The following is a 1,097,040-nucleotide window of genomic DNA, read 5'->3' as shown; positions in this document are numbered from 1 at the left end:
TTGCTGACATCTGCTGTTCATTTAACAGATGTCAATGCAAGTCGCACTTAAAACCCATAGAAATAGTGCAAGAACCTTTTTCGAAGTCCCTGCGACGTCAATAGAATAGATTTTGTACGGTTCCATTGCGGCAAATGGGGTGCTACTTGTCATGCAACTTGACAGTTCAACCAGGATGCATTTACACCTGATAGGAGAAATTTTCAGCATTTTTATTTTACCCTTTTTTTTTCCGAAATTATGGAAGTTTATTGCAAATGTTTTAAATCTTCAGGTGTCTTTGTTTAGCCAATAGAAAGCAGTAGGGGGCAGAGGGGTGGAGGAGATTAGGGATGGATAGCTACTGTTTGCACAGGAAACGTGCAACAAAACGCTCAAAAGAATGCGCATGTTGTGCGTTTTGTGGCGTTCCCATTGACATTTATAGGGTTCAATCTGCCAAAAAGAAGCTCATGTACTTTTTTGAGTGACAGGCATTTTGCTGCAGGTGACAGAATGCTTAGAAGTGAACGGGGGTCATTGAAATGAATGGGATTTGCCTTGTTGATCGTTTTACAGTTTCACTCGTCAAGCAGAAAATTACTCAGTTGTGAATGAGGCCTATAGTAAAAAAAAAAAAAAACAACAACAATGCAATGCATTGTAATAACACATCAAACTGCGCCTACATATAGCATAGCACATTCTGGTCATAAAGAGCATAACAAGTGTGGACTGGTGTGAGCAGGCTGCTAAAGTACAACTAAAGGCAGTACTGTGAATGGGGCCACGGCCTTTAGTCGAAAGCACTATACTAACGAACAAATAATCAACCGATTGTTCCTCTTACGGAAATTTTCGTCTGCTTTTCTTATCGCGTGGAATAGAGAAAGAGACGGCGCCCTCTAAGTGCAGCAATAAAGTTGCTCAAATTTATTAAAAATGGTTAAAAAACACTCACATTAAATTAGTGGTGTACAGGCACATCAGGGATGTAATGTTTCATCCGTATGTCCATGGGGGCGACTCGCAGGGCTGTAAGGCAAGGTTTCAGGCATCTGACTTTTTGACCGATGGTTGGTGTTTTGGTCTATTCCATGTATTTCCTCAGAATGGTAAGAAGGCTAAAGCCTGATGAAGGAGCATGCATGCTCCGAAGCGCCGCTTTGCCCAGCCCGTCTCCTGAGGACACCGACTCCTTGAACATCGGACCAAAGGCACCACAGCTACCATCACTACCCCGACTGCTCTGACCATTCCGAGGAAATACATGGAATAGACCAAAACACCAACCATCGGTCAAAAAGTCAGATGCCTGAAACCTTGCCTTACAGCCCTGCGAGTCGCCCCCATGGACATACGGATGAAACATTACATCCCTGATGTGCCTGTACACCACTAATTTAATGTGAGTGTTTTTTAACCATTTTTAATAAATTTGAGCAACTTTATTGCTGCACTTAGAGGGCGCCGTCTCTTTCTCTATTCCATTGTTTCCTAGAGCTACTTCTTGCTTTAAGACTGGCAGCCCTTTAGGGTACAGCCTGTACTGCTGATCCCCCTCACGGACCACCTTGATGATCTACAAAGACCCTGAACTTCTCATCGAGGATACTGGTGTGTGGATATACCCAAAACTCACACAAAAATCGATATACTTTGGCTATATAAAGACGACCAATCTTTTATACTAACATTTTGTGATCATACTACAATATATTTTTGGGATCCCCAGCGAGCGCCATATTACCCTCCTCTGCTTTCTTATCGTGTGTACTGCCCATTGGATCCACCAAGAAGTATGTAGTGCATACAAATAAATTAGATATAACCGGTAAGTTCTAGAGCAATGGTCTCCAAACTGCAGCCTGGGGACCAGATGTTTGTGCTTTTCTTGGTTTTATCTGGACCTTGGGGCACAATTTCATCCACTAATGCCAACAATGGGGCATAATTCTCCACTACTCCACCACTACTCAATGAAGGGGCACAATTCCTCCCAATGACACCAACAATGGGGCACAATTCCTTCCAATGACACAAACGATGGGGCACCATTCCTCCCAATGACACAAACGATGAGACACAATTGCAACCATTGGGCCCAATGACACCAATGTTGAGGCCCAATCCCTTCCAATGACACCAACAATGGGAAACAATTTCTCCCAATGACACCAACAATAGGGTACAATTCCTCCACCAAAAATAGGGCATTGTTTTTCCCACTGACGTTGGGACCTTTTCTACTTCCAATGACCACACTGGACTTCCCCCACAAAGTCTGAAGGACAGATAACCAGCCCTTTGTTTATAAAGTTTAGAGATACCTGTCCTAGGACATTGTTTTGGTAGCTCTGAAGTTGATCTTACAGAAAGTATGGTGTATGGGGAGCCTTTTAGACTCGCCAAAGAATGTAATATGAAGACAAACCTAAACAATCGTTTTAATTAGTATCAAATCAGGCAGGCAAGCTGGCCATACATAACTATTTTGCTTTTTCCCTTCAGTCATCTGATTCCTTAGATTCCTCCGTCTATACAAAAGAGGTAGATAGAGGAATCCCTCCCCACACCGGTACAATGTATTTTGACAACCACGCTGTCAGAATACACAAATCAGCTGACTGACTGCAGCTGCTAATTGATAAAAAAATTCCAATGTTGTTTAATCGACCTCTGTTGAGCTGGAGAGCCCACACACTGATCTAAACTCTGTCCGTGTATAGCCAGCTTTATAACCACTTGACCACAGGAGATCCATACCTCCCAACTTTTTGAGATGGAACGAGGGACACCTATTTGCAAAAGTACCGTATATACTCGAGTATAAGCCGAGATTTTCAGCCTCTTTTTTGAGGCTGAAAGTGCCCCCCTCGGCTTATACTCGAGTCATCGCTGTCTGCCCGCTCGATCAGCGTGTCGAGCAGACAGACAGCGGCCATTCTATAATTCAAAAGCCGCGCCTCCGGCTCCGCCTTCGCCTGTGATAGGCGGAACACTGAATTTCCCAGCAGCCTGTGTTCCGCCTATCACGGACATCGTATCATCCTCGTACTACGGACGAGGATGATACGATGTACGTGATAGGCGGAACACAGGCTGCTGGGAAATTCAGTGTTCCGCCTATCACAGGCGAAGGCGGCGGCGCAGCTTTTGAATTTTACAATGGCCGCCGAGGCGCCGACGAAGAGGGCACGGGACGGAGGCAAGGCAAGGCACGGCACGGGACGGGACGGGACGGGACGGAGGCAAGGCACGGCGGCGAGGCACGGAGGCAAGGAGGCAAGGCACGGGACGGAGGCTCGGGACAAAGGCTCGGGACACAGGTAGGCTGGACACACACACACACACACACACACACACACACACACACACACACACATGGATACACACATACACAGGGATGGATGGATGGATGGATGGATGGAGACACACACACACAGGGATGGATGGATGGATGGATGGAGACACACACACACAGGGATGGATGGATGGATGGACACACACACACACAGGGATGGATGGACGGACACACAGGGATGGACGGACACACAGGGATGGACGGACACACAGGGATGGACGGACACACACACAGGGATGGACAGGCATGTCTTACCCTCGGCTTATACACGAGTCAATAAGTTTGCCAGTTTTTTTGGGGGTAAATTGGGGGCCTCGGCTTATATTCGGGTCGGCCTATACTCGAGTATATACGGTATGTAAGTATAGGACACACCCCCTGCCACGCGCCCTTAATGTTTTTTTTTGTTTGTTTTTTTACCACTACTATTCCTTTATACTGGCTTTTGGAATTTACAAATGCAGCAATTTAGACATTGGGTGAAAGGTTTAGCACTGGGAAACAATTTTTGAAAGATAAAAACTGAATTTTATATACGACTTTATAGATCAGACCAAAATGAGGGACAAGCGAGGAGGAAAAAGGGACAAAGGGACTTTGGTCTAAATCAGGGACAGTCCCTTGAAATCCGAGACAGTTGGGAGCTATGAAGATTTACCCCCCATCATGACCATGCGATTTTTTGCTTTTTGGCACTGCATTAATTTAACTGACAATTGCACCGTCATGCAAACTCTGTACACAAACAACATTTATATCATTTTTTTCCCCACAAATAGAGTTTTCTTATGTGGGCTCAAAGCAGTCATATTGTCAATGTTTATTGGGAAAATAAAGTAAAAATATATAGTGGACTTTTGATTATTAGGTTAGCCCTTCAGGATTTATATTTCAGAGGGTATTTTTTATTTTGTGCTGTGGCAAGTACAGCACGCGGACGTATAAAAAAAAAATATTTGTTTTGGACTAATGCCCGTATTCTGTATGTTTATGTAGCGCCGACACCTGAAGAGCACGCGCTATGCGTTTTTTCAAAGTTAAGGTTACACCTGAACTGCAGTTTAGTTTGGGTACAATTGTCTAAATTTGGACTTCAGCATCAGTCTGACGGGACTATGAAATGTTCAGCCTGACCACAGAGGGCACTTTCTCTTCCGGCAGGCATGGAACTATGGTCTGGTTGGGTGCTTAAGTTACTCTCTCTCGGAGCCCGTACAGTGGGAGTGGCGCTCTTGCTGTGCTTTCTGGGAGAGGGTATTTAAGAGACGTCACGTGGTTCGGGGTTCTGGTCCAGAAGGATGTACTGACTTCATGGTCCTGGTCCTCCTGACCAGCCCCCAGGAAAGCTATGGCCTGGGGTGCGGATCCACCTGATCTTGTTGTCTCGGGGCTGGCTAGCCTGAGGCAAGGAAACTAAAGAAGGATTCTGAGGTGTTTTGGTGCCGTCTCCGGTTTGGGGGAGACCCAGTGACTTCATGCTATCCAGGGGAGGACTCTTCAGAAGAAGGCCACGTATGGGTTGGTTTCTTAGCAAGAGCCTGGAGGAGCTGAAGTACCCAAGATAATCTGGTCTTGTGGATATCGCCAAGCTGGCTGAAAGATCCAGGTATCACACGAGTGTTCTGCAAGTTTAGTTTCCTACGTGTTCTTCAACAACGTCTGTGGCAGAGACTTGTTCCTGAGTAAGCACCTTGCTGGCTGCTAGGCCTTGTGAGAGAGGGACTGTCCAACTTGAGTGAACATCCACTTGCAAATGGCTATTTTCTGGATGCAGTCAAAGTAAGCAATTTCTTCAATATTGACTTTGGCCCTAAGGCCTTGTACACATGGTCGGAAAATCAGTGTTATCGGATAATCCGACTGTGTGTGGTATGCATCGGACTGATTCCATCTAAATACCAGTCGGACCCAATTTTCCAACTTGTTGGAAATATTTTCAGACCAACTGGTTCGATCGGACATACTCCGATCATGTGTAGAGAATTTTGAACGGACCAAGTGCCACGCATGTTCAGATCAAATTCCTACATCAAAGCTATTGGCTACTAGCCTGAACGTAGTCCCATCGTAATGAAATTACGTCATCACGTTCTGAATGATCGGATTTTTCGACAACTTAGTCCGACCGTGTGTATGCAACAGTTTCGGACAAGATCCGACGGACAAAATCCGTTGGACAAAATCCGACGGATTTGGTTGGCAGAATGTCAGACCGTGTGTACAGGGGCTAAAAATACCTGAATTTCCTTTCCAACCCTCTGATCCCACTTTAAGAGACTGCTCATTGTCTACATTTTTGCAAATAAAATCCATTTAAGTGGATCTGTTGTCAGTCTCTCAATTTACTGGGCCATCTACTACGGGAAACCCCTAGACATGAAGTGAGAAGAAAAAGAAGGTAATGGTAAACCCAATCTAACCAGCAGCTCCTTCGGGGGTTAGTGCTACATTTATGATTACATGGCCAGATACAGGACACTATATATGTGTGTATATATATATATATATAATTTTTTTTTTTTTGTTCCCTGAGTTCAGCCTTGAGGTTCCAGGAAAACCACTCAAAAATATTAGGTGACTTGACAGAACTGCGTTGCAGATTTCTCTAGTGCTATAGTTAAGTGGAAGTTTTTGTAAAATTCTGTAGGAGGGCCCTGAAAAGGTTGGTGCAATTTTCATGTACAAAATGTATTCCTAATACACAAATAACAAAAGCATTTTTCACTTTTTAACATTTCTGTATTCACCATTTAGGTTGGGTATGGCAGATCCTGTGCATCAAGTGTTAATTGCTAGACCACCCATTTAGCAGCCATTATCTTTAACAAACAAATCAGCAACTTAGCTCTATGAATGACCCTGAGCATTAGCACACAATGTCCATCATCTACTGTTCCTGCAAAGCCCCAGCATGAGACAGGACACTTCCTGCACTCTGTTTTTTCTTCTGATAAGTGACAGCTGAAATGAGTTGTGATGCCCAGTTCTGTACACACAATAAGTGAGCCATTGATACACTCACAGACTGGAGTACACATCTGGGCAATGCAACTTATATCGGAGTTCCACCCAAAAGTGGAAGCTCCGCTTATCTGCCTCCTACCCCTCTCTGGTGCCACATTTGGCACATTTGTGGGGTTAGCGGGTAACTGTTTTTGACAGGTACCCGTCACCCACTTCCGCATCGATCTCGGCCCCCCTCCACCTTCCTCCCCTGCCAGGCCAGTTAAAAAGCACAGCGCGCTTCCTACATGCGCAGTAGGGAACCAGATGTGAAGCTAAAAGGCTTCACTGCCGGTTTCCCTTACCATGAATAGCAGCAGCAGCACCTGAGAGCCGATCAGAAAATCGGCTAGGGTGCCAACAGAGTGGGATCCCTGGGCAGGTAAGTGTCCTAATATTAAAAGTCAGCAGCTACAGTGTTTGTAGCTGCTGACTTTTGCTTTTTTGGTGGGGGGGGGGGGGGGGGTGCGGAATGCCTCTTTAAGCTGGCCATACATGGATTGAAATTCAGCCAGTTCAACAGGGACCAAGCAAATTTCGATCCATTTATGGACAGGGTGGTTGTACAGAAGTCTACCAATCGACTTCTGTACAACTGCCCTGTTAGAGAATTTCCACTCAATCAGCGCCACCGGATTTGGCCTGATCGCTGTATTCTGAAGGCGGGGAAGTCTTCCTGCTGTCAGAATATAAAGGCTTAAAAGTGTGGATGGGGAAATCAAGTTATTTTTTTTCCCTTCAACTCATTGGTTTTTGATTGTTTTTTACTTGCTTAAAAAAGTCTTCTATGTTCTCTGTGCTTTGTAATGTTTAGGAGGGGGCTGTGGAGTAAGGTTTAACATAATTAACCCTGTCTGTATTGTGTTTGCAGTTCTTCGTTATCAGCTGTAAACTAGATCTGAACACTGTCTGTCCTAACAAAGGGTTCAAAATTTAGAAACCGTCCTCCTGCATTGTATATTAATCCCTTCCTGCTGAGCGCACAGATAGATGCGGCTTCGCAGAAGTGTGTCTTTATCCATGGAGCCGCATATATGTGCTACAAGGCCATACTCGGGAAAAGGCTGATGGTTTTTTGCATTGGTGTTTACACACCCACTTACGTGATGAATTCCTCAAATGCAGAACATCCACATTTTGGGGAATTTTGTGTCATCAACACATACACATTTAAATGCCAATGCAAAAAAGCATTGACAAGTACCTGAGTGTGGCAACGTGCTGTGTAGTCATTTACTTCTATGACTGTGTGCATGAGTCGTTAGGCTGGCCATAGATGAGTCTTTCTTAAATTTCCCCCATCTACACATTCAAGGTAGATGGAGGAATCCTCCCTGCTGAGCTATTCTATTCTGAAGTCTCCCCGCTGTCGCTGATCAAACGACAAAAATTTGACAGGGCGGTTGCACATAAGGCTGGGTACACACTATTCGGTTTTTTTCGGGTTGAATGGAAAAAACTGTCAGGAGACACTATACTAATCATGTGAGCAGGGCTGGTGCTAGACTATTTTGCGCCCTAGGCGAGACCAGCTACTTGCGCCCCCCCCCCCCCAAAAAAAAACTTCTGAACCACTAAAATATAATTTATATACCTCTATACGGTATAGAATGGGCGCAAAATAGTCTAGCACCGGCCCTATCTATACCCCCCTGTGATGTTTGTTGCCCCCCCCCCCATTGAACTGTTTTACACAGCGAGCATAGTTGACAACATTTAAAATTCTTTTTTTTAGAGAAATGGGCGACAGCAGAGGGCTGGGTGACAGCAGGGCAGAGGACTGGGCAACAAAAGGGCACTGAATGACAGCAGAGGGCTGGGTGACAGCAGGGCAGAGGGCTGGGTGACAGCAGGGCAGAGGGCTGGGTGACAACAGGGCAGAGGGCTGGGTGACAACAGGGCAGAGGGCTGGGTGACAACAGGGCAGAGGGCTGGGTGACAACAGGGCCAAGGACTGGGTGACAGCAGGGCCAAGGACTGGGTGACAGCAGGGCCAAGGACTGGGTGACAGCAGGGCCAAGGACTGGGTGACAGCAGGGCCAAGGACTGGGTGAACGCAGATCAGGGGACTGGGTGAACGCAGATCAGGGGACTGGGTGAACGCAGATCAGGGGACTGGGTGATAGGCAGACGAATGGGAGACAACAGGGGACTGGGTGACAGCAGAGGGCTAGGTGACAGCAGTTCAGAGGACAGGGTGAATGCAGGGCAGAGGACTGAGCGACAACAGGGGACTGGGTGTCTGCAGAGGGCTGGGTGATAGTAAGCAGTGGACTGGGGCGACAACAGGGGACTGGGTGACAGCAGGGCAGAGGGCTGGGTGACAGCAGAGGGCTGGGTGACAGCAGAGGGCTGGGTGACAGCAGAGGGCTAGGTGACAGCAGTTCAGAGGACAGGGTGAACGCAGGGCAGAGGACTGAGCGACAACAGGGAACTGGGTGACAGCAGAGGACTGGGTGAACGCAGGGCAGAGGACTGAGCGACAACAGGGAACTGGGTGACAGCAGAGGACTGGGTGACAGCAGGGCAGAGGGCTGGGTGACAACAGGGGGCTGGGTGACAGCAGGGCAGAGGACTGGGTGACAGCAGGGCAGAGGACTGGGTGACAGCAGGGCTGGGTGACAGCAGGGCAGAGGACTGGGTGACAGCAGGGGGCTCGGTGTCTGCAGGGGGCTGGGTGACAGCAGGGCAGAGGACTGAGCGACAACAGGGAACTGGGTGACAACAGAGGACTGGGTGAACGCAGGGCAGAGGACTGAGCGACAGAAGGGCAGAGGGCTGGGTGACAGCAGGGGGCTGGGTGACAGCAGGGCTAGCACCGGCCCTATCTATACCCCCCTGTGATGTTTGTTGCCCCCCCCCCCCCCCATTGAACTGTTGTACACAGCGAGCATAGTTGACAACATTTAAAATTCTTTTTTTTTTTGAGAAATGGGCGACAGCAGAGGGCTGGGTGACAGCAGGACAGAGGACTGGGCAACAAAAGGGCACTGAATGACAGCAGAGGGCTGGGTGACAGCAGGGCAGAGGGCTGGGTGACAACAGGGGGCTGGGTGACAGCAGGGCAGAGGACTGGGTGACAGCAGGGCAGAGGACTGGGTGACAGCAGGGCAGAGGACTGGGTGACAGCAGGGGGCTCGGTGTCTGCAGGGGGCTGGGTGACAGCAGGGCAGAGGACTGAGCGACAACAGGGAACTGGGAGACAGCAGAGGACTGGGTGAACGCAGGGCAGAGGACTGAGCGACAGAAGGGCAGAGGGCTGGGTGACAGCAGGGGGCTGGGTGACAGCAGGGCAGAGGACTGGGTGACAGCAGGGCTAGCACCGGCCCTATCTATACCCCCCTGTGATGTTTGTTGCCCCCCCCATTGAACTGTTGTACACAGCGAGCATAGTTGACAACATTTAAAATTCTTTTTTTTTGAGAAATGGGCGACAGCAGAGGGCTGGGTGACAGCAGGACAGAGGACTGGGCAACAAAAGGGCACTGAATGACAGCAGAGGGCTGGGTGACAGCAGGGCAGAGGGCTGGGTGACAGCAGGGCAGAGGGCTGGGTGACAGCAGGGCCAAGGACTGGGTGACAGCAGGCAGAGGACTGGGTGAACGCAGATCAGGGGACTGGGTGATAGGCAGACGAATGGGAGACAACAGGGGACTGGGTGACAGCAGAGGGCTAGGTGACAGCAGTTCAGAGGACAGGGTGAATGCAGGGCAGAGGACTGAGCGACAACAGGGGACTGGGTGTCTGCAGAGGGCTGGGTGATAGTAAGCAGAGGACTGGGGCGACAACAGGGGACTGGGTGACAGCAGGGCAGAGGGCTGGGTGACAGCAGAGGGCTGGGTGACAACAGGGGACTGGGTGACAGCAGAGGGCTAGGTGACAGCAGTTCAGAGGACAGGGTGAACGCAGGGCAGAGGACTGAGCGACAACAGGGAACTGGGTGACAGCAGAGGACTGGGTGAATGCAGGGCAGAGGACTGAGCGACAACAGGGAACTGGGTGACAGCAGAGGACTGGGTGAATGCAGGGCAGAGGACTGAGCGACAACAGGGAACTGGGTGACAGCAGAGGACTGGGTGAACGCAGGGCAGAGGACTGGGTGACAGCAGGGCAGAGGGCTGGGTGACAGCAGGGCAGAGGACTGGGTGACAGCAGCGCTGGGTGACAGCACGGCAGAGGGCTGGGTGACAGCAGGGCTGGGTGACAGCAGGGCAGAGGACTGGGTGACAGCAGGGGACTGGGTGTCTGCAGGGCAGAGGACTGGGTGACAACAGGGGACTGGGTGTCTGCAGGGGGCTGGGTGACAGCAGGGCAGAGGACTGGGTGACAGCAGGGCTGGGTGACGGCAGGGCAGAGGAGTGGGTGACAGCAGGGCACAGGAGTGGGTGCCAGCAGGGCTGGGTGACAGTAGGGCAGAGGACTGGGTGACAGCAGGGCTGGGTGACAGCAGGGCAGAGGACTGGGTGACAGCAGGGGGCTCGGTGTCTGCAGGGGGCTGGGTGACAGCAGGGCAGAGGACTGAGCGACAACAGGGAACTGGGTGACAGCAGAGGACTGGGTGAACGCAGGGCAGAGGACTGAGCGACAGAAGGGCAGGGGGCTGGGTGACAACAGGGGGCTGGGTGACAGCAGGGCAGAGGACTGGGTGACAGCAGGGCAGAGGGCTGGGTGACAGCAGGGCAGAGGGCTGGGTGACAGCAGGGCAGAGGGCTGGGTGACAGCAGGGCAGAGGGCTGGGTGACAGCAGGGCAGAGGACTGGGTGACAGCAGGGCAGAGGACTGGGTGACAGCAGGGCTGGGTGACAGCAGGGCAGAGGACTGGGTGACAACAGGGGACTGGGTGTCTGCAGGGGGCTGGGTGACAGCAGGGCAGAGGACTGGGTGACAGCAGGGCTGGGTGACGGCAGGGCAGAGGACTGGGTGACAGCAGGGCTGGGTGACAGCAGGGCAGAGGACTGGGTGACAGCAGGGCAGAGGACTGGGTGACAGCAGGGCAGAGGACTGGGTGACAGCAGGGCAGAGGACTGGGTGACAACAGGGGACTGGGTGTCTGCAGGGGGCTGGGTGACAGCAGGGCAGAGGACTGGGTGACAGCAGGGCTGGGTGACAGCAGGGCAGAGGAGTGGGTGACAGCAGGGCAGAGGAGTGGGTGACAGCAGGGCTGGGTGACAGCAGGGCAGAGGGCTGGGTGACAGCAGGGCAGAGGACTGGGTGACAGCAGGGCGACAGCAGGGCAGAGGACTGGGTGACAGCAGGGCAGAGGACTGGGTGACAGCAGGGCTGGGTGACAGGAGGGCAGAGGACTGGGTGACAACAGGGGACTGGGTGTCTGCAGGGGGCTGGGTGACAGCAGGGCAGAGGACTGGGTGACAACAGGGCTGGGTGATGGCAGGGCAGAGGAGTGGGTGACAGCAGGGCTGGGTGACAGCAGGGCAGAGGACTGGGTGACAGCAGGGGGCTCGGTGTCTGCAGGGTGCTGGGTGACAGAAGGGCAGAGGACTGGGTGACAGAAGGGCAGAGGGCTGGGTGACAGCAGGGCAGAGGGCTGGGTGACAACAGGGGGCTGGGTGACAGCAGGGCAGAGGACTGGGTGACAACAGGGGGCTGGGTGACAGCAGGGCAGAGGACTGGGTGACAACAGGGCAGAGGACTGGGTGACAGCAGGGCTGGGTGACAGCAGGGCAGAGGACTGGGTGACAGCAGGGCAGAGGGCTGGGTGACAGCAGGGCAGAGGGCTGGGTGACAGCAGGGCAGAGGACTGGGTGACAGCAGGGCTGGGTGACAGGAGGGCAGAGGACTGGGTGACAACAGGGCTGGGTGATGGCAGGGCAGAGGAGTGGGTGACAGCAGGGCTGGGTGACAGCAGGACAGAGGACTGGGTGACAGCAGGGGGCTCGGTGTCTGCAGGGGGCTGGGTGACAGCAGGGCAGAGGACTGGGTGACAACAGGGCTGGGTGATGGCAGGGCAGAGGAGTGGGTGACAGCAGGGCTGGGTGACAGCAGGGCAGAGGACTGGGTGACAGCAGGGGGCTCGGTGTCTGCAGGGGGCTGAGTGACAGCAGGGCAGAGGACTGGGTGACAGAAGGGCAGAGGGCTGGGTGACAGCAGGGAAGAGGGCTGGGTGACAACAGGGGGCTGGGTGACAGCAGGGCAGAGGACTGGGTGACAACAGGGGGCTGGGTGACAGCAGGGCAGAGGACTGGGTGACAGCAGGGCTGGGTGACAGCAGGGCAGAGGACTGGGTGACAGCAGGGCAGAGGGCTGGGTGACAGCAGGGCAGAGGACTGGGTGACAGCAGGGCGACAGCAGGGCAGAGGACTGGGTGACAGCAGGGCAGAGGACTGGGTGACAGCAGGGCTGGGTGACAGGAGGGCAGAGGACTGGGTGACAATAAGGGAATGGGTGTCTGCAGGGGGCTGGGTGACAGCAGGGCAGAGGACTGGGTGACAGCAGGGCAGAGGACTGGGTGACAGCAGGGGGCTCGGTGTCTGCAGGGGGCTGGGTGACAGCAGGGCAGAGGACTGGGTGACAACAGGGGACTGGGTGTCTGCAGGGGGCTGGGTGACAGCAGGGCAGAGGACTGGGTGACAACAGGGGACTGGGTGTCTGCAGGGGGCTGGGTGACAGCAGGGGGCTGGGTGACAGCAGGGCAGAGGGCTGGGTGAAATTGGGTTGAAAACTGCTCTGCCTAATATTTCAGTCAAGACACTGCTACAGGAAAGAGCAGATATCATCTTGATCTTTGTCACTTTTTTACTTATGTTTAAAAGTCTAAAGATAGAAATAATAAAGTTGACAAAGACCAAGATGATATCTGCTCTTTCCTGTAGCAGTGTCTTGATTGAGATATCGGGCAGAGCAGATTTCAACCCAATTTCTCCCAGTCCAGTGGTTGCATAAACAAACAAAACAGAATTTTTAGAGCCTTTTTTACCTCCATGATGCTCTGCCCAGAAGGACCTGCGATCATCCCTGAGGCTGGCTGCTCCGCCCCCTGTCCCCCGTCCTCCAGTGACATGTGGGATCATCCCTTTGCTGGCCACACCCCCTCACAAGTCCCGACCAGTGACAATGAAGGAGGTGGGCCAACTCCTCGGTATCAATCAGAGCCCTGAGCCGCCGAACAGCTCTGCAGCTGGGGGAGCCGGGGACGGATCTGTCAATGTAATACATGTGATAGTTCCCGCCCCGCGCCCCTGCACCATCCCTGGTAACAGACATTCCCTCTCCTCCTCCGGACCTCCAGACACACACTTGCAGACCCGACACACGGGGACAGCGGATCCATAGGTTACATCCAGCGGGGATGAGTAGGTGACAGGCCATGGCTGCGCCCTAGGCGCTAGTGCGCCCTAGGCGGCTGCCTAGTCCGCCTAGTGGGAGCGCCGGCCCTGCATGTGAGGTTAGTACAGCAATCCTCCCTTACTCTGAGCTGTTGTGTTTTGACAGGGGGACAGCCCCCCCCCCCGCCAGAACATTCCGATCAGAGCTCCCTGCCATTGGCTGAGAGCACTGTTTGGGAGTTGGTCAAATGCTGGTTTTCCAGAATGCACATCTGACAGAAGCCAGCCAAACGGCGGCCAGTTTCTGTCGAACAGACCATCATATACATGGGCAGAATGTTGGCCTTTTTTTTTTTTTTTTAACTGGCAAATGTCTCTCAACATTTTGCCCATGTGTACAGGGCTTTAGTCAATCGGTAAATTTACTTTTGCACAACCACCCTGCCCATACATAGATTGAAATTCAGTTAGTCAATACTAAACCCTCCAAATTTCAATCCATGTATGGGTAGCCATGAGGCTCCATTCACAAAAGCAGATCACATGTGGTATTTACGGTAGGTGTTTTTCCATACACCACAAGTGATCCTAAAAATTTCACTTTACTATTGCTTTATGTGGTATTTACCACATAAAGCAAAAAGTACTTGGTAAATACCACATAAAACAGGAGTTTAGTCAATTCACAAAAGAAAATAAAAAAATAAATGCATGTGGTAAATAAGTAGTGGTCCAGGCACGTGATCATTAAAGGGGTTGTAGAGGTAAATGTTTTTTCACCTTAATGCATAGAACATCTGACAGTCCCGGCGCCCCCAGCCCCCCCGTTTTACTAACCTCACCCCTCGAAAGTCCCGCGCTCGTCCCCCGACGTCCTTTCCACCGTTCAGCCTGGCCGCTGATTGGCTGGAGTGGATGGATGGAAAGCAGTGCAGCCATTGGCTCGCGCTGCTGTCAATCACATCCACTGACGTGGGGCCGTGTGATACAGCGAGCGGCTATAGCCGCCGGCTGTATCACGGGAGCGCGCCCGCAGATGCTTCTCACCATGCGAGCTTCCTCGCATGAACGTGAGAAGCACCTGCAGGAGGAAGCTGAGACAGCCGCCGAGGGATCCCAGAAGAGCAGGTTCGGGGCCACTCTGTGCAAAACGAGCTGCACAGTGGAGGTAAGTATAACATGTTTGTTATTTTTTTATTTTTATTTTTTATTCACTTTACAATCCCTTTAAGGAATCAGCAGCTGCCGGCATCCTTAACAACCAGTAAACAACATAGTTGTTAAAGCAGAGTTCCACCCAAAAATGTAACTTCCGCTTTAAGGGAGGTTACCCCCTGACATGCCACATTTGGCATGTCATTTTTTTGAGAGAGTGTCCCAGCTCCCACTTCCTCCCGGCGCACAAAGGCACTGGAAAGGAGATCACACCTCCCCCCTCCCTTTTGGCAATCATCTGGGACACGTCACAGGTCCCAGATGATGCTGGGAGAACGCTGTGCAGTATCTTACTGCATACTGGGATGCGGTAAGATACCGATTTTGAATTGAGCCTATAGTCTTTTCCAAAGGTTTATTTAGGTTCAATACACTCTGGAGAGAGGGTCAGGACACAGGATACAGGTGACAGGAAACAGGAAAAATAGCAAATCTTTTAGGAACAATTAATGTAGTTGGCCCTTTAGAGCAGCCAAGGAGATCAAGGACTATGAAATCAGTCAGTGTCTTTAGTTAAAGTGGTTATAAAGGCAAATGTTGTTTTAACTTTAATGCATTGTCTGCATTAAGGTAAAAAAACTATCATAAATTGCTCCCCCCAGCCCCTCCTTAAACACTTACCTGAGCCCAATCTTGATTCAGTGCTGTGCCCATCTGCAGAAACTCTTCCCCGCTCTTTTCTCACAGGAGACAAGGCAGCAGCTGAGCCATTGGCTCCTGCTGCAGTCTGTCAAATCCTGTGAGGGAGTGGGGGGGGGGGGGGGGGGTGGATGGACACAGCCCAGCTTGGAATTGAGCCTTCACGAGTGCCTCCATAGCAAACAGGTTGCTATGGGAGCACTTGGAAAAGATGCGCCAGGATCACCAGCGAGGGACTCCAGAAGGGAAGGTTTGGGGCAGCTCTGTGCAAAACAATTGCACAGAGCAGGAAAGTAAATGTAGCCTCCTAGGGTTTAGTCAGGGAGCTCCTCACAAATTTACAAGAATAGTTATCTTGCTCGGTTGATATAGATCTATTGATTTCTTCCTAAGTTTGGCCTTGTTGCACTTTCCTCATATACCACTAGGTGGCCAGGAACTTGGTGGTACTAGATATGAGAAGGGCAGCCCAAGGTCAAGTTATGAGTATATGGGGTATCTCAGCCAATGAGCAGGGGTTTTCTTGGGTGAGGTCAGGTGATCTATATTCTGTGCTACCTGGATAGCTGTCTGGGTGGATGTGTGTTGTATGCCCCGAGCTGCTAGGCCGGAGATTGGACCTATCACGGGGCATCTGGCTGCCAGGCTGTGTGAGGGCCTATCCAGAAGTAAGAGGGCAGCACAAGGTTGGGACTGCAGCTTGCAAGAGTGCAAAAGTGACGGTTTTGACTGTCGGAGAACCTGTCAGTGGTCGGAGATAGTAGGGAAGCTTTCGCCACTAAGGGACCAATCACCTTTACCAGGGACCACAGTGAGTAACTGAAAAAAGTATCGGAACCATATTCTCACCAAACAGGCACGGTGGAGAATCGGGAAACTTCAGGCGGTGATCAAGATAGGGACCCAAGGTGAAGCTTGAGAAGAATCTGGAGTGCCAAGCTAGGGACCCAGCAGGGAAGCGTGGGTGATGCTTGAGAGAGATACCACCGCCAATCTTGGAGGAGCGTGTGCAGAAGTGTTGCCTTGCTGGTGCCTTTGCCTGCACGGCTGTCCTCCTATTCAAGTCTCAGAGTCTGCCAAATGAATCTACAACTACTTAAAGGGTGTCCGGGCCCTAAACCTCTTTCCCCCCAAAATACAAAAAAATCTATTATAAATAAAACCTCTTTTACATCCAAGAAATGTCTGGCGTCCAATGACTTTCACTATCTTTGCACCCACTATGCCTCACAACCCACTACATATTGATGGATGCCAGCTATCTTTGGCTTTGGAGGTCCTCATTAGACTGGACAAGGCTGGAGACCTTGCTACATTTGGCGCTCCAACATGGGGTTAAGGCATTGTCCTTGCAGCAGTCGCCCATAGCAACCGGCTTCAGCTCCATCAGGATTTCATCTGGCTCCGTGGGAAGGTGGCAAGTAACATTTACCCTTCTTATAGACTGTGTTGTTGTGTGTATTATCAATGTGGGGAAGAACCACCAAGTCTCATTGCTCGGGGGAGAGGATCAGCCTGGTCTTTAGACACTTCCCGCCAGCGCTGTGAGGGTTAATACAGACTCCAAAATGGACTCCATTACAGTTTTTGCAAGCCACAACATGAAGAAGGCTGGCGCCACAGTTTCCAAAGAACTCTTGCACCAATCCTTTGGCAAGGGAGGAGTTCCCGCTCTCCAGAGGAGGATAAGGAAGTGCTGCCACGTGTGTCTGATTGTGGGTTAGTGAAAGAGATGGCGCAGTTTGTGAGTGAGATGGTGGTTTGGGGAAAGTACGCTCCGGGCATCTGCTTTGGCCCAAGCTGCAGAACACCCATCCTGACAGATATTGGAGTGCGGTACGCACCAAATGGCCAGCTTGCCTTGTATACGGCTGGGGGCTACGATTTCCTAGGACTGATTTGTGGAAAGTGCTCTGGCCTAACTACACAGGTGAGGCCTTGGATCATTTGTGGATGTTGAGGGGAGCACATGTTTGAGGTTATCCCTACAACCCTTGTTACCCCTGTTTCAGCAACTACCCCAGGACCCAGTGCACCGATTGCTACTAAAGGCTGAGGTTGGGCCCAACTACTCGCACTGATGTCTGAGCCACCTGAGAGAAAAATACCGGGGTTGGGTAAGCCAATAAGATGTGAGAGTAGTGTGCACCAGTCAAGGTGAAACCAAGCACAACTACCTCCCGGCCGAAGAGTGCTCAACCATCTCGTATTTGGACATTCCATCCAATGGTCTGTCGGTCTTCTCAGGCACCCTGTCCTACTCAGGAAAATGAAGAGAAAGTGATGATGAGTTAACTAGCAATGTGCAGGAGGATTAAGTACCTGTTACCACTACTGCAAGTATACAGATTATACTGTCAGCCAGTGCAGCACCGTTAATTTAGTATTTCCAGGTCCTGTGAGGAGGATCAAGGGAATCAATGGGTTCCCATAGCTCAGTCTAAAATGCCCATGCCGAGTTCCAAAGTGGATCGTAAGCCAGAGATGGTTGCTGGGTGTCCCATCCTGCGTGCCCCAGATGCACGCGTTTTACCTGGGTACGGAAACCCTAACCCTGCCCCAGCTGTCCAAAATACAGCGCATTATATTAAAGAAGGTAACGTCTGAATACGGATACTTGTATCTATACATACCAGCTCATCTGGAAGATGAGATATTTGACAAAGAGGCTCAGTGGGTAGATGAGGCTGTATGTAGTTTTCTACATATTCCTCTCCACCTGGATTTCATTAAGTTGTCACCTAAGATGGTTGCAAATTACCACTCTGTAGTAAATACCTGGGGCTATGGCCGGAAGATCGACTTGGTGGAGTGTGGTTATCCGCAGACCGGATAAAAGAGACATTAAAGGTTTTGTCACAACGGTGAGCACCAATGGAGAAAACGTGATCCTGTTCGATCCTGGGTATTACTGGCAACCGGTGCAAGAAAATACTAACATCTTCTCTGTGGATTACTAACATGCAGTTGTGGAGTGAAAGGACACTTCGCTGAAGTTACTCTATTCTTTGCACAAAGTTCTTGTTTAATCGGGAACAACGTAGAAAGTTGTATCGCCAGGACTGTGCGGGATTGAATGTTTCCGGCAGATACAGTGAGTGATACCTTGAGCCACGTTGGCTAGGACTGAAGTTGTTGGGGTGTTCCACTTTGAAGAGTAATCTGAGACTTTTGGCAAACTGCAAATGATGTGTCCTGAAGTATGGTCCCTTGCACCATAACTTGGCTGCTTGTTGCCTGAGATGCAGCCATGCTCTTTTTTGCGCCGGGAGTTGCCTTTGATAGAAGAAAAGGAACTGCTGGGAAATGTAGTCCATATGAAGTAAAGTTAATGGACGTAACCTGTCATGGACACTGAGCAACCTGCTAGTTAGAATAGGCTGTGGTAGAGAAATTATCTTCAAATGATGGACTCATACATACGTCAGGTGTGTTGCTGTGTTGGTGCATCTTCCTTGGCTAAGGAGAGACAAGGATCTAGCTGGATAACAAAACTAACCCTCTATATATGTGTTACAACTGTATATATTAGATAGTTAGGTGATTACTTGTTTTCAAAATGTACATATGTATTTTTGATACTCGAATGTCATACGAGGCTAACTATTTTCTTGTGATACATATGTTTATTTATGTGGCACACCACACATATGTCACATATGTTATTCTATTGTTATACTGTTAACCCTTTCCTGTTTCCCCACCCATCCCAGTTTTTGCCAGGACATTCGCTCTTAGGCTTGAGGGCTGAAAAATAACTTTTTCTGCAAACTTGGAGATGTATTTTCTTGGGCAGGGGGAGGATGTAGCACCCTGGGGTTTAGTCAGGGAGCTCCTCACAAATTTACTTGCTTGAGGGAGATACCACCGTCAACCTTGGAGGAGCTCAAGGGATTCAGAGTCAGTGAATCAGAGGGTCTAGTGAGAGACCGGGAGCTCAGTGTTTAACTTCAAGAGGCTAGTGGAGCAGAAAGGACTATTACGTTTGAGTTAGGAACTGTTAAAAACTGTTACCATTGGAGGAGACAGCATTCCTGCATGTGGCAACTTGCTGGTGCTTTTCCCTGCATGGCTGTCCTCCTATTGAAGTCTCACAGTCTGGCAATTGAATCTATAACTACTTAAAGGGTGTCCTGGCCCTAACCCTTTTCCCCCCAAAATAGAAAAAGGACTGTCAAAAGAAATAAAACCTCTTTTACATCCAAGAAGTGTCTGGCGCCCAATGACTTTCACCATCTTTGCACCCACTATGCCTCACAACCCACTACATATTGAAGGATGTCATCTATCTTTGGCTTTGGAGGTCTTCATTAGACTGGACAAGGCCAGAGACCTTGCTACATAAGACATGTTTAATATTTTCAGAAAAAATAACCTTTACAACTGATTAAAAGTTCAGTTTGGATCTTCCTCTTGCTCTGTGTAAGTTCTTCCATTAGATTTTCCTCTTGCTCTATTTAAAATCCTGACCCTTGATCCAATGTTGGCAATCACAGGTACTATAAGGAGTAAGAACTCCTTGCAATGCCCATAGTCAGCAGCTTCTACCCAGCTCTCCAGAACACCCTTCAGCACAGAAGCCTTCTTCTAAGCAGTGATGAGTTCAGGCATGTTCGTTTGTTTGTCTGAAACCTACCTGAGCTGTCCCACCAGTAAGCTGTCATTGCATAATTCCACTCAGAAGCAAGGCATTCCCCGCCCTGCAGCAACATATGTGCAAGCGGTGTGTATATGTACAGCTGTGGTGCGGTGAATGCCTCAGGCTGCCTATTTGTGTGCAGTGACAGCTTACTGGTGGGACAATTTAAATGGGTTCAGAATAGGACCTGAAGAGACCTCAGCTCATCCCTACTCCTAAAATTTCCCACACAGGCAGAAATCTTATGGCTCTGGATGTAATCTACAGCTGGGCAGATGAAATCTTTCAGCCCTCTAACACAAGCCCCAAGGCCAAAGAAAGAAAATTCACAGTGACATACTCTCTAGGCAAAAGCCCGCAAAGAAAGACCCTTCGCCCACTGGCATCCTCTCCAGGCCAAACCTGGGAGCCAAAAATCTTTCTAGAAGGTCACCTTGAATATGTATGTAGCACTAACCCCCGAAGGAGCTGCTGGCTTGATTGGACTTACCGTTACCTTCTTCACCTCGATTTACATCTAGGGGTTCCCATGGAAGATGGCCCACAAACTTTAGAGACTGACAACAGATCCGCTTAAAGGGATTTTTATTTGCAAAAAACGTAGTTAGCGAACAGTCTCTTAGTATGGGATCAGAGGGTTAGGAGGAAAGTTCAGGTACTCTTATGCTGCGTACACACAATCCAGCGGACTTAGTACGGTGAACCTAGTCCAGTGGAACACCCACCGGACTTTGCAGCTGAGGTCCGCCGGACTTTGCGAACGAGCGGACCTGCCCACACACGACCGGACTTTTCTGGCAGACAAACCGCCGGACTTTTGAAATGAACAGACTTGCCCACACACGGAGGAAAGTCCGTTCATTTTGAACTCGGCTCCAGGTAGACGGAACTAGCGAAGGAGGTTAATGTCGCAGCCTCCATGGGCGAGATTGACACCTTTGCTGGCCCCGTCACCTGGTATGGACTTAAAGGGGAAGCCCTACGTTGAAAAAATGGCACGGGGGCCCCCCAAAGTCTGTATAAGACCTTTATCCGAGCACGCAGCCCAGCCGGTCAGAAAAGGGGGTGGGGGCGAGCGAGCGCCCCCCCCCCCCCCCCCGAGCCATACCAGGCCGTGTGCCCTCAACATGGGGGGTGCTTTGGGGAAGGGGGGCCCCCCACCCCAAAGCACCTTGTCCCCATGTTGATGAGGACAAGGGCTTCTTCCCGACAACCCTGGCTTTTGGTTGTTTTGGTTGTCGGGGTCTTTAGGTATGTATTATCCACCATGAGTGGCCTATCTCACTATGCTATCATGGCAAAGAATCTGTCATTTTTGTCACCATGTTCGAAAAATTATTATTTACACCTGTGCTGATCCAGCCTAGAAATGTCTGATAGGTGGAGGGGTGACTCTACCTTGCTACCATAATTCAGTCAAAATTGTCCAAGGTAGCAAAGGAGGCACATTGCTCCACCCTATCATCCACCGATTTTTGCAAATCATACGTGGTAGAATTTTACTCTATACAGATAGCCAAAACCAAGAATATTTATTTGACCCCTTGTAGATGCCTTAAAGTGGATGTAAACCCGATTCATGAAATTTTAACTGTGCACATACAGTATCTCACAAAAGTGAGTACACCCCTCACATTTTTTAAAATATTTTATTCTATCTTTTCGTGTGACAACACTGAAGAAATTACACTTTGCTAGTACAATGTAAAGTAGTGAGTAGGGATGAGCCGAACACCCCCCGGTTCGGTTCGCACCAGAACCTGTGAATGGACCGAAAGTTCGCACGAACGTTAGAACCCTATTAATTACAATGGACGCAAATGTTTGAAATCTAAAGTGCTAATTATAACGGCCAATATGCATGTTATTGTCCTAAAAAGGGTTTGGGGACCCGGGTCCTGCCCCAGGAGACATGTATCAATGCAAAAAGAAGTTTTAAAAACTGATGTTTTTTCTGGAGCAGTCATTTTAATGATGCATAAAGTGAAAAAAAAAATGAAATATTCCTTTAAATATCGTACCTGGGGGGTGTCTAAAGTATGCCTGTGAAGTGGCATGTGTTTCCCATGTTTAGAACAGTCCCTACACAAAATGACATTTGTAAAGGAAAAAAAGCCATTTAAAACGGCTTGCGGCTTTAATGTAATGTCTTGTCCTGGCAATATGGATGAAAATCTTTGAGGAAAAATGGCATGGCTACCCCATCACCCCCCCCCCCCCACCCCAGCCCATTACCAGCCCCTTTGGGTCTTGTATGGATATTAAGGGGAACCCCGCACCCAAAATATGTTATGTTAATGTTAGGCAGATGCCTGTGTTGCACAAATGCAACAAATGCAAACTACACAACACCAGCAACGAGGGGGTAGATTCAGGTGCATGCTGTGCAGGAGGCACGCTACACTGACTGAATATTAGGCAGATGCCTGTGTTGCACAAATCAACTACACAACGCCAGCAATGGGGGGGGGTAGACACTGTCCCTGCCTATCCTGCTCTCTCCCTGAACACTACACTCACTGTAATAGCGCTATCTAAAAAAGTAAAGCACAGCTGACACTGTCCCTGCCTATTCTTCTCTCTATGAACGCCGCAACACACTACACAAGGCCGCTGCGCTGGCGGCCTTATATAGTGTGGGGCGTGTACTAAACCCCCTGAGCTATAATTGGCCACAGGCATCCAACCTGTGGCCAATTATTGCTCTCCTCGCTGCCAGCGCTGTGATTGGCCAAGCATGTGGGGTCACAGAGCATGCTTGGCCAATCATCAGCCAGAAATGCACTGCGACTGGTGCAGTCCATTGTGGGCCATTTGTATCTCACGAATTTGATGCAAATGGCCCACAAAGTTCTGGTTTAGACGAACGGACAAGCGGCCAATGTTCGATTCGAACATGGGTTAGAATCGAACACCGGGCCTATCCCTAGTAGTGAGTGTACAGCTTGTATAACAATGCAAATGTGCTGTCCCTTCAAAATAAGTCAACACACAACCATAATGTCCACTGGCAACAAAAGTGAGTACACCCCTAAGTGAAAATGTCCAAATTGGGATAAATTATCCATTTTCACCTTCCTGGCGTCATGTGACTCATTAGTGTTACAAGGTCTCAGGTGTGAATGGGGAGCAGGTGTGTTAAATTTGGTGTTATCGCTCTCATACTGGTCATTGGAAGTTCAACATGGCACCTCATGGCAAAGAAATCTCTGAGGATCTGAAAAAGAAAATGGTATATGTAAGGGTTTACATCCACTATCATCTCTGGAGAAGATGACCCAGCATTAATGTCCCATTACTCTTGTAAAAGAGATAGAATGATCTGGGGGGACGGGTGAGAGAGTCACAGCATCTGAAAGATCTGTTACATTGCTAAGCAGTTCATAGAAGTAAGGGCAGTGGTCAGAAAGGCCGGCCGGGAGACACCTAACTTCCTAACTAAGTGTTAGCAAATGCTAGTTTAGTATGGGAGGAGGTCCTACTGGAGGGGTTTTTCATTGCCAGATTTCAGTTCGACTAGTCCCTAGGGCCCAGGTAAATAAGTCGCCGGTAAAAGATTTGCTAGGGAAAATTATTTGCTAGGAGTCGGCCTGTCTAGATCAGAAGGCATAGTGGCATTGGAGTCACCTATGATTAAATAAAAAATTAGTTGGGAAATATTTCCAGAATCAGCTTCAAAAGATCAACTTTGAAAGGGTCCTCCCCTCCTGTTTAGTGCTAGTTGTTCAGTTAAAGCTAGACCCTCCCTGTTGCTTCCATGTTCCCTCAGTCAGTGTTAGTTCTTCACAGAGACAGGCTTAACTGCTTTAGCCACGGAAGATTTTACCCCCTTCCTGACCAGAGCACTTTTTGTGATTCGGCACTGTGTCGCTTTAACTGACAATTGCGCTGTCGCGTGACGTGGCTCTCAAACAAAATTGATGTCCTTTTTTTTCCGAAAGATAGAGCTTTCTTTTGGTGGTATTTGATCACTCCTGCGTTTTTTTTTTTTTTGCACTATAAACAAAAAAAGAGCGACAATTTTGAAAAAAAACACATTATTTTTAACATTTTGCTATAATAAATATCCCACAAAAATATATAAAAAAAAATTTTTTCCCTCAGTTTAGGCCGATACGTATTCTTCTAAATATTTTTGGTAAAAATTTTTTTTAAAAAAAAAAAGCAATAAGCGTTTATTGATTGGTTTGCACAAACGTTATAGCGTTTACAAAATAGAGGATAGTTTTATGGCATTTTTATTAATAATTTTTTTATTTTACTAGTAATGGCGGCGATCTACGATTTTTATCATGACTATGACATTATGGCGGACACATCGGACATTTTTGACACATTTTTGGGACCATTGTCATGACACTGGCAGTGAAGAGGTTAACCACTAGGGGGGCAGGGTAAGGGTTAAGTGTGTCCTGGGGCGTGTTTCTAATTGTGGGGGGGCGTGGCTATGTGTGACATGTCACTGACCCACGACCCGACTCAAGGAGGTTCTGACAGGCGAGTGCACGTACCTGTAGGCCCATTTGCCCATCCGCGCCATTCTGCCAACGTACATCAGCGCCTGGCTTCCGCTGCTGTCAATCAAATCCAGTGACACGGGAGGCAGGGCCGAGTCCTGCTGTCTGTGTCAATGGATGCAGCAGCAGGACTCGGAAGTGTGTCCGCACAAGTGCCCCCATGGAAAGCGGCTCTCTGTGGGGGCACTTGAGAAGAGGAGGAGCCAGGAGTGCCACTGAGGGACCCCAGAAGAGGAGGATCGGGCCGCTCTGTGCAAAACCTGCACAGCGGAGGTAAGTATAACATTTTTGTTATTTAAAAAAAAAAAGAAGAAGAACCTTTACCCCTTTAAGAAAGTCTCTGGGGTTGATTTATTAAAGGCAAATATACTGTGCACTTTCAAAGCGCAGTTGCACTGCGCATTGGAAATTTGTTCTGGAGCTTAGTAAATGAGGGGAAGGGAAGCAGCTCTGTTGACTTCCATCATCCAGTCATATGCATGCAAATATTTTTTTTATTTTCCTTGCATGTGATTGGGTATTTTCACCCTATTACTCTGGTGCAAGGTCTCTTACAGAGTGTAATTGCAAAATTCACAGTCTATTAGCCTTTAGTAAATCAAACCCATTGTCTTCTTAGGCTGGATTCACACCTATGCATTTTTAGTGCTTTTTGCATTTTGCAGATTTGCACTACAGAACGTGTTCCATAAGAAACCATGTTAAATGGACTGCAGTGCAAATCTGCAAAATGCAAAAAGCACTAAAAATGCATAGGTGTGAATCCAGCCTTACACTAAAGCCTGGTATACACATTTAGTTTGTTTCCATTCAACCAAGCAGACTGAATGAAAAAAAAAAACTGGGAGATTGCTGTACTAACTAAGGTAGGCACTGCTGACAAGGGAATACCGCCTGCTAAGCAATTGTCTGCTCCTGGCTAGTGATGGCCGAACGGTTCGCCCGGCGGTCGTTTCGCGGCGAATTTCGGTCATTCGCGGTCCGCTCGTTCGCTCGCCTTTTTCCGTCGTTCGCCCCGGCGGACTTACGTGTTTAATGTGTAAAAGAACTTTGACCTATGATGACACGTCTATCATGGGGTACAGGACAGCCAATTGAGACATGACAGCACATGGACACTTTGACATTCCCCCTAACCTATAAATACACCCGATCCGGTGGCCATTTTACATTCTTTCTTCTGTCACTATAGGGAAAGGTTGCTGTGTGGAGTAGGGACAGATAAAACGCTAGCTATTTGGTACACAAAAGTTCTTTTCAGGACTGGTATAGGTGTTAGGTGTATATAGGTTTGCTGTGCTACTGATTCTTGCAGCAGCCTGAGTGTCTTTTGTCAGTTTAGAGAAAGGGAAAGGATGGTGTGTGCTACAGGGAGAGTCAGTTTAGTCGTCGTCATCATCATCATCATCATCATCATTAGCTGTTACTATCAGGTCCACAAAAGATCTATTCCAGTAACCACTAATTGTTCCAGGCTCCTCTTTTTTGCCACTTTGTATAGGGACAGGAAGGAAGCAGTGTGTCAGGCAGTGAGGGTCAGTTTAAAGACTTGCTGTTACTATTAGTTCCACAAAGGTTCTTTTCAGGACTGGTATCAGTGGTATGGTAATAGGCTTGTACACGTATAATATTCTTTCTTCCAAATATAGAAAGAATATTATACTTGACTGCTGCCCTTCTGCTGCAGTCTGCTAATCATTCACAACTCACTTGTTCCACAAAGCTCTTTATCAGGACTGGTAACTTGGTCTGTGTAGGGTGCTACAGTACATAGGGTTGAGTGAGGTACAGTCTGCTGTTCTGTAAGGATCGCTATCGGTCCACAATAGATAGGGTTGAGGTGCACCACTGCTGACCGCTGCCCTATACTGCAGCAGTCCTTCATTGGTATAGGGACTGACGTACAGTCTGCTAATCACTAACACACAACCTGCTTGGTCCACAAAAGTTCTTATAAGGACTGGTAACTTGGTCTAGGGTGCTACAGTACATAGGGTTGAGTGCGGTACAGTCTGCTGTTTTGTAAGGACCGCTATCGGTCCACAATAGATAGGGTTGAGGTGCACCACTGCTGACCGCTGCCCTATACTTCAGCAGTCCTTCATTGGTATAGGGACTGACGTACAGTCTGCTAATCACTAACACACAGCCTGCTTGGTCCACAAAAGTTCCTATAAGGACTGGTAATTTGGTCTAGGGTGTTACAGTACATAGGGTTGAGTGCGGTACAGTCTGCTGTTCTGTAAGGACCGCTATCGGTCCACAATAGATAGGGTTGAGGTGCACTACTGCTGACCGCTGCCCTATACTGCAGCAGTCCTTCATTGGTATAGGGACTGACGTACAGTCTGCTAATCACTAACACACAACCTGCTTGGTCCACAAAAGTTCTTATAAGGACTGGTAACTTGGTCTAGGGTGCTACAGTACATAGGGTTGAGTGCGGTACAGTCTGCTGTTCTGTAAGGACCGCTATCGGTCCACAATAGATAGGGTTGAGGTGCACCACTGCTGACCGCTGCCCTATACTGCAGCAGTCCTTCAGCGGTATAGGGACTAAGAGTTTTGTCACAGGGTGATTTAAAAAATGACAGGCAGAGGAAGAGGCAGGCCCTTCCGCAGGGGTGGTAGGGGTAGGGCAGGAGCAACAGCCCTGAGCCAAAGTGGGAAGTTGCAGAAGGTGCGTTCAATTACTTTAAAGGACGCACCAGACTTGGTTGAGTGGCTCACTCAGCCTTACTCTTCTGTACCCTCCTCATCCTCTCGATCTGCACCCTCTTCTTCACTCTCTGCTATGTGCACCCCCAAAGACACTACCATCAACAACACCACCACCACCACCACCACATACCTTCCGCTTGAGTCACAGGAATTATTTTCCGATCCATATCAAGAGGACATTTCTGATGCGCAGCCACTCTTGGTATTGGATCAGGAAGAGGAGGTAGCAACAACTGCTACTCAGCAGTCTGACGACAGTACCCAGATCAGCCCAAGGAGGAGGTTGGTCCCCGGTGTTGCTGCCTACTCCGAGATCTCTACTTATAGCGGTGGGGAAGGTGACGTTGATGATGACGTGTCTAGTGATGTCACGTGGGTGCCCACAAGAGAGGAAGAGGAGGGGAGTTCAGAGGGAGATATGGACCAGCAGATAGGGAGGAGAAGCAGGAATAACTTACATTGCACAGGAGGGACAAAGCAGACTGCAAATGTATCAGGAACGAGTCATCGACCATGTACGGTCACATCTGGCGCTCCCAGGACACCGGCACATGGCTCCGCAGTGTGGGCTTTTTTTAACGTGTTCGCTGCTGACAATAGCGTTGCCATCTGCAATCTTTGCAGTCAACGCGTTAGTCGCGGTAAGCCCAACACTCACCTAGGGACGACCGCCTTAAGAAGGCACATGAGCAGCCATCACCGAGCCCAGTGGGAGCAACGGAACACACAAAGCCACACTGCAGGCTCTCACCGTCCAGCCTCGTCTTCTACTTCTCCTTCTCCTCTCTCCTCACAATTGTCCTCCACTCCACCTTCCATCATGCCAAGCTCACGTTTTTCTGCAAAAAGGCAGGCTTCCGTGGGCCTAATGTTCGAGCGTAAAAGAATGATGACGCCGGATAACCCTCTTGCCCAACGGTTGACGGCTGGCTTGTCAGAACTGATAGCCCGCCAACTACTGCCATATAAACTGGTGGACTCGGAGGCCTTTCGCAAATTTGTGGCCATTGGAACACCACAATGGAAGGTCCCAGGAAGGAAGTATTTCTCAGAGAAGGGCATCCCAGAGCTATATGGCCATGTTCAGCGGCAAGTGAATGTATCTCTGGCACACAGTGTCGGTGCCAAGATACATCTGACCACAGACACGTGGTCTAGCAAACACGGGCAGGGAAGGTATATCACTTTTACTGCCCACTGGGTGAACCTTCTGACGGCCGTCAAGCATGTAACCCGTGGCACCCGTGTAGATTTGGTTTTACCGCCACGGATTGCATGCAGGCCTGACTCTTCTTCTCCTCCTCCTCCTACTCCATCCTCCTCCCTCTCCTCCTCAGCTGCCTCCTCCTTTTCCGCTGCTAGCGTCTCTTCCGCTGCACCGCCCAAGCTCCCCAGAACCTATTTCACATGCCAGGTGAGACGTTGCCATGCCGTGCTGCGTCTGTTGTGCCTGGAAGCCAAGAGCCACACTGGCCCGGCACTCCTTTCAGCTTTGCGTTCACAGGCAGATCAGTGGCTAACACCGCTCAATTTGACAGTTGGTAAAGTGGTGTGTGACAACGGTGCCAATCTGCTTAGCGCATTGAAACAGGGCAAAATCACGCATGTGCCATGCATGGCACATGTCTTAAACTTGGTCGTGCAGCGATTCCTTGTCAAATACCCTGGGGTCCAGGACATCTTGCGGCAGGCAAGGAAAATGCCCATTTCAGAAGATCTTACACGGCCATGGCTCGCCTTGCTGACATTCAGCGGCGACACCATCTGCCGGTCAGACGTCTTATTTGCGATTGCCCGACGCGATGGAACTCAACCTTCTATATGCTTGATAGGCTGCTCCAGCAGAAACGTGCAGTTAACGTCTACCTGTATGAACTCTGCGAAAGAAACGGTTCTGGGGAGCTGGGGTTTTTGTCACCGCGCCAGTGGCTGCTCATGCGCGACGCATGCAGACTTCTGCGGCCATTTGAGGAGATCACCAAACTGGTCAGTCGCAGCCATGCCGCCATCAGTGACATGGTACCTTATGCCTTCTTTATGGAGCGTGCATTGCGTCGTGTCATTGATCAGGCTGTGGAGGAGCAGGAGCAGGAAGATGAGGAAGTCGCAATGCTGGATGAATTCCCAGGGGGGGCTACTCTATCTGAGACAAGTCATCAACAGGAGTCTGAAGAGGAGTCAGAGGAGGATAATGCCGGGGCGGATGAGGAGGAGCAAGAAGAGCGTGCTTTAAACCTTTCTGGGATCCCTGTTGTGCGTGGATGGGGAGAGGAGAATGAAGAGGACGACATTATCCTGGATGATGAGCAGGAGCCAGGCCACCACACCGCTTCCACTTTAGTGCAAATGGGGGCCTTCATGCTCCAGTGTTTTAATAGGGACCCCCGTATAAAAAGCATAAGGATCAAGGACCAGTACTGGGTGGCAACGTACTTAGACCCCCGGTACAAACACAAAATGGCGGAAATGTTACCGCCGTCGCAGAGGGCTGTCAGAATGCAGCACTTCCAGGCCTTGCTTCGAGAAATGCTGCATTCTGCTTTTGCGTGCGCTGGCAGAGGAGCAATTCCCACTCCCAGAGAAGGATTTGCGGGTACCAATCCAACAGCGCCTGCAAGAAGAGGCCGGTTTGAAGATGTGTTGGTGACTTCGGATATGAGGTCATTCTTTCAGCTGACCCATCGACAGGTGTCATCCGGATCCAGCATCAGGGAACGCCTAGACCGTCAGGTGTCCGACTACATTGGGTTAACGGCCGATGTGGACGCTCTGAGGAGTGATGAACCCCTGGACTACTGGGTGGACAGGCTTGACCTCTGGCCAGAGCTTTCCCAATTTGCAATCGAACTGTTGGCTTGCCCCTCATCCAGTGTCCTGTCCGAAAGGACGTTCAGCGCAGCAGGGGGGATCGTGACCGATAAGCGTACTCGCCTAGCTCACGACAGTGTTAACTACCTCACATTTCTAAAAATGAATGAGGCATGGATCTCGGAGGAATTCAACACATGTGACCAGTAGACCATGTATATGTCTATAAACAATTTTTTTAATCAAGCACACAGACCTTCTTTCTTCATTTGGCTCACTTCCTTGTCCCAAAAAAGCACACCGTACTATATGCCCCTACCCTCCTCTTTGAAGAGGTTGAGCGGTGTCATATTTCTACTGGGGCTGCTTATGATATCCCTGTGCTGTGCTGACTTCCTCCTGGGGGTTCTTATTATGAGGGGATCACACCATCCCTGTGCTGTGCTGATTTTCTCCTGGGCCTGCTTACTATGAGGGGATCACACCATCCCTGTGCTGTGCTAACTTCCTCCTGGGGGTTCTTATTATGAGGGGATCACACCATCCCTGTGCTGTGCTGACTTCCTCCTGGGGGTTCTTATTATGAGGGGATCACACCATCCCTGTGCTGTGCTGACTTCCTCCTGGGGGTTCTTATTATGAGGGGATCACACCATCCCTGTGCTGAGTTTCTCCTGGGCCTGCTTACTATGAGGGGATCACACCATCCCTGTGCTGTGCTGACTTCCTCCTGGGGGTTCTTATTATGAGGGGATCACACCATCCCTGTGCTGTGCTGAGTTTCTCCTGGGCCTGCTTACTATGAGGGGATCACACCATCCCTGTGCTGTGCTGACTTCCTCCTGGGGGTTCTTATTATGAGGGGATCACACCATCCCTGTGCTGTGCTGAGTTTCTCCTGGGCCTGCTTACTATGAGGGGATCACACCATCCCTGTGCTGTGCTGACTTCCTCCTGGGGGTTCTTATTATGAGGGGATCACACCATCCCTGTGCTGTGCTGACTTCCTCCTGGGGCTGCTTACGGTGCTGCTGTCAGTGCTGTATATCACGGTGCTGGTGTGAGTGCTTAATGTCACGGTGCTGCTGTCAGTGCTGTATATCACGGTGCTGATGTCAGTGCTTAATGTCACGCTTCTGATGTCAGTACTCTCTATCACGGTGTTGCTGTCAATGCTGTATGTCACGGTGCTGGTGTTAATGCTTAATGTCACGCTTCTGATGTCAGTACTCTCTATCACGGTGCTGCTGTCAGTGCTGTATATCACTGTGCTGATGTCAGTGCTGTATGTCACGCTTCTGATGTCAGTGCCCTCTATCACGGTGCTGCTGTCAGTGCTGTATATCACGGTGCTGATGTCAGTGCTTAATGTCACGCTTCTGATGTCAGTACTCTCTATCACGGTGTTGCTGTCAATGCTGTATGTCACGGTGCTGGTGTTAATGCTTTATGTCACGCTTCTGATGTCAGTACTCTCTATCACGGTGCTGCTGTCAGTGCTGTATATCACGGTGCTGATGTCAGTGCTTAATGTCACGCTTCTGATGTCAGTGCCCTCTATCACGGTGCTGCTGTCAGTGCTGTATATCACGGTGCTGATGTCAGTGCTTAATGTCACGCTTCTGATGTCAGTACTCTCTATCACGGTGTTGCTGTCAATGCTGTATGTCACGGTGCTGGTGTTAATGCTTTATGTCACGCTGCTGATGTCAGTGCCCTCTATCACGGTGCTGTTGTCAGATGCCTCTATCACGGTGCATGTGTCATTGCTGTATGTCACGCTGCTGGTGATCATCTCCTGCACCCTCTTCTTTGCCTACCCTGGTCCCTGACCTTCCCTCTCCTCCATTGCCTTCATGCGCTCCACAGTCCTGAATTGTCAGAACAATTTCCCATATAAAAAAAGAATGCTTGTAGTTATCGATCCCAAATTCACCTCATACATGTATTATGTCATTGGCCATGTGGTGGGACTATGTTTTCCCTGCTAATAATTACCTTGTGGCTGCAAATTCGACCTAAAGGTTTGAAACGTTCGCCTCCCATTGAAGTCAATGGGGCCCGCCGCGAACGTTCGGTTTCGCGAACGGTCGGCCTCGTTCGCGCTCCGCGTTCGCGAAACGTCCCGTCGGAGGTTCGGGCCATCACTACTCCTGGCAGGGGGGCGGGTGGAGGTGGGCAGGAGAAGCCGCCCCCACCTGGATAAGGCAGCGATAATTGCTGGAGGCTATAGCAGCCACTAGCAATAACCGCAATGAATCCGGCAGGCTGGTTGTACCCAAGTTGATCGATCGATGAACTTGGTACATTCAGTCTGACCACACACGTTTCGAATCTCGGCCAGTATCTGCTCCCATTCCTGCTCCTGCAGCACTTGAACATTCTGTCTGATAAGTCAATGCATAAAACGGTATTCAAAACTGAACAGCAGAGTAAAAATGCAAATTGCCCATCAAAAACTGAAGTTCCCCTTTTGACTTCCAATACTAGAGAAGGACACTGCAAACATGAGAAGTATTTTTATTATGCTAGCACGTGTCTGTATAAAAAAAGAAATGTAATTAATATTTTGACAATAATATACTGTTGTGTTTTAGATGAAGGGATTTTTAATATGCAATTGTTATATATTACAACTTATTTGTACCGTACCAACTTAATATGTAATGCTCTAGAGCATTTGCGGAATTACTTTGTGATTTTTTTTTTTTTTATCATCACTAGGTCCATACAAATGCAAATACATACACTGTATTGTATTGAATTGACAGTGACAGTTTGTCAGTTAACATGCCAGTAATCAGAACAATCACTGGAGACCCAAACAAATACAAAGAAGAACATACCCTATGTAAATGTTTTCTCTAGCAGTTAGTGAATCCAGAACTCAGGTGCTGCAAGAGAAGATTGTAGATACTTTGCTGCCAATTAAACTTTTCTCTGCATCTCTTGTCTTCACATATCCACAATAATCGCTGAGCTACTCTCTGTGTTAATGCCAGCTCCATTCAAGAGAGATGAATGAGGACTGTCAGACATTAAAATTTGTGAAAATCTCAGACAATGATCTGCAACTCACAAAAGGAGTAAATCACCCATGTGGAAGCAATGATGACAGATCTGATAATTGTCCAAATAATTCTCCAAACGAAGCACCCACTGTGGCCACAATTTCTATTTTGTCATTTTTTTTTTTTTTTAATTGGCCAAATACTATTCCTCTAAAAATAAAAAAAAAATAAAAATGCACTCATGCTTAAGTCTAATTTCTAATTAAAAGAACACACCAGTCAAAGATTTCAACAGTGTGTTAGCCCTTGTACACGCGGTCGGAAATTCCAACCACAAAATCCGTCGGATTTTGTCCGAAACTGGTGTTGCATACACACTGTCGGACAAAGTTGTTGGAAAATTCAATTGTTCGGAACGTGATGGCGTTCGTTCGTTCCGATGGGACCACATTCAGCCTGGTAGCCAATAGCTTTGCTCTCGTACTTTGATCTGAGCATGCGTGGCACTTTGTCCGATCGGAATTCTCTACAAACTATTGGACAAAGTCCGATCGGATCATGTTGTCGGAAAATTTTATATGCAGCTCTCAAACTTTGTTGGTCGGACAATCCAATGGAAAAAGTCAGATGGAGCCCACACACGGTCGGATTATCCGACAACACGGTCCGATCGGACATTTTCCATCGGAATGTCCGACCGTGTGTACAAGGGCTTAGACCACCATAGTGCTTCCATATCAGGTGACTGAGCGTTTTTCTGACTTAAAGAGACCCTATTGCCAGACCATTCATTTTTACATAAACCTTCCCATAAGAATATATATATATATATATATATATATATATATATATAATTTTTTCACAATATTTTTATTGAGTAAAAAGGAAAACATAAAAAACAGTGAACAGACACCAATGCCAGCGACTGAAAGTAGTTCAAAACTGGACGCATACATACCACAGACAAATAGGCCTCTTATATGGTATAAACAATAACAACAGATAAAAGACAAAAGGTAAACCAGGTGAGGGTCCCTCGATACCAATACGATCCATTAGGAAAGCAATGATCAGTGCAACTCTCGACAATCAAAGCCTGGAGAGTAGGGATGAGCTGAACACCCCCCGGTTCGGTTCGCACCAGAACTTTCGAACGGACCCCAAATTCGTACGAACTTTAGAACCCGATTGAAGTCTATGGGACTCGAACATTCTAAATTAAAAGTGCTAATTTTAACGGCTAATATGCAAGATACTGTCCTAAAAAGGGTTTGGGGACCTGGCTCCTGCCCCAGGGGACATGGGTCAATGCCTAAAATGTTTTTAAAAATGGCCATTTTGGCGGGAGCACTGATTTTAATGATGATTAAAGTGAAAAAAAAAATTCCTTTAAATATGGTGCCTGGGGGGTGTCTGTAGTATGCCTGTGAAGTGCCACGTGTTTCCCGTGTTTAGAACAGTTCCTGCACAAAATGACATTAAACGGAAATAACATCATTTAAAACTGCTTGCGGTTTTAATGTTATATCTGGTTCCTGCAATATGGTTGAAAATCATTGAGAGCAATGGCATGGGTAGCCCTCCCTGCCCATTACCAGCCCCTTTGAGTCTTGTACGCATATTAAGGGGAACCCAGTACCCATATTAAAAAAAGGAAATGGGTGTGGCCCCCAGGCCCTATATACTCAGAACAGCAGTATACAGGCGGTGCAAACAAGACAGGGACTGTGTAGGTTTGTTGTGATAAGTTGAATCTGTTTGTAATTTTCAACTGGTACATTTTTAAAGTGTAGCTCCAGTCAAAAAAACTATTTTTAAGCTTTTTGGAAAACATAGGGAAGGGTTATCACCCCTGTATAATTTGTTTTGTCGTACATCTTTTTTCATCTCACTTGCTGTTGTCTCCTTCCGTTTGCAAGTAGGAGATGTTTGTAAGTTGGATGTTTGAAAGTAGGGGCCTGCCCTATATGCTCTGCAGAAATGGCGGAACAAGGTGTTGGTTTTGCCACAACATTGTAAGCCCTCAAAGTGACTCTTGGTGGGTGCTGGAGCGCCCTGCTGTGAACGATTATATCAAGAATTGTAATTACATGCCATTGTTGAACAGTGGTAGAAAAATTGACCTTTGGTGGTTGTGGTGCTGGTGCCACAACACTATAATTCCTCACAGTTGCTCTGGGTGGGCACAGGAACGGGCCCTCCTGTGAAATATTATATCAAGAATTGTAATTACATGTCCCTGTTAAACAGGGGCAGAAAAATTGGGCCTTAGGCACTGGTGCTGGTGCCACGACACTGCAACCTCTCCCATATACTCTAGTTTTATTGCAAGAATTAGCCCTGCTGCAAAGCATTGCATCAAAAATTGTAATTAAACGCCCCTGTTAAACAGGGGCAGAAAAATTGGGCCTTAGGCACTGGTGCTGGTGCCACCACACTGCAACCTCTCCCATATACTCTAGTTTTATTGCAGGAATTAGCCCTGCTGCAAAGCATTGCATCAAAAATTGTACTTAAACGCCCCTGTTAAACAGGGGCAGAAAAATTGGGCCTTAGGCACTGGTGCTGGTGCCATGACACTGCAACCTCTCCCATATACTCTAGTTTTATTGCAGGAATTAGCCCTGCTGCAAAGCATTGCATCAAAAATTGTACTTAAACGCCCGTGTTAAACAGGGGCAGAAAAATTGGGCTGATGGCATCACCCAGAACCAGAAATGTTCTTCCAACATATCAGCGGAGGAGGAAGAGGATAGACAATCAACATAACAGGACAGTCACTCAGCATCAGCATAGGCAGTCTTGAAGGGATGTGATATTTCAAAAAAAATTGTTCGGTTACATCAGCTTCAGGTGCTTGGTAGCTGTGGGTGATCCAAGACTGATTCATCTTGATGAAGGTCAGTCGATCAACTGATTCGGTGGACAGGCGCACCCTGTGATCGGTAACAAAGCCACCAGCAGCACTGAAGGTGCGTTCTGAAAGAACGCTGGATGCAGGACAGGCCAGTAGCTCAATTGCATACTGTGCAAGCTCTGGCCAGTGATCCATCCTCAAGACCCAGTAAGCCAGAGTATTTTCGGTGGGAAAGGTGTCCAAGTCTGACCTTGCCCCTAGGTATTCCTACACCATGTAAATCAGACGCTGGCGATGGTTGCTGGAACCGATCATACCTTGGGGCTGCGGGCTAAAAAATTGTCTGAAAGCATCAGTCAGACGGCCACCTTCTCCACCGCTCCTTCTGACCGATGCCTCAGCAACACGTTGTCCAGGACCAGGAGTTTGTAACCTCCCAGTCTCTGGTAACGCGTTGCACAGACCTTTCTGCAAGGCCTCCCAGAGATGTCTCATCCTCTGCTCTCTCTGCGATGGCAAGATAAGGTCGGCAACCTTACCCTTGTACCGTGGATCAAGGAGAGTGGCCAGCCAGTAATGGTCCCTCTCCTTGATCCGAAGAATACGAGGATCCTTCCGCAGGCTTTGCAGGATCAGGGAGGCCATGCAGCGTAGGTTAGCTGAGGTATTCGGTCCGGAGTCCTCTGGGTCACCAAGGACAGCATGATCCGCAGCTACCTCCTCCCAGCCACGTACAAGTCCACGTGTTTCTTGGGGCTGTAAATCATCCCTACAAGACTGCTGCTGCTGATGCTGAGTGCCAGCCTCCACCTCCATGCTGACACAATCATCCTCCTCCTCCTCTTCCTCCTCCTCATCCTCTTCCTGTGTGATGGGTGGCACAGCAGGAACACTGTCTGGATAAAGGGGGCCTTGAGAGGCAAGGAAGTCCTCCTCTTCCTGCCTCTGTTCTGCCTCAAGTGCCCTGTCCATTATTCCACGCAGCGTATGCTCCAAGAGGTGGACAAGAGGTACAGTGTCACTGATGCATGCACTGTCACTGCTCACCATCCTTGTGGCCTCCTCTAACGGTGACAGGACAGTGCATGCATCCCTGATCATGCCCCACTGGCGTGGTGAGAAAAAACCGAGCTCCCCTGACCCTGTCCTGGTGCCGTAGTTGCACAGGTACTCATTGATGGCCCTCTGCTGCATGTGCAGCCACTGCAGCATGGCCAACGTTGAGTTCCACCTGGTGGGCATGTCACATATAAGGCGGTTCTTGGGTAGGTTCAACTCCTTTTGGAGCTCAGCCAGCTGAGCACAGGCATTAAATGATCAGCGGAAATGCACACAGACTTTCCTGGCCTGCTTCAGGACATCCTGTAAGCCCGGGTACCTGCCCAAGAACCACTGCACCACCAGGTTAAGGACGTGAGCTACACAGGGCACATGGGTCAGTTGTCCCTGTCGGAGGGCGGAGAGGAGGTTGGTGCCATTGTCGCAAACCACCATTCCTGGCTTAAGCTGGCGTGGCGTCAACCACCTCTCGGCCTGCCCCTGCAGAGCTGACAAAACATCCGCCCCAGTGTGGCTCCTGTCCCCCAAACAAACCAGCGCAAGCACAGCATGGCATTGTTTTGCCTGCGTACTTGCGTAGCCCCTGGAACGCCTACGGAGCACCGCTGGTTCTGAGGACAGAGCACTGGAAGAGGCCATGGAGGAAGAAGAAGAGGAGGGGGTGGAGGATAGAGGTGTGTCACAACCAATAGTAGCATTTTGGAGGCGTGGTGGCGGAACAACCTCCAACACTACTGCACCTTGTCCTGCATCCTTCCCAGCTGCCAGAAGAGTGACCCAATGGGCCGTGAAAGACAGGTAACGTCCCTGTCAATGCCTGCTGGACCATGAGTCAGCGGTAATATGCACCTTACCGCTGACCGCCCTGTCCAGCGAGGCAAGGACATTGCCTTCCACATGCCGGTAGAGAGCCGGAATCGCCTTCCGTGAGAAAAAGTGGCGTTTGGGGACCTGCCACTGAGGAACCGCACATTGTACAAACTCACGGAAGGGGGCCGAGTCTACCAACTGAAAAGGCAGCAGTTGAAGTGCTAGCAATTTAGCCAAGCTAGCATTCAACCGCTGGGCATGTGGATGGCTGGGAGTTAACTTCAGCTGGGGCAGGGACATTTGCCTGCTATAATCGGACGTGGGTGTACTGCTAGCAGAGTGCTCGGAAGCACTTGGCTGTGACACACCTAATTCTACACCTTCATTCCTCTCAGAGCAGGTTTCAGAGAGGACTGAAGGTCTAGTGGGGTTGGAGATGCCAGCTGATGAGGAGCAAGGAGAGGTCCGCTTTGTTCTTTGGTGTGGGTCTTTGAGGTACGCTTGCCAACGAGCTGCATGGCAGGTCAACATATGTCTGGTCAAGCATGTGGTGCCCAAGCGGCTGATGTTTTGGCCATGCGAGATACGCTTGAGACATATGTTGCAAATAGCAGTGGTGCGATCTGATGCACTCGTCTCAAAAAAGGCCCACACCAAAGAACTTTTAGAATAACGCGCAGAGGCAGCGCCCTACACAGGCGGAGCTCTGCGGTGTGATTCAGTCGGTGTGCTGCCCCTAAGCTGGCCCCCGGAGGGCATCCTGCTTCGTTGGACATGTGCCTCCTCCTCCTCCTCTCCCCTACCAGGCACCCACGTGGAGTCAGTGCCCTCATCATCCCCTCCCTCTTCATCGCTGTAGCAAACCTGGCAATATGCTGCAGCTTGTGGAACATGACTGCCAGATTGCTGTCCTTATTGAGCATCCCCTCTCTCTGCATTCACACTAATGCCTTCCTCTAGCTGAGTGTCATCATCAGAGCCTACAAAACACTGGGCATCCTCCTGGAGCATGTACCCAACACTGTGCTCAAAGAGTTCAGGAGACTCCTCAGGAGGACATGGTGGGTCTAGGGAAGGAGTCACTGATGATGACATTGAGAGGAGGGAAGACGATGCGTTTGCAGCTGCTTTGCTAGTACCCTGAGACTGGGTGAGAGAGGATGAGGAGGATGAAGAGGGCTTGGTCATCCACTCTACCAAGTCATTGGCATGTTGCGGTTCAACATGTCCAGCTGCCAAAAAGAAGGACAAGCGTGTCCCATGGCCACGTGCTGATGACAATGCACCACGTCCACGACCAGCACTGTTGTCTCTAGACACAGAGCCTGCTTGCCCTCTTTTATCGGCTCGCGCCTGTCTGCCTCTCCTTGCTGGCCTTCCAGACATGGTAATGGCCTGAAGGTAGTTGGGTAAAACAGCAGTTGGGTAGTGTATATTGTGCTGGAGGCACACAACACCCACTAACTCCTGCAGATGCCTTTATTATAGAACACCAGAGATAAAGGGGTATACTGTAATGGAGTCACACAACACCCACTAAACCCTGCAGATGGCTCTATTAGAGAACAGCAATAAAGGGTAGATACAGGTGTATATTGTGCTGGAGGCACACAACACCCACTAACTCCTGCAGGATGCCTTTATTATAGAACACCAGAGATAAAGGGGTATACTGTAATGGAGTCACACAACACCCACTAAGCCCTGCAGATGGCTCTATTAGAGAACAGCAATAAAGGGTAGATACAGATGTATATTGTGCTGGAGGCACAAAACACCCACTAACTCCTGCAGATGCCTTTATTATAGAACACCAGAGATAAAGGGGTATATACAGATGTATACTGTGCTGTTCTGGAGGCACACACAACTTCCAATAACTCCTGCAGATGGCAAGTGGGCTCAAATAGAGAAGAGCTATGTAGGTGGATATAGCGGTGTGTACTGGGTACAGAGCACGCAGACAGCACGCACAAGCTCCTAACACTACTGACTGCAAGCTCTATTATAAAAGATAGATCACTAGCTATATAGGTGAGGTGAATATAGCGGTGTATACTGCGGTCAGGGCACGCAGACAACAACCACTACAGAAGAGCAAGATCGAAAATCGGCCGATAACGATCGGTGTATACTGTGTTGAAGGTACACAGAACACCCACTAACTGCTTCAGACGCCAACACACTACACAAGGCCGCCGCGCTGGCGGCCTTATATAGTGTGGGGCGTGTACTACACAGCCTGAGCTATGATTGGCCACAGGCATCCTGCCTGTGGCCAATCATGGCTCTCCTCGCTGCTGGCGCTGTGATTGGCTAAGCATGCGGGGTCACAGTGCATGCTTGGCCAATCATGAGCCAGCAATGCACTGCGATGACGCAGTGAATTGTGGGCCATGAGCACCACACGAATTTGGCGCGAACAGCCCATAACGTTCGGAATTCGCCGAAGCTCATCCGAAGCTCATCCCTACTGGAGAGTAAGCTACATATAAAAAATGTCTCAAAGATCAACATGTAGAATGCACTAAGCAGCACCTGTGATTGACCCATGTTCATATATTAAAATAAAGAGTGATAAAGGGCCTAAGCCCACTCATAGGAAAAAAGAACAAAACGATCCCATAGGCCTCCAGATGTGCCCCAACTCTAGAGCTATAAAACAATACCAGCTAAAGATTGACCCCAGAAGTAGAACTAGAGCAAAAAAGGCTCAGCACACTGGCTACTGGTAATAAATAACATAAAGAGGAAACAGGAAAAAGAAAGGAATAGGATAAGGATGAGAAAAAAAAAAAGAGATAAGGAAAACAGAGGAGGAGAGGTCACGAAAAAGAAAGTAAACCTCATCCCAGGGTATCCAAGGCCATCACGGGTAGACTAGACAGGAATATTATAGGTCCAATAAGCGGGTGGATAGGCTTATTTCGGGATACATATATATATATATATATATATATATATATATATATATATATATAATTATATATATACAGTGGGGATCGAAAGTTTGGACACCCCAGGTAAAAATGTGTATTAATGTGCATATCAAAAGCCAAGGAAAGATGGAAAAATCTCCAAATGGCATCAAATTACAGATTAGACATTCTTATATAATGTAAAAAAAAAAGTTAGATTTTATTTCCATTATTTACACTTTCAAAATTACAGAAAACAAAAAAATGGCGTCTGCAAAAGTTTGGGCACCCTGCAGAATTTATAGCATGCACTGCCCCCTTTGCAAAACTGAGACCTGCCAGTGTCATGGATTGTTCTTAATCATCGTCTGGGAAGACCAGGTGATGCCAATCTCAAAGGTTTTAAATGGCCAGACTCATCTGACGTTGCCCCAGCAATCAGCACCATGGGTTCTTCTAAGCAGTTGTCTAGAAAACTGAAACTGAAAACAGTTGACGCTCACAAAGCTGGAGAAGGCTATAAGAAGATAGCAAAGCGTTTTCAGATGTCAATATCCTCGGTTCGGAATGTATGGTAATTAAGAAATGGCAGTCATCAGGAACAGTGGAAGTTAAAGCAAGATCTGGAAGACCATGAAAAATATCAGACAGAACAGCTTGCAGGATTGTGAGAAAAGCAATTCAAAACCCACGTTTGACTGCACGATCCCTCCAGAAAGATCTGGCAGACACTGGAGTTGTGGTACACTATTCCACTATAAAGAGATACTTGTACAAATATGGTCTTCATGGAAGAGTCATCAGAAGAAAACCTCTTCTACGTCCTCACCACAAAAACATAGACAAGCTTGAGGCATTTTGGAAACAAGTTCTGTGGACCGATGAGGTTAAAATATAACTTTTTGGCCGGAATGAGTAAAGGTACGTTTGTAGAAGAAAGGGCACAGAATTTAATGAAAAGAACCTCTGTCCAACTGTTAAGCATGGGGGTGGATCAATCATGCTTTGGGGTTGAATTGCAGCCAGTGGCACAGGGAACATTTCACAAGTAGAAGGAAAAATGGATTCAATAACATTTCAGCAAATTTTGGATGGTAACTTGATGCCATCTGTGAAAAAGCTGAAGTTAAAGAGAGGATGGCTTCTACAAATGGATAATGATCCTAAACACACCTCAAAATCCACGGGGGATTACATCAAGAGGCGTAAACTGAAGGTTTTGCCATGGCCTTCACAATCTCCTGACCTCAATATTATTGAAAATCTATGGATAGACCTTTAAAGAGCAGTGCGTGACAGACAGCCCAGAAATCTCAAAGAACTGGAACCCTTTTGTCAGGAAGAATGGGCAAAGATACCTTAAACAAGAATTGAAAGACTCTTGGCTGGCTACAAAAAGCGTTTACAAGCTGTGATACTTGCCAAAGGGGGCAGTACAAGATATTAATTCTGCAGGGTGCCCAAACTTTTGCAGATGCCATTTTTTTGTTTTCTGTAATTTTGAAAGTGTAAATGATGGAAATAAAATCTAACTTTTTTTGACATATTATAAGAATGTCTCATCTGTAATTTGATGCCATTTGGAGATTTTTCCATCTTTCCTTGGCTTCGTTATGCACATTAATACAAATTTTTACCTGGGGTGCCCAAACTTTCAATCCCCACTATATATATATATATATACACACACACACACACACACAGTGGTACCTCGGATTGTGAATAACACGGTTAACGTACGTTTCGTAATATGAGCTATTATTTTTTTTTAAATCCTGACTGGGTTTGCAAACGTTGTCTCTTAAAACGAGCAGGATTCTAGCCTCTGTGGTGTGCAGTACCACATTTGGCCAGAAGTGCAGGGGCACCAGTGACACTCATAACCATTCGGAAATACACGGAAACATTCAGAAATACTCGGAAACACTCGGAAATACTCAGATCCCGAGTGTTTCCAAGCCTTTCCGGGGGTTTCTGAGTGCATTTGAGCGATCTCCGATTATTTTGGAGTCTCTCTGGCACCCCCCCCCCCACCTCTGGCCACATGCGGTATTGAATGCAATAGAAGTCAATGTGGAACTAATTATCTTCAATTCCATTGACTTCTATGGGGAAATTCACTTTGATATGTGAGTGCTTTGGATTACAAGCATTCTCCTTATGCTCGTAATCCAAGGTTCCACTGTGTGTGTGTGTGTGTATATATATATATATATATATATATATATATATATATATATATATATATATATATATATATATATATTTATATATTTCTTTTTTTATACAGTTTACTACTGCTTTAAACCCCATTTTGACTAATTCACTAGCAATATGGGACTCTGTTAAGTAGACTTATGCACGAATTAAGCACCACACAGTAGACACACCAAGCACTGTTAGGCACATTTCTAACCCATATCTAACCCTTTGATTGCCTTAGAGGTTAACCCCTTCCCAGCCAGTGTCATTAGTAGCACTGAATAGGGATGAGCTCGGTGTTCGACTCAAACGCATGTTGGACTCGAACATCGGCTGTTCGTCTGTTCGGCGAATTCAGAACTTTCAGAACAATTATAGCTCAGGGGGTTTAGTACACGCGCCACACTATATAAGGCTGCCAGCGCGGCGGCCTTGTGTAGTGTCTTCCGGCGTGCACGGAAAGAGCTAGATAGACAGTGTGTTCTTTTCTCAGACATCTTAAAGTTAAAGTGGTGTTGTGTGCCTCCAGCACAGTATACACCTGTATCTACCCTTTATTGCTGTTTTTCTCTAATTAAGGCATCTGCAGGAGTTAGTGGGTGTTGTGTGCCTCCAGCTCAGCACAGTATACACCTGTATCTACCCTTTATTGCTGGTGTTCTATAATAAAGGCATCTGCAGGAGTTAGTGGGTGTTGTGTGCCTCCAGCACAATATAAACCTGTATCTACCCTTTATTGCTGGTGTTCTCTAATACAGGCATCTGCAGTAGTTAGTGGGTGTTGTGTGCCTCCAGCACAGCACAGTATACACCTGTATCTACCCTTTATTGCTGGTGCTCTCTAATACAGGCATCTGCAGGAGTTAAAGTGGGTGTTGTGTTCCTCTAGCACAGTATACACCTGAAGATACCCCTTATTGCTGGTGTTGTCTGTTGCATATCTTGCATATTAGCCTTTAAAATTAGTACTTTTGATTTGGAACGTTCGAGTCCCATAGACTTTAATAGGGTTCTAAAGTTCGTATGAATTTTAGGTCCGTTCGAAGGTTCTGGTGCAAACCGAACCGGGGGGTGGGGGGGGTGTTCGGGTCATCCCTAGCACTGAACACTGTAGTAGTAATGTCACTGATTCCCAAGTGTCAGTTAGTGTCAGACTGCTTCATTACTATCAGAGTCGCTGATCGCTGGCATTAGTAGTATAAAAATAAATAAATAAAAATCCCAGTATATATACACCATAGTTTGTAGACACTATAATGTTCACGTAAACCAATCAATATACGTTTATTGTGACTTTTTGTAACAAAAATATATAGCAGAATACACATTGGCTTAAATTTATGAAGAAATTTGATGTTTACAATTTTTTTATTGGATATGTTTTATAGCAGAAAGTAAAAAATATATATATATTTTTTTTAAACACAGCCGATGACTGATCAGTGTACCGGCTTGCTGTCAGTACCATGTGATCGCAATGACCAATCACAGCAGGTCACACGGCAGTTGTAAACAATGGATGGCTTCCTTTCATGTCATCCATTATGTACAATTGTGTTGCTAGCAGTGATTGGTCAGTACAGCGATCTCCCCCGTTCAACTGTTGTGTTCTGACAGGGGGACGACTACCCACCGGAACACTCTGAGTAGCACACTCAGCCTGTTGGCTGCTGGTTTTCCAGCATGCTTGTCAAATGGCCAGCTTTTGTCAGACAGGCTGACATACACAAGGACCGAATGTCGGCCATTTTTTTATTGAACCAGCCATGTCTCCTGATATTCGGCCTGTGTGTACTAGGCATTAGGAACCACAGCAGTAAAACAAGGCAAGCCAACAACTGGATTCCCAGAAAATGGTACAGTATCACTCTGGTCCCCAGTAAAACTTACAGCGATGTTTTATTAAGTACCATATTTTTTAGAAACGACTTTTTCTCTTTCGTTCATTGACGGACGCAGCATCTTCATCTTGACCTTGGGGTTATATCGCCCCTTTAGGAGAGGACTAGGAAGAAAATGTTAAAAACATGTTAAAAACAGCAAAACTACACAGTACCACCCAGGGGGCGGTCTTACTAGCTATAACCCCTCACACTGCATCCAGCAGCTCAGTTTTTTTCTGCCTAGTCTAGGAGAAGGACCTGGCTCCTGGTGGGACCATTGGTCCTGAGAATTCTTTTTTTCTACATTTTTGATTCCTGTGATCTACAATCAACAGCCAGGCTGGGTGACAGGCTGGATAATATAGATCCTGGTAATCTCCCCAGCCTGGCCATCGAGCGTGAGCAGACCTTAGCTACGTACTGGGTCAGCCATAACATGCCCCGTCTGATCCAGGGGTGGCCGGTGAGCTATGTGCTCCGGGGCACACACATATGACCGGGCTACTGCTGTCCGTGTCACAGTGTGCTGTGGCTGACAGCCACCCCGTACTGCTCGGGTGATGGGTCTGTCCGTGGAATGCATCCAGCAGTCCCTACAGGAGGGGTAAATATGGTTCCACCTGTCTCGGCAGGATGGAGCAGCTGGGCATTCCCTGGGAGGTCAACTAGGGGGTCTCTCACTCTCCCTTTCTTCTCTCCCTGTCCCTTCGCTCATCTCCATATTATGGGTTGCTGTGTGACTGGGCACATGGGAGTGCGGTGCATGTACCTGGCCAGGGGTCCTCCAAGGGGGGCTTTGGGTCCTGGCAGGGGGCTGCGCTGGGTGTTGGGGGTCCATTTGTCCTCTTCCCTGTTTCTGGGATACGGTGGGGTATTTTGGTGGGTATACCATGTGGGGAGGCCGCTGAGTGCTCCGCGCCCATTTTTTTGAGGCCATGGCCACTTTTCTGTAGCCACATACAGTTTTTTCCTTTTGGACATTTTCTGGTAGCCTCAGCTTGTTTTGCCTCTAGCGCTAGGTGCTTGTTTCCTTCTAGAACAGCATGCTTTTTACACAGAACAACTCGTGGCTGGCACAGGGGAGAGCATACGGCAGCAGCACAGCGCAGTACCTGGGTCAGGGTGGTGAGTCCTGCGGGGGGTCCCCTCAGTCTGTGGCAGCTAGGATGGTGGACATTTTGTGTGACTTGCCTTAGGTCCCTAAGTGGTGACAGGAGAGCAGGGGCGGATCCAGAGTCCAGTCTCGGGAGGGGCACTTCTATAAAATATGTTTTTTTGGGGGCAATTTATATGGGAAATGGCTGGTATTGGCACTTCAATCATTACGGCACCATGGTTGTTATGGTGTCAGGATGATTGAAGTGCATTATTTCTATTAATACATTGTAATATAAAATTAAATGGTTCAACTCACCATAATGCAGAATCAATGGGAGCCCTGAGGGTGTCTTTCGCCATGTCGCCTGCCACCAAATGCGGATTGTCACTTGCCACGTCACTTTTCACCAAATGCGGATTGTCACTTGTCACCAAATACGGATTGCTACTTGCCACGTAGCCTGCCACACATTGCGGATTGTCACTTGCCACATAGCCTGCCACACATTGCGGATTGTTTTTCTCAAAAAATATGGAGCAGAATACAGATTGGCCTAAACTGAGGAAGCAATATTTTTTTATAGCAAAAGCAAAAAATATTGTTTTTTTATTTTTTAAAATTCTTGCTCTTTTTCTGTTTATATCGCAAAAAATAAAAAATAAAACGCAGAGATGATCAAATGCCACCAAAGCTCTATTTGTGGGAAAAAAAGGACATCAATTTAATTTCGGTACAGCATTGATTGCACAACCGCGCAATTATCAGCCAGTCAAAGTAACGCAGCGCAGGATCACAAGAAATAATCATACATAATGGCACACATGTATTTTGCGATTTGTCACATAACATTCATTTATACTTTTACTCACGTTTAGGCAATTCTTTTGGTAGTCTGGTGAGGGGATGGGTACCGTTCCCATGCAGGAGCAATGGAGTGGAGATGGATGGGATGGATGGATCCAGCAGTAATCTTCTCAATATTCTATGTAGAATTCACTCTGTAGACTGCACTGCACAAACCGGTGGAGAAGATGGAGGAGGTGGGTGGAGCTAAAACTAACTCAGGGGTGGCAGAGCGGAGGCCTGTAGCGTGGACAAGATGGAGGGGGAGCTGGGTGGGTGGGACCAACAACGTCAGGGGCAGACTCCAGAACTAAGATTGTGCCACTCTGCAGGATTCGACTTTGTTTTTTAGCTGAACAGCTCAAATACAGTGACTGTAATTGATTATCACAGTCACTCACTCACTGGCATAACATTGACAGAGTCAGACTCAGTCAGTCTGCTCTGAGCTCTCCCGGCCTGGCTGCTGCTGCCTGATCTGTTCTCCAGGCTCCAGCAGCTCTGCTCTGCTGAGTCTGTGTCTCCCTCCCACGTGACCGGCGTGACCGTGACGTCACTCGTTGCTAGACGCCAGGCGGCCCAGGCGTTAGCAACGAGTGCAGGAGAGAGGCTCCACCCACCGCTGTTCCTCCTCCTCCTATCTGTCTGCTGGGCGTAATTACAAGTCTCTCGGGCAGAGGAGGCAGCGGCACCGCGCACAGCCACAGTCACACGCGAACGAAGCATTGAGAGCAAGTGAGAATGTGACAATGACATGTCACTGTCTCACTCTCACTGCTACTATCTCGGGGGGGCAATTGACTCGTTGCCCCCCCCCTGGATCCGCCCCTGCAGGAGAGTGTGGGTCAGCATGGCATCATAAGCTGACTCTTCTTCTCCAGACATCCCTGTTATGGCAACCAGGTCCCCTGCACCTGGGGTGCCTATGGACGTCCTGTCAGCGGTCCTGGAGGCCTTTGTTGCCAGGGTGGAAGAGGTGTGCAGGTGCAAGGGGAGTAAAAAATGCACCATCTTCTGGGGAAAGCTCTGATTCAGGCTTGGGCCCCATTGTGCAGGTGGCCCCTGTTATGACATGTCAGAGGATGCGGACCAGGACCGTTCGGACAGTGAGAATGACTCCATGTCCAGGTAAGCGCAGGAAAAAGCATTTGTAGGAGCACTCATCACAGCAGTGCGGGATACCCTAAAGATGGATGATACTGCGGGGGCATCTACAGAGGTGTCGGTCCCTTTCGGATCCCACAAGCCGGCCCGCACTGCTAAGGTGTTTCCTTACCCAACTTATTTTGATATGTTTATTTACAAGGAGTGGGGAAGACCGCAGTGGGCCTTTTCAGTCCCGAAACGTATGGTGGTGTGTTACCCCTTTGAGGAGAGTTTCCTGAAGAAATGGACATCTCCTCTAATTGTTGACCCCCCCCCCCCCCCCCGGTATCCAGGTTAAATAAGGTAATTCCGATTCTTGTAAAAGGGACCCCTGCTTTCAAGGACCCTTCGACAGGAGGGCCGAGGTGGTTGAACGATCCATGTTTACGGTGGTGGGGTCAGCATTGTGGCCAGTGTTAGCCACGGCCCTGGTGTCACAGACGACTACTGAATGGGCTAAATTGTTGCACCATGAGTTAGAGAAGCAACAGGCTTCCCCGGTCTGCAGCTGATGCCTGATGTGAGCACACAGACATTTTTTCTCAGACTCTTGGACATGGTAGCTGCAGGCTCCTAATTCGAACAGACTAACACTGCACATCCAATTGCGGCTGTCACAGTGCTTAAATAATTCCTACAAAATAGGTGTTTTGGTCTCTGAGTTTCCCCTATGGGGGGCATACTAACCTGTGACCACTTACAAGCCTCACGGGCTGGGGCTCTTCTCCCCTTGGGATGGAGGTGAGCGCAATTCCCAAGCAGAGATCGGGATCATCATTGGGGGAGTTCTTTATTTTCTTCTGTGCTTTTTAACAAAGAAGTCTCTGGATAAGCAAGCCAGCTTGGTGGAAGGGAAATGTAATAACCCCCTGAAGAAGACCACAACCTCTAAGGTCGAAATGCATTGGGGCATTTTATAAAGATCGGATAGTATAATTATAATTCATCAGTACTGTGAGGGAGTACCCTCTGATGTATATTGTTTATCAGTTATATCACATGGCACTATCTTCCAGAGCTCATATTTTAACTTTTGTATCATATCGATGTCCAATTGTCTCTTAATGAATAAAATGATTACTTTTTATGGAAAAAAATATTTTTTGACTTCTAATTGCTGCTAAAAAGCCCCATGGGGAATTCTTCACTTCCGTTTAAACATTTTGTATCGGGGTGTGCAGCTTTATCAGACTCCCATACATGTGTCATTCGTTGGTACAGAGGTTTGTGGCCAGGTCAAAAGATCTCTGGGCGGAAATTCGGACAGCTAAATTCCGATGGAGCATACACACGGTCGCATTTTCCGATGAAAAGCTCTCATCGGTCTTTTTCTGGCCAGAATTCTGATCGTGTGTACGCGGCATAAGGTGTATAAGGCAGCAAACTGGTCGTCCGTTCATACTTTCACAAAATTTTACAAGGTTGATGTGAGCGCACCTTCGGATGCTTGCTTCGGCTGCAAGGTTTTGCAGGCGGCTGTTTAAGGTTGCAACTTCTCCGTTGAGGAGTTATTTTCTTGCTGTTCCCATCCCTCGTTTTTTGACACTGCTTGGGGCTGTCGCTAAGGTCAAGATGAAGATGCTGTGTCCATCAATGAACGAAAGAGAAAATAGGATTTTTGGATTTACCGTAAAATCATTTTCTCTGAAGTTCATTGACGGACACAGCACCCACCCCTCCTATTTATGTTTGTACTGCTTTTGACGAACTGAGCTGCTGGATGCAGTGTGAGGGGTTACAGCCAGTAGGACTGCCCCCTGGGTGGTACTGTGCTGTTTTTAACATATTCTGCCTAGTCTTCTCCCAGAGGGGCGATATAACCCTAAGTTCAAGATGAAGATGCTGTGTCCGTCAATGAACTTCAGAGAAAGGGATTTTACGGTAAGTACAAAAATCCTATTATCTTGCCATTAAAAACGACCGTATTTGAAGATAATGGCTTTTCTGTAACAGTTGACAATATCTAAAATATTCATGTCTAATCAAACATGCCTTCAGGGTATTTTGTAGTTTTAACAGCACTTCTTTTCCTTTGTTCCGTTCAGATGCACAAATACTTGTTTTCCATTTCAGTTCTTAAAACACCGCTTTTGACAACTACTACTAGGTCAAGGACACAGTGTCCCTATCGAGCAGATGCTGTGCTCCAGAAAGCGTGATGTAACTCTATGTACCTTACCATTAGTGGTCATGAAACATCAGTAAAAGCACTGCATTAAATGAACTATGAATGCATGTATCTGGGTTTTTAAAGCCGGAACAGAGAATAAGACCATATTCTAAATGGTAACGCTGTTTGAAACGGGAAGTCTTCTAGGGATATACAGCTGATTCACAATTAAACGCACCAGCGATAATGTGATTCATTATGTGCCAATTTCCTTTATCCTTTTGGCTGCTGATCATCACATTTGGATATTCAAGTTAGTAATCAGCCTCTGAAACGGCTTCATTCCATTCAGCAACGAAAATCCCACCTTGGTTTGTAACAATAGAACCAGACTGGGAAACTTGGCTGAAACAAGACTATTGGCTCTGAAAAACAAAGAGGAAGAGGATTTTTTAAAATTACGTATTAATTTCCTGACAATGAGGGGAACACTGTGAATTGTTCACATTTCTAACATTTGTGTCATAATATTAAATGCCTACGCATCTGGTCATGATGGAATCAGCAGACTAATGTATTAAATGTGATTAATGATGTCTCTGCCCCAATAATAACTAACGCTTTTTTATATTTTAGACAAAGAATTATAAGAGATTTCTGCACTCAATAAATGTTTTATTTAGGAAACACCCCAAGCTTCCGGCTAGCAAACTGATAGAGATCTAGACCAGGACCTCACACAGAGAGAACACACACAAGCACTGGCACACACACCTGGGTAAACTAGAATGGCTAACACTGCTGTGGAAATTCCAAACAGTAGCCATACACTTACAGCCAACCTGTCAAAAATGCTAAACACTTAAATGCAAATGTCTTTTCCAAAAGCTGGAACCACAAGAATAAGCTTCGTTATCCAGAAAAAGCCTTCTCTGGGTGTTTCATAATTGGGTGAAATGGCTGACAGAGCCCGTTGCCGGAAGAAGACTTTACTTTCTACCCTAAGAAGGCCTAGAAGGCTAAATATACACTCACCAGCCACTTTATTAGGTACATTACTTTGTAACACAAATTGCTAATCAGCCAATCACATGGCAACAACTCAATGCATTTAGGCATTTACATGTGGTGAAGACAACTTGCTTCAAACCGAGGCATCAGAATTGGGAAGAAAGGGGATTGAGGTGACTTTGAAAGTGGCATGGTTGTTGGTGCCAGATGGGTTGGTCTGAGTATTGCAAAAACTGTTGATATACTGGGATTTTCATGAACAACCATCTCTAGAGTTTACAGAGAATGGTCAGAAAAAAATAAAATATCCAGTGAGTGGCAGTTGTGTGTATGAAAATGCATTGTTGATGTCAGAGGTCAGAGTAGAATGAACAGACTGGTTCAAGATTACAGAAAGGCAACAGTAGCTCAATTAACCACTAGTTACAACCAAGGTATGCGGAATACCATCTCTGAGTGCACAACACATTGAACCTTGAAGCAGATGGGCTACAGCAGCATACGACCACACCGGGTGCCACTCCTGTCAGCTAAGAACAGGAAACCGAGGCTACAATTCGCACAGACTCACCAAAACTGGATAATAGAAGATTGGAAAAAACGTTCCCTGGTCTGATGAGTCTCGATTTCAGCTGCAACATTCAGAAAGTAGGGTCAGAATTTGTCATAAGCAACATTAAATCATTGATCTATCCTGCCTTTTATCAACGGTTCAGGCTGGTGGTGGTGTAATGGTAGTGGGGGATATATTCTTGCCACCATTTGGGCCCCTTAGTACCAATTGAGCATCATTTAAACGCCACGGTCTACCTAAGTATTGTTGCTGACCATGTCCATCCCTTTATGACTACAGTGTACCCATCTTCTGATGGCTAATTTCAGCACCAAATCATGAAGCTCAAATCATCTTAAACTGGTTTCTTGAACAAGACAATACGTTCAATATACTCCAATGGCCTCCACATTCATCAGATCCCAGTCCAATAAAGCATCTTTGGAATGTGGTGGAAACGGAGATTTGCATCGTGGATGTTCATTCAACAAATCTGAAGCAACAGCGTGATGCTATATGGCAATATGGACCAAAATCACTGATGAATGTTTCCAATACCTTGTTGAATCTATAAGCCCTTATACACACAGTCGGAGATTCCGACAACCAAATCCGTCGGATTTTGTCCGACGGATTTTGTCTGACGGATATTGTCCGAAACTGTTGCATACACACGGTCGGACAAAGTTGTTGGAAAATCCGATGTGATTACATTATTTCGTTACGACGGGACTATGTTCACGCTAGTAGCCAATAGCTTTGGTGTAGGAATTTTATCTGAGCATGCATGGCACTTTGTCTGATCGGAATTCTCTACACATGATCAGAGTATGTCCGATCGGAGCATTTTGTCAGAAAATTTTACCAACAAGTTGGAAAACTTGGACGGAAACAGTCCGATGTAGACCACACACAGTCGGAATATCCGACAAAACGGTCCGATCGGACACATTCCGTCGGAATCTCCGACCGTGTGTACAAGGGCTAAGAGTTAAGGTAGTTATGAAGGCAAAAGGGGGTACCTGGTACTAGCAAGGTGTACCTAGTAAAGTGGCCGGTGTACAGTATACCAAGTAGTGTTTATCCAATGTAGGCAAGCATCTGACCGTCTGTATAGAATGAGGTGAATGTATTTGCATGATAATTGGTTTTGGTCTTTCTAATCCATACAGATTATATATACAGGTATTGCAGCTGGGACCCATGTTAGGTAAATTGCAACTCTGGCAGCTACAAGATAATTAAGAAGAATTTTGAGTATATATATATATATATATATATATATATATATATATATATATATATATACATATGCAAGTGTCTTTACAGAACATAACTTATGTATTTCACTCAGTATCTTTCTGTTCACAAGATCCTGCATATAAATATCAGTAAATGATTTTGTCCGTATGCAAGAGGCCTATTGTTTTACACCCAGCAGGGACTATACTGTATCTACACTGTTTGGTGTTTTAATGGAGTATGATTGTCCAGTCCAGGCAAAGCTGTATAATCCTGTCAATGGATTTAAAAAGATTGCTGATTGTGTTACTTTCAAAATATTTTATTTTCCGAGTATATAGAATACAACTCGATACATTTAATTATTGTTTTAAAGTTTCTTTAACACTAAATCCTGAATAATGACGAGTTCATAAAAATAAGCTATTAACGACTAGAAACATGAGAATACGTATTCCATTCCTGCTAGGCCAACTTAATAAGCAAACCATCCAGGGGAGGGACATCCAGGGAATAGAGATATTCCCCACCCCACGTCACCCCTAACGGGATCATACTGTGTCGGGGGAGCAAACCCTCCACCCCGCCAATATCCAGCCCAACAGGAAGAACATAAGATAAACTTATCTATAACTTATAATATAATAAAATAAAATGAGAGATAAGTATCTTCGATTGTCATTTCCAGGTATCCTCAAAACAGGTAAATAAAAGTACAGAAAAAAGAGAAGGAAAGGAAAAGAGGGGTAAGAGTGGGGATTCTGGTCTATCCTAATGCTATGGAAGGGTGAGAGCCGGTGTGACACCATGAGAAATAGAAATCCCTATATATTTAGCCCAAGGATCTCAGATTCTTTCAAACTGTAGGGTCTCGTCGGCTAAGATGCTGGTCAATTTTTTCTGGGTCATTATCTAGGATACTTTTTTTCTAACCTCCGACATGAAGAGCCTAGGTTTTGTCCAAGCTTTTGCTATTGTAAAGCCATTGTAAAGCCACGTACACACGATCAAACAATCTGGTGGAAAAGTCAGGCGGACTCAAGTCCGCCGGACAATCCCCCCGTGTGTGGGCTCCGGCGGACTTTTTTTACCCAAAAGTCCGGCGGACTAACAAAGTAGTTTTGCACCTAAATATGCCCGCCGGACTTGCATTTCGGCGGACAATGCGGCCGTGTGTGTGCTAGTCTGCCGTACTTTTGAAATGAAAGGACTTTTCCCGCCCGGAGAAAAGTCCGCTCATTTTGAGCGCGGCTCCAGGTAGCCGGGACCAGCGAAGAAGGCGTCGCTGGCCCTGTCACCTGGTATGGAGTTAAAGGGGAAGCCCTACGCCAAAAAAAACGGCATGGGGGTCCCCCCCAGGTCTATATCAGACTGTTATCCGAGCGCGCAACCCGGCTGGTCAGGAAAAGGGGTTGGGAACAAGCGAGCGGTCCCCCCCTCCTGAGCCGTACCAGGTCGCGTGCCCCCCCACCCCAAAGCACCTTGTCCCCATGTTGATGAGGACAAGGGCCTCTTCCCGGCAACCCTGGCCGTTGGTTGTAGGGGTCTGCGGTGGGGGGCTTATCGGAATCCGGGAGCCCCCTTTAATAAGGGGGCCCCGGATACCGGCCCCCCACCCTATGTGAATGAGTATGGGGTACAATGTACCCCTACCCATTCACCTGTGAAAAAAACGTAAAAAAAACACAACACACAAGGTTTAAAAATAATTTATTTCACTACTCTTCCATCTTCCGTCTTGGGGGGTCTTCTCGCCGGACTCCTCCGCTATCTTCTGCATCCTCTGGGACTGTCACATCATAATGGGTGGGGACATCATCCGGTGATGTCCCTATATAAGTCGCTGCACGCTGCGTGCCTGTCATTGTGGCCAGAGACAGCGACGAGGCAACAGCTCAAGAAGAGAAGACCGCGACAGCGGCAGCGACGTCAGAAGACCGGGCCACCACTTGTAAAAGAGCTAGAAGAAGGCGCGGAGGCCCGGCAAGAAGAACCGAACCCCGACAACCAACAGCCAGGATTGTCGGGAAGAGGCCCTTGCCCTCATCAAAATGGGGACAAGGTGCTTTGGGGTGGGGGGGCCACGCGGCCCCCTTCCCCTAAGCACCACCCATGTTGAGGGCACACGGCCTGGTACGGCTCAGAAGGGGGGGGCACTCGCTCGTCCCCACCCCCTTTCCTGACCGGCCGGGTTGCGTGCTCAGATAAGGGTCTGATATGGACCTGGGGGGGACCCCCACGCCGTTTTTTTCTGGCGTAGGGCTTCCCCTTTAACTCCATACCACGTGACGGGGCCAGCGACGCTTCCTTCGCTAGTCCCGGCTACCTTGAGCCACGTTCAAAATGAATGGACTTTCCTCCATGTGTGGGCGAGTCCGTTCATTTCAAAAGTACACCTAGTCTGCCACAAAAGTACCGTGTGTGGGTAGGTAGCTCGTTTGGAAAGTCCGGCGGACAGTCCGGCGGTTTGTCCGCCAGACTAAGTCCGCCAGATAGTCTGATACGTGTGTACGCGGCATAAGAGTATGAAGTGGATTCGTTTTTGTGAGTACTTATAAATGAGAGGTATATGGGCATTTAGAAGAGCTACAGGAATGGACCTAGGAATCTGAAGACCAGTCACCTTAAATATCATGTTAAAGACCTTGTTCCAAAATGGATGGATCCTAGGACAACCCCACCAAATATGAACCATCGTCCCCAATAGTTGACAACCTCTGAAACAAGTTGGATCCGCAGTTGGATATATAGTTGCAAGTTTAGTGGGGGTTAAATACCACCTGGTTAGGACCTTAATGTTAGCTTCTATCAGGGAAACATTAATAATTCCCCTGAAGGATTTTGAGCAGGCAGTATGTCAGGTTTCTAAGTCCCAGCTGCATTGAAGATCATTTTCCCAGGCTTCAATATAGGAAGATTTAGCTGTAGGGTGAGTGAGACACGAGTATATCATGGAAATTCCTCCCTTTTGTTCCATGGCTTGTTCACGCCAAATCTCAAATTTTGTGAATTTAAGCAGAAGCTGTTTATCCTTCCAAATTTGGTGGAAGAATTTAGAAATTAGATCAACTGAGTCTTCCAGAGTCTGGGAGTTTTCAGTGTATTGACGCAATAGTTAACGGTTATGGGCTTCCCGGATCTGAAGAAATGTCCTATACAAAGTCCCTTGTCCACCCACCATTGGAATGTTTTTCTATCTAAACCTGGAGGGAAGTCCGGATTGTTGAATAGGTTTGTTATGGGATGTCCTGTGGGAATGAGGTTTGGGTGATTTCTGAGGCTATCCCAGAGTGTGCAAGATTGGGACACCGTTTCTTGGGATAAGTGGGGTACTGCCCGTTGTTCTTTATTGATCCAGTCTGGTTTTTCAGGCTTTGAATAAATTATGGAGAGTTGTGCTAATCTAGCGGCTATATAATATTGGTGCAGGTCAGGAAGGCCTACTCCTCCCTTGCTTTTATGGAGGAACAAGTTGTGTTGGAGTAATCAATATCCAGAGGCACCCCATGTGAATTTGAGTATGTTTCTTTTGAGTTTTTTCAATTGGAGTTTATTAACTGAAATGGGAAGAGAGCTGAAAAAAATGTAGAATAATTGGGAGCAAGATCATTTTGATCGAATTAATCCTACCCAACCAGGAAAGTTTGTGTTTGGACCAGATTTTAAGGTAATTTTCTAATTTCTTATATAAAGGGGATAGTTGTTTGTATAGAGATTTTAGATGCAGGCTGTAAGTGTGATACCCAGATATTTGATGGAGCTATCATTCCAATCAAATTTGAATGTCTTTTTTTATTTCAAAGCTTTTATTTTTTCCATACAAGAAAAGAGCGAGTATTACATATACAGAACGTATACACAATGCACATTGGTTCAAATAACAAGCACAGAAAGGTTTATGAATTCTTGTAAAACTGAATAGGTAAAGCTTCGATAGTCAAGAAAAGCGTAAATTGGTATAAATGCAACCTTCAATGAATCCCTAAGGGCTGAGACAGAGCCAGAACGAGGCATGCTCAACCCGACACCCCATATGGGAGCAAGCTGTGCCGGGCCAACATACCCCACCCTATACCAGAAGCTCCAGCTCCCCCCCAAGGAAGACCTTACTAGATCAACCGGTCTGAAGCTATCTGAGTGGCATAGTACCAAATGTCAAACAAACCAAAACGGCTTTACGTAAACTTATAACCATAAACCACTAAATTCGAGAGGTCTAGAAGGTATAGGGGAGTAGAGAGTAAAGAAAGAGAGAAAAAAAAAGGGAACGCTCAAAGAAAGCGGGAAAATGGAGGAGGAGAGCATCACCTAAGGTTCTATAGATAGATTAACCTGGCCTTGAGGGAGGCCCCGAGTAAGTCCCAGGGTTCCCAAATCGTGTCGAACTTATCAGATGTGTTTAGAAGTATGCTAGTGAGTTTTTCCTGAGCCATTATCCATGAAATCTTCCTTTTGGCCGCAGAGAAGGACACCGTCCAAGCTCTGGCTATAGTGAGCTTGGCACCTAGAAGGATGAAGTGGATTAATCTCTGAAGGGGTTTGATCACCAAGGGAATTTGATCATTCAAAAGGGCCACCATAGGAGTTCTGGGAATCTGACCTTCCACTAACTTGTCAATTAAATTAAAAATGTGTTTCCAGAAGGAACGGATTCTAGGACATTCCCACCAAATATGGACCATCGTCCCTACGTGTTTACAGCCCCTAAAACAGAGGGGGTCAGCCGCAGGGTAGATCGCGGCAAGTCTGGATGGGGTGTAGTACCACCTTGAGATTACCTTCAAACTGGCTTCAGTTAGAGTAGTATTCAGCACACCCCTGAAAGATTTGAAGAAGGCCGACTGCCATTTATCTAAGTCCCACTGGAATTGAAGGTCAGATTCCCAAGCGCACATATATGCCTCTTTGGAGGATGCTGAGGTCAGTGACGAATAGATCACAGAGATACCCCCTCGCTGAAACACGGCTTGACCACATAATAATTCATAGTCAGTGAATTTCGGGAGGAGGGTTGGATCCCTCTGAAGGGATTTAAGAAAGTTGGAAATTTGCTGAAATCGCTCCGAATCTGGCATGTCTAATTTTTTGATACAATACTGAAGAGTGAGGGGACCAGCTGCGGTAAAGAAGTGTCCAATGCGGTACAGTCCCTTCTCCAACCACCATTTAAAAGCAGAGATCTCCAACCCAGGGTAAAATTTCGGATTATTAAAGAGGTGAGATAATGGTCTACATTCCGAGACCAATTCCGGGGAGGAGCGTAGTTTATCCCATAGAGCAAAAGAGTGGGACAGGGTAGGAGCTAAAACTGGGGGCCGTTCTTTCTGCGGGGTCCATAACAGATAATCTAGTGTGTGTCTTGGGTGGCTAGTTTTTCTATATATACCCAGTCAGGTTTTTCATACTTAGAATATATAACTGATGATTGTGCTAACCTGGCTGCCTGGTAATATATGTAGAGGTGGGGAAGCCCAAGGCCTCCTCGTCTCTTATGGAGGTATAGCATCCTTTGTGGTATTCTGTAACCTGCATTTCCCCAAGTAAACTTCACCACCTTACTTTGAAAAGATTTCAAATGGTTGTACCGTAATGAAATGGGTAAAGCCCTGAAAAGTTATAGGGAGCAAGGTCATTTTTATTGAGTTAACCCTCCCTAACCAAGATAAATTACTCTTAGACCAAGAGGTTAAGTCCGCCTCCAGTTTCTTATACATGGGGGGATAATTGGCTGCGTAGAGAGATTCAATTCTAGGGGTCAGATTGATGCCCAAATACTTAATTGAAGTGTCATTCCAGGTGAATTTGAATGATTGTTTCAGGAGAGAGACCGTGTCTGCCGGGAGCGATATGTTAAGCACTTGAGATTTGGCGTAGTTAACTTTCAGTCCGGATATTTGAGCAAAGTTTTCCAGGGTCTTACATATGTTCGGTAGGGAGGTGATGGGTGAGGTGACAAAGAGTAGGATATCATCAGTGAACAAGCCACATTTATGTGATTGGGGACCACACAAAACCCCTTTTATGTCCGGGTTTTGACGAAATGAGATGGCCAGGGTCTCGATTGCTATAGCAAAAATGAGTGGGGAAAGGGGGCACCCCTGCCTGGTGCCTTTCTGAATGGGGATGGAATTTGAGTAACACCCCTGCAGCCTTACATGCGCCGTTGGGTTCGAGTAAAGGGCTTGCATCAGGCCCATAAAGCGAGAGCCAAACCCCCACCGTTCTAAGATAGCAAAAAGGTAAGGCCATGACACGGAGTCAAAGGCTTTATGGAGGTCCAGAGACAGGAGCATGCCCTGTTGTCTGGATCCCCCAAGCCAATTCGATTGAAGGACGGAGACTATGTCTATCGCCCGCCTAATTTGGTCCGGGCCCTTTCTACCCGGGATGAACCCCACTTGATCTTTATGTATATAAGCGCCAATGAAGGCCACCAATCGATTCGCTAGCATTTTAGTAAGGATTTTCAGGTCACTGTTTATGAGTGAGATGGGGCGATAAATACCCACTTCTTCCGGGTTCTTGTCCGGCTTGGGGATAACAGCAATGTAAGCTGTGTTAAGTTGGGGATCAAGAGAATTTCCCTTGGTTTTAGAATTCAAAAACGTAGTAAGGGGGAGAGCGAGGGTATCCGCAAATGCCTTATAGTACGGGTTTGAAAGCCCGTCGGGTCCCGGGGCAGAGCCCGATTTTAAGTCCCTGATTACACCCAAAACTTCCTCTTCAGTAAACGGGGCTTCTAATTCTGATCTGTGGGCTGGGGAGAGAACCGGGATGGGGAGGTCATCTAATACTTTCTGTAGGGAAGTCTCCTTCCCCAAAGCGTGGGAACTGTACAGGTTCGTGTAAAACGACTGAAAGGCGTCCATAATTTTAGAGGGGGTAGAAGTAGCACCCTGTCCCGGGATGTTAATTTTGGGCATTACGAAGGACCGAGCGCGGGGGGTGAGTTTAGAGGCCAGCAAGGTTCCCAGCCTGTCACCGTGAGAATAAAATTTGTTTTTACTCCATCGGATTTGTTTATCCGCTTTGGCTGTTAGGGCTAAATTAAGTTCAAGCCTAGCGTTATCTAGTTGAACAACCGTGTTGGGGGAGGGATTCATTTTATGCAGGGCTTTCAGTTGTGCAAACCGTTCCTCTAACTTCTGCAGATCAATCTCCCGTTTCCTCTTTATCTGAGCTGATATATGCATTATTTCACCTCTGATAAAGGGTTTGTGGGCTGCCCAAAGGGTTTCCGCAGATATCCCTTCCACATTATTGAGAAGAAAATATTCTTTCAAGGCTTGGTCGAGCTGAGAGACTCTGGACGGATCCGACAAGAGAGATTCGTTGAGTCTCCAATGTCTCTGGCCTGGCCTGGGGCCCGTAACCCAGATGGACATAAGAACTATGGAGTGGTCTGACAGAACCGCATCCTTAATGTAGGAACTGACCACTAGAGGAATGGAGTGGCTAGGCACCAAAAGGTGATCGATCCGTGAATAGGCAATATGTGGATGCGAAAAGTGAGTGTAATCACGTTTCGTCGGGTTCATTTCCCGCCATACGTCAGACATACCCTGTGCATGGATACGTTTCGCCAACTTCAAGCTCTCCCTAGTGGGCCGTGTAAGTTGAACCGACTGGGGTTTGGTTCTGTCCAGACCTTGGTCAAAAGCCGTATTGGAGTCCCCTCCGAAGATGACCGTACCTTCTAGCTTAGGGCTCAAAGTCTGGAAGAGCTGTCTAAAGAAGACAGTCTGCCCTTTATTGGGGGTGTAGTAAGACACTAACGAAAATAGATGGCCATCAATCGTACCCTTTACTAAAATAAACCTGCCTTCTGGGTCTTTTATTTCAGCTAGACAGGCGAATTTACAGGATCTAGAGAGCAGTATTGCCACCCCTTTGAATTTGTTAGCAGCGTTAGCTAGATAGAAATTGGGGAAATGTGAGTGGAGGAACTTGGGACTGTACCTAATTGGAAAGTGGGTTTCCTGCAGATAAACTATGTCAAATTTGGAAGATTTATATGTGTTAAAAAAATTTCTGCATTTAAGTGGAGAATTGAGACCCTGCACATTATGCGTGGCAACCTTTAAGGTTTTCAGAACGTGATCAGCCATGGTACCAGCGGGGGGGCAGACTGCAAACAAAAACGTCCCTTACCTGTGAAGTCCTTTGAAGACCCTAGACTATAGATCCGCAGCTATCGCTGATCATGGTGCTACCGAAGGGATGGACGGGCCCACACAGGAAGACCCCTATAAAAGAAGATATGGTTAGGCGATGCTCAGGACAGGAAAGCAGAGAGAAAAGAACAGAAAGAAGGAACAGGGGAAAAGGAGGACCTCCCCGCCAGGGGGAATCCATACCCCTGGGCAGAGAGAGGGTCCTCAAGAACATCTCACGGACAGACGTGAGAGTAAACCTGGGTTGGAAATGCTTCAGGAGAAAAACTCTGGAGGTCCTAACCCATGAAGACCAGCCGGTGTTCATGAGGTAGGATGAGGCGCATGGGAACCGCCCCGGACCAGGGCGCCATGTAAACAGAAACTTTAAGGCACATTGAGCTACCTGAGAAAAAAGGGGACCCAAACCATGTTAATGACCCCCAGACTCCCTCCCAAACTCCTAGAGGGAGGGGGGATCCAACAATTCAAAACAGTAGAGGCAATAAAAAATAAAAAATTTAAATAAAAAAAAAAAACAAGAACAATAACACGAGACCCGGAGATCCCCGCTATATCAACCATGGAAGAGGACTGGGATAACTCCCCAGCTTACTAAATGTTCAAAGAGTTCTTGTGATCCTGCGGGGACCAAAAAAAAAAGGGAGGGGAGAGAGAGAGAAAAAAAAAGGGGGGGAGAGGGACAAGGGAGAATCACATTGGAAATGACCATATGAATGGGAGATGGCAATGCGGGGGCATCGAGCATTGCGAGAGTCCTAAAGAGTTCCACTCTGGTTCTCACGGCGGGCCTTTGCGCGATGAAGTTATACCTGCGGGACCTGTTCTCGAGGTCATCTATGCGGGAGAGGGCTACATCAAGTTGTTCATGGAGGGTGTGGATGAGGCCAATGTTCTGGTGGGCTACCGCAGTTGTTTGTTCTAAGTGATTTTCAATGGTGTCCATCCGGGAGCCTATACTCTGGAGATCAGCTTTGATTTCTCCAGTAATTTTGGCAGCTGTTGTAGCCAGATCCATCTAAGGAGGGATGAAAGTTTTAGGTACAAGTCTGCAGCATTGAAAGAGTGGTCTTGGCCTAGACCACCTTGAGGAGAGGAGTCACTGTGTTGACTGCTATGAGGGCCTGACTGAGTGAAGGCCTGGTCCCGTATGGTGTGGCAGAGGAGAGATTCAGTAGAGGCCGGGGAGGGGGTATAAGGCTGCTGGGCTATCCCCTGTATGCCTGGGGTAAAAGACAGGTGTGCTGGAGCCAAGACTTGCCTGTGATCATGTGGAGATTCTAAAGCCTGAGCCTGCGGCTGAGGAGATGCTGCTGCCGCGGCGGCCATCTTGGTCCACCCAGCCCGGGTGGAGCTGGCGAATTCCGGCCCCAAATTGCGTTTGGCTCCTGAACGGAGCATACAGGGAGGATCCCCGGGTCTGCGGGAAAGAGGAGAGCGGTCCGTCGTTGGGGGGGGGGGAGTGGTAGAACAGGCGCAGCGAACGCCGTGGGTCCGGGGCGGCGCGGAGCTCCGAGGCTAAGCGGCCATCTTAGATCCTCCGCGCATGCGCACACCTTGAATGTATTTTTTAATCACTTGCTTACTGGGCACTTAAACCCCCCTCCTGCCCAGACCAATTTTCAGCTTTCAGCGCTGATGCACTTTGAATGACAATTGCGTGGCCATACAACACTGTACCCAAATGAAATTTTTATAATATTTTTCCCACAAATAGAGCTTATATATAAAGGAGCTATTAATAAAGGATGATAAACGATTGGCCAATATTTTTGTCATTATCTTAATATCATTATTGATGAGGGAGATTGGGCAATAATTGTTAACTTCTTCTGAGTTTTTATCAGGTTTGGGGATGACTGTGATATATGCTGTGTTAAGGTGATGAGTATCTAAGGAAACACCCTGTGTTTTTGTATTTAAAGAATTTAAAGAATTTGGTCAGATGCAGTGCTAGAGTTCCCAGAGAAGGCTTTGTAATAGGGAATGGATAAACTGTCAGGTCCTGCTGCCGACCCTTTTTTGAGGTCTTTAATGACCTCCTGAACCTCCTCAATTGTGAAGTAAATTGTAAATTTTTGAGTGAAGAATTAAGGGTTGGGATAGGAAACTCATATTTAAAAATTAAATCTTTATCAGGTTGGGAGGGTGAGCTGTAAAGGTTGGAGTAAAAATCTTGAAATGCGTCCAAGATTTTGACTGGATTAGCTGTGGGGGGTTGGCCTGCTATTTTGATCTTGGGCATTGTATGAATTTTGACTTCGGGGGGAGAGTTTTGTCGCAAGTAATGACCCTATCTTGTTTGTGTGTAGATACAATTTATTACTACTCCATCGTATTACCTTTTATGCTTGCATAGTGAGGGCTAGGTTGGGATCCAGTCTAGTTTTATCTAATAGGGAAGTAGAAACGGAGGAAGGATCTTGTTTGTGACTAGCTCTGAGGGCTGCGAACTCTATTTGAGCTCTTTGTTCTCTTTTGATTTGGGTTGAGATTTGAATAATTTTACCCCAAATGAAGGCCTTGTGGGCAGCCCAAAGGGTTTCAGATGAGATGTCCCCCGTGTCATTACAAGAGAAATAATCTTTAGGTGCTTTATCGATTATCTCTACAGTGTGTGGGTTGGAGATAATGGACTCATTTAGTTTCCAATGACCTTGTTTCCTACTTAGCATATTAGAACATATAGTTATGATAACCACCGAATGATCAGATAAGGCTGCGTCTTTAATGTGCTGTGTATTGATGGTATTTGGTATGTGGGGGTTCAGAATATGGTCTATTCTAGCATATGCGTTATGAGGGTGTGAATAATGTGTGAAATCATGCTTATGCTGATTGTTTTTAAACAATCTACCAGTGGTGTAGGTTTGAAATGGCTGTTTATTTGTCCAGATTGGCCAATCAGGCAAATTCAGCTTGAGAGCTGACTGATGGTAAAAGATGCCTCAAAAAAACTCCAAAATCGAATTGTAGGCTATGCAGGTAACTTCTGGAACAGCTGTTGTCCAACTGCATACATTTAAAGAAATTGTACCACTTTAACCTTCATAGGAGGTGTGCCAGTAAAAAAACTGTTGCTGTCCAAAAACAAGATAAGAGCAAGACTGCAGTTTGTCATTGAACATATTGACAAATCTTTCATAATATGGCTGCAGCAAGAAATGCTAGGGGGGTGTTTTTCAAAGTGATTCCTTAGCAAAAGAAAGCATGGAGATTTGGATGGATAGATTTGGGGGGGGGGGGGGGGGGAATGTCCTGGGCCCAGCATTCGTGAGAATAAACATTGCCCCAGAGTTGGTAGTCTGTTACATAGTGCCTGTGGTATTACTTGGTGGAATAGTACCCCATTATTGGTGTCAGTGGGAGGATGGTGACCCATACATAGTGACAGTGGCAGGAATTATGCCCTACGGTTGGGGTCAGTGGAAGAAGTAGTGCTTTGTATCAGTGGGAGGCATATTACTCCAAGGGCCAGATAAAGGCAAGCAACGTTTGGAGACCATTGTCTTAAGAGATACTTAGGTTGGGGAAATTATTTGGAGCATCTGACCATGCAAGAAAAAAAATCTTAAAAATTATTGGTGGCATTCATATTAATTGGGTTGGAGGCTATGAAAGGAAGAATATGCTCCTTTCATTCAAAAATTTTAACGCATTGGATTTTTCATTTTTTACCCCATTTTTATGCCCAAAAGAGTTTTTTTAAAGAATAAAAATACTATCACATTTTTTCCCAATCGATCACTGATGGGAAGTGTATGAGCCATCCAAATACTGAAAGACAGACTTTAATTGTATAAGGGTAGATTTACTGAAACTGATGCACACATAATCAGGTGGATAGTCGCCAATCAGCTTCTAGCTTCAGATTGTTCAGTTAAGTTTTGATAATAACACCTGGAAGCATTTGTAAATGCCAATTTGGCGCTAATCAGCATTTCCGTGGATTTGCAAGTGCCAATTGCTACCAAGTTTATTATATGGAACTGCACTGCAGCTATGATCACATACCATGAGTTCTATCTCGTGTGCAACTATTTATGTATATGCCAATTAGTATTCGTTGTTTGTTTTGCTAAGGAATGCAGTTATGAATATTACAGAGTAATATCTGCTATTCTGTAAAGTTACATGTATTGAACATTTACAGATATATATCTGTTTTTTTTTTTCATTTTAATTTTGTTTTTTATGTGACTATGAAGCAGTAATTATTTATGTTCATTCTTTAATCATACTACACTATTATGCAGGTCTCAGCGTACTTAGCACAATGGCGTGGTTTTGTGCACTGATGTCTACAAAGCACTTAGGTTATGAGTTCAAATCCCAGCCAACCTACTACCCACCGAAGGTACCTGTGTTTATTTTTCAGTGCACAAGCGAATTAAAATAAAATGGCATAAAATTGTGGTTATTAAATACATGAGATGTAAATAGGACATTATGTTATTGGGAAATATATATTGAAACTAACATTATCCCTAGGGGTATAAGAGAGCAAGTTATACAGGTAGAACATCTGAGAAATGACTGGTTTCTATATGCTTGAAGACAAGTATACATAGCACATGGAATTCAAATTATGCAGCTGATTATGAATGAAGAGCCTGCTCTGCTCATGGCAATTTCTGAGAGAGTTAAAAAGTGACATTGCATCTAAACCAAAGACCAAAACCAAAGAACAAAAATGTAATATATTGCACTTTCCGTTCTGCTTACAATGGTTTTAAAGAGGAAGTAAACCCTGATGAGTTTACTTCCTCTTTGATTCCCTGCAAAGGTAAAGCATAATGGACTACTATGCATCGCATAGTAGCCCATTATGTGTCACTTACCTGACACAGGAGCCAGCAAAGTCACCGCTGTCCCCTGTAGTTCGGAGCATCCATCTTCTCGGTGGGTCTCGCTGCTTCGCTGCGTCGACGAAGCCGCGATGACGTCACTACCGCGCATGCGCACGGGAGCCGCCACTCGCGGCATATCGGCGTTGACAGCGGCGCGCTCAGTGCACCTGCGCGCCGCTGTCTGCGGCGCATGCGCCGTAGACAGGGGTGCCTGTATTTTGGCAAATATCTCCTAAACCGTGTAGGTTTAGGAGATAATTCTTGGACCTACATGTAAGCCTTAACCACTTAACGACCAGCGCACGACGATGTACATCTTATTTTTGAAGAGGGATATCTCGGTAACGGCAGCAGCTGCTGCCACAACTGAGATATCCATCTCTTCAGGCGCCGGTCGTCTGTACGATAACAGTGGTCTCCGCAGCGGATTCGCCGCAAGATCACCGCTATCGGCGGCGGGAGAGGTGCCACCCCCGCTCCTGCCACCCTCCCGCACCTTCCACCGCTTACCGGAGCCGTTGGTAGCGGCGGAGGTGATCGGGTCCTTTTGCTAGCTGGGTATGGAGACGAGTGAGGCTAAGATGGCCCCCACTCGTCTCTATACCATAGGAGGGCGGAAGCGACGTCAAAACGTCACTTCCGCCCATACATCTTAAAGGTATATTTTTTTTAAATTACTTTTTTTATTTATTTATTTTTGCATTTTAGTCCAAATATGAGATCTGAGGACTTTTTGACCCCAGATCTCATATTTAAGAGGACCTGTCATGCTTTTTTCTATTACAAGGGATGTTTACATTCCTTGTAATAGGAATAAAAGTGATCCATTTTTTATGTAAAAATAAAAAAAAGGTGTAAAAATAAATAAAATCAATTAAAATAAATAAGAAAAAAAAAAAGGTTTTTAAAAACACCCCGTCACGACGAGCTTGAGCACAGAAGCGAGCGCATAAGTGAGTAGCGCCCGCATATGAAAACGGTGGTCAAACCACACATGTGAGGTATCGCCGCTCTGTAACGCAAAAAATGCAACCTGTAGAATTTTTTAAATGTCGCTTATGGAGATTTTTGAGGCTAAAAGTTTGACGCCATTCCACGAGTGGGCGCAATTTTGAAGCGTGACATGTTGGGTATCAATTTACTTGGCATACCATTATCTTTCACAATATAAAAAAATTGGGCTAATTTTACTGTTGTCTTATTTTTTTATTCAAAAAAGTGAATTTTTTCCAAAAAAAGTGCACTTGTAAGACCGCTGCGCAAATACGGTGTGAAAAAAAGTATTTCAATGACCGCCATTTTATTCTCTAAAAAACAATATAAAATGTTTGGGGGTGCTAAGTAATTTTCTAGCAAAAAAAAACTGTTTAAAACATGTAAACACCAAATCTGAAAAAGAGGCCTGGTCCTTAAGTGGTTAATCTAGGCTTACCTGTAGGTCAAAGTGGTTTGTAAGGGTTTACAACCACTTTAACAGTGAAGGAAAATCTGCAACAGGGTCATATAAATAAATAAATAAAAATCTAAAGGTGATCTTGCCTTCCCTTAAGCCTCGTACACATGGTACAATTGTTGGAAGGGGATTGTCTGTTGACAGACTGTTGTCGACATTCTTACCATTAGTATGCTCCATTTGACAATTGTTTTCCAATTTTAGGGCAACAAATGTTGGATGAAAGGCTAGTACATTTTTGTCAAATGACAGCTCCACATCAGACTTTCGTATGGTCAGTACACAAATCTGTCGCACAAAGTACAAACACGCATGCTCGGAATCAATGCTCACCAAACACGAAATTAGCAGAAGGGGCCCAAAGGGTGGTGCTCAAGAGCTGAAATTCCTCCTAATACGTCACTATGTTCATGTTTGTGGCGCAACAATTTGTGTAACGTTAGTATGCAAGACAAGATCCTGGCACACTCCCCTTTTGACAAAAATCAGATGCTCGGTTGTCCAACAATCGTACAGTGTGTACGAGGCTTAACTCTAGCCAACTGGTAATATTTTTATTTATCACTGTCCTGTGAATGAAACAGTAAGTAATAGGAAATCACTCCAAAGTGAGGGAAAGTTCCTGCGCACTTTTTGTTTTGCGTGTTTTTTTTTTAAGTGTTGCCTTTTGTCATGAATAGGGCAACCCATTCACTAGAATGGGCTGCCCTATGTGCGACAAACACCCCAAAGGTGCTCCTGAACCCTATGTAGCGGTGACAACGTGGGGTCGCTGAGTGTAGTAGTTCCACCTGTCACCCTGTACAGCCCAGCATTCACTTCCAGTCACTCCTCACTAGACAATGAACAGTCCATCAGCTTGATTTTTTTATTTTATTGAAGGGATTTAACTTAGAAGAGCCTTTCTTCTGGGACGACAGCCATGCAGACCAATTTGATGAAGTGTGCGGCATATGGTCTGAGCACTGGCAGGCTGACCCCCTCACCCCTCAACCTCTGCAGCAATGCTGACAGCACTCATATGTCTATTTCCCAAAGAGAACCTCTGGATATGACGCTGAGCAGGTGGTCGACCATGGTGAGGCCTGTTCTGAGTGGAACCTGTCCTGTTAAACCACTATATGGTCTTGGGCATCGTGCTGCAGCTCAGTTTTAGGGTCTTGGCAATCTTGTTATAGCCTAGTCCATCTTTATGTAGAGCAACAATTCTTTTTTTCATTTCTTCAGAGAGTTCTTTGCCATGAGGTGCCATGTTGAACTTCCAGTGACCAGTATGAGAGAGTGAGAGTGATAACACCAAATTTTAACACACCTGTTCCCCATTCACACCTGAGACCTTGTAACACTAATAAATCACATGACACCAGGGAGGAAACATGGGTAATTGGGCCCAATTTGGACATTTTTACTTAGGGGTGTACTCACTTTTGTTGCAGCGGTTTAGACATTAATGGCTGTGTTTTGAGTTATTTTGAGGGGACAGCAAATTTCCACTGTTATACAAGCTTTACACCAGTGATGGCTGGTGCTCAACATTTTTTGGGGGGCGCAAACAAACTGAAAAATTGTGAAAAAATACTGAAACAAAAACATCAATTGCAGTCACTGTGCCAATCATATACAGCCACTGTGCCCATCAAATACAGCCAACTGTGCCCATCATATGCAGCCAACTTTGCCCCATCAATTGCAGCCTCTGTGCCCATAATATGCAGCCACTGTGCCCAGCAAATGCAGCCAACTGTGCCCCATCAATTGCAGCCTCTGTGCCCATATTATGCAGCCACTGTGCCCAACAAATGTAGCCAACTGTGCCCATCAATTGCAGCCTCGTTGCCCATAATATGCAGTCACTATACCCAGCAAATGCAGCCAACTGTGCCCAATCAATTGCAGCCTCTGTGCCAATAATATGCAGGCACTGTGCACCCCCCCGTCTGCCCGGCACCTACCCCATCATGGTGGTGGGTCAGACAGCGTGTCAGGCGGCGAACTGTGCGACTGGTAGTGCGGCGATGGCTCCTGTGTCCTCCATGCGCGTCTTCTTCCTGTTCTGCTAGGCAGCCAATGGGATCGCCTATGCCTTCAGCCAATCAGGTGACCGGTATTACATCTGCACCTCCTGATTGGCTGCGAGGTGATTCTGTGTTGGCCAAAGCAAATATTCATTTGTTTTGCTAACACACCTGGGTGGACTGCAGGCACAATGGTTTGAGCTCGCAGTTCAACTTTTTTGAAGCCTATTAATAAGGTGCTTAAAAAACACCCCCGGCCACTGTAATTCAGGTGCCCGGCATCCAAAAAGGGGCCGGACGCCTGAATAGGGGGTGGCTACAGCACCCATGAATAGATTCATGCAATGCATGAATCTATCCATACTACACAGAGGGGGTGGCTGGAGAGACGGGGGGGGGGGGGGGCGGCACCTGTGTGCTCTTAATGGACGCATCGCCACTGCTGTACACTCACTTTACATTGTAGCGAAGTGTCATTTCTACAGTGTTGTCACATGAAAAGATATAATAAAATATTTGCAAAAATGTGAAGGGTGTACTTATTTTTGTGAGATACTGTACATTCAATATGTTTCCCTTGTGCTGATGGCTGCTGTCTTAAGCTTGCCATACATTTTCATGTTCATTTTTCTTTAGATTTACCTTCAACTATGTAATACAAGTAGGGTTGCCACCTGTCCAGGATTCACCCGGACAGTTCGGGTTTGGGTTCATGTGTCCGGGTTTCAGACTGTCTGAAACCCGGACACATTATTTAGACTGGACTATGGCTTTTCAGTGGTTGTCTCAGCTGAGAGTGTCTGTTACACTCTTTCACAGCCCCTAAAGCCAGCACTAACAAACCACCCCCCCAAACACATACAGATGGGAGAGGAGAGAGGGCTTGATCTGCACCTCTTCCACCCCACCCCTACCCCTCTGTGTCTGCACACACTCCAATCCCCGGGGCTGTGCCTCAGAAAAGGAAAGTGGGAGCCGGAAATTTGAAGTCCAGCAGCCTCAGGTCCATCTGGTGCTGACTGCTAAGGTGTGAGTGGGCTCACCATCCATCCATCCCTGTCTGTAACTGAAGTCTCCCCCATTCTCTCTCTTGCCTCTGAGTAAGTACAGTAAGGCAAATTGGGGTTCTCAGAGCACCCTTACATCAGAGTTCCCCTTTACACCAGCAGCCGTAGTGTTTCCCCTTACATCAGAGTCCTCTTCGTTCTCAGTGTTCACCCTTAAATCAGGGTTCCCAGTGCATCCCTTATGTTAGAAGCCCCAGAGGTCTCCCTTACATCAGAGTCTGCAGAGTCCCCCCTTACAGTGAAAGGGAACTCTGCGAGTTCAGATGTAAAAGGGGAACTCTGTGGACTCTGATGTAAAGGGGGACTCTTGTTATTAACTTCATATGATTAGAAATGTTATTTAGTAGCAAAATATATGTATAGTTTATACAAAAAATTGCTGTGCACCACAAAAGTGTTCGGGTTTGACTTGAAGAAAAGGTGGCAACCCCAAGTACAAGGGCCTGCATGATTGCATACAATTTGAAAGTGTTTACGTTTGAACTCATGTTATATGGTTTTGGTAAATCTAAAAGAAACGTGTGCAAGAAAATTGTACAGCCGTTTTGTCAGATGTTACTATAGTATATAGAAGTATAATTACAAGCATTTCATAAGTGTCAAAGGCTTTTATTGACAATTTCATTAAGTTTATGCAAAGAGTCAATATTTGCAGTGTTGACCCTTTTTTTCACAAGACCTCTGCAATTCGCCCTGGCATGTGGTCAATCAAATTCTGGGCCACATCCTGACTGATTGCAGCCCATTCTTGCATAATCAGTGCTTGGAGTTTGTCAGTACTTGTGGGGGGGTTTGTTCACCCGCAGTGGCGACTGGTGCTCAAACTTTTTGGGGGGTGCAGACAATTTAATTTATATTTCCTATTGGGCACCGCTTATTATTACTGGTGGGCCTGTCAGACTGGAAGTGATGTCCTTCTGACCGCAAATTCAATTTGGAGCCACATTACCTATATGAAGCACACTGGTGATGGCGGTTACTTATACCCTAGATCAGTGATGGCGAACCTTGGCACCCCAGATGTTTTGGAACTACATTTCCCATGATGCTTATGCACTCTAAAGTGTAGTTGAGCATCATGGGAAATGTAGTTCGAAAACATCTGGGTTGCCAAGGTTCGCCATCACTGCCCTAGATGAAGTCTACTTGAAGTGCCGCTATTACCATTGTGCCATCTTATGCGATTTATTCTCGGGATGTGAGTGTTCCATTTTTATCCATTTTTAATGAAACTACTTGAAATGTTATCACACTATTTGGAACCTTTTTTATTCTTTGGGTTTTATTGTGTGAGCTGACTTTCACCTCCCTGACTGTCCTCCCATTGGCTGTATTTCACTTGATGTCCGTTTGAACACATATTGATGCCCCATGCTGTACCGAGTCAGGGATATCAATGTCATCGGGATTGTCTGTGGTTTTCCATTAACTATGGTGTTTTGACACCCAAGCCTTTTTTGACTTGAGAGGTATATGCCCTTTAAGTCCAACCTTTCTGGTAAGCCTTCAACTAATTGGTGGCAGTCTCTTCACAAGATTTCTTCACTTGCTGATCTGTATTGATGCTTACTGGTTTACATCTACTGACAGACAGTGTTCATAATCACTAGACCAATTGGTATTCATTTATTTATTTTTACTAGTTATCACGTGGTGGACATTTTCACAAATGCCATTTATATTTATGTATATTTGTTTATAAGCACTGCATGATTTTTTCCTTCTGTTCATGTGCTGCTTGTCTTCAGCTTTGCTGGCAGCTTAACCACTTAAAGCGGGAGTCCACCGGGACTCCGCGTTTTTTTTTTTTTTTAAAAGCCAGCAGCTACAAATACTGCAGCTGCTGACTTTTAAAATAGTGACACTTACCTGTCCAGCGCGCCCGCGATGTCGGCACCCGAAGCCGATCTCTAGATCGTCTCTCGGGTCCTGCCGCCGCCATCTTGGGTATGGGAATCAGGAAATGGAGCCTTTCGGCTTCATTTCCCGGTTCCCTACTGCGCATGCACGAGTTGTGCTGCGCAATAAGGACGGTCCCCGCTGCCTCTGGGATCTGTGTGTTTCCCAGCAGGCAGCGGGGCACTTGCGGAAAGGGGCGGGCACTTGCGGAAAGGGGCGTAATGTACGCCCCTTTCCGCAGAGAGCTATCCCGGAAGTGGGTGCAGATACCTGTACTGTACAGGTATCTGCACCCCCCTCCCCCCTGAAAGGTGCCAATTGTGGCGCCGGAGGGGGGGAGGGTTCCGATAAGCGGAAGGTCCACTTTAGGGTGGACCTCCGCTTTAAGGATCAGGCCTCTTATTCTGACTCTGTGTTTACATGTTTAAAACAGTTTTTTTTTGCTAGAAAATTACTTAGAACCCCCAAACATTATATATTGTTTATTTTCTAACAGTCTAGAGAATAAAATGGCAGTCATTGCAATACTTTTTTTTCACACCATATTTGCGCAGTGGTCTTACAAGTGCACTTTTTTGGTAAAAATTCACTTTTTTGAATAAAAAAATAAGTAAACAGTAAAATTAGTCCAATTGTTTTTATATTGTGAAAGACAATGTTTTGCCAACATGTCATGCTTCAAAATTGCGCCCGCTCGTGGAATGGCGACAAACATTTACCCTCAAAAATCTCCATAAGCGACATTTAAAAAGTTCTACAGGTTGCTTGTTTTGTGTTACAGAGGAGGTCTATGGCTAGAATTATTGTTCTCGCTCTACCGATCGCGGCGATACCTCATACCTTATTTATTTTACTTGATTTTATTTATTTTTACACTGTTTAAAAAAAAAATTTAAAAAAAAATGGATCACTTTTATTCCTATAACAAGGAATGTAAACATCCCTTGTAATAGAAAAAAGCATGACAGATCCTCTTAAATAGACGATCTGAAGTCAAAAAGTCTTCAGATCTCATATTTGGACTTAAATGCAATAAAAAAAACTCAGTGCGCCTGCGTGCCGCTGTCAATGGCGCATGCACCGTAGACAGCGGTGCCTTTGTTTCGGCAAATATCTCCTAAACCGTGTAGGTTCAGGAGATATTTCTTGGACCTACAGGTAAGCCTAGATTAAGGCTTAAAGTTGGTCAAAGTTGGTTGCAAGGGTTTACAACCACTTTAAGTAGTTAAATCTCTTCATACAGTGTGGTTACCTTGTAACACTTTCTTAAAATTGTTAGTGAGCCCACTCCCTTGGCTGAGAAGCAAACCCACACATGAATGGTCCCAGGATGCTTTAGGGCCGGTTCACACTGCGGGCGATGCGAGGCGACACGACTTGCCTCGCCGCGATCTGACAAGTCGCCCCCGTTCTGTACAATGGAACTGTTCTGAGAGGAGCGACTCGAGTCGCTCCGACTCAGAAAAAAGGTTCCTGTACTACTTTTGGGCGACCTCGGGGCGACTTGCATTGACTTCTATACAGAAGTCATTTGCAAATCGCCGCTGAGGTCGCGGCAGGTCGCGGCGAGGCAAGTCGGTGTCGCCTCGCATCGCCCGCAGTGTGAACCGGCCCTAACTGTTGGCATGACACAGGACTGATGGTAGCGCAAACCTTTTCTTCTCCGGAAAAGGTTTTTTCCACATGTCCCAAACAATTAGAAAGGGGATTCATCAGAGAAAATGACTTTACCCCAGTCCTTAGCAGTTCAATCCCTATACCTTTTGCAGAACATCAGTCTGCCCCTGATGTTTTTCCGGGAGAGAAATGGCTTTTTTTTTTCCCTTCTTGACACCAGGCCTTCCTCCAAAAGTCTTTGCCTTACTGTGTCTGCACTGGTGGTGCCCAGATCCTGCAGCTGAATCAACTGTAGGGACCTGGTGTTTGCTGGACTTTTTTGGGCACCCTGAAGTCTTCTTCACAAATGCAGTGGAAATGGTTTTCATGGGGATTAAGTTCATTTTCATGGCAAAGAGGGACTTTGCAATTAATTGCAATTCATCTGATCACTGTTCATAACATTCTGGAGTATATGCAAATTGCCATCATAAAAAGTGAGGCAGTAATCTTTATGAAAATTAATATAGTGTACTTCTCAAAACTTTTGTCCATGACTGAATAACTGACTGTATAATGCATGGGCGTATCATGAAATGAGTAGACCCGTGTGCAAGATAAAAAGTGGACCCTAGGCACAGGCGTGGCTTAAATTGCACTAAATTTTGGGCGTGGCTAAATGGGCTGTGGTTTAATAGAGTCTGATATGACTTACATAGTGCAGAATGCAGTAATGTTAAAAAGGAAATGTACAGTGAGGAGTATATGGTGGAGGGTATTATGTGCAAGAGAGGAGTGGGTTGTGTTTGGTGGTGGGTAGTATGTGTAGAAGAGGAGTGTGGAGTGTATGGTGGTAGGTATTATGTGCAGGTAAGGAGTGCAGAGTATATGGAGGTGGGTAGTATGTGCAGGTGAGGAGTGCAGAGTGTATGGTGATGGGTACAATGTGCAGATGAAAAGTGAGGAGTGTACAGTGGTGGCTATTATGTTTAGGATTGTGTCAGTAAGGCAGTGGCAGTTATTTATTTTTTTTAATATTTTTTCACAATTACATTTTTTTTTGTATTATTTTTTTCATTTTTTTAACCACTTGCCCTCCGCCATATAGCAGAATGATGGCGGCAAAGTGGTTTCAACACTCTGACTGGGCGTCATATGATGTCCTCAGAATATTAAGCTGCTGCGCGCCCCCTGGGGTACACATCTCTGCGATCGTTGTTGTTGTATCTCTGTCAGAGACTCTTTACCACGTGATCAGCTGTGTCCAATCACGGCTGATCATGATGTAAATAGGAAGAGCCAGTGATCTGACAGATGCGAGTAGAGGAGAGCAATGGAGGCAGTGGACAGTATCAGTAGGGCAGAGGTAGGTGTCAATAGAGCAGCGGGTGGTGGCAGTTTTTTATTTTTATTTATTTATTTTTCTTACAATTGAATTTGTTTAAAAAAAAAAAATTGGGGGGGGGGGGGAGGTGTGTTGGGACAGTGGACAGTGTAGGCAGGGCAGGGGGTGTCAGTCATTTTTTTATTTTATTTTTTAACAATTTTATTTTTTAATACTTTTTTTTTTTTAGCAGCCTTGTCCGTGGTCTTTGGTGAGTTATCAGGGCTCTAAACAGACCCCTGACATTGCCCCTTTGAGACAGGAAAAGGGACTAAGGACACAGATTCCCCAGTCCCTTTCTCAGCATTGAAGATGAATGGACAGGAGACAGCGGCTCCTCTCTATTCATAAACTGAAGCAGAGTGTAACCCAGGTTACTCTGCTCAGTTACTACAGGTCATAGAGAGCATTCGGTAACAATCACTCTCTGTGTCCAATTCAGAAAAGGAAGGGGCCAGTAAATAACATATTTACTGGCCCCTTCCTCTGCTCTTCATCCTGACACATCCCCTGCAGCCTGTGGGAGAGGAGAGGAGGGAATCCGGCTGTGGGGGGCGAGGGGGGGGGGAGGAGGAGGAGTGCACAGCGGGCCAGAGGAGAATGGGGAGTGGAAGAAGAGGAGAACGGGGACTGGAGAAGGAGGACACAGTGGGCTGGGAGAGAACACAGGGAGTGGAGGAGAACAAGAGGAGGAGGACACGGAGAACAGCCTGAGAAGATCGAGGCAGCGGGAGGAACAGCTGTAAGCACTGATAACCGTGGGAGGGAGAGGGGGAGAAGAGGCTGTTATGCAGGGAGATCGGTGCTTACAGCTGTCCCTCCCGCCACACTGATCATCCCCGGCTGTGAACCAAGGGACAATCATTCATGTGTGCAGGGTGGGTCACAGTGGGTTCCCCTCCCCTTGGAGGCACGTGTACAGTGAAAACCCTGCACCAATGGATGATACTCCACTGGTATAATGTATGGCCAACCTTAGTTGAAATCTAAAGCTCTCTGCTAGCTGCCATAACCCTGGTATCCTCTTCTTTAGTGAGCGGTCCGGTTTCCGATAAAAGTGGTCTCTGTGGCAGATTCACCGCAAGATCCCCTCCTGCCACTCTCTAGTGCCCTCAACTACTTACCAGAGCCGTCGGTAGAGGTGGAGGCAATTGGGTCTTCTCCCTAGCTTGGTATGGAGACCATTCTATTGAAGGGCGGAAGCAATGTCAAAACGTCACTTCCGCCCATAGCTCTTAATGGGACATTATTTTATTTTTTTATGACATTTTTTTTTATTGCATTTTAGTGTAAATATGAGATCTGAAGTCTTTTTGACACCAGATCTCATATTTAAGAGGTCCTGTCATGCTTTTTTTCTATTACAAGGGATGTTTACATCCCTTGTAATAGGAATAAAAGTGACACCATTTTTTTTAAAAGAACAGTGTAAAGATAAAAATAAAAGGTAAAATTAATAAGAAATAAAATTATAATTTTTAAACGCGCCCCGTCCCGCCAAGCTCTCGTGCAGATGCGAACGCACACGTCAGCAGCGCCGTATATGAAAATGGTGTTCAAACCACACATGTGAGGTATCGCTGCAATCGGTAGCAATAATTCTAGCCCTCGACCTCCTCTGTAACTCAAAACATTCAACCTGTAGAATTTTTTTAAATGTCGCCTATGGAGATGTAGTATTTAGTATTGCAATGACCACCTTTTTTATTCTCTAGGGTGTTAGAAAAAAATATATATAATGTTTGAGGGTTCTAAGTAATTTTCTAGCAAAAAAAAAACAGTTTTTAACTTGTGAACACCAAATCTCAGAAAGAGGCTTGGTCCTTAAATGGTTAATACAGTCGCTAGACCTGTCATAGGCACTTAACAAGAATGACAACTATGCCTGGCCTTTCTGCTCCTGCCTTCATTTAAAGAAGCTGTACTGTAGCATCCATTTAAAAAAAAGGACCTCTCGTTCATCCGTTTATACTTCATTCATAGAGCTCCACACAAAACTAAATTGAATCCAATAATAGTGAATAAATAATCGCATATAAAGTCTAAAAAGCACACCTATGCGATTATAACAAACAATTAATTTAAACTGTATCTATACCCTATATGCATAAAATCATTATAAAGTGACTAATAAGATATTCAGGTAATACACATATTCCTAGTATCATTCATAAAGTGATCAGTATAGAAATTCAAATAGTCTACGTATTCCTAATAAAGTGCAAGTGAAACAATAAATAGCGGAATCGCAGGTAATAATAATAATAATCCAAAAGAGTGTGCAATCCAAAATGTGTCTCAATCCATAAAAGTGCATCCAAGTGAAAACAATATATATGCATTAAAAAATTATATAAAAGTAAAATCCAACAAATAAATAAACAAAAATATATATATAAAACTAGATATAAAACACAATCCCAAAAAAATCCTTAAAGTGTCTCTATTTCTCGAAAAAAATAGCAATCCGTATCAGGTCATGCAAATAAGTGAGTCCACACTGTGCTGTGTAATAGGCTAATTCTGTGAACAAACACGGGATAGTTCCACCGGTGATCTTACAACTCCTCAAAGCAGGTGCTCGCACACTGAGTGCAGTGGGTACCTTACCTCACTGCTGTCAGTTAGACAGCAATATGCTCCAATGGTTAAGGTGTATGTCCTCAGCTGATATAGGCACCCCAGGCAATTCCCTCCAGGTACTCAGGGGGGCTTGAGCCCCAAGTGAGCCCCCATAAAGTCCTGGGTCTCGGGCATTCACAATTGTATTGTTAGTCACGAGTCAGGATGAGCCGAATACCCCCCGGTTCGGTTCGCACCAGAACTTTAAAACGGACCACAAATTTGTGCGAACTTTAGAACCCCATTGAAGTCTATGGGACTCGAACGTTCGAAATAAAAAGTGCTAATTTTAATGGCTAATATGCAAGATGTTGTCCTAAAAAGGGTTTGGGGACCTGGCTCCTGCCCCAGGGGACATGGGTCAATGCCTAAAATGTTTTTAAAAACGGCAGTTTTTTCGGGAGCACTGATTTTAATGACGATTAAAGTGAAATATTCCTTTAAATATCGTGCCTGGGGGGTGTCTATAGTATGCCTGTGAAGTGCCACGTGTTTCCCGTGTTTCGAACAGTCCCTGCACAAAATTACATCTAACGGAAAAAAAGTCATTTAAAACTGCTTGCGGTTTTAATGTAATATCTGGTTCCGGCAATGTGGATGAAAATCATTGAGAAAAATGGCATGGGTAACCCTCCCTGCCCATTACCAGCCCCTTTGGGTCTTGTACGCATATTAAGGGGAACCCCGTACTCATATTAAAAAAAGGAAAGGCATGGTTCCCCCAGGCCCTATATACTCAGAACAGGAGTATACAGGCGGTGCACAACAAGACAGGGACTGTGTAGATTTGTTGTGTTAAGTAGAATCTGTTTGTAATTTTCAACTGGTACATTTTTTAAAGTGTAGCTCCAGTCAAAAAATCTATTTTTAAGCTTTTTGGAAAACATAGGGAAGGGTTATCACCCCTGTATAATTTTTTTTGCCGTCCATCTTTTTTCATCTCACTTCCTGTTGTCTCCTTCCGTTTGCAAGTAGGAGATGTTTGTAAGTTGGATGTTTGAAAGTAGGGGTCTGCCCTATATGCTCTGCACAAATGGCGGAACAAGGTGTTGGTGTTGCCACAACATTGTAAGCCCTCAAAGTGACTCTTGGTGGGTGCTGGAGCGCCCTGCTGTGAACGATTATATCAAGAATTGTAATTACATGCCATTATTGAACAGTGGTAGAAAAATTGGGCCTTTGGTGGTTGTGGTGCTGGTGCTGGTGCCACAACACTATAAGTCCTCACGGTTAATCTCGGTGGGCACAGGAATGGGCCCTGCTGTGAAATATTATATGAAGAATTGTAATTACATGTAAAAATCAAATAAATGGTGTTGTGCTACCTTAGAAAATTTAGACTAAACTAAAGTGCCTAGTGCATGAGTGTCTTATGCAATTACTTCAAACTAAATAACAAAATAGCAACCCCTAATATTATATAGATATAACAGATTCTCCCTAGCCAAACAAATAAATAATTGTGCAAAGGGGTATAATCCAGAAATGTAGATACCCCAACAAATTATACGAAAGCAGTAAACAATCCAATAGGTGAATAAAGTGTCTAGTGCTTAAATAACAGAAATCCAAAAGGTAGTAAAGTGTCTGGTGCTTAAATATTCATAGACCCTTTAGTCCATGATCACATATGTAAAAACCAAAACCTCCAATTGTGCAATAATAAAGTGCAACCAGATTTCTCATAAATAAATAAAATCAAATACAATAAATGAAAAATAAATCATTAATAATACAAACGTGAATCACACAGTGCAAATAAGCAAGTAAGTAAGAAAGGGGATTGAGTCTCTATGTAAACATAAATGAGTAAAGTGACCAGTGACTCATTTAGTGCTTCTCCAAGTAGAAAGTGCCAAAACTAGTGAGTACAACTCTTGTGCCTCTTCAGTGCTCACAGCACACCAGGTGGATTGGCCCCTTACCTTACTGCTGTAAGGTAAACAGCAGAGCAGCAAGATAGCAAAAAATCCAGGAAATGTATCCCTACTCCTGGCAGGTTAATACTGTCCCCCACGGCTGGTGTTGGTAGTTCAATATTTTTCACAAGGGTCTCATAAGGAAAAGAAAGGTAGGCTCCAATGCTGAAGTACGTATGTAAAATTTACTAATTAAAAAAATAATGAAAAGGTACTCACAAACAGGTAACAAACAGCTTGCATAACAAACAAACGAGCGTTCCGCTCGTATTACGGACATAGTCACTCATTGATGGCCCTCTGCTGCGTGTGCAGCCGCTGCAGCATGGCCAACGTTGAGTTCCACCTGGTGGGCATGTCACATATAAGGCGGTTCTTGGGCAGGTTCAACTCCTTTTGGAGCTCAGCCAGCCGAGCACAGGCATTAAATGATCGGCGGAAATGCACACAGACTTTCCTGGCCTGCTTCAGGACATCCTGTAAGCCTGGGTACCTGCCCAAGAACCACTGCACCACCAGGTTAAGGACGTGAGCCACACAGGGCACATGGGTCAGTTGCCCCTGTCGGAGGGCGGAGAGGAGCTTGGTGCCATTGTCGCAAACCACCAATCATGGCTTAAGCTGGTGTGGTGTCAACCACCTCTCGGCATGCCCCTGCAGAGCTGATAAAATATCTGCCCCAGTGTGGCTCCTATCCCCCAAAAAAACCAGCGCAAGCATGGCATGGCATCGTTTTGCCTGGGTACTTGTGTAGCCCCTTGAACGCCTACGGAGCACCGCTGGTTCCAAGGACAGAGCACTGGAAGAGGCCATGGAGAAAGAAGAAGAGGAGGGGGTGGAGGAGAGAGGTGTGTCACAACCAGTACTAGCATTTTGGAGGCGTGGTGGCAGAACAACCTCCAACACTACTGCACCTGGTCCTGCATCCTTCCCAGCTGCCAGAAGAGTGACCCAATGGGCCGTGAAAGACAGGTAACGTCCCTGTCCATGCCTACTGGACCATGAGTCAGCGGTAATATGCACCTTACCGCTGACCGCCCTGTCCAGCGAGGCAAGGACATTGCCTTCCACATGCCGGTAGAGAGCCGGAATCGCCTACCGTGAGAAAAAGGGGCGTTTGGGGACCTGCCACTGAGGAACCGCACATTGTACAAACTCACGGAAGGGGGTCGAGTCTACCAACTGAAAAGGCAGCAGTTGAAGTGCTAGCAATTTAGCCAAGCTAGCATTCAACCGCTGGGCATGTGGATGTCTGGGAGTGAACTTCTTTCGACGGTCCAGCAGCTGGGGCAGGGAAATTTGCGTGCTATAATCGGACATGGGTGTACTGCTAGCAGAGTGCCCGCAAGCACTTGGCTGTGACACACCTAATTCTACACCTTCATTCCTCTCAGCGCAGGTTTCAGAGAGGACTGAAGGTCTAATGGGGTTGGAGATCCCAGCTGATGAGGGGCAAGGAGAGGTCCGCTTTGTTCTTTGGTGTGGGTCTTTGAGGTACACTTGCCAACGAGCTGCATGGCAGGTCAACATATGTCTGGTCAAGCATGTGGTGCCCAAGGGGCTGATGTTTTGGCCACGCGAGATACGCTTGAGACATATGTTGCAAATAGCAGCGGTGGGATCTGATGCACTCGTCTCAAAAAAGGCCCACACCAAAGAACTTTTAGAATAACGCGCAGAGGCAGCGCCCTGCACAGGCGGAGCTCTGCGGTGTGATTCAGTCGGTGTGCTGCCCCTAAGCTGGGCGCCGGAGGGCATACGGCCTCGTTGGAGATATGCCTCCTCTTCCTCCTCTCTCCTACCAGGCACCCACGTGGAGTCAGTGCTCTCATCATCCCCTCACTCTTCATCGCTGGAGCAAACCTGGCAGTATGCTGCAGCTTGTGGAACATGACTGCCAGATTGCTGTCCTTCTTGAGCATCCCCTCTCTCTGCGCTCATGCTACTGCCTTCCTCTAGCTGAGTATCATCATCAGAGCCTACAAAACACTGGGCATCACCTGGAGCATGTACCCAGCACTGTGCTCAAAGAGTTCAGGGGACTCCTCAGGAGAACGTGGTGGGTCTAAGGAAGGAGTCACTGATGATGACATTGAAACGAGGGAAGATGATGCATTGGCAGCTGCTTTGCTAGTACCCTGACATTTAACTCGAACACCAAGCTCATCCCTAGTCCCGAGTCAGAGTGGCTATATGCAAAGAGTCAGACAGTCACTGACTGTTTCACTCAGGGCAGCCAGCGGGGATCTATTCGACTCCGAGCATGGCCAGTGAGTGACAAAAGTTCTGCCTCCTGGATCCTGCAGCGCCTATGATGGACATCACACTGGTCCAATGCCAAGACCGCAGGAATTGTGATATCCATTATAGGCACTGCCGGGTCCAAGAGGTGGGAACTACACTGCGGCTTTGCCGAGCACTATGAAATCCAGCACTGTAAATGGGCAGGCCACGGGCGGCTCTCCTAACCTGGCTCTGGCTGCCTGGAGCATGCAGCCTGCTGTCTGACTGGTCATGAATGGGATGGGCGTGCCGCACACTACAGGTAAAGCTGAGCTGCAGAGGGTCAAGAGGTCATCTGAATTCTGGAAAAGTTATGTAGGCCAGTGCATGTGTCAGTGCAGATGTCAGGTAGGTCAGTGCATGTGTCAGGTAGGTCAGTTTAGTGGTCAGCATTGATAGGCACTGGTAAGCCAGGCAGCAACCAGAAAACGAGTCCACCCACCCCCCCTGCCGAGTGCTCACCCCCCCCCCCCAGGCTTGGACTTCGGGCCAGCGCCCCTGGTCTTTTTCCCACTTAACTATGCCCCTGGTAGCAAGGTCTCTGAGAACTCTAATGCGAACTTTCCAGACCAAAGATAGCTGACAACCTTCAATATGTGGTGGGTTGTGAGGCATAGTGGGTGCAAAGATGGTGAAAGTCATTGGGCGCCAGACACTGCTTGGATGTTAAAGAGGTTTTATTTCTTTTGACAGTCCTTTTGTATTTTTGGGGGAAAGAGGGTTAGGGCCAGGACACCCTTAGGCAGTTGCAGATTCAATTGGCAGACTCCGAGACTTTAATAGAAGGACAGCCATACAGGGAAAGGCCCCAGCAAGAAGCCACATCTGCACATGCAGGATTGCGGTCTCCTATGGTAAAATTCTTTAACAGTTCCTAACTCAAACGTAACAGTCCTTTCAGCTTCATTACAACTGCCTCTTGTAGTTCTTCATCACTAAGCTCACAGTCTCTCACTAGACCCACTGATTCACTGACTCTGAATCCCTTGAGCTCCTCCAAGGTTTGTGATGGTATCCCCTCAAGAGTCACCCAGGCTTCCCTGCTGGGTCCCTAGCTTGACACTCCAGATACTTCTCAATCACCCCTGCTAACCAGCGAGGTCCCTGACATGACTCACAAGGCTGCTCTGCAAGCGCCTCCTGCGCGGCTTGGGCCCCTGACTTGATCACCACCTGAAGTTTCCTGATTCTCCACAGTGCCCTTTTAGTGAGAATGTGGTTCCAGTACTTGCTTCAGTTATTCACTGTGGTCCCTGGTAAAGGTTGTTGGTCCCTTTGTGGTGACAGCTTCCCTTCTACCTCCGACCAGTTCTCCAGCCGACAGAATTGTCACTTTTGGTAGGATTGCAAGCCGCAATCCCAATCTTGAGCTGCCCTCTTACTTCTGGATAGGCCCTCACACAGCCTGGCAGCCAGGTGCCCCTGGGATAGGTCCCATCTCTGGCCTAGCAGCCGTGGGCACACGTCCTCCCAGACAGCCATCCAGGTTGCACAGAACATAGATCCCTTGACCTCACACGAATATATAGGTTCTCCCAGCAGGCCAAGGGATTCAAGAAAACCCCTGCTCATTGGCTGCAATACCCCATATACCCATAACCTGACATTGGGTTGCTCTTCTTGTATCTAGTACCACCAAGCACCCGGCCACCTAGTGGTAGAAGAGAAAAGTACAACAAGGCCAAACTTAGGGAGAAACCAATAGATCTCTATCAATCAACCAGGATAACACCTGGCAAGTAAATTTGTGAGGAGCACCCTGACCAAAAACCCCAGGGTGCTACATATGGCAAGCCTTAGTCTTTAATAAATTCACCACAAATCTGGGTTTATTTCCTCCTGGAGAGACCAAATATTATTCAATAGAATATGAAGATGTTGTCTTACATGATTTAAAATAGGCGTGGCAAAAATACACAGAGTGATCATTCAAGAATGTGGCACTTAAAGGGGTTGTAAAGTAAAATTTTTTATTTTTTTAAAATAACAAACATGTCATACTTACCTCCACTGTGCAGCTCGTTTTGCACAGAGTGGCCCCGAACCTGCTCTTCTGGGGTCCCTCGGCAGCTGTCTCTGCTTCCTCCCGCAGGTGCTTCTCACGTTAATGCGAGCTCCCTCGCATTGGTGAGAAGCACTGCGGGCGCGCTCCCGTGATACAGCCGGCGGCTATAGCCGCTCGCTGTATCACAAGGCCCGCTGCGTCATTGGATGTGATTGACAGTAGCGCGAGCCAATGGCTGCGCTGCTTTTAATCCATCCACTCCAGCCAATCAGCGGCCAGGCTGAGCGGCGAAGAGGAAGTCGGGGGCGAGCGCGGGATTTTCGAGGGGTCAGGTAAGTAAAACGGGGGGACTGGGGGCGCCGGCAGTGTGAGATGTTTTTTCACCTTAATGCATAGAATGCATTAAGGTGAAAAAACATTTACCTTTACAACCCCTTTAACATGATAAATCCTGAATATAGGTGTGATTGCATCTGAATTGCAAATATTGAACTGCTTTAGAATGTCACCAATGAAGACTTATCACCCACATGATTCTAATTTCAGTAGTGGCACAGATCAGAAAAGCATGACATATAACCAACTGATTATTAACTTGTTTAGCTGGGAATAAGAACAGCTCTTCATAAGAAGCTAAAGAGAAATTGCAGAAAACGAAATAGAGGTTTATTTGAGGGGAAAAAAACAGTTTTTGTCTCAGGAGCTATTTGCACACTCAGTGTGTACATGAACCTGCAATTCTGGAGATAAAAAATACTTTTTTTGCCAAAATAGTTGCATGTTTAAAATAGCTGATAATTTTTCACAGTGTATACCAAAAGCTCAGCTTGGCCCAATGTAAGTATGCTATGTGATATCAGATTGGCCTCTCTGGAAGCTATAAATCACCATAGTAGCATGAGCCACCCTCTGTGGTTACCATGCAGAAGGGCATTCCCTTGGCACCTGGAAGGATGTTGCTATCACTGTACTAGATGGGGCTACTATAGTCATTTACAGATTTCACAGAGGCTGATCTAATATACAATATGCATACCTACAATAAGCTTTTGGTACACACTGTGAAAAAAAAAATCATAAATTTTAAACTATTAAAAATATTTAACCAAAAAAAAAAATCGATTTTTTACCTCCAGAATGGCAGCTTGTAGTACAATGACTACAGCTCCTGAGACAACATTTTTTCTTTTTAAAATAAAACTCTCTTTTAGTCTCTGTAATTTCTTTTTGTCATGTACTGTACTGTATGTGATAAGCAGGGCCGATCCTGGGCCGGTGCCCATGGTATGCCCAGGTGCCGCAAGATGAGGCAGAGTGGGGGGTGCCAAAGCTCAGGTGCCGGGGATCTCCCTCCCACTTGCTCTCCCCACCGGCAAATGATAGGAACAGTGAGCGGTTCAGAGGAGGAGAAACTGTGCTGCCTCCCTCCTTCCCCCCCCCCCCCTCGAGGCGCTCCTGTCAGAAGAGGAGGGCTCTGTTTTCTGCCCATTCCCCCTCTCTCCTTCTATCAGCACGCAGCAGAATAGAAGACCGGAGTGGCTGTGTCTCTGTGTGGAGAGAGAGCAGCTGTGGGCTCTTCTTTCCCACCTCCCTCTCATCCACATGCTACTGTTCTCGGAAAAGGTGCTTGCCAGGACAGCCAGTCACCATGTGGGCCCCATTGACTTCAATGGCAGGCGAACTTTAAAAACCTACAGGTCATATTTCCAGCCACAAAATAATTACTAGCTGTGCACACATAGTCCCACCACATGGCCACTGACATAACACATGTATGAAGTGAATCTGGGATCGACAACTACAAGCATTCTTTTTTTATATGTGAAATTTTGACAATTTAGGACTCAGGAGCGCATGAAGGCAATGGAGGAGAGGAAAGGTCAGGGTAGGCTATGAAGAGGGTGCAGGAGATGATCACCAGCACCGTGATAGAGTGCACTGACACCAGCACCGTGATATAGAGCACTGACACCAGCACCGTGATAGAGTGCACTGACACCAGCACCGTGATATAGAGCACTGACACCACCACTGTGATAGAGTGCACTGACACCAGCACCCTGATATAGAGCACTGACACCAGCACCGTGATAGAGAGCACTGACACCACACCAGCACCGAGATAGAGAGCACTGACACCACACCAGCACCGTGATAGAGAGCACTGACACCAGCACCGAGATAGAGAGCACTGACACCACACCAGCACCGTGATAGAGAGCACTGACACTAGCACCGTGATAGAGAGCACTGAGACCACACCAGCACCGAGATAGAGAGCACTGACACCACACCAGCACCGTGATAGAGAGCACTGACACCACACCAGCACCGTGATAGAGTGCACTGACACCAGTACCGTGATAGAGTGCACTGAAACCAGCACTGTGATATAGAGCACTGACACCAGCACCCAGATAGAAAGCACTGACAGCAGCACTGATACCAGCAACTTGCTGCTGGGCCCCAAAAATATGACACCGCTCAACCTCTTCAAACAGGAGGGTACGGGCATATAGTACGGTGTGCTTTTTTTGTACAAGGAAGTGAGCCAAATGTAGAAAAAAGGTCTGTGTGCTCGATTAAATAAATCGTTTATAGAGATATACATGGTCTACTGGTCACATGTGTTGAATTCCTCCGAGATCCATGTCTCATTCATTTTTAGAAATGTGAGGTAGTCAACACTGTCGTGAGCTAGGCGAGTGCGCTTATCGGTCACGATCCCCCCTACTGCGCTGAATGTCCTTTCGGACAGCACACTGGACGAGAGGCAAGCTAACAGTTCCATTGCAAAGAGGTCAAGCCTGCCCACCCAGTAGTCCAGGGGTTCATCACTCCTCAGAGCGTCCACATCGGCCGTTAACCCGATGTAGTCGGACACCTGTCGGTCTAGGCATTCCCTGATGCTGGATCTGGATGACACCTGTAGACACCTGTAGATAGGTCGACCTCATATCAGAAGTCACCAACACATCTTCAAACCACTCTCCTTTTGCAGGCGCTGTTGGATTGGTACCTGCAACTCTTTCTCTGAGAGTGGGAATTGCTCCTCTGCCAGCGCACGCAAAAGCAGAATGCAGCATTTCTCGAAGCAAGGCCTGGAAGTACTCCATTCTGACAGCCCTCTGTGACGGTGGTAACATTTCCGCCATTTTGTGTTTGTACCGGGGGTCTAAGTACGTTGCCACCCAGTACTGGTCCTTGACCCTTATGCTTTTTATACGAGGGTCCCTGTTAAAACACTGGAGCATGAAGGCCCCCATTTGCACTAAACTGGAAGCGGTGTGGTGGCCAGGCTCCTGGTCATCATCCAGGATAATGTCGTCGTCCTCGTTCTCCTCTCCCCATCCACGCACAACAACAGGGATCCCAGAAAGGTTTAAAGCATGCTCTTCTTGCTCCTCCTCATCCGCCCCGGCACCATCCTCCTCTGACTCCTCTTCAGACTCCTGTTGTTGACTTGTCTCAGATAGTGTAGCCCCCCCTGGGAATTCATCCAGCATTGCGACTTCCTCATCTTCCCGCTCCTGCATGGCTTGATCAATGACACGACGCAATGCACGCTCCATAAAGAAGGCATAAGGTACCATATCACTGATGGCGCCATGGCTGCGACTGACCAGTTTGGTGATCTCATCAAATGGCTGCAGAAGTCTGCATGCATCGCGCATGAGCAGCCACTGGCGCGGTGAAAAAAAAAAACAGCTCCCCAGAACCTGTTCTGCCGCAGAGTTCATACAGGTAGACGTTAACTGCACGTTTCTGCTGGAGCAGCCTTTCAGGCATATAGAAGGTTGAGTTCCATCACGTTGGGCAATCGCAAATAAGACGCCTGACCGGCAGATTGTGTCGCCGATGAATGTCAGCAAGGCAAGCCATGGCCGTGTAAGATCTTCTGAAATGGGCCGAGATTTTCCTTGCCTGCCGCAAGATGTCCTGGACCCCAGAGTATTTGACAACGAATCGCTGCACGACAAAGTTTAAGACCTGTGCTAAGCAGATTGGCACCGTTGTCACACACCACTTTACCAACTGTAAATTGAGCGGTGTTAGCCACTGATCTGCCTGTGAACGCAAAGCTGAAAGGAGTGCCGGGCCAGTGTGGCTCTTGGCTTCCAGGCACAACAGACGCAGCACTGCATGGCAATGTCTCACCTGGCATGTCGAATAGGTTCTGGGGAGCTTGGGCGGCGCAGCAGAAGAGACGCTAGCAGCGGAAAAGGAGGAGTCAGCCGAGGAGGAGAAGGAGGAGGATGGAGTAGGAGGAGGAGGAGAAGAAGAGCCAGGCCTGCATGCAATCCATGGTGGTAAAACCAAATCTACACGGGTGTCACGGGTTACATGCTTGACAGCCGTCAGAAGGTTCACTCAGTGGGCAGTAAAAGTGATATACCTTCCCTGCCCGTGTTTGCTAGACCACGTCTCTGTGGTCAGATGTATCTTGGCACCGACACTGTGTGCCAGAGATATATTCACTTGCCGCTGAACATATAGCTCTGGGATGCCCTTCTGTGAGAAATACTTCCTTCCTGGGACCTTCCATTGTGGTGTTCCAATGGCCACAAATTTTCGAAAATCCTCCGAGTCCAACAGTTTATATGGCAGTATTAGGCGGGCTATCAGTTCTGACAAGCCAGCCATCAACCGTTGGGCAAGAGGGTTATCCGGCATCATCATTTTTTTACGCTCGAACATTTGGCCCACGTAAGCCTGCCTTTTTGCAGAAAAACTTGAACTTGGCATGATGGAAGGTGGACTGGAGGACAATTGTGAGGAGAGAGGAGAAGGAGAAGTAGAAGATGAGGCTGGATGGTGAGAGCCTGGAGTGTGGCTTTGTGTGTTCCATTGCTCCCACTGGGCTCGGTGATGGCAGCTCATGTGCTTTCTTAAGGCGGTCGTCCCTAGGTGAGTGTTGGGCTTACCGCGACTTATGCGTTGACTGCAAAGATTGCAGATGGCAACGATATTGTCATTAACGTACACGTTGAAAAAAAGCCCACACTGTGGAGCCATGTGCCGGCGTCCTGGGAGCGCCAGATGTGACCGTACATGGTTGATGCCTTGCTCCTGATACATTCGCATTCTGCTTTGTCCCTCCTGTGCAATCTAAGTTCTTCCTGCTTCTCCTCCCTATCTGCTGGTCCATATCTCCCTCTGAATTCCCTTCCTCTTCCTCTCTTGTGGGCACCCACGTGACATCACTAGACATGTCATCATCGACGTCACCTTCCCCACCGCTATAATTAGAGATCTCGGAGTAGGCAGCAACAGCGGGGACAAACCTCCTCCTTGGGCTGATCTGGGTACTGTCGTCAGACTGCTGAGCGGCGGTTGTTGCTACCTCCTCTTCCTGATCCAATGCCAAGAGTGGCTGTGCATCGAAAATGTCTTTATATGGATCAGAAAATAATTCCTGTGACTCAAGTGGAAGGTCTATGGTGGTGGTAGTGTTGGTGGTAGTGTCTTTGGGGGTGCATATAGCAGAGAGTGAAGAAGAGAGTGCAGATCGAGAGGATGAGGAGGGTGCAGAAGAGTAAGGCTAAGTGAGCCACTCAACCAAGTCTGGTGCGTCCTTTGACGCAATCACACGCACCTTCTGCTTTTCGCCACTTTGGCTCAAGTCTGTTGCTCCTACCTTACCCCTACCACCCCTGCGGAAGGGCCTGCCTCTTCCTCTGCCTGTCATTTTTTAAATGACCCTGTGACAAAAGTCTCTAGAGAAGTGCAGTATGTATGTGGAAGAAGGTATACAACACCCCGCTTCAATCTGTTGTTTTTGGGGGCCACTGGTCTATCACACCAGTTATAATACTTTTTTTTTATTGCGTTTGTCACTCTTTGTAGTATCGCTGCAGAACCGCTCAGCAGTCACAATGCCTCACAGTGGAAATGCACTATACTATGCTTTCTATATGTGCAAGTATTTTATACATGTATTACACACCTATATACTGCACACCAAATAGTACACCTATACCAGTCCTTACAAGGACCTTTGTGGACCTAGTAGCTAGTGATTTGCAGACTGTACCTTAGTCCTTACACTGATAAAGGACTGCTGCAGAATAGGGCAGTAATCTGCAGCAGTGCACCAGCACCCTATATATTGTACACCTATACCAGTCCTTACAAGGACCTTTGTGGACCTAGTAGCTAGTGATTGGCGGACTGTACCTCAGTCCCTACACTGATAAAGGACTGCTGCAGAATAGGGCAGTAATCTGCAGCAGTGCACCAGCACCCTATATATTGTACTCCTATACCAGTCCTTACAAGGACCTTTATGGACCTAGCAGCTAGTGATTTGCAGACTGTACCTCAGTCCCTACACTGATAAAGGACTTCTGTAGAATAGGGCAGTAATCTGCAGCAGTGCACCAGCACCCTATATATTGTACACCTATACCAGTCCTTACAAGGACCTTTGTGGACCTAGCAGCTAGTGATTTGCAGACTGTACCTCAGTCCCTAGATTGATAAAGGACTTCTGCAGAATAGGGCAGTAATCTGAAGCACAGCCCTGCACCAGCACCCCATATATTGTACACCTATACCAGTCCTTACAAGGACCTTTGTGGACCTAGTAGCTAGTGATTTGCAGACTATACCTCAGTCCATACACTGATAAAGGACTGCTGCAGAATAGGGCAGCTTACATTGGCTAACCGTAAAAAATCGGATCACGTTCAAGACCCTTTGCCTCACCCACAAATGCGTGCATAGAGAAGCTCCGCAATACCTAATGGAGAAAATAAATCATTACACACCAAACCGCAGTCTTCGATCAGCCAACAAAAACCTCCTTCTCGTGCCCAAAGCCCGGTATAAATCCAAGGGGGATCGGAGATTCGCTGTCCAAGGGCCTCGGCTATGGAATGCTCTACCAATAAACATCCGCCTGGAAGAAAATCACCTGGCTTTTAGGAAAAAACTCAAGACCTTCCTCTTTTAGCAGATGATCAAAGCTCGCCACAGCGCCTAGAGGCGATTCAGTTCGCATTGTGCGCTATATAAGTATTTCATTCATTCATTCATTCAAGTATAATATTCTTTCTATATTTGGAAGAAAGTATATTATATGTGTACAACCCTATATATTGTACACCTATACCAGTCCTTAAAAGGACCTTTGTGGACCTAATAGTAATAGCTTGTGATTAAACTGACTGTCCCTGCTGCACACAGCATCCTGTCCCTCCCTGCACTGACAAAAGACAGGCTGCTGCAATCACCAGCACAGCAGTGCACTGAACCCTATATACTGTACACCTATACCAGTCCTTAAAAGGACCTTTGTGGACCTAATAGTAATAGCTAGTGATTAAACTGACTGTCCCTGCTGCACACAGCATCCTGTCCCTCCCTGCACTGACAAAAGACAGGCTGTTGCAATCACCAGCACAGCAGTGCACTGAACCCTAAATACTGTACTACACCTATACCATACCAGTCCTTAAAAGGACTTTTGTGGATCTAATATCTAGCGATTTGTGTCACTACAGTCTCTCCCTGCTCCACACAGCAACCTCTCCCTATAATGACATAAGACAGAATGTAAAATAGCTGCCAGATCAGGTCTATTTATAAGGTAGGGGGAATGTCCAATTGTCCAATTGTCCATGTGCTGAAATGTCTCAATTGGCTGTCCTGTACCCCATGATGGATGTGTCATTTTCTTTCAAGTTTGTGTCAAGTTCTTTCACACTGTAAACACATATGTCCGCCGGGCGAACAGCGGCAATAGTCCGCCGATCGGGCAAATTGCGAACACGCAAAATTTGCCGCGAAACGACCGCCGGGCAAACAGTTCGGCCATCCCTATTGAACATTATCCTCAGGTGTTGTGCCATTGACTCATTTGTAAAGGGGAGGAGTTGGTAAGATGACCACGCCCACGTGGGGGCACCAGAAATATTTCTGCACCCAGGCGTCTCTGACTCGAGTATCGGCCCTGGTGATAAGTTTTCATTGGTAACATTCTAAGGCAGGTCAGTATCCTCTTATTAAAGGGGGCTCCCGGATTCCGATAAGCCCCCCGCCTGCAGACCCTGACAACCAATGGCCAGGGTTGTCGGGAAGAGGTCCTTGTCCTCATCAACATGGGGACAAGGTACTTTGAGGTGGGGGGGCACGCGGCCCCTCTTCCCCAAGGCACCCCCCATGTTGAGGGCGTGCGGCCTGGTACGGCTCAGGAGGGGGGGGGGCGCTCGCTCGTCCCCGCCCCCTTTCCTGGCCGGCCGGGTAGCGTGCTCAGATAAGGGTCTGGTATGGATCTGGGGGGACCCCCACGCCATTTTTTCGGTGTAGAGGGGTTCCCCTTAAAATCCATACCAGACCTAAGAGCCTGGTATGCTCTCGGAGGGGGAACCCACACCAAATTTTTTTCATAAATTTGGCATGGAGTTCCCTCTTGAGAGCTGATAATTCTGTGAGAGTCACCTCCGTATAGATGGAGATCCGACTTGGAGGCGACCTCCATTGAAATCAATGGGTACCAGTCGCCTACAAGTTGGATTGAAGTAGTACAGGAACCTTTTCTGAAGTCGGATCTGAGTTGCCCCTGTGTGAATGGACCCTTAGGGATCACGTATACGTACTTACATTGAGCTAAGCTGGCCCAATTAGGTATGAAAATTAAACCATCCCTGTAGATCAGCTCTAAAGCTGCAGTTTGGATACAGCAATTTTTACAGGTAAATTGGTTCAGCTTTGTCCAATGTAAGTATATATGTGCCATATCTGTGGGATCCCCATGGAGGCTTGAAGTCACTGTAGTATGCACCACAGGCACCGCTACTATTGTGATTGCTGCTAACTTCCAGGTCCTGTGCCAGGCAGCTGCTCTGCTGCTTAGTGAACACAGGAGGTTTCTTGTGTGCTCTGCACTGGAACTATTCTTTGAACAATTTGCATTTTTTCAGTGAATGCAAAGTGTTTTCAAATTGGAAGTGTTTATGATATCTGTTTATATATTTCTTTATTAAATACATGTACAAAGCTGTAAAACAGCCTACGCGTTTTGGACATTAGTCCTTAGTCATGGTCAGTCAGTATGGTACCTGGAAGCTAGGGACTCCACATGTTTAGCACATACATACTTAACCCCTTCCCACCGCCGCCTCCCTGGCTCTTTCATAACTTCTAGGTGCCGGGAGGTGGAGGCGAGCATTCAGGTCATGTGACCACTATGATTGGCTGTCACAGCGATCACTTGATCGGAAAGCTCTCGATAGCAAGTATGCAAAGGAAGCTTTCTGATCCCCATTGGCGACTCTGCTGGGAGCGCACAGGGTGTGTGCTCTCAGCACAGTTTTGGGTTTACATATATGCATGCAGCCTGCGAGAAGAGGTTAAAGTGGTTGTAAACCCAAGTCCCCAAAACAAAACACTATTTGCACATATTAGGTAATACTGTCATAACCTATACACATAATCTCTCTCTCTGCCTCTCTCTTTCTGTCTTTCTCTCTGTATCATTGTGTCTCTCTGTCTCATTCTCTCTGTCTCTCTCTGTATTTCATTCTGTTTCAAATTCAAATAAGCTTTATTGGCAGGACCAAATACATTTTAGCATTACTAAAGCAGTGGAGTTTGTATGGGGACCCCCTGGTCACATGGGGTATGGGGACCCCCTGGTCACATTGCTAGCACAGTCTACTTTCCCTGGGCTTGTATATCTCTCTGTGCCATCCTAATTCAATTTCCAGGTTTTGGGCACTCAGTCTGTATAGCAGGGGTCTCCACACTATCTAATCAAAGGGCCTTCAGACTTTAAGGGGGCCAGACTGTGGCCAGTGTGAGTAAAAAATGTCCTGTCATCTATGGGAGTAAACAATACCCTATCATTGGTATTAGTTGGGGGGGGGGGGGGGTATATTGCCCCATTGTTGGTATTGTGGAAAGGAATAGTGCCCGATCATTGGTGTCATTGGTAACAATAAGCCCCATCATTGGTGTCAGTGGGAGGAATAATGCCCTATTATTGGAATCAGTGGAGAGAATAGTGCCCCATCATTGGTATCAGTGGAAAGAATAATGCCACATCATTGGTATCAGTGGGAGGAATAGTGCTCCATCATTGGTGTCAGTGGGAGGAATAGTGCTCCATCATTGGTGTCAGTGGGAGGAATAGTGTCCCATCATTGGTGTCAGTGGGAGGAATAGTGCCCCATCATTGGTGTAGTGGGAGGAATAATTTCCCATCATTGGTGTCAGTGGAAGGAATATTGTCCTATCATTGGCGTCAGTTGGAGAAACAGTGCCCTATTCATGGTAGCAGTGACAGGAATTATGGCCTATTGTTGGTGTCAGTGGGAGAAAAACTGCCTTGGATCAGTGGGAGGAACAGTGCCTCGAGGGCCTAGATAAAGGCAAGCAAAGGGCCACATCTGGCCCCTGGGCCCCAGTTTGAAGACCACTGCTGTATATGCTCAGGATCTGGGATCTTTTAGCACCTCCAGGTATAGGGCCAGTTTGTAGTCTCTTTGCAGGGTAGTGGCCATAACCCTTTTCAGGGCGGCCTTAACTTTTTGGGCTTACCTGTTACCTCCGCTTGGCTTGTTCTTCCACGTCTAGGGGTTCCCAGGGTTGATGCCTAACAACTTTGGACGCTGACACCAATAAAGTCCTTTTGAAAGGTTTTTATTTGCAGGGGTAACATCCAACAACACAGTCTCAAGGGTGAAGAACTCAGGCACCTTGAACTGCAGACATAACAAAGTCTCTAGTACCACCCAGAGAGTAGCCACTCGCAGCTGGGCGTTTCAAGGCTGAACAAATCTCTAGCCAGAGATTATGGCAGTCAGCACTTTGATTCAGAACATGTAAAATCTCTAACCTTGAACAAGTTGTAACTGGAAGTGAACAGGAACCTTTTCCTCAGTACCTGGAACGTTCTCTGTCTCCTTGATAGTACTGGAAAAAGTGTGGATTTGTCAATGTCCTTGCCAACTCAGTAACCAGGCACTTCTCAGGATGCCAGCTTGTTGGCCCTCCTCCGAAGAGTCCTCCCCCGATCACCTTCACGAGCTGTGGTGCCCCTCCAAGCCGAGAGCACACCCGGACACCTTGAATCCTCCCTCAGTTACTGCGCCTCGGACCAGCCGGTTCTGAGACTCTGGAACAGACTGATCCCTACCCCAGACCAGGTGGGTCTAGTGGGGTTAACCAACTGAAGCATGTTGCGGAGCGTCAAACGCTTCTGTGACTGGGACCCCTCGCGGGGCTACCCCGGGCCGGAATCAGGAACAGACCGCTAGGGCCTCACAAACGAACCACCCATAACACGTGACCTCAACATCTTAAGTACCCCTCCCCAGACTCCTCAGCGAGGCCCAGCACACCCACTGATTGGCTCAGAGGAAGCTGATACCCAAAACGTCCAACCAGGCTTGGTTCTGACCTGTCATGTGCACTTCACTGTACACATGACCAGGCAGAACTCTAACACAGCCCAGCCAAACTAATGTCAAAATTAACCTACATAATTAACCCTCAGAACCCCACTACCGTTCTGAGGCAAAAACTAAATTTACACATGAATGAAACTTTGTCCAAAATGTCATCCGCTACAGCAGTGACTGGTAAACAACTAGTTTCTTGGAGTTTGTTAGTTAATCTCCAACATATTTTTCTTTGGAATCATTCATTATGTTTTTTATTTGAAATTTTGTCAGGCTGAATTATGGGGAGTTTGCAATAAGCAAAGTGCCGATGAGTTGTTGCAGGCTTAGTGGCTTGGATTGGTACTTATTGGTCAGTAGCCAGAGGTTCCTCTGGCTTACTATAGAGTTGACCGAGGATCGGACTGTCCCCTTTTATCTCTATGAAACCAGAAGCAACAAGTATTTTATCACTTCCTCTTTTGGTTACTGCCCTGTCAAAGTATCTTCTCAAACCGATCTCCTATATGTAAACGGTGTTTGCTGTGTAACTCTAAACTGGTAACCTGCAAAGGCTTATAAAATGTGGCCTAGGGAGATGTTTAACCACTTCAATACTGGGCACCCCCTTTCTGCCCAGACCACTTTTCAGCTTTCAGCGCTTTTGCAGTTTGAATGACAATTGCGCGGTTATGCTGCGTTGTACCCAAACAAAATTTTTATTATTTTGTTCTGAAAAATAGAGCTTTCTTTTGGTGGTATTTGATTACCACTGGGGTTTTTTTTTTGCTAAACAAATAAAAAAGGCTTGGAAAAAAAAAAGTGTTTCTTTGTTTTTGTTCTAAAATTTTGAAAATAAGTAATTTGTCTCCTTCACCGAGGAGCGCTAATGAGGCTGCACTGATGAGGTGGTACTGATGATGAGGCGCTAATATGCAGCACTGATGGGCACTGATAGGTGGCATTGATATGCAGCACTGATGGGCACTTATAGGTGACACTGATAGGTGGCATTGATATGCAGCACTGATGGACACTCATTGGTGGCAATGATGGGCACAGGAGAGGGCTGGAACTCAGCGCATGGAGGGATGGCGTCACGGACATTATCGCAAACGATAACATCCGTGAAACCTTCCCAACATACGCTGCATTCAAGCCCTCTCCTGTGATCCACCCACAGACCTCGTTCTGGATCCCGTCTGAGCGCCGAGAATTTCCTGCTGGCCAGGACGCCAGCCCCACACAGATCAACAGGACGAGATCACTGCTGACAGCCGAGACAGAGATCATGCATTTTCACTGTGCCTGTTTAAAGATACTGAAATGTCTATTAAACATAAGAGTCTTACTTAAGCCTCATACACACGTTAAGACTTCGTACAAACTTTCCCTTGGATTTTTGTACAAAGGGCGTCGGCCCTGATCTTGTATTGCATACACACAGCAGGACTTTTTCAGCCAACTTTCACCAAACCACGTGGTTTTTCTGCTCTTTACCGCCACCTTTGGTCAACTTCTGTATTGTTGTCTGATCTGTTGCATTGGTTCTGAGCATGCCTGTTTGCACTTTGTACAAAAGTCCTATGGTTTTGTGTACACACGATCAGACTTTGCTCCATCGGACTTTTGTTGCCAGAAAGTTTGTCCGTTCGCACAGCCAATAAAAGTCAGATGAAAACCAAAAAAGTTTGTCCGATGGAGCGTACACACGGTCGGATGTTGCTCCAAAACAGCTAATTTGCATGTTTGTTGTCAAAAAGTCTGATCGTGTGTATGGGCCTTTAAGGCCCATACACACGATCAGACTTTTTGACAGCAAACATGCAAATTAGCTGTTTTGGAGCAACATCCGACCGTGTGTACGCTCCATTGGACAAACTTTTTTGGTTTTCATCAGACGTAAGGCCCATACACACGATCAGACTTTTTGACAACAAACATGCAAATTTGCTGTTTTGGAGCAACATCCGACCGCGTGTGCGATCTATCGGACAAACTTTTTTGGTTTTCATCTGACTTTTGTTGGCTGTGCGAACGGACAAACTTTCCGGAAACAGAAGTCCGATGGAGCAAAGTCTGATTGTGTACAGAAAACCATAGGACTTTTGTACAAAGTACAAACAGGCATGCTCAGAACCAATGCAAAATATCAGACAACAATACAGAAGTTGACCAAAGGTGGCGGTAAAGAGCAGAAAAACCACATGATTTGGTGAAATTTGGCTGAAAAAGTCCTGCTGTGTGTATGCAATACAAGTTCAGGGCCGACGCCCTTTGTACAAAAATCCAAGGTAAAGTTTGTACAAAGTCCTATTGTGTGTATGAGGCTTTTTGTTGGCTGTGCGAACGGACAAACTTTCTGGCAACAAAAGTCTGATGGAGCAAAGTCTGATCGTGTGTACAGAAAACCATAGGACTTTTGTACAAAGTACAAACAGTTATGCTCAGAACCAATGCAAAAGATCAGACAACAATACAGAAGTTGACCAAAGGTGGCGGTAAAGAGCAGAAAAACCACATGATTTGGTGAAAGTTGGCTGAAAAAGTACTGCTGTGTGTATGCAATACAAGTTCAGGGCCAACGCCCTCTGTACAAAAATCCAAGGGAAAGTTTGTACAAAGTCCTATCGTGTGTATGAGGCTTAAAGGCCCGTACACACGGTCGGACTTTTTGACAACAAACATGCAAATTAGCTGTTTTGGAGCAACATCCGACTGTGTGTACGCTCCATCGGACAAACTTTTTCTGTTTTCATCGGACTTTTGTTGGCTCTGCGAACGGACAAACTTTTTGACAACAGAAGTCCGATGGAGCAAAGTCCGACCGTGTGTATGCAAAAGCATCGGACTTTTGTACAAGGTACAAACACGCATGCTCAGAACCATTGCAAACGATCAGACTACAATACAGAAGTTGACCAAAGGTGGCGCTGGAGTCATTGAACGTCCTCTTTTGAAGTGGCGTCCGTACGTTGTGACGTCACCACGTTCGTGTTTGTTGTCAAAAAGTCCGACCGTGTGTATGCAATACAAACTTGTGGACAACACACTTTGTACAAAAGTCCACGGAAAAGTTTGTACAAGTCCGACCGTGTGTATGGGGCTTTAGAGGCGCCTATTTCCTGTTTTTTCTTCACGTTTGGAGTGTGCTTCAACTCCCCCTGCAAGGCTGCCCTGATACTACATACTTCTCAAGGCCCATACACACGATCAGACTTTTTGACAACAAACATGCAAATTAGCTGTTTTGGAGCAGCATCCGACTGTGTGTACGCTCCATCGGACAAACTTTTTTGGTTTTCATCTGACTTTTGTTGGCTGTGCGAACGGACAAACTTTCTGGCAACAAAAGTCCGATGGAGCAAAGTCTGATCGTGTGTACAGAAAACCATAGGACTTTTGTACAAAGTACAAACAGGCATGCTCAGAACCAATGCAAAAGATCAGCCAACAATACAGAAGTTGACCAAAGGTGGCGGTAAAGAGCAGAAAAACCACATGATTTGGTGAAAGTTGGCTGAAAAAGTCCTGCTGTGTGTATGCAATACAAGTTCAGGGCCGACGCCCTTTGTACAAAAATCCAAGGGAAAGTTTGTACAAAGTCCTATCGTGTGTATGAGGCTTTACACAGAGCTAGAGAGCTCAAAGGACTTTTGTATGGACTCATGTTGCATTCTATATACTACAGCCTGCGTCACTATCCGCTGTATTTTTGTGAAATGGTTGCTGTTGGTGTATATTGAGACAAAATCAATAGACAGTGCTGCACTATAAAGAAAACATCAATAATAAAAGTGTAAAAATGGTAAGCAATAAACATATATTGCTGAAAGTTCATATATACTATCTGTGACTGAAGTGAATTAAAAAAAATCAATACATCAACGGTGCAAAAATCAAAAATGCTTGTGCTTTCCTCCACCAGTATAACAGACTGCTCACCTCACATCTGAGTCAAATCAGCAATGTTCCCCTCTGAGGATAATAGAGAAGGTTGGTGTGGTGCTGGTAATCATTTTCCTCCTTCAAATCGCTTATTCGCATGGAATAAAAACCCTGATCATTTCACCAAATATGATGGATATGTAAAAGAAGGAAGGCAGAATATAGTGCTCTCCGTTTAAAATGTTTAATAACATTAAGGATGAGCTCAGGTGTGTTCGCAATCCGCGCGTGCAGAGCCCGCCAGGAAGTCGGCACTGCACAGTACTAATCACAGGCAGTAAAACATTTTCCAGATCCGCAACTGCAGAGATCGAGAAATGTCTCACTGCCTGTGATTAGCGCTGTGTAGTGCCAACTTCCTGGTGGGCTCTGCACGTGCAGTTTGCGAAAAACGCCTGAGCTCTTTCTTAAATAATATATTGAAAAAGGTAAGGTATGAACTTACAAAGATGGCACTATAAGCTTTGCAAGCTGAAAACACATTTCAGAGACAATAGGTCTCAAGATGGCCACAATGTAATGTATAGGGGACAGAGCCTGCGTACTGGCGTTACATTGCGGCCATCTTGAGGTCTATTGTCAGTGCCATCTTTGTGAGTTTATACTTTACCTCTTTTATATATTATTAAAGTGAAGGTTCACACAAAAATTGAACCTCCACTTTTTGGAACCCTCCCCCCTCCAGTGTCACATTTGGCACCTTTCAGTGGGGGGCAGATACCTGTCTAAGACAGGAATTTGCACCCACTTCTGGGCAAAGACTCCCACGGGAGTCTATGCTTCTTCCCACCCCCCGCGCTGTCTGCTGGGGGACACACAGGTCCCTGAGAGAGCAGTGACCATTTGCATTGCACAGCGCAACTTGCGCGTGCGCAGTAGGAAACCGAGAAGTGAAGCTTAATTTCCTGATTCCCTTACTGAAGATGGCGGTAGCAGCATCCGAGGACCGAGGGACGGTTCGGCCTCGGGTGCCGACATCGCTGGACCTTGGGACAGGTGAGTGTCTTTGTTTTAAAAGTCAGCAGCTGCAGTATATGTAGCTGCTGACCTTTAAAAAAAAATATTTTTTGCGGGACTTCTGCTTTAAATATTTTAAACAGAGAGCACTAGATTCTGCTTTCCTACTTTTGCATATCCGTCATATTTGGTGAGAACTGAAGATCAGGGTTTTTATCCCATGTGAATAAACGATTTGGTGGAGGAAAGTGATTACCAGCACCATGCCAGCCTTCTCCATTATCCCCGGAGGGGAACACTGCTGATTTGACTTAGATGTGTGGTGAGCAGCCTGTGATACTGGTGGAGGAAAGTACAAGCATTTTCGATATTTACACTGTTGGTGTATTGATTTTTTTGAATTCACTTCAATCAGTCACAGATACTATATATGAACTTTCAGCAATATACAGTTGTGCTCATCAGTTTACATACCCTGGCAGAATATATGATTTCTTGGTCATTTTTCAGAGAATATGAATGATAACACAAAATCTTTATATACCATACAATTTTCTTATTCAATTTCCTTTAGATTTACCTTCAACTGTGTAGTACAAGGGCCTGCCTGATTGCACACAAACTGAAAGTGTTTAGATTTGACCTCATATTATATGGTTTTGGTAAATCTAAAGGAAATCTATAGAAGAAAATTGTTTAATGTATGGCCAGCTTTTGTCTGAAGCCATTTATTTTCAATCAACTGTGTTTACTCTTTTTAAATCATAATCACAACAGAAACTACCCAAATGACCCTGATCAAAAGTTTACATACCCCAGTTCTAAATACCGTGTATTGCCCCCTTTAACTTCAATGAGGCTCTTTATCTTCTGAGATGTGGATGAATGACTGTTTGGAGTAGATCGGCTGGAAATCATCTAGTGTATAACTGACACAATGATAACAAACAATGTAGCGCTATAATGTAAAAAAATGTAAAAAAAAAAACTAGACATAAATCACCAAATGATCTGGTAGTGAAATCAAACTTAAAAGGTCAGCACACATATCACATGTTGTGCAGTCTAGTAAGGAATAAAGAAAATGTGCTTCAGTGAACTAACAATATGAGCATAAAAAAGTCCAGCTATGACAAAATAATGTGAAACGTGAGTCCAGATATTCCGTTGGTATGAACTATGTATAGCCTTCCGTTCACAGCCAGAAAATATTATAGAAAACGGTGGATACCCTTACTGAAAATGGTGGACACAAACTACTGTATAGTAAATGTGTCATGCAGGCTTATGTGCGTCACACACCATTCGTATACATCAGGTCATGGATCACCATCCGGATAGTCGCTGCCCACTTCAGGATCGGTACACCTCAGATCTCCAGGGTTTTCAACTCTCTCTCGAAGGTTCCGGTCAGCTAGGAGCTCGGAGCGGGTTCACCATAAACAAAAAGTAAGGACACAATGTCTCTCATAGTGAAATTCCACCATTAAAGGTTTAATTTGAAAAAAAATTCCAAATGACATATAAAAAATGACATAAAAAATATCCATAAAGAATCACGTGTTCCAATAAAAATGAATGATAAAAAGAGCAATATGGGGAGCCGGAAACGCTACTATACAGTAGTTTGTGTCCACCATTTTTGGTAAGGGTATCCACCGTTTTCTATAATATTTTCTGGCTGTGAACGGAAGGCTATACATAGTTCATACCAACGGAATATCTGGACTCACGTTTCACATTATTTTGTCATAGCTGGACTTTTTTATGCTCATATTGTTAGTTCACTGAAGCACATTTTCTGTATTCCTTACTAGACTGCACAACATGTGATATGTGTGCTGACCTTTTAAGTTTGATTTCACTACCAGATCATTTGGTGATTTATGTCTAGTTTTTTTTTTACATTTTTTTACATTATAGCGCTACATTGTTTGTTATTCGTTATTTTGACTTAGTTTGTTTGTATGTTAGCTGCTGTTTTGTGTTATATCACAATTTTTTGTCACTTATATAAGGAGCGCAATGTTTTCCCCCTCTTTCTGATTTATAACTGACACAAGGCAATCTTGACCCTTATAATTTGGGGTCCATCCTACTTGGTAAGAGGCCATCTTGCTACTTTTATGTTTATCTCCTCTTCAGAATTGAAGTATCCAATCAAGTTGTTTTTTGAGTGAAAGGCGGCATCCCTTTTTTCCATACAAGTGCTATTTCTTCATTTTTCCACTTTGTAACTTTGTTGCAGTTTGGATGTTTTGTTTTGATAGAACTATTTTTGTGAACATTTGTTTTCACTATTTTTCTAGTATTCACATAGGATGTTTATCAATGTTCACTTATAATGTTGCAGTGACTTATTCTATTATTGCACACAGTTATTCATATTATTTATTGCACGTATCTACTTATATTTGGTACATTTTTAATATTGTGTTCACATAAGTTGCGCATCTCTTGTATGTTTAGAATCTACGCTAAAATTAAACATTTCATTTTTTTAGAGATAGCAGCATGTTTTTATGTTTATAAATGTTGGATTATACATACACTTTTTTCACCGTTTTATTTGGGTATTTATTTGAATGGTTGGGTAAGCGCAGATTGACTCACATACACATTTAGTGACTCAGGGGCTGGATCACTCATCTGTCAGCTATCTCTGACATCTCTCCCTGGTTTGGAAGTTGATAGAAACTTCCAGAGCTGGAGGGTGGGAGTGGGGGGGGGGGGGGCTGCCCTGTATATTTATGAGGGCTCATCCATTCCCCAGCTTTGGGGCGACAGGGGGCAGAGCTTACCTCATAAATAGTCATAAGCCATGCCAGCAGAGGCAGTCGGGTGGAAGATGGAGATGGAGTGCCCTTGAGGGTGCCCCCTAGTTTCGGGGGGTGACCTTGGGTCTGGGGCTCGAGTGCTGGAAGTATCCACCAAAACACACAGAGGAAGCCCTTCCTGGAGGCATGGGAGCAAGGAGAGAGGACAGTGGGAACAGGTCAGCACGTCTGGGAGATCTCCTTAGATTCAGCTGGGCGGGCTGGTGAGTGTCAGTCTGGAGGACTCTGTGGGGAGAAGTTAGCCTGGAGGGCTAGTGAAAGGGGCAGCTGCAGCCAGGCACATTGGCAGTGCCTGAAGTGTTGGTTCTGGGATCAGTAGCCACAGGAGTAATGAAAGCTGGACACTGACGTTTTTGCTACACAACTAAGGGGCCTCGGGTTCTTGACTATGATGGACTATTGCTTTACCTGACTGAATGACTGTTTGATAATTTACAGTGTTCCATCTGGGTTCTGTAAGCAAGTGAGTGCTGGAGGAAGAAGAGGAGCTTTATATAGAGACCGTACATAGGAACAGTTGTCCCTGGAGTTTGTTCGTTCTAAGTGCTGTCTAAACCTAGTCATGTTGCGAGACAAGCTATATTTATGAATCAGCTGTCCCCTTTATAGCTGTTGTCAGATCTGCCATGAGAGGAGAGGAGGTTGGCTCTCATAGTTAGTTTTAAAAAGCACTTAAAAGCCTGGGAAAAGTGTGTGTGTGTGTGTGTGGGTGTATAGCGCCACCCCCTAAAGAGCCACTTGGTAATCTGGGCTCTATGATCTGCACCTTGACATCAAGAACGACCTCAGCCCTTCTGACATGCTTGGTTAAATGAAAGTCACTGCAAGCACTTATAAGAGCAGGAGCATAGATCTCTTTAACATGGCTGTGAGTTAGTTCCAGGAAATAAGCACAAGACCGTTTAGGGGTAAATTAACTTAATGTATTGGTACGGGTTACAATAAATGATAGTTTGAGCATAAATCAACACATAGAAAGTAGATTCAGACAATATCTGCTAGACAGAATAAGTACTATGTCAAGGTAACGTAGTATAGAGTTCTGTACCACTAGACTGGGATAAATCAGCAAAGTTAGAAATAAACAGTGCATATAAGCATTAAGCTAAAAAAAAAAAAAAAAAAAAAAAAAAGTCAGGAGTTACGAATACTGCAACTGCTAACTTTTAATAATCAGACACTTACCCATCCCAGGGTCTAGGAAGCCCCGCTTGTCTCCCCCGTTGTGGGCCCCAGCTGTGGCTTCACAGCCGGGCACCCACTGCGCATGCGTGAGCCGCTCCGCGCGCTGACTGGACGCGCAATCATCTGGGACCTGTCACGTGTCACAGATGATTCACAAGAGGGAGGGGAGAGAGGCGATCTCCCTTCCTGCGCTGAGGGAAGTGACATCAGGAGCCCAGGCGCCGAAGGAGGCAGACTACAAGGGACCCCCTAGCAACAGGCATTTAGAGGTGAAAGGAGAGTCTTTAGTCCTAAGGCCGCGTACACACGCGGGGACTGTTCGGCCAACTTTGTCCGCTGAACAGTGTTTCGGCAAACAGTCCGCTCGTGTGTGGGCTTTCAGCGGACAGTTTCAGCGAACAGTCCGCTGAACAAGGTTTTTCGGAAATTCCGAAAAACTGTCCGCTGAAACAAAGTTTCAGCGAACAGTCCCCTCGTGTGTAGGCTTGTTCGTCAAACTAAGTTCCGCGCATGCTCAGAAAGGATTTACACGCCGAAAGTTATAATGCAGTGTATAGGACGTCGTATTTTTCGTCCCGTCGTACGTGCCGTTCACGTCATCGCGCACGGTTTCAGCAAACTGTTCGTTCGTCGTGTGTGGCCATGTCCGTCCATGCTAATTTTGAGCGGACTGTTTGCCGAAACTGTTTGCCGGACAAAGTTGGGCGAACAGTCCCCGCGTGTGTACGCGGCCTAACTCTTCAGCCGGCTAGCATCGAGGCGCAGTTGTACCATTGCTGCACATGAGACTAGCCCCAGTCAAGCCTGCGAGCAGCAATACGGCTACTAGATGGCTGTATGGTCAGTTCCTAAAAGGCTTGTCTATCTAGCAGCAGATAGTAAATCCGCACAGCAGCAGCTCACCAGTCCCAGAAATAATGCAGCTCACCATCCAGTCACACAAAGCAGTTAGTTCACTCTCTGTACCTAGATGACTCTGTCTGTCAGCACACCTGGTCTCAGCAAACCGAATCCTGCTTAGGCTGCTGTTATGCAGCAGTGGTAGTGCACACTGGACAGGGATGTGCACTCTCCAGTCTCCCTTATGGCAAGAGGGAGTTCTTCTTCTCTGGACTACAGTTCTCACAGTTCAGTGCTGCCCCGACTTAGTCTATTGCATTTTTCCTGCTCAGCAGCTCCCTCCTCTTGCTGATATAGCTGTTAACCAGTTCAGCACCGCAGGGCAGCAGCTACAGAGAGCAGCTGCAGCCAGTGTTTCTCTCACTCTCTTCCTTAGCCAAGCACCTGGCTACAACTGTAAAATAAAAATGACAATGATGGATCTTCCTTAAATCCCTGGTTCTATGATATATTTATTTACCTTGTACTTAAAGTGAACCTGAACTCAAAAAGTGAATACTGTACAGTATCTGTTATCAATCTGTTCATTCAAGTAAAAAATTCTATCCTGCTACTTTGAGATTTCTTGTCACTGCTGTCGAAAACGAATGACAGTTTGACCCCATTGACAATTAGAAAAGTGAACAAATGTAAAGAAAAGTTTCAAATTAAATTCTACTAGTGTATGGCCATCTTTAGTCTGTAATAGGATAAATATCACATGCAGGGAGCCCACTGTCATTGCTGGTGACTAGTCCGCAGGGACAGCTTCTACACTGCAATATGTAAATTAATTTCCTTTTTTTTGTTTTTGTTTGTTTGACTAGAGTATGTAAGGGTTAGAACTTCTGTCAAGTTTTTATTACTATAAAATAAATTAAATCTGTACTAGTATATGAACCATTATACAGATATAACATGATTTATCCAGATACAAAAGCAGTATGCAGAAGGACTGATATATAAATTATTTTATACATGTGTGTGTATATATAACAACTGCGGCAATTAAATGAGATTCTCTAGCTGTATGCTTACAATATATCCTCCACCACAGTGTAAATTGTATATTAAAATGTCCCGTATAGAAAACAAAATTGTCTATCCAACTAGATGAACACTGTAATGTGGATAAACTGCTGTGTTTTATACTGCAATCTAATAGAAAGAGTCTTTGTCCTGGATAGACATCTGATCTAATTGCCACACCTAAAGGAAGTCATGTGAAACGGGTGGTTAAGTTGGTGGCTTTGGATTTAAGGGGACTTGCTCAAAAATGCTCCTTATCCTACGAGGCACTTGCATTGGTTGGACATGTGCTGCTTCCCCAGTACTCTGCATTCCCCTCAAATGGTGCAGACTTGTCTGAGGAGCTGAAGGTTTCTACAGCAATCCTTCCCATGTACAACAGCAAGAGTGTTGGTTAGTAAATTGCTGCTGGCTTTTCCAAAGCCTGTATAGGGATTATATAACTGACCTCTATTCTCAGGGTTCCATCCCCCTAGTAATGCCGGTACGAGCATACTTTTTGGCAGACTAGGTCCGACGGACTTTCGACGAAGTTACGACGGCCTTTCCAAATGAACGGACTTGGCCACACACAATCACACCAAAGTCTGACGGATTTGAATGTGATGATGTACGACCGGACTAGAATAAGGAAGTTCATAGCCAGTAGCCAATAGCTGCCCTAGCGTCGGTTTTTGTCCGTCCGACTAGCATACACACAAATGGATTTTTTGACCGGACTTGAGTCCATCAGAAAGATTTGAAACATGTTCTATTTCTAAAGTCCATCAGATTTTTGGACAGCAAAGGTCCAATGGAGCCCAGACACGATCAAATTGTCAGACGGATTCATTCCATCGGACCTAGTCCATCGAAAAAGTCCTGTCGTGTGTACGTGGCAGAAGCCTTCTGTCTATAGTTGGTGCCAGTAGTTGAATTGAGAATTGAGCACAAAGTCTCATTTATATTGTTGCATTTCACACGAAATAGGATGGACAATTTAAATGTAGCGCAAAGCTGGGGATTGCCTGAGGCCTCATAAATATTCATGGAAGCCCCTCCTTACTCCCACCCTCCAGCTCTGAAAGTTTCTACAAACTTCCAGACCAGGGGTGAGTGCCAGACAGAGCTGCCAGATGAGGCATCTAGCTCCTGAGTTACTGAACCCTGACCCAGACTCGCAGCCTCAAGCTTGGCCCTCAGCCAAGCTAGAATTTTCCTACATTAACAACTACACTAACACTAGAGGGTGCTACATAAAGTATATGTAAATCCTCACCTTGTAAAACAACCCATTTGGTTTAAAATAGAAATGGAAGTAAAAACATTTGAGTATACATGTAAAAAAAAACAATTATAAATTCTTTTTCCCCCCCTTTCTATAAGTGATCACATACAGAGCCTTGAAAAAAACATTCACACCTCCTGAAATGTTCCACATTTTGTCATGTTACAATCAAAAACGTAAATGTATTTTATTGGGATTTTACTCTATGTGCTAGACCAACACAAAGTGGAACATAACTGTGAAGTAGAAGGAAAATGATAAATAGTTTTCAATTTTTTTTACAAATAAATATCTGAAAAGTGTGGCGTACATTTGTATTCGGCCCCCTTTACTCTGATACCCCTAACTAAAATCTAGTGGAACCAATTACCTTCAGAAATCACTTAATAAGTAAATAGCGTCCCCCTGTGTGACGTTTAAAGATGTTTGGGGAGTGAAAATAAACTAGTGCCATTTTGTGGCCTATGGGGGCGTTCCCCTTCAAAATAGTTACAATGGCCTCATATAGGTCTTCCTTCTGTCATTCACTACAGTGTCTTAGTGTTCTGCACTTGCTGGGTGACCACCACTAGTAAACATCTATCCGTGGTTGCCAATAGTAAGATACTTGTGTGGATCAGTGGGGACCCACCACTTACCCTATTAGTCCAGAACAAGGCATAGGGTGCTCTCTCATTTTGTGGATGCTGTTGCTAACCACATAGCAGGACTGTTTGTGTTCAAAATTCTATTTAAAATGTATGTTTTTTTCTAATTATAACCTCCCTCTTAAAATGAAGGTGCGTGTTATAAGCCTGTGCATGTTATATGCCAATAAATAGGGGTAATTGTTTATGGTTATGCTGTAACTGGGTGGCCATTGTGTTACTTGCATTCATTTTCTGTAGACCTTCCATTTTTGTATGATGTAGTTTGCTCTTACACATTGAGACTAGAAGAGAAATAATAATTTTGACCTTAAAATGTTCCATATGCCAATTTCTATGGCATCATATTGTTTGCCTCAGTCCTTCTGCATGCAATAATGGTATTTTAGGATTGTTTAGGTCTGCCTCTCTGCATTAGGCTATTGCCCTGCTTGCCTAAATCACTATTACACATTTTTAAACCTTGATAAACAATATTTCAAAAGTCTAAAACCCCCGTTAGACTTACCAGTAATGGTATTTCCAGGAATCTTCCAGGATAGCTACTTGAGAGATGATTGGCTCCGCCTTCTACAGGAAACATAAATCAGATACAATTTAAAAGGCCCCTCCCTTTCCCCTGAACCTCAGTTGTATGAAGATCAAGTAAACTTCCACTAAAAGCGAACTCGGAAGAGGAATAACAGAGACTCATTAATACACCACCACCAGGTTAAAAATAAAAGGACCAGTGAAACAAGAATAGGGTGGGAATATAGATGCTGTCCTGGAAGATTCCTGGAAATACCATTACTGGTAAGTCTAACGGGGGTTTTCCCCCCTCATCTTCCAGGACAGCTACTTGAGAGGATAAGCAAGATCTATACCTTAGGGAGGGACGACAACCTGAAGTACTTTCCTTCCAAAGGAGAGGTCCTGGCTGGAGAGCATCTGTACTCTATAATGTCTGGCGAATGCATGAGAGGAGGTCCAGACAGCAGCTTTGGCAACATCTTCCCATGATGCACCCGCTCTTTCTTCCCAAGAGGCAGCTAGCGACCTACTAGAGTAAGCCCTAACTCTGGAAGGAGGGGATTGTCCTGAAGATTTGTAGGTCTCACATATAGCTTCTCTAATTCATCTGGAAATGGAACCACTGGAAGCCTTGGAACCTTTTTTGGGGCCACTAAAAGTAATCAGTAATTGGGAATCTTTCCTAAATTCCCTAGTAACTTCTAAGTAGTGTAGAAGACATCTTCTTACATCTAAAAAACTGAACTTTTCTTCCTCTGGATTCCTGGGGGAAGAACAAAAGCTAGGAAGAACTACTTCCTGGGATCTGTGGAAGTCAGACGAAACTTTGGGCAAATACAAAGGGTCAGGCCTGATCACTACTCTGTCATCTAAAAAAGGATCTCCATGAGAAAGAACCTAAATCAGAGACCCTTCTCCCAGAAGTTATCGCCAAAAAGGAAAACCATCTTTAGGGTGACTAATTTTAAAGAGGCGTCATGCAGAGGCTCAAAAGAGGGTCTGGAAAGGGTGTTCAATAACAATGACAAATCCCAGGGGGAACCTGCTTGACTACTCTGGGTGTACGCCTAGCCCTAGCTAGGAGGAATCTCTTAATTAAAGGCTCCTCCGCCAGTCTTTTCTCCATGAAGAGAGATAGGGCAGCAACCTGAACCATAAGAGTGCTGACAGCAAGCCCCTTTTCCATTCCCCTCTGTAAAAAGTCCAGAACATAGGGAATAGAAAATAAGTCTATATTACAAATGGGGTCAGTGGTGCTACCTAAAGTATGGGCATATGTGTTAATTCATACCTTAAAAATTTCTACTAGGATTTTCGTGCAGCACCCCTATATATACTCTAACAAAAGAGGAAAGAAGGGGGGGTTAACAAACTATGTAGTAAGCCCCCCAAAACTACTCAGTGTCCTCCAACTCTCCCCTATTAGGAGTGCTTATAGTAATTATAGTAATTATATGTATGTATATAAGTATGTATTAGAAAAAAGAGGAAATAGAACTGCGCAATCCCTAATGTCTGAAATTAAGGTGTAAAAACCAACAATGAAGTGCAGGGGTGCTCAGTGTTACACAAAATATTGTCATAAACCCCAACATTGAAAATACATTAACAACATATACTAATACAATGCAAATAAAAATATATATAGAGTAGCACCAATTAATGTAAACAAGCCCTAATATGATAGATGCTACAATCTCAATGATTCTGGTGCTCCAAGAAATAACTTTTATAAAGTCCTGGTGAATGAATTCAAAAACACCAAATGTCCACAGTGACTTGTCCAAATTCCAAACAAGGTGTAAGCGTGAGACAAAAATTAAAGTGCACTACCACCGTGTAGATAACAATAGCTCCTTACCAGATACCCCAGTAAGGAGTGCGTATCGTAAAGGTCAGGGCAAAGTATGCATCAAACTCGGATCTTCAACGGATTGGAGACCACGGGCGCCGGACTCAAATGTGTTTCAACCAAGAGGCAAAAGGTCCACCATAAGAAGGAAAAAACACTCCCAATAGTGTAACACCATTTATTATAAAATTAAACATAAAAAGAAGTGCACTTACAGAAGTAAATGAACACAGGGCATATCGTGAATGGAAAAGCGTCGGCCGATCGCGAACTCCAACCGATATCCTTATTCAATTGCAATTTCTGAGGAGGCAAAAAGCGTGTCACGCCACCCAACGCGTTTCGTGAAAAGATCACGTCGTCCTGGGGTATGGGTGACACGCCAAGATGCCCCAAATATATATAGATAGTGGCCCAAGTCACCTCCTCCATAGGACCACTCAGCCGCAGTTCCGGGTGTAGGCCGAAAGTGACGCGTATGGGTCAATCATTAGAATGTTAAAAAGGGCCATAGCATACCACAAAGTAGGGAATGGAAACTTTAATAAAGACAAGAAACACGTCCTCCTCGTGGGGCCATTAGCCTAACACCAAATATACTGAAAAACGAGGCAAACAAGCCTCGTTATTCCCGAGGCAGAGCCAAGCCTCCATATCGCCACCAATGGAGTGCGGGGTCAGGGGTCGGAGCGACGGAAGTGACACGCATCGGCGTCGTCACCCGTCTCTCTCCAGTGAGCCGACAACCCGGTACCGCCCCCTCCCGTAGCGCAATTGGATGAGCGCGCCGCATCCCCGCCCACCGCGGACATGTGAGCGCTTCAACCTGGTCCGGCCTCATTCTCACTAGATAGATAAGGCAATTGTGCACGCGTGCGCAATGCCCTAACAGAGCCTCGTCTCACTATGTGAGTGGAGCGGCGGCGGGACAATCGCACGCACGCTCGCCCCGCTGGAACCAAGCCTCATTTCCATTGTGTAAATACAACAGAAATGGGCATACGAAACTCTTCCCCCCAATAACAAAAAAAGGGAAGAAGAGTAGGGGAAAGAACTACCAACCAACTAACTAATACAGACCTAACCCCAACCTTTAAACAGACAGGACCTCCAATGTCCATATATTCAAACTCCCAAAAAGAAAGGCAAATAATAAAATTAATAAAAATAAATTGGATGCCATCCCCAAACAGACATATAAAACATGAATATGGTATTCCATAAAAATCCATGTATACGTTCCCCCAAGTTATACATCTTACAGTCTAAATGATAAACAAAATAGGGGAACTATCATACACCCACACAGTGGGTGGGATGTGCACAGATTTGGTCACAGGTAAAACACATAAAAACGCATATATCTAAATAAAAAAGGGGAATTGCATAAAACCTAATTAAAAATTAAAATAAAATAAAGAAAAATTTAAGAGAAAATGCTTCATTGTAATACACATTATGCGTTATTTATAAACGCATTCACATCGGTGTCAATATTCATGCCAAAAGGTGCGTAGGTTTTCAATTTATGTATCCAAAACATTTCTAACCGTGAGATCTCCCTCACCAAAGCTCCGCCCCTCCAGTGCGGTTTGTACTTATCGATCCCCATGTACAATGTATTGGACGGATCTCTACAGTGTTTTTCATCATAATGCCTTGATAGGGGGTGCTTATCGAAACCCCGTTTGATGTTGGCAATATGCTCATTCAATCTAACTTTTAGGGCTCTCTTAGTTCTCCCTACATACTGAAGTCCGCAGGGACATTGAATGAGGTATACAACTGCTTCAGAGGAGCAGGTGATGAACGGCTCAACTGTATATCTCCTCTGGGTACTGGTGGAGACAAAATCAGGAATCTTGGAGTTTTTGTTAACATTGTGGGAACAAACTTGGCAGTTTTTACACCTATAAAACCCTTTAAGGTTCTGGAAGAAACATCTGTTTTCTTCAGGGGGATTCTGCACACTGGGGGCAATCCTATTGCCTAAAGTGGAGGCCCCTTTGAAAATAACCCTAGGGACTTCAGGTAGGACAGTCCCAAGGATTTGATCCCCTGTCAAGATATGCCAGTGTCTACGGATCAGTTGTTTAACCTTCTGATGTTGCATCGAGAAGGTGGTGACAAAAGGGAGGGTCACCTGATGCCTATCTTTGTTGTCCTCCCTTTCTATTAGCAAACTTGATCTCTCTCTATTTCTAGCTTTGAGGTATGCCTCAGATAATAAGTCCACTGCATAACCCTTATCACGGAACCGTTGGGACAAAATCCTGGCCTGCTCATCAAACATAGATATGTCCGTACAATTCCTCCTAAGGCGTAAATATTGCCCCAAAGGGACCGATTTTAACCAGGAATCCTGATGACAGCTCCCTCAAGGGATATAGGAATTCCTGTCTGTGGGCTTGAAATAGGTGGAGGTGATGAAGTTATCTCTGTCCACCCTGATGTTTAGATCTAAGAAATTCACCCCTTCCTGACTGGCTTCATAGTTGAATTTGATACCTCTGGTGTTATTATTCAACTCCTCCATATATCCCCGGAGATCCTGCTCATCGCCATCCCATAGGAGGAGGACGTCGTCGATGTATCGTGCCCAGAGCATTATCTCCGACCTTCTGGGAGCATCAACCACGTCCTCCTCCCATTTGGCCATGAATAGATTAGCCAGACTGGGGGCATACTTAGCCCCCATGGCAACTCCTTTGTCCTGACGGAAAAACTGGTTGTCGAACCAGAAATAATTGTGCCTTGCAGCAAATTCTAGAAGCTCCAAAATAAAATCAATCTGAATCTGAGTCAAATTGGAATCTCGTTCCAAATAATATCTAACAGCTTCAAAGCCCAGGTCATGAGGGATAATAGTGTATAGCGATGTGATGTCAGCCGTCACAAGCCCTGTTTTGGTTTAATAGTGCCCAATATATTAAGAATATGTTTGGTATCCCTCACATATGATGGGATCATTCGCACAAGAGGTTGGAGAAAATAATCTATATACTTGCCCACCCTGGACGTCACCGAGTCAATGCCACTGACTATTGGGCGTTCAGGGGGGCAAGTGGTGCTCTTATGCAGTTTGGGGAGATAGTAAATGACGGGTGTCCTCGGAGCTATGGGTACTAGGAAAAGCTTCTCTTTCTCCGTGAGGATCCCCTTACGGAAGCCCTCCTCGACTATTCCAATTAGTACTTTTTTGTATTTGGTCACTGGATCCCTGTTAAGTACACTATAAGTCTCCCTATCATCAGTGATCCGATGTAGTTCTTTCAAATAGTCGCTTCTATCGAGGACAGCAATCCCTCCCCCTTTATCAGCAGGTCTGATAACAAGGGACTTATTCTTACAAAGGCTATCCAAACCCTTTTGTAAATCACCCTCTAGTTTGTATTTCTTCACCTCCATCTTTTCAAGATCTTTTAACACCATGTCCTTAAAAACTTTGATGTTAGGTGCCAATGTCCCAGGGGGATTAAAAAGTGAAGCGTTGGCAAGGCCAGAGTGTTGAAAAGTTGGACTAGGCCCATTCGTCCCTCGAATGGGGTTACCCAACATATACCTTTTGATATTGAGACTACGTACAAACTTGTGCACATCCATGTAGGTCTGAAATTTGCTAATACTCCTAGGGGGAGCAAATCTCAGACCTTTGTCCAGAAGTCGTTTTTCGGAATCAGAGAGTGCTTGCGTGCTGAGATTAAAGATACCCTCACCTAGGGCCTTCTTCGCTTTAATTGATTGTGCGCGCCTCCCCCCTCTGACTCCCCTCTTGGTTCTATAGGCCTTTTCAGGCCTCTGTTGTCCCTGGGAAAATCCCACCTACGGTTATATCTGGGGTCAAGATTAAACTGGGAGGGTGTGGATCCTATATCATGCTGCACATCACGAGGTCTGTTAGAGAAGGGTACCTGTTGAAAATTGTCCTCATTTCCTCTCCCTCTATCGGGGGCTTCAAAATCGGACAATGGGAAGAACCGATTCTGAGTCGGGACCTCGTAAGTCGGGTTTCTACCATTGGAATAGACCGATTTCTCCTGGTCAAAACCTTGGATGGGACCCCAAGTACCATAATTGCCTGGTCTCTGACCGTTGGAATAGACCGATCTCTCCTGGTCAAAACCTTGGATGAGACCCCAAGTTCCATAATTGCCTGGTCTCTGACTAGGAATAGATCTCTGGTTGTTATTCTGATACCGGGTTGTCGGCTCACTGGAGAGAGACGGGTGACGACGCCGATGCGCGTCACTTCCGTCGCTCCGACCCCTGACCCCGCACTCCATTGGCGGCGATATGGAGGCTTGGCTCTGCCTCAGGAATAACGAGGCTTGTTTGCCTCGTTTTTCCGTATATTTGGTGTTAGGCTAATGGCCCCACGAGGAGGACGTGTTTCTTGTCTTTATTAAAGTTTCCATTCCCTACTTTGTGGTATGCTATGGCCCTTTTTAACATTCTAATGATTGACCCATACGCGTCACTTCCGGCCTACACCCGGAACTGCGGCTGAGTGGTCCTATGGAGGAGGTGACTTGGGCCACTATCTATATATATTTGGGGCATCTTGGCGTGTCACCCATACCCCAGGACGATGTGATCTTTTCACGAAACGCGTTGGGTGGCGTGACACGCTTTTTGCCTCATCAGAAATTGCAATTGAATAAGGATATCGTTTGGAGTTCGCGATCGGCCGACGCTTTTCCATTGACGATATGCCCTGTGTTCATTTACTTCTGTAAGTGCACTTCTTTTTATGTTTAATTTTATAATAAATGGTGTTACACTATTCGGAGTGTTTTTTCCTTCTTATGGTGGACCTTTTGCCTCTTGGTTGAAACACATTTGAGTCCGGCGCCCGTGGTCTCCAATCCGTTGAAGATCCGAGTTTGATGCATACTTTGCCCTGACCTTTACGATACGCACTCCTTACTGGGGTATCTGGTAAGGAGCTATTGTTATCTACACGGTGGTGGTGCACTTTAATTTTTGTCTCACGCTTACACCTTGTTTGGAATTTGGACAAGTCACTGTGGACATTTGGTGTTTTTGAATTCATTCACCAGGACTTTATAAAAGTTACTATATTATTTCTTGGAGCACCAGAATCATTGAGATTGTAGCATCTATCATATTAGGGCTTGTTTACATTAATTGGTGCTACTCTATATATATTTTTATTTGCATTGTATTAGTATATGTTGTTAATGTATTTTCAATGTTGGAGTTTATGACAATATTTTGTGTAACACTGAGCACCCCTGCACTTCATTGTTGGTTTTTACGCCTTAATTTCAGACATTAGGGATTGCGCAGTTCTATTTCCTCTTTTTTCTAATTTATCTATATATAGTAATTTTTTGGTATATATTTTGAATTGCTGCATGACACAACTTCCTGTTTTTTTCACTGTAGCGCAGATTTCTTTCTTTTTCTAAATTTACTTTCCAAAAAATAAATTTTGCTGCTTCAGTAGTCAGGTTCAGTCCTGCATCATGGACATTTTTGAATTTAGAACCAATAGGGTGATAGACACTATTGGAGTTTTCGATTCCTCACCCGGGCCTGTGGGCTCAGACATCAAAGGTCTGTTCACTAGACTAAAGAATCTCACTACTTCTGAGATCCATGCCCAATGGGACATAGCCTTTTTTGAGACATATCTCAAGGAAAATATGGTCCCTAGGAGCCTTAGGTGGGAATTGAGCCCACATAGGGATGAACCCAACCTGGAGGGCTGGCATAAATTTTTTAATGATTCAGGTCTCTGTCTATTGCGATTTCTAGCCCAGAGAAAGAGCGAGAAATTAGCTCGCCTGGATGAAGAAATCAAATCTATTAGGGAATTATTATTACCTTTTAGTACAAGCGAAGAGTACAAGGAGTATTCTAAGAACCTCCTTAAGACTCTTGAGAAAGAGGATAAGGATCAGAAAGCAAAAAAGAAAGAAAAGTATATTAGGGACAAGGAGGATTACCACTCTGGTGTGGTTTTTTTTTGGCAATATAAACTGGCCACTGAGAAGGAACAGATGGACACTCTCCCCCAAAATGTCCCGAATAACACGCAGAGGGGCTCCTCTGATGATGCTTTTAGGGGGAATATGGTTCATTATCCCACTGATTGGTTGCAGGGACCAAGTGAGATGCCGGATAGTCAAACTAACGCTGGTAGATTCCCACAGCAATCATCAGGGGGTACTCCTCTACGGCCATTCCCAGGACCCCTGGGAGGACCTCTGGGGAGTGGCCATAACAATGCCAAAAGAAATAATAAAAATAAAAATAAGAACTATAAGGGTTCTTATCAGAATAACAACCAGAGATCTATTCCTAGTCAGAGACCAGGCAATTATGGAACTTGGGGTCCCATCCAAGGTTTTGACCAGGAGAGATCAGTCTATTCCAACGGTCAGAGACCAGGCAATTATGGTACTTGGGGTCCCATCCAAGGTTTTGACCAGGAGAGATCGGTCTATTCCAATGGTAGAAACCCGACTTACGAGGTCCCGACTCAGAATCGGTTCTTCCCATTGTCCGATTTTGAGGCCCCCGATAGAGGGAGAGGAAATGAGGACAATTTTCAACAGGTACCCTTCTCTAACAGACCTCGTGATGTGCAGCATGATATAGGATCCACACCCTCCCAGTTTAATCTTGACCCCAGATATAACCGTAGGTGGGATTTTCCCAGGGACAACAGAGGCCTGAAAAGGCCTATAGAACCAAGAGGGGAGTCAGAGGGGGGAGGCGCGCACAATCAATTAAAGCGAAGAAGGCCCTAGGTGAGGGTATCTTTAATCTCAGCACGCAAGCACTCTCTGATTCCGAAAAACGACTTCTGGACAAAGGTCTGAGATTTGCTCCCCCTAGGAGTATTAGCAAATTTCAGACCTACATGGATGTGCACAAGTTTGTACGTAGTCTCAATATCAAAAGGTATATGTTGGGTAACCCCATTCGAGGGACGAATGGGCCTAGTCCAACTTTTCAACACTCTGGCCTTGCCAACGCTTCACTTTTTAATCCCCCTGGGACATTGGCACCTAACATCAAAGTTTTTAAGGACATGGTGTTAAAAGATCTTGAAAAGATGGAGGTGAAGAAATACAAACTAGAGGGTGATTTACAAAAGGGTTTGGATAGCCTTTGTAAGAATAAGTCCCTTGTTATCAGACCTGCTGATAAAGGGGGAGGGATTGCTGTCCTCGATAGAAGCGACTATTTGAAAGAACTACATCGGATCACTGATGATAGGGAGACTTATAGTGTACTTAACAGGGATCCAGTGACCAAATACAAAAAAGTACTAATTGGAATAGTCGAGGAGGGCTTCCGTAAGGGGATCCTCACGGAGAAAGAGAAGCTTTTCCTAGTACCCATAGCTCCGAGGACACCCGTCATTTACTATCTCCCCAAACTGCATAAGAGCACAACTTGCCCCCCTGGACGCCCAATAGTCAGTGGCATTGACTCGGTGACGTCCAGGGTGGGCAAGTATATAGATTATTTTCTCCAACCTCTTGTGCGAATGATCCCATCATATGTGAGGGATACCAAACATATTCTTAATATAGTGGGCACTATTAAACCAAAACAGGGCTTGTGGCTTGTGACGGCTGACGTCACATCGCTATACACTATTATCCCTCATGACCTGGGCTTTGAAGCTGTTAGATATTATTTGGAACGAGATTCCAATTTGACTCAGATTCAGATTGATTTTATTTTGGAGCTTCTAGAATTTGCTGCAAGGCACAATTATTTCTGGTTCGACAACCAGTTTTTCCGTCAGGACAAAGGAGTTGCCATGGGGGCTAAGTATGCCCCCAGTCTGGCTAATCTATTCATGGCCAAATGGGAGGAGGACGTGGTTGATGCTCCCAGAAGGTCGGAGATAATGCTCTGGGCACGATACATCGACGACATCCTCCTCCTATGGGATGGCGATGAGCAGGATCTCCGGGGATATATGGAGGAGTTGAATAATAACACCAGAGGTATCAAATTCAACTATGAAGCCAGTCAGGAAGGGGTGAATTTCTTAGATCTAAACATCAGGGTGGACAGAGATAACTTCATCACCTCCACCTATTTCAAGCCCACAGACAGGAATTCCTATATCCCTTTAGGGAGCTGTCATCAGGATTCCTGGTTAAAATCGGTCCCTTTGGGGCAATATTTACGCCTTAGGAGGAATTGTACGGACATATCTATGTTTGATGAGCAGGCCAGGATTTTGTCCCAACGGTTCCGTGATAAGGGTTATGCAGTGGACTTATTATCTGAGGCATACCTCAAAGCTAGAAATAGAGAGAGATCAAGTTTGCTAATAGAAAGGGAGGACAACAAAGATAGGCATCAGGTGACCCTCCCTTTTGTCACCACCTTCTCGATGCAACATCAGAAGGTTAAACAACTGATCCGTAGACACTGGCATATCTTGACAGGGGATCAAATCCTTGGGACTGTCCTACCTGAAGTCCCTAGGGTTATTTTCAAAGGGGCCTCCACTTTAGGCAATAGGATTGCCCCCAGTGTGCAGAATCCCCCTGAAGAAAACAGATGTTTCTTCCAGAACCTTAAAGGGTTTAAAAACTGCCAAGTTTGTTCCCACAATGTTAACAAAAACTCCAAGATTCCTGATTTTGTCTCCACCAGTACCCAGAGGAGATATACAGTTGAGCCGTCCATCACCTGCTCCTCTGAAGCAGTTGTATACCTCATTCAATGTCCCTGCGGACTTCAGTATGTAGGGAGAACTAAGAGAGCCCTAAAAGTTAGATTGAATGAGCATATTGCCAACATCAAACGGGGTTTCGATAAGCACCCCCTATCAAGGCATTATGATGAAAAACACTGTAGAGATCCGTCCAATACATTGTACATGGGGATCGATAAGTACAAACCGCACTGGAGGGGCGGAGCTTTGGTGAGGGAGATCTCACGGTTAGAAATGTTTTGGATACATAAATTGAAAACCTACGCACCTTTTGGCATGAATATTGACACCGATGTGAATGCGTTTATAAATAACGCATAATGTGTATTACAATGAAGCATTTTCTCTTAAATTTTTCTTTATTTTATTTAAATTTTTAATTAGGTTTTATGCAATTCCCCTTTTTTATTTAGATATATTCGTTTTTATGTGTTTTACCTGTGACCAAATCTGTGCACATCCCACCCACTGTGTGGGTGTATGATAGTTCCCCTATTTTGTTTATCATTTAGACTGTAAGATGTATAACTTGGGGGAACGTATACATGGATTTTTATGGAATACCATATTCATGTTTTATATGTCTGTTTGGGGATGGCATCCAATTTATTGTTATTGTTATTAATATTGGAACAAGTCCCCTCCTCCCTTTTTGCCTTTCTTTTTGGGAGTTTGAATATATGGACATTGGAGGTCCTGTCTGTTTAAAGGTTGGGGTTAGGTCTGTATTAGTTAGTTGGTTGGTAGTTCTTTCCCCTACTCTTCTTCCCTTTTTTTGTTATTGGGGGGAAGAGTTTCGTATGCCCATTTCTGTTGTATTTACACAATGGAAATGAGGCTTGGTTCCAGCGGGGCGAGCGTGCGTGCGATTGTCCCGCCGCCGCTCCACCCACATAGTGAGACGAGGCTCTGTTAGGGCATTGCGCACGCGTGCACAATTGCCTTATCTATCTAGTGAGAACGAGGCCGGACCAGGTTGAAGCGCTCACATGTCCGCGGTGGGCGGGGATGCGGCGCGCTCATCCAATTGCGCTACGGGAGGGGGCGGTACCGGGTTGTCGGCTCACTGGAGAGAGACGGGTGACGACACCGATGCGCGTCACTTCCGTCGCTCCGACTCCTGACCCCGCACTCCATTGGCGGCAATATGGAGGCTTGGCTCTGCCTCGGGAATAACGAGGCTTGTTTGCCTCGTTTTTCAGTATATTTGGTGTTAGGCTAATGGCCCCACGAGGAGGACGTGTTTCTTGTCTTTATTAAAGTTTCCATTCCCTACTTTGTGGTATGCTATGGCCCTTTTTAACATTCTAATGATTGACCCATACGCGTCACTTCCGGCCTACACCCGGAAGTGCGGCTGAGTGGTCTTATGGAGGAGGTGACTTGGGCCACTATCTATATATATTTGGGGCATCTTGGCGTGTCACCCATACCCCAGGACGACGTGATCTTTTCACGAAACGCGTTGGGTGGCGTGACACGCTTTTTGCCTCATCAGAAATTGCAATTGAATAAGGATATCGTTTGGAGTTCGCGATCGGCCGACGCTTTTCCATTGACGATATGCCCTGTGTTCATTTACTTCTGTAAGTGCACTTCTTTTTATGTTTAATTTTATAATAAATGGTGTTACACTATTCGGAGTGTTTTTTCCTTCTTATGGTGGACCTTTTGCCTCTTGGTTGAAACACATTTGAGTCCGGCGCCCGTGGTCTCCAATCCGTTGAAGATCCGAGTTTGATGCATACTTTGCCCTGACCTTTACGATACGCACTCCTTACTGGGGTATCTGGTAAGGAGCTATTGTTATCTACACGGTGGTGGTGCACTTTAATTTTTAAATTAAGTCACTGTGGACATTTGGCGTTTTTGAATTCATTCACCAGGACTTTATAAAAGTTACTATATTATTTCTTGGAGCACCAGAATCATTGAGATTGTAGCATCTATCATATTAGGGCTTGTTTACATTAATTGGTGCTACTCTATATATATTTTTATTTGCATTGTATTAGTATATGTTGTTAATGTATTTTCAATGTTGGGGTTTATGACAATATTTTGTGTAACACTGAGCACCCCTGTACTTCATTGTTGGTTTTTACACCTTAATTTCAGACATTAGGGATTGCGCAGTTCTATTTCCTCTTTTTTCTAATTTATCTATATATATATATATATAGTAATTTTTTGGTATATATTTAGAATTGCTGCATGACACAACTTCCTGTTTTTTTCACTGTAGCGCAGATTTCTTTCTTTTTCTATATATGTATGTATGTATGTATGTATGTATGTTAATTCTCCGTAATAGTATGACCTATTTTAGGGTAATTTAACCACTTCAATACCGGGCACTTAAACACCTTCCTGCCCAGACCAATTTTGAGCTTTCAGCGCTGTCGCAATTTCAATGACAATTGTGCGGTCATGCTACACTGTACCCAAATTAAATTTTTATCATTTTCTTCCCACAAATAGAGCTTTCTTTTGGTGGTATTTGATCACCTCTACGGTTTTTATTTTTTGCTAAACAAATAAAAAAAAGACCGAAAATTTTGAAAAAAAAAATGTTTTTTTTTTGTTTCAGTTTCAAAACTTTGTAAATAAGTAAGTTTTCTCCTTCACTGATGGGCACTGATGGGGCTGCACTGACGGTCACTGATTGACACTGATAGCTGGCACAGATGGGCATGGATAGGCGGCACGGATGAGCATGGATGGGCACTGATAGGCGGCATGGATGGGCACTGATAGGTGTCCACAAATGGGCGCTGATAGGTGCGACGTACGGGCACTGATAGGCGGCACAGATGGGCACTGATAGGCGGCATTGTATTGTATTATATTGTACTGATGGATGCCAATCAGTGCCAAACAATGCATGCCAATCAGTGATGCCCATTGTGGGCACTGATTGGCACCCATTGTGGGCACTGATTGGTATCCATTGTGGGCATTGACTGGTATCCTTGGTGGTCTAGGGTGGCATACCTGGTGCTGGGCATCGCTGGTGGTCTGGTGGCATCCCTGGTGGTCCAGTGTGGGCATCCTTGGGGGGGGCTGCGCTGATAATCAATCAGACGCAAGTGAGGAAAAGCCGATCACCGACTCTTCCTATTTACACTGTGATCAGCTGTGATTGGACAAGGCTGATCACGTGGTAAAGAGTCTCCGTCGGAGACTCTTTACCGAGATCGTAGTTGCGGGGTGTCAGACTGACACCCCGCAACAACGATCGCCACGATGCACGCCCCCGGGGGCACGCAGCTCCTCAAAATCCTGAGGACGTCGTATGACGACCAGTCGGGATTCTGAAACCACTTTGCCGCCGTCATTCTGCTATAGGGTGGGTGACAAGTGGTTAAACAAAAAGTGTTATAATAAAAACTGTGCACTCAAAATATACATGTGCTATAATCTATGTTAGTGCATGTGATGATAACCAAATATCCTAAACAATAAATAGTAGATTCCAATGAAAATCAGGTGAACTGATTGAATAATCAAAAAAATCGATCAATCATCAACAAAAACACAGGTGAAAAACATGCACCCCTAATCAGAACATGCTATGTGTGACATATAAATAATATACAATGCGACCAAACTTAATAGTGACTAGCGTGCAAACGCATGTAGACATTAAAATTAAAAAAATATAAAAAATAATAACAGTAGTAATGTCCGTAACACCTTAATATACCTTAATATAGTGCACAAAAAAAGCAAAATTATAAAAATATATAGTCTATATACATAAAGAATTGTCCATATAACTTTTTATAACTTAATGTGCAAAAAATCCAAAGAAAACTGTAAAAGTGACTTTTTGTGCTCGTAGTATCTCCAAGTGACTTGAGTGCTCCCCCTCAAGGGTCCCTACTCACAGGATCCTCACACCCCTACAGGGGTACTGTGCACATAGTTCCACTCCCTCTGGCTGGACCAACCTGGCTCCCTCGGCTTCAGGCTCCGCTCTGCACAGCTCCTGGGATCCTCTAGTTTACAGTGCTTCCCCCTTTGTTTTATTTTGTGTATGCCAGATGTATCCAAGTCTAGTTCTCATAAAAGACAAAGGATGGCTCCCATAGTGTAGTAATTGCAAAGCTCAAATTCCATTTATTAAAAATTAAAACCAAAAATAAAAGTTAAAATTAAAATAAAAACCCGTAAATTTAATTACAACAACGTCCATCCAGTTAGGTATAATGACAAATTCTCTCCACTAGCTGGTAGGCAGTGTATCCAAAAATATATGTAAGAGATATATATTATCAGAAAAAATCTCTGAGCTATATGAAACAGGAACCCATCTGGGTTGGTCGTTTCAATAAGGAAACCTGATCCATTAACGAGCGGCGTGCGCTCCAGCTGCGTTCCACTCGATCGAACCCCTGGAAGTGACGTAGTGTGCATGGCTCTGTCGTACACGTTTCATCATTGACGTCTTCAGCGGCGGGCAAACAAGTCTACCCAAGCCCTTTTTTGCCAGGCTACAAAGGTCCTCCAAACTTTGCCATACATCTTCCTTGTGACTATCTTATGACTGTCTAGAATAGTCTCAATAACCCTAGCTGAACATCCTTTCAATTGTAGGATGCACCGCTCAGCCTCAAAGCTGTCATATGGTAAATCCAATGGTTTGGATGTAACATTGTCCGTTGGTGTAGAAGGTCTCTTCTCTCTGGCAGGGGATAGAGGGACTCTACTGAGAGTGCTCTCAGTGTGGAGAACCAACTCCTCCTGGGCCACCATGGAGCAATCAGATTCACTTCTGCTTGTTCCTGCACAATCTTTCAGAGCACCAGAGGCAACAGCGGAATTGGAGGAAAAGCGTAGGCCAGGGGAAAATTCCACTGGAACGAGAGCGCATCTGTCTCTAGGGACTTTGCTTCTTTCTCCAGGGAAAAATAAGATGGAAGCAAACAGATCCACTTTGGGTATTCCCCACCTGACCACTAACTCCCAGAAGATTTCACCTGTTCAGCTCCCAACTGCTGGAAGTGACAGTTACCTTTGCCCATTCCTCGCTGAAAAAGGTCAGTCTTCCTCCTACCCCTGACCTAGCATCAATGAGAGCTTTTTGCCTGGGTTGAAGGAGCAAAGAGAGACCCTTTAGCTTTGTCTTGCAATTGATCAAGGCTGACATTTTGGCCACTGATTTAACCAAGTCTACAGCCGCGTCTGCCAAGAAGGCCACTGATTTGGCAATCAGGGGGAGAGATCCTTTGATCTCTTCTACAGGTGTGTCGGTGGAGAGCAGGTCATCTAGCCTGTGGACCCTACGCATTTCGCAAAAAGTGTTGCGTCATCAGGTAGAGGCTGCTGGGAACTCTGTTTTGTCACTTCTGGTAATACGAAAAACAAGGCTTGGAATGCACTTGGAGGCTGTGGGATGCACGCCGCTATTTGGAGGGGATAGGAGCGATAGGGTGACAGACCTGAACCCCATCCCCACGTACATGGCTGGATATGCTTGGTGCCGGCATAGGCACAGGCACATGTGAGTTTAAACTTTGCTTTTTTACCTTTTTAAATACATTTTTGATTACATACTACACCATGATGGCTATTTATATATCTTTATGAGAAACAACTAGCATGAGAGGCTCTTACATCCTGCTTGGAAAGGCTGTTGGTGAAATCCTTATCGGAGTGGTTATCCTAAATGAACTAAAGGCACATATACAGATTTAATCTGGTAAGTGGCCATTGCGGCAGGTGGTGGTGAAGTCACTTGTTTGGTGGATAAAAGAAGCACTTTATAAAAGAAGCACTTCATACAGGAGGAATTTATTGGCACTGAAGTGATTCCTTACTAAGGACATTCATTTTGCACTGTAACTAATTACTTTTCCTGTCCATATATATTTTTTCTGTTCTCTTTTTCTTTCTGTATTTTTTAGGTATTGTTTACAATAATGAATTGCACTTTATATAACAATATAGAAGATATATGCTTTTATTAAGGGTGGAGCGAGGAGCTTATAGGAGTATTAATTTATGCACGGCACTTTTTGGTTTTCATAAGACACTGTGAAAGTGATATTTGACATTTAATGAGTTGTGGTGGTAGTTAGCGCAATCCATATTACATGTATATTTTAAATTGAATTGGTCTACTTATATAGTGACATTTATATTAGATTGCAGCAAACTGAGATATAATCTGTAGGTTCCTTTTTTGCGCCAGTAGTCCATTGTTTTTCATACTGTCACTGCTACAGATGTGGAAGGGCCCAACCCAGCTAACCTATCATTGAAGGCTTGAAAGGAGGAAACTACCTCCTTCAAGGAAACCATCAATTCCTTTATTTTAGAAGCAGACTCAGCCCCTGCCACATAAGAAATACATGTCTCACATAACAGTTTCCTTCAGCTAACAGGAAGCTTGGATCTACAATTTCCATATTTTTTTTCACAGGTTTGTCAACCTAGAAAAAAGAAACCACAATAAGAAAGGCATACAAAATTACACTTATTAAAACATTTGCCCGTGGATATACAATCTCTCATTACAGCAGAGAAGTACTAACCTTAGGGGTAACAAAGGACCCAATTGCAGTCACTGAATCAGACAGAGCGGGTGCACCATCCACTGGGGTGTCCTTAACCTCCATGATGAGGACCAGATAGGAGAGCGTTTGTAATGAACTTGGACTCTGTCCGTTTGCTGTACAGCCACGAAAAGATTCGGAAGTGTGTGACATCACTTCCTGTTCTGGCGGCGAGACAGGAAGTGCACTCACCACCACCTTGATTCACCCACAATACTAAAAAGGACACAAGGAAGCGCTCTCTCTGAGTGTACCAAGGTGGACCAGGATGCTGGGGGGTGGAAGTTGGAGAAGATTCCTTAATGCAAGTAACCACCAGAAAAACAGGGGGGACCCTTCTCAGACTGCTGAAACAGCAGAAAATACTGCAGACATGGCCTCAACCAGTCTGAGTAATCTAGTGAGTCTGCTCAGGCCAGGGAAATAAATATAAATTGAAAAAATATTTTATACATCAATAGGTATATGTCACTTGCAGGGATGCACTGCAGGGCCCCACAAATTTTTCTTACCTCATCACTCCCCATTCCTCACTTCCCCCAAGGAGCATTAAAAAAAAAAAGAGAGAGAGAGAGAGAGAGAGAGAGAGAGAGAGAGTGAGAGAAAAAATAATGAACATTTAGATAAATAAATAGTTAAATAAAAATAATAATAAAATAAAAATGGTGAAAAGCTCTATAAAAAATAAAAATAAAACCATAAAAAGTGTTTGATGTTCCTGGTATCTCCTTGATAAAGTGAAATGAATCCATTATGACCAAGTTTTATGGACATAAGCTCCCTGCCTATTTAGAATTGCCGTAACTTCCTCCATTCGCAATATTTAATGTACTGCTCTGATCCAATGACCTATGATAGGAGGGGATGAAGATTTCCAATTTCCAATGTGCTGGCATACAAGTCCTAGCCACATTATTGAATTAAAGCAAGAACAACATGCTTCTGACCACACAGTCAAACGGGGAGCAGATTCCACAGATATTACAGAGTGTAAAACCCAAACACACAATACATCAAACTCAGATATGAGTTCTCCAGCAACCTGTCAGACTTATGAGACAGAACTGCAAACTTATCCACGCTTTAATAATCAAGCAGCAGAATTAAGGCAGGCCATACAGGATTCTTTTTTTTTTTCAATGCGGATGGGGGATTCATTCCAACTGAGATATTTTGTATTCCGCCAGTAGAGAAGGCAGAATACAGTCATCAGTATTGCTGGCTATAGCTGGCGGCGTTGATCATTTGAAAAAAACCTGACAGGCTGATTGAACACAAGGTGATCAATAGACCAACTTACGTACAACCAGCTAGCCTACACGTGGATTGAAATACGTCTGGGCCCGCAATGTCAACCCCCGAGGCCAATCTGTCCATCAGATTGGGTGCAGGCACCGCTATTCTAACTCAGGGAAACCGGCTGTGGAGCCTTCAGGCTTCACAGCCAGTTTCCTACTGCACACGCAAGTCCCAGAGGGCAGCGGGGGAGCAAGAGGAAATGATGCCCTGGGCCATGGCGAGATAGGACGGAAGTACACTCAGTACTTCAGAAAAGGCAAGAAAGAGAAAAAAAGAAAACTTTGTCCAAAAACGAGTGGTGGAGGGGTGGTCTTTCCTTTAAGATAAAGTTGTAAAGTGGGCAGAACTCCGCTTTAAGGGACATTAACATAGAAGACTTTTTAGCAGAGCTAAGACTGATCCTATAGATCAGCATCAACTAAGTTTACAGCACAATCTTCCATATCCTCTTGCACCTGGAAATCAACATTAAAGTTTTACTAAATCGACAACAGTAAAATCAGTCTGTATATGCAGTGAAGCATGCTTATTATACTTACTGTGGAATCTAGGGGGTTAATCCTGCACATTGTGTAAAAAGGCTGCTTGATCCTGTCTTCTCTGATCCTCCCCTTCTTCCACAGTCCCCAATCCATCTCCTGATAGAACGGAGGCTAGGGAGAGTGCATGTGATCAGCACAGGGCCAATCAGCACTGACATAGGGTCAGGGGTCCTGCAGCCTCACAAGACAGTTAGAGCAGAATAACTACTCCTCCAAAAGCTTTAACCAGACACTAATAGAAGTTACAAGACTTCTCTAACTGTTGATGAGAAAAGGTATTTAGCATTTTTTATTTACTAAAACTATTGCATTTCCATTTTCTGTGTGCTATGGGAGACCAGATATAGTGAATGCAGGGTCCTGGGTTTAGCAACACTTTAACCACTTTCAGACCGGACCATTTTGCTGGCTTAAGACCAGACCACTTTTTGCGATTCGGCACTGTGTCGCTTTAACTGACAATTTGCGCGGATGTGCGGTGTGGCTCCAAAAAAAAATTGATGTCTTTTTTTCCCCACAAACAGAGCTTTCTTTTGGTGGTATTTGATCACCCCTGCGTTTTTTTTTTTTGCGCTATAAACAAAAATAGAGCGACAAAACGCATTATTTTTTATTTTTTGTTATAATAAATATCCCCCAAAAATATATAAAAAAACAGTTTTTTTCCCTCAGTTTAGGCCTATACGTATTCTTCTACATATTTTTGGTTAAAAAAAAAATCACAAAAAAAATCACAATAAGCGCTTATTGATTGGTTTGCGCAGTTTTATAGCATTTTTATTAATATTTTTTTTTACTAGTAATGGCGGCGATCAGCGATTTTTATTGTGACTGTGACATTATGGCAGACACATCAGACATTTTTGACACATTTTTGGGACCATTGTCATTTATACAGCAATCAGTGCTATACAAATGCAGTGATTCCTGTGTAAATGACACTGGCAGTGAAGGGGTTAACCAGGGGTTGGCAGTGTAGGGGTTAAGTGTTAATAAGGGCGTGTTACTAACTGTTGGGGGCTGGGCTTTGTGTTAGTGAACACTGGTCTCTGCTCCAAACACATGGAGCAGAGATCAGCATCACTTGTTGCTAGTAGTACGAGGAGATGCTGTTTACAATGGCATCTCCCCATTCAGCAGCCCCGTGAGACGATCGTGGGTATCCCCGCGGTGATCAAGTCCGCGGGACCCGCGACTGGACTCACGGGGGTCCCGACCAGCGTGTGAGCGCGCCGCCACGGCACACACGCGATGGCAGGTCGGCATATAGAAATGGACGTACCTGTACTCTAAGGCCGCGTACACACGGGCGGATTGTCTGCCCAACTAAGTTCGTCAGACAATCCGACAGACAGTCCGTCCAAACTTTTGAATGAACGGACTTGCCCACACACGGCACTTTTTGAGCGGACTAATACAGCGGACTAAGTCCGCCATACAATCCGCTCAACTTTTGAAATGAACGGACTCGCCCACACACGCGGAGGAAAGTCTGCTCATTTCGAGCGCGTCTCCAGGTAGGCGGGGCCCGCGAAGGAGACGTCGCTGGCCCCGCCGCCTGGTATGGACTTAAAGGGAAACCCCAACGCCAAAAAAAATCGGCGTGGGGGTCCTCCCCAAGTCCACAACAGACCCTTGTCCGAGCACGCTACCCGGTCGGCCAGGAAAGGGGGGCGAGCGAGCGCCCCCCCCCTCCTGAGCCGTACCAGGCCGCGTGCCCTCAACATGGGGGGTGCCTTGGGGAAGGGGGGGCCGCGCGGCCCCCCCACCCCAAAGCACCTTGTCCCCATGTTGATGAGGACAAGGGCCTCTTTCCGACAACCCTGGCCGTTGGTTGTCGGGGTCTGCGGGCGGGGGGCTTATCGGAATCCGGGAGCCCCCTTTAATAAGGGGGCCCCCGGATACCGGCCCCCCACCCTATGTGAATGAGTATGGGGTACAATGTACCCCTACCCATTCACCTGTGAAAAAAAGTACAAAAAAAAACACAACACAGGGTTAAAATATTTTATTGCACAGCTCCGGGGGTCTTCCGTCTTCGGGGGTCTTCTCGCCAGACTCCTCCGCTATCTTCTTGTAGCTCTTTTACTAGCGGAGGAGTCCGGCTTTCTTCCTCCCCGTCGCCGGCCTCTTCTCCCGACTTCGGGGGTCTTGTCCCCCTCTTCGGTTCTTCTGCCGGGCCACCGCGCCTTCTTCTAGCTATTTTACAGGCGGTGGCCCGGTCTTCTGTCGCCGCTGTCGCCGCCGCCTTCCGTTCTTCTTCTTCTTCTTCTTCTTCTTCTTCCCCAGGAGATGTTGCCTCGACGATCTCTCCGGCCTGAATGCCAGAGCCGCGCTGCCGATTTTTTTCGGCGTTGGAGTTTCCCTTTAAGTCCATACCAGGCGGCGGGGCCCGCGACGTCTCCATCGCGGGCCCCGCCTACCTGGAGACCCGCTCGAAATGAAATTTTCTCCGGGCGGGAAAAGTCCGCTCATTTCGAAAGTACAGCAGACTGGCACACACACGGGCGGACTGTCCGCTCAAACCAAGTTTGGACGGACAATCTTACGGAAATTCCGTAAGACTTTGTTCGTCAGACAGTCCGCTGAAAAAGTCCGCTGAAGCCCACACACGAGCGGACTGTCCGCTCAAATGTGTTTCGGCGGACTAAGTTGGGCAGACAGTCCGCCTGTGTGTACGCGGCCTAATATGCCTGCCCGTGCCATTCTGCCGACGTACATCGATGTGCGCCAGTCGGGAACTGGTTAAGCAACAAGCTAATAGAGGCCCTGGAAAATGCAGAAGTATCTATAATGTGAAACTCCTTTTTTTTTAGGAAAGAAGCAGAAATGGAAACTCAGATGAAAGCAAAGGAGGCAGAGATAAAGCTGAAATGAAAGTACATTTTTAAAAGGAAAAGGAAGTAGCAACTGTCCTGACAAATTTGAATATGTCCTGAAGCATAATATTTGCAGCTTAACAAAGCTGACTCTTGTAACTCCTACTAGGAATACTTATTTGACGCTCAACACCAAGACCTCAAAACTTTAAATGCCTGTGCCATTTCAAAGTTACCATTCAGGTGGTGTCTTCACAACATAGATATCGCATTCTACCATTAATAGTGTGACTTATAGTTAAAGGCCACAGTTTAACCTTCCTGGCGGTCTGTGTATGTCAGTAGTTTTAAATGTCAAAGCAGGACATTGTTTTGCATGGAAATTTGTTGTTTTATATTTTAGGCCTGTAATTCTTAGGAATAACTCGCTTAAATCTCTCTAGTAGACATCCCGGTTATGATAAATTTTAAAACATGAAATCCTAAATTATAATATAATAATTATAAATAATATAATCATAATAATAATAATAATAATAATAAAAAATGTCATTCAATAATGTAATCAAACCAAGAACACAGAAATTGGCCAAACAAGGGTGCAATATTACTAGTCACTGTAATATTAGACACTGCATATTGGTTTAGTAAACATCTTGGATATGAAACATTTTGAAACTTGGGACTGCACAAAGTCTAACATACCAATCAGGACAATGGAACCTGGTTTCCTTTCTGATTTTCTTTCCACTGTCATCTCGCTCCGAGCGACAAACCACGCACATCCATGTAGGTGCTGACTTTTTCTCGGTTGGTGGGATGTAGTCCCTGAAGTGACAACCAGTCAGGCGTTCAGGGTTGACAACACCAACAGCACAACGTCCAGCTCTAATCACAGCCATTGATGGTGTTTGGTTCACAAAGAAAGGTTCAGCAACTTTCCAAATTAAGTCAGAATGAATCACAGGCTTGTCACACTTTTTTTTAATTTTAGCAGAATGTAGGCAAGCATTGCCCAAGAAGATGCCTAAAGACCTTCTTGTAGTACTTTTGCTTTTTCCTCATTGCTGAGTAGAATGTCATTGCTTGGGCGGCTCTGTCGACACCCCCATGGTGTTATTGTAGTCTATCACTACTTGTGGCTTCATGATTTCTTTCCCATCTTTCGTGCGTACCATAACCGTGGAGGTATTATGAACTGTACTCAATAGGCACACATCTTTCCTGTCGCACCATCCCAGTGCCATCCTTTTGCCTTTCTGTCAGGCAACCATTTCGCCAATCTTCAGCTTCTTATTGCCAAACATTGGTGGCATTTTACGCCAGATAATGGTTCCATTGGCATCTGTTTTGTTTTGTAGAAGAAACTCATAAAGTTCAGGGACGTATAAAAGTTGTCGGTTGTTAAGCAATATTCCTAAATTAGCAATGTCTCAATGAGTAAAAGAACAGCAGATGTTGACATTCTATAGTTGCTGTATTTTGGATTGAATTTTGTTCCTTTTCCAGTGTATATGCCGGAATTCCAAATGTTTTCAGTTGACGATTCGTATAGCATGTAGGATTTTACACCAAATCGTGCTCTCTTTGATGCAATGTATTGCACCCAGCTGAGCCTTCCCTTGTAGACCATTAGGCTTTCATCTATGCTGATATCTTTTTCTGGCACATAGCTCCGTTGGAAATTCTTTAGAATAATTTGAGATACTTCCCAAATTTTCTTTAGTTTTGGTGCAGGATGAGTAGTTTCATCAAATTCTTTGTTGTTTTTAAAGTGTAAAAATTAAATTATCAGGGAAAATCTGTACTCTGACATGATTGTGCCAAAGAATGGAGTGTCAATTAAGACCCCTTTCACACTGGTGTTAGCAGTAAAGTGCCACTAGTTTTAGCGGCCCTATACTGTCATTTTAGCTGCGCTTTTATACCCTGCTAGCAGCCGAAGAAAGGGTTAAGGGTGCCCGAAAAGTGCCGCTGCCAAAGCACTTTGCAGGTGCTTTGGCAGTGGTGCCCATTCATTTCAATGGGCTGGGGCGATGGAGGAGCTGTGTGTTCACTGCTCCTAAACCATTCCAAAGATGCTGCTTACAGGACTTTTTCTAATGTCCTGCAAACGCACCACTCCAGTGTGAAAGCACTCAGGGTTTTCACACTGGGACTGCAGGGGAGGTGTTTTTCAGGCGCTCTACAGATGCTATTTTTAACCCCTTTAGCGTCTGAAGAATGCCTCCAGTGTGAAAGGGGTCTAATTTATTAGTTGTCCAATACCACTTCTGCAGGGGTTTCCCCACCACTGCAAAAAGAAACAAATGCTCCTGCGCTCATAACATTGCCATAGAGTAAATTGAAGTAGAAGGAAATCTTCACAAATCACTCCACTGCATCGGCTGTGCTTCCACTCTCAACAGGTCAGGGGGAACCCAGGAGTAACTCTATAAGAAAACAAGAACAGAGGGCGCAACAGCCTTGTGCATTACCTTTGCAACACTGATTATTAAAAATAAAATAATGTATTCACAAACATGTGATTAATTCAATCAGATAGTGCAAAGTCCATCATTGGTCTCATCCAGCAGGATCTGCTGGCCAGTAGACTTGGGTGGGATGAAAAAGTCCAAAGTAGGTTGACGCATTTCGAGGGTGGCCCCTCTCCCTCAGAGCTTGGTTTGGACTGTAGCTAAAAGGTTTTTAAAGTGGCTGTGGTCAAGAGGATTAGTTCATGTGATCCAAGCCCATCCCTCAAATGGGAGGGCTAATAATTGCTATCAAAAGACAAACAAACAATTAATTCGCCATTAGGGATATAAGCCACTACACATCATCTGCATAGCTTTCCAATCTATAGTAATTTATGCACATGTATATATCCTGATGTACATACATATAAGAAGGAAAAATAGATTGAAGCATATTATCCACGATGAGACAGAACCAGTTTAAAAATTTAACAGATATGTTTCTTATTGCTTTAAATCTGTAAAAGCCCCAAACATATTGCACCAATATATGGATACTCACTCTGTTGAGGCCAGATGTAAATGGCTGTCTGATGTGTATGGGGCCACAAATGAGAACAATATCAACAGGAGCCCAGAATGGAGAGACTAGGGGAACGAGGTATGTGTAGGTCCTGACACACTGATGACACTTGGTAACTTCTGATGCAGACTAGCTAATTGTTGCTCTTTGTACCGGTTTGTCTCAGTAACAATTTTTTCAATAACCTCATCGGTCAGATATAATTGTAGGTATGCCAAGGGGTTGTTTTGTTCAACCTCTACTTTTACACCAGATGCTCCAGCAAATGGGAGTCTATCAGTCTCTCAAGATTTTATGACACTCTAGAGAACTACAAGGCCTGGAGATGAACTTTTAAAGCTGCAATTGCAGATTTAAACCTTATCGAAAGGGAGGAACTTGATTTGTTTGCTGGATAGCTAGGGCCAAAATCTGCAAATCATGTTACAGACTGAGAGCAGTACATGGGGATTTCCCAGAAGCAGGCCTTGCATAGGCAAGACTCAAGTATAGTACCTCTAAATCCATTGAAATTGCCTTATTACTATAAACCTTTCCACAAAAAAATAAGGATCATTACATGCTCCAAGAACTGGGAGCTCCTGACTGAGCTAGATTTGGCAAAGGCAGAACCTTGTTTGCCAAGACTAAGCTGTTTGGACACCGCTCATGGCATAAATTGGATGGTGTCAAAACTGCCTTGCAGTCTGCAAGAGAAAACGGTAGCATCAAAATACAAAAAGGATAATAATGTATCCTTCCCTCCATTTTCATATTTTTTCAGGTTTATCAGTGATCAAGCCTAGATGAGGATTGATCCTACCTTCTGTTTTAGTGAACTCAACTTGCCAGTTTCATCAAGGCATGTCAATACAGCAGTTAAACAAAAAACATAAAGTATATCTAAATCCAAAACCAAAAATGTAATATATTGCAGATTACTAGTGTAATGACTGCATTTGTTTTCTTTTTTCAAGTTTATTTTGCTCTATTTTCACCTTTAAACCTGCAAAGAACACACTTCCGTTCCCTGGGTGGCTATGTCCCTCCTCCCCTGTATCTATAGAGGTAGTTGGGGTTGCAATCATAAGCTGCTCTCCTGTCAAATAGTAAATATTTAGACCCTTTGCAGTTTGCCTACCAGCTGAGACTGGGAGTTAAGGACACATGGATAAGCCAGCAAGCACTGTGAGGGTCATGCATTACCGTACTGATGATACTCGGGCTGGATCTCTTGTGCGAGAACCTGGCAGCGATACAGGTTGATGTTTCCCTTGTGTCATGGATTGTAGACTACCTGACATGTGCATTTGCAAGATTGTGGGTCGGATAGGGCGATTAGCAATATTGGAGTTCAACCGGGGACAGTTATCTATCCATTATTTTTTACTGTCTATACCAATAATTTTAGTTACTAGACAGAGTCTGGTAATTTTCTTGCCATCTTTTTCAGAAGTTTTATGATAACTCTGTGGTAGTGGGATGTATCACGGTTGATAAAGAGACTGAGTATAGGACTGTGGTGGAGAACATTGTCACATGATATGAGGATAATTATCTGTATCTAAATGTGACAGACAAAAGAGCTGGTTGTGGATTTGAGAAGGAGGCATGGATGACCCCAGTCTCCATCCGAGGAGTCCGTGGATGTAGTAGAAAGTATCAAGTATATGGGGGTACACATAGATAATAAACTAAACTGAAGCAAGAACACTGAGGTGCTTGATAGGAAGGACCAGAGCCACCTCTACTTTTTTGAGGAGACTGGGGTCTTTTAACCACTTCCCGACCGGCGCACGACGATGTACGTCGGCAGAATGGCATGGGTCGGCAAACTGGCGTACAGGTACATCCATTAGTAATTGCTGCTCTGCCATCGCATGCGCACCGGTCGGAACCCCTGTGAGTCCGGTCACGGGTCCAGCGGACTCGATCGCCACGGCATACCCGCGATCGTCTCACTGGGAAGCTGAATGGGGAGATGCAGAAGTAAACAGCATCTCCCTGTTCTGCCTAGCAACAAGTGACACTGATCTCTGCTCCCTGTGATTGGAGCAGAGATCAGTGTTCACTAACACACATCCACACTCTCCTCAGTTAGTAACATGCCCCTAGGACACACTTAACCCCTACACTGTCACCCCCTGGTTAGCCCCTTCACTGCCAGTGTCATTTACACAGTAATCAGTGCATTTGTATAGCAATGATTGCTGTATAAATGACAATGGTCCCAAAAATGTGTCAAAAATGTCCGATGTGTCCGCCATAATGTTGCAGTCACAATAAAAATCGCTGATCGCCGCCATTACTAGTAAAAAAAAAAAGATTAATAAAAATGCCATAAAACTATCCCCTATTTTGTAAGCGCTATAAATTTTGCGCAAAAACCAATCAATAATCACTTATTGCAATTTTTTTTACCAAAAATATGTAGAAGAATATGTATCGACCTAAACTGAGGAAAAAAATGTTTTTTTTTATATATTTAGCAAAAAGTAAAAAAATAATGCGTTTTTTTCAAAATTGTCGCTCTTTTTTTGTTTATAGCGGAAAAAATTAAAACCGCAGGGGTGATCAAATACCACCAAAAGAAAGCTCTATTTGTGGGGGAAAAAAAGACGCCAATTTTGTTTGGGAGCCACATCGCATGACCGCGTAATTGTCAGTTAAAGCGACCCAGTGCCGAATCGCAAAAAGTGGTCTGGTCTTAAGCCCACAAAATGGTCCAGTCTGAAAGTGGTTAACATCTGCCAGATGATGCTAAAGATGTTTTATGAGTTTGTGATAGCCAGCACTCTCCTGTATGCAGTGGCTTGCTGGAGAAGCAGGCCGACACCAACAGACTCATCAAACTGATTCGCAAGTCCGGTGATGTTGTTGGATTGGAGTTGGAGTCTTTAACAACAGTGTTGGAGAGGAGAGTGTTGTCCAAGGGACATTCAATCTTGGACAACTCCTCCCGCCCACTACACAATATGCTGGTCAGTCTGCGGAGTACAATCAGTGACCGATTGTTACAACCACGATGCACCACAGAGCGACACAGGAAATCATTTTTTTCTATGGCCATCAAATTATATAAATCTTCTCTATGAGGGCTGATGTGAAGATTTAATCTGGTTTATGATTAGGATTTTTATGTAGTTTTTATAGTATTGTATTATGTTTATTAATATATTGGGTAATGTTAGAGAAAGTGGTGTATTATTTGCATTTTGCTAGTTTTATTTTAATTTGTGTTATATATTCTATGTTGTATTTTAATAGTAAAGCTGTTTTATTATCTATAGTATTAATTTGTTTTATTTGTACTAATTGCTGTTATTGGCAATTTTATTGTGCCATTGTACTTTATTCATAATTGTGATCATGTGTTGTCTTTGTTAAATGGTTGAATGTAGTTTTATCGTAATAATTTCCCTTTGGGATTATTAAAGTATTCTGAATCGGAATCTGAATATGGACTCCAAACACGTCCGCATCTTTTCATCTCCATTACAGGGCAATTGGAAATTTACAGAAAATGCCTAGGAAGAAAGATATTCTTCAGTGCAGCTCACTTGAAATGACAAGGACACTACACTTCTGTCAAGATCAGCATGTATTTTCAGTATTTGCGGACAATATCCTTTGCTTGCCAAAAAATAAATACTGCCACCGCATTTAAGAAATTTTGGCGGCAACATATTTCATTTTTCATTTTTTCTTTTGGTTTTAGTTATCCTTTAAGGAAAATAAAGATAGACATTCCACCTGCCACATTCTACTGATCTGATGGCACCCGGTGGTAGAGATAAATATCCCAATAGGCAGTTTTCAGTTTACAAGAAACCTCACTCTCCTAAAAATGCCATTGGTGTCAGGGGTGGATGTGGGGGGGGGGGGGGGGAGGGGTGGTGTAACGGGGCACAATTGCTCTACCGGGAAATTCAGCTGTCTGCGAGCTGGTGATAAGTAGGCTTTGGGTTTTTTCTGGTCCTTACCCAGACCTTTGCTGTTACCTGTTTTAGCCCTCCAATGCCGCTTACTGCAATAGCCAGCTATAGATGAGGATGGTGGCAAGTTTTTTGTTATCAACTAGCAGTACACCATGGCCGTGGGTTAGTTTATAGGCACCTCTATGCTAAGTCTACTGAGTTACTGCAGCTTAGCATAGAGGTGCTATTAGCTGACAAATGGGATTGCATCTCCTTTTCATGTAGCACAGTGAGAAACTGTGCTCATTAAAGCATTGTGACTGCCCCCTGATGTGTCCCCTCCCCACCCCCCTAATGTGTGCCCTTCCGACCTCCACAGTGTGTGTCCTCCCAACCCCTCCCCCAGTGTGTGCCCTCCTGACCTCCCTGATTTGTGCCCTCCTGACCCGTACTGTGCCATTCTGACCTTCCTGGTGTGTGCCCTCCTGACCCTGTACTGTGCTGTCCTGACCTCCTTGGTGTGTGCCCTCTTGACCCCATACTGTGCCTTTCTGACCTCTACAGCTTGTGCCCTCCTGACCCCATACTGTTCCTTCCTGACCTCCCTGGTGTGGGCCCTCCTGACCCCCTACTGTGCCCTCCTGACCTCCCTGGTGTATGCCCTCCTGACCCCGTACTGTGCCATCCTGACCTCCCTGGTGTGCGCCCTCCTGACCTCCCTGGTGTGTGCCTTCCTTCCTACTTAACCCCTATCATCTGTCCTGTCAACTCCTGTCCTCTGCCCTGCTAAGCCCCTGTTCTCTGCCCTACTGTTCCCTGTACACCACACTACATCCTACTGACCTCTCTACACTGCCCTACATACTACTGACCTCCGTACACTGCCCTACATACTACTGATCTCTGTACACTGCCCTACATCCTACTGACCTCTGTACACTGTCCTACATAATACTGACCTCTGTACACTGCCCTACATCTGCCCTACTTCCTACTGCCCTCCATACACTGCCCTACATACTACTGACCTCTGTACACTGCCCTACATCCTACTGACCTCTGTACACTGCCCTACATACTACTGACCTCTGTACACTGCCCTACATACTACTGACCTCTGTACACTGCCCTACATACTACTGACCTCTGTACACTGCCCTACATACTACTGACCTCTGTGCACTGTACACTGTATGATACATTAAATTTGATTCTGTAAAGAACACCTTCTATAAGGAACACCTCCCAAGACTAGACTCTGGATCCACCCCTGATTGGTGTAGGGTAAAGATTTTGCAAAAGTACAAGGAGCTTCCCTAGAAATGTGGGAATAGTGCTATAGATGCTGTGCCTCGCCTCCTCAGATAAATTTGCTTCGGACTGCAATGTTGTTATCAAGCACACAGAATGCAATGGTGACAAACATGCTACAGTTGCACCCTAACCCTCTTCCTGCCAATCCACAGCAACCAGGTACATCCGGCTCCCCTCAAATCTTGGCTGGTAGAAACAAGGACATGTTTCAGCTAAATCAAGCATTTCCTAATTATGTACTGAAATCTCTGGGGAAGACTCCAATCGCTGTGCCAAGGTATGTCTAGTCAAAGTATACCCAGGGGGGCAACCAGAGAAGGATGCCAGCAGGTATTCCATCAAGATGAACACAGCAACAGTTCCCTAGTTAAACTGCAATTCCTGGAAATCTTCAGCATAAAAATAATGTACCTTTGACAAAAGTGGCAAGGGTACCTTGTTTCCTCAATCAAACAAAATAAGCACATACCCTCACCAACATTGATTAAATGTGAGTAGTGGCCATCGCATTAGAAATCGCAGGACTCGCGTCATGACGTAGGACGCGGAGTCTAGGGGAGGGACTGGTGTGAAGCCGACCGGAGCGGGATGACGGCGGGCCCCACGGAATTTACCCGGAGAGTGAGAGGCTCCGGCGGCACGCAGCAGACCTCTTTCCAGCCCGCCCATTCGCCAGACATCACACGGGAAACGAACATAACAGCGGGATCGCTGTATACTCCCTCCCCCCCCCCTCTGGTCGGATCTCCTTAACGTCCATTACTACGCAGAGTCCAAGCCGCGGCTCAAACTCCGGTATATGAGCGAGAAGGGACGAGGTTACACGCAGGAAGATAGAACCAAGACTGGATCCTAGAAGGACAACATGGAACAGATAAGAAACTGGGCTGTCTGTAATGTTGCTGTCTTGTTGTTTAATTCAGGCTAGATTGTGCGGTACTGGGTTATGCTGGGCAATGTGGTGCAACTAGCTTTTCAGAATCAGAAAGAGCAATGCTGTGCAGACAAGAGTCTGGGCTCTATGTAAAACTCACTTTTTCCTTGCCGTCAAATCTGAGCCAGGATGTGTTGTTTTGGACTTTACTGGGTTAAGTGGTACTACCCGTTTTCTTATTGTGTGTTTTGAAGGCATTAAGGAACTAAGCACATATACACAAGCTGCACCAGAGAGGCCGTGTTCCTCCCTTTTTCTTTCCCCCTCCCCCCCTGGGGCTACCTCAGACTGGAAACATATATTGTACTTATTGAATTTATGTGCAATGGCTCAAAAGCAGGGAAGAAGGTCTAATTTGGGTTGAAGGACTATACCGCTCAGGTAAAATAAATCGGAGTGCACCCAGGGGCCTATTAACTGCGAGATAAATCCAAACTAAACCCATTGCTTTGAGAGCGTTCCAGACGCTCTCAAATCTAAAGATTAACATACTAAACTGATTATAATCATATTGGCCTGCGATTAATATCAAAAATCTATGCGTCATAAGTCCTAGAGTTAAACGGCCTACCCTCCTTTAATGCTCATAAGGGAGAGTTACAAGTCTAACAAATAAGAGAAGGAGTAGGATTATCGCAGAAACAACAGGGGACTGGGTGAAAATTACGGTACAATTCCCGATTGCTCATAGAAAAGATAATAAGGGGAATTCTAAATAGGACCCTATTTACTTTGTTCCCCCGCGTCAGGGAAAGACGCTAGGATAACGACAGGCGAACCAACCTAGTGTGGTGGAAGAAGATAAAATGAGTAAATCCTCTAAACAAAATGCCCGGGGGGGGGGCCCTAAAACCCCAAAAAATACAATAGCAGACTGCACAATTAAACAATATCTAACCCAAGGGGGGAGCCCAGGAGGAGAAGGGGCGGAAGGGTTACCTTCGAAACCCGAGAGGAAGAAGGGACTAGATAAAAAACATGAAAAAACCAGGGACCATTCCCGTGACGATCTTACAACCGAAAGCGAAATGGAATTGAGCAAAAATGAAGAACATCAGGGAGAGGATCAAACCATAACACAGCGAGTATTGAGAGAAATGCTCTCAAATCTCGAAGTCGCTATAAAATTAGAGATTGGTATGTTGAGATCGGATTTGGGACACTTATTAAATAGAGTGGAAGAAGTGGAGTCAAATATGGAAAGGCAGGCCCAGGAACTAGGGCTTGTGAAGAACCAAATTAAAACAGTATACCAAAACCAGAGAAAAATCTTGTATCAACTCGAGGACCAAGAAAACAGGAACCGCAGACAAAACTTAAGAATACGCTCGGTTCCCGAAAAAAAACAAGAAGATCTAAAGAAAATTATTAAAAATATATTTAATCCAGTCCTGGACAGAGGGGAGGAGGGATTCCCAAAGATTGAAAGGGTCCACCGAATAGGCAGAATAAGGAATGAGGGAATCAACAAGCCACGCGATATTATAGTCAGATTCAGATTCTGTGAAGATAAAGAAGAGATATGGTCAAGATTAAAGGGGAGAGGTGCATTGAAATATGCAGGGACAGAGTTGCAAGTCTTTCCAGATCTCACCTCAGAGACATTGACCAGAAAGCGGCTCTTGAAACCCCTGTTAGACCAGATGAAAATACAGAATATACGATACAGCTGGGGGTTCCCGGCATGTCTCGTGGGATCTAAAGATGGCAGATCAGCCAGACTGCGATTCCCGGATGAGCTGGTTGGATTCTGTGAGAGATTGGAGATCCAGGCCCCGGCTCTGCCGGGCTGGATGGATGAGGACTGGGAGGTGTTTGGGGGGGGGGGCCCGGGGGGGTGGGAGGGAGTTAGGTGATGTAACATAGTGGTCTGGGTGCGGGCGTGGGGGGTGTGTTCCCCCCTAACCTCCTCTCCCTACTACAATCTTGGGGGGGGAGGGGAGGAGGCTGAACACTGTACCTCACCTTAGATCTAAATAAGACTTAGGGATGGTCAGGATTATCGGGCCATTCAATGAGTCGAAGGCCAGACTTAGGCCCGGGGGGGGGGGGGAGGAGGGGAGGGGTGGGATGGCGAGGAGTGGGAGGTGGCTTGGGGAGGGGGGGAGAGGGTGGGATGGGGAGGGAGGGATGGGAGGGAAGGAGGGAGGGGAAATCTATGCGGGAGAAGTTATGCCTCAGTGTGGAAGTAAGACGAGGATTCTATATAGCTACTCAAGAGATCTGTGATGCAAGCCATAAATTTTTTGACGTATAATGTTAAAGGGCTAAACACGCCTAGTAAGAGGCATAAGATCTTGAAGGAACTTAGACACTATAAAGCTGAGGTGATTTTTCTGCAGGAAACCCATTTTTCCCATGAGGCAAATATCAAGTTATACTCAAAGGAATTTCCAGTTTGGTATTATGGAGACGCGACAACAAGCAGAGGAAGGGGAGTAGCTATAGGGTTTGCAAAGAAGGTACAGTTTAATCTGGAAGATAGACTAGTAGATCCGGAGGGAAGATATCTTGCCTTAAAAGGTAAGTTGAGAGAAGTGGAATGCACCTTGATCAATATATATGCCCCCAATCGTGACTCTACAAAATACTTAGTGGATCTGCTGGGGAAGTTGACAGATTTTGGGAGGGGACCAGTGATCTTGATGGGGGACCTGAATTTTTGTGTCGATCCGGGATTGGACAGTACATCCGGGGTACAGGGGACTAGTAAGGTGCAATTAAAAAGGATAAAACAAAAATTGCATGCATGTCAATTAGTAGATGCATGGAGAGTTCAGCACCCAAACGAGAAAGATTTCACGTTCTATTCCCCTGTACACGGGATGTACTCCCGGATCGACTACATTTTTGTAGACCATAGAATTTTGGAAATGGTCGAAGAGACTACGATAGAGGCAGCTACTCTCTCCGACCATTCCCCGGTGGGGATGAAGTTGCTATTAAGGAGAGAGGAATGTAAACCTTTTACTTGGCGTTTAAACGAAGGACTAATTCAGGATGCAGAAGGGGAAGAAAGGATTAATAAAGAATTAGAACAATATTTTGAGATCAATGATACTGAGAATATATCAAGCCAAAATTTATGGGAGGCTCACAAAGCCTACATCAGGGGGATCCTGATCTCATTGGGAACTTGGAAAAAAAAAGAGAGATCGGAAAAAATTAAAACCCTATTGGAGGAAATATTTAGAATAGAACAGCAACATAAAAAAGATCTGAATCAAGATAAAACAATTCTTCAAAAATTAATAACCAAACGGGATGAATTAAAAACCCTGATGGAACAGGAAACTCAAAAAACGTTCAATCAAATAGCTAGAGATAGGTATTATGGAGGTATTATGGAGATAACAAACCCACTAAATATCTAGCAAGAAGACTACAAAAGAAAAAATCTAGAAATTATATAGAAAGAATCCAGACAGGTAAAGGAGATGTGGCTTATAGAACAAGAGAGATAGCGGAAATATTTAAAAACTATTATGAGAAAGTGTATGCAGTAGATCAGTCCGTTGGATTAAAAGCAGAGGAAAAGGAATTAAAAATGGAGGAATACCTAGAAAAGGCTCAGTTAACAAAAATCACTGAAGTGGAAATGGAACTATTAGAGAGACCTATCTCAGAGGAGGAAGTAAAAAAGGCACTTATGGACTCAGACTCAGGGAAAAGCCCAGGCCCAGACGGGTTTACCACATACTATTTTAAGAAATTTAAGAAAATATTAACTCCACATTTATGTAATTATATGAATGGACTTGGGATAGAGTATGAAATTAGTAAGGAGGCAAGGTCTGCATCTATAACGGTTATTCGGAAGGAGGGGAAGGACGAGACGATGTGTTCTAGTTATCGGCCTATATCTCTACTTAATGCCGATACAAAGCTTTTTGCTAAAGTCCTGGCAAGTAGAATGAAGGTCCTAATGAACACACTGGTTCATCCCGACTAGGTGGGTTTTATATCCGGAAGGGAGGGAAGGGACAATGGGGTGAGAACATTGCTCCTTCTTTCCCAGGAGGGTGAAAGGGAGAACCCGAGTCTGCTCCTGTCGATTGATGCCCAGAAGGCCTTCGACAGGGTAGACTGGGGTTTTATGTTCCGGACCCTGGAAGTAATGGGAGTGGGACCAACAATGGTCCAGAGGATTAGGACACTTTATCGTCATCCAACCGCTAGAATTAAGATTAATGGTACGTTATCCCTACCTTTTGAGATGAAAAATGGGACGAGACAGGGGTGCCCCTTATCACCCCTATTGTTTGTGTTGTCTTTAGAGCCATTGCTTGCCACGATTCGTAATGACCCACAGATTAAGGGAATTGAAATAGGAAAGGAAGAACATAAATTGGCTGCTTTTGCCGATGATGTTCTATTCTATGTTAGTAAACCAAGCAATACTATGCCTAGGCTGATAGAGGCAATAGCACAGTATGGCCAACTCTCGAATTTTAAAATCAACCAAGCAAAATCAGAGGTACTTAATATTAATACGGGTAAATTGGAAAAATGTAGACTCCAAAAAGAGTTTGGGTTCCCCTGGCGGAAGGAATTGAATTACCTTGGAATAAAACTTACAACCTCAGTGGAGAAAATGTATAAATTAAATTTCATCCCACTACTAGACGAAATCAAGAAAGAAAGTAATAGATTGGTAAATAGATCACTGACCTGGATGGGACGTATTAGCGCACTTAAGATGTATATTATACCAAAAATTCTGTATAAATTCCAGATGATCCCCATAGCGGTACCGAAGTATTATTTCACAAAGATTAAGACACTGTTAATGGGGTTCATATGGAACAATAAAAAACCGAGAGTCCCCTTCACTACCCTGAAACGAAGCAAAAGTCAAGGGGGATTAGCTATACCCGATATACAAAAATATTATAACGCAATTGTGCTGTCGAGAGTAGTTGAATGGGTAAGGGAAAATAATAATGAAAAAAGATGGGTAAACATAGAAAACGCTTTCAGTAAAACACAGTTAAATAAGATAGTATGGAATCCGCCAAAACACAGGACACTTGACTTGGATACAAATATTTTAACACGTAATGCACTTAGGGTGTGGGATAGGATATACAAGCAACTGAATGGCCAATACAATTCTCCACTTATAGAGTTAAAAGAAAATGAATATTTCCCTCCAAGGTTAAAAATTAATAGTGGGAACTGGCTGAAAAAAGAGAAGGCACAGGTTAGGGACATTATAAAAGGGGGGAGGATTTTGTCACTGCACGATTTAAAACACAAAGGGGAATTGGGAAGAATAGATGAGTGGCGGTATCTCCAGTTGGCCCACTTTGTGGGAAGCCTACCACAGCCATTAAAAACGGAAGAAGAGTGGTCGCCTTTTGAGCAGCTATGTTTAACAGATAACCCTAAGGGGATAATTTCCAAGCTGTATGGGCTTCTGACCGAGAGGGGGGGATCTGGGGAGCCCGCCTTTTATACAGAAATGGGAAAAGGAACTGGGCACACAATGTGATAAAAGCACTCAGGGGAAAATTTATAAACTTATACACAGGTCGGCAGCCGATAGTAGCACAGTAGAAATGAATTATAAATGTATCTCTAGATGGTACGCTACCCCAGACAAAATTCATAAATTCCAACCAAGTAAGTCAGGAGATTGCTGGAGAGGATGTAGAGAATTAGGAACAATGACTCATCTGTGGTGGAGCTGTCCCAAAATAAATAAATATTGGAAAAGGATTCTACATTACGTAAAAGAAATTACAAACATCATAATCCCAGAGGACCCATGAATAGTATTATTCCACGGTACTAGAGAGGAAATTAAAAAGTATCAAGAATCACTGGTCCCACATCTTTTAAATGCTGCCAAAAGATTGATACCTAAGAATTGGCAAAAAGAGGAAAGTCCATCAATCTGGGAATGGATCGATGCAGTGGAGGTAACTTATCGTATGACTAGGCGAAGGGAAAGCCATGATGATAAGGGATTGGTAGTAGCAGATAAATGGCAAGAGTGGAAAAAATGTAAAAAAACATGGAGCTATGCTGAGCATATAAGAATATAAGAAGGTAAAATAGAAGTAGACTTAAATCTCCCGCATAGTTAGGTAGTTAGGTAGAGGAGGCGGTGGGTGGGAGATGGGGGGGGGGGGCGTAGTAGAAGAAGGAGTGAGAAGTTTGTAGGAGTAGATTTGATATTGTTTTTTATACCTTTTTCTTGGAAAAATAAAGGAATTCTTGTAGTATAAATTAAAACATAAAGCTACAATGATGTGAAGATGAGGACAACGTAAATGAACGTAAAGTTGATTGGACCTCATGAAAAATTCGCTGAAGTAGCAAAAAAGAAAAGAAAAAAAAAAAGAAAAAAAAAAAAAAATGTGAGTAGTTACCCAACAACAGGGAAGATTCCCTGGAGTCGGCATATCACCATTGCCACCTGGTTGATCAGATTCAGCCTATGGATCTGAATACTGAATTCTTAGTTTTGCTGGAAAGGGACATTCTCAGAGGGACAAAGACATTTTCAGAATACAAATACTGCTGACTTTTATTATAAAGACATTTACCTACCACTGAATGCAGCGTTGTCCTTCCAGGGTTAATGGTCTGAATGATGGTGCGCTCTAATGAATTTTCTATTGGATCACTGCACTAAAAAAGGATAAGTACTGCTCAGTAAAATTCATGCATATAAAGTGCTTAAAGTGGAAGTAAACTTCCCTATTGTTTTCAGCCAAGGAAGCTGCCATCTTTGCCTCTGTTTAATCTTCAACTGCTATGGTGCTGCACATGTGATTCGTTATGACACCAGCCGTTGGATTGTTTGATAGTTTGGCTGATAGTTTAGCATTCCTGGCATGCCTTTTTTTTTAACTGTTTAATGGGTTTGATGGGTTTACTTCCACTTTAAGTGTAACGATACATCCTCCAAACATACACCTGAAAGTGCTAAATGCTGTGCAAAATAATGTGCAAAGATAATTATACTGGATAATGTGCAAAAAATTACTGAGCAAAAATGCTAAATGAAATCATAGGCACACAAGGAAAGAAATATATATATATATATACTCCTCATTAATATCTATGAGATAAAGTGCAAAATAATGTGAAAAATTAGCTCCTAATTAGTACTTATGTGCAAAAGTAGCTGTGCAAAAATTGCTTAGTTGTATCATACATAAACAAGAACAAAAGTGCTATATATAAATTCAAGTGCAAAGTGCGGAAAAATACCCCACCTCAATGGAGTATTATCTGCGATCAATATGTTATATAATATTATTCATCATAATCCTAAAGTAATAATACCACAAATCAAAATATTTAAATCACAGTGATCACAAAAAGCTCAGTCCATTTCCTTATGCATGGCTTCATACAGAATTACATCGCGATCACACCACAACAGCTGTTAGCCTTAGAACTTCTCAATGGTATCACTTCTTTCTTCAGACACTGTATTTTACGATCATATTTCTCATTGGCATAGAAATTAAGCAGAGAAAACCATCATTGCGTAGTGATCAAGGCTCCTATATGGCAAACACAAGCAGCTTCACTCACATAGCCTAGAGCAGTGACAGCGCATATAAACAATCAGCTGGTCAAGGCGTTCCCAACACAGTCTTCACCGGCCGATGTGTACACAGAGACACTTCACAGAATGACATCACCGGCTCCTCCAGATGCTTTGCGTCACATGTCCTGTGACTTTATCAAGGGTTATCTAGGGTTGATAAAGTCACATGATTTTATCTCTTTTTTAGTGCAGTGATCCAATAGAAAATTGATTCGAGCGCACCATCATCAGACTATTAACCCTTAGCCCTTGTACACACGGTCGGACATTCCGACAACAAAATCCGTCTGATTTTTTCAGACGGATTTTGTCCAAAACTGATGTTGCATACACACGGCCGGACAAAGAAAATCCAATAGTTCAGAACGTGATGACGTTTGTTCGTTGCAACGGGACTACGTTGCGGCTAGTAGCCAATAGCTTTGGTCTCGTAATTTGATCTGAGCATGCGTGGCACTTTGTCCGATTGGAATTCTCTACGATCGAAAAAGTCAGATCAGATCATGTTGTCAGAAAATGTTATATCCAGCTCTCAAACTTTGTTGTTTGGACATTCCAATGGAAAAGTCCGATGTAGCCCACACACGGTCGGATTATCCGACAACATGGTCCGATCGGACCTTTTCCGTTTGAATTTCCGACTGGGTGTACAGGGGCTAAGAGTAACAGAACACTTTATTTGGTTGCAGCTTAATCATTAAGGTTTTTTCTATTTTTTATTCTCATTACATATATATCATATCAGCGCTTAGGCCCCTTATATTTTATTTTTAGAGCTGTCCTTCCAACTGCTCTGCACTTTTTGAAGGCTGTGGGGGAACTTTCGCTCAGATCTCCATGGCAATCCCACCAGAAGAGGGGGAGCAGGTACCCACCCCTCTCCCAAAAAAGGGCCAAATATAAAGAAGGTGGGGGGAGAGCAGAACTTACCATAAAGTTCAGCTTTAAGTCTGAGAATTCAATTCCTAGGCTTGAACTTTGTGGGACTATGCTGGCTGTATTCAAATAGATGCTATCAAGTTCTACGCAGACATCAACGTTGTTCTGGGCTACATATACATTCTTATAAAATGTTTAAAGAGATAAGCAATGTCCCTTTACATTGCTTTCAAGGGGTTGTGACGCCCTAGAGCCGATCTTGCTGCACAGTAGAGTTGGGCAAAGGGTTCGAGCAGAGCAAAAGTTCAGCTCGGACATCGCCTGTTTACCCATTCGGCCAACACCTGAAATTGCAGAGCACCCCACAATGCACTGCACGCTTCACAGAGCATTCTAGGGCCCTAATTGGGTGAAGCAATGCAACTGACCACTGGTCAGGTGCAAGGCTTTGCCAATTAGGGCACAGAGCACTGTCAGAGCACTAATTGGACAAAGTGATGATGACTTTGTCAAATCAAAGCTCAGTGCTCATGGTTCCACCCCACACTACAAAAAGTTGCTTCCCACATGAAGCTTTTGCAGTGTGTTGTTGGAGTGGAGATAGATAGAGCAGTTCACTGCTCAGTTTGCTACTAGTGAGTTATTGTGTTCACTTATTATTCACTTATTGTGTGAGTGTAGAGTAGTGTGTCAGTATGGTAAGCATTTTGCGAGTGGTAAATGATTGCTGGTGAGTGTGGGGCTGCCTCCGAGATGGCAGTGGGGAGGCAAACACCGCTGAATGGGAGCCATTCTCCCAGCGAGGGGAGGAGAAAGGAGAGGAAGATGTGGCGAGGTGGCCGAATCATCAGAGAGCGGTGATTGCCCACTGTAACAGCTTTAATTTGAATTGCCCGTTGCCCTCACACAGTCCTGCCTCCTGGTTCGGCACCTTTGAAAGACAGAACGCCGGTCCAATGGCGGAACATGTGACGGCATTAAAGCCATGGGGCCAGGAGGCAGGACTGTGTGACGGTGGACTTCAGAAACACCGGGCAATTACAAATGGAAGTGGGCAACTCAAATGTTACAGCGGGCAAAATCAAGGATAAAGATGAGGTGGGGTGGGACTTTGTATGTACATCTGTGGGGTTTGATTAAAGATATATACCACAAGTTTAAAATATGAAATCAAACTTTATTTTTCATCTATTGATGATTAGTTAAGAGCTTGTTACAGTTGTAAGAATACAGTTACTGTTATTTTAGCCCAGGATGTGCTGATCCCGGTGTGATAGATCAAATGTATGGCCTACGCATTTCGCGGGAAATCCCCACTTCATTAGGGCCTTAGAATAGCATGAATACAATAAGAGTATTGTAGTAGCCTAGGAATACAATATTGACAGAGTTACAAAACAGTATTAGCAAGTATTGACATTATTTGTAAAGGACATATGAGATATCTAAAACAATGTATATTTATAGAGCATTCACAGTTGCCCAAACAGTTTTATAACGAAAGTAGTGTAACATAAAAACATTTTTAACAGATCAAGGTTGCATTCAATCTATTTGATGTTCAGCAATATCTCATAAACCAAAAGTAGACTGAGGGAACAGAAATTTGTATTATATTATTTTTTTTTCTTTACCTTCAAACTGTAAAACGTGGTGTGTTGGTCCAAAGGGGGAGGGAGCCTGGGGAGCCCGTGGACATGACCTCCCGATCCTTTGCTGAGGAGGCAGAGCAGACTCCTTTTTGTAAATGGTTATATTGTGAATGTTTTTGTGAAGATGAGTGTGCAAGGAGAGAGTGGTGTAAGGGGGAGAAAGCTAGATGTTATAGGCTCTTACCTGATACTAGTAGAGAAGCCCAGGTATAACCTCAGGGTGCAGGTGTCGGCTCTATCAGCTTTCTCAGGTACATCTTGGGCAGTGCATCCACTGATTCGTCAGTTCTTCCGGGGAGCTTCAAGACTCAAACCCCAAAGAAAGCCTAGATTTCCCAAGTGGGATCTTCCTCTGGTCCTGGACTCAAGTACGACGGGGCCATCCCCGCTCTCTATTAAGGATTTCTCAGCAAAAGTTGTTTTCTTAGTTGCAGTCACTTCAGCCAAAAGGGTTTCGGAAATCGGATCCTTGGGCTTCAAAGAGCCTTTTTTTACGTTCTTTCCGGACCGAGTAGTCCTTATTCCCATGTTGGGATCTAATCCAAAGGTTACTTTGGTGTTTCACCAGAACTAGGAAATTGTCTTGCCTACTTTTAGGACTTCAGATTCTAATGATGTTCATCCTCTGGATGTTGGAGAAGCCTTGAAAGAATATCTTCTTATCACTTCCCCCTTCAGACACTCGGAGCATCTCTTTATCTTACCTTCAGGTAGCAACAAGGGGAAGAAAGCTTCAACTAGGACGCTGGCCACCTGGATTGTAAGAACTATACAACGGGCATATAGGGCGAAGGGCTTGGCTCCTCCAGAGGCGGTGACGGCTCACTCTACCAGGGGAATGGCAGCTTCATGTGCAGCGGCTCGGCATGTGGCTCCTCACACAATCTGCAAGGCAGCCTCCTGGTCCTCTATTAATACGTTCATGTCACATTACTGTATTGAGCCTGCTTCTCTATCCTCTGTAAATTTTGGTCTAAAGATTTTATCGGTTGATAAATCAAATTAAATGTTTTCTGTTTAAAGCATACCCACCCGTGTGGTCGGCTAGTTATTTCCCACACGTAGGCTGCCATGGAGTCTGTCAGGGAAAAAGGAAAATGTATTGTCAATACTTACCGTAATTTTCCTTTCCTGATGGACTCCATGGCAGACGGAGTTCCCACCCATGAGTCTTATGAGGAGGCTAGTTACGGAACACCGTGTGGAGTGGTGAGTGCTCTTTTATTTAAATGGGGTCCTATAGCATTGGAGTGGAGGCGGGGTCAACTCACACGTAGGCTGCCATGGAGTCCATCAGGAAAGGAAAATTATGGTAAGTATTTGACAATAAATTTTCCTTTTTTTTTTACTTTTTTTTTCTCACAAAATTGTCAAATTATCAGTTTATTTCTCACACACAGCATATGCATACCACAAATTACACCCCAAAACACATTCTGCTATTACTCCAGAGTATGGCGATCCCACATGTGTGAGACTTTTACGCAGTGTGGCCACATACAGAGGCCCAACATGCAGGGAGCGCCATCAGGCGTTCTGGAGCACCTAGGACAATTCTGACATTTCTCTCCTACATGTAAAAATCATCATTTATTTGCTAGAAAATTGCATAGAACCCCAAAACATATATTTTTTTTAGCAAACACCCTGGAGAATACAATGGTGCTCGTTGCAACTTTTTACCTCCTTCGCACGGTATTTGCACAGCAATTTTTCGAATTCTTTTTTTTGGAAAAAAAACAGTTTTGTGCTTAAAAAAAAAAACACAGTAAAGTTAGCCCAATTTTTGCATAATGTGAAAGATGAAGTTACGCTGAGTAAATAGATACCTAACATGTCACTCTTCAAAATTGCACACGCTCGTGGAATGGCGACAAATGTCGGTACTTAAAAATCCCCAATTTTTTTTACTGGTTACATGTTTTGAGTTACAGAGAAGGTCTAGAATTATTGCTCTCACTCTAACGTTCGCAGCGATACCTCACATGTGTGGTTTGAACACCGTTGGCAGGACTTATGTATGCGTTCGCTTCTGCATGCAAGCACATGGGGACAGGGGCGCTTTAAAAAAAAAAATATTTTTTTTATTGTTCATTTTACTTTATTTATTTTAGTTTGACATTTCTTTCCCCAAAATAAATTTTTTGATCACTTTTATTCCTATTACAAGGAATGTAAACATCCCTTGTAATAGGAATATGGCATGACAGGTCCTCTTTACAGTGAGATATGGGGTCAATAGGGCATCTCACCTCTAAGCTGGGAAGCCTGAAAAAAAAAAAAAAAGATTCTGGCTTTGATCGTATTGGCGAGTCGGTAGAAGCACCGGAGGGTGGCGGGAGGGGGGGATGTCTATGGCTGGGTATTGCAGGGTATCACCGACTATGGCTGGGTATTGCAGGGTATCTCCGAGTATGGCTGGGTATCTCCGAGTATGGCTGGGTATCTCCGGGTATGGCAATTTATGGCAGGGTATTGCAGAGTATTGGCAGGGTATTGCAGAGTATTGGCTGGAATTGTACTGCAGAGTATTGGCGGGTACTGCAGAGTATTGGAGGGTAGTGCAGAGTATTAGCGGGTATTGCAGAGTATTGGCTGGTATTGCAGATTATTTGCGGGTGTTGCAGAGTATTGGCTGGTATTGCAGAGTATTTGCGGGTGTTGCAGAGTATTTGCGGGTATTGCAGAGTATTTGCGAGTGTTGCAGAGTATTTGCGAGTGTTGCAGAGTATTTGCGGGTGTTGCAGAGTATTTGCGGGTGTTGCAGAGTATTGGCTGGTATTGCAGAGTATTTGCGGGTATTGCAGAGTATTGGGGGGTATTGCAGAGTATTGGCAGGGAATTGAGGGGTTAAATTTCGGTGAGCAGCGATGTGGGCACTGCAGATCCAGCCCACAGCGCTGCTGACAGCGATCTCTTCCCCCTCCGCTGTACCGATCGGTACAGAGAGGGGGAGGGAGGAACCAGCGTCATAACATGACGCCGGTTTGTTTACAAGTGATCACTCCGTCATTTGACGGAGCGATCACGTGGTAAACGGCCGCGATGAGTGGGCGTTTACCATGATCAGTGATGCGCCGGGTCCACAGGTCACGGATGCTCTCGAGTGCCTGCCCCAGGGGGCGCGTGAGAGCGGAATTCTGGGAGGACGTCATATGACGGCCTCCCAGAGTTAAACAACCGCCCTGTAGCCGTCATTCGGCTATGGGCCGGTTGTTAAGTGGTTAATCAAAAATATTATTACAACATAGAGAGGTGGGCAGTTAGATAATATCTCACCAAAATCGCATGAGTTCCAAAGGACTCTATTCCTGGAATTAGATCAAGAAGATCCAACCAGTAGAGACATACATGAAGTGAGTCAGTTGATACAGAAAGTAATGGCCGCAAAGAAAGCAAACAACAATCCCAGAAAATCTGCAGAGAGGGACAATATATGGTCACAGAAAGTATTGAATTTTAAATTTATTCAATCTATGGTTTTACTTTTGTAAGATTATTTTAATCTTTTATAATTGATTAGTTTGGTCCCCCCAACCAAACAGGGTTTACCTGATTATTCTTTGAGTACTTTACGTTGAATCAATCAAAAATGTCCGAGGGCTTCCAGCCATAGAAATGTTGATATGGTGTTGCCAGAAAAATTCAACAAATATATTTATGGTTTGACCACCTATTCAGATGGAAGAACCAAAGAAAAGAGTCATCAATCAATTAAAGAGTTAAAGTGTGGAAGAAAAAAAAATTGAAATAGACAATGAAGTTAATCTAAATGAATAATTAAGTTACCTGCGATGTAATCAATCAGAGAATGGGTTGAACAGCCATATAAACTGCATCATAATTTCAAATAGTAGCCTGCCGACCAAAGGAGAGAACTTTCCCCATCAATTGCCAAAAGAGAACTGATGTCGGCTGGCCTTTTAAAGCCTATGCAGAGCCTGAATCAAAGTGCTGCGCATGCGCGAGTGACGCAAATCGCGTCATCTTCGTGTCGCGTCCATCTTGGAAAGACCTGCTGCCCTTAGTATCATACAGGAGAGGACAGGGGCCAAAATGGAAAGCGGAGAGATGAATACCGTTTACCATTAATCCAGGAAGCAGCAAGATTATCTGTTGCAATGATGGAGGCAATGCAAGGGACAAATAGAGCCTCACAAAAGGGGGGGGGGGGCACCGTGAGCTACGACCATTGATTGATTGTAAAGGTCTAGTGCCACTAGTGCCCCCGGGGCGCCCGTGCAGATTTCTTAAAGGGGACTTGTGTATGTATATTTGCGGCAATCAAACAGTATTGTATAGTCTATAAATCAAATTAAAGAATATGCACCAATTCAATCGATGATTAAAAAGGACATCAATGGTAAAAATTGAATCAAGTTTTCTTAATTGCATTAAACTGAACATTTCAGGAAACTCATGCGACCACGGTGCTATACATCAATCCACATCTGCACACCTGAACAAAATCAATAGCAATAAATAATACAAAATACATAGATATGTATGGAAAAAAAAAAAAAATACAAAAATGGCTTATAACTGAAAGTGTCATTTAAACCTGGAGAGCGAGTTGCCCTTAAGTTAAAGATCCAGCGTGCTTCACGCTGCAACAAAATACGATTGTAATCGCCTCCTCGATCACCAGGGGGTACATACTCAAGTGCGAAAAAATGCATCTTGGTGTCATCAAATTTGTGGTAAAGGCCAAAATGACGGCTAATGGGGGTTTCCTATTTCTTCCCCCGCACCAGAGAGACATGGTGTCTGATGCGGTGGAAGAAAGGATGTTTTGTTTTTCCTATGTAATAGGCATTGCATTCGCAGATCATAATGTAGACGATGCCAATAGATTGACAAGTCACCGAAAACCTAGGCTTGAATAAGCGTCCATCCGGTAGCAAAATGGATTCTGAGGCATGAATATACCTACAGAAACCACATTTATGACACAGTTCACATCCCCTACATTTTTTACCCACCATTGATTGAGGGACATAATGGCTATGAACCAAAGTGTCCCTCAATGACCGGGACCTCCTGAAGGTGATCTCCGGATAGTCCAAAAGATACTTGGGGATCACTGGATCCACATCAGGTGTGCAGATGTGGATTGATGTATAGCATCCTGGTCGCATGAGTTTCCTGAAATGTTCAGTTTAATTAGTTTAAGAAAACTTGATTCAATTTTTACCATTGATGTCCTTTTTAATCATCGATTAAATTGATGCATATTCTTTAATTTGATTTATAGACTATACAATACTGTTTGATTGCCGCAAATATACATACACAAGTCCCCTTTAAGATATCTGCATGGGTGCCCCGGGGGCACTAGTGGCACTAGACCTTTCCAATCAATCAATGGTCGTAGCTCACGGTGCCCCCCCCCCCCCCCCTTTGGGAGGCTCTATTTGTCCCTTGCATTGCCATCATTGCAACAGATAATCTTGCTGCTTCCTGGATTAATGGTAAAACGGTATTCATCTCTCCGCTTTCCGTTTTGGCCCCTGTCCTCTCCTGTATGATACTAAGGGCAGCAGGTCTTTCCAAGATGGCTGCGATGCGATGATGATGCGATTTACGCCACTCGCGCATGCACAGCACTTTGATTCAGGCTCTGCATAGGGCGGAGCCTCTCTCTATGTGCCCGCAGCTCGGCGGCGACTTCAGACGCCGCCGAGCTGGAGAGGGCTTTAAAAACCCAGCCGACATCAGTGCTCTTTTGACAATTGATGGGGAAAGTTCTCTCCTTTGGTCGGCAGGCTACTTGTTGAAATAATGATGCAGTTTTTATGGCTGTTCAACCCATTCTCTGATTGATTACCATGCAGGTAACTTACTTATTCATTCAGATTAACTTCATTGTCTATTTCAATTATTTTTTTCTTTTTTTTTCCACACTTTAACTCTTTAATTGATTGATGACTCTTTTCTTTGGTTCTTCCATCTGAATAGGTGGCCAAATCATAAATATATTTGTTGAATTTGTCTGGCAACACCATATCAACATTTCTATGGTTGGAAGCCCTCGGACATTGTTGATTGATTCAACGTAAAGTACTCAAAGAATAATCAGGTAAACCCTGTTTGGTTGGGGGGACCAAACTAATCAATTATAAAAGATTAAAATAATCTTACAAAACTAAAACCATATATTGAATAAATTTAAAATTCAATACTTTCTGTGACCATATATTTTCCCTCTCTGCAGATTTTCTGGGATTGTTGTTTGCTTTCTTTGCGGCCATTACTTTCTGTATCAACTGACTCACTTCATGTATGTCTCTACTGGTTGGATCTTCTTGATCTAATTTCAGGAATAGAGTCCTTTGGAACTCATGCAATTTTGGTGAGATATTATCTAACTGCCCACCTCTCTATGTTGTAATTATATTTTTGATTAACAAATCTCAGTTTAATGTCCTTATTTTCAATAACATCTTTTGTATGTACAATACCCATATGTATGTATTTATAGGTATTTCATTACCAAAAACCTCTTTCTTATAATATTTATCTTATTCTATTTTTCATAGTTTTTAATGTAAGCTGCATGGTCCTGAAGAAGCTTATGGGAGCGAAACATGTAGAAAACAGCAGCATTATTGTACATGTAGGACTGGTAACATCATACGAGTCAACATCTCTTTGTCATGTTTATACTGTTTTGTGTTTAATTTATTACTTTTTATTGTTAATAAAATAAAATTGTTATTTTTATATGGGTATATTTTTGACTGAATCGATTTGGGTACCGTTTAAAAGTCCAGGAGGTTGGTTGTCTTCCTAGCCCTGTTCTTCTTTTCCCTTTTTTTTGTTTAGGAACCTGTGCACACAATATTGTGTGTTTGGCTTCCTGCGTGTTTCTTGCCATGTGCTCTACGTCTATTTCTGCTCACCGATCTTTTCTTGTTCTTTGACTATCTCTGCCTGCTTATTACCCTGACCTTTGGCATGTTCTTTGTCTAATCCTTATTATATAAAAAGAAGGATAGGGTCCAAGGCGCTACCTCAAGTTTTATGAATTATATTGATAATAGAAGGATCTCTCTGGTCCCATGACTTTCTTCTTTGCTGCACTTCGACATCATCCTGACCCTATCATCTACATCCTTTGCCCATGGAACTGAGCTCAACCCCTCCTGTTTGAGGAGCTCTGGCAACCCTTGTGCAGACTTTAGTCCTCAACCCCCAACGGGGACTCCCCCAAGCCCTCACCGAGTTACTCCCCCCTTTCATCTACGTTACGGCGAGGACGCCTGCCGGTTACAGTGACTCCCCCCCCCCCCTTGTTTCTTGGCCCAGGATGTGACCATACTAACCTAGTTAAAAGGGTTTGATGTTGGTAAGTTCTGGGTATAGGCCTGATCTGATCACTTCCCAGTTTTTCGGGATGTCATCAGATGAGGGCAGGTTTGACTCGGTGTCATCAAATGTATTGTTTATAAGTTTTGTTACTGTTTATGTTTCTATGTTTTTTTGGTCTTCCACTGGTCTCCCTTTAACCTGGTATGGCTTCCCTGGGTCATTGCTGCTCCTGAGGTTTACACACTACCCTGTTTTGGCCCTCCTCTCTTCCCTCACCACACCCCGGTACAATGACTCGACGTGACACTACCACTTACAGTGCACTGTCCTGGAATGTCTGGGGTCTTAACTCTAAAGCCGCGTACACACGGGGCGGACTGTCTGGCCAACTTAGTCCATCAGACAATCCGACGGACAGTCCGTCATACTTTCGAATGAACGGACTTGACCACACACACCAATTTTTGAGCGGACTAATACGGCGTACTAAGTCCGCCATACTATCCGCCCTACTTTTGAAATGAACGGACTCGCCCACACACGCGGAGGAAAGTCCGCTCATTTCGAGCGCGTCTCCAGGTAGACGGGGCCCGCGAAGGAGACGTCGCTGACCCCGCCGCCTGGAATGGACTTAAAGGGGAACCCCAACGCCGAAAAAAATCGTCCAAGTCCACAACAGACCCTTGTCCGAGCACGCTACCCGGCCGGCCAGGAAAGGGGGGCTTTAATAAGGGGGCCCCCGGATACCGGCCCCCCACCCTATGTAAATGAGTATGGGGTACAATGTACCCCTACCCATTCACCTGTAAAATAAAAGTACAAAAATAAACACAACACACGAGATAAAATACTTTATTGCACAGCTCCGGGGGTCTTCCGTCTTCGGGGGTCTTCTCGCCGGACTCCTCCGCTATCTTCTTGTAGCTCTTTTGCTAGCGGAGGAGTCCGGCTTTCTTCCTTGCCGCCGGCCTCTTCTCCCGACTTCGGGGGTCTTGTCCCCCTCTTCGGTTCTTCTTCCGGGCCACCGCGCCTTCTTATAGCTCTTTTACAGGCGGTGGCCCGGTCTTCTGTCGCCGCCGTCGCCGCCGCCTTCCGTTCTTCTTCTTCTTCTTCTTCTTCTTCTTCTTCTTCTTCTTCTTCTTCTTCTTCTTCTCCAGGAGATGTTGCCTCGACGATCTCTCCGGCCGGAATGCCAGGGACGCACTGCGCAGCCACTTATATAGGGACAAGGGGCGGTGTCACATGGCTTTATGTCACATGGGTTGGTGTCACATGGGTTGGTGTCACATGGTGACCCCGCCCCTTACGATGTCATAGTCCCCATGTGACATCAACCCATGTGACCAACCCATGTGACATAAAGCCATGTGACACCGCCCCTTGTCCCTATATAAGTGACCGCGCAGTGCGTCCCTGGCATTCTGGCCGGAGAGATCATCGAGGCAACATCTCCTGGAGAAGAAGAAGAAGAAGAAGAACGGAAGGCGGCGGCGGCGACAGAAGACCGGGCCACCGCCTGTAAAAGAGCTATAAGAAGGCGCGGTGGCCCGGCAGAAGAACCGAAGAGGGGGACAAGACCCCCGAAGTCGGGAGAAGAGGCCGGCGGCGAGGAAGAAAGCTGGACTCCTCCGCTAGCAAAAGAGCTACAAGAAGATAGCGGAGGAGTCCGGCGAGAAGACCCCCGAAGACGGAAGACCCCCGGAGCTGTGCAATAAAGTATTTTATCTCGTGTGTCGTGTTTATTTTTGTACTTTTATTTTACAGGTGAATGGGTAGGGGTACATTGTACCCCATACTCATTCACATAGGGTGGGGGGCCGGTATCCGGGGGCCCCCTTATTAAAGGGGGCTCCCGGATTCCGATAAGCCCCCCCGCCCGCAGACGCCGACAACCAACGCCGGGGTTGTCGGGAAGAGGCCCTTGTCCTCATCAACATGGGGACAAGGTGCTTTGGGGTGGGGGGGGGCGCGCAGCCCCCCCCTTCCCCAAGGCACCCCCCCATGTTGAGGGCACGCGGCCTGGTACGGCTCAGGAGGGGGGGCGCTCGCTCGCCCCCCTTTCCTGGCCGGCTGGGTAGCGTGCTCGGACAAGGGTCTGTTGTGGACTTGGGGGGGACCCCCACGCCGATTTTTTTCGGCGTTGGGGTTCCCCTTTAAGTCCATACCAGGCGGCGGGGCCAGCGACGTCTCCTTCGCGGGCCCCGCCTACCTGGATACCCGCTCGAAATGAGCGGACTTTTCTCCGGGCGGGAAAAGTCCGCTCATTTCAAAAGTACGGCGGACTGGCACACACACGGGCGGATTGTCCGCCGAAATGCGAGTCCGACGGACAGTATTACGGAAATTCCGAAATACTTAGTCCGCCAGACTGCACGCTGAAAAAGTCCGCTGAAGCCCACACACGAGCGGACTGTCCGCTGAAATGTGTTTCGGCGGACTAAGTAGGCCAGACAGTCCGCCCGTGTGTACGCGGCTTAAGTTTAAAAGAGCGGTGCTCTTCAAATACCTTAAATTGCACTCCCCGCACATTGTAATTCTCCAAGAAACACACCTCATGGGTAGCAAAGTACTTGTTTTGAAAAAAACATGGATCCAGAGAGCCTTTCATGCCTCTTATGCCGCGTACACACGATCAAACAATCGGGTGGAAAAGTCCGGCAAACTCAAGTCCGCCGGACAATCTCCCCGTGTGTAGCCTCCGGCAGACTTTTTTGACCCGAAAGTACGGCGGACTTAGAAAGTAGTTTTGCACTCCAATCTTCCCGCCGGACAATCCGGCCGTGCATATGCCAGTCCGCCGTACTTTTGAAATGAATGGACTTTTCCCGCCCGGAGAAAAGTCCGCTCATTTCGAGCGGGTCTCCAGGTAGGCGGGGCCCGCGAAGGAGACGTCGCTGGCCCCGTCACCTGGTATGGACTTAAAGGGGAACCCCAACGCCGAAAAATCGGCGTGGGGGTTCCCCCCAGGTCCACATCAGACCCTTGTCCGAGCATGCTACCCGGCCGGCCAGGAAAGGGGGGGCGAGCGAGCGCCCCCCCTCCTGAGCCGTACCAGGCCGCGTGCCCTCAACATGGGGGGGTGCCTTGGGGAAGGGGGGCCGCGCGGCCCCCCCACCCCAAGGCACCTTGTCCCCATGTTGATGAGGACAAGGGCCTCTTCCCGACAACCCTGGCCGTTGGTTGTCGGGGTCTGCGGGCAAGGGGCTTATCGGAATCTGGGAGCCCCTTTAATAAGGGGGCCCCCGGATACCGGCCCCCCACCCTATGTGAATGAGTATGGGGTACAATGTACCCCTACCCATTCACCTGTGAAAAAAGTAAAAAAAAAAACACAACACAGGGTAAAAATAGTTTATTGCACAGCTCCGGGGGTTTTCCGTCTTTGAGGGGTCTTCTCGCCGGACTCCTCCGCTATCTTCTTCTAGATCTTTTGCTAGCAGAGGAGCCCGGCTTTCTTCCTTGCCGCCTCCCTTCTTCCGACTTCGGGGGTCTTGTCCCCCTCTTTGGTTCTTCTGTCGCCGCTGTCGTCGTCGTCCCTGCCGCCGCCGCCTTCTGTTCTTCTCTTCAGATGTTAACTCGTCGCTCCCTCCGCTCACAATGACGGGGACCGGGCGCGCGGCAACTTATATAGGGACATCACCGGATGATGTCCCCGCCTATTATGATGTCACAGTCCCAGCATCCTCTGGGACTGTGACACCATAATGGGCGGGGACATCATCCGGTGATGTCCCTATATAAGTCGCTGCGCGTCGCGTCGGAGCCATTGTGAGCGGAGGGAGCGACGAGTCAAGATCTGAAGAGAAGAACAGAAGGCGGCGGCGGTGACAAAAGACCGGGCCACCGCCTGTAAAAGAGCTATAAGAAGGCGCGGTGGCCCGGCAGAAGAACCGAAGAGGGGGACAAGACCCCCGAAGTCGAAAGAAGGGCGGCGGTGAGGAAGAAAGCCGGGCTCCTCCGCTAGCAAAAGAGCTAGAAGAAGATAGCGCAGGAGTCCGGTAAGAAGACCCCCCAAAGACGGAAGACCCCTGGGGCTGTGCAATAAACTATTTTTACCCTGTGTTGTGTTTTTTTTGTACTTTTTTCACAGGTGAATGGGTAGGGGTACATTGTACCCCATACTCATTCACATAGGGTGGGGGGCCGGTATCCCGGGGCCACCTTATTAAAGGGGGCTCCCGGATTCCGATAAGCCCCTCGCCCGCAGACCCCAACAACCAACAGCCAGGGTTGTCAGGAAGAGGCCCTTGTCCTCATCAACATGGGGACAAGGTGCTTTGGGGTGGGGGGGCCGCGCGGCCCCCCCTTCCCCAAGGCACCCCCCATGTTGAGGGCATGCGGCCTGGTACAGCTCAGGAGGGGGGGGAGCTCGCTCTTCCCCCCTTTCCTGGCCGGCCGGGTAGCATACTCGGACAAGGGTCTGATGTGGACCTGGGGGGAACCCCCACGCCGATTTTTTTGGCGTTGGGGTTCCCCTTTAAGCCCATACCAGGTGGTGGGGCCAGCGACATCTCCCTCGCGGGCCCCGCCTACCTGGAGACCCGCTCAAAATGAGCGGAATTTCCTCCGCGTGTGTGAGTCCGTTCATTTCAAAAGTAGGGCAGATAGTACGGCAGACTTAGTACACCGTATTAGTCCGCTGAAAAAGTGCCGTGTGTGGGCAAGTAGCCCGTTCGGAAAGTCGGACGGACAGTCTGGCTGGAAGTCCGCCAGATTAAGTCCGTCGGATAGTCTGCTACGTGTGTACGCGGCATTACTCAACGTATGCCAGAGGGGTCACCATCCTGGTTAGTAAATACTTCCCTTGTGTAATTGAACATGTTCACACTGACCCCCAGGGTAAATACGTGATCATAGTGTTCACTGTCTGGGGTATCCAACACATTGTGGTGGGTGTTTACGTCCCCCCTCCTTTCTCCCCCTCCATCCTATACACCATTCTGGATAAAATTACTCCGTACTGCCCGGCCAAATTGCTGCTCATGGGTGACTTTAACTCCATTCTAGCTCCAGAGCTGGATAGGCCTACCCCCCAAAACAATTTTCCACTGAACTGCACGCATGGGCAGAGACACTGGGTGTGTCTGAGGTGTGGAGATGGCTACATCCCATGACTAGGGCATACTCCTGTTTCTCTAACACGCATAAAACCTCTTCCCGTATAGAGCTATCCTTTGCCAACAGACTATGCTGACAGATGTACTAGATGCTTCCTACTTGCCCAGAGCGGCCTCTTAGACCACTGTCTCCTACTCCTTAGCATTCGTTCCCCGTCCTCTCGTTGCCCGTCTCTTTGGCGCCTGGGGACCCACTGGATCTCCCATGTGGACCTCGTGCATACCATTCCCCCATGACTGACAGAATTTTGGGACCTTAACACGGGGACCTCCTCCACAACCGTGACCTGGGACACCTTTAAGGCTTTTACCAGGGGGCAATATATCTCCTCCATTGCTGGGCTTCGGAGGGAGCAAACCTCTGTCACTGCTAACTTGCAGGCTGCAGTGCAATCCCAGTCCGACATTTATGCCGCCGACCCCTCAAATACAAATTTTGACTCCCTTAATGCAGCAAACGTGAACTGCACCTCCACCTTACTGAGGTGACTAGACTGGACCTTTACCAGACTCGACAGAGTTTTTTTGAGCAGAGAAACCGGAACGGCCGCCTCCTGGCGATGTTGGCGCAACATGACAAACCCTTGACAGCAATCCCCAGTGTAGTGTCCCCTTCGGGTGAATCGGTCACCTCCTTACCGGAGGTACTAGAGGCATTCCGACAATATTAAATCTCCCTCTATACCTCCATTCTGCCATCGGATTTCCAGTCACAGGACCTTGCACCCTGGCTGGACCCCTTGGCATTGGGTTGGCTTTCAGATGAGGAGAGGGATCCGATTACTCCGGAGGAGGTACTGAGGGTGTTGGGGTCCTTCCCAAATGGGAGGTCTCCAGGCCCGGGCGGGCTCCCCATTGAGTTCTATAAGACTCATGGGGACCTGCTGGCTCCTAGGTTGGCTCAACTTTTTACTCACTGTTTGGCTGATGGTGCCCTTACGGACTCCATGGGCCATGCCCACATTGTTCTCATCCACAAATCTCCTAAAGATCCCACGGCCTGTGCCTCCTACAGGCCTATTGCCTTACTTAACACAGATTTCAAGATCCTCACCAAATTATTGACCCTGAGACTGCAGCCCCTACTACTCACTATTATCGAGACTGACCAAACTGGTTTTATGGCCAACAGAGCAATGGAAGTCAACTTGAGACGCCTGTTCACCAATATACATGCACAACATCTTAATATGGGGTCCAGGGTGGTGGCCTCTCTTGATATTGAGAAGGCCTTCGACATGGTCGAGTGGCCTTTTCTCTGGGAGGTCCTCTGGCGAATGGGATTTCCCCTAGTTTTCATTGAGTGGATCAGGGTCCTTTACCGTAACCCCACCTCCGGATTGGTTGGTTGGAGGAGAGGGTCGCACGTTACACAGACGACCTACTACTTTTTCTCAACGATGCGGGCCCATCACTTGAGGGAGCAGTACAGGTCCTTTTCCTGTGTCGCGGGTCTCAAAGTTAACTGGACAAAATCCCTCTTATTCCCCATAGACCCAGCGGCCCGAACCACGGCTCCTCCTGACACTCTCCTTCAATGGGTCAAGTCCTTCAAGTATTTGGGAGTGGTGGTCTCCAGACAGGCCTCAGGCTACCTACCCCTTAACCTTTCCCCGGTACTTCAGGAAGCTCGAAAAAGACTGAAGGCGTCTGAGTCACTACCACTCTCCTTGATGGGACGTATAAATTTGTTTAAAATGAAACTGCTACTTAAGTTCACATACCTATTTCGCCACTCTCCCCAGTGGGTACCTAAAACTTTTTTCACACGTCTACACTGCCTCCTCGCCTCCTTTTCGTGGGGTTCCCAGTCTCCCCGCTATAGCTGGACCACACTGACACGCCCGATCTCTCAGGGCGGCTTGGCGTGCCCGGATTTATATAAATATTTCTTAGCCACCCAGCTAGTCACGGCCGCCTGGTGGTTTCATCCGGACACTTCCAATCCGGCCATCCAAATTGAGACGGCAGTGCTGGGATCTCTTGAGGCACTCAAATTTTTACTTTTTTGAGGCTCTCGAGCCCCCTATCCACTGATGCCTTCAATGTGCACCACAGTGCGTGCATGGGGGGCAGGTCTAAAAGCTTTAAAATACCCTAAACAGGCAATTTCGCCTAGTGCCCCCCTCTGGCGAAACCCTACCCTAGAATACATTTATAAATTACCTGAGCCTCAGGCCTGGACCAAATTCAACATTAAAATGATATTGCAGATTGTTTCCGACCAGTCCCTGATCCAGTTTTCTAAATTACACTCGGACTTTAATGTGCCGCTGTCCTTTTTTTTAGATACCTCCAACTCTCCCACGCCTTCAGTAGCTAATTTTCCGGCTCCCCTCCTCAGCTAGTTCAGTCTTCCCTGGAGGATCTCCTTAGGGCTGATTGTGCATGAAAACCCACTTTCCAATTATATTCTCACCTGCTTATCACTTCCCTCCTGGCCTTAGATAGGCTAAGAGCTAAATGGTCTTGCGACATCCCCGATCTGGACGATGACGATTGGGATGACATTTGGGATTTCCCCTTTAAATCCTTGGTCTCTCTGAGGGACCGCCTGATCCAATTTAAGATCATCCACCGGGCATACTTCACCCCCCACAGGTTGCATAAAATGCACCCTGATTCCCCTCCCGGGTGTTGGAGATGTGGCGTAATTCCTGGGGATTTCACCCACGTCTTCTGGACCTGCTCATTGATTGTTTGCTACTGGCATGAGATTCTGGCCTTCATCACGCAGGTTACCTCAATATCACTGCAGCCGACAATGGCAATCTGTCTATTAGGCCTGGTTGAGCAACTAATCCCCACGGAGGCGGCGCTTGTGGGACTCCTACTGTTTTACGCCCGCAAAGCCATAGCCCTCAACTGGCACAAACCAACCCACCCTCCTCTTTCCCTGTGGAAACAACTCATTAATAATAGCCTACCTCTGTACAAGGATACATACGCCAATAGAGGCTGTCCCAGCAAGTATGACAAAACCTGGTCTAAATGGTTGGCTGATCCCTCCACTGCCTCGGAGGTCGCCTAGTAGTGCCTGCTCCAGGTAGATCCCACACAAACTCCATGGTGCATACTGAAAATGTTGGTTGTAATGTTGCCATGAACTGTTGTCACAGCACCCGGAGACCCGGGAAACTGTGCTGTTGTATCATAATACTGGTTATGTGCCTCTTATTCTTGTGAGGAACTACCCAATGGAATCCCTGCGAGGATTCCAACTTGTCGTATAAGACCAATGTATGTACTGTAGCTTACATGCTAAATACCGGCAAAAAAAATGCTAAAATATTAGCGCTTTTTTCATCCAGTGTTTTTTAGCAGTTTTTAGCCTCTAGTGTGCAAAAAGCCTAAATGTATTCAAATAAAGATACAACATGATTGATTGCTTTACTTGCTTCCTTGCTGTAATACCCTTTAGACTCATCAAGTCTCTCTAGGGAGAATTGTTATAGTTGATATATTCCACACATGTAAACCTGACATTTCATCTGAAAGGTTATTCCCGCATGTCAACAGAGTCACAACAGTTTACTGGGCATAGGAAAAAGAGCATTTATTGTCAAATGACAGCATTAGTTATTTCAGCTGTCTAACAGAAAATGACACACAACTTGCTTTCTGATTCTGCAGTCTAAACATGAAAAAGAGAAAAAACTGTGACCACTTCTGAAAAAACATTACTAAGAATCAAAAAAATAATAATCTTAAAGTGACTATGTTGCCAAAATTTAATTGGCAATAAAAGATGCCCCGCTAAGAAAAATACTTACCTCTTTCATTGCCTGCACTGCCCAACACTGCTCCAATCCATAGTAATCACCCTCCCCTAGTCTTCTTAGAAACCAACCCTCTTGGGAGTGTCAAAGGAACAATTCTTTGGGTTGAAGCATCATTCAGGGGTGCAGAAAGGTATTTAATTTACTTGTGGCATGGATCTCTGTCATTTAAAATTGTATTTATTTTTTAGCAACAGACTGAATTTAAAGTGATTGAAAAATTATTATTTTTTTTAATAACAAACACATCATACTCACCTGGATTTGGATTTGCCCAGAGAAGCCCCAATGCTCCTCTTCTGGGGTCCCCCACCAGTGCTCTGGGCTCCTCCTCCGCTCCGTTTTTCTCGGGGAATCTGCTTTCTATGGTAGCACACATGCGGGCTTGCTTCCGAACTGCGTTCTGTGTATCCACTGACACACACATGCAGATGGCTCAGCCTCGCCCCCACTCCCTCGTCACTGACTTTGATTGACAGCAGCAGGAGTCAATAGCTTTAGTGAGTCCAGTCAGGAGGGAGAGAGAGCAGTGCCACTGCTTTTGGGCACAGCAGTGGATCCACAGGAAAAGAATGTTGTTAGGCTCCTGCACATTTTTTGTACAGCTCTCAGCCTTTACCTCTGTACAGGCTTTCAGTTGCAGAGCCGTAGGAAGTGTCAATGGACTATGAGTGTGCTAATCAACGCTCCTGTAGTCCTTTGGGAACTACAAGTCCACCTGCCACAGTGGAGGCTGGGACTTGTCGTTTATTCACAGATCGCTATGAATGAATGATGTGGCTGTGCAGGCCACACTCATTTTAAATGTGATAGCAAGTTCAGGGAGAAAAACCACCATGTGCTGTCACAGGGGATGAGACTCCGAGGGTGGGAGGTGGGTGCTTAGGCACATGATACATGTTACCTCCTAAATAAATACGAATGTAAAATGTATTTTGTAATCAAAGGTAAACCGAGCCTTTAAGGTCATTTCTGAAATGATTTTCACAATTTTAACTATGTAGATACTTGGTGATTCCGCCATGAATGCCCTTGTTTTACCTTCTGTTATAAGATTTCCCTGACCCCCAGTTGTTCTCCTGAGTTTTCACCCGGAAATATTATATTTTTAGTTGTCAGCTGAAACCTTGGTAATTTTAAAAGACACACATAGCAAATAGAGTAGACCTGTTAACCTGTTATTATAAGTTTTTACTAAAATAATTATTGATTTCTGGTTTGAATTTATATACAAGAACCATGGGCTTACAGGTTGCCAGTGATCTAAATGAGGAATAATAATAATTTGTAACCTTCTATTAAACTAGGATTAGAAGTGCGTGTACTGGACTCGGCTTTTTCTTTTCTTTTTTTTTTTAACAATCATGCTGTCTCAATACCAGGATTAGGTTTTCAAATGCGTCACCATGATGCTGGCGTTGCATTAAGGCCAATTAACATAATGAAGAAATAAGTGACTGACCTATTCCAAATTATTATACACAGGTACTCCTCAACTAATGACCAAGTTCCTTTCCAAAGACCAGGTTGTTAAACGAATTGGTGATTTTAAGAGGAGTCACAAGAAATCAATATTTTAAGCTTTCAAAACTCCAGCTCAATAACGTTGTTTCAATTTGCATACGTACAGAACAGAAATGAAAATTCTGTACTGTTCTATACAATACAATGATGTACAGTGCGTTGTTCAGGTGGGGAGAGCTGGTCGTAAGTCCGGGTAGTCATTAAACAAGTAATGCCATGTACACACGAGAGGAATGTCTGACAGAAAAAGTCAGACGGAATCTTTTCATTGTGTGCCTCATCGGACTTTTTTTTACGAAAATTCTGACGAACCTAGTAATAGAACATGTTTTAATTCTTTCCGACGGAACCAATTCCTATCGGGAAAACCACTCGTCTGTATACTGTTGCTACAGACCAAAAACTACACATGCTCGGAAACAAGTACGAGACAGAGGCTATTGGTTACTGGCTATTGAACTTCCTTGTTCTAGTCCCATCGTACGTGTTGTAGTTCACCACGTTCTTAACGATCGGACTTTGGTGTGATCGTGTGTACACACGACAGTTTCAGAGGAACTCTGTCGGAAAAACCTTCGGAGTTTATTCTGATGGGAAAACCGGTCGTGTGTACGCGGCATAAGTCGTTAAATGAGGAGTATCTGTATTTGAATCCTACTGTATTTTGTGTTTTGGTGTGTTTGAATGTTAGTTATTGGGATGTGAGTTAGTGAAACACATTTTAAATACAGAGCAGAAAATATTTTATACATGGTCTGGCACTGAGCCCCCTGGTCAGAGGTGGGTGGTAAACTGGACATGTGTGAATGTGTATTAGCATGAGTACACATAGCCTATAAAGCCTGCATGGAAACTGAGCAGACATTAGGGAACAGAAGGATGCACCCATTGGGTCAGTAACTAGGAGAAACAAAGGCTCTTTCACATACCTCCCTACTTTTTGAGATGAGAATGAGGGACACCTATCAGCAAAAGTATGCAGGCATAGGACACACCCATTGCTTAAAGGAGAATTGTACAACAAAACAAGATTGGTTAAACCCACAAGTGCTTTTTTTTTTACCGCTACTCTCCCTTTAGATTGGCTTTTAGAATTTACAAATGCAGCAATTTAGAAATGAGATGAAAGGTTTAGCGCTGGAAAACACTTTTTGATAACTAAAAAGTGAATTTTATATACATCTATATAGATCAGACCAAAATGAGGGACAAATGAGGAGGAATGAGAGACAGGGGGACATTGCTCCAAATCAGGGATAGTCTCTTAAAATTAGGGACAATTGGGAGCTATGCTTTCATCATTGATCATCTAAGCCCCACTGCAAAGGAATCAGAATATAAAGAAATAGGAGCTTTTACTTTTTAAGGGAAAAAACGATGGGGATTGGTGCTGGTGGCACGATAGTTTTGCCAATGCTGCTGGAAATGGTACAGCTAGACATAAAATGGACTGAAGAGGAAGTGCTGAGAGATGTATGTCATCTGCAACTGTTCCAAAGCCGCTAGTGGCTTCCAAGTCCTGCAGATCCTATGACTTCAATGATTCTGAGTCACTGGGCAAAAACAACCATGCAGCAAGCCAATTCGGACATTCATCTCAGGGAAACACCAATACTGTAAGGAAACTACCATTTTTAGGAGGTCAGCAAAGGCAGTCCCCATATTTCCTGCACGTTTCCTTTAAAGAACATTTCTAAACAGCAAACTAAACCAGACTTGTGAACTAACAGTGTCATCAAACACTGCAACATTCACAAAGTTCTTTCAATGTACTGAGTTTCTCCAATATACTGCAAGCAGGATTCACGGAACTCCTTACGTGTATTATGGCATGGTCTGCTTCTTGAAGTCTGTGTAACCTTTTTTTTTTTTTTTTTTTTTTTAATCACTAAAGACACTTCCACTTTTTAAAATTCTTTTAGTATGGCAAAGCTTCTTAGATACAATAAATCAAGTTATCTCAGAAAATCTTCCAGTCTATCAAAAATACAATAAATCAGCACATATTTGGCATAAAGGCATGACAGTGTATAGAATTTAAAAATAAATAATATGTGCTCTAGGTCTTACGGTTGCAAAGAAAAGCAGCCACTTTAAAACTGTGATACCAGTCCACTAGATAGTACACATAAAAAGCAGCTGTAATATGATACTCAATTAGTGATAAATGATAAACACCAATGTAAGTGAATAACTTTCAAAAAACACGTGAAACAAAAAATGAGTAAATAAATAAAAGAGAAATGTATATATAGGAGGAGAGTCTCCACAGAGAACGATTTAACAATCCTCCATATACATAAAACAGCATTAATAAATAATCAGTGATAAGTGATAAGCATCAATCGTGTAAAATAAACAATAAAAACCAAGAAATTATACATTAATAGAAAAAATGTCCATAGAAGAAGAACATCCACAGAAAACAATTCATCAAATCCAGTTAAAGGATCTTCAATCTAAAAAAAATCCAACATTAAAGTGGTTGTAAACCCTAGAAAAAAAAAAGAAAAAAAACAACTGTAAGGCCGCGTACACACGGGCGGACTGTTCGCCCAACTTTGTCCGCTGAACAGTGTTTCAGCGGACAGTCCGCTCGTGTGTGGGCTTCAGCGGACAGTTTCAGCGGACAGTCTGACGAACAAAGTTTTTCGGAATTTCCGTAAAACTGTCCGCTGAAACTTGGTTTGAGCGGACAGTCCGCTCGTGTGTAGGCTTGTTCGTCAAACTAAGTTCCGCGCATACTCAGAAAGGATTTACGCGCCGAAGGTTGCATTGCAGTGTATAGGACGTCGTTTTCTAGTCCCGTCGTACGTGCCGTTCACGTCATCGCGCACGGTTTCAGCGGACTGTTCGTTCATCGTGTGTGGTCAAGTCCGTTCATGCTAATTTTGAGCGGACTGTTTGTCAAACTGTTTGACGAACAAGGTTGGGCGAACAGTCCGCGCGTGTGTAAAGGCATAGCATACTAGCTCATTAGGAAATACTTACCTTAGAATGAAGCTGATGCAGCGGTCCCCGTACACCGCTGTGACGGGCGACATGTCTCCAAAATGTTACTTCCAGGTTCATAGGCTCCGGCGCTGTAATTAGCCGGAGCCACGATGACGGCACAGCAGCTGAAGAAATGGCACGTACATGCCATTTCATTCAGTGCACATGTGCCGAAGACAATGGCACATGCGTATACAGTGAATATCTCCTAAACTGTGCTAGTTTAAGAGAAATTCATGGTACCTACAGATAAGCCTTATTATAGGCTTACCTGTAGGCAAAAGTGTTTGTAAAGGGTTTACAACCACTTTAAAGTGTGTATAAAATGTTTCTGCAAAAAAGTCCACCACCAAGTGATAAAATCAAAGTTGCCTCTTACCAAATCTGTGGGACCATCATGTTATAAATGGTCATGTGCGCTTGTTGCTTCCAAATTAAAAACAATTGCACCTCACCAGCAACTCCCAGCGTCCAAGTCACCATTGAATAAAAAACATACAGCAATCCATTGTGAAGTATGTAAAACCATATGCACCTTTATTTAATACACAGCTTCAAATGGCAAAGAAAGATAACCTTTCTTTCTATGAAAAAGTATACAGCAGGCTGACAGTTTGGGTTTAGTAAATGGAAAGTGCTGAGGTAGATCATCATAGACAGGCCATTACCAACATGTTTCGTCAGAGTGACATCTTTGGGGCATAGGTTGAATTGGTGTTTATCGCTTATCACTAATTAAGTATCATAGTATAATTAGCGCTGCTTTTTATGTGTAGTATTTAATGTATAAAATTGCAGACTGCATGTACACAGCTTTGCATATACTACAAGATCTAATCAGCTAAACAAAGGGGCTGCAAGGCCCAAGAGAAATCATACCAAAATCTGTCAATGAAATGGAAGCTAATGAAACAGAGTAAATACAGAAATAAAAATAAAAAAACAGGTATGCTGACATATTTAACACTTATGCATCATTTATTTATCAACAGGTATTATTGCGTGACCCATAACTTCTGAGAAGGCAACCAATCTAAAGCAGCTGATTGGAGGGTATGAGAAAGTTCTTAGTACTGTGGCTTTATTACACCTGGCTATTATATATCAAATACAGCCAAGGGCCTGCAGTGTGTTTGGAAATATCACTCTAACACTGCAAATGTATAAGGCAAAAGGGTTCCTAGGTCATCAGATTACTGACAATTGGGGTCGATTTGTGAGATGAGTTATGCTGTGATAAAAAACTGAAGCCTTGAGAAAGTAACCCACATGCTCAATATAACAATTTTGACTGGAGTGTCCCTTTAATTTCTGCATTAAGGATCAAAATAGAATCCAATAATAAATATGCATTATAACAATTTAAAGAGGAAAGTCCAAAAGTATAATAAAACATTTAGTATGTATAAAACATTCAAGAAGTTTGTAGCAAGCATGCAAGAGTAGAAATAATTTATACAAGTGTATGATTAACAAACAGAAACCATTATTGCCCAGTAGATGGTGGTAGAGCAAAGCTGAAGATCCTGATGGTTTATTAAACTGATCTACATTTTCAAAATGGCAAACTGGCAAATTATTAAGAGATTATCAATAAACTGTGTGCTCAAAAATCTGCGCTATATTATACTATAATGATATTACTTGTATACTTGTAACAGGAAAACAGTGAAAGTTAAAGTAGAACTAAAGCCCATTTTTTTTTTTATTCAATTTGGATAGAGTAAGGGAGAGTTATAACCCCCATCAGTTTTTATTGTCATCTGTTTTCTATAGGGGAGATATCCCTTCGCTTCCTGTCCCATAGCCAAAACATAAAGTGAGAGGAAATACTTTCAAAGTAAGGGCATTTCTGGTTATCACCAGAACAAGCATCCACATTGGAAGTCTTCTCCTATGTTACAGTTCTGGGGACAACCCAAAATTTGGGACTTTCTTTCACTTTCGGTGATAATGGTAAACAGGATAAACAGAGAGGTGAATCTTCCTAAAAACGGGTATGTGCTAATCCCTCTAAATAAGACTAAAAATAAAAAAAAAGTCTTTAGTATTCTTTAAAGGTGGTCGTTTTTAACATAAATAACTGGATTTTATTTTAATTTATTTTAGGTACTTATATAGCAATTTTATGCAACACTTTATATATACATTGTACATTCACATCAGTCCTTGCCCTCAAGGAGCTTACAATCTAAAGTCCCTAACTCCCATTCATACACATACTAGGTCCAGATTAGGCAGGAGCCAATTAACCTACCAGCATGTCTTTGCAGTGTGGAAGGAAACCCACGCAGGCACAGGGATAACATAAGATACAACCCCAGCTACCCCTTTGATTGGGCTAACTTGGGGTTGAATAGATGGGAATTTGTGCGACAGAGCATTTTTCACATTCTGCGATTTAAAAGAATTGTTGTTTGCTTTTAAATATCATATTATTTTATGCATTATGCACATAGTTATATGTATTTCATTTTTTAAATTCTTTTTCATACATTTTTTTTCTTTAGGAGGGACTGGATCAGATTAATCTCTGCTGAAATATACCACCTATATTAGTGTTTTGTTTCTTATGGTTATCAACAAAAATGTATTCAGCATTGCATTGATCTATTGCTGCATGGAGAAAGCAGAGCTATATCCGCTATAAAAAAAAGGGGGGCTGACTATTCACATAATAAGTCAGCACATCCTAATATATATATAAAAAAACTGAATATGCCCCCTATGCATATGAGGGGTGCTCTACTTACTCCAGCAATGGTGCAGGACTAGGAATCACATTTTTCCTGGCCACAGTGGAGCTTGTGTTCATGGTGGGTTCTGTGGCCCTCATGTCCTATAACCAGGCCAAATTTCACTCACAGAATGACTTAGCTCCAGCCCACTCCATACAGCATGGGTCCTCAAACGTTATAAATTAAGTGCCGGTTCACTGTCCTTCAGACTTTGGGGAGCCATAGTATGGCCACTGGAAGTAGAAAATGTTGCACCATCATTGCTCAGGGGACGTTATCCATCATCCCTGGCATTTTGGTGAGTGGGAGTAAGAAATGCCCCAGTGTTGGTGGTCAGTGGGAGGAGAAATAATATTTCACCCTTCATGTGTGTAAGCAGGTGTAGTTAGTCTGCCACTAGGTGACTGTATCCAAAAATAGTGTGGTGATAGGGAGCTATGTAAGTGTGGGTTAGGTCCCCTTTTAGACAAAGCCTTCCTGCAGTGATCTAATGGGTGGAGCTAGTGTCCATATAAATGCCAGGAGGGGAGGAGCCATGCAGATGTAGTGAGCTACTGCCAAAGGCCCTTAACAGGGCTGAATCACCGGGTGAGGTAGCTTAACATCCAGAAAAAACAGCTGTAGTCAATCTGCCCCTATGGTCTTATATGGATTGTGGGAGGAATTGCAAAAGACCTTTTAGGCCAGGCTAACATCTAGGAATATGACTGGCTGGGTAGAGCTACGGAGTGAGACAGAGAGACTGGTATACTACAGAAAAGCACCTTGTTCATCTTGTCTTGAAAGAAGCAAAATGCTGTGGTTCTAGTATACAGTGAGGTTGGCCCCAACCCTGTGGTGCTCTCAAAGAGAAGTAAGGGGAAGATGACTTAATAATTATGTGCTAGTGATCCATGCCTGATTGACGCTAGAGAAGGTTTGTTCTTGTGTATGGCAATGTGTGCTGAGGAGTTTTATTAATTTGTCAACGTGATGTTACATGCCACTGCCATCTTTGAAGAGTATCAGTAAAGTGCGAAAAATATAGAGGTACTTCTTATGTGGACATTCCTCTCTCATGAATATAAAGAAAATGTAAGAAAAAAGACGCTACATCACAAATCAAAAAGTGAAAATATTGGGAAAGCTGCTGACACTCAAACAAACAAAGTTATACGTGAATAATAGTTCAAACAGTGTAGCGCTAATGTGTGCAATAAAGTAAAATCATACATCTATCTTGATGTAATAGAAATAAATTTTGTAGAAGCCACAAAAAACAAGTGTTGAAGCACATAAAGTACAAAGCTGAGAGAAATCTCTAAGCCAGAGATGGTTTAAAAACTTACACACCCTATGGGTTAAATATAGACACGGATGTAAATGCTTTTATCAATAATGCTTGATGTGGTTATCATGTAATACTCGTGTGTCTCTAATGCCTGTTTTGACATGCAAGGATGGGCCTAAAACGAAATTTTTTATCGAATTTTTTTTTATCTAAATCATTTTTCTGTAATTATTATTAGTCTTCATATTAATATATCACGTAGTATTAATACATCACGCCATAATAGTATATCACGTAATATTAATACATCACGCTATAATATATTTTTCACTTATTAAATATATTATTTTTGGTTTGATTATAATTCTCGGGAGGATTCACTATATTGTATATATAGTAATTATTTAAGAGTATTGGTTCTTAATTTATTATATTAGGCACTATTGCAGTATACACCAATATTCCGATTATTGGTTTTAATTTATTGCATCTACTAAAGGTAATTTATCATTCACATATCAATATTGCTTCTAATTGGTTTTTTTTTTTTTCACATACATTTTTTTTCACATTATTCTTTGGTATTTTTATCATTTTTTAAGAATATTTTTTATTTTCAATTCAGATTATCTTCACCAGGGGTCGTGTTATCCGGGTTCAGCCTAGTTTGGGCTGTGCGACATTAAGGATTTGCTTTTCTCTATATTTATTTGGGTTTATTTAGGTTGCAGGTTGCTATGATATTACGCCATTTCTGCAATCTGTTGTGGTACTGGCAGTTGTTCCCATAACCAATATGGAGCTATTTGACCATTTCCTTGCATGTCAGAGCAAGATTTGGTTCCACTTAATGTGGTGAGTCAGTGTATCACCCTATCTCCATTGAAAACGGCTATGTATGTCAAAACACGTCTGGGGGGGGGGGGGTGTGCAGTGACGTCACCACATCGATTTGAAGAAGGAAGGGCTCCTATAGTGCCGGCCGGCATTTTCCACATGTTTTTTAATCTACTAATTTTTTGTAAGTACAACCAACCTTTTTTAATAAACATTCCTGTGTTACGGAATTATACTATGGTCCCCTTTCTTCTTATATGCTGTACGATTCCATGGACCACATGTTTTATGGAAAGAACCTAGCATCCTGCACAACCTATGAGAGGCATCCTCTGAGTCTTACATTTCTGATGTTAAAGGCCGTGGCTGGGTTATAGCCGAATGCTGATTTGGACTTGCCCCCTGGTAAGCTGCTTTCCATACCGTGGTGTTTTTTTTTCACTTAATTTGTGGATCACAGAGGTGTTGACTCAATTACACATATGGACATATGGTTTACCAAGAGACTGTACTGAGTTGATTCACTGCGTCTGACACCTATTTTGGATGACCCTTACCCTTCAGTCTGTTGTGGACCTTGTTGGACTCATTGCTGGTGCAGTTTTCTCTTCCTATATTGCTTATTGTGTTTATCCCACCCAAACTTCAGCTTTTTTCGTTTTTTCGTTTTTTTCAAGTGTAGCGCAGTTTTTTCACTACAAATAAGGCACACCCTCCAAATTACACATACTTTCACCTAGTCCCCACAGATGGGTCTAGGTGTATCCTACAATTGGCAAAGAATGATTAAAATATAATTAAAATCAATTATTTATATTGAATTGGCAAAAATTTGTATTGTGATTAGAATATATGAATATAAAGACTCATGCCCAGGGATGTCATAGGCGGGCCTATGACCAGGAGTATGGCACAATATAACAAAGGCTTCTATCTTCCAGCAGTGGGTCACTGTCCTAATCAAGAAGAAGCGGCTCCAGAAAGTTGAAGCCAACACACAGCCAATCACAGTCCCCAATAGAAGCATATATAAATATGCCTCATTGATGGTATTCATTGGAGAAATAGTGTCTAACCATTGGTCCCGATAAGAAGAATAGTGTTCTGTTGTTGGTGTCAGTTGGACAAATAGTGCCCCATCAAAGAAGTCAGTGGGAGAAATAATAGCCCATCAATGGGGTGAGTGGGAGAAGTAGTGCTCCATTAAATGGTATCACTGGTAGGAAAAGTGCCCCACCACTGGTGTCAGTGGAAGCAATAGTGCTTTATTGATGCCAGTGGAAGAAAAGGTGTCCGATTGTTGGTGTCAGCGGAAAGAATACTACCTCTACCGTATCAGTGTGATAAATTGCATTGTTGGCATCAGTGGGAGAAACAGCACATCAAGAGTTATAGGCAAGCAAAGGGCTTACAGCGGGGGCATAACTAGAACCTTCAGGGCCCCAGTGCAAGAAACCACAATGGGACTCTATGACCCCCCCTTCCATTTTTGGAGGGTGTCCATGGATATCCTCCCAGAACTCTGCCTCCCTTATGCCCCCCTGGGGCATGCATCCAGCACAAGCTGATCACATGTAAACAGACTTGCTGGGTATCAGCAGCCCTTTCCTCCCACGCTGTGTCTGTGTAAGAAAAGTAGAGGCGTTAACTGCCAAGAATGTCAGCAGATAGTTTACACTGGTAATCAGTGCTACCATAGGTGTGCGCAGCCTATTGCATTCGGGCGTGCACCCCAAAGCTCCAACACATATGCATTTGACATATTTACTGGCCTCTTTCCCACTTTCAATCCTGAAACAATGGGGGGAAGGGGGAGCAAGGGAGCACACGGGGGATCCGGGCAACAGAAGGAAGAGGAACAGGGAAAGGAGGGGTGGCATATATTAGTACCGATCCCCAGGGCAGGACTTAGGGTGGTGGGGGCCCCTGGGCTTGAGTCACTTTCGGGCCCTACCTTCTATACATTACCGTATTTATTGGCGTATAACACGCACCCCAAGTTTAGAGGGAATTTAAGGATAAAAACGTACATTTAAATGCCCATCAATGCAGCCTTGTCAGTGTCCATCTGCAGCCTTGTCAGTGTCATTTGTAGCCTTGTTATTTGCAGCCTTGTCATTGTAGTCTTGAAGTTTAAAAATGGCCCCGCTGAGATACAGAGTTCTGTGTATCTCGGCCGCTCTCAGGTCCTCTCGGCGGCTCTTGGGTCCTCTCACAGTCCTGAGCGGAGCCGAGAGTAGCCAAGTCTACTCGACTCGGCTCACAGTCATGCTCAGGCCCTGTGTTATGCCCATCATAGGGCGGGACTGGGTGCGACTGTGAGCGGAGTCAAGCCGAGTACACTCAGCTGTGTATCTCGGGGGGCCTGCGGGGCCCCCTATTGAGCGGGGCCCATGGGCTTGAGCCCAGTCAAGCCCAATGGTAAGTCCAGCCCTGCCGATCCCCTATATTTTCCTCCTGTGGTAGCTGAATGTTGACAAAAGGGAGAGGAGGAGAAGCCTACTTTCAGCTGCTGCAGGACGAAAATACAGATCAGTTCCACAAAATTCCACCCCGCCACCTCTCATGTCTAGGTTCTGAGGGTCAGCAAGGAAGGATTGCAGTTTACCTATCAGCTGCCCACCATTGACAGGTTGCCAACTCCAGGATTAGGGTGTGCCCAGGCACACCTGGCACACCCCTTGCGCACGACTATGAGTGCTACGTATCAGTGCCACCTATTGGTGTCCATCAATGCTGCTTATCAGTGCCGCCGATCAGTGCTGCATATGATTGCTCACCAATACTGCCTATCAGCACCACCTATCAGTGCCCATCAATGGTGCCTATCAGTGCCCATCAGTGCCGCCTATCAGTCCTCATCAATACCGCCTATCAGTGCTGCATTTCAGTGCCACCAATCAGTACTCATCAATACTGCCTATTAGTGCCCATCAATTCCACCTATCAGCGCCCATCAGTGTTACCTACCAGTGCTGCCTATCAGTGCCCATCAATGCCGCCTATACGCATCCATCAGTGCCGCCAATCAGTGCTGCTTATCAGTGTTCAATGCCCATCAGTGTCGCCTATCAGTGGCCATCAATTCCGCCTATCAGTGCTGCCTATCAGTACTCATCAATGATGCCTATCAGTGCCACCCATCAGAGCTTACCAATGCCGCCTATCAGTGCCCATCAGTGCCATATATCAGTGCTCAATGCCTATCAGTGCCACCTATCAGTGCCCATCAATGCTGCCTATCAGTGCTCATAAATGCTGCCTATCACTGCCCATCTGTGCAGCCTATGAGTGCTGCCTATCAGTGCTCATCAATGCCCATCAGTGCCATGCCACCTATCCATGCCACAGATCATTGCTCATCAATGCCACCTATCAGTGCTGCCTATCAGTGCCCATCAGTGCCTCCTATCAGCACTGCCTATCAGTGCAGCCAATCAGTGCTCATCAATGGTGCCTACCTCCTGAGCATGGCTCTGAGCAGAGAGCATCTCTCATACAGCTCAGAGCTGACAGTTCTCCCTGCTCCCCTCTCCCATCCCCTCCTTTCTTGCACAGTATGACACAGCCGATCTGCTCCTTCTCCCCCTACTGCTCTACTCCTGTCTATGTACTATGGGAAGTGTGAGCTTGTTAGCTTCACACTTGACTTCCCGCAACGCACACAGGAGAGGGGAGGGGGGAGAAGGAGCAGATTGGCTGTGTCATCCCATATGAGAGAGGGGAGGGAGGAGCAGGGAGAACCGTTGGCTCTAAGCTGTATGAGAGACGTGCTCTCCGCTCAGAGCCGTGGGACTAGCAACCTCGATGGGGCCCCTGACAGTGGTGGGATGCCAGGGCCCAGTCGCAAGGGTGACTGCTGCGACCCTGGTAGTTCTACTATTGGCTTTCAATATTGAACCAGCAATCAGATTGTTGCTGGAATGTGGACAAAGCTTGTTTTAAAGATTTAAAAAAAAAAAGATGCTTACCGTGTGTGTTTGCTTACTCAACATCAGAACCAATGCAACCCTGGTGTGTACGCATTATACATTTGTAGCCATAGACTGAACTAAGTTATATTTTATCTTAAAGTGGTTGTAAACCCTTACAAACCACTTTGACCTACAGGTAAGCCTAGATTAAGGCTTACCTGTAGGTCCAAGAAATATCTCCTAAACCTATATGGTTTAGGAGATATTTGCCCGAAAACAAGCACCGCTGTCTACGGCGCATGCGCCATAGACAGCGGCGCGCAGGCGCACTGAGCACGGCATTCTCAACGACAGAGCTGCCGCGCGTGTCGGCTCCCGTGCGCATGCGCGGGAGTGACGTCATTGCGGCTTCGCCGAATGACAGCGGCGGAGCTGCGAGATCCCACCAAGAAGATGGATGCGGCGGACTACAGGGGACAGCGGCGACTTCGCTGGCTCCTGTGTCAGGTAAGTGACACATAATGGACTACTATGCAATGCATAGTAGTCCATTATGCTTTGCCTTTGCAGGGAATGAAAGAGGAAGTAAACTCATCAGGGTTTACTTCCTCTTTAAATGGATGTACAGTAAGTTGAAGAAGGAAATGCCATAAAGTACTTGTATTTTGAAAATCAATGAACAAAACCACAATGAGCCAGCATTGCAGTCTAAGGCGGCGGCTCTCTTCCCACATCCTGGGATTCATACATAGGTCTTCTTAGTCATTAGACATGCATAATACAAAATAAAACATGATCTTATAATAAAATACAAAACAATATATAAAATATCTCCCACGCTTCAAAGACATGCTGGAAGGTTAATTTGCTCCTATCTAAATTGGCCCTTGTATGTATGAATGTGAGTTAGGGACCTTAGACAGGGCAGGGATGGTTGTGACTGTACAATATATACATCTAAAGAGCTGCGCTAACTGTCGGCACTAAATAAGTACCTGTAATAAATAAATGCATAATATCCAGTGCTGGCTGGTGTTTTTTTTTGGGGGGGTGCGGCAAACAACCACCACCCCTACCCGATCGACTGGCGGCACCCCCCCTCCACGCTGTCTGTTGTTCAGTTGGATGGGCAGCGCTCCTATGTTCGGCGACTTCCATCTTGTCTCCTCCTCCTCTGGATCATGGCGGCTTCTGCCGTGCATCTCCTCCCTCCTCCTCCTCCTAGGCACCCAATAGGATCGCCTGTCCTTTCAGCCAATCGGGTGTCAGGTCTCAGGAGGAGGATCAGTGTGAATATTAATTTGCTATTGTCACACAACTGGGTGGGCTCAGGGCGCACTGCTCTGCGCCCCAAGCCTACCTTTTTTTTATAGGCTATTAGAGCCTCTGGCTCTATTCAAGTACATCAAAAAGAAAAAAGAAAAAACTATTGGAATCCATGCGTCTGGCACCCCACATGTAGATTAGGGGGCCGGAAAAATGGATGGGGGGGTGCTGCCCGTGCACCCCTAATGGACAGGCCGCCACTGATAATATTTACAATATGCACATTCAAACTCATAGAAATAAGATAAATACCAAAGGGTCATTACACACATTACAATCTGACCATAAAAACTTTGTACATTCAAGTTTAGATTTACCAAAACCAGGTAATGTGAGGGCCTACCTTGTCCAACCAATCAATCTATAGCCAATCAGGCAAGTCTATGCATTACATAGTATTTGGTATCTATAAAGGAGACTGCCCAGTCAAATTGTAGCATAGTGATTAACAGAGAAACTCAAACAAATGATACATTTAAAATAATAATTCAGTCTGCCACTGCTTAACCCCTTCACACCTAAGGGTAAAACAAATCTAAATGCCTAAGCACAATTTTCCAATTTTGACATGTGTTAGTAAAACCATACATATAATCACAACTCCTTTGTGCTTCCAGGTGGATCATACCTTGTTTTTTTCAGGATAAATTGGGCTTTCATTTGGTAATAAATGGTTATCAATATGTCCTGCTTTTTTTTATTATTATCTAAAGAAAACCTGACAGGTATTGCAATCTACAGTACCTTCCGCCGATACTGTGTTTTCAGCATGATGGGGTCACGCTGGAAATCACCGCTGCAAGGCTGTGCTTCTCGCGCTCGAGCCAGAGGAGCGACAGAGCTGGGCTTGGTTTTTTTCTGTGGGGCCGCGTATTTGCGTATCTCCCAGCACAGAGATAGGAGTCTCACTGTGAGCCTTAAACCCTGTTCTAATGATCACCTGATCGGCTATCACAGGGATCAATCACTGTGAAGCCCACCCCCTTGTTTTTTGTCTCTGTGAATGGTCGAGAGAGATACATTACATCTTTATCTGTTCTTGCAGAGAGAGAAAAAAAGTGTGTGTAGGAAAAAAAAAAAATTATAATTATAATTTAAAAAAAATAATAATAAAAAAATACATCAAGATTTAAAATAGGTCAGTGCCAGGGTTAGTGTTTGGGTCAAAAGTCAGGGTCAGTATTTTTAGGACAGGATAGAAAAAAAAAGCAAAATGTGCACTATTGTTTCTTCTGGGCCCTGCTACCCTACTACAAGAAAACAACTAACATACAAATGTGTGGTATCGCTGTGATCGCCAGGAGCTGGAAAATTTATATTGGGTTATTCTTTATTTGGTGGTAGGTTATAGTAGTAACAAGAATATATATATATATATATATATATATATATATATATATATATAAAAATATATATATATATATATATATATATATATATATATATATATATATATATATATATATATATATATATATATAAGATAAACATTTTTTACTATTTTGGGCCAGTTTTCCTTTGACAAAAATAAACAAATCAGGGAATATCCATTATAATTTACTACCAAGTGAATGCCCAATTTGTCCTGAAAAAAGCAAGGTATAATTCACCTGGAAGGACAAAGTAGTTGTGATGATATGTATGGTTTTACTAACACCTGTCAAATTTGCAAAATTGTGCTTACGCATTACAATTAAAAGAATCTCAAAACAGCAAAAAAGAAAAAGAAAAAAAGAACTGTGACCCCCTGTCACAATACTATAGCCCTAAAAAAGTCTAAAAGCAGACAGGGAGATGAAAACTGTAAATCTGACAACGATGCTTTATACATTTAGGTTTAGCCCAATCTGAAGGGTATCATTTTATTTATACTGTGAAATTATTTTCTCTAAGGATTTCATAGTCAGTAAAGGGCAAATCATTTTAGGACATGACATGTTAGAAGAATGGCTGTCTTCTTTTTCTAAGTGCACATTACAATGAAAACACTGATGTAAACACCGAGGGCTTGGTACGGAGCCAATGATAATGTCGATAAATGTTTGCCATTGGTGAAAATAAATCTAAAAAATAACTATAAAAAGCTAGCAAAAGTGTCCAGACTAGCCTCATAAGAAAAATATGTCTATGCATCAGGAAATCCATCTGGCTCAACAAGACTCCTGATGCATTTCATTGAAAATGGTGGATTATGACTCCAGTCCTAAAGCTAGCATGTTCTAGCAGTGAGGTTCCACCTCCAGCACACAGATTGGTCTTTCCCCTGTAGGATCCCACCTCCAACACCCACGTTGGTCTATCCTCTGTATTCTTCCTGATGTCTCAACTTCCTCGTCAGGCTCTGCCCACTGTCATCATAACTGGTGTATAGGAAGCTGTTGGCTGTGAAGCCAACCGGTGACAGGTAGGGAGGGGCAGCAAATTGTTGTCTTCTACACAGTGTACAGAGATAGGAACTTTGCCTGTTTCTGTACACAAACTTAAGATTTGGTCTTATTTCCTCAAGTTTCATTATTTACATACTGTAGGTAATTATTTTTTTATTTGATGCAGTAATAGTAATAGAACCACTTTGTAAAAACGGCTTATTAAGAACTACCTGAATCTGCTGCTCGTTTTGGAACAGCTACAAAAACTGGCGGCAGGGTAGTTTGAACTTGGTGCAGTATTTTTAAAGGGTCATACCACCGAAAAGAGAGTGCATATGCTTTCATGAATTCCCCAAAAGTCTGGAGGCTCGGCAGTCAGAGTAAAGCTTACTTAACAGTGGTCTCTACTCCCCACCCTGCAGAATGAAAGTTTCAGTACTGGTGTTGCAAGTTGAAGCAAGGTTGTTTTTAATATGAGAGTCTGTAGTGCTGGATTGTGTGTGCATATACACCTCACTTCTCAGTATTCATGCCAGCAGTGAGACAATCCCACCAGTACATAGGACCATCTAGCCCGTTTTTGCATCAGAAGGGTATCTGCATTAATCCATTAGTGACCGCTCTGCTGTGTATGTACATTAACCACTTGCCCACCAGCTGCCTTCATTCTACTGCTTCAGGTCAGCACGATCCTGTGAACCATGGTAGCTATACGCTGGTCCCTTTAAGCGGGATAGCAGGCACGAGTGCCCACTGCACAGCAGGGGTGCGATGCCTGTGACCGGCGGTCGCAATGACCACCGGCCACGAGTGATCATGGGCACGAGAGGCAGAACAGGAATGTGTGTGTCACACATCCCAGTTCTGTGAGGCAAGGAGAGAGAGACTGTGAGTTCCTACGAGCTGGGAACCACGATCTCTCATCTCCTCTAGTCAGTCCCATCCCCCACAGTTAGAACACACACATAGGAAACACAGTTAACCCCTTGATCGCCCCTTAGTGTTAACCCCTTCCCTGACATTTATACAGTAATCAATGCATTTTTATAGCACTGATCGCTGTATAATTGTCAATCGACCCAAAAAATGTGTCAAAAGTGTCCGAGGTGTCACAGAAGGTTTTTCAACTTAATGCATAGAATGCATTAAAGTGAAAAACCATGAGGGTTTACAACCCCAGCATCTACAACCAGCTTTATTCTTGAACATAATTGTGCTTATATGTTTACTTGGTTCTGTAGTCAGGGACCAGGCAAGGATATGTCTTTATGTAGGTGTCTGCCTAGCAGCAGCTGGGGAAAAGAGGCTGGTGAGTTTAGTGCGAAAACTTTTACAAGACAAGGAATAAACAATGGTAGGAAATGTTCCCTGCAATGCATACAGTAGATCACAGATCGCCACAAAAAGTCTGACTAGCTGCTTAAGGACAAGCAATTCACCATAATGGAAATTTGATGGAGAATGAGTTCTGTAGGCCAAGGCTAGTGGTTCTCAACCTCAGTCCTCAAGTACCCCCAACAGGCCATGTTTGCAGGTTTTCCTTTATCTTGCACAGGTGCTTTAAATCAGAGTCAATGGTTTGGTATTTTGGACAGCTTTTTTATCTAATGCTGCATACACGCGGTTGGAATTTCGACCAACAAAAGACCGATGAGAGCTTTTCGCCGGAAAATGTGACCATGTGTATGCTCCATCGGAATTTTGCTGGCCGAATTTCCGCCAGCAAAAGATTGAGAGCAGGTTCTCAATTTTTACGATGGAAATTCCAATCGTGTGTATGCAATTCTGATGCTCAAAAACTCACGCATGCTCAGATTCAACTACGAGACAGAAGCTATTGGCTACTGGCTATTGAACTTCCTTTTTCTAGTCCCGTTGTCCGTGTATGCGACAGCTTGAGCGAAATCCCATTGGAATTCCGTCTGGAAAACCATCAGAGCTTTTTCCGACCAAAATTCCGATCGTGTGTACGCGGCAAAAGAGAAATTCCCAAAACATGGCCTGTTGGGGATATTTGAGCACTGAGGTTGAGAACCACTTCTGTAGGCAACGTGACTAGCAGCTTCTGTACAATGAGTATTACCATGAGCTGAAATCCCTTTCCATATTTATATGCCATTCACTGCTCAATTTCCTTGTCACTGCTGTCTCTGATCACTTCTTCTACATATGTACTACCCACAGAAAACTTTTATGTTTGTATGATTGAAGTTACTCTGATTAAATAACTGTCTGTCTCCAAGCAGCAAACCTATAAATATTAACTGCTTGTTTTGTACATGACAGGCTTGTTTTTTTGTTTTTTTTGTAGAGAGGTTTTTAATATTTTTGAAGTGAAGTATCTCTGAGGATATTGGGGCTGGTTTACTAAAGGCAAATACACTTTGCAGTTGCACCAGAGCTTAGTAAATGAGCAAAAGCTCTGCTGACTTCCATCATCCAATCACATGCAAGCAAAAATGCATTTTTTTATTTTCCTTGCAAGTGATTGGGTACTTTTTGCAAAGTGAAGCTTTACCTCATTTACTAAGCTCTGGAGCAATGGCACTTGCAGAGTGCAACTTCACTTTGCAAAGTGCATAGTCTATTTGCCTTTAGTAAATTAACCCTATTGTCTTTGAGCTGAGATGAATAGGTGTCTGTTTTGCTCCTGGAGACCTTTGGACTAAATATGGGATTACTTTGCTAGAGGATGTACCTATGGACTGTCTTTATACCAGGATCTTGTCAGGATCACATAGGGGGTTATTTACGAAAGGCAAATCCACTTTGCACTGCAAGCAGGGCCGCCATCAGGGGGGTACAGCCCACAAACTTGTAAGGGGCCAGAGAGTCTAGAAGGGCCCAGCTGTCTGGCGGGGATGAGAGAAGGCAGGGAGTAGTGATGGCCGAACGGTTCGCCCGGCGGTCGTTTCGCGGCGAATTTCCGACATTCGCGGTCCGCACGTTCGAACGCCTTTTTCCGTCGTTCGCCGCGGCGGACTTACGTGTTTAATGTATACAAGAACTTTAACCTTTGGTGACACGTTTATCATGTGATACAGGACAGCCAATTGAGACATGACAGCACATGGACACTTGTACATTCCCCCTAACCTATAAATACACCCGATCCGGTGGCCATTTTACATTCTTTCTTCTGTTAAGATAGGGACAGGTTCCTGTGTGGAGTAGGGAGAGATAAACCACTAGCTATTTGGTACACAAAAGTTCTTTTCAGGACTGGTATAGGTGTTAGGTGTTGATAGGTTTGCTGTGCTGCTGATTCTTGCAGCAGCCTGAGTGTCTTTTGTTAGTTTAGAGAAAGGGAAAGGACGGTGTATGCTACAGGGACAGCCAGATTAGTCTTTCATCATCATCATCATCATCATCATCATTAGCTGTTACTATCAAGGTCCACAAAAGAGCTGTTCCAGTAACCACTAATCGTTCTCTTTTTTTGCCAATTTGTATAGGGACAGGAAGGAAGCAGTGTTGTCAGGCAGTGAGGGTAATTTTAAAGACTTGCTGTTATTATTAGTTCCACAAAGGTTCTTTTCAGGACTGGTATCAGTGGTACAGTAATAGGCTTGTACATGTATAATATTCTTTCTTCCAAATATAGAAAGGATATTATACTTGACTGCTGCCCTTCTGCTGCAGTCTGCTAAACATTCACAACTCACTTGTTCCACAAAAGTTCTTATAAGGACTGGTAACTTGGTATAGGGTGCTACGGTACATAGGCTTGAGTGCGGTACAGTCTGCTGTTCTGTAAGGACCGCTATCGGTCCACAATAGATAGGGTTGACGTGCACCACTGCTGACCGCTGCCCTATACTGCAGCAGTCCTTCAGCGGTATAGGGACTGACGTACAGTCTGCTAATCACTAACACACAACCTGCTTGTTCCACAAAAGTTCTTATAAGGACTGGTAACTTGGTATAGGGTGCTACGGTACATAGGCTTGAGTGCGGTACAGTCTGCTGTTCTGTAAGGACCGCTATCGGTCCACAATAGATAGGGTTGACGTGCACCACTGCTGACCGCTGCCCTATACTGCAGCAGTCCTTCAGCGGTATAGGGACTGACGTACAGTCTGCTAAACACTAATACACAACCTGCTTGGTCCACAAAAGTTCTTATAAGGACTGGTAACTTGGTATAGGGTGCTACGGTACATAGGCTTGAGTGCGGTACAGTCTGCTGTTCTGTAAGGACCGCTATCGGTCCACAATAGATAGGGTTGACGTGCACCACTGCTGACCGCTGCCCTATACTGCAGCAGTCCTTCAGCGGTATAGGGACTGACGTACAGTCTGCTAAACACTAATACACAACCTGCTTGGTCCACAAAAGTTCTTATAAGGACTGGTAACTTGGTATAGGGTGCTACGGTACATAGGCTTGAGTGCGGTACAGTCTGCTGTTCTGTAAGGACCGCTATCGGTCCACAATAGATAGGGTTGACGTGCACCACTGCTGACCGCTCACCTATACTGCAGCAGTCCTTCAGCGGTATAGGGACTGACGTACAGTCTGCTAATCACTAACACACAACCTGCTTGTTCCACAAAAGTTCTTATAAGGACTGGTAACTTGGTATAGGGTGCTACGGTACATAGGCTTGAGTGCGGTACAGTCTGCTGTTCTGTAAGGACCGCTATCGGTCCACAATAGATAGGGTTGACGTGCACCACTGCTGACCGCTGCCCTATACTGCAGCAGTCCTTCAGCGGTATAGGGACTGACGTACAGTCTGCTAATCACTAACACACAACCTGCTTGTTCCACAAAAGTTCTTATAAGGACTGGTAACTTGGTATAGGGTGCTACGGTACATAGGCTTGAGTGCGGTACAGTCTGCTGTTCTGTAAGGACCGCTATCGGTCCACAATAGATAGGGTTGACGTGCACCACTGCTGACCGCTGCCCTATACTGCAGCAGTCCTTCAGCGGTATAGGGACTGACGTACAGTCTGCTAAACACTAATACACAACCTGCTTGGTCCACAAAAGTTCTTATAAGGACTGGTAACTTGGTATAGGGTGCTACGGTACATAGGCTTGAGTGCGGTACAGTCTGCTGTTCTGTAAGGACCGCTATCGGTCCACAATAGATAGGGTTGACGTGCACCACTGCTGACCGCTCACCTATACTGCAGCAGTCCTTCAGCGGTATAGGGACTGACGTACAGTCTGCTAAACACTAATACACAACCTGCTTGTTCCACAAAAGTTCTTATAAGGACTGGTAACTTGGTATAGGGTGCTACGGTACATAGGCTTGAGTGCGGTACAGTCTGCTGTTCTGTAAGGACCGCTATCGGTCCACAATAGATAGGGTTGACGTGCACCACTGCTGACCGCTGCCCTATACTGCAGCAGTCCTTCAGCGGTATAGGGACTGACGTACAGTCTGCTAAACACTAATACACAACCTGCTTGGTCCACAAAAGTTCTTATAAGGACTGGTAACTTGGTATAGGGTGCTACGGTACATAGGCTTGAGTGCGGTACAGTCTGCTGTTCTGTAAGGACCGCTATCGGTCCACAATAGATAGGGTTGACGTGCACCACTGCTGACCGCTCACCTATACTGCAGCAGTCCTTCAGCGGTATAGGGACTGACGTACAGTCTGCTAATCACTAACACACAACCTGCTTGTTCCACAAAAGTTCTTATAAGGACTGGTAACTTGGTATAGGGTGCTACGGTACATAGGCTTGAGTGCGGTACAGTCTGCTGTTCTGTAAGGACCGCTATCGGTCCACAATAGATAGGGTTGACGTGCACCACTGCTGACCGCTCACCTATACTGCAGCAGTCCTTCAGCGGTATAGGGACTGACGTACAGTCTGCTAAACACTAATACACAACCTGCTTGGTCCACAAAAGTTCTTATAAGGACTGGTAACTTGGTATAGGGTGCTACGGTACATAGGCTTGAGTGCGGTACAGTCTGCTGTTCTGTAAGGACCGCTATAGGTCCACAATAGATAGGGTTGACGTGCACCACTGCTGACCGCTCACCTATACTGCAGCAGTCCTTCAGCGGTATAGGGACTAAGAGTTTTGTCACAGGGTCATTTAAAAAATGACATGCAGAGGAAGAGGCAGGCCCTTCCGCAGGGGTGGTAGGGGTAGGGCAGGAGCAACAGGCTTGAGCCAAAGTGGGAAGTTGCAGAAGGTGCGTTCAATTACTTTAAAGGATGCACCAGACTTGGTTGAGTGGCTCGCTCAGCCTTACTCTTCTGCACCCTCCTCATCCTCTCGATCTGCACCCTCTTCTTCACTCTCTGCTATGTGCACCCCCAAAGACACTACCACCAACAACACGACCACCACCACCACCACCACATACCTTCCGCTTGAGTCACTGGAATTATTTTCCGATCCATATCAAGAGGACATTTCTGATGCGCAGCCACTCTTGGTATTGGATCAGGAAGAGGAGGTAGCAACAAGCGCTACTCAGCAGTCTGACGCCAGTACCCAGATCAGCCCAAGGAGGAGGTTGGTCCCCGGTGTTGCTGCCTACTCCGAGATCTCTACTTATAGCGGTGGGGAAGGTGACGTTGATGATGACGTGTCTAGTGATGTCACGTGGGTGCCCACAAGAGAGGAAGAGGAGGGGAGTTCAGAGGGAGATATGGACCAGCAGATAGGGAGGAGAAGCAGCAATGACTTACATTGCACAGCAGGGACAAAGCAGACTGCAAATGTATCAGGAGCGAGTCATCGACCATGTACGGTCACATCTGGCGCTCCCAGGACACCGGCACATGGCTCCGCAGTGTGGGCTTTTTTTAACGTGTCCGCTGCTGACAATAGCGTTGCCATCTGCAATCTTTGCAGTCAACGCGTTAGTCGCGGTAAGCCCAATACTCACCTAGGGACGACCGCCTTAAGAAGGCACATGAGCAGCCATCACCGAGCCCAGTGGGAGCAACGGAACACACAAAGCCACACTGCAGGCTCTCACCGTCCAGCCTCGTCTTCTACTTCTCCTTCTCCTCTCTCCTCACAATTGTCCTCCACTCCACCTTCCATCACGCCAAGCTCACATTTTTCTGCAAAAAGGCAGGCTTCCGTGGGCCTAATGTTTGAGCGTAAAAAAATGATGATGCCGGATAACCCTCTTGCCCAACGGTTGGCGGCTGGCTTGTCAGAACTCATAGCCCGCCAACTACTGCCATATAAACTGGTGGACTCGGAGGCCTTTCGCAAATTTGTGGCCATTGGAACACCACAATGGAAGGTCCCAGGAAGGAAGTATTTCTCAGAGAAGGGCATCCCAGAGCTATATGGCCATGTTCAGCGGCAAGTGAATGTATCTCTGGCACACAGTGTCGGTGCCAAGATACATCTGACCACAGACACGTGGTCTAGCAAACACGGGCAGGGAAGGTATATCAGTTTTACTGCCCACTGGGTGAACCTTCTGACGGCCGTCAAGCATGTAACCCGTGGCACCCGTGTAGATTTGGTTTTACCGCCACGGATTGCATGCAGGCCTGACTCTTCTTCTCCTCCTCCTACTCCATCCTCCTCCCTCTCCTCCTCAGCTGCCTCCTCCTTTTCCGCTGCTAGCGTCTCTTCCACTGCACCGCCCAAGCTCCCCAGAACCTATTCCACATGCCAGGTGAGACGTTGCCATGCCGTGCTGCGTCTGTTGTGCCTGGAAGCAAAGAGCCACACTGGCCCGGCACTCCTTTCAGCTTTGCGTTCACAGGCAGATGAGTGGCTAACACCGCTCAATTTGACAGTTGGTAAAGTGGTGTGTGACAACGGTGCCAATCTGCTTAGCGCATTGAAACAGGGCAAAATCACGCACGTGCCGTGCATGGCACACGTCTTAAACTTGGTCGTGCAGCGATTCCTTGTCAAATACCCTGGGGTCCAGGACATCTTGCGGCAGGCAAGGAAAATCTCGGCCCATTTCAGAAGATCTTACACGGCCATGGCTCGCCTTGCTGACATTCAGCGGCGACACCATCTGCCGGTCAGACGTCTTATTTGCGATTGCCCGACGCGATGGAACTCAACCTTCTATATGCTTGATAGGCTGCTCCAGCAGAAACGTGCAGTTAACGTCTACCTGTATGAACTCTGCGAAAGAAACGGTTCTGGGGAGCTGGGTTTTTTTTCACCGCGCCAGTGGCTGCTCATGCGCGACACATGCAGACTTCTGCGGCCATTTGAGGAGATCACCAAACTGGTCAGTCGCAGCCATGGCGCCATCAGTGACATGGTACCTTATGCCTTCTTTCTGGAGCGTGCATTGCGTCGTGTCATTGATCAGGCTGTGGAGGAGCAGGAGCGGGAAGATGAGGAAGTCGCAATGCTGGATGAATTCCCAGGGGGGGCTACTCTATCTGAGACAAGTCAACAACAGGAGTCTGATGAGGAGTCAGAGGAGGATGGTGCCGGGGCGGATGAGCAGGAGCAAGAAGAGCATGCTTTAAACCTTTCTGGGATCCCTGTTGTGCGAGGATGGGGAGAGGAGAATGAAGAGGACGACATTATCCTGGATGATGAGCAGGAGCCAGGCCACCACACCGCTTCCACTTTAGTGCAAATGGGGGCCTTCATGCTCCAGTGTTTTAATAGGGACCCCCGTATAAAAAGCATGAGGGTCAAGGACCAGTACTGGGTGGCAACGTACTTAGACCCCCGGTACAAACACAAAATGGCGGAAATGTTACCGCCGTCGCAGAGGGCTGTCAGAATGCAGCACTTCCAGGCCTTGCTTCGAGAAATGCTGCATTCTGCTTTTGCGTGCGCTGGCAGAGGAGCAATTCCCACTCCCAGAGAAGGATTTGCGGGTACCAATCCAACAGCGCCTGCAAGAAGAGGCCGGTTTGAAGATGTGTTGGTGACTTCGGATATGAGGTCATTCTTTCAGCCGACCCATCGACAGGTGTCATCCGGATCCAGCATCAGGGAACGCCTAGACCGTCAGGTGTCCGACTACATTGGGTTAACGGCCGATGTGGACGCTCTGAGGAGTGATGAACCCCTAGACTACTGGGTGGGCAGGCTTGACCTCTGGCCAGAGCTTGCCCAATTTGCAATCGAACTGTTGGCTTGCCCCTCATCCAGTGTCCTGTCCGAAAGGACGTTCAGCGCAGCAGGGGGGATTGTGACCGATAAGCGTACTCGCCTAGCTCACCACAGTGTTAACTACCTCACATTTCTAAAAATGAATGAGGCATGGATCTCGGAGGAATTCAACACATGTGACCAGTAGACCATGTATATGTCTATAAACTATTTTTTTAATCAAGCACACAGACCTTCTTAATTCATTTGGCTCACTTCCTTGACCCAAAAAAGCACACCGTACTATATGCCCCTACCCTCCTCTTTGAAGAGGTTGAGCGGTGTCATATTTCTACTGGGGCTGCTTATGATATCCCTGTGCTGTGCTGACTTCCTCCTGGGGGTTCTTATTATGAAGGGATCACACTATCCCTGTGCTGTGCTGACTTCCTCCTGGGGGTTCTTATTATGAGGGGATCACACCATCCCTGTGCTGTGCTGACTTCCTCCTGGGGCTGCTTACGGTGCTGCTGTCAGTGCTGTATGTCACGGTGCTGCTGTCAGCGCTGTATGTCACGGTGCTGCTGTCAGCGCTGTATGTCACGGTGCTGCTGTCAGCGCTGTATGTCACGGTGCTGCTGTCAGCGCTGTATGTCACGGTGCTGCTGTCAGCGCTGTATGTCACGGTGCTGCTGTCAGCGCTGTATGTCACGGTGCTGCTGTCAGCGCTGTATGTCACGGTGCTGCTGTCAGCGCTGTATGTCACGGTGCTGCTGTCAGCGCTGTATGTCACGGTGCTGCTGTCAGCGCTGTATGTCACGGTGCTGCTGTCAGCGCTGTATGTCACGGTGCTGCTGTCAGCGCTGTATGTCACGGTGCTGCTGTCAGTGCTCTGTATTACGGTGCTGCTGTCAGATGCCTCTATCACGGTGCATGTGTCATTCCGGTATGTCACGCTGCTGGTGATCATCTCCTGCACCCTCTTCTTTGCCTACCCTGGTCCCTGACCTTCCCTCTCCTCCATTGCCTTCATTAGCTCCATAGTCCTGAATTGTTAGAACAATTTCCCAAATAAAATAAAAATGCTTGTAGTTATCGATCCCAAATTCACCTCATACATGTATTATGTCATTGTCCAGATGGTGGGACTACGTTTTACCCCCTAATAATTACCACGTGGCCGCAAATTCGACATGAAGGTTTGCAAAGTTCGCCTCCCATTGAAGTCAATGGGGCCCGCGGCGAACGGTCGGTTTCGCGAACGTTTGGGTCCGTTCGCATTTCGCGTTCGCGAAACGTCCCGTCGGAAGTTCGTCCATCACTAGCAGGGAGGGATGCATGAAAGCTCCGTGGCTGCGCTGACTTTCAGAATGTGTGCGAGTCAGCAGCTGCTGCTGGGTCACTGACATCGGGCTCTTTGCTGCCACCTCTGGTCAATTCCAGCATGTGCACTCCTCATGTGTTTTGCACAAGAGCTGGGACCAGGAACAGCACCTTCCAAGTAAGAAATAATGTCCAACTGAAGAGGAACAAGGGTGGAGTGGTGTACATGTGTGCGTCTGTGTACATATGTGTGTGCCTATGTGTATGTGTACATGTGTGTGTGCATGTGTGTGTCTGTGTACATATGTATGTGTGTCTATGTGTACATGTGTGTGTCTGTGTACATATGTGTGTGTGTGCCTATGTGTACATGTGTGTGTCTGTGTACATATATGTGTGTGTGTGTATGTTTGTGCCTGTGTGCATGTATGTGTCTGTGTACATATGGGTCTGTGTGTCTATGTGCATGTGTACATGTGTGTATCTGTGTACATATATATGTGTGTGTGTGTATATGTTTGTGCATGTGTGTGTCTGTGTACACATATCTGTGTGTGTATGTTTGTGCATGTGTGTGTCTGTGTACATATGTGCATGTGTACGTGCCTGTGTTCATGTGTGTGTGTGTGTGTGTGTACATGTGTTAGGGGGGCTGAGAGCATACAGGTGTTAGGGAGGCTGCGAGAGTACAGCTGCTGGTTTGGGATGTCTCTTTTGGGCAAAATATAAATATGAAAGCACTGATGACTTATAATACACTGTTCATTTTCATATATGACATTGTAAGTATTAAAAAATGGCTAGTGGGCGGATTTGGTTGAACAGCCAGTGCGGGGTGTTGGAATGTTGGCAGTCAGGCCTGGGTGGGCCCAGGCCTAAAGCTGTCTAAGGGGCCCCACAATTTCTGATGGCTGCCCTGACTGCAAGTGCACTTAGAAGTGCAGTCACTCGAAATCTAAAGGGTAGATCTGAAATGAGTGGAAGCTCTGCTGATTTTATCATCCAATCATGTGCAAGCTAAAATGTTTTTTATTTTCCTTGCATGTCCCCCTCGGATCTACAGCGACTTTACTTCCAAGTGCACTTTCAGTGCACTTGCAGTGCAAAGTGGATTTGACTTTAGTAAATAACCCCCATAGTGCTCTCGCTCCTCATTCCAGCATCTGTGTGTTGGCTGTTGCATTCTCCCTGTCTGTGTTCACCTGCAAGGTGATTGATGGTCAGTCACACCTGATATAAGCAAACCGAACACTCTATCCCTTGCTTGTGATAGAGCCATAGTTACTTGCATTGTTCCCGATCAAGCCTCCCGTTTGTCTGCCCTGCTTTGCTGTTGGATTTTCCTGTGTATGACCCGGATTGGATATTGGACTATTCCCTGAACTCAGCCTGCATTTTACCTGGACTCTCATAGAACCACGCTGTCTGTCTGCTAAACTGCAAGTAGTCTGTTGTTTGCTCAGTTCGCATCTGCCATGGTGTGGTGGCCAGGCACTATAGCATTGTGTATAAGTCCTTGGGGCAAACAAGTATCGTAGGCCTGCTTACCTTAAGGGACAGGTGGCTGCTATAGGTGAAGCACACAGTAGCTAGCTATAGTGTCTGACTACCTGCATTGGGGTAGATGTGACATTTGTGACAGATCCAATGAATAGGGCCTCTTTACTGGGTTGAAACCATTTTATGGTCCCCAGCTATAAGCTGTGAACTTTTCCATGTCTGCTGTTATCTGTGCTCATACTACTTCATGGTCTCCAGCCATGAACCGTGGGCTGTTCCAGTCTACCTACAGTCTGTCAGTCTACTTACATTACTGCTACTGGTGATAAGTAATGCCGCGTACACACGATCAAACAATCGGGTGGAAAAGTCCAGCAAACTCAAGTCCGCCGGACAATCCCCCCGTGTGTAGCCTCCGGCGGACTTTTTTTACCCGAAAGTACGGCGGACTTAGAAGGTAGTTTTGCACTCCAATCTTCCCGCCAGAGTTGAATTTCGGCGGACAATCCGGCCGTGCGTGTGCCAGTCCGCCGTACTTTTGAAATGAATGGACTTTTCCCGCGTGGAGAAAAGTCCACTCATTTTGAGCACGTCTCCAGGTAGGCGGGGCCCGCGAAGGAGGCGTCGCTGGCCCTGCCACATGGTATGGACTTTAAGGGGAACCCCAACGCCGAAAGAATTGGCGTGGGGGTCCCCCCCAGGTCCACATCGGACCCTTGTCCAAGCACGCTACCCGGCTGGCCAGGAAAGGGGGGACGAGCGAGTGCCCCCCCCTACTGAGCCGTACCAGGCCCCCCACCCCAAAGCACCTTGTCCCCATGTTGATGAGGACAAGGGCATCTTCCCGACAACCCTGGCCGTTGGTTGTCGGGGTCTGCGGGCGGGGGGCTTATTGGAATCCGGGAGCCCCCTTTAATAAGGGGGCCCCCGGATACCGGCCCCCTACCCTATGTGAATGAGTATGGGGTACAATGTACCTCTACCCATTCACCTGTAAAAAAAAGTAAAAAAAAAACACAACACACAAGGGTTAAAATAGTTTATTGCACAGCTCCGGGGGTCTTCCATCTTCGGGGGTCTTCTCGCCGGACTCCTCCGCTATCTTCTTCTAGCTCTTTTTCTAGCGGAGGAGCCCGGCTTTCTTCCTCGCAGCCGCCCTCTTCTTCCGACTTCGGGGGTCTTGTCCCCCTCTTCGGGGGTCTTGTCCCCTTCTTCGGTTCTTCTTGCCGGGCCACCGCGCCTTCTTCTAGCTCTTTTACAGGCGGTGGCCCGGTCTTCTGTCGCCGCTGTCGTCGCCGCCTTCTGTTCTTCTCTTCTTCTCTTCAGATGTTGTCTCATCGCATCCTCTGCTCACAGTGGCACGGATGCAACGCGCAGCGACTTATATAGGGACATCACCAGATGATGTCCCCGCCCATTATGGTGTCACAGTCCCAGAGGATGCTGGGACTGTGACATCATAATAGGCGGGGACATCATCCGGTGATGTCCCTATATAAGTCGCCGCGCGCCTTGTCCCCGTCATTGTGAGCAGAGAGAGCGATGAGGCAACATCTGAAGAGAAGAACAGAAGGCGGCGACGACAGCGGCGACATAAGACCGGTGGCCCGGCAAGAAGAACCGAAGAGGGGGACAAGACCCCCGAAGTCGGAAGAAGAGGGCGGCGGCGAGGAAGAAAACTGGGCTCCTCCGCTAGCAAAAGAGCTAGAAAAAGATAGCGGAGGAGTCCGGCGAGAAGACCCCCGAAGACGGAAGACCCCCGGAGCTGTGCAATAAACTATTTTAACCCTTGTGTGTTGTGTTTTTTTTTACTTTTTTTTTTACAGGTGAATGGGTAGGGGTACATTGTACCCCATACTCATTCACATAGGGTGGGGGGCCGGTATCCGGGGGCCCCCTTATTAAAGGGGGCTCCCGGATTCCGATAAGCCCCCCGCCCGGCCAGGGTTGTCGGGAAGAGGCCCTTGTCCTCATCAACATGGGGACAAGGTGCTTTGGGGTGGGGGGGCCGCGCGGCCCCCCTTCCCCAAGGCACCCCCCATGTTGAGGGCATGCGGTCTGGTACGGCTCAGGAGGGGGGGTGCTTGCTCGTCCCCCCCTTTCCTGGCCAGCCGGGTAGCGTGCTCGGACAAGGGTCTGATGTGGACCGGGGGGACCCCCATGCCGTTTTTTTCGGCGTTGCAGTTCCCCTTTAACTCCATACCAGGTGGTGGGGCCAGCGACGTCTCCTTCGCGGGCCCCGCCTACCTGGAGACGCGCTCAAAATGAGCGGACTTTCCTCCGCGTGTGTGGGTGAGTCCGTTCATTTCAAAAGTCCGCCGGTTAGTCCGCCGGACTAAGTCCGCCGGATAGTCTGCTATGTGTGTAAGCAGCATTAGGAGCATCCTCTACAGAATTGTGCTCAAGCATTTTGGAGTAACCCACTCCCATTGTCCTCTCCTGTTATACGCTTCTAAAAGCAATAAGTATCGACAAGACAACCCCTAGGCTGTTTAATGAGCTGGAGTGAATGCATTTCCATCTACCTACGTACAATCTTTTGGGTAAGTTGTCTTGCACTCGTCCACTGACAAACAGCCCTCAGCCTCTAAACTGACAGCCACCTACCTATTCTTCATTTTCTCTTTTAACTCTTCTCTGTATTGAAAAATATGATTGCCAGTGCATCATAGTTACTCACTACCATATTATATACTGAGTGATTACAACTCCATCATGCCCAGTAATCTAAGGCCGCGTACACATGGGCGGACTATCCGTCCAACTAAGTCCGTCAGACAATCCGACAGACAGTCCGTCCTACTTTTGAATGAACGGACTTGACCACACACGACGAACAGACAGTCCGCTGACAGCTTGCGCGATGACGTGTACAGCACGTACGACGGGACTAGAAATACGACATCCAATACACTGCAATGCAACCTTCGGCCGTGTAAATCCTTTCTGAGCATGCGCCATACTTAGTCCATCCAACTTGCCTACTCACGAGCGGACTGTCCGCTGAAACCAAATTTGGACGGACAATATTACGGAAATTCCGAAAGACTTAGTCCGCCAGACTGTCCGCTGAAAAAGTCAGCTGAAGCCCACACACGAGCGGATTGTCCGCTGAAACACGTTTCAGCGGACCAAGTCCGTCAGACAGTCCGCCCGTGTGTACGTGGCCTAAGTTGAATGGTTTATCTTCCAAAAAGCAACCCGATCCCTCCTGTGCTTGAAAGGCATGTATTTACAAGTAAATGTATATTGTAAATTTCAGATGCTTGGAAATATATATAGTCTAAGCCTCAAAATACATCCCTTCAATGATGGCCTTTCTCGTTCAAAATTTTTTATTTTATGTTAAAATAAATTACATGTACAGAATATAAGACAAATTATGTGATACCAGAAATAAAAAGTAGACATATTGAAGTACGGATGATACAAAGCAAAGAAGAATTTCAAGATATTCTCGTGGGAATGACAATAAATGGCCTTGTATATTTTAGAATTTGAAAACATTCTTATAGCTGAGTTTTAAACATTTTAATCCCAAGAAAATATAAATATGTCTAAAATAAAATATATGATTTTAAAGTTTTGACCATAACTTCTAAAGTATGTTTATAGTAAGTATTATATAGTAAGGGAAGAACATAAACGGTATATAGGAGGGGAAGGGGAGGGAATATTTTTCCGGAGGAGGTTTTATATATCAGCTAATGTTGTAATTCTATAAAAAATCTTAATCACCATAACAATAAAACTCGGTTGTCAATATTATCTGACGTATAATATTTAATCCAGGGTTTCCATATGATATCAAACTTTGTCATATGGTTTTTATCTATAGCGTCCATTTTAGCATGGATGAAAGATTGATTCATTCTACGTTTGGTTTCTGCAATATTCACCACATCTGTTTTCCACGCATTGGCTATAGTCTGCTTTGCGGCTATCAGGAGTGTAAGAACTAATTTGAATTGTTTCTGATTCTGAAAGGCTGGTTTTAAATTAAGGAGAGCTATAATTGGGTCTGGAAAAATTGGACGATCAAAAAATTTTGTAATTATCAGAAAGATCTTTTTCCAAAATGATTGTACAATTGAGCAATGCCACCGGGTATGTATATAGGTACCTTTTTCTGGACAGCCACAAAAGCAGAGGCCAGTGTTGTCTGTTGAGAATTTGGCGATTCTCGCAGGAACCAAATACCAGCGTGTGAGAACTTTATATGATGATTCAGACGCCAATATATTTATAGAGGAAGATTTTGTGAAAGACCATATGTTGGACTAAGACCTAGAATCGATCGTACAATCCAAATCTTTTTTTCAATGATGGCCTTTAAAACACTGCATCATAGATAATTCTAGTGTTCCTATGGACTAGCTACAGTCTTCATTCATCACTGCTCTGACTGATCATTTTGGACACATGCTGAAACAATACTAATTATATGGGACAGATACTGACATACTAGCTGAATACATCGTGTGATCTCCGACATGCTGAGCAAATACATCTGGTAAATGCTGATCCACTTAACAGTTACATCTGGCAGATGTGCTGAATGGTTACACTGAACTGAAGCTGTTGAGCTTAGCAAGAGTATCAAGCTTATGCTGGCCAGTTATGGAAGAGTCGGATGCACTCAACAGTCACATTAAGCAGTCACTGCTTAGTGGCTACAATAACCACTTGCCTACAGGGCACTTTCACCCCCCTTCCTGCCCAGGCCAATATTCAGCTTTCAGCGCTTTCACACTTTGAATGACAAGTGCACGGTCATACTACACTGTAACCATGTGAAATTTTCTCGCATTTTCTTCACACAAATAGAGTTTTCTTTTGGTGGCATTTAATCACTGCTGGGTTTTAAATTTTTTACCAAAAAAAAAAAAAAATGAAACCTGAAAAAAATAAGTTTTTCTTAGTTTCTGTCAGTAAATTTTGTAAATAACTTTTCTCATTCATTGATGTGCGCTGATGAGGCGGCAGTGATGTGCACCGATAGGCTGCACTGATGGGCACTGATGAGGTGGCACTTATGGGCACTGATTAGGTGGCACTAATGAGGAGGCACTAATATACAACACTATACAACACTTATGGGCACTGATAGGTGACAATGATAGGCAGCACTGATAGGTGGCACTGGTGGGCGCTGATAGGTGGCACTGATGGGCACTAATAGGCGACACTAATGGGCACTGATAGGCAGCTCGGATAGGTAGCACTGATGGGCGGCACTGATGGACATTGATGGGTGGCACTGATAGACAGCACTGATATCCAGCACTGACTGGCATCACTAATGGGCACTGATTGCTGGCACTGGTGGGCACTAAATGATGGCACTGGTGGGCAATGATTACTGGCACTGGTGGGCACTGATTGAAGGCACTGGTGGGCAATGATTACTGGCACTGGTGGTGCTTTATTGTTACCAGGGCACTGATGATCAGTGCCCTGATTACATGTCTCCATGTCCCCTGCCCCCCTGTCAGTGTGAGGCGATGAGAGCCGATTACTTTTCGAGTTTACAGGTGACCACCTGTGATTGAACAGGGGTGATCACATAGTTAAAGAGCCACAGCCATGGCTCTTTACAGAGATGGGGGTCGTGTCATGTCCTAGCAACACAGAGCGGCCATGATCGTCGCACTGCCCGCTCCCACACGGGCACACAAGAGTGGCCGTTCTGGGACGATGTCATATGATGTCTTCCCAGAACAAGATTTGATGTGGGTGGGCGGCAATGAATTGATTAAAGCTGTATAGTAAACTTCAATGGAATGATTAAGGTCCTTTTCACATGCAACTCTATGGACAGGCAGATTTAAACAGGCTTGTGTTCATTTATACCCACCTACCTCTGGTTCTGTCCAGGTCTGGGAAAAAAAAGGAAAAGAACGGCATCCTTTTCTGTTTTTGTGAACTGGACTGTAAGTAGCCTAATGTAAATGGACAGCAGAGTCTGTTTACAGCCAGCTGCCCATAGAGCCTACAAGGGTTCACCTGTGTCTGCCAGGCAGCAATTGAATAAGAACAGATGTGTATGAGATATGTGAGCAGATACCCTTCTGATCAGAGCAGAAAATCCAAAAGAATTACATTTTGGCTTGCACATGATTGATAATGAATGTCAGCAGAGCTTCACCTCATTTACTTGGCTCTGAGTCAAATTCCACTGCAAATACAACTTCCCTTGCAAAGTGAACAGACAATTTGCCTTTAATAAATCAACCCATATGGTGTAATTTGTGACACTAATCAGCTTTAGGGCAGTTAGTGGTAGGCCTAGGTAGCTTTAGGGTACCCCCTACCTCCCCAATAAAGGTTTAACCCCTTGATCACCCCATGACACCAGTGATTACCGTGTTACAGGTGACCCTGGTTAGTTAGTTATTTTTTATAGCGTCAGGGTACCGTCATATATGACCTAAATAAAGGTTTAACCCCCTCATCACCTGGCGGGTGACATGAGTTAGGTTTTAGTGTTAGTCAGGGTCTGCATCGCCACCAGGCACCGTCATATTAGCGGCAGTAGCGCTAACACCCACGCACGTACCATACACCTCCCTTAGTAGTATAGTGTCTGAATGGATTGATATTTGATCTGATCTATACTAGCGACCCCAGTAGTTTACGGTTCCCAAAAAACGCAGTGTTAGCGGGATCAGCCTAAATACCTGCTAGCACCTGCGTTTAGCCCCTCTGCCCAGCCCAGCCCACCCAAGTGCAGTATCAATTGATCACTGTCTCTTACAAAACATTAAACACATAACTGCAGTGTTCGCAGAGTCAGGCCTGATCCCTGCGAACACTAACAGGTTTTTTTGGTAGCATTTGAAGCAGTCGGTGACAGTCAGGTGCTCTTTTTTCCTGTGAGTCTCGCTAGTAAATTTAGAGACCAAATGGCCAAATCGAAGGTACAGTAGTGAAGAGGCCTATATGTTTCTGAGCATGACAGATGAGAGTGAATGAAGGTAATTGGAAAACTCTGGACAGCTGCACTCCAATGGAAAGTCTCTGATGCCTTTTATTGTAAAAACAGGATCACACTGTACAAACCACAGCAAAGCAATACAGGCTAACACATTTCACACTACCGAGAGTGCTTACTCATAGCATGACAGATGAGAGTGAAGAGAAAATCACCCATCTATCAGATTCAGGCTCAAAATACAATCCTGTAGACAGCAGTGGCACCCTGACAGATAGCTCTGACAACGAAGTTGTGGTCCCTGTCAAGGTTAGGCATACCAGACTCCGTTCTTCTACTGTTGCTGAGGTGCAAGAACCGCAGGGCTCTCGTATGGAGCAGAGAGCCAGTACTAGTGCCGCTCATCCTTCTGGTGAACTGGCAAGCACCAGTGGCCTAATACATCCTGGTCATAGTCAAACAAGCACTGCAGTATCACATTGTGATGTGGCGAGTCCCATAAGTGCAGTTCAAGCTGGTGAGGTGGCTAGCACAACTAGTGTCCCGCTGCCACTAAGAAGACACAGACAGGTCCGTCGAGCCCATAGTGCCCTTCCTGTTGCATTTGCCAATCCAAATTGGGAGCCCATCACTTCTGCAGCACCCTTACTTCCCCTATTCACTGGCCAACCTGGAATTCAGGTGGAAACCGTTGATTTTACGTCACTTGATTTTTATTCGCTGTTTTTCATGGAATATCTCTATAGATCTATTGTGGACCAAAGCAATTTGTATGCTGGTCAATTCATTGCCGCTAATCCCCAGTTGACCCTTGCTAGAGATTGGAAAATATTACTGTCTCCGAATTTAATACCCTCCTGGGCCTATCCCTCCTCATGGGCATAGTTAAAAAAAGTGAGTTGTGGTGATATTGGTCCACTGACCCAATTCACCATATGCCCGTGTTCTCTGCCTCCATGACCAGGACACGATACAAGCAGATCTTGTGGTTCATGCATTTCAATGAAAATGAACTCTGTCATCCTCCGGGTGACCCTGAATATGATCGGCTCTACAAAATTCGGCCCCTCGTAAACCACTTCAATCATCAGTTTGCAGCCATGTTTACTCCCAATCAAGTTGTCTGCTTTGATGAGTTCCTGATGATGTTTTCTGGCCGCTTGTCATTCAAACAGTATCTTTCCAGCAAGCGTGCCAGATATGGGGTCAAGATGTATAAGCTCTGTGACAGGGAAACAGGCTATACATATAGTTCTATGGTTTACGAAGGAAGATATAGTTATGTAGAGCCACAGAACTGCCCAGACTACATAGGGAATGCTGGTAAGATTGTGTGGGACTTGGTGTCACCCTTATTCGGAAAGAGGTACCACGTGTATGTGGACAATTATTACACAAGCCACTTTTTAGTCAGTTGTTTGATCATGGAATTGGCGCATGTGGCACCGTACAATCTAATCACCGGGGTTTACCCCAGTGGTTTGTAGATTCCCGTCTTAGGCTGGGGGAGAGAGCCTGCTTGAAATGTTTTAATTTGCTCGGTGTGAAGTGGAGGAATATAAGAATGTTTTCGTTCTTCATGCAGACACAATGGTCCAAATTCAAATGGTGACTGGTGTTGTGGAGAAACCCCTCTGTGTCCACGAATACAACCTTAATATGGGAGGGGTGGACCTCAAGGACCAGTTGATGGAGGCATACTTAATTGCCAATAACGCCAGACGCTGATACAAAATAGTGTCTGTATGCTTATTCCAATTGGCTCTGCTGAATGGCTTATGTGCTATACAAAGCTTCAGGACAAACTGGATCTTTCCTTAAATTCCAGGAAGAGATCATCACAGCCCTTCTGTTCCAGACGGTGCTGTGGCCCAACTTCCCAATGTAAATGCAGTGAGACGGCTGCATGGGAGGCATTTTCCGTATGTCCTTCCTGGTACCCCTACCAATCGATCACCCCAAAGAAGATGTCATGTCCATCGCAAGCGCGGATTTAGGCGTGACACACACTATTGTTGTCCCTCCTGTCCTAACCAACTTGGTTTCTGCATCAGTGAATGTTTCGATTGCTAACACACACTAGTGGAGTATTAGCATAGGGCACAGCACTGAATAGACTAGGACACACTTACCCAGGGTCTCCAAAGATGCCATTGCATTTTTAGAGACCCAAACCTGGAATCGTTACAACCGTTACAGTTACAAATAAAAGTGGAAAAAAACAGTGGAAAAAAAAACAAAAATAAAATAAAAAAGTCAAAAATAGTTGTTGTTTTATTCTCTCTCTATTGTTCTGCTCGGTTTTGCTGTATTTTTTAACTGCAATGTTTTATTGTTACTATGTTTTATCATGTTTGCTTTTCAGGTATGTAATTCTTTTATACCCTACTGTTTACTGTGTTTAATTTAATTTTCAGGTACGCCATTCAGCTGCAGCACTGATTTATTTATCTTGACAGCAACAGCGTTTGCTCTCACGATACATAAATCAGCGACTCCAGTGATGTAGAGGTGATTTCACCGCTACAGTTAAAAAAAAAAAGAGCATGTATGTGGAAGCCTGGGGGCAGGGGTGAAGGGGCGGTTTGGCCACATTAGGGGCGGATTGCCCCCATGCTTCTTCATATATTTTTTTACTTTTCATTTGGCACAGATTGTTGTTTTATTGAGTTAATGTTTTATTGTTACCATTGTTTGCTTCAGGTATGCAATTCAGCTGCAGCACTGATTTATTTATCTTCACAACAACAGCATTTGCTCTCACGATACGTAAATCAGTGACTCCATCGCTGTAGGAGGTGATTTCACCAATAAATAAAAATGGTGTATGCCCATCATTAGAAGTGGGTGGATGCACGGCGGTATTCTAATGGTGGGCATACCCTCTGATCAGTTTCTTTTTTCTTTCAGCCCACAGGCTGGCTAATTAGCCACTAGACTGCTTTTGCAAGCAGTGGGAGGGAACGCCATCCACTCCTGCTGTCCCAGCATCCATCCACTGGGACTGTGACATTACAAGGGACGGGGTCACCATGTGACATCACCCGGTGAGCCCGCCCCTTATGCCTATATCAGTCACCGTGCGACGTGTCCCTGCCAGTACGGCAAGAGAAACCATCGTGTCAACATCGGAAGAAGAGAAGAAGAAGGAAGAAGCAGGAAGAAAAAGCAGAAGGCAGCAGTGACAGCAAAAATACCGTGCTAACGCTAGTAAAAGAGCTGGAAGAAGAAAGCGGAGGCCTGGCAAGAAGAACCGAAGAGCGGGACAAGACCCCCAAAGTCGGAAGAAGACCCCCAGACGGCGGCAGTGATGAAAGGAGAAAGCCGGGCTCCTCCGCTAGTAAAAGAGCTAGTAAAAAGAGCAGAAGATAGCGGAGGAGTCCGGTGATGAAGACCCCGAAGATGGAAGAAGACCCCCCGGAGCTGTCTAATAAAGTATTTTAAAAACCTGTGTTGTGTTTTTTTATTTACACTTTTTCCCCCAGGTGAATGGGTAGGGGTACATCGTACCCCATACTCATTCACATAGGGTGGGGGGCCGGAATCTGGGGGCCCCTTATTAAAGTGGGCTCCCGGATTCTGATAAGCCCCCCCGCCCGCAGACCCCGACAACCAACGGCCAAGGTTGTCAGGAAGAGGCCCTTGTCCTCATCAACATGGAGACAAGGTGCTTTGGGGTGGGGGGCCTGCAGGGCCCCCTTCCCCAAAGCACCCCCCATGTTGAGGACATGTGGCTCAGGTATGGCTCAGGAGGGGGGGCCTCGTTCCCACCCCCTTTCCTGACCGGCCAGGCTGCATGCTCGGACAAGGGTCTGCTATGGACCTTGGGGAGACCCCATGCTGTTTTTTTGGCGTAGGGGTTCCCCTTTAAATCCATACCAGGCAACAGGGCTCACAAGGTGTCAATCTCACCAATGGAGGCGGCGACTTTGACTTCCTGCGTTAGTCCCGTCTACCTGGAGTCACGTTCAAAATGAATGGACTTTACTCCATGTGTGGGCAAGTCCGTTCATTTCAAAAGTACGGTGGACTAGCACACAGATGGGCGCATTGTCCGCTGGACTGCTGAGTCCGGTGGACAATTTTGATTCAAAACTTCTTTCTAAGTCTGCTGGACTGTTGGGAAGAGAAAGACAGCTGAAGCCCACACAAGGTCAGATTGCATGGATTGTCACGATGTACCCCTACCCATTCACCTGGGGGAAAAAAGTGTAAATAAAAAACACACAACACAGGTTTTTAAATTAGTTTATTCGTCAGCTCCGGGGGTCTTCTTCCGACTCGTGTGTGGACAAGACCGCTCATTCGGAAAGTCCAGTGGACCTCCGCTGGAATGTCTGGCGGATTATCAGCCGTACCAAGTCCACCGGATAGTCTGATGGTGTGTACGGGACATCACAATCCATACCAAAACCAAAGCACATGGTATAGATTGGCCATTTTGTTTATTATTTTTTTGGTGCGGGGTTCTCCTTAGAATCATACCAGACCCAAATAACCCAAAGACGCAGCAACCAAAAAAAATGTTTACACACACTAAATGTAATACTGTTAAACACTGCACTACACTATAATCACACTACACTATACTCACACTACACTATACTCACACTACACTGACACTCTACACTCACAATAACACTAACTAGCTACAACACTGAGCCCTGCTATATCTATCTCCAACAACACACTGCCAAAGGTTCCCGAGCGAAGGAACCTTTTATAGTGTGGAGTTGAGTATGAGCATTGAATCATGATTTGGCAAAGTCATCATGGCTTTGTTTAATCAGGGCTCTGACAGTGCTCTGTGCTTTGTTTGGACAAAGCCTTGCACCTGACCAATAGTCAGGTGCATTGCTTCAGCCAACCAGGACCCTAGAATGCACTGTGTGGCACAGAGTGCATTGTGGGGCGCTCGGCGGGTGAACATCCCACAGAGTGCCCCACAAGTTCGGGTGTTCGTGGTCATGTTTGGGTTGAACTTTTGCTCTGTCTGCTTGCCCAACTCTAATGGTAATGTCACATACTGACATGCTGGCTATGATGGGCTGTGTCAGACAGACACTAAAATGTTAACCTGCTACGTCAGACAGGAGCTAATGCACTGTGGTTTATGGTGGACAGGCACTGACTTGTTGGATGTGGGTTGAGTGAAGCTATTGGCAAGACATTGGCTAACATATTTATTGATTAATTGAATCTGTGGTGCAGAAGCTGTCAGATTAATTGTAGCTGGTGGATGGATATTGATAAGCTAACTGAAGCTGTTGGCAATGACAACAGGAGGCTAAAGGTTTGACATGTCAAATCATGTAGAAGCTGCTGCAGCAAGGATTTATGTCAACTGGTTCTATGGTTGAATGGAAGTTGTAGGATGGAAAAGTTGTTAGAAGCTTTAAGCCCCTGTACACACGGTCGGAGATTTCCACAACCAAATCCGTCGGATTTTGTCCATCGGATCTTGTCCGAAACTGTTGCATACACACGGTCAGACAAAGTTGGCGAAAAATCCGATCTTTCAGAACGTGATGACGTAATTTTGTTACGATGGGACTACATTCAGGCTAGTAGCCAATAGCTTTGATGTAGGAATTTGATCTGAGCATGCGTGGCACTTGGTCCGATCAAAATTCTCTACACATGATCGGAGTATGTCCGACCGGCCCAGTTGGTTATTCTGACGGAATCAATCCGATGCATACCACACAGAGTCGGATCATCCGACGACACGGTCCGATAGGACACATTCCGACGGATTCTCCGACCGTGTGTACAAGGGCTAAGATGGACACTCATCGGTTGACTATGGATTAGGTTTAGTCACCCCGCTTAGACAGGAAAAGCCAGGAACAGTGGCAGGAGGTGGTGGGAGGAGGCCCCCTTATGCTTTCTGGTAAAAGTGATCAGGAGACTGTATAGCCATTTGGATCACTTTTACATTGCAGCCAATCGTCAGCTGAAAAGTTTGATACCAGGATCATGGCTGCAGCTGTAGCCATGATCCTGGTTTAACCCCTTATGCCCCCAGAATGTACAGGTATGTCCTTTTGTGGGAAGTGAACCAGTTTCAGGAGAAAAAAATACATCAGGAGTGTGTTTTGACTGCTTAGTAGAGATGAGCTCAGGCATGTTCGCATGGAACACGTGCAGAGCCCGCCAGGAAGTCGGCGCAGCGCTACGCTAATCACAGGCAGTGGGACATTGCCCCGATGTGCGGCTGCAGAGATCATGGGATCTATACTCCTCTATATGGGAGAACATGAGGTCTCCACCATGACACAGGTGGTCACTAATGAGAGTAAGTACAGAAAGTACCTCTCATTAGTGACCACCTGTGTCATGGTGGATGTTCTCCCATATAGAGAAGTATAGCTCCCATGGTTCAGAGAAGCAGGATCTCCCAATCTATGGATAGTGTAGGACCCATTAATTATGGGGTACTTTGTCGGAGTAAGTGGGCTTTAGCAATATGGTGTGACCAAATCCCCATATTTTTTGATAATGTTTTTTGAAAATGTCTAGGTCTTTTTAAAAAGCCTTGCTGGAGGTAAATGTTAGTTTTGCATGGGTGCGCTGTAATATTTTTGTTCTGTTGTATGGTCTTATGGCAGCACCATCTTTATGCATTTTTTTAGGGTGTGTCCCTCAAATATCTTGTTTATCTATTGTATGGATTCTGACCAAATCCTTTTGGGTGGAGCACCCCACTCCCTCAGTAAGTACCTCTCATTAGTGACCACCTGTGACATGGTGGAGACCTTGTGTTCTCCCATATAGAGGAGTATAGCTCCCATGGTTCAGAAAAGCAGGATCTCCCAATCGATGGATAGTGTAGGACCCACTAATCATGGGGTACTTTGTCGCAGTAAGTGGGCTTAAGCACCATATAGCAATATGGTGTGACCAAGTCCCCATATTTTTTGATAATGTTTTTTTAAAATGTCTAGGTGTTTTTAACCAGTTCCCGACCAGCACACGACGATGTACGTCGGCAGAATGGCACGGGCATGCAAACTGGCATACAGGTAAGTCCAGTTGAATTTGCCGCCCTACCATCGCGCGCCGATCGGGACTCCTGTGAGTCCGGTCGTGGGTCCCGCGGACTCGATCGTCGCGGGGATACCCGTGATCGTCTCACGGGGAAGGAGAACGGGGTTCTGCCTAGCAACAAGTGACACTGATCTCTGCTCCCTGTGATTGGAGCAGAGATCAGTGTTCACTAACAGACAGCCCAGCCCCCCCACAGTTAGTAACACGTCCCTAGGACACACTTAACCCCTACACTGCCACCCCCTGGTTAACCCCTTCACTGCCAGTGTCATTTACACAGGAGTCAGTGCATTTGTATAGCACTGATTGCTGTATAAATGACAATGGTCTCAAAAATGTGTCAAAAATGTCCGATGTGTCCGCCGTAATGTCACAGTCACAATAAAAATCGCTGATCGCCGCCATTACTAGTAAAAAAAAATTATTAATAAAAATGCCATAAAACTATCCCCTATTTTGTAAACGCTATAAATTTTGCACAAACCAATCAATAAATCACTTATTGCGATTTTTTTACCAAAAATATGTAGAAGAATATGTATTGTCCTAAACTGAGGAAAAAATAGTTTTTTTATATATTTTGGGGGATATTTAGCAAAGATAGCAAAAAGTAAAAAATAATGCGTTTTTTTTTTTTCAAAATTGTTGCTCTTTTTTGTTTATAGCACAAAAAATTAAAACCGCAGAGGTGATCAAATACCACCAAAAAAAAGGTCCATTTGTGGGGGGAAAAAATTTTGTTTGGGAGCCACGTCGCACAACCGCGCAATTGTCAGTTAAAGCGACGCAGTGCCGAATCGCAAAAAGTGGTCTGGTCATTGGCCTGCAAAATGGTCTGGTCTGAAAGTGGTAAAAAAGCCTTGCTGGAGGTAAATGTTAGTTTTTCATGTGTGCACTATAATATTTTTGTTCTGTTGCATGGTCTTATGGCAGCACCATCTTTATGCATTTTTTTTAGGGTGTGCACCCCAAATATCTTGTTTGTTCCAGGTCATTGACTGAGAAAGTACTGAAGCCAAAGACAGCCAAGCTCTTGTCTTACCAGAAGGAGAGGGCCATAATATTAAAGACACAGTGGAGAAAAAACAATAAATGCACCTACAGTATGTTGATAAAAGACGTGTGCATTTACAATTTGCACTGATGCCTGAAGAGCATTGCGACCATGATCAATGCAAACTTTTGAAAGTCTCATTCAGGTGCTGAAATGCTAATTTAAATCTAGTGAGCAAAAGAACTGAACTGAACTTGAAAAAGTGAAGATTTGTTGTGTTTCAAGGACCATTTAGAAATGTTACCTGTGTCTAAGTACCCTGAAAATGACCATTTGTATTGCATTTTTCCTGATAAATAGCAGCACACTTCCTGTCATGTGAATGTGCCTAGTCACTCTTTTGCCTACAGCTTCATATACAGTATGTATATCTGAGGTGTGAGATCGAAGGCACTGCTGGCTTTGACTGCTAGTAACCAAAGATTTGGAGTAAGATTTGGCAATGTTACTACTGTGCTGCTCACTGTTATCTTTGCTTCTGATTCTATCAAGAAGACTGCCACCATAAAGAGTTCAGTATAAAACAAAGCTTGGTAAGTCAGTAAGGGGGAAAGATCTGCTGCAGACAGACCACAGGCAATACTGGTTGCCAGGCCTCTTCTCTCTGCCTGTTTTTTTTTTTTTTGGGCACAGCTTTCACGGTTCTGTTCAGTGCCTTTTGTGGACAAAGCTTCCATAGTTAAGTCCCTTTTTAGGCATAGTTTCTGGGCACCTCTTTCGCAGTTCAGTCCCTTTTTGGTTGTAACTTCCACAGTTTAGTCCCTTTTTTGGGCACAGCTTCTACTGTTCAATTTCTGTTTTGGGCACAGCTTCCACTGTTGAGTTTCTGTTTTTGGCACTGCTTCCACAGTTCAGTTTCTGTTTTGGGCACAGCTTCCACAGTTCAGTTTCTGTTTTGGGCACAGCTTCCACAGTTCAGTTTCTGTTTTGGGCACAGCTTCCACAGTTCAGTTCCTGTTTTGGGCACATCTTCCACAGTTCAGTCAGTTTTTGGGCACTACAGTATTTATCGGCGTATAACAAACATTTTTTTCCCCTTAAAATCAGGGGAAAATCGTGGGTGCGTGTTATACACCGATCCCCCACTGTTGTGAGCCTCTGAGCGGCTTTCAGCCACCTTCGGCCCTTCTGTGCGGCTTTCGGCTGCCTTTGGCTGCCGAGAACGGCCGAAGGTGGCCGAAAGCTGCCGAGAACGGCTGAAGGTGGCCGAAAGCTGCCGAGAACTACATCCGGCTCTGTATCTCGGCGGCGCTATTTAAAAAAAAAGGGTGCAATTGACAGTGACAAGGGTGCAACGATGGACAAGGCTGCATGACAAAGCTGCATATGACACTGACAAGGGTGCAATGATGGACAAGCCTGCAAATGACACTGACAAGGATGCAATGATGGACAAGGCTGCAGATGGACACTGATAAGGCTGCACTGATGGGCATTTAAATGTACGTTTTTTTTCTTTAAACTTTCCTCCGAAAAGTTTTTTTTCCTTAAAATTCCCTCCTAAACTTGGGGTGCGTGTTATACGCTGATAAATACATTACTTCCGCAGTTCAGTCTCTTTTTGGGAACAGCTTCCACAGTTCAGTTCCTGTTCTAAAAGCAGGTATTAGAACCTATTATAAGCACACATGGCTGGTTCTCATACAACTCGAATAAGCTGTCCTCTTAGCACCCCTAGCTACAAACTACCATACCTTATACAACAAACATTTAGGCCTCATTTACATCAGTGCATCTACTAACTGTTAAGCACCCAACCCACTGGCTTTAGCCTGCATTCACATCTGGTCAGAGCACCTTTCTGGTGATTCTAAAAGGTATTATTTATTTATTTATTTTGCAAGTTGAATGCACTGAACCAAGCAGAAGTACAGTATCTCATAAGAATGAGTAATTTCTTCAGTGTTGTCACATGAAAAGATATAATAAAATATTAATATTTGTGAGCTACTGTACATACCATGTTCACTGGACGTGTATTGCATGCAATGTTTGGCCATACTAAAGTTGGCACAAACACTGTTAGAATTTATAACAGTGGGTGGTCCCATGTCAGCAAAAATGTATTACTCTATCAAGTTCTATTGTGAACACTGCCTGTGGCCAATCAACTGCAGGCACTGTCTGGGTATTCTAACATCCGGCACTCTGGTATCAACAACACAGGCTCTGTATTCTCCCCTGCATCTAATCGAGATACTTTTACTGTACAGTGATTTTTATTTTTTTTCCTGTAGTTGTACTTTTTCATTACTATTATACATTTTGTTTCCATACAATGTTTTTTTGAATGATAATAGGAAAAGACATGCTTTTTAAAGATTGTTACTGTAAATTGATGTTGTTATTATCATTATTATTCATGATTTATATAGCGGCAACAGTTTAAGCAGCGCTTTACAATGTAATTGTAAATGATGTTGTAAACACATTCAAAAAAAAGTTTCTTGGTTGGAATTGCTGGCTTCAACAGTTTCTGTGACAGAATACGCAACTGAGCATGGCTCCTTTCATTATATGATTAAGTGGTATAATGAAGCAATAAGTAATTGTGTTCAGCTTTTTGTGCCAGCATGTGGAATAGCTGGTCAGTACAGATGACTAAAGGCTTCTTTCTGTACAGTGCTACAAAGGGTTCCCAGCGATAAGCTCTTCTATTTCTGTCTATGTGATTGCATTACTTATTGGCTCATTAAACTACTTAATCATATGACATTAGGAGGATTGCTACTCTGTTTGTGTTTCTACTAGTGAAAAGTATGCCAATCAGCTAAGAATATAGATTAACCAACATATAACTGTAACAGTAAAGCCATTGACATAATTGACAACTAAAGTGTTTGGTCTGTATTTTATACTATAGTTAACATGACACTAAATTCTGGTTTAAAAAAAAATTCTATTCAAGTATGTTTTCTTAACTCAAAAAAGTACCTTCTATTATACCCAGTTACCTCCAAATCTCCAAACGACTTTTTTTTGCTGCTGCTGTGCCGTGATTTCCTGTTAGAGGGTGGCTAGGTTTTTTCTCCATGGTCACACTGTATGTAGGAATTAGACGTGCAATTAGTTTCGTTTCAAATTTGTTTTTTTAACAAATTTCAACATATTCGTAAATATCCGGATTAACGAAAACCCGTTCAACAAATTTTTCCAAATATTCGTAAATTAAAAAATTCGAAAATTTGTAAATTCATACATTCGTAGATTCGTACATTCGCACATTCGTACATTTACAAATTCGTAAATTCTTGAATTTGTAAATTCGGAAATCTGAAATAATAATTAACTAATAATAACTTAACTATCACTAACTATTAAATTATAGGTATTGTAATTTCCTTTCAAATTTGGCTGTTAGTGAATGTAACAAATACAAATTTATTTGAAGTTACGAATTATCCAAAATATTGAATGTCTTATCCAAACGAATGGAACATAATTAAATAATAATAAATAACAATAATATAAAAACTTTTTATTATTATTTATTATTTGTTCTGTTCCATTTGTTTAGATGCGGCATTCGTTATTTCACATAATTCGTAACTTTCGGATAAATTCGTATTCGTTACGTTCACTAACAGGCAAATTTGAAAGGAAATTGCAATACCTATCATTTAATAGTTAGTTATTTTTCCAAATTTCCGAATGTACGAATATATGAATTTTCTAATTTACAAATGTATGGAAAAGACAGCACTGGTGAGAAATGATTGGCATCACCACTGGCTTTTTACCGAGATCAGTGATGTGCTGTGTCCCAGGGACAGAGCACGCCACCGATCGCTGCTCTGCATGCCCCCTAAAGCCCCAAGCGCACAGAGAGTGAGGCAACTCTTATGACGTCATCCCAGAACGAGAAAGCAACCTTGCACCTATCATTTCTCTATATGGCGACTGGGAGTGGTAAAGGGGACTGACAGCTCCTTGTCCATAAAGGATCTTGCCACTTGTCCATAGACACTGGGTTTATTCTGGATTAGGATCTTCATTTTGTACTTAGAGAAGGAAGGTTGTCCTCATCTGTTGTTTCTTCAAGTCAAGGTGGGCATCCCTTAATTCCTATACCCTATCCAAGTTGTTTTCCCCAATAAAACAACAATAACAAGCCTATGAACTGATTTCTTGTGTTTAGATGCAAGTTGGAAATGTCCTATGAATGATGACCAAATGAAAACACCAGTATCCTGCACCACAGTGGCGGAAGTATAGGGGTCGCTGAGGTCACCATGGTGCCCGGCCCCATGCTGCAGGGGGCCCTTGTATATCTTGATAGGAGCGGGGTGGCTGATAACGAGTTCCCTGATTGTCAGCTGAATTGTATTCGGCACTGTGCGGGGAGCTCGTCACCTTGATCTAAAGTAACAGCAGTGTGTGTTGTGCTCTTTGTTTCCCCTGAGAGTGCAGTACATGACAGGAAGATGTAAGGTAAAGCACTGCCGTTTTTGAAAAGGCTTTCTGTATGTATGTACACTACCGTTCAAAAGTTTGGGGTCACCCAAACAATTTTGTGTTTTCCATGAAAAGTCACACTTATTCACCACCATACATTGTGAAATGAATAGAAAATAGAGTCAAGACATTGACAAGGTTAGAAATAATGATTTGTATTTGAAATAACATTGTTTTTACATCAAACTTTGCTTTCGTCAAAGAATCCTCCTTTTGCAGCAATTACAGCATTGCACACCTTTGGCATTCTAGCTGTTAATTTATTGAGGTAAGCTGGAGAAATTGCACCCCACGCTTCTAGAAGCAGCTCCCACAAGTTGGATTGGTTGGATGGGCACTTCTGGCGTACCATACGGTCAAGCTGCTCCCACAACAGCTCAATGGGGTTCAGATCTGGTGACTGTGCTGGCCACTCCATTACCGATAGAATACCAGCTGCCTGCTTCTGCTGTAAATAGTTCTTGCACAATTTGGAGGTGTGTTTAGGGTCATTGTCCTTATTGGCCAGTCTCAGATATGGCTTTTTCTTTGCCACTCTGCCCTGAAGCCCAAAATCCCGCAGCCGCCTCTTCACTGTAGATGTTGACACTGGTGTTTTGCGGGTACTATTTAATGAAGATGCCAGTTGGGGACCTGTGAGGCGTCTGTTTCTCAAACTAGAGACTCTAATGTGCTTATCTTCTTGCTTAGTTGTGCAACGCGGCCTCCCACTTCTTTTTCTACTCTGGTTAGAGCCTGTTTGTGCTGTCCTCTGAAGGGAGTAGTACACACCGTTGTAGGAAATCTTCAATTTCTTTGCAATTTCTCGCATGGAATAGCCTTCATTTCTAAGAACAAGAATAGACTGTCGAGTTTCAGATGAAAGTTCTCTTTTTCTGGCCATTTTGAGCGTTTAATTGACCCCACAAATGTGATGCTCCAGAAACTCAATCTGCTCACAGGAAGGTCAGTTTTGTAGCTTCTGGAAGGAGCTAGACTGTTTTTAGATGTGTGAACATGATTGCACAAGGGTTTGCTAATCATCAATTAGCCTTCTGAGCCAATGAGCAAACACATTGTACCATTAGAACACTGGAGTGATAGTTGCTGGAAATGGGCCTCTATACACCTATGTAGATATTGCACCAAAAACTAGACATTTGCAGTTAGAATAGTCATTTACCACATTAGCAATGTATAGAGTATATTTGTTTAAAGTTAGGACTAGTTTAAAGTTAGCTTCATTGAAAAGTACAGTGCTTTTCCTTCAAAAATAAGGACATTTCAATGTGACCCCAAACTTTTGAACGGTAGTGTATGTGTGTTTATATGTGTGTGCATGTATGTGTGTGTGTGCATATATGTGTATGTATGTGTGTGTTTGCATTTGTTTATATGTGTGTGCATTTATATATGTGTATTTTATATATGTCTGTGTGTGTGTATGTACAGTATATGTGTGTGTATTATTTATGTGTTTATGTACAGTATGTGTATGTGTGTGTGTTTAGAATGCACGGGCGCTTTCCCCTCTCTCCAGCCACCCCCTCAATTACCAATAGAGGGGTGAATCTATCTATGGCCGATGCTGCCACCACCTATTCTGGAGCTCGGCCCCTTTTCGGGCACAGGGCGCCTGAATTACAGTGATGGGGAGTGTTTTTAAAGCACCTGATTATATCCATAGGCTCTAATAAGCGTAAAAAAAGGGTGACCTGCGAGAGCCATGCTGGGCGCTCGCAGGTCACTCAGCTGTGTTAGAAAAGGGAATGACTATTTGCTTTCCTAACACTAAACCGCCTCTGCGCCAATCAGGTGCTCGGGTCTGTTAGGTGTCACCTGATTGGCTGAAATGACAGGCGCCACTATTGGAACTATTGGACGCCTATCAAGAGAAGAGAAGGGGAGATGAGGACAGCAGGAGATGCAGGGAGGACCCCGCTCGTCTCCGTCACCCGCTGCCTTCCCAAGACAGGGTAAGTGCCAGGCAGATGGCGAGTGGGTGGGGGCATTCAAGGGCACACTGGCAGCATTTGATGGGCAAAGTGGCAGCGTTTGATGGGCACAGAGTCTGTAATTGATGGCACAGTGGCAACATTTGAGGGCATAGTGGCAGCATTTGATGGCACAGTGGCAGTGTTTAAGGACACAGTGGCAGCATTTGAGGGCACAATGGCAGCATTTGGTGGCACAGTGGCAGTGTTTAAGGACACAGTGGCAGCGTTTAAGGGCACAGTGGCAGCGTTTGAGGGCACAGTGGCAGTGTTTGATGGGCACAGTGGCAGGGTTTGATGGGCACAGTGGCAGCGTTTGATGGCACATTGGCTGCAATTGGTGGCGCAGTGGGAGCGTTTGATGGCACAGTGACAGCGTTTGATGAGCACAGTGTCAGCGTTTGATGGGCACAGTGGCTGCAATTGATGGGCACAGTGGCAGCTTTGATGGGCACAGTGGCAGCGTTTGATGGGCACAGTGGCTGCATTTGATGATTTTTTTTTTCAAAATTTTATACGCCCCCCAAAAATTTTGAGCACCAACCGCCACTGTTTAGATTTATGTATGCACAATTTACGTATGTGCGTTTAATCCTGACCCCCTATATGTGTACAATCAGAACTGACTTTTTTTTTCTTGCTTGTTCAAAGTATGGCCAAAATATTGACACTTTGGGCCCAATTTGGAGATTTTCACTTAGGGGTGTACTCACTTTTGTTGCCAGCAGTTTAGACATTAATGGTTCTGTGTTGAGTTATTTTGAGGGGACAGAAAATGTACACTGTTATACAAGCTGTACACACACTACAAGCTGTACACTCACTACATTACATTGTAGCAAAGCATAATTTCTTCAGTGTTGTTACATGAAAAGATAAAGTAAAATATTCACAAAAATGCAAAAAGGTGAGTGATGTATTCACTTTTGTGAGATACTGTGTGTGTGTGTGTGTGTGTGTATGTATGTATGTATGTGTATATGTATATGTATATGTATATGTATATGTGTGTGTGTGTGTGTGTGTATATTCTGTATTTTGTAGGTTTGGAGATAGTGATAACATGATAACAAACACCTCCTTCCTAAAAGATGGTGGCGATTGATAAAGCTGATTAAAAGATATCCCTTAGAAAGAAGGTTACATACTTGTGGCTTATTATGTCAACTCGCTTTATGCTAGTATCAGAAAAGAAAACGAATTGAATGCCGTAAAACGGAGCTTGGAAAACAAATCTGGGTTGAAAAGGAAACAAATTTACTTAATTGTTGAATGTCTAGACATAGCAATGAAGAATAATTATTTTTGGTATAACAAAAAACACTATCTACATATGAGAGGCATTGCAATGGGGGCTAAATATGCCTCCAGTGGAGGAAATTTATTCATAGGAAAATGGGAGTCTGGGACAATGTATATTAATACAAGAAAAGAGCTGGTACTGTACAAACGCTTTATAGGTGATGTGAAGGAAGGTGATCTGGGAAGGAAGTAAAGAATCCTTAAGAGGCTATTTGATAGAAATTAACAATAACAGATATAACATCCTATTTTCTGGAGAATAGGATAAGGAAACGATAAACATTTTGGGCTACACCAGATTTGTAGATAGGAATAAGCTGTGTACTAAAAGATTCTTCAAGGAAACATAGAAATAGTTTAATTCTGACAAAGAGCTGCCATCACCCAAAATGGGTAGAAAATATACTTAAGGGATGAATGGTAAGGATGAGAAAAAACTGTACAAAATGATCATGAGAAACAAAGTAACATTCTTTTTCATAATTTGGTAAAAAGGGATACAGGAGAAGTAAACTTGAGTCAGGGGCGTACCTAGAGCATTTGGCACCCGGGGCGGATCCTATATCTGGCACCCCCCCCCCCCCACCATAAAATGTAAAAACACCCACCGTGTCCCCTGCATACCTCTGCATCCTTCAATATCTTTTTGTCACTACTGTGTACCCCCCCTCTCCACAACTGCACCTCTGGACCCCTTTAAATTACACAGCACCCTGCACCTCTGGACCCCTTTACATTACACAGGACCTTGCACCTAAGGACCTCTTTACATTACACAGCCCCCTGCACCTCTGGACCCCTTTACATTACACAGCTCTTGTACCACTGGACCCCTTTACATAACATAGCACCCTGAACCTCCTGACCCCTTTACATTACACAGCGCCCTGCACCTCTGGACCCCTTTACATTACACAGGACCTTGCGCCTAAGGACCTCTTTACATTACACAGCAGCCTGCACCTCTGGACCCCTTTACATTACACAGCTCTTGTACCTCTGGACCCCTTTACATAACATAGCACCCTGAACCTCCTGACCCCTTTACATTACACAGCCCTTGTACCCATGGATCCCTTTACATTACACAGCACCCTGAACCTCTGGACCCCTTTACATTACACAGCCCTTGTACCTCTGGACCCCTTTACATTACACAGCACCCTGCACCTCTGCACCCCTTTACTTTACACAGCCCCTCACAGCTCTGGACCCTCTGCATGTTACACAGATCCCCTACAGTGCAGACCCCCCTCCCTACCATACAGACCCCCATCTACAGTGTAGACCCCCCTACAGTACAGAATCCTCCCCTACAGTGCAGACCCTCCTACAGTACAGACCCCTCCACCCTATAGCGCAGACCCCCCCCCCTACAGTGCAGACCCTCCTACAGTACAGACCCACCCCCCTACAGCGCAGACCCCCCTACAGTACAGACTCCCCTACAGTACAGACCCCCCTACAGTGCAGAATCTTCCCCTACAGTACAGACCCCCCCCCCTACAGTGCAGGACCCCTTCTACAGTGCAGGACCCCCCTACAGTGCAGGACCCCCTACAGTGCAGGACCCCTTCTACAGTGCAGGACCCCTTCTACAGTGCAGACCCCCCTACAGTGCAGGACCCCTTCTACAGTGCAGGACCCCTTCTACAGTGCAGGACCCCCCTACAGTGCAGGACCCCCCTACAGTGCAGACCCCCTACAGTGCAGGACCCCTTCTACAGTGCAGGACCTCCCTACAGTGCAGGACCCCCCCCTACAGTGCAGGACCCCCCCCCTACAGTGCAGGACCCCTTCTACAGTGCAGGACCCCTATAGTGCATGACCCCTTCTACAGTGCAGGACCCCTTCTACAGTGCAGGACCCCCCCCTACAGTGCAGGCCCCCCCTACAGTGCAGGACCCCCCCTACAGTGCAGGACCCCCCCTACAGTGCAGGACCCACCACAGTAAAGAACCCCCCCTACAGTGCAGGACCCCCCCTACAGTGCAGGACCCCCCCTGCAGACCCCCTACAGTGCAGGACCCCCCTACAGTGCAGGACCCCCCCCTACAGTGCAGACCCCCTACAGTGCAGGACCCACCACAGTAAAGAACCCCTAGTGTACCTGGAGCCCAAGGCAGCGGCATTGCAGGGGGGAGGTGCGAGCAGCACCCGAGTGGAGTGTCACCTGTCGGCTCAGTGATCCGGGACCCGGCGCAATAATCCCCTTCTCTCTGTAGTCACGTGACTCACATCGCGCCGTTCAGATCAGTCTCGGGCAGCGGCTGTCACTCACAGCCGAGCAGAGTGAAGCCGCCTCCCCCTCCTTGTCTACACAGTGCTGTGCATGGAGGAGGGGGAGGCGGCCTCACTCTGCTCGGCTGTGAGTGACAGCCGCTGCCCGAGACTGATCAGAACGGCAGCGCGATGCGACCACAGAGAGAAGGGGAGCCTGGTCCCGGATCACTGAGCCGGCAGATGTCACTCCACTCGGGTGCTGCTCGCACCCCCCCCCCCCGCAATGCTTCCCACTGCCAGTGCCTCAGGCTCCTCACGGCGCTGTCTGACACTTCAGTTGCGGAGAGGGGAGGGGGGGCGCTGGCCTGACACCCCCCCAGTGTGTGGCACCCGGGGCGGCACGCCCCCCCCACTTAGTACGCCCCTGACTTGAGTAGGTTAAGGAGGAAAAAAAAAAAAACGGAGGGGCTAACACTGAAATGGACGTGCATTTATTACGGAGTTTAGTAAGAACTACAAGGCAGCCAAGAAAAGCTTTAGAAAACACAGGCCCGTATCATTGCAGGATAAAGTGTTAGTGAAATTCCTCCTATAAAAAAGCATTTCATTTTTTTAATAATATTTAATAAAAGTGAATCCAGTCCAACACAGTGGTAAACAATGTGATTAGTCCTCCCACAAAAAGGTGACATTTTTGGATGTACAAGGATTTTTTAGGTGCAAAATGTGTACATCTTGTAAAATGGGTAGCGATAGAGGGAAAACAATCACACATTTTCAGTCTAATTTTAAAATGAAGCTGTATGAAATTAAACCCTTTATATCTTGTGACAGCAGATTTGTTACTTATATATTGGAGTGCCCATGTGGCCTCCAGTACTTGGGAAAAACTACAAGAAAGCTGAGTACACGCATTGGAGAACATATTAATAACATAAAAAGGGTTATGTTAAACATAGTGTGTCAAGACACTTCAAAAAATATCATAATAAAGATCCATGTGAGCTAACATTTTATGGGATAGATTGAGTGGTTGGGCACTGGTGAGGTATGGACATGAAGAAGGAGCTATCACAAAAAGAAACTAGGGTATATGAAATGAAAACTCTGGGCCGAAAAGGGTTAAACACATTGAAATAGATTTAAATTGTTTCATTAGTAATTATTTATATATATATATATATATATATATATTTCTAATATTGTATCTATCGCAAAACCGTGCTAAATTATTCATATATATTTTAATATAGCTATTATATGTAAAACAAAGTTCATATATGTGGATTTTTATCTTTATTTATATGCCTGATATTTATACAACGTCCAGATAGATGAATTTATATATATTTCCTATTTACTCCTGGTATGTATTTTTTCTTGCAAGGTCCATAATTTAGGAAGTTATTGAGATATGATGTGTAAATAGATAGGTATGTTGGTCAGTAGATTGTACTGTCGCAATCACTGTAAGGGGTTTTCAATACATTATTTAGCAGGTGTTTTGTGAGACTTAAAAACTATTTCAAGGGTTCCTCTAGGGAAAAAAAGGTTGAGAAAGGTTGCCTCAAAGCATTCATGAGAGGCTTACCTTTGAAGTCTTCCAGCACTGTGCTGTCACCGCTGAGAGGGCTGACATCTTCCCCCGGTCTTTCTTCCTGGTTCGTGTCCTCCAGCTACATGAGTGCAGGAGCTGCCATTTATGGCATGGCTCTGAAGTTCCGGCATGGTATGCTGGACCTGCAGAGCGCATGCGCTGGTAACGTCACCAGCTGCATGCACTCTGATATTTTCTAAACTGTGCAAGTTTAGGAGATATTCACAGTACGCACAGATAAGCCTTACTATAGGCTTGCCTGTAGGTACAAGTGGTAGAACAGAGTTTACTACCACTTTAATGTATCCAATATCCCATATAAAGTGCAAAAAAGTTAAAAAACACAAAAGTATTATTGCCGCTTACGCCTTAGTGCTGTATCTTTATGTCATCACAAAATGCTTTTTTGTCTTTTATTATTTTTTGTTAAGATTGTAACATATTTATTGATTGTTAATTATTTTTTATCTCATTCTCTCTGTTAGCCACAATTTTTCTAAAGCAGAGCTCCTGATGAAGCGTTTTAGATATGCGCAACATGTTGAGCCATCAGATTTGATAAGTCATCGTGATATTGCCTTCCAACCATACCGATGAATTTCTTTTGATGATGGAATGTTGTTACAGTATATACATTTCTTGTATTTTCATTGATGGATATCAGTTGGATATGGTAGCGATATTACTTTACTATATCAATACAATTGTGGTGAATTTTAATTATTTGTAGTAAACTGTGTATTTTTTTGTGATAAAAACTTTTTTTAATAAAAATATATATTCGTTTTAACGGTGCCTAAAAAGTCCAAAGTCCCTTATTTTTCTTTTTCTAATGATTATCTAGGATATGGCACATTATGCCATTGTTTTACAGTTTTTTTTTATTCCTCAGTGGTTTACAACCACGTTAAAAAGTGTACAACAAAAACATGCCAATAAACTCCAGACACTCCTCTGTGTAAGGCCTCTTTCACACAGAGCAGACTCCGCAGATCAGCTGGAATCTGTCTGCTGATCCCACGGAGCAGGCGGATGGCTGGTCTGTGTCTGCTCCTCTTATGCAGAGCGGACACAGCCCGCTATCCTCTTTGGGCAGTCGGATTTAAATGGACTGTTTGTCAGTTTACATCTGACTGCCATCCAATCTGATCCGCTAGAGTCCCATAGGTGTCAAACTGGTGGCCCTCCAGCTGTTGCTACAAGTCCCATCATGCCTCTGCCTGTGGGAGTCATGCTTGTAAATGTCAGCCTTGCAATGCCTAATGAGACATTTTGTTACGCAACAGCTGAAGGGCTGCCAGTTTGACACCCGTGCACTAGACGAATGGGGATCCCCATCTGTTTGTGTTTAGCAAAACGGATTGGGTGTCATGTCCGTTTAGATCTGAATACCCATATGGGTTAAGGGAAGATCCGATCAGGTCTGCCTGAAAAACTGACAGGCAGATTTGATTGGCCCATCTGTGTAAAAGAGGCCTAAAACTGTCCAATCCAGAGTGAAATATTGAAGACACACATCTCCACAGAAGTGAAAAGATATATATCCACTCCACAGTAAAGTATTGAAGACAATTCTAATTCTTTCATTGACATGCTCAATTAGTGATCCACTCACTTTAGGGGCATCTTTACCCTCGGTTTATGCACACTTCTGAATTGGTGCATTCGTATGGCGAGAAGATCCTGGCGGGGAGTACTACTGGGGAGATCCTGAAGCTTCCATTTTGGAATGGCGCTACAAGCTTTTCCTGACAAAAGTGATCAACTCACCTTTTCAATTTGACCACTTACCTGGATAAGGTTAAAAAAAAAATTCAATTTGACCACTTAACATGGTAAATTATGATCTAGACCTTGACTTCCAAGAGCAGTCACAGGCTCCCCCTAAACTCTGCATTTCCATCATAATAAAGAGAGGAATACAGAAGTTCATAGTGCAACATGTTTAATGAAACCATAAAAAAGGTCACTCACATTGTATAGCGCTGACTCCCAGCCCTAAAGGTGAAATCGGCCGGTTGAGAGAGGAATGCGCCACTTCCTCATATAACAAGCGCTGCCTGTAAGGGATTTGAGCATAGTTTAACCACTTCAGCCCTGGAAGGATTTACCCCCTTCCTGACCAGAGCACTTTTTGCGATTCGGCACTGCGTCGCTTTAACTGACAATTGCGCGTCAGGCTCCCAAACAAAATTGACGTCCTTTTTTTCCCACAAATAGAGCCTTCTTTTGGTTGTATTTGATCACCTCTGCGGTTTTTATTTTTTGCGCTAAAAACAAAAAAAGGGACAATTTTGAAAAAAAACACTTTTTTTTACTTTTTGCTATAATAAATATCCCCCAAAAATATATATATAAAAAAAACATGTTTTTTCCTCAGTTTAGGCCAATACGTATTCTTCTACATATTTTTGGTAAAAAAAAAAATCGCAATAAGCATTTATTGAATGATTTGCGCAAAAGTTATAGCATCTACAAAATATGGAATATTTTTATGGCATTTTTATTAATAATTTTTTTTTCTAGTAATGGTGGCGATCAGCGATTTTTATCGTGGCTGCAACATTATTGCAGACACATGGGACAATTTTGACACATGTTTGGGACCATTGCCATTAATTCAGCGATCAATGCTATAAAATTGCATTGATTACTGTAAAAATGTCACTGGCAGTGAAGGGATTATCTACTAGGGGACGGGGGGGTTAAGTGTGTCCTAGGGGAGTGTTTCTAACTGTCTGGGGGATGGACTAGCAGTGACATGACATTGATGACAGGGAGCAGACTATTAGTGTCCTGTCACTAGGCAGAATGGGGAGGCGCTGTTTACATCGGCATCTCCCCGTTCTTCAGCTCTGTGACATGATCAAGGGTATCCCAGTGGCGACCGAGTCCGCGGACACAGTCACTGGGCTTGCGGAATGTGTGCGTTCACGTCGGGAATTTCAAAGTAACGTATGGGTACGTTACTTTGCCCAGCCGTGCCATTCTGCCGACGTATATTTGCTGACAGCGGTCGGCAAGTGATTAATAATACTTTAGCAAAGAGTTCTGTACTGTGTAATCCAGTTAACAGATCACATCTTGGTTTTAAATCTAAAGTAGTTACCGTATAAACTCAAAAGCATACATTTATTATATTGCAGTTTGCCAGAGCTTAGATGTGGTGGTTGCATTAAATTTGTTTTTCAGGATTTCTTTCTTTTATTTTCACCTGTTAATCCTGCCAGTAAGTCTGTTTTTTTTTTTTTTTAACAGAACAAGATGTCCTGCAGATGTAGCAGTTAAAAGTTTGAGAAAAACTATTTACCACCAACTGGGGTGCTTACAGCAATTGGCTTTTATTTATTTATGTAAAGCCTTTATTCAAGAGAAAAAAAAAACTATTGCTACAACTGCTTAAGTTCAGCTTTAACCACATCCCACCTGGCCTATAGCAAAATGACAGCTGGGTGATAGTTTCATTATCCTGAATGGGCATCATATGACGTCCAGCAGGATAAGGAGTGGCAACTAGTAGTGCGATGTGTCTCTGATCTCAGTAAAGAGTCTATACTGTAGATTCTAAGTACCGTATATACTCGAGTATAGGCCGACCCGAATATAAGCCGAGGCCCCCAATTTACCCCCAAAAAAACTGGCAAACTTATTGACTCGTGTATAAGCCGAGGGTGAGACATGCCTGTCCATCCCTGTGTGTGTGTCGGTCCATCCCTGTGTGTCCGTCCATCCCTGTGTGTCCGTCCATCCCTGTGTGTGTGTCCGTCCATCCCTGTGTGTCCGTCCATCCCTGTGTGTCCGTCCATCCATCCCTGTGTGTGTGTGTGTCCATCCATCCATCCATCCCTGTGTGTGTGTGTGTCCATCCATCCATCCATCCCTGTGTGTGTGTGTCTCCATCCATCCATCCATCCCTGTGTGTGTGTGTCTCCATCCATCCATCCCTGTGTGTGTGTGTCTCCATCCATCCATCCATCCCTGTGTGTGTGTGTATCCATCCATCCCTGTGTGTGTGTGTGTGTGTGTGTGTGTGTGTGTGTGTGTCCAGCCTACCTGTGTCCCGAGCCTGTGTCCCGTGCCTTGCCTCCTTGCCTCCGTCCCGTGCCTTGCCTCCTTGCCTCTGTCCCGTGCCGTGCCTTGCCTCCGTCCCGTGCCTTGCCAGGATCGCCGCTCTTCGTCGGCGCCTCGGCGGACATTCTACCATTCAAACGCCGCGCCTCCGCCTCCGCCTTCGCCTGTGATAGGCGGAACACTGAATTTCCCAGCAGCCTGTGTTCCGCCTATCACGGACATCGTCTCATCCTCGTCCGTAGTACGAGGATGAGACGATGTCCGTGATAGGCGGAACACACCTCACATCATGGAGCTGGTGGATGTTAGAGACCTTGTGCTCCTCCACCATTTGTTTGAGGATTCCCCACAGATACTCAATAGAGTTTAGGTCTGGAGAGATGCTTGGCCAGTACACCACCTTTACCCTCAGCTTCTTTAGCAGGAGCAGTGGTTGTCCTGGAGGAGTGTTTGGGTCATTATCATGTTGGAATACTGCCCTGCGGCCCAGTCTCTGAAGGGAGGGGTTCATGCTCTGCTTTAGTATGTCGCAGTACATGTTGGCATTCATGGTTCCCTCAATGAACTGTAGCTCCCCAGTAGCGGCAGCACTCATGCAGCTGCAGACCATGACACTTCCACCATCATGCTTGACTGTAGGCAAGACATACTTGCCTTTATACTCCTCACCTGGTTGCTGCCACACACTCTTGACACCATCTGAACCAAATAAGTTTATCTTGGTCATCACACCACAGGAAATGGTTCCAGTAATCCAGGTCTGCTTGTCTTAGCAAACTGTTTGTGGACTTTCTTGTGCATCATCTTTAGAAGAGGCTTCCTTTTGGGATGACAGCCATGCAGACCAATTTAATGCAGTGTGCAGCATATGGTCTGAGCACTGACAGGCTGACCCCCCCCCCCCCCCCCCTTCAACCTCTGCAGCAATGCTGGCAGCACTCAGATGTCTATTTCCCAAAGACAACCTCTGGATATGACGCTGAGCACGTCCACTCAACTTCTTTGGTCAACCATGGTGATGCCTGTTCTGAGTGGAACCTGTCCTGTTAAACCACTGTATGGTCTTGGTCACCATGCTGCAGCCAAGTTTCAGGGTCTTGGCAATCTTCTTATAGCCTAGACCATCTTTATGTAGAGCAACAATTCTTTTTTTCAGATCCTCAGAGAGTTCTTTGCCACAAGGTGCCATGTTGAACTTCCAGTGACCAGCATGAAAGCGATAACACCAAATTTAAAACACCTGCTCCGCATTCACACCTGAGAACTTGTAACACTAACGAGTCACAAGACACCGGAGAGGGAAAATGGCTAATTATGCCCAATTTGCAAATTTTCGCTTAGGGGTGTACTCACTTTTGTTGCCAGCAGTTTAGACATTAATAGCTGTGTGTTGAGTTATTTTGAGGGGACAGCAAATTTACACTGTTATACAAGCTGTACACTCTCATTACTTTACATTGTAGCAATGTGTAATTTCTTCAGTGTCATCACATGGAAAGATATAATAAAATATTTACAAAAATGTAAGGGGTGTAGGCCACAAAACTAACCTGCCTGCCTAATCTAGCTCAATCTATCTTCGTCTACCCACTATACATGGCCGCTATGTAAGAAGCCTTATATAGTGTGGGGCGTTTACTTAGTCCCCCTGAGCCATGATTGGCCAAAAGCACCCTGCCTTTGGTCAATTATGGCTCTCTCAGCAGAGCGCGCTGTGATTGGCCAAAGCGTGCAGGTCAGGTGCATGCTTTGGCCAATCATCATACAGCAATGCACTGCGATCTCGCAGTGCATTATGGGGTGTTCTGCGGTGTTTGAATTTCTGGCGAACACCCCATAATATTTGCTGTTCGAGTCGAGTTCATTTGAGCTCATTCCTAATATTGAGAAAAATCGGATCATCAGATATATATATGTCAGCACTGCCCTTGTTGGTTGTCTGCTCTGAGATGTTTAGACTCTATCAATGAGGATTCTATATGGGAAGGTACATTTGACCCGCTTGTTATGTCAGTGGTCCATGTTATGAAGTGAGTTGCTAGTGCTATTTGTGGTGGAGGTTCTGCACGTTTTTCACCTGCATGAATACATATAAAAACACGAGTGGACACTTTTTGGGAACTTGTTTGCCCTGCTTTACATGAACTCTTATATGAACTTGTATATTTCATCGTGTGCTATTCACTGTTCACAGTGCTGCACTACTACTTTTATATTCCTTTTTATTGATTTTTGGAATTTACAAAAGTAGCAATTTATAAATTGGATAAAAGGTTCAGCACTGGGAAACACTTTTTGATAGATAAAAAGTGCATTTTATATACAGCTATATAGGTGAGACCAAAAAATGAGGGACAAATAAGGAGGAAAGAGGGACAGAGGGGCTTTGTTCCAAATCAGGGACAGTTGGGAGCTATGGACTGTAGCATATGTAAAGAAAAAAATTGCAACTTATGTATTATACAGGGAAACGTTAAAAAAAACAAAACATACTCAGAGTAGGTCAGAAGGATATTTAAGGTCACCTTGTATATTCATACCCTACAGAATAAAGAAAAAAAATGCCTGGAGGCTGGCATATTTTTTTAGTCCTCTAACTCCTGAAAGATTTCAACGTCTATTACAATGCAGAGTAGGAGGTAAGGTATCAAACCCCTAAATAGCATAGTAAACAGGTGCTGCCATGGATTATTATTGACATATACACTTTTACAGATTGTCTACTATTGATGGTACATTCAGAATTATTACAGGACAGCCTGCATTTTAGTTCTAAGTTGTTTTTCAGTTGCAATCTTGACAAAGCTATTGCCACATTTTTTAGCATCAAATTTAACACCTACAGACAATTCCCTGAGAAATCCGTGCAGTAATGTAATTACCGGGGAGAAAAAAACTGTACTGCTGAGTAGTGATGGACGAACGTTTCGCCCGGCGGTCGTTTCGCGGCGAATTTCCGACTTTCGCCGTCCGCGGGTTCGAACGCCTTTTTCCGTCGTTCGCCCCGGCGGACTTACGTGTTTAATGTATACAAGAACTTTAACCTTTCGTGACACGTTTATCATGTGTTACAGGACAACCAATTGAGACATGACAGCTCATGGACACTTGGACATTCCCCCTAACCTATAAATACACCCGATCCGGTGGCCATTTTACATTCTTTCTTCTGTCACTGTAGGGAAAGGATCCTGTGTGGAGTAGGGACAGAGAAAACGCTAGCTATTTGGTACACAAAAGTTCTTTTCAGGACTGGTATAGGTGTTAGGTCAGCAGCCTGAGTTTCTTTTGTCAGTTTAGATAAAGGGACAGAGCGCTGTATGCTGCTATTTTAGGGACAGCTCAGCCAGATTAGTCTTTCTTCATCATCATCATCATCATCATCATTAGCTGTTACTATCAGGTCCACAAAAGAGCTATTCCAGCTAATCGTTCCAGCCTACTCTTTTTTGCCAATTTGTATAGGGACAGGCAGGAAGCAGTGTGTCAGGCAGTGAGGATAATTTTAAAGACTTGCTGTTACTATTAGTTCCACAAAGGTTCTTTTCAGGACTGGTATCAGTGGTACGGTAATAGGCTTGTACACGTATAATATTCTTTCTTCCAAATATAGAAAGAATATTATACTTGACTGCTGCCCTTCTGCTGCAGTCTGCTAATCATTCACAACTCACTTGTTCCACAAAGCTCTTTATCAGGACTGGTAACTTGGTCTGTCTAGGGTGCTACGGTACATAGGCTTGGGTGCGGTACAGTCTGCTGTTCTGTAAGGACCGCTATCGGTCCACAATACATAGGGTTGCCGTGCACTACTGCTGACCGCTGCCCTATACTGCAGCAGTCCTTCATTGGTATAGGGACTGACGTACAGTCTGCTAATCACTAACACACAACCTGCTTGGTCCACAAAAGTTCTTATAAGGACTGGTAACTTGGTATAGGGTGCTACGGTACATAGGCCTGAGTGCGTTACAGTCTGCTGTTCTGTAAGGACCGCTATCGGTCCACAATACATAGGGTTGCCGTGCACTACTGCTGACCGCTGCCCTATACTGCAGCAGTCCTTCAGCGGTATAGGGACTGACGCACAGTCTGCTAAACACTAACACACAACCTGCTTGGTCCACAAAAGTTTTTATAAGGACTGGTAACTTGGTATAGGGTGCTACGGTACATAGGCCTGAGTGCAGTACAGTCTGCTGTTCTGTAAGGACCGCTATCGGTCCACAATACATAGGGTTGACGTGCACTACTGCTGACCGCTGCCCTATACTGCAGCAGTCCTTCAGCGGTATAGGGACTAAGAGTTTTGTCACAGGGTGATTTAAAAAATGACAGGCAGAGGAAGAGGCAGGCCCTTCCGCAGGGGTGGTAGGGGTAGGGCAGGAGCAACAGCCTTGAGCCAAAGTGGGAAGTTGCAGAAGGTGCGTTCAATTACTTTAAAGGACGCACCAGACTTGGTTGAGTGGCTCACTCAGCCTTATTCTTCTGCACCCTCCTCATCCTCTCGATCTGCACCCTCTTCTTCACTCTCTGCTATGTGCACCCCCAAAGACACTACCACCAACAACACCACCACCACCACATACCTTCCGCTTGAGTGCAAATGGGGGCCTTCATGCTCCAGTGTTTTAATAGGGACCCCCGTATAAAAAGCATGAGGGTCAAGGACCAGTACTGGGTGGCAACGTACTTAGATCCCCGGTACAAACACAAAATGGCGGAAATGTTACCGCCGTCGCAGAGGGCTGTCAGAATGCAGCACTTCCAGGCCTTGCTTCGAGAAATGCTGCATTCTGCTTTTGCGTGCGCTGGCAGAGGAGCAATTCCCACTCCCAGAGAAGGATTTGCGGGTACCAATCCAACAGCGCCTGCAAGAAGAGGCCGGTTTGAAGATGTGTTGGTGACTTCGGATATGAGGTCATTCTTTCAGCCGACCCATCGACAGGTGTCATCCGGATCCAGCATCAGGGAACGCCTAGACCGTCAGGTGTCCGACTACATTGGGTTAACGGCCGATGTGGACGCTCTGAGGAGTGATGAACCCCTAGACTACTGGGTGGGCAGGCTTGACCTCTGGCCAGAGCTTGCCCAATTTGCAATCGAACTGTTGGCTTGCCCCTCATCCAGTGTCCTGTCCGAAAGGACGTTCAGCGCAGCAGGGGGGATTGTGACCGATAAGCGTACTCGCCTAGCTCACGACAGTGTTAACTACCTCACATTTCTAAAAATGAATGAGGCATGGATCTCGGAGGAATTCAACACATGTGATCAGTAGACCATGTATATGTCTATAAACAATTTTTGGAATCAAGCACACAGACCTTCTTAATTCATTTGGCTCACTTCCCTGACCCAAAAAAGCACACCGTACTATATGCCCCTACCCTCCTCTTTGAAGAGGTTGAGCGGTGTCATATTTCTACTGGGGCTGCTTATTATGAGGGGTTCCCACCATCCCTGTGCTGTGCTGACTTCCTCCTGGGTGTTCTTATTATGAGGGGCTCCCACCATCCCTGTGCTGTGCTGACTTCCTCCTGGGGGTTCTTATTATGAGGGGATCACACCATCCCTGTGCTGTGCTGACTTCCTCCTGGGGCTGCTTACGGTGCTGCTGTCAGCGCTGTATGTCACGGAGCTGCTGTCAGCGCTGTATGTCACGGAGCTGCTGTCAGCGCTGTATGTCACGGTGCTGCTGTCAGCGCTGTATGTCACGGAGCTGCTGTCAGCGCTGTATGTCACGGAGCTGCTGTCAGCGCTGTATGTCACGGAGCTGCTGTCAGCGCTGTATGTCACGGAGCTGCTGTCAGCGCTGTATGTCACGGAGCTGCTGTCAGCGCTGTATGTCACGGTGCTGATGTCAGTGCTCTGTATTACGGTGCTGCTGTCAGTGCTCTGTATCTCCTGCACCCTCTTGTTTGCCTACCCTGGTCCCTGACCTTCCCTCTCCTCCATTGCCTTCATTAGCTCCATAGTCCTGAATTGTCAGAACAATTTCCCAAATAAAAAAAAAATGCTTGTAGTTATCGATCCCAAATTCACCTCATACATGTATTATGCTATTGTCCAGGTGGTGGGACTACGTGCTACCCCCTAATAATTACCCCGTGGCCGCAAATTCGACCTAAAGGTTTGCGAAATTCGCCTCCCATTGAAGTCAATGGAGCCCGCGGCGAACGGTCGTTTTCGCGAACGTTTGTGTCCGTTCGCGTTTCGCGTTCGCGAAACGTCCCGTCGGAAGTTCGTCCATCACTACTGCTGAGAATGTGCGATGACAGATGACTGTGTATGTAGACTGTATAGGGAAATACAGAAAATGTGTTTGACCTCTCAAGGTTTTCAAGTTCAGGAACATTTTTTTTTTTTTTATATAAACTCCGTGCTGCTGACTAATTAAAGGGAACAATCACTATACACTTAGTAGGAAAGGTAGCAGCTTCACTTTATAGCAGACCCAGTAAGTACACTATACTTACCTGCCTGGTACTCCCCTGATGGAGGCGCTCTATGAAATACCCAGTATTTCTATGTATGGCTAAACACAAGACACTCACTCTCTCCTGCGTTTTACAGTCTAGTGCACAGTGCCTCAGTGGCCAGTCGCTAGTTCTCATGGTTAAATTTCCATGGCATTCCTATCTGGATAAAGCCCAGAGCATGGAGTTGCTGCAACAATGATCATCTGGTTAAGATCCATTTAAAAGTCCAAAAATGTGTTACATCCATCACAACATTGCATCAAGTGTAAAGCTGGCCATAGACGGTTCAAATCAGTTGAGCAGGAACTGAATTCTAACTATGTATGGAAAAGCGTATGGGCAGGCTGAATATACGTAAGTTGACTGATCGCATAGCCCCATACTGTCACTAATGTTGTTTTTTATGCAATTCACCTAAGGGGGCGTGGCAAGGAGTGTGTTCTATGCCTGCATACCTTTGCTGATAGATGTCCCTCATTCCCATCTCAAAAAGTTGGTTGGTATGGATCAAACAACTTGGGTACAACCAGCCTATCAGATTTTGCATTACAAAACAAAGTAGAGGGCAGCGCCATCTAAGTGCATCGTGATAAAAACATTTTAATATAGGACAGACGATTTTAAACTCACAAGATTATAGAGATTACAGCGCATGTGAAATGGTATAGGAAGAGCATCCACTACTGGAGGAAGGCGGTCGACTCATAGTTGGAGAGGCAGCTGATGTTCCCGGCTGTGCTGGTGGCTCCCAACGCTTCCTGGTTCTCAGATTCGGCTATGGGGGGGGGGGGGGGGTTGGACACGTCACTTCCAGATGGTGAGAGAGTGGGGAGGAGCGTGTGTTCATCAGGCGAAAGTTGAGGCCATGTTTGGAGAGGTTTTATAGTTCAGTCAGCTAGGGGATGTTGAATTGGTGCCATAGCAACCGCTCGTGGGAAGGGCTTCTGATTACAGAATAGGCAATGGTGTGTCAGGCTGGATTGGACTGATCAAGCTCATGTGACCAAAGATTAGTTTTTTTTTTACATAGCAATGGAGATAATGCAGGGGTAGAAAAGGGGGGGAGGTTTGATAAAAATACATTTTTATATATATAACAAGTAGGAATTTAATATTCTATGATCTGGAAGCAGCTGAAATGTGAGATAGGTGAACTCAGGTAAAGGGAAAAGCATATAACTAGATGAGTAAAGGTTAAAATTCTAAGTAAAAATGGACATGAAGATAAAGGATAAGAATATCAGATGTTGCATGCAATTATTTCCAGCAGTTGTTTTAACTGCTAGCAATAACCACTTTGTTCTCCTGCCGGGGACAACATCCCCTGCATATCCCACCCCCACCAGGAGAACACAATGGCTCTGCGGGAGTGATTCCTATTGTTGCAGGGAAGAAAAATGCTCCATCTATGGCCAGCTTAAAGTGGTTGCAAACCCTTACACACCACTTTAATCCTACAGGTAAGCCTATAATAAGGCTTGTTGGTAGGTACTGTGAGTATCTCCTAAACTTGTACTGCTCGTGCCGTTTCTTCAGCTACTGTGCCATTACCCACGGCTCCCACGCATGCGCCATGTGACGTTAGAGGAAGGCAGGGTCGCCTGTTTAAATCACAGCGTGGCCCCGTCCTTAGCTATATAACAGCTGTTACCAAGAAGAAGCTCGTCGGGCGGCGTGAGATGGATCTACATCGCGGAACATTTTTACTTTTTATTCCCAAAGTGTTTCCTGTCTTTTTTACTATTTGACACTTTTTTTTTAAATGATAGGGGTACAATGTACCTGTTACCAATTTTTATGGGGGGGAGGCTGTGATCTGGGGGTCCCCTTGTTAAAGGGGGCTTCCAGATTCTGATAAGCCCCCACCCGCAGACCCCCACAACCACCGGGCAAGGGTTGTGGGGATGAGGCCCTTGTCCTCATCAACATGGGGACAAGGTGCTTTGGGGGGTACCTCCAAAGTCTCCCCCCATGTTGAGGGCATGTGGCCTGGTATGGTTCAGGAGGGGGGTGCTCTCTCATACCCCCCTCTTTTCCTGCCGCCTGCCAGGTTGCATGCTCGGATAAGGGTCTGGTATGGATTTTTGGGGGACCCCTATGCCATTTTTTTTTTATTTGGTGCAGGGCTCCCTTGAATATCCATATCAGACCTGAAGGGCTGGGTATGGATTTTTGGGGGGGCCCACACTATTTAAAAAAAAAAAATTGGTTCAGGGTTCCCCTTAATATTTATACCTGACCCAAAGGACCTGATTTTTTTTTCAATGAGTTTATCTATGTTGCCAAGACCCGATAAATCATTACAGCCGCGATCAGTCTTAAATTACTTTTTTTTTCCTTTAGAAATATCATTTTGCTGTGGTACTGTTCTAAACACAGGAAAACTGTGCCACTTTACAGGCATTCTATAGGAATATTTCATTTTTATTGTTTCACTTTAAGCATTATTAAAATCACTGCTCCCAAAAAAACATCTGTTTTTAAGACTTTTTTTTTTGCATTGATACATGCCCCCTGGGGCACGACCCGGGTCCCTAAACACTTTTTATGACAATAACTTGCATATAGGCCTTTAAAATTAGCACGTTTGTTTTTTTATGTTAGTGTCCCATAGACTTTAACGAGATTTTGCGGGTTTCGAATTTGCCACTGCATAACACCGCATAATGTTCGTTTGAACAACCAAAATTCGTCCCGAACTTATGCTCGGGCTGAACCATTCGCCCATCCCTATACCTGACCATGAGAAACTAGATTTTTCCTGACTGGAAGAATTCAGGGCAGTAACTCTGCCAGAGAGTAAAGGAGTATAAACCGTGCTCTATTTGGCCAGACAGGAGCAGTCAGGATCAAATTTTTTGATTGCAAGAACATCTGAAGAACCTGGGTCAGAAGCTCTATAGGAGGAAGTGCATAACTGGATTGGTCAAGGATTCTGCAGCACATCTACCCCTAGTTATGCTTAGTTATGCTTTCTCCTGGGCCCTGGAGAAGAACCTCTTCGCTTTTGTGTTCTCCCTGGAAGCAAACAGATCTACTTTAGCCTGTCTCCATCAATCTACTAGGCACTAAGGTGTTAAGGTTAAGTTAAGGTCGTCCTTAGATTTTGTGCCACTGTTTGCGGCTAGGCTGTGAAAAATGCCTAACACAAATGGTAACCCCATATTTCGGAGGAGTAGCAGAGTGTGTTTTGGAATGTAATTATAACTATGGCTTCTGGGGGAGATTTTCCAAAACTGGAGCATGCAAAATCTAGTGTAATTCTTCATGGAAATCAATTAACTTCTAAATGTTATTGTCAAACCCTACTTGAACAAGCTGAAGTGAGAAGCTGATTGGCTACCATGCACAGCTGCACCAGATTGTATACTGTCCAGTTTTGGTAAACTTATGTCTATGCCGTATGTGTAAAATACATTTGTGAATTTTATATATATATATATATATATATATATATATATATATATATATATATATATATATATATATATATATATATATCAAAAAATGACAACTTCAAAAAACTAAGCATGCCTCTTACTAAATACCTTGGATTGTATACTTTCCAAAAAGGTGTTATTTGTACTGTCCTGGCATTTTAGCGCCTCAAGAAATGAGATAGACATTCAGTACATCAGGACTAATCAATTTGCAAATATATAACCATAGTTTGTAGACTTTCACACAGACTAAATAATATACACTGACTTGGGTTATGTTTACCAAAATAAAGTAGCAGAATACATTTAGCCTACATTTACGAAAAAAGATTATGTATTTGCAAAATGTTATAACAGAAACACAAAAACTTTAGAAAAAAATAAAAAAAACAGTGGCGATTAAATACCACCAAAAGAAAGCTCTATCTGTCTCAAAAAAAATATTAAAATTTCATTTAGGTACTGCCAGAGTAATTATTATTCAAAGTGTGACAGCGCTGAAAGCTGAAAATTGGCCTGGACTGAAATTGGTGGAAAGTGTCTGGACTTTAGGTGGTTAAAGAGTGCCTGAGTTGTTTTAACCACTTGCCAACCAGCCGCTGCAGTTTTACTGCGGCAGAATGGCACGGCTGGGCAAAACAACATTATGTTACGTCACTTCGCCCTGTGGTCATTTGGGGTGTGCGCGCGCTGCTCTCCCCCAGAGCCGATGCGAGTGCCCAGCGGTCACGATGACCGCCGGGCTTCCGCGATCACTCCTGACACACCAAGAACCGGGATCTGTGTGTGTAAACACACAGTTTCCAGTTCTCTGAGGGGAGAAGAGATAGATCAGAGTATGAACAGCGATCTGTCATCTCCCCTACACAGTCCCCTCCCCCCTTCAGTTAGAACACACACTAGGGAACACAATTAACCACCCTCTAGTGTTAACCCCTTTCCTGCCTGTGACATTTTTACAGTAATCAATGTATTTTTATAGCACTGATCACTGTATAAATGCTAATGGTCCAAAAAATGTGTCGAAAGTGTCCATTGTGTCCGCCATAATGCCCAATCCCGAAAAAAAATCACAGATCGCTGCCATTACTAGTAAAAAAATAAGTAAAATAATAAAAAATCCCATAAAACTATCCCCTATTTTGTTGATGCTATGACTTTTGGACAATCCAATCAATATACGCTTATTGCGTTTTTTTTTTATACCAAAAATATGTAGAATACATATCGGCCTAAACTGAGGGAAACATTTTTTTAACCACTTTCAGACCGGACCATTTTGCTGGTAAATGACCAGAGGTCTTTTTACACTTTGGCACTGCGCTGCTTTAACTGGTAATTGCGCGGTCATGCAATGTTGTACCCAAACAAAATTTGCGTCCTTTTCTTCCCACAAATAGAGCTTTCTTTTGATGGTATTTGATTGCCTCTGCGATTTTTATTTTTTGCGATATAAACGTAAAAAGACCGCAAATTTTGAAAAAAAATGATATTTTCTACTTTTTGTTATTAGAAAAATCCAATAAACTCAATTTTAGTCATACATTTAGGCCAAAATGTATTCAGCCACATGTCTTTGGTAAAAAAAAAGTCAATAATTGTATATTTATTGGTTTGCGCAAAAGTTGTCACATCTACAAACTAAGGTACGTTTTCTGGAATTTACGCAGCTTTTAGTTTACGACTGCCTATCTCATTTCTTGAGGTGCTAAAATGACAGGGCAGTACAAAACCCCCCCAAATGACCCCATTTTGGAAAGTAGACCCCCTAAGGAAATTGATAAGAGGCATGTTGAGCCCATTGAATATTTTATTTTTTTGCCTCAAGCGATTGAATAATGACAAAAAAAAAATTTTTTTTTTTTTTTTACACAAAGTTGTCACTAAATGATATATTGCTCACACATGCTATGGGCGTATGTGAAATGACACCCCAAAATAAATTCTGCTGCTTCTCCTGAGTACGGGGATACCACATATGTGGGACTTTTTGGGAGCCTAGCCGCGTACAGGGCCCCGAAAACCAAGCACCGCCTTCAGGCTTTCTAAGGGCGTCAATTTTTGATTTCACGCCTCACTACCTATTACAGTTTTGAAGGCCATAAAATGCCAAGATGGCACAAAACCCCCACAAATGACCCCATTTTAGAAAGTAGACACCCCAAGCTATTTGCTGAGAGGCATGTTGAGTCCATGGAATATTTTATATTTTGCCACAAGTTGCGGGAAAATTACAAACTTTTTTTTTTTTTTTTTTTTTTTTCACAAAGTTGTCACTAAATGATATATTGCTCATGCATGCCATGGGCATATGTGAAATGACACCCCAAAATAAATTCTGCTGCTTCTCCTGAGTACGGGGATACCACATATGTGGGACTTTTTGGGAGCCTAGCCGCGTACGGGGCCCCGAAAACCAAGCACCGCCTTCAGGCTTTCTAAGGGCGTAATTTTTTGAGTTCACTTCTCACTACCTATTACAGTTTTGAAGGCCATAAAATGCCAAGATGGCACAAAACCCCCACAAATGACCCCATTTTAGAAAGTAGACACCCCAAGCTATTTGCTGAGAGGCATGTTGAGTCCATGGAATATTTTATATTTTGCCACAAGTTGCGGGAAAATTACAAACTTTTTTTTTTTTTCACAAAGTTGTCACTAAATGATATATTGCTCACGCATGCCATGGGCATATGTGAAATGACACCCCAAAATAAATTCTGCTGCTTCTCCTGAGTACGGGGATACCACATATGTGGGACTTTTTGGGAGCCTAGCCGCGTACGGGGCCCCAAAAACCAAGCACCGCCTTCAGGCTTTCTAAGGGCGTTACAGTTTTGAAGGCCATAAAATGCCAAGATGGCACAAACCCCCCCCCCCCAAATGACCCCATTTTAGAAAGTAGACACCCCTAAATTTAGGGGTACACTAGTGAGACTAGGTAATAAATGGCGGGTGCCCTGAAACTATAAAAAAATAACTAACCAACCAGCGTCACCTGTAACAGTTATATGGTGATCACTGGTGAAAGGGTTAACTAGGGGGCAATCAGGGGGCTTTATGCGGTAGTATATGGGGGTCCCTGGCGCTATAAAAAGCTGCGGCGAACCTAAATACCTACCTGCCTAACTAGCGTCACCTGTGACACTAATACAGCGATCAGAAAAACGATCGCTTATTAGGCTGGGTTCACACTGGAGCGATGCGGGAACGCCACGAATGCGCGGCGGGTTCCCGCATCGCATGCCTCCCGGCGGCAGTTCACACTGCCCTATGCGAACTGCTGGGAGTGTCAGTGAAATGTTAATGACACCCCCAGATCAGTTCGCATATCGCAGTGCGATCTGCAAACTTGGATCGCATGGTGTGAACACCCATGCGATCCGATTCTGCTGCGGACCAAAAAAAGGGTCCCGTGCGAGTTTGCGGCGGGTGCGGCGGGTGCGACACGAATTCAGCCATACTATCTGTATAGCTGAACTCGAATCGCACAGAGATCGGATGTGATTTGCACTGCAGTGCGGTGCGAATCACATCCGTTCTCATAAACCGCTGCAATGTGAACCCAGCCTTAGTGACACTGGCGACGGGGGGTGATCACGGGGTTAAACCTTTATTGGGGGGGTTAGGGGGGTACCTTAGAACTAAAGGGGGCTAACCCTAACTGCCCTAACAGTTATTAGTCACAAATGACACCTGCCGGGTGATCAGGGGGTTAAACCTTTATTAGGTAATAAATGGCGGGTGCCCTGAAACTATAAAAAAATAACTAACCAACCAGCGTCACCTGTAACAGTTATATGGTGATCACTGGTGAAAGGGTTAACTAGGGGGCAATCAGGGGGCTTTATGCGGTAGTATATGGGGGTCCCTAGCGCTATAAAAAGCTGCGGCGAACCTAAATACCTACCTGCCTAACTAGCGTCACCTGTGACACTAATACGGCGATCAGAAAAATGATCGCTTATTAGGCTGGGTTCACACTGGAGCGATGCGGAAACGCCGCGAATCCGCGGCGGGTTCCCGCATCGCATGCCTCCCGGCGGCAGTTCACACTGCCCTATGCGAACTGCTGGGAGTGTCAGTGAAATGTTACTGACACCCCCAGATCAGTTCGCATATCGCAGTGCGATCTGCAAACTCGGATCGCATGGTGTGAACACCCATGCGATCCGATTCTGCTGCGGGCCAAAAAAAGGGTCCCGTGCGAATTTGCGGCGGGTGCGGCGGGTGTGGCGGGTGCGGCGGGTGCGGCGAATGGCTGAACTCGAATCGCACAGAGATCGGATGTGATTTGCACTGCAGTGCGGTGCGAATCACATTCGTTCTCATAAACCGCTGCAATGTGAACCCAGCCTTAGTGACACTGGCGACGGGGGGTGATCACGGGGTTAAACCTTTATTGGGGGGGTTAGGGGGGTACATTAGAACTAAAGGGGGCTAACCCTAACTGCCCTAACAGTTATTACAGTCACAAATGACACCAATGCAAAAAAAAAAAAAAAAAAAAAAAAAATGACATTGGTGTCACTGTGACTGGGGGGCAGGGGTAATTGGGGGGGTGATCGGGGGGTAAAGGGGGGGTGTGAGTGTGCCTGGCATGTTCTACTGTGTGTGGGATGTGTTGGTGCAACTCACTGATCCGCTCTCCTCCGTGTCGGAACGAAAAATACCGACACGGAGGAGAGAATACATCACTTCCTCTCCTGTGTTTACATTACAGGAGAGGAAGTGATGTCACCGGGGATTTCCATTCGTCGGGAGCGATCGCGAGGGGGTGGCCATGAATGAATGGCCGTCCCCTCGTCCGGGATCGCTCCCGAACGAAAACCGACCGCCGCAGGCACCGGGCGGGGGCCCGATCGGGCCCCCGACCCGCGGGAGGCAAAGGACGTACATGTATGTGCTTATGCCTGCCCGTGCCATTCTGATGACGTACATCGGCGTGCGGCGGTCGGCAAGTGGTTAAATATATTTTTGGGGGATATTTATTATAGCAAAAAGTAAAAAATGCCGATAATGTTTTTTTTCAAAATTGTCACTCTTTTTTTTTGTTTATAGCGCAAAAAATAAAAACCGCAGAGGTGATCAAATGCCACCAAAGAAAGCTCTATTTGTGGGAAAAAAAGGATGTCAATTTTGTTTGGGTGCAACATCGCATGATTGCGCAATTGTCAGTTAAAGCGAAGCAGTGCCGAATCGCAAAAAGTGCTCTGGTCAGGAAGGGAGTAAAATCTTCCAGGGCTGAAGCCGTTAAAGAAGGATTGGAGGAGGGTACAGTAGCAGGGCTTGCATTGAGTAGAGCAATCTTGGGATTGTATTCATTTAGTGGATATTTAATTTTCCCATCCATAAAATAGATCTCCTGGGACCAGGATTAAAGCTCTTTATTGATTGTTTGTATGAGTGGTGAGAGATTAATTACATATGTTTGCGAAATATCATTAGACAGAAGGTTCCCTGGGTATTTCATGACACCAAATGCCTTTTCGGAATGGGAAATTCAACTGAAACCTTCTGAGGCTGACCTCTGAGAGAGTGGGGTTTAATGCTTCAGATAACTGACATAGATATTATGTCACATATTTTTTTAACTCTGTTAGGAAATTGGGAGTGGATACATCTGGGTTGCTGATACATAATAGCAAATTATCCACAATAGGCTGCAAAGTTGGGATGATATTAAACCTATTCTAATGCCCCACATATCTGAATGGGTTCTAACCATTTTCCTAATCTGAAATATTGGTGAGTAAGATTACTCTCTGGTCTAGAATCTTGGCAAAGAATTTAATAATCACATTAGGTAGTTGGCTTTAGCAACCACAAGAGAGGGGGTCTTTCCTTGCTTGGGAAGGACTGTGATATGTGCTGTTGGGGAATCTGAGGTTTGTTTGTTTGTTTGACAGGATCTGCTGAAATGTTTCAGTCTTGGTAAGGTATTTTTTTGAACCACCAGTACTACATTCTGGGAGTAGAATGGCATACTCTGGGATAAAGTGATTGAGATTGGGGCATATAAAGTGCCTGTATTGGATGAGAAAAAAGTCTACAACTGAGTATGTAAAATGAGTAATCTTGGGTAATGGGGTGATAGATTTTCCAAATATATAAGGCAAAATTAATGTAAGCTTTTTTTTATTCTGTTGAGGAAGGATATATGGAATACGGTCCTGAATACATCTTGACTCTGATCTAGAATGAGGTTGCAATCACACCCTAGAATTAAGTGTCCTTTAAATTTGTCCAGTGCCACCCTTTCTTCCCTGTGTTATACTGTACATTATTTTTTTCCTTTCTTTTGCTCTTTTTTCTCTGTCCTTTCTGAATTTATTCTCCCCTTTATTACTGCCTTCCTTCTCACCCCCATTACTTCTATCCACTCAATTCACCCTCAAAACCTCTTACCTTCCTTACTATCTTTCTTTTCTTTTTACATCCTTTCTCTCATATTTCCTATTATTCTTTCCTTCTTCTCTTTTCTGTATTTTTTTTTATTTGACTTCTATGCTTTCCTTGTCTCAGTTTTTTACCCTCCACTCTTTTCTCCCTGTTCTCTCCTCTGAATTACCATTTCTCCATAATCACAACACTTTTGCAGCACCCTCTAGTGTAGAGCTCGCTTCCCTCTGTTCTTGCCTGAGTGCAAGATAAACAGGTAGATGGAGCATCTAAAGGAGGGAGTAACTTGAAGGTACTCCTTTAGTATTTCACCTACATCCAGGGAATGAACTTCAGAGGCCCCCGGGGTCCAGAATGTAGGTAAGACAATTTCTTGGTTCTCATGGAACACTGAATTAACTTTTGGGTTTGAGCAGAGCATAGACATGAGGACCACCCAGTCCGGAAAGAAAGTCAGGAAAGGTTATTCATGACCCAAGGACCCGATCTTTGAAACCCCTTTGGCTGAAGTGATGGCAACTAGGAAGGCAGAAAAATCTCTGATAGAAAGCAGAGCAGATTCTGCAGTACTGAGACCAGTCAGCGAGTCAAGAGTAAGAGGAATATCCCATTTGGGAACGCTTGGTTTTCTTTGGGGCCTGAGTCTTGAACTGCCGAATTAAAGGGTGAACCGCCCATGATGTTCTGGAGAAGGCTGACAGAACTGAGACTTGAACTCTGAGAGAGCTGATGGATAGAAACAGATCTAGGCCAGATTGAAGGAAGCTGAGGATATCCTGGACTCCTGGATCCCTGAACGATCTGCCCGTAGAGGATGAGGATTCAACAAACTTGGCCCATATCCTCTCATAGACTTTGTTCGTGCTCGCTTTTCTTGAGCTCATGAGGGTAGAAATCACTCTTGAAGCACACCCAAAAGATTCCAGCCTTTCCCTCTCTAGAACCAGACCATCAGTCTTAGTGACGCCCCTTGAGAGAGAAGATTCAGCCTGGGAGGAAGAGGCATCAGGTCCCGGAAGCTGAGCTGGGTCAGGAGGGGAAACTATGGCCTGTTCGGGCAGTAAGGTCACAATCACTACCACCTCGACTGCTTCCGATTGGAGTCTCCGTAAGAATCTGAGGATGATTGGAAGCGGGGGAAAGGCAAATGTCCTTTTTAAGCTCCACTGATCTGTCAGTTCATCTACTCCGAAGGCCTAGCCTGGCTTTTGAAGTTGCAGGGGGATGCAAATAGGTCTACTTTGGGATTGACTCCCAAGGACAGGATCCATTTGAATGTCTGCACATGAAGAGACGACTCGTCTGTGTTTGAGTCTGCTTAGACGTTCTGGACTCCGGGGACAAAGATCACTGAAATATTGGTCAGGTTTTTCTGAGCCCAGGACATGATGGGCTCGATTTCTTGGAGCAGTGTGGAGCTCCGAGTGCCCCCTTGCCCCTTCACATAAGAGGGCTCTGTGGTGTGGTCCATTTTCAGTAAAACTTTCATGAGATGAGTGAAAAATTGAAGGGAGCACCAGGCTGCCCATAGTTCCAGGACGTTTGAGCCTGGGTTGTGAAGATGTGCATCCCACTTGCCTTGAGCAAGTTCTGACCCGCAAAGGGCACCCCATCCAGCACCGCTGGCATCAGTCGTGACTGTGACCCATAAGAAGGGGGCAATGGAGTGGCAGGTGAGCAGATTTCTGCACTGAAGTCACCAGAAGAGACTGTTCCTCATCATTGAGGTTATGTGAATGGACTGATTGCAGTTCTCTGAGCTCCACTGATGGGGAAACCCTGTGTGGAAAGGGCGTAAGCTCCATAGGGACCATGTGACCATGGGGGCCATAGAAACCATTGTGCCGATAATGTTTAGGTACTGAGGCCTTTAGGCGTGAGGCACTCAGAGCCTGTGAGATTCTCCCTCGGATGACTGGGACTTTCTCCACTGGGAGATAGATGGCGCTTTCCACCGAGTCAAACTGGGCCCATAGGTATACCAGGCACTGAACTGGTTCCAGATGGCTTTTCTCTAAGTTTAGGAGCCAGCCAAACTCGAGCAGTGTGGTGATAACCTGCTCTCTGTGGATCAATAGCTGCTTCTTATCTTGGGACAGTAGCAGGAGGTTGTCAAGATAGTGGTACAAGTGTATCCCTTTTGTTCTGATGAGGGTCACTACAGCCAGTAGAACTTTTTTGCAGATGTTCTTGCCCGACTCTGAACCGGGAGGTATTTGCGGAATTCTTCTGCCACAGGCACATGAAAATAGGCATCTTTTAAGTTGATTGAGATTTAACCAATTGCCTGGCTGCAGAGGCTGTTGGATAGTAGATAAAATCTCCATTTTGAATCTTTCGTATCTTATGAACTTCTTTAGGTAAGTTAGGTCTATGATGGGTCGCCATGAACTGTTTTTCTTCTGCACAAGAAAGGGAGGGGAGTGTACCCCCTCAAACTCTTCACCTTTCGGGAAAGGCACCGAGGCTCCTTGTACTATCAATGAATCTAAATAGAACAGTAACACCTGCTTCTTTTATTCTGACTGTGAAATCAGGGTGGAGACAAAATCTGTGGTGAGTAATACCGGTGGAGGACCATGTGGGGCCTATGGAGACTGTCGTGATGGTCCAGTAGTCCGAGACTGAGGCCACCCAGACGTGCCGGAAGAGAAGCAGACGTGCTCCCACTCGATCCACCTGGGCGGGCCCAATCTCAAAATCAATTAGATGTCTCTCGTCCACTGGACGCCTGGTTTTTAGCAGACTTTTGGAAGGATGTCTGACCTCTGTTCCAATTTCCTCTGAATTCTCTGCCGGGCCTGTAAGAGCGTGCTTCCCTTGAATGCTCAGTACTGAAGCTTCTTTTGACCAAACAGATGCATATTCTGGAGCAGAAAACCCAATTTCCCACCTGTGGCTCAGGCTATGGTGCCAGACTATTACCAAACAATGAGGGCCCCTCAAAGGGGATCCTACACCAGGCCTGCTTAGATGCTGCATCAGCGAGCCAAGGGCCCACTTTAGCTGTGACTGAGGATAGCATAGTCTGGGACAACAAGCAGATCAGATCAATAGAAGCTTTCCCCAGGAAGGACACTGCCTGTTTTAATTCCTAGACTGCCGAGCCCCTGGCCAGATCTTCTGAAATGCCCTTGAGCACGGAGTCTACATTTTCTGTCCAGGCTTCCATAGCCTTGGACATAGCCCCGAGGGCCAAGGCGGGTTTGCAAGCCATACTGGCTAGCCCGTAAATTCTCTTGAGGTCTTGGTCTATTCTTCTCTCAAGCCCGTCCTTGAAGGATAAAGTGTCCTCTAAAGGAAGAGTGACATGTTTGGCCAGTCACATCAATGTTGCATCTACAAGAGACATTTTCCAGATATTTCACTTTCTCTGCCTTGAAGGGGTATAAACCTGAAGGTTTTGCTTGAGATAGAAGTCTTCTTTTCTATCTTGTCTATCTTACTCCACTCCCCGTCAATTATATCCTTCAATTCAGAAAGGAGCGGGAATTTGGAATGTTCCTTCCCCCAGGTGCTTAAAGAACTTTCTTTGCTTAGCTGTAGGAGTGGAAGGATTTTCCCACTTAAGGGCCTCTTTGACAGTCTTAATTAGTGGGGAAACAATGGTGAAGCCGAAGCCATCAACAAAATCATCTCCCTCCATTTCGCTATCTGAAGAGTCAGGGGAGGAATTATAAGGCAGGAATGGGCTTGGATCCTCTTGGGCATCAGTAGCCAGGGAGCCAGAGTGGTGGACTGGTTCCGCGTGCGGGTTGTATCCCACTCCTTTAGGGATTGCTGCACCACACGCTCAACAAGAGACTCCATTTGTTGGTTTTCTGTCTCTTTTTCCCCCGACCGCCTAGGCATAACATGAATCACACAGTGACGTGCCCTCCGGGAACATCTCCTCTGCTGGTGGTATATATATATATATATATATATATATATGTTGTGTGTTTCACTTTAGAATGTGCTATGAACTGAAGAATTATGAGCTTTGATCCCTTATAAGACAGATGTTGAATGTCATCTGATTTACGTCATTTAACCCTGTGTATTTTCCTATACTTTGAAGAACAAGCTCCGCCTACAGTTAGCTCCTATAAGGGTGGGTGAAAATTGTTTTTCAATTGCATGACCAATATATGTAATCCTTGTAATTATTTCAGGTTTAATTTTCATTTTAAATTTTCTTTAATTTCATTACATACTTTTTAATTGTATGCCACTCTAAGTTTATAATAAGAGAAAAGTTTAGTAAATTAACTGTAATTACTACTGGAATGTATGTCTTTAAAATAATAAAAAAGTTGAAGAAAAAAAAAAGAATGTACTGTGAACAAGGCTTGTGCCGAAACATGTCTGCATGTTCTTTCTAACATGGTCATATGAAATAAAGATACAATTGTCAAGAATTGGGAATTCTAAGGATATTGGGGCAGTTGCTGAGGCTGCTCCCTTGATATCCACACCCAAAAATGTTTGTTGAGGGGACTATTGCGGTACTAAATAAATCATAAAAAACTTTGTTATAAAAAAATTACAAGTAATTTAATAAGGACAAAAAAATGAAATCCATCAAAACTTTCATATTGCTAAAATCATATACACCACAATTTAATAAACTACCGACGGGTAAGCCCGTAAGGTTTCTATTGAAGAGGGGTACAGAAACGTTTCCTCTACTGGTTTCGCGGCGAACCGCTTCTTCAGGAGGATAGTCTACAGAGTAAATAAAAATATTTGCAAATAATCAAATAGCAGCGAATCATATAATGACATAACAGAAGAGTTACAGTAATTTAAATAGCGAGGGGATCAGCTCACCCACAAAGGAGGAAGCAGTAGATCACAGGACCCATCGGTTTCCTCCCACGGCAGATGCGGGGGGTTGTAAAGGACTCTTCAAATTTAAACAGATATATATGATATGAGAGTTAAAGTGAGATGAGACATTAACCTATACACACCTAAAGAGCGATATATAGGTGAAAAGGGATGGAAAATAGACTGTGTATAGGGGCTGTAAAAAGAGCCTATAAAAAGGAAATGTTTAATTGTGCATCCTAAGGTGTCCTACGCAAGAAAAAATTACCAAAGAAATGTGACCAAATTGGGAAGAAAAGGAAAAAGAAATATGGAAAAGGGCAAACCACCACAAAAAATAGGGTAAAAAGGATATAAGTGAAACAAGTGTGAAAGTAAAAGCCAAACATACCGTTTGTGCTATATTATCCAGTGCACGCCACCCATGTTCATAGAGAGAGATCGAACAGGGCAACACCATAGTAGCCAAGGAATACAAATGTATAGTGTGCAGGGCAGGTATCACCTACTATATATATAATACACTCCCCAAAGGGAGGAACTGGTAAGCATGTATGCACAGGTTGCTGTTGTAGATGGACACCACAGGTGTATTGCAGATTAGCACACCAGGTAATCATGATAATTAATATGGTAATTCATTAGCCAGGAAACAAACATGAACCTGGGTATTGATCGCCATCTGTGGGGGTACACACAGAGCAATCACTTTAAGCACATATGAAAAAAGGCATAAAGTAAGATAAGACCAGGAGACCTAGGGTACTAGAGGTCCTAGTCATTGGGTACAAAAACAGCAATACTCTAACCTGTATAAACATGTCCAACAGCGCAACCCGGCATGTGGAGTCCTGAAAACTGCTCAACAGTGGTCTAACACAGACCACTATTTAAGCCCCCAACCCTTCCGGCATCAGCGTACGCCGCTAAACGGCGGCGTCTGATGTCACGGGGGTCCGCCCACCCACACCGCGCACTCGCACGGCCATGCAACCATCGCGCACGCTAATGCGGACGCACTGTGCATGGATGTGCGCACAGCGCATGTGCGCGCCGGAGGGGCCCATGGACCAAAAGGTCCGTGCGCATCCAGCACAAGAAGGACCCAAAATAAGGGACCCACCAGGGTGAGCGCACATCTGCCAGACAGGAGAACACAACAAAGGATCCAAGAAAAGACCCAAGCTTCCCCCTGGGGGGAGCGGATCTCCTTTACAGCAACACTATTCACAAAATACAAAAATATATAAACAATAATACTACAAACATCGTATAATCAAGGTAATAATGTAATAAACAAAGCATGGGAACAACCATACTTCAGTGTCACCAACAGCATAAGGAATGACAATCCCACTAGCTATCGTGGTGAAAAAATAAATAAAGTAAAGTAATGTATATCTAGATACAAAAAATAGAGGCACTCAAAAGAGACACCCACCACTGTTGCTGTTCAGAGGTTGGTGCCTCTAAAAAACGGGTGTGTTATCCACCCTGGGTGTATTATCCACCCCATGAATATAGCCATAGACTGAGTATAGCCTCGAATACAAAATATACGTAATACATATAACAGTACCATCATCCCAATTGATAATTGTCAAGAATTGGGAATTCTAAGGATATTGGGGCAGTTGCTGAGGCTGCTCCCTTGATATCCACACCCAAAAATGTTTGTTGAGGGGACTATTGCGGTACTAAATAAATCATAAAAAACTTTGTTATAAAAAAATTACAAGTAATTTAATAAGGACAAAAAAAATGAAATCCATCAAAACTTTCATATTGCTAAAATCATATACACCACAATTTAATAAACTACCGACGGGTAAGCCCGTAAGGTTTCTATTGAAGAGGGGTACAGAAACGTTTCCTCTACCGGTTTCGCGGCGAACCGCTTCTTCAGGAGGATAGTCTACAGAGTAAATAAAAATATTTGCAAATAATCAAATAGCAGCGAATCATATAATGACATAACAGAAGAGCTACAGTAATTTAAATAGCGAGGGGATCAGCTCACCCACAAAGGAGGAAGCAGTAGATCACAGGACCCATCGGTTTCCTCCCACGGCAGATGCGGGGGGTTGTAAAGGACTCTTCAAATTTAAACAGATATATATGATATGAGAGTTAAAGTGAGATGAGACATTAACCTATACACACCTAAAGAGCGATATATAGGTGAAAAGGGATGGAAAATAGACTGTGTATAGGGGCTGTAAAAAGAGCCTATAAAAAGGAAATGTTTAATTGTGCATCCTAAGGTGTCCTACGCAAGAAAAAATTACCAAAGAAATGTGACCAAATTGGGAAGAAAAGGAAAAAGAAATGTGGAAAAGGGCAAACCACCACAAAAAATAGGGTAAAAAGGATATAAGTGAAACAAGTGTGAAAGTAAAAGCCAAACATACCGTTTGTGCTATATTATCCAGTGCACACCACCCATGTTCATAGAGAGAGAGGACCTCTAGTACCCTAGGTCTCCTGGTCTTATCTTACTTTATGCCTTTTTTCATATGTGCTTAAAGTGATTGCTCTGTGTGTACCCCCACAGATGGCGATCAATACCCAGGTTCATGTTTGTTTCCTGGCTAATGAATTACCATATTAATTATCATGATTACCTGGTGTGCTAACCTGCAATACACCTGTGGTGTCCATCTACAACAGCAACCTGTGCATACATGCTTACCAGTTCCTCCCTTTGGGGAGTGTATTATATATATAGTAGGTGATACCTGCCCTGCACACTATACATTTGTATTCCTTGGCTACTATGGTGTTGCCCTGTTCGATCTCTCTCTATGAACATGGGTGGCGTGCACTGGATAATATAGCACAAACGGTATGTTTGGCTTTTACTTTCACACTTGTTTCACTTATATCCTTTTTACCCTATTTTTTGTGGTGGTTTGCCCTTTTCCACATTTCTTTTTCCTTTTCTTCCCAATTTGGTCACATTTCTTTGGTAATTTTTTCTTGCGTAGGACACCTTAGGATGCACAATTAAACATTTCCTTTTTATAGGCTCTTTTTACAGCCCCTATACACAGTCTATTTTCCATCCCTTTTCACCTATATATCGCTCTTTAGGTGTGTATAGGTTAATGTCTCATCTCACTTTAACTCTCATATCATATATATCTGTTTAAATTTGAAGAGTCCTTTACAACCCCCCGCATCTGCCGTGGGAGGAAACCGATGGGTCCTGTGATCTACTGCTTCCTCCTTTGTGGGTGAGCTGATCCCCTCGCTATTTAAATTACTGTAACTCTTCTGTTATGTCATTATATGATTCGCTGCTATTTGATTATTTGCAAATATTTTTATTTACTCTGTAGACTATCCTCCTGAAGAAGCGGTTCGCCGCGAAACCGGTAGAGGAAACGTTTCTGTACCCCTCTTCAATAGAAACCTTACGGGCTTACCCGTCGGTAGTTTATTAAATTGTGGTGTATATGATTTTAGCAATATGAAAGTTTTGATGGATTTCATTTTTTTGTCCTTATTAAATTACTTGTAATTTTTTTATAACAAAGTTTTTTTATGATTTATTTAGTACCGCAATAGTCCCCTCAACAAACATTTTTGGGTGTGGATATCAAGGGAGCAGCCTCAGCAACTGCCCCAATATCCTTAGAATTCCCAATTCTTGACAATTATCAATTGGGATGATGGTACTGTTATATGTATTACGTATATTTTGTATTCGAGGCTATACTCAGTCTATGGCTAAATAAAGATACAAGACTGAATCTCCAGCAGTACCGGCTCTTCTATTTTTCACATACGCTTCATTTTTGGATGTGGGAGGGACATCCTGAGCCAGAGCACCTGGATTAGGGTTGCTGCTATCTAGCTCAGTTTTCTCTATTCATATTGGACTTTCCTCTACACACCATCTCCTCATCACAGGACTTTATATACGGCACATATGGTCAGTCTATTTTCATTTCTAGTTTATTAAGCACTTGCCGACCGCTGCATGCCGATCTATGTCGGCACAATGGCAGCAGTTGGCAAATGGGCTTACCTGTATGTCCCCCTTTAAGAGGTGGAGAAAGCAGGCACCCGCCGCATACAGCAATTGTGTCACGGAGCCTCAGAACGGGGAAGTGCCGAGGCATTTCCCCATTCTGCCTTGTGTCATGACAGAGATCACTGCTCCCTGTCATCAGGAGCAGTGATCGCTGTCATGTGAGTTGAAGCCCACAGTTAAACTCACTCCCTAGGACACACTTAACCCCTTCATTGCCCCCTAGTGGTCAACCCCTTCACTGCCAGTGCATTTTTAGAGCACTGATCGGTCCGGAAATAGTGTCAGAAGAGTCCGATGTGTCAGCCATAATGTCGCAGTCCTGATAAAAATCACAGATCACCACCATTACTAATAAAAAAATTAATAATTAAATAATTCAAATAAAATTATACCCTATTTTGTAGACACTATAACTTTTGCGCAAACCAATCAATATATGCTTATTGTGATTTTTTTGGTTTTACCAAAAATATGTAGAAGAACACATATCGGCCTTAACTGAGGGAAAAAATGTTTTTTATACATTTTTGTGGGATATTTATTATAGTAAAAAGTAAAAAAATATTATTTTTTTCAAAATTGTCACACTTTTTTTGTTTATAGTGCAAAAAATAAAAACCGCTGAGGTGATCAAATACCACTAAAAGAAAGCGCTATTTGTGGGAAAAAAAGGACATCAATTTTGTTTGGTTGCAACGTCGCACAACATCACAATTATCAGTTAAAGCAACGCAGTGCTGAATCGCAAAAAGTGCTCTGGTCAGGAAGGGGGCAAAATCTTCCGGGGCTGAAGCGGTTAATAGATATTAACCATGTCATGTGTGTGATCACACATGTTATAGGATCTGCAATATGGATCGTCACTCTAAGATATCTCAGATTTATACCAAAGACCCAAACCTCATATCTGAAGGATCTAGATATACCTCTTTTTTAATCAACTAAAGTTTCAATTAAAGAAACCAAGATATGGTGGGATACGGAGGGTCTCAAGCCATATGTTGGGGAATCTATGATCCCAAGGGGATTGAACATTAAGAAATTCCCCTCAACGCCCTATTCGGAGGAATTCATGATCTAATGGAATGACATTTTATCAAAATGCTCAGTAGTTTCTCTTCCTGGAAGATAATGAGTCACATTAAATCTACAAAATTCCATTAATGAGGAAATTGAATCCATCCAAGAGTCACCGAAGGTATACCATACCATGGAATAATACAACACTTAACACAAGCCTGGTAGATTCCCTCAACAATTTTGAAGAGAGTCTTATGGACAGTAAAAGACTGAACTTTTTAAAGTATCTACACGATTACCAGAACGGATTGGTCTAAACACGTAACTGATCAGACAGACCGCAATCAATTCTAAAAAACAGAAGGCAGTCTAGAAGCCGTACACAAAGGCATGTCAGCTTCAGCTCTCCAGAGCAATCAGACTCTCAGTCAGAAGCTTCAGATGGTACGAGTAGAAGACACTCAAGTGCATATCGGAGTAGCACTTCATCTGTATTTTCTAGGGATTTGGCTCGGGCGGATTCGTTGTCGTCAAAAAACTACCCATTAACATCAAGTGTCAATACAAGAAAAAAGACAAAAGAAAAACGAGATGAGGATGATGGGGCCACACTAAAATAAAACTATCCCTGACAAACGAGAAGCAAGAAGTAGCTACACAGGTGACGACTAACTTGGACACTTTGAATGTAGCTAAAATAGTTAATCTTTCATGTGTTGAATTTTCTGATGCAGAGTTGCGTCTCCTTTCTAAGAGCCTTTCCTTTCCTCCTATGTCGCATTTTGAAATCTTTGGCACTTTACTTGATGTTAATCGTTCTGTTCGCAACATAGTATTAAGGAAGCATTTTAGTGCCGAGCTAGAATCCCCTTTCTCCTCCCCTGTGGCTTCCCAGAGTGATATGACTGTTTGTTACACTTTTAATTTTCAGGACCTGGTTATCAGGTCCACTCTGAAGAATCTACAGTCAGAGACCACAAGTGAATTGCATGGTAATACAACACATATACTGTAACATCTGTGGAGGTAATAGATATTTGTATCTGCTGCAAACACGTAGCGCAGCAATAGAAATGTTTCAGACTTTGGTTGAACGGGATTTAATCTCACTTAGAGATAAGAGGCAAAAGATGCTCTATTTTTCTAGTGATAATCTTACTAAGACAGAGAGGGCTGCAAATGTAACTCTGAAATTTTGCAATAATGTAAATATCAGGCAAGGTGATAAGGAAGAGTCTGTTGTTATTTTAAATTCAGAGGATTATTAATCCAAGGCTTAAGACCAATTTAAGGATGTGTTCACATATCGCATCTTATCCAATAATCCCACTCCCATTTTTGAACGTCAGCTCTCTAATTTTCTAGACATTGGACAAGATTTGGGGGTTTTATCATCCAAAATAGTGGAACATCTTCTGGTTGACGACCCAGTGATCCCAGTTTTTCATCATCTGCCCAAGTTACATAAGACACCAATCCAGGGGCGACCTATAGTAGCCGGCATAGGTTAATTGTTTGAGAAACTGGATCACTGGGTTGATCAAATTCTACAGCCTTTGGTCGCCAGATTACCGGGCTATATTAAAAACATCTCAGTTGTTCTGACCAATGTACAAAACATCCAGTAGGTGGACACGTTTAGTTGGGTCTCTATGGATGTTAAATCATTATATTTGTGCATTCCTCATGAACGGGCATTGGAAGCACTAAGATTCCCTCTAGAATGTTACAATTCAGAACTTATTTGTCCTTACTGTAGGCTTTTTATTAAAGCATCATTTTTTTACTTTTAATAATGTTTTCTATCTACAATGTAGGGGTGCCTCGATGGGAGCCAAGTTCTACTCCTCTTTGGCCAAGCTATATATGGGCTGGTGGGAGGAGAATTATATTTTCTCACCGTCCAATCCGTTCATGAACCACATCAAGTGGTTCAAGTGGTATATTGATAACCTGCTCCTTGTATGGGAAGGCACCAATGAAGGCACCATATAGCAAAATAATGTCGGCAAAGTGGTTTAGTTATCCTGATCAGAGTCATATGATGTGATCAGGATAACGAGCCATCGTGTGCCCGCATCAGTCTGACACACCACAACTCCGATCTAGGTAAAGAGTCTCTGAAGGAGACTCTTTACCACGTGATCACCTGTGCCCAATCATAGTTGAACACGGTGTAAACAGGAAAAGCCGTGTATCTGTCAGACACGGGTAGAGAAGAGCCGATCGGTTGCTCCTCTGACAGGGGGGTCTGCGCTCATTGATTATCAGTTCAGACCCCCGAGGATGCCCCCCAGAACCACCAGGGACGCCACCAGGACCACCAGGAATGCCCACGATTAATGCCAATCAGTGCCTATCACTAATGCCTGCCAGTGTCTGCTAATCAGTGATGCCCATCAGTGCCATCTATCATTGTACATCAGTGCCACCCATCATTGCCCATCAGTGCCACCTTTCAGTGCCCATCAGTGCCACCTATGCGTGCCCATCAGTGCTGCCTATCAATGCCTCTCAGTGCTGCCTATCAATGCCACATATTAGTGCTCATCATCAGTGCCCATCAGTGCCACCTTACCAGTGCCCATCCGTGAAGGAGAAAACTTGCTTATTTACAAAGTTTTGTAACAGAAACAGAAAAAAATACTTTTTTTTTTTTTTTAATTTTCTAGTGGAAAATAAAAATCCTAGAGGTAATCAAATACCACCAAAAGAAAGCTCTATTTGTGGGATCAAAATGATAAAGATTTTGCATGGGTACAGTGTAGCATGACCGCGCAATTGTCATTTAAAAAAAGCTACAGCACTGAAAGCTGAAAAGTGGCATGGGCACGAAGGGGGGAAAGTGCCCCGTATTGAAGTGGTTAATAATAGAATTATAGATAAAGGAGAAAAAGGAGAGAAAGGGGCGCCTCTGGGTGCAGATTTTTTTAAAAGGTTTTATTTTTCAGTGTAAAAAACATAAAATTTTGCACTCACATTTAGTAGGCAAAAAGTAAGCATTAAACACCAGGGGTCATCTGGTATATCTGATTTTTGGGACGTCAGCCAGTGGTCCAGTCCACATCTGTCATCTCATCGCGTTGTTCCTGTTCCTCTCACATGCTGTCCACTGCAGGTGTTTTGTATGAAGCAGCCGGCTTGTGGTGGACACGAGATGTGCGGTCTTCAAAACGAGGCTTGGGAGGCAGAGACGACCAGGGCGCAGGGCTGTGACGTCAGCGGGTATGCGACGCGTTTCTTGAGCGTGCGGGTCGAGATTGTCGGACGACCGCGCTCTTTCATCAGGCAGAATCAGACTGCTTCATACAAAACACCTGCAGTGGACAGCATGTGAGAGGAACAGGAACAACGCGATGAGATGACAGATGTGGACCGGACCACTGGCTGACGTCCCAAAAATCAGATATACCTGATGACCCCTGGTGTTTAATGCTTACTTTTTGCCTACTAAATGTGAGTGCAAAATTTTATGTTTTTTACACTGAAAAATAAAACCTTTTAAAAAAATCTGCACCCAGAGGCGCCCCTTTCTCTCCTTTTTCTCCTTTATCTACAGCAATCCAGGAGCTCAAGTTTCAGCTCCTTTTAAGGTGGCAGCCCTGCATGCGGATCCATCCCCCCCCTCCCCATCCCTTTTCCCCTCCCCCTCTCCATGAACTAAAGAACATTTATTCCCTCCTTTTTTTGGTCTGGACAAAGTAGTGCATTCCCTGCACTCACCATATGTAACCTTATAGACTCCTTTTTTTCAAGTGGGAACCTAATATCTTTGATTTGCGCCAAATACTTGTCTTATGGTTATAATAATAGAATTATAGTTAACTGATTTTGTTAATCTGGCCTGAGCACCTATGCTTCAATGACCTCTGGTCAGAAAAGGGTTAAAACATGTAAGCAGCAGAAGTCCCATTAGCAAAAGTGTTTTTTAAAGCTTTGCTTTTACATATTCCTTCGTATGCATGACCATAGGTCACAGTTTCTTTATAATGTTAGCAACTGATACCGTATATTAGTATCCTTTTAATCACATACAGTTTTAAAAAAATCAACTACAAAGGAACAATCTGTTAAATATCATGATTCAATAAATAAGAGATTTTTAATTACCTGATGGAATATTTTACAACAAATTTCCTGCTTCCCTTCTCTTCTTGTCTCTTTATAGTCTTTCAAGGCTACATCTCTGTGGCATAATATAAAGGTTATGTAGAATACATTTGTAGGATTATGAAATCAACATGAGAACATATCATTGCTCATTTGCAATGCAGAACCTATTCCCACTGAAATCCAATCATACAAGCATATATTATTCCACAGTCCATGATTGTAGGAATTCAGTTAAATGTCATTTTTATAAGCAGAAAACATTCAGTTGTATAAGCTAGTCATTTAACCGTTTATAAAGATATGTTTGCAAAACCATACAAGTGAAATCAGAAAAAAAATTACATCAGTATGTTTTATACCACACTGATAAAACTCATTGTGGTTGATTTACTAAAACTGCAAAATCTGGTGCAGCTCTGTATAGAAACCAATATGCTTCCAAGTTTTATTGTCAAAGCTTAACCACTTCAATACTGGGCACTGGAGTGGGGGACCCCCAAAATCCATAGCAGGCCCTTCAGGTCTGGTATGGATTTTAAGGGGAAGCCTATGCCAAAATTTAAAAGAAATGGTGTGGGCCCCCTCCCCCAAAATCCATACCAGGCCCTTCAGGTCTGGTATGGATTTTAACCACTTCAATACTGGGCACTTATACACCTTCCTTCCCATGCCAATTTTCAGCTTTCAGCACTCACACACTTTCAATAAGAATTGCGCGGTCATGCAACACTGTTTTACATAAACAAAATTTACATTTTTATTGTTTTGTTTACACAAATAGAGCTTTATTTTGGTGGTATTTATTCTCAAATCAGTTTTAAATTTTTTGCGATATAAGCAAAAAAAAAGAGTGGAAATTAAAAAAAAAACAATATTTTCTACTTTCTGTTTTAAAAGAAATCCAATAAAATCTAATTTTGTCATAAATTTAAGCCAAAATGTATTCTGCTAAATGTCTTTGGTAAAAAAAAAATCCTGTTAAGTGTATAATAATTGGGTTGTGTGATCACGGACATATATGCGCAGATGATCATTTACATATGTACGCAGATGATTACGGACATATGTGTGCAGATGATCATTGGGACATATGCTTTTACTGTTACATATGTGGGACAGATGTTTTTACTGTGTGGGGACATGTGTGGGGACAGTATTTTAGGGACACTATGTAGGGGACATTGTGTTTTTACACTGTGTAGGGACACTGGGTCGGTGATCAGTGTATAAAAAGCTTTAAAAAACTGCTCATACTCACTGATCACTGGCTGCCTGCAGTGATCACCTCTCCTCTCCTCTCACTGACAACTTCCGTGTGAGGAGAGGAGAGCCAATCGCCTAGCAACCAACTATCTGTTTACATCACATAACGGCTGTGATTGGACACAGTCGTGATGTGATCAGGAGGGCCAATCACAGAGCTCTCCTGCCGATCGGAGATGCGCCATGTCCGGGTGACACGAGCACATCGGGAATGCGCCGTTGCGAGGGCACACGCACGTGATCCCCCTCCTTCTGAGGAACGTTCCTGCACATCCACTCAGAAGGAGGAAACTCTGGCTGTATATGTGCAGTGGCCATGCGGGAAGTGGTTAAGGCCCCTTTTCACACGGGTGCCTACCCTAAGCAGAATCTGCTTGCTTATTGGGGGATCTCTACGCTGATCGCCGCTGAGCAGGCAAGTAACAGGTCTGTGTCCACTCTGCTATGCACGGACACAGTCACGCTCTCCTCTATGGGGCAATCGGATGGAAACGGACTAGATGTCTATTTCCATCCGATGCCATCTGATCTACAGACTGGAAAATAGGACCACCATCTGTTTTTGGCGGACAGGATCGGAGGGTGGTGGGTGTCAGCAGATATCCCCTGCTCCACAGAGAACAATGCAGCGTCCGAGCAAGTCCGCCTGAAAAACTGACAGGCGGACCTGATCGGACAGACCATGTGAAAGGGGCATACTTGAACAAGTTGAAGTTAGAAGCTGATTGGCTACCATACACAGCGGCACCAGATTTGGCAGGCACTCTCCGGTTTTAGTAAATCAACCCCATTACCCCCTGTATTCTAATATATTACAATATATACAGTATATATATATTCACACACACCCGCTGCCGAGCAAACCCCTCACAAAATATAAATATATATATATATATATATATATATATATATATATATATATATATATATATATACACACACACACACATATAAAATACAGCAGATATGTAATGAATATACATTAGAGTTGTTTTATGTTCTGGTATCTCCTGGGTCTTTATATACTTTATAGAACAGAAAGCTACGGTTGAACTCAATGAATGTATTTCTTTTTTTTAACGTTTGACATTTACACTGCGAGCAATATGTAGGCTGTCATTACTGGCTGCCTTCTGAAAATGAAAAATTGTCTGGTTGTCGCTGGATGTGATACTTTGATGTGTTATTGAGATGAGGTTAGGTATTAACAAATGAAGGCAGAACTCTTGATCTTCACACTTGTTTCAGGCTGGCAGTGATGTCATTGAATTAGTACGAAAGCCAGGCAATTAGCATTTTCAGAAGGAGGCCAGAAATGGTAGCCTATAAATATTTGTCTCCTTTACCTTTATTCTTTTAGTGCTTGTTATGATAACATCATCTTGTTTGCACATCATGGGGATATAAAGGCAGTAGACACAAACCCTCTCAAGTCATTATGGAATCTTGAATTAATGAATGTGGGGATTCATATTCGCTAAATTGCAGTAGAAAGATTAATCGGTTGTCAAAGGGAAATGTTGTATAAAACTCCTCAACAAAAATCCCACTGCTCTTTCAGAGGAACAACAAGTATCTCACTTGAAAAACATTTTAAGTTCCATGGGTCCTCTAACAGTCACTTTGAATACCTTCTGATGTGGCTACATCTCTGTATCTCACTGTCAGCAAATGTTAATAATACAAACATATGTGAAATCTTGTGTCCCCTGCATCCCAGCATTTACTCCCAGCCTGTGCTTGTACCCTGCAGCCACTAGATGGTGGTGTGCAATAGAAGTCTGCAGCAACAAAGACAATTATTTCAAACAGAGATGCTGGGGTGCCAGAATATATGTAACTTCATGAATGGGAGACTTAGACACTGACAACTAATTTTACATGTTATTCTAAATGCAAACAGTTTCCACCAGGAGCGGCTGGTCCATAAGGGGTGCCGCCCCCCCAGTTTGCATGCGGGGATACATATGGGGCACCGGACTCATAGAGTCTTTTTTCAAGTCACATAATTGAAAAATCTTAAAAAAAGGTTGGGCTCGGGACGCAGAACCCACCCACTTGTGACACTAGTGAATCAATATTTGCTATTGTCTTCCGGCTTTTTCTCTCAGCCAATAGGGACAGGAGGCGGATCGGGTTGGCTATGAGGAAAAGCCAAGGAAGCTGTGGCGCCGCAACCGTGGACGCATAAGTGTCGACCTGGGGGAGGGGGGTTTGTTTGCCACTCCAACAAAAAAGTTTAGCACCAGCAACCACTGGTTTCCACATTTTTGTGGTTTCTTTTGCAGTGATAGAGAAGCCTACATGAAGAGAAGAACCTGGAATTCTATTAACCATTCTGTCTAGCTTTTCTGCATTGTTAACCCCTTCACACCTAAGGGTAAAACAAATCTAAATGCCTAAGAACAAATTCACAATTTGAACATGTGTTAGGCTGCTTTCACACTGGGCCATCCGCGGTAAAGCGGCGCTATTTTTAGCAATGATTTACCATAGTTTTTGCAGAGGTTTTCGGCCGCTAGTGGGGCACTTTTAACCTCCCTGGCGGTAAGATTATTTCAGATTTTAGGTGCTGAAAGTGGTACCATTATTTTGCATGGAAATTTGGAGTTTTATATTGGAGACCTGTAATTCTTAGGAATAACTCTCTTAAATCTGTCCAAACCAGAGTCTAGTAGACATCCCGGGTATGATAAAATTTGAAAAATGAAATCATAAATTATAATATAATAAATAATTATAAATAATTATACCAAATAATAATATAATAATAATAAAAAATATTCAATAATGTAATCAAATCAAAAACACTGAAATTTGCTCAGTTGCAGAATTGTCGCTGTCATTACTTTTAGTGTTTGTTGATGGATCTCCCCACAAATCGATATCGCTCAATTCTGCGAGTGATTCTAATTTATTATCACTGTTTTCTAGCAGTTTTGGTTGCTATGGATAATCTCCAGTTTCCAGGCATAAAGAACAGTTTTTATAATATAAAACTACATGCGGGACACTGGGCAGACCACTAGGGACAAAGGGGATGTGAAATAATTACATACAGCAATGTAATCTGTAAGATTACATTATACTGTATGTAATGTGTGTATTTTACTTTTTGAATTTGGCGCCGTTCTTTGTCCCCATGCATCGCAGCGCTTGCAGGGAACGGAGCCTGGTGATTTGATGAATCGAGCGGAGGATGGGTCACACCATAACCCCCCCACAAAATGATTTGGACCAGTGCACAAAGAAAGAGAAAGAGATATGGATGAGTGAGTTTGGGGTGGAGGGACTTGACTGATCCAGACCTCAACCCGATAGAACACCTTTGGGATAAATTCGAGCGGAGACTGCGAGCCAGGCCTTCTCATACAACACTAGCGTCTGACCTCACAAATGCACTTCTGGAAAAATGGTCAAACATTCCCATAGACACACTCTTAAACCTTGTGGATGACCTTCCCAAAAGAGTTGAAGCTGTTATAACTGCAAAGGGTGAGTCAACTCAATATTGAACCCTACGGACTGAATGGCAATTAATGGCAGAATGGCAATTAATACAGTTAAAGAGAAGGATCTATGGTTATTATCCCTCTTCTTTGGCTCAAAAATTCAAATAATACTCCCTGCATATATACGTAGTGGGAATCAATGTGTTCTGCATGCAGGAAAAGTATATCACCACAGGCATTCTATTTAAAGGACACCTCCCAACCTTTTCTGCATACACCCTGTTTTCTGCTACCTTCAAATTTACAGCCAGCTATGGAAATATGTTGCATATGTCTAGTATAAAGGAACAGAAAGTATACATTTTTTTCAGAATGTTGTAGTTAGTATTCAACTGCATGGTAGCACATCCTCCCTTGCTTCCCCTGCTTCAAAGCTTTTCCATAGGCACACAAAGGATTTGACTTGTGAGCTGTGAGATGTAGACGTCAAAGTAAAAGTTGCTTTGATGAGCAGCAGGGGCAAGACCCTCCTCCAAACAGAGAAAAAACACTTGCTACAAATTCAGTGCACAGGTTCCGTATTAAAGTCTGATGACTACAGGTCGCAGTGTATTGGTTATGATGACCTATATCTAGGACGATTAATCCGTTAACACCAACGCGCACTTATTCCTCACATATTGTGTTTCAGTGGCCTTTCATAGCTATTTAATCTTTACAGTGCTATACAGTGGAATACTAGTGTTTTTAATGTTTTAGATGTATTGGAGAAACATATCTGATTAGTAGCCTGTTCGCACCAGAACGTAGTTGCGAGAAACCTGCGTTACATGCATGTTTCCTACATTGTGTTAAAAACGCACTGCACTTGTGATCTGCAGAGGGTGTCAATGCAATGCTAAGGACACCCTAAACACAATGTGTTAGCCTGCACCGGATCACATGGTAAAGAAATACCACACAAGCTGGTTGCAGTGCATTTTTTAAGGTAATGCATACACTACTTTTGGTGTGATACAGTGTAATTTCAGCCCCTTCAAATGAATAGGCTAAAAACTCACTGCACTCAAATTGCACATGAATCGTGATTTCTGGCGTGAACCAGCTCTAAAGCAGACCTTCACATTATTTTACAAGTTGAAATAATATTTTCCCTATGTGTTCACTAAATTACATTTTTTATATATTTTTTGTAAATTCCTATTTCTCTCTCCCCCATTTCCCTATGACATTGTCTCCTGGGATACGAACAACATACAGGCACCTTACCAATGTAAAAAGGACAACTTCTATTTCATGCAGTCTACTGATTTTGTAGGTACCTTTCAGCCCTCTGTCCTTACTGTAATTGGCCACCCTTTTGGATTCTATGCTCTTACTGCAAATGGGCACCAGGCTATTACCAGGGAATATCAAAGCTCAAAAGTAATCACAAAAATGATAGCCAGTATTTTACAGTAAATATCTATTTTTATATTGGCATTTTATAACATTTTTAATGATGTGTACAGTATTTTAATTTTCACAGTTTGGTTCCTTGTAAATCATTTTAGAATTTAAAAATGTTATTTCTATACAAGTGCATAAAAGTATAAAACAGACTTTGTCATGCCAATCACACAGTCCCCTGTGTGACTGAGGTTGACCTGAGAGCTAGAGGTGCCCGGGCTGTAAGGGTAAATGCTTTTTCCACCATTTTCAGCCAGGTTACTGCCCCCTACAGGTTAACCAACATAAAAGGGGGCTTTCTTCAAGCCCCTGGGAGAGTTCTTGGGGAAATACTGCCAAAATGTAGCTGGATACTCTGCTGGAGAGATCACCCCCTTTGGGGGGGTTGATAGGTGCCCATTCGGGGCTCCTGGTGGGGAATCTCTTGCCTAGTGACCCTATGAACTTTTAGCTTCTAACCATGGACTTGCTTTTATGGATTGCTACTGCCAATCTTGACTCTAAGGGACTTGTAGTGCCTCTTGTGGATTATTGCCTTAATGGACTTTTGCCTTAAAAGGGATTGCTTAATGGATTTGCCTTCTGTATAAGGTATGCACACTCTATGGGTTATTAGAATAGCTCTGTATAGGAACTGTGCTGAGAATGCCTCTTCAGAACTGTATTGGAAAGGATCTTGTATGTTTACTTTATTTGCCTGGTCTGATGTCTCTTGAAAGGGTTTATGCACAGTGTATCAAAAGAACAGAGGGGACACAACAAGGGAACTGAGCTAGAGGAAGATGCAATATATGGGTCTAACACGCAGAGTAGTGCCCAGTGGATGGTAATGTGCTCTTACTAAAGACTTCAGTGTTTGTCACATGCAAGGCTGCCAATCAGTCAGAAGATAGGTGCAGAGGTAGTGGAGGGGGTTAAGTGCTTGGAACCTCCACTTGTGGCTGGTTCCCCACTTTTTGTGACTGGACCCATGACACGGAGTGCCTAGGGACCCAACCTTTATTCAGGGAAGGAGGAAGGAGAGGTACCTTGGGAGACTAAGTAAGCACGGTGGTTGGAGAAGGAGAGAGAGTGTTTCCTGTATCGCAGAGAAACCATGGGATAGGTCACTGGGAGAGAGGAGACATGCATTTTTTATTTGGTGGAACTGTATAGGCTCAGTGGTACCAGCCGCAAAATGCTGCACACCTGGGTTTGATGTCCTCTATGCATAAGCGTGTTCAAGTGTCATCAGTGTAGTGCAGTTAGCCACAGAGTACACAAAGCTAACAGTGAAGTTGCAGCCCACTTCTAAGCTCAGGAGATCTTCCTTATTGTTGACTGCCACATGACCGCAGTTCCCTACCTTGGGTTAAGGCATTAGTGCCTGCAAGCCAGGGTGCAGTAGCAAATTTTGCAGGTATGGATCAAGCAGAAGCATAGCAGGCAACAAGCCAAAGGTTGGTAACAAGTGGAAAAAGAACTTGGAGATACGGGACTTTTAGGGTACCCATTTATACAGATAACACATGACAATGAAATAAAACAAACAAATATTTTTTATTTAGAAAAAGTTAAAAAGAGAAATATAATGACTGCAATGATACCTGTTGTCATAAGTATATATACACAACCTATCACAGAAAAACAGGAATCACAGCACTCAAATACATAAAAGAATGTTAAATACTCCGTCCCCATTTTTTCAACATGTTTCACTGATGTGGCTTCTTCAGGAAAAGGGGCGCTAAGTAATATTTCTAAGTATACAGAGATATATCCCACTCTAGATGTACATAACAAAGAAACAAAAACAAAAATTAATAAATAATATTGCAAAAATTATGTTAACACATTCATAATGTACATCTTTGCAAGTGCATGGCTCTACAACTCATACACCCAAGAAAAATCCTGAATATAACCCCTGCTACAAAACATGATATTACATGTTCCCCCTACCTCCAAAATGGGGGGCATGTGGGTCAGGTCCAGTCTAAAGAGAGTTCCCCACAAATCTCATCGCTCACACAGCCAAGAGTGGTCCATAGAAAAGCCAGAATGCCCGTAGAGAAGGATGAATTTGCTAAATGTTTCTCTACAGAATGCAAAACGGTACCTGTAATGACATTAAACAATAAAAAGTCTATGAATCAAAAATATAGAGGGGGCAAAGGAACAGTCCAAAACCGGCTTCCAACACTGAACAGCACCTACCTCCCACTCATAGTAGATTAGAACATCTAAATAAATCCTGGAGCTCAGGCTATATCCTAATAAAAAGTTTTTTCCACCAGCAAGATCTATGGAAAAACATCAAGAAGGAAAAATGGAAAAATAGCCCATTATTCTCAGAAAATAAAACTATCACCTTAAATAGCACCAAAGCCCTTATACAGGGCACCCCAGTAGGTCCCCGGGGGGGGGGGGGGGGGAGGTGGCCAAGGCGGCCACAAAAATCCCCAAACAGAGACAAATCACCAATCAGAGTGATAAAAAAAATTCAATTCATGTGCCTAATTTAAAAAAAATAATAAAAAAAAAAATACACACATATATATATATATATATATATATATATATATATATATATATATATATATATATATATATTTTATATATATATATATATATATATATATATATATATATATATATATATATAAAGAGAAATACCAATTAAAAGTGAATCTCCAAAAGAAAGAAGGAAAAAAGGCTCCTAAGTTAAGCAGGATTCATTTTTACCTATAAGTAGAAGTTCGAACATGTCCCGAGCTCCCTTGTACTCCCAGCCTGACACATGTCAGGCCGGGTTTAAATGTCCCTCTGTGTGGCGCCAAAACCCGGCGTGTGACGTCACGTTGCACTGACGCCATGTGGAAGCTAATGCGGAAGTCCACAAACACAGGCTGACAAACCGGAAGTGATACTCACTCCTGGTCTGCACAGGGGAATACCTCTGTGCAGACACTACCTAATGGAGCACCAAAAAGACAAGTATGTTCATAAAGAGCCTGCGCAATGGCTCCGGAAGGCTGTGTCACAGGGAGGACCTCTAGAGCGGGCCTATGGGGAAGCAGGTCACCCACAAAAGAGTGGATAAAAACAAATGCCCCTCCACACACCCTCAGGCGTCCGTATTGGGCATTTATGGCACATAGACCACATGGCTAGGCTCAGAGAGAAAAAAATAATTTATATACCCCCCCAACCCCAAGACTTCAAGAAAGAAAAATAAAGGAAAATTGTATACGTTATATAAATAATTCAATTAAGCCGCACACTTACATTACAGCGTTTAAAGACAAACATAATTTGACCAAATCCCAAAAAGGGCTAAACTAAATACAATATAGATAAATAACACTAAATTATCAATATGCAAAACCTCCATCATTGGAGGAAGATGGCAGCAAACACCCGGGGCACCATCCCAAAGACCCCCCCCCCCCCCCCAGGAGCGCAAGACACAGAGTTTAGTTCCCAAATGGGTGAGAACCAGAACGGGAAAAGGACCTGGGATATGTCAATCACAGACGCTCTATAAAATTAGAGTAGGGAACTCTAATAGACTCTTGATGAAGGACCCTAATAAGTAAACAGAAAAAGAGATAGATCATCATGTGACTGTGGCTTCAGTTAAGTAAACTTGACTTTTGGATAGTTTTGTTTTTGAGAGGGTTGCTAATATTCTGGAACTGTGCTTTAAATAATCTAAATCTTGTTTTCTTTGGTCAGTTCAAAGTGACCCCCAATAAATGTACCTTGGAGGAGTGCCCTAAGCTCCTCATTGAGTTGTCCTTGTTCCATGGCCATGTGTGCACTGCCAATGAAACCTACGCCTTTCATTCCTTCCCCTTAACCACTTGCCGACCGCCGCACGACGATATACGTCGGCAGAATGGCACGGGCAGGCATATGGGCATATATATAAGTCCCTGCCTTCCCGCGGGTGGGGGGCCCGATCGGGCCCCCCCCGGTGCCTGCGGCGGTCGGCATTCATTCGGGAGCGATCCGGGATGAGGGGGCGGCCATTCATTCATGGCCACCCCCTCGTGATCGCTCCCGACGAATAGAAATGCTCCCTGACATCACTTCCTCTCCTCACAGGAGAGGAAGTGATGTAATCTCTCCTCCGTGTCGGTATTTTTCGTTCCGGCACCGAGGAGAGAGGATCGGTGAGTTGCACCAACACACCACACGTACAGTAGAACATGCCAGGTACACTCACACCCCCCTTTACCCCCCGATCACCCCCCCAATTACCCCTGCCCCCCCCAGTCACAGTTACACCAATTGCATTTTTTTTTTTTTTTTTTGCATTGGTGTCATTTGTGACTGTAATAACTGTTAGGGCAGTTAGGGTTAGCCCCCTTTAGCTCTAATGTGCCCCCCTAACCCCCCCAATAAAGGTTTAACCCCGTGATCACCCCCCGTCGCCAGTGTCACTAAGGCTGGGTTCACATTGCAGCGGTTTATGAGAACGAATGTGATTCGCACCGCACTGCAGTGCAAATCACATCCGATCTCTGTGCGATTCGAGTTCAGCCATACAGATAGTATGGCTGAATTCGCGCCGCACCCGCCGCAAATTCGCACGGGACCCTTTTTTTGGTCCGCAGCAGAATCGGATCGCATGGGTGTTCACACCATGCGATCCGAGTTTGCAGATCGCACTGCGATATGCGAACTGATCTGGGGGTGTCATTAACATTTCACTGACACTCCCAGCAGTTCGCATAGGGCAGTGTGAACTGCCGCCGGGAGGCATGCGATGCGGGAACCCGCCGCGGATTCGTGGCGTTCCCGCATCGCTCCAGTGTGAACCCAGCCTAATAAGCGATCATTTTTCTGATCGCTGTATTAGTGTCACAGGTGACGCTAGTTAGGCAGGTAGGTATTTAGGTTCGCTGCAACTTTTTATAGCGCCAGGGACCCCCATATACTACCGCATAAAGCCCCCTGATTGCCCCCTAGTTAACCCTTTCACCAGTGATCACCATATAACTGTTACAGGTGATGCTGGTTGGTTAGTTATTTTTTTATAGTTTCAGGGCACCCGCCATTTATTACCTAATAAAGGTTTAACCCCCTGATCACCCGGCGGGTGTCATTTGTGACTGTAATAACTGTTAGGGCAGTTAGGGTTAGCCCCCTTTAGTTCTAAGGTACCCCCCTAACCCCCCCAATAAAGGTTTAACCCCGTGATCACCCCCCGTCGCCAGTGTCACTAAGGCTGGGTTCACATTGCAGCGGTTTGAGAACGGATGTGATTCGCACCGCACTGCAGTGCAAATCACATCCGATCTCTGTGCGATTCGAGTTCAGCCATACAGATAGTATGGCTGAATTCGTGTCGCACCCGCCGCACCCGCCGCAAACTCGCACGGGACCCTTTTTTTGGTCCGCAGCAGAATCGGATCGCATGGGTGTTCACACCATGCGATCCGAGTTTGCAGATCGCACTGCGATATGCGAACTGATCTGGGGGTGTCATTAACATTTCACTGACACTCCCAGCAGTTCGCATAGGGCAGTGTGAACTGCCGCCGGGAGGCATGCGATGCGGGAACCCGCCGCGGATTTGTGGCGTTCCTGCATCGCTCCAGTGTGAACCCAGCCTAATAAGCGATCGTTTTTCTGATCGCTGTATTAGTGTCACAGGTGACGCTAGTTAGGCAGGTAGGTATTTAGGTTCGCCGCAGCTTTTTATAGCGCCAGGGACCCCCATATACTACCGCATAAAGCCCCCTGATTGCCCCCTAGTTAACCCTTTCACCAGTGATCACCATATAACGGTTACAGGTGACGCTGGTTGGTTAGTTATTTTTTTATAGTTTCAGGGCACCCGCCATTTATTACCTAGTCTCACTAGTGTACCCCTAAATTTAGGGGTGTCTACTTTCCAAAATGGGGTCATTTGGGGGGCGTTTGTGCCATCTTGGCATTTTATGGCCTTCAAAACTGTAACGCCCTTAGAAAGCCTGAAGGCGGTGCTTGGTTTTCGGGGCCCCGTACGCGGCTAGGCTCCCAAAAAGTCCCACATATGTGGTATCCCCGTACTCAGGAGAAGCAGCAGAATTTATTTTGGGGTGTCATTTCACATATGCCCATGGCATGCGTGAGCAATATATCATTTAGTGACAACTTTGTGAAAAAAATAAATAAAAAAAAAAAGTTTGTAATTTTCCCGCAACTTGTGGCAAAATATAAAATATTCCATGGACTCAACATGCCTCTCAGCAAATAGCTTGGGGTGTCTACTTTCTAAAATGGGGTCATTTGTGGGGGTTTTGTGCCATCTTGGCATTTTATGGCCTTCAAAACTGTAATAGGTAGTGAGGAGTGAAGTCAAATATTTACGCCCTTAGAAAACCTGAAGGCGGTTCTTGGCTTTCGGGGCCCCGTACGCGGCTAGGCTCCCAAAAAATCCCACACATGTGGTATCCCCGTACTCAGGAGAAGTAGCAGAATTTATTTTGGGGTGTCATTTCACATATGCCCATGGCATGTGTGAGCAATATATCATTTAGTGACAACTTTGTGAAAAAAAAATAAAAAAAAATTAAAGTTTGTAATTTTCCCGCAACTTGTGGCAAAATATAAAATATTCCATAGACTCAACATGCCTCTCAGCAAATAGCTTGGGGTGTCTACTTTCTAAAATGGGGTCATTTGTGGGGGTTTTGTGCCATCTTGGCATTTTATGGCCTTCAAAACTGTAATAGGTAGTGAGGAGTGAAGTCAAATATTTACGCCCTTAGAAAACCTGAAGGCGGTTCTTGGCTTTCGGGGCCCCGTACGCGGCTAGGCTCCCAAAAAATCCCACACATGTGGTATCCCCGTACTCAGGAGAAGCAGCAGAATTTATTTTGGGGTGTAATTTCACATATGCCCATAGCATGTGTGAGCAATATATCATTTAGTGACAACTTTGTGTAAAAAAAAAAAAAAAAACGTTTTTTTTGTCATTATTCAATCGCTTGAGGCAAAAAAATTAAATATTCAATGGGCTCAACATGCCTCTTATCAATTTCCTTAGGGGGTCTACTTTCCAAAATGGGGTCATTTGGGGGGGTTTTGTACTGCCCTGCCATTTTAGCACCTCAAGAAATGAGATAGGCAGTCATAAACTAAAAGCTGCGTAAATTCCAGAAAACGTACCTTAGTTTGTAGATGTGACAACTTTTGCGCAAACCAATAAATATACAGTTATTGACTTTTTTTTTACCAAAGACATGTGGCTGAATACATTTTGGCCTAAATGTATGACTAAAATTGAGTTTATTGGATTTTTCTAATAACAAAAAGTAGAAAATATCATTTTTTTTCAAAATTTGCGGTCTTTTTCCATTTATATCGCAAAAAATAAAAATCGCAGAGGCAATCAAATACCATCAAAAGAAAGCTCTATTTGTGGGAAGAAAAGGACGCAAATTTTGTTTGGGTACAACCGCGCAATTACCAGTTAAAGCAGCGCAGTGCCAAATTGTAAAAAGACCTCTGGTCATTTACCAGCAAAATGGTCCGGTCTGAAAGTGGTTAAAATACTTCAGCTACTCCATTGTAATTATGCAGTGCTTGCAATCCCACACAGGTGATGTTCACTTGAGTGAATTGTTATGTCAACATACCAGGTTCAGCCAGTGAAAGTGGCATCAGACAGATGCTGAAAAGAAGGAGCATTGGCACATGTGCAGCACAGATGAACAAACAAAGGTATAGATCCCAAAGTGAACAAAATGTGTCTTTTAAAAACAAAGGTATAACCCTTTGGGACTTTATATGAGGTGTGCACAATAGGCCGATGAAATTGACAAATATAAATACAATAAAAACATTTATTGCACAAATGATCACACATAAAAGAGTAGCATAAACATAGGCAAAGCTGATACAATTTGTACATGGTTAAAGATTGCATTGCATTAGAAATACATGAGTATACATAACATCTAAAACACCCGACGTGTTTCACGAGATGTGACTCGCTCCTCAGGGGTGGATGCATGTAGGATATATCTGGAAATGAATTACCAAAAAGGTAATGTAACACGCGAATAAATGGTGGATAAGCGGTAAGAGGGGCCTTACAGAAAAATAACAGACCCCATACTCACCAATCGGCAAGGCCTTGGTGCCTATGGCTATGTTCACCGAGGATGGCATCAATATATATGCTTGGGAAGAGCGCTGAGGGAGGGGAGCCAACCAAAAATCCAGACCAAAGAACAACGAGAAGGCAGACATGGCATGGGTAGAAATGAGTGACCTCTGTGGTCCTAAATAGTCAATTCAGGTGACAACTATAATATAATATGATATAATATGTATATAATTAAACATTGCTACATTTGCAAAATAATCATGAAGCATATAATGAATGCATGTATAAATCAACCTGTTGCGATGGTAGGATGGATAAAGGCCAAGGAGGAATGTGTGCAAAACTGCACACATTCCTCCTTTTATTCAAAATGTGTCTATTGGCTGCAGCTCCTGCTTCCACTGCACATGGGAATATGTCAGATAAGTGTCATTTTATCTTAGCTGCTTATATTTCTAGTATGCTGACACATTTTATGGTATGCTTGCAGTACTTCTAGAACATTAACTTCCTCTAAATCTTAAAGCTTACCTCCAGGCAAAATTTTAATTTAAATATTGTGTTGTGCATATATTACTTTACTCCTCAGTCTTGATTTGAAACACCTCTTCCTAAACAATCCTGCAGTGTAATAGATCAAAGTAGCAGCTTCCTCAATGAGCTAAACTAATATCCTGCCCTGGGGGATGTAATTTTTCCCTGCTCTTCAAGGGCAATGGTCCCCCCACCTCCTCAGTGCCACCTTTACTATTAATTGGACCCTGGGCAAAAATTTTCTTGGGTCCCCCAACCGCTCTTATACATATAATAAATAGTAGGTAGACTCAAAATTAGTTTACTGCAGCAAATCAGGCAGCAACTGCAATTGGTTGCCAGAGGGTACAGCATGTTACCACCACTCACTGACTGTTTAACAGAGGTTACAACACATCATTTCTGCTTTCTCAATCATTGCTAAAGGTTACCGCACATCATTACTAATCACTGATAGACGTACTACAGGAGATGACCAGAGACTGAAAATCTAGTAAAGGAGATGACCAGAGACTGCAAATCTAGTACAGGAGATGACCAGAGACTGCAGATCTACTACAGGAGATGACCAGAGACTGCAGATCTAGTACAGGAGATAATCAGAGACTTTGGATCTAGTACAGGAGATAACCAGAGACTGCAGATATAGGGCAGAAGATAACCAGAGACTGCAGATCTAGTGCAGAAGATAACTGGAGACTGCGGATCTAGTACAGTAGATAAACCCAGACTGCAGATCTCATACAGGAGATAACCAGAGACTGCGGATCTAGTACAGGAGATGATCAACTTAGTAACCATTTAAAATTTTTACTTATCAGCAATGTACAGCTATACTGTTCATAAACAGGTCAGGGCTAGGATAACAGTCTACAAGTACTCTATGGGGTGAAGGACCTAGCCAGCCAGGATCACCACCCGCTCTCATAGGTCCAGGTGCAAGGCCATTGGAGGTCCAGGTGTGGGGCCTGTTCTGTCTCAAGGACATATAGTTAAACCTTCTGGTCCCATAAACTTTAGATACCATATTTCATTGATCTCAGTTGTATTAGAACAAGAAAGGTGAAACAACAAAATAACAGAACTAGACCTCAATAAGTACAATATTGCACACATTACAGAAACAACGAACTACAATATAGGATGAGATAGTAAAAACGTAATTTTTAAGTTCTCTAAGGGCTGATGGCAATAGATTGAGAAATAAATCTCTTGCTTCGGCAGTATCTTCAAAAAGAATGGTGGCTGGGGGCGCATGCGTGGCTCTCGGGCATGGCGGATGTATAGAGGCTGAGCTCCGGATCTCATCTGCTCTCCTGGCCCCGCACCGCTTGTAACCGGCTCCAATTGCCACGGGGTTAAGCACTAACACTCCCTGAATGCCTGCAGCACCCCATGGGTAAGATCGGCCAGCAAAAACATTGCTATAAGCCATTGCTAGATCCATGATACCAGACCAAGATTGACAAATTTCTTACTAGGCCACAGCCTTGCCTACTTCCATGGACCCGTTTGCTGCTACGGTCCCCGACATGGACAGCGGCACACCTCACATCCAAGACACACAGGGCACCCCTGCAATGTCCTCCCAAACAACACAGGCTGTTTTAACCCCTGAGTTGCTGGATGTGAAGCTCCAGGCCTTCCTCTACCAACTGACGTGAAACATTGCTGCAGAGTTGGGTAAGCTATCCCAGGAATTGCGGGGGGAAATTGCTGAAATAGGAGAAAGAACTGATGCTATAGAGACTAAAATGGACGATCTTGTCCATTACGTCCAGGAACTAGAGGAAGAAACCTCCTCACTGAAACATACTGTATCCCAACTCCAATTAAAACAGGAGGACCAGGAAAACAGAGAGACGTCACAACTTATGCTTTAGAGGTATACCGGAGAATGTGGGAGACAATACCCTGCGACCATACTTGCTGGGTCTCTTCAACACTCTAGCTCCCAAAATTGCGGACATAGACTGGAGATTGGACCATGCCCATAAGTCCTTGAGCCCTAAGCCACCCTCTGGAGCTAGACCGAGAGATGTCATAATTCACTTTCATTTTTATGACAGCAAAGAGACCCTGACCCTTTCCACATGCAATAAATCATCCACTGAGTACAAGGGGGTAAAAATCCAGATTTATAATGATTTGTCACCGATCAGTCTAGCTAAATGCAGAAATCTCCGTCCAATTACCTCTCTCCTACAAAACCAATGCATCCCATATTTTTGGGGTTTTCTGTTTCGCCTGATCCTCCCCCAAAATGGATAACAACATTGTCTTCTTGACAAACATGAAGGTGAAGCATTCATTAAACGTCTGGGATTACCTCCTCTGCCGGAAGATTTTATGCTCCCACCTGCTACTATGTCTGCCCATGCTGCTCCTACTACACCTAGCTGGATGTGGACCCCGGTCCAGAATAAACAGAAGAGATCCTGTTCCACCCCTCAACGCCCTTCCAGACGTCCTCCTTGAAAAGATGACAGTTATAACTGGCTTTAATTTACAGGCAGGCTTGCCTTCACCCTGGTGACAGAATATACCTATTATTCTTTCTTTTTTATGTTGCTAGCTGTTGGTGGTTCTGGACACAAGGTGGATTGTTTCTCCTAAAATTGGAGACATTACCCTGTATACCCATGGGGTATAGTTTCTAGTTTATATACAAAGTTCACATACTTAGTTCTTTTTCTATATTCTGCTTCCTTGTTTATGGCATCTTACGAGAAGGAAAAGGACATATCTACACTCTCATGTTCTGATATATATATATATATATATATTTTTTTTTTTCAATTTGCTACTCATCTCCATCTGATGGGAATCGCCAAGTGGCCCCAAATTGTCTACTCCTGAGCAGTCCCTGTTGCTCAGGTGTAATGTCTTTTTTCTTGTCTCAGATCCCTCCTGGGTCTCATCAAAGTTGGTTTGTGTTTTCTTCTTTTTTTCTATTGTCATTTTTTATTTTTGTTGTTCCATGGGCTGTTTACAATTCATATATTTTTATACTGGTATAGGGCAATATCTCCATTAAGAGAACTACAGGTGCCATGGTTTATGATCTCAATATGCAAACACACTGTTAATGTATTGTGGTGTTAAAAATTATTTCTCATAATGTTAAGGGCCTAAATTCTATACAGAAGCGATGGATTGCCTGTAAAGACTTTATAAGGTCAGGTGCTGATATTGTGCTTATCCAGGAGACTAATTTCCGAGCTGTGGGTTTGATGAAATTTGCATCAAAGCACTTTCCTAATTCTTATGTGGTCTCTGACCCTCACAAGAGATAGACACACACTATTTGGAGACACTCCATCTCAGCGGGTGACCTCCCAGGCTACCTCCTTTAGGAAACTAATCAAGTCTCTTCGACTGTTGGATGCCTGGAGAATTAAACACCCTATACAAAAGCAATATACCTTTTACTCGATGGCCCACAAAATGTATTCTAGGCTAGACCATTTCTTTATAACGTCACTTCTACTTACCCATATAATTGATTCTGATATCTCGCCTGTCAGGGAGAGATTAACCAGGGAATTGGGCGAATTTTTTAAGCTGAATGTAGGCTCGGTGCAAAAAGTCTCGACCCTTTGGGAGGCTCACAAGGCCTGCTTCCGCGGCTTCTGCATTGCCGAGGGCTCTCGCCTGAAGAAGGATAGCGAGAGTCGTCGAGTATCTTTACTAGCAGACCTGAAGCAAGCGGATCGTGGTCTTGTGGGCTCCCCAACGGTTGAGGGCCTCCGTATGGTAGTGGCACTACGTAATCAGCTAAAATCATTAGCATATAGTAAAACAGCAAAATCCCTTATCTGGGCTAAACAAAAATTTTATGAATTTTCAAATAAGCCACACAGGTTGTTAGTTAATAAGCTACTTCCAGGCCCATTTCATTCTTTACCTGAACTATTAATAAAAAAAAATAAAAAAAATGGCATGCCTACCCACTGTCCTCTACACTATTGGAAACTTCTATAGAGAGCCTTATAACTGTCTTACACCCAGAAAACATTTTAAGTTTACTCGGGACAATTTTGACCAGTTCGTTAAGGACCTACTGTATCGTTACCTAAATTGACATCTTCAGACCTTGAGAAACTCAATGCTCCTGTCTCCTCTGAGGAGTTAACTAGAATAGTTAAAGATCTCCCCCTACACAAGACCCCAGGCCCTGATGGCCTAACGAACCTTTATTACAAAACTTTCTTGCCCACATTAATGCCACATATGTTGAATCTCTTTGGTACATTATTACAAGGTGATACGCCACATTCTCAGTTCACTCACTCTTACATATCAGTGATTCTAAAACCAAGAAAGGACCCCTCTATACCTGACAGCTATAGGCCTATAGCCCTATTGAATTCGGACTATAAGATATTTACTAAAATCCTGTCATGTAGCTTGTCCCAATTTATACCCAAATTGATCAACAGGAACCAGGTGTGTTTTGTGCCCTCCAGACACGCTGGGCACAACATGAGGCGTACTATAGATCTGATTGATCTATTGAACAAATTTCCTCATCCAGCTATTATTTTAAGTTTAGATGCCCAAAAGGCATTCGATCGCCTTAGCTGGCCCTATATGTGCTCTATGCTTTTGAGTTTTGGGTTTAAGGGTCCTTTTCTCTAAGCTATATGGGCCTTGTACTTCCAGACATCTGCATAGGTGGCCACATTTTTATCCCCATTTTCCCATGTCAAATTGCACCAGGCAGGGATGCCCTATGTCTCCCCTCCTTTTCATTCTCTGCCTGGAGCCTCTGGCAGAAGCAATAAGGTTCCATCCTGACATCAAGGGGGTACTGATGAGACAGCGGGAGTACAAGTTATTCCTCTTTGCTGATGACATTCTTTTGACACTGACAAAACCTATTATTTCACTGCCTTCCCTACACGCCCTTCTGCATACCTTTGGGTCCATATCAGGCTATAAAATGAATACCACCAAGACTGAAGTGCTTCCCTTGCATATTCCACCAGATACTCTAACACAACTTAAAAACACATATCCCTATAAATGGTGTCCTCAAGCTCTCACATACCTGGGCATTAAGCTTACTTCCTCATATTCTAGCATATACTCCACTATCTTCCCCCTTTGTTCCAGGACATATACCGTTGCCTTCACCAGTGGGCTACATATCCTATCACTATGCTGGGTAGAATTAACATCCTGAAAATGTCAGTGTTACCACGGTTATTATACCTCTTTGAAACACTACCGGTAGCAGTACCTATTAGTCAACTTAAAGCCCTTCATAGGGCTTTTTTAAAATTTATATGGAATAATATGACACACCGGATAGCTAGCTCAGTGGTTTAATTCCCTAAAATCCCAGGGAGGTTTGGGGGCCCCTGGCATCATCAGGAACTATTATGCCTCTCATCTCAGGGCGGTGATATCCTGGTCCTGTCAGGTGGCCCCAAATCAATGGTCAGAAATACAGAGGGGTGCTATATATCCGGTATACACTTGCTCCATAGTATGGTCCCGCTCCCTGCTAACTGATCCCGTATTGATACATATGTGCTTAGCATAAAATGGTATTTACCTTGTAATTATGGGGTAAATGTGTGTCACAATACCCACTCTCCTCTGCGTGCCCTCCTCTATGTAATATGCTGTTGAACCCAGCTCTACCAGACAGTTTGGCCTTTGGACACTTAATGCCTTGGATGCAGACACCCCTCTTTCAGTTACGCAACCTGGTACATCCAGTTTCTCACAAATTCCATACCTTTGCGATGCTGCAGGAAAAGTTCTCTATCCCTCAAAGCCTATTTTATTTTTACCTTCAAATTAGAAATTTTTTCCACTCACTATCTCAGACCCTAACTCTGGACGCACCCACTCCCTTTGAACATCTATGTGCTGAGGATCCTGCATGAACCCACAAAGGTACCACCTGATACCCACCTATATATGTGTAAATGGAATATGTTACTGGGACATACTATCCCTATGCAAATATGGGCTAAAATATGGGTATCAACTTTCAAATCCTCCAAATGTGTTGTTCAGAGAGAGACGGCGGTGAAGATTTTAATGTTTTGGTACAGGACCCCAGAGTGTATTCATCATATAGATCCCACCCTCTCATCTAGGTGTTGGAGATGTGGTATGGAGACAGGTTCATACTTTCATATTTTTTGGACCTGTTTACTTATACAGGCATTTTAGATCTATTCATGGTACACTGAAAACATTCTAATACTGCTCCATGGAATTTGTTGTCTTTTGATCCTGATCCTTTTTATACTTATCTTCTGTGTTTTTTTTATTTTTTTCTTGGATGTACATTATGTAATATACCTGTTATATCTTATTTTTTTTTTTAACTAATAAAAATTACAATTACAAAAAAATAAAATAATGGTGGCTGCTTCACTTCCTGTGAAGATTCTACCCAGAATTCCCTGCTTACTAACAACTTGCTTAACTACACATAGTAAATTAAATAAACAGAACAATACCAAAAAGAACACTAGAGGAAGCCTGCACTTTACATAGGATTGTCTTATGTAAATTACAAACCTTACATGTAAATTTAACAACACAGGTACAGATAATCAGCATAGACATCTGGTGGACAGAACACTCCCCGCCTGACGTCAAGTGATGTCACTAACTTAGTCATCCATAGAAAGAAACAGAATAAGTTCAGTCACTGGTCTTAAGAATACTTTAGCCTCATTCTGTTGAAAGATCTTGACCTTACAGACACGATTATCCTTGCTTGGGAGTACTTTGGTGACCAGACCTAGAGACCACATATTCCTTAGTGTCTGGCAATCTTTAATGAGCACAACATCACCAGGTTTAAGATTAGGCTTTTCAGTGTGCTACTTTCTCATTACTTGTAGAGTAGATATATAGTGTTCCCTCCACCAGTTCCAGAAGGTATCGGCAAGGGTTTGTACTTTTCTCCATTGATGTTTGTACAGGTCCTTCTCACAAAACTCGCCAGCTGGAGCACCGGGAAGACTAGTCTTTTGCGTGAGTAACCTGACAGGTGTGAGGAATACTGGATCTTCAGTGTCACTGGAAATTTATGTCAAAGGTCTGCCGTTAATGATAGCTGTTACCTCTGCCATAAATGTCACTAAACATTCGTGAATAAGCCTTGCAGTTCCTACTTGGAAGAGTCAAGAATTCTGCGGGCTATGCCTATAATCCTCTCCCAAACACCTCACTCAAGTATCTTTCTACTCTGAGAACGTCCAAGTTAGAAGGAATTTGAAGTTCTTTTACTGCTTGTACAAAGTTAGACTCTTTGTCAGAGTGAATGAGTTTCACTGGGCCCCTGATTGCAATGAAACGTCTAAGAGCATTAATGAAACTTGAAGTGTCCGTTGACTCAATCACTTCAATGTGGACAGCTCAGATGGACATGCAGACGAATATGACTGCCCAGCGTTTAATGTTTGAGTGCCCCTTTTTGGTGTACCGGGTGACGACAGACCAAGGACAAAAACATCAAGTCCAACATTAGTAAAAGGCGGATCCATGCTAAGTCTGTCAGATGGTAAATTGGCCATCTTTTGTGTCTGTAGCATACCACAAAGTTTCCGACAGATAACGCACTTGAAGAGCAACCTACTCACACATCTCTTAAACACAGGAAACATGCGCCTCTTTACAGGCATACTACAGACACCCCCCAGGTACGAAATTTAAAAGGAATATTACACTTTTATTGTTTCACTTTAAGCATTATTAAAATCACTGCTCCCGAAAAAACAGCCCTTTTTAAAACTTTTTTTGCATTGATACATGTCCCCTTGGGCAGGAACCAGGCCCCCAAATACTTTTTATGACAATACCATGCATATAAGCCTTTAAAATTTGTACTTTTGATTATTTTGATTATTCATGTTCGTGTCACTTTAACAGTGTTTGCGTGTTCGAACACATTTTTTGCCTGTTTGCATGTTCTGGATGTGAACCAAACGGGGGTGTTCGGCTCATCCCTACTTGTGGAGTAGATGGTTTGGTTGGGACTGGAAAGTCTGGAACGCTGTCAGATTTTTCTTTCTTGTAGCACTGGGGTCCAAGATCGTCTTGTTGCTGCTTTATTTGATTTCATCATTCATTCATTCATTTCATCATTTCTTGTTGTGGGATGCTGCTTGGGTCCCAGTGCTGGTAGACATAATCTGACGTGCGTTGCGAAGAATCTTGTTGGTTCTCCTCTAGACCTGGTATGCTGCTTTCTACTCTTGGCTCATTGTAGATGGCTGCTTCTAAAGCTTCTGCTTCCACAATGGCGGCAACAGCATCTTGGTCCACTGCCAGCTTCTCCATGTTAGCTTCAAAGATAGCTTAGGAGATGCCTCCGGCTGAGCTACCTCGACCACCAGGCGTATTCTTTGTTGCTCTTTCTCTTGCTCCATGACTCTTTCCTTCTCTCTCTCTTGTTCCATGCGTACTCTTTCCTTCTCTCTCTCTTGTTCCATGTGTACTCTTTCCTTCTCTTGTTCCTATCTCACCCTTTCTGCTTCAAGGTGGGCCTTTTCTTTTTTCATCTGTAGCTCTTGGTCTACGAATGTGGCCCTGAGTCTTGCTGCTTCAGCTTTTGAACAGGCAATAGCTGCTGCATTTCCAACAGATGACCTAGATGAGTTTGTTCATGAATGTGTTTTGCAAGAAAATGTCCCACTGTGAGACATGGCTGCATGGAAGAAGCTGTCTTGCTGTATAGAGACCGTTCTAGTGTCAATGCTGCTTGACAGAGCGTGTCTCTGTGTAGCGCGGCTGCTCACTTTGCCTGCCGTAGGCCTGTTTCTTTAAGGCTTCTAACTACTAAGTATGGATACTGCGTAGCTCTGGGCTGTACAGACTTCCGAAGTCAGCTTATCTTCCCTTCAGAGGTCAGCTTAAAAATGTCACTGTTCTGTCTCAAACACAATCGTAAACCGTCTTGCCCCATAAACTTCAGATACCATATTTCTTTGATCTAAGTTTTATTACAACAAGCCAGGTGAAACTACAAAATAACAGCAATAGACCTCAATGAATACAATATTGCATACATTACAGCATACACTACAGAAATGACGATCTACAAAATAGGATGAGATACTAAAAATATACTTTTTAAGTTCTCTAAGGGGTAATGGCGATAGATTGAGAAATACATGTCTTGCTTCTGCAGTATCTTCAAAAAGAATGGTGGCTGCTTCACTTCCTGTGAAGATTCTACCCAGAATTCCCTGCTTACTAACAACTTCCTTAACTACACATAGTAAATCAAATAAACAGAACAACTGCAGCAATACCAAAAAAAAGAACGCTAGATGGAGCCTGCACTCCGCATATGATTGTCTTATGTAAATTCCAAACCTTACATGTAAATTAAGCAATACAGGTACAGATAAACAGCATAGACATCTGGTGGACAGAACAGGGCCCTCAGAGGTCCAGATGCTGGGCCCTCAGGAGTCCAGGTGCGGGCCCACAGGGGTCCAGGTGCGGAGGGTCTCAGCGTTCCTACTCTGATCTCAGCTTTGAACCTCCAAGCATGCATACTGCATGGGGCTGGGTCAGAGCAGCAGTGGAGTTCCAAGCCCCATCCTGCTGGTTGGGGAATACACCAAATTTGCAGGCAGCGTGGGCTCAAGGGGCAGCTGCTTTATCAGGCCCCTCGACAATGACAGGGCCCAGGGCAGCTGCCCCTTTTTCCCCATGGTAAAGATGGCCCTGCACCTTCTCTGTGAGTTTTCCTGCCTCTGGAGCATATGAAAGAAGATCTGGGTGCTGGAAATGTAGCTTCTACCGATATTAGGTGTGCACATCAAGCAGGCAGTTCTGTGGACACTGGAAGAAGGACTCCAGGTAGTAAAAAGAAAAATAGAGGATTGTTATCTGACTGTTCGCCTCAGATAAGTAAAAAGCAATGACACATGTGCAGCACAGGTGTGACACCGAAGGCAAAGATCCCAAATTGAACAAAGTGTGTCTGGCTGCAACTCCTGCTTCTACTGGACATGGGGATATGTCAAAGGTAGGTGTCATTGTCTCATAGCTTAAAGCGTAACTCCACTTTTGTTGAGAAAAAAAAACCCCTTGGGGTGAAGGTTGCAAGGATTATTACAAACTTTGTTGCAGATTCCTACCTTTTTGATATTCTGAAGAAATCCGTGTGTGTTTGTCTGTGCCTCTGTTCTAAGTAGGTCTGATGGGAGTGGTTTCATAATTCACTGTCAGGGGTTGAGCTACAGGGCACTAATGAGGGAATATGCTGGGCCTGCATCCCTTTAGTACCTCTCAAAAAAAGCAATTTTTGTTATTATTATTTATGGTACTTATATAGCACTGTCCATTTATGCAGCGCTTTACATATACATTGTAAATTCATCCCTACCCTAAAGGAGCTTGCAATCTAAGGTCCCTAACTCACATTCATATACTTGGGAAAATTTAGACAGAAGCCAATTAACCTACTAGCATGTCTTTGGAGTGGGGGAGGAAACCAAAGTACCTAGAGGAAACCCACACAGGGAGAACATGCAAACTCCTACTGCTACCCACTACACCACTGTGCCCCCCGTCCAAGGGATGCCTGAAATCTGACTTGTTACTTAAGCAGACATCTGGGAAAATTGGTGAGCCAATCACACAAGCAGGAAATTATGTTTCTGGGGAGTGGTCAGTACACACTTTGTGTACAGAAAACTCCAGGTAGCCATATTGCAAGTTATTCTCAGAAAATGACATTGGCTACAGATTGAAAAGGAAAGGTAATTTTAAATAACATTCAATTAAAAAATGATTAGTGTCGCAATCATATGCGCTATATTATTTTTTCTTTATTTGCTATTTTTTTCCACACAAAAGTGGAGTCCCCCTTTAAATTACATATGTGTTGACATATTTTATGGTTTGCTTGGAGTGCTTCTTAAACAATAAACAGTTCATGACCACCCTATTGCAGATTTAATGCTATAGGGCGGCCATTCTGTGCTGAATCATGTACAGTGTCTTGAAAAAGTATTCTTACCCCTTGAAATTTCCCAAAATTTTTCATGTTACAACCACAAACTTAAAATGTATTTTATTGGGATTTTTTGAGATGGACCAACACAAAGTGGCACATAATTGTGAAGTGGAAGGAAAATGATAAATGGTTTTCCAAATTTTTTACAAATAAATATCTGAAAAGTGTGGCGTACATTTGTATTCAGCCTTTCACTGCGATTACAGCTTCAAGTCTTGGACTTTGACTGGGCCATTCTAACACATGAAAATAATTTGAGCTAAACCATTCCATTGTAGCTCTGGCTGTATGTTTAGGGTCGTTGTACTGTTGGAAGGCGAACCTCCGCCCCAGTCTTTTGCAGACTCCAACAGGTTTTCTTCTAAGATTGCCCCGTATTTGGCTCCATCCATCTTCCCATCAACTCTGACCAGCTTCCCTGTCCCTGCTGAATAAAAGCATCCCACAAGATGATGCTGCCACCACCATGTTTCACAGTGGGAATAGTGTGTTCAGGGTGATGTGATCCCTTGGCCTGTCTGGAGCGTTCCCTTGCCTTCATGATGCTGTTTGTTCACTAAGGTTCCCTAACAAACCTCTGAGGGTTTTACAGAACAGCTGTATTTATACTGAGATTAAATTACACACAGATGCTGTCACTAATCACAACAGAAGCTGACCAAACCCCCCCCACGGAAGTGCAGAATCACGTGTATAGTGCCTCGAAAAAATATTTATAACCCTTGAAATTTTACTTATTTAGTCATATTACAACCAAAAACTGAAATTTATTTTATTGGGATTTTATGTGATATAGCCAACACAAAGTGACACATATTTGTGAAGTGAAAGGAAAATGATAAATGGTTTTCTAAATGTTTTACAAATATCTGAAAAGTGTGGCGTGCATTTTTATTCAGCCCCCTTTACTCTGATACCCCTACCCCTGGATAGAACCAATTTCATTCAGAAGTCACCTAATTAGTAAATAGAGTCCACCTGTATGTAACTTTATCTCAGTATTAATACAGATGCTCTTTGGAGCCCTCAGAGTTTTTTTTGGAGAACCTTATTGAACAAACAGCATCGTGAAGACCAAAAGACACACCAGACAGGTCAGGGATAAAGTTGTGAAGAAGTTTAAAGTATGGTTAGGTTCTAAGAGAATTTCCTAAGCTTTGAACATCTCATAGAGCACTGTTAAATCCATCATTTGAAAATGGAAAGAGTATAGCACAACTACAAACCTACCAAGACATGGCTGTCTACCAAAACTGATAGTCTGGGCAATGAGAGCATTTATCAGAGAAGCAGCCACAAGGCCCATGGTAACTCTGGAGGAGCTGCAAAGATCCACAGTTTAGGTGGGAGAATCTGTCCACAGAACAACTATTATGCTGCGTACACATGATCGAAATTCTCGTCAGAAAAATCTCTGATGGTTTTCCCTTGGAATTCCGACAGAATTTCGCTCAAACTGTCTTGCCTACACACGGTCACACCAAATTCCAACGGTAAATAACACCGCGACATACAACACGTTCGACGGCACTATAAAAGGGAAGTTTAATGCTTCCGAGCATGCGTCAAATTATTTGCGAGCATGCATCGGAAATTTGCGTGTCGGAATTGCATAAACACGATCGAAAAATCCGATAGAAGGTTTTCCGTTGGAAAAATCAAAAACAGGCACTCAATCTAAAGACCGGTGGAAATGCAGACAGAAAAAGACAGATGGGCATACACATGGTCGGAAAATCTGATGAAAAGCTCCCATCAGACTGTTTCCACCGGAAATTCCAGTTGTGTATATGCGGTATAAGTCATGCACAAACCTGACCTTTATGGAAGAGTGGCAAGAAGAAAGCCATTGTTGAAAGAAAGTCATAAAAAGTCCCATTTGCAGTTTGTGAGAAGCCATGTGGGGGACACAGCAAACATGTGGAAGAAGGTGCTCTGGGCAAATGAGACCAAAATTGAACTTTTTGATCTAAAAGCAAAACGCTATATGTGGCAAAAAACTAATGCTGCACATCAATCGAACACACCATCCCCACCGTGAAACATGGTGGTGGCAGGATCATGTATTGGGGATGCTTTTCTTCAGCAGGGACAGGGAAAGTGGTCAGAGTTGATGGGAAGATGGATGGAGCCAAATACAGGGCAAACTTAGAAGAAAACCTGTTAGAGTCTGCAAAAGACTTGAGACTGGGGCGGAGGTTCACCTTCCAGCAGGACAATAATCCTAAACACACAGCAAGAGCTACAATGGAATGGTTTAGCTCAAATCATATTCATGTGTTAGAATGGCCCAGTCAAAGTCCAAACCTAAATCCGATTGAGAATCTGTGGCAAGACTTGAAAATTGCTGTTCACAGATGCTCTCCATCCAATCTGACAGAGTTTGAGCTATTTTGCAAAGAATGGGCAAAAATCTCACTCTCTAGAAGTGCAAAGCTGGCAGAGACATCCCCAATAAGATTTGCAGCTGTAATTGCAGTGAAAGGTGGTTTTACAAAATATTGACTAAGGGGCTGAATACAAATGCATGCCAACCTTTTCAGATATTTATTTGTAGAAAATGTTGAAAACCATTAATCATTTTCCTTCCACTTCACAATTACAGTATGTGTCACTTTGTGTTGGTCTATCACATAAAATCTCAATAAAATACATTTACCTTTTTGGAAAATTTCAAGGGGTATGAACACTTTTTCAAGGCACTGTATACGTGATTATGTACTTCCGAATGGGAAGGCTTGCAAGCTTTTGCTGTGATTAGTGACAGCAGATGCCGATTAGTGGGTGCCGGCCAATGGATATCCGCCGGCACCCACTGGTCCGCGAGGAGAGACACAGGACAGAGCTCTGCATATGTAAACAATGTAGAGCTCCATCCTGTCAGCAAGGGTGCGGTAGATTTTCTTTCTCTGCAAAGCAGGGAATAAAATCCAGCACATCCCTTAGTAAAAACACCACACTGTGTACACATAAACACTGGTTAGGTGCACATTTAACCCTTTGATTGCCATATATGTTTAACCTCTTTCCCAGCCAGGGTCATTAGTATGGTGTCAGTGCATATTTTTTAAAATTATCACTGTATTAGTGTCACTGGTTCTAACCACCCAATATCGCAGTCCCGCTATTAATCGCTGATCCCTGCCTTTACTCATAAAAATAAATAAATGAATAAATAAAAATTCCAGTGTATATACCATAGTTTTTACCATAGTGTCTACAGTTTCTACCATACCGTAGATACTAAAACTTTTGCGCAAACCAATCAATATATGCTTATTGGGATTTTGTTTTACAAAAAATATGTAGCAAAATACATATTGGTCTATATTTATGAAGAAATTAGATTTTTTAATGTTTTTTTTTATTGGATAGGTTTTATTGCAGAAAGTAAAAAATATTGTTGTTTTTGTTTGCAAAATTGTCAGTCTTTTTTTTTTTATAGTGCATAAAATAAAAAATCACAATGGTAATCAAATACCACCAAAAGGAAACTCTATGGGGAAAAAAATCATTTATGGACAGCATTTAATGACCACGCAATTATCAGTTAAAGTAATGCAGTGCCGTATAGCAAAAACAGGCCTGGTCTTGAAGGGGGGTAAATCTTCCAGAGGTTAAGTGTTAAGAGGTCAGCTCAGCTTTTTAAAATAATTTTAAGCACAATTTAATGTCTATTTGTAGAGTGCATACACACAGCGAATACAGGTAGGTATCTACTATATATCGTTTTAGCTCCAAAAAATGCACAAACTTGATTGCAGAGTCATCTAATTAAGTTTGAGAATATTTCTTAAAAAAATAAAATAAAAATCACTGTTACTTCTAAAGCCAAAACACAAGCTAATTATTCAAAAAAAGTCTACTGGAACAAAATGGCTGACAAAATCTTCTCAAGGGTAGCTTAATTACAGTATCCTAACTGTTCTATTCATGAAGTATGTGCCTCGCACTAAATTATAAAAGTTATGTGAAGAGCTAGTTCCTAAATTGAATTAAAGCATAATTAGCATTTCTTTTTACTTTTTCAAGCCTCCATTACCAAGTCTCTCTATAGTAAAGCCTGAAAAAAGAGAATTAAGGAACTCTGACAGATGTCCGTGCCGCCTAAGGTATGAAATTATATAGGGCTACTGTTTTTTTTTCTGAACAGTCTTATCCTTGAAAGATCAGTTTTAATGATCCCTCTAAAGTCTGTATGACCTGTTCATACTAATGCTTATAGCTAGCCAATGCAGGGCAGCAAATGTATAATAAAAGGAAGAGGTGATGGCAGTTCTACTTGTTCCTTCTTGTTTCTATGTTATTCACTAACACAAAGCAACTATAGTCAAGTCCATAAATATTGGGACATCGACACAATTCTAATATTTATCTATACACCACCACAATGGATTTGCAATGGAACAAACAATATGTGCTTTAACTGCAGACTTTCAGCTTTAATTTGAGGGTATTTACATCCAAATCAGGTGAACGTTGTAGGAATTACAACAGTTTGTATATGTGCCTCCCGCTTTTTAAGGGACCAAACGTAATGGGACAGATTAACAATCATCCATCAAACTTTCATTTTTTAATACCGGTACTTGGTTGCAAATCCTTTGCAGTCAATTACAGCCTGAAGTCTGGAACGCATAGACATCACCAGACACTGGGTTTCATCCCTGGTGATGCTCTGCCAGGCCTCTACTACAACTGTCTTCAGTTCCTGCTTGTTTTCTTGGGGAATTTTCCCTTCAGTTTTGTCTTCAGAAAGTGAAATGCATGCTCAATCTGATTCAGGTCAGGTGATTAACTTGGCCATTGCATAACATTTCACTTCTTTTCATTAAAAAACGATTTGGTTGCTTTCACAGTATGCTTCGGGTAATTGTCCATCTGCACACATCTGCAGCCACCACCATGCTTCACTGATGAGGTGGCATGTTTTGGATAATGAGCAGTTCCTTTCCTTCTCCATACTCTTCTCTTCCCATCACTCTGGTACAAGCTGATCTTGGTCTCATCTGTCCATAGGATGTTTTTTTTTCCAGAACTGTGAAGGCTTTTTTAGATGTTTTTTGGCAAACTCTAATCTGGCCTTCCTGTTTTTGAGGCTCACCAATGGTTTATATCTTCTGGTGAACCCTCTGTATTCACTCTGGTGAAGTCTTCTCTTGATTGTTGACTTTGACACACATACACCTACATCCTGGAGAGTGTTCTTTATCTGGCCAACTGAAGGGTGTTTTCTTCACAAGGGAAAGAATTCTTCGGTCATCCACCACAGTTGTTTTCCGTGGTCTTCCGGGTCTTTTGGTGTTGCTGAGCTTTCTTTTTAAGGATGTTCTAAACAGTTGATTTGGCCACACCTAATAATTTTGCTATCTCTCTGATGGGTTTGTTTTGTTTTTTCAGCCTAATGATGCCTTGCTTCACTGATAGTGACAGCTCTTTGATCTCATATTGAGAGTTGACAGCAACAGATTCCAAACGGAAATAGCACACTTGAAATTAACTCTGGACCTTTTATCTGCTCCTTGTATATGGGATAATGAGGGAATAACACACATCTGGCCATGGAACAGCTGAGTAGCCAATTGTTCCATTACTTTTGGTCCCTTAAAAAGCGGGAGGCACATATACAAACTGTTGTAATTCCTACATCATTTGCCTGATTTGGATGTAAATATCCTCAAATTAAAGCTGAATGTCTGCAGTTAAAGCACATCTTGTTTCATTTCAAATCCATTGTGGTGGTGTATAGAGCCAAAAAGATTAGAATTGTGTCGATGTCCCAATATTTATGGACCTGACTGTATATATTCAGCACTACAAATCCCTGGGGCATGCCTTGCCAATGTCTGATGCAACGCAAATATACTATAATAGCAAAGTATGAAGGGGTTGTACTGCTGCTCAAGTGCCATTGAGCAAATAGTTCACAGTATATACACTTTTACTAAATATAAAACATAATTTGGTACTAAAAAGGAAATGGTGTGGCAATGAAGTGCAACATTTGTGGACTACATAAACATACTGAACGTGATTTAGAGCTTATCAATAAAATACAATTCCTCATAAATCTTTTAAAAGCAAAGTGCACTATTAATTATTTTTTTTATCTCTTATATGTTTTATCTGTGTGAATTTGGGAGTATTCTGCATTGGAACCACAGTCTATTATGGATAGATGATCCCAGCTTTTAAAGGGGAAAAGGTGCAAGTGGACTTTTTAAGGTCAATATTGGAAGATGAGCATGCATCTGCAACTTATTGGTGGTGGAATTTATCCTCTTTGCACCGTGGGATTCACCAAACATTGAATGAGGATTTTTACATTTTGAAACACTGATGAACATATTCAAGTTTTTTTTAGGGTTTTGTAACTCTTATTTGGTTTTATCACAGATAGCACTAATTGAAGACTGACAATTTTGAAAAAAATATATATATTTTTGTACTTTCAGCTAAAAAACATATCCAATAAAAAATGTAAAAAAATCACATTTCATATATTTCAGCCAATATGTATTTTTTTTAACAAAGTCATCCTACATATTTGGTCACTTCTATTTGTCTCTTGAAGGAATATGGTTAAGCTTTATAGATACAATCAAGTGTAATTTTGTAGGACATGAAAGGCAACTGATTCCAATGAGGGTTCCCTTATACCTGACTGGCCTAGAACACCCTATTCCACTAGCTTTTTTTTCTGACAATAATGCCAAGAAATTCTCTGTAGTATTGCTTAAAAAACATCAAGTCAGACTGTTTTTTTTTTTTTCTTTTCTGGCTATATTGAGACAGTCTAGCTAGAACATTAGCTTTCCCGATACGTATTCTTCTACATATGCTTGGTAAAAAAAATCGCAATTAGCGATTATTGATTGGTTAGCGTCTACAAAATAGGGGATAGTGTTATGGCATTTTTATTAATTCAAAAAAGTAAAAGTACACAAAACACACACAGTACTGTAATCTTATAGATTACAGTACTTTGTCCCTAGTGGTCTGTGCAGTGTCCTGTATGTACTTTTATATTATAAATTCAGTTTTTTATGGCTGGAATTTGGAGATTGTCCATAGCAACCAGAAAGTGTCCCTTTTTCAGTGTTTTAGGATTTGATTACATTATTGAATAATTTTTATTATTATTTATTATATTATAAACTTTATCATACCCGGGATGTCTGCTAGACTCTGGTTTGAACAGATTTAAGAGAGTTATTCCTAAAGCCGCGTACACACGGGCGGACTTTCTGGCCTACTTAGTCCGCCAAAACACATTTCAGCGGACAGTCCGCTCGTGTGTGGGCTTCAGCGGACTTTTTCAGCGTGCAGTCTGGCGGACTAAGTATTTCGGAATTTCCGTAATACTGTCCGTCAGACTCGCATTTCGGCGGACAATCCGCCCGTGTGTGTGCCAGTCCGCCGTACTTTTGAAATGAGCGAACTTTTCCCGCCCGGAGAAAAGTCCGCTCATTTCGAGCGCGTCTCCAGGTAGGCGGGGCCCGCGAAGGAGACGTCGCTGGCCCCGCCGCCTGGTATGGACTTAAAGGGGAACCCCAACGCCGAAAAAAATCGACGTGGGGGTCCCCCCAAGTCCACAACAGACCCTTGTCCGAGCACGCTACCCGGCCAGCCAGGAAAGGGGGGCAAGCGAGCGCCCCCCCTCCTGAGCCGTACCAGGCCGCGTGCCCTCAACATGGGGGGGTGCCTTGGGGAAGGGGGGGCTGCGCGGCCCCCCCACCCCAAAGCACCTTGTCCCCATGTTGATGAGGACAAGGGCCTCTTCCCGACAACCCTGGCCGTTGGTTGTCGGGGTCTGCGGACGGGGGCTTATCGGAATCCGGGAGCCCCCTTTAATAAGGGGGCCCCCGGATACCGGCCCCCCACCCTATGTGAATGAGTATGGGGTACAATGTACCCCTACCCATTCACCTGTAAAATAAAAGTACTAAAAAAAAACACAACACACGAGATAAAATACTTTATTGCACAGCTCCGGGGGTCTTCCGTCTTCGGGGGTCTTCTCGCCGGACTCCTCCGCTATCTTCTTGTAGCTCTTTTGCTAGCGGAGGAGTCCGGCTTTCTTCCTCGCCGCCGGCCTCTTCTCCCGACTTCGGGGGTCTTGTCCCCCTCTTCGGTTCTTCTGCCGGGCCACCGCGCCTTCTTATAGCTCTTTTACAGGCGGTGGCCCGGTCTTCTGTCGCCGCCGCTTTCCGTTCTTCTTCTTCTTCTTCTTCTTCTCCAGGAGATGTTGCCTCGACGATCTCTCCGGCCGGAATGCCAGGGACGCACTGCGCGGCCACTTATATAGGGACAAGGGGCGGTGTCACATGGCTTTATGTCACATGGGTTGGTCACCAATGCAGCCTCACTGTGCCCATCAAATGCAGCTTTACGGTGCCCATGAATGCAGTCTCACTGTGCCCACCAATGCAGCCTCCCTGTGCCCATCAATGCAGCCTATCTGTGACCATCATTGCAGCCTCTCTGTGCCCATCATTGCAGCCTCTATGTGCCCATCATTGTGCCCATCAATGCAACCTCACTGTGCCCACCAATGCTGCCTCACTGTGCCCACCAATGCAGCTTTGCTGTGCCTACCAATGCAGCTCCACTTCATTGAAGCCTCGCTGTGCCCATCAATGCAGCCTCACTGTGCCCACCAATAAAACCTTGCTGTGCCCAACCAATGCAGCTTTGCTATGACCACCAATGCAGCTTTTCTGTGCCCATGAATGCAGCCTCACTGTGCCCACCAATTGCATCCTCTCTGTGCCCACCAATTGCAGCCTCTGTGTGCCCACCAATTGCAGTATCTCTGCCCACCAATTGCAGCCTCTCTGTGCCCACCAATTGCAGCCTCTGTGCCCACCAATTGTGGCTTCTGTGTGCCCACCAGTTGCAGCCTCTGTGCCCATCAATTGCAGACTCTGTGCCCACTAATTGCAGCCTCAGTGCGAACCAATTGCAGCCTCTGTGTGCCCACCAATTGCAGCCTCTGTGCCTACTAATTGCAGCCTCTGTGTCCAGCAATTGCAGCCTCTGACCCACTAATGTCAGCCTCACCATTTTATGAATTGCCCACAGCGCTCCCCTCCCTCTGTCTCATATGTCACTGAGCTGGGTCTATCTGCAAGGTCCCTCCCCCTAGCTAGACTGAATTGTGTGATAGGAGGAACACTGATTCAATCAGTGTTCCATCTAGAAGACTATCACACGAGCTGTTCTAGGGGGGCGGGACTTTGCACACACAGACCCAGCTCTGTGACATACGACGTCGGAGGACAGAGGGAGGAGAATGCAGCAGTCACCCTCAAAGCGGCCCCAGGGTAGGCGGCCTACTGGGAAATTTCCTGGTATCCCGGTAGGCCAGTCTGGCCCTGCCCCAGGGCTGGCGGCCTACCGGGAAATTTCCCAGTATCCCGGTAGGCCTGTTCTGAGTGGAATCTGTCCGTTAAACTGCTGTATGGCCTTGGCCACTGTGCTAAAGCTCAGTTTAAGGGTCTTGCCAATTTTCTTATAGCCTAGGCCATCTTTATGTAGAGCAACAATTCTTTTTTTCAGATCCTCAGAGAGTTCTTAGCCATGAGGTGCCATGTTGAACTTCCAGTGACCAGTAAGAGAGAGTGAGAGGGAAAACACTAAATTTAACACACCTGCTCCCCATTCACACCTGAGATCATGTAACACTAAGGAGTCACATGACACCTGGGAGGGAAAATGGCTAATTGGGCCCAATTTGGACATTTTCACTTAGGGGTGTACTCACATTTGTTGCCAGCGGTTTAGACAATAATGGCTAGGTTGAGTTATTTTGAGGGGACAGCAAATGTATACTGTTATACAAGGGGTGTACTCAGTTTTGTGAGATACTGTATATATGTGATTTGTAGCAGTAAAACGGTCATAGCATAGTCGCTAAGTGGTTGATATATAAATGTGAATAATTTATGTACAAAAGTACAATAAATATACAGTGGGGAAAATAATTATTTGATCCCCTGCAGATTTTGTACGTTTTGCAACTTAAAAAGAAATGAAGGGTCTACAATTTGTATCATCCGTGTATTTTAAACGATAGAGACAGAATATCAACCAAACTCAGAGGTAAGATGTTTATAGTAGTTAGTGACCAGGTTTGCACACATCTCAGGAGGGATTTTGGTCCACTCTTCTTTACAGATCTTGTCTAAATCCTTAAGGTTTTTTGGCTATCTCTTGGCAATTTGAAGTTTCAACTCCCTCCATACATTTTCCATAGGATTAAGGTCTGGAGACTGACTAGGCCACGCCATGCCCTTAATGTGCTTCTTCTTGAGACACTCCTTTGTTGCCTTGGCAATATGTTTTGGGTCATTGTCATGCAAAAAATATACATCCACGACCCATCTTTAGTATTTTGGCTGAGGGAAGAAGGTTCTCATCTAAGATTTAACAATACATGGCCCGGTCCATTGGCTCCTCAATGCGGCAAAGTTGGCCTGAACGATTAGCAGAGAAAAAGCTCCAAAGCATAATGTTTCCCCTGCTTGACTGTAGGGATCGTGTTCTTTTAGGGTCATAGTCAGAATTTTCTTCCTCAAAACAAGATGATTCCCTCCCCTTCAACCGAATTCGGACGAAATTCTAATCAAATTCAAAAAATGACATTTTGCGACCCGAATTTGGGGCCTTGTATCTCGGGATCACTTGTAGCTAGAAACCACAATTGGTGATTTTGTAGTGCTAGTTCTACTGTGTTTGCATACAAAATTTGGGATTCCTAGCTACAAGTGGCCCCGAGATACGTGGCCCCAAAGTCGGGTCGCAAAATGTCATTCTCTTCTGCAGAAAAGTACTTGATATATTGTCCATATCTCAGGGTCACTTGGTGCTATGAACCCCACAACTTGTGGCAGGTGACGTGGCAAGTGGACAATCTACAACTTGGTCATGTGGCACTCGTGGCAGGTCACGTGGCACTCGTGGCCAGTCACATGGCACTCGTGGCAGGGGTCATGGCAAGTGGACAATACACAACTTGTGGCAGGTGATGTGGCAAGTGGACAATACACAACTTGTGGCAGGTGACGTGGCAAGTGGACAATGACATACAGCATATGTACTTGCCTTGTGATCGAAATCCGTGACTTCTTCAATCAGGCATGCAGACAACTTCATTGATGTGATAAATATAAATGAAATAAGATGTGTGTGTTTTTTTGCACGGGTACACTGCAAGTATGAGAAGTTGATGTGACAGATGTATATAAGTAAATAACTAACCATCTTCCAAAATTTCTAATTCAAATAGAAAAGATTAGAAAAAAATATAATTTAATAGAATAAAATAGAAAGAATATACAACATTTTCTGAAATTCAAATTTCAAATAGAATAAATTTGAATTTCGAATAGTATGAATTCACATTTTTTAATTAATTCATTTTAAATTTGGATAGAAAAGATTATAATAAAATAGAAAATAGACTAGAAAAATGATAGAACAGAACAGAATAGAATATATTATATTTTATTCTGTTCTGTTCTATTGTTTTTCTAGTCTATTCTTTTATGTTCCATTAAAATCTTTTCTATTAAAATCGAAATCATTATATACAAAATTAGAATTTCGGAAGATGGTGGTTTTATAATATATATATATATTTATTTCCGACATTCGAATTTCGTATAGAATGAATTTGAATTTGAATAGAAAAGATTAGAATAGAAATAGAGAATAGACTAGAAAAACAATAGAACAGAATAGAATATATTATATTTTATTCTATTCTGTTCTATTGTTTTTCTAGTCTATTCTTTTATATTCTATTAAAATCTTTTCTATTAAAGTCGAAATCATTATATACTAAATGTGAATTTCGGAAGATGGTTTTATATATATATTTTTTATTTTTTAAATTTCGACATTTGAATTTCGTATAGAATGAATTTGAATTAGAATAGAAAAGATTAGAATGGAAATAGAGAATAGACTAGAAAAACAATAGAACAGAATAGAATACAGATACTATCTATTTCATTTTTTATTTATTTTGCAGATTACTATTTGTTTCCATAAGATCTCTTGCAGACTATTAGCATCTATTTCATTTTTTTGCAGATCTCCTGCAGACTATTAGTATCTATTTCGTTTTTTCACCAGATCTCCTGCAGACTATTAGCATCTATTTCGTTTTTTTTTAGCAGATCTCCTGTAGATTATTAACAGTCATTTCACTTCTTTTTTTTTTGCAGATCTCCTGCAGACTGTTAGAATAATTTTTTTTTTTTTTTTTGCAGATTACTATTTATTTCCATCAGATCTCCTGTAGTATATTAACATCTATTTAATTTTTTTGCAGATCTCCTTTTGCATTAGAGCAGCCATTTCCTTTATTTCAGCAGATCTCCTGCAGACTATATTAATATACTGCATGAGATCTGATGGAAATAAATAGTAATCTGCAAAAAAAAGAAAAATTAAATTGATTCTAACAGTCTGCAGGAGATCTGCAAAAAAAAGAAGTAAAATGGCTGTTAATAGTTTACAGGAGATCTGCTAAAAAAGAAGTAGATGCTAATAGTCTGCAGGAGATCTGGTGAGAAAATAAAATATACTAATAGTCTGCAGGAGATCTGCACAAAAAAAGAAATAGATGCTAATAGTCTGCAGGAGACCTGGTGGAAAAACGAAATAGATACTAATAGTCTGCAGGAGATCTGAAAAATGAAATAGATGCTAATAGTCTGCAGGAGATATTATTAAAACAAATGGTAATCTGCAAACAAATTAAAAATTAAATAGATAGTATCTATATTCTATTCTGTTCTATTGTTCTAGTCTATTCTCTATTTCTATTCTAATTCGAATTCATTCTATACAAAATGCGAATTTCGGAAAGAAATATATATATATATATATATATATATATATATATATATATAAAACCATCTTCCGAAATTCGAATTTAGTATATAATGATTTAGATTTTAATAGAAAAGATTTTAATAGAATATAAAAGAATAGACTAGAAAAACAATAGAACAGAACAGAATAAAATATAATATATTCTATCGTTTTTCTAGTCTATTTTCTATTTTATTATAATCTTCTCTATCCAAATAAAAAAAAAATTTAATTACAAAATTTGAATTCATACTATTCGAAATTCAAATTTATTCTATTCAAATTTCAGAAGATGGTTGTATATTCTTTCTATTTTAGTCTATTAAATTATATATTTTTTCTATTCTGTTCTAATCTTTTCTATTTGAATTAGAAATTTTGGAAGATGGTTAGTTACTTATACTTACTTATATATATCTGTCACATCAACTTTTCATATTTGCAGTGCACCAGTGCAAAAAAAATACACACATCTAATTTCATTTATATTCATGGTATCAATGAAGTTGTCAGCATGCCTGATTGAAGAAGTCACGGATGTCAATCGCAAGGCAAGTGCACATGCTGTATGTCATTGTCCACTTGCCACAAGTTGTGTATTGTATTTGTCCACTTGCCACGTCACCTGCCACAAGTTGTGTATCGTCCACTTGCCACGTCACCTGCCACAAGTTGTGTTTTGTCCACTTGCCACGACACCTGCCACGAGTGCCACGTGACCTGCCACAAGTGCCACGTGGCTGGCCACAAGTGCCACGTGACCAAGTTGTGGATTGTCCACTTGCCATGTCACCTGCCACCGTATAGTCCGCCGGACTATCCGTCGTACTTTTGAAATGAACGGACGCCCACACACACAGAGCAAAGTCCGTTCATTTTGAACGCGTCTCCAGGTACCCGGGACTAGCAAAGGAATTCAATGTCGCCGCCTTTGGCGATGAGATTGACACGTCGCTGGCCCCGTCACCTGGTGTGGACTTAAAGGGGAAGCGCTACACTGAAAAAACGGTGGAGTCCCCACCTAGGTCCATATCAGACCCTTATCCGAGCACGCAACCCGGCCGGTCAGGAAAGGGGGTGGGAACGAGTGAGCGCTCCCCCTCCTGAGCCATACCAGACCACGTGCCCTCAACATGGGGGGGTGCTTTGGCACCTTGTGCCCATGTTGATGAGGACAAGGGCCTCTTCCCAACAATCCTGGCCGTTGGTTGTCAGGGTCTGCAGGCGGGGGGCTTATCGGAATCCGGGAGCCTCCTTTAATAAGGGGCCCCCGGATACCGGCCCCCCACCCTATGTGAATGAGTATGGGGTTCACTGTACCCCTACCCATTCACCTGTGAAAAAAATGTAAATAAATGTAAATAAAACACCACACACAAGGGTCAAAAATAATTTATTGCACAGCTCTGGGGGACTTCTTCCGTCTTGGGGGGTCTTCTTGCTGGACTCCTCCGCTATCTTCTGCTCTTTTGCTAGCTCTTTTACTAGCGGAGGAGCCCAGCTTTCTTCTTCGTCGCCGCTGCCGTACGGGGGTCTTCTTCCAACTTTGGGGGTCTTGTCCCCCTCTTCAGGGGTCTTGTCCCCCTCTTCGGTTCTTCTTGCCGGGCCTCCGCTCCTTCTTCCAGCTCTTTTACTGGCGGTGGCCCAGTCTTCTGTCGCCGCTGTCCCTGCTGTCTTCGCCGCCTTCGGTTCTTCTCTTCTTCTCTTCTTGAGATGTTGACTTGAAGCTCTCTCTGGCCGCAATGACAGGGATGTGGTGTGCGGGTGATGTCCCCGCCCATTATGATGTCACAGTCCCAGCATCCTCTGGGACTGTGACATCATAATGTCATTGCTGGCAGAGACAGTGACGAGTCAACATCTGAAGAAGAGAAGAACAGAAGAACAGAAGCCGGCGCAGACAGCGGCGACAGAAGACCGGCCCACCGCCAGTAAAAGAGCTGGAAGAAGGAGCGGAGGCCCGGCAAGAAGAACCAAAGAGGGGGACAGGACCCCCGAAGAGGGGGACAAGACCCCCGAAGTCGGAAGAAGACCCCCGGACGGCGGCGGCGATGAAGAAGAAAGCCGGGCTCCTCTGCTAGTAAAAGAGCTAGCAAAAGAAGATAGCAGAGGAGTCCGGCGAGAAGACCCCCCAAGATGGAAGAAGACCCCCGGAGCTGTGCAATAAATTATTTTTAACCCTTGTATGTTGTGTTTTATTTACATTTTTTTCACAGGTGAATGGGTAGGGGTACATTGTACCCCATACTAATTCACATAGGGTGGGTGGCCGGTATCCAGGGGCCCCCTTATTAAAGGGGGCTCCCGTATTCTGATAAGCCCCCGCCCGCAGACCCCAACAACCGAGGCCCTTGTCCTCATCAACATGGGGACAAGGTGCTTTGGGGTGGGGGGCCGCGCTATCCCTCCTCCCCCAAAGCACCCCCCATGTTGAGGGCATGCAGCCTGGTACGCTTGCTCGTCCCCATCCCCTTTCCTGACTAGCCAGGTTGCGTGCTCGGATAAGGGTCTGATATGGACCTGGGGGGACCCCCACGCCATTTTTTTGGCATAGGGCTTCCCCTTTAAGTCCATCCCAGGTGACGGGGCCAGCAATGTGTCAATCTCGCCGCCAAAGGAGGCGACATTGACTTCCTTCGCTAGTCCCAGCTACCTGGAGGCGCGTGCGGGAAAAGTCTGTTCATTTCAAAAGTACGGCAGACTAGCACATGCACGGCCGTATTGTCCGCCGGACTGCGAGTCTGGTGGACAAATTTTGAGTCAAAACTACTTTCTAAGTCCGCCGGACTTTTGGGTAAAAAAGGTCCGCCGAAGCCCACACACGGGCGGATTCCGCCGGATTGTTTGATCATGTGTACGTGGCATAAGGACACTATCCCTACAGTCAAGCACGGAGGTGGGAACATGATGCTTTTGGGGCTGTTTCTCTACTAAAGGTACAGGCCGACATTGCCGCATTGAGGGGCCAATGGACGTAAAATGTATTGTAAAATCTTAGATTAGAATCTTTTTCCCTCAGCCAGATCATTGAAGATGGGTCGTTGATGGGTCTTCCAGCATGACAATGACTCAAAACATACCGCCAAGGCAACAAAGGAGTGTCTCAAGAAGAAACACATTAAGGTCATGGAGTGGCCTAGTCAGTCTCAAGACCTTTATTCTATAGAAAATTTAAAGAGGGAGCTAAAACTCCCAAGAAACCTTAAGGATTTAGAGAAGATCTGTAAAGAAAAGGGGACCAAAATCTCTCTGAGATGTGTGCAAACCTTGTCACCAACTACAAGAAACGTCTTACCTCTGTGCTTACCAACAAGGGTTTCTGCACCAAGAACTAAGTAATGTTTTGCTTGAGGATCAAATATTTATTTTACTCACTGAACTGCAACTTAATTTCTAGATTTTGTTTGATGTGTTTTTTTTTTTTTTTTTTTGGGGGGGGGGGGGGGGGGGTTAATATTCTGTCGCCATTTAAAATACACCTATGATAAATATTAAGCAGAAAGGAAGTACACTTGTATGTGAAATCCATGCTGGCATTGCTCCTTAAGGGGGCAACATTGTTTTAAAGTGGCAAATGTTCTAGTGCACAGGATATGTGCACTGAAATATGTCAGTATATTTCTCTGGATTTTTTCAATGTTTTAATAAATGTATGGTATTTTAAATGCTAACTGCACAATGAGCATTCCTAATTCTTTTTTGAGCACCATTTCACAGGATGTACTGTTGATTGCTTTTTGGAGAGTGTTGAGATCCCTAGTGTTGATTTCGCTCCTGAGCACATCTGGAGAGTTCTCAAGAGTTTTGCAGCCCGGTTAAAGGGCAAGGCGCTTGTATATATATGATTGAGGTGAGCAACTTGTAAGATTGGTGGCTGATTACACTCGGTGTACAGGATAATTTATTGTGAACCATTATCACTGATTGTTTCTGGACACTGAGCATCTATGGAATATATAAACGAAACCATGGATTGGACTTTCGTACATATTATATTTTATTCACATTGTTAAAATTGTCTTTTCTCTTCTTTTCATTAATGGTCCTCATCAAAACTTCCCAGGCTTGGAATCTCCCTGAAACCTCCATTAAAGACTTCAATAATTCTATGTTCTTGTTTTCTGTAACTTTCTTGTAATTAAAATTAAAGCGGGACTGTACTGGGGAAAAAAAAATCTTAAAAGCCAGCAGCTATAAATACTACAGCTGCTGACTTTTAATAAATGGACACTCACCTGTCCCGGGGTCCAGCGATGCCGAGGCCGATCGATCGCTCGGCTCCCGGCTGCTGCCGCCACCATTCTAGGTGAGGGAATCAGGAAGTGAAGCGAATCGGCTTCACTTCCCGGTTCCCTACTAGTCGCGCAGCGCAATAGGAATTGTCTGCGCTGTCTCTGGGACCCGTGTGTGTCCCAGCAGACAGCGCGGCAGGACAGGAAGAGGCATAGACTCCCACGGGAGTCTATGCCCGGAAGTGGGTGTAAATACCTGTCTTTGACAGGTATCTCCACCCCCCTCCCCCCTGAAAGGTGCCAATTGTGACACCGGAGGGGGGGGGGTTCCGATCAGCGGAAGTTCCACTTTAGGGTGGAACCCCACTTTTAAATAATAAGACAAAATATTCAGCAAAGGGGTTTCCTTAATTTTGTTATTCATTATATGTGCAATCATTGTTATGCATATCATGTTCTGAACCAGAGTGCAAATGCAAACAAACAGCCCCGCTTACCAAAAGCTGTTTTGCATGAAAGAGTAACAGTTTTTACTGTTATTTGATTTTTAGTATCATTTACATGGCATCTTAGCAGCATCTGCTCTTGCTATTTGGTTACTACAGAAAAAAGATGTGCTTATCTAGACTAAATTTATGTAGACCCTAACAATCAAATTCTCTTATTTGCTCCTTTTTGGTCTGCTGAACATACCATTAAAATGTATATTGTTAAATCATTTTTTTTGTTATTTGTTGATCTTGCTAGAAATCTCGTGAAGTGCTCATTGCCTTTGCACAAGGAGGGGTTATGGAGATGAGGAGTGGGGTAGGAGATGAAGAGAGGTCTGGGTTCTAAAGCATCAAAAATTAAGTAGGCATGGCTGTCAACACATACTTTGGAATTCAGAGCCAAAGAAACACTTTGTCATGTCAAAGTGGAAGGTAGGAGCATACTATGTTTCTGACACATGAACAGTTATTTTTCTGTACTTGCAGCATGTTTATAAGGATAAAACATGGCAAATGTATATGTATTGCAGAGATTTATGAAATACACACATTGACAGACACTTTAAAAACTTGCCTCATGTCATTGTGGAGATTGTTATGCAGCGTAAACACGGTCAGAATTTCTAACAACAAATGTTTGATGTGAGCTTGTTGTTGGAAATTCCGACCTTGTGTAGGCTCCATCGGAAATTTTTTGTCGGAATTTCCAACAAACAAAATTTGAGAGCTGGTTCTCAAATTTTCCGACAACAAAATCTGTTGTCATAAATTCTGATCGCGTGTACACAATTCCGATGCACAAAATTAAACTCATGCTCGGAATCAAGCAGAAGAGCTGTACTGGCTATTGAACTTCATTTTTCTCCGCTCGTCATATGTGTTGTACGTCACCGCGTTCTTGACGTTTGGCATTTCCGTCAACATTTGTGCGACCGTGTGAAAACAAGACAAGTTTGAGCCAACATCCGTCGGAAATAAATCCAGGATTTTGTTGTCGGAATGTCCGATCGTCTGTACGCAGCATGAGTGTTTTACTTGTAATAAATGTATATTCTAACTGAATAGCATTTAGTTTGCTTAAGTACTGTGTAAACAACTGACAATATGTCCCTTTGATCAGAAAATTCTTGTTATAGAGTAAAGCTGGGTATACACATACAGTGTTTTTTTTTTTCGTTCAGCCAGCGAGTTAAATAAAAACAAAAAACCTGACAGATGCCAGCATAAACAGGATATTGATGAGGGGATCTCTCCTGCTTAGATGTTGTACTCCGCCAGAATACATAGATCAAATGCTAGTTTTTCAACATGCCTATTCAACAGAAGCTGTATTAATGCTCAATGTGCAGGCATGTTCCACACTTGTCACCATAAGAAAGCCTGTCCTAAGCAATAGTATGTATGCAGCCACCACTGCAATGAATGCATGTAGATGTGAAGTAGCTGCAAACATGTTGAGGAGATTGGTAGCACTGAGATAGCTGAGAAAGGCTAAGAAAGGCAACAAGCATTGAACTTATTTTCTCTGGAGAGGAGGTGCTTAAGAGGGGATATGATATCGATGTACAAATACTTTACTGGCAACCCTAGCATAGGGGGAACACTTTTCAGTGAAAGGGAATTTAAAAAGACACACGGCCGTTCACTAAAATTAGAAGAGAAGCGGTTTAACAGAAAAAGTTTTATTTAACAAATCAGTATTACAATACAGTCGGATTCAGGCAAGCAAATATTTCTTAGTTACAGTATCAGTTAGAAAATATCCATATTCAGAGGTTAGCATCCTACAAATCCATGAAAACACAATTTCTACCATTTCTCAACCGATGATAATTCCCAAGTATGTTCCCATCTAAGCCCGATCCACAATACGATTAGGGTACTCAATCTCTTCCCCTTGGGGGGGGGGGGGGGGGGGGGGTCATCAGATACATAACAAGTGCATTTAAAATAGTTTTTATTTGGTATGGTTGAGGGACACCCGGTGTGGGGGGGTGGGTAACCCCCGGCTGAAAAAGGGTGGGAAACCATCCTTGGTCCCCTGCTTCTCTCTGGCCCCTCACCCACTCGCATCCACCCATGCAGACCACACCTTATCAAATTGAGCTGGGCACTGCCTACTCGTAGGTTAGTTTGTACAGGAGTAGTACTGAATCAACCGTCTTGCCAGGATTTCAGGGTGGGGGGTTCGGCTGAATTCCAGTGTATCATTATCTCCCTCCTGGCATAGAATAGTGAAAAAGTAATGCAGAGTTTAGCATACCTGTCCCCCTCAACCTCCCCAAGGAGCTCAGCAGGAGCACCATTGGTTCCTTTGGTACTGATGTCCCCAGCAGTTCGCTCAGTTTCCCTACTATGTGTTCCCTGTAGGCCTGGATTTTAGGGCAGGCCCACAGCATATGCCAGAATGTGCCTACTTCTGTGTTGCATCTGGGGAATTGTAAGAGAAGTCCGGCTAACAGACGCATGCCTGCGCATAAGTACAGTGTAAAGAAGGACTTGCATTGGCGTGTGCGTGCACAGGTGTGCGGATGCGCACAGGCGCGCACCAATGTGCACACACAGATGCACGTTAATGCGCGTATGCGCACACAGGTGCACACTAATGTGCGCGCCCATGCACGCAGGTGCGCGCAAATGTGTGGGCAGGTGCGCGCAAATGCGCGCATGCACACGTGCAGGTATGGGCTCCAAGTAGCTATTTAAACTGAGCACTGACACATGAACCTTGCTGGGTGGTCTTTCAGCTAGTGCTAGTTTACCTGATCTATTCCTGTTTCCAGTATCTTGACCCGGCTTCACCTAAACCTTCTCCTTGACCTCCGCCTGCCTACCTGATCCCAGCTTGTGTTTGACTCTGCTATTGCCTGATGCTCTTGTACCTTGCTGCCCGTCTGTGTACTGAACCCAGCCTGTGTCCCATCTCTGCCTCTGCCTTTCGTCTCAGTACGTGCTCTGTCCAGCTGTTGATGACCTCCTGGCTTACGTCCCAGCTACGCCTCCATCTGCTGACCCAGCACTACGGAGCTCCGATCCTCAGAGTCTGTCCAGCTCTCTACAGCCCTCTTGTTCCTGTCAAGGTCTGGCCAGCACCGCCCTCGTGCCACTCTTTGTCCTTCACTCCCTGTCACCACTATCAGGGGTATCGGACAGGAGGTGCAAGAGAAGCCCTCTCTCCAGCTCGATGTCCACCAGGTACGTGACAGGCATGAACTAAATAGAAAGATCCCCTAACAAGGAGATCACAATACCCCCCAGTACAGCGGGACTTTTAAGGCAGACCAAAATATGAGTAAAACAATATTACAAATTTATTCACAAAAATAATACACAAAATCGTTTTACAGGACAGTATAAAAATCATATATCAATGCGTGGAATCATACATGTAAATATATAGTCTGCACAACAGCAAAGGTTTCATGTATGATTTTATAATGTGAACTCCAAAACGCCTGACATATTTCAGGAAAACATTCCCTTCTTCAGAGGCATATCTAAGGAGAACAAATAGCCGTAATCATTTATTTGTAAATGAACAAAACTACTGAGAATAAATCTCATATCAAGAGTAAATAGTTGTGTTTGAATATATATATACATGCATATCAAAAATGTTGTCTGCCAGAATTATTGATAGATCACCCCACGGAGATGCACAGCCAGAAAGTGCTAGGGACCCATAGGTGGCCCGCATCAAACCCGCACATAGGTCTTATATTGTGCTGCTGGGGGAACAGACTATCTCCATGTGTGGTGTCTAGGCAGTTGAACAGAACCTGGCGTGCTCCTTCATCAGGCATTCATCCAATGCCTGATGAAGGAGAACGCATGCTCCGAACGCGTGCGCTGTAGCCACGCCCCTCGATCTCAATCGGCAGACGTTCTCCACCTGCTGACGTTCTCCACCTGCTGACATGCTCATTGTAGGACACAAACACCCCGGAGCGACGGACGCCACCGGAAGCGATCGGGGTCTGATCCCCTACAACAGCCCAGCAAGACACAATGGATGATAGCTAAGGACGGCCACAGAGATCTATTATGCCTGTTTTTATGTACTCAAATGTGAGTGCACATCTTTTAAATTATAAATAAAGCCATGTTTTAATAGACATACTACTCTCAGAGCGGCGCTGCTCTACCTCTCTTTTCTCCTATGGTACAGAGTCTCTTCAGCTCTCTGGAGCCGGCTGCCACTCACAACATTCACCAGAACTTATTAACATAAGTCTGAACTGTAAAAACTGTTCTGAATTGCAACACGAAAAAATCCCCCCAGCCTTTTCTCATCCCCATTTTTTATCAACCATCTTATGACTGTTCACTAGCAGCTCCCACCAGCGCTCCATCCTCCTCCTTTTTAGTGAATTAGTACATATCTGCCCTCTGAGTCCAGCAAACCGGAGTGGGATAGACTTGTGTACTAGTATGCTGACATGCCTCGTGAAGTTACGTGGATCCAGGGCTTTTTATGGGACATAGTTCTACTGCCCACTAGGTGGGTCTCTTGTAAAATACATATGTGTGGGTTGTGGGCCTTGATAAACTGGAATACCAGGGATCTCTTAACTGGTGAGTTTAACCACATCCCGACCAGCGCACAACGATGTACGTCGACAGAATGGCACGGGCAGGCATATTGGCGTACATGTACGTCCAATATTCGTTGCCGCCGTGCCATCGGGAGCGCGCCGCCGGCGGCGGCGCACTCCCGCGCTGGTCGGGACCCCGTGAGTCCGGTCGCGGGACCCGCGGACTCGATCGCCGCGGGCATCCCCGCGATCGTCTCACGGAGCGGCCGAATGGAGGAAATGCTGTATAAACAACATTTTCCCATTCTGCCTAGCAACTAGTGACGCTGATCTCTGCTCCATGTGATTGGAGCAGAGATCAGTGTACACTAAATGAAAGCCCAACCCCCCCACAGTTAGTAACACACCCCTAGGAACACTTAACCCCTACACTGCCACCCACAGGTTAACCCATTCACTGCCAGTGTCATTTACACAGGAATCACTGCATTTATATAGCAGTGATTACTGTATAAATGACAATGGTCCCAAAAATGTGTCAAAAATGTCCGATGGGTCCCCGACAATGTCGCAGTCACAATAAAAATCGCAGATCGCCGCCATTACTAGTAAAAAAAAAAAAAAAAAAAAAAAATTATTAATAAAAATGCTATAAAACTATCCCTATTTTGTAAACGCTATAACTTTTGCGTAAACCAATCAATAATCGCTTATTGCGATTTTTTTTACCAAAAATACGTAGAAGAATACGTATCGGCCTAAATTGAGGGAAAAAAATGTTTTTTTATATATTTTTGGGGGATATTTATTATAACAAAAAGTAAAAAATAATGCGTTTTTTTCAAAATTGTCGCTCTATTTTTGTTTATAGCGCAAAAAATAAAAACCGCAGGGGTGATCAAATACCACCAAAAGAAAGCTCTATTTGTGGGAAAAAAAGGACGTCAATTTTGTTTGGGAGCCACGTCGCACGACCGCGCAATTGTCAGTTAAAGCGACGCAGTGCCGAATCGCAAAAAGTGGTCTGGTCTTTGACCAGCAAATTGGTCCGGTCTGAAAGTGGTTAACATCCTGGTGTTCCAGGACAGAATGTTAATGGACGTCATCTTCAAATTGTTGTGCATGGATATACGAAGTAAACATGAGTGCCCCTCTCGGGAGCTCTAGCTGGACTTGGAGTAAACTAAGAAGGCAGAAATTCAGCGATGACAATTGTAATACATTACCAGGAATTAGCAATGTGACTGATAAACAACCAAACATTAAGCAAAACCCAGATAACTTCCCCAAAGGGTTAACAGAAATTCTTTTCCACAAGCAGTGGTATCAGCAGGAAAAAAGGGATGCCACCATCAACAGAACAAGGTGTCCTGTCGCCAACATCTCAATTGATTGCAAACAAAAAGAAAACTCCCTTGGGAGCGAGAATTTAAAGGCAACATAAATACCAAATTGTTAAAAGGTATACATTTTATTAAAAAAGGAAATGAGAACATATCAATAAAATCATGTCTGTGCAAAGACAAATACAAATTTGACAGTATGAACTATTGTGTAGCATGTACAGATACTTAGTTGGTCTTCAATGAACCCGACATGTTTCTGGCTTTTAAACACCTTCCTTCAGAGGTAATAACAGGGAGATCTGTATTCTTACAGTAATTCATTTAGAATCTTGTATAGTCATGCACTTGATAATAAAAGACCTACATAAGGTTGATTGTCACAAGGTAGGCCAGTCAGGTAAGATGGAAAAGTGGCCGCCTCAGAAGCAAGAGATACCCTCGCAGAGGTCCACCTCAAAGAGGACCACAGATATAAGACATCACAGATATTCTTGCCTGGATCGCTGTGTTTGATCTCAAGCTCAAACGACTCTTGTTGTGACTGATGGGACACCACACACATAACCGGACACTGTGAATGCCAGGGGAATGCCCAGCAAGTAGTGAATTTATTTAGAGGCTATATTTGGTCTATCTACAATATGGGAAGGTCTCCCCCAATGTGTTTTTTTCGCAGGAAAAAATACAATTTGTTAGAAAAGTAGTTAAAATAATTCTTTATTGAAAAATGGCAATGTAACATGGACACATAGGCATTTTAAATATGAGTTCTGGTCGAGGGATGTAACACCATTCACAATTCTACAAGAATATGTGAACATACAATAGTACACAATATTATATCAAAATATTTGGTATGCAAATTATCAACGCGTTTCAATCTGCGTGGTCAAAGTTTTCCTCAGGGGATTGATTTGCTGTCAAAAAATATATATTGCTTACATTTATTGACATAATTTCATAGAGTATACAAAAACAGTGTTCCTTGTATTATCAAGAAAGAGTAGAATTTACATGGAATATAGTTACCAATGAAGGGTGTAGATAAACAATCTCCTGACCAGAGTTCCTCTAAAATCGATCAGATAATCCAGTACCATGTGCATTCCAAGGGAGAACACCTCCCCCTTAATGTGACTTACAAGGAGTCACACTAAGGAGCAGTCAACAGAGGAGTTGATGGGTAGGTGGGTCCGGCACCTGTAGCAAAACCACAATGAGTGTTCTCCAATTGTATCATGAATTTCAATTCAAATTTGATTTAAAGTAGGAATTACCCATTTATTATATATAATGCTAAAGATTACCATATATTGAATTAAGAGTATCATGTGTCGGTGAATTAAATATGTGATGAGATGTGAAATTGAATATGAAAAAAAAAATATATATATATAAAATATTGGTGATGAAATGATGACAAAGTGGTAAGGGGTTAATGCCTATGGCTGTGTGAGAGAATCAAAAAGTGTGTTACTGAATGCTGGTGAATGTGCAGGTATGGTTGAATGGATACAAATTGTGTTAGGTGTGGATGTAAATGGGTGGGTAAAATTGTGTTGGAAAAATAATGAAACACAAACCAACACAGACAAATTGTGGAAAAGTGGAAGACACCCTGATGGGGCCATGTCTCAATAACAAATAATCAATGCTGAATAATGGTGTATTCAAATGGCGTGCGTAAGAGAAAATAAAAACAAAATGTGAACAAAAAGTATTGTTTGTTATGGCAAATCATATTATGTATATGGCTATCATTCCAAAAATCAATAAACTTAATTATACCTTAATGGTGAGTCTGGGTTCGACCAATATTGAAGGTGTATTGATTAGTACCAAGTTGAGATTAACACAGTCCTTTTATGGCCCTGTGATTGCCCAGCTGGTATTGAAAATGTTTATTAAAAAAGTTTAAATACATATATCAGTCAAAATTAATTGAATAGTGCCCGACTTTAAACAGGCAGGGAAAGAAGTATGTAAATGCACAGGTTCAGCCAGCCAAATAATACAGTTAGACTAACCTGTGTCAAAGTGTTTGATGCATCAAGTTTGTATGTAACCCTCCTCCTTGAAACACTGGGGATCAATGAAAGATCCACAGACATTTGGAATTTTGATATTTGGTCTATCTAGGCCAAAGTTATAACCATTTGATTTGAGCTTGAAATCAAACAAAGTGCCAGAATATCTGTGATGACATATATCTATGGCTCTCTTTGAGGTGGACCTTCGCAGGGTTATCTCTTGCTTCTGAAGCGGCCACTTTTCCATCTTACCTGTCCGGTCTACCTTGTGGCAACCAACCTTATGTGGGTCTTTTTATTATCAAGTGCATAACTATACAAGACACTAAATGAATTAATGTACGAATACAGATTTCCCTGTTATTACCCTGAAGAAAGGCATTTAAAAGCCAGAAACATGTTGGGTACATTAGAGATCAACTAAGTATCTATACATGCTTCACAATAGTTCATATTGTCAATTTTGTATTTGTCTTTGTACAGATATGATTTTATTGATATGTTCTAATTTCTTTTGTAATAAAATGTATACCTTTTAACAATTTGGTGTTTATGTTGCCTTTAAAGTCCCGCTTCCATTGGGGTTTCTTTTTGTTTGGTGTCAGCAGGGAGCATCGATAATTTCAAAAAACAATTAGATGGCCACAACATACAGGGATATACATTGTACTATTGACATAAACACACACTCACACACAGGTTGGACTGGATGGACTTGTCTCTTTTTTCAACCTCACAAACTATGTTACTATGTTACAAAAAAAAGGATGAAAAAAGGTGAATATATATATATATATATATATATATATATATATATATATATATATATATACGTTTTTGTTTTGTTTTGTTTTTTAAACAAACCAAAAAAGGGCTTTAGCAAACTAAATAAAATTCAGTTAGGGTTTACATCTAATTCTAGCAAGGAGAAAAATTGATTGAGGTAAAACATAAAGGTCTGTTTAGTGGCTAATTTTGAAATTTCTATATTTATTACAAAAATCATATGAAAAGAAAGCATATAGGAGTCAGATAAAAATATGAATTAAAAGTGAACACTGTAAAAGTAATGCAAACTATGTGTTCACCAAAAATACACATTTAATTCCCCATTAATCATTTAATCTTAGCATAACATTATCACATTATAGACTAGTGCATTTTTTAAGTTTCTGCTGAGGGATATTTTTTTAATTTCTTATAGAATAAAGGATTCTTGGGGAGTCTGTCTGTGATATGGATGAAGGATATGTGGACTCTTCTTGATCTAAATCACATGGGCCCTGCATGACCATCTCTACAACTACATGTATACGTTTGTTTTCAAGTATAAAGCCCTCCTACATTGTTGTGAGCTGTCAACAAATAGGATATATAACATGAGTCTTCCTGGCATCTGGCAGCATTTCTTGGAGCTCCTTGTGTTTGTTCTTTGGTAGCTGTGGATCCAGAGGGTCCCATTCTGCACTGTTGAGAAAACAATGCATATAGATTATGAGTTTATATGATTAAGACTAGTGATGATGATAACAACATATATTGTTCACATGTAATCCTGATAAAGACAGATGTTTAGAAACGTGTTGAGTTTTCTCATGTGTCACCATCCAGTTAGAACCATTTACAACTGACGTGTGAACCATGCTCTTGGTATATTGCATAGTATGGATGCATAGTGTATACCTTGGTCCAAATGCTTGTCTTTTATCAGTATTTAATTTAAAAAAAAAAAAGTACTTATTAACTGTACTGTTTTTTCATTGCCACAATATTTTCACATGTGCCCTTAAAGGTCCCTGCAACATATCTGTTTAGTTTATGGATTGTAGGATGTGGACACACAAGCAGAGAATTTTCCTCTGATTTGTGGACTACATAATGTAACCATCACACCTTTACCCCTTTCCACTGCTGTCTCCCATCCCTTTAAGAGCTTGAAAATGCCGGGAGGCAGAAGGGCATTTGGGTCATGTGAACACTGGGATTCTGTCCAAGCGGTCACATGATTGGAAAGTTCCTGATCGCATTGGGAGCTTTTCTGTCCCCACCGGTGACTGTGCTGGGAGTGTGCAGGGCGTGTGCTCCCAGAACAGGAAAGTGTTTACATAGGGCCTCATATATGTGGCCTCTCGGTGGTAGAGGCCCCATATATGCATAAAGTCAGTGGAAAGAGGTTAAGAATTGTAAACTACAAAATACTTAGATTTGTGAATTGAGTCTGCATTAAAACTATGATGTTTGCATGTCCTAAGCTGTCCATACACTGATCAAAATTCGGTAGGTTCCACAGAGACCAGTTGAATTTCAATCCCGATGTGGAAATTCACTCAACAGAAGTTGATATTTTGATGTACTTCTGTTGAAGAGATATGCTGGAAAACTTTTGTCAATCTATTAACCCCCCTGGCGGTATTCCCGAGTCTGGCTCAGGGTGAAAAATTTGTACCATTAGCGCTAACCCCGAGCCAGACTCAGGACCACATCGCTGAATCCAGGGACAGGTTACTTACCTTGTCCCCTGGATCCAGCGATGTCCCCTCGCTGTACGAGCGAGCTGTCCTCTCTCCCTTCTCTCCCCTTCCAACCCAGGAGTCAGTGTTTATGCTGTTTGACCTTACAGCTGTAAGGTAATTGTTTAGCACATTCACCGGTTGGCGAACACCTGGATGATAAGGACTGGACACTTGTTTTGGCACATATGAATGATGTCTTTCTAGTTTTGTTTGGAGGACTTTTTATGTATTGATTGATATTTTCTTCACCTGAGTGACACTATTGCACTTTACATTGGGATATACACTATGATATTTATTTATTTATATATATGTTTTTTAAGTCTAAATTAATTAATTTATTCACTATTTCACTTTATATGATTAAATATCATTATTCACATTTATTTTATTTCTGCGATATTTATCGTTGTCACCATTAGTTATACATATATGTCCTTCTTTCTTTTTTTTTGGATTTCTTTATACATTTGATGATTGATTACTCAGTGATTCTGTTTTTTTTTAGGTTTTTACCACATGAATTTTGAGAATTTTTTAATATTTAATTAGCTTCAGGCTAGGAATTTTGTGTTTTTTTTAATAATTTTTTTATTTATTGAGTATTCAATTTAGTTTCACGCCAGGAGCGCAACACCATTTTTATTCTTTTTTGTTGGGATTTGTTTGACTCATACGGTGTGTGCAGCACTTGCTAAAAGTGATTGTTTTACCCACTGTCCTTAATAATGGCGCAGGAGCCATACACCTTTTTTTTTATTTATTATATTATAATTTATGATTTCATTTTCAAACTTTATCATACCCGGGGTGTCTACTAGACTCTGGTTTGGACAGATTTAAGTGAGTTATTCCTAAGAATTACAGGACTACAATATAAAACACCAAATTTCCATGCAAAATAATGGTATCGCTTTTAGCACCTAAAATCTGAAATAATCACACCTCCAGGGAGGTTAAACCTCAGTTAAATACTGCAGCCTATCAATGAAGCCTTTAGCCTGGATTCACATCTATGCATTTTTAGTGCTTTTTGCATTTTGCAGATTTGCACTACAGTCTATTTACCATGGTTTCCTATGGAACACTCTCTGTAGAACAAATCTGCAAAATGCAAAAAGCACTAAAAATGCATAGGTGTGAATACAGCCTAAGGCTGCAAGTAATCACCATGTCAAAGCTGACAGATGAGTAGTCATCAACTGATCAGTAACCAATCTGATTAGTTCATGATCATCAATCAGGACCCTGGCTGGAAGCGAACAATGGGATTGGGAGTTCACAGCTTCACGAAATGTAAACTGCTGGTGGTCAAAAGGGTGTGATGTTGATGGTGGGGATGATGACTGATATATCCCTGGCATGGGGTATCATGCTGGGGAATAATAGAAAAACTAATTGCAGACAAGAAGGGAATAAATACCATATCTTCTCAGTGAAAACACTGCTTCATGCCTTTCCTCTTCAGTACTCTCAGTGACAGCCATTCCCCTCAGCACAAGTCTTCCTCACACAGACTTGTATTGAAAAGGCAGAGAGTGGGTATGTCTGACTGGTTTTGTTACTGATTGCAGAATACTGAGTGCACTTGGTATAACTCTGGTACTTATTGGAATGCACATTTATATTTACACATGGAACACAACTGATATAGCAGGAAATTGAAGAAAGACTATCAAAATAAAGGTTGTTTGTTCAATGTCTAAACTGATCTATAGTGCATCTTTGATCAAATTTTAAATATAGTAATTTCCACATTATATATTAATTATTTCTAGCCTACTCCTATCACTCTGAACGCTCTTGAAATGTGTACCCTTACTTTGCGAAGAGTTCCACTCATTTAAAATTCTTAACTGGTATCCTGTACGGGTAAGTATATATGTGTATTTTACCATATGTACTCACCACAGGGGTTAACACTATCTGCACCTTATTCAGGCAAGCATTTCCTCAGGTTTTGGTAACATTACTGACACATGCACCAAAATCAGAAAGTTCTTACTATTGCCACTTGGCAGTGACAGATTCCTAAAGAAATACCGCCAGTTGTCAAATTGGGAAACTGATGGTAATTAAGATCAGCTCTAGTGAGCTGGCGTGGTACACCAGTGCTCAAAGTAGGGGGCATTTTTGTGACAGATTCCCGGATAGTGCTGTATTCCCAGCCCCATTCTGCTGTTGACTAGGAGATTCCAAGGATGAAAGTTAAATGTGAACAAAGGAGCCAAGCAAATCGGTAATGTCATTACCCAAAAATGGCAAAGTCCATATTTTTGGAAATAGTTTGAGTCGCTGGGTGGGCAGAACCCGATGGGGAACTGAGAGGCCAAGTCTACTTTTGATTGAGAGTGAATGGCAGTGAGGAGATTTGAAAGCTGGTATTGGACTGAATAGTGCCTATGGATCCACCCACTGCCATATATTGTCAACGGGGCAGCACAGTGGTGAAGTGGGTAGCACTTCCGCTTAGCAGCGCTAGGGACACTGGTTCAAAGCCCAACCATGACACTACATGCCTGGAGTTTGCATGTGCTCCCTGTGCCCTTGCGGGTTTCCTCCCACACTCCAGAGACATGCTGCTAGGTTAATTGGATGGATCCTGTCTATGTATGTCCTGTATATGTATGAATGTGAGTAAGGAACCTTAGATTGTAAGATCCTTGAGGGCAGGGACTGATGTAAATGTACAATATATATGTAAATTGAAAGTGCTATAGAAGTACCTGTAATAAATAAAAATAAATCAACAGCAAGGTGGACTTAATAGGGAAATAGTCTCTCAGTTGCCAATCGGGCTCCACTTACCCTACTGCAAAACTTCTCGGTGCAAGCACCCGTCAGTGTGACCGGCACAGTGACCAAAGAGAGAAGAACCACAAAGAAGGAATGTCTAGTATGGAAATTGACCTCGGGACCTGACAGATTAATGTAGCTGCCTGTGGCAGGTATATGAATCAGACCTAAGCATGGAAAATGTTTATTTGGGTGCCCATCCGAATTTTAAAGGGTGTTTACGACACTCCTTAGTGCATATGAGCCCATCTCCATATTTCGGCTCCTAGCATCCTTCCGCCTTGCAATCCATGCACACAGAGATTATTCCATAAAACCAATAAAAATTTTCTATGATTAAATGATTTCTGTCATATGCGTTATAAGATGGGCTTTGGGAGCGGACGCAATAATTTTGTACTTGGATCTTTCTGCCAATTTATAACAGTGTTTGGCACCCATGCAAAGCTTACTTCTTACAATACCTGGTGAACTAACAAGGCTTATATTCCTTAATGCAGAAGATTATAGTTCTAGGTAGCAGTCGGTATACACAACATCTCTGCATTTCATTTTGCTTGTGTATTTCTATGATAACCTGCAGCACGCTGCCTAAACAAAACATAATCACAACACCAGAGGATAAGAGCGTGCTGTTTGGTGACTGAATGATAGAGAAACAAGAGGAGGAGCTGTGCAGTGAGAAAGGGGGAGGACAGAGGGAGATACTGAGGTAGGGGAGGGAGAGACTTTGCTGGGTGGAATACTAATCAACCTACTTCTCAGTCTGCAGCAAGCAAGCTGCAGACATATACACACACACACGCTTCAGTCTCACACATGCTGGAGTCTCTCTATCCCCCATGCATACTACCTGCTGCATGCAGTTAGGCTAACTCAACTTTACAATGCTGATACTTGAAATAATAACTCCAGCTTCTAGGCTATAATAGTCAACCGTAACCTCTGACCTTCTACTTGTCCAACTTTCCTGCCTCTTTTTTTTTTTCTCTATTTGCCCCCCCGGTTGATGGCTTTTGATGGATGTAACAGCAGGAGACTACTTCGCTCATCAATTGCTACCCAGTTTTGTTCCACAAGTTTGAATGCATCTTGTCTTCTGCTAGAATAAAAGAAACCGGGAAGATTGGTTTGCTCCCATGGCAGGATTATTAGCATCATTAAGTTTCCTCAGCGCAGTCCCTCTCTTTGCTCTAGTTAAGGCTTTGATCTCTTGTGCTGGAGACTCAGATGGACGTGTGCAGAGAAGATTTTGAGCCCGTGTATAGAAGAGCTGTCATTTTCTTTCCCTTTTTCCTGTCAGGGGGAATAAGGCACCATTTGTACATCTCATTCAACTTGGCACGAAGCAATGCAGAGGATCCACAGGTCCTAGTTGGTACCTCGCTCCACAGCACTTGTGTGCCAGAGACCATCGGTTAACCTTTGCTCCGTTAATCACAGTAATTGCCAACTAGACCTCTCCACCTGAACCCCCCTAGGTGACATGCAGTCGCTCATATCTCCGGTGACCAAGGCTATCCTAGTAGCTTTATTTATTTTTGCCATTCTCTTGATCCTCTATGTGATCTTGTGGTATATCTGCAGAGACGTGGATTGTGATCATGGAATTTAATGTGGGATACCAGGCAATGGAGTAGGAACAGAGTTGGTCACGATAGGAATCAATGAAGCCGTCATTAGCCACTATTTTTCATGACAAGCAAAGACCAGAAACTGACCTTCAGAACTCAGGGTGATTCGGTAAGTTACCTTTTATCAATAGTAACAAAATACAGGTTTTGGAACTCATCAATGAATTGCAAACTGTAAATAGCGGTAAATGTATTATATGTATTTTCAGTACAGCGTGGTGGTGTTTTGCATATAATGCCACAGCTACTCCAAAGACCAAATAACCAATATTTCAATAAAAACAGCCATTGAAAACTTTAATTACCTTTAGAGGTATATAAAACCTGGCACAATATACTTGGTAAGTGGTAGCTAAAACCATTCTCTGGGGAAGGTATTATCTCAAGGTGTTTGAGTAAGGTTAGAGGTCATTTAGGGCAACAGTTTAGGTTAAAAGCTCCAATCATGACTGGATTAAGTCCTACTTATCATTTGCAGATTTCCCTACTGTATCTTCCTTAGACTTTATCATATGGGTTAAATATTTAAAAAAAGGAGATTTTGATTATATACCAAGCCATTTTAAACAATATATTTTTTTTTTAAAACACAAGGTAGTTTTTTTTATATTGAGGATCCAACTGACCCATTTATTGTTTCACAGGAGCAAAGGCTTAATACATTCTCTGAGGATTGTGTTATAAGAGAGAAAAGTGACAGGTTTTGGTGTGAATTAATGCATGCAGGGCTTGATATGAACATGAAACAGCCAGCATTCACATGATTTGTTTTGTCTCAGTGCATGAAGGGAGACAGGGAAGGACAGAAAGCATGAAAATGCTTTGCGGACCGCATTGATATGCAAGAGATAACAGCAGCGATCTCATACTGATGATGAAGGAGAACCCTCAGGATAAAGGCAGGATAGTCATTGAAAAGGCAAATAGTTTGTCAACGCTTAGCCTGGAAATGCTTACAACAAAGATGGCGAGGCTGAAAGAACGGACACAGCTTCTTTAAATGAGGTGTATTTATCAAAATGCAGTTCGCCGGGAAAAAAAAAAAAGAAAAAAAAAAAAAGCTTACCTCATACATTAGCCTTTTATATGGTGTTCTGTCAGAGCCTGTGGCACTAGCAGCTGTACTGTGAATGATAAACACACACCACACCAAGTCAATAGCCTAGGCTATAAAACGGCGTTCTTGTGCATCTTTTGGCAAAATGTTGCATTATTTCAGGTAAATGGATTATTTCTAAGTTGGACGAGATGTTCTGCTAGGTTGGAAAGTTTAATACAGTGCTCAGACATGTTAATTGGGTGCTAGGTGTGTGAGATTAAATGTGTAACCCTTTCACCGTTGTTCCCCAGCTTACTTTTTATGTTCTTCATGGCCAAGCTATGTATTTTCCATTTTCCTCGTAGACTGATGCAACAATTGCCCCCATCTCAAGATTACGTTTTTTTTTTAAATCATTCTATAATACTCCTGTAAATATCTAAAGCTCAACTCTGAACAAAATCTATAATTTCCCCATCCTACCCTCCTACCACCTTCTAACCTATCAGCTGTTCAATTAACCTTACCTGGTGAAGTCACTTATACCTGACCATACTGGTCCCTTGCTGATGTCATTTACATTTGCATGGACCACTGGTTCAGTGTTGCACCTTAACCCAGTCCCCTTCACTGCTCTTGGTCCAATGTCAGTCTTCTGAATCCTGAGAGACCCTTCCGCTTGACAGCCAATGGAAATTGTCCAGGTAACCTGGCCACCTGGAAGAAGGACCCTTCCAGGAAGTAAACAGAGCAGGGGACCCGGCGCTCGATGATTATGTGACCATGGTTTCAGGTAAATGAAAACAGGGGTTAGTAAAGGTTCAGTAATCAGAGAGAAGCAGGTTCATTTTATCTCATAATGTATTTTTTAACAAAACCGTATTTTCCACAACAATAATACTAACATCATTATTAGCACCTCATAAACAAAATACAATCTCCAAAACTGGAGCTAACCATATACGTCAAAAACAAGGAAATAAATACACTACCTGCTTCTACTCACACAGGACAAATATGCAGTAAATATGGCTGAAATAAATTCAGATATTGATCTTGATCTAGGTCAGTGGTGAAGAATGTAGTGAAGCCAAGGGACTAACATGACAGCCAGACAACTAGGCATTGCAGAAGGAATTTGCCTATGGTTTCCTTCAAAAAAGAAAAAATACATCTAGACTTAAAGTATACCTGTACTGAACAAAAAATAAATAAAGTGACACTAGGAGGTAAATGAAGATACTGAAAAATACAGAGAGTGGATTTACTAAAGGCAAATAGACCGTGCACTTTGCAAGTGCAGTTGCACCTCTACAAATTCAGTTGCTTCAGGACTTAGTAAATGAGACAAAGATTTCTATTCACATTCCATCCTGAAGACAATGGGGGTTATTTACGAAAGGCAAATCCACTTTGCACCACAAGTGCACTTGGAAGTGCAGTCGCTCTAAATCTAAGGGGTAGATCTGAAATGAGTGGAAGCTCTGCTGAATTTATCATCCAATCATGTGCAAGCTAAAATGCTGTTTTTTATTTTCCTTACATATCCGCCTCGGATCTACAGCGACTTTACTTCTAAGTGCACTTGTAGTGCAAAGTGGATTTGCCTTTAGTAAATAACCCCCAATGCTGTTACTGAGGTAGACGGCAAGGGGAAATCTTCAATATGGATACAGAAAACAATTAAAAGTTAAAGTGGTATTAAACCCAAAACAAAACATTTATTATATTGCAGCTTAGATGTGATGGCTGCATTTGTTATATATTTTATGCTATCTTTCTTTTATTTCACCTGGTGATCTGGTCTGTTGTTTTTCAAAAGAACAAGCTATCCTGCAGATGTAGCATTTGGAGGGATGAGACAAACCAATTACCACCGACAGGGGTGCCTACAATGATCAGCTTTTATTCATTTATGTATAACCTTTATCGCACAATGAACAAAACTGTTTTCTGTAACTGCTTATAAAGTGTGGGGTAGAGTTTGGCTTAAATTTGTTAGTGTATCTAAATCTGTTAGTCCGTCTTACACCCCCACCAGGCTGACAATGCTGCTATCTATAGATGCCCCCTGTGCACCCAAAATGGGGGCACTCTAATACAGGAGGTGTATTACTGGCAAGATCGCCAGGTGAAAACAGGGAGGAAAAAGCCTGAAAAAAGAAATCTAATGCAGCTACCACATCTAATGATTGGTAAGCCGCAATATATAACATTTTGGGTTTTGGGTTTATTAATGCTTTAAAGCTGGTCATACACTGGTCAAATGCTATCCAAAGATGTATAAAGTGTTGGCTAAAGATATATTTAAGGGGTTCAATTTAGTTTGGCTAAATTCAAATAATAAGATTTACTTACCTGTAACGGTCCATTCACACCTGGGCAGTCTGTTGTGGTGCATTTAGCATGCATGTATTAACAAGTGTTAAGTTGTGCATTAAATTGCATTAGGTTACGGCAGCCTATTCATTTGAATTAGATGCCTAATGCACCAAAACTGACCAAAAGTTGGACCTGAAGCATTTTCTCTGAGTGCACTAGAATGTGTGTTACCACAGCAAATTGGTATCATCATACTAGTATGAATGGGTCCTAATTTACGCCAAAACCTTAAGAACTTTACCTTTTTGATTTAAACTGATTTTCTCTGAATTAAACTAAAACTGTACGGCTAAATTCATGCTTTCACACCCAATGTGCATGTTTGCAAAACAGTGAAAAATGATGAGACATAAAAGTGTGAATAGACAGCACAAAAAACATTAGGGCCGGTTCACACAGCGAGGCGCGGCGAGGCGTCTCCGACTTACCTCGCCGCGACCTGCGGGGAGCTCAGCGGCGACTTGCAGAGGACTTCTGTATAGAAGTCAATGCAAGTCGCCCCCGAAGTCGCCCCGAAGTAGTACAGGAACCTTTTTTCTGAGTCGGAGCGACTCGAGTCGCTCCTCTCAGAACGGTTCCATAGTACTGAATGGGGGCGACTTGCGGGAGCGAGGCGAGGCGAGCCGTGTCGCCTCGCCTCGCCTCGCTGTGTGAACCGGCCCTTACTTCCCCTGCTTTACATTAAATTGTCACCAAATGTAGTCTTTTGCCACGTACACACGGTTGGATTTTCCGACAGGAAATGTTTGATGTGAGCTTGTTGTCCGAAGGTCCGACCACGTGTATGCTCCATCGAACATTTGCTGTCAGACTTTCCACCAACAAATATTTGATAGCAGGTTCTCCAATTTTCCGCCCAAAAAACGTTGTTGTTGGAAAGTCCAATCATGTGTACAAAAGTCAGTCGCACAAAAGTTCACACATTCTAGGAATCAAGCAGAAGGAGCCGCACTGGCTATTGAACACACTTTTTCTTGGCTCATTGTACATCTTGTACGTCACCACGTTCACACGTTCGTAATTGTTGGCCAACATTTGTATGACCGTGTGTATGCAAGACAAGTTTGAGCCAACAACCTTCGAATAAAATCCACGGAAAGTCTGAGAGTGTGTACGCGGCATTAAAGTTCTAAAATTAACCTAAAGTGTGTAGCATTAAAGAGGTTTTATGTGTGGACATGGTGGTTGTGTGTATATTATGTAATATAAGTAACATCCCAATCTAAAAGCCCTTTTTACTTTTGTGAAGCCATGGTCACATGGTGCTATGGCCCTGAACCTTTTCCTCTTCTGATTTCTTCTTGTATGAGTTCTTCTTTGGGTATCCACATCCTTGCCGGCATGATATGGACACTTCCTATTGAATGGCCAGTGGCAAGGTCCTTTCAGGATCAAGTAGAAGACAGACATCAGTGGAGGGGAATTAAGGGGCCAGTGGTCTCAGAGGGCCATAACTGCACTGGATTGGTGGAGCCCTCACCCGTAAATAGCACCGGATTGGACCTAGATGGGGATTTAGGTGAGTACAACTGTGGAAATACACACAAATAAATTGTAAGCGTCTAAAACCATATAGCTGCTAGCACACAAGGTGACCATACAAAGCCTTGTATATAAAACTATTAAACACAATTTCAGCACTTACATCAAACCATATAAACATAAGTGACAAAAGAAATTAGTCCAAATATTGATACAATAATAAAGTAAATTGTAGTTGAAAGATGTCTACCATGTGCACAAATATTGGTATGTGCTTAAAGAGGAAGTAAACCCTGATGAGTTAACTTCCTCTTTCATTCCCTGTGTAGTGTCACAGTTTGATGCCTATCACAGGATGGTGCGGAAGTGACGTTGTTGCGTACTGCGCATGCGCGATGCGCTCCAAACGCTCGCGCCGTGCGTTCCAACATAGTTTCGGCAATACAGTTCAGCGAAACCATCACATAATGTTACGGAAGTGAAGTTACACACAACACAAACACTGGGCCGTTCGTTACAACACTAATACTTCCCTTGTTACCTAGTAGGTTTTGCATTGCTGGGACTTGTAGTGCCTATCCTGAGCTACATGCTTCAATGTTCAGTGTCCTCATCCCTATCCCCATGCTTCAATGTTCAGTGTCCATCCTTATCCCCGTGCTTCAATGTTCAGTGTCCTCATCCTTATCCCCGAGCTTCAATGTTCAGTGTCCATCCTTATCCCCGTGCTTCAATGTTCAGTGTCCTCATCCCTATCCGCGAGCTTCAATGTTCAGTGTCCTCATCCTTATCCCTGTGCTTCAATGTTCAGTGTCCTCATCCCTATCCCCATGCTTCAATGTTCAGTGTCCTCATCCCTATCCGCGAGCTTCAATGTTCAGTGTCCTCATCCTTATCCCTGTGCTTCAATGTTCAGTGTCCTCATCCCTATCCCCATGCTTCAATGTTCAGTGTCCTCATCCCTATCCGCGAGCTTCAATGTTCAGTGTCCTCATCCTTATCCCTGTGCTTCAATGTTCAGTGTCCTCATCCCTATCCCCATGCTTCAATGTTCAGTGTCCTCATCCCTATCCCCGAGCTTCAATGTTCAGTGTCCTCATCCCTATCCCCGAGCTTCAATGTTCAGTGTCCTCATCCTTATCCCCGAGCTTCAATGTTCAGTGTCCTCATCCCTATCCCCCTGCTTCAATGTTCAGTGTCCTCATCCTTATCCCCGAGCTTCAATGTTCAGTGTCCTCATCCCTATCCCCCTGCTTCAATGTTCAGTGTCCTCATCCCTATCCCCGAGCTTCAATGTTCAGTGTCCATCCTTATCCCTGTGCTTCAATGTTCAGTGTCCTCATCCCTATCCGCAAGCTTCAATGTTCAGTGTCCTCATCCTTATCCCATGAAGCTCGCGGATAGGGATGAGGACACTGAACATTGAAGCAGGGGGATAGGGATGAGGACACTGAACATTGAAGCTCAGGGATAAGGATGAGGACACTGAACATTGAAGCACAGGGATAAGGATGAGGACACTGAACATTTAAAGCTTGCGGATAGGGATGAGGACACTGAACATTGAAGCACAGGGATAAGGATGAGGACACTGAACATTGAAGCTTGCGGATCGGGATGAGGACACTGAACATTGAAGCATGTAGCTCAGGATAGGCACTACAAGTCCCAGCAATGCAAAACCTACTAGGTAACAAGGGAAGTATTAGTGTTGTAACGAACGGCCCAGTGTTTGTGTTGTGTGTAACTTCACTTCCGTAACATTATGTGATGGTTTCGCTGAACTGTATTGCCGAAACTATGTTGGAACGCACGGCGCAAGTGTTTGGAACGCATCGCGCATGGGCAGTACGCAACAACGTGGCCGTGTTTGTGTTGTGTGTAACATCACTTCCGTAACATTATGTGATGGTTTCGCTGAACTGTATTGCCGAAACTATGTTGGAACGCACGGCGCGAGCGTTTGGAGCGCATCGCGCATGCGCAGTACGCAACAACGTCACTTCCGCACCATCCTGTGATAGGCATCAAACTGTGACACTACACCTGCAAAGGTAAAGCATAATGGACTACTATGCATTGCATAGTAGTCCATTATGTGTCACTTACCTGACACAGGAGCCAGCGAAGTCACCGCTGTCCCCTGTAGTCCGGCGCATCCATCTTCTCAGTGGGTCTCGCTGCTCCACATCTGTCATTCGGCGAAGCCGCGATGACATCACTCCCGCGCATGCACACGGGAGCCGCCACTCGCAGCATATCGCCGTTGACCGTGACGCGCTCAGTGTGTCTGCGCGCCGCTATCTACGGTGCATGACACCGTGATAGGAGATATTTCTTGGACCTACAGGTAAGCCTTAATCTAGGCTTACCTGTAGATCAAAGTGTGTTGTAAGGGTTTGCAACCACTTTAAACTAGGGCTGTGGAAATTAACGATTAATTGTTCGATTAATCGTTAATTTCTTTGATCGATAAAAATTATTTTGATCCGCCTGCTTGTGTCTACTCTGAGGACGGACGGGTCTGCCTGCTGTCTATTACAGACAGAGCAGACAATCATGAATATTAAGGTATGGGGGAGATGTGGGGAGATGTGGGCAGTACAGCATGGGGGGAGATGTGGGCAGTACAGCATGGGGGGGGAGATGTGGGCAGTACAGCATGGGGGGGAGATGTAGGCAGTACAGCATGGGGGGGAGATGTGGGCAGTACAGCATGGGGGGAGATGTGGGCAGTACAGCATGGGGGGGGGAGATGTGGGCAGTACAGCATGGGGGGGGAGATGTGGGCAGTACAGCATGGGGGAAGATGTGGGCAGTACTTTATGGGGGGAGATGTGGGCAGTACTTTATGGGGGGAGATGTGGACAGTACAGCATGGGGGGAGATGTGGACAATACAGCATGGGGGGGAGATGTGAGGAAATGTGGGCCGTACAGTATGGGGGAGATGTGGACATTACAGTTAAAGTTAAACTAGCTTTCTACGTTTTACGTAAAGTTTAATTAAAAAAATTGTAAAAACTGTATGTGCGTTATAATTAATCGAAATTAGTCGATTCATCGATTAAAAATAAAATCGATTAATCGAACAGGAAAATTTTAATCAGTAACAGTCCTACTTTAAACCCCTATCTTACTATACACCCACCAGAATGAGATATTCCAAACTTATATCAAAAATAGTAATCTTGATATCAAAGCTATGTTCCACCAAGTGTCTAGGAATCCAGTGATGTGAAACCTCTGCCTTTGGTAAAATCTGTTTGCTGCTTTCAAGGAGTCTGGTGTGTACTCTGTTTTTATTTTCCAATGGGGGACTACTCTTAGACATGGGCTAGTGCTCAGGGAAAAAAACAGGATAAAGCCTAGGTTCACATTGCTGCGGGTTAGACATTTCAGCCTGGCAATGCAGTCCGACTTTGGGGGTGATTTGAGAGATATCTGTGCGGGTTACTGCACATATGTCTATTGAAATCGCACCCGAAGTTGGCAAAAGTAGTGTAGGAACTACTTTTGGGGAATCGGTGTGGTGCTAATTTGTTAAATAAAAGTTGACCATTGTAAGGACCCCTATCAGTGTTAAATGGTTTAAAGTCTGTCTGTCATGTCTGTCCGTGGATTCTGAAGAAAAATTCTGTGTATTGCTGACAGGTCTTTTTCCTGCTGCTAAATGTTTGGCAATGAGGGAGTTAATAGTCATAACTCCGAGTTAGACCTCTTTCACACTGAGCCATGGCCGCATAGTATAGCTAAAGTGCTGGCCATTTTAGCGGCACTTTAGCGCTGTTTAAATGCCACTTTTAAGCCACTAGCAGGGCGCTTTTAACCCCCGCAAGTGGCCGAAGAATATTTTCACTGGTAATGACGATTTTTATTATGACTGTGACATTGCGGTGTACAGATCGGACACTTTTGACACCTTTTTGGGACCATTGACACAATGATCAGAGCTAAAAATAGCCACTGATTACTGTATAAATGTCACTGGCAGGGAAGGGGTTAACACTAGGGGGCGATCAAGGGGTTAGGTGTGCTCCCTAGGTGTGTTTCTAACTGTGAGGGGATGTGACTGACTGGGGGAGGAGACAGATCCTTGTTCCTACTTACTAGGAACAAACAATCTGTCTCTCCTCCCCTGTCAGAACAGGGATTTGTGTGTTTACACACACAATTCCTCATTCTGGCTCTCATGCCCATGATTGCGGGTGGACCCGTGGCAATCACACCCACCGGCCATGTGCATCGGGTCCCCCACCGTGCAGCGGATGGCTCTCAAAGGAGCCGCCTTATATATATGGCGATTCGCGCCCGAGAGCCACCCTGGCGCCATATATATACAGGAGCCAATCGGAAAGCGGATAATGATGGTGGATGGTCATCAAGTGGTTAAATAACAAACATCTGTATACTTACCTGGGGGCACTCGTGCATACTCTCTCCCAATCCCTGCTGCTGTGTCCACTGACATAGACAGCGGAACTCTTCTCTTCTTCCATTATTGAGAAAAGACTGTACATTAATTACACTGCACGTAACATAATCTGTGAATGAGGGAGAGAATCTTGTAATTTTCCAGACTCTTCTCCATTCACAGTTCATGTTAGATGTAGTGTAGATCCAGCTAATTGACAGGCCTGGCTGGGACATACGGTACTTCACTACAGGTAAATGATGTGACTGCAGCTATAGGAGGAAAATTATGTTTTTAATAAACTTCAGATTTAGGGCTCATGCACACAGGACGTTTTAAAAATTCCAGCGCTACAGCAGCTCTAAAAACAGCATTTTTTCACATTTAGCTGCGTTTTTACTTTAGCGTTTTTGCGCGTTTTGACACGTTAGCGGTTTTTGGGTGTTTTTTTATTGAAAACACTCTCTATAATGTAAAAACGCCTAAAAACGTCAGACAAGGCTAAACGCGGCTTGACGCGTTTAGACACGTTTTCCATTTTTACAGGTAATTTTTACTGTTTCTGGAAGCATAGGCTGCAGATTTTTAATTTCTTTTATTTTTTACTGCCACTTAACGCTTATGCCTCCAAACGCCTCTGTTAGTTTATGTGTGCATGGACACATAGGCTAACATGGAGGGGCTTTTAGAGGCAGTTAAAAAAAAGTTAAATGCCCCTTACAGCAGCTGTAAAAACGTTCAATAAATTAACAGTTTTAGAAAACAGTTACATTCCCAGCATTTGCTTGTGCTCTCAACCAGTCAAATCACATGCACAGCACCATGGCAGTTGAAGATCAAACAAAGACTAAGATGGCAGCTTCCTTGGCTAAAAAAAGATAGAAGGGTTCCATTGCACTTTGAATTACCTCATCGACCAATCAAAACACAACTCCAGATTTCCCCCCACTGCACAGACTGTCCCAATGTGAAAAAGGACACATGGCATGTTGCCATAAAGTACATGTGATAAGTAAAAATATACAGTAAGTACCTGCAGTTCTATATAAAGTAAAAACGTTTCTTTGGGCTTGTTCATGTGTGTCAATAAATACTTCACTAATGCAACGTAAATGCTTTAGGTATGGTCACAGTGTACCCACGCTGCGTCTGTGTGAGGAAAAGAGAGCCGTTTACCTGCAAGACTGTCAGTACATTGTTTACACTGATAATCAGGGCACTGATCATCAGTGCAGCCCCATCTGTGCTGCCTATCAGTGCCGTCTATCAGTGCTCATCAATGCCGCCTATCAGTGCCACATATCAGAGTTTATCAATGCTACCTATTAGTGCTGCCTATCAGTGCTGCCTATCAGTGCTCATTTGTGCCGCCTATCAGGGCCACCTATCAGTGCTGCCTATCAGTGCTCATCAGTGCCACCTATCAGTGCTGCCTATCAGTACCTCTTCATCAGTGCCTCCTCAGCAGGACTCTGTGCTGAGAGTGTCTCTCTCATACAGCCCAGAACCTGCACTGACAGTTCCCCCTTCCTTGCATGGATGGGAGAGAAGAGAGACAATCTGCTCCTTCTCCTCCTGCCCCTCTCCTCCTGTGTGTGCATCATGGGAAATGCCAGGGATAGTTGCAAGTGTGAACTTTGCGACCCTGGTAGTCCTGCCACTGCATCTACATCACTTCCCCTTGTAAGCACTTCCCACAAGAAAAACAACACATTTGGGGTATTTATCATACATTCTTGATGCTTTTTGAATGCTTCAAAAAAAACAACAAAAACATGTCATAAATGCTATAGGTGAGTTAATGAGCATTGCTTTGTTCTTCATAATCAACACACAAAGTGTTGCTAAACATCATAAAAACTATCAATAAATGCTGTCATACTCAGTCACTATGTGATTTGTTTTTTGTATTCTGCAAAAAACCTGGTTGATCCTGCTGCTCTCTATCTCAACCTTCTGTCCATGTGCCCAATTCAGCTAGGGATTCTGTAGCTGTGGTGGCAACTCTGCACATGCTCAGTTTTCAGTGAGTTTCTATTCTGAACATTTCCTCCGTATCACATATGCGCAGCCCATGTGACTATAGAGTTACACATATGGGTGTATACACAGTGGTAAATTACAACCCACTCCCTCCCTCCTTTTCCATGCCCACTAACCAGCTAAATACAATTAGAAGTGGGATATTACATGCAGATGAATGGAGGCTTCACCTCCCTCCTATTCTTAGACACAGGTTGAAAGGGCATGACACAGCCTGTGCCTGGTAGAAATCTGCCAACACCAGGTTATTTCCAAAAAATAATAAAGATTTGATTTCAAATATATATGTGTATGACAATTTAAAACCGTTTTATTTATATTAATTATTTATTTTAACTATACATTCCAAAGGCTGTGTTTTTTTTAATTTATTTTGAACATGTGACCAGCAGCAGAGGATGCTTATGTTTCCCTACAGACAGGCTGGGAAAGATCTGGGTCATGTGACAGCTTTATATGGATTAGGAAAAAGGTACTTAGATGTTTTTTTTAATTAAAATAATTATAGTGCCATCATCCGTGTACACAGATAGAAGGGACAATGTAAATTAAACAGTGTGTGCTTAGTATCACTTTAAGCACTCTTTGATAATAAAAAACATAAAGACAATTGTGTGTGCTGGCAACCACAAGATTTTTTCATAGTCTTTTCCTGAAACAAATCTGTTGATTTTTATTTCACAAGCAAAATATATATATATATTTTTAACCCCCCTGGCGGTATTCCCGAATATGGCTTCGGGGTGGAAGTTTTATACCAAAAGCGGTAACCCAAAACCAGACTCGGGACCGCATCGCTGAATGCAGGAGGAGATTACTTACCTTGTCCCCTGGATCCAGTGATGTCCCTCCACTGTACGAGAGGCTCATCCTCCGCTCGATTCATCACAGAGCCGATCTCCGTTCCCTCCCAGCGTTGCGACGCACGGGGATGGAGATCGGCGCCAAATTCAAAAAGTGAAACACACACATTACATACAGTATAATGTAATCTTACAGATTACATTGCTGTATGTAATTATTTCACATCCCCTTTGTCCCTAGTGGTCTGTCCGGTGCCCTGCATGTAGTTTTATATTATAAAAACTGTTCTTTATGCCAGGAAACTGGAGATTGTCCATAGCAACCAAAACTGTCCCTTTACATCAAAAGTGATTTTAGACCAGCTAGAAAACAGCGATAATAAATTAGAATCACTTGTAGAATTGAGCGATAGCGATTTGTGGGGAGATCCGTCATCAAATACTGAAAGTAATGACAGTGACAATTCTGCAACTGAGCAAATTTTATTGTTTTTGATTTGATTACATTATTGAATCATTTTCTATTATTGTTATATTATTATTTGGTATAATTATTTATAGTTATTTATTATATTATAATTTATGATTTCAATTTTCAAACTTTATCATACCTGGGATGTCTGCTAGACTCTGGTTTGGACAGATTTAAGTGAGTTATTCCTAAGGCCGCGTACACACGGGCGGATTGTCTGCCCAACTTAGTCCGCTGAACCGTGTTTCAGCGGACAATCCGCTCGTGTGTGGGCTTCAGCGGACTTTTTCAGCGGACAGTCTGACGGACTTTGTCTTTCGGAATTTCCGTAATTTTGTCCGTTCAAACTTGGTTTTGTCCGTCCAAACTTGGTTTCAGCGGACAGTCCGCTCGTGTGTAGGCAAGTTGGACGGACTAAGTATGGCGCATGCTCAGAAAGGATTTACACGGCCGAAGGTTGCATTGCAGTGTATTGGACGTCGTATTTCTAGTCCCGTCGTACGTGCTGTACACGTCATCGCGCAAGCTTTCAGCGGACTGTCTGTTCATCTTGTGTGGTCAAGTCCGTTCATTCAAAATTTGGACGGACTGTCTGTCGGATTGTCTGACGAACTTAGTTGGGCAGACAATCCGCCCGTGTGTACGCGGCCTAAGAGTTACAGGACTACAATATAAAATGCCAAATTTTCATGCAAAATAATTGTACTGCTTTCAGCACCTAAAATCTGAAATAATCGTACCGCCAGGGAGGTTAAACTGATTTAGCCTTTTTTTGCCCCTTAAGGAGATTTATAAATGATATAATCTGGAGACTTCTAGATGGTATACTGTATTCTAGATTAATCTCATGTGATTAATCCCATAAAGACATGTTTAAAAAGACAACCACTATTAACCACTTGATTCCTGGGCACGTAAACCCCCTCCCTGCCCAGACCAATTTTCAGATTTCAGTGCTCTCACATTTGGAATGACAATTGCGCGGTCATACAACAATGTACCCAAATTCAATTTTTATAATTTATTTTCACAGAAATAGAGCTTTCTTTTGGTAGTATTTAATCACTGCTGGGTTTTTAATTTTTTGCTAAGAAAATGTTGAAAAAAAAAAAGTTTCATATTTTGTTATAAAATTTTAAAACAGGTAATTTTTCTCCTTCATCCATGTGCGCTGATGAGGCTGCACTGATGGGCACTGATAAGGTGGCACTGATGGTTGGCACTAATGGGTGACACTGAAGGGCACTGATAGGTGGCACTGATGATCACTGATTGGTGGCACTGATGGGCACTGGTAGGTGACACTGATCGGTGGCATTGATGATGAGGTACTGATGGGCATTGATTGGCAGCACTGGTGGGCATTGATAGGTGGCACTGTTGGACAAAGGTAGGTGGCATTATGGGCACTGGTAGGTGGTAATGGCAGGTGGCACTGGTGGACACAGATGAGGCTGCCACGGCTCTCTGTTTGAGGAACCAATGTCCTTCTGACAGAAGCCGGTATTCTACTTTTTTTTGCCCCTCACAGAAAAAAAAAAGATTACCGACCATCGGCTGACAGCTGATCGCCTGTTCAGGGACTGGGATTGGCCCCTGACTCCGATCTGTGATGAGTCGAGTCTCATAAACTCGGTGATCACAGAGCATGCCATGCGCTACCCACAGGGGGCATGCAGGCAGCTCATGCATGGGGGGATGTCATATGACAGCGTCCTGGCATTTAAGGCCCACACTGTAGCCGTCATTCAGCTATAGCGCAGACGGGAGGTGGTTAAATCACTTTAGCAGGAAACTATAATGGTTTAGCAATTTTAGCTTAAAGGGTAAGTTCACCTTTACAGAAAAATTGGTAAGGTTTTTTTTTGGGGGGATAAATGTTTAAATTATTAAATTTGATCATTTTAAGAACCCCTATCAGTGCTACATGGTTTGTTTTAACCCCCTAACTGCTATAGTTGCAGGAGAGCATGTTCTATTGAAAAACAACAGACCTACTGTCCAGATCACAAGATGACAACAAAGGAAAGAAAGCCTAAAAAAGTAAACTAATGGAGCCATCACATCTAAGATTTGTTTGCATTTGGGTTTAACCACTTGAGCTCCAGAAGATTTTACTCCCTATGTGACCAGGCCATTTGTTTTAAAATGTTGGTGATCTGGCCAGTAAGTCTCTAATTTTTTTTTTAAAAGAACAAGCTCTCTTCCAGATGTATCAGTTTACAGAGATAAGACAAACCATTTATCACAAGGGGGGATGCCTAAAGTATAACTCCACTTTTGTTGAGAAAAAAACATTCCCCTCTGGGGGATCTATGTACATTACAGGGATTTTATCCAACTTTGTTGCAGATTCCGACCTTTTGTTATGCTGAAGAAATAGCTGTTTGTTCCTCTGTGCCCCTGTGCACAGTGAGCCTAATTGGAGTGGTTTCATAATTATCAAGCAGCTGCTGCATCTGCAGACCTCTAATGAGGAAAATTGCAGGGTCTGCATCCCTTTAGCCTTGATTTCCTATTGAAAGTATCTCACCAAAATGATATTTTTGTTGCAGGGGATGCCAGAAATTTGACTTGTATCTTAGTGCAGACTTATCAGAAAACCAGTGAGCCAATCACACAAGCAGGAAATGATGTTTCTGGGGGGCGTTCTGTACACATTCTTTGTATAGAACACTTCCAGGTAGCCATATTGCATTGCATTTTCAGAAAATTACAGAGCTGCAGATTGAAAAGGAAAGGTAATTGTTAATAACATTTGATGACCATATGACTTGTGTCACAATTGTATATGCTATATAATTTTTTTCTTTATTTGCTATTTTTTTTTTCTCCACAAAAGTGGAGTTACCCTATAAGCAAGCCATAAATGATTCAGTTTTCTTTCCTGTAACCATCAGTTGCAGGAAAGAAAATTGCTAAATTCTGCTCCGGCTGCACTATTGTGTTCTGCTGGTGGGGAGCCTTCCCTGTGGCTATAGCCGCCGACAGTAATCACATGCAAAAATATCACAGGCTGGATCGAATCTTGGTCAGCCCCTGCTGAACCAGCTGATATATGATCCATCTATGGCCAGCTTTACAATGATTAGCTTTTATTTATTTATGTAAAACCTATATAACTAAAGGAAAAAAAAAAGCTGTCACTGTAACCAGATCACCAGGTAAAAGAGAGGGGAAAAAACCTTTAAAAAAAGAGAACTAAGGCAACCACCACATCTAATGATTGGTAAGCTGTAATATATAACATTTTTGGTATTTGGTTTAATACTGCTTTAGGACCCTTCCACAAGGGATGGGCTCTGTTAGAGTCTGCCTGCTCAGCAGGGAATCTGTCCGCTAATCCCCACTGAAAGGGCAGACGGCTGGTCCGTGTCCACTCTGCTTATGCAGAGCAGACACAGATGCAGCCCGCTATCCTCTATGGGTGGTCGGATGTAAACGGACCACCTGCCGATTTTACACCCAACTGCCATCCGATCCGCTAGACAGATGGGAACGGATGACCACTCATCTGTTTTTAACAGACAGGATCATATTGGAATGTCAGCTGGCGTTCACGGACACATGTCTTTTGACACCCACTGCTCCATAGAGAAGACTGGAGAGTCCGATCGGGTCTTCCTGAAAAACTGACAGATGGGCCCAATCGATCCATGAGTATAAAAGGGGCCTTAAAGTGGATGTAAACCTGATTCAATATATTTGTATGAAAGTGTGTGACACTCGCACTTTGTAGCGTGGAATAATTGTTTAGACCGCTGTTGTGAGTGCTATACCCCTTGGAAGGGAACAGAGAAGTAATAATAAAAAAATATACAGCGCTTGCCTCACCGTCACCACACCTAATGGTCAAATTGGTTAATTGGTTAAAGTGATAACTATATCTTTGTCAAGACAAGTGACTTTAACCACTTAAGGACCGCCGTATTACCATTATACGTCATCAGAATGGCACAGGCAGGCACAAGCACGTAGATGTGCTTGCCTGCCTTCCAGCGGGTGGGGGTCCGATCGGACCCCCTCCCGCTGGATACGGCGGTCTGTTTCCCTCCAGCAGTGATCCGTGATGAGGGGATGGCCGTTGGTTTCTGGCCACCCCCTCTGGATCGCTCCTGGCCAATGACGAACTTCCTCCCACTGTGTATTGTTTACACAGGAAGGAGGAAGTGATGTCATTCTCCTTGGGGTGGTCTTTTTGACCGGACTACGAGGAGAAGACTAATAGTAAGTGTGCACCAACACTACACTGACATGTAGGTACACACAGGTACACAAACCCCCCCCGACCCCCCCCCCCCGATCGCCCCCCAATCCTCCCCCGCCCCCCCCCCCCCAGTCACAGTGTCACTGATTGCATTGATCATTTCTTTACTGATCAATGCATTCAGTGTCAGTTGTAAAAGTAAAAACTGTCAGGGCAGTTAGTGTTAGGTCCAGGGTAGCCCCCTATCACCCCTCAATAAAGATTTAACCCCCTGATTGCCCCTAGAGTTAACCCTTTCACCCCCTTTTGCCAGTGTCACTAAGCGATAATTTTTCTGATCACTGCATCAGTGTCGCTAGTGTCGCTAGGTAGCTAGTTATTTTTTTAGGTTCACCGCCAGGTTTTTATAGCGCTAGGTACCCCGATATACTACCCAATAATGGTTTTAACATCCTGATTGCCCCTAGTTAACCCTTTCACCCCCTTTTGCCACTGTCACTAAGCGATCATTTTTCTGATCGCTGCATTAGTGTCGCTACTGTCGCTAGGTAGCTAGTTATTTTTTTAGGTTCACCGCCAGGTTTTTATATCGCTAGGTACCCCGATATACTACCCAATAATGGTTTTAACATCCTGATTGCCCCTAGTTAACCCTTTCACCCCCTTTTGCCAGTGTCACTAAGCGATCATTTTTCTGATCGCTGCATCAGTGTCGCTACTGTCGCTAGGTAGCTAGTTATTTTTTTAGGTTCACCGCCAGGTTTTTATAGCGCTAGGTACCCCGATATACTACCCAATAATGGTTTTAACATCCTGATTGCCCCTAGTTAACCCTTTCACCCCCTTTTGTCAGTGTCACTAAGCGATCATTTTTCTGATCGCTGCATCAGTGTCGCTACTGTCGCTAGGTAGCTAGTTATTTTTTTAGGTTCACCGCCAGGTTTTTATAGCGCTAGGTACCCCGATATACTACCCAATAATGGTTTTAACATCCTGATTGCCCCTAGTTAACCCTTTCACCCCCTTTTGCCAGTGTCACTAAGCGATCATTTTTCTGATCGCTGCATCAGTGTCGCTACTGTCGCTAGGTAGCTAGTTATTTTTTTAGGTTCACCGCCAGGTTTTTATATCGCTAGGTACCCCGATATACTACCCAATAATGGTTTTAACATCCTGATTGCCCGTAGTTAACCCTTTCACCCCCTTTTGCCAGTGTCACTAAGCGATAATTTTTCTGATCGCTGCATCAGTGTCGCTACTGTCGCTAGGTAGCTAGTTATTTTTTTAGGTTCACCGCCAGGTTTTTATAGCGCTAGGTACCCCGATATACTACCCAATAATGGTTTTAACCCCCTGATTGCCCCTAGTTAACCCTTTTACCAGCGATCACAGTATAAGTGTCACTGGTGACGCTGGTTAGCCAGTTAGTTATTTAGGTTCCCCGTCAGGTTTTTATATAGCGCCAGGGACCCCCATATACTACCTAATAAAAATTTGAACCCCCTGATTGCCCCTAGTTAACCCTTTCACCACTAATCACCGTATAAGTGTTACGGGTGACTCTGGTTAGTTTGCTTTTTATAGCATCAGGGCACCCACCATTTATTACCCAATAAAGGTTTAACCCCCTGATCACCCGGCGGGTGATATCAATTAGGTTTTAGGGTCAGGGTCTGCGTCGCCCCAGGCAGCGCTAGGTTAGTGCCAGTACCGCTAACACCCACGCGCAAAGCATACACCTCCCATAGTGGTATAAAATCTGAACAGATCAATATCTGATCTGATCAGATCTATACTAGCGTCCCCAGCAGTTCAGGGTTCCAAAAAAACGCATTGTTAGTGGGATCAGCCCAGATACCTGCTAGCACCTGCGTTTTGCCCCTCTGCCCAGCCCACCCAAGTGCAGTATCGATCGATCACTGTCACTTACAAAACACTAAACACATAACTGCAGCGATCGCAGAGTCAGGCCTGATCCCTGCGATCGCTAACAGTTTTTTTGGTAGCATTTTATATTTAAATCCGGAAGGCAGTGCTTGGTTTTCGGGGTCCCGTACGTGGCTAGGCTCCCAAAAAGTCCCCCTCATGTGGTATCCCCATACTCGGGAGAAGCAGCAGAATTTATTTTGGGGTGTAATTTGACTTCTGCCCATAGCATGTGTGAGCAATATATCATTTAGTGACAACTTTGTGCAAAAAAAATAATAATTTGTAATATTCCCGCAACTTGTGGCAAAATATAAAATATTCAATGGTCTCAACATGGCCCTCAGCAAATAGCTTGGGGTGTCTACTTTCCAAAATGGGGTCATTTGGGGGGGTTTTGTGCCATCTTGGCATTTTATGGCCTTCAAAACTGTGATAGGTAGTGATAGGTAGTGAGGAGTAAAATAAAAAATGTATGCCCTTAGAAATCCTGAAGGCGGTGCTTGGATTTCGGGGTCCCGTACGCGGCTAGGCTCCCAAAAAGTCCCACACATGTGGTATCCCCATACTCAGGAGAAGCAGCAGAATGTTTTTTGGGGTGTCATTTCACATATGCCCATAGCATGTGTGAGCAATATATCATTTAGTGACAACTTTGTGCAAAAAAAAAAAAAGTTTGTAATATTCCCGCAACTTGTGGCAAAATATAAAATATTCCATGGACTCAACATGCCTCTCAGTAAATAGCTTGGGGTGTCTTCTTTCCAAAATGGGGACATTTTGGGGGGTTTTGTGCTATTTTGGCATTTTATGGCCTTCGAAACTGTGATAGGTAGTGAGGAGTTAAATCAAAAATTTGCACCCTTAGAAATCCTGAAGGTGGTGATTGGTTTTCGGGGTGCCGTGCGCGACTAGACTCCCAAAAAGTCCCACACATGTGGTATCCCCATACTCGGGAGAAGTAGCGGAATATATTTTGGGGTGCAATTCCACATATAACCATGGCATGTGTGAGCAATATATCATTTAGTGACAACTTTTTGTAAAAATTATTATTTTTTTTTGTCATTATTCAATCCCTTAGGACAAAAAAAATAAATATTCAATGGGCTCAACATACCCATCAGCAATTTCCTTGGGGTGTCTACTTTCCAAAATGGGGTCATTTGGGGGGGGCTTGTACTGCCCTGCCATTTTAGCACCTCAAGAAATGAGATAGGCAGTCATAAATGAAAAGCTGTGTAAATTCCAGAAAATGTACTCTAGTTTGTAGACGCTATAACTTTTGCGCAAACCAAAAAATATACGCTTATTGACATTTTTTTTACTAAAGACATGTGGCTGAATAAATTTTGCCCTCAATGTATGACTAAAATTTAGTTTATTCGATTTTTCTTATAACAAAAAGAAGAAAATATCTTTTTTTTTCAAAATTTTCGCTCTTTTTCCATTTATATCGCAAAAAAAAAAAATCGCAGAGGCAATCAAATACCATCAAAAGAAAGCTCTATTTGTGGGAAGAAAAGGACGCAAATTTCGTTTGGGTGCAATATTGCATGACTGGGCCAATTACCAGTTAAAGCAGCGCAGTGCGAAATTGGAAAAAGACCTCTGGTCCTTAAGGTGTTTATTGGTCCAGAGCTGAAGTGGTTAACCTCTTTGGCGGTATTCCCGAATGTGGCTTGGTGTGAAATTGCAGTACCATTAGCGGTAACCTCGAGCCACACTCGCGTTTGCATCGCTGGATCCTAGAAGAGGGGACTTACTTTGTCCCTGGGATCCTGCAATGTACTCCCGCTGTGCCTGGCGGCCGGATCTTCTGCCTGATGCTCTGTGTATTCCGGCTTGCCTTCCCTGAGAGAGTGGCAATTCAAAATGTGTAAAACACAACACACACAATACATTGTAATCTTACTGGAATACATTACTGTATCAAATAATATGACCAGTGCGCTTGACTGTAGTTTTACTATACTTTCTGCCTGGAAACTGGAGAATGACCATGGCATCCAAAAAAGTGTGTCTCTACATCAAATCGGTTTATGGCCTGCAGGAAAACAGCAATAGCGATACAGAATCACTTGCAGAACTGAGTGATAGCGATTTGTGGGCAAATTCGTCATCAAGCACAGAAAGCGAATTTCAGCGACGATCCCGCGACTGAGCTCAGTGATGTGCGGACTTGGTGCTCTATTGACTGCGGTATGGATCACGCAGCGCCCCCAAGATTCCCATTTATTGGAGAACCTGGTATCAAAGTGGATGTTGAAGATGACAACCCCTTGGCATACCTCCAACTATTTTTGACCAATGAGGTTATTGAAAAAATAGTTACGGAGACAAACCGGTACCAGGAGCAACAAGCTGCTACACATCAGAAGTTTTTAAGGAGCAGAAAGTGGGAACCAGTGACCAAAGAGGACATTTGTAAATTTCTGGGAATAATAATTCTTCAAGGAGTGGTGGGGTATTGGACAACCAATAAATTACTAACTACTCCATTCTTTGGCACGGTCATGTCAGAGTAAATATTTTCTCTGATAATGAAGTATTTGCACTGAAAACAATTAAAGTGGAAGTAAGGCCGCGTACACACGCGGGGACTGTTCGCTCAACTTTGTCCGTCAAACAGTTTCAGCGGACAGTCCGCTCAAAATTAGCATGGACGGACTTGGCCACACACGACGAACGAACAGTCCGCTGAAACCGTGCGCGATGACGTGAACGGCACGTACGACGGGACTAGAAAACGACGTCCTATACACTGCAATGCAAACTTTCTGAGCATGCGCGGAACTTAGTTTGACGAACAAGCCTACACACGAGGGGACTGTTCGCTGAAACAAAGTTTCAGCGGACAGTTTTTCGGAATTTCCGAAAAACTTTGTTCAGCAGACTGTCCGCTGAAACTGTCCGCTGAAAGCCCACACACGAGCGGACTGTCCTCTGAAACACTGTTCAGCGGACAAAGTTGAGCGAACAGTCCCCGCGTGTGTACGCGGCCTTAACCCATCAATTTAAACAGTTAAAAAAAAAAGGCATGCCGGGAATGCTAACTGCACATTGGCTGTGCTCTCAGCCAAACTATCAAACCATCCAATGGCTGGTGTCATAACGAATCACATGTGCAGCACCATAGCAGTTGAAGATTAAACAGAGGCAAAGATGGCAGCTTCCTTGGCTGAAAACGATGGGGGAGTTTACTTCCACTTTAAGAATTTGATGAAACTACTCATCCAGCACCAAAACTCAAGAAGATTTGGGAGGTATATCAAATGATTCAGAAGAATTTCAAACGGAGCTATGTGCCAGATAGAGAGACATCAGCATAGTCATAGATGAAAGTCTAATGGACCCCCACATCATTTTCTTTTTTTGGTCAGGTTAAAACAACAGCCTTTTTTCAACAAATCCCATATGTTTTACTGATTAACATTTAGGCTGTTTGTAAATAGTAATAAAACAAGTGCAACACTTAAAAAAAATATTCTTTACAATCTAGTATAAATAAATAAAGTACATGCAGAACACTATGCATTCACTTTAACTCAGAGTTAATTACTTGGCCAGCTCAAGATAATTAATGTAATTAAGAGGAATATGTATTGTAATGCAACTAAATTGTGGCATATACCAATAATACAAACCCATTAGCGAGTTCAGGGCCTGGAAATCTCCCATGTGTGGAATTGAATTCTCCGCAATTGTTTTCACCCCCCTAATGTCATTCATACCTCCACAGCAAGGGAAAAGATTTAAAGAAGACCTGTCATAAAAGGAATACAAACAGTGCCATTGCTGCCCTCCTTCAAAAAATGCTAGATAACTACCACTGATTCCGTTTTTATTTTTTTCAGTCACTGCATACATAAGCAATTTTTTGATATCACTTGCTGCATGCGTGTTCCAGGTCGGAGGCTCAGAGAGTAATGAAGTGATTGTATTAGCATAACAGCCAGGCCACTAGCATTTTTGTGAGGTCAGTAGCACTCTATTTTTTTCTAATGAGAGATTTCCTTTAACCTAAATTAAAAAATGCAGCTTCATTTTCTCATGGCTAGATTGATAAATTCCACAGTTCAGAATGAGGATAGCTTGATCTCATGCTCTTGTAGCAGGAGGAGAGTAATCCCCATTTAAATCTGCGCTGAGTTGATGTATAATTTATCAGCCCAGCATGAGAAAAAGAAGCTCCAATTTTTAATTTAAAAAACAACGGCATAACAAAAGTTCTGTGTGACATCGCCCCAAGGGTGAACTTGATTGCAGAGGTACGCAATCAAAAATCACCTGCATAGCCTAGTTTTAAGAGTGTAAACAATATAAGCCTTCTAAACAAAAATTGCATGTATTATGTAATCACATTGGTTCACACCGGGCTTCAAACTGCTGCTTGTCAAACTATGACAGGAAACATTGAAATATAAAAAAAAAAATCAAAATGCCATTTAGGCATGTCACTACATCCAAAAGAGAAAGCATTAGTAAACAAGTTAAAGTGTCATTAAACCCAGACTATAAAAAAAAAAATTGTATTACATACTATATAACAGATTGCTCACAAAGCCACTAAAGCATTTGTTTAGTGTAGACGAGTGATATAAGCCAGGTTGATCCTACCTTCAGCTGTCCTTCCTATCTTCTCTGTGTCCCCATTGCAGTATGAGATTGTGTAGACCAGCTGGTGTCCTCTACGGAGCATGCTCCAATTTCAGTTCCCTTCTAAGCTATTCATTTCCTCCTTTTTCTTACCTTTGCAGTTTGCAGCCCACATGAGTACAGAGTCACACATATGGGCATATCCACAGTGATAGATGACACTCCCTGCCCTCCTCTTACATGTACTCCTATTGCTAAACACCATAAGGGTGGGGTATAGTGTGCTTATTGATTACATTCACTAAGGCGCTCACAAAAGCGCTTATTTTTTAAATGAATCAGTATTTAATATATCAAATGTAATTGCTAATAGCCTGTAAAGTAAAAAAAATAACTTTGAATGTAGATGCCGTCTGAACAAAATGCAAGCTAGTGTCAATCACCTGTTGGCTCTGCCTACACCATATTAATGCACAAAAAACACACATTTGGTGGGCAAAAAAGATTTATTGGGAGCTGTAAAACTGTTGATATTTTTTAATTCTAATTTGAAGGAAAGAAGAAATGTCGCCGCTCCAGGTGAGTATATTATCCTGATGGACTCCGCATCTGGGTGCTAACCCCGGCTCGCTTCCATTAACGGTGAATACCAAACAAAGTCAGCTGCACACCACGGCTAGTCCAAAGTATTTATTATATAAATCTTCATAAAAGAAGAACCCCCACCAGGACACAGTCAAATCAGGTAAGTTTGACGCATTTCACACAAACATTGTGCTAATTCATTGAATAAGCACAACGTTTGTGTAAAAAGCATCTACCTGACCTGATTTGACTGTGTCCTGGTGGTGGTTCTTCTTTTATGTTCTTCAAACTACAAGCCCATCTAAACCTAAAAACAAAAATGTCATATATTGTAGCTTACCAGTCCTTAGGTGTGGTGGCTTCATTTGTTTTCTTTTTTTCACAAGCTAAGTGAGTTGTAAATAAAGCACAAACATTTCTATCTCTCTTGTGTAAACTACTAATCCCATCAATCCAAGAGACTGTGTGTTTGGGGTGGTGCACCCAGCATGTATCTGAATGAGACTGGTAAGCTGCAATATATTACATATTCTGGGGTTTGGATAGACTTTAAAGCCTACATTTAGTCAAGCATTTTCTTTAAATCAACACAAGGGACAATACAAAGAAATATCAATGCAAAAGGTCCCTGATGACTGCTGCTTTAGTTGAAATCTGAAGCACTCTGAACCCCCCCCCCCCCATACTTGCGGCCTTAATATTCCAGTGCTGTAGGGGTTAATAGAGCCAAGACACCTCAGGCATTCATCAAGTGTGCCAACTTTTCCCACCCTTGCAGCCCACTTCCTCCATTCATAGAAGCCATAATATAACTTTCATGAATGATAAGCACTCTATGAATGGAGGAGGTAGACCTTTCATTCATCTGCTTGCCCTCCATTCATAGATCATCTGAAAGTGGGGGGATTCAGGGGACTAAAGCATTAAACTTAAAGTAGCAGCCATCAAGGGGCACTCTGTATTAGAAGTAAGTACTCTCCCCTGTGCTGACTTTAAAAAAAAGGAGTTGACTAAACTTTAAAGTGGAATTAAACCCAAAAGCAAACATGTATTACATTGCAGTTTACCAATTCCTGGATGTGATGGCTGCATCTGTTTATCCCAAAAGGGAAAACTGTTTACTGAAATTTTTTATAAAGTGTACAGTAAGGTCTGTTGGCATGGACCATAGTGTAAGTACATAGATTGAAAACTGGCTACAAGGGCAAGTTCAGAGGGTAGTAATAAATGGGAGTACTCAGAATGGTCAGAGGTGGGCAGTGGGGTCCCCCAGGGTTCTATCCTGGGACGTATCCTATTTAATTTATTCATAAACGACCTGGAGGATGGGATAAACAGATCAATCTCTGTATTTGCGGACAATACTAAGCTAAGCAGGGCAATAACTTCTCTGCAGGATATGGAAACCTTGCAATAAGATTTGAACAAATTAATGGAGTGGGCAACTACATTGAGGTTTAATGTAGAACAATTTTAAATAATGCATTTGGGTGGCAAAAACTTGAATGCAATCTACTTGCTAGGGGGAGAATCTCTGAGGCAATCTAAGATGGAAAAGGACCTGGGGATCCTAGTAGATGACAGGCTCAGCAATGGCATGCAATGCCAAGCTGCTTCTAACAAAGCAATCAGAATATTGGCATGCATTATAAAAGGGATTAACTCAAGAGATAAAACGATAATTCTCCCACTCTACAAGACTCTGGTTCGACCTCACCTGGAGCCTGGTGTATGCCGTCCAGTTCTGGGCACCAGTCCTCAGGAAAGATGTACTGGAACTGGAGAGAGTACAGGGAAGGGCAACAAAACTAATAAAGGTACTGGAGGACCTTAGTTATGAGGAAAGGTTACGAGCACTGAACTTGTTCTCTCTGGAGAAGAGACGCTTGAAAAGGGATATGATTTCAATGTACAAATACAGTACTGGGGACCTCACAATAGGGATAAAACTTTATATACAATGTAATACTTACATAAAATCACACACATACAGTAGGTCAGACTTGTTAGACTTGTGTCTTTTTTTGCCTACTATGTAACTATGTTACCTGGAGTTTGGCTTCACATTGTTGGTGGATCTAACTCTAACAATACATCTAACACCCCCCCCCCCTCCTCAGACTGACAATGCTGCTGTCCAAAGGTGCCCCCCGTGCACTTTCATCCAGAGTGGGGGCACTGTAATACAGGAGGTGTGTTACTGGCCAGATCACCGGGTAAAAACAGAGGGGGGAAAGCCTAAATAAGAAAACAAATACAGCCACCACATCTAGTGATTGGTAAGTTGCAAAAAAAATAAAAAATTTGGGGTTTTGTGTTTAATACTGCTTTAAAGCCCAACTTTAGCTAGTGTAATATTAATATTGAGTACATGGGGAAGGGTTAGAACCTCTGTCAGGATTTACTGTATATGTTGTTTGTGTCCCCATTGTGCAGATTTGCATTGTGTTACACTGCTGGATATATATATACATATATATATATATATATATATATATATATAAAATATATATAATTTGCTCTTTTTTTTACAATGCCTTCTTTTTTTGGGGGGAGGGGAGAGAAGTGGACAGTCAGTGTCAGTGTATTTATTTTATTTTTTTATTATTATTATTTTCACAATTTCACTTTACAATATTTATTACAATGATTCCTATTTTTTTTTTTTTTTATTATTCAACCCTGTTGGGGGGCTTTGGTGAGATGTCAGGGGTCTAAACAGACCCCTGACATCTCCCCTTTGAGACATGGAAAGTGACTGAGGATATAGATTCCCCAGTCCCTTTCTCAGCAGCCTCAGCTGCACAGAACATGACATGGACAGGAGACAGAGGATCCTTTCCATTCATCAACTGGAGCATTGTAAATTACATATTTACCAGCTCCTGCTCTCCATCCTGAAAGATCTGAGAAGGGGGGTGGTGGAGAAAGAGGGGAGGGGGGGGATCGGAGGAGCACTCGAAGGGGGACTGGAGGAGGACGGGGGACTGGAGGAGGACAGGGGGGCAGGAGGAGTTTGCGGAGGAGCACAGAGGAGGACACAGAGGGGAACCGGAGTAGGACATAGGGGACACTCAGGGATGATTGGTGCAGTGGCAGGGGAGGTTATAATCACTGATCTCCCTGTGTGGCTTTCAATAAAGCAGCGGAAAGCCGCAAAGGGGAGAGGAGAAGAAGCTGCTGTTAGCTGCTTTACTGAAAGCCACGCATGGAGATCGGTGATTATAACTTCCCCTGCCGCCTCCCCGATCATCCCTAAGTGTCCAGGTATCGGATTAGGCATCGGGATCATTTTCAGGAGTACAAGTACTCCTGCAAATACTCAGTATCGGCACCGATACCAATACTAGTATTGGTATTGGTGCAACGCTAGTTTGCACACATCTCAGGAGGGATTTTGGTCCACTCCTCTTTGCAGATCCTCTCCAAGTTATTAAGGTTTTAAGGCTGATGTTTGGTAACTTGAACCTTTAGCTCCCTCCACATTTGTTGCCTTAGCTGTGTGTTTTGGGTCATTGTCATGCTTGAATACCCATCCATGAGCCATTTTCAATGCCCTGGCTGAGGGAGGGAGGTTCTCACCCAAGATTTGATGGTACATGGCCCCGTCCATCGTCCCTTTGATACGGTGAAGATGTCCTGTCCCCTTAGCAGAAAAACACCCCCAAAGCATAATGTTTCCACCTCCATGTTTGATGGTGGGGATGGTGATCTTGGGATCATAGGCAGCATTCCTCCTCCTTCTCTTCAAACACAGTGAGTTGAGTTGATGCCAAAGATCTTGATTTTGGTCTTATCTGACCACAACACTTTTACCCAGTTCTCTAAATCATTCAGATGCTCATTAGCAGACTTCAGATGGGTCTGTACATGTGCATTCTTGAGCAGGGGGACCTTGTGGGCGCTGCTAGATTTCAGTCCTTTATGGCGTAGTGTGTTACCAATTGTGTTCTTGGTGACTATGGTCCCAGCTGCCTTGAGATCATTGACAAGATTCTCCCATGTAGTTCTGGACTGATTCCTCACCGATCTCATGATCATTGAAACTCCACAATCTTACATGGAGCCCCAGACCAAGGGAGATTGACAGCAATTTTGTGTTTCTTCAATTTGTGAATAATCGCACCAACTGTTGCCACCCTCTCACCAAGCAGCTTGGGGATAGTCTTGTAGCCCATTCCAGCCTTGTGTAGGTCTACAATCTTTTTCCAAAATACCATGACTACATAAATGTAACCCGCATGGGAAGTGTGTTAGGAATAAGCATTTGGTGTCCAAAAAACTTTTATTTCAAGACTAGTTTGCCACAGAATTTATAGGCACAGACCCTGCCATCTTAAACATTGCATTTGGACAGATAAGTCAAACATAGAGTTGTTATGACACAGTAACAGTATACATGTTTGGTGCAAACAGAAGGCAGCATTTCAGGGAAGCATTGTGATGGAAATTCATGGTTTGGGTTTGCTTTGCTGCTTCAGGATCTGGACATCTTGCAGCCATTGTGTCAACTATGAATTCTGCAACGTATCATGGTATGCCTGATGAGGGTGTGAGGTTATCTATCTTAGTTGAAGCTGAACCAGAAATGTATTTTTCAACTTGAATAATGATCTGAAGCACACAAGAGAACCTACCAAGGAGTGTCACAATAAGAGGAAATGGAGGGCTATGGACCGGCCTAGTCAAATCCCTGATTTGAATTACATTGAAATGATGTGGGGTGATCACAAATGAGCAGTTCATGCAAGGAAGCCCACAGACATTTTGCAACTGATGGAATTTGGCATGAAAGAGTGGTCAAAGATTTTACTGTCAATGTCAGAGACTGGTGGGTAGCTCTGCAAATGTCTACAAGAAGCTAAAGTAGGCAATACCAGTTTCAGGGGCCAAGGGTATACTTACTTTTAGCACACTACAGCTATAGATATTTTTATTGAGTAAATAATTGAAAATGCAAATATGTTTTAATCAAATATATCACCTTTTTCTAATGTTTGCTGGTACAAATCTTGTGAAAAAGTCAAACATTTCCATAAAATGTATTTACTTTTCCATATGACTATTCCAGTTCACGTTTGCAATGTGTATTGAACATCAAAATAATAAAATGTTAAGCTCTGTATTAAGATGAGGTGTACTACATATTTGTTTTTCATGTTCAGTAGTAAAAAAATTGCACCATAGCCTTTTTGAAATTTTTATGGTCAATGCCAATGAAGTTAGTATGTACCTAAAGATGTATTATTCCTACATGGAAAAGGATTGCAAAATAGCCAACAGATATGGGATTACCCTAAAAACAGCGGAGAAAATCTGAACTTTGTTTTATGTCCATAAGCACCTAGCCGGGGTAAAATTGGATGTTGGAGAGTGTGCTGCTTAGAAAAGCCCATATGTTAGTAAATTAGCCTTATGTGCTCTACCATAGTTGGCATAGTTCCACAACCATCACCTGTGCCTAAAAAAAAACATAAATAAATAAATAAAAATAAGAATAAGCTTTGGCTGTTCAGCTGGGTTTGTGGTGCTATCAATGCAACCGTGTATGCACATTTTCTTAAATAAATCAGGTATTTTGGAACAGATTGTACATTAAATAAAATATATTGGACTGCCCCATGCTTATAATATCTCTTTTAATCTTTAACCATACATGCAATTTACGATATAAAAACAAATACTGCTGAATGGAAAATATGGATAGTTAAATAGCCTATTAAATTTTCTGTATATAGCTTGTTTGTTTTATTCAGACATAGTTAATATATTGCAAATAATTTAAATGTTATCATGTACATTTGTATGGAGGCATATTAACTCAGATTAAGCTTGTTAAAATAGGATTTTAATCTTCAAAACACACTGTTTGCATAATTAGGTCATAGAGTGAAAATGTGGCAATAAACAAGTATTTGGCATGAAAAGCACTTAACAGTTAAAAAGAATGAGACTGTATACCATAATAATAGGAATACCAATGAAAAGCCTTTTAATATATGCAGCACGCAAGCCTTTGAGAGAAGGGACACAGACTTCTTTGGATAATTAAGTCACATATCCAACATACTGTGTTGTAAGGACCCAAATCTATAATTTTGTATTAGTTCCATAGTTGGTAAGGTTGAATAAAGACAACAGTCCATCCAGTTCAACTTGTGTGTAAGCACATAGGGATAAGATTGGTAAGGGTTCAATTTGGTTCCATTGATGTTTGTGAACCCTGTCCTGAGTCCTGCGTTAGCCCTAAATTGTGTGTTTGTTGGGATTTCCTAGACTTGTCTATCTAATCATACCTGCTTGTCCTCTTTGATCTAGGCGCTATGTACTTGTAGTGAAGTCTTCAATCTGGAGTTTCTATTAGCAGTGAACATGTATCAGAGTGAGGCTGTGAGGCTTTAAATGATATTTGGAATCTCTGCCCTGGAGTCTGCATTGGCCATGGCAGCTCATTTATGTAGGACTTCTTTGACCTGTCAAAAGATGGCTACACATCAATTAGATTTTCTTTAGATTTGACCTTTAGATCAGGAGTCTCCAAACTTAATAACAAAAGAGCCAATTTACTGTCCTTCAGACATTGTGGGAGCGGAACTGTGGCCAGTGGGAGTAGAAAAAAAGGCCTTGCGTCAATGGGAGTAAAAATGCCCCATTATTGGCATTAGTAGGAGGCATAGTGCTTCATTGTTGGTCACTGAGGGAGAAATAGTGCCCCACCATTGGTGTCAGTGCAACGAATAGCCCCCCATCATTGGCGTCAGGGCAAGGAATGGTGCCCCATCATTGGTGTCAGTGGAAGGAACAGTGCTCCGTGATTGGTGTAAGTGGGAGGAATAGTGTCCCATTGTTGGTGTCAGTGAGAGGAATAGTGCCCCATCATTGGTGTCAGTGGAAGCAATAGTGCCTTGTATCAGTGGGAGAAATAGCAACCCAAAGGCCAGATAAAGGCAAGTAAGTAGCCACATCTGGCCCCCAGGCCACAGTTTGGAGACCACTGCTTTATATCAACCAGTGTAAATTTGCAAATGATTGGGTAATGTGAGGGCCCACCTAAGCAATAATTTAATTTATATGCAATGAGGTAGGTCCTCACACTATATTGTTATTGGCAAAACGTGGCACACGTTTGCGATACCATGATTACAATTTTCTGAACTAATAGATCTAATCTAAGGCTCCATTCACACCTGAGCGATTTGGATCACGGGCAGAATCACTGCGATTCTGCCCACAATTTCAGAATCGTGGTAAAACGTGGCATGCATTTGCGATACCATGATTTCTTAATGGTGACCCAAACGCAGTGCGGTTTTTCCATGCTTGTCGAGTGAGAAAACGTGCTACAATCGCGGCAAAAATTGCAACCGCAAATGCTCCTGGCTCTTTGCCAAGATTTGGTATATGAGCTTCTTTGGAGAATTTTTGGAGAGGAGCGAGGCCCATTCAAATGAATGGTGCCCCTCCAAAAAAAACACTCCAATACAAATCAAAAAAAGATAAATAAAAAAACGGGTTGCAGCAGATGCTTCTGCGCTACACTCAGGTGTGAATGGAGCCCTAGGGAAATTTGATTGGTATGTGCCTTGCTTCATCATGTACAAAAAAACCTTGTTCTGTTTAGAGATATGAACATATTAGGCACTATATTTGTAGAAGGATCTCTTGATGTTTGAGAATCCTGCTCTACATCTTGCACTGGTCGTGCAGGTTGGTGGCATTCATTGATCAGTCTGTCCATGTGTCCATGTCTGTTCTCTCGGGAGCTTAGCATTATTTCCTTAGATTACATTCTTCAATAGTTTTCCACAGTAACTCACTACAAAGTAAAATATTAGTTCCATGTATTCTTTGGGAGAGATTTACTAAAACTGGAGAGTGCAAAATCTGGTGCAGCTCCGCATAGAAACCAATCAGCTTCTAGGTTTTTATTGTCAAAACCTAGTTGAAAAAGCTGAAGTTAGAAGCTGATTGGCTACATGGACAACTGCCAGGGGCGGACAGACAACTCATGGGGCCCCCGGGCAATAGGAGATTATGGGGCCCCAGGCAATAGATTATGGGGCCACACAGTATACACACACACACATACAACATACACACACAGTATACACACACAGAATACACATACACACACTGAAAAGGTGTGATGAGGGGCAGCTATAATCTTGGGATTTAAAAAAAAAACACAGATTTTTACATAATGTCCCTGGTTTTATTGAGGCTGGCAACCCTGATGGGGCCCCTTAGTGGCATGGGGCCCTCGGGCAGTGCCCGAGTGCTCGAATGGTCAGTCCGCCACTTACAACTGCACCAGATTCTAATTGTACCAGTTTTAGTAAATATCCCCACTTGTGTTCTCTACTCATCTTTTGCAAATTGCACATTATTAATCTATATACAGTTACTTGCTGTTTCTGACATATTCATAATTGGAAAGGAAAAATATATTATATATTCCCAGATTGTTGCAGTATAACTTGAATGCGGTTCACAGAGCAAATGATTGATTTTCAGCATGCTGCAATCAGTCAGTGAGGCCCTCTGACCACCTGCACATTTTGCATTGTTGTCATCAAGTAACATAATGGTCCATTTGCTTGGATGATAATGAATCTGTGCTTTATTTGTTCACAGCTGGAAAGATGAGAAAGGGAGGTCAAAGAGCTGAAAATATGACATTCTGGACCTCATTTGTTAAGCAGAACCAGAAACCTACATTATCATTTTTTGTCCTCTGAAGCAAGTGTCTGATATTATCATTGTTAGATGTGCAATGAAAAGATTACACTATACACATAAAGGGGAATTTTTATAAAAGTTTAGTTAAATCAAGTTACAGAATTTAAATTGTATTTAAAGTGATTGTAAACTCAATTTTTCTTAAATAACAAACAGGTTTATACTTACCTTAATTGCATTGCACAGAGCGGCCCCGAAACTTAAAGCCTCCTGGCTCCTCCTGATCTTGGTGTGCCACCATAGGAAGCTGCTCCTATGGTGGCATACCCACGGGCATGCGTAAGACATTATACAGTATAGGATTAGACAAAAAACTGCACAGGTATATTATTTTTATAATATAACTAAAGAAAACAGTTTCATTTGTTTTGTTATCTGTGCCCCACTAGGGAATCCTTTTTTTCCTGTTCACACGACAAGAACAGGGAAAAAAAAAACATTTCAAGGAGAGGAAAATTTCCTCTGAAATTTGTCACTGGAACAAACGCCCCTGTTGGTAGGTTCCCCCTCTATTCTTGGTAAAAAAAAATAATAATATTTTGGAGCTTTTAGATTTTCTCTGACTTTCTATCCCAGTGACATTGGTCACCAGTGCAACTACAGAGAGCAATTCCCCCTAATGGGACATCATAGGCATGTGCACAGAGTGTGCCGGATGTGCCAGGACACACGCTAATCACCCCTTGAGCATTCGCATTATCACTGTATGTGGAAGCAGGAAGTTAGGAAAGAATTCCCTCCCACAAACGAAATGCTTACGCATTTCATTGTGTCGGCAGGGAGATGAATATGCCAGGGCCCTATAAGTGTAGACACACACACACACGTGTGTTTTTGAGCTTTAGGGTGCACGCCCTGCACTAGGTTGCGCACACTTATGCAGGACTAAACAGCACTAAGAACAAGACAGAGTTCTAACCCTTGCAACTCTGCAAAGAAAAAAAAAGTTTTGACTTTAGATATGGAATAGGGCCCTTTCACACAGGCTTTCCTATCAGGTCCACCCATCAAATTTTTCAGAAGGAATTGATTGGAAGCTCCATTCAGCCCTATGGACAGTCAGATGTAAACAGACCTTTGTCTATTTACATCTGACTACCTCTGAGTTCATCTAGGTGCATAAAAAAGAAAAAAAGCTTGCGGACCCAAACAGTAAGGCCGCGTACACACGGGCGGATTGTCTGCCCAACTAAGTTCGTCAGACAATCCGACAGACAGTCCGTTCAACTTTTGAATGAACGGAATTGACCACACACGATGAACAGACAGTCCGCTGAAAGCTTGCGCGATGACGTATACAGCACGTACGACGGGACTAGAAATACGACGTCCAATACACTGCAATGCAACCTTCGGCCGTGTAAATCCTTTCTGAGCATGCGCCATACTTAGTCCGTCCAACTTGCCTACACACGAGCGGACTGTCCGCTGAAACCAAGTTTGGACGGACAAAACCAAGTTTGAACGGACAACATTTCGGAAATTCCGTAAGACTTTGTTTGTCAGACAGTCCGCTGAAAAAGTCCACTGAAGCCCACACACGAGCGGATTGTCCGCTGAAACACGGTTCAGCGGACTAAGTTGGGCAGACAATCCGCCCGTGTGTACGCGGCCTAAGAATCTGAGGTAGCCTGATGTACAGTAAATGGAGTCCTGGCCTTCTATAGAGCTGTCATGGATCCACCCATGTCCATCAGGCACAAACTGAACAGCACATATGTTAAAAACAGACCCCCATTTGGCTCCAATTCAGCAGAGGATCTGCTCACGAACCCCCTGTTGATTGGAGCAGACTCCGCTGCATGTGAAAAGAGCCTTATGAAAATTTTTACAGCACATCCAAGCACTGTTTCTTGCAATCTCATCCATTTATTTATGGTAGAATTTATTTTATGTGATTACTTACAGGCTGAAAGCTATTTTTATATCTGTGCGATTCAATTATTAAACACATTGGTATACACCGTATTAGTGTCATAATCTTAAAGTGGACCTGAACTCATAAAATAAAGATTTTCTATATTATAGGGATCATCTAGAAACCCTAAACCACTTTGGTGGGGGAAAAAAAAGCAAAAACAAATAAAAATAAATAAGAATGTAGCATACATGATTCCTACACAAGTCATATTGTAATTGAATGTTAATTATGTTTCCTTGTCAATCTGCATTGCTGTAATTTTCTGTAAAATACAATGCAATATGGCCGCCTGGAGGCATTCTGTACACAGATGGTGTATAGAACACCCTCCAGATATGTCATCTCCAGCTTGTATGATTGGCTTACTGATTTTCCCAGAAGTTTGCACTAAGATACAAGTCAGATTTCGGGCACCCCCTCCAACAAAAATGTTATTTTTTGTAAGCTACTTTCAAAAGGGAAATTGCATCTAAAGGGATGCAGAAACTGCCACTTTCCCTATTAGGCTGGATTCACATCTATGCATTTTTAGTGCTTTTTGCATTTTGCAGATTTGCACTACAGTCCATTTAACATGGTTTCCTATGGAACACGTTCTGTAGTGCAAATCAGTAAAATTCAAAAAGCACTAAAAATGCATCGGTGTGAATACAGCCTTAGAGTCCTGAAAGTGCAGCAGCTGATTGATAATTATAAAGTTACTCCTATTCACATTCACTTTACACATGGAAATAGAAAACAAACAACTATTTCTTTAACCACTTAAAGACCAGCTGCCGCAGTTGTACGTACGCGAATCACCATCATTGTACATCACTTCGTGTAATAGATATAGCAGAAGCCCATTCAAGTGCCTGGCGGGTGCGATGTCCACTGGCCACCCGTAATCACTCCACACAGAGGCAGAACAGGGATCTGCCAGTGTAAACACAGTGGATCCCGTTCTGACAGGGGAGCTGAGAGTGATTGTCTGTTCCTAGTGACATTGTCACTTTTTTTTTATTTATAGCACAAAAAAAATAAAAACTGCAGAGGCGATCAAATACCACCAAAAGAAAGCTCCATTTGTGAGGGAAAAAAGGATGTCAATTTTGTTTGGGTATAGTGTCCCACAACTGCGCAATTAAAAAGGAAGTAAACCCTGATGGGTTTTACTTCCTCTGTGTTTCCCTGCAAAGGTAAAGCATAATGGGCTACTATGCATTGCATAGTAGCCCATTATGTGTCACTTACGTGACACAGGAGCCAGCGATGTCACCGCTGTCCCCTCTTCCACGGAGTGTCCATCTTCTTTCTGGGTATCGTGGCTCCGGCGCTGTGATTGGCCGGAGCCGCGATGGCGTCACTCCCCCGCATGTGCACGGGAGCCGCCACTAATGGCATATCACCGCCAGCAGTGGCATGCTCAGTGCGCCTGCGCGCCACTGTCTACTGCGCATGCGTCGTAGACAGCGGTGCCTGTCTTTTTGCAAATATCTCCTAAACCGTGTAGGTTCAGGAGATATTTCTTGGACCTACAGGTAAGCCTTAATCTAGACTTACCTGTAGGTCAAAGTGGTCTGTAAGGGTTTACAACCACTTTAAAGTGACGCCGTGCCGTATCGCAAAAAAATGGCCTGGTCATTAAGGGGGTAAATCCTTCCGGTCCTTAAGTGGTTGGAATAACAAAAGGTAGGAATCTGCAACAACGTTTGTTAAAATCCCTGCAATGTACATAGATCACCCGGAGGGGAATGTTACAAAAGAGGAATTACGCTTTAATTGTGCCTAAGCAATACCTTGAAAAATGTACCTTTTGTCTGGCATTCCACCTTAAAAAGCAGTGCACTTCCCTGTATGTACCTCCAGCAAGATCTGATAATGTCACTACAACACTGCTAACTAGTGATGGCCGAACGGTTCGCCCGGCGGTCGTTTCGCGGCGAATTTCCGACTTTCGCCGTCCGCGGGTTCGAACGCCTTTTTCCGTCGTTCGCCCCGGCGGACTTACGTGTTTAATGTATACAAGAACTTTAACCTTTCGTGACACGTTTATCATGTGTTACAGGACAACCAATTGAGACATGACAGCTCATGGACACTTGGACATTCCCCCTAACCTATAAATACACCCGATCCGGTGGCCATTTTACATTCTTTCTTCTGTCACTGTAGGGAAAGGATCCTGTGTGGAGTAGGGACAGAGAAAACGCTAGCTATTTGGTACACAAAAGTTCTTTTCAGGACTGGTATAGGTGTTAGGTCAGCAGCCTGAGTTTCTTTTGTCAGTTTAGATAAAGGGACAGAGCGCTGTATGCTGCTATTTTAGGGACAGCTCAGCCAGATTAGTCTTTCTTCATCATCATCATCATCATCATCATTAGCTGTTACTATCAGGTCCACAAAAGAGCTGTTCCAGCTAATCGTTCCAGCCTACTCTTTTTTGCCAATTTGTATAGGGACAGGCAGGAAGCAGTGTGTCAGGCAGTGAGGATAATTTTAAAGACTTGCTGTTACTATTAGTTCCACAAAGGTTCTTTTCAGGACTGGTATCAGTGGTACGGTAATAGGCTTGTACACGTATAATATTCTTTCTTCCAAATATAGAAAGAATATTATACTTGACTGCTGCCCTTCTGCTGCAGTCTGCTAATCATTCACAACTCACTTGTTCCACAAAGCTCTTTATCAGGACTGGTAACTTGGTCTGTCTAGGGTGCTACGGTACATAGGCTTGGGTGCGGTACAGTCTGCTGTTCTGTAAGGACCGCTATCGGTCCACAATACATAGGGTTGCCGTGCACTACTGCTGACCGCTGCCCTATACTGCAGCAGTCCTTCATTGGTATAGGGACTGACGTACAGTCTGCTAATCACTAACACACAACCTGCTTGGTCCACAAAAGTTCTTATAAGGACTGGTAACTTGGTATAGGGTGCTACGGTACATAGGCCTGAGTGCGTTACAGTCTGCTGTTCTGTAAGGACCGCTATCGGTCCACAATACATAGGGTTGCCGTGCACTACTGCTGACCGCTGCCCTATACTGCAGCAGTCCTTCAGCGGTATAGGGACTGACGCACAGTCTGCTAAACACTAACACACAACCTGCTTGGTCCACAAAAGTTCTTATAAGGACTGGTAACTTGGTATAGGGTGCTACGGTACATAGGCCTGAGTGCAGTACAGTCTGCTGTTCTGTAAGGACCGCTATCGGTCCACAATACATAGGGTTGCCGTGCACTACTGCTGACCGCTGCCCTATACTGCAGCAGTCCTTCATTGGTATAGGGACTGACGTACAGTCTGCTAATCACTAACACACAACCTGCTTGTTCCACAAAAGTTCTTATAAGGACTGGTAACTTGGTATAGGGTGCTACGGTACATAGGCTTGAGTGCGGTACAGTCTGCTGTTCTGTAAGGACCGCTATCGGTCCACAATAGATAGGGTTGACGTGCACCACTGCTGACCGCTGCCCTATACTGCAGCAGTCCTTCAGCGGTATAGGGACTGACGTACAGTCTGCTAAACACTAATACACAACCTGCTTGGTCCACAAAAGTTCTTATAAGGACTGGTAACTTGGTATAGGGTGCTACGGTACATAGGCTTGAGTGCGGTACAGTCTGCTGTTCTGTAAGGACCGCTATCGGTCCACAATAGATAGGGTTGACGTGCACCACTGCTGACCGCTGCCCTATACTGCAGCAGTCCTTCAGCGGTATAGGGACTGACGTACAGTCTGCTAAACACTAATACACAACCTGCTTGGTCCACAAAAGTTCTTATAAGGACTGGTAACTTGGTATAGGGTGCTACGGTACATAGGCTTGAGTGCGGTACAGTCTGCTGTTCTGTAAGGACCGCTATAGGTCCACAATAGATAGGGTTGACGTGCACCACTGCTGACCGCTCACCTATACTGCAGCAGTCCTTCAGCGGTATAGGGACTAAGAGTTTTGTCACAGGGTCATTTAAAAAATGACATGCAGAGGAAGAGGCAGGCCCTTCCGCAGGGGTGGTAGGGGTAGGGCAGGAGCAACAGGCTTGAGCCAAAGTGGGAAGTTGCAGAAGGTGCGTTCAATTACTTTAAAGGATGCACCAGACTTGGTTGAGTGGCTCGCTCAGCCTTACTCTTCTGCACCCTCCTCATCCTCTCGATCTGCACCCTCTTCTTCACTCTCTGCTATGTGCACCCCCAAAGACACTACCACCAACAACACGACCACCACCACCACCACCACATACCTTCCGCTTGAGTCACTGGAATTATTTTCCGATCCATATCAAGAGGACATTTCTGATGCGCAGCCACTCTTGGTATTGGATCAGGAAGAGGAGGTAGCAACAAGCGCTACTCAGCAGTCTGACGCCAGTACCCAGATCAGCCCAAGGAGGAGGTTGGTCCCCGGTGTTGCTGCCTACTCTACTTATAGCGGTGGGGAAGGTGACGTTGATGATGACGTGTCTAGTGATGTCACGTGGGTGCCCACAAGAGAGGAAGAGGAGGGGAGTTCAGAGGGAGATATGGACCAGCAGATAGGGAGGAGAAGCAGCAATGACTTACATTGCACAGCAGGGACAAAGCAGACTGCAAATGTATCAGGAGCGAGTCATCGACCATGTACGGTCACATCTGGCGCTCCCAGGACACCGGCACATGGCTCCGCAGTGTGGGCTTTTTTTAACGTGTCCGCTGCTGACAATAGCGTTGCCATCTGCAATCTTTGCAGTCAACGCGTTAGTCGCGGTAAGCCCAATACTCACCTAGGGACGACCGCCTTAAGAAGGCACATGAGCAGCCATCACCGAGCCCAGTGGGAGCAACGGAACACACAAAGCCACACTGCAGGCTCTCACCGTCCAGCCTCGTCTTCTACTTCTCCTTCTCCTCTCTCCTCACAATTGTCCTCCACTCCACCTTCCATCACGCCAAGCTCACATTTTTCTGCAAAAAGGCAGGCTTCCGTGGGCCTAATGTTTGAGCGTAAAAAAATGATGACGCCGGATAACCCTCTTGCCCAACGGTTGGCGGCTGGCTTGTCAGAACTCATAGCCCGCCAACTACTGCCATATAAACTGGTGGACTCGGAGGCCTTTCGCAAATTTGTGGCCATTGGAACACCACAATGGAAGGTCCCAGGAAGGAAGTATTTCTCAGAGAAGGGCATCCCAGAGCTATATGGCCATGTTCAGCGGCAAGTGAATGTATCTCTGGCACACAGTGTCGGTGCCAAGATACATCTGACCACAGACACGTGGTCTAGCAAACACGGGCAGGGAAGGTATATCAGTTTTACTGCCCACTGGGTGAACCTTCTGACGGCCGTCAAGCATGTAACCCGTGGCACCCGTGTAGATTTGGTTTTACCGCCACGGATTGCATGCAGGCCTGACTCTTCTTCTCCTCCTCCTACTCCATCCTCCTCCCTCTCCTCCTCAGCTGCCTCCTCCTTTTCCGCTGCTAGCGTCTCTTCCACTGCACCGCCCAAGCTCCCCAGAACCTATTCCACATGCCAGGTGAGACGTTGCCATGCCGTGCTGCGTCTGTTGTGCCTGGAAGCAAAGAGCCACACTGGCCCGGCACTCCTTTCAGCTTTGCGTTCACAGGCAGATGAGTGGCTAACACCGCTCAATTTGACAGTTGGTAAAGTGGTGTGTGACAACGGTGCCAATCTGCTTAGCGCATTGAAACAGGGCAAAATCACGCACGTGCCGTGCATGGCACACGTCTTAAACTTGGTCGTGCAGCGATTCCTTGTCAAATACCCTGGGGTCCAGGACATCTTGCGGCAGGCAAGGAAAATCTCGGCCCATTTCAGAAGATCTTACACGGCCATGGCTCGCCTTGCTGACATTCAGCGGCGACACCATCTGCCGGTCAGACGTCTTATTTGCGATTGCCCGACGCGATGGAACTCAACCTTCTATATGCTTGATAGGCTGCTCCAGCAGAAACGTGCAGTTAACGTCTACCTGTATGAACTCTGCGAAAGAAACGGTTCTGGGGAGCTGGGTTTTTTTTCACCGCGCCAGTGGCTGCTCATGCGCGACACATGCAGACTTCTGCGGCCATTTGAGGAGATCACCAAACTGGTCAGTCGCAGCCATGGCGCCATCAGTGACATGGTACCTTATGCCTTCTTTCTGGAGCGTGCATTGCGTCGTGTCATTGATCAGGCTGTGGAGGAGCAGGAGCGGGAAGATGAGGAAGTCGCAATGCTGGATGAATTCCCAGGGGGGGCTACTCTATCTGAGACAAGTCAACAACAGGAGTCTGATGAGGAGTCAGAGGAGGATGGTGCCGGGGCGGATGAGCAGGAGCAAGAAGAGCATGCTTTAAACCTTTCTGGGATCCCTGTTGTGCGAGGATGGGGAGAGGAGAATGAAGAGGACGACATTATCCTGGATGATGAGCAGGAGCCAGGCCACCACACCGCTTCCACTTTAGTGCAAATGGGGGCCTTCATGCTCCAGTGTTTTAATAGGGACCCCCGTATAAAAAGCATGAGGGTCAAGGACCAGTACTGGGTGGCAACGTACTTAGACCCCCGGTACAAACACAAAATGGCGGAAATGTTACCGCCGTCGCAGAGGGCTGTCAGAATGCAGCACTTCCAGGCCTTGCTTCGAGAAATGCTGCATTCTGCTTTTGCGTGCGCTGGCAGAGGAGCAATTCCCACTCCCAGAGAAGGATTTGCGGGTACCAATCCAACAGCGCCTGCAAGAAGAGGCCGGTTTGAAGATGTGTTGGTGACTTCGGATATGAGGTCATTCTTTCAGCCGACCCATCGACAGGTGTCATCCGGATCCAGCATCAGGGAACGCCTAGACCGTCAGGTGTCCGACTACATTGGGTTAACGGCCGATGTGGACGCTCTGAGGAGTGATGAACCCCTAGACTACTGGGTGGGCAGGCTTGACCTCTGGCCAGAGCTTGCCCAATTTGCAATCGAACTGTTGGCTTGCCCCTCATCCAGTGTCCTGTCCGAAAGGACGTTCAGCGCAGCAGGGGGGATTGTGACCGATAAGCGTACTCGCCTAGCTCACCACAGTGTTAACTACCTCACATTTCTAAAAATGAATGAGGCATGGATCTCGGAGGAATTCAACACATGTGATCAGTAGACCATGTATATGTCTATAAACAATTTTTGGAATCAAGCACACAGACCTTCTTAATTCATTTGGCTCACTTCCCTGACCCAAAAAAGCACACCGTACTATATGCCCCTACCCTCCTCTTTGAAGAGGTTGAGCGGTGTCATATTTCTACTGGGGCTGCTTATTATGAGGGGTTCCCACCATCCCTGTGCTGTGCTGACTTCCTCCTGGGTGTTCTTATTATGAGGGGCTCCCACCATCCCTGTGCTGTGCTGACTTCCTCCTGGGGGTTCTTATTATGAGGGGATCACACCATCCCTGTGCTGTGCTGACTTCCTCCTGGGGCTGCTTACGGTGCTGCTGTCAGCGCTGTATGTCACGGAGCTGCTGTCAGCGCTGTATGTCACGGAGCTGCTGTCAGCGCTGTATGTCACGGAGCTGCTGTCAGCGCTGTATGTCACGGAGCTGCTGTCAGCGCTGTATGTCACGGAGCTGCTGTCAGCGCTGTATGTCACGGAGCTGCTGTCAGCGCTGTATGTCACGGAGCTGCTGTCAGCGCTGTATGTCACGGAGCTGCTGTCAGCGCTGTATGTCACGGAGCTGCTGTCAGCGCTGTATGTCACGGAGCTGCTGTCAGCGCTGTATGTCACGGTGCTGCTGTCAGCGCTGTATGTCACGGAGCTGCTGTCAGCGCTGTATGTCACGGAGCTGCTGTCAGCGCTGTATGTCACGGAGCTGCTGTCAGCGCTGTATGTCACGGAGCTGCTGTCAGCGCTGTATGTCACGGAGCTGCTGTCAGCGCTGTATGTCACGGTGCTGATGTCAGTGCTCTGTATTACGGTGCTGCTGTCAGTGCTCTGTATCTCCTGCACCCTCTTGTTTGCCTACCCTGGTCCCTGACCTTCCCTCTCCTCCATTGCCTTCATTAGCTCCATAGTCCTGAATTGTCAGAACAATTTCCCAAATAAAAAAAAAATGCTTGTAGTTATCGATCCCAAATTCACCTCATACATGTATTATGCTATTGTCCAGGTGGTGGGACTACGTGCTACCCCCTAATAATTACCCCGTGGCCGCAAATTCGACCTAAAGGTTTGCGAAATTCGCCTCCCATTGAAGTCAATGGAGCCCGCGGCGAACGGTCGTTTTCGCGAACGTTTGTGTCCGTTCGCGTTTCGCGTTCGCGAAACGTCCCGTCGGAAGTTCGTCCATCACTACTGCTAACTGTTCACCTTGATGGAGGCTCTGACAAGAGGAAGCAAAGCCTCTTCCATGCAATTCAATTGCCATCATGTTCAATAACAGTTTGCAGCTTTACTGTATATAGAGTCTTCTCCAACCATTGAAAAGTTGACCCTGTGGTTGAAAATGATTCTGCAATGCACAATGCAGGGTAAGGTTTTAGACATACTCCAAATAATGTGACCATTGCATGGTGCAATAATGTTTCTGAGAACCTTCTGCTCATATCTGATAATTATGTAGTTTTACAGGATTAGTGGTATTAAATAACAATAAAAGTGCATATTGATAAATAGTATATAGGAGCACATCTTACCTGGAAAAAGGCCGCGTTATTATAGTACTCACAGCCAAAGCATTTAAATTAAAGTGTCACTAAACTCACATCATAAAAAAACTATCAATAAATGGTTTATTACATGCTGTTCATTCTCATCATTCATTATGTTTTCTGTATTCTGCAAAAAACCTGGTTGATCCTGCTGCTCTCTATCTCCACCTTCTGTTCATGTCCCTCATTCAGCTAGGGATTTTGCAGCTGTGGTGGCAACTTTGCACATGCTCAGTTTTCAGTAAAATTCTATCCTGAGCGGATTTCCGTCAGTCACAGGCTGGAGGGGCAAGACACAGCCTGTGCCTGGCAGAAATCCGCCCACACCATGGTATTGCCAAAAAAAATAATAAAGATATGATTGCAAATATATATTTGAATGACAATTTAAAACAGTTTATTGATTTTATTTTATTTTCTTGAACATGTGACCAGCAGCAGAGGACTAGAAGCTCCTCCTGCTTATGTTTCCCTGCAGACAGGCTGGAAAAGATCTGGGTCATGTGACAGCTTTATATGGATTAGGAAAAAGGTACTTGGATGTTTTCTTATTAAAATAATTACAGTGTCATAATCCATATACAAAAATAGAAGGGACAATGGAAATGAAAGGAGTGGTAAAGTCAGAATTTTTTTTTTCTTAATGCATTCTATTCTGCTAAGAGATATGGTTTTGCTGTGGGAGGGGTGTCTATTGTTGCTGAAGTGGATCTATTGTTTTGTTGGGGGCATCTATTGTTACTAGGGGATCTATTGTTGGTGGTGAGGGCATCTATTGTTGCTAGGGGATCTATTGTTGGTGGTGGGGGCATCTATTGTTGGTGGTGGGAGCATCTATTGTTGGTGGTGGGGGCATTTATTGTTGCTAGGGTATCTTTTGTTGGTGGTGGGGCATCTATTGTTGCTAGGGGATCTTTTGTTGGTGGTGGGGGGCATCTATTGTTGCTAGGGGATGTATTGTTGGTGGTGGGGGCATCTATTGTTGCTAGGGGATCTTTTGTTGGTGGTGGGGCATCTATTGTTGCTAGGGGGATCTATTGTTGAGGGTGGGGGCATCTATTGTTGCTAGGGAATCAATTGTTGGTGGTGGGGGCATCTATTGTTGCTAGGGAATCAATTGTTGGTGGTGGGGGCATCTATTGTTGGAGGCATCTACTTTACTGATTTTCCTGTTATAATTAATAAATTCCATACAAATTACTTAGCATAAAAAAAATGATACTTAGTTCTGTATTCTCTAAAGGGGCGGTACTGGGAGGTGGCTAGGGGGGATGTGCTCGAAGATGGATAGTGGGCGAGACAAGGGGCGACACAGAAAGGGGTGCGTACCTGCACCTATTCGCTGAGAAAAAAAGCCCTGAAAATAAGTATTGAAGCCAAACACGGGCAGACATCTAGCATTATTAGAGGGAAAGCAATAGCAGCACCCATATTCTGTCACTGCAAGGGTTAAAATCTGGTTTATGTCTAGGGTACCAGAAAAAGCACTTTTTTATCTAAATCCCCATAGCCCATAGCCTCTTCTCCCCAGCGCTCCAGCGGTCACATGCCGTCTGCCATCATCAAGTACATTACAAGACCCATATCCTTGCATTGGACATGAGGAAGCCAAGGGACAATCCAAAAGCTGGAGTGTATTAGAGAAGAGGAGATCACCAGTTGCCAGGGGAGAAGGAGATCAGGTAAGTAGAACGGCTTTTTTAGGTACCCTAGACATAAACAAGCACTTAACTCTTGAAGTGTTGAGGCAGCTTTACTGCAAGGCTTAAGTAGTTTTAAAGGCTGAAGATTTGTTACCTTCTTGAATTCTATGCATGGAGGTAAAAAAACAAAACTCCAGTGCTCTGCTCCCCCCACAGCCCCCCTAATACTTACCTGAGCCCTCTCTCAATCCAGCAATGTGCACTGGAGCCTCGGCTGCCCCATGTCCCTCTCTCTTCATTGGCTGAGACACAACAGCGGGAGCCATTGACTCCCACTGCTGTCAATCACAGCCAATGAGGAGAGAGAGGGGGCGGGCTGAGCCACGGCTTTACCCTGTTTCCCCGAAAATAAGACCTAGCGTGATTGTCGCTGGTGGCTGCAATATAAGCCCTACCCCCAAAAAAGCCCTACCCTGTTTCCCCGAAAATAAGCCCTACCCTGAAAATAAGACCTACAAGGACTTTAACTAGGGCTAATTTGGGGGGTAGGACTTATATTGCAGCCATCACCGACAATCACGCTAGGTCTTATTTTCGGGGAAACAGGGCGCCCCCATAGCAAGCAGCTTGCTATTGGGGGCACTGGTCAAGGGGGAGAAGCCAGGAGCGCTGGTGGGGGATCAGAGAAGAAGAGGGTCGGGCCTGCTCTGTGCACAACCATTACACAGAGCAGGTAAGTATAACATGTTTGTTGTTTAAAAAAAAAAAACTGGGGAGCGCATGCGCGGGGTCTCCTAAGATGGCCGCCGGCATCTAGAGCTCCGCTCCACCGCCGCCCTGATCTATCCACCGGAGCCTTCTGAGCGCCCCCACGCCATACCGGACAGCTAATCCTGGTGGGGGAACACTCAGGGAACCCGCGGATGGCGTCCCCGAGCGCCAGAAAGGACTTATCAGGCCGTATGAAGGCCGAAACCGGCCCTGTCAGTTACGCCAAGATGGCGGCGGCTACACGTTGCCTCCCAGTCACAGCTCCTCAGGAGGAATCCATAGCAGACCAGGACCAGGATCGGATGCCTTTTCAAGGTACAGACTGTGCCCCTCTACCTTCAGTTCACTCTCCCTCCTCCACTGAGTCATTGCTAGGGGGATTGAGTGCAGGATATCCCACTACACCTATGAGGGATCCCCATACAGGCATGCTGCTGGCAGTCAGTGAGGCACAGGAAGATTTCCCTCCCCCCACAGACTTTCCTTCCATGATGACAGCTTTTTCACATATGCTTTCCAAAAGCCTTGCTATTCAGGCTACTCAGATCACTACCTCCATACATGCAGATCTGCAGCAAATAGGTCTGAGACTGGACACTGTGGAACGGAAAACTGACCAGGCTGTATTACAGATCAATCAAAATTCTGCTAGATTGGAGGAGGTTCAGGACCAACTAGAGACTGCGTTTGCAAAAATCGATGACCTCGAAAACAGGTCAAGAAGATACAATTTTAGGGTACGGGGGATACCAGAATCTGAAAAAGAGGTTCACAAGGTGGTGAGATCTCTCATTAAGAATTTGATCCCTGACATCCCAGATCGCCATCTGGAACTGGATAGAGCACACAGGGCTCTCCAGGCCCCCCGCTCTGACGGTTTACCCAGGGACATTATAGTCAAGCCGCACTATTACTCGGTGAAGGAGGAGGTCATGCGAAAATCCAGATATGCAGAAAATCTATCGTTCCAGGGTCACAAGATCCAGCTATTCACTGACCTCTCCCCATACACTATACAGAGGAGAAGGTCGTTTAAACCTTTACTACAAGTTTTGATGGACAAGGAAATCGCATACAGATGGTCGTTCCCTTTGAGGCTGAACTTTTCTTACAAGAACAAAAGCTTTGGATTCTCCTCATTCCAGGAAGGCGAAAAACTTTTGACTCGACTAGGTCTGATACAACTGGAACCCGCAATGGAAACTTCCAGCAAGGGCACCCCAGCTTCAACCAAGAGGCCTCCCCCAGCGAGCCCGCTGCAACAGATCTGGCTGACGCAAAGCTCCAAACGATCCAAAGAAAATCTACCACCTTGAGACTATTTTAGTTTTCCCATATGGGGGCTGAACTCACACTTTTTTGGGGTTCCCATGGTTGAGGCCCGGGCCACGGGACTCGGGGGTCTTACGGGACTCTCTTGGCCCCCTCCTCGACCTAGAGGGTTATGGTTGGGAAGTCTTCCCATGTTCTGAAATGTTCTTTTTGGGGGACTTTTTCCCCTCCCTAAGTTGCCTGATGTTCTGCTCTTTTTTCGCCATGTATCTGTATGGAGGAGGGCTTTGGCACTTTTTGAATTTTTTTACATTTTTGGTATTTTTTTATAACTTTTGTTATAAAATTTCTTTTTGCATAATAACTTTGGTCCGGGTTAACAATTTTTTTTAGTTTCAGGTTGAGGTCTCAGGCCTTGCTATTACGGACTCGAATGACCGGTACAACGAACTCTTCTCATATCAGACGGGCCTGTACAGTATATGCATTATTGGGAAAGTTACTTAACGGTATAAGGTAGCAGGGAATGTTTTCGGGGATATGCTCATTTTCACAATCCTTGTTTTGAAAAGTCCTCTTCGGCCATTAGATACTGGTATGACAAGGGTATGGTCATTTCTCCACCATCTCTATTTGGGGGGAGGGGGGGTGGGGGAAGATGGGTCTGAATAGGAGATTGGGCCATTATTTTTGCCATAGGTACAGGAGTGTTACTCCATGGTCATAATTTTTGAGGGGCGCTCGGTTTAAATTCTAGATAGGAGCTGGTGACAGCTCCAAAGTTTATATATTTAAGGTGGCGGGGCGGTGGTGGATTTAGTGCGCTCCCCCTGGCTCAGAGGTAATGTTTACGCTTCTGGGCCATTTTCGGGGTAACCTTTTCTGGGGTTGTCCCGTTCATTTACGAAGGAGAGTTGATTGGAGGGGTTCCGATCGCTCAGGGGGGAGAAAGGGGACAGGGGTCCCCTGTATGTATTTTTCTGTCAACGCAAAGATGTTACAACATGGTTCTCCTCATGCTGATGTTCTCTCTCTCTATGATGGTTTATTCTTTTTCTTTTTCATCTCTTTCTTTCTCCTTTCTCCTCATGTTTATTGCAGACAAGACAACTTCACATACGACATCCGGCCTGCACTCCTGGACATTTATAGGATCTCTTGGTGGTTCTTACTTCGCACACAGCGTGGCTCTCCTCATGTGAGCGGTGAGTTATTTTTCAGTTGCGTGGGTTCCCCCCCTCTGGTCCATGGCTGACACGCCTGCTAAAGTGCCCACCCTTAAACTAGTTTCGCATAACACTCAGGGCCTTAACTCTCCACTAAAACGCAGGAAGATTCTAGAACATTACCGATCCATACATGCAGACATTTTATTGCTACAGGAGACGCACTTCCCTTCCTCTTTCAAACCCACATTTTTACATCAGCACTATCCTCAGTTCTTTTTGGCCTCCGCGGAAAACAAGACTAGAGGTGTGGCAGTGTGTTTCTCCAAACATATAAACCTCTCTCAACCTGAGATTGTTCAGGACCCACAGGGGCGATATATTCTGGTTTCGGGATACATAGACGGAGAACACTACACATTTGTTTCCTACTATGCACCCAATAAGGGCCAAAGCTCCTTTTTTGCATCCATGCTGAGGAAGCTTCAGATCCATCTTCAGGGCACGGTATTTATTGGAGGTGACTCAAATGTTGCATTTGACTTTTCTCTGGATAAATCGGGATCTGGGGGGTCAAAACCCAAGCGTCCGTCAAAACAGAGCAATAGCATAGCTCGCATGCTCCACGCGGATGGTCTGATTGACTCTTGGCGGGAGATGAACCCTCGGGCGAAGGACTATACGCATTTTTCGGCGCCGCACCGCACCTACGCCAGAATAGATCACATATTTACGAAATCTCAGACGGTTCCTCTGCTAGTTAATGCCAGGATTTTGGACTCGTCCTTATCGGACCACTCCATGGTGGTGGTAGTGTCCAGGAGACCTGTGGGCTCCGGGAACCGCCCATGTTGGCGTCTCCGGGAATCCATTCTGAGTGACCCTGCACATAGCGCTGTGTTGGAGGCTGCTATTCGGGAATACTTTGAGCTGAATGATACCGGGGAGGTATCGCCAGTTACTTTGTGGGCTGCACATAAAACTGTAATGAGAGGCAAATTAATCCAGTTATCCTCTAATCTCAAAGCGCAACATCGGGCTGACACCCTTAAACTCACGGAGGAGTTCCGTTCCCTAGCTAAAACACACAAACAGCGTCCTACGGCAGATTCATTAGCCAAACTAGACGAGGTCAAGGCCCGACTGAATATGTCCTTAACTACAGCGGCTGCTCAACATCTTTCCTGGACGGGGGCTAAATTTTATGCACAGAAAGACAGGGTAGGCTCACGCCTAGCAGTAAAACTGACTCCCAAGCCACGATCTCAGTCCTTCCCTAAGATCAGGATTCACTCAGGGGACCTCTCTCAGAATCCTGTTAAAGTCATGGACGCCTTTTTGCAGTTCTACTCGGACTTATACAAGCAGGGGTCTAGTCCCTCCAAAGGTGTTCGGGAGAGGCTCCTGAGTGATCTCCCACTGCCCAAGCTCTCGGAGGATCACAGGGACCTTATGGAGGATCCGTTCACTCAGGCAGAAGTACTTGACACTATTAAAACGCTTTCAAGGGGTTCTGCCCCGGGTCCGGACGGATTCTCCAACGGTTATTATAAGAAGTTTGGCCCTTCTCTGGCTCCTTATCTGGTGAAAATGTTTAACTCTCTCAGGGATGGTACCGCCATGCCTCTGGACATGAACTCGGCATTTATATCGGTGATTCCAAAACCTGGTAAAGATGCCAGCGTGGTAGGCAATTTTAGGCCTATATCGCTTATCAATAATGATATTAAGATAATGACGAAAATACTGGCGAATAGGCTTTCAAGCTTTATCTCCCGGTATATCCACAAAGATCAGGTGGGGTTCATCCCTGGGAGACAAGGACCAGACCAGATTAGACGCGCAGTAGATGTTATTTCACTCCTACAGGCACAATGGGACGGAGGATCCCCGCAACAGGGGTTCCTGCTGTCCATTGACCTTCATAAAGCCTTTGACTCTATTGATTGGCGGTACCTTACGGATATTTTGGAGAGGTGGGGGTGCGGTAAATACTTTCTTAACCTCATATCGGCTCTGTATTCTAATCCGTCGGCTCAGGTGCGTCTGTTGGGCAGATATTCTAACAAGTTTGGTATCGGTAGGGGGACAAGACAGGGGTGCCCATTATCTCCACTTCTTTTTGCCATAGCCATAGAAACTTTAGCCATTGCCTTACGTTCTAACCCCGACATTAGGGGGGTCAGGTGTGGGTCTGGCGAACATAAATGCGCCCTATATGCGGATGACCTTCTTCTTTTTGTTACATCACCTCTGACCTCTATGCCCATCATTAATCGGATTTTATTAGATTTTAGTAAGATCTCGGGACTCCGGGTCAATATGGAGAAATCTTTAGCCCTGAATGTTACGCTCCCTACTGATGTGCTAGCTCAACTTTCGAATAATTTTACCTTCTCCTGGGCACAATCTCAGCTCCCATACTTGGGAATAAAACTCACTTCAGATATACACACTCTATTCAAAGCTAATTATCCCTACATGGCGCAAAAATGCAGAGAGGATTTAGTACGTTGGTCTGGTTGTGGCATCTCCTGGATGGGTAGGATTAATGCGGTGAAAATGACACTTCTACCACGTCTATTGTACTTGTTCCGTTCGCTCCCAATTCCAGTCCCCAAAACATTCCTTGACAAAATGCAAACGGATATAGTGAGGTTTGTCTGGGGGAAGAAAGGCTATAGGTGCTCCTCAGCCACACTCTACCGATTGAAATCTCAAGGAGGGTTGGGCCTTCCCAATTTATGGGGTTATTATCAAGCGGCACAACTGGCCCAGATATCAATGGCTTTCTCGGTCTCTGTAAAACCGGACTGGTTATTGATGGAAAGGCAATCTATTCCTCACCACAAAATAGATTTCCTGATGGGATGTTGTCCTAAACGCAGACCAGCGATTCTAGCTCCCACTCTCTCGCATTCATTGGCGCTTTCTTCCAACCTATTCAAACGGGGCTCTTTGATCTCTCCACTGAAACCTCTGACTCACATTTTTCATAATGGGGATTTTCCTCCGGGGGAAAATATAGAAGCTTTTAAATGGTGGACGGATAAGGGGTTATACAGAATCGGTCACTTCTTTTCTCCTTCCGGCCCCCTTTCTTTATCACATTGCCAAAAGAAACTAAATATGCCTGATTCGGAAATGTTCAGATTTACACAAATTTCACACTTTTTGAATTCCATTTGGACTTCAAAACCTCTTCCTCCTTTTATAACGCAATATGAGCAATGGTGTGCGCAGGTCACGGACCAGAGGGGGGGCATTTCCCTGATTTACGCGGCTCTCATGGGGAAGGACAACAAACCTCCCTACGCTCTCGCGTGGGAAGCTGATTTGAACAGCTCCTGGGATCTGAAACAGTGGTTCAGGGCCTCGATGAGAGCTCACAAAGGTATACTTAATATCTCGCTAATAGAGGCAGGTATCAAAGTACTGTTTCGTTGGTACTATGTTCCTTCCAGGCTGGCAAGAATTTTTCCGGGTTCCTCACCAGGGTGTTTCAGAGGATGTGAGCTGGGAGGAGATATGTTTCATATCTGGTGGTCCTGTCCACGCATCCGTTCCTTCTGGAGGAAAGTGTTTCGTACAGTTAGTACAATTACGGGGACCGCTGTACTTCCGCACCCCAGTTTAGCCTTACTTAATCTTTCCATCCCGGCGTTGTCCAAACATTTACAGCAATTAGCGTTTTTTGTTTTCCTTGGGGCTAAAATTACGTTAGCTAAGGCCTGGAAGAAACATACAGTTTCGTACAAGATGTTCAGATCCAAGGTAACATGGATTATGGTGCAAGAACAAATAGTGGCCAAGTGGCATGACAAAACGGAAAGATTCCGGTTGATCTGGGAACCTTGGGCGACATTGTGTAATATCTCTCTTATTCCAGGAGTGCAGCCGGGTGCTTTGTCTTCTAGGACAGGTAACATTTGATTAAGCTTTTTACATTGCCTTTCTTTCCCCCCCCCGTTTTTGTTTCCCTTTTTCACACGTTTTCTCTCTTCTCTTCTTCTCCACCTCCCTTGGTGTTTTGGGATGGGCCCCAATTGGGGTTCTAAGGGAAATGGCAGTGAAGTTGTAGGCCGGTCTTGGCCCGATATATTTTTTTTGGGTATCCCAGGTTTCTGAACTTTGTTGAGATGAGTGGGGGGGTATCCTGGTCTTTGTGGGCGGGCCCAGCCCTTGGATTGCAGCTTGATCCCGTTTGGGGCACCAGGGGGTCTGTGGCTCGTGTGCTTTGATTAGACATAACACCCCACGGGGGCATAATTGCTTAGGATGGGTACAAGATAATACTAATGTTTTTACAATGCACTTCCTGTTGGCTTTATTGTTTAATTTGTCAATATTCTGATCTAGTGACATATATGTCTAGCTCTGCTTAGCCTATGTATGAGTGGATTTAGCTTGTATTGTATTGAGGAGTATTTTCTCTATTTTTTTTTGTTGTTCTGTTCAGATACAAATCTTCAATAAACATTATTAAATTTAAAAAAAAAAAAACTATGCCTTTAATATCAATTTAGTTTATACTTGCTGTAATCTGTGTAGGATTTCATTTATGCAATATGTTGCCTCTTCCCCGTTTGTTTGTATCCTAAAAGCCTGCACCACCACGCCACCACTGCGTGCACAGGGAAGGCAGTTGTGGCGTTAACTTCATTGGGCGTTAACTTAATTGGGTCGCATTAGGCCCGGCAAACCCTGGGCATAATTTTTACATTGGCATGTGTACAGACTTATATCGCTGCCTTTGCACCTTAAGGGGGCAGTCACGGGGGCAAAAAAAAAAACACAGGTCAACCAGCTATTTTTACCACCCCTGACAACAAGTGTAAACAAACTCCAATGGAAGGATTTTTGTTTTCCCCAGAGATAGGCTTTAAAGGATTACTGTAGATCCAACCCCAATCACTAAAATCTCATTTAATCTTTATCCTGTTAATGTAATTTTAAAAGTGTTTTAGTCTTTTTAAATCAACAGCTTTCAGGAACTTCCAGTTATGGGGTGACACCTGCCTCCCAATTATTCTCATGCATTGTTAGCCTGTCACATACTCCTAAAGACTCCTGGTGGAGATTGCAATCAGCAATGCTAAAACGCATTGTGCAAGCACAGTCTACAGGTGTTACTATCAGGAAGCCAGCTCCAAGCAATGATGTGAAGCTGACACTGAAGTAAGTACACATATATATTGGCTGACATAGGCATCAGCAGCACTGGTATTCAAAAAAGGTGAAAGACAAAAAAAGCAACCAAACAACATGCTTTAGCAAACTAAATTAAACATGTGTATTTATTAAAAAAAAATTTGCATAGCAATTCACCCAGTGAAATTGCATATATATATATATATATATATATATATATATATATATAAAATGCTCTGTGCGAATGGGTCAAAAATAAAAACAAAAGCCTTATTAGGATTTTTCCTACGCTGATTTTTATTGACTCGTAAATGAAATTACTGTAGTTGGCCACTAAATGGCGCTAAGTATCATAAGAAACTCCTATAAAACCTATTGCCATCTAGTGGTCAAATGCTGTATTTTCCCTCCTCAATTAATGAAAAACATTCAAGTAGCACTGGAAACTTTCATGTTTTTGGCCTTTCACTCTGCAAATTGCTGTGATATTTTTTTTTTTAGATCTGTACTTGACCTAAACATATGCTTAGAGACAAAAAAAAATTGTGTATTAACATCCTAAAGGAAGCATGAATTAACATTCCCCCAATCAGTTCACATCTACGTGCCACTGTTTCAGGGATGTTTGTTTTGTTCCTTGATATTTTTTGCTATATTTTACATTCTGTAAAATTAAGTTCTGCAAGTCATGTCAGTAGCAATAAAAAAAAAATACAAGAAAATGATTAAAAATGATATTTTGTAGTCTAATAAAAAAAAATTAACCCTGGAGTTTATTTGATAAGGCAGAGCAACAACTGTGAACATAATCTCACCTCTGTCAGTTATGATATCTGTAATGCTGGCTGATGTATGAGCATACGGTGCACAAATTCATGGAAAACTGTAATAGTAACTCTTTCGTTGGTTGATTAAATTAGACATGACTAGAAAGGGGATAGTATATTTCTCTTTGTGAGGTCTAATAAATGCTGGCAAGCTAGAACTCCTAAAAGCATTTAGGTACTATGCAATGTAAAAAAAAAAAAAAAAAAAGAAAGTAACTGTACGGTAAGAAAACTGAAGTCTGGTGTCCATAGGGAATAATGCAGCAGAAGCTGTCACAGTCTTCAAAGGCTCTATGGCAGGTACCAAAACCTTTGTTTTAAAGTGAATGAAACCCTAACTAAATGCCCCTTAATTTGCTAAAGCATGGTGTATTACATATAATTGTCATGGTTTTATTTCATCAAATATTTATTTCCATCTTTTTTATCCTTTTTTGCATCTCAGTGATCTTTTCCACCCCCCTTTTAGCCACTTCCTGTCTACATGCGCTCACACCTGCATTGCTGCACTTGTTTGCCCTCATATTGACATTGGGCCACCTGCTATTACAATGTGTGTCAGTACAGCCACTTCTAGCCTCTATTAGGGATGCATGTGACCAGTTCCAGGAAAAGGTCAACTAGCGCCCAAGGCAAAGATGTTAAATGGCGCTGACACCAAAATTGTATGAGCATTGTATGAGCATTTCGTGTCAGCAAAAATCCCCTCCCTCCCCTCCAAAAAAATTTGAGCACTAATCTGCACGATTACCCCCAAGCATATATTCCCTTTTGCAAACCAAAATTCTCCCCAAACAAAAATTTCCCCTCTTCCAGTAATCCTGCCAGCTTGTAGGTAGGCACTCTCAATGCAGCACCCTCATATAAATCCCCAGCGCTCAGGACAGCCCCCCCCCCCCCCCCCTCCGCCTCCTGTCCACCCCTAGTCCTGGCCCTGCATGTGACATGACAACAGCACAAGGGTGCAGTTGTGGGGACAGCCTTCACACCATAACAGAAAGTTCCTATACCTTCCTTCCAATACCTTTTATGGCAAGATCCTCAGGAAAACTAAAAGTGCTCTTCTTCAGTAGGGCTGAACCTACACTGCAAGGACTAACTGCTCATTTCTATCTAGGGGAAGGGAAAAGCACTTTCATTTTCCCGGTCCTCTGTTCCTCCGGCAGATGGTGCTGTCCTACGCTCTGGCAGAGGACTGTCTCTCAGCGTCCTCACATCCAGTGCAGGGCTATGGGCAGGGTAGAAGATGCTGTGGGGACTGGTCTAGCAGTACAGAGGAGACTGCATAAACAGAGGATTAGGTAAGTAAAACTACTTTATCCACCCCTCCCCAGAAATAAATGAGCAGTTAACCCTTAGTTAGTACCTTTAATTTTCCTGGAGTTTAGCTTAACTGCTTGGCGACCAGCCGCTGTCATTCTACTGCAGCAGGTCGGCATGATCCCACGAGCCATCGTAGCTATACGTCAGCTTGTGGGATCGGGATAGCAGGGGCCGCTGCACTGCAGGGTGCCGATGCTCGTGGCCAACGGTCGTGATGACCGCTGGCCATGAGCAATCATGGGCACGAGAGGCAGAACAGGGATGTGTGTGTGTAAACACAAAAATCCTTGTTCTGTTCTGAGAGGAGTGACAGATCATGAATTCCTAATAGCTAGGAATCACGATCTGTCATTTCCTCTAGGTCAGTTCCCTCCCCCTACAGTTAGAAACACACACAGGGAATACAGTTAATCCCTTGATTTTCCCCTGGTGTTAACCTCTTCCCAGTGCCGTTTTTACAGTAGTCAGTGCATCTTTATAGAACTGATTGCTATATAAGTGCCAATGGTCCCAAAAATGTGTCAAAAGTATCCAATGTGTCCGCCATGATGTCACAGTCCCCATAAAAATTACAGCTCGCCACCATTACCAGTAAAAAAAAATAATAATAATAAAAATGCTATAAATCAATCCTCTATTTTGTAGACGCTATATTTTTTGTGCAAACCAATCAATATACGCTTATTATGTTTTTTTTTTACCAAAAATATGTAGAAGAATACATATCGGCCAAAACTGAGAAAAAATTTGCTTTTTTTAAAAAAAAAATGGGTATATTTATTATAGCAAAAAGTATAAAATATTGTGTTTTTTTCAAAATTGTTGCTCTTTTTTTGTTTATAGCGCAAAAAATAGAAACCGCAGAGACAATCAAATACCACCAAAGGAAAGCTCTATTTGTAGGAAAAAAAGGTCATCAATTTTGTTTGGGTGCCAAATCGTAAAAAATGTCCTAGTCATTCAGCAGCCAAATCTTCCAGGGCTGAAGTGGTTAAAGTTGCTGATTTAATAAGGCTGAAATTACATTACCGTGATAAAGCTTATATAAGATTTTAGAGCTAGGGTTTAGATCTGCTTTAAGAAAGCAAGCTGCATTCTTGCTTGCACATGATTGTATGATGGAAGTCATTTATTGGAGCAACTGCAAAGTGCACAGTTTTGGCCTTTATTGAATCAACACTATAGTGTGAGTTTCTAAAAAATGGGTGGGGATACACTTTAATTTTACTAAAGGCCCAAATCAGAGTGCTGTATTTATTGTGACTAGATAAGCACGATCTCATCATGGAATGCTTTGTGAACATAATGACATAATTGCCTTTATATGTGTAGCAAGGTCTTTAAACTCTTCTAATCTAATGAGGACATCCAAGGCCAAAGATAGCTGACATCCTTCAATATAAAGTGGGTTTGCGAGGCATAGTGGGTCCAAAGGTGATGAAAGTCATTGGGCGCTAGACACTTTTTGGATGTAAAAGAGGTTTTATTTATTTTAACCATGGGTGTAGCATAAGGGGTTGCAGGGGTCACAATCAAAACCCCGTCCCTAGCTCCAGGGGGCCCCTGCAGCCTCCCTGTCATATTATCATATCCTCCACAAAGTCCAGCTCCAATCTGCCCTAGGGCCCCACAAACATGCTCCAATACTGGGCTTCCACTTTGCCTTCCACAGTCCACACCCCTCTGTTCTCATTAGCTGGGGAGAAACTGTGAGCCATTTCCTGAATGGAGAGGAGCACGGGGTGTGTCTGTGTCTGTGCTGTGTGCTGGCAACATGGAATGGTAACTGAGTTCAGCTAGTTAAGAGGAGAAGAGTGCCGTCCTGTAGCCACGATGAGATGGATGTTACTGGTGAGGTAAGATATTGCTCAGTGTCTCCTAGTCACCAGCTGGGATTCTTTGTACCCCCCCCCCCTCACTTGGAGATGTCTGCTTACCCCATTTCCCTGACAACTGGGGAAAAGACACACACTGGGAGGTGACCTTCCCCTCAACACCTGCCAACACTGACAAATAAACCTTTAGAAATTGTTAAAACAAATCCTTTAACATCTCCTGAGGGGCTGCAGGTTCCAGATTTTGTGTCACATGGCTTTACCCCCCCAGATCTAAGTTGGCCCCCCCAAGCCCCCTCACCACCCCCTGCGCCCTGGATGCTATGCCCAGCTTCTGAGCTCCTTTCCCATTACGGCACTCTATACTGCTCCTCCTCCGCGGACAATTTATTCCTTTACAACATAGCCAGTCAGCCACGATCTTCACAGGGTGTATCTGCCTACTGCAACTACACTGCTGTTCTGATCAGAGAATTTCACAGGTCAGAATGGCAACATGAAGGGCAGATACACCCAGTGACAGACTGTGTGTAAAGGAATGTGATTCCAGCCCTGTGTAGTGGGGGGGGTGGGCTGTATACAGCGCTGGGATGGGAAAGGAGCTCTGTCAAGTGACCTGCTAGGGGTCCCTGTTCTCTGATTCTCCAGCGGTGATCTCTGTCCTCTGATGTAAGGAGGAACTCTGGGAACTCAAAGCTCTTAAGCTACTTTGAGTATCTTGGCATGTGGTGGGTGTATCTGCATGCACGGTGGAATTAGTGGGTGGTAGTGGGGGGGGGGGGGGCATGTCAACTTTTGCATTGGGGCCCACAAGCTTCAAGCTATGCTATGCTTTTAATAGTCCTTTTTGTATTTTTGGGGGAAAGAGGGTTAGGGCCAGGGCACCCTTAAGTAGTTGTAGATTCAATTGGCAGACTCCATGACATCAACAGGACAGCTGTGCAGGAAAAGGCCCCAGCAAGGTGCCACATCTGCACATGCATGAATGCTGCCTCCTATGGTAACAGACTTTAACAGTTCCTAACATAAACGTAACAGTTCCTTCAGCTTTGCTACAACTGCTTCATGTAGTTCTTCAACCTTGAGCTCCCGGTCTCTAACTGGACCCACTAATTCACTGAATATGAATCCCTTGAGCCCCTCCAATCTTTGTGGTGGTATCTCCCTCAAGCCTCACCCACGCTTCCCTGCTGGGTCCCTAGGTTGACACTCTAGATACTTCTCAAGCTTCACCCCTGCTGACCGGCTCGTTCCCTGGCTTGACACACATGGCTGCTCTGCAAGCGTCACCTCTGCTGGTTGGGTCCCTGGCTTGATCACTGCCTGAAGTTTCTCGAATCTCCACTGTGCTCGTTCGGTGAAAATACTGCTCCGGTACTTGTTTCAGTTCCTCACTGTGGTCCCTGGTAAAGATGGTTGGTCCCTTAGTGGCGACAGCTTCCCTTCCACCTCCGACCACGTCAGGTTCTCTGGCCGGCAGAACTGTCACTTTTGGTTGAATTGCAAGCCACAATCCCAACCCTGAGCTGCCCTCTTACTTCTGGATAAGCCCTCACACAGCCTGGCAGCCAGATATCCTGAGATAGGCCCAATCTCCAGCCTAGCAGCCCGGGGCGTATGACACACATCCACCCAGACAGCCATCCAGGTGGCACAGAACATAGATCACCTTACTCCAGCCAAATACATAGGTGCTCCCAGCAGGCAAAGAGATTCAAGAAAACCCCTGTCCATTGGCTGAGATACCCCATATACCCCTAACTTGACATTGGATTTTCCTTCTCATATCTAGTATCAACAAGTACCCGGCCAACTAGTGGTAGAAGAGAAAAGTGCAACAAGGCCAAACAGGGAGAAATCAATAGATCTCTATCAATCAGCCAGAATAAATTTGTGAGGAGCTCCCTACCTAAGCTACAGGGTGCTACATATGAATTAATAATACTTCACTATAAGCATTCTAGTCAAATACTGAGGGCAGGGCAACTGCATATCCTAGTGTATGTACTCCCCTAGGGCAGAAATAAACTGGTAAGTGGCACTCTGAACCTCTTTACCAGTTCCCATTCCTGAACAGATTGGTTTGCTGGCAGCTTGGAAATCTGCAGCTAACACCCACTTACAGGGATTCTGGATAAAATTAATTTATTTGTAGTTCAGTTCAACTTTCTTTTGCTTTGAGTAATCACACTGCAAAGTCATCCACTAGGGAATATTACAAAGTGTTCCCTTTCCCACTGATGCCCTTCAAAAAACTGGCAGGAAGCATAGCAACTCCATTACAGAAATTTCAGCACACACTGTATGGGGTCAAGTGAAGGAGTGTTATACGTGAGTTAAATATACCAATAGCAGGGCTTGAACTTAAAGTACTGTTATACAGATATATTTTAAAGACGCAAAAGCAGAGTTAAAGAAGACACAACACAGTTAATGGTTTATCTCACACATTAAAGCACCCCCTAACACCCAACTATCTACTATCTGAACAGTTGCCTATCCTCTTAGAAGAGCCCTTAACACTCAATCCTCCCAAAAACTATAAAAAAAAATTAAGCATTTAGACCCCTCCCTAAAGCCGGCCATAGATTATGTGATTTTCTTTCCTGAAATAACAGGTTGCAGGAAGGAAAATCGCTCAATTCGAACAACACGGTCAGAGTTGATGAGTAGTAAATCCCTTCCTGTGGAGCTACTATGGGGGGGGGGGGGGCGTGTGAAGCCATCCCAGCCAGGAGAACATGATGAGTACTGCTAGCTGCTATAGCCGCTGCCAATAATCGCATGCTAAAAATCCGATATGCTGGTACCCAAGTCAATTGATAAATTGACTTGGGTACAATCAGCCTGCCCATAGAAAAATTGAATTTCGGACGGTCCCTACTGAACCTAGCTTCCTCCCCCCCTGGAGTATGGCCACCCAACACCACAGCTAGCAATGGCTGCTTTGATAGTGAGTAGATCTTGGTTTCACTTCTGCACTCCACTATATCTCTATATGTAATGAATCAGAGGGGGTGCATCTGCTTCTTCTCCACTTTGGGAGTTTTTAGGTTAAGAGGGGAAACATAGCATTTCATTTTCTTTTTAGCACAAATAGACACTTTTCCTTTAAAGTGTTACTAACCCCACAGCAGTAAAATCAGTCTGTACAGTGGTGTGAAAAAGTGTTTGCCCCCTTCCTCATTTCCTGTTCCTTTGCATGTTTGTCACACTTAAGTGTTTCGGAACATCAAACCAATTTAAACAATAGTCAAGGACAACACAAGTAAACACAAAATGCAATTTGTAAATGAAGGTGTTTATTATTAAAGGTGAAAAAAAATCCAAACCATCATGGCCCTGTGTGAAAAAGTGATTGCCCCCTAAACCTAATAACTGGTTGGGCCACCCTTAGCAGCAACAACTGCAACCAAGCGTTTGCGATAACGTGCAATGAGGCTTTTACGGCGTCCTGGAGGAATTTTGGCCCACTCATCTTTGCAGAATTGTCCTAATTCAGTTACATTAGAGGGTTTTCGAGCATGAACGGCCTTTTTAAGGTCATACCACAACATCTCAATAGGATTCAGGTCAGGACTTTGGCTAGGCCACTCCAAAGTCTTCATTTTGTTTTTCTTCAGCCATTCGGTGGTGGACTTGCTGGTGTGTTTAGGATCATTGTCCTGCTGCAGAACCCAAGTTCGTTACAGCTTGAGTACACGAACAGATGGTCGGACATTCTCCTTCAGGATCTCTTGGTAGACAGCAGAATTCATAGTTCCTTTTATCACGGCAAGTCTTCCAGGTCCTGAAGCAGCAAAACAGCCCCAGACCATCACACTACCACCACCATATTTTACTGTTGGTATAATGTTCTTTTTATGAAATGCAGTGTTCCTTCTACGCCAGATATACTTGGACACACACCTTCCAAAGAGTTCCACTTTTGTCTAATCGGTCCACAGAATGTTGTCCCAAAAGTCTTGGGGATCATCAAGATGTGTTGTGGAGAAATTGAGACGAGCTTTGATGTTCTTTTTGCTCAGCAGTGGTTTTCTCCTTGGAACTCTGCCATGCAGGCCATTTTTGCCCAGTCTTTTCCTGATGGTGGAGGCATGAACGCTGACCTTAACTGAGGCAAGTGAGGCCTGCAGTTCCTTGGACGTTGTTGTGGGGTCTTTTGTGACCTCTTGGATGAGTCGTCGCTGCGCTCTTGGGGTAATTTTGGGCGGCCGGCCACTCCTGGGAAGGTTCACCACTGTTCCATGTCTTCGCCATTTGTGGATAATGGCTCTCACTGTGGTTCGCTGGATTCCCAAAGCTTTGGAAATGGCTTTAAAACCCTTTCCAGACTGATAGATCTCAATTACTTTCTTTCTCAATTGTTCCTGAATTTTAAGGATCTTCTGGTGGACCTTACTGTGTCAAGCAGCTCCTATTTAAGTGATGCCTTGATTGTGAACAGGTGTGGCAATAATCAGGCCTGGGTGTGGCTAGAGAAATTGAACTCAGGTGTGGACAACCACAGTTATAGTATGTTTTAACAAGGGGGGCAATCACTTTTTCACACAGGGCCATGATGGTTTGGATTTTTTTTCACCTTTAATAATAAACACCTTCATTTACAAATTGCATTTTGTGTTTACTTGTGTTGTCCTTGACTATTGTTTAAATTGGTTTGATGTTCCAAAACACTTAAGTGTGACAAACATGCAAAGGAACAGGAAATGAGGAAGGGGGCAAACACTTTTTCACACCACTGTATATGCAGTAAAGCTTGCTTGTTATACTCAATGTGGAACCTATGGGGTTAATCCTCTGCATTGTGTAAAAGGCTGTTTGATCCTGTCTTCTCTGATTCTCCCCTCCTTTTACTGTCCCCAATCCATCTGCTGATAGCATAGCCTTGGATGCACCTCACTCACATGCTCAATTTCGTGTGTATTGCTAGAGAGTTTTTTTCTTTTTCTTGGGCGGGGCATGTGATCAGCTCAGCGCTGTCCATAAAAAAAGTCAGGGGTAATGCAGCCTCATAGGATGGTCAGAGGATGACCGATGAAAACTCCTTCTACAAGCTTTAATCAGTGCTCATCCAGGCTCTGATAGAAGTCACAAGACTGCTATATACTGCTGATGAGAAAGGGTATTTAGCAGTTTATATTTACTAAAATAATTGCATTTCCATGTTCTGCGTACCGTGGGAGACCAGATATAGTGAATGCAGGTCCTGGGTTTAGTAACACTTTAATGTTCCAAATTTAAGCCTTCCAAAACACATACTGAAATCCATAATAAAGTTTAGTCTGTCCCCAGCGCACTGATCAGAAAGAACAATAACTAACAAGGAATGGAGAAGCAGCACCAAGCCAGATGTAACCCATACATTATTCATGTGTAGTTTTACTTTCCCAACAATACTAACAGAGGAATTGTTTTTTAACACAAAGCCTTTTGGAACTTTATATTTCATAGTCTTAACCACTTCTGGACCGACTCACAGCGATATACATTGGCACTTTGAAGAGGGATATTGTTGTTATGGCAGCAGCTAGCTACCATAACCCCGGTATCCTCTTCTTCATTGAGTGGTCGGATTTCGCTGCAAGATCACTTTTGTCGGTGGCTGGAGAGGCCCCCCCCCCCCCCCTGCTCTCCGGTGCCATCCGTCGGTAGTGGTGGAGGCGATCGGGTCTTCTTCCTCGCTTGGTATGGAGATGATTGAGGGGAAAATGGCCCCCACCTGTCTCCATATCATTGCAGGGCAGAAGCAATGTCAAAACATCACTTCTGCCCATAGCTCTTTTTTTTTTAAATGACATTTAATTATTATTTTTTTTATAGCATTTCTTTTTGACCCCAGATCTCATATTTAAAGGTCCCGTCATGATTTTTTTTCTATTACAAGGGATGTTTACATTCCTTGTAATAGTCATAAAAGTGACAACATTTTTTATTTTAACCTCCCTGGCGATATGATTATTTCAGATTTTAGATGCTGAAAGCGGTACCATTATTTTGCATGGAAATTTGGTGTTTTATATTGTAGGCCTGTAATTATTAGAAATAATTCACTTATATCTGTCCAAACACAAGTCTAATAGACATCCCAGGTATGATAAAATTTGAAATATGAAATCATAAATTATATATATATATATATATATATATATATATATATATATATATATATATATATATATATATATATATAATTATTTATAGTTATTTATTTTATTTTAACAAAGAATAATATAATAATATTAAAAAATATTCAATAATGTAATCAAATCAAAAACACTGAAATATGCTGAGTTGCAGAATTGTCACTGTCATTACTTTTAGTGGTTGATGACGAATTTCCCCACAAATTACTATCGCTCAATTCTGCAAGTGATTCTAATTTATTATCGCTGTTTTCTAGCTGGTCTATAACCACTTTTGATGTAAATGGACATTTTTTGTTTGCTATGGACAATCTCCAGTTTCCAGGCAAAAAGAACAGTATTTATAATATAAAACTGCATGCAGGGCACTGGAGAAACCACTAGGGACAAAGGGGATGTGTAATTATTTGATACAGTACTGTAATCTATAAGATTACAGTATACTGTATCTATACTGTGTATTTTACTTTTTGAATTTGGCGCCGAACTCCGTCCCTGTGTGTCGCAACGCTTGCAGGGAACGGAGCCCGCCACTGTCACAGATCGAGCGAGACACGGCGGCTCGCTGATCATAGCGGGGAGACATAGCTGGATCCAGGGGACAAGGTAAGTAACCTTTACGTGGATCCAGCAATGCGATCCCAAGTATATACCGCTTATGGTAATTAAATCTCACCCCGAGCCAGACTTGGGAATACTGCCAGGGAGGCTACAAGAACAGTGTAAAAATAAAAGGTAAACTAAATAAGATTTTTTTTTTTTTAAACGCGCCCCGTCCTGTCAAGCTCGTATGCAGAAGTGAACACATAAGTGAGCAGCGCCCGCATATGAAAACGGTGTTCAAACCACATATGTGAGGTATTTCTGCGATCGGTAGAGTGATAATAGATAATTTTATCTTAAACCGGACCACTCACTGAAGAAGAGGTCACCTAGCTAGCTGCTGCCATAACAATGATATCCCCCTTCAAAGTACCGACGTATAACGACGGTGGCCGGTCCGGAAGTGGTTAAATAAAAGAATACTTAATATGGCTTACCTAGTGTAGTGTCCAAAATATTTTCAGTAATATTTCTAAAATAAAAAATGACTGCATAAAAAAAAAATGCAGACAGTAAAAATTGTGTTGTCCTCCAACATTAATGATCATTGGCGAAGTGAGCCCTTAGATTGGTGATTAATAGATAATTGCCACCTTGCATTGGTCAGTGTAGCTGGAAGACCAACCAACCATTTCTCAAAGTTAAAGGAACCCCTTGCAACCTCAGAAGGGAACTTAGGGTCCCAGAGACCCCTGGTTGAGAAACACTGATCTACCCAGTGAGACAACAACTTCGCTGGGACTCTAACCCAATCCTATTCTATTCACATTTTTAAAAAGTTTTCTCTATACATACACTTTAATAATTGACCTGAAGAGAATTTTTTTCGATAACGGCAGAGTTTTGTTTTAAGAATTTAAAATGAACGATCCTCTAGTTATCAGATCTTCAATATAATTATCAGATTTAAAATGCCCAGTAAAGCTCTACCAGCTTTGTATAATTTTTTTTTTTCTGTTTATATAAAATATTCACTAAAAATAATTTTGCTAAAGTTCAGAGAAAGTATGACTGTTGTTTCTTGCCCTATAATACTGCTTAATAAACAGATCCAAATATAAATATTAAGCCTCTGGCAGTTTTGTGCTCCTACCTTAGATAATCAGCGTTTTCACTGTGCTTAAACTTGGCACATGTTTCGTTTTATTTTACAGCACAATCCTATGCATAATCAACACCGATATCAGTGCAACATCACATAAATATGTGGAGAGAAAACCCAGCAACAACATCAGATATTAGCTGTTTTATTCAGTTACATGGTAGAGCTACAGCAATACTATAATGCCTTTACGAATAATTCTGCTCAGAGCTAATTGTATCTAAAACAGCACAACCACACTATAATAACAAAAACACTAAACCCTTTATGGAAGGAAATTCACTTGTTGGTGTTCCCTTGCTTCTGCCACGTGAAAGGAAAAAAGTTTAAAGATGCAACATAGAATAATGATGAAAAGGAGATGACAAGGCATACTGCAAAGTTGTTTGCTGTATTTGATTGCCTGGTAAGTGAATTGTTATGACAGTGGCCTCACTTCATGCTGATAACACACCCTGACTTCAGTGTTCATTTTTGTGTCAAATTTCGATTTTGTTTTAAGCATATTCTTTTGACTAAAATGGCATTTTAGTTTTAGTCATATTTTCGTCATCTGAATTGATTTAGTTTTAGCCATATTTTAGTCTACTAAAATCGAATGGGTTTAGTTAAATTTTAATGCATTATTTAACCATTTGCTTACTGGGCACTTAAACCCCCTTCCTGCCCAGACCAATTGTCAGCTTTCAGCGCTCAGACGCTTTGAATGACAGTTGCGTGGTCATGCAACACTGTACCCAAAATACATTTTTATCAATCTTTTTACACAAATAGAGCTTTCTTTTGTTATAAAATTTTGAAAACGGGTTAATTTTTCTCCTTCATTATTGTGCGCTGATGAGGCTGCACTGATGGCACTGATAGACTGCAATGATAGGCGGCACTGATAGACACTTATAAGGCAGCACTGATGGGCACTGAGAAGTGGCACTGATGTTTGGCACTAATGTGAGGCACTGAAGGGCACTCATAGGTGGCACTGATGATCACTGATGGGTGGCACTGATAGACACTGGTAGGTAACACTGATAGGCAGCACTGATTGGTGGCACTGATGATAAGGCACTGATGGACATTGATTGGTAGCACTGGTGGGCATTGATAGGTGGCACTGTTGGGCAAAGTTAGGTGGCACTGTGGGCACTGGTAGGTGGCACTCATGGGTACTGATAAGCGGCACTGGCAGGTGGCACTGGTGGGCACAGATGAAGCAGCCACGGCTCTCTGTGTGAGAGGCCGATGTCCCTATGACAGAAGCCAGTGATCGGCTTTTTTTCCCCTTCACACTGACAGTGTGAGGGGGAAAAAAAAACCTGATTACCGATCTTCTGTTTACATTACATGATCAGCTGTCCCTGGCTGACAGCTGATCATGTGGTAAGGGACTGACTCAGTGATCACAGAGTGTGCCGCACGCACCCCACAGGGGACACGCAGGCCGCTCATGCACAGGAGAATGTCATATGACAGCCTCCCGGCAAGTAAGGGCCACACTGTAGCCGTCATTCGGAAGGTGGTTAAGCATTTCTCTAGAATTTCCAAACTCATACTCCATATACTCCTGGAGTAAAAATCGAATGACATGTTATTAGTTATGGTATTAAGGTTTGAACATGCTCTACAGACACAGATTTAGCTGCTGTGATATATAACCATTGTTAATTGTGACGTCAAATTTCTATTTAGTTTTAATCATAGTCTTTTGACTAAAATACCATTAGTCATATTTTAGTCATCTGAATTGTTTTAATTTTAGTCCTATTTTTGTCAATGAAATTAACACTGCCTGATACTGTACTTGAGTTAGCATATTAGTATCAAGTAAAATAATCTCTTAGTTAAGTGCAATACAATCAATGATTTTAATGCACACTCAATAGCTGACTGTCTACTGACAGTCTACTTACCTGAAGGTGTAGAGTACTGTGAGCATTTTCTAAGCATCAGAAATGCAGCTTAACATCAAAGCTGAACTCTAGGCAAACAGTTAAATATGCAGCTAAGAGATACACATGAATGCTGTTTGCCCACCATAGGATTTGTATTTCTGTCCTGAGATTTACATAGCCCTAACTGATAGCATGGCCAAGTTGGTGACCTGACTTTTCTCTGCTACAATTAAACTATACAGTTAGTTCATGACCTGTTAACATTGTAGTAACAGCAGCAAAAGCAGAAAGAGGTCATATATCTCTTATTTGGCATTTCTCACACTTTCTAGGCAGAGTTCCAGTAAATAGACATGGATTAATCTGCGATTAGTGAAAATGGCCTCCATGATTGGAATGGGGAAGTTAAGAAAAATAAGGGACACGCAAATTAAAAAGCCTACAATTATCTATAAGTATACATTTGTAGATTGCCATTACATTACATTTCTAAAAGTACCTTTGTTGTAATTTTTTTGATAAGGGCAATGTTTTTCTTAAAGGGCTCCATTGTGGCAGTCTAAACAGGTCTTGAATCCAATTATGTGATGCAAGAGCCCTATAAATGAAAAAAAAAAATCTTCCTTGAGTTGGCCAAATCCTCTTTTTTGTGCTTTTGTGCCTCCCCTTCCAGACAAAGCAACCATAAGAGAGATGGTTTCAGCAGCACAATCAATTCTGCAAATCCAGAAAGTGGACAGGGCTAGGTTGTGCAGGCTTATGGCTCAGAAGTCACAATCAGGGGCAGTGCAAGGATTTCCAACTACTCAGGCGTAGGTGCATTTTGGCACCCCCCCCCATCCCAGAGTTCAAGTGAAGGTAAATTGTTCTTGGGGTCTATGGACCTTGAGTCACATCAATGTGGGACCAGGGTAGTGCAGGGACTGCTTTGAAGCCGATGCAACTTGACGCTGCACAGATGTGAACGGTGCTCATTGGAAGTCATGAGGAACGTCTTGTTGTGTGACTTTGCAGTCCCAAGTCGCATGATAGGTCGCACTAGTTGAAGCCGAGCCTTAGTTTGATTTTTGCCCTTTTTTGCTCAGTATTTGCTCTGCTTTGCATCAGCTTTCAACCTTTGTAAGCCCAACTATTTATAATCTACAATTTTTCCGAAATTCCTTCATCCCATTGCCTTTGGCCCGCTGACCGTTGTAGTTCTACAGCTGCAAACGTCATGCCCAGGAGGGTCTATTTAATGATGCTGTGAGCTCAGAGTGTATAGCCTTTCATTAAACAGAGACCGTCCTGACCCCTTCTTCTCGCCCCCTGCTGGTGACATCATTTCCTTTTCCGGTTTAAGATGGACAGCATGGAGCTGACTACTTCCTGGTTTTCCTGAATGTACAGCTATTCAGCAAATCATCACACCAGAACCTTTCCCAGCTACCCGGATTGTGTAAGGAGCCTGTGGGATGCAGTAGAACTGCCAGGACTACAAACTTAAGCATGACTCCTATATCTTGTAAGTGTTTTTGATCTTGTGCAATAAATGATACTGTTTTAATACTACACTTAGAAAGGCACCCCCCCCCCCCTGTTTCTTTCAGAGTCCTAAGGTGGCTGCCCTAGCAGCCTTAAGCACCTGGATATGTCCCAGACTTCTGCAAACTGTCCCCATTTCTTATAAAAGTCTGTGGTCAGGCGTCAGTGCAAGGTCTCTCAGCTGATCCCTACAGCTGGATCCCTCCTGCAAAAAAAATGTTCCTCTTCCTTTTGACTTATTTTGTTAAACGTCCTATTGTGTAGGATTCTGGCTCGCATGGGTGCAGAGGGGTTGAGAGAGAGAGAAGGAGGGAGGGAAAGGGAGAGAGGGTTGACAGAGAGAGAGAGAAGTGAGAGAGGGGAGAAAGAGAGAGGGGAGGGGGTCAGAGAGAGGGGGGTGAGAGAGAGAGAGTGGGGGTGAGAGAGGGTGGGTAAGAGGAGAGGAGGTGAGCAAAAAGGGGATGAGAGAGAGTGAGTAGGGAGTGAGAGAGGGAGAGGTGAGAAAGAGAAGGGGGTGACAGAGAGAGGAGGGATGAGAAAGAGAAGGGGTGACAGAGAGAGGGAGGGGTGATAAAGAGAAGGGGGTGAAAGAGAGAGGGAGGGGGTGATAAAAAGAAGGGGTGACAGAGAGAGGGAGGGGTGATAACGAGAAGGGGTGAAAGAGAGAGGGAGGGGGTGATAAAGAGAAGGCGTGACAGAGAGAGGGAGGGGTGATAAAGAGAAGGGGGTGAAAAAGAGAGGGAGGGGGTGATAAAGAGAAGGGGTGACAGAGAGAGGGAGAGGTGATAAAGAGAAGGGGGTGAAAGAGAGAGGGAGGGGGTGATAAAGAGAAGGGGTGACAGAGAGAGGGAGGGGTGATAAAGAGAAGGGGGTGAAAGAGAGAGGGAAGGGGTGATAAAGAGAAGGTGTGACAGAGAGAGGGAGGGGGGAGAAAGAGAAGGGGGTGAAAAAGAGAGGGAAGGGGGAGAAAGAGAAGGGGGTGACAAAGAGAGGGAGGGGTGTATTTTTTTGTAGAGGATTCTCAATACATTCCTCCAACCCCCTATTTGCTAAAATCTTTCCTAGACTTAGATGTTTTGTTTATTACAAAAAAGGCTTGGGGGAAATACTGAGTAGATGACATATCAGCAACAAAAGTAATACATTTCATAGATCCCTGTCCACCCTATGAAATGAAACCTTTTTTGTCTGTCCTGCTAAGATTGTATGGCTGCAATCATGAATAGATAAATCTGTGACACGCACACAATCTGTTCCCTTTGTTATCCCAAAAGCTTTCAACTTGTTTTTATGATCAAGAGCTTTTGTGGCTTTTTGGGATTTGTGTTGACGGGCTTTGTGCAAGGGCAGCATTGACATTGGACTGAGATGCTTGGGAGTGAATTGTTAGGTCCATTTCACCTACGGTTTGCCTCTGATCTGCATTCGGTCAGACAGATCATCCCTGTCATCAGACTCACCCTGATCCAGGGACCGCTGTCACCATGGCACCCTAAGTAATTTCTGCACTGCTGGGAGAAACTACAACACATGGGGGGCGTGGCTTTCCCTGCCAGTCAACCTGGCAGCCCGCATATCATTGGTCTTTGAACCAACCAGTGAGCTGGCTTCCCCACCGCTGGCCACGCCTACCCGCCAGCACTCTAACACGCCTATTTGCGATGTGCGCTGGTTCAAGCATCATCCATAGAGGTCCTGTACACAGGATTGGCTAACCCTGCTCACCCCCCCTGTCATTGCTGGCTGTGAGGGCCAGTGCAAGGAAGTTTGTCTGCAGATGGGAAGGTGCATTTTACCGCCCCCTTCATCCTGGTGCCCTAAGGCAGCTGCCTAAACTCCCTTATGCTGGCGACAATGCTGGTAACCACACCTTTCCCATAACACATCTTCTTATCCTCCTATAGAGCAAGTATCCACAGCCTATGTGAAGCATGACACTTCAGTAGCAGAGCAGCAGTGTTGTCCCCCTATCACAGAAAACTACATAGGGTGAACTTAACTGACAAGATCTACGGGTATTTTCAAGACTTTGCAAAAGGACTATGAGAAAACTGTATACGTATGCACTTACAATTATATCTAGAGGTGCATATTTTTTATTGCAAAGTCAAAGTTCTACTTTAAGATATTTAACATTTAAAGTATGCCCATAAGATCAAGAGCGGGTAGTGTTTATTCAAGCTTAACTTTCCTGTAAATAAAATAAATAATTTTTGATTTTACTATAAAAACTATCATTATAGTTACATAGTATAAAGTTTTTTTTTCCCAATTATGCAGCTAGTAATTATTACGTCATGGATTTTTGTATAACCATAGCTATTAAAGCTGAAAATGTGTCAGTTATCCCAAAGTTGGACCTTAAACAAATACCTAACTACATTTATTTGTGTTTTTATATTTGCCTGATGATAAATTTCAATAAATGAGAATTATTGAATTTAGTTTAAAGCTTATACTGTACAGCTGCACATGTTCATAAAATAGAAGAATGTGATGTGTTTGAAGTACTGTACTCAGCAATATCACTCATACATTTAAAAAATAATTCTGTGGTTGTACAAAAAACATAATCTCTCCTTGAGATAAATATTCTTTATTACAATTTGAACAAAAAGGAATGCATTTTACTGATTGGCAGTTGGTATTTCCCTGTTCTTCTGAGGGAATTTCACTATTAAATCTAAATGTCAACTTAATTTGAACTTTTGCTGGGTATTTGAGAAATACTACAAGTGATGAGAAAGGGCCTTTGAAGATCATCTGGACAAAACTGGAACCACCATTTAAAGTTGCAAACTAAAATATATTTCCTCAGCGATTCTATATATAAATGGATAGCATTTTTATTTTCCAGGTGTGGACTATTATTTGGGAAAGATAAAAAAGAATAAGCAATTTCTTGTAGGCATTGTCATGTTATGATGTGAATTTAACAATCCAAAATATATATATTATTTTAATTTCAATTATGATCCACATTTCGGCTAATTTAAGCTCTTAAATTTAAAAAAAGGTTATATTCATAACCAGTGTTTTATTATCTGTTCCTTCATCACTTCTGTCTTTTGCATTAAATGGAATCTATAGTGATTTTGTATAGATTTTAAGTATTTACTATGACCAGGACTTTATTAAATAGGAATATATTTCTGAGTCAGGTAAAGATTAAATATTGTATATGAATATTATAAATTGTTATATTTAGCCATAAAGTGTAACGTTAGGCTCCATTTCATGTATCTTAACTACCTTCTGTTATACAAAAAAAAGCTTATTTTTTCTAAAGAGAAGTACCTCAAACCCCTGAAATGAATTAGAGCAGTCACTCATACACCTTCAGACCTTATGCATACTGGGGATCTTCTAAAAGTTTTTCTTGTATAACAGTGTAAATTTTCTGTCCTCTCAAAATAACTCAACATACATCTATTAATGTCTGAACCACTGGCAACAAAAGTGAGTACACCCCGGTGAAAATGTCCAAATTGAGCACAAAGTGAAAATATCTTGTGTGGTCACCGTTATTTTCCAGCACTGCCTTAACCCTCTTGGGCATGGATTTTACCAAAGCTTCACAGGTTGCCACTCCTTCATGACAACATCACGGATCTGGTGGATGTTAGAGACCTTGCTCTCCTCCACCTTTCATTTGAGGATGCCTCACAGATGCTCAATAGGGTTTAGATCTGGAGACATGCTTGGCTAGTCCATCACCTTTACCCTCAGCTTCTTTAGTAAGGCAGTGGTCGTCTTGTAGGTGTGTTTGGGGTCGTTATCATGTTGGAATACTGCCCTGTGGCCCAGACTCCGAAGGGAAAGGATCATGCTCTGCTTCAGTATGTCACAGTACATGTTGGCATTAATGGTTCACTCAAAAAACTGTAGCTCCCCAGTGCCGGCAGCACTCATGCAGCCCCAGACTATGACACTCCCACCCTCATGCTTGACTGTAGGCAAGACACACTTATCTTTGTACTCTTCACTTGGTTGCCGCCACACATGCTTGACACCATCTGAACCAAATAAGTTTATCTTGGTCTCATCAGACCACTGGACCTGGTTCCAGTAAGCTTGTCTTCAGCAAATTGTTTGCAGGCTTTCTTGTGCATCATCTTTAGAAGAGGCTTCCTTCTGGGATGACGGCCATGCAGACCAATTTGATGCAGCGTGTGACATATGGTCTGTGCACTGACAGGCTGACCCCCCCCCCCCCCCCCCTCCACCCCTTCAACCTCTGCAGCAATGCTGGCAGGACTCATATGTCTATTTCCCAAAGACAACCGTTGGATATGACGCTGAGCATGTGCACTCAAGTTCTTTGGTCGACCATTGCGAGGCCTGTTCTGCGTGGAACCTGTCCTGTAAAATGCTGTATGGTCTTGGCCACCATGCTACAGCTCAGTTTCAGGGTCTTGGCAATCTTCTTTTAGCCTAGGCTATCTTTATTTAGAACAACCATTCTTTTTTTTCAGATCCTCAGAGAGTTCTTTGCCATGAGGGGCCATGTTGAACTTTAACTTGAACAGTATGAGAGAGTTAGAGGGAAAACACCAAATTTAACACACCTGCTCCCCATTCACACCGGAGACCTTGTAACATTAATGAGTCACATGACACCGGAGAGGGAAAATGGCTTAAAAAACAGACTTAAAGTAATCAACAAAAATAAAATAATTACATTTGGACATTTTCACTTAGAAAAGTATTCGCTTTTGTTGTCAGCGGTTTAGAGTTGAGTTATTTTGAGGGGACAGCAAAGTTACACTGTTACAAGCTGTACACTCACTACTTTAGATTGTAGTAAAGTGTCGTTTCTTCAGTGTTGTCACATGAAAAGATATAATAAAATATATACAAAAATGTGAGGGTTGTACTCAATTTTGTGAGATACTGTAAATATGTGGAGAAAAAACCCAGCAACAATATCAGATACCAGCTGTTGTATTTGGTTAAATGGTAGAACTACAGCAATGCTGTAATGTCTTTACAAATATTTTTGCTCAGCATTAATTGTATCTAAAACAGCCACAACCACACTATAATAACAAAAACACTAAAACCCTTTATGGAAGGAAATTCATTTGTTGGTTTTCCCTTGCCTCTGCCACGTGAAAGGAAAAACGTTTAAGGATTCAACTTAGAATTATGATGAAAAGGAGATGACAAGGCATACTGCAAAGTTGTTTGCTGTATTTGTTTTCCTGATTAGTTAATTGGTATGACAGTGGCCTCACTTCATGCTGATAACACACCCTGACTCCAGTGTTAATTTTGATGTCAAATTTCGTTTTCGTTTTAATCATATTTTTTTGACTAAAATGGCATTTTAGTTTTAGACATATTTTAGTCATCTGAATTGTTTTAGTTTTAGTCATATTTTAGTCTAGTAAAATTTAATGGGTTTAGTTAAATTGTAATGCACTATTTAACCACTTGCTTACTGGGCACTTAAACCCCCTTCTTGCCCAGAGCAATTGTCAGCTTTCAGCGCTCTCACGCTTTGAATGACAGTTGCGTGGTCATGCAATACTGTACCCAAATTACATTTTTATACATTTTTTACACAAATAGAGCTTTCTTTTGGTGGTATTTAATCAATACTGTTTTTTGTATTTTATGCTAAAAAAAAGAAAGAAATAGGACCGAAAATTTTGGAGAGAAAAACACAGTTTCATAGTTTGTTATAAAATGTTGAAAACAGGTAATTTTTCTCCTTCTTCATTAATGTGCGCTGATGAGGCTGCACTGGTAGGCACTGACAGACTGCACTGATGGGCACTGATAGGCTGCACTGATGGGCACTGATGGTTGGCACTCATAGGTGGCACTGAAGGGCACTCATAGGTGGCACTGATAGATAGCACTAATGATCACTGATGGGTGGCACTGATGGACACTGGTAGGTGACACTGATAGGCAGCACTGATTGGTGGCACTGATGATGAGGCACTGATGGACATTGATTGGCAGCACTGGTGGACATTGATTGGCAGTACTGTTGGGCAAAGTTAGGTGGCACTGGCAGGCGGCACTGGTGGGCACTGGGAGGTGGCACTGATGGGCACTGGGAGGTGGCACTGATGGTTGGCACTCATAGGTGGCACTGAAGTGCACTCATAGGTGGCACTGATAGATGGCACTAATGATCACTGATGGGTGGCACTGATGGACACTGGTAGGTGACACTGATAGGCAGCACTGATTGGTGGCACTGATGATGAAGCACTGATGGACATTGATTGGCAGCACTGGTGGACATTAATTGGCAGTACTGTTGGGCAAAGTTAGGTGGCACTGGCAGGTGGCACTGGTGGGCACAGATGAGGCAACCTTGGCTCTCTATGAGAGGGACCAATGTCCCTCTGACAGAAGCCAGTGATCAGCTTTTTTTCCTTCACACTGACAGCGTGAGGGGGGAAAAAAAACCTGATTACCGATCTTCTGTTTACATTAATTGATCAGCTGTCATTGGCTGACAGATGATCACATGGTAAGGGGCTGACTCAGTGATCACAGAGCATGCCGCACTCACCCCACAGGGGGCACGCAGGCAGCTTATGCACAGGAGGACGTCATATGACAGCCTCCCAGCAAGTAAGGCCCACACTGTAGCTGTCATTCGGCTATAGCACGGGCGGAATGTGGTTAAGCATTTATTTCTCTAGAATTTCCAAACTCATACTCCATATACTCCTGGAGTAAAAATCTAATAACATGTTATTAGTTATGGTATTAAGGTTTGAACATGCACTAGAGACACAGATTTAGCTGCTGTGATATATAACCAGTGTTAATTGTGACGTCAAATTTCTATATAGTTTTAATCATAGTCTTTTGACTAAAATACCATTAGTCGTATTTTAGTCATCTGAATTGTTTTAATTTTAGTCCTATTTTTGTCAACGAAATTAACACTGCCTGATACTTGAGTTAGCATATTAGTATCAAGTAAAAGAATCCCTTAGTTAAGTGCAATACAATCAATGATTTTAATGCACACTCAATAGCTGTCTACTGACAGTCTACTTACTTGTAGGTGTAGAGTACCGTGAGCATTTTCTAAGCATCTGAAATGCAGCTTAACATCAAAGCTGAACTAAGAGATACACATATATGCTGTTTGCCCACCATAGGATTTGTATTTCTGTCCAGTTAGTCCTGAGATTTACATAGCCCTAACTGATAGCATGGCCAGGTTGGTGACCTGACTTTTCTCTGCTACAGTTAAACTACACGGTTAGTTCATGACCTGTTAACATTGTAGTAATAGCAGCAAAAGCAGAAAGAGGTCATATATCTTTTATTTGGCATTTCTTACACTTTTTAGGCAGAGTTCCAGTAAATAGACATGGATTAATCTGCCGTTAGTGAAAACGGCCTCCATGAGAAGAATGGGGAAGTAAAGAAATATAAGGGACACAAAAATGAAAAAGCCTACAATTATCTATAAGTATACATTTGTAGATTGCTATTACATTACATTTCTAAAAGTGCCTTTGTTATAATTTTTATAAGGGCAACGTTTTTCTTAAGGTCTTGTGGTTTATGGCTCAGAAGTCACAATCAGGGGTGGTGCAAGGATTTCTGACTACTCAGGCGAAGGTGCATTTTGGCGCCCCCCCCATCCCAGAGTACTAAGGTCAAGTGAAGGTAAATTGTTCTTGGGGTCTTTGGACCTCGAGTTGCATCAAAGCGGGACCAGAGTAGTGCAGGGACTGCCTTGAGGTTGCTGCAACTTAAAGTCGCACAGCTGTCCCTTCCTTCTAGATTACCCTCCCTTCTAGATTGTAAGCTCTAACGAGCATGGCCCTCTAATTCCTCCTGCATTGATTTGTATTGTAAGTGTACTGTCCCCCCTCATATTGTAAAGCGCTGCGCAAACTGTTGGCACTATATAAATCCTGTATAATAATAATAATGTGAACGGTGCTCGTTGGAAGTCATGGAGAACGACTTGTCGTGCGACTTTGCAGTCCCAAGTTGTATGATAGGTTGCACTAGTAGAACTCGAGCCTTAGTTTGGTTTTTGCTTTTTTTATCTCAAAATGTCAATATCTGTTTTGCATCAGCTTTCAAACTTTGTAAGACCAACTATTTATATTCTACTATTTTTCCGAAATTCCTTGATCCCATTGCCTTTGGTCCGCTGACCACTGTAGTTCTACGGTTGCAGACGTCATGCCTAGGAGGGTGTATTTAATGATGCTCCCCTCCAGAGAACAGGCCAGTAGAAGGAGCTGTGAGCTCCGAGCACGCAGCCTTTCATTCCACAGAGACAAACCTGACTCATCCCTCCCGCCCCCTGCTGGTGACAACATTTCCTCTTCCAGTTCAAGCTGGACAGCATGGAGCTGACTACTTCCTGGTTTCCTGAATGTACAGCAAATCAACACAGCATCACACAACATAACACCAGAACCTTTCCCAGCTACCCGGATTCTGCGAGGAGCCTGTGGGACGCAGTAGAACTGCCAGGACTACAAACTTAATATGAGCATGACTCCTATATCTTGTAATAGTTTTTAATCTTGTGTAATAACTTATATAACTTATACTGTTTTAATACTACACTTAGAAAGGCGCCCCCCCTGTTTCTTTCAGAGTCCTAAGGTGGCTGCCCTAGCAGCCTTAAGCGCCTGGATATGTCCTTAGACTTCTGCAAACTGTCCCCACTTCTTATAAAAGTCTGTGGTCAGGCATCAGTGCAAGGTCTCTCAGCTGATCCCTACAGCTGGATCCCTGTCCCCACTTCCTTTTTACTTTTTTTGTTAAACTTCCTATTGTGTAGGATTCTGACTTGCATGGGTGCAGAGGGGGTGAAAGAGAGAGCCGGGGGCGAGAGAGAGCGGGGTGGGGGGAAAGAGCAGGGGAGAGAGATAAGGGTGAGGGGGAGTGAGTGGGAGTGAGAGAGAGGGGGTCAGGGGGAGTAAGAGAGAGAAGGGGTGAGGGGGAGTGAGAGAGAGAGGTGGTGAGGGGGGAGTGAGAGGGAGAGGGGGGTGAGGGGGATTTAGAAAGAGAGAGAGGGGGAGAGGGGTACTGAGAGAGAGGGGGTGAGAGAGGGCGGGTCAGGGGAGAGGGGTGAGCGAAAAGGGGATGAGAGAGTGAGAAGGGAGTGAGAGAGGGTGGGGTGAGAAATAGAGAGGGTGGTTAGAGAGAGGATGAGAGAGAGAAGGGGGTGATAGAGAGGGATGGGTGTATTTTTTTTGTAGAGGATCCTCAACAATACATTCCTCCAACCCCTTATTTGCTAAAATCTTTCCTAGACTTACATGTTTTGTTTTATTACAAAAAAGGCTTGGGGGAAATACTGAGTAGATGACATATCAGTAACAAAAGTAATGCATTTCATAGATCCCTGTCCACCCCATGAAATGGAACCTTTTTTGTCTGTCCTGCTAAGATTGTATGGCTGTAATCATGAATAGATCAATCTGTGACACGCACACAATCTGTTCCCTTTGTTATCCCAAAAGCTTTAAACTTGTTTTTATGATCAAGAACTTTTGTGGCTTTTTGGGATTTGTGTTGACGGGCTTTGTGCAAGTGCAGCATTGACATTGGACTGAGATGCCTGGGAGTGAATTGTCAGGTCCATTTCACCTACGTTTTGCCTCTGATCTGCATTCGGTCAGACAGATCATCCCTGTCATCAGACTCGCCCTGATCCTGGGACCGCTGTCACCATGGCACCCTAAGTAGCTTCTGCACTGCTGGGAGAAGCCACAACACATGGGGGGCGTGGCTTTTCCTGCCAGTCAACCTGGCAGCCTGAAGATCATTGGTCTTTTAACAAACAAGTGAGCTTTCTTTTTACCACTGCTGACCACGCCTACCGGTAAATGCTCTGACACGCCTATTTGCGGCATGGGCTGGTTCAAGCATCATCCTTGGAGGTCCAGGAATGGCTAACACTTCTCACCTCCCCTGTCATTGCTGGCTGTCAGGGCTGGTGAAAGGAAGTTTGTCTGCAGATGGGAAGGTGCATTTTAATGTCCCCTCCATCCTGGCGCCCTAAGGCAGCTGCCTAACCTGCCTTATGCTCGTGACAATGCTGATAACCACACCTTTCCCTTAACACATCTTCTTATCCCCCAATAGAGCAAGTATCAACAGCCTATGTGAAGGATGACACTGCTTTGAATTCAGTAGCAGAGCAGCAGTGTTGTCCCCCCATTACAGAAAACTACATAGGGTGAACTTAACTGACAAGATCTATGGGTATTTGCAAGACTTTGCAAAAGGACTATGAGAAAACTGTATACGTATGCACTTACAATTTAGTCAAGCAGTGCATATTTTAATTGTGAAGCCAAAGTTCTACTTTAAGATATTTAACCTTGGTACATTTAAAGTATGCCCATAAGATCAAAAGTGGGTAGTGTTTTTTCTCGTTCAAAAATTTTTATTTTATGTTAAAATAAATTACATGTACAGAATATAAGACAAATTATGTGATACCAGAAATAAAAAGTAGACATATTGAAGTACGGATGATACAAAGCAAAGAAGAATTTCAAGATATTCTCGTGGGAATGACAATAAATGGCCTTATATATTTTAGAATTTGAAAACATTCTTATAGCTGAGTTTTAAACATTTTAATCCCAAGAAAATATAAATATGTCTAAAAGAAAATATATGATTTTAAAGTTTTGACCATAACTTCTAAAGTATGTTTATAGTAAGTATTATATAGTAAGGGAAGAACATAAAAGGTATATAGGAGGGGAAGGGGAGGGAATAATTCTCCGTAGGAGGTTTTATATATCATCTAATGTTGTAATTCTATAAAAAATCTTAATCACCATAACAATAAAACTCGGTTGTCAATATTATCTGACGTATAATATTTAATCCAGGGTTTCCATATGATATCAAACTTTGTCATCTGGTTTTTATCTATAGCGTCCATTTTAGCATGGATGAAAGATTGATTCATTCTACGTTTGGTTTCTGCAATATTCACCACATCTGTTTTCCACGCATTGGCTATAGTCTGCTTTGCGGCTATCAGGAGTGTAAGAACTAATTTGAATTGTTTCTGATTCAGAAAGGCTGGTTTTAAATTAAGGAGAGCTATAATTGGGTCTGGAAAAATTGGACGATCAAAAAATTTTGTAATTATCAGAAAGATCTTTTTCCAAAATGATTGTACAATTGAGCAATGCCACCAGGTATGTATATAGGTACCTTTTTCTGGACAGCCACGAAAGCAGAGGCCAGTGTTGTCTGATGAGAATTTGGCGATTCTCTCAGGAACCAAATACCAGCGTGTGAGAACTTTGGGTAGTGTTTTTCCAAGCTTAACTTTCCTGTAAATAAAATAAATCATTTTTGATTTTACTATAAAAAAAAATAATCTTTTCATCATAGGTACATAGTATAGAGTTTTTTTCCCCCCAATTATGCAGCTAGTAATTTATGTAGTTATGTAGTATTAAAGCTGAAAATGTTACAGTTATCCCAGAGTTGGACTTTAAACAAATACCTAACTACAATTATTTGTGTTTTTATATTTGCCTGATGATAAACTTCAATAACCACGTATGTGAGCAGAATATAGTTTAAAGCTTATACTGTACAGCTGCACATTTTCATAAAATAGAAGAATGTGATGTGTTTGAAGTACTGTACTCAGCAATATCACTCATACATTAAAAAAATTATTCTGTGGTTGTACAAAAAAACACTTTTTTTGAGATACCGTATCTCTCCTTTCGAGTTATCTCTCCTTGAGATAAATATTCTTTATTGCAATTTTAACAAACAGGAATGCATTTTACTGATTGGCAGTTGGTATTTCCCTGTTCTTCTGAGGGAATTTCACTATTAAATCTAAATGTCAACTTAATTTGAACTTTGCTGGGTATTTGAGAAATACTACAAGTGATGAGAAAGGGCCTTTGAAGATCATCTGGACAAACTGGAACCACCATTTAAAGTTGCAAACTAAAATATATTTCCTCAGCGATTCTATCTATAAATGGATAGCATTTTTATTTTCCAGGTGTTGACTATTATTTGGGAAAGATACAAAAGAATAAGAAATTTCTTGTAGGCATTGTCATGTTATGATGTGAATTTAACAATCCAAAATATATATATTATTTTAATTTCAATTAGGATCCAAATTTGGGCTAATTTAAGCTCTTAAATTATAAAAAAAAAAGGTTATATTCATAACCAGTGTTTTTATTATCTGTTCCTACATCACTTCTGTCTTTTGCATTAAATACAATGTATAGTGATTTTGCATATATTTTAAGTATTTACTATGACCAGGACTTTATTAAATAGGAATATATTTTTGAGTCAGGTAAAGATGAAATATTGCATATTAATATTATAAATTCTTATCTTTAGCCATCAAGTGTAATTTTAGGCTCCAAAAAAAAAAGCTTATTTTTTCTAAAGAGAAATGAGTAGGCACTCATCCACCTTCAGGCCTTATGCATACTGGGGCTCTTCTAAAAGCTTTTCTCCTCTCAGGAGCAGCTGCAAAAACTCTCCTAAGCTGCGTTTTTTCAATCACTCTTAGGCGCGCCGAGCACTGGGGCATTTACAAATTTCATTGGTTAGAAAATGAATTTATTCTGGCAACTGAATTGAAAAAAACGCTCAAGCGCTAAAAGCGCCCAGCGTTAACGCACATTGAGACATATAGGCATGCGTTTAGGTGCAGCAGGCGTTTTATATGCTCAAAAACACTTCTCCTAAACGCACAAGTGATTTTTTTTGTTCAGCCTCTAAACTTCTGTAAATGCTTATAGTCTGCATGGACACATTGGGGTTGATTTACTAATGACAAATAGACTCTGCAAGTGCAGTTGCTCCAGAACTTAGTAAATGAGGTAAAGTTTCACTATGCAAAGAATACCCAATCACTTGCAAAGGAAATAATAAAATAAAAAAACAGCCTTTTTGCTTGCACATGATTGGATGATGGAAGTCAGCAGAGATTCTGCTCATTTACTAAGCTCTGTAACAACTGCACTTGCAAGTGCACAATCCATTTGCCTTTAGTAAATCAACCCCACAGCTTAACATGGAGGAGGAAGAAATATGTATAAAGTGAGATGATATGTTTATTTTTATTAAAAGAAAAAATAACCTGTCATACTTACCTGCTCTGTGGTTTTGCACAGAGCAGACCTGATCCTCTTCTTCTCACGAGCTCCGCCAGTGCTCCTGGCTCCTCCCCCTTGACCAGTGCCCCCATAGCAAGCTGCTTGCTATGGGGGCACTGGTGCATGCTCCCTCCCGAGCCTCACTCTATATGTCCATTAGACACATAGAGGCTTGGCTCAGTCCCGCCCCCTGCTCTCTTCTCTTTGGCTCACTAGCTGTGATTAACAGCAGTGGGAGCCAATTTAGCAGATCTCCTGTAGACTATTAACAGCCATTTCACTTTTTTTTTTGCAGATCTCCTGCAGACTGTTAAAATCAATTTAATTTTTTTTTGCAGATTACTATTTATTTCCATCAGATCTCCTGCAGTATATTAACATCTATTTCACTTTTTTGCAGATCTCCTGCAGACTATTAGCATCTATTTCATTTTCTTTTCTTATTTTGCATTAGGGCAGCCATTTCCTTTATTTCAGCAGATCTCCTGCAGACTATTAGCATCTATTTCATTTATGAATGGAGGAACGGTATGAGGAAGAGACAACAAGAAAGACATCACCGCTTATATCTCTATACACAGGGAAATGGCTGCTAATAGTCGGCAGGAGACCAGCAAAAAATAAATAGATGCTTATAGTCTGCAGATCTGATGAGAAAATTAAATAGATACTAATAGTCTGCAGGAGATCTGATGGAAATAACTAGTAATCTGCAAAAAAAATGAAATAGATGCTAATAGTCTGCAGGAGATCTGCTGAACTAAAGGAAATGGCTGTTCTAATGCAAAAAAATAAAAATGAAATAGATGCTAATAGTCTGCAGGAGATCTGCAAAAAATGAAATAGATGTTAATATACTGCAGGAGATCTGATGGAAATAAATAGTAATCTGCAAAAAAGAAAAATGAAATTGATTATAACAGTCTGCAGGAGATCTGCAAAAAAAAAAAGAAGTGAAATGGCTGTTAACCTCCCTGGCGGTACCATTATTTCGGATTTTAGGTGCTAAAAGCGGTACCATTATTTTGCATGAAAATTTGGCGTTTTATATTGTAGTCCTGCAATTCTTAGGAATAACTCTCTTAAATCTGTCCAAACCAGAGTCTAGCAGACATCCCAGGTATGATAAAGTTTGAAAAATTAAATCATAAATTATAATATAATAAATAATTATAAATAATTGTACCAAATAATAATATAACAATAATAAAAATTATTCAATAATGTAATCTAATCAAAAACACTGAAATTTGCTGAGTTGCAGAATTGTCACTGTCATTACTTTTCACTATTTGATGACGGATCTCCCCACAAATCGCTATCACTCAATTCTGCGAGTCATTCTAATTTATTATCGCTGTTTTCTAGCTGGTCTAAAATCATTTTTGATGTACAGTGACAGTTTTGGTTGCTATGGACAATCTCCAGTTTCCAGGCATAAAGAACAGTTTTTACAATATAAAACTGCATGCAGGACACTGGGCAGACCACTAGGGACAAAGGGGATGTGAAATATTTACATACAGCAATGTAATCTGTAAGATTACATTATACTGTATGTATACTGTTTATTTCACTTTTTGAATTTGGCGCCGATCTCCGTGCCCGTGCGTTGCAACGCTCGCAGGGCACGGAGATCGCCGATGTGATAGATCGAGCGAGGCACGGCTCGCTCGTACAGCGGGGAGACATCGCTGGATTCGAAGGAGAAGGTAAGGAAACCTCCTCCTGGATCCAGCGACGCTGTCCCGAGTCTGACTCGGGGATACCGCTTTTGGTATAAAAAATCCACCCCGAGTCAGACTCGGGAATACCGTCAGGGGGGTTAATAGTCTACAGGAGATCTGCTAAAACAAGAAATAGATGCTAATAGTCTACAGGAGATCTGGTGAGAAAACAAAATAGATACTAATAGTCTGCAGGAGATCTGCAAAAAATGAAATAGATGCTAATAGTCTGCAGGAGATCTTGTTAAAACAAATGGTAATCTGCAAAAAAATGTAAAATGAAATAGATAGTATCTATATTCTATTTTGTTCTATTGTTCTAGTCTATTCTCTATTTCTATTCTAATCTTTCTAATTCAAATTCGAATTCATTCTATACGAAATTCGAATGTCGGAAAGAAATATATATATGTATATATATAAAACCATCTTCCGAAATTCAAATTTAGTATATAATGATTTCGAACAGAATAAAGTATAATATATTCTATTCTGTTCTGTTCTATCATTTTTCTAGTCTATTTTCTATTTTATTATAATCTTTTCTATCCAAATTTAAAATTAATTAATTTAAAAATTTGAATTCATACTATTCGAAATTCTAATTTATTCTATTCAAATTCGAATTTCAGAAGATGGTTGTATATTCTTTCTATTTTAGTCTATTAAATTATGGACCACTAGTTGAGGTGAGAGTCCAACTTGTTCAATGGTGAAGGGATCACATCGTCACTTGATATATTGATTGAAGACACACTGCACAAGCAGATTCTTCTTGATTACTGCATATATCATTTTTCACTATATGGACTTTGTATTGATTATTTATTATTTATTTGCGCTGTACTGTCACTTTTTGATTTTGTAATGTGGGATTTGGTAATTTGACCTATAGTATTCTAGCTGCATTGTTTTTCACTATTTTATTTATTTCTTTACTTTTATTATTGTATTTAGCGCTGGTTGATTTCTTAATTTAACTAATATAACTAAACGAAATTCATTAATTAACTAATTAAAACGAAACGAAACTAAACAAATTTTTTCCTTTTGCACATGTCTATTGGAAAACTTGGTCCGTCGGATACTCCGACGGAAACAGTCCGATGTAGACCACACACAGTCGGAATATCCGACAAAACGGTCCGATCGGACACATTCCGTCTGAATCTTCGACCGTGTGTACAAGGGCTAAGAATGGCTAACAAAGGGGAACAAAGAAACACCAGCATGGGTGTCAATAAAACCTACAGCCCTATGTCTAGAAAAAATGGAAGTACAGCGGAAGCTGTACTATTCAGGCTAACTAAACAAACTCCTTTACACCTGCTAAAGAAAGACAACAGGAGATTTCTTTACACATACTAACAACTTGGAAGCTAGCAAAATAATTTGGGCTTTAAGGCTCCATGCACACTGGAGCTCATAAATGGAAGTTTTTTGTAGTTTGGGCATTTTTTTAACAGCCCATAAACTCCACTTCTGAAAAAAGCTAAAAAAACGTCCATGTGTGCAAGGACATATAGGATAACATAGAGTGGAGTTTATGGGCTGTTAAAAAAATGTCCAAACTCCAAAAAACGTCCGTTTATGAGCTCCAGTTTTTTTATCTTTTATCAGCAGTGGAGTTTATGGGCTGTTCTCTGAACGCCATAAAATCTTGTTCAAAGTGGCGTTTTTCTGACCACAAGAAACACCAAAGGCTGGTAAATGTGCATAAACGCTTATAAATGCGCATAAACACGATTTAATTAGCGCTCAGCGTTTTATTTTTTCAATGCATTGTGGGAGTTTGGGAATGCATTGAGGGATTTTGGAGTGTCCTCTGTGTATTATATGTATTATAAAAAATGCCCATAAATGCTAATGCTAAAAAACGCTCATAAACATTATATATATAGTAAAAAACGCTTTTAAATTTGCATTTTTCAACCAGTGTTTTCTGCCAGCAATCTGGCATCCAGAAAAAGCTTTTTTGAGCTCCAGTATGCATGGAGCCTAAATATTAAAGTGTCTCTTTCAGCACCAAAAAATATACCTGCTAAAAGAAGAGGGAATATAATCATCTTTCTGGTGGCCCTTGTCTTGAAATGCAACTGGTTGTATTGGTGGTATACCTATTACCCCTGCTGCTTGTAGAGGTTCTGCCATCTGGCTTTAATGTCCTGTAATGACATATAAGACATTGGGAGAAACCACATCGTATGGTGTGGGAGCACATATTCCACACACCTAGAAGTGTGGAACACCAGCAGTGGCTGGAAAACATCCAAGCGGCAGCATTGGGGCCGCTGGCAAGGTAAATATAATCTTTTTTCTTTTTTATACCCTGTACTAAAAAGGTCACTTTAAACTCTATCAACCTAATGATTTACATTACATTACAGTTGGTTGCGTTTTATAAGAGATTGTGGAAAGGTAGTTTTGTCAAAATAAACTTATACAAAAAAGTAAGGAACATTGGGCTAATTGAAGCAACCCATAACAGCCAAAATGTCTTCATTTCTTGAAAAAGTGTTGTTTTATAAAACAATCAGCTGTTGAAACAGGTAGACTAGCCTTTTTCTAACTTCAGCTTGTTAAATTAAGCGTTAAGAAAATTTTAGAAAAATGGAAGCTGATTGGTTTCTACTCAGAGCTACACTAGATTTTGCTCTCTCCAGTTTTAGTAAATCAACCCCAATGTATCTAAATGTGTGGTGGGTTTTAGTTTTTTAAGTTGACTATGCTGCTGCAGGACCCCATAGTGTGCATCATACACACTAAAATTGTGATAATGAAAAGTATTTGCAAACATTTTGCACTTCCTAACAAGAAGACAAACCTAACTATACATGACAGTTTAATATAAAATTCACATGTGTTCTATTGTAAATCACAATTTTAATTTAAGTTAATTAAGTGTAAAACATTATTGTAGTGGTAAAGTTTAAGTAAAGGTGACAATGAAAAGTCTGGAAATAACTAGATAAATTATAACATAACCTCTGGTGTCCCTGGCCGACGTTAAAGTATAACATGCTGAATAACGAGGGAATACCTTACAAAGACATTAAACAACAAAGCATTTGCAATGGAAATGAGGATATTTAATTGGATCTCCCATCTGGCCACTTTTTAATAATGCTATTGGCAGGCCTCCATGTTTCCCGGTGTACAACCAGCAAGTACGAAAACCCATTATGAGCAAAATAAAGTTCCTATCTAAGCTGCTGAGTCTATTATTACAAGTATTGTATGAATAGTCAGTAATCTTAATACCTGCTCCTTAGGGACCTCGTCTGACTATAATAAGTATTTAACTAATCCCTAAGCAAATACATTTGCTAGTATTACTATAATCACTATATTTTTATTTTTTTTTACTTTCTTTTTGAACATGTTAAGGATTAAGGAATAAAGAAAGTACATAGCAGTGATACTGTGTAAAAATGCAACGATCAACATTTTTTTTTAAACGATTCATTCTTTATTTCAGAGAACACCAAAAGAAAATACAGACCAGTTCCTACAGTAGGCACAGAAAGACATGTTCAAAGTGGTACAATAAAAATAAAAAAGCCTCCAGGGTTAAAGCGTTTGTTACTCCAACACTTTATAATCCTGAGATGCACCTGATATATCATGTACTTGTATGAGAAAATATCCTGTTCTCTTTGTATTGCTTCCTTTATGTGAAATCCCTGTTGTTCCTGCTAGTCCCCTTGCTTTCCTATTAAAAACTGACCACACTGTGCAGGGAAGCCCCACGGTCAGTTCTCTAGCTATGCTGGAGTGAGATTCCTCCAATGATCAGACTTGTCCTGACACGCCCCTGCAGCACCACCATTCACAAGGAAGCTCAGTGTGCTGCTGCTTCTCCTCCCCCAGCTCTTATGCAGCTGGGAACAGAGGGAATGTGATCAATTATAAAAAAAAGGAAAAAGGGTATGTATGTTTATGTTATTTATGTTTATGTTATGTATGTTTTTTTTTTTATATCTATACAAAAATGTTTTGCCAATAATTTCTACTTTAAACGGAATGGGTTTACAAGATGATCGTTTACAATCATTTTAACCGCAGGTAACATATGTAACAGAAGAGTTTGGATTAGTTCTATCAACTAAGGTATCTCATATAGAATCTGGCTTGTCCTATAAGAAATGTTTTAGGCCCCTTTCACACATGCGGACGATATGTCCATATTTCATCCATCCGTTTGCGGATGAAATACGGACATACATGCATCCCTATGGGACAGCGGGTGTCTGCGGATGAACATCCGCAGACACCCGCTATTGTCCGCCTCCGCAACAGTCCGATTCTGCAGACGGAGGAAAATCCTATTTTTCTATATCTACATCTGCATCTGCGCAGCAACAGTGCAGCATCAAAAGTCGCCAAAAAAATTACAAGGTCTCATTTCCAGGCACTGCGGTCGCCAAAAGGGTGATAGCAACCAGCATAGACAATTTTTGGGCCAATGCGTGTGGGGATGGACAACCCTGTGAAAGGAAAAAGCAGTGAGCCTGATAAAAAAAACCTAAGATGCAAGATAAATGCATGAGAAAGAAAGGTGAATAATGTAGAATAGAAAATGATTATAAAGGTGACCCAGCAAAAGTGCCTAAGTAGCTCCATTGCCTGGAGATGAGACCTTGCGATTTTTTGGCGACTTTCGATGCTGCACTGCCTCTGTGCAGATGTAGGTGTAGGTTCAATATGCAACCTGGTAACAAACCTTTATATACAATTTTTTTCTTTTATTTGCCTAACAAAAATCAATTATGCTTTTGACCATTTAGAATCAATATTTTTTGTTTTTAGATATTTTCCATGGCTATAAGGCCGCAAAACGCATCAAGCCTTACATTTTACTACCATTCTACCATGGACCAATTTATATTCTCTACGGTTTTATTCATGTCTATAATCATTCAGTATATGAATTATGCTTATTTCTTTTTATTTTTATTTTATTTATTTTTCATCCCTCTTCTCATTTTTTTTTTGTTATATTTAGTTTTCTTTTTAATTTACCTATGTTTATAAAAGTGTATCCATTGTTTGTTCTATAACTGTTTCAATGATTGCGGACTACTATGTAACTTATGTTGTAAATGATTGAATGATTTTGGAGGTTGTATACCCATTTAGTTGTATACAACCTGAATAAACAGTATTTCCCAGTCACTTGACTTCTTTTTGTGCTGCTGTGTGCTTCATATAAAGTCCCATCACTTGCTCTCAATTTTAATCAATGATATGAATGGAGGCAGTTACCCCTTTGGTTCCTGCCTCATTTAAAGTCCCAAAATGCCTTTTCTTCTCATTGTAAGTATTAAGAGCCTTCTTTTTTTCGTAAACTGCTATTATTTCTTTATTTTTTCAGGTGATAGTAATAGAACTGCTTTAACCACTTTAAGACTGGGCCTCTTTTTTAGATGTGTTGTTTACAAGTTAAAAACATACATTTTTGCTAGAAAATTACTTAGAACCCCCAAACATTATAATTTTTTTTTCTAACACCTTAGAGAATAAAATGGCGGTCGTTGCAATACTTTCCGTCACACCGTATTTGCGCAGTGGTCCTACAAGCACACTTTTTTTTTTAAAAGCAGCCAGCTGCTGACGTTACAACGATATCCGTCCTCAAATTAGGGACGTACATCGGCATGCAGTGGTCCAGAAGTGGGTAACTCTTGCTCCCCTCAGCTGCACATACTTCTCTGGAAGATCTGAAAGACCTATGCAAGCTCTCAGCCTCAACTTGGAGCTTGGACAGTGCAAGGCATCAAAGTTGCCAACCAGAAACCACTAGTCTCATGGGAAAAAGGGGAGACAGTCTATACCTACCTCTATACTGTATTTCACTTTGTATGAACATAGTGACGGGAGAGTAAAGGTTATAATGTGCTGATCATTCAGTTCTCCATTTCCATTCTGAGCAGAGAGTTGGGACAGTTGGTCAGCAGCCCTCTGCTCTTCCCTCTAGTGCTCACTGGAGCGCTGGGCTGGGGTGGGGGTGGGAGGGTCTGGCTCAGGCTCTCAGTGGATCACTCAGAGGGTGAGCCAGGTGACGGTCCAGGCTTCTGGGCAGATACCAGCCATATGTTTGGGATCTTTTCAGAGCCTGGACCAGCTCTGTGACGTTAGCTGACAGTGGGCTTTACCCCGGCGTTGGCTAAAAAAGTAACACAGGAGTACAGAATAAACTGCACTCCTATGATCCATAGGAGAAGTATGACCAAAAAGAGCTTTGGCCATACTTCACTCTTTCACTCTTTAATTGAACCTGTTGTTTTGCCCAAAATGGCAAAGCAGAGGTTTACTTAAAGCCTAAGTTTATCTAAAAAAAAAATGAAATAGGCAAAAAGGTCACAGACATTCCGTAAGAGTGATCTACTATGCCTGCCCCTTCCACCTAGCTCCTCCATTCTTAGAAACCATACTACAGCTTCTTAATGAAACAAGATCTATGAATGGAGGGGTGGACCTTTTAATCATCAGATTAGGGTGGCAAGGGTAGGTTGGTGGTGGGGCATCGGGGGAGGAAGATTACTATTGACTAAAGGACAGAAGCACACTGAAAGTAAGTAGTTTCCCTAGTGCTTATTTGGTATTATTTTAGATAAACTTAGGCTTTACAATTACCCCCAATCTCACTGTTTATGTAGTGTAAATAATTATAACAGAACAACCCCTAATCAGAACTTGAATCACAGCTATGTCATTTTTTTCCAGTTATCTGTCAGTTCCCCCCTATAATAAACTAAGTCCACTCAATGCACAATGAACACTCAAAGTATAAGGTATGATTTCATAAAAACAACCAAATGCTCCAATATCTAAGGCTTCTGCCATTTATAATACATTAACCTAAATTCCATGGTTGAAAAAAAAAATTTGCCTTGGGAAATATATGGACTTTTGTCCCAAGGGTAGATATCTATATAAGGCAACCAAAGTGCTTCAGGGCTATATAACCATAACAAACTTATTAGAGCATAGCAAATCAAAGAAAATATTTTTATAAAGACATTCTATTTGTTGCAAAAATGAATTTGTATCAGGTGTGATCATTTTCCTTATGAGAAACAGTGTATGTGTCATTTATATGTCATATTTCTAAACATTTAGGCATGTTGTACTTCAGCAAGAACGTAAGATATTTGTACTAAAACAAAAGGCCATTTCATGCAAGAATTTCTCCAACATTAGGATTCCCAAAGTGATAAGCAATGCTTATTTTTAGTTTGTAGTCAGTGACCTGTATGGAAGTGTGATGGAGCATTGTTCTTTGACCCTTAGCTTTTTCTTTATCTGTGTTGAATTACGTATACTGCATAGTACGCACAATACAACATAGTTGTTAAAACTGAACTCCAGGCATACAGCTAAAAACACACAGTACATGAAATACATATATTTTTTTCCTGCTAAAGGATTTATAGTTCTCTTATCTATTTTTGATATTTGCACATCCCCACACACAGCCACATGACACCACTTGCAGTTAAAGTGGTTGTAAAACTCTGAAATGAAAAATTAACAGAGCATATCCCTCAATAGAATGTACTAGTCTCAATCCAAAGCAGCAAGTGTGATTTCTGTCTCCTCTCTCATTCATCTGCTATCTACAATTGTTGGTTCTGACTTGTAATCCAAACACCATATAATCTCAAGAGACACCCCCCACCTCCACCAGCACACAGAAGGTGATTGACAGCCTCAGTTCTGCATGTTTCCCTATGAGACTATGTAGAGGGGAGTGTGCCCATTCCCTACACTCAGACCCTAAATAACACTCAGCTCTCCTCTCCATGCTCTACAGTGTGATAGCAGATCCCCACCCCCTGCCTGTGGAAGCTCAGACAAGCTGTGTAAATTCTGGACCTTGAACTAATGTAGAGGAGTGAAAGTTACAGATAAATCGGTATATGTTATGCAGTGTTTTTCTATGGAGTCTAGTAAGGTTACTTTGTATTGTAAGCAAGGAAGCTTAGACCTCTGCATTATATTGATGTGCTTTTATTAAACCAAAAATGACGTACATACAAAACTATTACAATTATAGGAATATAATACAAGACTGACAGACATACCTCTATCAAGCAAAATGACTAGCAAATAATCAGAAACTACGGTCTGTAAACAGTAGATATATGATGAAAAGTTACTTGAATCATATTAGAGTGGGTTCATGATCTCCGTAGGCAACAAGGATAACCAGGCTTTTAAGCAGTTGCTGGAGATCAGGCAAAAGAATATTCAGGTATAGCTTCTTCTGGCTGTACAGACCTTCCTTGGTGTTAAGTCATTATTGAGTCCTCTTGTCAGCTTATGCCTGCCAACCTTTTATTTTGAAAATTTAACATCCCCACGTGGGCGTGCCTCCTTTCATAATACTGAGTTTCAATGGAAGAAACATTCTCCAATTCAATAGAATGATCCAACAGTCAACTAAAATAAAACAAATGGTATCCATATTACCATTGTATCCAGTGGCATTTGTTTGAAAGATATCTGTTCAAACACTCCAAGAAAACATGATCCAAGAAAAATTACCTAAACAGATTCTTCCATGTACAGTAAAGTCTGAAAAGAATCGTAAAACAGATATATATATATATATATATATATATATATATATATATATATATATATATATATATATATATTTAACGCAATAGGATTTGTTTTAGCTCTGTGTATCACTTGAGGCCAGTCATTTCACTGGGTATATATAAGGGTTTCCAACCATTTTAGGGAATATAGTGGCGTCCTTGCCAGATACCCAGCCTTTTGACTAGACGGAAAAGGAATTGCAGTAGATTGATGAAGCTTTTTAAATAGGTACAAGCTGATTAAGTTACCCTGTAGCTCACTCTGCTCTCTCTCCTTCTATCAGAATGTTGCTTGTCTACACATTTTCATGCTTAACATTGTTTGTCTCTTAGTCATGTCCCTGCCATTCCAAGTCTGACAGCTGCTATAGGGGATTGCAAGGGGTTAATTCATTATAATTATTTTGGATGTATTGTATATAGTGCCAACTTAGTTTACAAAATAACGGGAGACAATACAATTTCAGTACAGTTTAATACAAGAGGGTTAGGTGGACCCTGTTTCTGAGTGCTTACAATATAAGGGTGGGGACAAGTGATAAGAAGGGTAATAACTGTGGGCAGGGCAGGACTTAGGGTGGTGGGGGCCCCTGGGCTTGAGTCACTTTCGGGCCCTACCTTCTATACATTACCATATTTATTGGCGTATAACACGCTCCGGCATATAACACGTGCCCCAATTTTAGGAGGGCATTTTAAGGAAAAAATCTTTTAGGAGGAAAGTTTAAGGAAAAAACTTACATTTAAATGCCCATCAATGCAGCCTTATCAGTCTCCATCTGCAGCCTTGCCCATCCATCTGCAGCCTTGTCCAGTGTCATTGCAGCCTTCTCATTTGCAGCCTTGTCATTGCAGTCTTGAAGTTTAAAAATGGCGCAGCTGAGATACAGAGTCCTGTGTATCTCAGCGGCTCTTGAGTCCTCTCTGTGGCTCTCGGGTCCTCTCGGCGGCTCTCGGGTCAAATTCCAGTTATTAGGTAGAGGTGAAATAGGCTTCTCTAAGACCCCTTTCAGGTGCTTTCACACTAGGGCACTGGGCTGACAGGATGTTAAAAAAAGTCCTGCAAGCAGCATCTTTGGGGCGGTGGAGGAGTGGTGTATACAGCATTCTTCCACCGCTCCTGCCCACTGAAATGAATGGGCACCGGTGCCAGAGCACCTGCAAAGCACTTCGGTAGCATCACTACACAGGCACATGTAACCCTTTATTCGGTCGTTAGCAGGGGTTAAAAATGCCCCGCTAGCGGCCGCATGGCCCCCCTAAAACGATGGTTAAACGCCACTAAAACTAGCGGCACTTTACCGCTAACGCTGGGAGTAGCTCAGTGTGAAAGGGCTCTAAAGGGATGAGTTTTAAAAAATCACCTGAAGGTGGACAGAGTAGGAGATAGCCAGATAGCTTGGGGTAGGGAGTTCCAAAGGAAGAGAGGTTTAGAGAAATCCTGAAGACTAGCATGGAAGGTGGTAATGGGGGATTAAGGGATGTTGTAGAGAGAAGGTGGTCTTGGGAGGTGCGAAGAGGACAGTTTGGATGAAATTCTAAGATGAGGATGGTGATGTTGCTTGGGACAGAACTGTGGATGGTTTTGTATGTTATAGTTAGTATTTTGAATGGAATGCATTGGGTCAGTGGACCAGTGGAGGAATTGGCAGAGAGGGTTGGCAGAGAAGTTGGAAAGGTGGAGGAGTCTGGCAGTAGCATTCATGATAGACTGAAAGGATTTATAGTCTGCGTAGAGGTAGGCCAACATGGAGGGAGTTGCAATAGTCAAAGTGAGACATAAAATGGAGTAAATTAGAACCCTTGTGGTGTCATCTGTTAAGAAGGGGGTTTGGTGGACAGATGAAGATGGCAAGATTTGGACAGGGATCGAATGTGGGGCCGAAAGGAAAAGTCTTATGCCCTGTACACACGGTTGGACTTTCCGACGACAAAATCCATCAGATTTTTTCAGACGGATTTTGGCCCAAACTTGTCTTGCATACACACGGTCGCACAAAGTTGGTGGAAAATCCAATCGTTCTGAACGCGATGACGTACAACACGTACGACGGGACTAAAAACCGGCCAGTAGCCAATAGCTTTTGTCTCAAAATTTATTCTGAGCATGCGTGGCACTTTGTCCATCAGAATTGTCTACACACGATCGGAATTTAAATGATCGGATTTTGTTGTCGGAAAATTTTAGATCCAGCTCTCAAACTTTGTGTGTTGGAAATTCCAATGGAAAAAGTCAGATGGAGCCCACACACGATCGGATTTTCCAACAACGCGATCCGATCGCACATTTTCTGTCGGAAAGTCAGAGCGTGTGTACGGGGCATAAGTCTAGATATGAAGGTAAATTTAGGTACTTTCACTACTTTTTTAACTGCGTCCTATGCAGCATCATACCAGTACGTCACAGGATGGGATAGGTGATATTTTGGTTATTAGTTATCTCGGTCATCAAGGATCATCTCGGTAGATGACCGAGATATCAGTGTTTTCAGAGGTGATTCCGAAGCCGGTAAAAGTAATCCAAGCAGCTAAAGTGCCACTGGAATATTTTTGTGGAGGCAGAAGGGGAACATGAGAAACCTGCAGCGGTCCCAGAGCCATAAAGCGCTGACTTTTTAACTCACAATCTGTCTAAAAGGTAAATGTATTATCTCTTTTTTTATTTATTTTTTTACAAACTGGCAATTATGTGCCCCTGTGGTTATACGCGGGGTTGATTTACTAAAGGAAAATAGGCTCTGCACTTTGCAAAGTGCAGTTGCACTCTGCGAGTGCAGTTGCTGCTCCAGAGCATAGTAAATGAGCAGAAATTACATATCGGCTAAATTACATCATCTAATCATGTGCAAGCAAACATGCATTTTTTTTACATCTTCCTTGCATGTGATTGGGTACTCTTTGCAAAGTGAAGATTTACCTAATTTACTAAGCTCTGGAGCAACTGCACTTGCAGAGAATGTGGTTCCAAAGAGAGAAAGTCTCTCCAAATGGGGAACAGTGGGGAGCTATGATTCACTGCTGTTGGTGAGAGACAGGGCACTTGAGAAACAGTCTTGTATGGTGCACTTGGGAGCCCATGCTGGTGCTACAGAACAGGGTTAGCTGTCTATGTGTGTTCATGAAATTTGGACCAAAACACCTGATACAACATTGTAATATTCATAAATTCATATGATAAACATATGTTCCCTCATACCCCCCTCTGTTCCATTTATTTACAGCCCTTTTAAGCTCACCATTTCCAAACAAGGCAGCTACAGATCATACAGTGTACAGAATAGGAAGTCGGTCTCAGATTTCTGTGTATCTGAAATGTCAATTTTTACTGTTAATATGCAAAGATGACAAGCAGGCAGTCATTTAGAAAAAAAAAAAATACAAAATACTGTACTAATTTTGTTGTCTGCTTCTCATTAATGCATATTGAACCAGGTACAGCAAATGTATATGCTTCATATGTCTAAATCCATTGAGGACAACCTAAACTGTAGAAATCATACAGTATATTATTCAAGACACAAATTGGAGACAGGAAATGGGAGTCAGGTTTTGGGCACCCTGTTGCTCAAGGACTCTAAGGCAGACCATACACATTTCTTTCCTGCAACCCGTAACTTGCACGATTTCCCCATCAACACAACATACGGTGCTGAAAGGGGAATTCCTCCTGCTGAGCAATTGTCTTCTCTCGGCGGGGTGGCGTGCAAGGGAAGTCGTCTCCGCCGGAAGAAGACAGTGAGCAAGCTGCTACAGCTGCTAGCGATAATCGTAAGAGAATCCAGCGGGCTGGTTGTACCCAACTTGACCGATTGATCAGCTTGGTACATTCAGCCTGCCCATTAACAGTTTGAACTTTGCATAGCCTAAAACTATGGGGGTTATGGGGGCTGCTAGTAAAATATTTACATAATGTTGATGTGATAAGTCATGGGAAGGCACTTAGCAGGTAGACATCAAAGTATGCACTGTAGAATAGAATCTTTTCATGCCCAACCCTATGAGGTTTGTGATCCCTACAAACATACACTATATTAACAAAAGTATTGGGACACCTGCCTTTACACGCACATGAACTTTAATGGCATCCCGGTCTTCGTCCGCAGGGTTCAATATTAAATTGGCCCACCCTTTGCAGCAATAACAGCTTAAACTCGCTCATCCATGTCTTTATGGACCTTGCTTTGTGCACTGGTCCAAATGATTTGGTGGATGGGGGGATTATGCTGTGGGGTTATTTTTCAGGGGTTGGGCTTGGCCCCTTAGTTCCAGTGAAGGGAACTCTTTAGGCATCAGCATACCAAGACGTTTTGGAAAATTTCATGCTCCCAACTTTGAAGGAACAGTTTGAGGATGGCCCCTTTCTGTTCCAACATGGCTGCACATGAGCAAGTTTGGGGCGGAGGAACTTGACTGGCCTGCACAAAATCCTGACCTCAGCCCAATAGAACACCTTTGGGATGGATTACAGTGGAGCCTGCGAGCCAGGCCTTTTTGTCCCCAACAGTGCCTGACCTTATAAATGCAATTCTAAAAGAATGGTCAAACATTCTCATGGACACACTTCTAAAGCTGGTGGACAGCCTTCTCAGGAGAGTTGAAGCTGCTATAGCTGCAAAGGGTGGGCCAACTAAATTTTGAACCCTACGGACCAAGACTGGGATGCCATTATGTGCGTGTAAAGGAAGGCGTTCATGTGCGTGTAAAGGAAGGTTTATATTGGTAATATAGTGCAGGTTGATTTCACCTGCATGCAATAATTCTTATATTTAAAGAAGCACTTTAACAATGACGAACTATGCTAATTTTCAGCCAGAGTGATACAACATAATTGCCTACAGATAAACCCAGATATTGATAGATGAATGGTTCTAAACAGAGATATTATTGTAACCATGCAGGTTACCATTCTGGTCCTTTGGGTCTTAAAGCAGGAACTTCTCGTCTCAATCATTATTGACTATTTTTTTAATCATTGTGGTGCTATCGTTAGTAAATAGATAGGAAAGCATATCATATTTACTTGTTTTAAACTTTTCGTTTACATTTCTTCAGTTATTTTCTGGTTTCCAGGCCTAGGCAAATTATGTCATAAGGAGAAGGAAGCGAGGAGGGGAGGAGGGGAGGAAGCGAGGAGGGGAGGAGGGGTTATCTCAGCTAAGCACACCTTTCTGTCTGAGCTAAAGGCAGATGGACCCCAGGAAGTAAATGCTACATAAATCATGTGCCCTTACTCAAGATGGGCACAGCTAGAAATGCTAGGGTCTGTTTTTCAAAGTGATTTCTCCGCAACAAAAAGCACACTGAGACATAAATGGATGTGTGAGTTTGCTTTGAACATTAAAAATGAATTAAATAGCATTTTCCGTTTGTAGTGCTCAATGTAGTTCGACTTTAATGATTTTAGAGTGTTTCCACTGAATTTAAGCATATACTCAGCAGGTTTTACATTATACCCTTGTATTATCTTCTCTACTTCTGTTTTTACAAGTTTTATAAAAACGTATGCAATTCATTAATGGTTAATTGCAATCATTAATGGTTTTCTTGTCTGCTTAGAGTTCAGTTTTAAAGTGGATGTAAACCCAAATGTTTTATTTTTATTTTTTTGATGAAATAATGTAGAGTATAAGATTTCCTATCATTTGAGTTCAGTCTTGCCACAAAGAGTTAATCCAGCTCTGAGCAATCCTCTTTTATTGTTCATTGAGATAAATCTTGACAAACAGAGAAAAACTTTGTCAAATCCTCCCCCTTGCTGTGAGTGACAGGTGATTTACATATCTCATGCACTAGCCTAAGAGACATGCATTATTTTTTAATTCCCTCCCACTCCTTTCTTCTGCTGCTCTGCAAGGATTGGCTGTTTCACACCTCAGCATGATTTGGCATGCTGAAGTCATGTAGGGACTTTTCTGGGTTTTCACTGGATTTTGGTGATCATAACAGTAGTTCAGTGTAAGAAATACACAGGAGAAAATGCATGTTCATAAGGGGAGTGTAGAGGTGGGCGGGGAGTCTACTGACATCACGACTCCACCCACTGAGCCCTGGAAAACAGACCCACCCACAAAATCTGCAGTTTTTCGGGTCACATAGCAGACACAGGGGAGACATTTGACAGATAAGTATACATGCAGGAGGCATGCATATCCTTCTAGATAACCAATATTGCAGTAGTTTAGAAAGGAGGAGAGTGGGTTTACATCCACTTTAAGTAGCACTCTCCTCTCCAAATAAAAAGTGCATAAAGGAACACGTAAGCCCTTATGAGTAAAACACATTTGCACTTTGATCTTTGATGTTGAGGTGCAATAAAAGAAGAAGCACGAGAAGAGAATAGTAGGCCCTATGGTAAGGCCATAAAGGAAGAAAAAAAAACACTATGTTCAGGAGGTCAGTGAAGAAATTTGAACTGAGAGATAGAATAGAAACAAGAGAATACACGGAAAGATACAACAGTGGATATAATTAAATTAATATGTTAGACCAGCCTTTCTCAACCTTTTCAACACAGAGGAACCCTTGAAATAGTTCTCCAGTCTCGGGGAAATCTACAACTCATGATACATTAGTGTAATGGTCAGTGGGAAGAATTGCCCTTACACATGTGGTCATTGGAAAGAATTTTTTTCCTTACAGATAGCTAAAAAGATCAATGGTGTCGGTAGCAACTTATCCAGGAGGCAGAAATGGCCCAATGCTGAAGGAACCCCTAGCAACCTCTGGAGGAACCCTGGTTGAGAATCACTGTGTTAGACTGCCAAATATAAAAAAATAGAAAGAAAATAAAAGAGAGAAGTGGGGACAACTAATGGGATCTAAAGAAGAAAAGAAAACACCACATAAGAAAAGAAAGAGACGTATGATAAACTAAGTTGTAGGCAGCGTGCCCAACTCTCTTTATTGCACAATCATCATTACTGGAACACGTTCTTGGTGCAGATAAAGGAACATAAAAAAGTATAAAGTTAAAAAAATATGTAAAAGATTTATCAAATACAAGTTTTAACCACTTGCTGTCTCACCCATATTTATTTTACTTGAGCACAGCCAGGCAAAATCACGAAAGGAAGTAAAAAAACTCCTGCGCTTGAGAGATTGCCGTGTGGTTGGTTTAAAAAGGGGAAAATTCTTCACCAATCGAACATCCAGCCATGCTGTCACTCACAACAGGTCAGGGGGAACCCAGAGAAAAACTCTTAAAAGGATAAAAGAATGGAGGCCGCACCAGTCTAGATCTAGCTCTGAAGAAGAGGGGTCACCCTCGAAGCACATCAGTGGTTTTTGGGCTAAACATCCCACCACTGTTGCTTGCCAGTTGCTCTTGCTGGATGATGCAAACTATGGACTCTACATTCTATGCTTGAACATGCTACTCGTTTGAGAGTATGCATTTTTATCATTTTAAAGTGTTGGAAAGGTAATGCGCAAGGCTGGTGAGCACTAGTGGATGCACATAATGCTGTACCTGCTGCCAATGTGTCCACGAGACACAGCAGATTGCAGCTCCCGATGTCCAGACGCTTTAAGCAGCCAGGGTAGCACATGATAGCAATGCGATCACATGATCACAATGTAAACACAGCTGTTATGAAGAGGTTTCATTCATAACAGCTCTGCTTAGTATTGTGATGCTGTGATTGCCCCACAGCTATCACATGGTACCTGAGCCAATCACAATACCCTGTACCATGTGATAGCTGTGGGCCAAACACCGCACATAATACTAATCACAGCTGTTATGTGTGTAACCCATTTAGGACAGTTCAAAACATTGCTGTTACAGGTGGTCATCACTGTAACAGCAATCATCGTGTAAGAAAAATAAATAGAAAAATTCCTACTCACCCCCCAGAGTAGTACAGTGTCCTTATAGTGACATTGAACTACTCTGATGAAAGTATGTAATAAAATAAAATTGTAGAAAAAGAAAAAGAATGTTAAATAAGAAATAAAATAAAAAAGTTTAAAAAATTCTATTTTTTTTAAACACACTATCACCAGTCAGTATCCCTGATCAACGCCGCACTAGTCAAATGATGACACTGTACTGCACTGCTGACAGTATGTAAAAAAATAAATAAATAGTTGTGAAAAATAAATTATTTAATTTTCCAAAAAAAAAGAGTGACAAAAAATGACAACTTAAAAGACTCGCCATGCCTCTTAATAAATACCTCAGACTGTCTACTTTGCAAAAAGGGGTCATTTGGCAGGTATTTGTTTATATAGCAAAAAAAGCAAGAAAACCCAGTGTTGATCAATTACCACCAAAAGAAAGCATAATTTGTATGAAAAATTATATACAGTAAATTTAATTTGCAAACAGTGTTGCATGACCGAGCAAATGTCAATTAAAGTAGCACAGTGCTGAACAGCAAAAAAATGGCCTGGCCACTGGCCATAAAGGGGTAAAACCTTCCGGAGGTCAAGTGGTTAAACGAAGAGAAATAAAAGTTAGTTTTAGACTCTAGTGGGTAAGATGCGTGGAAATGAAAGCACATCAGTTTCAGTCTGCATCTTTATCTCTTAGGAATTGATCCACAACCCTGTACATGCTCTTAAAATTCTTGAATTGAATAATTCTCGGTAAAAATCATCTTCATCTCTAACTTCATCTATAACTTCGCCCCCTGACAGCTGACATGTAGAGACAATGACACATGGCTGTCAAATGATGTCTTTGACTTGCCGGCTGTGATTAGAAGATGCAAGAAGGTGGCACTCAAAGTCTAAAGAACTGAGTCTTGGGGGACAGACTGAAGCAAAGGTTTTTATTTACTGTATGCACCAGAGAGTTCCTTATAAGCTGAATAATTCCTTATTGACAGCCATCTCTGTATACATTGACAAACAAAAGGGTTGCTTTAATCCATCTTACAGTATATTAGTAATTAAAATCCTTTCTTACTTTTATTCTCAGGTTTCAAGTCTCACATTCCCTTCCCAAGGCTGACATCAGAGCTTCTAGATCACCATAATTTCCAGTCGGCATTACAGGACCACCATTGGAACAATTGTCTCTCACAATCAAGATCTAGAGGAAGCTCTGTACCATTATGACCTTCCAGGAACTGGGCGGAACTAGGAGCTCTGGCATCACTTGGGAGATATAAAATGGGCACTTGAAGTCCAGAGATAAACATATTTTACTGTGTATGTCTAATCTGTGTCAATAAATAAAATAATATATTTTTAAAGTTTGTGGTGTTGGTATAAGTAATTTATAATAATAATCAATGAAAGAAATATTAAACATTGTAGTGGAGTTAAACCTAAGCTCATAGTTTTCTGCTATGCAAAAACACTACAGAGCCATTGACACTGTCCCTATTCCTTTACTAGATTCTCTAAAGAAAATATTTAAAGAACGCACTCTAGAGAGAGATGAAGCAAGAAGTGGGTGTGACCAGGATAGGAAGTAGAATGAAATCTCCCCCTGGCCAACACTAAATCCAACACTAGGCCAAAGATGGAGCGATTTTTTTTCCTGCAACCCGGTTGCAGGAAAGAAAATTGCTTGCTTCCCCCAACAACACAGTCAGTGCTGATGGGAGAATCCCACCTGCGGAGTCATTGTGTTCTGCCGGGGAGGGGGGAGCCGTCCCCACCAGAAAAACACAGAGTGATTACTGCTAGCGGCTATAAAAGCCACTAGCAATAATCGCTTTGAAAATCTGACAGGTTGGTTGTACTCAAACTGATCGATCAACTTGGATACATTTAGCCTTCCCATACATTGTTCGAATCTCAGGTGGTCCCTGCTGAACTGGCTGAGACTCGAACCGTCTTGTGACTGGCTTAACAGTGAATCACCTTTTAGATTTTTTCTCTATTTTCACTTCAGAACAGATTTAAAGGACCAGCTATACCTAATTCTCCTATAACCCATCCTTACCATCAGAAATGCTGCTGTTAATAAGCACACATTAAAGGAAAACTTTGCTGCACTGTCATCAAATAAATTATAATAAATCATAAAGAAATATATTATGTACATAAAGTGTCTCACTTTACGTTTCGTCGTAAAATACATCATGACTGAGGTAGGTAGCGGTGACGCCAGCGTGCCCACCGGGGCGCTGGATGATTTTGTAAATGAATGCCTGTCATCTTCTCAGCTCTTGTAAGTAGATATCTTTTATTTAATATGTGCTTTTAATGGACATTGCACAATGAGGATTTCTTCTCATCTGCCCATGTGAATGGTCGTGAGTACTTTCTGGTAAAATGCCATTTGGTGAGGGAGACTCCAGAGTGTGTCCAGGGCAAGTGATTACCTATATAGGCTTTCCTGCTAGGATTTACTTACTACCACCATAGTGAGGGGTACTCACTAAAAGTGAGGTCAAACCCATTCAGGGTCTCATCTTCTGGTAAGAGGCCAAATTTATCTGTCTTGAAGTGGGACACCAGCATACTGAAGATGTGCCCACTTTGCTCACCATACCTTAATTGAAGAATTTTGGGGACCTTTTACCTTTTTTTTTGGACTTATTATTATTATCTTTGCATGATTACACTATTTTTTTTATGAATTTTGCATATTTATTTTTTCACTTCACATATTGGTGTGAGACACTTTATGTACATAATGTAGCGGCCATAACCCGTTGCAGGGCGGCTTTGACTTAATGGGCTTACCGGTTACCTTCTCCTGGCCTGCTCCTCCACGTCTAGGGGTTCCCAGGGTTGATACCCAACGACTTGTACACTAACACAGATGTCCTTTCAAAAAGGTTTATTTTGCAGTAGAACTTTTACAAACACAGTCTCTTAGGGAACAGAGGGCACGGGTGAAGAACTCAGGCACCTTGAACTGCAGGTTTAGCAAAGTCTCTATTTTCCACCCAGAGAGTAGCCACTCGCAGCTGGGTACTTCAAGGCTGAACAGATCTCTAGCCAGAGATCATGGCAATAAGCACATTGACTCAAAACTTGAACAATCAACTGAGGGTATACAGGAACATTTTTCCAACCGTACCTAGAACGTTTCCAGCTTCCTTTATGGTACTGGAAAATTGTGAATTCGTCAATGTCCTTCCCAACTCAGTAGCCAGGCACTTCTCAGGATGCCACTGGCTGGCCCCCCTCCGAAGGGTCCTCCCCCGGTCACTTCCACGAGCTGCGGTGTCCCCCCAAGCCAAGAGCACACCCGGACACTTTGAATCCTCCCTCAGTTATTGCGCCCCGGAGCAGCAGGTTCCGAGACTCGGGAACAGATGGATCCCTACCCCAGACCAGGCGGGTCTATCAGGGGCCAATGACAGGAACATGTTGTGGGATGTCAAAACACCCCGTGACCGGGACCCCTCACGGGGCTACCCCGGTCCTGGAACCAGAACAGACCACACGGGTCTCAGGAACAACTCCGCAACCCCGAACACGTGACCCACACCTGTTTAAGTACCCCCTCCCAGACTCCTCAGCGGGCCCCGGCACTCCCGCTGATTGGCTCCGAGAGGGCCGATATCAAAACATCAAAGCAGACTTGGTTCTAGTCTGTCATGTGCACCTCACCATTCACATGACCAGGCAGAACTTTTAAACATAGCCTGACCAGACTGGTGTTATGCCTACCTACAATAATTAACCCTCAGAACCTTTATTGCCCTGAGGCGAAAAACTAAATTTACAATGCGTGTGACATTTGATCCCAAATGTCATCCGCTACACAATATATATTTTTTTAAATGATTTATCATAATTTATTTGATGACAGCACAAAACAAATCTTAATTTTTTGCTTATTTATATTGATATGTGCAATATATTTGAGTGCAGCTGTCAACACTTTTAATCTTCACTTTATTGGTTGTATCACACTGAGTGCAGATAGTGCCCATCAAATATGCATACATTAGCTTCAAATTGTTCTTGCACCTTCATGTAGAGCATTTATTTTGACTGACCATATCACTTTACCAGTTACTCTGTGACAAGCCAACGTTATTCAGGAAATATTTTCATTGAATTTGATAAAACAGCCTCTAATTAGCACATGCAGAGTAACTATAGACTGGTCAATAATGTGTTCACTGCATCATAAGACTTAAAGTGGAACTTCACTCTCTCATTCAGCATTGATTCATTTTAATCCTCATGCTGCTAGCATAAGTAAATAGATAGGAAGGTATATTATATTTACTTGTTTTAAACTTTTTTTTTCACCTTTCTTCAGTTACTTCCTGGTTTCTTGCCTAGGCAAATGATGCATACATCCCAGGAGACTTCAGGAGGGGAGGAGTGGAGGAGGGGTTTTCTCAGCTAAGCACACTCTCCTGCATGCATGGGTTCCAGGAAGTAAATTGTACACAAATCACTTGCCCTTACTCAAGATGGCCACAGCCAGAAATGCTAGGGGGTGTTTTTCAAAGTGATTTCTCAACAAAATAAAGCATGGAGACATGGATAGGTGGGGGAGTTTGATTTTAATAACAAAAATGATATACTATATATAATTGCTGCACAAACCATTTTGTAATTCAGTGTGATTAAAATAATTTTTCTGGTTTAACCTCCCTAATGGTAATCCCGAGTGTGGCTCAGGGTTAATTTTCAGTACCGATAGCGGTAACCCCAAGCCACACTTGGGACTGCATCACAGTATCCAGGTACAGTTACTTATCTTGTCCCTAGTATCCTGCAATGTCTTCCTGCTGTATCCTCCGCCGGATTCTCCGCCTGATGCATCAATGTTCCGGGCTACGTTCCCTGCGAGCGTTGAGATGGATGGGGCGGAGCCCGGCAGCAAACTCAAAAAAGTATAAAAAATGAGAATCACTAACAGAATTGAGTGATAGTGATTCGTGAGGAAATTCGCCATCAGACACTGAAAGTGACGACAGCGACAATTCTGTGACTGAGCTCAGTGCTGCGTCATCCGTACCACAGTCAATAGAGCACCAAATTTCACATCACTGAGCTAAGACACAGAGTTGGCGCTGTTGTCACTTTCAGTGTCCGAAGACGAATTTCCCCACAAATCACTATCGCTCAATTCTGCAAGTGATTCTAATTCACTATCGCTGTTTTCTAGCTGGTCTAAAACTGCTTTTGACAGAGAGGGGCGCTTTCCATTGTCCTGATTGTGACATGTTTCAAAATTTTTCATACCCGGGATATTTACTAAACCAATGTGCAGTGTCTAGTATTACAGTGACTAGTAATACTGCACCCCTGTTTTGACAAATTTTAGTGTTTTTGATTTGATGACATTGAATAAAATGTAATATTATTTTTTATAAATATTTATAGTTATTTATTATATTAAAATTTATGATTTCGTATTTCAAACATTATCATACCCGGGATGTCTAATAGACTCTGGTTTGGACAAATTTAAGTGAGTTATTTCTAAGAATTACAGGTCTACCATATAGAACGCCAAATTTCTATGCAAAACAATGTACCGCTTTGACATTCAGACATAATCATACCGCCAGGGAGGTTAACCTGCATCTGCCTGCTTTCTAATGCCTAATTCTGACGGAAAACGTCCGATTCGATTATATTGTCAGAAAATCCGATTGTGTGTGGGCTCTGTCTGACTTTTTCCGTCAGAAATTCAGACAGAAAAAATTTGAGCGCAGGATCTCAAATTTTCAGACAAAAAAATCTGATCTGACTTTTATCCAATCGCTTGGACAAAGTGCTAGGCATGCTCAGAGCAAATTACGAGACCAAAGCTATTGGCTACTAGCCTCAACGTAGTCCCGTCGTAACGAACGAACGCCATCACGTTCCGAATTGATCAGATTTTCCAACAACTTTGTCCAACCGTGTGTATGCAACACCAGTTTAGGAGAAATTCCGTTGGAAAACATCCGACAGATTTTGTTGGCGCAATATCCAACCGTGTGTACAAGGCAAAAAACTGGTAAAAATTCAAATATTCATTCCTTGAAACCATGACAACACTTTTTTCTTTATTCTTTAAAACAAAGAACCATCTTTCTTCTTTATTCATTCACATTTTACACAGTTACGCATAGTTACATAGTAGGTGATGTTGAAAAAAGACAAAACTCCATCAAGTCCAACCTATGTGTGTAATTTTACGTCAGTATTACATTGTATATCCCTGTATGTTGTGGTAGATTCAGTGGGTTTTCTTTTCTTGACCCCTCTAAGTCATCTGACCGAGAAAATGTCATACCCTGGGAGCAGGCGACTTATGTTTTCAATTGAAGGCATTGGAGGTTGTTAGCATTTCAAAATGAATCTGCAGAGAGTTTGTCTACTGATACAGAAAGAATGTCCTTGCTGTGGGGTAGACAAGTAATAAAATGGCCTAAGGCCAAGAGTCAGAGGTGAAAGACAGAATTAAGGTCAGCAGTACAGTAGAGATACAGACACCAATTATAAACATTATCACTCGCTACTCCATATGGTATAGATCACCATGCAACCCTTCTTAACTAATTTTTCCATTACTTTATTATGACTTTGTTCAGATATCCTTCCTGCATTGGTCACATGGGTTCCATTATTGCCCTGAGAAGAGAAAGAAAACAGAACAGCCATGTGTTCAAACTTTAGGGATTAGAATTAGCCTACATCATTGTTCAAGCTTTTAAAAAGGCCACTCAAAGCTGATATTGACGTTTTTGGTTATATAAAGATAACATTTTGTTGGTGAGATCTCTGTGCTTGAGTTCTTGGTCCCATTTTTTATTTATTATTATGGAGCATGCCACAGGAATAGCTAGAACAGTGGCAGATTAAGTATCTTGGACCTTTGTCAGTTCAGGGCTCCATACTCTTGGGCCGCGTACACACGGGCGGACTGTTCGCCCAACTTTGTCCGCTGAACAGTGTTTCAGCGGATAGTCCGCTCGTGTGTGGGCTTCAGCGGACAGTTTCAGCGGACAGTCTGACGAACAAAGTTTTTCGGAATTTACGTAAGACTGTCCGCTCGTGTGTAGGCTTGTTCGTCAAACTAAGTTCCGCGCATGCTCAGAAAGGATTTACACACCGAAGGTTGCATTGCAGTGTATAGGACGTCGTTTTTCGAGTCCCGTCGTACGTGCCGTTCACGTCATCGCGCACGCTTTCAGCGGACTGTTCGTTCATCGTGTGTGGTCAAGTCCGCTCATGCAAATTTTGAGCGGACTGTTTGTCGGATTGTTTGACAAACTAAGTTGGGCGAACAGTCCGCCCGTGTGTACGCGGCCTTGGAGTTCTGATTATACAGTATGTCTCAACGAATCCTAGAGGAACATTTCTCTCAAATAACAGAACTATGGCCACCCACTTAAAATATGTGCTACAGCAATTAAAGTGGTTCTAAAGGCTCAAGGTTTTTTTACCTTCTATGTATGCACCAGCTCCCCCCAACCCCCAAAATACTTACCCCATCTGGATACAGAAATGTGCACGAGAAAAGCTTTCCTTGGCCTTTTCCTCCTCCTTGGCTGAGACAGCAGCAGGAGCCATTGGCTCCTGCTACTGTCAATCACAACCAGTTAGCCAATGAGGATAGATCAGGGTTAGCGCTGAGCCATGCTCTGTGTGTGAATGGCTATGGGGCACTAGGAAGGACAGAGGTGCCAGTAGCGCCAACGGTGGACCAGAGGAGAGGAGGATCAGGACAGCTCTGTGAAAAACCACTGAACATAGCAGGTAAGTATGACATGTTTGTTATTTAAAAAAAAATCTGCCTTTAATATCACGTAAAAATAAACGAAAGAAAAAAAATCATAGCTAAATGGAAAGGGGTAGAAAGAAAGAAATACGGTTGAATAGGGTTACAGGAGAAGTACAGCATAGGTTTGGCTGTACTTTCTTCTGTGGATCACAGGAATGCAGTTCGTTGTGCACTGCGGTGACCCATTTTCAGCAGGCAGTGGGCTGAAGCCTGCTGTCGGCTGACGTCACAGAACCGGTCCAGGCTTGGGAAAGATTGTGCCATATGGTCAGGAAATGCCCACATGCATGGACTGGCACCTGGCTCATCCTCTCTGAGAGCCTGAGCCGGTTACTCCCACCCCCTCCACAGCCCAGTGCTCCTGTTATCGTGCGGGGGGGCAGAGCAGATAGCGGTGACTGGCAGTCAACAGCCCTCTGCTCAGGAAGCTCTGAGAACTGAGCAATTGACGGCGTTTGATCGCTCGGTTCTCATCCTTAGAGCTGGCAGGAGAAAGATGCATCCACTCCATCCAGGTAAGTGTGATTCCAAAAAAAAGAATATTCCCATACTTCTCTTTTAACTAAGGGGTTAAATATGGAAAATGTATATGGAAAATTATCACTTTTTTTTTCTTGTGTTGTTGATTTTACTGACATGTCAAATAACAATCCTCTAACCTGTGCATGAAAGAACTAGTCCAAATACATTGTAACAGTATTACAGTTACAACACATTTATCAATGAAGTCAACACACTAGGGTTGATTTACTGAAAGCAAATAGACTGTTTACTTTTTAAGCCCCTTTCAGACTGATCTCTGTCAATCAGATCCACCTGTTCAGTGGGGGATCCCTCTGCTGATCCCCGCTGAGCAGGCAGATTATAGGTATGTGTCTGTTTCACTATGCAGAGCAGATATGGACACAGCCCACTGTTCTCTAATGGGCAGTCAGATGGAAATGGAGGCTTCCATCCCTCTGTCATCCGATCTGCCAGTCAGATCCCCATCCATCTATTTTTTTTAGCGGACAGGATCAGATCGGATGCCAGCAAGTTTCAGCGAACACATATCCGCTGACTTCCGCAGCTCCATGCCAGAGCCATGGATGGTCCAATCTGGTCCACCTTAAAAACTGACGAATCAGATTGGTCCATCAGTGTGAAAGGGGCCTTAAAGTTGATGTAAACCCCATTCATGAAATCTGACCTGGGCACATATATCTGTAGTGTTTACTTATCTCTTTCCAGAGCCCTTTCTGCTGCTCTGTTCTTCTCTTACTTTTGACAAGTTCTCTGACACAGGAGATAAAAGCAGCTGGGGAGTTGGGGAGGGTGCTAGAAATAGATTAGCAGAGAGATGGTCTATTCACAGCACAGCTCTGCAAGTTTCTTCGTTCCTCTGCCTATGTGGGGGTGGGGGGGGGGGCGGGGTGTGCCTTTCCTCCAATCAGCTCACACACAGTGTATGCCCAGACTCCGGTCCCACCTCCCACTACTGAAACAGGAAGAAACATTTCTAACACAATGTGCACTCTCTAAAGAATGTAGAAAGCTGAAGACAGCTGACATACATGTAAAACGTATGTAGGGAGATTTGTTTCATCCCTGTGTATCATCTGAGGCTGTTCACTTCACTGGGTAAATGTGAGGGTTTACATCCACTTTAAGGAGCGTTTCACTGCAAGGAAAGTTGCAATGGAATTGTCCTCAGAGCTTATGCATGAGATAAAGTTTCATTTTGAAAAGAATAACCAATCATGTGCATGGAAATGAAAAAACAGCATTTTTGCTTGCACATGATTGGATGATGGAAGTCAGCAGAGCATCACCCCAGAGCATAAATAAGAGAATAAAATGGTGAAAATGGAGGAAGGCAAGGACTCTATGCTAGATATAATATTAAGGTTCTAAGTTATATCATGACCAAAAATACTTCTCAAAAGGGATAAACCGCTCATGCATATACAAACCCACATATCTGCACATACGTGCAGTTGTAAACATGTATACGCATGTATACACATGAGTATATGTAAACATCTTTATGCCCCAATACTGTCTAGAGGGAACACAATATTGTACAAAAAAGAGAAGGGGGGCAAATAAGAAAAAAAAAAAAGGGCAGTGGCAAATTGGTGTTTGTTGCCCAATATGAACGGTTTAGTGCAGAAAACTGGGTGTCCACTCACCAGTGACCGAGCGACCCACTGAGGCCTGACCGGGGGGAAAATCACACCAGCACCTGCTAAATAACAGCTGCCTCCAGGTGCTAATCATACAAGATCTCAGATCATTTATGAACATTATGTTTTAAACAAATGTTTTAATATTATGTGTGCTTATTCACACACACACACATTTTATGTATACCTATATTCTAGTTGCTATATAATTTTATGTTATCACCATATCTAGTGACGCTGTTCACCCCTGTTATAGTAGTGGGGGGCTAGTCTGTGACGGGTCAGTCTGTGACAGGGGGTCAGTCTGTGATGGGGGGGCAGTCTGTGATGGGGGCCAGTCTGTGATGGGGGTTGGTCTGTGATAGGGGGTCAGTCTGTGATGGGGGCCAGTCTGTGATGGGGGTTGGTCTGTGATAGGGGGTCAGTCTGTAATGGGGGCCAGTCTGTGATGGGGGTTGGTCTGTGATAGGGGGTCAGTCTGTGATGGGGGCCAGTCTGTGATGGGGGGCCAGTTTTTGAAGGGGATCCAGTCTGTGATGGGGGTTGGTCTGTCATAGGGGGTCAGTCTGTGATGGGGGCCAGTCGGTGATGGGGGTTAGTCTGTAATAGGGGTTCAGTCTGTGATGGGGGCCAGTCTGTAATGGGGGTTGGTCTGTGATAGGGGGTCAGTCTGCGATAGGGGATCAGTCTTTGATGGGGATCCAGTCTGTGATGGGGGCCAGTCTGTGATGGGGGCCAGTCTGTGATGGGGGTCAGTCTGTGAGGGGGGCAAGTCTGGGATGGGGGTTGGTCTGTGATGGGGGGCCAGTCTGGGATGGGGGTTGGTCTGTGATGGGGGTCAGTGTGTGAGGGGGGCCAGTCTGGGATGGGGCGGTCTGAGATGAGGGGCCTGTGATGTGCACAGAAGGCTGTGATGTGGAGGATATTATGTGGAGTCATAGCACCAATATAAAAAAATTCTGACCGAGCCCCGTGAATTTTGATTCACTACCCCTGCTATAAGACAATATTGTGCTGATTCTACAGGCAAAACTCCTCTAAACTCCTCTAGAAGCAGCATTTGTTTAAGCCAGTGTACATGGACCCTAAATATCGAAAACACTAACCAATATAATTTATGTTTGCTGTGTTACTAAAATTCAAAACTATGCTAACCACTTTACTATGAAACTAGAAGAACCCCCAGAGCTCATCAGATTTACCCCTTTTAGTCTGGGGACCAGAAGACTAGGTTGCTATAATTGTATATCCTCCATAGTCCATTACTCGGCACAGCCAACACTGGTATAACACGCTGTCATTTGTGTCATCCAGTACTATATTTTATGCAGCCAAATGCCTCAGTGCTCTCAAATACATTGCATTCTACTTCTGTCATAAAAAAATAATAAAATACAGATTAATTTTCTGTGTGCAAAATCCCTTTTCAACATGTTTTTGATCAGTTTTTAATCCATTTTAAACAGAGCTTAGTCATAGTCAGTTCTCATTCTGTGGTAAATTGTTTTCAGTTCATTTGTCTGCATGTGTTTCTCCTGGTCATTTTACACAGAAGAATGTGATCAAGAAAAGTGAGAAAATGGAATTGTGTTTAGGCTACTTTCAAATCTTAAAAAAGAATGAATATGGAAAAACTAAAAATATTCGTTATTTCCCCATTAGAGGCTCAACTTACAAAGCTAACACACAGGATAAGGATCTTTATTTTTCCGTACTTTAAAAAAATGTTAATAGGAGCATGGAAAATGCCTTCAGTATCTTGTCGACGACTGAAACCCAACATTTCTTGGATAATCATCCATGAAAAGGTTGCTAGGATTGTTAATGATCAGCACAGTATGTTTGAACGGATTTGGGAATAGTGGGTGACATACAGTGCTGGGACAAGATCATCCAGTGCCCAGGGCAAAAGATGGCAAACTGCGCCCTCCCCTTTCTTTTAGGGTTTAGGGTGCCCCCATCCCTGCAATAAACCATTGTGCACAGGGCAGCCGTCCCCTCCTGCCCACCCCTTGTCCCGGCCCTGGTGGCATATACATGTTCCCCTATCCTCTACGCCCGGTTCCATGTAGTTTCTTGGCTACTTCTCTGCACTGTGGGATTCTCTCCACTTTCGGGTTATATCTTTTTCCTTGGCTTCTCACTTCCTTTCTTATTTCTATTTTTTTCTTCTTTCCATTTTAACATCACTAATGTGAAGTTTGTGATAAATACTATTATTATTTAATTCTTTGACGTGCCTTCCGAATAATCTTTGCTTCTGTCTTCAATGACACGTTTTGTATGTTCTCCCCTCTTTTACGTCCAATGGGTCCAGATAATGACTTTTATGCCATTGTGACAATTCTTACATTTTCCTATTCTGTTTTGAATCTTTGTCTTCTATACTAAATTGGCGGATTTTGTAATGTCACTTTGTTGAATGTTCTCAACACAGAAATGAAAACCTTTTGAATGCAAAAAAAAATGGTAATGATTCTAGTGTGAGTCTGATGAGATTTGAAAATTAGAGTCATGTGGCTAAAATAAAGATTCTTATTCGTATGCTAGTGCTTTCAAAATTCTATGTCTATTTAGTAAAGGCAAATAGATTGTTTACTTTGCAAGGGAAGCTGCACTTTACAAGGAGGGGCAGTACTCTGAGCCAATTGGGTTCTATTTTCTGCACATGTGCTGACAAGGTAGATCCCATAAAAAGGACAGTGATTACCTCATTGATTTGCTGCTACTCTTCTTTGTATGGTCACAGGCTGGGGGCAGGCAGGTGACCTTAAAGCAGAACTGAACTGTATCTCCACAAACCGAAAAAACAGAGGGGGGGAAAAAGCCTAAAATAGGATACTAAGATTTAAGGATTGGTATGCTGCAATATATTACATTTTTGCAGGAAAGGAGGACCCCCACCTTGTCAAAATACAAATATTAAAGAAGAGGACTGAGAAAGTGAGCTAGATATTCTCAAGAAATAACAGACTGTGTGAGCACAACAGGAGGCAGTACATGTAAAAACAAAATATTCTTCATTACAATTATTGGTAAAAAAACACACATAATAAAAACACCACACCACCCACTACTCAGCAGTAGTTCAACAGGTACCAAAATACAGACATGGAGGCATGGATCCAATCATGTGAAGCATGTAAAAGTCCATCAATATACAAAAAATTATGAAAAGATGGCAAAAAGTCAGGTCCATGGACTCCTCCATGTGTGCTTGTCAATGTTCCCCAAAGATTTGCTTCCTCAGGACATATTGGGTGCATGCTATTAAAAATTTACAACAAAAAAAGTACATAAGTATTATATATTAACGCTATATATATATATATATATATATATATATATATATATATATTCATGTCTTTAAATGTATTAGTGTACCTTGAAAAAAAGAAGGGGAATAATTATATATTGTTATATGTAATATAATGTTCTTGCCTGATTGACCTTGATATTACATTTTTGGGTTTGGGCTTAATGCTGCTTTAAACAAGGTTGGGACAATTTTAAGATGAGAGAAATAGGAGAGTAGAGCTGAGACCCGTACCCTCCGGTGAAATCTAGTCCCTTGCATTGCTTAGCCAAGGAAAACTACGGTCCAGATTCCAATCAGGAAAGGGTCCATCTGCTCCTTCCCCCTATCCTCCCAAGGTGAAAGCCAATGTGCAATGTCCTGCTGACTGAATAAAAGTCCTTACCCAAGGGAGTATTGTCCCTTCTTAGGAGACCTAGCAGCAGAACAAGAGAGCAAGTTAGACCACACACTATCTCTATAGTCTGACCCTTCGGGTACTAAAAACTGGTAACTAAAATGGCTCCCTAAATGAAGTTAAATGCCAAGAACGTTACCCCCACAGTCGCAACATCTAGTGGAGGCCAAGGCATATTGCCACGGGAACTGTTCTTGTGCATCTCAATGTATTCTGCACTACCCTTCACATGTAAAATGTCTTGGTAAATTCTATATTATTATATTATTATTATTTTTCTATATAATAATATTGCTTATTACTGTGAGCTAAGAGCAGGCTCTCAAATTCCATTAGCAGCACTGCAAGGGAAATCTTGTAAGTTAACTGTGCTTGGCTATGTAGGACCTCTGTTCCACCATAATAAATTAACAAATGATAGATATTTGAGGCTTCTTGCCCAATTATTGCATTTGCTGATCAAGAGGTACATCTAACCACAAGTTTTTTTTTTGCTAAAAAAAAACAAAACCCGTTATTACATAAATATCAAGGCTGCCTTTGCTGAGCTCTCCTTGCTTCCTGTCTGTCATGTTGACCCTCTTGCTCCACCACTTTGTGTCACTAACCAGGAATAGGCTTGCAGATAAGGACTTTTTTCATCAGGAAGATTGTTCAACTAGCATTTTCACAGTAGACCAACAATGGTTTACAACCTTATGTCTTTCGTGACAGGTTTGCTTTAACCTGGAACATCCGCTGGAGACTATTATTTATATGAAAACCTTGTGTTTGCTTGTAAGCAAAAAAAGATCTGTGTTACAGAAAGAATTATCTGTGTGGTCAACAGACTACTTACTGTCCATTCACACAGGGGCGACACGACTTGCAGCGCATCTTTGAGAGGCAACTTGGGCACAACTTGAGTACAGTCCCGGGGCATGCTGGGACTGTGACATCATAAGGGGTGGGGTCACCAGGTGACATCACCCAGTGACCACGCCCCATGCCTATATAAGTCGCTGTACACCGCTCACATGGCATTACAGCGGGAGAGAGCGTTGTGTCAACATTGGAGGAAGAGAAGAGGGAAGAAGACCATGCAGAAGACCAGGCCACCGCTAGCAAAAGAGCCAGAAGAAGATAGCGGAGGAGCCGGCAGAAGAACCAGAGAGCAGGATAAGAGGCTGGAGAGCGGGAGAAGAAGCCGAAGAGAGGGAGACGAGGCCGAAGAGAGCGGAGAAGTCGGAAGAGACCCCTCAAGTCAGAAGAAGACCCCTGGAGCTTTTTTATTGACACTTTTTTGCCCTCAGGTGAATGAGAAGGGGTGCGATTTACCCCATACTCATTCACATAGGGTGGGGGGCCGGGATCTGGGGGTCCCCTTATTAAAGGGGGCTCCCGGATTCTGATAAGCCCCCACCCACAGACCCCGACTACCAACGGCCAGGGTTGTCGGGAAGAAGCCCTTGTCCTCATCAACATGGAGACAAGGTGCTTTGGGGTGGGGGGCCGCAGGGGTGCTTTGGGGAAGCCGCCCCCTTCCCCAAAGCACCCACCCCCCCATGTTGAGGGCATGCAGTCTGGTATGGCCCAGGAGGGGGGGCGCTCGCACGTCCCCACCCCCTTTCCTGTCCGGCCGGGCTACATGCTCAGATAGGGGTCTGGTATGGATTTTGGGGGGACCCCTACACAGTTTTTTTTCGGCATAGGTGGGTTCCCCTAAAAGTCCATATCAGACCTAAGGGCCTGGTTTGCCCCTGGAGGGGAGCCCATGCTGGTTTTTATCATTAGAGAGGCGACTTTTCCTGTAAAGCCGCTTCAATATAGATCCGACTTGGAGGCGACTTCCATTGAATTCTATGGGTATAAGTCGCCTAGAAGTCGGATTGAAGTAGTACAGGAACCTTTTCTGAAGTCAGAGTGACTGCAGTGGTGTGCATTAAGACAGATCCATCCACTTACATTGAATTTTTCATGTAGCACAACTTGAGGCGTCTAGGGGCGACTTGGGGCGACTTGAAGTCAGATCCAAAGTTGCCCCTGTGTGAATGGACTCTAAAGCCTCATACACACGGTCGGAATTTGTACAAACTTTTCCGTGGACTTTTGTACAAAGGGCGTGGTCCACAAGTTTGTATTGCATACACACGGTCGGACTTTTTGACAACAAACACGAGCGTAATGACGTCACAACGTACTGACGCCGCTTCAAAAGAGGACGTTCAATGACTCCAGCGCCACCTTTGGTGAACTTCTGTATTGTAGTCTGATCTTTTGCATTGGTTCTGAGCATGCGTGTTTGTACCTTGTACAAAAGTCCGATGCTTTTGCGTACACACGGTCGGACTTTGCTCCATCGGATTTTCGTTGCCAGAAAGTTTGTCCGTTCGCACAGCCAACAAAAGTCTGATGAAAACAGAAAAAGTTTGTCCGATGGAGCGTACACACAGTCGGATGTTGCTCCAAAACAGCTAATTTGCATGTTTGTTGTCAAAAAGTCAGACCGTGTGTACCGCCTTAACTCTTGTGTGCTATTTAAAGCTCTACAAATCTACCATCTGATACAGTGTCTAGGAATTCAATCCATACTCTCGTCAGAAATTTTGATCCAACCTACATTTTACAAAATACTTTTTGGTAGATTATTATGCTTTTTCTTCATCGTACCAGTCTCAGAAGGATTTCAGATTCACACACACATGCAAATAGTCCCAAACTTCAGCAGGTGATGATATTTCTAATATGTTTATCCCATTCCTTATCGGAGCTGTGTGAATTTCAGCTGAATGTGTAATGGGTTAGATAAATGAATATTTGCATATAATTTAATGGCATGCCAAGTATGATTTTCTGAATACAAAATTGGTTATTAATGAATATATGCACAGTGTCATCTAGGAGACATGCTAGTATTATGACCTTATTATACGTATTTCATCTTTACATTGCCCAGAATGTGCATGTGCATATTTATTAAGGCAGTGCATAGAGCGAGGATCATGTGCAACAAGTTTTAGCCCATAGCATGCAACTTTATTATGATTTGCTATAGTTATAATATGTAAATCTGAATCCCAGACAGATATTAAAAAACATTAAGGAATGCAATTATAATTTCATTAAAACAGTCTTTATATCAATTTTTAAATGAAGCAAGTGTAAGCACCATCATTTGTCTTGATATCAGCCTTCTGTAAACCTCTGTGAAGAAGCACTCAGACTTGGAGAGAAATGAGCTGCACTATGATCTAATCAGGGATGCTTCATGCACATGAGTGGGCAGGAAAATGACAGTAGTAGAGTAGAGTAGAGAGCAGAGGGATGAGCTAACCACTCTCCCGCTCCTTCAGCCCACGATCACATTGGTCCAATTTGGCATGCGATTTGACATGTCAAATCGCATGCCAAATTGGCGGTTATTGCCAGAAATGGCACCATCCGAATCCGTACGGCACCGACTTTGCACCACTGCACTGATTCCCAAAAGTAGTTCCTGTACTACTTTAGGTGACTTCTGGGGGCGATTTGTATAGACATCTATGCAGGAACCCCCTACATATGTCTGTCAAATCGCCCCTGAAGTTGGACTGCATTGCCAGTTTGAAATTAGCTGAACTCGCACGATTTCTCTACAGCAATATGAATCTAAGCTCAGTGACCAGAATGATTGCAAATCTGTGGAAGAGACACCAAGCTGTGTGACAGGGTTGTGTAAGTATCAGGAATGGATAGACAAATATACATATTTTTTAGCAGGTAAAACAGCTTCAATATTCAGTATGTACATAAACTGTGCATTTTGTTTTTTGCTTGGAGTTGCACTTTAAAGAGGTGTTACCAGTTAAAAAAAAATTAAAAGTCAACAGCTACAAATACTGCAGCTATTTTAATTTTAATAATCGGACACTTACCTGTCCCAGGGTCCAGTGCTGTGGGGGATCAAAGCCCCGCTCATCTCCCCCCCCCCTCGTTTGCTGGCACCCTGGCATAGTAACTGTGGGCACCTGGCTGTGGCTTCACAGCCGGGCACCCACTGCGCATGAGTGAGCGGCGCCACACTCCCCGCGATTGTCCGCGCAATCATCTGGGACCTGTCAGGTGTCCCAGATGATTGACAAGAGGGAGGGGGCAGAGCTGAGCCCTTCCTGCGCCGAGGGAAAGTGACATCAAGAGACCAGGCACTGAAGGTGGCAGACTACGAGGGACCCCCTAGCAACAGCCATTTAGAGGTGAGTAAAAAAAAAAATTTTTCCAGATGTTTTAGTTTTTATTTTTTTTAGGCACATTCATGCATTTTTTTTTTTTTTGGGGGGTGTAACACCACTTTAAGGAATAATTTGTGATTTATTGCTATGCACTGCTTGAGCAGAATAGCACTTGCTCTGCTGCAGATACCTAAAGCAGATTTGTCATAAAAAATATATAGGATTTCTGTAGTTGACCCACTTCTGAAAACACTAGTCTGTGGTTCATACTATCTCATTATCTCATTATGTAATACTCACCTAAGTTCGAAGCCCTCGCTGTGGTGTCCGTAGACAGCACCGGCCAGCAACATCACTACCGGGGGTTACTTCCAGGTATCGTGAGTCCGGTGCTATGATTGGCCGGAGCTGCGGTGATGTCACTCCCGCGCTGCCGGTAATGGCACACTCACCAAAGCAACGCCACATACGCGCCATTGCTTCAGTTTCCTTCAGCGCGTATGTGCCAACGACGTCGGCACATGCAAATACAGGGGACTCCTAAACCATGCAGGTTTAGGATATATCCTGGGTAGCTACCGGTAAGCCTTATTATAGGCTCACCTGTAGCAAAAAGTGGTCTGTAAGGGTTTACAACCACTTTAAAGCCCAACCCTAGCTAAAACGTTTTGCTTAGTATAGAATGAAAAAGGGTTAAAACCTTTATTTGTATCACTGTCTGTGTTGGTGAGGTTTCCCCCCACTTGGTGTCCCAGTAAACCCAGTTGAAGAATTTGGGAGAAGGGTGGATCAGGAAAATATATATAGAAGCCTAAAAAGAGGTTTGAAAATATTTCCACTCTACTAAAAAAAGAGTTTGGCGCTGTCCCCATTAGAAAGAGTTTCCATCATTTTATTACTCCTCTGATACCACGTGACTGGGGCAGAAAGTGAGGGGAATCCCGCACTAGGGACACACAGAAATAGAACCTGATCGAGGTTCTAATTCTTTCATACTGTATCCAAAACAAATAAAAAATGTAGTCCTAAACTGGACTTTTATACTGTCTGAGTTACTGACCAAGAAAAACGTACACAGATGAGAAAGCGGGAGATAACTTTACCTGTTTATGTGCTCTAGTTCTAGGACTCAAAATCAGTTGAGTTGCTTCTTTCTTCTGATGCTTTTGTTTGCATTCACATAATTGACTTGTATAGGAATGTGGTGCAATTCCTGTCCGAATTGCATTTGGTTACCTTAGGAACCTTAGGATTTATTTACTAAAGGACAGTCTTTTTGCCTTTAGTAAATCAACCCCCTAGGCTCAAGGAAAAATCAGTGCAGATGCAACAAAAATGCAGTGGCATGGCATGCTGTGTTTAATGCGACAAAGGTCACCAGGACAAATAGAAAGATATGAATCTCCCCACAGACAGCAAATAGAGTGGTATGAATCTCCCCACTAGCAGAGGCTCCAACTCCTTCCTACTGTATACAAAATTAAAGTGAAAAAGTTACAGCTAGAGATCAATTTTACAAAAGAATCCCATATAAAAAGGTCCCATACATGCCCATAAATCACTGTACTTTTGTTAACCTATCTGACAGGTCAATAGAAAAGAAAATAATTGCAGAAGTTCTGCTGTAGAAGTCTAATCTCCTGCCCAGATCTGGTGATTAGGCAGTGAAGGAGAGGCAGCTTATTAATGGGTGCATCCCTTTGTGCTCCCTTACTTTAAGTAATGCTGGCCTTAGATGGAGCGATTTTCTTTCAACCCTTGGTTCCAGGAAAGAAAATCTCTTGATTCCCCCATCAACACAGTCAGTACTGATGGAGAAATCCCTCTTGCAGAGCCATTATGTTCTCCCAGCAGGGGGCATCATCCTCGTTGGGAGAACAGTGATTAATGCTAGTGGCTATAATAGCCATATGCAAAAATCGCATGTAAAATCCAACTATGGTCGGCTTAAGCCACCACTATGCAAAGCACTAGAGTCCCTATTGGCTCAAAGTGCTGACCTTTTTCCAATTATACTGCTGCTGTAGATGTGCTTACAGAAAGCCAACATAAAGATTGATTCTGATATTTAATCTAGCAGTGATTAAAATATATATACTGATTTTAAAGCAATGTATAACTGGAATAAAGGGAAATGTGTTTAAATATTTGCCTGGAGTTTCACTGCAATGAAAGGAATAACTGTACCTGCAGATTCCACCTGTACTGCTAGTTTATGGTGGTGTTTTGGCACAAGCACAAAATTCAATGGCTTGCCTAGTGAACCACTGTCTGTCATCTTGATTTTAATTCTCTAGACCAGTCTTTCTTAACCTTTTCAAGCTGAGGAAACCTTTCCAGTCGCAGGGAACCCCTGCTAAAAATGACCATATCTACAACTGATACAATAGTGTTATGATCAGGGGGAAGAATGCTTCTTATGCCGCGTACACACAGTCGGAGAATCCGTCGGAATGCGTTTTATCGGACCGTGTCGTCAGATAATCCGACTGTGTGTGGTATGCATCGGACTGATTCCGTCCGAATCTCCGTCGGACCCAATTTTCCAACATGTTGGAAATATTTCCCGACCAACTGGGCCGGTCGGACGTAATCCAATCATGTGTAGAGAATTTTGATCGGACCAAGTGCCACGCATGCTCAGATCAAATTCCTACATCAAAGCTATTGGCTACTAGCCTGAATGTAGCCCCATCGTAACGAAATTACGTCATCACGTTCTGAAAGATCGGATTTTTCGCCAACTTTGTCCGACTGTGTGTATGCAACAGTTTCGGACAAGATCCGACGGACAAAATCCAACGGGCAAAATCCAACGGATTTGGTTGTGGAAATCTCCGACCGTGTGTACAGGGGCTTACATTTGTGGTCACTGGGAAGAATTCCCCCATTACAGATGGCTAAAAACATCAATGGTGTCAGTGGGAACTGAGAGGTCGAATTTACTTATTGTTCAAGGAACCCCTAGCAACCTATGGAGAAACTCTAGGGTTCCACGGAACCCTGGTTGAGAAACCCTGCTCTAGACCATCCATTCTTAACTAGGATTTCTCCAGGAGTTGCTAGGTGTTCCTGTAAGCTGTGGCTAACTGCCCTCCAATCTGATGGTGCTTGCATAGTTCCAGGTCTAACATCACTTGGCATAGCCAAAGACTGCAAATATGTAATTCTGGCAACCCCTGTAAAGAGGGCATTCTTCCCACCACCAATGGAAGGGACATTTTCCCAGTGGAAAATGTATTTTAAGGGTTGCCCTGGGGTAAAAAGGATGAGGAAGGATGCTAGACTAGAGTAAGCATCTCAAACTGTAGCACTGTAACTCTCATTGATAAAGATGGACAGGAAGTTGATGGGATTGCATGAGACACAGGCCACAGTCTGAATGCAGGAAGATACTAATACTGAATACTGTATATAGAGATTATTAGCTAGAATGGCTGCAAAGCTGTTTAAGGTGGTGGCCACAAACAGCAGTAAATTTGGCACAGATTGAAGAAGGTGATAGGTAGGCTCAACAGAATACAATGTCCTGAAGCTTCCTAAGCCTCTCTCTTGTGACATCAGTTTTTTATTTCAACATGTATTTAGTGAAACTGAAGTGGACGATTAAGGTGACTCTGTCACCACTGGGGTCACTTACAAGACCAATCCTGTAAAATAAGAGGCACTATACCTATCCTTCCAGCGGCCCATGTCTTGAAATGTCACCTTGGCTACCTGGTGAAGGCAGGTACTCCACATTTCTGAATGCGCAAATATCTGCTCATCTAGCTGCCAGATGGTTTTGCCTGCAGACACGTTACATGTGGCAGGGAGAGCAGGTATTTGACCCATCTGATCTGGCCAAATACCTGCTGCAGCATTTTAAAACAGAAGCCACCAGAAAGGTAACTATTTTGCCTCTTCTTTTACAAGACTGGTCTTTTTTTGGACGTGACTCTCTCTTGACAGGGTCAGTTTAAAGACTATACGTACAACCAATATTCGCCCATGGGACTTTAAATGAATAATTAAAAAATCATAAAATATAAATGTATTGTACAAGGATTTGACACATAAATGTATATAGTACACACAAAAAATGTTTGGCAAATCAAGCCAATGGGTTACACATCACAATATATGAAATATACATCAAGCTGGTATATTTTCAAGTACATGCTTTGCATAACCAAGATTATTGTAATATGAGAGAGGAAAGTGTCTTGCAACTCGACACATTTCGTGAATACTTTCACTTCTTCAGGAGTAGATGCCTCCAACAACGGAACCCTATACTAAAAAACAAACACATACATTATATTAAAGCAATCCCTAGAAAGGTGAGGGGGGTTCTACCTTCCTACATACAGATGTTCTAAAAAGGGCCTTACAAACCAACTTGGAACTTGATAAAACATAGTGTCTCTAAATGGTGACCGCTGCTCTGACATGTGAGTAGTGGGAGGGGACCAAGACATTCAATGGGAAACCCAATGAGGTGGCACAAAAGAGATCATGGCTGTGGTAAAAAAAAATACCAAAAACCAACCTGAGAAAGAGTGAAAAGAAATTAAAAGTATAATAAGTACTGTACCTCCAGGTAATGTTAATACAGACAACAAAATGATCTAAATGTGTTACAAGTGAGGTTAATACTGTATGTATACTAAGGAAGTGCTATGCTAAATGTGTGTTGAAAATGAAAACGGAAAATGTAAAAAATGTGCAATAGCAGGGAAAACAAAGTCTGAAACCACAATGTTGGGGTTAGCATGGAGTATTCTAGGGTATATAGGAGCTGCAATATTTTTGCTCATCAGTATCTGACAAAATCTCATTTATGAAATATTTCCAATTACTATTCATATCTCTCAAAGTGTGGCCTATATGACTGGCTTTGTAGCTTGTCCTTGAATTTGAGTTTTATATAACTGCTTGTGGCAGCACGCAGGTAAAGTCACCTGGTTGTATCCTGGATGGGAAATATGTGTGCCCTAGATTCAGGCTTTATGCAGACCTTTACAATTAGAGGGGAAGAGTTAATGAGCCCAGCTGAAGTAAGTGGGCTCATTAAGACCTCTACAAAAAACCCCAGCATGCTCAGGGAGATGCTCCATCCTGGAACCAGTTTTTGTGTTGTATAGACTGGGGAGTGTGACACCTGTTCTGTGCGGTGAGTTAACGCCTGTGTGGCAAACCTCTACAACAGGGACAGGGACAGGGACTGGGGCAGCACAAGGCTGCTCTCAGTTGTTAGACAGGGAATCTAAGTGTGTAGTTAGAGGTCAAGCTGACCAGGATTTATTTTCATGTTTTATTTTTGTTTGGCTGTTATATGTATCACTGCATGTAGCATAAATAAACCGCAACTTTTGTTTTTTTGCACCTACAACGCTGTCTGCTGTGCCTGATTTTGTGTTGTGAACCCATCCAGGGGGTCACACACACCCGCTGCCGAGCTAACCCCTCACATGCTATAGACACTGTAAATCTGCCTTTCTAAACCTTTTTACTCCAGGGGAATCTTTGAAATATTTTTTCAGGTCTCAGGGAGCCCCTATAAAGAACTATTACTACTACTATTAAAAATGTCCCTTAATATGGTGGAAATTGGGCAGAATGACCCTACAGTGGAGTCTGGAATGTCACCTTACAGCAAGCTAAAAAAGATCACTGGTGTCACGCTACTGGCTCTGCCAGGTTGTGATTGACATGAAAGGCACCAAAATAGGAAGCCGATTAGCCACATGTCAAAGAATCCGTAGCAACCTCTGGAGGAACCATGGGGTTCCATGGAACCCTGGTTTAGAATGGGTATTGTAAACGATAGTGAGAACCCTCTGTCTGAAATAAACTTTCACGTTTTTGTTATTTTTCCATTGCTCAATGAAATGTTTACTTCTTGTAATAGTTATGATACTGAAGCCGTTTTTTTTTTTTTTGTTTTTTTTTATCACGGAAAAGCTCAGAAACTGCTGACAGCCACAGGAGCAATGTGTTGTGTTAGGAGATGGCTCAGGGCGAAAAGCATTTGACACTGACTCAGTAATCATTTCATAAGATCTGCACTGTGATTCTTGTACATTTTACCCAGAGCTAATATTCATTGCACAATAACTGGATGCAGACTTTCATATGCTGCATAGATTGTTTATCATCCTCTATTTTTCTAGCATACATAAATATATGCATATTTTATAAAGAGAACTTTGGTGTCATTCATTGCAAGCCTTTTACCCTTTAGCCCTATATATTTTTAATAGTGCATAAGCAGTCCATCACATTTCAGCAAGTGATAGAACAGAGCAAAGCATCAAACAATTCGACTTCCTTGTTAAATTTTGGCATATGCAAGCTTGTTTCTTATGGTTGGACTGACTTCAGTGAGTCAATACCTCAGAGACTGCAATTCATTGCTGTACTGTCTTTGCACTGTCTTATTAAAAAAGGCCAACAGTATCAGTCGACCTAAATCTTCATATAAATTCTCCAACAAGATTTTTTAACTGTCAGTAATTCCTGTGGTGAGTTATCTCAAAGCCGGCAGGGCTATTACAAGTGAGTCTCGCTCTCTGTATAGATTATGCCGTGATGTGTATTGAGCATGCTGGAGAGCGCACGGTCAAAACACAGTGCATATAGCTGAATATTACTGCATAGATTTATTATTTATTTCAAGTACTTATATAGCGCCGTCAATTTACGCAGCGCTTTACATATACATTGTACATTCACATCAGTCCCTACCCTCAAGGAGCTTACAATCTAAAGTCCCTAACTCACATTCATACGTACTAGGGACAATTTTAGACAGGATCCAATTCACCTACCAGCATGTCTTTGGAGTGCGGGAGGAAACCGGAGTACCCGGAGGAAACCCATGCAGGCACAGGGAGAACATGCAAACTCCAGGCAGGTAGTGTCGTAGTTGGGATTCGAGCCAGCGACCCTTCTTATGCTAGGTGAAAGTGCTATGCACTACACGATTTGAACTGATTCTTTGAATAAAATGGCCACAGTCTCACATGTGCTTATCATTCAGGGCTTTCCTAAACAAATGCATAGATGTGAATGAGCCTTTAGGGTACTTGCACACCGTATTGATGTTTGAACATAATTTTTCATTTTATTTTATTTTGCATGTATATTTGTGCGTACCCATGTAAGCGCAAAAAATATATTCTTTATTGAACGCAAAAGTGTTCCCCACACACGGCTAATGTGTAAGGTAAAGTCTACAGACTTGGAAAGATCGGTTTGTAAATGGATAGAAAATTGTCTGAAAGACAGAATTCAGAGTAGTGGTTAATGTTTCTTACTCTGAATGGTCTAAGGTTATCAGTGGTATACTCCAAGGTTCAGTGTTGGGAGCCTTACTTTTTAATACCTTTATAAATGATATAGGTTCTGGGATTAAAAGTACCATTTCAGTCTTTGCAGATGACACCAAACTATGCAGTGGAATGTCCTTCATAGGATGTCTCCAATTTACAAGCTAACCTCAATGCACTGTTTAATTTGGTAATTATGTGGCAGATGAAATTTAATGTAGAAAATTTAAAGTTATGCACTTGGGGGATAATACTATGCATGCATCATACATACTAGGGGGAGTATAACTAGGGGGAAACATAGTGGAGAAGGATCTGGGGGTTTTGGTAGATCATAAGCTCAATAATAGCATGCAATGCCAAGCTGCAGTTTCCAAAATGAGCAAAGTCCTTTCCTGTATTAAGTGAGGTATGGACTCCAGAGACAGAGATATCATTTTGCCCTTGTACAAATCATTAGTAAGACCTCACCTGGAATATGCAGTTCAGTTTTGGGCACCAGTTCTCAAAAAGGATATTGGGGAACTGGAGAAAGTGCAGAGAAGGGCAACCAAACTGATAAGAGGAATGGAGGAGCTCAGCTATGAGGAAAGATTAGAGGAACTGAATTTATTCTCTCTTGAGAAGAGAAGATTAAGGGGGATATGGTCACCATGTATAAATATATAAGGGGTCCATATAGTGAACTTAGTGTTGAGTTATTCACTTTATGGTCATCACAGAGGACAAGGGGGGCACTCTTTACGCCTAGAGAAAAAGAGATTTCATCTCCAAATATGGAAAGGTTTTTTTACAGTGAGAGCTGTGAAAATGTGGAATAGACTCCCTCCAGAGGTGGTTCTGGCTAGCTCAGTAGATTGCTTTAAGAAGGAAAGGCCTGGATTCTATAATATAACTGGGTACTGACATTTATAGGTAAACTTGATCCAGGGAAAATCTGATTGCCTCTCGGGAGATCAGGAAGGGATTTTTTCCCCTGCTGTAGCAAATTTGATTGTGCTTTGCTGGAGTTTTTCGCTTTCCTCTGGATCAACTGGGTATAGAATTGTGTATATGGGATTGTATTATATTATTTTTTATTTATTTTTATATTTGAACTAGATGTGTCTTTTTTCAACCTGACTATGTGACTATGTAAATATATAACTGTCCCAGAATGCAATATTTGATGTGTATTGCATGCGTGTACAGTAATTGTAAAATACTACCTGGCAACTCATATTTTCTGTCTGTGCAGGCACATTGAAAACAGTGGTCTGCATTTACATCAGTAAAAAAAAAACCCCAAAAAAACACCTGTATGCCTAAAAATGGTTTTAGGCAGCAGTATGCAAGAGGCCTTGTCATACAAATTGTGACTCAGGGGGTCCCAACACTGGAATCCACAAGAGACATAAAGGGGTTGCCTTTACTAAAGGCAAATAGACTGTGCACTTTGCAAGTGCAGTTGCACTCATTTTCCTTAGTACCATATTTATCGGTGTATAACACGTGCCGGCCTTTAACACGCACCCCAAGTTTAGGAGGGAATTTAAAAGAAAAAACTTTTAGGAGGGAAGTTTAAGGAAAAAAACTTACATTTAAATGCCCATTAATGCAGCCTTATCAGTGTCATTTGCAGCCTTGTCAGTCATTTGCAGCCTTGCATTGCAGCCTTCCATTGCAGCCTTGCATTGCAGCCTTCCATTGCAGCCTTGTCAGTCGATTGCAGCCTTGTTAGTCATTTGCAGGCTTGTCAGTGTCATTTTAAAAATGGCGACACCGAGATACAGAGCAGATGTCCTGTGTATCTCGGCACCGCTCGTTCTCGGCCGTTCTCGTGGCTTTCGGGTATTTTCTGCCGCACTCAGGTGTTCTCAGCAATTTTCACCACTGCTTGCCTATTTTCGGCCACTCTCGGCCCTTTCTCGTGGCTTTCGGCTTTCCGAAAGCCGGCGAGAGCGGCCGAATGCGGTCGAAAATAGCCGAGAACAGCTGAAAATAGCCGAGAACGGCAGAATATACCCGAGAACGGCCAAAAATACCTGAAAGCCATCGAGAGTGGCACAGAAGGTTAGGAAAGGAGGGGGATCGGCGTATAACACGCACCCCCGATTTCGCCCTGATTTTAGAGGGAAAAAAGTGCGTGTTATACGCCGATAAATAAATATAAGGTGGTGAAGGTTCACTTTGTAAAGAACACTCAATCAAATGCAAGGAAAATGTAAAAAAAAAGGCATTTCTGCTTGCATATGATGGGATGATGGAAATCAGTACACTACACTCTGGAGAAATTGAGTGCCATTGTACCTGCAAAGTGCACAATGTATATTTCTTTAGTAAATACACCTCAAAAAGTAGTTGGATCATTTAGTCCAGGGGTCTCCAAACTGTGGCACGTGGACCAGATGTGGCCCTTTGCTTGCCTTTATCCGGGCCTTGGGGCACTATTCGTTCCACTGAAATGAGGCACTGTTCCTGGCTGGATCTACATCCCGTGTGCCAATTTCCACCTAGTGTTAATGCCAGTAACACATTTCCTTTCTGAGGTCATGACACTGTATCCACAGTTTTCACCCTATCATAGGAAGTATGTTAAACAGGAATATCACAATTGTACAGGGAACAAATAAGAGACGTTCATTTTAAAGTTAACATACACTTTATAGAAGATCAAAACCTTCATTAAAAAAACAATATTAGCTGTAACTTTTTAAAATATCTTCAAAGGTTATCAGTCTTTTAAAATCTGCAGTTTTATTAAAAAACATCTAGTGATCCTGGCATGAAGGTCCTTCTTCAGGCATATTCTTTTATAGGATGACAACTGTCTAGTAATTACAGGTGCATTGTGGCTCATAAGCATGCAATAAAGATTGAGACTACATCTGAGACTACAGATGACTGCTCTAAAATCCTTGCAGAGACATAGTCCATTGGTGTCACAGAGCGATGATACACAGATGATGCTGGTGCAAGTGCTGTATATGTAGATAGGAAGTGGCTAATAGAGGCTGGAGATCAGCATTACCAAGATGAAAAAAAGAATAAGAAAAGGTGATATTTTATAAAAATGAAATTTTTTATGATATATGATGCTTTAGCAAACTGAATGTCATGCACTAAGGGTTTACATCTACTTTATAACTACTTCAAGGGAATAGGTAAGGGACAGGCAGGCTAACACTTTATTTTTAACTTTTTTGCAGAACTGAAAGCAACACACAGAGGATTATTAGTTTGTCAGAACACAAAACTGAAATCTTAAATTTGGCACATGGGATGTATACTTTGTCAGTCTAGCATTATTTTTTAAGTATTTTGTTCACCACTCCATGTAATCAACCAAAATCTCCAAAGTGACAATTATAAATATATAATACCGTTACATCTTACATCATGTTACATCTTTAAAGCAGAACTAGACTGCATCTGAGCACCACAAACCAAAAATGTGGTTTAATACATTTTTAACATTTAAAGCAAATTCTCCCATCCATCAATGTCTCCATGCTTTATTTTACTGAAAAATCACTTTGACCCCCCCAGCATTTCTGGAGTAAGGGCAGATGATTCATGTAGTATTTACTTCCTGCAATCCATCTGCCCTTAGCTCATACATGCAGGGGAGCATGCTTAGCTGAGGAAACCTCTCCTCCCCTTCTGAAGACTCCTGAGCTGTATTACATCCTTTGCCTAGACCTGGAAGCTTAGGAAGTAACTGAAGAAACGTAAAAAAAAAAAAAAAAAGAGTTTAAAAACAGTAAATATCACCATCGATCACATATCTAGGAATTATTCCTACATTCCCTAAAAAAAAAAAAAAAAAAGCTATATGCAGCCAATTTTCCTAAACTATTAGATTTGATATCTAAAGATTTTCAAAATATAAAAAAAAATGCATCTATCTTAAATGGGGAATGCGGCATTTAGGATGCAACCCTACCCAAAATACTTTACTTTTTTAGATCCCTACCTATCCCAATGCCTAAATAATAAACTAATGCCACGTACACACGACCGAATTGTCCGGCGGACCGCATTATTTTTCATCGTAAAGTCCTTAGACTTAGGACTTAGAAAGTAGTTTTGACTCAAAATTTTTCCTCCAGACTTGGCTTTCAGCGGACAATCCGTTCGTCAGTGTGCTAGTCCGGCGGACTAAGAATGACGCATGCTCAGAAGCAAGTACGAGAAGGAAGCTATTGGCTACTGGCTATTGAACTTCCTTTTACTAGTCCTGTCGTACGTGCTGTACGTCATCGCGTTAGAAATCGCCGGACTTTCGGGGTGTCCGCGTGTGGCCAAGTCCGTTCCTTAGAAAGTCCGGGGGATTGTTTGCCGGATGTTGGTTCAACCCTAATGACAACAAACTTTCATTAACCATCGAAAGATAGTCAACCAAAGGTAAAGACCTATTTGCCCTATTGATACACCATGGGGTTGATTTAATAAAACTGGAGGTTGCAAAATCTGGTGCAGCTCTGCATAGAAACCAATCAGCTTCCATGTTTTACTGTCAAAGTGGAATTGAACAAATGGAAGTTAGAAGTTGATTGGCTACCATGTACAGCTGAACCAGATTTTGCACTAGTTTAAGTAATTCAACCCCCATGCTTCCTATGGTAATAATTCCTAGACTGGTATTCATTTAAGCTTCTCTGTTAGCATGGAAATTTCTAGTCTCAAATTTCCCTTCTCTAGATTTGCAAAATATACCCCTACCCCTTAGAGCCCTCGATTAGTGCAGAGGCCACCTTTCAATGAGTAATTTGATTAACCAGGGATTTAACTTTTATGTACACCTCCCCTCAGTAAACAAAGATGTAATAGTCAATAAATTACACAAGCTTAAACATCTAAAGTACTTTAGCCAAAATCAAGGTATTGATATTCCATCCCTTGTTTGGAAGCATCTCACACTCAACAAAGCTGAGAAGCATAAAAGTGTAGCTTTTTTTTTATAAGATATTCTCTCAATATCCTAAGTTTGGGAAAAATCATAATATGTCTAAATGGAAAAAAGATCTGGCTCAATCATTCTCTGAAGAATGTTAGTACAATGCTACAGGGACCTGCGGTTAGGTCAGTGGCTGGTGAGGCACTGGCTAGTATCAGAGCCAGATACACACAGGTTACATATGGAACGTTAGAGTGAGAACAATAATTCTAGCTCTAGAACTCACCTGTAACTCTAAAAAAACATATAACCTGTAAAAAAATGTAAAGTGTCGCCTATGGAGATTTTTAAGTACTGATGTTTGACGCCATTCCACAATTTTAAAGCGCGACATGTTAAGTATCTATTTATTTGGTGTAACATCATCTTTCATACTATACAAAAAAATCAGGCTAACTTTAGTGTTTTTTTTTTATTCATGATATAGTTGCTTTTCAAACAAAATGCATTTGAAAAATTGCTGCACAAATACCGTGTAACATAAAAAGTTGCAATGGCCGCCATTTTATTCCCTAGGGTGTCTGCTAAAACAATATATCTAATGTTTGGGGGCTCTAAGTAATTTTCTAGCAAAAAAATATGATTTTAACATGTAGGGAGAAGTGTCAGAATTGGCCTGTATAGCAAGAGGTTAATTGCCATAAGTAAGTAATATACAAATAATTATTATATATTATGTTTTGGGTAATTTACTATATTTTCAAAAACCGTACTCAAGCCGATGGCTTAACGGATTAATTATTGAAGTTTGAAGTTATAACTTCCAACCAGTAATTTCACAGTAAATATATAAATAATAAATGATTATGTTATAACATATAGCATAATAATATATGATTTAGCTTGTACATTTTCAACAGCAGCAGATTCTCATTCCCCCTCTTAACTGTGTGAGAAAAACATGGGATTATGGGTAAATCGTATACACAGAAACACATGTTTTTTCCTTCTAGTTAATGAGGAAGTAAACCCTGATGGGTTTACTTCCTCTTTGATTCCCTGCAAAGGTAAAGCATAATGGACTACTATGCATCGCATAGTAGACCATTATGTGTCACTTACTTGACACAGGAGCCAGCGAAGTCACCGCTGTCCCCTGTAGTCCGGAGCCTCCATCGTCTTGGTGGGTCTGGCTGTTCCGGCGCTGTCATTCGTCGGAGCCGCGATTACGTGCATGCGCACGGGAGCCGCCACTCGTGGCATATCACCGTTAACTGCGGCGCAGCACTGTCTACGGCGCATGCGCCGTAGACAGCGGTGCCTGTCTTTCGGCAAATATCTCCTAAACCGTGCATCGATTTAACTGACAATTGCGACGTTGTACCCAAACAAAATTGACGTCCTTTTTTTCCCACAAATAGAGCTTTGTTTTGGTGGTATTTGATCACCTCTGTAGTTTTTATTTTTTGCTCTATAAACAAAAAAAGAGCGACAATTTTGAAAAAAAAGCATTATTTTTTACTTTTTGCTATAATAAATATCCCCCAAAAATATATAAAAAACATTTTTTTCCCGCAGTTTAGGCCGATACGTAATCTTCTACATGTTTTTGGTAAAAAAAATCGCAATAAGCGATTATTGATTGGTTTGTGCAAAAGTTATAGTGTTTACAAAATAGGGGATAGTTTTATGGCATTTTTATTAATATTACATTTTTTTTTAAATGGCAGCGATCAGCGATTTATATTGTGACTGAGACATTATGGCGGACACATCAGACATTTTTGACACATTTTTGGGACCATTGTCATTTATACAGCAATCAGTGCTATACAAATGCACTGATTCCTGTGTAAATGACACTGGCAGTGAAGGGGTTAACCAGGAGGTGGCAGTGTAGGGGTTAAGTGTGTCCTAGGGGCGTGTTGCTAACTGTGGGGGGCGTGGCTGTGTTGTGCACATCACTGATCTCTGCTCCAATCACAGGGAGCAGAGATCAGTGTCATGTGTTGCTAGGCAGAATGGGGAGATGCTGTTTACATTGGCATCTCCCCGTTCTTCCTCCCCGTGAGGCGATCGCGGGTATCCCTGCGGCGATTGAGTCTGCGGGACCCACGCCCCCGCCGCCTCTTAAAGGGCAATGTACAGGTACGTGATTTTGCCTGTACGTGCCCTTCTGCAGACGTATATCGATGTGAGGTGGTCGGGAAGCGGTTAAACTGGCCGCTCTGTATTTAGCTTCTGACAGACTGTGTAAGGAGCCCCATATCTCCGGAACCATAGATGATAGGAGCCCCAAATTGTAACCAGTGTTGGGGTCTCTGTGACCCCTAATGCTCTGCCTCACCTGGCTCCCCTGACTGCATGTCCCTGCAATGCTATGAGAATCAATAACACAGCCACATCCTGTATTGAGCATTAGGATAATTCCAAATTGGATCCTTATACCACACACTATGGAGCTGTAAAAATTTCACTATCTTCTGGAACTCAGTATCCACTTTCATTGCCTCCCTTGCAGGCAACCTATTAGAACTCTCACCGGCTATGGCCCTTTTAATTATTAACCTTGACATCTTTCCAACTCAGTACAGAATAATAGTGGCTAACATACTCATAGCTGCAAGACTTACTATAACGAAAATGTGGAAATCGATCAAAGCTCCTAACCTCATTGACGTAATTTTAAGACTCAACACCCAAGCATACTATGAACTAATGCTAGCTCTAAAAAAATGATAACATAACTCAATTTAATACACATTGGCACATATGGATCATACACCCCAAACCCTCTAGAGTTTTAAAAGATCTGTACTCCCACTCTTAATCACATAAATGTATCTAGTTGGTATTGAATATTTCTTATAGAGATGTATACTAATTCCATTTACTACCCTATTTGCCTCAACCCTTTTCATTGGTTTATTAACTGTCATCCTTTCTCAGTTAGCTCCCCCAGGGGTGAATAGGTTTATTCTCCATTTGTTATTATCTGGAACCAATATATTGTTTGCAATAGAAGGCTTCTTACTGTTAAGTGCAATATTTTATTATACTTAAACTACAGGTACTATATATGTAACTCAATCATAAAAATTACCCTGTTACAACTTTATAATTGACATAATTTGTTAATGCCTGTTTTATTACCCAATAAAAAAAAATTTGGAAGTAATATATATATATATATATATATATATATATATATATATATATATATTTCTATGTATTTACAGTAGCAGTAAAATGATTAAAAATAGTCAATGTTGATTAAGAGAATGAATTTTCGCTTAAATGTACTGTACAATTGATTGATCATATAAAATATATGCATTTTAATTACTGTATCTTTTAGTCTTTCACTTAAAGCAGAAGAAGCAGCACAGACATTTTAGCTAATTGTAATGTTTAAAAAATGTTACCTATCATCATTTGTAAAACATTTCCAGATTTATTAACAGTTTGGTAAAATCAATGTTTTTTTTTTTCTGGTCTCATAGAATGCAGCGTTAGTGTCAAAGGACTTTTAATATGTGAAAGAAACTATGCCATTCCATAGGTCAGCTAAGCTAGCAAGAGAGATTGGCTACCTACAGTGGGACCGTAGATAACATATGTAGTCCCCCTCTAACAGAAAGTCAGATCACAACAGCAGAAAAGGGCAAGTTGGAGATTTTTGAGGCTGAGAACAAGAAGGTACATTTTTGAGTTAAAGCGGAATTCCACCCAAAAATGGAACTTCCGCTTATCCAGTTCCTCCCCCCCTCCAGTGTCACATTTGACACCTTTCAGGGTGGAGGGGGGAGCAGATAGCTGTCCAATACAGGTATTTGCTTCCACTTCTGGCAATAGATTGCCGCAGAATCTGCAGTGATCTACGCTATGTCCGGCCCCTCCTCATCCCCCCACTGCCTTCTGGGAGAAACACAGGTCCCAGAAGACAGCAGGGACCAGTCAGGACGTGCAGCATGACTCGCGCATACACAGTAGGGAACCAGGCTGTGGAGCCGCAAGGCTTCACTTCCTGATTCCCTTACTGAAGATGCCAGGCCTCCACCCAGGACCCGAGGGATGGGTCCGCTTCAGGTGAGGACATTGCGGGTGTCCTGGACAGGTAAGTGTCCTTATTTTAAAAGTCAGCAGCTGCAGTATTTGTAGTATTTGACTTTTAATTGTATTTTTTTTCGGCGGAGCGCCGCTTTAAGAATACATACTTGTATAGAAAAAAACATAGCTTAGTGTCACTTTAAGCCTAGAATCATGGATAAGTGATTGGACTCCTTTTGGAAAAGAGGTAGCCGGCTTGTTAACAGGCCACCACTTCTGCAATGTGGAGCATTTGCGCTTTCCTTTCCTTGCGTTAAATCATATGACCTTTGGCCATGGCTTCCTGATGACCATGATGTGGCAGTGGGATTCTGGAACAGTAGTCTGGAGCTACTGGGATTGTAAAGGTGTTTTATAGTAAATGTTCCCTTGTGACAGCACTGGGGCTGTGATGAAGTGTGCCCTGTACACAGTTGAACCTGCTGGCAGGCCAATGTTTCATATGGGATCCTATAAATGGTCAAGCAGAAAAGGGGGGCAGAAAAATTACATTAGCGCTGCAGTCAAAGGCAGAACATAGATTATACAATTTCCACCATGGGTGAAAGGAAAGAAAATTGCTTGACTGACTGTGTTGATGTTGAAATTCCTCTCGCATCACTATTGCGTTCTGCTGGCAGGGAGCACGGGGAGCCTTCCTTTCTGGCAAAATACAATGATTAGTGTTGCTAGCTATTGACAATCATTTGGGAAAAAATCTGACAGGCTGGCTGTACCCAAATCGATCTGTCAGGCTGCTCATACGTGGTTCGAAATTGGACCAGTCCCTGCTAAACCAGACGAATTTTGATATGTGCATGGCAGGCTTAAAGCAGTAGTAAAGGCTTAAATTTTTTTTAAATAAACCCTGCAAGGTAAAAACATCATGTGTTAATATACATCACATTCTAGCACATTATGAAAGACTTACCTTGAAACTAAGCCCTCCAGGTTGAACAAAAAAAATGTAAGCTCTGGTCGGAGCCGCTGTACTAACGATCCGATGTTAGAAAATTGATCACCCCGGTTGAGTTGTTGTGTTCTGACAGGGGGAGCCCCCCCCCCCCTGCCAGAATACTCTGATCAGGGCTCTCTGCCATTTGTTGAGAGTGCTGATCAGGAGCTGGTTGGCTGCTGGTTTTCCAGCATGCTAGTGTGACAGAGGCCAGCCAAACGGACTGAGTGCCTTACACATGGGATGAATGTGAGACAATTTTTATTGAACCAGCCGATGTCAGTGGGTGATCTTAAAACTCCAACTCGCCAAAATCTCCAACCACGTCACTTCCAGTGAATTTCCAGCAGCAGTAATTGGAGATTTGGACAAGTTGGCTGCTTTGACAGAACACCGGGTAAGGAGGAAAAAAATTGTCACCGCCTTGAAGGTGGCCATGTTGTTGGTTAATATCAGGCGGACTAACAATGGCCACTCATTATATGGTGTACCATAGTATATACGCTGCCGCTGTTCTGTCAAAACAGCCAACTCGTCCAAATCTCCAATTATTGGTGCTGCAGAGTCATTGGAAATGACGTGGTTGGGGATTTTGGCAGGTTGGAGTTTTCGGCAGAACACCAGCATTCAACCAGTGTGTATGGAGCTTTAGGCCTGCAGCTCTCTTATCTGGAGAGGGCCGGGAGTGGTACAGTCATGTATTACAAATAGTGACAGCTAACATTAATTTACACATCAAAATGTACAAAATCCTCTGTGCTTGGCATTGGGCGTTCATTTGTTTAATTTATTCCTGTGTGTTTATTTTGTCTGTTTGTTAATGTATTGTGCTCTTTTGGTTGTGCAAATCCCCATAGCCTTATACTCATTACATTTTCTGTCCTTTCTTCTGTTTATAGTTTTTTCGGCTGGGACTCTTAAAACTTGTGTGTCTGCGTAATGATGAAGCAGTGGGAGCTTGGTCATCTTTGTGTACGATTGCCACAAATGTCCTGGACGCAGCTTTGGACAAAAGGATTTGTTTCCATTCTTATATGTTAAATGTTGCTTTACTCCGTATCTGTCTGTTTAGATTTATAAATACTACCTTCAATGAGAGCTGATTATCACACTACATTAAAAAGAGAGCATATTACAAACATCAAAAAAGAGCAACAATTTTATTTCATTATTAGTACAACACTCAAGCTTATAAAGTGTGCTGAAGTATTTTATAAGATTTTCCATATACATCCTGAGTACACCAATGTTCTGGCCTATATGTTATTGTTGCGGTTTGTCAATATATTTCTGTGTTGCACTGCATCATGTATGTTACATGGGAGTTGATTTACTAAAACGGGAGAGTGCAAAATCTGGTGCAGCTCTGCATAGAAACCAATCAGCTTCCAGTTTTTTTGTCAAAGCCTAATTGAACAAGCTGAACTTAGAAGCTGATTGGCTACCACGCACAGCTGCACCAGATTTTCCACTCTCCGGTTTTAGTAAATCAACCCTACGGTGTGTAAGCATGCTGTACAACTGCAGCCTGCTCTTGTAGCAGTCATCACAAACACGCGTTTCTCTACAAGCTTTAACATGGCCTTTAGCCTAGTGATGAGTTTTTTCAAATGCTGGAATAGGAAACCATTTCAAGTTTTTATACTGACTCATAATGATGATGCACTGCAGATTGTATTACAAGCTTTAACTGTACTTTTTGTCGTCTTCTCCCCATTACTTGTTAAAGTACCACTGAAAAGGGGATATGTCAACAAGAATTCTAATGTTATTTTTAATCCAATATAAATCTAGAACTATTTTAAGTTCACGCAACACAGACGTCAGTTCTAAATAAATACCTAATGAATGAGTCACCTGCTGGCTCCAATATAGTCTTCAATAATCCACAAGTAAAATTTTCCTTTACAAAGCTATTCCTGGGCCCATTCACACCTATGCATGACTGTTTTATTGTGCATTGATGAGTGTTGTATTGCCCCAGCCTATTTTTTCTAATGGGCACGTAAGGAGGTTCAGTGCACCATTGGCTGTACTTGACCCACACACTCTTATTCATATCTATGCATTGTGGTGAACTAAAGGATCAGGTTTGTTGATTATTACATTTACATGCATAGGGGAGCAACTAGAAATGAATGGAATGCTCCCCAAAATGCATGTACAATACATGTTACCAAGGCATGTTAACACATATGAAGCGTTGCACTGATAGGTGGCATTCCGGCCTAAAAAAGCCTCATTCCATCTGCTGCATTCTTTCTTTAAAATTTAAGTAAATCCCCCTATTGTTTTGCAGCCAAGTATGCTGCCATCTTTGCCTCTGTTTAATTTACAACCGCCATGATGCTGCACATGTGATCAGTTATGACACTAGCCATTGGATGGTTTGACAGTTTGGTTGAGAGCACAATCAATGGGAGTGTTTTACATTTTTGGCACGTGCCGGAAATTAAACTATTTTATGGATGGGTTTACTTCCGCTTTAATAAATTAGAGACAGTGGATCCAGAACCAAGATAGATTTCCCCAGAATTTAATGTCAGGAAAAGGGTATATATATATATATATATATATATATATATATATATATATATATACAGATTATTTTGTTATTATATTATTCATCACTATATTTTTAAATAAAATATATTATTTTAAACTCAATTCTTAAAGGGGTCTTAAGATATTGACATAATGATAAAAGATCCTTAATTGCCCATCGTCTAACTGACACCAAAAACATATAGAGAAGCTATTCTCAACCAGGCTTCCTCCAGAGGTTGCTAGGAGTTCCTTGAGATGTGGCTGATTGACTTCCCATTTATTGGTTCCAGGGCCAACAACACATGGTAAAGCCAGGAGCATTATAATTATGTTTTTAGTTGTATGTAACGGTGACATTCTGACCAGCACTGTAAGGGTTGCATTCTTACTGATTACCAATGTAAAGGTAATTTTTCCCATTGACCCTGCAGTATAGGTTCCCCCAAGACCTGACACCTATTCATTCTTCATGGGTAAAAAAGGTTAAGGAAGGCTGATATAGAGATAGTAGTGCATCCCTTATGGTGCCTTTGATTTCTTCTTATGGAGACTAAGCAACTTTGTCTATTCAGGGAAAAGTGACAGTGTCTATGTAAATAGCTTCCCCCCTTCCTTGACCCACTTATACTTACTTAGCCAGTGCTCCCCACACTGTCTCAGTCAGCAACAATACCCGATGCTTCTGGGTAGGGGGGAGCATATGACCTCCTTCCATGTGTTTGGGTCCAGCTCCTAATCTCTAGGTCTGAGCATTCTTAAATGAGCGAGTGACATTGCCACGTCTCCTAGCATCCAACAGCAGCCACCACTGGGATTTTCTTGAAACACAGGAAGTAGCTTAAGGGGAGTACTCCCAGGGTAAATATGAGTAGGTCGGGGAGGAGGGCCACTTTAAATAGGCACTATCACTTTGGATGAGCAAAGTGCCAGTGCCTCTTTAGGTAGTTTTGCAGCCATGGATGAGATTTTGGCTACTTTCAAACTGATGCATTTTTGTTGCATTTTTACCTTGCTAAGAACACAGTAAAAATATTTCCCTTTAACTCCTATGAAACTCTTCACGCCACTGCACTGCATGTGAAAGGTCATGCATGCTGCATCTTAGGTGCACTTTTCAAAACACCAAAATTGCAGCTACTCAATGAAATCAATGGAAAATGCGGCAAAAACACATCAAAAACACCGCAGTTGAGTTTTTGGTGTGTGTTTTTAAGTCACATGTTCATGTTTCACAGGTGCATGCTGAGAATCAGGCACACAGAAACGCATCAAAAGCACATATGCATTTTAATGCATTTTTTTAACAGAGCAGTGTGAAAGCATCCTTTGTGTTGTTTTATCAACACATCAAAATGTTTGATTTAGTTTACTTTCCTTTGCACAAACAATGTTGTTGGAGACATGTACTAACATTTTAAGAATTCTCCAGAGAAAATTGAGTACTGTCCGTGATACTTTTTTTATTTGCACTAACATACAATTTTTCAGGACAAGCTTTCGGGTATGTCCCCTTCTTCAAGGTCCAAGCAGTACTGATTTACAAATTTTTAAGCAGAATGTAAAACCAAAAAAAAAAAAAAAAAAAAAAAAAAAAAAAAAAAAACACCTCTGAGGGAAAGAAGAGAGAAAACAAAAAAAAAAAAAAAAAAAACACATACAAATCAATGGGGCAAATGCCCCATTGATTTGTATGTGTTTTTTTTTTTTTTTTTTTTTTGTTTTCTCTCTTCTTTCCCTCAGAGGTGTTTTTTTTTTTTTTGTTTTGGTTTTACATTCTGCTTAAAAATTTGTAAATCAGTACTGCTTGGACCTTGAAGAAGGGGACATACCCGAAAGCTTGTCCTGAAAAATTGTATGTTAGTGCAAATAAAAAAAGTATCACGGACAGTACTCAATTTTCTCTGTCACAATTGCACTAATACGGCTACTATCACATTAAGTAAGAATTCTCCAGCAAGTTGAAAGTTTAGTTTAATGTTACAAATTTTTATTAGTTTTATTTATTCAACTGTCTGCTGCCCAAAAATGTAAACAGCATTGAAAAGGAACACTCATCATTAATCCATTTATGGTTGGCCATAAACAGCTGAATCCCACCAAGTGCTTGTTATTGTACATGGAGACTTTACAAATCTTTGTGAAGTTGGATTGACCTTAAACTAGGCTCAATGAGAACAGCAAAGGTAGGAGTACATACAGTACACACTGGTTCTGTCTGTTGGGTAGGTCATAACAGTGGTGAATCATAGTGATATAGAGAACGGGTGAATAACTACCCACATGTCATTCTCTGCAACTCGGTAAGACAACTGCCCTCTATGTAAAGCATAAAGCAGGCCGCAGATGATAAATTCTGTTTAGTCTTAGTACAATTTCCTTCAGATTCATGAACTGTGGATGCTGTTTTTTTTTTTTCTCCAAATAATTAATTGAACATATATTCCATCAACTAGACCAGTGGTCTCCAAACTGTGGCTTATGGCCTCCAAACTAGGGCACTATTCCTCCCACTGATATGAAACACTATTCTGCCAACTGGCATCAACACTGGGGCTCCATTTCTCCCATTGACACCAACAATGGGCCACTATTCCTCCCAATGATACCAATAATGGGACACTGTTCCTTAAAGAGGAACTCCAGTCTTCCCCCAAACAAATTAAAAGTCAGTAGCTACAAACACTGTAGCTACTGACTTTTAATATAAGGACACTTACCTGTCTAGGTATCCAGTGATGTCCTCACGCGAGCCGATTCTTCAACTGGCTTTGGGTGCAGGTGTTGGCCTCTTAGCTAAGTGAAACCGGCAGAGAAGCCTCCTGGCTTCACAGCTAGTTTGCTACTGCACTTATGTAAGCTGTGCTGGGCTTTGTGAATGGTCCCACAGTCTTCTGGGACCTGTGATGATGTGTTCCAGAAGGCTGTGGGGTGCAGGAGGGGGGGCTGAACCAGAATTGGGAGTGGGTACCTGTCAAAACCAGGTAACCACTCCGCTGCCCAAAAACAAAAGTGCCAAATGTGGCAATGGAGGGGGGGGGGGGGGGTATGAAATACCACTTTAACCTAATACCAAATGTGATGTTTACTCCCACAGATGCCTTAAAAATTGCGATTCCCGCTGGCCACAGTCCCACCCCCCCCCCCACCCCAAAGTCTGAAGCACAAAAAAACTGTCCTTTTGTTTAGAAAGTTTGGAGACCCCTGAACTAGACTTTCAAATAAGTTGTTGGTAAATCTAAAGTTCACCGCCCATGTTACAATCTGATTGTACAAATTCCTTTACGTCTACTAACAACTATGTAGGATTAGGGCCTGCCTAACTGGATACAAATTGATTGAATAATTTAGGTAGGCCCTCATATTATATAGTTTTGGTCAATCTAAAGCTGTACAAATTTTTTATGGTCAGATCGTAACATGTTTGGTAATCCTAAAATTAATTGTAGTATTAGGAGGCAACCTGTGTGGCCAATCTAAAGCCAGCAACCATGATGTTTTAAAATTTACAAGAAATGTATTATATCCTATCTAACTTTCCTCACTAACTGAATTAAGTGGTTATGCACTGAAGCATCATTTCAAATTCTGGTGACGTTAACCTATGTCCTTTTTCCTGTTAATCACCCAATAATTTGCAATTAAAACAAACACTGGGAAAAGTACAGTACCCCTAGCAACCAAACACTGGGAAAAGTGTGGTACCCCTACCAAGCAAACACTGGGAAAAGTGCAGTACCCCTAGCAACCAAACACTGGGAAAAGCGCAGTAACCCTAGCAACCAAACACTGGGTAAAGTGCAGTACCCCTAGCGACCAATCGGCATATATCTTATACTGAATGTGCTAAACAGCATAAATGCATGAAAAGTGGCTGGTTTCTAGGGGATCCTCCACTCTACACAGAGGAAACCTAGTCTGTATAATTTTCTACATAAATATGTCATCAGCTTGATATAAATAATCATATCACTGTGAGTTATTGTTTTTAAAGCGTGTGTATGGTTTGTAATTATTTGTGTACATAGGAACAGCCATATTTGCTCATTACTTATGCGGGATTTGCTTCCTGCTTAGTAATGCTGCATACTTTTTAAGTCCATGTTATTTCTCTTCACAAGTATACCAATCAGGTCTTGCTGATTAAAACAATGCAAACTTCTCTGTGTGATTATGGGATCAGGAGTGATTGCAAGCTAAAGAAAATATGAATTAGTAGAAGAACCTGCAAATGGGTTTATGTAGTACAATAATGGAGCCTACAGCCTACACAAAAAAAATGAAAGGTAAAGCTGAACTCTAAGGGGCAATTTACACTATGTGCAGTGGCAAGCGTTTTACCGCATGGTACAATGTAGACATGTGCGGTTCGTTTTGTTCCAAATTAATATTCAGACAATTTTTTTGTTATTCGGAGATTCGGATATATCCCAATACCCAAATTACAATATAAAGAAATTTTACCGACTGCTCCGAATAATGTAATGAAATTTGTCTGAATTTCGGACTGAAATTCAAATCTAATTTTACATTGAACTCCAGTCAAATTCTTGCTACACATATTGCTGAAATCAAAGACTGTGTGTTATTAGAGTACCATTTCAAAGTAATGCTGTTTCTGTTAAGCCAAAGGTGATTTAAAGAGTCATTGGGCTTGGTTTACTAACCGCAAATCCACTTTGCACTACAAGTGCAAGTGCAGTCGCTTTAGATCTGAGGGGGAAGATCTGAAATGCGGGGAAGCTCTGCTGATTTTATCATCCAATCATGTACAAGCAAAAATGCTGTTTTTTATTTTCCTTGCATGTCCCCCTTGGATCTACAGCTTTTTTTTGAGTCCGGGTTTCAGGCATTCAAAACCTGGGCTGTGGGACGGGTGGCAACCCTACTTACACTAGTGATGTGATGAATGAAATTAAGTTCAGCTGTAGGTAAGAAATTACATTTTTATTTACTTTTGTTTCAGAGCCACGTCTTGTAGGCTACATTTTATTCTCAGGCAGAAATACAATTTTTTGCTGGCCAAAGGGCTGTCCTGGGGAACACTCCAGAATCTGAGTTGGCCCCAGACAAGTCTATGGGGTCTCCTAAAAGGATTTTGGACTGAAAGAAGTAAATAGTGCATACGACATGGCTCAGAAACAGGGGTAAGTAAGCTGGCAAGGAGGGTGTTAGTGTAGGTTACGTATGGAGGAGTGGGATAGGAGGATTAGAGAAGTTTAGTATAAAAGTAAAGCTGTCTATTAAGTCAAACAATATTAGAACAACTAAAAATATGTACTTGGTAAAAAAAAAAAAATATTATATAGTTTCCCTTTAAATGAGCTAGCTGGTACTCATTCATATACATGCCCATAAACACATTGCAGAATATAGCAGTTTTGGTACGTTTTAAATCTGTGACAATTAAACTGTGTTTATTATAAAATGTCCTGTTATATATGTGGTTTTTAGTGACACATCCCCTTGAAGTGAACTAGCCATAATGCTCAAATGATATATGTGCACTCTTGATGAAAATGATTGGTGTCTTATACAAGCTGCGATGTCAACTAGTGTGCAGTACAGATATAGCCTTGAACGTGATGCTCTTCTTCGCATTCTTCAAACATATAAAACTATTTATTTTATTTGTATTTATTTTTTAAACAAAAAAAGCCTATATTGTGTATATTCTTCCTTAAAAACACATTTGTAGGATGAATTATATTTAAACAGATGACGTAACAAACGCTGCACTATATGTGCTACCATGAGCAGATCCCTTTTGCTATATCACTGGATTTCCACTATACAAATTTAACTGCAGTAAATAACCGTTTACATTAAAAGATTTTTGTCTACCTGTGCTACCATGTGGAATGGATAGCCTTACAGCCTTGCTGGCAATATGCAGTTTTAACGAGCATTTTTTAATTCTTAATTTTCAATAGATATAAGAATATTAGATTTTGTTTGTTATTCTTGTTTGTCTTCTGCTGCTTCATTTATGTATTTAAATAAAAGTGTTTTGTATTTATTCATAACTACTGTACATTAGTGTGTGTAATATTGTTATAAAATGGACTTTATACTTTACAAGGATCTTGTATTATGTTTAACCTAAAGTGGAACTGAACTCAGAAACTGAAGGTTTGATTTGTTATGGGGAACATTAAAGTGTTACTAAACTCAGGACCCTGCATTTACTATATGTGGTCTCCCACAGTACACAGAACATGGAAATGCAATTATTTTAGTAAATATAAACTGCTAAATACCTTTTTCTCATCAGCAGTATATAGCAGTCTTGTGACTTCTACCAGTGTCTTGTTAAAGCTTGTAGGAGGAGTTTTCATTCTCCTCTGACTGCCCTATGAGGCTGCACGACCCCTGACTTTATGTCTGCACAGTGCTGATTGGCCTTGTGCCGATCACATGCATCCTCCCAAAAAAAAAAATCTCTAGCAATAAACACCAAACTGAGCATGTGCAGAGTGCCTCCAAGGCTCTGTACTATCAGTAGATGGATTTGGGACTGTGAAAGAAGTGGAGGATCACAGAAGACTGGATCAAATAGCCTTTTTTTTTTTACACAATGAAGAGGATTAGCCCCTTAGGTTCCACATTGAGTATAACAAGTATGCTTTACTGCATATACAAACTGATTTTACTGTTGTGGGTTTAGTAACACTTTAAGAAACATTTATTATCCCCAAGTAGTACCCAGAAAAATGAAGCTTTTTATCTTGAATTCCTCCTAAAAAATAGCAGTGCACTTCCCTGTATATTTTAAACAATGTGGAGGATTAACCCCTTAGGTTCCACATTGAGTATAACAAGTATGCTTTACTGCATATATAGACTGGTTTTATTGCTGTGGGTTTAGTAACACTCTAAGAAACATTTATTGCCCCCAAGTAGTACCCAGAAAATGAACCTTTTTATCTTGAATTCCTCCTAAAAAATAGCAGTGCACTTCCCTGTATGTGAGTGTGCCTAGGCACTCTTGTGCCTACAGCCTAATACCGTGTTTCCCCGAAGATAAGAGCCACCCGGAAATAAGACCTAGCGTTATTTTCCAGGAGGGCTGCAATATAAACCCTACCCCGAAATTAAGCCCTAGTTTAAAATGCTTGTAAAATCCTATAACCCATTCTATTACAGTAGTACATAATGTACAATGTGTATGTCTCTGTAATATAAATGCGGGGAAGAGAGCTCCGGCGGGTCACAGAAGAGCAGAGCGGCACTATAACAAAGTTATTTGGTACAATTATATTACAGAAACACACACATTGTACATTATATACTACTGTAATAGAGATGATTATAGGATTTTACAAGCATTTTAACTCAATTCACACTGGGGATTACTGACAGGTAGGGAGAGAGAGGGGGAGAGAAGACAGCACATTACATGGTAAGACCTACCCTGAAAATGCCAAAAAAGACCCGGGTTTATTTTTGGGAACACGTTAGTTATTATATCTTTTCATGTGACAACAATGAAGAAATGACACTTTGCTACAATATAAAGTAGTGAGTGCACAGCTTGTATAGAAGTGTAAATTTGCTGTCCCCTCAAAATAACTCAACACGCAGCCATTAATGTCTAAACCACTGGCAACAAAAGTGAGTAAACCCCTAAGTGAAAATGTCCAAATTGGGCCCAAAGTGTCAATATTTTGTGTGGCTCCCATTCCCTCTTGGGCATAGAGTTCACCAGAGCTTCACAGGTTCCACTGGAGTCCTCTTCCACTCCTCAATGACAACATCACAGAGCTGGTGGATGTTAGAGACCTTGAGTTCCTCCACCTTCTGTTTGAGGATGTCCCACAGAATATCAATAGGGTTTAGGTCTGGAGACATGCTTGGACAGTCCATGGGCTTTACCCTCAGCTTCTTTAGCAAGGCAATGGTCGTCTTGGAGGTGTGTTTGGGGTCATTATAATGTTGAAATATTGCCCTGCGGCCCAGTCTCCGAAGGGAGGGGATCATGCTCTGCTTCAGTATGTCACCGTACATGCTGGCATTCATGGTTCCCTCAATGTACTGCAGCCAAGCAGACCAATTTGATGCAGTGTTCAGCGTATGGTCTGAGCACTGACAGGTTGACCCCCCACCCCTCCAACCTCTGCAGCAATGCTAGCCGCACTCATACATCTATTTCCCAAAGACAACTTCTGGATATGACACTGAGCATGTGCATTCAGCTTCTTTGGTTGACCATGGCGAGGCCTGTTCTGGGTGGAACCTGTCCTGTTAAACCACTGTATGGTCTTGGCCACTGTGCTGAAGCTCAGTTTCAGGGTCTTGGCAATCTCATTATAGCCTAGGCCATCTTTATGTAGAGCAACAATTATTTTTTTCAGATCATTAGAGAGTTCTTTGCCATGAGGTGCTATGTTGAATTTCCAGTGACCAGTATGAGAGAGTGAGAGCTATAACACCAAATTTGACCCACCTGCGCCCCATTCACATGTGGCAGCTTAATACTAATGAGTCATATGACACCAGGGAGGGAAAATGGCTAATTGGGTCCAATTTGGAAATTTTAACTTAGGGATGTACTCACTTAGACATTAATGGCTGTGTGTTGAGTTATTTTGAGGAGACATCAAATTTAAACTGTTATACAAGCTGTACACTCACTACTTTACATTGTAGCAAAGTGTCATTTCTTTAGTGTTGTCACATGAAAAGAAATAATAAAATATTTACAAAAATGTGAGGGGTGCACTCACTTTTGTGAGATACCGTATCTGCAGTATGAGATATATGGCACTGCTGCTTCTGACTTTCAGGAGTTTCCATGGGAAATTTGGTGATATCACTACTATGCTACAGTTTGCTTTGCTGGAGGTCCTGACATGACAAAGCAACATCTTGCCTCTACCACCTTTATACAGATCAAGGCATGGTAAGTCAATAATGGGGAAAGATCAGCTGCATGGAGACCACAAGCAATGCTGGTGACTAGTCCTTTACTACTCTTTTCCCTCTGCCTGCCTTTTTGGGTACAGCTTCCAGAGTTCAAGCTAAACTTCAGGTACGATCTCTATTGTATAATTACAGCTTGGACAGATGTAAGTATGCATATCTTACATCTGAGGAGCTGCTGTGGAAAATGACAATCTCTGCAGCAGCTAGTGCTACTAAAGTGATAGCAGCAATCTTCTGGGTTTCTCTGCCAAGTGTCTTCTCTGTTTACTGACTACAGGGGATTGTTCTCTCAGGAGTGCTGCCATTCACAGAACACCATGTATTTTTCAAAATTACTTCAAGGTGCTCTATGACTGGAATAGAAGGGGATTATGACATCGCCACCCCTCCTCTCCACCCAGGGGCGTCAGGAGGGGGTGGCTGGGGGGGCTGAAACCCTGATTGTAACCCCGAAAAGCCCAGAGTCTATAGAATGCTGCATTCCATTGTTAGCCCCAAGCGACGGCCACCAGGACCGATCTGTTCACGAGTGGCCCGAATGCAGCCGAAATTAGCCAAGTGCAGTAGTGGCTGAAAGTGGCCAATATCGGCTGAAAGTGGCCGAGTTCCGCTGGTCCCACCTTCTGGATCCTGCAGCGCCAATGCCAGGACTGCAGGAAGTGACGTCCATCTTGGCCTGTAGGCTCCATAAGGCAGGAACGCTACATCCCCGATCGGGTGGGCGGCTTGGCTCAGCTCAGCTCTCCCCTCCTCCTCGGCTCGGTTCCTCTCCTCTGTGACAGTGAAGAGTGACGGACTGACTGCTGTGACCGTACACCATGGCTGAGCTGAGGTAGGTCAGACACAGTGTGTGTGCATGTATGTCATTGTCAGTGTATGTAGGTCAGGCAGGTCAGTGGTCACTGTCAGTGTATGTAGGTCAGGCAGGTCAGTGGTCAAAGACAGTGTATGTAGGTCAGGCAGGTCAGTGGTCACTGTCAGTGTGCGTAGGTCAGGCAGGTCAGTGGTCACTGTCAGTGTGCGTAGGTCAGGCAGGTCAGTGGTCATTGACAGTGTATGTAGGTCAGGCAGGTCAGTGTATGTAGGTCAAGAAGGTCAGAGGTCAGTGTATGTAGGTCAGGCAGGTCAGTGGTCACTGTCAGTGTATGTAGGTCAGGCAGTTCAGTGGTCATTGTCGGGGTATGTAGGTCAGGCAGGTCAGTGGTCGCTGTCAGTGTGTGTAGGTCAGGCAGGTCAGTGGTCAGTGTATGTAGGTCAGTGGTCAGTGTATGTAGGTCCGGCAGGTTAGTCGTTACTGTCAGTGTATGTAGGTCAGGAAGGTCAGTGGTCAGTGTATATAGGTCAGGCAGGTCAGTGGTCAGTGTATGTAGGTCAGGCAGGTCAGTGTAATGGTCAGTGTCAGGCAGGGGTGTTTACTGGTCAGCATTGATGGGCACTGGTAAGTCACAAAACCCCACCACCCAGCCCAAAAAAAAAGTTGTGGCTACAGTCCCTTGAAAAAGTATTCATACCCCTTGAAAATTTCCAAATATTGTCATGTTACAACTAAAACCGTAAATGTATTTTATCGGGATTTTATGTGATAAACCAACACAAAGTAGCACATAATACTGAAGTGGAAGGAAAATGATAAATGGTTTTCAGCATATTTTACAAATAAATATCTGAAAAATATGGCATGCATTTGTATTCAGTCCCCTTTTCTCTGATACCCCTAAGATCTAGTGGAACCAATTGCCTTCAGAAGTCACCTAATTAGTAAATAGAGTCCACTTTTGTTTTTTAATCTGCATATAAATACAAAATTCAAACTAAAAATAGGTTAGAATGGGGCATTGAGTGTGCCTCGGTGGGGTTGAAATAACAATCTGTACCACAGATTTAAAAATAATGTTGAAAAACTTTATTCACCATCCATGGATGGAAGCCTTAAAAACAGATTACAATCTGAAAAAGATTACAGTTTTACTGTTTCTTTTGGTCCAGGGTGTGACATTCCTGGTAGAGAATGTCAGATGTGTGGCCTATGCGTTTCGCAGGAAACCATGCTTCGTCAGGGCCTTTAAAGTAACACAAAAAGTACATGAGTATTACAATATTAAAAAGTAAACTAGAAATGCAGTACCAACAACATTTGTGAAATGATGTTTAGTGAAAATTGACATTACAAACACAGCATATGAAAATGTTATGTATCGTGAAAGTATTATGACATTGTGGGCCGTTTGTAATTCCCATTAGTAAAGTTCCAATATATCAGCCTAGAGCTTTAACCAAAAGCGTGCAGTTACATAACATCTTGTCTGATGTTCAGCTGTGTCTCACAAACGCAAAGTTAATTAAGAGGGTAAAATGAGTTACATATACATCTAGATAATAAATTAAATTATCATAAATAATAAATTATTATTATTATAAAGTATTATAAGTGTTTGAGATCCCACTGTGCTAATCAAGGTGCTTGGGAAAAGAAATGTCGGTGGACAGGAAAGGAAAGGGGAGAAGAAGCGGGGGGAGGAGAAGGGGAGGGGGAAAGGAAAACAGGTGGAGGAGAAAAAGGGGGGGAAAGGAAAGGGATGGGGGAAAGGAAAAATGGAAGACAGAAAGGGGGGAAGGAGAAGAAAAAAAGGGGGAAACAGAAAAAAGAAGAAAGGGGGGAGGAAGAAAAAGAAGAAAAAAAGTTGGGGAAAGGGGAAGGGAACAGGAAAAATGGGGAGCGATGGGAGGAAGAAAGGGGATAAGGAGGATGGAAAGGGGAGAAAAAGAAGGAAAGGGAAGGAAGGGAAAAAGGTATAGCGTGAGAATGGGAGAGAGGAAAAAAATGAAATAAGGAGTCAATTCAGATAGGCTCTTGCCTAAATTTACAATAAGGAAGCGCACATACAGGTATTTACTTCCTCTTTGAATCTACATGTCTGAAAGAAAAAACACCCAAAGTAGGTACATTTCTGATTGCCATATTTATTCTTTTTCTAACCTTTTCAAAAGGGGAGTTTAACCAAATCAACCTGGGCACAATCTCACAAAAAGGAAAAAAATACTGTATTAGGAAACGACAATCGGAAGCAATGTAAAACGTTTCTAATCTGAAAAATTATGTCTAGCATTTTTACCTTCCCAATGTCATTTCCTCCGTGGCTGCGCCAATACAGAAAGAATTTGACGCTAGGTTCATTTTGTCCAATTTTCTAAATTGTCAGGCATTTATGCAAAACAGCATCAAACTGAAATCTAGTTAAAGGTGACCCGTTACTATGAATAAATCACTCAGAAAAGGTCTGGACTGTAAAAAACCATACAGGAAAACAAATGGCCAAATTAAGCAGTTTGGTCAGTTTTAGATTTTAGAATACATTTTTATAGTTTGCAGTCTTTCAGCCAAACATGAGAAAATAAAATGCCCGACTCTGTATATCTATAGGGGGGTACTACTTTAGAAATTCTTAATGTCCCAAAAAAGAGAATGCAAAAGACAGCCCAAAATAAATTTGCCTGAAAGGAGGAAAAATAGACTGTATTAGCTGCCGCACAAAGTTGACTAAGAATAGAAGGCGTAACAGCCATTCTAGTATACGGGTGGAATGAACCCCTCTTGTAACCCTTTAACCACTTAATAACCGCCCTATAGCCGAATGACGGCTTTAGGGCGGTTTCTTAACTGTGGGAGGCCGTCATATGACGTCCTCCCAGAATTCCGCTCTCGCGCGCCCCCTGGGGCGCGCACTCGAGAGCATCCGTGACCGCCGGGTCCTGCTCGTCGCGGCCGTTTACCACGTGATCGCTCCGTCAAATGACGGAGTGATCACTTGTAAACAAACCGGCGTCATGTTATGACGCCGGTTCCTCCCTCCCCCTCTCTGTACCGATCGGAACAGCGGAGGGGGAGGAGATCGGTGTCAGCAGCGATGTGGGCTGCATCTGCAGTGCCCACATCGCTGCTCACCGAAAATTAACCCCTCAATTCCCTGCAAAAACTCTGCAATACCCTGCCATTACTCTGCATTACCCTGCATTACCCTGCATTACCCTGCATTACCCTGCATTACTCTGCATTACCCTGCATTACTCTGCATTACTCTGCATTACCCTGCATTACCCTGCATTACTCTGCATTACTCTGCATTACCCTGCATTACCCTGCATTACTCTGCATTACTCTGCAATAGTCTGCATTACACTGCAATACCCTGCCAATGCTCTGCAACACTCTGCAATGCTCTGCAACACTCTGCAATGCTCTGCAATGCTCTGCAACACTCTGCAATGCTCTGCAACACTCTGCAATACCCTGCAACACTCTGCAATGCTCTGCAACACTCTGCAATGCTCTGCAACACCCACCAATACCCTGCAACACTCTGCAATGCTCTGCAACACCCGCCAATACCGTGCAATGCTCTGCAACACCCTCCAATATCCTGCAATGCTCTGCAATGCTCTGCAACACCCGCCAATACCCTGCAACACTCTGCAATGCTCTGCAACACTCTGCAATGCTCTGCAACACCCACCAATACCCTGCAACACTCTGCAATGCTCTGCAACACCCGCCAATACCGTGCAACACTCTGCAATGCTCTGCAACACCCTCCAATATCCTGCAATGCTCTGCAACGCAATACTCTGCAACGCCATACTCTGATATACCCAGCCATACCCAGCCATAGTCGGTGATACCCTGCAATACCCAGCCATAGACACCCCCCCCCTCCCGCCGCCCTCCGGTGCTTCTACCGACTCGCCAATACTATCAAATCCAGAATCTTTTTTTTTTTTTTTTTTTTTTCAGGCTTCCCAGCTTAGATGTGAGATGCGGGGTCTTATTGACCCCACATCTCACTGTAAAGAGGACCTGTCATGCCATATTCCTATTACAAGGGATGTTTACATTCCTTGTAATAGGAATAAAAGTGATCAAAAAATTTATTTTTGGGGAAAAAAATGTCAAACTAAAATAAATAAAGTAAAATGAACAATAAAATTTTTTTTTTTTTTTTTTAAAGCGCCCCTGTCCCCATGTGCTCGCATGCAGAAGCGAACGCATACGTAAGTCCCGCCCACATATGAAAACGGTGTTCAAACCACACATGTGAGGTATCGCTGCGTACGTTGGAGCGAGAGCAATAATTCTAGCCCTAGACCTCCTCTGTAACTCAAAACATATAACCAGTAAAAAAAAAATTAAATCGTCGCCTATGGGGATTTTTAAGTAGCGACGTTTGGCGCCATCCCACGAGCCTGTGCAATTTTGAAGAGTGACATGTTAGGTATCGATTTACTCGGTGTAACTTCATCTTTCACATTATGCAAAAATTGGGCTAACTTTACTGTGTTTTTTTTTTTTTTTAAGCACAAAACAGTTTTTTTTCCAAAAAAAAGCATTCGAAAAATTGCTGCGCAAATACCATGCGAGATAAAAAGTTGCAACAACCACCATTGTATTCTCCAGGGTGTTTGCTAAAAAAACATATATAATGTTTTGGGATTCGATGTAATTTTCTAGCAAATAAATGATGATTTTTACATGTAGGAGAGAAATGTCAGAATTGTCCTGGGTGCTCCAGAACGCCTGATGGCGCTCCATGCATGTTGGGCCTCTGTATGTGGCCGCACTGTGTAAAAGTCTCACACATGTGGTATCGCCGTACATGGGAGTAATAGCAGAATGTGTTTTGGGGTGTAATTTTTGGTATGCATATGCTGTGTGAGAAATAAACTAATAATATGACAATTTTGTGAAAAAAAAAAAAAAAAAAGTAAAAAAAATCTTGATTTTGCAAAGAATTGTGGGAAAAAATGACAACTTCAAAAAACTCATCATGCCTCTTACTAAATACCTTGGAATGTCTTCTTTCCAAAAAGGGGTCATTTGGGGGGTATTTGTACTTTTCTGGCATGTTAGGGTCTCAAGAATTGAAATAGGCCGTCAGTACTTCAGGTGTGATCAATTTTCAGATATTGGCACCATAGCTTGTGGACTCTATAACTTTCACAAAGACCAAATAATATCCACCAATTTGTACTTATTTTTACCAAAGATATGTAGTGGTATAAATTTTGGCCAAAATTTATGAAGAAAAAATTACTAATCTGCTAAATTTTATAACAGAAATGAAGAAAAATTCATTTTTTTACATAATTTTCTGTATTTTTTCTTTTATAGCACAAAAAATAAAAGACCCAGCGGTGATTAAATACCACCAAAAGAAAGCTCCATTTGTGTGAAAAAAAGGATAAAAATTTCATATAGGTCCAGTGTTGCATGACTGAGTAATTGTCATTCAAAATGTGAGAGCACCGAAAGCTGAAAATTGGTCTGGTTATTAAGGGTGTTTAAGTGCCCAGTGGTCAAGTGGTTAATGCCTGCTTTACCAAAAATAATTTATTGCAAGCAGAATGATTACTTAATTTCAAGAAAAAACAAAGCTCTGCTAAAGTTTGATTAATATGAGCCCAGGATAGGGATTGGGACATTCAAATGTTTAAGAAGGATAAAAGTAAATATTCAGAAATTGTGTAGGGAAGTTTGCCATTTGAGGTTAGGTAAGAGAGCCACTGCAACCATGCCGCAAATGTAGAAGGCGCAACGGATTTTGCAAACGGTTTCTAAATTAGGTTCCAAAGGTACGAAGGACATTGGTTTCAAATCTTGTCTACAGTTGGTAAAAGCAGCCTGAATCTGGTCATCTGCAAAAGAGAAAGAGGATCTGCATCTCATTTTGCATTTATATAGAACAAGAGAGAGCGCACGCCAGCCATAGTGTGTTATCGTTTAATTGCAAGGTTCAATATGTAAAATACGAGGGTTGCACTCACTGACATCCAATGTTAAAAAAACTTTTATCTGAAGCAGATTATATGAATCCCAAGCAATCCAAATTCATCTGTCAATGTACTAGGTTTGCCCTAGAGAGGAATTATTTCTCCTTCCAGGGCAAGTTTTATAGACAGACAGCTGGCACGGCTATGGGTGCACATTTTGCACCATGCTATGCAAATCTGTTTATGGGGTATTGGGAAAAATCTTGCATTTGACATCATAATCCTTTTGCCAAACATAGTATATTATGGAAGGTATATCGATGATATACTTATTATCTGGGATGGACCTCTTGATATTGTTGATAAATTTGTCTTATACTGCAATAACAACATGTTTGGCATCTGCTTCACTCATGTAGTAGATGCCAATTCCCTGGTGTTTTTGGACCTTGTACTGGGTAGTGATAGAGATGGCAACATTACGTCCAAAACTCACTTCAAGGAAACTACTGGCAACTCCTACCTGCATCACAGGAGTTGCCACCACCCTAAATGGAAAGACAATATACCCTACAGTCAATTCTGTAGGTTACACAGGAACTGTAGCAGCACCAATAATTATAATGATCAGGCTAATATATTGTCATAAAAGTTTTTGGAAAAAAAATATGAAAACCAGAATATCCAAAAAGCAAGAGACTGCTATAGAGAAGGTATCCAGATTAAGAATATAACCACATCTGCAAAAGACCAACATAATACTCTTTTTATTACAACTTTTAATGATCAGCATTGGGCTATCAAAAGAGCTGTCCAAAAGCACTGGCCTATTGTGGGGTAGGATAAAACACTTGGGAAAATCCTCCCCCAATAATCCTCAGGTGGTGTTTTGGCATGCGAAAAATGTGAAAAGTCTAATTGCTCCTAGCTGCCTTAAAGACACACAAAACTTGAAAATGCAAAACATTCCCCAATTCTTTAACATCACAGGATGTTATAGACGCAAAGGCACTAAATGTAAAGCATGTTAATTTATTTCTCACGGGCAGAAGTCATTTAATTGTAAAGATGGCCACACTTTTCACATTAAACAATTCATATGCTGCAACACGCAGTTTGTATCTGTTTGTCTATGTAGGTAGAATTGTGCGGGCAATGAGGACCCGTTTTGGTGAACACCGTAGGTTCATAGAAAAAAAGATTGAGAAACACAGTGTCACGCCACTTCAAACATAAACATGATGGTAGCAATGTGGGGTTGGAATTATTTGGTATAGAATCAATTCCCATGACTATGCCGGAAGGTGAACGTTTTGGGCGTCTGTGTAAACGTGAATCTTTTTGGATTTTTACTTTAAACAGCATAGCACCAGAAAGACTGAATGAGGAGCTTGAAATAAGTACCCTCATATGATAAAATACCGAATTCAGAATATATTTTATTGTAATTTTTTTTTTTTTATATTATTGTAGCACCGGCTCCTGAAGAGCACGCACTATGTGTTTTGTCATTTAACCTTACCCTTGAACAGCAGTTTGTTTTTGGGTTCAATTATTCTAAATTTAGACCTCAGCACCAGTCTAGCTGGACTGCCTAGTGTTCTGTCTGACCATAGGTGGCACTGTGCAGTTTATTCTTAGTATCAATACAGCTGTTCTGTAAAACCATCAGAGGTTTGTTAGAGAACCTTAGTGAACAAACAGCATCATGAAGAACACCAAGGAACACACCAGACAGGTCAGGGATAAAGTTGTGAAGAAGTTTAAAGCAGGGTTAGGTCATAAAACAATATCCCAAGCTTTGAACATCTCTCGGATCACAGTTCAGTCCATCATTCGAAAATGGAAAGAGTATGACACAACTGCAAACCTACCAAGGCATGGCCGTCCACCTAAACTGAGAGGCCGTGCAAGGAGAGCATTAATCAGAGAAGCAAATATGTAAAAATGTGTTAGTGGAATGTAAATGCAAATGTTAAATGAGGGGAGGTAGGTGTGGTGCTGTTCTGGGGTGCAATATTACATGCCCCTGTGTGACACTCTATATATCCTACTGTTATATTGAATCAAAAAACAGAATTTGAAGTGTCATATGCTTAGTGCAAATCCCAAGTGTGCAAGTGCTGACAATGCACATAACAAGAAAAAATATGTATGTGATGACAAAGCATAGTCCAGACCTAAATCCAATTGAGAATCTGTGGCAAGACTTGCGAATTGCTGTTCACAGACATTTTCCATCCAATCTGACAGAGTTTGAGCTATTTCGCAAAGAAGAATGGGCAAAAAAATCACTCTCTAAATGTGCAAGCCTGGTAGAGACATACCCAACAAAGACGTGCAGCTGTAATTGTAGTGAAAGCTCGTTCTACAAAGTATTGCCTCAGAGGGGCTGAATACAAATGCACTCCACACTTTTCCGATATCTTTAAAATATTTTGAAAACCATTTATCATTTTCCTTCCACTTCACAATTATGTGCCACTTTGTGTTGGTCTATCACATAAAATCCCAATAATATACATTTACGTTTTTGGTTGTAACATGACAAAATGTGGAAAATTTCAAGGGATATGAATACTTTTTCAAAGGCACTGTAGGTAGGTAAAGGCATCTCTTCACCACCTAGTCATTGCCTCCTTCTTTCCTGACTCTTTCAATCAGGCGCCTCATGAGACTCTTCATGTCCACAAGACGACCCCCGCTGTGAGCTCCGGTATTATAGCCCATGGAGCTCACATGCAAGAGGTCTTGAAGACTGGCACAGTGAGTCCACGGAGATGCATTAAAGAGGGGTTAAATCCCTTCTAGAAAATTCCAACAGGTCATGTGGCTCGACCCCAGGTGTCCCCAGTGGAGTCCCTCCTTACATCAGGCGTCCCCTGCAGAGTGCCTCCTCACATCAGGCATCCCCAGAGGAAAGCCTCCTTACAACAGGCGTCCCCAGCAGAGTGCCTACTTAGATCAGGCGTCCCCAGCGGAGTGCATGCTTACATCAGGCGTCCCCAGTGGTGTGCCTCTTTACATCAAACTTCCCCAGTGGAGTGCCACCTCACATCAGGAGTCGCCAGCGGAGTGCCTCCTTACATCAGGCGTTCCCAGCGGAGTGCCTCCTTACATCAGGCGTCCCCAGCGGAATGCCTTCTTACATCAGGCGTCCCCAGCGGGGTACCTCCTTACATCAGGCGTCCCCAGCAGAGTGCCTCCTTAAATCAGACTTCCCCAGCGGAGTGCATCCTTAGTTCAGGTGTCCCCAGTGAAGTGCCTCCTTAGATCAGGTGTTCCCAAAGGAGTGCCTTCTTACATCAGGCATCCCCAGCAGAGTGCCTACTTAGATCAGGCGTCCCCAGCGGAGTGCGTCCTTACATCAGGCATCCCCAGAGAAGTGCCTCCTTAAATCAGGCGTCCCCAGCGGAGTGCCTCCTTACATTAGACTTCCCTAGCGGAATGCATCCTTAGTTCAGGTGTCCCCAGTGGAGTGCCTCCTTAGATCAGGTTCTCCTAACGGAGTGCCTTCTTGCATCAGGCATCCCCAGTGGAGTGCCTACTTAGATCAGGCATTCCCAGCGGAGTGCGTCCTTACATCAGGCGTCTCCAGTGGAGTGTCACCTCATATCAGGAGTCACCAGCGGAGTGCCTTCTTACATCAGGTATCCCCAGCAGAGTGCATCCTTAGTTCAGGTGTCCCCAGTGGAGTGCCTCTTTAGATCAGGTGTCCCCAGCGGAGTGCCTCCTTACATCAAGTATCTCCAGTAGAGTGCATCCTTAGATCAGGTGTCCCCAGCAGAGTGTCTGCTTAGAACAGGTATCCCCAGTGGAGTGCCTGCTTCGATCAGGTGTCCCCAATGAAATGCCTCATTCGATCAGATGTCCCCAGTGGAGTCCCTTCTTAGATCAGGTGTCCCCAGCAGAGTGCCTCATAAGATCAGGTGCCTCCAGTGCAGTAGAGTCCCTTGACTCCCACCTTACATCAGACGTCCCCAGTGGAGTGTCTCATTACATCAGGTGTCCCCAGTGCAGTGCCTCTTTACATCAGGCATCCCCAGCGGAGTTTCTTCTTAGATCAGGCATCCCCAGCGGAGTGTATCCTTACATCAGGCGCCCCCAGCGGAGTGCCTCTTTACATCAGGTGCCCCCAGAGGAGTGCCACCTCACATCAGGAGTCCCCAGCAGAGTGCCTCCTTACATGAGACTTCCCCAGCGGGATGCCTCCTTACATCAGTCATCCCCAGCGCAGTGCCTCCTTACATCAGGCATCCTCAGCGGGGTGCATCCTTAGTTCAGGTGTCCCTAGCGGAGTGCCTCCTTACCTTAGGCACCACCAGAGGAGTGCATCCTTAGTTCAGGTGTCCCCAGCGGAGTGCCTCCTTAGATCAGATGTCCCCAGTGGAGTGCCTCCTTAGATCAGGTGTCCCCAGTGGAGTGCCTCCTTAGATCAGGTGTCCCCAGTGGAGTGCCTCCTTAGATCAGATGTCCACAGTGCAGTAGAGTCCCTTGACTCTGCCTCTCACAGACTGGCGTTGTTCCAAAATCGGTTTCCCCAGAAAACCTGTTTTCCCTGCCTCTCAATGGGGTCTCGGCTGAGATCAAAACTCCGCCCCTCCAGCCTACTAGACTCCAGCTCCTTCTAATTTCTGCCCCTTCTGCCCTCTGTACTGCAGCTCCTACTACTCTCCCCCATAATGTTACTCAGCCGTCTACTGTTCCCGCCCCCGTGCCTGCCCCCCGATATTTATGGGGGAAACCTGTCTCAGTACAGCACCATGAAAACTGGGGGTGCTCACAGGGGCGGGGGCGGTAGGCAGCTGAATAGCATTGCGAGGGAGAGTGGGAGGAGCTGCAGTGCAGAGGGCTGGAGGGGCGGAGTTCCGATCTGAGCCAAGAGCCAGGGAAACAGGAAAGAGATCTTGTAGCAGCAGAAGCCATATTTTTGGAGCCAGAAGCAGCTGCGGTGCCAAAAACAGTCCCGATTTCCCAAGAGAAAAGCAAAATCCCGGGATTCTAATCAGGACGGCCTCCGTTCTGGACGATGGTCCAAAAATCGGGATTGTCCCAGGAAAATCAGGACTGTTGGCAAGTATGCAAATGCGAGTTGGTGAGTGGAAAAGATGAGTGCTGCTATACCAATGTATGATTCTGTTTAGACTGACTAAGATAATACTCTTTCATGGTGTCCTGTTATTCATTATTTCAGGAATAATATTGATTGGACTGTGTAACCTACGGTTAGTATCTACAAATCTGTATAATACATGCACCAAGCAAAAAAAAAGAAAAAAAAAGTGAAAAATCATAATAAATGTGCTTTTAGCTCAAATTTACAGTAATACCTCAACATGCATATTCACCAAAGATGCACATCAGTCTCCCTTTAATGGGTTTGTTCTATGTTTTTACACGTCTCCTGAAGAAGATTGGTTATTTGAAGCTAGTCCAGGTTTACAACACTGATATAAGCCTAAAGCCTACACAGCACTATATGAATTTATATTTTAACTGTGTATTCGCGGCATGGGTTGTTTGCTATGCCATAACCACACAGGACTACAATTTAAATTTTTACCTTTCCTTATTTTAAAATGGTCTTTTTTAGCTCCACTGGGAATAACATGATCTGTTCATCTTGTCTTGAACATCTACCTTGAAATTAGCCTTGCATGTACTTGTGTTGAAGCAGGCTTCTGGGTTTGTGTAATATGTGCAATTACTGCCATTCTCAATGACTCAATAATAGTGTAGTGCCACCCCGAAGGAACCGCTTGGTGATTTTGGGTTCTATGCCTCAGCTCCAAGAATGGACTTAGCTCCTCTGGCACACCTGGTTAGATATAAAATATACTTGCATTTACTTGTATTCAAGAATGCAAGTAAAGAAAATACCAATATCCTGGCTGTAGACTGATACCAGAAACAAACTAGACACAACTGGTAGTGATAAATGAGCTGAATATATTATCGCAAAAAGAATACTTGGAAACTTACAGCACTGTTGAACCTTACTGCAGAGTATCAATACAATAGAAATGACAAACTCTAATATTTTAGCAACAATAAATATAGAAAACAAAGAATAATAATCTTTATGTCAATTTCACAGGAGCTGAGAGGGAGGAGAGAAGGTTTATCAAGTTCTCAGCCAGAAACACCATTAAAAGTAACAATACAAAAGGTGGAAACAGGTTAGCAGGTACATTAAACACAGTTCTGTAACGTTACGGGTCCTGAGTTTAAGGGAACTAGTGTCTTCTGCTAGCAAACATTGGGGCCCTTTGTAAAGAGAGTAGGTTTAATCAATCAAAAGTGAGACATTAATCCTCTAGGAAATCCCATTAGGTAGTGGTTTGTAAGAACAGAATGACTAAAAGTGGTAGCTCCAAATAAGCATCCTCTGACAGTAGAAATAGAAACAAGGAAAAAGGCGCCTCTGAATATGTATCAAGTAGAAATTTATTAAAAAACAAATATCCACTCACATGAAGGACTGCAACGAAGCATTCAAGAAGGAGGAGGACTACTAGTCACAGCAAGTCTTGTATATAGTAGACAGCACTTATTCAGTACGGAATGAAAGTGGTGTGGAGCAGTAGTGAATCCTTCCCGAGGTAAGCTGCATTTAAAACACTTTACCAGCGGGATCAACAAAGAATTTTTGTGACCGGCTGTGGGTTCCGAGAGAGGGACTGATGCTCGCCCTTGTAACCAGTTGCTTTAGTGTGGGACAGTTGCACTCGATAGGTCTCCGTTAGAAGGTATACCATGGCCGTGTATAGGAGGTCACAGTGAGGCTTGGAACGCACAGTGGAGAGCGGCACCGGGCTGATGACATCATAAAACATGCAACGCGTTTCAGAGTATTCACGCTGTGCATGGCACACAGCGGCACTCCTTCATCAAGCATGGGGGATATAATACTTTGAAACACATCGCATGTTTTCTGACGTCATCAGCCGATACCGCGCTCCATTGTCTTGACAAACCAACCCCATTTGAACTTCTATGTGCTCAAGGCCCATGCCAGGCCCAGCTAATCTCTGGCATATACAGAATACTCCATGACTCAGTGCCCATTACTGACTCTTTTCATTCTTACATGCAGAAGTGGACTCAAGTGCTAAAACATCCCGTATTACTATTATTGTACTGGCTCTTTTTTATTCCTCCCCCCTCTTCCCTCTCTCCCTTTTCCCCTCTCTCTCCCTCTCCTTACATTCCTCCCCCCTCTTCTTTTTTTCGATTTGTTATGTATGCTATTAATATTGTTTCTCTACACACTTATATAAGTGTATGATAATGTAATCTTGTTATCTTTATACTTTCAACAAAAAATACAATAAAAAAAAAAATTGCCGTATGCAGCCTAAAATGCAGTTAGTTATATGCATAAAAACATAGTTGGGCGAATTCAGTAATGCCCTAACAACACTTTTATGGTGGTGTGGTCATTTAAAGTAGACTGTGCCATATTAAAAAATCCATGCCACCAGTTTTGGTGGCTTTACTGACTTGTGTGGCAGATTCAGTTATAGTGCCACATTTACAAATTCTAAAATAATTACCTCCAGTTTGTAGATAACAAAACTGGAAGTAATTAGGGCCAACTCTAACTTTGCGTACAGAGACAGACCAGAGTTTCCATCTCTGTACACTGTGTAACAGGGGGTATGTTTGCCATCAAAACCATTGACGCTTATGGTGGTTGGTGCCTGATGAAGAAGCTGAGACATTAGCTCCCCATCAGCTCTGCTTTCTCCTTGTGACTGACAGCAAGCAGTGGGAGGATTTTATAGCCAAAAGCAGGCTGTGTATTTGTAATGGATCCACCCACCGCCTGTTAATGGCAAGGGGACTGTCCATATCAGTGTACCCCCACATACAGGTATATGAATTTGTCACCTGCTCTGACATTTGTCATGCCCAGGTATGATGGAATTCTAAATTCTAATTTTTATCAGCTGACATCCAATCAAAGGGGTACTTATACAAATAGATTTTTTTTTAAAAGATAGGTGGATCAATGTCTTTTGCTTGAAAATTTGCTTTTTCAGGATCCACTTTCTTGTCTACAATGTATTGTATAGAAGCCAGCAAAGGATAATTCAGAAGCAGGTGCATAAATTTTCCGCACAGAAGTGTAAAATACATGGAAAGAAAAAAAGATAAGAACAAGATTTCCTTGTTTCAATATGTTTTTCTGGCAGGTAACCCCATAAACAGATACAATAACCTAGAATATATCCTGGCGATGGATAGTAAGTAGATCGATAATAAAAACATAAGGAAAAACTGGATAGAATCCGTGTCCCAAATATAGGGTCTCCAAATGGTAGCAGTTAGATGTTAACGAGATAAAAGTGGTCCCCCACTGATTATACATTTAGTAATATAAGATATCATTTTTTTAATGGGGGTTTGGATGTTTTCAATGTCCAATTTTTGGAACAGGGCTATTTTGGGAGTTCTGGGAATATTTACTTCTGTCACTATACATATTAGGGTGAGAGCTCTAATCCAGAATCTGCCTGACCACAGTTTCTAAAACAAAAAGGGAAGGCTTGTGGACACATTTTAGCAATTCTGGTAGGAACCATGTACCACTTTAATAAAGTTTTATAATTGAATTCCACTAAGGCCGGCCATGCATTGTGCAAATTTCTTTCCTGCAACCATGGGTTTCCTCCTCAGCTCAGACAGTGCTGACAGGGGAATCAGTCACTGTCTTCTCCCGACGGGAGAAGACAGTAATTATCCCTAGCGGCTATAGCAGCCACTTGCAATAATCGGAAGGGAAACTGGCAGGCTGGTTGTACCCAAGTTGATTGATCGATCGCCCCTCACCTGTTGCCTTCCTTCCTGCTACTTCCTGTCCAGCCCCTCATGTGCTTCTCTGAATCCCTTTCAAACCAGCTACTGGTTGCTTGAGCAACATTTGTTTCTGAGCTCCCTTCGTGTAACCTGTTTTACCTGACCTCTCGTGAACTGATCTCTTGTGTACTGACCCGGCTTGTTCAGATTACGTTGTCTGCAGCCCACCCTGACCTTGGCTCACTATCCGGCTCTCCTTTGCTTCATCCATCCATCCATCCTTGTCTAACAGTGTCTTCTGGTACTTCCCCAGTGAGCAGGGTGAACCTGGGGTCGTGACCTGGGGTCAGCACACAGCTAAGCCCAAACCCTCGTGAGAGGATCCCTGGCAGAATACCAGCTGGCCCTTAGACTCCACGCCCTGGGGGATCCTGTGTCACTTGCTCGCCTGTGGGCCCACTGTAAGTAGTACCATGATGTAGCAGGAATGTTTGTATTAGTAGGGATGTTGAAATCACAGAAAAGGATTGTGGGAATTTCCAGAGAGAAAGTAGGGTAGCCAGGCAGAAAACTCATCAAGGAAAGTCAATAATGGTCCAGGGGGCTGGTAGATCACAGCAATTCTTAGGTAAGTAGGAGAGAATAGATGTATACAGTGAGCTTCAAATGATGAGAGGAAAAGAGAGGGAGGGGAGTGAATAACCTGGAAGGTGCTTTGGGGGAATAAGAGGAATCCCACTCCACCTCCCTTGCGTCCATTAGGCCTAGGGGAGCGAGTCTAGTAAAGGCCACCCTGGGAGAGGAAAGCAGGAGAAGGGGTGTCAGGTCCAATCGTTCAGAATGAGGTGACGTACAACACATACGATGGGTCGATAAAGAGGGCAATAGCCAATAGCTTTCGTCCTGTAATTTATTCTGAGCATGCGTGGCACTTTGTGCGTCGGAATTGTCTACACACGATCGGAATTTAAATGATGAGATTTTGTTGTCGGAAAATTTTAGATCTAGATCTCAAACTTTGTGTGTCGGAAATTCTGACGGAAAAAGTCAGATGGAGCCCACACACGATCGGAATTTCCAACAACATAGTCCGATCGGACATTTTCCGTCAGAAAGTCCGACCGTGTGTACAGGGCATTTGAAGGAGATGGGATATATATATACAGTGGTGTGAAAAAGTGTTTGCCCCCTTCCTCATTTCCTGTTCCTTTGCATGTTTGTCACACTTAAGTGTTTCGGAACATCAAACCAATTTAAACAATAGTCAAGGACAACACAAGTAAACACAAAATGCAATTTGTAAATGAAGGTGTTTATTATTAAAGGTGAAAAAAAATCCAAACCATCATGGCCCTGTGTGAAAAAGTGATTGCCCCCTAAACCTAATAACTGGTTGGGCCACCCTTAGCAGCAACAACTGCAACCAAGCATTTGCGATAACGTGCAATGAGGCTTTTACAGCGTCCTGGAGGAATTTTGGCCCACTCATCTTTGCAGAATTGTCCTAATTCAGTTACATTAGAGGGTTGTCGAGCATGAACGGCCTTTTTAAGGTCATACCACAACATCTCAATAGGATTCAGGTCAGGACTTTGGCTAGGCCACTCCAAAGTCTTCATTTTGTTTTTCTTCAGCCATTCGGTGGTGGACTTGCTGGTGTGTTTAGGATCATTGTCCTGCTGCAGAACCCAAGTTCGTTTCAGCTTGAGTACACGAAAAGATGGTCGGACATTCTCCTTCAGGATCTCTTGGTAGACAGCAGAATTCATAGTTCCTTTTATCACGGCAAGTCTTCCAGGTCCTGAAGCAGCAAAACAGCCCCAGACCATCACACTACCACCACCATATTTTACTGTTGGTATAATGTTCTTTTTATGAAATGCAGTGTTCCTTCTACGCCAGATATACTTGGACACACACCTTCCAAAGAGTTCCACTTTTGTCTCATCGGTCCACAGAATGTTGTCCCAAAAGTCTTGGGGATCATCAAGATGTGTTGTGGAGAAATTGAGACGAGCTTTGATGTTCTTTTTGCTCAGCAGTGGTTTTCTCCTTGGAACTCTGCCATGCAGGCCATTTTTGCCCAGTCTTTTCCTGATGGTGGAGGCATGAACGCTGACCTTAACTGAGGCAAGTGAGGCCTGCAGTTCCTTGGACGTTGTTGTGGGGTCTTTTGTGACCTCTTGGATGAGTCGTCGCTGCGCTCTTGGGGTAGTTTTGGGCGGCCGGCCACTCCTGGGAAGGTTCACCACTGTTCCATGTCTTCGCCATTTGTGGATAATGGCTCTCACTGTGGTTCGCTGGATTCCTAAAGCTTTGGAAATGGCTTTATAACCCTTTCCAGACTGATAGATCTCAATTACTTTCTTTCTCAATTGTTCCTGAATTTCTTTGGGTCTCGGCATGATGTGTAGCTTTTAAGGATCTTCTGGTGGACCTTACTGTGTCAAGCAGCTCCTATTTAAGTGATGCCTTGATTGTGAACAGGTGTGGCAATAATCAGGCCTGGGTGTGGCTAGAGAAATTGAACTCAGGTGTGGACAACCACAGTTATAGTATGTTTTAACAAGGGGGGCAATCACTTTTTCACACAGGGCCATGATGGTTTGGATTTTTTTTCACCTTTAATAATAAACACCTTCATTTACAAATTGCATTTTGTGTTTACTTGTGTTGTCCTTGACTATTGTTTAAATTGGTTTGATGTTCCGAAACACTTAAGTGTGACAAACATGCAAAGGAACAGGAAATGAGGAAGGGGGCAAACACTTTTTCACACCACTGTATATATATATATATATATATATATATATATATATATATATATATATATATATATATCAAATTTCAACGAATACGAACAAAATTATAGCGCATATAACAAATTAATTTGACATGATTCGAGATTCAGTATAACGAATATCGACACAACTAAATAACAAATTATCCTAAAACGTATTAATGTAACATAACAAATATAACAGAACGAAATTATGTATTTTATGAATGACAAGTCGAAACTAAACAAAATTTTTCGTTGTGCACAAGTCTAGTTGCAGCCGGCCAGGAAGCCATATCAGTATCTGTATTGGAATTCTAGGGCAAGAGGTCTTGAGTTCTATTTTGATAGTTTGATTGTTCTATTTACCGAATGACTAATATTGATTTCTGTATGCTCTCCACTCTGGTGTTTCCAAAAATCATTGTTACATTTTCTATATATTGGCTCCAATTGTGCTGTCATACTAATCCAATAAAAATAACTGAACAATTTAATTCTATGGCAGGCTAGTGCTTGCATACAGTATCTACTCATTGTGGTATTTCTCAGAAATGACCGGGACCAGATGTGTTATTTGTGCAGCATGTAGATCACATGGGAGACTGGGGAACACAGCCCACCATGTCTTTTAGGCATATACAGTGCAGATGTATTGATTCTAGATGATATATTGTTCTAGATAAAGCAAAGAATTTTAGATTGCATTGGTCCTAGAATCCTTTCAGGAATCACCATGGGTAATATCCTGAAATAATATAGTATTCTAGGACTTAGTTAAATTTTAGTTAGTTTAGTTTAGTCTAAATTTTAAGTCTATCATGTCGAATCATGACAGGGGCATGATAGACCATTTTTGAAGGTCAGCGACTAGCTGTCTAAAAAAGGGTGTTTTCCTTATAAAGAGAGTCCAATGATCAAGTGAGATGGATCCCTAAATATGGAATCGACTTAGAGACCCATTAAAAATCAAAATTAGATTTAAGAATAGAGCAGATAGGTAAGGGTGAATTGATATCCATGGCAACAGATCAGAATGCTTTGTTCAGTAGCATTCCTTACATGCAATTCCTGAAGAAGCCAGGATGGCCAAAGTTAAAGTGTGTAAGGAAAGCATTCTTAGTTTACAGTATTTCTTCACTCATGCCTAATACATTTGCACATTACTGTATATAGATATATATCTATATACAGTATATTTTGAAATGATGCATGGTAGGCCATATAAAATACCCTTATTTCCAGATATATCATCAGGGGAAGAAACAGAACACAGTTTGACAGAATATATGACTATATTGTTGGAACAGAAAAAAATTTATGACGTTTGTTCATTTCCAGAAGGACCAGTACAGGTAGATAAGAAAGTTCAAGTAGGTGATTGGTTAATGATCAAGGTCATTAAGAAGAAGCATTGGCACACACCCAGATGAGAAGGACCTTTCCAGGTCCTTCTGAGCACCCCTATTGCAGTAAGCATAGCAGAAAGATACACTTGGATTTACCAGTCCCACTGTAAAAATGTTTCTCAGGCAGAGTAGGAAAAGGTTACTGTGGCAACTCAGGAAGTCCGGCTACAAAGGGGAGTTGAATGATAGGTACAACCCATCTCAAACCAGTGAAATCTCCACTACCCTACCTCTTGGGAAGCCACAGTCAGGATGAAAGGGACCGTGTTTATTGCAGGGACTCTGGTTAGTTTAATGTGGGTCTCAAACACACTGGTTCTGAAGGGAGACCCTACACTGTGGAAAAAAAAAATGTAAATCAAATTTTTGAGGAGGGGCGATGAGTACGATACTGGTTGACGTGTGTAAATTGGTGAGTTGACTGTGGGAGTTAACAAAAAGCACAAAACCTAGTGGGATCAGATATATATATATATATATATATATATATATATATATATATATATATATATATATATGTTATCCATTTTGGGGAACTGATTGTACCTCCTGGAAATCCACTCTATGGACAACGGCTAAACCATGGGAGCCCTATGCAGGAGTATGAGAACATGCTAAAGGACTAAAGACCAGACTATAGGTAACAAGATCTGCAAACTACCCTTGCAATCACCAGAGGAACTGTAATCAGTTGCTGATCTCACTAACAGAACCCCAATTAGGGGACCAGAGACCGTTTGACATTGGCATATATGTCACTGGAACTGATCCCATGGGAGGTTTCTTCCTTGCAGTTAAAAGGGAAAATGAGACAGGGCCCCAGATTGAAGAGGAGAAAGAAAGGCCACTAAAATAGTAGTAGAGCAAATAGGCCCTTTGGTTAGGTTCACTTTTTCTTTCTTATAACTATATATGGTAACATTCTAAGATTGTAAGGTTTGCTGACGCAGACAATAAAGTTAAGTCCCATGAGCTGCCAGCATACGCCCTGAGACTTATGACTCCTGTAACTTCCTCTTTGTACTACTATTAAAAGCTAAGTCTGTGGTCACCTGGTGTGACTCCTCGCTTGAATCTATGCATGTAAGGACCTCACCCATATGTATCGATACCTATGAATAAAGCTTCTTCCTTGCTATGGACCATGAGTCTTGATTGATCTAAGGTGACCAGGAGATTTTCCTCACACTTTTATACAAGTAATTGGCCATAAAAGGGATATGGGGTTTGGGTACTGCCCAGGGGGACATGTATCAATGCAAACATTTTTATAGTACCATGCATTTTGGCGGGGCGCAATTTTAAAATCACGCCAGCACCTTTTTTGCATGTTTCATGAGCATAGAGCAGAGCAGCCTAGTTAAAAATACAACAGGCAGGAATACGCAAAAAAGTGCTCCTGCTCGGACCCACATCCTTGTGTGAATGAGCACTCGGACTGGTGTGCCCCAGGATTGTGCACAATTCTAAAGGGTGTCTTGACTGAAGAAAGGTTGAAAGACACTACAGACTAAATGTACATAAATGTAATGAAAACAATGTTGTATTTACATATCACAATTTGTTTTCTAGTGAAGAAACAGATGGTTATTTTAGAATGTTGTACTCAGCTGAAAGCCCTCCAGTACTGCGCTCTGGCAGCCCTACTGACCTTGCTAAAGCAACATTTTTAAAAAATGTTTTCTTTTTTCTTAGTAGAGAGGAGAATTAAATGAGAACTTGTAACACAGCTGTACTCTACATATTGCTGGGCATTACAGCCGGCAATTTTTCATCGTTGCTGCTCTCTGCTCCTCCAAGGTCACCTTCCTAAGAGTTCTGTTACATTTTGCAAACTGGAGTCAGAAGACTAATTACTTACATACTTTTTCAATTCTGAATGGCAGCATTAGCACCTAGCGAATATGTCAAGTAGAGCCGGTGTTTTGAGCAGCCTAACCTTTTGAGATTTTCGCTCACTGCAAATGAGAAGAAAATCTAAGGTAAGCAGTTACAAAGCCTTAAAGAGGAGCTCCGGTCATATTTGTAAAAGTAATAATAAACAGCCACTCACCTGTCCCAGGATCCAGTGCTGTGCTTAACCAAGCTGTTTTCTCTATCCTTCTTTGGTCCCTGACACTGGCATATTAACTGTGGGCACCCGTCTGTGAAAGCAGGGTGCCCACTGCACAAGCGCAAAACTTTGCTGCGCATTTTGAATGGTTCCTGCAGTCTTCTGGGACCTGTCACGTGTCCCAGAAGACTGCTAGATGATCCGAACAGAAGTGGGACTGGGTAACCAGGCACCCGCCCAAAAGAGCCATTTCCTAAGCAGGAGTGGGAGAGGAGGCCTTAATGCGGAGCTTCTCCTTTTGGGTGATATAGCCATACACTAGTCAAATTTCATTTGAAAATTTTCATTTTCAGGATGTTCGTTCAAACTTGTTATGGGGCTCAAAGTGATGTTCATCTTCAACTTTAGTGATGAGAAAATTAGAAGTAGCAATATGGAAAAAATGTTCATGATTGAAAATGTTAAAGCATAATTACTGTAAACTCTGCAGTACAATGCTAGAAAAACACACAATCCAATTTGTAAAATTCAGCATGCAACTAATAAGGAGGTTTTATTATGTCTACTTTTTTTGTGTAATCTTAATGCAACCTTTAGTAATTTTTTCATATTTCCATCTATTAAATCTTTTAAATCATTTTTTTCTGCCAGTAAATACCTTATACAGCCCACTTTCTGTTTCTTGTCTGGTCATTAGCCTTGTGAGAGTTTGCCAGGAAGAGAGAGGGTGGGGGGTGAGTCATAAGAGGGCCAATAAGAGCTGCAGAGCTGGAGGTGTGCCTTTGGGGGTGTCTGTGTAAATCGAGGAAGTGAACAGGCAGCAGCTTCAGCTGCTCACGGGTTAAAATGGCTGCAGACAGACTTAGTGGAGGGAGATTTCTGCAGCATATTTGGCAAGTACAGAATCACAGTATATATAAAATATGCAAAGTGGTTGGAGGGAAGCCTCAGAATGGCAAAGATGTTTTATTACAAATTATGGGTGCAGACTGCAGTTCCTCTTTAAAAGGGTTGTAAACCCTCAATGTTTTTCACCTAAATGCATTCTATGCATTAAGATGAAAAACCTGCTGTAGTGCAGCAGCCCCCCAGAGGCCCCCTTTTACTTACCTGAGCTCAGCGATGAGAACGAGCACACCAGCTCGAGCTGGTTTCTCGGCTGCTGCTGTCAATCAAATCAAATGACACGGGAACCGGGGGCAGGGCCGGGTTCCACTGTCTGTGTCAATGGACGCAGCAGCAGAACAAGGCAGCACACCTGTCTGAGTGCCCCGAGGGAGAGTGGCTCTCCAACGGGGCACTTGAGAAGAGGAGGAGCCAGGAGCATCACTGAGGGACCCCAGAAGAGAAGGATCGGGCCGCCCTGTGCAAAACCAACTGCACAGAAGAGGTAAGTATGACAAGCTGTTTTTTTGTGTTTTTTAAAACTAAGCTTTACATATACTTTAGGTTTTGCCTTTCACCAGCTGAAGCAGATGCCATCTTTAAAGTGTAACTAAAAGCAAAACCCCATTTTTGTTTTTTTATAGAGTGGAGAGGAATTAGAACTCTTGTTGGATTTTTATTTCTGTCTGTGGCCCTGTTAGGGAGATGAATCCTCTCTATTTGTCTTGTTTACTGTTATCTTCAAAAGTGAAAATCACAAATTTTGGGTTGACACCAGAAAAGGAGGGAGGAATCTTCCAAATTGTACACAAATTCTGGAGACACCCTGGGATTTCTTCACTTTGGAGGGATTTTGTCTTGCTTCCTGTTTTTGCTATGGTACAGGCCACTGGCAATAATCCAGCATGCTTATTGCACCAAAGTTTATTGATCGATCAACTTGGGTATAATCAGCCTGCCCATACATGGTGCTGAGCTGGCCTAGATTTGAACCATGTATGCTCAACTCTAGGTTTTCGGATCAGCAGAGGTTGCTACACCTATACAATTGTATGGCCGCGTACACACGGGCGGACTGTTCGCCCAACTTTGTCCGTCCAACAGTTTCGGCAAACAGTCCGCTCAAAATTAGCATGGACGGACATGGCCACACACGACGAACAAACAGTTTGCTGAAACCGTGCGCGATGACGTGAACGGCACGTACGACGGGACGAAAAATACGACGTCCTATGCACTGCATTATAGCTTTCGGCGTGAAAATCCTTTCTGAGCATGCGCGCAACTTTGTTTGACGAACAAGCCTACACACGAGCGGACTGTTCGCTGAAACAAGGTTTCAGCGGACAGTTTTTCGGAATTTCCGAAAAACCTTGTCCGTCCAACTGTCCGCTGAAACTGTCCGCTGAAAGCCCACACACGAGCGGACTGTCCGCCCAAACACTGTTCAGCGGACAAAGTTGGGCGAACAGTCTGCCCGTGTGTACGCGGCCTATGACAATCTAAAGGAGCCAAGGCTGTCCGTGATTTAAATCACGTGTAAATATGCAGCGGGTTAAGGCTGGGGCATTTTCTTTTCTTTTTTTTTTTTTTTTTAAATAGTTTTTATAGAAAGGCTGAACAGTACAAATATCAATATTTAGTATTGACAGAAAAAACAGCATGTGAATAGCATACCAAAAAAAATCAATTTCAGATATCAATCAAAGAAACACAGAGTCTTCTTCATGCATTTACAAGATTATTAGCCTCTCGAATTTAAAAATATATTAACATCTCCTTGTAACTTCGAGCAAAGGATTATGTTCACATGAGAAAAAGAAAGAAAGAAAAAAAATAAGCAAAAGAAATATAAGGTTATGGCAGAAATGTATACAATTTTCCTGGTACCGATCCAAGGTGCCCATTGAAAATATAGGCCAGAAGATTTCCCTTCTGATGCGGAAAGGATCTGTTCATATTTGAAGGTTTCATCTATTTTTTTGATCAGTTCACTAATGCAAGGGGGATCTGGGGTTTTCCACTTTTTGGCTATCAGGAGTCTAGCCGTTGTCAAAATTTGAACCACTATTAATCTAAGAGAAGGCAGAAATTGGTCTATGTGTATATTTAGGATTGCTAATTCTGGGGTTGCGTCCCTAATAATACCAATAGTTCTGGAGATTAAGGTAAAGACTCCTTTCCAAAAGCTCCTAATGCAAGGGCACTCCCACAACATATGTAATAACGTGCCCACTTTCCCACAGCCTCGCCAGCATGCGTCCGAATCATCTTTTGCAAATTTCGTGGTGATGTAGGGAGTATAGTACCACCTAAGGAGTAATTTCTGTGTCGTTTCCCAATGCGTTATGGATCTGATGTAACGACCGCTACTCTTTATAGCTGCTTTCCATTGCTCATCTGAAAACGGAGTAGCTAGATCTCTCTCCCGTCTCTCAAGTGGAGGTATTTTCGTGAATTTACTTTTGGATTGCAAGAGATCGTAGAAAAGGGAAATACCCCCTCTGACTTTCGTCACATCAGACCAGAACGACCATGCTTGGTGTGGAATTAGAACAGTGTTGCCCCAATGTTGTTTTAGAAAAGAAGCGATTCGTACGTATGTAAAATAGGCTGTGGGAGGGATAGCGTATTTACTCGCAAAAATTTCAAAAGGAATCAGCTTATCGTTTTCGAATAGTTCCGAGACCAACGCCAGGCCCCTTTGTTCCCAAAGTGACAAATCAATATCCGCCATACAAAAACTCAGGGAAGAAATAGGGATTGGTATCTCCGTTAAATTCTGGTGGCTGGTTACGTTGAGGAGAAAGTGTCTCCAGGTATCTATTACTAACTTAATTATGGGATGTTGCGATATAAAATTTGTTTTAAGAAACGAGGATGCCAACAATGTAGAATACAGTGAATTGGGAAGTAGCCAAGCACTCTCAATGGCAGCCCATTGTTTATCCGCTCTCAGTAGAATCCAGTACTTAATTTGATCTAGCACACACGCCTTGTAGTAAACCCTTAGTATGGGGAACCCCATACCCCCCAAAATCTTTTCTTCAACATAATATAATATTAGAGCACCTAGGTTTCTTTCCTTGCCACACAAATGAAGAGAGCTGCGCTTGAGCCGATGTGAAAAAAGACGAGTGGATCTGAATAGGTAACGCCCTAAACAGATATAAAAGTTTAGGGAGAATTAACATTTTGTATGCCGCTAGTCTTCCCATCCAGGATAGGTAGAATTTCTTAAGTTTGTCCATCTCTTGGTGAAGGGAGGACAGTAGAGGTAAAAAATTTACTTTAAATAGGCCAGAACTAGGTGACATTATCTTAATACCCAAATATGGAATCGGTTGGTTTGACCACGGGTATGGAAATCTTTCGGCTAGGTCTTTACAGGTATTCCCCTTAATGTTAATTGCTAACAAGTTTGATTTAGATGCATTAACCTTGTAGTAAGAAATTTTATTAAATTGTTCTAAAGTATCATGAACCGCTGGTAATGAGACGGATGGCTGTGACAAGGATAAAATTACATCATCTGCAAATAGTGTTATCGAATGGGAAAGTTTCAAAATAGGGATACCTGAGATGTCTGGGTGGGTGCGAATTGTTTCGGCTAGGGGTTCCATTATAAGGGCAAAAATTAGCGGGGACAACGGACACCCTTGCCTTGTCCCATTCGTGATGTTAAAGCTTTCAGAGAACATCCCTTCCGTGAATACCATCGCTGAAGGGTTAGTGTATAGGGCCGAGATAGCTGAATATATGTTCCCTTCCATTCCAAATTTGGTGAGTACTCGACTCAGATAGCCCCAGTGGACCCTATCGAAGGCCTTCTAAGGCTGGGGCATTTTCTGAATGCAGTGAGCCAGTGTGCAAGCACATAAGTTGGGCCCTAGTGTGGACGTGCAACAAGAGAGAACCATGCCACTCTGCAGTCACTTACACATGTACACCATTTAACTACTTGCCGACTAGCTGCCGTAGTTGTACTACAGCAGTTTGACACGGCTGTGCGAATCAGCGTCATTGTATGTGGGGCACTTTAAGAAACTATTGGGGGCGCGCACACACATGGCACCACACCAGATCTGATGCACATGGCTGGCACCCGCAATGTCCGCCCACCACCCATGATCATCCCTCAGAGAGCCAGAGCAGGGGATCTGTCAATGCAAACAGAAAGATCCCCATTCTGACAGGGAATTAGAGAGAGATCTGCTGTTCCTAGTGATCAGGAATGGCAATCTCTCTCCTCCTCTAGTCTGTACACTCCCCCCACAGTTAGAAACACCTCCCTAGGGAACACTTAACCCCTTGATCGCCCCTAGTGTTAACCCCTTCCCTGCCAGTGACATTTATACAGTAATCAGTGGCTATTTTTAGCTCTGATCGGCGTATAAATGTCACTGGTTCTAAAAAAGTGTCAAAAGTGTCAAAAGTGTCCGATCTGTCTTCAATGTCGCAGTCCCTCTAAAAATTGCAGATTGTCGACATGACTAGTAAAAAAAGAAAGAAACAAATGCCATAAATCTATACCCTTTTTTTTTTTTTTTTTTTTTAGATATTTATTATAGCAAAAAGTTAAAAATATTGTTTCTTTTTTCAAAATTGGCGGTTTTTTTTTTGTTTATAGTGCAAAAAATAAAAAATGCAGAGGTGATCAAATACCACCAAAGGAAAGCTCTATTTGTGGGGAAAAAAAGCACATAAATTTTGTTTGGGTACAATGTCGCATGACCACGCAATTGTCAGTTAATACGACACAGTGCTGTATTGCAAAAAATGGCCTGGTCATTGAGGGGGCAAATCCTTCCGGTCCTTAAGTGGTTAAAACGTTGATAAACTTGGGGGGGTGGGGGCAAAAAAACATACAGTGTAGTGAAAGAAAAATACTTCAGAAACAGGTACCAATAACATAATTTTAATTTACAATACATTAATTGGGACTGCATGTCCTATCATCGCTCCATGGTCATTCTTTTTGTGATCACAGGCTACCTATGCATGTAAGCCCTTGTACACACGGTCGGACATTCTGACAACCAAATCCGTTGGATTTTGTCTGACGGATTTTGTCCAATGGATTTTGTCCGAAACTGTTGCATACACACGGTCGGACAAAGTTGTCGGAAAATCCGATTGTACATAACGTGTTGATGTTATTTAGTTAGGACGGGACTACGTTCAGGCTAGTAGCCAATAGCTTTGGTCTAGGAATTTGATCTGAGCATGCGTGGCACTTTGTCCGTCGGAGTAGGCTACACATGATCGGAGTATGTCCGATCGGAGCATGTTGTTGGAAAATTTTATAGACAAGTTGGAAAACTTGGTCCGTCGGATATTCCGACGGAAACAGTCCGATGGAGACCACACACAGTCGGATTATCCGATGATAAGGTCCAATCGGACACATTCCGTTGGAATCTCCGACCGTGCGTACAAGGGCTTAGAGTAAGCAACACCAGTATCAACACATTAAATCACAGGAGCACACAAGAAAGGGTGGCTCTGGTGGGGCTTATTGGGCCCCTGCAAGAGAAAAGAGCCACCATAAAGCTGGATATCAGGGTCAGCCCTCAGAAGAACAGCAGAAAAACAAACAGCAAGGAGAAGCATCCTTTGTAAGCAATTTATCCAACTTGAAATATTGTTAAAAAAAAAGTACTTTATTATCACTTTGAATATGCCATTAAAAGCATTGTGTTATGACTGTATTGTATGTAAGTACAAAGTAATACCTGTGGAGCTTGTCAATAATTCAGAGCTGTCCTGTATCTTGTGCACACATCCTGTGTTATCTCAAAGAGACTATATTTAGTAGACATGTGCATTCATTTTCGTCCGAATGCATTTTCGTCCGAATTTCAGCTATTTTCGTTTTCGTTTTGACAAACGATAACGAAAGCACAAAATCCGAAAAACGAAAGATCCGACATAAATAAATGCTTTATTTTCGTTTTCATTGTTACAACAGTTCGATATAGAATAGGAGATTCGACATGACTCTGACAATAACAATCTGTCTATAGAACCTGTGGTCGAATGTGCCTAACCTTACCTCTATTAGTCCAAGATTATGTAGAGAAAATATTCGACAGAGAAAAAAGATTTGACAGAGAGAAAAGATTCTGCAGGTTACTGTCCTAAAAAGTGTTTGGGGACCCGGGTCCTGCCCCAAGGGACATGGATCAATGCAAAAAAAAGTTTTAAAAACGGCCGTTTTTTCTGGAGCAGTGATTTTAATAATGATTAAAGTGAAACAATAAAAGTGTAATATCCCTTTAAATTTCGTAGTGGGGGGTTGTCTATAGTATACCTGTGAAGGGGCTCATGTTTCTGGTGCTTAGAACTGTCCCTGCACAAAGTGTCATTTATGCAGGAAAAAAAGTCCTTTAAAATCACTCGCAGCTATTATGAATTGTCGGCTCCGTAATACAGAGAACACTCATTGAAAGTCATTGATAAAAAAATAAATAAATAAATAAATAAAAAAAGCGTGGGGGTCCCCCAAATTCAATTACCAGGCCCTTCAGGTCTGGTATGGATATTAAGGGGAACCCTGCCTCAAATTTAAGAAAAAATTTGACGTGGGGTTCCCCCTAAATATCCATAACCAGACCCTTCAGGTCTGGTATGGATATTAAGGGGAACCCCGCGTCAAATGTAAAAAAAAATTGACATGGGGTTCCCCCTAAAAATCCATACCAGACCCTTTATCCGAGCACGCAACCTGGCAGGCCGCAGGAAAAGAGGGGGGGATGAGAGCGGCCCCCCCTCCCTCCTGAACTGTACCAGGCCACATGCCCTCAACATTGGGAGGATGCTTTGGGGGTCTGTGACCCCTCAAAGCACCTTGTCCCCATGTTGATGAGGGGTGCGGGGTCACCCATACGTCACGGGGAACCCCGGGTTTCCCCTTGCGTCAGAGGGGGGCGGGGTCAGGTGACGGGTGGCCCCGCCCTCCGTATATAAGAAATGTCAGGCCGCCGGAATCCTTGCAGTGTCTCCTCCACGGAGACAGAAGAAGGATGTATTCGCTGCGCTGGATGAGATGAGACATCACTGGAGAGATGACCGTCCGTCGCTGGATAGCAAGAGTGGATTACCGCCGCTGGAATCTTTTTTTAATTTTTTTAATTTTAATAAAGGAATTTTTCAAAAGTGTGTTTCTTTTATTTAACCATTTTTTACACTTTCTTTGTGAAATGGTAGGGGTACTTTTGTACCCCCTTACCATTTCAAACGGTTCTGATAAGCCCCCTGCCCGCAGACCTCCACAACCACCGGCCACGGTTGTGGGGATGAGGCCCTTGTCCTCATCAACATGGGGACAAGGTGCTTTGAGGGGTCACAGACCCCCAAAGCATCCTCCCAATGTTGAGGGCATGTGGCCTGGTACGGTTCAGGAGGGAGGGGGGGCCGCTCTCTCGTCCCCCCCTCTTTTCCTGCGGCCTGCCAGGTTGCGTGCCCGGATAAAGGGTCTGGTATGGATTTTTAGGGGGAACCCCACGTCAATTTTTTTTAAAATTTGACGCGGGGTTCCCCTTAATATCCATACCAGACCTGAAGGGTCTGGTTATGGATATTTAGGGGGAACCCCACGTCAAATTTTTTCTTAAATTTGAGGCAGGGTTCCCCTTAATATCCATACCAGACCTGAAGGGCCTGGTAATTGAATTTGGGGGACCCCCACGCTTTTTTTTTTTTATTATTTATTTATTTATTTATCAATGACTTTCAATGAGTGTTCTCTGTATTACGGGAGCCGACAATTCATAATAGCTGCGAGTGATTTTAAAGGACTTTTTTTCCTGCATAAATGACACTTTGTGCAGGGACTGTTCTAAGCACCAGAAACATGAGCCCTTTCACAGGCATACTATAGACAACCCCCCCCCCCCCCCCCCCCCCTACGAAATTTAAAGGAATATTACACTTTTATTGTTTCACTTTAATCATTATTAAAATCACTGCTCCTGAAAAAACGGCCGTTTTTAAAACTTTTTTTTGCATTGATACATGTCCCCTGGGGCAGGACCCGGGTCCCCAAACACTTTTTAGGACAGTAACTTGCAAATTAGCCTTTAAAATTAGCACTTTAGATTTTGAACGTTGGAGTCCCATAGACTTTAATAGGGTTCTAAAGTATGCTATATACTAGCTCCGTCGAATCTTCTTTATACATTCGACAGACACCATAAGCCTTCAAAGACAGATTCGACCGTAATTCATGTGGATTTTCGGACGAATGCAATTTTTGAACGAAAAACGAAATAAATAAAAACGAATTTCGGGAGTAACTAAATAAATTAAGTTTTCGGACGAAAATGAAATTCCAAAACGAAATATTTTACTCTGCACATGTCTAATATTTAGCCCTCTCTATTCACATCTTGTACGAAAAGTCAATGAGTTCCTACATGATGGATAAGAAGATAATGGGAGTGGTTGATTAGTTTAGCAAAAGACAATGTTCAGGGCTGACACCACACAGTCCACAAACATTGTCAGCCCACATTATAGGAAATTAGGAGCCAAGTGTATTTCTGGCAGATCAACAGGTATTTTCTATACTTGCAGGGTCTATAAAGTGATAAAACATATCCCTTATCATCTTTCTGGCTAAAGCCCCTTACACATGGGCAAAATGTCGGGAGACATTTACCGGTACAAAAAATACCGGCCAACATTCTGCCCGTATTTATGTCGATATGTCTAGCAAAAGCTGCTCTTTCGTCCAACTTCTGTCTAGCTTTTTTCCTAGTTTGTGAGAAAAAAAAGCACAGTATTTACCACACCATTTTCTATTTGCACGAACTTCATTATTTTCACCAGGAGTCAATGGGCAGCCTCGCAATACAATGAGTTTTGCTGCACTTTGTACGCAATGCACATGCATGGGAGGTGCATGCTGGGTAGCCACCGTATCCTGAAGGAGTTACGAGCAGGCTTCAGATGCCCACATTGAAGATGGGAGTGCGCTTGCTATGTAGTGACATGGTACATAAATGCAAACACGCCTAACTACTAAGCAATCACACAGACCGTAAATACAGTGCAGTCCAGGTCTCCACCACATTGGGCAAGGTTTTCATTTGTTATTTATCCAAATGTCTGTGCTGCAGATTGTAGTCACAACAGGCTCTATAAAGATGAATGGTAGTGCCAAGATCCACTGACCTATGCTGCAGAAGAACAGTTTTATTTATGTCAGCTAAGTTTTCCTTTGCAATCACAAAATAATTATCTGATTTGGTAACACATACTGTATCTCACAAAAGTGAGTACACCCCTCACATATTTTCATGACTACTCCACTGAGAGTGGTCCGGGATGTGTCTAGATGGATGGTGGGTCACAGCGATGGTAAGGACAGCTGGACTGGATGGTGACTACCCAGCACGGTGGCCAAGACCATACAGAGGTTTAATGCCACGTACACACGAGCGGAAAAGGTCCAACAGAACGATTCCGTTGGACATTCCGCTCGTGTGTGGGCTTCGTGGGATTTTTTTTCTCCAAAATTCTGATGGACCTAGAAATAGAACATGTTTCAAATTTTTCCGGCGGAACTCCGCCAGAACCAGTTCCTATCGAGAAAACCATTTGTCTGTTATTCCAACGGACCAAAAACCGCACAAGGGCAGCTACTGGCTATTGAACTTCCTTTTTCAAGTCCCGTTGTACATCATCACATTCTAGAGGGTCGGACTTTGGTGTGATCGTGTGTAGGCAAGTCCGTTTTGGCAGAACTCCATCGGAACTCCGTCGAAAAGTCCTTCGGAGTTCAGTCCGACGAGAAGTCCGCTCGTGTGTACACGTCATAACAGGGCAGGTTCCACACAAAACAGCACTTGCCATGGTCATCCGAAGAAGTTGAGTGCACATGTTCAGCGTCATATCCAAAGGTTGTCTTTGGGAAATAGACGTATGAGTGCTGCCAGCATTGCTGCAGAAGTTAAAGGGGTGGGGGGGTCAGCCTGTCAGTGCTCAGACCATAAGCCACACACTGCATCAAATTGGTCTGCGTGGCTGTCTTCCCAGAAAGAAGCCTCTTCTAAAGATGATGCACAAGAAAGCCAGCAAACAGTTTGCTGAAGACATGGATTACTGGAGCCACGTCCTGTGGTCTGATGAGACCAAGGTAAACATATTTGGTTCAGATGGTGTCAAGCGCGAGTGGCAGCAACCAGGTGAGGAGTACAAAGACAAGTTATTTTGAGGGGACAGCAAATTTGCACTGTTATACAAGGTGTACAATCACTACTTTACATTGTAGCAAAGTGTAATTTCTTCAGTGTTGTCACATGAAAAGATATAATAAAATATTTACAAAAATGTAAGGGGTGTACTCACTTTTGTGAGATACTGTACATGTGTCCATTTAAAGGGGTTGTAAAGGTTCGTTTTTTATTTTCTAAATAGGTTCCTTTAAGCTAGTGCATTGTTGGTTCACTTACCTTTTCCTTCGATTTCCCTTATAAATGTTTTTTTTCTTTGTTTTCTTTGTCTGAATTTCTCACTTCCTGTTCCTCCTCAGTAAGCTGTTCAGTAAGCTGTTCTGGCTGACTAACCACCAGCTCGGATGATGGTGAGAAGTTTACTGAGGAGAAACAGGAAGTGAGAAATTCAGACAAAGAAAAAAAATATTTAGAAGGGAAATCGAAGGAAAAGGTAAGTGAACCAACAATGCACTAGCTTAGAGGAACCTATGTAGAAAATAAAAAACGAACATTTACAACCCCTTTAATTTAAATGATCTGTTAATGATCACCTCACTTAAAGCAAAGAAAAAATGTAATTGCAAAGAAAGGAATAATAAGCTTCTCTTGAGAGAGCTAAGCTAGTTGAAGAATCCTTTAGCATCCAGCACTTCCAGAAGTGTTGAATGCCTGATCCCTATCTGTGCTCAATGGTTTCTTCTGCTGCCCTTAGGTCAATACAGGAAACAGTAGTAATCTCAGGGCTGGTAGAAGAAACCACTGAGGTGGAGGCTGGAGCAGTGGACCAGGTATCTAAAGCTGGCCATAGATAGTTAGATATTTAAAAAAACTAAGATTCCTCCATTCCAACAAACAAGGTGAATCCCCCACGCCGTGACATTTTATATTGGCAGTGAGACTCGCAGCTGTCAGAATACGTTGATCAGAGGCTGCAGACACAGATTAAATTTTTTTTCCAACAAGTCCCTTCAACAGAAGTCACATAAATAATAGATTTCAGTCATGCGGGGACGGCCAAGCACTGAAACAATAAAATAAGGAAAAAATTAAGAGACAGCAGGTGCTATCAAATGTTCAAGCAATATGACAGTAGAAAAAACCTTTGCAAACCACTTTCCGCCCGGCCTATAGTAGAATTATGGCCAGATGGAAGTCTCATTGTTCTGAGTGGACGTCATAAGACATCCTTCAGAACAAGCTGCTTGCACGCGCTGCCAGAGGCATGTAGTGTGGCGATCGGTGGTGTGGTGTGTCCGTCGGAGACACCGCATCTCCTATCACGGTAAAGAGCCTATGACGTAGGCTCTTTATACCATGTGATCAGCTGTGTTAGGAAAGGAGAGCCGATAAGCAGCTTTCCTCAGTGGTGACATCTGCACTGATAATCAGTGCAACCCCACCAGTGCCACCTATCAGTGCTCATTATTTACGCTTATCAGTGCTGCATATAAGTGCCTCCTCATCAGTGCCGCCTCATCAGTGCAGCCACATCAGTGAAGGAGAAAAAAAACGTATTTACAAAATGTTTAGAACAGGAACTTTTTTTTTTCACAATTTTTGGTCTTTTTTCAGTTGTTTAGCAAAAAAAAACCCAGTGGTGAATAAATAGCACCAAAAAAAGCTCTTAAATCAGGAAGTCTGGCAACTCGGATGCTTTTATGCCACGTACATACGACCAGACTTTCCGGCAGAAAAGATCTGAAGGAATCATTTGATCGGATATTCCGATTGTGTGTGGGCTTCATCTGACTTTTTCTTTAGTAAATTCTGAAGGACCTAGAAATAGAACATGTTTTAAATCTTTCAGACGGAATCAATTCCTATCGGGGGAAAACCATCCTGTATGCTAGTCCAACGGACCAAAAACGATGCAAGGGCATCTATTGGCTACTGACTATTTAACTTCCTATTTCTAGTCCCGTTGTATGTGTTGTACGTTACCGCATTCTAAACGATCGGACTTTGGTGTGATCAGGTGTAAGCAAGTCCGTTTCAGCGCAACTCCGTCGGAACTCAGTCAGAAAAAACGTCAGAGTTTATTCTGATTGGAAAACCGGCCGTGTGTAAGCGGCATAAAATAAAAGTAATTTATTTGTTACATGGGTACACAGGTACAGACTACATGTTGACGCATTTCGGCTATGAGGAAAGCTCCATTTGTGTGAAAAAAATGATAACATTTTAGTTTGGGCACAGTGCCGCATGACTGCGCAATTGTCATTCAAAGTGTGACAGCACTGAAAATGGGCCTGGGCAGGAAGGGGGTGAAAGTGCCCAGTATCAAAGTGGTTAATTGTTATACAAAATTACCATCAATTCCAAAAATGATCCCAATTGAATAACCCAATATCAAAGTAATAACCTCTAACCCATTTCATTAAAAGGAAATGACAACGTTGTCAAAGTCTAAAAATAATACCTGACAGAACAAGACCTACTGAATTTATTAAGTTATTCAAACATATATTACCCAGAACCTTGATCCATGTCAATGTTGACCCAAGCCAATTATGTTTCTGGTCAAAGGTTGTGTGAAACTCTGCTACCATATACATTATTCATTATACTCTACATGATTCAAACAAAGTGACCAGCAAATAGTGGTAGATAAAATTGCAGCAAAGATTGCAGTCTGATTATGTGTAACACTGGGCTTAAAAGCAGGGCTGCAAACATAAATTGATGTATATTGTATATTCCTATGGTTAAAGGTTTGCTATAATGAGTTGTATCCTGGGTCATGATGAGTATTCCCGGTATGGCACCTTAGGTTGTTGTGATCAATCTTATCATCTCTGATTACATCCACGATGGGAACCAAAAGGGAATTTTACTATGAAGCCAGGTGCTTTAGTATTTCCTTACACATATAGAACGTGAAATCAATCCACTTCCAAGTGCTATTTTATTGAGGGTTACACTCTTATTTTGTAAGCTGATCCTTATATGGTTTATTGAATCTTTGCAATTGACTGCCAAGCTCTGATTAAAATTTCCTGATTCCCGCTTAACCATTCGAATTTTCGATACATCTATGGCCAGCTTAACACACCAGGAAGTGTGTCAGATACAAAACATTCTTCAAAAAGCTTTGCTCTTCTTGAGCAAAGATCAACAGAATGAGCGAATGGACAGGTTGAATAAGAATTCTATTATTTGCAGTGTAAAAGGATGAATCAGAGCCCCTGCCAAGTTTTTGCTGCTATCTTGTTACCTATTTGGGAAGATTATGCAATCCATTCATCCTGGTGACTATTGTCACAGAGACATCAAGTTATGAGAAATTCAACATTTTAGACCTGTCTTCAGAACAAGAGGTGAGGGTAAACAGTCCAATGAACCTTCCACCTGTTTCAGTAACAACTGTCTAAGAGAAAATTTACCTAACATTTTATAGATTTCTATCATTTCCTGTTGTGATTCCAAGACAGGAAATGAAAGAAAGTCTCCCCAATAAATTGACATCAAAATTACTTTTTTAAACCATTCTCTTCTCTATCAAAAAAAAAAAAAAAGAAAAGTACTAAGGGTATATTTGTAAAGATGTGAATGTGACTTTCACTAAAACATTAACTACTAGTGAATTACTGTCAGTTAACCTGTTCGCTGCCACCAGTGTAAGGTGTATGTTGGCGGCAGTGGTGTGTGGGTACTTCACAAGCTGACAACTTTCTGTTAAAAGTGATTGGGGCAGCTATACAGCCACTTGATCACTTCTTCCGATACTTCAATATATAACGTCACTTTCCCACCTTGTATCCTGGGCTCTGCTTTCCTACCTGTATTCCTGGGCCAGTCATGGCTCATAGCTAACATTTCCCAGCAGCATAGCCGAGGAAACAGCTAATGGAGTGCAGCAGACCCCTGATGTCTCAAGAATGAGAATCTGTCAGTGGCAGCCCATCAATAGGGAGTGCCCCCCCCCCCCCCCCAGCTACACTTCATAAAAAATTGTCCCTTTAGGTGTGCCCGGGGCACACAGCTTCTATGGGGAGCACTGTAAACCTAATGCACCAGCCCTATGTCCTAGTACCGCACCAATCAATAGCCACTATCACAACGTTTCATTGGAAATGTAGTAGGTTTCCACCTTCAGATAGTGATTGGCGCGGTACTAGGATGTGGGGCAGTGCTATTAGAGGAAGCAACGTCACTTCCGTTTTCTGGAGCTTGGATGGTGAGTCGGCCAGCCTGCAGGTGCAGTGAAAAGTGTACTAAGAAGTATGGGAGAGTCCTTATTATGTTTGGGGAGGGGGTACTGATCATGTATGGGGGTCCTAATCTAGTATGGGAAGGGGTACTTATGGGATGCTTACCTTTTATGGGGGGGGTGGACTGATCATATATGGATATCTTTATTTTATGTATAGGGAAGTTCTTATCCTGTATGAGGGGGACTTATGGGGGTCCTTACCTTGTATGGGGGGGGGGTTGATCATGTATGGGGGTCTTTATGCTGTATGTGGGGGTCCGGGTTAATGTATGGGTGATCCTTATCCTGTATATGGGGGTCCCTACCCTTTATGTGGATTCCTGATCATGTAAGGGGGTCCTTACCTTGTATGGGGGGGTTGATCATGTATGAGGGTCCGTATCCTGTATATGGGGGTCTTGATCATGTATAGGTGTCTTTATCCTGATAAGCAGGATCCTGATGATGTATGGTGGTCTCTACCCTGTATAAGGTTTTTTTTATTGTATGGTGATCCTTATTCTGTATATGGGGGTTCCTACCCTTTACAGCGAGTGTACAGAACTGGGAACTCAGCACAGGGATAGTGGTAACCCCTCATAATTGGCACAGTAGCTAGCAGGTGTGCAGACCTGGGAACTCAGCACAAGGATGGTGGGAACACCTCATAATGGGCACAACAGCCAGCAGGTGTGAAGACCTGGGAACTCAGTGCAGGGATGGTGGTAACCCCTCATAATGGGCACTGTGGGTGTACAGACCTGGAAACTCAGCACAGGAATGGTGTGAACTGCTCATAATCCGCACAACAGCCAGCATGTGTACAGACCTGGGAACTCAGCACAGGGATGGTGGGAACCCCTCATAATGGGCACAGCAGCCAGCAGGTGTACAGACCCCGGAACTTAGCATAGGGGTGGTGGGAATCCCTCATAATGGGCACAGTGGGGCTGCATTTGATGGGCGCAGTGAGGCTGCATATGATGGGCACAGTGAGGCTACATTCTATGGGCACAGTGAGTTTGCATTTGATGGGCGCAGTGAGGCTACATATGATGTGCACGGTGAGGCCGCAATGATGTGCACAGTAAGGCTGCATATGATGTACACAGTGAGGCTGCATATGATGTGCACATAAGGCTGCAATTGATGGACACAGTGAGCCTGCATATGATGGGCACAGTGAGACTAAATATGATGGGCACAGTGAGGCTGCTTAAGATGTGTAGTGGCACAGTGAGGCTGCATATGATGGGCACAGTGAGGCTGCAATTGATGGGCACAGTGAGGCTGCATATGATGTATACTGATTCTAAAAAATTCACTGATGGTACATTTATTGTATTCTTTAACAGTTGACTTTAACATTATTTACATTTACATAACCACTAGGGATGGGCTGGATGTCATAGAACAAACGAACATATGGAGCGCTCTTGCGGCAAGTTTGCCTGGCGCTGAGTGCCCCATAATGACTCTGAGGTTAAAGTGCATTGATGGCTGCCGACTGGCCAAACCATGCACCTGACCTGCATGCTTTGGGCAATCTCAGCGCAATGTGCTTGAGAGCTATGACTGGCCAAAGGCAGGGGGCTCAGGGGCTAAGTCCATGCCCCACACTATATAAGGCTGCTTACACAGCGGCTGTATTTAGTGTGTTGGAGTGCAGATAGCGTAGGCAGGTTAGTTGGTGGATAAGCATGTAGGGTAGTATATATAGAGTGCAGGCATTGTAGACTATACAATATCCCACAAAAGTGAGTACACCTGTCAATATTGTGTGTGGCCACCGTTATTTTCCAGCACCCTCTTGGTCATGGAGTTCACCAGAGCTTCACAGGTTGCCACTCGAGTCCTCTTCCCCTTCTCCATGATGACATCACGGAGCTGGTGGATGGTGGAGACCTTGCACTCCTCTACCTTCCGCTTAAGGATGCCCCACAGATGCTCAATAGGGTTTAGGTCTGGAGACATGCTTGGCCAGTCCATAACCTTTACCCCAGCTTCTTTAGCAAGGCAGTGGTCGTCTTGGAGGTGTGTTTGAGGTTGTTATCATGTTGGAATATTGCCCTGCGGCTCAGTCTCCGAAGGGAGGGATCATGGTCTGCTTCAGTATGTCACAGTACATGTTGGCATTCATGGTTCCCTCAATGAACTGTAGCTCCCCAGTGCTGGCAGCACTCATGCAGCCCCAGACCATGACACTCCCACCACCATGCTTGACTGTAGGCAAGACACATTTTTCTTTGTACTTCTCACTTGGTTGCTGTAACACACGCTTGACACCATTTGAACCAAATACGTTTATCTTGGTCTCATCAGACCACAGAACATGGTTCCAGTAATCCATGTCCTTAGTCTGCTTGTATTCAGAAAACTGAGAGCTTTCTTGTGCATCATCTTTAGGAGAGGCTTTCTTCTGGGAGGACAGCCATGCAGACCAATATGATACAGTGTGAGGCATATGGTCTGAACACTGACAGGCAGACCCCCCCACCCCTTCAACCTCTGCAGCAACGCTGGCAGCACTCATATCTCTATTTCCCAAAGACAACCTCTGGATATGACGCTAAGCATGTGCATTCAGTTTCTTTGGTCAACCATGGCGAGGCCTGCTCTGAGTGGAACTTGTCCTGTTAAACCGCTGTATGGTCTTGGCCACCGTGCTGCAGCTCAGTTTCAGGGATTTGGCAATCTTCTTATAGCCTAGGCCAGGGGTGGCCAACCCGCGGCTCCCGAGCCGCATGCGGCTCTTTGCCCGGTTCCGTGCGGCTCTTACGTTACTTACGCTACTGGCTATGAACTTCCTTATTCGAGTCGAGTCGTACGTCATCATGTTCGAATCCGTCGGAGTTTGGTGTGATTGTGTGTGGCCAAGTCCGCTCATTCGGAAAGTCCGTCAGAATTGCAAAACATGCTTCAAATTTTTCGGCCAGAACTCTGCCGGACCCAGTTCCTACCGAGAAATTCGCTAGTGCAGCTATTGGCTACTCCTGGCTATGAACTTCCTTATTCGAGTCGAGTCGTATGTCATCACGTTCGAATCCGTCGGAGTTTGTTTCAAATTTTTCGGCCAGAACTCTGCCGGACCCAGTTCCTACCGAGAAATTCGCTAGTGCAGCTATTGGCTACTCCTGGCTATGAACTTCCTTATTCGAGTCGAGTCGTATGTCATCACGTTCAAATCCGTCGGAGTTTGTTTCAAATTTTTCGGCCAGAACTCTGCCGCTCTCATACACACCTCCGCTCACCCCTCACTCTCACTACCCCGCCCCCTTGCTCTGTATTTACGTCAAATGCACACATGGGCAGTTTTTCAGTAAGAGCAAAATGGCAGGGAAAAAATGCACAGCAAAACGAAAATATGAAGAAGAACACAGGACGTTTTTAACAGAGTGGGAGAGTTTATATTTTTTTGTTGAACGTAATGGAAAGCCATTCTGCCTTATATGTCAGGTGTCCTTGTCGCATTTCAAAGCTTCAAACCTTCAGCGCCACTTCAGCTCACTCCATGCTAACATCGACCAGGAATTTCCAAAAGGGACTGAACTTCGCAAGCACAAGTTGGTTACTTTGAAAAGTCAGACAGAAAAGCAGGCAAAGTTTTTCAAAAAACTTACAAAGCACACAGAGACTGTAATGCTTGCATCGTATCAACTGGCTTGGAACATTGCACGGGCCAAAAAGCCATACAATGAAGGGGAGTTCATTAAAAAATGCCTCTGTGACATTGTTGAAATCTTGTCTCCTGAAAACGACAAACTAAAACGAATGGTATCAGACCTCCAACTGTCCCGCCACACTGTTGAGCACAGAATATCAGACATTAACACGTCTATTCAGTCAAAGTTGCACTCTGATCTTCAAGCTTGTGAGAATTTTAGTGTCGCATTGTATGAGAGCAAACGTATGTGTGTATGAGGAAGGGATGGGGTGATGTTCATGTGTGCCCATGCGTATGATGTGGCTCTTTGCGGTAACTTGGTAAAAAATGTGGCTCTTGGTCTTTGTCTGGTTGGCCACCCCTGGCCTAGGCCATCTTTATGTAGAACAATCAATCCTCGGAGCGTTCTTTGCCATAAGGTGCCATGTTGAAATTTCAGTGATCAGTACAAGAGAGTGAGAGCGATGACACCAAATTTAACATACCTGCTCCACATTCACACCTGAGACCTTGTAACACTAATGAGTGACATGGCAATGGGGAGGGAAAATAGCCAATTTGGACATTTTCACTTAGGGTGTACTCACTTTTGTAGCCAGCGGTTTAGACATTAATGAATGGCTGTGTGTTGAGTTATATTGAGGGGACAGCAAATTTACACTGTTATACAAGCTGTACACTCACTACTTTACATTGTAGGAAAGTGTAATTTCTTCAGTTTTGTCACATGAAAAAATATAATAAAATATTTACAAAAATGCCAGGGGTGTACTCACTTTTGTGATATACTGTATACTACAGTGCTGTTAGCGTAGATTATATATTACAATGCAGTCAGTGTAGAATACATTTTACAGTGCAGTCAGTGTAGTATATATATTACAATGCAGTCAGTGTATAATACATAATACAGTGCAGTCAGTGTAGTGCAGGCATGTCCAAAGTCCGGCCCACGTGGCCAATCTCGGCCCACGGTCCGGTTTTGAACGGCCCACCTGGTTATTTAAACATATATATCTTTTGTGGCCCCCGGTGATCTCCCAGCGCCGGGGCCACAAAAGATATATATCGTTCGGCTGCGTTGGAGGGAGGAGGCGGGACGAGTGCCGTGCACACAGAAGGAGAATTTCCTGTTTACACGGCAGCCTCTGTAATAAGAAGTCCCGTCTCTGCCATTGGACGAATGTGCTGTCCATCAAAGGAGGTGGGACTTTCTCTTAAAGAGGCCGTTGTGTAAACAGGAGATTCTCCTGTAAGATGTCTTTGGCTCTCATCCTGCCCTCCATGGCTGCACTGATGGTAATGGTGGCTGCATTCCTGGCAATTGCAATTGTGGAGCTGCATTCCTGGCAATGGTGGGTGAAATTCCCAGCAATGGTGGCTGCATTCCTGGCAATGGTGGGTGAAATTCCTGGCAATGGTGGCTGCATTCCTGGCTATGGTGGGTGAAATTCCCGGCAATTGTGGCTGCATTCCTGGCAATGGTGGCAGCATTCCTGACAATGGTGAGTGAATTCCTGGCAATGGCGGGTGAATCCCTGGCAATGGTGGGTGCATTCCTGGCAATGGTGGGTGCATTCCTGGCAATGGTGGCAGCATTCCCGGAAATGGTGGCAGCATTCCCGGCAATGGTGGCTGCATTCCTGGCAATGGTGGGTGCATTCCTGGCAATGGTGGCTGCATTCCCGGCAATGGTGGCTGCATTCCCGGCAATGGTGGCTGCCTTCCCGGCAATGGTGTCAGCCTTCCCGGCAATGGTGGCAGCATTCCTGGCAATGGTGAGTGAATCCCTGGCAATGGCAGGTGAATCCCTGGCAATGGCGGGTGCATTCCTGGCAATGGTGGGTGCATTCCTGGCAATGGTGGCAGCATTCCCGGCAATGGTGAGTGAATTCCTGGCAATGGTGGGTGCTCTCCTGGCAATGGTGGGTGCATTCCTGGCAATGGTGGGTGCATTCCTGGCAATGCTGGCAGCATTCCCGGCAATGGTGGCTGCATTCCCGGCAATGGTGAGTGAATTCCTGGCAATGGTGAGTGAATTCCTGGCAATGGTGGGTGCATTCCTGGCAATTATGGGTGCATTGCTGGCAATGGTGAGTGCATTCCTGGCAATGGTGAGTGAATTCCTGGCAATGGTGAGTGAATTCCTGGCAATGGTGGGTGCATTTCTGGCAATGGTGGGTGCATTGCTGGCAATGGTGAGGGCATTCCTGGCAATGGTGGGTGCATTGCTGGCAATGGTGAGTGCATTCCTGGCAATGGTGAGTGCATCCCTGGCAATGGTGAGTGCATTCCTGGCAATGGTGGGTGCATCCCTGGCAATGGGGGGTGCATTCCTAGCAATGGTGGGTCTGCAGATGGACACTGACCCTTATTTTGCTTCACAGTTCTTTATTTAAAATTTTAAGTTTTTTTTCCTGAAGCTTCCCTCTTAAAGTCAAGGTGCGTGTTATACACCAATAAATACGGTGTATACAAATAATACACTTGAGTTCAAATATTCACCACACACAGCCACAAAGGCAAGAGAATTCTTGTGGGGAAGTGTATTAGTGCTCGGACGAACACACTTAGACCGAATTTTAATGGTTCAAAGAATGTCAGGCAAAATGGTCGGCCCTCACGCATGTTCACTTCATCAAATCTGTCCCTCTTTGGAAAAAGTTTGGATATCCCTGGTGTAGTGTAAATAACGTAGTGCATAGTATATACTGCAGTGCATTTCAGAGTGTACATACTGCAGTGCATAGTATATACTACAGTGCAGTGCAGAGTATATAGTGCAGTGTGTAGTATATACTACAGTGCAGTGCACAGTGTATATACTGCAGTGCAGAGTATAAAATGCAGTTCATAGTATATACTACAGTGCAGTGCAGAGTGTATATGCTGCAATGCAGTGCAGACTATATAGTGTGGTGCATAGTATATACTACAGTGCAGTGCAGAGTGCATATACTGCAGTGCAGTGTATATAGTGCAGTGCATAGTATATACTACAGTGCAGTGCACAGTATATAGAGCAGTGCAGAGTAAATACTACAGTGCATATATATTACAGTGCAGTGCACAGTATATAGTGAAGTGCACAGTATAGTGCAGTGTATATAATACAGTGCAGTGTGAAAAACACAGTGTTGTGATAGTACTAAAGTGTCGGTGTGTCAACACTGATCCCAATTTTATTTCATTCATCTTTTTTATTTTTTTTATTAATTAATTTATTTTTTGCGGTGTCAGGTTCTGCTGCTGTATTATTAGTACTCCCCCTTCTGTGTCGCAGGTGTTATTCCTTCTGCGTCTGCAGTGGAATACCTTTGATACATTAAATTTTTTTCATGGCGCAGAAGCACTAAGAATATTTAGGGCATAATTACTGCCCCCCCCCCCCTTTTACGCCACAGGTGTTTCTCTTTCTGCGTCAAAAGTGGTTCCATTTTCTTTTTTTTGGCCTTGTTATTTTTTTTTACATTTATTTTATTTCAGTTTTTATTTCAGTTTTTTGCAGCAGAAGCAGTGAAAAAATAATCTCCACAGTTTCTGTATCAATACTTTCTTAAAAAAATACATATAATAAAACGGTTTATAGTGCCCCAAGCATAAAAAAAAAAAAAATCCCATCATGTCTGGAAGGCCAACAAGGCGAGGCAGACGCTGACAGGCCACTAAAAGAGGGCAAGCATCCCCAGATCCCGGCCCCCCCATGTTAATTGGTAACGGGTACAAGTGTCAAAATTGTAAAAAAGAAAAGAGACAGCTTGGGGCAAGTCCTTTATTAAAAAAAAAAAAATGTCCAGTGATCTAAATTCATGCCGCCCGACAGAGCAAAAATGAAGAATAAAAAAGCTGCAACCTTTCTGGGTGACAGTTTTTATATAGCTGAGGGTGGGGCCATCTGGTGACGCAAACAGGTGACCCCCGCCCCCTCTGACGCAAAGGGGGCTTTCCCGTGGCTTACTCATGGCATCAGAGGGGCAGGGCTCACCTGTTTATGTCACTGGGTGGCCCTGCCCTCAGCTAAATAAGAACTGTCACCCAGAAGCAGCGTCAGTCAGCGGCAGCCTCCAATGGAGGCAAAGTGGTTGCGGCTTTTTTTGCTTTTTCAGTCCATCGGGCGGCGTGAATTTACATTGCTGGACATTTTTATTTTTTAATAAAGGACTTGTCCCAAGCTGTCTCTTGTTTTTTTTTACCATTTTTGACACTTTTTTGTGAAATGGTAGGGGTACAATGTACCCCGTTACCAATTCACATGGGGGGGCGGGATCTGGGGGCCCCCTTGTTAAAGGGGGCTTCCAGATTCCAATAAGCCCCCTGCCCGCATACCTCCACAACCACCGGGCAAGAGTTGTGGGGATGAGGCCCTTATCCCCATCAACATGCGGACAATGTGCTTTGGGGTCAGAGGAAGAGCAGTGGAGAAGGTGGCCGGCCAACTGATGCCTTTAAACATTTCTTTAGTCCTCAGTGCTCAGGGCAGCATCTGCATTATATGGTGAAGGAATATCTAGGAGCAAGAGCAGACTTAGAGACCTCTCCAACTAAGTATCCCTTGGGTTACTGGGTCTTGAGGATGGACCACTGGCCAGAACTTGCTCAATATGCAATCAAGCTACTGGCCTGTCCTGCATCCAGCGTGCTTTCTGAACGGACATTCAGTGCTGCTGGAGGGTTTGTGATGGATCAAAATGTGCGCCTGTCCACAGACTCCATTGATAGGTTGACATTTATCAAAATGGATCAGTCCTGGATCAGCAGCTATCAAGCCCCTGATGCTGATGTATAATGGATGGGCCCAACACCCTCCGGTTTGGTTCGCACTAGAACATCTCGAACAGGCAAAAAGTTATAGCGAACATGCAAACCCTATTAAAGTCTATGGGACAGGAACATGAAAAATAAATCAAAAGTCCTCATTTTAATGCAAGTTATTGCCATAAAAAGTGTATGGGGAACCGGGTACTGCCCTAGGGGACATGAATCAATGCAAAAACAAGTTTTTAAAATGATCATTTTTTCAGGAGAGGTGATTTTAATAATGCTTAAAGTAAAACCATAAAAATAAAATATTCTTTTAAATATCATGCCTGGGGGGTCCCCTTAGTCTGCCTGTAAAGTGACACATGTGTGCGATGTGTATAAAAGTGCTGCAGCAATAATGACATTTCTAAAGGAAAAAAAAATAATTTAAACTTGCTCACAGCTGTAATGTATTTCTGGCTCCCAGGAATATAGATGGAAAATCAATGAAAAAAATGGCAACACCAAAATTTTAAAAAAAAATGGCATGGGGTCCCCTCCAAAATCCATACCAAACCTTTATCCAAGCAGACGAGCGAGCGCTACCCCCCTGAACCAGACCAGGCCACATGCCCTCAACATGGGGGGTGGATACTTTGGGGCAGGGGGGCTCTGCGCATCCCCCCACCCCAAAGCACCTTGTCCCCATGTTGATGGGGATAAGGGCCTCTTCCCGACAACCCTGGTCGGTGGTTGTTGGGGGTCTGCGGGCAGCGGGGTTATTGGAATCTGGAAGCCCCTTTGTGAATGGGTATCGGGTACATTGTACCCCTACCTATTCACCAAAAAAGTGTCAAAAAGTAAAAACCACAAGAGACAGTTTTTGACAATCTTCAATCACACCGCCAGACGGATCCGAGAAATGGAAAAAACGAAAATGCCACCTCCATGGGAGGCCCCCAGGCAACTGCTGTCTTTTTGCTTTGACAGCTCTTATATAGGCAAGGGTGTGGCCACCCACTGACATAACTAGATGACCCCGCCCCCTCTGACGTCACATGACGTCAGAAGGGGACAGGATCACTTGGTTACATCACTGGGTGGCCCTGGCCTTGCCCCTGCCTATATAACAGCTGTCAAAGCCACCAGACAGCAGTCGCTGGGAGGCCTCCCAGGGAGGCGGAGCTTTTTTGATTTTCTCTATTTTTCGGGTCTGTCAGGCGGCATGATTGAAGATGGATGGACATCGCGGGACACTTTTTCTTTAAAATAAAAGGAATGGTCAAAAACTGTCTGTTTTGGTTTTTACTTTTTTACACTTTTTTGGGGGAGTGGGTAGGGGTACACTCTACCAGATACCCATTCACATAGGGGGGCCAGATTTCGGGGGATTCCAGATTTCGATAAGCTCCCCACCCACAGACCCCAACAAACACCGGCCAGGGTTGTCAGGAAGATGCCCTTGTCCCCATCAACATGGGTCAAGGTGCTTTGGGGGGCACCCAATCTCTGAAAATTGATCACACCTGATGCACTGATTTCTTGAGACCCTAACAAGCCAGGAAAGTACAAATTCCCCACAAATTACCCCTTTTTAGAAAGTAGACATTCCAAGGTATTTAGTAAGTGCCATGGGGAGTTTTAAGAGGCATGGGGAGTTTTAAGAGGCATGGTGAGTTTTTTGAAGTTGTAATTTTTTTCCCACAATTCTTTGCAAAATTATTTTTTTTTCTTCACAAAATTGTTATATTAGCAGGTTATTTCTCACACACAGCATATGCATAGCACAAATTACACCCCAAAACACATTCTGCTACTCCTCTTGAGTACGGTGATACCACATGTGTGAGACTTTTACACAGCCTGGCTACATACAGAGGCCCAACATGCAAGGAGCATTGTCAGACGTTGTATGAGCATAAATTATACATATCATTTCTTGACTACCTCTTATTTTGAAGGCCATGAAGCACCAGAACAATGGAAACACCCCAAAAATTACCACATTTTCGAAAGAAAACAATCCAACCTATAATCTAGGAGACATAATGAGTCTATTGAACATGACATTTTTTTCTACAAGTTTTTGGAAAATGTGTAAAGAAAATTAAAACTTTTTTTTTTACACAAAGTTGTTGTCTATGTATACAATATTTCTAACAAATAGCATATACATGCCAAAAATTACACCCAAAAATAGATTCTCCTACTCATCCTGAGTACAGCGATACCTCACATGGGAGACTTTTACACAGCCTGGCCACATAGAGAGGCCCAACATGCAGGGAGCACCATCAAGTGTTCTAGGGGCATAAATGTCAAATCTAATTTGACTACCTATTACACTTTTGTGAGGCACTGTAGTGGCATGGATGTGGCATGGATGAGAACTGATGTGGCATGGATGAGCATAAATGGGGATGGTTGAGCCGTGGATGGGGATGGCTGAACATGAATAAGTGTGTCTGAGTATGGCTGGGTGCGGCTGGGTAAGGCTGAGTACGGCTGGGTATGGATGGGATGGCTGAGCATGGATGGATGGATGAGTATTGCTGAGTATGGATCGATGGCTGAGCATGGATGAGTATTGATGAGTATGGATGGATGAATGAGTATTGCTGAGGATGGATGGATGGATGGATGAGTATTTCTGAGGATGGATGGATAAGTTTTGCTGAGGGTGGATGGATGAGTATTGCTGAGGATGGATGGATGAGTATTGCTGAGAATGGATGGATGGATGAGTATTGCTGAGGATGGATGGCTAAGTATTGATGAGCATGGATGGCTGAGTACTGATGAAGATGGATGGCTGAGTATTAATGAGGATGGATGGCTGAGCATGGATGGATGGATGGCTGGAGTTGACACATATCAGCACTGTGGGCACTGCACATTCAGCCCACAGCGCTGCTGCCTCTGATCTCTTTCCTCTCTGTACAGATCGGTACAGAGAGGAGAGAGGAACCGGATGTGAGACCATGAATCCATGATGCACCGGGTCCTGTGAATATCCGGAACCCAGTGGTCACGGATATTCCTTTGGTGCATGTGGGAGCACGATTCTGGGAGGACATCAATGTACGCCCTCCCAGAGTTATTCCGACAGCACTGCAGCCATCATTCAGCTATATCGCGCTCAGCAAGTGTTTGAATTACATTTTTTCCTTTAGAAATGTCATTATTGCTGCAGTATGTTCTACACATCGCACATATGCACCACTTTACAGGCAGACGAAGGGGGCCCCCCCAGACACGATATTTAAAGGATTAAAGGAATATTTCATTTTTATTATTTCACTTAAGCATCATTAAAATCACTGCTCCTAAAAAACAATTGTTTTAAAAACTTTTTTTTGCATTGATACATGTCTCCTAGGGCAGTATCCAGGTCCCCATACACTTCTTATGGCAATAACTTGCATATAAGCCTTTAAAATGAGGACTTTTGATTCTTCATAGGGTTTGCATGTTTGCTAGAATTTTTTGCCTGTGCGAGGTGTTCTGGGGTGCACCGAACTGAGGGATGTTCGGCCCATCCCTAACAATCACCTGATAAATGGCTATTTACAGTCCTGCATTACTAACAGTATAATTTTTCAGTTTGTTTTCCCCCAAAAAACGTTTGAACACCAGCCGCCACTGGAACCTGTCACTGTGAATTTGCTATAACATAGAGGGCTTTTGGTCATATGCTAATTGCTTTTTTGCTAAGCTTTGACCATTAATTAATGTGACTCTGCAACACAGTGAAAATAAGAGCCAAGTACAGTGGAGAGGTACATAGTTACATAGTAGGTAAGGTTAAACAAAGACAATAGTCCAACCAGTTCAACCTGTGTAGGTGTACATGTGTCAGTGTTTATAATCATTTACCATATCCCTGTATATTGTGTTCTTTAAGATGCACATCCAAGAGTCTCTTAAAAATATTAATACTCCAGACTGCCACCACCAATTGTAGAAGAGAGTTCCACATCCTTATTGCCCTGAAAAACCCCCTGCGCAGTTTATGTTTAAACGTCTTCTCCTCCAATCTCATTGTGTGACCGTGTCTTCTTACACTCCTTGACACTGGCCACTAGGGGCATGCATGCGCCCGGAGCTGATGCGAGTGATGACCACCAGGTACCCGCAATTGCTCGGGCCAGAGCGAGAACTGGAATCTGTGTGTGTAAACACACAGATCAAGGTTCTCTCAGGGGAGAGGAGACAGATTGTGTGTTTTATTCTAAGTATGAACACCGATCTCTCTCTTCCCCTATTCAGTCCCATCCCCCCTACAGTTAGAACACACCTAGACAACACAGGTAACCCCTTGATCGCCTCCTAGTGTTAACCCCTTCCCTGCCTGTGACATTAATACAGTAATCAGTGCATTTTTATATAATAATAAAAATGCCATAAATATATCACCTATTTTGTAGTCTCTTTAACTTTTACGCAAACCAATCAATATACGCTTATTGCGATTTTTTTTTTTTTTTTCCATAAAGAATTTATTGAAGTTTTTCAATAGTATAATATCAGTCGATAAACAATGTATCAATACAAAAGGAAAGAAAAAATTGTGCAAAATAAGAACACAGATAACATCATGAACTGCGAAGTGGTTACAAACCCCACTTATTGTATAATGCGATTTACACCGTAAACAGTATCTACTATAAGCAAAAGGATCGAGCAAATTTACCCGGTAGGACCCCTTGCGGGTGGTCGGGGATTGTAGCGTAAACACTCCAAAGTGGACACTGTCAGGGTTTGTCATTGTTTGCGGGTGTTGTCACGTCCCTGAGGGAGCGTGGCGATGGATGAGGGCAAGGGGGGAATGATAAAACTGTCGGGCGATAATACGGTACGTGGGGCAGAAACAAATGGGTAAGCGGTTGACTGGAACCAGTCAGTCGGGCCAAGAACAAGGTCATCTGCGTCTGGGCTAACTTCCCACCGGGGGGGAGTCAGTGGGATTTCAGGAGAAGTAGGAAAAGTGAAAGGGACAGGCATGGGGGGGACAGGGGAATGGGAAGGGGCGGGGGGGGAAGGGGTGTCTTCTCTCCGGGCTCCTCCACCAAAAAAGCATCCTTGTAAAGATGTGTACGATCGTCCGCTTGGGTTCCTTTCTAATGGGGGAGACTCGCAAAAATGCAAGGGAAAAATAAAAACATGACTAGCCCTACTTGGGCCAGCGCCAGGCCATGTGGCAAAACACACGAGGGTTGATTGGAAATGAACTCAATTATGAGAGTTATCCAAAGAAAAAAGGCAGCCATAATCCCGAAACTGTGTCCACTTATCCCAGGTCCGTGCAAACTTCTGTAGGGAGTCACGGGCAATGTGGATGAGCTCCTCCATTTCTGCTATTTTCGCTACTTTGTTTAGCCAATCATTAACGGAGGGGATGTTGGGGGAGCCCCAATGGATAGGGATGCAGAGCTTGGCGGCGTTAAGGAGGTGTAGAGTCAGTGATTTCAGGTAAAGGCGTGTGGGGACAGAGGAGTGATGGAGAAGCATGCAAGCTGGTGTATATTCTATCGTGCTACTGGTGATGGTGCTAGATATTCTATGAGTCCAAAATGTTTGGATTTTGGGACAAGTCCACCATATATGCAAGAGCGATCCCCCATCGTTTAAGCATCTCCAACATTTGTTAGGGATGTCAAGTTTGAATTTATGTAACAGTTCCGGTGACCTATACCATCTAGATAGAAGTTTGAAGTTATTTTCCTGCGTGTGGACGTTCAGCGAGCCTTTGTGTGTGAATATCAAAATCCTTTCCCAATCGTCCTCAGAGAGGTCTATTTGCAAATCTCTTTCCCACGCCTGACAAGCTTTCCAGTCCTTCGGAGAGGCGGACTGAAAGAATAGGGAATAGATTATAGAGATTAAGTGTCGTTGAGGAGTGCTTTGGGAGCAGAGACTTTCAAATACTGTTAACCGCCTAGACAAGTTGCCATCTGCGTTTTCCGATCTAAGGAAGTGGCGAATTTGGAAGTATGTCCACATAGGGCAGGGGGGGGCAGTCATCCTTGGTAGGGAGGGCGCTACATTCCAGGAGACCCTCACTGCTAAAAAAGTGGTGGGCCTGGACTTCCTGGTGCACCCAGCATTCTTTGAGAAAGTTGTTAGACATTCCCGGGGGGAAGGCTGGGTTGAGTCGGATGGGTGTGAGAGGACCCAAGGTGGAGGATATCTTGAATTTACGGCAAGCTTCGCTGAAACTATTCAGAGTAGCACTTACAAGGGGGTGGTCTTTAGACGTTTTGGGAACGCTGGCTGGGGGGATCCACGGGGCGTTTTTGATGGGTATGGCAGAGAGCGAGTCATCTATGTGGATCCAGTCCTTATCCCCTATGCGGGTGGACCAGTCCACTATTCTAACCATATGGCAGGACAGGTAATAATTTTTGAGGTCAGGGAGGCCGATTCCACCTGCGTTCTTGGGGAGTGTGAGCTGAGAGTAGCTGATCCTAGGGCTCTTGTGTTTCCACAGAAATTGGGTAGCTAGGCGTTTAATGAGTCGAAAGAAGGAGGGCGGTAGTTGGATGGGGATAGTTTGTAAAAGATAGAGAACTCGTGGGAGAACATTCATTTTGAGAATTGCTGCACGACCAAACCACGAGAAGTGGGATTTGTCCCATTTCCGTAAGTCTTCGGCAATGGTTCTAGAGAGGGGGAGAAAGTTTCTAGCGAAGAGATCGTTAAGGCGCGTGGGAAGTTGTATCCCCAGGTATGTTATAACTTCCTGTTGCCAGGAGAACGGGAATGAGCTTTGGCATTGGGAGACTAACACTTCAGGCAATGTGACGTTCAGGGCACTAGACTTGGAGAAGTTTATCTTGAGATTGGAGATACGGCCGAAGGTTTCGAAATCTTTGAGTAGGTTTGGGATCGTTACTAAAGGGTCACTGAGGAAAAGCAGGATGTCATCTGCGTATGCGGCTAATTTATGGGTACGCCCAGCCACAGAGATTCCTTTAATATTTTCGTTTGTTTGAATACGTCTGAGCAGGGGTTCTAGTGTCAGGATAAATAAGATGGGGGAAAGCGGACAGCCCTGTCTCGTTCCGTTGCGGATGGGGAAGGCATTTGACAGGCGGCCATTAACTCTTATGCTATCAGTCGGGACTGAATAAAGGGACATGATAAGATTGATCATTTTTTCAGGTAATCCCAGGTGACGAAGTACCGCCTCCAGGTAGTCCCAGGCAAGCCTGTCAAATGCCTTCTCCGCATCCAGGGACAGGAAGAATCCCTTCTGATTTCGGGACGTAAGCCAGTGGTGTAAATTAATGGCCTTGGTAGTATTGTCCCTGGCTTCCCTACCAGGGACAAAGCCCACTTGGTAATTTCCTATCAGGGAGGGGAGGAAGGGGAGTAAGCGGTTAGCCAAGATCTTTGCAAAGAGTTTTATGTCCGAATTGAGGAGGGAAATGGGCCTATAACTGGCAACTGAGGAGGCATCTTTACCTTGCTTGGGGATGACCGTTATGTGTGCTTCTAAAAGCCTGTGGAATGGAGTGGGCGTATTATTTAGAGAGTTAAAGGCACTAAGAAAGGGAGTTACTAAGGCGTCAGTGAAAGTCTTGTAGTAAGGGGCGGAGAAGCCGTCAGGGCCTGGACTCTTACCCGGCTTCAATTGTCCAATAGCCTGTCTCAATTCCAATTCGGAGATGGATTTGTCAAGTTCAGAGGCCTGATCTCTGGATAATTTATCGGGGCTAAATTGATCAAGAAACTGGGAGATGAGGGTCTCCCTTTGTCTCTTTGTAGAGCTAGAAGCAGAGGGACAGGGTAAATTATATAGGTCTCTGTAATAGCGTTCGAACTGGGCAGCTATGTTCTCTGAAGAAGTATGAGCTTTTCCCGACGAGTCGGTTATAGTGTGTACATTTGTGGAGGCCTTTCTAGTGTGTAAGGCACGGGCTAGAAGTCTACCGCATTTATTACTTTGTTCGTAGAATAGCTTCTGGCTCAGGACTAGTTTTCGACGGGCTTTATAGTTTAATGTCTCTAAAAGAAGTTTTCTGGTTTCAGTCAGATCTTGGAGGGTATCTTGAGCTAGCGATTGTTTATGGGACCGTTCGAGCCTTTGGATTTTTTGTACCAACTCCGAGGTTTTAGCTTGGTTTTCTTTTTTCCTGATAGCAGAAAGCTCAAGAAACTTTCCCCGTATCGTGCATTTGTGGGCTTCCCAGGTCGTTATAGGCGAGATCGAGGGGTCTACATTTTCACGGAAAAAATGGGCCAAGCTAGAGTTAATGAGGTTAATGTTAGCCTCCGAGGAGAGTAGAGAGGCGTCTAGACGCCAGATCTTTGTGGCCTGTCTCTGGTGTGGGAGGGTAAGTAGAATCGAAATAGGGTGGTGGTCAGCCATAACGAGAGGTTCAATCGTGGCGGCTTTAAGAAAGGGAAGGTCTCTCTGGGAAACAAATAGGTAATCCAAACGGGAATACTTATTGTGTGGGGGCGAGAAGAAGGTGTAATCTTTGTCGTTGGGGTGTAGGGTGCGCCAGGAGTCATGCAAAGTGAGATTTTGTAAGAGGGTTCTAATCTGCCGCAAGTTTCGATAGGGGAGGGATGAGGTACCTGATGAGGAATCTAGGAGAGGTTGTAGCGTTACATTAAAGTCCCCACCAAGGATGATCAGCCCCTTCCCGAAGCTTGTCAAAAGTTCTGTAACTGAGCGAAAAAAGCTTAATTGAGCTATGTTGGGGCTATAGATATTTGCCAAGGTGACAGGGATGTTATGAAGGCGTCCTTTTAGGAAAACATATCTCCCTTCCGGGTCAATGAGGGAGTCCTCCAAGTGCCAAGGTATATGTTTTGCTAGAAGAATAGAGACACCCTTAGTTTTTGCCAAAGGGTTGGTAGAGTGATAGACCTTGGGATATTTGCGACTTACAAGGTTGGGTATATGTTTGGTGCAGAAGTGGGTTTCTTGAAGAAAGATAATGTCTGCCTTTTGCTGTGACATCAGGTTCAGGATCTGGCTGCGTTTTTCAGGCACGTTAAGGCCTTTCACATTTTGGGATACTATTTTTAGAGTAGCAGGGCGAGCACCTGTGTTTGAGGCGTGCATAGTGTAAAAGGAAGGATGGGTAACGTAGCGTGAATCAACCAGAATTGGGCCTCAAACCTCAGTGATAGCGTCACAGTGAGGGAACAAATTAAACAGTTGGCAGGATAGCGGAGATATAGGCTTACGGGCCTCTATGTGGTGTGGAGGAGACCGGAGAGAGCAGAGTTAGGGGGAAGGGGGGATGAGCAGGAGGTGGGAAAGGTCTACAGGGGGGAGGGGGGGAACAAGGAGTGTGGAGAGGCAGAAGGGGAGGAGGGGAGGGGAGGAGAGGGAACAGTAATTACCGGAGGGCTGGGTAGCCGGCTACCTTACCCTGACTTGAGTCGGGAGATCCGGATGTGGTCAACGGTCGGAGGAACCGTCCGTCGAGTGGGGGAGTAGAGGGTGGTCCGGGTCAAGTCCTGATCGGGGTCGGTCCAACGGGAGTCCTCAGATATATCCATGAAGGCACAAGGGAGCCTGCTAAAATAGTTAGGGCAGAGGGAACATAAAGAAAATAAGCACCGACGGAACACAGCACAGGAGAATGACATGAGGCTAAGGGACGAAGGTAGAGGGGAGGGGGCAACCCGAGTGTAAAAACAGAGACATGTCAGAGTGATTAACAAACATTAGGCCTGATAGGTGAGATAACAGTATAAAGCAATATAACCTACGCTTAGCAGGGGGCGTCCCCAGAGTACTATTCTCTCCTATTGTTATCAATAAAACAAACAAAACCTGTAGCCCACCATGCAAATAAGAACATACGTAAATTTTTCTCACTGTAAGAAAGGAAACATAAGAAACAACAAATTAAGTAACTGCAAACATAGTGGATTACTCTGTCGAAAGGGAAGATAAAAAAAAAAAAAAAAAGGGGGGGGGGCATGGGGGTGAAACAGATCAGGATTGGGAATCAAAGAAGCGACTTCACTCTGCCGATATAGCTAGGACAGTCATATAAGAGTGAAGTCACAATTAACTGGGCAGGAGAGAGTTAGAGTCCAGAAGAACTTCAGGGCAAGCAGGAATGTACGTTTCTGGCCCGTCAACTGACATAGGCAAACGGCTACTTCTGTGAGGGCCAAAAGTGAGAAGGTCGCACTGGGGGGGGGGATAAAAAAAAAAAAATAGGGGGGGGGATCAGGAGAGGAAAAAAAATAAGGATAAGATAATGAAGAAAAAAAATAAAAATAAAATAAAATAAAATAAATAGGGAGGGGGGGGAGCAACATACAACATCCCTGGGGGGATCAGTGTCCCTGCCCCTGGGTCTCAAGGCCCTGTGCAGTCTCTCATACTCAAGAGGTGATTCCGAAGGTCTGCCTAGTAGATCATTAAAAAGTTGAATGGTGACCTGAGCCAGTTGTGCCTGCTCAACAGATTCGGGGATACCTCTTACGCGTAGAACGCAGCCATCTCGTCCCGGCACCAAGCCACGCCCCCTATTTTTTTTTTACCAAAAAAAAAAAAGAATACATATCGGTCTAAACTGAGGAAAAAATGTGTTTTTTTGAAAAAAATGTGGGATATTTATAATAATAAAAAGTAAAAGATATTGTGGGTTATTTACTAAAGGAAAATACACTTTGCACTGCAAGTGCACTTGGAAGTAAAGTCGCTGTAGATCCGAGGGGGACATGCAAGGAAAATAAAAAACAGCATTTTAGCTTGCACATGATTGGATGATAAAATCAGCAGAGCTTCCACTCATTTCAGCCCGTAGATTTAGAGCGACTGCACTTCCAAGTGCACTTGCAGTGCAAAGTGGATTTGCCTTTCGTAAATAACCCCCATTGTGTTTTTTTTTTTTTATTGTCGCTATTCTTTTGTTTATAGCGCAAAAAATAAAAACCGCAGAGGTGATCAAATACCACCAAAATAAAGCTCTATTTGTGGGAAAAAAAGAATGTCAATTTTGTTTGGGTACAGCATCGCATGGCCGCGCAATTGTCAGTTAAAGCGACACAGTGCCGTATCACAAAAAATGGCCTGGTCATTGAGCAGCCAAATCTTCCGGGTCTGAAGTGGTTAATATTTTCTTAACTCCGGGCTCTGTTAGTCACGAGGGTATTCCCTGTAATGTGTCACTAACAGTACTGTCTTGGTCAGTATACCCCTCCTTTTCCTGCATAAAAACTGAGGAGAAGACATTTAGTATAGCTGCCTTCTCTGTGTCATCCCTAACCCTCCTCCCATCCTCATCTTTTATGTTGGCAATGTGCTCTGATCTCGCTTTTTTTACTGTTGATATATCTAAAAAATGTCTTTGGATTATTTTTTTTTACTCTGCTCTGCTATGTGTCTCTTGTAATCTTTTGTATTCTTAGCCCCTGTACACACGGTCGGAGATTTCCACAACCAAATCCGTCGGATTTTGTCCGTCAGATTTAGTCTGAAGGATTATGTCCGAAACTGTTGCATACACACGGTCGGACTAAGTTGTCGAAAAATCCGATCTTTCAGAACGTGATGACGTAATTTCGTTACGATGGGACTAGATTCAGGCTAGTAGCCAATAGCTTTGATGTAGGAATTTGATCTGAGCATGCGTGGCACTTGGTCCGATCAAAATGCTCTACACATGATCGGATTACGTCCGACCGGCCCAGTTGGTCGGGAAATATTTCCAACATGTTGGAAAATTGGGTCCGACGGAGATTTGGAAGGAATCAGTCCGATGCATACCACACACAGTCGAATTATCTGACGACACGGTCCGATAAGACGCATTCCGACGGATTCTCCGACCGTGTGTACGCGGCATTAGACTTCTCATTGCATTTCTTGTAGTGTTGCAATGCTGACGGCGACCCATCCCCTTTATATTGTTTAAAGGACATTCTTTTCTCTTTAACCACTTTCAGACTGGACCATTTTGCAGGCCAATGACCATACCACTTTTTGCAATTCGTCGCTTTAACTGACAATTGTGCGGTCGAACAAAGTGGCTCCCAAACAAAATTGACGTCCTTTTTTCCCCACAAATAGAGCTTTCTTTTGGTGGTATTTGATCACCCCTGCGGTTTTTATTTTTTGTGCTATAAACAAAAAAAGAGCGACAATTTTGAAAAAAAGCATTATTTTTTACTTTTTGCTATAATAAATATCCCCCAAAAATATATTAAAAAAAAATTTCCGCAGTTTAGGCCGATTAGTATTCTTCTACATATTTTTGTTTAAAAAATCACAATAAGTGATTATTGATTGGTTTGCGCAAAATTTATAGCGTTTACAAAATAGGGGATAGTTTTATGGCATTTTTATCAATTTTTTTTTTTTTTACTAGTAATGGCGGCAATAAGAGCTTTTTATTGTGGCTGCGACATTATTGCGGACACATCGGACATTTTTTACACATTTTTGGGACCATTGTCATTTATACAGCAATCAGTGCTATACAAATGCACTGATTCCTGTGTAAATGACACTGGCAGTAAAGGGGTTAACCGGGGGTGGCAGTGTAGGAGTTAAGTGTGTCCTATGGGCATGTTACTAACTATGGGGGGCTGGGCTGTGTGCTAGTGAACACTGATCTCTGCTCCAATCACAGGAAGCAGAGATCCGTGTCACTTGTTGCTAGGCAGAACGGGGACCGGGGAACAGGACCTCAGTTCAGAAAAATTGGCTAGTTTGAAATTTTTTTTTTTTTTTCATTCAAGAAAAGTTTTATTAGCAAATAAAAGCACATATTACAAGAGTATGCAAAAAGACACTGCAAAAAAAACAATTATGCTTAGCAAGATTGAATTTGTGTCAATAACATTTCTAGTTGGCTATAATAGGGGTATCATCAAAACATCAGATCCTTCCATTGCAAGCCCTACCGGACTTAGAAGGGTGATTCATTATCCAACCCCAGATTCCCTCAGGAACCCATCAAGCTCAATGTACATCTAGAAAACATATCAAAAGAACTAGTAATTTAGTAAAGAAGTCAAGTATAGAAATATATAAGGTTAGAAATAGAGAGTAAAGACAAACAGGGAGAAAGGGAGGAGAAATTCGCCTTGTTCCGGATGCTCTAGCTCATGGTCAAGAGCTGTGTTTGTATGGTATAAATTAGTGATTGACTAGTTGTCTGGACCCCACCACTCTTCAGGCCATCAGGCCGCTGCCCATGATGTCCCCAAAGGATTTGGAGTATTTAAAGGCAAACCACGGAGACCATGTTCTGTGATAACCCTCTACACGCTCATTCGATTGGGCTGCCGTGTCTTCCATCTCACAGATAGAAGCAATTTTAAGCAGCCATTATCTTATGGTAGGTGTAGTTTTGGATTTCCAGTATAGTGGAATTAGAGAGTTGGCTGCATTTATCATATGTCTGGTGAGCGACTTTTTATATCTTTTGAATGAGGTGTTGGAGCAAACAACTTGCCGCGTCCAACCTCAGACTGGTCTCCGTGATCTGCCCAATCAGCTCCTTCACCCCCGACCAATAACGCTGTAATTGGTCGCATTGCCACCAAATGTGGAATAGAGTGCCCTCCTCCCGTTCACACCTCCAGCATCTATCCGAAGAGTGAGGATACCATTTGTGGATTCTTTCTGGGGTAGCATACCAATGGGTCAACAGTTTGTAGGACGTTTCTTGCATTTTCGTGCTTAGGGAGCATTTGTGTGATAGAATACATGCCCTATCCCACTGATCGTCAGAGATCGGGGAACCCAAAGCCCGAACCCACTTTTCCCTGAGCCCGTGATCCTCTCGAGGACCTAGTGATCTCAACCATGCATATGTAAGCGAAGTAGTTTTTGGGGTGGGTTCACCTTTCAAGCAAACTGATTCTAGATCCATCACTGCTCGTGTCAAGTGTGGTCTACGTGTTACATCATTACAGTAGCTCCTCAGTTGAAAATATGTCCAGAGTGGTAGTCTTGGTAAATCATTGTCTACTTTAAAATCAGTGAAGTCTTTCATCAAGCTACCGTTAAAACAGTCTAGTGCTAAGAGCGGTCTTTTCGGTCTCTGTATTTTAAGTAGTGGGTTCTGTAAGCCCGGCACAAAGTCCGGGTTATCTCGAATAAGGGTTAAAGGGCTCAGAGAGGTGGAGAACTCAGATTGTTTGGTCAGTGTATGAAAAATGTGAAGAGTAGTGCCTACAGTGGGGTGCGAAAGCATGGATCTGGGGTATCTAAGCCTTGGGATCCAGGGAGAGAACTGGAGGTTAATCACACTTGCTTCCTCCTCCAACAAGACCCAATCTTTAATCTGGGAGTGACAGTGCCAATCTATGATACGTGCAACATGCACAGCATAATAGTAAAGTTTGTAGTCGGGTATACCCAAGCCACCCCTTTCTTTGGGTTTGGTTAAGAGAGACTTTTTCAACCTAGGGGGCCTACGGGCCCAAATAAAACTTGTCTGAAGGGAGTGTAGCGCTTTAAAAAAGCTCATGGGTATCTTGATGGGCAAGGTTCGGAGCAAGTAAAGTACCTTTGGCAGTACAGTCATCTTACAGATGGCCGCCCTGCCAAACCATGAGAAATAGCCCGATCCCCATCTCAGAAGGTCCTGTGTAATGCTTTTAAGTAGGGGGGGAAAATTCCGCGCGTACGTCAGTGCAAGTCTGGGGGTAGTGATGGACGAACTTCCGACGGGACGTTTCGCGAAAGCGAAATGCGAACGGACCCAAACGTTCGCGAAACCGAACGTTCGCCGCGGGCCCCATTGACTTCAATGGGAGGCGAACTTTGCAAACCTTCATGTCGAATTTGCGGCCACGTGGTAATTATTAGGGGGTAAAACGTAGTCCCACCATCTGGACAATGACATAATACATGTATGAGGTGAATTTGGGATCGATAACTACAAGCATTTTTATTTTATTTGGGAAATTGTTCTAACAATTCAGGACTATGGAGCTAATGAAGGCAATGGAGGAGAGGGAAGGTCAGGGACCAGGGTAGGCAAAGAAGAGGGTGCAGGAGATGATCACCAGCAGCGTGACATACCGGAATGACACATGCACCGTGATAGAGGCATCTGACAGCAGCACCGTAATACAGAGCACTGACAGCAGCACCGTGACATACAGCGCTGACAGCAGCACCGTGACATACAGCGCTGACAGCAGCACCGTGACATACAGCGCTGACAGCAGCACCGTGACATACAGCGCTGACAGCAGCACCGTGACATACAGCGCTGACAGCAGCACCGTGACATACAGCGCTGACAGCAGCACCGTGACATACAGCGCTGACAGCAGCACCGTGACATACAGCACTGACAGCAGCACCGTAAGCAGCCCCAGGAGGAAGTCAGCACAGCACAGGGATGGTGTGATCCCCTCATAATAAGAACCCCCAGGAGGAAGTCAGCACAGCACAGGGATAGTGTGATCCCTTCATAATAAGAACCCCCAGGAGGAAGTCAGCACAGCACAGGGATATCATAAGCAGCCCCAGTAGAAATATGACACCGCTCAACCTCTTCAAAGAGGAGGGTAGGGGCATATAGTACGGTGTGCTTTTTTGGGTCAAGGAAGTGAGCCAAATGAATTAAGAAGGTCTGTGTGCTTGATTAAAAAAATAGTTTATAGACATATACATGGTCTACTGGTCACATGTGTTGAATTCCTCCGAGATCCATGCCTCATTCATTTTTAGAAATGTGAGGTAGTTAACACTGTCGTGAGCTAGGCGAGTACGCTTATCGGTCACAATCCCCCCTGCTGCGCTGAACGTCCTTTCGGACAGGACACTGGATGAGGGGCAAGCCAACAGTTCGATTGCAAATTGGGCAAGCTCTGGCCAGAGGTCAAGCCTGCCCACCCAGTAGTCTAGGGGTTCATCACTCCTCAGAGCGTCCACATCGGCCGTTAACCCAATGTAGTCGGACACCTGACGGTCTAGGCGTTCCCTGATGCTGGATCCGGATGACACCTGTCGATGGGTCGGCTGAAAGAATGACCTCATATCCGAAGTCACCAACACATCTTCAAACCGGCCTCTTCTTGCAGGCGCTGTTGGATTGGTACCCGCAAATCCTTCTCTGGGAGTGGGAATTGCTCCTCTGCCAGCGCACGCAAAAGCAGAATGCAGCATTTCTCGAAGCAAGGCCTGGAAGTGCTGCATTCTGACAGCCCTCTGCGACGGCGGTAACATTTCCGCCATTTTGTGTTTGTACCGGGGGTCTAAGTACGTTGCCACCCAGTACTGGTCCTTGACCCTCATGCTTTTTATACGGGGGTCCCTATTAAAACACTGGAGCATGAAGGCCCCCATTTGCACTAAAGTGGAAGCGGTGTGGTGGCCTGGCTCCTGCTCATCATCCAGGATAATGTCGTCCTCTTCATTCTCCTCTCCCCATCCTCGCACAACAGGGATCCCAGAAAGGTTTAAAGCATGCTCTTCTTGCTCCTGCTCATCCGCCCCGGCACCATCCTCCTCTGACTCCTCATCAGACTCCTGTTGTTGACTTGTCTCAGATAGAGTAGCCCCCCCTGGGAATTCATCCAGCATTGCGACTTCCTCATCTTCCCGCTCCTGCTCCTCCACAGCCTGATCAATGACACGACGCAATGCACGCTCCAGAAAGAAGGCATAAGGTACCATGTCACTGATGGCGCCATGGCTGCGACTGACCAGTTTGGTGATCTCCTCAAATGGCCGCAGAAGTCTGCATGTGTCGCGCATGAGCAGCCACTGGCGCGGTGAAAAAAAACCCAGCTCCCCAGAACCGTTTCTTTCGCAGAGTTCATACAGGTAGACGTTAACTGCACGTTTCTGCTGGAGCAGCCTATCAAGCATATAGAAGGTTGAGTTCCATCGCGTCGGGCAATCGCAAATAAGACGTCTGACCGGCAGATGGTGTCGCCGCTGAATGTCAGCAAGGCGAGCCATGGCCGTGTAAGATCTTCTGAAATGGGCCGAGATTTTCCTTGCCTGCCGCAAGATGTCCTGGACCCCAGGGTATTTGACAAGGAATCGCTGCACGACCAAGTTTAAGACGTGTGCCATGCACGGCACGTGCGTGATTTTGCCCTGTTTCAATGCGCTAAGCAGATTGGCACCGTTGTCACACACCACTTTACCAACTGTCAAATTGAGCGGTGTTAGCCACTCATCTGCCTGTGAACGCAAAGCTGAAAGGAGTGCCGGGCCAGTGTGGCTCTTTGCTTCCAGGCACAACAGACGCAGCACGGCATGGCAACGTCTCACCTGGCATGTGGAATAGGTTCTGGGGAGCTTGGGCGGTGCAGCGGAAGAGACGCTAGCAGCGGAAAAGGAGGAGGCAGCTGAGGAGGAGAGGGAGGAGGATGGAGTAGGAGGAGGAGAAGAAGAGTCAGGCCTGCATGCAATCCGTGGCGGTAAAACCAAATCTACACGGGTGCCACGGGTTACATGCTTGACGGCCGTCAGAAGGTTCACCCAGTGGGCAGTAAAACTGATATACCTTCCCTGCCCGTGTTTGCTAGACCACGTGTCTGTGGTCAGATGTATCTTGGCACCGACACTGTGTGCCAGAGATACATTCACTTGCCGCTGAACATGGCCATATAGCTCTGGGATGCCCTTCTCTGAGAAATACTTCCTTCCTGGGACCTTCCATTGTGGTGTTCCAATGGCCACAAATTTGCGAAAGGCCTCCGAGTCCACCAGTTTATATGGCAGTAGTTGGCGGGCTATGAGTTCTGACAAGCCAGCCGCCAACCGTTGGGCAAGAGGGTTATCCGGCGTCATCATTTTTTTACGCTCAAACATTAGGCCCACGGAAGCCTGCCTTTTTGCAGAAAAATGTGAGCTTGGCGTGATGGAAGGTGGAGTGGAGGACAATTGTGAGGAGAGAGGAGAAGGAGAAGTAGAAGACGAGGCTGGACGGTGAGAGCCTGCAGTGTGGCTTTGTGTGTTCCGTTGCTCCCACTGGGCTCGGTGATGGCTGCTCATGTGCCTTCTTAAGGCGGTCGTCCCTAGGTGAGTATTGGGCTTACCGCGACTAACGCGTTGACTGCAAAGATTGCAGATGGCAACGCTATTGTCAGCAGCGGACACGTTAAAAAAAGCCCACACTGCGGAGCCATGTGCCGGTGTCCTGGGAGCGCCAGATGTGACCGTACATGGTCGATGACTCGCTCCTGATACATTTGCAGTCTGCTTTGTCCCTCCTGTGCAATGTAAGTTATTCCTGCTTCTCCTCCCTATCTGCTGGTCCATATCTCCCTCTGAACTCCCCTCCTCTTCCTCTCTTGTGGGCACCCACGTGACATCACTAGACACGTCATCATCAACGTCACCTTCCCCACCGCTATAAGTAGAGATCTCGGAGTAGGCAGCAACACCGGGGACCAACCTCCTCCTTGGGCTGATCTGGGTACTGTCGTCAGACTGCTGAGTAGCGCTTGTTGCTACCTCCTCTTCCTGATCCAATACCAAGAGTGGCTGCGCATCAGAAATGTCCTCTTGATATGGATCGGAAAATAATTCCAGTGACTCAAGCGGAAGGTATGTGGTGGTGGTGGTGGTGGTCGTGTTGTTGGTGGTAGTGTCTTTGGGGGTGCACATAGCAGAGAGTGAAGAAGAGGGTGCAGATCGAGAGGATGAGGAGGGTGCAGAAGAGTAAGGCTGAGCGAGCCACTCAACCAAGTCTGGTGCATCCTTTAAAGTAATTGAACGCACCTTCTGCAACTTCCCACTTTGGCTCAAGCCTGTTGCTCCTGCCCTACCCCTACCACCCCTGCGGAAGGGCCTGCCTCTTCCTCTGCCTGTCATTTTTTAAATGACCCTGTGACAAAACTCTTAGTCCCTATACCGATGAAGGACTGCTGCAGTATAGGGCAGCAGTCAGCAGTGGTGCACGTCAACCCTATCTATTGTGGACCGATAGCGGTCCTTACAGAACAGCAGACTGTACCGCACTCAAGCCTATGTACCGTAGCACCCTATACCAAGTTACCAGTCCTTATAAGAACTTTTGTGGACCAAGCAGGTTGTGTATTAGTGTTTAGCAGACTGTACGTCAGTCCCTATACCGCTGAAGGACTGCTGCAGTATAGGGCAGCGGTCAGCAGTGGTGCACGTCAACCCTATCTATTGTGGACCGATAGCGGTCCTTACAGAACAGCAGACTGTACCGCACTCAAGCCTATGTACCGTAGCACCCTATACCAAGTTACCAGTCCTTATAAGAACTTTTGTGGAACAAGCAGGTTGTGTGTTAGTGATTAGCAGACTGTACGTCAGTCCCTATACCGCTGAAGGACTGCTGCAGTATAGGGCAGCGGTCAGCAGTGGTGCACGTCAACCCTATCTATTGTGGACCGATAGCGGTCCTTACAGAACAGCAGACTGTACCGCACTCAAGCCTATGTACCGTAGCACCCTATACCAAGTTACCAGTCCTTATAAGAACTTTTGTGGAACAAGCAGGTTGTGTGTTAGTGATTAGCAGACTGTACGTCAGTCCCTATACCGCTGAAGGACTGCTGCAGTATAGGGCAGCGGTCAGCAGTGGTGCACGTCAACCCTATCTATTGTGGACCGATAGCGGTCCTTACAGAACAGCAGACTGTACCGCACTCAAGCCTATGTACCGTAGCACCCTATACCAAGTTACCAGTCCTTATAAGAACTTTTGTGGAACAAGCAGGTTGTGTGTTAGTGATTAGCAGACTGTACGTCAGTCCCTATACCGCTGAAGGACTGCTGCAGTATAGGGCAGCGGTCAGCAGTGGTGCACGTCAACCCTATCTATTGTGGACCGATAGCGGTCCTTACAGAACAGCAGACTGTACCGCACTCAAGCCTATGTACCGTAGCACCCTATACCAAGTTACCAGTCCTTATAAGAACTTTTGTGGAACAAGTGAGTTGTGAATGTTTAGCAGACTGCAGCAGAAGGGCAGCAGTCAAGTATAATATCCTTTCTATATTTGGAAGAAAGAATATTATACATGTACAAGCCTATTACTGTACCACTGATACCAGTCCTGAAAAGAACCTTTGTGGAACTAATAATAACAGCAAGTCTTTAAAATTACCCTCACTGCCTGACAACACTGCTTCCTTCCTGTCCCTATACAAATTGGCAAAAAAAGAGAACGATTAGTGGTTACTGGAACAGCTCTTTTGTGGACCTTGATAGTAACAGCTAATGATGATGATGATGATGATGATGATGAAAGACTAATCTGGCTGTCCCTGTAGCATACACCGTCCTTTCCCTTTCTCTAAACTAACAAAAGACACTCAGGCTGCTGCAAGAATCAGCAGCACAGCAAACCTATCAACACCTAACACCTATACCAGTCCTGAAAAGAACTTTTGTGTACCAAATAGCTAGTGGTTTATCTCTCCCTACTCCACACAGGAACCTGTCCCTATCGTAACAGAAGAAAGAATGTAAAATGGCCACCGGATCGGGTGTATTTATAGGTTAGGGGGAATGTCCAAGTGTCCATGTGCTGTCATGTCTCAATTGGCTGTCCTGTATCACATGATAAACGTGTCACCAAAGGTTAAAGTTCTTGTATACATTAAACACGTAAGTCCGCCGCGGCGAACGACGGAAAAAAGGCGTTCGAACGTGCGGACCGCGAATGTCGGAAATTCGCCGCGAAACGACCGCCGGGCGAAACGTTCGTCCATCACTATCTGGGGGTCAACCAAACTCCTAAGTATTTAATAGCTGAGGCTGTCCATGTGAAGGGGGTACCGACTCTGGCCACCGACAATCGGGCCTCGGGAAGAGACACATTCATGGCCATCGATTTAGAATAGTTTATTTTGAAATTGGAGATATATCCAAATTTTGTGAATTCCTTCAAAAGCGAAGGTATAGAGGTGTGTGGTTCTGTTAAATAGAACAGCAAATCATCGGCGTAAGCCGCAATTTTAAAAGTTCTCTCTTTAAGTTGGAATCCCCTAATCGATGGGTTCATGATGGTGTGTCTTATGAATGGCTCTAGAGCAATAATGAAAAGCAGGGGTGACAAAGGGCACCCCTGCCTTGTGCCATTCTTGATAAGCACCGTCTCTGAGAGGGAACCATTCACTTTAAGCCTAGCTGACGGGTTCCAATATAGTGCCGAAATCCAGGCCATCATGCCGGGGCCCAAGCCAGCACGCCTGCACGCCTCAAACATATAATCCCAAGCTACTCGATCGAAGGCCTTCTCCGCGTCAGTTGACAGGAGAAAGCCCCCGATCTTTCGCTGGTGTGCCACATGAATCAGGTTCAGGGACTTCGTCACATTGTCTTTTGCCTCCCTGCCTGGCATGAATCCGGCCTGTTCGGGTCCAATCAATTCATGGAGCAGGGGTTTCAGCCTGTTGGCTAAGATCTTTGCTACCAGTTTCACATCTGTATTTAGAAGAGATATGGGCCTGTAGCTGGAACAGTTAAGTGGATCCTTCCCTTCCTTGGGGAGAACAGTGATAAAGGCTGATAGGAAGTCATTTGAGTTTGGTCTCTGGCTTGTCAAGGAATTCATTGCTTTTCTGAAAGGGTTGAGTATAACCTCTGTAAATGTCTTATAATAAATGGCACCAAACCCATCTGGCCCCGGACTCTTGCCCGTCTTCAAATCTCTTATGGCTGTCTTAATTTCGGAATCGTCAAAGGGTCTGTCCAACTGTTTACTGTCCTCTTCATTAAGTCTGGGTAGATTAACTGCGTCTAAGTAATGCTGTATCGCCTGGGTCCTGTCACCCCCCAGATCCGGCGGTCTCTGCTGATTCAGGAGGTTGTATACATTTGTGTAGTAGTTTTGAAAGTGTTGGGCAATCTTCTCAGTTTCTAAATCTGTCTTCCCATCCTTGCCATTGATACCCCTGATGTGGTTGTGTGTTATACGGGTGTTCAGGGCCCTCGCTAGGACCTTACCTGTTTTGTCCCCATGTTCATAGTAAACTTTCCGTCTAAAAAATAAGAACCTCCTGGTAGTGTTGTCTAAGAGCTGTTTAAGAGCTTTCCGTGTCTCAAGTAGAGATTCTGCTGAGTGTACTGTGAGGGAGCGTTTATGCTGTGATTCAAGGGATCTTATTTTCGCGGTCAACTCATTGATCATTTTATCTCTCTCCCGTTTTTTACGTGTACCCATGCGTATCAGCTCGCCCCTAATAAAACATTTGTGGGCTTCCCAGATCGCCAGGGGGTTCATCCCAGGGGTGTCATTTAGCTTGAAAAATTCAGTCAAAGAGGAAGTCAAGTCTGGTAGTAGTGCTGGGTCAGTTAGTAATGACGAGTTCAGTCTCCATGTAGTGGGTCTGGCCCGGGTATTTGTCCAATCTAATGTCACGGATATGGGAGCATGGTCGGAGATTGATTGTATCCCAATGTGGGCAGCACTCAGCTGCGACAAATCTCTCTGAGAAACGAAGATATAGTCTATTCGTGAGTGGCGGTTATGAGGGATAGAGAAAAAGGAGAAGTCCCTGCCCTCAGGGTTCAGGTGACGCCATGAGTCTACCAGATTCAGAGAATGCAGGAGCTTCTTAATGTTCTTAAGAGCCCTATAAGGAATGGCGGTTTTGCCATTGGAAGTGTCTTCAATCGGTATAAGGGGTACGTTGAAGTCTCCACCCAAAATAAGTCTGCCCGAACTGAAGCATTTCAGTTCATCAATCAGTTTCCGACAAAAAGTGAGTTGGGCCGAGTTGGGGAAGTATACGTTTGCCAGAGTCAGGGGAGTTCCTCTGCAGGTCCCCTTGAGTAAAAGGAACCTCCCTTCAGGGTCGACCAGCTTGCCTGTAACCTCTAAGTCAGCATCCCTACTCACCAGTATCGAGACCCCTTTTGATTTCGTCCCAGGACTGGTGGCATGGTAAGCTTCTACAAAGTATGAGTCAGTCAGTCTTGGTGTATGTCCGGTCTTAAAGTGAGTCTCCTGTAAAAATACAAAGTGGGGCCTACCTTTTTTGAGTTCTCTTAGTAAAGTGGTTCGTTTTTCGGGGATGTTAAGCCCTTTGACATTATGTGAGACTACCGTTGGGTTACGTCCCAAATCAGAATACGCCATGGTTCGGGCTCAGGGAGGTGCGGGATCCGACACCTGTAGGCACAATCTCAACAAGATAGCAAAAAGTTATGATGTATACAATAGTCAGTAATATACAGTATATATAAACACTGTCGTTTGAGTCGTAGCAAGGCGAAATAAAGAGAAAGAAAGCAGTGAAGAGAAAGGAGAAGATGAAGTGAGATGAGGACGGAGTCGTAGGTCACACCCCCTTAAGAGTAAATAACCGTCTCAAGGAGGTCAAAATTAGTACGTGAGACAGGCCCCAAAGTGACCTGCCTGATGCACTATTGTGGGGTTCGGGAAGGCCCTCCCCGGAGATAACAACCTTCACCGTGCAGGGCACCTCAGGCCAATTAGCCCAGTGTCCGCCCTGAGAAGGTATGTATTTGAAGGCACCGGACCGTTGTCTATCACGGTGGTAATTCAACTATAAGTGCAAGGAACCGTCGTGAGCGGCCCCATAAAGGGTATGAAAGGTGCTAATTGGTCTGTCACAGCAGCAAACATACATATAATGCAAACTGGTATCTGATTAATAAAACGGAAAAGCAATAAACATAAACCAGAATCAAAATAAAACAAAAGCGAGAATAGAACAAGAATAGAACAAGCAGGCCTAGCAAATGGCAATTAATGAGAAATTAAGGTACCTCCTACCCTCCAATGAACCGTACCCCTCCCGCCACCCGCTCATTACAATCTGGGGGGTCTATTATTGCCCTGGATAGGCATCTTCGCCCCTTGAACACGGATCCTCCATCACTATCGCCCTGCCAGGGCTGCGTTATTCAGAAAGTCAGCCGTTGTCCTGCAGCCTTTATACCCTATAAATGCAAATGTGTAATACTGCCGTGGTATTTCCGAAGAAACACCTAAGAAACATGATGGAATCGAACGGATCGTGGTTTCACAAGGAGTCGTTTCTACGATATGGAAGCATGTAATTAGAAATGATCTACTGTTGGCGCTGGCGGAGCATGGAATCCCCGATGGCTAAGCGGTGGTCAGGTGGTAAAAGAGCGACGTTGTAGCGTCTGGAGGTAGGCAGGTACGAACGCTTCATAAATCTTAAGCTTCCATCAGATTCCTGGAGGAGTGTGTGCGACTTCGTGGGGTACCCCTTGGTGAGAAATCTCCTCGTCCTGGCCTCTGTCGTTTGGAGAGGTGTTTTTCCGGTGAGGCGAACGGTGAAGCTGGTGGACTTCTGTCCTTAGTTGGCATGGAGAACTCCTGATACCAGTCGGGTAGAACGATCGGATCAAGCTGGAGAGCTGCGCAAAATTCCGGGAGGTCCGCAGGCGTTCGTAGGATATGTTGCTTGCCTCCGTGTGTAACCAGCAGAGCGAAGGGAAAGCGCCACGAGTAACGCATATCTTTTTCCCTCAACTTTTCAAGCAGAGGACGTAGAGCCCTTCGGTTTCTCAAAGTTATTTGGGACAAGTCCTGGAAAAGTTTTATATTCTCCCCGTTGAACACTATTTGGTCGTTCCTACGGGCCTTGGTCATTACATCCTCCTTAAGTGTAAAGCTCTGTAAGCAACAAATGATATCGCGTGGGGGTAGGGTATCAGGGCCCCTCGCTCTGAGTGCTCTGTGCGCTCTAACGAAGTCAATAACCGAGTCCTCCGGACGTTCGAGTAGAGTATTGAAAACCCTTTGTAAGACTGAGGTGATTTGGTCGGGCGCAACGGACTCCGGTATGCCGCGTACCCTGATATTATTTTGTCTCCCCCTGTTATCCAGATCCTCCAAATGTCTGTTCATTTCTATGAAATGTAGGGAGTGGGCCGTGACAACCTCGTCAAGTCTATGTATGGATCTGTCTCTCATCTTACCCGCCGTCTCTGCAGCCGCCATTTTTTCCTGCATGACCAGGAAACTGGTCTTTAAGTCCGTGATCGCTGCGGAGAACGAGGCCTTAATATCTGCTGCGAAGCCGGACATGTCCTCGTAGGTAAGTGGGTGTGTGGAACGGTAGCCATGCCTGCCATTGTCCTCGGTAGCCGATTGCGAGTCCTCGCTGTATTCCTCGGCCGCATGGACCGGCGCCATCTTGTCCTCCCCCGGGGCCTGTAATGCTGAGGCCTGATTTTTAAAGATATCGGAGATATCCCGGCCGGGATTAACTGCTGTTGAGTGGCGAGGACGGGTCTGATGCTGGAGCCTGGCCTGCTTGCTCATTATTGTGCCGTTTGCCGCTGTAACAGACGTGCTGGAGCCGCTTTCCGACGGAGCTCTCCTTCTAGGCTGCCATCTCCGTTGCGCGCCAAGCCACGCCCCCGGCTAGTTTGAAATTTAGTGTTCTTGGGCTACCCTTGTGTCTCCTTTTTCTATGATTTACATTAAATGTGATCATCTTATGATCGCTAGATCCCATAATAAGTGAATAAGCATAATATTTCTTCTTCTGCAGGGACCTTTTGTGGGCTTATTTTTCCAATCACAACATCCTGCAAAATATTCATGCTTTATAAACTGTTACTATGTTAACCAGCGTTATATATGACCCCTGAATAACTCATAAGACACAACAATGGTGTTCTATAAGAATAGTATAATGTGCAGCAATTCACAGGGACCAGCTAACTACACCTTATCACTCCCATACTACTCCCATAGAAGGAGATTATGAAGCCATTCACAAGGAACAGTGAAACTTTATTTAGTGGAACTGGAGTTCTGCTGTAAGAAACAGTGAACAGGCAGGCTTTTATTGGAGAAGTGACATACACTGGGGGTTACTTATGAAAGGAAAATCCACTTTGCTCTACAAGTGCACTTGGAAGTGCAGTCACTGTAGATCTAAGGGGGACATTTAAGGAAAATAAAAAACAGCATTTTACCTTGCACATGATTGATAAAATCAGCAGAGCTTCCCCTCATTTCAGATCTTCTCAGATCTACAGCGATTGCACTTACAAGTGAACTTGTAGTGCAAAGTGAGTTTGCCTTTCGTAAAATAACCCCCCTGTCTTTTCTGCAATAAAATGCCCTTACCTGTCTGCTCACTACCATCTCTGGCGCTGGAAACCGATCTGCACATGCACAGCTTACAGAGCAGATGGCTAGCTCCTGCGCAGTAGTGACGTCATTCCCCTCCAACCAATGAAAAGGCCCAAAGACCGACACTCAGAAGAAGATGCCAAGGCTGGCAAGGGACTGTCAGACAGGTGAGTATTGAGCTTATTCCAAAAAGAAAAAAAAAAAGAAGATTAAAAGGCAGCTGAGAGCAATAGAAAGTAATTTTGAGTTAGGGCTCATTATACAGGCACTTATCCTCATACAATGCAAAGAGCCATTTGTGTACTTTTCTGTTCTAGTGATAAGCAGAATGCAGGCAGCCCATATTGGTGAATGTTATATAAATACAGCACTCAGCTGAAATATATAAATCCCATCAAATATATATATATATATATATATATATATATATATATAATAGATAAATATGCATATAAATAAATAGATAATAATATATACAGTGGCAATTATGTGATCAATACTATATACAAAAATACCCTTAGTTTAGACATAAAACCACATGATTATATACAAAACATCAAACCAATTTAAAAAGTCCCAAATAAAGTGTAAGTGCCCCATGTGCTTTACAACCACTTTAGTACTTTCCGCTTTAAGCCTTCATTCACTGTATACAACCTCCACCTTCACATACCAATTACCAGATATATAGACCCACTGCTGTTTAGGATCAAAACACTCTTATCATCATGGAAGGATTCCACCACTCCTCCAACTTGCTTATTCAACAGCACCACCCCAATCCTCTTGTTCTCCAGGGTCTGCACCCCATATCTCTCCTAAGGGGTTCCACCACCATTGTTCTTCTTTACTCATCAGCCAGACCAGTCCACCAATCACCAAAACGCCCCTTCTTTTCTCACACGGATGCCATAATAGGGATAAAATTCAATAGAAGTTCATACTGTAACACTGTTTAATTAAAAACATTCATAAATGCAATAAAACTCACAATGCCTTCTATTGTCTCCAATATTGGAGAATGAATCAGCTGCAGGGACTCTCCTGGATAGCCTAGTTTGACAGGTGACAAGTGTGTGGACCCCAATGCAGAGCCTGTGCAGCCAGTAATGTGTACCTGTCTAATGTGGTTTGTAAATGGGTTCCTGTGACCAATCCATCAGAGTACCCGAGTACCTATCTGCAGCCCATCAGAGTACCTGAGTACCTGTCTCAAGCCCATCAGAGTACCTAACTGCAGCCCATCAGATTACCCAAGTACCTGTCTCCAGCCCATCAGAATACCCAAATACCTGTCACCAGCCCATCAGAGTAACCAAGTACCTGTCTCCAGCCCATCAGAGTACCTATCTGCAGCTCATCAGATTACCCTAGCAATTGTCTCCAGCCCATCAGATTACCCGAGTACCTATCTGCCACCCATGCCTCATAAAATATAGCTTGGGGTGTGTGCTTTACAAAATGGTGCCATTTTGTGGGTAATTCCACTGTCCTGGTGCTTCAGGACAGTGGAATTAGTGTGATGGGAAGGAATTAAATTATTTGTGTAATTTATGTAATTTATGCTCCTAGAATGCCTGAAGGTACTACTCCATGCTGTGTATTAGAAATATTATATACATTGACAACTTTGTGTAAAAAATAAATAAATAAATAAATACATTTTTCTTTCCACGTTTTCCAAAGACTAGTGGAAAATATGAACCATTCAAAAGACTCATAATGCCTCATAGAATATATGTTGGGGTGTTTGTTTTCCAAAATGGGGTCATTTTGTGGGTAACTACATTGTCCTGGTGCTCCAGGGCCTTTGAAAGTGTAAAAGGTCGTTAGTAAATTGTATGTGTAATTTATGTTCCAGAACGCCTGACAGTGCTCCCTGCACGTTGGACCTCTCTATTGTTTATAGCAAACAAAATAAAAAACGCAGAGGAGATCAAATACCACCAAAAGAAAGCTCTATGTGTGGGGAAAAAAGGATGTCAATTTTGTTTGGGTAAATCGCCGCACCTGTGAAAACTAGGTGATCCACCTCCAAAAAAAAATGACATGCCAAATATGACATGTCAGGGGGTCACAAGTACTTAAAGTGGAAGTTCTATTTTTGGGTGGAACTATGCTTTAAAGAAGCTGCATTTCTTTTTTTTAGAAGTGTTCTGTCCCCCAGGCGACAGAGTGCTGTGGAAGGTTATATCAGCCTTTCTCAACCAGTGTGCCGCGGCATACCATCAGAGTTCCTCAGGTGTGCCGCGGGATCAGGGGAGAGAAGGGCTGTCAGTGTCAGTTGGGCCCAATCTCCTGATCCCTTGCTGAACTGTACATCGGCATTGTGAGAAGCTCCATCAGCCTGAAAAGTGAAAGTAAAGTGCAGGGGAGTATGCTGTGCTCTCTGCTTCCCCCTACAGTGCAATACCTGGATGAATGAGGAAATTGGAAAGGTACTGTACTAGATTTGTATTAAAAGGGCTTTATACATGTGTCTTTATACACAGGGCTGCTGTTAGAAATCATGGGGCCCCATACAGTCTATTGGATAGGCCACCCCTCCACCTCTTAAAATATCAAATTATATTTCTGCTAAAATGCCCTGGCTGTGATGCCATGCTTCACAGCCATGGCAGAAACGATACCCTCCTCGAAAAATACCCATTCAATTGAATAGCGCTGCTCTGCAAGTGCTCCGCAAACGCTCCACAAACGTGGAATTAAAACAAATCTTTATTTAAAAAAAAAAACATTTATTAGAATGTTAAAATTTTTTACATTTGTTTATAATTGTATTTATTTCACTTTTTAATTTTTAACTGTGGGGTTGGGGGACTTTGATGAAATATCCGGGGTATAAACAGACCTCACATTTGAGACAGACGTAGAGACTGAGGACAGAGCTTCATCAGTCCCTTTCTCTGCAGCCTCATGTGCACTGGATCCACAAGTGTCAGCAATAGGGCAGTACAGCTGGTTATTCTGTTCAGCAGGTGCCCGGGCCCCCCTGTTCAACTGATGGGGTCTTGGCCCTGTACAGGAGGGCTGGCTGTACTACCTTATCAGCGGCCCTGTATACGACCGTTCATTTGCATTGGTGGCTGTACGTGGTATGTGCAGCTTCCCAGGCGCCTCAGCGCAGGAGCTGCTAAGTGTCCATGTGCATGAGGCCTAAGGGGAAAAAAAAGAAGAAAACTAATGCAGACACTACATCTAAATCTGGTAATAGATGGATCGAAATGGGTTTGGTTCAGTAGGGACTGGCTGAATTTCCATCCATGCGTGGCCATCCTTGTTTGATAGAAATCAATTGTTAGATCAACTTCTGTAGAACAGGAATATTGAAAAAATTGTCTGCAGTCGCTGATCAGCATATTCTGACAGTGGAGTGTCCCATTGTCAGAACACAATGTGCCGGAGGCAGGGCTGCTTTTAGAAATAACAGGGCCACATACAGCCTACGACAATTCCCCCCTCCTGGCCGAAAGTGATTTCTCTACAGTTGCAGCTGCACAGATGAATGGATAAGAAGCCCTCTGGGGCTTCCAGCTCATTCACAAACTCGAGCAAAGGAGACACAGTTTGCTATGCTTCAGTGAATAATGGACATATGAGTGATCGGTGCTGATTGCTCACTGTGTTCATTCAGGAAAGGAATGGCCCAGTAAATGAAACCCCTCTCTGTGCTCACAGCAGCTGCCAGCGAGAGGGAAGGAGAACTGGCAGTTCTGCAGGGGAAAGGGGTACATGTGCTAGAACCAATCCCTTTGCAATGCTGCTGGAGTGAGGGAGAGAAGGAGAAACTGGCAGCACTGCAATGGAAGACAGAAGAGGATCAGTGTCTGCAATAGGACAGTACAGTGGGACCTTCTGCTCAACCGATGCCTGGGCCCCTCATTTGAACAGAGGGGGCCCGGGCCCAGTACAAGAGGTCTGGTTGTACTGCCTTATCAGAAGCTCTGTTTATACATGTGAGTGTACGTGTGTGTATGTGTGTCTTTATATGTTAGTTTTAATCCTGAACCCCCTTATTCCTGTACCATCAAAACTCCTTTTGTAGGGCTGGTTTGTGATAGCAGCAAGGACTGTTGCTCCCTTGAAAAAAAAATCCATGCGCAGATTGCTTTTCAGAGGCATTTAACAGGTGGTAAAGAGGCAATATGTTGCCTCCTTACCACCTGTTTTAAGCCCATAATTGCAGCATCACTACACTGCAACCATACAACGCACACAGTTGTGGGACAGTTGCAGTGCAGCCCATTCACCCTGGGTATACCGCCAGCTAAAGCGACAGCATGTATACACCTCCAGCTGCTGCCTCTGCAGCTAAAGGGGGAGAAATTGGGGGTGATAAAAACAGCTCAACCATGTGGTTTTACCACCCCTCCAACTTGACATGTAAACAACCCTTGGTTCACATCTGTGTGGCTGCATGTAGGGAAGCCCATTCATTTAAATGGGCTTCCCTGCCCGCAAAAATGCAGGGAAAGAAGTCCCTGACGTTTTTTTTAAATTGTGCTGCACCAAAAGCACCCCATGTTTTCCAATGTGTGGTGTACCATTAAGAATTAATGGCACCCCTAAAGAGCAGAGCATTTGTCTGTGTGTCAGGAACAAGCATAATTTTGCACGTGTTCCGCAACACATAGTAATGTGAACCAAGCCTTGGACTGGGGTGCCTGAAGACTAAAAAATGTTTTTTCAACGGCGCCCTGACTGGAAAAATTACCAGTAACCCTTACCGGTAACAATGTTTCTGGGAAGTCTTCTAGGATGGACCCTGAGACATGACTGGTCCCACTTGATAGGAAACACAATCAACATAGAAGGTAAAACCCCTGCCCCTCCCTGTGCTCCTCAGTTGTAAAAAAGTATTGAACCACACATCAAATCTCCATACAAAACCAACATACCAAAAGAGTGGGTGGGAAGTAGGCCTACCATCCTAGAAGACTTCCCAGAAACAGCGTTACCGGTAAGTGTAACTGTTATTTTTCTCAAGTCATGTTCCAGGATGGCACCCTGAGAGAGGAGCAAGAAGTTTAGGCCTACCTTAGGGTTGGACAACAGCTTGTAGGACCTTCCTACCAAATGCCAGATTCTGAGGTGACAGCAACTCCACCTTGTAGTGTCTCAGGAAGGTGCTCTGGCTTGTCCATGTAGCTGCTCTGCATATCTGCTCCACTGATGCTTCGGGCCTTTCTGCCGAAGAGGTTGCCAGAGACAGAGTGGAATGTGCCTTAAGATTATTCGGGGGGGTGCCTTACCAGCCTGATAATAGGCTAAGGTAACAGTCGGCTTGATCCATCTTGCTATGGATGCTTTAGACGCTTGTTGACCCTTCTTCTGGCCAGAAAAACGAATAAGTGGCTGGACCTTCTAAACTCTTTAACTCTATCTAAATAAGCCAAAACACAATGTCTGACATCTAAACAATGAAGGGAACTATCTCTCTTGTTCTGAGGATTTGCACAAAATTAAGGAAGGACAATCGCTTGAGTTCTGTGGAACCTTAAGGCTACCCTTTGGGAGGTTTAGGGGGTCCTGCTTGAGTACAACCCTGTTGTCAAATAATAGAAAAAAGGGCTCTTTTATTGACAGAGCCTGGATGTCGCCTATGGTCCTGGCCATTGTAACCATCAGCAGGAAGGCTGTCTTTAGGGTAAGTAACTTAAGAGGGATAAGAGCTAACGGCTCAAACTGTGCCCTGGTTAGGGCTTCCAAGACTAGCATTAGGTCCCAAGGAGGAAACTTGCTCATCTGCACTGGGGAATGTCTATCTCTGGCTGACAAGAACCTTTTAATCAGGGGGTCCAGAGCCAACCTCCTGCCCAAAAACTGGACAAGGCTTCAACCTGAACCTTAAGGGTCTTAGTTACCAACCCCTGATCCGCACCCTCCTGGAGAAAATCCAGGATGGCAGGGATCGCTTGTTGGGAAGTCCCTTTTGCCTAGCACCAGCATGAGAAGACTCCCCCATGCCTGGTATTTGGCTTCTCACTCAAAAGGAGGGTGTCAATTACTGTCTCAGAACACCCCCTTTTTGCAGGCTCTCCCTTTCAAGAGTCAAGCCATCAGCCTGAAGAAGCCGGGATCTGGGTGGCAGACTGGGCCCTGAAGGAGAAGGTCCTGCCACTCCAGAAGGTGCTGAAGGGGAGCTACAGACCAATTTCCCAGGGAAGGGAACAAGGTCCTCTTGGGCCACCATGGGGTGATCAGAATCAGTTTGCCCTCTCTCGGAGACTCAGCTTCTGCAGAATCCTCGGGATCAGAGCTAAGGGGGAAAGGCATATGCCAAATGGGAGTCCCAAACTTGGGCAAATGTGTCTACCCCCTCTGAACCCCTCTTGAGACAGAGTGATAAGAATTTCTTCACTCTTCTGTTCCCTCTGTGGGCAAAGAGATCGATCTCTGGGTTGCCGAAGTGCCAATATACGAGGGAGAACACTTCAGGGTTTAATTCCCACTCCCCCTGGTGAATCGGTTGCCGACTGAGGTAGTCCACTACGACATTGTAAGCCCCCCTTTATATGCCCACCGGGAGATTGGGAGCGCGCACAGCAGTGGTGGTGATTCCCGGAAAGAGAGCAGAGTATACATGCTGCTAGGAATCAGACGATATATGGTGACGCTAGAGAAATGTGAAGTCCCCTCTCCATCCATCTCCTGGTGTTCCTTTTAAAAGGATATTCTTTTGCTGTATACCTTACAGCAGTAAGGTAATTACCCAGTGTGATCAGCATTTACACAGAAAATCACCTGTACGGAAGAGAGTTGGCTTGGCACATTCTGCACTTCACTATTTGTTGGTGTTATCAAACTGCATTTTTTTTTCACGATTCAAATATGTATGGGTCACTCTGATCAGATATAATTGTTACTACGACTCTGACCAGATATAATCGGTGTTTGCTGCTATAGATATTTATATATTATTTTTGCTTTTGCTGGTGCTGTTTTTATCTTATATCTTTATCTGCTACGTTTATTTCACTTATATCGATTCTTGGGTACATGCACTTTTAGTATTTATTATAGCATCATTGCTGGTATTACTTACAACCATTCACGTAATAATTTATATACATTTTAATTGTATGCACATATTTTTATGCACAGACGCACTTTGATTCACTAGCTTTTTTGTTCAAGCACACCTGCACTTTTTTTGCTGTTTAGATACTAATATTAGAATATTGATTGGTTTTTGCGACAGCTCACTATTGGATTTTAACATAGGAAGCGCAACACACCCCCCTTTTTCAGTTCATATATTAATGAGAGCCAACTCACAAAGTGTTTGCTGCACCTATTAGAATATATTTGTGCCTTTTTATATAACCATTTACATATAGCGCAGGAGCCCCTATACACACTTTATATGCACTGCTGAGATAGAAGGGACTCTCTGCTGTGCCCACTCCAGGAGTTCCAGAGCCAAGGTCAGAAGAACACGAGATCTGGTGCCTCCCTGATAATTCAGGAAGGCCACCGTGGTTGCGTTGTCGGAAAGGATCTGGACCTCCCTGCCCTTGATTCCTTCCTCAAAGGGCTCTCTGACCACCAAGAGTTCCCAGAAGTTGGAGATAGAGCTCCTCTGACTCTGGTTCCACATGTCCTGGGCTCTAAGTGGGCCCCCCAACCCCAAGCATCTGTTGTTACCCTGAGGAGTTGGAGTTGGGCCCAAAGTAGGCCCTCCCGCAACCTCTGAGGATTGAGCCACCACTGCAGAGGCTTCTTCACCCTTCCTGGAATGGGAACCCTGTTGTCCAGCATTCCTCTTTTCCCGTCCCAGGAGGATGAGGAATTGCTGAGGAGTCCTGGAATGATGCTGAGCCCATGGGACCATGGGGATACAGGATGTCATCAACCCGAGGACTCTCATGACTGTTATGTAAGAGAACTCTTCTAATTCTAGAAGGGATGCTACTGCTGCAATGAGGCCCTCTACTTTCCCCTGGGGCAAAACAAGCTTCTGTGCTGTAAAATCCACCAGGAATCCTAGATAGACTTTGATCTGGACAGGAACCAGCAAGGACTTTTCCTGGCTGATAATCCACCCCAGGGACTCCAAGGTACTCACTACCTTGGCCAGGTCAGGGAGAAGGAAATCTCGACTTTGGTTGTAAACCAGTATGTCGTTGAGATAGAGGATCAGCGTTACCCCTTGGAGATGGAGGAATGCAACCACCTCTGCCAGGATCTTTGTAAATACTCTCGGACTGGCTGCTAGTCCAAAGGGTAGGGCAGAGAACTGCCAGTGCTGCATTCCCTGCTCCGAGGGGATTGCGAACCTTAGAAAGGCCTGGTGATCTGAAAAATAGGGACGTAAAGATAGGCATCCTTCAAGTCTATCCTTACCATTAATAAGTCCTTCAGAAGGTGCTTTCTGAGAGTATAGACGCTCTCCATGCAGAACCCTTTGTACTGCAGGAACCTGTTTAACCTTCTTAGATTTATTATGAGGTGGTACTTCCCTGAGGGCTTTGGGACTACGAAGATGGAATAAAATCCCTGCCCTGCTGGGACTGACACTATGACCCCCTTCTCTGCCAGCTGTCTGACAATGTATAAAAGATCCACTGATTTCTGAGGGTCCCTGGGTAAGTGGGTTAAAAGGAAACTTGGGGGAGGTGAGGAGAGTAACTCCAATCTGTAGCCCTTTCTTACTATCTGAAGGATGTGCGGACTCTTGAGTAATCCTTTCCCACTGAGAAAGAAAGTGGAAAAGTCTTCCACCCACCCCTACGTCACTTGGTATCCTTGTCGGCAAACTTATAGCTGGGGAAGAGAAGACCTACCTTCTGCTTGCCTTTACTGACCACTAGTGATGGACGAACTTCCGACGGGACGTTTCGCGAACGCGAAACGCGAACGGGCACAAACGTTCGCGAAAACGACCGTTCGCCGCGGGCTCCATTGACTTCAATGGGAGGCGAATTTCGCAAACCTTTAGGTCGAATTTGCGGCCACGGGGTAATTATTAGGGGGTAGCACGTAGTCCCACCACCTGGACAATAGCATAATACATGTATGAGGTGAATTTGGGATCGATAACTACAAGCATTTTTTTTTTATTTGGGAAATTGTTCTGACAATTCAGGACTATGGAGCTAATGAAGGCAATGGAGGAGAGGGAAGGTCAGGGACCAGGGTAGGCAAACAAGAGGGTGCAGGAGATACAGAGCACTGACAGCAGCACCGTAATACAGAGCACTGACATCAGCACCGTGACATACAGCGCTGACAGCAGCTCCGTGACATACAGCGCTGACAGCAGCTCCGTGACATACAGCGCTGACAGCAGCTCCGTGACATACAGCGCTGACAGCAGCTCCGTGACATACAGCGCTGACAGCAGCTCCGTGACATACAGCGCTGACAGCAGCACCGTGACATACAGCGCTGACAGCAGCTCCGTGACATACAGCGCTGACAGCAGCTCCGTGACATACAGCGCTGACAGCAGCTCCATGACATACAGCACTGACAGCAGCTCCGTGACATACAGCGCTGACAGCAGCTCCGTGACATACAGCGCTGACAGCAGCACCGTGACATACAGCGCTGACAGCAGCTCCGTGACATACAGCGCTGACAGCAGCTCCGTGACATACAGCGCTGACAGCAGCTCCGTGACATACAGCACTGACAGCAGCTCCGTGACATACAGCGCTGACAGCAGCTCCGTGACATACAGCGCTGACAGCAGCACCGTGACATACAGCGCTGACAGCAGCTCCGTGACATACAGCGCTGACAGCAGCTCCGTGACATACAGCGCTGACAGCAGCTCCGTGACATACAGCGCTGACAGCAGCTCCGTGACATACAGCGCTGACAGCAGCTCCGTGACATACAGCGCTGACAGCAGCTCCGTGACATACAGCGCTGACAGCAGCTCCGTGACATACAGCGCTGACAGCAGCACCGTAAGCAGCCCCAGGAGGAAGTCAGCACAGCACAGGGATGGTGTGATCCCCTCATAATAAGAACCCCCAGGAGGAAGTCAGCACAGCACAGGGATGGTGGGAGCCCCTCATAATAAGAACCCCCAGGAGGAAGTCAGCACAGCACAGGGATGGTGGGAGCCCCTCATAATAAGAACACCCAGGAGGAAGTCAGCACAGCACAGGGATGGTGGGAACCCCTCATAATAAGCAGCCCCAGTAGAAATATGACACCGCTCAACCTCTTCAAAGAGGAGGGTAGGGGCATATAGTACGGTGTGCTTTTTTGGGTCAGGGAAGTGAGCCAAATGAATTAAGAAGGTCTGTGTGCTTGATTCCAAAAATTGTTTATAGACATATACATGGTCTACTGATCACATGTGTTGAATTCCTCCGAGATCCATGCCTCATTCATTTTTAGAAATGTGAGGTAGTTAACACTGTCGTGAGCTAGGCGAGTACGCTTATCGGTCACAATCCCCCCTGCTGCGCTGAACGTCCTTTCGGACAGGACACTGGATGAGGGGCAAGCCAACAGTTCGATTGCAAATTGGGCAAGCTCTGGCCAGAGGTCAAGCCTGCCCACCCAGTAGTCTAGGGGTTCATCACTCCTCAGAGCGTCCACATCGGCCGTTAACCCAATGTAGTCGGACACCTGACGGTCTAGGCGTTCCCTGATGCTGGATCCGGATGACACCTGTCGATGGGTCGGCTGAAAGAATGACCTCATATCCGAAGTCACCAACACATCTTCAAACCGGCCTCTTCTTGCAGGCGCTGTTGGATTGGTACCCGCAAATCCTTCTCTGGGAGTGGGAATTGCTCCTCTGCCAGCGCACGCAAAAGCAGAATGCAGCATTTCTCGAAGCAAGGCCTGGAAGTGCTGCATTCTGACAGCCCTCTGCGACGGCGGTAACATTTCCGCCATTTTGTGTTTGTACCGGGGATCTAAGTACGTTGCCACCCAGTACTGGTCCTTGACCCTCATGCTTTTTATACGGGGGTCCCTATTAAAACACTGGAGCATGAAGGCCCCCATTTGCACTCAAGCGGAAGGTATGTGGTGGTGGTGGTGTTGTTGGTGGTAGTGTCTTTGGGGGTGCACATAGCAGAGAGTGAAGAAGAGGGTGCAGATCGAGAGGATGAGGAGGGTGCAGAAGAATAAGGCTGAGTGAGCCACTCAACCAAGTCTGGTGCGTCCTTTAAAGTAATTGAACGCACCTTCTGCAACTTCCCACTTTGGCTCAAGGCTGTTGCTCCTGCCCTACCCCTACCACCCCTGCGGAAGGGCCTGCCTCTTCCTCTGCCTGTCATTTTTTAAATCACCCTGTGACAAAACTCTTAGTCCCTATACCGCTGAAGGACTGCTGCAGTATAGGGCAGCGGTCAGCAGTAGTGCACGTCAACCCTATGTATTGTGGACCGATAGCGGTCCTTACAGAACAGCAGACTGTACTGCACTCAGGCCTATGTACCGTAGCACCCTATACCAAGTTACCAGTCCTTATAAGAACTTTTGTGGACCAAGCAGGTTGTGTGTTAGTGATTAGCAGACTGTACGTCAGTCCCTATACCAATGAAGGACTGCTGCAGTATAGGGCAGCGGTCAGCAGTAGTGCACGTCAACCCTATGTATTGTGGACCGATAGCGGTCCTTACAGAACAGCAGACTGTACTGCACTCAGGCCTATGTACCGTAGCACCCTATACCAAGTTACCAGTCCTTATAAAAACTTTTGTGGACCAAGCAGGTTGTGTGTTAGTGATTAGCAGACTGTACGTCAGTCCCTATACCAATGAAGGACTGCTGCAGTATAGGGCAGCGGTCAGCAGTAGTGCACGGCAACCCTATGTATTGTGGACCGATAGCGGTCCTTACAGAACAGCAGACTGTAACGCACTCAGGCCTATGTACCGTAGCACCCTATACCAAGTTACCAGTCCTTATAAGAACTTTTGTGGACCAAGCAGGTTGTGTGTTAGTGATTAGCAGACTGTACGTCAGTCCCTATACCAATGAAGGACTGCTGCAGTATAGGGCAGCGGTCAGCAGTAGTGCACGGCAACCCTATGTATTGTGGACCGATAGCGGTCCTTACAGAACAGCAGACTGTAACGCACTCAGGCCTATGTACCGTAGCACCCTATACCAAGTTACCAGTCCTTATAAGAACTTTTGTGGACCAAGCAGGTTGTGTGTTAGTGATTAGCAGACTGTACGTCAGTCCCTATACCAATGAAGGACTGCTGCAGTATAGGGCAGCGGTCAGCAGTAGTGCACGGCAACCCTATGTATTGTGGACCGATAGCGGTCCTTACAGAACAGCAGACTGTAACGCACTCAGGCCTATGTACCGTAGCACCCTATACCAAGTTACCAGTCCTTATAAGAACTTTTGTGGACCAAGCAGGTTGTGTGTTAGTGATTAGCAGACTGTACGTCAGTCCCTATACCAATGAAGGACTGCTGCAGTATAGGGCAGCGGTCAGCAGTAGTGCACGGCAACCCTATGTATTGTGGACCGATAGCGGTCCTTACAGAACAGCAGACTGTAACGCACTCAGGCCTATGTACCGTAGCACCCTATACCAAGTTACCAGTCCTTATAAGAACTTTTGTGGACCAAGCAGGTTGTGTGTTAGTGATTAGCAGACTGTACGTCAGTCCCTATACCAATGAAGGACTGCTGCAGTATAGGGCAGCGGTCAGCAGTAGTGCACGGCAACCCTATGTATTGTGGACCGATAGCGGTCCTTACAGAACAGCAGACTGTACTGCACTCAGGCCTATGTACCGTAGCACCCTATACCAAGTTACCAGTCCTTATAAGAACTTTTGTGGACCAAGCAGGTTGTGTGTTAGTGATTAGCAGACTGTACGTCAGTCCCTATACCAATGAAGGACTGCTGCAGTATAGGGCAGCGGTCAGCAGTAGTGCACGGCAACCCTATGTATTGTGGACCGATAGCGGTCCTTACAGAACAGCAGACTGTACTGCACTCAGGCCTATGTACCGTAGCACCCTATACCAAGTTACCAGTCCTTATAAGAACTTTTGTGGACCAAGCAGGTTGTGTGTTAGTGTTTAGCAGACTGTGCGTCAGTCCCTATACCGCTGAAGGACTGCTGCAGTATAGGGCAGCGGTCAGCAGTAGTGCACGGCAACCCTATGTATTGTGGACCGATAGCGGTCCTTACAGAACAGCAGACTGTAACGCACTCAGGCCTATGTACCGTAGCACCCTATACCAAGTTACCAGTCCTTATAAGAACTTTTGTGGACCAAGCAGGTTGTGTGTTAGTGATTAGCAGACTGTACGTCAGTCCCTATACCAATGAAGGACTGCTGCAGTATAGGGCAGCGGTCAGCAGTAGTGCACGGCAACCCTATGTATTGTGGACCGATAGCGGTCCTTACAGAACAGCAGACTGTAACGCACTCAGGCCTATGTACCGTAGCACCCTATACCAAGTTACCAGTCCTTATAAGAACTTTTGTGGACCAAGCAGGTTGTGTGTTAGTGATTAGCAGACTGTACGTCAGTCCCTATACCAATGAAGGACTGCTGCAGTATAGGGCAGCGGTCAGCAGTAGTGCACGGCAACCCTATGTATTGTGGACCGATAGCGGTCCTTACAGAACAGCAGACTGTAACGCACTCAGGCCTATGTACCGTAGCACCCTATACCAAGTTACCAGTCCTTATAAGAACTTTTGTGGACCAAGCAGGTTGTGTGTTAGTGATTAGCAGACTGTACGTCAGTCCCTATACCAATGAAGGACTGCTGCAGTATAGGGCAGCGGTCAGCAGTAGTGCACGGCAACCCTATGTATTGTGGACCGATAGCGGTCCTTACAGAACAGCAGACTGTAACGCACTCAGGCCTATGTACCGTAGCACCCTATACCAAGTTACCAGTCCTTATAAGAACTTTTGTGGACCAAGCAGGTTGTGTATTAGTGTTTAGCAGACTGTGCGTCAGTCCCTATACCGCTGAAGGACTGCTGCAGTATAGGGCAGCGGTCAGCAGTAGTGCACGGCAACCCTATGTATTGTGGACCGATAGCGGTCCTTACAGAACAGCAGACTGTAACGCACTCAGGCCTATGTACCGTAGCACCCTATACCAAGTTACCAGTCCTTATAAGAACTTTTGTGGACCAAGCAGGTTGTGTGTTAGTGATTAGCAGACTGTACGTCAGTCCCTATACCAATGAAGGACTGCTGCAGTATAGGGCAGCGGTCAGCAGTAGTGCACGGCAACCCTATGTATTGTGGACCGATAGCGGTCCTTACAGAACAGCAGACTGTAACGCACTCAGGCCTATGTACCGTAGCACCCTATACCAAGTTACCAGTCCTTATAAGAACTTTTGTGGACCAAGCAGGTTGTGTGTTAGTGATTAGCAGACTGTACGTCAGTCCCTATACCAATGAAGGACTGCTGCAGTATAGGGCAGCGGTCAGCAGTAGTGCACGGCAACCCTATGTATTGTGGACCGATAGCGGTCCTTACAGAACAGCAGACTGTACTGCACTCAGGCCTATGTACCGTAGCACCCTATACCAAGTTACCAGTCCTTATAAGAACTTTTGTGGACCAAGCAGGTTGTGTGTTAGTGATTAGCAGACTGTACGTCAGTCCCTATACCAATGAAGGACTGCTGCAGTATAGGGCAGCGGTCAGCAGTAGTGCACGGCAACCCTATGTATTGTGGACCGATAGCGGTCCTTACAGAACAGCAGACTGTACCGCACCCAAGCCTATGTACCGTAGCACCCTAGACAGACCAAGTTACCAGTCCTTATAAGAACTTTTGTGGAACAAGTGAGTTGTGAATGATTAGCAGACTGCAGCAGAAGGGCAGCAGTCAAGTATAATATTCTTTCTATATTTGGAAGAAAGAATATTATACGTGTACAAGCCTATTACCGTACCACTGATACCAGTCCTGAAAAGAACCTTTGTGGAACTAATAGTAACAGCAAGTCTTTAAAATTATCCTCACTGCCTGACACACTGCTTCCTGCCTGTCCCTATACAAATTGGCAAAAAAGAGTAGGCTGGAACGATTAGCTGGAACAGCTCTTTTGTGGACCTGATAGTAACAGCTAATGATGATGATGATGATGATGATGAAGAAAGACTAATCTGGCTGAGCTGTCCCTAAAATAGCAGCATACAGCGCTCTGTCCCTTTATCTAAACTGACAAAAGAAACTCAGGCTGCTGACCTAACACCTATACCAGTCCTGAAAAGAACTTTTGTGTACCAAATAGCTAGCGTTTTCTCTGTCCCTACTCCACACAGGATCCTTTCCCTACAGTGACAGAAGAAAGAATGTAAAATGGCCACCGGATCGGGTGTATTTATAGGTTAGGGGGAATGTCCAAGTGTCCATGAGCTGTCATGTCTCAATTGGTTGTCCTGTAACACATGATAAACGTGTCACGAAAGGTTAAAGTTCTTGTATACATTAAACACGTAAGTCCGCCGGGGCGAACGACGGAAAAAGGCGTTCGAACCCGCGGACGGCGAAAGTCGGAAATTCGCCGCGAAACGACCGCCGGGCGAACCGTTCGGCCATCACTACTGACCACCAGTGCCTGGTAACAGTATCTTCCTTTTTATCTCTAAACCGTTTTTTAGCCTGGGGGCCTGTTAGAGAATTTAGATTCTTATTTTACAATCATTTATGTATGTTTGCAAAAAATTGCTTAGAAGAATAATTTCAAGTTACACAGATCTATTTTCAAGTCCTTGAAATGCATATAAACCACAGCGATAAGAGAGTTAATTTTTAGTTTACTAATGAGAAAAGAGACTTTTGATAGCTACAGCCTGATAAGATAAGAACATCTTATACAGGGGGTTTAGAAATAATTATGTGAAATATGGGAAAGTTATGTACAGTACATTAATTATGACAGGGTCAAACAAAGGTCTGCTTGTGTCCGCACTGAATAGAGTAGTTAGCCGTGTGTGTATGTATGTATATATATTTTATGTAGATAATACAGTACTTTTTTTGTGAAACCAATGTATGTATACATACACATAGGATTGTATAGTGAAAAACAATATGTCATAACACATTTGGTGGGGTTATTGAAAGTTCATTCTCTCAAAGTCGTAAATCTGTTATGCTTGAAGCTGGTTAAATCTTATCAGGATGAGGAGGGTTTGATTTAACACAGCTGAGTGCCATACTGTCTCTACATAGGTGTTTTTTATTGGACAAAACCAGTTATAAATCACTTTAAAGAGGAAGTAAACCCTGATGGGTTTACTTCCTCTTTTTTTCCCTGCAAAGGTAAAGCATAATGGACTACTATGCATCGCATAGTAGCTCATTATGTGTCACTTACCTGACACAGGAGCCAGCGAAGTCGCCGCTGTCCCCTGTAGTCCGCCACATCCATGTTGCTTGTGGCGTCTCGCAGCTCCGACGAATCACAGCAGCGCAACCGCGATGACGTCACTCCCGCGCATGCGCACGGGAGTCGGGCCTCGCAGCTCCGCCGCTGTCATACGGCGAAGCCGCGATGACGTCACTCCCGCGCATGCGCACGGGAGTCGACAAATTTGGCAAATCCATTCTTGGATTTGCCGCATTTAGTGCGCCTGCGCGCCGCTGTCTACGGCGCATGCGCCGTAGACAGCGGTGCCCATTTTCGGGCAAATATCTCCTAAACCATATAGGTTTAGGAGATATTGCTTGGACCTACAGGTAAGCCTTAATCTAGGCTTACCTATAGGTCCAAGTTGTTTGGAAGGGTTTACTTCCTCTTTAATGAACATATAGGAATTCTGGGAAATAATATGTTTGTCTGGTTGTAGAACAGGTGTCTGATTTATGGTTAGTTACATTAATGTAGATCTTAGCAACCAATCATATCAATAAAGCTTGTAAAAGTGTATATAAATGCAAGTTTTACAATTGTTAGACAGGCAAGTCAGATAGGCGCTCATAAGGCTGAACTCTATGTATGCTGTCCTATTGCACAGGTCATAGAGATCCGAACCAGTGGGCAATTATCTGTTCAGATAGGCGTCAATCAAGCTAACTGTTTGTCTATGCAGCCCTATCGCACGGGTGAAAGGCAGTCATAACCAATAGGAAAATATCTGTCCTTTTGTTGTAACTTGTCTCCTCGTAAGAGTTAAATAAATAAAACTTCTTAACTTTATCCAGAGTGTGGTCTAAGGTGAATTTCGCTCACAAGGCCTCAAATTTTTTTTCCCCTCTCCTTAGGTTTTATGGGAAATTTCTTGCCTTTCCCTGTAGACCTAAAAGGGGCCTGATCCAATTCAGTGCCAAAAAACAGGGAACCCTCAAATGGAAGACCACAGAGCAGAGTCTTAGAAGTGTTGTCCTCATCCCAGGTCTTGACCCACAAAGCTCCCCTTGCAGAATTTAAAAGGGCATGTTTTGGCGGTTGTACGCACCGTTTTGACTGCTGCATCTGCCAGGTAGGCTACTGCCCTACCAATCACCTCTGAAGAGTCCAAGACCTGTTTGGACTTAGAGGTTCGCAACACATGATCCATTCGTTTGGTGACCCACATGTCTGCGTTCCTAGCCACACAAGTTGAAGCCAAGACAGGACTCATAGCTGCTGCTTATCGATACATCTGGTCCCTGATGTTGCCCACCTCAAATGAGAGGTCAGATTGCTGAGCCAGGGAAGCATCTAATCTAGGTGTCTTAACCACTTCCCACCCGGCCAATGCATATATACGGCCGGGTGGGAGCCGTCTACTCCTGATAGGACGTTCAGGAACGTCCTTCAGAAGTAGAGGGATCGCGCGCGCGCGTGCCCGCGCAGCGGCGCGATCCCGATGTGCTCGTGTCACCCGGACACGGCACATCTCGGATCGGCAGGAGGGCTCTGTGATTGGCCCTCCTGATCACATGACGGCCGTGTCCAATCACGGCCGTCATGTGATGTAAACAAACAGCCGGTTGCTAGGCAATCGGCTCTCCTCTCCTCACACGGAAGTCATCGCTGAGGAGAGGAGAGCAGAACGCTGCAGCCGGCTGATGATCAGTGAGTATGGGCTGCTTTTTACAGCTTTTTACTCACTGATCATCAGTGTAGTGTCAACATACAACACACCACACCACACAGTACAAACACAGTCCCCACATATGTCCCCAAAACACACATGTCCCCAAAACATACATGTCCCCAAATAATAAAAACACATGTCCCTAATAATAAAAACATGTCCCCCACATATGTCCCACTAAAATCACATGTCCCAATGATTATCTGCACACATATGTACATGATCATTTGCGTACATATGTCCGTGATCACACAAACCAATTATTATACACTTAACGGAATTTTTTTTACCAAAAACATGTAGCAGAATACATTTTGGCTTAAATTTATGACAAAATTAGATTTTATTGGATTTCTTTTCAAATAGAAAAAAGAAAATATTGTTTTTTTTCCAAATTTCCGCTTTTTTTGCGCTTATATCGCAAAAAAAAAAAAAACGGAGTCGTGAATAAATAACACCAAAATAAAGCTCTATTTGTGCGAACAAAATGATAACAATTTCATTTGGGTACAGTGTAGCATGACCGCGCAATTGTCACTGAAAGCGCTAGAGCGATGAAAGCTGAAAATTGGGCTGGGAAGGAAGGGGGTGAAAGTGCCCTGTATTGTAGTGGTTAAAGAATCTCTCTTCCTCCTTGAAGGGGCACCTATGTTTCCACATTTTAAACTTCAAAAGCTTTCTTTCAGGCTCCTTCCACTCCCTTAGAATGATATCCTTAAAGGGGTTGTAAACCCTCATGTTTTTTCACCATAATGCATCCTATGCATTATGGTGAAAAAACTTCTGTCGCTGACCGGCTCCCCAGCCCCCATTTTACTCACCTGAGTCCCCCACCGGAGACGTGCTCTTCCACTCTCCTCGTTGTCTTGGCTCTTAAATTGGATAGATTGATAGCAGCGTAGCCATTGGCTCCCACTGCTGTCAATCAAATCCAATGATGCGGGTGACGGGGCACAGTCCTACATTTGGCGTCTATGGACGCTGAACGTTGGACTCGGGAGCGCACCCGCAAGGTAGCCCCCCGGGAGAGTGCTTCTCCTAGTGAGTTAGACAATGCAGGGAGGAGCTACCAGGGGACCCCAGAAGAAGAGGATTGGGGCCACTCTGTGCAAAACGAACTGCACAGTGTAGGTATGTTATTATGTAAGTTTGTTATTTAAGAAAAATAAAAAAAAAGAAGAAGCCTTACAATCACTTTAAGGGCCTGGTGGATTGGGAGGACTTTGGATTGGGGCATAACCAAGCCTCTATACATCCTATCTTATGCGGAAACCTGTGCTGCAGGTTCCTGAATCTCTTCTGACACATACACTGCCCTAAAATGGCCCTCTGTATCATCAGCGACAAAGATATGTCTGCCTGGTCTGGAGTCCTCCTGACTGTCTTCAATGCCCTCATCAGAACCACTCTGATCAGGGGATTCAGCCACCTTTTCCTCAGAATCCTGAGAGGGTAGAAGTCTCAGGGGTTTCGGGCGCCTATGTCTGCTACCCGCTTTTCTGTTAGAGGAGGGGCCCTCCTGGGAGGAAGAACCCTCTCTGCTAGTGTGTGGTTCAAGGTCCCTAGCTTTGAGGGTTGCTTGGAAAGCTTTAAGGGTCACCAGTAGGGATGAGCTTCGTGTTCGAGTCGAACGTACGTTCGACTCGAACATCGGCTGTTCGCCCGTTCGGCGAATTCCGAACGTTATGGGCCGTTCGCGACAAATTCGTGTGGCGCTCACGGCCCACAATGCACTGCGTCATCGCAGTGCATTGCTGGCTCATGATTGGCCAAGCATGCACTGTGACACTGCATGCTTGGCCAATCACAGCGCCAGCAGCGAGGAGAGCCATGATTGGCCACAGGCAGGATGCCTGTGGCCAATCATAGCTCAGGCTGTGTAGTACACGCCCCACACTATATAAGGCCGCCAGCACGGCAGCCTAGTGTAGTGTGTTGGCGTCTGAAGCAGTTAGTGGGTGTTCTGTGTACCTTCAACACAGTACACACCGATCGTTTTCGGCCGATTTTCGATCTTGCTGTTGTGTAGTGGTTGTTGTCTGTGTGCCCTGACCGCAGTATACACCGCTATATTCACCTCACCTATATAGCTAGTGAAATATCTTTTATAATAGAGCTTGCAGTCAGTAGTGTTAGGAGCTTGTGCGTGCTGTCTGCGCGCTCTGTACCCAGTACACACCGCTATATCCACCTACATAGCTCTTCTCTATTTGAGCCCACTTGCCATCTGCAGGAGTTATTGGAAGTTGTGTGTGCCTCCAGCACAGCACAGTATACATCTGTATATACCCCTTTATCTCTGGTGTTCTATAAAAAAGGCATCTGCAGGAGTTAGTGGGTTTTTTGTGCCTCCAGCACAATATACACCTGTATCTACCCTTTATTGCTGTTCTCTAATAGAGCCATCTGCAGGGCTTAGTGGGTGTTGTGTGACTCAATTACAGTATACCCCTTTATCTCTGGTGTTCTATAATAAAGGCATCTGCAGGAGTTAGTGGGTGTTGTGTGACTCCAGCACAATATACACCTGCATCTACCGTTTATTGAGGTTCTCTAATAGAGCCATCTGCAGGGCTTAGTGGGTGTTGTGTGACTCCATTACACTGCTGTTTTACCCAACTCCCTTCAGGCCATTACCATGTCTGGAAGGCCATCAAGGAGAGGCAGACAGGCGCGAGCCGATAAAAGAGGGCAAGCAGGCTCTGTGTCTAGAGACAACAGTGCTGGTCGTGGACGCGGTGCATTGTCATCAGCACGTGGCCATGGGACACGCTTGTCCTTCTTTTCGGCAGCTGGACATGTTGAACCGCAACATGCCAACGACTTGGTAGAGTGGATGACCAAGCCCTCTTCATCCTCTTCATCCTCTCTCACCCAGTCTCAGGGTACTAGCAAAGCAGCTGCCAACGCATCGTCTTCCCTCCTCTCAATGTCATCATCAGTGACTCCTTCCCTAGACCCACCACGTCCTCCTGAGGAGTCTCCTGAACTCTTTGAGCACAGTGTTGGGTACATGCTCCAGGAGGATGCCCAGTGTTTTGTGGGCTCTGATGATGACACTCAGCTAGAGGAAGGCAGTAGCGTGAGCACAGAGAGGGGATGCTCAAGAAGGACAGCAATCTGGCAGTCATGTTCCGCAAGCTGCAGCATACTGCCAGGTTTGCTACAGCGATGAAGAGGGAGGGGATGATGAGGGCACTGACTCCACGTGGGTGCCTGGAAGGAGAGAGGAAGAGGAGCAGGAGGAGGAGGAGGAGGCACATGTCCAACGAGGCAGGATGCCCTCCGGGGGCCAGCTTAGGGGCAGCACACCGACTGAATCCCACCGCAGAGCTGTGCCTGTGCAGGGCGCTGCCTCTGCGCGTTATTCTAAAAGTTCTTTGGTGTGGGCCTTTTTTGAGACGAGTGCATCAGATCGCACCGCTGCTATTTGCAACATATGTCTCAAGCGTATCTCGCGTTGCCAAAACATCAGCCGCTTGGGCACCACATGCTTGACCAGACATATGTTGACCTGCCATGCAGCTTGTTGGCAAGCGTACCTCAAAGACCCACACCATAGAACAAAGCGGACCTCTCCTTGCTCCTCATCAGCTGGCATCTCCAACCCCACTAGACCTTCAGTCCTCTCTGAAACCTGCTCTGAGAGGAATGAAGGTGTAGAATTAGGTGTGTCACAGCCAAGTGCTTCCAGGAACTCTGCTAGCGGTACACCCACGTCCGATTATAGCAGGCAAATGTCCCTGCCCCAGCTGCTGGACCGGCGAAAGAAGTTCACTCCCAGCCATCCACATGCCCAGCGGTTGAATGCTAGCTTGGCTAAATTGCTAGCACTTCAACTGCTGCCTTTTCAGTTGGTAGACTCGGCCCCCTTCTGTGAGTTTGTACAATGTGCGGTTCCTCAGTGGCAGGTCCCCAAACGCCACTTTTTCTCACGGAAGGCGATTCCGGCTCTCTACCGGCATGTGGAAGCCAATGTCCTTGCCTCGCTGGACAGAGCGGTCAGCGGTAAGGTGCATATTACCGCTGACTCATGGTCCAGCAGGCATGGACAAGGACGTTACCTGTCTTTCACGGCCCATTGGGTCACTCTTCTGGCAGCTGGGAAGGATGCAGGACAAGGTGCAGTAGTGTTGGAGGTTGTTCCGCCACCACACCTCCAAAATGCTACTATTTTTTGTGACACACCTCTCTCCTCCACCCCCTCCTCTTCTTCTTCCTCCATGGCCTCTTCCATTGCTCTGTCCTCAGAACCAGCGGTGCTCCGTAGGCGTTCCAGGGGCTACGCAAGTACGCAGGCAAAACGATGCCATGCCGTGCTTGCGCTGGTTTGTTTGGGGGACAGGAGCCACACTGGGGCGGATGTTTTGTCCGCTCTGCAGGGGCAGGCCGAGAGGTGGTTGACGCCATGCCAGCTTAAGCCAGGAATGGTGGTTTGTGACAATGGCACCAACCTCCTCTCCGCCCTCCGACAGGGACAACTGACCCATGTGCCCTGTGTAGCTCACGTCCTTAACCTGGTGGTGCAGCGGTTCTTGGGCAAGTACCCCGGCTTACAGGATGTCCTGAAGCAGGTCAGGAAAGTCTGTGTGCATTTCTGCCGATCATTTAATGCCTGTGCTCGGCTGGCTGTGCTCCAAAAGGAGTTGAACCTACCCAAGAACCGCCTTATATGTGACATGCCCACCAGGTGGAACTCAACGTTGGCCATGCTGCAGCGGCTGCACACGCAGCAGAGGGCCATCAATGAGTACCTGTGCGACTACGGCACCAGGACAGGGTCAGGGGAGCTCGGTTTTTTCTCACCACACCAGTGGGGCATGATCAGGGATGCATGCACTGTCCTGTCACCGTTTGAGGAGGCCACAAGGATGGTGAGCAGTGACAGTGCATGCATCAGTGACACTGTACCTCTTGTCCACCTCTTTGAGCATACGCTGCATGGAATAATGGACAGGGCACTTGAGGCAGAACAGAGGCAGGAGGAGGAGGACTTCCTTGCCTCTCAAGGCCCCCTTTATCCAGACAGTGTTTCTGCTGTGCCACCCATCACACAGGAAGAGGATGAGGAGGAGGAAGAGGAGGAGGAGGATGATTGTGTCAGCATCAGTCTTGTAGGGATGATTTACAGTCCCAAGAAACATGTGGACTTGTACGCGGCTGGAAGGAGGTAGCTGCGGATCATGTTGCCCTTAGTGATCCAGAGGACTCCAGGCCGAATGCCTCAGCTAACCTACGCTACATGGCTTCCCTGATCCTGCAAAGCCTGCGGAAGGATCCTCATATTCTTCGGATCAAGGAGAGGGACCATTACTGGCTGGCCACTCTCCTTGATCCACGGTACAAGGGTAAGGTTGCCGACCTTATCTTGCCATCGCAGAGGGAGCAGAGGATGAGACATCTCCGGGAGGCCTTGCAGAAAGGTCTGTGCAACGCGTTCCCAGAGACTGGGAGGTTACAAACTCCTGGTCCTGGACAACGTGTTGCTGAGGCATCGGTCAGAAGGAGCGGTGGAGAAGGTGGCCGTCTGACTGATGCTTTCAGACAATTTTTTAGTCCGCAGCCCCAAGGTATGATCGGTTCCAGCACCCATCGCCAGCGTCTGATTTACATGGTGCAGGAATACCTAGGGGCAAGGTCAGACTTGGACACCTTTCCCACCGAAAATCCTCTGGCTTACTGGGTCTTGAGGATGGATCACTGGCCAGAGCTTGCACAGTATGCAATTGAGCTACTGGCCTGTCCTGCATCCAGCGTTCTTTCGGAACGCACCTTCAGTGCTGCTGGTGGCTTTGTTACCGATCACAGGGTGCGCCTGTCCACCGAATCAGTTGATCGACTGACCTTCATCAAGATGAATCAGTCTTGGATCACCCACAGCTACCAAGCACCTGAAGCTGATGTAACCGAATAATATTTTTTTGAAATATCACATCCCTGCAAGACTGCCTATGCTGATGCTGAGTGACTGTCCTGTTATGTTGATTGTCTATCCTCTTCCTCCTCCGCTGATATGTTGGAAGAACATTTCTGGTTCTGGGTGATGCCTAAGGCCCAATTTTTCTGCCCCTGTTTAACAGGGGCATTTAATTACCATTTTTGATGCAATGCTTTGCAGCAGGGCTAATTCCTGCAATAAAACAGGAGTATATGGCAGAGGTTGCAGTGTGGTGGCACCAGCACCAGTGCCTAAGGCCCAATTTTTCTGCCCCTGTTTAACAGGGGCGTTTAATTACAATTTTTGATGCAATGCTTTGCAGCAGGGCTAATTCCTGCAATAAAACTAGAGTATATGGCAGAGGTTGCAGTGTGGTGGCACCAGCACCAGTGCCTAAGGCCCAATTTTTCTGCCCCTGTTTAACAGGGGCGTTTAAGTACAATTTTTGATGCAATGCTTTGCAGCAGGGCTAATTCCTGCAATAAAACTAGAGTATATGGGAGAGGTTGCAGTGTGGTGGCACCAGCACCAGTGCCTAAGGCCAAATTTTTCTGCCCCTGTTTAACAGGGACATGTAATTACAATTCTTGATATAATATTTCACAGGAGGGCCCCTTCCTGTGCCCACCCAGAGTAACGGTGAGGACTTATAGTGTTGTGGCACCAGCACCACAACCACCAAAGGTCAATTTTTCTACCACTGTTGAACAATGGCATGTAATTACAATTCTTGATATAATCGTTCACAGCATTACAATTCTTGATATAATTGTTCACAGCAGGGCACTCCAGCGCCCACCAAGAGTCACTTTGAGGGCTTACAATGTTGTGGCAAAACCAACACCTTGTTCCGCCATTTCTGCAGAGCATATAGGGCAGGCCCCTACTTTCAAACATCCAACTTACAAACATCTCCTACTTGCAAACGGAAGGAGACAACAGCAAGTGAGATGAAAAAAGATAGACGACAAAACAAATTATACAGGGGTGATAACCCTTCCCTATGTTTTCCAAAAAGCTTAAAAATAGTTTTTTGGACTGGAGCTACACTTTAAAAATGTACCAGTTGAAAATTACAAACAGATTCAACTTAACCACTTGAGGACCGCCGTATTGCCATTGTACGTCAGCACAATGGCACAGGCAGGCATAATCACGTACATCCACGTGATTGCCTTCCAGCGGGTGGGGGGTCCGATCGGACCCCCTCCCGCTGGTTACGGCGGTCCGATTCGGTCCAGGAGCGCTCCGTGAGGAGGGGATGGCCGTTGGTTTTCGGCCACCCCCTCTGGATCGCTCCTGGCCAATGAGAAGCTTCCTCCCCTGTGTATTGTTTACACAGGAAGGAGGAAGTGATGTCATTCTCCTCGGGGCGGTCTTTTTGACCGGACTACGAGGAGAACAGTAAAAGTAAGTGTGCACCAACACTACACTGACATGTAGGTACACACAGGCACACAAACCCCCCCCGATCCCCCCCCCGATCGCCCCCCGATCACCCCCCCGCCCCCCCTCCCCCCCCAGTCACAGTGTCACTGATTGCATTGATCATTTCTTTACTGATCAATGCATTCAGTGTCAGTTGTGACAGTAAAAACTGTCAGGACAGTTAGTGTTAGGTCCAGGGTAGCCCCCTATCACCCCCCAATAAAGATTTAACCCCCTGATTGCCCCTAGAGTTAACCCTTTCACCCCCTTTTGCCAGTGTCACTAAGCGATCATTTTTCTGATCGCTGCATGTGTCGCTAGTGTCGCTAGGTAGCTAGTTATTTTTTTAGGTTCACCGCCAGGTTTTTATAGCGCTAGGTACCCCGATATACTACCCAATAATGTTTTTAACCCCCTGATTGCCGCTAGTTAACCCTTTCACCCCCTTTTGCCAGTGTCACTAAGCGATCATTTTTCTGATCGCTGCATGTGTCGCTAGGTAGCTAGTTATTTTTTTAGGTTCACCGCCAGGTTTTTATAGCACTAGGTACCCCGATATACTACCCAATAATGGTTTTAACCCCCTGATTGCTGCTAGTTAACCCTTTCACCCCCTTTCACCAGCGATCACAGTATAAGTGTCACTGGTGACGCTGGTTAGCCAGTTAGTTATTTAGGTTCCCCGTCAGGTTTTTATATAGCGCCAGGGACCCCCATATACTACCTAATAAAAATTTGAACCCCCTGATTGCCCCTAGTTAACCCTTTCACCACTGATCACCGTATAAGTGTAAGGCCGCGTACACACGGGCGGACTGTTAACCTTGTCCGCTGAACAGTGTTTGGGCGGACAGTCCGCTCGTGTGTGGGCTTTCAGCGGACAGTTTCAGCGGACAGTTGGACGGACAAAGTCTTTCGGAAATTCCGAAAAACTGTCCGCTGAAACTGTGTTTGAGCGAACAGTCCGCCCGTGTGTGGGCCTGTCCGCTGTACTTTCGAAATGAGCGGACTGTTCCCGCTCGGAAAGTCCGCCCATTTCGAACGCGTGTACAGGTAGGCGGGGCCCGCGAAGGAGACGTCGCGGGCTCCGCCGCCTGGAATGGGCTTAAAGGGGAACCCCAACGCCGAAAAAAATCGGCGTGGGGGTTCCCCCAAAGTCCACACCAGACCCTTGTCCGAGCACGCTACCCGGCCGGCCAGGAAAGGGGGGCGAGCGAGCGCGCCCCCCCTCCTGAGCCGTACCAGGCCGCGTGCCCTCAACATGGGGGGTGCCTTGGGGAAGGGGGGGCCGCGCGGCCCCCCCACCCCAAAGCACCTTGTCCCCATGTTGATGAGGACAAGGGCCTCTTCCCGACAACCCTGGCCGTTGGTTGTTGGGGTCTGCGGGCGGGGGGCTTATCGGAATCCGGGAGCCCCCTTTAAGAAGGGGGCCCCCGGATACCGGCCCCCCACCCTATGTGAATGAGTATGGGGTACAATGTACCCCTACCCATTCACCTGTGAAATAAAGTACAAAAAAAAACACAACACATGGAAAAAGTATTTTATTGCACAGCTCCGGGGGTCTTCCGTCTTCGGGGGTCTTCTCGCCGGACTCCTCCGCTATGTGTGTGTAGCTCTTTTGCTAGCGGAGGAGTCCGGCTTTCTTCCTCCCCGCCGCCGGCCTCTTCTCCCGACTTCGGGGGTCTTGTCCCCCTCTTCGGTTCTTCTGCCGGGCCACCGCGCCTGGTCCGGTGGCCCGGTCTTCTGTCGCCGTCTTCCGTTCTTCTGTCACCGCCTTCGGTTCTTCTGCCGGGCCACCGCGCCTTCTTGTAGCTCTTTTACAGGCGGTGGCCCGGTCTTCTGTCGCCGCTGTCGTCGTCGCCGCCGCCGCCTTCCGTTCTTGTTCTTCTTCTTGTTCTTCTTCTTCTTCTCCTGGAGATGTTGACTCGACGATCTCTCCGGCCGGAATGCCAGAGCCGCGCTGTGCGGTCACTTATATAGTGACAATGGGGCGGTGTCACATGGTATATGTCACATGGGTTGGTCACATGGTGACCCCGCCCCCTTACGATGTCATAGTCCCCATGTGACATCAACCCATGTGACCAACCCATGTGACATATACCATGTGACACCGCCCCATTGTCACTATATAAGTGGCAGCGGAGCGTGTCCCTGGCATTCCGGCCGGAGAGCTCGTCGAGTCAACATCTCCAGGAGAAGAAGAAGAAGAACAAGAAGAAGAACAAGAACGGAAGGCGGCGGCGGCGGCGACAGAAGACCGGGCCACCGCCTGTAAAAGAGCTACAAGAAGGCGCGGTGGCCCGGCAGAAGAACCGAAGAGGGGGACAAGACCCCCGAAGTCGGGAGAAGAGGCCGGCGGCGGGGAGGAAGAAAGCCGGACTCCTCCGCTAGCAAAAGAGCTACACACACATAGCGGAGGAGTCCGGCGAGAAGACCCCCGAAGACGGAAGACCCCCGGAGCTGTGCAATAAAATACTTTTTCCATGTGTTGTGTTTTTTTTTGTACTTTATTTCACAGGTGAATGGGTAGGGGTACATTGTACCCCATACTCATTCACATAGGGTGGGGGGCCGGTATCCGGGGGCCCCCTTCTTAAAGGGGGCTCCCGGATTCCGATAAGCCCCCCGCCCGCAGACCCCGACAACCAACGGCCAGGGTTGTCGGGAAGAGGCCCTTGTCCTCATCAACATGGGGACAAGGTGCTTTGGGGTGGGGGGGCCGCGCGGCCCCCCCTTCCCCAAGGCACCCCCCATGTTGAGGGCACGCGGCCTGGTACGGCTCAGGAGGGGGGGCGCGCTCGCTCGCCCCCCTTTCCTGGCCGGCCGGGTAGCGTGCTCGGACAAGGGTCTGGTGTGGACTTTGGGGGAACCCCCACGCCGATTTTTTTCGGCGTTGGGGTTCCCCTTTAAGCCCATTCCAGGCGGCGGAGCCCGCGACGTCTCCTTCGCGGGCCCCGCCTACCTGTACACGCGCTCGAAATGGGCGGATTTGCCTCCTCCTTACGTGGGCGAGTCCGTTCATTTCAAAAGTTGAGCGAACTGTTTGCCCAACCTTGTTCGTCAAACAGTCCGCTCGTGTGTGGGCAAGTCCGCTCATGCAAATTTTGAGCGGACTGTTTGCCGAAACTGTTTGACGAACAAGGTTGGGCAAACAGTCCGCGCGTGTGTACGCGGCCTTACGGGTGACTCTGGTTAGTTTGTTTTTTATAGCATTTTATATTCAAATCCGGAAGGCAGTGCTTGGTTTTCGGGGTCCCGTACGTGGCTAGGCTCCCAAAAAGTCCCCCACATGTGGTATCCCCGTACTCGGGAGAAGCAGCAGAATTTATTTTGGGGTGTAATTTGACTTCTGCACATAGCATGTGTGAGCAATATATCATTTAGTGACAACTTTGTGCAAAAAAAAAAAAAGTTTGTAATATTCCCGCAACTTTTGGCAAAATATAAAATATTCCATGGACTCAACATGCCTCTCAGTAAATAGCTTGGGGTGTCTACTTTCCAAAATGGGGTCATTTGGGGGGGTTTTGTGCTATTTTGGCATTTTATGGCCTTCGAAACTGTGATAGGTAGTGAGGAGTTAAATCAAAAATTTGCACCCTTAGAAATCCTGAAGGTGGTGATTGGTTTTCGGGGTGCCGTGCGCGACTAGACTCCCAAAAAGTCCCACACATGTGGTATCCCCGTACTCGGGAGAAGCAGCAGAATGTATTTTGGGGTGTCATTTCACATATGCCCATAGCATGTGTGAGCAATATATCATTTAGTGACAACTTTTTGTAAAAAAATTTTTTTTTTTGTCATTATTCAATCCCTTAGGACAAAAAAAATAAATATTCAATGGGCTCAACATACCCATCAGCAATTTCCTTGGGGTGTCTACTTTCCAAAATGGGGTAATTTGGGGGGGATTTGTACTGCCCTGCCATTTTAGCACCTCAAGAAATGAGATCGGCAGTCATAAATTAAAAGCTGTGTAAATTCCAGAAAATGTACTCTAGTTTGTAGACGCTATAACTTTTGCGCAAACCAAAAAATATACGCTTATTGACATTTTTTTTACTAAAGACATGTGGCTAAATAAATTTTGCCCTCAATGTATGACTAAAATTTAGTTTATTCGATTTTTCTTATAACAAAAAGAAGAAAATATCTTTTTTTTTCAAAATTTTCGCTCTTTTTCCATTTATATCGCAAAAAAAAAAAATCGCAGAGGCAATCAAATACCATCAAAAGAAAGCTCTATTTGTGGGAAGAAAAGGACGCAAATTTCGTTTGGGTGCAATATTGCATGACCGCGCAATTACCAGTTAAAGCAGCGCAGTGCGAAATTGCAAAAAGACCTCTGGTCCTTAAGGTGTTTATTGGTCCGGAGCTGAAGTGGTTAACACAACAAACCTACACAGTCCCTGTCTTGTTTGCACCGCCTGTATACTGCTGTTCTGAGTATATAGGGCCTGGGGGGCCACACGCATTTCCTTTTTTTAATATGGGTACAGGGTTCCCCTTAATATGCGTACAAGACCCAAATAGGCTGGTAATGGGCAGGGAGGGCTACCCATGCCATTTTTCTCAATGATTTTCAACCATATTGCAGGAACCAGATATAACATTAAAACCGCAAGCAGTTTTAAATGGTGTTATTTCCGTTTAATGTCATTTTGTGCAGGGACTGTTCTAAACACGGGAAACACGTGGCACTTCACAGGCATACTACAGACACCCCCCAGGCACCATATTTAAAGGAATATTTCACTTTTCTTTTCACTTTAATCGTCATTAAAATCAGTGCTCCCGCCAAAACGTCTTTTTTTTGCATTGATCCATGTCCCCTGGGGCAGGAGCCAGGTCCCCAAACCCTTTTTAGGACAGTATCTTGCATATTAGCCATTAAAATTAGCACTTTTAATTTCGAACGTTCGAGTCCCATAGACTTCAATGGGGTTCTAAAGTTCGTACGAATTTGGGGTCCGTTCGAAAGTTCTGGTGCGAACCGAACCGGGGGGTGTTCGGCTCATACCTAGTCACCAGTATCAAAGACTGAACAGTGAGAAAGTCTTTCATAACCTGAGAGGTTTCTTTCCACGCTAGCTTGTGGATACACTTGTAAAAACAAGGTTTATTTTGATCCTGTAGTAATTTAGCATTACAACATCCACATCTATTAGTGCGGGGAGGGGCTACAAGAGACACATATGCAAGTTAGATAGCAATGCCCCCCTTGCTATGTCCCACAGGAGTAAGAGTTGGGTCCCCCACCCCATCATTACCCCTGCCAACTAGGTTGACTCACCCCCCTGTGGTCTCCTCTAATGCTGCGGCTGCTAGGGGGCTCTCCTCTCTTTCCAGCTTGTCACCAGTCTTCCAACAACCCTTGCTGAGACTGGTGTGATGGTCAGGTAAGAGCAGGATGTTGATGCCTGCTCCGTCGGTCAGACCTCCGTTCCCAGCTCAGAACGCCACTGCCGCCACCACTTTGCTGGAGCCCCGGGGAGGCGAGGCATTGTCATTTCCGGTGCTAGGGAGGAAGCCGTGTCATTCCTCTTCCTGTCTCTGGCAAGATGGCACCAAGTCCTCCCAGCCCAGCGGCGCCATCCCTCACTGCTCTCCACCCATGCGACCTTCTGCAGGGAGTGAACAGGAGTCAAGGTATGCCACACCCTGAACGGATACCTGTCAGGTAAGGGGGAGGAACAGGAAAATGGTCCCTGCGGTTCTGAGTACCTCACTGTACCCAGGGTCCTTCAGCTTTCAGGGGAGCCCTTCCCAAATCTGCCGCCCCCTGAGAAAAATGGGGAGACCCGCCAGGAAGGGCAAGCCCAACTGGTCCCAAAAGCTTCACAAGCCTGCGGCCCGGCTCCCAGGGGGAGACCACCAGCCCACGGCTTTGGGTCTTTTAGAGAAAAAAAAAGGTTTTGCTGTGGAACACAATCAAGAACTGAGGAGCACAGGGAGGGGCAGGGCATTAACCTCTTTGTTGATTGAAATAAAATAATAATGTTCAGGTTTACATCCACTTTAAAGTGGAAGTAAACCCATCAATTTAAACAGTTAAAAAAAAGGCATGCCGGGAATGCTAACTGCACATTGGCTGTGCTCTCAGTCAAACTATCAAACCATCCAATGGCTGGTGTCATAACGAATCACATGTGCAGCACCATAGCAGTTGAAGATTAAACAGAGGCAAAGATGGCAGCTTCCTTGGCTGAAAACGATAGGGGAGTTTACTTCCACTTTAAGTCTGACCAGATTTTCTATTGGATTGAGGTCTGAGCTTTGACTAGGCCCTTCCAACATATTTCCATGTTTCCTCTTAAACCACTCAAGCGTTGCTTTAGCAGTGTGTTTGGGGTCATTGTTCTGCTGGAAGGCGAACCTCTGTCTTAGCCCTTGTACACACGGTCAGAGAATCCGTTGGAATGTGTCCTATCAGACCGTGTCGTCGGATAATTCGACTGTGTGTGGTATGCATCGGACTGATTCCGTCGGACCCAATTTTCCAACATGTTGGAAATATTTCCCGACCAACTGGGCCGATCGGACATACTTCGATCATGTGTAGAGAATTTTGATCGGACCAAGTGCCACGCATGCTCAGATCAAATTCCTACATCAAAGCTATTGGCTACTAGCCTGAATGTAGTCCCATCGTAACGAAATTACGTCATCACGTTCTGAAAGATCGGATTTTTCGCCAACTTTGTCCGACCGTGTGTATGCAACAGTTTCGGACAAGCTCGGATTTGGTTGTGGAAATCTCTGACCGTGTGTACAGGGGCTTAGTCTCAAATCACACAGAGTGGTACAGGTTTTGCTCAAGAATATCCCTGTATTTAGCACCATACATCTTTCCCTCTGACCAGTTTCCCAGTCCCTTCTGCTGAAAACATCCCCACAGCATGAAACTGCCACCACCATGTTTCACTGTGGTGATGGTGTTCTTTGGGTGATGTGATGTGTTGTGTTTGCACCAGACATAGTGTTTTCTTTAATGACCAAAAAGTTAAATTTTAGTCTCATCAGACCAGAGCACTTTCCTCCATACATTTTTGGAGTCTCCCACATGCCATTTCGTAAACTCAAAACGTGCCATTTAGTTTTTTGCTGAAATTAATGGCTTTCTTCTGGCCACTCTGCCATAAAGCCCAACTCTTTGGCGCGTACGGCTTATTGACGTCCTATGTACAGATACTCCAGTCTCTGCAGCTTCTCCAGGGTTACCTTAGGTCTCTGTGCTGCCTATCTGATTAATGCCCTCCTTGCCTGGTCCGTGAGTTTTGGTGTGCGGCCGTCTCTTGGCAGGTTTGCTGTTGTGCCATATTCTTTCCATTTAATTATGATAGATTTGATGGTGCTGCTAGGGATCATCATAGATTTGGATTTTTTTTTTTTTATAACCTAACCCTGACTTGTACTTCTCAACATTGTCCCTTACTTGTTTGGAGAGTTCCTTGGTCTTCATGGCAGTGTTTGGTTAGTGGTGCCTCTTGCTTAGGTGTTGCAGCCTCTGGGGCCTTTCAAAAAGTGTGTATATGTAATGACAGATCATGTGACAATTAGATTGCACACAGGTGGACATCATTTCACTAATTATGTGACTTCTGAAGGTAATTGGTTGCACCGGAGCTTTTTATGGGCTTCATAACAAAGGGGGTAAATACATATGCACATGCCAATTATCCATTTTTTATTTCTGAAAAATAGTTTTATGTATATATTTTTCTAATTTTACTTCACCAACTTAGACTATTGTGTTCTGATCCATCACATACAATTCAGATTAAAAACACATTGAACTAAAGGCTGTAACGTAAAAAAATTGGTAAAAAGCCAAGGTAGGTGAATACGTTTGAAAGGCACTGCATCTAACCCAGCTTTTTTCAACCAGAGTGCCTTCAGATTTTTTCAGGGGAAAATGCTAAAAAATTGCCCCTAAATTTTATACAAGCAAACAAGTGAATGAAGCCTGCCTTTTAGTTACACTCTGCACTACAAGTGCACTTTAAATTGCAGTCGCTGTAGATCTGAGGAGAAGATCTGAAATGAGGGACTCTGCTGTTTTTATCATCCAATCATGTGCAAGCTAAAATGCTGTTTGTTTTTTTCCTTGCATGTCCCCCTCAGATATACAGCGACTGCACTTCCAAGTGCACTTGTAGTGCAAAGTAGATTTTCCTTTTGTAAATAACCCCCAAAGCCCCTTTTTGTACTATTACAACCTTCCAGCTGCCAGAGTCCTAGCATCGAATTACATCATTGGTCAATAAGGAGGATGTTTGGCACCTGCACAGCATCCTTGTTTGCCCCTCCCTATTAGCACTGGGGTTAAATTAAAGGGGTTGTGTTTTTTCACCTTAATGCATAGGATGCATTAAGGTGAAAAAACACAACCCCTTTAATTTGACCCCTTCAGAGAGCCTTCTCCAACACGGACACTCGATGTGGGGAGGAGCTACCAGCACCACCGGGGGACCCCAGAAGTCGAGGATCGGGGCCACTCTGTGCAAAACAAACTGCACAGTGGAGGTATGACATGTTTGTTTTAAAAAAAAAAAAAAGGAGGGATTACAACCCCTTTAAAAGCGGTAGTAAACCCGCTATTTTTTTTTTTTAACACCTGCAAAGCAAAAGGCATAATGAGTTAGTGTGCACCGCATACTAGCTCATTATGATATACTTTTCTATACCTTAGAACGAGGCCCCGACATCTGCCACGATCCACGCCGAGGGAGCTGACATGCTCCCTCTGCGTTTCTTCCGGGTATCGCGTCTCCGGCGCTGTGAGTGGCCGGAGCTGCGATATCGTCACTCCCGCGCATGCGCGCGGGAGATTTCTTTCCGGCCGCCAGCCACTGCCGGATTTATAGGCCGAGAATCCCCTCGTGCGCATGCGCCGCTGCAGTCAGCGGCGCATACCGAGGGGAATATCTCCTAAACCGTACAGGTTTAGGAGATATTTTTTTTACCTACAGGTAAGCCTTATTATAGGCTTTCCTGTAGGTAAAAGTTACAAAAAAGAGTATACAACCACTTTAACTAAGTGATGGAGAGAAACTGAGGGGGAACAGAAACATTGGAATACTACTCAGTACCAGAATGAAAAGGTGTGTTTGTTTTGGAATAATAAATCACCTCTAATGCTGGGTGTCCAATGTGTGTGGATGTTGCTGCATTATGTAAAATGATTAGTTTTGTTTTTTACATTTTAGAATGGTGTGCCTTTAGATTGTGAAAACTTCCACAGCACGTAGAAAGATGGGACAAAGCATTACAAATACATTGCTTCATGGGGACAGAACACTGTAATAAAATAGCAAATGAGACTTTTCCTTTAAATGGTAGCTAAAAATATATTGTAGACTTCAATTTTGGATAGAGTGGAGTAGGATTACTACTCGACTGCGAAATCCCAAGTGCTTTCACACTGAGGCGATGCGCTAGCAGAATGTTAAAAAAAAAGTCCTGCAGGCCGCATTTTTGGAGCGGTGTATACTGCTCCTCCACCACTCCTGCCCGTTGAAATGAAAGGGCACCGCTTCCAAAGCACCTGAAAAGCACTTTGGCGCTACACTGGCGCATTAAACCCCTTCATCGGCCACTAGCTGGGTTATAAGTGCCCCGCTAGCGCCTGAATAGCACTAAAATGACGGTAAAGCGTCGCTAAAACTAGCAGCGTTTTACTATCAATGCCTGCCCGCTCCAGTGTGAAAGTATAATAAGTGATACAGAAAATGTCTTACATTTAAACATTTATTAAACAAAACAAACCTCCAATCAGTTCACTTGTATGTATAATTTAGATTAACCACTTAAGCCCCGGACCATTTGGCTGGCAAAAGACCAGAGCATTTTTTTTCAATTCGGCACTTTAACTGACAATTGCGCGGTTGTGCGATGTGGCTCACAAACAAAATTGATGTCCTTTTTTCCCCACAAATAGAGCTTTCTTTTGATGGTATTTGATCACCTTTGCGGTTTTTATTTTTTGAGCAATAAACAAAAAATAGCCACAATTTTGAAAAAAACGCATTGTTTTTTACTATAATAAATATCCTTAAAATATATAAATATAAATGTTTTTTTCTTCAGTTTAGGCCGACACATATTCTTCTACATATTTTTGGTAAAAGAAAAAAAAAATTGCAATAAGCGTTTGATTGGTTTGCGCAAAAGTTATAGCGACTACAAAATAGGGGATAGTTTTATGGCATTTTTAATAATTTTTTTTGTTTACTAGTAATGGCAGCGATCTGTGTTTTTTATAGTGACTGCGACATTATGGTGGACAGACACTTTTGGCGCTATTTTGGGACCATTCATATTTATACAGCGATCAGTGCGATTAAAAATGCATTGATTACTGTGTAAACGTGATTGGCAGTGAAGGGGTTAGCCACTAGGGGGCACTGTAGGGGTTAAGTGTGTCCTAGGGAGTGATTCTAACTGTGGGGGGAGGGGCTATTTGTGTCACTACACTAATCACCACTCCCGATTAAAGGCTGATGTAAACTTTCTCTCCGCGAGACTATCATGGTTATCCCCGCGATCACACTCACGGAGCTTGCGGCGGGTGTGCCGCCAGTTGCTGATTCTTAAAGGGCAACATACAGGTACGTTAATATGCCTGTACGTGCCCTTCTGTAGACGTACATCGGTGTGAGCCGGTCGGCAAGCGGTTAAAAAAAAATTATCTTAAATATTAAATACACAAAAACAGGTAATCAAAAGTTTTGTACAAAAAAAAAATGGGCTAACTTCACTGTTTAGTTTTTTTTTATTCATTAAAGTGTATTTTTTCCAAAAAAATTAAGTTTGAAAGACTGCTGTGCAAATACCGTGTGACATAATATAATGTTTGGGGGTTCTAAGTGATTTTCTAGCAGAAAATACAGGATTTTTACTTGTACGCAACAAGTGTCAGAAAGGATTTAGTCTTTAACCACTTCGTGCCGGTAGGACGTCCAGGGATGGCCTCGGCTTTCGGTGGTTATATCTGAATGATGCCTGAGGCCACAGACATCATTCAGATATCGACGTTTTCAGCCGGCGATTCCTTGCACCATAAGAACGATCATAGCGGCTGTTCCGCCGTTTGATCGTTCTTACGGGCGTGGGAGGGGACGTCCCCCCTCCCTCCGGTGCGTCTAGCGACTCACTGCTTCCATCAGTGAGTCGGTCACAGGATCCGCCAGCCCCCGGATGATACCATAGAGATTTCCGGTGGACCAGATGGTCCCCGGAGTCTCTATGATCGTTTGGAAGCCGGGTGCGATGTTATGACTTCACACCCGGCCTCTGCATTCAAAATAACGGCGCCAATTTGGCTGGGAAGCCGTGATCGGCTTTGTTTTTTTTTTAGGCTTCCCAGCCTAGAGGTGAGATATGTGGTCTTATTGACCCCATATCTCACTGTAAATAGGTCCGATCATGCCATATTTCTATTACAAGGGATGTTTACATTCCTGTAATAGGAATAAAAGTAATCAATTTTTTTTTTTTTTTTGTGTCAAACGAAAAAAAAAAAAGGAAAATTAACAATAAAAAAACAAAATTAAAGCGCCCCTGTCCCCGTGAGCTCGTATGCAGAAGCGAACGCATACGCAAGTCCCGCCCACATATGAAAACGGTGTGCAAACCACACATGTGAAGTATCGCCGCAAACGTTAGAGCGAGAGCAATAATTCTAGCACTAGACCTCCTCTGTAACGCAAAACATGTAACCAGTAAAAAAAATTTAAAGCGTCGCCTATGGGGATTTTTAAATACCAAAGTTTGGCACCATTCCACGAGCGCGTGCAATTGTGAAGCGTGACATGTTGGGTATCTATTTACTCGGCATCTATCACACTATGCAAAAAAATTGGGCTAACTTTACTTTACTTTTTTTTTTTTTAACCATGAAACGAAGCATGTTCGAAAAATTGCTGCGCAAATACCGTGCGAGATAAAAAGTTGCAACAACCGCCATTGTATTCTCTAGGGTCTTTGCTAAAAAAACATATATAATGTTTGGGGGGTTCTATGTAATTTTCTAGCAAAAAAATTATGAATTTTACATGTAGGAGAGAAATGTCAGAATTGGCCTGGATGCGAAGTGGTTAAATGGTTAAACACCTACATACAGAGTTCAGTCCATTGAGAAGTATAAACATTGTAAATCTTTGCTTCTTTTCTCAGACTTGGCAGGCTGCCCAGATAGGAGAGACAAGTTGCTCCACGGGAATACTTCAGGCAACTTGCATTGACTTCTATTACAGAAGTCATTTGCAAGTCGTGGTGAAGTTTTAAATAGGCCTTTTTTATCAGTACAATCGGCCAATGCCAATTACCGTATTTTTTTTAACTATAAGACGCACTTTTTACCCCCAGAAATATGGGGGAAAATGTGCCTGTGTCTTATGGTGCGAATATACGATTGGCATCGCCCCCGCCTAGCTCCGGAGCGGCGGCCATCTTGGTGCACCCATCAGCCGTTTACAATGTGATCGGAGCGTTCACTTGTAAACAAACAGTTGTCATGATGAGGCAGGTTCCTCTCTCCCCTATGTGTACAGATATGTACAGTGGAGGGGAGAGATCAGATGGCAGCAGCGCTGTGGGCTGCATCTGTAGTGCCCACAGTGCTGCTCTGTGACAAGTGCAGTCACAGCCATCCCTCCATACCCTGCCAATACTCTGCCATACCCTGACAATATTTTCTATGGTAATGGTCACTCTGCATTTCATGGGCACAGGAAAATATTTTAGTACACCATTTGGTTCAGAATTTTTTTTTTCTCGTTTTCAACCTCTAAAACCTAGCTGCGTCTTATGGTCAGGTGCATCTTATGGAGCGAAAAATACGGTAATTAAAACATGCCAAAAATCGGCCAATATATTGGTCGACCTCTAATTAGAACACCTGTCAATTTTTTATTGCCGTCTATGCCTCGCTGTTAAGATTCACCCCCTATTAGTCTTGTTTACCATTATGAGTGAAACAAAAAACACAATTTGGGTAGTGAACAGAAACACAGAGAAGATTGTCCAAAGTTTTGGTAACCCTGGTAAAAATCCAGCCATTTTTTTTTCAAGTGAAAAAATCCCAGCAAGGTTTTTACCACTTTCCCTTACCCTAGGTTCACACTTCCGCATTTTGTGTGTGCTGTTGCGTGGGCATGGCAGCCCATTCCTAAGTACATGCACCTTTTCAAAAACATGGCCATAGAGAAATTGCATGGTCTTTTTGACCATGCGACTTCCCTGCATCTGCAAACACGCTGCAGGCAGAGATGCGTGGGGGTGTCATTCAAAATGGCAGCCCCTTGCGTCTCCTAAAAGCAGCACGATTTGGCTGTGGCAACAGATGATATTCCCACACCTGCAGCCATATGCATAGCTGTGAACTTAGTCTTACGCTGCAAAGGTAGCAAACATGGGTGTACACACACAATGGCCCTGATGCTTTGCAAAAAAAAAAAATCCTCCCATTCTGCTCCTTGGGCAGTACTGCCTGCTAAATTTACCTGAATAGGTCCGTGCCACAAGTCCATGCAATGCACTTGATTTTGCCTGGGTTTTAAGGGTTAAAACAGACAGTGTGGAGCAAATATAACGTCTCCTCTCCGCCTCTCAAAAGGTGATCCACTTTAGCCTGCTCATCAGAGGGCTAATGCTAGTGTAAACTAGTCATACATCTAAAAGCACCAGATAGCATTATAGCCATCTTCTTGCTGGCAATACGCAGCAGCTAAAAAACGCATAGATGCGAAAATGTCCTATAGGAAACCACGTTAAATGGACTATCGCGCTTCTGTAAACCACAGTAAAAAACACATAGGTGTGAATCTAGCCTTAAAGGAAAGGTCCAGCCTGAGCTTGTTTAGCTGGGCTTCTCCTATGGATCACAGGAGTGCAATTCATTTTGCACTCTTGTGACCCATTTTCAGCAGAGAGCAGACTGAAGTTCCATAGAAAGCCGGTCACATTCCCCTGCTACCCAGCTTTAAGAGTGATCTGAATGCGGATCACACTTTAGAGAGCAAAGCTAGTATGACTAACCCCTTAAACCCCACACTAGCAGAGAGGCTCCATTCACTTGAATGGGTCACATTTGACAGGCACTGCGTCCACTGAAAGCGTCAGGGGGTATAACTCCTGCAGCGGACGCTACACAAAGTATTACAGCGTGTGTTAACCCGTGGCCGATGTAACTTTTGACCTATTCACATAGTAAAAACTTGCATTCCCACTTGTGATTTTATTTGCACAATTGCTACGCAATTCCATTTGCTTGAATAAGCTGCGCTATGCGCTTTGTCATGGCAAAGAAGCTCGAGGACCAAATTTTGTTCCCAAGCCAGACACGTTTTTACACGTGCATTTTGTCTCGATCCTTGTCCGGCAAAAAAAAAAAAAAAAAAAATCACACCAAGTTTGAAGTGCCATTCAGGATAACTGGCTTCTGAAAAACACGTGTTTTGCCACAATTTCTAATTGGCCAGGTGTGGATGAGGCCTAAAGGCTTCAGCAGTTGAGGGGAGGTAAAAGCATTGCAAAGTCTTGCCATCCGCTAAATTGCTGCGTGAAGTAAACCTAATATAGAAGAAAAGAAATTAGATGAGATGAGATTTGTTGTGCGTCCCCCTCACTATAGAAGAAAGAAGCACACAGCACTGATAACCACCCTCTATGAGGGAAGAGACTCCATCGCAATAGTCAGGACAGGGCGACCTGTGTTCCGGCTATATGTGGGAGTTCCCGCCATCCCCGTCCTCCCTCCTATGACATGGCTGCCATGGCTCTCCTCAGCTCTCTGCTCCCCGTCCTCAGGAATTATTATATCGCACTGAAAGTCATCCTCCAACAGCTGCTGTGTCGATCCTTCACCCTGCCAGGTCAGACACGTTCTTTTTCTTGTTTATCGCGTCTCTAATAGGAACGGCCTCTTAGCAGGTGTCGCCTATCGCGCATGTCGTGACGACATTGTCGCCTGCGTGGCGTTTCCATTGTCCTATCGCGATGTCTAGGTGATCGGGGTGTTGCGGTGTGAGGGGAGATCCGGGGATCAGGTTTGTACGATAATCGAGGATGAGGCAATAGGACGGGATCCCGCTCTCCCCGGTAAATGTTCTGCTGAACGCTAGCGGAGACGAGCTTCCCTCACAGTGCGCGCTCACGGTTCTCCGTGCACGACGAGACTTCCCCTCCACAGCTGTGCGTCTATATAGGCGAGGAGTGCCTTTACTGACCTGTGACAGGGCAGGCCTCTCGGCCATGGCTGATCTGTGGCAGGACAAGTCTCTCGGCCATGGCTGACCTGTGACAGGACAGACCTCTGAGCCATGGCTGATCTGTGACAGGACAGACCTCTGAGCCATGGCTGATCTGTGACAGGAAAGACCTCTGGGCCATGACTGACCTGTGACAGGAAAGACCTTTGATCCACATGTGAAAGGACAGACCTCTGAGCCATGACTGACCTGTGACAGGTCAGGCCTCTTGGCCATGGCTGACCTGTGACAGGACAGACCTCTGAGCCATGACTGACCTGTGACAGGACAGGCCTCTCAGTCATGACTGACCTGTGACAGGACAGGCCTCTTAGTCATGGCTGAGCTTCAGAGCAACGACCAGGAGACGTGGAGGACATGAGTCCCCACATATCCTCTTCTTCCAGGTCACTGTCACCAAAACATGGCCCCCTGTAGCGCTAGGTTCCCATCTCTGCATGTCACAAGTGTGTTCAGAATCACACGCTTTAGTCACACGGGGAGAAACGCACTGCACTTTTACTAACGTGCAAGGGGGATATTAACCACTTAAAGCAGAGTTCCACACAAGAATGGAACTTTAAGTGTTGGTGAACCCCTAACATGCCACATTTGGCATGTCACTTTTTTCGGGGGGGGGGGGGGGGGGCGTTTACCCTGTTTTTAGAGGTACCCAGCACCCACTTCCTCCCCTGGCGCTGAAAGGAAAATGACCACTCCCCCCTCCCTCCCTGCAATCTTCTGCGACACGTCCCAGATCCCAGAAGACTGCCCGGCCATTCACAGCGCGTGGCTCGCTCATGCGCAGTGTGTGCCCGGCTGTTAAGCCACAGGCAGGTGCCCACAGTTGGAATGCCGGCGCTGCGGAGAGGATCAGGGCTACTTTTTGTAGCTGCTGACTTTTAAATGGGTGGGACTCCGCTTTAGGGACTGGGCCTGTTGTTTACACTTCGAGGGTTAAAAGTTAAAATCTTTTTTTTGCTAGAAAATACTTATAACCCCAAACATTGTATGTGTATGTGTATATATATATATATATATATATATATATATATATATATATATATATATATATATATATATATATTTTTTTTTTTTTAGACACCCTTTGTCGCACCGTATTTGCACAGTGGTCTTAAGGCCCATACACACCATCAGACTTTTTGACAACAAACATGCAAATTAGCTGTTTTGGAGCAACATCCGACCGTGTGTACGCTCCATCGGACAAACTTTTTTGGTTTTCAGCAGACTTTTGTTGGCTGTGCAAATGGACAAACTTTCTGGCAACAAAAGTCCGATGGAGCAAAGTCTGATCGTGTGTACAGAAAACCATAGGACTTTTGTACAAAGTACAAACAGGCATGCTCAGAACCAATGCAAAAAGATCAGACAACAATACAGAAGTTGACCAAAGGTGGCGGTAAAGAGCAGAAAAACCACATGATTTGGTGAAAGTTGGCTGAAAAAGTCCTGCCGTGTGTATGCAATACAAGTTCAGGGCCGACGCCCTTTGTACAAAAATCCAAGGGAAAGTTTGTACAACGTCCTATCATGTGTATGAGGCTTAACAAACGCAATTTTTGGGGAAAAAAATAGACTTTTTTGAATTTAAAAATAACACACCTGTAAAGTTAGCCCAATTTTTTTCTATATTGTGAAAGATCACGTTACGCCAACTAAATTTATACCCAACATGTCATGCTTCAAAATTGCGCCCGCTCGTAGAATAGTGACACACTTTGGTTACCAGTTTAGAGGAGGTATAGTGCTAGAATTATTGCTCTCACTGTAACGATCATGGCGATACCTCACATTTGTGGTTTGAACACCGTTTACATATGCGGGTGCGACTTACGCTTGCTTCTGTGCATGAGCACGGCAGGACAGGGCGCTTTAATTATTATTTTATTTTTCTTATTTATTTTACTTTTATTTTTTATTTTTACGCTGTCCCTTTAAAAAAAATAAAAAAATTGGATGACTTTTATTTCTAGTACAAGGAATGTAAACATCCCTTGTAATAGAATAAAAGCATGACAGGACCTCTTTAACCAGCCCCGGACCATTTTGCAGCTGAAGGACCAGGCCCCTTTTTGCGATTCGGCACTGTGTCGCTTTAACTGACAATTGCGCGGTCGTGTGACGTGGCTCCCAAATAAAATTGGTGTCCTATTTTTCCCACAAATAGAGCTTTCTTTTGGTGGTATTTGATGACCTCTGGGTTTTTTATTTTTTTGTGCTATAAACAAAAATAGAGCGACAATTTTGAAAAAAATTCAATATTTTTTACCTTTTGCTATAATAAATATCCCCAAAAAATACATAAAAAAAACATTTTTTTTCCCTCAGTTTAGGCCGATATGTATTCTTGTACATATTTTTGGTAAAAAAATTGCAATAAGCGTTTATTGATTTGCGCTTTACTGTACTCTACTGTAAAAATGGCAGTGAAGGGGTTAAGTGTGACCTAATGTGTGTTTCTTACTGTAGGGGGCGTAGCTTGGCGTGTGACATCACTGATCGTCGTTCCCTATGACAGGGAACAGACGATCAGTGACGGGCTCACTAGGAAGCACGGGGAGAGGTTTGTTTACACTTACCTCTCCCTGTTCTTCAGCTCTGTGACCCGGGTGCAGTCATGGAGCTCAGGAGCGGGTCGTAAGTGTGTCGGCGACCTACGGCTGGGCTCTTAAAGGGCAACGTACCTGTACGTGCTTGTGCCCAGCTATGCCAATCTGCCAACGTATATTGGCGTGAGGAGGTCCTTAAGTGGTCAAATTTTCCCCTTTAAGACTATTAGACGTCACTTCCGTCATCCAATGGTATGGAGTTGAGTCCCTCACTCAAGCTACTGACCGCTCCTGTAAGTGGCGGAGATGACTGGGACGCGGTGGGGGGGCGGGCACCGCTCCCGCCGAGGATAAAAGTGATCTCGTGGTGAATCCGCCACAGAGACCACATTTATTTGAAAGCAGATAAAAATACCGGGGTTATGGCAGCTATCTGAATTCCGTAGCTGCTGACTTTTAACGTGTTTCCGCTGGCCGTATGTATATATGCACCCCAAATGTAAACAATTCTGTGGTGAGATCGTGTGCGGTGCTCTCTTGGCTTTTAGAACTCAAAGGGTCGGGAGACAGTCAGCGGGAAGTGGTTAATAAAATGACACCTGTCCAAGGATCCAGCTCTGCCCTCACCCAAGCTGGTTCCTCATCGGTCTTTGGGTCCCCAGCACCGGCATGTTTAGCATGGGAAACCAGCTGTGACTCTTTGCCACTTCACAGCCAGATTCCCACTGCGCTGTGTGAATGGTTATGCAGCCTTAGAGGACCTGTGATGTGTCTCAAGAGGTTGCAGACGAGGGGGGGGGGGGGGTTTGGTCGTTGGAACTTCCAGTGGAATCACCTGTGAGATCCGGCCGCTAGTTTTTTTTTCCTGCACCCAATGCCAACTCAAACTGCTCTTAGGTGACATGCGGGGATTAGTGATTTTCTTTTACTTTCACTTTCTATGAGTGTAAACAGGACAAATAGGGAGGGGATGTCTCCCTAACGGGGGACACAGACAGCAATAAAAACCTAACAGGGGGTCTAATCTTTCTCCACTCCATATAAAATGACATGAAAGATTTGCCTTTATAGTATAAAAAGAAAGTGCCAGGAAAAGGAGAATACAGTCACATGATCTGGGCCCTAAGGGAATAAATTAGTCACATACAAACTCTTATATATTAAAGGGCTGCTTTGTTGAGCTTAGATTGTTCTCATACATATATATAGGGCTAGACGGAGGGGTTTTTTGTTCACATCGGTTTATTTTTTCCCGGTTTGAAATACAGCCATATACCATGACATAAAACATGACTCACACAGGCACATTGGGGACAGTGATACTGGATTGTGTAGAGATATTTGTGGTGACAAGTTGTCCTCCATGCACATAGTGATGTACTTTAATTACAGTGACTTCCTGAGATTTCACCTGTAATTTGGACCACTGCTGGCAGACACAGTACTGGTGTTCTCACTGTGACCCGAGCTGTGCTGTGCTGACAGAGATAACGTAATTACTTTATGATAGTTTCTATCATTCACTTCTGTACAGTGTAAAAAACATCAGAATAACATGTGTAACCCAGTTGTTGCAGTTTCTATTAAAGCGGAGGTCCACCCTAAAGTGGAGCTTCCGCTCATTGGAACCCCCCCCCCCCCTCCGGCGCCACAATTGGCACCTTTCAGGGGGGAGGGGGGTGCAGGTACCTGTACAGTACAGGTATCTGCACCCACTTCCGGCGTAGATTCTGCAGAAGCTACGCCCCTTTCCGCAGAATCTACGCCCCTTTCCGAAGGTCCCCCGCTGCCTGCTGGGAAACACACGGATCCCAGAGACAGCGGGGACCATCCTTATTGCGCAGCGCGACTCACGCATGCGCAGTAGGGAACCGGGAAATGAAGCCGCAAGGCTCCACTTCCTGATTCCCACACCCAAGATGGCGGCGGCAGCACCCGAGAGACGATCAAGAGATCGGCTTCGGGTGCCGACATCGCAGGCGCGCTGGGCGGGTAAGTGTCATTATTTAAAAATAAAATACTACAAATACTGCAGCTGCTGGCTTTAAAAAAAAAAAACGGCGGACTCCCGCTTTAAATCAAACCTATACTGCACAAGTATGTTGGCTGCCATTGTTGTACCCTTCTTCTAGTTGCTGGGTGCCATACTGATTGCAAGGTGGCATGCTTTCTGAGTCCTCTGCCTAAGGCGAGCCATAAGTGATGCAATTTTCTTTCCTTCCACTAAGGGTGGAAGGGAAGAAAATTGCTTGATTTCAACATCAGCACAGTCAGGGCTGATGGGGCAATCCCTGCAGCACTTTTGTATTCTGCCTGCAGGGAGCCTTCCTGGCCGGCAAAACACAACGATCACTGCTAGTGGCTAGAGCCACCAGCAGTGATCACATGCAAAAAATCTGTCAGGATGTGTGACAGACCCAACGGGGACAGGGGTTTTCAAGGGAACTGCAGGGTAGCATTGTGATAGACCCAACCGGGACAGGGGCTTTTGGAGGGGACTGCAGGGTAGCCTCTTGACTACTGACTATGGGCCCTGGCATTTGAGGGAGCTACAAGCATTCAGGAAGCTGTCCTGTTATATAATGCAAGATGACATGTTATTACCATGCTTAACAGTCAAGGAACCCATGATGGTCTCTACAAACTCCGTGAGAATATTAGACCCCTTTCACACCAGGGCGTTTTGCAGGCGCTATAGCGTTAGAAATAGCTCCTGCAAAACACCCTAAAGAAGCTGCACCATTGTGTGTAGTGTGAAAGCCCCGAGGGCTTTCACACTACAACGGTGCGCTGGCAGGACGTCCGAAAAAAGTCCTGCCAGCAGCTTCTTTGGAGCGGTGTGTTTACCGCTCCTCCACCGCTGCTGCCCATTGAAATCAATGGGGCAGCGCTGTGATGCCGCCGGCAAAACGCCGCTATTGCGGCGTATTGCCGGCGGTTTTAACCCTTTCGCGGCCGCTAGCGGGGGTAAAAGCGCCCCGCTATCGGCCAAAATGCGCCGCAAACCCGCCGCAAATCCGGCGGTAAAACGCCGCTAAAAATAGCGGCGTTTTACCGCCGACGCAAGGTGCGGTGTGGTGTGAAAGGGGTCTTAAAGTGAAAAGAAAGCTGGTTTATGAGATCTGTTGCTAGACTGTCTGGGGTGGGCACTCCCTAACTAATCAAGGCTTGTCTAGGGGCCTAGCTATTAATTAGTTAGCTGTTGATTGGATTGCTGTTTGATTAGATCACTGTTAGCTGCTAGCTGTTCATTGGATGTACTGGTAGATGTACTGAGGATATTAATGTTTAAAGTTTGCATTGTTTAGGATAATGTGATCAAGCTTTTATCTGATTGTGTGCTATAAATTTTGTGTGATCTTACAATAAAGACTTCCAGTTTGCACCTAAACTAGTGTCGTCTAGTTCTTGGGTGCAATTCTCATACCTGGTTCCTGGTTCTAAAGTGGAGAAAGCTGTATTTTGGCAGAGGTGGGGTGTCGGGTGGTCAATTACAGGCTAGTTGTACTGAAGTTGATTAATGGATCAACTACAGTACAGCCAGCCTGCCAATTGATGGATTGAATCTCAGATGGTTGCTACTGAACTGGCCAAGACTCGATCCATCTATGGCTGACTTGGTCTCGGTTCACACTTATGTGGTGCGGAATTCACAGTGATTCCAGTGCCACAAAAAAAGGTGCATTTACAAAATGAATGGCTCAAATTACACAGCAAAGAATCACATTGAGTTGGCAGGAATGCTGTTCGATTTCTGTCTGAAACACATGTGATTTCCCACACTGCAATAGTGTGAACTAGCACTTAGAGGGAAATTCACACCTGCAAATACACCTGATGCCAATTACATGCAAGAACCAGACTGCCTTCATCCAGGGCAGATTACATTCATGTGATCGCTGCACTAATAACGTAATGATTAGCTGTGGGAGATGGCAGCCTCCAACTGGAGGGAATGCACCCTAAGGCTATCCATACACTATACAATTTTCTCATTCAACTTCCTTTAGATTTGCCTTCAACTATGTAGTGCAAGGGCCTGCCTGACTGCATACAAATTGAAAGAGTTTAGGTTTGAACTCATATTATATGGTTTTGGTAAATCTAAAGGAAAGTTGAACAAGACAATTGTATAGTGTATGGCCAGCCTTATACTACTATGTAGGTTGGGAGACACAGCTAGCATATTCAGAAGGAAACCCAGCAATGACAACCTCTTAATTTCATTTAGTAGGAATGCTCACCCTTTGGTGTATAACCCCCTATACCCGAGAGTGCCCGTGGGTAGTTATTATGACTTGTGGCAGGCACAGCTATGCCCGTATGAAATTTAGTAAAAGCACTAAATTAGTAATGGCAACCTCCATATTTCGCTCAGTACAGGTTTTCTCCAAAGAGCTTTACTGGTGTTTCTCCATAAATGTGGTTGATTTCAGGTTTACTTACCTAGTGTCTGTCGACCTACTATCCTGTTTTAGTCTTTAAAGGTGATAGGTGGATTTTAGGATTGGTGGTGTGAATCACGCAGAAGCCAGCACAATTTGTTTTAGGAGCCAGCTCCATTGACAACAACTAGACATAAACTCAAAAAATGAGGCTTTAATTTTTAAGAAGCATTGGCTATCTGGCTCCTGTAATTTGTCTAGCCCCAATGGGCTGTATATAGACTGTGAAAAGTGTAAAGTACTCTGAAATAAAAAGAGGGTCTGATTATTCTGCTCTGCTTTGTTCATCGTTTTTTGCTTATGTTATTTGGAATAACTGCAGCACTTTTTGTGTATAAGTTGAATCACCCGTGATAGGGAAACCCCAGAACTGAATGGGTTTCAATAACATGTTGACGGCTGAAGCCACCGTATGACAGAGGGCCGCAATGAGACCACGGTGATCAGGGCGGAGCAGCCCTGGTTATAGTGGTCTATTTAGAGAGGGCATACAGGAAATGCCTAGTTCAGGTTTTTTTTGTTTACAGTTTAGAGGGGGGGGGGGGGGTCAGATTACACAGCACAAGCACTGTGCTATGTAATCTGCTTTAACCTCCCTGGCGGTAATCCCGGCTCGGGTTGGGATTTTACTAACAGGAGCGATAACCCCGAGCCAGACTCGGGATCGCATCGCTGGATGCAGGGAGGACACAGGGAGAGTTACTTACCTTGTCCCCTGGATCCAGCGATGTCCTCTGCACTGTGTGATCGAGCTGTCCTCCGCTCGATTTACAGTGCCGAATGCCGCTGAGCTCCGTTCCCTGTGACGTTATGGCGCACGGGAGCGTAGAACGGAAGCAAATTCAAAAAAGTAAAAAGACACAATACGCATACAGAACTGTAATCTTACAGATTACAGTACTGTTTTAAAAAATACACACCCCCTTTGTCCCTAGTGGTCTGTGCAGTGCCCTGCATGCACTTTTATATTATAAATACTGTTTTTTCTGCCTGAAATTTGGAGATTGTCCATAGCAACCAAAAAGTGTCCCTTTTTCAGTGTTTTAGGATTTGATTACATTATTGAATCATTTTTATTATTATTATATTATAAACTTTATCATACCCGGGATGTCTACTAGACTCTGGTTTGAACAGATTTAAGAGAGTTATTCCTAAGAATTACAGGACTACAATATAAAACACCAAATTTCCATGCAAAATAATTGTACCGCTTTCAGCACCTAAAACCAGACTGAATCATACCGCCAGGGAGGTTAAAGATACTCTTTACAAATGAAGGCGTAAATAGCCTTTGAACACAATCAAGACAATTGTTATAAAATGTGACTTCAAACAATATACAACCAATATACAATTCTGTGAAAAATTATTTGCCCCCTTTCTGATTATTTTTTTTTGCATATTTGTCACACTTAAAGTGGTGTTCCGCCCCCAAAAAATAAATAAAAGCCAGGAGCTACACATACTGCTGCTACTGGCTTTTAACAATAGGACACTTACCTGCCCTGGAGTCTAGCGTTTTCGGCACCGCAACTGATGTTTTCATCAGCTGTTGGGTGCTGTTGCTGCCGCAATTGCGGGTAAGGGTACCCGGCAGTGTAGCCTTATGGCACATATGCAAGGCCCTGCTCCTCTCCTACTGGCCCGGTGATAGGGGGAGGAGCCGCCGGACTTTGCAGTGGAGGTCCGCCGGACTTTCCGAACGAGCGGACCTGCCCACACACACCTACACACGACCGGACTTTTGAAATGAACGGACTTGCCCACACATGGAGTAAAGTCCATTCATTTTGAACGTGGCTCCAGGTAGACGGGACTAGCTCAGGAAGTGAATGTCGCCGCCTCCATCAGTGAGATTGACACCTCGCGAGCCCCGTCACCTGATATGGATTTAAAGGGGAATCCCTAGGCCAAAAAAACAGTGTGGGGGTCTCTCCAAAGTCCATAGCAGACCCTTATCTGAGCACGCAGCCCGGCTGGTCAGGAAAGGGGGTGGGGACAAGCAAGTGCCCCCCTCCTGAGCCATACCAGGCCACGTGCCCTCAACATGGGGGGGTGCTGTGGCCCCCCCACCCCAAAGCACCTTGTCCCCATGTTGATGAGGACAAGGGCCTCTTCCCGACAACCCTGGCCGTTGGTTGTCAGGATCTGCGGGCGGGGAGGCTTATCAGAATCTGGGAGCCCCCTTTAATAAGGGTCCCCCAGATTCCGGCCCCCCACCCTATGTGAATGAGTATGGAGTACGATGTACCCCTACCCATTCACCTGGGGGGAAAAAGTGTTAATAAAAAAACAACACAGGTTTTTAAAATACTTTATTAGACAGCTCCGGGGGTCTTCTTCTGTCTTCAGGGGTCTTCTCGCTGGACTCCTCCGCTCCTTCGTCGCCGCCGTCTGGGGGTCTTCTTCCGACTTCGGGGATCTTCTTCCTGCTCTTCGGTTCTTCTTGCCGGGCCTCCGCTTTCTTCCAGCTCTTTTACTAGCATTGGCCCGGCCTTCTGTCGCTGTCACCGCTGCCTTCTGCTTCTTCTTCTTCCTTCTTCTCTTCTTCTGATGTTGACACAACGCTCTCTCCAGCCATAATGGCAGGGACGCGTTGTGCGGCGACTTATATAGGAATAAGGGACGAGGTCACCGGTGATGTCACATGTTGACCCCACCCCTTATGACATCACAGTCCCAGAGGATGTGAGGACTGTGACATAAGGGCGGGGTCACCATGTGACATCACCCGGTGACCCCTGCCCCTTATCCCTATATAAGTCACCTCACAATGCGTCCCTGCCATTACGGACAGAGAGAGCGTTGTGTCAACATCAGAAGAAGGAAGAAAAAGAAGCAGGAACAAGTAGAGGCAGAAGGTGACAGCGACAGAAGACTGGGCCAATGCTAGTAAAAAACTGTAAGAAGAAAACTGAGGCCCGTCAAGAAGAACTGAAGAGCTGGACAAGACCCCTGAAGTCGGAAGAAGACCCCCGGACGGCGGCAGCGACAAAGGAGAAACCCGGGCTCCTCCGCTAGTAAAAGAGCTAGCAAAATAGCAGAAGATATCGGAGGAGTCCGGCGAGAATGCCCCCCCTTCCCCAAAGCACCCCCCCCATGTAGAGGGCACGCAGCCTGGTACGGCTCAGGAGAGGGGGGGCGCTCGCTCGTCCCCACCCCCTTTCCTGACTGGCCAGGCTGCGTGCTCTGATAAGGGTCTGCTATGGACTTTGGCGGGATACTCATGCCGTTTTTTCCAAACCAGGCGACAGGGCTTGCGAGGTGTCAATCTCGCTGATGGAGGTGGCGACATTCACTTCCTGCGCTAGTCCCGTCTACCTGGAGCCACGTTCAAAATGAAAGGACTTTACTCCGTGTGTGTCCGTTCATTTCAAAAGTCCAGCGGCTTGTAGTGCGGCGGACAATTTAGAGTCAAGACTTCTTTCTATGTCCGCTGGACTTTTGGGAACAAAAAGTCTGCTGGAGCCCACACACGGGCGGATTGTCTGCCGGACCAAGTCCGCCGGATAATCTGATTGTGTGTATGCGGCAAAAGACAGAATTATAAAAACTGGCTGATGAGCAGTGTCAGATCTTATAAAGAGGCTCAAAGCAATGGCCTGTTAGGCCAGTGTAACTCCTTCCATAACACATTCACCCAAATCCAGTATATTGGGGCATAATCTAGATCTTCTGGAGTTGCTACATTATGATCAAACTTCATCTAACCATTACATTTAATATTGTATTTTGTAACATACTTTAACATAGTCTCCTTTTTAAAATGTCACTAATCTTGTGGCCATACTTAAGCTTCCTCATTTATCTATATCTTCCTGCCTTTTAGCAGATCCATATTAATGACTGAAGGCATAACTGAAGAGGAGGAACACTAGGGAGACTATGGAAGCTAAAAGCAATGAAGTCTTACAGCCAGATCTAAAGCTGGTTGCCCACCCTAGGGCAAAGAGTAAAGTATGGAAGTACTTTGGATTTGATACAAATGCTGAAGGGTGCATCATGCAGTGGAAGAAGATCTACTGTCGTATATGTATGGCTCAGATTGCCTATTCTGGAAATACTTCCAACCTTTCTTACCATCTTGAGAAAAACCATCCAGATGAGTTCTGTGAGTTTGTAAAAAGTAACACCGAACAAATGCGAGAAGCATTTGCTACTGCTTTTTCTAAGTTAAAACCTGAATCATCCCAACAAGTTGTTCAGGAGTCATTAATAATAAAGAACCCTCATAATTTTGATGGAAAGAAGCAAATTGAAGTGTCATCTGCTGTAATAAACATGATTTGTGAAGGTATGTTTCCAGCTTCCATATTGGATGAGCCTACTTTCAAATCCCTACTGAAATCTCTGGATCCAAGGTTTGAGATACCGAGTAGAAAATATATCTGCAACAGGGTTTTGCCTGAAAAATATCACACAGTTAGGGATGTTATGTTGAAAGAGTTGGTTGACATTTTGTGGTGTGGTATATCTACTGATATGTGGAGAAATGAATATCAGAATAGGTCATACGTGACCCTTTTCATTCACTTCCTGACTCCTGATCTTTCTAGTTGTTTGTCCCTGAGCTCCCGATGTTTGAAGACATTTGAAGTACCTGAGGAAAACAAGGCAGAATCAATCACACGAGTTCTGTATGAAACTTTTATTGAATGGGGAATAAGTAACAAAGTTTTTGGTGCTACCACAGATTACAAAAAATACATTATTAAAGCATGTTCCCTCCTGGATATACCTATAGAAATGCCTTGCTTAGGCCAAACGTTTGACATGGGAATACAGCAAGCTTTTCAGCTACCAAAACTGGCAGGCCTTCTTTCAAGGTGTAGGAAGTTGGTAGAATATTTTCAGCAGTCTTCTGTTGCACGGTACATGCTTTGTGAGAAACAAAAACAGCAAAACATGCTTGCTTGCATGCTTATAAGCGATAAAGTTTCATGGTGGGGTAGCACACTTGCAATGCTGCAGTGCCTTAAGGAACAGCAGTTCATGATAGCTGGAGTTTTGGTGGAGGACAGTAATAATCATCATCTCATGCTTGAGGCAAGTGAATGGAATACCATTGAAAGTCTGGTAGACTTGCTGCAACCTTTTAAACAAGTCACAGAAATGCTGTCAGTGTCAAAATATCCCACTATAAGTATGGTAAAGCCTCTTTTACATATGCTCCTTAACACATCATTAAACATCAAGGAGACTGACATAAAAGAAATAAGCATGGCCAAGGAAGTCATTGCCAAAGCTTTGTCGGCTACTTATCAACAGACACCTGAAATAGATATGTTTTTAAACGTTGCAACGTTTTTGGATCCGAGGTACAAAAGACTTCCATTCCTGTCTGCATTTGAACGTTCTCAAGTCGAAAATCGTGTTATCGAAGAAGCAAAAAGTTTGCTGGACAGAAATAAAGAGCACCTAAGAACTGAGGAAAAAGTGTATACAATTCCAGAAGAACCACCAGTAAAAAAAATGTTGATGTCCTCTGCCACTCTTCCATCCAGTAATATAAACAACATGCTGGCTGAAATCTTCTGCCAGTCTGGTGCTTCTGAAGACCAGGAAGAGTGCCATGCTCAAGTGGTTGAGGAACTGAGCAATTTTAAATCCCAAAAAGTTCTTGGATTAAATGAAGATCCACTGAAATGGTGGTCTGATCGTTTGCAGTTATTTCCTTTGTTACCAAAGGTTCTCCAAAAATATTGGTCTATTGCTGGCACCAGAGTATTCCCTGGGCGTCTTTTTAGTTCGTCATCAAATGTTGTAATTGCCAAGAGGAACAGATTAGCTCCTGCTCATGTGGATGAACAGGTGTTTTTGTATGAGAACACAAGAAATTTTTCAGAAGCGGAGCCTGAGGATGATTATGAAGGAGACTGGGGATTCCAACAAGAACATTTTTTTAATTTGAATGAATCAGTTGGTGTAGGCAGTAGTATATTTTCAGTTAGGGACAGTGGGTTTGTTTAAATGCCTGCAACTGGAGGAATTTGCCTTATGAATCTTACCAGCTACCAAAATATGTGGGCCTACTATTATGTCAAATCTATAAAGACTTCTATGTATCAGTTGCAGTAGTGATGAGTCCATTTTAAATGTGTATATTGTTTAAGAATTGTAACCAGAGCTTTGTTCTAATGTCATATTTAATATTTATTCTGTGTAGGCTATATTTAAAGTAATAACAGAATTAGAATAATTTATTACAGTAGATGTAAATTGTTTTATTAGATGTCTGTACCTAATCCAGCAAAACACATTAAATAGTATGTGGTCTGTTTTAGATACCTTATTTTTAAGTATAAAGTTTTTTTCTTTTTTTTAAAAAATGCCTTGGTTATCAGTGTTGAATGGAAAAGTTGTGCTGTGGAAACCAGAGTTCCTCCGTTCTTTCATACTTCAAAGAGAGAATTGGATTGGGCGCTGAGGGTCAGAAGTACAGTCATTTATCTTTATCACACTTTGAGAAATGATGCCTAAGTGATTGAATATAAGGATAGACATGTCCTACTAGAAAAAAACAGATATGATGCGTTACCTGACATGGATAAAATAGGGACAGATTATATTGTTCAGTATAGCCATTACCCTTGTGATATATTTTAACAAATCAAGAAAATAGGAATTCATTCAGGAGGCTTCCAAGCAATAAGAGTATGTATTGAGGAGCTGAAACATCAATTTAGAAATGTTCTCATACCTGTATATCCGTGTATGTCTGTCTTCTTTTACTTTTTTTTTTAAGTTTTGGATAGAGTGGAGAGGAATTAGAACGCTTGTAAGTTTTTATTACTGCCTGTGCCCCCGTTAGGAACATTCACCCTTTCCATTCGTCCTGTTTACTATTATTGAAAGTGAAAGTAAAAGAGAAAATCCCAAATGTTACAGAAAAGTAATAGAGGGGAATCTTCCAATTGAGACACTAGTTCTATTGACCCGGGGATCCCCAAGGAATTCCTTTAATTTCCAGGTATTTATTCCTGTTAGGTTGCTCGGCTTCTGTAAGTAACCCCTGGTAGCCTAGGCTAGGATTGAAGAGCGGAGGTCCCTTTCACCGGTGGACAAAACATTACACATACACACGATTGTACGTGAATAATGAATGTGCCTATTGAAGCACACACAACAATTTTATTTAGTTTGAACAGAAGGACAGCCCTGTGGTTTAACCAATCAGGGACTGCCACATAAAATATGCAAGATAGTATATTTTACTACGTCATCATGGTTTTTTGTACAAACAATTTCTGCCTAGAAACAAAAAGCTAAATATATATATTCACAGTTTAGAATGTTTCTTAGATGTAATCCAAGATAGGCCTGTGGTCTAACGCCATAAAGTTACTTCTGCTCTTAAAAGGAAGTAGCTTAACCACATCCAACTGTTCTGAACAGATAACTAACCTTGTGATAAAATACATTGTACAAGTAAAAAACACATATGACCTTAAGCAATAGATTTCTATGTCATGCTAACAGTAATTTTCCAATACCCAAAATGGATGTCTTCTAACAAGATGGTTCCCTCATTTACCTTATAATCCTCCCTTTGATCATTCTGTGATTTACATAATGATCATTCCTTTTCTAATTTAAAAGCACAGGCTTCATACTCCGAACCCTTATGCTCTTGGTTTTTATACCATACCGTTGGATCCTTAACAATGGAAGTGAGTTTCAGATCCTTCGGAGCGACCGTGTTTCCCTTTTTACATAAACATTTGATTATCTTATAACAGGCATATAAAAATAGAATGAAGAGAATCACAGTGACAATTGTCATGGCAGCATTTCGGAGCCAAGATATTAATCCCCCAAAACTAAAACTGCTCGAGAAGGGATCCCAGTTTTTTCCTATGTTCCTTGCCTCTTTCTGTAGTTTATTTACCTCTTCCCTGTGTTGAGCAATAACGTCATAGTAGTCTGGGACTTCGATGCTGGTATTATGAATCCAGGTACAGCACTCATAATCCTCAGTAGTCTCACAGAGGCCAGTAAGGGCTGCACTCATACTTTCTATAGCCAACTCATGTAGTTCTAGTTGCTTCCTAATTGCCCTAGTTTCTAGATTTAGTTTGGTTATGTCATCAGAATTTTCCTCCAGAATCTCATCAATTATGCCAGTGTAATTATTTAATCTTTTCATTAGGTCAATTCCCCACCCTGTCCAGGAAGGGAACCATGCCCAGGCCATATCTTTTTCTAAAAACAATTCTCGTTTATTACGGTGTCTAAGGGGATATCTAGGATGCATGCTGGCTTCAAGGAGGTGACTTCCCTTGTTATCCCCTAATACCCCCATGATAGGAACCAGGGCTGCAAGGTAACACCACCCCTGGGGTTTGGTTGGGATCCAGGGGTGACAGAGTTTGCCGCAGCATATATATATGGTATTTCCTAGAGCTAGGGGTCGTTTATGGAACACGTTCCTAAGAGTATCAGAAAGGCCAGAGAGCACCAGAATTGACATTAATTGGTGTATTGTAGTCTTGGTACTGGAGCTAAGAAAGTCTAAAAAGGTGGCATTTAGGGTGGGATCTGAAGTATGGAAGAAAGAAGGACTGTTAAATGATGTCATTGAAATGTTAAGTTTTGCTTGTTTGCAAACCTCGGCTCCATCTGTGGTGTTTCCCAGTCGGAAACACCAGTCTGGGAAGTGGCTTCTACCTATAATTTGGAAAGTGAGGGTTTTATTTGGACGGGTCCTAGTAACATTCGTTAGGACGATAGGGGGTGTTCCATTAAGGAGGGGGGTAAAATTCAAGGGGACTGCCATGAGAGGGATTCTAGCTGTACTGGGATGTAGCTTGCTGCAAATCCAGCATTTCTCAAAACCAGATTTTTGAGCATAGCTATATTTGAATTTTAGTAGTAACATCTTGTTAGTCAGTCCCTTAGGTGACTCATTAACGGGTACAATACTTCTACTATGTCTTTGGCCGGGGGTATTATTCATCTTAGGTGGTCCACATATCCCTTTTAATAAACCTAAATCTTCTGGATGATATATACAGTTGGCTATCAACCATGTGGGCAGGAATACAAATAGTACCAGACTACCCCAAAGGCATACAGCCTTCCCTGACACTGATGGAGAAAGCATCTTTGTTTTTTTAAAGTTCTGATTATTTGTTATCTAAGAGTTCTGTTCTTCTTCTTCGTTTCTCATCCCGGCAGTTGTTGGCTCTGTTTTGTCCTTTTGAGGGGGTGTGGGATCTTCCAGGGAAATTTGTTCTATGCCTCTCTGAACTTCTTGTAGATCTTGTTCTTGGGAGTTGCTGCTCTGTCACTGCCAGGGGCTCTGGAGTCGAGGGAAGCTGGGGACACTTTTTAAGACGGCTGGCGTGGATCCAGGTGTTTCCTAGGTCTGTTAACACTGCGGTCCTGGATACCTTTTCCACCTTCCATGGTCCTGAGAAAGCCGGTCCGATACTCTTTCTTTGTGCTAATTGTTTGATCAGCACTTTATCCCCAGGGATGAAGGGATGCGTTGGTTCTGTGGGAAGAGGGAAAAAAGGTGACAGAAACTTGTTCGTTTATTTCGTGGAGCATACTTACCAGGTTTTTCACGTACATTTCCTGTTGGGAATAAATGTCAATATCAGTGTCTTGGTCTAATGGGGGTAATTCTATGTTTGCGGGGATTCCCATGAAGACCTCAAAGGGTGATAGTTTTGTTCTTGCATGTGGATCTTCCCCTCTTTTGACCAAAGACCTTCAGGGTCTTTGGTCAATCCTTCCTTTGTCCAAAAATGGACATCATCTTCTGTGGCCATTGATTGCATCTGTGCTATGACAGTTTTAAAGTTAGGTGCTGCGAAGTGTTCCTTGAAAAACATTGTTGTGGGGGCAGGTGGGTTAGGGGAAAAGGCAGCAGCTCTTTTAGCTTCTCTGTCAGCAAGAGCATTCCCTTTTGAAACACGACTGCTGTCAGAGGAGTGTGTCTTTACTTTAATTATGGCTACCTTTTTTGGAAGAAGAATGGCTTGGAGGAGAGCACTAATCTGTGTGGAGTTGCCAATTATTTTGTTGTCTGCTGTTTTAAAACCTCTATTGGCCCATATCACACCAAAATCATGCACCACTCCAAAAGCATATCTACTGTCTGTGTAGACGTTCACCTCTTTACCGGTGAATAGAATGCAGGCCCTAGTGAGGGCTTCTAACTCTGCTACCTGGGCTGAAGAAGGAGGTAATGATTTTGCCTCCAGTACGATGTCTGGTAGTTGAACAACTGCATAACCGGTTAAAAAGGTGGAGTCAGAGGGACGTGAGCAGCTACCGTCAACGAAAACATCCTCTGCACCTGAGATAGGGGTGTCAGTGAGATCCGGTCTGGGACTGGTAATAGCAGCAACCTTTTCCGAACAGTCATGTATAATGTCTGGGTCATGTGGTAAACGCAACATGGAATGCAAAAGGCGCACAGCGGGGTTGCTGGCAGGCACATATTTGAGTGTGAGGTTATCAGTGTTCATCAGTGTTATCTCATAACCACTAAGTCTTTGCGAGGTCATATGTTGGGTATTCATGTTCTGAATAAGATGCGTGACTGAATGAATGGTATAGAGAGTCAATGGGTGACCTAGCACTAATTTGTTTGCATCTTGTACAGCCATTGCACAGGCAGCAAGATTTTGGAGACAGGATGGCATTCCCTGTACTTGGATGGGGAGTTTTTTTTAGATAGGTAGGAGACAGGGCGGTAGCCTGTTCCATGCTGTTGTGTCAAAACTGCGGCAAAAGAGGTCCCCGAGACTACACAGTATAGTTGAAAAGCTTTACCATAGTCTACCAACCCTAGGGCGGGAGCATTTGACAGACTGTTTAATAGAGCTTGAAAAGCTTGTAGTCTGTCTTCAGTCCAATCTATTAATTTAGGGGCTGTCGAGCCAGTAGCCTCTCTTAGGATACTATCATAATGAGAACAGTCAGGGATCCATTGGCGGCAATATACAATTGCACCCAAAAATGAGAGTAGGGCGGCCTTGTCTTTTGGGGGACTGAGAGCTCGAAGGGCTGCGGCACGTTTGGGGGACACTATCCTTGTCCCTTCCTTTAGAATGCACCCTAGGTATTCTACCTGTGGCTGGCACCATTGTATTTTCTTCCTTGAGGCTAGATGCCCGGCGTGAGCTAGGTGTTGTAACAGTGATGTTGAATCGACCGCACAATCTTCAGCAGTTCGACTGCACAGGAGCAGGTCGTCCACATACTGTATTAGTACCGACCCACGCTCAGATGTCCAAGACTTGACAGTCTCGTTGAGTACCATAGAGAAGGCGGCTGGACTGTCTACATACCCTTGCCAGGTTAGTTGGCCCCCGGCCCAGGAGAAAGCAAACATAGGTTGGGCTTCCTCTGCAATGGGAATGCTAAAGAAAGCATTCGCTAAATCAATTACTGTGTAGCATAGAGAGTCTGCCGGTATGCATGAGAAAATAAAAGTGATGTCTGAGACTAGGGGTGGGAGGGGAATCACTTGTTTGTTTACTGCTCTGAGGTCTTGGACGAGTCTCCACTCGCCACTGGCCTTCTTTACAGGGTAAATGGGTGTGTTCCAGGGGCTAATGATTGGTCTCAGGATACCTTTTGATATGTAATCATTAATTTGAGGGGAGATGCCTTGGACTTTCTCTGGGGGTAGGGGATACTGTTTTTGATATTGTATCCCTGCATCTGATCGCATTTGGGGTGCATATGGTGTGCAATTAATAAAGCCCACACTACCTTTGTTTTCTGCCCAAATCGTGTGATGGTCAAGGGAGGAAGGTATCATCAGAAAGAAACTCCTGTGTGCATGTCTTTTTGGGAACCCTCTGTGTGCATGTCGCTTAGGACCATGTAAGTCACATAATGGTGAACTAGCGGTAAGGGAACCTTCTCTATTAAACTTAATGGTAATACACAGTTGTGCCAAGAGGTCCCGTCCCATAAGGGGCACAGGGCATGAGGACAAGACGGCAAAAGTTTGGGTACATAATTTCTGTCCTTCTGGAGTGGCTACAGTCAGTGGTGGAGTGATGGGATGGGTGACAGGTGTCCCATTAATACCAACAGAGTTTCCCTCGGTGCATTATTTGTGGCTGTGTAGGATATTGGGGTAGTGGTTGACGAGGGTTCTGGTATGGCAGATAACGGGGATACTGTGGGCGGGTCTGGGGGTTAAATCCCCTGCCTCTTGCTCTAATCTGTCCAGTCCTATAAGAGCACTGGGATTTCCAATGTCCTTGCTGTCCACAATTGCCTATATTTTCCAAGGCATTTGTTCCATGCACAGAAACAATCCTTCATGTATTGTGGGTCAGCCCCTTTGCAGGGAGGATAAGAATGCTTATGTACCTGACAAATTTTACTGACTTCTTGCCAGTCTTCCTCAGTACAAGGACCATATGGCCCTGGGTCATGTATCCCCAATTGCTGACACCTTTCTCGGACTTGTGTCCAAAATGGTTCTACCTGGGGGCCAGGGATCATATTACTGACAAATTCATAGGGTGATGGGGTGGCCATAGCTTGGGTTGCTGCAGTATTCCCCATCTAGTAGTCTGGGCAGTGTGTGTCTAGTGGCAGGACACAGGTGATAACACCCGGTTTGTCCAACAATCCGGTCTCTGGTCTGGGAGTAGGATCCCTGATCTTTTTTGGGGCAGATGGACTTATATAAAACTATGAAGATTTACCCTTAATATACGATGAAGGGTAAATTTTTCCTGGTGGCGGTATTTACCCCTCTTACACCAAGTCTGCAAGAGAACCCCCCTGGTCTGGTGGTCAGTCAAATCCACTTGTCATCTATTCTTAGGAAGAGTAGACCTAACGTGCAATGGGGGCAGGCGGATGCTATGTCACTACAAGAGGGCTCCTCATATTCTGCACTCATTTAAACAACAACAATTATTTTCCTTATACTCTATATTAAAACTTATACTCTATATACTTACACGTGTACCTAGAGAGAAACAGACATATTCTTAATATACTTTAAGACATGAAATAACCGTATTGCAATACATTTATCAATTTATAGTGCACTTTTTTTTTAAAAAAAAATTTTTTCAAATGGGCGTCCACTCCACCAATCCCTTTGTCACGGGCGTAATCTACTACTTCCCGTGTTAAAAATACTATCACCAATAGTTTTAAGTCAGACCAACCTAGTCGGACTCCCCTAAACCTATAAATTCCTTGCGAGCCCTTTTAACCTCCCGAGGAACCAGCCTAGTTCATCGCGAAGGCACAGTTACTTCTTTTAATTTTAAACTAAGTTCGTAGCGGCCGCCCGGACAGAGTAAGTGTTTACACCATTCACCAATCAGGTAAAAAAGAGTAAAGTGACTTACCTGTCGCAAGACGAGACGAACCCCACTTTGCTGGTACCAAAACTGTTAGGTTGCTCGGCTTCTGTAAGTAACCCCTGGTAGCCTAGGCTAGGATTGAAGAGCGGAGGTCCCTTTCACCGGTGGACAAAACATTACACATACACACGATTGTACGTGAATAATGAATGTGCCTATTGAAGCACACACAACAATTTTATTTAGTTTGAACAGAAGGACAGCCCTGTGGTTTAACCAATCAGGGACTGCCACATAAAATATGCAAGATAGTATATTTTACTACGTCATCATGGTTTTTTGTACAAACAATTTCTGCCTAGAAACAAAAAGCTAAATATATATATTCACAGTTTAGAATGTTTCTTAGATGTAATCCAAGATAGGCCTGTGGTCTAACGCCATAAAGTTACTTCTGCTCTTAAAAGGAAGTAGCTTAACCACATCCAACTGTTCTGAACAGATAACTAACCTTGTGATAAAATACATTGTACAAGTAAAAAACACATATGACCTTAAGCAATAGATTTCTATGTCATGCTAACAGTAATTTTCCAATACCCAAAATGGATGTCTTCTAACAAGATGGTTCCCTCATTTACCTTATAATTCCCACTTCCTGTTTGGCTGTGGCACAGGAAGTGAAGATAAATTTCCGGAATGGGACACAGATGGCGTAAAAAAAAATCTGATAGGTGTTATAAGTCTCTCTTGCTCTATCCAAAATGAAAAACAACTTTTCCCAATATTTTCCCATGCTGTCCTTTGATGATGCCCTGAAAGAGGGGTGAAACGCGTTGACGTACTTCCGGTTCGTGCTAACCAGTAATGCAGTTTCTGCCTTCGTGGAACGCACGCCACACAGCGGTGAACTGGGATGTTTTTTACGGATGCCTGTTTTTGCTAAATATGCTGTAAGTTACACACTTAATTTACTTGATAACTCATGTTAAACGGTATTTCACTATGAGTTATTTCTCAGTTTTTCCATCTATGGAGTGTGGTATATCCTTTCTGTCATAAAATTTCTTCTTGAAAAACATTTGCTGAGGAACAATCCTGCATATCCCCAGATTATTGGATCACTGCTTTTTTGATCCCAGACTGCAAAGCTGAGGATCTAATATTTCTGGTGAGTGGGGTCACAGAAGGGGCACCTCACGTGTTTAAAATTTTGGAACACCATTGCACTTTTTACAGAAGCACCAAGCACTTTTCAGATTTTGTACATACATTGATGTATAAGGTACCATTCACTAGGATTATTATTATTATTCTACAGGATTTATATAGCACCAACAGTTTACGCAGCTCTTTACAATTTGAGGGTAGACAGTACAAATACAATACACTTTAATACAGCAGGAATCAGACGGCCCTGCTCCTTTAGAGCTTACAGTCTAAGAGGGAAGGTCAAGAGAGACAGGAGGTAATAACAGTGGGGGGGGGGGGGGTTTGGGTGCTGATGGAGAAAATAAATTTAGAGTTGTTAGGTTGGGGGCCAGATTGGTGGATGAGCTTCACAGAATTGTTCATAATGAACTGAAGTGGGGAAAGCCTATTTAGAGGTAAGCCAGTGAGGAAGGAGTTGCAGTAGTCGAGGTGAGAGGTGACCAGGCAGTGGATTAGAAGCTTTGTGGTGACATTGCTTAGGAAGGGGCAAATCATGGAGATGTTTCGGAGGTTAAGGCGGCAAATTTTGGATAGCGATTGGATGTGGGACCGAAAGGTTAGTTCGGAGTCCAGGATTACACCTAGGAATTTGACGTGGGGGGGACAAGTTGATGGTTGAGCAGTTGATATTGCCAGAGAAATCAGGGCAAGTGGTACAGGCTGCTAGCGCTGTTTCATATTTTATATTGTTTTAAGGTTTTAGCACCTTTGTGCAGCAGCTGCAGTCTTATTCTTATTTTCATTTGTATTCATTTTGATTTAACACTTCAGTGCGAGTTTTTGAATTAGATTTAGACCCCTTTCACACTGGAGGCATTTTTCAGGTGTCACAAAAAGTCCTGACAGCAGCTTCTTTGCAGCAGCTGCTCCTACCCATTGAAAAGAATGGGGCAGCACTACTATACCGCTATCAAAGTGCCGCTGCAGCGGCGTTTTGCGGGCGGATTTAACCCCTTTTAGGCCGCTTGCGGGAGGTTAAAACTGCCTGCTAGCACCGCAAAAACGGCGGTAAATTGGTGCTAAAAATAGCACAGCTTTATCACTGACGCCCAGGGTGGCTCAGTGTGAAAGGGGTCTCAAAGTTTTGCCTATGGTTCTGCTTTAGTAAACTTTTTGTAGCCTTTTTAGTTGGTAACTTTAAAGCAGTTCTTCACTCTGTTTGAACAAAAGTCAGCAGCTACTCTAGTGCACTGTAGCTGATGACTTTTTAAAAAAAAAGCACACTTACCTGTCGAATGAGCTGTACCTGGGCCATTTTTTTTTCGGACTTCAGGGGCCCACCTCACAGTATGTTTAGTTTGGGAAGCCAGCTGTGACACATAGGGGGTTATTTACTAAAGGAAAATCTACTTTGCACTGCAAGTGCACCTGAAAGTGTACTTGGAAGTAAAGTCGCTGTACATCTGATGGGGACCTGCAAGGTAAATTAAAGACAGCATTTTAGCTTGCACATGATTGGATGATAAAATCAGCAGAGCTTCCCCTCATTTCAGATCTACCCCTTAGCTTTAGAGCCACTGCACTTCCAAGTGAACTTTCAGTGCACTTTCAAGTGCAGTGCAAAGTGGATTTGCCTTTCGTAAATAACCTCCATAGAGTCATAAAGCTTCATAGACAGCTTCCCACTGCACATGTATGAGCCATGCTGAACTGTGAATAGTCTGCAGCTTCCTGGGACATGTGATGTGCCCCAGAAAGCTGTAGGCGGGGGGGGGTTCAGGTTTGGTGCCAAACTTCTGGTGGAATTGCCTAGGCAATCAGATCCGAAGTGGGAGCAGGATTCTACTAAAACTCAAATTGGCACTTCTAGTCAAAAAAATTTGTCTTACTAGATTGCTTCAGGTATAGGTATATAATGCATTCAAATTAAGAATCTATTAGTGCTGCACTGAAATGTCAGCCGTCGAAAATTATCAGTTTTCGGCATTGGCCAAAAGAAGAAACATGCAGATAATGGCATCAAAAAGAGGGCATTCCGCTCTGGGTGCCACACTAGTCCTCCTGGCGCGCCTCTGTCACAGTCCTCCCCTCTGTCCTCCTCTCATTGTGAGTGTCCTCCTGGCACCACAAGCTCACACTGTGTCACAGAGCTAGATTGAATTGCCGGGTAGCTGCTGTAACAATGTCCCTGCTCTGGTGATAGGCAGCACACTGATCCAATGCTGGTCTAGGAGGTGGGACATTGTTACAGTGGCCGCCTGGTGATTCAATCCAGCTCTGTTACACAGTGTGAGATCACACTACCAGGCACTGGTAGGCTGCATCTCATGGGCTCTGGTGAGACTGCATTAATTTCTTGTATCATGTCTGCAGTCTCTGACCATCTCATGTATCATGTCTGCTAGAGGTGCACCAAATGGAAATTTTGCTAATACTATTAGCAGTGTGTTTAAGTTTAGGAGATTGCAGCCATACTACAGGAGATGGTCAGAAACGGCAGACTGCATTTTTCTTGAGCTTTTTTTTTTACTAAAGGTGGCAATAATGGCCAACGATAAATTCATATTATTTTAAATTGATGATATTAATTAAAAAGTCAAATATAATACAATTGGAAAAAAATAAATTTCGGTTTTCAGCTAAATGCCTCCTGCATTTTTGATTTCGGTACCAAAATTTCCATTTGTTGCACCCCTAGTATCTATACTGTTTAAAATCCAGTAATACACTGGGGATTATTTACTAAAGGCAAATAGACTGTGTACTTAGCGAAGTGCAGTTGCTCCAGAGCTTAGTAAATTAACAGAAGCTGTGCTGACTTCCATCATCCAATCATGTGCAAGCAAAAATTCATTTTTTTTTTTTATTTTCCTTGCATGTGATTTGGTATTCTTTGCATTGTGAAGCTTTACCTCATTTGCTAAGTTCTGGAGCAATTGCAGTTGGAGAATGGACAGTCTATTTGCCTTTAGTAAATCAACCCCACTGTCTCACCCTGCTCTCTGCACATTCTCAGTTGCTCTCCATTTTTAGACATTTTTATGCACTACCGAACTTGTAGAGGTCGATCTGCTGACAGTTCTAAAGTGGAATTAAACCCTCCTATGCTTTACAGCCAAGGAAGATGCTTCTGTTTGATCTGCAACTGCCATGGTGTTGCACATGTGATCAGTTATGACTCCAGCCATTTGATGGTGACAGTTTGGTTGAGGACACAAGCACATGGGACAGTTAGCAATCCTGTATGTTAGCAATCCAATGTATCTGTTTTTTGAAACCGTTAAATCAATAGGTTTAGTTCTGCCTAAAGCTTTACTGCTGTTCAGGGGCTCTGGGCTTCAGCAAAATGGCAACCTCCAGTAAGAAGAAACAGGAGCAATGCTTGAGGCAATTTACAGCACACACTAATTTTGGTAGCAAAATGATTAATGTGGAATGTATTTTCCTTGGTAAAGAACATTCTTTTTTTATCAAGTTGTTATGGGTAAAGTTCCACTTTAATTACCCGCTCCCCCCAAAAAGCAAATTCCAAAACGTGGTAGGAGGACCTTTATGGTGAAGTTCCACTTTAAATTAATATGTTGAAAAATGTTGTAGAATTTCTACAAAACCATATTATTTCTCAGTGAAGTGGTCCAGGGTCTAGTCACACTGCCGTGGCTTTAAATTCGTGCAACTTTGAATCTGACATTCCAGCATGACCTCACCGCAGCTTGCTTACGACTTCTTTAGTAGAAGTCAATGCAAGTTGTGCCAAAGTCGTACCAAAAGTAGTGCAGGTACTTTTTGCTAAGTTGGAGCAACTTGAGTCAAGCTGATTAGAACGGTTCCATTGGAGTTAATGGGGTGTGACTTGTAATGCGACTCTCAAGTCGCATGACACGTCGCGGCAGTGTGAGCCAGGCCTTAAGGTTTCGTAGTGGTTTCTCAGTAGGCATATTTGGAGAATTCTCTCATCTATGAGACTGTAAGCTTAGCTTGTTATAAAAAGAAATATAAGAGCTCGACTTGTTGACTTTTCTTAACCACTTCGCATCCAGGCCAATTCTGTCATGACTCTCCTACATGTAAAATTCCTATTTTTTTTGCTAGAAAATTACATAGAACCCCCAAACATTATATATGTTTTTTTTTAGCAAAGACCCTAGAGAATACAATGGCACTCGTTGCAACTTTTTATCTAGCACGGTATTTGCGCAGCAATTTTTCGAACACGTTTTTTTCAGAAAAAGAACTGTTTCATGCTTAAAAAAAAACAGTAAAGTTAGCCCAATTTTTTTGCATAATGTGAAAGAGGAGGATACGCCGAGTAAATAGATACCCAACATGTCACGCTTCAAAATTGCACGCGCTCGTGGAATGGCGCCAAACTTTGGTATTTAAAAATCTCCATAGGCGACGCTTTAAATTTTTTTACTGGTTACATATTTTGGGTTACAGAGGAGGTCTAGGGCTAGAATTATTGCTCTCGCTCTAAAGTTCGCGGCAATACCTCACATGTGTGGTTTGAACACCGTTTTCATATGGGGCGGGACTTACGTATGCGTTCGCTTCTGTGTGCGAGCTCACGGGGACAGGGGCGCTTTAAATGTTTTTTTTTATTGTTAATTTTATTTTTATTTTTTTAGTTTTACACTTAAAAAAAAAAATTGATGACTTTTATTCCTATTACAAGGAATTTAAACATCCCTTGTAATAGGAATATGGCTTGATCGGACATATTTACAGTGAGATATGGGGTCAATAAGACCCCATATCTCACCTCTAGGCTGGGAAGAATAAAAAAAAAAAAAAAAAACGATCCTGGCTTCCTAGCCAGATCGGCGCCGTTAATTTGAATACAGAGGCCGGGCGTGACATAACATCGCACCCGACCTCCGAACGATCATAGAGACTCCGGGGACGATCTAGTCCGCCGGAAATCTCTATGGTAACTTGCTGGGGCCGGCGGATCCTGTGACCGACTCACCAATGGAAACGGTGAGTCGGTAGAAGCACCGGAAGGCGGCGGGCGGGGGCGTCCCCTCCCGCCGCCCGTAAGAACGATCAAGCGGTGGAACAGCCGCTATGATCATTCATATGGTGCAGGGAATCGCCGTCTGAAAACGGCAATATCTGAATGATGTCTGTAGCCTCAGGCATCATTTAGATATAACCACTGAAAGCCTATGATGTCAATAGACGTAGTTTGGGCGGCAAGTGGTTAAACTGGCAGGTTTGGAGTTGTTGACCCTATGTTTGATGAGACACCTAGTGAGTCATCAAGGGTTCATTCACTTTTGTCTGCTTTCCTTCAGCAGATAGATAAGATATATAAAGCTTGCTTTTGTAGAAGTGATCATGTCTACAGTTTGTGCTAAAGTGGTTGTAAAGCCTCAAGGTTTTCACCAAGTGTTTGTAAAGGTTCTTTTTTTAAATAAAATGAACAAACTTGTCATACTTACTTGCATTGTGCAGTGATTTCCCCCCACGGAAAGCCGCTCTCCATGGGGGGCACCCGTGCCGGCTGCTCCTGAGTCCCACTGCTGCGTCCATTGACACAGCCATCGAGAATTGGCCCCGCTCCCCACACCGATCACAGGATTTGATTGACAGCAGCGAAAGCCAATAGCAGATTGATATCAATCTGTGCAATGAGGAGAGAGACAGCGGCTGGAGCTCAGGTAAGTAAAAGGGGAGGTCTGGGGGCAGCTGCAGCACAGAAGGGTTTTCATCTTAATATATAGAATGCAATAAGGGGAAAAACCTTGAGACTTTACAACCTATTTAATGAATTCTATGCATTAAGGTGAAAAACCTGCGCTGCAGCTCCCCCCAGACCCCCTCTTTTCCTTACCTGAGCCCGATTCAATCCAGCAATGTGCACAAATGCAGCAGCTCCAACCACTGTGTCTCTCCTCATTGGACAGATTAATAGCAGCAGGAAGGAGCCATTAGCTCCCGCTGCTGTCAATAAAATCCAGTGGCATGGAAGCAGGGGGCAAGGCCGAGTGCCGCTGTCTGTGTCAATGGACGCAGCAGGACTCAGGAGCATGGGAGGCGGCTTTCCGTGAGGGGCCCCAATGAAGGGGAGGGGCCTGGAGCACCGGCAGAAGAAGGATTGGGGCTGCTCTGTGCAAAACCACTGCACAGAGGAGGTAAGTATAGGGATGTTTGTTATTTTTATCTTTAAAAAAAAAAAAAAAAGCCTTTACAGACCCTTTAAATTCTGTTGTTGCCCCTCTTCTTTAGGGTCACAGTGAAAGCACTGATTTCCATTCTGCATTGGCTAAAGAGGAGACATCTATTTGTACTGCTGTCTTCATAACAAGAAACTGTGTTTACTCGTAACAGTAATAAAGTTCAAGACAAGGATTTTCTGGCACTCTTCGTTTACAAGTTTAAATCAGTATTTTTTGCTAGAAAATGACTTAACACCCAAACATTATACATTTTTTTTTTTAGCAGCGACTTTAGGGAATAAAATGGCAATTATTGCATTTTTTTATGTCACACGGCATTTGCGCAGCGGTTTGTAAACACAATTTAAAAAAAAAAATACACTTTAATGAATAAAAAAATAAAACAATATATACCCCAATGTTTTTGTAAAATGTGAAAGATGATGTTATGCCGAGTAAATAAATACCTAATGCCGCGTACACACAATCGGACTATCCGGTGGACTTAGTCCGCCAGACAATTCGCCCGTGTGTGGGCTCCGGCTGACTTTTTCTTCCCAAAAGTCCGGCGGACTTAGAAAGAAGTCTTGACTCAAAATCCGCCCGTCTGTGTGCTGGTCTGCCGGACTTTTCAAATGAACGGACATGAATTAAAGTTCATTTTGAACGTGACGCATGGCTCCCCTTCCCCAAAGCACCCCCCATGTTGAGGGAATGAGGCCTCCTACGGTTCAGGAGGGGGGGCGCACGCTCGTCCCCACCTCCTTTCCTGACCGAACGGGCTGCGTGCTCGGATAAGGGTCTGGTATGGACTTTGGGGGGACCCCCACACCGTTTTTTCGGCATAAGGGTTCCCCCTTAAATCCATACCAGGCGGCGGGGCCTGCGAGATGTCCATCTCGCCGATGGAGGTGGCGACATTGACTTCCTTCGCTAGTCCCGTCTACCTGGAGTTACGTTAAAAATGAACAGACTTTACTCTGTGTGTGGGGAAGTCCGTTGATTTGAAAAGTCTGGCAGACCTCCGCCAAAAGTCCGGACCTAGTCTGCCGGAAAATGACGGTCTTGTGTGGGCAACTCCGTTCATTCGGAAAGTCTGGCGGACCTCCGCTGCAAAGTCCAGTGGATTGTCTGCCGGATAGTCTGATCGTGTGTACGTGGCATAACATGTCATGCTTTAAAATTGCGCATTTTGGTGGAATGGCGACGACAACATTTAAAAATCTCCATAGGGGACGCTTTAACATTTAGCGTTACAGAGGGGTCTAGTGCTAGAATTATTCTCTTAATCTAACATTTGTGGTGATACCTCACGTGTGGTGTGAATACCGTCACTTATGCATGCGCAACTTTTATGTATGCACTCACTTCTGCATGTGAGCACAGAGGGATGAGGTGCCTTTATTGTTTATTTATTATTTATTTTACTTTTTATTTTTACACTGTCCCTTTATTTAATTTTTTTATCACTTTTATTCCTATTATAAGGAATGTAAACATCTCATGTAATAGAAATATGTATGACAGGTCCTGTTTATGGAGAGAAGTGGGGTCAAAAAGATCCAAAATCTCTTGTTTTACCTTTTAAAAGCAAAAGATCGAAAAGAAAAATAGTTTTTGATCTTTTGCTTAAAAAAAAAAAATGTACTTCCAGCCTGGGCTGGAAGAGACATCATGACCTTGTTCCAGTCCTAAAAGGTCATAGAGGTGATCAAAAACAATCTATTCTTTGATCGACTCTGGGACTAGCCGGCCACACCTTCGGACCCTTTCCCAGACGAGCCAAGGAACCCCGGTGAGCAGCATGTCCGTCCCTTCCCCCCCCCCATTCCCCGGAACGCTTTTGATCATCTGCCTGCATTGCAGGTCTCAAAGATGCACGAAGATCAAGTGATGACATCAATGGTTCTGTAAAGAAGATGGAAAGGGTATATTAAAAAAAAAATGATTTTTAATGTGGGTGGAACAGAGGAACCAGGGAAAACAAAATGATAGCAGATTAGACTTCAGTTTAGTGCAAAAAAGTAATACAAGTATGTTTACTTGGCACTAACAATGCTTTATTTTGCAATATTACACTTTTTTCTACTCAGACCACTGTTTAAAACAACTAGTAATTAGGGATGAGCTTCGTGTTCGAGTCGAACGTAAGTTCGACTCGAACATTGGTCGTTCGTGCGTTCGCCGAATTCCGAACGTTTGGGCCGTTCGCGGCAAAATTCGTGTGGCCCACAATGCACTGCGATGGCGCAATGCATTGCTGGCTCACGATTGGCCAAGCATGCACTGTGACCCCGCATGCTTGGCCAATCGCAGCGCCAGCAGCGAGGAGAGCCATGGTTGGCCACAGGCATCCTGCCTGTGGCCAATCATAGCTCAGGCTGTGTAGTGCACGCCCCACACTATATAAGGCCGCCTTTGAGGCGGCCTCGTGTAGTGTGTTGGCGTCTGAAGCAGTGGGTGTTCTGTGTACCTTCAACACAGTTACACACCAATCGTTTTTGGCTGATTTACTATCTTGCTCTTGTGTAGTGGTTACTGTCTGTGCCCTGACCGCAGTATACACCACTATATTCACCTCACCTATATAGCTAGTGATCTAGCTTTAATAATAGAGCTTGCAGTCAGTAGTGTTAGTGCGTGCTGTCTGCGTGCTCTGTACCCAGTACATCCACCTACATAGCTGTTCTCTATTTGAGCCCAATTGCCATCTGCAGGAGTTATTGGAAGTTGTGTGTGCTTCCAGCACAGCACAGCACTGTATACATCTGTATATACCCCTTTAACTCTGCTGTTTTCTGGTTATTGTCTGCGTGCCCTGACCGCAGTATACACCGTGATATTCACCTCACCTATATAGCTAGTGGTCCATCTTTAACAATAGAGCTTGCAGTCAGTAGTGTCACTCAGGAGATAGTGCGTGCTGTCTGCGCGCTCTGTACCCAGTACATACCGCTATAATCCACCTACATAGCTGTTCTCTATTTGGGCCCAATTGTCATCTGCAGGAGTTATTGGAAGTTGTGTGTGCTTCCAGCACAGCACAGCACAGTATACATCTGTATATACCCCTTTAACTCTGCTGTTTTCTGGTTATTGTCTGCGTGCCCTGACCGCAGTATACACCGTGATATTCACCTCACCTATATAGCTAGTGGTCCATCTTTAATAATAGCGCTTGCAGTCAGTAGTGTCACTCAGGAGATAGTGCGTGCTGTCTGCGTGCTCTGTACCCAGTACATACCGCTATAATCCACCTACATAGCTGTTCTCTATTTGGGCCCAATTGTCATCTGCAGGAGTTATTGGAAGTTGTGTGTGCTTCCAGCACAGCACAGTATACATCTGTATATACCCCTTTAACTCTGCTGTTCTATAAAAAAGGCATCTGCAGGAGTTAGTGGGTGTTGTGTGCCTACAGCACAATATAAACTACCCAACTACTGTTTTACCCAACTCCCTTCAGGCCATTACCATGTCTGGAAGGCCAGCAAGGAGAGGCAGAAAGGCGCGAGCCGATAAAAGAGGGCAAGCAGGCTCTGTGTCTAGAGACAACAGTGCTGGTCGTGGACGCGGTGCATTGTCATCAGCACGTGGCCATGGGACATGCTTGTCCTTCTTTTCTGCAGCTGGACATGTTGAACCGCAACATGCCAACGACTTGGTAGAGTGGATGACCAAGCCCTCTTCATCCTCCTCATCCTCTCTCACCCAGTCTCAGGGTAGTAGCAAAGCAGCTGCCAACGCATCGTCTTCCCTCCTCTCAATGTCATCATCAGTGACTCCTTCCCTAGACCCACCACGTCCTCCTGAGGAGTCTCCTGAACTCTTTGAGCACAGTGTTGGGTACATGCTCCAGGAGGATGCCCAGTGTTTGGTGGGCTCTGATGATGACACTCAGCTAGAGGAAGGCAGTAGCGTGAGCGCAGAGAGAGAGGATGCTCAAGAAGCACAGCAATCTGGCAGTCATGTTCCACAAGCTGCAGCATACTGCCAGGTTTACTACAGCGATGAAGAGGGAGGGGATGATGAGGGCACTGACTCCACGTGGGTGCCTGGAAGGAGGGAGGAGGAGGCACATGTCCAACGAGGCAGGATGCCCTCCGGGGGCCAGCTTAGGGGCAGCACACCGACTGAATCACACCGCAGAGCTCCGCCTGCGCAGAGCGCTTCCTCTGCGCGTTATTCTAAAAGTTCTTTGGTGTGGGCCTTTTTTGAGACGAGTGCATCAGATCGCACCACTGCTATTTGCAACATATGTCTCAAGCGTATCTCACGTGGCCAAAACATCAGCCGCTTGGGCACCACATGCTTGACCAGACATATTTTGACCTGCCATGCAGCTCGTTGACAAGCGTACCTCAAAGACCCACACCAAAGAACAAAGCGGACCTCTCCTTGCTCCTCATCAGCTGGCATCTCCAACCCCACTAGACCTTCAGTCCTCTCTGAAACCTACTCTGAGAGGAATGAAGGTGTAGAATTAGGTGTGTCACAGCCAAGTGCTTCCGGGAACTCTGCTAGTGGTACATCCACATCCGATTATAGCAGGCAAATGTCCCTGCCCCAGCTGCTGGACCGGCGGAAGAAGTTTACTCCCAGCCATCCACATGCCCAGCGGTTGAATGCTAGCTTGGCTAAATTGCTAGCACTTCAACTGCTGCCTTTTCAGTTGGTAGACTCGGCCCCCTTCCTTGAGTTTGTACAATGTGCGGTTCCTCAGTGGCAGGTCCCCAAACGCCACTTTTTCTCACGGAAGGCGATTCCGGCTCTCTACCGGCATGTGGAAGGCAATGTCCTTGCCTCGCTGGACAGGGCGGTCAGCGGTAAGGTGCATATTACCGCTGACTCATGGTCCAGCAGGCATGGACAGGGACGTTACCTGTCTTTCACGGCCCATTGGGTCACTCTTCTGGCTGCTGGGAAGGATGCAGGACAAGGTGCAGTAGTGTTGGAGGTTGTTCCGCCACCACGCCTCCAAAATGCTACTATTGGTTGTGACACACCTCTCTCCTCCACCCCCTCCTCTTCTTCTTCCTCCATGGCCTCTTCCAGTGCTCTGTCCTCAGAACCAGCGGTGCTCCGTAGGCGTTCCAGGGGCTACGCAAGTACGCAGGCAAAACGATGCCATGCCGTGCTTGCGCTGGTTTGTTTGGGGCACAGGAGCCACACTGGGGCGGATGTTTTGTCAGCTCTGCAGGGGCAGGCCGAGAGGTGGTTGACGCCACGCCAGCTTAAGCCAGGAATGGTGGTTTGCGACAATGGCACCAACCTCCTCTCCGCCCTCCGACAGGGACAACTGACCCATGTGCCCTGTGTAGCTCACGTCCTTAACCTGGTGGTGCAGCGGTTCTTGGGCAGATACCCCGGCTTACAGGATGTCCTGAAGCAGGCCAGGAGAGTCTGTGTGCATTTCCGCCGATCATTTAATGCCTGTGCTCGGCTGGCTGAGCTCCAAAAGGAGTTGAACCTGCCCAAGAACCGCCTTATATCTGACATGCCCACCAGATGGAACTCAACATTGGCCATGCTGCAGCGGCTGCACACGCAGCAGAGGGCCATCAATGAGTACCTGTGCGACTACGGCACCAGGACAGGGTCAGGGGAGCTTGGTTTTTTCTTACCACGCCAGTGGGGCATGATCAGGGATGCATGCACTGTCCTGTCACCGTTTGAGGAGGCCACAAGGATGGTGAGCAGTGACAGTGCATGCATCAGTGACACTGTACCTCTTGTCCACCTCTTGGAGCATACGCTGCGTGGAATAATGGACAGGGCACTTGAGGCAGAACAGAGGCAGGAAGAGGAGGACTTCCTTGCCTCTCAAGGCCCCCTTTATCCAGACAGTGTTCCTGCTGTGCCACCCATCACACAGGAAGAGGGTGAGGAGGAGGAAGAGGAGGAGGAGGATGATTGTGTCAGCATGGAGGTGGAGGCTGGCACTCAGCATCAGCAGCAGCAGTCTTATAGGGATGATTTACAGTCCCAAGAAACACGTGGACTTGTACGTGGCTGGGAGGAGGTAGCTGCGGATCATGTTGTCCTTAGTGACCCAGAGGACTCCGGACCGAATGCCTCAGCTAACCTACGCTGCATGGCCTCCCTGATCCTGCAAAGCCTGCGGAAGGATCCTCGTATTCTTCGGATCAAGGAGAGGGACCATTACTGGCTGGCCACTCTCCTTGATCCACGGTACAAGGGTAAGGTTGCCGACCTTATCTTGCCATCGCAGAGGGAGCAGAGGATGAGACATCTCCGGGAGGCCTTGCAGAAAGCTCTGTGCAACGCGTTCCCAGAGACTGGGAGGTCACAAACTCCTGGTCCTGGACAACGTGTTGCTGAGGCATCAGTCAGAAGGAGCGGTGGAGAAGGTGGCCGTCTGACTGATGCTTTCAGACAATTTTTTAGTCCGCAGCCCCAAGGTATGATTGGTTCCAGCACCCATCGCCAGCGTCTAATTTACATGGTGCAGGAATACCTAGGGGCAAGGTCAGACTTGGACACCTTTCCCACTGAAAATCCTCTGGCTTACTGGGTCTTGAGGATGGATCACTGGCCAGAGCTTGCACAGTATGCAATTGAGCTACTGGCCTGTCCTGCATCCAGCGTTCTTTCGGAACGCACCTTCAGTGCTGCTGGTGGCTTCGTTACCGATCACAGGGTGCGCCTGTCCACCGAATCAGTTGATCGACTGACCTTCATCAAGATGAATCAGTCTTGGATCACCCACAGCTACCAAGCACCTGAAGCTGATGTAACCGAATAATTTTTTTTGAAATACCACATCCCTTCAAGACTGCCTATGCTGATGCTGAGTGACTGTCCTGTTATGTTGATTGTCTATCCTCTTCCTCCTCCGCTGATATGTTGGAAGAACATTTTTGGTTCTGGGTGATGCCAGCAGCCCAATTTTTCTGCCCCTGTTTAACAGGGGCGTTTAAGTACAATTTTTGATGCAATGCTTTGCAGCAGGGCTAATTCCTGCAATAAAACTAGAGTATATGGCAGAGGTTGCAGTGTGATGGCACCAGTGCCTAAGGCCCAATTTTTCTGCCCCTGTTTAACAGGGGCGTTTAATTACAATTTTTGATGCAATGCTTTGCAGCAGGGCTAATTCCTGCAATAAAACTAGAGTATATGGCAGAGGTTGCAGTGTGATGGCACCAGTGCCTAAGGCCCAATTTTTCTGCCCCTGTTTAACAGGGGCGTTTAATTACAATTTTTGATGCAATGCTTTGCAGCAGGGCTAATTCCTGCAATAAAACTAGAGTATATGGCAGAGGTTGCAGTGTGATGGCACCAGTGCCTAAGGCCCAATTTTTCTGCCCCTGTTTAACAGGGGCGTTTAATTACAATTTTTGATGCAATGCTTTGCAGCAGGGCTAATTCCTGCAATAAAACTAGAGTATATGGCAGAGGTTGCAGTGTGATGGCACCAGTACCTAAGGCCCAATTTTTCTGCCCGTTTAACAGGGACATGTAATTACAATTCTTGATATAATATTTCACAGGAGGGCCCCTTCCTGTGCCCACCCAGAGTAACGGTGAGGACTTATAGTGTTGTGGCACCAGCACCACAACCACCAAAGGTCAATTTTTCTACCACTGTTCAACAATGGCATGTAATTACAATTCTTGATATAATCGTTCACAGCAGGGCGCTCCAGCGCCCACCAAGAGTCACTTTGAGGGCTTACAATGTTGTGGCAAAACCAACACCTTGTTCCGCCATTTCTGCAGAGCATATAGGGCAGGCCCCTACTTTCAAACATCCAATTTACAAACATCTCCTACTTGCAAACGGAAGGAGACAACAGCAAGTGAGATGAAAAAAGATGAACGACAAAACAAATTATACAGGGGTGATAACCCTTCCCTATGTTTTCCAAAAAGCTTAAAAATAGTTTTTTTGACTGGAGCTACATTTTAAAAATGTACCAGTTGAAAATGACAAACAGATTCAACTTAACACAACAAACCTACACAGTCCCTGTCTTGTTTGCGCCGCCTGTATACTGCTGTTCTGAGTATATAGGGCCTGGGGGCCACACGCATTTCCTTTTTTTAATATGGGTACGGGGTTCCCCTTAATATGCGTACAAGACCCAAATAGGCTGGTAATGGGCAGGGAGGGCTACCCATGCCATTTTTCTGAATGATTTTCAACCATATTGCAGGAACCAGATATAACATTAAAACCGCAAGCAGTTTTAAATGGTGTTATTTCCGTTTAATGTCATTTTGTGCAGGGACTGTTCTAAACACGGGAAACACGTGGCACTTCACAGGCATACTACAGACACCCCCCAGGCACCATATTTAAAGGAATATTTCATTTATTTTTTCACTTTAATTGTCATTAAAATCAGTGCTCCCGCCAAAACGGCCGTTTTGAAAACTTTTTTTTGCATTGACCCATGTCCCCTGAGGCAGGAGTCAGGTCGCCAAACCCTTTTTAGGACAGTATCTTGCATATCAGCCGTTAAAATTAGCACTTTCCATTTCGAACGTTCGAGTCCCATAGACTTCAATGGGGTTCTAACGTTCGTTACGAACGCGGGGTCCGTTCGAAAGTTCTGGTGCGAACCGAACCGGGGGGTGTTCGGCTCATCCCTACTAGTAATACTATAGATAAAAAAGTAAATGTAATTATTGTAATTCAATTATTTGTTATATTTTTAGTATGATTATAAAGTTAAAATATTAATGGCAAAAAAGTTCAAATACATTTTTTTGGGGAAAATATTGGAGAAAGGAGCTATGTGTAAAACAGAAGCAAGTACTACTTTTTTTTTTACTTTTAAGATTACTTTATCTGGTTTCATGTGCAGATCAAAGAGCACACCTCATTTGCAGTTGAGTGAAACAGAGCAAATATGATGCAATAATAATGTTGCTAAATCATATTTCTTAAAGCTGAAGTTTAGTAAAGTAAATCACATGAATGAAGAGTGCCTATGTGTTGGTGGCTGCTGTGCTCCTTGAACTCTTCCACCCTCTGCCCCCCTGGGTACCCCTGCAGCTGTGATCTTCCTGTGTTGCAGGGGTAGTTAATATGAGCAGCTTCATCTGTTACAGGTACTCGTCAAAAGTGATGACTATGCCTGCCTTTTCCATCCCCCTGTTCCATTCATAGAAGCCATACTATGAGTTCTGATAATGAAAAGCTTGCTATGAATGGAGGAGGTGAACCTTTCATTATCCGCCCATTCTCCATTCGTAGAGCGCTTGAATGAATGGATTGGGGGAAGTCCTAGTCGGCACTTTTGATTAGTGCTTGTGAGAGATTAAATTTTTTTTATTAACCCCCACCACTGTCGAGGTGTCCAGGGGTGGTGAAGGGAAGATTTCAAGGAACATAGCAGCCACCAGCGTACAGAACACTCTTTATTCATGTAAGTATTGTTCCTGCCGCCGATTTAAAAAAATAAAAAGATAACTAAGTTTCACTTGATGCTTTCATACGCTGTACATTGACATAGGAGCTTCTGCAGCTGTTGCTGTGACACAGGGCATGTCTTGGCTGTCATTTTGGCAGCCAGGTTTTGCCAGTGATAGCATCTGGGCAAAAAGGGCATGCAGTGGAAGATACTCCCTAGAAACCTAGTTGAAGTTTTTTAGGATGTATCTAATATGGACAAAGCCCTGATTTGGTTAAATATCAAAAAAGAGATCAAACATATTCAATATGGTAACTTACCAACTGAGCTAATTTACAAGTCTGTAGGTGTGTGCTACTAAACTTTAAGGACAAAAAACATAAATGGAGCTCTCTTGCAATATAAAGTTAAACACAGACAATCTTTGAAATATGTAACCTTGGTCCTTTCTGAAAAGTGAATAGTTCAGAGACATAGAGACTTTTAAACATTGTCTTTTTAAATTGTTGGGGGGAGGTGTATTCATTTATTTTGGGTAGGGCCCATATTTGAATTTATATTTCAATAAAAATATTTTTAGAGTTATACAGTCCAGTTACTGCCTTTTCTTTTTAAAAAGCCCTGCATAGTCTATTATGGCTGCTCAGGTAAATGATAGACAAAGGGTAGGTAGATGGCACCTGTACCCCAAAACTGCAACCTGTGGTGGATCAGTCTTGGTGTGTTTGCACTGAACGGACAGCGTTTATGCATAGAAAGGTCCTAAAGGAACTTAAGATTCAAATCAGAACAATGCACACACTTGAAGAAAAGAGTCCATTTATTTATTTATTTTATAAAATAGTCCACTAAATGTACCCAATGGTATTCTGCAAGTTTCAGGGGGCTGGATATACCTCCCTTAATCAGGAGTTGTAGTACTAAATATTATGAATGGTACAGATGGTGGACTCTTTGTAGGTGTGAGGAGCAGAATAAAATAAAAACTTCTGTAATGCATTCTACTTGAGTAGAATCTGGTTAAACAAGGATATCATGGTCCTGCAGGTAGCAGCCTCACAGCACACAGTATCTGCCTACACAGATGACATGCTCTTATCTTTAACCAAACCTCATATGTGCTTACCAATCCTCCTAGCAGAATTTGATTCCCATATCAAACCTAGAAATGTATTTTAATAAATCAGACGCTATGGGAGTGGTTCTCCCACCCACTTTATTGCATACCCTGCAGCTAAACTTTAACTTCAAGTGGACCTCAACTGCGTTAAAGTATTTGGGTACCTGTATCCCCCCCAGTCCTGTTTAATATTTTTAACATGGAATTTCCCGCCCCTATTTAATAAAGTCTGAGCCCTCTGAGATAAATGTCATCAAGGCCTGCACTCTTGGTTTGGACTTTGCAACATTATCAAGGTGAGTGTCTTGCCCACATTTTAGTATCTTTTTGATGCTTTACCTATTCAGATCCCCTCATCATTTTTTTGTCAAATGAATGACCAGTTTACCCAGTTTACCAAGCTCATAAGCGACAGATACTTTGTAGACGCCTTTTAATCTTACCCAAACTACATGAGAGGTTGGTGGCTGCACCAGATGCATTTAAATACTACCAGACTTCTCATCTAGGGAGGGCTATTGATTAATGCAGACACAGTGACCTAAAGCTATGTACACATATTGAACAACAGTACAGTTTCATCTCCCTCCATAGGGCTCCATGGTGTTAGGTAACTATACTGTACGTCTTATACATAGAGCTCACTACACACCCCACAGACTACACCAGATGTCGCCGACACATTCCCCGGCGTGCTGGAGATGCTCGTATCAGCCAGGGGACTTATTTCACATTTTCTGGGCTTGTCCAGCAATTGGACATTACTGGAAGGAAGTTCTCCAGGTAATAGCTAATATCACTAAGACTAGTATTCCTTATGATCCTAAATATTGTCTGCTGGGGCTGGTGAAACAGATGTTAATCCACAGAGCTAGGAAACTTCTAATATCCTTATTACTATACTATGCACGTAAGGCCATCACGATGAGCTGGAAGCACTCATCTCCCCCCTCTGTCAAGTTCTGGAAGGGTCTAGTGAATGCCAGTTTGCCCCTTTATAGAGCCACCTACGAGGGCAGGGGTTGCCCACATAAATTTGAGAAGGTGTGGACCTGCTGGTTGGACGATAGCACTACCGCGACTGATGCAGTAACTAACCTTTAGACCAACATTAAGGATGAAATATGGTAATAGACTGACCCAGGTACTACATGTATTTCTATGATATAATATCCTGCACTTGTGCTGTTGAGCACAGATCCTCCTGCTTTTAACTTCTCCCCACATTGGGGTTTAGATATGTTAGTTTTGTTTGTTTTCGGTCTGCCTGGTTGAGGCCGGTTGTTGCTTCAGAGGAAGACCAAATATGTTGTGTTCCCTGATGTGTCTTGCTGCGGTCTGTAGCCGCATCGGAGTGTTTGCCCCTGTGTGGGTACTGTTGGCCCATGTGTGGGCAATTTTCTGTGCTATTAAAAAACTCAATAAAAATGATTTTGCAAAAAAAAATAAACTATACTGTAAGTCCCATAAGGCATATCTGACCATGGGCCCCACGCTCCGTGTTTGCTCCCTGGCTTGCCATAACCCAGTGATATCCAGTCAATCTCCATTATACCCCATCTTGGGCAACCCTGACTCTCCTCCAGGCTTAGAAGAGTTCCTTGAGCGAGGTTACTTAAGATTCTCATTTCCTTGCGTCTGATGCCTGGCCTTCAATCTCCACATTAAAACATCCAGCTGGCTGTTTTGCCTTGAAGTTATGGAAGGCACTACAGCTACTTAATTTTCTATATGCCCTAGGACCCCCCCAAACAGCATTGATGGCAGCTGACGATGTTTGAATCATACTGCTCAGATAGCGGTGTTCTTCCCAATACCCTCTCAAAGATATACTTCCTCCTGATCTCCCCTCCATAGGATTTTAAATTGCCTTGCTTAAGCAAATGGGAACTAGATCTCAATAAGACTTTCACACCTGACTAATGCCGGAATATAATTCAATTTACTCTGAAGTCCTCCATCTGTACTTGTGTTCAGGAAACAAATTACACATTGTTTACCCAATGGTATTGTACTCCGTCAGTCCTGCGTTGTTACATCGGTGAGGCCTCTAACCGGTGCTGGAGATGCCGGGAAGGAACGAGGGACGCTATTACATACTTCACTGCCCAGAATAGGTGGGAGCAATATAAGAAAACATGGTCCTACTAGAACTTGTTTATATACTCAGATGAAGGCAAGGCCCTTCTGGTGTCACTTTTATTCCTATTACAAGGAATGTACACATCCCTTCTAATAGAAAAAAAGCATGACAGGACCTCTTAAATATGAGATCTGAGGTCAAAAAGACCTCAGATCTCATATTTACACTAAAATACAATAAAAATAAAATAAAAAAATGATTTAAAAAAATGGCCCTATGGGCAGAAGTGACGTTTTGACGTCACTTCCGCCCTGCAATGTCATGGCATTGCATGGCGATCTGCCGTTAGTGGTGGCTCCCGTGCACATACGTGGGAGTGACGTCATTGCTGCTCCGGCGCTATGAGTGATACCCGGAAGAAGATGGACGCTCTGTGCTACAGGGGACAGCTGTGACATCGCTGGCTCCTGTGTCAGGTAAGTGACACATAATGGGCTACTATGCGAAGCATAGTAGCCCATTATGCTTTACCTTTGCAGGGAGACAAAGAAGAAGTAAACCCATCAGGGTTTACTTCTTCTTTAATAAAATTCATACTTATAGAAAACATGACTAGTACTCACATAAGAAAAGATTGAAAAGACTCATAGATGCTCAGTCCCCACAGAGAGCCCAAAATGTAGCACTTCAAAGATGTACTACATAAGAACCTCTTGCCGCATTTCCTGATGGTTGCACATCAGATCTAGGGCTGATGAAGGCACTCATAGCGGCGAACGCATTAACTTTTGGGTGTTCTGGCTTGACCACTGGCCAGTGCTGGCACAGCATGTGCTGTAGCTTCTGACTTGCCATGCTGCCAGTGTTCATTCTGAGAGGGCTTTCAGTGCAGCAGGAGGTTTTGTTTGGAGAGGCAAATCTGTCTGTCCCCTGATAGCAGTCTTGGATCAACAATAACTACAAAACCCCTGCTAGTGATGCTACAGAATAAACTTTTAAGTGTCATCCAGCCCCCCCAAATTGATACATGCCACCAATAAAAGCCACCAATAAAAGCTCCTGTTACCACAGCTGCCACATTTCTACTGTTTGCAGCACAATTATTATATTGCACCTCAAAGTTTGTTGCTTTTCTCAGTGCTTCAGCACTTGGCTGCCAAATTTTGAATGTTTCTAATGACATTGTTGTCTTGTGTCTTGAGGTTTGTGGCCTATTATGGTGCTTTGATACTAGTAGCTATTGTTTCTCAGATAATACACTGTTACGTTGTGGCCTACTCAAGCTGCTTACTTACTGTCCAGCTGGTGTATATATGGACATTTTCCCTAAAATAATGCACTCTCATTTTTATTTTTGCATAAAACCTGCCTTGTCTCACCTTCTCACATTTCGACCTTACCAAGCTGTTTACTGTCCAGGCACTGAACAATATTTGTGGTTTTGTCTCTCAGATAATACCTTAAAATGTTTTTGCGAGATAGAACCTGCCTTGTCTCTTTCTATTTCCTGCCTACTCAAGTGCTCATGTACTGTCAGGACACTAGCCACTTTCTACCAAACACATAACTGAGATCTATATTTTAACCTTTGTGAATAATTGCAAATATGTGATGGGGGTCAGGGAATGTGGGTTTGTGGTTCTGAAGTGTTTTCTGTAAGGCTGCAACTAACGATTATTTTCATAATCAATTTGTTGGCTGATTGTTCAATAAATTGGTTAATAATCTTAAAAAAAGTGGTGTATAATTTAGCTAATATCTATTCTTGAATATCTCTATGCAGTGGTAAATATAAATAATCAACTATATGGTTATAGAGTAAAATATCTAATACACTCTGAGAATAACAGACAGAAGATCCAAAGACATGCAGGTAGGTTAATTGGCTTCTGTCCAAAATTGGCCCTAGTATATGAATGGGGACCTTGGATTGTGGGCTCGTTGAGGGTAGAGACTGATGTGAGTGTGCAATATACAGGCATAGGGACTATTGTAGACACTCACTCAAGTTGAACTGGATGGACCGGTGTCTTTATTCAACCTTACTAACTATGAAACTATGAAACTATGAAACTATGAAGATATCTACTTTGTATACTATTATGCTGCGTACACACGGTCGGACTTTCCGACAGAAAAAGTCAGACGGAATCTTTTCATCGGATATTCCGATCATGACTCATCTGACTTTTTTTGCCGAAAATTCTGACGGACATAGAAATGGAACATGTTTTAAATCTTTCCGACTGAACCAATTCCTATCTGGAAAGCAGTTCATCTGTATGCTTTTCCAACGGACCAAAAACGGCGCATGCTCTGAAACGAGAACCAGACAGCAGCTATTGGCTACTGGCTATTGAACTTCCTATTTCTAGTCCCGTCGTATGTGTTGTACGAAGGACGGTCGGACTTTGGTGTGATCGTGTGTAGGCAAGACCGTTACAGCGGAACTCCGTCGCAAAAACCGTCAGAGTTTATTGCGATGGAAAAAACAGTCATATGTATGCGGCATTAGAGGTTGAATCTGGTAAATAGACTCAGAGGTAATTTTTTTTTTTTATTTAACCACTTCAGCTCCGGACCAATAAACACCTTAAGGACCAGAGGTCTTTTTGCAATTTCGCACTGCGCTGCTTTAACTGGTAATTGCGCGGTCATGCAATATTGCACCCAAACGAAATTTGCGTCCTTTTCTTCCCACAAATAGAGCTTTCTTTTGATGGTATTTGATTGCCTCTGCGATTTTTTTTTTTTTTGCGATATAAATGGAAAAAGAGCGAAAATTTTGAAAAAAAAAGATATTTTCTTCTTTTTGTTATAAGAAAAATCGAATAAACTAAATTTTAGTCATACATTGAGGGCAAAATTTATTCAGCCACATGTCTTTAGTAAAAAAAATGTCAATAAGCGTATATTTTTTGGTTTGCGCAAAAGTTATAGCGTCTACAAACTAGAGTACATTTTCTGGAATTTACACAGCTTTTAATTTATGACTGCCGATCTCATTTCTTGAGGTGCTAAAATGGCAGGGCAGTACAAATCCCCCCCAAATGACCCCATTTTGGAAAGTAGACACCCCAAGGAAATTGCTGATGGGTATGTTGAGCCCATTGAATATTTATTTTTTTTGTCCTAAGGGATTGAATAATGACAAAAAAAAAAAAAAAATTTTTACAAAAAGTTGTCACTAAATGATATATTGCTCACACATGCCATGGTTATATGTGGAATTGCACCCCAAAATATATTCCGCTACTTCTCCCGAGTATGGGGATACCACATGTGTGGGACTTTTTGGAAATCTAGTCGCGCACGGCACCCCGAAAACCAATCACCACCTTCAGGATTTCTAAGGGTGCAAATTTTTGATTTAACTCCTCACTACCTATCACAGTTTCGAAGGCCATAAAATGCCAAAATAGCACAAAACCCCCCAAAATGACCCCATTTTGGAAAGTAGACACCCCAAGCTATTTACTGAGAGGCATGTTGAGTCCATGGAATATTTTATATTTTGCCACAAGTTGCGGGAATATTACAAACTTTTTTTTTTGCACCAAGTTGTCACTAAATGATATATTGCTCACACATGCTATGGGCATATGTGAAATGACACCCCAAAATACATTCTGCTGCTTCTCCTGAGTACGGGGATACCACATGTGTGGGACTTTTTGGGAGTCTAGTCGCACATGGCACCCCGAAAACCAATCACCACCTTCAGGATTTCTAAGGGTGCAAATTTTTGATTTAACTCCTCACTACCTATCACAGTTTCGAAGGCCATAAAATGCCAAAATAGCACAAAACCCCCCCAAATGACCCCATTTTGGAAAGTAGACACCCCAAGCTATTTACTGAGAGGCATGTTGAGTCCATGGAATATTTTATATTTTGCCAAAAGTTGCGGGAATATTACAAACTTTTTTTTTTTTGCACAAAGTTGTCACTAAATGATATATTGCTCACACATGCTATGGGCGGAAGTCAAATTACACCCCAAAATAAATTCTGCTGCTTCTCCCGAGTACGGGGATACCACATGTGGGGGACTTTTTGGGAGCCTAGCCACGTACGGGACCCCGAAAACCAAGCACTGCCTTCCGGATTATATATAAAAAACAAACTAACCAGAGTCACCCGTAACACTTATACGGTGATCAGTGGTGAAAGGGTTAACTAGGGGCAATCAGGGGGTTCAAATTTTTATTAGGTAGTATATGGGGGTCCCTGGCGCTATATAAAAACCTGACGGGGAACCTAAATAACTAACTGGCTAACCAGCGTCACCAGTGACACTTATACTGTGATCGCTGGCGAAAGGGGGTGAAAGGGTTAACTAGCAGCAATCAGGGGGTTAAAACCATTATTGGGTAGTATATCGGGGTACCTAGCGCTATAAAAACCTGGCGGTGAACCTAAAAAAATAACTAGCTACCTAGCGACACTAGCGACACTGATGCAGCGTTCAGAAAAATTATCGCTTAGTGACACTGGCAAAAGGGGGTGAAAGGGTTAACTAGCGGAAATCAGGGGGTTAAAACCATTATTGGGTAGTATATCGGGGTACCTAGCGCTATAAAAACCTGGCGGTGAACCTAAAAAAATAACTAGCTACCTAGCGACTGTAGCGACACTAATGCAGCGATCAGAAAAACGATCGCTTAGTGACACTGGCAAAAGGGGGTGAAAGGGTTAACTAGCGGCAATCAGGGGGTTAAAACCATTATTGGGTAGTATATCGGGGTACCTAGCGATATAAAAACCTGGCGGTGAACCTAAAAAAATAACTAGCTACCTAGCGACACATGCAGCGATCAGAAAAATGATCGCTTAGTGACACTGGCAAAAGGGGGTGAAAGGGTTAACTAGCGGCAATCAGGGGGTTAAAACCATTATTGGGTAGTATATCGGGGTACCTAGCGCTATAAAAACCTGGCGGTGAACCTAAAAAAATAACTAGCTACCTAGCGACTGTAGCGACACTAATGCAGCGATCAGAAAAACGATCGCTTAGTGACACTGGCAAAAGGGGGTGAAAGGGTTAACTAGCGGCAATCAGGGGGTTAAAACCATTATTGGGTAGTATATCGTGGTACCTAGCGATATAAAAACCTGGCGGTGAACCTAAAAAAATAACTAGCTACCTAGCGACACATGCAGCGATCAGAAAAATGATCGCTTAGTGACACTGGCAAAAGGGGGTGAAAGGGTTAACTCTAGGGGCAATCAGGGGGTTAAATCTTTATTGGGGGGTGATAGGGGGCTACCCTGGACCTAACACTAACTGTCCTGACAGTTTTTACTGTCACAACTGACACTGAATGCATTGATCAGTAAAGAAATGATCAATGCAATCAGTGACACTGTGACTGGGGGGGGAGGGGGGGCGGGGGGGTGATCGGGGGGGGGGGGGGTTGTGTGCCTGTGTGTACCTACATGTCAGTGTAGTGTTGGTGCACACTTACTATTAGTCTTCTCCTCGTAGTCCGGTCAAAAAGACCGCCCCGAGGAGAATGACATCACTTCCTCCTTCCTGTGTAAACAATACACAGGGGAGGAAGCTTCTCATTGGCCAGGAGCGATCCAGAGGGGGTGGCCGAAAACCAACGGCCATTCCCTCATCACGGAGCGCTCCTGGACCGAATCGGACCGCCGACCCCCCACCCGCTGGAAGGCAATCACGTAAATCTACGTGATTGTGCCTGCCTGTGCCATTGTGCTGACGTACAATGGCAATACGGCGGTCCTGAAGTGGTTAAAGAAAAAAAAAGTTAAATATTTTGCAGATTTTCAAACAGAACTATAAAAAAAAATGTAATTTTAAGAACGTTTTTTCGATTTTCTAGTCGTTAGTGGGGTCAAACCGACATTGGTTTTCGACCACAGTGACAGGAAAATTTAGAAATAATAGAAAACTTCTTGGTCAAAGGAATTTTCAGACAGTGTATTTGGTTTTCGTTTTGAAATTACATTAATTTTAAAACAGAATGTTAAAAGCAAGTGAAAATTTCAACATTCTTTCAATCAGCAAATGTACAAAAGATTTTCGTATGAGTACGCTTAACTGAAAATGTATCCATGTGGCCAGCATAAGGCTTGGTGCACACCTATGCAGTTTGCTTTTGATCTGTTTCAGCAGTGCGTTTTTTGATGTTTGCACATGTGTTTTTGCCGCGATTTGCATTTTTGCATTTTTTTTAACGCTTTTTTTTGCCAATTAGTTGTTGGGCAGATTATAAAACACAAATTGCTGCACAAACACACTACATGTTTTTCTGAAGCTTCTCCACTGAAGTATGTTGAACCAAAAAAGCACCGTTTTGCGTTGAAAAAAGTCCTTGACCCTTTCCAAATAGGCAGCAGCTGAAAAAGCATAGATGTGTATGTGTCCCTTAGGAAACCATATTAAATGAACTGTAGTGTGTTTCTGCAAAAAAACACCAAAAAACACATTGGTGTGAACCAGGCCTAAGACGTTTAGTAAAAGCAGCATGCTTTTTTTGTAATACCAGGCATTAAATAAAAAATATAAAAAAAATCAGGTGCCACAACCAAAACTACCTAAATTACTTAAAAAAAATAAAAATAAAAAAAAAGTTTAAGTTAAAAAGGAAACAGATTTGAATGCTGCTGCTATATTTAAGACAAGGTAAATGTAAACATTAAAAAATCTATTTTACTTCCAAAACATGAAATGAGAATACAGTGCTGATACGTCTGTGAATGTCATACTGTTCCGTAACACTACATACAGCTTAAAGCAGTGGTGTCAAACTCCATTTCATTACAGGCCGCATCAGCAGTATGGTTGCCCTGGAAGGGCTGATTGTATCTGGGGTGTGCTATGATCAGGAGTGCGTTACGTTAGAGCTGCACAATTCTGGCTAAAATATGGATCACAATTTTTTTTCTTAGAAGATAGGTCACGATTCTCTCACAATTCTCACGGCGTCAACATCATATTTCACATTAAAAAAAAAAAAAAAAAATTGGGCTAACTTTACTGTTTAGTTTTTTTTGTTTTTTTAAATTAATTGAAGTGTATTTTTTCCCAAAAAATTGCGTTTGAAAGACCACTGGGCAAATACAGTGTGACATAAAATATTGCAGCAAGTGACATTTTATTCCCTAGGGCATCTGCTAAAATTTATATAAAATGTTTGGGGGTTCTAAATAATTTTCTAGCAAAAAATATTGATTTTAACTTAAGAAACAAGTGTCAGAAAAATATTTAGACTTCCTGCATTTACACGTTGTTAAAAACTTGGCAAACTGCCTGGATTTTTTCTTTACACACAAGCGTATCACTTTGATCTAAGAAGGAAGAGTTAGTTACAATGTTTCATGTTAAAAACTTCGCAGACTGCCAGGATTTTTTTCTTTTCACACAAGTGTATCCCTTTGATCTAAGAAGGAAGAGTTAGTTACAATGTTTCATGTTAAAAACTTGGCGGACTGCCTGGATGTTTTCTTTTGACAGCTGAGTGAGAAGATAAGTCTCTCCACTTGTTATATAAAAGAATCTGATCATGATTTTTTTACGATTAATTGTGCAGCTCTACGTTACGTACAGAATGCAGGGTTCAGGAGTGTACTACGTACAGAGTGCAGGGTTCAGGAGTGTGCTACATACTGAGTGCAGGGTTCAGGAGTGTGCTACATACAGACTGCAGGGTACAGAAGGGTGCTACGTGCAGAGTTCAGGAGTGCGCTATGTACAGAGTGCAGGGTTCAGCAGTGTGCTACGTACAGAGTGCAGGTTTTAGGAGTGCTGCCAATGGTATGTTTACCAGACCAAAAGGGAGCAAATAAGATAAGGAAGCAAAAACTGCATATATAATAAGCAAATATGGCTACTCCATCTACATATATAATCACAAGTTGTATATATCAAAAAAAAAATACTTTACTTTTGAAATGAAGGCATAGTTATGTAAAAGAAAGCTTCACTGCATCATTTCAGATATACATGCAAGGATGAGCAAACAAATCTAAAGGGGTTTCTAGGAATGTCCTCTCTCACACAACAAAGGTTCAGGTGGTTTTCCTTAACCACTTGCTTACCAGGCACCAACACCCCTTTCCTGCCCAAGCCATTTTTCAGCTTTCAGCGATGTTGCATTTTGAATGACAATTGCGCGGTCATGCTACACTGTACCCAAACACATTTTTTATAATTTTTCTTCACACAAATAGAGCTTTCTTTTGGTGGTATTTAATCACTGCTACGTCTTTTACAAAAAAAGATCAAAGATTTGGGAGGAAAAATGTTTTTACTCTTTTTCTGTCAGTATATTTTGTAACTAAGTAATTTTTCACCTTCGCTGATGTGCGCTGATGAGCGGTACCGATGGGCACTGATAGGCTCAACTGGTGGGCAATGATGAGGTGGCACTTATGGGCACTGATTAGGTGGCACTGATGAGGCACTAATATGCAGCACTCATGGGCACTAATAGGTGGCACTGGTGGGCACTGATAGGCAGCAGTGGTGGGCACGGATAGGCAGCATGGATAGGCGATACAGATGGGCACAGATGGGCATTGATGGGTGGCACTGATGGGCGACACTGAGGGGCATAGATGGACAGCAGTAATGGACATTGATGGCCAGCATTGATAGACAGCACTGATTGCCAGCACTGATTGGCATGGCTAATGGCCACTGATTTGTGGCACTTGTGGGCAGTGGTGGGCACTGATTGCTGCCACTGGTGGGCACTGATTGCTGGCATTGGTGGGCACTGTATGCTGGCATTGGTGGGCACTGTATGCTGGCATTGGTGGGCTCTGTATTGTTACACTTTATTGTAATCAGGGCACTGATGATCAGTGATTACATCCCTAGATGTCCCCCTGTGAGGAGATGCCGCTGATCGGCTCTCCTTGCCTCACACTCTGTCAGTGTGAGGCGAGGAGAGCTGATTACTGGCATCTCCGTATTTACATGTGACCGGCTGTGATTGGACAAAGCCGATCACATGGTTAAAGAGTCGCGGATGCGGCTCTTTACACAGAAGGGGGTTGCGCCGCATCCTAGCTACATGGCGCAGCCACGATCACCGCGCTGCATGCCCCCGCGGGCACACGAGAGCGGCTGTTCTGGGCCACCGTCATATGACGGCGTCCCAGAACAAGAGCTGCGCTGCCTCACCATCGTTTGGGAGTGGGCGGGCGGTAAGCAGTTAATCAAGATTTTTTTTTTATAATTAATGTTATAGATACCTGCCACTGTTTCCGGGGAACCTGGGAATTAAAGAATGATTAAGTTGCAACATATACTGCATTTTAACAAGTGTAGGCTTGTTTGGTCGCATGTTAGGTCTGTTCCTTGGCCTGGCAATTCAAGATCCTCAAATAGCAAACAATATCTCTTTTATGTGACTGCTGGTCCTCACTCTTAATAAGGTTTTCCATCACAATGACGGTCCAATAGTGAAGAGCAGGAAGTGATAGGCCAGAACAAGTGACCATTGAGGGTGGTCTTTGTTCACAAATAAAAGTACTATGCTGTTCCTGGATCCCAGAAACAGACATAGCTTGTGGTATCAATTTAATCAGTGCCTGCTTTCAAAAAGTTTCTACATGTTAATAAAGGAGAATCAATTTTTCTCTGTAAGGCATAATTTATTGCATTGTTCAGCTTTTAACATAATATAATCCAAAAAAGTGCAGCACTAAAATATTCAGCAATCATATAACAAAAAAAACGCAGAAAGAAAAAAAAATGTATATCTCTTATCACATAGCCTGCATGTATTACTATTGTGATCATATATAATCTCATGAAAGATTCAAAAAGTCCATAAACGAAAAAAAAAAAGTGCAGGAAAAAAAATAACAAAAAAGAAAGTCCTCTGAAGATGCCACTTCGCAGTGTAAACCCTCATGTTTTTTCACCTAATGCATCTTATGCCCAGCCCCTCCCCATTTTACTCACCTGAGCCGTTCGTTCCCATGGTGGAGATGCGCTCTACCTCTCTGCCTGTTGTCTCGGCTCTTGATTGGATAGATTTATAGCATTGCAGCCATTGGCTCCTGCTGCTGTCAATCAAATCCAATGACACGGACGCCAGGGTGGCGGGGCCGAGTCTGGCATTCTGTGTCCCCCCTTGGCATTTTTTGTGCTTTATTGCCTCACAACCTGGAATTAACATGGATTGTTTGAGGATTTGCCTCATTTAATTTACAGCACATGCCCACAACTTTGAAGATTTTTTTTTTATTATTGTGAAGCGAACAACAAATAGGACAAAATAACAGAGAAAGTCAATGTGCATAACTATTCACCCCCCTAAAGTCAATACTTTGTAGAGCCAACTTTTGCGGTTTTCACTGCTCCAAGTCGCTTTGGATAAGGCTCTATGAGCTTGCCACATCTTACCACTGGGATTTTTTGCACATTCCTCCTCCTTACAAAACTGTTCCAGCTCCTTCAAGTTGGATGGTATGCTCTTGTGAATAGAAATCTTTAAGTCTGACCACATATTTTCCATTGGATTGAGGTCTGGGCTTTGACTAGGCCATTACAACACATTTACATGTCTCCCCTTAAACCACTCAAGTGTTGCTTTAGTAGTGTGTTTGGGGTCATTGTCCTGCTGGAAGGTGAACCTCTGTCCTAGCCTCAATTCACACACAGAATGGTGTACAGGCTTTGTTCAAGAATATCCCTGTATATAGCATCATCCATCTTTCCCTCAACTCTGACCAGTTTCCCAGTCCCGACTGCTGAAAAACATCCCCACAGCATGTTGCTGCCACCGCCATGTTTCACTGTGGGAATGGTGTTCTTTGGGTGATGTGATGTGTTGGGTTTGCGCCAGACATAGAGTATTGTTTGATGGCCAAAAAAGTAAAAGTTTAGTCTCATCAGACCAGAGCACCTTCCTCCATACATTTTGGGAGTCTCCCACATGCCTTTTCGCAAACTCAAAACGTGCCATTTTGTTTTTTGTTGAAAGTAATGGCTTTCTTCTGGCCACTCTGCCATAAAGCCCAACTCTTTGGCGCATATGGCTTATTTAAGTCCTATGTACAGATACTCCAGTCTTTACAGCTTCTCCAGGGTTACCTTAGGTCTCTGTGCTGCCTATCTGATTAATGCCCTCCTTGCCTGGTCCGTGAGTTTTGGTGTGCAGCCGTCTCTTGGCAGGTTTGCTGTTGTGCCATATTCTTTCCATTTAATTATGATAGTTTTGATGGTGCTCCTAGGGATCATCAAAGATTTGGATATTTTTTTATAACCTAACCCTGACTTCTCAACAACATTGTCCCTTACTTGTCTGGAGAGTTCCTTGGTCTTCATGGTAGTGTTTGGTTAGTGGTGCCTCTTGCTTAGGTGTTGCAGACTCTGAGGCCTTTCAAAAGGGTGTGTACATGTAATGACAGATCATGTGACACTAAGCTTGTACACACGGTCAGAGATTCCGACAACCAAATCCGTCGGATTTTGTTCGACGGATCTTGTCCGAAACTGTTGCATACACATGGTCGGACAAACTTGTCGGAAAATCCGATCTTTCAGAACGTGATGACGTAATTTCGTTACGATGGGACTACGTTCAGGCTAGTAGCCAATAGCTTTGATGTAGGAATTTGATCTGAGCATGCGTGGCACTTTGTCCGATCGGAATTCTCTACACATGATCGGAGTATGTCCCATCGGAGCATTTTGTCGGAAAATATTTCCGGCAAGTTGGAAAATTTGGTCCGACGGATATTCCGATGGAAACAGTCCGATGCAGACCACACACAGTCGGAATATCCGACAAAACGCTCCGATCGGACACATTCCGTCGGAATCTCCGACCGTGTGTACAAGGGCTTAGATTGCACACAGGTGGACATCATTTCACTAATTATGTGACTTCTGAAGGTAATTGGTTGCACCAGAGCTTTTTATAGGCTTCATAACAAAGGCCAATTAGCAATTTTTTTTTATTTCTGAAAAATAGTTTTATGTATATATTTTTCCAATTTTATTTCACCAACTTAGACTATTGTGTTCTGATCCACCACATACAATTCAGATAAAACAAAACAAAACATTGAACTAAGGGCTGTAATGTAACAAACTAGGTAAAAAGCCAAGGGGGGTGAACACTTTTGCAAGGAACTGATCACAATACTAATACTGTGTTTATCTTTTGTTATATGATTGCTAAATATTTTAGCTCTGCGCTTTTTAGGATTATTGTCTATTAGGCTGGTCACCTTTTGTGCTAGCAGCTTCACCTCTAAAGCACTCACTGATTCTGTACTATCATATCTCCCATTGTAACATAATATGTTCTGTAAACTATGGATATTTGCAGACTGTCAAGCAGAGGGGGGCACAAAATGGTTTAAAATATAACTTAAGATAAAAAATTTTTTTTTAGTTTTGGATCGAGGGGAGAAGGATTAGAACACCTGTCAGTTTTTATTGCTGTCTGTGCCATTAGGAAGATTCACTCTCTCTATTTGTCCTGTTTACCATTATCATTGAAAGTAGAAATAAAAGGAAATCCCAAATTTTGGGTTAACTCAGAAAAGTAAAAGAGGAGAAATCTTCGAATGGGTAGACTAGTTCTGGTGACCCGGGGTGCCCCAAGGGATTCCCTAAATTACCAGAGATTTCTTCTCATTTCTTTTTTTGAATATGGGACAGGAGACGAAGGGAAATCTCCCCATTGGGCAAAAATAAACCTTAAAGGGGTTGTAACCCTCCCTTACTTTATCCAAAATGGAAAAAAAAAAGTTTTGCCTATAGTGCTACTTTAATATAATTATTCTTTCTCTTAACAATTGTTGAAAAATAATCACTATGTGAAGCACTGTGAAGGAGGAAGCAGTGCAGACACATGTAACAACTATGTCTGCCTCTAAGTGGATATATTTTCACAAATAATGTTTTTTTAATATTTTGAACATGTGACCAGAAGCAGAGGACTAGAAGTTCCTGCTGCCACTGTTTCCCTACAAACAAGCTGGGAAAGAGCTGTGTCATTTGACAGCTGTACTGTATATGCATTAGAAAATAAGGTACTTTATTTTATTTAACCACTTCAGCCCCGATTTTACCCTCTTCCTTACCAGAGCACTTTTTGCGATTCGGCACAGCATCGCTTTAACTGACAATTGCGCGGTCGTGCCACGTTGCACCCAAACAAAATTGACATGTTTTTTTTCCCACAAATAGAGCTTTCGTTTGGTGGTATTTGATCACCTCTGCGGTTTTTATTTTTTGCACTATAAACAAAAGAAGAGCGACAATTTTGAAAAAAAACAATATTTTTAACTTTTTGCTATAGTAAATATCCCATTTAAAAAAAAAAAATGTTCCCTCGGTTTAGGCCGATACGTATTTTTCTACATATTTTTGGTAAAAAAAAAAAATCGCAATAAGCGTATATATAGATTGGTTTGTGCAAAAGTTATAGCGTCTACAAAATAGGGGATATATTTATGGCATTTTTTTTTTTTTTTACTAGTAATGGCAGCAATCTGCGATTTTTTTTTTTTTTCGTGACTGCCATATTGTGACGGACATATCGGACACCTTTGACACATTTTTGGGAAAATGCACATTTACACAGTGATCGGTTCTATAAAATTGCACTGATTACTGTGTAAATGTGACTGGCAGGGAAGGGGTTAACACCAAGGGGCAAACAAGCAGGACAAAACTCTGGATAGCCGCACACTGGAAAAAGAAATGAAATCCCATCTTTAATTGAAACAATGTGGGTCACATCAAAACAAAATAAAAAAATCCACAGCAAAAGAATAACAGGGTACAGGAAAATGCTGAAGCTTTTCACACCGTAATCAGTGCTTACTCATAGCTCCATTCTGCTGGGGTTAATATGTTCCCTATGGGAGTAATTCTAACTGTGGGGGGGGACTCACAAGGGGAGGAGACCGATCGGTGTTCCTCTGTACTGGGAACACACCATCGGTATCCTTTCCACTGACAGGACGTGGATCTGTGTGTTTACATACACAGATCCACAGTCCTGCTGTGTTCCTGGGCAATCGCGGGTGCCCGGCGGACATCGCGGCCACCGGGCACGCGCATCGGGTCCCGAGAGACTCCGCGGGCGCACGCGTGCCCCCTAGGCAGCCGGGAATGGGAGGACATCATATGACGCCCACCCAGGATGGGAGAACCCATCTGTGGGCGTCATATGACTATGGGTGGGTAGGGAAGTGGTTAAATAATTACAGTGCCATCTTCCACATACTGAAAGAGAAGGGTTAAATGTAAATTAAACAGTGTTTGTTTAGTTATATTGGAAAGGTGCAGCGCTAATTAATTAAAGGTCCATATGCATAGTCCATACATTTTCCAGGTGAGTTATTGCTGGAGTTGAGATCAAATATCACAAGTGCAAAGAGACTGCCACCATCACCCAAACACACTGCCTCTTACCATCAGATAGACTGTTAAGCACATAGGTTATCAACCAAATGACAGCTCCAGCAGCATTATGGATAAACTCCAGCAACTCCACCGCAGCACCCAAAGTTTTAGTTAAAACTTAGGAAAAAACTCATACTGCAGACATCCAAATAAGGTGGTTTAATGAATAAAAATCAAGTAGAATGTCAGGTCACCTTGAGGCGAGGTGACAGATGCACACCGTAGGGATCAGGAGTGCACCGCAAGGTTGTGGACCCTACGGCTGACTGCTGCGGACGGGAGACAGGTCCCACCGGGGTTAGAGCATAAGATTCCCTGGGGCGCAGAGTCTAAGAGCCAGCAGGTGTTCACCAAAGCCTCGAGTGGTGAGGATGGACTTGGCTGCAACTGGCTCCAGGTCGCGACCCCCAGGGTCACCCAGCTCACACCCACAGTAGGCAACAGGAGGATAGGGATGGTGAGGGACAAAGCCAAGGTCGGGGCCACAAGCAGACAGGAATAGTCAGGGACACGCCAAAAGGTCAGGATCACAGGCAAACAGGGATAGCCAAAGACACGCCAAAGTCGGTAACAGAACAACAGAAGAGCACACGGCAGGTAACAGGAAACCAAACACACAAAGGAATACACAATGGTTGATCAGCACTATTGGCTTGCAGTGCACAGGTTAATATAAGGTTCCCTGATAGAGCCTGGGGTGGAGCCATGCTTAGAGGAGAGGTTATAAAAACCACCAGGTGGAAGTGGCTGGCCTCTTAGTCTGAACACATGAGGGGAGGTAAGCAAACAGGAAGATCACTGCATAACCATGACATAGAATACACTCACAGAGAAATAAACTTGCATGATAGAAAAGTGCGGCATTTCAAACCCACAAAATGGCCGCTGCTTCCTGACATATGAGTCGCGTCCCACATCTCTGACCTCCCTGTGCGTTTCGTCATCATTGACGTCATCAGGGTCGTTTAACAGTGTTTAGTATCACTTTAAGTACATCTTCATGTAAAAAAAAAAAGGATGAATTTTGGCATGTGTGTGAAATTTAACAAACTGGTGTACATTTGTTTAATTTCACTTGTCACATGGTATTTTTTTAAAAGACAAATACAGAAACGTTTTTCATTTTATTGAAAATATGTATATTCAAAAAATGTTTGTAAGACAGTGCCAAAGGAAAGTCCTGTTTGTCCCAAAAATACAAATTTCACTATTATTGCCATGGGTGCAGATTATCCCAGTATAGAGAGATAAAATCTCTTGTTTGTTCTGAAATCAAAACTAGAAGGGAGAGATATACGAGAACAAATATGCCTTTGTGCTCATAGCTAATGATGACCACATGTTTTATAATTTTGTCAACTAATGCACAATTCTCAAAGTAAAAAAAAATCAAAAAAAATAAATCACAACCTCCCAGCACATTTAAAAGTCTCTCCACTGCTTGTCTATAATGGCTTTTCAGAAAAAAAAACTATTTGAATTAGGAGTAGAGCAGCTTCAGCAGCTGTTAAGAGAATGGGCAGTTTTCAGATCTTCTGTTGTCACCGATGAATGATCTGCCACATTATAGACATCTTTAATCCTCATGCTCTGAACATTTTTTCACTCAGTCAAATTGCTCACTACAGATTAGTTCTGCTATGTGCTTTTCTTTGTGCTAAATCTTGGCAAAGTGAATGCAAACTGCAGTGTTTTTCCAATATTAAACCTCATCTAAACCCCCCAAAAATGAATATAGTAAAGCAGGGGTATTGAATTAAAATTCATGGAGGTCTGATTAGTAAAAAAATATTGCATTTTTGTGTGATGTTTCTTTACATCACAGCCCAGGTATGCAGGCACGACAGCCTATTCATTTGAATGGGATACCGTGCCTGCGTTTTCTGCTGGGAAAAGGTCCAGGCACCTTTTTTAAAAATGCAGCTACATGGAAACTGCATGGTGCGTTTGTACCATGCTATTTCCACGTGCAGAATACTGCACCTTGTATTTCAGTGCATTTAAGAGTCAATGTTACCCCTACACGGTTTCTGTGCAGCACCTCATTTTGTGTGCAGCTGCTTGTCCCCCTTCACATATTCCCCACCACAGCACTATCCCCCCTTCAAATATCATCCCCACAGCGCTGTCCCCTTCACATATCATCCCCACAGCACTGTCCCCCTTCACATATCATCCCCACAGCGCTGTCCCCCTTCACATATCATCCCCACATCACTGTCTCCCTTTACACCCCCCCCCTTCACAGCACTGTCCCCCTTCACATATCATCCCCACAGGGCTGTCCCCCTTCACATATCATCCCCACAGGGCTGTCCCCCTTCACATATCATCCCCACAGCACTGTCTCCCTTTACACCCCCCCCTTCACAGCACTGTCCCCCTTCACATATCATCCCCACAGGGCTGTCCCCCTTCACATATCATCCCCACAGCACTGTCTCCCTTTATACCCCCCCCCCCTTCACAGCACTGTCCCCCTTCACATATCATCCCCGCAGCGCTGTCCCCCTTCACATATCATCCCCGCAGCGCTGTCCCCCTTCACATATCATCCCCGCAGCGCTGTCCCCCTTCACATATCATCCCCGCAGCGCTGTCCCCCTTCACATATCATCCCCGCAGCGCTGTCCCCCTTCACATATCATCCCCGCAGCGCTGTCCCCCTTCACATATCATCCCCGCAGCGCTGTCCCCCTTCACATATCATCCCCGCAGCGCTGTCCCCCTTCACATATCATCCCCGCAGCGCTGTCCCCCTTCACATATCATCCCCACAGCGCTGTCCCCCTTCACATATCATCCCCGCAGCGCTGTCCCCCTTCACATATCATCCCCACAGCGCTGTCCCCTTCACATATCATCCCCACAGCGCTGTCCCCCTTCACATATCATCCCCGCAGCGCTGTCCCCCTTCACATATCATCCCGCAGCGCTGTCCCCTTCACATATCATCCCCACAGCGCTGTCCCCTTCACATATCATCCCCACAGCGCTGTCCCCTTCACATATCATCCCCACAGCGCTGTCCCCTTCACATATCATCCCCACAGCGCTGTCCCCTTCACATATCATCCCCACAGCGCTGTCCCCCTTCACATATCATCCCCACAGCGCTGTCCCCTTCACATATCATCCCCACAGCGCTGTCCCCTTCACATATCATCCCCACAGTGCTGTCCCCTTCACATATCATCCCCACAGCGCTGTCCCCTTCACATATCATCCCCACAGCGCTGTTCCCCTTCACATATCATCCCCACAGCGCTGTCCTCCTTCACATATTATCCCCACAGCACTGCTCCCTTTACACCCTCCCTTCACAGCACTGTCTCCTTCACATCTCCCCCACAGCACTGCCCCCTTCATATACAGTATATCATGTAAAAAAACATACACAGAAGTGCATTGGGGGACGCCCCCTTGGACTTTGTATGGCAGAAATATAGTATCAGAGTCAAAACTCAATTAGCAAATATATATATAAAAAGGCACAAAGGTGCCAACTTTATTAGTTATATGATCATAGAAAGAGTATATGTTACATATGAACACAATAGATTAAAAGTCCTAAGACAGTGCATCGATGAATACTGTACATATATATTGAACAATAAAATATAATCACCCAAACTTGTTGTCAAGAAAGAGCATCAACCATAAGAGGTTGGCAAGCTAATTCCAACGACATAGACCCAACATGTTTGGGAAATTAATTTTACATCGATATTTTCCTTCTTCAGGGGTGATATGAAGTTAGGTAATTATAGTCCAATCTGTGAAGAATATAAAGATACATGGTAATGTTCATCTAACAACATCAGAAAAGTGTATATCTGTTGTCAGTGAGTTGTTTGTATATATATAAAAGAGTAATATATAAACAGAGCCAAAAGTACTTACATATCATAGATTCACTGGTACACGCTGGCTGCATATATGTCCATACATAGGGCAGATGGTAAAGGCATGTGTTCACGGCTCAATTGTCAGAACATGTCCACAAAAGACGCCGGGTAGCTACTACCACAGCAGCAGGAGTGTGCACTGTGGAAATAATGGTAAAAGGGGTGGGGGGGGGGCAAGTAAGTCAGTAAGTCATTTTACCAATAAAGGTGCATATATAGGGTTATATATAGCAAAAGAGTAATAAATTGATAGTGTATAAAGAGAGTGAATAGCACAGAACTAGTCCGTGCCTCACTCAGGTATACTAAAAATGTTTGTTGATTTTTACCTTGTACTTGAAGCCAGCATATGGTGCAGACAATGGAGACACAGCCGGTGAACTGACAGAACCCTTGAGGTGTCAGCACTTAAGTATCCTGCTGTGTCCAGCGCAGGCCAATCAGATTGCACCTAATCTCACTGAATCAGCCGTCTAAACACAGCTGACTGTGAGAGCCAGTGCGTCTTCCTGGCGCAGCGGTGCGTGGTGTAGCCACGCCCATCGGGCGCAATGACGTCCCGCATCACTGCGGCACTGGCGGGAAAGAGTTCCTACCTTGCGCCGCTAGGCAACAGGGGTAACACAAAATATGTTCTGCCCAGTGGGAAGGCCAGTGTCCTATCATATTGTGTCCCCCATCGCATAGTGTCTGCTGTGTCCTGCGCATGTGCAGTACACAGCACACACAGATTCCGAAAATAGCCGAAGATGAACGGCGCCTGTGCCGTGAGTCCAGGTTCTAGCCCCACCATCCAATTGGACATAGAGTTAGAATAAAAAGAGCCGAGCGCAGCAAGGCCATGCCCGAAGCGTGGTGAGCGGCCTTCTAATATCGGCAGCCCTATGTCCACTTGGATGGTGGGGCTACCACCTCAACTCATGGCGCATTCACTGTTCATCTTCGGAGATTTTCCAAAGCTCCTTTTGCTCCGTACTGTGCAAGCACTGCGCCTGCGCAGTACGGTGCGGACAGTATACGATGGCCGGATGCTATATGCCAGAACACTGGCAGACGAACAGAAGAAATCCATCGTCCAGCAGGCCCACACTGATGGAGCTTCCCCGCCTGGTGTCCATGCGGAGACAAGAGCAAAGCACAGGGACAGAGCTGCCCAGTGGATGGATAGGAGAATACACAGCCAGAGTGTTTACAGGATAAATAATAATGGTAAATGGACAGAATACAAACAAAAAAGAGCATATATCCTGGACAAACATATGTTTTAAATAATTGCAATGGAAGAGTGGATGAAATAAAGTTAGAAGATAATAATGAAGAGAAAGCAAATAATGGTGATGATAATAATAAAAAATATAATAATGATAAAGGTAAAAATAAATATATATATAAATATATATACACCTCTTTTGGTTAGTTTGATGTTCTTTCTTGACAACAAGTTTGGGTCAATATATTTTATTGTTCAATATATATCTACAGTATTCATTGATGCACTGTCTTAGGGCTTTTAATCTATTGTGTTCATATGTAACATATACCGTACTTTTTTCTATGAGCGTATAACTAATAAAGTTGGCACCTTTTGTGCCTTTTTATATATATTTTATATATATATATATATATATATATGATAATTGAGTTTTGACTCTGATACTATATTTCTGCCATACAAAGTCCGAGGGGGCGTCCCCCAATGCACTTTTGTGTATGTTTGATGATGCTATATATATGCTCCCACAACACTGTCCCCCTTTACATATCCCCCCAAAGCACTGCCCCTTTCATACCCCCCTCACAGTATTGCTCCCCTTTACATGACCCCACTCCTCACACACAGCACTGCCCCCTTAACATATCACCCCCACACAGTATAGCTCCCCTGTACATGACCCCCCACACACAGCACTGCCCCCTGTACATGCCCCCCCTTACACACACAGCGCTGCCCCCTGTACATGACCCCCCCCCCCCACACAGCACTGCCCCCTGTACATGATGCCCCCACCACACACAGCACTGCCTCCTGTACATGATGCCCCCACCACACACAGCACTGCCCCCTGTACATGATGCCCCCACCACACACAGCACTGCCCCCTGTACATGATGCCCCCACCACACACAGCACTGCCTCCTGTACATGACCTCCACCACACACAGCACTACACCCTGTACATGACCCCCCCACCACACACAGCACTGCCCCTTGTACATGACCCCTGTTCCCCATCCTTCACAGCCATGCCCTTTCCTCCCTTCATGCTCCTACCTTTCACAGAGTGAAAATCAGGAGGCGGAGCAATCCTGAACTGAAGGCAGAGGCACAGCAGCACTGGATGGGTTGCAGGAGCTTTCCGGGTAACTTTTCATATTAGCAAGCTGGTGGTTGGCTGCTAGGACCGCCTCCTAGCAGCCAATCACCTCCTGGTTAACATGAAAAGTTAATTCAGGAAGCTGCCTCTCTCCAAGCAGTGCTGGTCCCTCCCCCATTCTAGAATTGTTCCCGCTTCCCGCCACAGGCTCTGCTCTACTCTGCTAATGACATTGGCAGAGGCTGGGGACAAAAGCAGCAGCTAAATAGAGCAATCACAGAGGCCCGAAAGGGGCAGTAGCTCGGGTCAGACGCAGACCGAGGTGATGCCCATACTAAAGCTTACCGATCCTTCTTTTTTTCAGGTTTTTACCCTTTATTTCCACCTGCTAATGCTGCAAATAACACACATCCTGCTCCTTGTCTACACTTACTCCTCTATGGTATCTGTGCAAGGAGCCATGCTTGTCTCACGGGCTGGACTTCAAATAGGTCTGCCTTTGGTAATCTCCATTACACGATGGATTGATGAGACTTAGGCAGGCCATACATGGTTAGAATCTCAGCCGGTTCTGCAGGAACTGTCCGAAATGGGAATCATGTATGGGCAGGCTGAATGTACCAAGTCGATTGATCAACTTGGGTACAACCAGCATGCCAGGTTTTACCTGCGATTATTGCTAGCAGCTGCTATAGCTGCTAGCAATAATCACTGTCTTCGCCTGGAGAGGAGACAATGTGGTTGATTTACTAGGGAAAAGGCAAAAAGACTGTGCACTTTGCAAAGTGATGTTGCTCTAGAGCAGTGGTTTTCAATTCCTGTCCTCAGGACCACTAACAGGCCAGATTTTAAGTATTACCTTGGGGAAATTCAGACTAGAATACTGCAATCACTGAGCAGCAAGTGAGATCACCTGTGATGTATTTCAGTTATCCTGCAAACCTGGCCTGTCAATGGGTCCTGAGGAGAGGAGTTTAGAAACACTGCTCTAGAGCTTGGTAAATGACCAGAAGCTCTGCTGACTTCTATTATCCAATCATGTGCGAGCAAAAATGCATTTTTTTTTTAAAATTTTCCTTGCACGTGATTGGTTACTCTTTGCAAAGTGAAGCCTTGCTTCATTTACTAAGCAACTGCACTTGCAAAGGGAAACTGCAATTTGCAAAGTGCACAGTCTATTTGCCTTTAGTAAATCAACCTCAATGGAACAACAGGAGGGATTCCCCTGTCAGCACTATCTATGTTGATGGGGGAATTGAACGAATTTCTTTCCTGCAACCCACAGTTGCAGGAAAGAAATTTGCTTAACCACTTTCAGACCGGACCATTTTGCTGGTAAATGACCAGAGGTCTTTTTACAATTTGGCACTGCGCTGCTTTAACTGGTAATTGCGCGGTCATGCAATGTTGTACCCAAACAAAATTTGCGTCCTTTTCTTCCCACAAATAGAGCTTTCTTTTGATGGTATTTGATTGCGTCTGCGATTTTTATTTTTTGCGATATAAATGGAAAAAGACCGCACATTTTGAAAAAAAATGATATTTTCTACTTTTTGTTATTAGAAAAATCCAATAAATTCAATTTTAGTCATACATTTAGGCCAAAATGTATTCAGCCACATGTCTTTGGTAAAAAAAAAGTCAATAACTGTATATTTATTGGTTTGCGCAAAAGTTGTCACATCTACAAACTAAGGTACGTTTTCTGGAATTTACGCAGCTTTTAGTTTACGACTGCCTATCTCAGTTCTTGAGGTGCTAAAATGGCAGGGCAGTACAAAACCCCCCCAAATGACCCCATTTTGGAAAGTAGACCCCCTAAGGAAATTGATAAGTGGCATGTTGAGCCCATCGAATATTTTATTTTTTTGCCTCAAGCGATTGAATAATGACAAAAAAATAATTTATTTTTTTTTTACACAAAGTTGTCACTAAATGATATATTGCTCACACATGCTATGGGCATATGTGAAATGACACCCCAAAATAAATTCTGCTGCTTCTCCTGAGTACGGGGATACCACACGTGTGGGATTTTTTGGGAGCCTAGCCGCGTACGGGGCCCCGAAAGCCAAGAACCGCCTTCAGGTTTTCTAAGGGCGTAAATATTTGACTTCACTCCTCACTACCTATTACAGTTTTGAAGGCCATAAAATGCCAAGATGGCACAAAACCCCCACAAATGACCCCATTTTAGAAAGTAGACACCCCAAGCTATTTGCTGAGAGGCATTTTGAGTCCATGGAATATTTATATTTTGCCACAAGTTGCGGGAAAATTACAAACTTTAATTTTTTTTTATTTTTTTTTCACAAAGTTGTCATTAAATGATATATTGCTCACGCATGCTATGGGCATATGTGAAATGACACCCCAAACTAAATTTTGCTGCTTCTCCTGAGTACGGGGATACCACATATGTGGGACTTTTTGGGAGCCTAGCCACGTACGGGGCCCCGAAAACCAAGAACCGCCTTCAGGTTTTCTAAGGGCGTAAATATTTGACTTCACTCCTCACTACCGATTACAGTTTTGAAGGCCATAAAATGCCAAGATGGCACAAAACCCCCACAAATGACCCCATTTTAGAAAGTAGACACCCCAAGCTATTTGCTGAGAGGCATGTTGAGTCCATGGAATATTTTATATTTTGCCACAAGTTGCGGGAATATTACAAACTTTTTTTTTTTCACAAAGTTGTCACTAAATGATATATTGCTCACGCATGCCATGGGCATATGTGAAATGACACCCCAAAATAAATTCTGCTGCTTCTCCTGAGTACGGGGATACCACATATGTGGGACTTTTTGGGAGCCTAGCCGCGTACAGGGTCCCGAAAACCAAGCACCGCCTTCAGGCTTTCTAAGGGCGTTACAGTTTTGAAGGCCATAAAATGCCAAGATGGCACAAACCCCCCCCAAATGACCCCATTTTGGAAAGTAGACACCCCTAAATTTAGGGGTACACTAGTGAGACTAGGTAATAAATGGCGGGTGCCCTGAAACTATAAAAAAAATAACTAACCAACCAGCGTCACCTGTAACAGTTATATGGTGATCACTGGTGAAAGGGTTAACTAGGGGGCAATCAGGGGGCTTTATGCGGTAGTATATGGGGGTCCCTGGCGCTATAAAAAGCTGCGGCGAACCTAAATACCTACCTGCCTAACTAGCGTCACCTGTGACACTAATACAGCGATCAGAAAAACGATCGCTTATTAGGCTGGGTTCACACTGGAGCGATGTGGGAACGCCACGAATGCGCGGCGGGTTCCCGCATCACATGCCTCCCGGCGGCAGTTCACACTGCCCTATGCGAACTGCTGGGAGTGTCAGTGAAATGTTAATGACACCCCCAGATCAGTTCGCATATCGCAGTGCGAGCTGCAAACTCGGATCGCATGGTGTGAACACCCATGCGATCCGATTCTGCTGCGGACCAAAAAAAGGGTCCCGTGCGAGTTTGCGGCGGGTGCGGCGGGTGCGACACGAATTCAGCCATACTATCTGTATGGCTGAACTCGAATCGCACAGAGATCGGATGTGATTTGCACTGCAGTGCGGTGCGAATCACATCCGTTATCATAAACCGCTGCAATGTGAACCCAGCCTTAGTGACACTGGCGACGGGGGGTGATCACGGGGTTAAACCTTTATTGGGGGGGTTAGGGGGGTACCTTAGAACTAAAGGGGGCTAACCCTAACTGCCCTAACAGTTATTACAGTCACAAATGACACCCGCCGGGTGATCAGGGGGTTAAACCTTTATTAGGTAATAAATGGCGGGTGCCCTGAAACTATAAAAAAATAACTAACCAACCAGCGTCACCTGTAATAGTTATATGGTGATCACTGGTGAAAGGGTTAACTAGGGGGCAATCAGGGGGCTTTATGCGGTAGTATATGGGGGTCCCTGGCGCTATAAAAAGTTGCGGCGAACCTAAATACCTACCTGCCTAACTAGCGTCACCTGTGACACTAATACAGCGATCAGAAAAATGATCGCTTATTAGGCTGGGTTCACACTGGAGCGATGCGGGAACGCCACGAATCCGCGGCGGGTTCCCGCATCGCATGCCTCCCGGCGGCAGTTCACACTGCCCTATGCGAACTGCTGGGAGTGTCAGTGAAATGTTAATGACACCCCCAGATCAGTTTGCATATCGCAGTGCGATCTGCAAACTCGGATCGCATGGTGTGAACACCCATGCGATCCAATTCTGCTGCGGACCAAAAAAAGGGTCCCGTGCGAGTTTGCGGCGGGTGCGACACGAATTCAGCCATACTATCTGTATGGCTGAACTCGAATCGCACAGAGATCGGATGTGATTTGCACTGCAGTGCGGTGCGAATCACATCCGTTCTCAAACCGCTGCAATGTGAACCCAGCCTTAGTGACACTGGCGACGGGGGGTGATCACGGGGTTAAACCTTTATTGGGGGGGTTAGGGGGGTACCTTAGAACTAAAGGGGGCTAACCCTAACTGCCCTAACAGTTATTACAGTCACAAATGACACCAATGCAAAAAAAAAAAAAAAAAAAGCAATTGGTGTCACTGTGACTGGGGGGGCAGGGGTAATTGGGGGGGTGATCGGGGGGTAAAGGGGGGGTGTGAGTGTGCCTGGCATGTTCTACTGTATGTGTGGTGTGTTGGTGCAACTCACCGAACCTCTCTCCTCGGTGCCGGAACGAAAAATACCGACACGGAGGAGAGAATACATCACTTCCTCTCCTGTGTTTACATTACAGGAGAGGAAGTGATGTCACGGAGGATTTCCATTCGTCGAGAGCGATCGCGAGGGGGTGGCCATGAATGAATGGCCGCCCCCTCATCCCGGATCGCTCTCGAAGGAATGCCGACCGCCGCAGGCACCGGGGGGGGGCCCGATCGGGCCCCCCACCCGCGGGCAGGCAGGGACTTATATATACGCCCATATGCCTGCCCGTGCCATTCTGCCGACGTATATCGTCGTGCGGCGGTCGGCAAGTGGTTAATGTATGGGCCACTGTGCCCATCAATTGCCGCCACTGTGCCATCAAACGCAGCCACTGTGCCATCAAACGCTCCCACTGTGCCATATCAATTGCTCCCACTGTGCCCCATCGAATGCTCCCACTGTGCCATATCAAATGCTGCCAGTGTGCCAAATCAAATTCTGCCAGTGTGCCCTCCACCCGCCGCCTGGTGCCTGAAAAGGGGCCGGGCTCCTGAATAGGGGGTGGCAGCAGCGGCCATAGATAGATTTGTGCATTGCATGAATCTATTGGTGCTAGAGGGGGTGGCAGGAGAGAGGGGGCATCGCCCATGCGCCCTTATGGACGCACCGTCACTGGTAGCATATCTTAATGAATAGTGCCACTATCGGTGAGGTAGTTCGTTTTAGGTAAGCTGCTGTAAAAAGATGCAAGATGTAATTCTTATTATTTACGAAGTGCAGAGCTAAATCATATACTTAAATACATCTGGTGAAAATAAAATCAATAAAATCCATTAACATATTTTTTTATGTTAATGGATTCAATTTATTGTATTTTCAGCAGAAGTATTTAAGATTTAGCGCTGTATTTTGTAAAGAATATTATATTTGCACATGCATATGGGGATGTGATCAGTGTTAGCAGCTGGTCTTATTCCATTATTTATTTTATACACACTTTTTACACGATCCCACACAGTTCTTTTGGTGAATATTGGGTAGCTTGCACAATTTTTTATTTTATTTTATCAGGATGTAATTATTGTTTATTTAAAAAGTATCCCTTAGTGCTTTTGCCTTACAGGTGTTCTTTTTCATTTAGATGCTAGCCTATCTAATCCAAGTTGACTTCCTTGGTGTGCTACAGAATACTGTTGGCTTGAATTTGTGTTTTAGACTCTACATGTTTCTGTAATGCCAAGGTTGCTTGAAGTCAAAGCCACAAACTTCAAACAACTGCCTTTATATATATTTTTTTAAATTAAGTATATGTTCAAAGTTTATTTTAGCTCGTTCAAATTTTTTAAAAAGTAATAAAGTAATTCTTCAAACACTAATTCATGTACTGTAGTTTAGCAATTTTTTTTCTGGTTTTTGGTTCTGTAGACTTCAGTAGATCAAAAATGTGTATTGAAAAACGCAAAATGCACCTGGAATATGCAAACTGCAACCTGCATAGGTGTGAACCAGGCCCTCTGAGTGGGGGGTTGAGATTCATGATGGGGATATGCTTTTATTCAATCCAGAGTAACGACCCCAACAATTGATGCACTCAAATTTGTTCCAAGTCCCTATTGGCTAAGTGGACACTCCCTCCTGCTACTCTGGTGAACTGGTATAGCCAGAAATACTCCCTTAGATTCAGAAGGCCTGTGTCATTCTTTACCATACTTTGCCAGTGGTAAATATGTCAAACTTACTCTGGATGGGGGTCTTCTTCCCAATATAAGCCCAGGGTGCTCTTTGAAATGGCGTAAAGTTTTAGGTAAGAGTATTGTGATGGTCTGAAAGACCAGGAAATATTTAGCTTGGGTCGTTCGAGGCATGATAGTTATCTCTTGTTACTGGTGTGTAAGGCTGGCCATAGATGGTGTGAATTGTTCCTGCAACCAAGGGTTGCAGAGAATTGGCTTCAGAGTGAGTATAAATTTTAAGGGTGACAGTTGGCAACCCTGCCAGGTAACGTTGTGAATTGTGAAGGCTTCTGTGACATTGCCATTCACCCTAACTCTGGCACTGAGGTTGGAGTATAGGGCTACGATTCTGGCAACCATATTTCCCTTTATGCCCATTGATGCTAGGAGTGCCTTCATGTAGTTCCAGGCCACTCTAAAAAAATACCTTTTTTGGATTTCATTGACAGAAAGAACTCCTTCTTATTAAGCTTAGTGGCCCAACATTATATGTTCAAAGCTTTCAGGGTGTTGTCTCAAGCCTCCCTCCTGGGATGAAACCCACCTGTGCTGTTGATATCAAAGAAGGAGTGAAGATAAGTGGTTCACTAGGATCATAGCAGTTCTTATATTTTTAACCACTTCCCACCCGTATAACTAAAGGCCCATACACACGATCTGACTTTTTGACAACAAACATGCAAATGACCTGTTTTTTTTTTTTTTTTTTTTTAACCAGAGTAAAGTTTATTCAGCATATAAGGAAAAAAGATGACATAACAATACTCAAACAAAAAGTAGGCGCAACAGGCGCCGCACACCATAAAAAGGGATACAGTCCATGTCCGAAATGACGGGTAAAGAAACACAGCGTAAACAAAAATCATGAATACGGTTAATACATGTATACACACAATAGAGCGCCCAGACAGAGTTGGTAGAGAGGATTGTTGCCAGCCTCCTATGTACATCATCTACCCCATGCAGCTATGGGGAGTATCCAGCCACCCATCCCATATTTTATGGAATTTGGTAGGGCACCCTCGGTTGGAATAAATAAGTCTTTTGTAGGGTATAGTCTGGTTAACAGCTCTCTTCCACTGCTGGAACGTCGGGGGGTCTGGTCTGAGCCACAGTCGAGCTATCTGCATCCTGGCAGCGAAGAGAGTCTCTTGTAAGAGTATCCTAAGATATTTACTTTCGTCCTGAAGGGGGAGGAGGCCGAGAATACACTGGCGTGGGCAAAGTGTGAGGGGGGACCCCATATGGTCATGCAGGAATTGGATTATCTGAGCCCAGTACCTCTGGATGGGGGGACAAGTCCAAATGAGATGATAAAACGTGCTGGCTGGGTCGCCGCAGCGGGGGCATGCAGGGTCAAGTCCGGGTTTGTACTTAGCTAACCGTCCCGGGGTGACATAGGAACGATGGAGTATATACAGGTGAGTCAGCCTATCCGACAGCCTGGGGGAGACCTCCGTCGACACCGACAGCATCTCACCCCAGTGCTCGTCCTCTATCGGTCCAACGTCAGCCTCCCATCTAGGTTTGAGACTATAAGCATGGGCCGTAGCCCGAGGGGTGAGGAGGTGTGCGTAAATGGTGGAGGTGAGCTTATGAGAATCACTGCCAAAAACCAGGCTCGCCAGGGGGGCACGCACCATAATCGGAGGCGCAGTACCAAACTGAGCTTGCAGTGCATGGCGGACCTGCAGGTAGCGGAAAAACACATGATTCGGGAGGCCAAACTCATCCTTAAGAGCCTGGAAAGTCTTAACACCGTGAGTCGTATAAAATTAAGACAAGTATATGACCCCTCTACATACCCATATTTTGTAGTCCGGTATACCCAGCAACTCCGGGATGTCAAGGTTGTCCCAGAGAGGTGTATGTGCATGCAAGGAGGGGGCCCCAGATCTAGACTGCACCACCCGCCACAATCGGCAGTGGTGCGCAATCATAGTATGCTATGGGACAGCTCTATGCCTGCAAAAGAGTATTTGGAAGGGATGCGCAATGACATCTGTAATCAAGGCACACACCAGGAGGGAGTACCTTAGTTTGTCGTACGTGTTCAAATAATAAAAATGGGAAAGCTGGGAGGCCAAGTAATACATCTCCAAGTCGGGGAGGGCAGCGCCGCCGAGACGAACCGGGCACTTGAGGGTCTGCCAGGCCAGCTTATGCCTGGAAGAGCCCCAAACGAAGGAGTTGAGAATCGATTCCATATCACGGAACAGTCGCGACGGTACATGAAGTGGGGCATGCCAAAAAATGTAGAGGAGTTTGGGGAGTAGAATCATTTTAACGAGACCCAGGCGGCCCATGACTCCGAGGGGGAGCCTGGACCACACCTGGGTCTTCCGTTTCAAAAGGGGGTAAAGGGGCTCGAGGTTAAGGCCGATGTAGTCCGCGGGGGAGCGAGAGCAGTGTATACCAAGGTATTTGATGCGGTCCGTACACTCGAGAGGCAATAAGGCCTGCGCCCTCGTGGGGGCGGTGATATCGATGGGGAGAATTTGGGACTTGGACCAATTGATGCGGAGACCCGAAAAAGCACCAAAACGGCGAACCACCTCCAAAACCGCCGCTAGAGAGGGGCCGGCATCCTCCAAGTATAACAACATGTCATCCGCATAGAGGCTGATAACCTCCGACAGCTGACCCACGCGGAGGCCACGGATACCCGGATGCGCTCTGATGGCAATTGCCAGGGGCTCCACCGCCAATGCATACAACATGGGCGAAATGGGGCAGCCCTGACGCGTGCCTCTCGCCAGGGAAAAGGTGCTGGAGATCTGGCCATTGACAAGAACTCGGGCAGTGGGGGCCTGGTAAAGAAGCTGTATCCAACGCACAAATTTAGGGCCAAAACCAAAACTGTGCAAGCATTCCCACAAATACCCCCACTCCACCGAGTCGAATGCCCTGGCAGCATCCAAACTAACAACGACCCTAGAACCAAGATTGTCATGAGAGGCCTGTAGGTTCATAAACAGTCGTCTTAGGTTAAAGGCCGTATTTTTCCTGGGCATAAAGCCCGTCTGATCCGTGTGTATGAGATGGAGTATTACCTTGTTGAGTCTGAGGGCGAGGATTTTGGCCAAGATTTTAACGTCCAGCTGCAGAAGCGAGATGGGTCTGTATGATTCGGGGGAGAGGGGGTCCTTACCCGGCTTAGGAATGAGAACAAGCAGCGCTTCATTCATGGAGCGAGGGAGTACGCCGGTATCGAATATGTGGGTGTATAGCAGATGGAGCTTGGGGATCAGGGCCTCCTGAAACTGGGTATAAAACTCCCGAGGAAGGCCATCTGAACCTGGGGCCTTAGAAGGTGGCAAGCAAGCTATCGCCTCTGCTATACATTCCTCTGTGATGGGAGCCTCCAAAAGCTCCACCTGGGAGTCCGTGAGAACCGGGAAGTCAACCGTCTGCAGCAGGGCAGGCAAGTCGTCCAAGGAGCCGGCGGCTTCAGAGGTGTATAGTTCGGCATAAAAGCGCCGAAATTCCTGAACCACCTCCTGTGGATCCGACAGCGTGACTCCCGCCGCAGACAAGAGCTGTACCACAACCGGAGGGCTGTGATCCAGATGAGCCATGTAGGCCAGCAGTTTCCCAGCCCTCTCCCCGTATTCGTAAACTCTTTGCTTACTGAAAAAGACCTTCCTCTCCGCCCCAGCTAGGTGCAACTGATCGGTGAGTCTAGACTGTAGTCTCAGTTTAGAGGAGTTGGAGGGAGTGGGATGCGCAAGAAACGCGCTCTCCAGCTCCCCCAGCAACTCCTCGGCCTGTTGTACCGCCAGCCCCGAGGATTTCTTAAACTGGTTGACACTAATAGACATAAACATGCGGGCATGCAATTTAAAAGCTTCCCAGACCAGCCCAAACGGTGCAGAGTCCATATTAGTCCGAAAATAATGAATCCACTCCCTCTGAACGGCCTCCAGATCAGGGAGAACCGTCAGCCAGAACGGGTTCAACCTCCACAGGCGGGACATCGGAGCGGAGGGCAGACGAAACCGGGCCCAGCAAGGCGAGTGATCAGACAAGACCCTAGTCCCGATCCCAGCATCCAAAAGGCATGGAAGCAGGGTAGGGGAACACAGAATCAGGTCTATCCTGGACATTGCATCATGCGCTGGCGTGAAGCAGGAGTACTCCCTACGGGTAGGATAGCTATACCTCCACACGTCTGTCAAAGCAAACTCGGCAAGAAAATTGCCGAATCTAGTCCGACCCGAGGGAGAAGAGGGACCAGGGGAACGGGTAAGTCTATCCAGGACAGGGGACACTACAGAATTAAAATCGCCCAGCCATAGAGCCGGCAGGGAGGGATGCTGCAGCATAAAATCAATTCCCTGCTGGAGGGCCTCAAACTGAAAGGGTGGGGGAATGTAAAAGGCTAACAAAAATTCAAGACCCCCGACCGTGACATGCAGAAATAGATAGCGACCCCGTCTATCGGATTGCAAATCATGTAGGCGGAATTGGACGGATTTGGCCACCAGGACAGCAACACCACTAGAATTATTAGTATAGGGGGCATGATACATCCACCCCACCCACGGTTTTTTAAGGGATAATTGCAGCTGGCCCGTGACATGCGTCTCAGTCAGAACCATTACATCAGCCCGTAGCTGTTTAAGGTGGGAGAGCACCGCAACCATCTTAGATCTCTCCCGCAGGCCACGCACGTTCCACGTGACTACCTTAAGGGTCGCCATAGCAAATGGAAGGCACAGTGCAGGATCAATGAAACAAATAGTAACCAGACTGACCCAGCCACCCACCTGAGAGAGCCCCCGCAAGGGGCGGCGTACAGGGTGGGAGTGCCACCGCCACCCATCACAGGGGCTACCCCCAGAACACAAACATAAACCAGAGGTAACACAGGCAATACTTGAGATATATGAACAAGTAGCAGAGTATCTGTCAGACATGGATTGGTAAGTTCAGACAGTAAAAAGACATGGTGTGTTAGCATCAAACAGGAACTGAAAATAGCAAGGAACAACAGAACAGTGCCTACACTGGACCGGCAGGGCAAACTAAATACACAGTAACCCACAAAACACAGGGGAACTGAGGCCGGCCAGGGAAACATTTCTTGAAATGGCAGTGGGGAGTGCGCCCGGCCACCATGGGCAGCAGGAGAAACATCCAGGAGCGTAGAGCATACGTGACTAGGCACATTCCCAGCCGGGAGTGGGGGCGAACAGAAGTCAACTGTGCAGTGCGGCCGGGTAGGGGGGTTCGGCATGGAAGAGTCTTTGCCAAATACGGTGTCCATGTTCCCGGCTGCAATAATGTTTATGGGACGAGGGGACCCAGGGAAAGCAAAATCAGAGCGACATGCAGCACATGCAGGGGCATGCAGAGTACAATCAGAGGCACGCAGGCTCTTTAAAGTAACAGGGAAGAAGGGGGGCCCAGCATACCAGGGGAAGGTGACAAGGGATCAAAGGTACTCACGGCTAGTGGCACGGTTGACTGTCATGGAGAAGGAACAAAGGCAGGGCCACATAGATGTCACACAGAGATCAACAGGGTCAGGCAGGGGCATCGTCCGGACGCTGCTCCAGCCAGGAAAGAGCACCCGAAGGATCTTCAAAAAAGTGAGCCTTGCCATCACGCACCACGCGGAGCCGAGCAGGGAACATCATTGCATATACTAGATGACGGATGCGGAGTTGGCGCTTGACTTCCGTGAACTGGGCCCTCTTCTTCTGAATCTCTGCGGAGAAGTCCGGGAACACCGCAATACGTTTGTCATCATAGGGGATATTACCCTTCTCCCTGGTGAGGCGCAGGACCGCGTCCCGATCGCGGTAATTGAGCATCTTTGCGATGAATGTGCGCGGTGGGGCGCCTGGAGGCGGAGGTCTTGAGGCCAGGCGATGGGCGCGCTCGACAGTGAAGGTGGACGAGAAGGCCTCACGACCAAAGTTAGCAATTAGCAGGCGTTCAAGGAATGCGGGGGGGTCGGAGCCCTCTGCTTTCTCAGGCAATCCCACAAAGCGAAGGTTACAGCGTCGCATCCTGTTCTCGAGTTCGTCCTGTTTGCACAGGACAGCAGTGAGCTGGTGCTGCAGTCGTTCGGTGGAGATCTGGAGGGGAGGGATGTCATCCTCCAGCTGGCCCAGCCTGCGCTCCGTTTCACCGACCCTCTCCCTCAGTTTGTGCATATCCTGACGGATGAGGGAGATGTCAACCTTCACCTCCTCAATCCTGGAGGTGAGGGAGGTTCGGCAGAGGGTTACGGCCTCAAGAATGCGCGCCGTGTCGCCTGAAGGAGGATTCTCGGCGGCTGGGCCCGGAGCGGCGCCATCTTCCTCCACGAGGTCCGGAGCGTCCGCGCGGAACTTTCCCAGCTTGGCGAGGGCTCCCTGAGATTTTTTCGGCGGTGACATGAGCGCGGGTGGTTCTCCCGAGGGAGGCAGAGCAGTGTACCGGGTAAAGGAGTCTCTCGGGTCCGCAAGGATGGTAGAAAGGATGATGGGCAGCCGGAGCTCACAGAAAGAGCGTCCTACACCATGCAGCTGCAGGCCACGCCCCCCTCAAATGACCTGTTTTAAGGAAAAATCCGACCGTGTGTATGCTCCATTGGACAAACGTTTTCAGTTTTCATTGGGCAAATGTCAGCTGTGCAAACAGACAAACTTTCCGGCAACAAAAGTCCTATGGTGCAAAATCCTATTGTGTGTACACAAGTCCATAGAACTTTAGTCCAAAGTACAAACACGCATGCTCAGAACCAATGCAAAAGATCAGCCAACAATACAGAAGTTGACCAAAGGGTGGCGGTAAAGAGCTGAAAAACCTTGTGATTTGGTGAGAGTTGGCTGAAAAAGTCCTGCTGTATGTGAGTTCATGGCCAACGCCCTTTGGACAGAAATCCATGGAAAAGTTTGTTTGAAGTCCGATCGTGTGTGTGTGAGGCTTTAATTATACTTTGGCAAGGTGGCACTGTGCCGGATCACGTACCCAGTTCTGTCAGTAGGGAAGTCATGGATACTGTGTTCCTGCAAAGCAGGGACATGGATCTATGCCTTCCCCTACTAAAGGAACCTCCTTCAGCAAACTGAAACACTGGTCAGGCACACAGTTAACCCTTTGATAGTCCCTGATGTTTAACCCCTTCCCAGCCCGTGTTATTAGTACAGGGACAGTGCATATTTTTAGTGATCACTGTATTGGTTCCACTGCTCTCCAGAAAGTGTCAGTTAATGTCCGACTGTCCACCTCTGTATCCCAGTCCTGCTATAAGTCGCTAATCGCCGCCATTACTAGTTAAAAATAAATAAAAATATCCCAAAATTTGTATAACCTATCACTTTTGCGCAAACCAATCAATATACGCTTTTTGGGATTTGTTTTACCAAAAATATGTAGTAGAATACATGTTGGCCTAAATTGATGAAGACATTTTTTTTTTAATTGGATGTTTTATAGCAGAAAGTAAAAATATTGTTTTGTTTGTTTATAGTGCAAAAAATAAAAAACGCAGAGGTGATCAAATACCACCAAAAGAAAGCTCTATTTGTGGGCAAAAAGGAAATACATTTTATTTGGGTACATCGTCGACACGACCACGCAACTGTCAGTTAAAGTAACACAGTGCTTATAGCACAAAAAGGCCTGGTTATAAAGAGAGATAAGTATTCTGGAGGTCAAGTGGTTAATACAGTCATGTTCTCTTTAAGCGGAATAAAATTCACAAAGAATTCAGCTTGCATCCAGAAGACACTGAATAATATCTGATATTAAACACCATTGCAAAATAGGTGTAGATCATAAATTTTCAGGTAGTTTTAACACAAAGAAAAAGACAGATGAAGAAGTGGCTGACAAAACGCAGCACTCAATTAGGCAGTATTGTATTGTATTGTACAGTTACGTATTTCTACCCATTGCTAGAAACTTCCTGACAGGGAGCAGAATAATAACCTTAGGAAAGCCATAGATTATGCAAGAAAATTGCTTGATTCTCCCATTAACACAGTCCGTGTTGATGGGGGAGTCCCTCCTGCAGCGCTATTATGTTCTGCTGGTAAGATGCCTTCCCTGCTGGCAGAACACAATGAAAAATGTTTCCGGCTATATCCAGCAGCACTTATTGTTTGGGAAAAAACTGACAGGCTGGTTGCACACAAGTCTTTCTGGACTTGTGTACAACCAGGGTGCCCATATATGGACTGACAATTTGTCTGGTACCTGCTGAACCGGCTGAGCTTTTATCAATGTATGGTTGGCTTTAGTGTCCTGCTTCTCAACAATTGTCCAATCACAGGTTGGGGTTGGTCCTGGAACCGACTTTTTTAATAAACTGCAGGGTTGTCTACAAGGAGGGCAAAATCTGACTGTGTCATCTGATTTACAAGAGCAGCTTTGCAGTTAAAACTATATTTTAGCGCTTTAATGGCTTGCCAGAAGTTCATCTTTCATTCTTAGTAGTTGGGTACATTTGGCATTAGCCCAGAAATTCAACATGGATTCTCCTATGCTGAACTATGTTTGATGTGATCTGATGTATATGTAGATGCAAACATTTTATTTATTTTTTGCGGCTGGTGGGCATAAAATACTTTCTAATGTATTGGATTATGGGGGGGACCTGAAGGCAAGTATGATGTTACCCATTACTAGACAGACATCACATCCTCGGAAAAGTGCCATCACTACTAATAAAAGGTTATGGCTATTGTCCAGACTCATTTGCAGTGTGCAGCGTATGGTCTGAGCACTGACAGGCTGACCCTCCACCCCTTCAACCTCTGCAGCAATGCTGGCAGCACTCATATGTCTATTTCCCAAAGACAACCTCTGGATATGATGCTGAGCATGTGCACTCAACTTCTTTGGTCGACCATGGCGAGGCTTGTTCTGAGTAGAACCTGTCCTGTTAAACCGCTGTATGGTCTTGGCCACCATGCTGCAGTTCAGTTTCAGAATATTGGCAATCTTCTTATAGCCTAGGCCAGTGATGGCGAACCTTGGCACCCCAGATGTTTTGGAACTACATTTCCCATGATGCTCAACTACACTGCAAAGTGCCTGAGTATCATGGGAAATGTAGTTCCAAAACATCTGGGGTGCCAGGGTTCACCATCACTGGCCTAGGCCTTCTTTATGTAAAGCAACAATTCTTTTTTTTCAGAGAGTTCTTTGCCATGAGGTGCCATGTTGAACTTCCAGTGACCAGTATGAGAGAGTAAGAGGGATAACACCAAATTTAACACACCCGCTCCCCATTCACCCCTGAGACCTTGTATCACTAACGAGTCACATGATACCGGGGAGGAAAAATTGATAATTTGGCCCAATTTGGACATTTTCACTTAGGGGGGTACTCACTTTTGTTGCCAGTGGTTTAGACATTAATGGCTGTGTTTTGAGTTATTTTGAGGGGACAGAAAATTTACACTGTAATACAAGCTGTACACTCACTACTTTACATCGTAGCAAAGTGTAATTTCTTCAGTGTTGTCACATGAAAAGATAAAGTAAAATATTTACAAAAATGTGAGGGGTGTACTCACTTTTGTGCTAAATCTTTATTTCATAATGCAGACTCTGTACCAAGGATTGTAATTATAACGCTGTACTGTGAATGCTGAACCAACATCTCTTTAATAAGTAAAGATTATACTAAAAGGTTAAGGCTGTATTCACTCTTTGGATAAATGCATGTCATTTCATGCCTTCTAATGCACATGCTGGCATGTGTTTTTCTGTGATTCCTTGTTTTTGTCTGCAGGGAAAAAGATCACTGTGTGCTGGTCATGAATTACACGGAAGGGTACATGACATTTTTTATACTTGTGGTTATTATTATGGTCAGGAATATAAAACACAATTTAACCTCTTGCCACCCGCATGCCGAACATATACGTCAACGGGTGTTGCAGAGGTTTCTGTGCTGAGAGTCCACTCACTGCACACTCTCAGAACAAGAACCGAGCTGTCAAAGACAGTTCTGGGTTCCCACTAACGATAAGGAGCCGTGGGTACAGCTCTGGATCATGTGACCACTGTGACAGTCAATCTACAGAGCTCTGTAGTTCAAGAGGCTTATAGGATGGCTTTCAATCAAACTTAGGAGTCTGCAGTTTATTAGAAAAGAGAAAAAGGACAGTTTTTTTTTTTTTTTTTTTATATTCAAAAGTGGATATACACTATATTGCCAAAAAGTATTGGGACACCTACCTTTACACAAACTTTTTTTTTTTTTAATTTATTCTTTATTTTTTCAAATTTTCCAAAGTGTACACTCAATAACAATAAATATAAATCATTCCTCATAGTATCATAATAATAATAAATACAGCATCATTTCTTTAGGAGTAATCTTCCTTTTCCCTCCCAACCCCCCCCCCCCCCCCATCTCTCACTCGATCCTTACCCAGGGGTTTCTTCTTTTATTAACACTCCAGCATCTTCAAATAATTTTCAGTTTTTCCAAATTGTATCCAGAGACGCCACTTATTCTGGTACCTCCCTTCTAAGTAATCCAATTTATACATTGTCTCTTCAATATTTCGTATCTTTTCTAATCTTTCTACCCACTCCTTCATCGGGGAGGATCAGGTTTTTTCCATCTTCGCGGTATCAGTGACTTAGCAGAGTTCAATAAACAAGGGATCAAAGAGTGCCCATACTCTCTCTCCCCTTTTTCAAGATCATGAAATAAGCATACCCATGGGTCCCTCCTAATCCTTTCACCTGTTATTTCAAGGATAGCTTCTATTATTTTCCCCCAAAATATCTGTGTCTTGGGGCACTCCCACCACATATGAGCAAATGAACCCACCACCGAGCAACCTCTCCAGCATGTTGAGGGGATCTCACTACAGATTTTATTTCCTTGTTGAGGGGTTATATACCACCTTGTTAAGAGTTTATACGACATCTCTCTAGTTTGTGAGTCTATAGAAACCGAGTAAGTTCGTCTAATTATCCTATTTCTATGGTAGTTGTTACTTAACGGCCCAATTTTCCTTTCCCACTTCTCTAGATAGGGGGGGGGGGGGGGGTACTTCTGCTCTACTACCTCTATTAAGATTTTATATAACTTTGAAATCCTTTTTTCAAGGCATTGACGGTTCGCTAATAGCTTCTCCAATGGTCTAAGTTGCTCCTTGCCCTGTAGTGGCTGTGATAAAGACTGAGTGAAATGATATAATTGAAAATGTCTCCATTTATCTAATGGCATGTGTCCCCATTTCCTTATGATTTCCTCATATGTGCATAACCTATTTCCTTCCATAACATCCTGTAGTTTAATATTATCTCTCTTAACCCATCTACTATAATATATGTATTCCTCCTGACCTGGTATAAAAAATGTAGTGTCCAATAGTGGGATTAATGGTGAATTGTGCACCCAATTATGTCTCTTATTTATTGTGTCCCAAATCCAAAGTGAGCTTTTTGTCAGTGTACTTGTGCTATTCCCTAATTCTCTATATTTTGCAGGTATCCATATTATCTCCCCTAATTCCCTTCTGCTTAACTTAATTTCTAATTCCACCCAATCCTTCCCCTTTTTATTATGTATCCAATCTGTGATACGTGAGATTTTAGTTTATTTAAATAAACCTGTGGTAGGGATATTGGGACCATTTGGCAAGTATTAGTAAAAATTGGCAAAATAAACATTTTAACTACATTTATTCTCCCTATCCATGATAGGGCTTTATATTGAATTCTTTCCAACTGTTGTTTGATTTTATTTAGTAGGGGAATATAGTTGACCTCAAACAAGTCACCCATCTCTGCCGTCAGCTTTATTCCCAAATAGGCTAACTCCTTCCCACACCACCTAAAAGGTAATTTAGATTGGAGGATACTCTGCTCTTCTGCTGGGGTATTTAAATTGAGAATTTCAGATTTAGTTACGTTAACTTTAAAATTGGAGACTTTCCCAAATTTTGACAGTTCTTCCATAATCGCCGGTATAGAAGTCCCAGGGTTAGAGATGTAGAGCAAAAGATCGTCTGCAAAAGCAGCAACCTTAAACTCTCTCCCAACAGCCCGTATCCCCTGAATATTTTGATTTTTCCTAATAGCCGCCAGGAGGGGTTCTAACGATAATATAAATAATAATGGGGAGAGCGGGCAGCCCTGTCTTGTCCCATTGGACAACTCAAGGGGGCAAGACAGGGCCCCATTTATTCTTATTTTAGCTTTAGGGTGGGTATATAAAGCTTCTATCCAACCCCCTCATCCTCTCCCCTAATCCATACCGTTCCAACACTTCAAATAGGAGCCCCCAACTAACTCTGTCAAATGCCTTTTCAGCATCTATAGACATGAGTACCGTGGGGGCCCCCTGCCTTATGGTTTCTTGGCTTAACATAATGGTCTTTAATACGTTATCTCGTCCTTCTCTGCCTTGAATAAATCCAACCTGGTCCTGCTGTATCCACTCTGACACATGGGGTCCTAATCGTTCAGCGATAATTTTTGCGAACAGTTTAATATCTGAGTTTAGTAGGGAGATTGGCCTATAGCTTTCCACTGCGATCGGGTCCTTTCCCTCCTTCAAGATCAGGACCACATGTGTCAGAAGTGTCTCTTCTCGAAATTTTTCACCCATCCCCACTGCATTGAAATAATGGCATAGTTTTGGGACTAGCTGTTTTTGAAATTGCTTGTAATATGAGATCGGGAAGCCGTCGGGCCCAGGGCAGCCTCCCTTAGCTATATTTTTAATCGCCTACTCAACTTCCCCCTTTGATATTGGGGCTTCTAGTGCTTCCATTTCTATTTGCTTGGCCCTTGGGATATCTATCCCCTTTAAATAATCCTTTATTTCCTCCCGGGCCTCTGTTCTCTGCATTGTCTTGCTGTCCAATATTATAAAGGGTCTTGTAATATGTATAAAACGTATTCACAATATCCTCCGGCATATTTTGTATATCCCCCTCCCCATTTCTCACTTTTTGGAATAAAAGTTCTACTTTTCTTTTCCTTCACCCTCCTGGCCAACCATTTAGCTGATTTATTTCCCCATTGATACCTTTCTCCTCCCAGGATGTAATAGGCAGCCCTCCTATCCTGCTCTAAGCAGTTTTCTAGCTCTCTTTTTTTTGTTATTAAATCCTGGGTATCATGGAGTCCCCTTGGTCTCCTCATCTGCTCCAATCTCTGAATATCCTCATACAATAGGGTTTTCCTCCTCTCTCTCTCTCTCTTTTTCCCCGCACCGATCCCTCTTATTACTGCTTTGTGCGTTTCCCATAGTGTAGGACTAGAGATTCCCGGGGTATCATTCAGTCTAAAGAATTGTTCAATCTCCTGCTCGATCCTACTTACTGAATCCTCATCCTGTAACAGTGATTCATTCAATCTCCAATTCATCCTCGGTCCATGATCCTCCCCTATCTCCAACTGGATCATCACTGGTGCATGATCTGATACTGTTCTTGTTTTTATTTCCGCCTTCTTGAGTGCCATTAGAGATGAATGTTCCAAAAAAATGTAATCTATTCGAGAGAAGGAACCATGGACCGAGGAGAAACATGTATAATCCCTATCTTTTGGATGAAGTACTCTCCAGGTGTCCTGTAACTGATATAAAGCTAGAGCCTTTAGAAACATACTCTGTATACAGATGGCCTGGGTCCTACCCCTGTAGTGTCTATTTTAGGGTTAATACTCCAATTAAAGTCCCCAGCGAGGATTAGTTTCCCCTCTTTGAAATCTCCTATTTTATTCAATACTTTCTTTAAAAATATACTAGCATTCTCATTTGGGGCATAAATGTTTACAATTGTACCTTTAAAATTAAACAGCATACCTTTCAAGCACAAGTATCGTCCCTCCGGGTCCACTAGTCGCTCCTCTAAATTTAACCCCGTTGTTCTACTAAAACCTATTGCAACCCCTCTAGAATGAGAAGATGGGGAATCCCCATAGAACCATACCGGGAAATCAGCCGAATTCAATCTAACCCCAGAAGTGCAAGTTATATGCGTCTCTTGGAGGCATGCTATATTTGCTTCCATATATTGCAGTTCATCATTTATCCTATATCTTTTCTTTTTTGTATTTAAACCCCTTACATTATAAGTAATAACATTAAATACTACCATACCTCTCTACCAGGGGTGGTTCCATCTCCCTTTTTGGAGCGTCTAGTGGATCCAGTGATACCTGTCCTTTCTAACCCTATGGGTGGACCGAGTGAGAGCCCAAAAAACACCAAAAAGAAATCCCCCCCTCCCCCTATTTTCAATGGAACTGTTACTTCCTTATCTAATAGGGGATTAAAAATCTGTTGAGCTATCCCTCCAAGGGCAGATCCGCTGTATGTCTCGGGGAGACCTTTTATTCGTAGATTCTTCCTCCTACTTCTATTCTCCTGGTCTTCTAGTTTATATCTTATTGTTCTATTTCCCTTCCGAAGAGCTGTTACCTGCTCTAGAATTCCATCTATCTTTTGCTCATGGGCCTCTACTCTGTTTTCTATCTCCTCCACTCTCCCCAAAACCAAGCCTATCTCACTCCTTATTATTGCGATATCTGCCCTTAAGGAGATCTCCATTCTCGAAAACATCTCCGAGAGCATCTCCCTAATTGCAGGGGGCTGGGGGGTTTCCCTATGTTTATCCGGAGCCCCTACTCCTACCTCCATATTTACTACCTCCATCTTTCCTTTGTGGTTCATCCTGAGTTATATCACTATTTGATGGGTTTACACCGTTTTTTCTTTTTAACTCACTTGATTTTATAATAAGGTTTTTTGCCCCCCTACTCTCTTCCCCCTTCTGTCTACTAGGTCCCAGGCGAGATGGTTTTTCTATTCTGGGACTAACGGCCTCATCATCTTCTCTTATACTAGAGTTCGCGGCCATATACTTTTGGATTCCAACCGGGCTTGCAGCTGGGGTAATTGGTTTATTTACTTTACCTGTTTTCCCTCTCATTTTGACGAAGCAATAACTCCCCTCCCACTACCTGACTATCACCGAGCTATTATGGGATCCTTATCTATTTCTATATATATATATATATATATATATATATATATATATATATATATATATATATATATATATATATGCCCCCTCTCTTTTTTCCCCCTCTCCTTTTTCTTTCCCTTTCCTACCCTCTTTCTCCTTCCCTTCCTCCCCCCTTCCTTCCCCCTTCCCTTCCTCCCCTCCTTCCTTCCTCTTCCCCTACCTTCCCCCTCTCCCTACCTCTTCCCCCTTTCAGACTTGGCGGGGCAAATTCCCAGCTAACTCCCCGCTACCACCACCCTGAGCTAATATACCTCCCCTCTCTGGCCGCTAAACATCCCCTGTCTATCCAGAACCAACCGCAGTAAAATTCAATTTAGTTGACAGTATTGACAATATACGGTAACTTATTAGCAAAACAAAACAGAACAAAACAAAAAAAAAATAAAAAAAAAGGGGGGGGGGAGGGGGGAAGGGGGAGGGCAGTTCAGGTATTTTCCAAATACAGATAAATCCTCTGTCTTAGCTCAAGCAATATTCACTCCACAGTTAACATTAATAAGTTATTGCTGCTTAACGTCTGAAAGAAGTGTCAATTATATATACTCCCAAAAAAAAAAGAAGAAAAAAGGAGACGGGAAAAAAAAATAAAAATAAATAAATTATCCGAAAAACAAGAGCGAGGCAACAGTCAATTTTCCACCAGCAGAAACTATTACGTCAGCCACAGGAGTCCTTCAGCGCTCCTTATTCCAAACCAAACAGGCTTCCCCCTTTGTTTGAATATATATAGCAAACTGTCCTTTATATCCAGGGGGGCTAACAGATGGAGCAAGCTTCAAACGACAAAAAAGTTTTGTCTTTTTCTCTTCTCTTACTTTTCCCTCACTCCTCTCCCACAACACTGAAGTATAGTAGCAGGTATAAAGCGCTTATAATCCTGTCCTTAAAATGTCCGCATCAAAATCTGCTTTCTTATTCCGGGGTTGGAGAGGGGGAGGTGAGGTGGTCTCCAGTGGGCCAAGGGTATACCCTCCTATCTGATATGTTGACCATGCCCACCTCCAAGCAGCCATAAGTCATCCCACATCCCCATCAGAGTGCTTACCCTACCGCTGTCCCAGCTCCACGGGCTGACACTTGACACAGCTCCCGGGATCAGCAACTTCCCTAGGCAGGGGTCTTCTGCGCTGACAGGGGGACACCAGTGGGTCCACTCACCGGCATGTGGTAGCTTCTTGAGACGGGCTGTGGGCCCTTTTTTCCAAGCGGCCGAGCCGCTAACGCATGCTGGAGCTCAGGGTGCGGCGGCCAGCCGACTAGCATGCGCTGTAGCCACGAGAACCTCCGAAGCCGGCCCGGATCGGCGCGATGTTACTGACCCTCTCCGTGGACCAATCGGGTAGCCCACTTCGCAGCATCGAGTGCACTGCAGGGGGAGACGGCGCGAGGTCCTCGGAAGGTACGGTGGACGGTGGCCTCCTACGTCATGGCGCTCCGCCCCCGGTCAGGAAGTCCTCGGATCGCCTTTACACAAACTTTAATGGCATCCCAGTCTTAGTCTGTAGGGTTCAATATTGAGTTGGCCCACCCTTTGCAGTTATAACAGCTTCAACACTTCTGGGAAGACTGTCCACAAGGTTTAGGAGTGTGTCTATGGGAATATTTGACCATTCTTCAAGAAGCGCATTTGTGAGGTCAGGCTCACAGTCTCTTCTCTAATTCATCCCAAAGGTGTTCTATCAAGCTGAGGTCAGGACTCTGTGCAGGCCAGTCAAGTTCCTCCACCTCAAACTCGCTCATCCATGTCTTTATAGACCTTGATTTGTGCACTGGTGCGCAGTCATGTTGGAACAGGAAAGGGCTATCTGCCAAACTGTTCCCACAAAGTTGGGAGCATGAAATTGTCCAAAATAACTTGGTATGCTGATGCTTTAAGACTTCCCTTCACTGGAATTAAGGGGCCAAGCCCAACCCCTAAAAAACAGCACCACACCATCACCCCCACCAAATTATTTGGACCAGTGTGCAAAGCAAGATCCATAAAAACATGGTTGAGCGAGTTTGGGGTGGAGGATCTTGACTGGCCTGCACATAGTCCTGACCTCAACTGGATAGAACACCTTTGGGATGAATTAGAGCACAGACTGTGAGCTAGGCCTTCTCATACAACATCGGTGCCTGACCTCGCAAATGCTCTTCTGGAACAGTGATCAAACATTCCCATAGACACACTCCTAAACCTTGTGGACAGCCTTTTCCAAAAGAGTTGAAGCTGTTCTAGCTAGAAAGGGTGGGCCAACTCAATCTTAAACCCTACAGACTGAGACTGTGATATCATTAAAGTTCATGTGCGTGTCAAGGCAGGCGTTCCAATACTTTTGGTAATATATGCATTATGTACAGTATTTTCAAAGAAAAAAACAAAAAAAGACCAATTTAAAAAAAATGATGTAAACTACATTAAACACTAGTGTATAGTGAATTTATAATTGATAACGCTCAAAAGAATGAGGCAAAGCTTCTTTTGTAATCTGTTTTCCTGGCTATTTGTATTATTAAAACACTTTTTTTTCCATTTTAACTATTTAGTAGCTATCATTTTGCGACTACATTAATATTATAGTGCACAATGTCAGTGGATATTTGTGCACTGTGCAGACACCTATGGTACCAGCCTAATCTTGGATAAATTATAGCAAATTGTTGGCAAAATCAGTATTAATTTTGTCGACTAAAACAAACAACGACTAAATGAATACTATTTTAGTCAACTAAAATACGACTAAAACTAAAACAATCGAGATGACTAAAACACGACTAAAACGAAAAAGGCATTTTAGTCAAAAGACTAAAATGGGACTAAAAGTAAAATAGCATTTTAGTGAAAAGACTAAAGCCCCGTACACACGAGAGAACTTATGTCCGACAGACTTCCGAAGGAGTTCTGCCGGAGTTCCGACAGAGTTCTGACGGACTTTTCGACTGAGCGGACTTGGCCACACACAATCACACCAAACTCCGACGGATTCGAACGTGATGACGTACGACTGGACTCGAATAAGGAAGTTCATAGCCAGTAGCCAATAGCTGCCCTAGCGTCGGTTTTAGTCCGTCGGAATAGCATACACACGAGCAAATTTTTCGGAGGGACCGGGTCCGGCGGAGTTCCGTCGGAAAAATTTGAAGCATGTTCCATTTTCTAAAGTCCGTCAGACTTTTGCGAATCAAAAGTCCGTTGCAGCCCACACACGATCGAAAAGTCTGACGGAATGATTCCGTCAGACTTTGGATGTCGAAAAGTCCGCTCGTGTGTACGGGGCTTAAGACTAAAACTAAATTGAAATTTGACTTCAAAATTAACACTGGTCTGTAGAGCATGTTCATACCTCAATAATAATAATATATGAGATTTTTCACTCCAGCAGTATATCATGAGTTTGGAAATTGTAGAGAAATGTTAACTAATGAATTTAATTACACCCATTCCATTTTAGATGACTAAAATGAGTTTTAGTCAACTAAAATGTACTGGAGATTTAGTAGACTAAATAAAACTAAAACTAACACAATTGTAGAAGACTAAAATGGGACTAAAACTAAAATGCCATTTTAGTCCTTAGACTTAAACTAAAACTGAATCGAAATTTGCTGCCAAAATTAACCGCTTAAGCTCCGGACCATTTAGCTGGCCAAAGACCAGAGCACTTTTTGCGATTCGGCACTGTGTTGCTTTTACTGACAATTGCGCTATAAACAAAAAAAAAAAAAGAGCGATAATTTTGAAAAAAAAACATTTACTTTTTGCTATAATAAATACCCCCAAAAAATATATAAAAAAAACAAATTTTTCCTCAGTTTAGGCCGATACATATTCTTCTACATATCACAATAAGCGTATTTAGATTGGTTTGCCCAAAAGTTATAGCGTCTACAAAATAGGGGATAGTTTTATGGCATTTTTATAAAAATTTTTTACTAGTAATGGCGGTGACTGCGACATTGACTGCGACATTGCGAGGGACACATCGGACACTTTTTTTAGGACCAGGGACATTTTTGCAGCGATCAGAGCTAAAAATAGCCACTGATTACTGTATAAATGTCACTGGCAGAGAAGGGGATAACACTAGAGGGACGATCAAGGGGTGAACTGTGCTCCCTATGTGTGTTTATAACTGTAGGGGGGAATATGGCTGACTAGAGGAGGAAAGAGCTCGTTGTTCCTACTTATGGCGGACACATCGGACAATTTTAAAACATTTTTGAGACCATTGGCATTCATACAGCGATCAGTGCGATTAAAATTGCATTGATTACTGTAAAAAAATGTCACTGGCAGTGAAGGGGTTAACACTAGGGGGCAGTGAAGGGGTTAATATGTGTCCTAGGGAGTGTTCTAACTGAAGGGGGGGGGGGGGTGGGACTGTGCAGGGAAACTAACAGATCACTGTCCATACTCTGTATGAACAAGCGATCTGTTAGTTCACTGCTCTGAGACTTGGAAACTGTGTGTTTACACACACAGCTCCTGGTTCTCTGTGTGCCCCGAGCGATCGCAGGAGCACGGCGGTGATCGAGACTGCCAGGTACTCACATCGGCTCGGGGAGCGAGCACCCCCTAGTGGCCGTTTATGTTACCAAGGTAACATAACAGCGATTCACGCAGCCAAGCCATGCTGTCGTGGTACAACTGCGGCGGCTGGTCGGCAAGCGGTTAACACTGGGCAAAATACACTGTGGAGAATTAAATGGTTACTCGAGATCTGCTGGTGAAAGGGCATATGCACCGGACAGAGATTGTCTAACGATTAAAATGTAACCAACCAGATCTGATTATATCTGTTATCATATGGGTTAAAGAACAGAGGCAATCAGAGGACAATATTTTTTGTTTTCATGGGTTGAGGAAATTGGTACTATGTAGATGCTTTGTAATTTATAAAAGACATACTGTAAGTACTATCCACTTGCAGGGTACTCTTATGTATACAGAGATTTTTTGGTGGCTTAAGGCACCCGTACATGTGTTGGCACTCTACGGATCGTGTACAACCGCCCTGTCAGATTTCCCCTACTCGATCAGCACTACAGGCTATAGCTTGCAAAGCTGATCAGTGAATTCTGATGTTGGGGAAGCTGTCAATAGTTCAGCGGGGAGGACAACGGGGTCAGTTTTTTTTAAATCAATCCACTAGTTGAATGAAAAAAAAAAAAAAAAAAAACAGACTCATCTATGGGCTGCTTTATCCGGTAGTAGTTATTCACATTCCGCTGGACTCATTCCGTAATGTTAAAGACATTTTACTCTCCCAAGCTTCCTTGGCTCTAATGAGTCGCGGTGGTTTCACAAACTTTCATATTTCCTATCTTGTTCTTGGATAATCACCCTCTGCCTTGACACATTACATAGTGAGTAGATTAAAGTGCTTGTGTTACCTGTGGAGCTATAAATGCAGGGATATGTGTCTGGCACTCATTACAGCTGAGGAAGCTATTGGATGAATAGAAGAAAATCATCCACCTTACATAACAAGTCCAATTGAATGTGACTAGCTATCACTAGGTATGTCACGACCTGCAGAAATGAGAACGTCCACAGACATCTTTGGTGGCATGCTCATTAGAGATGCACAATTCTGGCTAAAATTAGAATAACAATTTTTTTGCTTAGACTAAAGATCATGATTCTCTCGCGATTCTCACGGGGTAACATCATCTTACATATTATACAAAAAAAAAAAAATGGGTTAACTTTCCTGTTTATTTTAATTTTTTTAACTAATTGAAGTGTTTTTCCCCAAAAAATGCGTTTGAAAGACAGTTGCGCAAATACAGTGTGACATAAAATATTGCAACAATCGCCATTTTATTCCCTAGGGTCTCTGCTATTAAAATATATATAATGTTTGGGGGTTGCAAGTAATTTTCTAGCAAAAATAAATACTGATTTTAACTTTGTGAAATAAGTGTCAGAAAAAGGCTTTGAGGTTTATTTATTAAAGCTGGAGCATGCAAACTCAGGCTCACTTTTGCATAGAAGCCAATCAGCTTCCAGGTTTTATTGCCAAAGCTTAATTGAACAAGCCGAGGTTAGAAGCTGATTGGCTACCATGCACAGCTGCACCAGATTCTGAGTGCTCCAGTTTTAGTAAATCTCCCCCTTAGGCTACTTTCACACTGAGGCGCTTTACAGGCGCTACAGTGCTAAAAATAGCGCCTGTAAAGAGCCTCTCCTGTCTCTCCAAGGGCTTTCACACTGGAGTGGTGCGCTTGCAGGACAGTAAAAAAAGTCCTGCAAAAAGCATCTTTGCAGCACTGTAGGAGTGGTGTATACATTGCTCCTAAAGCGTGCCTGCCCATTGAATTCAATGGGGCGGCGCCGCCAAACTGCCAGCAAAGCGTCGCTGTAGCGGCGCTTTGCGGGTGGTTTTAACCCTTTTGCTGCTAAAAGGACCCTTTAGCACTGCTAAAAGGATGGTGAAGCTTTACTGCCGACGCCCACCCGCCCCAGTGTGAAAGTAGCCTATGTCTTTAAGTGGTTAAACTTCCCTCATTTACAGACCAAAGTTCATTCCTTTGATCTAAGAATAAAAAGTTACAATGTTAAAGGTACTTTGACATCTCGGCAGTGCCAGCGTTAGCAGTAAAGTGCCACTAGTTTTAGCAGTGCTTTACCGCTGTTATAGCAGCGTTTTTCAGTCGCTAACGAGGCGCTGGCGGCCAAAGAAAGGGTTAAAAGTGCCCGTGTTGTAGTGCTGCCAAAGCGATTTGCAGGAGCTTTGGCAGCGCTGCCCATTCAATTCAATGGGCAGGGTGTTTTGGGAGCGCTGTATACACTGCTTCTGCACCGCCTCAAATATGCTGCTTACAGGAATTTTTTTCCTGTCCTGCAAGCACACAACCCCAGTGTGAAAGCACTCAGGCTTTCACACTGGGGAGGCATGGGAGGCACTTTTAGGTGCTAGTTTTAGCACTAAAATGCCTGAAAAGCACCCAGTGTGAAAGGGGTCTTATAATTATCTACTAGCATGGACAATGTTGTGAAAAACTTGGCAGGCTGCCCCTTTTTTTTCTTTTGACAGCTGAGTGAGCAGAGAACTCTCTACACTTGTTACATGAATGAATCGGGAAATTCTGCATAGAGATCGTGAATGGGGTTGAATCGAGATCACAATTTGTTAACGATTAATCGTGCTGCTCTAATGTTCATTAGGTAGTTGCAATCTAGTCCTGCACATCGCATTCTAATAAGTGTTCTCTTAATACTGCTCAGCCTTAAATTGAAAATTGTTTGTCAATGTAGTCCTGTTCACTTCTATTGTTTCCCCAAACAGTCCCTTTGGCCCATAAAAGTATGTAATGCTGAGGTTAAGGAAGGAATTTTTTTTATATCTTAACCACATGCCGATGTAGATATACCTCGGCAGAATGGCACGGCTGGGCACAGTAACGTAACCGTACGTTACTTTGAATTACTTTGAATTTCCTGCCATGCCGCGAGCTCCGAGCTGAAGAACGGGGAGATGCCAATGTAAACACAGCATCTCCCTGTTCTGCCTAGTGACAGGACACCGATCGCATGCTCCCTGTCATCGGAAGCAGTGATCAGTGTCATGTCTCTGCTAGCCCATCCCCCGGACAGTTGGAAACACTCCCCAGGACACACTTAACCCCTAGTGGTTAACCCCTTCACTGCCAGTGACACTTTTACGGTAATCAATGCAATTTTATAGCATTGATCGCTGTATTAATGCCAATGGTCCCAAAAATGTGTCAAAATTGTCTGATGTGTCCGCCATAATGTCGCAGTCACGATAAAAATCGCTGATCACCGCCATTACTAGTAAAAAAAAAATTATAAAAATGGCATAAATCTATCCCCTATTTTGTAGACGGTATAACTTTTGCGCAAACCAATCAATAAACGCTTATTGCAATTTTTTTTACCAAAAATATGTTGAAAAATATGTCGACGAATACATATTGGCCTAAACTGAAGAAACAACATTTTTTTTTATATATTTTTGGGGATATTTATTATAGCAAAAAGGAAAAAATTATCTTTTTTTTTTTTCAAAATTGTCGCTCTTTTTTTGTTTATACCACAAAAAATAAAAAAAACGTAGAGGTGATCAAATACCACCAAGAGTAAGCTCTATTTGTGGGGGAAAAAAAAGGACATCAATTTTGTTTGGGTACAACATCGCATGACCGCGCAATCGTCAGTTAAATTGACGCAGTGCCGAATCGCAAAAAGTTCTGTGGTCAGGAAGGGGGTAAATCCTTCCGGGGCTGAAGTGGTTAAAATGAATGCTAAGGCTGGCCATACATGAATCATGTTTTTTATAATTTGATTTGATGTGCATGGGGGAATCCCTCCCGTTATGCAATTTTATTCTGACAGCAAAGAGACTTCCCCACCTGCCCATCCATTGATCAAAGTTTGGCTGGTTCCTGCTGAAATCGGAGGAATTTTCGATCCATGTATAGCCGACTTAAGGCTTTTCTTGTGTTCTTTCAACCTATAAAACAAATATTTAGTATATGGTATTGTCAGCCAAAGTTAAAATATCATGCTATGCTAGATTTACGTCTTGTGAACTATTTTTATATGGTTAGCATCACTGCTGTTGAGGTATTCTAGTATACAAGTTTATTTTTAACTCATATTCAAAGCTTGACGGGGAAGTAGTAATTTAATGTATAATTGATCTTTATCGGGTCCTCATGGGATTGTGAACGGATGAGCTTTCTCAAGCTGGTTCTTTCAACCGTGAATGCTATCTCTCTGCTTGATTTTTTTTCCCCTAGCATTTAAAGGCCATTTGTTACATACCTGAAAAGTCTTCTATTTACTTTTTATGAAAAACAAAAAAAATTCAACCCTGTAAGACAAAGGCATAATGAGATAGCATGCATCGCATATTAGCTCATTATGAAATACTTACCGTAGATCGAAGCTGTTGCAGCCGTCCCCGTGTTATATACCCCTGCAAGGTAACACCCCGGGAGGGCACTTCTCCCAGGAGGTTATCTAATATGGGGAAAAGCCACCAAGGGACCCAAAAGTATGATATAGTTGTTATTTTTTTTTTTTAAATTAAGCTTTTTTTGAAGGCTGATTTACTAAAAGATTTGAGAATGTTCACACAATAAATTGTATAAATATTTACTTTACTTAGCCAATCATGTGCAAAGAAAATTTCTGCTTACTTATTTCATATGCATGTGATTGAATAATGGAAGTGAATACTCACAAAATTTATTGTGTGAACATTCTCAAATCCTGTAGTAAATTGGTTTCAATAGCTGGCCACAGTTTGACTGCATAGCTCATGCCCTGTTTTTTTAATTTGTTCTTCCTGGGTATTTTATTATTATTTGAAAATGTAAAGTATATGTAAACTTTAACAACTTTTTATTTTACTGTTTGTCTCCATTGCCACTGTGGCATGAAGTCAGTGGAACTCTCCAAAGAGGTCATACACATCAATAACTGAGTTTTTTTTCCTTTATAGTGTTACTAAACCCACATCATAAAAAAAAAAAATATCAATAAATGGTGTATTGCATGCTGTTCATACTCACTCCATCACTATGAGATTCAGTTTCACTATTCTGTAAAAAAAAAAAAAAAAAAAACTGGTTGACCCTGCTGCTTGCTATGTCACTTTCTGTTCATGTCCCCAATGCAGCTAGGTATTTTACAGCTGTGGTGGCAACTCTGCACATGCTCAGTTTTTAGTGAGTTTCTATGTGGAGCATTTCCTCCCTATCACATTTAAGCAGCCCATGTGACTATAGAGTCACACATGTGGGCATATACAGAGTGGTAAATCACACTCCCTCCCTACCTCCTCCATGCTCACTAACCAGCTAAACACAAAGGGGGTTGGATATTACAGGTAGATTAATGGTGGCTTCACCTCCCTCTTATTCTAAGACACATTCTAAGACACACCCCCCATTTCTACACAATAATAGAGATTTGATTTCAAATAAATATTTGTATGCCAATTTAAAACAGTTTGTTGATATTATTTATTTATTTTTAAATTGTAATCCAAAGGCTGTTTTTTTGTTGTTGTTTTTTGTTTTGTTTTTTAATGTCACCAGCAGCAGAGGACTAGAATCTCCTCCTGGTTATGTTTCCCTGCAGACAGGCTGGGAAACAGCTGGGTCATGTCATAGATGTATATGGATTAGGAAAAAGGTACTTATATATAATTTTATTATTACACAAAGATAACCTGAGTAAATACAAAATGCATAAAAAGAAAAGCGGGGCAAGTGGGACTGTAAATGAAGAATGTCAATGGAAAATAAAAATAATAAATACATGTGAGTAAATGAAATGATTTAGATTTAATTTATAATCAATAACCCCTAGGGGTAGTCCATGATCTGAATGCATACAATGGTAGTACATTAATATAAATATAGATATACACTCAATATATTTTCATAATAGTAATTGGAGAATCTGGAGTATAGACAAATCAATGGACATACATGGATGCAGTTCATAACAGAAATACATAAATTACTAATCAAAAATCATGAAATCACATGAATTCAAACTCTATAGGACAAAAATTGATATTATCAAGGATTAAAATAAGCTTAAGTAGGCATCCTTAGTTTGAGAACCCGACGCGTTTCTTGGCTTCTTGCCAGTCATCAGGGGGGGGGATGCATGTTTTTACTAAAAAAGCAAATAAATATGACAAATATTAATATATGTGGAACCTCAGTTAAATAGAGAGAGTATCAAATTGATCCACTTAATTGATAAAATGACTTACAATATAGCCCAAAAATTGGGCAGAACTTCCAGCAATGGGAACTGTTAGAGCTGAGATATAACCATCTCATCCGGGGTTGAGGCAGGGTTCCGACCATCCCCCAACAATGTCAGGGGGCAGGCCAGGGGGAACCGAACCAGACACCCTCAACACTGGTCCACTAGGCGTATATGTGTGTTACCCAAATCTGCGAAAAAGAAAAAAGAGAAGTGTGATGTGTCACCAAAAAAGACCAAAAACACAAAAAAACAAAAAACAAAAACAAAAAAAACCCCCAAAAGCAGGACACTGAGTGTTGGATTGAACGTGTTAAATGAATATAGCTAATTACTGAAAAATGTGTGTGAATGAGATATGCACAAATGATTGGGAAATAGGAGAAAGCTAAATGTGTGTTAAATAAGTTGGAATGGATGATAGGGAAATACAAAATCATCTTATTCAAATGTGTGAAAAAATGTGTGCAGTGCTCTGAATGAAACAATGTATGTGCATAAAGGAGAGAAAAGAAAAAAAAAACATGAATAAAACTCTATTACCTATATGTAGAGTTAAGGAGTGATCCCTTCCTAGTGGAGCGCAGTGGAGGAGTGAACCGTCTGTCTGTCCCAGCTCATATACCCCAGGCCCTGGGCGGGTCCCTGCCAGCGTCATGCATGATGTCTTTTGCAGCTGTGAGAAGATGAGGGAACACTCACAGCTGAGGATAATCCATACCTAAGTGGGTACCCACCCATCTTAGCTGCAGCATCAGGTGGAAAGACAGAACAAAAAAAACAAACAAACACATAGACTGCCACCTTGCAGTGTCTGTTGACACCGCTCCAGGAGCCCATTTGTGCATGACGCCGATGCACTGAGATCAAACCCCACCACCCCTTGAGATACATAAAGGGAGGTAGGGAAGGAGCTGAGAGCATCGCAACCCCGGAAAAAAAAGACTGCAACATACCCAGAAAAAACAGCCCATATGTTCGATCGATTGATTGGATAAATTCCAGGGAAAAAACTCGGAAAAAATGATAAAGAATGCAGTTTTTAAATGATGGTTTAATTTATTAAGGTAAAAAAGCTGTCCAAACCTGCCTGGCTTTATATGACAAATGAATTGCCCCCTAAACCTAATAACTGGTTATGCCACCCTTGGTGGCAACAACTGCAATCCAGCATTTGCAATACCTGGCAATGAGTCTTTCACTTTGCTGTGGAACAATTTTGGCCCACTCTTCTTTGTAGAATTGTTCAGCCACATTGGAGGGTTTTCCAACATTAACGGTCTATGTAAGGTCACGATACAGAATCTCAATTGGATTTAAGTCTGGGCTTTGACTAGGCCACTCCAAAACCTAAATTTTGCTTTGTTTGAACCATTTGAAGGTGGACTTGCTGTTGTGTTTCGGATTATTGTCCTGCTGCATGACCATGGGCACTTGAGCTTGAGGTCACAAACTGATGGTTGGACATTCTCCTTTAGGATTTTGTAGTATAGCTCACAATTCATGGTTCCCATCAATTATGGTAAGTCGTCCAGGTCCTGAAGCTGCAAAGCAGCCCCAGACCATCACGCTACCACCACCATGTCTGACTGTTGGTTTGATGTTCTTGTTATGAAATGCTGTATTAGTTTTATGCCAGATGTAACGGGACGCACATCTTCCAAAAAGTTAAATTTTTGTCTCATCAGTCCACAGAATGTTTGCCTAAAAGTTTGGGGATAATAAAGATGTTTTTTGGTAAATGTAAGGTGGGCCTTTATGTTCTTGTTGGTCAGCAGTAGCTTTGGCCTTGGAACTCTCCCATGGATGCCATTTTTGCCCAGTCTCTTTCTTATTGTTTAACCATGAACACTGACCTTACCTGAGGCAAGTGAGGTTTGCAGTTCTTTAGATGTTGTTCTGGGTTGTTTTATGACCTCCTGGATGAGTCGTCGTTGTGCTCGTGGAGTAATTTTTGTAGGCTGGCCACCCCTGCGAAGGTTCACCACTGCTCCAAGTTATCTCCATTTGTGGATAATGGCTCTCCCCGTGGTTCACTGGAGTTCCAAATCCTTAGAAATGGCTATGAAACCCTTCCTAGACCGATACATGTACATTACTTTGTTTCTAATCTGTTCTTGAATTTTTTAGATTGTGGCATGATGTGTGGCTTTTTGTGATCTGTTAGAGTGTTTTACTTTGTCAGACAGCTTATAGTTATGTGATTTATTGATTCATCAGGTCTGGCAATAATCAGGCCTGGTTGTGGCAAGGGAAATTTAACTCAGCTTTCCAAAAAATTGTGGTTAATCACAGTTAATTCATGATTCAGCATGGAATGGGGCAATTACTTTGTCACATAGGGCCAGGCAGGCTTGAACAGCTTTTTTCCCTTAATAAATGAAATAATAATGAAAAAAAATTAATCTTCTATTTACTCGGGTTATCTTTGTGTAAAAATAAAATTAGTTTGATGATCGGAAGCATTTAAGTGTGAGAACTATGCAAAAAAAAAAAATCAGGAAGGGCAAATACTACTTCACACATCTGTATGTATACGTATATATATATATATATATATATATATATATATATATATATATATATAAATAAAATATGAAGTAAAAATAGAAAAGTAGAAAAAAAAAAGAATCATATATGAGGAATGGCGCAGAGCAAATCAGCTTTATTAGGAGAAAACAGCAGGGAATGTTAGGTCACAGATTAATGGAAGAAAAGACAAAAATCAGCAGGCAGGACTTTGTCAAGAAAAAAAGGAATACAATGAGAAAGGCAGCAGGGAGGAATAGATCGGAAAAAGTAGCAGCAAAAGAAGAATAAAAATACTGTAAACTAAATAATGGAAGGGGAGATTTTACTGGAAAAGTCAGCTTTTACTGAACATCCAACAGTGAACCGGTTAGAATGAGTACAGAGCAACTGAGCAAAAACCAGGGTAATTGGTCTTTAGTAGTCAAGGTTTTCAGCCCTTGTGATTGCTCACAGTACTGAACATAGAATAATCTGGTTCCACAGGTGTTTCGTTTGCATATAACAACATTTCCTCTGGCCATTATTACCAATGCTGAAAAACACTTCCATCACACCAAGGAGGACATAAGGTAAAACCCTAATTCGAGTTTTGGGATTGGCATTCCACAAGCATGTTCACAGTCTTCCAGCTCCCATAAAAACAACATCTCCATCATACAGAACCTGCTTCAGATTGCTACTGGTGGGGCCATTGGTAGCCTTCTTAAGGACAGTTCTGGTACCTATCCCATTGGTATTGACTTTGTATTACCTCATTACCGAGTATTCTAGAGAGCCCTTTGGCTTACAAACAAGACTGGAGCCTATTCACATGTGACAGATATTCACTGCCAATTTGTGAATAAACCTTAAGAAGGAAGTATAAGTATTAGACAAGCTGAAGTCAGAGAGGATGGCATAGAGCAGGAAACACAACAAGCAAATTTCAGGCAGACAAAGGTTAGCTCTCAAGCAAACAGAATCAGGGCTAGGATAAATGTAGAAACAAAGGATACAGATTGCTGAGACTGGATGAAGATGTTTCAGCACATTAACCTTGGTACACCCCTTACAGAAGGGGTAATTGGATGGATAGAATACATAGGCAAAGTCTTTGGACTTATATTAGCATTCCTTCTTCTATGGTATTTCCCGGGAACAGTCAAAATAAATGTAAAGGGGACTTAAGCTGGCCATAGACTAATCGAATCTGGGCCAGTTCAGCAACGACCAGCTGAAATTCAAACCATGCATGGGCAGGTTGAATGTACCCGATTTGATCGATAAACTTGGGTACAACCAGCACGTCGGATATTCCATGCGATTATTGCTAGTGGCTGTTAGAGCTGCAAACAATAATCACTGTGTTCTCCTGGCAGGGACGCTCCCCCCGCTGCAAAAACACAATGGCTGCACGGGAGGGATTTTCCCATCAAAAATGACTGTGTTTTGATTTAAAAAAATCATAAGGGGTAGAGGGGGTTGTTCTGCAAAGCAAATGTACATATCAAAGGAAAATGCTCATAAATACTGAGCATAAATGTATATAGAAATTCTTGCGAAGATGCATAGACAGCCTTACATAAAAAAAAAAAACGAAGAAAACTGAAAATTATCATCCAGCCACTAGAGTGTGTCCACAATGCACTGATCACCCTCACGAGGTAGGAATTGGGAAGAACAATGGGCACCAAAAAAAAGCCCTATTGGGATCTACATTTAAATGTACAGAATACAATGAAGAGTGGTAATCCAAAACTTTTAAATCATAATTGAATAGAAACAACAGTAAGAGAGGTGCCATAATGCCTATGTTGTAAAGGAACTCACTTGGGAATCAACATGAGGTCTATCCTATTGTAATCCTAGTACTGCCCATACAAAATTAATGATAGGGGTTGACTTGCTAAAACTGGAGAGTGCAGAATCTGGTGCAGCTCTGCATAGAAACCAATCAGCTTCCAGTTTTTTTTTTTTGTTAAAGCTTAATAAACTTGAAGTTAGAAGCTGATTGGCTACCATGCACAGCTGCACCAGATTTTGCACTCATCAGTTTTAGTAATTCAACCCTATTGTGTCTAGAGGGCCCCCAAGCAGGAATATTTAATCTGTCAAATAAAGTATAATCAATTATAATTATATAACCCCTTATTTGGCAATCATGGAATGCAATTCTTACCTGACAATCCAAAAAATAAAGGTCAAACATTAACCAAAGCGACAAAAAAAGCCCCCCCCCCCCCCCGATAATCAAAGATATCTCAGAGTCCAAAAGGTGTATAGTTCAGTGAGGAGATCCCAAAACCAGTGAAAATATAGCACTTTATCAGTAAACTGAAAACATAAAAGAATACCTTCAAAAAAAAAAATCTAAAATTTATTAAAAAAACTTTTACCTATCAATCAACTGGTCTCACAATTCCTTACAACAATGTAATATTCCCTACATTTTTTCTGATATATACATTTGTATTTTCAGAACAACCACCTCTTTCCCTGAAGAAGCTTTTTGAAATTGAAATGCGTCAACAAATCGCATACATATTGGTGTCACAATCTCAAATGCTGGTTTCAAGCTGTCAAAAAAAAATGTTCAGAAGCGGTTGCCTCGGCATCCCATGTACATTAGACCTAAGTTGCTGATCACCACTATTACAGGCCAGTGTCTATAGCTATGTAAATACCAGTATATATACCATAGTTTATCATATACCATGGACACTTTTGCACAAATCAATTAACAACTTGACCTCTGGAAGATTTACCTCCCTTCATGACCAGACCAATACAGCACTGCGTTACTTTAATTGACAATTGCACGGTCATGCAATGCTTTCAAAACAATAGCATTAAAAAGTCCAATGCATCTAATGTCCTTAAAATGCCATAGCAGTGCTCATGTCAGTTCATCCACATGTGACAAGTTTTTATATGATTCCACATATAAGGAAAAATGGTGAAGTGACTTCTTTAAATAGGTGAAGCTCTCGTTACGGTGATCCTAGTTGTTGTCACTCATGCACCACATACCCAGAATGTGAGTAAGACTCCCTTAGGGTATACACTCACCAGATATTGCAATTTCATGCAACTTAATGTAAATTTTTGTTGTCACTTCAAAGGCATCCTATAATTCTGTTGAGATTCTATTAGGATGGATGGATGGCTCCAATGCAGCAGGATCATATGAAAAAGTAAAATTGCCACATAGCGTAATTCTGTTTTTCAAAAATTTATTGTAGCCAATAGCCCCCCATACATAATATACGTACTAGCTTGTTAAAACAATAGAGCAGTGTAAAGAGTCATTTGTAGCATAGTCACTGGTGCTGCTGTGTAGGAAGCCGCCTGTATCAAACAAACAGTTTAGCTGATTCCTTCCTGATGGTTCCCAGCTGACTCTGACACGCTAATGTCACTTCCAGTTGTCGTGGAGATCACGCAACTGACGCATTTCGTCACTTCCGACTTCAACTGAGGGCGTGATCTCACAACGTCACAATCCGATTTAAAATAGAATAGAATCCGCGACTCAGCTAATCAGAATGTCATGTACCAATCTTTCCTCCCCCTGTGCACAAAACATAATATAGTCTGGCAACAAAGGGAAAGAAAGAAAGCCACAGGTATTGCCAGCCGAGTGACGGAAACCCGACATACTTTTGTTAATTGCAACAATATAATATACGTGGTGGCGTTCTGGGTATGTGGTGCATGGTTGACAACAACTAGGATCACTGTAACGAGAGCTTCACCTATTTAAAGAAGTCACTTGACCGCTTTGTCTTATATGTGGAATTGTATAAAAGCTTGTCACATATGGATGAACTGACATGAGCGCTGCTATGGCATTTTAAGGACACAAGATGTGTTGGACTTTTTAATGCTATTGTTTTTATTTTTTTATATATTTTAAAGCAGCTGTTGACCTAATTACAAATACTATTGTGTGTTGTTTATAGAGGTTAAGATTTAGTTTTATGCAGGTTACATCAATTTTTGGAAGAGCGAGCGGTGCTATTTAGGCCGTTTTTTTTTCTTGCACCTTCATAATTTTAGGCAAATTCTTTTTTATATACTAGAAATGGTGGTGATCAGCGAATTATAGTATTATATTTATTATATTATTATAAAGTATTATAGGACCGCGATATTGCGGCAGACATTCTGACACTGACACTTGGGAACCAGTGACACTAATACAGTGATCATTGTACTAATGACACTGACTGGGAAACATCTAGGGTGATTAAAGGGTTAACTGTGTGCCTAGCCAGTGTTTTGTGTACTGTTTTAGGTGCTTTTACTAAGGCAAGAGATGGATTTTGTTTTGAGGCTTGGCAGGGAAAGAAAATACCCCTGTCAGGATGGAATTCGGCCTTGTTTACATAGGCAGAGCTTGGTTCTGTGTATTTTCGTGATGATCGACGGGTGCTGGCAGACATCCATTAGCTGGCACTCACTGATCAGCTTGTGCTGTGACAAGTCACAGCATAAGCAGTGCTGGCAGCATGTACGTACCCCCTACCCAGAAGTGCAGAATCACGTATATATAGCTATATCTCTATATAGCTATAGCTGGATCTATATATATATATATATATATATATATATATATATATATATATGCATGTGATTATGCCCAGCGTGGCTGCCCTGTAAAATGTATAAAGAAATACGATTTTTGGATTGAAAATGTTTTATAACAGAAAGTAGGAAATATCAGGTTTTCTTTTAAAATTTGCAGTCTTTGTTTATATCGCAAAAAATGAAGAAAAAAAAATCCAGTGGTGATTAAATACCACCAAAATGAAATCTCTGTGTGAAAAAAATAAATACAATAAAAATAAATTAAATTTGCGTGCTGAATAGCAAAAAAAGCTCTGGTCATGAAGGGGGTAAAGCCTTCCGGAGGACAAGTGTTTAATTTAAAGCAGATGTAAAGCCTTTGCATTTGAGAAATCCAAGGAAAACTGTACCCATTGCTTGTTAATTGTTGAATTAATGCCTGGTCTTTGAAGCATTACCATATGAAAACGGTACTGCAATCTGTAAGCTATGTTTGTAGAAAATATAGAGATATAATTAATACTCAGGCAGTATGAAAAGTGATAACTGTCTGATACCAACCATACATTATATCAGATACAATCAATCTCTTATACCTTGTACACACGGTCGGAAATTCTGATGGAAAAGGTCCGATTGGATTATATTGTCAGAAAATCAGATCGTGTGTGGGCTCAGACTTTTTCTGTCGTAAATTTCCGACGGAAAAAATTTGAGAGCAGGATCTCAAATTTTCCGATGAAAAAATCTGATCAGACTTTCTGATTGTTTGTAGAGAATTCCGATCGGACAAAGTGCCACGCATGCTCAGATCAAATTATGAGACCAAAGCTATTGGCTACTAGCCGAACTATCTAATTTTCTGACAACTTTGTCCGACCGTGTGTATGCAAGACCAGTTTAGGACAAAATCCCTCACAAAAAATCAGACAGATTTTGTTGTCGGAATGTCTGACCATGTGTACAAGGCATTACAGATCTAATGCAAAGGACTGCGTACATGATAATGAAATACCGGATGTCTCCGCCACTCTCCTAAACCTCCTCATAATAGGGTTAATGAAGTTAATAACTGGTATCATAATTGATCACATGTGCCGCATCAAACAAAGACTGAGATGGCAGCCTTCTTGCCTGCAAAGGATAGGCGAGTTTAGTTCCACTTTTAAACACTAGTCATGATTCATGAACCCCCTGTGCCACCTGTGGGTATGGACTCTCTCGGACTCCTGCGCATGTGGGCGATCAGGGCCACCTTCTTTGCCTCTGTACATATGTTTTACATGAGAGACAAAGGAACAAAAGGAAGCGCCACCTAAGTGCAATAAATTTAGTTTGGTACAATGACACAACAGGTAATGCACTTACAGGAAAGAGATTAAAAACAGGCTCATCTTTGTGCTGGTGGCACGTGGTGCAGTCCGGTCTGATCCCTAGTCCATCCTATTCCACAGGAAGGCAGTGATGGAAGACGAGGTGTTCAGTCCTTTTCCTGCAGCCTCCAGGAAGTCTGCTAAGTCCAGCGTTGAACACAGGTGACGACGAAGAGGAACCAGAGGAAGCCTGTATATGTTTTACATGGGCAGCAAGAGGTTAATATTTTCTTAATCGACTCTTCGCCATAGAGTTAAAGTGCTACTAAACCCAGGACTCTGCATTCACTCTATCTGGTCTCCCACAGAACACAGAACATGGAAAGTCAAGGAGTTTTCATTCTCCTCTGACTGTCCTATGAGGCTGCAGGACACCTGACCCTCTGTCTGGACAGTGATGATTGGTCCTGTGCTGATCACATGCATTCTCCCAAGGAAAAAAAAAACAACTCTCTAGCAAAACACCAAACTGGGCATGTGCAGAGTGATTCCAAAGGCTCTGGGCTATAAAGAGATAAATTGGGGACAGTGTAAGAAAGTGTGCATCAGAGAAGACTTGATCAAACAGCCTTTTTACACATTATGGAGAATTAACATAGATTAAGGCTTATCTGTAGGTCCAAGAAATATCTCCTTAACCTATAAGGCTAAGGAGATATTTTACAAAAAAGGGCGCCGCTGTCTATGGCGCATGCTTGCCATAGACAGCGGTGCAGGCACCGCAAGTGAAGGCGAACATGCCATCAATTATGGCTCCCGTGCACATGTGCCGGAGTGACTTTGCGGCTGTGATTTGCCAGAGCAGCGGGACCTGGAAGTCACTCCAGGATACATGGCATCAGCGGGGCTAAAGAACAAGGACCGCTTCGGGGGCTTTGATCTCAGGTAAGTTATTCATAATGAGCTAGTATGCTATGCATACTAGCTCATTATGCCTTTGCCTTGCAGGGTTTATTTTTATTTTTTATTTTTTTCAGGGTTAACTTCCTCTTTAACTGTAATGGTTGAACATTTTGAAAGAATGGATTTCTAATTTACACATATAGTATATTAATAACAGCTTAGGTTTTGGAGCTGAGCAGTATTCAAAATCTTATTGTCTATTTGTTCTCAGGAAGTTGTTTTGTTTGTTCTGAGCAAGTCTGTTAGCAAACCAAGACTGGTGCAGTGTCCAATGGGAAAATTCTACATCGACTTTCTTTTCTATGTGCATTGGTTATAAATGTTTTGCCTTGTTTATTTTTCTTGTAGATCTCCCAAGACAGGATGGAAAAGTTGCTTTTGTAACTGGAGGCTCAAGAGGGATAGGATATTATACAGCAAAACATTTAGCCAAACATGGAATGCACGTGATAATAGGTAGGTTACATTGTTCTATTTCTACTTATTTTTGTAGTCATAATTGTGTTCTTTGTATTGGACAGCAATCTTGCAGTGTGAAGTTATAAATTCAATTCCTTCTATGAACTTTTGTTTTACAATCCAAAAACACACCAGTAGATTAAACTGCTTCTGAATAATACTGGACCTAATTTTGTTTCCTGCATGGGTAATCGTGAGGAGTAAAGAGGTACTTGACCACTTGCTTACTGGGCACCTAAACCCCCCTCCTGCCCAGACCAATTTTCAGCTTTTAGCTCTGTCACTCTTTGAATGACAATTGCGTGGTTATACAACACTGTACCCAAATTAAATGTTTATCATTTTTTTCCCCACAAATAGAGCTTTCTTTTGGTGGTATTTGATCACCTCTGGGTTTTTTTTTTTTTATTAAAAAGGCTGATTTTTTTTTCAAAAAATACCATACTGCTTTATATTTTGTTAATACATTTTGAAAAAGATAATTTTTCTCCTTTATTGATGTGCGCTAATGAGGCTACACTGATGGGCACAGATAGGCTGACTGATGGGCTGCATTGATGGGGACCGATAGGCTGCATTGATGGGCACGGATAAGGCAACACTGATGGGCACTGATAAGGTGGCACTGATGGGCACCAATAGGCAGCACTGGTAAGCACTGATGAGGTGGCACTGGTGGGCACTGTTACCACAACATTATTATCCCATAGTTTTTAAGAACAAAGATACAACTATGTTGGTGTCCCTTGTTAATTTTACATTGTATTTTTTTAAATGTAATTACCTACTCCCAAAATGTGATTTAAAGTAAAATACATAGCCAAGTTTATTCTACGCATTTTTTTTTATTGTGCATTATAAAAATAAAAATAAAATAAGGCATGCTATCTGCCAATAGAACTTAACCAAAAAGTGCATTCTATGCATCCAAAAATATAGAAAATATACAAAATCAAATCATTATTCAGCCAAAAAATAATGTCAAAGCAAGGCATTGTCCATGGCCAATAATAAATAGCACGTTATCTCCTCCGATTCCTTAACATGTCTGGTTGACGAACAGCCATTCAGAAACAAGCTGAAATGTGCGAACTGAAATGTGTGAACTGAAATGTGTGAAACGAAAAGTGTGAATCAACACTCATCAAACTTCTACTAACACAAAATTAGCAGAAGGAGCCCAAAGGGTGGTGCTAAAGAGCTGTAAAAACAACGTAGTACATCACTACGTTCGTAATTGTTGGCCAACAATTGTGTGGCCGTGTGTATGCAAGACAAGTTTGGGCCAACGCCCTTTGGACAAAATTCCACGGTTTTGTTGGCCAACAATCCGATCGTGAGAGAGGAAGTGTTACTGGCTGGATCATCAGGTGAAAATAAAGGAAAAAAAGACCTAAAAAAGAAAATTAATGTTTTCAGCACATCTAAGGATTTCTTTTTTTTTTTTTTTCTTCAAAAAAAGGATTTTTATTGATATAAAAGGTAATATACAAGTTCAAAGAATTTGTCATTCCAGCATAACATTGGATAATAAATGAATTCGGTTTTCTTACATGCCACAACCTGACATTCAGTAGGTATATGGCCAACTAGGCTTCAACATTTTTCACCTAGCCAATCATGTACAATTATCTGTCTTCATACAAATATACAGTTCTCTAGTGATCCATTATCACCTATCTTAAAGAAGCAATCTGTCAATTACCAATTCTAGCAGGGATAGTCCCGGAGAATTCTACCAAGGAGCCCACAACATGTCAAATTTTCCTGGCCGGCCCCTGTGTTGAAATATATATTTTTCTAATCTTAATTTGACTCCCATTTGAGCTATCCAATCCCGTAACTTAGGAGGATCGCTTGCCTTCCAATGTTGGAGGATACCTTTACGGGCTTGAAAAAGAGCTCTACCAATGGCTTTTTTGGGTTATCTTCAATTGGGAGATCATCAAGAATCCCAAGGATACATAGTTTAGGGTCCTGTGGGACCTTGACCATGAATACTTTATGGTTTTGAGAACCCCCCAGTATAGGTGTAGTTTGGGGCATCTCCACAATAAATGAATGAGGTCCCCATGGTCTCTAGAGCGCCTGGTGCATTTAGCACTTTCACTGATGCCCATCTTATGCAGCCTCGCAGGTGTGAGGTGAACCCTCAACACAATATATAACTGTGATAGTTGTTGTGCCATGTTAAGTGAGCACCCCTTTATTGCCTGTAGGGCCTCTGCCCATTGGTCCTCTTCAAAAGTACCCACGTCTCTTTCCTATGGGGATGTCACTTTAATGGGAAAGCCAGTTAAGAATAAGAAAAGTAGCATAGCGTATGATCTAGATATGAAGCCCTTAAAGTGGGACACTTCTGACATATAGAAGATAGAGGCAGGGGATTGTATCCAAAGATTATTTCCTGCTTGTGCCTTGGCTGCATGTCATTGCTGTAAATAAGGGAAATACATTGATTGAGGTAACCCACATTTTTCCTGCAAAAGGGAGCAGACTGCCACTGATATCCTGTAGTTGGTGAGTTTTAGCCCAAATTTTTGGGATCAATGCATGTGTGGGGAAGAGCCTCTTCGACTTGGCAAATGATAGAGCTTCGAGCCCCATTACCACACTGTGTGAGCCCATAATATGCTGTAAAAGGGCTGTTGTAGGATCCCCACCTCCTCCCCCTGTATCAGACCCACTAGGCATGGCTCTGGCAATATGTTGTGGTTGGGTGGCTAAATAATATAACCATTGGTTGGGAAGGGCCAACCCACCTACAACTTTAGGTTTCTGAAGCTGTTCCAATCTAATTCTAGAGGGTTTATTAAGCCAGAGGAAATAGAAATAGGGAATTAATGACCCTAAATATTTTAAGTGTGACTACCATCGGGGTGTTATGCAGGATGTATAAAAGTTGCCGCATGCAAATCATTTTGATGAGGTTTACTCTGCCTACCAATGATTTGACCATATTTTAGATTTGTCCCTGATCCGGCCTAATAATGGGGAGAGGTTAAGAAATATGTACTCGCAAGGCTGTGGCGTGATCCAAACTCCCAAGTATTTAAATTTTGTTGATACCAGTGTAGCGATGACACTTTGGGCAAAATGTCTGTTATGTACAAATTTAGTTTTTGCCTCAGAACAATAAAGGGGTTCTGAGGGTTAATTGTGTAGGTTTAACTTTGACATCAGTTTGTCTGGGCTGTGTTAGAGTTCTGCCTGGTCATGTGTACAGTTAAGTGCACATAACAGGCTCAGAACCAGGCCTGGTTGGACGTTTTAGGTATCAGCTTTCCCGGAGCCAATCAGTGGGTGCGCAGGGCCCTGCTGAGGAGTCTGGGGAAGGGTACTTAAGAGGTTGAAGTCACGTGTTCTAGGTTCGTTCGAGCGGTCTGTTCCTGATTCTGGACCGGGGTAGCAACGTGAGGGGTCCCAAGTCACGGGAGTGTTCGTCGCTCTGCAACATGCCTCGGTTGACTAACCCCAATAGACCCGCCTGGTCTGGGGTAGGGATCCGTCTGTTCCCGAGTCTCAGAACCGGCTGGTCCGGGGCGCAGTAACTGAGGGAGGATTCAAGGCATCCAGGTGTGCTCTTGGCTTGGAGGGGCACCGCAGCTCGTGTAAGTGACCGGGGGAGGACTCTTCAGAGGAGGGCCAACAAGCTGGCATCCTTAGAAGTGCTTGGTTGCTGAGTTGTGAAGGACACTGACGAATTTTTTTTCCAGTACTGCCAAGGAGACAGAGAATGTTCCAGGTACTGAGGAAAAAGGTTCCTGTTCACTTTCAGTTACTAGTCACTTACTGTTACCAGTTACTCAAGGTCAAAGATTTCACAAGTCCTGCATCAAAGTGCTGACTGCCATAATCTCTGGCTAGAGATTTGTTCAACCTTGAAGCGCCCAGCTGCGAGTGGCTACTCTCTGGGTGGTATTAGAGACTTTCTGATATTAGCGGTTCAAGGTTCCTGAGTTTCTTCACCCTTACCCTCTGTTCCCATATGAGACTGTGTTGTTGGATGTTACCCCTGCAAATAAAAACCTTTTCTAAAGGACTTTTATGGTGTCAGTATCCAAAGTTGTTGCATACTAACTCTGGGAACCCCTAGACGTGGACGAACCAGCCAAGCGGAGCCCAAAAGTTAAGGCCGCCTTGCCAAGGATTATGGCCGCTACACCAGGATATCATGCATTGTGGGGCCCTGCGCAGAGTCCAACAACATGATTATGGATTTGTTCCAATTAATCACTAGACCCGAGAATGAGCGAAATTGTTTAACCACCAACATGGCCTCCCCCAGGGACCTCGACGTATCTCCCAATAACAAAATAGGGTCATCAGCTTAGAGCATACGTTTTTCATGTATCTGTCCATATTTAAAGTCTGTTATTAAATGGTTGGAGCATACTAGGGCTGCCATAGGCTCTATGGCAATGGCAAAGAGTAAGGGGGATTGAGGGCAACCCTGTCGAGCATGGGTCAAGTCCTGGGGAAAAAAAGTGCGGAAACTCCCACCCAAGATCCACTCCCCCACCAAAAAAATTAAATAAAAATGATACGCTCATAGAAAATACAGTGCAACATTTATTGTAAAGTGCCAGTTTACAAAAAAATATATATACAAATAAATATATATTTTATCACAATGGGTGATGATCTTTCCCTTGTTCGATTCCCCCCACTGACACCAATGATGGGGGGCTATTCCTTCCACCAGAGAGTAGGTATTCCCATCATAGAGCAGGTATCCCCATCAGAGTGTCCCCAGAGTTCCCCATCAGAGTTGTGACTGAGCCATCACAAAGTAGAAAAACGTATACCTGGATAAGTCCTTGACGAAGGAGCATGTTGCAGGGGGGCAAAAGCAGGGCGGAGGAACTTGCTGATGAGGGCAGGGAGCACAGGTGATGTCATTGGTTGTTAGGACAATGGCGGTTCTAGCAGCCAATGACAGTATTGCAGCAGGGATCTAGCGCTGCAGATTGGCAGGTGGGGTCCTGTATAGTATAGCTGCGGCTGCTGGAGGAGAAGGAAGGGAGGGGAGGACACCGTCCTTCACTATGCTGTGATGCTGGGCATCGCCGCTTAGTGAAGGATCGGCTCGGGCGGCTCTAGTCCTGCAAAGGGAACGGTGTTCCTGCTGTATAAAAAGTGCAAGGAAGCCTTTCCCATGTGTTCCCGCAGGACTCAAGCCCTGCTGTCGAGTCCCTCTATGAAGTGGGAAGGGAGAGGACACCCAACCGGCCTCTCTGATTACCGCAGAGGGGGAGTTGTATAGGAGTTGTACCCAGGAGAGGAACACGGGCCCGAACCCAAATTTGGTCAGCATGGCCCAAAGATATTGCCACTTAATGCTGTCAAATGCCTTGTGGGCATCCAATGACAGCAACACCCTATCTCCCGTGTTGTCTGCTTGGGATTGTATGTTGAGGAATAGCCAGCGAATATTTAATGGCCATGGACCTTTCCGGTATAAAGCCGGACTGGTCTGGGTGTATAACGTCTAAGGATTTCTAAGCTTTTATATGTTACATTTCTGTTTTGGGTTTAATACCACCTTGGATGTGACTGCTAAAGATCACCATCAGTATTGCCTCCTAACAGATCAGTGCTCCCACATTTGCACTTCTTACAGCCCCTTTAGTACTGACGTGTCACAGGCTACACACCAAAACAGTGGCTGTCAACTTTATTGGGACTATGTCACAATATAAAAAAAAAATATTATACTCACATAATAAAAGTATGGGCATACAAAGTATGTATTGAAATGCTGGAGGACTCTAGATGGAGCTGGGTGTCACAGTGAGGGGACAGGGATTTTGGAAGGAGTTAGGGGGCTCTTCAGCATACTTGATGCTCGATGGCCCTGTAGTGGATGAGGTTTCTTGAAGGAGCTGGGGGAAACTGTAGGGGATAAGGTCTCTCTAGGATGCTGGGGGGCTTTGCAGGGGCACTGTGGGAGATTGCTGGGCCCTGCTGGGGCTGTGGTATATTGTTGGAGTTTGGGTGCTCTATGGGAAGGCTGGAGACTCTGCAGCTAGGGGGCACTGCAGAGCACTGGGTTGCACTGTGGGCGCTGAGGGATCTGGGGGCACTGTGTTAGGTTGAGGGGCACTGGGGGCTAATATGGGAGGTTAGGGGGCACTATGGGAGTTGGAATGCACTGTGGAAGGTTATAGAGTATCTGTAGCTGGAAGCCCAGAAGGATGGAGGATGCAGCCCAGAGGAGAATGAGGTCAATGAGGAGAACCACTGCTCTAGAGAGAGCATGAACTGTTTATGGCTAGACATTCAAAAAAAAAAATCTGCATCCCGGTGCTCTTACCCATTATACAAACTATCAAAGCAAAACATGACTAGGGGAGAAAATAACTTCTCATACAGCTCTTTGAACAGACAGTGTCTAAAGCACACACCAAGAATTACATTTATTTAAAGCATTAAATAGAACTGTGCAACAGTTGTGAATATTTCATTGCAATTCAGTAAATAAACATTCAGTTCATCCATTACAGCAGGAAACAATGAAGCTGATGGCAATGAAGCGGTGAGACGAATACAACAAGAGACCCTGAATGAGAAAGGTATGCATTTTGTATGAACTCGCTAGCATGAAAGCATAGCAGCCAAAAGAGGACTATCTGTATTAGTAATACTGTTTGGTGGACCATACGGTTTAGCTGGTTGGGTAAGTCATAAATAAACATTTCAATCATTTTATATTTTTAAATTAATTTATTTGCATTTATTTTGTAAAGCTTTTCTTTTACAAATGATTTGCAAATGCATTAGCGGTACTACTGATACATCTGTGCCTTTTTATATTGTGACTTTTGGATTGATAAACGCACGTGATTCATGAATAGCAGAGTAAAAACAACTTGCGAAAACAGATTAAACTGGGAAAGTAAAGCTAGAAAACACTATTGGGAGCCATTTCATTTTCCTTGCTCTAGTTGTCAAAAATCAGCAACATTTTAGAGGTAAATAAATTTACTTTTTGGATGGAGTACAGAATGGTCAGAACCTCTGTCAGTTTTCGTTTTGGCCACCTGTTGCCTATTTGGGAGACCTTCACTTCCTGCCCTGTAGACAATACAGAAGGTGAGAGAAGTTCTCTCCAAAGTGAGGAAAATAGCCTCTAAGCCCTTGTACACATGGTCGGACATTCCGTCAACAAAATCCGTTGGATTTTGTCTGACGGATTTTGTCCGAAACTTGTGTTGCATACACACGGTCAGACAAAGTTGTTGGAAAATCTGATTGTTCATAACGTGATGATGTTATTTCATTATGATGGGACTACATTCAGGCTAGTAGCCAATAGCTTTGGTCTAGGAATTTGATCTGAGCATGCGTGGAATTCTCTACAAACGATTGGACAAAGTCTGATCGGATCATGTTGTCGGTAAAATGTTATAGCCCAGCTCTAAAACTTTGTCGGTCGGATATTCCGACGGAAACAGTCCGATGGAGCCCACACACACGGTCAGATTATCCGACAACACGGTTCGATCGGACATTTTCCGTCGGAATGTCCGACCTTGTGTACAAGGACTTAGACAATTGTCATCAGTGTCCCCAATGGGAATATTTTATCTTTATTCCTGTTCTGGTTACACCTCAACATTTTGGATTCTCCTCACTTTCAGTTACAGGAACAGTGGTCTAGAGGGTAAATCTCCCCAGCAGGGATATAGGCAGCAATAAAAACTTGACATGGGTTCCAAACCTAAACCACTCTATGCATAACTAAAAATAAAAAATTTTGTAGCTTATTAACACAGGGGTGGAGCCATATGGGCTGGAGTCAACACGTGCTGCATTTACTACTGATTGGGATTTGGAATGTTTGTACTGATTAGTGCTATAGTACATTGGCATATGTGAGTGTTTTACTCCTTCTATTTAATAAAATAGGTTTAACTGGTATACACTATTGGAGTAATTGGTTGCTTTCTCATAGAAAATCAATCCTTGGGAGAGATGGGTACATGTAAAAAGTGGAGGAGTCTGGAAGCAAGTCTGGAGGAGGGCATACTTCCTGCATATGGCCGTTTTATCTTTTGGGGTCATTTGCCTCCTGTACGAGCTCTTTGATGACACTGTGGTGGTGTGTATTCACTGGGAGGATTGTGTTAACAAAGGAGAACACAGGCACTTCATGAGACTTTGATTTGTATTTATAATTTTTGATTCCCTTTAGGTTAGTATGATGTAAACATGGTTTCTTGCATGAAGTTCCATTTCACAATCCCCCTACAACATTTCAATGGGAATCAAATCAGGGCTTTGGCAATCAATAACTCTCTTTTTATTCTCTTGAGCTTTTCCTTGGTGTTTTTGCTAGTGTGCTTTGGATCATTATTGTGTTTCCAGATCAGCTTTAACTTTTGAACAGATGGCCTAACATGCTGATGAAGTGCACTTTGATATGGTGTAGACTGCAAGCTGCCCAGGACTTAAAGCAGTAAAGCAAATCCAAAAAATACTATTTCCAGCATCATTTTTTTTTACAGTTGCTATGAGGTTCTTCTCCTGTCTTTGGTTTGTAATGAACATTCATTTAGATCATTAAAATGAATATACCACATGAATTTTATGTGCAATTTTCTCAAGTTTCTCACCTTTATCTAATATTTGCCTTTTCAAATATATTGAAAAAGTCAACGATTTTTTATGGGGTGTACCTACTTTTTCACATCACTGTATATACAAGCTGTTTTGACTTCAAAAGCATTTTTATTCTTGTCCATCGAGTTCTGTGATTTTATGAAGCTCTACCACAAAACACAGCCCTATTTTGCAGGGGAAGATACCCAATTTTTTTTCCGCTAATGTTCAGTAACGCTCACAGGCCTCTGTCCCCCAGCCCCACCCCGACCCCAACCCTCAATCCCCCCCCCCTTGACTGGACAGCAGCAGACTGATGCTCTCCTCTCTCTGTCACTCTGCTTTCTCCTTCTCTTAATATGTTCCTTGCACTTGATCACAACTGATTGGCTTCCTGTGCTGCCTCTCCCTCTCTAAATCAAAGCTCTGCTGTACAGGGACTGTAAAGCCGTGTACACACGGGCGGACTGTATGGCCTACTTAGTCCGTCAAAACACATTTCAGCGGACAGTCCGCTCGTGTGTGGGCTTCAGCTGACTTTTTCAGCGTGCAGTCTGGCGTACTAAGTATTTCGGATTTTCCGTAATTCTGTCCGTCATACTTTGGTTTCAGCGGACAATCCGCTCGTTAGTAGGCTAGTTCGACGGACTAAGAATGGCGCATGCTCAGAAAGGATTTACACGGCGAAAGGTTGCATTGCTGTGTATTGGACTTCCTATTTCTAGTCCCGTCGTACGTGCTGTACACGTCATCGCGCAAGCTTTCGACGGACTGTTTGTACATCCGTGTGTGGTCAAGTCCGTTCATTCGAAAGTATGACGGACTGTCCGTCGGATTGTATGACGGACTAAGTAGGCCATACAGTCCGCCCGTGTGTACGCGGCTTAAGAGGCATCAGGCTGAATTAGTATACTTACGCTACTTACATTTATAAAAATACATAAGGCTGTATTTACAGTATAAATAAAAAGTTACATTAATTTATGCCTTTATTTTCTGCCTGGAGTTCAGCATTAACCACTTCAGAAGATTTGGCTGCTCAATGTCCAGGTCATTTTTTGTGATACGCCACTGCATCGCTTTAACTGACAATTACGTGGTTGTGCAGTGCTGTACCCAAACAAAATTGATGTCCTTTACCACAAATAGAAATTTCTTTAGGTGGTATTTGATTGCCACTTTTACTTTTTGCTATAATAAATAGCTCACATTTTTAATAAAAAAAAAAAAAAAAATTTTTTTTCCTCAGTTTAGGCCAATATGTATTCTTCTACATATTTTTGGGAAAAAAAAAATCGCGATAAGCTTATATTGATTGATTTGCGCAAAAGTTATATGATCTACAAAATAGGATTGGTCTCTACTCCCCTGAAAGAACTGGGATTTGTGTGTTTACACACACAGATCTGGTTCTTGTTCTGTCACGAGCGATCGCAGATGCCCGGCGGTCATTGCGCCCGCCAGGCACTCGCATCGGCTGCAGGCACACTAGTGGCTAAAAGGCGTTTCGCCCAGCCATGTCACTCTGGTGCAGTAAAACTGCAGCGGCTGGTTGGCAAGCAGTTAACCTCCCTGGCGGTATGATTATGTCATATTTTTGCATCTCAAAGCGGTACAATGTTTTGCATAGAAATTTGGCATTTTATATTGTAGGCCTCTAATTCTTAGGAATGACACACTTAAATCTGTCCAAACAAGAGTCTAGTAGACCTCCTGGGTATGATAAAGTTTGAAACACAAAATCATAAATTATAATATAATAAATTACTATAAATAATACTAATAATAATAACAAATAATAATATAATAATACATTTTATTCAATAATGTAATCAAATCAAAAACACTGAAATTTGCTCAGTTGCAGAATTGTCGCTGTCATTACTTTCAGTATTTGATGACAAATTTCCCCACAAATCACTATCACTCAATTCAACAAGTGATTCTAATTTATTATCGCTGTTTTCTAGCTGGTCTAAAACAGCTTTTGACATAAAGGGACGCTTTTTGGTTGCCATGGACAGTTTCAAGTTTCCGGGCAGAGAAAACAGTATATATAACATAAAACTGCAAGCAGGGACTCTACAAATCATTAGGCACAAAGGGGAGGTGAAATGATTTGATACAGTAATGTAATCTATAAGATTACAGTGTACTGTATGTGTTCTATATTTTTCACTTTTTGAATTTGCAGCCTCCGTTCCCTGCGAGCATGACGCTCCCAGGGAGTGGAGCCCGAAACAGTAATACATCAGGCGGATGATCTGGCAGAATACACAGCGGGGGGACATCGCAGGATCTTGGGGACAAGGAAGGTACGCTGCACATGAATCCTGCGATGCAATTCCGAGTGTGGCTTGGGGTTACCGCTTTTGGTAGTGAAAATTCCCCCCCCCCCCCCCCAGCCACACTCGGGAATACCACCAGGAAGGTTAAGCAGATTGGATTAAAAAGAGACAATGGGATTGATTTATTAAAGGCAAATAGACTGTGCATTTTGTAACGTACAGTTGTACTCTGTAAGTGCAGTGTCTACAGAGCTTAGTAAATGGGGTAAAGCTTCACTTTGCAAAGAATACCCAATCACAGGCAAGGACAATTAAAAAAAACAGCATTTTTGCTTGCACACGTTTGGATGATGGAAGCCAGCAGATCTTCTGCTCATTTACTAAGCTCTGGAGCAACTGCTCTTGCAGAGTGCACAGTCTATTTGCCTTTAGTAAATCAACCCCAATGTGCTTGCTTTAGATTGCCTCAGTTGTAAGCTTTCATTTATACCCAAATGTCAGGTACAAAATTGTATAGGTTGCCAAACTTCTGAATTGAGAATTGAGCTGTTCTTCAATATGGTGATTTAAATGCAGCTTCATGTAGCTGGTATGCAGCATTTAAGCTAGCCATGCATGCACTTTAATGCATATGGATCCACCAGAGGAGTTTTAAAAGTATGGCCAAAACAAAAGAGACCTTGGATGCACTTTGTGTAAAGCCTCCATTTAAATGTAGTCTTTAAGCAGCATTTGATAGTTTATTTTTTTTATTTTTGATAGGCTTTAAAATTAATAATAAGACCTCTACACTTGTAATTTTAAAATTATTGGTAAAGAAGTTTATAAATTCTACTGTACATACCTAAATGATCAACAAGTCAAAAATAATCAGATAAAAATACATGAGAGCTTTGTTCATTGGATTGGGTTTACACATGTTGATAAAGTTACTTGATATGTCTGGTACTTAGGCGGTCTATGCAGTTTACATCTCTACATTCCTAAAAAAAGATCTTAGTTGTGGGAAGTGGGGCAAAAATGGAGTACAAAAATGCTGTCACCACATTGAAGGCAGATTCAATCATCACTCACTTGCATTTGTATCCGAGCAGGTATTGATTAGTAATGCAAATTAATACTTTTTGTAGAACAGATATTAGTACTAAATGGATAATATAACTAATCTTGCAGATGATCATTTTGTGGACATTGAGCATTGGAGCTTACTGTATGGACATACATAAAAGTGTACTGGAAGTTAATAGTTAAGTCTAATATTAGTTCATTTGATTGGTGTAATACCAAGATTTAAACTTTAATTTAGGTATGGCAATGAAATTAGTTTGAAGGCCCAATTAGACAAAAATTTGAAAAAAAAACATATATACAAGTACCACCATCCTAATCAATAATTGTTGAACGAAAACCAGAGGTTATAAGGTCACAAAAGCAGTTACTGCAGCTGCAGTTAGTTTGACCAAACCTACACAGTTAGTAGGGCATCTGTGGACTATCTTGGTACTTATTAACACAGATAATTTAGAAATAAATTAAATATTTTTTTTGATAATATTCAAAAGAAAAATTATACAGAAACAATTACAATCAAACAAAACATTATAAAAGCATCCACCACAACTATACAATAACTATCGGGTTTCCCCATGAAGTTTATGCTGACGAGTGGTGTGGCAATATTCCTCTACCGGTTTTGCGGTCAAGAACCGCTTCTTCAGGAGGGAGATCTACAAAATAGGCAAATAGAAGGTTAGAGTAGAAAAACAACAACACATATAAAAAGTAAACAGCATAGTTTAACATGAATCAAAATGAGGAGATCGGCTCACCAATACCACCAGTGGCAACAGGTCAACAGGGCCCGCCAATTCCCCCAGCGGGGGAGTATATGGGGCCGGCTCTGGTATCTGGTATCAAGAGAGTGGAGAATTTGAGACAACAACAAAAAAAAAAGGGGGGGCACCCAAGAAAAAACAGAAACAGGATATGTTATGGAGGGGAATGGGAAACAGTGGAGAAAGAGATAAAAACGGGGTAAAAAGAAGAGAATGGGGGAGAGTAAGAAAGGGTTAAAATACCCACCACCAGATAGGGTTATCCAAAAATATATATCCCCAGCATCCCACTCACCAATAAGTATAGTACAGCCAGAGTCTAGGTATGGGTGAGCACGTGGGCAAAATACACAGGGGTGGTCAAAATCACAAAAGTGCTGAATGAATGAATTTATAACGAGCGTTATAAAGTTTAGTTCCAAGTATAAATTATCCCAGTTCCAGGAAAGTGGCCGTACAAGTCTTTGGTACAATACAAACTGATGGTGCGAAGCAAAGGATCGTCATCAGAAGCCCAATAAGCCCAATAAAAAGCACAGTAAAAAAAGTATTATGATCCGATCGATCCAAAGTATATACGTACCCACCTGTGCAAACAATCGCCCATACGAACGCCCAGCGTCACGGTCCCAAGTTGCTCAACAGAGGACTGACAGGCAGCCTCTATTTAAGCTCCCCAACCCACATGGCGTACTCTGACACTGTCAAAAGGTGGCGTCTGACGTCACGGGTCAGCCCGCCCACACAAACGCAGACAAACGTACATGTGCAACTGCGCATGCACGAATGTCACAGGCGTTCATTGGTGGAGGCCCCACAGGGCCAAACAGACAGCGCAAACGCGGCCCACAAAAGGGAGCACCGGGCACGAATGCGCGCTGACCAACCGGGCCACAGAAGGCATCCACCAACAATAGACCCATGCAGACTAGTCCGCTCGAGTCAAAGTAGCTGCTGCACAAGTGCGCACAGGCCATATAAGCCCAAGGGGCAGTTGCCCAGGCTAAGGCCTATGAAAGCAAGGACCGCACCCAAAAGCGTGAGGTCCCCCCAGGGCGGGCACGCATCCATCGCCGGGGAACCCACTTAAGGGTGGGCCCCAAAGGTTAGACCTGACACGCAGGGATAGGGTGAGCAAACTCCCTCACAGCCAGCAATGTAAATGCATAAAAAAAGACCAATAAGGGTATGTACACAAAACTTAGGCAAATTAAACAGATCAAAAGGAGAAGGGGAAATATCCCCCGCTCCCATACCACAAAAGCTATCAGGGGTGTCCCTAGTCCCGGGAATGAGATTTTAATATCAGGCAGATTAGGAAAATTATAACGTGAAAGCAAATCATAGTTGACAGTCTGGGGTGGCAATAGGTCCATCATTCAGGAGTGCCATCCTGTAAAAAGGGTTTATAAGAAATAATTTCATTGAGTCCCGGGGGAGAGGTCACATTGAGTCGTTCCATCCACAGAGTTTCCTTCTGTAGGATCATTCGATCCCAATCCCCACCCCTGGGGTTTGGATATACCATCTCCAAAACCCGGAAGCGGACCACCGATTTATCATATCGGTGGTGCATCCTGACATGTCTACCAATGGTGGTCAACTTGCCGCTTCCGGAGTAATAGACGTGGTCACCAATCCTTTGCCTTAACTCGCGGATGGTTTTACCAACATAGAAGGCCCTACAGCTACAGATCATCAAATAAATGACACCCCTAGTGCCACAGTCAGAAAACGCGTGTGGTATAAATAGCTAACCATTTGGTAAGGTAAAACGTTTGCCCTCCTGTATCCAGGGGCAGTGGGAATAATCTCAGCATTTAAAGGTACCAAAGGCTCTAATTTTAGGAACATTAGCTGATCTATAGTGGCTACGGGTGAGACGATCCCTCAAGGAACAAGCCCTCCAGAAAACTAATTCCGTGGTGGATCGTACATGTTTCTTAAGGATGTGATGTTCTGTTAACATGTGCCAGTTATTAGATAAGATAGTTCTCAGTGTATGATGGGCAGAGCATGTAGTGATAAACCTCACCGAACTGGTGGCAGGTGGTGTTACCTTAGGGCGATCATAGAGCAAAGAGCTCCTTGAGCGTGCAGACGCCTTATTGAAAGCTTTTTTAAGAATAGTAGGAGAGTATCCCCTGCAAAGGAGCCGTTCCCGAAGAGCATCAGCCTGGGTCTTAAAGTCACTATCACGTGTGCAATTCCTGCGCAGCAGGAATGCATAAAGCAAGGTATTACCAGCCATTGGTTTACGCTAAAGCTCCATACCAAGAGTACCATCTGGTTGCTTGACAATGGACAGATCCAAGAACGGGATTTGCCCATTGTCAAACCTGAAAGTAAAGCTTAGGTTAAATTCATTTTTATCTGCTGACTGCATGAAGGATGATTTAGAGAGGAAATTTGGCTGGGGGGGTAGAAGGGTCAAGCTGAAGGTTGTAGAGGGCATGGCCTGGGGATTGACTAGTGGGGTGTCTGGTAGGTGATGCAATAAACCATAAGTATTTGTACAATACTAACACAAACACTGTCCCATTTTATGGTTACAAATGTTACTGTGATGCAAAGAATTTGTAATATTTTTTATTTAAAGTTCAAAGGCAATATAAAAATATAGGCAGGACAAATGAAATTAAATATATTTTTGCAACAGAGACAATAATTAGAGAGTCAATGACGTTTGCTTATTAAAAAAATATATAATATTTAATCCTTGAGTTGTTGTGTATAGTAGGATGAATGATAAATAGGACGAGAAGGATAAGTACAGTATATAGTAATTCACCTAAATCCTAAACAAACAGGAAATTTGTGCAGTTCTGTTCAAAAGGGTAATATATAATCAGGTCCAGATTACCCTTCACAACCTAGACAAGCGCATAAAGCCTAGCTGGTATAAGAATGTATGGCAATGTGATTGTTGTCTGTAATTCAGTTTTCTATACTTGGAGAACACCGGTTTACTGCATGTCCATAGCTTTAAGACCCCATTGAAACTTGACTGGTCCCTTATGATGCATTTATGATGCACATGCATTTTAACTTATGGCATTTCACACATTAATGTGCGTTATTTAGGATTGGCTGCAAACACAAAAGCAACAGATCAAAAACCAGATCTGCATCTTTTGTTTCTAAATGTAGCGCACCAGAGCACATGTGGTGCACTATAGTGCGGGTCAGTTGGCACCTCTACTGCACTGAATGGGTGCTGCTCTAAATGAATGGTACTGCAGCACAATGCTTGGAACGCTGCCTGTAGTGATATTACGTGGTAAAACAGTTATACTACAAAGCATACAAAAGAACTACTGGCAAGGGAGCTCTCTTTAGCTGAAAGCCATCCATTAGGACATACTGGTTATCTTTAAACCGTTCAAAATGTTTTATATATATGGTTTTCCTTTATACTGTTTTTTTGTATTAAATGTTAGTCAAAGGATGCATGTTCTTATGCTGTTTCAAAGCTATTAAAGTCATTTTAGCCTTTCTCAGAGTTGTTTTGTAGTGATTTAAAGCGGGCTTATGTAGCTATGGCACAAATGATTTTTTGTTCCAGCTGTCATTAAGGGGTATTCAATACATTTATACATCAACTCCCATCCAGTATGAAAGGAGCTTACATAGAAAGTAATGCAGCCTCATTATAGTGCATGGGACATACACATATATAAATAGTCTTCCAATGTAAAAATGACTAGTGATTGCTTGAAATGAATTGGAGAAAAATGCAAATGGTTTGAGAAGCCTAACAATGACTTGATTGGAAGCAACACACTGAGCCAGTTCAGATGTTGATACAAAATGTTGCTGTATATATGGTGATAAATATGGAGTCATGTATATCATTCATAGTGTTTTTTTTTTTTTTTTTCACAGTGGTTACATATAGTACATTACATTGTGTATTGCAGCGTGGAAGTGATTATTAATAATGTCTAGTATATTAAATGCCAATATAAAACTACCAGGCAGACAAAAGAAACACTAGTTCTATTGATAAAAAAAAGACAATCAAATGCAATTTGTCTATACAATTAGTAAGTAGATCTATTTCGATATTTTATGTACAGTAGACTGGGAGTTCAAATGCAAGACTAAGGGGGTTATTTACTAAAGGAAAATCCACTTTAAGCTGCGAGTGCACTTGGGAGTAAAGTAATTGTAGATCAGAGGGGGACATGCAAGGAAAATAAAAAACAGCATTTTATCTTGCACATGATTGGATGATAAAATCAGCAGAGCTTCCACTCATTTCAGATCTACCCCTTAGATTTAGAGCGACTGCACTTCCAAGTGCACTTACAGTGCAAAGTAGATTTGCCTTTCGTAAATAACCCCCTAAGATCTAATCAGACTTGGTTGCATGCACATCAGGGGAGGAGTATAATAATAAAGTTATATTGAATTCTGACTCATATGATGTACCTGTGTACATATTGACAGCAGGCAACGCCAACCATGCATTTAGTGTAATTGGCTTCTCTGATGGTATTTGGCGACAATGCTTGAGGATGGTAAAAAGAAGTCCACTTGCCTGCAGCACTTATAGTGACCACATGGCCTGCAAATGTAGTGCTTATTAAACAGAGATCAGGCAATAGAGTGTTTTCATGGTATACATTATTACTTTTATCTTGTGCCTTTCCATATTTTGCAGGCGTGCCTTTATTTAATCAATGTTCTTCTTGCTCTTGACAAGTGAGGTTCATAGGGTGGGAAGCAATTTTAAAGTATTAATAATAAATGATGGTGTGCTGTAAAGGTTAACGCTCTAAAATTATATGCATGCCTGTTTTTTGGTTTTTGTTTGAATAAATTCTTAAGGTTTTATTCCATTTTTTATCATTGTTTTTGGAGACAGTGTTCAGAAATATGTATGTATAATATGTAAATATTATGTTGGAAGTTTGACTGTGGCAAAGCAGAGCGAGGAGTAGTAAAATAACACAGACCTCAGAAGGTCCTGAGGTCTCCTTCTCCCGACGCTGTTAAATGGCTTGTGAAACTTTTACCGCAGTTGGATTTTAAATATTGCAGATTGAGGTAAATTAAAATGATATTAAATGCATAAAAAAAAAGAAACACATTATACTTACCTGCTATGTGCAGTGGTTTTGCACAGAGCAACCCGATCCTCTTCTTTTTGGGGCCCCCCTCCGCCGGTGCTCTTGGGCCCCCCCCCTCCTGCTGAGCTCCTCCAGAGAAATGGAGGCACCCAAGTAGGCTCACTCCTGAGCCACTGCTCTGCATTCCCATTCACACATAGAGCCGTGACTCGGTCTCATTGCCTTTCTCTCCTCATTGGCTCACTGGCTGTCCCAGCCAATGAGGAGTGAGAATCCCTGGAGAGTCTAGGCTCTTGTGCACATTGCTGAATCACGATGGGGCTCAGGTAAGTATTAAGGGGAGGGCTGGGGGGAAAGCTGCACAGAGAAGGTTTTTTTTTACCTTTAACCTCCCTTGAGGTATTATTATGTCCGATTTTTAATGCTCAAAGCAGTACAGGGATACCCCACTTTTAAGTACACAATGGGGTTTATTTACTAAAGCTGGAAAGTGCAAAATCAGGCTCACTTCTGCATAAAAACGAATGGGCTTCCAGGTTTTATTACCAAAGCTTAATTGAACAAGCTGGGGTTAGAAGCTCATTGGTTTCTATGCAGAAGTGAGCCTGATTTTGCACTTTAGCTTTAGTACATAAACCCCATTGTGTACTTAAAAGTGGGGTATGCCTGTACTTTTTTTTGCATGGAAATTTGGTGTTTTATATTGTAGGCCTGTAATTTTTAGAAATAATACAAAAATCTGTCCAAACAAGAGTCTAGTAGACAGCTCGGGTATGATAAAGTTTGAAACACAAAATCATAAATTATAATAAATAACTATAAATAATTATAATAAATAATAATATAATAATATTACAATGTATTCAATAATGTAATCAAATCAAAAACACAGAAATTTGCTCAGTTGCAGAATTGTCGCTGTCATTACTTTCCTTGTTTGGTGACGAATTTCCCCATGAATCACTATCGCTCAATTCTGCAAGTGATTCTAATTTGTTATCGCTGTTTTCTAGCTGGTCTAAAACCGCTTTTGACATAAAGGGACGCTTTTTGGTTACTATGGGCAATTTCACGTTTCCAGGCAGAAAGAACAGTATTTCTAATATAAAACTGCATGCAGGGCACTGGACAAAGCACTATGGACAAAAGGGACGTGAAATGAGTTGATACAGTAATGTAATCTGTAAGATTACAGTGTACTCCATCTGTTATGTGTTTTTCACTTTTTTGAATTTGGCGCCGGGCTCCATCCTCGTGTATCGCGATGCCCGCAGGGAATGGAGCCCGGCACTGGAATATATTGAGCAGAGTACACAACCTGCGGACACAGCGGGGAGACATCACAGGATCCTGGAGATAAGGTAAGTAACTTTGCCTGGATTCAGCGACGCAGTCCCGAGTGTGGGTCATGGTTACCGCTTTTGGTAATGAAAATTCCCCCCGAGCCACACTTAGGAATACCGTCAGGTAGGTTAAGCATAGAATGCATAAAGGTAAAAAACCTTGAGACTTCGTTCGGAGCCATTTAGCTGAGAGGTGAATAAGGGTTGGAATACATACTTTTTGTTATACAATGGAGTATAGAGAATAGCTTTCTTGGAGTTTATTCATTCAACCAGCACCAGTAAAAAAATGACTATTAGGGACATAGAATTGTGTTTTTGGTTGTATTTGGTCTTTTTAAAGGCATTTTCATATCTATGTGCATGTACGTGCTTTATAATATGTGCATAAGCACCAACACGCGTGTGTTGCAGTCTATTGCCATTTTGTTCTGAATGGTCCCCAATGCACACATGCAGCCCTAAAAACACATAACCCCTTTATTTTACTGTAATGCATAGATTATGTCAATGATCTGTGCATTGTGGTGTTTTGCATTGCCTAAAAATAATGCAGGTAAATGTTTTAATCTCTTGTGACTCAGTGTTAGCAAATTATACTGTTTAGGTTGGTGATCCATTTATACATAAAATAAGTACAAATCTACTCTCAATATCTATCAAATGCCTATCATTTCAATTAAAATTTCAAACTGAACTGATTTTGCCACATAAGGCATTTTGTTAATATGAAATAAAGTAGTGAAATTTCATTGCATCATATAACAGGTAAAACTGAATTTTGTTGCTAGAAAAATGTGAAAAAAAAGAAAAAATTATATAATTTGTTGCTACCTCTTTCATATTGCTTTATAGGCATACATTTCTTAACTAATGGTCGGAAATCATTTGGGATTATTTCTCTGCAAAAAAACTCTGTAAATGTTTACAGTAATGTCACGTCAAGGCATATTTTTTACTATTATGATAGGCAGATAGTAATTCTCAACTGTATGTTGCAGAAGATGAGTTACTGCAGAAAGCAGAAGCTGGAATTCACCTTTTTCTGAGCTGCTTTGACATGACCACTGAGATACTCCATTGACTCTATCACTCGTATAGCATCTTGGAGTCAGAAAAATCAATAGCAATTTATGTCATAAATGAGAACTTGGGTCCCTTTAGAACAGGAGGAGAAAGTGGGAAACATAGTAGAAGTGATTACAGATGACGGAATAGGAGGAAAAAAATACCACAATATTGTGAAATGATGGAGCACTTCAACACTGATGACTGGTTTAACCTATTGGTGCCGACGCTGCCATTTGCTTAAGTGCAGCAATGCTATATTTCTGGCTTGTATTTATGTGTCTGCAAATTTTTAAAAGAAATTCTACATTTATATATGTTATGTCAGAAGGGAAAAAAATTTATGAGAAACATTGAATGGAAGCAGCTATTCCCCAACTCATATATCACATCTTGGTTGCAGAGCAGTAATCATTTGAGCACTTTCCCAGCTATAGTATATGATCTAAGCCCTTGTACACAGGGTCGTACATTCCAGCAACCAAATCCGTCTGATTTTTTCCGACGGATTTTGTCAGAAACTGGTGTTGCTTACACACGGTCGGACAAAGTTGTCGGAAAATCCAATCGATTGTAACGTGTATCGATCTACGTTCAGGCTAGTAGCCAATAGCTTTGGTCTCGTAATTTGATCTGAGCATGTGTGGCACTTTGTCCGATCGGAATTCTCTACAAACGATCGGACAAAGTCCGATCGGATCATGTTGTCTGAAAATTTTTATTTCCAGCTCTCAAACTTTGTTGGTCGGACATTCCAACGGAAAAAGCCAGATGAAGCCCACACATGGTCGGATTATCCGACAACATGGTCTGATCGGACATTTTCCGTCGGAATGTCCGACCGTGTGTACAAGAGCTAAGTGTGTCCATGTTCAAATCCCTTCTCACATAGGTGATTTGCTTCCATGTTCATGTCTTTTGAGTTATATGCCATTATCCCACAAGTTCCCTTATCACTTTACTATAATATTCTAGCCCCTTTCAAAGATCCATTTAGCTTTTACAAAGATGAATCTATACCTTTCTGTTTAGGAGATGAGAACCTAAAAAGGAGAAAGGGGACAGATTTTGAGAAACCTGGATAAAATATTAAAACCACCAGTGGTGGCTGGTGCTCCATTTTTTTAGGGGGGTGGGCAGCAAACAAAACACCAGCCACCCCCCCACCATTCGGTTGATCGATCAGTCAAACCCCTCCGTTGCCCGCTTGTCCGCCCACTAGCCCCCCAATTACCCAATCTAGGTTGAGGCAGCTTCAGCTCCTTTGTGCGTCTCCTCCTCCTTCACTTCACAACCGATTCCCCTGCATCTTCTTGGCAGCTTCTTCCTCAGCAGCCAATATGGTCACTTCTCCTCTTGGCCAATCGGGTCTAAATGGCTGGAAGGAGAATCAGGGAGACAATAGCGAATATTAATTCCCTATTGTCACACAACTGGGTGGGCTCAGTATGCAGTGCTCTGCGCCCCAAGCCCACCCTTTTGTTAAGTCAATTACAGCCTCAGGCTCTAATCGTGTGCTTTCAAAGAAAAAAAAAAACATTAAAATCCATACGTCCAGCACCCTCCATGTAGATTGGGGGCCAGGCGTATGGATTGGGGGGGATGCGCCCCTGTGCCCCTTTTTGACGGGCCGTCACTGAAAACCACTGATGTAAAATGTTGTCTTTTAGTTCACAAACTGAAGGCACAAGGCCAACTAATAATGAGCATTATGGCAAACAGAAGAGGGAATGGTATGGAAAACTTTTATTACCCATTGGCCAGACAAGGACAGTAAAGCCGCGTACACACGGGCGGACTGTCTGGCCAACTTAGTCCGTCGAAATACATTTCAGCGGACAGTCCGCTCGTGTGTGGGCTTCAGCGGACTTTTTCAGCGTGCAGTCTGGCGGACTAAGTATTTCGGAATTTCCGTAATATTGTCCGTCGTACTTTGGTTTCAGCGGACAATCCGCTCGTGAGTAGGCTAGTTCGACGGACTAAGTATGGCGCATGCTCAGAAAGGATTTACACGGCGAAAGGTTGCATTGCTGTGTATTGGACTTCCTATTTCTAGTCCGGTCGTACGTGCTGTACACGTCATCGCGCAAACTTTCGACGGACTGTTTTGCATCCGTGTGTGGTCAAGTCCGTTCATTCGAAAGTAGGACGGACTGTCCGTCGGATTGTCTGACGGACTAAGTTGGCCATACAGTCCGCCCGTGTGTACGCGGCTTAAGGAGTGTATTTACTAAAGCTGGATAGTACAAAATCAGGCTCACTTCTACATAGAAACCAATCAGCTTCCAGGTTTTATTACCAAAGCTTAATTGAGCACACTGAGGTTAGAAGCCGATTGGCTACCTTGCCCAGCTGCACTAGATTCAGAGTGCACCAGTTTTAGAAAATCTTCCCCACAGGATCATATGTAAAGTCTGAGGGAATTCCAGTTACCGTCTTACCAATGGAAAGATAAAGCCCCATACACACTATCAGATTGTCTGCTGATTTTTGTTTTCAGATTTACCACAACCATTTAGTGCAAGGGCCTACCTGATTGCATACAAATTTAAACTCCTAAGGTTTGACCTCATATTATATGGTTTTGATAAATCTGAAGGAAAAAATCAGCAGAAAATCTGATAGTATATATGGGGCTTAAAAGTAAAAAAAACAAGCCTCTAGCGATCAAATTTGAGTTTGTTGTAACCATATCAGTGAAAAATGATGTCTAATTGGTAGTGGGCAACACAATGCTCAGTAGTTATCACTTTTGCATTGCAGCACTGAGGTCATCTGATCAAATCCCAACCACAAGACTTCCACATAGATTTTTCATGTTCTCTTTTTGTTTGCATGGGTTTGGTTTATAGTTTCCTTCCAATACTAGTGGTTTCATTGGCTCCTGTCTAAATTGGCCCTTGTACAGTGAGAATAGAAAAAAAATCACCTCACTTTAAAATACGGTAATCATATTTTGTTGCTTTACAGCCTGAAATTAAGGCAGTTTTTGCTTTATCCAGCTGTATTTACTCAACTTATAACATCCAAGTGAAACATATAACACCAACATGTCAGAAAAAAAAATTCAATTACAGAATCACTTAGTTGGAAAAAGGCTCACCCCCTTGTGCCAATATTTTGTTGAACCACCTTTTGCTTTAATTACAGCCTTTAGTCTGTTGGGATATGTTTCTACTAACTTTGCACCTCTAAACTTTGCAATATGTGTCCACTTTTCTGCTCAAGTTCAGTTAAAGTGGATGTAAATGCTATTCATTTAATTTGAGCTGGGCACATCTATCTGCAGTGTCATGTTATCGCTCTTCAAAGCACTATGTCCCATAGCTTTGCCCTCCTCCATTCTTCTGTTATCAGCCTGATAAGTTTTGACAAGCTCTCTGAGACGGGAGATATAAGTGTGTGTTGGAGGAGGTTGCTATAAATAGATTAGCAGACTGCTAAACTATACACAGACAACCTCTGCATGTGTGGGGAGGGAGGTGTGTGCCTTTCCTCCAATCAGTTGTTTCACAGTCTCTCACAGTGTCTATCAATACTCCCCTTCTACAGGGGAACCAGGAAGAGAAAAGTCCAACAGAACATGCACTTTCTAAACAGTATATCAAGGTGAAGACATAAATGTAAAACTTATGTAGGGAGATTTGTTTCATCTCTGTGTATCTTCTGAGGCTGTTCACTTCACTGGATATATGGAGGGTTTACGTCCACTTTAAATTTGATTGTGACTGTTTGTGGACTGCAGTCCTTTGAGCCATTCCACAGATTTCCAATGGGTTTTAAGTCTGGGCTCTTACTAGGCCATGCAAGGACATTCACCTTTTTCTTCTTTAACCACTGTGTAGCCATTTTTGCTGTGTGCTTTGGGTCATTGTCATAAAGTGGCCGATGAGTGTAGATACAATATATATATATATATATATATATATATATATATATATATATATATATATATATATATATATATATACACACAGTATACCTCTGTATATGAATGTCCTAAATTGGAAAAAAAAACAAAGACCACACATATTATGTGATATCCCACAACACTACAACTTATAAATAAATATGCATGGATGAAGATCACCAGACTGCTGTCAACTCTGAGAAATAAAAGCCCTGGTCCAAGATGGCTGTCTTTACACAGAATTACTGTGCAGAACAAGGCATTGAAAGTCAGCAATGGGAGAAAGATCAGCTGCAGCTTAACCCGGGAGCAATACTGGTGACTAGTTATTTGCCCTCTTCCTGGTTGTGTGTGTGTGTGTGTGGGGGGGGGGGGGGGGGGCCTGCAATGGCTTCCCTCCCATAAAGTACGTTTCTTGGCTCATAGTGGTATTTATGACATACCATGACTTGGGATTAAATTATGAAACTCATAGCAGAAAAAATAATCCAAGTTATTCTTGGAATTCTTCACTGAACTTCCAGCTCAGATACTTAAACCGAAAGTAAACCGTAAATGCTAGCTGTCACATTGCTTTTCATCGCAACCAAACTGTCAAACCATCCAATGGCTGGTGTCAAAACGGATCACATATGCAGCGTCATTGCAGTTGCAGATTAAACAGAGGTTAAGATGGCAGCTTCCTTGCTTAAAAACGATAGGAGGTTTTACTTCCACTTTAAAATCCATCCACTTCTCAAGTCTTAAAGCGGAGGTCCACCCTACATTTTTTTTTTAATTAACAGTCTATTTAAAATATATTAAAAAAACATAATAATAATTTTTTTACTTACCAGAAATGGCTGTTGCTAGGCAGTCATCTTAATCTGTCACTTCCTTCTCCTCTGAGCTGTTCCTTCTCTTCATCCCTCGCGTTACCTCCTGAGAAATGGGGCGGCTGTCTTTTGGGACCTGTGTGTGTCCCAGCAGACAGCTGTCCATTCACAATGTGCCGTGGTTAGGATGGCGGCGCCGAGGGCGATTGACGGATCTGGACAGGTAAGTGTCCTTATTAAAAGTCGGTAGCTACAGTGTTTGTAGCTGCTGACTTAAAAAAAAAAAAAAATGTGACTGGAACACAGCTTTAACAATAAAATATAATGATCATTAATGCAGCAACAAAACCTTTTTTTATTAAATCTATACATTATAATTTTAATCAAAGAGGGCTAAGAGCCAACATTATATAGTAGCCACAGATTAATTTTAATATTACATTTAGATTATAAACTACTTGCAAAGCCAGTGGGAATCAGAATGAGTACTGTAATCTTGCCAGTAATCAAAAAAGGCAAAGCAAGCTTTATTAACAGGGGCTCAATTTAGAATATATATAGACCTTATTAATCTGACAAATCTGACACTAACAAATCATTTGATTGTCTACTGTGTAGATTGATTTCTATGTACAATAAATACTTGGGAAGACACCTAACAGGTATTTTATGTGATATTGAATGAAAGTTAGAGATTGCTTCATGTATTTGCTGGGATGCCCAATGTCCGTGAAAAGAAACACTTTACCAAGATTGCTTTATCCGTACCCTCGAAAAAAATGTCAAAGGGATATTTTATATGCTTTTGGAAATCTCTAAATTTTGTCATTTTATCCCAATATGACATTTGATGTTTGTTAGGTCTCTTTCAAAGTATTTAATATACATAGAAATGTATCCACGTGGCGGGCAAACAAATGCTTTATTAGTGTCAGATATAGCTTTAGATTTGTCAAGTATAGGCAGACCCCACTTTTAAGTACACAATGGGGTTTATTTACTAAAGCTGGAAAGTGCAAAATCAGGCTCCCTTCTGCATAGAAACCAATGAGCTTCTAACCCCAGCTTGTTCAATTAAGCGTTGGTAATAAAACATGGAAGCTCATTGGTTTCTATGCAGAATTGAGCCTGATTTTCCACTTTCCAGCTTTAGTAAATAAGCCGCATTGTGTACTTAAAAGTGGGGTATGCCTGTATTTAAGATCTATATATCTTCTAATGTGAGCTGCTATTTATGAAGCTTTCTTTGTCTTTTTTTTATTATAATTAGTGCTTTTTGAGCATGCACTGACCCCTGATCTAGCAAGCAGGTGATCACTGGAAGCAGCATAGTGCTCCAGCTCTGAGAGTTCTTCCTGATGATGGTATAGCACTATGAGTCTTCTTCTTTACTGTTAACACTTACCACTGTGAGAGTTGGAAGCAAAATCCACCTTGCTATATAGGGTTCACACTGTTTATATATAAATTCATTGTTGGTGGCACTTTAAAAATAAGCACAGGACAGTTTGGATATGTATATTGTTTACTGCATATTTGAATACCTCAAATAATATGCACTTGGAAAAAGGGATCATTTAAGGTCATAGATATTTGTGTCTATATTGTGGTCTGTATGGTCATATTTCTCGGGACAGGGCACTATTTTTCACTCCATAAATAATATGTACAGTATAGTCCCAGTATTCTGGATACACATTGGTGCAGCTTATTACGGCTGAGCACAAACCTTAATTATTATCTTACTTTTCTTTTTTTTATTACTGCCAGGATTATATTACTAGATCTGATAGCCAATAGCTTTGTAAGTGGTTAAGAATCTAAATTCAATATTGAAATTACCCTGTAGCTACTGCATAATTTAGAATATTTGCTTTCTCTGTTTAAAACGATAATGTATAGATTTAAAACACGTAATTGTTGCTGCATTACTGTTGATTCTATTTTGATATTAAAGACTTAAAAAGGAGTTGGAGGTTAACTGTGCGAGCTAGTAGTTTACTTGAGTTCCATAAATAATTGTTTACCATACATAAAAAGAGATTCTACTTTGTTTTTTCAGTTATATTTATTCAGCAGAGCTGTTTTTTTTTGTTTTTTTATGACAAAGAATCATTAATATATTGAAATTCAAGATTGGTGAGTGATATGGCGGCCCTTGACTCGAACCCTGCGGACCTCTCTTCTTCCCTTCCTAGTTTCTTCTCTTCCTATCTTTCCTTTCTTCTCTATCTATTCCTATTATGATTTTGTAGCTCTTTCCTACTTAAGAAGCTAATTCCTCTAATAAACCATACCATTAATATGCGTTATTGTTATAGTAGTAATTATAGTTGAATATATAATTTACATTGTATTGAATATATAACTCTGAGCTTCATTACTTCTGTTGTATATTATGTACTTAATCTATTGTCAAATACTCTATTGTATGTTCAATAAAATCTTTTTGACAAGGAAATTCAAGATTGGTGAGACTTATGTCACGTACACACGACCGCATTACGCCGGACAATTCGATCGTGTGTGGGCTCCAGCGGACTTTTTCATCGTAAAGTCCGGCGGACTTAGAAAGTAATTTTGACTCAAAATTTGTCCGCCGGACTTGGCTTTCAGCGGACAATCCGTTCGTCAGTGTGCTAGTCCGGTGGACTAAGAATGACGCATGCTCAGAAGCAAGTACGAGAAGGAATCTATTGGCTACTGGCTATTGAACTTCCTTTTTCTAGTCCCGTCGTATGTGCTGTATGTCATCCCGTTAGAAATCGCCGGACTTTCGGAGTGTCCGTGTGTGGCCAAGTCCGTTCGTTAGAAAGTGTGGCGGATTGTTTGCTGGATTGTATGCCGGACTAATTCGGTCGTGTGTACCCGGCATTAGCCAACTTTTCCAATCTAAAGGTCTGTCATTTGATAAAATATATTAAAACTTTAATACAGTCTCTCTAATATGCTTTCAATGTATTATGTGAAATAATACTAAGATCACTATAATAGTTTAGGTAGATTATTGTTACTATTTAGTAACTATGAACTGATATGCCTCTAGAAATGTGTAGGATCAAGTCAGACATGAATGCGACCTTATCAAACCCAATCAAATCTTTTTACCTCCCTATATTCTTTTCAGCTCACTTTAGCTATTTGGTAACATAGAATATTGGGGTATTTTGAAAGTGAATTTATCGTAGCATTTCCTTCTTTTTTTACAGTGCATCTGGAAAGTATTCACAGTGCATCACTTTTTCCACATTTTGTTATGTTACAGCCTCATTCCAAAATTGATTAAATGCATTAGTTTACTTAAAATTGTACAAACAATACCCCATAATGACAAAGTGAAAAAAGTTTGTTTGAAATCTTTGCAAATGTATTTTAAAAAAACAAAGGAAAAAAAAACACTTGTACGTAAGTATTCACAGCCTTTGCTCAATACTTTGTAGAAAATACAGCCTCAAGTATTTTTGAATATGATGCTACAAGCTTGGCACACCTATTTTTGGCCAGTTTTTCCCATTCTTCTTTGCGGGACCTCTCATGCTCCATCAGGTTGGATGGGGGTCATCGATGCACAGCCACTTTCAGATCTCTCCAGAGATGTTCAATTGGATTCAAGTCTGGGCTCTGGCTGGGCCACTCAAGGACATTCACAGAGTTGTCCCGTAGCCACTACTTTGTTATCTTGGCTGTGTGCTTAGGGTCATAGTCCTGTAGGAAGATGAACCTTTGCCCCGGTCTGAGGTTCAGAGTGCTCTGGAGCAGGTTTTCATCAAGAATGTCTCTGTACATTGGTGCATTCATCTTTTCTTTGATTCTAACTAGTCTCCCAGTTCCTGCAGCTGAAAAACATCCCCACAGCACGATGCTGTCACTACTATGCTTCACTGTAGGGATGATATTGTCCAGGTGATGAGCAGTGCCTGGTTACCTCCAGACATGACACTTGCAATTCAGGCCAGAGAGTTCAATCTGTGTTTTTATCAGACCAGAGAATTTTGTTTCTCATGGTCTGAGAGTCCTTCAGGTGCCTTTTGCCAAACTCCAGGGCTGCCATGTGCCCTTTTTACTGAGGTGTGGCTTCTGTCTGGCCACTACTCTACTATACAGGCCTGTTGGTGGAGTGCTGCAGAGATGGCTGTTTTTCTGGAAGATTTTTCTCTCTCCACAGAGAAAAGCTGGAGCTCTGTCACAGTGACCATTGAGTTCTTGGTCACCTCCCTGACTAAGGCCCTTCTCCCCCAATCGCTACGTTTGGCCAGGTGGCCTGCTCTAGGAATAGTTCTGGTGGTTCCAAACTTCTTCCATTTACGGATGATGGAGGCTACTGTGCTCATTGGGACCTCCAATGCTGCAGAAATGTTTCTGTACATTTCCCAAAATGTGTGCCTTGATACTTTCCTTTCTTTGAGGTCTACAGGCAATTCCTTGGATTTCATGGCTTGGTTTGTGCTCTGATATGCACTGTTAACTGTGGAACCTAATATAGACGGGTGTGTGCCTTCCAAATCATGTCCAATCAACTGAATTTACCACAAGTGGACTCCAGTCAAGTTGCATAAACATCTCATAGATGATCAATGGAAACAGGATGCCCCTGAGCTCAATTGTGAGTGTTATGGCAGAGACTGTGAATACTTATGTACATGTGATTTTTTCATTTTTTATTTTTAATAAATTTGCAAAGATTTCAAACCATCTTCTTCCATCTTGTCAATATGAGGTATTGTTTTTGTAATTTTGAGGAAAATATAGAATATAGATATATATATAGAATATATAGAATATAGAATTTAATACATTCATGTAACAAAATGTGGAAAAAGAGAAGTGCTCTAAATACTTTCCAGATACACTGTAATTTAAAATCACCCTTACAAACATTTGAGCTTCCCAAGTAAAGATTGCAAATGCCTCTTGGGATATTGATGTCATAATGCTTATACTCTCTGCCCTATTTGTTGAGCCAGTCCAGCTGTGAAGAGGCATTTTATGTTTATCTTCACAATGTTTTTTTTTACAGTTTTGGCTATGTGGTGGGGCCCTGGGACTAGTGACATTGACATGTATATTGTTTTTGCTTTTCTTGGTGTTCTGGGTTTTGATTTTGGATAACTATCAAAGTAGACTGCATACACAGTAGTTAATTTCTGAATGTATAAACATAAATGGATCTTCTGATTCATATTTGTTCCACCTATATCTTCTGTTTCTCAGATTTACCAATGAGTATCAAGAGGGTTGAAGTTAAATGTGTATTTTACAAATGTATAGTTTGTGGCTTTATGTTTTTTTTTTTTTTTTTTTTTAACTGAACTCTAGATACATATTCTGTTGCGTAATTACATTGGTCCAACTTGAAATAAGAAAATCACTGTAGTACTTGAGGCTATTACAGTGATCGCTGGTGTCTTCTGCCTTGATATATAGTAACAATGGGCGGTAGCTTGCTCTGTACAGATGCCAATCAAAGGGTGCCCTGTCATTTTCTCAATGAGTGCACCGTGTTCTTTGATTGGACGAGGTGGAGAGGCAGGGTGGTGGCATTGCAATCCCCCTCATCCAGTCAGAACATGCGCTGCAATAATTGAGCAAATGCAAGGCACTCTGTTAGACCCCCTTTCACACTGAGGCGTTTATCAGGCGTTTTAGCACTAAAAATAGCACCTGAAAAGAGCCTCTCATGCCTCTCAGTGTGAAAGCCCATGTTCTTTCACACTGGGACACTGCGCTTTGGGGCGGTGTAGCGCTCCCACACCACCCCTGCCCATTGAAATGAATGGGCAGAGATTCCGAAGCGAACTGAAAAGTGATTCTGAAGTGACGCAACATGGGCACTTTTAACCCTTTCTTCGGCCGCTAGCGGGGGGTTAAAAGCACCCCACAAGCAGCCGAAAAGCACAGCTAAAACAATGGTACAGCACTGCTATTACCCCCATGTGTTTACTTTGCAGCAATGCAGCACCTTGGCATGCAATAAAAAACATAGCGATGGTCAGTGTAGTAGTGGCAACTACTATAGGGATTCTCTACATTCACAGTGGTCCCACAAGTATGGCATATGTGTACTTACATTGGTAGAAGCTGGGCCAATGTAACTAAGCAATAAATTACATAAAGTGAGTTCATCTTTAATAAGGCAAATTATTGTTTATCTTACAGAGTTTATAGATAATACATAACTGATACCATTATAGGCTAGTAGTGACTAACCTGGTGTACAATACACTTCAGCATTAGCCTATAAAGGTATATGTAAATATATATTTTTTATGATAGTGTGTAAGAAGCTATACATTAAAAATGGCTTATACCAGATAAATAAAACTTAATTTAGCCTTAATTTCCAGCTTTTTTTTATGATTTTCTCAATTTACTGTCGATTTATAAATGAGTGTAAAAATAACTGGCAATATGAAACAAGTTACTGGTGAAGCTTGAAATAGTTGTTTTTACCACTTCATACTGCCTATTATGTTTGTCATGGCTAGGTTTACAACTTCCTTCTTTACATTTCTTTTTGCGGTATAAATGTTTACTTTCTGATTTCTAGCTGATTTCAGTATATTTATATCAATTATTTACTATTAACCTGAAGGGGCTATTGATTTCAACCAGCTTGCTTAAAAAGGTTCTTTCTTCTAAAGCAACAGGATTTCTGGGGACAAAATAAATCAATACATTTTTCAAACATTGCTTTGACCTGGTTGACAAATGGATCTTGTCAGGAAGTTATCTCTCAGATATAAAAATCTATATATGGCTTAGCAGAGCACTGATAGGACAAGGCTTCAGGCACTACATCTCACACCTATTACAATTTCTTATCAGGCTTTGCATGTATAATATATAACAGTTGTTTAATGACGTACAGAATTCCATTATTTAGCTAATAAATAAGGCATTGTTCCCTTGTTCTGTCACATAATCCTTTACAAATTGTTTCTTAAAGTAGATGTAAAACCTAATTGAATGACATGATTCACCTCCACTACCTGTCGCCCATGTCTGTGTAATGTTTATTGAAATACATATTGTTTCCATTGGAAGTCTGTGTGACAGAGTGACAGCCCATCAACACATCTGGGGGAGAGGGACAGAGCATTGTCACCATATAACAGGAAGTGCTGAACAAACCATGTCATGGCATGATCACTAAGTGTCAATTTAACCGCCTCAGGTTCGCCCTATAGCAGTTTTACCACTACAGGGTGGCACCTGTGTGCCGGATCACAGCTATATATATATATATATATATATATATATATAATCTGTCACTGACACACAGTGGGTGCATGATACCAGATGGTACCCGGAGACCTTCCGATCATTAGACAGAGTGGCAGAAAGGCAATCTGCCTATGTAAACAAAGCAGATCACCATTCTGACCAGAGGGAGGGGATGGAATTTTTGTCCCTGCAACGCAGGGAATAAATTCCATCTGTTCCTCTTGTAAATGCACCTACCACAGTATAGAATAAGACTGGTAAGGCACACAGTTAACCCTATGATCACCCCAATGTTAACCCTTTAGTACCCTTTAGTAGCCAGGGTCATTAGTACAGTGACAGTGCATATTTTTAGCAGTGATCACTGTCTTATTCCGCGTACACACGATCTGCCGGTGTGTGAGCTCCGGCTGACTTTTTCTTTCCAAAAATCCGGCGGACTTAGAAAGAAGTTTTGACTCAAAATTATCCGCTGGACTCAGTCCGGCTGACAATCCGGCCATCTGTGTGCTAGTCCGCCGGACTTTTGAAATGAACGGGCTTGCCCTCACACTTCCTGCACTAGTCCTATCTACCTGGAGCCACGTTCAAAATGAACGGACTTTTCTCCGTGTGTGGGCAAGTCTGTTCATTTAAAAAAAAGCCGCTCTTTCGGAAAGTCCGGCGGACCTCCACTGCAAAGTGCGGCGGTTTGTCCGCCGGATAGTCTGATCGTGTGTATGCGGCATTAGTGTCACTGATCCACCAAAAGTGTCAGTTACTGTTAGACTGTCCAGCGCAATATCACAGTCCCACTATATGTTTCTAATCTCCATCATTACTAATAAGTAAAAAATAAAAATTAACAAAAATATGTAGCACAATACATATCCGTCTAAATTCGATTTTTTTTTTTCAAACTTGTCAGTCTTTTCTTGTTTATAGTGCAAACAATAAAAAACACAGATGTGATCAAATACCACAAAAAGCTCTATTTGTGAGGAAAAAAGGACATTTTATTTGGGTACAGTGTTACATGACCGCGCAATTGTCAGTTAAAATAACGCAGTGCCATATTGCAAAAAATTGACTAGTCATGAAGATAGGTAAATCTTCCGGATGTCAAGTGGTCAAAGAGGAGTTCCAGTCCCCCAAACATTTTTAAAGACTGCCCTGTAATTGTCAAAACCTGTAAATTAACATTTCTAACATTGTCATATTTATTGCACTTTTATTTTCTTAAAAAATAGTTTGTTACTCACAGATCTCGGAAGCAGACAGGTTCCATTTTGGCTGTGGGCATCTGAAGCCCTCCTGTGTTAATTTCCTGGACTTCTGTGCATGCACAGTAATGCCTCAGTAAGACCGTTCTTCTTACTGACCGGTTGCTATAGCAATGTCAGTGTCGGCCTGTTGTAGCGGGTGCTGTCAAGCTCCCTCCGCCCCCCCATCAGTGAAGTGGTGACAGGGCCAGCGGGCTGCAGCTCAGCCCAACTCAGGCAGCGGCGGTGTGACGGGGGGGGGGGGCGAGCTGCGGGCTGTCAGAATGTTTCCCTCACTCCTCCCTTTCTCCTGTCATCAGAGAAGAGAGAGCGGCCAGTCACCCAGTGAAGTGAACAGCCTCAGATGATACACAGGGATAAAACAAATCCTTCATAAGTTTTACATTCATATCTGCTGTCTTCACATTTAAATACTGTTCAGTATGTTCAGATCGTGTAAGGGAATGTTCTCTTCCTATTTAGTACAGAGTGTGATATATGGGCATGCAGCCAAGATAGCTAAAATTGCTAATTGGGAATAAGGCACACACCCCCTCTCCACAAAGGCAGATACTCTCAACCCTCATAGACACTATCAGATTTTGTGCAGATTTTTGTCTTCAGATTTACCAAAACCATGTAATGCAAGGGCCTGCCTGATTGCATACAAATTGAAACTCCTTAGGTTTTGTCCTCATGAAATAACTTTCTAGTCTCAAGGAACCCAATATAAATATTACGATATCAATAACTCATGATACATTAGTGTGATGGTCAGTGGGAAGAATGCTCCTTGCACATTAAGTCATTGGGAAGAATTACCCCCTTACAGATAGCTAAATAGATCAATGGTGTCAGTGGGAACTTATCTGAGAGGCAGAGATTGGTCATTGCTCAAGGAACCCCTATCAACCCCTGAAGGAACCCTAAGGTTCCATGCAACCCTGTTTAAGAAACCCTGACCTAGACAAACATTATATTATCAACATTGAACCATTCAGCTCCATTTTAGTCTCATATACCACATGCTGATAAGCACTTTTGGCTATTGAGTGCACAAGACCTTAGCCTGTGACTCAGAATGAAAAAGTAAGCTTTTATCTTTGGTTTGCATCTGATGCATCAAATTGAATAGGTCCTTCAGCCAAAATGTTCTATTTTAGTTTTTTGGGCATAGTCAGAAAGAGTTAAAATATCTGCCAGGTTGTTATTGCTATCTGGATACTCAGTGGGGGTATGTCCTCTTATATCATGTCCTGTTAACACATTGCCAGAGAGAAAATAAATGATGGGAAATCTCTCCAACAAGGACAGAGGTTACAACAAAAAATCTTAGAAACCCTGTCTTTTTGTATTGCCCCCTAAGCTTTTTTTTTTCAACATGATCCCTGATTTCTTGTCCGGCAGTTACAGGGAAAAACACTCACAAATCTCCTCAATAAAATTACAAGAAACTGTAAAAATCTGCCAGACAATGTTTCTCACTCTAAGCAAAACTAGAAAAAAATTTATTCACTAGAGTTGGGGTAAATGCCTAACACGTTCCAATACTGAGGTTACATTTAGACTTAGTATACTTGTATCTGCATCCAAAGCTGTATTGCCGCGTACACATGGTCGGATTTTCAGACGGAAAATGTTCAATGGGAGCTTTTTGTCGGAAATTCCGACCATCTGTAGGCTCCATCGGTCATTTTCCATCGAAATTTACAACACACAAAATTTGAGATCTAGATCTCAAATTTTCCAACAACAAAATCCTTTTCAGAAATTCCAATCGTCTGTACACAATTCCGACGCACAAAGTTCCATGCGTGCTCGGAATCAAGCAGAAGAGCCACGCTGGCTATTGAACTTCAATTCTCTCGGCTTGTCTTACGTTACCGCGTTCTTGACGTTCGGAATTTCCGACAACATTGTGTGACCGTGTGTATGCAAGACAAGTTTTAGCCAACATCCGTTGGAAAAAATCCCATGGATTTTGTTGTCGGAATGTGCGATCGTCTTTACATGGCATTAGTCTTTCCCTGTGTGGATGTGAACACTGGCAAGTATGGGATGATTTTTACAGCCACTGAATCTCTCAGGCCATCATTGATTTTGACAGGCTGGCAAGACAGAACACCTGTCCTTTTTTGGGTACATAAACATGACCCTCTGGACAGAAGTATATGTCTATGTGAATAAAACAACACAGAAAGGAAATAACTTCTATAAATTATATGTAAACAACAGCTGTCCCCCTATACACTTCGAAGGCACAACGTAAAAATACAGTGCATGTCACAATACCATAATATTCGATTTCACAAGCGGATTGTGCCACAGGAAATGTAAAAGACGTGAAATTGTGGTAACTGCAATCATCTAATTATCTATAATTTTTTTAGGCATTCTTTGCAAAATAAATTTTCACTTTGCTACTCCTTATTCAGTAAGATAAGTGAACATTTACTTTTCACATGCCCTACTGTTTAGTGAATCAACACCATTCTGTCTATGTCTCTCCAATTTACACAATAACAAAAATATGGAATGTCAAATATTTAGAAATATAAAAGTCATATCAAAATTAAAAAGTTATTTTAGCTGAATGCATTACCTGAGACCTGTCTTGACCAAGCACTCTGCCCGTCTGTAGTAACTCTCTCCCTCCATTCACAGGACAGAGAGGAAGCAATCAAATCCTGTGAGCAGAGAACGGGAGGTGGGCTGAGCTAAGTTGTGTGTGTCTATAGACACGCACATCCTGGTTTGGGAGCAAACCTGCATGTGCGCCCTTTAGGAAGAGGTGTACTGTTGTGGCACACGGAAATGAGGAGGAGCCAAGACTGCTGGCGAGGGACGCCAGAAGAGGTGGTTTGGGGTCGCTTTGTGCCTGTCACGATCTGGAGTCAGGCTCAGAGACCAATAGCTATAGCAGCAGAGCAGATATTCACACAGGTCACCCTGGCTGATGGCACGGGTTCACCTGAGGTGCGGGGTCTAAGCACTAACCGGTATTCACCAGAGCTCCCAAAGGTGGAGATGGGCTTGGCTGCGTGTTAGTGCCAGGTCGCGGTCCTCAGGATAGCCCCACCAGGAGGTGAACAAGCCGGGGGTCTGGTAGCAGATATAGCAGGTAGAGATCAAGCAGAAGCGTAGTTGAGAAACAAGCCAAAAGTCGGTAACCAATAGTTGCAGGTTGGGATTCAGCAGAAGCATAGTCCAGGAGCAAGCCAAATGTCGGTAACGAAAGGTAGCAAGGATACGGTCGGCAGCAGGAGAGATAGAAGCAAGATATTGGCTGGTAAAGGCACAATATTCTGGCAAGCAGGAAGTGCAGAGACATGGCTTATATCAGGAAGTTCATGGGAGGAGCAAAGGGTTCAAGGTTCAAGGCAAACAAGATTTAAGACAAGATTACTAAAGGAATTGTCCAAGGAGCTGTCCAAGGAGCTGTCCAGCATTCCAGATGGCTCAGCAAGCAGAGTCACTGCCAGACACACCAGAGGTCCCAGGTTCAAGCCCAGGTCCTAACAGTACTCCCCTCCTCCCAGGACGTCCCCTGGACGTCTTAGGGCCAGGTTTCTGAGGAAACCTCTGGTGGAATTCCCTTGTTAATCTAGGGGCATGAACATTCTCCTCAGGCTCCCAAGAATTTTCTTCTGGCCCATATCCTTCCCATTGAACCAAATATTGCAATTTGTTCCTAGAGATCCTGGAGTCAAGAATTTTTCCCACCACAAATTCTTCTTCACCCTGTACCTCGACAGGTGGGGGAGGAGGATGAATTCTTCCAGAAAAAGTATTTTCATGAAATGGTTTGAGTAGTGATATATGAAACACAGGGTGAATCTTCATATTGTCAGGAAGTTTTAGGCGAAAAGTGACCGGGTTGATTTTAACAGAAATCTCAAAAGGTCCCATAAACTTTTGACCCAACTTAGCACATGGAACTTGAACTTTTAAATTTTTGGTAGATAACCAAACTTTCTCACCTACTTGAAAAGTGGGAATAGACCTACGATGTCTGTCAGCAGCCTTCTTGTAATATTCCTGTGCCTCCTTCAATGTATCAGTCAATTTCTCCTGGATCTCATGTAATGAAGTTAGTCTGTTGGTAACAGCAGGAATTGAAGTTGAGATGGGGAGATCAGGAATAAAAACTGGATGATACCCCGTGTTTAAGAAAAATGGGCTTTGGGATGTGGAACTATGTTTAGAGTTATTATAAGCAAACTCTGCCGTAGGAAGGTAGTCCACCCAGTCATCCTGAAGATAACTCACGAAGCATCGAAGGTATTGCTCCAGAGTTTGATTGGTCCTCTCGGTCTGACCATTAGACTGCGGATGAAAAGCCGAGGACAGATTAACTGTTACACCCAAAGCTGAGCAAAAACTTCTCCAAAATTTTGAGGTAAACTGTACCCCTCTCTCAGACACCACATCATCAGGAATTCCATGAAGTTTAAAAACTTCTCTAACCATTACCTCAGCAGTATGTTCGGCGGAGGGTACCCCTTTAACTGGAATAAAATGAGCCATCTTAGTGAGACGGTCAACGACTACCAGAATGGTGGTCATCCCTTTTGAAAGAGGAAGGTCAACCACAAAGTCCATAGAAATTGACCCCCATGGTCTTGATGGAACAGGTAGTGGTAGAAGTAACCCCAGAGGAGAAGATCGAGGTGTCTTATTGCGAGCACAGGTTAGACATGAAGCCACATAACTCTTAACATCTTTCTTGTACCCAGGCCACCAAAAGGAACGTGATAAGAGTTCTTCTGTTTTAGAAACCCCAAAATGACCAGCAAGCTTAGAGTCATGTACCAACCTGAGGGCTTCTACCCGAACTGATTCAGGTACATAGAGGCAATGCGCTTGAGTCCAAAAACCATTGTTGTACTTGAGGTTAATGTCCTTAGGAGGATTATTAAGAAGTGGGTCATTCTCATACCCCTCCTTGAGAAGATTAAGAAATGTCTTTGAACTCATGGCCCCTAGAAAGTTCTTTTGAGGCAGGATTGTACATTCAGAGGTGCTTTCCTGGAGAGGCCCAGACAACATCCGTCAACATCAATTTTTATGATCGGTGAGAACGGTTACAGGGTGCTTAGCTCCTTCCAGCAGATGCCTCCACTCAGAAAATGCTTCCTTAATTGCCAGCAGCTCCTTGTTTCCAATGTCATAATTCATCTCGGCTGAAGACATCAGTCGAGAGAAATAAGCACAAGGATGAAGCTGCATTTTTTCTCCCATTCGCTGAGAAAGGATAGCTCCCACAGCAGAATTAGAAGCATCAACTTCTACGATGAAAGGTAGTTCTGGATCTGGATGTACCAGTATTGGTGCAGAAGTGAAGAGAGTTTTCAGTTTACTAAAGGCAGCCTGTGCCTCAGGTGACCACAAAAAGGGCACCCCTTTCTTTGTCAACTGTGTGATTGGAGCAATTACCCTAGAGAAATTCCTTATAAATCTTCTGTAAAAGTTGGCAAATCCAACAAATCGCTGTATCTCTTTAACATTCTTAGGAGCGGCCAATCCACCACAGCTTTGATCTTATCGGGATCCATGCTTACCCCTTCAGAAGAGATTATGTATCCCAAGAACTGGATCTGAGTTTGTTCAAACTCGCATTTCTCTAATTTTATGTAAAGTTGATTTCGCCTTAATCTCTCGAAAACAATACAGACATGCTTGCGGTGTTCTTCCAAAGTATCAGAGAAAATGAGAATGTCATCCAAATATGCTATTACAAACTGATCAAGCAAATCTCGAAAAGCATCATTAATAAAATGTTGAAAAGTTGCAGGAGCATTGCAAAGCCCAAAGGGCATGACCAAAGACTCAAAATGTCCATATCTGGTTCTGAAAGCAGTTTTCCATTCATCACCGGAACGAATGCGGACAAGGTTGTATGCCCCCCGTAAATCTAATTTGGTAAAGAGCTTGGCAGAGCGGAGTCTCTCAAGCATTTCTGGAATTAGTGGGAGTGGATAGCGATTCTTAATTGTGATCTTATTTAAATCTCTGTAGTCAATACACGGACGCAGGGTGGAGTCCTTTTTCGTCACGAAGAATAAGGCTGCGCCAGCAGGAGAGGTTGAGTGTCTGATAAAACCCTTCTCAAGATTCTCATTAATCCACTCCCTGAGCACTTTCAGTTCAGGTTCTGATAAAGAATAAAGGCGACCAAATGGTATTTCTGCCCCTGGAAGCAATTCAATGGGACAATCATAAGAGCGATGAGGAGGCAGCTGATCTGCGTTCTTTTTATCACAAACGTCCCGAAACTCAAGATATTGTGGAGGTAGCTTGTCATATGACTGGATAGTTGCCAAAACTGCTTGTAAATCTTGGGTTGGTGGAGGGCTTATTTGATAAGATTCTTTGCAATGTTTCTTGCAATGGTCAGATGTAAAGCTTAAAGAACGTGTCTCCCAGTTGATGGAGGGATTATGGATAGAGAACCAAGGAATGCCCAGGATAATAGGGAACTTGGGTGATGTAATCAGCTCAAAGCTGATAGTCTCCTGATGGTCAGTTTCAATTAGGAGTTTAAGTGGGATTGTCTCGTGGGTAACAGGGCCTGAAGTCAAAGGTGAGCCATCCACAGTTTCCATATCAATTGGGGCAAGTTTATTTCTTATTTGAATGTTATTACTTTGGGCAAATTCGATGTCGATGAAGTTTCCCCCAGCCCCTGAGTCCAGCATAGCAGAGCAAGGTATTTCATTGCTTTCAACAATAAGCTTTATAGGGATGACAAAATGAGTTGATAAAGAATTAACTTTATTTGCTTCCTGAATCAAAGGAGAGATGGACTGAGAAATTGAGTTTATTTGTTCAGATACTGTAACATCCATTGCTGCAATTGTTCTTTTAAATTTATTGGGACAATTAACTGCGTAATGTCCAGAGTCTCCACAATAAAGACATACGTTTTCTGAACGTCGTCTTTCTTTCTCCTGAGTAGTAATAGATCTTTTAATAGCATCCACCTGCATAGGTTCAGGAGTGTCAGAATCAGGAAAAACTCTTGGACCCTTAGGAGGATACTGAGTAGTAGAAAAACGCATGCCACCATTACTGCCTAGGATTCCCAGTCTCTCCTTTCTCCTTTCAGTAAGTCTCTGATCAATTCGAATACATAATTTAATAAAAGCTTCAAGGTCATCAGGACTTTCTACTCTGGCAAGCTCATCTTTTACTTGTTCCGAGAGTCCTTGACGGAACTGACTCTTCTGTGCTGCTGGATTCCAATTGGTATCTGAGATCCAACGTCGGAATTCAGTTGTGTACTCTGCAACAGAGCGTCTTCCCTGACGTAAATTGTGCAATTTTGCCTCAGCAGTAGCACAGCGGTTAGGATCATCGAAAACTTGGTTCATCGCAGTCACAAAAGAATCAAAATGATCCAGGATGACATCATCTTTCTCCACATAAGGGGAGGCCCAGGCTAAGGCTTCCTCAGTCAGGAGGTTGATAATAAACAGCACCTTTTTCCTGTCAAAAGTGAATGCAGCAGGTTGCATCTGAAAGTATATACGACATTGATTAAGGAATCCTCTATAATGGCAGCGGTCTCCGCTAAACTTGAGTGGTAGGGGCATTCGTGCATTAGTTTCTATGGCAGCAGTATCTCGGGCATGAAAATCCCTCAATTGTTTGTGTAGATCAAGGATTTCCTCTTGTAGACCTTTCATTTCAATTTGTATCTCAGAAAATTTTTCCTGGTAGTCAACACCAAATGCCTGTAACTCAGCGATTTGAACCCTGAGAGGAGCCACGGCAGCTGCTACAACGGCCTCCATGTTTTTGGCCAGAATATTCTGTCACGATCTGGAGTCAGGCTCAGAGACCAATAGCTATAGCAGCAGAGCAGATATTCACACAGGTCACCCTGGCTGATGGCACAGGTTCACCTGAGGTGCGGGGTCTAAGCACTAACCGGTATTCACCAGAGCTCCCAAAGGTGGAGATGTGCTTGGCTGCGTGTTAGTGCCAGGTCGCGGTCCTCAGGATAGCCCCACCAGGAGGTGAGCAAGCCGGGGGTCTGGTAGCAGATATAGCAGGTAGAGATCAAGCAGAAGCGTAGTTGAGAAACAAGCCAAAAGTCGGTAACCAATAGTTGCAGGTTGGGATTCAGCAGAAGCGTAGTCCAGGAGCAAGCCAAATGTCGGTAACGAAAGGTAGCAAGGATACGGTCGGCAGCAGGAGAGATAGAAGCAAGATATTGGCTGGTAAAGGCACAATATTCTGGCAAGGAGGAAGTGCAGAGACATGGCTTATATCAGGAAGTTCATGGGAGGAGCAAAGGGTTCAAGGTTCAAGGCAAACAAGATTCAAGACAAGATCACTAAAGGAATTGTCCAAGGAGCTGTCCAAGGAGCTGTCCAAGGAGCTGTCCAGCATTCCAGATGGCTCAGCAAGCAGAGTCACTGCCAGACACACCAGAGGTCCCAGGTTCAAGCCCAGGTCCTAACAGTGCCATACCAATGCACAGAGCAGGTAAGTATAACATGGTTGGTGTTTAAAAAAAAAAAAATGAAGCATTTCAACCTCTTTAAGGCAAACATGACAATATCTCAAAATATGAGCTTAATTAGAATATGCTATACAGTACTCATCCCTTAACATTTCTATAAATTCTTAATAAACATTTTATTCTCAATAAATGTATGCCTGGTTGAAGTGTGTGTCCAACTCAGCACTACTTCTGAAAATCAGTGAGCTTTGACCAAAGCATTTGATTCTCTCAGATGACTTTCACAAATCTGGCTTTATTATAGATAGAACAGTCAACATATCTATAAATAATATTTTTCTCAACCCTTCAATTGTAGAGGATAAGAGATGCCTGCTATCCCCAGAGCTCTTTATACTTTAAAATGAAGGGCACGTTTTTAAGATACTGTAAAGGAAGAAATAACTCTTCGGCCTCATTCACACTGGCACTGTTAAACCTGCCTATGCACGGTTAGAGGACATTTCTAAATGCAAATAAATACAAGTAATGATTTTCCAGTGGCGTTAAGGTGTGGTCAGTTTAGCTGCCTTTGGAGATATATTAGAATTCGGTGCTTCTGGGATTCGCTTAGACACTCTAAATGCATATAAACATGGATACAGGTGGGTAAATCCAGGAACAAGAAAAATTGATTGAGAGACATGAAAGTTGTTTATTCCCAGATAACTTTTCCTGCATTTAGAAAAGCTAAATGCCAAAGTGCCAGGGTGACATAGGAGACTTATACAGGCATACCCCACTTTTATGTACGTAATGGGGTTTATTTACTAAAGCTGGAAAGTGCAAAATCAGGCTCACTACTGCATAGAAACCAATGAGCTTCCAGGTTTTATTACCAAAGCTTAATTGAACAAGCTGGGGTTAGAAGCTCATTGGTTTCTATGCAGAAGTGAGCCTGATTTTGCACTTTCCAGCTTTAGTAAATAAACCCCATTGTGTACTTAAAAGTGGGGTATGCCTGTAGTTTGATGTCCTAGTAAAAAATATGGTATCTGAATTGGACTTTGAAAAGATGCACTAAATCTATAGCAATGCACTCCCTATGTAGTTAATTTCTTATCGAACAGTTCTTGGAGAAACAGAGCAATTGCAATGGCCCACTGAGAGCTCGATCTAGTGGCCAATCTACAAACCTCTATATTTAATGCAATAAAACAATATATGGAGCTTGTTTGGCAATTTGTGAAAGTCATATCAAAAGTTAATTTAGGGTAAAAAAAGCAAAAACATTATATAAATGATGCATGTATATGAATATGCATTCTATGAATGTATTCTATTCTTTCTATTTAAAGCAGAACTTTACTTTTTCAATCAACATTAACTATTTCAATCCTTATTCCGCTAGCATTCGTAAATATAATAGATAGGAAACTATATCATATTTGTTTTAAACTTTTTTCCCCATTTCTTAAATTACTTCCCGGTTTCCAGGTCTAGGCAAATGATGTCATACATCCCAGGAGTCTTCAGGAAGGGAGGATGGGTTTTCTCAGTTAAGCACATTCTCCTGCTTGCATGCCTGAGCCAAGGGCTCATGAATCATCTTCCCTTACTCAAGGTGCCCATTGCCAGAAATGCTACAGGGCTGCTTTCAAAGTGATTTCTTAGCAAAATAAAGCATGGAGGCATACATGGATGGAGGAGTTTGTTTTGAATATTAAAAATGAATTAACGACCGGCCGATTAGTGCATTTTTATAGCTCTAATCGCTGTATAAATGTCAATGGTCCCAAAAAATGTGTCAAAGGTGTCCGATCTGTCGCTACTAGTAAAGTAAAAATCACTGCCATTACTAGTAAAAAAATTAAATAAAATAAAAATGGCATAAATCTTTCCCATAGTTTGTCGACGCTATATTTTTTTCTCAAACCGATCAATATACGCTTATTGCGATTTTTTTTTTTTTACCAAAAATATGTAGAAGAATACATATTGGCCTAAACTGATGAAGAAATGTGTTTTTTTTTTTTAAATGGGGATATTTTTTATAGCAAAAAGTAAAAAATATATTTTTTTCCTAAATTGTCACTCTTTTTTTGTTTATAGCGAAAATTTGAAGGAGCAGGGTCGAATTTTTCTCTCAAACAAATTAATTCTAGCAAAAATTATGTGGTTTTCATTTAATAAAGTCAATTTAATCCAAATTCAGCTGTTTAAAGCAAACCAAATTTAGAAGTAAAAATAAATAAAATAAAATAAATTCATCAAGTTTTCAAATGGACTGAGAATTTTAGTATAATGTTCATAGGAACATTTGAAAATCTAGTAGTTTTGGCCAGGTTTGGAGTGAAAAGCCTCCTACTCCCAGTCTGTTCTGTCCTGCTGCAGAGGGTAATGTGGGAAGAGAATATAAAGTTATATGTCAGAAGCGTTTCACCAGCATCGTTTTAACATAAAAGTTATGTTTTATGAATTTATAACTGTAATAAAGGATGCTTTTTATCTTTAAAAAAAAATCTGCATTAGGCACGAAGGCTCATTAATGTTTCCTTCTTAAATGAATAGACATTTTTCAGAAGCGTCTTCTTTCTTCTCCTTCCTATTTGTATTTCCCTGTTGTCAGCAAGCGTATTTGCATTCATAGGTTTTGTAGTCTTTTGTCAGTCTTCTGTGTAAAGCCCATCATTTTTTCTTGTAAAAAGCACTCCAGCTGAGTACAAGCTGTTCTTTAGTGTTCACCTACATTTCTGTCGTGAGACAAAAATCGATACCACATTAATGTTGATTGCATGAGCAACAGTCTTCATGTGTTGTCTCTTATTGTGCATGTCCTGCCATCTTTTTTTTTTATGTCTCATGTTTAATTTTAGCCATAAGATCTAAGCAAAATAGTGACATTTATACTGACAAACTGGGATAAACTCAGTTATATCCAGTAGCCCAGTGACCACACAAAAGTTATGGCATGCAGGCTGAGACCTTTTTCATTTATTTGCCAGTAGCTTGCAATGTCTTATATGTGTAATACATGAATGTGTAACTGTGGCTATGGACCTTCAGATACTTCATATTCTTAACAAACAGAAAACAAGCTTTGACCGCTTAAGGACCTACTGCAGCAGGGTGGCCCGTAACCTCCCTTGTGGTATTCCCGGGTCTGGCTCGGGGTTAGATTCCATTACCATAAGCGGTATTCCTGAGCCAGACTCGGGATCCCATCACAGGATCCATGTAGGGGTTACTTACCTTGTCCCCTGGATCCAGCGATGTCTCCCCGCTGTGATCAGCAAGCCGCCGTGTCTCGCTCGATCTGTGACAGTGCCGAGCTCCGTTCCCTGCGAGCGTTGTGACGCACGGGTGCGGAGTTCAGAACCAAATTCAAAAATTTCTAAAATTTGTCCCTAGTGGTGTGTTCAGTGTCCTGCATGCAGTTTTATATTATAAATGCTGTTCTTTATGCCTGGAAACTGTAGATTGTCCATAGCAACCAAAAAATGTCAGTTTACATCAAAAGTGGTTATAGACCAGCTAGAAAACAGCGATGATAAATTAGAATCACTCGCAGAATTGAGCGATAGTAATTCGTGGGGAAATTTGTCATCAAACACTAAAGGTAATGGCAGCGACAATTCTGCAACTCAGCATATTTCAGTGTTTTTGATTTGATTACATTATAGAATAATTTTTATTATTATTATATTATTTGTTATAATTATTTATAGTTAATATATATATATATATATATATATATATATATATATATATATATATATATATATTATAATTTATGATTTCATATTTCAAATTGTATCATAACCGGGATGTCTATTAGACTCTTGTTTGGATTGATTTAAGTGAATTATTTCTAAGAATTATAGGCCTACAATATAAATCGCCAAATGTCCATGCAAAATAATGGTACCGCTTTCAGCACCTAAAATCTGAAATAATCATACCGCCAGGGAGGTTTAGTGCAAAATCATGTACCTATATGTGGTTTCTTTTTCTTCAGCCCTGGGGTGGTGCACAAGCACCGCCGGAGCCACACTTCAGCTGTGATTGGACACAGCGGGAACCAATAAACGAGTCTGGCAGACGCAATGTCCACCAGGACCCGCCAATCGTTCTGAGGAGAGGCAGAACGGAGGTCTGCCTATGTAAATAAGGCAGATTGCCGTTCTGCCAGAGGGGAAAATGAAGATCGTATGTTTATGCTAAGCATAAACACGGATCTGTTTTCCCCCAATCAAAGCCCTATCCCACAGTTAGAAAGCATCCCCTAGGGGCACACTTGGGGGTTGTTTACGAAAGGCAAATCCACTTTGCACTGCAAGTGCACTTGGAAGTGCAGTTCCCTAACTCTAAGGGGTAGATCTGAAACTAGGGGAAGCTCTGCTCATTTTATCATCCAATCATGTGCAAGCTGAAATGCTGTTTTTTAATTTTCTTTGCATGTCCCCCTTGGCTAAAGGGGATTTTCCTTTAGTAAATAACCCCCACTTAACCCTTTGATCGACCCTGATGTTAACCCCTTCCCTGCCAGTGTCTAGTACAGTGACCGTTCATTTTTTTTTAGCACTGATTACTGTAATAATGTCACTGGTCCTCAAAAAGTGTCAGTTAGGTGTCCGATTTGTCCTCCTCAATGTCGCAGTCCCTCTAAAAATTGCTGATTGCCGCCATTAGTAAAAAAAAATTAAAAATAAATAAAAATTCCATAAAAATATGCCATAGATTGTAGACACTATAACTTTTCGGGAAACAAATCAATATACGAATATTGTGATTTTTTTTTTTTTACCAAAAATATGTAGCAGAATACATATTGGCCTAAATTGATGAAGAAATTAGATTTTTTCCATTTTTTTATTGCATGTTTTATAGCAGAATGTAAAAAAATATATATATTTTTTTTTTCAAAATAGTTTTTTGTTTATAGAGCAAAAAAGAAAAAACGCAGAGGTGATCAAATACCACCAGAAGAATGCTCTATTTGCTGGAAATAAAGGACATACATTTTATTTGGGTACGAACGTGCAATTGTCAGTTAAAGCAACGCAGTGCAGTATCACAAAAAATGGTCAGGAAAGGGGGTAAAACCATCCGTAGCTCAAGTGGTTAAAACAAGCCATCAATGACCTCTCTAGTTGCAGATGCATTGGCGCAATTCATCCCTAAAAGAGAAATATGGCTTTAAAAAAAAGAAAAAAGTATACTCACCTAGATGACTGCGGCACCAATCCCAGCTACAGCTGTCCCCCACCACCTCTAAGACCGGGAAGTGAGCGTTCAAACACTGCTTATCGCTGAATTTTCTGTCTTCAGCCTGCAGAGAGCTGGTGACTGCTCTGCGCCTTCAGCACTCCCTGGAGCGCTGGGCTGTGGAGGGGGCTGGAGCGGCTGGCTCAGGCTCTCAGCAACTTGCTGAGAGCTTGAGCCAGCTGCCAGTCCAGACATTTGGGTGGATCCCAACTGTAAAGTCAGGATCTTTCCTGAGCCTGAACTGACTGAGTGACGTCAGCTGACAGTGGGCTTTAGCCAGCTGTTGGCTGAAAATGGTTCACAGGAATGCGGAACGAATTGTACTCCTGTGATCCATAGGAGAACCATAGCCAGAAAAGCTTTAGCTATACCTCTGCTTTAGTTCATAGAGCCCTTTAGTTCAACAGTTCATAGCAGTTCATAGCAGAACCCCCAAAGTCCTTATCTAAGCCATCTTAGCTCTCCATCCTAGTTGTTGCAGCTATTTAGACTTTTAATCTTTAATGTAAACAGTAAACACAGAGCAGGAGCTCTGACAGTGGAATCAGGGGGAGCTAAGCTGCTAAGAGGATAGCTTAAATTGACTGTAAAGGTTTAAAAAAAAGAAAAATTAAATAACAAACATGTCATACTTACCTGCTCTGTACAATGGTTTTGCACAGAGCGGTCCTCGTCCTCCTTTTCTGGGGTCCCCTGGTGGCACTCCTGGCTCCTCCTTATCGAGTGCCCCCACAGACAGCCACTTTCCATGGGGGCACTCGTGCGGGCGCGCTCCCGAGTCCTGCTGCTGGGTCCATTGACACTGACACTGCCCCCAGCGCCCGTGTCACTGGATTTGATTGACAGCAGCGGGAGCTGCTGGGCTCACCCTCGTTGCTGAAACAATTGGGCTCAGATAAGAAAAAGGGGGGCTCGGGGGGCAGCTGCAGCACGAAAGGTTTTTCACCTTAATGCATAGAATGCATTAAAGTGAAAAACGCTGAGACTTTACAACTCTTTTAAACAACTTCAGTACTTCTGCTTTGAAATGTGAAGACATTTCTCCACAGTGCCTTCAGCTACAGAGGTCAGTGAAGATGTGTTTTAAAGCTTGTAAGGCCACTGTTACGCTTTAGGAATTCAGTATCTTATTCAGGCTAGATACATATTGGGTGATTAGAACCACTTACCATATTTTCATTGCATCCAGTAAATAATTAGTAGGCATTTACAAAACAGTCAGAACATGTCTGCTCTTAAAATGCTGGCAAAACACTTGGAATGTAAGAAAATAATGAAACAATAGAAAACCGCTCTCTAAATACTTAAAAATTGCCTTTTAACTGCTTGCTAATGGCTCCTATTATTCGAATAATGGTCTTGAGCAGGGACGACCACAGAAAATAGCAAGAGGCATTCCAGTGAACGCCTGAAAATGAGCCAATTATCAATAGCCTGCCTGCATGCTGTCCTATTTAATTTGCAATTCAAGGCTATAATGCTTTTAAACCACTGCTACAGCACCTACAAACAACGTTTGTGAATATACAGTCATAAATAGCAAGTACAGGCAATAAATATAATTATTCAATAACCTTTTATTGCCAGCCAGAGAGTGCTACCCCATGTTAAATTGAGGAATTTGCTCATCACTTTTCAATTTGAGGAACTGTGACCATTATCAGAATGCAATGGGTTCTGAGAACGCTTTAGAAGGTTTGGACTGTAGCTGAACACCCTATACTACCTCAGGAATGTACATATTAGCATATTATTTTTCTACAGTGCACATAAGGCACTTATGCTGCATAGCCTCCCTGATTCTGCAAAGCCTGCAAAAGGACCCTAGGATTTGTGGTATAAAGGAGAGGAATCATTACTGGCTGGCAACCCTTTTTGATCTATGTTACAAGGGTTTGTGCAATGCATTTCTAGACCCTGGGGGGGTTACAATTTCCTGGTGCTGGACAATGTGTTGCTGAGGCTTTGTTCAGTTAGAGGAAGAGCAATGGAGAAGGTGGGTGGCTGACCGATGCCTTTAAACAATTTTTCAGTTCAAGGTCTGATTCAAGCAACCATTGCCAGCTTCTGCATTACATGGTGCAGGAATATCTAGGGGCAAGAGCAGACTTGGAGACCTTTCCAACAGAGCATTTACTGGGTTTCGGGTCCTGAGGATGGACCACTGGCTAGAACTTGCTTAATATGCAATTGAGCTACTGGCCTTTCCTGCATCCAGCGTGCTTTCTGAATGCACATTCAGTGCTGTTGGAGGGTTTGTAAGGGATCAAAAAGTGCGCCTGTCCACAGACTCCGTTGATAGGCTCACATTCATAAAAAATGAATCAGTCCTGGATCAGCAGCTATGAAGTACCTGATGATGATATAACTGATTGAATTTGCTATGGATGTGGGATCCCTTGAAGACTGACTATGCTGACTATCCTATCCCTCCTCCATCTTGATGATGCTAGCTTCCAACAATATTTTTGGTTTAGGGCACCGCCACCACCACCCAAGGCCCAATTTTTCTGCCGCTGTTTAACAGGGGCATATGATTAAAATTTTTGATCTAATATTTCACAGCAGGGCCTGTTGCTGTGCCCAACAAGAGTATCTGTGAGGGGGTTACAGGGTTGTGGCCCCACCACCACCCAAGGCCCAATTTTTCTGCCCCTGTTTTCAGGGGCATGTAATTACCATTTTTGATCTATTATTTCACAGCAGGGCCCATGCCTGCGTCCAACAAGAGTATCTGTGAGAGGTTACAGTGTTATGGCAACCCCACCACCACCTAAGGCCCAATTTTTCTGCCCCTGTTTAAAGGGGCATATAATTAAAATTTTTGATATAATGTTTCAACGCAGGGCCCGTTTCTGTGCCCAACAAGAATATCTGTGAGGGGTTACAGTGATGTGGCACTACCACCCAAGGCCCAATTTTTCTGCCCCTGTTTAACAGGGACATCTAATTACAATTTTTGATTTAATATTTCACAGCAGGGCATGTTCCTGCGCCCAACAAGAGTAGTATCTGTGAGGGCTTACAGTGTTGTGGTACCACCACCAAAGGTCCAATTTTTCTGCCTCGGTTTAACAGGTGCATGTAACTACAATTATTGATAAAATATTTCACAGCAGGGCCCGAGTAAGGATGTGTTGTGCTGAGCTCCATGGGCAGTAATCCTTTGATGAGAGCCAGCCATCCTGACCGGATCCATTCTGATGTCTTGTAATGTGTTAAATGAATGGTACCCGGGCCTCGTAATACGAAGAAACTAGGTTTTTTTTCCGAATGCTTCTCGTTGAGAGCTGGGCCCTGGAATCCAGTACTTTTTGGTAGTGACGCCATAAAGTTTTACTGGCAGGGTCCTGTCGCAGGTCCAGGATTGTGGGATAACCTGAGAGTTCCCCAGTTCGTGAAGGTTTCCTTTAAGGTCTCACCATTCTGACGCTGGAAACAGCAGAAGCCTTCACTCTCCTCTATTTCAGCCAGCTAAGACCCTCTGGTAAGAAAAAGGGGGGGTCAGATCTCTTCCTGTGCCCCCAGATTGGCGTTTTTTCTTATTTGTATGCCAGACCAGCTGCCTTGTTCTTTTTTTAGAAAAAAGACAGCACTTGCATGGGAAAATCAACTCCTGTTTGAAAAAGGAAGAGGGGGCCGTATTCCGCGCGGGGGGGGGGTGGCTAATGGTGGCAGACACCGGCCACACGTCCAGTAGGTGTTGTAAGCACTGTGAATAAAGCTGCTCTCTGACAGTGGAGGGACAGAGCAGAGAAGTTGGCTGGTCAGGTTGGTGGCACAGGCATTTCCCTTTTGACAACATTGTACTTTAAAAGCTAGGATTAATAGCAGTTGTTGTACTGTACTATAGCCTAGCAAGTTTACATTCTTTTGCTGGTAGTACCTCTGCTTTGTGCTGTAAGCCATGAGTGGCAAAGGGACCAGGAACTCCACTAAGGGTTCTAAGGGGTCAATGGTATATAACAAGCTAAAAACCCTTCCAAAAGAATGTCTTCCTCCCCTGAGAGGTATACGGCTAGTCAGATGAGCCGTTAAGGGTAGAGCACTTCAGTCCCTGTATATATCATACAAACAGATTTTTTCTTCTACCATTTAAAATAAAAAAAATTGAAATATTATTGCTATGATGTCTCTCTATAGTAGGACTAAGCATAGCAGATTCCCATCTAGCCTGTTGTTGAGGAGCAGGAGGCTGGGGATCAGGTAGATCTTCCCAAATATTGGAAGATACTTATTTTGCCTCTTCGGAGGATCCTAACAGGGAGGGAGTAGCCCCACAAGTCAGGTGTTTGTCTACTCCCTTACTTACTCTTGAGGTATCTACCTCTAATAAGGTTCATTTGAACTTTCCCCACCTGGGGATGTTTTTTCCTATTAATGCATAGCTTATGTATTCTGAATGGGAACATTTCTATGAAGAAATCGAGGGGTTCCAGCAATTGATGCTGCAATCACCTCAGTGAGCAGAGTCTCACATGTCCAGTGGATAATGTACTGATGTTAAAGGATCCAGCAAATTAAGGTTGGAACTTGCTTTTAGAGACAAGATGTATTTTGCAGTCTTGCGGCAATTGGTGTATCTCAGTCCATTAACCCTTTAACGTCTGCTCCACTATTTTGGTGGAGCACATTTTGAGTCATGCTAATTCATTGAAAAATGTGGACTTCTAAAGTTTAAGGAACAGGTGTGAGAGACCTGACATTTTCCTTGATCAGCAGGCCGGGCAATGGGCTGGTGTATCTGATGCACTGTGTCTCACAGATGGCTATGAAAGACTTGTTTAAGCCTTATGGCTTATATTTGGCATTATCGCAGAGTTCCGTGGCTGAAATATTGATCAGCCAAAGCACCATGTGAAAACTCTTAGGCAGTTTGTGTCCCTTCCTGGGGTATGGCTATTTAAAGTGGATAAGTACATCCAAAAGGGTAAAGCTCTCTTTACCAGTAAAAGGAGGTTAAACATTTCTCCTTTAATCCTACTGCCTCTCCTATGCCTGGGGCATCTGCCCTTCGGCAGTCTCGACAGTCTCAATTGTCAGGTTCAGGGGAAAGTCCCCAAGGGGTAGCATCAGGATCTTGGGAGGCAGAAAGCCTATAAAGCAGAATGCTAAAGCCTTCTCATGAAGGAGCATCCCTACTCGTTTGGCTGAGGGGAAAGGTCCTGCGATTCTCAAAGTCTGGCAGGAACAATGTCAAGAGCAGAGGGATTTCTGCAGTTTTTTCTCTAGGTTATGACTAGAGTTTCAGGAGCCTGGCTGGCTCAGACGGCTTTGATCTGGGGGTCCGGGTCCCTGTTTGGGTGCTGCCTGTGTGGGGTCCTTGGGCTGCTGATGCGGCAGTCTTTATGCAAGAGTTTCGGTCTCCTCAGAGAATGTTCCTAAGGATCCAGAAAAAAATAAAAAAATAAAGAGAAGTCTCTCTTTCTGGCCTCTGGATCAGTTGTTATCCCAGTCGGTGAAATTAGAGGTTCCCTTAGTGGAACAGGGGGTTTTGGCTCAAACCTTTAAGGTTCCAGAACTAAACAAAGAGGTAAGACCCATTCTAGATCTCGAGGATCTGAATCAGCACTTAGACATCCTATCCTTTCAGAATTCGATCGGCTGTGTCCATCCTGCAAGGAGGGGAGTTGCATATCTCCATGTGCCAAAGTTTCCCGCTTACCAGAAATTTCTGCGGTTTGAAATATAAAATTATTATTTTTTGGCTCTGCCATTCGGCTTAGCCACAGCACCATGAGTGTTCTGAAAGATTCTGGCACCTCCTTTAGCGAGGCATAGTGGTCCTAGCCTATTAGAAGATCTATTTTTAATAGATCATTCAGTCTCAGGTCTAGGACCAGAGTCTGATCTCAGTCGTAAATATCTGAAATCTCTAGGTTGGATTCTCAACCTAGGAAGATTCTCCTTAAAACCATCAAGGATATTTCGGTTCTTAGGGGGCTGGTTATAGATACCATACAGAAGAAGGTATTCTTACCCCAGACGAGAATCAGTTCCATTGTAGGATTAATTCAGCTTATCAGAACAAAGGGAAATTCCTTCATTCAGCTGTGCAGGAGATTTTTAAGGGAAATGGTGGCCTCCTTCAAGGCCGTCCCTTACGCGCAGTTTTACTGTAAGACTGCTTCAAGACACCATCCTGTCGGTCTGGAATAAAGAAGATTCAGGCCTTGTTTGTTTCCAATACACTTGGCTCCCGACATAGGTCAGAGCCTAAATTGGTGGTTGTTATACAGCAAAAAGGAAAATCTTTATCCTGGAAGGTGTTAACAACAGATGCCAGCCTTCTAGGCTGGGAAGCAGCCCTGGAAGAAGATTCTGTCCAGGGGAGATGGTCCAGGTCAGAGGACCTTGCCAATCAACTTTTTTGGAAGTTTTAGGCAGTACATCTGGCCCTAGAATCTTGGCGGTCAGACTACGGGACTGTCCTGACAGGATTCAGTCTGACAAGGTCACGGCGGTGGCTTACATCGATCACCAGGGGAGGCACGAGAAGTCGTGCAGCCCAAAAACAGGTGAATAATGTTCTAGCTTTGGCAGAACACAGCACTCCTTGCCTATCGGCAATTCTAATTTTTCAGGCGTACTACATGAGACGCCCACAATTATTTCTGGGAGAATGATCTCTTCACCCCGACATCTTCCTAGCAATATGTCAGATGGGGTATTCCTGACATGGACCTATTTGCGTCCAGATTCATTAACAAGGTCAACAACTTTGTCGAACAAGGGGCCCGCTAGCAGGCGGAACAGATGCATTAGTCTTCCCAGGGGATCAGTTTTCACTGATCTATGCATTTACTCCAGTTCTGCTACTTCCACGCCTTCTCTGCAGGATTAAGCAGGAACAAAAGGAGGTGATTCTAGCGGCCCCAGCGGGTCCCAGAAGATCTTAATTTACCAAGATCATACGGATGGCAGTAGGAGTCCTTTGGACTCTTCCATTATAGCCAGATCTTCTTGCACAAGGTCCGGTATTTCATCCTACCTTACGGACAAAAGGTTTAACAGGTTTAACTGTTGAATCCCACTCTATAAAAGATTGTGGGTAGTGTCTACTTTGTCTAATGCCAGGAATCCGGCTTCCAGAATCACTTACTTTAGAGTCTGGAAGGCATGGGTTTCTTGGTGTGGATCCGGGGGTTGGCACCCCAGGAAGTATGTCAATAGGCAGGATTCCTGATTATGGGATCTGAAATGAAGCTGGCCTTGACTTCTATCAAGAGCCAGATCCCGGCCTTGTCAGTGTTTTTTTCCTATGGCCTCTTGCTTCCCACTCTTGGTGCGTAGCTTATTCAGGGGGTAACACGGTTTATTCCCCCTATCAAGGCACGTCAAAATCCTTGGGATTTAAAATTGGTCTTATCGGCTTTGCTGAATCAGCCGTTTGAACCTTACGAGAAATTCACTTGGTTCTTTTGACAAGAAAGATGATCTTTTCTGCTTACCATTTCTTCTGCTAGAAGAGTATCGGAACTAATGGCTCTGTCTTGTAAGAGCCATATTTCATCATGCATAAGGATGAAGTGGTTTTATGTCCTCATTCTGAATTCCTACCAAAAGTGGTAACAGGTTTTCATTTAAACCAAGATATTATTCTTCCTTCTTTTTCCCCAGAGCCTTAATCTGGGGAAGAGAAAACACTACATTCTCTTGATGTAGTAAGAGCGATCAGAGTCTATTTAAGGGTGACCGCTCATATTCGCAAAGTACAGGTTTTTTGTTTGTGCTGCTAGAGGGTCCAAGATGTGGACAAGCAGTGTCAAGATCCACTATTTTCCAAATGGATTTGTCAAAGTGATTGTTCAAGCTTCAGTTTAAAGAAGAAAATTCTTCCTTCTCATATTAAGAGCACACTCATCCAGGGTGGTTAGTGCCTCTTGGGTGGTGCATCATCAGGCTTCTATGGCTCAGATCTGTAAGGCCGCGGCTTGGTCTTCGGTTCATACATTTATCAGATTTTATCAAATCGATATTAAAGGTCATGAGTCCTCTGGCCTCCTGTTTTTTTGTCCTGTCTCCCCCCTTCAGTTGCCATTACTATGGGACATCCCACATAGTTATTACTATGGCTTTGTGTCCCCTGATGCAAGAAAAGAAAATACAATTTTTAAAACAGCTTACCTGTAAAATCCTTTTCTTTGATGTACATCAGGGGACACAGAGGTCCCTCCCTTCTTCTTATACACTTGTATTGCTTGGCTACAAAACTGAGGACTCCCAGTAATGGGAGGGGTTATATGGGGGAAGTACATACCTTGGGGCGTGCCAGTGTCCAGCACCTTTTGGTCCGATATAGCCCACATAGTTATTACTATGGCTCTGTGTCCCCTGATGTACATCAAAGAAAAGGATTTTACAGGTAAGCTGTTTTAAAAATCCTACTTTTGATATAGTATTTCACAACAGTGCCCGTTCCTGCACCCACCAAGAGTAACTGTGAGGGCTTACAGTGTTCTGGTACCACCAACACCTAAGGCCCAATTTTCTGAAGAGTATATAGGGCAGGCTGTATAGTATATATACTGCTGTTCAGAGTATATATTGCCTGGGGGACCCGCATGCCTTTTTTTAATTTGGGTGAGGAGTTCCCCTTAATATCCATACCAGACACAAAGGGCCTGATAATGGACTGGGGGGGGGGGGGGGGGCATGCTGTTTTTTTCAATGATTTTCATCTATAGTGCCAGGACTCGGCAATACATTACGGTCGCGACTAGTTTTAAATTAAATGTTTTTCTTTAGAAATGTCATTTTGCTGTGGTTCTGTTCTAAACACTGGAAAAATGTGATACTTTATAGGCATACCCAGCACACCCCCCAGGCACAATATTTAAAGGAATATTTAATTTTTATTGTTTCACTTTAAGCATTATTAAAATCACTGCTTCCGAAAAAACGTTAGTGTTTAAAAAATGTTTTTGCATTGATACATGTCCCCTGGGGCAGGACCCTGGTCCCCAAACACTTTTTATGGCAATAACTTGCATATAAGCCTTTAAAATTAGCACTTTTGATTTTTCACGTTCACTTCCCATAGATTTTCATGTGTTCGAACAAATTTTTTGCCTGTTCGCATGTTCTGCTGCAAACCGAACCTGGGGGTGTTTGACTCATCCCTAGAAACAAGTCACTGGGACTTGTTGAGAGAGAATGCTGCATTGTACAGTGTTCACATTTTGCATTGTTGAGTATTGTGTAACAAATTAAGTTATTGACAGGTAAACGTACTCAATTGGGGGGGGGGGGGCATGGGATCAATAATAGGAATGCCCAACTGAACTGAACTGTCTGGGTTCAGTTCACAGGGTGTTTCGTTGAATTCACTGTAAATTCTGAGCCTAAACCTCTCCGAACCCCATTGAAGTATAAAGGGTCCCCAAACACTTTTTATGGCAATAACTTGCATATAAGCTTTAAAATGAGCACTTTTAATTTTTAACGTTTATGTCAAATAGACTTTAATGGTGTTCACGTGATTGAACAAATTTTCAGCCTGTTCGCATGTTCTGCTGCAAGCCAAACCGGAGGGGGGGGGGGGATGTTCGACTCATCCCTACAGTGCAGTAAATATAACATAGAAATATTTTCTTCCACTGAATGCCAATGCAAAAGTTTTGTTCTTACAGAATTAAGCATTTGTGCAGCTATAAAATGACAGTGTCTAATACTGGCATTATCAGCAAGGGAGAATACATGCTGTGATGTTTACATATTGCCACTTAAGCAATTATGTATTATGCACAAGATTTATGTGTACAGCCTCATAGCCAGAAGGAATAACATGAAAGCTGAAATCTTGCTGTATGTGTGACTCAGAGCAATTTGCAAAGAAACCACGTAATATATTATCAAGTTTCAGGATAATCTACTTTAAGGATGATGTCATTTACAAATCTTTAGCCAAGAGTGGAATCTCAGCTTATCATTACTGCCATGGACAAGAGTATCAAGGGTAACAGGGACAAGGAAGGCCAGAGGAGGCACAAGGTATGGTCGTCCATTGTGCGTTCTAAGAAATCAACCATTTATTGCAGGGGTCTCCAAACTTTCTACACAAGGGGCCAGTTTATTGTCCTTCAGACTTAAGGGGGGCCGGACCATGGCCATTAGGAGTAGAAAATGTCCAGGTATCCAGCGAGAATAAACAATACCCTATTTTTGATATCAGTGGGAGGACTAATGCCCCAACGTTGGTGGCAATGGAAAGAATTGTGCCCTTTTGATGGTGTCAGTTGGAGGAATAGTGTCCCATTGTTGGTGTCAGCAACAGGAATGATGCCCCATTGTTGGCGTCAGTGGATGAAATAGTGCTCTAAGGGCTGGATGAAGGCAAGCAAAGGGCCACAGTTTGGAGACCCCTGATTTATTGTAAGGAGTAAGGACCCCAGACACAGGTAACAAACGTAATTAGCATGCGTACCCTAATATCTATCTCTAGCGCTGATGACACGCCGTTATATTGGATCTCGTTGAACTATTCATGTGAGTTTTACATATTTGATTTCTTTATTATTAATGTGTATTACCTTTTTGGATTTTAGTAAACCATACCGCACCATGATCTGGCCTTGTTCTACTTTGTGCTTGAGCCATGCAGCATAATCACTACTATGCTGGAAGTAGCAAGAGAGGGATGCATCATGATTTGGCCATATGTCTTATCCCTGTAGGCTGGCTGAGGAAGGCAGAGCAGTTGTGGGAGATTTACATGCTCTGATGTGCGCTGTTTGCCTATAGTTCTGGTGAGTGTTCAGTTCACTTATAGCTGTGGTGTGTGGCCATAGGTAGGACAAGCATTGGTATTGTAAGATGCCAATGAAACACCAATAAGTGTTTTTTTTATAGATGTAGATCTGCACAGTATTGGATCATATTTTTCATGGACATTTGCTATGTATATCTGTGAGTACTGTGGGTGATATATCATATTTTTGTGAATGCTGCATGTTTTTTTGTAGTATTATATTGATTTCTGAGTCAACACAATCGAAAAAAAAAATAACTTGTAACATCTGTTTGCAAAGGTGCTGCAATCATCTTCCGAATATACAATTTTGAGCTGAAATTTCTTGTTAAAATGTTTTTATTGAAAGTAAAACTTACATACAATATGTCTGAGAAAAGGACAACATGCTCACAAAGTAAAACAGAGTTCCATACAGGGAGAATTATATAAAGTTAAGTAGAAATATGACAATAGCAGTTGTAATTAATAGAGCAAGTGATGTCCAGAGGTGTTCATTCATAATTGAAAATAAAAATAATAAACATAAAAAAACTGTAGGATAATTAAGTTTAAACTATAGTGACCAGATGCCCCTTAGCATTCTGTGCGGACATTTCAGGCAATTGGAAATCCTTACTTTTGCTCACCTATACTTATGAGGAACATATACATGGAAATTGTTGGACATTTGTATCCACCTTTTGATTACAAAAATTAGTTAAGGGGTGAATAAATGTGACACTGGAAACAAGTAGAGTATCTCCCACTGAAAGTCACTCTGTTGATGATAAATTCTTTACTGAAGTCTGGGCAAAAAAACTGACAATTTCGAGATTGTATCCCATACAGGAAAAACGAACACTTCCGAGATTGGGAAACTCCTGTATCCCTCGCAGAAATCAGTAGTTCCTTATGCTGACCCCTACGTCATTACAGCAGAAGCCCTGATAGAGCCATAATCAAACTTTCAAAAATGAGGAATGTAAAGATATAATATTTGTATGAGCATGGAGCAAAATCCTTTCTGGACTTATGGATTTGCTGCCTCTTTTAATCCTGAATTAGAGGAGGGAGCATCCAATTATTACGACTGTACACTAAAGCAGTATTAAATCCCAAACCAATAATGTTTTGAGGTTTCAGTTTACCAATCATTAGATGGTGGCTGCATTTGTCTTCTTTTCTTAGGCCTTCTTCCCTCTACCTGGTGATCTGGGCAGTAACACACCTTTTGTATTTGAGTGCCCATCCCCACTCTGAATGAAGGAGCACAGGGGCACTTGTCAGTGTGTTTGTGGGGGGGGGGGGTGTTAGATGTACTAGCAGATTTAGATATTCTAACAAATTTAAGCCAAGCTCTAGCTTTAGGGATAAAGGTTGTACTTAAAAAAAAGGTGATCATTTAGGAACCCGTGCCAGTTTTAAATGAGTTGCATCATCCTGCTCCTTGGTAAAAAGTGAAGGCACACTGTTAGTTAAGTCCAAAGAGAAGCATGACATCTCGTGGACTTGTATCTATGATTCATATCTGAAAGGTTTATAGTACATCACTAGGGCTGCATTTCCTGGAGCCTGACGCTGATCCTTTTGATCTATGCATTTTCAACAGTAAAGTCTCTCGCCTCTCCCTTCCTCCTGCCCAATCACAGAAGCCTTGGTTCTATGTGAACACATTCACAAAATACAAAGGCTTCTGTGAATGGGCAGTAGAGGGGAGGTTCAGCCATAGCTGCCCTGTGTGCTTCTCTCCTCTCAGATCCCAGAGTGTCTCACAGGCAAAGCAATAAACTGGTCAAATGTAAATAATAGAGAGAAGTCCTGGAGATGGCATGCACATAGTCGGACTTACCTTATAGTGTGCCTTCACTTTTTACAAAGTAGCTGAATTCCTGGCAGTATTTTTTATGTAATTCTTATGCTGCATTTTTATACTTCTAGAACTGACAATTAGATATCTAATTTAATGTCATATTGTAGCAAAAACAGAGATATTTGAAACGCGTACATATTTTATCAAATCACAGTGCATGACCAGCGCATTTTTGTACATTATTTTTTAAGTATCTGCAGTTATTTCAACATCTTTGTAAGGTTCTTAAAATAAGAAAAGTACATCGGGAGAAGAAAACATGCACTTAGATTACATAACTGCTTTCTCTGTGACTGTCTCTGAATTTCTTTCTCCTTATTTCCCCATTCTCTTAACAAAGTAATGCTGTTAGTCCCAAATGTAACCGTTATTTTCAGTGTCCTGAAAGAAAACAAGAGCAGCAATGGAGGCAATCAAAAAAGGGTACAGTTTTTATAACATAAAACAAAGTTTTTAAGTTTCCCTTCTTACATATAGCATGTGATTACTACTTTGTTCACACTTTTTGAGTAAAACAATATTTATCTTTCTTGACCACAGCACTGCCCTAGAGGGAAGAGACACAAACAGCAAAATTATTCCTTAGCAATTTCTTTATCAAGAGTGCAGTGTTGAAGTTTGCACAAACTTATTTCTGGTAGTGGGATCATTTTTGATGCATTTTCTGATGCACCTTTAATTTAAAAGACAAATTTACGTTTTATATTTCACCTATCCAAGCTCTTGCCAAATTTACGCTATGCAGCTCACAGGGCATTGCACAGCTGTTGCTGCAGACCCTACTGAAAGGTCTCTCTATTGTTAGCTGATAATATTAGAGTGTTATGTAGAATTATCGTTTAGCGCTTCCTGCCTTTGAGAGGCTTGATGAGATACCCGAGAAGGAGGAACTGGAGAGAGAAAAATGCCAAGAGTGTACATTGAACTGCCTGTGTGTCGCAGTTAGTGTGCTTTTACAGCAAAAAGAGTATATAATTTCCGTGTTTTATTTGTAATATAAAAAAAAAGTATAAATTAGTAATTTAAGATATTAATCTTAGGTCTTGTTCACACGAGGCGATTACATCTGTGCCCCATGCAGAGCCATGTTTACCCGCACAGTAATGCACTGGTTTCCTCATGCAGATAGTCCCAATCATAGCTGTTGTGTCGCAATGTGACATCAGTATGGGTGCATGTCCCCAAAGTCACCCTGGGCACGTTCAGGGTCGTGCACCCGCACCCACACCCACACAGATGACACACTTGTGTGACTGTCTGTGTCCGTGCAGCCACTGCGTCCCAATAGACAACAATGGAACTGCTGGCATGGGGATGCACACAACATCCTTGTGCTGGTAAAACATGGTCCTACATGAGAAATGGATGGAATCACCCAGTGTGAACGAGCCCTAATATAATTTTCTTACACCACAATATGTGGAAAAGTCCAAAGCAGTGAATGCTTATGTAAACCACTGTGCAAAGCTCAGTAAGTTTTAAATGAAAATAAATCAGATGTGTGGATTAATTGTTTTGTATGCATACAGTGTGTGTGAATTGTCCCATTTCCTTTTCACTAAACTGCAGTGCATAGATGCAAACCAGCCATGAAGGAAAGATTGGGATTTCCAATTGTAATATATTTTCATGCTGCATGATAACTTGCAAGTGTGAATAGGCCCTAAATACTTATATGTGTCATCTTGCACTCTCTACCATTAGAGGAAGTGTAAATATAGGTACCCTTGGCTCTAAACATGTTGCTGCTGTACCTACTGTAAATTCTTTTGAACAAAAAACTAAATTTTGGCATAGGGAGCAAATTATCTTTTTGCTTGTCTTGCTCTGTATCCAACTTTTAGCCCCTTCTTTTTTCAAGAGATGAAATCTGGGAAAACAATGGGGACTATAATTCTGTTTATACCCACTAAAAGTAAATATATAAGTAAAAATAAATAGTGAATTTGTGTTGTGAATAATTGGTATTACTGCAATTGATGAAAACCAACACTGGCAGCCATATATTTGGTGTAGATCAGCCCTAACAGAAATTATTTTAATAGCAATATTCTCTTAATTCCTGTCATATTTTCTGAAATAAATATTTTTAGAAACCCATTAGGAGTTTACTGAATAATCCACAGAGATAACATGTTGCAGGGGATGTAGACACGAGCCTCTATGATTAAATATGTGTGAAATAAGGTACCAGTCTTCCAAAGCAGCTGTAATAATTACAGATTAGCTGCATTGACATATAACAGTTTATTATGTATATTTAATTCCACCTGGATTTAATATCAGTAACCTTCAGGAAGGTAAAAAAAGAAACAGATTTCCTACAGAGTCTATTGTCTGTGTCTGCTCTATGAGCCAACCTTACCGTGCTTCCAACGTAGTATCATTAGTAGTGAAGCCAAGACAATAGGCATTATCTCTTATGAAGAGTTAAAAAGGAGGTCCCATGGGAGTCTATGCCCAGAAGTGGGTGCAAATACCTGTCTTAGATACTCCCCACTCAAAGGTGCTAAATCTGACACCGGAGCCGGGGAGGGTTCCGAAGTTCAATTTTTGTGTCAACCTCCGCTTTAAGATTTGCAGGAGGTGCAGCAGAAGCTAGGGTTTTTAAGAGTTTTTATTGCTCTGTCCACTGTTATAATCAACTTTGTATAAAGGTTAGAAAATAACCACTGACATGACCTTTGTGGAATTAAAGGGATCAGGATGTCTAGATACTATATGACCACATTACTTGAGAAACTGAGCTACAGAAAGACAAGTACATCAAAAGCTTGTACACAGCAATTACAGTGAAACAAAGCTCTTTTACCGGCAAAGAAGCTGCCATCTTAGCCTCTTGATGTTGCAGTTTCTATGTTGCTGCACGTGTGATCAGCTATTACACCAGCCATTTGATGCCTTAACAGCTTGGTTGAAAACACAAGCAAATGTGACAGTTAATGCCATGCCTTTAATGCAACTGGTTTGGGAAGCAGTTAAATGAATGGGTTTAATTCTGCTTTAACCACTTAAAGACTAGGCCCTTTTCTGACATCTGTTGCTTACAGGTTAAATCAGTATTTTTTGCTAGAAAACAACTTAGAACCTCCAAACATTATATATATATATATATATTGTGGTAGTTCGGAATCTCCAATCCTGGGACCGGGTTTTGGGAACAGCCAGCAGTCTGGCTGGATGATTGCACAGGTGGGTCTTGGGCTTAAAACAAAGCCAACACCATGGTTCTGGGCTCCACCCTCCCGAGGAGTCCAGGCGTGTAAGGGAGAAGAAGTGTGCATGTCTGCACAGGTCGGTCTGTCAGAGCAGACAGAGGGTCCAAGCTTGTGGGCTGAAAGAGAAGCTGTTAAAGAGTGCTGAGGTACTGGGTGTACAGGAACTCTGTTAAAGAGCCAAGAGGGCTGCAGCAGAAGTCTGAGCAGCAGTGCTGCTAAAGAGAGGCAGGTGGCTTGGTATTTTTGGTTCTACTTACATTATTGCTGTGGAAAGCTGAAACCCCTGTGTGGGCAACTATTTTGTTTCTGGACTTTTCTTTCTTTAATAAAAGTGGGCCTACAAGCCCTTAAACGACATCTGGTGTGGATCCAGCTCACTGGTAAGCTCTACCTTTAAGCTAAAATAACCCCCAAATATTACAAGTGGTGTTCGAATGCGGGCATTAGATGGTGGAATCCGGGTCCTTGCTCCACAGTAAGTTCAAGTCAGGAACTATTGGCTGTGTGTGGAAGTGCAGCCAGGCAAAAGGCATTGCGTGTTGCAGGTGGTGTACCTGTGAATGAAAAGTCAATTTTTTTTTTTTTTTCTCTTGCTATGAACTGTGTTTGTGTGCATGAGACAGCATAATCAGTGTGTGCAATGTGCAGGTGAGAAAAGCTTGCATGAAGAGAAAAGCAACTTGCTTTAAAAGAGACACTTTCATTTTCCTGGACTGTTTAAAGTTGTTCTGGAGTCTCTAAGTATGGGGCGGTCAAAGCTCTTAAAAGAAGCCAGGTTTGCTGAAATGAGAGACAGAGCTCTGTGGTTGGAGGGGATGTTACCGCCTGAACGAGCCCCATACATACCTGATCAGAGTTTATCAAGGAGAAAAAAGGCTGGGGTTGTCCCTAGCAACCCTGGTGCAATGAGTGCACAGGTGACTGCTGTTATGGAGAGTCCACCAGCATTTGAATCTGCAGTGGATTGGTGCAAGCGGCATTTAGCAGCACTGAACCAAGCTACAGAGGAAAGGAAGCCAACCCTCAGTGCAAGGGAAAAGCCGCTGGATGTCCATAACTGGAAGAGGGCTGTTGTTGCCCCTGGCAAAGCTGCTGCAGTTAAAACAACAGCTATTGTGAAAGATGTGAATGTGTCACAGCATGAGATGGGATCCAGCAGAGCGAAGCCCATGCGATATGCAAGGAGAGAGGCTGATCAAAGGCTTAGGATGAGAGTGGTTGCCCATAGCAACGCAAAGGAAGCCAATCGGGCTGTCTCTGTACCATGGGCTATGTCTAATAAGGATCGTGGAAAGTGGCTTAAGGAGGAGCCAATTTATCATGTTGGAGAGAGCCAGCAAAGTTCTGCTGGGAGAGTGCGGTCTCCCATGGCAACCGGAGTGAAATTTATGCCTGAAAGGAGCTGCAATAGAGGTTTGGTTCAGCGTCCCCATAAAGAGGCCTGTGCATTCCGGCCAGCTGGGAATCACCAGGAGAGAATCGCTTTGGGAAAAAGTCGTCCAGTACCATGCCTGGAATGTGGCCAGCTGGGGCATGGCATGTTTTCTTGCCCTAGGTTGTGGAATACGACTGGAGATAATGTTGCTGAGAAAGTTTTGTCTGTAGGCCCAGAGTCCGGTGAAAATATGTTTGCAGTCACCCCTAGCAACAAGAAGTTTCCTGTTGTGCCTGCAGGGGGTGCTAAATGGTGGGAGATGCCTGCTGTAGTTTCATCCCATGGCCACCAGGAGGAGTTGGCCAGTAAAAGTGCAGCAGAGGACTGGTGCATAAGACGACGTACTCAAATGAAGATGCTGACCCCAACTACTGCGGTGGGTAAGACTGTCTTTAATGAAATGATGGCTGGAACTGCTGATTTCATGTATAAAAGGACTGGTTACGAGACTGTCCATGATGATGTGAGAGTGACCCCAGTTAGTGGGGCCACTGAATGTGCACTTGAGAATGACTTTGACTTTTCCCTATATAGTGGGAATGCAAGGGTTAAAATCCAAATAGAACCTGTGTTGATGTCTAAAAGTGTTGTGTCTAGTGACTATCAGGCTCAAGTTGACCATGGGCTAGGACAGCCTACAAATGCGAAAAATGCTATAAGTGTTACTGTTAATGAAAAGTTTAATGCTGTTGGGAAAACTTTTGCTCTGAAAGAACCTGGGGTTATCAAAAATGGGCCGTTGCCTGTAGCAACTGGTGGTAAGACAGCACAGTTGTCCACAGGAATCTCCAGGGAACTTCATGTGTTGGAGTCAGAGGTTGCCCTGGACAACTGCGATGTCACTCTGGTGGGACAGAATGGAACTGTACCGTGTAATGGTAATGTGTTAGTGCAAGCTGCTAGTACTAAAAATGTGCAGGTAAATGGTAGATTAACACAACCTGTGAAAAATGCAAAAGTGTGTGAGGCTTATGAAATGCAAGCTGAGAAAGGTTGTGAATATGGGGTATTGCAACCTGTGCTACCACAGTCTGACATGATTTACAATGACTGGTGTTATGAGTCTGCAACTAAGCCAGTCTGTTCTTATGTGTCTCCTTGGGCAGATGGATTGGTGCTGAGGAGTACCGCAGAAGGGAGCGCACATACAACAGATTGGGATAGTTGGAGCAAAAATCTTATCTCCCTGATAGATAAGGCTTTTATGCACAAAGATAAGGTGGACACGGTTTCTGCTGGGCCAGCAGGAGGGGCTGCAGAACAGCCTGTACCTGAGGGCGCGGTGGCTGCTGCAGGGGTTAACCCTGGTGAGCAGGATGAACCAAATAAGGGCACAGCAGAGACATTGTCCGTGACCCACAAAACTGAGGTTGGCATGGAGTGTCAACGTGACGTTGTCACTGGTAATGTTCTGGAGCAGTTCACTGATGCTGAGCCTGAGAAGTTGGGTATGAGTCCAGAAATTGGCAGCGCTCTGGTGGAGCACCAGGCTGTGTTTACCTCCAGCTGGGAGGAGGTTCCGTTAACCATTGCAACTTTTCAAGTCTCAGCAAGTGAGTCTCTCTGCATCCCCAGTGTCATGAAAATCCCCAGGAAGGACTTGGGTCTGGATTCAAGGGCCTGGTTTATAACCGAAGCATTAAAAGAGATGCTTGAACTTTGGGATGTACAGCCAATCTATACTAGTGTGTCTCCTCCACAGTCTGATGGTCTAGTATTGTGGAGTACCACTAGGTGGAGCACTGTATGGCAGGCTGTACAGAGCAAAGCAAAACGGGACAGGAATGGTTTATTCCTAAACTTGCTACTTTTGTTAAAAGTTGCCGCTACGTATGCGGCTAGATTAGATCCAGAAGAAATATTTGAGACAGATGTTGGAGAAGTTGAAAATAAGCCTAAATTGCCTGTGGTTACACCTCCTAACAGCCAGATGGGAAGCATTTCTGCTGCTATGGTCCAGTGTGGTGCTGGTCAGTTGGTGAAGGGCGCGTATACTGCACCAGTAGAAAAACCACATGAGGTGGAAGGGCCATGTGTGGACCTGAAAGCAGCAGAGATCCTGACCAGTGCTCAAACAAAGGTGGTTAAAGAGACTGGGGTCCCCAGTCCAGTGGTTGGTTTAGGTGACAAACCTATTAAGGTCCCCAGGACAGGGGAATGGACAAGGAGTGTGATAAAAATTGTATGTGGATCAGACCAGAGCTTGCCTGTTCCGGTGGATAAAAATACAGGTGGCAGCAGAACGGGTCAAGTGGTAGGACAGCTGCCTGCAGAATGGGTGAACCCAGGGGAGGTAGCATCCTGTGAGGTTCCTGTGGGTGATGGCGACCCTCCAGTATGTGTGCCCTCTGCAGACTCTGCCCTAGCAAATTTTGAAAAAAAAGGCATTGGTGACATGTGCAACATTGAGAGGTCTAATGTTGGTTTGAATATGTCTGTCAATGATGAACCAAATAATGTGTTAATGGTACATGATAATGTGGTGTCCAAAGGTACAGGTAAACCTGGTAATCAGTTAGTGACTGCTGCGTCAGGTACCAGAAATAAGAGGTGGGTTTCCGTTCTAAACACTATAGAAATGGGCCCCCTACAGTCTCAGAACAGTGCTGCTGAGAGAGTTTTGGGGAAACCTGGGAAACTGAAGCGTGGAGGCAGAAGGGTTGGTAGAAAGACCAACGGGAACCCATTTAGATTTCAGGAGAGGAAGTGCTTATGGAAATTCATTCGGAAGAAAAGTTGGGAAGGTCGCATCAAAGCTCATAGCAGAGTGACAGTAAGGCTTAGAGGGAGACACCAAAGGAGGCATTGGGTGGAGTTCCCCGTTAGGAGAAGCGAGGTTGGACAGGAGGGTACTTCTGTAAATGGTATCTGGCACAGAGGTGCCAAAAGTAACTTGGGTGTTCCGCCCTCGGGGTCGAAACAAAGGGGGGGGATATGTGGTAGTTCGGAATCTCCAATCCTGGGACCGGGTTTTGGGAACAGCCAGCAGTCTGGCTGGATGATTGCACAGGTGGGTCTTGGGCTTAAAACAAAGCCAACACCATGGTTCTGGGCTCCACCCTCCCGAGGAGTCCAGGCGTGTAAGGGAGAAGAAGTGTGCATGTCTGCACAGGTCGGTCTGTCAGAGCAGACAGAGGGTCCAAGCTTGTGGGCTGAAAGAGAAGCTGTTAAAGAGTGCTGAGGTACTGGGTGTACAGGAACTCTGTTAAAGAGCCAAGAGGGCTGCAGCAGAAGTCTGAGCAGCAGTGCTGCTAAAGAGAGGCAGGTGGCTTGGTATTTTTGGTTCTACTTACATTATTGCTGTGGAAAGCTGAAACCCCTGTGTGGGCAACTATTTTGTTTCTGGACTTTTCTTTCTTTAATAAAAGTGGGCCTACAAGCCCTTAAACGACATCTGGTGTGGATCCAGCTCACTGGTAAGCTCTACCTTTAAGCTAAAATAACCCCCAAATATTACAATATATATATATATATATATATATATATATATATATATATATATATATATATATATATATATATATATATATATATATAAATATATATATATATATATACAGTGGTGTGAAAAAGTGTTTGCCCCCTTCCTCATTTCCTGTTCCTTAATGACACCCCCAGATCCGTCGGCATATCGCAGTGCGATCTGCCGACTCGCACAGGAATCGGATCGCATGGTGTGAACCCCCATGCGATCCGATTCTGTTGCGGACCCAAAAAAGGGTCCCGTGCGAGTTTGCTGCGGGAGCGCTGCGAATTCAGCCATACTATCTGTATGGCTGTACTCGCATCGCTACGGAGATCGGATGTGATTTGCTGTGCGAATCACATCCGGATCTCCCCCCGCAGCGGTGTGAACCGGGCCTTAAGGATCTTCTGGTGGACCTTACTGTGTCAAGCAGCTCCTATTTAAGTGATGCCTTGATTGTGAACAGGTGTGGCAATAATCAGGCCTGGGTGTGGCTAGAGAAATTGAACTCAGGTGTGGACAACCACAGTTATAGTATGTTTTAACAAGGGGGGCAATCACTTTTTCACACAGGGCCATGATGGTTTGGATTTTTTTTCACCTTTAATAATAAACACCTTCATTTACAAATTGCATTTTGTGTTTACTTGTGTTGTCCTTGACTATTGTTTAAATTGGTTTGATGTTCCGAAACACTTAAGTGTGACAAACATGCAAAGGAACAGGAAATGAGGAAGGGGGCAAACACTTTTTCACACCACTGTATATATATATATATATATATATATATATATATATATATATATATATATATATATATATAAAATGATGCCATATAATGTATATGACGTCGCTTATGGGTTACCATAGTCGAGACCCGATCAAAGATGATTTGTTTGGGTCTCTGACTAGCAGGCGGATATGATGACTGGTCGCCCGGGTCTCCTGGTGGGATGGGAGAGCCCCGGTGAGCAGTGGAAGGTGCCATGGAGGGGTGGGATGTTCCCTCCCGTTGCAAGTAAAAACAGTTGAGTGGCCGCATCGGTTGTTATTGCAAGAGAGCCAAACATTGGGATGATGCCTGCAGCTGTAGTGAAACCACTTGAAGCCAAAGGACATACAGATACATGATTTGGTGGCAAGTGGTTAAAGTGGTTCTAAAGCCTAAATCTTTTTATACCCTAATGCATTCTATGCAATTTGTTAGAAAAACCCTCTGTTTCAAAGGATCCCCCCTCACCCTCCTTATACTTACCTCACGATCTTGGTCCATCGCTATGCATGAGAGGAGTGCTCTCTTCGCTTTCCCTCCTCACTGGGCAGCCTAATAGCAGCGGGAGCCATTAGCTTTCTATAGGAGCACTTAGTGTAGGGGAAGAGCCAGGAGTGCTGGTGGGGGATCCCAGAAGAGGGCCTACTCTGTGAAAAAACAGATAAATATAAAGTTTTTCATTTTTAAAAAAAAAATAGTTTTCAATCACTTTAATGACCACCATTCATGAAAAATATGGAGGTGAGTACTGATGAGTTCTGCTTCTCAAATGTTTAGTTGCCTGACTGCCATGCTAGTATTTTGGCTTCAATACCTTCAATCCTCTATCCCTAAACAAACATGCATACTTGTTCTAGATCAGTGACTCAAAAAATGTTGACGTTAGAGATAGGGCAGCCATCAGAAATTGTGGGGCCCCTTAGGGTAGAATTCATTCTCTAACATGGACGTCTATACTAAGGTGCCTGTACCAGGCTAGGCGGTTAATAGCAATAAATTGGCAAGCTAAAAACCCTCCTGTATTGGAAGCATGGGCAAATGCAATTAACTCCACAATCTGGTGTGAACGAGCGATGTTCATAAAGCAAAATAATTTAAAGAAATTTAGGGCATTATGGAACCCCTGGTTGAGTGATATGGGTTACCCCTTGAGTGGGGTTGCCGAAGGATAGACCCAGAACCTGCTAGTTTGGTTCGTGGTTGCGGGGGGGGGGGGCTTTCCACCTTTGCACCCCCTTTTGGTGGATTTTTCTGTGGGTGCTACTCCTCTACCTTTTTTTTTTTTTCCTCATGGCGACCATGACCTCCCAACCAGCCAACCATGATTGAGGTGGCTGGGGCAAACAGCGCGTGCTCGAAGTGGGGGGGAGGGCTGGGGAGGGGGGTTGAGGGATAGTTAAGCAGGAAAGCCTGCGGTAATTCGAGTGTTGTATATGGCTTTGTTTTTATTATATATGTATGAGACGATGTTTTTTTTGACTCGTGAAAGCCACTGTAAACTTGTGTTTAAAAAACTTAATAAAGAGAAATTGGTTAAAAAAAAAAGAAATTGTGGGGCCCCTTACACATCTTTAGTCCTGGGCCCCCCGGGCCTGAACACTAGCATTCCCCAGGGCCTGCCCACTGGCCGTCCCACTGAATCCACCCACTGGCCATCTCACTGAGTCCTTCAGTGTGGTGTGATACATGAATCAATCAATATAACAACTCTTTACTGACTAAAGCACCAAACCTGTATCCCCATCCACGACCAGCATCCTGGAGAGGTATGGGTGTTGCTGGATGTGAATGGAGACACATTGTGGAGAGAGGTATGGGTGACGCTGGGTGGGGATGAGAGTTACATAGTGGAGAGGCTCTCCACAAGGCTCCCCCCCATATTTTCAGCCTGGCAGCCCTGCATTGGAGCTCGTTGGTGCGCGTTACATCGGTCAATAAGGCCTAGAGGATAGCCATTTGGAATTGCCTAACCTGCTCAGTCCCTAGGAGCAGTAATGGATAATGGCCAACAGGCCCACTTACCAGACCCAGCGAAACTGCAGAAGTGATCCCTCTGGCTGGACGTTTGCTCACTCTGGGTTGCCCAGGCAGATTCTGGTCAGTAGTGTAGCATGTCTGTACTATGGCAGTGGCTCAGTCTTTCTCCCTATCTGGTGGTGCTGGGCAGCATGGCTCCCTCTCTCATGGCACAGGTACAGCGTGGCTCCCTCTCTGATGGCAATGATACAGCTTGGCTCCCTCTCTGATGGCACGTGCACAGGGTGGCTCCCTCTCTGATTACACAGTCATAGCGTGGCTCACTCTCTGATCGCAATGGTACAGTGTGGCTCCCTCTCTGATGGCACAGGCACAGCATGGCTCCCTCTCTGATGGCACGGGCACAGCGTAGCTTAGTCTCTGATGGCACGGGCACAGCGTGGCTCCCTCTCTGATGGCAATGATATAGCGTGGCTCCCTCTCTGGCTTCCCCCAGAACAGTCCTCTCTTTTTCCTGTGTCCTGTAGCGATCACTCCCTCAGCTTCTTCCTGGATTCTGGACTCTTTCTCCCCAAGCAGAAGCTGAAGTCTGCTGCCTGTGGACAACAATGAGGCAGTCAATCTTCTGGGACTACATGTCTCATGATGCTTCCCTAGACCCTGGTCTCTTCTGATTGGCTCTGCTGTGGCCAATGGTAAGGGAAACAGACCGGGCAACAAGCTAAGTGGCAAACCAGGTGAGAGCCGCTCTCACTTCTTCACTGCTCACAGGAGAAAGGAGGGGGGAAGCGGGGGAGATACACTGACATCCTGGAGCTCACCTCTCTCCCTTGTCACAGTGCTGCTTGTATTCACTGGGAAGACTGAGCTGGGGAAAAGAGCCGGCTTTACTGGTGGAAGGGGGGTTGCTGCTAGTGAAAGACATTGGTTGCTCCGACTACTAAGCTCTCTTCTCCTTCCCTACAGCGAGACTTTTCTCTCCTTCTCAATAGCGGGCTCCACGTGTGCCCAGCCAGCGCATGACAGTTTCATTTTATGTGTTGCTGAAGGAGCAGTGGGCCCGGCCGGCCTGGCCCCTTGGGACGCTGGGGCCTCTTACCGGAATACTGCCTGTACCCCCCTGATGGAGGCCCCAATCAGAGGGTCAGTATATTAGCCAGGTAGCAACAATTTTCAGAATAAAGCAATAGCTGCCCCCATATTTTTCTCATGATATGTTTACTTTATGAAAGTATGAAAAAAAAATGGTAAAAGAAACTCAACACTGAACAGCAGGAAGTCAGTCTGGAAAGTAAATCCTGCCAGTAGAGTGGGTTGTACTTATGTCATTTATTGGTGGGGGAGTGTTATGCAGGTCAATGTTTGTCAGTTTTTTAACTATTCATATCTAGATTATTTTCTCTAAAAGTTAATTTTTTTTTCCATTTTGATTCTGTTGGAATATTGATCAAATTATTTTGCATGTATGTTTTCTATTGACTCTCAAATGATTAAAAGAATATATCAATATATAGAATATATATGATACAATGCAGTGTAGATGAACTATCTTCTTTTTTTACCTATTTTTATTTTTTTTTATCTCTTTACATTTCCTATATTTTTGGTCCTGTCAACGTGGCTCACACAAAACAAGATACTTGGTAGGCGTAATTTTGAATTTTGTCAACATAAAAAAGAATAAGGGGATGTGATCTATTTTTGTTCAAAAAATAGGTCATGGCATCCCGCACTCAAATCTCTCATAACTACGTGCCATCAGTTGGAACTTGTCCATGGTTCCTTTCATATGTAGAATAATGCAGGGTAACTGCAGCACTCCTCTTCTGTATTATTCATGAAAAGTTGAAAATGCTTCTCCCTACTAAGGCCTTGGTAATCCTGTTTCATATCTCTATTCTATGCACTCATGTGATATCTCGGGGATCCCCACTATCTTTGATTTTTTTCTTCTTCTCTTTTTCTTTTTCACTTTTTTAACTTTCTTCTTTTCTCTCCTCCCTTTTTCAATTGACTATTAATTAACTAATAATTAACTAATTTTGTTAGCGGAATTCTTATTTCTTTATTTTCTTAAATATCATTTTACAAACATTATGTAGTTCTAGTACACAACACAAGCCTATTGATTTTACACAAATCCATTCTTTAGTCTTTTCTACATTTTATTCAAGTGATATATGCAAGTTAATGATGACAACCCTTCTTTTTCTCCCCATCACTTGAGATCATATTATATTTAGTCTATCTGGGTTTTAACCTTTCATTTTCAATATAATTTTTTTTTTGTGAGATGTTAGTTTTTTACCTATATCGGTTAGGTTAAAATATTTTAAAGTAATATTGGAACTTAAGTTCAATATTGTTTACTTGTATGTGATCTTTACTCCTGCTACCATCAATTGTACCTATGTATGTTAATTATTGAAATTCAGTAAACAAAATTGACAAGAAAAGTTGCAAATATTCAAAAGTTTCAAAACTAACAAACATCTGGCAACAGTTTTGGGTCTAGTCACTTGACCCTTCCTCAAGCTTATTGCCTGATATTCACCAACTTCTGTTATTTATCTTAAATCTAAGCTAACTGGAGCTGACATTCGTTCATTGACTTTAAGGCTTGATTCACATCTATGCATGTTGCTCTTGAGCGTTTCTGCAGTGCTTTCTGCATTTTTAGACACTCGTTTTTACCACGATTCTACAATGATTTGCAGTTGGTTGTTTTTTTACACTGTACATAGCTGGTTGCTAAGGAGTGGGCCGGGAAGCTGGCCGCCGCGTCCTTAACAACCGATGAGTCATCAGCGGGCTTCACACTGAATGTAAATAAAAAACAATTGCCAGCTAAAAAGAAATCGAGAGAAAAAACAGCGAGGGGTCCCCCCGGTCCATAGTAGGCCCTTGGTTCTAGTATGTATTCGGAGGGGACCCCCACACACCAAAAATGTAAAAAAAAAAATCCATACCAGACCCTTATCTGAGCATGCAGCCCGGGAGATCAGGAAAGGGAGGGGATGAGCGAGCACCCCCCCTCCTGAACCATATCAGGCCGCATGCCCTCAACATGGGGGGGTGGGTGCTTTGGAGCAGGGGGGGCTCTGCGCCCCCCACCCAAAGCACCTTACCCCCATGTTGATGGGGACAACAGGCCTCTTCCCAACAACCCTTGCCCGGTGGTTGTTGGGGTTTCCGGGCATGGGGCTTATCGGAATCCGGAAGCCCCTTTAACCAGGAGGCACCCAGATCCCACCCCCCTATGTAAATGAGTATGGGGTACGTTGTACCCCTACCCATTCACAAAAAAAAAAGTAATGTAGTGTTAAAAAATACAGTAGACAGTTTTTGACAAGTTTTTTATAAAAAATCTTCTTCTTCTCCGCTTCTTCCTTCGGTCTTCCTCCATCTTCATCCTCTGGTCCTCTCTTTCTCCCCCTGCTTCTTCTTCTGTTCTTCTTCTTCTGTCTTCTTTGTCCGGTGTTCTTCTTCCTCTGCCGACAACCCTCCTCCGATGCTGTGTCCCGCTGATCTGTCGGCGCTGATGTCCTGCATTTTTTAAATAACGATGGGGGCGTGGCAATCTGATTACATCATCCGGAGGCCACACTCCCATGTGATGTCACGGACCCATCATGCCCCGGGTGGTGACATCACAAGGGGGCATGGCCTCCAAATGATGTATTCTGATTACCGCACCCCATCGTTATTTAAGAAATGCAGGACATCGGTGCCGACAGATCAGCAGGATGCAGCATCGGAGGAGGGTTGTCAGTGGGAGCGGCGGCAAAGGAAGAAGAACGCCGAACAAAGAAGACAGAAGAAGAGCAGAAGAAGAAGCAGGGGGCATTGAATTCTATTACAATCTAACCACTGCATTTTGCGGGAAAAAAAGTCCCCGGCCCTTTCCCAAAACGCAGAGGCACACGGCCGACGGAAAATGTGCGATCGGATTATGTTGTTGGAAATTCCTATCGTGTGTGGGCTCCGACACACAAAGTTTGAGATTTGGATCTAAAATTTTCTGACAACAAAATCCAATTGTTTAAATTCCGATCGTGTGTAGACAATTCCGACACACAAAGTGGCACGCGTGCTCAGAATAAATTATTTTTTTTTTTTTGAGAAATCACTTTGAAAAACACCCTCCTCGTGTTTCTAGCCATGACCATCCTTAGTAAGGACAGACAATTTATGTAGCATGTACTTCCTGGAATCCACCTGGCCTTAGCTCAAGCATGCAGGCAGGAGGGTGGGCTTAGCTGAGACAGCCCCTCCTCCAGGTAAAAGATAAGAAAAATGCTCATTACAACTCATGGAATGTATGACATCATTTTGTCCTAGGCCAGAAACCAGGAAGCAACTGAAGAAATATTAAAAAAAAGGTTAAAACAAGGAGATATAATATATCTTCCTATTTGTTTACTAATGCTAACAACAAAAGGATTAAAATAGTTAAAGTTGATTGAGTTTAGTTACACCTTAATTTGGGAATATGATCAATAGCCATATTGAAACATAATGATTGGGACAGTTTCCAGCAACAGACAAAATCTCACACTCCAAGTATTGATTGCAAGAGAGAAGTAAAGAAAGAGACCCAGCTCTTTCAGAAGAAATGGGATGTTTGGATTGAGATACTATGTCTGTTGATAAGGTAAACACCAAGAACAACAATTCAATAAAAAGATATAGATTTATTAATAACATCTAGAATACATCCATAGTACACATTTGAGACCGTAGGTGGATGCTTGAAAATCAGATGCGTAGAAATGCAGGATATGCCAACATGTTTCGCAAGAATGCTTCATCAGGGCTCTGCATCTAACAATGATTTCATCTGGTCTTCTAAAACATTGGATTCGTTACTATACCCCCAACACCATGACTGCCCATTGGTGGACACCCAGACTGGGGCTGATTCCTGATGGAAGCCAGATCCACACAGAACAGCCAGTGGGGAAGTTGGATCGTGCTGCTACATAATATCAACCAGGGGTAATCTGTAATCTAAAATGAAACGACACTCTTGTAGGAAGTTCCCTGATAAGAGAATGGCAGCAGTGGTGTGCAGCGCACTGCACCCTGGACAACAAGATGTGTATGTCATATATCTGTGAAACTGAATAGCCACTATCAATAAAATGCCTAACCAATGGTATTTCCACCTGTATATCTCCAATGGCACATTAATGTCTTGTAATTGGGTATGTAAGTTTCTGTGTGGTCTCTCCCATAGAAAAGTGACCATATCTGACATCTGATCATATACAGTAAATTGGATCTGATAATCAGTATACTTTTCTCATCATACAGCAAAATTTTGATGCCTCAATCCTCATTTTGTGATCAATACAGGTATATAAACTTGAAATATCCCAGGTGAATAAAATTGAGACCTCTAATCTTCCACAAATATGAGCAAATGTCAATAATTAACAGGGTCCTTATCCTATCATACGGTTTCGCCAAAGGTGACAATATAGAATCCACACTTGTGACTATGGTCCTGCCAGATGGACAAATGAGATTCTTGTGTACTGGGGGCGCATGCGCGCGATCGCGGGAGAGGGCTGCCTAATCCCCGTGCTCCGCGCCACCGGCCGCTTCACCTTTGGCTAATAGAGCACTACTGCCGAGCTACCGCAGACCGCATAGCTCCTGGAACGGCGGACATCACTGGGCAACCGCGGATATGCACCGTTCGCAGAAACATAAGCTTAAGTTCCCTAAACAGCCTAAAATAGCTGCCGCTATGGGGAGGGACAAGATGGCGCCCGAACCTCCGGAGCCAGACGATACTACCAGGCTCTCTGCAGCTCCTCCTGCTTCCCCCACAGACAGCCTGCTGCAATATCCCTCGGACCTGGTAAGCCCTGATAATCAGCAAGATGATGATATGCTGGTAAAATTTCGTTCCATAGTGCGGGATGAGATTACTATAGCCTCACGCAAGCTCTCCTCAGACCTCATGCGGGGCCTTAAAGAACTAGACCACCGCACAAACCAACTAGAACAGCGCATGGACTTGACTACTACAGTTCTTGAGGGCCATGAGGAAGAAGTTGACAAACTGCATGCTGAGCTGGATATGCTGCGTGATAAATTAGAAGATTCTGAAAATAGGGCCCGCAGCGACAACCTGAGGATCCGAGGACTTCCTGAAGTTATCACTGATTTGCAAGGCACGGTCACGGCTCTTTTTCAGGAGTTGGCCCCAGAGATCCCACTTGAACGTCTCGAATTTGATCGTATCCACCGATCCTTAGCGCCCAAACCTACCGATGGACCACCTAGGGATGTTATTATAAAGCTTCATTTTTATCGCACCAAAGAAAGACTTTTGCAGGCAGCAAGAGATCGCCCGGAAATTTCTTTCCAAAACCATTCTTTGCAATTGTTCTCTGATCTCTCTCCGGTTACAATTGCCAAGCGGAGAACCCTGAAACCTTACCTTCAAGTTTTGCAATCCAACAGTATTAAATACAGATGGGGTTTTCCTTTCAAACTTTCCTTTTTCTACCAAGGTCGCCACGTTCAAGCTTCCTCTGTGTCTGATCTGAAACGCCACTTCCAAGAACTTCACCTGGATCTCCCTGCATCTCAAGAAGGCCCCTCTACTTTGCATCCACAGAGGTCTCAGCCTCTCCGCGGTTCCTCGCAAGTCTCCAGGCAGGGCTCCCAGGCCCTTCGCTCACTTCAAGCCCAGTGCTTCCAGGCAGCTTCTAATGGATGAAAACCTGAACTACTTCTGACTGGAACTGTTGTTTCCCTCGGGCCCAGTATCCCGTAGAGGCTCTTTGGAGCCGTACTGATGGTAACTTTTTTTGGGGGGTATACTTATTATTTTATCTGTTCGTTTTCTTTTCCCCCTGCTGGTTATGGACCGCGTGTTTTATTTTTTATTTTTTATTGGGTGGGGGATCCCTTGAGGACCCCACCAATTTCGGGTTTGACTTGGGAGCTAGTGTTTACTCCCACTACGTTGGTAATATATGTTTACTGGTATAATGCGTGCTCATGTTGTTCTTGTTTTTTTTATATGGTTTATGGATAATATAGGCCGAAGGGGTCCGGTGGACCACTGCGCCCCTAAGGAGTCAATACTTGTCTGGGACTATGGTCCCAGCCAACTAGTGGGCTGTCGGACCCACGTTTGTTCGCACTAATGTTTAGCCCACAATTGATACACCGGGATTTTCCCGGCCTTATTGGGCTTGTTCTTTCTTTCCTCTTCTACTGCTTACCTCTTCTCCCTTTCCATCCCTCTTTTTCTTTGCTCTCCTTCAGGTCCTTTGGGGTCATGCCCGCTGCCATATATATGATGTCTAATACCCTTTGACGATGACTCTGCATTGGTTATCCCTGAATGTTCAGGGCATGAATTCCCCACAAAAAAGGGTAAAGATATTTAAATACCTTAAAAAACAGCGTATACATGTAGCATGTTTGCAAGAAACTCATTTCTCCTCTTCCTCTAGCCCTAAGTAATTTGACGCCCAATATCCCCAGGTATTTTTAGCTAATGGACCGACCAAACAGAGGGGAGTGCTGATAGCTTTTCATAAGTCTGCCCCTTTCAAGTGTACTAAACAAATAGCTGACCCCGACGGTAGGTATCTCTTGTTGGTAGGATCAATTCAGGATGTTGAGGTAACTGTGATGACATATTATGCTCCTAACTCCAACCCGGGCCCTTTTTTATCACACGTTTGTTCTCTTTTGCTATCTCACCAAATGGAGACCCTGCTTTTAGCCGGGGATTCAAATGTTGCCCTTGATCCAAGACTGGACAAATATCCATCGGAATGTGTGGTTGCGACATCCGCTGCTAAAACTTTTTCCCATTCCCTACGTTCCCACGATTTAGTAGACTTGTGGAGGGAATTTCACCCAACGAGTAAAGATTTTACGTACTATTCCCATCCACACCATTCCCATTCTAGAATAGACCACATGATAATGCTCAAAAAACACCTCCCACTGATAGAATCCGTCTCTATTTTGGCGGCTCCCTGGACGGATCATGACCCAATATTGGTGGTCTGTCGGTCCTTAGTACATAACCCCCACCGATCTGCATGGATTATGAATGACTCCTTATTGGCACTCCCATATATTAGGGAAGATCTTTTTAGAGCTTCCGAGGAATACTTTCGTCTTAATTCTCAAACCGTCTCCTCCCCGGTGACCCTCTGGGAAGCCTATAAGGCCGTGCTTCGGGGGCACATTATACAGATAGCATCTAAACGGAAAAAAGAGAGGCTAAAACTGCAAGCAATGTTAGAATCCCGGTTGGAGACCATCTCCACATCTTTTAAACAATCCCCCACCCCAAATAATCATAGGCTTCTGGACCAGGCTCGTATGGAATTGGACCTTAACCTCACAGACCAGGCGGAGCGTGTGCTCCGCTGGTCTAGACAACATTGGTACGTTAAAGCGAACAAACCTAACGCGATGCTGGCCAAAAGACTACGGACTTTTAACCCCAAACCTTCCCCTATTACCCTACGCACTCGACACAACGTGCTCACCAGCAACCCGATCCGTATACTAGAAGAATTCCATTATAGACTCTCTAAGCTATATTCTGCTCTTGACTCAGGTGGTGAGCGAGCTCGGGCAGATTTTCTGCAACACATCTCGCTCCCGACCTTGTCTGAGACTCACAGGGAGCTTATGGACCGTGACATACAAGAATCTGAGGTGCGACAATGTATTCGAGATTTAAAGGTTGGTAAGAAGCCTGGTCCAGGTGGCTTCACAGCCCTCTATTATAGAAAGATGGTGGATGTAATAACTTCTCCTCTGACCAACATGTTAAATGCAGTTAAAAACAGACAAAAACTAACATCTGACTTACTGACAGCTAACATTGTGATGCTACCGAAACCAGATCGAGATCACTCCTCTTGGGCTAATTTTCGACCCATATCATTGATTAATCTTGACATGAAAATTCTCACTAAAATCCTGGCTAACCGCCTAAATTCTTTTCTTCCCCGTTTAATTAAGAAGGACCAGGTGGGGTTTGTCCCCATGAGACAAGCAGGGGATGCCATCAGGAGAATCATTCACTTACAATTTGTATCTCGTAACCGCTGTTTGGAGACTATGCTTTTATCTCTGGATGTGAATAAGGCCTTTGACACTCTGTCCTGGCCTTACCTTATGTCAGTGCTCCGCCATTATGGATTCGGTGCCCCGTTTATGCGGTGGTTAGAGGCCCTATATGATGCCCCTCAAGCTAAAATAAAATACTATGGATTTGAATCCCCTGTTTTTCCCATACGGAGGGGTACTCGGCAGGGCTGTCCACTCTCACCCCTATTGTTTATCTTGGCCTTGGAGCCACTGGCTGAGGCAATTCGCTCGCATCCAGACATAAAAGGCATTCCGATTGCTGGTTCTGAGCATAAAATGTCATTATTTGCAGATGATATCCTATTGACACTGACGTCTCCTAGAGTCTCCTTACCCAACCTATTCTCTCTATTGGAATCCTTTGCATCTCTCTCTGGTCTACGAGTCAATCCCACTAAATCAAAAGCAATGTCGGTAAATCTCCCTCTATCAGAATTGGCCTCCCTAAAAATGAATTTCCCTTTTCAGTGGCTCCCCTCACTGCCCTATTTAGGGATACGTCTTACTCCCACCTATGAGGGCTTGTACCAGGCAAATTTTCCTCCTCTATTTAGGAAACTTACTGACTCGTTATCTTCTTGGACTCACTTTCCGCTCTCCTGGTTCGGCAGGATCGTCGCGGTACGCATGACTTATCTCCCCAAATTATTGTACTTTTTTCGAGTGTTACCGGTACCGGTAGCTTCCCATATCCTCCGACTTCATCAAAAGAGATTACTAAAATGTATCTGGAGCTCCTCTAGGCCCCGAATTCATAAGCAAATAATGTACGCTCGTCGAATTAATGGAGGCTTCTCGGTCCCTAACCTTCAAGCCTATTATGTTGCGGCGACCGTGGCTCCCTTGGCCCACCTTCACGACACTTATCAAATGCCTTTATGGGCTACCATGGACCTTGTTGATTCTCATCCTATTCCTATCTCCTCAATACCATGGTTGCCCCCAAAGGACCGCCCGCGTGGGTTTGGGCCTTGTATGACTCATTCCCTCCGGGTCTGGGATTCTGTCAAATACTCGGCGGGATTACTGCCCCCCCCACCTGCCATTATTACGTCTTGTTCATTGCCCTTTATTCCCCCCTAGCTGTGAAAATCCTAGGCAATTCTCCTGGTGGGCGGATAATGGCTTTACGGATGTCCATTCTCTGCTCACCCCAATGAGAATGCTTACATTTGACTCCCTGAGATCTTCCCATGATATCCCCCTTAGAGAGCATTACAGTTATCTTCAACTCAAGCATTTCATTCAACAGCTTCTCAAAGCTCTTCCTACCCCGTACGCATTGACCCCCTTTGAACGTGTCTGTAGGTCCCAACCTCATTCCTCTGGACTAATATCTTTGATTTATTCCTTTATTACTACTTTTAAGAAACCCCCCGTTAGGAAGTATCATCTTCAATGGGAAACGGACCTGGGCAGGAGGTTGGACGTAGAGGACTGGCAGACCATGACATTGTCCCTTATGAAAAGTTCCAGGAATGTGTCCATCCTCGAGAATGCATATAAAGTTTTTTACAGGTGGTATTATACGCCATTCAGGATAGCTCGCTTTATCCCCTCCTACTCACCCAATTGCTTTCGGGGCTGTGCAAGTGCAGGCACCATGGCCCATATTTGGTGGTCATGCCCTAAGGCCTGCAGATTATGGATTAGGGTTTATACCCTACTGCGTAATATGCTCCACTCTAATTTTAGAAGGGACCCCTTCGAAGCCCTCTTATGTAAACCCATCCCAGAACTTTTTTGCCCGGAGAGGCAGCTAGCCTCTTTTTAGTGCCACTAAGATTACTATTGCAAGAGCGTGGAAAACTCCAACACTTAGCTTTGAAGCCGTTAAAAACCACATGAACGACATAATGGTTAACGAAAAGCTGACATCATTTACCTCTGACACCCATGCCAAATTCCTCAGAGTGTGGCAACCATGGATAACTTATATCCGGCCCTCTAGGTTTAATGACCAACTTCTTTCAATTTAGGGGCATGTGGGCGCGGCCCCAGAGGACCTCTTCCCCTTCTCTTTTCTTTCTTCTTCCCCCCCCCCTTTTTGCTTTTTATCTTTTTCTTTACTCCCTCTTTGTGGGCACTCTTACCCACGGTCTGTATTTTATCTATTCCTCTTTTTTTTTCTATTTGTCCTTTTTGGTGACTCCCATTTAGAGGAGTCGACATGTGGTTGAAGATTATACTGATATGAGATATTTTGAAGTCGAGGTGACTCATCTCAGGGAGGAAAATTCCATTTTCTTTTTATCTTTATTTTTCTCTATCGCTCCTTCTGTATACCTGTTTAGCAGCAAAGCCCGGCACCTATGTGTCTTTATATCAATATTTTTGATGTTACCTGAGCTAGGCTGCACTATATATGGCCTTTTTGAGACACAATTGAATTTACAATATGAATATCTGTTTATACTGGGCCTTTGCTTTTTTTTTTCTTTTACTACCTTTATTGTCTTATGGAACATTATAACACCTATGTATCCTCCCCTCATTGAGACACTCGTTTCTTTTCCCTCATTTTTCTGTCTGATGTCTCAGTCACATGTCTGTATTGATATGTTATGCTTAACTTTCACTAAAATATTTGTAAAAGAGATTCTTGTGTACTATGGGGTGCTCTGTATACAAAAAAATACTTTTGTATGACTGTCAATCACCCCTGCAGTGCATGCACTCACATTTAATCTTTTTTCTATGCCAAATATTGGATTACTTCCCAATTTCAGATATAGCCTACTGTCTGATAGTTTTGTCTCTATCTCTTAATCACAGAATCCAGTGTCCATTATAACCATTGAACCACCCTTGTGGGTGCCTGTGTAGCCAACAAGGACGTCTCATAAAATTATAAATGTATAACAAATACCTCTACTGGTGCAATGGTGGTAGATGCGGGCTCGTTGCTTTTAATTCACAAATTCAAGATTTTGAGAGACAACACAGTAAATGTTCTTATCGATGCGGTCTGTGGACACATTGTGTATATTGTTTTCAATATTCTTGACTGATAGAAGCATTATACAGTACATCCGGTTTCAACTCTAACGGATCCAATCTCATAGTGGGATAAAAGCCCAAAACCTTATTTAATGTCTCCTGTGCTGTTAGTTAACAGAAGAGATATTATGCGCCACACTCACTGAGGGTTCTATTTCTATGCTCTGCTACCTCCTGGGGTATCTCTGACCACCTTTCCTAATCCTGCTGTGTGCCTAAAAGTGATGCTCTGTCTGAAGATATGGAAGAGGCTGATGATGAGGTAACTCCACTTGTAGCTGTCATATTCATTTTTAAGGATTATTGAGCACTCCTCTCAGTCCAATTATACTACCCCTCTGTTCCTGGTGTGGTAGTGTAGTTCACATCCCTTCTGAACTTGATTTTCCTGGTTCCCTGGCATTACATCTTGCGTAGCACATCCCAGTTTGATTTCTTACCACACGATGGCCCCTGTGTGTTCCATTTGGGGATTTCTATGTGACTCCGGACCAGTCGAGTAAACTACAGCATCTCCCACTTTTTTTTTCTTTTTTTATATTCATTTAGATTTTCACAGTACAATAAGAGATGCATGTACTGTACATAACATATATCTTAATAGCCTTGATGCAAAATTGCGAACAAAAAAGAAAAGCAAAATTTGAACATGGATAAGGGAGGGTGGGCATAGAGGAGGGAAAGGGGAAGTATATTTTCTGTAAACAATTATATGGCATAGCATTTCAAAGAAAAATGACATAGTGAACTTTAGTACCTTCAGAAGTGGAAGCAATGTTTGGTGCATCTAAGTAGTGGTCTCAGTGGATGGCATAACAACAAACAATAATAGCAACGGAAAAGGCTACCTGTCTTGGAAAATACATTTTGGGTCGCCAAAGAGCTTTATGAGGGCGTGATGGCTCCAGGGTTTTAGGAAGATGGAGGGGCCAGATAAGTTGGACACTTTAAGTTTACCTAGGGAGTTGGTGAGGTCTTGCTTAAGATACCAATCTGTGAAGCAAAATTCATGCATGAGATCCTGTAGTTCCTGTTGAGTGAACGTGACCTCCATATATTTACGCCATCTTGCAAAAAAAGCGTGGTGTAGAACGAAAGTTTAGTATGATGGTGTTCAACCTCTCAAGATTGAAGAGCGATAATATTGCCCGTTTCAATGCCAGGAGGTTAGGCGGTGTTGATTTAATCCAATGGGACATGATCATCCTACGAGCAACTAGGAGACTTATATGAGTCCATTGTGTAAGGCACTTGATTTTAATATACACAGCTGTAGATGTATTTTTCTTCACATGTAGCATTTTGTATTTCCCACATTTTATACCCCAGAGGAAGGAAATTATTTTTGGAAAAACGTTGGGTGGTCCTGTCTAACATCATCTCCAGATAGAAGTCAAGATTTGCTTTTGTTAGCGGACAATGTTTGATACTCCCTATTTAAATTTGTGATGCATGTATTAACAAAATCAGCCATTATTGAGTTTTTTTTTACTATTTAATTATTTTGTATAATGAAGAAGGCTTTTTTTATGTTTTATAACACAGTTGTAGCTAATTGCCTTTAAAATCCCAAGTGGGGCAACTTCTCTGTATCTATTACAGGATTGTTAAGTACCCCTCTCCAATTATAGATCTGATCATTAAAGTGGTTGTAAACCCATTAAAACCACTTTAGCCTACAGGAAAGCGTAGATTAAGGCTTACCTGTAGGCACAGGAAATATATCCCAAACATAAAAGGTTTAGGAGATATTTACAGAAATAGGGGCACTGACGTCTACGGCTTCTAGCCGCGATCATGTTGTTAGTGGTGGCACCAGCACACATGCACGGGAGTGATGTCATCACGTCTCCGGCCAGTCATAGCGCCAGAGCTGCGATGCCCGGAGGTCACTCCGGGATAGATGGTGGTGTCGGAGGAGGCGAACAAGGCCCGATGCGGGGGCTTTGATCTCAGGTAAGTAATTCATAATGCGCTAGTATGCTATGCAAACTAGCTCATTATGCCTTTATCTTGCCGGGTGTTTTTTTTTTTTTTTTTTTAATAGGCTTTACTTTCTCTTTAATATAATCATCCTTATCCCATCCCAACTTCTTCTATTCTCAAATCAAAACTTCCATTCAATTCTTCTGCATCTGTTTATGCACTTTATCTCTAAACTGCTGTATCCCCTGTGAAGGCATTCTATAGGAATATTGATGCTCATAAAATCTTTTGACACGTGTATGTTTTTGATTGACTTTCGAATGATCAGTAGAATATTTGATAAAACATTACTCTTTGCTTTTTTATCTCTTTACATTTCCTATATTTTTGGTCCTGTCAACATGGCTAAAACAAAATAGATACTTGGTAACTGTAATTTTGAATTCTGTCAACATAGGAAAAGTATAAGGGTATTTGATCTATCTTGTTAAAAAATAGATATTTCTAAATGATTTTCGGCTGTGTTCACACTGCAGTAATAAGAACATTAAAGTGACTGTAAATCTTAGTTGTGAAATCTGAACAAAGCACATATATATTTAGTGTTTACTTGTCTATCTCCAAAGCTGTAGGTGACATTTCTCTCTGGTGCTTCGTTCCTCTGTTATCAGCATTCTGAGAAGTTTTCCCAACACATGAAATACAATTTGTGTCAGGGAGGAGAGCTTAGCACACAGCTTGTCTGTTCAGAATACAGTTCTGCTGTGTGGAGGGAGGTGATTTAATTTCTTCCAATCAGCTCTCACACACTGTGTCACTCCTCTAACTGCAGCTCTCCACCCCCTCTTCTGTTATACTGAAAAATGCAAAAGGATTTTTATGTAAAATCAGCACTTTTGAAGGGGTATAGGGAAGCGAAGACTGCAGATAAATAAGTAAAACTTATCTAGGGGGATTTGTTTTATCTCTACGTATCATGTGAGGCTAGTAACTTCACTGGGTATATGAGAGGGTTTACAACCACTTTAATGCACTGTGGTGGCATTCCTTCTTAACAACACCTTGCCAAAAGACATGTGTTTTGCAGTGCACTGATGAAAGTTGACTACTGCATGTTGTGGTGTGTTGAATTACAAAAATACCACACATGCCTTTTTTTTGGTATGTTAAGGGCACTTTTTTCTAATATGCTGCAACACTTGGAATCCATCCCAATTCAGCCGTTAGTTATGAATACAGAACCCAAAACAAGACCCAAAAATAACCCAAAAAGAGATGATCTGAATGTAGATATCTGAAGTTGAGTGTTAGTGTTAGATTCTTAATTCAGAGATAGAAATTGTTACATTCAATTGATTTTGTCGATGTCTCCTAGCTAATTGGTCTTATTTTAGCAGTTTTTAAATGTAATTAAAACTTTTTTATAATTAATGATTTTTATAATTAATGATCACACCACACCGGAGGTTGTTCTCAATACTTTTTAACATGGTTTTGCAGAGCTTTAAGGGTTGTTGTTTTTTTAACCCCATTGGTGTTTTTCAATGGACTACTTGATATATGATCTATTTTGGTAATTTTAAATATATTTCTGTATTTCCATTCATACTTTATTTTTGGGTATTTCCCAACATTAAATTATGTTTTTTTCTTTATTTTTATTAAACTATTTTACCTTTCTAAAAATCACAATCACCTCTCTCTACATTTTAACAACCCCAAATGAAACCTGAATAAATGCTGCTAGCCTCTAATGCCACCATAATGATTTCAGACTGCACCTGACTATGCTCCTCTATTGCATGTCGGAGGGACTGGGAAGTACTGGTGGGGTAAACAATGATAATTATATAGGAGAAAGCTAAGCTCCCCTGCATGTCTATTTAGGCAGAAAGGGAGTGTTTTCTTCCCAAAGTGTAGAGAACATGGAAAACCTGTAAAGTGACAGCTGGAGAGTCCATGCTGGCCACAAGCGGGCAACTGCTTCCTAATGGATTCTTACCACACTCCCTTTTGGATATCTATAGTTATATTGATGGACTTTCCTGCTGGAAATACTATGCAATACCAACCTAAGAGAGGCAACTTTCTGAAAGAACAGACTGTTATCATAAGATAAATACTATTTCCAATAATTGTGACATTGATTACATAACAACTAAAACTCCTGCTTTGAACAGGATACAATTGGGTTGATATACTAGAGGCAAATAGGCTGTTTTCTCTTTTTCTCTTAGTAAATTCGTTAAAAATGCACTTTGCAAAGATTCACGTACAAGGGAAAAAAGTATATATTTTTGCTTGCACATGATCGAATGATGGAAGTCAGCATAGCTTAATTTCATTCAATAAACTAACGGAAAATCCCCTTGCAAAGTGAATAGCCTATTTGCCTTTAGAAAATCAACTTCACTGCATCTACATTAAAAGAATGAAACATGCCTTTCTGATGAAGCGTTTAATGTTTTTACTTTATTATACATTCTGATGAACGCTTAAACCTCAGCTTTTTCTGTTCTTGATTACTAACCTACCAGCCATCAGTTCACTAGCCATTAGGTGAGCTGGTCTGATATTAAGGAGACAAAGTCTTAATTTCCTACCAAGAATGGCTGTCTCCACAAAGAGGTACATTACTAAACAAGGCATGGCAAGTTAGTAATGGGAAGAAAGATCATGCCACAATCAGGACTCATGCTCGGAGGCCAGTACCTATAGCACTGGAAAGGCTCACACAGAAACCAGTAGGATAAATACACACTTAGCCCTTGTACACATGGTCAGAGATTCCGTCGGAATGTGTCCGATCGGAGCATTTTGTCGGATATTCCGACGGTGTGTGGTCTGCATCGGACTGTTTCCATCGGAATATCCGTCAGACCAACTTTTCCAACTTGCCGAAAATATTTTCCGACAAAATGCTCCGATTGGACATACTCCGATTATGTGTAGAGAATTCAGATCGGACAAAGTGCCACGCATGCTCAGATCAAATTCCTACACCAAGGCTATTGGCTACTAGCGTGAACATAGTCCCGTCGTAACGAAATAACGTCATCACGTCGGATTTTCCGACAACTTTGTCTGACCGTGTGTATACAACAGTTTCAGACAAAATCCGACGGACAAAATCCGATGGATTTGGTTGTCGGAATTTCCGACCGTGTGTACAAGGGCTAAGTATGAACTAAAAATAATCAGCGCAAACAATCCTAAATAGATACTATCAGTTGCAGCTGACCACCCAAGGCCAAATACATAACACCTCCAAGTAAGCATATACACTGAACAAAATTATAAACACAACAATTTTGTGTTTGCCCCTATTTATTATGAGCTGAACGCAAAGATCTATGACTTTTTCTATGTACACAAAAGGCCTATTTCTCTCAAATATTGTTTACAAATCTGTCTAAATCTGTGTTAGTGAGCGCGTCTCCTTTGCCAAGATAATCCATCCATCTCACAGGTGTAACATATCAAGATGCTGATTAGAAAGCATAATTATTGAACAGCTGTGTGTCTTAGGTTGGCCACAATAAAAGGCTACTCTAAAATGTGCGGTTTTACTGTATTGGGGGGGGGGGGGGGGGGCTGGGGGGTTCGAAAACCAGTCAGTATCTGGTGTGACCACCGTTTGCCTCACTCAGTGCGGCACATCTCCTTCTCATAGAGTTGATCAGGTTATTGACTGTGGCCTGTGGAATGTTGGTCCATTCTTCTTCAAAGGCAGGACCTGGAACAAGCTGTCGTAAATGCTGATCCAGAGCATTCCACAAATGCTCAACAGATGACATGTCCGGTGAATATGCTGGCCATGCAGGAACTGGGATGTTTTCAGCTTCCAGGAATTGTGTACAGATTCTTGCAACATGGGGCCGTGCATTATCATGTTTCAACATGAGGTGATGGTCGCGTACGAATGGCACAACAATGGGCCTCAGGATCTTTTCACGGTATCTCTGTGCATTCAAAATGTTATCAATAAACTGCACCTGTGTTAGTTGTCCATAGCATATGCCTGCCCATACCGTAACCCCACCACCACCATGGGCCACTTGATCCACAATGCTGACATCAGCAAACCACTCACCCATTCAGCGCCATACATGCTGTCTGCCATCTGCCCTGTGCAGTGAAAACCGGGATTCACCTATGAAGAGAACACCTCTCCAAAGTGCCAGATGCCATTGAATGTGAGCATTTGCAAGTTGGTTACGATGACGAACTGTAGTCAGGTTGAGACCCCGATGAGGATGACGAGCATGCAGATGAGCTTCCCTGAGACAGTTTCTGAAAGTTTGTGCAAAAATTCTTTCGTTATGCAAACCAACTGTTGCAGCAGCTGTCCAGGTGTCTGGTCTCAGACGATCTTGGAGGTGAAGATGCCGGATGTGGAGGGTCCTGGGCTGGTGTGGTTACACATGGTCTGCGGTTGTGAGGCCGGTTGGATGTACTGCCAGACTCTCTGAAACGCCTTTGGAGATGGCTTATGGTAGAGAAATGTATGATTCAATTCAAGGGCAACAACTCTGGTGGACATTCCTGTAGTCAGCATGCCAATTGCACACTCCCTCAAAACTTGCTACATCTGTGGCATTGTGCTGTTTGAAAAAACTGCACATTTTAGAGTGGCCTTTTATTGTGGCCTGCCTAAGGCACACCTGTGCAGTAATCATGCTGTCTAATCAGCATCTACACATCTACAGTACATATGGCACACCTATGAGATAGATGGATTATCTTGGCAGGAGAAGTTCTCACTAACACAGATTTGGACAGATTTTGCATTTATAATTTTGCTCAGTGTATATAAAAATAGTACAGCACAAAAAACATTCATATATTATATGGAAATAAAAGTAATTTTAAATCTTATAGAATGTTCAAAAGCTTAAAAGAATTTTTATAAAAGTTCATCAATTGAAGATCTCAGAAGGTGCAAAGGCTTCCTTTTACTGTGCAGAATCTCCACCATACAAATAGATGGCCGCTCACCTTAGAACCATGACCCCCTGAGCCAATAGGACATCCTGTCAGCTCACTTTGCACCTTCTGCGATCTTCAATTCATGAACTTTTATAAAAATTATTTTGGACTTTTATACATTCTATAAGATTTGCAATATAAATACACAAGCCGATTGCCCTAGTGAGTGGTGTGGGCTCACCCGAGGCACAGGGTTTAAACACTTGCCAACCAGTGCACGACGATGTACATTGGCACAATGGCAAAGCTGGGCAAATGGGCATACCTGTATGTCCCCTTTAAGACATACTCCATGAGCGTGCCCGCGGGTCCCATGGATGCAATGTCTGCCAGGGGCCCGCGACCATGACACGGAACAGCAGAACGGGGAGATAATATGTAAACAAGGCATTTCCCTGTTCTGCCTAGCAACATGACAGGGATCTACTGCTCCCTATCATCGGGAGCAGTGATCTCTGTTATGTTGTAGTGAGCCCACCCCCACAGTTAGAATCACTCCCTAAGACACACTTAACCCCTTGATCACCCCCTAGTGTTTAACCTCTTCCCTGCCAGTGTCATTTACACAGTAATCAGTGCATTTTTATAGCACTGATCGCTGTATAAATGTCACTGGTCCCAAAATAGTGTCAAAAGTGTCCATTGTGTCTGCTACAATGTTGCATTCATTATAAAAATCGCAGAGCGCCGACATTACTAATAAAAAAAATAATAATAAAAATGCCATAAATCTATCCCCTATTTTGTAGACGCTATAACTTTTGCACAAACCAATCCAATATATGCTTATTGCGGGTTTTTTACCAAAAATATGTAGAAGAATACATAACGGCCTAAACTGAGAAAGAAATTTATTTTTTTATATATTTTTTTCGTATATTTATTATAGCAACATGTAAAAAATATTGCTTTTTTTTCCTAAACTGTGGCTCTTTTTTTGTTTATAGCGCAAAAAATAAAAACTGCAGAGGTAATCAAATACCACCAAAAGAAAGCTCTATTTGTGGGTAACAAAATATGTTAATTTTGTTTGGTTGCAATAAAGCACGACCTCGCAATTGTCAGTTAAAGCCACGTAGTCCTGTATCGCAAAAAGTGCCTCATTGTATTACAGTGGGATGACAAGCTGTTGCAGGGAACTTGGCTATTAGCAGCTGGCCAATGAAACCCTTCCACTGTGAGCTGCAGTGTCTTGGAGGGGCAGCCTGTGAGGCACATATGAAGAAGGACTTGGCTAACTCACGGGTAGTAAAGGATTTTTTTTACTTTATGAGACTTCTGCATCACATAGTAAATGGATTTGGGACTCGCTTAAACTATCACACATGAGCCTTTAGATAATTCTTAAAATGTTCATCTCTGTGGCTAAGTAACCTTGACTAGACATTTTCCTACTTTGATTAAATGTTCTGTAGTTCTCTGCTTTACTTTCACATGCCCAAAGATCAATCCACCTTACTGTTTGGCTCTCTGCCCGGATGCTGGTCATATCACTTTCTTCTGTGTAACAAGCAAATACTGTTTATCACACATAAATCCAAGCTTGGTGTTCTCTCCTCTAAGGGGCACAATACAGCATTTAAAAATCCTTTAGGAATATTCTGACAGGTCATATACATTCATTTCAGCAGGGAAACCCAGGGAAATGTTTGTGGACCTACACAACATCGTAAAGCTTTTTTTTCCTTACTAATAAATCTTATGAGATGATGTAATTGCATTCCTTATGCTATTTTTTATTTTAGCTCTAAGGATATTTAATTTATTTCCCTTTCTGTGGTATTCAAGGAAAACTGGAGAGAGATCAGTTTACATGGTATGCAGATATAATGTAAGGTATGTTGACCTTATCTCATTATGCAGTGGCCAATCATTGGCCCAAGCACTGTCACGTGACATCGAGTGTGAGCTCTGACACAAGCCAACACTTGATATATAATGGTGGCTGCAAGTAAATATACCACGGGATATACCACGAAAAGAGTGTCAAGATTGCTGCATCAGGTGTGTAGACGTTGGAACTTAAAGCAGAACTTTACCCATTACAACTTGATAAAAAATAATGTTCTTTAGCAAGGAACATATATTCCACATTAATAATTATGCTTCCAAAATTTCAGATTAAATATATATATATATATATATATATATATATATATATATATATATATATATATATATATATATACATATATTCCACATTAATAATTATGCTACCAAAATTTGTGTGTGCTGTAAATTGCCTCCAGCATTGCTTCTGTTTCTTTTTGCTGGAGGTTGACATTTTGCTGAAGCCTAGAGCTTCTGAGCTCAGTAAATCTGTAGGCTATCAACAAATCAGCCTCTAATGGCTCTAATTTCCGGCGCAATGCCAAAAAATTGAGAACAACTAAGCATGTGCAGAGCAGAGTGAGACAGTGGGCTTTAAACAGTATAGGTGCCTATTTTTAGTGTTCTCCATGCCCATTTGCCCAGCTGTGCCATCCCTACAAAAAGGACCAGCCTGAAGTGATCTAGCAGGACTTAATTTTCTTACTAAACTTCCACTTTAATCTTAGAATCTTTGTCAATTGATCCATAACTGACTTAAGAAATTATAAGCATCTACTCAAAGTATGTATCAGTTGTATCAGTCGATTGATCCTTTAACAATACGTTAATGGCGGTGTCATCATCAAACGAAGGATAATGAATACTAACAAAATTTTCCACAGAACTCAACCCTTTTTAAAAAAAAAACTTAAGCCATTTTTTTAATTTTATTCATGAGGAATTAAAAAAAATAAAATAAAAGACTTGTCCTATGAACTGCTACAGACCCAATAACATCTTCATACTATGACAACCAAAACATATATAAAACTGAAGCATACAATAAATCCCATAAAATGTTTATTTATACAAAATTCAAATTGCATACCATTTTATATAAAAACACTGGATAACTTGAATACTATTTAGTGAGATGGCCCTCATCTTTATGTATATCAACTTGATAAAGCATCTGCCAAAAGAGTCTATTACTTCAATATTTAGCTATCAACATAAATATGAATCATAAATGAGTGCCATAAAGAGAGGTACTCTCAACACCTATACCCCCCCCCCCCCCATATGGGACACCTGTCCCACATCCATTTGCAAGGCTATTTACATGTTGTCTATGTGTCCTTATAGATTGGATAATACCTTGAAGAAAAGTATATAGTGATAAAAAAGTGCTCACAAATAATATCCACAAAATAATGAGCAATAGATCTTATGATGTTAGACACTGCATATTGACTCAAGGGATAGCAGTTTCGTCTCTGAAGCTAGCTTTTCCAGGGGCTATTTCTCTAGAATAAACTGTAGAATAAGGCCTCATGCACACAGGAGTAAATAAATGCCACATTTTTTACTGATCTGGATATAGATGTTTTGTTGTCGATGGAGCAACACACACAGCTGAGTAAAGATCAGTAATACAATGATGAGTACAAAGCTGTAAAACAAAAATAGAAAATGTTATGGTTGAGTGCAGTAATTTATGCGCATATGGATCTTTACGCATTTCACACGTGTATTGCACTTGCAATGAAGAATTTTTCCACTTGTATATGCATATTCCTTTAGCGCCTTTATGCGCCATTTCTACAAGGTCTTTATTCAACGTTTTACTAAGGGTCTTTCTGTCAACATGATCCTGATTATAGATATAAGTACGTGTTTACATTCATGTGCAACCAGCTTAAAGCAGTAGTACCTGCTTCCAGGAGTGGTAAGAATTCCTCATATAAGCACGGGATAACAAAGGGTCCTAAATTGATGGGTGGAGCCACTGTAACGTTTAAAGCCCATAACCTCCTATAGGCATTCTAGTGCGCTCCCACATTCACAGCTGTCGCTACAAATAATGCACATCCACAAAATGAGAAGTAACAGTCCTTGTAAGTGTAGGCCTTATGTTGCCTCAATAGAGAGCATATTTTTCCTCCAGATATGGCTATATCAAGGACTACTCCTCGGTAAAGACTTTGCATTCAAATTTCAGTTCCTGCTTACAGGACTAATGAGAGTCTCATAAATAAATATGAGATAATCTTAGGCCATGCATTTATCTACATAAAATAGGCCTCCTAATATGAGGTCAAATCATTCTGTTATCTAAAAAACAGGTTTACGTGTAGGCTGATATATTGCTATGGTGGCAAAATTAAACTGCTGCGACATTTAATGGCCATTAACCACTGTAGACAGTCCAGTGCCTCTTTGCAAATCATTTTAGTACTGCAGGCAGTGCTAAGTTTGATGATCCTGAATAGATAGCCCTTGGTAACGTTCAATAAGGTATCAGGGAAATCACCACAGGAAGTGATTGATAGAAAAACATACCCAGTAGGACACAGCAAAAATTCCCAACTTTTTTCACTACTGAAAAAAAAAAAAGAAAAGTTATTATTTTTAAATATACTTTAAGGGAAAAGGGACACTGAGGGGTCGATTATCTAAAGGTAAATAGACTGTGTACTTTGCAAGTGCAGTTGCTTCAGAGCTTAGTAAATGGGGTAAAGCTTCACTTTACAAAAAAATACCCAATCGCTTGCAAGGAAAATAACAGAAAAAAACTGCATTTTTTGTTTGCACATGATGATTGATGGATGATGGAATTCAGCAGAGCTTCCCCTCATTTACTAAGCTCTGTAGGCTTTAATAAATCCTTGTCAGATATTCTATAGCTTTTGGGAGATGATGCCATCTACTGACATGGAAAGCTGTCAAATGACTCAAGGATCTGACAAGAGCTTTTATCACATGCAATTTCAGACCTGCATTCTTGTCCTATGGGAGGATCTTTTCCAAACAAATGCTGCTGGTGTGACATGACTAGAGAAAATTAAATCAGTTTCCTTACTAAAAATGTGCCTATTTTTATCAACTCACTTCCATGCTGCAAATTTTAACTTTGGGCCTCATGCACACTGGACATTTTACAAACTTTTCTAGACTCCTCTTGTTAGCAGAGTTTTGGCAGAAAAAAAAAACATTTGACTCTTAAACATGTGTGTAATGCATTTAGGTGCATCAAGTGCTTGGCCTGCTGTTGAAATAATTGAATGCTCAAGGACGAAACGAGTTTTAATGCATTTAGGTGTGAAACATTTTTTTTTTCTGCTTTGAACACCCATGCCTCTAAACTCTAAACGCCTATGTGTGCATGGATAAATAGGCTAACAGGCATGAGTGTTTAGAGGCAGAAAAAAAAATGTCAAATGGCCTTAGGATGGAACATCCAGTGTGCATAAGGCCTTAATTTTACAATAAGAAACTTTCTCACAAATCTAAAGATTTTGATCGAAAACATGAATTAATTATGTGTTGCATTCTTGTCAGAAACACTCAACCCTGTGAGTAATAATGGTAACTCATCTGTACCAATTGATTACAGAATAAATCACTCTTTAACCCGCTTAATGTACCCAATCAACATTTAGAGGTATTCAAAATTTTGGTCCTGCGTGACCTGGAACAAATCGTACCTAAAAAGAATGTGAACCCGTGCTATATCCAAGAAGGTATTGAAATGCTAGAAAAAAGAAAAGGCGTAATAGTGAAACCTGCAGATAAAGGTGGTGGAGTAGTGATTCTATCGAAGGAATTCTACCATAACCAATTGACAGAAATGTTGACAGATGGGGAAACATACAAAAAACTAGAGCGAGATCCCACCATACAATATGAAGAGGAATTGGGACTGTTAGTAGAAACAGGGTATCAAACAGGAGTCCTATCTAATAAAGAGAGGAAATATTTAGTACTGGGCAGTAGCCATATCCCCACAATATACACACTCCCAAAAATACATAAGGATGTGCAGTGCCCTCCCGTGAGACCAATATTGAATGAAATTGGGTTGGTTACATCCAGGGTGGGAATATATCTTGACCAATTCCTTCAGAAAAGTGTAGTTCAAACCTAGGCTTACCTTATGGATCGGAAAAATCTTCTGCAGCTTATACAGGAAGTAGATTTAACTGGGAAGGATGAAGTATATCTGGTTACCGCAGATGTGTTGTCCCTTTACACGATAATTTAACACGATGATACACTATTGGCCCTGAATTGGGCCTTGTGTCAAGGGGACGACATTCCATATAACCAGAAAGTATTCTTGCATAATGCTTTGAATTTCTGCTTATCCCACAATTTTTTCTGGTACGATGGCAAGTTTTACTCCCAGAAAAGAGGAGTAGCTATAGGTGCAAAATTTGCACCCAGCATTGCGAACCTTTTCATGTGGGAATGGGAAGACAAAACCATATATTTTGTGAAAAGAGAGGAGTTGCTTCTATACAGAAGATATATTGATGATCTTTTTTTCATCTGGGCAGGATCAACACTATCCCTCTAATGTTTCCTAAAATAATTAATAGCTAACAATAATAACATCAGATTAACAAGTGAATATAGCAAGTATGATATACATTTCTTGGATGTCAATGTGTACAGGCAAGGGGAAAAACTAGAAACAAATATGTACTTTAAGCCCACTGATCATAACAGTTATTTACCTTTCTAGAGTAGTCATCACCCTATGTGGTTGAGAAATATGGAAATAGGGACAAATAATGAGGGTAAAAATAAATTGATACAGAAATAAACGATACAGATTACATTTCCCAAATACAGATTATTAAGAAGAAATTTGTGGATAAGGGGTATAATGAACAGCATTTGGACAGTATAGTAGAGGAGGTTTTAAGACTTCCAAGAGAGAGCTGTTTGAAAGAGGGAGTCCCACTCCGGAACACAACTAGTCAGGAGTGGGGTTTCATCACAGGATTCCACTCACAATATACTCATGGATAAAGTGTTAAAACCAGTACTCCCACCAAATCCAAAATGTATTTTATTAGAAAGGCATCAAACTTCAGAGATAAAATAATTTAAAAAGTATTAGACCCACCGACTAGACTACCCTCTTTTTGGGATAGGGATGGGTTTTTTGCATGTAAAAAATGTAGAGCTAGTAGAGAAGTAAATAGACCAATAATAGGAAGTTTTATATCCACCTCAAATAATAAAGAATTCTCTATTAAGGAATTCATTACATGCAATACTACACACGTTGTATATGCTTTGGAATGTCCCTGTGGGTTGATGTACATAGGCCGAACGAAGAGAGTTTAAAAGTGAGAATAGCAGAACATGTACAGAATATTAAAATTGAGTTCAAAGATCATAATGTGTCTTTACACTTTAAGTTGTTCCACAACCAGGACCCATCAGGGTTAAAATTTTGGGGTGTGGATCACCTAAAACTGGTATAGAGAGGTTCTAATATTGTTGGGGAACTGTCCAAACATGAAAAGCAATGGAAATTTTTGGTTGATACTCTCTTAATGAAAGGGTTACATGTTGATTTGGATATCAACTGTTTCATTAGAGATTATTGAATTCATATAACCATTTTATTAGCTTTTATTATTATTATTTTTTTTTTATTATTGATTTAAATGAATTAATACGAATCATTAACCAACCTTGTAAGGTCTACTATTAATGATGTCCAGATTAATTGGAGTTTTGCAATACTAGATATGTATATTTATTTGCTATATATATATATATATATATATATATATATATATATATATATATATATATATATATATATATATATATATATATATATAGTCCGTTTAGCTAACATCATGGATATGTTAGAAATTAACACAGACTAGTGGATTGTATTATGTCTGGGGTATGAAGCTGAAATAGATTGTGCATTATAGGCAGAAGATCCAATCTCTCGAGCCTGTAAGGTTATCTCTCTGACATTACGCTTGCATGCACTTAACAGTTAAAGCGAGCAACACATGATGGGTTAACAGGTTGGGAGATGGACTAATAAAAGCCTGATGTTATGCCGTTAGATCACGTCCTCAACTGAAGTTGGATATGACAAAACGCATCTGGGCGTGACCTGCAAGGCAACCGGAAGTGACCTGTGCACTCCACAGTCAGCTGGCTACTACCAGAAAGGAAACAATACTGCTGTGCAATTGGCACAGACATCTCCCTGTGCAACAGACTACACTCACTTTTAATTCACATGCTTCCTTGATGTTGACAATTTGTACGTATTTTATATGGGTGACAGGTTTTCTTTGGGCTCATAAATAAATCTATGAAACAGGTTTACGCTATGTCCAAATCTTTTGTATTTTATAAATGCCTTTGATCGGGGTAAATCATATTTCCCAAATCCACCTCCAATGCTGATGAGCGTGTTTTAAAGTAACATGAGGACTTCTCTTAAGGCTTGCAATTCTCTATGCTCTGGTGAGTGGGGGACACTTGGGGGAGTGTGCCTCACGTGGTGAAGATTTGGTGTCTGGTGTATGGTGCACGCACTGAGAACTATCTAGGACCACCCACTATCTTTTAGAGCTGTTTTTCATTATCATTGCACAAGAAACTATCTGTTTATAATACTGAAGTTGGTCAAAGTTGGAATAGACTAACTGTAGTGCTGTTATAAAACGAATGCAGCAATTGTACTGAACTTTATTCTGTTACTTCTTGCAATTTTGTTAATCTATAACAGCAGCTTTTATGTTGAGTGTCTTTTATCTGCTTGATTGCTGAGAAGTGATTAAGGGATTTTTTTTATGTTTGATTATCATTTATCTGACTTGGGAACTGTGAAGTAATTTGGTGCTGAGCAGTGTATTTAGGCTGTGTTTTTACACTTCTTTTTTTATAAAATGTGTGTTACCATTGTGTTAAGGTAGACATATATGGCCCTATATTAGCAAGCAATACCAACAACACTTGTACTTGTGCTCCATTCACCCAATGACCAAATTAAGGAGAAAAAACATTTTGCAGATGTCTTATTGCCCATTGATGTTAATAAGACATCCTCCTAAATATGGTCATTCTCACAGACATTCCTTTAAAGGAATCCCGTTCCCCTGACAACATCAATTGTTGATGAAACGCATAGGCATGGCAAAGACTTGATCATAATGCACAACTCTGATGCAAGTCCTCATCAGAAGATCTACCTGCTTGTTTTGTTTGTGGGACAATACAAAGGAATGATCCAGTTATAGTATGTACGTGCAATTTAAACTTTTTATTAAAACTTGCTTTTACATACTTCACTATTTTTTGCACCTTCTGTATTCCCTTTATGGTTTATCGGTAACATCTATCAATGGACTGTGGAGCTGCTGTGTGGATACCAGTGGATGTACAACTTATTTGAAGTGCTTTTGACCATTTATTATTTTCAAAACATTTTGGTAAAAGGCTTTGATAGCTTTTTTGCATGCAAGTGGGGGTGTTGGAGAGCACATCAGGAGGTGTGCAGATGAACCCACGGGAAGGACATTTTTTGCACATTTTTGAGTGGATATTATATTCAACTGTTACCTCTTGAAGTTTCTTTATTTGATTACAGTTCACTTTTTGTTTTATAAGTTGCACTTTGCACTTTAGCATTTTGATATTCTATAAGCACTCATTCACAGGAACTTGTTTGGTTTTGTGTATTCAACCATATATGAACTATTTATGGACAATTGAATGTTTTACTATTTATTTTAACTGCTTTAATATTTTTACCCCCCTCCTCCCCAGGCCAATTTTCAACTTTCAGCACTTACACTTTGAATGACAATTACACGGACATGCAACGCTCTACCCAAATAAAATGTGTATAATTTTTTTCACACAAAAAGAGCTTTCTTGTGGTGGTATTTAATTATTTAATCACCACTGGGTTTTTCATTGTTTGCTAAAAAAAAAAAAATGAAGAGACCCAATTTAAAAAAACAAAACTGCACTGAAGGACACTGATTTGGTGGTATTGATAGCTGGCACTGATATGCAGCACTGATGAGCACTGATAGGCAGCACTGATGGGCACTGATAGGTGGTACTGATGGGCAATGATAGGCAGCACTTATGGGCAATTATAGGTGGCACGGATAGGCAGCACTGATGGGCACTAATGTGCGGCACTGATGGGCAGCACTGATAAGCAGGCACTGATGGGAACTGAAAGTCAGCACTGAATGGCATCAATGATGGGCACATATTGGCATCACCGATGTGCACAGATTGGTGTAACTGATGGGCACAGATTAACATCACAGATGGTCACTGACTGGCATCACTATTGGGCACTGCTGGCGCTGCACTGATGATCAGGGCACTGATGATCAGTACCCTGATTACCTTTACAGGTCTCCCCTGTGATTCCGCTGATCGGCTCTCCTCTCTTCACACTCTGTTCACACTTCTGTGTTTACATGTGATTGGCCGTGATTGGACATAGACAATCGCATGGATAACGAGTGGCATCATTGGCTCTTTACCAAGATCAGATGCATGAAAAGGTGAGGCTGGGGCGACGTCATATGATGTCGTCCTATAACTAGAGGGTATCCCGCCCATAGTATAGTGAAATGGAAGGTGGTTAACTATTGTATTTCCATTATATATGGGTTTCTAAGTTTATTGTAAGGGTACAGCATTACACTAATTGCATATTTACTGGTCCAATTTGGTATCACAAATTTTGAGTGTTGGCAGCTTTATCCATTTAGAATTTTACCTTATACCCCAGCACAAAATATTTTTTCTATGATTCCTTTAAAAATTATCTACCATATTTATCAGCGTATAACACACGCTGGCATATAACACGCACCCCAAGTTTAGGAGGGAATTTTAAGGAAAAAAAACGTACATGTAAATGCCCATCAATCCAGCCTTATCAGTGTCCATCTGCAGCCTTGTCCATCATTGCAGAATGATCAGTGTCCATTTGCAGCCTTGCCCAATGCCATTTGCAGCCTTGCCCAGTGTCACTTGCAGCATTGCCCAGTGACATTTGCAGCCTTGCCCAGTGCAATTTGCAGCCTTGCCCAGTGCCCTTTGCAGCCTTTCCCAGTGTCATTTGCATCATGTAACCATTTAAATTTGCCACCTCCGAGATAGACAGAGCCTGTGTACTCGTATGTACTCGGCTCCTCTCAGCTCGTCTTGCAGTCCTGCCCAGTCCCGCTCCTTGGCCCAGCTCCTATGATGGACATAACACAGGTCCAATGGCGGGACTGCGAGCGGAGCCAAGCCGAGTACACAGTACACTTGGCTCGGTCTTTTTCGGCAGAGCTCACTCCTCATCACCTCAGAGACAGCAGGGAGGCGGGACGACGTGATAGTGAGCAGAGCCGAGCACTCAGCTCTGTCTTTTTCGCCGGTCCTCGCTCTTTTTCCCCTCACAGACAGTGGGGTTCGGCGTATAACATGCACCCACGATTTTCCCCTGATTTTAAGAGGAAAAATGTGCATGTTATACACCGATAAATACGGTAATTTTTCCTATTCAGAACAAAGTGACAATGCCTTCTATGAGGCATACTTACTGGTCTTTGCTCCATCATCACCATCTTGCAGCATTAGTCCACCCTAAGATAGCTCCAATGTCAGGCGGTATTTTGAGTTTATCCAGGTGGATGACATGATTGCCCATCCATATGATGGTGTTCAGACCTAGTGATTGGCCACTCAGGCCTGGGCACTTTCATATGGTGTAGGTCAAATGTTCCCCCGTACCATCTAACAGAGCATGAAAACTGGAGCATTATGAGGAGGCGCTGTCCCTTTGCATTTTTCATACTGACATGCCTGTAACTCCTCATTGTACAGTATGGCTTCATTCACACGAGCATATGCATATTTTCTGCATAGAGAGCAGGTTTTTGCTGCCAGAGCTAGTAGACCCGTGTAAAATACACACCCAAAGTACTTGCATTTAGGCACATTTAGATGTCTTTAGACACATACAGCGTTATTATAATGACTCTACTTGCATATTTGTTTACATGTATTTATACATATAAAATATTCTGGTATGTACAGCTTTGCACGCAGCTGTTTCCTACTTTTTGGTATGCTAAACACTCCACGCATTTTTATTTGTAGACACAGCTTTGTGTGTAGCCCCAATGTTTCCTATAGTGTTGCCTTTAGATGCATACAAGACTATACCTTGTATGCATTTATATGTTGCATTTTAGACACCCATGTGAATGAGCCCTTTTTGGCAGTAAACTGTGGTATCAGAATATAATAATTTACCTCAGCTGAAAGATGAGTAAGCACCTTCTGGATTTCAAAAAGAGGATCACACTGATAGTGCTCATTATGCAAAGCAGTATGCATTAGCAAATAAGCAGAACTTGGCGGTATATACGAGGAACCGTGAGGTGGCCTGTGCTAACAGTCAATTCTTGTCAGCTTTCATTAATTCTTATGGTTTTGTCATGGCGTTCATGTTAATACTTTTCACACTTGCTCTCAGCAGTGTATCCTTGTTCTGACGGCATAGGACAAAGCCATTTTCTCTGTATTAAAATGTCCTTATGATTTATAGTGTTGACAGCACGCCGTATGCACCAAATGATAGCATAGTGGCAGTAATGAAAAAACTGGATTGTGTCCAGGCTGCGATACCTTGATATGAAACCATCACTACAGTGGTTTATGTAGATTTCATAACATACATGTCATTTACTTTAAATATGCAATATAGGATTTTTCATTTCAGGTACTGAACTTTATAAAATAGTTGTGGAGGCATATTTCTAGAAATTGTGTTTCATTTAGATTTCTTTTCTTAAAACAAATACTGTGCTCCTTAATAATCTGCTATGCGTACAGGAGTGCATTTTTTTCTTATTTTGTTCTTTCTGATAGCAGGATTAGGTGCCTGGTGCTGTTTGGAAATGTTAACTGTTTGAATAAAGAACAGTTTAAGGCTGGGTTCACACTATCTTCGCATGCGGCTCACAGAAGGGTTCCGGTGCATCCTCATTCACCGTTTCAGATACGATTTCAATTTTGCTTATGTGCAAATTTGCACCAGAGCCGCAGCAGAAATATGTGAACCAGCTCCATAGAGAGACGGTCAAAATCTCCTGCTATTGCGAATTGGATTCGGGGAACCCGCATTCCAATTCGCAATAGTGTGAACCCAGCCTAAATGTTCACTTCAGCTTTAGTTACTGTTTCTTAACATGTTGTGTATGCATGGTGCCGCAAAGCAAAACTGTTACTGTGTTCCCCTGAATTCACGTGTTCAGTGACGCAACACGTTGGGTGTGAGCCGGATGTCATCACTTCCGATTGCAGCCGAGACTGGAAGTCCTATCGTTTGTCATGCTGCTGGCATCATTTTTAAACTGTAAGTTATTACGTGTGTTTTACAATAAAACGTTTTTGGATTACTGCACTATGGACCTGCTCTCATTCCGTGTAATACTTTATTTAATGAGCCACGAAAGTGATCCCTATTTAACAGCGGTCTGTGGATACCTGTGAAAATCGACTGTCTGCTGGGGAATCAGTGTTCCATTTATACAAGAGGCTTGACTAGACCCGTGGGGGTCGCGGTATGAGGTGAGAGGCTGAGGAAAAAATTTGGTACGAAACGGATGGTGACACTAGGATGAATTGGATGACCTTGATTTCTTTTTTGCACAAAGCACTTTATATATATCTTTATTCACTACCTCTGATTGCATACCACTGAGCGGATGGTGACAACACTTTGGATGAATTTGATCTTTTTTTGTTTATCTGCACAAGCATTTTAACTATTTTTTGATAATGAACTTTTCTTTCACTCTTTGATCAGACATTTTGCTTGATGTACTTAACAGTATTTTGATGCACTTTCTGGAACTTTTTTCAATAGTTATATTTAAAATAAGATTTGTTATGCCATTCTTCTGATCATTGCAATTTTGATTATTGCACTTTTGCAAATTGTACTTCGTAGTTATATATTACAGTTTATTGAATATGCTCCACATTATTTTTCTTTAATGCACTCGATTCTGACTGCATTAGTTTTAGTAAATATACCCCTATAAGACCAAACACTATAATACATGTTTTAAAGTGTAAAATAGCTAGGGATTGGCATGCGGTTTATGTCCTCCCCAAGTTCCAAAGGCACACATCCTATTCATATAATCTTTGCCAATTTATATGAATTCCCTGGCATAATTTTCATCTAATATCAGGATATTTTAGCCAGTTTAATAATTCTACCCCAGAAGACTGCACATAACAATATTTCCTGCAAAACTGTGTCTTCTGAATAATATTTATGCACTTATAATGCCGGCATTCAATACATAACAGCCTGAATACTCTATAGAAGAAAAGATGATTGTAATTTCATGCAATGTGCAATAAAGGATACTTAGGCAGCTAGCCAAAGTGAAAAACAGGAATATTTCCAGAAACAACACTTTCACAGTTCAAATTTTAAAATCTATGACTCTACACCTCCAGTTTCAGCAATGAAGGTGCTCATGGGTCTATACAAGGAGATTTGTTTTTAATCCCAGCTGTTATTGCAGGTTATTGACATTAAATTAGATGTTGAACCTACTAAACTGGAACAAAGCTTGCCAACACAGAGGAAGAGGGATAGGCTGCGATATAATTAGCTAAAAGATAAGTTCACGTGTTGTAACATATTACATGTTACATCCATATTCAGGGTGTAACGTGTAACATGTTGCTGTTGCAGCAGCGCCTGCAGCCCCTTCATCCCCCATTGTGTCACTGTGCAGGGCTCTACCCACCTGGCTGTGCCATTGAATCACACAGTTCTGTGAATGAGAGAACTACAAATACCAATAGCCTTTGCAGTTTACTGATTGTAGTTCTCAATGAACTACCAGGGTGCTGTTGAGGTAGTTCATTGTTGCTTCTTTTCATTGTGTAACTGCCTGCCCATATGAGGTACAAGCAGACAGATACACTGACAGTCTGCAGGAGTCTGAGATTGAACCCTTGATCTGCTGATCGCGGGTGCAATGCTTTTCAGACTTCTAGTAAAAAAAATAATAAAGACACATTTTTTAATTGAAAAAAGATGATCGTTTATTTTTATTTTTTTTGACAAAGATGAACTTATCCTTTAAATTTGTCATAATTATAGCAACATACATAGTGTGCAAATGTTTTGTCATAAAAATCCATGTATAGGAAACAGTGAACTAAAAAAGGGACCAAACTAAAATATTGTCATAGTAAACATGGTAACAATTAACGAGGGACTCGTTAATGACTGAAATGGTACCACTGGATTAGCACAGGGCCAATGTGGTGCCTGTCTTTAAAAAGGGAGCAAAGTCTTTACCAAGTAACTATAGACCTGTTAGTTTACCTTCTATAGTCAGGAAGATACTGGAGAGTTTAATAAAAGACCACATAGATGAGTTCTTGCTGGAAAAAAAATATTTTAAGCAACAGACAGCATGGATTCATGAAAGACAGAAGTTGTCAAACAAACCTGTTTTTTTATGAGGAAGTGAGTAAAACCTTGGACAGAGGGATGGCTGTGGATGTAGTATAGTTGGATTTTGCAAAAGCGTTTGACACAGTTCCCCACTCATGGCTCGTGTAAGGTAAAGTCTACAGGCTTGGAAATATCCATTTGTAAATGGATAGAAAACTGGCTAAAAGACAGAATTCAGAGAGTAGTGGTTGATGATTCTTACTCTGAATGGTCTAAGGTTATCAGTGGTATACCCCAAGGTTCAGTGCTGGGACCCTTACTTTTTAATACCTTCATAAATTATGAAGGGTCTGGGATTAAAAGTACCATTTCAGTCTTTGCAGATGACACCAAACTATGCAGTGGAATAACAGGATGTCTCCAATTTACAAGCCAACCTCAATGCACTGTCTAATTGGCAACTAAGTGGCAAATGAGGTTTAATTTTGATAAATGTAAAGTTATGCACTTGGGGGCTAAGATTATGCATGCATCATATGCATCATACATACTAGGGGGGTACAACTGGGGGGGATCCATAGTGGAGAAGGATCTGGATGTTTTGGTAGATCACAAGCTCAATAATAGCATGCAATGCCAAGCTGGGGCTTCCAAAGCGAGCAAAGTCCTTTCTTGTATTAGGAGAGAGAGATATCATTTTGACCCTGTACAAATCTGGAATATGCAGTTTAGTTTTGGGGAACAGTTCTCAAAAAGGATATCAGGGAACTGGAGAAAGTGCAGAGAAGGGCAACCAAACTGATAAGAGGCATGGAGAAGCTCAGCTATAAGGAAAGATTTGTATGTATAGTGAAGCAGCGCTAATTACTTAAAAACAAAACCAAGAATAAAGTGCTAGTGGGCAAAAATACCAATAATTCTTCCTAAAGTGTATCTTAACAGAAAATATTCATATAAATATGTTCAATGAAGATACTCATAGTCCATTAATAAAGTGCATCCAAAATAATCTAATGATTCATAAATAAAGTGCATCCAAAAATCTGATGATTCAGAGAGATAGTCAGTCTCTTATTCAAGATTTAAGTCAATAGGTTCATATGCAAATAAGTAGAGATGGGGGGACAAGGACAGGTAAGGGCGTCCAAATTACAGATATAAGAAGATGGTATATAAAAAGTTATACTGGCTTCTCACCTTATGAATAGACCCCAACGGGTCTAGTGATGCATCAATGAACACCAAGACGGTTGCTTTATCCTCCTTAATGTATCCAGGACAGGGAATGTCTGCAGTTTTTTTCCTCCAATCTCCCCGGTCTTTTTCCTGAAAGAAAATATCTCCAGGTCCACGAGATCAAGAGCAGAAAAGAAGATTCTCCATAGCATGTTGGGAGAGCTGTGTGATGTATGCAGGGGGTGGGAAACCAAATAAATTAACCACTTCCCACAAATGGGCACACCCAGATGTCTTTGGGATTCAGTGGTTCTACCCGATTCATAGCTGCCGTTTTTTTTAGAGCTGGCGACGTTCTATAATGTAAAAGTGATCCAAGCATCTATATAGGTGACTTTTACTTTTAAATGTGGAGAAAGGGGGTTCCCCCCCACCGGAAGGTGAAAAGAAACCCTCAGCCTTTAAAACCACTGTAAGTTAAAAAAAGCTATCCTTTATATCACTTTAAATGAAAGCCTAACTCCAATTTTATTATAACTTTAAATAGTAAATAGCCCAAAATGAACAATTTATTGTGCTAACAGTAACGCTTGCTGAGTGCATTGTATTAACTGTATGTAGTCACATGCAGTATACAGTGCTGTGTTCCAGCAGTGGGATGGAGATTTCCTGTTCCACTCCAGAAACAAAATAAAGTGGGGCAGAACTCTTTTATGAATGAATACACAGCTTTCTCTGATTGGCTGAGGTGGGCAGATGATGTCATGATCTCTGTCTCAGCCAATCAAAGAAAGCTTTGTATTCATTCATCAAATACAAAGCTCCCTCTGAATGGCTGAGCAGCATTTAGAACAAGTCTATATTTTTTTCTTTCAATGTAAAAAAAACAAACAAAAAAAAAAACAAGCCAAAACAATGGACTCAATCCAAACACGAAAATAGGAAACAATGCCAAATCATTTTCTGTTTTCGGATTTGGATTAAGCTCATTGTTTTGACTGATGCCGTTTATTTCTTTCAATGTAATGGCATGTCAGTGCATTACTTGAATAAAATAAATAAAAGTGCAGCGCTTACCACTAGGTGAATTTTCATATAACTAAGTATAAATGAATAAACTTTCATAAAAAACCTAAATATTAGTGAATCCAAATAAAGTGAAAATCAATAGTGAAAAAATTAGTTAGTTGTCAAAATAAAAAACAACACCCATCAGAAACTCAAAAGTCCAATGCATTTAAACATGTGAAAAGAAATTTTCAAAGGTGTATAATAGTGTCCTATATAAGTGAACAAAAAATGTAGTTAATCCTGTTTGTTCAGAAAAAAGTGCTTGACCACGTGGACCCTTCACAGCTACAAATCAATAAGAAATGGAGGCTTACCAGATCACCAATTAGTATGCACAAATGCGAATACCCAAACGATTCGAAACGGACAGCCGGAAAACGACCCAGTCTCTCAGACGTTCCACAGTCACAGAATCGACTCGAGTCCTCTCACTGGACGATTTGCACAGCCGCGTAGAGTTTTCGATGTGGGAAGCCAAAAGTCAGCCCACACCTTCGAGTGTTTCGTAGTTCCCAGGTCCGTTACGGTCCTTTCAGAAGTCTCGGGATATCGTATCACCATAAAAACAAAAATAAAAAAGTGCGCCCAATCGTGTAATAAAGTTTAAACACGTAAAATGTATTATTCAACCGAATAATGTTAAACGCTACAAATGACTCCACCGAGCCATACAAAAGTAGACGTAACGTAAAAAATGAACAATTTTGCTAGCAAAATAAATATAAAATGAACGAATGCTAAAGCACAAAGGGTGAGCGTAACTACCCGACGATCGTTTTGTCAAAATCTGACGTCATCAGGGTTACGCCCACACCCTTGTGCTAAACCCTTTTATAGCCTATGGGTAAGGTAAGGAGCCCTGCCATAGGTAGAGACAAAAACGTCCAATCGTAGATTCAATTGATTTAACCACCGAACTACCAATTCATTCGAACGAGGTCGGAGCCCAGATTCCCACCCGTTACAAAAAATAGAAAAATTTGTAGAAGTTTATAAAATACCTCCCGAACGGCATACACATTCGATCAAGATCGAAAACCAATTCATTCGAACGAGGTCGGAGCCCAGATTCCCACCCGTTACCAAAAATAGAAAAATTTGTAAAAGTTTATAAGATACCTACCGAACGGCATACACATTCGATCAAGATCGAATACCCCAATTATATCCAATGGCAGAATGGATGTGTAATAACACTTACCAATCGAGGTAACCGAACAGTGATGTCTAGAATAGTGGAGAAAAATTCCAAGATGTACAAAACAAGTGAATGTGTGTAGATTTAAATACAACCATCCACAAAATTATGAAAATTTGGATACATGAACGTGATGATATGATAAAATACCAAACCAGCGTCAACTACCCAACGTTACCCATAGTCTATTCACAAAATAGCCTAATAAGTAAGACATAAACGTTAAACTTGAAAATAACACTCTTTTTTACAAAAGATATACAACTAGTATCACAGAAGTTAAACACAAAAATACATACAACAGTGGAGCCCAAAATCATATGGTTTAGTCATCAGAGTATGGGTACTTTGAATATCAATTTTAGCTAATAAAACACAACCACTGAGACGGACCAAAGAGGGGGACATCAACCATTATTAATGAAACAGTTGATGTCCCATTCTATATTGAGTCCCCCAGGGATGTGAGTACCTAATTTGTGTATCCAATTGGTTTCAGCTCTTGAGATGGTGCGCTTAGCATTACTGCCGCACCAATGCGGTACATATTTCTCAATTGCTAAAAAAGTGGTACCTCTTGGATCACGGTTATGTTTCAAATCATAATGCTTACTCACATTATGCTTGTCAAAACCTTTGCAGATGTTGGTTATATGCTCCCCCAGACGCACATGTAACATACGTACTGTGCGGCCCACATATTCCAAGCCACATGGACACCTAAGCAGGTACACAACACACTTAGTGGAGCATGTGATAAATGTTCGAATGGGGTATGTGAGTCCCGTCCCCTGTGAAGTGAATTCCGTGAATCTTCTACCCCGTGACGCATTCAACTTGCAAGCTCTACACTTTCCACACGGGAAAAAACCTTTTAGATCTCCAAAAAAGGTAGGTCTTATAGGGGGATCAGGGACATTAAGAGCAATCATATTCCTCAAACTGGTAGCGCCCCTAAAGATAACATTTGGTCTATCTGGTAACTCAGGACCCAGAACACGATCATTTTTTATAACTGGCCAGTGTTTCTTTATAATCCTCTTAACAGCCCAGTGTTGGCTAGAAAAGGTTGTGACCAAAGCCAAGCAATAGTTGTCAGTGTTTCCGGTCCTAGGTTGTTTATCGGCTAACAGCGATTGACAGTCTCTGCTATTACCTCCATTATAGTGGAGTCAAGAGAGTCACTATTGTAGCCCTTGGCCATAAATCTACTCTTTAGAATTGATGCCTCCCTGAGGAAGTCATCATTACAAGTACAATTGCGCTTTAGGTGTAAAAATTGACCTTTTGGGACAGCTGACAGCCAAGATTTATGATGGCATGAATCTAGCGGAATATAACTATTCCTATCCGTTTTTAAAAAAAACGTGGTGGTGATTATGTTGTTGTCCCTAATAGAGATGTTTAGATCTAAAAATTGGATATTGTTAGGACTCAGGACATGACTGAGGACTATGCCTCGATCATTGTTATTTAGATGGGATAGAAAAAGTTCCGCCGACAAGCTGTCTCCATCCCAGATGAATAGGATATCATCAATGAACCTTTTCCAGGCCACCAGTTCTGGAGGTCTGTTACCCAAGACGATGTCCTCCTCCCATTTTGCCATAAAGAGGTTGGTCATGCTAGGAGCAAATTTGGCTCCCATGGCCACCCCCTTTACCTGCAAAAAATGGGCCCCATCATGCCAGAAATGATTATGTGTCATAGCGAAAAAAAGGAATTCTAAAATATAGTTGCGCTGGGTGACCGAAATGCTGTTATCTTGGGCTAAAAAATATTGTACTGCATCATAACCCAACTGATGGGAAATTGCCGTGTACAGCGAAGCTACATCGGCAGTGATCAACAGATAAGTGGGTTTCCATTCCACTAATTGTAAAATATTGATGACATGTTTAGTGTCCCTCAAGAAAGACGGGGTGCCCATCACCAGTGGCTGTAGATAACTGTCTATATATTTCCCTATGCGGGAAGTTACAGAATCGATTCCACTGATGATGGGCCGCCCCGGTGGATTCTCCAAAGACTTATGAATCTTTGGCAAAGAGTACATGACTGGCAAACGTGGCGCCAGGGGTACTAAAAAATCTCTCTCTTTTTTATTAAGAATGCCCATGTCAAACCCCTTGTTAACGAGCTCCTTTAATTCGTGTTTAAACTTAACCGTAGGGTCCGTGGGTAATGGGGAGTAGGTATCAGGGTCTGCCAAAATCCTAGTCATCTCATTAGAATACATAACTTTATCAAGAATTACTATTGCGCCTCCTTTGTCGGCCGACCGAACCACTATATCTCTCCTATTCAATAGTGAATCTAATCCCACCTTAAATTCCCGTGTCGGCTGGACTGGTTTCAACTTCAAATCATTATTCAATCATGATGTACAGGCCCCCATGAGGAATAAGGATCAATAATACCACCACCCCTTGCCCCCATGTCCTGGTTAGGGGGTGGATGTAAGCCTGTATCTGCCCTAGGAGGTGCAGGGGCCAAATTATCAATAGATACCTGCCATTAAAACACTACATTATCCTTATAGTCCTTTTTGTCTCTATTGTATTTTTTCTTTTTTTTGGCTTTTTGTTCAGTTTCCTCCTTACTTGAATAAAACCTAATTTTAGGGATTTAAACTATGTGGCGTTTATCTCTGCTGATACATTCCATTGGATACCACAATCTGAGACCAGAGGAGTATCCTTTTCCATGTGACAGTTGGATGATCCTTATTGCTCTATGTATGCTGAGGAACAACCATGGATGGAGCATATGAGATTTATGAGCCCCTTTTGACCACCCGTAATAGGTGGTCAACACTTTCTGGTAAGAGTATATCCAAACTTATGGTGGTGGTTAATTCACATGGTGGAAGAGCTGCGTGAATAAGAACTTTTGCACATATTCTTACTGTGAAGGCATTTCATTGGTGCCGTTTTGAAGACACGTGGACTGATTTACATTTTTTATTTATTCGTTTGTGCAACAGATTTGTTTTTATTTACAAAATCTAATATGGCATATGAGTATTTCCTAATATTATTAACCATTTTTTAAATAATAAAAAAAAGGGAGAAGAAAATAAGACTAATATTTTCAAGGCAAGAACAGGGCAAAACTTAGACTATCATTGAGGGCTGGTGGCTTGGTCGCTTCCAACTCCCAGATCCACCTGGCCTCATGTTGCAAAAGTACACAATCAAAATCCCCCCCCTGCTAGTTTTGGAGGGGACTGCTTCCAAAACCCAACAGCTTAGACATTTTGGGTCTCTCTTATGTTGTAATCATACATGACAAGCAATGGTAGCTTTTAAATGGTATGTTGCAGTCCCATAGATGTGGTCTTGTAGACGTCTCCTAACTTTACAAATGGTCTTCCCAACGAAGTGCAGTCACATGTAACCTGTTGGTTGGACCTGAGGGTCCTTCCAGTGCGCAAGACTACCCTATTTCCTTCTACCATATAGATACAGTATTCGGATCTGCTACATCTTTGCATCCCAGTGTTTCTATGTCTAATAGAGAGCTTCCATTGTATATCACTATGGACCGATAGGTCTTAATAGTGAATTTGCCTTTCTAAAGACTATTTGAGGGCTATGAAAAATAAATGTATTGACTGTTGGATTACAAGTCAAAATATGCCAATGGGCTTTGCAAATATCCCTTATTTTATTAGCCAGCTCGGTGTATTGTAAACATAACCAAACCTCCTCTTTCCTTTGGTCAGATTTTCTCCTGGATCCAAAAAGCAAATCATTATGTTTACTTTGTTTTGCCTGTTTGTAAGCTGTATTTAACAACCTGTCCCTGTACCCTCTGCTTTGGAGCATGCCTTGCAATTCCTTTGCTTCTAATTCAAAGTCCCTTGGATCTGAACAATTCCTGCAGGTCCTCATGTACTGGCCTGTTGGTATGTCCCAGCCCAGTGATCTGGGATGAAAACTATTTGCATGTAACAGATTGTTCTGTGGTTTTTCTATACATGGTGGTTTTTACCATACATTGATCCATAAATTTAAAAGTTAAATCAAGGATGGTCATCCTCTCACGGTGTCATTCGCTAGTGAACTTCAGATTAAAGGGGTTTTCCAGCCAACTCCTTCATAAAACCTTCTACATCCCCTGGGCTTCCAGTCCAAAAAAATAGGATGTTGAGGTACCTGTACCAGGCTAAAATCCTGAGCAGGTACACAGACGACACCCCCCCCCCCCCCCCCGCAAGCAGCCAGGTCACCCAATCTCCTAAGTACAATAACTACAAATTTGCATATGCTGGGGCATACTTGGTGCCCATGGCTGCGCCTTGTACATGGTGAAAAAACTTGCCATTAAACTGAAATTTATTGTGGGTCAACAAAAATGTCAAAAGCCTTACTATGAAGTCACTATGTTTGTGTTTATGAAGACCCCTCTCATGGGGTATTGAGAAATATAAAGCCTTCATATCCCATGTGAGTAGGATCGTACTCTCTGGTAATGTTACATCATGCAACATAGTCAATAAATGTATTGTATCTTTAACTTAAGAAAATTGGTTTGTTACAAATGGCTGTAAAACCCTATTGATGCATTCACTAGCTGTCTCAGTCAGTGAGCCATTTCCCCAGATTATTGGCTGGCCAGGGAGGGGGGGGATCCTTAAGGGACTTGTGTACTTTAGGAAGGGAATAGAATATAAGCACTCTCGTATACCTAATTTTTAAATTCTCCATAGTTTCCTTGTCTATGAGCCCCTCACCATATGCCTCACCAATGATATTAAAGCGGGCTTTCATATTGTATGAAGCTGAGGCTTCATACAGTTAATACAGTGCACCTGTTGGTGCAGTATATAGTTTGTTTGAACTAGCTTGGTCCAAATGAACTATAAAAAGGGACATTACGTTTTGAGGTTAAAGCTTTAAATGTTGTTTTTTGTTAATGTTAAAAACACAAAAAAGAAAAAAAAAATACACAAGGCCATCACAACGTGCACGTTATACACGCCAATTGGTGTGAATGGGCCCTTACTGACCATTTCTTCTCCATGCATAGGTCTTTACGTCAGTTGTTCTGTTTGATGTATAAGAAAATGCATCTCTTTCTTGTGTTCACCTGTAACAAATTCCGAAGCCTACTGAATTATTGTAAAGAAAACACCTGGTGATAAAACATAAAAGAACCTTCAAAGAATTGAAACAACCCTGAAATAGCCTGTGAAACAGAACAAAGCTGTCCCCAATCTCTTGTATCAAATGGTCAGATGCTGTATATTTGCTCTCACTTGTTTGACGTGAGGTGACAAACATCCTTTATCAGATCACTAAGCAAGATTCGGCAGAACATAAGACATGCATTGACCTTTCCCTTCCCAATCCCCGGAGAGGCAATTATACATGCTGTACATAAAAAGCTTTTATTTAGACTACACACAGAATTTGTCTGATAATATTTAGAGGCTTTAACTTTACAAATGCGTCTTTAGGTTTACCTTCTCTAATCGTCATTGCTTGTACTGAAAGTCAAAACCAGTGGCACAAATTTTTTTTTTTAATTTTAAATAATTATCAATTTGGCTTTAGGTTTTTATTATATTTCACTACTTTAAACATGTCTTCAGATTTCCTAGGGGCTCATGCACATGAGCGATTAGGGTTGTACACTGTCCATATCTGCGGCAGATATGGTCAGGTGTTTCAGATCAGCTGAGCACAGTAAACGTGTACAAACCAATAGCAGGCTGACACTGCGATTACATGTGGACCGCCTCTGACAGCCTGTTATTGATTTGTACAGGCTTCCTGTCTGCAGCTGATTGGAAACACCTTTCTGTACCCGCTTCAGAAATACACTGATCTGGGTGGTGTACAGGCCTAATCTACTCTGTGCATGATTCACAAGCACCACCAAGCTATTTTACAGCATAAACACTAAAGTCTATGCTATGGGCTTTTATTTTGCAAATGTTTTGCTCCCTGTTATAGAAATCACGCCCTGTCAATTAACAGATTTACACATTATCTGACGTTTTTACGCTTTTTAAGTAAAAATGTCAGCATTAGCCCCGCCCACCTTCCATGCACATCTGTAAAAAAGGGTCATGGGCTGAACATTGCTGGTCATAGTCAGTATGACATTGACAACATAAATTACATTTTTGGACAATTTTTCTCCCTTGCCCTCTCAGGAAACATTCTGACACTACCCCGTAACATACAGGAGCAACATTTCCAAATAGTCTCCAATGCTAACATGAATAAAAGGTTGTAGAAAGAAAAAGGCCCTCATATATGGCACTTGTGTATATATATATATAAAGCTAAACTCCGGGGAATGAAAAAGTTCTCCCATGCAACGGGGCTGTGCCTGCACTGTGAAAGCCAACTTCTTGTTTTTGTCTAGGGGATTAGAGATTAGAGCTATGGTTACCTAATCCCTGATCCTACCCACACAAGTCTCTGTGGCTCCTGCCCCCCTCGGCCCGCAGTCTTGTGCAGTGGACTGTTTCTGAAGTCATCACGCCCATAGACCTATTATGGAACTGAGGACATCAGGAACAGTCCACCACTGGATCATGGGGGAGCGTCGTTGGTTGGTGGTGTAGGGGATCAACTAAATATAAACTTTCTCCAATCCACCTAGACAAAAATGAGTAGTTGACCTTTGTAGTGTGGGCATCCCCACTGCATGGCAAAGCTTTTTTTTTGAGTTGGGCTTTCAAGGTCTAGATTACTGAATGTTGGATGCAGAAGCAGGGCTGTCTTTATACTTTCTGGTCCCAACTGGTCTTGTGCTCCCTACTACTCCACATCTGACTATTTTGTGCATATTTCCAACCATTGTGGCTCCTCTTCCCCCATTGTAGTGTGTAACTGAATCCTGATTTATGACTGAAGGGTCACAAGTCTTGAGAAAGGACACTGGTTTCTGGATGGACAAGTAGTGCTGAGGCAGTCAGAGAGATTGGGGCTGCAGGACAGGTAAGCATTGCTATGTGACTATGAAAGGATTCCCCTTCCCTGGAGGAATCCAAACTGGGGAAAGCTTTCCTCCTGGGTTATAACGTATGTAGATAATGAGTGACTGTGTTATGAAGATACAGAGGGAGTGCACCTGTTGTTACACCATGCTGGTAGGAGAAGCATACATCTTGTTATTTCAAATTGCAATAAAAGTGGAATGTTTGTACTGTGAACTTAACATAATGCCTTGTTTGCCTTTTGAGAAGAGACTAGTTAGAAAAAAAAACTGATTATATTGTACTGAGAAACCCAAGTCTGTGGGCACTTTCTGGTGTGTGGCCCTGGTACATGTGTTGCTGTCATGGGGTGCTAGTGGAGAGGATCTTCTGTATTAACAGTTCTTGCTCTGCCTTAGCAAACACTCTCACTCTCTCTTGTCTAAGTCTTCTGGATCAGCTGTGGGTTTAGATTTCTAAGGACACAATAATTATTTATTTATGTATTTTTCTTTGGACATTTAGGGTGTGCACCCCAAAGCCTAAACACACATGCAATTCTCTGCAGCCTCAGCTGTATGGGACAGTGAATGGATGGGAAGTGCTCTGTGCTGAGCGAAATTCTCTTCATTCACAAATTGAAGCATAGTAAACACAGTTAACTATGCTTTAGTTATGAATGAACACAGTGAGTGTGTTCACTGTGTTTATTTATAAAAAAGACGGTGCTGGTAAATTACATATTTACTAGCTCTTTCTTTCACTTTCCATCCTGAAACATCTCCAGCAATAACTGGGGGTAGAGGAGAGGAAACAAGCCAGCAGCACTGCAAGGCCAACATGGGGAAGCCCGGACAGTAGGGGGAATCGGCACTGCAGGTAGTGTACAGGTAAACCAGTACAATATGGCTATCTGAAGTTGTTTTGTACACAGAATATGTAGAGAACGCCCTCCAGAAACATAATTTCCTGCTTGTGTGATTGGCTCACTGATTTTCCCAGAAGCCTGCACTAAGATACAAGTCAGATTTCGGTCACCCCCTGTAACAAAAATGTAATTTTTGGTGAAATGCTGCCAATAGGAAATCACGTCTAAAGGGATGCAGGCCCTGCAGCTTTCCTCAGTAGAGTTTTTCAAGTGTAGCAACTGATTGAAAATTATGAAACCACTCCCATTAGATTCACTTACCACATGGACACAGACAAACACACAGGGATTTCTTCAGGATAACAAAAGGTAGGAATCTGCAACAAAGTTTCTTAAAATCCTTGCAATGTACACTGATTACCCAGAATGATTTTTTCCTAAACAAAACTGGAGTTATTCTTTAACCACTTCCCGACCAGCGCACGACGATGTACGTCGACAGAATGGCACGGGCAGGCATATTGGCGTACAGGTACGTCCAATATTCAATGCTTCAATATTCAATATTCAATATTCAATTCAATTCTATTCTCCCGCGCTGGTTGTTACCCCCGTGAGTCTGGTCGCTGGACCCGCGGACTCGATCACCGCGGGCATCCCGCGATCGTCTCACAGAGCGGCCGAATGGAGGAAATGCAGTGTAAGCAGCATTTCTCCATTCTGCCTAGCAACTAGTGACGCTGATCTCTGCTCCATGTGATTGGAGCAGAGATCAGTGTTCACTAAATGAAAGCCCAACCCCCCACAGTTAGTAACACACCCCTAGGAACACTTAACCCCTACACTGCCACCCACTGGTTAACCCCTTCACTGCCAGTGTCATTTACACAGGAATCACTGCATTTATATAGCAGTGATTACTGTATAAATGACAATGGTCCCAAAAATGTGTCAAAAATGTCCGATGGGTCCCCCACAATGTCGCAGTCACAATAAAAATCGCTGATCGCCACCATTACTAGTAAAAAAAATAATAATAAAAAAATATTAATAAAAATGCTATAAAACTATCCCTATTTTGTAAACGCTATAACTTATTGCGATTTTTTTTTACCAAAAATATGTAGAAGAATACGTATCGGCCTAAACTGAGGGAAAAAATGTTTTTTTATATATTTTTGGGGGATATTTATTATAACAAAAAGTAAAAAATAATGCGTTTTTTTCAAAATTGTTGCTCTATTTTTGTTTATAGCGCAAAAAATAAAAACCGCAGGGGTGATCAAATACCACCAAAAGAAAGCTCTATTTCTGGGAAAAAAAGGACGTTAATTTTGTTTGGGAGCCACGTCGCACGACAGCGCAATTGTCAGTTAAAGCGACGCAGTGCCGAATCGCAAAAAGTGGTCTGGTCTTTGACCAGCAAAATGGTCTGGTCTGCAAGTGGTTAAGGGCATCCTACTGTATTATTTTGTAGAAATATTGGTTTTAACCACTAGGGATCTGCACTATAGCCGAATGATGGCTACAGCACGGACCTGCATTGCTGAGACGACGTCTATTGATGTCGTCCCATGCATAAGCGGCCTGCACACCCCCCTGAAGGGCGCCCGTGGCACACTATATGATCAGCAAGTTTATGAGACTCGCTGGATCTCAGATGGGAGTAAGGGGTTGATCCCGAGCCCTTGCCACGTGATCAGTTGTCAGCCAATGACAGCTGATCATGTGATGTCAACACAGCTGATAATCGGCTATTTTTTTTTTAAAAAGCCGATCACCACAGGCAGTGAGCGGGACATAAGTCCCGATCACTGCGATGTGCCCCAGCTCCTCAGTGCCCACCTGTGCCCCCTACAAGTGCCACCTACCAGTGCCCATCAGAGCCACCTGTCAGTGCCCACAGTGCCACCTGTCAGTGCCCACAGTGCCACCTGTCAGTGCCCACAGTTCCACATGTCAGTGCCATCTGTCAGTGCCCACAGTACCACCTATCAGTGCCCACAATCAGTTCCTGGACAGTGCTGCACATCAGTGCCATCTATCAGTGCCCATCAGTGTCACCTACCAGTGCCCATCAGTGCTACCTATCAGTGCTCATCAGTACCACCTATCAGTGCCATATATCAGTGCCATCTATCAGTGGTACCTATCAGTGTTCATCCGTGCCACCCATCCGTGCCACCCATCAGGGCCCATCAGTGCCATCTTATCAGTGCCCATCAGTGCCACCTTATCTGTGCCCATCAGTACCGACTTATCTGTCCCCATCAGTGCCACCTTATCTGTGCCTATAAGTGCTGCCTTAACTGTGCCTATTAGTGCCCATCAGTGCAGAATATCAGTTTTTTTTTTTCCATCTTTTTTTGTTTGTTTAGCAAAAAATAAAAACCCCAGTTGTGATTAAATACCACCAAAAGAAAGCTCTATTTGTGGAAAAAAAAAGATAAAAATTTCATTTGGGTACAGTGTTGTATGACCGCGCAATTGTCATTCAAAGTGCGTCAGCGCTGACAGCTGAAAATTGGTCTGGGCAGGAGGGGGGTTTAAGGGCCCAGTAAGCAAGTGGTTAATAAAAAGCAAGGTGACAATTATGATTGAAGTGGCTTTGTTCTTTACATAGAGCAAGTTTCAAAATGTACATCTTTGCCAATAGCTGCCTGCGACCAATAACAGAATAAATGCCCTTTTTATATTAAATTTAATTGCTTTAAAATTACAAAACTACTATCTAATAGCATCAGTACAGATGTACTAAATAAATGGACAACTGTTTGTAAGCGTGCAATGTGTACTAGAGGGATTTTATTTAATCGAATACTTCCCAAAGTAGGAAAGATTAACCAAGCCAGATGATGTACACCACACTGAACCTGTAGCAGTTGGGAAGTGCGTCAACATCACATCGAAATGACACAATGCAGAGCACAAGGGAATTGAGTCAGAGGTAGCTTATCTTCCCAGGTATTCTGTATCATCTTATTGTTTTGTTTTTATTTTGTTGCTTCCATCTGATCAGCTTCACATCTGAGACCCCTTTACTCAGCAGCATATTGCACGGTCCTGCTATCTTGAAAAATTCCATTAAGGCTATAAAGGGACCAGAAAGGCTGGGTCCCATGAAAGAAAATGCTTTAATTTAGAATCTTTCCATTTTAATGTCTGAGCATTCACGCTGTATTGGAATTTCTTTACCTGCCTCGTGAATGTTATGTGGAATTGTTGACAGTAAGGGCTAAGTCTATACTATTCAGTAAACACCACAATTATTTTAAGGATCAGGGTCCACTTGTTTTCTTAGTTTTCTAAGGACAAGTTTCCATGGACAGTAGTAGACTATTTGGTGCCCTTTGCAAATGACTACATCATGCCTTACAATTTGTCACTTTTGGAGGCAAGACAAGTCTATGACTTTTGTTTATTTTATTTCGTTTTCACACCTTATTTGTATAATGCAGTGTTGCAGTTGTCATGCAATGGTATCACATTCAATGGCAATGAATTTATATTGCCTGATTGCTGCCATAATCCAGAAAACAAGAATTCAGTGGCTGAGAATGGAAAAAGGGGACACAATATGAGTCCACTTTCTTGAGATTGTGGACTCCCCCTTTACAGGTCAGGGTAGCTAGCACTATAGCATTAGGTGTATTAATGGGGATGTGGCTCCTTTAACCACCTCAGTACAGTGCAGTTACACCCCCTTCCTGACCAGACCAATTTTCAGCTTTCAGCGCTCTCACACTTTGAATGACAATTACTCAGTCATCCAACACAGTATCCATATGAAACTTGCGTCCTTTTTTCCACACAAATAGAGCTTTCTTTTAGTGGTATTTAATCACTAGTGGGTTTTTTATTTTTTGTGCTATAAATAAAATAAAACGTAAATTTTGTGAAAAAAATGCCTTTTTCTTCGTTTCTGTCATAAATTTTTGCTAATTAGTAATTTTTCTTCATAAATTTTGGCCAAAATTTATACTGCTACATATCTTTGGTAAAAATAACCCACATTAGTATATATTATTTGGTCTTTGTGAAAGTTATAGAGTCTACAATCTATGGTGCCAATCACTGAAAATTCATCACTTCTGATCAGGCCTTCAGTACATCAGGTGTATCTCATTTCTTGAGACTCTAACTAGTCAGGAAAGTACAAATACCCCCCAAATGACCCCTTTTTACAAAGTAGACATCCCAAGGTATTAAGTAAGTAGCATGGTGAGTTTTTTTAAGTTGTCATTTTTTCCCACAATTCTTTGCAAAATGAAGATTTTTTATTTTTTTTTACTAAATTGTCATATTATCAGGTTATTTCTCACACACAGCATGTGTATACAACAAATTACCCCCCAAAATACATTCTGCTACTCTTCCCAAGTACGGCGATACCACATGTGTGAGACTTTTACACAGCCTGGCCACATACAGAGCACCAACATCGATGTAGTACCTTCAGACGTTCTACGAGCAAAAATGACGCATCTCATTTCTCAACCACCTATTACACTTTTGAAGGCCCTGGAGTACCAGGACAATGGAATTTCCCATAAAATCACCCCATTTTGGAAAGCTAACACCCCAACGTATAATCTGTGAGGCATAATGAGTCTTTTGAATGGTTAATTTTTTTCCAGAAGTTTTTGGAATATGTGGAAAAAAATTAAAACGCATTTTTTTTTACACAAAATTGTCAATTTATAAGATATTTCTAACACATAGCATGTATATAGCAAAAATTACACCCCAAAATACATTCTGCTACTCTTCCCGAGTACGGCGATACCACGTGTGTGAGACTTTTACACAGCCTGGCCACATACAGAGCACTAACATTGATGTAGTACCTTCAGACGTTCTATGAGCAAAAATTACGCATCTCATTTCTCAACCACCTATTACACTTTTGAAGGCCCTGGAGTACCAGCACAATGGAATTTCCCATAAAATTACCCCATTTTGGAAAGCAAACACCCCAACGTATAATCTGTGAGGCATAATGAGTCTTTTGAACGGTTCATTTTTTTCCAGAAGTTTTTGGAATATGTGGAAAAAAATTAAAAACGCATTTTTTTTTACACAAAATTGTCAATTTATAAGATATTTCTAACACATAACATGTATATAGCAAAAATTACACCCCAAAATACATTCTGCTACTCCTCCCGAGTATGGCGATACCACATGTGTAGGACTTTTACACAGCCTGGCCACATAGATGGGCCAAACATTGAAGTAGTACGTTCAGGCGTTCTAGGAGCATAAATGACACATCTTATTTCATTCCTACCCATCACACTTTTGAAGGTCCTGGACCACCAGGACAGTGAAATTACCCACAAAATGACCCCATTTTGGAAAGTAAACACCCCAACGTATATTCTATGAGACATGGGCTGCAAATAGGTACTCGGGTACTCTGATGGGCTGGAGATAGGTACTCGGGTACTCAGGTGGACTGTGACAGGTACTCGGGTACTCAGATAGACTGGAACAGGTACTCGGGTACTCTGATTGCCTGGTGACAGGTACTCGAGTACTCTGATGGCCTGGTGACAGGTACTCGGGTACTCTGATGGCCTGGTGACAGGTACTCGGGTACTCTGATGGCCTGGTGACAGGTACTCGGGTACTCTGATGGCCTGGTGACAGGTACTCGGGTACTCTGATGGCCTGGTGACAGGTACTCGGGTACTCTGATGGCCTGGTGACAGGTACTCGGGTACTCTGATGGCCTGGTGACAGGTACTCAGGTACTCTGATGGCCTGGTGACAGGTACTCTGATGGTTTGGTGACTGGTATTTGGGTACTCTGAAGGGCGGTGACAGGTACTCAGATGAACTGTGACAGGTACTCGGGTACTCAGATGGGCTGTGACAGGTACTCGGTACTCTAATGGACTGTGACAGGTACTCGGTACTCTAATGGACTGTGACAGGTACTCGGTACTCTAATGGGCCGTGACAGGTACTCGGGTACCCTGATGGGCCGTGACAGGTACTCGGGTACCCTGATGGGCCGCGACAGGTACTCGGGTACCCTGATGGGCCGTGACAGGTACTCGGGTACTCTGATGTGCCGTGACAAGTACTCGGGTACTCTGATGTGCCGTGACAAGTACTCGGGTACTCTGATGTGCCGTGACAGGTACTCGGGTACTCTGATGTGCCGTGACAGGTACTCGGGTACTCTGATGTGCCGGGACAGGTACTCGGGTACTCTGATGGGCCGGGACAGGTACTCGGGTACTCTGATGGGCCGGGACAGGTACTCGGGTACTCTGATGGGCCGGGACAGGTACTCGGGTACTCAGATGAACTGTGACAGGTACTCGGGTACTCTGATGGGCTGGGACAGGTACTCGGGTACTCTGATGGGCTGGGACAGGTACTCGGGTACTCTGATGGGCTGGGACAGGTACTCTGATGGGCTGGGACAGGTACTCGGGTACTCTGATGGGCTGGGACAGGTACTCGGGTACTCTGATGGGCTGGGACAGGTACTCGGGTACTCTGATGGGCTGGGACAGGTACTCGGGTACTCTGATGGGCTGGGACAGGTACTCGGGTACTCTGATGGGCTGGGACAGGTACTTAAATACTCTGATGGGCTGTGACAGGTACTCTGAGGGACTGTGATTGACAGGTACTATGAGGGGTGGTGACAGGTCCTCTTTATTGGGGGGGGGCAATCAGTATGTATGGTGTACACTGTATGCGGTAACGAGATGTTACCGCAATCTCCTCCTCACACACGATCGGTGTGTGAGGAGGAGAACCCGGTAACATCCCGTTACCGCGGTTTGTTTACATTTTAGTGATCGGCTGTGAAAGGATCACAGCCGATCACGTGGGTAAACAGCCAGCCAATGGCTGTTTACCAGTGTCGGTGACGAGCAGTGTTCCCGGGGAACACGCCGCCACCGACGTGCACACGCAGCGCGCTCGCGATTGCGCGCATGCGCCGTGCACGTAGGGGGTGTGACCATCTGTGATCGGCCGTGACTTCATCACGGCCGATCACGTGGTAAACAGCCATAACGAATGGCTGTTCACCCCCTTCGGTGGCGAGCGGTGTCTCCGTGACACGCCGCCACCGAAGAAACAGGGATGCGCGCGCACGATCGCGCGCATCCCTGTTTAAACGGGAGGCCGTTATATGACGGCCTCCCGCCACAATAGCTGCGCCGCCTGGCCGTCATTTGACGGTCGGCGGTCAGCAACTGGTTAAGGAAGAGAAAGCATAGGATTCAATCAGGTTAAAGGGAATTTTCTGGAAGACATGTGTGAGGCTATATAAGGATAGCAGGAAAGGCGATTTTCCTCTTTTCCCTGTAATCAGCGAGAAGATTGGAGCTCCCTCCCTCCCGTCCCAGTCGGGGCACCTGTTATGTGGTAGGGTCACCCCGGATTCTGGGGGGGGACTGTTATTTATATTTAAAAATTGTGCTACTGCTCGAGTTCTAAAAACTGAGCAGATAGAATTCTGTGAGGTTGAATTTATGATTACGTGATTTAATAAAAAAGTGATGTTAAATACATTGTTTAAAAAAACAATAAAGGTGCCGCGGCCAATTTTTTGCCAAAAGGTGGTTTAGTTGTTTTAATTAAGTTATGGTATTTGGGGTTTATCAGGTTTTAAGGGTGTGTCCTACAATCTCATAATACACCTATGCCTTTCTGTTCATTTTGCAAAATCTAACTTACCAACACAGCTGTAGTTAAGTATAAAGTGTTGTGGAGGACGGGCACCTGTACTCTTTAACCTAGTCCAGCCCAGAATAGGTTGGTCCCCTAAACTCACTGAGGCACTATAGGCCAGGATCCTCCCTTTACCACACCTACAGAGGCACCCCCAGGAGGGCATTGCCTCACCTAACTAGCACAACCCAGTAGCTTGTTCCATACCTTCCTCAGGCCTTACAGCAAAATACCCCAATGGCAGCCTTGCCCAGCTTCTGTTCATTTCCAGAAGACCTTCTCATCTTGAAGTTAGGAGAAGGAAGAGTCCACACAAGGACAACTTTTTGACTCCTTACTGAAACGCAACTGATTTACATATACAGTATACATCAGTCATCCCCAATGATGACACATTCTTCAGTTGCAAACAGAGAGCAGAAATGAGAGCTAAGTTAAGGAGCAGACCATATGTTTAAGGGTTTTCCAGAGTCCTACATCCCAAACAAAGGAATGTAAGCAGGCCCACTGATGATGCACCTCTCCGTTCTTTCTTGCCCCTAAAGGGAAAGCAACCAGAAGATAGAGCATTAAAGTATAAATCTTTGAATGCCTTAGTTCTTGCACTGTTTCCCATGACCAACTTCCCACCTAACAATTTATATTAAGCTTTATTAGGCTTGATGCTCCACATTGACAGGAGCAGGGCTGGCACTTTCTCACTATCTATGGTGCACTCTTTTGAAATAAATGTAACCTCCCTTCTGCATAGCAGGTTTCTGAACCAATGAACAGCTTTTATAGGAGTAGGGGGTTGCAAATGCCTCAACTGGAAATCGAATAGCTTACTGGAGGCATTCAAATTATATGGAATAAGTATCATAAGTAATGGATTGCAATAAATTGTTAGTGGATGTCAAAATACAGCTGTGGCTTTCCTTCTAAAACAGCCTGGTACACACCCCCAGCAGGTTGAACAGAAAAAAAAAAACATGACAGATCACTGTACCAACACAAGCGGCGTTGGTGTAGCGATCTCCCCCACTGTCCTATTGTATTCTAACAGCGGGATCCCCCCCATTAGAATACACTGATCAATGCTCGCAGCCATTGGCTAGAATGTCCCTTCGACAAACGACCGGCTTCTGTCAGACAGACTGCTGTACACACTTACTGAATGTTGGCCAGTTTCTGCTGAACCAGCCAATTTTCTGTGGACTTTTGTCTGAAGGGCGTTGCCCCAAACTTGTCTTGCATACAAACAGCAAGGAATTGTCAGTCAACGAATACGAACGTAGTGACGTACTACATTGTTTTTCCACTCTTTAGCGCCACTCTTTGGGCTCCTTCTGCTAATTTTCGTGTTAGTAGAAGTTTCGTGAGTGTTGATTCATGCTTTTCATTTCGCGCTTTTCAGTTCGTTTCTAAACAGCCGTTCGTCAACCAGCCATGCTGCGGAATCGGAGGAGATAAAGTATAATTTATTATTGGCCTTGGAGTTATTGCTTTGACATAATTTTTTTGGTTGAATAATGATTTGATTTGGTATAGTTTCTATATTTTTGGATGCATAGAATGCACTTTTTGGTTAAGTTCTATTGGAAGATAGCATGTCTAATTTTATTGTTTTTGTTTCCTTTTTTTTAATGCACAATGGCTATGTGTTTTACTTCAAATTACAGTTTGGGAGTAGGCAGTTACATTTAAAAAAATACAATATAAAATTAACAAGGGACACCAACATAGTTGTATCTTTGATCTTAAAAACTACGGGATAATGGTGTTGTGGTAACTTGCCTAAAAACAAAAAAAAAGCATAATAATATTATTCTTGATATCACTAGAAAAAAAAAGCCTTTGAAAATTAGTTTCCAATAACTCCATCAGTATCACCAGCAAAGCAGCTTCATTTTTATCCCATTAAAGAAGAAGAGAATTGGGCGCTGCATTTCGAGATTTCATCATTTTCCCTGTCACAAATGTTAATTCTCCATTACGAACACTAGTTTACAAGACCGACCGATTCTGGCTCTTCCTTGCTTCCGAGCATGTGTGTTTGTACTTTGGACTTTTGTCCGACTGACTTGTGTACACACGCTCAAAAAATCTGACAACACACATTTGTTTGCGGAAAATGTTAAAACCTGCCATCCAACATTTGTCAGTGGAAAATCCGACAACAGTCGGATTTACCACCAACAGCCTGTCATCACACATTTCCCATCAGAAAATCTGATTTTGTGTCTTTTTTTTGTGAGATTTTCTCACTTTTGTGAGATTTTGAGGCTTTACTCTCCTTATCGAACACTGTTTATTTTGTTTCAATTTGGCACAATTATTTTAGATTTACTTTTCAATGTTTCCAAGTGACGAAAAAATATTCCACTAAACAAAAGTCGGCAAAATTAGACACATTGGGAGAAAATGTAAATGTGTTGTGCAAATATTTGGGAGCTGAATATTTTCATTCACAAAGAAAACTTTGCTGAAAAACTAGTATGTCTACGTGTGGACACACATATTGTCAAGTTCAGTAGTAACTAACATCCAATGCCAGTCCGAGTCTTCTGAAAAAAAAAAGGTAGAAAGTCACAAAACCTATGAATATAATGTTACCTGTTTTAACCACTTGACCTCTGGAAGGTTTTACCCCCCTTCAGGACCAATGCATTTTTTGCTATTCAGCACTGTGCTATTTTAACTGACAATTGTGCAGTCATGCAACACTATACACAATTAAATTTATCTTTCTTTCACATAAATGGAGCTTTCTTTTGATGGGATTTGATCACCACTGGGTTTCTTATTGTCATATAAACAAAAAAACATTGAACATTTTGAAAACAATATATTTTCTACTTTCTGCTATAAAACATATCCAATTAAAAAACTAATCTTAATTTCTTCCTAAATTTAGGCCAAAATGTATTCTGCTACATGTCTTCAGTAAAAAAAAAAAAAATTCCCAATAAGTGTTAATTATTGTATATATATATATATATATATATATATATATATATATATATATATATATATATATATATATATATATACAGTATATATATAAAGACCACCTTGCCTACATTTGGGTGCCTTCAGTTTAACTTTAAAAATAGCGCCTGTATAGAACCTGAAAAAAGCGTCCTTTCACACTGGAGCACGCTAGCAGGACAGTAAAAAAAGTCCTGCTAGCAGCATCTTTGGAGCGGAGAAGGAGCGGTGTATTTACCGCTTCTACCCATTGAAATCAATGGGGCAGCGCTGCTATACCGCCAGCAAAGAGCCGCTGCAGCGGTGCTTTGCAGGGGGTTTTAACCCTTTTTCAGCCGCTAGCGAACCGAATAGCGCCACTAAAACAACGGTAAAGCGGCGCTAAAAATAGCACCGCTTTACTGCTGATGCCTGCACCACCCTAGTTTGAAAGGCGCCTAAGCCCTTGTACACACGGTCGGAGATTCCGACGGAATGTGTCCTATCGGACCGTTTTGTCGGATAATACGACTGTGTGTGGTCTCCATTGGACTGTTTCCATCAAAGTATCCGACAGACCAAGTTTTCCAACTTGTCCGTAAAATTTTCTGCCAAAATGCTGCCATCGGACATACTCCGATCATGTGTAGCCTACTCCGATGGACAAAGTGCCACGCATGCTCAGATCAAATTCCTAGACCAAAGCTATTGGCTACTAGCCTGAACGTAGTCCCGTCGTAATGAAATAACATCATCACGTTATGTACAATCGGATTTTCCGACAACTTTGTCCGACCGTGTGTATGCAACAGTTTCGGACAAAATCCGTCTGACAAAATCCAACGGATTTGGTTGTCAGAATGTCCAACCGTGTGTACAAGGGCTTAGAGAAAATAGAATTAGGTTGGTCCAGGATTTTATTAGAAACGAAACTCATGTAAACGCATCTAAACACAGCTAGATCTGCTTTAAAACTGGAACATCTAAGCGCAGAAAAAAGTGATCTGCGAGGCATTAAAGTTGTTTATATTTCCCAGATGATTTATTCTGCATTTAAAAAAGCTAAGCACAGGAGTGCCAGTGTAAATGAGGCCTTATTTATTTCAGTAAAAATACATGGACCTGCTGCTGATATGTAAATGCATATTCAAATTAGGAAATGAGCAACAATTGCTAAAAAAAATGCTTTTACTGTTAGAAAGAAAAGTCAGGCGCCTGCTGGTATTTTAGCTATTCATGGCACATTCCAATAAAATTATGAATTCAGCTCTTGGAATCTAAAGTGATATGTTATTTCAGTTTCAACTGGCAGTATTAAAAGGAAAACTAATTGATTTGTTAGGAGATGAGTTTGAATATAGGAATATTATCCTGCTATATCAAATTCTAACACCATACTAATTAATGCTCTGCCAATATATTTTAATTAGTTACATGCCAATATCTTTCTAATTACTGATCTGCAGTAGGGCCAAAATTGCTTGCCACAGAAGGATACTGCTATGAGAACGGATTACCATCTGCAAATTCTGCTTTCTTTTATAAAATACTCTTAATTAGCTTAGCAGCATGTATTCTGGGACTGATCATTATTGTTAATTTGATTTTGATGTTAGAAGTTAGCGTTTTTGTGCATGTGTACATTTTTTCACATTAAATGAATTAAAGCGGAACTGAAAATTTACACAAAAATGCTTAAAGTTTTCTTTGGTTTTCCAGGTATCGGATGAGACAAAGGGGCTGATTTACTAAAGGCAAATAGATTGTGCACTTTGCAAAATGCAGTTGCACTCTGCAAGTGAAGTTTCTTCAGAGCTTAGTAACTGAGCAGAAGCTCTGATGACTTCCATCATCCAATCATGTGCAAGCAAAAATGCAGTTTTTTTTAATAGTTGTCCTTGCATGTGATTGGGAATTCTTTCAAAGTGAAGCTTTACCTCATTTACTAAGCTCTGAAACAACTGCATATTCTATTTGCCTTTAGTAAATCACCCCCAAAGTGTGTGCTAAGCTGTTACCCTGTTTCCCCTAAAATAAGACCTAGCCTGATTGTCGGTGTTGGCTGCAATATAAGCCCTACCACCCAAATAAGCCCTACTCCGTTTCCTCAAAAATAAGCCCTACCCTGAAAAGAAGACCTACAAGGACTTTAACTAGGGCTTATTTGGGGGGTAGGGCTTTTATTGCAGCTATCACCGACAATCACACTAGGTCTTATTTTAGGGGAAACAGGGTAGGAGCAGTCATTCCTCACCTGTATATTAGACCAAAGGGCAGAGGGGAGGGGTTCCTTATGCTGCGTACACACGGTCAGAATTTCGGCCAGCAAAAGACCGATCAGAGCTTTTAGTTGGAAAATGTGACCGTGTGTATGCTCCATCAGAATTTTGCTGGTCAAATTTCTGCCAGCAAAAGATTGAGAGCATGTTCTCAATTTTTCAGATGGAAAAAATTTCTATCGGAAATTCCGATCGTGTGTATGCAATTCCTACATGCAAAAATTCACGCATGCTCAGATTCTACTACGAGATGGAAGCTATTGGCTACTGGCTATTGAACATCCTTTTTCTAATCCGGTTGTACATTTTCTACATCACCGCCTTCTTGATGGTCGGAATTTGGTGTGCAGCTTGAGCGAAATCCCTTAGGAATTCTGTCGGGAAAACCATCAGAGCTTTTTCTGACCAAAATTCTGATCGTGTGTACGGGGCATTATAAATTTTTCTGTATATATATATATAAAAAAAGTGCTAACGCGGTATTAAACCCAAAGGCAAACATTTATTTTATTGCAGGTTACTATTTATTAGGTGTGATGGCTGCATTCGTTTTCTGTTTAGGCTTTCTTTCCTTTATTTTCTGCTGGTAAACTGGCTCTTAAGTCTGTTGTTTTTCAACAGAGCAAGCTGTCCTGCAGATGTAGCAGTTATAGGGCTGAGACAAACCATTTACCACTGACGGGTGCTTACGGGTGCTTACAATGATCAGCTTTCATTAATTTATGTAAAACCTTTATCCCAAAGGGAAAAACAAACTGTTGTTGCAACTGCTTATAAAGTGTTAGCTGGATTTCAGTTTGTTAGTGTATCTAAATCTGCTAAACCGTCTAACCATGGATCCATCTGGACCCCAGAGCGATGCAATTTTGGCTACAAACCCCCTTCTTTAAGACCCAGTATTACTCATATTTGATTGTATTGATCCCATACACACCGTGGATGTGGGTTCCTTTGGGATCTTTGTGTGGAATCTTGGGGGTCACATTGCTCATTCCCTTATCCATCTGGGGATCTGTGGGAGTTTTGGCGCACCGGTCTTATATCATCAGACCACATCTCACTCCTTGCTGACTGTGTTTGAACCTTTTACGACCTTCTATGTACCTGATGAAGGGACCTATCCTGTCCCGAAACTTGTCAGCCGTATAGGAGAAGATTGTTCACACAGTCATTTTGGCAATGTTCCTTCATCTATGTTTTTATTGGTGATGTATACACCTGTTTTACAATTTGTAATACATTTGATATTCATATTTTCTGTGTTAACTCTGCTGCCACTAGGGACGGGGGGTACTTTGTAAAATTCTTGTTTAGAGAGTAGGCATCCCAAGGAAGGAAGTGTGTTACTGGCCAGATCACCAAGTAAAAACAGAGGGGAAAAAAAGAATACAAATGCAGCCTACACATCTAGGAATTGGTAGGCTGCAATGTGTAAAATTTTCAGTTTTGAGTTTAATACCACTTTATGTATAAGTGCTTTTGCTTCCTGTGATGGTGTAGCAACAATGCTTCATTGCTACTAATTTCAGAACAGACTTGCCGCTCTCATGTAGCTTTTGCCTGCTTGCATTTCAGTGACGTGAAAAAAGGATGGCTACCAACATTGTCAACTGGCCACACCTAGTCCTGTTCACCGTTTCTAGATTGATAGCACTGCCTCTGTTTCAGAAACCCTCCTACTGTGAGCTGCAGTGACTAGGAGGGGAAGCATGTGAGACACAAATGAAGAAAGTCATAGTTAGGGAATGTAAAATTAAGTTTTTTTTAAATCTACTTTAATGCGGATTGTGCATTACATAATAACTCGATGTGGTGCTTGTGTAGAACATTATGCAGGAGCCTTTAGCTGTGCTTTAACCACTTCAGGACCGCCGTATTGCCATTGTACGTCAGCACAATGGCACAGGCAGGCATAATCACGTACATCTACGTGATTGCCTTCCAGCGGGTGGGGGGTCCGATCGGACCCCCTCCCGCTGGATACGGCGGTCCGGTTCGCTCCAGGAGCGCTCCGTGATGAGGGGATGGCCGTTGGTTTTCGGCCACCCCCTCTGGATCGCTCCTGGCCAATGAGAAGCTTCCTCCCCCGTGTATTGTTTACACAGGAAGGAGGAAGTGATGTCATTCTCCTCGGGGCGGTCTTTTTGACCGGACTACGAGGAGAACAGTAAAAGTAAGTGTGCACCAACACTACACTGACATGTAGGTACACACAGGCACACAAACCCCCCCCGATCCCCCCCCGCCCCCCCTCCCCCCCCAGTCACAGTGTCACTGATTGCATTGATCATTTCTTTACTGATCAATGCATTCAGTGTCAGTTGTGACAGTAAAAACTGTCAGGACAGTTAGTGTTAGGTCCAGGGTAGCCCCCTATCACCCCCCAATAAAGATTTAACCCCCTGATTGCCCCTAGAGTTAACCCTTTCACCCCCTTTTGCCAGTGTCACTAAGCGATCATTTTTCTGATCGCTGCATGTGTCGCTAGTGTCGCTAGGTAGCTAGTTATTTTTTTAGGTTCACCGCCAGGTTTTTATATCGCTAGGTACCCCGATATACTACCCAATAATGTTTTTAACCCCCTGATTGCCGCTAGTTAACCCTTTCACCCCCTTTTGCCAGTGTCACTAAGCGATCGTTTTTCTGATCGCTGCATTAGTGTCGCTACAGTCGCTAGGTAGCTAGTTATTTTTTTAGGTTCACCGCCAGGTTTTTATAGCACTAGGTACCCCGATATACTACCCAATAATGTTTTTAACCCCCTGATTGCCGCTAGTTAACCCTTTCACCCCCTTTTGCCAGTGTCACTAAGCGATCATTTTTCTGATCGCTGCATGTGTCGCTAGGTAGCTAGTTATTTTTTTAGGTTCACCGCCAGGTTTTTATATCGCTAGGTACCCCGATATACTACCCAATAATGTTTTTAACCCCCTGATTGCCGCTAGTTAACCCTTTCACCCCCTTTTGCCAGTGTCACTAAGCGATCGTTTTTCTGATCGCTGCATTAGTGTCGCTACAGTCGCTAGGTAGCTAGTTATTTTTTTAGGTTCACCGCCAGGTTTTTATAGCGCTAGGTACCCCGATATACTACCCAATAATGGTTTTAACCCCCTGATTTCCGCTAGTTAACCCTTTCACCCCCTTTTGCCAGTGTCACTAAGCGATCATTTTTCTGAACGCTGCATCAGTGTCGCTAGTGTCGCTAGGTAGCTAGTTATTTTTTTAGGTTCACCGCCAGGTTTTTATAGCGCTAGGTACCCCGATATACTACCCAATAATGGTTTTAACCCCCTGATTGCTGCTAGTTAACCCTTTCACCCCCTTTCACCAGCGATCACAGTATAAGTGTCACTGGTGACGCTGGTTAGCCAGTTAGTTATTTAGGTTCCCCGTCAGGTTTTTATATAGCGCCAGGGACCCCCATATACTACCTAATAAAAATTTGAACCACCTGATTGCCCCTAGTTAACCCCATTCACCACTGATCACCGTATAAGTGTTACGGGTGACTCTGGTTAGTTTGTTTTTTATAGCATTTTATATTCAAATCCGGAAGGCAGTGCTTGGTTTTCGGGGTCCCGTACGTGGCTAGGCTCCCAAAAAGTCCCCCACATGTGGTATCCCCGTACTCGGGAGAAGCAGCAGAATTTATTTTGGGGTGTAATTTGACTTCTGCCCATAGCATGTGTGAGCAATATATCATTTAGTGACAACTTTGTGCAAAAAAAAAAAAGTTTGTAATATTCCCGCAACTTTTGGCAAAATATAAAATATTCCATGGACTCAACATGCCTCTCAGTAAATAGCTTGGGGTGTCTACTTTCCAAAATGGGGTCATTTGGGGGGGTTTTGTGCTATTTTGGCATTTTATGGCCTTCGAAACTGTGATAGGTAGTGAGGAGTTAAATCAAAAATTTGCACCCTTAGAAATCCTGAAGGTGGTGATTGGTTTTCGGGGTGCCGTGTGCGACTAGACTCCCAAAAAGTCCCACACATGTGGTATCCCCGTACTCGGGAGAAGCAGCAGAATGTATTTTGGGGTGCAATTCCACATATAACCATGGCATGTGTGAGCAATATATCATTTAGTGACAACTTTTTGTAAAAAAAATTTTTTTTTTTTTTTTTGTCATTATTCAATCCCTTAGGACAAAAAAAATAAATATTCAATGGGCTCAACATACCCATCAGCAATTTCCTTGGGGTGTCTACTTTCCAAAATGGGGTCATTTGGGGGGGATTTGTACTGCCCTGCCATTTTAGCACCTCAAGAAATGAGATTGGCAGTCATAAATTAAAAGCTGTGTAAATTCCAGAAAATGTACTCTAGTTTGTAGACGCTATAACTTTTGCGCAAACCAAAAAATATTCGCTTATTGACATTTTTTTTACTAAAGACATGTGGCTGAATAAATTTTGCCCTCAATGTATGACTAAAATTTAGTTTATTCGATTTTTCTTATAACAAAAAGAAGAAAATATCTTTTTTTTTCAAAATTTTCGCTCTTTTTCCATTTATATCGCAAAAAAAAAAAATCGCAGAGGCAATCAAATACCATCAAAAGAAAGCTCTATTTGTGGGAAGAAAAGGACGCAAATTTCGTTTGGGTGCAATATTGCATGACCGCGCAATTACCAGTTAAAGCAGCGCAGTGCGAAATTGCAAAAAGACCTCTGGTCCTTAAGGTATTTATTGGTCCGAGGCTGAAGTGGTTAAACACTTGCTTACTGGGCACTTAAACACCCTTCCTGACCAGACCAATTTTCAGCTTTTGGTGCTCTCACACTTTGAATGACAATTACTCAGTCATGCAACACTGTACCCAAATGAATTTTGTGTCCTTTTTTTCCCACAAATAGAGCTTTCTTTTGGTGGTATTTGATCACCTATGGGGTTTTTATTTTTTGCGCTATAAATGAAAAAAGACCGAAAATTTTGAAAAAAAACGCATATTTCTTTGTTTCTGTGATTAAATTTAGTGGATATTATTTGGTCTTTGTGAAAGTTAGAGAGTCTACAAGCTGTGGTGCGAATCATAAAAAATTGATCACACCTGATGTACTGGTGGCCTATCTCATTTCTTGCGACCCGAACAAGTCAGGAAAGTACAAATACCCCCCAAATGACCCCTTTTTTGAAAGTAGACATTCCAAGGTATTTACTAAGATGCATGGTGAGGTTTTTGATGTTGTCATCTTTTTCCCACAATTCTTTGCAAAATGAAGATTTTTTTTTTTTTCTCACAAAATTTTCAATGTAATAGGTTATTTCTCTCACATGGCATGTGTATACCACAAATGACACCCCAAAATACGTTCTGCTACTCCTTCTGAGTATGATACCAAATGTGTGAGACTTTTACACAGCCTGGCCACATACAGAGGCCCAATATTGAAATAGCACCATCAGGCGTTCTAGGAGCATAAATTACACATTTCATTTCTCAACCACCTATTACAGTTTTGAAGGCCCTGGAGCACCAGGACAATGGAAATGCCCACAAAGTGACCCCATTTTGGAAAGCTAACACCCCAACGTATAATCTATGAGGCATATTGAGTCGTTTGAATGGTTCATTTTTTTCCAGAAGTTTTGGGAAAATGTGGAAAAAAAATGAAAACGCATTTTTTTTACGCAAAGTTGTGCATTTATAAGATATTTCCAACACATAGCATGTACATAGCAAAAATGACACCCCAAAATACGTTCTACTACTCCTCCTGAGTATAACGATACCAAATGTGTGAGACTTTTACACAGCCTGGCCACATACAGAGGCCCAATATTGAAATAGCACCATTAGGCGTTCTAGGGGCATAAATTACACATCTCATTTCTCAACCACCTATTACATTTTTGAAGGCCCTGGAGCACTAGGACAATGGAAATGCCCACAAAGTGACCCCATTTTGGAAAGCTAACACCCCAACGTATAATCTATGAGGCATATTGAGTCGTTTGAATGGTTCATTTTTTTTCCAGACGTTTTGGGAAAATGTGGAAAAAAAATGAAAACGCATTTTTTTACGCAAAGTTGTCAATTTATAAGATATTTCCAACACATAGCATGTACATAGCAAAAATGTCACCCCAAAATACGTTCTACTACTCCTCCTGAGTATAACGATACCAAATATGTGAGACTTTTACACAGCTTGGCCACATACAGAGGCCCAACATGCAAGGAACACCATCAGGTGTTCCAGGAACACATAGCATGCACATACCAAGAATTACACCCCAAAATACATTCTACTGAGAAAAGAGTAAACAAAAGATTACCTGTGGTTTTAGCAGCGCAGATGTCCACAGGATGATAGCACTGGTCCAGGCAGCAGGCAGGGACTTGGTCAGCAAAAGTGAACACAATTTTCCAGGCAACAGGCAGGTATACTGTCCATAGTCAATATTGGCAGCAGGCAGGGATACTGTCCATATACAGTCCAAGGTCAGTGCAGGCAGAGATCGTCAGCATTGCCAAAATATTGGTCCTGGTAGTAGGCAGGAACATGGTCCATCCATGTGGTGTGGTCAGTTCATGCGACAGGCAGAGGCATGATGGTATAGGTCCTACAGGCAGCAGGCAGAAGTAGGGCCTTGTTCAGGACAGAATGGGGATAGGGGTAGAGGCTTCTCCCACCCAAATCTCTTTGAAGCCTCCGAGTCTCCAGACCCTAATCTAGGAATGAGAAAACAAAGGAAATTGTCTTCTTCATCCAAAAAAACTATTCTGGAGCCCCTCACATATGTGAGACCCCTGTTATGAATCCCACTAGTCCACAGAGGGTACAAGATCAGTCCAGGAGGCAGGCAAAAGGCATGGTCAAACAGTCCAGGGTCAGTTCCAGATCAGGCAGAGGTATGTACAGAATCAGTAGGCAGAAGCGTGGTCGAATAACAGTCCAGGGTCAGTTCCAGATCAGGCAGAGGTATGTACAGAATCAGTAGGCAGAAGCGTGGTCGAATAACAGTCCAGGGTCAGTTCCAGATCAGGCAGAGGCATAAACAGAATCAGTAGGCAGAAGCGTGGTCGAATAACAAGCCAGGGTCAGTTACAGAGAAAGCAGAGGCATAAGGGGTTTGAAGGTAAATGGCAGGAAGTGAGGGTTATGGTTACCATACTTCACTAATAATTCACTGAAGTATGGTAACGGCGGAAACAGTCACCTATGCAGAGGCCTGGTTGGGAAGGGCATTGGGCACAGTGATAAGTGGTGTCTCTTCTCACTCCTCGTTTGCTGCACACCCGACATTTTTTCTGATGTCTTCGGCCTGTTGGTCTGGGAGGGATTTTATCAGGAAAGTGGCGTTCAGAGAGTCTGCTAATTACATCGGATCGAATGTTTTGTGGTGGGCCGTTGGGGTATATAAGGGCAGTGGTGATTTCCTCCTGGTAGCCAAGGAAGGGTATGGGTCTTTCTGTGGACTTACGATAAATTACATATGTGTTGTATATGGGCAAATTAAAGAAATAAATTGAAATTTTTTTATACCACTTGTATGTTCTTCTCGTGGCAAGATAGGGTTCGAGCATCTGGTCGTTCAAGTCGACACCCCCCATGAACATGTTGTACTCATGGATACAAGTGGGTTTTTGTATTGGGCCATCCCTCCTGGTGATCTCAACAAAAGTGTTGTTGTGGATCGAAGAAAGCATGTAGACATCCCTTCTGTCCCTCCACTTCACAGCCAAAATTTCCTCGTTCCGTAAACTCGCCGCTTCGCCTCTTCTTAGCCTTTTGTTGACGAGGCTTTGAGGAAAGCCCTTCCGGTTCGTTCTTACGGTGCCACATGCTGGAGTTTGCATTCTATGGAGGTTGCGGAACAGGGGTAAACTGGTATAAAAATTGTCCACATACAGATGGTAGCCTTTCTCCAGGAGTGGGTTTATGAGTTCCCAAACAACTTTTCCACTCGATCCGATGTATTCGGGGCAATTAGGGGGATGTAGCTGGGTGTCCTTCCCTTCGTATACCATGAAGGAATATGTATACGCTGTGACTCGGTCACACAACTTATACATCTTCACTCCATAACGGGCCCTTTTGGAGGGAATAAATTGCTTTAGGCCCAGCCTGCCAGTAAATTTGATCAGGGACTCATCCACACATATGTGTTGGTCTGGGGTAAACAACTGGGGGAAAATCTGAGAAAAATAATTTATTAGCGGCCGAATTTTGTAAAGTTTATCAAAATTTGGGTCATTCCGGGGAAGGCACTGGGTATTGTCGTTAAAGTGTAGGAATCTCATTATCGTTAGATATCTGGTCCGGGACATTATTGAGGAAAAGGTGGGCATGTGATAGATGGGGCGGGATGTCCAATATGCACATATTTCATTTTTATTGTTTAGTCCCATACAAAATGTGAGGCCCAACATTTTTTTAAACTCCTCCACTGTTAGGGCTCTCCACTTGTAGGGACGGGCATAAGAGGACGTTGGGTTGCTTTCAATAAATTGTTGAGCATATAGGTTGGACTGGACCACAATGGATTCAAGCATGTCCTCTGTAAAAATTAGGTGGAAAAAGTCCATCAGGGAAAAATTGTGTGTGTCCACCTGGACTCCTGGGTTGGCAGTGAAAGGGGGAACGTTGGCTTCTCCTGAGTTAGGAGGAAGCCACAAGGGGTTCTGGAGGGAATAGGGAAGGCTGGCATGGGACCTAACCCTTTGGGGCCGAGTTGACACCCCAATTGTACGTGGCCTTTGCCGAGGTACTGTGGTGCCAGTGGATGGCACTGGGTTGCCGGTGGATGGATCTGCGGTGCTGGTGGATGGTACCGCCTCCTCACCAGTGCGCCTTCGTCTGACGGGCGGACTATCATCTTCCTCCTCTGAGGCTGTCATGGTACCGCTGCTGAGGACAGGCTCGTAGTCCACGTCAGAGTCACAATCTGAATATGAGGAGGAATCCGAAGCGGAAACCTCCCCGTTGCTCTCGTCGGCTGCAAGGATATCATATGCCTCCTCAGCTGAATACAATCTTTGTGACATTTTTATTGGTCACAAATGGCACTGACAGGTGACGCTGATCTGGCAGATGACACTGACAGGTGACGCTGATCTGGCAGATGACACTGACAGGTGACGCTGATTTGGCAGATGACACTGACAGGTGACGCTGATGTGGCAGGTGACGCTGATCACAGGTGACACTGACGTGGCAGGTGGCACTGACGACACGTGGCACTGACAACACGTGGCACTGACAAATGGCACTGGAGGCAGATGGCATTGGAGGCAGATGGCACTGGAGACAGATGGGGCTGACAGATGGGGCTGGCAGATGTCGCTGGCAGATGTCGCTGACAGATGTCGCTGACAGATGGCACTGGGGCTGGCACTGGCAGATGGCACTGGCAGATGGTGCTGGCTATTTGCTCTGGCAAATGGGGCTGGCAGATGGCACTGGCAGATGGCGCTGGCAGGTGGCACTGGCAGGTGGCACTGGCAGGTGGCACTGGCAGGTGGCCCCCCCCGGCGGCGCGCATTGCGGAAGTAAACACCAGGCCGTCCAGGGACGGCCAGGCGAAGGAACCCGCCCGCTCTAAGGCCGTCATTCGGCTATAGGGCGGGTGGGAGGAGGTTAAATTAAAAGTTCAGTTTTCACGCAAAATCAATTCCCCTCCGTCCCGAGCCTTCTAACACAGAACGCTTCATCTTCCAGCCATCCAGATGCTTCCTTACTTGTCTTTCACAATGGTGGTCTCATTCAGGCTGGGTTCACACCTATGCGAATTGGATGAGGTAGCGATGCCGCTCCAAGCTTGTTGGTGTCTTTAGTAACCTCCCTCCCCACTCACAACTTCGGGTGCAGGCTCTGCAATGGTGTAGAAAATTAAAAAAAAAAACAGCTGAACGGCCGCACTTCACAGATACAGACAGGCTAATGAGTTTCACATCAATATAGATGCTTAATCATAGCTGAGCTTAGCTATGACTAAGCAGCTATATTGATGTGAATGCGTTAGCCTGTCTGTACCTCTCATCACCATGATGTAAGAGATTTTGGATCTTCTACTCTGTTTTGCCACAAATAAAAGGTGTTATTCAGAGTGCGGCCGTTCAGCTGTTTTCTTCAATTTTCGATGCAAATTGGATGCAGGTTGTGAGGTCCGCATACAATTCACATGAGAGAGTGTGACCGGCTCTCTATGGAGCCAGTAAGCATATCTCCGTTGTGGCTTGCACAAGAACGCTGTGCATCTTTGGCTCCATTTCAGGTCCGAATTCAGGCAAAATTTCGACCCTGATTTGTACCTGAAATGGAGAACAGGAATGCATTGGTCCCCTGCCGTCGGAGGTGAGAACCCAGCCTCAGTGTTTTCTGTCCACCAGCCAAAACCTTCTTTGGCGCTTCTAAGGGAGAAGTACGGACTTGGAAAAGAATAAACATACATACTCAGCTCAATGCTACAACTGTTCCAAGTTGGCTCTAAGAAGGAGAACTGAGTATTCACATGACCACTGATCACTTAGTTCTTGATCTGCTCAGAGCTGAGAATAGCAATTGTCAGTAACCTCTCTCCCTCTCTGCCCCTCTAGGGCTCACTGGAGTGCCAGGCTGGTGAGGGAGCGGGCGCAGCTGGCTTCAGCTGTCAGCCACACCCTGAGAGCCAGAGCCAGATGTCAATCAGACAGCTGGGTGGATCCCAACAATATGGTTGGGATCTTTCCAGAGCCTCGAGAGGCTTTGCTATGTCAGTTGGCAGAGGGGCATTAGCTCGCTGTCAGCCAGTTCTGGGTCACAAGAGTACAAAAGTAAGTGAACTCCTGTGATCCACAAGAGAAATATGGCCAAAAGAAATTGGGCCATACTTCTCTTTAAAGTAGCCTCTCTCAACCTTTTCAACACAGAGGAACCCTTAAAATAGTTCTCCAGTCTCAGGGAACCCCTGCTAAAAATTAGCTGAAAAGATTAATGGTGTTGGTGGAAACTTATCCGAGAGGCAGAAATGGCCCAATGCTGAAGGAACCCCTAGCAACCTCTGGAGGAACCCTAGTTGAATCACTTTAAAGCTCCCAAACACCTAAATAGGGCTATGCTTCAACAACAGAGATGCTTGGAGCTATCTCCTTATTAAAGTCTAGAGCTGGGCATAGACAAATCAAAATTTGGCCGATTCAGAAGGGACTGAATTTGGATCTGTGTGTGGTCCTCCCTGTTTAAAGGAAGCTAATCATTAGATTGACTTCTGTTGAAAAAGCTAGCTGGAAAACTTTTGTCGATCAGTTTCAGCAGCCAATCGGCTGCAGCTGCTGATCAGTGCATTCTGCTGTTGTCAGAAAATGCCCCACAGGGGGATTCCACCATCCACCTCGCTTGTGTGGATGAATGAATCTGTTAGTTTTATTTTCTTTTCTTTTTTTCCTTTAGCCTGCTGAATGTGCAACAGGCACAACAAACAAGATTTTAGGTTGGAGTAGGATAAACACCGAAGGAGGTTGCCATTGTCATGCAAAGGAGGGTGAATGGGACCTCTGAAAATGAATATTTTTATTAATTTCGTTTCCCCATGAATCACACTTCTTTTGGTTAGAAACAATTTTTCTTTAGTCTGCGCTTCTTACTGCACAAATTGCATTGTATTTATTTGGAGAGATTATATACAGATGAGCGATCTTCTGTTGGCTAGCCATGGGCTTTGGTACATTAACTTTGAAAGACTGAATCAGAAGCCTTAAGCTCCATTTACTTTTTCACGCTTCTTGCAGAAATGCAGGACATTTTTTTCACCATGGGTTTCTATGGAACATGTTCACGTCAATGCATTTTTGGAAAGGGTCAGGGACTTTTTTAAACACAAAGCCTTTTTTTGCTTTTTTGGTTCAATAGGCTTCAATGGAGAAGCTGCAGAAAAGCATGTAGTGCTTTTTTCCTGCGATTTGTATTTTTCAATCTGCCCAACAACAAATACCCCCCCCCCCCAAAAAAAATAAAAAATAAAAAAAAAACAGCATGGATTTGATTTAAAGCAAGTCAATTTAAAGCAAAATTTTAATCATGATTTAAATCACTGGTAAAAAAGACTTGATTTGAATCAACTCGATTACAAGAGTAACTGTCATCTCTGTCCCTCAGCGACTCCTCCACTGACCCGCTGTTGACTCACCGACAGTCCCATTCACTTTAATGGGATGGCTGGTGATGCGGCAGCGACACAACAAGATGAGGGACGTGGTGGCAGCAGGTGAGTGGATGCCCACTAACAGGCGCTGCCATGATGGATCTGAAATGACAGGTGCTCTTTAAATGCAAGGACTTATTCCTGCTGGTTTCCTATTTTAGAATAATAAGCTGTCAGGTTAGTAAAACAGAGATATCAGAACCGATTCAATCATACAGTTTGTAGTGCACATAGATTTGCAAAACAATGGGATAACGGAATATTCCTGAACTTTGTTTTATCTCATGGTTACTGTGACATTGATGCCGGGCATGTTCTCTCCGCTTGCATTTATTGAATGTAAATATTGCAGAATATACAGCCTCATGCTACATACGTAACTAATCTCCATTTCATGCTGAATAAACTCATTTATTAACGTCTCTTAAATAGAAAACTATCTTTAGATAGATTTTTACTCCAAAAGCATTTTATCAAAATAATTTTGATAAAAAACAAGAAAAATCTGATTTAACCACTTAAACACCGGCTAATAGTCATATGCGCCCACAGATGGGATCTCCCATCCTGGGCGGTTGTCATATGATGTCCTCTCATTCCCGGCCGTCTAGGGGGCGCGCGCGCCACTGACAGTGCGTGCTCGCACCCGCAGCATCGCTCGGGACCCGGTGCACGTGCCTGGCGCCCGCAATGTCTGCCGGGCACCCGCGATTGCCTGGGAACACAGCAGGTCCTGTCAGTGGAGAGGAGACCAATGGTGTGTTCTCAGTACAGACAAACACCGATCGGTCTCCTCCCCTTGTGAGTCCCCTCCCCCCACAGTTAGAATCACTCCCAGGGAACATAATTAACCCCTGCAGCGCCCCCTGGTGTTAACCCCTTCCCTGACAGTCACATTTACACAGTAATCAGTGCAATTTAATAGCACCAATTGCTGTGTAAATGTGAATGGTCCCAAAAATGTGTCCGATGTGTCCGCCATAATGTCACAGTCATGAAAAAAAAAACGCAGATCGCCACCATTACTAGTAAAAAAAAAAAAAATGCCATAAATCTATCCCCTATATTGTAGATGCTATAACTTTTGCACAAACCAGTCAATATACGCTTATTGTCAATTTTTTTTACCAAAAATATATAGAAGAATACATAAATGGCCTAAACTGAAGAAAAAGTATTATTATTTTTTTTGAAATGGGATATTTATTATAGCAAATAGTAAAAAATACTGTGTTTTTTTCAAAATTGTCGCTCATTCTTTTGTTTATAGCACAAAAAATTAAAACCGCAGAGGTGATCAAATACCACCACAAGAAAGCTCTATTTGTGGAAAAAAAAGGACGTCAATTTTGTTTGGGTGCTACGTCGCACGACCGCGACCAGTTAAAGCAACGCAGTGCCAAATCGCAAAAAGTGCTCTGGTAAGGAAGGGGGTAAAATCCTCCGGGGCTCAAGTGGTAAAATTAAAAAGAAAATCTGATTTAAATAAAAATCTGATTTAAATTTAAAAAAAAACTGAAATTATTGATTTTTATCCACCCTGTAAAAAAGAAAATTGCGGCAAAATCGCAGTAAAAAATGCACAGCATGCATAGATGTGAATCAAGCCTTAATGGACTGCATCTGTTGTAATTTTCTGATATATTTTCTATCGTTATCAGACTAAGTAGATCTGTTATTATCTTTTTTCTGATGAAAGTGACACCAAATGACAGCACCTCCCCCCCCCCCCCCCAGCTCCCAGTGAACCTACAAACATCTGATATATAGGATAATTTAACCAGTACAATCAATATTAATAAGTCCATCTGCAATGTAATAATTGGACAATATATGTGGTAATAATGATATACCTTTGGGCACTGTAGATATAAAAAGGTTGTTTGGCTGGGTTATATAATGAAAATTCAGTCATCTTCCCTACTGATCTCTGTCAATAGAGAAATATATGTCTGATAACAAAGTCGTCTACTTTGTGAAACCTTGAATAAATATAATACGGATGTCTTGTTCTAGTGAATAGAAAATATTTTGTACACAACATATGGTTATCCCTAGATTTTTCTCCAAAATCCGGCCAGGTTAAAACATCTGTGTTTTTTATGGAAATTATTAGAGTATGTTGTTGGGTATAGTCATAGTGATAATAAAGCCTCATAAACACGATCGGATTTTCCGACGGGAAATGTGTGATGACAGGCTGTTGACGGAAAATCCGACCGTGTGTACGCTCCATCCGGCAATTGTCAGATTTTCCATGGACAAATGTTGGATTGCAGGTTTTAAAATTTTCCGCAGACAAATGTCTGTTGTCGGATTTTCTGAGCGTGTATACACAAGTCCATCGAACAAAAGGCCAAACTACAAACACTCATGCTCGGAAAAAAAGCAAGGGCGAGCCAGAAACGGTCGGTCTTGTAAACTAGTATTTGTAATGGAGAATTAACATTCGTGATGTGGAAAATTATAAAATTCAGCGCACATTCTCTTCTTCTTTAACCACTTCAGCCCCGGACCATTCAGCTGGCAAAAGACCAGAGCACTTTTTTGTCAGTAATTGTCAGTTACACGATTCGGGTGTAACTGACAATTGCACGGTTGTGCGACGTGGCTCCCAAAAAAAATTGACGTTCTTTTTTTCCCATAAATCCCATAAATAGAGCTTTCTTTGGCGGTATTGATCACCCCTGCGTTTGTTATTTTTTGCACTATAAACAAAAAAATAGCAACAATTTTGAAAAAAAAACATTATTTTTTACTTTTTGCTATAATAAATATCCCCAAAAAATATATATACATTTTTTTTTCCTCAGTTTAGGCCGATACGTATTCTTCTACATATTTTTGGTAAAAAAAATTGCAATAAGCGTATATTAATTGGTTTGTGCAAAAGTTATAGCGTCTACATAATAGGGGATAGTTTTATGGCATTTTTATTAATCATTTTTTTTCCTAGTAATGGTGATCATTTTTATCATGACTACAACATTATGGCGGACACATCGGACACTTTTGGCATTACTTTGGTACCATTCACATTTATACAGTGATCAGTACAATTAAACAGGCATTGATTACTATGTAAATGTGACTGGCAGTGAAGGGGTTAACCACTAGGGGGCGCTGTATGGGTTAAGTGTGTCCTAGGGAGTGATTCTAACTGTGGGGGGAGGGGCTATGTGTGACACGACACTGATCACCGCTCCTGATTACAGGGAGCGGTGATCAGTGTCAATGTCACTAGACAGAATGGGGAAATGCTTGTTTACATTAGCATCTCCCCGTTCTTCCTCTCCATGAGACGATCGCGGGTATCCCTGCGGACATCGAGTCCGCGGGATCCTCAATCACGCTCACGGCGGGAGCGCACACAAGCCGCTTCTTAAAGGGCAATTTACAGGTATGTTAATATGCTTGTACGTGCCCTGGTAGCACGCCAGGTCGGCGAGCTGTTAATGGGATAATAATAAAGCTGCTTTGCTGGTGATACTTATGGAGTTATTGGAAACACATTTTCAAAGGCTTTTTTTTATAGTGATATCAAGAATAATATTATTATGCTTTTTTTTGGGGGGGGGGGGGCAAGTTACCACGACACCATTACTTCGTAGTTTTTAAGATCAAAGATACAACTATGTTGGTCTCCCTTGTCAATTTTACATTGTATTTTTTTAAATGTAACTGCCTACTCCCAAACTGTCATTTAAAGTAAAACACATAGCCAAGTATTATTCTCCACAATTTTTTTTATTGTGCATTAAAAAAAATAAAAAAAATAAAATTAGACATGCTATCTGCCAATAGAACGTAACCAAAAAGTGCATTCTATGCATCCAAAAATATAGAAAGCAATAACTCCAAGGCCAATAATAAATAACATGTTATCTCCTCTGAGTCTGCAACATGGCTGGTGGACGAACGGCTGTTCAGAAATGAACTGAAAAGCACAAAATTAAAAGTGTGAATCAACACTCACCAAACTTCTACTAACATGAAATTAGCAGAAGGAGCCCAAAGGGTGGCACTAAAGAGGTGAAAAACAACATAGTACATCACTACGTTCATATTTGTTGGCCAACAATTCCTTGTCGTTTGTATGCAAGACAAGTTTGGACAAACTCCCTTCGGACAAAAGTCCATGGTTTTTTTGGCCAACAATCCGAGTGTGCATACGAGGCTTTAGGGTTGTAGCCCAGTACACCCTATAAGAAAATCGGACGGTCCGGTTTTCCTTGATGTTTCACAGCAATTCGAAACTGAGGATGATACTAATTGTACGAAAATTGTTCTATGACAAAGGTTTTTTTGTTGTTGTTGTTGTTGTTTATTGTTTCTGATCATGCTCAGTCTTTTATTTACGATTTTTCTTGTATGAAAACAGTACATACTAAGCGAAAACTGCTAGTTCTCTTCACGTATAAGAAAAATTTTGGAGTTTTTCCCTTGGCAAATTTTTATTTGGAAACTCTGAATTGGATGTCTAAAGTTGTGTACACACTGTACGAAAATGGAAAGATCATGCCTGGTACAGAATGTTTCTTCCAATTTTCTCATAGTGTGTACCCCACTTATGACCCATAGGGTATTATGCTACTTATGAGTGTGGTACTGATTACACATAGATAATTTGTCAACAATAATAGTGATGGATATGATATTTGGGTAATGATGGCTATAATTGGTATTGATATATAGTAGTCGAAATAGGGTAAGTGGTATTACAGGTGTATTGCCAACATCCCAAAAGTTTACAGTATAACCAAAAAGAAACACTCCCTGCGGCAAATTACACTAAAAAATAATTTGTTTTTCATGCTCTTTATTGTACATTTAAAGCAGTTGCATTGCCCGCTTTGCCATTTTTATGCAGGGTTAGGAGATATTACATATTAAGCCTTATTATAGGCTTACCTGTAGGTAAAATGAATATCTCCTAAACCTGCATGGTTGATATTCACCCTTCATGCAGCCACTGATGTCAGTGGTGCATGTGCTCTGAAGGTTCGGCGGCTCGTGCCAGAATGAAGGACTCCTGCACACATGATGTCATCGCGGCTCCGACCACTCACAGCGCCAGAGCCCGACATACATGCATACTAGCACATTATGCTATTGTCTTGCAGGTTTTTATTTTTGGGGTTTTTTTCCGGCAGTTTACTACCGCTTTGATTTGATTATATTTGTAGATTTAGTCTACCCTGTTCATGCCTTAAGGAATATATTTTAAAAACACGTTGGGATTCTTTGTTTAGATGCTCTATGTCAGAGCTACATAGCCATATTCAGGCAGCTTACATTGTGACATCTTGGACATATAGGGTATTTGTGACCATATATAATATATATATATATATATATATATATATATATATAGAAAGGCCAGTATGGTGGCCTGAAATTATGGGAGGAGCCCGGTCGTGTATATAACCCGCCGTTCGCCCATCCTTCCTCGTCGGTTCCAGTGCGCGATACCTGATACGTCAGATATCAAGGGCCGACTATCCAGACCAGACGCAGTGAGCCCGTTCGTGAGTTCCCGCCTTGTTCGTCTCCGTCTTGACCATCTTCCCGTTCATCAGCGTCCGTGGGTTTCGCCGTCGGAGTGTCCTCTTGCCATCGTATTTGTCGTCACACGTCGGGCCGGCTGTCGCAGGTAGGGCTTCGGCACCCCCTTTTATGTATTTAAAAATGCAAACATTCCCTGAACTCACGAACCGCTCAAATGTTTTATTGTGGCTCTCGTACGCATGTCACGGTTTCTACTTTCGATGTAGTCGTTATCATCTTCGGTCTATCACGCTACGTCAGGCGATTCGTTCGCAGGTACATTCAGAACCGTTCGGCTCCATTCTAGTATCGGTCGAATCGTTCGACTCACAGCCGACTGCTTGTTGCGACAAAAGCAAGCAGCCCGCACGTATCGGTTGGTCTGCCCAGTTCGACATGTCTCAGTGTCGGTCGAATCGTTCGACTCACAGCCGACTGCTTGTTGCGACAAAAGCAAGCAGCCCGCACGTATCGGTTGGTCTGCCCCAGTTCGACATGTCTCAGTGTCGGTCGAATCGTTCGACTCACAGCCGACTGCTTGTTGCGACAAAAGCAAGCAGCCCGCACGTATTGGTTGGTCTGCCCCAGTTCGACATGTTTCATCATTTATACAGTTGTGTTGCATATCTCATGTTGTCTCGTTCAAATCATTTCAGTCCTACTCATTTCTACCGTTTCAAAGTCATTTCTGTCACTAGCCGCGCTCCGGCGCGAATCTTGTCGCACCTCCGGTGCACCGATTCGCTTTGAAGTGCCCCAGGGTTCGGCCTCATTTCTGTACATGCTCCAGAGACTGAGTCACTCGCAGGATCACGCACGGTCCCTGATTCATGTCTTTGTCATGGCATATCATTTCTGTCACTTATTACGCTCCAAGGCGAATCCTGTCGCATTCTTCTATGCACCAATTCGGCCTGGTGTGCCCAGCTGCTACGCCTCATTTCAGTACATGCTCCAGAGACGGATTCGTTGTAACCTACAGTCCAGTCGTTGAATCCTGTTTCTGTCATGGGAGATCATTTCTGTCACTTATTACACTCCAGTTCAAATCCTGTCGCTTTTATGCACCGATTCGTTCTGGTGTGCCCAGCTGCTACGCCTCATTTCAGTACATGCTCCAGAGTCGGATTCTTTGTTGTTACCGTCAGTCCAGTTGTGGAATCTTGTCTCTGTCATGGGATATCATTTCTGTCACTTATTACGCTCCGATTCGAATCCTGTTGCATTTATTTATGCACCGATTCGTCCCGGTGTGCCCAGCTGCTACGCCTCATTTCAGTACATGCTCCAAAGACGGGATTCATCTGTTAGGTTCATGGGCTTGCCTTCTGATTCCAGTCTTTGTCATGGGTTTCATTTCATTTTCACCTATCACGTTCCGGTACGAATAGTCATATTCGTGGACCAAATTCGTCCCGGCGTGCCCCAGGATTGGCCTCATTTCAGTACATGCTCCAGAATCCGTTTCGTGCTCGGTCGCAAGTTCGTGGCATGGCGATTCGGATCTCTGTCATGGCAGATTCACTCATTTCACGGTCACTCATCGCTTCCCGCTTCTAGTCCAGTTGATTCTTCAACGTTGGATTTTTATCGGGGGGCCCTTGCTCGTCAGCCTCATTCGCTATGGAGTTGAAAAAAAAAAAAAAAAAAGAAAAAATATATAAATAAAGGGGGAAAGCAAAGGGAGGAGGAGATTTCATTTGTTTCTTTGATTTTGTCGTTTCATCTCATGTCTAAATCTCACCTCCACTGTTAGCTAGCCGTTCGTCAGGTGGGAGTCTCAAACAAAACTTCACCTTCATCTCCTCAGGTCAGTCGAGTTCAGTAGGTCCAGCCTGCACCTGGTCGGACGGTGCCTCCTTAGGTAAGCATATCTTCTGGCAGGAGATGCTCTTCAGCACGATCATCCTTCTTTAGGAAAAAAAAAAGGGGAGAAGGAAAATGTATTTTCTTTAGGAGTCTCCAACCAGTTGTAATCCATGTCACCCCTATAGGTCCATATTAGGAGAAAACCCGGATCAGAGGACTTATAGCCTCGCCAGACCCGCATTCTGCCACCATGTCCCAGACTGGCAGCGAGGACCTCACGGCTCCATTATCTCCATCTGTTGTCTCAGAGAATGGCAGCCAAAGGGCCTTCAGAGCGTGGACCATTCCCAGGCTCACAGCCGAGCTAAGACGCAGGGGCGTGCCCTTTCCAGCAACAGCCAGAAAGGCCGAGCTTTTCAGGCTCCTGTTTCCTCCCCCTGCGGTGGTTGAGGCTTCTGCCCAGCAGGCCTCCCTGGGCTCCATCGCCTCCTCAATCTCACAGCTTCACACCCTGGTGTCGTCCCTCACAACATCAATGTCAGAACTGCAGAATCGAGTGGCCCTCCTCGAGACCCACCCCGCCGTTCCTCTGCCAGTACCAGCATCCGAGCCAGTTGTTAATCCTTCCGCAGGTATCTCCGGGTGTGCACCAATAGTGTACCCATCCCATCTGGTGTCAGCTAACATCAGGAAGGACATCTTAGAGGGCAAAGACGTCAATTTGGCTTCTCTCCTCATCTCTATTCATGAGCTGGCAGAGAACAAGGCGTATACTTGGGGGGACGTTTCAGTGGTCCTCAAAGCCAAGGATTCCAGACTGGACAGGAAACTCTCTATCACCGAGTTTACCTTGGCTTTCGGCATGATGAGGGACATCATTTGCTCAGCTTCCCCTGGCAGGAGGGAGGAGCTGGATCGGTACCTCCATGTGGTAGTTGACCTGGGTTACAAGTACGGTGGGTTTTCATTCTATGATTACCACCGCTCCTTCTCTGCTAAAGCAGCTGCCAGGCTCTCCCAGTTCCAGACACCAACGGACTGGAGCAACATGGATACCGAGCTGTTCTGCCGCCACTTCGCGGGGCTACGGTCCCCTCTGTGTGCGATCTGCCAGTCAGCAACTCACACTTCAGCTTGGTGCGCTACCTCAGTGGCTGCCCCGCCCTTAGACGGTCCATCTACCTCGAGTGCCGCTCAGGGCCTACAGGCACCGGCACGCCTACCACAGACCGATAAGCTTGGGCGCCCAGTCAAAACCATGGGCGGTGCACCAATCTGTAACAATTACAACAATGGGTCGTGCAATTTTAGCCAGTGTAGGCTGCTCCATGTGTGCACCCAGTGTCATAGAGCTCACCCCCGGCTGATGTGTGAGCTCAAGCCGCTCAAGAGGTCCTGACTATCCCGGCTCAACGTTTCATGGCTTAGTGCCTACCTCACCAGTCATCCTACCCCCTCACTATCCACCTTCCTCGTCCAGGGCTTCACGCATGGTTTTCATACTGGACTTGTCTCTCTCCCTCACATCACGCACGAATGCCAGAACCTACGGTCGGCAGCCACGGATGAACAAGCCATTGACCTACTGCTGCAATCTGAGCTAGACCAGGACTTTGTCATCGGCCCTTTCGTACAGCCCCCATTTAACACCTGGCGAGTCAGCCCTATTGGGCTTGTCAAGGGCAAGTTCTCTAATAAACTCCGATTGGTTTATGATTTGTCAGCGCCTCATTCCTCCACGGTCCCCAGCCTCAATTCCCTTATCCCCTCTGAGGAGTTCTCCCTTAAATATGCATCGGTAGACATGGCCATCCAGGTCATTCTTAAAACAGGCACAGGTACCTGGCTTTCCAAGGCCGACATCTCAAACGCCTTCAAGCTTCTTCCCATCCATCCATCCCTCTGGTGCTGGCATGGCATTAAGTGGAGGCAGCGGTACTACTTCGCCACTAAACTCACGTTCGGATCCAAGAGTAGTCCCTGGCTCTTCGACACTTTTGCGCAGGCTCTCGCATGGATCTTGCTGCACGTAGCCCAGTGTCAGGAAGTCATTCATTATCTGGATGACTTCCTGCTAATAGAGTCACCCGGCTCTCCTCCACAAGATCTGGGTAAGTTGAGGGCAGTCTTCAATAATCTTAACGTCCCCATTGCCGAGCATAAGGTGGAGGGGCCATCGCAGGCCATTACCTTTCTCGGGGTCAGCCTAGACACTAACACTATGCAGGCCAGCCTTCCCCCGGATAAACTGACCCGCATCAGGACGGTCCTGAGGGACTTCACCCGTGCCAGGACTTGTACCAAGAGACAGCTTCAATCCCTTCTGGGCATGCTTAACTTTGCCATGCGCATCATCCCTCAGGGGCGCTCGTTCGTATCACGCCTGTTAGCCTTACTGTCCCACTCTCAGGACCCGGAGCAAGTACTCAGCCTGGATTCCACAGCTATAGCAGACCTTGCCATGTGGGAGGAATTCCTATCTTCCTGGAATGGAGTGTCCCTGTTCGTCCCCTCCGTGTCCTCCCTTTCACCTCGGGTGGCGACCGACGCGGCGGCCTCCACGGGCTTTGCGGCAATCTTTGGCAACCTCTGGCTCGCAGCCCCCTGGCCTCCCCAGATACTGGCTATTCCTGGCTTCACTGAGACGTCCTCCCTATTCGAGTTATATCCCATTGTAGCCGCTGCACACACGTGGGGCCGCAGCTGGTCGGGCCAGACGGTGGTTTTTCTACAGATAACCTGGCCACTGCAGAGATCATTAATAAAGGCAGGTCCAGGTCTCTACAGATTATGTCCTTCCTGCGGCGACTGACCCAGCTCTCATTGTTGTTTCAGTTCAACCTTCATTGTTCCTTTGTCCCCGGTAAATTTAATCAGGCAGCGGATGCCCTCTCCCGCTTTAACTTTGTTTCGTTTTTTGACCAGGTGCCCGGAGCCGGACCAACATCAGCGGCTATCCCGGACTGGTCTCAACTGACCTTGGATTAGCCCCACACCTCTCAGCAGCAACTCAACTCATTGATCTCTCCCTCTCAAACAATACCCGCAAGGCCTATCAATCAGCCTGGAGGGCCTTTAGCCGCTTCGCATCGTCTCACAGCACAGAGTCCTCCCGGGTCAAACAAGTCCTTGCCTTCATTTCTTACTGCCATTCGGAGTTGGCATTGTCTTTTAATACGATCCGGTTGTACTTGGCCGGGGTACAACATTTCACGTCCCTTCAGGACCCTACTAAGCCCTCCTTGTTCACTTACCACGCCGTCCGGGCTCTCATGCGCGGCATTCAGAAGCGTCGGCCGGTGTCCAGCACCAAACGGCTGCCTATCACAGGTGAAGTGTTCAGGGACATGTCAGATATTCTGGCCTCTTCACCTTTCGGTCTCCACGTTAGTGTCGTCCTGCAAGCAGCCATACATCTGGCCTTCTACGGCTTCTTGCGACCAGGCGAGTTTACCTGCAGTAGCCCCTCGGCACGCATGCTGTGCAAGCACCATCTAATCAGGTTCGAGGACCACTTCATCCTACATTTAGCGGTTTCCAAGACACAGCAGCTTGGATCAGGCACGGACATTCACTTCTATAAAACCTACAACCGCTGGTGCCCGGTCACTGTTCTCACCCGCTTATTGACCCTTTTGGCCGATCAACCAGGGACTGGCCCGCTTCTGCCCTTCCACACGAAACCTCTCAACGCAGCCCAGTTCATGGAACATGTCAGGATACTCCTGGGCATCCTGCACCTCAATCCTGCCCACTACTCTGGACATTCATTTCGTATCGGGGCAGCTTCGACGGCCTCCCGCCAAGGGGTCCCGGTCCATGTTATCAAAAAGTTGGGTAGATGGAAGTCCTCCTGTTTTGCCCGTTACATACCCAATCCGCAAGTGGAGATGGCCCAGGCCTTCGTCAAACTCACCCAGTAACAGTCTTGGTTCAATAAAATATATTCCCTACCTGAGTGTTTTGCCCCCTTATTTTGGTATACCGTACGTTAGACCAAGGCACACTTTCAGGTCCATTTCAAGTAAGCGAGTTTATGTTATCCTTGTTTGTCATCCTTATCCGTATCGGTCAGAGGGCTTTACACCATAAATAGAAAGGCCAGTATGGTGGCCTGAAATTATGGGAGGAGCCCGGTCGTGTATATAACCCGCCGTTCGCCCATCCTTCCTCGTCGGTTCCAGTGCGCGATACCCGCCCACCCGCCCCTTTTATCAGGGCTTCTCTCCAGCATACTCCTCATGGGAGTACTCATTTCATCATTTCATATTCATTTCATTTTGAGGTATGCCCCCTTATTTTGGTATACCGTACGTTAGACCAAGGCACACTTTCAGGTCCATTTCAAGTAAGCGAGTTTATGTTATCCTTGTTTGTCATCCTTATCCGTATCGGTCAGAGGGCTCTACACCATAAATATAAATATATATATATATATATATATATATATATATACCATATTACCAAAAGTATTTGGATGCCTGCCTTTACACGCACATGAACTTTAATGGCATCCCAGTCTTACTCCATAGGGTTCAATATTGAGCTGGCCCACCCTTTGCAGCTATAGCAGCTTCAACTCTTCTGGGTTTAGTAGTGTGTTTATGGGAATGTTTGACCATTTTTCCAAAAGTGCATTTGCGAGGTCAGACACTGATGTTGAACGAGAAGGCCTGGCTCGCTCGAATTCATCCTAAATGCATTCTGTCAAGTTGAGGTCAGGACTCTGTGCATGCCAGTCTATTTCCTCCACCCCAAACTCGCTCATCCATGTCTTTGGATCTTGCTTTGTGCACTGGTCCACTGGAAGTGGGGATTATGGTGCGGGGTTGTTTTTCAGGGGTTGGGCTTGGCCTCTTAGTTCCAGTAAAGGGAACTCTTAAGGAATCAGCATACCAAGACATTTTGGAAAATTTCATGCTCCTAACTTTGTGGGAACAGTTTGGAGATGACCCCTTCCTGTTCCAACATGCCTGCGCACCAGTGCACAAACAAGGTCCATAAAGACCTGGCTGCTTACTTTCCCCAGTCGTCCTGACTGGCAAACACATATGGAGATTCACCAGGGCAAGTTTACATGAATACTTGGCACACCGTTGTCTCCAAGAGAGCACTGCTACAGCTAACAGTCTCTCTACTTGTCTTGTCCCTGCACTTTGCTGATGCTCTCTCTGCCTTCCGAGCTCCAGGGTCACAGACAGCCTCTCCTCAGCACTGCTTCTCCACTGCTTCTCCATCTTACACCCGACTCCAATGCTGGTATGGCCCATGTCTATTTAAGGGCTTCTTTAGCACCCTGCCACGGTATGTGTTCAGGGCTGCTTGGCCACACCCGCACACCTGTCAATGTGTCACTTGGATGATGGACGTCACCAGAGCTTCACCTAATTTACTAAACTAAACCCTCATACACAGGGTCTAAATATTGAGGAATATTGGCCGGTTCAATAGAATATGTCCGACATTCGGCCCATGTTTACGGCAGCTGGGGCATGACCGAAAAAGGTCTGCTGATTGGCATTCCATCAGCTCTCTTTGCGCTGGCCGGTGTGTTATGGCAGGGGGTCGTCCCATCCGTCTGTAAGAACACAAACGTTTAGCGGTGAGATCTCCTCCCAAACTCTTCATTTTTTTTTTTCATTCAGCTCGCTGGGTTGAATGAAAAAACAAAAAAGGAATAGTGTGTACCAGGCTTAAAGTGATTGTAAAGGCAGAAGGTTTTTTTTTTTTATCTTAATGCATTCTATGCATTGAAATAAGAAGCCTTCTGTGTGCAGCAGCCCCCCTAAGCCCCCCAATACTTGAGCCCCATCTCTATCCAGTGATGTCCTTGAGTACCATGTCAGTTCGGGACTCTCCCTCCTGATTTGCTGAGCCATTGGCCCCCCTGCTGTCAATCAAACTCAGCCAATCAGGAGAGAGAGGAGCGGGGCTGGATTTGGGGCTCAGCGTCTGAATGGATATGTGGAGCTGCAGCTCAGCTTGGGTGCCCCCATAGCAAGCTGCTTGCTGTGGGGGCACTCAACAGGAGAGAGGGGCCATAAGCTCCAGCTAGGGACCCGAGAAGAGGGGGATTGGGGTGGCTCTGTGCAAAACCGCTGCACAGAGCAGGTAAGTATAACATTTTTGTTATTTTAATAGAAAAAGAAACAAGACTATGCAATCACTTTAAGGTAAAATTCGCATGAAGCCTATTTTAGGCCGTAGTAGATCAGAAGAGGAAATATGGTAGCAATATATTTTATAACCATCACATAAACAAATATCTACAATGTGCACTGTTCGCATATCCCAAATGACCTATTCCCTCTGTTTATGTTTTCCATTATCTGTAAAAAAAAGATTATAGCCCCCTCACCCTGCTCTCTGGCCTCCCCTTGCTTTCTAGAGATTACCTCAGAGCCGTCGCCATCATTATAAGATTTGTGTATTTTTCCTCAGTTTCCTCTGTATCTTGAAGATTAATTTGTCTACCAAACAGAAAAATTGCCTGTCTGCGATCTTCACTATATTTTTAAATTTGAAGCCATTTTTCATTTTGTCTTTTTGATGCTATCTTAAAATATATTCTCCCTCTCCAGTGAGCAGGAAAGATACAGCGATAAAAAAAAAAAAAAAAAAAAAATATGAGTCATGATGAACTGAAAAACTGTATGGGCCTTTTTAGAGCCAGAAGCATTGTGTAAAACCAGTGGGAGATTCCAGTCAGTAACTGTGTGAATATTCACGTTGGGCCATTAATGAACCATCTCCCTCTGTGACAGTAATAAAATGCATATATGCAGTCTGAGTGTCTAATGTGACACACAGTCTGTTACACCTGAAACATTAGATTTTTTTTTTTTTTTTTAATACTGTCTTTCCTTCCTACTCTGACAGTGATTTATTTTGGCGCATCAGATGATAAATTACCCACTATACCGTGGTTTTGGGATAAAAATAGTAAACAATTAAGTATAAGCACCATAGTTTACTAAAGTGAGTAATATAATTAGGATATTATGGATGCAGGGAGTGTTGTTGGGAATCTAATTAAAAAAAATGAAAACAATCTGTTTAATCGCAGACCATGAATACACTGCATGTGCATGAAAAGTCTCTGTTGGCATATATGAACCAATGTAACAGATTATTTTTACTGGGCCATTAACATATGTGGATTGAGCTACTGATTGAGGAAGCAAGAACGTGCTCAGAAAACAAGACCCCCACCACACACCCATTCCTTTTAACCTCTATCCCCCTCCAACTAATTGCCTTGTTATTTTAAGAAAATCCTGAATTGAAAGCTTTGTTTTACTTACGTAAATGTGTGGTCATATCACGTCAGGTCATGAGTCTTCTCTCCTCTCTTCCTCATTGTAGAATGGGAGCATGCTTCTTTGTGCACCCTTGTTGCTGCCTGGTTGGTTTATCCAGCATTGGGATCCTCTCAGGTTCTGAAGACAGCACAAGTGAGATGAAGGAGACCCGTTGGTGTGGAAACAGCTGCAGCACCGGATCACCGGTCTTCACTTCCGGTGGAGAGATGTGGGCAAGAGTCACTTGATGGTGAACTTACTGAGTAAAGCTGTAGAGGAGGAAAGCTGTGCTTGATTGTGGTAGTGGAGGAAAGGTGGGTTAGGGTTATAGTGGGGGTGCGGGGGTTTAAGGGCACTGACCACCAATGATTATGGGGTTTGTTCTGGGGTGGAGAGATGTGGGCAAGAGACACTTGATAGTGCACTTAGCTGAATAAAGCTGTAGAGGAGGAAAGCTGTGCTTGATTGTGGTAGTGGGGTGAAGGGGGGTGGGGGTATAGTTGGGGGGGTTAAAGGTCACTGACCACCAATGATTATGGGGTTTGTTCTGAGGACTTTAAAATGCCACCAACCACCAATGTTGTGGGAATGTTATGGGGAGGGGTTTAAAGTTCTGCTGAAATCCAATGGTGGGGAGAGAGGTTTTAAAATGCCACTGACCACCAACGATGTCAGGATTGGTTTGGTGGTGGCGGTGGTTGGGGGGTTTGGGATCATCAATGACATCGAGCCTTTGCACACTATATAATTTTAACCTCAGCCTTCTTTCACTAATAATGGAAGGTTTTGACAAGTATGCATTTGCAGTTATGCAATTGTAAACTTATTGGCCTTTTTCTTTTTTAGAATAAAACAACTAAAAGAAATGGTTATTAAAGGAGAAGTTTGGCCAAAGCTCTTGTGGTCGACAGTTCTTCTGTGGATCACAGGCATGCACTTCTCTGCACTCCTGTGATCCAGACTCAGTCGACAGTGCCTCAGAGCCAGTCCAGGCTCCGCAGGGATATTGACAGTAATGTCAGTATCTGCCCAGATGCCTGACTGGCAGTTAGCTCAGCCTCTCAGCACACCTCTGAGAGCTGGAGCCAGCTGATCCCAATCCTTCCCCACCCCACACTCCAGTTAGCGCTGGAGGGGCAGAGCACAGACAGTCACCACTCTGTACTCCCAGCAGACCCGAGAACTGAGCGATCAGCAGTCCTTGATTGATGCTGCATCTACAAATAAATATATATATATTTTTTAAACCCATGCTACTTTTTTAAAATGAGTGCATGTGGGAGTAAATTGTCAGGCACATTAGTAAACTGAAAAATTGCCTGGAGAGTAGAGATGGGCTGAACAACCCCCGGTTTGGTTTGTGCCAGAACGCTTGAACATCACAAAAGTTCAGTCCCCAACTCCTAACACCATTTAAGTCTATGGGCCCTAAACTTCAAAAATCAGTCCCCATTTTTGAATGCTTATATGCAACTTATTGGCTATAAAAAGGATATGGGGGCCAGGTTACTACCCTGCATGTACCAATGCAAACAAACCTTGTTTTTAAAGGAGCAGTTATTTTAATAATGCTTAAAGTTAAACAATAAAAATGAAAAGTTCTTTTAAATGTAGTGCCTGGGGGTCCCATTAGTCTGCATGTAAAGTGGCACATCTGTACCATGTATAGAACCTGCTGCAGCAAAACTGACATCTATAAAGAAAAAAAATTCCGGCAATACAATACTATATCCGGCAATACAAAAATGCTTAAAAGAAACAGTGTGGGGCCCCCCTCAAATTCATAACAGACCTTTATCCGAGCATGCAGGCAGGTCAGGAAAGAGGGGGAAAAGTTGGTGGCTTCCCCCCTCCTGAACCATACCAGGACATGAGCGGGTGCTTTATGTTAGGCAATAGAAAAATGTTAAAAAATAAAAAAAAATGCCCCCCCACCATCCATACCAAGCCCGTTTTTTTATTTTTATTTTGCCATGTGGTTCCCCTTAAAATCCATACCAGACCCAAAGGGCCTGGTATGGATTGGTGGAGGACCCCCACGCTGTTTTTACAAACATTTTTCTATTGCCAGCAATTTTATTTTTCATTCAGCTGTCAGTGGGAAAGCCCATTGACAGCTGATGACTCATCTGTTGTTAAGGACGCAGCGGCCCGGCTTCTTGGCCTGCTCCTTATCAAACAGCTATTCACTATCAGGGCTTAGAATACATTGTGCAGCATGCAGTGCATTGTGGGGCTGTTCATCAGGCAAACATCACAACTTTTCCTCCCCCTGAACTGTTCGCCCAACTCTACTGGAGAGGAATGGGATGTAACATGCTGGACCTGAAGTGGATAAGGAATCATTTTTTTTGTCAATTTTAATATTCATATAAGGGGATTGTATCCAAAAAATGTTTCCATATTAAATTAGCTTCAAGCTTCCCATCTTTAGCTGTAAGATTTAAGCCCTTTCTTCATTTCATCGTCTCTCTGTGTGCTTTTTCCAGTTCTAGGACATGTTTTCCAGTTCAAGGACATTCATTCTGTGAAATAGTGCCTAGAAAAGGGGAAATGCATCAATTAATGTCTGACAGCTAGGCATTGCCAAATAGGAGCAGTGAGATAGACTGTATGGCAGATTTACTACAAGGCTACAGCCTAAGTTCTAAATTCCTCCCTTAGCTGATCTAAAGTAGCTGCAGAATAATACCTGACCCTGACCACATTTTAATTGTTTGTTTAAGTCTGTTTAACCACTTGCCGACCAGCGCACGATGATGTACGTCGACAGAATGGCACGGGCAGGCAAATGGGCTTACATGTACGTCCCTTCAAATTTGCCGCCCTGCCATCGGGAGCGCGCCGCCGGCGGCGCGCTCCCGTGCTGGTCGGTACCCCCGTGAGTCCGGTCGCGGGACCCGCGGACTCGATCACCGCGGGCATCCCCGCGATCGTCTCACGGAGCGGCCGAATGGAGAAGTGCAGTTGTAAACAACATTTCTCCATTCTGCCTAGCAACTAGTGATCACTAAATGAAAGCCCAACCCCCCCACAGTTAGTAACCCGCCCCTAGGAACACTTAACCCCTACACTGCCACCCACTGGTTAACCCCTTCACTGCCAGTGTCATTTACACAGGAATCACTGCATTTATATAGCAGTGATTACTGTATAAATGACAATGGTCCCAAAAATGTGTCAAAAATGTCCGATAGGTCCCTCACAATGTCGCAGTCACAATAAAAATCGCTGATCGCCGCCATTACTAGTAAAAAAAAATAATAAAATAATAAAAATGCTACAAAACTATCCCTATTTTGTAAACGCTATAACTTTTGCGCAAACCAATCAATAATCGCTTATTGCGATTTTTTTTACCAAAAATATGTAGAAGAATACGTATCGGCCTAAACTGAAGGAAAAAAATGTTTTTTTATATATTTTTGGGGGATATTTATTATAACAAAAAGTAAACAATAATGCCTTTTTTTCAAAATTGTCGCTCTATTTTTGTTTATAGCGCAAAAAATAAAAACCGCAGGGGTGATCAAATACCACCAAAAGAAAGCTCTATTTGTGGGAAAAAAAGGACGTCAATTTTGTTTGGGAGCCACGTCGCACGACCACGCAATTGTCAGTTAAAGCGACGCAGTGCCGAATCGCAAAAAGTGGTCTGGTCTTTGACCAGCAAATTGTTTAAGGTGAAAATCTATTTCATCAACAGGAATAAATCCATTGTAGAACTGTGAAATCCATTGTAGTTGGCTACTAAGGATGACAGACAGGTTTACAAATGTAGAAAAACCCTTGCTTAGACTTTGCTAAGTGAGAGGTAGTCTGATTTGCATCTAATTGTTTCACTAATTTGCTAAATGTCCCTCATTGTATATTCATTGCATATTCTTTATGTGGCAATACTACTAATTTGTATTTTGGCAAATGTATGTCTGATTCAGCCAGGCATCTTTGCTGGTACAGAAATTATTTGGAACGCTCCTAAATTCACTAATGCTGTGCAGTGGAAGTAGCTACTAGGGGACAGAGTCAGACTAGAGACTTTGGGCTCAAAGTTAATTACACATGCACTGTAAGGGAATATAATACTATCTTTTCACATCTGTGAGTGTGTACATGTGGAAGGTTGCTAAAGTTTGAATGTGCGTTGCTTTCTAGTCTTGGATAGTGGAATTCTGTTTAGAGAAGATAATCCAGGATCCGGATTAGCAACTCTAAATGTAGCTAAACGCATGTAAATGCATCTACAATGTAGATTTGACTACATCTGCTTTAAAACCAGAACATCTAGAAGCAAGAAAAAGTGGTTTTGGAAACATAACATTTTTAAAAATTGTAATAGTATGAAGTATATGGAGTTTTTTGAAAAAGTAAGGTCAGCAAACAAAATGCTGCTCAAAGTATTTACTTACTAAAATTGTGTTTGTCTATATCACTGCTGGAGAATTTTCTGGTCAATACCTTTCCTGAAAGAAAGTGAATAAAATCAACCCCACAGGAACACTGATGGAAATAAAAACCTTGTAGAAGCTCCAAGCTTTCCATTTTCTTTCCAAAACATGATATTTTGGCTGGAGTTGAGCTTTAACTCTTATTTTATGTAATTGATGCCTGAATGCTAAAGCTAAATTTAGCAGCATCTGTTAACTTGGTATTGTATTGCTCTATGATAATTTTTTTATACTTAAATTATTTTAAATATTCTTTATATTTTTAAAGGGCATATGTGCACTGCTTAATTAAAAACCCTGTTCTGGTTTGTTTTATTATAGGTTGGCAAATGCAATTACATTTTTTTTTTTTGTTTCAATTTTTTAACAATGTATTACTATGTATTTATATCTAATAGCTACACTCCTAAAGCGCAACTTCTCAAAAAATCCCCCTTGGGTTGATCTATGTCCATTGCAAGGATTTTAAAAACCTTTGTTGCAGATCCTACCTTTTGTTATTCTGAAGATCTCACTGTTTGTTCCTCTGTGCCTCTGCGCCCAGTGGGTCTAATGGGAGGGGCTTCATAATTATCTGTCAGCTGTGTAGTTGCAGAGCACTAATGAGGAAATCTGCTGGGCCTGCATCCCTTTAGACATGTTCCTATTGAGAGTATCTCCCCAAAAATTACATTTTTATTGTAGGGGATGTCTGAAATCTGACTTTCATTTTAGGCAGAATTCTGGGAAATTCAATGATCCACTCACACAAGCAGGAAATGATTTCTGGGTGGTGGTCAGTACACATTCTGTGTACAAAACAACTCCAGGTAGCCATAATGTACTGCATTTTCAGAAAATGACAGCGGCTGCAGATTGAAAAGGAAGGATCGTTTTTTAATAACATTCAATTACAATATGACTTGTGTCGCAATTATATATTCAATTGTATATGCTATAGGGGGCGTGTCCAGCCGAGGAGGAGAGCAGACGTGTGGAAGCTGAGCTCCGGGAGGCCGATCGCAATCCGTTGCCATCCGGAGCCATTTCCACTCAAAAATCACCCATCCTGTACGGGGTGGCTGCCACGAACCCTGGGCTGTATACCGGAGTGTTCTTTGTGCAGCGGGGACAGTATTGAGGCCGCGGGCCGCCGCGAGGCTGTGGACAATAACGGGCGCCATCTTGGGGCCTACTGACGAGCCGCTCCACGCCACGCACCGCCATCTGAGACGCAGCATCCCGGGAGTGCATCACCCGGACCGGAGTACCGCAGCGTCAGGGCAGGCCCAGGGAAGCTAAGGACCACCATCGGCGAGCCCCAAACCGCGACTAGGCTCCGCAGGAGTGCAGGCCACATCTTAGGCCTCAACACACAGTGAGTACTGCAAAGCCCGGCCCCCCCCCCTTGTACCTGCCGCTGCTGGACATCCTGAACCCTGCACAGACGTAAAGTTTGGGGAGCTCCCCCCTGACACCTCACCTGACAAGACCTGGGACATTTAGGGGTCAGAAGCAGGCTGTGGGACTATATGTGCCAGCAGACATACAGATAAGAAGCTAGTGGCCATCTTGCTACACCCAGCTTACTTTAACCCCTTACGAGCCTACCCAGAGGACCAGCTGTCCTAGGCACAATAGGACCACAACAACTACAGTGCTTAAGGTACACCCCACTCAGTAATTGGCCTGCCACTTACTTTCAAGAACTTACAACAGGGGCAGTGGCTTGGTGTATAGCCTTTAAGGTGATGCTGTAACAAAACCCTGGTGACCTGGGGACCTGAGACGTGAAAACGGATCATACTGACTATGTCAGCGCACTCACGGAGAAGTACACATAACCATACCCTACGCTCTTTGGGGACCCCACAGAGCAAAACATCATCTGCAAACCTAAGCAAATTTAAATACTCTGGCGGCGGTAGACACACCAATAAAGCACCTACGCAGAGTGACAGTATTATAGAAGACATGGAGGATGACGAGGTCTCACTACCAGCCTCTGAAGACTCAAATACTGGCACTAATAAGAATGAACATTTGCTTACCTATGCGGCCATGACAGACATCGCGGCTGACATTAAAAGCTCCTTCGCTGCGGCGATCACTGACATCAAAACGGAAATTCTGCGCCTAACGGAACAACTGGCAATATCAGACCGTGCGGGGAAGAGGAGAGACAGAGCCCTGATTAGATTAGATGACATCGCAACCACGCATTCTCAACACCTGATCCATATGAACCGGCAAATTGAAGACTTAGACAATCGAGGACGCAGGAACAATATCAGAATCAGAGGGGTACCTGAGACTATATCCCAAGAACAAATCAGGCCTACTCTCACTGCCATATTCAATACCCTCATAGACAGACCAGAACAATCCCCTATTGATTTTGACAGGGCACATAGGGCCCTCAGGCCTAGAGCACCAGACGGAAACCCCCCGAGGGTCATCATATGCTGCCTACCCAACTACTGCCTGAAGGAAGACATTCTCCAAAAGGCCAGGGCCAAAGAACGGATCGTACATGAGGAGGCTGTAATACAACTTTTCCAGGACCTGTCGCCCATTACGCTCAAAAACAGGAGGGCCCTGAAGCCACTCCTAGAGGTGCTGCGGCAAAAGGGAATCAATTACAGATGGAAGTTCCCATTCGCACTTCAAGCAAGTTTCCTGGGGAAACAATTTGTGCTCAAAGTCCCAGAGGATCTAAATAAATTTTGTGAAGACCTCCAGATCGACACCTTGGACCTCCTCGGAATGGTACGCGGAATTCCGCACACCCCCAGAAGTGAACAATCCGCAATTCTCGCCAGGACCGTCCCATGCACAGTCGCCCTACCAATCAAGCAAACACCGCAGAAATCCAGACAGGAGCAGTTGTGAGCCTCCGTACCCCTCTAGAAGTGCGAGGAGCCCAAGAGGAAGAGACACGAGGGGCTACTGACATGCAGATGCTACGCATAAGTTCTGTTCCTGCAAGTTGCAAGTTTTTGTCACCTACTGATCGCTAAGGTCGTTAGATTGCCTTAAGTTAACAGGCGCCAAGTTAGTGCGAGATCAGCACCTGAACACAAACTGAGACCGTTTCACAGCCTACACTGGACTATCGAGCTTGCCAACCTCACCGCCACACCCTCCTCGGCAGCTTTTCTTAACTTTTTTCTGACCTTTTGGGAACCAGCCAGTCCCACATACAGATTTTTACAATGACCGACCCCCGGAAATTGTAACCTGCTAACAAACTTGGGCCGCTGCCTTTAGCTGAACTGTAACACGATCCGTACCTCCTACTGCCTCCCGGGAGGAACCTTGTACAGTTCATTCCTGGCTGAAGTTCTGCAGAAGTAGAGGCCTTGGTTGCTACCCCTTTGCAGCCTATGGAAGGTTTGACACAAATCTTTTAGCCTGTACCACGCAAGGCCTTGCAATGGGAATGGGACTGGCCAAGACAGAGGAGGGAATACCCCAACACTGTTTACCCACTTTTTGCTATCTGGACGTCTTACTAAACCTAACTGCGGTATATTGATAGCCCGACATACCACTAACCCCATTTCTGGGAGGCGATTACTTATCTAGAACCCGGTGCAAGACACTTTGACTCTCCCTCGGAGGAGACCTTTGGTACATGCCGGGGAGTATAGTTGAGCTTATTTGCTTTTTTACCTTAAACCCTCACTCCTTGTTATTAAGATTAATGAATACGCTACAGTGTAGAGTCACCTAATGTTTGCTATCTCGTACTAGGTTGCAGAGTGTTAAACTCTTGCTTTTGGTTGACAGATCATTCTGTTTAAGCACTATATGACTTGAAATGTTATTTTATTTTTACCCTTCTTTCTTTAGAAGTTCTCCTATTTGACTATTTTGTAAGTATTATGCAGTTATAAAATGATGATAGAGTATAAGATGCTAACAGACAGACTGGAAACAGTTCCAAATTAAAGTCGATATCTCACACGACACCATAAGCTGCCTAACTCTATCTAAGATTGTTCGCATACATGATCCCAGTTACCCTACTCTCAGGGGGACACTTCCCCCGTCCTGATATCTGGATCCCCAGGTCCCACTGGACCTTTACTCAGGGTTACCTACTAACAAATACATACGGCGCTTTTACCTAGCGCAACATTCAATACTACCTTTACTATAACACCTCCCACTACCCCCCACAGGGGAAATACCTCCTTACTCTAGAACGAGTCAGACACCAGGCTGACTCACCCTCCAGTAGGGACAGATTAGTTCATCCCTTCACATCACCCCACGAGTCTCACCCCATCCCCCTCCCCCCCCCAACTACATTTATCCCTTAACTACACAATTGTTCCATCCCTTCTATATTATCCCTGCCCGCTTACGCCTCGCGACCGCAGCAAATACAGAGTACATTGCTGGTGTACTCAACATATCTCTGGACATCCACCTATTACGGTTCTGCTTACGACATGGCATACGCTTTCTTAGGGAGAGCACCAACTGTCCTTTCCCATAATGTAAATAGGTCTGAACGTACCCGAAAAAAGGTCCAAATTATTAAGGGAACTTAAAAAAGCTCGACCCTTAATCGTATTCCTACAGGAAACTCACTTTATAAGCAGCAATATCCCTAGACTCACTGATGGTACCTTTACCACAGTGTATCACGCCACCAACCCCTTGGCCAAAACCAAGGGAGTATCCATTCTTCTTCACAAGGATGCTCCCTTTGTGCTAAAACAACAATTGACAGACCCCGAGGGACGATTTCTATTTCTTAAAGGCTCCTGGGAGGGGTCACCTGTAACCTTAGCTAATGTGTACTTCCCGAATTCCTCTCATATTTCTTTCTGCAGCAAACTGGTAGAGGAACTCAAATGGTTTGCTGAAGGGTGCACCATCCTTGGTGGAGATTTTAACGTCCCCCTTGCACCCCTCACAGACACCTCGACAGGACACACACAAGTCCCGTACAGGACCCTCAAACGAATAAAAGCGCTACTGCAGTCCCTTACACTGGTAGACACGTGGAGGTCCATGCACCCCACAGGCAGGGACTACACCTTCTTCTCGGCACCCCATAAAAAGTACTCGAGAATCGACATGATATTCATCTCGCAAAGGGACCTTGGTAACCTGCTCTCAGCGGGGATAGGCATCATAGCCCTCTCCGACCATGCACCCACGGCGGTCACGTTACACCTCAATACACCACACAAGTCCGCATTTAATTGGAGACTAAATTCCGCCCTCCTCACCGACCCAATTATAAAAGACGACATCCTGAACGCCATTAACACATATTTTTCCCACAACATTGACTCTGACACAAACCCACTAAACAACTGGGAGGCTCACAAATCAGTCATAAGAGGCGATCTTATCAAATGGGGTGCCCGGAAAAAAAGAGAAAGGGAAGATGAAATTAATAAACTCTCCCAGCAAATAGCAAACCTTGAACTACAACATAAACAATCCCAGTCACTCAGACTAGAAAGCCAATTAACACAACTCAGAACCTCCCTGAGGCTTCTGCTAGACATGAAGATTAAACGTTCTCTTTTCTTTAAGAAAAGCATCTTCTACGAATACGGAGACAAGAGTGGCAAGCAACTGGCCAAAGCCCTAAAAGAGGCCACGTTGTCGAATCATATTCATGCCTTAAAAGACAAAAGGGGCACTTTAAAACACAATTCAGAAGAAATAGCGGAATTGTTCCATGCCTACTATTCTAAACTTTATCAAATCCCGACACAACACAAACCTTCCCACCTGACGAGCACGAAACAGGACGCTATACGTGACTTCCTACAGAATAGTGGACTGCCCTCCCTGACGATAGAAGATACAAACGCACTAGAGGACCCCATAACCACCAATGAAATCTCGAACGCGATTGCAGACTTAAAAACAGGAAAGAGCCCCGGGCCCGATGGCTTCACGTCACAATACTATAAGACTTACACTAACTCTCTTATAAAGCCCCTTTGTTCGGCCTTTAATTTCCTAGCGAAGAACCAACATGACTCCCAATCCTTCCTTATGGCACATATAGCCGTAATCCCCAAGCCCAATAAGGAACACACGGACTGCGCTAACTTTAGACCTATCTCACTTCTTAACACAGACCTTAAACTCCTAGCTAAAATTCTAGCCACTAGACTAAAACCCCTTTTAGCAAAAATAATCGGCCCCGAACAAGTGGGATTCATGCCGGGGAGGGAGGCCCGTGACAACACCATCAAGGCCCTGAACCTAATTCATTATGCACAGAAATCTGACACCAAAGGCATGCTGCTCTCTACTGATGCCAAGAAGGCCTTCGATATGGTCTCCTGGGACTACATGATGGCTACATGCGCTCATATTGGCCTCAACGGAAACATGTTGTCATGGATCTCGGCTCTCTATAGGAATCCCCAAGCCAAAATCAAAATTAATAATATTTTCTCAGACCCTATCTCCATCCATAATGGTACCCGCCAAGGTTGCCCTTTATCGCCACTCCTTTTCATCCTTACCCTAGAACCTCTAATCAGAACGATTAATCTTAACGCTGATATTCAGGGCTTTACACTAAAGGATAGAGAATACAAAATTGCTGCTTATGCAGATGATCTCCTGTTCTTCCTCACCAATCCCCACATTTCGATACCTAACCTCCACAAAATATTCCAAACCTTTGGGTATATATCCAACTTTAAAGTAAATCAGTCGAAATCTGAAGCTCTGAACCTTACCCTATCACAGGACCACCTCAAAAGTATACAAGACAATCACCCCTATAAATGGGAACGAGGCACCCTTAGGTATTTAGGCATAAACTTAACCAGTAAACTTGAATCATTATATGATGTAAACTACAAACCTTTACTTGCCTCGATCAAAAGGGACCTTCTCAAATGGAATGTAAAAATGTTCTCCTGGTTTGGAAGGGCCTCAATATTAAAGATGACGGTACTTCCCAAGCTTCTGTACGTATTTAACGCTCTACCAATTAAAATTCCAGAACCCTTTTTCACCACACTTAGTCAAATTCAAAGACGATTTCTTTGGGCAGATAAAAAGCCTAGAATCCAATTCCGACGTTTAACACTGTCTAAAAGGGATGGGGGTATAGGATTGCCGGACTTTAAAAAGTACCACCAGGCCACCCACGTCACAAGAGTGATAGACTGGCATTGCCACGGATCGCATAAGGATTGGGTCCAACTAGAAAGCAATTTGGCATCGCGCAACACTCTCTACCTCCCATGGTCGCTTCACTCCAGAAAGCCAAAACTTATAGATCACCCATTAGTTGAAAACACCATAAAGATTTGGCAAGCAGTGGTAAAGCTGCAAAAAATCGCAACAAACCCAGGTCCCCTGACACCACTCGCGAACAACCCTGAATTCATTCCTGGCCTACACCACAAAATGCCAGAAGACTTCCTGGTACACACTTGTATGTCAGGTTCACAAGTCAAGACATTCGAAACACTAAATGCCGAGGTGGGGGAGCTGTTTCCTGGCCGTTGGTTTTACATCCAACTAAAGGACTTCCTGGTAAACAACAAACACAAGCATCAATTTTGCCTCCCATTGACTCCGATTGAGAATATATGTTTACAGAGATCACCAATAGCGAATACCACGTCACTTGCATACTCGATGTTAACTCAAGCGTCACATGATGACAAAACTAAACTCAAAACAAAGTGGGAATGTGATCTCCAGACCAGCATATCTGACGAGCAATGGAACAAGGCATGCATTTTGGCACATAAGTGCTCCTTCAGCTCCAAATACCAGGAAATATCCTATAAAATTCTCGCCCAATGGTATATTACACCACAAAAAGCCAGGAGATGGTCTCCCTCCGCCTCGGACACATGCTGGAGATGTAAAACACATATAGGCACCTTCCTGCACATATGGTGGGAGTGTCCACTAATACGAACCTATTGGGATGCAATTAGAACCTGGATAAAGCACATCACAGAAACTCGCCTAGAATTGAATGCGGCCACATGCTTGATTAATCTGGTCCCCATCAACTTAAACCGATACAAAAAATCGCTGACCCGACATCTTCTTATAGCTGCCAAAACACTGATACCAATTCATTGGAAAACGACCAAAGCCCCGGGAATTACAGACTGGCTTAACAGAGTACACTATATATACAAGATGGAGGAGATTGTGGCAACCAAACATGAAAACAGCACAAATTTTAACAAAACATGGCAACCGTGGCTGGCTTTCACACTCTCTCCTGAATTTCGTACACTTAAAGGCTAACCTTTTCAACATCCTTTGAACCTCAACAGAGTAGGAACTAGGCTCAGAATGACACAGAGTATATGTAACAAGCGGAGTTATATACTATTGCAAAGGGCGAACCAGATCCCACATTCCCCTCCCCCCCCTCACCCCCTGCCACCACCTCTCCCCCTCACCCCCAAAAAATACTCACCCTTCCGTAAATATTGCACGCTATTTAGCGTCCTCTATGGTGTAATCACCTCATATCTTATCATTAACCAAATTAGACCACACTGGAGATGTAATTATTTGTTTGTTTTTTTACTGTTTACAGATAGACGGCTATGATACGTGTATTTGATCATTGACTGTAAACCTGATTTTGTTTTCAATAAAACTTTTGATTGAGAAAAAAAAAAAAAAAAAATATGCTATATTTTTTCTTTATTTGCTATTTTCTTTAAAAGTGGAGATACCCTTTCAGTGCCTAACTGGCATCTGAAGCAATCATACAAATTACCCGTTAGGATCCCTCCAATCCTATTTGTACTTTAAATATATGGCACTGTAGATCCCGCTGCAGCATAAAGAGGCAGTGTTCATCTGCAGGTTGAAGGTTTATTTTGTCAATAAGGCCCCCAGCCTGCATGTGATCTCTATGTCAGAGTTGATCTATAATATGATCGGGAACCACTCTCATTGGTTGTGATCAGCAGAGATTGGTTGGTCAGTGACAGCTGGAATTGAGAGCTTGCAGCCCTACAAAGTGTTGGCTGGTAACTCTTGGGGGGGGTATTAATGCATCTATTCCTCATCATTGAGCATCCTGCATTGTATTTTTGGTCTACAGATTATAAGCAGGTTGAGGTTAAACAAAATTTGTAACTCGGGATGAAGCCACCTCTGTTATTATCATGTAATGTGAATAGGTATTAAGTTGGATTCTTTGATTTCTAAAATAAAAAGTAATTTCAGAAAGTAGAATTCAGGTGTTTCTTTAATCCAACTCTGATGCCAGTGATGTTAATTTGTATGGTTTGCATTTTTCTTTAGAAAGATAAAATTAATTTACATTTTAGAAAGATGAGCTACTGAACATGAACGTACTCTGAACTCCTGCATTTGCGAAGCTTAAAATGTGGTTATGAAACTGTGTATTCTAAGTTGAAGCATTAATGATTATAGCATTTCTGACAGTAGCTTTAATATCCTATACCACCTTGACCATCACGACAAAGTCACACTTTAATTTAAACTGTTAAACTAGATAATTGTTTTGACATAAGGTTACATTTAGCTAATGAATTATAAGATTAAGAATTTGTACAGTCTTTAGTAACTTTATGCTTAATTCATCTTTCCTTACCTAGTAATAGACGCCCAAAGAAAATTTAAGAATTTGCAAATTTGCTGTAAATGGGTATTTCTTGGTTAGAAAAACAAAACGTTGAATATATTTTTTGGTATCAAGGTTGATTTGCACAACAGAATAATTTGTTTTCTATTTAACTCTGCCTTTTATAGTTACTATAGTAACTTACACATCTCTTTTCTTCTTATATCGTAAATTACTGTTCCTACTTTTTTTTTTTAAATCAACTATAAGAAAAAGTAAAATCATTCAGTGGATTCTTAATGCAAGCCATAGACTGAAATTCCCCTTAGTTTACTTTGTAGTTATATTTTGCTTATATATTACTGCTTATGTTTAACCACTTTCAGACCAGACCATTTCTTGCTATTTGGCACTGTGTCGCTTTAACTGACACCCAAACAAAATTGATGTCTTTTTTTTCCCCACAAATAGAGCTTTCTTTTGGTGATATTTGATCACCCCTGTGGTTTTTATTTTTTTGCGCTCTAAACAAAAATAGAGCGACAATTTTGAAAAAAAAAAACGCATTATTTTTTTACTTTTCGCTATAATAAATATCCCCCAAAAATATATCAAAAACTTTTTTTTCCTCAGTTTAGGCCGATACGCATTCTTCTACATATTTTTGGTTAAAAAAAAATCAAAATAAGCGATTATTGATTGGTTTGCGCAAAATTTATAGTGTTTACAAAATAGGGGATAGTTTTATGGCATTTTTATTAATAATTTTTTTTACTAGTAATGGCAGCGATCAGCGATTTTTTTTGTGACTGCGACATTATGGCAGACGCATCCGACATTTTTGACACATTTTTGGTACCATTGTCATTTATACAGCAATCAGTGCTATACAAATGCACTGATTCCTGTGTAAATGACACTGGTAGTGAAGGGGTTAACCAGGGGTGGCAGTGTAGGGGTTAAATGTGTCCTAGGGGCGTGTTACTAACTGTGGGGGGAGGGGCTGTGTGTTAGTGAACACTGATCTCTGCTCCAATCACAGGGAGCAGAGATCAGTGTCACTTGTTGCTAGGCAGAGCGAATGTAAACAGCATCTCCCCGTTCAGCCTCCCCGTGAGATGACCACGGGTATCCTCGTGGCGATAGAGTCCACGGGACCCATGACCGAACTCACGGGGGCCCCGACTGGCACGCGTGTGTGCTGCCAGCGGCATGTATGCAATGCCAAGGCGGCAATTACAAATGGATGTAGCTGTACGCCAATTTGCCTGCCCGTGCCTCATCTTAATGCGCCGGTCAGGAAGTGGTTAAAACTGTATGTTTCAATATTTTTTGGAACTTTCACTTTATCTTACATTAAGTATTTGTCAATTGACTTTTGGCGAGCACTTTTTTTGTATATATTTAACATTGAAGGGAACAGCAAATCATTCTTTTACACACCCACAAATGATACTTGGTTCTGTATTCTCTAAAATGGCTTATTTCACTTTACCACCTTAAAGGGGTTGTAAAGGCAGAACATTTTTTATCTTAATACATTAAAATAAAAAAGCCTTCTGTGTGCAGCAGCCCCCCAATACTTACCCAAGCCCCCTCTCTATCCGGCAATGTCCCCCTGTCCCTCAGCTGTCCAGGACTCTTCCTCCTGAATGGCTGAGACACAGCATTGGCCCCATTTGCTCCTGCTGCTGTCAATTAAAGTCAGTTAGCCAATCAGAAGGGAGGGGGTGGAGCCAAACTGCAACTCCATGTCTGAATGGACACACAGATCTGCAGCTCGGCTCAGGTGCCCCATAGCAAGCTGCTTGCTGTGGGGGCAGGAGGGAGGGGCCAGGAGCATTGAAAAGGGACCTGAGAAAAAGTGGATCCAGGCTTCCCTGTGCAAATCCACAGCACAGGGCAGGTAAGTGTAACATGTTTGTTATTTAAAAAAACTTTTCCACATTTTGTCATGTTGCAAACAAAAACCTAAATGCATTTTATTGGGATTTTATGTGATAGATCAACACAAAGTGGCACATGTGAAGTGGAAGGAAAACTGCAAGTCTTTTTGGATATGTCTCTACCAGCTTTGCACATCTAGAAAGTGACATGTTTGCCCATTCTTCTTTGCAAAATAGCTCAAGCTCTGTCAGATTGGATAGAGAGCGTCTGTGAACAGCAATTTTCTTGCCACAGATTCTCAATTGGATTTAGTTCTGAACTTTGACTGGGCCATTATAACACATGAATATGCTTGTATCTAAACCATTCCATTGCAGTTTTGGCTGCATGTTTAGGTCACTGTCTTGCTGGAAGGTGAACCTCTGCCCCAGTCTCAAGTCTTTTTCAGACTCTAATGCCGCATACACACGAGGGGAATGTCAGACAGAAAAAGTGAGACGTAACCTTCTCGTATATTCCGATCATGTGTATGCCTCATCAGACTTTTTTTTACAAAAATTCTGATGGACCTAGAAATAGAACATGTTTTAAAGAGGAAGTAAACCCCTTCAAACCACTTTGACCTACAGGTAAGCCTAGATTAAGGCTTACCTGTAGGTCCAAGCAATATCTCCTAAACCTATATGGTTTAGGAGATATTTGCCCGAAAATGGGCAGACAGCGGCGCGCAGGCGCACTAAATGCGGCAAGTCCAAGAATGGATTTGCCTAATTTGTCGACTCCCGTGCGCATGCGCGGGAGTGACGTCATCGCGGCTTCGCCGAATGGCAGCGTCGGAGCTGCGAGACGCGACTCCCGTGCGCATGCGCGGGAGTGGCATCATCGCGGCTTCGCCGCTGTCATTGGTCGGAGCTGCGAGACGCCACCAGCAAGATGGATGCGGCGGACTACAGGGATCAGCGGCGACTTCGCTGGCTCCTGTGTCAGGTAAGTGACAAATAATGAGCTACTATGCGATGCATAGTAGTCCATTATGCTTTACCTTTGCAGGGAAAAAAAGAGGAAGTAAACCCATCAGGGTTTACTTCCTCTTTAAATCTTTCTGACGGAACTTCCTAATCGTTTTGGACGATACGCGTGCGGGAGGACCCTGGAATGTTACTGCAACCACCTTACTGTATCATATTGTTTGGAATGATTGTATGCTTGTAACCCAGCATGGCTTAGTGCTTTGTATGTGAGTACCTGTCTTTTGAAATAAATTAGAATTTTATCTATACGGTCTGCACTATATATCTTTTTTCCATTCTGTGACATCATGCTTGGAGAACAAGAGCAACTATTGGTGGCAGCATTAAATAATAAGAAGACATAGTCCATCTATCTGTTTTACCGAGATCCTGGTATGTGACCACTGTCAGTGTTGAAATGCGCATTTGACCCATTGGTCTATAATTTGAGGTGAGCGGTTTGGTTGGCTGGTGGTGGAATCACTGATGTAGTTTTGCACCATAAGGATATCTGCATGTATCTCTATCATCACAGAGGAGAACATCACTATCAACTATCGCTATAAAGAATTTTTAAGTGTTAGTGGGTTTATTATCAGCGCTGCACTGCTATTTATCCAATATCTGTTTGAGGTTTTTGTTATATCTACCTTTAGTATTCAGCTGCTTTATTATATTTTTGAAGTTATTATTATTTTGCGCTGACTGACACCATATTTTCCATCAAGTTACTACAATAACATTATTATCTTATATTTTTTATTAACCTCAAGGAGGTTTGTGTCCCTTGTTAATTTGACATTGTATTTTTGCAATATACCTGCCTACTCACAAAAAAACTGTTCTTTTTGAAGAAAAACACATAGGAAAGTATTTTGTGCAAAGAAAATATCCATTTATTCTGGGTAACAAAATAAAGAGGAAGTCAATTCTAGAAAAACTTTTGGAATTTGTGAAGCTTTTTTGCTCCCATGGCACACATCAACAAGTCTGTGGAAAATAAAATTGGTAGCTTGAGGAGTCCATATAATAGGGAGCACAATCTGGTCCAGGAATCCCAGAGATCAGGACCAGCAGCAGAGGACATATCTGTCCCTAGTTTGTGGTACTACACCAGCCTGTGTCTTCTGTCAGACCAGACTGAACCCAGGCCATCACTTTCTTTCTCTTCCTTGCAGCCTTTCTTGGAGGCTGTGGCTCTGGTGGTGGACTTGTGGCAGGAAGATGAGGATGGGTGAGTTCACATATGTGGCTGTTCTCAGACAGCTGGCCCCTCAACCCCTTCTGAAGGGCATCATAAATAAATGCCTCACAGAGGAGGCGTTGGCCCTTCTCTAATTCCAGCAACCTGGTGGCTAGATAGCAGCTATAGGCCTCTTCAGTGTCGGGGGGGGGGGGGTGGCCTGGGAAATGTCATTGTCCCCTTCCTAGGCCTTTTGGTGTTAAGGTAGAGAGGAGGCACCTGGGATTGGGTGAGGCTCCTACTGGGCCCAGTCACCTCCTGGCTGACACTGGGCACGGCCTCCTCCTGGCTGACACTGGGCATGGCCTCCTCCTGGCTGACGCTTGGCATGGCCTCCTCCTGGCTGACGCTTTCCAGACCCTTCTCCTGGCTGAGGAGCTCATCCTGTATATAAAAAAGAGACATAGTTGTAGTTCTTGCTTCATCAATCACATGCAATTTTCAGCTCATGACTTGAAAATTGAATGTTAATAAATAGAAAAGGCTATCATTCTGACCCCAGCATTTTTCAAAATGGTCAACAACATTTTTGGCCACTACTGTCTAGTCATATGTATACCTAATTTTTGGGATAAAATCATTGATTTGTAAGCAAATCTAACATCTAGTTAACATCATTAATATTAGGACAATAAATAAATATGTCTAAAAACTAATATACCCGGCTCCATCTGGGTGCATCCACTTCTTCCAGAATGGAAGGCCCAGGTTGTTCCTGGGAAGCCTCTGCTGGGGTGGAGGGAAGGCTGCAGGGAAGGGTCGAAAGAGATTCCTTGGCTTCAGTCTGGTCATCCATAAACTTCAGTTTGTTGAAGTACCACAGCCAGGGGACATAAACATTCTCTGCTGATGCTCCTGATCTGAGTGAAGCCTGGACCTTATGCTCCTTCTGATACATGTTCCTCGAGATCCCAATTTTATTTTCCAAACACGTCATGTTTGCTTCCGGGACCCGAGTCTTGACAAATACCAGAAGTTTCGCCAGCGTTGCCTTGCTTACTTATTTATTGTAATATAAACTTTGTTTGACCTCCCACAGATTCCTCATCTCCCTGTACTTATCAATAAAATTGGACAGAAATTCTGGGTCCTTAAACTGATTCATTTTTTCTGTAAGACAATACACAAGACAAAAACACTTATGTCAGTCTAAAGTCTCATAATCTTATCCCAATATAAGCCTCCAACTTGAAGCAGTATAGGCAACTGTGATGGGCCAAGTTCAAATTTTACCTTCGTTTACCTTTCGCTCGCCACTTCCGTTCGTTCCACCGACACACAGATTGTATGTACAACAGATGCGTGCTAGCTTTATATACTCTGCTCGTGTCACCTGCCCCTGACGTTCTTGTTCACGAATATTCCCCACCCCTTCTCTCTTCGGTGCGCAGGAGTAGTAGGCTAAACATGGCGGAGACACATTTTTCAACTAGCGAGAAGGAAAGCCCGAAGTCCCAAACATCTGGATCCAGGAGGAGGAGATTGAAGGCCACCAACATGGCCTTTGATGAAATGGTCGAGATGATTGGGATTTTGAGGAGGGAGAATTATGATGGGAAACATGGTCTGTACACCCATCCCCAGCTACGAAAGGACGAGATCTTGACGACTGTTGTCAACACCCTGGAGCAGAAGTTTGGGGTACTCCGGTCCAAAGACCAGTTAAGGAAGTGATGGTCTGACATAAAACTGAGGGAGCCGGATCAGTATTGCAAAATAAAGGAGGTGCTTCAAAAAAGTAAGTACTTGTCGTGTGTTCCTATTATGATAATTAACTTGCATGCTGCTCGATGTGCTTTTCTTTACTGTTGTACAGTTTGAAATGGCTACGTTCATGTTCGTGGGCACAGTAATCGTTCGTAGGAAACATTGTTGTATTACAATGTATTTAGCTGGTACAGGATTGTACCTACATTTTGTTCATGCTAATTTGTCTTATTAAAAGAAGTTTAAGACATTGTTATCTAGATGTGTTTGAAACTAAAATGAATTGCAAACTTGATTCAGTGGAATGTAAGGAGAGGACACTCAGCAGCTGTTTACACATCTGGACTCAGGAGCAATAGTGTGGGACACCACAGCACATTTTTTAGGGTAACCCACACAGGTGCTCCAATGGATACTTGGGGTGTCTCCATCTGTGAAACTTGGCCAAAAAAGGTAAGTATTCCAGCTTGGTAAAAAGGGAATTTTAATCTTCAACTTGGATCTCTTCCCAAACAGACAATTGTAAATCACTTCAAAGCAATGTTACATATTCCTATTTCTGGACTCAAATATCTGTGTGCTAAGTATACCTTTTGTTTCATTCTCATAGGGGAGAAAAGTCTCACAGAAAAAGACAAGACAAAAGACAACGATCAGAGGATCCCAGGGACCCCCAACCTCACCAGCCTGATTGGGAAGTTAGCCCGAGCCTCCCCCGAGGATCTAGAGGAAGGAGGGGTGGAGGCAGTGGGCGAGATGGGCACCCTACCAGGTGAGTGTCTGACACCCCTGCTTCAGGTAATCTATGTATGCCTGCATATTTCTAAATACATGTTTTTTAAACAATTTTAGGTGATGTTCTGGTTGTGGAAGAGGAAGCGGCAGAACATTTCAGTAGGGCCAGCGCCCAAACCCTCATTCAACAAATCATGGCCTGGAATGGGGAGATAGATGCCATGCATAATCTCCTTGACATCATGCAGCAGGACATGAAGAACATGATCGATTTTTTGGGGAGAATATAATCCCTTTTTCCCTCAAACAAATCCAATCATGTTTTTCATTTTCTTTTTAGATTATCCCCCAAAAAATTGTTTTTTCTCCATTTTAAAAGCCAAATTTTGATATTGCCTTCAGTTTTTATACATTGAACTTTGTAAGTTCCAGAGTTGTGTATGTTATGTTTTAAAACATGCCTGTTTGTAAAAAAAAAAAAAAAAAAAATAACAATATATGGAGAAAAAAAAATATTGTGAAAAAAATATATTGAGGAAAAAATATATAAAAAAATATATTGTGAAAAAAAATGACCACATTTTATAAACACACATGTGTGATGTGCACAGAGTAAACATTTTAAAATACTACAATGTGTGTCTTCTTCTTTCAATACTTCATACCAGTTTTGTAAGTAATTTTGTGTTTACAGTGACAATGGGGCTTATTTACGAAAGTAAAATCCACTTGGCACTACGAGTGCACTAGGAGAACCTAGGAGACAAAAAGAAAAGCAAGCAATAAAGAAAATTCTAGATTTTATCAGAAAAAAAATGTAATTACTAAAAAATGCATACATTGTCTGGCACTGCAATGGCCCCCCTACCCATAAAATAATTAACATATCTCTCCCGAACTTCATGGGTGCTTTGGGGTGCCAAGCCAGTACGGCCAGTATCCAGGACTGTCAGGGAATTTTCTGGAATAAGACCGGCCTCAGGCCCAACTGAGGCTAGATAATTATGGTAATCTTTCCTTAAATAATTATGCAGGATGCAGCAGCACAGGATGATGTGGTTGATTTTGTAGTCCACCATATGGATTGCTGTCAGAAACAGGTGGAACCGGCTGGCCATTATCCCAAAGGTATTCTCAACAGCTCTTCTCGTTCTGACCAGCGGTAGTTAAAAACCCTCCTCTCTGGGGTGAGGGTCCTTTGGGGGAATGGCCTCATCAGGTGCTTGCCCAGCTCAAAGGCTTCATCTGCAATAAAGACGAAGAGGAATCCTTCCACGTTGTCCGCATCAGGTGGCAATGCCAGGCCACCAGTCTGGAGATGCTGGTAAAACTCTGTCTGGGCAAAGACTCCTCCATCCAACATCTGGCCATTCTTCCCCACGTTCCACATAGAGGAACTCATAGTGTGCCGACACCACCGCCATTAACACTACACTATAAAACCCCTTATAGTTATAATAGTAAGACCACAAATGGGGTGGTGGCACAATATGGACATGCTTCCCATCTATAGCTCCTCCACAGTTGGGAAAGTCCCAACAGTCAGCAAAATGGGAAGCCACAGTCTGCCATTCCTGCGGCATTGATGGAAACTGTAGAGTCAAACAAGAAAAAAAATATAAGTACTTTTGCACATAACATTGCAAGCAGATTACACAAAAACATTCTTGCACAACATCAGTATAACATTTATTTGAAGGAGTATTTAAAAAAGAAAAAAATATAAGGCCCACTTATCAGATTCCTCATCCCCTCTGATGGCCCATTGATAAAATTGTATGGGGGGGGGGGGTTGAGGTGACTTTGGGAGCCCAAAAAAAAGCCTCAAGCACTCTGCCTGAATTTAAGGACACACATTACACTTGAACACATTTTAGGGGGTGGGGGAGGGTTATAAATTAATTTAAGGAGACGTTTTACATTTGGACACATTTTGGGGGGTGGTGGAGACATATAAATGAATTTAAGGACACACCATTTGTACACATTTTAGTGGGTGTTTCGAGGAAAGCAGTACAATGGAGCTGACAATATACATTTTTAAAGGGACTAGGCTATAGGTGTATATGGGCCCAGGCTAGCATGCTGGGGAGGTTATTGAAGGCAAATATACATGTCTGGCGGACTAGCACACAGACGGGCGGATTGTCCGCCGGATAGTCCAATTGTGTGTACGCGGCATAAGTCCTTCTCCCAGACAATTGTTGTTGTTTGTTTTCAAGGGTATATCCTTATTTTTCAGTATATTATAGAACAATGATATACCTTTAATCTCGGTGGTAAGGTTTGTGTAGTTTTGGAGTACTCTCCATGGCATCTCAATATTTGTGTTCAAGTTGGAACGTAGTAGATGTGTAATTCTATGGTATGTGTAATATTCTGTTAGCTAGGTTGTATTCTATTTGAAAGGACCTGAAGGTTTTTGAAGTTGGACCTATCATCATATCTTCAATTTTTTCTATCGTTTTTTTCCACCCAGCCTGAGATGTTTAAGTCGGGTATGATGTGTATCAAGCTATAGGTAGGCATTGATAGCGTAGAGTTAATGGAGTCCTGAGATGGAGTGTTTAACAAAGTTCTCCAGGCATAAAGTGATTCTGTGATGGTGGGAGAAAACAAAGCGTATCTAGGGGTGTATTGTTGGCTAGTAAGAAGAAAGTGATAAAGATTGCCACGTTTAAGTTGTATATTTTCCAATTCTTTCCATCTGATGTTGGGGCTTTGGGGGAACCATGTTTTAATTTGCATCAATATTGAGGCAATGTAGTAGTCTTTAAGTACTACTAAGCCCACTCCTCCTGCCTTCTTAGTATTGATTAGTTTGGAGAATGCACCCCTCGCCCTCTTTCCTTGCCAAAGATATCTGTTGATCATAGACTGGGCTTTAATAAAGAAGATGTTAGGCACTGGGATAGGGATGGTCCTAAATAGGTATAGAAATTGTGGTAGCAGTACTATTTTAAAGGCTGCCAGTCTCCCGGACCAGGTTAATTCTGTTTTTGCTAGATCTTGGAGTTTGGGGTGTAATTTGTCTAAGAATATGGAGTAATTTGCTTTGAACAATTCCTCTGTTTTAGGTGTTAAGGTGATGCCTAAGTAATTTATATCGGTGGTGTTCTACATGTATGGGTATAATTGTTCTATTTTGCACCTGGTTTTAGGAGGTATATTGATGCCAAAGATGTATGACTTAGTGTTGTTTACTTTGTAGTAGGATATACCGTTGAACATTTTGAGTGCTTGATGTATCGAGGCCAATGAGGTCTCTATGTCTGTGATCATGAGTATAACATCATCAGCAAATAGACTGATGGTGTTTTCCGAGTTGTTAAACCTATGTCCTGTAATTTGAGGGTGGTTGCGTATGTAACTCGGCAGAGGTTCCATGAGAAGGTTGAAAATTAACAGTGAAAGTGGGCACTGCTGATGAGTTCCATTTGTAATATTAAATGGAGTGGAAAGTGCCCCCGAGGTGTAAACCTGGGCAGAGAGCCTGGAACATAATGCCATAATTGCAGAAAATATGGTGCCTTGGAATCCAAACTTCTTCAATACCCTGGCACGATATCCCCAATATATCCCTTCAGATTTGCGTGGTGGATTATATTAATTAGGCACCTAGTGGCATCAGTGGTTTGATGTCCTTTTGTAAATCTGGGTTGATCCATATCTATTAGCTGTGGAAGTATGTTTATCAGCCTTAGTGCGATCAGTTTGGCAGGTCATTATTAGGTAATGATATCGGCCTGAAATTCTGTGGAAGAGATGGTTCCTTCCGTGGTTTGGGCAGGGTGATTACAAGTGCTTTCAACATTTCTGTTAGGAAGGAGGTAGAGGCAGCTGCAGCGTTGAAAATATTGGTTAGGTGGGGTGTGAGGATGTACTTGAATGTTTTGTAGTATTCTCCTATGTATCCATCAGGACCTGGTGACTTATTTAGTGGTAGCGTATCTATAGCATGAGACACTTCCTGGTTTGTGAAGAGAGAATTAAGGTGTCGTAGTTGTGTTGGGGTTAATTGGGGAAGAGACACTTTCTTCAGAAAGCCCTGTGTAGCCTCGGGGGTTGGTTGAATGATATTCTGATCATCTGCCAAGTTGTACAAAGATCCATAATAATGCCTTAATATGTTGGCAATTTTTTGTGGTTGTTGATGTTTATCTTTAGTGATTTTGTGTTGGATGTATGGTATCTTGGTTTTGTACCTGCAGCCCCGTAAGAGCTGTGCTAGGAGTTTCCCCGCCCTATTACCATTTACATCATAGTTCATATTTAGACGTCTAGTAGACTTTTCAAAATTTCCTAATATCAGCAATCGAAGATCATAATGGTTTTAGGATAATTGTTTAGAAATTAAGGGTGTGGGTTTTTGTTTATTACTGATTTCTAAGTTGTGAATGTTGTTTGTGAGATCCTGTATTTGCTGTTGGTGCCGTCTCCTCCTCCTTGCCCCCAGTTTAATAAAGATACCCCTCATGAACGCCTTATGGGCATTCCACAATGTAAACGTATCATCCACAGAATTCACAGTATCACTAAATTGCATTAAATATTGTTCCAATATAGTTTTAGTAGGTTTTTCCTGTAAAAGAAGCGGGTTAACTCTCCAGATGGGAACAAGGTTTGAGGAAAATGAGTCGCTGATTGTCAGCATTACAAACGCGTGATCTGACCACGTATTATAATTTATGGATACTGCTACAGTTCTGGACAAGGTCCATTGATCTACTAGGAATAGATCAATTCGTGAGTATGACCTGTGTGTTGAAGAAAAAAAAGTATTTTTCCCCGTGTGAAGACATTTCCAGGCGTCTAATACGTTTTGCTGATGTATGGTGTTTTGAAGCATTTGGGTTTTTCTGATGGGGGTAGAAGTGGACTCAAGGTGTGAGTCTGGGATAAGGTTGAAGTTGTCAGGGCTGGCTTAGCACTTCCTTCTCTGGGCTGGCTGCTCATCTGTCAGCTAATTGCAAGCTCTCATCTCTCTCCACGGTTACCAGCTGTTCCTGATCATGCTCGTCTGACCTGCCTACTTAAAGCTGTCCAGCTCACTTCACCTCTGCCTTCGCCTTGGTCACATCACAAGAAACCTTCTCCTGTGGCTCTATTTAAAGACTGACTCCTTGACCTTCTGGCTCCTTATACTGCTTGCTGTTGCTCTACTTGGATCCCTGACTTCTGGCCTGGCTGATTACCCGATCTGGTTATTGAACTCTGGACTGGCTTACTACTCGATCCAGTTACTGGACTCTGGCTATGCTTTGACTACGCTTTTTCTATTTACCTTTTTATTTTTATTTAATAAAGAAGTGTGATTTAATTGTACTTCTGTCTCGGCCTGATTCATGGTTTTGACAGACGTCCCCACAGATCACCAGGGCTCCTGTTTGGTGGGCCCGTATCTTCCGAAAAGTTTTGTTAATAAAGCGTATTTGATTGGAATTCAGGGCGTAAAGGTTCACAATAGTGTACGTTGAGGAGTTGATATCACAAATGAATATTATGCACTGTCCTTGTGGGTCTGCAATCACTTAATGGAGTTGAAATGAGACAGTGTCTCTTATTGCAATAAGAACTTTTTTTTTAATTTGCGTTTGTAAAGATATGGGGGAACTGTTTATTTGTGCATTTTGGGGGGGGGGGGGGGTGAACTATTAAAATGTGTTTCCTGAGCACATAGGACATCACTTTTGAATTGTTGAGCTTCCTTCCAATAAAGACTTACACTTGTCAGGGTGATTAAGTCCTTTGGTATTTATAGAAAGAAATGTCACCCCCATGTGGACAAAGTAGGTTTTGATGTTTGACATTCTGTGTTCATGTAAATTCTTTTGTGAGTGGAGAGTTCCCTCAAGTGGTCAGAGCTGTTATAGATTGCATTGTTAAGTCTAAGTGCAGACCAGAGATTTGTTGTACTCACATTTGGAAGTGCAGGCATCTTTCCAGCCTGTGCTGGTGAAGTCTCTTTGGAGGTGTTGACCTGGGAGAAACAGTGGCTTCATCTGAGAACTGTAAAGTAATCTGTAAGTTCTGACTGTGTTGGAAAATATAACAAGAAGAAAAATAAAAATGACAATGAACAAAAAAACTTGAACTTTGAATAACATATTTAAACTTGTTAAGTGAACATTGTGATCCAAGTATGGATATTGGATACCCATATGCAGCATTTTGCTGCTCAAGTAGTATCGGGGGGTGAGTTTGTGAGCTGAGAGAGGCAACTCTCCCCATAGAACAGAAGATAATACTTATTAGCTTTGCAGGTATTCAGTCCCTTTTAGTATTTTTAGCTGTTACCTTTTGCCATTCAGGATCTGCAAGGGGAATGCTCCTAGGGGAGTCAGGCCTGCTGACAGGCTCTGGAAGTATCTGCCATTCATTGAGCAGGGACAGACCTTTTTCCGGGGAGTCTATGGTGAAGGTAAGACCCTCTTTGGTAATCGTTATTTTTGTGGGGAAGCCCCATTTATAGTGGATCCTATGGTTCCTCAGGGCTTTGGTAATTGTGGTGAGACTTCTTCTGATTAGGGAGGTATGAAGGTTTAGGCAGGTGATGGATCCTGTCTACGATCAAATCTAGATCCATGAGGTCAGGAAGGATTTCTTTAAACAGAGTAGTGGCGTAGTCACGCAGGTCTTCTTGCTGTACAGACTCTGGGATCCCTCAGATTTTAAGATTGTTCCTTCTACTTCTGTCCTCCATGTCAGCCATAGATTTGAGCCCTTCCATTACCTCCTCTTTTTCATCATAGGCATCTACCAAATCGTTCACAGTATCTGCAAACTCCCAATCTTGTTTTCAATGTGTCCCACTCTGGATTATACAGCCTATATCTATTATTGAACTTTTGCATGCCGGACATCATGTCAGTTTGGATTGAGCTCCTTAGGGACAGTAACATATCCTTTAGTACTGTGTCCATAACTGGCTGATTATTCATTGGGAACATATCTATGCTGTTAGGCAGCTCTCTAGTGTTCTCCCCAGAGTCAGTGCTGGGGCTGGCTGTGGGGCTGCATCCAGAGCTATCCACCCGGAATTTGGCTTCAGCTGGGCTTGCAGACTGAGGAGTATTAGGGTAGGATTGCTGGCTGTCTGCGGACCCACTATTTTTGCTGACAGATGCAGAGTTAGCAGGGGTGGAGTGTGTGTTGTGGGTCGGGGTGGAGGAACTGCCGGTGCCATCTTGCCTACCTCCATGTGTCTGCCATGAAACAAAATCTGTCAGTTTCTGGGGCTTCCTGAGGTCTTTTCTTTTCATGGCCATGGTCACCGATGCTGTGGTGTGTAGATTGCTCCATTTTGGGGTGAAAACTCCTCTGGAAAATAACTATTAGCCGCTGTTTGTCTGTGAGGAGAGGAGCTCAGCTCTCACACATCCATCTCACTCTGCAGCCGGCCACGCCCCCGCATGCCACACTTTTTAGATATTTATTTGTAAAAAAAAATGAAAACCATTTATCATTTTCCCTGTACTTCACAAGTATGTGTCACTTTGTGTTGGTCTATTACATAAAATGGCAATAAAATACATTGACGTTTTTGGTTGTAACATGACAAATTGTGGAAAATTTCAAGGGGTATGGATACTTTTTTAAGGCACTGTATATTATCCAAGTGGTCCACCTTAAATTTTCCTCCATCTTCATTAAACGGCACATTTATAATGGCCATTCTCCAATTGTTGGGGATTTGGCAGATTGCCAGTGTCTTGGTATCAGAGCTCTGGCTGCATCAAGAAAGAGCTTGAATAATAACTTCTAAATTGAGGAAATTGTACCTGGGGTTACTGAAAGCAATACCATCTTAGGTCATCACTCATAATCTATTGGAACTAATCTATATATACCTTTTATATTGTGTCCCAAAACTGCTTAATTAAAGGGCAGCTCCACCCAAGTGTGCCAACAGATGCAGATCTCCTTAATGAAAAAAAAAAAAGTATATACAATGCTGTGAAAAAGTATTTGCCCCCTTTCTGATTTTACATTTTTTTTTGCATATTTGTCACACTTAAATGACTCAGATCATCAAACAAATTGTATTATTACACAAAGATAACCCGAGTAAATACAAAATGCAGTTTTTTAAATGAGGGTTTCATTTACTAAGGCAAAAAAGCTGTCCAAACCTGTCTGGCTTTATGTGAAAAAGTAATTGCCCCCTAAACCTAATAACTGGTTGTGCCACCCTTGGCGGCAACAACTGCAATCAAGCATTTGCAATAACTGGCAATGAGTCGTTTACATTGCTGTGGAGCAATTTTGGCCCACTTTTCTTTGCAGAATTGTTTTAATCCAGCCACATTGAAGGGTTTTCCAACATGGACGGTCTGTGTAAGGTCATGATACAGCATCTCAATTGGATGAAGTCCGGGCTTTGACTAGGCCACTCCAAAACCTAAATTTTGCTTCGTTTGAACCCTTTGGAGGTGGACTTGCTGTTGTGTTCTGGATTATTGTACTGCTGGATAACCCAAGTGCACTTGAGCTTGAGGTCACAAACTGATGGCCAGACATTCTGGTAGAGCTCAGAATTCATGGTTCCATCAATTATGGTAAGAGCTGCAAAACAGCCCCAGTCCATCACGCTATCACCACCATGTCTGACTGTTTGTATGATGTATTTGTTATGAAATGTTGTATTTGTTTTATGCCAGATGTAAGGGGATGCACACCTTCCAAAAATAAATTTTTGTCTCATCAGTCCACAGAATATTTACCTAAAAGTCTTGGGGATCATCAAGATGTTTTTCTGTAAATGTGAGATGAGCCAAGTTATCTCCATTTGTGGATAATGGCTTTCCCTATGTCTGACTGGAGTTCCAAAGCCTTAGAAATGGCTTTGAAACCCTTCCTAGACCAATTTCTAATCTGTTCTTCAATTTGAATCTGTTTTTGTTTTTGTTTTTTAGATTGTGGCATGATGTGTGGCTTTTTATGATCTGTTAGCATGCTTCAGTTTGTCAGACAGCTTCTATTTATGGGATTTCTTGATTCAACGGGTCTGGCAGTAATCAGGCCTGGGTGTGGCAAGTGAAAATTATCTCAGCTTTCCAAAACAATTGTGGTTAATCAAAGTTTGTTCATGATTCAGCATGAGAGGTGGCAATTACTTTTTCACATAGGGCCAGGCAGGTTTGAACAGCTTTTTTGCCTTAATAAATGAAATAATAATTAAAAAAATGCTTCTTGGATTCACTTGGGTTATCTTTGTGTAATATTAAAATTAGTTTGATGATCTGAATCGTTTAAGTGTGAGAAATATGCACAAAAAAAATTAAAAATCAGAAAGGGGCAAATACTTTTTCACAGCACTGTATGTCTCAAGCTAAATGTCCTTTAAGATTTTTATTAGCTCTCCATAACTGAAAAACCTCTGGCTACTCATGTCTCATTTAAAATATTCATAAAGTCTCATTTAATAAAGCCCCCAATGTTCTTGTGCTTGAATATTTAACAGATTTTATACTGCTCATAGATTTCCCCTTCAACGTTACCTTTATATCATTTTTATTCATAAAAATAGTTGATATTTTAGCTGCACTCATAAACTGAAAACTGAACAAAACGGAAACAAAATGGGTATTTTAATGCACAGAATTGGATTTTAACTGCTTTATGCTTCCAGTGTTTTCTTTCCTCTATTTATTTTCTTACAGAATGTACTGATTTGATTTAATTTGTAACTGCCACACAGATCACATATAGGTTTTAAATTAAATTTTCTTTTTTCTACAGAAAACAACATATGCTATGCAACAGTAAATCACTGAACAAAAGATACAAAATAAATGTTTTCTTATTACAATAAATCCGTGTTAGGATGTAAGCATACCTGCCAGCATCCCTATTTTTAGTGGCATTCTCTTGACTATGTGAGCCAAAGGGGCAGAGTTTTTAGAAATTATCTTTGGTCTTTTAAATTGTGGTTAAAGCAGAGTTTTCTTTTTTTATTACTGCAGCTGCTGACTTTTAAAATAAAGACACTTACCTGTCCAGAGTGCCTGCAATGTCGGCACGCAAAGCCGATCTATCTCTCGGCTGTCGGGTGCTGCTGCCTCCATCCTTGGTAAGGGAATCAGGAAGTGAAGCCTTGCGCTTCACTTCCTGGTTCCTTACTGCGCATGCGCTACTCGCATTGCACTATCCCACTGGTCCCTGCTGTGTTCTGGTAGATACCCTCGGGTGGCTCAGGTATCTATGCCCTGAAGTGGGAGCAAAATACCTGTATTGGACAGGTATCTGCTCCCCCCTCCCCCTGAAAGGTGCCAAATGTGACGCGGGGGGGGGGGGAATCGGAAAAGCGGAAGTTCGATTTTTGGGTGGAACTCTGCTTTAAAATTTAGGTTTGGCTTTTCACATTAGAGCTGAGTGTGGAAGGCTTAGACAGACATTTCAATGAACTTGTAAGGCGGTAAGGGGTAAATAACTTAGGAGTGCAGAAATGCACAAATCTTATTGCCGATGCCCGGGACGTGCAGTTTCCGGTGCCTGGGACGTTTTTTTTTTTTTTTTGCATTTAGCCCTGCGGGGCAAACAGCAATGCTTACTTTTTTGCTTTGCCCCTTAACAGAGCAGACACTGGAGCATAATTTGGCTGCTCAAAATGCGCTTGCCCTAAGCACCCAAGTGCTTCCACGTGTGAGGGTAACCTGAAGGAATAAAGGGTTTTTTATTAATAGGGGCCAGTGCCTCATTTACTGGCTCAGCAGATGGTCTTCTGCTGAGCTTTTTTTTTTTTTTTTTCAATTCGTTTTTATTAAGGCCGCGTACACACGCGCGGACTGTTCGCCCAACTTTGTCCGTCCAACAGTTTCGGCAAACAGTCCGCTCAAAATTAGCATGGACGGACATGCCCACACACGACGAACGAACAGTTTGCTGAAACCGTGCGCGATGACGTGAACGGCACGTACGACGGGACGAAAAATACGACGTCCTATACACTGCATTATAGCTTTCGGCGTGAAAATCCTTTCTGAGCATGTGCGCAACTTTGTTTGACGAACAAGCCTACACACGAGCGGACTGTTCGCTGAAACAAGGTTTCAGCGGACAGTTTTTCGGAAATTCCGAAAAACCTTGTCCGTCAAACTGTCCGCTGAAACTGTCCGCTGAAAGCCCACACACGAGCGGACTGTCCGCCCAAACACTGTTCAGCGGACAAAGTTGGGCGAACAGTCCGCCCGTGTGTACGCGGCCTAAGAGTTTTAACAGAAATATAATTACAACAGGTGTAGAGATCACATAGAGTACACAATTAACATTCAGAGAGTAGTGTAGTACAATTAACAACATGACATGTATACAGGCGAGGATGATAATGTTACAGTCCTACATTGCAGAAGCAAAAGAAGTTTGCCTACATTATGTAGCTCCATATAATCAGTAAGAATAGAAAGAAAGAAAGAAAAGATGAGTTGGGGAAGAGGAGAGATGGGAGAGAGCGTTAGAGAGGAGTTAGAGAACTAGAGATTGGATGGACAAGGAGGAGACAAACGGAAAGCATTACCGCTATATTCGTCAATAAACTAGTAGTATTTTGTTTATATTCGTAATCAGCATCATGAAAAGACATCTGTTCCATCATCAATTTATTGTAGACCAATCAACCCAGACCTTCCACTGGTTGTCAAAGCTCACCCGAGACCCATTCTTATCAGCTAATAGGGATTCGAACGTGTAGTTTTGTCTAATGATATCAAGAACCTCTGAAATATTGGGGGATCTGTCGGATTTCCAGTTTTTGGTGATCGATAATCTAGCCGCCAGTAGCAGATGCGTGATCACTGTGCGGCAGTGGGGAGGGAAGTTCTCAATACCTAGGTTCAGAACCGCTAGCTCGGGACTCAAAGGTGTCAGAATCCCCGAGATGCACGAAATACACCGAAACATACTGCCCCAGAAGCTGGAGAGGTGTTTGCAAAACCAAAACACGTGTGAGATGTTGGCAATCTCACCGCAGCCTCTACAACACAAGGGAGAGTTGGATGGTGAGATTTTTGCCATGAGGTACGGCGTCAAATACCATCTCAAGGCTATTTTCTGTGAGAGCTCCCAGTGATTCACGCATCTTGAGGATCTGTATATGGTTTGAAATGCTTTTTGCCACTCAGATGGCGTAAAATTCTTGTTGAAGTCTGACGACCATTTAATGTAGGGACGGGAATTAGTGAAAGTAGATTTGTTCTGAAAAGCAGAGTAGAAAAGGGAGATCCCTTTAGGAGGAGGAGGGGATGCTATATAGAATCGCCATCGTTTTTCAAGGATATGAATATGGACGCGAGAGGACCCCAGTGATTTGAGAAGATGTGTTGCTTGCAAATATCCATAGTGATTCCTAGGGAGCAGGGTAAATTCTTTCCGAAGTGATTTGAAAACTTTAGATTGGTCATCCTGGTATAGATCAGCAATATAAGAGATACCCTTAGCTTTCCATCTTGAGTAGTTTGTGTTTGGAATTATATGGTGTAGGATTTCTATGGGTACAGGAACCTCTATAGTGTCAGAAGATGTATCCGACAGACTGTGTAAGTCCCTCCATGCAAGCAACGAGGCCTACAATGTGAGTGGGAAGTGATGTAAGGAGAAGGGTCTCCATGTGTCCAACAGTAAGGTTATACGCAAATCTTTTGTTGGGCTAAGGACCTGCTCCATGCCACACCAGAGAATATCTGGCGAAGGAGAGAGCCAATATTTGAGCGAGGTAAGCATGGCCGCCCTGTGATAGTCTTTTAAGTCGATCAAACCCATTCCTCCCACTGATCTATGTTTGATCAGAAGATGTCTGGAGCATCTGGGTCATTTATTTCTCCAGATGTATTGTCTAAGAATGGCGTTCAGCGTCTTTAAGTGGGTATGCTTAAGAGGGATAGGTAATGTAGGAAATACGTACAATATTTGAGGGAGTAGTAGCATTTTGAAGGACGCTAACCTTCCGGACCAGGTAAGTTCTGTTTTAGCAAGTCTATGTGTTTCTTTCTCTATTTTGGCGATTAAGGGTGTGTAATTAGCGTCCGCCAGTTTGAGTGGGTCAGCTGTAATTTGCAGTCCCAAGTAGGGTAGACTCGACTCCATCCATGTGTAGGGGAAGCTATTTTGTAAACTGAGCTGGAGTTGAGGGGTAAGGTTAAGACCTAAGATAAGGGATTTTGTGAAGTTTACTTTATAGTAAGATATGCAACTAAAATGATTGAGAATAGAGTGGGCATGTGGGAGGGAGGATTGTGGGGAGGATAAGAAAAGGATGATGTCGTCCGCAAAAAGACTTATATTATGGGGTTTGTCTAAAAACATAAAACCTGGTATGCCAGGATGGGTTCTAATTTTTTCAGCGAAGGGCTCTATGAGGAGGTTGAAAATGGAGGGGGATAAGGGGCAACCCTGCCTAGTCCCATTGGAAATATAGAAAGGGGAGGAAAGCATATTAGATGTGTAAACCTGGGCACAAGGGGAGGAGTATAAGGCTAAAACTGCAGATAAAATGGGACCCGAAAACCCAAATCTACTAAGTGTCTGGGACATGTATCCCCAGTGTATCCTGTCGAATGCCTTCTCCGCGTCCAAAGACAGTAGCAGAGAAGGCATCCGACAGGATTTAGCATAGTGCAAAACATTGACAACCCTCCTTGTGGCGTCAGGCGCCTGCCTTCCTTTTGTGAAACCCGTCTGCTCCGGCTTGACCAGGGACGGAAGGATAGGAAGGAGCCTATGGGACAAGATTTTGGCAAAAATTTCACATCAGTATTTAGCAGGGAAATGGGCCTAAAATTGGCTGGAGTGGTGGGGTCCTTCCCAGGTTTTGGGATGGTGACTATAAACGCCTTGAGCATTTCAGAGGGGAACGAGGCAGAGGACACCGCTGCAGAGTAAACCTCCCTCAGGGCCGGGGAAAGGATCTGAGAGAAAGTTTTGTAGTAGCAATTTGGGAGGCCATCAGGGCCTGGGGATTTCCCACTTGGGAGGGTCTTGGTGACCCGTCGGATCTCAGGTTCCGTGATGGGCGAATTGAGGGTGTCTAGTTGATCTTGTGTTAGGGTGGGAAGTGAGAGATCAGCAAAGAATTGTTGGATGTCATTTTCAGTGGGCTGTGGGGTAGCTGGGTCATTTTTAAGATTATATAAGGAGGAGTAGTAATCTGCAAAAGAATTCGCAATGTCCATGGGGTTATACAATTTACTATTATCAGTTTTGCAGATTAGAAAGGGAATGTTAGATTTAGTTTTGCGATCTTTTAATCTCTGGGCTAATAATTTACCGGCCCTATTGCCGGACGAGTAGTGTGACAATTTCAGGTATTGGACATGTTTGTCATATTGCTCTAGCAGTAGGAGCCTGAGATCCAAACGAAGTTTATTCAATGCATTCATCGTTTTATAATCTTTGCTAGTTTTGTTTTGGGCCTCTAGCTGCCTGATATCAGACAAAAGGGAGTCTAACTTTTGTGTCCTCCCATGAGCTCAGTTGGATTAGAATGCCCCTTATAAAAGCCTTATGATCACACCACATAGTGAAGGGATTAGACACTGAGTCAATATTAAAAGCAGAATATTCCTGCAGTTGTTTAGTAAGGTAAGCAACATGTTGTGGCTGTTGAAGAAGGCGAGAATTGGCACGCCAGACACTTGCAAACGTCGGAGGGCGCTTCCCATCCACTATGATGGACACGGGAGCGTGATCCGACCAGGTAATATCGTGAATGGACGAAGATGATATTCTTTGCAGTAGTAGTTTATCAGTCAAGATTAAATCTATACGGGAGTACGAGTTGTGTCTGGAAGAATGGTAGGAATAGTCTCTTTCATTAAAATGTTGGCATCGCCAAACATCATATAGTTCTTCAGCGTGGAGTAGAGGTTGTAGAGTAGGTAAAGAGCGTTGCGAAGTAGAAGTTGTGTCAATTTTATAGTTGGGTGTGACATTGAAATCCCTGCAGACTATCAGGTCGCCTCTTTTAAGTAGATCAACTTTGCGAAGGAGTTTTTTTCAAGAAGCGTAGTTGATGGGTGTTAGGTGCGTACACGTTGACTATTGTGTAAAGTCTGTGGTTAAGATTGCCCACTATGGCCAGGTATCTTCCTTCAGGGTCAGCGTACGTCTCCTGCAGCGAGAAAGTGACTGAGTCTTTTATGGCAATTAGGACTCCTTTCTTTTTTGTAGAAGCAGAGGCCTGGAAGACATGTGGGAATCTAGGATGTTTAAAAGTGGGTTCTCTAGAGGATGACCAGTGTGTTTCCTGAACACACAGGACATCGGATCTCAGCCTCAGAGCCCCCCTCCATAACGAGGCACGCTTGGCGGGGTGGTTCAGGCCCCGAACATTAAAGGAAGTTATTGTAATTGACAAAGGTCAATATAAAGAAATGCCAAACAGAGTACCTTAAGGAATCCATACTTGCTCCTGGAAGTCCAAGATCGGCTGGTTGAAAATGTAGATACAGCATAGGTCGTGTCCTTAGATGAACCGTCCTCATCCATCTCCGAGGGGTGGGGAGAGAAAGCATAATGGGTAAGCGTGAGAGAGATAAAAGTCAAAAGAGAACAAATAATCAAGTGGTAAAGAAATAAAAAGGTAGATTCCATCCGGAATCTGGTGGCAGGTGAACTGCACATATGTAATAACAGGGAGACTCACGGGCTGAGAGCTCCAAAGCAAAAGGGATCTTGTCGATCAACTTGCTGAACTAGAACAATTGGTGTGATCGAGGCAATTATTTGTCAGTTTTCTTGGAATGCCTCTTGCGAGATACCACTTGCCATTCGTCACTAATATTCAACGCTGAGGCAGCTGGGGTATTGTCAGGGACTTGGGCTGGAAGGATATCCCACATACGGAGCAACTCCAAGCCTTCGGCTAAGGTAGAGATTATGGATACCTTGCCCTCTCTTGTAACAATAAGTTTGGTTGGGTACCCCCATCTGTACAAGATGTTGTGTTTCCTAAGTGCCTTAGTAATCGACAAGAGAGATTTGCGCTTTTGCATGGTATACTGCGAAAGATCCGCAAACAGCTGGATGGTGGAGTATTGCACTGGGGGGGTTGGAGTTTTTGCGATAAGCCACCATGAGATGCTCCTTTACATGATAGAAATGCACCCTCATCAGAACATCTCTGGGGGTATTGTCTGGGAGATGGGATGGTTTGGGCAGAGGATGGATCCGGTCGATAACCAGTTCGGCATCTGGTGTCGAAGGCAGAAACGCTAGTATAAGATCTCTGGCATATTGATGAAGGTGGGCAGGGAGGAAATTTTCAGGCACTCCTCTTAGCTTAACATTATTCCTGCGAGACCTGTCCTCGAGGTCGGCGAGCTTAGTTTTAAGCCAGGCCACTTCATCAGCCTGTTCATTGTGGGAGTCTACCAAAGTATTATAAGAGGACGCATATTCACCCATCTTTTTCTCCACGTGGTCAATCCTGCCCCCCAGTTCATTCACTTCTGATTTGAAGTTTCTCATACATTCCATTAAATCTGAGTGTAATGATCCACGGAGGGAAATTAACATATCCTTTAAGGTAGTGTCTGATATAGGCTGATTCGTAGTAGGGAAGGAGTTAATGGTGTCAGCCAGTTCCCTCGTGTCATCTAAAGAGCTCTGATGTACACTGACCTTATCATCTGGTGGATCAGTCGCCAAGCGGGGTCTCGATTTAGCTGGGCTGCTGGAAAGAGGAGTTGAGGCAGCAGGAGAGTGTCGCTGTGAGTCTCTATCCAAGCCCGGGCTCGGCGTCTCTGAAGGGGACCCGCAGGCAGGGGACGGAGATCCGCCGCCGGCGCCATCTTGGGCGTTGCGGCCTATGGTAGTGAAGAAATCCTGGAGTTTCTTCGGTTGTGAAGCGTTGCTTCACTTGCGGGTCATCCTCGGGGATTGAGCCGTAGTTTAGCACCGTGTTTATGTAGGTTAGGGTGGTATTCGCCGCCTCGAAGTGTGCTTTATCCCTTTGCTGGAGCGGAGCTCTCGAGTCAAGCGTCCATTCCGCTACGCGCTGGCCACGCCCCCCCGGCTCTGACTTCTGCTGAGCTTTAAGAGAGCCTGGCACTCTCCTTTCCTGACAAGCACCCAATCAGTGCTCATGACACTGCAAGGTCTTTCCCCTCCCTGCCAGTCCCCAGGTATGGTTCTGGAGACAGGCAGGGAGGTTAATAAGGAGATAAACAGCGCAATGTTAAAAACATAGAAAAATGTAAGTGGCCTAAAGCCCCTTTTGTTTTTACACTCTCCAGACATTCCTAAAAGCACAGCTGCCTCAATCTGTCATCAACCCTTCGTATTTTCCATCCTCGCAAAGCAATTTCAAAGTTTAAAGGGACATACATCCATTGAAAATCCCTAGTGATTAATGCTACTGAATGAGACAATTTTATCGCTTGGTATTTTCAAGGGATGAATGTCCCTTTAATTGTGTCCCTAATGCATGTTTTTCTGAAAGGTGACGGTGTGCATGTATGGTTAAATGTGTGCATGTATGGGTAAGTAACTGTATGTGACTGTGTGCATGTATGAGTAAGTCATTGTATGCATGTGTGGATAAGTGAATGTGAATGTATGGGTAAAAAGACCTTATTTAAATATGGTTTTGGTTCAAATATATTTTTTTATCAGGACACGTACATTTTCATGGGGTACAAGTAGATTGGGACCCCCCAAATTAGTCCCTTGGACTAGTAGTTTTAAGAAAAAAATAAGTGGATCAGTGACATATTTTTACTGAGCCTCCTTTTTCCAGTGACAAATTATATATACTTACCTGCTCTGTGCAGTGGTTTTGCACAGAACAGCCTGGATCCTCCTCTTCATGGGTCCCATGCTGGTGCTCCTGGCCCCTCCCTCCTGCTGCTTGCTGTGGGGGCACCCAAGCATGCACGCTTCCATGCCATGGTTCTGTGTGTCCATTCACACACGGAGCCATGGCTCAGCCCTGCCTGATTGGCTCACTGGCTGTGATTGGTAGCAGCAGGAGCCAATGACTCCCGCTGATGCTAAAAGCCAATCAGGATAGTGAGTCCCTGGAGAGGCAAGGCTCTCGCGGACATCGCTAAATCGAGAGGGGGCTCAGGTAAGTATTAGGTGGGGTTGGGGGACTACTGCACACAGGTTTTTTACCTTCACGCATAGGATGCATGAAGGTAAAAAACGTTGTGCCTTCACAACCACTTTAATTGTTTAATTCCAGTAGAAAAAAGTTGGGTCACCAATCTGGCCACTTTGCATGGGTCTCAGGACGGGCAGAGTCATGGGTACTTTGGCAGATGTGCCAAAGTGTCCCAATGTGTATATTTGGCTGTTTCCCCGAGGTTTAGAGGAAAACAAAATCACAGTGAGAAATATGAAACTTACCTTTGCTTTGTGAACATAAATTAACAGCAAAATTGTAGGCAGACATGTTAGTTAGGTTAGTCAGTAAAAACATACTTAAAGCATATCTAAATACAAAAATACAAATATGTAATATATTGCAGCATACTAGTACTTAGCTAAGGTGGCTGCATTCGTTTTCTTTTTACTTTCATTCCCACCTTTAAACCTGTGAATAAAACACTTTCAGTCCATTGATGGCTACACTCACTTCTCCATGGAAGTAGCTATGGCAGGCTTCAAAAATGTCTGCATTTGTTCATCTTCAATGGCACTGCATTTAAGAAACAGCTCAGGTATTTTTTGTGCTTGCTAAACATTTTCTCAGCATAAAAAAATAAAACATATGCAACCACCACATCTAGGGGCTGTTAATGCATTTAAATAGTACTTCATCTGTCGTATCCGCTCCACCCCACCCCCACCACTAATCTTCTGGTGTGGTAGGGGTTAATACAGCTAATTGCAGTCACAAGCTCTCGTTAAGAGAGCTTGACAATGCCTGGCTTTTCCTGCCAAGTCTGCCATTCATAGAAACCGTACTACAGCTTCTATGAATGACACAGGATCTATGAATGAGGGCCAGGCGGATGATTTCACAATATAAAATCATTGTGTTATGGCATATGTGTAATTTGTTATTCTAAAATCGAAAGATCTTAAGGGATAGCATATATGGATATGCTTTTTAGTTTATGTTCAAAATAAAGCTATACCCTTTATTAACCATCAGTTTGAATTATTCTACCCTATAAAGTCCTGCTTCTTGTTGTAGTTTTACATATATGGATAAGTCAGAGGAGTTTCAGATCTCTTATCCAATGGCTCCGCTTTCACAGGCAGCTTCTAATCTGTTATTTTTAGATAACTATAGTGCACTGAATAGCTACCGTATCAACGTATAACACGCGCCGGCGTATAACACGCACCCCAAGTTTAGGAGGGAATTTTAAGGAAAAAACTTTTAGGAGGGAAGTTTAAGGAAAAAAACCTTACATTTAAATGCCCATCAATGCAGCCTTATCAGTGTCCATCTGAAGCCTTGTCAGTGTCATTTGCAGCCTTGTCCATCATTGCACCCTTGTCAGTGTCATATGCAGCTTTGTCATGCAGCCTTGTCCACTATTGCAGCCTTGTCCCCTTGTCTGTGTAATTTTTCATCCTTGTCTGTTTTATTTTTCGCTTTTATTTAAAAAAATGTCAGAGATGTCCTGTGTATCTCAGCGGCGCTCGGTAGTTCTCGGCCGCCTTCGGCTGTTCTCATCGGCTTTCGGTGGCCTTCGGCCCTTCTCAGCGGCTTTCGCCCGCCTTCGGCCCTTCTCTGCGGTTTCTCGGCCGCCAGGAAGGGCCGAAAGCCGCCAAAAAGAGCCGAAGGTGGGCGAAAGCCACAGAGAAGGGCCGAAGGCGGCCGAAAGCTGCAGAGAAGGGTCGAAGATGGCCGAAAGCCACAGAGAAGGGCCGAAGGCGGCTAAAAGCCACCCAGAGGATCCAAAATGGCGGGGGATCGGCGTATAACACACACCCCCGATTTTCCCCTGACTTTAAGGGGAAAAAAGTGCGTGTTATATGCCGATAAATACGGTACATAAAATGAACAATTAACTACTTCCCACCCGGCCACTGCACATAAATGGACGGGTGGTCCTTTCCTCGTTCTGAGTTCAGGAATGTTCCTCAGAACAAGTGCTCGCAGCATGACCGCGAGGCACGCTGCGGCCCACAGGATCCAGCTCAGCAGAGATTGGGATATGGGCAATGTGGTTGGCCCTCCCGATCACCTGACGGCTGTGTCCAATCACAGCCGTCACAATGTAAACCGAGACGCGTGTCTCTGTGACAGGTCTCCCCACCAAGCTCAGTGGGAGCTCAGTGGGAGCTCAGTGGGGGGGGGGGGAATCTGCAGATCTGTGACAGCACTCTGTGTGAGGGTGATTTTACACAGAGAGCTGTCACAGATCCCCCCCCACAAAGTACACCAAGCACCACTGATATACCCCTGTCCCTATACACATTTCAGTGTCCAAGTAAAGAATCTGCCTGTCCTCCATTACTGCCAACACCAAATAAACACTGATTTGGGTTATTTTCACCAAAGAAATGTAGCAGCATAATTTTTGGTAAAACTTAATCAAGAGAAATTACTTATTTGCAAAATTTTATAACAGAAACCCCAGCAGTGATTAAATACAACCAAAAAAGCTCTATTTGTGTGAAAAAAATTATAAAAATGTAATTTGGGTACAGTGTTGTATGACATGAATGTATGGTCATTCAAAGTATGACAGCGCTGAAAGCTGAAAATTGGTCTGAGCAGGAAGGAGGTGAAAGTGCCCAGTATTGAAATGGTTAAAAAAAGGTAACAATGTTTCATAAATGACAATAAACAGGCAACAGTTTCAAATCCATTTGCACAATCCCTCCTCAAGCCTATTGTCTAATGCTTACAAATGTACAAGTTCCAATTATCTTAAATGTGCCCTAACTGGAAATTACATTAGTTCTAACATTAACCCTAATATAGGCTTTTCAATTCCTTCAAAGCCATGACGCAGATTCAGGAGACTCTCCCTTATACTGATACCTGTAAATTTAAAGTGGTTCTAAAGGCAGAATTTTTTTTATCTTAATGCATTCTATGCATTACGATTAATAGCTGCTTGTTGTAGGGGCACTCAACAGGAGGGAGGGCCCAGAAGCCCCTACGAGGGACCCGAGAAGAGAAGGATCTAGGCTGCTCTGTGCAAAACCATTTCACAAAGCAGGTAAGTATAACATGTTTGTTATTTTTAAACAAAAAAACAGAGACTTAGTGTCACTTAATGTAAGAACAATAAATATGACTTCCCACTTGCACAAAAACAGATGTAGATAAAAGTCAACAGTTAATCCAAATGTGGCACTGGAGTGCTTAAAGTTTCCACTTTTGGATGGAACTCCGCTTTAACCGACAGCTGAGCAACCTGAGCATAGAGAAGGAAGGGCTGAGGGGGCCCAGCCCCGATAGTACCGCCTCCTTAACGACCCTTCCCTCTATGGAAAGCACGGTGGAGGACAGGAAGGAGTATGTACATCCGAGGATGAGACCCAAGAGCGTTCCTCTCGACTGTACCCTTTCCAATTAACCAGGCACTGTATGCTCCCATGGAACCTACGGGAGTCAATGATCAATTTTATCTCATACTCCTCATTTGTTCACGACCTGCACCGGGTGAAGACAGCGTACCGAGCTGGCGAAGCGGTTGCACACCAAAGGTTTTTTAGAAGGAGACATGAAAAACATTTGAAATATGCATGTTAGAAAGAAGGTCTAATGTGCAAGGCACTGGATGGATCCTACGGAGAATACAAAAAAGCCCAATAAATTGTGGTTTCAGTGAGGGAACACGAAGTCAGGGGTTACAAGATGACAGCCAGACCCTCTCCCAAACCTGATAGGAAGACGCAGGTAGTCTTTGGCGGTCAGCATGGAGTCTGTACCTCTCACTGGCACATTGGAAGAACTTTTGGACCTGCACCCCAGTGGAACGAAGTTTGCAGAGATTCCCCTCTAACTCAGGAATTCCTTGAGGAACAAATGAGTCAGGCAATATAGATGGTTGGAAACCATAATTCGCCATAATCTGAGACAATCGGGAAGCAGTATTGATGGAACTATTGTGAGCAAATACCACCCAAGGTAGGAGGTCTGACCAGCTGTTATGGTGGTCAGAAATATAGCAGCGTAGAAACTGCTCCAAGGCTTGGTTGGCTCGTTATGCGGCCCCATTGGACTGCAGGTGATACGCAGAGGAGAAGGAAAGTTGAATTCCTAACTGTGCACAAAAGGCTTGCCAAAACCTGGAGACTTTCTGGGTACCCCTATCAGAGATGATAACCTTGGGTAGCCCATGTAACCGAAAGATCTCCCGGGCAAAACTGGATACCAGTTCCTTGGATGTGGGCAACTTCTTTAGTGGAATACAATGTGACATTTTATAAAACCGGTCAACCACCATAAGACTAACTGTGTTGACCTGGGAGTTGGGTAACTCCACAATAAAATCCATAGATAGGTGGGTTCAAGGCCTCTCTCCATTGGGTATGGGTTGTAGGAGGCCCACTGGAAGGTGTGGTGGTGTCTACTCTGTGTACACACGGAACAAGCGCCTACAAAGGCAGGAACATCAGCGCGCAGACTAGGCAACCAGAATTGTTGAGAAATAGCCCAAATGAGTTGATTCTCTACTGGGTGGCCAGCCCCCTTGGGAGAATGGTAAGTCTGGAGCAAAGCAGGGCAGAGATTCTCAGGGACAAAGCAGCGGTCAGCAGGTTTCTCGAGAGTAGACTGGATCTGAGCAGCACAAATTCTGTCACCCAAAGCTAAGGTGAGACTGGTATGTACAGTAGCCAGCATGTGATGGGGAGGTATTACAGGAACAGGCATTCAATCTTGGAAGCAAAGAAAAACTGTTGCGACAATGCGTCAGCCCTTACATTCTTGGTACCGGGTAATAATGAGACAAGCAGAAAGATATCATCTTTAGAAATCAAAATAGATGGTCAGTATGATGAGAATGTGAATTGGACACCCCAAAAGATGTTGTGAGACAGTGCAGCCATGTTGTTCGGAAATCATAATCAGCCATGACATTTATTTTTTAGCAGTAACAACCCCCCTTTTATGACATGACTACATTTGGACTTGGATTGACATTTGGATTGTATACAATTAACAAATTTTTAGCTGCATTCCAGAGTATCCTTATCAGTCCATTAAGAGAACACCACAGACCCTCTCAACTCTTTTAACTAACATAAAAACAAAGCAGGGCAACCAGATAACCTTTTGATTTAGCCCATCTATACCCCATTAACAGGACAATACACATCCTAGTTTTATGCCTTATACACACGGCCAGACATTCCAACGGAATTTGTACTAAACTGGTGTTGCATTCACACGGTCGGACAAAGTTGTCGGAAATTCTGATCGTTCAGAACATGATGACGTTCGTTCATTACAACGGGACAATGTTGAGGCTAGTAGCCAATAGCTTTGGTCTCTGAGCATGCGTGGCATTTTGTCCGATCGGAATTCTCTACAAACGATCGGAAAAAGTTCAATCTGCTCTCAATTTTTTTCCGGCGGAATTTCCGACGGAAAAAGACCAATAGAGCCCACACACAATCGGATTTTCCAACAATATAATCCGATTGGATCTTTTCCGTCTGAATTTCTGACCGTGTGTACAAGGCATAACTCTAATAGCCATCATAAAACTGTCAAGTCCACGCATAGGTAATTGCTAATCTTAAGCTATAACTGTTCTAGGTAATCCATTGTTTAGCTATAGTAATTACATTTCTGTCTATCTTGTCCTGGGGTATCAAAACTTTAGTGTATTTCATAACTCTTGAGATGATAATGGTACAGCCAGAAAAAGTTTAACTGTATCAATTAGCAACATTTTCAGCCAAAATACCTTTATCCTAGAAGGTAGCGGAGGTGGATTAGACCCATTACCTCTCCGAGTTGAAAACGGTATCTGATACCCATTGTATTTGTATTCAGCCAAATGGTAATTTCATGCTGGACAATAATATAATAAGTATAAGTTACCAGAATGCAACTTGTAGGTATTTCAAGATATTAACTCCTTGGCGCAAGTTCCTCCTCGCTCTTTAAGGGGTTTCATATGGTGGGAGGCAGGGCAGGGTTTACGATCATGTGACCACCGTGATTGACTGTCATGGTGGTCACATAATCGGAAAGCTTACCATTAGCCACCAGTAACTGTATTGGGAGCAGGGCATATGCTCTCTGCACAGCTGTTTTGCAATATTGCATGCAAATATGTGGCCACTCGGCTCCAAGGCCCACCCACCGAGAGGCCGCATAGTTGTGTGCTGTCGTTGTCAAGAGGTTAATATATGTAGAATACTGAATTTGAGGACAGGATAGCTGAATGCTCATAAAATATTGTGACATCCCATAAATCACTCCTCAGACCTTCTTATTGGTCAGAGCATTTCTGTAAACACCCTCCTCAGGGACCAGAAAAGAGGGGCTGCATCAGTAGTCTAGAGTTCTCTTTTACCATCAAACAAGGAACACCAGCCAAGATCTATGAGAGCCACTATGAGAGCCACTGACCCATCTTACTCATTGACTGATCTCTGCCATACTCACAGAACCAGGACTGTGTTAGCTATTTTCACTTTTAAACCCTTTTTGTTTTTCTGTTGCACTAGTCTCTCTTTTTCCTTTTTAATACTCTTTTTATGAAACATTTTATTTGCACCATTTTACTTTGCTATTATTAAACAATATTTTGAAAAGTGCAAATTGATTGTCTCGAATGCGCTAATGCAAAACCCAAAGAATCCCTGTCTCTTTGTAAAGCATTCCTATATGGTTTGGATATACTTGTTTGTGGTGAGTGTGCATTACAGAAATGTATTCCAAGTCATAATTGCTATTACTAATGTTATGAACATTTTATATTTTACAATAAAATATCTTGCGGCAGTGATTGGTCTGTTTCATAAAGCAACAAGGAATGAGTTTTCAATGTAAACTTATATTACATTGTAAGCTAATATTAGATTGTCAAATATAGTTATTGTTTTTATTTCTATTGTTAATGTTGTAAAATGGAAATGCATATGCTTTGACCACAGAACTCATATAACTGTCCGACAGCCAAAACTGTTAACCTATCTTAACATATAAAACATACTGGCATGTTAGTATATTTATGTCGGGCATAATAATGGTTGCCTGATATCATTGGTTTGATAAATGTAATTTTTATGTATAATAAGATAGTGCAGTGTAGTATTGAAGGTAAATTGCAGCATTTGTCCCCTGTCCTCAATTTCACATTCAACTCTATTACTGAGATATGCACATTGCCTACACAGGCCCAGGAAATGCACTTTAAACTTATTCTCAAGAATAACTAAGACTTGACTCAGTGGGCAAGTTACTATTTTGCAGATGCAGAAAACGTCTTTAATGCCTTAATTGGCAATTTTAAGAGGCAGCCTTATATAAAATTGGCCTCCCAGTTGATTTTATAATCAATATTATGCCATGATACTCATCCCTGACAACCCAGGTCAGAGGATACTTTACCATATTAATTCCTTTAGGTATCAACAGGACACATGAGGGTTGCCATTTTTCCCCTTACCTGTATATATTAGGAATAGAGTACCTAGCCCAAGAGCTCCATAAGAACCCTTCCATGTAAGTGCTCACTGTGAAAATAATTCAGCATAAATTTGTACTTTATGCTGATACTTGGGTCCCTCAGAAACTTTAAAATCAATACCCATAAGTCAGAGGGGCTCAACGTCCCCTTACCAGAGGGAGAGAAAGTCCATTTTGACATCAAGAGATAGTTGGGGTGTCCACATCCCTACTAACTAAAACGCTACAAACTCAGCTTTCTCTCCTTATTATGGTTAAGTCAACAATGTTTATTGTCTTGGACATCTAAGAAGCACCTTTTTTTAAGATGAATATCTTGCCTCATTTTTTTTTACCTAATTCAGACAGTACCCCTCTACATACCTTGCCCTTTCAATAAAACCTTAGGCACTTTGTTATATCTTGGCAAGTTTCTCCGCTTAGCTAAAATATGACATACTGGTTAAGTGAAAACATGCTGGAAGCTCAGGCTTGCCACATCTTGAGTCACACTAGGAATCTGCTCTGCCCATATTATTGACTGGTTTAAGCATGAACTACACAAACATTGTGTTTCCATAATCTGTAGAGCATCATTCTTATCTCTCTTCCTTGGATCATTTTCCCTGACCCCCTCATCTTCTGCTTTGCATGACCTTGTTATTCAAGTTGGGATTCACTACTCTGCAATCAGGGCATATCCTCCTGAATTGGACCCCTTATCTCAATGTTTGGTAATCTGTAATTTCCTCCTGGGATGCACTATACCTCCTACCTTGTTTGGATCACCCCCCTCATCTTTTTTACAAATACTTTGCCCCAGATTGAAGCCCCTCATGCAGCTGCTGACTTCCCCCAGGCTGTGCCCAGGGGCAGAAACAGAGATACCCCGCCCCCCACCAGGAATCTAACCCCCTTTGAGACTCTTTGCGTTAACTCAGTTATCAACTAAACATGATATCTTGAATTACACCATACTCCTGAGACATGTGTAACCTACACCTCCATACTACAACAGGGACTGGGAAAGAGACATAAGACATATATTTATATATTTATTACAGTCAGTTAAATAGTACTAATAATTTACACAGCACTTTGCATACTCTATATTCACATCGGTCCCTGTCCTCATGAAGCTTACAATGAAAGGTCCCTGTGTCACATACATTTTATATTGACCATTTACATTACACAGGATTTTCCTCTCTATTTCCAACCAATGCTTTAGGGGCGACAAGGGAAACATGTTACATACTTAGTGTCCCTGCAGGCTTATTCACCCATTTTAGACTTCAGTATCCCAGGACTACAAACAAGTTATGGGCTCATCTTATCCCTAACTTCAGAAGTTGCTATCTTATCTATCATACCCAGATCCTAAGTGGCAACCCATAAAGACTTCTTTAAGCAGCTCTTCACTGCATCTGAGAACCACTAACCAAAAACTCTATTTAATTCATTTTTATTATTCAAAGCAAACTCCCTATCCATCCATGTCTCCAGGCTTTATTTTGCTGAAAAATCGCTTTGAGAAACACTCCCTAGAATGTTGAGCTGTGGCCATCTTGAGTAAGGGCAAATTATTCATGTAACATTTGGATACAAGAGAGTGTGCTTAACTAAGAAAACCCCTCCTCCTCTCCTGAAGACTGGGATGTATGACATAATTTGCCTAGGCAGGCAACCATAAAGTAACTGAAGAAATGTAAAAAAGAAATGAAAACAAGTAAATATAATATACTTTCCTATCTATTCATTAATGCTAGCAACATGAGGAATAAAAATAATCAATGTTGTTTGGGAGAGTGAAGTTTCACTTTGCAGCTAGAGCGCTCATTCTGACATACTGACATTCTGACATACTAGAGATCCCTGACACCCTAATCACTTTCTGAGTAAACTGCAGAATTTTAACAGCTAACGAGGATGGGCAAACTCACAGAAAAAAAAAAGACCTACCAGAAATGTATAGTGTTTGAAGCACTTGGATTATCTACCTGCATATAAGGCACCTTCAAACATATCTCAGACAGTGATGGTCTTGACTTTTCTGGCTAACTACAAATGCAGCAGAATTTCGGAGAGGGGATGGTACCTTCTGGTAGAAGCTTCATCCACCCCCATTTCCTTCCCTTCTTCCCCTCTATATGTCCTCTTACTTTTAACGATGTTGTGTTTCTCTTTCCCTTTCTGCTCTCACTTACTTGTTAGTAATGTCCAATGTGATGTTGTCGGTGCTCTTACAGTCTTTAGTGAAAAATTTATTAATGCGCTATTGTTTGATTGACCTGTCTTACTGCAACACCCATGTTATGATGGCACGTACTGGGAGCCATGTGTGTAAATGTCTCTTTTTTCCCAAATGATCTTTGGCTGATTGACCTGCCATTTCATGGTACCTGAATACTTTCAGGGCCAGTACGATTTGGAAGTAAAAGCAGCATGGACTAAATTATCATTTCAGCTGCCTGTAAGGGTGGCATTCTGACCATTACTGTCAAGACTACATTTTTGGTCTATTGATCACCAATATAAGGGCCCTTTTCTCCATTACCTGTGATGAACTGTGTTTAGTAAGGGTTCCTCTTAACTTGAAAATTATTTTAAAGTTTTCTATGGGTAAAAAAGGTTATGTAATACAATGTTTTTATTAAACTAAAGTATATTGCAAAGGAAAATGTGCTGCTTTCCAGAGGTCTCACTAATGTGCATTCTTTTGTTTTTTATCCTCCCAGTGGAATTTTTATTTTGTGACTTGGCTTCTATGAAGTCCATTCGGAACTGTGTTCAGAATTTCAAAGCAAAAAATATTGGCCTTCATGTACTGATCAATAACGGTAAGTCTTTTAATATATTTCTCCTTTTTGTATAGTCTTTGGGATAAGTATAATATAACAGTATAATGTACTGTCATATAGTCAGTCCAGCAAATCTACATTGGTTTCTCCATCAGCTAGTTAGGAAAGCTTTTTTAATGTAATAGGAGTAGTTGTGGCATTGGACAAATCAGGGAGAACTTATAAAAGTCATGAAAGTTCTACCCAGCCTGGAAGCTATCTATGATTGTTCAATTCAGCCCAATATTATACGTTTGTTTGTTATTTACTTTGCTTGTCAAAAGGATTTGCAGATCTACATATATATGCAGCTATGATACACGTTTTTGTAAAATCCAAGCTCGACCCTGCACCTCCTACCTCCTGTACCTATCACTAAGCGGATCAATAGAGGTCTTGGTGGAAAAAGGGAGTAGGGCAAAACTTGACTTTAAAAAGAAAAGTTTTGATTTGTATACACTTCTATCTGCCTTTATAGCTTGGTCCGACTAACCATTAAAAAAAAAAAAAATCAATCAACTCTGGGTGATCTATGTACATTGCTCATTCCTGGATAAGGGAGGTATGTGATAGTTATAATCTCCATTCTCAGTATTTTGATGAGAAAAGTTGCAATGTCTTCATCTGTTTGGCAAAAATGAACTCATAGGGAGTACTTCACCAATAAATTCTCTGGCATAGGTGTGCACAGCCTTAGGGTGTACACCTCAAAGCTCAAGCACATATGCATGTGTGTGTGTGTATTGTAAGATTGGGGTTATCAGACTCAAATGGTAGGTGCGTTTTCCAATGAGTACACCAGTACAAAATTGTATTTTTAAGGGCCTGTTAGCCCACTTTTATTTAAAAGCACAGAAAAGTTCACAACAACATCAGTACCCATGCAGGGGGGTTCCACCATTACTGTATCTTGCACACTCAATACTTTAGCCTCCTGGCTTACATTCTTCCCATACAGCTGATTCAGGCCTTAGCCCTTGTACACACGGTCGGAGATTCCGACAACCAAATCCGTCGGATTTTGTCCGTCGGATCTTGTCCGAAACTGTTGCATACACACGGTCGGACAAAGTTGTCGAAAAATCCGATCTTTCAGAATGTCATGATGTAATTTCGTTACGATGGGACTACGTTCAGGCTAGTAGCCAATAGCTTTGATGTAGGAATTAGATCTGAGCATGCGTGGCACTTTGTCCGATCGCAATTCTCTACACATGATCGGAGTATGTCCTATCAGACCAGTTTGTCGGAAAATATTTCCAGCAAGTTGGAAAATTTGGTCCGACGGATATTCCAATGGAAACAGTCTGATGCATACCACACACAGTCGGATTATCCGACCACATGGTCCGATAGAACACATTCGACTGATTTTCCGACCGTGTGTACAAGGGCTTAGGTCTGCTCCTCAGACCCAAAAGAGTTTCCTAGAGTTAAGCTCTCTCCTAGCTCACTCCTGATCAGCGTCTTGCTGCTCTGTCACCAAGTACGTCTGCCTCCTGCAGACATGCATGCTCTGGCTACACCCATGCAGCCTCTCACTCCTCTCAGAGGAATGGGAGTCCACCTGAATCCCATGCACAGACGTCCTGTCTGTTGGGTGGAACCCTGAGCTATAGCCAGGTCAAAACTAAATAGCCTCCCTTTCTCTCCAAAATCTGACATAAACCAGCAATCCTCCAGGTAGCACATGGTCCTACCGCCACAGTATTCACAGGCTTTCCATGGGGGCACCTGATGAAGAGGAGGGGCCTGGAGCATGGCTGGGGCAACCCAGAAGAAGAGGATAAGGGCTGCTTTGTTCAAAATGATTGCACCGAGCAGGTAAGTGTAGGGATGATTGTTATTTTTATTTAAAAAATATGAGGGTTTACAACCCTTTTAAATATCCTTGCTTTATACCTCTATCTGTATTGAGCTTCCCCTCCTCACTGCAAGAAATGGTTCCTCCCTATGACCTGTACAGCCTTAGTGGTATACGAAACACAGAGTGGACCTTGCTCCAACACTGTCTGTAACATAATTCTTTCCATCTGCTTAGAAATATCTTTTATTTCATACTTTTCTTTTTACAGGCACATGGTCACTTACTAGTTACAGACTGTACGTTGCACCACTGAGTATAGAAGTACATATTTTCATTGATGGGTGCAAATCCAATTAGACTCCTTTCTCACTGAGGCACTACAGCGCTAAGAATAGCACCTGCATAGCGCCTGTAAAGAGCCTCTCCTGTCTCTCCAGTGTGAAAGCCCAAGGGCTTTCACACTGGAGTGGTGCCCTGGCAGGACGCAAAAAAAAGTCCTGCATGCAGCATCTTTGGAGCGGTGAAGGACACATTGAACTGAATGGGCACCGCTGCCGAACCATCGGCAAAGCGGTGCTTTGCGGGTCATTTTAACCCTTTTTCGGCCGCTAGCAGTGGCCGAAAACCGCTGCAAAAACAACAGTAAAGCGCCGCTAAAAATAACGGCTCTTTACTGCCGACAGCGCCAACGCCCCAGTGTGAAAGGGGACTTACAGTTTGGTTAATTGAGTTGTCTATTACAAATTATGTTCCATGAACACATTTTTATGTTCATTATAGAAAACAAAATAGTTATCAATACCTATCACATCCATCATAACTCCTAAAATGTATAAATGTCAGAACCTTTTTTAATATTGCATAATGGTGAGAGATTAGAACCCTAGCCAAGTTTATATGGCTGTCTGTTACGGATATCCTCACTCTCTGTTGGTCCTGGTGACCACTGTTGAGTATAAGCAAGGGGAGTGCTGCCCACTGTGGATATCTCTGTTTGTGCATCAGACTGTGTGATTCTAGGCCACCTACAGGAGCGAACCCGCTGCTACTTTAGAAATGATTTAAATATAGCTATGTGTTTATTTTCAATAACTGTATTTGCTTTAGGCTGTTATGCTAATTATTGTTTTTTAGTTCCTAAGTGTCCTTCCAGTGATGTCTACAGCCTAATAGTCCTAACTGATCCGAAGGCAATAAAATAAAATCAGACCGACAAGTTTATTTCATATCATGGTCCATCTCTTTGCATTGCTTTTTTTTTTTTTTAACAATTCAGTTTTTTTTTTTTTTTTACATTTTGCACATTTTCTTAAAGTCAGGACTAATTTTAACTTTACAGTGTGTGCTGGCTGAATTAGCTTTTTCTATTTTGTGTTTAACATCAAATTCACTGAAAATAATATCACATTTGAAGAATGAAAGAGAGACAAGCTCAGCTAATGCTGCAATCGCTGTTCACTGTCATGGTTTAGGCTAGAAAATCACTCACACAGAAACAATTCTGAGAATTACTGACATCTCTGAGGACATTAAGACTAATGGTGATCTTTTGTCTTTGGTGACCAGTGAACTGCAGGCAATGTTACAGACGGTGAAAAATTAAACTCCGTGATTGAGCATGGCTCAAGCAGCAATTGGTCTGAAAAAACGACAGCAATCTCTCAAGGACAAGTCAGCGTAATCAAGCTATTTAATTTCACAATGAGATTGTCTCTTGTGGCACATAATAGCCCAAACGCACCCTGAAGATTCTGAGGCCACATGGAAAAAGGTGTTATAGTCAGATGAGACTAAAATTGTATTACTTGGCCTCAACACCAAACAATATGAAAATCCAATACAGCTCCCCATCCATATAACACCATTCCTACAGTAAAATGTGAAGGTGGTGATATCCTTTTATAGGGGTGTTTCTCTGCAGCAGGGACTGGAGCATTTGTCGGGATAGGAGGAAAATGGATTGGTGCAAAATACTATCAAATTCTTGAGGGAAATCTGCTGCCCTCTGCAAGAAAGTTGTCAATGGGAAGAAGGTTTACCTTCCAACATGACAATGACCCAAAGCACACAGAAAAATTAGCACACAGTGGTTGAAGGAGAAAAAGGTGAATGTTCTTGCATAGCCTAGTCAGAGCCCAGACTTAAACCACATTGAAAATCTGTGGAATGACATAAAGTCCACAAATGGTCACCATCACATGTAACTAAACTTGAGCAGCTCTGCAAAGAAGAAAGGACACATATTGCAAAGTCTAGATGTGCAAAGTTAGTAGAGACATATCTCAACAGACTAAAGTCAGTCATTAAATGGTGGTCACAAATGGTGGTTCAACAAAATACTGACTCAAGGTGGTGATCCCTTTTCAACTGATTCAGTTTTGTTTTTTATTCTTTTCTGACATGTTGGTGGTTATACCTTTTACTTGGATATTATAAGTTGCACCGAGTAAATACAACTGGTTAAAACAAGAGAATGTGTGGATTTTTTATACCCACTGTAGTTTTGTATAAACCATTTAAAAGTTTATTCTGTTTTTATTTTTGCTATCTGCGTTTCCCCTAGGGAGCATTTTCCCCCTATACTCATCCATTTATGGTGTTCATTTAAGCCCCAATGGTGCTCCACTTATATAGCATGATAGAGGGGACCCCTTGATATCACTAAAGGGTCACACATAATATAATGTGAAGCTACAAAAGGCTGTCAGATACTGAATGCATGTGACAGGAATTGTTCAGAAACTACAAACATGCTACAGAAGTCGTCGGTGTTTGGGAACTTGCTTCAGGAGACGGTTATAGCCTGGAGACACATTACATAAGGCTGCTAGCAATCACAGCTACTGCAACTCCTTCACAAATCATCACTATCACATTTGTACTCTCTACAGCCCCCTTACAAATGTGCTTGTGCCACATTTGACATTTATATCAACAAGATCCATTATAAAAAAACATAAAAGCCTTCACAATCTGCTGAATATTTAGCAACAGTGCAGTTAAGGATTTGCTGAGTACATATATACCTTAATCGATAAACGTGTTAAATAACAAAAATTAGCAATCAATAGATAAAATAAATAGTCTGCACCCGTACCACTGATTAGTCTGTTTTCTCATATCTGGGATAGAGCTCTGATTGACGCTGACATCTGTCTGTCTGCTAATGCCTTGGAACTGGTAGTGTATGCTCTCTGTAGTCAGGTTTTCTGTGCTTATCCAGATCATTGGCCTGGCACCTCTGCTACTGTCAGTCTTTGCCCTGTCTACCTGAATCCTACACTCTGCTTAGAATCAATTTGTCTGGGCCAAATTTGACCATTGGCCTTGTAGCTTATCTATTGTCTGGGACATACACTGTTCTAGCATCTATCCTGCCCATTATTGAGTGTTTCCACTGGGGACACAGTCCACAGAACTATATGACACTTGCAATATAACCACTTGACCTCTGGAAGATTTGCTCCCCTTCACGACTAGGCCACTTTTTGCAAAACAGCACTGCGTTCATTTACCTGACAATTGTGTGGTCATTCAACACTGTACCCAAATAAAATGTCCCCCTTTCCCATAAATAGGAACAAAAAAAAGAACAGGATGGGACTTTAAATGAGACGTACAGTTGACAGTGGTGGGTGTAAGAAACTGCATATTTAATATAAATCATTACTAAAATTCATACAATAAAATAAATAATAAAACTGAAAATTTCATATATATACAAAAAGGAACATGAATTTACATGACAGTATATAGCCCTTATACTACACTGACTGAGAAACTCCCCATTTGCTTGAATTTACTGATAACATTACAAATGTCCGTATGAATAAAGATAACAATGATTAGGTGGCTTCGGTATAACATGTACTGAGGCTCTCTCCATATAAAGTAGAAATAAATTACAACAATTAATCAATTCAAGCATTGCATATACTAAGGATCTACGCGTTTCGTGGAGTATGTTAATCCACTCATCAGGAGCAGCAATGTCTTGATCTAAAAAGGAGACAATAAAGAGTGTCTGGGTCACTACATTGGAGAAGGAGGAGATTTAAAGGAAAGATTTATGGTGTTAGCAATACTCACAGCCGCCATAAGGAGATGTCATACTGAGAACTGGAAGCTCCCCTAGGGGTGTCTTGTCCGGGAGCTGTGACAGAGTGTGGCACATACAGGCCCACAAAAAAGGGGGGTCCCACCACCCCAGAGAGGCTGTCCGAACACTGATGGCTCATATAACCCAAATTGCTGATAATGGCTGCAATTATCTTAAGTAGTTGCTAAAAATAAAAATAATAATAATAACAAAAATAAATGTATATGTAGTACTCAAAAGAGACAATTTCTGTACTTGAATATTAACAGAGTAATGCAAATATATATATATATATTATTAAACTTAAAGCAGCCAAGATATGCCTTGGATGAATGCCAGCCAGGCCAGGGAACTTGAGCCGACAGAGTGGACAGACCACCCCGGGTGGGGCCAATATGAAGGCCCCCACGTCCAACCCCACCTAAATAGACCTTTCTTTTGGTGGTATTTGATCACCACTGCATTTTTTGTGCTATAACAAAAAACAATTAAAAAAATATATATATATATATATTTTCTGTTATGAAAAACATTCAATAAAAAAATGCAAAAAAGTTCTTCATACATTTAGGCCAATATGTATTCTGGTACGTTGTTGGTAACAAAAATCTCAATAAGTGTATAGTGATTGGTTTACACAAACATTATAGTGTCTACAAACAATGGAATATTTTTATGGATTTTTTTTTATACTAATAATGGCGGCGATCAGCGACTTACATTATTATGATGTTGCGACGGACAATTGGACACTAACTGACAGTTTTGACACTTTGCAGGAGCCAGCGACACTAATACAGTGATCAGTGCTAAAAAAATTCAGTGTCACTGTACTACTGACACTGGCTGGGAAGGGGGGTTAAACATATAGGGCGTTTAAAGGGTTCACTGTGTGACAAGTCAGTGTTTTTGTGTACACAGTGTGATGCTTTTACTAAGGGAAGGGATTGATTCTAGTCCCTGCTTTGCAGAGACAGAATACATCCCTTCCCCCCTGCCAGAACTGAGATATGCCTTGTTTACATAGGCATATCTTAGTTCTTTGTATATTGCCAAAGATCAGTGGGTGCCAGAGGACATTGAATGTCCGGCACCCGCAGATTGGCTTCTTCTGTGAATATTCACAGTAGAATTGGCCCGCTGGCATGCACACCCCCTGCAGGCAGAAATGTAGAGTCATGCATATATATATATATATATATATATATATATATATATATATATATATATATATATATATATATATATATGATCCTGTGCAGAGCTACTGCTCTGTAGCAGAAAAACTGGCAAGTGGTTAATCAGAAGTGCAAAATATTTCTATGCATGGGTGGTGTAAATCCACCTACTGTATGTACAGTTTTCTGGTGTCCTCCACCAAAATCTAACCCTACTCCTACACCCAAATCCACCCTAGATTCTTAAAAGAAATACGACAAAAAGTCAGTGCTCACTGGCACTGTTCAGGGCATTTTAAACAAGGAGGTGGCCCCACAGATTTTGTTATTAACATAATGAAAATTATGGATGGCAAAGTTGGTCTACATTGCCATAAAATTCCACAGTAAAGGCCTGCCTTTCTGGTCAGATATAGTAAAACATAAGATTACCTGCTCAGAAGGTTGGCTAAAACATAGGAATACTATAAAAAATATCTACTTAGCAAAAAAAATAAAATAAATAGGTACGTATCCAAATGAGACATTTTTGTGTGAAGTAAATTTTTTCTATGACAATATGAAAATAATGATATCTATTGGTTTTGTCAACTGGATAGCTGAAGGTGAAGCAGGTGCATCCCAAACTACATAGACAAATTGTGTGCAGTTTGAATGTCACTTTATTTTCTCCTTGCTGTTTACTTTTTTAGCTATAGAACTTGACAGCAGCTATTTACTCCTGTACATCAGACACTTACGTTTGACGTGTTGCTGATTCCCGTTCAGATTGTCTCCTTGTCACAAGATGCATCTTTAGTTGAACTTTTTATCTTTAAGATAAATGGAGCAAAATGCTTCTGTCTTGTATGGAGAGTTCTTCATAGTTGATATATTTATACAGTATGTATGTTTGTTGCCTTACAATATATTTCTTGGTAATATGATGATGTATTATAATACCTATGGTTGTCCCTTGTGTAAGGACAGAATGTTTTTGAAACCCATCTACCGTTTGTTCCTTTTCATCTACATGATTTCAGCTCAATATCACTGTATGGAAATGACATTGTAAAACAGTATTTAAAATCAGTTTGCTGTTGTAATATACAATGTATCCAAAAAAAAAAAAAACACATTTGGAGACAAGGGAAGGGTGCAACACTTTCAGTCTGCAGCTGCCGTTTGCAAAATAATCAAAAGCATGGTCCTGCTCCACTCATTCTCTTTTATTTCATGCGTTTAGAGGGGTGTATAAAATGAACCATACAGCTGTCGTAAGGCAAAGAGCAATGTGATGCCATCACTGGCAACCATCCAGAAGCTTTGCTTTGTTGATCCAATTATAGAAAAGGGGGATCTTAATGTTAAACTTCACTATGGGAACCTATAGTACAAGAGTGCACATGCCCCTGTACAAGTGTATGCAAATCAGTGTTTGGAACTAAATTTTAAACTTCAGAATGGGAACTTCTGGAACTCACATTTAGAAAAAAAATGGGCATAAACTGCTATTCCACAAATTTATTATGAATATTTAGAATAATTGAAAGCTCACTTTCAGGGAGTTATAAAAAAAAATCTATAAATCAAGTTATGTATTTATTATAAATCATTACCATACATATATTTTAAATGCACCTAGAATAAACCGCTGTATCTGACTTGATTTTAAACTCTTGTAGTCCCCTGTACAGCAGTCTTCAAACTGGAAGAGCAGGGGGCAGCTCCTTGGAACCAATCAACTGCCCTGCATTAATGTCAAGGAACAGTGTAATTAGAGGGTAGAGGAATAACCTCATTGTCTTTTTATTCTTTTTGACTGTCTAATCTAAAGGTGGTACACATGGGCTGAATGGCCCAATTCAACAGAAACTGTCCGACATTCGGTCAGTGTGTACACCAGACTGTCTGACAGAAGACGGTCCAACGACTGATCAGTGGGTTCTGGCGGGGGGCAGTTCTCCCGTTCAGAACACAATAGCACAGCAGGGGAGGTTGCCACACTAACATCACTTATTTAGTATGACAACCTCTTAGTGTCTACCTACCATAAATCTGGGAGTAGTGAGGGGAGAAAACGGTATTGCTTAACCACTTCAGGACAAGCACAGCATGTTACACTCCTTTGCTATCCAGGCCATTTTCAGTTATGTGTGCTCACCCCTCTCTTCCCTTGCTAATTCATAAAATGCTTTGTATTCTATAAGTGGTTCACAATATACAAAATGTTTTGTCAATGGGCAAGGAGAAGGGCAGACAAACGACACTGCAACCTCTGAGGCACAGAGGTTCTCACAGTATCCATATACTTTTTGTATGTTAATGGTGTATTTATTTTGTACAATAACTGAGAATATAAAGCCTGATTTAGCTCAACCTTCTCAATATTTATTAAGTCAAGCAATTAATGAACTGGCTATAAAACTGATACCACATTACACAATAAACACTCTTGCTAATAAAAGTCCCAATGTCCACGGAGAGTGGCCTGGCACCGGAGCGAGACAGCTGCTTAGAGAGAGAGCTCCACCATCCAGGATCGCAAGTAAGCCTTCACAGCAGCCAAACCTCAACCCACAAGTGGTAGAATGACGGGTAGGAGCCAGTCAATCACCCGTTCTCAGCGTGATCAGTCTACCCAGATGAGTAGGAACATTCCAGCGATGTTCCGGACTCAACACACAGACACACAGGCCACATCTCAAGCCGTGGACTGTAGTTACACAGGCTACGCGGACACAGCTGACACCCCTGCAATCTCCCAGATGGGCTCATCCTCCTCACAATCCTCTCCCTTCCTATGCCTGGCAGACCTCCAGAGTGTGGCCCTAGACATTAAGAGCACATTAAGAGGCAATTGTGGACCTGAAAACAGAGCTTAAAGCTGTTGCCTCACATGTGGAAAATGTGGAGTCAGTCGCCATGACACACGGCACACCCATACACCAGGTACAGCAAGCAGTCAGTGTGCATGGCCAGCATCTCATTGACATGCATAGACATATGGAGGGTTTTGACAATTGGGGCTGCAGGGAAAATCGTTGGGGAGATCCCTGAGTCAGTCGATGCCCCCCAATTGCAAGCTGTTGTCTGGGCTATATTCAACACCCTTCTTGGTAGACCATCCGATGCGCCAGTCGAGATGGAGAGGTGCCATAGAGTGCTGAGGCCAAGGGGCAGGGACACCAATCCACCCAGGGAGGCTGTCTGCTGCCTGGTCAGCTTTACCCAGAAGGAAGAGATCCTGCGCCCGGCCCACAATCATGTACACCTGGAACATGAAGGGGCACGTATCCAGCTATTCCAGGACTTGTCCACCATTACCTTACAACACAGGAGGGATCTCCGCCCTCTCCTACAAATCCTGCAAGGGACACATTCCCTACCGATAGAAGTTCCCATTCTGCCATCAAGCGACAAATGGTAATCACACGGCCAAACTGAGAATGCCAGCTGACCTGCGGGAAGATGCGTGTTCTTCCCCCTTTCCCCCTTGCCACACTGACTCTTTAGGCTAAATGTGGACAGCTACTGCAGGGCAAGAATTGGTAATCCCCTGCTCTCTACCTAGCTTGATTCCATCAGTGGCGGCAGCGATGGAAACTCTGCTTTTGCTGTCACCCCATAGCCAACCACCTCTTCCCCCCTCCCCCTTTTTTCTTTCTTTTTTTTTTTGGGGGAGGACAGCAAGGACCTGGACTTGCCAGTCTGTTATTGCAGGTCATACATTGACAACTCAGAGACTCATACAGATTACCACTTCCATAGGCTCTGGGGATAAGGGTTAGGCATAGCTCATCAAGCCTGTACATTGTTTGTTCCTTGTTTAATGGTTTGTATTATTTCATTCCCTTATACGACACTGTGACAGCTTAAGGGTTGCCCTGAGGATGGCAAACTTTAACCCATACATCCATGACGGAATATGGTGGTGGGGATAGACGTCCCAGAGGTCCCAGAGTAAGGGGAGTCCCTTGCCATGTTCACACTGGCCATTATAGGCTGTAAGGCTATTCATAATGTAAGGCGGTATAGGGCTCTATATCCTTCCCTATGCTAGTTATTGCAGGGATTATAATACATTCTCGATGCTTGCAGGTTATTGGGGCCCCTAATCTCTGGACTCATCATGGATTTTGATGGTCCTGGGATCAGGGAGCCTGACATTTCTAGTTGGCCAATATGAAGGCTGTCTAATTGTTAAAATGTTAAAATTATTAAATGTTATTAGTTTGAACTGTTAACTCTTTATTTTATTCTATCTAGCTGCAATTGGTCCTATACTATAAGGCAACAGCTCTGGGTCTCTGGATGGTAGGAAGTGTGCATATTTTTTTTTTTCAGTGCTAGGTTTCTTTCCTACCAGAATAGCCTCATGTTAATTTTGTTTTTCACCCCTTCCCTTATTTGGTAACTCAGCTGGACTGGTATTACCTCCGGTACCTCTCTTGTGATCTCCACATAGGGGATAGCTCGATTGTGCAAGTGTTAAGCCTCTCTTGGGTTACTGGCAAGCCCAGAGTGCGGGCTTAACCTTTACTTCTGTTCTTTCTTTCTCTTTAATTCCCCTTTTGCCCTTTCTTTCTCTTTCTATCTTTTTTATTTGTTTCTTTCCCTCGGTTCTCTTTTCCCTACCCCCTTCTACTAAACATGCCTTCTGCGGTGCAAACATCAGCTCCTCTATCTCTCAAGGTCTATTCCTTTGAACGATAAATGCCTTAAGATCCCGGAGAAGCGTAGCAGTATTCTTGCTAAGGCTCACCACCACAGAGCTCAAGTGATATTTCTGCAAGAAACCCACTTTAAATCAGGCTTCACTTCTCGCTTATCCAATAGCCGATACCTGGAGGTCTATCATGCGACTTTTTCTGAATCCAAAGCGAAAGGAGTTTCCATAGTGCTGGCTAAATTATTCCCGTTCTGCCTTAGGCCGCGTACACACGCGGGGACTGTTCGCTCAACTTTGTCCGTCAAACAGTTTCAGCGAACAGTCCGCTCAAAATTAGCATGGACGGACTTGCCCACACACGACGAACGAACAGTTTGCTGAAACCGTGCGCGATGACGTGAACGGCACGTACGACGGGACGGAAAATACGACGTCCTATACACTGCATTACAACTTTCGGCGTGTAAATCCTTTCTGAGCATGCGCGGAACTTAGTTTGACGAACAAGCCTACACACGAGGGGACTGTTCGCTGAAACCAAGTTTCAGCGGACAGTTTTTCGGAATTTCCGAAAAACTTTGTTCAGCAGACTGTTCGCTGAAACTGTCCGCTGAAAGCCCACACACGGGCGGACTGTCCGCCGAAACACTGTTCAGCGGACAAAGTTGGGCGAACAGTCCCCGCGTGTGTACGCGGCCTTACTGACCAAGTCATTGACCCAGAGGTCAGATTCCTCTTCCTAAAAGGGACTTGGAAAAATAGACCGGTGACTTTGCCGAACATCTATTGCTCCAACTCTAGACAGGTAACTTTCCTTAAAGAAGTCCTACTATAGCTCACCATGTTTCAGATGGGCCTTTTGATACTGGGGGGGGACTTCAATATGGTCTTAGATCCGCTCCTTGATACCTCCACAGGTACCTCCTCACTTCCATCTTCTGCTTTACGCCAGGTCAAGCTTAGCCTAGCCTCCCTTGTGCTTCATGACAACTGGCGAACATTTTATGCCCAGGGGAAAGACTACACACTTTTCTCGCCTCCACACAACCCCTACTCAAGGTTAGACTATCTATTTATCCACCAGACAGACTTGACCTTCTTGCAGGATGTGACCATAGAGAGTATGTTACTCTCTGATCACCACCCCGATCACACTGACCTTGCAGTTTCCTCAAAGGGAAATGACTACTAGGAACTGGAGACTGGAAGCTTCTCTTCTCACTGATCCTGGGGACCTGGCTGAAATCACACAGCTCATTAAAGACTATTTCCAACATAATGACACCCCAGACGTGTCCCCCATGACCCAATGGGAAGCGCACAAATGCATCATATGGGAGCATCTGCTAACCATCGCAGCTAGAAAAAAAAAGTACACCAAATAACGATTCGAAATCTGTCTAATAAAATAGCTTTACTGGAAGCACAGCATAAACACTCACTAACCAGTAAGGGTAGCTGAGCAATTAGCTGATACACTGGCGACTCTACTAGGGGAACTGTTTAAACGGGCACAGAAGAGGCAGGTACTTTCTCAGAAACTATTTTATGAACAGGGCAATAAACCCGGAAGGTTGTTGGCAAGGTGTGCACAGAGGCAAACTCTTGCATCCACGGTGCACCATGTAGTGGACTCAGGTGGAGTAACCCACTCCAGAAACTAAGACATTGCTAGTTGAGGCTCCACTGTCGTTGGAGGAGTGGGGAGAGGCCTTGAAGGCTACAAAGCCCGGCAAAAGATTTGCTGATCTCTTGCGCCGGAATTTCTTAAGGCCTTTAACACCCTCTCCCACTCTCCTTGTGCATTGGGTAGCTTATTAGCAACTTATTTCTCAGTAATACCTAAGGAAAACAAAGACCCCACTGATGTAGCCAATTATCGACCTATTTCCCTTCTGAATGTGGATGTTAAATTGTTCACCAAGATCCTGGCTAATCGTTTATCCTATCATATACCCACCTGGGTAGGTCTGGACCAGGTTGGTTTTGTCTCTGGAAGAGAAGCCGGGGACATCACCATTAAGGCCCTCAATTTACATCATTGGCTTACATTAACCAATAGGGAGAGCTGCTTTGTAGCCATGGATGTGGAGAAGGCATTCGACAGGGTGGCCTGGGACTACATGAGTGTGGTTACGGAAGCCCTGGGCCTGGGAAGTGGCATGCAGGCTTTTATTGGAGCACTCTACACCAATCCTAGGGCGAGAGTCCGGGTTAACGGCCACCTGTTAGACGCCTTCCCCATCCAAAATGGGACCAGGCAGGGATGTCCCCTCTCTCCCTTATTATATATCCTCACCTTGGAACCCCTGCTTCAATGCATCCGTGAGAATCCAGACATAAAATGCATAGAGGTACATCAACGGAAAAATAAGATTACCGCCTTTGCGGATGATATCTTGCTCTTTCTTTCATCTTTGTTGACGTCCATGCCTAATCTAATGCCAGTATTAGAACAGTTCAAGACCATCTCGAATCTGAAAATTAACCTCTCAAAGTCTTACACGCTAAATGTTTCTTTGCTCCCTAGGATAGTACAGATCTATCAGGTTAACTTTCCATTCCGCTGGAAAACAGATGCTATTACTTATTTAGGCATCCAACTCCCTAGTAAACTTAATGACCTGTATGACAGGAACTTGCCGTCAGAATTGAGGCTTATACAGCAGTCTCTTCACAGATGGGAGGCCCCCACCATCTCCTGGTTTGGTAGGGCCTCAATTTTAAAGATGATGGTGCTCCCCCCTCTTACAGTACAAATTACAGACTATCCTGATTCGTTTGTAGCCCTCCTTCACAGCAAACAAGCGCATGTGCAGAGCCTTTATTTGGGGAACTAAGGTGGCACGAGTGGGGTGGGCAAAGCTAGTACTACCAAAGTCAGAGGCTGAAATTGGACTCCCAGACCTCCAGAGGTACTACTGGGCAGTCCACCTGACCCGGGTAGTAGACTGGAGGCTCCATACTAACGATAAGAGTTGAATCTTACTGGAAAAACGGATTTTGGGTACTGAACTCCACTACATCCCCTGGTTCTCAAAGAAACACATACAGGCTAATGTCCATTCTCACCCTCTTATTGGAGCAACCCTGCATGCCTTTGATAGGGCATGCAAAGTACACTCGCTATCAACCATATACTGTGTGATCATGCCTATCAAGGGTAATCCAGACTTTCCTCCAGGCATGGAAGGAGCTTTTCTAACAGCAGAATGGCCTTATGCAGAAATGCAGGCTAAGCACTTCTTTTCCAGAGAAAGGTTTCTCTGACAAGTTGGACTGGCATCTAACAGAAAGTCTTTCACCTTTTGGGCCTATATCCAATTGAAACATTACCTAGACAGTCCTATGAATAGAGAAAACTTTGCAAAAACTCCTATGGTCCTTGGATCACTATGCTCTAGCTCCTCTCCCCAGAGTCATTTAATGTCAGGGCTTTACGCCACAATGTTTAGGGAGCCTTATGCCTCCCTGAGATCAGAACATGCCTATTGGGAAACTGAGCTGGACATAGTGACTCATGAAACCGCTTGAAATCGAGTGCATTTGTACATTCAAAAGGGCTCTTTGAACGTACACTCTCATGGTATAGAACACCGGAACTACTTCATAAATTTATCCCAGCAGTCTCAGACCAATGCTGGAGGTGTGAACAGGGTCCAGGCACGTTCCTCCATATTTGGTGGACATGCCCATTGATTCAGCCGTATTGGTGTAAAGTGCATGAAGTGGAAACCGAGATATCCTCGCTTTCTTTGGAATTCTCGCCAGCGCAATACCTCCTTCACATCTTCAAAATCTCCCGTAAAAAATACTATAGGTCAATCACTATGCATATGATTAATGCAGCTAGGTTGTGTCTTCCAGTGCACTGGAGGTCCAAGTCACCCCCTTCCATAAAGGAATAGGTGGTACGGGTTAACCAGATAGCAGCTATGGAGGAGTTGATTTGCATCGCAAAGGACAGAATAACATTCTTTTTGGCAACCTGGGCACCCTGGCTTGAATACCGAAATTTGCAGCACTGTCAGGACTTAACCTGGGATAACCCTTGAAAGGTACATTAAGAGTTGCAATATCTTTCACATTACCTGGGGTATACTGGGGAGGGTAGCTGGTGGTGACCCCCACCCCCTCCCCAAATCTTCCCCTCTCAGTGCCACCCTCACCCACCCTTTCCCTCCCCTCTCCACTCCATCCTTTTTCTCTTCCCTTTTTCTTTTCCCCTTTTTTATCCTTTCTTTTCTCTTTTATTTTCTTAGTTTACTCTACAAAAAGCTTTAGAGTTGAGTGCCGACCTAGTAGTCGGATGCCTCTCCAAATCCCTGCTTATTGTATAGTACTTACATAAGATATATTGAATATGTTTATATGAAGTCTCCCATTCCAACATGCTTCAATCAGGCCTGTAATACACTGCGGTGGGCCTTCCTTAAAAGATTACTCCCTACCACTATAAGTTTCTTTATGTGACCGTTTTTTTAGTATATGTAGAGACAACATCTATTGGTTCCTACTCTCTTGAACTTTGAACTCTATGTATCCTCCTAGATGGAACCATGTGCTTATGTCTTGGTTATGTGTTTTATGGTACTACTTTTATTATCTATGAAAAATTCTCAATAAAAACAAATGTCCACCTCATATGTACCTCATATATGTACCTCATACCTCATATTCAAGGTATAGAATCTTGTTTGGGCACAGCAGATAATATCTGACCTTTTGGTTAGGTTAATGAGCCTCCTCTAGACCACGGTACCATCCCTATGTTGTTTGGATACTTTGTTACCATCATTCATCTGCATCCTTCTAATTCAGTATGAACTGTGTGATCATTTCATATTGATCATATCCAAGAACTGTTGCTTTGGCGTTTAGACATCCTGCTAAGGAATCATACAGTACTTGCCTATGAGGTGGACATTTGGCTTTTTATTAGCCAGAGTATTTATTGTGTGATGTGGTACCTGTTTTATAGCCAGCTTTTTTATTTCTTGACCTAAGTTATGTTTTGCTAGTGCATACAGTGTGTTGAATAAATTTATAAATACACGTGGGCTCCTTGAGGGCAGGGACCAACGTGAGTGTGCAATGTACAGGGATAGGGACAATTGTAGACACTCACTCAGGCTGAACTGGATGGACTGGTGTCTTTATTCAACCTTACTAACTATGTATATGAGAATGTTGAGCTAAGTCAGGATTTTTATTTTGTTATTGTGTCATTACCGTTAGCTTCCATCTCATTTATACCCTACCTGGAACATTGCTCAAAGGGTTACACTTTTGCAACTCTATTAAGGGTAGTATCTTGAGGGTCATTAAAGTTTAGGGTATATTTCATTTGCCTGAAATTTTAAAGCAAATGTCCACTTTTTGCTTTTAATGCTTTGTGAATTAAGACACGTAACACAAAAAGTTGGTGTTATTCCAATTTAGCTGCAAAAGTGAAAATACACTTTAAAGAGTAATTATTATTCAGGATTTATATAGTGCCAGCAATTTACGCAGCGCTTTACAATATAAAAAGGAGACAATACAGTTACAATACAATAAAATACAAGAGGATTAAGAGGGCCCTGCTCAGAAGAGCTTACAATCTAATAGGGTGTTCTACTTTGTTGAGAAAAAAAAAACATTCCCCTCTGGGTAATCTATGTACATTGCAGGGATTTGAACACACTTTCTTGCAGATTCCTACCTTTTATTATTCTGAAGAAATAGCTGTTTGTGTCCATGTGCAAAGAAAATGGTGGTGCTTCACATGCAGGGTTCTAATGATAAAACGAGGAAAGTGGCATCCCTTTAGATGTGATTTCCCTTTGAAAGTATCTTACCAAAAATGACATTACATTGGTGCAGGGGCCACCCTTCAGACTCCTGAGAAAATCAGTAAGCGAGTCACACAAGCAGGAAATTACATTTGGGGGGGGGGGGGTAGGGTTCTGTATACCATCTGTGTAGAGACCTCCAGGTTGCCATATTGAATTGCTTTTTACAGAAAATTTCAGCACTAAAGATTGAAAAGGAAAGGTAATTTTTAATAACATTCAATTACAATATGACTTGTGTATGCTATATTATTTTTATTTTGTTCAATTTTTTATCCAACGAAAGTGAAGTTAGCTTTTAAGCTATCATTTAAGTATAGGTCCACTTTAAGTTACTCAGACCTTATCTGCAGCAACACAGGCGACTTGGTCAGGGTGTTGTTTAACATAGTAATAGAGTTAATTTATACCAGGACCATGATATTGCCTCTCACCTTCCTCTGCATTATTCTGCTCTTCTCGGTTAACATTCCTGCTGGTTGGTTAACCATAGAGTAACCCTGATATTTCTCCAGCATCACCATGTCTTCCTGCACTTTGCAGATAAGGCCAATCAGAAAATTTGAAATGTAAAATCTGGCTTCCCAGAGCTGCAGCTGCAGACATTATTGTCTGGATGTTTCTACATAGCCTCTAGCTAATGTGCACATCCACCAAGATATAACTCTCGCAATGTCACTTAGAGGTCAATAAACTCTTGAGAATCACATAAAAGGCAGGCATGAAGGGCACGGATGAGTGGCATAAGGCCTATTTCTTTCTGACAAGATGCAAACCTCAGTGCCAGAGAAAATTAAATTAACATTTAGTAATTCATATTAAAATTATATTTTTACCTCCAGCATAAATGAAATGCAGAGCTTGACTCAAGATAAAAAAAAATATTCTGTCTCAATTTGCATATTTCCTACGACTTAAAGGATAGCTAAAGCTATCTGTCATGTTTTATTCTTTATTATTTCTATGTATTTGGTTTTATTAAAGGAAGACATTCAGCATCTGTTCTTGGTCTTTTCTGCATAGTTGTGGTCAAATAACATAACAGTTTTGTTGTATAACAAGTGGGTTATCAAAAAAAAAAAATTTAAATAGGATAAATATAGTTTGTTAAAAAAAAAAAAAAACACAAACATTTCTTGCACCCTATCAATGTGAACCAAGGCTAAAATGTAGGCAATGAGAGAAGAAAATCCCTCATAGTGACCACAGCAAATATGTAGACCTGGCAAATCAAATACAAAATCCCAGAGAATTACAGAATTTTTCAGGTAATTTCAAGTTTATCTAAAACACCAGAATATTTGCTTTTGTTTTAGATTTACAGTAGAGAGGGGTTAGGATATCTCCCAGGTTTTTATTGCTGTTTGTGTTCCTGCTGGGGAGATTCATCCTCTCATCTTAGTGACTGATCATTCTCACCATGGCTGAAAGTGAGATTTTAGAGCGTAAAAGTAAGTAAGATCTAAAATGACGAGAATGAAACAGGGATCCATAGTGACACTTGCTCCTGTGACACTTGTCAGAGAGGATTCCCCTTACTTTGGAGAAATCTCCTCTCTAGACATGTGCCAATTGTAGCACTACGAATTTGGACAAAAGCTTGATACGTCCAAATCTCTGAATCACAATATTAACGAATTTCAGCTAAATTGAAATTAGTTACAATGAAAGCAACAAAGTTATTTATATTCATTTGTTCAATACGGATGACAGTATGCAATACTTTGGGCCTTTTGTTTATGTTTGAAGCAGTCAAAATAACTTAATGACCTTCTGAATGATTCAAATGGATTCAAATCCAATTGTTTTTATTTTAGTGAGTGTTGCGTGAATTATAAAAAATGCACCACATAATATACAGTATCTCACAAAAGTGGGTACACCCCTCACATGTTTGTAAATATATTTTATTGTATCTTTTCATGTGACAACACTGAAGAAATGACACTTTGCCTCAATGTAAAGTAGTGAGTGCACAGCATGTATAAAAATGTAAATTTGCTGTCCCCTCAAAATAACTCACAGCCATTAATGTCTAAACAGCTGGCAACAAAAGTGAGTACACACCTAAGTGAAAATGTCCATATTGGGCCCAATTAACCATTTACCCTTACAAGGTCTCAGGTGTGAATGGGGAGCAAGTGTGTTAAATTTGGTTTTATCGCTCTCACTCTCTCATACTAGTCATTGGAAGTTCAACATGGCACCTCATGGCAAATAACTCTCTGAGGATCTGAAAAAAAGAGTTATTGCTCTACATTAAGGTGGCCTAGGCCAGTGATGGTGAATCTGGGCACCCCAGATGTTTTGAAACTACATTTCCCATGATGCTCCTGCACTTTGCAGTGTAGCGGAGCATCACGAGAAATGTAGTTCCAAAACATCTGGAGTGCCAAGGTTCGCCATCACTGGGCTAGGCTATGCAGCATGGTGGCCAAGACCATGCAGCGGTTTAACAGGACAGGTTCCACTTAGAACAGGCCTTGCTATGGTCAACCAAAGAAGTGGAGTGCCTGTGCCCAGGGTCATATCCAGAGGTTTGTCTTTTGGAAATAGACGTATGAGTGCAGCCAGCATTGCTGCAGAGGTTGAAGGAGTGGGAGTTCAGCCTGTCAGTCCTCAGACCACACACCACACACTTCAAATCGGTCTGTATGGCTGTCGTCTCAGAAGGAAGCCTCTTTTAAAGATGATGCACAAGAAAGCCCAAAAAAACTGTTTGCTGAAGACAAGCAGACTGAGAACATGGATTACTGAAACCATGTCCTGTAGTCGGATGAGACCAAGATAAACGTATTTGGTTCAGATGGTGTCAAGCATGTGTGGCGGCAACCAGGTAAGGAGTACAAAGACAAGTGTGTCTTGCCTACACCCAAGTATGATGGTGGCAGTGTCATGGTCTGGGGCTGCATGAGTGCTGCTGACACTGGGGAGCTACAGTTCATTAAGGGAACCATGATTGCCAACATGTACTGTGACATGCTGAAGCAGAGCATGATCCCCCTCTCTCCGGAGACTGGGCCACAGGGCAGTATTCCAACATGATAACGGCCCCCCAAACACACCTCTAAGATGACCACTGCCTTGCTAAAGAAGCTGAGGGTAAAGGTGATAGACTGGCCAAGCCTGTCTCCAGACCTAAACCCTATTGAGCATCTGTGGGGCATACTCAAATGAAAGGTGGAGGAGCGCAAGGTCTCTAACATTCACCAGCTCCGTGATTTCGTAATGGAGGAGTGGAAAAGGACTCTAGTGGCAACCTGTAAAGCTCTGGTGAAAAAGAGAGAGAGGAGGCGCCTCTGGGTGCAGATTTTTAACAGGTTGAATATACAATAAAAGTTTCTTGTAATGCACTCACATTTCTGTATTTCTTTAAAAGAAAGCATGGAATATCATCCCAAATTCTTGGGGCTGTCCCTGATGTGGTTGATCCCTTAGCCTATCTGTATGCATCCCGTGGTGTTGGAAGGAAGTTGATTCAGCTGGCTGTGAAAGGGTCTCTCAGCTGGGTAAGCATATCCTGCTCCAGGCACCGCTGAATTGTGCTCAGCAGACCACTGTGGAGTCTATGCTTGACACGAGGCTTGGAACGCGGGGAAATGTTCAGGTGGGGGGATGACGTCACTGTACTGCGATGTGTTTCACGAGTGTGCAGGTGAGTTGTAGAATTCTCTTTCCAGTGCCTGGGTGCTTCTGGGTTTGCTGGGTGGGCTGGGCCCGTAACCTGTTGTGCAGAGTATTGAAATAATGCGCTGGAAGCTTGTTGTTTGCAGCAATAGCTTTGCTTTTGTGGAGCTATTGCTGCAAACAACAAGCTTCCAGCACATTATTTTAATACTCTGCACCACAGGTTATGAGCCCAGCAGCACACCCAGCAGCACCCAGGCACTGGAAAGAGAATTCTGCAAATCACCTGCATGCTGAAACGCTTTGCAGTACGGTAACGTCATCCCCCTGCCTGAACAATTCCCTGCGTTCCAAGCCTTATATCGAGCATAGACTCCACAGTGGTCGGCCAAGCACCATCCAGCGGTGCCTGGAGCAGGATATGCTTACCCAGCTGAGAGACCCTTTCACAGCCAGCTGAATCAACTTCCTTCCAACACCATGGGACGCATACAGACGGGCTAAAGGGATTGACCACACCAGGGACAGCCTCAAGAATTTGGGATATTATTCCATGCCTTTTTTTAACTACAGAAATGTGTGTGCATTAAAATAAAATTTTTTTGTATATTAAACCTGTTAAAAATCTGCACCCAGAGGCACCTCCTCTCTCTCTTTTTACTTCCAGTTTTTGGGAACATGGTCTCTGTTCCCTTGTGACGGCAGCCCTGAGAGTCGATTATCCCCATCCCTTCCCCCCTCATCTCCCTTCTCCCTCCCATTCTTCCTTGAAAGAATTTTTGCGAACTTCTCCTTTCAACTATTTTAGAGACTGTGGTTTTCATATATGTCACAAGCACTAAATTCTCACAGGATATTATTGTTAGGAATTTTGCACCTTTTTACTTATAAAAGAACCTCTAATGAACTCTGTGGCTAAGAGGGTTAAGGCAGTGCTGAAAAATAATGGTGGCCACACAAAATATTGACACTTTGGGCCCAACTTGGACATTTTCACTTAGGGGTGTATTCACTTTTGTTGCAAGCCATTTAGACATTAATGGCTGTGTGTTGTTATTTTGAGGGGACAGCGAACTGAAACGTATACAAGCTGTAAACTCACTACTTTACGTTGTAGCAATGTGTCATTTCTTCAGTGTTGTCACATGAAAAGATATAGTCAATTTTTTACAAAAATGTGAGGGGTGTACTCACTTTTGTGAGATACTGTATATATGAGTTCCCAGTTTGTCAATATCTATAATAATTTAAAGAAACATTAGTAAATATACATTAAAGTGGATGGAAACCCTTACATATACCCAGTGTACACTCACTTTACATTGTAGCAAAGTGTCATTTCTTCAGTGTTGTCACATGAAAAGATGTAATAAAATATTTACAAAAATGTGTTGGCTGGAGGTGGATTTATCAAAATCTCTGACTCACCACAAAAAAATGAATCCAACTCTTCCGAAATAACTTCCAAAAATATGAATCGATTCAAAACAACAAATATACAAAACAAATCATTCTAACATAACCCATATGACAAAATGAAATGATCAAATTAATGAATGAAAACAAAACAATTTTGTTTTGTTGTGCACATCTTTACTACTATTCCCTGGGGGACAGAAAAAAAAAAAGAAACAATTTTAATTATGAATAAATAAATTATCCCTTAATCTGTCCAAAACGAACTTTCAGCTACTTTAGCAAGGCAGTGGTCTTGGAGGTGTGTTTGGGGTCATTATCATGTTGGAATACTACCCTGCGGCCCAGTCTCTGAAGGGAGGGGATCATGCTCTACTTCAGTATGCAACAGTGCATGTTGGCATTCATGGTTCCCTCAATAAACTGTAACTCCCCAGTTCCGGCAGCACCCATGCAGCCCCAGACCATGACACTCCCACCACCATGCTTGACTGTAGGTAAGACACACTTGTCTTTGTACTCCTCACCTGGTTGCCACCACACACGCTTGATACCATATAAACCAAATAAATGTATCTTGGTCTCATCATACCACAAGACATGGTTGCAGTTATCCATGTCCTTAGTCTGTTTTTCTTTAGCAAACTGTTTGCAGGCTTTCTTGTGCATCATCTTTAGAAGAGCCTTTCTTATGGGATGACAGTCATGTAGACCAATTTGATTCAGTGTGCAGCGTATGGTCTAAGCACTGACAGGCCACCCACCCCTTCAACCTCTGTAGCAATGATGGCAGCACTCATAGGTCTATTTCCCAAAGACAACCCCTGAATATGACACTGAGCAGGTGCACTCAACGTCTTTGGTCGACCATGCCGAGGCCTGTTCTGTTAAACCACTGTATGGTCTTGCCAACGTGCTACAGCTCAGTTTCGGGGTCTTGGCAATCTTCTTATAGCCTAGGTCTTCTTTATCTAGAGCAGCAATTATTTTTTTCAGATCCTCAGAGAGTTCTTTGCCATGAGGTGCCATGTTGAACTTCCAGTGACCAGTATGAGAGAGTGAGAGCGATAACACCAAATTTAACACACCTTCTCCTTATTCACACCTGAGACCTTGTAACACTAATGAGTCACATGACACCGGGGAAGGAAAATGGTTAATTGGGCTTAATTTGGACATTTTCACTTATGGATGTACTGTTCTCACTTTTGTTGCCAGCAGTTTATACATTGATGGCTGTGTGTTGAGTTATTTTGAAGGGTAGGGATGAGCCTAAAACCCCCTGGTTCGGTTCACACCAGAACATACCGAACAGGCGCAAAAAATTTGGAAGAACACACGAACACTGTTAAAGTCTATGGGACATGAAACATGAAAAATCAAAAGTTCTAATTTGAAAGGTTTATATGCAAGTTATTGTCATAAAAAGTGTTTGGGGACCCGGGTCCTGCCCCAGGGGACAATGTATCAATGCACATTTTTTTTTAAAAACAGGCATTTTTTCAGGAGCAGTGATTTTTTTTTTAATGCTTAAAGTGAAAAAATAAAAATGAAATATTCCTTTAAATATCATGCCTGGGAGGGGTCTATAGTATGCCTGTAAAGTGGCGTATTTTTCCCGTGTTTAGAACAGTACCACAGCAAAATTACTATTCTAAAGGAAAAATTGTCATTTAAAACTGATTGCGGCTGTAACGAATTTTCGGGTCTCAGCAATATAGATAAAACTTATTAAAAAAAGGGCACACCCCCCCCCCCAGTCCATTACCAGGCCCTTTGAGTCTAGTATGACTATTAAGGGGAACCTTGAACCAAAATGAAAATATAAGCCACAACCGTTCCGCCTCCATGGGAGGCTCCAGCAGAGTGACGCTTCTTCTGGGTGAAAGTTCCTATATAGCTGAGGGCGGGGCCACCTGGTGACATAAACGGGTGACCCCGCCCCTTTGCCACCACGGGGGCTTAAACTGGTGTAATTTGGTGGGAGCCTCCCATGGAGGCAGAGCGGTTGCATTTTTTTTTTTTTATAGCCCGTCGAGCAGCGTGAATTTACATCGCTGGACAATTACATTTTTTTATTTTTTAATAAAGGACTTGCCCAAGCTGTCTCTTGTCTTTTTTACCATTTTAACACTTTGTTTGTGAAATGGTAGGGGTACAATTTCACATGGGGGGGGCGGGATCCGGGATCACCTTGTTAAAGGGGGCTTCCAGATTCTGATAAACTCCCCACCCGCATACCCGCACAAACATCGGGGATGAGGCCCTTGTCTCCATCAACATAGGGGCAAGGTGCTTTGGGGGGGCTACTCCAAAGCACCCTCCCCATGCTGAGGGCATGTGGCCTGGTACGGTTCAGGAGGGGGGGTGCTCTCTCATCCTCCCCTCTTTTCCTGCAGCCTGCCAGGTTGCGTGCTCAGATAAGGATTTGGTATGAATTTTTGGGGGGACCCCACACCATTTTTTTTAAACATTTGGCACAGGGTTCCCCTTAATTTCCATACCAGACCTGAAGTGCCTGGTATGGGTTTTGGGGGGACCCCAAGCTATTTTTTTTTTACTTTTTGCTTCGGGGTTCCCCTTAATATTCATACCAGACCCTAAGTGCCTGGTAATGGACTGGGGGGAACCCATGCCATTTTTTTCCATGAGTTTTATCTATATTGCTGAGACCCAACAATTCATTACAGCCGCTATCAGTTTTAAATGACAATTTTTCCTTTAGAAATGTAATTTTGCTGCTGTACTGTTCAAAACATGGGAAAAATGTGCCACTTTACAGGCATACTATAGACACCCCGCAGGTAAGATATTTAAAGGAATATTTCATTTTTATTGTTTCACTTTAAGCAAAAAAAATAAAAAATCGCTACTCCCGAAAAAACATCTGATTAAAAAAAAAATTGCAATGATACATTGTCCACTGGGGCAGGACCCAGGTCCCCAAACATTTTATATGACAATAACTTGCATATAAGCCTTTAAAATGAGCACTTTTGATTTTTTATGTTCGTGTGCCATAGACTTTAATGGTGTTCCGGCGGCTTTCGAATTTGCCCCGAACACTGCATATTGTTCGGTGTTCACAGAACATCCAAACAACTAAAGTTCAGCCTGAACTTATGCTTGGGCCAAACCGTTCACCCATCCCTATTGAGGGGACAGCAAATGTACACTGTTATAGAAGCTGTACACTCACTACTTTACATTGTAGCAAAGCGTCATTTCTTCAGCATTGTCACATGAAAACATATAATAAAATATTTACAAAAATGTGAGGGGTGTACTCACTTACTTATTCACTTTCTCACTTTGTGAGATACTGTGTATATATATATATATATATATATATTCAGAGATGCCCGATTGTTTCCTGCTTAATGTAACGATTATCTGTTTGGGACAATTGCCATTCTTGTAAAGCTTGCTTACAGGAATTGGTGTGAGGACACACTGGATGACTTCAGCTGCCATTGTGCTGTTTGCTGGGCTTCTTTTTTTTTTTAATCTTTATTTAGCTTTTCAAACTTATAACAGTACAATCAGTACCACATAGTGGAAAGTACAAGAGAAGGTGATGTTCCCATTTCCATATAAATTAACAGATCCGGCAGTACGAACAAGCTTGAAAAAATGGAGAAAGGCAGCTATAACCTCAACAAGATCCAAATCAGCTGTAGAATACATTACGTAATCAGCTATGTCCATAAAAGATAGAAATGTGTGTACAGAGAAATGGCATTAAAGGGAAGGAGGTGGAGGAGAAAAAAAAGTAGGAAAGAGAAACAAGAAAACTCAAAAAGAAAATAGTTTCAATCATGGGCTTCTAATGTGTCCCTGTCATCCTCCAGACATACCTACCTACCTTTAAAGTGTTTGTAAAGATAGATTTTTTTTTTTAAATAGCAAACATGTTATACTTACCTGCTCTGTGCAATGGATTTGCACAGAGCAGCCCTGATACTCCTCTTCTGGTGTCCCCCGCAGGTGCTGTTGGCTCTGTCCCCTCACATGGTGCCCATCATAGCAAGCTGCTTGCTATAGGGGCACTCATGGGGGCTTGCTCCAGATCCAGCTCTGTGTGGCTCGGCCCTGCCTCCTCCTCACTGGTTGGGATTGACATCAGTGGAATCCATTGGCTCCAGCTGCTGTGCCTGAGCCTATGCGTATAGTTGCCACCTCATCCCTTTAAACCCAAACACATAGGAATTACACAGGTTCTCAGGCCAATTTCATGCAGATAAGGCACCAAGTGAGTTTAATTATCAACCTTAATCAGCCACAGAAACTGTGTAATTAATATGTGTTCGGTTTTAAAGGGATGAGGTGGCAACCCTACTTTTGCGGGGGGAAAGCACCAATAAAATCACTGCTCTCATGTATAGTGCTGGATCGAGACGGGGTTCAGGAAAAAATAAAAATGGCTTGGGGGGAGCTGCACATTTGGGAATTTTGTGGCAAAATTTGCTTTGCCGATATAACTTCTCTCATTCCTAAAGCTGGCTTCTAGACTAACAGCCTAAAAAAAATACACATGTGAAATTCATTATTATTTTTATTATTATAATACAAGATTTCTATAGCGCCAACAGTTTACACCGTGCTTTACAACATAAGGGCAGACAGCACAGTTACAATACAGTTCAATACAGGAGGAATCAAAGGGCCCTGCTCATTAATGCTTACAATCCCATACATATATGGGAGCTGGCTTACCTGCCAAGGTATTTTTGTCTATTCATTCCTGAGATTAACACAGTCCTGCCAGAGAACACAAACAGGTTGGTGACCTGACTTTTGTTCACTGCAGTTAAGCAGTTGGTGCTGCGCTGTCAGAAGTAAGTATGAGAAGTAATAGGTAACACTCCTAATGCCGCATACACACGACCGGACTTTCCTTCAGACTAGGTCCGACGGTCTTCCCGACGGACTTTCATCTGAGTTCCGATGGACTTGGCCACACACGAACAGACTAAGGCCGCGTACACACGGGTGGATTGTCTGCCCAACTTAGTCCGCTGAACAGTGTTTCAGCGGACAATCCGCTCGTGTGTGGGCTTCAGCTGACTTTTTCAGCGGATTGTCTGACGAACAAAGTCTTACGGAATTTCCGTAAGACAGTCCGTCCAAACTTGGTTTCAGCGGACAGTCCGCTCGTGAGTAGGCTAGTTCGACAGACTAAGTTTGGCGCATGCTCAGAAAGGATTTACACAGCGAAGGTTGCATTGCAGTGTATTGGACGTCGAATTTTTCGTCCCGTCGTACGTGCCGTACACGTCATCGCGCAAGCTTTCAGCGGACTGTCTGCTCATCGTGTGTGGTCAAGTCCGTTCATGCAAATTTTGAACGGACTGTCTGTCGGATTGTCTGACGAACTTAGTTGGCCAGACAATCCGCCCGTGTGTACGCAGCCTAAGTCCATTTGAAAGTGCGTTAGTTTTGAACGTGATGTGGTAAACAGGGCTAAACAAGGAAGTTCAAAAGCCAGTAGCCAATAGCTTCCCTTGCGTCGTATTTGGTCCGTCGGACCAGCACACAGATGAACGGTTTTCCCGATTTTAGTCCGTCAGAATTGTGTCCGTCGGGTAGATTTGAAACATGTTCTATTTCTAGGTCCATCTGATTTATTTTTCAAAAACGATCGGTCTAGCCCACACATGATCGGATTGTCCAACGGACTAATCCATTCGGACCTAGTCTGCCGGAAAAGTCCGGTCGTGTGTAAGTGGCATAAAACAAAATAAGTGGAACCATATAAAATGGTGCACTAAAATGAATATAAACCTACAGTTTGAACAGACGTAATGTAAAGACACCGCACAGAGATAAGTATATGAACAGGCAAACGAGATAAAATAACACAAAAGTGAAAATAAATATAATAAACACAGTAATCCTCACAAAAAATGTGATCAATAAGTGCTCATTGTGAACAAACAGATGGTACCGTGACTGATAGGTACATGACAAGGTGAAGCATGTATGATGCAGTGTCAACATATAAATATCCTACAAAAATGTAATAATATGGTGCAAACATATACCGTATATACTCGAGTATAGGCCAACCTGAATATAAGCCAAGGCACCTAATTTTATCCCGAAAAACTGTAAAAACGTATTGACTTAAGTAAAAGCTTAGGGTGGGAAATGCAGCAGCTACCGGTAAATATTATGCTTCATAAAGCTTATGGGAAATGAAAAGCTTTATTCAATTTTTTTTCCATTGTACACAATAAATGGCAAAAGAGGTATAGTAAATATAGTGAAGCCATGCTCATTTAGAATGCCCAGTTATGCGCAAGGGAAAATAAATAAAAAGATCACACTTTCATGTTATTTGCTAGGTGAGTATTCACATTGCTGGGTGAACAGTCCCTACATCTTTAGTAAGTCAAGCTGCCTCTGCCTGTTTTGTGACTCTAAATGTTCACCTTGGCAGCATCTACACAGAATCACTTACTTTATCAACCCCCCCCTCACAATTTAGTACACATTTGACAAGTTACCCCAAATATCCAGTGGATGCTGCAATGGCGGACAGTTCTGTGTGCATTGCATGTTTTATGCATTGAAAAAAAAGTGATCCTCTGCTTTGACATCCTATATTGACCACTTGCTGTGCTGTTTATGCAGTAGGTAAGAGATCTGCTGGCATAAGTTAGGTGGTGCGGAGCATTCAGAAGCATGGTGCAAAAGCTTTTTCTTACCATGACCTATATATGTGAGATGGATGTCCAGCTGTGTCAGATTGCCGTGCAGCCACGGTAGCGATGTCCCGCCTCCTAGTACACACGGCGCGGTGATTCCTAGCATTAGATCACTGTGCCGTCCATCACAAGAGGAGACGGGACATCGTTATGTGGCTGGCTGCGCAGCGATCTGACGCAGCATGGGAGGGAGGGGAAAATCACAGGGAGGCCAGGCCGATTCACAAGCGTAGCCCAGCGGCATGGCCCTGTCCCTTTTTCTCCTCCATTTCTGAATTTTTTTTCACTCACTCGAGTATAAGCCGAGACGGGTTTTTTTCAGTCAAAAAATGGGCTGAAAAACTCGGCTTATACTCGCATATATACAGTATATAGAATGTGATAAGTCGCTTCACCGTGGATAAAAGCAAAAACAGAGACTGGTGTCCCTTCATTTAGTGCAGTGACACCTCTGTGCTGATTGGCCTCTCACCTTACTGCTGTAAAGTGACAGCATAATAAGTGGATAATGATGAAGGACTCCAATACACTTTGTAGGTTCTCCTATGATCAGCTCAGCTGATGGCTCCCAACAGTACAAAATCCTGGCTACCTTTACGGGTCCTCCTCTGCATAGCTTTGGTAGGCTCTCTATGGTGGATAATACCTCCTCTATGTTGGTCTGGGGGGTCCTTACTGGACTCGACCTGGGTAATTGGTAAAGAAAGAAAAAGGGGGGTTCCCGAAGAGTGTGATAATGTTTGGGCAAAAAAATGTATTAAATAAAATTGCTGGAAATCTCACATGCAAAACAATAAAGACAGTGTGTAATCCACGAATGGCAAGCTCATATTCCCACGTCACTTCCATTGTCAATCAACGTCACACCCACGTGACTTCATCAGGGAACCCCCAGACCACCATAGAGGAGTCATCATCCACCATAGAGAGCCTACCAATACCATTTTTCTAGGACATTTATATGTTAACACTGCATTATATATGCTTCAACATGCCATGTACCTAACATTCATAATATCATCTGTTTATTCACTATGAGCACTTGTTGATCACTTTTTTGTGAGGATTATTCTGTTTACTTTATTTATTTTCACTTTTATGTTATTGTAATGGATGCCATTTTGGACAAAGTGTCATTCATGTGTAAATGTAATTTTTGCCTCAGAACAGTAGTGGGGTTCTGAGGGTTAATGATGTAGGTTAACTTTGACATCAGTTTGGCTGGGCTGTGTTAGAAGTTCTGCTTGGTCATGTGTACAGTGAGGTGCACATGACAAGCCAGAACCAGGCCTGGTTGGACGTTTTGGGTATCAGCCTTCTCGGAACCAATCAGTGGGTGTGCCGGGCCCCGCTGAGGAGTCTGGGAAGGGGTACTTAAGATGTTGAAGTCACGTGTTCAGTAGGAGCTTGTGAGACCCGAGCTGTCTGTTCTTTTTTCCTGGACTGGGGGAGCCCCGCGAGGAGTCCCGGTCACGGGGTGTTCGACATCCCACAACATGCTTCTGTTGGTTACCCCTAATATAGCCGCCTGGTCTGGGGTAGGGATCCATCTGTTCCCGAGTCTTGGAACCGGCTGGCCCGAGGTGCAGTAACTGAGGGAGGATTCAAGGTGTCCGGGTGTGCTCTCAGCTTAGAAGGGCACCACAGCTCGTGAAAGTGACCGGGGGAGGACTCTTCGGAGGAGGGCCAACAAGCTGGCATCCTGAGAAGTGCCTGGTTACTGAGTTGGGAAGGACATTGATGAATCCACACTTTTTCCAGTACTATCAAGGAGACAGAGAAGGTTCCAGGTACTGAGGAAAAAGGTTCCTGTTCACTTTCAGTTGATACCAGTTCAAGGTCAGAGATTTTACAAGTTCTGAATCAAAGTGCTGACTGCCATAATCTCTGGCTAGAGATTTGTTCAGCCTTGAAGCGCCCAGCTGCGAGTGGCTACTCTCTGGGTGGTACTAGAGACTTTGCTATGTCTGCAGTTCAAGGTGCCTGAGTTCTTCACCCTTGCCCTCTGTTCCTATATGAGACTGTGTTGTTGGATGTTACCCCTGCAAAATAAAACCTTTCAAAAGGACTTTATTGGTGTCAGCGTCCAAGTTGTTGGGTACCAACCCTGGGAACCCCTAGACGTGGAAGAACAAGCCAAGCGGAGGTAACCGGTAAGCCCATAAAGTTAAGGCTGCCCTACAAAGGGTTATGGCCGCTACATTATTTTATCTCATTTGCATATTTATATACTTCAGGGACGTGCGGTGAGGTCAGTGGCTGGTGAGGCACTGGCTGGTATCGGAACCAGATACACACAGGTTACATACGCCACAAACGTTAGAGCAAGAACAAGCTCTAGCACTAGACCTCCTCTGTAACTCTAAACATGTAACCTGTAAAAAAATGTAAAGCGTCGCCTATGGAGTTTGGTGCTATTCCAGTGTGTGCGCAATTTTAAAGCGTGACATGTTGGTTATCGATTTACTCGGTGTAACATCATCTTTCATAGTATACAAAAAATCAGGCTTACTTTAGTCTTTTTTTTTATCCATGAAACAATTTCTTTCCCAAAAAAATGCATTGAAAAATTGCTGCGCAGATACCGTGTAACATAAAAAGTTGCAATGACCACCATTTATTCCCTAGGGTGTCCGCTAAAACAATATATATAATGTTTGGGGGTTCTGAGTAATTTTCTAGCAAAAAAAAAAATGATGACGTGTCAGCATTGGCCTGGGTGGCAAGGGGTTAATGACCAAAAGTAAGTAATATACAAATAATTATTATATATTATTTTTAAGGTAATTTGCTTTATTTTCAAAAACTGTAATAAAGCAGGTAATGAAATAACGTTGTGACGTTACGTACCATCGGATTTTCCGACAACTTTGTCCGACCGTGTGTATGCAACACAAGTTTCGGACAAAAAAATAAAAAATAAAAAATAAATAAGATTTTGTTGTCGGAATGTCCGACCGTGTGTACAAGGGCTTAGTGGTGCTTCTCTATCTCCCATTCCAAGAACGTGGTATCAAATCAGATTTATGTAATTAACTCAATTGATATTACCTAAGCGATAATGTTTGTGAATTTAATATCTTGATGAACAAATTGTTGTAAGGCCAAAGGATGAGCACAGTTATTGGAACATATCTAAGTAAATTGACCATACTTTCTTTTCACAAATGAACATGAATCAGCACTAAGATAGAAAGGTGCACAGGCATAACGAAAGCTAATGTCTAGTATTAGTCAATGACATACTGCGATCTGAACTTTAAAAGATGGAGCAGAGCGCCTGTAGCCGAAGAAGAGTTGATTTCACTTTTTTAACACCAGTATGTATGACTCAAATGCCAACCTGTATTGTTGAAGGAGAAAGGGTTTCATTTGACTTCAGTTTCTTGTTCTCTTATGTTTTTATTACAGTGAAAATCTGTATAATGTATTTTAGCTGCTTAGGGTAAATATGAAAAAAAATCTTCTTCATGCTCACCTCTTTGGAGAACAGATCTTTGTTTTTGAATTATCATTTAAACTTCAGATGCTATCACAGTAACATAACATCAGGAAATAACTTTCCTTCATGTAGTTTGAATATAATAAAATATGATATTTTCTGAATACCCTGTATACAGTTAATGTATTTATGGGGGAGAGCAAACAAGTTTGATGTGCAAATAGAAATTGCAAATCAGAAGTAGTGAGATGGAAAGGTTGATTTACTAAAGGCAAATAGACTGTTCCCTATAGGAGGGAATTTGCACTTTGCAAGGGAACTTGAGTCAAAGCTTGGTGAATGGGGTGAAGCTCTGCTGTTTTCCATCATCCAATCATGTACAAGCCAAAACTCCTTATACGTGATTGGGTTATCTTTGCACAGTGACATTTTACTACATTTGCTAAGCTCTGGGGCAAATTTCCATGCAAAGTGCAACTTCTCTTGAAAAGTGACCAGCCTATTTGCCTTTAGTAAATCAGCCCCAGGGCAGTATCTACTGTATATCAACTATATGATCCCAGCATGATTCATAAATTCCCAAACCTAAAAGCAGCATCACAAAAAAAAAAAAAACATGCCTCCAATCTAGAGGTTGTATGGACTTAAATGCATGATTATCACAAGTACAATGGTAAATCTTTTACAGGTGTTGGAAATCTGTCCCTGTCAGATGACTGGTTCTGTATATCAAATGCATCTAGGTATGTGCTAGATTCCAAACGTGCTTTATATATTCTCTTCCGTGTGTGGACCAACAATGTTATATTTGACCATAATTTAAAGCAGAGGTCAATGCACTGGAATAAAAACATAGAGCCGATATATAAAACGTCTACACACCCCTGTTAAAATGTTCATGTTTCTGTTATTTAAAAAAATGTGACAAAGATAAATCATTTTCATAATTTTACCACCTTTAATGTGACCTATAAAGTGTACAACTCCGTTGAAAAACAAACTGGGGGGGGGGGGGGGGGGGGTAAAACAAAAAAATGAAAATAATGTGGTTGCATAAGTGTTGCACACCCTCTTATAAGTGGGGATGTAACTGTGTTCAGAATTAAGCAATCACACTCAAACTCATGTTAAATAGGAGTCAGTACACACCTGCTATCATTGAAAGGGCCTCTGATTACCCCCAAATAAAGTTCAGCTGTTCTAGTAGGTCTTTCCTGACATTTTCTTAGTCGCATCCTACAGCAAAAGCCATGGTCCGCAGAGAGCTTCCAAAGCATAATAGGGATCTCATTGTTAAAATTCTTTTTTACCCTTCCCCTGACTGATACCTTTTAAAAATGAGATCCCTCGGATGCTTTGGAAGCTCTCTGCGGACCATGGCTTTTGCTGTAGGATGCGACTAAGAAAATGTCAGGAAAGACCTACTAGAACAGCTAAACTTTATTTAGGGTTTAATCAGAGGCACTTTAACCACTTCAGCCTTGGAAGGATTTACCCCCTTAATGACCAGGCCATTTTTTGTGATACAGCACTGCTTGTCGATTTAACTGACAATTGCGTGGTCGTGTGACGTTGTATCCTAACAAAATTGATGCCTTTTATTTCCCACAAATAAAGCTTTCTTTTGGTGGTATTTGATCACCTCTGGGTTTCTATTTTTTGCTCTATAAACAGAAAAAAACAACAATTTCGAAAAAAACAAAACAATATTTTTTTTACTTTTTGCTATAATAAATATCCACCAAAAATCAAAAATGTAAAAAAAATGATTTCTTCATCAGTTTAGGCCAATATGTATTCTTCTACATATTTTTGGTAAAAAATATCCCAATAAGCGTATATTGATTGGTTTGCACAAAAATTATAGCGTTCACAAAATAGGGAATAGATTTATGGCATTTTTATTTTATTACTATTATTTTTTTTTTTTTTACTCATAATGGCGGTGATCAGCGATATTTAGCTCCACTGTGACATTGCAGCAGACAGATCGGACACTTTTTTGGGACCAGTGACATTTAGACAGTGATCAGTGCTAAAAAAATGCACTGATTACTATATATATGACACTGGCTGGAAAGGGGTTAACACTAGGGGGTGATCAAGAGCTTAAGTATGGCCTAGGGAGTTTTTTAACTGTGGGGAAAGTGGACTGTCTGGGAGTATGGAGAGATCGCTGTTCCTAATCAATAGGAACAGACAATCTCTCTGTACTCCCGACAGAGTGGGGATCTGCTTTGTTTATACTGGAAGATCCCCTTTCTGCCTCTCTGTGGAGCAATCGCGGGTGGCCGATGAACATCCGCCATGCATGCACCCACTGTGTCTATTACATGAAGCGCCGTACCGGTATGGCAATTCGCGCAATAGAGCCAACCTACCGCAGTGTAACTACAGCGGCTGGTCAGCAAGTGGTTAAATGATGGTGGGTGTTGATTTTGAATGTTATTGCTTAATTCTGAACACAACTACAACCCCAGTTATAAGAGGGTGTGCACACTTATGCAACCGCATTATTTTAGTTTTTTTTTTACTTCCCCACCCTAAAAGATTTCAGTTTGTATTTCAGTTGAGTTGTACAATTTATAGGTCACATTAAAGGTAAAAAAAAAAAGTTCTGAAATTACTTATCTTTGTCTCATTTTGTTACATCACAGAAACGTGACGTTTTAACAGGGGTGTGTAGACTTTTTATATCCACTGTATATAGCTTATTCTCCCAAGAATAAGCTGACCAAGGCAGCTGCCTAAATCACTTCTCACTCACTCGGTTCTGCATACAACTTTAGATGATCCTGATCGTAAAGGTTGTTTAGCCTAATGGAATTACATCAATTTTACTGACCAGAGATTGCTTACAACAGTATGTGGCCTTAGGCAAGGTAGCAGGTTTGCCCCCTCACCCCTTAAATTGACTTTGATAAGGATTACTTTAGGCACAAAGATGTCGCCACTTCTGCATTTTCTTTACTGGACAGCTGCCTGCAAATGCGTCCTCCCTTGTACAGTGAGAGGCAAGTGCACAACGTTGACTAATTTTTCTATTTCTTGGTTTACTGCAGGAGCATGAAGTTTGTAGCTTGGCCCTGTGGACACCCAGCAGTCCCTAGAAGCCTACATAAGTTCCCTTATGGAAAATCTGGTACTGATACCGGAAGTGTCAGAATAGCTACCACCACTGCAGTCTATATATGTGTGTGTGTGTATATATATATATATATATATATATATATATATATATATATATATATATATATATATATATATATATATATCCATAAAACTATTTTTCAGAAATAAAAAACTGATAATTGGCATGTGCGTATGTATTCACTCCCTTTGTAATGAAGCCCATAAAAAGCTCTGGTGCAACAAATTACCTTCAGATGTCACATAATTAGTGAAAAGTGTGCAATCCAATGCTGCGTACACACGTACACCTAAGTCAGTTCGAAAGTCTGTTTGTTTTGAACGTGATAACGTAAGACGAAACTAAAAAAGGAAGTTCAATAGCCAGTAGCCAATAGCTTCCCTTGCGTCGTAATTGGTCCGTCTGACCAGCATGCAGACGAACGGTTTTCCCGATAGGAATTGAGTCCGAGGGCAGATTTTTGAAACATGTTCCATTTCTAGGTCCGTTGGATTTTTAAAATGAAAAATTATCAGATTAGCCCACACATGATCGGATTGTCCGACGGACTGATTCTGTTGGACCTAGTCTGCCGGAAAGTCCAGTCGTGTTTACGTGGCATAAGTGTCACATGATCTGTCATTACATATACACACCTTTTTGAAAGGCCCCAAAGGCTGCAACATCTAAGCAAGAAGCACCACTAACCAAACACTGCCATAAAGACCAAGGAACTCTCCAGACACGTAAGGGACAATGTTGTTGAGAAGTACAAGTCAGGGTTAGGTTATAAAAAAATATCCAAATATTTGAGGATCCCTAGGAGCACCATCAAATCTATCATAACCAAATGGAAAGAACAAGGCACAACAGCAAACCTGCCAAGAGACGGTCGCACACCAAAACTCACGGACCAGGCAAGGAGGGCATTAATCAGAGAGGCAGTACAGAGACCTAAGGTAACCCTGGAGGAGCTGCAGAGCTCCACAGCAGAGACTGGAGTATCTGTGCATAGGTTGGCAATAAGCTGTACGCTCCATAGAGTTGGGCTTTATGGCAGAGTGGCCAGAAGAAAGCCATTACTTTCAGCAAAAAACAAAATGCCACATTTTGAGTTTGCAAAAAGGCATGTGGACAACTGCCAAAATGTATGGAGGAAGGTGCTCTGGTCTGATGAGACTAAAATTGAACTTTTTGGCCATCAAAGAAAATGCTATGTCTGCGCAAACTCAACACATCACATCACCCAAAGAACACCATCCCCATTCAACAGTCTGGACTGGGAAATTGGTCAGAGTTGAGGGAAAAATGGATGGTGCTAAATACAGGGATATTCTTGAGCAAAACCTGTACCACTCTGTGTGTGATTTGAGGCTAGGACAGAGATTCACCTTCCAGCAGGACAATGACCCCAAACACACTGCTAAAGCAACACTTGAGTGGTTTAGGAGGAAATATTTAAATGTGTTGGAATTGCCTAGTCAAAGCCCGGACCTCAATCCAATAGAAAATCTGTTGTCAGACTTAAAGATTGCTGTTCACAAGCGCAAACCATCGAACTTGAAGGAGCTGGAGCAGTTTTGCAAGGAGGAATGGGCAAAAATCCCAGTGGTAAGATGTGGCAAGCTCATAGAGACTTATCCAAAGCGACTTAGAGCTGTGATAGCCACAAAAGGTGGCTCTACAAAGTATTGACTTTAGGGGGGTGAATAGTTATGCACATTGACTTTTTCTGCTATTTTGTACTATTTGTTTGCTTCACAATAAAAAAAAAAACATCTTCAAACTTGTGGGCATGTTCTGAAAATTAAATGATGCAAATCCTCAAGCAATCCATGTTAATTCCAGGTTGTGAGGCAACAAAACACGAAAAAATGCCAAGGGGGTGAATAATTTTGCAAGGCACTGTATAATAGATGCAAAGAAATGGTGTAAAAGATAAGGCACAATGAATAGAATTACGTCTTTGCTACACCAAACAAAATTCCTCGACTTTCGTGTCCTCTCTAATCTTTTTTTAATGATGATATTCATTGCTTTGTAGAAGTATTCTTTGCACTTTCAGCATGAAAGAGGTTAAATTACAGATGGTTTTGTTATATAAAAGGGAAATCCTTGTGTCGTTTGTAGGATATAAAATATGCATTAGTCTTTCCTGAAGGATTTCCATGGTGGGCGTAAAACACTTGAGGCTGTGTATGGGAGGAAGAAATACATTTTCTTCTAGAAGAAAGACTTCTGTTTAGAAATGGAATTTCCGATTCTGCCCTTCTGTTTTTCAAGTGTATTTTGCAGGGTTGAACATAAAACAAAAAAGCTAAAAAATTGTATATGATTACATCAGGTAACCGGTTATAACCTTGTGCGAAACTTTACGTCACTGAAAGAAAATTGCCTGTTTCTCCTTTTTGTTTTTACGCTATTTTTATCTGTGCTTCAGCGGGAAAACTGTCTCTTTCACTGACAAATAGTAGGTGGTATTTTTTTTTTTTAACAGTTTACAAAACAGAAATATATAACGTCATCTATCACGCTTTGTGCTAGGTCAGAATATTAAACTGTACTTAGACTCTTTTATTACAGTTATTTTGGCTCATAATAACCTTCCTATTGTACATGTATGAATCGGAGTTACCAAGGCTGAATTTTACTAGTTTTAAGCTGATGTAGGTGACTGTCTTGTGCTGACCATAAATATAGTCTTTTTTCGGCTGTCTGGTAGAATTTTAATCATTGCTTGCGGTAACGTGCAGTCATTTTGGTCTTTGGACCAAAATGTCACCTATACTTTGAAAAAGTATAAATACTTAAAGAGTATGTCGATCCTAAATATGAACCTTTCTTATTTGGCCTCTTTTGGTCTGTTAAACATAACAAACCATTTTAGTATTTCTGATAAGTGCACAAAATACCCGCTGATACTGTCGGAAATCTTGTAAATTTATAACTTCTTTCATTCTCTGCCTGTGCTTGTTGTTATCACGTACATTACATCTAGCTATCTCTAAGCACTACAGAACCATACCCCTTTATATTATTGAAAAAGAGTCATATAGTCTTATCCATACTCTGTTTTTCTGATACAGTAGGGTGAGTAAGCATTGTCATCCTAGGACTGGACATAGCAGAATTACCAGGTAAAATGAAATGAAAAAGGTCTTCATAGTTTCATAGTTAGTAAGGTTGAATAAAGACACCAGTCCATCCAGTTCAACCTGAGTGAGTGTCTACAATTGTCCCTATCCCTGTACATTGCACACTCACATCAGTCCCTACCCTCAAGCAGCCCACTATCCTAGGTCCCAATTCATATACTAGGGCCAATTTTGGACAGAAGCCAATTAACCTACCTGCATGTCTTTGGATTGTGGGAGGAAACCGGAGCACCCGGAGGAAACCCACACAGGCACAGGGAGAACATGCAAACTCCAGGCAGGTAGTGTCGTGTTTGGGATTTGAACCAGCAACCCTTCTTACTGCTAGGTGAGAGTGCTAACCACTACACCACTGTGCTGCCCTATTGAAAAAAAAGAAATCTGTAATTTATCAAATTTTTATTTTTGGGTTTCTCACAAGGCATGCTGACTTTCTTCTATATTCAAAAAAGTAATAGGAGTGATTCACTTCGGTATTACCTAAATCACAGTCCCACTATAAGTCGCTGATCACCACCATTACTAGTATAAAAAAAAAAAAATCATGTATCTACAGTATATCAAACACTATAGTTTTCATACAAACCAAATACCGTAATATATACTTATTGAGATTTTTTCTTTTTTACCAAAGACATGTAGCAGAATACATTTTGGGCTAAATTCATGAAGAAATTCGATTTTATAATGTTTTATTGGATATGTAAAAAATATTGTTTTTTTTTTTCAAAAATTTCTGTTTTATTTCATTTATATTGCAAAAAATAAAAAACTCAGCAGTGATCAAATACCATTAAAAAAATGCTCAATTTATGTGAAAAAAATTTTGAAAATAGCACAGCGCCCAATAGCTAAATATGCTCTGGTCATCAAGGGAGTAAAATCTTCCAGAGGTCAAGTGGTTAAAATAATTTTTATTATTGTACAATTAATATAAAACAATACTATAAAAGATATAAACACAATATGATTTAGCTTAATATTGGAAAGTGCATTTAAGTGATTGCAGCTGTATGTGCATTTATTAAATAAGAAATATTTTCCATGTCTAAAATTCTAAATTCTAAATCTCGGATTAGATAGCTTCAACCATATAAAGCCTAAATACTTTGTCCTACTTTCAGCACCTGTATTGCACGGTTTCTGCTGTGCACTTAAAGTGGTTATAAAGGCATTAAGATAAAAAATCTTTTGTGTGCCTGTCACGTTCCTAGTGGATAAGCCTAAACTGCAGAGGAAGGCCCCTATTAGAGTAAACAGGAGGCACAGGAGTGTAGAGTAGCATGAGTGCCTGGCAGGATCAACAGCAAGGAGGACAATCCAGAATTCCAGATGGCACTGTGCAGGGAGGTCAGCAGACTGGAACAGCAGACTGGAGACTGGAGCAGCGGGCTGGAGACTGGAACAGACTGGAACAACAGGCAGGTGCAGCAGACTGGAGACTGGAGCAGCAGACTGGAAAGAGACTCCCACTAGACTGGAGCTCAGAAGAGTCAGACAAGCTGGGTCATACACAGACAGGAATACTGGAACAAGTCAGAGGCAGAAGCAGGGTCACTGGAACAGGCCGGGTCGGTATCTGGCAGACAGCAGAAGGACCAGAGGAACAGGCAGGAGTAACGTCAAGACAGACCTGGGATGGTCAGAGGTAAGCCAGGTAGTACAGAGGAACAGGTTCAGGTAGCAGGGTACACACAGAAATGCTGTAAATCAGAAAGCAATGTCTCTGTGTGTCAGCCTGGTTTAAATAGCCCACCTAGCATCAGGGGCTGCATGCACGCGCATTCGCATTGCACCCGCAAACGCGCACCAGCTAGTCCGGATCTTCTGTTACTGGCAGGGTCTTCCTGACAGTAGCAGGCCCCCAGCACCCCCTAATACTTACCCTGAGCCCTTCTATGTCCAGCAATGTCCACGATTCCCTCGGCCGTCCGGGACTCTCCTCCTGATTGGCTGGGGCACAGCCGTGGCGCCATTGGCTCCCACGGCTGTCATTAAAAGTCAGTTTGCCAATCAGGGGAGAGAGGGGGTGGGCTAGGTCTCCGTGTCCGAATGGACACACAGAGCTCTGACTCAGCTCGGGTGCCCCCATACCAAGTTGCTGGTCCATGGGGGTACTTGTCAGAAGGGAATGGCCAGGAGCAGCAAAGAGGGACTTGAGACGAGGAGGATCAGGGCTGCTCTGTGAAAAACCACTGCACAGAGCAGGTAAGTTTAAAATGTTTGTTTGTTTTTTTAAAGTAAGGCTTTAAATCATTTTAAAGCCTCCAATTGTCCCGAAGTGCTATCCTAATATGACTCCTTAATTAAATAAATAACAGTACACCTAAATGTAAAGTGATGTTTATTAAACTCTAAGATCAGTTTACACTACTGTGATGCACTGTTCACTAGAGTTGCAGTGTGATTATGTAGTGCAACTTTAATATTGGTGCCTCTTGGTTTGCATATTCTTTGGGGCCAAATAGCACTGTAAATTACACCAAAGTAGCACAGGACCCTTTCCAAAAGTCACATTGCAGCTGTGCTGCATTGATAAGAATTGGCACCATTGGAAGCAATGTTATTTTCATTGTCATGCGATTCAGTGCAACCCAAGTCATATATGAAATCACATCAGTGTGAACCAGGTCTTAGGCACTTGCAAGTAATGATCTTTGCATACATATTTTTCCACATTTTATTTATTAGATTTTTTTCTCTTTAAATAAATACAATTGCAAACAAATAAATCCAATATCTATCACGGCTTACAAATACGAAAACCCCACCAAATACCTTTTTGTTAGCTATTATTATCTGTCATCAAACCAGGCATCTGAAGTCATATTGAGCAGACATTTTTAAACTTAGGCCAGCCATAGATTAAATTAATTGATTTCCTGCAAACACTGCTCAATTCCCCCATCAGCACAGGCAGTGTTGACAGGGGAATCCCTCCAGTGGATCTCCTCGCTAGGAGAACATAGTGGTTATTGCTAGCGGCTGTTATAGTATAGTATAGATAATATTGCACGTAAAATCCAGCAGGCTGGTTGCACCCAAGTTGATCGACCAAATAAATTGGGTTCATTCAGCCTGCCCATACATGGTTTGAATTTCAGTTGGTTCAGCAGGAAGATTTAAACCATCCATGGCTGGCTTTATTTGGAGTCCCCCTGTATTGACAAGTAAACTGCTCCATTTTTAGATTCATATTAACTGTTGATATATGCTCTCCTGCTGTTGGAGAGTGTGGCAAGGTCTATTTTTGTGCAATTCATTTTCCAGCAAGGATTATTTTTTATTATTATTATTTATTATTATTGTTCTAAGCCCAAATCCCAGGTATACTTGAATTTCTGGAACACAAAGAAGGCACTTCTAAATGCAGTCTATCAAGACTACTATGCCAAAAAATGGTTAAAAACACTTACAAGAGATGATAACTAAACAGGCTCATCAATGTAGGAAGGGACGCCAAGCATGAATATCTCCCATAACAGTCCTTGAAGCATGCTTCACTACCGACCAGTGGATGTGATGTCAAAGCACTTGGATTTGACGTCAAACGGGGAGGTGACGCATTTTCGGAGCATGTGCACTAGCTCCTTCTTCATAACCCTATGGGCGATGATTCTTCCTGCACTCCTGACACTGCTGGTTGGTAGTGAGACACACTGCAAGAACTGTTATGGGAGATTTCCTTGCTCAGCGCCCCTTCTTACATTGATGAGCCTGTTTATTTATCATCTCTTGTAAGTGTTTTAAACCATTTTTTGGCATATTAAAGTCTTGATTTACTGCACTTAAAAGCACTCTGTGTTCCATTTTTCTATTAGAGTCTGCTTCTCTCTCATGGAGTGCTGCTGAAGTGCATTCCAAGATACCTGCCAACTGGCTCTTTGTTCATATCCTGATTTAGACTTTGAACTTCATCATTATTTTAGGGTCTGTTTGCCAAGAGCATAATTATTTTAAATCTTGACTTTCTGGAACATCTAAATGCTCAGGAATATGTGTATATAAAATGCATGCAATATTTGCTTTGAAGGCATTGTTAATATGTTTTACAACACTTCTTCAATGTTCTTTCCAATATTGAAACACCTCCAGAGTAGACGAACAAGATCTCCCAGGGCCCCAGAACAGCTGGCAAAGCCAGAATCATCCAGGAGACCCGCTCTGTAAAATAAAATAAATCACAAAATAGTTATGCTTTGAGAGGCTGATAAAGAATAGACAAAAGGGTATAACAGAGAATAACAATATCACCATCACCCAAAATAAATTCTCTCGAAAGAAAAAAAACACCTTGTAGATAATAGTTAGTTATTTTCATTGTACTGTATATACATAGTCATATACAACATTTTAAAGGTAAAAATGCCACAAAAAAATACATTTAGTATAATCTCTCATGATTATACAGTGAAATTTCTGGGCAGCCCATAATTGCTATATATTTTTTTAAAACTGTATTACCCATTAACATTGGTATATATACCACTGAAAGCAACAAAAGGTTTGATCATGGGTAGTAAACTGATGGTCACAGCTCTACACGTTTTGCATTATGCTTCATTAGGAGAGATACTGTGATATTCTGTACAGATGCTGTCAAAAAAGAAAACAGTGTAACAGTAGAAAGGACCCCCAAGACCCCCCAGTAGGAATAACCAGAGAAGTGAGGGCACAAGCATCAAGCAGTTGTCCTATTGTTTGTGGTATCCACAAACCAAGTATCATAAACATATGGCTACACAATATCCTTGATGACCGTGCTCAATCACTTGCCCCCATTTAGCATGTTTAACAGATTTATTTTTGTCAACGCTTCATTGAACAAGCTGATTTTAGATGCTGATTGGCTGCCATACACAGCTGCACCAGTTTTTGCACTCTCCAGTTTTAGCCCTTGTACACACGGTCGGACGGAAAATGTCCGATCGGATGGCGTTGTCGGATAATCCGACTGTGTGTGGGCTCCATCGGACTGTTTCCATCGGAATATCCGACAGACAAAGTTTTAGAGCTGGGCTATAAAACTTTCCGACAACATGATCCGATCGGACTTTGTCCGATTGTGTGTAGAGAATTCCGATCGGACAAAGTGCCACGCATGCTCAGCTCAAATTCCTAGACCAAAGCTATTGGCTACTAGCCTGAATGTAGTCCCATTGTAATGAAATAATGTCATCACGTTACGTACGATCGGATTTTCCTAAAACTTTGTTCGACCGTGTGTATGCAACACAAGTTTCTGACAAGATCCGTCTGACAAAATCCGACGGATTTTGTTGTCGGAATGTCCGACCGTGTGTACAAGGGCTTAGTATATTAACCCCTATGATACAATTGAATAAAATTGCATAGTCCTTCAACTTTGTCACTAAATATTCCTTTAACCCCAAGGAACCATTCACCACATTTTATCTATCAGTTAGAAGATTGGAACCCTGTCCTGCTCCCAGAAACATTTCTTCTTCAAGGTATGAAGAACTTATGGTCCACAACTTCCTCACACACAAGCTAAAATGTAGCAAGAAAAAAGAATCCTACTGCTTTAGTCACACCACTTACCTCTAATGAACTATGTCCCATGCTGTGCAGGCAGCTGGATCCTAGAGAAATCTTCACTGCATGAATGACTCCTCCTTTGTCTCTGAATTATGGTAACAGCTTCTGGTGGGACAGCAGTACAGATAGTCTGCAAGTCTGATACAACCACTCCTTCCTCCCCCTGCATTGGGGAAAGTCTGATCAGTCACAGGATCCTCTTCCACATTCACGGATCGTGTTACAGGCAGTAACTGGTCATATAGAAATGTTGTTTTTTTTCTCTTTTTATTTCATGTTGATCAGGTGCCCAAAACTGAGCATTCATATTTAAAAAAAAAAAAAAAAGCTAAGCACGAGAACCATATGCACCTAATCCATCTTACATTATCTCAATTACATTCACCACACTGCCCTATTTTTATAGAGAAATAAAAGGTTAAGCATACACCAGTTAGGCCTACTATCCTTAACCAGTTCCTGCCTGCAGGACGTTATATGATGTCCTTTCAATGGTGATACCTGGATGATACCTGCAGCTACAGGCATCATCCATGTATGTTTTTTCTGCCTGTAATGCTCTTAAATGTAAAAGCAATTCTAGCAGCTAAATAGCCGCTAAATTGCTTTTACGTGTGAAGGGAGGGGTTCCCTCACGCCGCCTTTGGTGCTCTTCCATCCCACGGGGGGGGAGCCCGGGACTGAAGATGGTGGTTCTACCGCCTTACCGTAGAGATGGCCGAGGACTACAACGCCCCGATCATCTCTATGGTCTAAGAAACTGGAAGTGGCAACTATTTTGTCACTTCCAGTTTTGCCAGGATGTAATCAAGCAATTACTGGCTTGTGAAAGCATCTGATCAAGCTGGTCTCAGTTTGATCAGATGCTTTTAAGGGCAGAGGAGAGATCTGGGGTCTAATAGACCCCATATGTCTCCGTAAAGAGTACCTGTTACTGTCCATGCTATCATAAGCAATGTCGTTCATCCCTTGTGATAGCAGAGAGAAAGTGGCCAGTTTTACACTGCCTTATCATCGTTTGATAGAAATTGGCCAGCGGTAGAACAGGTTTGCATCAGTGAGAACAGGGACAGCCACAGCATTACTACTGGCCAATTTCTATCTGCTGGTTGGACCAGGTTTATCAACATTTGTTGAAATAGCATGTGACACTGCTGAAGCTATTTTTAAAAACAAAAACTAGAATGAATCAGATTTAGTGCTGCTGCTGTTTGTAAGCCAAACTAAATGTAAAAAGACAACAATGAAATCCATAGTCTAATATGGCCAGCTAATGTGTGCTGTCGCTGAGACTGTCAGTGAAAATCATACTGTTCCCTAACACCATGCACAACTTTAAGGCATCTCACAAGCATGTTTTTTTTTTAAATTCGGCATTTTCAATGTTGCCCTTAAAACTGCATGAAAAATCTTTCTTCTATGTATATTTTTGCATTGGTGTATGTCCCCCATGGCAGTGCCCTGCTTCCCGTGCCTTTTTTGAAAGTAGTTTTCCCATAAACTGAAACATGGCCAGCCAGACTTAACAAGATTCACACCCCATTAATGGCAGTCACCTCTAAGTTCATGGTAACTGAACAAAAATCAAACTCAAGCAGAGCCATTTACTACGCCAATAGCCCCATATTGGCAGTAAGTACATGCCATCCCAGACCATACACTGGGCTTACTTGTGCTTTACATTTGTAAATGAAGCTGCGGCACACGTCTTTTTTTTACTGCCTGGAAATTTTCATTTACACTCAATAGGTGTAAATTAAAATTTCTATGAAGCAAGTAAGAGTCTTTGGCAGTCTAGTGCTGATTTACGATGTGCTGCGTTATTGTCTAATGTGTAATTTACCTGTATCTACATTAAGCAGAAAAGAAAATAGTGGGTAATCTTTTTCCTGCAGAGTGATGCATATTAAAAAGACATCGGGATGCCCTCAAATATTACAGTGAGTCACTTCACAGTCAGTCTTGTAAAAAGCTTTGGCTGCATAATCGGTTTCATCAAAATTGTCTCTACCAGTAGACCTTGATTATTTAACCAGTGAGGGTGCATATGTTGCGGTGATTTACTGCTCTCTTGCTAAACAGGCTACATCCATACAATAACACATAAAAAGATGTATTTGCAATATATTTCGTAATTATTTATTTGATTGCCTTTTCCCCCTACTAGAACACTAACATTTTCTGCATTATTGAATCTCATTACATGGTAGAAATTCCAACTCATCATTTTCCAAGACCCAATAGCTGGCACATAAAATATTTTTTTCTTCATGGAGCTTATAAATTTACGTCTTTTTATATAAAATGATGGCACTTACTTAAACATGAGTCTTCAAAGGCAATTTCAGGCAGTGAATAACATCCTAAACAGAACTGGATATGCAATCCGGGAAAGATTGTCATAATGCTAATGTCAGAAAGTCAACTAGTGTTTAACCACTTCAGCCCCAGAAGAATTTACCCCCTTTCTGACCAGAGCACTTTTTGCGATTCGGCACTGCATCAATTTAACTGATAATTGCGCGGTTGTGCAACATTGTACCCAAACAAAATTGACGTCCTTTTTTCCCCACAAATAGAGCTTTTTTTTGGTGGTATTTGACCTCCTCTGTGGTTTTTATTTTTTTCACTATAAACAAAAAAAAAGCATCGATTTTGAAAAAAACGCATTATTTTTTACTATTTGCTATAATAAATATCCCCCAAAAATATATAAAAAACCTGGTTAGGTCAATATGTATTCTTCTACATATTTTTGGTGAACAAAAATCACAATAAGCATATATTGATTGGTTTGCGCAAAAGTTATAGCGTCTACAAAATAGGGGATAGATTTATAGCATTTTTATTATTATTTGTTTTTTACTAGTAATGGCAGTGATCTGTGATTTATATCATGACTGTGACATTATGGTGGACACGTCGGACAATTTTGACACATTTTTGGAACCATTGCCATTAATACAGTGATCAGTATGATTAAAAATACATTGATTACTGTAAGGATGTCACTGGCAGTGAATGGGGTTAACACTAGAGGACAGTGAAGGGGTTAACTGTGTTCCCTGGGAGGTGATTCTAACTGAAGGGGGAGGGACTAGCTACAGGAAGTGATGGATCATGGTTCCTAGCTAATAGGAACACACGATCTGTCACTCCTGTCAGAACAGAACAGGGAAGTGTGTGTTTACACACACTTATCCCTGTTCTGTGTCTCCAGCTTACAATCGCTCGTGGCCGGCGGTCATCGAGACCGATGGCCACGAGCATTAGCACCTGCTATCCCGACCTTTTGAGCCCACATACAGTTACGTGGTTTCCCTGCAGGGGAGCCAACCTGCCGCAGTAAAACTGCGGCGGCTGGTCCAGGAAGCGATTAATAGTTTATTGATAGATGTAGTCATTCTATTCTGTCCTACCTCAGAGGTATATTGCTCTAAAATAGAAGGGTGGGGCTGAGGTATGAATATTTTGCTGACAGATTTAACATTGCATTATTAGTTCACAGAGAGATTTAGATGGACTGACCTTGCAATCCATGTCCTCATAGAATTGCTTCAAAATAGAATAAAAAAAATAAATAACCTTTGTCGGGAATTTCTAAACCAAATTTTTGAATTTTGTGGGTCAAAGTATACTTTTAAGTTGCCATCACACAGCAAGATATCAGGTTTTACTAGGGGTTCTATCAAGTTTAAATCAAACTGATTATTTAAAGCTAAACTCCAAACAGATACTTAAAAAATATATACATTCAGTCATGTATTTTTAAATCCTGTGGGCGTACTTAATATGACTTTGTATCAACCACTTGTTATCACCTATACAGTAGAACCCAGATAAGGAGAGGAAGTGGCAGCATTAGGATTCGATTAGTTATGCTACATGTGCTGGGAGGAGGAAGATGCTGTCAGGAAGAGAAAGCAAAGTGCTTTCTTATCTGTCTGTTGCTATATCTATTTTGCTGTCCAATCACAGGCTACAGGGAGGTGAACTAGTTGTATTGCTTAACTGTAGTGGAAAAAATTGAGATCACCAACATGGCTTTGCTGTTTGACAGGGCTGTGTAAATCTCAAAAAGGGTGGACAAAATAGAACTCATGTGCCAGGCAAAACAACTGAAACATATATGTATTTAAAGAGGAATTTCACCCATGCCCATGTATATTATTTTCCGTATGTTCCATCCTGTGCTGCCATCTTTAGTCTTTTATATTTGGGAGCTGGCTGTCACTTCCTTTTTACAGCCAGTACCTGATGATGGCACCCTTGATCTTGCATAAACATGCCACAGTTCTTCAACGGCATGCAAGATCAAAACAAAATGAAATTCCATCCTGGTGTGATTTGGATATCGAAGGAGGCTGCGGACAGCAGATCATACATCACCCTTCATTAGGCAAGGAATCTGAAAATGGGGGACCATGCTATCAGTAAAGGGAAAAAAGTGTTTGTTAAAAAAATATGGAAACTATCTGTGATTATGTAAGAGGGAGAGGGGAAGAAAATTTAAAAAAATAAAATTTTGTCCTGGAAGGTCCATTTTAACCTGTGTTTGAGACTTTTTTGGCATTTAAACCTTAACGGGAACCTGTGGCTAAATGAGGCCCTTAGAGTTTACTTTTTCCTGCATGTTCCTGCATGTCCAATCCAGTATGTTGTAGATAGGGATGAGGTTCAAGTTGCCTTAACTATGGGTTTGAGGTGAATCTCTGAGATTCATATTTGGGCCAAATTGCGAACTGTAATGCCGCGTACACACGTAGCCGACTATCCGGCGGACTTAGTCTAGCGGACTTCCCGCCGGACTGTCCGTCCGACTTTCCGAACGGGCTACTTGCCTACACACGGCACCTTTTCAGCGGACTAATACGGTGTACTAAGTCCGCCGTACTATCCGCCATACTTTTGAAATGAACGGACTCGCCCACACACGCGGAGGAAAGTCCGCTCATTTCCAGCACGTCTCCAGGTAGGCGGGGCCCACGAAGGAGACGTCGCTGGCCCCGCCACCTGGTATGGACTTAAGGGGGAACCCCAATGCTAAAAAAATCAGCGTGGGGTTCCCCCCCAGGTCCACATCAGACCCTTGTCCGAGCACGCTACCCGGCCGGCCAGGAAAGGGGGTGGGGACGAGCGAGCCGTACCAGGCCACATGCCCTCAACATGGGGGGCGCCTTGGGGAAGGGGGGGCCATGCGGCCCCCCACCCCAAAGCACCTTTTCCCCATGTTGATGAGGACAAGGGCCTCTTCCCGACAACCCTGGCCGTTGATTGACGGGGTCTGCGGGCGGGGGGCTTATCGGAATCCGGGAGCCCCCTTTAATAAGGGGGCCCCGGATACCGGCCCCCCACCCCATGTGAATGAGTATGGGGTACAATGTATCCCTACCCATTCACCTGTAAAATAAAGTACAAAAATAACAACACACAAGGGTTAAAATAGTTTATTGCACAGCTCCGGGGGTCTTCCGTCTTCGGGGGTCTTCTCGCCGGACTCCTCCGCTATCTTCTGCTAGCTCTTTTACTAGCGGAGGAGCCCGGCTTTCTTCCTCGCCGCCGGCCTCTTCTTCCGACTTCGGGGGTCTTGTCCCCCTCTTCGGTTCTTCTGCCGGGTCTTCTGTCGCCGCTGTCGTCGCCGCCTTCTGTTCTTCTCTTCTTCTCTTCAGATGTTGACTCGTCCCTCCACTCGTCTCCTGGATTCCGATAAGCCCCCCCCCCCACCCGCAGACCCCGACAACCAACGGCCAGGGTTATCGGGAAGAGGCCCTTGTCCTCATCAACATGGGGACAAGGTGCTTTGGGGTGGGGGGGGCGCGCGACCCCCCCTTCCCCAAGGCACCCCCCATGTTGAGGCCTGGTACTGCTTGGGGGGGCGCTCGCTCGTCCCCCCCTTTCCTGGCCAGCTGGGTAGCGTGCTCGGACAAGGGTCTGATGTGGACCTGAGGGGACCCCCACACCCTTTTTTTTTCGGCGTTGGGGTTCCCCTTTAAGTCCATACCAGGTGGCGGGGCCAGCGACGTCTCCTTCGCGGGCCCCGCCTACCTGGAGACCCACTCAAAATGAGCGGACTTTTCTCCAGGCGGGAAAAGTCTGTTCATCTCAAAAGTACGGCGAACTGGCATACGCACAGCCGGATTGTCCGCTGAAATGCAAGTCCGGCGGGAAGATTGGAGTGCAAAATTACTTTCTAAGTCCGCCGTACTTTCGGGTCAAAAAAGTCTGCCGGAGGCTACACACGGGGGGATTGTCCGGCGGACTTGAGTTTGCTGGACTTTTCCACCCGATTGTTTGATCGTGTGTACGTGGCATTAGCCAATATCTCCAGATATTAGGAACAACACAATGGTATAGCCTAATCTGAAGAAATGGATACCCAATCCCTATAACTAGGTGGGTTCATAACAGTCATGTTGTCATTGTGTGTTGTGCTGTTAGGGAGAGCTGAAGATTTTGTGTAGGAAGAGATACTCAGGGCAAATAATAAAGAACAGTAACAATTCTGTCATACCTCCACAGGGTGTGGATGCCAGATTCATGTACCTATTTGAAGCGTGCACTGAGGCCCGAATATCCATAGGGGCACACTGTGGTTAGTACAGCTGAGCTCCCTCCTAATCACTGCAGCTGTCACACAGACAGCACAGCAACCCAGGAGCTTTGTAGTAGAGCTGCACAATTAATCGTTAAAAAATCACAATCTTGATTCAACCCCTCTAATGATCTCTATTGCAGAGTTTGCCGATTCTTTCATATTACAAGTGGAGAGACTTATCTGCTCTCTCAACTGTCAAAAGAAAACATCCGGCAGTCTGCCAAGTTTTTAATATGAAACATTGTAACCAAGCTTCCTTCTTAGATCAAAGGGATACACTTCTGTTTGTAAAGAAAAAATCTGGCTGCCAGGTTTTCAACAATGTGTAAATGCAGGAAGTTTAACCACTTAAAGTCTAATGCCCTGTACACACGGTCGGACATTCTGACGACAAAATTCGTCTGATTTTTTCAGAGGAATTTTGACCGAAACTTGTCTTGCATACACACAATCGCACAAAGTTGTCGGAAAATCCAATCGTTCAGAATGCGGTGACGTAGAAAACGTACGACGGGACTATAAGGAGGGCAGTAGCCAATAGCTTTTGCCTCATAATTTATTCTGAGCATGTGTGGCACTTTGTCCGTCGGAATTGTCTACACACAATGGAAATTTAAATGATCAGATTTTGTTGTCGGAAAATGTTAGATCCTGCTCTCAAATTTTGTATGTTGGAATTTCCAACGGAAAAGGTCTGATGGAGCCCACACACGATCGGATTTTCCAACAACAAGATCCAATCGCACATTTTCCGTCAGAAAGTCCGACCGTGTGTACAGGGCATAAATCTTTTTCTGACAATTCTTTATTAAGTTAAAATCAATATTTTTTGCTAGAAAATTACTTGGAACCCCCCACACATTATATATATTTTAGCAGAGACCCTAGGGTATAAAATGGCAATTGCTGCAATATTTTATGTCACATTGTATTTGCCCAGCAGTCTTTCAAATGCAATTTTTGGGGAAAAAATACACTTCAATTAATAAAAACAAAACAAAAATGAAAACGCTGTGAGAATTGTGATCTGTCTTCTACGCAAAAAAATTGTGATTCTCATTTTAGCCAGAATCGTGCAGCTCTACTTTATAGCAGGGTGTGCAGAGCCTGATGGGGATTTACAAACCCTATTTCCCCATCGTGTCCACTCCCCTTGTGATTGACAGCAGGCAGTGTGTAAATCCATAGTCAATAGACATCCTGTTATTGGCTATGGGATCAGCCTACTGCCTGCTGTCAATCACAAGGAGAAAGCAGACCTAAGGAGCAACTAGTGTCTCACATACCACTCTGCTACCCAGCGTACAAAGACAGGCACTCTGCCTGCCTCTGCAAGCCTATTTAGTGTTGGTCTTAATTACCTCCAGTTATAGAAAAAAAAGAGGTAATTATTTTTTAATTTGGTACAGTAACAGCACCACTTTGTAAACGTGGTGCTATTAAAAACTGCCTTAATCTGCCACACATTTCAGTAAAGCTACTGAAACTGATAGCATGGATTTTATAACCTGGAGCAGGCTATTTTAAAGGTCCATACTGCCAAAAAATTGGTGCTAATACTTTATTAAATCCCCCTGTCTGTATTTTACTTTGCTTAATGGTGGGTTTGTATATTTTCAATGTTGCCCTTGAAACTGCCTTAAAAAGCCCTCTCCCTGTTTTTTTGTTTTGTTTACATTTTAGTACTAATACATGTCCCCAATGGCAGTGCCTAGCTTCCCATGTCTTTTGTTTCACAATGTTTGTTTCAAATGCCCAGAATAAAAAAATAAAAAAACAACACCTTAGACACACACATGCTTCAATGGGTATTGCTTAAAGTGGATGTAAACCCATTTTTTTATGTCAGAATGTAGAGTATAAGATTTCCCATCATTTGAGCCCAGTCTTGCCACAAAGAGTTAATCCAGCTCTGAGCAATCAGCTTTTATTGTTCAGTGAGATAAATCTTGACGAACAGAGAAAAACTTTGTCAAATCCTCCCCCTTGCTGTGAGTGACAGGTGATTTACATATCTCATGCACTAGCCTAAGAGACATGCATTATTTTTTAATTCCCTCCCACTCCTTTCTTCTGCTGCTCTGCAAGGATTTGTTGTTCCACACCTCAGCATGATTTGGCATGCTGAAGTCATGTGGGGGCTATTCTGGGTTTTGACTGGATGTTAGTGATCATAGCAGAAGTTCAGTGTAAGAAATACACATGAGAAAATGCATGTTGATAAGGGGAGTGTAGAGGTGGGCGGGGAGTCTACTGACATCATGACTCCACCCACTGAGCCCTGGAAAACAGACCCACCCACAAAATCTGCAGTTTTTCGGGTCTCATAGCAGACAGATGGGAGACATTTGACAGATAAGTATACATGCAGGAGGCATGTATATCCTTCTAGATAACCAATATTGCAGTAGTTTAGAAAGGATGAGAGTGGGTTTACATCCATTTGGATTGTAAAATTGCTCATGAATCAAACTCAGACTTGTCTGATCATCACTATTTGTACAGTGTCATGAGAACCTTGATTCCTGGAGTAAACGAATGTATGGCAAATACCCTTAATTTCCTGTCTAAACATCTATATCGTTAATTTCAAAGTGCTGTATGCCATATTTAGGGGACATTTAAGTTCTTTTTCTTAGGTTCAGCCAATAGACAGTGAGAATTCAAGAAATCTTTCAATATAACTACATAATAATTCTACAGACTACCACTCTTTACTACTTACTAATAAGGCTGATTATAAGATACAGTTGCAATAAAAATGATGTGAACCCTTTTGGAATGATATGGATTTCTGCACAAATTGGTCATAAAATGTGATCTGATCTTCATCTAAGTCACAACAATAGAAAATCACAGTCTGCTTGAACTAATAAAACACAAATAATTAAATGTTACCTAGTTTTTATTGAACACACCATGTAAACATTCACAGTGCAGGTGGAAAAAGTATGTGAACCCCTAGACTAATGCGATCTCCAAGAGCTAACTGGAGTGAGGTGTCAGCCAGCTGGTGTCCAATCAATGAGATGATATTGGAGGTGTTGGTAACAGCTGCCCTACCCTATAAAAAACACACACCAGTTCTGGGTTTGCTTTTCACAAGAAGCATTGCCTCATGTGAATGATGCCTCACACAAAAGAGCTCTCAGAAGACCTACGATTAAGAATTGTTGACATGCATAAAGCTGGAAAGGGTTATAAAAGCATCTCCAAAAGCCTTGCTGTTCATCAGTCCATGGTAAGACAAATTGTCTATAATTGGAGAAAGGTCAGCACTCCTGCTACTCTCCCTAGGAGTGGGTGTCCTGTAAAGATGAATGCAAGAGCACAGCACAGACTGCTCAATGAGGTGAAGAAGAATCTTATGCCGTGTACACACGACTGGACTTTTTGACGGACTATGTCCGACAGTCTCCCCGACAGACTTTCGGCAGGGTTCCAGCGGTCTTTCTGAATGAACGGACTTGGACACACACCATCACACCAAAGTCTGACGGATTTGAACGTGATGACATACGACCGAACTAGAATAAAGAAGTTCATAGCCAGTAGCCTATAGCTGCCCTAGCATCGGTTTTTGTCCTTCGGACTAGCATACGCACACACGAATTTCTCGGCCCGGCAGAGTTCCGGCGAGAAAATGTAAAACATGTTCTATTTCTAAAGTCCATCAGAATTTTGGCAAGCAACGGTCCGATGAAGCCCACACATGATCAAATTGTCCGATGGACTCGTTCCGTCAGACCTTTGCTGTCAAAAAGTCCGGTCGTGTGTACGCGGCATAAGAGCATCAGCTAAAGACTTACAAAAGTCTCTGGCATATGCTAACATCCCTGTTAGTGAATCTAGGAGAAATAAAACACTAAACAAGAATGGATTTCATGGAAGGATACCACAGAGGAAGCCACTGCTGTCCAAAAAAAACATTGCTGCACGTTTACAGTTTGCACAAAAGCACCTGAATGTTCCACAGCAGTACTGGCAAAATATTCTGTGGACAGATGAAACCAAAGTTGAGTTGTTTGGAAGAAACACACAACAACACTATGTGTGAAGAAAAAGAGGCATAGCACACCAATATCAAAACCTCATCCCAACGGTGAAGTATGGTGGTGGTGGCATCATGATTTGGGGCTGCTTTGCTGCATCAGGGCCTGGACGGATTTCTATCATCGAAGGAAAAATGAATTCCCATGTTTATCAAGACATTTTGCAGGAGAACTTAAGGCCATTTGTCCACCAGCTGAAGCTCAACAGAAGATGGGTGTTGCAACAGGACAACGACCAAAAGAATTGAAGTAAATCAACAACAGATTGGCTTAAACAGAAGAAAATACGCCCAGTCAGAGTCCTGACCTCTACCCGACTGAGATGCTGTGGCATGACCTCAAGAAAGCGAATCACACCAGACATCCCAAGAATATTGCTGAACTGAAACAGTTCTGTAAAGAGGAATGGTCAAGAATTACTCCTGACCATTGTGCACGTCTAATCTGCAAATAGGAGGTTCAACCAGTTATTAAATCCAAAGGTTCACATACTTTTTCCACCTGCACTGTGAATGTTTACATGGTGTGTTCAATAAAAACATGGTAACATTTAATTATTTGTGTGTTATTAGTTCAAGCAGACTGTGATTTTCTATTGTTGTGACTTAGATGAAGATCAGATCACATTTTATGTGCAGAAATCCATATAATTCCAAAAGGGTTCACATCATTTTTATTGCAACTGTATTTAGTCTTTATGACATGTATTACATGCTTTAAAGCATGTCCTCCCCTGTGAAGATCTTACCAATATATAAAAAAAAATATTAATCTATGGACCAGTTACACAGAGAGCCCTGTGGTCAGAAAATATTAGCTTTCCTAATTCCTTCAGAGGAGCTGTCATTTTACGTAAATCTAAAGTGAAGGTGACATTGGCGTATGTTATTTCTTCCTGTTTCAGTAAGTTGTTTTGACCATGACCACATAGTGTCATATATCAAGTATAATTGATTTGTGTAAGTGGACAGTGTGCATAACTCCATGCAATGGAGCTAATATGCCATTATTATGTGTTAAAATCTATTTGCTGCTCAGTGGTGCCTTTTGGATTTATGATATTGCGTGTACCTTAAGCAATCTCATCAAATGGCGGTCAGCCGTGGTAATATTTGAACGTCTTGGTTACGGAAAGACGTGCAAGCAGATTTGACTGATGGTTTCTTGTATTCTACAGAAAAGAAAATGTTCTCTTTCAGAAATTCATAATTGGACATTAGTAGAACTGTAAATTCCATGTATTTAAATGTATATATCTACATAGCTTAATTGTACAGTACAGGACACAGGCAATGTATTCACTGATAGAAAAAAGTCATGGAAAAATCCAAGGAAAACCTGTCTAACAGTATGCGTTAAAACAGGGGTTTAGTCTGCACACATTTGTAAATACATGCGTAAGCTACAGAGCCTTGTCAAGGCATCCTGGTATCTGTAGTCCTATAACTAACTGATGAGTGACTCCACAATGGAAGCACATGCATTCTGATGGATAGATAGAGGGCAGATGGACTGAAGGGAGCCCACCCCTTCTTAATGGTACAGGGGCACACTGAACACCCAGAACATAGCACAATGGCTGCAAAGGTGTGTTGCCTGACCAATATAACAGTATTACAAAAAAGGAGTCCACTGCCCCCACCTATAACTGGCCATTGCAGTAAGCAGCATTGGAAGGCAGCATACGATAGAAAAAAAGCCAAGGATAAATCCAAGGAAAACTCCAAGCTTACTTACCGACCAGCTCGCAGACAACTGAATCAATCTTTCTAACAGCATGCGTTAAAAGTAGGGGTTTAGTCTTTATATTGTTCAGGCAACGTACTGACACCTTTGCAGCCATTGTGCTATGTGCTGTGTGCGCCTGTTCCTTTAAGAAGGGATGGGCTACCTTCAGTCCATCTGCCCTCCATCGTTTTCCTTGGACTTATCCTTGTTTTTTTTTTCTATCATATGTTGCCTTCCAATGCTCCTTGCTGCAATGGCCAGCTATAGTTGGGGGCAGTGGACTCCTTTTTTGTAAAGTATTCATTGACCTTAGGTTATGGGCTTCTAACTTTAGGTTATTGAACACTGGCAAGCTTTCAAGAACATGCCCACTGGGTGCCACCTCTATACCCTATCCAGACTCTTTGAGTCCTCAGTGTTCTAAGATGATGGACCTCTTCACCTTCACAGAGAAATCACTTTTAGCCTAAAATGGTTGTGAAGGTAAAAGTTTTTGTTTGTACCTTAATGCATTCTCTTTCAGAGGCTTAGCTGAGAGTGGCCAAAGCCATTGGTTCCTGCGGTTTCAATCAAAATCTGTCAGTGGGGCAGGGCTGGACCATGCTGTGTGTCTGAATAGACGCAAGCAGCTTGGGATCGAGCACGCATGATTACCCCCATAGGACACTCAGCAGGGGGGAGAAGCCAGGAGCACCAGCAGGGGACACCAGAAGAGGAGGATATTGGGGGTGCTCTGTGTGAAACCATTACACAGAGGAGGTAAGTATGACATATTTATTATTGAAAAATAAATAAGTAAAAAAACTTTACAATTACTTTAACTAGCTTATTATTTACCTTAATTTTAATTTCAATTTCTTCAATAAAACTCTTTACTGTCTTCTAATGCCACAGATAGAAGTCATGCATTTCTTATCTGTAACATTGGGCATACCATTTTTTTTTTATAGACAGTATGGATGCCTTATCTCCAAAACCTCACTAGTTTGTGCACCCCTTTGACAGCAAAGGTAAAATGCTCATTTAGCCTAGTAGAAGGACACTTGCCTTCTTCCTTACTCCAACGACAGCTCCCCTCTGCTACCCGTTTTTGGGCTACCCCTCAATGCCAATTGTAAAAATCCCTATTGTTGAGGTAGTACTCAATCTAATTTCACCAGATTGCCATGGATGACTGGTGGAGGAAAATGTTTTGCAGCAGGTTGGTAATGGCCCGAGGGAAAGAAGGGTTCAATCTTCAAATCTAGGTGGCAGTTGAACAAAATGTATCTTTTCAGACATTTTTCACTGGGAAACAGTTCATGTTGACCATGGAAACATAGAAGAGAGGCAGCAGAAAAAAGGCCAAGTGGTCCATCAAATCTCCCCATTTTTTTTTATATCTATGCAGGCTTTTGTTTTTCGATTTTCGATTTTTTTTTTTAAAGAACTCTTACTGTGTACTCCCAGTACACATGACATCACCACACATGGACAAACTGAGCATCCACTGGAACCACGTCAGATGAGATGTTTGTTGGCTTGATCAAAATGTATGGGTTGAAACTTTCCAAGGATGCTTTACTTGTGTGGCTAAATGCACTTAAATGCTGGATTATCTGGTGTTAACAAACTTCCCCAGTTGGGATGGGTATTGTGGAACAGAATAACAGTACTTTCAAGTTTTTTTTGTTTGTTTTTTTAATGGAGAACATTAACAACAGAGACAGAAAGTCTAGTCTTTTTTCTGTTATGTTGCCTGTGCAAATTCTGACAGAGCTCGTTTTCTGATTGCTTATTGTCAAATGTATTTATTTATAATTGCTTAAAGTGGTTGTAAACTCATTACAACAACTTTATGCGACAGGTAAGCCTATAATAAGGCTTACCTGTAGCTATCCAGGATATCTCTTAAACCTGCACGGTTTAGGAGATATCCCCTGTCCCCTGCAAGTACCGTTGACATCGGCACATGTGCACCGGGGCAAACAGTCTGTGTGCCATTACCAAGGGCTTCCGCACGCACGTGTGGGAGTATCGTCATCGCAGCTCCTGCCAATCACAGCGCTGGACCTGCGATATTCGGAAGTACCCCCTGGGAGAGATGCCGCTGGCTGGAGGGGGAGACAAGGACGGTTGTGGGGGCTTCGTCTTGGGTAAGTAATTCATAGTGAGCTAGTATGCTATGCATACTAGCTCACTATGCCTTTGTCTTGCAGGGTTTTTTTTGTTTTGTTTTTTAACCAGGGTTTACAACCAATTTAATAAAGCGGAACTTCACCTGAAAATGGAAGTTACACTTTTTCTCCGCTTTCCCCTCTCCTCTAGCACCTTTAGAGTTTTCTTTTTTTTTTTTGTAGTGGGTACCCGCTCCCCTAGGGTATCCAAGAGGAAGATTCTCCCTCTCCTTCCCTGTAACCTGGGACATGTCCCAGGAGGCTGCAGGTCCATTCACAAAGTGCAGCGCGAGTCACACATGTGTAGTGGGGGGGCCCGCTGTAAAGCTGTAGGAAGTCACAGTCAGCTTCCCACATCCATGGCCATAGTTAAGAGGCCGCACAGCTCATTATGATTTAAAAAAAAATTCAGCACATAAATTCACCAGGACTGTGACTCTTGAACCCATGGTAGGGGAAGTCCCCAACCTTATCTCTAAGTGCAGCTACAGAGGTCAGTGAAGCTTGCAATATTTGAATGCCCATAGCCTGATCACTGGAAACAATGCATGTGACAAAAAGATTTAGTTCCAAAGCTACAGATAACAATAACACAGCAGTTCAAAGTGTACCATGTATAAAGCGAATATTAAATAAGCCTAATATAGAGCACTTACAGTATTATTTCATATTAAATGGAATGTGGCACATGCTTATCTGCAGATGTATTCTGAAAAGATACATTACAGAACTGATTCACTGAATTATTCACCAGAGGCATTTGATTGTGTCAGATCAACCATCAATTCCACAAATATAAATTCTTTATGGATTAATTACATAAATATTCATGATATTGCATTAAATCGCCATATGTGTAGCTAATAGTTGAGGTCTGATATCATTCTCTTGCGCCACAAACATAATTGTGTGTGCTCTCGCGATCCAAGCACGTGTTTTGCATATCTGTAAAAAAAAAAAGATCTTTGAGTGGTCATAACATGTCTGTCCATACTATGACCCTTTGATGTGTCAGGCAGATGTATATATTCTTTTTGAATCTCTGTCCTGGATAATGTATAGAAATAAGGAATTCTAATATTTTTCTGATATTAATTTAAAGTGTGCCTATTTAGGGCCTGTGGCTTTGAAGCTAAAGGCTTCTAGAATCTCAGTAAATAGGACAGCAATGGTTGCCACTATACTTTCTTTTTTTCAGGTATTCTTTTGGACTTCAATAATGTGATCACCTGCACAATGATACAAGCAAAATAAATGTGTAACATTTTCAAAAGAAGAGATGTGAACTGAATTACTTAGTGGACAGCAGCTGCTCTAAACCGTGTACATTACTTAATACACCATGTTAACTAGATTATAAAACAGAATGGAGCAGATACTTATCCAATACTTAATGTGTCCAATAAAATTTTCATGTGAACCAATGATGTTCTAATAAATCCCAAACCTGACCAACAATAACAAGTGCATAAATAGCAAAGTGCATCAAGTGCCCAAAAAAGTGCCAACACACAAATAGTTAATAAAGTGACTACTGCCAACACACGATTATTGCAAATATTCCTAAGCCCTTGTACACACGGTCGGAGATTCCGACAATCAAATCCGTCCGAATTTTGTCCGAAACTGTTGCATACACACGGTCGGACAAAGTTGTCGAAAAATCCGACGTGATTACGTTATTTTGTTACGACGGGACTACGTTCACGCTAGTAGCCAATAGCTTTGGTGTAGGAATTTGATCTGAGCATGCGTGGCACTTTGTCCAATCGGAATACTCTACACATGATCGGAGTATGTCCGATCAGAGCATTTTGTTGGAAAAGTTGGTCCGTCGGATATTCCGACGGAAACAGTCCAATGTAACCACACACAGTCAGAATATCCGACAAAGCGGTCCGATCGGACACATTCCGTCGGAATCTCCGACCGTGTGTACAAGGGCTTACAGTGATTGGTGCTCAGTTCGTTCTCCAAGGCAGCCTTCTGTGTTTCCACCACACTCCCACCCATCAGGAGACCACCACTGGAGGTCTCACTCACCAATGTCTGTTGAGCCCTTATTTATATATAGGAATTCCAATATACGCTCAGGGTATGTCACTCCCTTTTTTTGTCCCCTTTTCCTTTTACTGATTGGATCTCCTCAGGAACTTTATGTGAACAAGATGCTCAAAATTCACATGAAGTATGCCAAAAAACAGACAAAGAAACTATCATAGGCCAACCAATTTTTATTTTTAAAATACCCACAATGATAAAAAGTAATGTGGCATGGAGCAGTGATACTCCTACAGTTTAAATACATATCGCCAGGTCATTCTGGGTTCCAGGGAGGCACATAATACAGTAATATAAGGGGATTACTTTCTATCATTGTGGGAATTTTAGAAATAATCAAAATCGAGATTTCTAAAACAAGCAACCATTTTCCAGTCATCTGTCAATTTATTGATCCACTTGGTTATCTCATGTCCTTTGCTAACTCATTTTCCTGTTTGTAGCTGACAAGAGCGCAACCTGAAGTGGTAAGGAAGACCTTCTACACATCAATGGTTTGATGAGTATTTTTTAGAACAGTAGTGGACTTCTATTTACCTAAACAGGACTAGCTTTTCTCTTGTGTACTCTCTCATTATTAAGGTATTTTCCCCACAGAATAGCTGTTTACTGGATGATTTATGTTTTTTAACTACTCTGTCATTTTTTGAGAAAACCAGGACATCAGCAGTTTCTGAGATACAGCAACCATTGTACCTAGCACCAGCAATCATGACAACACCGTCACTTAGTTCACATATTTTCTTCATTATGTCCTTTAGACCAGTTGTCTCTAAACTGCATAAGGGCTGGACGCAGCCCTTTGCTTGTCTTTATCTGGAACTTGGGGCGCTATTCCTCCAACTGACATGAGACAAGTGCAAAAAAAAAAAAAAAAAAAAACGGTTGCTCTTGTCTGAAATTCAGAGCTGTCCTATGCACGCTTCAGTCTTATTTTCCCCTTGAGTTTAGAACACCTACAAATTTGAGGTTAACACCATTTCTTGACATTTCAGTTCAGCAAAGGCATTGTGTTGTCAACCTAGAAGAGGAAATTTGAAAGATATGTGCCTTTCTGCCAAGGTCAATATTATGCTGTAAAAAAAAAATTATACATAAAGTTGCGCTGACTTTACGTGAAAGCTAAAGTGAAAAGAGTAATAAAACTCAATACCAATTCTATAAAAAATACAAACAAATCAAATAAAACATCATGTGAAAAATTCAATCAAGAAAAAGGAAGTCTTTGTAATTTAAGAAATCTCAGTTCCAACTAAAAACAACAAACGGGAAAGTCAGTCCTTTTTCATGAATTTGGTGAAACCTTCCTAACTTTGTCACTATCGCATCAAAATCTGAAGAAGGTTTGACCCTTACTGCAATGGGTGGACTCCAAACCAACGGAGTCGTTGGCGCGAGCAGACAGCCCTCTGCAGGGTTCTTTTGTGTGTATTCCGTTCCGACAAACTACTGAGGGCGTGAGTACGTGCGGATCATTCGAAGGTTATCAGCCTGGATCGAAAAGTTCCGGAAACCATTGTACGTCCTGCTTCTCCTCTTGGTCACCGTAGAGAAAGGCAAAAGAAAGGCAAGGTGACCGTCCGATCACTCTGGATATCTGGAGTTATCGAAGGTTCTCCAATGAATCATCAGATGCCGAGGTTTTTCAATACACAAACCTGCAGTGAAACACAAAATGCTCGGGCTTCCCGGCCACGAGTGAGGGAAAGGGGAAAGACAAAAGAGGACTCAGATCGTGAATGTACCGTTAAGCAGTCGGCAGATTTATTAAAATAAAATAAATGTACAACAGACTGAAGGTATGACCGAAAAGGTCCAATTCTAACAAATAAAAAATATGCATAAAAAAACGGTTAAAATTAAGAACAAATATACACCCGTGCTAGGGAATATTCTAAGCGTGGTGGTATCAGCACAAACAGCCCGACATGTTTCGTAAAAACTTACATCCTCCTGGGGCACAATATTATGCTGTCTTGTGTTCAAATACAGTTAAGTCCATATATATTTGGACACGGACACAATTTTAGTTTAGGAAGGGTTTAGGAATTACAGCTCTTACAAATAGCCATCCCCCTTTTTCAAGGGACCAAAAGTAATTTGACAATTGAATCAAAAGCTGTTTCATGGCCAGGTGTGGGCTACTCCTTTATTTTCTCATCAATTAAGCAGGTGATGGGTCTGGAGTAAATTCTAAGTGTGGTATTTCCATTTGGAATCTATTGCTGTGAACCTACATCATGCGTTCAAAGGAGCTGTCTATGCAAGTAAAACAGGTCATTGTAAGGCTTTAAAAATGAAACAAATCCATCAGAGAGATAGCAGTAACATTAGTAGTGGCCAAATCAACAGTTTGGTACAGGCTGAAGAAAGAAGAATGCACTGGTGAGTTCAGCAATATAAAAAGGCCTGGACATCTACGGAAGACAACAGTGGTGGATGATAGCAAGATCCTCTCTTTGGTAAATAAAAAAAAAAACACAACATCCAGACAAGTGAAGGACACTCTCCAGTAGGTGGGTGTATAATTGTCAAAGTCTACAATCAAGAGAAGACTTCACAAGAAAAAATAGAGGGTTCACCACAAGGAGTAAACCATTCATAAGCCTGAAGAATAGAAAAGCCAGATTAGACTTTGCCAAAAAACATCTAAAAAGCAAGACCAATTCTGGAAAAGCATCCTTTGGACGGATGAAACTAAGATTAATCTGTACCAGTATGATGGGAAGAAAAAAGTGTGGAGAAGGCTTGAAACAGCTCATGATCCAAAGCACAAAATTTCATCTGGGTCATTGGTGTTTATTGATGATGTGCCAGAAGACAGAATCAGCCGGATGAATTCTGCAGTGTTTATAGATATACTGGCAGCCCAGATTCAGCCAAATGCAGCAAAGTTGATTGGACGGCGCTTCACAGTACAGATAGACAATGATCCAAAACACACTGCAAAAGCAACCCAGGAGCTTTTGAAGAAAAAGAAGTGGAATGGCCGAGTCAGTCACCTGAACTCAACCCAATTGAGCATGCATTTCACTTGCTGAAGGCAAAACTAAAGACAGAAAGAGCCACAAACAATGAACAATTGAAGACAGCTGTGGTTAGATCCTTGCAGAGCATTATAAAGGAGTAAACCCAGTCTTTGGTAATGTCAATGGTTTTCAGACTGCAAGCAGTCATTGCCAGTAAAGGATTCTCAACTAAATATTGAAAATTAACATTTTATTTAAGATTGTATTAATTTGTCCAATTACATTTAAGCCTCTGAAAATGTGGTTCTGTGTAGGGATGAGCCGAACGACCCCCGCGTTCAGTACGAACGTTAGAACCCCATTGAAGTCTATGGGACTCGAACGTTCGAATTGGAAAGTGCTAATTTTAACGGCTAATATGCAAGATAGTGTCCTAAAAAGGGTTTGGGGACCTGCCTCCTGCCTCAGGGGACATGGGTCACTGCAAAAAAAAAAACTGCAGTTTTGGCGGGAGCACTGATTTTAATGACAATTAAAGTGAAAAAAAAAAAAGTGAAATATTCCTTTAAATATGGTGCCTGGGGGGTGTCTGTAGTATGCCTGTGAAGTGCCACGTGTTTCCCGTGTTTAGAACAGTCCCTGCACAAAATGACATTAAACGGAAATAACTCCATTTAAAACTGCTTGCGGTTTTAATGTTATATCTGGTTCCTGCAATATGGTTGAAAATCATTGAGAAACATGGCATGGGTAGCCCTCCCTGCCCATTACCAGCCTATTTGGGTCTTGTACGCATATTAAGGGGAACCCCGTACCCATATTAAAAAAAGGAAATGCGTGTGGCCCCCAGGCCCTATATACTCAGAACAGCAGTATACAGGCGGTGCAAACAAGACAGGGACTGTGTAGGTTTGTTGTGTTAAGTTGAATCTGTTTGTCATTTTCAACCGGTACATTTTTAAAGTGTAGCTCCAGTCAAAAAAACTATCTTTAAGCTTTTTGGAAAACATAGGGAAGGGTTATCACCCCTGTATAATTTGTTTTGTCGTCCATCTTTTTTCATCTCACTTGCTGCTGTCTCCTTGCGTTTGCAAGTAGAAGATGTTTGTAAGTTGGATGTTTGAAAGTAGGGGCCTGCCCTATATTATAGCGGTATGTACTGGGTACAGAGCACGCAGACAGCACGCACTATCTCCTAACACTACTGACTGCAAGCTCTATTATTAACCACTTGTTAGCCCAATGTTTGCATAAAGTGAAAGATGAAGTTATGCTGAGTAAATAGATATCAAATATGTCACTCTTCAAAATTGCACATGCCCGTGGAATGGTGCCAAACGTCGCTACATAAAAAATCCCCATAGGCGACGCTTTAATTTTTTTTTTACTGGTTACATGTTTTGAGTTGCAGAGGAGGTCTAGGACTAGAATTATTGCTCTCGCTCTAACATTCTCGGCGATACCTCACATGTGTGGCACATGCGAGCACATGGGGACATGGGCGCTTTAATTTTTATTTTATTTTTTTATTGTTCATTTTACTTTATTTATGTTAGTTTGACATTTTTTTCCCCAAAAATATATTTTTGATCACTTTTATTCCTATTACAAGAAATGTAAACATCCCTTGTAATAGGAATATGGGGTGACAGGTCCTCTTTACAGTGAAATCTGGGGGGTCAATATGACCCCACATCTCACCTCTAGGCTGGGAAGCCTAAAAAAAAAAAAAAAAAAAAGATTCTGGCTTTGATCGTACTGGCGAGTTGGTAGAAGCACCGGAGGGCGGTGAGGGGTGGGGGGCGTCTATGGCTGGGTATTTCAGGGTATCACCGAGTATGGCTGGGTATCTCTGAGTATGGCTGGGAATGGCAATTTATGGCAGGGTATTACAGAGTATTGGGGGGTACTACAGAGTAATGGCAGGGTACTGCAGAGTATTGGGGGTACTGCAGAGTAATGGCGGGTACTGCAGAGTATTGGGGGGTACTGCAGAGTAATGGGCGTTACTGCAGAGTAATGGGCGTTACTGCAGAGTAATGGGGGGTACTGCAGAGTAATGGCAGGGTACTGCACTGCAGAGTAATGGCAGGGTACTGCAGAGTATTGGGGGTACTGCAGAGTATTGGGGGTACTGCAGAGTAATGGCGGGTACTGCAGAGTATTGGGGGGTACTGCAGAGTAATGGGGGTTACTGCAGAGTAATGGGGAGTACTGCAGAGTAATGGCAGGGTACTGCACTGCAGAGTAATGGCAGGGTACTGCACTGCAGAGTAATGGCGGGGTACTGCAGAGTAATGGCAGGGTACTGCAGAGTATGCACTGGTATTGCAGAGTATTGGCAGGGAATTGAGGGGTTAAATTCGGTGAGCAGCGATGTGGGCACTGCAGATGCAGCCCACATTGCTGCTGACACCGGTCTCTTTCCCCTCCGCTGTACCGATCGGTACAGAGAGGGGAGGGAGGAACAGGCGTCATAACATGACGCCGGTTTGTTTCCAAGTGATCACTCCGTCATTTGACGGAGCAATCACGTGGTAAACGGCCGCTATGAGCGGCCATTTACCGTGATCCGTGATGCGACCCGGCGGTCACGGATGCTCTCGAGTGCGCACACCTCGGGGCACGCGAGAGCAGAATTCTGGGAGGCCGTTAATTAACGGCCTCTCAGAGTTAAACAACCCCCCTGAAGCCTTTAATCGGCAATGGGCAGTTGTTAAGTGGTTAAAGCTAGATCACTAGCTATATAGGTGAGGTGAATATAGTGGTGTATACTGCAGTCAGGGCACAGACAACAACCACTACACAGCAGCAAGATAGGAAATCAGCCAAAAACGATTGGTGTGTACTGTGTTGAAGGTACACAGAACACCCACTGCTTCAGATGCTAAGTAACACACTACACGAGGCCGCCTCAAAGGCGGCCTTATATAGTGTGGGGCGTGCACTACACAGCCTGAGCTATGATTGGCCACAGGCAGGATGCCTGTGGCCAATCATGGCTCTCCTCGCTGCCGGCGCTGCGATTGGCCAAGCATGCGGGGTCACAGTGCATGCTTGGCCAATCATGGGGCAGCAATGCACTGCGCCACCGCAGTGCATTGTGGTCCGCGCGCGCGTCACTCAAATTTTGATGCGAACGGCCCAAACGTTCGGAATTCGCCGATCGGCCGAACAGCCAATGTTCGAGTCGAACGTACGTTCGACTCGAACACGAAGCTCATCCCTAGTTCTGTGTATAAAATGTTTGTAGTTTATAAAAATTGTACTTGATATTATATTCAGCCTATTGAATTAAAGCTAAAAGTCTGCACTTCAAATTAATTTGGATTGTTTTGTTTAATTTTATTCTGGTGGCGTACAGAGCCAAAAGTATGAAAATTGTGCCTGTGTCCAAATATACTGTATAAAGACCTAACTGTATATTTACATTGTGTTAACATTGTGGACAAATACTAGCTTATCACTTCTCCTATTTTCTGTCTTTGGTAGCTGGTGTGATGCTGGTACCTGAAAGCAAAACAGAAGATGGCTTTGAGACACACTTTGGCTTGAACTTTTTGGGCCATTTCCTACTGACAAACCTCCTGCTGGATACAATGCGGAAATCTGGAACCCCTTATTTTAATACACGTGTTGTTACAGTATCATCAGCCACCCACTTTAATGGAGAATTGAATTTTGATGACCTGCAAACAAGGTATTTTTAATGAAGCGCTGTTTATCATTAATGCTTATTTTTCACTGACTCAACATCACTAATAATGTAAAGGCAGACCTGTACATGTTGTAAGGTAAAATAAAATGTTAATTCATTGTAATCCCGGTATCCTTCTGGGAAAGTTAGCACATCTTAAAGTGCATCTTGCATGTAAATACAAGGTCCACCTATTAGGAGGATCCCCACCCCCATATAAAACAGTTGGACTAAAGAGAAAACAAAATCAACAAAAAGTGACTACTATGTTGGCAATGGAATACTTATGTAAAAACAGCGACAAGATCCCAGGTCATATCTTTTCTACTTTTACTTAAAAACTGTACAAATTACCTTACATGGTGAAGTGGGAAAAAGATCTGGATGAGGATGTATAGTAGATCTTTCAGAATGGCACAACCTGGCTCAAAAGACCTACAAGTTTTATAAATACTTTTATAAATACTTCCATGACTGAAGCCAATTATAAAGTGCTGTTGCGTTGGTACATGGTACTTACAAAATTAGTGCTTTAGGGGGTGTGGACAGGAAGGCACAGACTACCATATTCGGTGATCAATGCCGCAGGTCAGGAGATTTTGGATTCAAGTCTATAACTTTATATACTGTCTGACCTAGGCTAATCTTAAAAAGTCCTCATGGCAAGCTCTACAGAGCCAACCATTGAAGGAGGTTCTGAAACATACCAAGAGAATGATCTCTTTCATATTCTTGGCTGCCAGGATAGTGATTGCTAGATCATGGAGGTCTCTGTCTATCCCGTTCCCACTGAAACACTAAAAGTTATCATGGACAATGATAAATGAAAACATTTCAGCTACATTGCAAGATAAAATTCCCCTATTTGAAAAAACATTGGACCCTTGGATACGTTAACTTTCAGGAGAACATTGAATGGCATAACTGAACGGACTCGTGGGTCAGAGAGAAAGATAGGAAGTATCTCTTTGTGAATCTTGTCTTGTCCTTTCTTTTTTCCTTTTTCCTTCTAGTCTTTCCCCATGTTTTTCCTTCCCTATGTTTATGGTATTCACCCAAGTGTTCTACAGTTTACACCACCAGCACTGTAATGGTTGCCACAAGCCTTTTTCATTTGTATTATTTTACTCCACTTTGCCATTCCACCTTATCTCGAGTACATGAGAAATGGTTTGTTGTTATGGTGATGAACCTGAGTGTGTGACCTTGAGTCAATCTGTTTGAAAATGTGCAGTGCATTAGCATGTATAACTGGTTCAAAAACCAATAGAAATGATTGTAAAATAAAAAATAAAAAATTACACTCAGATAGGATAGGGTGACATCAGTGAGCCTTCTCCTGCGATCCTGGGAAAACTAAGAAAGCCAGATCTCCTGACAACACACTCCTACACAGTACCAGTAATGCCGCGTACACACGATCAGACTGTCCAGCGGACTTAGCCCGGCGGACAAACCGCCGGACTTAGAAGCGGAGGTCCATCGGACTTTCCGAACGAGCGGACCTGCCCACACACAACCGGAGTCCGCCGTACTTTTGAAAATGAACGGACTTATCCACACACGGAGGAAAGTCCGTTCATTTTGAACGTGGCTCCAGGTAGCCGGGACTAGTGAAGGAGGTCAATGTCGGCGAGATTGACATGTCGCTGGCCACGTCACCTGGTATGGACTTAAAGAGAATGCTGTGACTGTGACAATCACCCGGTGACCCCGCCCATTGTCCCTATATAAGTCGCCACGCAACATGTCCCTGTCATTACGGCCAGAGACAGCGTTGAGTCAACATCTCAAGGAAGAAGAAGAAGAGAAGAAAAGAATAGAAGAGAAGGCGGCAACAGAAGACCGGGCCACCACCAGTAAAAGAGCTGGAAGAAGGAGCGGAGGCTTGGCAAGAAGAACCGAAGAGGGGGACAAGACCCCCGAAGTCGGAAGAAGAGGCGGCGGCGACAGAAGACCGGGCTTCCGCTAGTAAAAGAGCTAAAAGAAGAAAGCAGAGGCCCGACAAGAAGAACCAAAGAGGGGGACAAGACCCCCGAAGAGGGGGACAATACCCCAAAGTCGGAAGAAGACCCCCGGGCGGCGACGAAGAAGAAAGCCGGGCTCCTCCGCTAGTAAAAGAGCTAGCAGAAGATAGCGGAGGAGTCCGGCGAGAAGACCCCCCAAGATGGAAGAAGACCCACGGACCTTTGCAATAAATTATTTTAAACCTTTGTGTGGTGTTTTTTTTTACATTTTTTTCACAGGTGAATGGGAAGGGGTACATTGTACCCCATACTCATTCACATAGGGTGGGGGGCCGGTATCTGGGGGGGCTCCCGGATTCTGATAAGCCCCCCGCCCGCAGACCCCGACAACCAACGGCCAGGGTTGTCGGGAAGAGGCCCTTGTCCTCATGAACATGGGGACAAGGTGCTTTGGGGTGGGGGGCCGCACGGCCCCCCTTCCCCAAAGCACCCCCCCATGTTGAGGGCACGCGACCTGGTATGGCTCAGGAGGGGGGGCGCTCGCTCATCCCCACCCCCTTTCCTGTCCGGTCGGGTTGCGTGCTCAGATAAGGGTCTTATATGGACCTTGGGGGGACCCCCCACGCCATTTTTTCAGCGTAGGGCTTCCCCTTTAAGTCCATACCAGGTGACGGGGCTAGCGACATGTCAATCTCGCCGCCAAAGGCTGCGACATTGAATTTCTTTGCTAGTCTCGGCTACCTGGAGCCGCGTTCAAAATGAACGGACTTTTCTCCATGTGCAGAAAATTCTGTTCATTTCAAAAGTCCGGCGGACTAGCACACACACGGGCGGATTGTCCGCCGGACTGCGAGGAGATGTGGAGCGGGCGCGGTAGAGATTCTTCCGTGCCCGAAATAGAAAAAATAGTCCCTCCCCTGCCGCCACCTTTTCTCCACATAGCTATCAGTAAAGAAAAAAAAAAAGTCAAAAGTAAACCGGGGGGGGGGCAGGGGGTTAGTTGTTTGTATTTAGGACTCTGATCGGTAATTGCTGGAGGATTTTTTTTAATGACTTATCTGTTCAGGTTGCCCGGGCCCCTCTGCTGGCCGGGCCCGGTACAACGGGGCCAGTTGTACTGGCCTATCAGCGGCCCTGTTGCCGCATATAGTGACTTACTTTTAGCAATTAAACCCCTTCTGCTGCCAGCAGCTAATTTGTGGTTACCCAAGGTTTTTTCTTGGTGCCCTAATTTGAGTTGCCTCAGCAACTCCAGCAGTGCAACATGTAAAATTTGCAGTGACTTGCAGTGTCCCTCATCAGGGAAAGACACCAACAGTCTGAATCGTTGTCCCCTAATTGACTCTACATACTCCTTGGAGTCTCCATTAGCACCATCAATTGTGATCCCCTCCTTTGTCATGTCCAGGAAGTAGTTCTCTACAGCTACAGTTTGCTAGAGTTTATGGACATAATCACAACTATAATTGCTGACACCCCCCCCCCCCCCCTCCAAAATCTATATCTGACATTCCTGCAGTTGTAATGGCCTATTTAAAAAAAATGCAAATATGCTATACTTATCCGTTTTGTGTAATAGAATTGCACAGAGCGGCCAGATCCTCCTCTTTATGGGGTCCCCCGCCGGTGGTTCTGGCTCCTCCTCTGCTCAGTGTGCCACCATAGGAAGCCATTTCCTATGGTGGCACACCTACAGGCTTGATCCTGAGCTGTGCTGCCTGCATCCATAGACACAGACAGCATGACTCAGGTGGTATTTAACCCCTTATAAATTATCTAAAATCTACCCATCCACAACCGATATTTGTTGGAGGTGTAATGAGCAAACTGGAAATCTTATACATACCCTCTGGAGTTGCAAAACCCTGAAAAGCTTTTGGAACTCAGTTTCATCCTTTATAGCAGAAATAACAGGAAACTTTTCCACGCTTACTCCAGCCTCAGTCCTTTTAGGTATTGACCTTGAGAAATATCCCCTTATACATAGAACAATAGTGGTCCACATCTTAATAGCATCAAGACTTACAATAGCCAACCTCTGGATATCTACAGAAGCACCCAACCTATCTACTGTTATAACCAGATTGAATACACAAGCACAATTTGAATTAATTAATTAATACAAAAATCATTCCATTACCACATTTAGTAAAAAAATGGAAGACTTGGATATCCCACCCTAGAGCCTCCAATTATTTAAAAGAATGCAAATTCTAACTGAGTAATAGGCGGATGTAGAACACTATCTATGTTATCCTCTAATCTATGATTTTCCTATATTATTACCCTCCCCCTTCCCAATGTTATCCCTTAGTTATAGTTGTACAGGCTGACTAGCGGCTCAATGTGGTGACATTCCAGATCTACAGCGTGAACCCATTTGGGGTCGGCTGGATTGGGCCATCAAGATTTGAACAAAACCTATTTTATATGCCTTTACAATGTTTTTTATTGCAATGATATGTACCATTTGCAACAATCTTAATTGTTATGTTCTCTTTTGATAAAATAAAACATTTAGGCCTCATGCACACGGACGTTTTTCCAGCCACTTTTTTGAGCTTTTTTTGCAGCTTAAAAACGGCTGTCCATGTTAGTCTATGGCTTCATGCCCACCTAGGCGTTTTTGAGCTGCAAATGGCATAGGCGTTTTTAAGCTGTAAAAAAAACCCAGGACCAGTGCGTTCCGTGGCGTGGAGCTAGAGCTGTAAAAACGCGAATCGCGGGAAAACGCGCATAAACGCGCAAAAACGCGCAACATATTTTCTTTGTTTTCTGAGTGCTATAGCCAAGAGATGTGTTTCTTAAAAACGCTACTTAACGCTAACGCTAAAACGTGCAAAAACGTGCAAAAACGCCAATGCAAAACGCGGTAAAAATCACGTTTTTAACAACGATTTTTCCAGGCATCGGAGCTAGCTTTGCAGCCAGTTTTTTAAAACGTCCGTGTGCATGAGCACTTATGGATTAAAAAAAAAAAAAGGTAATTTTGGAGATATTTTGAGGAAGTAGTGTAACATCCATATTGATATGTCAGTAAGTTTTTGATTTATAGGAAAACAAATGGAATGAGCTGAGAAGTAAAAAGACCTGTTATATGGCTTTTGGTGCCACTCAAAGTAGAAGTGAAAGTATATACCTGTGTTCCAGAACATGGGGTGCAGGCTTAACCTGATACCAATCCAGAGGGCTAGTAAATGTAAAGAAGAAAGGATCACTGCTACTCCCAACCAGGGAGAGAATGTGATGGAAGATAAAAAACAGGTGGCAACTAGCTAAGACCAGTGGGGAAAAAATTGTGAAAAGCTTGTAATCAACAAATATGAGAAGGTGTTGTTATAAACCACAAAGAAAAAAACAAAAGGAATGAAATGGGAGATAATGAAGAAAAGCATTTGGACGACAACATAAAATGGTAAAAAGAGTTAACCACTTAAGGACCAAGCCTCTTTCTGAGATTTGTTGTTTACAAGTTAAAAACAGTTTTTTTTGCTAGAAAATTATGTAGAACCCCCAAACATTATACATTTTTTTCGAACACCCTAGAGAATAAAATGGTGGTCATCGTAATACTTTCTGTCACACCGCATTTGCTCAGAAGACAAAAGGTAAAAAGGTAGTGGTGCGCGGTACTATGGTGAAGAATCTAGTTAAAACAGGTTTAATATATTCAATAGGTACTCAAAAGATTAGAAGATAAATGTAATATCGTCTCCACTACAGGTAATAAATGGAACGTAGAAAAAGAAAAGACAATATATGTATATAAAAAATATATATATATATGTATATATAGTGAGGGACCCTCACTCCTATGCGTAGTAGTATTTTGAGTGGTAGACAAATGGATAAGAAAAACAATTAATGATAAATAAGACTGGTGGTCCCAATGCGATTTTTTAGGTAGCAGAGTTGCATAAAGTGGCAGTGCTGAATATAAAGAAGGTCCGTGAAAATAACTACTACTGTATTTGTTTCAGTGACTAAAGTACTATACATAAAATAGTGGACGAAATAAAAAATATATAAAGTGAATCACCATGCGATTTGTTAAAAATGACTTAAAACGCATACAAAGTGCTAGTGCTGAACAATAAATAGATCTGAAAAGAAAATCTGCTAAGTCAAAGTATATGTGTAACAGTGTACAAAAGTAATCATTAGCTAGATAAGGCAAAAGATGTAAGTAATGCTTGCCTTGTGACTAAAGAAATCGCATATGGTGTTAAAGCCAAGGGAGGGTTAAGCAAAGTGACTCTGTGCGGGTGTCTTTATACCATAGACTTAAATAACGGTGCAGTGCACTAAATTGAATCATACAATCAAAGTAAATAAATCAAATTGTTGAATCAAAACAAAAACGCATAAACGATCCAAGTGTTGGTGAGAGGGAAACAACCCTCTGGGAATAATCCAAAACAGAAGGAAAAAGGTGCACAGTGTTTGAAGCTATAAAAGGGAGCCCCATAGTATAGTATTTTTCAACAGTATTAAAATTTATTTATAAAAACAGCTTTGGTACTCACAAACAGACAGAGTTTTTGTATGGTGTATAAACGAGCCTCGAGCTCGATTGCGTCACTTCCGGTAGCTACTATACTATGGGGCTCCCTTCCTCCTTATCTGTTTAACCCCTTGCATAAAACCGCCGAGGTATACCACCAATCCCCCCCCCCCACGCTGAAGTACCGCTGAGGGACCACTTACAGAGCCCAATACGGCACAGTAGGCAGGAGACGCCAGGACCCGGGGACACGTGAATAGGACCTCGAGGGATAAGGACCACCAGGAACCCTGAGGATACATATACCATATGCTGTTACCTTACAGCTGTAAGGTAAGGGGACACCCATATTCTGATTACACAGGACCACGTGGGAGATATCCACCATCACCATTATCACTGTTTAAATCTCTACCTTATAGTGCACATATATTTTAAGCACCAGCATTGCAGGCGACTGTCTTGTTACATGCGATTTTGGGCTAATCGCCACTTGTTGTTGCACCAGCTGAATGGACAATTTTAACTAGGATTACTGTTCCATTGTTGTTTTTTATATTTTTTATAGCTTCAAACACTGTGCACCTTTTTCCTTCTGTTTTGGATTATTCCCAGAGGGTTGTTTCCCTCTCACCAACACTTGGATCGTTTATGCGTTTTTGTTTTGATTCAACAATTTGATTTATTTACTTTGATTGTATGATTCAATTTAGTGCACTGCACCGGTATTTAAGTCTATGGTATAAAGACACCCGCACAGAGTCACTTTGCTTAACCCTCCCTTGGCTTTAACACCATATGCGATTTCTTTAGTCACAAGGCAAGCATTACTTACATCTTTTGCCTTATCTAGCTAATGATTACTTTTGTACACTGTTACACATATACTTTGACTTAGCAGATTTTCTTTTCAGATCTATTTATTGTTCAGCACTAGCACTTTGTATGCGTTTTAAGTCATTTTTAACAAATCGCATGGTGATTCACTTTATATATTTTTTATTTCGTCCACTATTTTATGTATAGTACTTTAGTCACTGAAACAAATACAGTAGTAGTTATTTTCACGGACCTTCTTTATATTCAGCACTGCCACTTTATGCAACTCTGCTACCTAAAAAATCGCATTGGGACCACCAGTCTTATTTATCATTAATTGTTTTTCTTATCCATTTGTCTACCACTCAAAATACTACTACGCATAGGAGTGAGGGTCCCTCACTATATATACATATATATATATATTTTTTTTTTTATATTTTTTATATACATATATTGTCTTTTCTTTTTCTACGTTCCATTTATTACCTGTAGTGGAGACGATATTACATTTATCTTCTAATCTTTTGAGTACCTATTGAATATATTAAACCTGTTTTAACTAGATTCTTCACCATAGTACCGCGCACCACTACCTTTTTACCTTTTGTCTTCTCCAATTGGGGTTCAAGTACCCCATTTCAGTGTGTGCAGCGGTGCAACAATTAGATTACTCTTTGATTAGGCGCAGGAATATTCTCTTTTATGCATTTGCTCAGAAGTCTAACAAGCGCACTTTTTTGGGAAAAAATACACTTTTTTGAATTAAAAAAATAAGAAAACATTAAAGTTAGGCCATTTTTTTTAGATTGTGAAAGATAATGTTACGCCAAGTAAACTGATACCCAACATGTCACGCTTCAAAATTGCACCACTTGTGAAATGGCGACAAACTTTTACCCTTAAAAATCTCCATAGGCGACATTTAAAAAATTCTACATATTGCATTTTTGAGTTACAGAGGAGGGCTAGTTTGGGGGCATATGCAGCATGGAGCAGGACAGTCACACCTAAAGAGAGCTCCGCTCCACACAGGGCTCTTGGTCGATAAGGGGGGGTAATTATCACCGCAAATAAACACAAATTACAGGCACCTCTGTACATCAACACCTGTGCATGCCTACAAGAGGAAAAAAGAAAAGAGGACATGCTGGGGCGGTGATGTCAGAAGGGGGCAGGGTCTCCAGATAACGTCATTGGGTGGTCCTGCCCCATGCCAATTTGAGTCAACATCGGAGGAAGAACAGAAGGAGACGACAACGTAAAGAAGAGGCCTGGCAAAGGCAGAAGATAGCGGACAGAGGAGAAGAACCGGAGAAGGCTAGAAGACATCAGCGGAGAGCGCAGGAGAACTGGCAGAGGGAGAAGACATTGCCAGAAGAGTCGGAGAGGGGAGAAGAAATCAGAAGAGATGCCAGAGCTGCCTTAATAAAATACTTTAAAAACCTGTGTACTGTGTTTTTTTTACACTTTTTTTTAGGTAAATGGGTAGGGATATAAGGTACCCCATACCCATTCACATAGGGTGGGGGGCCGGGATCTGGGGCCCCCCTTTTTTAAAGGGGGCTTCCAGATTCCAATAAGCCCCCCTCCCGCAGACCCCGACAACCACTGGCCAGGGTTGCTGGGAAGAGGCCCTAGTGCTCATCAACATGGGGACAAGGTATTTTGGGCGCTCGTTCATCCCCACCCCCTTTCTTGACCTGCTAGGGTGCATGCTCGGATAAGGGTCTGGTATGGAATTTGGGGGGATGTCATGCCTTTTTTGGTGTAGGGGTTCTCCTTAAAATCCATACCAGACCAAAGGGCCTGGCATGCTCTTGGAGGGGGAACCCGTGCCGTTTTATTTTTAATTTGGCGTGGAGTTCCCCTTCCAGATCCTCAGAGCACAAGTCGCATGCTAACGTCAGATCAGTTAAGACGATAATCTGACTTTGATCCGACTTCAATGATATTCAATGAGCTGAAGTAGGATCAAAGTCGGACCAAAGTAGTGCAGAAACTTTTTTCAAAGTCGTACTGACTTGTGATGGACCAGTTTAAGTGGTTGTAAACCCATGGGAGAAAAAAAAAGCAACCTGCAAGGCAAAGGCATAATGAGCTGCACATGCGCCGTAGACAGCGGTGGCTGTCTTTTTGTAAATATCTCCTAAACCGTATAGGTTTAGGAGATATTTCTTGGACCTACAATACTACAAACCTACTTTATCTAGGCTTACCTCTAGGTCAAAGTGGTTTGTAAGGGTTTACAACCACTTTAAGATGGCTCTCATAGGGAGACATTGATTTGCATACATCATGCGACATGAACTCCCAATGTCAGAGCATTTGTCATACAAGTATGGGCCTGGCCTTATTCAATAGGCTGAAGTAGGATCAAAAACAGACCAAAGTCAGACCAAAATAGTGCATTTTCAATGTCGGGCCGACTTGTTTCGGACCAGTTAAGACAGCTCTCATAGGGAAACATTGATTTTCACACGTCATGTGACATAAGCTCCCAATGCTGAAGAAGAGAGGTAACAATGCTCTCTGCAGGGACAACTCAATCCATACACCAGTTCCACTTACAGGTGCCAAAGCTCGATGTGTCCCAACACGCTCCAATGCAACAGCAGTAAGAAAAGCCAGCAAAACTGTAATCCTTGAAGTGTCGTTTAGTGGTACATCAGAGTGACAATAAAACAATAAAGCTGACGTGTTTCGGCAATAGCCTTAGTCGTAGCTAGTAAGCTCCCAATGTTGGAGCGTTTGTCGTACAAGTGTGAACCCAGCCAGAGGCCGGGTTCGCACTGATACGACACAAATGTTGTACAACTGTCATCCGACTTTGCCGTGCGACATTGGTCCTATTTGATCATTCTTCCGTCAGACTTGAATGAACAGGATAAGATTTTGCTCTGACTTTGAGATAGTCCGACTTGTCTTTTGACCTATGAAAACAATCCCAGCGTGACATAAATTCCTTTTCCTGCTTCTGTAATAACCATGTCGGATGTCACAAGTCGGATGGTTAGGACAAGGATCCGACTTTGATCCAACTTCAATGATATTGAATGGGCTGAAAACGGACTAAAGTTGGACCAAAGTAGTGCAGACCGATTTGTGTCAGACCAGTTAAGACTGCTCTCATAGAGAACCATTGATTTGTACACGTCATGTGACATGTGCTCCCAAAGTCAAAACGTATGTCATACCAGTGTGAACTCGGCCTCAGATTCTTTATTGTGATCTTTGAGGATCTTTATGAATGAATTAGCTCAGATTTCAAGCAGCTAGAGAGGTTAGAGGGATTGTTTTAATGTTCCTTTGCTGTTTGTTAAGAATATGTGAATACTTGAAAGTCCAAAGTCTGGTCACAGGTTCACTTTAATAATATGCTGTATATTTATAAATGCGACTGCAACAAAATCTCGCTACATACCAAGGCTACCATAAAATCATGACCACCCTTCTGCTCATAAGATTGCATTGGACTAAAACTTTAAGTTTATAAAAGGAAACAGTTGAATTATGAAGTGAAGGAAGAATTTACTCTAAAATTTACTTCCCCACTCTATATGACTCCTGTAGTCCTAACTACACTATTCTCGAATCTCTACATGGGCTTGCCACAGCTGTATCCAGCATGCAATCACCACAGAAATGTATACCATTAGTATAAAAGGTGTACATTTTGAAATGTAAAATGATTATAAATATATTTTCTAAAAATAAAGACTAAAAGAAAAATGATATCCTTTTTTTTGGCGGTATCTAGTTGCATCAGAATCATTCAATATTTGTTCAAATAAAACATCAGAATTAAAAGATTGATAGGAATATTATGAGGAAATTTAGGTCAGTGCTACCTGTACTGTAGCACATGGCCAATTTATTAACAGCTCATGGCAAAGGAAAGGTGGATGAGTGCTTCAGGGTTTGTTTCTACTATAATCACCTATCTCAGCTGGTGACCTTGGGAGCCGAGAAAAACACATGTCACTTTGCATTAGACTGCTAGAGATGTGTGTTGTCACCAAGACAACTCTTAACAACTGTGAATTTTGCTAAGGACTGGTATAAGAGTAAAAGCACAGTAGACACCAATAGTTGGCATATATGCCAATAGTACTTTCTTTATCCTCACATGTTTCCTTTAAAGGACAGTGTCGCCTTTAGTGCAGTTGTCCTTTAAGCCTTTTGCTGCTGGAGCTTTTCGTATTCATGTTTTCAACAAAATGCACATTTTTAGGCCGGAAGATTACTTAAATCCACCAAAATACTATTTATTTTTCTGAAAGCAGAGACCCTGTAGAATAAGTATTTTTTTTGTCACATGATAATTGTGCTGCTTTTTATCAACTTTATATTTTCAGTACAAATACTGTAATTCTACCCCCGTAGGAGCCGCTGAAGTTAACTAGTTATTTTCCAGTCATGTAGATTCCACCCATTCATCTAAGCACAAGTCCACTCACTCTGGCTCCAATAAACAGTCTAGGGGTTTATTTTTTGTAATCTTGTAGAACTTGTAACAGGACAGGGATTTGTGCATTGGATACTCCAAAATGCTCAGTAACATTAAGTAGAGAATTCTCCTTGTGGATACAGCACATTCTAAACCCACACAGCTGGGGACCATCAGGTAGTCTTGGATCAGTCTAAGGCCTCAAAACTGAGAACCCTGAAGCAAGTCTTTTGGCATCTGGTTACCCTGCACGACTGCACAGGTATAGGTAACCAGTGCAGTTTTTAGGGTGCTGCACAGTCCAGGGGGTTGATCCGGGTCTCTTACTCGAAAGTCCCCTCCTTCCACCTTTTTCTGAACAGGGTCCAGTGAGTGACGTGCTCCTTCCTGACCTGATTCCCTGGTTGAGAAATTCTGCATCCAGTTTCAAATTAGTCCCAGGTCCCAGTCATGCCACAGCCAAGACCAAGCAAACAGCAATTTAGTCCAAAAGGTGCTTCGGGGGCAAGCCACCCCCTGAAGCTCTCAGAACCTTCCTTGACAGGGAACAGGACAGTTTCCTCAGGGCTCCAGGCTCTTTACCACCTCCCAGACCACATTACCAGGGATTGGCCAGGGTATGGTAAATAGTCAGGCCAGCCATCTGAATTTCCTGCCCTAAGCTCTGGAAGCTTCTCCCAAAGGTAGAGGGAAACAATCAAACTCCCAGCCTGTGAAACCATGAACAGATCAGGGCAAATAATTACTGCTCCCCTGATTACAGAAGGAGCCAGGAACTTGATTTACCTTGCATCCTACACTAAGAGGATGTTATAATACACTCACATTCATTTTAGTGCACACAAACACAATATAATACCCATTTTTTTGGTAAAATATAAAAGATGAGATACTAAATGTCAAACTTCAATATGTCAAATGAAATGGCAAAAAACTATGGTACCCAAAATTGTCCATAAGCAACTCATTAAAAGCATTTACATCTCAACAATTTAACAAGTTAACAAGGAATGTTCTCATTTGGTGTGTGTGTGGTATACCAAGTATGGATGTCAGAATTTCTGTTCTCATAGGCAAATGTGTTTATGTTCATTGGGCAGCATTTTTACAAATGTTGGGGGATAGTTTTAAATTTGTTTTATGGAGGTCCCAGGCACTCAGGAGGAACAGGTGAGCCTGGGACACATGGTGGTGGTGAGGGATTTTTTTTGGGGGGGGGGGGGTTCAACCTTTAGTAATTAGTTGGCTTTATGTAAAAATCTGGAGCCTGGAGTGAAACTGTAAACACACTACTCAGGTACATGCCAGCACTGGCACCGTTGTAATAGTTACATCCGCAGCAGCAAAAGGGGCCATATAGCCGAATAGTCCATATAGCCAAACATGTGTATATATATATATATATATATATATATATATATATATATATATATATATATATATATGTGTGTATATATATATATATATATATATATATATATATATATATATATAAACAATTTTATTTTTTCAGCCTGTGTCCTAGTTGGGGGTGTTATCCTTTCAATTCCTGTCTAAGAAACGCAACAGGCAGTGAGATGAAATCTGGACAAAGAGATTGAAATTCCTCTTTTACAGGTGTCCTCATTGAAAGATCACCTTTTCTTATGGTGACAACTTTGATTTCCCTTCATCTCCCGTCTCTGAAAATATGTCACCAGGACAAATACAGACAGCGAAACCTACTCTGAAAAAAAAAAAAAATAATTCAGTTTTGGCTATACATACACTAAAGTGCAGCCTAGTTGGAAAAATTCTTACTTTCCACCCCTTTCCAGCTGTCTCACTTTGCAGCTCTGCCTGGCATTGCACAGACTGTGCAAAAAATGTCCTAGCTGTCTCCCCTTTTTACTATGTACACCATGGTCCCATCCATTCCTATGGGCAAGCCAGACTCCTCTGGAAGGTTTGAGGCTTCCATTAGTTTGGCTCACCAATGGGAATGAATGGGACCATGATGCATGTGCAGTATGAAGAGAAGCTCCCTGCATTGGTTTCATTGCGAAGACTGTGGTTCAACTAGCAGTGCCACATAGCAAAGATTACTGGAAACAAGGAAGAAGGTAAGTATTTCATGGTTCATGAAAGTGAGGACAGATGGAAACTCACATTTTCAGCTTTTATATATGGAACAGCATATACATTATACACAGATTTCTACATTTTAAATCCATCCCTTTATACAGTATTTCATTAGCACTGTCTCTTTTTGTCAAATTGTATTCAGTGGTTGGCTGTAAGGGAGGTGTAAAGGCAGCACGTAGAGGAAAGGTATAAACCTGGTCTAAACAAAAATTTTTTTTTTATTTTCATATTGTATAGATCTGTAGAGATCATACATATTTTTTCATTTTCTAAAGCTGGATGAACAGCTGGTGTGCTAATTATGCCAATCCTATAAACCAAATGCCCACAATACATTATTGGAGTAGTCACTGGGAGTGCAAGGAGGAAATCTCTAAGAGCAGTAGGTACAGTATAAAGTCCAGATTTAAACTCCAATTTTGTTGAGAAAATAAACATTCCCCTCTGGGTGATCTATGTACATTACAGGGAACAAACTTTGTTGCAGATTCCTACCTTTTGTTATTCTGAAGAAATCACTGTTTGTTAGTCTGTGTCCGTGTGGTAAATCTAATGTGGTAAATCTAATGGGAATAGTTTCACAATTATCAATCAGCTGCTGCACCTGCAGGGCTCTAATGAGGAAAGTGTCAGGGCCTGCATCTCTTTAGGCGTGATTTCCTATTGAGAGAATCTGACCAAAAATTACATTTTTGTTGCAGGGGATGCCTGAATCTGACTTGTATTTTAGTCCAGACTTCTAGGAAAATCAGTGAGCCAATCACACAGACAGGAAATTATGTTTCTGGGGGGCATTCTGTATACATTCTGTGTACAGAACACCTCCAGGTAGCCACATTGTATTGCATTTTACAGAAAATTACAGAGCTACAGACTGAAAAGGAAAGGTCGTTTTTAATAATATTCAATTACAGCATGACTTGTGTCACAATTGTATATGCTATATTATTTTCTTTTTATATCTTTTTTTTTTTCTCAAGAAAGTGAAGTTACCCTTTAAGTGCCTAACTGGCATCTGAAGCAATCATACTGATTACCCCTTAGGATTCCTCCAATTCTGTTTGTCCAGTACACATTTTGTTCAGCAGTAAGTACTAAGCCCTAAGAAAGAAGGACTTCTGTACCCACAAAATGTGTTGACATTTATTCTGGACTTTATATTTTAAATGATTTCTGCTGTTCTGCCCAGTCTCTACTACAGCAAAGATCTGACCTTTGGCCACCACTCGGAGTGAATTATTTTTTCTATACTGCTGACTGAAAACACATACTGCCTTAAAGTCACACAAAATTATATCCTTATGTTCTCCAAAAAAACATCCATATACACCCACTACTTAATAGCCTTGTCATCTATTTTTATTAAATTGTTTTTCACTGTATTTTTCCACCTCCTTGTAACATTGAGCTTCTGAACCATTCTTTTTCTCATTACTTCCATTTATTTGGACCGAACAGTGTACATTAGCTGCTATCATGTGCACTGCTTTATGCACACTATAAATCCCATAGTCCATGGTCTACCTCAGATAGCAAGGACAAATTTGTGGCAGTGTTAAATTGTAAGACTGTTAACTTTTCCACATTTTCACTGGCAAGTTATACTCTTGCAAATTATGGTACTTGAAGCACAATTTCTAGTTAACACTTTTCCAACTGTAGTAAATCTCTGTTGTATGTCTCTATCAAGAGCAAAGTTGCAGTGGTGAGTCTAGAGCAAGAGCTCTGCTAGTCTAAAGTATGAACATTCAGCCACAGTGACCCCATGTGGTGGGATGACTATTGCACAACATAACTGATCCAGAACTTGCCGTAGACTTGCAAGATGTTTGCAAAGAAAGTTGATCTGGAGTCATGCAATGCAGACTTGCTGCAATTGTGCAACAAACTTGTAAAGCCTGGCACGTCTAGCAATAGCTTGGCAAGTCAATTTCAAACTTGCAGCACAATTGCTTGCTATGTGGGATAGACCATAGTCTATTTTTCTGAATGTGCAAGATATGGTGGCTATGTTCCTACATAAAATGGGACAATGGAAAATGATTGTAGGCACCCTTTCTGATCACAGCATCAGAAAAAAAAAGAATTTGGAGATTTGGAGGAGTCTGAGAGTAAGATTTTGTTTTAAGAATACATAGTTGAATACTATTGATTTGTAAAATTCAGACCCCCCCCCCCCACCAATCTGCTTCTTCCAGAATCCACTGTTGTCTATGTTCACTCCAACTTTAATTTAAATAAAATCCGGGTTCACATCTATGCCTTCATGAATATCTGAACGTAAAAATCTTTCCAGTCTAGTGTAGACTAGCAGCAGATATGCAATAATAACATTTAAAATATTTACATTTGTATCTAATTTCATATTTCATGATCCTAATAATGCAGAAACTTCTTATATTTTGTATTTTTACAACTGCAAAGGAGAAAGAAAATCACAAAAATGCATTTAGTCTCTAAAAGCAATTTTGGCCATATCTAAAAATAGTTTGGAAATGGAAGGTCCTGTTTTCGATTACCATTGGGGTAATGCGCCTTTGCAGAAAAGCATTAGGAAACGCTCAGCAATCCACTTGATGTTACCTTCTGAGAAAATAGGGGGCAGCCAGACGTAGGCTAGATTTTATCAATTGCGTTGGCTGTGCTTTTGATGGTAATTTTATGTGGAAGAGCTTTGGGGAACAGAGCTATGGTAACATTTGTGTATATAGGTATTAAGTGGTTCTGTCATCTTGGGCGATCAATAAACAGATCAATGCTTCTGAACTGTGGCCGTGAGTGTACTGTTTAGATTCTTTTCTACTGATTGATCTGTACTTCTTACTCATGTGAATCAAGCTGTAGGAAGAAAAAAATACTGAAACAGTGTGTTTAGCTTTTTAGAATTCACATGAAAGCTTTTTGTATTTAATTTTGGTATTTGGAAAAACTAGATCATGCAGATTTTGTCTCTGCCTTTGCTTATTTTCGTTAATGTTCTTTATGAATTATTTGTTAGAAAATACTTTTGCAATTTAGAGGTTTTAATTTTATACTATGCATCATGTTCACATCTAAATCAGTCAGCTATTAACTACATCAATAAATGCAATGCCACTGTATGTGCCAGAGCCTTCAGGACACAATTTTCTTTTCAAATAGCTTGAGATTCTGCCAGTGATTAGGATTGCTGAAGAAAGACATAGCAGATGGAAACAAATGTTGCACGAGATAAAATATAGCGCAAAGAATTTCCAACCGCAGCTGTTTCACTTTTGCCATTGTTAGCTATAAATATTAAAAGATAAGTGTTTAAATATTTTCTTTATGCAGGACTTCTGGTTCTTGAAAAAAAGTGTAAGTGGCTGTTCGCTAGGACACAACATAGAACAATTGTTTTCTATGTGCCCTGTTTGCACTGCAACTCAGCCTTGAGCACAGGAAGACACTGCATGTCACTGTACAGCAGCACTGCTCTATGGTGACATAAATGAATTGTTACTTTGTAAACTTCACATAAAGTTAAAAAAAAAAAACAGCAGGAGCTGTGTGATGTGCCTCACTGCAGTCAGAATCCAAAGACCCTAACTTCTTCCCACCCAGCCACTGCACCTTTCATCATGCTGAGTGAACATACGTCCCTCAGAATGGGTGCCTGCTCGTGGCGTGGTCCTGGGATGGCTGTGATTACAGGACACAGCCAAGATGGGATCTGGACATGATCATTGTGATTGGCTCTCCCAATCACGTGATAACTGTGTCCAATCGCAGCCTTCTCAGTGTAAACAGAGACACTTGTCTCTGTATCACTTCTCCCCACTGACCTCAGTGGGTGTTCAGTGTGGGGGGGGGGGAATCTGCAACATCTGTGACAGCTTTGTGTGTGAGAAATCATTTTATACACAGAGCCGTCACAGATCCCCACACGCAGTAAACCAAGCCCCACATTACCACTGTCCCTTTCCCCATAAATAGTTGTCACAGTGCCCCCATAAACAACTATACCAGTTCACAAAACATCTGTCAGTGTCCCCATCACATCTGTACCAGTGCAAAAAACATCTGTTACAGTGCACAAAGCATCTGTCAGTGTCCCCATCACATCTGTACCAGTGCAAAAACATTGTTTACAGTGCACAAAACATCTGTCAGTGTCCCCATAAACATCTGTACCAGTGCACAAAAATCTGGAATAGTGTTGCGTTGTGAGATCAACATCTGTCAGTGTCCGCTGGTGGACGATGAACATCTGTCAGTGTAGAACAAAGAAGGCTTGCAGCTCTGGGTGAGGTGAGGTGAGAATGTTTTCTATGTGCCCTGTTTGTACTGCAACTCAGCCTTGAGCACAGGAAGACACTTCATGTCACTGTACAGCAGCACTGCTTTATGGTGACATAAATTAATTGTCACTTTGTAAACTTCACATAAAGTTCACACAAAAAAACAGCAGAAGCTGTGTGATGTGGTACAACATACATTATACCACCCCTTACTGCTGCCTCACTGCAGTCAGAATCCAGAGACCCTAACTTCTTCCCATCCGGCCACTGCACCTTTCATCATGCTGAGTGGACGTACAGGTACGTCCCTCAGAACGGGTGCCTGCTCGTGGCGTAATCCTGGGGTGGCTGTGATTATAGGACACAGCCAAGACGGGATCTGGACATGATCACTGTGATTTGGCTCTCCCAATCACGTGATGGCTGTGTCCAATCACAGCCTTCTCAGTGCAAACAGAGACACTTGTCTCTGTATCACTTCTCCCCACTGAGCTCAGTGAGTGTTCAGTGAGTGTGTGTGTGTGTGTCGGGGGGGGGGGGGGATCTGCACCATCTGTGACAGCTCTGTGTGTGAGAAATAATTTTATACACAGAGCCATCACAGATCCCCACACACAGTACACCAAGCACCACAGCACCACTGTCCCTTTCCCCATAAGTAGCTGTCACAGTGCCCCGATAAACAGCTGTACCAGTGCACAAAACATCTGTCAGTGTCCCCATCACATCTGTACCAGTGCAAAAAACATCTGTTACAGTGCACAAAGCATCTGTCAGTGTCCCCATAAACATCTGTACCAGTGCACAGTCACATCTGTACCAGTGCAAAAACATCTGTTACAGTGCACAAAGCATCTGTCAGTGTCCCCATCACATCTGTACCAGTGCACAAAAATCTGGAATAGTGTTGCTTTGTGACATCAACATCTGTCAGTGACCGCTGGTGGACGATCAACATCTGTCAGTGTAGGACAAAGAAGGCTTGCTGCTCCGGGTCAGGTGGGGAATCCGGATGGATGGTGGGTGCATGCCTCGGCTCGCCCTTTCCGGATACAATGCACAAAAAAGAGGAATAGGCTGCACGTCACAGTATAATCCAAAATCTTTATTTCCGACATCCCGAAAGTGACACCACACCAGACACCACTATTTGTGCAAAAAAAAAATTATAAAAAATACAGTGGGTACAGTGTTGCATGAGTAATTCTCATTCAAAGTGTGAGAGCACTGAAAGCTGAAAATTGGTCTGGGTAGGAAGGGGGTGAAAGTGCACAGAATTGAGGTGGTTAATCACTTCCCGCCCGGCCTATAGCAGATTGAGGGCCGGTAAGCGGGTCTGTTATCCTGACTGGGCGTCATATGATGACCAGCAGGAAAACATGCCGCGGCGCGCCCGTGGGAGCATGTTTGACACGCCGCATCTCTGAACGCGGTAAGAAGCCTCTGACAGAGGCTTCTTACCACGTGATCAGCTGTGACCAATCACAGGTGATCATCACATGAACCATGAAGTGTGGGTAAATGGCATTCCTCAGTTCACGCTAACAAGGAGAGGAAAGCTGAAAATTGTCCTGGGCGGGAAGGGGAGAAAGTGGTTAAAAAAATTAGGTCAGAAAATTAGGTCCTCCCAGATCACTTCAGGATGGCCCCTTTTGCTGGTATAGGACTATAAGTAAAACATTCAAAATAAGTGTCTTTCCTGTGTAAAATCCAGTAATACACCGTCTCATCCTGCTCTGCACATGCTCCGTCGCCCCAATTTTAGACATTTTAAATACTGCTGAGCCCAATCTTCTGACAGCTCTAAAACAGAATTAAACCCTCTTTTCATTTTGCAGCCGAGGAAGCTGCTTCTGTTTGATCTGCAACTGCCATGCTACTGCACATTTGATCAGTTATGACACCAGCCATTTAAAGGTTTGACAGTTTGGTTGAGGACACAAGCAAATGTGAGAGTTAGCAATCCCGGCATTCCAGGAATGTTAAATCAATGGTTTTAGTTAAGCTTTATGTTTTACTGCTGTTGAGGGTCTCTGGGCTTTAGCAAATAGGCAACCTCCAGCAAGAAGAAACAGGGGCAATGCTGGAGGCAATTTATAGCACACACTAATTTTGGTAGCATAATTAATAATGTGGAGTGTATGGTCCTTGGTAAAGAACATTATTTTTTTTATCAGGTTGGTATGGATAAAGTTCCACTTTAAGGATTATGAAAACAATACGTTTTTTTTCTGTTCCACTATAAATCCAATCACCTCTGAAATACTCCCGAAACTATATCGTCTCGGGGCAACCAATACGTTTCAGCTTTCCAAGACGAGAAAGAGGGACACCTTTAAAATTAAACTCAGAGCACAAAAAATATCCTTTAAATATTTTCCTCAGTAGCCATAGATATACAATAAATCCACTCAAATGCCTTTAAAAACCTATAGATATTTATTTTTAAAAGTTGCCGTGACATCATCACTGCGATATACACAACCTGTGCAGAGAGAGAGGCTGTGGGAGGGAACCAACAGACCCCATCCACTAATGGCTGCCTGTAAAAACTACAGGAGGGGCAGAGAGAAGATCAGTCAACCTTAACCCCTTCATAAGAAGGACATTTTTTGCTTTTCCGCACTGTCCTAATTTAATTGGCTGTTTCTCAGTCATGCAACACTGTACCATAATGACTTTTTTTTTTTTTTTAACAAATAGAGCTTTTTTGGTGGTATTTAATCACTGCTGGGTTTTCTTTTGCTATATAAATGAAAAAATACTGAAAAGTTTGGAAAAAAAAACATTTTTCTCAGTACGTTTACAAGCTACACAGCAAAAAAAAAAAAAAAAAAAAAAACTTTCTTACAATTTACATTCAAAACAGAGGTTTTAATTACACAAAATTTGAAAATATATATGGACCCACACTGTATTGGCAAGGCAAGGCCCATCCAAAGCCATTTATGTGGCCTGTATTTTGTTTTATCTATATTTTAATTTTATAAAGCTGAACAAGTCATTGTGCATGCACACAAGAAGAGATGATCAGGAAAGTCTATGCACTTTGAATCTTGGTGCCTTACAAAGATCAAAAGAGATCAAGTCAAAAGGATAACAACCAAAACCATACAGTAAAGGAATAGTGATACAAAGAGGGTCATGAGCATCAATTTTCATGAACTAAAACAAATCTCAATTGTTGTGACAATTATTTAGCATAAAAAATTGAAAACACAAGTCTTTAAATTTTAACCTATAGTAAAAAATTCAATACAATACCAAACCTACATAAACAGAACCCTATACCAACATATACTCAAGAGGAAGGCAAACAATCCCCTATAAACCATTGTTCAATTTGCTCCAAGGGGGAACATTCCTTCCTGATCCCTGAAGGCAAATGGATATGCTCTAGATCTGCTGTTATTACTTATAAATATTCATTGAGAAAAAGCCCTTCAAAATACAGGGGTAAACTTGTTTTCCTCTAAGTGTAAAAACTGATGCTTGTCTTTTGCAATGACCTTAAAGTGATTCATTTTGCACTATATTGACCTTATATGTATATATACATGATGATCCTATTCCTTATAAAAACCTTTTCTCAAGGGAGAATGACTTTTGTTCAGCTAATTTTTCCTGCATGCCTTTTCTCAGTATAGTTGCTCTTCTCTTCAGGGTCTCCAGTTCCCCAAAAATTTTCTTGTGAAACGGTGCCCACAATAGGCACCTGATCGCTTCCACGGACCCCTGGTATATTCCCCCCAGGCTTCAGCTGATAAGACTGCAGTAATGCTGTGCCATGCCCTGGTTTACACTGCACATGATGTCACATGGTCACATGGGGTGTAGAAGGAAACTCTGAATGATTCTGCAGTCTCCTGGGATTTCAGTGTTGTGTGCCGTAGGAAGTTCTGATAATAGATAGACAAGTACACAGAGTGTGCCGTAAATCAGAGGAGATCTGGGCATGCTCAGTATTCATTCTAAAGAACAAAAAGAATTACAACAATACTAAGCAAGTAAGGAGAAATCTACAAGCAGTGTTCATTAGGGTTTTTATGCTGATTTGGGACATAGGACAAAGTTGTGGGGGAGAGTTTACAACCACTTTAAGTTCTTTCACAAGCCAGGACTAACAAAGGGTGGTATCTCCCTGATCTATTCCATACTGGGGGATAAAAGTAGCTTCACAAAAACCACAACCTTTTTAGCATGGGAATAAGAGTTTATCCTATACCCCTATCCATTGGCAACATGCTCTCCTAGCCACATACTCCTACTCAAAAAATGCCAACCTGTTGGAACTCATGCACAAGGTAACATTACAATGATACTTAACACCATATTGCTTATCTAAATACTACCCTCAATCATCTAATCTATATTGGAGTAACTGTGACCAAATAGGTACACTTTATTATGGTCATGTAGGTCATTGGATAAATTCTGGCCTTATGTTTTCCAAAAAACATTCAGAAATTATAGCTATCCCACTGCAGACTTCACCAGGACTGGTCCTACTAAATCTGGAAATAGATGAAATCCCAAGAATATTGAGAAACACAGCAGTCAATGTACTATTAGCAGCACGGCTAGTCTTGATGAGGCACTGGAAATCTCCCCTAATCCCAGCAATTTCTGAAGTAATTACCCTAGTTCACCAACACTATACTTATGAGAGGTTGTATACACTTGCTACTGACTCTCTTAATTTTTCAACTGACAGATGGAGCCCATGGGTAGAATGGTATGAAAGCTATGCTCACAGTACATGCTGATTATTTCTAAATGACATGCTTTCACATTCAGTTAGACAACCTCTGGCTCATATTATGTTATTTTACTTTATTATTTTTTTCTGCAGATCTCTTTGTATGTTCTTGAATATTGTTAATAATATATACAATCTCTTCCAGATATGGGCCTTGGTCCAATATTTGTGGTTATTTGGAAGCCTATGTACCAAGCTTATCTTTTTACTATGTGTAAAACTCAATACAAATTATTGATACATTAAATATAGGCCTTGTGTCAGTTCATTGATACCAAGCCAATAATTAAAGAGTCTCTAAAAATTTGAAACAATGGCTTCAAAATCACCCAACTCAACTCTTTCAGGGCATGTGACTGTAAGTCATATGGTTTAGGTGCTTTATTCACCTTTATTTTGTCTAACTGTTTCCGGACCATATCAATTTTGATCAATTGTGGTTCATTTGAAATGGGGCACTACCTTCCCCGATGTGGACTTAAAGGAGTTGTAAAGTCAGAAGTTTTTTTTTTATCTTAATGCAATTCATGCATTAAGATAAAAAACCTTCTGTGTTTAGCAGCCTCCCCAGCACCCCCTAATATTTACCAGAGCCCCCTCACTGTCCAGTCTGGCACTCTCCCTCACGATTGGCTGAGACACAGCAGCAGTGCCATTGGCTCCTGTGGCTGTCAATCAAATTCAGTTAGCCAATCAGGTGAAACAGGGGGCAGGACCAAACGGCAGCTCTGTGTCTGAATGGACACAGAGTTGCTTGCTGTGGTGGCCAGGAGCAGCAAAAAGGCACCCGAGAGGAGGAGGATCTGGGCTGCTCTGTGCAAAACCACTGCACAAAGCAGGTAAGTATAACATGTTTATTATCATTATATTTTTTTAAACGAGACTTTACAATCACTTTAAGCTCCACCATTTTCCTTTGTAAACACAGAGCTGAAAAAGATATTTATCTTAATTGTATAGTATTGTACTCTAACAAAGTGTTCATAGACCTGGGTTATATTCTCGTTTATATCTTCAGGTAATTGGACACTGGCAATGCTTTTGAGGAAATGCCCCTCCCCTATAACTTTACCCCACTCTGTACTCAGTTTTTTGCTATTTTTTTAAGGTGATGCACCTCCCTTTCTTTGTGGAGAAATCACTCTTAGCCTAACTAGTTTATTATTTTATCTTTGCTTTCCTTAATCAACTCTCCAATCATTTCCTTCACTGCCTTCTAATACCACAAACAAGCAGTGCATATGGATCGGCACAGTACCCGGACCCTATGCTGTGGAGATGGCCAGTAATGTTGCTTTGTGCACTGGATTTTGCACAGGCACTCATCTTGGCACTTGCAATGCATGTAGTCAGCTGCAGGGTATTATACAGGTCCAGAACCATGGTCCATCCTTATGGAACCCAAAACCTGAAGACAGTTTTAGGAATATGCCCACCATGATGATGACTCTATTTACATTCTATTTACTAGACATGTGCATTAGTTTTCGTCCGAACGCATTTTCGTCCGAATTTCAGCTATTTTCGTTTTCGTTTTGACAAACGATAACGAAAGCACAAAATCCGAAAAATGAAAATCCGACATAAATAAATGCTTTATTTTCGTTCGTTTTCGTTGTTACAACAGTTCGATATAGAATAGGAGATTGGGTCCTGCCCCAGGGGACATGTATCAATGCAAAAAAAAGTTTTAAAAACGGCCGCTTTTTCGGGAGCAGTGATTTTAATAATGATTAAAGTGAAACAATAAAAGTGTAATATTCCTTTAAATTTCGTAGGGGGGGGGGGGGGGGGGGGTTGTCTATAGTATGCCTGTGAAGGGGCGCATGTTTCCCGTGCTTAGAATTGTCCCTGCACAAAGTGTCATTTATGCAGGAAAAAAAGTCCTTTAAAATCACTTGCAGCTATAATGAATTGTCGGCTCCGTAATACAGAGAACACTCATTGAAAGTCATTGATAAAAAAATAAATAAATAAATAAATAAAAAAGCGTGGGGGTCCCCCAAATTCAATTACCAGGCCCTTCAGGTCTGGTATGGATATTAAGGGGAACCCTGCCTCAAATTTAAGAAAAAATTTGACGTGGGGTTCCCCCTAAATATCCATAACCAGACCCTTCAGGTCTGGTATGGATATTAAGGGGAACCCCGCGTCAAATTTTAAAAAAAATTTACGTGGGGTTCCCCCTAAAAATCCATACCAGACCCTTTATCCGAGCACGCAACCTGGCAGGCCGCAGGAAAAGAGGGGGGGACGAGAGAGCGGCCCCCCCTCCCTCCTGAACCGTACCAGGCCACATGCCCTCAACATTGGGAGGATGCTTTGGGGGTCTGTGACCCCTCAAAGCACCTTGTCCCCATGTTGATGAGGACAAGGGCCTCATCCCCACAACCCTGGCCGGTGGTTGTGGAGGTCTGCGGGCGGGGGGCTTATCAGAATCTGGAAGCCCCCTTTAACAAGGGGACCCCCAGATCCCGGCCCCCCCCTGTTTGAAATGGTAAGGGGGTACAAAAGTACCCCTACCATTTCACAAAGAAAGTGTAAAAAATGGTTAAATAAAACAAACACACTTTTGAAAAATTCCTTTATTAAAAATAAAAAAATAAAAAAAAGATTCCAGCGGCGGTAATCCACTCTTGCTATCCAGCGACGGACGGTCATCTCTCCAGCGATGTCTCATCTCATCCAGCGCAGCGATCCATCCTTCTTCTGTCTCCTCCACGGAGACACTACAGGCATTCCGGCGGCTGACGTTTCTTATATATACGGAGGGCGGGGCCACCCGACACCTGACCCGCCCCCCTCTGACGCAAGGAGAAACCCGGGGTTCCCCGTGACGTATGGGTGACCCCGCCCCCCCTCTGATGTAACGGAAACCTGCCTGTGTTACATCAGAGGGGTGCGGGTCACCCCTACGTCACAGGGAACCCCGGGTTTACCCTTGCGTCAGAGGGGAAACTCATCTGTGGATGAGATGAGACATCGCTGGAGAGATGACCGTCCGTCGCTGGATAGCAAGAGTGGATTACCGCCACTGGAATCTTTTTTTTATTTTTTTATTTTTAATAAAGGAATTTTTCAAAAGTGTGTTTGTTTTATTTAACCATTTTTTACACTTTCTTTGTGAAATGGTAGGGGTACTTTTGTACCCCCTTACCATTTCAAACAGGGGGGGGGCGGGATCTGGGGGTCCCCTTGTTAAAGGGGGCTTCCAGATTCTGATAAGCCCCCCGCCCGCAGACCTCCACAACCACCGGCCAGGGTTGTGGGGATGAGGCCCTTGTCCTCATCAACATGGGGACAAGGTGCTTTGAGGGGTCACAGACCCCCAAAGCATCCTCCCAATGTTGAGGGCATGTGGCCTGGTACGGTTCAGGAGGGAGGGGGGGCCGCTCTCTCGTCCCCCCCTCTTTTCCTGCGGCCTGCCAGGTTGCGTGCTCGGATAAAGGGTCTGGTATGGATTTTTAGGGGGAACCCCACGTCAATTTTTTTTTTTAATTTGACGCGGGGTTCCCCTTAATATCCATACCAGACCTGAAGGGTCTGGTTATGGATATTTAGGGGAACCCCACGTCAAATTTTTTTCTTAAATTTGAGGCAGGGTTCCCCTTAATATCCATACCAGACCTGAAGGGCCTGGTAATTGAATTTGGGGGACCCCCACGCTTTTTTATTTATTTATTTTTTTTTTTTTTTATCAATGACTTTCAATGAGTGTTCTCTGTATTACGGAGCCGACAATTCATTATAGCTGCGAGTGATTTTAAAGGACTTTTTTTCCTGCATAAATGACACTTTGTGCAGGGACAATTCTAAGCACGGGAAACATGCGCCCCTTCACAGGCATACTATAGACAACCCCCCCCCCCCTACGAAATTTAAAGGAATATTACACTTTTATTGTTTCACTTTAATCATTATTAAAATCACTGCTCCCGAAAAAACGTCCGTTTTTAAAACTTTTTTTTGCATTGATACATGTCCCCTGGGGCAGGACCCGGGTCCCCAAACACTTTTTAGGACAGTAACTTGCAAATTAGCCTTTAAAATTAGCACTTTAGATTTTGAACGTTGGGGTCCCATAGACTTTAATAGGGTTCTAAAGTATGCTATATAGTTAGCTCCGTCAAATCTTCTTTATACATTGACAGACACCATAAGCCTTCCAAGACAGATTCGAACGTAATTCATGTGGATTTTCGGACGAATGCAATTTTTGAACGAAAACGAAATAAATAAAAACGAATTTTGGGAGTAACTAAATAAATTAAGTTTTCGGACGAAAACGAAATTCCGAAACGAAATATTTTACTCTGCACATGTCTACTATTTACAGTCCAGCATCATGGAGAGGTAAGACAGGGTTATCCTGTATTGGACTGTTACTGTAAAAACCAGGGCTATGTTTGAAATTTTTCACTTTACAGTGTAAACTTTGCAAACCCTACAGTGAGCCAGATAAGCTCTTGGTCAAAAATCTATTGCCCAGCAATCGCTGCAGTTCACATCCCAGGAGTGGACAATTGGAAAAAGATTACCTCAGCCGCCACCACCTGGATTTATGGAAATGGCCCTTCACCCAGACAACTTGAACCTGATATGTCAAAGATAAGTGACCCCCAGATTTGAACATCTAGATTCAACAACAAAATACCTTGTCTACTGCACAAGACAGAGCCAGAGAAAAAGCCATTGATTCTCATTGCACCAAACTGGCCCAGAGAAACAGGGTACACAGCTATACTCAGACTGTCCCTGGACTTCTTTCAACAGGCCAGACCTGCTGTCTCATGGCCCCCTGTTCCATCTCGATTCCTAATTTCTGACTTTAACAGCATGGCTATTGAAGCCTAAGTCTTAGGAGACAGAGGGGTCTCTGAGTCATTCATACCTTGCATGAAAAGCCACTTTGAGGAAAGATCTACTATCGTACCTGGAAATCTTTCTTTGTCTGGCGTGAACACAGACACCCAGAAATGATAAAAATAGGGTTAATTCCTGCTCTAAAAATCCACCCCCCACAAAGTGTTATATACATCACAAAAATTATATACACTCACTGGCAACTTTATTTAGGTACACCTGTTCAATTGCTTGGTAACACAAATTGCTAGTCAGCCAATCACATTGCAGCAATTCAATGCATTTAGGCATCTAGATGTGGTGAAGATGACTTGTTGAAGTTCAAACTATGCATCAGAATGGGGAAGAAAGGGGACTTAAGTGACTTTGAATGTGGTATGATTGTTGGTGCCAGAGGGGCTGGTCTGAGTATTTCAAATTTGGATTTTCTGGGATTGTCATGCACAACCATCTCTAGCCACTTGCCAACCGGCTCGCCCTGATATAAGTTGGCAGAATGGCTTTGCTGCGTGAAAGCCCGTATGGGTACGTTGTGCCCTTTAAGAGCTGCCAGAGCTTGTGCGCAAGCGCCCGCTGCAGGACGGGGACCTTGTAGACACTATAACTTTTGCGCAATCCAATCAATATAAGCTTATTGCGATTTTTTTTAACCAAGATTATGTAGAAAAGTATATATTGGCTTAAACTGATGAAGAAATGTGTTTTTTTTAAACATTTTTGGGGATATTTATTATAGCAAAAAGTAAAAAATATTGTTTTTTTTCCACAATTGTCGCTCTTTTTTTCATTTATATCTCAAAAAATAAAAACCGCAGAGGTGATCAAATACCACCAAAAAGAAAGCTCTATTTGTGGGAAAAAAAGGACACAAATTTAGTTTGGGTACAGCATTGCATGACCACGCAATTGTCAGTTAAATTGACGCAGTGCCAAATTGTAAAAAGTGCTCTGGCCAGGAAGTGGCTAGGGTTTACAGAGAATGGTCCAAAAAGGAGGAAACATCCAGTGAGTGGAAGCTGTGTGATAAATGCCTTGTTGATGTCAGAGGTCAGAGGAGAATGGGCAGAGATGATAAAAAGTCAACAATTAACTCAAATTAACACTCGTTACAACCACGGTATGCAGAATACCATCTCTGAATGCACAACACATCAAACCTTGAAGCAGATGGGTTCCAGCAGCAGCAGACCACACCGGGTGCCACCCCTGTCAGCACAGAACAGAAAATTGAGGCTACAATTCGCACAGGCTCATTAAAATTGGACAAAAAAAGATTGGAAAAACGTTGCCTGGTCTAATGAGTCTCGATTTCAGCTTGAGATGGTAGGGTCAGAATTTGGCGTAAACAACATGAAAGCATGGATCCTATTCTGCCTTGTATCAATGATTCATGGTGGTGGTGGTAGTGTAATGGTGTGGGAGATATTTTCTTGGGGCACACTTTGGGCCCTGTAGTACCAATTGAGCATCGTTTAAATGTTTCATGCTCTGTGTAGTATAAATAGATGAAAGGCTCACCAGATTCTCATAACACTTTATGGCCGGATCTAGAGGGGGGCTGGGATGGATTGGGTGCCTCCAGATTTCAGTTGTGCCCCCACAGGCAAACCCCCCATGGGGTCATCTATGGAGATTTTTGACATGTTAGGTATCTATTTACTCAGCGTAACATCATCTTTCACATTATACAAAAAAATCAGGCTAACTTCAGTGTTTTTCTTTTATATTAACCACTTCAATACCAGGCACTTAAACACATTCCCGCCCAGACTAATTTTGAGCTTTCAGCGATGTCGCACTTTGAATGACAATTGCGCGGTCATGCTACACTGTACCCAAATGAAATTTTTATAATTTTTTTCCCACGAATAGAGCTTTCTTTTGGTGGTATTTGATCACCTCTACGGTTTTTATTTTTTGCTAAACAAATAAAAAAATAAAAAACAAAAAGTAAAACTTGCGCTTGGTAAAAATTAGTTGATATGGAAGAAATCAATTTAAGAAAATAGCAGCTAAGCACAAAAAACCAGATACTAGGTCTAAATAACAGAAATGTGGAAAACAGTGCAGCGCTTAATATGTATAGATATAACACGTGACTGAATATAGTGAAACAATAGATCAGGGAAAAAAAATTTCAAAGATAATGTTTCCAAAAAGTAAAACATCAATGGTAAAAAATACACATGTGCATATTGTGCAATAAACAAAGAAGCAATAAAAATGGGTTATTGAACCAAAAAGATCAAAAAAATCACTTTTAAAAAGGACAAATGGTTGTTTAAACTACAGCTTATTGCTGTGAAGCACAAACTTATAATTGAATGAAAAAATAAACAACAAGATTGAAAAACAAATCAAAACAAGTCCCATGCCTTGGGTGAATGAAGTGATTTACAAGGCCCCATATATGTGAAGATAAAAGTTCATTAAGTGAAACGTGAATGAAACTTTAAAGTTGGTCCCAGGTGTCACTGGTGTAGGTGCTTGACCACGTAAATTCTTTCACTGTACAATTTAAATAAGTAGTAAAGGCTTACCAGAGCCACCATTAGTGTGCGCAGATACGAACTCCCCAACGATTAGGATCGGACAAGATCGTTCCTCCGACACTCCTCGTGTAAATGGATGATTCGAATCACCTTTGGGGGTAGGAAGGTGAAAAATGACCCACACCTTCGGATGTTCCTTGAACGTCGTCCGTTCCGGTCAATTCGAAAATTTCAAGTTGGCGTATCACCAAATGGATGAAAAAGGAAAAAAACGCCCAATCGTGTGATAAAGTCTAAAACACGTGAACTTTATTTTCCAACCAAATAGACGTTGAAAGCTACAAGTGACTCGATCGAGTCGCATAAAATTGAACGAAGAAAATTGCTAGCAAAAATATAAAATCAAGCGGATAAAAATAGCACGAGATGTAGCTACACTGATGGGCACTGATAAGGCGGCACGGATGGGCACCGATGAGGTGGCACCAATGAAGTGCCACTGATGAGGTGGCATTGATGGACACTGATATGTGGCACTGATAGGCGGCACTGATGGGCACTGATAGGTGGCACCGATAGGTGGCACTGGGTGACACGGATGGGCACTGATAGGTGGCACAAAATGGCACTGATAGCTGGCACAGATTGCCATGGATGGGCGGCATGGATGGGTATGGATAGGCAGTACAGATGGGCATAGATAGGCGGCACAGATGGGCATGGATAGGTTGCACAGATGGGCATGGATGGGCACTGATATGTGGCACGGATGGGCACTGATAGGCGGCACAGATGGGCACTGATAGGCGGCATTGTATTATATTATACTGTACTAATGGATGCAAATCAGTGCCAAACAATAATGCATGCCAATCAGTGATGCCCATTGTGGGCACTGATTGGCATCCATTGTGGGCACTGACTGCAATCCCTGGTGGTCTAGGGTGGCATACCTTGTGCTGGGCATCCCTGATGGTCCAGTGTGGGCATCCTCGGGGGGGGGGGGGGGCTGCACTGATAATCGATCAGCACAGACCCCCCCTGTCAGAGGAGCAGCCGAATCAGACGCGAGTGAGGAAAAGCCGATCACTGGCCCTATTTACACTGTGATTGGACACGGCTGATCACGTGGTAAAGAGTCTCCGTCGGAGACTCTTTACTGAGATCGTAGTTGCAGGGTGTCAGACTGACACCCTACTAAAATGATCGCCGCGATGCGCGCACCCCGGGGGAGCGCAGCGGCTCAAAATACTGATCACGTCATATGACGTCTGGTCAGGATTTTGAAACCACTATGCCGCCGTGTATCTGTTATAGGGTGGGCGGCAAGTGGTTAAAGTAGACGGGACTTCATCAGCTGTCATGATGAAGTCCCGCCTACTTTGGGGAACATGTGACCTTAGCCATGACGTCACCCGCTTTTCTAACCGCTGATCCACGCATGATCGTTTTTCGGAAATTACGTTGTCTGTGTACCTTTATTTGCTTTTAATAAAAACAGTTTCATACAGAGAGCACTAGATGTCGCTATTCTATTTCTTTCATATATGATAAATGGAACTACTGTGATATGTATGGGATATGAGACATGAGCACACTCCAGAAGTATTATGATTGTGGATTCCTCTGTTAAACCCTTGATGGGAAAAGCTTTCTCTGACCTATTCTCTGAATATTCAGGGGTCCAGAGTTTAAGGTGAGAGTCCATTTTTATCGATGGTGGAGGGGATCACATCAATCACCCCGATTTGCTGGATAAGAACACTCTGCACGTGTGGACTCTTGATTCTCAACTTTTTTCTTATCTATCCGGCATTTCTATTTAATTGATTGTCATGTATTTATTAATTCATTTTTGTATTAGGTTGTAACATCTGTGCTGTATTGCTTTTTGATCAGTATAAATCACACAAATAGGGAACATAAAGGGAATACAAAGACATTGAATTTTCTATATAGCAAACTTCCCCAAACTACGAACCTTGCTAGAAGATATAAATTGGGATAACATCTTAGGTACAAAGAACACAGAGGAGAGATGGGTTTGCTTTAGGACCATATTAAATAAGGGCATTAGCCAGTGGATCCCATTGGGAAATACATTTAAAGAGCGAACAAAAGGATGGCTTAACTCCAATGTAAAAATGCATATAAAAGCAAAGGAGAAGGCCTTCAAAAAATACAATCAGCATTTAGACTTTACAAAGAATGCAACAAGAAATTAGGGAGGCTAAGATAGAACATGAAAGAGACACTCTGCTGGATTTTAATGTAAGGGGCGGTATTCTACAGTAAGGTGGGACTTGGGTGTAAGGGGGTACTCTGTAGACTCTGATGCAAGATGATGGCCCTCTGGGGACACTGCCCTGTATATGTTGTTTTGTTTTTTACTTCTGACCCCTGTACTCTCTACATTTTACTGTGCATAGACCTGACCAAGTTGTTCTCTCTACATTTTACTGTGCATAGACCTGACCAAGTTGTTCATTGTCTCAACTATTGCTGGTTTTAATCAAGCTCTTATTTAAAGTAGGCTCAGTAAGGCAGCCAATACATCAGGCTTTCTTTTGTTGTTCAACCAACAGGTTGAATGACAAAAAATAACTTGATTACCCCATCCACACTTTCTGACACATTTGACACTACTCTGCTAACCAACGTTCCTCTGCCCTACTGATTCTTGTTTCTGTATACTATCCTGTTGATCTGTTGACCTCCTATCCTCTACCGCCTTGATGGGTTTTTTTTACCACTTCATACAGGCTAAATCTGGCCCCTTATAATTAAGTGAGCCAATGAAAACTAATTTCAGATGAATATAGTTGGCAGGACGTCAGTATGTTCCCCTCAGTCAAGACTCTTTTGTACAGTATTAGCAGCACTTCATATTGTCTCCTACGCCTCTTCTCTATAACTCTGGACGTGGTCCCAGATTGCCTTCAATATTCCTCAGCTTAGACTGACATTAAAACATAAATAACTCCTAGTGCAACATGTATAAGATCTGAGCTGTCTGACTCAAGTAAAATTATACTCACAAAATAAATCTAAAAATCTTTTAGAATTTTGACATTATAGATAAATGAAAGGCTCACTGGATTTTCGTGAATTATAGTCCCGAAACACTTTTTACCAATATGACCAGAACATCCAAGCTATTCCCTTCTCCACTGCAGCTTTTCTTTTCTTGTAAGTAAATATGTGTTTTTACTTGCAAAACCTTTACTCAGGGTGTAGCTTCCATCAAGTCCCCTTTGCAGTACCTTGTACTTCCTTGGGATCTCAGCTTGGTTCTCTTTGTCCTGCAGAATCCACCCTTTGAACCCATCAGGGATATCTTCTTAGATCAGTGGTCATCAACCCTGTCCTCAGGGCCCACTAATGCCGCGTACACATGTAGCCGACTATCCGGCGGACTTAGCGAACGGGCTACTTGCCCACACATGGCACTTTTTCAGCGGACTAATATGGCGTACTAAGTCCACCATACTATCCGCCCTACTTTTGAAATGAACGGACTCTCCCCCACACACGCGGAGGAAAGTCTGCTCATTTCGAGCGCGTCTCCAGGTAGGCGGGGCCCGCGAAGGAGACATCGCTGGCCCCGCCACCTGGTATGGACTTAAAGGGGAACCCCAATGCTGAAAAAAATCGGCGTGGGGGTCCCCCCAGGTCCACATCAGACCCTTGTCCGAGCACGCTACCCGGCCGTCCAGGAAAGGGGGGACGAGCGAGCGCCCCCTCCTGAGCCGTACCAGGCCACGTGCCCTCAACATGGGGGGGTGCCTTGGGGAAGGGGGGCCGTGCGGCCCCCCACCCCAAAGCACCTTGTCCCCATGTTGATGAGGACAAGGGCCTCTTCCCGACAACCCTGGCCATTGGTTGTCGGGGTCTGCGGGCGAGGGGCTTATCGGAATCCGGGAGCCCCCTTTAATAAGGGGGCCCCCAGATACCGGCCCCCCACCCTATGTGAATGAGTATGGGGTACAATGTACCCCTACCCATTCACCTGTGAAAAAAGTACAAAAAAAACACAACACACAAAATAAAATAGTTTATTGCACAGCTCCGGTGGTCTTCCGTCTTCAGGGGGGTCTTCTCGCCGGACTCCTCCGCTATCTTCTTCTAGCTCTTTTGCTAGCGGAGGAGCCCGGCTTTATTCCTCGCCGCCGCCCTTCTTCCGACTTCGGGGGTCTTGTCCCCCTCTTCGGTTCTTCTGCCAGGCCACAGCGCCTTCTTATAGCTCTTTTACAGGCGGTGGCCCGGTCTTCTGTCTCCAGAGCAGAGGAGTCCGGCGAGAAGGCCCCCTGAAGATGGAAGACCCCCGGAGCTGTGCAATAAACTATTTTATCTTGTGTGTTGTGTTTTTTTTGTACTTTTTTCACAGGTGAAAGGGTAGGGGTACATTGTACCCCATACTCATTCACATAGGGTGGGGGGCCGGTATCTGGGGGCCCCCTTATTAAAGGGGGCTCCCGGATTCCGATAAGCCCCTCGCCCGCAGACCCCGACAACCAATGGCCAGGGTTGTCGGGAAGAGGCCCTTGTCCTCATCAACATGGGGACAAGGTGCTTTGGGGTGGGGGGCCGCGCGGCCCCCCTTCCCCAAGGCACCCCCCATGTTGAGGGCACGCGGCCTGGTACGGCTCAGGAGGGGGGGCACTCGCTCGTCCCCCCCTTTCCTGGCCAGCCGGGTAGCGTGCTCGGACAAGGGTCTGTTGTGGACCTGGGGGGGACCCCCACGCCGATTTTTTTCAGCGTTGGGGTTCCCCTTTAAGTCCATACCAGGTGGCGGGGCCAGCGACGTCTCCTTCGCGGGCCCCGCCTACCTGGAGACCCACTCAAAATGAGTGGACTTTTCTCTGGGCGGGAAAAGTCCGTTCATTTCAAAAGTACGGCGGACTGGCATACACACGGCCGGATTGTCCGCCGAAATGCAAGTCCGGCGGGAAGATTGGAGTGCAAAACTACTTTCTAAGTCCGCCGTACTTTCGGGTCAAAAAAGTATGGCGGAGGCTACACACGGGGGGATTGTCCGGCGGACTTGAGTTTGCCGGACTTTTCCACCCGATTGTTTGATCGTGTGTACGCGGCATAACAGGCCAGGTTTTATGTATTACCTTGGGGGATATGCAGACTAGAATACTGCAATCACTGAGCAGCAAATGATATCACCTGTGATGTATTTCAGTTATCTTGCAAACCTGGCCTGTTAGTAGGCCCTGAAGACAGGGTTGATGACCACTGCCTTAGATAACCTTTTTTGCAAAGTGGCCTTTTTGGTCGTATTACATCTGTCAGATGTGTTTCTTAGTTGGTGGCTGTTCGTGTAAGGAGAAATTCCTTATTCTTCACAATGAAAAGGGAGTCTTACACCCAAGACCATCCTTTCCTATTAAGGTGTATCAGTCTTCCACCTCAATGAAGACATTGTTCTACCATTCTTAGGCCCTGCTCTGGAGCACCTATCAAACATTTTTCAGAACTGCCTGGGTGCACTCAGAAACATAAGAGTCTAGCTCAAAGCAACATCTTTCATCAGGACATTTTTTTTCTATTTATCCTGTCCTCAGGACCTTGCAAGGAACACCCTGCTTCCAAGTCCACCATCGCAAGATGAATAAGGAATCTGATCACTAGAGATTACATTCACAAGGACAAATCTCCTGCACTTTTACATGCCAGCTGCACCAGAACAGAGGGAGTTTCCTTTTCATTCCGGCATCAGGCCTCTGTAGCCCAGCTGTTCAGACCTTTTCAAAGTTCAGCCATTATGAATGTCCACTCTTCCGTGGATGCAGCTTTTGGCTTCAAAGTTTTGGCAGCGACACTCTGAAGATGGGTCTGTTGACCTTTGTTGAAGTTGGGCCTGTTAGGACAGTTCTGCTTGCCTAGTCTTAGCCAACCCTTTTCATTCATTGCTTGAGGGGCATCCCAGGGTCTATGCCCTTGTACACATGGTCGGACATTCCGACGGAAAATGTCCGATCAGACCGTGTTGTTGTGTTGGCTTCATCTGACTTTTTCCGTCAGAATGTCCGGCCAACAAAGTTTGAGAGCTGGATATAAAATTTTCCAACAACATGATCTGATCGGACTTTGTCCGATCGTTTGTAGAGAATTCCGATCGGACAAAGTGCCATGCATGCTCAGATCAAATTCCTAGACCAAAGCTATTGGCTACTAGTCTGAACGTAGTCCCGTCATAACTAAATAACGTCAGCACATTACGAACAATCGGATTTTCCGACAATTTTGTCCGACCGTGTGTATGCAACACTAGTTTCGGACAAAATCCGTCTGAAAAAATCTGACGGATTTTGTTGTCAGAATGTCTGATTGTTGTGTACAAGGGCTTTGAATACTTTGACCTGAATAATTTGTCCTCTACAATTATGGGAAGAGGAATTTTGACTTACTTGTAAATCCCATATCTTAGAATACAGTGCAGGACACTCTACCTTCAACTCCTTGGTTACACTGCATTGCTTACTAAAATACTTAGTCTGTTGTGTATTCCAAGATATTGAATTTACAACCAAAGCCCCGTACACACGAGCAGAGTTTACGACAGAAAAAGTCAGACGGGAGCTTTTCATCGTATATTCCGACTGTGTGTATGCCCCATCAGACTTTTTATTTAGAAAATGCTGATGGACCTAGAGAGAGAACATCTTCTATATTTTTCAGACGGAACAAATTCCTATCGGGAAAACCGCTCGTCTCTATGCTGTTCTGAAGTACCAACAACGACGCATGCTCTGAAGCAAGTACAAGATGGAAGCTATTGAACTTCCTATTTCTAGTCCTGTCATACGTGTTGTATGTCACTGCGTTCTTGGCGGTCAGATTTTGGTGTGATCGTGTGTACGCAAGACAGCTTCAGCGGAATTCCGTTGGAAAATCCTTCAGCCCTTGTACACACGGTCAGAGATTCCGACGGGATGTGTCCTATCGGACCGTTTTGTCGGATATTCCGACTGTGTGTGGTCTCTATCGGACTGTTTCCGTCGGAATATCCGACGGACCAACTTTTCCAACTTGCCGGTAAAATTTTCCGACAAAATGCTCCGATCGGACATACTCCAATCATGTGTAGCCTACTTTGACGGAAAAAGTGCCACGCATGCTCAGATCAAATTCCTAGACCAAAGCTATTGGCTACTAGCCTGAACGTAGTCCCGTCGTAACGAAATAACGTCATCACGTTATGTACAATCGGATTTTTCCGACAACTTTGTCCGACCGTGTGTATGCAACAGTTTCGGACAAAATCCGTCGGACAAAATCCGTCAGACAAAATCCAACGGATTTGGTGGCCGAAATGTCCGACCGTGTGTACAAGGGCTCTGAGTTTATTCCAACGGCAAAACCGGTTGTGTGTGCAGGGCATAAGTCAAAACTCATCTTTTTTGGGGGTTGTCTTTTGCAGCTCTCGTTGTTTTGATTTTTTGCAATCGTTATTTTCTATTTACATTGCTTGTTATATTTTTTGTAACTGAAAGTGTTTCTTCATTTTTATATTTTTAAATACCACTTTCTTATTCTATTTAATATTACCTTTTTTAGTGTTGGATATAAGTCACACAGGTTTTTCTTTTACATTTATTGCCCATGGGAATACTGTATATTTTGCAATGTGTTTGCATACAGTTGATAGGAAGCATTTCTATTTCTTGTTTTTTGATGACAATCTTCCTTCCTAATCTAAGTAATAGAGAGCAGCCCTCAGCACTGGAACATTTATTTACTCTATTAAAATAAACTGATTTTATCTTTCCAGTATGTTTTCATTCTATAAAACTTATTTTAAATTAAATCATATAATGATCACAGTTACCCAGATTTTCTTTTATATGGCCATTTATAAACATTCTTCAAATGGTTTGAGATTAAAAGGTCTGAGCATAATTTCTAGTTGGGGATTCTATAAACTGTTTCATAAAATTGACTTGTACTAAGTTTTTAAAATTTTCACCTCCTGAGCTGAGTGCTCTAAAAACCTTCCATCTCCTTCCATCTTACTGCAGGTCTTTAGCCATGAATTTAGCTCTCTAAGCTCCTGCTCTTTCTTGTGTTGTACATGGCACAGACAATATCCCAAAGAATTCAATCTTAGAGCTCCTTCCCTTCAATGTGCAGCCTCTAGTTCTCTGAATAGATTTTTAAGGATTCTAAATTTTCCATGTATTCTGTCTATTGTCTCCACATTGACCAAGACTGCTGCGCCATGCCCAGCTCCTCCTAGTAATTTGTCTACCAAGGGCATCTCATGACAGATCCTAGTACCAGAGTGAGAGACAACCATTCAGTTGTAGTTATCCGGGTGACAAATTATAATATCAGACCTCTGGATTAAAGAGTTTCATATTATCACCAACTGTCTAGGCCTTTTTGCTTTACCCTCACTACCCCTACTTCGTGGACTGCTCTCCACAATGTTGGGGGTAACAGTGACAGCTAGGGCTGTCAGCTCTAAAATTGCCACCTGCACATTTTCACTAAACTTAGCAAATTTTGTATTAAAATGATTCCATGTGAGGTTTTACTCTGCCAGGGGCTGCATTAATTCTATTTAGGCACATATTTAATATTTTCACACAACAAATGATTCAGCATTCTCAGATTAACAAAAAAAAAGTGTGTGTTTATAGTATATATATATATATATATATATATATACATATATATATATATATATATATATATATATATATATTAATTGTAAACGTTAACTTGTAACTCTAATAAAACAATGAAACAATATTAACTACAAAAATGCAGACTATAAAGAAGCCTTGACAAAAGCAATCTACTGAATTTCATTTTTCGCTTTCAACCTCTTTAAAAGCAATCATATTTTCTAAGCCATGTCTGTGTCTTCAAATATGTATGTATAATGGTACACACATATGAATTTTTGTATTCATGGTGCATGTGCAGCAGAGCAGTTAAGAACCAAGGTATTAGCTGCATAGCCACTGAGACAGACACAAGGAAAAGGGTGGCTTTTATTTTGCATGGAAAAGAAAGAAAAGATATAAAAATTAGTCCCTCTTGTCCAGCTGCATCACGACATTCGGCAACTGTCCAATTATCTGAACAGAGACGACAGTCTGCTCCCTCTATGTTATGAAAAACACCTGAATAGTGTGCATTATGTGAAAGTGTGGATTTATTTTAATACCACGAGGTATGTCTTGCAGAATCATATACAATGCCTTGCGAAAGTATTCGGGCCCCCTTGAACTTTTCAACCTTTTGCCACATTTCAGGCTTCAAACATAAAGATATAACATTTAAATTTTTTGTGAAGAATCACCAACAAGTGGGACACAATTGTGAAGTGGAACGAAATCTATTGGATATTTTAAACTTTATTAGCAAATAAAAAACTGAAAAGTGGTGCGTGCTAAATTATTCGGCCCCTTTACTTTCAGTGCAGCAAACTCACTCCAGAAGTTCAGCGAGGATCTCTGAATGATCCAATGTTGTCCTAAATGACTGATGGTGATAAATAGAATCCACCTGTGTGTAATCAAGTCTCTGTATAAATGCACCTGCTCTGTGATAGTCTCAGGGTTCTGTTGAAAGCGCAGAGAGCATCATGAAGACCAAGGAACACACCAGGCAGGTCCGTAATACTGTTGTGGAGAAGTTTAAAGCCGGATTTGGATACAAAAAGATTTCCCAAGCTTTAAGCATCCCAAGGAGCACTGTGCAAGCGATCATTTTGAAATGGAAGGAGTATCACACCACTGCAAATCTACCAAGACCTGGCCGTCCCTCTAAACTTTCAGCTCAGACAAGGAGAAGACTGATCAGAGATGCAGCCAAGAGGCCCATGATCACTCTGGATGAACTGCAGAGAAATACAGCTGAGGTGGGAGAGTCTGTCCATAGGACAACAATCAGTGTACACTGCACAAATCTGGCCTTTATGGAAGAGTGGCAAGAAGAAAGTCATTTCTCAAAGATATCCATAAAAAGTCTCGTCTAAAGTTTGCCACAAGCCACCTGGGAGACACACCAAACATGTGGAAGAAGGTGCTCTGGTCAGATGAAACCAAAATCGAACTTTTTGCCCACAATGCAAAACGATATGTTTGGCGTAAAAGCAACACAGCTCATCACCCTCAACACACCATCCCCACTGTCAAACATGGTGGTGGCAGCATCATGGTTTGGGCTTGCTTTTCTTCAGCAGGGACAGGGAAGATGGTTAAAATTGAGGGGAAGATGGATGCAGCCAAATATAGGACCATTCTGGATGAAAACCTGCAAAAGACCTGAAACTGGGATGGAGATTTATCTTCCAACAAGACAATGATCCCAAACATACAGCAAAATCTACAAAGGAATGGTTCACAAATAAACGTATCCAGGTGTTAGAATGGCCAAGTCAAAGTCCAGACCTGAATCCAATCGAGAATCTGTGGAAAGAGCTGAAAACTGCTGTTCACAAACCCTCTCCATCCAACCTCACTGAGCTCGAGCTGTTTTGCAAGGAAGAATGGGCAAGAATTTCAGTCTCTCGATGTGCAAAACTGATAGAGACATACCCCAAGCGACTTGCAGCTGTACTCGCAGCAAAAGGTGGCTCTACAAAGTATTAACGCAAGGGGGCCGAATAATTTTGCACGCCCCACTTTTCAGTTTTTTATTTGCTAAAAAAGTTTAAAATATCCAATAGATTTCGTTCCACTTCACAATTGTGTCCCACTTGTTGGTGATTCTTCACAAAAAATTAAAATTTTATATCTTTATGTTGGAAGCCTGAAATGTGGCAAAAGGTTGAAAAGTTCAAGGGGGCCGAATACTTTCGCAAGGCACTATATATATATATATATATATATATATATATATATATATATACACAATATCCCACAAAAGTGAAGACATCCCTCACATTTTTGTAAAGATGTTATATCTTTTCATGTGACAACACTGAAGAAATTACACTTTGCTACAATGTAAAGTAGTGAGTGTACAGCTTGTATAACAGTGTAAATTTGCTGTCCCCTCAAAATAACTCAACACGCAGCCATTAATGTCTAAACTGCTGGTAACAAAAGTGAGTACACCCCTAAGTGAAACTTGGGCCCAATTAGCTATTTTCCCTCCCCAAAGTCATGTGACTCAATAGTGCTAGAAGGTCTCAGGTGTTAATGGGGAGCCGGTGTGTTAAATTTGGTGTTATTGCTCACAGTCTCATACTGGTCACTGGTACAGGGCACCTCATGGCAAAGAACTCTCTGAGGATCTGAAAAAAAAAATTGTTGCTCTACATAAAGATGGCCTAGGCTATAAGAAGATTGTCAACACCCTGAAACTGAGCTGCAGCATGGTGGCTAAGACCATAACGTGGTTTAACAGGACAGGTTCCACTCAAAACAGGCCTCGCCATGGTCAACCAAAGAAGTTGAGTGCACGTGCTCAGCGTCATATCTAGAGGTTGTCCTTGGGAAATAGATGTATGAGTGCTGTCAGCATTACTGCAGAGGTTGAAGGGGTGGGGGGTCAGCCTGTCAGTGCTCAGACCATACTCCACACACTGCATCAAATTGGTCTGCATGGCTGTCATCCCAGAAGGAAAGCTCTTCTAAATATGATGCACAAGAAAGCCCGTAAACAGTTTGCTCAAGACAAGCAAACTAAGGACATGGATTACTGAAACCATGTCCTGTGGTCTGATGAGACCAAGATAAAAAACCAACCAAACAGACCAAACATAATCCAGATGAGGAGTACAATGACAAGTGTGTCTTGCCTACAGTCAAGCATGGTGGTGGGAATGTCATAGTCTTGGGCTGCATGAGTGCTGCCAGTACTGGGGAGCTACAGATCATTGAGGGAACCATGAATACCAACATGTACTGTGACATACTGTAGCAAAGCACGATCCCCTCCCTTCAGAGACTGGGGCACAGGGCAGTATTCCAACATGATAACAACCCCAAACACATCTCCAAGATGACCACTGCCTTGCTAAAGAAGCAGAGGGTAAAGGTGAAGGACTGGCCAATCATGTCTCCAGACCTAAACCCTATTACCGACTGCCTCCTGTACATATACGTCGGCACTTTGAAGAGGGATGTCACGGTAACAGCAGCAGCTGCTGCCACAACCGAGATATCTATCTATACAGGAGGCAGTTGTGTTTATGATAATGGTGGTCTCCACAGCGGGTTCGCCGTGAAATCACCGTTATCGGGAGCGGGAAAGGGGCCACCCCCCTCCCGCCGCTCTCCCGAGCCCTCTGCTGCTTACCTGATCTGTCGTAGCGGCGGAGGCGATCGGGTCCTTTTCCGTGCTGGGTATGGAGACAAGTGAGGCTAAGATGGCCCCCACGCGTCTCTATACCATAGGAGGGCGGAAGCAACATCAAAATGTCACTTCCGCCCATACCTCTTAAAGGAAAAAATTTTCAATGTCATTTTTTCAAATTACATTTTTTTTTTTATTGCTTTTAAATCCAAATATGAGATCTGAGGACTTTTTGACCCCAGATCTCATATTTAAGAGGACCTGTCGTGCTTTTTTCTTTCACAAGGGATGTTTACATTCCTTGTAATAGGAATACAAGTGATAATTTTTTTTTTTTTTTTTTTTTAAACAGTGTAAAAATAAATAAAATCAAGTAAAATAAATAAGAAAAAAAAAATGAAAACACCCCAGCCCGACGAGCAATGCATACGTGAGTAGCGCCCGCATATGAAAACGGTAGTCAAACCACACATGTGAGGTATCGCCGCGATCAGTAGAGCGAGAACAATAATTCTAGCCATAGACATCCTCTGTAACGCAAAACATGCAACCTGTAGAATTTTTTAAATGTCGCTTATGGAGATTTTTGAGGGTAAAAGTTTGACGCCATTCCACGAGCAGGTGCAATTTTGAAGCATGACATGTTGCATATCAATTTACTTGGCGTAACTATATCTTTCACAATATAAATAAATTGGGCTAATTTTACTGTTTTCTTATTTTTTTATTCAAAAAAGTGAATTTTTTCCAAAAAAAGTGCGCTTGTAAGACCGCTGCGCAAATACAGTGTGAAAAAAAGTAATGCAATGACCGCCATTTTATTCTCTAGGGTGTTAGAAAAAAAAAACACTATATAATGTTTGGGGGTTCTAAGTAATTATCTAGCAAAAAAAAAATGTTTTAAACATGTAAACACTGAGTCTGAAAAAGTCGCCTTTATTAAGTTATTTTGAGGGGACAACAAATTTACACTGTTGTACAAGCTGTACACTCATTTCTACAGTGTTGTCACATGAAAAGATATAATAAAATATTTACAAAAATGTGAGGGGTGTACTCACTTTTGTAAGCTACTGTATATTTTTTTTATTTTATTTTTTTTGCCCATACAATTTATGTAGATAGTTTTAGCAGAAATTCCTACAACTGTAAGATGGCAGTTAAACATCTACTTTCGAAGATGAGCAATTCAAAATGTGAATTTGTGCATGGCAGGGAAAATCTGACTCGACGAACCATAGTTAAGTAGGTTTCTGTAATAATCCTGAATTTCCTGTTATAGAATGTACAGCTGCGAGTGATCAGTTTGGGAAAAGAAATCTAAATGTTCTTGCTTCTTAAAATATAAGTGGCAAGGTGTGTTACAGAGATAGTATAAGTAATGCATATGCCAGGAAAATGTTGGGATGAGATTAGATAAAAATTAGTTGGTTCCTTGATTTTAAAAGACATAACATTTAAATGTGTATTTTGGACTTCTTTAACGCAGAACCCAATGGGCTTATGAAAAAATACTAACTGAAGCAGATATAAATTACAGAATAACAGAATATTTAAAGAGAAAATACATTTTAAAGCTGTGCCTAAAGAAAACAGGAAAAGAGCAAGTCATTAGTATTGCTTGTCCTACCTGTATTCTTCATTTTTTCTGCTTTCTATCCCTCCTCGTATTGGCAGGGCTTTTTCTTAAAGTGGTTGTAAACCCTTACAAACCACTTTGACCTACAGGTAAGCCTAGATTAAGGCTTACCTGTAGGTCCAAGAAATATCTCCTAAGCCTATACGGTTTAGGAGATATTTGCCCGAAGACAGGCACCGCTGTCTACGGCGCATGCGCTGTACACAGCGGCGCGCAGGCGCACTGAGCGTGGCATTTCCAACAACGGACCTGCCGCGCGTGTCGGCTCCCATGCGCATGCGCGGGAGTGACGTCATCGCGGCTCCGCCGAATGACAGCGGCGGAGCTGCGAGACCCCACCGAAAAGATGGATGCGCCGGACTACAGGGGACAGCGGGGACTTCGCTGGCTCCTGTGTCAGGTAAGTGACACATAATGGGCTACTATGCGATGCACAGTAGTCCATTATGCTTTGCCTTTGCAGGGAATGAAAGAGGAAGTAAACCCATCAGGGTTTACTTCCTCTTTAATGTCCAAGCCTCCAGCAAGAACAGCAGTGCACATTAGTGCTAAAAGCTTTTATAAAGGCATTCTTTAAAATTAAAATAATAAACATGTTATACTCATCTGCTTTGTGCAATGTTATCCTCCTCTTCTGGGATCCCTCACCAGCGATCTCGCCTCCTCCTCTTCTGTGTCTGCCCCCATTGCTAGCCACTTGTTATGGGGGCAGATGTGTGAACACCTGAGCTGGGCTGTGTGTCCAGAGCATATATGCTCTGGACACACATAGCTCACAGTATGTGGTTGACAGCAGCAGGAGCCAATGCACTCACATCCTGTGAGAAGATGAAGACAGGGGACAAGAACTGCAGCCATTCACAGTGCTGGATCAATACAGGACTCAGGTAAGTGTTTAGGGCAGGGAGGCACAGCAAGTAGCAAAACTTTTTTACCTCAAAAGCTGAATTAGAGGAATTCAGACACTTTTTAAAAAGTGCAGGCACACTATGAGTTAAATCCAAGGAGCTGCATGACATCCCCTGGATTTATCTGTATTATTTATATCTGACAGGTTTATGGCTCTACCGCAGCATACATGGACACTCAGGCTGTTAGAAGAGAGAGGCACACAGAGCAGCTATGCCCGCCCCTCCCGTGTGCTGCCCATTCAGAGAAGCCTTTATATTTTGTGACTGAGTTCATATAATACAAAGGCTTCTGTGATTGAACAGGAGGAGGGGAGAGGCAGGCATAGCAGTTGCATGACTGTAATGTTGAATATGCTTAGACCTAAAGCATAAGTGTAGGGCCCCCAGAAATACCGCGTATAGCCATCTCCTGGGAGTGCAACAATGTTTTCAGATGTAAATAATAGCAATAAGACCATGGGATGTAATGCATCTCTTTGGATTTTTCTAATAGTGTGCCTTCAATTTCAATTTTCCCTGGAGTTCTGCTTTAATATAGTTTAACATTGTCTAATAGTTTTTAGTTTAAGCTGAACACGAAGATTCTGTTTAAAGTTATAATACTATAAAGGCATATTTATCAGCATTGTTGCATATGCTTACTGGTATGTAAGGAAGATAAACTCTGTTTACATAAGAAACATTTCAAATTGCATCAAAACTATGTGATAAGATTGTTGTTTTGGAGGACACATTTTTGTTGGATTTAACAGAGCACCATGTTAGTTGATTAAAATAACAGCATGCAGAGCTAGATTTATAAAACTGGAATCCGTAGACATATAGCCTGTGGTGTTCTGTGCTTTGTCAATGATCGTATTTGAAATGTAAAATTTTCCAGTTTTGCTGCAAGAATAATCATTTAAACCTTAGTACTTATTTTTGTATGTCTGTTTTTCTTTTAAGCCTGTGCTTTGCTTTAAATGCTTCTGAAAATACTCTGAAAATAATTAAGATTATTGACAGAGTATAGAACACCAATTCCCCATTGTTGTTTTTGGGTGGCTCCATCTAATTTATAGGCTTCCATGGAGCCACCTTTGTGTGCGCATTCCCAGAAGGTGCTACAGTAGAATTTCCTTACATCCACAGAAGAAGATGTCCTGGCAGCAAGCCATTCCACTGCTTCCCCCTCTTCCCTCTTCCAAGCAAGTGATAGACACCAACTGGAACCTGTGTTGTGTCTAGTTTACTATGCACTGTGAAATACTCGGAGCACGTGCTCCCCTACCCAGATGTTCAAGGAGGCAGTACTGTGTGACCTGGAACTGACAGCGGCTACTAGCAAAGTTTGTGGGCAAATATTGTGCTTGCCTAGAATGCATTGTGTTTACAAAGGCTGAGCATTTAATACTACTTTCATTTTAACAGCAGAGCTCAACAACTGATGACTATAAATCAGCAAGTTCACTTGAAGTTCATTTAAGGCCTCACAAACTACCCCTACTCACTTCTCCTTTGTTGGAAGAACTACAGCAATCTGCTTACATACTGTGACTGTGTATATGCATTATAGCATTATCCAGCATGTGGTATTGCAGCATTATAGTGTGTATTCTATGATATAATGTAATCACAGGATGTACCTTCATTATTGTGTTATATGCACTTGTTTGTTGTTCAGATCCTGTTCCTGTCTCCACGCTGATAAAGCCATAATCTGATATCCTCCATAAAAGTAAAGCCATTTGCTGTAACCAATAAGCTTCCAGTGCATAATTTCAATACTCTGACAACAGGTTACGGGTCCAGCGCACACCCAGCAGGCACCCAGTGGCACTGAAAAGAATACTCAGTGAGTACAGTGAATCGGTGGATACTACATACAAGCTACTGAAAAATGGCAAGCAGTTTAGATGTGAAGTATGCAATAGCAAAACTGAACAATGCCAATTATCAGCTGTGGAAGTTTAAGCTATAAATGTTTCTCAGCGAGGATGACTTGTGGCAAGTGCTGAATACAGACAGACCAACAAATGGAGAGACGGAGGACTGGGACAGGAAGGATAGACAGGCAAAAGCGACTATAAGCTTGTTAGTGGAAGATGATCAGCTTATCCACATAAGAACAGAGAAAATGGTCAAAGGTATGTGGACCTCATTACAAAAACTGCATGAGCATTCAAGCCTTAACAGCAAACTGTTTTTGCTATGAAATCTATATAAGATAAGACTAGAAGAAGGCTAGCACATGTGTAACCATGTGGAAGCTATGCTAGATGAAACTAGATCATAGAGCAGCTACGCAGAGAGGACATCAAAGATAACCATATTGTTGCCCTGCTCCTCTGCAGCCTTCCTGAGACATTTACTGCTCTCATTAATGCTTTAAAAAACAGACCTGAGGTGGAACTGACACTAGAAATATGCCAAAGGGAAAATAATCAATGAATATGACAGAAGGAAAGAAAATATGCACCATGATGACAGTGATCTTAAGATGTACAAAGGCACAAAGCACAACAAAGAAAGCAGAGCCTGTTTTCACTGTAAAAGACCAATCACATATAAAAGGACTGTTCTATTTGGAAAGCTGAGCAGCAAAACCAAAAGCTATCCACAAAAGAAAGAATCAAAGCAGCCACAAAGGAAACTGCAGACACATCATAGAGTGGCACCTTTAAAGGAAGGAATAATATATGGTCAAAGTTGAGTGTTATTCCAACAGTGCAGATCGTGGTATGAAATGTGCAGTCCAAAGACTAAAATGTCCTTTCAATAATGGTGACACACGAGAAAAGAAATGACACCTCCACCACAAGAAATGCCTGCTTACCAGCTGATGTGGACCTCCTATCACAGGAGGTCTATCTTGCTTGTGGCTAATACCCAACCAGGGCCTTTGTTTGCATAAGGAGATGTGTATATGGCCATCCCACCATATATCAACTTCTGGGATCTGCTCTAGTTAGCAGCTCAGGCTTATGCTTCAGCCCTCTCGGCTCTATAACAGAGTTCCTGTACACTCTGTACCTCAGCACTCTTCCAGCTTCCTTGCTGTTCCAGCCCACTGGCTTGGACCCTCTGTCTGCTCTGACAGACAGAACTGTGCAGACATTCAAACTGCTCCCTTGCTTGCCTGAACTCCTCGGGAGGGTGGAGCCCAGAACTATGGTCAGGTGTCTACAAATAGCCCAGCACACACCTGACCAGTCAGTATGCTAGTGGATCTTAAAACCTGGACCCAGGACTGGGGATTTCATCCCACTCAGATCGCTATGAAATCCCTGGGCTCTAGATCCCAAAACGGATTTAGTAAATAATAAGGAGATGGAAAGGCCAGTTTCCTCCCAAATAAGCAAATCCCCTGGAGCCCCTCAACCTGCCTGGTTGAGAACCCTATATATATATATATATATATATATATATATATATATATATATATATATATATATATATATATATCCATCACAGGAGCTACCTCTGCCTGAGAAGCTACTTGTCAGGAAAGGTTCCCTCCGCTGGTAATATCAATAATTTGGCATGCAGTACTGCGATCCACCAGCAGGTGTCTCCTGCTGGAATTATGTCATCTTTGGTCCGCAGTACTGGTGTCCACCAGCGGAGGGATCCTGGCAGTATGGAGCAGGTATTGCCCTCTGCAGTCAGGCGTCACATGACTGACAGCAGCCATTATAAATACCCGGCAAGTTCATATACACTTCGCCTTGGTATTGTCCTTGAGCCCTGACCTGAAGCCTGTTTGTTACCTGATCCCTGTTACCTGATCCCTGTTACCTGATCCCTGTTACCTGATCCCTGTTACCTGATCCCTGTTACCTGATCCCTGTTACCTGATCCCTGTTACCTGATCCCTGTTACCTGATCCCTGTTACCTGATCCCTGCATCCTGCCTCCTGTACCTGTTCCCTTCTCCTTGTCCCCCATCTGCTGACCTCCTATTTATGACCCCGGCCTGGCTTGACTACGATTCCGGTACTCCCTTTTGTTACATATACTGGTTTATTTACTGTTTGGTTGTTTGGTTGTTCACTTGGTTCGTATTGGTGGTGTGTTCACATTTATATGCGTTTGCTTAATAAATTTACCTTCACTTATTTGTGTCTGGTTCACTTTGTCGCAGTCACACAGTTCTGGTCACATCTAGTTCATGACAGAATACCAAGGCCATTCCTGACCAGAAGTGGCTGCACAGGGGAACCATTTGCTTCAGTTGGGTTGCAAACATGAATGCTGATGAGATCATTTATCTTTCTCTGCTGGCATCTGAGAGTGGTGATTATTGCCGCCAGGCTTTGAAAGGATGGTCTAGTGACCAGTTGTTTGCAGCTATGCGTTTGGCTCACTCCCTGGTCGATCAGGGTTATACATTGTTTGAGGAGGTGCAGCCTTTGATAAAGATCTGTACTGAGCTAGCCCTGCCCTGTATCCCAGATGGCCGTGATGATTTCACTCCTCCTTTTGATATGAATCAGGTTGTATCTTTAGTATGGCTTTTTGAAGATGATCCTTCTGATTTTTGTGAACACTACTCAGCCTGTTCCCCACAGGTGATTGCTGAGTGCATTGTATCTGCTCAGTCTTTTGTTAGACAGGGAGGCTTAAAACTTCAGTTTGTACAACCCATACTTTCAGCATGGTCTGACATGGTGCAATCAGCCCCAGCCAAACAATCCACCTCTGCCATCAGGTATGAGCCTACCCAAAAGTATGTTTCCCCATCAGCCATGTCAACCTCAGTTGCAGCCCAGTACACGCTGCTCCCAACCAAATACTCCTATCCAGTCTCTGCTCCCTGTACTTACCCTGCATTCAACCCACCTGCTTCCTCTCCGCTGTCTACAAACCCACAAGTTCTTTCCCCAGCTACTGGTACCTCTTCTCTGCCATATCACAATCCTCCTTTCCAGTCTGCTGCACCCCTTATTTACAGTCCTGCAGTCACCTACAGAGCTTCAGTAGCTAAGCCAAAGAAAAAGCGAAAGTTTTTCCCAACCAAGATGATCTTACCATTAACCCAACCTGCCTCCACACCTACCAATCTGTCCCAGCCCGGAGTGCCAGAGCCGGAGTTCCAGCCTGATGTCCCGGCCTTCCAGCCAGACGCCTTCCAGCCTGATGTCCCGGCCTTCCAGCCAGACGCCTTCCAGCCTGATGTCCCGGCCTTCCAGCCAGACGCCTTCCAGCCTGATGTCCCGGCCTTCCAGCCAGACGCCTTCCAGCCTGATGTCCCGGCCTTCCAGCCAGACGCCTTCCAGCCAGACGCCTTCCAGCCTGATGTCCCGGCCTTCCAGCCAGACGCCTTCCAGCCTGATGTCCCGGCCTTCCAGCCTGATGTCCCGGCCTTCCAGCCAGACGCCTTCCAGCCTGATGTCCCGGCCTTCCAGCCAGACGCCTTCCAGCCTGATGTCCCGGCCTTCCAGCCAGACGCCTTCCAGCCTGATGTCCCGGCCTTCCAGCCAGACGCCTTCCAGCCTGATGTCCCGGCCTTCCAGCCAGACGCCTTCCAGCCTGATGTCCCGGCCTTCCAGCCTGATGTCCCGGCCTTCCAGCCAGACGCCTTCCAGCCTGATGTCCCGGCCTTCCAGCCAGACGCCTTCCAGACTGATGTCCCGGCCTTCCAGCCAGACGCCTTCCAGACTGATGTCCCGGCCTTCCAGCCAGACGCCTTCCAGACTGATGTCCCGGCCTTCCAGCCAGACGCCTTCCAGACTGATGTCCCGGCCTTCCAGCCAGACGCCTTCCAGCCTGATGTCCCGGCCTTCCAGCCAGACGCCTTCCAGCCTGATGTCCCGGCCTTCCAGCCAGACGCCTTCCAGCCTGATGTCCCGGCCTTCCAGCCAGACGCCTTCCAGCCTGATGTCCCGGCCTTCCAGCCAGACGCCTTCCAGCCTGATGTCCCGGCCTTCCAGCCAGACGCCTTCCAGCCTGATGTCCCGGCCTTCCAGCCAGACGCCTTCCAGCCTGATGTCCCGGCCTTCCAGCCAGACGCCTTCCAGTCTGATGTCCCGGCCTTCCAGCCAGACGCCTTCCAGCCTGATGTCCCGGCCTTCCAGCCAGACGCCTTCCAGCCTGATGTCCCGGCCTTCCAGCCAGACGCCTTCCAGCCTGATGTCCCGGCCTTCCAGCCAGACGCCTTCCAGCCTGATGTCCCGGCCTTCCAGCCAGACGCCTTCCAGCCTGATGTCCCGGCCTTCCAGCCAGACGCCTTCCAGCCTGATGTCCCGGCCTTCCAGCCAGACGCCTTCCAGCCTGATGTCCCGGCCTTCCAGCCAGACGCCTTCCAGCCTGATGTCCCGGCCTTCCAGCCAGACGCCTTCCAGCCTGATGTCCCGGCCTTCCAGCCAGACGCCTTCCAGCCTGATGTCCCGGCCTTCCAGCCAGACGCCTTCCAGCCTGATGTCCCGGCCTTCCAGCCAGACGCCTTCCAGCCTGATGTCCCGGCCTTCCAGCCAGACGCCTTCCAGCCTGATGTCCCGGCCTTCCAGCCAGACGCCTTCCAGCCTGATGTCCCGGCCTTCCAGCCAGACGCCTTCCAGCCTGATGTCCCGGCCTTCCAGCCAGACGCCTTCCAGCCTGATGTCCCGGCCTTCCAGCCAGACGCCTTCCAGCCTGATGTCCCGGCCTTCCAGCCAGACGCCTTCCAGCCTGATGTCCCGGCCTTCCAGCCAGACGCCTTCCAGCCTGATGTCCCGGCCTTCCAGCCAGACGCCTTCCAGCCTGATGTCCCGGCCTTCCAGCCAGACGCCTTCCAGCCTGATGTCCCGGCCTTCCAGCCAGACGCCTTCCAGCCTGATGTCCCGGCCTTCCAGCCAGACGCCTTCCAGCCTGATGTCCCGGCCTTCCAGCCAGACGCCTTCCAGCCTGATGTCCCGGCCTTCCAGCCAGACGCCTTCCAGCCTGATGTCCCGGCCTTCCAGCCAGACGCCTTCCAGCCTGATGTCCCGGCCTTCCAGCCAGACGCCTTCCAGCCTGATGCCCCGGCCTTCCAGCCAGACGCCTTCCAGTCTGATGCCCCGGCCTTGCGGTCTGACGCCTTGCAGTCTGATGCCCCGGCCTTGCGGTCTGACGCCTTGCAGTCTGATGCCCCGGCCTTGCGGTCTGACGCCTTGCAGTCTGATGCCCCGGCCTTGCGGTCTGACGCCTTGCAGTCTGATGCCCCGGCCTTGCGGTCTGACGCCTTGCAGTCTGATGCCCCGGCCTTGCGGTCTGACGCCTTGCAGTCTGATGCCCCGGCCTTGCGGTCTGATGCCTTCCAGTCGGATGTCCCGGCCTTGCAGTCTGATGCCTCGCAGTCTGATGTCCCGGCCTCGCAGTCTGATGTCCCGGCCTCGCAGTCTGATGTCCCGGCCTCGCAGTCCGATTCCTTCCAGTCTGATGTCCCGGCCTCGCAGTCCGATTCCTTCCAGTCTGATGTCCCGGCCTCGCAGTCCGATTCCTTCCAGTCTGATGTCCCGGCCTCGCAGTCCGATTCCTTCCAGTCTGATGTCCCGGCCTCGCAGTCCGATTCCTTCCAGTCTGATGTCCCGGCCTCGCAGTCCGATTCCTTTCAGTCTGATGTCCCGGCCTCGCGGTCCGACGCCTTCCAGTCTGATGTCCCGGCCTTGCAGTCCAATGCCTTCCAGTCTGATGTGCCTGCTGTCCAGCCTGATGTGCCCGCCTTCCAGCCTGACGTGCCGCTGCCCGCCTTCCAGCCCGATGTGCCAGCTTCCCGGTCCGATGTGGTTCTGTCTGCTGCCCTGCTTGAAGTGTCCATTACCCGACCTAATGTGACTTTGCCCATAGCCCAGCTTGACGCAGTGGACTTTCCCCAGCAACTGCTAGTTGGAGCGTCCGGAGGTCGCTCCTTTGAGGGGGGGTACTGTCAGGAAAGGTTCCCTCCGCTGGTAATATCAATAATTTGGCATGCAGTACTGCGATCCACCAGCAGGTGTCTCCTGCTGGAATTATGTCATCTTTGGTCCGCAGTACTGGTGTCCACCAGCGGAGGGATCCTGGCAGTATGGAGCAGGTATTGCCCTCTGCAGTCAGGCGTCACATGACTGACAGCAGCCATTATAAATACCCGGCAAGTTCATATACACTTCGCCTTGGTATTGTCCTTGAGCCCTGACCTGCAGCCTGTTTGTTACCTGATCCCTGTTACCTGATCCCTGTTACCTGATCCCTGTTACCTGATCCCTGTTACCTGATCCCTGTTACCTGATCCCTGCATCCTGCCTCCTGTACCTGTTCCCTTCTCCTTGTCCCCCATCTGCTGACCTCCTATTTATGACCCCGGCCTGGCTTGACTACGATTCCGGTACTCCCTTTTGTTACATATACTGGTTTATTTACTGTTTGGTTGTTTGGTTGTTCACTTGGTTCGTATTGGTGGTGTGTTCACATTTATATGCGTTTGCTTAATAAATTTACCTTCACTTATTTGTGTCTGGTTCACTTTGTCGCAGTCACACAGTTCTGGTCACATCTAGTTCATGACACTACTCCAAGAGCATAGTGTTGATGGGGTCCATTAAGCTCTCAAGATGTTTCGCGATTACTCGCTTCTTCGGGAGAATAAAAACTGAAATACAAATAAAAAAACATAAGCATTTATATAGTAGAGATAATCATCACAATACAATTCTTACAATGCAGAGTTAGTTAGAGCAGTGTGAAAAACTTACCCCAGAAACTACATAGAGCCAACATACAGCCACATGGGGTCACCACAGGAAATAGATCATGTTTATAGATATGTACACTTATGTAAATACATAAAACGTGCTATATTGCAGTATATGATGTATGAATGGGAGTACATATTTACCTGCCAAAAGTGTAATACTAGTATGGATCTTTTGAAATTTTGGGGCCATTCCTGGATGGTAAAGTGTCCCTAAATATGTAAAAATTTACAACATGGGACTAGTGTTACTGATTCATAGTGAGTTATCCCATATCACCACGAAAGCTTATTTAATGAATAGGTGGCCAAAAGCATGTCATCATGGCGGGGACATGGACAGGATCCTGTCCAAAAACAGGGCTTGTATAGAGCTGACAAAGGCATGCCTCAACATGTTGGTATATAACGATATATAAGAAAAACCTGCAAGGTGGCTCTATGTGTTTTTTGGGGTGAGTTATTCACTGTTTTAACTAATTCTGCATTGTAAGAATTGTATTGTGATGATTATCTTTAATATATATATATATATATATATATATATATATATATATATGCTTTTTAAATTTGTATTTCAGTGTTTATTCTTCTTATATTCTTCTTATATAGCTCCCATGGTTGTGGTGTAGAAGCCGTCAAGAGGAAGTTAATTTCCATTTATGCTTTATATGTTGTTATCTTCTTTTCTTGTTCTATGGGACTGTTTTTATACATTCTATATATAATGAAAGTTTTTTTTTTTATTTATAAAAATGTGTCATTGTCCTTCGATGGTACAAAGAAAGTCCTGTTGCCCCATTTTTTCCTGAAAAAATGCCTTTAGTTCTACTTTAACCACTTTCAGACCGGACCAATTTGCTGGTCAAAGACCAGACCACTTTTTGCGATTCGGCACTGCGTCGCTTTAACTGACAATTGCGCGGTCGTGCGACGTGGCTCCCAAACAAAATTAACGTCCTTTTTTTCCCACAAATAGAGCTTTCTTTTGGTGGTATTTGATCACCCCTGCGGTTTTTATTTTTTGCGCTATAAACAAAAATAGAGCGATAATTTTGAAAAAAACGCATTATTTTTTACTTTTTGTAATAATAAATATCCCCCAAAAATATATAAAAAAACATTTTTTTCCCTCAGTTTAGGCCGATACGTATTCTTCTACATATTTTTGGTAAAAAAAATCGCAATAAGCGATTATTGATTGGTTTGCGCAAAAGTTATAGCGTTTACAAAATAGGGATAGTTTTATAGCATTTTTATTAATAATTTTTTATTATTTTTTTTTTTACTAGTAATGGCGGCGATCTGCGATTTTTATTGTGACTGCGACATTGTGGGGGACCCATCGGACATTTTTGACACATTTTTGGGACCATTGTCATTTATACAGTAATCACTGCTATATAAATGCAGTGATTCCTGTGTAAATGACACTGGCAGTGAAAGGGTTAACCAGTGGGTGGCAGTGTAGGGGTTAAGTGTTCCTAGGGGTGTGTTACTAACTGTGGGGGGGTTGGGCTTTCATTTAGTGTACACTGATCTCTGCTCCAATCACATGGAGCAGAGATCAGCGTCACTAGTTGCTAGGCAGAATGGAAAAATGTTGTTTATACAGCATTTCCTCCATTCGGCCGCTCCGTGAGACGATCGCGGGGATGCCCGCGGCGATCGAGTCCACGGGTCCCGCGACCAGACTCACGGGGGTCCCGACCAGCGCGGGAGCGCGCCGCCGGCGGCGCGCTCCCGATGGCACTGCGGCAACGAATATTGGACGTACATGTACGCCAATATGCCTGCCCGTGCCATTCTGTCGACGTACATCGTCGTGCGCTGGTCGGGAAGTGATTAAATTAACTATCCAATATATGGATTTCAAAGCTCTGTGGCCTCTATTCAGTTTCTGCAATATATTTATAAACAAGCATCCTGGTTCTATCAGTCTAGAGCTGTGATTGATTTCATTGACCTTCTGTGACAAATCAAGCAATTGGGTCACTCTGTTTAATAATTAATTTGGTTATGGTTATGGCTCTGGGGTGTGTGAGATGGTCCTCCATGATACGGATTTCAGACCGGTGCCTGTCTGTCCACAAGGAGAAACAGGGTGAGCAATCCCATGTCTAGGTTTTCCACATGTCAAGGAAGAAAGGGAAGTTGTAATGCTATCAAAAGGTGCACCAACAGAACTGTTGGGGGTATTTTGATGTCTCAATCACATCTCAAGGAGGTGTCCACTGTGGGATTTTGAACTTAGTTGCAATTTCTAGATCTCTGTGCCTTGGCTTTCACACGACCTCTATGTCTTTTGTAGCCTCTTGGTGATGGCTTGGACATCTTCTTTGAGACAACTGTAGCCACATGTTTGTTTTTTTGTCCAAGGCCAAGAATTGCCAGAAGGAAACATGAGGCTTTTGTTTATTGTATTAACCACCTCAATACAGTGCAGTTACACCCCCTTCCTGACCAGACCAATTTTCAGCTTTCAGCGCTCTCACACTTTGAATGACAATAACTCAGTCATCCAACACTGTATCCATATGAAACTTGCGTCCTTTTTTTCACACAAATAGAGCTTTCTTTTAGAGGTATTTAATCACTAGTGGGTTTTTTATTTTTTGTGCTATAAATAAAATAAAACGTAAATTTTGTGAAAAAAATGCCTTTTTCTTTGTTTCTGTCATAAATTTTTGCTAATTAGTAATTTTTCTTCATAAATTTTGGCCAAAATTTATACTGCTACATATCTTTGGTAAAAATAACCCACATTAGTATATATTATTTGGTCTTTGTGAAAGTTATAGAGTCTACAATCTATGGTGCCAATCACTGAAAATTGATCACTTCTGATCAGGCCTTCAGTACATCAGGTGTACCTAATTTCTTGAGACTCTTATGCCCCGTACACACGATCCGAAAATCGTATGGAAAATACCGCTTTCGAAGCGATCGTACGATAATCGGATCGTTAGTACAGAGCTTTCGAGAGCCGATTAGAACAGTACATCCGATATTATTCTATCGGACATGCACGGAATTTTTTTTCGTACGATGCCAAATCGTACGATTTTCGTTTAATCAGTACAGCTATCGTTCGAAAATGCAATACAAATGCATTACAACACATGACATCACTTCCGAATTTTTTTTCTGTCGTGTGGGAATTTTCGTGACTTTAGTAAACTCATCAGATTCGATCTGAGATTAGAATGCAATAAAAAACGGACGATCATTCGTCCGATAATCTCATCGTGTGTATGGGGCATAACTAGTCAGGAAAGTACAAATACCCCCCAAATGACCCCTTTTTACAAAGTAGACATCACAAGGTATTAAGTAAGTAGCATGGTGAGTTTTTTTAAGTTGTCATTTTTTCCCACAATTCTTTGCAAAATGAAGATTTTTTTATTTTTTTTTAATTTTTTTTACTAAATAGTCATATTATCAGATTATTTCTCACACACAGCATATGCATACAACAAATTACACCCCAAAATACATTCTGCTACTCTTCCCGAGTACGGTGATACCACATGTGTGAGACTTTTACACAGCCTGGCCACATACAGAGCACCAACATTGATGTAGTACCTTCAGACGTTCTACGAGCAAAAATGACGCATCTCATTTCTCAACCACCTATTACACTTTTGAAGTCCCTGGAGTACCAGGACAATGGAATTTCCCATAAAATGACCCCATTTTGGAAAGCAAACACCCCAACGTATAATCTGTGAGGCATAATGAGTCTTTTGAATGGTTAATTTTTTTCCAGAAGTTTTTGGAATATGTGGAAAAAAATTAAAACGCATTTTTTTTTACACAAAATTGTCAATTTATAAGATATTTCTAACACATAGCATGTATATAGCAAAAATTACACCCCAAAATACATTCTGCTACTCTTCCCGAGTACGGCGATACCACGTGTGTGAGACTTTTACACAGCCTGGCCACATACAGAGCACTAACATTGATGTAGTACCTTCAGACGTTCTATGAGCAAAAATTACACATCTCATTTCTCAACCACCTATTACACTTTTGAAGGCCCTGGAGTACCAGCACAATGGAATTTCCCATAAAATTACCCCATTTTGGAAAGCAAACACCCCAACGTATAATCTGTGAGGCATAATGAGTCTTTTGAACGGTTCATTTTTTTCCAGAAGTTTTTGGAATATGTGGAAAAAAATTAAAACGCATTTTTTTTTACACAAAATTGTCAATTTATAAGATATTTCTAACACATAACATGTATATAGCAAAAATTACACCCCAAAATACATTCTGCTACTCCTCCCGAGTATGGCGATACCACATGTGTAGGACTTTTACACAGCCTGGCCACATAGAGAGGCCTAACATTGAAGTACGTTCAGGCGTTCTAGGAGCATAAATCACACATCTCATTTCATTCCTACCCATCACACTTTTGAAGGTCCTGGACCACCAGGACAGTGAAATTACCCACAAAATAACCCCATTTTGGAAAGTAAACACCCCAACGTATATTCTATGAGACATGGGCTGCAAATAGGTACTCGGGTGCTCTGATGGGCTGGAGATAGGTACTCGGGTACTCTGATGGCCTGGTGACAGGTACTCGGGTACTCTGATGGCCTGGTGACAGGTACTCGGGTACTCTGATGGCCTGGTGACAGGTACTCAGGTACTCTGATGGCCTGGTGACAGGTACTCGGGTACTCTGATGGCCTGGTGACAGGTACTCGGGTACTCTGATGGCCTGCTGACAGGTACTCGGGTACTCTGATGGCCTGGTGACAGGTACTCGGGTACTCTGATGGCCTGGTGACAGGTACTCGGGTACTCTGATGGCCTGGTGACAAGTACGCAGGTACTCTGATGGCCTGGTGACAAGTACTCAGGTACTCTGATGGCCTGGTGACAGGTACTCTGATGGTTTGGTGACTGGTATTTGGGTACTCTGAAGGGCGGTGACAGGTACTCATATGGACTGTGACAGGTACTCGGGTACTCAGATGAACTGTGACAGGTACTCGGGTACTCAGATGGACTGGAACAGGTACTCGGGTACTCTGATGGCCTGGTGACAGGTACTCGGGTACTCTGATGGCCTGGTGACAGGTACTCGAGTACTCTGATGGCCTGGTGACAGGTACTCGGGTACTCTGATGGCCTGGTGACAGGTACTCGGGTACTCTGATGGCCTGGTGACAGGTACTCGGGTACTCTGATGGCCTGGTGACAGGTACTCGGGTACTCTGATGGCCTGGTGACAGGTACTCGGGTACTCTGATGGCCTGGTGACAAGTACTCAGGTACTCTGATAGCCTGGTGACAGGTACTCTGATGGTTTGGTGACTGGTATTTGGGTACTCTGAAGGGCGGTGACAGGTACTCATATGGACTGTGACAGGTACTCGGGTATTCAGATGAACTGTGACAGGTACTCGGGTACTCAGATGGACTGTGACAGGTACTCAGATGGGCTGTGACAGGTACTCGGTACTCTAATGGACTGTGACAGGTACTCGGTACTCTAATGGACTGTGACAGGTACTCGGGTACCCTGATGGACTGTGACAGGTACTCGGGTACCCTGATGGGCCGTGACAGGTACTCGGGTACCCTGATGGGCCGTGACAGGTACTCGGGTACCCTGATGGGCCGTGACAGGTACTCGGGTACTCTGATGTGCCGTGACAGGTACTCTGATGTGCCGTGACAGGTACTCGGGTACTCTGATGTGCCGTGACAGGTACTCGGGTACTCTGATGTGCCGTGACAGGTACTCGGGTACTCTGATGGGCCGGGACAGGTACTCGGGTACTCTGATGGGCTGGGACAGGTACTCGGGTACTCTGATGGGCTGGGACAGGTACTCGGGTACTCTGATGGGCTGGGACAGGTACTTGGGTACTCTGATGGGCTGGGACAGGTACTCGGGTACTCTGATGGGCTGTGACAGGTACTCAAATACTCTGATGGACTGTGACAGGTACTCTGATGGACTGTGATTGACAGGTACTATGAGGGGTGGTGACAGGTCCTCTTTATTGGGGGGGGGGGGCAATCAGTATGTTTGGTGTACACTGTATGCGGTAACGAGATGTTACCGCAATCTCCTCCTCACACACGATCGGTGTGTGAGGAGGAGAACCCGGTAACATCCCGTTACTGCGGTTTGTTTACATTTTAGTGATCGGCTGTGAAAGGATCACAGCCAATCACGTGGGTAAACAGCCAGCCAATGGCTGTTTACCAGCGTCGGTGACGAGCAGTGTTCCCGGGGAACACGGCGCCACCGACGCGCTCGCGATCGCGCGCATGCGCTGTGCACGTTCGGGGTGTGACCATCTGTGATCGGCCGTGACTTCATCACGGCCGATCACGTGGTAAACAGCCATAACGAATGGCTGTTCACCCCCTTCGGTGGCGAGCGGTGTCTCCGTGACACGCCGCCACCGAAGAAACAGGGATGCGCGCGCACGATCGCGCGCATCCCTGTTTAAACGGGAGGCCGTCATATGACGGCCTCCCGCCACAATAGGTGCGCCCCCTGGCCGTCATTTGACAGCCGGCGGTCAGCTACTAGTTAAGAAAGAACAGTTTCTTTACTGCTTGGGTCTGTATCTTCTGCTGGTAGTCAGTTTTGGGAAGATGACAAGTGGAGAGGCCTGGTCCCAGCATATGTCTACGTCCCTTTGGAATTGTGAGTTAGGAAGGCTCTTGTTGAATTGGAAGTGTTGGGGTTTCTTTGGACCAGGTTCACAGCCACACGATTAAATACATTTCAGCCATCTGTGCTAAGGTTTTCCCACTCTAGCACAGGAGCTTTTCCAAGATGTGTCCTTTCCTCCCATGTGCAAAGCCACACCGCCCTATCCACATGCTTTCACATTTGTGCTTAAATGGGAAATCCTGTAGCGGTGGGCTTAGCAAATGTGTTAAAGCTGTGCTCACTGTGATTACACAATCACGTGCAAAGAAAATGAAAAAAAAACAGAAAATTCACTTTGTATGTTTGAGCAAGACATGACTGGTCCAGCAATATCTCACTGTTTTAAATGACCTGTGCAAAACGGTGCATTGGTGGACCCAGGATAAGGTTTCCACTGATTGGATAAAGCCTCTCCCAATTAAGTAAAATGTAAAAAATAAATATATATCTATATATATATCATATATATACCCTTTCCTTGCTAATACTCAAGTCCAATCAAACACACTGGAAGCTGTGAAAAAAAAAAAAAGCGGTCTGGTATGGATTTTAAGGGAAACCCCCAAGCAAAACTAAAATGGTTTCGCCCCCCCCCCCCCCAATCTATACAAGACCTTATCCAAGCATGCAGCCTGATGGGTGCCTGATATTTAAACAACTGATGCTGCTGATGAAGCTGATGAGTGTCTGATTGTTGGGACACCAGTGGGTGGCTGCTGCTAACAAATAACACAAATTGCACATGAAAACACCTAAAAAAAAATACATTTGATGCATTTCTATTGAAGGCTATGGACCACAGAATCGCACTGCATCACACCATAGTAGCACAAGCACCAATGGAAGCAATGTTATTTCCATTGTTGTGCAATTTAATATGACCCAAGTTGCATCTGAAATCATGTAAGTGTGAATCAGGCCTAATCTTTTTTTTTTTTTTTATGAAAGTCATGCAAACTGGTAAAAGACTAAGAGGGTTTTTGGAGAAGGTACAGTGAGCCAATTCTGAATGATTTTCTGAGCAAACAGCTATTTAAGCATTCAAGGGATGGTGGTATAGTTCAGTTTCAGTTCCACTTTAATCAAGTATGTGTATGCAGCCTCACGCTCTTCTGGTAGGTTCCTGACTAATTGATTACTGAATAATAATGTGATTTTGACACAGGTAGTTTAAATGGCATTTTCCCTGTGTGAAAACAGGTGATTTGTGCATAAAAGTTCTCTCCTTTGTGAATCTCTAAAATTAAAGTGCCATAAGCATTCAGAACACAATTAATAGTTACTGCCAATTATTTTCCTTCTTGTCAGTTCCAAGCAATAATGAATTTAATTCAGTTATGTGTTCCTAGAAGAACATTATATGTATTTGTACATAAAATTAGCAAACATAGCCTAAGAATTGAATCCTCTTTTGCTATGTATTGTCCTGCACAGCAGAATTTAGACTGGTAGAGAAAAGGTCAGCAGTCCAAGCCTGTCAGAAATGTACCTTGGCACTGGCATGCTGAGGAGGGGAGCAGAGAAATGACAGCATCATTGTATTGCTGCTCCCTTATTATCTAATCTCTGATTGGGGTTAATAGTCTTATGCTATGTACACACGGTTGGACATTCCGACAACAAAACCATGGATTTTTTTCCGACGGATGTTGGCTCAAACTTGTCTTGCATACACACGGTCACACAAATGTTAAAAATTCCGAACGTCAAGAACACGGTGACGTACAACGCGTACGACGAGCCGAGAAAAATGAAGTTCAATAGCCAGTACAGCTCTTCTGCTTGATTCCGAGCATGTGTGGCCTGCAGGGCCGTCTTTAAGGCAGGGCAAAAGGGGCAGCTGCCCTGGGCCCTGTAATTGTTGTGGAGCCCAAAGCAGCTGCCTCATACTTGCCAACTATCCCAGTTTACATTCCCTTGTCCATTGAGGTTTTAGTCCCGTGCTGTGTCCTGATATCTCAGTGTGAAGTGCTGCTACTAATTGTGTATAGATGACTCGCCTGCAGACCCTGTGTTTACATGTAAATAACCAGCATTCATATGTAACTAGCTGAGGCCAACGGCATTGATGTGTTAATAAAGGCGGCATTCATATGTATATCATGCCTCCTGCAGTGAGGAGATGATGTGCTGTAACCTATAGCAACCAGTGAGCAGTATTACTGTACAGTAATCTCTAGCAGCCAATCAACAAGCAGAAATCATGTGCTGTAACCTCTAGCAACTAATCAGTGAGCCTTAAGGAGTGCTGTAACCTCTAGCAACCAGTCAGTAAGCAGTAATGATATGCTGTAACCTCTGGCAACCAATCGCAATCGCTGACTGATCTGATACAGTAAACTGATTTTAAGTCTAGCTGCTATTTATTGTATGTCTCAGAGAAGGTGGAGACCGAAATTGCATGGGGGGCCCTAAGAAAATGTATGCCCAGGGCCCAATCAATATTAAAGACGGCACTGGTGGCCTTGAGCATCGCAAATTGTGTACACGCACTCAGAGTTGACGTTGAAAATTCCGACAGCAAATGTCCGATGGAGCATACACACAGTAGGAAATTCCGACAACAAGCTCACATCGAATATTTGTTGTCGGAAAGTCCTATCGTATGTACGGCCCATAAGGCTCTTTTGAGACGGGTAGACTTCGGCAGCGGATCTGCCTGCTCAGTGGGGAATCTGTCCGCTGAACTCTGCTGAGCAGGTGGATGACAGGTCAGTGTCTGCTTCGCTGATGTAGAGCTGTTTCTGTTTCCATCTGACTGTCATCCGATTCATTAGATAGACAGGCAACAGATCCCCATCAATTTGTTTTTAGCGGATCGGATGTTGGCAGGTGTCAACAGACACATGTCCGTTGTCATCCGCCACTCTATAGAGGGCAATGGATGGTCTGATTGAGTCTGCCTTAAAAACTGACATGGGAAAGGGGCCTAACAGAAGAGAAGCCTGTAGTGAGTAGCAGGACCTGGCTGTGCTGTCTGGCAGCGATTGGATGATGATGATTGAGCTGCCTGGATTACAAGCTGGCAAAAATAGCTATTATAATTTGAATATACTGTGTGAACTACAAAATTTATATTTACTTGTTTGCATGGATTTTACCTTTATTTGTGCTGAATAATTCTTTTCACTAAGTATATTGATTTGCTTTCCTATAAAACCTTAGCTATGTTTCATCTCTCCCACCTACACGGTAATGCACACCTACATGTCCACCATAGTTAAGGGAAGTCCGAGAAAATATCCAGTCTCAATCTATATAGTATTATTAGTATTATACATGATTTAGGCCTCTTGCACACAGTACTGATGTTTGAGCATCAGCATTTCTTGACGTTATTTCAGGCGTCTGTTTTGCGAATATTTGCATGCATATTCGCATTTGTGCATACAAAACATTCCTAGGCATAATTCGTTAACGGCTTCAGCCCCGGAAGATTTTACCCCTTTCCTAACCAGAGCACTTTTTGCGATTTGGCGCTGCATTGATTTAACTGACAATTGCGCAGCCGTGCGACGTTACACCAAAACAAAATTGAGGTCCTTATTTTCCCACAAATAGAGCTTTCTTTTGGTGGTATTTGATCACCTCTGCGGTTTTTATTTTTTGTGCTATAAACAAAAAAAGAGCGACAATTTTGAAAAAAACAAAGCTATATTTTTTACTTTTTTCTATAATATATATCCCCCAAAAATATATAAAACTAGAAAAGCTAAAATTTCTGGGGAAATTGTGTGAAGTGTTCTTGCCTCCACCTACTGGAGTGGGCGGAGTAACTGGGGGGTCATAATGTTTTGGCTGGTGATAATGTTTTGGCTGGTCATGGGGTTGTCAGCTTTTGTCACCTCCCACTCTAGTTTTGAACATTTCGCCATTCATTCCTATGGGACAAATTTTGTGGAAAAAACGCAGATATTTCGTGAACCATTTGGTGAAACGTTCCACAAAGTAATAGCATACCAACCGGGAACAATCCACACGTTTTGGTGTATTACAGTCTGTGTAGTGTAAAAGCTGTGGGAGGAGTTAGGGTGGTAAATTTGGCTATAATAATAATAATAATATAATAATATGTGAGATAACAGTAAGTGCTCTTGCTATGCAAGAACACTTAAAAAACAAATTTTTTCCTCATTTTAGGCCGATATGTATTCGACATATTTTTGGTAAGCAAAATCACAATAAGCATATATTGATTGGTTTGCGCAAAAGTTATAGTGTCTACAAAATAGGGGATAGATTTATGGCATTTTTATTATTCTTTTTTTTTTTCTTAGCAATGGCTGCGATGTGACTGCAACATTATGGCCGACACATCGCATACTTTTGACACTATTTTGGGACCATTGTCATTTATACAGCGATCAGTGATATAAAAATGCACTGATTACTGTGTTAATGACAATGGCAGGGAAGGGGTTAAACACTATGGGCTGATCAAGGGGTTAAGTGTGTCCTAGGGAGTGATTCTAACTGTGGGGGAATGGGCTACCACTGACATTACAGCAATCACTGCTCCGATGGCAGGGAGCAGTGGATCCCTGTCATGTCACTAGGCGGAACGGGGAAAGCCTTGTTTGCATAGGCATCTCCCCATTCTGCGGCTCTGTGACATGATCGCGGGACACCGGCAGACATTGAGCAGGCACGGTCACGCTGTACGTGGCGGGCACGCGCCAAATAGCCCCACCAATTAAAGGGGACATATGCCCATTTGCCCACCGCTGCCATTGTGCCAACATATATCGGCGTGCAGCGGTCGGCAAGTGGTTAATATTTATGCTCACATGAGAGTATTTGCACATACCAGCTTAAAATACTGACTGGGAATTCAGATTTTTTTAAATTTAACTCCAGCAAATGCAACGCTTGTTTACACGCCCTTGTGTACGGGCCCATTTTAAACAATGGCTGTATTTTAGATCAGTAAAAAAAAAACTATACTGAGTTTTATCAAGCTGCATTGTGCAATAGGCCCACAGTATATTGCACCAATTGTTTGCATATTGCTTTTCAAAATGAAGGGAGACCGTACAGGTACAATTCAAGACAAGAAAGCTAGAACCAGATTGTTTGAACTATTTGTATTCTAATGGCTATGCCTATGTTTATTATACTAGCACCTCCTGTAGTAGTGGCTCTATATGTTGCATGTTAAGGGTGGGATGTAGTGTTTTGATTTCCTAACCTAGGGATGATTCATATTTATGCAATTTTCCAACCAAGGATAAAACTCTCACAGCAGAAAACACTGGAAGCCACTTTCGTAAAATAGGTCATTGGAAATCGGAGATCCCTACAAACTGAATATTGTTGCCATGGTTAGAAGGATACATTTCATTTTTGGACAGTCACACAAATAAGACTAAAATGAAAAGGTTATCTTTAATACACAGGATGGGTTTAATAACAATTCTATATGTTCTATCATTTTTTACGCAGCAATTTAAGAGGTAGCAATGGTCATTAGAACCACCAAACACCACCATAGCTTGTAAGGTATTTTTTTAAAGACCAGTGTAGTAGACAAAGTGTTTCCTGATTATGGTATATGTTACTTTTTTAGGATTTTTTTGTTTGCTCTCCTAAAGTTTTCCTTATTAAATGTGCAGTACAGAAAACTTTCTTCCATAATCCGGTTAAAATGTCTTAAGAACACTTTGAAGGCTTAACATAAGCTGTTTCACTTTCACTAGCCTGACCAGAAAGCTTTTTCTCTGTGTCGATATGACCGATTTCTGAGCTCAGCAGAGAAAATGGAAATGAAGCAGGAGGTGACCTTTATATTTGTCCTATAACCACTTAAATATAGGAAGATATATAGACCACATTGTGTAAGAAAGAATAAAAGTTCCAGTTCATTTTATTTAATCATAACAATTTTGTGCTTGTTTTAGAAATAACTTATTTACGTGTTTATGCTACTTTATGTTTGTTCTTTACACAGCCACAGTTACTCATCCCATGGGGCATATTCTCAGAGTAAACTGGCCCTTGTCCTGTTCACTTACTATTTACAACATCAGCTTACTGCAGAAGGTTGCTATGTAACTGCTAATTCAGTGGATCCTGGGGTAGTGAACACTGACCTCTACCAGCATGTCTCCTGGCCAGGAAGATTTGTGAAATGGATGACTGGCTGGCTTTTTTTAAAGGTAGGTGTTTACATAACTCAATACCACAGTACAATAGCTTCATTATATAAAAATATTATATTTAACTACTTAAGGACCGGAAGATTTTCCCCTTTAATGACCAAGTCATGCTACACTGTACCCAAACAAAATGGACGTTATTTTTTTCCCACAAAAAGAGCTTTCTTTTGGTGGTATTTGATCACCTCTGCCTTTTTTGTTTTTTTTTTTACAAAAAAAGCGTACATTTTTTAAAAAAATGCAATATTTTGTACTTTTTGCTATAATAAATACCCCCCCAAAAAATATAAAAAAACTAATTTCTTTCTCCGTTTAGGCCCGATATATATTCTTCTACATATTTTTGGTAAAGCAAAATCACTATAAGCGTATATTGATTGGTTTGCACAAAAGTTATAGCGTCTACAAAATAGGGAATAGATTTATACCATTTTATGGCATTTTTATTATTATTATTTTTTTTACTAGTAATGGCAGCAATCTGTGATTTTTAGCAGGACTGCGACATTGTGGCAGACAGATCGGACACTTGACATATTTTTGGGACTAGTGACATTTACACAGCGATCAGTGCTATAAAAAATGCACTGATTACTGTGTAAATGTCACTGGTAGGGAAGGGATTAACACTAGGGGGCGATCAAGATGTTAAATGTGTTTACTACTAGGTGTTTATAATGGTATGGGAATGTGACTTACCAGAGGAGGAGCCAGATCGCTGTTCCTACTTAGTAGGAACACAAGATCTGTCTCTCCTGACATAATGAGGATTTGTGTGTTCACACGCACACATCCCTGTTCTGGCTCTCGTGCCCGCGATTGCACGTGGCTGGTGGACATCACGACCGCTGGCCACATGCATCATGTCCTACACTGTGCAGCGCCTGCGACGATTTGCAGGAACGTGCGTATGATGATGGCAGCTGGTTGGCAAGTGGTTAAATAAAACTGTTTTGTAGAAATGAGCTGCGACAGACATTACTTTTTCTTTATCCCCAAATCTGAGTTGGAAAAACAAGTCTGCCACCATCGGTGAATTACAGTTGTGCTAGTAAATTTACATACCCTGGTAGAATGTATGATTTCTTGGCCATTTTTCAGAGAATATGAATGATAACACAAAAAACTTTTTTCACTCATGGTTAATGTTTGGCTGAAGCCATTTATTATCAATTAACTGTGTTTACTCTTTTTAAATCATAATCACAACAGAAACTACCCAAACTACCCTGATCAAAAGTTTTTGGCCTGATAACATTCACACAAGTTGACACGAAGGGTTTTGAATGGCTGTTAAATGTAACTATCCTCACCTGTGATCTGTTTGCTTGTAGCTAGTGTGTGTATAAAGGGTCAGACCGTTTCTGGACTCCTGACAGACCCATGCATCTTTCATCCAGTGCTGCACTGACGTTTCAGGCTCTGAGTCATGAGGAAAGCGAAAGAATTGTCAAAGGATTTGCAGGAAAAGGTAGTTGAACAATGTAAAACAGGAAAGGGATATAAAAAGATATCCAAGGAATTGAGAATGCCAATTAGCAGTGTTCAAACTCTAATCAAGAAGTAGAAAATGAGGGGTTCTGTTGAAACCAAACTACGGTCAGGTAGACCAACTAAAATTTCAGCCACAGCAGCCAGGAAAATTGTTCAGGATGCAAAGAAAACCCACAAATAACTTCAGATGAAATACAGGACTCTCTGAAAGCATAATAAGGAGGTACTTGAAGAAAGATGGGCTTGCAGATCGAGTCGCCAGAAGAAAAACATTACTACTCAAATGCCACAAAGTATCCTGCTTACAATACGGCAAACAGCACAGAGACAAGCCTCAAACATTCTGGCATAAATTAATTTGGATTGATGAGACCAATTCTGAGCTTTTTTGGCCACAACCATAACCACTACATTTGGAGAGGAGTCAACAAGGCCTATGATGAAAGGTACACCATTACTACTGTGAAACATGGCGGTGGATCGCTGATGTTCTGGGGATGTGTGAGCTACAAAGGCACAGGAAATTTGGTCAAAATTGATTGCAAGATGAATGCAGTATGTTATCAAAAAATACTGGAGGAGCATTTGTATTCATCAGCCAGGAAGCTGCTACCAGAAACCATCAATCAGACTGAGACAGAAGTATAGTTAAATCACACTTGTTTAATAATAATAAAAAAAGGTAAAGAGAGTAAACGTAGTCAAAACTCAGCCAGAGTTCAGGAACTGGAATGGATAGTCAGGGAGCCACAGATGAGCTTAGGAGAACAGCAAACAGGATCTGCAGCCAGAAGGACTGTCAGCCAAGCAAGTCTTCAAAAGGAACATAGGAGAGCGTCTCCAGAGATGGGACCAAGGCAAAGACAGAGATCATCTGGACTGGACGGCTTAAGTAGGCAGGACTGACGAGCAGGATATCATCAACAGGTGAGTCACTGTGGAGAGATAGGAGCTGGAAAATAGCCGACAGCTGAGTGCCCAGTTTTGAGAAGAATTTACAGGAACTGGAGGCTTTTTGCGAAGAGGAATGGGCAGCTTTACCATCTGAGAAGATAAAGAGCCACATCCACAAATACCACAAGAGACTTCAAGCTGTCATTGATGTTAAAGGGGACAATACACGGTATTAAACTTTTGATCAGGGTCATTTGGGTAGTTTCTGTTGTCATTATGATTTAAAAAGAGTAAACACAGTTGATTGATAATAAATGGCTTCAGCCAAACACTAACCACGAGTGAAATAAATTTTTTTGTGTCATCATTCATATTCTCTGAAAAATGGCCAAGAAATCATACATTTTGCCAGGGTATGTAAGCTTATGAGCACAACTGTATGTGCATTAGAAGATTTGCCAATTCAAATCAACCAGAAAGTGGTGGAAGGTCTTAGCACAAGATAGACCAGATGATAGTTCCTAATTGTTGACATCTAAAAGCCCCCTGAATTGAGTGTTTTTATGACATAGCTTAAAAAGACTTCTAGTTCAGATGTTAATTCATCTTTGTCCTCTGACCGTATTGTATGGTAATCATAGATGGACTTTTTTCCTGGAGATTTCTGGTTCTATCTGAAAGAAAGCTTCGATACAATAATTAATCCACCTATGATGTAATATTGTGTTACAGCACAAATAGAGTGGCTGTTTTGCTTGCATCTATCTAACAAGGTTGCTTTACGGTATAAGCAAGAAAGCCGCTGCAGTGTGTAAATGTGCTTTTATGAAACAAAAATGTTGTACATACAAATCTATTACAATATTAGGAATACAAATTAAGACTGAAAGATATCTATAGCAAATTAACAGCCTAGCAAATAAGCAGAAACTATGTTCTCTAACAGTAGAAATACACTTAAAAGTTACTTAACTCTGGTTACTGTGTTCATGATCACTGGTGGCATTGAGGACTCAGTTGGTTTCACTTTTTTCACTTCATTTTCACTTAGGGGTGTACCAACGTTTGTTGTCAGTGGTTTAGACATCAGTGGCTGTGTGTTGAGTTATTTTGAGGGGACAGCAAATTTACACTGTTATATAAGCTGTACACTTACTACTTTACATTGTAGAAAAGTGTCATTTCTTCAGTGTTGTCACATGAAAAGATATAATAAAATATTTACAAAAATGTGAGGGGCCTACTCACTTTTGTGAGATACTGTATATAAAAACTGTCAAACGGCTGAGCCTGAAGTAGGCGGCTAGCCTTCATTGATGGCAGAGCATTTTTTATTTTTTTTCGGGTCTGGTCCTGGCGTCGGCATCATGATTGATGATGGATCTACAATGGGGACATTGTTTTTTTTTTTTTTTAATAAAGGAATTGTTAAAAACTGTGTCTGTTTGATGTATGTATGTTTAATGTATCCCTACTCATTCACATTAGGGGAGCAGGACCTTGGGGCTCCCTTGGGTTTGCCAGTTTCTAATAATCCCCCTTCTGGCAGACCCCCACAACCCAGGGTTGTTGGGACGAGGCCCTTGTCAACATGGAGAAAAGGTACTTTGAGGTGGGGGAGCTGAGGGCATGTGGCCTGGTATGGTTCATGAGGGGGGGGGTCATTCACTCGCCCCCCCCCCCCCTTTCTTGACCTGCCAGGCTGCATGTTTAGATAAGGGTCTGGTATGGATTTTGGTGGAGACACCAGGCTGTTTTTTTTTTTTTTGGCATGGGGTTCCCCTAAAATCCATAGGGCCTGGTATAGATTAGGGGGACCCCCACACCATTTTTTTCACTCTTTATATTGCCTGCAATTTTCTTTTTTTCATTCAGCTGTCAGTGGGGAAGCCCATTGATAGCTAATGACTCATCACTGGTCAACGCAGCCCGGTTCCTTAATAATCTGCTTTCACTGTGCCCTGATTGGGCAAAGCTTTGTCCAATCAGGGCTTAGAATGCACTGTGCAGCACACAATGATTTGTGGGGCGCTCGTGAGGTGAAAATCCTGTCGAGCGTTCCCCACAAATTCAGGTGTTCACCAAATCTGCGAACAGGCAATGTTCAGGCCGAACTTTTGCTTGGCCCAAACCATTCATCCAACACTAGTCAGAACATTCTGTTCGAGTCTCTATTATTTGAAATAAATAACACAATCAAATGATAAGAGAGAGAACTCCCACATGATCACAGCAGATGTGCAGACCCTGCAACTCAGGTATTAAAAAATGTAGGTGGCTAAACTAAAACAAAAAAGTTACATTTTAGTTTTGGGTGTACTCATCCATAAAAATTTGACCAAAACCTTTTTTATTTGTACACCTATCATTCAACACATTTTGATCCCTGAGAGGGAGGCAGTTTGAAGATAAGTGATACATGGCACAGTAGACAATGGCAGATTTGGATTGGTAGCTTTGGCATCTCCAACCTTTCCCATGTGCCTCATTTTTCATAAATATTTTATAATGTAGAAATATAAAAGCAGGTTTATTTTGCTGATAAGCTAATAATCCACACGCTTCTGCCTAATCCCTTTTACAGTGAGGTATTTAAATGAATCCTGGAACCATTTTGAATGAAATTTGTAATGGAAGCACATTTGCTAAATCACTTGCTGACTGAAGCAAGACTTTGCAGTGCGTACACAGGAATATTAATTACGCAGGAGTTAATAATAATTGTAGAACATGAGCCGAGTCACCATAGTTTGGTATAATAAAAATGCTTTTGTGTTTCAGAGCATAACAAGAAACCATTGCAAATGAATAAATCATTGTCCTCCACGTCAGTTTGGTGTGGCTGGAAAATTTGTTGTACTACATGCACACTTCTACTCAAAAGGAAATGGAAATGATGAACTCATTTCCAACCGCTGCTTATGCTGATAAATGGATGTAACTGTATTAATCTTTTTTCACCTTTATGATCAATTGTTCTGAGGCCTTGCAAATGTGACCTCTGTGGCCTGCTGCAGGGGGAGAATAGTTGGAAATTCTCATTAAACTGAAGTAGATTCTTCTTTTCTAGATGCTTTACCGTAAATTATTTTCTAAGTAGATATTTTCAGAGATGTTCGGGCAGTGAAAAGAACAATGGCTATGTGCAAAATTCCATAAACTACTATATAGTAACCAAATAGAATTAGTAACAAACAAATATAAAGTAACCTACCAAAAAATGATTCTTAACAGCCGTGTATTCCATGTATGGCCAGTTAATATATACAAATTGTCCCTTGTAGGGACACAATGAGATCGTACACTATCACAGCTTTGTATGTCAAAATTCCTAAAAATGGCTTTAATATTGTGGCTTAGGACCTATGTTGCCTTCCCAGTAAATGTAAAGCTAGAAGTATGTTTACATGTCAATCATAGGTGGTGAGATGTTTTTCATGTAGGAGATGACAAACAGGATGTACCAATAATCAGGACAGTGACATAAATCTTCTCAGATGATTCAAGATATATGAAGCAATAATTGGACATATCTTTAAACCAAAAATGGTGAATCTCTCAGTTTTTAATATATTGGAAGTGGAAGGCTATTTCCACTGCCACGTGCATATAGATAGATTCCTTAGGCCCCCCCCACCCAAGGTCCCGAGATCCAAAGAAAGCAATGCCCATGTCTCTATACTCTATACTATACTATAATCAGTATATTAACTCCTAAGCTCAGGGAATATCCAACAAATCCTTAGGGCATGCATGGTATAATCATCTGACTAAATTCACTAACCATTTCCAAGATGGGCTAAATACCCCAAATCTCCACTGTGTTCTTATTGGATGTATCAGCTTTGTCTGGTGACCAAAGAGTTGTTGTAATCAAAAGAGTTTGGCACGTGTAAAAATGAATTTTATATACAATATATCAGCATTCCCTTTGAAAAAATCCAGTACTCACATCCCAGCTAAAATTATATCTCACCTAATAGAAGTGAGGGCACAGTCTTTGCTTCATCATAGACATCCTTAGAGGGAACAAATGGTGGGATGTTATAGGCGTCTGACTGGTTCTGTCAACAAAATCCAGCTTCCTCAGACTTCACCAACCTTTGGTGTATCATTAGTCTTCAAAACAAGCATATCACACAGTCCACAGTCTGGTGCTTGAGGAGATTTTCAATGACCTCCAAAAGATATGGAATGATAAAGTTAATTCCTTATAGTGAAATTGAGACCATGGAAAAACAGCCTTATTTATATTCAGCTGTTTAGCCTCACATGCCAAACAGGACTTACCCCCCTATGATCATGATAGAACTTTTGATTGTAGTAACATTCGTGATTTTTTTCACAATACTCATTAATGGCTTTTTTAATGGCTCTATTTACATCTATAGCAAATTGAACAAACAAGATATGCATTGGGATCCACTATAATAATGTAAGATCTAGTATATCAGCACTTATTATTATACTCATAATAGTACATAGTATACAGGACTGCAGTGATGAAAGCTACTTCGTAGAAAGTGGTGACCATTTGCACAAAGCCTCCATTAGAAAGATTCAGAAGATAGTATTTTTCACATCTTGGACTGGCAAATTTTGAATCAGGGTTTAGATTTGTTCCGATGTATACTCCAGGAGCAATTACTCACCAAAAGCCAACTTTACAGAAACATATCATCACCCATAATCCTCCTAGAGTGTGATTTCTGTGTTTAGAGAATTGCTGGATGAGGTGAACACTGCTCCGGTGATGTACAGGCATTGCACATTAAGAATGGAAGTTGCCCATAAAAGATACTGCTTTAAACCTGTAGTTTGGCACATCAACTGCCTATATAAGGGCTGTGTAATCATTTAATGTACCAGTATCCTCTAAAAGAATAACTCTGCCGACTGACAAATAATGGGTGCAGTGTTTAACCAATACTGCCCTCTGTAAATCAGGTTCAATGTTATAGCGATTTTTAATCTCAGGTCATATGTGACCATTTTAGGCACAAATAGGAATCCTGCAGTACTTAATTTAGTCTAAAGATTGCATTGACAGCATTTAGCCCTGCATGTTCCATTGGCCTTTCTCAATGTCAAAGTTATTTTCTCGTTCTCCATCTGCTCTCACATTTACTAACTTTGCAGCAACAGCATAAAATCATAACCCCCGATGGGCGCCAATTGCACAGACTTTTGTACAGATCAGGATTGGAAACTTAAGTAAGTTCAAGGAAGACCTGAAGGTCACATAGTTCTGCAGAAATAACCCTGCAAGGAAACTGATTTGTACTTTCAATGTCAAGAACCCTTTATATCTTGATCAGTTGTGTGATTTATGATGTGTTGTGAAAATTGATTTATTCCAGGCCCTGTACTGGTATTTTCTTGCTTCATATTTGTATTATTTTTCTTTTCGTCTTTAGCTATAGTGAATTGAGCAAACTAGAGATGCAGTTGCCTCTGTGATTGCTTGGTTCTTACATTTAGTTACAGTATTGTAGTATGTCATTATGCAATACCTCTGATCTGAATTACTATACTGCAGTACATATATTAAATGACTGAATTTTTTTTAGATGATCTATAGAATTTACTAGTAAAAGTGTATCTGTTTGTTGTATGGGACAAATGATAAAATAACATGCCTTAATTTGTCAAATATGGCAATGTCGTGACACATCTGGCATAAGACAACAAACAAATTACCAAATGAGAAGCCATTGGTGGCACCATGAACACTTGTTACCACTAATTGTACAACCGTTCCTCGTCCCCAAATACTCTAAATATACAACTAAGATTAAATTGGACTGCAGTCCACGGACTTTATGGGTACCACCAGACGTACATATATAAAACTGTATTAATGCTTAATAAAATATTAGGACCCTTACAAATAAAAACACAGTAGCATTCTGCACCCTGTGTCGATAAGGGTGGTGGCCGGGTTCACATGTATCAATGTAATAATTACAATTACAATGTAATAATTACACACTAGCTATCAGAGTAATATGCATAGTATTGTAGTGTAGTAATATGTGAATTTGGCAGAGGACCCCTTGTAGAGTACACTTTGAGACCATTACCATTGAGCTTTACCTTTAGCCTATATGTAGCAATACCCTGGCATCGGTTTGTGGCTATAGGAAGGCAGTTGTGATGATTCTGTATTGCTTATTGTGGAATAAATTGAATTATTATGAGGGATACCCTTCATGCTCATAAATAGATCAAACTATATATGTATTTGATGCTTCGTGCCTTATGGAACCCTGACCTTTTGTCCACCATTTATCATGTGACATACTGCATCTGGGATAACTCATCTGACTGATGCTGTTGTAGCATTTATATGTTTGCAACTTCTGCTCCTGAAGAAGCAGAACTGCACGAAACACATCAAGCTTTATGTGAAGGGATGGTGGAGCCCCCTAATATTCATATTACTCTGATTGCTAGTGTGTAATTATTACATTGTTACATGTAAACCAAGACACCACCCTTATCGCCATAGGGTGCATAAAGCTACTGTGTTTTTATTTGTAATAGCGTTTTATTTTATTAATTTGTGTATTAATAAAGTTTTGTATTTTATTTATTTGAATGTCTGGTAGTGCCCATAAAGTCCATGGACGGTGTTCCAATCTAATCTTGGTTGTATAATTTTACATAAGACAACAGTTTCGGGACACGTCACTATTATCTTAAAGCATCATTGTCAATGTATGTTTGCATGGCAGGACACAGAAGATGTTACCTGTCACAATGACAAAACATACAATGTAAGGTCTAGGAAACTTAAAGCATGAGTTAAAGAGTTCCTAAACTGTTGTGGAAATGTGTTCTTTTTGCAAAGCAGAACATCCCCAATGCATCACATAGCTTAATGATCCAATTGCAAAAGGAGGTTCTGTTTACTCCTACCTGGCTCGCCATTGATGTCAGAGAAATTTTGGCCATACGCAGAGCATGCTTTACTGCATATGTGACTGATTTTACTGTTGTGGGTTTAGTAACACTTTAAATGTAGGCATTTAAAGATCCCTGATATCAGGACACTATAATAAACACTGCCTTCTCTGACCTCTTGTTCTGAAAGTTAACCATAGATAAAATCAAAACGGATATAAGAGATGTATTTTTACTTTATTCAGCATTGCCTGCTATAACCACTTCAACCAGAGGACATGCAGGTACTTCCTACAGGCAGGAAGCAGTTTAAGAAGAACTAAAACCTCCTATCCTCTTCAGCCAAGGAGGCTGCCATCTTAACCTCTGTTAGATCTGCAACTGCCATGGTGCTGCACATTAGAGTTGGGCGAACAGTTCAAACAGAGCAAAAATTTGGCGCAAACATCACCTGTTTGCCCATTTGGCAAACATCCAAATTTGCACAGTGCTCAGCGGAATTTTTGTCTGCTGAGCACCCCACAATGCACAGTGCATTTTAAGCCCTGATTGGGCAAAGCTTTGCCCAATCCGGGCACAGGGAATAGATGGTTGTTAAAGATTGGGTCGGAACGCCGGTTGCGGCATCCTTCACATTGGATGAGTCATCAGCTATCTTTGGGCTTCCCCGCTGCCAGATAAATGAAAAAAAAATACAGTGCTCGCAAAAGAAAAATGTTAAAAAGATGGTGTGATGGCCCCCCCCCCCCAATCCATACCAGGCCCTTATCCAGCATTCAGCCTATCAGGCCAGTAAATGGGAGGTCTGGTAAACCATACCAGGCCACATGCCCTCAACATGCTCCCACCCCAAAGCACCTTGTCCCCATGTTGATGGGACAAGGGCCTCTTCCCCACAATATAAACAAAAAAAGTCAGTGCTACTACCCATACATCACATAGACAGCAGAGCTCCCAGGTGCTCGATTCACAGTCGTTGGCTGAGTAGGGAAATGAGGAAAAGATGATCCGCACTCCGGTGATTGCTCTTAAAAAATGTAGTATTTATTAACAAGCCACAGTGACCAAACGCAAATAAGAAAGAGTGACGCCTATAAGGCCTTAGTCATAACCACCACTGACTATCATTTTTTTTCCCGTTTCGCTACAGCAGGTTCTATACACGGTACAGATGCACCACTTTACAGGCAGACTAAGAGGACCCCCATGCACTATATTTAAAGGATTTTTTTATTTTTTCACTTTAACCGATTAAGGACCTGCCCACGTACATATACTGTGACAGGGCGGCGCTTAAGTCAAAATCATGTACCTGTACACGATTCCTCTCTTCAGCTCAGGGGCACACGCAAGAGCTTCTGGAGCCCTGCTCCTGCTGTGATTGGACACAGCGGGAGCCAATCAACGGGTCCAGCAGCCACAATGGATGCTGGGACCCACTGATCATTCACGGGAGAGGCAGAATGGGAGTCTGCCTATGTAAACAAGGCAGACCACTGTTCTGTGAGGGAGGAATATGGAGATTTTGTGTCTCTGCTAAGCAGAAACACGGATCTCTGTTTTCCTCCTGTCACAGCATTCCCCCATTTTTAGAAAGCACTCCCTAGGAGCACACTTAACCCTTTGATCGCCCCTGATGTTAACCCCTTCCCTGCCAATGTCATTTATACAGCGACAGTGCAATTTTTCAGCACTGATCACTGTATTGATATTACTGCTCCCCAAAAAGTGTCACTTAGTCATATGTGTCCACCGCAATGTCACAGTCCCGCTAAAAATTGGTGATCGATGCCATTACTAGTAAAAACAAAAAAAATAAAAAGTCCATAAATCTATCCCATAGTTTGTAGATGCTATAACTTTTGTGCAAACCAATCAATATACGCTTATAGGGATTTTTTTTTACCAAAAACATGTAGCTGAAAACATATTGGCCTAAATTGATGAAGAAATACCACCAAAAGAAAGCTCTATTTGTGGAGAAAAAAAAGATCATCAATTTTATTTGAACACAGTGTTGCACAACCACGCAATTGTCAGTTAAAGCAATGCAGTGCAGTATTGCAAAAAAATGGCCTGGTCAGGAAGGGGGTAAAACCTTCTGAAGCTGAAGTGGTTAGGCATCATTAAAATCACTGCTCCTTTAAAAATTATATATTTTTTGCATTGATACATGTCCCCTAGGACAGTACCCGAGTGCCCATACACTTTTTATGGCCAATAACTTGCATATAAGCGTTCAAAAGGGACACTTTTGATCTTTCAAGTTTGGGTCCTTTAATATGGTTCAGAGTTCAGGTCCAAACTATTGTGATGTTTGAGAGTTCTGCCACAAACTGAACCAGGGAGTGCTCAGGCCAACCCTAGTGATACGTTATGACTCTAGCCATTTGAAGGTTTGACAGTTTGTTTGAAAGCACAAGCAAATGTGACAGTTAGCATTCCCAGCATGTCAGAAATGTTTTTATAAAACTGTTGAATTAAAGGGTTTAGTTTCGCTTTAAGATAGAAACAAACTACAACGTTTTACTTAAACACTCCACTTTTTAATAAGGGTGTGCATCTTCACTAGTCTCGCAATTCGATTTGATTACGATTATCCTGTCCACAATTTGATTCGATTCTGTGATGCATCATGATGCATCATGATTACTGCTCAAGCGCACATGGTTAAAAACTTTTTATCCAAAGATTCAAACAGTCAGTAAAACTACATGTTTCTCCAGTGGCAGAGGGATAGTGGGATCAGAGGCAGAGGGATGGATGGGATCAGAGGTAGATGGATGGATGGAATCAGAGGCAGAGGGATGGCTAGGATCAGGCAGAGGGATGATGGGATTAGTGGCAGAGGAATGGTGGGATCAAAGGCAGAGGAATGGCTGGGATCAGGCAGAGGGATGGATGGGTTCAGGCAGAGGGATGGCGGGATCAGTGGCAGAGGGATGCATGGGATCAGAGGTCGAAATGGAATCAGAGGCAGAGGGATGGCTGGGATCAGGCAGAGGGATGGCTGGGATCAGGCAGAGGGATGGTGGGATCAGTGGCAGAGGGATGGAGAGATCAGTGGCAGAGGGATGGTGGGATCAGTGGCAGAGGGATGGTGGGATCAGTGGCAGAGGGAGAGTGGGATCCGAGGCAGAGGGATGGATGGGGGCAGAGGGATGGTGAGATCAGTGGCAGAGTGATGGATGGGATCAGAGGCAGAGGAATGGGTGGGATCAGAGGCAGAGGGATGGATAGATGGCATCAGGCAGAGGGGTGGTATGATCAGTGGCAAAGGGATGCCTGGGATTAGGCAGAGGGATGGTGGGATCAGTGGCAGAGGGATTGATGAGATCAGGCAGAGGGGTGCTGGGATCAGTGGCAGAACAATGGATGGGATCAGAGAGATTGATGGAATCAGAGGGATGGCTGGGATCAGGCAGAGGGATGATGGGATTAGTGGCAGAGGAATGGTGGGATCAGAGGCAGAGGAATGGCTGGGATCAGGCAGAATGATGGATGGGATCAGAGGGATTGATGGGATCAGAGGGATGGCTGGGATGAGGCAGAGGGATGATGGGATTAGTGGCAGAGGAATGGTGAGATCAGAGGCAGAGAAATAGCTGGGATCAGGCAGAGGGATGGTGGGAGTCTCGCAATTCGATTCGATTACGATTATCCTGTCCACAATTTGATTCGATTCTGTGATGCATCATGAGGCATCATGATTACTGCTCAAGCGCACATGGTTAAAAACTTTTTATCCAAAGATTCAAACAGTCAGTAAAACTACATGTTTCTCCAGTGGCAGAGGGATAGTGGGATCAGAGGCAGAGGGATGGATGGGATCAGAGGTAGAGGGATGGATGGAATCAGAGGCAGAGGGATGGCTAGGATCAGGCAGAGGGATGATGGGATTAGTGGCAGAGGAATGGTGGGATCAGAGGCAGAGGAATGGCTGGGATCAGGCAGAGGGATGGTGGGATCAGGCAGAGGGATGGATGGGTTCAGGCAGAGGGATGGTGGGATCAGTGGCAGAGGGATGGAGAGATCAGTGGCAGAGGGATGGTGGGATCAGTGGCAGAGGGATGGTGGGATCAGTGGCAGAGGGAGAGTGGGATCTGAGGCAGAGGGATGGATGGGATCAGAGGCAGAGGGATGGATGGGGGCAGAGGGATGGTGAGATCAGTGGCAGAGGGATGCATGGGATCAGAGGCTGAAATGGAATCAGAGGCAGAGGGATGGCTGGGATCAGGCAGAGGGATGACTGGGATCAGGCAGAGGGATGGTGGGATCAGTGGCAGAGGGATGGAGAGATCAGTGGCAGAGGGATGGTGGGATCAGTGGCAGAGGGATGGTGGGATCAGTGGCAGAGGGAGAGTGGGATCTGAGGCAGAGGGATGGATGGGATCAGAGGCAGAGGGATGGATGGGGGCAGAGGGATGGTGAGATCAGTGGCAGAGTGATGGATGGGATCAGAGGCAGAGGAATGGGTGGGATCAGAGGCAGAGGGATGGATAGATGGCATCAGGCAGAGGGGTGGTATGATCAGTGGCAAAGGGATGCCTGGGATTAGGCAGAGGGATGGTGGGATCAGTGGCAGAGGGATTGATGAAATCAGGCAGAGGGATGCTGGGATCAGTGGCAGAACAATGGATGGGATCAGAGAGATTGATGAAATCAGAGGGATGGCTGGGATCAGGCAGAGGGATGATGGGATTAGTGGCAGAGAAATGGTGGGATCAGAGGAATGGCTGGGATCAGGCAGAGGGATGGTGGGATCAGGCAAAGGGATAGATGGGATCAGGCAGAGGGATGGCAGGATCAGTGGCAGAGGGATGCATGTGATCAGAGGCATGGATGGGATCAGATGCAGAGGGATGGCTGGAATCAGTGACAGAGGGATGGCTGGGATCAGTGGCAGAGGGATGGTGGGATCCGAGGCAGAGGGATGGATGGGATCAGTGGCAGAGGGATGGATGGGATCAGTGGCAGAGGGATGGTGAGATCAGTGGCAGAGGGATGGATGGGATCAGAGGCAGAGGGGTGGATGGAATCAGAGGCAGAGGGATGGGTGTGATCAGAGGCAGAGGGATGGATGGATGGGATCAGGCAGAGGCATGATGGGATCAGTGGCAGAGGGATGGATGGGATCAGAGGCAGAGGGATGGATGGGTCAGAGGCAGAGAGATGAAGGAGGGATAGATGGCATCAGGCAGAGGGGTGGTGGGATCAGTGGCTAAGGGATTCCTGGGATTAGGCAGAGGGATGGTGGGATCAGTGGCAGAGGGATGGATGGGATAAGGCAGAGGGGTACTGGGATCAGTGGCAGAGGGATGGACAGGATCAGGCAGAGGGTTGGTGCGATCAGTGGCAGAGGAATGGATGGGATCAGGCAGAGCGATAGTGGAATCAGTGGCAGAATGATGGATGGGATCAGAGGGATTTATGGGATCAAAGGCAAAGGGATGGCTGAGATCAGAGGCAGAGGGATGGCTGAGATCAGAGGCAGAGGGATGCATGGGATCAGAGGCCAGGGATGGCTGAGATCAGAGGCAGAGGGATGGCTAGGATCAGAGGCAGAGGGATGGATGAGATCAGAGGCAGCAGGATGTCTGGGATCAGACAGAGGGATGGATGGGATCAGAGGCAGAGGGTTGGCTGGGATCAGGCAGAGGGATGGATGGGATCAAAGGCAGAAGGATGGATGGGATCAGAGGCAGAGGGATGGATGGAATCAGAGGCAGAGACATGGATGGGATCAGAGGCAGAGAGATGGCTGGGATCAGGCAGAGGGGTGGATGGGATCAGTGGCAGAGGGATAGATGGGATCAGGCAGAGGGGTGTTGGTAGTGGAGTGTCGGGATCAGTGACACTTGCACTCACCAACTCTCAGTGTTATTCGATTCCCCTTCCTTCATGCTGCTCCAGTGCCTCCAGTGAAGCCTCTCCTGATGTTGGGCCTCCTTGAGCTCCTCCCCCTGCACTGTACTGGCTGTCAGCTGATCAGTTGACTTTTTGCTTCAGTGAAGGGGAGGGGCCTTTATCCACCATGCAGGCTCTACCTCTGTGTTTCTCTCGGAGAGGCAGAGCACCGCACGGATGGACAGATGACATCACCAGACATCAATTCAGCCGACTCGCAGCATCGTGAAAGTCTGAATCGTGATGCACTGATGCTGTGATTATATTCAACACACCTACTTTTTAAAAAAGCTACAAGTTACAGCAAGAGTTTTTTTTCTTTTTGTTAAAAAAAAATTCAAACTTTATTGACGCATAAAATCGAATAGTTGTAAGCAACTCCAGCAGTGTTATTTACCGTATTTATCGGCGTATAACACGCTCCGGCGTATAACACGCACCCCGAGGGAATTTTAAGGAAATTTTTTTAGGAGGGAAGTTTAAGGAAAAAAACTTACATTTAAATGCCCATCAATGCAGCCTTATCAGTGTGCTTCTGCAGCCTTGTCCATCATTGCACCCTTGTCAGTGTCATTTGCAGCCTTATCATGCAACCTTGTCCATCATTTGCAGCCTTGTCAGTGTCATATGCAGCTTTGTCATGCAGCCTTGTCCATCGTTGCACCATTGACAGTGTCATTTGCAACCTTGTCCATCATTTGCAGCCTTGTCAGTTTTATTTGCAGCTTTGCCCTTTAAAAATGGCACCGCCGAGATACAGAGCCGGATGCCCTGTGTATCTCAGTGGCGCTCGGTAGTTCTCATCAGCTTTCGGCCGTTCTTGGCAGCTTTCTGTTTTTACACATGTAATGCTTCTCTTCTCCTCCTGCATTGCAGTTTTGACTGGTAAACATAATCAGTGACCTACTACTCTGTTTACCCTAAAATAAGACCTAGCGTGATTGTCGACGATGGCTGCAATATAAGCCCTACCCCCCAAATAAGCCCTAGTTAAAGTCCTTCTATGTCTTATTCTCAGGGTAGGGCTTATTTTCGGGGAAAGAGGGTGGGGCTTATTTGGGGGGTAGGGCTTATATTGCAGCCATCACCGACACTCACGCTAGGTCTTATTTTAGGGGAAACAGGGTACCTTGGCCTCTGGGCTGGCCTTCCAGTAATGTCTGCTTCAGATCTATGTAGAAAAAAAAGAATGAATAGACTTTTTATGAGATCCAGGGACAGCGGAAAAGCCCTGGCTAAGTCACCAATGTCCTAAACAAGACATAACTTAATGCAATGGCGCAATCTCATGACTGCAGTGTCCGGTGGACACAATGGATCATGGTGCTCATTATCTGTCCGCTGTGAGCAGACAGAGTATCATGTGATCACTACAATTGGTCATAGTGATCACATGATTACAATATCAACAAAACATTCATAAATGACTTCCATTCATGACTGTATCGTTATGCTGTGATTAGCTCACAGCTATCACCTGGGCCAGTCACAGCACCCTGTACAATGTGTTTATCTGTTGCCAATCGTAGTATGCCAAGTATGTAAGCATTGTCATGAAGCCATTCATGATAACAAAAGTGTTTGTAAAATTAAAAAATAACGTTGCTGTTCACTGTCAATATATTTTGCACTGTGCTGATTAAATGTTATATAATCCTTTCAGAATAATGTAATACCTGGATGATCCTGCCTGTGCCTCTCTCCCCCTAAGTACACTTACTACAGAAAAAAATAGAATGTCAATGGTAGATAGGGAATGTGTATGTGGAAGGTGCAATCATTCATTTTGAAAAGGCACTTACTCCTATTACCTCCCAATGACTGACACAGCACTGTTTTTTGGACATGCACCCTGGATGCTAGAGCATGTACCAGTCTGCACTGGCTTTTACACCTTGTACCACCCTGCCATCCCATCCCTAATATTGCCAGTGTCATTTGGCCGGTATAAAAAAGGAACAAGTTGTGTCCCAGTATAAAAAAAATTACCATCGCACTGATGGCAGGTAAGAGCCCTTTGATTGTTTTATCCAATCCTTAGATAGCATGTGGGCAGGTGCAGTCTATATTCTCCACTGCAGGTGGCGATCGACCAGTGCCAGTGCATATGGGGCAGGAAGTTAGGAGGAACTTGGTTCCTCTATGGTTTCCTCGGTCACAGGGGGGCAGCTATCCAATTGAATGCTGGCACCTCATGTGACTTTGGCTGCCATCTTGGGACAGGCAGCGTTAATTAAGGACCCTGGCTTCCGGGTTTGGTGCCCAATTTTCATGTGTGGCTAGTGTAGGGACAGGTCAACCGTCTGACAGGGACAGTGCTGAGAGCCAAGAAAAGGTTTTGGAGGAGTAAGGAAAGTGTATGGACCATGCCAATCCTCTGGAAAGCCTTCCCTTTTGTTTTGGACAAGCCATGTCACATTCTGCTTCTCTTGGCAAATGCTGTCGGCATCTTCAGATCTTCAGTCTACTGTTCCACCACTGTTACACTCTGTAAGTGGCTCAGAACGGGTTGCCTAGCCATCGGGCCTGTTTGTGTAGTGCTGAACTTTCTACAATATTCCATTATTGCTGAACTTGGACTCAGTTTGCTCACTGCCCGCTGCATAACGCTGCCCCCTCCCCACAAGCAACCCACCCAGATCAGAGTGAGATGGATCTAAGCTCCTCTTCATAAGGGACTGTTCAGTTCTAGACTTTGCTGCATATTCTGGGTGGGGAGGAAAAGTGCTTTATAGTAGCTGTAGGACACTTTACTGAGTTCAGAGCACACAGTAGAGCAGAGTAAGCCCCCGTACACACGGTCGGAGAATCCGTCGGAATGTGTCCTATCGGACCGTGTTGTCGGATAATCCGACTATGTGTGGTATACATCGGACTGTTTCCGTCGGAATATCCGTCGGGCCAAATTTTCCAACTTGGAAATATTTTCCGACAAACTGGTCCGATCGGACATACTCCGATCATGTGTAGAGAATTCCGATCGGACAAAGTGCCACGCATGCTCAGATCAAATTCCTACATCAAAGCTATTGGCTACTAGCCTGAACGTAGTCCCATTGTAACGAAATTACGTCATCACATTCTGAAAGATCAGATTTTTCGACAACTTTGTCCGACTGTGTGTATGCAACAGTTTCGGTCACAATCCGACGGACAAATCCAACGGACAAAATCCGATGGATTTGGTTGGCAGAATGTCCGACCGTGTGTACGGCAGCTTAAGATGTATGTGTGGCTGGTATACAGACTCTGAGAGCTTATTCAAATCACATAATAAAGAAACCACCAGCTCTATGTGCTAAATAATTAACAAATGTGACCTTAAAAAAGACATTTACCACAAAATGAATAAATATACCATACCACATAAAGAAGCCCACAGGTGCGGCTCAAAATGTCCCCCCCCCCCCTCGATGCATATACATCAATATAACCATTACAAAATCAGCTCCACTCTCAAATCCTGAATTATAAATAAATAAGCAGCGCTTGATACCTCTTATGTGCATCTCTAATAGGGTCAAATATCGCTGTATTTTGAAGTATGATGTTTCTTCTCCGCTCCACCATTACTCCTCCAAACATGGGACAGCAGTGGTGCCTATTAACCACTTGTTCCTGGCCACTTAAACACCCCTCCTGCCCAGACCAATTTTCAGCTTTCGGTGCTCTCACACTTTGAATGACAATTAGTCAGTCATGCAACACTGTACCCAAATTAATTTTTTGTCCCTTTTCCCCCACAAATAGAGCTTTCTTTTGGTGGTATTTGATCATCTCTGGGATTTTTATTTTTTGCGCTATAAATGAAAAAAGACCGAAAATGTAGAAAAAAAACACATTTTTCTTTGTTTCTGTGATAAAATTATGCAAATTATTAATTTCTCTTCATAAATTTTGGCCACAATTTATGCTGCTACATTACTTTGGTAAAAATAACCCAAATTAGTGGATATTATTTAGTCTTTGTGAAAGTTAGAGAGTCCACAAGCTGTGGTGCGAATCATAAAAAATGTATCACATCTGATGTACTGGTGGCCTATCTCATTTCTAGCGACCTGAACAAGCCAGGAAAGTACAAATACCCCCCAAATGACCCCTTTTTGGAAAGTAGACTTTCAAAGGTATTAAGTAAGAGGCATAGTGAGGTTTTTGGTGTTGTCATTTTTTCCCACAATTCTTTGCAAAATGAAGATGTTTTTGTTTTTTTGTTTTTTTCCCACAAAATTGTCATTGTAATAGGTTATTTCTCTCACGTGGCATGTGTATACCACAAATAATGCCCCAAAATACATTCTGCTACTCCTCCTGAGTATTATGATACCAAATGTGTGGGACTTTTTCACAGCATGGACACTTAGGCCGCGTACACACGGGCGGACTGTCTGCCCAACTTAGTCCGCTGAACAGTGTTTCAGCGGACAATCCGCTCGTGTGTGGGCTTCAGCGGACTTTCTCAGCGGACAGTCTGACGAACAAAGTCTTACGGAATTTCCGTAAGACAGTCCGTTCAAACTTGGTTTTGTCCGTCCAAACTTGGTTTCAGCGGACAGTCCGCTCGTGTGTAGGCAAGTTGGACGGACTAAGTATGGCGCATGCTCAGAAAGGGTTTACACGGCCGAAGGTTGCATTGCAGTGTATAGGACGTCATTTTTCTAGTCCCGTCGTACATGCTGTACACGTCATCACGCACGCTTTCAGCGGACTGTCTGCTCATCGTGTGTGGTCAAGTCCGTTCATGCTAATTTTGAACGGACTGTCTGTCGGATTGTCTGCCGAACTTAGTTGGGCAGACAATCCGCCCGTGTGTACGCGGCCTTAGAGAGGCCCAACATGCAGGGAGCACGTCACGTGTTCTAGGAGCATAACTTACACATCTAACTTGTTGACTACCTATTACACTTTTGAAGGCCCTGGAGCACCAGGACAATGACACGTGACACTGACATGGCACTGATGGCAGAGGGCACTGATATGTGGCACAGATGGCACGTGACACTGATGTGACACCGATGACAGATGGCACTGATGACACTTGACACCGATGACAGATGGAACTAATAAGTGGCACTGATGACACGTGACACTGATGTGGCACTGATGACAGATGGCACTAATCAGTGGCACTGATGACAGATGGCGCTAATACGTGGCACTGACAGATGGCACTAATACGTGGCACTGACAGATGGCACTAATACGTGGCACTGATGACACCTGACACTGATGACAGATGGCACCAATACGTGGCACTGATGACACGTGGCACTGACAGATGGCACCAATACGTGGCACTGATGAAACGTGACACTGACAGGTGGCACCGATGACACGTGACACTGACACATGGCACTGGGGACACGTGACACTAGGGACGGGTGGCACTGGGGACAGGTGGCACTGGGGACAGGTGGCACGGATAGGTGGCACTGGGGACAGGTGGTACTGGGGACAGATGACACTGTTAGATGGCACTGGGGACAGGTGGCATTTGGGACACATGGCACGGACAGGTGGCACTGGGGACACTTGGCACGGACAGGTGGCACTGGGGACACATGGCACTGGGGACAGATGGCACTGATAGGTGGCACTGGGGACAGGTGGGCATGTGTGTGTGTTTTATTGTGTGTGTGTGTGTGTGTGTGTGTGTTTTACTGTGTATGTGTGTGTGTGTGTTTTACTGTGTGTACTCACAGACGCTGCAGCTGCAGCGGTTCATCTCTCCCTCTTCACACGCTGTCTCTGTGTGAGGAGGGGAGCCGGCGATCAGAGATGATCTCATATGTTTACATATAAGATCACCTCTCATTGGATAGCCCGATCGAGTGCTAAATTATGTAAATATATATGTAAAAATTTCAGGTTTCTGTGGTATAAAAAATGAGACAAAGATAAATCATTTCAGAACCTTTTCCACCCTTATTGTGACCTATAAACTGTACAACTCATTTGAACAATAGGTGAAGGGAAGTAAAAATAAAATAATATGGTTGCATAAGTGTGCACACCTTTAAACTAATAATTTGTTGAAGCACCTTTTTATTCTATTACAGCACTCAGTCTTTTTGGATATGAGTCTATCAACATGGCACATCTTGACTTGGCAATATTTGTCCACTCTTCTTTTCAAAAACACTCCAAATATGCCAGATTGCGAGGGCATCTCCTGTGCACATATTTTTAGCACTGATCACAGTATTAGTGTCACTGGTTCCCGAAAAGTGTCCAAAGTGTCAGTTATGCCACGTGCACACGATCGAATTGTCCGGCGGACCGAACGCCGGACCACAGTACGCCGGACAATTCGATCGTGTGTGGGCTCCAGCGGACTTTTTCATCTTAAAGTCCGGCGGACATAGAAAGTAGTTTTGACTCAAAATTTGTCCGACGGACTTGGCTTTCAGCGGACAATCCATTCGTCAGTGTGCTAGTCAGGTGGACTAGGAATGACGTATGCTCTGAAGCAAGTACGAGAAGAAAGCTATTGGTTACTGGCTATTGAACTTCCTTTTTCTAGTCCCGTTGTACGTGCTGTACGCCATCACGTTAGAAATCGCCAGACTTTCAGAGCGTCCATGTGTGGCCAAGTCCGTTCGTTATAAAGTCCGGCGGATTGTTTGCCGGACAAATTCCGCCGGACAATTCGATCGTGTGTACGCGGCATTAGTGTCTGAATGTCCGGTCCCATTATGAGTCGCTGATCACCGCCATTACTGGTAAAAAATAAATAAGTAAAAATTTCAGTATATATCCCAAAGTTTGTAGACGCTATAATTATTGCGCAAATTCATCTAAATATGCTTACTGGGATTTTGTTGCCAAAAATATGTAGCAGAATACATATTGGCCTAAATTTATGTAGAGATTAAATTTTAAATTTTTTTTTATTGGATATGTTTTATAGCAGAAAGTAAAAAAAAATTTTTTTCCCAAAATTGTTGTTTTTCTTTGCTTATAGCGCAAAAAAAAAAAAAAAAACAACACAGTGGTGATCAAATACCACCAAAAGAAAGCTCTATTTGTGGGAAAAAAAGGAAATATATTTTATATGGGTACAATGTTGTATGACAATTGTGTGCAATTGTTAGTTAAAATAATGCAGTGCCATATCCCAAAAAATGGTCTGGTCATAAAGGAAGGTAACTCTCCTCTTTAGTGCACCCCACAGATTTTCAATCGGATTGAGGTCTGGGCTCTGGCTGGCCCATTGCAAAACTTTAGTCTTCTTCTGGTGAAGCCATTCTTTTGTTGATTTAGATGCATAGTTTGGTACATTCTCATGCTAAAAGCTGAAGTCTCTCTTCATGTTCAGCTTTCTAGCAGAAGCCTGAAGGTTTTGTGCCAATATTGGCTGGTATTTGCAACTGTTCAAAGGCCTCTCCCTGTTCCAGCTGAAGAAAAACAGCCTCGATGCATGGTGCTGCCACCACCATGCTTCACTATGGGTATGGTGTTCTTTTGGTGATGCGCAGTGTTGTTTTTGCGCCAAATATTTCATTTGGAATTATGGCCAAAAAGTTCAACCTTGGTTTCATCAGACCATAACACATTTCTCACATACTTTTGGGAGACTTCAGATGTGTTTTTGCAAAATTTGCCGGATGCTTGGATGTTTTTCTTTATAAGAAAAGGCTTCCATCTTGCCACTCTACTCCATAGACCAGACATATGATGAATACGGGAGATTGTTGTCACATGTACCACACAGCCAGTACTTGCCAGATATTCCTGCAGCTCCTCTAATGTTGCTATGGGTCTCTTGTCAGCCTCCCTGACAAGTTTTCTCCTTGTCTTTTCATCAATTTTGGAAGGATGTCCAGTTCTTGGTAATGTCACTGTTGTGCCATATTTTCTCCACTTGATGATGACTGTCTTCACTGTGTTTCGTGGTATATCTAATGCCTTGGAAAATCTTTTGTACCCTTCTCCTGACTGATAACTTTTAACAAGGAGATCCCTCTGATGTTTTGGAAGATCTCTGCGGACCATGGCTTTTGCGGTAGGATGTGACCAAGAAAATGTCAGGAAGACCTAGTAGAACAGCTGAACTTTATTTGGGGTTAATCAGAGGCACCTTAAATGATGGCATGTGTGTACTGAGCTTGAATGTGATTGCTTAATTTGAACACCGCTACATTCACAGTTATAACAGGGTGTGCACACTTATGCAACCACATTATTTTATTTTTGTATTTTTGCTCCCCCCCTCCCGAAAGATTTGAGGTTGTTTTTCAACTGAGTTGTACAGTTTATAGGTCACATTAAAGGGAAAAAAGTTCTGAAATTATTTATTATTGTCTAATTTTTTTTACATCACAGAAACCTAACATTTTACCAGGAGTGTGTCGACTTTTTATATCCACTTATATATTCACTATATATATATATATATATATATATATATATATATATATATATATATGTTAGTTTACGGAGAAAATGTTGATCACAGTTGCTATTATTTTGCAACCCAGTACAGAATACAATGAAGGCTGGAGGTAACACATGGACTATGAGGGCTCTCTTTAGGCACCATAAAGCCATCTTGACATATTTGGTTCAGTTTTTATAAATATGAATGTGATGTAAATATCTATGTAGCCTCAAGATATGCAGATTAAAATAGAGCGGTAGTAGCAGCCTTCAGATGTACTTAGGATTTTGTGACATAGAAAGATAGTATTAATATTACATTTTCCCGACACAGTGGCTTTTCAGCCAAGCAGGTACGAAAGGCTTCTTTCTACTTTGGTAGGCTTTCATGCTGACATTGAAGTCCTGCCTTCTGTCATGCTGATACTGAGATCTCCAGGGTCCAGAATCTCCTGGGCTCTGTAACTCTGCTGTTCATATTCAGCATGACAAATTAAGCTAAATGTCAAGAATTGCGAAATCATATTCTGAAATATAAAATCAACAGAGAAATACAACATTTCTCAATATCTGTTATCTTTGTGTCATGGTCTTCATTTCTGCTTTTGGACATACCAATTTACATAGGTTAAACTGTATTTGAACAGACATTGCAATGAATTTACATAAAACAATTATTTGCGCAAAGACAACAAACAGTGCTTGTGTAGCATAAATAAAAGGAACCTAATGTGTATGTATAGATATTTTTTATTTACTTTTGAACATTCAAGTGTATCTAATCCAATGCCAAAAAATTACTATATATCGAAGTGTACCTGTCCTTGGATATGGTTGCTGCATGATTTTATTTCAGACTTTTTTTCCCAGAAATATTTTCACCTGGTATACTTGCGAATAACATACTTCTTGTCCGTGCACATCTACACTCCTTCATAGTATCTATGAAGGCACTCATGGTTGTTGCATAGGCTGGCTTCAAACATGCCTGTATGTGTTTAGCACCATTACCTTCTTCATTGATGGGACTAATGCTGCGTACATGCGACCAGACTTTTCGACAGACTTGGTCAGACGGAATGAATCTGGCGGACAATTCGATCGTGTGTGGGCTTCATCGGACCTTTGCTGTCTAAAAATCAGACGGATTTTAGTTTTAAAACATGTTTCAAATCTTTCCAACGGACTCGAGTCCGGTTGAAAAATCCGTTCGTCTGTATGCTAGTCCGACGGACAAAAACCGACGCTTGGGCAGCTATTGGCTACTGGCTATGAACTTCCTTATTCTAGTCTGGTTGTACATCATCACGTTCAAATCCATCGGACTTTGGTGTGTTTGTGTGTGGCCAAGTCCATTCGTTCGGAAAGTCCGTTGGAAACTGCCGAAAGTCAGTCGGCAAGACCGTCGGGCCTAGTCTGTCAAAAAGTCCAGTCGTGTGTACGCGGCATAATAGTTTACACAATAACTTTTTTTGTGCTTTCTCTTAAGCACACAAGAAATGACAACACTGCATTTTTCACAAGCTGACCAGGTGTTTTCTGTACATACTGAAAATGTTTTTGACCTGAAAAGTGTAAACAAATGCAGCAACCACACCTAAGACTGGTACTCAGCAATACATTACATGTTTACCATACAGTACCTTACTATGAAAAACAGTGGAACCCTTGGTATGATCATTGTAATATTTTTGTTTAAGTCATTCCTGTGCTTTAATGAGGACTAATTTGTTTATCACTGTATACAATCACATTTCATTAGAGTGCTCATAGGAACTTCAATGTTTTATCAGCAGTTCTTCATGATATGATTTTACTTTCTGACTTGTTATATGCATTTGTCATTGTCATCACTGTAAATATGTACATCTTAGTTTGTACTGTGGTTTATGTAGTTGATATCAGTACCTGACATACAGTATGATATACTTCTTTTTTGTACCACATGTGATTAGTCCCCAATAAAAACTATGTAAACAATTTCCACCTTTGTCAAATCAGAGAACACTTTGCATGCATTGAGAAAATGTAATGTAATCTCAGAATGGTGGCTGTGCTGGAGCCTGGAAGCTAGCGGCAGTCAATGTAGTAGCTGTGCCTTTCTGACTTTATCCAAAACTCTATCCAAAACTAAAAAGAAGTTATGCTACACTACACTTAAATAATGTTTCTTCACAGCCTTGCTAAAACATTAACCTCTTTCCAACCATATAACTTATATATACGGCGTCAAGGTGGCTCTCCTGCGGATAGGAGGCATGCGCGTGTGCAATCCGGCTGTGCTGTGATTAAACATCAGATTCCGATCAGCAGGTGCAGGCCAACGGATGTTCGCTGGCACCCATCGATTGTCGAAAAGATACACAGGACAGGTCTCTGCCTAAGTAAATAAGGCAGGGCCCTGTCCTGTCAGCGGGGTAGTAATGGATGTTCTTGCCCCGCAAAGCAGGGAATAAAATCCATTACTTCCCTTAGTAAAAGCGTCACACACAGTACACCAAAACACTGGATAGGCACACATTTTCTGTAACCCTTTTATCACCCTGGATGTTTAACCCCTTCCCAGCCAGTGTCATTAGTACAGTGAAAGTACATATTTTTAGCACTGATCACAGTATTTAGTGTCACTGGTTCCCGAAAAGTGTCCAAAGTGTCAGTTATGCCACGTACACACGATCGAATTTATCACAGTACGCCGGACAATTCGATCGTGTGTGGGCTCCAGCAGACTTTTTCATTGTAAAGTCCAGCAGACTTAGAAAGTAGTTTTGACTCAAAATTTGTCCGCCGGACTTGGCTTTCAGCGGACAATCCGTTCGTCAGTGTGCTAGTCCGGTGGACTAAGAATGACGCATGCTCTGAAGCAAGTACGAGAAGGAAGCTATTGGCTACTGGCTATTGAACTTCCTTTTCCTAGTCCCGTCGTACGTGCTGTACGCCATCGCGTTAGAAATCGCCGGACTTTCAGAGCGTCCATGTGTGGCCAAGTCCGTTCGTTATAAAGTCCGCTGGACAATTCGATCGTGTGTACGCGGCATTAGTGTCTGAATGTCTGGTCCCATTATGAGTCGCTGATCACCGCCATTACTGGTAAAAAATAAATAAATAAAAATTTCAGTATACATCCCAAAGTTTGTAGATGCTATAATTATTGCGCAAATTAATCAAAATATGCTTACTGGGATTTTGTTGCCAAAAATATGTAGCAGAATACACATTGGCCTAAATTTATGTAGAGATTTAATTTTTAATTTTTTTTTATTGGATATGTTTTATAGCAGAAAGTAAAAAAAAATTGTTTGTTTTTTCCAAAATTGTTGTTTTTCTTTGCTTATAGCGCAAAAAAAACAACAACAACACAGTGGTGATCAAATACCACCAAAAGAAAGCTCTATTTGTGGGAAAAAAAGGAAATATATTTTATATGGGTACAATGTTGCATGACAATCGTGTGCAATTGTTAGTTAAAATAATGCAGTGCCATATCCCAAAAAATGGTTTGGTCATAAAGGAAGGTAACTCTTCCGGAGGTCAAGCAGTTAAAGGAGAGTGTATCCAAATATGATTAAGGTTGAGCTTAACTGTATCTGAGCAAATCAAACTGAAAACTCACCTATCTATGTCTCCATGCTTTATTTTGTTGAGAAATCAGTTTGGAAAATACTCTCCTAGCTTTTCCATAGATGGCCATCTTGAGTAATGGAGGATGATTCAAGTAGCATTTACTTCCTGGAATCTATCTGCCCTTAGCTCAAGCATGCAGGTAGGGGGGAGTGTGCTTAGCTCCTCCAGATAGAAAAAAAAAACATCCACAAAGACTTCTGTGATGTATGACCTCATTTTGACCTAGGCCAGAGACCAGGAAGCAACTGAAGAAATAAAAAAAAAAGTTTGAAACAAGTAAATGCAATATACCTTCCTATCTATTTACTTAGGCTAGCAGCATAAGGATTGAAAATAGTTAATGTTCTCTTTTAATTGTATAAATTGGAATATGGAATACAACGTACATTCATTTAATTTAGTGATTATTTTGCTTCCCACCTGGGTTTAAATGAATAAATCAAAGGCTAAAACCAATTATACTCACTTCACTCTTTAAATATACAAGCAAGCTAATCCTTCCATGTAGTTGCATTTGTCCGTGTTAGCTTTTCATTTCAAGTTCACTCATAGAAACTGCTTCAAGCTCCTTACAAATAGCAGACGTCAAACAGCGTATGCCAATATTTGCTGAGGGCACACAAGATTGGAAAGTCTGTGGGGTTCCTAAATTTACTTCACCAAGGGCGCACCTCTGAGAAAACTACTAAGATATCATACCGAAGAAGATTATACTCTCAGGGAAAATTAGATTGCACTGGAACTTAGAACAGTCTGTGACCTCTAAAAATTGTAACCTGCTCTATATTGAAAGGCAATCCTTTGGTTAAAGTGCACCTTTCAGTAATTTTGCAGGTCTGTATGGATACATGGATACATTCCTGACATGTGCCAATATCAAGAAAAAATACTTATTTTTTCAGAAAAGGTCCTTTTCTTGTTAAAAAGCTAAGATCCAGACGAGTGACTTTACCTAGCCTGAGATGGTGTCATCACTCTTCTGCAGGAAGAAGGAAGCATTTCCTCCATCTTCTCTATCCCAGGATTAGACCACAACACCTAGCTAATTAGGTGAGAGTCTGCAGCAAGGGGATCTGTGATATTCATTTGAGAGTACAAGCCAAGAACTGCACAGCCATCAGGATATATAGGATTGTACCACCTGTGAGACAGAATCTCAGGCCAGGTATTAGATGCTTACCTTGGATGATACCTGAACAAAAAATGGTGCTTTTATTATCTGTGACAGACCCAACCAGGACAGGGGCTTTTGGAGAGATCTAGGGGAAAGCCTTCAACCCACTAATTATGGCCCATGGAGAGAGCAGATCTGTACTGGATGCTGAGAGCGAGGCTTGGATTACATCTCTGAATGAGTATAATTAAGTTTCTCTTCTGGAGTGGATGGAAAGTTGTAATATGAATCCTGTACAGGTTAATGGTCATTGGGAATATGGTAGCCCTCCTGCAGACTGAGTTGGAGAGGCTCCTTCACTGGGGACAGAAATATTTATCAACAATATCCCTTAAGAAATCTATTAAGATAAATTAACTCCACCTTTTCAGACTACTGGAACATTATATGAGTTTGGCTCATAGACTGTTGTAGGCTGTTGTCAGCCAGTCTGAGGTGGGGTAGGATCACTGTTTATGTTATGTGTGTCTCTCCTATTGTGTGCCTCCTAGGTGTGAATTCCCATTGTTAATTGAATTAATTGAGTCACCTATTGTTTCTTTCCGTTGGCTAATTTGGCTAACTCTTGGAGGTTCTTATGCGTGTCAAATTTAGCTTGTTATACAGCCATTGTGTGATGTTTTGGGTAAATATTTGGTTTTATTATTCATGTGGTGGCTGAGCTACTTTTAAAGTGTATACAAACCTGTATTTCTGTTCAATAAACAGTAATTCCATTGGATTTTACCTCAACATCTTGTCTGTGTACAATGCAAGTGTAACTTAGTTCCCTTTTTATAAAAATGTCGGACGACAGAGCTGGCAGACGGCAGGGGCCTTCAGTAGGAGTGGACCTTTTTTTTGGGATCACTGGTGGCGGTGAGCATCATAGTTGGTCACAGATCTACAAAAACTGCCTGCTGTAATTTTCTACACTACACTTTTTTTTTGTTGAATGAGTATTGGTACTATATACCCCATACTCATTCATATGGGGGGGCGGGATCTGGGGGCTCCACTTAATGGGGGCTTCCAGATTCCGAATAGGCCCCCCACCCACTGACCCCCCACATCCACCGGCCAGGGTTGAGGGAAAGAGGCCCTTGACCCCATCAACATGCATCCCCCATCAAAGCACCCTCCTGATGTTGAAAGCATGTGGCCTGGTAGGGTTCAGGAGGGGGGGAGTGCCTGCTCGTCCCTTCCCTTTCCTGACCTGCTGGGCTGCATGCTCGGATAAGTGTCTGGTATCAGTTTTTTTGGGAGGCCCACACCATTGAAAAAAAAAAAAATAATTGTCGTAAGGTTCCCCTGAAAATTCTGAAGAGCCCAGGTATGGATTGGGGGGGGGGGCGTGCCATTTTTATTTTCTTTGATGGAAATTCTTGTTTTTACATTCAGCTGTCAGTGGGGAACTCGCCAGTTGTTAAGGACATGGAGGCTGGCTTCCCTCCTTAACAACCAGCTGTACACAGTTGTTAAAGAAAAAAAAACACGAAAACATGCCTGCAAACCACATCAACCACAACCGCAAAGATGTGAACCTAGGGTTACTCTCACAATTTCTTATTACAGAACAAAATCACGCTAATGGGTAAATTGGCTTACACTTATAAGGTCCGGTCAGCATTCGGCCAACGAGCTTTGGGTTTGTCAATGGTATCAGTTTAACATCAGTTTGAGATACTTCCAAGATCATTAGGATTTAATTTACAGGTGTATTCTGACCTATGTTTCACCTTCGAGCAGGTTTTGCATTCACATAGACTTGTTTTGGAATTCAGAACCCATTTGAAGGGAACAAAAGTCTATCAACACAGGTCCTTACTCTATCATAGCTCATCTCTAAGTGCAATTTTTAGCAGAGATATTGCTGATGAACTCCAAATGTCAATGTGGCACTGAGCTGATGGGGCCTGTCCAGCCACACTGTGAGGAATACCAAAAGAGAGATGAAAAGTTTACCCAAGAAGTGTAGGCCAACAGCCAGTTTACAGTAAAGAACAGTAAGACCAGGTCTGAGAATAGAATCAGGATGCACAGAAGCTAATTGACCCAGCTGAGAGAAGGTAGATTGTGAAGAAGGATTTCTCCACACTAGGCTCACCCTGCTCAAGCCCGGGGACTTGATGACAAGTTGGTACTAAGAAGTAGGTCTAAATCAAGAAAGTACACTACAGTGATAGCCCAGGTAAAGGTGCTAGTTATGGAAATAATAGGAAAGGTAGAGGTCAGAGTTTAGGTCTGGCAGGGCACGTGGGTAACCAAAATTGAAGACAAGGGTCAGGGCAGGTGCCAGGCTTGGATAACCAGGAACCAGGTCAAGGATTGAGACAAGTGGCAGACTCAGCTGGGAACAAAGCCAAGGATTAATACACCTGGAATACTGAACCCATGACAGAAAGCAGGCTGAATAGAAGGGAGATACAGAGCTTGACAGCTAGCTTGTAAAAGTGATTCTTGGGAAGTGAGCTGAAAGCTAAGTTTAAATAGACAAGGCAAGAAGAGGAAGCCTTCTTACTTGGCTGCAGTCTGACAGGAGTTGAAGGATGCTGAGCAGAAATAAGGTTAGGAAAGAGCACATGTTGTGGAGCTCTGTTGCAGCTTGCCTGCTGGTCTGTGGACCAAAGTAACAGATCAGCAGCAGCTTTTACTGCTGATCTGTGACACCAAAGAGCTAAGACACTGCATCAAATGTTAAAGCTGAACTCTGGGCAGAAAAAAAAAGTTTTTATACAAATATATTCCTCCACAGTTACAAAGGATATCAATCCAATTTGTGTACAACAAAGATCCTTGTAAATCCAGATCTTACCTTGTGAAAGTACCTGTGACGCCATCCCTGTGCTGTATATAGCCTGTGTAGAGAACAGAGCAGTGGAAGGGGCCCAGCAGACGGAGACAACAGCAGAGCAGCAGTAACTGGTCTTTACACATTGGACTACTGCACAGATATGAATGAAATATAGAAAGCATACCAAGATTCAAGGAAGAATACTCATGACTATTGTATTTAGAATGTATTTGATTATCCCAGAATTCAGCTTTAAAATCTATTGATATATCAAATTGTTTTTAAAAAAAGGTGGTCTCTAAAGAAAATGTAGTACCTGTCCCACAATCTTCTCCACTGATATTCACTCTCTTGAATAGTGTAGCTTGTTGAAGAATCTTCAGTATCCCACACTTTTGGTATCATCAGATGCCTGGTCCCAATTTGTAATCTGTGATTTGATCTGCCAGCCACTGTGTCACAAGCTGTGGTGATATAGGGTTTTGATAATTTAGCCGGGACTTGGCAATTTACACATCTGGAAAGGCCACTGTAGGTTTTCAACGAAGCAAAAGTTGGTAGATCAGGCGAATCAGGTGCTTTGGGAAAGGGGCTATTATTTTTTTTGAAGAATTTCTCTCAAAACACCTCTCTACCCTCAAAACCTAAAATCATATATGCAAGTGGTATCAAATAGGAGGGATCTTGCACATTGACTGTCCTTTGCTTTGGGGATACCAGCTTGCATGTCTGCTGTGATGAGCTAGATTTCCTTGAGAAGGGAACTTGACAGCTCTGCTAGTGCCAAAACTGTGTAAGAAAATGTCCTAATGGCTACTGCTCTTTGCACATCATCACTGCCTTTTGAACTGCCTTTTTGAAGACTGAATGCAAGGTATTAGTGATAACAGAATCACTTGTGTTGCTAGTCTTTTATATAGTGAAAGGGATATCTAGAAACTTTGCTTTCCCTTAGATATATAGTCATTACTTAGCTCAAACAATGTAAGTGTTAAGGCCTACATGAGATTAATCTTTACCACAGCCAAAAGACAGCAATTGCTTTTTACTGATAACGGAATTCGTTTCTCTTTTCATTAGCGGATTGAAGAGCAAATCAATTATACAGCAAACCGTACACACTATTTTCTCCTTCAGAGCAAGGATGCATAACTAAATTATAATCAATACCAACGGCACAGCTCTTAAGTTAGACACTTGATAAGATGGTACATTTGTGCCATTTTGGGGCTGATTTATGAAAAAAAAAAAAAAGCAAATTAAGCAAGAGACAGCAAACTGTGGAGCTTGTCTGAAAATTAGAATGAATGCCTACAGTAACTAACAAAGTTTAAGGCTGGGTTCACACCATTGCGAATTGGATGTGTAATACGCATGCAATTTCGCAAAAGCAGGAGATTTTGACTTCCTCTCTATGGAGCCGGTCCACATATCTCCGCTGTGGTTCCGGTGCGAATTTGCAAGCAGCGGTAGTGTGAACCCAGCCTTAAGGAGAGCAGCTAAAAAAAAAATTTGCTAGTAATATGCATCATGTAAAAATATAATATTCTTGTTGTCCTTATGAGGTTTTGTTATGTTGGCTCCCTGAGTCAGAGAGGTGGGCTGTTGATGTCATAACCTCTGACTCAGGAACTCAGAGGAAGCTTTGTATCCATTGCTAGAAGACATTGCTTTCTCTGAATGGCTGAGCACAGATGTGATAGACTCTACTGTGTTCCGGGTATGAGACAGGAAGCCTCAGTTCGAACCCGGACCACAATGCGGTATGCAGTATGTAGCCTCAGCTACATGCAGTTTGTACCGAAAGTCCAGCGGATTCACATGTTAGTGAGGGACATAGTTCCTTTTGGGCCAGCTTGGCCCAAGCAAACTATGTAAAGTATCTAAAAAAACTGACATTCTTGCCAGCACTGGAACATTGCCAGTCTGGTTGCTCTGCACAACTCTTCCACTTTCCCTTAATTTTTTTATTATTTTGTATTCATATGGAGCAATGTGTACAATAAAACACATATTTCACTAGCTGCTCCTGAAACGTGCCAATATAATAAAATCACATCTTGTGCAAAAATATCTCTGCTCACTTTTCATGATATAAGATTCTGTTACCCATAAAATAATGTCAGAGGTGGTATGCAATATATTGTGTTAGCAATATATAGCTTTTCCACCTGTATTACCCATAAAAATGGCTGATTCACTCTCATCTCTCAAAGAAAGTTTTGCTTTTTTTTTCCCTTGCTGTGATATACCGTGTGTATTTTGTTATTCTAGCACGATGTGAATCTTATTGTTCATGATGTCGTTCCTGGCTAGAACAAAGAAAATGAAAATCACTTTGTATTCATACTGTGAGCAGAGTACAGCAGCTGCATGAGCTCAGCATGTATGCACAGGAACTGACTACTACGGTATTGAGCAATATTAAAACTGAGCTTTGTATAAATAGAATGACTCAAGTCGAAACAAATAAATAATGTCTGTTTTCTAAATGCAGGTTAAGACGGCCTCTTCCATACGCTTCTGGACCCTAGCCAATTCATTTTTATGGCCGTATTAATATTAGTTAGAAAGAGTTTAACCCTTTAAGACTTAGGTTCGGCTTATTGATGACTATCTGATGTTAAAACGACCATGTCGCATAATGAAAACAGCCCATAAACCATGTACTAAGTGGAGTCGTGTTCGGTGGTAGAGGCTAAAGGAGAAGTAAGAACTCTTTTTTTTTTTCTGTACGGGTACTTGGTTTATTGGCAGGTTTCATTATGTGACAGTGTCACTTTAATGCTGTAGATTGTATTTTAGAGGTGGTATTGCATACAAGATCAATAGTGAGTAAATGATTCAGTCTAGCCAATTAAATTGTACCTTTTACTATCGGTTAAAAACATGAACTTCATATAAGTAAATATACATTGTGGAGGTTCTATTTGTAATGTACACATTTTGGTTTTGTTGTAAACCACCTTACATAAATGATGTAGCTGAATTCCAAATACTGATTCAATTTGAAAAGGCATATAGCAGACATGAAGTCCTTGTTATAAGTCCAACTATCTACACATTAAACTGGATATTTAAGCATTTTTCTAGTAAAGGGAATAGATATCTATCTATAAAACCTATCACTCCTCAAGTGGTAGCTGAAACAACTAAAACGGAAGCTCTGCTAGAGTTGGGCATTTCAGATAGACCAGATATAAAATATGCAGGTCTGAAAATAGTTGGGCATTAGTGGTAACATTTGAATTAGTACTCATTTTGTTAGAAAAAAGGGTTACACACGTTAAAAGCTTAACCACTTGAATTCCAGCCTGTAATATGCCTTATTACCAGGCATTGGGACAGTGGCATGGGCAGGGGGGGGTTCCCCGTGGCTGAAGCCCCGAATGGGTCCCAAAAAGCCCTAAATCTCGAGTGGGCATTGTTCTATTTATAGCCCTGAGCGCCGCAGAGTGGGAACTGATCTTATCCTGAGCGCCGCTGAGTGCGGCCGAGTCACATAGCAGGTCCCACCTTCTGGAGCCTGCAGCGCTGATGGACGTCCCACTGGTCCAATTGTAGGACCGCAGGACACGTGACGTCAATCATAGATGCTGCAGGCTCCAGAAGGCGTAATTACACTTCAGCCGTCTCATGAGATCCCCACTCAGCACTATGCTCTCCTCTGGCTGCCTGCTGTGAAGATGGGCATGCACTGCACACCACGGCTGAGCTTCTGCTGCAGGACACATGAAGTCTCCTGGTCAGGTAGGTCAGTGTGTGTCACTACCGTCAGTGTATGTAGGTCATTGTATGTCAGGTAGGTCAGTGTACATCGGGTAGGTAGGTCAGTGTATGTCAGGTAGGTAGGTTAGTGTATGTATGTCAGGTAGCTCAGTGTATGTTAGGTAGGTCGGTGTATGTATTTCAGGTAGGTCAGTGTATGTCAGTTAGGTCATTGTATGTCAAGTAGGTAGGTTAGTGTATGTATGTCAGGTAGGTCAGTGTGTGTCAGGTAGGTAGGTAGGTCAGTATGTGATAGGTAGGTAGGTCAGTGTATGTATGTCACGTAGGTCAGTGTGTGTCAGGTAGGTAGGTCAGTGTATGTAGGTCAGTGTATGTCAGGTAGGTCAGTGCATATCAAGTAGGTCAGTGTGTATATGTATGTATGTATGTCAGGTAGGTCAGTGCATGTCAGGTAGGTAGGTCAGTGCATTGCAGTGTATGTCAGGTCAGTGTGTGTCAGGTAGGTAGGTCAGTGTAGGTCAGTGTGTGGCAGGCATGTAGGTGAGTTTAGTGGTCAGCATTGATGGGCACCAGTAAGCCAGGCAGCAACCAGCAAGTGAGCTTACCCCTCACCACACAACCCCACCACCCAGCCAAAAACCCCCATGCTGCCGATTTGTAGTCATTGTGATTGGTTATCAGAGCAATCACAAGGTGAAGAGACACTCTGATTAGCACTGTTCATTGTACCTGTGATCTGAGCTGTCCAACTGACCACCCGTTCACTACTCTGCCATTTAAAATGTTTGGCAGTAGTGAACTGATAAACTATTATTCTTTTTATTATAACCAATTTCATATTAACCTTGACATCTCCATTCACTGTTTTAGGTCCGAATTCGGCCAGAAAAAACAAAAACCGTACAGGGCTCCTATGCAATTCGCACCAGAGCTGCAGAGATTTGTGAATCGGCTCCATAGAGAGCCGCTCACAATCTCCTGCTATGCGGATTGGATGCAGGGAAATGCAATTTTCAATAGTGTGAACCCAGCCTCAAAGTGAACCTGATGAAGGATTAACAGGTTAAGTATGATAAAAAAACAGCAGAAAAATAAATTTTTTCATGACAAATATTTTCTAGCATTATAATCTACATTGCCCAATTATTTTGTTAACTAGGTGAGGGTGATAGACAAACTCTATGACCAACAGGGACCAAGCTCAGGTGCATTTTCATCATAAGGTTAAAGTGCCCATGTTTGTGATTGATGGACTTTAAAAAAGAAGTTCAGTTCAGGAATTCAAAAAAATAAACAATCATACATACATACATGGCTGCGACCCCAATCCAAGCAGCAGTTGTCCCCTGCTGGTTCTACACTGAGGATGGAGTGATCAAAGACCGCTGATCGCTCGGTTCCCGGTATTCAGCCTACAGGGAGCCGGTGACTGTCATTCATCGGTTCTCTTCTCTACCCTCTCAGTGCTAACTAGAGTGCTGGGTTGTGGAGGGGGTGGGAGTGGCTGGCTTAGTCTCCCAGTGGTTTGCTGAGAGGCTTAGCCAGCTGTCAGTCCAGGCATCTGAGTGCACATAGTAGGCCTGGACCAGCTGGATGATGTCAGCTAACAGTTTGTTACAGGAGTGCAGAACAAAGCACACTCCTGTGATTCTTAGGAGAAGTAGAGCCAAAATAACTTTAATTCTAGCATTCTTCTTGATTGTAAAGCTTATTTTTTTTCCCAAGTAACAAATATGTTATACCTCCTCTGTGTAAGGGTTTTGCACAGAGGGGCCCAGAACCTCCTTTTCTGGTTTTCCCCGATGGCACTCTTGGCTCCTCCTCCTCTTGAGTGCCCCCACAGAGAACCGCTCTTCATGAGGGAACTCATGTGAGCGTGCTACAGAGTTCTGCTGCTGCGTCCATTGACACAGACAGCACAAAAGGTTTTTCCCCTTTAAATTGAAGTTTTGGAACGTTGATATTTATCACATTGTGTTGGATAGTGTAACGCAATATATATGATAATAGAGGACAACTAGTTGAATTTATCTTTGCTGTTATAGCGGATGATATCATGCCAAATATTTAACTAGGAACCAAATGGTGGGGTTATGGGACTGCATCTCTGCATAATTCTATTATTTTCCTTACTGAACCTGAAATCAAAGTGGAGTAATGTGGCGTACACACTTTTTGAAAGCAAAAGTCAGACGGAACGAGTCCGTCGGACAATTCGTTCGTGTGTGGGCTCCATCGGACCTTTTCTTACCAAAAATCCGACGGACTTTAGAAATAGAACATGTTTTAAATTTTCCCATCAGAACTCCACCGGACCGAGAAATCCATTCGTGTGTACGCTAGTCCGATGGACAAAATCCATCGCTAGGGCAGCTATTGGCTACTGCCTATGAACGTCCTTATTCTAGTTCGGTTGTACATCATCACGTTAGAATCCGTCGGACTTTGGTGTGATTGTGTGTGTCCAAGTCCATTCAAGTCCAAGTCGTGTGTGTCCAAGTCCGTCGGGAAGACTGTCGGACCTAGTCCGTCGAAAAGTCCGGTCGTGTTTACACGGCATAAGACGTGCAAGTAAGACAATCAGTAATTCTACCTCGATTACATATTTAGATTGCAAAAAAGTATCACCTTTTGTAACTGTCTAGTATATTTGTGGTTTGCTATTGGTATATAAATAAATCTAATAAAATCCTTATGATTTTCTTGGAGCTATTTTGTTCCAAGCATATGTAAAGAAAAGAAAAGCCAAGCTTTTATTAGTTTTAAGTGCTAGAACCTTATACAGTAGAACTGGTACTTATCAGACTTAGTCTGGTGTAAAAGGTGTGGGAATGTATTGGGCGATCAATTTTGGGTCTATAAATGTGAAAGGATTAAGAGCACTTGTCTTACATGGATTTATCAGAAATAAAACAAGTTTATATTAGAATTATGAAAGTAGCCACAGCATTAAAAGGTTTGAACACCTGCAAGTGATAAAACAAATTATATACTTAGTTAGGCCAGGGAATGTTTTTAAATATTTCATTGAAATTTGTGTTAAGAGTCAGAACATGAAATCCATAAAGTTGGCATATGGATTCAATAAGATTGCAATAGTGCTTCCTGTTTGTGTTTCAAGGAGATTAGCAATTAGTCAAATACGATATTTAGTATGCACGCCCTATGATGCCATCTGTTGCGAGGTGATATCTCAAAATTTTTAAAGAGGGGGCTTTTGTATGTGAGTAAAACATTGATGGAATAATAAAGATCAAATACAAATAAACTCCAATGCTTGCAAGCTCATTTGCAATTTTGAGACAATTTTATTTACTTTCAACCAGACAAAAGAAAAACTGCCAGTTTAAAACATTATTTGTCTAATGAAACGATCTGATGTGAGGTAGTAGGTTGCCCTGATCCATTTATTTTATTTTATTAAAAGCCAATTAAATGTAATTGAAGTTATCTGCCAATTGCCATGCTTTGAGAGCACTGCAGCTTAGGCCCCTTTCACACTGAGGCGGCATCAGCATCGGCGGTAAAGCGGCGCTATTTTTAACGCCACTTTACTGTCGTTTTAGCGGTGGTATACGGCCACTAGCGGGGCAGTTTTAACTCCCGCTAGCGGCCGAAAAAGGGTTAAAAACGCCCACAAAGCGCTGCTGCGGCGGCACTTTGCCGGCGGTATAGCTGCACTGCCCCATTGATTTCAATAGGTAGGAGCGGTATTTACCACTCCAAAGACGCGGCTAGTGATGCGGGAGTGAAAGGGGCCATATTTTTTCAGGCGCTATACAGGCGCTCTTTTTAGAGCTGTAGCGCCTGAAAAACACCCTAGTGCGAAAGGGGCCTTAGTGAGTTGACCCTTTTTATAATTTACAGAATTCAAGTCCATCCCTAACTAGAATGTATTCTCTTTCTCATCCATTGAGGGACACATAAAAACAGTCAGGTTATACTGCCACCTACAGGAGCCTGAGACATTGGCAAATAGAAAAATTGTTAGCCAGTCACCTTGTAATACTTTCTCTACCCAAAATGGCTCAGTTTTCTCTAGCGTCTTAAGAGGTTGGATGCCTTTTCTTCAGTTTTACTGAAGAAAAAAAATTTTTTTTTTTTTGCTAGGCTTCCTTGTTTAATGATATTTTTTTAATATATACTTGATTCTACACAGAGCGGCCACCCTATAGCAGTAAATCTGCTATAGAATCGTTTGAACTGGATAATCTGACTGTTTCTGAATTCTTGTGTCCCCCAGTGTACTCCAAAGTAAATACAAAAATACTATTTGTTGGTTTTGGTTAGAGTAAGGTAGAGCTATCATTTCTGTCAGTGTTGATGGCTATGTCTCTGTTGGGGAGATTTCATATTACTTCCTCTCATGATGAACAAACAGGGTGTGAAATTGACCTGGCCAAAGAGACAGCAATAAAAACCTGATGGAAATTATCGCCCTTCTCACCTTTGTTGAGAAAAAAAATTGTAGCACTGTTTGTAATCCCACTGAATAGATGTTAGTGTTTATAGGTTTTGTGACCCCACAGGGTAATCTGATTGTTTCTTAATTTCTGTGTCCCCCAGCGGACTACAAAGTAAATACAAAAATGCGATTTGTTGGTTTTGGTTAGATACCTAATGGAAATTAGATACCTAATGGGAAAAGGTATAGTACTGTAATAACAAACCAGCAGAGACTATGGCCTAATATTAGTAAACAAGGCCGCTGATAGGGGGGACCACCAGTCCTCCTGTAGGGGCCCCGGGCACGTAGGGGGCCCCGGACAGCAGAGGAAATTGGTGTGGTCAGACAGAGGGGCAATTACAGAAGGATGCCCTGTGCGGCTCTCTGCAGCAGCTGAAAGCCAGTTTCTCCCCCTCCTGCCAGATTTCAGCTGCTACAAGGAGAAACACAGACACGGGGCATTGTTCCTGTAAATTCTTCCCCTAAAAATCTATTTTTTTTTAATTTTATTACTTTTTTTGTCTATGGATTGCATAAAAAAATACAATCATTTTGCAAGAATGCCTAGTTAACATAGCATTCATATTCATCTCTTTTTTTTAACCCCTTGTATGCAGGTGATGTAAAAAAAAATTATTCTTTTAAAAAATTAATTCAGGCTATTGCAGTGCACATGTGTTGGCAGAGAACATGATGCCAGAAGAAGAGAGCAGAGAGATGACCTATTTACTGTGCTGCTGCTTCATCCTTGTCCAATCAGCAGGCTGGGGTCGTTACCATGCGCTGTTATAGTCCCAGCCCTGGCTGTGCTGTCTGCTGCGGAGCTGCTGTTATCGCAGGAATGGCTGCAGAGAATTACAAATTATTTGGCAGGTAGAACCGTTACCAGATAAGTATTGCACCTTTGTATTCAGCCGCTTGCAGGCTTAACAATGGGCAGTAAACAGTTTATATCCAAGATTCCTATGACCTTGGATAAACCTGCAATATAGCAGCTAGAGAAAATAATGAAAATTGTCTGTTAGCTCTGGTGATGTGTGAACATTGTGAGAATCCCTCGTGTCCGCCTTTGTTTCCCTTTCCCTTCTTATAATCCCTGTGGCTTTCCTCTTGGAAAGGAATTTGTGCTCAAGAAACACTGCAAGCTAAATCATAAACCGTCTGCATAGCATAGAGTAAGACCACGTCTATAATCACAACATATTGAAAGCATATCTTATGATCTTTTATCATTTTACTTTACATTTAGAAGATAAATTATAAAGGAGCAGGCTTGTACAATATCCAATATTAATCCCAATCAAATCAAAAAACAGAACATGAGTAAGTCCAAAGGAGTATAATTCCACTCACCACTCATTGAAATTGACACTTATCCTTCCCAGGGATCTAGCACTAAAGAGGAAATTGTTTTGTATATTACAAGTTAAAATATAGCTGAGTACTGTCCGTGCAGGTTTTTATTGGCATTAACAGTTACATTTTCACAATAAGCTGTCAGAGTCTTTCATGTTTAGAAAGTCACTACTCAAAGCACTTAAAACACTATCCTTAACCCATAATTAAGATACACCTGCCATAAAACTTTGTGCAAACTGCCATTGTGGACCTCTCTTTTGTGGATGTTAATTCTCTATCTGATATGATGACACTGTAGCGTCAATCTTTTGAATCATTGACACAACATAGGAAAAGAGAATTCTGACACTTTCCTGCAATTCATTTACACCATGCTTGTTCCGAGTCCCTAAAACTATTGCAACCAGACTCCAGCTTGCCTGGAGTTTGCATGTTCTCCCTGTGCCTGCATGGGTTTCCTCTGGGTACTCCAAAGTTCTCCTATACTCCAAAGACATGCTGGTCAGGTTAATTGGCTCCTGTCTAAGTTGGCCTTAGTATGTGTATGTATGAATGTGAGTTAGGGACCTTAGATGGTAAGCTCCTTGAGGGCAAGGACTAATGTGAATGTACAATACTGTAAATATGTAAAGCGCTGTCAATGCTATATAAGTACCTGTAATAAAGGTTCACTTCTTTCGAGAGGGAATGGCCATGTAGAACTGGCTGGATTTCAATCCATCTATGGCCAGCCTTACTTTAAAGTAGAAGTACAGACAATGCTTGGATCACAGGGGTGCAGATTGTTTTGCACTCCTACGACTTGTTTTTAGCAGACAGCGGGCTAAAGTCAGCTGTTTGCTGACATCACTGAGCCAGCCCAGGCTCAGCAAGATCACTACAAATATAGTCAGGATCTGCCTACATGCCTAGACCAGCACCCGGCTCAGCCTCTCAGCGAGCAGCTGAGAGGCTGAGCCAGCCGCTCCTGCCCCCTCCACATCCCAGTGCTTCAGGGTGTCTGGGGGGAAGGTAGAGCAGCGAGTCGGTGACTGGCTCTCTGCTCAAGATGCTGTGAAAACCAAGCGATGAGCGGTTCTTAGTATTAGAGCTGGGGGAGGCAGATGCAACTTTGGACCGATGCTGCAGCCAGCTAGGCAAGTATGATAAAAAAAAAAAACATTTCTATACTTCTCTTTCAACCAGTTGCCGTCAAGCAGTGCAGTTATACTGCAGCAAATTGGCTTGGCTGTGCGAATCGACTTACTGTTACATTGGTTCGTGCACTGGCTTATGCAGATGCGTGCCGTTCGCTGGAGGCGAGAGCCAGAATGGAGATCTGTCAATGTAAACAATTTAGAGATTAAATATTTTTTTTTATATATTTCTTGGATATGTATTATAGCAGAAAGTAAAAAATATTGTTTTGTTTTTCTTCATAATCACAAATACCACCCAAAGAAAGCTCTTTTTTGGGGGGGGGGGAATGGACATCAATTTTGATCAAATACCACCAACAGAAAGCTGTATTTGTGAGGAAAAAAAGGACATACACTTTGTTTGGGTACAACGTCGCAGTTGCAAATAATGGCCTGGTCAGGAAGGGGGTAAATCCTTCCAGGGCTGAAGAGGTTAAACAAACAAATAAATACCTGAGGTGTCACAATATGCAGAAACTAAATTGTGTTTTTAAACTGTTAAACATTTTATTAGTAAAATGCCATCCTTGAGCTCCAGTCAGTGATTATAGCTGGGCTGAGAAGGATGCCATCGATCTTCTGCAGGGGAAAACATTTTCTGATCCTCTTGTCCCCCAGTATTTAGTAAAACACAATGTAAATGGCTGCAGCAGACATTTGGAAACACAGCCGAGGATTGCACAAGCAACAAGGCTTACATGACTTTACCAACACTGGACCAGCGTCTCAGTCCAGAAAGTAGATGCTGAATATACATTTCTCAGTTTTATTTACAGATCACCTAACATGCATGCACTTAACAAAAAAATAAATAAGTATATTTAATGCTAGGTCCACTTTAGAGTTAAATAATTTAAAGGCGTTACTCAATTTACAGTAAAAATAAAACTCTGCCCTAGATCACTCTATCAAGCAACAGTATGCCCGCTTTTTGGTCATGCCCACAAGTTCCTGGTGGATGGCCCAAGTAGCACACCATATTGTTCTTCTCAATCCTAATGAATACTGTCATTACTAATTATTTTCTAATTATTAATACTAATTAATTTATTACTAATTATTTTTAATAATCAATGTCAATACTAATTATTTTAAAATGTTGGCAGCTATGGTTTATTTTTATGTCCACTGGCGCAAATTATAGAATTGATTCTTGTACTGACCACCAATGTAAGACACACTGTTACATACGTCTGATCACTGTATGCTTCAATGTGCTTTACAGTCTCTGTTTTTATTACACAGTGAATGGTTTCTTGCATCTTTTACTTTGACTAAGCAAGTCATATGGTATGTCTACTTTTATTTTAACACAGGATTCAGGCTCAGGGACTCAGTTCCTTCACTTATATTCCCAGCACAGCACCCCACAAGAATGGTCTGTGCTGTACCTGACTGTATGTATAGTTTACAGGTACTGGAAAGGGGTGATTATATATAATATATATATTTGTTATACAGACTGTATATACTTATGCCCTGTACACACGACCGGATTTCCCATCGGAAAGGTTTTTCCAACGGATTTCCGTCTGAATTCCGCTGAAACTGTCTTGCATATACACAATCACACCAAAATCCGATCTTCAAGAACGTGGTGAAGTAGCACGTATAACGGGACTAGAAACAGGAAGTTCAATAGCCAGTAGCCAATAGCTTCTGTCTTGTACTTGTTTCAGAGCTTGCGTCGTTTTTGGTCCGTCGGAACGGCATACAGACGAGCGGTTTTCCCGATAAGAATTGGTTCTGTCTGAAAGATTTAGAACATGTTCTATTTCTAGGTCCGTCAGAATTTTCGAAAAAAAAAAGTCAGATGAGGCATACACACAATCGGAATATATGATGAAAAGCTTTCGTCTGACTTTTTCTGTCGGACATTCATCTTGTGTGTTCGTGACATTACTCACTTTGCAGTCCTTTGTGGACCCAGTGAAAAATCTTGATTAGCACTAGATTCTATGTGTTTTGTGGAATAATAATTTAGCTATATATTTTTATGTGTGGCTAATTACAGTGGATATAAATTGGAGAAGTGTTAATTTGGATGCAGCCTAGCAGGATCTGTGTTCTAAAATAGATAGCCAACTATATATAGATGAGAACATTAATACAGGGTGTATTTAAACAGAGATTTAAGATTTAAAAAAACCCAGTATTTAATTTTATTGTAAAAAAAGCACACTTGTTTGGTAGGTCTAAGTACTAATTATGTAAATGAGCCAACCGATTCCTCTATTTCACCTGAAATACATACACAGCTGGGCTTTTCCCTATGAATTCTGGCTCAAAGAGATCTGATTAATTAAGTGCGGCTATGTTAACATATTCTCTTTGATGGATACTTAGCATTTCTGTCACTAGCTTTGAAGCCTGTTTTTATGCTTCAAATATTTCAAGGTGACACCAAATCATATAGTTCTCATCTCACTTCAGAAAATACAGTGGAAATTCTAAGAGCTGGCCTTCCATAGCAAAGTGATTCAAAAACATTATTCGTGCAGGTAGATTGATTTGAACGGAGTCTGTGCTATGTTGTTCTTTTCCCACTGCATAATTTTATTTTGTGCATTCATGTAGAATATATATATATATATATATATATATATATATATATATATATATATATATATATATATAATATTGCCAAAAGTATTGGGGCACCTGCCTTTACACGCACATTTGAATTTTAATGGCATCTCAGTCTTAGTCCATAGGGTTTAACATTGAGTTGACCCTCTGCAGTGTCTGGTACTAAGGGGCCAAGTCCAACCCCTGAAAAACAACTCCACACCATAGTCCCCCATCCACCAAATGATTTGGACCAGTGCACAAACAAGGTCCATAAAGACATGGATGAGCGAGTTTGGGGTGAAGATTTGGGGAGCCATGTCATCTACTGGTGTTGGTCCACTGTGTTTTATCAAGTCCAAAGTCAGCACAGCCTTCTACCAGAAAATTCTAGAGCACTTCATTCTTCCCTCTGCAGAACAGCTTTATGGAGATGCTGCTTTCATTTTTCAGCAGGAACTGGCACCTGCCCACACTGTCAAATGTACCAATACCTGGTTTAACCACTTCAGGACCGCCGTATTGCCAATGTACATCAACACAATGGCACAGGCAGGCATAATCACGTAAATCTACGTGATTGCCTTCCAGCGGGTGGGGGGTCCGATCGGACCCCCTCCCGCTGGTTACGGCGGTCCGGTTCGCTCCAGGAGCGCTCCGTGATGAGGGGATGGCCGTTGGTTTTCGGCCACCCCCTCTGGATCGCTCCTGGCCAATGAAAAGCTTCCTCCCACTGTGTATTGTTTACACAGGAAGGAGGAAGTGATGTCATTCTCCTCGGGGCGGTCTTTTTGACCGGACTACGAGGAGAAGACTAATAGTAAGTGTGCACCAACACTACACTGACATGTAGGTACACACAGGCACACAAACCCCCCCCCCCCCGATCCCCCCCCCGATCGCCCCCCGATCCCCCCCGCCCCCCTCCCCCCCCAGTCACAGTGTCACTGATTGCATTGATCATTTCTTTACTGATCAATGCATTCAGTGTCAGTTGTGACAGTAAAAACTGTCAGGACAGTTAGTGTTAGGTCCAGGGTAGCCCCCTATCACCCCCCAATAAAGATTTAACCCCCTGATTGCCCCTAGAGTTAACCCTTTCACCCCCTTTTGCCAGTGTCACTAAGCGATCATTTTTCTGATCGCTGCATGTGTCGCTAGGTAGCTAGTTATTTTTTTAGGTTCACCGCCAGGTTTTTATATCGCTAGGTACCCCGATATACTACCCAATAATGGTTTTAACCCCCTGATTGCCGCTAGTTAACCCTTTCACCCCCTTTTGCCAGTGTCACTAAGCGATCGTTTTTCTGATCGCTGCATTAGTGTCGCTACAGTCGCTAGGTAGCTAGTTATTTTTTTAGGTTCACCGCCAGGTTTTTATAGCGCTAGGTACCCCGATATACTACCCAATAATGGTTTTAACCCCCTGATTGCCGCTAGTTAACCCTTTCACCCCCTTTTGCCAGTGTCACTAAGCGATCATTTTTCTGATCGCTGCATGTGTCGCTAGGTAGCTAGTTATTTTTTTAGGTTCACCGCCAGGTTTTTATATCGCTAGGTACCCCGATATACTACCCAATAATGGGTTTAACCCCCTGATTGCCGCTAGTTAACCCTTTCACCCCCTTTTGCCAGTGTCACTAAGCGATCGTTTTTCTGATCGCTGCATTAGTGTCGCTACAGTCGCTAGGTAGCTAGTTATTTTTTTAGGTTCACCGCCAGGTTTTTATAGCGCTAGGTACCCCGATATACTACCCAATAATGGTTTTAACCCCCTGATTTCCGCTAGTTAACCCTTTCACCCCCTTTTGCCAGTGTCACTAAGCGATAATTTTTCTGAACGCTGCATCAGTGTCGCTAGTGTCGCTAGGTAGCTAGTTATTTTTTTAGGTTCACCGCCAGGTTTTTATAGCACTAGGTACCCCGATATACTACCCAATAATGGTTTTAACCCCCTGATTGCTGCTAGTTAACCCTTTCACCCCCTTTCACCAGCGATCACAGTATAAGTGTCACTGGTGACGCTGGTTAGCCAGTTAGTTATTTAGGTTCCCCGTCAGGTTTTTATATAGCGCCAGGGACCCCCATATACTACCTAATAAAAATTTGAACCCCCTGATTGCCCCTAGTTAACCCTTTCACCACTGATCACCGTATAAGTGTTACGGGTGACTCTGGTTAGTTTGTTTTTTATAGCATCAGGGCACCCACCATTTATTACCCAATAAAGGTTTAACCCCCTGATCACCCGGCGGGTGATATCAATTAGGTTTTAGGGTCAGGGTCTGCGTCGCCCCAGGCAGCGCTAGGTTAGTGCCAGTACCGCTAACACCCATACGCAAAGCATACACCTCCCGTAGTGGTATAGAATCTGAACAGATCAATATCTAATCTGATCAGATCTATACTAGCGTCCCCAGCAGTTTAGGGTTCCAAAAAAACGCATTGTTAGCGGGATCAGCCCAAATACCTGCTAGCACCTGCGTTTTGCCCCTCTGCCCAGCCCACCCAAGTGCAGTATCGATCGATCACTGTCACTTACAAAACACTAAACACATAACTGCAGCGATCGCAGAGTCAGGCCTGATCCCTGCCATCGCTAACAGGTTTTTTGGTAGCATTTTATATTCAAATCCGGAAGGCAGCGCTTGGTTTTCGGGGTCCCGTACGTGGCTAGGCTCCCAAAAAGTCCCCCACATGTGGTATCCCCGTACTCGGGAGAAGCAGCAGAATTTATTTTGGGGTGTAATTTGACTTCTGCCCATAGCATGTGTGAGCAATATATCATTTAGTGACAACTTTGTGCAAAAAAAAAAAAGTTTGTAATATTCCCGCAACTTTTGGCAAAATATAAAATATTCCATGGACTCAACATGCCTCTCAGTAAATAGCTTGGGGTGTCTACTTTCCAAAATGGGGTCATTTGGGGGGGGTTTTGTGCTATTTTGGCATTTTATTGCCTTCGAAACTGTGATAGGTAGTGAGGAGTTAAATAAAAAATTTGCACCCTTAGAAATCCTGAAGGTGGTGATTGGTTTTCGGGGTGCCGTGCGCGACTAGACTCCCAAAAAGTCCCACACATGTGGTATCCCCGTACTCAGGAGAAGCAGCAGAATGTATTTTGGGGTGTCATTTCACATATGCCCATAGCATGTGTGAGCAATATATCATTTAGTGACAACTTGGTGCAAAAAAAAAAAGTTTGTAATATTCCCGCAACTTGTGGCAAAATATAAAATATTCCATGGACTCAACATGCCTCTCAGTAAATAGCTTGGGGTGTCTACTTTCCAAAATGGGGTCATTTTGGGGGGTTTTGTGCTATTTTGGCATTTTATGGCCTTCGAAACTGTGATAGGTAGTGAGGAGTTAAATCAAAAATTTGCACCCTTAGAAATCCTGAAGGTGGTGATTGGTTTTCGGGGTGCCGTGCGCGACTAGACTCCCAAAAAGTCCCACACATGTGGTATCCCCATACTCGGGAGAAGTAGCGGAATATATTTTGGGGTGCAATTCCACATATAACCATGGCATGTGTGAGCAATATATCATTTAGTGACAACTTTTTGTAAAAATTTTTTTTTTTTTTTTTTTTGTCATTATTCAATCCCTTAGGACAAAAAAAATAAATATTCAATGGGCTCAACATACCCATCAGCAATTTCCTTGGGGTGTCTACTTTCCAAAATGGGGTCATTTGGGGGGGATTTGTACTGCCCTGCCATTTTAGCACCTCAAGAAATGAGATCGGCAGTCATAAATTAAAAGCTGTGTAAATTCCAGAAAATGTACTCTAGTTTGTAGACGCTATAACTTTTGCGCAAACCAAAAAATATACGCTTATTGACATTTTTTTTACTAAAGACATGTGGCTGAATAAATTTTGCCCTCAATGTATGACTAAAATTTAGTTTATTCGATTTTTCTTATAACAAAAAGAAGAAAATATCTTTTTTTTTCAAAATTTTCGCTCTTTTTCCATTTATATCGCAAAAAAAAAAAATCGCAGAGGCAATCAAATACCATCAAAAGAAAGCTCTATTTGTGGGAAGAAAAGGATGCAAATTTCGTTTGGGTGCAATATTGCATGACCGCGCAATTACCAGTTAAAGCAGCACAGTGCGAAATTGCAAAAAGACCTCTGGTCCTTAAGGTGTTTATTGGTCCGGAGCTGAAGTGGTTAATAATCATGATATCACTGTGCTTGATTGGCCAGCAAGCTTGCCTGACCTAAACCCCATAGAGAATCTGTGGAGTATTGTCAAGAGAAGGATGAGATACACCAGACCGAACAATGCAGATGAGCTGAAGGTCGTTATCAAAGCAACCTGGACTTCCATGACACTTCAGCATTGCCACTCCACATTGATGTAGTAATTCATTCAAAAGGATCCCTGACTAAGTACTGCCTGCATACTATACTGTACATGGACATACTTTTCAGTAAGCCAACCTTTCTTTTTTGAAAATCCTTTTTTTAGTTGGTCTTATGTAATATTAAAAGTTTTTGAGATACTGAATTTGGGGTTTTCTCTAGCTGTAAGCCATAATTATAAATTCAAGAAAGCAATGTTTGAAATATATCACTCAGTGTATAATATATGAGTTTCACTTTTAGAATTGAATTACTGAAATAAATTAACTTTTTGATGATATTCAAACTTTTTAACAATGTGTATATATATATATCTATATATATATATAGATATATATATACATATTTACTATATTGGGCCACCCCTCCAAATCATTTGGTGGAGGCGGGATTTTGGTATGTGGTTGTTTTTCAGGGGTTGGGCTTGGCCCCTTCGTTCCAGTGGAAGGAACTCTTAAGGTGTCAGCATACCAAGACATTTTAGACAATGTTATGCTCCCAACTTTGTGGGAACAGTTTAGGGATGGCCCCTTCCTGTTCCAACATGACTGCACACCAGTGCACAAAGCAAGGTCCATAAAGACATGGATGAGTGAGTTTGGGGTGGAGGAATTTGACTGGCCTGCACAGAGTCCTGATCTCAACTCAATCATTTAGGATAAATTAGAACAGAGACTGCGAGTCAAGCCTTCTCTTCCAACATCAGTGCCTGACTTCACAAATGCGTTTCTGGAAGAATGGTCAAACATTCCCATAGACACACTCTGAAACCTTGTGGACAGTCTTCCCAGAAGAGTTGAAGCTGTTATAGCTGCAAAGGGTGGGCCAACTCAATATTGAACTCCACGGACTAAGACTGGGAAGCCATTAAAGTAGTTGTAAACTCTGTTACACCGCTTGTACCAACAGGTAAGCCTATAATAAGGCGTACCTGTAGGTACTGTGAATATCTCCTAAACGTGCACAGCTTACAGTGCCGGACCTTTGGAGCCCGTGCCGGAAACAGTGGCTCCTGACGTGAGTGACGTCATCTCGTCTCCAACCACTCACAGCTCGGGAGCCCATGAACCCAGAAGAAACAACGGGGGAAGATGTCAACAGGCACAGTTTAGAACCACTTTAAAGTTCATATGCGGTTGAAGGCAGGTGTCCCAATACTTTTGGCAATATAGTGTGTGTATGTACACTGTATAAAAAAAGCTTAACATGAATAATAACACCAAATAATACAGTTATATGTACTGTACAATGTACCCTAAACATATTACATACATGAGTAACCTGCATTTATCTTGATATGTACAGGTTAGGTTTTTGTTCACCTTGCCCCCAGGCCCTCTGCCTCCCTGTAAGCTTCTACCTCAAACTCTCCAGTTTGCCCAGGGCTTGAAAGTTTTCACAGCTGGAACGCTGTGATATACACTATTTCCCATACATCTTCACACATTCTCAAGGTCTCATGCCGGGTCTCTTTCTTTGGAAGTCTATTTTAAATAAATTACAATATGTACTATACATTTTCTGCTAGCTCCTTTGGACATACGCCAAAACTGGCCATTTAGAGGACCCAGAAATGATAAGAACATGTAACAAATGGAGTCATTTTGGCAGGTTTGTATAGGGAGCTGTTATGTAATTTTTCTTGGTACAGTTAATGCTTGCCAACCCCTGTTGTTCAGTGATTTGTATAGTACAACTTATTCACTTCCTTCTGCCTCATATATTCCTTTCCTTCCAAAAAATCTGTAAGCTTTTCCAGGCCCTTAAAACACTGTGTTATACTGCTAAATGTACAAGAATTCTATTTATTGGAATTATTTGGATATTTTGTGCAAGCTGTGAATATTATATGATAGGCCTTATTACGAGTACCTTTAAAAATACACAATGATTTATGTAGCCCTTAGCCCTTTACTATGGCTTCAAGGCATATCATTAAAAATGTGTGATTTGTTTATGAATTTGGAATTTTATTGAAGAAGTACAAGAACACTTTCACAGACACAATTGTACAATTAAAACTGTCCAAAAAAAATAAAAAAATTACAATAGCTTCAATGACCCAACTATACATGATAAAGTATAGAAACAACACCTTTTAATCATAGATTACAAATCGATACCAATGTCAGATGTCTGGCTATGTAGTTGGTAATGTGTAGTTCAAAGGAGGTTGTTCTGATGAGCAACTAATGGGCAAGCATTATTGCAGTTTAACAGAAAGTAAAGAAAAGGGGGGGCTGAGGAGAGGGTAAGTGCGGTAGTGTTTGCCTCGGTCATCAACCTATTCATCATAGCCTATCTTGGGCGTTGTGGATGGCCCAGCTGACAAACTACAAAATCTGGTCACTCTTCTAGTCAAAGCATGCATAATAAAATATCAAGGCTTGCAAGTAAGTGGAATCCATTAAGAGAACTTACAGTCTACAAGTATTGTTTACCTGGATTTGTTTATCGTGTAATTGAGCCAGTAGGTACTCCATTCTTATAAGATGACAAAGCTCCTGGACCCATTCCATAACAGAAGGGAACGTAGAAGCTTTCCAATGTCTGGGAACAACTTTTTTTGGAATAGATATAAAGATATAAAGTAATGGGCAATATGTCCTTTGGGGCAAGATCTGGCTTTATAGATGTTTGGCAACAACCATATTGGCCCACAGATTCCACAAAGGGAATTGCTATGGAGCTAATGCACAATTTGATGTACTGTATTTATTGGCGTATAATTTTTCACTTTTTCACCATGAAAATCGGGTGCAAATAGCGTGTGCGTGTTATACGCCAATACAAAAATTTAATTTTTTCCTGAAACTTCCCTCTTAAAATGAATGTGCGTGTTATACACCTGTGTGTGTTATACGCCAATAAATACGGGAATGTGTTTTTATTCTGCTAAATGTAAATTTTTGCATGTCTGCTAAGAATTTATTTTTAATCTTCAGTATGGATACTTTAAAAATTTAAAAGAAAAAGAAGTGCATAAACCTTAGTTTTACTTATACTATCCTTTTTAGTTTTTTGCTAACGGGATCTTGTTCAAGTGTTTTTTATGGAAGTATACACTGTGCTCACTCTAGAAAAGTCCTGTGACAATATATCTTCGTATTTTTCTCTATTCAGCTTTACTTTGACAGTCCCTGGGTGCCATAACAAAGCTTTACACTTGGGTGCACATTTCCTGTTTGAGTTTCGGTCCAGTGAGAAGCTAACTTCAGGCAAATGGAAAAGAAAACAATCCCCCAACAAAGACTGAAAATAAAAAGCAGCTCAGCTCTGACTGCAATACTTACCTCTTCGCTGGCACTGCCTTCCCACAGTAATTCCTAGATTTTCTCAGTCTCCTGTTTAAATGATGCCTCTGAGGTGACCTTACACAGCAACCTGCACTCACATACAATGAGAAAGAAGGTCCTGGCAATCATGTGATTGGCCTGAGGACATCTACAAAACGTAAGTATAACAAAAAAGCAAAGGACCCTGCTGAGGATTCAAGCCCAGAGTTGGGCTTGAAGTCCTGTTTCAAGTAAGCCCCACTCTGTTCTTTTCCTTAGTGCCAATATATTATGGAGAGCATTGACCTGTGCATCCAACTCTATAATGCAAACTGACAAGAGCTGGCATGGTCATGCTGTTGCCTATCCATCCCACCCTATCTACACCCAGCTTGGCCAGTGACTAAGGCAGCCCATTATTTGACTATTTTTATTTTTTGTTCAACCAGCAGGATGAACAAAAAAATTATGACTTGATTCCCCCATCCACACATTTGAGGTGGATGGGGGAGATCCTCCCCGATGAGCCTTTGTATTGTGACAGTGGGGAGACTTCCCAGCCATCAGAACACACTGATCAGTATAGTCAGTGGTGCTGATCAAGCATACATTTTACAAAAGGGTGGTTTTACAGAATTTGATTGGTAGATCGACTTCTGTACAACCACCCTGTCCATACATGGATCAAAATGCCTTTGTTTCCTGTTTAGTGGCCAATAGGGAGATAAGGAGATTGAAGGATTCTTATTACCATATGATTTTACAAGGTCTTGTAGCAATTTAAATAATAGAATGCCTCAGGCTTTGTCTGTACATGTTGAATTTGTCAGCATATTTTTATTACAGTTTGACATTAGGAGCATATGCATGTAAAGTCCTGAAAGAGCCATAGTGTGCATGAACACATTGGCTAACATGGAGGGGAGTTTCCAGGCAGAAAAAATGAGAGCTCAAAAGCCTTTAGGAGCAGCTTCGTTGAGCTTCTTTGAGATGCAGTATATATGAGCTTTAATATGATGTAGTCAGTTTTTCTGTAATCAAATTATGTGCTTGTATGTATTAGAATCCATGAGTCTGTTGCATATGAATTTTGATGTATTTACAAACAGGTTGGCTTGCTGTGGATTTCCAAATATATTTTATAAAATTATCTAGTTCTGATGAATCCTTTTGTTTTTATATTATATATAGTGATGTTATAATGTTTAATACAGCCATTCTTGCTTTTTTATATATATACTTTAATATATAGTGTATATATATATATATATATATATATATATATATATATATATATATATATATATATATATATTATTTTAATGATATATGTATGATGCAGGGGTGTATCATGGAATGAGTGGGCCCCTGTGCAATATCAAGAGTGGACCCCAGGCATCGATAAATAAAGAAATGTGGCGCGCGAAAAATGGGCATTATTTAAAGTGCGCTAAATATTGGGCGTGGCTTAAAGGGGTTGTGGTTAAATAGAGTCTGAGATTACTTGCAGAATGTGATAATGTTAAATAGGGAATACACAGTGCGCAGTGATGAGTAGCATGTGCAGAGAGAGGAGTGCGAAGTGTATGGTGGGGAGTAGTATGTGCACAAGAGGAATGCTAAGTGTATAGTGGTGGGTGGTATGTGCAGAAGAGGGGGATGGGGTGTAAGGTGTTCAGTAATATGTGCAGGAGGGGAGTGCGGTGTGTACAGCGGCGGGTAGTATGTGCAAGGAGAGGAGTGTGAAGTGTTTGGTGGTGGGTATTATGTGCAGGGAGAGGAGTGCTAAGTTAAGTGTATGGCAGTGGGTAGTATGTGCAGGAGTGGAGTGTGGAGTGTACGGAGGTGGGTAGTATGTGCAGGGAGACAAGTGCAAAGTGTATGGCGGTGGGTAGTATGTGCAGGGAGAAGGGTGTGGAGTGTATGGGGGTGGGTAGTATGTGCAGGGAGAGGGGTGTGGAGTGTAAAGCGGTGGGTGGGATGTCCAAGAGAGGAGTGCAGAATGTATGGAGGGGATAGTATGTGCAAGGAGAGGAGTGCGAGTGTATGGTGGTGGGTAGTATGTGCAGGAAGAGGGTTGTGGAGTGAATAGTGGTGGGGGGGATGTGCAGGGAGAGATGTGCGAAGTGTATGGCAGTGACTAATATGTACAGGGAGAGCGGTGTGGAATGTACGACAGTGGGTAGTATGCGCAGGATGATGTCAGTAGGGCAGTGGACGGTGTCAGTAGTTCTTATTACTTTATGTATATATATATATATTTTTTTTACAATCAAATTTTTTGTATTTTTTTTCATATTTTCAAAATGCTTTTTGGGGACCAGTGAATGGTGTTGGTAGAGCAATGCACATTGTTATAAAAGAAGGACACAGGGGGCCAGAGGAGGGCATGGGGGGCTGGAGGAGGACACAGAGGGGCCGTAGGAGGACACAGGGGGCCAGTTGAGGGTGATTGGTGCAGTGGGTGGGGGCCAGTCATGGGGCTCCCTACAGCCTACCTGATGGGGCCCCCAGCCCTGCCCCTGACCCCGCATACCTGCCTAAATTAATGCAGCTTTTTCTTCAAGGGGGACAAAGGGGGGCACTGGTGAGAGATGCTTAGTGTGAAAACATAGGGGGTGCTAGTGCATAGTGGTGAGAGATGTGGGTCCTGGTGCTTAGTGGGAAGAGATGGGGTCCTGTTGCTTAGTGGGGAGAGACATGGGGTTCTGATGCTTAGTGGGGAGAGATAGGGTCTTGGTGATTAGTGGGGGGTATAGGGGATCCTGGTGCTTAGTGGGGGTAGATGGGGTCCTAATGCTTAGTGGGGGAAGATGGGGTCCTGCTGCTTAGTGGGGAGAGATGAGGGTCTTGGTGCTTAGTGGGGGTAATAAGGGGTCATGGTGCTTAGCAGGAGTAAATAGGGGTCCTGGTGCTGTGTGGGGGGAGATAGGGGTCCTGGTGCTTAGTGGGGGGAGATGGGGGTCCTGGTGCTTGGTGGGGCAGATGGGAGGACCTGGTGGTTAGTGGGGGGAGATAGGGGGTCCTGGGGCTGGGTGGGGGAAGATGGGGGTTCCTGCTGCTTAGTGGCGGGAATGGGGGATCATAGTACATAGTGGGGAGATATGGGGCGTCTTGGTGCTTAGTGGGGGAGATAAGGGTCCCGGTGCTCAGTAGGGAGAGATGGGGGGTCTTGGAGCTTAGTGGGGGCAAATTAGGGGGCACTGCCAGTCAGTAGGCGAGGGGGCACAAGTGGCACAGCATGATATTTTTCCCCATTGAAATTGAATGTGTTTTCAAAGTGTTCCTTACTTTTTTTTGAGAATTGCATAAATATATATTATTTACATATACTGCATATCTATATGAGTGTACAGCTTGTATAACAGTGTGAATTTGCTGCCCCCTCAAAATAACTCAACACGCAGCCATTAATGTCTATACCGCTGGCAACAAAAGTGTTTCCCTCCCGGTGTCATGTGACTCCTTAGTGTTAAGAGGTCTCAGGTGTGAATGGGTAGAAGGTTTGTTAAATTTGGTGTTATCACTCTCATACTGGTCATTGGAAGTTCAACATGGCACCTCATGGCAAAGAACTCTGAGGATCTGAAAACAATTATGATCCCCATGGTTGACCAAAGAAGTTGAGTGCACGTGCTCGGCATCATATCCTGAGATTGTCTTTGGGAAATAGATGTATGAGTGCGGCCAGCATTGCTGCAGAGGTTGAATGGGGTAGGGGTCAGCCTGTCAGTGCTTGGACCATATGCTGCATGCTGCATCAAATTGGTCTGCATGGCTGTCGTCCCAGAAGGAAGCCTCTTCTAAAGATGGTGCACAAGAAAGCACGCAAACAGTTTGTTGAAGACAAGCAGACTAAGGACATGGATTCCTGGAACCATGTCCTGTGGTCTGACGAGACCGAGATAAACTTATTTGGTTCAGATGGCTTGAAGCATGTGTGGCGGCAGTCATGTGAGGAGTACAAAGACAAGTGTGTGTTGCCTACAGTCAAGCATGGTGGTGGGAATGTCATGGTCTGGGACTGCATGAGTGCTGTCGGCATTGGGGAGCTACAGTTCATTGTGGTAACCATGAATGTTAACATGTACTGAATATATACTATAAACATACTGAAGCAGAGTATGATCCCCTGCCTTTGGAGACTGGGCCGCAAGGCAGTATTCCAACATGATACCGACCCCAAAAACACCTCCAAGAAGACCACTGCCTTGATAAAGAAGCTGAGGGTAAAGGTGAGGTAAAGCATGTCTCCAGTCCTAAACCCTATTGAGCATCTGTGGGGCATCCTCAAATGGAAGGTGGAGGTGCACACAGGCTCTAACATCCACCAGCTCTGTGATGTCATCATGGAGGAATGGGAAAGGGCTACAGTGACAACCTGTGAAGGAAGTGCTGGAAAATAATGGTGGCTACAAAAAATATTGACACTTTGGGCCCAATTTGGAGATTTTCACTTAGGGGTATACTCATATTTGTTACCAGTGGTTTAGACATTAATAGCTGTGTGATGAGTTTGAAAGGACAGCAAATGTGCACTGTTATACAAGCTGTACACTCACTACTTTACATTGTAGCAAAGTGTCATTTCTTCAGTGTTGTCACATGAAAAGATGTAATAAAATATTTACAAAAATGTGTACTTTTGTGAGATACTGTATATACACATACAGTTTACATATTGTATACAATTTTTATTAATTCATATACATTTTTGTGGGTAAGCTAATGCCGCGTACACACGAGCGAATTGTCCGGCGTACTTAGTCTGGCAAACAATCCGGCGGATAGTCCGGCGGACTTTCTACCGAATGGACTTGGCCACACACGGACACACAGAAAGTCCGGCGTTTGCTAGCGCGATGACGTACAGCACGTATGACGGGACTAGAAAAAGGAAGTTCAATAGCCAGTAGCCAATAGCTTCCTTTTCGTACTTGCTTCTGAGCATGCGTCATTCTTAGTCCACCAGACTAGCATACTGACGAATGTATTGTCCGCTGAAACCCAAGTCTGGAAAGATTGGACTGCAAAAATACTTTCTAAGTCCGCCAGACTTTACGCTGGAAAAGTCCGCTGAAGCCCACACACGATCGAATTGTCCGGTGAAATGCGTTTCGGCGGACTAAGTACGCCGAAAAATTTGATTGTTTGTACGCGGCATAAGAAGGCAGCTTCCTGTATTTTATCTCACTTTGCCTGACTGAGCCATCTGACAAGGGATGGATCCTTACAATTGGTGAGTCATCCATCCTCAGGTGTAAATAGGGGATAGCATGGAAAGAATGATAATGAGCCTAAAGCTCCACTTGCTTGCTCAAAATCCTAATATGTAATAATGTTTATCTACTTGAAAAAAATAGTTTTACAGTTTTTTTATTTTTATTTTAGTCCTAATAATAATAACGAAATTATGTACAAGCATACCGGTCTTTTAAAGTGTATGTAAATCCTAAATCATGGTAGACAACCTTAGAGAGGTGTAGATCTACCCGAACACCATGGGAGAAGTCAAAGATCACTGGGTACAGTGTTGCCCGTGTCATCCAATGTCACCTCCTCACCGCCTGATTTTAAATTATAATTGCCGTACTTCTGTGCCACATTAGCATGCATTGCACAGCAATTGTATGTTTAAACCACGTGGTGAGGTGGCGACATATTACCTCTTCACCTCCTGTCAAGCATGCTTGGATCACTTTTCAGAAGAACAGTAGTCCCTCCTGCATTTGGCGGCAGCACCATTAGGGTTCTTTCACACAAGAGGTTGGGAGTGGAGAAACTCTTCAGCTGAACCACAGCTTTACAGCCCCAATCCCAGCCCTTTTAGCTGCAGAAGCAACAGCCAAGGGTGTATACATGCCACGGCAGGAATTAAATCCCCTCTCACTTTTGGTGGGGGCCACTCTGTAAGCGCCCCTCAAACACATGCAGTGCACACAGTTGCAGCATGCTGGCATGGAGTCCAAAGGTTAGAACAGTTGGAGAGGAGGTGATACAACACCTCCTCACCACCTGCTTTAATCCCTTGGTCACTGTACTGCACAAGGTTGCAGAGCACTTGACATGGGTTACACTTGCCAAGCATGACAGGGCATATAATTCTTGTTGGGGCATGTGTACACCTCTGGCCACAGCAGCTAAAGGGGGTACAGTTGAGGGGGGAAAGTGATGTTGGTGGTCATGGCTCAACTGTGGGGTTTTACTGCCCTCCAACCCACATGTGTAAATGAGCCCTTACTGACCTGAGCCCCCTATAACAGTTGGTGTTATACTCTTGATGACACCAGTGCACTGTGAGTGAGCTTCACTTGCAACAATGAAATGTATTGACCTGAGCAAATATAGCTGCAAGATGATAGAGGAGTAGAGTCTACAATCATTACACCATACCGGAGTTCTTCTATGTTCCTTGCAGCTGTTACTGGCACTGCTCTGATCCTAAGGCAGGATACAAAGAGGCAGATTGCAGTTAATACCACCCTGCCAGGGACTGCAGCCAGAATTTGAGAATTAGTATCAGAAAATGCAACCTCCTGCTTTCTCTGCTGGCCCCACTCCAATTATGAAAGTCCCACTGCTTATGTATGAGACACCACTGTTCTGTGGATGGCGGATTGGCAAGCTGGGGGGGCGATCTACCCATCACTTGACAGCCATCGACTGGTAGATTGGGATTCGACGGGTTGCCTACTTCCTCCCCCAAATCTATTTTTCTGTCTATCACATAGGAAGCCCCTTGACCATCTGAATGGTCTTGGGCAGGCTGTCAGCGCTACTGCTCACTCCAAAGCAGTGGCTTAGGTTTGTCCACCTGAAACAGGAAGTGTTGGTCCTGGCAGGGTCTCTAGGTAAGAGACTTTGCAAGATATTCCTAATCAATTATTAGCTAAAGAAAACTCTATGCAGTAAAACATGATTCCAGAAAATGAAAAATAGTTTGAGAGTTTACATGCACTCTAAAAACTCTTCATTAAATAACGATAATTGTGTCATTTTATTTTTGTGTTTCAACTTCCCCTTTTAACCACTTCCTGACCAGCCCCTGTCATTATACTGCGGCAAGGTGTCTTGTTGCCTCAAATCGCCATAGCTGTACGTCGACGTGGGAACTTACTTTTGTGGGCGGAGGGTGTGTGCTCTCATTGGCAAGCGGGGGAAGCAATCAGTGGGTCTAGCGGACTCGATGTCCGCCGGCCACCCACGATCATTCTCCGCAGTGACAAAACGGGGGTCAGCCTGTGTAAATAAGGCAGATCTCCGTTCTGACAGGGGAGATCACACAGATCCTGTCTTTCTGCTAAACAGGATTTATTTGTTTCAGGGAACACATTTAACCCCTTGATCGCCCCTGATGTTAACCCCTTACCCGACAGTGTCCTTAGTACAATAGTACAACAACAGTGCTTATTATTGTAATAATGTCACTGGTTCCCCAAAAAATATCAAAAATGTCAGTTAAGTGTCCGATCCGTCTGCCACAATGTTGCAGTACTGCTAAAAATCACTGATCAACACCATTACTAGTAAAAAATATAAAATAATAAAATATATAAAATATAAAATAATAAAAATGCCATCAATCTATACCCTATTTTGTAGACGTGATAACTTTTGTGTAAACCAATCAATATATGCTTATTGAATTTTACAGAATACTTATCAACCTCTACTGATAAATAAATAGTTTTTCTAAAAAAAAAATTTGGAAAAGTTTTATAGCAGAAATTAAAACCTTTTTTTTTGTTTTGTTTTTTTAATTGTTGCTGTTGTTTTGTTTATTTCGCAAAAAAAAAAAAAAAAGGATATCAATTTTGATCAAATACCACCAAAAGAAAGCTCTATTTGTGGGGAAAAAAGACATCAATTTTGTTTTCGTACAGTATCGCACGCCCACGCAATTGTGAATTAAATCAACGCAGTGCCGTATTGCAAAAAATGGCCTGGTCAGGATGTGGGTAAATCCTTCTGGGGCTGAAGTGGTTAAAATACTAAAATGTCTCAAATATAAAGGCAAAATAAATAAATAAATCACAAAATTGCTGCAAAATATGTTTATCTGATTTTGCTATAGTAAAAACAACAACATCCTCGACAACAACAAAAACACATAACTATAAAAATGATATTACAGAATATTAAATATTAATGCCAACTGATAAATAACTAAACAGCTCTTCAAATACCTTCAATAGCTTCTCATCTACTGTTACCAAGGTTTAGTCATGCAAAATGTACAAGAAAGTAAACAGAATCAGTGGGAAATACCTATCAAGGGCTTTTAAAAAGCCAAAAATAAATGTTTTATGTTTTTCTTATCTGTGTGCACAGTAGTGTGCTTTCCAATATGATTTATGTGGTGTAGTGTTCAGCTAGAGAACGAAAAACAACTTTTTTTTTTTTGAGTGGTAGCAAGGCAGACAGGTTTCTTTAACCACTTTCAGACCGGACCATTTTTCTGGCTTAAGACCAGACCACTTTTTATTTGGCACTGCGTCGCTTTAACTGACAATTGCGCGGTGGTTCCCACAAATAGACCTTTCTTTTGGTGGTATTTGATCACCCCTGCAGTTTTTATTTTTTGCGCTATAAACAAAAATAGTGACAATTTTGAAAAAAACTCATTATTTTTTACTTTTTGTTATAATAAATATGCCCCAAAAATATCTAAAAAAAAAAATGTTCCCTCAGTTTAGGATGATACGTATTCTTCTACATATTTGTGGTGAAAAAATCGCAATAAGCGATTATTGATTGGTTTGCGCAAAAGTTATAGCGTTTACAAAATAGGGGATCGTTTTATGGCATTTTTATTAATATTTTTTTTTACTAGTAATGGCGGCAATCAGCGATTTTTATTGTGACTGCGACATTATGGCGGACACATCGGACATTTTTGACACATTTTTGGGACCATTGTCATTTATACAGCAATCAGTGCTATACAAATGCACTGATTCCTGTGTAAATTACACTGGCAGTGAAGGGGTTAACCAGGGGGTGGCAGTGTAGGGGTTAAGTGTTCCTAGGGGCATGTTACTAACTATGGGGGGCTGGGCTTTGTGTTAGTGAACACTGATCTCTGCTCCAATCACATGAGGCAGAGATCAGTGTCACTTGTTGCTAGGCAGAACAGGGAGATGTTTAAAATGGCATCTCCCCGTTCAGCTGCCCCGTGACACGATCGCGGGTATCCCTGCGGTGATCGAGTCCTCAGGGACCCGCGACCGGACTCACGGAGGTCCCGACCGGCGACGCGCACGCGATGGTAGGACAGCATATAGAAATGTAAGTACATGTACGCCAATATGCCTGCCCTTGCCATTCTGCCGACTAGGGATGAGCCCGGTGTTCGATTCATCAGCCGTTCGTCAAAACCAGAACTTTGTGGGCCGTTGGCATCAAATTTGTGTGATACAAACAGCCCACAATGCACTGCGCCAGTCGCAGTGCATTGCTGACTGATGATTGGCCAAGCATGCACTGTGACCCCGCATGCTTGGCCAATCACAGTGCCGGCAGCGAGGAAAGCCATAATTGGCCACAGGTTGGATGCCTGTGGCCAATTATAGCTCAGGGGGTTTAGTACACGCCCCACACTATATAAGGCCGCCAGCGCAGCGGCCTTGTGTAGTGTGTTGCAGCGTTCATAGAGAGAAGAATAGACAGGGACAGTGTCAGCTGTGCTTTACTTCTTTAGATAGCTCTGTTACAGTGAGTGTAGTGTTCAGGGAGAGAGCAGGATAGGCAGGGACAGTGTCAGCTTTGCTTTACTTCCTAACTTAGCGCTGTTACAGTGGGTGTAGTGTGCCTCCTGCACAGCATACATGCATAGCATAGCATAGCATAGCATGAATCTACCCCCCCTCATTGCTGGTATTGTGTAGTTGATTTGTGCAACACAGGCATCTGCCTAATATTCAGTCAGTGTAGTGTGCCTCCTGCACAGCATGCACCTGAATCTACCCCCCCCGTTGCTGGTGTTGTGTAGTTCATTTGTGCAACACAGGCATCTGCCTAGCATTAACATAACATATTTTGGGTGCGGGGTTACCCTTAATATCCATACAAGACCCAAAGGGGCTGGTAATGGGCTGGGGTAGGGGGGGTGATGGGGTAGCCATGCCATTTTTTCTCAAAGATCTTAATTTTTTCACTTTATGAATCATTAAAATGACTGCTCCAGAAAAAATTTCAGTTTTTAAAACTTCTTTTTGCATTGATACATGTCCCCTGGGCAGGACCCGGGTCCCCAAACCCTTTTTAGGACAATAACATGCATATTGGCCATTATAATTAGCACTTTAGATTTCGAACGTTCGTGTCCATTGTAATTAATAGGGTTCTAACGTTTGTGCGAACTTTCGGTCCGTTCGCAGATTCTGGTGCGAACCGAACCGGGGGGTTTTCAGCTCATCCCTACTGCCGACGTACACCGGCGTGCGCCGGTCGGAAGTGGTTAATAAGGTAATAACTTTAGGTAACTGCATTAGTGCATCATCATTTCATTTTCAATTGTCATCTTAAAGCAGACCCTGCACTAAAAATTCAAGGTCCACTTATTTATTCATGCCAAAACGCTAAAGTAAAACTAAAAACAAAGCTGGGGAAAAGGGTTAGTAAATATACTTACCTCCCTGCAGCACCATTCTTCTGGTGACGCTACTTCCCTGTTGGCGTGCCTTCTTGCCTTCTCATCTTCTCACAAAATTTGGGCTAAACACCATTTCCTGGTGTCTTACCAGAAGGATGTTGACATCAACCTCTGCAGTATAGAAGCTAGGCGAATATAGTATATTTACTAGCCTTTCTCCCCTTCCACATATAATTGCAACATAAATAACCAGGCTTTGCTTTTCATGCTTGTAGTCTGCTTCAACCACTTCAGACCCGGAAGATTTTACCCCCTTCCTGACCAGAGCATTTTTTGTGATTTGTCACTGTGTTGCTTTAGCAGACAATTGCGCGGTTGTGTGGCGTTGTACCCAAAAAAAATTGACGCCCTTTTTTTCCCACAAATTTTTTTGGGTGGTATTTGATATAACGCCCTTATTTTTTGTGCTATAAACAAAAAAAGAATGACAATTTTGAAAAAAAAAACAATATTTTTTACTTTTTGCTATAATAAATATCCCCCAAAAATATAAAAAAACAAAACAAATTTCTTTCTCAGTTTAGGCAGATATGTATTATACATATTTTTGGTAAAAAAAAAATCACAATAAGCGTATATTGATTGGTTTGGGCAAAAGTTATAGCGTCTACAAAATAGGGGATAGAATTATGGTATTTTTATTTAATCCTTTTTATTAGTAATGACGGCGATCTGCGATTTTTATCATGACTGCGACATTATGGAGGACACATCGGACCCCTTTGACACTATTTTGGGACCATTGTCATTTATACAGCGATCAGTGCTATAAAAATGCACTGATTACTGTGTAAATGACACTGGAAGGGAAGGAGTTAAACACTAGGGGGCGATCAAAGGGTTAAGTGTGTCCTAGGGAGGTGCTCTAACTGTAGGGAGCAGTGGATCTCTGTCATGTCACAAGGAAGAACAGGGAAATGTCTTGTTTACAAAGGCATCTCCCCATTTTGCCTCTCCACACCGCAATCGCGGGCCTGCCAGCGAACATCGAGTTCCCAGGACCTGCGGGCATGCCCGATAGATGGCAAATTCAAAGGGACATACAGGTATGCCCATTTGCCTGCCTGTGCCATTCTGCTGACGTACATCTGTGTGTGGCGGTCAGCAAGCGGTTAATGTGTATGCTATCCCTAACAATGAACTCGTCTTATTCCCTCTTTTTTGGTCTGTTAAATAGATCTTTGAAATCATTTTGTTAAATCCGTTCTGTATTTAAAAAAACTACATGTTGATCTTCCTGGAAATCTTGTGAGCTGATAAATTAATGTGTGTGGTGCCTCCACTGTACTGTTATTAGTTTACATTTTTCCTAGTTATCTCCTTGAACTACAGAACCTCCTCCCTACTATGTTCTGGGAAGGGAGAGGTTTTCTATAGCTTTAACATATTTCCTGTCCTAAGGTGGTAACACTGCTCTTTTATAGAGACAACCACTGCTTTTTTCTCCATAGCAGTGCAAGTACTCTCCTGGCCCACCTCCTAACCATTGCCATGTCTCCCAAGCACCACCCCTAAGCTCTCTTTTTTAAAGAACAAGTAACTAAATGATTATCCCTAACTCCAGTCCCCCTCCATGTCCTATGTGCTCCTCCAGTCCCCCTCCATGTTCTCCATGCTCATCTGGTCCTCCTCCATGTCCTCCATGCTCATCTGGTCCACCTCCATGTCCTCCATGCTCCTCTGGCCCCCCTCCATGTCCTCCATGCTCCTGTGGTCCCCCTCCATGTCCTCCATGCTCCTCCGGTCCCCCTCCTTGTCCTACATGCTCCTCAGGCCCCCTTGTGTACCAGATCTGTCAGGATAGAAAGCGGAGGGTGGCGCCTTCTCTACCCGGGCAAACCGGTGGAGGTGTGACTCCCAGCTGTTTAAAGATCCAGAGGTGGTACAGGAGGTTGTAACCGCACTGCAGGAATTTTTTATGACTAATGATGTTGAGAATATAGACCCGTTTATCTTATGGAATACTCACAAGGCTTGTATTAGGGGTCTGCTGATTAAGATCAGCGCGGGAGTGAATAGGAGGAGGAGGCAGCGTCTGGATAGCCTTTTGAAAGAAATACATGATTTAGAAATCGTGAATAAAGCTACCCCTTCCTGCTCCACAAGTAGCAAACTTACTAAAGCTCGCACTGACCTACGTACACTACTGGTAGCCCAACATGCCAAGAACATTCATAAACTCAAAGCTAATTGCTATACTCATGGCAATAAAGCAGGGAAGCTCTTGGCCATGCAGCTTAAAGACAAAGTACTTAAACAAAGAATACCTTACATAGTACATCCAGAAGCGGGATCTAGGCTTACCAATCCTAAAGAAATAGCGGATGCTTTTGGCTGGTACTATAGTAGCCTATACAACTTAAAAGAAGATCCCTCCGCTGTACAGCCCACACCTGACGCTATAGAGCGTTTTCTCCAGACACTTAACCCCCCGAAATTACAACCATTACACTTAGAGCAATTAAATGCCCCATTTTCGTTAGCTGAAATACAAAAAACTATAGACGCTCTCCCTAAAAATAAATCGCCCGGTCCAGATGGCTACTCCTCTGAATATTATAGGACTTTCTCTAATATCTTATCTACCTACATGCAGAGGGTGTTCCATGCAGCTGCCTCCTCAGCTTCCTTTCCATCCGAGATGCTATCAGCTACTATAGTGACATTGCCTAAGCCAGGAAAGGATCCAGATAAGGTTCAGAACTTCAGGCCCATATCTTTATTAAATGTGGACCTGAAGATATATGCCAAGATTCTGGCTAATAGGCTGTCTGGGGTTCTGCCTCAATTGGTACAGCCCGACCAGGTAGGGTTTGTGGCTGGGAGGCAGGCCCCGGATGCCACCAGGAGGGTGTTGAATTTGATCCACTCGGCGTCCAGGGGGGGGGGACAGCGGTCCTCCTCTCGCTGGACGCCGAAAAAGCTTTTGACAGAGTCCATTGGGGGTACCTCTCGGCGGTTCTGTCGAAGTTTGGCTTTTCGGGCCCGGTCCTTTCTGCCATTTCTGCACTGTACTCCACACCGTCAGCACATGTATTCACAGAAGGCCTTTTCTCTGAACAGTTCTATATTACCAATGGCACAAGGCAGGGGTGCCCTTTGTCACCCCTGATCTTTGCCCTGGTGATAGAGCCATTGGCGGAAAGGATTAGGACCCATCCGAATATAAGAGGTATTAGCTCTGGTCTGATGAGGCACCCTATCACTCTATATGCAGACGATGTGATTCTTTCTCTTGCCGATCCGGAGGAATCCCTGAAAGCGGTGTATGACGTTTTGGAGACCTTTAATGAGATTTCTTATTACAAAATTAATGCCACTAAGTCCAGCATTTTGGGCATCAATATTCCTTCGGATGTGCAAAACCGAATTACGCTCTCTCTACCTTACATATGGGCATCTGAATCCATCCAGTACTTGGGTATCAGATTAACCAGCTCCCTATCTCAACTTTATAGATGCAACTTTGAATCTATTCCGTCAAGCTTTGAGGGGGAATTGTCTAAATTTAAAAAGTTTTACCTTTCCTGGTCCGGCAGGCTAGCCGCATATAAGATGTTTTTACTGCCTAAACTCCTGTATCTTTTCAGAACACTTCCAATTGTGCTGCCAGTCTCTTTTTACACAACGTTACAGCGCCAACTGAGCAGGTATCTATGGGAAGGGAGGCCTGCTCGATGCAGTCTCAAAGTTCTAGTTAAGCACAGACAGGTGGGAGGAATGGGAGTTCCGGAGCTAAGAGATTATCATATGGCAGCTATTCTGGACCAACATAGAGTCTGGTTCCATGCACCGGAAAAGAAACGGTGGTATGTATGTGAGCTAGAACAAACTCAGCAGGGGGATCTCCCGGGGGGCTCCTATATGCTACACTGATAGGTGATCCTAAAGCGCATAAACATCATCCTATTATAAATGCTACATTGCAGGCCTGGGCTTATTTAAGTAACCACCATCCATCCACTATCGATCTTAAACATCTCCCTGTTCCCCTTTCGGCCTTGTCCTTTCTTACCCCAGACTTACAAGTAACACATTGGGCAAACTATGGACTCTGTTTTACCCACCAACTTTTTACACAGGGTCGCATACGGACATTTGAGAATTTGATGGCTACTCAGGGCATTCCTAAAACTGAATACCTGACTTTCGCCAGACTGACTAGCATGATTCCTAGAGAACATACAGGGTTCTTTAGCATCCCGGAATGTATTTGGGAACTGTGGCAACCCGCATCTGCACACAAAAAAGGTATTACGGCCATATACAATCTCTTACATGGCAAAATGCATTTTGAAGTGTTTAATCAGCTGGCCAAATGGGAAGAGGAATTACATATCACCATCTCCCCGGACCAATGGGTGAGGGCTATTAAAGGTAGTTATAGCTCCACCCGTTGCTCCAACTTTAGGGAAGGCACACATAAGTTACGACTTAGATGGTACAGGACTCCTTACATAGTAGCGAAATATGCAGGGGTGGGATCGAACATGTGCTGGAGGGGTTGCGGCCAGATAGGAAACCTGACACATATTTTTTGGTTCTGCATATCCTTACGAAGCTTCTGGAAAGAAATAAACAAGGATAGAAAACGGAGGAAGGAGCCGTTAAATCTGTCATTTATTGGCTCCTTCCTTTTCTGAATGCACATTCATAACTGAGCAGAGTAAACTGTGTTTACAATGTCTCAGTTTACAAATGGAAAGGAGCCTCTGTCTCCTGTATATTCATCTTCAGCGCATCTGAGACTGCAGAGAAAGGGACTCAGTGTCCTCAGTCCCTTTTTCTGTCTCAAGAGGGAGATGTTAGGGGTGTCTCACCAAAGCCCCTGCCCCCCCCAACACGGCTGCTTAAAAAAATTAAATAGTGTGCTAATAAATATTTAAAAAGTAAAATTGAAAAAAAAAATTGACACCGTCCACTCCCCCCAACCCCCTCAAAAAGGAAACATTATAAAAAAAAAAATACCAGAAAAGTATAAATTGTAAAAAATAATAATTAAAAAAAAATTGTAAAAAAAAAAAAAAATGCTGACACAGTCCACTGTCACATGATATTAAAAAAAAGTATCGGTATTGGGGTGTGTACTTGAAAAAAAGTATTGGTACTTGTACTCGGTATTAAAAAAGTGGTATTGGTGCAATCCTAATTATTACCATTCATGTTTTAAATAGTTTAAATAAAAGTTCCCACAATATACATGTTTATGCAATGTAAAACATGGTCAGAATGGGGTTGATTTACTAAAGAAAAATATACTGTGCACTTGCTCTAGCGCTTAGTAAATGAGGTAAAGCTTTACCTTGCAAAAAATACTTACCGTATATACTCGAGTATAAGCCGAGATTTTCAGCCTCTTTTTTGAGGCTGAAAGTGCCCCCCTCGGCTTATACTCGAGTCATCGCTGTCTGCCCGCTCGATCAGCGTGTCGAGCAGACAGACAGCGGCCATTCTGATTCAAAAGCCGCGCCTCCGGCTCCGCCTTCGCCTGTGATAGGCGGAACACTGAATTTCCCAGCAGCCTGTGTTCCGCCTATCACGGGCATCTTCTCATCCTCGTACTACGGACGAGGATGATACGACGTCCGTGATAGGCGGAACACAGGCTGCTGGGAAATTCAGTGTTCCGCCTATCACAGGCGAAGGAGGAGGCGCGGCTTTTGAATTTTACAATGGCCGCCGACGAAGAGGGCACGGGACGGAGGCAAGGCACGGCACGGGACAGGACAGGACGGGACGGGACGGGACGAAGGCAAGGCACGACACGGGACAAAGGCTCGGGACACAGGTAGGCTGGACACACACACACACACACACACACACACACACACACACACACACACACATGGAGACACACACACACGGATGGATGGATGGATGGAGACACACACACACACAGGGATGGATACACACACACACAGGGATGGATGGATGGATGGATGGAGACACACACACACAGGGATGGATGGATGGATGGATGGAGACACACACACACACAGGGATGGATGGATGGATGGATGGAGACACACACACACAGGGATGGATGGACACACACACACACAGGGATGGATGGACGGACACACAGGGATGGACGGACACACAGGGATGGACGGACACACAGGGATGGACGGACACACAGGGATGGACGGACACACACACAGGGATGGACAGGCATGTCTCACCCTCGGCTTATACACGAGTCAATAAGTTTGCCAGTTTTTTTGGGGGTAAATTGGGGGCCTCGGCTTATATTCGGGTCGGCCTATACTCGAGTATATACGGTAGTCTTGTTTTTTTCTTTTTTGTTTTGTAAAAAATACCAAACATGTCATACTTACCTTCTCTATGCAGTGGTTTTGCACAGAGCAGCCCAGATCCTCCCCTTCTCGGTACCTCACGATTGCTCCTAGGGTACCCAATCACATGCAAGGAAAATTAAAAAAAACTGAATTTTTGGATGGTGGAAGTCAGCAGAGCTTCTAGTAATTTAGTAAGCTCTGGAGCAACTGTTCTTGCAGAATGCAACTACACTTTGCAAAGTGCACAGTCTATTTGCCTTCAGTAAATCAACCCTAGAGTGCCCCAATATGAAACCTTGCCTGGAGGTCTAGTAGGTATACAGCTGCTCTCAGGGCATACTGGTAGTACTTTTCCAGCACAACATAGGACTGTGTGTTACGTGTTGGATCATCAGGTGGAAAAACCTACAGACTTATGTTTTAGGCATGGCAATGTTTTTATTTTACTAGTTACCTTTATATGATGCCCTTTACACCTGGACATTTATAATTAATTGTTATAATTTTAAGATGATTTTCTGACATTAATGTTCAAGAAATGGGAGTAAGGGAAGGGATTATTGTGGTGCCAAGCGAATCACGTATACACCAATATTATAAAAAAATAATTAATTTTATTACATCACAAAAAAATACAAAAATATAAATATTAAAAACAGTATGTATTTTGGGGAGCAATAAACAACCAATAAGCACGGCAATAATCCCTTCCCTTACTCCCATTTCTTGAATTGATTTTTTGGGATGAGGTGCCTTATCTAAAACGGACCTTACTGCCACTTTCTTTCTATCCCCTGACATTAATGTTGTTTTACATTGATACAGCCTTTTGCTTGCCTTTGTGCAGCCCTTGTACACCAACCATGGGGCACCATTCCTTTCGCTGATACCAATGATAGCACTATTCCTTCCCCTGTTAACGATTGGCACTATTTATCCTTCTAATACAAGGGATACAAGGGACTATTCCTCACACTGACACCAACAATGGGACATCATTCCTTCCACTGACACCAATGATAGAGCACTTTTCCATCCCCTGATGCCAACCATTGGCTCTATCCTCTCACTATTACCAATGATGAAGCATTGTCCACTCCCATTGACACCAAAGTATTTTGTACTCACACTGGCCACATTGTGGCCATCAGACAGTTTCAAGGACACTAAACTGGTCCCCTTTGTTTAGAAAGCTTAGAGACCCCTGCAATCATACCTCCAACTTTTTGAGATGGGAATGAGGGACACCTATCAGCAGAAGTTTGCAGGCATAAGACACACCCATTGCCACACCCACTTAAAGGAGAATTGTAAAAAAAAAAACAAGATTTGTTAAACCCACAAATGCTTTTTTTACCACCAGTATTCCTTTATATTGGCTTCTGGAATTTACAAATGCAGCAATTTAGAAACCAGATGAAAGGTTTAGTGCTGGAAAACACTTTTTGATAGATAAAAGGTGCATTTTATATACAACTATATAGATCAAAATGAGGGACAAATGAGGAGGAATGAGGGACAGAGGGACATTGCTCCAAATCAGGGACAGTCCCTCGGAATCAGGAACGGTTGGGAGCTATGCCTGCACTAGAAGACATGGCATCTCTATCTAGTGTTGTTGTTGGAGAGGGAGGGTCAACACTTGTAGCCAGACATGTGTGCTCTACTTACATGTGCTAACAAGGAACATGGTGACAGGAGGTGGGGGTGGAGCAAAGAGTTTCTCTCATCATTGTCCAATCACAGGCTGGGGGTGGGAATGTGACTTTGCTTTATTGCTTAACTTCAGTAGAGAAAAGTCTGGTCCCTATGCTTGCTGTGTTCTTTATAATGTCAGAACTGCATGGAAATGACAACGTATTTAGAGCTATTGTTTCATAAATATAAAACCGTTTTATATTTTCTTTTTGTTGCAGACAGCTGAAGAAGGGGCATTCACTTCCATCTATGCATCCATTTCACCAGACCTGGAAGGAATTGGGGGCTGTTATTTATATAACGGACAAAGGATAAAATCTGCGGATGTAACATATAATACAGAGGTTCAGAAGAGGCTATGGGCTGAAAGCTGCAAGATGGCTGTACTTCCTGCTTTAACCTAAAATGTTTTTCTTATTATGTTTTGTTATGTTCACATATACAGCAGTTCAGGATTTTCTATACAAAACCTGGATCATTGTGGAGATAGTAACCGGAAAATTGTGACAAATATTTCAACAATAAATGCTTGTTAAAACATTACGACAGATGATCATTTGGTTAACTGTGATCGTGGACGGTTTGTTCCATATAAATACATTTTCAGCCACCAACATGATTATACAGTCATATTCAAAGGGCACTAGCTGCTGTGTTATAAATAGTAATAGGCAACACCAACTGCAGCAAGTTTGGCTTGTGTTTTTTTAGAAAAGCTACCACTAAACTCACCAGCCACTTTATTAGACACCTTGCTAGTACCGGGTTAAACCCCCTTTTGCCTTCAAGATTGCCTTAATTCTTTGTGGCATAGATTTTGGTCCATATTGTCATGATTCTTTCACGCAATTTCTTCAGATTTGTCGGCTTCACATCCATGATGTGAATCTCCATTACACCACATCCAAAAGAGGTTCTATTGGATTGAGATCTGGTGACTGTGGAGGCCATTGAAGTACAGTGACCTCATTGTCATAGTCAAGAAACCAGTGGTGAAATGATTTGAACTTTGTGACATGGTGCATTATCCTGCTGGAAGGAGCTATCAGAAGAATGTTTTTCACTTTTTTTCTGTCAGTAAATTTTGTAACTATGTAGTTTTTCGCCTTCACTGATGTGCGCTGATGAGGCGGCACTGATGAGCACTGATAGGCTGAACTAGTGGGCATTGATGAGGTGGCACTTATGGGCACTGATGAGGTGGCACTTATGGGCACTGATTAGGTGGCAATGATGGTCACTGTTAGGCAGCACTGGTGGGCACTGATAGGCGGCACTAGTGGGCAATGATAGGCGGCACTGATATGCAGTACTGATGGGCATTCATGGGTGCCACTGATGGGTGCCACTGATGGGCATTGATTGATAGCAGTGATGGGCATTGATGAGCAGCTCTGAATGAATGAATGAATGATTTTTATAGAGCTGCAAATGCAAACTGAATCTTAAGGCGATTGGTCCATCCGGTGTTGTCCTGCTTCTTAGAAGAGGTGGGTCTTGAGTTTTTTTCTGAAGGCACGATGGTTTTCTTCTATGCATATGTTCGTGGGTAAAGCGTTCCATAGCCGTGGTCCTTGGACTGTGAATCTTCATTCTCCCTTTGATTTGTAGCGGGACTTGGGGATGAGGAGGTGGTTTTGATTAGTTGATAAGAGGTTGCGATTGGGTGTATTGTGTTTTATTTTCTCACATAAGTATTGAGGAGCGTTTCCTTGTGTGCATTTGTGGGTGAGGCAGAGGGTCTTGAATGTGATCCTATCCTTTACCGTTAGCCAATGTACTATTGCTTTCTCTTTTTCTGGAATGAAGGGGATGAGTCTATGTAGCAGGCGGTGAAGATGGTGGGATCCACTTACTACTGATCCTATTTGTGCATCCATAGACATCTCTGAATCGAAGATGACTCCGAGACATTTGGCTTTGGTACTTGGGGAGATGGTCTGTCCAAGGATGGTGGGTTGGTTGCTTTTTTCTGTTGAATTATTTTCTGAATGTTGTGAACTTTGTCGATAAAAAAAATCCGATAACTCGTTGCAGAATTCTTGAGTTTCGTTTGCTGGGGGCTCAAGGCAGTTAGGGTTCATAGTCTGAGCGACTAGTTTGAAAAGTTCATGAGGGAGGTTCAAGGCTTTTGAGATAGTGTTTGAGAAATGTTCTTTTTTGCTTTGAAGATTGCTTTGTGATATTTCTTTGTGAGTGATTTGTAGTTTGTGTGGTTTTCCTTTGTAGAATTTCTTCTCCAGGTTCTTTCAGCTCTTCTGTGTTCCCATTTCAATAGAGTAAGAGTGCCGTTAAACCATCCAGAATTTTTGCTGTGGATGAGTGCTCTACGGTTCGGAGCGACTGAGTCTGCTGTTTGTAGTAATGCCTTGTTTAAGGAGCTGAATGTTTGTTCTGTTGAGTGGTTGAGATTTAGTGTTGCTATTTTGTTTGATAATGTTGTTTTCAAGAGTTCTGAGTGTAGTTTCTTCTGCGATCTGGTCCAGTGTGTTTTTATTGACTGGTTCGGTTTTTGGAGGGTGGTGTTGGTGGCGATTTCAAATTTGATAGCATGGTGGTCCGTCCATGGTAGCGGTATGTTGTCGAGTATGTTGATGTCCATATTTTGTTTGAAGGTGAGGTCCAGGATGTGCCCTGACCCATGCGTGGGAGCATTTATCAGTTGCTGAAGACCTAGTTCTTCCAGTTGATTAATGCAGGCGGTGGCGATGGGGTCTTCGGTGGAGTTTGCCCAGAGGTTGAAATCCCAGAGTACCAGAACATTATTGGTTTTCAAGGTGTGTATCGAAATGAATTCAGTGAAGGATATCGGTAGGTTTGTTTTCAGTCCTGGTGGTCTGTAGCATAGCAAAATGTGAATGGTGTCTTGGGGTGTTGTTTGAAGATGTAAAGTAAGTGTCTCCATAAAAGGCATTGCATTCTGTAGAGTTGGTTTGACGAGCGCAAGGTGAGATTTGAAGATCACTGCTAGGCCTCCTCCTTTTTTCTTATTCTGTGCTCAGTTAGGATCCTGTAGATTTCAGGCACCAGTTCTGTTAGGATGGTGTTGCAGTCCGGTGTTAGCCAGCTTTCTGTGATGAAGAGGCAATCTATGTTGTTTTGGGTATGAAGTCGTGGACTTCCTGTCTGTGCTTGACTGCAGATCTGGGGTTAATCAGGGCGCATGCTAAGCGTTGCGGTTGAATTGTGGTCTTCCTGTGTTTGGTGGTTGATTGTAGATTGATCTTTTGTAATTGTTCTTTCCGTAGTATTTTTTCAATGGAGGTTGATAGTGTTAAGGTGGTATTTCTTAGTCTGTGGAGGGTGTCCGCTGAGTATTTGAAGTTGCACATGATGAGAGAAAAAATTTATGTTGATGGTATGATACGATGATGATATTGATGTAGTGACGATGAGGTTGCTGAGGAGATGATGGTCCTGCGAGATGCAGTTGATAAGGGGGTGGTGATGCTGATGGTCCTGAAGCTGGTCCGATGGGTTCAGGTGGTGGAGCTGGAGGAAAACCCGTTGACCTAAACCGCCCTCCCGTTGATTCAGAGGAAGGCGAAAAACGCCTAGCTGAGCTGGCCAAATGCTGCAGCAGAGGAAAAAATTCCTTCCTGACCCCCCGAGAGGCCATCGGATGTCGGCCCTGGATCAACTGCTATGTGGGTGGTCTCTGAGGTACTTACAGAGGTACTTACCTGACCAGAGATGGTCCAGGGATGAAAAGAGGGTGGATTGGGATGGTCGCTGCGGCTAGGCCTAAGTCACGGTTATCCTGGCGCTCGGTAGCTTCTGGTGCAGCTACGGTGTGGACCTGTAACAGAGGGGATGCGAGGGGTGCTCCAGGGTTAGAAAGGGCCTGCAGGCCTGCTGGGGGATCAGAGGATGCTTTCTGGAAGACTTGTAAATTGCTGCGGTAAAGTGCTGCAGCAGCGTCTGGGTGTACCAAGATGGCCACCAGACTAGGCCTGAGCCGCAGGCTGTCCCGATGCTTGGTGGCTCCTGGAACGGATTACGGTCTGGTCTACTGATTCCGGCGTTGGGTCCGGGTAGGAGGGAGTATGTAGGCCTGCCGAGCCCGGATGGAAGAGAGTGGTGAGGCGGAGAGGCGGTTGGTCGGCACTGGGCCAGAGCCACGGACTATCCTATGAGGCTGGTGGGTTTGAGGTGCGGCATCCAGATGACAGCTGCGTCAGGGTGGGGTGGAGTGTGCTGAAGGTCCCCCAAGAAGGTTTCCTGAGTGAATCCAGGAGACAGCAGGGTGGAGATGGAATACAAGCTGAGTGGATCAAGATGGCCACAAACCTCTATGAGTAAGCCGAAGCCGCGGGCTTGCCTAAATGCTGCCGGTGTGTGGAAGGCCGCTATTCTGTTTGGGGTGCTGTGTGTCTGGAGGCCTGTAAGGGTGGGGTGGGGTGTGCAGAAAGTCCCCAAGAAGTTTTCCTGAGTGAATCCAGAAGGCAGCAGGGTGGAGATGCAAATACGGGTGGACCAAGACGGCCACGGGCCTCCGTGAGTAGGCCAAAGCTGTGGACTTGCCTGAATGCGGCCGCCGTGTGGAGGATCGCCATTACGTTCAGGCCGCTGCTGGTCCGTTCGCCTGTAGGGTCAGTGCAGAGGATAGTGGATGTCCCCAGGAAGATTTGCCCAGTGGATGGCTGAATGAAGGAGAGCAGGATACAGCAGGATCAGCACTGAGCTATTAGCACTGATAGGCAGCACTGACTGGCATCACTAATGGGCACTGATTGGTGGATTGTGTGGGCAGTGGCAGGTACTGATTGCTGCCACTGGCATTGGTGGGCACTGTATGGTGACTAGTGATGGATGAACTTCCGACGGGACGTTTCACGAACGCGGACCGCAAACGCGGCCGATAGTTCGCAAACCGGAACGTTCGCGGCGGGCCCCATTGACTTCAATGGGAGGCGAACTTCGCAAACCTACAGGTCAAATTTGCAGCCACAAAATAATTAATAGCTGTGCAAACATAGTCCCACCACATGGCCAATGACATAACACATGTATGAGGTGAATCTGGGATCGACAACTACAAGCATTCTTTTTTTATATGGGAAATTGTTGTGACAATTCAGGACTGTGGAGCGCATGAAGGCAATGGAGGAGAGGGAAGGTCAGGGTAGGCAAAGAAGAGGGTGCAGGAGATGATCACCAGCAGCGTGACATACAGCAATGACACCAGCACCGTGATATACAGCACTGACAGCAGCACCGTGACAGAGAGCACTGACATCAGCAGCGTGACATAAAGCACTCACACCAGCACCGTGATATACAGCACTGACAGCAGCACCGTGATAGAGAGCACTGACATCAGCAGCGTGACATAAAGCACTCACACCAGCACCGTGATATACAGCACTGACAGCAGCACCGTGATAGAGAGCACTGACATCAGCAGCGTGACATAAAGCACTCACACCAGTACTGTGATATACAGCACTGACAGCAGCACCGTGATATACAGCACTGACACCTGCACCGTAAGCAGCCCCAGGAGGAAGTCAGCATAGCACAGGGATGGTGGGAACCCCTCATAATGAGCATAGCACAGGGATGGTGGGAGTCCCTCATAATAAGCAGCCCCAGGAGGATGTCAGCATAGCACAGGGATGGTGGGAGCCCCTCATAATAAGCAGCCCCAGGAGGATGTCAGCATAGCACAGGGATGGTGGGAGCCCCTCATAATAAGCAGCCCCAGGAGTAAGTCAGCACAGCACAGGGATGGTGGGAGCCCCTCATAATAAGTATAGCACAGGGATGGTGGGAGCACCTCAAAATATGCACAGCAGAGGTACAGCCCCAGGAGGAAGTCAGCACAGCACAGGGATAATGGGAGCCCCTCATAATATGCACAGCAGAGGTACAGCCCCAGGAGGATGTCAGCACAGCACAGGGATGGTGGGAGCCCCTCATAATAAGCAGCCCCAGTAGAAATATGACACCGCTCAACCCCTTCAAAGAGGAGGGTACGGGCATATAGTACGGTGTGCTTTTTTTGGACAAGGAAGTGAGCCAAATGAAGAAAGAAGGTCTCTGTGCTCGATTAAAAAAATTGTTTATAGACATATACATGGTCTACTGGTCACATGTGTTGAATTCCTCCGAGATCCATGCCTCATTCATTTTTAGAAATGTGAGGTAGTTAACACTGTTGTGAACTAGGCAAGCTCTGGCCAGAGGTCAAGCCTGCCCACCCAGTAGTCCAGGGGTTCATCACTCCTCAGAGCGTCCACATCGGCCGTTAACCCGATGTAGTCGGACACCTGACGGTCTAGGCGTTCCCTGATGCTGGATCCGGATGACACTTGTCGATGGGTCGGCTGAAAGAATGACCTCATATCCCAAGTCACCAACACATCTTCAAACCGGCCTCTTCTTGCAGGCGCTGTTGGATTGGTACCCGCAACTCCTTCTCTGGGAGTGGGAATTGCTCCTCTGCCAGCGCACGCAAAAGCAGAATGCAGCATTTCTCGAAGCAAGGCCTGGAAGTTCTGCATTCTGACAGCCCTCTGTGACGGTGGTAACATTTCCGCCATTTTGTGTTTGTACCGGGGATCTAAGTACGTTGCCACCCAGTACTGGTCCTTGACCCTTATGCTTTTTATACGGGGGTACCTATTAAAACACTGGAGCTTGAAGGCCCCCATTTGCACTGAACTGGAAGAGGATAATGTTGTCCTCTTCATTCTCCTCTCCCCATCCACGCACAACAGGGATCCCAGAAAGGTTTAAAGCATGCTCTTCTTGCTCCTCCTCATCCGCCCCGGCACCATCCTCCTCTGACTCCTCTTCAGACTCCTGTTGTTGACTTGTGTGAGGGGTTAGCTCGGCAGCGGGTGTGTGTGACCCCCTGGATGGGTTCACAACACAAAATCAGACACAGCAGACAGCGTTGTAGGTGCAAACAAACAAAAGATGCGGTTTATTCATGCTACATGCAGTAAAACATATAACAGCCAAACAAAAATAAAACATGAAAATAAATCCTTGGTCAGCTTGACCTCTAATTACACACTTAGATTCCCTATCTAACAACTGAGTGCAGCCTTGTGCAGCACCAGTCCCTGTCTCTGTTGTAGAGGTTTGCCACACAGGCGTTAACTCACCGCACAGAACAAGTGTCACACTCCCCAGTCTATACAACACAAAACTGGTTCCAGGATGGAGCATCTCCCTAAGCATGCTGGGGTTTTTTGTAGAGGTCTTAATGAGCCCACTTACTTCAGCTGGGCTCATTAACTCTTCCCCTCTAATTATACAAGTCTGCATAAAGCCTGAATCTAGGGCACACATATTTCCCATCCTGGATACAACCAGGTGACTTTACCTGCGTGCTGCCACATACCCCCCCCTCTTGTTTCAACCTTGGGGTTGTAACACAAGCAGTCAGACATGCATGTATCCGAGACAAAGCATCCACATTCCCCATTTTAACACCAGGGCGATGCTTAACTGTAAAGTTAAATTCTTGTAGGGCCAGGAACCACCTATTTACCCTTCTATTGGTCTCCTTGTTTTGAGCCATCCACTTTAAAGGAGCGTGATCAGTCACCAGGTCAAAGTGCCTACCTAGCAGATAGTACCAAAGGGAATCTAGAGCCCACTTCACTGCTAAACATTCCTTCTCAATCGTGGCGTAATTTACCTCATGGGACTTCAACTTCCTGCTGAGGTAAATGACTGGGTGCTCTTCCCCGTTCCAGACCTGGGATAACACTGCTCCTAACCCAACGTCTGATGCATCAGTTTGTACCACGAAGTCCTTAGAGAAGTCTGGTGAGTACAACACTGGCTGGCTACATAAGGCTGTTTTTAAGGACTGAAATGCTTCTTCAGCCTCTGGGGACCATTTAACCATGACCGACTCTTTCCCTTTTGTCAGGTTGGTGAGGGGCACAGCCTGAGAAGCAAAATGGGGAATGAATCGTCGATAAAAGCCAGCGATTCCCAGAAAGGCTCGTACCAGTTTCTTGCTGTTGGGACGTGGCCAACTCTGTATGGCCTCGACTTTATTGACTTGGGGTTTTATCACCCCCCTCCCAATAGTGTACCCAAGATATTTGGCCTCCTCCTGTCCAATGGTACACTTCTTTGGATTGGCCGTAAACCCAGCTTCCCGGATAGAGTCTAGGACTGCTTGTACTTTTGGCAAATGTGAGACCCAGTCTGTGCTATGGATAATCACATCATCCAGGTAAGCTGCAGCATATTTCTGATGGGGCCTCAGAATCTTATCCATTTTCCGCTGGAACGTTGCCGGTGCATTCTGTAACCCAAACGGCATTCTCTTATATTGGAATGCCCCATCTGGGGTTACAAACGCAGTTTTCTCCTTGGCCGACTCGGCCAGGGGAATTTGCCAATACCCTTTGGTGAGATCAAGAGTTGTCATATATCGGGCTGTTCCCAGCCGGTCAATCAACTCATCTATACGCGGCATGGGGTAGGTGTCAAATTTTGTAACTTTATTCAATTGTCGAAAATCGTTACAAAACCGCCAGCTCCCATCAGGTTTGGGCACTAGTACGATAGGACTGGACCAGTCACTCTGGGACTCCTCTATCACACCCAATTCCAGCATCCTTTGAACCTCCCCACGTATTGCCTCCCGTCGGGCCTCTGGTATTCGATAAGGTTTTAGTTTTACCCTTTCTCCTGGCGGGGTGATAATGTCATGCTCTACGCCAGATGTTTGTCCCGGCAGCTCAGAGAAAATCTCTTTGTTACGAAGTACAAACTCTTTAACCTCCTGTTGTTGGGCTTTCGATAAGGTGTCTGCTATTCCAACCTCAGGAACTAAGCAATCAGGCTGTGCTTGTGACAAAGTCTCTGCGACTAGGGATTCCCTATCCCTCCAGGCTTTCAGCAGATTGACGTGATATATCTGCTCCGGCTTTCGCCTTCCTGGCTGTCTAACCCTGTAGTTCACCTCACTAATTTTTTCAATTACTTCGTATGGACCTTGCCATTTGGCCAGAAATTTGCTTTCAACCGTAGGGACTAGCACCAAGACCCTATCCCCCGGGGAAAAAGTACGGGTCTTGGCCCCACGGTTGTACACTCTCTGCTGTGCTAACTGCGCTTGGGTCAAATGTTCCTTTACGATTGGCATTACCTGTGCAATTCTATCTTGCATCAGGGCGACATGTTCAATCACGCTCCTGTGAGGAGAACTCTCATTTTCCCAAGTTTCCTTGGTGATATCCAGCAGCCCTCTTGGGTGTCTCCCATAGAGCAACTCGAAGGGTGAGAAACCCGTAGAGGATTGGGGTACCTCCCTAATGGCAAAAATCAGATAGGGTATTAGACAGTCCCAATTCTTTCCATCTCTATCCACCACCTTCTTTAACATTTGTTTTAGGGTTTTGTTGAATCTTTCAACCAACCCATCTGTTTGGGGGTGATACACAGATGTACGCAATTGTGTCACTTTGTACAACTTGCATAGTTCTTTCATAACCCTGGACATAAAGGGTGTACCTTGGTCTGTAAGCAGTTCCTTACAAATACCCACGCGGCTAAAAACAAGAGATAGCTCTTTGGCGATGGTTTTGGCCGAGGTATTTCGAAGAGGAATTGCTTCCGGATAACGGGTAGCATAGTCCAATATCACCAAAATGTACTGATGCCCCCTAGCAGACTTCATTATCGGACCTACCAAATCCATTGCGATCCTCTCAAAGGGGACCTCAATGATAGGAAGAGGTACCAGCGGGTTACGGAAATGCGGCATAGGTGCCGACTTCTGACACACAGGGCAGGAGGAACAATAATTTTCTGTTTCCTTCATGACCCCAGGCCAATAGAATCTCTGCAGTACCCTCTCTCTGGTTTTTTCGGTCCCCAGATGACCTCCCAGAATGTGCCCATGGACCAATTCTAACACCAACTTCCTGTAAGGTTTGGGCACCACAAGTTGCTCAATGGTTTCTTTCTGCCCTTTGAGCCACTCGATACAGCAGGTCCCTTTCCATAGTGAAGTAAGGATAAGTGCAAGTCTTATCTGGGTTCACTAACTCGCCACCTATTTTCACCACATTTTCCCGTGCCTTTATTAGGGTGGGATCTTTTAACTGTTCTGTGGCAAAATTTTCCCTGTGAACCTCAAGATCTGAAAACTCCACAGACGGCATGTTTTCATCTGAGGATGTTGGCTCCTCCCCAGTTTCTCGAGTTTCCCCCGCCAATACCGACAAGGGAAATTCAGGAGAGTCCTCACCACCCCCAGAGGACTTCTGGTCATCTTCCTGGTCTATAGGGGTGTAGTGTCACAGTTTGCTGCCTATCACAGGATGCTGCGGAAGTGACGTTGTTGCGTACTGCGCATGCGCGATGCGTTCCAAACACTCGCGCCGTGCGTTCCAACATAGTTTCGGCAATACAGTTCAGCGAAACCATCACATAATGTTACGGAAGTGATGTTACACACAACACAAACACTGGGCCGTTCGTTACAACACTAATACTTCCCTTGTTACCTAGTAGGTTTTGCATTGCTGGGACTTGTAGTGCCTATCCTGAGCTACATGCTTCAATGTTCAGTGTCCTCATCCTTATCCCCGAGCTTCAATGTTCAGTGTCCATCCTTATCCCCCAGCTTCAATGTTCAGTGCCCATCCTTATCCCCGTGCTTCAATGTTCAGTGTCCTCATCCCTATCCGTGAGCTTCAATGTTCAGTGTCCTCATCCCTATCCCCCTGCTTCAATGTTCAGTGTCCTCATCCTTATCCCCGAACTTCAATGTTCAGTGTCCTCATCCCTATCCCCATGCTTCAATGTTCAGTGTCCTCATCCCTATCCGCAAGCTTCAATGTTCAGTGCCCTCATCCTTATCCCTGTGCTTCAATGTTCAGTGTCCTCATCCCTATCCCCATGCTTCAATGTTCAGTGTCCTCATCCCTATCCGCAAGCTTCAATGTTCAGTGTCCTCATCCTTATCCCTGTGCTTCAATGTTCAGTGTCCTCATCCCTATCCCCATGCTTCAATGTTCAGTGTCCTCATCCCTATCCGCAAGCTTCAATGTTCAGTGTCCTCATCCTTATCCCTGTGCTTCAATGTTCAGTGTCCTCATCCTTATTCCCGATCTTCAATGTTCAGTGTCCTCATCCCTATCCCCGAGCTTCAATGTTCAGTGTCCTCATCCTTATCCCCGAGCTTCAATGTTCAGTGTCCTCATGCTTATCCCCGAGCTTCAATGTTCAGTGTCCTCATCCTTATCCCTGTGCTTCAATGTTCAGTGTCCTCATCCTTATCCCCGAGCTTCAATGTTCAGTGTCCTCATGCTTATCCCCGAGGTTCAATGTTCAGTGTCCTCATCCCTATCCGCAAGCTTCAATGTTCAGTGTCCTCATCCCTATCCCCGAGCTTCAATGTTCAGTGTCCTCATCCTTATCCCCGAGCTTCAATGTTCAGTGTCCTCATGCTTATCCCCGAGCTT

The 1,097,040-nt window shown here is 43.3% G+C and overlaps 2 protein-coding genes across 8 annotated transcripts; both read left to right on the top strand.

Moving 5' to 3' along the window:
- The first annotated feature begins 313,276 nt into the window (after positions 1–313,276).
- Positions 313,277–1,086,136, top strand: DHRSX (dehydrogenase/reductase X-linked). Of its 5 annotated transcripts, none has more exons than XM_077480803.1 (8): positions 313,277–314,252; positions 675,416–675,523; positions 682,033–682,101; positions 851,919–852,080; positions 880,316–880,417; positions 948,079–948,286; positions 1,014,656–1,014,863; positions 1,085,812–1,086,136. In XM_077480803.1, exons 2-8 carry the CDS (start codon positions 675,508–675,510, stop codon positions 1,085,995–1,085,997), a joined length of 951 nt encoding a protein of 316 aa, XP_077336929.1. In that variant the 5' UTR covers positions 313,277–314,252; positions 675,416–675,507; the 3' UTR covers positions 1,085,998–1,086,136. The 5 variants fall into 5 exon arrangements, with proteins under 5 accessions (XP_077336929.1, XP_077336926.1, XP_077336927.1 ...); XM_077480800.1 differs by lacking the exon at positions 313,277–314,252 and adding an exon at positions 572,210–572,348; XM_077480802.1 differs by lacking the exon at positions 313,277–314,252 and adding an exon at positions 572,439–572,522.
- ZBED1 (zinc finger BED-type containing 1) lies at positions 572,218–586,036 on the top strand. Of its 3 annotated transcripts, none has more exons than XM_077480798.1 (2): positions 572,218–572,348; positions 583,577–586,036. In XM_077480798.1, exon 2 carries the CDS (start codon positions 583,630–583,632, stop codon positions 585,712–585,714), a length of 2,085 nt encoding a protein of 694 aa, XP_077336924.1. In that variant the 5' UTR covers positions 572,218–572,348; positions 583,577–583,629; the 3' UTR covers positions 585,715–586,036. The 3 variants fall into 3 exon arrangements, with proteins under 3 accessions (XP_077336924.1, XP_077336925.1, XP_077336922.1); XM_077480799.1 differs by having other exon boundaries at positions 572,222–572,348; positions 583,574–586,036; XM_077480796.1 differs by lacking the exon at positions 572,218–572,348 and adding an exon at positions 572,432–572,522 and having other exon boundaries at positions 583,574–586,036.
- Positions 1,086,137–1,097,040: the final 10,904 nt, after the last annotated feature.

The sequence above is a fragment of the Lithobates pipiens genome, unplaced genomic scaffold, assembly GCF_037356315.1.
Source record: "Lithobates pipiens isolate NorthernLeopardFrog02 unplaced genomic scaffold, aLitPip1_a1.2 Scaffold_16, whole genome shotgun sequence".
Taxonomy (NCBI): domain Eukaryota; kingdom Metazoa; phylum Chordata; class Amphibia; order Anura; family Ranidae; genus Lithobates; species Lithobates pipiens.
Note: the sequence above shows the minus strand (reverse complement) of the source record. Positions and strands in the feature narration are given on the sequence as shown.

Coding starts and splice junctions, on each gene's coding strand:
- DHRSX (XM_077480800.1), top strand. CDS start 572,240: ATGGCTGCCATGGCTCTCCTCAGCTCTCTGCTCCCCGTCCTCAGGAAT. Junction 675,524..682,032: donor TGGAATGCACGTGATAATAG/GTAGGTTACATT, acceptor CATCCATTACAG/CAGGAAACAATGAAGCTGAT. Junction 852,081..880,315: donor CGAGATGGGCACCCTACCAG/GTGAGTGTCTGA, acceptor TTATCCTCCCAG/TGGAATTTTTATTTTGTGAC.
- ZBED1 (XM_077480798.1), top strand. CDS start 583,630: ATGGAAGCTAAAAGCAATGAAGTCTTACAGCCAGATCTAAAGCTGGTT.